Raw genomic sequence first — 1,153,433 nt, forward strand, 5'->3', positions numbered from 1 at the left:
GTTTAAACTAATTTTTTTTATATATGGATTAATTACCCAGGTTGAGAATTATCAATAGCTTTACTTTCTGACAGTCTCTCTTTTGGTCATTACATGTGTAACACGTTAAACAGAAGAACAGCTGGGGAAGAGATAAATAGGTATTTTTAGTTGCACTGAAAATTAATTTGAAGGGAGGGTATGAAGTCATAGTTTAAAATGGCTTCAGTAATAAAGATAATGGTAGTAATAAATGACATATGTATTTAAATTTTCTGTGATCACGTTCCCACAGCCTATGGGTATCAAAGTCAAATAATGTATAGGCAATATGACAAAAAATAAGTGAGTTGAGTGGTCTAGGTACAAAGAAATGGTTCTCTGTCATAAAAATACACACATACACATTGCAAATACAACACTACCTGAGAACTGACAAACCCAGAAGGGGGAGACCAGAGGGAAAGGGGCAAACCTAATAGTTCCTGACTATTACACAGGAGCTACTCTGCTCCTGTTTTTTGGTCCTGTGAAAATGTGGAAGATTGCTTTTGTTTTTTTGTTTTGTTTTCAGCAGCAACACTAGAAATCTGGAATTTTATGGTAAATAATAAAATACAAAATATTGGACCAGTTTAAAATGAAAACAACACCTTCTGGGTCAAATATAATGTTTGCCAGAGCTGATCTGGCTTCTGGATAGATATTTGTAACCTCTGCCCACAAATGAGCTGCATAACTGTCACAGGAACATGTAGCCCCAGGCAGACACTGGGTTCTGGGGTGAGGGAGAATGCCAGAGAAAATCAGCTCAGAGGAGTGACTTATAGAATGAGCTGGGTCTTAAATGATAAGTGGTATGTCATGTATCTGTAGGTATATTTACCTGTGGTATGTGTAGGTGCATCCTAAGTACAGGGAAATGTATGCAGAGGCAGGAGGTGTGATGGTGTGTCTTATTCTCAGATACCAATCAAGAGTATCATTGTGTGGGTACATGGAAGGTCTGGAGAAACAATTGATGGCCTACAAGGTTGGAGGATGTACAGTGTGGGCTCTTTTGTTTTGCATTCCATTGACAATTCATTTTTCATCCCTGTGTCTCTGTGAAAAGTACTTATATTTCTTTCTTGATCTACTGATAGTGAAAACACCGAATTTTTCCCAAATAAATAGGACAAAAATGAAAGTGAAAAATACACAGAATTCCTGTCTATCCCTGTCTTTCTGCTTGATTATAACACTTAGGTGTACTTTTTGAAGGTTATTTCTGCTAAAGATGTTAGGAGGATGTCAAAGATTAAAGTAGTTTATATCTTTATAAATGTATGCTTTTGGAAGAATTTACTGCCATCAAAGTGGATATAATTGAAAACCAGGTTTGCTCTTCTTCCCAAGTGTGTGGGATTTCTCTGTTTTTGCTTTGTTTTTTGTAAGGACATAAAATACAATTCTTCTTATTTTCCTTAAAAAAAATAAAATAAAAAATAAGGTGTGCCTGGGTGGCTCAGTCGGTTAAGCATCGACTTTTGAATTCAGCTCAGGTCATGATTCCAGGGTCCTGGGATTGAGCCCCACATCAAGCAAGGTGTGGAGCCTGCTTTAGGATTTTCTGTCTCTCTCTGTCTCTCTCTCACTTTCTCTCTCTCTCCCTCTCTCTCTCCCATTTCTCTGTGTGTCTCTCTCTGCCCCCCTCCCTGCTCACATTCTCTTTGTCTCTCTCTAAAATAAAAACTGAAAAGAAAGAAAATAAAAAGAAAAAGAAAACAGAGTTTTTCTCACTGAGAGGTTCTAATTAAAATGTTCCATTTGAAGGATTTTTTGGCCAACCCAAATTCTTGTTAAGCAAATGCTTTATATTTCTTGCTGGAGTATAAGGCTGCAGTATTCCTAGAGGAAATTTGCAAAACACCACTGAGCCCAAATATACAGTAACATGTATTATTTCAATACCTTCAAACAGATTGTTCCAGAATTTTTTAATCACTAGGAATACATTGGTCAACAGATTTTATATGTATTACTTTGGAAAAAGGAAATGATACTTTCATATTATCTTTAACCAAGAGCACGTTCATCTAGTAGATATAACAACAATCCCATCTCACAAACCTCTACTCTTAAAGAAAAAAAATAGATTTTCCCTGTAGTGCAAATTTTTCTTTTTGTAATATCATTTAATTTTTTTTATGTTTATTCTTGAGAGAGAGAGACAGAGAGCGCGCGCGCTCACGCACAAGGCGGGGAGGGTCAGAGAGAGAGGGAGACACGGTCTCTGAAACAGGATCCAGGCTCTGAGCTGTCAGCATGGAGCCCGATGCAGGGCTGGAACCCATGAACCATGAGATCATGACTAGAGCCAAAGTCGGACACTTCAACAACTGAGCCACCCAGGTGCCCCTGCAATATCATTTTAGTAAATCACATTTCAAATATATGAGTGGATATGTTAGTTTGTGAATTAAATTTTTAAAAGTTATACATATCTACCTGGAGCTATTTACAATAGTTTATATGTCATGCATCAACATAATTGATTTTACTTATAACCAGTGAAAATGATAGTTAATTTAGTATATTTACCCTGAGTTAACACTGAGCAGATAACTAGGAAATTCGGAATGAATTGAGCAAGTGAACCATCTGGTTATTATTTAGACTCTAGAGGCCTTTGTGTCTGCAGCTAGAAGAGCTGATGTTCAGTAATGGTGGTGCTTTGCTCGCATGTGTGAGCAAATGGCAATGCTGGTGCCTCCAATTAGGTAAATGGAAGACAGTCAAATGATTTATTTTATTACACATGCATAAATCATTTTGAAAATAAGATTTTGATTAATTTTATTAATTTGTGGAGAAATCTTATTTCACATAATGAAGAACTATAAAACCAATATTAAATCTGACCATTTATTGCTACGATTCTTATGGTTTGATCTTATGTAACGACTCCTGTGCTTCAGACCAAGTGTCCTTTCTTCAACTGAAAGAAAGGACCAAGTTCTTTTCTACCTCTAGGCTTTCTCTCATGCTGCCTGATACACCACCCTCGCCACTCTCAAAACTTTTCTATGGCTGGCTCCTCACATTTATCTCTATTTTAAATATCACTTCCCTAAACAACTATTGGCATCTTGTTATTCTTTTAATCACATCCTGCCCTTTTCTTATAAACCGTATTATAGCTAGTACTTGTTTACTTGCTTTGTTCTCATCTGTTTCTCCAACTAGAATGTAACCTTTTTTGACAGCAGCAGAGACCATATCTGTATATTCAGCCCTAGGACAGGCGGCAGTAGAAATAAATGGTTAAAAGTCACTAAGAATCACACTGCCTAGAGTAAACCCTGACTGTGTCATTTGCAAGTCCTCAGACAAGTTTCTTACTCTATTTGGGTATCATCTCTAAAATGGACATAATAATAGAACAAAGATTACATGAGTTAGTATATGTATATTACTTGCCATGCAATGAGGCCTTATTAAATGTCAGCAAGCTAGATAGCATGGTATCCGGTAAATAGTACGTAATCAATAAACATGTACTGAATGAATGAATGATAAAGCTTTTGTGTCAGAAAGACACCAAAGTGTTTTTGAATGCCATTTCCATCACTTACGACCTTTGCAATGATATTTAAATTTTTTGAACCTTGATGTCTCAGTGTATAACATGGTGTTGGCTTTTTTGACATTATTGTGAGGATGAAATGAGGTGTTTTTTTATAGCATGTGTTATGATTTACTTTTGTTAAAAAATAAATTAAAAACCCTAGATCATTCTAAGACTGGTATTCAACAGCCCTGCCTGAGGCCATTTGTACCTGTTGTTGGGATAATTATCTTGAACAGCTCTAGTCATTAAAACTGTTCGGTGATAAAGAACAAAGCCAATTCAAGCTAACTGTAGCCTAAATAAATTAAAAAATTAATAAAAGCATATTTATTATAACTAGCAGATTGAGCAAGAATCCTTCATGATATGTTCACAGTCTAAATTCATTGTAGTTTTCCCTTATTCCTTTAAACTTTATGGATTCAGTGTCCACCTTTCCTGGATGAAAACCCTGACAGATGTCATGACCTTTATTCCTACTGGATAGAACATACCTATAGTTACTTTAAGTCACAAATATGATTCCAGTTCAGTAATTAGAAATATTGTTGTATTAGTTTTCTATTGTTGCTGTAAGAAATTAACACAAACTTAATGGCTTAAAACAAAACAAAATAAAACAAACTAAATCATTGCCCTTTAGTTCTATAGATCAGAAGTCCTACATGGGTCTCATGGGTTAAGACTGAGGTGTCTACAAGACTGTGTTCCTTTTTGGAAGCCTGAGGAAGAATCTGTCTTTCCCACCATTGAGAGCCACCTGCATTCATTGGCTTACATCCCCTTCCTCCATCTTAACAATAGCAGATCAAGTCTTCTTCATATCACACCTCTCTGACCTCCTTTCTCTGTGTTCCTTTTTTACTTTTAAGGACTCATGTCGGGGCATCTGCGTGACTCAGTTGCTTGAGAAACCAACTTCGGCTTGGGTCATGATCTTGCAGTTTGTGGGTTCGAGCCCCGCGTCGGACTCTGTGCTGACAGCTCAGAGCCTGGAGCCTACTTCAGATTCTGTGTTTCCCCCTCTCTGCCCTCCCCTGCTCACGTTCTGTGTCTATCTCTCAATAATAAGTAACCATTAAAAAAAATTTTTTTTTAATTAAAAAAAAAGGACCCTTCAGAATGATTCAGCATAATCTCTCCATCTCTGGGTCACCTGATTAATAAACTTAATTACCTGTGCAGCCTTAATTCTCTTTTGTCATGTAACCTAATAAGTACCAAGATTGAATTAAAGATTAGGACATGGACATCTTTAGGGACCATTGTACTGTATGAAACTTACCATATCTGGACTGTCTAATATTAAAAAAATCCAGTGTTCTGGATTATTATTATTTTCTGTAGGTTAAGCTTTATAAGGCATGAAGCAGGATGCTTCCTTTTTTGCCTTCCAGTGATAGCAAACATATTTTACATTCTAAAACTTTCTACATGATCTCCCTCAGGTTACTCTACTCAGGCTTATGACTCAAAATTACCATTCTTCCAGTCTTCCCCCCAGAAAAGATGAATTTGTCTTAAATCACAACAGTTGCTCTCTACAAAGAAAGGTGTTCATCAGTTCTTCCATAATTTTTTTTTATAGTCTCTGATGAATATCATTATCATTGGTCAGGCTAAGTGGTCTGGGAGTAATAGAACAGGTTCTCAAAACCATTCTTTATGAATTTAATTGGTATAGGACCAAAGAGGTATTTGTCTCACATTCATCGAAGCAAGAAGGGTCTGTCTATTCATGGAATCCAAGGGCTAGCCTTTGAAACAACAAAACTAATGAAAAATCCACTTGTAATCCAAACTAATTTCTCTCTTTCCCTCTTATCTCCTTTTCTTCCAAAAATCAGCTTCATTATTCTCCCTTCTGTGAATAGCTATTCTAAGGGTCCCTGATCTTATGGCTGAACATGGCTACACGCATAGTTCCTGACTTTACATGTTACAAGCCTAACCTTAAATTTTAAGCCTAACCTTAACCTTCAGTACAAATCAGAATTGAAAGGGGAAAAATCTCTAGTCCTTCTAGATAGAGTTTTATGTATATATTGGTTTGGTCAACTGTAACCTGTGGAATGAACTATATTACATAGAACAAAATGTTCTACCCCTGTGGATTTGGGGACTAGAAAAGAGATCATTGGGGTTTGGGAAAATATTCCAAAAGCTGTATATCACAGTTACTTGTAAGTCTTATAATAATAATAAAACAAAAACAACAATCTGTATTACAACCAAAATTTATTGAGAACCTATAATAATCAGGCCCTGCATTATCATATGTAATTATCACCTTTAATCCACATGGAGGCTCAGGTGTTTTCTCCATTTTAATGAAAAAAAAATAAATGAGTCTCAGAGAAGTGAAATAATTTGTTCAAGGTCACACTGGGAGTAAGTTGTGGCCAGGACCTAAATGTACACTTATCTGACTCCCAAATCCATAAAAAGACGTCAATAGAATGATATTTACTGGGTAATTTTAACAGAAAAAAAATGTGTTTGAAAATGGTCTGTACATTGTTAGATTTTATATCTCCATTCATGTCTATACCTCTGACTATATTTATATCTATATCTTTCTACATCTATGTTATATCTATATCTACCCATGTTCTCCTCCCGTCTCTGGGATTTAATACTGGATACTTAAGACAATGGAATAATTTATTATTTAAATTTTACTTTTTCTCTATATTTTTTCTGGTGATAATCTATTAATGATTATAAGAAGATAGTGTTTTATAAAGAACAAGAAACGTCAAGCTAATTTTCTTATTTTGCTGGTTCTCTGGAGAATGACAGTTTTTTCTTAGGTAGCTTCTTGTCTGCTTTCTTCCCAGCTCAAACAGAATTGTTCTGCTGACCTGCTGTTTCCTTTTCATACTAAAATTTCCCAAATCAACATGGTGTATCAGTCTTTGTAAAAGTATAGGGGTATAGGAAAGAAGCTATGAAATCTGAGGGATATTTATCTCCCCCCCACACCAGCACCCCCCATAAATAGAACATCCAAGTTTCTTTTTTTTTTTCAATGTTTACTTATTTTTGAGAGAGAGAGAGACAGACAGAGTGTGAGTAGGGGCGATGACAGAGAGGGAGACACAGAATTCAAAGCAAGCTCCAGGCTCCAAGCTGTCAGCACAGTGCCCGACTCGGGGCTTGAACTCATGAACCGTGAGATCATAACCTGAGCTGGAGTCGGACGCCCAACCAACTGAGCCACCCAGGCACCCCGAACATCCAAATTTTATATTTTTCTAATTATAACACAGTTTTTTCTCCTAAGTTCTTTTAAGGAATTCTTATTGAAGTTTACAAAAATTTCTTTCCTTAACAGCTAAATTTATTAAAACTTATTGAGTACCTATTTATACACATATAAATGTTTCTTTTATTAGCTATTTACCAAGAATAACAAACTCAAATTCCATTTATAAACATAAATTAGAGATAAACTGTATGGATTTATTGAAAGCACAATTGAGGACCTCTTTTATTTTTCTATTTTGAAGAACAGTCAAGATTCATAAATAAGACTTAATTTTTTTCTCACAATGGTAAATAAATGCTTTATTTTGATTATAAAAGTAATATATAACTAGTTTTAAAATATAAACACTCAAGAAGGGAGCACCTGGGTGGCCCAGTTAAGCCTCTGACTCTTGATTTCAGCTCAGGCCATGATCTCACAGTTGGCAAGATTGAGCACTGTCAGTGTAGAGCCTGCTTTGTATTCTTTCTCTTCCTCTTTCTCTGCCCCTAACCCACTCGCTCCCTTTCACAAAATAAATAAACTTCAAAAAAACTCAAGAAGGATGCAAGGAAGAAATTTGACAATCATCAGTAATTCTTTAATATAATGACAATTGTAATATTTTTAGCATATATCATATATCGTGACAAAAATATAATGCAGCAATGTTCTGGACATTTTGTTAGTCAATGAATGTTTCTGTATTAACAATTGCAAATTATTCCGCTATACTACTGTATAATAATGAATTTTAAAAATCTATAGTCAGCATTTAATTAATTATATATTTTTAAATATTGTAAACAACACTAACAGATGTTGTTACATAAACTAATTTGCACATATTTCTGATTATTGTCTTGGAAAATTTCCTAGGAGTGACATTTCAAATGGTATGATTTTTGTTTAATACTTTAGATACAGTTTTGCAAAATTGCCCTCCAGAAAGGTTGTACCATTTTTGCTCTGTCTATAAAGGAGTAAATTCTATTTAACTTGCCTTCTGCCATAAAACAATTCAACTGGGCAAAATATCTAAAACAATTGTTACCACCAGACATTGGACAACAGGAAACCTAGGACTGTGATCCTGAAAAAGGAGATCAAATAAAATGAGCCTTATAAAATAGCCCTGGCTTTCTACCCAGAGACAATTTCTAGAATATGATAAAGGAAGGAAGAACTCAAATATATCCTGAGTTGAGGAGAAGGAGATGAAACTTTGAGGAGAATGAGCCATCATTATATGTGGAGATAAGAGATGCTACACAAAGGAAGAGCTCCAGGCATCTGCAGAAGAGTACTCTGAAGACTTAACTGAATACCAATAAGTGCAAAGGGTGAAACACCATGATACTGAGTAAAGAACAACTATTGGGAAAGTACAATTATGAGACAGCTCTAAATTGGACTATTTTCAGAGTTCACACCAGTTACGAATCATTCATATGCCTGCCAATAAGAGTAGAAAAACCTGGTGACTGCACAAAGCATCCAGTAGAGCTCTAAAAAGTCTCATACATATTAGTGGTATGGCTAAACTAGGTCTAGGGTAAAGTCTACTCTAGGCCTGCCAAAAAATAAAAATAAAAATAAAAAAACCCTACAAAATAATTTTCCAAACAATCAGGCTGATTTAAAAGTCCTACTCAGGATACCTAAAAGTCCAGGATCTTTAAAGGAATAAAAAAAATTCATCACTTGACAGTGTATAAGTTATAGAGTCAAAATGCTCTGTATCCAATCAAAAATTACTAGTCATGCAAAAAGCATAAAATTGAGACTCATAAACAGAAGAAAAATTAAATAGGAATAGAGCCAGAATGATGGAATTAGCAAATGACTTTAAAGTTACTGTTAATTGGGGCACCTGGGTGGCTCAGTCTGTTAAGCGTCTGACTCTTGATCTCAGCTCAGGTCTTGATCTGAGGATTGTGAGTTTAAGCCCTTCATTGGGCTCCACACTGGATGTGAAGGCAACTTAAAAAAAAAATAATACTGTTATCAATATTTGCAATGATACCAAGGCAAACAACCTAATAAGGGGGAAAAAACAGAACAATTTAGAAATGTTAGAATGTTGAAAATGTTAGAAGTTCCAATTAGAGTTTCTAGAAATGAAAAATAAAATATTAGAAGTGAAAATTTCACTGGATGGGATTTACGGTAGAATAGTAAACCAGAAGAAACCATTAGTGGACTGAAAATCATAGCAAAAGAAACTATTCAAACATAAATACAAAAGAAAAAAGACTGAAAAAAATTAACAGGGCCCCAGGGAACTGCTTGGCTATCTATATCTACATCTATATCTATGTGTCTTTTTATAATGTGTGTGTAATTAGAGTACCAGAAGGAAAGAAGAGTGAAGGAAGGAGAGACAAAATATTGAAGGTAGCAATTAATGGCAGATTTTTTTTTAGAATTTGGTGAATATTATAAGTGGACAAATCCAAGAATTTCAGCAAACTCCAAGCATGAGAAACACAAAGAAAATTATAGCAAGTCACATAATAATCAAACTGACTAAAAACAAGTGACAATACATAAAACAGCAAGAGGCAAAAGACACATGGCATAAAGAACATAAAGGATAAGAAAAAACACAGATTCCTTTGCCAGAAACTGTAACCCAGATGACAAAGGGGGGAAAACACATAAAATGTGAAAGAAAAATAAATATTTCAATGTATAAAAAAAATCTCTTAAGGATAAAAGCTAAGTAAGGACTTTCTCAGATAAACTGATAGAATTGCTTATCATTGGACAAGAACTACAAGAAATGGTTTGGTTTTTGTTTCTTGTTTTTTTAGGTGGTGGCAACAGGGCTTTACTTACACTATGTTACAGGGCGAGCTGCACACACAGAGCCCTGATGGCGACAGCCAGTATGATAAACATCTAAAAAAAATGTTTACTTGCATTGCTAAAGGCAATTTCCTCTTCATATCGGAAAATTTCTGAACTCCATTGACATGGGCCACTTAATGGAATCATCTTTAACTCATTACCAAATTGAAATTCAAATAAAGCAATTCGAGTAGGTTAATTTGTTGGTGAAGATGAGCTATTATATTGATACAATTTTATATATTTACATTATATTTGGACACTGAAATTGAGAGAAACCTCATGTGACTTGGTTGTAAAAAGTAAAAGGTTGTATATTTAAAATGCTTCAGAGGATAAATAAGTAACAAATCAAACAAGACTGGATCCACTGGAAAACGAATAACTCACCTAAAATCATTCAGAACTTTTTTTTTTAAAAAGTATCCAGACAAACAAATGTCTGAGGGCACATAAGTTTAGATTTGTGGTGTCATAAAATAACTCTTAAATTAGAAAGTAGAATGTTCTCTTTAATTTTAACTTTAATAATTTAAATTGCCTTCCAGTTTCTTGATGGATTTTACACTGTCATCTTTGTTTTCACCATTTAACTTGTGTTTCATTAGGTGCTAATAGGGGTAATTCAATGTCGGTTCATTTCTTCAAACCGTTGTGAACTTTAAAATATTATAATTTTTGAGTTATTACCAATCTGAAGTAAAAAGAGTTTTTTAGATTTTTGGAAAACTAAAGAAAAGAGGGGTAGGAAAGATAGCTTTTTTTCTTTATTCTCTTAGGTTCAGTGATGGGGACCCTGCAAATTAAACTGACAAAACACAGGATGACAGGAAGAAAAAAATAGGTTTAATTACATGCATACATACTGGGAATTCACAAAGGAATCTGATTCTAGGAGACAGAATTTGAGGCTTATATACTATCTTAGGCTAGACAAAGGAAAATGCGTTTGGGGTTTCTGTAAGGGGAGGTAAGTTATGGGATGGGGAGGGGAGGGATCACATTGTAAAAACAAGGGTTATTTAATAGTTTTTTGTTTGTTTTGTTTCAGATAGGAATTATCTGAGGTACTAAGAGTTGTCTCCACAGTAATTCTCTTCCTACTAAGGGAGAGGGAAACATGATTACAGATGGAAACTTGTGTCCTGCTTGTAAATAGAAAGGGGAGAAGGCAGAGAGCTGATTGCCTTTAGCTCAAAACAGTCCTTATGCCAAAGTGTCATATTTTGGGGCCGCATATCCTGACCCCTTCGGAAGGAAGCAGAATACTAGTAACATATGTAATTAATAATCTCCCTTACACTTTGATTTTAAGGATTTTTGGAGAAAGATGAAATATAATTATGTTTTCAATTAATCAATCAAGTATTAATTAAATGCTTATGAATCTGTCAGATCTAAAAACAGCACTAAGAAATGCTCTCAATATCTGCTTGAGAATTGGAAAACAGAACCATATTTGCCCAGCTTTTTAAAGAAGAAATGTTAAGGAAATAAAAATTGATATGTTAGGCTATAGGAAGACTGAAAGTTTTAGAAGAGGTGGGAGGGGCATAATAACTATTTAGAGGTACCTTTAGCAATGGCATATGTATCTCTATTTTTATGTTTATTCGTTCTTAAAATTGCTCACATGTGATCTCTTCATTGTCCAAGGTGATCAGATACCATATTTCCCAGTGTCCCAGGAATACTTTTTTTAATATAGATTTCTAACCATTTAGCCTGTTGTTCTATAAAATCCATCCAGAAAGGCTGTGTTTATCTCCCCTCATTTGTCTTTTTTTCCTTTCTTTTTTTCATTTTGTAAATCTGGTCACCATAGGAAAGACAGACATTCAGTTGAGAGAAAGTCTATTTTAAGTACTAGCTACTTAGGGGGAGGTTGGCGACTTTAATCCTGCAACAATGCTAGCTGGCTGGTAGTCAGCAGGGAAAGCAGAAGAAGAGCTTTCAGAAAGAAAACATTCTCAGTAGAAAGTAGTGGCCCATTATGATGTTGAACAAAAGTAGTTCTGCTGGAATCTTTTTTTTTTTTTTTCAAGGAAAGCTTGTTATTCCACTTAGACTTTATTCAAAAAAAGGAGGAGGAAGAGGAAGAAGAAAAAGAAACATTAAAAAAAAAACCCAGGAATTAAAAATTAAAGAAATATTATGTAACAAAATGATAAACTCTTTCTCTTTGGTTCCCCATAATTAGTTATTCTTGACTACTTTTGTTCATACTCATGAATTGAAACCTGTTAAATTTAATAAGTGATTGTTTAAGTTACTACTGTGTTCTATTACTAAGATGTTAAGTGAAAGGGAGAGGATGTTTCTAAAGACAATGAGAAACCTCACCTCTTACCTCAGATTCACCTTAGCAGAGAAGGCCATTACCCCCAACAGCTGTTAAATGTTGTTTTCATCTAGTTAGTATTTGCCAAATTCCTGCAGCACAGTTGGCATTCATTTTGTCTTGCTCTTTGAGGCTAAGAGGCAGAAGACTGGAAGACATTTCAACTGTCAACATGAATGACTAAGTTGTACTGGTAACATTTTCAGAGCTGTTTTAGATCATTCTTTGACATGGAGATGAAACTTTTTTGAGAATTGGTCATTTCGGGGTGATTTGAGCAAATAAATTTATCTCCAAGCTAATATCATTTGAGCATTCTGATTGCATTTTAAAAAGATTAGATAAATCATTTTATCACGTTAGTGTTCCTTTTAACTTTGGTGTTCTAGGGGTTTAGCTGGAGATTTTTCTCCAGCCTTATTGTAGATTTAACATTCTCAAATTGAAAAGTTCATCATTCTACATTGTGCCCAGCAGTTAGCATGTGTCTTCATTTAATGCTTTCCTCAGGGTTCTTCTTGAGGGAGTTTTGCCAGAGTTTGTTGAATAGTTCTACATAAATTAAGTGTGTGTGTGTGTGTGTGTGTGTACTGCATTTTATAGTTCCATGATAGTATTAAATATACATTTAAACTTTACTATTTTCTCTTTTTTTTTAGATGATACTTAGATGGCTATCATAACTAGTCTTCCCACTATCAGAGACTCACATGGATGAGGCTAAGATTGCTAACAAGAGTATATTGCTTTAAAATTTTCTGGCATGTAAGCCAAGATTTCATGGGATCCTCATAAAAAGTGCATAAGTCACTATACACTATGATTACAAGCTTTCATGTAATGTTTTGTTATGCAGTTCTTCCACAACTGGAAGAGTGTTGTTCCCAGCAGCAAATTAGAATGCTTTGTAGTGTCACTCCCACCTGACTTCCAACTTGGCATCTCCATGTGTCTGTTATTTTTAGATGAGTCATTGTATATCTTAATTATGTGAAATAGCCTATAAACCACCAGTAATTGTTAAGCAACTCTGTTGTGTGTGCATGTGTGTGTTAGCATATAATTTATATAGTTCCTTGGCTTTTTCATTTAATAAAACTGTAGTGGAAAGATCATGAAAATGATAATACTCTCCTTGCCATTAATTATTACTTGTTTCCTTGTTGATAGATATATCTTACTACTGAAAGAAGTAGTTGCTTTCTTTGTTCTCCATCAATACAAATTTTCTTAAGATTCTATATGCAATTTTATGAAGAAAAAAAAGAGAATTAAAAATTTAGTTAGTTAGGTTACTTTTGCTCACCAGTCAATCCTAATACAAAGCACTGAGTGTACCTTAATTGTTTTGACCAGCTTTATATATATTCACAGGTATAGGAAAGCAAATTTGATTATGTACATATTATGTATTCAACTAATTAGAATTAATATCAGATGTGCTTGGGAATGTCAGAGAAGCTGAAGTTAAATGAATTAGATGATAATGGGATTTAGCAGTCAATGGGATAGAAATTGTGGTGATAATGTATTGACATTATTGAGTAAGCTGTGGGACCAGTGAACATATGTAAGCATGGAAATGACATGACTGTGTTTTAGGAAGATCACTCTTTATCTGTCAGATGACTCAACAGATATAGAAAGGATGGATTAGAGGAGAGGGAGAATTCATTTAGGGAGTTTCTATCTTGGCAAGAGATGATAATGACCTTACCTAGAGTATATGGAAAGTTAAGAAGATGAATTTCAATGACATTTAGGACATGGAATTGTTAAGGACTTAGGACTGTTTGGGGAATGTGGGAGGATAGAGCTAAAGATAAATCCGGTTTCTGTCTAGGGCAGTTGGGTAAATGGTCATACCCAGATCTGGAAGAGAGGACATAGAATATGTTCAGCAAATATTGCTTAGCATGAGAAAATCTTGTTATCTCTACCCATTCTTCTTGTATATATACATTCTCCCCCTTTCTTAGTTGACCTGTCTTATTTCTGGTAGGACTCAAAAGCGTTTAGCAGTTGTGAGCATCAGACAGCCCTACTAGAAAGTCTTGGCTACCATCAAACAACAAAATTTCAGCTTCAACAAAGAATCTTTAATCAAAACTGCCGGGGTGCTTGGGTGGCTCAGGTTGGTTGAGCGTCAGACTTTGGCTCAGGTTGTGATCTCATGGTTCATGACTTTGAGCCCCACACGGGGCTCTACTGTCAGCACAGAGCCCACTTTGGATTCTCTATCCATCCCCTGCCCTTTCCCTACTCTGCTCTCTTTCTCTCAAAAAACAAAAACATTTTTAAAAGGCCTTTTTTTTTTTTTTAATGCTAAGTGATGAAATGCCTGGGTCTAAAGCCAAATGGTTCATCATATCAGGGTGCAAACTTTTTCATTTTTACACTGTTGACAGCTTTATTTTAATCAAGAAAGAATTTTAAGAAAACTAGGCTCAATTCAGAAAATTTTATGTCCTGTTTCCAATATTTGAAATGTTTGTCAGATTTGGGGTGGTTTGACAGGATTGGGGATTTATTTTGAGGTGATGTTTAAAAACTAACCATCCTATATTTGCCTGATACCATGTTGAGTATTGATTGATTGAAGTTTTTAAAGTAAGGTCTGTACCGAATATGAGGTTTGAACTCATGACCCTGAGATTAAGAGTTGCATGCTCTAGAGACTAAGGCAGTCAGGACCATGTTGAACATTTAAATAAACATTTAATTTCTTTCAAAATACTGTTACTTAGTTCCACTTTAGAGATGAAGAAACAGACTGACACAGTTGAAACATTGGAGCAGGACTGGATAGAAACTAGGTTTACTTTATTCCAAAATGCATGAAATAAACACCACCAGTATATATTCTTGATAAAAGAGCGTGTATGGGAGGAAAAAAAAAAACTTTTCTCTCTACCCTCCCAGGTTCACTGGTTGGGCCTTTGAGCAAACTGATAAAAGAGATTAATAATTAACAAGAGAAGGGGGATGGGGGAACAGTTGTAATTCTGTAGATTTACATGGGAGTCTCACAAGGAAATGGGACTCAAGGAGACCCATTGAGGTTTACACCATTTTAGGCTAAACAATGGAAAGGGGTTGGGGCTCCTGGGAAAGAGGCAAGTTATGGGAAAATGAGGGAAGAAAATGCATGTTAAGGAAGGTTGTTTCTCAAGTGGTAAGAGTTGTCTCCGACTTTTACAAATGGAAATTTCCTTTATACATGTAAATTTTCTTTACAAAAGAAGAAATTTATACTCTATTTTTAGGCAGTGAGAGGAGGAAAAGAACTTTTCATGTGTCTGCTGGTTCTCAAGGGCATTTAGCTCAAAATAATCCATATGCCAATGAGACCTATTTTAGAGTGGTATATTTTAGAGTGGTATATTTTGGCACTCTTCAAGCACCTCTACCTAATTCTTGAAAGGATAATCTCAAAGATCCATTCTGGTTGCTAACCATGGAATTTCTTCCTCATAGTGATTTAGAAGATTACAGTTTTGATAGTTCTAATCCTTTTTTCTTCATGTATATCTATGGATATCCATATGTATGGATATAGATAATTTGACCAGATTATTTGTTCTCCTACTGTTGTACTTTTCATTGACAAGATAAGTACCAGGTCTATGTAACTACTAAATGTGTGACTTTTACATACCCGGGACTCCCATGTTTTATAGGACAATGCCAACATTCAGAATTTTGAATGACTTCATAATTTTTTTCCAAATTTTCACATGTATCTTCCCTTGAAAAACAGAACTACATAATCACTTTAATAACTGCCCATGACAGATTTAAACTTTAACATTGGTTTCTTCCTCTTGGGTAATTTCTAGGTAGAAACTGCACTCTGAGATAACGGATAACATTTATAACCTTCTCTGTGCCCACTCTCCTTGAAGTTTGCTTTAGAAATAGAATGTTAGATGGTCCGCCTTGGTGGCTCAGTTAAGCATCCAACTTTGTCTCAGGTCATGATTTCATGGTTCATGGGTTCGAGGCCTGCATCAGGCTCTGAGCTGACAGTTCAGAACCTGGAGTCTGCTTCAGGTTCTGTATCTCCCTTTCTCTCTGTCCCTCCCCTGCTTACACTCTGTCTCTCTCTCTCTCTCTCTCTCTCTCTCTAAACAGTAAATAAAATTACAAAAAAAAAAAAGATAATGTTAGAAACACAAAAAGATTATATGGCTGTAGATGTTGTTTTCTCTTAAGTCATCTAAGTGGTTTAAAAAATGTGTTATCTCAGTCACTCTCATAGATTTTCTTCCCAATATTCCAAAAGTCTTGTTAATTTTATAATTACTGTTCCTTTCACCATTCAGTAAAGTTATTTTGGCTAATGCTACCAATGTTATTTGGTTTTGGTATGAGTGCGGGTATGTATATTTTAAATGAATGCATTCATTATTTTTTTTTTCCTCTTTCATTTACTTTAATTATTTTTTGGGAGTTCTCATAAATGTCCTAATCCCTTTTAACCTTCCAGTTCTTAATTATTTTCTCTTGCATATAAACCTAAATGGCTACCCCCATTTCTTTTCACTTTTGAAATTTAATTTGGCATTTTTTTCCTACTGGAATATATTTCATCATCTTCTTTGCCAATCTATGTCTTTCTTTTCTTCGAGATCCCTCAATTCACCCTTTCTGATGATGGTAATTTTATTCATCTTTATAACATTTGTTGAAAGAATAATATGAGGTAGGAACTGTGCTACCAAGCACAGTTACAGGGATATAGTGGTGGGCACAGAAAAGGTCTCTTAACACAACAGCTCCTAAGGACAGAAATAAGCAGTACATACAATACAATATAACGGGATAAGAGCCATGGTGAAAGGAAAATTCCAAGTTGTTAAGAAGCATCTGGGAGCATATAGAGGAAGTCTCAACCAAGATTAGGTTGAAGAAGAATTCCTGCATATGAATTAGTAAGGCAAAGAGGAAGTGATGAGAGGAGAATTTTCCAGGCATATGAGGAGCACAAGAGAAAGAGAGTGAATGAGTAAGTGAATGCACGGCATTTTATACGTATTGAAGCTATTTCAGTATAATTGAGTATACATTTATACTCAACATTATTACTTTCTGGGCAGCTACAAGCACTTTTGGGGGTTCTGGTGTTTTTATGTTTTTCCTCTGCCTTAGAATAGGACTTCTTTATTCTACTTTCAATGTAACTTCACACATTCCATAATTCAACTTGTAGATAAGAGGTGCTTTATACTGGTTATTGACTAATTTTAGGTGCCTGGGACAGGTATGTTAATACATTTCCAAGTTGTTATAATGAAGGAGGATTGATATGTGTGTTTCTTCTGTTATGGGGGAAGTCAGAATGTGATGATTATAGTTTTATTGGAAAACATTCAGTTTCCAGTTATATTTGGTAAAGTATGTAACAAAATATATACATTATGCAATTGTAGCAGGCAAAAGACTACTCTATTCTGGAATGAATCACAACTTAGATTTTAATCAGAGGTTTTGTCATTTATCATGAGAGAATGAAGCTTAGACAGTAAATGTTCCAGATCATTTTATAGATGAAGAAACTGAGACCCAGAGAAGTAATGAAAAAAATGTAAATTAACTGTGATGAGGAATTTATAAAAAACAAACACGTTTGTTTTTATTGCTAATATTTTTGAGAGTAACTATTCTAGTTGTTTACCTTTCTGTTTACATAACTTATATAATCAGTGTTTTCATTAATAAGCTAGCAAACATGGTATGCAGATTCTTTTCAAATTGAAAATTAAAGAACCATTAAAGGAGACGACGTTTGAATCTTGGGCTTTTTTTAAACTAGTCTGAACAAAGCTAAAATTTTTAAGAAATTTTGGAGGGGAAAGTTAGAGATTGTCTTTTGTTCTAGATGCCTTATGGGAGACAGAGCTTAAATAAATTGATTTACTTTTGTGATGTACTTCCTCTCTCACTTTTACAAATGAGTAAAGATAATCTCTGATTTGTTGCTTATCTTTGCTAGAGCTTATTTTTTGTTTGAAGCACAATAGTTTAAATTAATACTCATTCTGTTCCTGGTAAAAAGGCAGTGCAAATACCAGTATCCTTTTACAAATGAGGACCTTGAGGCGCTCCAAGATTGGATTGTATCACATTTTAAAGATCTCTCAGTTAATAAGTAGGACAGCTGGCTTCAGGACATAGTGACATCAGTGCTCTACTTGGGCATTCTTTCCACTTGTCAGAGGGAGGAAGGACAAGGGAAGAGAAAGAAGGAAGAAGATGAAGGGAAAAGGAAGAAAAGGAGGGGAGGAGGGAAAATATTGCCTCTATTGTGTTTATCATCTGCCATTCAGTGTTTAGCACATACATTATTGCTTTCAGTCTTCATAAGAATCTTTGGAAATAGATACCATCCCCATTTTACAGTTGAGCAAACTGAGACTCAAAGAAGTTCTAGCCCCCTCTTATAGTTCCACAGCTAATACTAGAGATACTCCAAAGACTGTCTTTCCACCACTGCATAAAACTGATTCATTCCCATGCTGTTCATTATGTCTGTGTATTTTTTTAAACGGACATTGCAAAATTCACTTTATTTATTTTTTTTTATTTCTATAAGAGAAACAGGTCAGGAGAACTAAAAAACAAACAAAACTCTGGCCCTGCACCATGGTGTGTTGGTAGTATCGACATTCAGGGAAAATGTAAATACGTTTCTAGACTAAAGTGAAAGTAGAGAATTAGAAGTCAATATCAAAACTAAAACAAAGCCACATTTTGTGAAGCACACATTAATAGCAGTACATTGGATCAAAGGATGTGATCTCATTTCATAGTAAAACAGGTCCTGCAAGCCCAGGTAACTCAGGAAGCAGAATGGTAATTATTCACAGAAGAAAGCAGGTAGTATACTGTTACAATACTACAGTAGAAAGTCAGAAGGTCACAAAGCTTGCAGGGTAACTGACACAATTTGAAACTGCTTGGCCCCCTTTAAAAAGAAATAATAAAATGGGAGAGAATGAAGCAAGTTTACCTAACACATCTTTGCAAGGTAAGTGCCAACAGTCTTTGAAATGTTTCCAATCCGAAATTTAAGCAGTTTCTGTTACAAAGTGTTCGTGTGTGTGTGTGTGTGTGTGTGTGCATGTGCACACGCACGCACATGTGTGTGAGTGTGTGTGTGCATGTGTGTATGCCTGCCTGTGCCCCTGCCGAGTTTCAAGGTGTGCTTTGGGTGTGAGGAAAAGAGGTGGCAAATTTTCTAGTTTCAAAAGAAGCTGGCTGTCTTTTGAGCTCAAAAACTCAACCAACACAGAAACCCAAATTTGGTGGAGAGTAGGAAAAGTCTTATCTTTACTCTCCAATGTAATGCTGGAGAAATGGTGTGACTGACTTGTCGTGCATTTTCATGCTAGATCTTTACCAACATTGACGAATATTGTTTTAATTTTATCTCTTCTTATGGACTTTTTATTTGTAATCAACTTTTGCCATTTCTGGGATTTACCAGCTAAGTGTCTTTGTATTAATATACTAATCTAACCATTTTTTTAAGGTAGAAAACAGGATCTCAAAGGAGAGCCTATCAGTTAGGGAGAGAGGATTTTATTTTACAGGTCTTACTTAATCAGATACCTTTGTCCTTTGAAGGGATTGGCTTTGTTGACATTGGCTTGACTGGGCTTCTATGGTTAGGCTTGTTGATAGAAACAATACAAGGTGGCTCACACATTTCACTTTTTTGAGTGAGAAAAGGTCCTTCTTAAAAACAAATAAAAACTTGACATAATGCTTATTTGTTGCTATGATTTCTAGTAGTCTACTGTTGTCTGAATTATTTGTCACCTTTACAAGAGACATTTTGATCAAGATATTTTTTAAATCTACTAATAACATTTTTATTTGTTTAGTTATGTCTTGTGAAGCTACCGTCAAGAAAATCCCCAAACCACCCAGTTTTCTATTTAGGGCATTTAATTGAACATGACTACATGAAATAAAACATATATGAGAATCAGATGATCCTAGACATGCCTGGTCATAAAAGTGTAGTGTCCATTTTCTAAAGTTAAATTATCTTCCAGAATGCCTGTGTTTCTTTTCTTTATTTCCTTTAATCCCTTATCCACTAAATCTGTTCAAGAATCCCAGAACTTTATTGTTATTTCTGTATGTTTCCTAAAAAAACATTTAGTTAAATGCTGCATATAATGCTATTAACAAGCATTTTTAAAGATGAATTAAAAAAGTCATGTAGTACAGTCTATTGAGGAAAAACAACAAGCTAAAATACTTATTTAGCATAATTCTATGAAATTATTCATTTATTTATATATGTTTTATGGAGAAAATCATATGCACGTGATTATAACATATACTTTGTCTCTGTAATGTCTTCCCTTGGAAAGATATGTGGGAAGTATTTAGGTTGTTAATGTTGTTCATGTAATAATTATTTTGTGTAAAATATCTTTAACTATTTGGCAACCACATGAAGAGGCTATTCCAGGCTGTGCAGGTAAATCACCTGTATGTACAGGTGTACCTGCAGGTACATCAGAGATTGCAATAAACTGAAGAGTAACCGGGCTTTGTCTCTCTTTGTGTCAGGATCATGAGTAATATTTACTTCTTATTTTAGAGTTCAAGAATGTGTATAGATTTTCTGTTGTTGTTTTTTTTTTCTCTTTTCTCTGGCAGTTTTATGTATGTTATGTTTCTGGTAATATGTTCCACTGTAAAAGAGTGAGTATAAATGCACACACACACACACACACACACACACTCTTTCAGAATGAATAATCAGTATATATCAGGAAAATGCATAAAATTGTAAACAAGAGCTATAATAAATCATTTGAATGTTATGGTTTGAGGTAGAAAATCAAGTACCTTGATTCACAAACCTCCTGTCGCCGAGGAATGCTTGTGAGGTCAGTTCTATCTCGATTTTCCCCTGTGAGCTCTATGAAAGCTTTTCAGTGAGCTTTTGCGTTGTTCTGAGTTGAAATGTTTCCTTGGTAGATCTACAAATAGTTCACATCCATCTTCTTGGAGTATTGAAATGCTTCTACCTTAAAGAAGTTGCATTTGCCATATAATTATTAAGTGAATTTAGTAATCAGGAGAGAGTTAATGATAAGTGAAGGTACTTCAGTTGTTGGCTTTAAATTATTTTTGGATTTTTTTTTGTAATTATAAAGGAAAGTACTCTGGGGATAATTTGCAACTTGATGTGTGTAGAAGTAAGAGATTTTGATAAGTTTAATATCTTATGAAACAAATCAAAATAGATTCTGGAATCTTCATTTATCGAATGCTCTAACATCATTCGGTTTTCTGTGCAATACCTTGTCACAATCTCAGCTTGAGTTTAAAAATTATTGAAGTAAATGAAAAAGGCATTTTGAAATGTTTAATATTGTCTTTGACTTAGCAGACTTTATAAAAAGATTCTGAAGTTCTCTGAAATAATACTAATTATTGTCAGCTTGGCTTACAAATAATCAGAATAGAAATGAAATTTCTATCAGAATAGCAATTTAATAGAAATGACTGTATTCAAATTAATGTTATTGTGCATTAAACATATGGATGATTTAATTTTTTTGGTTATGAAGATAATAAGTAATAGTAGATTATCCTTAGAATTCCATCATGTGCTTTGAATAGTGGTTTTCTAATGCCATGTGGCTAGACTGTGACCATGTCTACTCACAACTTGGAGGGCTAGCCATAGACATTGTCAAAGATTATTCATTTTAGTGCTATTTCCTGTAGGTTTTACACCCTGGTAGCCAAGTAAGGGTACACTTTACAACCTGTAAGCTATCAGCAGCTATGGTATTAGGAACCTATTTTTTCCCAAATGAAAGTGAAGTTGTTCCAAGGTTATCTTCAGCTTCATGTGAACAGATCTCAATTATTTTTTTTTCCAACATAAAAAGCAATCTCTTCATTTCAGTCCCAATGAAAAGTAACCCTACAGAGAATAATGTAAAATTTTATATGAGAAGGCTCATAAGATTCTCAGGATTCATAAAATAGAATTATCTAGGATAGGATAAAATGCTAGATTTCTTTCTTCTTATTTTTGAAAATATAAATAAGATACAATATGGCAACAGGAATGGGAGTGAATGCTTTTCGAGCGTTGTATTTGCTGAGGAAAGGAAGCAACATTCCCTTGTGTAATACCTGCAGACTCACATGTCCCGCTGAGTAGCACGTGGTAAATCTGTGATAGTAGTGAAAGGCCATGACTGGAAGGACAGGAGGGTGACAACTTCCTCCTAGGCAGGCAGCTCCCTGGAAAATTCCTTAGGCTAAGATTTTTCCAGAGGCTACCCTTGGACATAAAAATGCCCCTTACCTGTATTCCCTGTCAGGAAGGACAGGCATTTTCTATTACAGGGTTATTAGCAACAGGCAGAGCAGACCCTAGTAGGAATTGTAAGAGAGGGAAAGAATCTGTCACTATCCAGCTGTGTCCCTTATCTGATGAGTCCCCCGTCCCTCAGAAACTCACTCCACATGAGCTTTTTCCATTTTATTTCCCTCCTATTCCTCCTTGGTCAAAGCATGTCTAAGGCCACCTGCCTCTTTGTGAAGGATATGATATACAAATTCATTTTTGGAATTATTTAAATAAAAGGTATCTCTAAGTTCAAGGCTGAGACAATCTTGAGAGAGATTTCTTTGAGTGGGGGTCTCCCCTGGACTGTCCAACACACACTTGTAACTCTGGAAGTCTACTTACCAGCTGCTTACATGTTTTTGAGCATCTTCTAATTATAGCTTCCCTTCCTACGCCAGTTCTTAGTTTTCTAGATCTAGAAAACCGCTATTCTACAGGCCACAAAAGACTAGAGCTATGGGGAAAAATGTTTCAAAGTCCAGAAGAGTTGACTAGACCCTGTGAAATCCAAGGCCAGTTCTAAAGAACAATCAGCAGAAAAGAGAGGACTTTTCAGCAAGCCACTGAAGGAGAATTTGGCCATCAGAGTTAGGGGAGAAAAAAATTTGTAGAATATTAACATTTTCAAGGTATCAGGGAGCTTAAAGGGCCTCAAGTCCAATATTGTTACTTTGTAGAGTTAGCAAACAGATCCTATGAAGGCAAGCAAATTACCCTTGCTATCTCAGAAGCAGTTGCCAGAACCCAGGTCTCCACTCTTGCTGCCCAGAGCCTATAATTTAATAGAGGAATTTGGCACATTACATTCTGGAGGCATTTACTTTCCTATTTCAAAAGGGGATATCAGGGTTATGAATGCTTTCAATATTGACACCTTTTAGAAAGGTGCCTATAGTTATGGCCCAGAAAGATTTGTCCGGTATTCAGTCATGTTATTATGAGACTGGTCCATCCAGGCTTGGAATTTTTCTGGACTCCATTAAAGTTACATTGTTTTTTAAGACATTTACTTGACTTTCACCACAGCCCAGAGGCATCAGCATGAAAATCCAGACACACATGCATTGAATGTATCATGTTTCTTACGATTCAGACAGTTTTTTAGAAATTATACGTATTCTACTGAGCTACGAAAAGAAGAAAAATATCTAGGCAAGAAGGTGCCTTAGTGTCTGTGCTTCTAAATTGCAGCCGGAGGGCAGCAGTACTGTGTACCCTGACCTGTTATACTGGTTTGGTGTGCATGTTTACCTTCTGTGGTGGAAAAAGTATCTCTGCATTCATCATCGTAACCATGCCTGTGAGTGCCTTGAAATCTTTCTAAAACCCAAAGGACTAACCAGTTTAGGACTGCTCCTTCCCAGTCTATAGAACTTTCACAGCATTTTTAAGCAGAAATGTAAGAAGCTGTTTTAACCTGTGTTCCAGAAGGAAGGCTTTCACTAGCTCTAATTGATAGGTTGGAACACTTGAAGACCTGAGACATTTTGGAGTTGAAATTTACATATTAAGGCAACAGGGCGTTTTGGAGTTGGAACTTCCAGAAGCTCTGCTGAGAGACCTTATTTTCTAAGGATAATTTGAGCACATTTGGAGCAAGTAAAATTGCAGAAAATCAAGGCATGAAATCCCAGGTGAGTCTGACCTAAATGGGTTAGCCAAGGGTGCCTGGGAAGATGGCTGGGGGATTTTTCCCAGAGAGAGAATCCCTGGAGGAGGCAATGAGATTAGAAGATGAACTCTGAAATAATGTGTAAGAAACAGTTAATGAAAGCAGCATAACTGAGCTGAGGAGCACTTTTTTTCTTGTCTTTCTAAATGGATGAAGATCTTTGCTTTACTAGAAATAAACAGCAAGCAATGTACTTGAATGGAACATTAGATAAAGTGGTTAAAAACATGTACTCAGTTAAAACCTGCTGCTGGGGGAAAGGCCAATTCTCAAACACTTTGAAATTTAGAGTTTGTTCCTGACTTTTAAATGTTCTGAAAAGCACGGTTTAAGCTCCTTTGATTTAAATGATATTTTATGGCACTGCAATTATTTTAAAGGGAAACATTTTAAGTTTCAATTAAAGTCACTATAAAATCTTCTTGAAAAGCAGGTGACACATACCTACAGGATGACTTGATTGTTTAAACATTATTATTAATACGCAATGAAAATTTTTCCATATATTTAAAAGGTTGGATCTGTCTTACATCTGTTCCTTTTCTTAAAGAAATAAAACAAAGGGTGCAAGTAATGATCTGATGATTGTACATGTATAAACACCTTATAATTATTACATTGTATGCCTATTCTCTAGCTTTGGAAAGAGTTTAAACGATTTGGCTAATTGAGTAGGACAGTAAGCCAGCCTTTTTTTGTATCACAGTTTTTGGGGAGGGATTAACCAAGCATACTTGACTTATTATTGCAAGGTATTACATTTGATACATGAGAGAAGAAGAAAAAATGGTGACTGACAAGATTGCAAAGAAAACGTGATTAGGATGAAAGCCCTTAAAGGGGTATTGAGCTTCGTTCGATCCCTCCAGCTTCTATCTCTCTTCAGGAAAAGTATTGCAATAGTTTTATTTGCCAGGGCTATTTTGTTGCTTTATTGATAGATGTTTAACCATCTCCATAGTTGAACACTTGAGAAGGTGCATTCAGAAATACCTGTATAGGGATGTCTGGCTGGCTTAGTTGGTACAGCATGTGACTCTTGATCTTGGGTCATGAGTTCGAGCCCACATTGGGCATAGAGCTCACTTTAAGATGCCTTTATAATTTTTGAAATACCATTCACCTGCCCTCTTTAAACCCCTGGTCACTGTAGTACAAGCTGTCTAGTGTGTACTTAAAAACAAACAAAAAAAAAAAAAAACAAAAACACAAAACAACAATAACAACACAACAAAATGTGACTTAGAGTATAGTACAAATCCCATCTACTAAAAATCCCAAAAGAGAAATTTTGAAAGTCAACTTCTGAACTTATGCAATTCATGTAAATAAGCAAAAGATGTGCGTGTACACCTGTTAAACACACATCAACTTTGGTGTGTGACTTCAGACCTTGGTAAATGATTCATTTCTGAGAATTAAACTCTTGAAACCATCCCATCTCTGTGAGTCTCTTGGCTTTTCAAAAGTAAGTTCTTTTGCAAACAAGTGTGAGAAGCAGAGAGAGCTGCTTTCCTCTTTGTTTATGGACCTTTAATGCAATCACAGCAAGTCCTATCTTCCTTTACACTACTGATAAATCTTGAAAAAATCTTCATCACATCAATATTTTGTTGGTGGCCATTTCAGAGATGGGAAAAAAATATTTTGCCACAAAAGGGGCAAAGTTGCTTCCACTCTTGCCAATTTTTGTTATTGTTATAATCACAGACCGCTATCTAAGAATTTATAGGGAAACCTAGGAATTTATAGTGAGTTTCATAGAGAAGATATGATGTAACTGGCTCTGGCAGGTTTGGTAAAGTAGAATAAATGGTCAGAAGGAAGAAGGTCTTCCCTGGCAAAATAAACAAAGACAAGGCATAGAAATTATATCTATCCATTTATTTACATGCTTGATTCTCCTCTTATTGGAACAAAAGAATTTTCAAAACATTAATATTTGAAATAGGCTACAAATAAGTAAGCATAACTACCTTATGAAAAAAATAAGGTTAAAATAACAATTGAAATTTTGTATACCAAATATGTGGCAGAACATTCTATACAGCTACCAAACAGGTCACAAATTTGTTTTCAAGCTTCCTAGCAGACAAAGAAAGTAAGAAATTGGTTTTAAGATTTATGGTGTTCAAATGATATAAACACGTATCACTTATTCAAGGGATGTGTTGAGATGGTGGCAGACATCAGAGTAATTTTATAGGTGTCAGGGGCAGGCCTAGCTAGAAGAGAGGGTTTTATTAGGCAATACTGAGAAATAAAGTTAAGAGTTATAGAGACAGGGGCACCTGGGTGGCTCAGTTGTTCAGCATCTGACTCTTGATCTCAGCTCAGGTCATGATCTCATGGTTTGTGATCTCTGTCTCTCTCAAGATAAATAGATAAACCTAAAAAAAATAAATAAAACATTATTATTTTCTTTTTGTTCATCCAAATTCCTATTTATACATATCAAATTAGAAACTTAAGGCAATATCATTACCTCAGTGCACTTGAAGTTTATAAAATCTTTAAAGAGGGTTTATAATGCTACATAATATTTAACACCAGTGTGCTCTCCTCTATTCTTAATCTGTGTTTGTACACCACCTACTCCCCACTCCCCAACCAGATCTGCCACAGATTTGAACGTACTGATTCCTTTAGTTAACCAAAGTAACATAAAATACCTATGTAAAATCCAGTAAAAACTGCAGGGGAGACACTTAAGTATACCATATGCTTATGTATATATATGTATATACTATATATATTATGCATATAAGCATAATAATGCTATGCTTATATGCAAGCAGGGGAGGGGCAAGAGAGGAGAGAAAGAATCCCAGAGCACAGAGCCAGGGACAGGTATGAATCCAGGAAACCATGAGATCCTGACCTGAGCTGAAACCAAGATCTGTCACTCATCGACAGAGCCACCCAAGCGTCCCAATAATGTTTTTATTCTTAGGGCTGTGTTCTCATCATTGTAGGTTCATATTTTATATTCTTTTCAGTTTACCATTTGCTTTCTGTGAATTTCTTTTAGGCATTATTTTTTTTTCTTGATTAGCAATATAATATTGTTTATATTTCTAGGAATTTGTAATTACTAAATTATTTTTATCAAAATAGTCTTATGTGACTTGATAACATAACCCACAATAAGATTAGTACTTAGTTAATAAAATGTTCTGGAAAAGTAGTCTTCACATGAAATTTGCATTTACTTATGTTGATTAGATGGTAAATAATTTGTCTTTATAATCACATAAATATAAAGGGGAAAAGAACTAGAATTTATTGGGTGCAAAATCAAGGCAGAGATTTACTAAGCAGATTATTTGAATCTCACAACAGTTTTGGACTTTTCTTTCTCCAACAAACACACCAAACTGAGACCTCTAAGACTCTGTGTATTGGTAGTTTAGGCTAAACTTCCTATGTTTGTTTCTTCCTGTCATTCAGTTATCAGATCAAATGTCATCTCAGTGGTATCTTCTCTATTCTCTCAAACTAGAACAGCCATTCTATCTTAATGCCTGATTTTAATTATTTTCATAGCTCATTGTAAGCCATTTTCTTTTTTCTTTCTTTCTTTCTTTCTTTCTTTCTTTCTTTCTTTCTTTCTTTCGTGTGTGTGTATTTTTGTATTGCCTATTTCTTGGCAATATTATGTTTTGTCTCTGAGATGAAAGATCATGGCTGACTTGTTTATTTCTGTATTTCTAGTGCCTGGAGCGACAGCTAACATATAATACTGTATTTCAATAAGTATACATTTAATATGCTCAGAAAAAAAGAAGATAAAATTCATACTGTTACTTCTGTGTATCTATCTATGCAATTTACATTTATTCTAACATGAAAATTAGTTGAGCATAAAGTAGCAGTCACTTAACATGGTAAATGCAAAATGAAATAAATCAAGACTTAACTAAAAAAAGGCAAATAAAAAAGTCTTAAGATGGACAGAGACATGTTTCTAGAAGAAGAATAATTAGCATAGAGTCTATTCTAGGAGATTGGGAGCAGTGTGTTGTCATTCAGTACTAAAGCACTGGTTCCTTCTCATTTCCTCTAGTTCTGTAACTTGGGTTGGAGTTACCTAGGTGAGCTCTCGAAGAATTTCAGTATGAAACATTGGTTGTGGTGGTAGGGGAAAACATGTATTGAGTGTATACTGTGTGCCAGAGGCTGTTGTGAGTGTCTGCATATTTAAGATTTACAACCACCCAGTGAGAATTATATGCTCAAATGTAAATTATCGTATGACTATATCTTTGTTACAGAAAGAAAGCTGCCTTCTTGCTCAATTTCAAATTCATCTTCATCATTGTCCCTCATCACACAGTAATGGAAAACTGAGTTCATGTCATAATGGTGGGATTTGACAAAAATAAAATGCATTGGAGTGATACTTGAGGTAAAATTGGTGTTTGCTTTATTGAGCGCACAAGAAGGAAGAGATTGTGGAAAACTAAATTTCTGGCTTAGGTGGCAGAGTGGATCATCCTGTTAGCTGATGTAGGGAATATAGGACAGGGAACAGTTTAGGAAGAGAAATAGGAGATTGTTTTAAAGAAAATGGCTTTAGGGGAGCCTGGATGACTCAGTCAGTTAAGCATCCAACTTCAACTCAGGTCATGATCTCATTGTTGGCTCAAGCCCTGCCTAGGGCTCTGTGCTGACAGCTCAGAGCCTGGAGTCTGCTTCGGATTCTGTGTCTCCCTCTCTCTCTGCCCCTCCCCTGCTCATGCTCTGTCTCTCTCTGTCTCTCAAAAATGAATAAATGTTTAAAAATTAAAAAAAAAAAAGAAAATGGCTTTAAGCTACAAGTGTTATATATTGATGAAAGTGTTCAGGACCTAAGATGCAAAAATGGCAGTAGACCTTGGGAGAGAAAACTAGAATGGAATTAAAGAGTTGGAAATTACTAAAACTTAAGTCATAGATGCCACTGTGAGTAGGTGAGATTATACAAAAAAAATGGATGTTAAAGTAAGAAGGAAAGATGGGTGATAAAAAACAGTAACCTCTGAAATCTCAGCAGAAATGAAAGAAACAGAGATGGAGTCATGGGACAAAAAGAAGATACAGATGACAGTGTTTTCAGGGAAGTGCATTGTGGGGACTACCCTGTAAAATAGTGAAAAATATCAAACATCAGAATAGTCACAGGGTGATTCAAATTCAGAATTAAGGTGGGTATGAGGAAAAACAATTGGATAATTATCAAGCATGAGGTAAAAAGAAAAGACGAAGTCACAGTCAGCCTGTAGGAGCTGGAAGGAGATTGTGCTGTGGGAAAGGGGCTTGATTGAGCTGGGGCGTGGGAGAAGAGTGGGGAAGAGTGAACGAAGGATGTAGTTCCATTGCAACAGTTCTATGAGTAGATATCATTTTCACTTTTCACAAATGAGGAAGCAGTGTCGGGGGAGAAGCTGAAGGGGCTAAAATAAGGGTGTGTCTGATGAAGATTAGGACTTGGTCTTTTTAGAGTAACTTTAAAGAGCAGGAGGGCAGCTTTCTACACAGAAGACTAAGAAGACAGATCTACTGAGTTATAGAGTGGAGTGGGTGATGGAGCTTATGCCAAATGGGCTGCATCTTTGCAATAAAGGATGAGTTCATCCAGCAGTTAGGGTGGGGCTGTGTGTGGGGTATTGATTCCATGAAAGAAAAATAAAAAGTCTGGCTAGAGAGGCTGGGAGATAGTGTCAGTGAATATGGGAATGCAACAGGGAAAAAAAAAAATGCTGGCTGATTATTAAGCCAGTTTTCATAGAGAACTGAGTGTGTGTTATTGGCTTGTCTGCAGAATTAGAGATTGTTATTCTGGAAGATTTACACTTTAAAACATGTAGCACCACCCAGTAAGCCTACTCCAGCTATTGTTTTCAGATTGCATGCCCCTGGACTATAGCAGAACTAGAAGAAGGAGTATATTTTATTACAAAATCATCCAGCTTTTTAAAAACAACGGAATACCCAGGCTTCACTGCCAATAAGCTTTTATAGTGGTATCTTCTCATCTATGTAACACTTGGAAACTGCCTATATGTAACACTGGCCTTACAGCATGAAATGTAGCAGACCTTTGAGGCGATAGGGGTTATAGGGACACACTTCCATTTGACTCTGTTTGAAGAAAGCAAAATAAGGTTGGGCCAGTTTTTATCCACTCAAAATTTTTAAGATGCTTACAAATAGTTTGTATAATTATGTTATTAACATTGATAATAATGAAAAGGGCAAGTAATACACTTGGACATTTAGTAAATACCAACGAGAGACTAAGCTATGATTTAAATCTAGGATATATCTGACTTCATTGTTTCTTAATCACCACATTCCCAGGTGTACCATTTTAAATTTTTTTTTCAACGTTTTTATTTATTTTTGGGACAGAGAGAGAACGAGCATGAACGGGCGAGGGGCAGAGAGAGAGGGAGACACAGAATCGGAAACAGGCTCCAGGCTCTGAGCCATCAGCCCAGAGCCCGACGCGGGGCTCGAACTCACAGACCGCGAGATCGTGACCTGGCTGAAGTCGGACGCTTAACCGACTGCGCCACCCAGGCGCCCCCCAGGTGTACCATTTTAAAAGAGCCACCTTTGGGGCACCTGGGTGGCTCAGTTGGTTAAACATCCCACTTCGGCTCAGGTCATGATCTCGCTGTTTGTGAGTTTGACCCCCGCATCAGGCTCTGTGCTGACAGTTCACAGCCTGGAGCCTGCTTCGGAGTCTGTGTCTCCTCCTCTCTCTGCCCCTCCCATGCTCATGCTCTGTCTCTCTCTGTCTCTCAATAATAAATAAACGTTAAAAAAAATTTAAAGAGCTACCTTTAAAAACAAACAAAAAACACAGGACTGCCCAAGGAATGTTTCAAATTGTTGCCATTTATATCCATATACAAAAATTAGTGACTCTTAATTTCTATTACTGGAAAAAAATATTTTATTCCCAGTCCATTCTATAACTGATATATCTGTTTTTCTATAGGTACTATATTCTGCACAAACTCACTTAACCTCATGTATACAAATAGTGTTTTTCTTTGGGTACATCCTGATTCTTTTTGTCCTACCTACCCACATCCTTATGATATTTCCATCATACCTGCATTCCTGGCACTTTTATTGAAGGTGATAAAGCTCTGAAGAAGTAGTTTGAAGTAAATGGATTCTACTAAATTCAAGAATGTTTTGACCATTAACCTTCAGTTTGAAGCTTTAGGTGACCACAGACTGGTGTAAAGGAATATAGATTTACCTCTACAAAATACACCTTAAAGAGGTTTTTAAACAATTGATGCTTTGCTGATGCAATGGATATTTCCTCTTCAGTGTTTTTAACTTAACAAATTACATGTAAAAGCCATAAACTCCTTTATATTATCCATAAACATAATAAAAAATGTTACACCACATAACTTTGACTCAGTCAATAATTCTAGGCTTAGCCTTAGGGTTTAAAGAGAAAATTATTCCTGTTACACATTTTAATTATGCCATAAACTTTGGGAAATAGCTATTGATCTTCAGCATCTGACATCGGAAAGTTGTTTCTTTCTTGTTCTGTAGCCAGTGAAAGTATGACATACAGACTAAAAGTGAAGAATTCCAGAGGAATCAAAGGTAATACATTCACAATAAAGGATGTTTTTAGTTGCATTTGGGTCACTTAAATGTTAAGAGATGTAAAGATCTCTGAACAACTTTCTGCTGGAAACTGGAAGCACACATGTGAGTTAAGAAATATATTACTTTGTTTTAAGAAAAAGTTATTCTCTAGTGGTACTCTTGATTATCTCTAATATTTTAATACAAAAATAGGAGGGCTTAATTAGGAATTTAAAAAAGTATGTTTAAGGTTTTCCAAACTTACATAGAGTGATGAATGTTGCAATTACCATTTTAGAAGTAATCATTTCATCATTTTTTGTCCTTGAATCAGTAAAATAGGTAAAAAGTTCCATTCTGTTAAAATTAAACAGACATCTAACATTAATGATGATGATGATGATGATGATGATGATGATAGTTACTATATGTTGAACTTTTATTAGGGGATGGACATCTTTAAATACATTAACTAAATGGCCAGATTTAAGCTTCACATCCACCATGTGAGAATGGGTCTCAGTTTCTCCATTTTACAGAAGGGTCAGAGAGATTATGAAAGTCTCCGGAGTATATAGGAACTAGGTGGTAGGGTTGGGATTCAAACCCAAGTCTGTAGGTCTCATGTAATGATGGTTTTGGTTAGATATAGGCTTCTTAAGTTGTTATTTTCAGCAAGTTGGAAATTCTTTCAAGTTTAAAACATTTTTTTTTAATTTTTTTTCAACGTTTATTTATTTTTGGGACAGAGAGAGACAGAGCATGAACGGGGGAGGGTCAGAGAGAGAGGGAGACACAGAATCGGAAACAGGCTCCAGGCTCTGAGCCATCAGCCCAGAGCCTGACGCGGGGCTCGAACTCACGGAGCGCGAGATTGTGACCTGGCTGAAGTCGGACGTTTAACCGACTGCGCCACCCAGGCGCCCCTCAAGTTTAAAACATTTAATGTAAGTAGATTTGTATTTAAATTTAAACATACCAAATTTGGTATTAGGCATTTGTTCATTCAACAAATATTTACGGACATACGATTATATGCCAGATACAGTGTTAAGAGCTTTTGAAGCTAAATTCAATGAGTCGTGGACCACAGTATCTTATAGTCTTGTGTGTGTGTGTGTGTGTGTGTGTGTAAGTGTGTGTGTGTAACTGTCACCATCACTCTCTATATCTCTATATCTATACAGATATAGATAGAATCACACACAGAGTAGACTATACTGTATAGATATTGGTAATAGACTATGTAGATATAGTATATCTATATCTGTATCTATCTATCTATCTATCTATCTATCTATCTATCTATCTATTGCTTATGGAGCTTCAGAACTCTCTGATAACATTGTAGAATTACTCCCTCTTGAACTTTGGAATCTAATTAAAGGTATGGTCATTTGCTCAGATACTGTGATGCCTTGTGTGGTCAGTTTGGGGGCCTTGGTATCTTTATAACCCCAGCTATTAAGATACTATTTTAAGAACATCAGCAGGGAGTCTATATTGACTTTTCTTGCCACAGGGCACCCCCTACCTTCTCACAGTAGGAACTAATGAGTAGTAATCTTCAGCCATTTCTTCCCTACCCTTTTCCTCCTAACCCACAGTGTAATTAAATCCCTTGGTAAAAGACTCTGTTAAGCATTCCATGTACATAATGCCCTTAATAGTGGCTCTGGATGCAATGGTTTGCACAAATCAATTTCATTTAGCTTTATTTAAAAAAACCTACAACTCAAAATATAATTTTTAAAATACAGAAGTCTATTTCTTTATTAAAAAAGTGCAATTTTCTCCAAAGTATGCTTTAATTTGGAGGCTGTTTTTTTAGCTTCCACTAAAATTTTTGCACATATGGGGGTATAATCTTGTAGGGATATGTTATAGACAGTTAATTTTTAGACATGTCATGTGTAAGCAAAATTTTGAAACCCAAATTTATTTTTAAATTTTTATTTTTTTTTTTAGAAAGAGAGCAAGAGAGTGCAGGAGCAGGGGAGGGGGCAGACAGAGAGAGAGAGAGAGAATGAATCCCAAGCAGGCTCCACCCTCAGTGTGGAACCGGACATGGGGCCCCATTCCACCACCCTGGGATCATGATCTGAGCAACATCAAGAATTGAATGCCCAGCCAACTGAGCCACCCAGGTGCCCCAGAAACCCAAATTTATTTTTTGTTTAATCTTAACATTGAAGAGAAACCAATGATAGGTGTAGATTGTCTCTTATTCCGCATTATAACTTTCTCCAAGGGTATACATTGAGAATTATGTGAAATAAAGTGCCTTAGTCAGTTTAGTGCCTTTGATCAAACATTAGTCATGAGATTTAGGCATTTTATAAAGTTCATGTTTGTAAAGGGAGGTATGGAAATGCTACTATATGCAAGGTACTAATCCTGGCAATATTTTTTAAGTTACCTGATTTTATTCTCACAACAGTATCTAAAGCAATTATCAGTTTTTAAGTTACCATATGTACACAAGTCTTCATGCCTGAAACCAAATAAATGGAAGGAGGGAAGTTTAAGCAAAAAAGGTGATACCTGATTCCTCCTTAAATGAAGGATTCCACTGTCAAATAAATGGACAGATTACTTCAGGGATGAGAAACCATTTGTACAAAGCATTGTGGCATGGACTGCTGTCTTTGGAAAATTCCAGTTGTTCGTTCATAGTATGTTCCCAGTAAACATCAGCTACTGCAGTTCTGACTTTGTTTTTCTGAGCTGACATAAAACATGTTTCCAGTCCACTGATTACCAGTGAGTTTTAAGGCTAGCTAAATTTTAAACAGAGTGGATGGTTGTATGCTGTTTTTACTGCAGCTCAGAACATGTATCCCTGCATAGTCTAGGCTTTGTGCCCATTCACCAGATTGCACGGGAGCATATGTGCACATGTCAAAGATGTTAACCACAGTTTAGGTGAGCAGCTTTTATGGAAAACACCAGATTTTCTTCACAAATTTGCTCTTATATGAGAACAGAGTATCATTGCCTCCTGACCAGTCTCCCCTACTGATACTGAATGTGCCACGTTAAAATACTTGCATAGTGGACAAGAAGGCAGCATGGGGATTTCCTGGCCGTCTTTCCTGCCAAATTGACTGGTTGCATGCAGCAGGTGCACAGCAAAGTAGTTAAGAAGGTGCAGGTTGACAGAACGTGTGTGCTATGACTGCAGGCATTGTATGTGAATGACACGTCATGGCAAGTGTTGGCCTCAAGAGATTAGGCCCAGGGTTCTGGGGTGTAAGGACAATCTATATGCATATAAAAGCATCACTGAGTTGGTGAGCACTCAAGAAAAAATAACTTGACTGGGAGTCTACATAAACGAAGTACATTGCAATTCAATATATTTTTTGCTACTTAAATATTTTACAAATGTCCTATTTATATGAGTAGAGGCCATAAACATCTGTCTTGGGAGATGTGATTTTTTGACTACTGAACAATTCACTCAGCTGCCAGGAGGACAGAGAGCCTGGTTTGTTAAAATTCATGATTGGGAAAAAATCCAACATCATGCAATTCATTTTAAGAACACATTTAGCCCTTGGTATCAGTCTCTCCACTTCTAGGATGCCTGACATCTTATAGGTAACAACATAATAAACTTAATACAAGCTTCATTAATTGCTCACTACTTTTTAGAAATATTCAAAAAGTGCAAGTAAAAAAGTAGGTTTTAGATGATAAAATAATCATTCACTGTGTAAACACGCACAAACATTTGCATAGAGATTTTCACAGAGCTATGGATTTCTCAAAATCTTTCCATGACCACTAGTTGACAGACCCCAGGATTAAGGATTTATATTTAATATATGTAAATTAAGGATCTAATATATATATTTACATATACATTTTTTAAGAGACAGGGAAATATATTTTATGAGGAATTCATAATCCAAACAGAATTAAGATGATTTCTAAAGTCTTTTCTGTATCAAAAATTGTGTAATTCACTTGATGTCCTAATACATTCATGTTAAGACTTATTAACCTTTCCCCCGAGAAACAAAAATACATACTATTTTCTAAAAAAGAATTCTGGGGGTGCCTGAGTGGCTCAGTTGGTTAAGTGTCCAACTCTTGATCTTGCATCTGGCTCTGTGGTGAGAGCACAGAAGCTGCTTGGGATTCTCTGTCTCCATCTTTCTCTGCCCTTCCCCTGCTCATGCATGCACTCTTCTTTCTCAAAATAAAGAAACTTTAAAAAAAATTCTGTGTCCCTTAATTGTGACTAAATAAACTAAACTATGCAGTAGGAAAATGCAATGCAAAGAATTTTCTGCACTTTTTGATCAGCATTTAAAGCAATCTCAATATAAAGTAACATTGCCAGTGTGGATTAAAGTAGGGTGTTATTTGCCTTTTTTTTTTTTTTTAATTTCAAGTGGACCATTAAAACTGAATGTGAATGTGCTATCTATAGAGATAAATGCTTAGGAGAGTTAAAAATACTTTTAAGGTGCTCATATTAATACTTTAATTTTTTAAGTTGTGGTTACTAATCCCCTTAAAAATGGACTAAAGTAAAATACTGTGATCTTTTGGAAAAAATAAAATGTATTTTTTGAGACTTACATAAAAATCTAATATTTCAACCAGATTTATTTCCATCATATAGTTGTAATATATAACATATATTTATTTAGTATAATCAGATATCAATAGCACACGTAATCTTGGACATCAGCAGAATGATACGTTTTACACAAAAATATAAGAATCTCACCTCTTTATCATGGTATGTGCAAAAGTAGGGAAGGATACTGAATAGGGTTTTTGTGCTTATTCTAAGACACCATCAGAGGGGCGCCTGGATGGTTAAAAGTCCGACTTTGGCTCAGGTCATGATCTCGGGGTTTGTGAGTTTGAGCCCCACGTCGGGCTCTGTACTGACAGCTCAGAGCCTGGAGCCTGCTTTGGATTCTGTCTCTCCCTGTCTCTGCCCCTCCCCTGCTCATGCTCTGTCTCTCTCTGTCTCAATAATAAACATTAAAAAATTAAAAAAAAAAAGACTCCATCAGAATAAAACAATGAGAGAGACAAGACCCATGAAACCAGTTGTGGAGTAGTTGAAGTTCTTGTTTTTGTTTTTACTCTTCAACTTATTGCTACATTTCCTTTTATGGTTTATCATCCTTTAGCCTATTTCCTTTCTGTCCCTTCCATCATATAACCTTCTTATGTAACTTTAGCATAAAATGATCGAATAAAATTCTTCACAATCAATTGATATATTTTTAATGGTGGAATTTCAAGCATAAGTGGGTAATAGGTATTTGTGTGATTATATCTGTTCTGTATTCTTCAAAAATATCACATAGATGACATCTTTTGAGATTTTAAAGTCTTATTCTACCCACTTCCTCAATTTTCCCTCATTTACTGGGTCAGGAATTGGCTGGAAATCATTATAGCTAAATAAGTTCTATTGACTATGTTAATTATTTTTATCTTCTTCTGTTCTATTGTATTTTAGCCATGTTTTTAGGATGGCCTGAAGGGAGGTATTTTCGACTGGCGTTCTTAGTTGTGTGTTGTCTTAGCTCAGGCTGCTATAAAGGAATGCCATAGGCCGAGTGTCTTAAATCCCAGAAAGCTGTTTTTCACAGTTCTGGAGACTAGGAAATCCAAAATCAAGGCACCTGCAGGTTCCTTTCCTGGTGAGAACCCTCTTCCTGGCTTCCAGATGGCTGCCTTCTCTTATGTCCTCCCATGGCAGAAAGGGAGAGATCAATCTTGTCTCTCTTCCTCTTCCTGTAGGGACACTAATCAAATCAAGGGGCCCTACCCTTATGACCTCAGCTAAACCTAATTACTTCTCAAAGTCCCACCCCAAATGCCATCATACTAGAGGTTTGGGCTTTGGGCATATGAATTTTGGGAAGACACAAACATTCAGTCATAACTTGTGCCATTCCAACAGTGACTTAGACTCTTGAGTTCTCTTTTCATATATTTTGCATCTATGCAAACATTCCTTCCCTTCTTTCTCCATCAAATTTTGTATCTTGGCAATTCAGTACAACAGTTAGCAAACTTATGAAGTTTATCCGTGTGTTCTTAGAGGTAAATTAAATCGCTCTCCAGTTATCTGAATTGAGGCCCTCCTTTTGTGAATCAGCATATTGAGTAAATAGAGATTCCTCAGTCTGTGCTCAGTTCTCAATTCTACCAATATTTGGCATCTGGAAACAGCCCCCACACACCACCCCCAAAACAAACAAACAAAAAATACCAAACCCAACAGCAAAATAAAACATCATTTTGAATACAACTGTTTTACTTCCTGACTTTTTATTGCCTTTCAGTTTTGGTTTTGGGGATTAATTTTATTATAAATACATTTTCCTTAGGTTAAGAGCCATAACTTTTAGTTTCTATAGCTATCTTAAATGTTTGAAGATATGTAGTGTCGAATGTAAATTAGAATCGTTAAGTAGAATTGCAAAGAGGAAGTACAAAAAACCAATAAATAGTATAGCTACAAGACAAGAGGTTTGCTTGAATGTAAGGAAGGATTTTTGTATAGTTTAAAGATGATATGATTTTTTCCTCCTAAGAGAAGCAGGAATTTACTATCAGAAGAAAGTGAATTCCTTACAAACAGATATAGCCCAGCATTAAGTTGATCTGCTTCTAATTAGGAATGATATAGAGGATACTCCTGGAGTTATGTATGATGATTTTAAGCTGCTTCTAAAAACCAGCAGTGTTCTATTGAAATGTTAGTTCTTATGTATGAATTTGACAGGAAATCATCTTTAGGAGGAATACAAAGTGGAACCCTCAAATTTGGTTACTTAGCATTTGATTTTGAAATGATTTTGCAATTAACTCTGAATATATGGTAGAGTGATAAATATGTAGGCACAATCTAATAAGATCTTCAAGAATAAAATTTATGATACTTTGAGAAAAATCAGTGTTTAAATGATTAAACATATGCTTAAACTGAGCATGTAGTCAATTATGGTTGGTAGATTGAGGAATACCTGGATGAAAGATTTTTATGTATTAATGAGCATTTTTTCCAAGTAAATATTTATATTATTATTATTTGAGTCTTAATGGGATTGGCCCAAACTGTTGAATTATTGTTCCGTAGGAAAATTTATGACCTAGCCAGCAAAACTTCATAAAATTGCATGAAAGACATGTTCCTGTGAGAAATCTAAAACATTGCCCAAACCTTCATATTCTGGATTAAGTGTTTAAAGTACCTTAATTATAGGTCTTGCCTCCTGGGATTAGGTGTCTCATGTTACTGTATGTCTAGTGTCTATGATGATTGTTTGATTCCGTTTATGAGGACAAAATGACTCTAAGCCTTTTTCTCTCTGCAGTAAGCTCGATATGTTCTTTTTTTTTTTTTTTTTTCTGTCCCAGTACACTACAGCAAGGATGGTTCATTCTAGTTTTTCTTCCCCGTACCCCGGCTCTCCTATATTCATTAATAAGTCATATCTGATATCTGACTCCTCTCGTATTAGTGTGCCTTAGAAGACACATAAGATGAAAAATGGCCAGTTAGATGAAAGAAGAGCCACGTGTTTCTTTGTTCTTCTTTATTCAAAGAATGCATAAACAAGAGAACTCAATGTGCAGTGCCACACTTTTCTGCAGGCTATGAGTGTTTATGTAAAATTCTCTACTATGGTCTTCAATCTCAGTAAGCATGTTTAGTTAAAGTTATTTATGTAACTGTGTATGAGACAGATTTTATAGTTTTTCCAGGACAGATAAGCCAAATAGCATTGATTTTTGTTTTTAGTTTGTTTGAGCTTATAGCAGCATAAATGGCCTTCCAGCGCACAAGTAGAGATTTCCAAGGTATATTATTTTTTTAACTTTTAAAATTCCTTTGATTTTTACTTTCTTCTATTGAGAGAGAGTGCGAATGGGAGAGAGAGGCAGAAAGAGAGAGAGAGAATCTTAAGCAGGTTCCACACTCAGCACGGAGCCAGATGTGGGGCTTGATCCCACCACCCTTGGATTGTGATCTGAGCTGATCCAGAGTCTGATGCTTAACTGACTGTGTCACCCTTGCATCCCCAAGGAATTTTTATATTTACTATGGCCTCCTGTACTTACTAATAAATGTACTAAATACATGTCCTTTTTAAAAAATGTTTATTTATTTTGAGAGACAGAGAGAGGCAGAGCATGAGATAGGTAGAGGCAGAGAGAGAGGGAGAAGATACAGAATTTGAGCTGTCAGCACAGAGTCCAGTGCGGGGCTCGAACCCACAAACTATAAGATCATGACCTGAACTGAAGTCTGATGCTTAACTGGCTGAGCCACCCAGGTGCCCCACAAATTATATTATTTTCCATATGATTTTTAAATTTCTATGTATTAAGTTTTTATACATCTATCAATGTCTTCTATGTGAATATTTGCTTCAAAAGAATTTTAAACATCTATATTTTAAAATTCAAGTGAATAACAGATTGATTAATCATAATTTTCTTATCCTCACTTCTCATCCCACCAGCTACAGTTCCATTTTTCTTACTTCCTTATAGCAAAATTTCTTTAAATAAGTGTCCCTAATTGCTGCTTCCTATTTTTTTCATCCTATTTTATTTTAAGCCCATTTTTGTCAGGCACTTGCTTAGAACACTTAACCAAAACTATCCTTATCTGGGTCAGTAAATTATTTTCATCTCTAAGTTCATTAGTAAATTCTTAATCCTTATCCTATTTAATCTATGAGCAGCATTTAACAGTGTTGATCATTCTTTCCTCCTTTTTGGGCCCTAGGATATCACACTTTCTTGGTTTCCCCTTACTTTACTAGCCATTCCTTGGAAATCTCCTTTGCAGGCTTATCCACCTATACCCACTCTCTTAAAGGTGGAGTTCCCAGGAGTCAGTCCTTGGTTTTCTTCTGTCTTTCCTTCCTCTTTAGTGATCTCATATCAGCTCTATGTTAACAGCTTTCGACTTGCCATTTCCACTTCTGACCATTTTTTTGAACCCTAGACTCATATGGCCAATTATGTACTCCGCATCTCTACCTGGATGTTTAACATGCATCTCAAACTATGCTATACTTTTTTTCTTAAGTTTATTTCTTTATTTTGAGAGACAGAGAGAGTGTGAGGGGGGAAGGATAGAGAAAAAGGGAGAGAGGGAGAATCCCAAGCAGGTTCCACACATTCAGTGCCCAGAGCCCTACATGTTGCTTAAACTCACAAAATTGTGAGTTCATGACCTGAGCCGAAATCAAGAGACAGATGCTTAGACAACTGAGCCACCCAGGCATGCTGAAACTATGTTATACTTCTGATAATTTCTCCCAAACCTGCTGTGGTACACCACCTTTCAGTAGAAAGGAACTCCATCCTTCCAGTTGCTTACCCTAAAAAAAAAAAAAAAAAAATCAAAGCATAAAACAAACACAGAAACTCTCTCTCTCTCTCTTTTTTTTTTTTTTCATAGCCTACATTTAGTCCATTGGGAAATGCTAATGTTTATGCCTTCAGAATACGTCCAGAGTTTGACTACTCCTCACTTCCACCAATACCACTATGGTCTCACTTACCATCATCTCTTGTTTGCAGTATTTCACTAGTGTTGTAACTGGTTTTCTCCTTCTGCCTTGGCCTCCTTACAACTTATCGTCTGCATAGTCACAGTAGCCATCCTAGAATATGCCTGATATGCTTCTACTTTAGGGCCCTATACTAGCTTTCCCCTCTGCTTGGATTGCTTCTCATAGACATCCGCTTGGCTTGACTCTTTCATCTATCTTGCCTTTGCTCAAATATTGCTTTCTTAATTAGGTATATCAGTTTTTTAGAGCTGCTATAATACATGAGTACAAACTGAGGGACTTGAAACGACAGAAATTTACTCTTTCTCAGTTCTAAAAGTCAGAAATCTGAAATCAGTGTAGCGATAGGTATCTCAGTCTGTTCAGGCCACTATAGCAACATACCATAGTGTAGCTGGTTTATAGACAATAGAAATTTATTTCTCACAGTTCTGGAGGCTGGGAAGTCTAAGATCAAATCATGGGAAATTCCCTTGTGTGGTGAGGGTCTGCTTTTCTGGTTCATAGACCACTATCATCTTCTCCCTGTGACCTCACATAACTGAATGGGTGAGGGAGCTCTGGAGTATCCTTTAGAAGGGAGTCTCTGTTATAAGGGCACAAATCCCATTCATGAGGCTTCACCCTCATGACCTAATCACCTTCTAAAGTCCCCACTTCCAAATACCATCACACTGGGGATTAGGCTTCAACACACAAATTTTGGTGGTGGACGCAGGGAGACACAATCGTTCAGTTTGTAGCAATAGGTTGGTTCCTTCTGAAGGCTCTGAGGGAGAATCCATTCCATACCTCTCTTCCAGATTCTGGTGTCGTTCTTGGCATTCCTTGGCTCATAGCTGCGTAACTCCAATCTCTGCCACCATATTCATATGGCCTTCCTCTTTGTATAACTGTGCCCCACATCTCTCTCTGCCTTTCTCTTATAAGGTCATCTGTCCTTGGATTAAGTGCCCACCCTAAATGCAGAATGATCCCATCTCAAGATCTGTAACTTAATTACTTCTGCAAAAATCCTATTTCCAAATAAGGTCACAATAATATGTTCCAGTTGAGTTTGGGGTAAGGGGAAGCACCACTCGCCCCACCTCATGTGGCCTGCCTGACCATCTGTTTAAAAATGTGATCTTCATTCCCCATTCTACTTTTTACATCAGGTCCACAATCGTTGGGCCTGACTGTGTTTTGGAATTTAGACTTTTTGCATTTTAGGAAGATTATATGTTACACACTCTATATAATATACTAGCCTTAGTGGGATTTTGGCCATTGCACCATTATTAAACACATTAATGTTTCTGCAGGGAAACATACGGCTACTTATATGAGGAGATAAAGTATATATGCAACTTACATCAGTTCAGGTTAGATTTTATTCCTCGATTAGTTTGTGTCAAATTTAAAGAAAAACTTTGCGTCCTTTTGTTTATTATTTACTTGTTTATTATGTTGTCTGTTTATAATTTTTCTTCCATCTATGCAACTTGTATTACAGGAGGGCAGTATCTTTATCTTTTTTATTCCTGATATATCCCAAGCTCTTAGAGTAATCATTGGCATGTGGTAAGTGCTTACTACATATGTGAATACCTCTTAATGTTGCTTGTTCCAGGAATGTTCTGGAAATTAGGGCCAGAGAAAACAAGAGACAAAAAAAAATTCAAAAGATATAGAAGGGAAAATGTTTGACATACCTTTTAGATCTGCTGTTGCCTCTCATTTCAGATGTGCCAGATTTGGGGCAAAGAGCCTTGGTGAATGAACATTTGTGAATTAAATAATAGAATTACATAGACAGTTATACTCATTGAAAACACCTTTACACTGATAAATTTTAGGCATGTGAACAATATTTAGTTCTTTTTTTACCAAAGGCTTAATAGTTTTTGGGAATAATTCAGGAAACAAACTGTCATCTTCTTGGATTTAGGGCGATACAGAATACATGATATACCCTCTATATTTATGTAAGACATCTAAATTTTAAATCTTTTTCACTACTGATTTTCATAACACAATTTCTTTCTCTGTGTCTTTGTGGGAGAATTCTTAATAAAAATACAAAAGTATGTAAACACTGTAGAGAATTTTAAAAATAAGTTTTAGTCAATGATTAGAGGTTAGATTTTTCTTTTTTTCTCTTTTTCCTTCCTTCTTCTCCCTCCTTTCTTCTCTTCATTCCTCCCTTCCTCCCTTCCTTTCTCTCTCTATCTCTTTTTTGAGTAACAGTATGTCCATGCAACAGTTATTTAAAACACACACACAGTAATTAGCTTGCTATGTATGTCTCTATATATTGTAAATATTTGGTAATGACCTAAGATACCAATTGAAGATGACTAATTTTATCAGTATTTTCAGTAGAACAGCTATATTCTCCTGATGTGAGACTCTCTCTACCTTAATGATTTGAAATACAAATGCACATGTAAAAGCCATATTATTTTTTCACATGCATCTGGAAAGACCGTTAAGAAAGGATGAATGCTTCTAGGTGTTGATAATAATCAAACTGCGCAATAAAAATTTGACTCTGTTTCAAAGGTAAGTCTCAATCAGACTCCAGCTGACACTGAAATTCATCCATTCACTTCCCCCTTTGTATTATCATTTCATTTCTACTGAGTCCTTCGGCAGTGTCTTTAAAAAGTACTCCACTTCCTCTCACTTCCTTTTACAGGTAAGCAAACACATAAACACACCAACCAACTAGACAACAGACAAATAAACAAACTATTTTGAACTAGACCTCTACTGTAATTACTAAGCTGTACCTCTGTCTTCGATTAGTTCCAAAACCCTGATCCTGTAGCTTATATAGGAGCTTCCAGTTACAGATTTGCTCTTTGCCTGATCACTAGGCAGTCTGATTTCCACTGCTACTAGTATTTTTGTGGTGACCTGGAAAAGGTTGCTAATTATAAGACTAGAAGTTTGCTTCAAACATCTTTTCTCTATTTGGTGGCTCAATAGCACTGAGCACTATAAGTGTCTAATTAATTAAACTTGATTTAGATGATCCTGGTTAATCTTGTGATCAGTACCATCATCATTTAACTAAATACTAAAAGGTTGCTTCCTGAGCATGCATGATTATTGTTATATAAATCAAATTACTATCTTTATTAATAAGTTACTATATACATTCTTCAAATGTACCCTTGCCATTTATTTTCTGGGCTTAAGTTAAAAGAGCAGAAAGACTTTCACATTCATCTATTCACATATATTTTGAGCACCTTTCATTGTTCTAGATGTGGGCACAGTGATGAGCAAAACATATAATGTCTCACACGGAGCTTGCATTTTAATGGAATGTAACAGAAGGGAGACAGACAATTAACAAATAAAACGACACCAGCCTGACAGTATATCAGCGGGTATCAGTAGTAAAAAAATATGATAGGGTTATGGGTCAGAGAGGGATCTTTAGATAGGATTTAGATGGGATTTTTACATAGGTGCCCCTCTTAGAGGATGTAATATTTGACGTGAACCCTGAAGGGTGGAAAGAAGCCAGCAATGTGAAAAACATAGGAAAAAGTGTCCGTAGCAGAGAAAATTGGAAGGGCTAAGACTTTGCAAGTTTTTGAGGAAGAAAAAGAATGTCAGGGAGTCTGGAATGTTGTGAACAAGGACAAAAAGCTATGAGACGATGAGGTTAAAGAGTAGAGTGTGGCTGGGTAATAGAGGGTTTGCAGCCTTAGAAGTTTGCATTAGATCCTAAGTATAATGGGAAGTCATTAGAAGGTTTAAAAAGTAAGGCAGTGACATGAGCTGATTCATGTTTTGAAAAGATCACTCTGGCTTTGTGTGGAGAATAGAAGAAAAGGTGCAGTTTTTTTTCCCCAAAGAAAGTTTGTCATATTTGTAGTTTGAAATGTAATATGTTGGAAAGCACAATGACCTGCTTCTCTATGTACCACTCATTGAGATTTAGCCCTTAGCACTTGGCCTATCACTTGGTAAGCATTCAATAAATGTAATTAATGGTGTATACACACAGCATGGAATTAGGTTTTTTTTTTTTTTTAAAGGATATATGCCCTGAACAAATGCATAACCAGATCACTTTTAAATGAATTTAAATATGATGTCTCTCAGATTATAGACTCACCTTTGTAAAAAAGCACATGGAAATAAATGTAAATGGTTATGACAATGGATTTTCATTCAGTCCCTCAAATACTTGAGTGCTTAGCATGTGCTACACACTCTGGCAAATTGCAAATGAAATCAGATATGAACATATTCTTCAAGAAACTTGCATTAAAGTTCAAAGGCTCAAAAAAAAGACATTACATGTTTTTGTAACTCTGGTAAAATTTATTTTTATCAATATTAACAGCTAAATTATATAGTCACAAAAATTTGTTTTGAGCTGTATCTAAAGACATGGTACATTTCATGTTTCCATTGGGACTTCTTTGACAAGTTCAGTTCTAAGTGAGAACCCAGTGCAGTTCTATCTTTCCCTCAATTTACTTGAGCTCCATTTTGTTTTTTCACAAAGTATGATAATATTAATTTTCCTGTTCCTATGTATCATTTCTTTGAAGTCACTTTTCTACATAAGTTTTATGTCTAGAACAATAAGAGACTGAAGAGGTTGATCTCAGCTGCAGCTTTGCTATGTGCTGCCATCGTATTCATTTTCTGTGTTGAATATATTATCCCTTGTCCAAGTAAAAAAAAAAAATTGCCCTTCTCTTCCCTTCTTCTATCACTTTCAGTTTTCATTCATGTAGTCTTGATTGTTAAATCCATTTTACTTTAATTTTAATTTTTCATTTTTACATCTATTTTTGCAAGACTAATTTTTGAGATTTGCATAGGGTTTATTTATAACTAACAATAATTATTTACATTTTTTCTGTCATTTCAACATCAAGCAATTTGTACTTTTATATCATGATGGTGATTTTCTGTTTTATTATTTTATCTCCTAAGCAGTTATAGAATAATTATACTTAATAGAATATGCTTAACATACCTTGCATATATTACAAATATACTCTGTTACCTTCTCATTCAGTTACTATTTTTTTACTTTTTTTATTGGTTATTTATTTTTGAGAGAGAGACAGACAGAATGTGAGCAGGGTAGGGACAGAGAGAGAGAGAGGGAGATGCAGAATCTGAATCAGGCTCCAGGATCTGAGCTGTCAGCACAGAGCCCATCATGGGGCTTGAACTCATGAACTGTGAGATCATGACCTGAACTGAAGTTGGAACGCAACCAACTATGCCACCCAGGTGCCCCTCGCACAATTACTTTTGACTGGGTAGTAAACATTATCCCCCAAAGCCTTTAAAGACAATGCATAAATGGTTTGTGGTATTAAGTAACACAGAAACAAAATTTGAGGTAAACCTGTTTTTTTTTGTTTCAAGCATAGATAATTGGAGGGATTTTTCTTTTATCTTGAAATTCATAAATTTGCAGTGATACATCTAGATGTTACTCTCATTTGCTTTGGGAGGAACTTGGACATTTAAGTCTATACACTCAGGTCTTTCTTAAATTTGGAGAAGGTTGATTTCATAGATTTTTTTTTTCCTTTTTTATGGTCCTGGAATTTCCTTTATAAGTAGATTTGATCTTCTTGTACACCTTCCAGGATTCCAGTCAATTCTTTTTTTTTAAATTTTTTTATGTTTATTTATTTTTGAGACAGAGAGAGACAGAGCATGAGTAGGGGAGGGGCAGAGAGAGAGGGAGACACAGAATCCAAAGCAGGCTCCGGGCTCTGAGCTGTCAGCCCAGAGCCTGATGCAGGGATCGAACTCACAAACAGTAAGATCATGACCTGAGCCGAAGTCAGTCGCTCAACCAACTGAGCCACCCACGCACCCCTCTAATCAATTCTTTACATCGTTGTTCTCTTGTTGTTTTTCCTTTGAGTTCTGGGTGAATTTATTGAGTTTGTCTTGAGTTTGTCTTTGGTTCCCTTCTTTGATTTTCTGTAATATCCAATCTGTTGTTCACTGTATCTATTATAATTTCAAATTTGAAAAGCATTATTTTTATCCCAAGCAATTATTTCCGATCATATATTGTTGCATTACTATTATTGCTTGCTTTAATTCCTCTGATGCAATATTCTGTTAAGTCTTATTTGGACTGTGAATGAAAATTTCATTGTTTAATCTCTTGATATAAATGCTTCCGATGCATCCAGTGGCTGTGACCCAGCAGACTCTTTCTTTGCACTTTCTTATATTGCAGAATCTTCTCACACATCTGACTTTTGTCAGTAAGTTTGGTCAAAGATTGGAATGTTACCTGCTCACATTGCATTTTACTATTTCCAGATATGCAGAAGATAAGTACAGAGTTAAAACTGTGTGCAAACTCAGAAATAAACATTTTTCATCTAAATCGTCTCTCTGGACACTGACAGTTCTCCTGCGATGTTCATAGTATGATGAATTTCCCATGCTACACACAAGATGCTAAAGTGCCCGGTATTTCTATCATACTGCCAATGGCACTTCACTGCATCTTGCCAACCCCATGCCAGTTTTCTGCTTGCTCTAGCCACTGACATTTGGAATGATCTTTGGTACTTCCTTGAATAGATGCTTCCAAATGGAGCCTACCAGCAACAGTGAAAAATAGCCCATCTGTGTGGAGGCTGGTTGTTTCAGGCTTTGTCTGTTCTCCTCTGCAACTTCATTGAGTGAAGGGATTTTTGTGGAAATCCACCAAAGCCTACTCCACTTACTTCTCAGGAAAAATAACTGTACTCAGAAGTAGCTCAGAAGATTGACCCTCAGTGTTTCCTTTAGCCTATTTCCACTACTGTTAAAAAGCTTTGATGTTTCTGGCTTGGGAGTAGCACCGTTTCTTGGTTTGGGGCCCACATATAAGGTTTCTTTTATTCTTATACACAGGTATTCATTTTTAATGAGCATATGGAACAGGGGAGAGTAGACACCTGTGCACATATATAAACATCTGGAAGTCTCAATTTGAATTAACTTTAGCAATATAAACACTCATTTTCAGATTTAAAAATCTGGCAAGAGACAAAGCAATCCAATGTGATATGTTTGCATTAAAATTACCATAGAATCCAATTAAGATATTGAAGTAATGTTATAAAGTCTAGGAAATATTGCCTCTTAATACTCAGAAATAGTTCCATGAAACCTAACAGCATTATGCTTTTCTTTTCTCTTCCGGGTTGTCAGGATGTTAATATTTAAATGACAGCAAATGTAAAGTAAATGGTGATAGTTATGAATGTGTTGATTATATGTAACCTTCTACTCTTCAAATTGTAATTTCAGGCAAGAGTAACTGATGTTGCAAGCACAGTAAGGGAGGAGTGCACATCTATGGAGCTTGGTGCTAAGGGTGGTGCATCCAAATGAGTTGTTTAGGAACTTGGCTGATTTAATTTTGTCCATCAGGACTTTATACTATTGGCTGAATTATTAAAATTGTAGTAGGAAGGTTTTTTCTTTTATGGATCATGATTATAAAGTATATTTTAGCTCATATGTCACAAAATACTGTTATTTTATTGTTAAGTCAGCTCCCTGGATTTAAATTCAAAAGCATGAGATTATAGAATAATACCAGTCAGATTGATATTTGAAGGGCCAGTTGAGATTGGACTAAAAATGATAGAATCAAAAAGTAGAAAGATAAAATAGGAAATTGCTCAATTATTACAGTGGAGGTAGACTACTGTTATCAGTGAGTACATCAGCCTTTAGTTCAAATAGAACTAAATTCTATTCATAGAATTCACTTCATTCATAGTTGATCAAATGCCTTTCCTCTTAGCTATTTCCAGAGTTGCTTATCTGTAGTTTTTATTATAGCCAACTTGTCAGTTTACATTAAGAGAAAAGAACGGACTTGCTTCTTTTACAACGTGATACTAAGAATTTGCCATTTGCCAAATCTGAATTAGTGACCCCTATCATTTGGGGCATTTATTTTATCAAGCTTACCAACCTTGCTCTGAACATTTGTATTCTGTACTTATGTTCTATTGTCTAGCAGTAACTAGCATAAATATGTAATTATATGGTTTGTTTTTTTGTAATTGATTTCAAAACACTCTATTATTATGGTGCTGTTTGAATTGTGTTTACTATATCAACATAAACATATAAATTGAGTCAAATTATTTGCTTGGTTAACTGCAAACCACAAGTTATTACAGTGTTGTCAGTTTCAAAATGTTACGTGAAAATAAAAGCATTTATTTGATTCCCTTTGTTCAGACCTGAACCTCAAAAACTTTGCATTATTTCCTATAGAATATTAGGCACAAATTTTGGAAAAGCAGTAGATATATACTGTAGCACCATGCGAGGACCTCACATAACTAAGCATGCTTTATAATTCTCACAGAGGCTTGTGGCTTATTTGTAGGTGATAACTTATGTTAAATTCCAAAATAATTTTCCCTTTGCCTAAACCTCTGACTTGTCCAGCATATACAGAAACAACTTTACAATTAGAAAATTTTAGGTATTGGTGCTCTTGGGTGGCTCAGTCGGTTAAGCATCCCACTTCGGCTCAAGTCATGATCTCACGGTTCATGAGTTCAAGCCCCGCATCGGGCTCTGTGCTGACAGCTCAGAGCCTGGAACCTGCTTCAGATTCTGTCTCCCTCTGTTTCTGCCCCTCCTCCGCTCAAGCTCTGTCTCTCTCTCAAAAATAAGTAAACATTAAAAAGACAAAAAAAAAAAGAAAATTTTAGGTCTTTTTATTTAAAACAATGAGCATTCCTCACGACGTTTCTTTATGATAGGTAACCCAATCATAATTTAAATTGATGTGTTAGTCTGGTAGGCAATAAAATTGTCTATAAACAATCTTTTATATAATCTGTTTTATAATCTTTTCTTTAACTGGTTCTCTTCAGGGTTTTAAATAGACAAACTAAAGATGTGTGATTTTTCTAGCTTCCTTTAGCCACCTGATTCTACCACCTGCCTTTAGTTTCCTGCCTCCTCTCCTGCTGACCACCATTGTCTGCCCGGGTGTGTGCCTTTCTCTTCATTCTCCATCTTTGCTTCTCTGCCTCTAGTGAATGAAAAGGGCAAATTTAAATTCACATCCAATGTTCAGAGCCAGAACACACAGAATATTTCATTTTATAATCCTTGCATTAAAAAAACATTGCATTAATAATTGACAAGACATGACTGAATTACCTTCCATTTCCATGAAAGAAGAAAAGAGGCTCTGAGGAGTTCAATTGATTATTTTAATCTTTTTTTCTTGATCTTACAGTTCTCTTCTCCTTGTATACCTACAATTTAACTAAGAACAACATATATGGGATTTTGTGAGAAATCTCTGTCAAATGGGTAAAAGGACATTCTTCCTAATGCGAAAGCAACTGTGAAAGAAGTTTCTTTTCAGTTTATTACCAATGCAAAAGCAAGTCTCTTTGGGGACTGGTAGCTCAGGTGTGTAGGTGTGTGATATTTCCCCCTTAATGTTTCTGAAAAGAAGTGAATTGAGGGGAGTTCACTATAGCATTCTCCATATGAGTCCAGGCCTTGATTTTGTGCTATATATGAGCTAGAGATCATGAATGATCTTAAGATATTATATCATTCCTTTCTAGGACATCAACTATAACAACTAGGACAATAATCTTAACATTCTATTTTAGTATAATCAAACAGAAGATATACATAGGAGCAAAAAATATAATTTTTCTTTTGTACTAGACATTCTTTAGTTAAAATTATAATCCATTTATAAATATATGGGGCAGGGTAAATTTGTAATGAAGACTCTCTTATATCATTCATTCATTGAATGGTAGTAGTTAATGAGCTCGTATTATATGGCTCCCAGTGTCAAAGACATATAAACAATATTAGCAGGAAAGGAACTATATAAAATTAGTATTTTCATGGTAGAAGCTGAAGAAGTAAGTAATAAGTAAGAGCTTTAAAGATAAAAAACCTCAGGTTTATTTAGAAAGAACATTTCAGGGAGCGCCTGGGTGGCTCAGTCGGTTGGGGGGCTGACTTTGGCTCAGGTCATGATCTCGCAGTCTGTGAGTTCGAGCCCCACGTCGAACAGCTTAGAGCCTGGAGCCTGTTTCAGATTCTGTGTCTCCCTTGCTCTGACCCTCCCCTGTTCATGCTCTGTCTCTCCCTGTCTCAAAAATAGATAAATGTTAAAAAAAATTAAAAAAAAAAGAACATTTCATAATGAAGACTTGATGAGAATAAAAGCAGAGTGATGTAGAAGTGAAGTGGTTAAGGAAATAAAGAAATGCCCAGTATGGCTGAAACTCATTTGTCTGGGAAACTGTGGCTAAGAAAAAGCCAAACCAAAGTTATGAAGACTAACCATACCCTTTGTATGCCACAAAATCCTTGCTAGAATGTACATAATATTAGATAGTATTTGTTTATATATCACTCAGCAGGTTATAGGTAGTTACATATTAACTGGCTCCTTCTTTATCTTGATTCTGTGAACAATAATTACTAAGTAAATATAAGAGAACCAAATATTGATTTCTTTATATATAGAAGTCAACCACTTAGGGAATTCAGATATTCAAAAGGTATCTTCTCAGTCTGTTGAAGTACTCCTGGCCTTGCACTCTGAGCCTAGCACCCAGCCCTGGCATGCCCCCTGGATCAGGCCACTGGCTTTCTTGTGGCCATCTTCCATAAATACTCAGTCCGGGAAGGCGACAAGAAGACCCTGAGTGAAAAGGAGCTGAAGGAGCTGATCCAGAAAGAAAGAGCTCACCATTGGCCTAAAGCTGCAGGATGCTGACATTGCAAAGCTGATGGACTGACAGATGACCTGGACAGGAACAAGAACCAGGTGGTGGTGAACTTCCAGGAATATGTCTCCTTCCTGGGGGCCTTGACTTTGATCTACAGTGATGCCCTCAAGGGCTGAAAATAAATCAGGAAGGTGGAGACACCCTCTACAGGGCCTGCCTAAGCCAAATCCAGTGGTGTTTTTCTTTTTGTGTGTTGTTTTTTGTCAAATAAATATCCTTTTTTTTTTTGGTCAAATTAAAAAAAAAAAGCATTATCTGATCATTACTTAGTTGATACTATCTCTTAGAGGCACTATTTTTCTATTAAATAAGAAAATAAGAAAAACAATTTCTGTTATCATAAGAGAATGTTCCTTTAAATATTAAATTGCTGGGGAAATACTAGTAAATGGAATTGCAAATATTGTAAATGAATTCCATAATACCACCAATTAGGGTTTTACCCAGAATGGCAAAGGTAGCTTCAATATAAATTGACTTTATAATGCAATATTTCACTCTTTGAAATAAAAATTTAGTAATGTTAATAATCATTTCTAGTACAATTGAGAATAGTAAAATATTTTTGGCATGTCGTGATATACACTAAAACCTTAGCTAACATTAAAACTATAAAGATATTATGTACAAAAGTCAAGAACTAAACTAGGGTGCCCATTATTATTAATAGTAAAAATTGCTCGGGGCGCCGGGGTGGCTCAGTAGATTGAGCGTCCAACTTCAGCTCAGGTCATAATCTCATGGTTCGTGAGTTCGAGCCCCGCGTCCGGCTCTGTGCTGATGGCTCAGAGCCTGGAGCCTGCTTCGGATTCTGTGTCTCCCTCTCTCTCTGCCCCTTCCCCGCTCATATTCTGTCTCTCTCTCAAAAATGAATAAGCATTAAAAAAAATTAAAAAAATAATAAAAACTGCTCTTTAAGTTCAACTAGGGAAGCAAGATATGAAAGAGAAATGAAGAGAAGATATATATATGAAGAGAAGATATATACAATGTATGTCTATATATATATAGAGAGAGAGACATAAAAGTATGATTATTTGTATATACATATTTTCCCAATAAGTCCAAAGGCATATGCTTGGTGGCCAGAGAAGAACAACATCAACGAAGTGAAAATTCAATATCATTCCTATGTTCCTGCTATCTTAATGTCATAACAAACAAAATGTCAAACAACAACAACAAAAAAAAACCCAAAAACATTAACAACTTGGAACTAAACTTAGCAAGATATGTATGGGTTCTTTAAATAAAATTTTAAATACTAGTTTTATATATTTAATTTTGATCAAAATGTCAATAGTTGTTTAGAAGTTTTGGGGGTAAAAAAAAAACACCAGACAGGACTATTAAAGGAAAAACAAATATTGACAAAACTATGAAACTAGTTCTACCAGATATTGAAGCATTTGTAAGGCACCAACAATTAAAATATTATGTAACTGGAAGTCAAACTAGTAGAATTTAATACACTACCACAAATTAGAGGCTATCATAGATCAAATGGACAAAAGTAGAGTTAAAAAATTGGTTAGATATTTCAGAATTGTGATTTTAATTCATAATTTACCCAAATAATTTCAGATTCATTAAGGAGTTATTTTTTTTTAATCTTCAAGATATAGAAAATAAAATAAAAAGAAAATAGCATATCCATTTGTCAAATTAGTAAATAAATGCAACACAATATACCTGTGGTAGTTAGGATAAATGAAAGAATGCACATTTCTAGAAGGGATGTAAATTCATATAAGCATTTTGGAAGACAATTTTTCAACATACATCAAAAAACTTGAAAGTTTGAGTAGCCTGGCTGGCTCAGTTGGTAGAGCATGTGACTCTTGATCTTAAGGTTGTTAAGTTCAAGTCTCACATTGGGTGTAGAGATTACTTAAAGATAAAATCTTAAAAACCTTAAAATTTTATGTTAATGCTAACCAGTAATTTCTGATGATCTAATAAAATATTTTAATTCAGAAATAAACTTTTATATACAGGGTAGGGTAGAATTATTTTTACAGCACAGAATTATCTGTAATGTAATCTAAAATATATATACTGTATGCTTTCAAATAAATTAAAAGTCATAAAAAATAATTAAAGGAAATATGACAAAATTTTAACAAAGATCACATCTTCAGTGGAGTCCTTGGCTTTTTTTTTTGAATTGCATAACAGTTTTGCATATGTGTATAATTTTTTTTCAATGATTATATGTTACTTTTAAAATTAGGGAAAAATTTACTAAAATTGTAGAAAAATTAATAGAATAATTAACAATAACTATATAACTAAAAATTAATAGAATTATTAACAGTAGAAATTGTTGAATATGTTTGAATATGGAGGGAGAGGGAGGGGTGACTAAAGAAATAACTTTTAAAGTCAGATATAATATCAGATAAAAATATCATTAGCAAAAGAAAAACACTAAAAATAAATTTGAATTCTGAGAATATAAAAAAACAGATAAAATGAGCAAAGACTTAAATATATATGACAGAAGGTTTAATATATATGAGATACTAACCTTTTCTCAAAAACATCAGTGGGTAAGGTAGTAAATGTTCCAACCAATATATACATAAAGGCCATGAACAGACAACTCACAGAGGAGGAGATACAGGGATTAAAAAAAAAAAGTATATGAAACCTGGTTTATAATCAAACAAATGAAAATTACAACAGCAAGAAAGAGTCATTTTTTACATTCCTTTTTTCTTTTATTTATTATTACTTTTTAAATTTCTAGTATAGTTAACATATAGTGTTATATTAGTTTTGGGTGTACAATATAGTGATTTAAACAATTCTACATATTACTCGGTACTCATCATGATACGGATACTCATTAATCCCCATCACTTATTTTCATCTGTTTCTCCACACACCTCCTACTCTGATAATCATCAGTTTATTTTCTATAGTTCAGTGTCTGTTTCTTGGATCTCTCTCTCTCTCTCGGTTTCCCTTTGCTTTTTTGTTTCATATATAAGTGGAATTATATGGTATTTGTCTTTCTCTGACTGAGTTATTTCACTTACCAGTATACTCTCTAGCTCGATCCCTATTGTTGCAAATGACGAGATGCCATTCTTTTTTTTTTTTTTTTGGCTGCATAATATTCCATTGTGTGTATATATACACCACATCTTCTTTATCCATTCATCTACTGATGGACACTTGGGCTGCTTCCATTTTTTGGCTATTGTGGGCAATGGTGCTATAAACACAGGGGCACACAGGGGTGCGTGTATCTCTTTGATTAGTGTTTTTGTATTTTTTGGGTAAATACCCTGTAGTGCAATTACTAGATGGTAAGGTAGTTCTATTTTTAACATTTTTTAAAAAATATTTTATTTTTAAATAATCTCTACACCCAACATGGGGCTCAAATTCACAACCCCAAGATCAAGAGTTGCAGGCTCTACAGACTGAACCAGCCAGGTACCCCTATTTTTAACTGCATGAGGAGATTCCATACTATTTTCCACAGTGGTTGCACCAGTTTGCACTTCCACCAACAGTGCAGAAGGATTCCTGTTTCTCCACATCCTTTCCAGCCCTTATTTTCTTGTGTGTGTTTTTGATTTTAGCCATTCTGACAGGTATGAAGTGATATCTCATTGTGGTTTTGATTTGCATTTCCCTGATGATGAGTGATGGTGACCATCTTTTCATGTGACTGTTGGCCATCTGTATATCTTCTCTGGAGAAATGTCTATTCATGTCTTCTCCCCATCTTTTAAATTGAATTATTTATTTTTGGGGGATGTTGAGTTGTATAAGTTCTTTATATATTTGGATACTAATGCTTTATCAGATATGTCATTTGCAAATAACTTCTCCCATTCAGTATGTTGCCTTTTAGTTTTATTGATTGTTTCCTTTGCTGTGCAGATTTTATTTTGATGTAGTTCTGTAGGTAAATCCCATTTGATTGTGGTAAATGATTTTTTCAATGTATTGTTGAATTTGGTTTGCTTGTATTTTGTTGAGGATATTTGCATCTATATTCATCACATATATTGGCCTGTAGTTTTCTTTTTTTGTTAGTGTCTTTATCTGGTTTTTGTATCAGAGTAATGCTGGCTACATAGAATTAATTAGAAAGTTTCCTTTCTCTTCTATTTTTTTGGAATAGTTTGGGAATAGATCTATAAACCCTCTTTAAATGTTTGGTAGAATTCACCTGTGAAGCCTTCTGGCCCTGGAGTTCTGTGGGCTGAGAGTTTTTTTGATTACTGATTCAACTTCAGTGTTGGTAATCAGTCTCTTCAGATTTTCTATCTTCCTGATTTGCTTTTGGGAGATTCCATGTTTCTAGGAATTTATCCATTTCTTCTAGGTTGTCCAATTTTTTGGCGTATAATTTTTTATAATATTCTCTTACAATCTTTTTGTCTCTGTGGTGTCGGTTATTTCTCCACTTTCATTTCTTAGTTTATTTATTTGAATATTCTCTTTCTCTCTTATTGTTTGTTTGTTTGTTTATTTATGATGAGTCTGGCTAAAAGTTTATCAACTTTTTTGATCTTTTTAAAGAACCAGCTCCCAGTTTTATTGATCTTTTCCATTGTGTTTTTGTTTGTTTTGTTTTGTTTGTTTTGTTTTGTTTGTTTTATTTTTATTTTGGTTGCTTATTTGTTTGTTTGGTTTGGTTTGGTTTTAGTTTCAATTTTGTTTATTTCTGCTCTAATCTTTATTATTTCCTTCCTTCTACTGGTTTTAGGTTTTATTTGTTGTACTTTTTCTAGTTTGTTTATATGTAAGTTTATGCTGTTTATTTGGGACTTTTGTTGCTTTATGAGGTAGGCCTGTATTGCTGTAAACTTTCCTCATAACAGATTTTGCTGCATCTCAAATATTTTGGACAATGGTGCTTTCATTTGTGTACTTTCCAAATTTTTTCATTTGTGTACTTTCCAAATTTTTTCTTGATGTCTAGTTTCATAGTGCCTATGGTCAGAAAAGATGCATGGTATGATTCAGATCTATTTGAATTTGTTGAGACTAGATTTGTGTCCTTATATGTGATCTATCCTGGAGAATATTCCATGTGCACTTGAAAAGAATGTATATTCTGTTTTAGGATAGAGTTTTCTGAATATATCTGTTAATATCCATCTGGTCCAGTGTGCCATTCAAAATCACTGTTCCCTTGTCTGTCTGGATGATCCAGCCATTGTTGTAAGTCAGGTGTTAATGTCCCCTACTATTATTTTATTACTCCTGAGTATTTCCTTTATGTTTATTATTGATTGCTTTATGTATTTGGGTGCTCCCATCTTGGGTGCATAAATATTTACAATTGTTACATCTTTTTGTTGGATTGCACCTTTTATGATTATATGGTATCCTTTATTGTCCTTTGTTACAGGCTTTGTTTTAAAGTCTATTTTGTCCAATATATGTATTGCTACTTTGGCTTTCTTTTTACTCCATTTGTATAATAAATGTTTCTCCATCGTGTCACTTTTAGTTTGCATGTGCATTAATTCTGAAATTAGTTTTTTGTAGACAGCATATAGATGGGCCTTCTTTTTTTTTTAATTCTTTCTGTCACCCTTTGTGTTTTGTTTAGAGTTTTTAGGCCATTTACATTCAAAGAAATTATTGATACATGTGTATTTATTATTATTTTTTATTTGTTTTATGCTCTTTTTGTTTTGTAGTCCCTCTTTGTTCCTTTCTTCTCTTGTTCTCTTATGATTAACTGGCTTTCTTTAGTGAAATATTTGGATTCTTACTCTTCATTTTTTGCATATCTATTACTATTTTTTTATTTGTGGTTATCATTTAGTTTATATATAATATATTCTGCATATAGCAGTGTATATTAAGTTGATGATTGCTTAATTTTGAACTCATTCTTTTCTCTTTCCCACATTTCAAATATTTGGTATTGTATTTTACTTTCTTTTATTTTGTGCTTCTCTTGATTGATTTTTACAGATATACTTAATTTTCTTGCTTTTGTCTTCCTATTTTTCTCACTCTTTTTTCTCCTGCTCACATAGTACCCCTTAACATTTCTCATAGGGCTGGTTTAGTGGTCATGAATTCTTTTACCTTTTTTTGGTCTGTGAAACTCTTAATCTCTCCTATTCTGAATGATAGCCTTGCTAGATGGAGTATTCTTGCCTGTAGTTTTTTTTTCCTTTTCAGCACTTTGAATATATCATGCCACTCCCTTCTGGCCTGCAAAGTTTCTGTTGAAGAATCAGCTGATAGCCTTATGGGGTTTCCTTTGCATGTAACTATATTATTTTCTCTTACAACCATTAAAATTCTTTCTTCATCACTATTTACTGCCATTTTAATTACTATGTGTCTTGATGTGGACCTCCTTGGGTTTAATTTGTTGAAGAATCTTTGTGCCCCCTGATTTTGGATCTCTGTTTCCCTTCCAAGTTCAGGATGTTTTTAGCTATTATTTCTTCAAGTGCATTTTCTGCACCACCACCCCGTCTCTCCCTTCTCCTTCTGGTATCCTTATAATGCAAATGTTATTATGCTTGAAGATGTTGCTGAGTTCTCTAAGTGTGTTCTCATTATGCAATATTTGTTTGTCTCTTGTCTGTTCAGCTGGTTTCCTTTCATTATTCTATCATCCAGATCACACTGATACATTCCTCTGCCTCCTGTAGCTTACTATTTATTCCATATTTTGTATTTTTAATTTTATCTATTGAGTTTCCCACCTCTGATATGTTATTTTTTATCTCTTTGTTAAGGTTCTCATTGATGTCCTCCACTCTTTTCTCAAGTCCAGTGAGTATCTTTATGATCATTACTTTAAATTTTCTATCAGGTGCATTACTTATTTCTGTTCTGTTTAGATCTCCTGCTATGATTTTGTCCTCTTCTTTCATTTGGGACATATTCCTCTGTTTCCTAATCTTGTCTACCTCTTTGTGTCTGTGTCTGTGTTTTAGGAAAGTCAGCTACGTATTCTGCTCCTATACCTAGTGGCTTTATGAAGAAGAGATCCTGTTATTCAGTATCCCCTCTTCACTAGAACCTGGCACTTCAGGAGAGTATCCTATATATGTTGCTTCCACTGTGCTGTTGTGTCTAAATTGCTTTTCCTTTCAGTCCAGTCTTCTGCAGTGTCTGTCTGCCTGTTCTGCTCTGTGCTTGCTTTTTGTGATGTTAGTGGAACTCAGGCAGGCCAGCTCTGAGGGGGCTTGCCTGAGGGGAACTCAGGGGTGGGACAGCAGTATTAGCAAAATGTACAATGAGCTAGTTTTAGGCCAGATCTTCCAAAGGAGAGCACATAGTGGAGCTGGGGTTGTGGTGTATTTGCACTGATCCCAGGGCCCAGACCAGCAGACATGGAGTGAGTCCTTGGGAGAACTTGTTGGCAGGGTATACTGCTAGTAGGTTAGGTAGCAAGTGTCTGTGCAGCACTGCCTTCCACAGGTGGCCCTGTGTTTACACTACAGGATAGAGGAGGAAAATGGCATCTGCCATCTCCTTCATTCCCAGAGAAGTCCCCAACATGCTCCAAAATCCATATAAACAGATCTCTCTACTGTTGCCTCAGGCATTGTGCAAAATGCTGCTTCTATGTTACCTCTCTGTGGGCTGCTATCTTTTTAAGGGTGAGGACTCAGCTATCCCTCCTCCTTGAGGCACACCCAGTGCTGAATCAGCTGACCTTTGAAGCTCCAGGTTCCAAGTCTCCCTGGTTATGCAAACTCACAGAATTCAGCCCTTCTGGTTTTCAAAGCCAAACTTTATGGGGATTTGCTTTCCCCAGGTAGGCTTCCTGGTGCAGGAGACAATTTCTCTCCCCTCTCTGTGCTTGCAGCTTCCTCCCTTCTATGGGGAGCTCCCCACCAAGTGGTTTCTGCCTTCCCTAACCTGCAATGCAGTTTCTCTACATGGAGTTGTGGAGTTTGTTCTGTCTTCAGATATTCTCTAGTTTATTTACATGGTTGTGAGTGATATCTAGTTGTAAACATGAGACAGGGTGAGCTTAGGGTACTGGTACTCTGCCAGGTTCCCAACCTCCATCTCATCACATTTCATAAGTGAGCAAAAAATTATAAACCCAATACTGGCAAGAGTATGTGGGCATATTTTGTTGATAAAGTATAACCAGGACAATTTTTGCCTAGAAATTTAGAAGCCACACTGATGACTTAAAAATCTTCTACTTTCTGTCTCAGTAATTTCACTTCTGGGAGTCTTAATATAATATTCCTAAAGTATTGTGAAACTATGAAAATATGGTCATTATTATGTTATATATTAGAAAAAATAAAGGTAATGGATAATTAGGTTAGAATTCATTCACGTTTTACTTGCTGGAATGCTATTTAACTATTAAATTGGTCAGGAAATAAATGCACACCTATACACACACATACATATACATATATACATACATACATACATACATTCACATATTACACACATATATAAGCACAGAGGTATATTTATATGATTATGTTAATTGTAAACATCAAGATTAAAATAGGTTATGTACTTTATGCTTACATTTATATGAAATATTTATGTGAAAACAAGACTGGGGGAGGTAAATTACAAAGTATTACTTCTTAGGTATTCAATATACAAATGGAGGATATTCCTAATTTTTTTTTTGTTTTTTCTGTAATTTTGTAATCTGGTTATTCTAATTTTTAGGTAAATTAAATGAAGAAAGAAAAGAAAGAATAAAGGACAGGAGAGAAGGTGGGAAGGAGGAAGATTTATGTTTTCCTCCAGTAAACATAACATTGATTGAATTAAGTGAATTTAAGATGCGACATTAATGAATAGTTTGAAGAAGGCAAGGAGGGTTGTCTGTGATCGTTAACTTTGCTCTAAAAAGGAACATTAAAAAAATATTCCTTTTATTTTCTGATAAAATAAGGACAGTTCTGCTTCTATGTATTTTTTCCCCTTTGTATTTCTAATAGAGAAATTGAAATTTCTCTAATAGAGAAATAGAGCTCTAGCATTAAAAATATGTGGACATCAGGGATATCAAAGAATTACGTAGGGGGAAAAAAAGTGACTTGGCTATTATTCCAAATCATCTACTTCCTTTAGTTTGTGCCATTTTCTGGAATTTGTAAGTCTAGTTATCTACTCTAGCTTTGCATTTCTAAGCGTTTCCTCCCGAGTGAATGTAGCTTTTATTACAGCTCTCCAAATCTATGGTCCTTGAGCCCATATGAATTAGCACTAAAAACATGTTTATAATTTTGGAGTAAAATAAGATTATATATTCAAAATTTAATATAAGGCCTTTTCACTTACTAGTATCCTTCAGTTTCTTAGCACATCAAAATTACAGGCTTGTTTATACACATGGGCACAACCCAAGACTGTCTGAAAATTTTCCTGTGAGTTTCACATAAAGGAAGTAGTTTTGTGATATCTAGAAGGGAAATATGTCATATACAGTTAGGGTTAAAATTTAAAAAAAATCAGCAAATTTCAAAAAGCCATTTGAAAAGTATACTAATACATTTGAAAAAATTTATATCATTTGTTCAGTAAACACTTAGGGTATTTCTTGGCATATCTATATCTATCTATATCTATATCTATATCTATATCTATATCTATCATCTGTATCTATCGTCTATCTATCTATGTATATACTGTACATATTATTTTATGACTGGAAAAAATAGCTTAAATTTTATTTTTTTCAGCTTTTTCATCTATAAATTAGAAGTAATAATAGTATGTAGCTGTATTTTATTAAGGTGTTATGAGATAATACACATGAAGTGCTTAGAAGAGTGTCTGGCAAATAAAAGGGTTAAAGAAATGTTCTTTCCCTCTTCCCTAACCACTACTGTGTATCAGTTAGGAATGCTTCAATTGCAAATAACCAAATAAATCTTCTATAGCTTACATAAATTCCCTCCTTCTTTCTTCCTTCCCTCTTTCCAATTTTCCTTTTTTTCCCCTTAATTCATTCCTTCTTTCCATTATCTTATTAAAGAAGTTTGGAGGTAAGTGATGGGTGACATTAGGATAATCACATTCTTTCTGAACTTCTTCTGGCCTTGACCCTATAGTCAGTCACGAATGGGTGCCACAGGTCCCAACATTAGGATTATGTTCTAAATGCATCTTTCCTCCTTATGAAGAAAGCAACATTTTCTTACTTGCCACCAATTAATGAATGTTTATGTGTCATTGATCAAAATGGTGCCAGATGACTCTATCAGTTTGCTGGTATTTTAGCTGACCCAACCCTGTGAATTCTTAGAATGGATAGTCTGGGCATGGGTGTTGGGTTAGCAAAGCAGCAATATCTGTCAATCCTATCTTTTACTAACTTCTCTTTTCTGAACTACTCTAAAGTACTTAATTTTCATAGATTCAACTACTTTTTGCTACTTATCTTTTGTTAGTATTTGTAGAAATTAAGTTGCATAATTATAATATTATATACAACTGGAAAATGAGTGTTTTGAGAATAAATATAAATGGATTTTGGCAAGCATGCATCTCACTGATAAGATGAGAAGTGTATGGGGGCGCTTGGGTGGCTCAGTCGATTACGCATCCAACTTAGGCTCAGGTCATGTCTTGCGGTTTGTGGGTTTGAGCCCAGCATTGGGTTCTGTACTGACAGCACAGAGCCTGGAGCCTGCTTCAGATTCTGTGTTTCCCTCTCTCTCCGCCCCTCCCCTGCTCATGCTCTAACTCTCTCTGTCTCTCAACAATGAAGAAATGTTAAAAAAAAAAAAAAAAAAGAAGAAGAAGTGCATGGGTATATTGAAGAATCGCTACTGGCTGGGAGAATTCAGTGTTTCCTGGAAATCAGTTGAATGTATTTTAGAGGGAAATTTATAGGTAATCCAGGAATGGGATTAAGTGGTGGCTGGCTAAAATGTACATTCCAAAAGCCCTAATTTAAATCCAGAGCAATGCAAAATAGATAATTCCACTTATCCATGGGCTCTTCAAAGGGCTGGCCCATATCTTGTACAACTTGTGTCTCCAATAGGCAGCATATATCCAGTACATGAAAGGCCTCACTAAAAGTTGCATTGAGTAATGGTGATGATAATGATGATGAAAATGTTAGAATACTATATTCCATGATATGGTACCATATTAGTAAGAATCTAAAAGAATTTGTTCTTAGCAATTTCGTGTTTTATAAGTTCTTTGAGTGAAACAGTTATCACTCTCATTTGTCAGATGGAAAGTCTACTTTGGTTTGACATCCTAGGATTTGGCATTGTTTGCTAGACAAGTAAATGCCAAAACCCACCTATTTCCTGTATAATCAAACTTTCCTGCACATTACTAACAGTCCTGGATTGTTTGGCTAATTGCTGAAAAGGACTACAAAGCCCAAAACAGCAAAAAACATAACTCTTTCATCGAATACGTAATAGTAAAAGCAATGGACTGTAAATATTTAAGTGGGAGAAAATGTTGCATGCTTTTTTTGTTAGAGACCAGAAAACTTGTGTCATTTCCTTTTACAAATGAAAGAGCTTCCTATTTCTGTTTGCTAACCGCTGGAACTGCCACTACTTTTATTTTGTTGTTCCCATATTCTTTATAACTTGAGGCAATAATTCACTCAATTTATGTGAAATATTTACATCACCAGTTTTGCTGCTCTCTATATATTCATGAGGTTTGATGATGTTGTTCTAATTATTAAGGATTTTTTCCCTACATTATGTGGGATAAGGTAGTTTGAGTTTTACATTAGCTAAATTCAAGATAGGTCATATATATAACATTAAAGCTTTTGTTCATGTTCCTTGTGGGACTGCTGTATGAATAGTTCAAAGATGTCAAAGTTAGTCATTCTGTAACATTTTTCCTATTTTGTAATGATAGAATTTATAACATGCCCAGTGGTAAAATTTTATATATCTAATAGATGTCAATAATAATTATAAATATTCCAGATTTACTATAATGTCTTACTTCTAGTTCTTCCAGAAAGCCATGCTAAGTTTTTCAAACCATAAAGCTTTATATAGCTGACACCACCCAAACTTTCAATGGTTATCCATATGCTCTATCATTTAACTTCCTACTTAAATGCTGGTTGCTCTGGGCAACAGCACAACTAATCAATTGTAAATTGCCTACCTTGGATTAGAATTTTCTTTAACATTGTCACTTTTCTGGAAATCACCATCCCTAAGAATGTAATAGTTAAGAACTTTGAGAAATTTGAGAATAGATTTTATAATTCATGTATTTTCTACTGTATATTTCTGAAGTTAATCGGTAGCAATATAGTGTGATGGGTAACAGGTATTAAAGAGATGGTATTCATTAATAAACCTTTTCATAAGATAAAAAAAAAAGCATAACGACAAGTAAAGCTTTAAAAATAAAACATGAGGGGCACCTGGGTGGCTCAGTCAGTTAAGCTCCGACTTCAGCTCAAGTCATGTTCTCATGGTTTGTGAGTTTGAGCCCCACATTGAGCTGTCTGCTGTCAGCATACAGCCCATGTCAGTTCCTCTGTCCCCACTCTCTCTGTCCCTCCCCCTGCTCACTCTCTCTCTAAAATAAAATAAAAAGTAACAATAAAACATGAAACTCAAACATAGAGCTCTCTAATTCCTCTTAATTTCTTGAATTGTATCAGTTAAAAGAGCAAAACATTTATCTCAGTCTTCTACATTTTGATTTTTTGTTTCGCCTGATATTGATTTGGAAATTTTCATCAGCTTGAACAGAAAATCTGCATGTGGGGAAAGATAAGAAATTGACTGAAATGTCTGATATAGAGCCAGAATGGGTCTCTATTGTATTATATCCCAAGAATGTTAGAAGAGGCAATTAATAGTTGAGAGGGACCGTATAAGGTGGTTTTTGGAGCTGATGCATCGGAGTTTTCTGAAGTGTTTATTATAATATAAAAAAATCTGTTCCCACCTGTCCCCCAGAGATTTAATTTAGTACAGCTGAAGTATATACCTGGATTTTTACTTTTTATGTGCATAATTCAATCTTAAGCATAATAAAAGCTTGAGAAACACTGACATATTAATTCTCCATTTCCCACACATTTTTTACCATATTAAATACCTGGGAAGTAACATTAGATTTGTCCCCACTTTGAAATATCCTCATTTATAGTTTAAAACTATAATATGACCATGAAGAACACTTTCTGAACATGATACAAAACAACTATTCAGCACATTATATATCACTCAATGTGTTTTGCATACAAATGATTATAAAAACTGATTTTTAATTACATGAAGAGATTTTCACGAAGGATGAATAATTATCATTTTGTCATATAATAAGAACTATGCAATCAGTGTCTGTGTATATTTTTTCTCTGGCTCTACAGAGCCATGTTAGGCAGTGATCTCCAATGATCCCCACCTCTTGGCATTCATGCCTTTTTATAATTCCTTTTCTCAGTGTGGGCAGGACTTACTGACTTGCCTCTAACTAATAACAGGATACAGCATGCGTATTGGGATGTCATTTCTGATATTAAGTTATAAAATGACTGCAGCTGTCATTTTGGGTGCTCTCTCTCCCTCATTCTGAGGGAAGTTAAAAGCCATGTTTTAATATGCCCTATTGAGAGGCCCACATGACAAGAAATTGAGGGAGGTTTCTAGCCAACAGCTAGTGAGGAGGTGAGGTCTTTAGTCCAGCTGCCCACAAAGAACTGAATCTCACCAACAAGCATGTGAATCGACTTGGGAGCAAGAACCAACCCCAGTCATGCTTCAGATAAGATCACACCCCTGAGCAACACCCTGACTGCAGCCTCATGAAAAATCTTGAGTCAGAAGCTCCAGCTAAGCCATGCTCTGATTCTTAACCACAGAAGTATGAGATAATATATATTTGATGTTTTAAGTTGCTTAGTTTTAGGATAGTTTGGAAACAGTAGAAAACAATTTAGAAGTCAAAAGTGGCATTAATCACCTCATTCCAGATTCTAGTGTCAGGATTTCTTTGCTCTCTATGTGATCTCTGATTTTTTTCATAAATACTTTACTTGCATTATCATAGATGAGTTTTATTTGAAAACAACTGAGTCCTTTAAAAATAAATAGGAGCTTTATTAAGAGTAAAATAAAAATTGCACAAATTCTTTGTGTGTAGCAAGTTCAGCCCTCATCCAATTTCTGTCACTCAATTTGAATCATAATTACAAATTCATTTATTTTTTTTCCAACGTTTTATTATTTTTGAGACAGAGAGAGACAGATCATGAACAGGGGAGGGACAGAGACGGAGACACAGAATCTGAAACAGGCTGCAGGCTCTGAGCAGTCAGCACAGAGCCCAACGCGGGGCTCGAACTCACGGGCCGTGAGATCATGACCTGAGCCGAAGTCAGACGCTTAACCGACCAAGCCACCCAGGCGCCCCTCATTTATTTTTTTAATTTGAGAATTCATCATATTCTTTTTGAGAATAACTACCTTTCTGGTGCGATAACCAAAATGACAGCATCTTTCATAGAACTCGAGCACTAGAATATTTTTAAAATATTCTGGAAACCAGCACTTTTGTTTTATAGATGAATAATCTTTGGTCCGTAAGAAAAAAATAAAAGATGAAGTGGATTACTGAAGATAAAACTACTGCTTGAACTGAGATCTAATGACTCTTTTCTAGTGTTCCTTTGATTCTTTGATCATAGATTTACTGGGTGGTGGAAGCCAATGTTCAGAAGACTTTTGGGAGATGAGCAATATTTAGGCTGGGACTTGAACTATGTCATGTGTAGCTTCCAAAATGGGATAGCCCATTTTTACTAATATTTCAAAACTGTTCTCAGATTTCCCATGGCTTTGTAAAGCCTCTATGTACCTCACTGCTCTCTATGTGTCTTACTGCTAAACAACATTTAACCAAGTTTCCAGTGTCTGCCTTTTCTATGATGGCGTCTGCAAAGGTGCCGTGCTACTAGTGTTCAGGAACAAACATTAATAGTGTTAATTAATAGCATAAATAGGATTGCATTTTGGATTTATTATGTAGTAAGTGCTTTGGATTTATTTTTGGATAAACACCAGGGAAGGAAGATTGAGACAGAGACACTATTCTGGAATACAAGACTCCCTGCATAAAGAGCCATGTTTTTAGTAGTTGAATAGCTTCAAGACTCTGAGGAAACTCTTTTACATCATGGTGTTACTATGAATGAAATTTTAATGTTATAACATGTAAGAGAGTATTTTTAAAAAGTATTTGTTAATGTTTATTTAATTTTTAGGGAGAGAGTGAGAGGGAGAATCCCAAGCTCTGACCTGGGGCTCAGTCTCATGAACCATGAGGTCATGACCTGAGCTGAAATCAAGAGTTGGACGCTTAACCAACTGAGCCACTCAGGCGCCCCTAAAAAGTATTAACTGCTTCTCTAGCAATAAGCAATATATCTTATTTATATCAATTATCTCTTTTCAACAGACAGAAGTTGGGTTTATTATGGCCTGAAGTAAATTAATTTCCCCCATCTTTCTATTTATTTTGCAACCATTGACTACCTCTCTTGCTAGTTTTATGTAAGTGTGTCAGCGTTTCTGGAATATCTCTGTTATACTTGTCAGTGGAGTTGTTATACAAATAAATGCCAGGGAGTCAGGGATTTGCTTCCACATCACCATGCACTATTGGAGGCATTACTCTCATTTCTTGTTTTAATAAACTTCCTTCAAACTCCTAGGCCTGAATTAAATCAAAGTAGTTTTAGAGCTCAAAGATGGAATAAGTCACTTCAGGAAAGTGGGACAAAGAAAATCAGGGACGCCAGATGGAAAGTTCAGACTAGCCAGTATCTTTAAAATGTCAATGCTGTATAAAAAGGCTTTGTAAGCCATCAATCAGCGATGGCTCTAGAAATAGGCAGGTGGCTATAGAAATTAGTCTTTTTTCACTAAGCCTTAGAAAATTATTTTCAAAGTAGGCTGAATTTGAGAACACTTATGCAGGTATATTTAAGGAACTGAAAAAGAGATGAAAGAAGAATTTCTAGTAAGATCGTAGTAGTTAATAGAAGAGTAACCCCTTGTTTTCCTAAATAGTAGAGTCGAAAGTCTGTATATTTATTTAATTCTTATATTAAAATTTGACTTATTTACTAAAACAGGCAAGATTTAAATCTGGCTTTCTTATGTTTTTTTGTTTGAAACAAGATTAAAAGTCAATACATTTCTCCTTTGATCATGAAACCAATTTATAACCCTATGGCAGTATCCATTCATTTCAAAATAAAAACATAAAGCAAAGCCTTTGGTTTTCAAGAAAAGAGGAGTCTCAAAAAGAAATGGCTATAGGGCCTTAATGGTGTAGGAAAGCTTTGCAGGGGAACCAATGGTAAACGGATTTTCTTAGAATGGAGGCATGTCCTTAGTTCATGCTAAAAAAAAAAAAAAAAGCATTCTTAGCCTTGTAGCTATTCCAATTTAATTGAATTCACACTAGCTAGCACATACATACAACAGTATTTGTTAACATTTTTACAGCACTCTATGTATGCACCAGACACTTATGCTGTCATGATCATATAGTTATTTAATTTTTAAAACCGTGCTTTAACAGCAGGTATTTGTTTTATTCCTATGAAAAAAATGGATGTTAAAGAACCTGTATAAATCTCTCCTTCAACCCTTCATCCCTGCCTCATGGAGATTCTAAATATTGTTGAAGCATGAAAACTATTATATGATGATTCAGAGCACAGATCACTTAGTTGGTTTCAAATACTGGTTCTATTACTTCCTAGCTGTGAAAGCTTAAATTATCTATCCCTACATTTGAGTTTCCTTTTGTATGAAGTGATAAATGTAAAAGGATAATTCTGAGGTTTAAATGAGATAAAACATATAAAAGTGCTTAGCACATAGTATGAACTCAATAAATGTTAATTGTATTTATTATTTGAATCTCCTTCAAGGGGCGCCTGGGTGGCTCAGTCGGTTAAGCGGCCGACTTCGGCTCAGGTCATGATCTCGCGGTCCATGAGTTTGAGCCCCACGTCAGGCTCTGTGCTGACGGCTCAGAGCCTGGAGCCTTTTTCGGATTCTGTGTCTCCCTCTCTCTGACTCTCCCCCATTCATGCTCTGTCTCTCTCTGTCTCAAAAATAAATAAACTTTAAAAAAAATTAAAAAAAATGAATCTCCTTCAAGATTCACCAGCAAAAAGTGCATAATTTTATTTAAAAATTTTAAAATATTTAATTTGAGAGAGGGCAAGCGAGCATGAGTAGGGGAGGCGCAGAGAGAGAGAGAGAGAGGGAGAGAGAGAATCCCAAGCACTATTAGTACAGAGCCCAACGCAGGGCTTGATCCCATCAACCGTGAGATCGTGACCTGAACTGAAATCAAGAGTTGGACGCTTAACCACCTGAGCTACCCAGGTGTCCCAAAAGTGCATGATTTTAGAAATCATTTGGTTAATTATTTTAACTGAACAAATTAACCATTAAAAGATTTTAAAAAACAACTTTTCTGCCTTTGAATATATGATTCATGTGGAAATAATAAATAATCACATATACAATGTACCATAATGTTTGCAATGTATTATGCAATTCAAATAAACTGTAATTCAAATAAAGTAACATTTTATGCCAATCAGGGAAGATTTTTCTCCAAGAGATAGATGAGATAGATTTTTTTAGCAGTTAGTTTTAAGAATAACTTTATATATAAAACATTCTAATTGTCAAAAAAATTTAGAAAATGCAAAAAAAAGTGTTATAACTAAAGGGAAATCACCCATAAATTGGCAACCCAGATTTTTTAAGTATTTAATAATATTTTTGCATATTGTCTTATGGTCTTTGTGTGTATAACCTATATTTAAAAAACAATATTTGATCATTTCTTACCTAGCTATTTATCATTTTCATCACCCCACATTGTTTTAGAAAAATTTTTCCAGTTTATTAAATGTGGGTTTTATGAGTGGACTAAAGAAAAACAAAAGGCATTTTTTAGCTTTGGGATGGGGACTGAAGGATAGGAGGTAAAAGATGAAAATACAGCAAATAGTAAATGAGTTTTATTCAGTGAAGGATAGGGTAATTTATCTGGTTTAACAACTGCAGGACGTGAATTCCACATTTGAAGGTGAGAGCTATTCTCTAGCCCTGCAGTCTAGGCAGGATGGCACTCTGGTATGGTGGAAAGAGCAGTGGAGAGTGTGTGAGAGGCCTCAGTTCACACTACATTAATACTATTTGACACTTCAACAATATCGGGTTAGTCACTTGGCTTGGCACTCCCCTTGCCTTGTTTCTTCATGTTTAAAATGAGACATCTGAAAGATGGGCCCAAAATCAATAATGTACCAGTCCAAGCCAGATCTGTCCCAGAGCCACTGTGTACCTCAGAGGACGTAGGGTCTGTGAATGCTTTCACAAGACTGGAAAGTGTTGTGCAAAGGGAAACACTCTGGAATGTGTGCCATCAAGGCCATACTCACATCTTTTCATCTTGGAGTTCACTGAGGCCACATCAACAGACACATAGAATATGCTCTGGAAATTCTTGAGACAGTCAACAAAGGATAAGTTTGGAATGGAATTGGCATCCTCCCAAAAGTCTTTTTTTTTTATTTTATTTTATTTTTTACCTAAGAACATGTTTTCTGAACTGGATTCTGATAGCTATTAGTTTTAGTTCTTTAGCAAATTGTTCTCTCTCTCTCTCTCTCTCTCTCTCTTTCTCTCTCTCTGTGTGTGTGTGTGTGTGTGTGTGTGTGTGTGTGTGTGTGTTTTCTGAATCTGGCAATAGAACCTAATGGATCTGCAGGTTTGGATATGTGACTCAGTTCTTGTTAATCATGTTGTCTCGCTAATCATGTTGTCTTGCTTTGCTTGGACACAGTGACTGTCTGTAAGTGAGAATAGAGCGCAAACAGAGGTAATTAATCACATATCTTTGTGAAACTAAATGTTGTGAGGAGAGAAAAAGACTCCTGCCTCATTTAAGATAGAATAGTAGGGACTAGTACTACCTTCCTGCTTGAAACAAACAAAAAATGTACATAACACATGAATCAAGAGCACTTAACACATTGGATATCAGGCAGTGAAGGCAAGCAGTCTCTGAGAAAGAGGAAACAAAAGAGGTGAGGGAGAGATTGCCCAGCTCACCGCCTAGAGGGAGATTCTAGGTCACTGTGCAGGGAAGAGACTCAGGCAGAGTAGGACCGCCTCCTAGCTTTGAGGACCAGCTGAGGGCTTGAAGTACTGAATGCAAGAGTTTATATTCCTTTTTATTGTTAAGCTACTTCAATTTGGGGTTCAGTCATTTTAAGAAAAAGAGACCTAATACACCTTATATTTCATTTCCCTGTCCATTTGCCTTATTCCTGAGTTCCATTTCAAAGTCAGGCATACCTCAGGCATTGCTGAAGTCACATGTTAAGATCTGACAAGTGCCCTTTACTATGTAGCCTCAAGTATGTGCTGCAAGAACCGCAGCCTTTAGAGTGACTTTCGAATTAAATTGTTAAAATGTGTTTTTAACTTAGTACCTTCTGAAAAATCTATTCTTCTGCAGACAGGCTTACAGCTATCTTCTATTAGGGCTGGAAATTGACTTTCTAGCCACTGACACTTGACAGGATGTGTATTTTCCTGTTATAACAATTGCCAATTGTCCACCAATTTCTCTTCTCACAGAAATAACGAAGGTCAGCCGTGATGAAGTACACTCTCTGTAGCTCTCTCTGACAATTTCTTTATATCCATATTTGATATCAGTAATTCTCTCACTTCCTAAAAATGGAAAAAAAAATGAAGACAATCAGTGCAAAATGCTGTCAAGGGTGGGGAGCGAGAAGATAAAGGTGTTTGCATGTTATTCTCGACCTGACTATGAAAACCATCACCCAACAAGGATGGAATGTCAGCACAGATACATTTTTTTTTTTAATTTCAAAAAAGCTCTGCAGCTTCAAGATAAAATGTAACCTTGCAGTTGCTAAGGTAACTGGGATTTTTTTTTCCTCTTTAGGAATAGCAGAACAAATTAGGTGAGGAAAACTTCTGTAAATTGTCAATACATGAATGCCCGAGGCTGCAATAGCTCAATGCTTCATTGGAATCCTAGGTAACCAATATGTGGGGCAAGTCACCTAAAAGATATATTTGCTGTTGATCTGATTAGTTTCTTGAGCAATTTAATGCAAATGATGAAATCATAGCTACCCCTCCTTTTATGCAATTACCCCTTGTTAATTTTATGCAATTTAATAGCTATCAGTGGTTCTAAGACTGAAGATAGAACATTTTTAGATACAATAAAATATGACAAGGTTAATTGTTGGCAATGGTCTACTTTATAATCAATACGTATTTAGAATTCTATATTGATATTTCTCTGTTGCTGCTATTCCCTGGGGCTTCCTCTGGTGTGGCATCATTAATCTCTCATCATTCTGCTGGCAGGATTATTTGTTAAAATATTTGGAATTAGAGACTAATGGTTCGTACATGAAAACCCACTCATTATGTTTGTTTTCAAAGTATCCCAATGTACTCTGACATAAAAATACATTGATAGGGGCACCTCGGCAGCTCAGTCAGTTAAGTGCCTGACTCTCAATTTTGACTCAGGTCATGATCTCACAGATGAGTTCGAGCCCCCCATCTGGCTCCATGCTGATGGTGCAAAGCCTGCTTGTGATTCTCCCTGTGGTATTTCATGGTTTCTAAGATGCACACTTTCCCACATTTTAGTATCCCTAAAATTAGGATGAATATAGCAATTGATGGTACTTGACAATTGCCATTAGCCACTCGTTGCTTTTAAAGTATCTTGCAGTACATATAATAATCAATGATGTTATAGACTGGAAGGGATATAGCATTATGACTTACCGGTTTGAAAAAAATTTGGTAAAATTTGTCCCATGAGCTGTTTTCACCTTGTCTTACCAAGCAGTACATTAACCAATGAAACACTATGATTTTCTAGGCTCATCTTTAAAGTAAGTAGCTATCGCAGTGGTGTTGTTGATACAAATGTTCTGACTTTCAAATGTTCTGTGGATTATTCAGGTGTTATGTGATCATCTCTCACTATCTTCCTGTGCAAACAATACTTCAAAACAAACCAGTTAACAAGATGGGTTCACTCAAAATATACTAAGGAGGGAAAGCTGTGTTTGCTAGTAATTAAAGTTTCATTGATACTGCCTCAGTTCTGTGACTGGGCATCTGATTAACTAGTAAGAGGCATTCACAGGAAACCTGCCCTGAGCTAGAAGCTCTGCCTTCTGATGGGTTTTGGAGACCGTTGCTTCCAGATCAACTCATTCACTAGTTGTGTCACCTAGCAAGTCAGTTAATCTCTCTCAAGCTTAGATCCTCATCTGAAAAAAGGGATCATTTCACAGATTTGATTATTGTTCAAAGATCAAACCAAATAGAATAAAATATTGTGCCATAACTGGTACTCAGTAAATGGTCTTTTCCTTTTTCCTTTTTTTCTCTGTACTTATCCTTTGAGTTAATTTTTCTTCTGTATCAAATTAATGAAAAAAAAAGGAAATTATTATTCAATATTTTACAATATGATAAAAAGTTATACCCAGGAAATGTTTGGTCTTGTCTAAATTGGAAGGTTTGAGGAACTAAAACAGTTGACTCATGAAGCCCAAACTGAGGATACTAAAATTCTAGAATAGTCTTCAAATAATTTTATAATCTCTATAAACAAGAGATTACATAGTTCTTATGCAGGGTCCACTTTTTATAGTTTTATATTTTATTGCATTAAAACTCACATTAGAGAATGATAGCTGGTGCCACATGGAGTGCGAAGGCAGTGGACTTGGTCGATAGATAGATCTGAATCTGTAATATCAGTTTGAATGAATGTCTTTAGGCATGAGAGTTGTAGTAAGTTTAAGTTACTTAAACTTTTTTGAGCCCCAGTTTCCTATATGTGTAATTAGACTAATAATATTTTTGTTGGGATAATAAAAGGTGATTATGTACGTAAACTGTTAAACATAATCTATGAGCTAGAACAAGTAGTAAATAAGTGTACCTTGAATATCACAGAAATTTCTTTAGAATGGAAAGCTTTCTCATATAGATAAAATTCAGTTATAATAAACTTCAGAAGACATTTTAAAATGCCATCTTATTCAGTATGAATGTACTGGAGGACCAAATCCCACTCTGCAGGAGTTTGGAAACAAAACAAATGCCCAAGTCTTTGTAGCTGACTGTCAAGGACTTTTAATTTAGTGAGGGAATAAAGGCACTATAATGCAGACGTACTCCAACCCTACAATTCACTTTTGGAAGTTTTTGTGTCTGAGTCTTGATGAAAAGGCTAGGATTTAATGGAGTTTTACTTGTTTTTTTGGAATGTTTGAGATGGGAAAGACACAGAGAGTTAAGCTTAATTTTACTTAATAGAATTAAATTAAAAATAAAAATAGCTCTGCTATAGTTTAACTCTATAAACTATCAGTTGTGGACAAGTTCTAAGCATTCCAGGAAGTAAGACAATATTAGAAACATGATATCCAATTGCCTGTTTATTAAAATTGAAATCTGTGTCAAACATGAATGGTCCAAATATAAATCTTAGAAAATTTTAAAGCAGTGAGCTGGATGAATTATTTCATGTGAGTTAGTGTATGTGCTGGGTGATAGGAGTATATTTTGAGGGATGACAGCTGAAGAGGTGTCATATTGTCTTATGTGTTGTCTTGGTGATAAAGCTCTTTCAGGTAATTTTTGCAATTGCCCATATAAAAGCATCACAGCTTAGTGATTAAGAGCCAGGCTCTGGAATCAGACTGAGGTTGTTATCTCCCCTCTGTCAGTTGACACAGTTTGACTTTGGAATATTAGGAAACTTTCTAAACCTTAGTCTTTCCAACTTTAGAGTAGGGACAACTTTATAGAGCTTTTGTGAGAGTTAGAGTCTGATTGTGAACCCAAGCAGCGTGGTTCCAGGACTCATTCTGTTGACTGTTAGGCCAGATGTTCAAGATGTATTTTGTTTAAAGGGACTACATTCAGATCATTTTATTAGGGAAATAGAAAAGAAAACAAAAATAGGTCAGTAATTTTAACTGATCAAAATTAAATTGTATCATATAATTCTTCAACAATTTTAGAAAAAATATAACTTAACTTTTGACCCAATCAACCTCAAGAGTTTATGATTATAGTTTGTATTATGTTTGAGATATTATGTAGTTCATTAAATCAGAGAGATTAAAGATGCAAAATAATATCTATAGTCTAATACATAGTGTTTAATGTATTTAACTATATTCAATTTTGTACGTGATATTTTCCACCTGTTCACCATTCCTGGTTTATGTGTGGTGGTAAAGTGTTTCAGGCAGTAGTTCTCATTTGAAACTTTGTTACATGCTGAGAGCTCTTTTAAAATTAAAAATTTGATTTAATTTTGTTTCAGAAATTACTTCTGATTTTTTCACATATAAATTAATATCAATCCATAAGTGGAGCAGAAAAATGATTTTTTTACATGGTGTATTTAAAAAAGTTACTTATGTTTTCTTCCAATGATTCTCAATTCTTAGCTGGTTGTGGATTTAATCAAGAACCCAAGAATTTGATGAAAAGGAAAATAATATCAATGACAGCATACTTGCATTATGCTTTCTGTATTAAAGCACATTATACATTTAAAGGCAAAATGATATATTAAGAATGCTTGGTCAAAACTTTCATTCAATCACATTGAACAAAGATCTGAAACTGAATATAAATATGGTATAACTAGCCTTGGCTGTTGAAGATGTTCTTTAATTATGGTAACATGTGGCCCAAAAACTATCTCATAATTTTCATTTCTGTCACATTGCAAAAACTATTAGTTTATTTGAAATCCTTCCCCCACAATAGAACTTTGGCTAGAGAAAGTATGTATGTATCTTGTCCACTGCAAGTTGTTTATTAAGTGCCTGGAGAGTCTTTTCTAAATCAAATGGGATTAACTATTTGGAACTTGTACTTTATGGTTAAATTAAAAGAAAGTTGCACATCAGCCTCACTTTCATTTGTTTTAGCTCTATTCTTCTATATCTTTTTTGAACCATCAACTTTAGGGAATAAAATAAGGCAAAACATCAATTGCATACTAGCTCCAAAGATATTTGTATGTAACACTGTTGAAATAAAGAGCCTATAGAGTAATTGGTAATTTATTTCGTATATTTTTAAATTGAAAATAAACTTGTGTCAAATGTCTTCAAGAATGTTTACATAATTATGTTTATACTGTAAAATCCATATTAAATACTTGTGATAAAATAAAATATGCTACTTAACAAGTAAATAGGAAGAGGCATATTTTGAAAGCATTCATTGTGACACTTAATCATTGTTACTATGTAGCATATTTGATTTCATGTTAAAAAAAGAATGTGGTGTGATTATGAAAGCATATCAAGTATAATAAATGTCTCTAATAAGAACAATATTTAGCATGTGCTTATTCAGAAAAGATTAGTCACTTGTAATTCGATCTAATAATTTTATAAGTCAAGTCAGAAATAATGAAAATGAGAACATACTGGATTTGGGGAGATAGTACTGCAAAGTGGAAAACATTTTGGAGTCAGACAGATGTGGGATTGTAATTCTGTACTTAATCTTGGTGTAAACTTGAACAATTTATTTACATTTTCTGTGCCTCGTTTTCCTTTTGTGCACAGTGGGAAAAATAAAGAACCCTTGTATCAGCTAGCTATTGCTGCATAAGTAACCACCCCAAAACTTTGTGACTTGAAATAGTAAGGAATTATTGACTGCTCACTAGGTTCAGCTGAGTTGGGTTCACTTGTGCATCTGCAGTCAGTTGTGGGGATCAGGTACATGATTTTCCTAATCTAGGGTCTGGTGGTTGACTGGCTGAAGTTTGGTCTAAGGTGGATTCACCTGGGACAGCTGGCCTCTCTTTCATGTTATGGCACTTCCTTTAAAAAGGGTAGCTTTGGTTTGTACTCATTGCACAGAGGGAGTCCAAGAGTGTGAGAGGAAGCACACAGGTATCTTGGAATGGGCATACATTCATTCTGCTGCATTGGTCAAAGCAAGTCACAGAACTCGGACAGATTCAAGGAGTGTGAAACAGACTCCACTTCTGGAGTAGCTGTGGAGTTGCATTGCCAAGTGTGTGGATCAAAAGAGGAGTAAAGAATTATGGCCATACCATATTCCCTCTAGCAATTTGATATTATCTTTGAAAGAGTATTTTGCAGAAAATATGTGCTCAGTGACGTGAACTAATTTAATTTTTAGAATGAAACAACTTAAATTCTGAGAATATTTTTGTTCTTTTGTTCTTTGCTTTCTTTATAAGGCCTGCATATGATTAATCACTTAATTTATTGCAAGTTCTACTTCTAAAACTACTTAAAATAATGACTCAAATATAAAAAAATCAAATATGGCAATATTTTATAAGAATTCATGGAAAATATTACTTTTAGAAATATATTTTCAGAATTAAAAAAAATTTAATGTTTATTTATTTTTGAGAGAGACAGAGTATGAATGGGGCAGGGTGCAGAGATAGGAAGACACAGAATCCGAAGCAGGTTCCAGGCTCTGAGCTGTCAGCATAGAACCCAACATGGGGCTTGAACCCACGAACCATGAGATCATGACCTGAGCTGAATTCAGACCCTTAACTGACTGAGCCAGCCAGGCACCCCTGTTTTCACAATTTTAAAGGTCAAAACACAATTGGTAAGAAAATACTTTCATTTGGAATGCCTTGGGCATCGATCCGAGCTTTCCATTATGCCATTTGTTTAATAGTGTCTGTTCCATCCTTTTTGGTGAAAGTATGTCATAAATATTAATAGTATTACTAATAAGATAAATTATCTTTGACTATTTTTTTTTTATTTTTTACCTTGAAATAATTTTAGACTTGCTGAAAAGGGGCAAAGATAGGACCCAATTCCCATTTCTCTCCCAGCCTGGCTTCCTCTCATATTAACTATGTATATGGCCACAGTGCATCTTTCAAGACTTGAAAATTCACATTGTTGCAACACTATTAACTAAACTACAAATCTTATTTGAATTTTATCAATTTTTTCTCTATGCTTTTTTTTCTTCTGTTCCAGGATCCTATCTAAGATCCCACATTAAGTTTAGTTTTTTCTCCCTAGCCTCTACACTTTGTAAAAGTTCCTCAGTTTTTTGTTCTCCTTCATGAACTTGATACTTTTGAAAAGTATTGATGAGTTATTTTGTGGAAAGTCTCTCGGTTTGAATTTGGTTTTTCTCATGATTGGAAAAAACTGGTGCATTTTTTTTTTTTACACCAGCAGTACTGAAACAATGCTGTATTATCAGTTCACCTTGTCAAGAAGTTTATAAGTGTGTCTTCTTAGTGGTGATATTAATCAGATCACTTGGTAAAGCTGATGCCTGCAAGGTTTCTCTACTACAACGTTCCTAACTTTCCCTTTTTTATTAGGAAGTACTGTGAGATGCTGCAAACCCCAGACCCTAGCTTCTAAACATCCTGCAATAAAGGGAAAAGGGACTTCTTGGAAAAGTGCTTGATTCCAGCTGGGACAGAATAAATATAAAATGTAACTGAAGAATCTGGTGGTGAGAGAGTCTAAAAAGTGCTAAAAAAAAAAAAAAAAGATGGGGGTTGTCGAAATAAGCAAAGATGACTGAAGCCAAAACAATTTGAACAACAAAATAAATGATAGTTTTGAATATTAACCCATAAAATTAAATACTTTCATGAGTCCATACTGATATAGATATGTAATTGAATAAATATTATTCGGGGTTGATGTCTTAGCTTGGGCCGCTATAACAAAATGCTGTGGACTGGTTGGCTTAATTGACATGTTTATTTCTCACAGGTTTAGGGGCTGGGATGTTCAAGACCAGTGTGCCGGTATTGTTGAGTTCTGACGGGAATCTTCTTGGCTTGCTATCTGCCTTCTTGCTATATCCTCACATGCTAGGGAGAGACAGGCAAACTGTCTCTTCCTCTGCTTTATAAAGTCACTAATTCTATCATGAGGGCACCACTCTCATGACCTCACCTAAACCTAACTGCCTCCTAAAATTCTGATCTCCAAATACCCTCACATTGGAGCTTAGGACTTCAAAAAAATTAATTTGGGGGAGGGGGGATACAAACATAAAATCCATACCAGTGGAGAAGGGACAGGTAGGTATTCTATGCAGTAGGATTTTTGATTACTAAAAGTAGAAGGATGGGGAAAATAAACAATTACCACTAGGCAAACAACATAGTAATAATGCTTTTTGTACATCAGTGGATCTTAGAATTAGCAAAAGTTTGAGGATAAATAGGATTTGCATTGTATCTTTTATTTTTGAAACAAATAAGGATAATTTTCTAGGAGCTCCTGGGTGGTTCAGTCCGTCAAGCATCTGACTGTTGGTTTCAGCTCAGGTCATGATCTCACGGGTTCATGGATTCCAGCCTGCTTCAAGATCTGCACTGACAGTGTGGAGCCTGCTTGGGATTCTCTCTCTCTCTCTCTCTCTCTCTCTCTCTCTCTCTCTCTCTCTCTCCCTGCCCCTCCCCTTCTCACACTCTCGATCTCTCTCTCTCAAAATAAATAAACTTTAGGAAAGTTTTTCTAAAGAATACTGGTGTTTCCTTCTCCATACAGTTTTCTTACCAACGTATCCAAATGTCATCTTTTTTCAATACCCTATTCTTAAATGATGAGAGAAAATTATTCTTTTAAAAAACAATTAACCCTGGTTAGGCATGGGGGTCTAGAGCAGCAGCAACAAAATCAGGTTCCTTGTTGCTTTCGACACTATCTTCTTCGTTTTGTTATCTTGGCACTGCAGGTGTAAACTACAAAGCTTCAATCTGTGCTATCCTTTGGGAGTTTACCAGTTCAGAAAGGCCCATGCCCTGTCCTATGGCAGAATGATTATTAGAAGAACACATGTTGTAATGCCATTCAGAAGTCTAACCAGCAGGGGCGCCTGGGTGGCTCAGTCGGTTAAGCGGCCGACTTCGGCTCAGGTCATGATCTCGCGGTCCGTGGGTTCGAGCCCCGCGTCGGGCTCTGTGCTGACAGCTCAGAGCCTGGAGCCTGTTTCAGATTCTGTGTGTGTGTCTCTCTCTCTCTGACCCTCCCCCATTCATGCTCTGTCTCTCTGTGTCTCAAAAATAAATAAACGTTAAAAAAAATTAAAAAAAAAAAAAAAAAGTCTAACCAGCTATACGCGGATTTGAGGCATGGGACTGGATTCGTAAAAAAAACAAAAACAAAAACAAACTAAAACAGTATAAATTAGTGAAAAAATGCATAATGGTAACTTAGTTGCTCCAGAACACTCTATTCTTTGTTACGTGTTTGTTGTGTAAAAGAGGTAGAAATATTTTAAAACTTAAAATCAGACAGCCATAGCCATCAGTGTAATTTTCCATGTATTTTTTCTTTTATTTTTATAGGATTAAGGTGATGTAAATGCACTGGAAGAGGAAAAGATCAGAAATTTAAGTTAAATTTTTGAATCACAAAATGTAAGAGCTCAAAGGATGCTAGAAGTCATTTAGTCCAGCATATTTATTTAACAGATGTAAAAATTAAGAGATGGAAGTTGAGGAACTTTAAACATTTTCTATGTATGCTTTGAAGTTTGTAGTGATCTAATCATTTTAAGAAGTTTGACTCATTAGAAGAGGTGTAAAACTTTATTTTCAGAATGTTATTAACAAACATTGACAGCAACTAATGATAATTTTAAGAAATCCAATTTTAATATTTAGCTCATCAAATTGTGAAGGAGATTAAATTAAAATATTCATAGCTTAGTTTAAAATTGTAATTACAGGGGCGCCTGGGTGGCTCAGTCGTTAAGCGTCCGACTTCAGCTCAGGTCACGATCTCGCAGTCTGTGAGTTCGAGCCCCACGTCAGGCTCTGGGCTGATGGCTCAGAGCCTGGAGCCTGCTTACGATTCTGTGTCTCCCTCTCTCTCTGACCCTCCCCCGTTCATGCTCTGTCTCTCTCTGTCTCAAAAATAAATAAAAACGTTAAAAAAAAGTTTAAATTGTAATTACAATAAAAGGGGCTTAGAAATAGGTAGCTGTTTTTATATGAAATACATATATTTCACTGGTTAGTATAATGATTTGGAATAATAATGCTTAGATCCAAATACTACTGTCTTTGGATATTCCTTTATTCATGAATGATTCATTGATTAGTTCACACATACAATGGAAAATAAAACTCAGAAGGTCCCTTGTTCATATAGAACTTATAGTCGAGTGGAGAAGAATCAATAAGAAGCAAATAATTATTTAATTTTCATTTTTAAAACCTGTTATATGGGAGCCAGTCACAGGAAGGTGGAGGCATAGTCTTCCAAGGGGGCTGGCAGCTTGTCCAGAGGCAGTAAGGCTGGAAAAAAAGGCAATGTATAGAAACATGGGAGCAGAGGAGAAAGCCTGTCATAGGTCAAGTTGAAGAGTTTGGATTATATTTCAAACATAATACAAAACCATTGAAGGATTTTAGTGAGAGGAGTTTTATTCATATTTTTAAAGAATTATTCTCACCGCCATATCAGGTAAATGATGAATGACATAGCTGGTAAAAGGGTTTAAATACAGTCTTCACCTCTTCACTTATTTTATCATTATTCTCCTCCACCTCTTCCAAAAATTGTAGAATTATGCTTATAGAATTGTGATTGAAGATTTGTATGGCTTTAGGTAATCTTTTAAAATATTATATATTAATATATATGTAAGTATGTTTTGTGTATGTACACATACATGATACTATAATTATATGAATATATGTGTGATACATCTTCTAGAAATATGGTAATTCCATTTTTGCTATGATTTGATTGAGAAAATACCTTTTTGTATATGGATTTAAGGGTCCTTTTCAATAATTCTGTCAGTTAACACCACTGGACCATATATGGGTGTGGAATTACTGTCCTTGATCCTTTTTATTTTTCCCTACTTTACAAAATATTTTTATGTATTCAGATGAGCAGGCCAATCTCAATTGTAATCCTGTCCTTGTTTGCTTACTGGTTGTATAAACTTGGTCAAATTAATTAATATTTCTTTTTTTTTTTTTGAGATTCCTTAGTCTTTTCTATAAAATGGTACCTACTTCAACAGTATTTTGTAAAAAACAATTACATAATGAATGTAAAGGATTAAACATTATGCCTAGCTTATAGTGTAGATTCAATAATATTATTTTAAAATGTGTCATAGATCGACATAGTGAAATCTTTTAATTTTAATCTTCTCTGTTCTGTCTTTGCTCTAATCAAAGCCGTCTATCTGTGTTTCTGTCTTAGTGCACTTTGCACAGATCTCTTTAAGTTTATCTTTCTTGCCCACTGAAAGAAGCCTGCATATGGTCTGCAGCAAGGACATAAAGGAGGGGAGGCTCATGTCAATTTAGAACATAAAAAGAAATCAACCAGATAACATTACCTGTATTATCTAATTTTAAAACTAAACAGAATTTAGAAGTTCAAGGGAAAGGTCAATTGGGACATCTTATAAAACTATGGAAATAATAGATACAGTGAGTGCATTTTTGTAGGTTTTACTTCCTATAATTAAAAAAAATATATATTCATTTGTATAACATACAACTCATACAGCTTTACCGTATATCAAGTGTAACTAACAGAATGATTTTGAGTAATTCTTTTCAGAAAAGATAGGGGTGATCATTCTTATTCTGTTATTTTCATTACTTGGATATTTATCAAATCTCATCGTTAATATGTCCTGGGGATAGCCTTAGAGCTTTCCATAGAACTCTAACCAAAACAGATAAATCAAAATATGGTATGAATAGCTTTGGAAGAGTATACCATATAGTATACTTTATACACTAAACAATGCTTATTTGACATCTCCTTTAAGATGAATATTTTAAGTGTTCTTTGCATATTTTGCAGTTATGACCAAATGAAATAAAAGTACTTTTAATCTAATGAAATACCTGACATGCTGTTGGGTTCTTAATGAAAATTCTTTCCTCACACTTTGAAGGGGACATAGTTTTACACAAATGAAGTATGTCACTTCTGTTAAATAGGTATTTTGAGGGCTTAACCAATCACAATACTTTTGTTGACTATAAGGCTATGCCTGTGTACCACCTAAAATCATGTAATGATCAACCAATCATCAGTACCCACCCCACAGTTTGAGAAATAGTAGTAAGTTTCTAATTCATGTAAAATAATATACAATGCAATCTGGAATAGAGGTTAAAATCATGGATTCTAGGACCAAACTAGCTGGGTTTGATTCCTGGTTCTAACAACTCAGGAGCTTTGTGATCCAGAGGAAGTCACATAATTATCTCCCTGTTTCACTTTTCCATCCATAAAATGGAAAGGATCCTATATCATAAGGTTATTATGAGGATTAAATGAGTTGAATTGTGTAAAGTGATTAGTTTCTGGTACTAAGATAAAGGTCCTGTAGCATTTACTGTTATTATGAAGGACTTGGTTTTGTCAAATGAAAAGTGTATAAAGAGTGGTTTATTATCAGAATTCAGGGGAAAGAAATAAATCACCATGGGGCATCCTTATCACAGAACTAGAATGCTAACTGCCTCTTAAAGGGTAAATAAGATTAAATTTTTCTGGGTTATAAGAAAGATGTGGGGTTGGAAATTAGGAAGTGTTGGAGACACAATGGGATTGTTGATTTCAATAGAGTGGAAGATTCTCACAAGTGCATAGTGAAAGAAGAGGCATGAAAACCAGGTTGACTTGACCCTATGTGGTGAGGAATTGAGGCCTGAACAAATCGCTAGCCTGTGAAATAAGGCGACTTCTGCTGCATGATGATGTGTTATGTGTTTTCATCTTGACTTTTGTAATTTGAAAGTTCAGGCTTATTTTATCACAGAGAAATAAATGATTGAGTAAACTCAAATAACTTCAACAATTTTTATGTGTTTTTAATAGATGAGATCAATCCAGTGGTCGCAGAGTTTTGTGTTGAGATGGGGTTTTCTTCTGGTAGCATTTTAAACATGTTCACCAATGTCAAAGATTCACAAGATATTAGAAATTTTAAAGACATAAAATTATTTTTGTAATTTCAACCCCTGATGGAGGCATGCCGTGCAGCTTACAGTGTGTCTCTCACCAGAACTGCAGAGTATAACGTTTCATTGCTTTCTCCCCAGGAGTTGCTGCATTACCAGTTAGGATATATCTAACAGCATATCATTAACCAGGCACCGTCAGATCATCAAAACAAAGAAACTGCTGAAGCTGAATTAGATGTTCTCACTCTAATAAAGAACAAAGTGTCACTGTATAAAACTGAGATGGTAGCGACGACACAGCTCAGGCTAATTTCCTATATTTCCAAACATTAGATGATTAACTGTTTTGTTCATCTTGACTTAATTTTTCTGTATCTCTCCAAGTGTCAGAATAATTGGCTGAGAAACGTATGTGCACAGGTGATTGGAATAGAAATTAAATCTACTGAAATTTAATGGTGTCAGAATGAACAGTCATTGGGCATATGACTTCCGTACTGATTGGAGAGTTACTGGGCTCTCCTTAGCTTCCCACTTACTTAGTAAACCCTGCTGGATATTGGAGTTTCTTCTATGCTCCATTGGTATGGTTCGTAAGCAACAAAATACTGTATAGCTCTTTATTTTGGGTGGATTTTGCATGAACTTTCACACTGCTTAAAACTCCCAAGATTTAATTTTGTGACTGTGACTTATAGTAATATAGTCAAGATCACCTTAAGTGTACTCTGTTATTTAGAAAGCATTACTTCAAAATTTCTACTAGGAAAGATTATGTGCTTGTTGGTTCTGCTGAATCTTGGTGTCTTTTTGCTCTTCTAATTAAGAATACTTCTGTTAAATAATGAAGTAGCTTCTCTTTGAAGAGGGAATTATTTGGAACTTTAGTTCTCTAAAATCAGCTGTATTCTCCCATGGTGTAGACACACTTTCCTTTTCAAATCCTTGATAATTGAGATGTATTTTCTCGGCTTTGAGCTCCTCTTTTTTTCATGAGCTCCTGTTACAAACAGGTCTTCCAGTTTCTTCTGGGAATCTCTTTATGATCTTGGGAGCATTCAATTATTAAACTGCACCAGGTTTTTGAGAAGATGAATCGTGTCTCTTTGTTATAGATCCTGACAGTTAATTTTTATAAGTTTTAGACCAACTATGCTGATCTGTTTCAAAGCTTCATCACAAAATGTCTTTTTACAGGTAAAATAATCTATATAATGAAGGCTTAGTATGGGTGTGTATTGTTAGAACTGTCCAGTTAAAGTTTTGATTATTTGCTATCTATCTTTCTGGATAGGCAATCATTTTGCCCTATGAATTAGGATAATTGATGTTATTCAAAGATATTTGCTGTAGGGTATCTAGATATATTTACTTGAGGGTATCTTTAAGTTTTTAAAGTATTTTTTAAGTTTATTTATTTTGAGAGAGAGAGAGAGAGAGAGAGAGAGAGAGAGACCACAGAAGCGGGGGAGGGGCAGAGAGAGAAGGAGAGATAGAATCCCAAACTGCACTGGCAGTGCAGAACCAGACGTGGGGTTCAAATCCAGAATGGTGAGATCATGACCTGAGCCAAACTCAAGAGCCAGATGCTTAACCGACTGAGCCACACAGGTGCCCTGAGGGTCTCTTTAATTTTTAAAGATAAATGAACTCCCAAATTCTATTAACATGTTTTCTTTTGGTAATAAATAAACTGAGTTGATTTAGTGCCCATATTCTGATCTGTACTTTAGTAAACAGAATTTGGGCGTGGGAACTAGATAAAATTGGGTGCTAGCATTTAAAAGGTTTTATAGCCTTGGCAATGTTTTTAACCTCTACATGTTTTATGGTATGCAACTTTAGGCAAATTTTTTAAAATTATTATTATTTTTTTAATTTCAATTACAGTATTATTATCATACAGGGTTATATTCATTTCAGGTGTACCATACAGTGATTCAACAATTCTATACGTTACACAGTGCTCATTATGACAAGTGCCCTCCTTAATCCCCATCACTTATTTAGCCCATCCCCCCATCCACCTCCCCTGTAGTAACCGTCAGTTGTTCTCGGTAGTTAAGAGTCTGTTTCTTGGTTTGTCTCTCTGCCTTTATTCCCCCTTTGCTTGTTTGTTTTGTTTCTTAAATTCCACATAAGAGTGAAATCATATGGTATTTGTTTTTCTGTGATTTATTTCACTTAGCATTATACTCTCCAGCTCCATCAATGTTGTTGCAAATGGCAAGATTTTATTCTTTTTATGGCTGACTAATATTCCATTGTGTGTACACACACGCACACACATATATGTGTATATGGTTATATATATATATATAATATATATATATTTGTGTGTATATATATATATAGTATATATATACCACATTTTCTTTAGCAGTTCATCTATTGATGGACAGATAATTGGGCTGCTTCTGTAATTTGGCTATTTTAAATAATGCTGCAATAAACATGTAGGGGTGCACGTATCACTTTGGATTAGTGTTTTGGCATTTTAATCATTCTGAATCTCAGTTTCCTAATCCTTGAACTTGTGATAAATGTGTGAAATTGTGTTAAAACGTGGGTTAACATACGATGAAATAGGGATTAAGATACTATTTTAACTAAACGTGTTGTAAACTTCTGAGCATTATGTCTGACACATAAACTTCCAACAATCAATTTATCCACTCCATTTATTCCACAGATATTTATTTAGGTGTAGTACTACTTCTACTTCTAGTACCAGTAAGACTGACAACAACAATAATCTATCTCCTATTTTTATCACCTACAGTAGGATTTCTCAGCCTTTTCTGTGCAACTGAATCTCCTGGAAATTTGTTTTTCTAAAAAAAGAAAAAAATAGATCTATAATTTATATATAAATTTAGAAAGAGGGACAGAGGGAGAGAGAGAGTGAGGACAATTCATAACCAAGTGATTCAAATTGATTATATGTAAAATGGGTAATGCAGTGTCCATGTTTAACTATGAATTCAGACTATATTGGTAGCCCTCAAATCTCACTTTGGGAAACTCTAAATCTAGAGTAATAACTGAATACTTAAATCTTTCAGTTTCTTATTTAATAACAACAACATCACAAAACTTTAGGTATTATTTTGTTAGCTTTGGGATATATTAAGTTTATTCATTCAAAAATATTAAACACCAACTATTTGACAAACATTGTTAGGCATTGGGAATCTAGGTTTCTTCCACCATCTGAGAGGGGAGTATTCCTATAAAAGCTTTTGTAAGCTAAAATGGTGTAAAACAAAGAATCAGTTTTGAGTGTTCTCACACCCCAAGAAAATCACCTCTCATAGGCTTCTCTGATAACTTAGGATAAACCTTAGGACATAACAGATACACAAAAATCAAGGTAAAGCACAGATGCACACAGTCACAGGTCCAAGCTATGGAGGCTTGGTGCTGAGATGCAAAGTGTAGTTCCTGGGAAGGGATTGGTGGGTGCCTTTGATACCGGGGTGCATGCTACCTTTGTAATGGCTCTGCAAAACAAATCCTGAACACTGTTTTCACTTTTTGCCTTTTTTTTCATAAAAGCAAAACTCCTTTTCAGATTATTTTCCTTTAGCAAAAATAAGTAACTAATGTAGGTCATTTGTAAAAATGAAGTGGCATTATGGGAACCTTTAAAAAGTGAGGGATACCTGTACTGCTTAGCAAGAAGAACATCATACTTGTTCCAAAGAACACACAATCTAGTGAAAAAGACAACTAAAACAGTAGTAAAAAATAAAGTTTGGAGAATATTCTGATAGGGAATAGCAGGATACTGTTTCATGATCTTCAGTCTTTTACCTGCCATCCGTTTTGCTAGAGCATTGATATGTTTATGAAAAGCATGCCCACATAAAGTCATGTAATCTATTCACTGTGCAAGAACACTAATGTATATATTTTTATTTTTTTTTTAATTTTTTTTTTCAACGTTTATTTATTTTTGGGACTGAGAGAGACAGAGCATGAATGGGGGAGGGGCAGAGAGAGAGGGAGACACAGAATTGGAAACAGGCTCCAGGCTCTGAGCCATCAGCCCAGAGCCTGACGCGGGGCTCGAACTCACGGACCGCGAGATCGTGACCTGGCTGAAGTCGGAAGCTTAACCGACTGCGCCACCCAGGCGCCCCAATGTATATATTTTTAAATGAGTGCTACAAATGCACTGTCCTGCCTAGAAAAAGATTATGGTCTTGCTTTTCCATTTCTAGGGTATTAGTGTATTCAACTTCAGACATTTCTAAAACTGAGAAGATCCACACATGCTATTATTACTAAAGATTACTTGATAAAGTTAAACCCAAACTAAGGTTCTGAAGCAAAGTCTTTCTCAACACAAAAGATAAGCTACAGAAGGATTTCTTTGGCAATATTTTAATTGTTTCACATGATTTTAGGACCAAAACTCCAGTAGTTTTTGTCCATTACTCTTTGTTTTAAATTCACTTAACAGTGCTTTTCAAAGTTAATGTAATGACCCTCTAGAGGAGGGGTCAGCAAACTACAGCCTACAGGCCAGATCCATCCTGATGTCTGGTTTTCTAAATTAATATTTATTGGGACATAGTCACACCCATTTTCTGTTTTATTGTCATGGATTTGGAGAGAGGGATAGCTTGCAAAGGGGCACAAGGAAACTTTCAGGGGTAATGCAAGTGTTTATCTTAATTGTGATGATGATTTTCATGGGTGTATAAGTATGGCAAAACTGATCAAATTGTTGATTTGAAACACGTGCAGTCTCTTGTCCTTCATTAGACCCCAAAAGTTGATTAAAAAAAAGCGGCATAGAGATAAAGATCAAGTTTAAAAAATAAAACATACAGATTGCATACCCAAACATGACTTAAGTTCAACAGACATAAAATTATTCAGTCTAACTGCCATAGAAAATTTTAACAATCTCAATGTCTATACCTATTTTGCTGGGAATTAGTAACAACCCTTTGTTACTAATCAGCATTCCACAATTAGCATTCCCCAAAACAGTATTTGAGTAGCACTGTTCTAAGAAATACAACAGAAAGCTGATGGCATCCCTATTCCACATGGATGTTACAATCTGTATAAAAATGAAACAGTTACCTAACTATAACAGGCTATGGTGTAGTTCCAAAGACAGTGATTTAGGGCTCATCAGTAGGCAATAAAATGAAAAACAGCAAGGACTTTGGAAACCATCAGGCTGGGATTCAAACTCAATTTCTTTCATTTTCCTCATCTTACAGTATAGGTGAATTATGAAACTGCTTCCCTTCAGTTTGTCATAGGAAGAAATGATAAAATAATGTTCTCTTCATGAGGCTGTTTGTATCTTTCCTTGGCAACATGCATGTAGTAGGTATTCAATAAATATTTGTTAGCTGAACAAAGAGCCTAGAAAATTGCAGTTCCAGAGTTGCTAAGCAACTTGCCAGAATATAGTAGTTACTGACTATTGCTTATCTCCTGCTGGTTGTGATTCTTGTCTGGAGACTGGATTTAAAACATTTTCTTATATGTAAGTCATTTAATTAAAAAAAAGCTAAGTATTATAGGCAATATTTGTAAAATGTAGAGGTAATTTCTCTATATGAGTGTTGTAATTTTCAAATTACCTGTATGGCAGAGACAAATATTTGTTTTGTAGGCATATATCCTTTTTGAAGAGTAGAAAATATTTTTTGTAGAATAGAGAAATATTTCTTTAAAAAGTGTGTATATTTCTTTAGCAATTAATTGCTGTATTGAGTTTACTGAGTATGTATGAAGTGTAATTTCCATGGTAATATATTATGTAAATTAAAAACACGTCATCTATTTTTTTTAGGGTTTTGTATTTCCATAAAACAGGAATCTGAAGAGATCACGGAACACTTATCAACATTAGGTGTAAATGTCGCAATTTCTTTGTTTATAAACCAGCATTAGTGGGAATTCTCCATACACCAGGCTCTGGGTCAAGCACTTTTTCTGACCTAATCTCATTTAATCCTCATAACTAACCTATAAGGTTAATACTGGTATTGCCATATTACAAGCTTTCAAAGGACATCTTGCATGAGGGGTGATAAATAGAAAAACAGAGATTTTCACTCAAATCAGTTTGTCATATTTTTTGTTTCTCCATACTACAATGCCTATAATGTGAGGTGAGACAAAAATCTGACAGCAGAATGAATTACAACACCTTTGTAAAACAAGACTCTGAGCTGCCCCGATTGCCTGGATTCACTGAGGTTTTCCAAAGATATTCTTTAATAGAAATCTCAAACCTTTGGCGTGCCTATATCCCTAGACATGCAAGACTGAATAAATGGGAATTGAACATGACTTGGTTCTGTAAGTTAAAATTTCTGAAACTTATGGCCAGGGAGGATTTTTTGAGGACTTAGAAAAATGGAGTTAGAGAAGCCCCCTGAGGAGTCCCTCCTTACTCTCCAAATATTCTTCAGAATGGGACAGAAAATGCGAGTTGCAATCTAACAAATGCTTTCTGGATCCGTTCTACATACATTTCTTGGATTCATTTCCAGGTTTCCAGAGGCTTCCAAGAATTTGAGCCCTTCTGTACTTCCTTTTTTTATTTTAATGTTTACCAATTCAGTGCCATATTATAGAGATTAGTTAATTCCTATGTGTTTGGCCTCGTATAAACAATCTTTGACAAAAATTCCATAATGGAACCTATGGTAGAGAGCAAATTTTGGAGTCCTGCTGCCTAGATTTGGATCCTATTTTCTTGATTCCTCTTTGTGTAACTTTGGGCAAATTAACCTTACTGTGCCTGAGTTTTCTTATCTATTAAATAGAGATATTAATGACACCTTTCTTATAGGCTGTTCTGAAGATTAATTGAAGAAATATTTTTTTAAAAACACTTAGGACAGTGTATGGTTTAGCATATAGTAAATTATGAATGTATTTACTTATATTAATTAGTTTCATTTATACAGATTTGAACATTTTTGTGATTCTGCTCTTTCCTCTTTGTTGAACAAAGGAATAAAAAGTAATAAAGAAAGAAGACTAAGAAAATAAAGAAGAAAGACATGTATCAGGAAAAGAGGCAGGGAGGAGGAAGATGGGAGAGGGAAGAAAGAAGAAAGATGGAAAGGAGATAGATGTGAAATAAGAAGGTCAATTAGGAGCACACTTAAGTCTCTTCTAGTCAAACATGTTTTGACATTCAATGAAAACTTTGTATACTCTTGGAATTTTATATCCATTCATATTTGAATATGTAGATACCTCCTTAGGCAAGTTGATTTGCTGCTGAATCTTGTGGACTTAATAAAGGCATCTGCAACTTACTAATAAAAATAAACATTTAAAAGTTGTGAAGCTAAGAACTGTCACATCACCCTTTATGTTGGCTCACAACCACATAAAAGCCTTGATTTATAACTTCGCTTAAATAGGGTAATTTCCTGGTGCACAGTTAGAGCATCATAACTTATCTGCAGTACATTTATCTCTAGAAGGGTCAAATGTATAATTTCTCTACCACATGATGCTGAATTTTCTCTATCATGGTTATTTTGGCCAGGTTGTAGGTTAAAAGCAACTCTGAACATCTTCTTTCAAATGCAACACAAATGCTTTCTTTGCACATGATTACATGTTAAGTTAGCACAGCTCTTGTAAGGGAAAATTTATAAGGCTTCCCGGAAAAGCAGAGTAGAAGACTGCTATTTTATGATTTCACTTTGATCAAATTTATAGGCATAATCTGAATATGACCTTTTTCTAAGATTAACAATTCCTTCCTTAAATGCTGACCATGGTAAGGAATGGTAGTTTTATAATTTGAATTTTTAAAAATTTCCTGGGTGATGCTGTTCTTTTCGAGGACAGATATAAACAGAATGTGGAATGGGATAGAATGACAATGGAATTTGCAAATGGAATTTAGGAATGATGCTAATGGGCCTTCTCTGCAAGTTTACTGTTTTTAGAAAAGAGTCCCAGTACTATATCATATATACCGCTGTGCATGCATGTGTATCCAGCTATCACGGGTTTCAGTCATTATCATAAAGATTTATGCTGAACCTTATTTCTTTTTTTAAAAATTTTTTTTTTTCAACGTTTTTATTTATTTTTGGGACAGAGAGAGACAGAGCATGAACGGGGGAGGGGCAGAGAGAGAGGGAGACACAGAATCGGAAACAGGCTCCAGGCTCCGAGCCATCAGCCCAGAGCCTGACGCGGGGCTCGAACTCACGGACCGCGAGATCGTGACCTGGCTGAAGTCGGACGCTTAACCGACTGCGCCACCCAGGCGCCCCTGCTGAACCTTATTTCTAATAACAAATATGTTTTATTTTGGTAAGCTGCCATTTTGTGACTAATATTCAGTTTTCCTATATGTCTATATAGATGTAAAAATATCATTCCATAGCTATATCTATATTTTATGTATTTATACTTAAAAAGCCATCTGACACCTTTGGCATATAAGACTTGACATATTATTCACTTTTGCCAGCTAAACCCTCGTCTAAATATAATTCCTTAAAAAATAACAAATATAGGTTATTTCAGTTTCCTAAAATACCATTGGAGAATGCATACATATATCCATGATCATGGATGCCCATGTAGAATTCTAATTTTTTAAAAATAATTGTTAAGTGTATCAAAGTCACTGGGAATAACACTGGATAACATTGGTCTCCTTTGCTTTTCTAGTTACTATTTCTTACTTAACAAATTAGTCCAAAACTGAGTGCTTTAGAAAACAAGTAAGTTTATTATTTCTCATGCTTCCTATAGGTTAGGAATTTGGACAGGGAACTATGGAAATGGCTTTTATTTCTTCCATGATGTCAGAGGCTTCAACTGGGATGATTTTATGGCTGGGGTGACTCAATAGCTGGAGGCTAGGATCATCTAGAGGTATCTTCACTGGTATGTGTGGCAGTTGATGCTAACTGTAGGCCGAGTCCTGACCTGGGCTGTCAATTGGCGTCTTCGTGTGGGCTTCCTCACAGCATGGCAGCAGGGTTCCAGAAGCAAAGGTCCCCATAGAGCCAGTTGGAAGCTTTATTGCCTTCTAAGGCATAGCTCAGAAGTCACATAATGTTACTTCTGGCATTGTTACAAGCCTGCCCAGTTTCACTGACACAGCCTCTCAATGAGAGGAGTGTCATACCACATTGTAAGAAAAACATGTGCAGTGGAAGATATTGTTGTAGCCATTACTGGAAAATTCAGTCTTCTATATTGGTATAAAGGAGAACAAAGCCCATAATCAGCCATTATTAGCTCTTTTTAATGTATTTTGCAGTTCATTGATTTTAATTCCATCAATAATCTCAGAATTTGGACCAGGACCCACAGCCAAATTGAACCATAGTGTCAACATGTAACATCATTGTACTGTGTCTTTTACAGTGCATGTTAGTATGACCTTACAATTCACTGTAGACAATTAAGTATTCTGTCCTGTAGGACTCTGCCAGAGAAAACAAACAAAACCACCCTAGTTACAGTAGCTAAACATCCAACAGAAGAATATCCCTTTATTGATATCTAGAAGAAGTGTGAAGCAAGAGTAATACTAATTTGTACCGAATAATAGCTTCTTGAGGTAGCCATGCCAATCATAGGGTTTCTGGGCTCCCCTTTGTGCACTGGTATTGAGCAGCAATTCTCAAATTATTATCCACCTACAGCTTGCATCAAAATCGAGAGCAGGGGTTAATAAATCACAGCCAATGGACTAAATCTGGCCTGGAATTTGAATGGCTCAGTTTGTACAGAGTGTTTTTGTTTGTTTGTTTGTTTTACATTTTTAAAGACAAACAATAACAAAAATGACACAAAACAAAGAAAATTATGTGACAGAGACCACCAAAGCATAAAATATCACTATCTGGCCCTTTTTAATGTGTATTCATTTATTCTGAAAGAGAGAGAGAGAGAGAGAGAGAGAAAGAGAGAGATGTGTGCAGCAAGAGAAGACAGAGAGAGGGAGAGAGAACCCCAAGCAGACTTTGAGCTGTCAGCTTAGTCAGTAGGTCTCAAGTCCATGAACAATGAGATCATGACCTGAAGCCAAAATCAAGAGTCCTCAAACTACTGTGCCACCCAGCTGCCCCTCTGGCCCCTTAAAGAGAGGTTGCTGTCCCACTATTCTAGCATACTTGATAAATGCAGATTACTGTTTCACCACTGACTTACTGAATCTGAACTGGGGGTGAGAGGTCAATTTTGAGAATTTTATCTTTGAAGAGTTTGCATAATGGTTTTTTTATGTCTGCTAAATTTTGAGAAACACTAATTTTGGTTGTCTACAAATATTTGGAAACATGCTTGATTTAGCTAATTTGATCAACTGTTTTTTGTTATTAGATACTGCTTTTTAAGACATAGACATGATTCTGCTCAACACAGTGGGTTTGTATACCATAGCCAGGAAACATTGAATTTAAAATTAGGTAGCACTTTTTCCTGAAAGTGAAGATTTAAACAAAATTTTGACTTTGAATTTTGACTTTTTTTTTGTTAATGTTTATTTTTGAGAGAGAGAGACACAGAGAGTGTGTGAACAGGGGAGGAGCAGAGTGAGAGGGAGACACAGAATCAGAAGCAGGCTCCAGGCTGGCAGCACAGAGCCTGACGCGGGGCTCGAACTCACAAGCCGCAAGATCATGACCTGGGCTGAAGTCGGACGCTCAACCGACTGAGCCACCCAGGCACTTGATGTTTTGTTCTGTTTGTTTTTAATTTTCTTGAGATATTTGTAGCATTCTTGAAGACTATGCTGCCCTTTGTTAGTGGACAATAAATTCTCCAGTAAATTGTTAGCATTTTCCTAAAATATTAAGGTTGTATACAATGTTGTTTTTTCCAACATTGAAATGATGTTCCTGTGCCACTATAAAAGATTAAATTGTAACACATTTATATTATGGCATATTTAGCAGCCATTATAGTGTTTGGAAAAACCATTAAAGAAATAGAAGGATGGGTATAGTGAAAGCAAAATTTAAGTAGGTTATAAAACAACATGTAGTATAATTCCATTTGTATCAAATAGCTAAATACATCTGTATGTCTATATGTCTTTATCCTCTATATATCTATCCATCTACCTATTTATCTACATTTCTCTCTACTTACCCTTTTAGACGAAGGGTAGAAGGATAGAGATAAGAATGTTAAGAGAAATAATAGAAGAATATACCAAAATATTAATAGCAAATTTGCCAATTTGTATTTTTTCATTTTTTTACTTTATAATTAAAAGAATGTTATATAAAAAAGAAAACAGTGCTTAAAATTTCAAATTATATGATTTCCTGAATTGACCTATAAACCTCTTCTTTAGGGAGAAAGTTTTAAAATGGGTAAAAAGCATTTGCATGAGTCACTTTCAATTGAGGTTTGAATGAGATTTCAGGAGGCAAGACTAAAACAGATTAAAGTAGTAATGATAAGGGGCGCCTGGGTGGCTCAGTGGGTTAAGCGTCTGATTTCGGCACAGGTCATGATCTTGCGGTCCGTGAGTGCGAGCCCCGCGTCGGGCTCTGTGCTGACCACTCAGAGCCTGGAGCCTGTTTCAGATTCTGTGTCTCCCTCTTTCTCTGACCCTCCCCTGTTCATGCTCTGTCTCTCTCTGTCTCAAAAATAAATAAACGTTAAAAAAAAAATTAAAGTAGTAATGATTGCCTTTTCCAAATAGAATAGCAAATAAGGGGCAGCCTTCTAAATAATATGGTGAGAATCAATCTCCAAGCTCATGTTATGAATGGTTATAGTAATATTATGATCCAACAGAGGTGACTAAAACAAAATAAAAACATAAACAAAAGGCTGATCAGATTTATTAACTCCCAGGGCGTGGAGGGAAGTTATGCTTAAAAAAAGATATTTCATGCTTGTACAAATAAAGTATCTGTGTTATCCTTGCCTTTTTTTCTCTAAATATATATTTTTTTAATTGACAGTTGATGGCAAGGCTAAATGTCTTTAGATATAATTAATATAAAGGATTCAGGTAATGAAACAAAAGTTACGCTTAAGTAGCTTTTACTTCTGGGTTTACTGTTTGGTGCAAAGATATCTTCAACGTTAAATGTTGTAATCAAACTTATGTTATATCTTTATTGCCTCAAAGTATTTTTTATAAATACCTGTTTGTTGCTTAATTATCTTGCTATTATTACATTTCCATCCTTACTGCCATTTTTTCTTCTTTCTTAAAAAAAACACTAGTGATGTCCAATATCATTCAAGGGTGATTCACAGCCTTGTCTTTTATGATTCCTTGCTACAAACTTTTTGTCCCAAGCATACCAAACTGTTTTCAGTTTTTTAAATTGAAGACAATTTTCATAACTTTAAATTCATAAAATGAATTGATAATTCATAATTTTTATTGCCTTTCACCATGCTTTTTCTCTTTTAAAGCCCTTCCTTCCCCTGCCTAATTCATTTGGCAAACTTGTATTCATTCCTAGAGCCAGAGAGATGTTTTCTCTGTAAAATTTTCTTTCTTGATCCTCTAAAAGCTCCTTTTGTTTTGTTTTGTTTTGTTTTGTTTTGTTTTGTTTCATATCACTAATCCTCCAGATCCTACTTGGTACTAACACTACTATAATCTGTTTCTTTCTCTAATATGGTACTTATCACATTATATTGTTTCTCTACAACATTTGAAGAAGGTTCTTATCTTCTTTAAATTTGAGTCTCCAACACTCAGAACCTACAAAGCACCCAATAAATATTGTCTCACAAATGAATCAATATTCCCCTTCATAACATTTTTCACCTTAAACATTCTGATCTGATTACACAGTTCTCAGATTACAGCTCAGGCCAGTTGCTGTATCCACTCATTTTACACAGAAATTTCATGTGACAGCAATTTTCCTATCATCTCAGAGATAATTGAATGAAGAATAAAGCCAGGGGTGTTTGCTCCTAAATATTGATCTTGGTATGCTCATTCATTGTTACTGCCTTTACTCTGAACCACACATTACTAGAAATGATGAGCCCTGCCCTCAATCTAGTGAGGAAGGCAGATATGCACAGGTAATAAAGGGGACCATTTGACTGAAACATGGTAATGGGAAGACACTTAAGGAGGTTGCTTAAGTGGTTGTATGTGTAACCCACAGAATTTAACATTCTAAATTGTAGTCTGTGGTGTTGCTTGTAAAAATGATAACACCATAGTCTGTGTTAAATTATCTAGGTGTGAGTATTAAGAAAGCCTGCCTGATATCACATTTGGCCAGTGAGGGGGGGAACTGTATGTTACTGATTGCTTGGTACTGTCTAAGTTTACACTTAGACAGTCAACTGATAATTTTCAATCATTTTAGTGCCTACCCCTTCCACTTTCAAAAATGTCCCAGTGAGAATGATAAATAATATATCATATTAGAGATGAGCCATCTCCTTATGGGAGATTCATAATAAGAGATCATAATATTGGGAAGTAATATTCATTTGGGATGTTAAATATATTTTTACATTTAATCCTCATAACAGCCCTGTGGGGAATTGTTATAAGGATCCTAATCTTACAGAAGAGGAAACTGAGGCACAGGAAAGGTCAGAAATATGCCCAAGTACTATAGCTAATAAATGTAAGAAGCAAGATTTAAATGAGGATAGAATCTTCAGAATTTATAACCTCAAATGTTATATCACACTGCCTTCTGATTGGAACCATTTTTTTTAAATCAAATTTATTGTCAAATTGGTTTCCATACAACACCCAATGCTTATCCCAACAGGTGCCCTCTCCTCAATGCCCATCACCCACTTTCCCCTCCCTCCCACCTCCCATCAACCCTCAGTTTGTTCTCAGTATTTAAGAGTCTCTTATGGTTTGCCTCCTTCCCTCTCTGTAACTTCCCCCCCTCCCCCTCCCCCATGGTCTTCTGTTGAGTTTCTCAGGATCCACATATGAGTGAAAACATATGGTATCTGTCTTTCTCTGTATGACTTATCTCACTTAGCATAACACTCTCCAGTTCCATCCATGTTGCTACAAATGGCCAGATTTCATTCTTTCTCATTGCCAAGTAGTATTCCATTGTGTATATAAACCCCATCCTCTTTATCCATTCATCAGTTTTTTTTAAATATAATTTATTGTCAAGTTAGCTAACATACATTGTGTGTCAAGTTAGCTAACATACATATACACCGTGGTCTTGGTTTCAGGGGTAGATTCTCATGATTCATTGCTTATATACAACACCCAGTGCTCATTCCAATTGCCCTCCTCAATACCCGTCATCCATATTTCCCTCTCCCACGCTTCCCCCATCAACCTTCAGTTTGTTCTCTTTATTTAAGAGTCTCTTATGGGTTTGCCTCCCTCTCTGTTTGAAACTATTTTTCCCCTTCCCTTCCCCCATTGTCTTCTGTTAAGTTTCTCAAGTTCCACATGTGAGTGAAGACTTACGATATCTGTCTTTCTGTGACTTATTTTACTTAGCCTAATACCCTCCAGTTCCATCCACATTGTTAAAGAAGATGTAGTTTATATATATATATAATGGAATACTACTTGACAATGAAAAAGAATGAAATTCTGCCATTTGTAAAATGCATTTTATTTAGGTAGCAAAAGTATATAAAGAACTAGGTTTTTAGGAACAAGATCATTCATTCACTCATTCATTTATTTATTCAGTAAATGTTTATTGACTACCGACTACGTGCCAGGCAGTGTCCTAGACACTAGGAACACATCAGCAAACAAAATCTCCCAAATCTCCAAAATCTCTGATGGATTTTGCACAAATTTCAGGAGTTGGAGTTTTGTACTGTATTTTTGTGTCATCACTTGGCAGATATTTTGACGAAAGTCCATGTTGCATCCTATGGATAATACTAAAACAACAACAAAAATAAGTTTGGCTATGTGAATATGATGGGAAGATGCAGCCATGAATATATTACATATAGGTGATGAATAGGACCCATTCCGCTGAACTTTGGCACTGGATAGACCTTTAATTTAGGAAACATTTATCCAGTGTCCACTCTGTGCCAGACTCTGTGGTGAGCTTTCCTCTACAGCAGACTACCATGTTACTCTCAGAACAACCAGAAGAGAGGTGTGTCTGTCTCTACACTGTATTTCTATTATTTGCAAGTGAGTGGAATTAATCACCTATTAATTACTTTTTTGAAAATAGAAGCACCAATCCACACAAAACCACACGGAAACACACACTCTGTCCCCAAAGGCTAGGTTTCAGGGGAATTAAGGTACTTAAAGATAAATCGATGGGGCCCCTAGGTGGCTCAGTCAGTTAAGCCTCTAATTTTTGGTTTCAGCTCAGGTCATGATCTCATAGTTCATGAGATCTAGCCTTGCATCGGGCTCTATGCTGGCAGCCTTGAGGTTGCTTGAGATTTTCTCTCTCCTTCTCTCTGTCCCTCCCCTGCTCATGCTCTCTCTCAAAATAAATAAATAAACATTAATTTTTAAAAAATATATAAATTATTAAGAAGACGTGTACCCTCTCTCATAACGGTGTTCAGAGAAAAGTTTTCAGGTAGATGTTAATGTCACTGTTCCTTGGAGTCTATTTAGGTGGGGCCTTGGAGTATTCTGTCAGGGTTTGACCCCATTAGCTGTGGTCCATTTAGCAGAAGTCTTATTTGCAATTCCTCATACAGCAGGATCAAGCCTGCTGTCGTAATCAGGCAGAGTAAGTACTGACAAACAGATAAATAAGGACACTGGAGAATTTTACTAAGCCTGACATTAATGTTTGGGGCATTTTAATTATCAAAAAAATTAGTTGTTTTCCACTCTCACTACTTTTAAACCATTTGGGAACCGTTATGCAGATGTAACTTGAATGCAACTGTTTGTAGCACCATTAAAGGTTAAATTTGCATAAAGATTAATTCATTAAATGAAAACTCTACTATATTGAAGGTGCATTACATTGTAGATTGACTAAAACTCCATTTTGTAGGTTGACATTGAAACAATTGCATTTAGATAATACTGGTAAATAGTATCAGGAGAGCCCTGTCAAAAAGAATAAAAAAAGTTGAGGAGGTCAGACCATCTGCATTCTACCCTTGTGGTTAAGTTAGACTAAGACACAGTATATTGTATGTGTCTAGTGTGAAACATATTTGCTGATGTGTTTGTTCTTTTAGTTCAGTGAAATATAATTTAGTATACTCGGTAAATAATCCTCTGATATGAATTAACGAAAATAAAAAATGAAGGTCTAAGAGCACAGAGAATGTTGCCATGATACGAACATGGAGACTAGCCTAGTAAAATGTGGATGGGAAAATTCCATGACCTGAGTGGTCTGCTGTTTCTCTTCTGTCCCCAGAATCTTCTGGCTTTAAAGACATTGTAAGAGAAGTTCATAAAACATTTATATATGTGATTAAATGCTCTCTAACTTAAAACCTAGGGTATATGTCTTCTGGATAATTCATTGAATTTGTAGATTCAATTGTGGTTAGTGTAGATTTCTGAAATTTCTACATCCATTGGCAATAAAAATTCTTCCTGAATCTAAATGTAAATCAAATGGTAACATTTATTGCTCTTACAGAATGTAATTACAAACATTTTTTGTTTCTTACTCCTAGGAAGGATTGAAATGGTACAGAAAAATTATGGCCTCCATAAACCATTGGTTGCCATTGTCCTCTATTCATACAGAACCTTGTTTGGAGATAAAACTACAAATTTTTAAAAGTTGGCCAGGGTGCCATATCAGGAGATGCTACCAGTTTCCACAGTTATTTTAAAAACAATCCCTTTCTCATTCAGTGCCAGGTGAAACAAGTTTGGAGGTTCCCAGCCTGATTTTCTCTTTGAAGACTCTGGTGTCCCTTCAGGTGTCTCACTGTTTTAAAGCAACAGGTGCCTGTTTGGATATTCTCTTCAAGTCTGTCTTTAAATTTTGGAAAGCAGTGAAGGATTAGAGGATCTAATAAGAGGAATTTACTTAGAGATCAGCCAAAACTTCCAGTTCTTTGTCTTCAGTTTCTGTCAAGAGCAAATGATGATACCCCTAAAACAGAGACACTGGCTGAACAAAGCATGTCTGGTTGTCACATGCATACCTTTATTGCAGAGGGTGGTATGTGGACAAGAGTGTTAAAGAAAAGTAGAGATAAAGAGCTCTAGGGTCACTGCCTCCTGAGGCAGATTGCCCTCGAGGATAATAGCCGATTTGTCCGGTGTTTCTGGACCCTCATTGAGCTGGGGTCCTTTTCCACTGGCCCTTCTGAGAGAGGGGCATCTCCAGTCTAGGGTTTACAGACAAAAAAGATTCAAATGGGGGATTACTGAGGCAAACAGAGTAATGTTTGGTAGCAATTCTCTGGAATCAAGCCAAATGATAAAGGATAATTTGTATCTTTTCTTAACATAATTAATTTTTCCTCCTTTTAAGGATTTTAGCTCTGCCAGCAGTCACTACTTTTGCTGTTTTTTTTTTTTTTTTTTCATTTTTGTAGCTTTAGTCACTCCACTGTAGCTTTCTCTGTTCTGTTACTTTTCATATAAATAATGTTTAATAGTTGTTGTTGTTGTTGTTGTTGTTGTTTCCGAGAGCATCAGTTTAGGCCACATAATTGTTAACAGCATCCTTTCCTCCTTCTAGAGAATGGTGTTAGTCACTGCTACTGAGCCGAGTAAGAGAGGAATAAAGCAACACTAAGACTCAGCCCAGTAGGTGGATGAAGGTGGATGATGTTGACAGCCAGGGGGAAACTGCATGAGCCTCTTCTCATTCTTTCCTTCTCACCTGCGTACCTCAAGGGCAGGGGACAGCACAAAGAGTCTGAAGGGGGTGAGGAGGAGGGACAAAGAGAGGAAAAGAACAGATCAAGCCCTCTTTCTCCCTGCTGGCAACTGAGACAAGGCCGAGCCTGAGCCAGGGAAAGGCAATAGAAACTTATTATTTGTGAGATACATTCAAATTTGATCACAGTGAACTTTTTAATTCTTTTTAAAAATTTTTAAAAATATTTATTCTTTTTTTAAAAACATTTTTTAATGTTTATTTATTTTTGAGAGACAGAAAGTACATGAGCAGGAGAGGGGCACAGAAAGAGGAAGACACAGAATCCGAAGCAGGCTCCAGGCTTTGAGCTGTCAGCACAGAGCCCGACGCAGGGCTCGAACTCACAAACTGTGAAGTCATGACCTGAGCTGAAGCCAGAATTCTTAACCCACTGAGCCACCCAGGCACTCCATCTTTTTAATTCTTAAAATTAAAAATTAGTTCTATATCCTAAAGCAACCTAAGCTACAACTACGCCCAAGATAGCATCTAGAGGTTGGGGAGTAAGACCTAACAGGAAGTTTTAAACTGTGGTAGGAGAAAAATAAAATCATTACTCGATTATCCCTGTTGAATCCGTCCCAAGAAATATGCCAGTGGCCAGTGTAATATTTGGCTCCTTGATTTATTTTTAGGGTTGCTTTGGAATCTTTAAATGAATAGCATAATAACTTTAAGAGGTGACAAGTGAATAATTTCATTCTCCTGGCTGTTTTCAAGGTGAAAAGATGAATAAGGAAGTTCAATGACTTGAATAAAGGAGGCTTTGAGGATCAGTGTGTCTAAATTAACTCAATAGGGGAGAATGAGTAAGGCGGGAGAGCCAGGATTCCGTTTCTGTCTAATTAATTCATGCCCCAACTTGCAAAGTCTGCATCAACCTTGACAAACTAATTTCTTTCCACTGCCGAAATAGTTGCTAACATAGTTTCCTTTCTCTGGGACATCTTTTACCTTCCTGACAGGTGCAAAACACCTCCTCATCTAGGGCATCACATCTTCCATGTAACCTTTCACCATACCATAGTCCTCTCTCCCACATGGAACTAACTGCTTTCTTTCTTTCCAACATTGAACAATATCCAGACTCCTTTCAGATTCCTGTATTGTGACAGTTTACTTACAAGTCTGTCTTTGTCTAGTTACTGTGTGAGCTTTTTGTTTTTTTGTTTTTTAATTTTTTTTTCAACGTTTATTTATTTTTTTTGGGGGGGACAGAGAGAGACAGAGCATGAACGGGGGAGGGGCAGAGAGAGAGGGAGACACAGAATCGGAAACAGGCTCCAGGCTCTGAGCCATCAGCCCAGAGCCTGACGCGGGGCTCGAACTCACGGACCGCGAGATCGTGACCTGGCTGAAGTCGGACGCTTAACCGACTGCGCCACCCAGGCGCCCCTGTGTGAGCTTTTTTGAGGGCAAGGACCTTACCATATTTCTATTGTATTCCTAACGTGTAATACCTTGCTTAGAATATACTGGATGTTCAACAGGTTTTTATTGAAAAAAAATGAAAAGATTTATTCAAAGAATGACTTTGTCCCCATAATTGAGAGGAGACCAGGAAGGTGATCCAAAGTGACAGGAATAATGAGCAAGGATAAGATTCAGATATTATTGCTCTACACTCCCAACATTTGTTACATAAGTACTTTTTTCAATCCTCTAGAGTTAAAGATTCTATTACTTCATTAGTTATTGAAATTTAAATTTAAATGGAGCTGTTCAGTTTCCAATTGCACGTGCATCCAAATCTATCTTTAGTTTGCTTTTCCTCGGTGAACTTTTTATGTGAAACAGATCCCAGCATGAGTTATATAGTTGAAATAACAACACGGCTATGTCTGTGTATTTATTTTGTTCATTGTTTTCCTTTTTTCCCTTGCATTACAAATAAGGTAATGTGTTTGTTGAAACTGGGATAAATTTTAATTCTTGGTGAGTTCCTTCAATATTTAGACAACTTACGTTCAATCAGTGTGAAGTTGGTAAAGACTATCTTGTATAGTCAGAGTGAATGCAATTATATCAGTTGTTGCTTGTAGATGATATGATTGCTTGTATTCAGTTTGTTATACGAGGCATTTGTAAGCACTTAGCAGTGTAATCAATTGTTTATGTAATAACTATCTTTCAAAAAGTAATTATTTGCAAAGTGTTGGTGTGTTCTCTTGAAATATAACATGCAGTCTCCTTCTATTTGTGTTTTGATGCTGAAAGAAAAAGTTTAATTCAGGAAATTGTGAAATGAATTTGGTGGACATCTGTCTTGAGAGTAACTGTGACAGTAGTTCCTTAAAATTTGTTTCATGAGAGTGTAGTTAGTGACATTGAAATATGGCAAGTTTTAGTTTGTGGAAACCAGACAAATTTTCAACTGCTATTGCTTCATTCTGAAATAGCATATGTGTTTGTTTGGGACTTTTAGAGACTCAGCTGGCATGATGGTATTGGTAAACTGTTTCAGAGCTATTCACAGAACCATGTAGGAGCATAGACTATCTGAGAATAGGCATTGTAAATGCCTTGAAATCAAATAAAAATAGATCCTAATCTGGGAGCTTATTATTTTGTAGGTAAGGCAGATTCTGTTGTGCATTGTGCTGGCCGCAGTACACAGGTCTTAGAAATGTACAAATGGCAATTGTTCTCTGGAGTCATATCACAGAGGGGCAATAATGTAGCAATTCCCCAAACTTTAACAAGATCGCTGGACATGGTAAGCTGGAGAATCCCCCTGCCAGATGGTTCACTGTGGTCCCGGACAAAGTGTACAGAGAGGGGATGTTCATTAAATGATGACCTGAAAAGGTTAAAGCAAAGAGATTGAGAAAGTTTAGCATATTTTTTCCAAGTATATTTGTTGCATGGTAAGTGGCAGTTTGTTATTTTGAGGCAAAGTGAAGTTGAATGAGCATTGAGAACAAACATTCTAAATTTCAGTGACCATATGGCCATTTCAGTGCCCAACATAATGTCTTTAGTCCAAATGATTTAACAGCATAGAGGGCTTAAACACTCATCCTTTAGTTAGATTATGTCATTTGAAAGGGCAAACCAATCACTTAGATTTGTTGGAAATATCTTGTCCTATTTTACGAGTTGATATTAATTGTTTTTGACAAGATTTGCCTTCTTTGCATCAGATTCTTTTTGTTTTTCCTTAAAATGCTTATTTATTTTGGGGGAGAGAGGAGGGGAGGGAGGGAGGGAGAGAGAAAGAGACAGAGAGAGACAGAGAGAGAATCCCAAGCAGGCTCTGGCTGTCAGTACGGAGACTGACACAGGGTTCAATCCCAGGACCATGAGATCATGACCTGAGCCAAAACCAAGAGCCAGATGCTTAACCGACTCAGCCACCCAGGCGCCCCTGCATCAAATTCTTAAGGTTAATTGTCTCTCAAAGGACATGCTCATTCTAAGTGAGATTTTTGGCCAGTCCACGATGGGTTTTAGGTCTGTTTATATGATGATGGGAATCTAGGGCTACTAAAGTGATGCGGACTCTGTAGTTGATGATTGGGAGTAGCTGACATCACCTCTACAAGCTCTGATTTAAGATAGGATGAACTGGACATACTATCAGGCAGTAAGTGGTAATGTCTATATTCTATATTATCTATATTGTTTACTTTTGGTAAGCTACTTAATTATTCCAGCCCTCAGGGCCCTCACCTATAAAATAGGTGGTTAGAAGATTATAAAGTCCCTTTTAGCTCTGCTCTTCTTTGATTCAGAACTAGCATAGATACTACCATAGTTGATGAGCAACTTTGATTCCTCCTTTTTCTTATAATAATGACTATATGACTGAGCTCTAATGATGGAATGCGATCAAAAATATAATGTGTGTCATTTCTGGGTTGAGGGTGGGGTTAAGAAGGAGGTATATCTTTTGGACTCTCTTTCTATTCCTGTTGGTGACCACAAGGCCAAGAAAATAACAAATTCACAAGATAGAGGTAATCTAGGTCCCTTAAATACCATTTTTTGGGGAAAAGAGTTATCCTTTGATCAAGAATACCAATTTTAACTTAATTTGAATGAGAAGTGATCGAGATTTAAGTGTTTATCTGTGTTAAAGTATTTCTCTAATAATTTGGGACTATCTAATTTCAAGAAAATGTACCAGTTGGAGGCAACTGGGCAGCTCAGTGGGTTAAGTGACTTCTGTTCAGGTCATGATCTCACTGCTCATGGGTTCGAGACCTGAGTTGGGCTCTGTGCTGACAGCTCACAGCTTGGAGCCTAGAACCTGCTTCATATTCTGTCTCCATCTCTCTGCCTCTCCCCTGCACATGCGCTCGCTCTCTCTCTCTCTCTCTCTCTCTCTCTCTCAGTCTCAAATATAAATAAACATTAAAAAAAAAAAGAAAAATGGGGCTCCTGGGTGGCCCAGTCTGTTAAGCATCCAACTTCGGCTCAGGTCATGATCTCGTGGTTTGTGAGTTTGAGCCCCATGTCAGGCTCTGTGCTGACAGCTCAAAGCCTGGAGCCTGCTTCAGATTCTGTGTCTCCCCCTCTCTCTGCCCCTCCCCTGCTCAAGCTCTGTGTGTCTCTCTCTCAATAATAAATAAACATTAAAAAAATATAAAAAGAAAAGGAAAGAGAAGAGAAGAGAAGAGAAGAAAGAAAAGAAAAGAAAAGAAAAGAAAAGAAAAGAAAAGAAAAGAAAAGAAAAGAAAAGGTACCAGTTGGGAGTCTTTTCTGTTTTATTTGTCCATTTAGAAAATCCTAAAGACCACCAAAAACTACTAGAAATAATAAATTCAGTAAAGTTGGAGGATACAGAATCAACATACAGAAAAGAGTTGTGTTTCTATATGCAATTATAACAGCAAAATCTCTGAAAAGGAAATAAAGAAAACCATCTAGATATTAATAGCCTTTATGGGAAAACATTACAGGTAGTAAAGAGACAAGAGTTTTAGAAACATGTTTGATGGTATTAAGGAAGAAAATGCTATTTTTTCCCAAAATCTATCTTCTCTAGCACATTTAACAGATTCTTTGAACACTACCCATAATAGAGGGTATATTGGGCTAGCCTGGGTGACAGACTTGACTTTTAGAAGAATAAAATCAAATGCTCTAGGTTACTACCATGTTTTCCAGTCTTGTAAATATACATTTTAATTAATTCAGCTATGTGCACTGTTAGTATTGCAAACCACAGAGCAAGATGTAAGTCATTTAGTTAGAAATCATATTTATTATGTAGCAGAGCTTAACTGAAAGTGTGAGGAAGTATTTACAAAATGCTGAATCCAATAACATCTGCAGCAGATATCAAAAGAGGCTGAAAATTATATGCTACTTTATCCAGGGGACAAGACACCTGAAGATTATAAAAATAAATGTGCATAAAATGTTTGTAGATGATGCTTAGGACAAGCCTAATAGATGAGGATAAATAAATACTGAGGAAAAATAAGGAAGTTATCATGGAAATTGTTTTCTATTATGAAAACTGGAAGGTCTCTTACATGGAAACTCAAGTTAAAATACATTTTTGTATGTAAAATTGAGAAAGAGTCTGTAGATTCTTTGTGATGTCACTTAAAAAGCAATTTTAAAAGCAGGAATTCCAAGAGAACCTGAAATGATTACAATTTGATTAAGTCTTGAGAGAGAAAAGAAATGTTTTTCCTATATTCTTGAAACAGTAGTCAAGGGAAGGAAAAAATGGTAGAATTATTGGATACTTAAATTAGAGGGGATAATGTAGATGTTGGTTTAATTCTAGTACCCTATTTTCAAGATGAGGAGACTGAGGTAAATATTATATACCCTGGTCATGTTCTATAATTAGTGGCAATATTAAAATTATGTTTGTATTGACTATTTGAGGGCATGAGAGGATATCTGGCAGGCTTTTCCCCCATCTCACAGAGAATTATATCCTAACTTTGATGATGATGATGATATATGTGTAAAATTTTCATAACCTTTAGTATGAGTCAGATACGGTTTGCATGTGTTATATATATTAAGTCATCTTGTTCCCACAAGATGGGAACATCCCTGGACCCACAGATCATGCCTTTCAGTATTCAGATCCTGTGTATTCTACAACAGAGTAACAGGGTTGGTCTGTGTGATATATGATGGTATGTCACGTCTGACATTAGGTCATGGAAGACACCAAAGCTTCTGTCTTGAATGCATACTCGAGCTCTCTGTCTCTGTCTCTCTTGGAGGGAACTCAGCTGCCATGTCATAAGCAGCTCTACAAAGAAGGCCGTGTTGTGCACAAGTGAGACCTCTTACCGACAGCTAGTTGAATAAGTTCAGAAGAAGATCCTAGGGCCTCACTTGAGACTTCACGTGATGGCAGCCTCAGCCAGTAGCTTGGCTAAAACTTCCTAAGATACCATGAGATAGAACCACCTAACTAAACTGCTCAGAAATTCCTGCATTGTATTTAAGATACTCTTCCCAGCTGTATTAACACCAAATGATTGTTTGTCTGTGGCACTCATTGTTTCTAATTTTTATGACATTTCATTTTTAAAGGCTACATTTAAGAGTTTGCCTTAATTATAGAAGAAGTTTTGCCTGTAATTTCAAAATAGGAAAGTCTCACAAGTAGATTAGAGATAATATGAGGCAGAAGAGAGTTGTGATATAAGTTACTGATGCACAGAAGTTAAAGAGAGGTGAAGGAGTGGGATGCATTAGCTAAGAAGCGTGCTGGGGATGGACCCTTACCTCAGGCTGATAATTGCATTCTGTCTGTTAAACTGGGAGCTGAAACCTGTTTCCTTGGTTACAGGGGACTTGATGCTCAATAGTCAAAATTAAAATGATTTCAAGAGTGTTTGTTTCATAGTTGAGTGGGTTAAGAGAAAGTATTAGCTTTCCTTGGCCTAATATATTCTCTTTATATGACTCTGGTGATGTCAAGCTTAGCATATTATCTGACTTAAATCACTGATACTCAGCAACTGAAGATATTGGAAAATGTGTGATGCATGTGACTTAGAAATAAAAAAGAAAAATCAAAACAGTGACTTTGAGGAATAATTCATGGGGAACATATGTAGGATTAATATAAATACTTCAGTCATGTGACACTAGTGATAATTTCAAAAAAATAATTATAAATTTGTATCAAGACATTGGCATGAATAAATGAGAACTTTATAACTGGGCTAAGAGTTTTATTTAAATAGAAAAACATTGAGGGGCGCCTGGGTGGCGCAGTCGGTTAAGCGTCCGACTTCAGCCAGGTCACGACCTCGCGGTCCGTGAGTTCGAGCCCCGCGTCGGGCTCTGGGCTGATGGCTCAGAGCCTGGAGCCTGTTTCCGATTCTGTGTCTCCCTCTCTCTCTGCCCCTCCCCCGTTCATGCTCTGTCTCTCTCTGTCCCAAAAATAAATTAAAAAAAAAAAAAAACGTTGAAAAAAAAATTTAGAAAAACATTGAAAAATTAAGTCAGATTGGGTTTATTTTTAATTCTATTGAGGCAGATCTTATAGATGGGGGATACCGGTAAGATATGCTATAACTCTGGAAGCCTTCCCAGACTCATTTGGCATAGTTAGTTGACCTGTCACATAAGGCACCATGTACATGACCTTAGACTTTATTGTGGCATGTGATTATTGGTCTCATATCTGTCTCTGGTTATTTCTGTCATGGTATTGTTACTAGATTAAGTATTATTTATCTTTCTGTTACTATGTAGGTGTTGCTTGGAATATATTAAGAGCACAACAAAATATTAGACAATTAAAAGATAAAAACAGATACTATTTAGAAAAGGTAGCAACTCATAATATTTTTCAAATATTTTTAAGGAATCTCTGCACACAATGTGTGGCTTGAATTTACAAACCTGAGATCATTGGTCTCATGCTCCACCCACTGAGCCAGCCAGGCACCCTGCAATTCATAAAATTTTTATTTCAAATATAGATGGCTGTTGCTAAAGACTGCTGAGTTTTGTAGAAATCTTTAAGGACAAGGAAACACAGATTCAGTAGTGTTTTTTCAGGTTTTAAATGAAAAGAGAAGATAATAATTTATAGCATTTCCCAACAATACAAATCATTTTATCTGTCAAATTTACATAAAGAAATTAAATATGGAATATGTCATAATAATTTGATTCTATATACTATTTTACATGTTGTTTCAATCTTGCAAAAAAAATTATGAGATTTTAAATAGAATTTAAACATATTTGTTTACATTTTTCAGAACGTTTTCAATGATCCAGTCCATTCTTTCTTCACATATAGTGAAATATTTATTAATTTATATAAATTAATTATATTTATATAATTTAGTGTGCCTGTTATGTGTCTAGCACTATTCTAATCACAGATATTTCAGAACCTAGTGCCTGGTATGAAAACTTCCTGTATTCATAGAACTTACATTTTAGTGGTGGGAGACATAAGATAAAATTATGCAGAAAATCAAAAGTTCTTATTTGGACATGCTAAATTTAAGAAGTCTAATAGATTCACATGGGAGTGTTGAGAAGGAAATATACATATCTAGAGTCTAGGGGAGGGATCAGGACTGGAGATAAAGAATTGGTATGTAGAAAAGTAATGGTATATAAAACTCTAGGGAGATTATGTCAGTGAAAATAAAAAGAAGAAGAGAGAATAGGACAGATCCACGGACACTTCAGTATTTCTAAGTCTGGCAGAACAGGATAATCCATGACAAAGACCTTGAGGTAGGATGATGTATACATATATGTGTATTTATGTAAATGTATATATGTATACATAATCTCCTATAATCCTTACAGGCATCCTATGTGGTCTGTGTCATTTCTACATTTATGGCACATAAAACAGGGAGACACATAATTTCCCTAAGGTTATGCAATCTAGGAACTGGTAAGGGCAGACCCTAGCATTGGTCTGTGGGGTTCTAAACCTTAAAGTCTTTCTGTTATGCTACATGGCTTTTTTCTTTGAATTTATGTCCCGTACTAAACTCCATTTTATTTCCCAGAGTCCTAATTCTTCCTTACAGGATAAACTGTCAGCAACAATTCCATCCACTAGGCTCTCCTTTTCAATGTCGTTTTTTCAGAGATGCCTTTTCTGATTTCCCACATTACCTTGGGTTTCCCTGTTACATACAACCAAGGCACTTGCTTTTTTCCTTTGTGTAACACTCTTCATACTTAAAACTCTTTCCATTTCTGTCTCTGTCACTAACCTCGAATGTCCATGAAGATGGGGATGTTTTGTCTTGTGTATTACTAAAATCCCAGCCCTAGCACAGAGCCTGGCAATAAATATTTTGTGAATTGATTCATGAGTTTTTAGACAAGAGGCTGGCCTGGAGAAAGTACATTTGTTGTATTTATATTGATTGTAACTTAAGATCATGTGATACAGTAAGAAAATCTTGACAATAAGAGCAGAATAAATATAACTTTGAGATGGGACAACACTTTCAGGACTTAAAGGCCATATTAATGTACATTTTTTCTGCTTCATCAAAAGTCATGGAGTCCACATAAATATTACTTGATGACTTTTGCTTTTTGTGTTGTCAAAGTATACATAATAGGCCACTGTGCTCCCACAGTCTAGCATTAACTACGGGTTTGTTTACATAGACATCTAGCAGTAGCAGAAGATAGAAAATAAACTAGACCGAAACATAAGGCATTAATACCATACTGCAGTTTTAATAGAGGGAGAATTAAGGAAAAGTACTTAAAAATAACCTATTTGGGGTGCCTGGGCGGCTCAGTTGGTTGAGCATCTGACTTCGGCTCAGGTCATGCTCTCAACAGTTGACGAGTTAGAGCCCTGCTTTGGGCTCTGTGCTGACAGCTCAGAGCCTGGAGCCTGCTTCAGATTCTGTGTCTCCCTCTCTCTCTGCTCCTCCCCCATTCATGCTCTGTCTCTGTCTCAAAAATAAATAAACATTAAAAAAATTTTTAAATAAAAAATTTTAAAAATTAACTCACCTATTCCACTCAAAACAAAAAAAGTCAGTGAGATACTTAGCTGATTAAAATAAATTTAAGTTCCTCTATTATTTCTTTTTATCACTTCAAACTTTTTTGTAAAGTAGCAATATTTAAATAAGTTACTCGTGAGGATTTTTGCCTCTTAATGTCTTAATTATTAATTCTGATAACTACAAAGATGGATAATTTCTCTTTTGGAGGAGATAATCCTGAAACGGATGACTTAGAACCAGGTAGAGAAAAAAAAATATGGCTGGTTTTATTATTCACTTTCATAGTAGAGCATTAACACTGCATAAAGCCAATCCTAAGGCCACATTTTAATACACTCAGAAATAATTATTTCAAATAAATACATAAATGTGAAAAATATAATCTATGTAAATCTATGTAAATGGATGTTTATAGTGAATTAGTATATAACATTACTGAGTGGATTGCTCAGGGTTTCATTAAATAAAAAAGACTAAAGACCTGGGTTAGCAAGAAAAAGCTCTTTTGCTGTATTTCAGTTGCTTTAGGTTGTTAATCTGGTCCAAGATGATCAACTTTTCATTAATCATAATAATTAGGGGTAGATTTACTGAGCATTAGTGTAATTTTCAATCATGCTAATAGTTGTGCAATCCTCCGTTCATTAATATAAATGAGGTAAATTAGAATCATGACATTATAAAGAAGAGGCAGAAGCTGTGGGAACTTTCATGGATCCTCCCTAAACCCCATTAATTTAATTGTAATATGTTGTCCTCAATACTTATTTTCACTCTCTTTATTTTCCATTGCTAATGGTTCTTCAGATTGGTTAATGAGCATGCTAACCTCTTAATTTAAGTGACTGCTATGGTGTGGTCTAAATCATACATACTTATCTTCTCATTACCTTTAACCCTTTCTCACATGTTCAGTCAACAAGCATTTATGGAATAGTCACTCAGGGAATTTGGAATTAGATATATCAGCACATCTCATCTTGCAGGAGATCAAAGTCCAGGAGACATTGTGGATTAGATTGATATTATTACTAAAAATATAAAAGAAATTACAAAGTAAAAATTTCTGTCTTCATGATGTCCTTATATTCCAAAGATGGCAAAATAAATTCCTTTCGTCATCTCTTATATTTATTTAGACAGTCCCAGGGAGGATTTTCCTGAAAACATCGCCTAAATTAGGTCTTCATCTTATGGTCTTATTTCAGCTTGTTTGTTTGTTTGGTTTTCCTTCATAGTACTTACCAAATTTTAGTCGATATTTCCTTTAGTGATTATTTATTTACTTTCTCTTCTCTAGGTTGAGCAAATTAAGGACAGAAACTGTATCTCTAAATTCAATCATATTTTCTGGCACATGGTGATGCCCAAATAATATTTATCAGTAAATAAATGAGTGATCTTCTGTATTTATGGTGCTTATTCAGAGAACAAATCATAAAGACTTTCTTGATCTTAGAATGTAGAATATGACTAAGGTGTCCTTTTGCACAGAAGAGTCTTGAGTTGGACCTTAGAAGGCTATTCCATTTAGTTGGGAGATATAGTCATCCTCACTTTGAGAGTTTATTTTTTCAAATCTGTTTGTTGAAGAGAAAAACCTCATGAGTTTTGGGGAAAAAAAAAACGTCTCTGGGCCAGAGACCTCTTGACTCCAATTTTACTAGATGTATGGACATGCAGTGACTGATCTTCTCGTTCATTCAATGAGCAAAAAAATTTTTCCATATTTGTGCTGGGCACCAAGAATGACTCTAGGGATATCATATGTGCAAGGTTTATTTTTTAAAAGAACTTACTCTGATTGGAGAAACACTTGAGGTCCCATGCAACTATTACATGGCAGAACTCGAACTTGAACTTACTGCAAAGGACTGAAGTCTGTACTTTTCCCACTAAAACATACAGCCATTTCAAAGGAGTTTGGATTTCACTAAAAACAGCTTTATGGTCTAGTGAAGTTTAAGTACAATAGGTATGTATTCAGCATTGTTTGTTTAGTGTGGGTGGGGAGAGAGGGAGGGGGAGAAAGAGAGAGAGTATGAATAAATACCAGAAGACTGATTAAGAAGCCATTGCTAAACCTGGCAAAAAGTAATGCAATAGCCGTGGTAGTGAAGGGGAAAGAATGAATTCCAAAAAGAAACTCAATAGGGTTTCAATGACAAATAAATGTAGGGGTAAGGAGAGATGTAGGTGAGAGAAAGAATGGGGCTAAATAATCCCTCCTGTTTGTAGCTTAGTCACCTAGGAGGGTGATGTTGCCATTCACTGAGAATACATGCTGAGAAGCAGGTTGAGAAAACTGAAAATTTCAGATTTCTGTTCTTTTCAATAGTGTAGGGACAGATTGAAAGGGGCCCTGAGTATTTCCTGAGATATGAAAGGCATCTATCTGCTGTTATCTTTGCTGTTGTTTCCTACCATGACCATTGTTAGTCTTCCCACTTCTGAGTATTTCTTCTCAGCTAAGCATTGAGAAAGGTTGTTCCATGTATATTTTCTTACAGCCCTTGCAACAAACCTACGAGATAAATGTTCATCTTTATTTTATACTGAGTAAACAAAGTCTCAGTGAGGTTAAGCATTGCTGAATTACATTGCTAAATGTCCTGAAATTAATATGAATGTTAGAACAGAGACACAGCATAATTCCAGTGCCAGTGTTCTTTTCAGGGCCTTCCACCTACTCAATTTCAAACCATTTGTGTGTGAAGAACCTGGGTCATCCAGGTTTACTAATTTGTAAAGTGTGGATAATGATAACTGTTTAAATGTATCTGAAAGTGTGAAAATGAGTTATGCTACCGCGTGTGGCACATTATTATTGAAACCTACTAATTTTTTTCATGCCATTCAATATTAATTAATTTCAAAAGTTAATTAATTTCTGGAAAATAATATGATTAAACTGTGAATTTTAAGTGGTTTCCCACACCAGGCTAAAATTTTCTTGGGGATGCTTAATTTGTCTTCTATTAATGCCTCTAAAAGAGAGAAGATTGTTATCACAGAATTTTAAAAAGCTGAAAATGGAAAGAACTTTAGATATTATTTAGTACAAGGGTTTATATGAAGAAACAGAAGGGAAGTTCCAGCTGACAGCCCTGAACTCATATCCCGAGAGATTACATAATAAAGTTGAGGGGCATGTGGATGACTCCGTTGGTTGTGTTGGACTCTTGATTTCAGCTCAGGTCATGATCTCAGGATTCATGAGATCCAGCCCAGTGGGGCTCTGTGCTGACAGTGTGGAGCCTGCTTAAGACTCTCTCTCCTCCCCTTCCCTGCTCCTGTGTGCCTGCACTTGCTCTCTCCCCTTCTCTCTCAAAATAAATAAATAAACAGTAGGATCAGCATCTTTATCCCAGTGATGAACTCCCCGGTTGGCTCTGGTTCCCACCACTCCCATTTTGTTAATCCCAAGCACTTTTCACTCATTAATCTGCCTAGCCCCATAGAACTTATGTTTGTGACATCTAGAGACTTGTTCAGTACTGGAAATTAATCCTACAGGGGAAAATATAATTTGTGGCTCAAGATTTATCGTCTTTTGGTCTATTAAACTTACCACTAGTTTTTTCCTGTGTGGAAGAGCATATCAGTTGACTAAGACTACCATAACAAAGTAACATGGACTGGGTGGCTTTTCTGACAGCCCAAGATCAAGGTGCCAGCTCAATTGTGTTTTTTTGTTTGTTTGTTTTGTTTTGTTTTTTTCTGAGGCCTCTCTCGTTAGCTTGCAAATGACTGCCTTCTCATTGTGTCCTCCTTTGGCCTTTTCTCTATGTACATGTATTATGGGTGTCTCCTCCTCTTCTTACAAGAATACCAGTCATATTGGATTAAGGCCCACTCATGTGACCTCATTTGAGCTTAATTATCTCTAAAGGCCCTATGTGCAAAGACAATTGGTTATATTCTAAAGTTCTGGATGTTAGGACTTTAACATATAAATTTGGGGAAGGACGCTATTACATTAGTTATGAAGAGTTTTTGTTGAATGAAAAAGGGAATGTTTTTTTGAACTGATTGGGATTGCCATCTCCCTAGAAACCCATTGCCTTGTTTTTACCCTCTATTATAGCACTATTTTATATTACAGTCATTTACATACTTGTTTTATCTCCATTACAAAGTTGTAAATATCTTGAGGGCAAAAATTATAGTTGTATGTCTATTACACAACACATCTTCAAGAGGGAATTACTTGATTAAAAGAAAAAGCAACACTTTTACTCTCAATGTAACACTCTCTGGTCAATTTTTCTTACACTTCTACATGCAATAAGAGTAAATTAAACAGTCGTTTTAGAAGAAAGAACTATTATTTTAATGTATTTAGATGAAATTAGCTATATGAATCTATATGACTCAGTATTAATGAAACTGAAGGCAATATCCAATTTCAATGACTTCCATGTGTTCATATCAAGTTTTTTTATAGATGGCTATTTTTATATAAGATTAATGTTATAGCTTTAATGATATTTGTTATAAAGATATCTACATTTGAAAAGACTTTTTACTTCAATTTTCAAAATAGAAATCATTTTTGAAATTCTGCTAATTTGGGAAATTATGAAAACTTGCTTTACAGTCAGTTTGGTTTTAATAAATTAGTTACCATTTGAAAGAAAAGTATTTGCCAGTTTCCTTCATAAGTGGTACGCTAGCATCAGGTTGCATCTGCCTGTACTTAATAGAGGAATTGTGCCATGGTACAGAGCTAGGGAAACAGACTTTGCACCAGCATACTGGATTCTGTTCTCACTGCCTTCTCTGAATGACTTAAAAGCCTTCTGAAGCTGACTTGACATCTTTCTGCTTCTGTCATGTTCTTCACTAGTTGGGGTTAATAATGATTATTGACTATGACAGTAATCATGTTATTAGGATAAATAATAATTTTGATAGTGTGTATTGGAAGATGTTATAAAAGGTATTCATATTGGGATATACTAATTTCCAATTATATTGCAAATAAGACAGCATTGTTGTGCTAGGTAGAATTCTAAGATGATCTCCAAGATTCCTGCCTTCTGGTGTACATAACTTGAATAATCCTCTCCCCTTGAGGATGGGCAGAATCCTCAAATAAGATGAGACAGTTACTTCCTTGATTAGCAAGTTATATAACAAATGGTGATGGAGTGGTCTCTGCTATGATTATATTATATTATCTGGATGGGGAATTGGAATCAGAAAAAGACTTTCCTCTGTCCTAGAAGAAAGCAAACAACCATGTTGGGGCTGTAGATGGGGGCTATTTGGTGGGGAAATGTGGGCAGCTTCTAGTTACTGAGATTAATCCCTGGTTGACAGCTAATAAGAAATTAGGAACCTCAGTCCTACAACCACAAGGAGCTAAATTCCACTAACAAGGGACTAAATTTGGAAGAGAACTCCTAGCTCTGAAAGAAAATGTCTGAGTGCATATAACACCTTGATTGCAGATTTTTTAGATCCTGAGGGGGGTGGATATACCTAAGCAAAACTCAGACCTTTGACCCAAGGAAACAGATAAGAAATGTGTGCTGTTTTAAGCTAAGTTTGTAGTCATGTTTTATGCAACAATAGAAAACTAATAAATTATGTAGTATACATATGATTGACATAGGTAACCCTTATTTTTATACTTGGTTTGATTCACTTTCCTATACAATTAGTACTCTATAAAGTATAGTAAGGGCAGCTTTTCTTCTTTTTTATGATGGATTTGAAAGGAATTTTGCAAAATAATTAGTCATAATTTCTTCAAACTGTCTTATAGGTTTTGATCATAATTTATAGCAGGATAGCCTTCTTGTAATTTATAAAATAACTAGAAGAAATTGAGCTTATACATTGTATTTTAGTCATATTCACAATTACTTATTTTAATACAAGTCCAGTTTGTTTAGTGTGTCTTCTTATATGTATTGTTGTATTGTCTTATATTTCTAAAAGAGTGCTCTGAGGAAGTAGCATTTCCTATTGTTTGCCTTGATTCAGTGACTGAACTACTGTTGATTGTAAAAGCAACCACTTAGGCTGAAAATGACTGTTCATCTTAATTTATAAGAATGTGATACTAATATGACCAAGACCCTATTTGTATGCCACTTACATTTGCTGTACTCTGTAGGATACAATTATTTAGATATCTGTACCCAAATTCCACTCTTTGTCCACCAAGAGTGTGCACTCATCAAATGGCATAGCATTGTCCTAAATGAAGAATAGCAAATCATTGTTAGAAACCCACAGAAATTCATCATGGGACACTGAAATGTTTTAATTCCTTCCACTGTCCCAAAGAAGATGTAGAAACAAGTAAATATTAAGAAACTAGGTTTTATATTTCTCTCTTCAGTTGAACTGTATGGTGTGGCAAGGGTCTTTGGAGTGTCCATTGGATACTGCTTTCATCTGCTTGGGGATTTATTCCAGTTCCCAGCTGCAAAATTTACCAAAATCTTAAGGCAGCCATCCAGAAAATGTCCACAGTGACAATTTTATCCTGGAGGTCAAGTGAGCACCCATGAGATGGTGGGCAAGACAGCACAGTGGACTGTCTGGCCAAATAGGATGTAAAAATAAAAACAAAAACAAAAACAAACAAACAACAACAACAACAATAAGAAACTGATTTTAATCAGCCTTAGGGCAAGCTTATAAGTAGACAAGCAGTTTTATTTTTCTTCTAGAATTTTTTATGCTTTTACCAAATTGTGATCAAAAAGACAAAAATAGAGACTTTGAGTTCCATGTGGACAGGGACCATGCCAGTTGTTTTCATTTTTGTATTCCCAGGGCTCAGGACAGTTCTGCAGTGTACAAGTGTTCAATAAATATTTATTGAACTAAACAGCTGAATTATAATAATGGCTCCTCTTCAACTGAGATAGATGATAGAACACAACGTAAAGGAGCTTACCTAATGATAGCATTGTGACAGTTCTTCTGTACTGTGGCTTAATTTTACCTAAGAAGTACATTTACATCTGACCTATAAAAGCACTCTGGTATATTTGAAGAGGGATGAAAGATTATGGAAATGAAACAGGTACAATCCTTTTCCCTAAAACGCCAACTTTTATGTTCCCAGTTAATCCTTTTTATTTTGCCATGTGATCATACTTTCAACTGTATGTATATTCTCATCCTTTGAACCCTGTTTATGCCTTTGTTTGTATCATGAAGCATGTAGAATAAGGTTGAGCAGTAAATAGTACAGGCTTTGCCACTAGCGGGTCTAGACTCTTGAAGAGAGATTGTATATGTGCTTAGGTTCCTGCCTAAGACACCTATCATTTGGAAAAAAAAAACACAAAACTGTTACTTGTAAATTACTGAATGAAAAAAACTGTATTAAAAATAAATACATTACTAGAAGACTTAATTTTTAGAGCAATGATTGATTTTTCTCTGGCATTTAACAAGCCCTGTCATTCGCAAACCTAAGTAAGCAATTACACAAATACATTAACTAGACATTAACTAGAACAAAGCGGTGTTAATGCACATGAGACTTTTTCCAGTGGCTATTTGAAAAATCTTAAGAGGACACCAAATGATTTGAACTATGCTTATTTAGTATTACTAAATGTATAGATAAATTATTTTTCTAGAAACATATATAACATAAATCTATAGATACAGATGACCAACAGATTCAGTTTCTTTATCCAAGGGTAATTTAAAAATAAAATTCTTTAATCCACATTCATTAATAATTCTTGGTAGCATTAAAACCTAAGGAGGCAAGAATCTATGTGAGCCTATAGCTGGTACCTAAGATGCAATTAAGATATAAAGCCTAATTTATATAGTGTTTTGCTCATAGCCTTTTTGCTCATTAGCTTTCATACCCTAGTTTTTCTAATTTTTATTCTCTCCATCTCTCTCTCTCTCTTTCTGTCTCTCGCGCACGTGCGCGCATGCCCACACATGCATACACACACACACACACACACACACACACACACACACACAGCTATTCTTTAATCCACAATTCTCTGTTATCCAAAATGATGCTCTGCCCTGCGGCTATAATAGAGAAGCAGCTGTGATTTAAGATGTGTCCCAGCTAACATCAACTGCCTCAATAACAACTCTGAGTCATGTTTTAAATAAATGTGTCATGACTATGATTGCATTACTATTGGGTGTGAATGGATAAGAGTCTCAGGAAAGTGATAAAGATTTTAAAGGCTTCTGAGTTTAAATATGAAACTTTGATCTTCTTCCCTTTTCCTTCCAAAGGTGGAAATATTAGGTACAAAATAACGTTTTCTTCCCCCTTCTCCACTATTTTTTTTTCATTCTTTCCCCTTCTGCTTGCTGTCTTTCCCCCTTTTGTTTCTTGTCTGTTATGGTATTGACTTGAGGAAATATTAATAAGATTGAAGTGAACAAAATAATTTCTTCTTTCTTCTTCCATTATTTCTCTCTCTTGCTTTTGTGTATAACAAATTGGGGTATGGACAGTCTGGAAATTTGGTGAACAAGAAGTGAAAGAGAAGAGAATGGCAAAGATGGGGGGACATCTCTAGGAGGGGAAAGTAGGGAAGTCCTCCCAGAGGCACTGGGGCAAGCTCTAAATTGGCCAAGCTAAAGTGTGACAGTGCAAAGTTCAGATCCTTGATGATGGGCCATAATGAATTTAAGAATTAGCTCTAAAAATTCTAAAACCTGAATATGTTTACAGATAGATAATTTTTTCTTAGGCAAATGTGTGGGGGAGAACTTTCTTCCTCTTGTGTGTCTCTTTCACTTTCTCATTACTACCGTACTCACAATACTTCTGACCCAGTTATGTGGGGATTTTTCCCAGCAACGAGCAATTCTCAGTGACACGCAATTCTTGGTGACACCAGCTGGATCTCCTACAATTTAATTTGGTTTTGACCAAATTTGGGCCTGCCCCCAGCCCCCACTTGAGATGCCGGTCCCAAGTCCAGGTTTTTACCTGTGTTTCTAACCAATTGCTGTAAATCAGAGGTTCCCACAACCCCCTCCTCAGGTTGACTAAGTTGCTAGAGCCGCTTACAGAACTGAGGAAAACAGTTTACATACCATTTGCCAGTTTGTTAAAAAGGATATTGTAAAGGATACAGCTGAACATCCAGATGGGAGAAGAGATGCATAGGGCAAGTGGCCTGGAGCTTCCATGCCCCCTCTAGGCCACACGGCTGTCCTGGCACCTATATGTTTTCACCAACCCCAAAGTTATCCAAACGTCATACCTTGGAATTTTTGTGGGGTCTTTATCAGGGCGGCATGATCAATTAATAACCTCCATTTTCAGTCCTTCTCCACTCTCTGGAGGATGAGCGGGTGGAGGAGCTGATAATTCCAAGCTGCTCGTCTTGGCTTAGTCTTTCTAGTAACTGGTCCCCATCCAGGAACTGTTCAAAATCCCGGCAAGAGTCTCCTCATAGAATAAAAACAGACTGCTATTACCCAGGACACTCCAAGGGGTCTAGGAAGTGTGTCAAGAACCCGTACCAAAGACAAAATATTAGAACAAAAGATACTCTTAATGCTCTTATCACTTCAGAAATTATAAAGAATTTTAGGACCTTTGTGCCAGGAACCATGGGTAGAAACCCATACATATTTTTTCTATTATCTTACAGCATTGAATTGGAGAAAATTCATGAAAGATCAGAAGGTGGAATAAAAGTTAGTTATACATTTTGTGACAAGGAGTTTTTTTTTAATAACTTTTTCTCTCATTTTAAAAGTAGCATATGCTCATTAAAGGAAATCTGAAAATAGTAAATATCTAAGGAGTAAATAAGCCCATCATCTAGTTTTAAACGGTATTAACATTTGTGTATGTTCATATATATGTCTATATATATATATATATATGAAAATATAGTTATATATATTCTTAATCTTTCTTGGTATAGCTGTCCAAGTTTTTCTTTAAGTTATTTTTATTCACTTATTTTTATATTCATATATATTACTTATCACACTATTTACACACTGCATTTGTGTGTGTCTGTGCATACTTTTTTATTATGATTTCTTTTAGGGTAAGACTTGGGAGCAAGAACAAGTGAGAACAATATATGGCAAATAAGTGCTCATGGGGTTTGGATCGAGGTGAATCCTTACTAGATCTGTGGCCATAAAGTTACTTCATTTATTTTTTCTGCTTAACTTTCTTTTTTTTTTTTAATTTTTTTTTTCAACGTTTATTTATTTTTGGGACAGAGAGAGACAGAGCATGAACGGGGGAGGGGCAGAGAGAGAGGGAGACACAGAATCGGAAACAGGCTCCAGGCTCCGAGCCATCAGCCCAGAGCCCGACGCGGGGCTCGAACTCACGGACCGCGAGATCGTGACCTGGCTGAAGTCGGACGCTTAACCAACTGCGCCACCCAGGCGCCCCATGCTTAACTTTCTTCATCAGTAAAGTAGTGTGGTATAGAGATTAAATGAAATGGTAAATGTTAAGGATGCAACTCAATGCTCAGCACATTTTACATAATCATTTAAGGCTATTTGTTGTTTTATTATTGATAGTAATGGAATTAATGAATGATGGATATCGTAGTCAAATCATCCTCTTGGGGCACCTTCCTGGCTCAGTCAGTGAAGCATGTGACTCTTGATCTTGGGTAGTGAGTTTGAGCCCCATGTTGGTCATGGAGCTTACATTAAAGAAAAAAAAATAATAATTTTCTTTTAAGAAGAAACAGTACACTTTTCTTTAAAGACAAATTTAAATGAAATTATTTAACAGAAACTTCCCTTGTAAATATGCCAACTTTCCTCTAAAAAAAAGAAAATAATATATAGAATTATTGAAATATGATTACCCTTTTTCTTCAAGATTCAAGTTTGGGGCTTTAGCTTATATTTTCAATGGAGGAGAGATAAGTTATGAATCCACAGCTCATGAAAGCTGGTCACTTCTCATTGAAGTGGTCACTCAGGCCTTTTCACTCTGCCATGTAAGTATCTTTGGGAATCTTCCCCAGCCCTCTTCATGGAAGATAAAGGAACACAGTAAGCGTAGTTAGAAGACTACTGGCCTCAAATCCTACTAGCATGACCTTGGGATACTTTAATTCATCTTCTTAGCTAAAGCCTCCGCTTCCTCTGTTGAATTGAGGATACCCTAAAATTCATTGAGAAAACTCAATGAAATAATGTAGTAAAAATAATATACTATTACTTATGGAGTGCTTAAGTACTAACATGCTAGGCATCCCAGACATCAATTCTTGTCTGGATCACTGTTTAGCTGATATATGACAGATTTCATATATGTATATGAAACCATCTTTAATGCAAAATGTTATAGATAATATGGTAGGCTTATGGAAGAAAAATTTCAGCTCTAATGTCAAGGAATTAAAATTCGTTCTTATCAGAATTGAAGGGCAATGGGGTGTTGTAAAGAAATTGCTGAAGAGTAGTTGACAAATTTTCTACAAAATGCTTTTTCAAATCAGCCTCTAGTAGAGTGAATTTCAGCTTGATTTAAGGCTGTGAGACCCTCTTTTTAGGTGAAAGCATTTATTTAACTCCAATGTATAAAATAAAGGCCTAAGACCCATTCCAGCTTTCTTCCCTCCCCACCATCATCCTACACCAGGATAAAAACCCAGGGGATATTCAGAACTTAGGTGAAAAATACTGCTCCAGGATAATCTAGTTTTACTGGAAGATAGTTACCACCTAAAATTAGGGTTGATAGTCAAAATATTTAACCACTAATAGGGTATGAGCATGACTACTCAGAATATATGCCAGCTATAAGCCATCATGTAAGGCTCTACTGGTAAATAGGGGCTGGAATTCAGCCCTGCCTGTAATTAAGGATTGCATTCCTGGAATATTAAAATGATTTCATTATGTATGGCCAAAATGTTAGATATCTGGGAAATTTTAAGAGACTAGGCAAAGCGTATTTAACATTTACACAGTTTTAGTATGCACTAAGCCCTGTTTTAAATGTTTTGCACGTATTAATTCATGTAATCTTTACAACCATGCTGTGAGGTGTTGATATTATTATTATGCCCATTTTACAGATGAAGAAACTGAGACATAGGGAAAGCTGAAATATGGAGAGGTGAATAGACTCATACAAGGATATACTAGGAAGTGGAGGAGTCAGAATTTAAGCCAAAACGTTTGCTTTAGAATTAGGACTTTAAACCCTGTCTTATGCTATGTTGTATCATTAAACATGCCAGTCTATTTAGAAAATATGATGGAGTTGAAAATTTTTAAGTTGAAAATTTCTCTCTTGTCTCTTTTGCTTATGTATTATTTAAAATCATTTTGTCAATTTTGGGGGGCCTGGCTGGCTCAGTGGTAGAGTATGTGACTCTTGATCTCAGAGTTCAGAGTTCAAGCCCCATGTTGGGCATGTATCCTACTGAAGAATAAAAATAAGCATAATAACATAGTCAATTTTAATATCAGTTTTTAATTACTTATCCTTTGTCAAAGTACTTAAAAAGAGGCCTGCATGCTAGTGGATAAAGATCCCAGGATAAGCAAAATGATTTCTTCAGAGCTTTGTCTCTCATTTCTATAATATAATTTTTTTAAAGGAATGTTTGTTGGTATATATGAGAATGGACAGGGAAAGTCTTTTAACTTTGATTGGCCATGCTCCATTAATACTTACTATAAAAACATGTTTTCCCCAATAATAGCAAAAATTCATTGTCATGAATAAACTTTGGGAGGTGAATTTATTTTTCCTAATATGGCCAAGATAAAAGCCTTAAAAGTATCATTAGCATTTAGATATAATTAAACATTTAATCATAAATTGTCCTAGAATAGTATGAAATCCCATTATACCAGTAATTCATAAAAGCAACCAATTACCTTTTATAATCTAAAAAGCTTAAGAAGACCCAAGAAATGATGTAGTAGTTTCCCTGAAGTTACATATATTGATATATTTTTTGTAGGCAAATGTTTAATTTATCTTTAAAAGAAATATTAACAAGAGAATGATGATAAATAATTTCACTTTCTATCTCTGTGAGTCAGGAAATAATTCACATGGATGATTGGAATTTTTTTCTTTTCTTTCTTTTTGGGTGAAAGGAGACAAAAGGGAGGACTATGATCTCTCAGAAGAGATGTTGCCTATTTAATCCATAGAAGAAAAACTGTATCTTAAGATAGTTTCTAAGACATTGTTTACAATTTCTTAGCAAATTGGTTTTGGCTCTCTTGACCTTCTCTTGTAGATTTTATTTTCTTCAAAGAATTTATATCCTCTTCTCTGAAGTCTTCTTAATTTTTCTTATTTGTTCAAATCTATCTATTCTTCAGCTGATCACAGTATTGTAATAAAAGACCAATACCTAATATGATTGAAATTTTATTTTTCTCTTCTATAAGCATTTTTCGACTGTATAAGATACATACATAAAATACATAACAATACAACAATCTATTTCAACGAGTATAAATATGTTTTTTAAAAGGCAAAAATACTGGATATTTAATGGACAGGGATGATATAGAACAGTATAATATATTACTATAACTAACACAAATTTTATATTATAAATATATATATCCTGCTCTGAAAAAAATGCTGTTATTAATTGCTATGTTTGCTGGCATTTGGGATTCTATAAATTTTAATACTATGCCTCTAACATTCAACAGTATCCATCATTGCACATTCCTGATGAAAATCTTTCAGTGGCTTCACATTATCTTCAGGATAATGTCTAAATTCTTAGCAGCCCAAGAACCTTATAATTTGACTTCTTGTGACCAGTTTGGCTTTATGTATTGCCACCATCCCACTTCCTGAGGCCAGGCTTACTCTCTCTTACCTCTGAGTTTACAGACTAGAATGGCTTTTAAGCTCTTACTGAGTTTAGTTGCTGTCTTCATTTGGAAACTACCTCTGATCTCTCCAGGCCATTTTAGCATGCCCTTATTATAGCGCATAGCACTGTGTATTGTAACTCCTAGTGAATCATTTGTCCCTTCAACAGATCTGTAAAATTCTCAAGAGCAAAACTTGTTTCATTTGTGGTTTATTTCCAGAACCTAGTATATAATATATGCCATATCAGAGGCATTTGAGGATTGAATGCATGAATTAACAAATGATTATATAAATTATTTTGAAATTTTGGTGTTTTTTTAAATGTTTTTAAATCTTTATTTATTTTTGAGAGAGAGACAGAGAAAGAGCACGAGCGGGGGAGGAGCAGAGAGAGAGAGACACAGAATCTGAAGCAGGCTCCAGGCTCTGAGCTGTCAGCACAGAGCCAGATGTGGGGCTCAAACTCACAAACTGATCATGACCTGAGCCAAAGTCAGACGCTCAACTGACTGAGCCACCCAGGCGCCCCTAAAAAATGATTATAATGGTAGCTCAAAGCCTTGAAAGATCATGAAATGTTTTTCAAATCCAAAAGGAGAGATAAAATTATTATAAGTTGTTTTAATATGGATGTGTTTCTTTAGTTTATTTATAAATATACTTAGCAATATTTAGAATAAATGTAACTTTTATTAGAATATTTGTTTAGCGAAAGAAACATTTTCTAGTTACAGGTATTTAGTGTTAATAAAAATGTATTATGTTTATGGGGACACATGTTTGTGCCTGTTAGGCTTGTTCCTTATGGTATAAATATAGCCTCCCCACTTGACTATGGATTTAAAATATGTTATATGTCTTATATTTTGAAATTCATTATTTGCACAGTTTTAATCCATTATATCTTCAAAACTGCATTTGTAAAAAGCTGCAGCTCTCAAGAGTGTAAAATATACTGATATTAAATTCTATTTAAAACTGAAAATTTCTGGGGCGCCTGGGTGGCTTGGTCGGTTATGCGTCCGACTTCGGCCCAGGTCATGATCTCGCGGTCCGTGAGTTCGAGCCCCGCATCGGGCTCTGTGCTGATGGCTTGGAGCCTGGAGCCTGTTTCGGATTCTGTGTCTCCCTCTCTCTCTGCCCCTCCCCTGCTCATGCTCTGTCTCTCTCTGTCTCAGAAATAAATAAACGTTAAAAAAAATTTAAAATAAAACTGAAAATTTGTTTGAAATTTGTATTCAATAGTTCATAAAAGATAAAAATAAAACCTTAGGGGAAATTTTAGATTCTGTAAATAAGCCTTAGATTATGACAACAAAACCTCACTTTTTCTCTTTAAAAATTCAAAATGGTAAAATAGTAACAGAAGGTTAACTTGGTTTTCCCCACACTGGCAGAGATGATATTAGGGAAGAAAAATCTGCTAGGTTCAAGGGCTGGGGTCCTCAAATCAAAATGATAAAAGACAAATTAACAAGAGAAAAAGAAAACAGTTCATTATGTATTTGTGGGATTTGTATAATGAAATGAGACCCCAGGAGGCACCCAGATGATTCAGGCTTATATACTATCTTAGGCTAAACAAGGGGAGAGGGGATTCTGGGGGGAGGAGAGGAAGCTTGGTAAGGTAAGGAGGAAAGGTAAGGGAAATAAGGGAAGTCTTATTATGCAGATAAGAGCTTCTCAGGTAAAGACTTTTTTCTAGGAGTAGTTTTCCATCCGGTTTGGACATATCTTTACAATGAAATTTTCTTTGTAAGTGTAAATTATGTCATATGTAGAGTGTAGACAGGGACTCCTGGTTATTTAATGATTTGTTATTTAAGATATTTTGCCTCTATGAAATAGAGAAACGACTATTGAATGATGAAAATAATCTTCAATGAACTGATTACATATTTAATTCCTACTTAAATATCCCCCTTTCTATTCCCAGTTTAACACACATCTTTATATCCTCATCTATCAAGGTCAGTCATGTTAGGTCATCTAATAAAATAATCTGGCAAGGTCATAGAACAAGATCAAACCTTGGTCAGTTTCCCCTATCTAATATTGTTTATGCCTGACTACTTTACATAAGCAAATTGCAAAGTATAAAATCTAAACCTTGCAACAAGTGCAAGATTTCATGAATTTGATGTATGTCCTGTTGGTGAAGTGATCAAATTATATGTAAGGGCATTAATGAATGGTGACCTGGCAGAGAGTGCTGCCACTATGTTTGATTGTACCTGGGATTTAATTTATAGAGGTGAGTGAGTGACAACATGGAGAGGTCAATGCCATTGAAAGAAGTTTTATTACTTACAGTTTCCAAGAGAAAGAGGCATGCCACATCATGTAGGACCATATGGGGAAGTGACAGGTTTGGTCAGGAGGCAGAAAGAGTGAGTGGACAGCATGGCCCAGATTCTTTATTGTAGTTTCAAGAGAAAGGCAAGGCAGGGCAAGGTAAACAGTATAGGTTTGGTTGGTTTGAATAATTTTGGGGATTCTGGGACATAGGAATGATCTCTAGGTGCTTAGGCACCTAGTCCTGGGGTGATTAGGACATGGGGAATATTGGTGTGGTGTGTGAGCTAGATAGAAGAGGTAGTTGGGGCTAGTTTAAAGTCTCTAGGAATTAACGGGCTGGGGGTGGCGGGCAGTCTCTTCCAGGATTAGCATGACTCTACGATGGTAAAGCATTACAAAATACAGAAAATAAAAACATTAATGCACACTACCATATCATACAGTCTTTACTGTTTCTCTCTCCACCTCACTGTCAACATTTAGTCTCTTCATGCATGGTTGTAATCTCTCTCTGTATATTTTTAATTTTGGCTTTCTCTGTGGTAATGATAAAATATGCCCATAAAAGGGGCTTAAGATAATAGTAGGGTAGATATTTTGAAAAGACTGCTATGTATTTTTGTCAAAGGATTAAGAGAGGCCTTAGGTGGGGGGGCGGGGAATGATGAGAGGTTTAAATATTATTGAGGAGGCTTTTTATGTTAATTATGCAAAAGTCAAACATTGTGTAAAAAATCCTGTCATGCTATCAAAATTTCTTTCAAAAAACTTTTAAAACTCTATAATGACCTTATTCATTATTTGTTCACTGTAAAAATTTAGGCTGCAATTATAGCCTATTTTTTTATTTTGTTTTTTGAATATATTTTTTTTTAATTTTTTTTTCAACGTTTATTTATTTTTTTTTGGGACAGAGAGAGACAGAGCATGAACAGGGGAGGGGCAGAGAGAGAGGGAGACACAGAATCGGAAACAGGCTCCAGGCTCTGAGCTATCAGCCCAGAGCCCGACGCGGGGCTCGAACTCATGGACCGCGAGATCGTGACCAGGCTGAAGTCGGACGCTTAACCGACTGCGCCACCCAGGCGCCCCTGTTTTTTGAATATAAAATGAACTTCAATTATATTTCAACATGAAGTCCTATTCAAATGCTTTTCCTGGGTGTTTAGTATAAATTTGGTGATTCACTTAAAGTAGTGACTTTTCATTAGACTTGGGTAATCTTTAGAATACAGATAAAAGTAGAACTTTCCTGAGTGAAGCCAGGCTGGCAGGGGAGGAGGGAAGAAGTCAAGGAGGACTAGTTCAGTGCACCCCACTCCAATACCACAATTTTCTGAAAATGTTTAGGTCTCTGCAAAATATCATTAAAAACTGTAAGTTCAGATCATTGTTTCAGGAGTTTCATACTGAGTTTCATGGTTACATAAATTTGGGTAACACTGGATTAAGCAAAATTAGTAAGTCTTTTGTTTTGTTTTTACTGCAAGTGTTCTTAGAATTATTAAAATGATAATATGCATTATGGATCTCCAAGGAGAGATACAGAATTGCCTACAGAACCTTTAATTAATTTATTTTTCTCCTTCTAAGTATCTCTTTGGTTGAGTGTGCCTTGGGAAACTTTGATCTAGAGAATGGAATGAAAGAAAAGTCATGTAAAGTCTTTGTTTTTCAGCTGGTTCATTTATCAAATTGAAACAAAAAGTCTGGTCAATTAATTCTCTCAAGTTGTTTTGAAGATCAGGTTATATTGTTTGGGGAAATGGGTTTTGAAACTAGACTGCAGTGTCATAAACTATATTATTGATATGGTAGCATTCATCACTTTGTATTGAAGCTTTTTACTTGCATGTAAAACTTCTCTATTATGTTATAATCTTAAGTGCAAAAGATTTTATCTTTTTCATTATGTTTTCCCAGCATCAGATGTAATACCTTATACAAGAGTAAGCCCTCCCACACTTAGGTTAATAAATTGTGAATAGCCCTCCCACACTTAGGTTAATAAATTTTGAATAGGCTAATGATATCTGGACATTATTGGACTATAATGATGTATCATTATAGAATAGTCAAACAGAGCTAAGTTCAAATCTGTTCTCTATCACTTAATTAGTTGTGTTATCTTGGGTAAGTTACTTATAAATAGGATGCTCTATAATGATTATGATGTGCAAAATGCAAAAAAAAAGCTTGAGGTTAAAAAAAAAAGTATTCGTCATTCTTCCCCTTTGGATACCTAATACAAATAAATCATCAAAATATAAAATGAGAGTTAGTTTTAAAAAATGTATATCATTTATTAATTGTCACATATTATTATACATTGGATTTAATCCTGACAATTTCCAGTGAAAAATTATAACACTTCTTTGTACAGAGATCAAATGACAGCACAGGACTGCCTGAGTGTGTATATGTGTAGGCAGCTTTCCAGTTATACACAAAATGGGCTGCTACTCTACCAAATTTGGACTGACTGGAGTGTAGTTTGGTTGAATCTTTTTGTCATAATAGACCAGTGGTTCTCAAAGTGTAGTTCTTGAAGCAGCAACATCAACATCACCTGGGAACTTGTTGAAAATGCAAATTATCAGGCCCCAGCTACAGATTTACTGAATCAGAAACTCTATTGGTGGGCCCTAGCACTCTGTTTTAAAAAGGTTTCAGCAGATTCTGATGAATGTCAAAAGTATGAAAGCTACTGAAATAGAGAAAGAAATAAAAATTAATACTCAGTTTTATAGAATGAGCATTATATAAATGAGCTATAAGTTCTTGAATAAGTTCTGGAGAAATGTGAACACAGAAATGTTGAATGCATTCACCAGAGGTTAAACATTTAAAACGGAAGAAAGCTTGTTCAAGAACATAATGAAGTCTGATGTGTCCAGATTCCATGCATTATTTCTCTGGAGAGTTTACAAGATATAATATAATAGAAGAAATCTTTCTGAATGTACCTTTAGGTATCTACATTTGGTGAGTATCTCGGAAATATTTGGCCATGTGGTTTACTTCACTCACCCATTTGATGAGTTACTAGAAACTTCCAGAAGATTTGTATAAGCTGAGCTCTTCCTCAGATCATTGACTTTTTTGGAATTGTTTTGAGAAACCCAGTTTGCCTAATATTAGTGGTTCACAAGGTCATACTTCCATATGGAATTGTCATGACATCAGAGAACATTGAACTTGAAACTTAAGGGAAAAAAAGTACAAGGACTGTGTTTAGTATTCAGACTCAAATTGAAAGTGGTAATTAATCTAATGAGGATTAAAGGTTGTGGTCATACTGATCAGATATAAACCAAATAAAATAATAGATTTTGACAAAGCTTTTGAGGTAAAGGTTTATTATTTATTTATATATTTGTATGTTTGTTTATTTTAACGTTTTTATTTATTTTTGGGACAGAGAGAGACAGAGCATGAACGGGGGAGGGGCAGAGAGAGAGGGAGACACAGAATCGGAAACAGGCTCCAGGCTCCGAGCCATCAGCCCAGAGCCTGACGCGGGGCTGGAACTCACAGACCGTGAGATCGTGACCTGGCTGAAGTCAGACGCTTAACCGACTGCGCCACCCAGGCGCCCCTATGTTTGTTTATTTTAATGTGAACTTTGACCACAGTTTCCCTGGAATCTTGGACCTTGGAATGTGACCTTAAAATTTCTAGCTAATGATTAAACAGGGCTGCATGAATTTGGCTCTCTTTTCAATGCTGCTGCAATAAAAACAGAAGGCCACAATTAGTGATGTTATCTAGAATCAGATTTGAAATGTAGTTAGTCCCAAAGTTCTTGGGGGAGCATAGTGTGTAAAATATCAGTATTCTTACTGAATTGCTGATAATTGATTAGTGACTATGACATCCATAATTTTTTTTGTCTATGTGAAATTAATTTAAGTCCTTTTTATTATTTTTTTATTTTTTTAACGTTTATTTATTTTTGAGACAGAGAGACAGAGAATGAACGGGGGAGGGGCAGAGAGAGAGGGAGACACAGAATCGGAAACAGGCTCCAAGGTCTGAGCCATCAGCCCAGAGCCCGACGTGGGGGGGGGCTCGAACTCACTGACTGCAAGATCGTGACCTGAGCTGAAGTCGGACGCTTAACCGACTGAGCCATCCAGGCGCCCCAAGTCCTTTTCAGATAAAAAAAATTCATGCTTGAATACTTAGCAGGTTATATATCAACATTATTAGTAATAAAATTATACCTTTATGCATACATATGAATTTCTGAATATATATATATTACTATTAATTAAAAATAGTACAGACATCTCCCGTTCAACTTGTAGATATATTTGATCATCTGATTAAAAATCTGTGAGATGGGGAACACCTGGGTGGCTCAGTAGGTTAAGCGTCCAACTTCAGCCCAGGTCACGTTCTCACGGTTCATGAGTTCAAGCCCCACATTGGGCCATCTGCTCTTAGCACAGAGCCCGATTAGGATACTCTGTTCTCCTCTCTCTCTGCCCCTTCCTCTCTTTCTCTCTCTCTCTCTCTCTCTCTCTCTCATAAATAAATAAACATTTTTTTAAAAATATGCAAAATGAATACACTGCCCTTGGCTCTTGGGCATTGACAATAAATTGTTAAAGTATTATGACCAATACAAACACATTCATTAGTGGTCCTTCATTCCAACAATAAGTGCAGAAGTATAAGATTTAAAGGATATTTGCCAACTATGATAAAATAAATTCAATAATAATAAAAATACATACATTCTTAATTTAAAAAAAGAATAATAAATGTCTTCTATAATTAATATAAAATATCTGTTTTTTTTCCACCATAAAAACTAGAAATCATCAGAGAGCCCTACTAGGAATTTTTAGACTATAAAACAGTACTTGGTAAACTGTAAGGTAAATTAAATCTCAGAATGTGAAAAATAAAAACTGTGTCAATCATGGTTCAAGTTATATCATCACTGAGAATCTGAACAATAAACTATCAGAAAAGATAAGTAGTTAAGATCAAGGATATGAATTCTGGTCATGGTCATGAATCATAGAACTTCTAACTAGAAGAAACAGTAAGAAAGTATCTGATATAGGTTGCTGTTAGGTAAAGTATGTTTGCCATTCTATATTTAAAGCAACTCAGATCCAGAGGACCATTAATTTTCCAAGGTACTTATAGATCACATAAATTAAAAGCAGTGAGGAATAAAGAGGAAGGAAAATAGCTCCTACAGTCAGGCCCTGTATTACTTTAAACAGTATCTCATAATCTTCATGGCAGTCATGTGATAAAAATGTTATAATCCCCATTTTTTGAAATGAAAACAAATTGAACTAAAAAGTGAAATAATTACTCAGTCAATGTTTTAATATCCTAGGGCTGCTGCAGCAAAGTGCCACAAACTAGTTGGCTTAAGCAACAGAAATTTATTGTCTTACAATTCTGCAACCTCATACTTCAAGATCAAGGTGTTGGCAGGGTCACACTCTCTCTGAAGTTACTAGGGAATAATCTATTCCAGGACTCTCTCTGTTGTTTTCTGGTAGTTCCTTGGATTGTGGCAGCATAATTTTACTCTTTACATGGCATTCTCCCTGTGTGTGTGTGTGTGTGTGTGTGTGTGTGTGTGTGTGTGTGTGTGTTTCAACTTTCTCCTTTTTATAAGGACAGTAACCCAGTATGACTCAACTACTACATCCGCAATGACCGTATTTCCAAATAAGGTCATATTCTGGAGGACTGGGAGTTAGGATTTCAACAAATGAATCTTTTTGGGGGGCAGAGGGGAGCACATCCAATAAATTGGTAATGCACTTAGCATTTAATTGCAAAATTTTCTTTAAATTCTATATTAGTTGATGGCACAAATAAAATTTATATTTGTTATATAGAAAACAATTTAATGTATTTTCTCTCTTTTTAATAAATTAGAAACGAGAATGAAGAAAAAGTCATGGTAAACAATTTTTGGGGGAACAAAATTATGGAAGATTTACAATGTCCAATGATAGAGTTGGATTTTTATGTTGTTAGTAGGTAGGAAAATATTTCAGCAGACAAGATGATAATAGTGGGATTTTTAAAATATTAATCTGTCAGTAATATGCAAGATGGATAGTAGGAAAGAAACACAAATCACAATAAGACAAGTCTAGAGTCTCTAACTAAAATCCAAGCTTGAAAATATAAAGCCTCAAAGAGGTGGTGCAGTAAGAATGTACACCTGAGACAGATAAAACCATTTTGGAAAAATATATTTTATAAGACATGTCTGTTAATTATATGTGGGAATAGAGAAATCAGGAATCATAGAGCTTCATGCATGGACACCAAAAAAGATGGTACCCTCCACAGAGAGTAAGGACATTTTAGTTTCTGTTTTAGTTTGTATTTTAATTATATTTCTGGATCCCCCCCCAATTGTCTTAATATAATAAATTTCTTTGCTGACTCACTTGGTATCCTTAAATAAAAATGGTTGTAAATTCCTTATGGAAAACACAAAAGCAGATTTTCTGTTGAAAAACTATAGTATAGGGGCGCCTGGGTGGCGCAGTCGGTTAAGCGTCCGACTTCAGCCAGGTCACGATCTCGCGGTCCGTGAGTTCGAGCCCCGCGTCAGGCTCTGGGCTGATGGCTCAGAGCCTGGAGCCTGCTTCCGATTCTGTGTCTCCCTCTCTCTCTGCCCCTCCCCCGTTCATGCTCTGTCTCTCTCTGTCCCAAAAATAAATAAACGTTGAAAAAAAAAAATTTAAAAAAAAAAAAAAAAAAAAAAAAAAAAAAAAAAGAAAAACTATAGTATAATATATAAATGGATCGGTTTGCATGAGGATAGAGCAGAGCATTATATAAATGATGGATTGTGGAGTTTGTGTAGGAGAATTGAATTCCTGTGAGTGCAGCACTGTGTCCCTTTAATGAACACCTCCATCAGAGACCCATACCCACTTTTTTCCTAAATGGAAATTACTCATCTAATATTTCTTAAGGTATTGACAACTTAGAATATTTTTGCTGTCTTATCTAATCATGTTGGCACAACTGTGGGCTACTTTGCTATCACATTGTCCTCTCTGAAATATATTTTATCAGTTACGTTATTCAGTGTACATTTTATTATTTATTTATTTATTTATTTATTTATTTATTTTCAGTATATGAAATTTATTGTCAAATGGTTCAGTGTGCATTTTACATAGTATCCAGTTCCAATCCTGAGCCAAAGAGAAGGAATGAGGAAATGAAAGCTTTGTGTCACATAGGAGATAATTGGCACTTTCTGAACAATTTAGAAGATTTTAGCTCTAAAAGTATTAGATATAGTTGAAGGGTTTTTTTATAAAAGTTTTATAAAGCAAATTGAAGTAAGGGATTGATTTTTTTTGGAGATAGTTTTAAATAAGGATGGCTTTTAAAGTTGTATATATGGAAATCTGAGAGGATCTTTTCAAAGTTGATAAAAACAGGGAAATGTTGTGTTGTTTAAAATAGGATAGGGGCGCCTGGGTGGCTCAGTCGGTTAAGCGTCTGACTTTGAATCAGGTCATGATCTTGCAGTTTGTGAGTTTGAGCCCTGCATCAGGCTCTGTGCTGACAACTCAGAGTCTGGAGCCTGCTTCAGATCCTGTGTCTCCCTCTCTCTCTCTGCCCCTCCCCTGCTCGTGCTCTGTCTCTCAAAAATAAGTAAACTTTAAAAAAATTAAGGAAAAAAAACCCACAAGCATTTAGATTTTAAAATTGAGCCTAAAAATATATATAAAATTATTAATACAGTCAATACTTTGGCATGTCAAAATTATGAAAATATTACGTGAATGACAAATACTTGGCAACTTCTTGGCATCTATATCCATATGTGGATCCTAAAATAGTTTAGTTGCTCAAAAATGTGGGAGAAAATAGAGTTGGAAGCTTTTCTTATATTTATGGAAGTGTACTGTTTAGAGTCATTTTAATTTTCTTTATTCAGCATAGTTTTCCTTAAACTTTATATAAGAACATTAGCGGCCATTCAGTAAATCAGATATGCCCTGTATCCTATTCTAAAACTTATCACCCTATATGGAAAACAACAAAAAGTTGGAAGACGGATGAAGGAGAAAGAAACCAGAAGAGAATAAGCAATTAAAATATGCTTCTGTATGGAGATAGAAGTGATAAAGGCCGCCCTTGAAAATAAGTTGATTTGAAACAGTGGAGCACAAGCCTTATTGTTCACTTGAGAGAATAGACACATAATGATCTTTACTATGAGTTAGTATTATGTTTGGAAACATTAGCATTCAAATGAAGTCCATATGTAAGATTACTGTGTGTTTTTACACATGACTAAATAAAACCTACAGGAAAGGAAGCGTCTGTATGAATGCAGCACTTTTAGTCTTATTTTTCTGTAAGTCTTTACCAGGCAGTAGAGCTGAGTTGCTGAAAAGCAGTTGATCTTAAAATTGACCTGAATAAGTGCAAACTGTAAAATAAATCATAGTTTACTATTTTACTAAGCGATACCATGGCTTAAATGGCATAATTTTCTAGACTGATCTGTTAGAACAATTAATTTTGATATCTAGTGACCTATTAAAATTTAGTTCAAGGTTTAACAAAATTCACCTGTGACTATAAGGCTATGACAATGAATATGATGAAGATTAAGAACAATTAAGATTTATGATTTGATCATGTCTATATTTCGTGCATTCAGAACCACCTTCAAACTTATTAAGTTTGACCTGCAACTCTTCATAGACAGACTTGAAGATTGAATTTTCTGTTACTGTGGAATAAGAACTAGAAAAAGTGAGGATCAGTTGTGATAAGATCATTGTTGATTTGAAGCAATGTAATTTCTTGGGTTTGTTAACAAAGAACCACTCAAGGAAGTTTTCTTGCCTGTTTCCACGTCTAAAAAAGATTTCAAACTCTCAAAGTAATGTTTTATGTTTGTTGTTATTTTTTTGGTACAGATAATATCTATTATTGGGTAAAATGTTCTATTTTGCATTTTTATTTGGTTAATGTCCAATCACAATAATTCAATGCATTTTTACACTTATTTTAGCAAAAACAGACATTTATTTTGGAGACTTGATATAATTTGTTTCATTTATTTTAGATTATTCCTCAAGTTTATAAACATGTTCTTTAATTTTTTGTTGGCTCTAAAGTAATAAGCACCTTGTAAAAGTTTTCTTAGGAAAATATGATATTCAAAGTATGGAAATGTATGATAATTTGCTACTTAGAAACTGAATAAAATGTACTTATTGAAGAGCATGCTGGTCCATTTTGGAATGACAGTTAAAAGAAATATATCAAATCTAGTCATGCGTGTCTCTACGTATCCCATTACAGAGAAACATCTTTATAAGTATAAATTTGTGTGAATGAGAATGTTCTTTTAAATGGACTTGTAGAGAAGCAGTGAATGAACCATTCTGCCTTATTTTATTTGACTAGAAAGTGTTAGAGCTCTGGGACTCTATATCAGGTCTCATATTGACTTCTTGTTCCCCCTTCAGAGAGGAAGAGGATGGGGCATATAGAGAGCACTTTAAAAAAAAAAAAAAAAAAAAGCTTATTTGTTCATTTTGAGAGAGAGAGAGAGTGTGCACAGGCGAAGGGAGCAGGGAGGGAGGTGCAGAGAGAGGGAGAGAATGAATCCCAAGCAGACTTTGTGCTGTCAGCACAACATGGCTTGCTGGATCCCACGGACCATGAGATCATGACCTAAGTCAAAATCAAGAGTTGGATGTTTAAACAACTGAGCCCCCAGGCACCCCATGGGGGAGTTTTGAAGAACAAAATATCTACATACATGTGGTTTTCTTCCTGCAGGAGAATCTAACTGGGGTGGGAGAAGAGGAAGTTAGGCCTATTTATTTTGAAACAAAACTTCCCTAACCTTTCCTGTTGAGAATCCCTATGATGTAGAATAAAAAGAGCCATGGAAAATAAGTAAATAAGGAAAAGTTCTAAGAGTTATGAGGATTCAAAGGGAAAACTGAGGGTTTATGATTAGAGACATCAGAAGATGTTAACATTAATACATTCATTCACCATATTTTTATCTACTCTGAGGCAGAAAATGTGCTAGATGCTGAGGATACAGAGGTGAGCAGGAGTAGATGAAGCATCTATCTCATGGAGCTTCTCTTGAAGTCATTGAGTCAGACTCAAACAAATATAAAGTTGCACTTGTAGCAAATATTATGAAGGGAAGATACACATGACATGAGACTAAGATAAAGAAATTTCCCAGGTCATGGAGATCAGGGGATATTTCTCAGACGAGACAACTCAAAGTGGCCTTTATAGAGAATCCTCCACTTTTGCTGAGGGTATTTGTCTGCATAGAGAAGTATTAGAATATAGCCTGCATATAAAAATGTATAAGTCATTGCTATTAAAATATAAGAAAAAGGTTTTTTGTTTTTTTTTTTAATAATATGAGTATTAGTTTCTTAGGGCTGCTGAAACAACGTAGCACAAACTGGATGACTGAAAACAACAAAAATTTATTTGATTACAGTTCTGGAGACTGGAAGTCTGAAATCAAGATGTCAGCAGGGCCAAATTCTGAAAAATCAAGGGGAAACTATTCCATGCTTTTCTCTTAGCTTTTGGTGTTGCCAGTAATCCTTGGCATTCTCTGGCTTGTGGACACATCACTCCCATCTCTGCCTTCATCGTCCTGTCTCTCTGTGCATCTCTGTCTCTGTGTGTAACTCTCTTTTCATATAGGAATCAGATTTGTTAGATTACAGGCCCACCACTCCCATGTCACCTCATCTGAACTTGGTTATAGGTGCAAACACTATTTCCAAATATGGTCATATCCACAGGCTCTGGGTAGATGTGAATTTTGAGGTGTGTGAGATGGGGGAGAGAGAAGGAGAGAGAGAGAGACTATTCATTTATTAAATAAATAAAATTTAATTTATTTATTTAATGTGAAGCTCAGAGAAAATGTCTAAAAATAGCAGATCACTTCCAGATTTTTTATCTGGGTGTCATTGTAACTGGATATAGTGTTTGGTTGATGTTTGTGAATACTTGATTCAGACCCCCTTATCTGCAGGGTAATACATTCAAGGACCCCCAATCAAAGCCTGAAACCACAGAGAGTACTGAACCCTATAAACACTATGTTTTTTCCTACACATACATATCTATGATAAAGTCTAATTTATAAATTAGGCACAGGGAGAGATTAACAATAACTAATAATAAAATAGAACAATTATAACAATATATTATAATAAAAATTATGTGAATGTGGCCTCTCCCTCTCTCTCTCAATATATATTGTTGTACCATACTCAACTTTCTTCTTGTGATGATGTGAGATGAAAACAATGTCTACATGATGAGATGAAGTGAACTGAATGACATAGGCATTGTGATGCAGCATTAGACTACATTGACCTTCTGACGTTAGGTCAGAAATAGGATACTCTTCTAGACTACAGTTGACTGTGGGTAAATGAAAACACAGAAAGCAAAAGCACATATAAGGTGGGACTACTGTCTATATTAAGGGTTAGCAGAGTCATGTGAATATCCTCAGAAGAGGAAAACATAATGCTCTGGGCATAAAATCAAAAGCAACAATTTACTTACTATTTATCTTTCCATGGTATTCAATATCTTTGAATATTCTTAATATTTTAAAAATATAACAACCAAAAAGCCAAATAAACTGTTTTTAGTAAAGAAAATCTTTTTGAATAATTACCTCATATATATGTACACACATCACATTTCACTTGGCACTTAAATTTCTGAATTTTTTTAACATTGTATGTTTTACTACTGGAAGTTAAGCTCTTCTATTCTCTTAAGGGATCAACAAAATACAGTATACTAAATTCAAATGTCATAGATGAATATGTAAAAGTATAGCAAAACTTGATGGCAACAGAGATTGGTTAAGTAGAATTTATTTCCATGAAGGGGTGGAAAAACTCCTAAAGTTGTGGATCTGCTGATGTAAAATTACAGGATCTAATCTGCAGAGAGATTATCCAGGTGTTAATACAAATGGATGCATGTCCTTAATATGAATGTCCTTAACCAGAATCAAGCTATTTTATTAACCTGAATAAATTTCAGTTGAGAAATTGTCAAAATTTTAATTTGATTAGATTTAAAGAATTAAAGATTTAAATATCTTATTTTTAATATATTTTGTCTCTCTGAGAATTATAATTTATTTAATTTACAATATGTTTGCTTTATTATCTGCTTCAGGTGCTCACCTACTCTTTTCATAGTTTCTTCATAACATCCATTGCTTGACAATAGTGAACTCTTTTTAAAAGTTGCTTTTGTACTAACCCCATCACATGTTGGAGAGACCAGACTGAATGGATTCTTTGCCTATTTATGCTTCAGGGTTTACAAGGACTTGTTTACACTATCCATAACATTTACTGATTCTGACAGTTTAGGGACAAAGTGAAAAGGCAGAGGCGAGAGGAAAAAAAAGTAGAAAAAGAAAGGCGAAAATATATGGTGAGAAAATATGATACCTGACACTACATAACTTTGCTTTTAGTAAATATTTCCCAGATAAGCAATTTTATTTATTTAATTTATTTATTTTAATGTTTATTTATTTTTTTGAGAGAGAGAGAGAGACAGAGTGTGAGTGGGGGAGGGGCAGAGAGAGGGGGAAACACAGAATCTGAAGCAGGTTCCAGGGCCTGACATGGGGCTTGAACTCAGGAACTGTGAAATCATGACCTGAGCCGAAGTCAGACACTCAACCTACTGAGCCACCCAGGCGCCCCTAGTAATTTTAGATGAATTGATACAGCTAATCCAATTAGTTAAAAAGTAAAAACATCAGTCAGATAGATATTTTTCTCTAATGCAGGAATGGAAATAATCTCCTTGATTCCATAAACAAATTTCTTCATTTTATTTAGAAAATTAAAAACTATGGCATGAAAACCAAGTTTATAACTATAATGAATTTAGCTTTTTTTTCTCTCGAAATAGGAAAACTTCTGCCAACCTTTTTCCCTAATAAACAAGCACATCATTCACATAGAGAAAATTGCTTGTGTTGCCTTCTCTCTTCTTTTGTTTTGATGAATTTCATGTTTTTCAGACCCCCTACTTATCACATAATTTTCTGACCTCGATTATATTTCTTAGGCAAGAAGAGGTAACAAGTAATGGAATTGTCCATAGGGCTTCTAAAAGTTACACTTAAAAAATGAGATAAAAACATATAAAACTTTCTGCTAAAACATATTGTATTCAGCATGTTTGCATAACAATTGGATTTTTAAAATCCATGCTTTAATCTTAACCTTTAAATTGCTCATATACCAGGACTTACAAAAAAGAAACAGTAAAAAATAGAGATATGGTAATTTATTTCAAGATCTGATAATAAATCTATTGGATTGGGTGAGTAATCCAGACAAGAGACAGTACTATATGATTATTACTAACATACAAAACACACACACACACACACACACACACACACACACACACACACACACCCCATATTGAACTGGAAACATTTCAGCTTACAGTGGGTCCTGGGGCAGGGGGAGTCAGGAAAATTAGGAAGGAAGAGAAGCCACGGAAGATACAGTTGTCCATTACTCTAGAGCACATAGCAAATTATTTTCTTTGTATTAAGGACTACTGAACTTTAAGAAAAATGTAAGTATATTACAGTTTTTATTATGGTTTTAATTAAATATAAGCCCTGTTGACCAACCTTTCTATAATCAAATAGCTTGATTTACCTATACTCCCCATCTTCTTTTTAAACATACTGAATTGTGGATGGGGTACATTCAATTCTTTTAGAGTTGCCTACGTGGACACCGCTGTTCCCTTCTCTTGAGTTGTATGCCTACCAATTACCTGCCTTATTGAAAACCAGCAGAGCCATGATAATTAAGAGAGCTTTTCTAAAGCCTGTTTTATTCATTGATTTTGATTTGTGCCTTTAAGCAATTACCTGAAATAATGGCAGACAGGGAAAGATCACTAATCCTTAAAGACAGCAAATGGATTCAAAAATAACAAAAATACATTAAATTGAAAGAAGGGGAAAAGGTAAGAGAGAGAGATATAAATATCAAAAAAGAAAGGAGTAAAACCAAACAAACAAAAAAAGATGGTGAAACTTGGTGAAAATAACAGAGCCAGTATGTTTAATCATGTTTACCTGGATAAAAATTATTGTCATGCTTTTTACTTTGGCATAATTTAGTTCTAGTCAACGTGAGTGACGTTATCTGAAAATTCCCTTTATTTTTATTTCTAAACTTCTCTAACAGTAAATAGGCATCTGGGCATTGGAAATTACTTGATTTATTTTCTATAATAATAGCTAACATTTATGTAGCTCTAACTACATGACGGGTGTTATACTTTGTGCATGACACATACATTTATTTGACCCTCACAATAACATGCAAAGGTGCTCTGTTATAATCCCACTTTACAACTGAGGAAGAAAAAGCATTGGGGTGTATTTGTTGGAAATCCATACTCTCATCCCATGAAACACCAAATGTCAGGTTCATAGGCTTCTGCAATAGGTAGACTTGAAGAAAGTGAATCCTGGGGCTTCATTTAGATTTCCTGATCTGTAGTTCAGTTATTCCTCACTGAAATTTTGGTGCAGGTCAACAGAATCTTAAAGTGTTGATACGTCTTAACTTCATATCAACATAACCATTGTACATTTTCAGGTTATAAAATTTTATACGAATCCTGGAAATAATCTGTATGTTGGACCAGAGTCTGCCAAAATATGTACAGGTAAACCAACATTTCAACATGTGGGAGACTCTGCTTTGGCCAGAATTTCTCTTATGTCAGAGAAAGCACAAATAGTTTTTGCTAAGAATCATCTCACCACTCCAGGCAAAGCCTATATTTTGACCTACTTGTATATGTAGGTCATAGCTAAAAACCTGTCTGCAATACTACCATCAAATTATATCTGCTTATGCTAGCAGTGAGAAAGAATACTCACCTATTAGAAGGAATAAAACCATTCATCAACTTGTAGAAATATTGAACTTACACAAGAATAATATCTATAAAATTCATCCTGTCTGAAAAAATGTCAATTTAAAGACTAACTTTATGAAGACTATAACAGGCCAAACATTCAATGAACTTTTAGAAAGTGTAAACACAATTGTTGATAAATTTACTACCAGTTTTCCAGCATTTAGGGACCACGAACCATATTTCCTTTTCCTTTCTTTTTTTAAATGTTTGATTTATTTTGAGAGAGAGTGTGTGTGCAAGTGGAGCAGTGCAGGGAGAGAGAGAGAGAGAGAGAGAGACAGAGACAGAGAGAGAGACAGAGAGAGAGACAGAGAGAGACAGAGAGAGACCCAAGCGGACTTCGCACACTGTCAGTGCAGAGCCTAATGTGGGGCTTAATCCCACAAACTGTGAGATCATGACCTGAGCCAAAGTCAAGAGTTGGATGCTTAACCAACCGAGCCACCCACGTACCCCACCTTTACTTTTTAATTGGAACAAAATAATACAGCTAATAAGGCATCTACTCTATTTTGTATCTAAGCATTTAATATCAATATAAAATGTTTTTCTCCTGTCTACTGGTCTGAAGTTATAAAGTTTTCCAAAATTAAGCTTACTTTATTAACATCAAAAAGCAGGCTAATGACAGTAGCTAATAGGAGAAAAACTATATCTATATATGTTTAAAAGGTTAATATTTTCAATTTCTTCTACAAGAAGAAATCTTCTACAAGATTTATTTATAGAATTGTCTTTTTATATTGTACATGCTTTTTAAAGGAATCTTGGCCTCAGCAGTCATTAGATTTATTTGAAATGTCTTCAATTTTGTCTACTCTAGTATAGTGAAGAAAGCATTTCTTTTGAAGTGCTTACTCACAAATGCATCAGTTATTCATAGACTAACCCCTTAATTAGTGCCACTGGCCATATTATCCCCTGATATTAAAATAGTATGGTAGCTTTATCAAATAGAAAGGAGTTTAATTGTGGCTAAGACTTCTCTGTGGAATAATAAACACATTCAGAAGTCACCCTTCTGAATTGTACCTGGTAAGTACTTAAGAGTTCCATTGGCTAGATACTGAAAGTGCTTGTGCAATGTTAACTAAGGCAGTTCAAGCCTTTGGACATAGGTAATTTTCAATATTAAATTTATTATCAAACTGTTATTAAACATAACTTACTGCTTTGTAGGCTTTATTAGATTTTGCAGGAGGATACAAGAATACTTGCTCACTCCAGGGGCGCCTGGGTGGCTCAGTTGGTTGAGCATCCAACTTTGGTTCACGTAATGATCTAGCAGTATGTGAGTTCTAGCTCCACGCCTGGTTCTGTGCTGACAGCTCAGAGCCTGGAGCCTGTTTCAGATTCTGTGTCTCCCTCTCTATCTCTCTGCCCCTCTCCTGCTCACACTCTGTCTCTTCTCTCTCTCTCTCTCTCTCTCTCTCTCTCGCTCACTCAAAAATAAGTAGACATTAAAAGAAATTTAAACCTAAAAATAGCAAATTAGCTGTTAACCTAGGAGTCCTATTTCACAGGAGAATCTACTACCTATTAAAATAAATATAAACTATTGTTCCAGTTTACGGACCTATCCTACATCTAAAATACACAATATACCTAAACTTCACCCTATAGTTGACTTCAGTTCTGTATGCATTCATTGACCACCTTTTATGAATCAGGTTCTTTGTTAGGCTCCTGAGACAAAAAAATGTAAGACACGATTCCTGTCCTTGAGAAGCATTCAGTTTATCGAGGGAAGATAGATCAGTAAGCACATAATGTCAGTACAGTGTAGTACTACAGAAGTATCTGCAATCCTCTGCTCACTCTGAATATGCCATGTGATCTTTTTGGAAGACTTGCTAAGATTCTGTAGCTCAGGATTTAGCAAACTTGTCCAATGGAGGGCTAGATAGTAAACAATTTACAACTTTACTGGACATATGGTCTGTCACAACTACTCAACGTTCCCATTGCAGCTTAAGAATGGGGGCGTATATAGGAGTGCCTGGGTGTCTCAGTCAGTTGAGTGTTGGACTTTGGCTCAGTTTACGATCTTGCAGTTTGTGAGTTCAAGCCTCACATCGGGCTTGCTGCTTTCAGTGTGGAGCCCACTTTGGATCCTCTGTCCCCCTCACTCTCTACCTCTGTCCTGCTCACACTCTCTCTCCCCAAAATAAATAAACATTAAAAAAATGGACATATACACTAGAGAAAGGAGTTAACTACCTCTAAGCCTCTAGTGCAAATAATCATGCTAGAGTGACCTATGTCATGATCTATTTACCCTTCGTACCACACAGACTTTTCTTTATTCTTTTTTTTGTTTTCTTATAATTTTTTTAGGCTGAGTTAAAGGCAAAATCCATAATCATCATCATAGTCATGCTTATAGCACTGAAAACAAAGAGATTTCAGGTCTTTATTTTGTAAGACCTATCGATAATAATAGCTAACATTTTAAAAGTTTTTTTTGGGGGCGCCTGGGTGGCGCAGTCGGTTAAGCGTCGCGTCCGACTTCAGCCAGGTCACTATCTCGCGGTACGGGAGTTCGAGCCCCGCGTCGGGCTCTGGGCTGATGGCTCAGAGCCTGGAGCCTGTTTCCGATTCTGTGTCTCCCTCTCTCTCTGCCCCTCCCCTGTTCATGCTCTGTCTCTCTCTGTCCCAAAAATAAATAAACGTTGGAAAAAAAAAATTAAAAAAAAAAAAAAGTTTTTTTTGTATGTAGAGCATGGTCAAATATATTATAACTCATTTAATCCTTAAAACTACCCTATGAGGTAGATATCATTTTCATTTTACATGAAAGTAGGCCTTAGAGAAAAGTGATTTGCTCAATATTATGCTCCTGGCAGAAGACCAAAAACAATATGCTAATTGTACTGTACCATCCATGACCTTTAAAATACAACAGCACGCACAGAAAACTCCAGTCCCATCTATGGGATCAATAGCTAGGGTGACCATTTAACTTGTCTTGGTTTGTCTGGAGCTGAGGGACTTCTCCAGACAGGGGACTTTCAGAGCTAAAACCAGGAAAGTTCTGGCCAACTAGGACAATCTGGTCACTATCAATGGCCTCATCATCTCCATTCTAGTGCTCCTTAAACTTGAATGTGTGTAGAAATCACTTGGGGGAGCTTGTTAACTGGATTCTGATTAGATTCTGTTGAGTAGATCTGGACATGACCCGAGGATCTGTATTTCTAACAAGCTCTCAGAAGATGCTGATGCTGCTCACCTGTTTCTACTCTGAATAAGAAAGCATCCTTGCACGTTCTCAGGCTCACCCAGACTCATCAGTCAGAATCCGCATTTCCCCAGTTGATTCACATATTCAAGTTTAAAGGGCTCTGTTCTAGTCCACATCTGATCAGTGTGAAGTATCTTTATCTCTGCCTGTTTTTCCTGGTTTCAGGGAGCCTTTCTGAACACAGGCAAAGCCCTACAACAGCTTTCACTAGTCTGCCTGTGTCAACTTTCTGGGTCCAGACATATCTTTCTTGCACATTTACCTATTGGTTCATTCCTTATTTTTCCTAATATTCTGTAACTTTCTTGAACCCAATTATTTAAGGTCAGTGTTGGATGTCTGTTTCTGTGGCTATTGTTCCATGAAATAAAATTATTCTACTTGAACAAATCAGATGCTCAGCATTAAAGGGGACCTTAAAGTCATTTACTGCCAACTGTATAACTGTCCATCAGAATATAGTATATAACATCATGACAACAGTAAATTACTGTCTCAAAATTACTCCCTTATGGCACCAGGAAAAAAAAAAGAATAAAATGAATTTATTTGCACTCAGTTCTCCCTCTTGCTAAGATGTTGCTTGAGTGTAATGAAAAGGTTGTAGAAATCATACTTTCAGTTATTATTTCTATGTTTTTACATGTTCGACATTGTTCTAAGTGATTTACCTTTTATCATTTTAATATTCATAATGACTCTATGACATAGGTACTATTATTATCCCCAGTTATCAGATGAAGCAACTGAGCAGAAAAGCAGTAATGGGTTGTCCAAGGTCAAAGAGCTAGTAAGTGGTCAAGTCAGGATGATGGATCTGGGCATTTCAGGTAGAGGGCAATGCTCTTATATACTATACTACATGGTGACTGTATTTCAGCCTAATGTTTCTTTTCTTTATAGCACTTACCACAATTTATAATTACTTTTTTTTCATTCTGTCTTCTCAAGAATTTAACCTCCTTGTGAAAAGAGATCATGTTTGCCTGGCTCTTTTTATATTTCAAGTGCCTGGCACATACTAGGTACTCAGTAAATATTTGTTAAATATATGAATAGATAAGAAAATATTGTAAGGTCTGTAGTCTGTGTACATGCAAAGTATAAGGGACCACAGAAGAGAGAAAGAATAAAGTCAGCCTTGGGCAATTGGGATATTGTAAAACACTCCAACTTAGAAATGTCGGTATTTTGGAAGCTGGGTTGACACTTTTATAGCATCTATTAGTCAAAGTTCATGGAGACAGTTACAAGTCTCCATGTTAATAGTAGGAGAGGACTTTTCAAGAAGCCATATGTGTGTATATGTATATTATAAATATAATTATATGTAAATGCATTATATAATTATAAATAACATGTAAACAATTTGGTATATATATTTCATTTTATCTTTAAGCAATGAAAATAATCATTTTTTGCATTGGTTTGAATGTCTTTGGGCTCTTTTGGAAATAATACTGCTTCCATAAAGCATCTTCAGAACATTTAAAAATCATTCTTCTTAAGTTAATTTGTTAGATGTTGTAATAGCATTTAAGTAAAAACAGTAAACTGAGTTTGCAGTACAGCCTGAAATATTTACTGTGGTTTAGATGTGCAGGATAATAGTTTTAAAAATTGCCTACTCCTCTAATATGAAATCTTGTGTTTTTAGCTTGCTAGGCTCCCTGCTCATTATCACCTATATCTTTGTTCACCTGGAATGTCTTTCCCTTTTGACTCTTTGAGATGGTGAAGCTTTTTAAGACCTACTCAGAATCCCCCAGTGCTATGGAGCTTTTCAAGAAGTCACCAGCCATCCTGGCATTTGGCTTCTCTATCCTCTGGTACTTTCACCTTTGCCACAGCCTATGATGCCTTATTTTGGAGAGTGAGTGGCCTTTCCTTATTCCCTTGTTTTTTTTTTGTTTTTTTTTTTTTTTTTTTTTTTATGAGTAATTCTTATCTCCTTAACTAGATCATACTTTGCTGAATACAAGGACTCTGTATTGTACATTTCTGAGTCTTACCAACCTTACAACTGGACACATATTAGATGGGTAGGAAATACTGTTTGAATTATTGATTTGATCTGAACATTATCCAAAGTTACACATGTGTCATTTGTGCTGGCGTTATGTAGTATGTTTACTCCTGGTCTTTTTGATGCTATTTAAACTTGGTTTTAAACCCAAATTTAGTTGATGGAAGTTTTTTTGGTTTTTTTTTGTTTTTGTTTTTTTAATTTTTTTTAGGGTTTATTCATTTCTTAGAGACAGACCATGAGTGAGGGAGGGGTAGAGAGCGAGGGAGACACAGAATCCGAAGCAGGCTCCAGGCTCTGACCTGTCAGCAGAGAGCCTGATGCGGGGCTCGAACCCACGAACTGTGAGATCATGACCTGAGCTAAAGTCGGATACTCAGCTGACTGAGCCATCCAGGCGCCTCAGTTGATGGAAGTTTTTATTGTTGTTTGTTTTCCTTTTTTCTTCATAGAACATAGTTCTTTGTGATTGGGAGTCTGAGGTAGAAGGAAAGCAGGGAGAAACACCATTTCATTTTGCTGCTAAGTGTATAGGGCCCTTGGGGCTTTTAACAGCCACCTCTAAATCAATTGAACAGATATTTTTACTAAAAGATGGGATGTAGTTTCTGATATACTGAAAAATTCCTTTGTCAAATTGTTATTACTGTTTGCATTTTTGTATTCAACAAAACCCAAAACATATTTGGACATGTTTTTATTAAGCCATTTCTTTTTGGATGCTATATGTATGTGAGTTATGTATTAGTAGGTGTGCATTACTTTGTAGAGATAAGTATATCAGTTTCTTATAGGTATTTTTAAAAATTTTTGACACAATTTCATCTCTATAAAATTTCTATTTCCATTTAATCATGATTGTTGGAGTTGATTAGCTTTATTCATAGCCCATATCTTAAATAGAAAATTAGATTCTGAAGGTAAATAATCTATGAATGCAAATAAAGCATTCCAGCATGGCTCTTCACTTCCCCCAGTCTTAAAAATGCTGGTTAATTTCTTTTATAGGGAGAAATGTTACTTTATAGCCGAAGAGGAATAGTAACATGTGAGAAATAGTAACATGTATGTAACCTGTTGTAATGCTAGTAAGTTTTGGATTAATTTACAAGTTAACAAGTAAGAACTTGAGAGTTTAGGACTAAGTAAGCAGTATTAGGTCAGAATAACTGGGAGAAGTGAAGTTCTAAAGAATATTTACTGGGTCAAGTGGGTGGCTCAGTCAGTTAAGCGTCTGGCTTTAGCTCAGGTCATGATCTCATGGTTTGTGAGTTTGAGCCCCGTGTCAGTCTCCGTGCTGACAACTCAGAGCCTGGAGTCTGCTTTAGATTTCTTTGTCTCCCTCTCTCTCTCTGCCTGTCCTCCACTTGTTCTCTCTTTCTCTCTCTCAAAAATAAATAAACATTAAAAAATTAAAAAAAATATTTACCTACTAGGCTTGAAAAGAACATGTGATGATAGCTGGTTACCTCATGGTAGAAAAATCTTGGGGAAGAACAACCACACAAGCTGCCTTTGGGCAGCTGAATAGAGTTAGGGAGATGGAGAAAAAAGTATCAGGTGAATACCCTGTTCCATTTTTTGATGGGGCTGAGAAATAGTATCTATCTGATGATCATGTAAACAGTTCCTGTGGAACAGATGTAGGAGGTCTTGAGTGAGATTTGAGAAACACCCCCAAAAGATTCAGATCATCAGGTAAACCTGAGAAGCACTGATTTTTCTCAGACCTCAGGAGGCCGGACCCCAGGCCAATTTTAGAACCAGGAATTCAGGCAGAAGTTTCCTGGACTGACTAAAGAAAATCAGGTAAGCTCCCAGTCTGCCACTGCCCCAGTCAAAACCAGACCCTTGTGGTGATAGTGATAGCTTTGTGTTCCATTTTGAGGGCTTTGAGGTTCATGCCGTAGAGGAAGAGAAATCCCAGTTCAGGTTGGGGTTTTAAACCACTCAGCATACTAGGATTCCTTTTAGTTCCATGCTGGCTAAACCATCATTACTTACAATCATTAGAAAATTAGAAAATTATTCTTGGGGCACCTGGGTGGCTCTGTCAGTTAAGTGTCAGACTCTTGGGTCTGGCTCAGGTCATGATCTCAAGGTTCGTGAAATCGAGCCCCACATTGACAGCTAAGAGACCGTGCAGAGCCTGCTTGGGATTCTCTCTCTGCCCCTGCCCTGCTCTCTCTCTCCTTCTGTTTCTCTCTCTCTCACACAATATATAAATAAACTGTAAAAAAATTTAGAAAAAGAAAAAATTGTACTTTATGTTAAGCAAATCAAGTACTCTTGGTTAAGTAAAAATTGGTGTAAAGGAAAGTTTTGTTTTTAATAAATTCTATGCTTATTTTATCCTTAAATATAAGTATTATGTGAAAATAAGCTCAAATACAACACTTTATTGTGTACTTCTAGTATAAAAAAAATCAATCTGATGATGACCTTATATAAATGCTAAATTTCATCTTTCTGGAACACTAGTTTTAAACTTAAGCTGCTTCACAACTACCTAGAGAGCCTATTAAACACAACTGATTGGACCTCACTTCCAGAGTTTCTGATTCAGACTGGGGTCAGCATAGAATTTGCATTTCTAAGAAATTCTCAGGTAATGCTGATGTGCAGTTCCTAAGACAGTACTTTGAGAACAATTGTTCTGGAGGGTAGAGTGAGAAAGAGGGAGCAATTTGTATTAGTGTTTATCAAACTTAAATATAGTATTTAATGTTTGTATTGCCCAAAGGATGGGAACTCCACATACAACAATTACGTGTATTAAAATGTTAATTTGGTAGGACACCACTATGAAAGAAAAAACATGGTTTTTTTAAACCTAATAGAAAGTAAAAGCAGAGACCAAATAACCTAGTCAATGAGTAGTAAGAATATAATGCTGATTCGATAAATTAAAAGCCAAAATAGTTACATTGCTAATAATACCTATAGAAAAACATTTTACTCTACTTTCTTTGCGAGAAATTAGAGTCATACCTGTAGACCATATTTTGATTATCAATGCTAAAATTATATACATGTATTTAAAAGGTTTTACTTTGTTTTTGTTCTTTGGTTTTAAGACTTTGTATTTTTTTTGGAAATTTGTTTTTTACTTTATTTTTTAATTGTTTTCAAGTTTATTATTTTTGAAGTGAGAGTGCACAAGCACAAGCAGGGCAGGGACAGAGACAGAGAGAGAGAGAGAGAAGAGCAGAGAGAATCTGAAGCAGGCTCCATGTTGTCAGCCCAGAGCCCAGTGTGGAGCTTGATACCATGAACTGTGAGATCATGATCTGAGCCGAAATCAAGAGCCAGACCTTTACCTGACTGAGCCATCCAGGCACCTCTTTAGGGCAGTTTGGGACTTACAACAAAATAGAAAGATACAGAGGTATTCCATATACCTTCTATCCCCCAAAATAGTTTCTCCTATGGTCAACATCATTTGCCAGAATGGTACATGTTTTACCAAGGGCAAACCCACATTAATACCACATAATCACTCAAAGTCCATAGACTACCTGAAGATTCACTGCTGGTATTGTACCTCCTATGGGTTGGGCCAGTTTTGTGTGTGTGTGTGTGTGTGTGTGTGTGTGTGTGTGTGTGTGTGTGTTTCTTGAGAGAAAAATAATTAGATTTTATAACAAATTTAGGAACCCATAGTTTTTCTAAAACTCTCTTTTGTTATCATATATAAGTTTAAAAAGTTTAATTTCAAAAGTTGTGTTTGTTTTGAATGATTACATTCACAGGTAGATTTGAGATTGTGCAAAAGTAGCATTTGTCTTGCACAAGAAATTTATATTAAAAGTACCTCTTGGGGCAATCGAGTGGCTCAGTCGGTTAAGTGTCCAACTTCAGCTCAGGTCATGATTTTGTGGTCCAAGAGTTTGAACCCTGCATCAGGTTCTGTGCTGACAACTCAGAGTCTGGAGCTTGCTTCAGATTCTGAGTCTCCCTCTCTCTCTGACCTTCCCCCACTCATGCTTGCTGTCTCTCTCAAATATAAATAAACTTTTTTTAAAATTTAAAAATGTACTCCTTAAATTCTATTTTGTTCAATCTGAAATGAATACTTTGTACTGGCCATGCAGATGAAATGTTAGAGAAAGTATAACTTTTTAATGTTTTGTTATGGTTAAATCCATTGTATATCATTACACTGTTGCAATACCTTATATGTCCAAACTGTTAGGAGTTTGTGATAGACTGAACTATTTTCTTAAAAAAAAAATCTAAATGTTGGCTTTTTAAATGCATAGGAATGATGCAGTATAGCAAAACAAGGATAAAGGGCCATTTAATAACACATGAAAACTTTAACAATTCTTAATTACCTTTGGAGTGATGGTCAGTAACATGGGTTTATATTACATTAAAAAATCATTATAGGGTACCTGGCTGGCTCAGTTGGTAAACCATGCAACTCTTGATCTCAGGGTTGTAAGTTTGAGATCTACATTGGGAGTAGAGATTAATTGAAAATAAACAAAACAAAAACAAAATCTTACTTGAAACTGAAAAAAAATTAACTACAATTTTATTTATTTATCTATTTATTTATTTATTTATTTATTTTTATAATTTTTTTAACTTTTTTTTTTTTTTTTTTTTTGAGAAAGAAAGAGCACAAGTGGGGTAGGGACAGAGAGAGAGGGAGGGAGAATTCCAAGCAGGCTCTGTTCTGTCAGAGCAGAACCTGACATGGGGCTCGAACTCACGAAGGTAAGATCATGACCTGAGCCAAGATCAAGGGTTGGACGCGTAACTGTCTGAGCCACCCAGGCACCCTAATCATTACAATTTTATAAACAAAGACCAAAATATATATCTCAGGATCATCCTAAACATAAGATTTTTTTTTTCTTATGATGAGGACTTTTTAGAAGTATTCTCATAGCAACTTTGTAATATATGGTACAGTATTATTCACCATAGTCTCCATGATGTACATTAGGTCCCCATGACTTAGTTTATAACTGGAAATTTGTACCTCTTGATCCTGTCTACTCATCCCTTCTCCTTGGCAACCACCAGTCTGCTGTTCCTATCTATGAGCTTGGTTGTTTGGTTTTTAGAATGTGAGTGAGATCATATGGTATTTGTTTTTCTTTGATTTACTTAACATAATACCCTCAAAGTCAACTTACGTTGTCACAAATGGCAATATTTCATTTTTTATGGCTGAAAATATTCAGTTTAATATACATGCCACATTTCTTTATCCACTCAATTAATGGATACTTTGGATTGTTTCTGTATCTTGGTTATTATAAATAATGTTGCAATGAACACGTTGGTGCAAGCATTTTATTTTCAAATTACTTTAAATTTTTTTTCTGATAAATACCTAGAAGCAGAATTTCTGGATCATAAGTTAGTTCTATTTATATTTTTTTGAGAAATGTCCATACTGTTTTCTATAATGGCTGTACCAATTTGCATTCCCACCAACAGGGCCCAAGGGTTCCTTTTTCTCCAGATGCTTACCAACACTTGCCATTTCTTATCTTTTTGATAATAGCCATACTGACAAGTTTGAGATGATCTCTCATTATGGTTTGGGAAAATATTCAGAACTTCTGTCCACTTCTTAAATTGGTATTGTGTTTGTGGTTTGTTTGCTATTGAGTTGTAGGAGTTCTTTATACATTTTGGATACTAGCCTCTTATAAGATATGTGGTTTGTGAATATTTTCTCTCATTCAGAAGGTTACCTTGTCATTTCATTGATAAGTTTTCTTTATCATGCTGATTTTTTTTAGTTTGATGTAGTCTCACTTGTTTGTTTTTGCTTTGTTGTCTTTGCTTTTAAAGTCTGATCTGAAAAATCATTGCCAACACCAATGTCAAGGAGCTTACCACCTATGTTTTCTTCTAGGAGTTTTACGGATTCAGGTCTTTCATTCAAGTCTTTAATCCATTTTGAGTTAATTTGTGTATTGTGTAAGATGGTACAGTTTCTTTTGAAAGTAGGTGTCCAGTTTTCCCAATGCCATTTTTTTGAAGAGTCCCTCTTTTCCTCATTGTATATGCTTGGCTATTTTGTTGTAAATTAACTGACCATATATGTACTTGTTTGTTTCTGGGCTTTTCATTGTGTTTCAGTGATCAGTATATCTGTTTTTATGCCAATACCATACTGTTTTGATTACTATAGCTTTGTATTATAGCTTGAAATCAGAGATTGTGATGCCTCCACCTTTGTTCTTTCTCCAGATTTCATTGAGCATTCAGGATATTTTGTGTGTGTGTGTGTGTGGTTCCGTACACATTTTAGGAATTGCTTATTTTATTTTTATGAAAAATTTTATTGACATCTTAATAGAGATTGCATTGACTCTCTCAGTTGCTTTGTATAGTATAAACATTTCAGCAATGTTAATTTTTCCAGTCCATGAGTACAGATTATCTTTCCATTTATGTGTCTTCAAGTTTTTTCATCAATATCTTATAGTTTTGAATGTATAGTTTTTTTTTATCTCCTGGGTTAAATTTATTCCTAGGCGTTTTGCCGGGTTTTTTTGCCCTTGTTTTTTTTTTTTTTTTTTTTGCTGTTGTTTTTCTTGTTGTTGTTTCTTTTTGATTCAGTTGTGAATAGGATTTTCTTAATTTTTTTTGTATAGTTTTAAGTAATCTCTATACCTAATGTGGGACTCAAACTCAACGACCCTGAGATCAAAAGTTGCATGCTCTTCATGAGGTATCTGGGTGGCTTAGCCAGTTAAGCAGCTGACTCTTGATTTCAGCTCAGGTCATGATCTCATGGTTCATGCCATCAAGCCCTGCATCAGGCTCTGAGCTGATGGTGTGGAGACTGCCTGGGATTCTCTCTCTCTCTCTCTCTCTCTCTCTCTCTCTCTCTCTCTCAAAATAAATAAATAAATACATAAATAAACATTAAAAAAAAAAGTTGCATGCTCTTCACTGAGCCAGTGAAGCACCCTTAATTTTTCTTTTTCATAGTATATTATGTGTATAGAAATGTAACAGATTTTTAAAAATATTTAATGTTTTATTCATTTTTTTGAGAGAGAGAGAGAGAGAGAGAGAGACTGAGCACAGGTTGGAGAGGGGCAGAGAGAGAAGGAGGCATAAAATCCAAAGCAGGCTCCAAGCTTTAAACTGTCAGCACAGAGCCCGATGTGGGGCTTGAACTCATGAAACGTGAGATCAGGAACTGAGCTGAAGTCAGATGCTTAACTGACTGAGCCACCCAGGTGCCCCAGTAACAGATTTTTATATGTTGATTTTGTATTATGTAACTTAACAAATTTGTTTATTCAGTTTTTTGGTGGAGTCTATAGGGTTTTCTATATATAATATGTCATCTGTAAATAGTGACAGTTTTATTATTTCCATTTCAATTCAGATACCTTTTATTTCTTTTTCTTGCCTGATAGCTCTGTCCAACAGAGGCATAACTTCACTTTATTGCACTTCACTTTACTTCATTTCGTAGATATTATTGTTTTTGCAAATTGAAGTTTTGTGGCAACCCTGCACTGAGTAAGTCTATTCGTGCAATTTTTATAACAGTATTTGCTTACTTCGTATCTTTGTCACGTGTTAGTAATTCTTTCAGCATTTTTTTTCAGTATTTTTAAAATTAAGGTATATATCATTTTTGTTTGTTTTTTTCTTTTTAGACTTAATGCTACTATTGCACACTTAATGGACTACAGTTTATTTTGACTCACTTTATTGTGATAGTCCCTTTATTACAGTGTTCTGGAAACAAACCCACAGTATCTCCAATCTGTGCCTATACTATGATGAATAAAAGTGGAGAGATGGGCATCCTTGTCACTGATCTTAGAGGAAACATTTTCAGCCTTTCACTGTTGAGTGTGATGTTAGCCTGGGACTTCTCATATATGTCCTTTACTGTGTTGACATGCATTCTCTTTATATTCACTTTGTTGATAGTTTTTATCATGGATAGATGTTGAATTTTGTTAAATGTCTTTTCCTGCATCTATTGAGATTATCATATGACTTTAATACTTCATTTTGTTATTGTGATGTATCATATGGACTTCTGCAGATGTTAAACCATCCTTATATCTCTGAAGTAAATTCTATTTGATCATGGTATATGATCCTTTTAATGTATTGTTGAATTTTTTGGCAATATTTTGTTGAGGATTTTTGCATCCATGTTCATCTGGGATATTAGTCTGTCGCTTTCTTCTGTGGTGTCCTTGTCTGGTTTTGGTAATAGAGTATTGCTGGCCTCATTAAATGACTTGGAAATGTTTCCTCATTGTATATTTTTGGAGGAGTTTAAGAAGGATTGGTATTAAATCTTTCTATGGTAAACTTTATCAATCAAGCTGTCTGGTTTGGGACTTTTGTTTACTAGGAAGTTTTGATTACTGATTCAATCTACTTACTAGTAATTAGTCTATTCAAATTTTCTGTCTCTTCATGATTCAGTTTTGGAAGCTTTATGTTTCTAGCAATTTGTCTGTTTTTTCTTAGGTTGTCCTATTTGTCACTGTATAATTGTTCAAAGTAGTCTCTTACGATCTTTTGTACTTCTGTGTTATCAGTTTTAATGTCTCCTCTTTTATTTCTGCATTCATTTTTTGTCTTGGTCATTCTAGCTAAAGATTTGTCATGTTTATCTTTTCAAAGTTGTCTTTTTAGTCTCTAATTCATTTATTTCCACTCTGATATTGGTTATTTCCTTCCTTTTTTTTTTTTTTTTCAACGTTTATTTATTTTGGGACAGAGAGAGACAGAGCATGAATGGGGGAGGGGCAGAGAGAGAGGGAGACACAGAATCGGAAACAGGCTCCAGGCTCTGAGCCATCAGCCCAGAGCCTGACGCGGGGCTCGAACTCCCAGACTGCGAGATCGTGACCTGGCTGAAGTCAGACACTTAACCGACTGCGCCACCCAGGCGCCCCGGTTATTTCCTTCCTTATGCTAATGGGGCGTTGTTCTTTTTCTAGTTTTTTGAGGTATAACATTAAATTTTTGAGATTTTTCTTGGTTTGAGGTAGGCATTTATTGCTATGAACTTCTCTGTTAAAACTGCTGTTGCTGCATCAAAGAAATTTTGTTATGTTGTATTTCCATGTCCATTTGTATAAAGATTTTTTTAAATTTATCTTGATTTCTTTGACCTATTGGTTTTTATTAGCATGTTGTTTTATCTGTATATATTTGTGAAACTTCCAGTTTTTTTCTTGTAATTCACTTCTAGTTTTGTACAAGTGTTGTGAGAGGAGAGGTGTGATAGGATTCCAGTCTTCTTAAATGTATTAAGACTTGTTTTATGGCCTAACATGTGATCTGTCCTAGAAAATGTTCCACGTGCACTTGAGTAGAGTGTGTATCTGTTGCTTTTAGATGGAATGTTCTGTGTATATCTGTTAAGTCCATCTGGTCTAACACATCATTTAAGGCAGATGTTTTCTTATTTTCCATCTCAGTAGTCTATCCATTGATGCAAGTGAGGTGTTGGAATTCCCTTCTGTTATTATATTGCTGTCTGTTTCTTCCTTTAGGTCTGTTAATAATTGTTTTATATATTTAGGTGCCTCTCTATGTTGGGTACAAAAATATTTACAAATGTTATATTCCCTTGTTAGATTGACCTCTTTATCATTATGTAATGCCTTCCTTTTTCTCTTATTATGGTCTTTTTTTAAAGTCTATTTGGTCTAAATATAGTTTAAACTTACATTGCTTTAAGTTTCCTCAATGATAGATAACAGGACTGGACTATCACTGGGTAGTCTCAAAATACTTAACTTAATTCACTGGTGCCAAGAATCCAACAGCAATATTGATTACTAGGCTTTTCAACGTTTATTTATTTTTGGGACAGAGAGAGACAGAGCATGAACGGGGAGGGGCAGAGAGAGAGGGAGACACAGAATCAGAAACAGGCTCCAGGCTCTGAGCCATCAGCCCAGAGCCCGACGCGGGGCTCGAACTCACGGAGTGCGAGATCGTGACTTGGCTGAAGTCGGACGCTTAACCGACTGCGCCACCCAGGCGCCCCTACTAGGCTTTTCTTCTAAAAGTTAAATCTAGATTTTTTTGACAAATAGGTAATATTTATTGATTTTTATTTTTATGCCAGTTTTATTCATTGTTTTCATATCCAAATGATGTATTTATATACATTTTTTTACTTCTTTTTGTTAAGCACTATTTTATCATATCATTTTATTGTTTAAGAAATTTATTTGCTAAGGGGCTCTTGCGTGGCTCAGTCGGGTAAGCGTCTGACTTCAGCTCAGGTCATGATCTCATGGTTCATGGATTTGAGCCATATGTCGGTCTCTGTGCTACAGCTCAGAGGCTGGAGCCTGCTTTGTATTTTGTGTCTTCCTCTCTCTCTGCATCTCCCCTGCTTGCTCTCTCTCTCTCTCAAAAATAAATAAGCGCTTAAAAAAAAAAAAAAGAAATTGATTTGCTAAAAGGAAAAAAAAAATTAAAGAGACAAATCAAGAGACAGAATCAATTATAGAGAACAAACTGATTGGTTACCAGAGGGGAGCTAGGTGGGGGGATGGGTTAAATAGATGATAGGGATTAAGGAGGGCACTTGTCATGATAAGAACAGGGTGTTGTATAGAAGTGTTGAATTAGTATATTGTACACCTGAAACTAATATAGTACTGTATGTTAACTAACTGAAATTAAAATTAAGACTTAAAAAAAAAAATCACAGAACTGAAAATTGACAGTTACTCATGAATAAGTAGTTTCCACTTTAATATATGGGTTTTTTTTTTTTTTGGAAATTTTACTATGCAAATGTAATTATATTTAAAAACAAAAATAAAAATAATATTTACTTACAGCTTTAAAAAATTGATTTGCTAAAATGTTTTTTGGCTACCTTTGAGTTTAATCATACAGGGTGAGAGTGTTTATGGATGGGAGTTTAACCGCCCCCCCCTTCCCCTCACCACAGCTATAGGGCAGTGATTAAAATTGGTGCATCTACAGTTGAGGGCTGGATCTTGATTAACCCCATACTGAATATTATTGTAAACTAATCTTATGTAACACATGGTTTTAACTTGGCCAATAATGTTGCTGTTAATCTTTATTCCCTACAGAAAAACTAAGGGAGTGATGGAGGGATACCGTTGGCTATCTGTAGTCCAAATAAGTAAAACATTAGACAACAGCCATATGGTCTAAAACTATTTAGCTTTATTTTTATTTACTCAAAGTCAATTATGCCACATCTTCCAAAAGGATAAGTGCACACTGGGGAATATTTTGCTGAGAGAACATTACTTTCTAAGAGCCTTAAAGCACTTAACCTTCATTCAGCATCTCCAGTCTGTTCCCATAACTTGTTCTGGTATCACCATCTTGCTTCTGTGTTATTGCTTCAAAACGTTTGTTTTGGCAGCAAAATTCTCTTAATATAGCTTTAAGTAGTGCCATTTTCTATCTGAACTTAAGGCATGCTTATCTCAAAGGATAAAATGGGAGAAATGGCTTTTTCTGGGTGAAGTCATTAATTTACCAGCTTTCATCAAATAGTTTTCGGCCAGCTGAGAGTAAAAGCGAAACAAGTTTCGCTGATGAGATCTTACTGCCCAGTGGCTTTTAGTGGACTGTTTTGGTGCTTGGCAGCCTTTACCCTAATGTCTTTTCTATTCTTTTCAGCCTTTGTCTACTGATATGCTCTAGTATCATAAGACAAGGATGTTCTTTCAATACGGGATATTTCAGGGCTCTCAGTTGCCACTAGTTGTGCATCTTCCACTGGATTCCAACACATAACCTACACTTTCACCCACTTTTCAAATTATGCACACTATATATTAGACATTATATAAATAAGAGATTATTGTCTTTTGTAGATATAGAAGTACTAATTTTAAAATTACCAGAGTTTGGGGCACCTGGATGGCTTTGTTGGTTTGGCATCTGCTCTTGGTTTCCACTCAGGTCATGATCTCACGAGTTTCATGAGTCCAAGCCCCACATTGGGCTCTGTGCTTGTGGCACAGAGTTTGCTTGGGATTCTCGCTCTCCTTCTCTCACTACCCCTCCCCCACTCATGCTGTCTCAATCGATCTCAAAATAAATAAACTCAAAAAAAAATAAAATATTACCAGAGTTTAATTTCCTGCCAAAATGTCTTAGCTCTTGAGATTTGCAGTACTTCCTGATTTAATATATAACATACCTCTCATTCTTCCCAGAATGGATTTTTTCCCCCTTTGACTCATAGAACTTTCTTGAGGGATGTCTTATTTGTACATGGCCCTAGTCTCTTGGCCATAGTTTATGGGCCCAAAGTTGAGCTTCTACCATAATCTTACAGATTCACCCACTGTAGAAAGACTATTTCTGATTATCCCAAGTTTCACAGCCTGATGAATTACCTCACTCACCCCAGCTTATTGGTCAGTGAACTGCTTCCCATATAAAAAGTTATTCACTCTCAGCAAGCAAGTCTGTTTTCCATTGACTATAAAGAAATGTCATGTGCTGAGAAAGAGAATAATAAAACCAATATTCAGATGAGCAGAGAAGAGTTAGAGAATCTTGATGGTGTTCAAGTTTGTAGCTCCTGTTGTACCTGAAGCCTTGGTACATTCTGGCCTAGACTTCATTTTGGTTATTCGTTGACTACCCTTGTGTCCTTCTAAAAGTTTTTTTTCTTTGCCTTTTTGCTTTATCAAATCTGAGTTGGCTTGCTGCTAATTATAGTCAAGAACGCCCTAAGCAATACAGGGGTACAGGAGAGGTCCTGAGGTCTAACATGTGCCAAGAGAAAGTGGTCTTATGGCACGTAGAATACAATGCTAAATTGTGTTCCCTCCAGCGTCCTCCCAGCAGACTATACTATTGGGATCGTCTAAGACTTACACTTTGTGAATCACTGTCTTTATTAAGGATCATTTTAATAAAATTAAGTAACATTATAACCTAAGTTAAAAACATGGAAAAACAATAAAAAACTATTACTATTACAATCAATATGAAGGTTATCAGCTACATTGTAAAGACTATTTAAAAAAAACACAGCAACAAAATTGTATAGCAATGCCAGTAAGATTAACGAATGTATTATGTCTAGAACATACCAAGTGTGTCCAAGAAAAAGCCTCTATATAACAGACAATGGAGAGAATTTGGCTAATATTGAGGCATTGTGAGTTAATTCAGAGATAAATATTTATTTCTGATTAAACATTTTATGTAGGTACTATTTCAGTGAATTATTTTATACTTCATAATTACTGTGTTATGGCTGTTATCTTTTTATCTTTCTAGAAGATGGGGAAACCACAGCCCTTGCACCAAATTTGGCCCACTGCCTGTTTTTGTAAATAAAGTTTTTTCAACAGAGCCATGCCCATTCATTCAATTAGTATTGTCCATGACTGCTTCCACACTGTAATGGCAAAGTTGAGAAGTTGTGACAGAGAACATATACCCTGAAAGGCCTCAAATATACTAAATGGCTGTTTATAGAAAAAGTTTGCTGATCTCTATTCTAAAAATTATTTTCCTTTTTTATGTAAGAAAATTGATTTTGATTTAAATATATTTTTTGAAATCAACTTTTTGAGAATAAAACCACTGTATAAATTTAGAAACAGATATGTACTATTTTATATTTTTGTCTGGTACATCCTGTGTGTACAAATTTGGATCAATTAGTAAATTGTCTAATTCTTGTGATAGCTGTCCTGATAGCTGTCTTCTGTTTTTGGAAGTCTCAGAATTTGAGCTACATTCCTGAGTATTTTATAACTTTTTAATCCTCCCAGATATGGTCCTTATTATAATACAATTCAGGTTTTCCTAAATTCCTCTTTCTCACCTATGCAGATTTCCACCTCTTATGTTCCATTTAGCCTTGAGAACCATCGTGGGATTAAGGATTTCCCAGAAGTTTTAGACATAGCAGAGTTTAGGCCTTAAACCCATAATACTAAAGGTTCAGGCATTGTATCTGTAGGTGGTACACTCTAAGAAAGTTGGATCAGAAACTGACATCTAAGTTAAAATCTTATGTCTATCATTTATTAGAGTGCTGTTAAGTAAGTTACTTAATTTTTACAGTGGCTCATAGGTCTCTACATGATCAGAAACACATGTGTACACACCTGTGTAATGGTGTGAGCCCATATTACATTGTTCTGACTTCATCTCCTATTCCTCACATAGGATAGGTATGTGTTTACCTCTTGGTGTTTGCCCATGATGTCCCTTCTTTTTTGGATGCATCCTCTATGATATTTGTGTGGCTTCCTCTCTCATATCCTTGATGCCTTTCCTGGCAACGATATTGAAAACTGTGCAGCCTCTTTCATTGTATGTACTCCCTATTCACTGTTCTTATTTTTTCATTAGCATTTATCATCATCTGATATAAAATATATTTTACTGTTCCATTTTGTCCCTTTTGAGAAGGAGACAGGTGGCCTCTGAGTTCAGACTTTTTTTCTTTTTCTTTTTTTTTTTAATTTTGGTTTCATGATGTATTCCTGGTATCCAGAATGAAAGGTTCTCATAAAATAAAGGTTGAAAAAATGAATAAATGACATGAACCATTTGGAAATTAATGAATGAGACTTATAATTTGGAAAGGAGGTAGATGGTGTACTTTAAATGTTTATAAACTATAAAATAGTAGATTTCTCTTCTAGCTTTTATTGCCAACATTTTAATGCTACTTGCTTTTCCAGGATTAGAAAACATTCTTTGTACAATTAGAGTAGGTCACAAGAATAAAAGTACCAACAACTTTTATTCTTTAGATTTAGGATTTAAATCCTGACTCTATTTATATTTTTAGGGCACAGTAAATGAAATATAAAATTCATTTTGCTCACTTATTCTTCTTTTTTTTTTCTCCTTTCATTCCTCCCTCCCGCTCTCCCTTCTTCAGTTTCATAAAGGTCCTGAATCTCACATTCTATATGTAGTTTAGGAATGCCTCCTCCACATTTCAAGGAGTAATTTATGTTTGTCCATACGGTGCTTATTAGAATTTTTCAATAAAAAGTGTCAAATAAGCAAGCACTATATAATTTCATATAAATCAATTGTATATCATCTCATAGAAGCACAGACTTATAAAACTCATAATTGGGCACAAAGAACTGAATTTAAAAATCCTATTATGTTCTGACACTAGGCTTAAAAGCACACCAGTTGGGGAACGTAACGCATCAGTGTCATGTTCAGCTTCACTGTTTACTACGTGAACTGAAACCATGACCATAACATTTGAAGGCATTTTTTTTTTTTTTGCCAGATTTTTCTATTAATCCATGTATATGGGCGCATGAGTTTTTGAAAAGCTCTTAAGAGAACATGAGAAACACATTCCAAATAAAACTACTTGAACATTAGGGCAAAGCCTCTCCTGCCATTAGAGCGGGGCACTGAACGGTCGCTGCTCGAGTGGTCACTCTCATGACACACTTTAGTGTGCTGATTTCTGTTATCGTCTTAGAGACCTGATAAAGCATAAAGATGCTTAATTTTAGGAAGCACTTATGGTGATATCTACTCATCACAGCTTAGGCACTAAGAAATGTTTGGGCCTTTTCCTGCCTTACTAAGTATATTAAATAGGGTATGTCTCAGAAAAAAGAGTGATAAATTATTTAGTTTCATGGTGGCTATTAAAAGTCAATTTAGATCTAAATTTCCAATTTTCTGTTAACATATGCTAAACTCTAATTTTGTAAACTAAATATAATGATCAACTTCTTTTGAAGAAATCTTATTTATATTGCTGCAACAAAATTCATACTTTATCAAATATTTTGGTGGCAAAACTTAACAGAATATGTTTTATCAAGGTTAAAGGCTTTAAAAAATTATCCTAATACCATATATCAAATGGTAACTTTTAAAAGATTTATTATAAATAATGTGTTCAAATTTAGTTTTCAGTTTTATTGATATAAATCTCATAACCAGTCCTCTATTTTTTGGCAAGGGGGAGGTTACATTATAAGTTTTTCCCCACCAAGAACTCATCAACATTTTTGGGAGGGAAACTGCTATTATGAATAGTATAATATTTACCTGAAACTCTTTAATATTTCTTGATTAAGCAGAACTTAATCAAGTATAAATAGGTAAATAGTATAATATTTACCTGAAACTCTTTAATACTTCTTGATTAAGCAAGTGATTATAACTTATATTGTACATTTTAATAAAGAGACCAAATTATACTATTTTCCATTATTTGTTAAATATATACTGAATACCTGTTATATACAAATTTTATTTAGAAATATATCTGTATGGTATTCAGGAATTTTTAGGGAAAAAACTGAAAACTTGTTTCTGCTTGGTATTTTTTCCCCAAAATTATATCAAGAAGACTTGATAAAGGTAAAGTCAGTTGAAATAATGAACAGATGCTAGTAATGTTAAGATATTAAATTTTGTATTTTTTCATGGAAAATATAGAAAGAAGAGAAGTTTAGTTTGATGTTTCCCAGACAATCTGACCTTAGCTGTATTTCACGTAAACTTGGAAATGAAACTAAAGAATGCAAAGTATTAAGAGTTCATAAAATATTAATTTTTTTTTTTTTTTGCTGTTTAGTTTTAGACACAGAGACAAAGCATGTGTGGGGGAGGGGCAGAGAGAGAGGGAGACACAGAATATGAAGCAGGCTCCAGGTTTCGAGCTGTCAGCACAGAGCCCAATGTAGGGCTTGAACTCGTCAATCTGAGATCATGACCTGAGCCAAAGTTGGACGCTTAACCAACTGAGCCACCCAGGCACCCCCATAAGATATTTTTAAAGATCACAAGGACTATGGGTTGATTTGCATCCCCACTAAAGAAAAGATACATTGAAATCATAATCTCCAGGACTTGTGAACGTGACCTGTTTTGAAATAAGGTAATCAAATTAAAGTGAAGTCCTGATGGATTAGGGTGATCCTTAAATCCAATGACTGGTATCCTAGTGAGAGAGCCATGTGAAGACAGAAGCAGAGGGAGAATCTCATGCCATATTAGAAACAGACATTAGAGTAGTGAGTCTTTAAGCCAAGAAAAGTCAAATATTTCTGGCTACCATCAGGAGCCAGGGAAGAGGTATAGAACAGATTCTCCCTTAGAACCCTCAGAAAGATTCAATCTTGCCAACACATTCATCTTTGGACTTCTTGTCTCCAGAACTATGAGAAAATAAATTTATGTTGTTTTAAGATACCCGGTTTGTGGTAATTTGTTATAGCAGCTCTAGGAAATTAATATAGTGTCTCTAATTTATAAAAGGAATCCCCTTATGGCCAATTAAAAAAGAAGCTCACTGAACTTATATTGAAAATCACAAAAGATACTAACATAAGTCTCTCTCATTTCAGGACATTTATCCATAAGATGATGTTTATAAAATTAATAAACCCAAGGTATAATGCATAATGTGTAAGATAGGAAGCCAAATAACAGTGACTTCAACAAAATAAAAAAAATCACTGTTACTAAAAGAATTCCAGAGATAGGCATGAAGGAAGACAAGGGTTAACATGATGTTCCATCTGTCTCATCCCACTGTATTTCTCACATGGTTTCTGCTCTAGGTCAAGATTATTTCTTGAATTCTAGCCATTACCTCTACATTTGTCAGTGGGAAGAAAGGAGATAAAGGTCACACACCCTCCCTTTAAGGATACTTCTCAGAAGCCACACACTGAACTTTTGTTCCTATTCTTTAGGCTAGAAGTAAGTCACATGACTTCATTTTGCTGCCAGGTAGGTTGGGAGCTATAGCTTTCCTTCCTGGTAGATATACGCCTACCTAAAAATCAAGAGTTCTATTACTAATAAAGGAGAAGAGAATGGGTATTGGGACAAACAACAGCTTCTGCTATACCCCCCAAAAATCCAAAAGTGAAGCAACTTATTTTGTACCTTGAACTGTAATAAAAAGAATAAATTTTTACCTTATGTGATAGCAGTTAAAATGAAACTAAGCCACAAAGTTGAAATGAAACTGTGCCCACAACCAGAACATTTAATTCTGTTGTGTGAGTACTTTAGGGATCTTTCTACTCCTTTCAATCTCCATTGACTACAGCATCTTTCACCTAGATCACTGTAAGAGTTTTTTCCTAATTAATCTTCCTGCCTCTCTCGTCTTGCACCTTGAAATGTATCTTTACCCTTTATTGATTCCAATATCCTAAAGATATAAATTCTGAGATTTAAACCTGGCTTACAAAGTCCTATGTGAGCTTCTTATCTCCCACCCTCATTCTACCACTATTCATTGTGTCCGTATGCTTCAGTCTTTCTAGGTTTTCCTTGGTTCCTTCATTATTTAATAATAGTCTCTTAAGTCTTCATCATTTTTCCCACTGCCTGGATTACTCATTTCCACCGTCTTTACCTAGACAAGTTCTACTCATTCTTTAAATATCAGCTTAAAATTTGTGTTCTTAGGGAGCCCTTCTTTAACTCATTTTTTATTGGTTCAATCAAGTAAGCTCCCTATACTGTCTCCTTGCTATTTGTCTTAAACTACCAATATCCTTTAGAATGTCTTGTTTAGTACTCTCTTTTCCTCCCTATTAGAGAAGGACTTCTTTAGTTTTATTTACTTCTTTATCTCCAAAGCTCATGTGTCTGTGGGGTATATTAATTGTAAGAGCTCACTGTTTATTAGATTTAAAATATTCTCTAATTTTATAAGAAAACAAGTTATAAGTTAACATTTAAAACAACTTAGTAAATATTCTGTATACTCATTAGTTATTATCATTGTACATTGTTCTTTCAGACCTTTAGCATGAGTTCTGTTTTATGAATATTTTCTGAATGAATAGAATTACAAAGGTTTTTATTTGTTTATTTTTTTTACCAACAATATTTGCTGCTTCTGTGTAGTAAGCATAGCACGAGAAGTTAGACACACACTACCAGATAAAATAAGCATTAATAGTCTCCTCATAGTGATAAATTTTATATCTAATAATTTAAGAATTTTAGTAATAGAATGTGGTATGTCTGTATGATAGAATATTCTGTGGTCCATTAAAACAATGCCACAAAACTATCTATTGACAAGAAATATATATTGCTAAGTATTGCATGCTATAAAACACATATGCACTATGAGATACTAGTTCTGTATAAGAGTGTATCTGAAAGGAGTAAGTCCACAATACTAAGAGTGTTTTTTTTGAGATATCATTAAAAGTAGTAATCTCCGAGGTTTCCTTCTGTCTTCCTAACATGTGTTTGTTTTTACAAATATACAAAAATTACAGAAACTTCATTAAATAAGAGAAATATAATTTTTTGGTATTAGACTTCTGTCTTTCAATAATTAGATGTGCATTTGACCTGGGAAAGTCAAATCGAAATTTTGTATGAAGGGTCATGTGCATCGTAATGGCATTTTGTTTCTTGTGTAGGGTGTTCTAGTTAAGGAAGCAGCATAACTACCTCGAAGATTGGATGTGGCAGAAATAACTTCATTGAATTAATTTAAACAATGTGTTCACCTCAATTTACATAGACATGTAACTTAATTTCCTATGTCCTGTGGAACTGATTTGTGCCATAGTGGGATTGAACTAAGTAAAGTAGCTATTTCCTGAGTACCCATTGTGTTGTAAGCATCAAACTAAATACTGCATTCTGTTGCTAATTCTCACAACCACCCTGCAAGGTGGATGCAGGTAACTTGCCCAAGGTTATTCACTAAGTGGCAGACCAGGGATTTGAATCTGTCCAACTAATTCTGGCACAGCGTGGATGTCAGCAGGAACAGGAAAAGGTCATGAAATTCTATGCATACAAGGAATCCACCTTCCTAGAACCTTATTATAGTGACAGTGTGCCCTAGTTTATCCTCCAAAGTTCTCAGGAGTCAGCAGGCTTATTTTTATGTGATTGGTAATCTATGTTTTCCTGAAAATACTCTCACCTAAATAAAAAGACATTTCAGAGTTCTTCAGGATTCATTTATGAAGACTCAGAATAAGAATAGAAACAGAACAGTCTCTTCACAGAATAATTTTCTTTTAAAGTTCTTTTTTTTTCTACCTTGGGTAATGTCCACTTATCACTAAATAACATTTCCAATTGCCATTCTTTTTTGGCACTGAAGCAGCTTTCTACTCTATTCTCTACTTCAGAATAAAGAAAAAGATCAGGTTTGAGCATTTGCCAGGCCCTTCTGTCTACTTGAGGCAGTTTTTGAGACACATGTACATTCCTTAGGTTTCATAGCTTTTGCTACTAAGCAGAGCCTCTGAAGTTCATTACTGCAGGAAATCAGAGTGACAAGTATATGAAAGGTGGTCCTGCAACACCATCCCTCACTTGTTTAGGATCTCATAAAACCTGTCAAAAATGATATCAGCATCTAGCGCAGTCATGCCACCTTCTGGATAAGAGGTCTCCATGTTTATATTCAAAATTATCAATCATTCTAAATACTGACTCAAGCTTGTCTTTAGTAGCAATATTTCCATTTGCAGTAAAGATGTACGGGGAGGACTCCTCCATGTTCACGGCTCTTATATCAATGTCAAAATTAGTATATAAAACATCCATCAAATACACTCACAAGGTGAACTGGGCATGCCTTTTACAAAGCCTTGTATATTTGGGATTTTACTAGGCTTTTTCAGACGCTTTTGGAAGAGGAGACTGAGGCAGGCAAATTGACAAGTGCCAGGCTATTTTTCATAAACAAAATACAAAAAGTAATAGGACGTGGCCTAAGAATTCTATTAGTACATCTGTTCAGAGATTTGAGTTCTTAATTTTTGAATTATACTGGAAGTGTTTATAAATGGAAGACATACTTTGATTTTGTTTTTAGACATGGTAAACCAAACAGGCTGTTCATAAACCAGTGTGAACAATTCAGAGGTTGATGACCCATTGGAAATGGAGAGTTAAATAAACTTAATTCTGTTTACCCTTAGCTCACTAAATATACAAACACCTTAATGCTTATGAAAGTAATTTATCAATTGGTATATTTTTCACTACCATAGATGACACGGGATTCAACTTCTTAAAAGTGACAAGTGTGATCTTCTTTGTAAATAAGAAAATGATTCCTCCCATTTAAGAGACACAACACTCCAAAAGAATATAAGTTTACACAGTGCCTCCACTGCAAATAATGTACCAATGTTTTATACACATTGGTATAGTTAGACCTACATAGGAGAACAACTGTGTAAACTTCAGAATTTTCTTGGAGGTTTATCTTTTTTTGACAAGTGTTCACACCAAGGAATTTAATATTTTTCTGTTGATTTATCTGCTTGAAGGAAGCATTCTCCTGATTCCTTCTGTATTTTTGAAATATCATAGTTAACTAATGTACTACCATACTCTCAATCATCTGATGATTACTATATGGCATAATATTACACTACTTCTGCTATTATGATTTATATCTTAAAAATAATGTTCACATAAATTATGTGACCTACACTGCTATTTACTGAAATGTGTAGCATTGATTCTCAACGGTGTTCATGTAAAACACCCCCACAGGTCATCTTTATTTCCTTCACAGCACTTAGCACAGTGTCTGCCTTGCATGGGGTGGACGTTTAATACATTGAACAACTGAATAAGACAGTATCAACTAGGGAAATAGTATTTGAGGAAATAATTCTGTGTGCTAATTTTGTTTTATTTATTTTTATTGTCAACAGTGTATTCGTCTATCTACTCATCACGGAACTACAACAAATATAAAGTATTTTTTGGTTTCATTGCTCATAAGCTTTAGTTAGACATGGCTTTGGCAGATTCTAATCAGTAATATGATACAGAACATTGAACATGCACTTATCCTTGTTCCCAAGAAACTAATTGAATCATTAAGTTATAGCCATTAGAAAACTGACCAAATGGTGTGAACCTAAGTTATGAGCTTACCAATGATCTAATTTCATTTCACTTACCATTTTCAGCCCCTTTCCTCCTTCCCTTTTCCCTGTGGAACTATGCAAAGCAGTTGCAGAGCATAACTATATCCTGCTTTAGAATGACATTAATCTGGGCTCCCTGAATCTATGATGGGAAAACCTAAGTCTGTTCTGCAGCATCAAATGTTACTCAGTATATTTTTGCCTTTTTATTCTGTGATTTCAACTCATTGCCTACAAGGTTTACCTGTCTGATAAACTTCCTTAGTGTTGGCCTGAGATATCTGTAGGTATAAGCTTTAAGTGTATGCTTTTGTTTTTCAGTCCAGGAAATATGTGACCTGCATGAGAGCAGGAGACATGGGATAGATCTCTCCTGTTGTTTTCAACTGGATCCCAGACACCATCACAGTATTACACAGAACAAGCCCTTAGTTAACACAGATGAACAGATGGATGGATAGACAGATGAATGAATGAATGTTAGAAATTCACAGATTCTATTAGGGCATGCATGGTATAAAGCATTCAGGGACCTCTTTCTGCCATGGAGCCTGACATTAATCTTGGCAGATTCCCAAAGTCATGATTTATATTACTATAGTAATACATGAAGGATTGGTAGGTCTTGGTACTTGCTGCTTTCAGAGAAAAACCAGAAATTACTTTTTTAGCTATTCAACACTAACATTAATGTTGATAATGAGATTTGTGAAGAATTTTCTTAACATGCAAAGAATGTTTACTCTTTACATTTGTAAGTTTCAAACTGATCTTCAGAGCTTTACTCACAGAGCTCCACCTAACTGCATTTAATTACACTTGAAAATATGTTGTTCTCTAGATTCATTTATTTTCTCCTAATTCCAAGTTGTTGGGTTTTGTTTTTGTTTTTCTCCCTGATGGATCTGATCTTGTTTGTGGTAATACCACTTCTCCCATCTCCAAGCTGAAACCTTCATTTTTATTTCTGGTACCTTTGATACCACCATTGTTTAGGCAATTAAAGTTCATCACTGAACTATTGTAGTTGTATCCTTACTGGCCCTTCTTGTTTTAAGTTTATCTCTGTAACAATACAGACTATGTCTAATTGCTGGGTTATTATCTAAAATATCACTTTGATTCTGCCACTTCAAAGTTCTCCAATGGCTTTTCAGTTCCTTCAGGGTGACTAGCTAAACTGCCTGCATATAATCCATTATAACAGACGCCGGTTTCTCTTTCTTCCTGTCTCTTTCTCCACATCTCCTGTGTCTCTAGGACTCCTGGCCAGAGCTACCTACCCCCAGCAAATATATTAGCATCTCCAGATAACGTTGTTTATAAACGTATATTCAATAGTGTAGTGTATTTTGTCTTTTGGGAGAAAACACTGTCATTTTCAGAATACTGACTATAGAACATAAAACTGAACAAAAATTTCTTGACTGGTAGGAATAAACAGAAGAGCAGGTGATAAACTCTTCTACACTTTTGTAATTATCAGTTGGAAGATGGTATACCAGGATATATCTAGCAAGTGAAAGAAATTTATCAGAAGGAGAAAGAATTGACAAGCAGTTGCTGTGTGCTAGGCATGCCCAGTTCATCCATTTATTCTTCCATCCATCCTTTCCTTCATCCATTTGCCTCTTATCCACAAGACTGTAAACTCCATGTCTCTTTTGTTAAACAGTGTTCCCATTGCCTGACGCAAAGTATATGTGTTCAGTAAATATTTGAACACCTCTCTCATGAGCTAATACAACACACAGTACTATGTGATGTCTTGGGTACACAAAGATAAAAGGGATACAACTCTGATCCTCAAATAGCTCACAAGGTATTAGGGACAACAAATATGGTAGGAGTAATTAAAAATCAATGTGAGTGCTCTAATAAAGATGTGTACAAACTTCAGTGATCTCACGGTTTTCCCCCTCAAGTGTTTCATATTGAACTTGTGGACAAATAAAACTGCCAAGTCTCTTTGGCATAGTCTTACTTTCATTTTCAATCTTCAGAGTTCAGCCCTTCTTATCTGCAAAACTGCCTAATGTGCCTTCTCTGCATTGCTTTTTAATAGTTGGGGGGACTTATTTATATTTCTATATGTACATCTCATTTTTAGATTAAGCCATAAACTCCTTGAAGCAACACTGTTTGTCATATTTTGTATCTCTGGGGCATGTGGAAGGGAATCTTGCTCATCATAGGTATTTGATCATTGTTTTCCAATTGATGGTTGAATGCTAGATATTGAAAAAATACAAATGTTGCATTTGAAGAACTTGGGTATTTTAAAGGTACTAATAAATGCCTTATAACTCTTAATAGAATGTTCCTGGATTGGGGTCTAGAGGTTTTAATAGGGAAACTTTAAGGACCTTCATAGTCTGTTTGATTTCAGAGAATAGAGAACATTGAAGAGTTACCTGAAATATGGGTTCTGATTTTGGCTTAGATTACAAACATACTATGTATTAATATCTTCTGAAATGTGCCTTTCATCCAAGTACATAATATTTAGACAGAGAGAATGGTGCAGTTAACGGACATGAATGTTGCTGTTCCCTGTAGCCATGGCTGGTTAACTCGGTCTTGGTTATAAAGCATAGAGTTAATAAGGCCAAGGTCAAGAGATTAATACCCTTTACAATCTAGATACCTTTTATTCTACTTCTGGCCAGAAACTAAACACCAAATCCTAGCCTACTAACTTACTAGGGAAAAGCAGCTCAAAGCACATATTCTACCAGCATCATTTTAAATGATCCATTTCTGCATCCATTCAAAATTTGTGGAGCGCCTACCTTGGGTCCAACTCTTTACTAGACCCTGAGGATATAAAGATGAGTGCAATGCTATGTCTGCTCCGAGTGTTCTCAGATTTATTTCATTTAAGGATCTTGTCTTAGTCCATTCAAGTTGCTGTAACAGAATACCACAGTTTGAATACCTTATAAACAATAGGAATTTATTTGCCCCAGTTCTGGAGTCTGGAAGTCTGAGACCAGGATGCCAGCATGGGCGAGAGAGATCTTGGTTTTAGGTTGCAGGCTTCTTGTCTCCTTATATGCTGGAAGGGGCTAGGAAGTTCTGTGGGATCTTTTTTTTTTTTTTTTTTTTTTTTTTTTTTTAATAAGAACACATATCCCATTCATGATGACAGCACTTCATGACCTACTCACTTCCTACAGGCCCCTCATTCTGACACCATTACATTGGGCATTAGGGCCTCACATATGAATTTGGGAGGCACACACACACATTTAGACCATAGCAGATCTCAAATTTCCTAGAGTTTGTTTTGATTGATAAAAGGATTGTGAAATGTTTTTTCCTTGGTTGGTTAGAAGATATTTGGACTTAAGCCACTATTTCTATCTGAAAGTCTTCCAACATGATCTTTATCCTGTCAAAATATTTCCAGACCTAAAAAAAACGAGTAACAATTAATTCTTTAGGTAAATATCCTTTACAATCTTTGTAAACATTTGAGAAGGCTGATAATAATACGGTAAATTTGCTACTATTTAGAAACAAATAGAATGTTTTATTACTTGCTCACAAATGGATCTTCTAAATAGAATAATAAAAATAATCAACAGATGTGTTGCTTTGAATTGTTTCCATGTACCAGATACCAGTCTGGGAACTTGGGAGTTAATAGAATGCAAATATAATTTCCCAACCTTAAGCATGCAAATCAGCACTCCAATTATAAAACTCTATCTATTCAGAATAAAATGTATGTATGAATGTATGTGCATGTATATATAAATATATACATATACATACATATATATTTACATATACACCCACGTCTCTATTCAGAATAAAATGTATGTATGTATATATATATAAATATATATACATATATACACAAAATATACAAAATATTTTGAAATTTCAAATATATTGACTTTCCATTATTATAGTATAATTTTCGTATTTAAATTCATGCCCCATTTTTCCTGAAAATTATTGGAGTATCTTATAAATAGCATTCATCTAATAGGAAAGAAAAGACACTAGTAAGAAAGGAAGAAAGTATGTCTATCGTACTTAATCTTATCAAACTTAATAGTTTTGTAATTGAGAAACTAATATGATTTGGAGCTTCCTCTTGGCCCTAAGAAAATAAGAACATCATTGGCTACAGATCTTTTATTATCAGAAAGTAGATGGGACGCCTGGGCGGCTCAGTTAGTTAAGTGTCCAGCTTTGACTCAGGTCATGATCTCATGGTTTGTGGGTTTGAACCCTCATCAGGCTCTATGCTGAAAGCTCAGATCCTGGAATCTACTTCGGATTCTGTGTCTCCCTCTCTCTCCGACCCTCCCTCACTCACACTCTGTCTGTCTCTCTCTCAAAAATAAATAAACATTAAAAAAAAGTAGAAAACATCAATTTCTTACTTTTTCTGGCACAAAATTTTAGAAATACTTTAGACCTCACCCTGCAGAATGCTAGATTATATAATAGTTATCCTACACTAAAATAAGTTTGTGACAAATGTGTTTGCCTCTTGACATCAGTGATAAAAATGGAAAATTTTGTGTAAGAATGCAAGACAATGTGATCCAACAAGAGATAAAGGTTCTGTGGACAGAATATGGTACTTTCTGGTATTACAGCTTTCTTGAGGGACAAAACTCAGATTTCTTAGTTTTGAGTTTAGTTTCATATCTCTTTGCATTTCTCCTAACTATAATTTATCTTAGCTAGTTCATTGACAGGGGTTTGTAATACAATATTAGGTATATGAAGTTTACCTGGTAAAGGTAACACCACTTGGAGACTATCAAATCTGTGGGACTATGAGATAGCAGTGAGAATATTCCTTAACATCAGAAAACATTTCCATCATTTTTTGGTTACATTAATATAAACGACTATATTCTTCTTTCCTCCAGTTTTGTTCCCCTATACAAACATGAGGATAATAATACCTGCTCTGTCACATAAGTTTGTGAAGCTGAAGTTAAATAATGTGTATGATTTTTACAAACCACATACTACTATAAAATATAGAATATGTATAAGTTAAATATAAATACATATTTATATAATATTAAACTGACCAATTTGTGTGAGAAACTTTATTGCCCAAGTCCTCTATGATGACTATCTATGTATGGTTATAAAAATCTCTGCTTTGCAGAGTGTCAAAAACTCTAGTAATAGGAGCAACTGAGTGGCTCAGTCAGTTAAGCGTTAGACTCTTGATTTTGGCTCAGGTCATGATCTAACGGGTGCATGAAATCCAGCTCCACATTGGGCTCTGGGCTGACAGCATGGAGCCTGTTTGAGATTCTCTCTCTCTCCTTTCTCTTCTCTGCCCCTGCCCTGCTCACACTTGCTCTTTCTCTCCTTCTCAAATAAATAAACATTAAAAAACAACAACAACAACAAAAACTCAAGTATAGGAAGAAACAAAAAAGAAACAATTACCAAATGGCATCAAGGAATGGACTACTAAATTGAAAAAAGGACAAAATGGATATTTTTTGTCTAATAACCTGAAATAGGAAATACCTGATAGATTTTTTTTTAATTTTACTTTTAAGTAGTATCTCCATCCAACCTGGTGCTCAAGCTTACAACCCCAAGATCAAGTGTCACATGCTCTCCTGATTCAGCCAGCCAGGCACCATGCCCGAATGATGTCTTAAAAAGACAATTTTTTATAGTGATTAAATTTTATTAGAAGTCATAGATAAGAGAGATGAGAAAAATCAAATGGCTTATGGGTAAATTTTTTTCATTTTCTCAGCAAATTATTGGGTTCTATTATAATGAAAGAGACAAACTTAAAAAAGCTAAGACTGAAGTAGTGTGAGAGAAAAAGATTTTAGAGTGAAAAAAGAACAGTAACCTTATTTTTTTTTGCAGTTTTACTTTTTAATAAGCTGAAGATCAGTTGCAAAATTGCATATACTCTAGCAGAGGAGAGCGGCTTTCAGTTGTCAGAGCAACACATATACATTGCAGAAGATCAGGTGATCTAATGGGGTTGCTGAGATTCTAAGTGATACACAACAATAAAGGAGTTGAGTCTGAGGGTAGTATTGCCACCCACGCCAGGCATACAAATAGCATTTCATGTATAAAAATGTTTATTAGGTATAAAAATGAGAGAAAATGAGGTGTCTAAAAGCATCTGTTATCTTTTGAGATGATTTAAGTTAGATAACTAAAATGCTGTATTTCAAAAACTGAATTTGAATCAGATTCTCACTCTTTTAGTTTGGTAGTAATGATTGCTTTTTATTCTAAATACTCTAACCTATAATCAGGTGGCTTGCTTTTAAAATTGTGTTAGAGTCTCTCCAATGGAGGGTAGCAAAATATGTGCACTCAAATCTAGGTTACAATGAGGTTTTTCATGTCCAGAGTTGAACAGAACATATGAGAAGTATTTTTATATGTATGTATTTTATCTTGTGTCAATGATGGATAAGATTGGACAGCACTACCCACTGAAAAACTATTAAATGATGAGACGGGATAATAGCTGGCTGAGAGAATCACATTTACAATCAATCATCTCAGTTTTTCCACATCCTAACCATGTGATCTTCACCACATCATGTGATTTGGTTCTGTTTCCTTATCAGTCACAGAGAGATAACATGTACCCAAAAGGTCACCGTGTATGCTACATGGAATGTGGTAATTAAAGTTCATTTTTATTGTGAAAACCTTCAAAAATTTTGTAAGTACAAATTAAACCTCAACAATATAGGTTTAAACTTCATTGGTCCACTTCTATGTGGCTTTCTAAAAAATAAATATGGTGCTGTATGGAGTGCCTGTGTGGCTCAGCCAGTTGAGTGTCTGACTTTTGATTTCAGCTCAGGTTGTGATCTGATGGTCGTGAGATGGAGTCCTACACCAGGCTCTGTACTGAATGTGGAGCCTGCTTGGAGTTCTCTCTTTTTCTCCTTCTGCCCCTCTCCCCCACTCACACATGCACTGTCTCTTACAGATAAAATTTTTAAGGAAGACAATAAATATGGTACTGTAACTGCATTTTCCTCATTATTTTTGTAATATTTTCCTTACTTTATCATAACAATATAGTCTAATACATATCACATATAAAACATATGTTAATTGACTCTTAATGGTAAGGCTTCCTATCAACAGGAGGCTGTTAGTAGTTAAATTTTGGAGAAGTCAAAATATTGTCAATTGTACAGTGGTGGGCACCCCTAATCCCCATGTTGTTCAGCTGTATATATTTACAACATGTGATGCGAACATCTTCAAACACATAAATGAAGGGATCATAAATTTTGAGTGCATAAGATTTCAAAAAAAAAAGAAAGCTCTACAAATATTTCTTTTATGAGGAAAATATAATATCTGAAGGGTTTAGGGAGAAATTCGAGTCTGTCAACCATCTCTTCATCTTGACTTTTTATCCCTTTTTACCCATTCTAACAAATAATTTTTAAATTAACAATTGAAAAATTAATCTGTGCTGAAGAAAGTCTTGATTCTGCAGATTACACATGCTTATAAACTTCCAGGGAATATTGATGAGAAAATACATACTTCTAGACATATTCTGTAACATCCTCATGTACTTTGGAGGCCGGTGAAATTTCTGAGGAATAGATGAGAAATAAATATTTAGCCACAAGTGGACAGGAGGTTGGAACGTTCAAGTTCCTGACCCAGTGGGAAGCAGTATCTTCCTGTTAGAGATGGAAAGTCATCTGTGGTTTAAAGTAAGGGGAAAAAACTGCCTAGAAAAGTACCAAGTTCCAATATCCTCAGACTCTAGGCAGATTAAGTAACCAAATAGGCTAGATATGCATCGATAAGGAGTAGAGGCAACTATGGTGCACTAGGGAGCACATCTAAAGAGATTCCAGTGGTTTGTTTTGAAGACTTGGGAGAATGCCGATCATTTCTGCAGGATTCAGCCTTCAGTCTTGCTCTGTCCCTAGGTTAACGGATCCTCTGTGTATAGCAACACTTGCAGTAGGAACCTCCACACTTAAGCATTGTCTCTGTCATTTACTTCAGTGAAGGATAAATGGATGGATTTGGAGGGTTTGAATTTGTGTATTATTTCCTCAAGAAATAATTTTTCCCTGTTCACACACACATTCACATGCACGCACACACACACACACACACGCACGCACACACACAAATACATCCCACTCCTCCACGACACTAAAGCTTTATTTGTTGATTTAATGTGTGATGCCTTTGATTATAGCAGGTACAAATATATCTAATAAATAATTAAAGTTGGTGCCAACTGAGTCCTAAAGTGAAAAATGAAGTTGCACACCAGTAACTACTTAAATGTCTACAGATCTGAAGCAGGATTAGTGGAGAAATAGTGTATGACTTCCAATATCGCATTCCAGTTGCAACTACAAACACATCTTCCCACAAATTCTGTACCAAATCAGAACTATTAACAACAAAAATAAGTGTGATTTTATTATATAATTAGTTCACTTATAAATGGGTAAAGGGGCATTAAGGAATCTATTCCTGAAATCATTGTTACACCATATGCTAACTAACTTGGATATAAATTTAAAAAATAAATTATTAATTAAAAAAAAGTCCATGTGACTAGATGCTTAAATGATAATAAAAATCTAGCTGTTAACCCTGGTGAGACAGTGTGAATTCTTGATTAGAATAATGAGCATTTAAAATGTTTTGCCCCAAATTCTTTGCCTTCACTATTTATCTTTATTCCATCATTAGAAGATACATGCCTTTGAGAGTTACCATGGTCTTAATACAGTGTATTTTTTTATCCCTGCCATTCCCCAAAAAAGAGGTACATATAAAACACAGGTTGAGAGTAATTTTCTTGCCCTTACCTAGAATTTCATATTTTCGGCAGTGACCCAGGCTCATGTGCAATACCTTGAAATGGCAAAAGGTTGCTTTTTAAGTTTTCAGGTCAGAGCAGACATTTGTTTTGAACACCTACAGAAAAGTGGCTTCCATTTGTTTGTCTTTAAGGGCTTTTTTTCTAGTATCTAGATGGAACTGACCTAAAATTGTATCTGGAATTATTCGCCTGTAAGAAGGCCATGTAAGTCAATACAAACAAGGCCCTTTTAGCTAGAAGCTGAAATTAACCTTCAGAAACTTTGCAATCCAGATGTGAGCTGCTCTGTATCAGCAAAGTAGAACAGCTATCACTTAACAGAGTAAAAGATTTCCTATGCCAATCAAAAGTAAACAAGGCGAGGTGTTCTTCATCCTCTTTTTTGATATGTTTGAGTCACTGATTCCTTCTGCTTCAACAAACCAAAACACTTAAAAGCATCTTTTACTCTGAGGGAAAGTTGGTCTGAAACATGTATCACACAGTAGAAACACTGATACCAAAAATAGTGAGTATACTGTTATGATTTAATAATTTCCCTCTTTTTTGTTAGACTGTTACTCGAAAATATGAAAATCTCTAAATACATACCTAAGTATGATCGTTAAACATTTGACATGGAATCAAAATGAGGACTAAGATTCCTGACATGTCCTTGACAGAACCGAATTTGGAAGCTCATTTTGCGTTTTTTTTTTTTTTTAAGGATCTGACATAATTATATGAGGTACATTAATACAGCCAAAGTTTCACACATTCTAAATGTGTTAATAAGTAAATATTATTAAATATTTTTCTGAAAATTCTATCTCAGAAGTGGTGTTTTCCCTATGGTCTAAATATTTTTATGCATTTAAAGTTTATTTCTTTTTGGGAAAGACAGTGACCTGGGAGGGGCAGAGACAGGGAGTGAGAATCTCACACAGGCTCTGCAGCGTCAACACAGAGCTTGACATGGGGCTTTAATTCACGAAACTATGAGATCATGACCTGAGCCAAAACCTGCGTCTGATGCTTAACCAATTGAGCCACTCAGGCGCCCCGTAAACATTTGTATACATTTAAAGCAATTAACGTGTCTCCTAAGTGACTAAAAAATATGTTGATGGTATCCCCTAAATAGTATTAAATTCATAAGAAATATCAAAATACATATAAACATATATTCAGAATCTAAATGAGTATACTTAAGTATTCCAACTCTTCTTTGTCAAACAGAATTTGGAAAATAAAAATATTCTATTACTTGAAAATTAAAACTTAGTTGATTCTTAAACGAATCTTTTCCTTCAGTGTGTTTCTTTTTTGTTTTTCTTTATTTTTTTTAACGTTTATTTTTGAGAGAGATAGAACATGAGTGGGGGAGGGGCAGAGAGAGAGGGAGACACAGAATTCAAAGGAGGCTCCAGGCTCTGAGCTGTCAGCGCAGAGCCCAACGTGGGGCTCACACTCACAATCTGTGAGATCATGACCTGAGCTGAAGTTGTTTCTATGTGTTCCATCTATACATGGATATTTTGGGGAATTAAAAGTTCTGTAGAGTGTATATTTTAACGGTTTAAAATCTGAGTGTTATAGATTTCTTTAAGAAGTAGATTGATATATTATCTCCAGAAAAATATAGGTATGCATATAAAATTGAAATTTGCATGTAATTTCAAACTGCCCCCATTTAGTGAAGCTTACTGATGATCCATGAACCTGTGATTGAGAAAGTTTTATGAAGGATGAAAGATGTCTAGTGGAAGAGCTACTAATCCACAGCTTTAAAACTTTTGTTCATAGTTCAGCCTCGTTGGCTGACCTTCCAGACCCGTAGATCATGGGTCTGTTTCATTCTCCCATGTCTCTCGCCTTTGCTGAACTGCTTCCCTTAACAATCTCCATCCAGGTAAAGCTAAAATTCTCACTAGAACTTAATCTCTTAGACATATTCTTGTGATTTTAAAAGTTGGGATACTAAGCTTGATCCTGAGTGAGACTTCTGGTTTTGTGTCAAATGTCATACCATGCAAGGTTTACTAAACACATACACTGATATCTAAGTGACTCTGTGGTCTATTGGTAGGTTTATAGGTAAAAGAAAAACTAGAAATAGTAGGTGTTGACAGAGCTAGCACATCAACTGCAAATATATGCAAACCCACTGAAAAATGCCATTCTAGTAAAAAGTAGGAAAAAATGGAGCTTGATGAAATAACACCACACCTATACATTTGTATTTTAATAGGATAATGTGGTTATATTGAAAAATGAGATAGATCTGACTTGGAATAACTTGTGATAAAATGTCACTATAACCAAGGAGAATGGAATTCAGACCCATCGAATTGCACTGAGGTTTCCTTACACTATAAATGTCAGAAAAGTGATCTGCATTATAAAAGAAAATGTATGTTTTTCCCCAAGAGGAAAAACACCCAAAGAATCTTTGTGTGAGCATTCCAAGATCTCTTTAGCATTTTGCAGTAGGTACTTTAAACACTTATTTTTATAAAGTACTTTTTGTCAGGCTATATATATATATATATATATATATATATATATATATATTAGAAATTAGTAGTTCCTCCAGTTGTAAAACCTTGACATTGACTATAATTGAGGAGGTTAGTGTCGGCATGTTCATAAGTATTACCTGTCATTTGAAATATGACAGTGCTGTAACTGCAAGACCTTGGGGAGGCTTGTGTGTTGGCATTGCCATCTGACTGCCTTAGAAACTGCCAGACAGTGTTCTTAATGCTTCTGACCCTGAGATAATTAACATGGCCCTAGAGGCTCTGCCTTTCACATTTGCACACTTGTTGTTTAATAAGATGTTTGCTGCTAGCTATGCTTCCCTCTGATTTAAAAATGTTCCTTTAAGGAGAATGGTACTTCAGTCCATTAAGTTTTCTATTATAGGTATTACCTTTATGAACAAGTTGCTTATATAAAAATTTTGTTGCTTTCCTGAAAATTAAAATACATTCTAGTGTTATGTTTTTAATCTTGGGTTTGTTTCCTCTAAATGCATTTCACAGTGAGGCAAATGACCTATCTGAAATATAGGTGCTTACTTTGACAGTTTTGTTATGTATCATGTAGATTAGTAAATGATAAAATAGGAGCCAAGAATAAAAGCTAGTTTAAAAGCCCTTAGGACAGATTTAATGGGATTTTTGTTTCCACATTCCCAAGGGCAAAGCAAAGAGTTAAAACAAGCTGCTTCTACTTCCTTTAAGAGGAGAGTTATTGATTTACAATTAGCACTGTGTAGAATTTGCAAAATTAGTTTGTAAATTCTGAATAACTTTGTAAATTAGGTTTAAGACACTTAAAGGAAAATCTTTAGTAGTACACAAATCCTTAAGAAAGAATAAAATTGCTGAGTTTACTATTAGCAAGCCACTATATTTTTCGAATGTATTTAGTTTCTCCAATGAATTAAATAATCGTGTGTGAATAGTTAATGGAATTGAAATAGTTAAAGCACAATATACATATTGTGCTTCCCCTCCATTACAGAAGTAATAAAAATTCACTGTAGTAAATTTGAAAAGTATTGAAATATATAAAGAATAAAATACAGAATTTCCTAGGTTCCCAGAAACTAGAGGTAATGATTGTTAATATTTTTCCATTCTATTTTCTTATATTTTTATGTCCTAATTTTTCAATAAATATATTCATATTTTCCATATCAGTATTATCCAAATATGTAATTTTAATGACTTCAAAAATTCCACCAAATTAATATAATTTTAAATAGTTATAAATCCCATAAGATGAATAAATACATTAAAACAAAATTAATCCATTAAGCTTTAAATGAAATGTCATTTTTTAAAATTACTTTTTTAATGTTTATTTATTTTGAGAGAGTGTAAGCATGGGAGGGGCCAAAAGAGAGGGAGAGAGAGAATTCCATGCAGGGTCCCTGCTGTCAGCGGATCAATCCCATGAACTATGAGACCATGAGCTGAGATGAAATCAAGAGTTGGATGCTTAACTGACTGAGCCACCCAGGTGCCCCTGAAATGTCATTTTATACTGATATTAATTTATCTCTATATTTTTTTGCTATATCCTACAAATACTAATAATTTCTCACAAATACATGTACTAACAATATCCATAGAGTGAGCATTCTATTAAATTTTGAGTAAATTTGGGCTTTTAATTCTTAAAAAAAAAGTTTGTTTACTTTGAGAGAGAGAGTGTGTGTATGAGTGGAGGAGGGGCAGAGAGAGAGAGAGGGAAAGAATCCCAAGCAGGCTCCACACTAACAGCATGGCGTTTGATGAGGGGCTCAAACTCATGAACTGTGAGATTATGACCTGAGCCAAAACCAAGAGTTGGATGCTTAACTGACTGAGTCACCCAGGTACCCCTGTGTTTTGCTTCTTATATGAAGAATTTTATTTCTCATTGTTTAAGAATGTCTACAGTATACCAAGTTTTTACTAAACAAATCATCGCCACCTTATGGTATCAAGGTACAGATATCACCCACATGGAACTTCCATCATAGATACCAATAGGATATAATCCAATCATCTAACCAACAGCCAGAATTTTTTTTTTTCTTTTTAATACTGGGCCTTTGCCTTTTTCCAGGAGTGTTCTTTTTCTTTTCCAGATACTTATCTGACAATACCACTTGGATGTCTGATAGTATCTCAGACTTACAAAGCCTCACCACCTCACCGTCTACAGCTGTACCTATTCCTCCTATGGTGTTCTCCACTTCAGAATATTCCATTTTTCTTGGTTCTCTGTGCAAACTGTGGACCATCTTTAATATACTTTTTCCCATACCACATCCAACCCATAAGCAAAGCGCTTTGGTTTCCCTTCCCAAATTTATTTAGGATCTGATTTCATCTTAATGCTTTTGAGTTTACCACCCTTAATAACCTCTCCTCAGCTATTGAAATGATCTAATTTGTCTCCTGGTGTTATTCTTGCTGCTATATAGTCTACTCTCCACAGAGAAATGAAGATTTTCCTTTTAAAACTAAAGTCATATCCTGTCATTCCTCTCGTACTTCTCAGACTTGGACTTGATCTTCTACGACCCCACACCATCGTACTTTGTATTCAAGCCACAACAGCTTTTTAATGTACAACACATGTGCATCTTCATAGTTCTAGCTGAATACAAGTTCCTTGTTAAGTCAAATGTAGCTCAGTCCTTTTTTACTAAATTTGAAATGAAACCTAACTTGGTGAATGGTCATGATGCCAAACATAACTCCACTTCAGAAATTTTGCCCTTGTTATCCTAATGAGAATTGTTTATCCCCAGGGCCAGGCCCTCCACTTTATTTCTGGTACCTGTTCAAATATCATCAGGGAGGCCCTACCTGAACAGCTTTATCCATTACTTTCTATCCCACTCACTGTACTTTATTCTTCATAGCACATATTTTTATTACTGATGGCAAGGCATGGTGAAGATTTAAGGTTGTGAATGCTAGAACCAGACTGTCTAGAATTAAATATTGTCTCACCCTCTTGTTTCGTGAAACTTTCTGTGTCTGGGTTCCTTACCTATAAAATGGAAATAATAATGCCTACCTCTTAAATGGTTGTGAGTTAACATAAAACTCTTGGAACAATAGCCGGCATTAGTAGGCATTCAGTAAGTGTTAGTTATAATATACATTATTACCATATTGGATGTATTTCTTTGTTTAATGTCTGTCTTCTCTCTTTAGAATATAGGCTCCTTGGGTGCTTTGTTTACTGCTGTGTTCTTCGTACCTAGAAAAATTTCTGGCACATGATAGGTGCTTAAGCGAGTGTTAAATAGTTAATTGACTAGATAATAAAGTCATAATAAATGAAGGGTATGAGGGATATATAGAATGGTTGTCTACTTGAGTACATACATGCTGCATGACCTATGCATATGTCAGTTGTTGTTAAATGCAGTAGAGTTCAGATATAGGAGAAATAAGTGTGAGTTAGTAGATAGGCAACTTTTAAGAAGAAAATAGACCTTAAAATAGCTTTAAGTGGAGGTGAACTTTGATATGTGTGTTGGTAAGTGAAGGATGAAGAAAATTTTCAAAATGGAGAAACAGTGGTCATATGTAAGTCCACTCCAAAGTCAGCCAGTCAGCAAGTCACAGTGTAGGAGAGTGATTGAGATTAAGACCAGATTTGGAGGGACTGGGACTGGGGTTAAGGAGGTCAAAATTTATTAACTGAGCCTTTTTTCCTGCCTCAATACTCAAGAGAGATACAATAGTTTTCTGTTTGTAAAAGTAGCTCAATAAGCATCAAGACTCATTAAGAGAGGTGTATGTGGTTTACAAATTCCCTAGGCTGTTATTTCCCTTTAGCAGGAAAATAAATTTTAAAAGGGGTTGTTTTTACATGAATATAGCAATGAGTAATTAATGTCAGAGTATGAAGAAACTAGTATATATGCTGGTTAGAGGTATATGACCTCAAAAAATTTAGACATTTGGTTAAACAGAGGTGTAGAATTATGTATATTCATGTTTAATTAGGGTTTTCTGTTCATTCAAAATCTTTCCAAGTATGGTTCCTAGATCTCCAGTGTCACAATCTTTTGGGAAGCTTATTGGAAATGCAGATTGCTAGGTTCCACTACAGACTGACCATACTCGAGTTTCTAAGGTACAGCTCAAGCATCTACATTTTTAAAATAATTTTTATTCATGTTTATTTATATTGAGAGAGAAAGAGAGAGCGCGAGAGTGCACAAGCTTGTGGAGGGGAGGAGAGAGCAAAGAAAGAGGGAGAGAGAATCCCAAGCAGTCTCTGCACTGTCAGTGTAGAGCCAGATGCAGGCTTGATCCCATGAACCGTGAGATCATGATCTGAGCTGAAATCAAGAGTTGGAAGCTTAACCAACTGAGCCACCCAGCCACCCCTCAAACATCTACATTTTAAGAAACTCCCTCATGTCTTCCAGCATGTGCTTTGCTTACCAACATTCAAGAATAAATGCCTTTAACTTGCTTAGATGGGGCAGGTAAAGTGGATGGCCCTACACAAAGGGGAAGGTAATTAAAAGATGAGAGGATATTCAACAATTTCACTAGGTCAGAAATTTGAAAAGCATATAAATTCTTTTAGTTTATTTTTTACTTCATTTATGGTAAAATGCACCCATCTAAGTAAATGTTAAAAATCTTAATTAGAATCAACATGCCTCTAAATTAGCTTTCAACATTTTGTCTAAACATTACCTGTTTATCTTTCTCTTACTTTAGTGTATCTTCTGACCATTTTAAATGCCACTTTTATGCTGACCCATTTTATATTTATCTTCTAATTATAAATGTAATTATGCTCATTTGACAGTATAGAATGTTAAAAAAATGTACTGACTTCCAATCTGTGCTTTTGGTTGTTTTGTTTTACAAAATCAGGACCACAAAGGGCATACTCTTGTGCAACTTGTTTCTTTGTTTGTTTTAACCCTTTTAAAAGTATTTTCTCATGGGATGCCTGGGTGGCTCAGTTGGTTATGTGTTGACTTCAGCTCAGGTCATGATCTCACAGTTCAGTTTGTGGGTTTGAACCCCAAATCAGGCTTTCTCCTGTCAGTGCGGAGCCCACTTCAGATCCTCTGTCCCCCTCTTTCTCAGTCTTTCCCCACTCATGCTCTCTCTAAAAAAATAAATAATAATAAATATTTAAAAATATAAGTATTTTCTTGTGTTACAGTGTATATTTCCCTAACACTCCTACTGGCCAGTATCCTATTTTGCAAACCATTCTCTTCCAGCCTTCCTTGGCTTGCTGTTCAACAACAGCAACACCCTCAAATAACTTTTATTTTTTCCTGCCCTTAAGTTGTGGTGTCTCCTCAGTTCTCTTTCTGAATGGGATCCACACACAGTCACTCATTCTCATTCATTCAAGGCTGCCATCTCTATGTGCACCTGGCCGGCAGTCCTTTCTGAGACCGGACAATAGTGGTCCCACACCAGGACCCTGCTCTAGCTTCCTCTAGCCACACTCCTCACCATGGAGTCAACAAGACTGAAAGAGACAGCAAGGCAAGAAACAGCAAACTTTCTTTCAGATTCAGACAGTTTATTACTTACATAACAAAAGCAAGATGAACCGAGGTGTCAGCTCCCCATATGCCTTCCCCCAGGACAACACTAAAACCAAAGGGCCTGGGTGATAGGATGAAGCCACATAAGTGTTGGGGCACCTTGTTGCTGAGACACTCCTTCCATGCTGAAGCCAAGCAGTTTATAGTCTGCAGCTGTGGCCCTAAGTGTAGGGGTTGTGGGGAGAGAAAGCTTTATAACTCAGCAGAACCCAGAACATGATAAGAAATCATCTCATGGCAGCATCCCTGGTAGATAGAGAGATGTAAAGGAGATGACCTGGTAGTATCTCCTCAGAAGCCACCTATACTCTTATGTTTTCCCAAGAATCACAGGGCATTTTACCAAGACTTCTATCAGCCAGGGTTAAGGCTTGCCTGCGTGGCCCGTGTAAAGATGTGCAAGGTTACCAGGGCACCATGGCCAAGTGATTCGCCTAAAATTGGGCCCATGCAGTTCTCCCACCCCAAGACCAAGCTCTATGGGAACCTGAGCCTGGAATTCCTTGCCCAAGTTACCTCATGCCTGCTTCTGCATCCCATTGGAGCATCTATCCTAGGTTGGCCCTTCCAAGGTAGACGGTATGCTGGTATGCATGCCCTAGCCCTAAGGGGTGACCAAGCAGTGGTGTTTGTGTGGGTCAACAAAGAGCTTGGTTAAGCAAGCCGGGGTCTCCATATGAAGGCCTGCAAAGCCCTTTGGGGTGATGGACAGAGCTACCAAATCAGAATCATTGTTCAAATGAATGAAGCTTTGGCTGCCTGGGAGGAACAACCTAAGGAAGACAGGGAGAATGAAAAGTCAAAGGAAAGCCTTTCTTGGCTTCCCCTGTTAACCCTGAACCAATGATAAACAGAATATGTAGATTCTTCTTAAGGAAAAGGCTGTTCTCAGATGAGGAGAAAGCAGTCAAGAGGTTTTCGTTGTCATGATTTTTGTTCACAGCAAAAGCCAATAAATATTAGGATAGCATCTCTAAACAGAAACATGATGTGAAATACTTAGTTTTTTTTTTTTAAGGATTTAATGAGGAGGATACTAAATAGAATTTTCATATTTATATTCTTGGAAAACTTATTCTAAAACAATACTTTAAAGAATAAAAATATTAATAATGTTTACATGAAATTATTTTAATTGCCTCTATATTGAGAAAATAAAATAAGGAAAAGTAAGTTCACTGACAGTTTAGGTAAGACCTGCCTAAGGCATAAGTTTATTGTTTGAACCATATTATTATGTCCAGTATACCATCTATCTAGTCATACCTGACACAGTATTCACACATTCCTTTTTAGATATTTGATGAGGTAAAACCCCCTGTGTATATTCAAAGCTAAACATTCATGAAGATGTCATAAAAAATTCACATTTAGACTGGCCACCAGATTGTCTTTGTGATTGCTGCAAACTCAATATTTACACATCTGTCACTGTTTTTTGTTTTGTTTTGTTTTTCATTTCTAATAAGTTTTGAGGAATGTTTGATCAGTGGTTCCTAACTAGGTACATATCAGAAACACTCATGGACAGTGTCTCAAACTAAATGACAAATGACTGATAATATCAAAATTTAGGAACTGAAGACTTAATTTTTTTTTAAGTTTCACATATATGATAATCAAATAATTTATTGTGCAAACTTGGACACTGTTTGAAAGTGAAAGTGTGGTATTTACAATTGTGTTGAGACCATAGGTATAAATTGGGACTGTCCAAATCAGAACATATGGCGATTCTATCCATGGGTGATTGCAATATGCTACCTAGTCAAAACAAACAACTTTCTAGTAGTTGAATTAATCGCATGGTGAGATCACATGCAATTATGGGTGAGGAACAGTCTTTTTACTTGGCTAAGGAAAACCCTGGTCATTGGTTTTAAAGAAGGAAAAAAATTGCTTTTTTACCCAGATGTCTTTTAGTATATTATTTATAATTGTTTGAGGGAATTTGTAGGGCTCTTAGGCTTTTCATTTTAAAGGCGGCATATTTTTCATGGAGACTTTTATATTTGAATGTCATGAATTGTAAAAAAACAGGTAACATGCTGTTCTGTTTTGTATTCTTTGTGCTGGAGTATTTTGACCATTTACTCTTATTTTGCTAGTTTTTAACTTATGGGAGAGTTGAAGCAGAAGAGAGTTCATGGCATTCTAACTACTGACAGTTCTATTTGTGAAGTGTTTACCAAGTACTTAGCATTTATTGTAGAGCAGGAAAGCCATATTCCATCTTCCAGTACCACTTTCATTTAAATAAACCTGTCTTTGGTATATATACATACCTTCTTGTTCTTTCATTTATTCATACATTCTTTAACAACTTTTTTAAAGTTTATTTATTTTTGAGAGAGAGAGCACAAGAAGGGGAGGGACAGAAAAAGAGGGAGACAGAGAATTCGAAGCAGGCTCCAGGCTCTGAGCTGTCAGCTCACAGCCCTGTGTGGGGCTGGAACCCTCAAACCTCAAGATCATTACCTGAGCCGAAATCAGACACCTAATCCACTAAGCCACCCAGGTGCCCCTATTCATGCATTCTTTAATTCCTTTAGTTTAGAGTTGAATAAATTTGTGCAACATTATACCTAACACTCTGTATTGACAATACAGACTTCTTAATTTTGCTTTACAAAGGTTATGTAGCTCTTACATTTATAAAAAGATGCCCACATTTGAGTGTCTGCATGTGCATATGCTCCTGCATGCATGCACATATGCAGGACAGTCCTAGCCTCCATCTCTCTCGTGAGCTCTAAACCTATGCCGATTTGCCTGTTCAACATTTCTATTTGTATGTTTCAGAGACTCCTAAGTTAACATAACATACAAGTCTGAATTTGTAATCATTTGTTTCCAAACTTCTCTTTCCCCATTGTACCATTTTTGAATCAACTGCCCTATTGTCCATCCAAATACCAAACCTCAGAAATCTTTTAATTAGTAGAATAATGTAATTGTTGTTTCTCTTTCAACTTATCTGGGATATTCATGAGAACAAGACGATGTTTTGTGGGGTTTTTTGTTTGTTTGTTTGTTTTTTCCTTATATTTCCATCATTTAGCAGAGGACTTACTATAAAATGAACACTCAATATTTTGGGGGGGGAAAGCTAGGGGTACCTGGGTGGCTCAATCAGTTAAGCATCTGACTTCGGCTCAGGTCATGATCTCATGATTCATGGGTTCAAGCCCCATGTCGGACTCTGTGCTGACAGCTCAGAGTCTGGAGCCTGCTTCAGATTTCCGTGTCTCCCTGTCTCTCTGCCCCTCCCCCATGCACACTCTGTCTCTCTTAAAAATAAACAAACATAAAAAAAAGCTAGACATGTAATTTCATCTATCCTAAAATACTTCTTTTTTTTTTCATCCTAAAATATTTTTAACATTATGGCAGCATACTTATGAGCACAGATTCCTCAGAGTATCAGCATGATGTAGAGACAAATGCTAGAATCAGAAGACCTGCCTTTCTCTTTCAGTCTACCATAGTGTATTATTTCAGGGATCAATTGAGATAATAAACTTGGAACTGTTTTGCCAATGGTGAAGTTATATAGAAAAAATGAAGCTGCTTCTTTATAAAGTCCTTTATCATACTTTTATAGGCAAGTCCACAATATAATATTCAGTCTCTGTGAAGGGTGTTCATTCTTCTGTTTTTTCCCCGATATGCAATATTAATTCTGCACTAAGATATGCAGAATCCCATATTAAAAAACATGTATCAACGCAGGGCCCAGGAAATGTTGATGCCTGGGCATACACCAAGTAACTGTAGATACAGTGTCTGCATGCCTCTGCATATTTACAATACATTTTTATTCATTCTTTCTTTCCTGCCTTAATTTTTCTGTCAGCCTGAAAAGTTGCTTTTTATTCATGCCATGGCCTTATTTTCTGTGACTGCCTCTTGGCATACATTATTATCGATGTTTGCATATCGTGGATATAGCACTTTTCAGTCTGAAAATCCACTTTTCATGCTGATGCTATGTTTTCTAGGTCTGGTGTCTGTAATACATTATTGTTAACAACATTTTGGAGTCTACTCTTTTTCATTTGGCGCTTCTTATCCTCAACATTTTTCAAGATGTATCTATCCAGTGTAGTTAACACTATTGGTGTCTCTAAGATGTTGATGTATAAGGAAATGTACATTCTCTATCTGGAGGTTGAGGAGACCAGGTTCGATGTTTGCTGTTTTTAGGAATGTATGTTTGCAAAATTTTCTTTAGAGCAGCTTTTCCTTCTTCTGTAAACACTGTCTAAAGAGTCAACTATACAAAGCTTTGAGGTCTTTAAGAGTATCAGAAGTCAATATCAGGGCCAGAGTTGTAATTCATTTTCTTTGTGAGTCCTACTATCCTATTGTCAAAGATGACACTCAGGCAAGCATCCCCTTTTTTTTTTAAGTTTGTTTGTTTGTTTGTTTGTTTGTTTGTTTAGAGACAGAGTGGGTGCACGGAAGGAGCAGAGAGGTAGGGAGAGAATCCCAAATAGGCTCTGCAAACCCTGTGTGGGGCTTGATCTCACAAATCATGAGATCATGACCTGAGCTAAAGTCAAGAGTTGGATGCTTAACCCAGGAGCCCCACAAGCATATTTTTTAAATACATGAGATAAGTATGCTTAGAAATGTGGTTTCCATGCATTTCCTTAACATATTTACCCAATGACATTGTAGCTTTGGTTAGATGTTCCCTTCATTTCTTCCCAGTTTTATGTACACATGTAGTACATATGAAATAGTGGTATGGAAAGCATTATATTTTTACAGTTTCTCCAAAGAGAGTTTTGTTTTTCTATCTATTTTAGGCTCAGTATTAGATCTTGAACAGGAATCAAATGTTACAGATGATAAGAATGAGTAGAAAGCAATCTCTCGGTTGTTCCTCTCCAGACCATCCTACTGTTTTGATGTTTGTGTTGCACCTGTGGTCACTTCATCTTTGTTAGAATATTCAGACCATAAACACACTTCTTATCTATACCATGTTTTTGCAAGGAGACACTCTGACTGTTATCTCCGTGGTGAGTCCTTAATCATGAGAGTTTTGAGCTACCACAAAAAACTCTGTTTAATGGATGTCCATATAATCTGAAGCCTAGAAAACAGTTGCATGTGTTCATCACTTGTAACTTTTAGAACATAAAATCTAATCTCTTTGAGCATTTATGAAGGGATGAAATTCTAGTTTCAATTATTGACAGTGTTCCAAGTAACAAATAGATTGTTGGCAGTTTAAAAGGAATGTATCTACTGCAAGATAGCTTTAGATATTTTTGGTTTCTAAGAATGTGTTGATGTAAAATTAGAAGGTATTATGCCTGTATCATTTTAGATAATTTTTTATAGGTGCAATTGGTTTTGTGAGTTCAACTCTTGAAAACTTGTAAAGAGACTTTACAATATGATGCGTATAATTGCTGTTTTTTGTAGGACCATGTAGGTTGATTGGATCCATGAAAGAATGTTGATAGAGAATCCTAAATGTATCAAAGTCTAACAGATTTTAATTTCTTTCTAGCATCTTTTGATTCTCGGTCTTACTTAATTGTTACTGCTTCTTACCAAATTCTGCTCTTTGTTAAAGTTTATTTTTATTTTGGTGGAGTTTTTCCTTGAGGGATTCTACTCACATAAAATCAGGGGGTAAACTTTCAAAATTTGTTGTTGTTGTTGTTGTTGTTGTTGTTGTTTTTAATGTTTAAAGATTTGATTTTCCCTTCATAACAGGCTGATGTTTTAAATATTTTTAGATTTCTCAGTTTATATTTTATTTCATCCAACTCTAACCCTGATGACATTATCTTCCAACATAAATCTTTGCTAAGACCTCTAATAATTGGGTTTTGTTCCTTTGTAGAAAAAAAAAATTTTCCATGAAAGCCTTTAGAATTTTCTCTGCACTTCTGAAATTTTCCAGGCACATGAGTCTTATGTTCATACTGCAAAGCACTTCCCATGTATATTGCCATCTGAAGATATGCATGCCCTTTTCAGTAAGTTCATGTTTTTTCTTCTCCATCATTCTTGTTATCTCCTAATATTCATATTAAATTTGGGAGGTCTTTTAACTTTCTTTTATTTTTTTTTTTATTATTTAGAAAAATGTAATGTTTATTTATTTTTGAGAGAGAGAGATACAGAGTGTGAGTCGGGGAGGGGCAGAGAGAGAGGGAGATACAGAATCTGAAGCAGGCTCCAGGCTCTGAACTGTCAGCACACAGCCTGATACAGGGCTCAAACTCACGAACCACAAGATCATAACCTGATCCAAAGTCGGATGCTTAACTGACTGAGCCACCCAGACATCCCTAACTTCCTTTTATATAGTCTTTCATTATCATTTTTTTCTAAGATATGGGGATATCTCCTTTTTTAAAAATTTCTCTTTAGGTTACTAGTTTAGTCTTTACCAGTGTCCATTTTATTATTTTCAAATCTGTGAATTGTCTGAGATTTTAACCTACTTGACGACTAACAAGTTGGCCTTCCACAATTTCATGGATACTGATGGAATATATGAGCCATTTGCACTAGACACAAAGACATGTATTACTCACAGCATAATAGGTATCAAGGGAATCAGTATATTTGTGTCCTTTCCATTGCTTGTAAGTCCAATGGAGTGACTGTTCCAACATTGTAAGAGAGAATCCCTCAGCTAAAAGAACTGGAATCTTTGCTTAAGAGGCAAACACCATCTCTCTCTTCCAAGGTCATAAACAAACCTGCCTTTCGCTATGGAAGGAAACACTATAACTGTTTTCTAAGGCTTCTTGCTATTCAAATATCCTTGAAATGATAGTCCAAAATCGACCATAGTCAGTGCCTTGCTTCACAAGATGTGCAGAAATATGTGAAACTCAAGTATCTTTTATGAAATAATTTGTCTATCCTTTAATTTTTTTCACTTTTGGAAGTCATAATTTTTAGTCTTCAGAAAGTAGTGTTTATTCTCCGATTCAGTTTTTACAATCCTGCTTTTTCGATAGGTAGGGATACACAGTATCATTTCAAAACATTTTAAAGTGATTTCTAAGAGTTTTTTTTTTTGTTCTCTAGGTCAGTGCTTCTTTCATGTGCGTATATTACCCAGGGGAATTTGTTTAAATGCAAATTCTGACCTAGTAGATTTGAATCAGGGCTTGAGATTCTAAATTCCTAACAGAATCCAGGCAATGTCATGTTGTTGGTCCTTGGATAGCAATTTGACTAGCAGAGATCTATTATCCTTGTTTGTTTCTCTATAAAAACAGTAAGAACAATGTCAAAATCAACTTTTTCAGAACTCTAAGACTTGCAACAATCCAAGGAACATTATTCAAAAAAAAAAAAAAAAACAACAACAACAAAAACATGAATTTCAGTAAAGGCAGCAACTTTTGTGACATTTTAGCTTTGGCCTATCTTCATCCTTCTTTTTCCAGTACTGTCGTAGCCTTAAAACTGTCAGCCCTGTGACCACAATGAAAGCCAGCACTCCAGCAGTCAAGGAAGGGGAAAAACTTGTTTTGGAGCCGCCAAAACAACATTCTCAGAGAATTGTTATTTGGCCTTTCTGGTCATCCTAGAAACCTACATTACCAAGGCTTGGCTTTTTTTTTGTTTTTTGGGTTTTTTTAACTGCATTTAGAGCTTGCTTGGTGCAAACAAACTTTTCTCCTGGGGTATTGTTCATAAACAATCAATGACAATTATCTAATATCAAAGCTGCCCAAGGAAGTAATGAGGTTTGGGGAGACAAGAAACTGACCAAAATAAATTAAAAAGAAAATCTGGGGAATGAGATGCTTATTGGGGGCTTGGGGAAGCTTAGAAGGCTATGCACATGTGTAAAACTATGTGAATGTCCCCAAAAGATCTAAGAATCACCTCTCACTTCTGGCTGACATTGAGTTTCTATTAAAACAGGAAGTGAAAGTTAAGGCAATACTGTAAACTGCCTGCCTGAGAATTAAAGACATACCCAAACATGCACATACAGCCCCTTGGCTAAGTCTGGGGAATATGTTGCTTCTAGGCATTTAAGAGAATCTCTTCATGATCATTAGATGACCACTAAGCTGACCAAGCAGAAACTTCAGTTGAAGATGGTAAAGAATACAGACTTTATAAATTAAGAAAATCATTAATAAAACAGCAACAAACACAGTTTTCCAAAGTTGCCACATTATATGATTTAAAATACTCTGTTTTCAATAAAAATTATAAGATATGAAAAGAACAAAAAATTAGATCATTCTAAGGTACAGGGTATTAGCCAAAACATCATGTAGATACATCCTTGGCTTTTTCTCTAAAACATGCTTTCTTTTTTTTTTTTAATTTCTTTTTTCAACGTTTATTTATTTTTGGGACAGAGAGAGACAGAGCATGAACGGGGGAGGGGCAGAGAGAGAGGGAGACACAGAATCAGAAACAGGCTCCAGGCTCTGAGCCATCAGCCCAGAGCCTGACGTGGGGCTCGAACTCACGGACCGCGAGATAGTGACCTGGCTGAAGTCGGACACTTAACCGACTGCGCCACCCAGGCGCCCCTCTAAAACATGCTTTCTTAACAGTATATTTCTTATTTTTAGATGTATTTGCAACCAGATTTGCTTGATAATTCCCCAAATCATCAAGGCCTGCTTATTTTTTGTTTAACAATTCTTTTCTTTCCTCTTGTTTTTTTTTTTTTTTTTACCTTAAGTAGCAAGTAGAAGCCAGAGCATACCATCTTCATCGACAAGTTAACTTTAATCACACCAGCACAGTCCCTCTTATCATGTAAAGTGATATATATGGCAAAGATTGAAAATGATTAGGATATCTGAAAATTCCATTATTCCACTAACATATTTATTACCACAAATAAAGTAAAAATGAAAGAACAAAGGAACAAAAAGACATATAATATATAGAAAGCAAATAGAAAAAATGTCAGATTTGAGGCATACCTGATTATCAGTTAGTTAGAGATTGACAAAATAGAGTTTTAAAAAATACACCAAGTATAAGCTGTCTACAAAAGACATACTTTAGGTTCAAAGATACAGAGACACAAGCTGGATGTAAGGGATGTAAGTTATGTTTTATGTAAACAGTAACCAAAAAAGAATTGTATGCAGTAACATATAAATACATGTTAAAGCAAAAACTATTGTTACTAACAAAGGACATTTTATAATGATAAAAGGGTCAATCTGTTAAGAAGACCTAACAATTATAAACATGTATACTTAACAAAATATGTGAACTAAACTGACAGAACTAAGGGAAAAATAGATAACTGTAATAGTTGGAGACCTTAGTACCCCTCTTTCAATAATGCATACAACTAACCAGATCAATAAGTAAAAAGAAGGCTTGAATACTATCAGTCAGTTAGATTTTATAGACATCAAAGAACACTCTAAAAAACACCAACAGAATATGCATTCTTTTAAAAGGCACATGAAACATTTTCATTTTTTTAACATTTGTTTGTTTGTTTATTTATATTTATTTGAGAGAGAGAACATGATGAGCAGGGGAGGGTTCAGAGAGAGAGAGAGAAAGACAGAATCCCAATCAGACTCTGCACTGTCAGTGTGGAACCCAATTCAGGGCTTAAACCCATGAACTGTGAGCTGAGCTGAAACCAAGAGTTGGATGCTTAACCAACTGAGCCACCCAGGCACCCCTGAAGCATTTTCTAAAACAGATCATATGTTAGGCAAAAAAAAAAAAAAAAAAAAAAAAAAAAAAAAAAAAAAAAATATATATATATATATATATATATATAACTATATATATAGTTATAATTATAATAATTAAAAAAGGAAAAGAAGAAGTCTCAGTGAATTTAGAAGGATTGAAATCATACAAAATATGCTGACTATAACAGAATGAAATTATAAATTGATTAAAAAAGGCATTTGGAGAAATACACAAATATGTGAAAATAGATAACCAATAGATCAATGAGGTAATCACAGGGAAATTAGAAAATACTTTGAGATGAATGAAAATGAAAACACAACACACCAAAATGTATGAGATGCAGTGAAAGTAGTGCTCAGAGGGAAATTCATAGCTGTAAATACCTTCTTAGACAAAGACAATATCAAATCAAAACCTTAACCTTCCACTTTAAGAAACTAGAAAAACAAAAGAGCAAACTAAACGCAAGCAAGCAGAAAGAAAGATATAAACAATAAAGAAATTAGAGTGAAAATAAATGAAAATAGAGATTAGAAAAATAATAGTTAAAACCAATTAAACAAAAGATCAGCAAAATTGATAAACTTTTAGCTAGACTGACCACTAAAAGAAGGGAATAAATTCAAATTACTAAATCAGGAATGAAAGAGGGGGCATTACTATAGACATTATTGAATGAAGAGGATTATTAGGTAATATTATGACAATTGTATATTTAAAAATTAGATAAGTAGACAAATTCTTAGACAACTACTAGAACTGACTCAAGAAGAACTTGAAAATTAGAACAGACATATAAGAAATAAAGAGATTGATGGGGTGCCTGGGTGGCTCAATAGGTTAAGCGTCTGACTTCGGCTCAGGTCACGATCTCACAGTTCATGGGTTCGAGCCCCACATCCGGCTCTGTGCTGACAGCTCAGAGCCTGGAGCCTGCTTTAGATTCTGTGTCTCCCTCTCTCTCTCTGCCCCTCCCCTACTCACACTCTGTCTCTCTCTCAAAATAAATAAACATTAAAAAAACTAAAAAAAAAAAAAAAAAAAGAGATAGAATTAATCAGAAAAACTTTCCTCTAAGAACAGCCTAGGCCCTGATCACTGGAGAATTCTAACAATTTTTTTTTTTTTTTTACTTTTTTTTTTTTAACGTTTATTTATTTTTGAGACAGAGAGAGACAGAGCATGAATGGTGGAGGGTCAGAGAGAGGGAGACACAGAATCTGAAACAGGCTCCAGGCTCTGAGCTGTCAGCACAGAGCCCGATGCGGGGCTCGAACTCACGGACCGCGAGATCATGACCTGAGCCGAAGTCGGCCGCCTAACCGACTGAGCCACCCAGGCGCCCCTCTAACAAATCTTTAAAGAAGACAACACCAACCCTTTACAAAGTCTTCCAAAAAATACTAGGAGAGGGAGTAATTCTCTACTCATTCCATGATTTAAAAACCATTCCAAGACAATAAAAGAAAAAAAATCTCCTTTATGAATATAGATGCAAACATCCTCAACAAAATGCTGGCAAACTAAATCCAGTGACATAAAATAAGGATTCGGGACACCTGGCTGGTTCAGTCGGAAGAGGATGCCACTCTTGATTTTCAAGGTTGTGAGTTTGAGCCCCATGTCAGGTGTAGAGAATATGTAAACAAACTTAAAAATAAAGATTAAACTCCATGACCAAGTGGGATTTATCCAAGGAATGTAAGGTTGATTCAATATTTGAAAATGAATACATGTAATGTACCACATTAATAGAATAAAAGACAATACATGATCATCTCGATAGATGCAGAGAAACTTCATTTGATGAAATTTAACACTTCTTCATGATAACAATATTCAATAAATTAGGAATAAGAGGGAACTTCCTCCACCTGATAATGAATATCTATGAAAAACCCACAGCTAATATACTTAATGATGACAGACTGCATGCTCTTTCCCTAAGATCCAGACAGAGACCAGAATGTCCCCTGTCACCATTTCAATTTAGCATTGTACTGGAGGTTTTAGCCAGAACAACTAAGCATGAAAAACAAAAGACATTCTGATTGGTAAGGAAACAGTAAAGCTGTATTCACAGATGACATCATGTTTTTAAACATTAGAGAAAAAAAAAAAAAAGGGTGATGGATGGGAGGTAACTGCTCATGGGTGAGGCATTTCTTTGGGGGTTGATAAAAATGTTCTGAGAGAATTGTACAACTTTGTGAATGTACTAAACATTCTCTGAATTGCACACTTAAACAGATGAACCGTATGTGAATTATACTTAAAAAAATTACAGAAGTGTCATGGAAAAAGGAGTGAATTGAACCATAAAATTGCTGTTAAAGAAGAGTATGTCAGTGGTGCCTGGGTGGCTCAGTTGGTTAAGGGTCAGATTTTTGGTTTCAGCTCAGGTCATGGCCTCATGGTTTTGGGAGTTGGTTCCTCAAATGGGGCTCTGTGCTGGTGACGTGGAGTCTGCTTGGAATTCCCTTTCTCCCTCTCTCTGTGCTGCTCTCCCACTTGCGCTGTCTCTGTCTCTCTCAAAATAAAAATAAACTTTAAAAAAGGTAGAGCATGGCAATTAACTTCTAAATGGATGACAGTCACTATCATATTACTCTTGTATTTAGATTCCATTTAAAATAGAAGGGGATCTGTTTTATGCCAATATATACAATTGATTGGAAATTATAGCTCTATAATTATTTAAATTTGCAATAAAAACTGTCAAATTAAAAATGTGCAAAACAGAAAAATATGCTTCCTGAGGTTTCGAGAGATGGAGAAGTGAACTGAATCTCTTAATTTCTAGGGTATGGAGAGTGTTATGATGGGAATGAAAAAGAAAAAAACAAAAATCACCTTGTAATCAAAGTCCTAAGATCAACAGTTTGGAGTTCCCCTGGGAGCTTGCAGAATCTCTGAACCCACCCTGGACCTACTGAATCAGATTTTAAATTTACAAAGAGGCCCATGTAATTCTTAGATACTTTAAAGTCTGATTCTACATTTACAAAGATGCCCGTGTAATTCTTAGGTCCTTTAAAGCCTGAGAAGCAAAGGCCCTGATACCTTTGACTCCTCACTGGTTTTGCTGCCTGGCTTGCTTTCTGTTTTCCTCTGTCTCTCCTCTGGGAATGCAGTTACCTTAAATTCAGTTTTGCTTCTAAGGCCCAAATGATTCTTGCTAAACACCCTATACAGATAGAATCTATATTTTCTTTGATGGCACGTTTCTAACGTTAGCAGAAGATCAGATTATCAGTTGCTCTATTTCCTTCCAGGGGAAGAGGAGAGATCCAATTGTCTCAACTGTTTCAAATGATTTTTTTTTAATTCAAATAAATTCAAAATTTAAATGTAGCAAGTTTATATTCATATTGGTCTCTAGTTTTTGTTGATTCTAAGCTTGGAGATGGTTTTCTCACCTCTCCTTGGAACGCCCCATGTTTCCTTACCTCTGGAATTTGGGAACCTAATTTCCTAATTGTTTTCTCCCCCTGTCAATATCATTGTATCTGAGTTTCTGCAAAATTTCAGATCCGTAAGTCATGTTATTTCTTACCATTGCATCCCAGTTCCTTTTTATTATTGTTACTGTTCTTTCATTTTTATTTTCTGTAACTAACTGGGATTATAGGAAGGTATATAGAAGCATATATTCATTACGCCATCTTTACCTAAAAGTCTTCTGTGATATTTATTTATATATGTATGTATGTATGTATGTATTTTAAATTTTATTTTTATTTATTTTGAGAGAGAGAGAGAGAGAGAGAGAGTGGTTAGTAGGGGAGGGCCAGAGAGAGAGAGAGAGAGAATCCCCAAGCAGGTTCTGCGCTGTCAGCATGGAGCCTGATATGGGGCTCAATTCCGTGAACAATGAGATCACGACCTGCAACAAAATCAAAAGTTGGACCCTTAACTGACAGCCACCCAGGCACCCCATTTTCTGTGATTTTTAAAATTATCTTTGATAAATCAAAGAAGAATTGGAAATATATTTTGTTTCCATTTCTTGGCTTACTAGTAAGGTTGAATTTTTTCCCATGGGTAGGTTTTCTAATTAAATTGTGAATTGTCTGTTTGAATGAACTTATTGTGCTGGTTTCTTATGTTTTTTTTCTTAGGATTTTTCTGGAAGTTTTTAACATAAGGTGATAATTTCTTGCTTGTCAACTTTGCTATAAAGATTTTATCTAATCTATTTGATTTTTAATTTTGGTTACTGTTTTTGGTCTGTAGAATGTTATAATTTTGATTTACTATATCCATTTTTAATGTACTTTGGTTCTCTTCCATATTTCATGTGTCATATACATATATTTATTTTTTTTCTTCTATATTTTATTCTCTTTTCTGGAATATTAATTTTTAAGTGTAATTTTCTATAATATTATATACAAACTCTTTAATCCAGCTGGGATTTATGTTTATGACTATTATAAATTAGGTGTTTAAGATGACTGTGTTTTGTTTCTGATATAACCAATTTTCCAACTTTTACTTATTATTATTATTATTATTATTATTAATGTTTATTTATTTCTGAGACAGGGAGAGACAGAACATGAGTGGGGGAGGGGCAGAGAGAGAGGGAGACACAGAACCGGAAGCAGGCTCCAGGCTCTGAGCTGTCAGCACAGAGCCCGACGCAGGGCTCGAACTCACAGACCGTGAAATTATGATCTGAGCCAAAGTCGGACGCTCAACCGACTGAGCCACCCAGGCGCCCCCAACTTTTATTTATTAAATACACTTATGTTTTATTGCTAAAATAATGCCTTTATCATGTTAGTGTCATAAATTTTTCTTTGGTCATATTTCTTTAGTTTCATTCTACAAAATTAAAGACACTCTGAATTGATTGTTTTAACCTTTTAATCTACCCATGCTAAGTGAACTTTGTGAAAATGACACTCCTTAACAGTGTGGTAGTAGCTGTTGTTCAGTCAGGAACTTTGATAATTAAAGTTTCTGGGCTTTGTTTGTTTCGTTTTGGTTTTGGTATTTTTACTCCCTTGTGTTGACATGCCTATGATAATTTCATTCTTCAAAAATTTATTTATTTTTTTTTTTTAATTTTTTTTTTTCAACATTTATTTATTTTTGGGACAGAGAGAGACAGAGCATGAACGGGGGAGGGGCAGAGACAGAGGGAGACACAGAATCGGAAACAGGCTCCAGGCTCTGAGCCATCAGCCCAGAGCCTGACGCGGGGCTCGAACTCACGGACCGCGAGATCGTGACCTGGCTGAAGTCGGATGCTTAACCGACTGCGCCACCCAGGCGCCCCTTCAAAAATTTATTTTAAGTGTACTTAAATACTCACTCAAATATCACACTGGAGGGATTTTCTCATATTGAGAATCCATTTCCTAAAAAATACCATGTACTTTAAAGGTATGACATGTATATAAATATACAATTTCCCCTTGAAAAATCTAAAAATAAAACCAGTGTTAGATAAATTTTGTCAAGTTGCCCAAACCCACTTCGACATTTGAGTCAGAGGTTTTAGATAAAATCTTATTCAAATCTTTGGCATAATTTTTCCTTTAATATTTTCACAAAATGATATAGATCAAAGAATGAAATTACCTGACACAATTTTATATGATTAAAGCATAGGTGAAAAACGCTGGCATTTTACAAATAGTCTATGCCAATTCCTTTATCTGATGTTCACTTTCAAATAGTCACAACTGGCAAATGCCTAGTTTTAAATAACACATTTGTGTGTGACCTTTTAAGAAAATTACCTATGTCTTTGTTTAGAGTGCAGAGGGCATGGATTTCACAGAGCATTTGCCACTAAATGGAGTATATTACTCCAATATCACGGCCATGTTGTCAGGAAGTGGCACTTCATTAAGATAATGTGACCTTTAGAATATTCTTCCAACCTTTTACTGTGTCTTTGGTACTGGGATTTGTACTTTAATTTCTGTGACTTTTTGATAAGATGAAAGTAAAATGTAATTGAAGGCTATATTTTTTATTTCCTTTCAGTTATACATTGTGTGTGTGTGTGTGTGTGTGTGTGTGTGTGTGTGTGTGTTCTTCTTAAAATGCAAAAACAATCAGGTAAAGGATTTTTGTTCAAACTAGGGATTGTCTGCCACGTAAATGTCTTTTAGAGTTCAAATCAAATTGGCGAGTTTATGCCTATTGTGGAAAGAAAAAAAAAGTGAAAATGGCTTTGTAGAAGAAATAAAAAAATTGTTTTTTTTCTCTACCACATTTTTTTTTTTAAATTGGGAAGGGTCCCTGAAGCCTTTTTCTTGCTTCATGATAACAACAAAATAATATTTTTTCAGTGTATTTGCTGTGGTAAATTAAAATTGTTCATTTAGAGTGATCATCAAAGTAGATATCCAACTTATCAAACCACTTTTATGGATGAGTCAAAGTACGCAATTTAATGGAAAGGGGAGAAGAGATAAGTGCTCTGGTGAGGCCAGACGTAGCATTTCTCAGGAACCACTTATGTGTCACTAGGTTAATTTATAGGATTGAATCGTATGGTCATAATTGAGTATTTCACTTGAGTGTCTTGAAAGATATCTAGCGCCAAGTATTATTCCTATTTTAATTTGTAGACACTCTTATGTGCCAGAATATGTATTTCTTAATCACAGCTGTGAGAGTTGTAACACTGAGATTATCTTTGTTATATTTAAAATGGAGCATTTATATTATACCCTGCACATTGGCAGTATTAAGTAAAATGGCAGAAACAAATAATGGCAAGAAAGCTGAAAGGGATTTTTTGGTTCTTCTACCAGATCCCATATCTATGACGTACTATTTAGGTTTTCAAACTTTAGTTTCTCTATTAGAAAAAAAAGTAGCAGTGTAAGTTAGGAAGTAACAAAACTATAGGGGTTTTAAAAATAGAAGTTGATTTTTCTCATGTAACCAGAAGATAGGAAGTGGGTAGTCCAGGACTGACGCAGCTACTTGATGGGGCCACCAGACACTCCATCATTTCTGTCTGTCTTCTGTTTGTGGTTGTGGCCCCATTTTTGCAGGATAGCTGCTTAAGTTCCTTGCACCATGTCTGCCTTCCAGGCAGGAAGAAACAAAAGACTATGTTGTGGGTTTTTTTGTTTGTTTGTTTGTTTTTGTTTTTTTCCTGATGAGGTGTTGCCTGTTCATTGGGAAAGGAGATTCATCCCTAGTAGACTTATCTCTATATACCTCATTAGCCAGAATTGTGTCATTTAATATCTTCTAACTGCAAGAGAGGGTGGGAAGTCAAGCATTCAACTTTATGGACTCTATAATAGAGGAAGATAAGGGAGAAGGCTCTTGAGAAGGGGTATCGATTAAGCTAATCTATAATATTGGCCACAATTCAATACAATATATATGTAAAGTCTCTTTAATATACTGAGGTTCTAGCAATAATATAAATTCAGTTGAAAGGGGTTAATATTGCTATTATATTTTATAATGACCACACCTAATTGGGAATGTTATCTTTAGTTCTGAATGCATATAAGAGCTAATGTACCTTCAAAAATATATAGGGAGGATGTAAGTTGTATTGAAATTGTCATGTAAGGAAGTGCTAAAGGAGGTAGGATTATTTTACTTAGAGAAGATAGGATTGGGTAGAGGCCTAAGAGTTATTCAAAGTTTGAAAGGACGAATATGTTTATTATGGGTTCATAAAATTAGCAATCATGAGGAAGGCAGTTTTGAGGTTGTTATAAAAGAATTTCCTAAGAATCAGGGCTATAAAATGTACTCCTGTTGAATTAGAAATGGCCTAACAATCTGTTAATTCCTATAGATTCAAGAGGGGAAATTCTCATGTTGATAATCCCCTCCAATTCTAAGATTTGCTGTTTTTTTCCATGTTTTATTATGGCCTGTATTAGAGTTCTTCAAGAAACGAAACAGAGAGAGAGGGAATGTTACAAAAGCTGACGTCCCACTGCAAAGGCTGTGAGGCAGGAAGAATTCTCTCTTCTCTGGAAGTAGGTCAGCTTTTTTTTGTTCTAGTCAGGCCTTCAACTATTTAGATGAGTGTCACTCATATTATGGAAAGCAACCTGCTTTACTCAGTCTACCTATTTATTTTATATTAAAATGTTTTTAATGTTTATTTTTGAGAGAGACAGAGAGACAGATTGCAAGAGGGAGAGAGGCAGAGAAAGAGGGAGACACAGAATCCAAAGCTCACTGCAGGCTCTGAGCTGTCAGCACAGAGCCCAATGTGGGGCTTGAACCCATGAACTGTGAGATCGTGATCTGAGACAAAGTCAGACGCTTAACCGACTAAGCCACCCAGGTGCCCCCAGTCTACCTATTTAAATGTAAGTCTTCTCCAAAAACATCCTCACAGAAACCTTACCCAGAGTAAGTTTTGACCAAATATCTGGGGACCCTGTGGCTCAGTCAAGTTGACCCATAAAATTGACCATCAATCATATAGCCAAAAATGGAGACTTCTTCAATGATGTATTAATTTTATATTGCCACATAACAAGTGACCACAAACTTAAAACAAATTTTTTGTCTATTTCTATGGGTCAAGAGTTCAGACATAGCCTAGCAAAGTCCACTGCTCTGGGTTTCACAAGGCTACAACACAATTAATAAGGCTGCATTTCTTTCTGGAGCTTGTGGTCCTCTGGAGGTGGATGTTGGAAGATTCCAGTTCTTCGTGGTTATAGAACTGAGCCCTTCATTTCCTAGAGGTCACCTGTAGTTCACTGCTCTGTGCCCTCTTAATGGACAGTGAATATCAAAGCAGCTTGCCTCTTCAAGGTCAGCAAGAAAGACTCTCACTCCAGTCAGCTAAGACAGTCTTATATAACATAAGCTAATCATGGGAGTGACATCGTTTGTCACATTCTATTATTTACAAGCTAGTCACACTATTGGAAGTGAGAGTGCACAAAGGTATGGACACTAGGAAGTGAAAATTATTGGGGTCACCCAAGAATCTTTCTACTACAGATGGTTCTTGGAATTGACTTTTTGAAGTATAGTGAAGGTTAAGCTTGCCTGTGGCTTTCATATATCCATTTGGCTCTGAAGCTTAATTAAGGACCAGCCAAACAAATAAAGGGGAAGTTTGACAAAAGCAGAAGAGGTGTTTTTACTCCTAATTGTAGTTAACAGAGGTTGCTTTGACACTAGCTACTTTGGAGTAGTGAGGACATGACTTTAAGGTCATGGGAGATTGTTTCTCATTGAGATATTACTCATTCAAAAATAACCTAATGAGGAAAGAGCTCTCATGCTCCAGATTGCATCTATTAGAAAAAATAAAAAGGCAGAAAATAATAAATACAAATTACAAACATGGTAGGGCTTTAATGATGTTGTTAGTTTTTATAGTCAACAAAAGTGCCTGAAATAACCATCCCTATATTAAATTTATATAGACTGAGTGATGTCCATTTGAAAAGCCACAGTGACTCTAGATGTATTCCTATAGTTCAAATAAATAGAATATGTTAGTACTTCTTCCACCCAAGCCCCTGTTGCCAAATCTCCAAATATATATATATGGTAGAGCTAGTAACTCAGAGAGTTCCAGTAATGTAGGAGTCTTTCTGTATTTTCCCTGACTCTCTCCACTATTCTTACCCTATTGACAATTTATAACCCCTGCACCATCTGGGGAACAGACTGTTGGCTGCCAAGTAGACTCATTAACATTCCCCTCCAGGAACTCTTGCTGTTTAATTAGTCTGTCTGCTGGATTCAGGCAGTGAGAGCCTTAGGTGGCTGTGTAACAAATCCATGACTCCATGCATTCAGATGTCAAGGTCACTAAGATTCTTGCTTATATTCAATACAAGAAAGGGAATCCAGACCATTGGCTGCTAAATCCAAATCATCAATGACTTCACCTTAAAGATGACTTTCCATTGTTAATTGAGACACTAAGTTATCCCCCACTGAATTCACTGCTGTCACTACTGTGTTTGACAATGTTCTAACCCTTAGCCATCGGGTCTGGCCTTCAGACCAACCTTCTTGCCCAAACCAGTCAATAGTGTTTGTAGAGTACTATCCAAGCCCAATACTGAAATTTCTATGTGCCATAAGTAAATGCATCTGATTAATTGAATTCTCTGAGGACAGATTGTTGAAAGTGTTAGCATTCCAGATGCACTTAAGTAGAATAAATGGTCTTCTTTTCAAATGCCAAATTGCTGAAGTTCTATTGCAAGAAAAATACCTCTCAATTGAATGATTCTGTTCATTTGAATACACTCTTTCTAATCATCACTAGTTTAAAGAAAAAAGGAAAACAGTCATTATGCAAAATATGTCTGCTTAGGGTTTTCCAAAGGGACAGAAGCATCACAAGTGTATGTCAACCAACTCTAGCATTTCTTGGCTGAGTTAAGTAATCCATCTATCCACTGTCTAGCCATCCATCCGCCCATTCATCCATCCATTGATTCATTCATCAAGTATTTATTGATCATTTGCCTTTGAGTAAGCACTGGGCTAGGTGCTATCGATATAATGGTAACTCAAAATAGACAAAGAACAAGTCTCCATTCTTGTGGAGGAGGCAATTATTAATCAAATAATCATGAAAACAAAATACAGTCACAAGACTAGTAAGTACACATACCTACTTACATGAGATCTCATAATCAGAGTGTTGGCCTAATCTGGTGAACAAGGAAGTATTCCCTGAGGAATATGTTTGAAATGACGATGTAGAAATGATAAGATGAGGATAGCTAGGCAACATTTAGGGGAGAGAGACAGGAAGAGGATTCTGAAAAAGAGAAAAAGCACAGCATATGCCCTGTGTCAGTGGACCATGGCACATCTGAAAGAAAGCAGGTAGTTGGTTTTCAGAGAGGAAAGGGAATTTCAGTGTGTGAAGTCTAAGGAAAGGCTTCCCGAGTCCACCTACATTGCTAGTCTTAAACTATTTTATCTACTGGAGCTAGAGAATCACCTTCCAGGAGTATCCTTAACATCAGGACCTGCACTATTTTCTTCAATCTGTCTAAGCCTAACCCTCTCTCTAAAAGAAAAAGAGTGAAGAGATTAATGGGCTCAGTTTTACTTCTTTCCACACCTAGCAGTCTTGACTAATAAAGGGTATTATGAATCTTCATAATCCTCATAGGGAACTAGGAGTTGTCAGCAGCATTGCTTTAAAATTGGTCTTTCTGGTAGTCTAACAAAATGTTTGGGCCAAGAAATAATTTTTGGTGTTAAGCTTTAATTAAAATAACTATACTTTGTATGAAGACAAAGCTTTTCAAACTGTTCTACCTATTTCTGTTTTTGTCTTCAGACACTTTTATTAAGCCCTCTTTTTTCCTCATTCTGTAAATGAAATATTCTGTTCCCTCTCTTTAATAATGATAGTACTTATTATAATATAATATACAACAAAATATAATGATAATTATTATTTTGGTGATGACATATGTCAGTAGTGGAGGCTAAGATGTGTTTTAAGTAGTTTCAGTTCATATAAAAAAAAAAAAAAGCAGCCCACCAAATTGGCATTAATCAAACAGTAAGACTTTTGAGAGAGAGAGGGAAACTCACCAGCTACAGGGGAAATCATAGTCGGGGTTCAATATATATGAGTCCCTTTCCATCTAATTATTTCAGTTATAAAGGTATTTGTGAGGGGAAAAGAAGAAGAAAACTTGTTTAGTACAAATAGAATTTCAGCTATTGGTTTTCAAATGCTGTGAGATGATTTCTGTTTTGTAGGTTTCATTACAAAAAAAGATTACCAAGTATTTGTCAGATAACCCACAGCTGGAAAATGCTATATATATCGTGTGGCATTGTTTTAAAGACTGTCAATTAATACTTTTACTCTGGAAATTTCTTGAGATACTCTTAATTATATTAATAATGCTATAATAGTTAACACTTAATATTGCTCATATTTATACAGGTAATATAACCAGAAAAATGATATAAATACAACTCAAAGTTATCTTTAAAACATGGGAATTATAGTTAATAGCTGTATTACACTGGCTGTTACATTATGTTAGCTACAAGGTATAGTACTACAACATGATCTGGGAGCCAAGCTGGACCACAAGCTGTCTGGGGGTTTATAAAGAAATCCTTTAAAAAGTCATAATAGTTTTGAAGTTTTATACATAGTAACAGAGTTGTAATCCATTTTTTTTTTTTCTTTTTCTATTTGGGAATATGAAGTATTTAAGAAATGAGCAGAGCAGGGCAATAGCACTCATTAAAATGCTGGAAAATATTACCAACGGGAAAAGCCTAAATGAATTGGAATTAGTTCATGTGCAGATGAAAAAGCTAATGGTCTTTTCATAAGTCAATAATAATTTTAAGCAGCCGGGAAAGTGTTTTATGAGCAGGATTGCGATCAGCTGGTTTTATTATTCAGTAATAATAAAGTATGGGAAAATAAATCTAAATTGGAATTTTAAACAGGAAAATATTCTGTCTATAGCAGATGTCCATTGCTGTATGTATGTTTTCCTGTTTAAAATGTTGTTCACAAGCACCTTAAGTGCACAGCTTTACGGTCTTCCTCTAGGGCAATCTTCTTCTAGGGCAATCTGTAGACTGTTTCATATATGCGGAAAGAGAATGCAAGATAAAGGAATATTAGCAGTGCCCATATTGGAATCAAGAGACATCTAAATTGTAGGCTTTTTTTTTTTTTTTTTTTCAGTCTTAGGGTATTTAGATGATCGCATTGATTTCTCACAGGTATGGAATAAAATCAGTAATTCAATTTAATCTGAACAATTGTGTGAAAATATATATATTTAAAACTACAAAATTATATGTTGCAAACCCGTGTGCTTGTGGTCATGTAATTTTTTGCCTGTTTTGACCGTTCCTAAGTTGTTCTAATGAAAACTTTTCATTAAAGGAGATAATAGGGGTGCCTGGGTGGCTCAGTCAGTTGAGTATCCAACTTTGGCTCAGGTCATGATCTCGCGGTCCATGAGTTTGAGGGCCATATCCAGGTCTGTGCTGACAGCTAGAGCCTGGAGCCTGCTTCAGATTCTGTGTCTCCCTCTCTCTCTACCCGTCCCCTGTTCACGTGGGCTCACTCGTGCTCTCTCTCTCTCAAAAATAAATAAACGTTAAAAAAAAAGAGAAATATGTAGATGCACTTGGGTAAATACAGAACTCTCCAACTGTATTCAAGCATTCAAGCAGATGGGATTTAGCCACAACTTGTGCTCATTCAACATGATATTGGAAGAGCTGGAGCACAGGTATGAGAGACATAGGAGGTTTTTGGTAAGTTTAAGAAGAAAAAAAAAGTGGAAAGGAACTCTTTATTTTCTGCTATTTAACTTTTAAAGAAAAAGTAATTATTGTGAGAACAGGAGAAAAAGTGTTAACTTTCAATGATGAGAGAATCAACATCTAGTACTTCGAATCCTTTCTAATGTAGCGTAACTTTCGGAGGTAATAGAAACAGCAACTTCATCTTGAAGGCCAGCTGCAAGAGCTTGTTTGGTTACTTTTGCCATCCTGACAGGATTATTGATAGAGAAAGAAACTCAAGGTCATAGGCCTTGATGTTTTGCTCATTCTATGGTAATCTTATTTCTGGAGATTGTTGGCTCAGCTAGTTCTTAGCTAGATGCTGGAAAGATAAATTTGAACTTGGGCTTGTGACACCACTTAACTTGTAATAATGATTGTTATCAGTGTCTCTCCATCCTGTTTGGAGGGCAGGAAGTTTGGCTGTGCCTGCGTGTGTGTTTTCTCCAACTATGAATGACATTTGAAATGCCCAGCTATTTCTCCCAAAACGGTGGCTAGGAATCACTACTATCATAGAACTATAAATGCATTTTTATCATTTAGAGCAAGAAAATGCTGAACCATTTCTCTCTAGCTAAAATGGGGCTATTTTGAAAATTTGATTCCATAGTCCTAATCTTAACTAGTCCTTTAGTGAAATCTCTTTAAACTGTCACATACTTTTTAATCTAGGAAATGTGCTTTGTTTATTAAATATGTATCTTTTTTAAAAAAATGTGCTTACAAATATATTTCTTTAACATAATTTTTTTCTATCTATATTTTTGTGAAATGAAGCAGGAAATGTTTTTTTGTCAAGATAATATGAATACAGTATTGATAAAGTCAAGCTAGTAGCTGAGTACAGGGAGAGGAGATAATGGGATAATAAAGCAAAATAACAATTTGCTTTTGAAAAGTTTGTTCCTCAAGCTTTCATTAGTTTAAAACAAACAGCTCTAGAATAAGATCATCCACATTAGCATTTATGATAAAATTTATTCAAATTGGTAAATTTTATAGTGGCACCAGTTATCCAGCCCTTTTTAAATACTGAGTGATCCAATTTTTTTTTGTTTTGTTTTTTGTTTTTTTAATAATTCCCAGTCCTGCTGAGTTAGTCTGTGATATCTCAACAGCTCAGCTAGTCATTTAATAGTTTAAGTCCCTTGACAGTTAAAGCAGTATCAAAGAAATGCTGTATTCTTTGGAACCATGATCACTCCCAGAATCCACCTCAGGTCTCTTCACCCTGAAATTGTCTGAATTTTACATAGGCTTTCTCTAAAGACAGGAGTGAATTACAAATCAGATTATGAAGTTGTGGAGATGACATTGTTAGGATTAGGGAAGAGATGTGCCATGAGGAAAATAGTTAAACTTGGGAAAAGAAGAAAAAAAAAGGCTCAAACAATGTAGTTTCTGGTCCACAAACATGAAGAAATCAAGTGATGATAGTAGTCACATTCATTTCTCTAAGGCCCAACTCCAGAAGGCTGTTTATTTTCAGTGGTAGCAGCTAAGGAACATAAGGCATAGACTCAGATGGGGTGAATATGGAGACAGGTTTAGGTTTAGGTTTATTGACAGTCCCAGGGCTGGCAGTAAGGGGGCCTTCACTACCCTGCCAGGGGAAGATGGAGCAGTAGTCAGAAAGAAGAGAATTGTGTAGAAGACCTTAATGGAGGAGCTGTGGCCTTAGGTCAAGGGGCAGAGTCAGCCTGTTGGGATGAGGCAAGGAAGCGGCTGAGGAAATAACACTCTGATCTTTCTTTCTGCTCACTGATCTCCTGTTGCCTTGCATTTGGCCAAATCCAGCTAAAAACAAGCGCAGGGGAGCTTGTTGATGTAGCCTGCACAGGTCCACTTCTCTGGGCACAGAGTTGGGTGAAGCAGGGGTGGAATGCCCATCTGGAGGGCCAGTGAAAATTCTGCATAGGATCCATTCCTGCTGTAGCTGTGTTTGTAAAACAAACTAATTTGACTCAGCTTTACATGTGCAGAAGCCTTTTAAGAATATGATTGAATAATATGTGGTGTGAAAAAGTACTTTTGCTAATCATTTATTGATTTAAAGATTCCTGTTCAACAGTTATTATATATCAACAATATATATCAGAGTAAGAAGGATAAACTATGAGTCTTTTTAAGAGATTTAATAAGAAGGGAGAGTCATTATGAGGGCAGCTAGGAGACAGAGAATTAAGTGACTTCGGTGTGAGAGCTGAGTTTGAACCCTGATTGGGCTATTACTACTGAGAACTTACATAATTTATTTAACCACCAGGGACTGTGCTGCCTGAGGAACTCACATGCAGTAGGTGAGCACCCTAGTGCTATTATTGTTATCAGGATGCCCTTGGTGAAGTTTTTTTTTTAAAGTTTATTTATTTATTTTGAGAGAGACAGAAAGAGTGAGCAGGGGAGCAGCAGAGAGAGAGGAAGAGAGAGAATCCCAAGCAGGCTCCACACTGTCAGCTTGGACCCCAATGCGGGGCTTGAACTCATGAACCTTGAGGTCATGACCTGAGCTGAAACCCAAGAATCAGATGCTTAACCACGTGACTGAGCCATCCAGGTGCCCCTAGGACTCCCTTGCTGAAGTTTGATCGCTAAAAAGGCAAATAGTAACCATTTTATATACCATTGAACCTTGTAATCTTGCTTTAAAAACATCGATGTCTATTATTAGACCCCTTTTTGAGTAAAAACAGGGAATCTACATGAAATATGAAAAGGGATATACTTCTGTTATGTATTTATGATCAGATTCACTGATATTCATTAAAACATTCAAAAATGACACAAGATATGGTAATCCCAGTTCAAATGGATGATTCGCTGCCAGACCCATTCCTGTCACCAATGATGAGAATAAAGGCTGTGTAACTCAAATCATTTTAGACACATGTTCATGTTTGAACAGGGACTGTAAGAGCAGGTGTCAGAATACAGCTTTCAACATACGGTAATCTCTTCCAATGCAGCTGGCTGCAATCCTTGTCAAAGGTTACAGAGACAAAAAGACACAGAGTCAGAAGTGGCTAGGTGTTTCAAAAGCACATTCAGGAAGCTGCGTCATTAAAAATCATATTCCCTAGACTAGAAAAAAAAAAAAATCACTCCTTTTACCAATGATGTAGAGTGGCTTAAAAGCTGAATCTGAATTTAGTTCTGTAAGTTTCCATGTATCAGAGAGCACCAGAGAAATTAAAATCAAGAGAAAGGTATAAATAACGAAGAGCAGTGGATCAGAATGTGCCTTGAGATTTAACCACAGTCCCTGAAGCTCCTATATTCACTGTACTCTAGAGAACAAGCAGAAATTTTGAAATGCAGCCATCCTATAATGGCTGAAATGGGATGGCCATTTTACCATGGTCCAATGGTAGATGGATAGGAAGAGACGTTCATTAGAGGATATTCACATTACAGGAAAAGATACAAAGCTGGAGTTTTCACGAAGAGCAAGTGACATTGCAGCCACCATGAAGAGAGAAGCAGTTTGATTAACTGTCACCTCTGAGGAGTCTTTCCTGATCCTGTAAACTTGGGTAGACTTCTCTCCTGAGAACTCTCGTGCCTCCCTACATTACCATATTACTATCATGCTGTGCTGTGTGTAGTTATTTATCTAAATGTCCCACTTGAGTGGGAGTTCCATTAGGGTAGGGACTGTCTGTCTTCTGTGTTTTTTCCAGTGCCTTGCGCTGAACGAAGTAAATGTTCAGTACATGTTTGTTGAACAATAGAACAATCAAAAGTGCGTATAACTGGAAAAGAGAAAAAAAAAAAAAGTTTGAGGCTGTGTGATGTGATTTAGAATAAATACGTATTTGGTCTTTATCCACTGTTTCTGGAACAGAGCTCCTAATACCTTTGGATTTTCCTATTCCAATCCATATTGTCTTTGATTATGTTAATGAGGTGACTTTAGGATCAAACTCGAGGATGGGGGCTGGTCTCCAGGAAAACCAACCATGTAATGAGAGGGTTAGAAATTTCAGACCCACCCCCTAACCTTGGAGGGCGCTAGAGGTTCACTTCTTTACTTATGGCCAGTGATTTAATCAGTAATAAAGCATCCATAAAAATCCAAAAGGATGGAGTTTGGAGTGCTTTTGCGTGGGGGAACATGGAGAGATTTGGGGAGAGTGGCACATTCTGGAGAGGGCAAGTCCTTTTCCCATACTTTGCCCTATATGTCTCTCCCACACCTGGGAAGAATTGTATCCTGCCTGTTCCTGAGTTATATCCTTTTATAATACACTGGTAATATAGTAAGTAAATGTTTCTCTCAGTTTTATGAGCCATTCTAGCAAATTAAACCCAAGGAGGGGTAATTGAAACTGCTAATCTGTAGTCAGCTTGTCGAAAGCAAGGGTGATAACCTGGACTTGGGCTTAGAGTCTGAACTGGGGGAGCAGTCTTAAAGGACTAAGCCCTGTTGGATCTGACACTATCTTCAAGTAGATAGTGTCAGGGATAAGTTGAGCTGCAGAACAGCCATCTAGTAACCTAGAATTGGCATTGAGGGGAGAAACATACACACTCACTCACAGCCAGAACTGTAGACTGATAAGGACTGCCTTTTTTATTCTGGTTGATTTTAGGTGAGGCAGAATCGTTCCTTGGTTAGTTTGGACATTGTTTCTGGAAGATATTATTGATACATTCTTGTTTTAAGAACATACACGAGTTTAGAATTTATGCTGATAGGGAGGGTTTCCAGTCTAGTTTATTCTTAATACATGTCCCTGGTAAGACCTAGTCAAGCTTTTTAGTACCTGGTTGCAATCTCCCAAGAACATGTGTGAGATATCATGGGAACACATCTGTAGACAACCTAGTCTTGACTTAGAGCAGAGACAAAAGTCATCCTGAAACCTATGCTGTCATTTAAGAAAGAATCAAAAGTAAGCCAGCTAGGATCCTGTAAATCTTTGTGAATATTGAAGCCCATGTGATACATTTCCTTTCGATATTTAGACTCTGATAACCTTAGCAACATTCAACACTGAATCCTGTTTGCTTATGAGGAGGTTTTTGACTGTTGTTTTGGGTGGAGAAAGAGAGATCTTGATAGGAATGTGCTGACAGATCTGGAAAGAAACGTGCTGACAATTTTCCTTACCTTGTAAAATGTGCACTTGCATTCCTAAGTCCTTGGAGCAATGGATGTTTAAAAAAGTTTTGAATGGACACTATTTGAATATGTAAAAAATTTAAAAATAAAAGAGTGATACCAAATAAAAGACACGTTAGAAATTACTCTTCAATGGGTAGTATTCAAAAACATAAGGGATGGGTGCCTGCATTGCTCAGTTGATTGAGAGTCGGACTTCGGCTCAGGTCATGAGCTCATGGTTTGTGAGACTGAGCCCCACATCGGACTCTGCACTGACAGTGGGGAGCCTGCTTGGGATTCTCTGTCTCACCCTCTCTCTCTGCCCCTCCCCCACTTATTCTCTAAATAAATAAATAAATAAATAAATAAACAAACAAACAAACTTAAAAAAATAAAAATAAAATAAAAACATAAGGGAGGTAAGAACAAAGCACTGAAGGTAGTAGTGATGGGGTTCTTGGGCAAACGGCCAAGAAAGAATTCTTGAGACATCTTTGGTGCAAAAAGGTGATTTTATTAAAGCATGGGGATAGGACTTGTGGGCAGAAAGCCGCACTGGGGTTGTGAGGAGTGACTGATTATATACATTTAAGTTAGTGGCGGTTAGTGTAAGTCTCTAAGGAATTTGAAAGCAAGGCTTTCAGGATATGAAGGGGCTAGCTACTGTTAAGATAAGGTTACTTTTAGTCTTTAATAAATAAAAACATCAAGGAAGTGAGGCAGCCATGAGTTCCTTGAGCAAGGTCACACTCTGAATGTTTCAGATGTCTATCACTGGGCTGCAGACTGTAAGGAGATTTAATTTATGTTACATTTCTCTTGCCTTTGTTTCCCTCATCAGTAGGACATTTCACAATAAAGACATTTGTGAAGGTAATGGGAGGCTGGGAGATTCTTCCCACCACTGTTAACCACTGACAAACTTGGAGGGAGGTTTTCAAACTTGACTGAGGGCAGACTCAGTTTAATCTAGGTCTTGTTACCAAGTCTAATTGGTAATGAAGTAAAAAATTTGCCATCAGAGAGTAACTCTAATACTTGAACTTAATGTAAAAATAATCTGAAAAAAAAAAAAACAGTCCTAGAGACTGTCCCAATATCTTATATTTTAGCACATTGAATAATCATCCAGTAGATATAGAAAATTTGTAATCAGAATGCCTCTAGAAAAGGATATGCTTGCTGTCTTCCATGCAAAACTGCACTGGAAGCATGGGCCTCTCTAAAATACATAAACCGTTAAGAAAATTACTAGCAAATTTTTGTTGGATAAAATTACCATATGCCACAGATGCTTTAATTATTTGGAGAGCAGAGCCATAGAAAAATTTTATTAAGAAAAGTCTTAAATATGTAAGTTTTCCAAATATTATCTTAAACCTTATATAATTCTACCCAAATGTGTAAATTTTTATTAGAACTGGAACATAAAATTATTAGACCTCTCTGATGATTAGGTGAAATGGGGAATTTTAAAACACTATTAGGTTAGCTTTTATTACACATAATGAGAATCTCCCAGATGGTGTAGAAATCATTAAAAATTAATTTTATAACCACTGGACTTGTCTTAAAGTGTCTTGAACTGATAAGCCTTCTTAATCTTCTAGTGTTGCTCCAGTTCATTGATGAAGTAAAGTGGCTGGCTTTTTAAAATTGATAATCCTATCGGGGCGCCTGGGTGGCGCAGTCGGTTAAGCGTCCGACTTCAGCCAGGTCACGATCTCGCGGTCCGTGAGTTCGAGCCCTGCGTCAGGCTCTGGGCTGATGGCTCAGAGCCTGGAGCCTGTTTCCGATTCTGTGTCTCCCTCTCTCTCTGCCCCTCCCCCGTTCATGCTCTGTCTCTCTCTGTCCCAAAAATAAATAAACGTTGAAAAAAAAATAAAATAAAATAAAATTGATAATCCTATTATAATTATTAAAGTATAGCACATCCATTTTGCCTAAGGTGTTTAGTGAGTCCCCACCCCCAGAGAAAACTATGCTGTATAACACAGTCAATCTCAAACATTTCAAGTATGAAGACACTTTCTAATATAAACTATGTGGTTGTAGACCTATATTATTATAGTTGACCTTTAAGATTCATTGATGAAATGCTTGTGCAAAGCATTCATTGATAAATGCATTGATTTAAAGTAAATATGTATTAGGGGCACCTAGGTGATTCAGTCGGTTAAGCTTCCGACTTCGGCTCAGGTCATGATCTCAATGGCTTGTGAGTTCGAGCCCGCATCAGGCTCTGTGCTGATGGCTCAGAGCCTGGAGCTTGCTTTGGATTCTGTGTCTGCCTCTCTCTCTGCCCCTCCTTGGCTTGTGCTCTCTCTCTCTCTCAAAAATAAATAAACATTAAAAAATATTTAAAGTAAATATGTATTTATCAATCTAAATAGCACTTATACTCATTTGAAAAATGAATACATAGGATATATACTAATATAATAATATACTAATGTAATCAAGCAGTTCTTATAATAGCTCTAATACCCTGTTACAAGTTTGTGATTTTTTGCTGGACCATTTCTCTCCACCTTAGAATGTCAGTGTCATGAAACAAAGGACATCAGTGAAGATGCTCAATTGGTGGGTCAAAAATATGTCTAAAATCTGAAATGTGCCTGTACTGAGGATTTAGTTGGCTTTTTCTGATGTCACGATAGCCCTAGGATAGGGATTCTTCTTGGGTCCCTGAGATACCATCCTGTGCACTGTAGGGACAGATGCACAAACATAATTTCTTATGTTCTGAACAAGTGCAAAAGCCTCCTAAAAATTCCAGTCAATACCACAGACTGATGCCACAGAAAGAGTCTGACTTGTTTTAGTGTAAATAATGTTTGTAACTCTTTTTAATTCTGTGAATTGGCTTAGGGTCTTTTAAACACATATCATTATTAATCCCTTCACATTTATTTTTGGAAACATAATCTTATTTGTTTATCAAAGGCTACTTTACTATGTAGTCTTCACCTATATCTGTCCAAACATCAATTAGAAAGGAAGGCATTCTTTTCTTTTTCTCTTTTTGTATCTATGTCATTTGTGGACATACAATTTTTCACATAAAAATCTATGATATTTACATATATATGTACATACATATTACATACTTGTGAATATTTACATACCTCTAGGGGAGATAAAAACATTTATAATACTCTTATATAAAATGTTCAGGGGCGCCTGGGTGGCTCAGTCGGTTGAGCATCCCTTTTCGGCTCGGGTAATGATCTCGTGGTTTATGAGTTCGAGCCCCACATTGGGCTCTGTGCTGACCGCTCAGGACCTAGAGCCTGCTTCGGATTCTATGTCTCCCTCTCTCTCTGCTCCTCCCCTGCTCACACTCTGTCTCTCTCTCAAAAATAAATAAAGATTAAAAAAAAATGTTTAATATATTTAAATGATCTCTCATGCCTTTCGTTTGGCATCTGTGTATGAACATGCCTTAATTAATTGGCTGTATTGATTGACTGTAGAATGTCAGTAGGCCAGATATACACAGGCGCCTATGTCTGATTGGTATGGCAACATTGGTTAGGGCATATATTTGAAGGAAATGAGATTTGTAAAACATTTGAGAGAAAAAAAGAGAGAACCAAAAACAAAAGGGTAATAAAGAAAAAGAATAGGAAAGTTTCAACAATGCAAAATACTAGAAAGGAAATTACTAGTTATTCAGGTCCTAGGTAATTTCTTGGGTCTGGTCCTCAGTGCTGAACCATTAACTTTCTTATATTTTTCTTATCAACTGCTATATTTTCAGTTGTATGATATAGCAGTTGTATATTCTGTCTTTTCCAGAACTATTTCCACTTCATATATTTGACATTTTGGTCCTTGTAAGAATACTTGAACTTGTCAGACCATATAGGTATGTTTTGTGATTCAGGAAATATGGTCACAATGTAAAAGCCATGGCATCAAAACAGGCTGTCAGGTTTTCAATGGAGAATTTACTTCAACTGCCATTTAAGAATACTGAAAGAGAGGTGCCTGGGTGGCTCAGGTGGTTAAGCATCTGACTTGGACTCAGGTCATGATTTCATGTTTCATGAGCTCAAGCCCTACATGGGGCTCTGCATTGATGGTGCAGAGCCTCTTTGGGATTCTCTCCCCCTCACTCTGCCCCTTCTGTACCTTCCCTTTCTCTCTCTCTCAGAAATAAGTAAATAAACTGTAAAATAAAAGAATACTGAAAGAGATCTGGAACCTGTACACCAAGGATGGGATTGTACCATTGTGGTTAGGAACTGGGAATCCTGTATTTTGAATTTGCATCTTCACCTTGCCATTTAGAAACTGTGATCATAGGCAAGTGACCTAACCTTTCAAAATCTTGGTTTCTCATCTGAAAGTGAGGATTTAAAAAACAAGATTTTTTTTTTAATGTTTATTTATTTTTGAGAGAGAGAGACAGAGAGCAAGCGGGGGAGGGGCAGAGAGGGAGGAGATACAGAAACCGAAGCAGACTCTAGGCACTGACCCGTCAGCACAGACCCGATATGGTGCCCAAACTCACTAACTGTGAAACCATGACCTGAGCCTAAGTTGAATACTTAACTGACTGAGCCACCCAGGCAGCCCTGAAAGCGAGGATTATTAAAAAACAAATTTTGAAGGGTTTTAAAAGTAAAGGCATAGTGTAAATTCTAAATAAATGCTGTTATTTTTATAGTTAATTGTACTAGACAGCAAGTAATTGGATTTCAACATTTGAGGCTGTGTCAAATTGTCTAAGCATGTCTAAAACAAAAATAGTCATACTAAAAACTTTGGTAAAGATTTTATTCCTTCTTTTACTCTTATATTATTGTCTGAGTAGCTTTCCAACTTAAAAACAATAATGGCCTATCCATCTTAGACAAATACCACTATCAGAATGCTCATTGTTACATGTATCATTGTAAGGTTCCCAACTGCCTTTTAACAACTGATTATAATTATAGTCAATAAAAGTGACTAGGTAAATACAGGTTTAAAGCAAATGAAGTCCTACTACCTCTTTGTAAACAATTGCAATGATAATTTTATGCATGCATTTTTGTCTTATTTCAATTCCTCTGGCTAGATTATGAAGTTGACTGTAGACTTTTGATACTTTTTCTTAAACTGATTTTCAAAAGTGTTGTGCTTATTCATACTTATATCAACCGTGTTTTGAGACTGCCAGCCTCTTCACAACCTTGTTGGCACCCAGTGATTTTTATTTTTAATACCATTAAAGGCTATTTGAGGCCAGCCTCATAAATTGAATAGCACAATTTCCTTCAGTTCTCAGTTATTAATGAGACACTATTTGGTCAGTATTTTTTTTTCCTAAAGCTAAGTTTTGTTTGTTTTATATTTGAAAGGGTTATACAAGATTAAAGTTTATCATGTTTGTTATTAGAGTTGCCTTGAAAAAGGCTTATTTGGTCTTGCAGAAAAGATGCAATTGCAACAGTAGTGATCTTACAGTTTTGAGATTGGTCATGAGAGTACAGAGAAGCTCTGTATTTCTCTTCTAAATCATCATCCTAAGTCATTTTGAAGGGAGTCATACAGATAGCATAATGCAATAACTCTAAAGAAAGGTTACCACGGCTACCTGGAACTTGTGACTGGAGGCTTCTTCCTAGGTTCATTGTACTAACACAATTCCTTATTTGAATTGAAGTGAGAATGTTCAATTGCTGTTTTTTTTTTAATCTTGTTAGTAGTATGAATTATATTTTTATTTATTCTGAGGCATTGTAAAGGATACATTTAAAGCTAGTTCTGTGGTTTTATTTCACATAAATGCTAGATGGCCTCCTTGAACTACAGCTAAATTTCACTGTTTATGTTCACTGTTACTCAACAAGAGAATTAAATGGAAACCAATGGTTATTGTACCACTGAATACTCATTATTAGTAGACATCTGACTCATAATAAGGTAATGATTAGAGTAGATTGATGGTTATGAGAAGAAAATCTCAGTTAAGACTTTGACCATCTATTTAAAACTGACCTCCCCCCTGTCCCATATACACCTCCACTTGCTATCTCTGTTTAGGGTTGTTTCCCTCTATGCACCATGTTGCATACTACAGTTGACCCTTAAGCAATATGGGTTCGAACTGCACAAGTCCACTTATACATGGATTTTTTTAAATAAATATAATATGTTACTGTAAATGTATTTTCCTTATTTTTTTCTGTATCACTTGAACTTCTGTAGCTTATTTTATTGAAATATATAGTACATTTAACTTAAAAAATGTGTTAACTGTTTATGTTATTGGTAAGGTTTTTGGTCAACAGTAGGTTATTAGCTACGTTTTTGGGGAGTCAACAGTTATATGTGGATTTTAGACTAGGTGAGGGGTTGGTATCCCTAACCCCCAAGCTGTTCAAGTATCAACTATATATAATTTTAACTTTGTTGTTGTTGTTTGTTTTTTCATCCCACTAGAAGTAAGTTCTATGAAGGCAGGGGTTTTTGTTGTTCTTTTCACTGCTGTATCCCCTGTGTCTAAAAGAGTATCTGTCAGCATATCGTAAATGTTCAATAACTAGTCATTAAATTAATGATTGAATTTACCAAAATTTATATTTCCAGAAAATGCAATGGAAAACTGGGTGAAATAGATAGGACTAGTGTTTTGATAGTAAATGCTAAATTGTGTTTAACTTTGACTCACATTTCTCAAAGGTATAGCAATCTAACATAATGCTAATCAAAATCAAAGCTATTAAAATGCAAGAACATAGCTGGTGATATTAAGATATTTTAGACCAGGTTTTCTTTGTATAACAAAAATATTCCCAAAGCCAGATTTTCAGTATCTGTTAAATACCACCTTTCACCATCCATTAACTTATGGAAATCTGGCATTCAGGGTAATACTGTTACCTATTTTCTCCTACCACTCAATACTTTAGATCTTTGTTATTGAAAATCTTTTTTGTTAACTAAATGCACTGACTTCCCAACCTTTGTAACTGGAATACATCAAGTAAAATTTATTCAAATCCATTTGTAGTTTGAACACTCTAGATACATAATAATAGGGGCGCCTGGGTGGCACAGTCGGTTAAGCATCCGACTTCAGCCAGGTCACGATCTCGCGGTCCGTGAGTTCGAGCCCCGCGTCGGGCTCTGGCCTGATGGCTCAGAGCCTGGAGCCTGTTTCAGATTCTGTGTCTCCCTCTCTCTCTGCCCCTCCCCCATTCATGCTCTGTCTCTCTCTGTCCCCAAAATAAATAAAACATTAAAAAAAAATTTAGATACTTAATAATATTAGCAAATTAATGTTAGTTATTTTAGATGGATGATGGTATTATAGTTATGTTAAAAATAGTTCTTATCATTTAGAATTACATATTAGAATAATTCCATATAAAATTAAGTCTGAATTTTTGGTTTGTTTTAAAAATAATATGAATTAGGGTGCCTAAGTGGCTCAGTTGGTTAAGCAATTGGCCCTTGATTTTGGTTCAGGTCAGGATCTCTGGTTCATAAGTTTGAGCCCTGTGTTGGGCTCCATGCTGACAGCATGGGACCTGCTTGGGATTCTCTCTCTCCCTCTCTGTCTGCCCTCCCTACATTCGTGCTCTCTCTCTCTCTCTCTCTCTCTCTCTCAAAGTAAATAAATAAATTTAAAAAATAATATGAATGAGTGTGGTTGGAAATGTGGATGGGGGTAGGTTGATGGTCAGTAGAATTGGATGATGATTACCAGGAGTTCATGGTTGATACATTATTGTTTCTACTCTCATATGTGTTAAATATTCTCCATAAGAGAAGAAAATCAAGAAGGAGAAAAAGAAGATAAAGAGGAGGAACACTGTGAGAAAACAAATGTATTTATGAAATGAGTAGGTATTAGACAAATAAGCAACTGTATAAAACAAATGGTAAGACAGGAAGACAGGAATAGTTAACATTATTGAACACTTATATGTCAAGTGCTGTTTCAAATACTCTAATGCTCACAGTTGCCACATAAGCTGAGTTTTATTAACAATTTTCAGATGAGGAAATTGAAATTCACAGTGGATAAGTGATTTGTCCAAAATATAAGTCATGAAGTTGTCAAGTTGTTTATATATCAAATTGTTATGAATCATTGTAAGGTGCACTATTATTTTATATATCTCTAAGAAAGAAAAATTCTAATTTTTTTAAAAATTTTAACTTATTGAAAAACTCTCTTAGGCTTCTTTACATATTTTTTATTATCTATTATTCTTTATACATAAAAAAAGAAAATATAGATAAGTTCTTTTTAAAACATTTTACATTCAGTGGATGAATCATTTAAATTTCTTTTTGACTCAGAGTTATTAATGCCTATGTTTTGCCAATGCAGTATCACCCTCTGTGCCATTAAGAGAAATGATGATGTAAAAGTCATTAAGGTAATACTCCACATTGTTGTCTGTGGAACTTTCTTCCAAGTCAGTGACACCTATAATGCAACCTTTGATGCTGTCATTTTCCTGACATATCAAAAGGTATCAGTCGAGTGGTTTTCAGCAATGACCAGGATCCTAGTTTTTCACAAAGTGATCTTTACATGGTCCAGTAACTTGAAACCTAGAGGAGCAGCAGTTATCTGGTCAGTCCAGAATAATACCCAAGACGGCACATGCATAGACAAGTAAAAATACGTCACATGCCACCTGGACTAGGGTGAGTGTAAAGATTCACTGTGAATTCAGAGATACTAAAACATGGGGGGAAAGGTAAATGTCTCAGAATAGATAAAATAAGGTAGATTTCTTAGCTGGGTAATGGGTGCACGGGTGTTCATGATGGGTATATAAAATATCATTGTTGGAGGAGGTCATCAGAAGATATGACCACTGGTTTACCAGTTGACCTACAAGGTGGACCTGAGCAACTGGAGTTTCCTCATCCCCTCCTCTCACTTTCGAATATAGTGATGCCCACTATTCCCCCATGGGAACCATTTTAAAGGACATGGCTTTGAGAGAGCAATATGTTGCTAAGACCATCTGGATGCATACATGACTAAATCCATTCAAGGCATCTATATAAAGATTCTGGCAGACACATATGGAGATCTACTTGTCTTGAGGCTTCCCCAAACAAGCCTCATATGTAAATTCTCTTGCTTGTTAAACCTGCTACCTGGAGTTGTTTGGTTCCTTCTTTGGTTTCTCTTTGTTTTACATGTATGGGGGCCAATTTGCAAACCAACAGTGTCATAAAAAAAAGATTAGAGGAGACTTGAAAAGACTTTTTTTCTTGAAAGTTGGGACTTACTTATGCCAAACCTTATATTTCATGTTAAAGAGATGTTATACTTTATTCTGGAAATGGAATATTATCTAAAGAAAGCTCTTAAAAGGGCAGAAATGAAACCAAATATGATTAATTTTAGAAGATAACTCTTATAACAATGTATAATATTGACCAATTATGACTGGAAGCAGTATTAAGAACTAAGAGAAACAGAGGGGGTACAGCACAGGATGAATTTGGGTGACTATCAAAATTAAGACAGAGAACTGGGTGAATGACAAAAATCTTCTAATAGTTCATGAATAAATACCAAGCATACCCTGGCTTGTTATTTACCTCTTCTTTCTGAAAATTTTAAAATAAATTATTTTGGACTTATGTTTTGATGTCTGAATACATTGTTTTATTTTAGAGATTCTAAGTTGAGATGTCTGATATCTCGACATAAATAGGGAATGATTGACACTGTTGTACTTGATACAATTTTTAGTTTTGAAATCTATAAAGCATTTAGTCAGTGTCTCAGATACAAATATTTAAAAATTACTGTTTATTTTCAGAGATATAGTTCAAGTGTAAGTGTATAGTACAAATGATATGTGTGTGCAGATGTGTAATTATTCAGTATCCATTAAAGTCCCATGATAATTGGCATATGGTGTTATGTAACAGTACATAATAACATATGATGATGGTAATTAAGTGCATTGACTTAAGACTTTGTCTTTTAACGACCCTCAGTGGATCCTGAATGAAAGGTAAATTAAAGGCTCATTAAGCTGCATTCAGTAGAAAAAGAAAATTTTCAAATGGCAGATGTAGTGTGAAGTTAAGAGAATTTTATTAAGATTTGCTCTTAATGGTTTTGCTGTTTTATTTTGTTTTTTTTTGTTTTGTTTTTTGTTTTTTGTTTTTTTTTTTCAAGCGACAAGTCTAGACCAAACTGTTTAGACTATTTTAAGACATTTTTTAAAAAGAGCATTTATTTTTACAGTTTGTTTAACATTTTGAGCTTTGAATGTGTAGAATAATTGGGGAGAGCACTGGAAATTTGTCTGTTTCTACATCAGAGTGACCTTGAGTGTGGTTTTACTTAATATTCTGGTGTCTTAAAGGAAAAGCAAAGCAGAAAGCAAAACAACAATAATGTATGCAGTGGAATTAGACAAAACATCTGAAGCACCAGGATTTTTATTTTTCCATTAATGTTAGCCAACATTTAAACTTATAAAAAAAGAAAAAAGTTTGTAAAGGAAGTCAGAGGAAATTACAGACAGGGACAGAAGGTATTTAAAAATGAAAAAATGTAATGAATTTGGGTTTTTCCATATATTTACCATTCTAATAGCATTATTAAGCATGTGGATAAGCACAATGCTATTTATTTAATAATATTATTATAAATGTAATATCAGCATTCCAATTTCCTGCATATGAATATTTGCTAATAGAGCCCTCTGCTCTTTTTCCTTTGTTTGTTTTTCTTTTTTATTTAAATTCAAGTTTCTGGCAGAAACACACAGTTAACATACAGTGTAGTCTTCGTGTCAGGAGTAGAACCCAGTGATTCATCTCTCAACTATGATGCCCAGTGCTCATCCCCAAGAGTGCCCTCCTTAATGCCTATTGGCCATTTAATTAATCCTCCCTGCCACACCCAGAACCCCTCCAGCAACTCTCAGTTTGTTTTCTGTATTTAAGAGTCTCTTATGGTTTGCCTCTCTCTCTTTTTATTTTATTTTTCCTTCCCTTTTAAAAAACTTGCTTCTGATTCTAACACTGTATATTTAAGAACAGACTTTACTTTTCTAAAACAAACAGAAGAAGAAAAAAAAAAACCTGTAGGGGTCTGCATGTTTCTTGTATGAGCAAACATGAATATATGGATAGGGAAGGGAAGAATCAATAATCTTACCAATGGACAACACATCCTGAAGACAAAGCCTGTCCATACGTGAACATCTCCCTGGTATTAAGTCTGGAATATATAGGTTTGCTTCTGTATACCTTTTTGACAACTTTTTGACTCTAGCCTATATAGACTACCAGCACTCTTACTAGGACCAGCGTATAACTTGAAAGAAGTTATAAGTTTAGGAAAGGAAGTTGTAGCAAAAGGCAAAGCAAAAACAATAGGAGTTTGCAATAAACTTTTTGTTTATTAAGATAAATGAATCATATACTATAAAATTTACCTGTATGAAATATACAATGATCTTATTGTATTCAGAGTTTTATAACTATCACCATAATCAAATCAATGTTAGATCATTTTTATTACTCCAAATATCTTCCATTCATTAGTAGTCACCGGTCACTCCCCATTACCTCCATTCTTCCTGCCACAGCACTATGTAATCACTAATCTACTTCCTGCTGCTATAGAATTGCCTCTTCTGTACCTCTTATACACATCAGAATCTTACAGTTTGTTGTCTTTTGTGACTGACTTCTTTCACCTAATATGTTTTCTAGAGTCACGTGTTGTGGTATGTGTCAGTACTTAACTCATTTTCATTGCTGAATAATATTGCATTGGATAGACATACTTCCTTTTGTCTTTTTCATGATTTGATGGATATTTGGATTGTTTCATCTTTGTGGTTATTATGAATAATGCTGTTGCAACATTTTGTGTACAAATTTTGTGTAGATACATGTTTTCATTTCTCTCCGGTATATACCTAGAAGTGGAGTTGCTAGATCCTATGGGACCTTTACGTATGATCTTTTGAGGAAGTGCCAGACTGCTTTCCAAAGCAGCTGCGCCATTTTAACTATGAGAGCTCCAATTTCTCCACATCTTCATCAATAGTTCTTATCTGTCTTTTTAATTATAGCTACCCTGATGAGTATGGTCTTTCATTGTGATTATTTATTTATTGAGAGAGAGAGAGAGAGAGAGAGGAGAAAGAGAGAGAGAGAGAGAGAGAGAGAGGAGACCAGTGGGGGAGGGACATAGAGGGAGAGAGAATCCCAAGCAGGCTATTCTGTCAGCGCAGAGCCTGGCCTGGGGCTCGAAACCACAAACTGTGAGATCATGACCTGAGCCAAAATCAAGAGTCAGACACCTAACTGACCGAGCCACCCAGGTGCCCCTATGAGCTCTTTATATAGTTTGGTTATAAGCCTATTATCAGATATATGACTTGAAATATTCTCTCCCTTCCAGTAGGTTGCCTTTTCATTTTGTTGATGGTTTCCTTTGTATGCAGAAACTTTGTAGATTGATGTAGCACCACTTATTTATTTTTGCTTTGGTTGCTTTTGCTTTAAAAAAAAATCATTGCCAAGACTTATGTCAAAGAATTTACTGCCTATGTTTTCTTTTGGGAGTTTTATAGTTTTAGGTCTTACAGTGAAGTCTTTAGTCCATTTTGAGTTAATTATTGTGTATGGTATAAGAGATTGGTTCATTTTCATTCTTTTGCACAAGAATACAAAGAATTTTATATACATAGATCTTATAATATGTTGTCTTTTGTAACTGACTTCTTTCACCTAGTATGAAAGAAGCACCATTTATTAAAGAGACTGTCCTTTCATCACTGTATTTTCTTGGCTCCTTTGTCATAAATTAGTTGACCATAAGTTCATGGGTTCATTTCTGGGTTCTCTAGTCTACTTCATACTTCATTGATCTATGGATCTATTTTTATGCCAATACTATATTGTTTTAATTATATAACACACATTCTTTCTCTCTCAAAATAGGAACAAAGAAACAACAACAACAAAATAACCCTTCATTGACTCTTACATGAAGATTCTATTCCCAACTTCCTGCTTGAGCTCATCTTCATTATTTCTTTGAGTGACTTCTTCATTCTTAAGCCCTATTCATTTTTCAAGGTACAGCTTTAGTTCCCATCAGAACCCTCCTTAATTTCAACATTACTGAATTCTTATTTAAACCCCACAGCTTACTTCTGGATTACACTTTAAGTGTGTATATACACTAGTTTAATCTTTGCCGATAGAGTGTAATTTACTTGAAGAATTTTTTTATATATTTTGGTTTATATTTTTATGGTTCCAGTATTATGTACATATTCTTCTTGTTTAATAGATCTTAAAGGTGATGATGATAGGTGACCATGTGTAGAATGTTAACTCTGTTTTAAGACCTGTGCTAAGTGCTTGGAATTTATCCTTTGAATTCGTACCATGACTCTATATAACTACAGTCATTTTGTGTTTGGGTAGGTATGTGTATGTACAGGCTAGGAAACAGAACTTAAGAAAATTAATTTCCTGTCATAAAGTCACATAGCCAGTATGTGGCAGCGAATACTGAGATTCATACCCATTTCCATCCTAAACTCAAGTGACCGACCTTTACTGTATTATAATGCAAACTTGTTATTGTTTTCTAGTATTAATGATATCTTTAATCCATGTATCACAAGAGCTTTGCAGGGTCTTCTGGCTTTACCTGGAATGGAAAACTTTGTTTTCGATTATTAGAATCTGCATTTTAGTTATATAGTTTATTTTTTCGTGTTTAATCCATAAAGTACATTATGCAACTTAATTTGAATATCATAAAAATTAGTCCTATAGCAAGAATATCTGATTTCAACTATAGTAAAATGTTTCATTTTAACTTAAACTTATTTCTTACAGATTAAATGAAAGTTGATGAATGACAACAATATTATTATAATTCATATTTTGATTTAGGAGGAAGATAGGGAGAGGGAAGCACTTTGTTTTTAACAACAGGAGATTTAGTAAACCGTAATTTTGTTTCATTAAAAAAGTCAAACGTGATTTAGTTATTTTCTCCCCCTCTGTATTTTTAAAGAATAATAAAAAATATTTTCTTTTCTTTGGAACAATTTGTTCATGCTTTAGGAGCCATTTAATTAAATTATTACCTGCTGGAGCACCATCTGTTTTTGTCCTAGAAATAAGAAGCATAGCTTTCTTTTACATAGGCTTGGTAACTATGGAGAAGGTGCCAAAACCCAATAAGAATCATCAGCAGATGGACTGAGGCACTTCAATCTCTACACAGTCAGTTTTGATTGTTCTGGGCATAGTTAAATGGATTTTTCTGGATAGATTCCTTTCAAAATCTATTATGTTCAGGAGGGGAGTTGGATTAATCTTCTCCTATAGATCTCTTCACATTTTCCCCCTCAAAATAGAGAACCTGATTTTTTTTTTTAACTCTGTGTATGTCCACATTACAGATACCAGTTCTAAACAGTGTAAGTAAATACCTTTATGTGTTTAAGAGACTTGAAGTTGGTGAGTGCTGGGATGAATTTTCCAGGGGCCACCTTTTCATGGGCTGCTTCTCTTTTCCCTCTGCTCTTGTGTCCCCAATTCCCTGGATACAATCTTCATGTATGGCACACAACCCAAAGGTCTGCTGTCATATCCTCTCATTCCAGACTCTGAGTTTTGTTTAGGAAAAAGAGAAATCCAGGAACTTGTAGTGCAAAATCACTTGTGGTGAATTACATCAGCTCTATTCAAGAATTGGGGTGACTGAGTATAGTGTACATGTAAGGGTGATTATTTTAATTAGTATTTTTTTAATGTTTGTTTATTTTTGAGAGACAGAGTGTGAGCAGGGGAGGGGCAGAGAGAGAGGGAGACACAAAATCTGAAGCAGGTTCCAGGCTCCGAGCTGTAAGCACAGAGCCTGATGCAGGGCTCTAACTCACAAACAGCGAGATCATGACCTGAGCTGAATTCAGTCAACCAACTGAGCCACTCAGGCACCCCTTAGTTAGTATTAACCAATTTTTATTTGTTATTAATAATCTTTTGTGAACTATATGATATTGGTCAATAGTATTTAAAACACAGATTTATGAATTATCTCATTTGGTTTTCACACACCCAAGTCTAATTTTACCTATGAAGAAACGTGGTTTGCCCTGGGGACCATAGCTAGTAAATGCAGGTCCAGAATTCAAACCTATCTCTCTTGATTTCTAGTAATTTATAATTTTAAAGCTAGCATATATATTGGGTTTTACAGTTTATCAGCTGAATTTGGTTCCAACATTTAACATTATTCATTAACTCTTATAAGTACATAGGATAGATATTACATTCTCTTTAAAAGGCTAAATGAACTGCAATAATTGCTGTAAGACACATTGCTGGTTAAATGGCAATTACCTTACCCTAAATTCTATAATGTCTTCAAGATGCCATGCCCCTTTTCAGTCTATCATCTATTGAGCAGTTGCAGGGTTCTAGACACCGTGCTAGTGTGCAAAGATAAAAGGTAGCTAGACAGAAGAACTAAAATCAAGAATTTGAACCTGAGCAAATCAGGCAGAGGCAGAACACATGTAATGTGTGCCTAGAAGAGACTGGAACGCAGGAAGTCCAGGAAAGGGTAGGAATGGAAGCTGAGGCCTGCCCAGGCATCAAGGTCTTATGTGTCTTGGAAAGTCATCTATCTGTGAAATGTTCTATTCCTTAAGATAAAAGACTTCATATGATTTTAAGGTGTCAGATGACCTGGTCAGATTTCTGTTTTGGAAAAATAGCTTAAGTGGTTATTCTTTCTGGTTATTTATTCATTGCTGAGAAACAACCCCCAAATATAGTGGCTTTGAACAACAGCTTTTTGTTATGTCTATTTGATAAACAAATATGGGCAGTTCTCACCTGGCTTATTCTTTTGCTCCATATCCTTGTCACTCTTTGAGTATCCGCTGGTGGCTGGTCACATGTGTGGCACTTTGGTTCGGAAGTCTGGGCTCAGCTTTTTCTCCATTTGGTCTCAGGGCCTCTCCACATGGTCTCTTCCACTTAGGATAGATGCACTTCTTGGTGCTCAGGGCTCCAAGAATTCCTTTTCTGTAAAAGTTACCCATGCTTTAATTACAGTTCTCATAAGACACTTTATAGCAAATATATATTGCACTGTCCTTCAATCTGTTCGTTTAAAAGCTGTCACATTTAAATTAGACAATTACTCTTAAGATATATATGTATTCCTGAAAGAACAGGGATATAAATGTGAGGAGATCATGAATATTTAGGGGTTGTCAAAATGATGAGTTTGGTCCAACAAATATTTACCTGGCCAACCAATCATTACAAAAACTGTGGGAAATAAAATATGATAAGACCTAATTCTTAGAGGCAGAGAGGAAAAGTCTATTGAAAACAAAAATTTAGAAATTATTTTTTTTAATGTTTACTTATTTTTGAGAGAGAGAGAGAGAGAGAGAGAGAGAGACAGAGCATGAGTGTGGGAGGGGCAAAGAGAGGGGGAGACACGGAATCCGAAGCAGGTTCCAGGCTCTGAGCTGTCAACACAGAGCCCGACGCGGGTCTCAAACTCACGGACTGCAAGATCATGACCTAAGCCTAAGTTGGAAGCTTAACCGACCGAGCCATCCAGGCGCCCCAAAAACTTTAGATATTAAAATCATGAGCCTTGGTATCTAGTTACTATGAGCATGGATTTTAAGTATATTTGGGGAAGTCACAAGCAACTTTAGTGAGGCCATAGTGGAGAGACTTACATCTGCGTGTGAATGTGTGAGCTTATTCATTTCTTCTCTCCACTTTCTTCCTGAAAAACTACCCCCCTCCCCCCACCGCCCCCAACCTCGAAAGGCTACAAAGGGATGGAACTTATGGGAAAAGGTCATACTACAAAATTTTATTAGGGACTGATTGTGGTAAAATTGAGTGATGTTCTTTTATTGTTATTATTTTTAATTTCTAGAGGAATTAAAAATGTGCCTTCATTTGATTGCTTTCTGTCACAGTAGCAGAGAGGCTAAGGGCACAAAATCTGGACCCACATTAACTGGGTTCAAATGTTGTATGATCTAGACCAAATTGCAACTGTCTCTTCAGTGTCCTTGTCTGTAAAACAGGGATGACAACAGTAACTTCATAATGTTGTTTCGATAATTAAATAAAGTAATGTAAACAGACAGCACATAGTGGCACCTAAATGTGTGCTTTTATTTTTGTTTTTTGTTTGTTTGTTTGTTTGTTTGTTTTCCTAATGCTGTATTTCTTAGCACAATTAAACTAATCAAGGTCATCTACTGTTTACAGCTTTGTTGCAGTGTATGTTCCCATTTTAACTCAACTTAATTTTTATTTTCTACATCCTTAAAGACTATGCTCCTTTTCAGGCAAAAACTATAATATTTTCATTATTTGGGCTTCCAAATGTTTCAGAGTACTCAGGAAATGATGAAAGATTCAACCCTTTACAGGATTCAAAAAGAGAGAATGTGAGGGGAAGAACAAAAATAATGCTTTTGTTTCTAAGATATATATGATTGAGAAAGGTTTTGTGGGAGTAATATGTAGGTTAAAGTTGTGGAGGATGATGGGAATGAATAGTCTCACCAATCATAATAGCTGAAGGGGGTTTTTGTAAAAGTGTTAGGGAGAAGGGTCTTTAGTTCTTCCCCCATAATGTCACATTATGGAACTCCGAAGCAGCAAGTTAAGGATAAATTGAGTTTCACTAATATTTTAAAGGCTGAAGTTTAAAAGCATTTGGAATGCTAGAGTAAAACATAATCTTTGGTTTGGTCATCAGGGAATCATTTCAAATAAAAAGAATCCACTGATTATTTGTAGTTCAGGATATATCATTCTCAATATGCAGAAAAAAATAAAACAAACTCTTTATGTTTTATTATTTTATCATTTCTCAATGAATTACTGAGATATCAATAGTGAAATAAGAATGGAGAAGTAAAAATGAAATAATGGGAAAGGGGAGAAAAATATAAAGAAAAAGATAAAGGATGCATTATGGGAAGAAAGAAAATTGGAAGGAAGCTAAAATTCATGTTGGTAAAGTAATAATATTTGACATTTTAAAACTGAAGTGCTAGGTGAATTTTAAAATTTTGCATGCATTATTATAATAAACTACCTTTCAATGATGTCAATTATATAAAAGTTCTGCTAAATGTTTTACATTTAATGTCTTTGCGAATATTGCATTTTCATGCCTTTTGCCTGACATTTAATTTCATATCAGCATTACTTTTATGTGTGATTGGAGGTCTTCCATTTTTTGTAATACTCCTGTTCCTAAATAAAATAGAAATGACATAAGCAGTGCCCAATATAGTTTTTAGTGGATTGTTTAGTTGCTTTAATTTACCTAAGGCTATTAGTACGCATGTGTATAAATTTGTAATAAAAATTAACTTCTCAATATCAAACTGTATACAGATGTAGCATATTACTACAGTATTTCTCATCCTGTTTCTTATTATTTAATACATGCTTTTTTACTGAAAAGGTTAGCAGTTATTAGTATTATCATACTTAAAGAAAGGTCACTTACAGAAAGGACTTGAATTTCATACTTTAAAATAATAATTGTCACCTTTTTCTTCAGATAATATTCCATTTTTGGATAAGTGGGAGGCCTAGAATAAAATACTGTAAAAATATATCCTTGTTTATCTTCATATATATGTAATTATGATATGGCATTTTAGAAGTAAGAAAGAATAGCGAGACCTTAAACAATTTGTTTCTAAGTTACTTGCAATAATTCTTGAAAAGCATTTCAACCTTGATTCTGTCATCAGTTGTCAACTGAAAGCTTCACAATTTTTAGTTTTCTTCACATTAATGTTTTTCTGCTACTTAACCAAACATCATAACTCACTTAAACTAATTTTTAGCCCTAAGATTAAGAGAATTACTATATTGTAATCTTTGTCTTATAAGGAGCATAACAGGCTATTAAGTATAATGAATTCCTATCATTGTATTATTGTGGGTTAAATCCAATTTTAATTTTCTTTAGCTTATGGTCTAATACTTTGAAAGCTGAACACGAAAATGTTTATATCCGGATCTTCCTTGTTGATCTTTAGCTAAAGAATAGGTTTCCAGATTTTATCTAATACAGATTTGGAATGGTTTATATGATACATATTTTTACAGTAACACAAATATACTGTACCCATGGGTTTTCCCAGGCTGCCTTCTTTCCCAGCAGTTAACCACTGCATCACAATATATTAACACTTTTTCCTGTTAACACCCTAAAGAAACAAGTATGAAAAGAGCCATTTCAGAAAATGAAAAGCACAGATTGTGAGTACACTGGATTATGACTCTGGGCCTCCAAAAGTCTTTTTGTGTTATCATTTTAGGAAACAGCAATATGAATTTTAGAATAAAGCATTGCAGTTTGTAGAAGCCTGTTGATAGTTTTTGAAGAGTAAAGATATCTAAAAGGTAAACCAATAAATTACCTTTGAAAATGTGAAAGATAGAGTGCTTAGTGGCCTCATGTAGGTAACAGCTTCATCTCTCTGTCCCCTGGAAATCCAAAAGCCATAGTCAAAAAACAACAATTTAAGATGATTCACACTGGCTAAAAGGATAAAAAATTGCAGTGTATCTATCAAGCTAAGAGGCTCCTCCTGGCAGACAGCTCTCAAAGAGCCAAGTGGTGATTGTATTGACTGTTAACTCTTGACACCCTTGAAGCCCTCTTAGGCCTGTGTAAACCACACATAGTAGGGAGTAGGACAAGATGGACAAAAGGGTTTTAATGGCCGAAAACAGGTCTCCGGCAGGTCGTATGTGAACTGTAGCTTTCAAGTTCTAAGTACAGTTGTTTTGCTCTTTGTCCCTCAGCAGCAGGAGAAAAGAGAAATTTGGAAAGTGTTGCTAGGAAGAGACCATAAAGTAGAGGTTGTGGTCTTCTCCTCAGAGAGCAATGTACTTGGAAGCGATTCTCCCTTATTCAAAACTACAGTGCCAGGAAACATCGATGCCTGGCAGGGTGTTGTGGAAAGCAGACGACAGAGCTCTTTTAGGTCCTAGGGTCGGAGCAGCACCCAGAGATCTAAAGGTCGAGGCAGGACCATTCAGATTTAGTGGACATTGAGACTCCTGGAGTGAGTTGTCACATTGGTGACATAACTGGGGATCATTCAATCAGTAAGATCTCTGAATTCATTATTATGCCAACTTTGGGGACTTCTAGAGAGTCTGAATATTGTACTATTTAAAAGAGTAGGTTTTGAAATTTGACAGGTTGGGTGTGATATTCCAGCTGCTTGCCTTTGATAGCTGTGAGAGCTTGGAAAAAGACAACCTCTAAGCCTCATCTATAAAATAAGGATAATAGTAGTACTTAACATATAGGATTATTTGACGCAACGACAGGATGTTTATGAAACTTTAACCTTATTGTAGGTTCTGGCTCATTTTAAGGGGTCAATGGAGCATCTATTAGCATTTTATTTTGCATAGCATAACATGAGCACATTCTTCTGTGTATCAAAATCTAAGTGTATAGGATAAAAAAAAAAAATGAGACTCATAGAGTTCTCTGACTAGATAGAGAAATGTATCTTCCTAACATAGAAACCTGCAACTACAAAAAGCAATATCTTAAAAAAATAATAAAATTACAAACAAACTCTTCAGCTAAGACTGACAGCCTTGTGCATTAACGAGGGAAATTAGGTGAAGGATGATGGAACTTGAGAGGACTCTGCAGACAGCCTTCTTAGCCCTGACTGCAGTGAAGCTGAGAATGGCTTTAAAACTCAATTATAATGGCTTTCTTTAGCCAGACTCTCAGCATTTGTTCTCCTCCACACTTCTGTAATTTGTAGTTTTGTGGTTTCATTCATCTTATGTATGTTCATTTCTAATGGAGGTCACTTCAAGTACTCTGAAGGTGAAAAGGATGTAAGTCCTGTGGAAGTAAATAAGTATTTCTACGGATGATAGAAATATGTCTATAAATGGAAATGATGACCAGGCCAAAACAAAAGAAAACAAAAATTAAATCTAGGTAGAAGCAGATACCAAAAAGGACCAGGAAAGGAGTCCATGGCAGGAACAGAAACTCTTTTCACATCACTGAGTAGAAGAGTTCTGTGATGGTGGTTAAAACTTAACCTTACAGGGGCTCCTGTGTGGCTCAGGTGGTTAACATCCGACTTCAGCTCAGGTCATGATCTCACAGTTCATGAGTTTGAGCCCTGCATTGGGCTCTGTGCTGACAGCTCAGAGCCTGGAACCTGCTTTGGATTCTGTGTCTCCTTCTTTCTCTCCTCCTCCCCTGATAGTGTGCGTGTGCGCTCTCTCTCTCTCTCTCTCAAAAATAAATCAACATTAAAGTAATAAAAAAAAAACTTAACCTCACATGATAGATATTCTAAATAGTACTAAGTGTTCAAACTACTTGTTCAGGAAATCCAGAGACTGTACTCTGTATCATTTTAGTCAATTTAGATGAATTCTTCTGCTTGCCAAATTTTGCCTGAACTGAATGATATCGTTCTTTTTTTTTAATGATGTCATTTTAATATTGCAGAACCTTATCATAAATACAGGAACCAGGTGAGCCCAACAAACCATCCCACTAGTGCATTACACAAATTTCAGGTACACACAGATACCGAAAGAAAGGCTGGCCCACTCAGGGAACTGGCATGTGGTCATACATATGCAAGCGATATAAAACACATTTACACAAACCTGCTGTATTTCATCAAATAATTTTCCTTCAAACAGTTTTGACTGATTTTTGCAATTTACGCTCATTAATTTTGTATCCTATAAGCATACTTTTTACATGTCAATTTAGTGATCAAGGTAACTCAGGCTTCAGAGTAAAGTTTTAGTTTTATACTCTCCAGTTTGATTATCTGCTCTGCCTAAATTTGGTGTACTATTGCCCATTTTAAGAGTAGGTTTTGACTATTTTTCTTCCTAAAAATAAAACAGATAATTTTCCCTTACTTCATATATACTCTTTATTCAATTAGTGAAGCATGAACAACAAATAATTATTGTCATTTCTTTTATGCAGTTGACATGCAAAATTATAATTAAAGAAGGAATTCTTAACACATTTACAGATGCTATAGCAATTTCCAGGGCCATTTCACAAAACCAGATTGGGAAAAAAATCTCATTATACTAAAAAAATTAAGTCAGGGAACAGTTTTCTGAATTACTGTTTTTATAGTTTTATCTTTGGCTCTGCTCTCAAGTTGAGACCATTAAAGCTTTCAACAACAAATATTTATTCCACAAACATGGGCTTTATTTGTACAAACCAGGTTCATACTGAAAAATTTATGTCAAATGTTTTCAGCCTATAAGGAATGTTCTTAAACTTAAATTTAAAAATTCCTCTGGGCACTCATATAGTTCACTGGTACAGTATCTAAAGTAATACTGCACGAAGATGCATAATGAATGCCTTTAGATGATGGACTGACATTTCTAAGAAATGCCTTTGCCTCAAATCAATCTACTCAAACCAGCAAATGATTTGACATTCAAAGCTTCAGGAAACACCATATGAATATTTTCTCCCATTCTACAGTAAAGATTCAATCATAGAACTGTCATAGGAAATTGAGATTCTGCCTTGTGTTTTAAAGTTAGTCTGCCAGAGTCATTTATTTATTTTGCTTATAAAATAACTTTACAAGTAGGGAAGCTGTTAGATGTGTTTCTAATTCTAATAAGATCTACACAATCTCTTACTGTTTGAGTTGAAAACACTATCAGTATCATCAAAGTCAGTAGATGAAGTCAATCACCTAGGACACACATGGTTTTCTACAACAAACGTATATAAGTCATGTTGATGATTAATTATCACTATGTTTAATTATCACTAATTCCCAGAACCATTAAACTGAAGTCGTTAGCATTATAGAAAAACTGCTTTTCTTTTCGTAAGTAGAGTAAAAAGAATAACAAGACATAGAATTGGTGGTTGTAAGTAAATGCAATAATAACTTCTACATAAATATTAGCCATTTTTCTCTCTTATCTGAGCCATAGCTAGTAATTAGAAGGTGCTTCTCATTCTCAAAAATCCTTGAGTCCACTGCTCAATTCCTCATTATCTCTAGGTTCTTGTTACTGAAACTCAAGGCCTCTGGACATAATTTAATTTAACCAAGTCTTCAAAGTTGTAAGCTCCAAATATGTACTTCTGTTCTGTTAAACTATAGAATTTCTAGAGTAATCCTTTATGAGTGGATCATTTGTATTGTGTTAGATCTTGTTCTAAGCACCTTTAATAATTTATCTCATTTATTCATAGTAATGTTACAAATATAGTTCAATATTTTACAAATGTGGAATTTAAGCATAAAGATGCTAAGTAACTGGTCTGAATTACATAGCAGAGCTAGTATTTGAGTCAAGTAGCCTGACTGTAGAGTCTACTAATTTAGAGATTGATAAAGCCAGGACATTCATGTAATAAATTCCCTCTCTGTGATTGCTGAGCAAGAAAGTAATACTGCTGTGATTATATTTCTAAGTGGCATTAATAATATATAGCTTTTAAACAAAATTTCTGTTTAACATGTATTTATCATCTGAAGTATTTGCCAGCCATTGTGTTAGGCTAGATCTGCAGCAGCCACAGATTGTATTTTACGTTTTGAAATCTCTGCCTGTTTTGGTGTTCATCTTTTATTTCTATTAATTTATTTAGTTTCAGCCAGTGAAAATGTGTGAAAGAAAGCATTCAGAAGTAACAATTTATTTTTAAACTAATCATATGCTCAGTAAGAATACAAAATCATTTTTTATTGACTTAAGCCTGCCGTAATCCAGAAAAAATACCTTTTAGTTCAACTTGTTTCTGCTTTCTTTTCCTTATAAAAGGATAAGTGTATACAAAAGATAAATGTTTTAGTATGTTGAATTTAAATACAATTTAGACTTTGGTATGGGCCTGGGTGGGAAGGGATCTCATCTAAGTGAATAAGAGATGTTGGTATAGAGAATATACTCTACTTTTCATAAAAATTGCATTCTATAAAGAAGGCTAAGTGGTATAATATAGAATGTGAGGATGCTACAGATATTTCTATTTGAGAAAATGTAACAATTTTCTATGACCTGATCTACACCAAAGTACAGGTGACCTTTGAATAACATGGGTTCGAACCGTGCCAGTCCACTTATACATGGGTTTTGTTTTGTTTTCTGATAAATACAGTGTAGTACTGTAAATGTATCTTATCTTCCTTGTGATTTTCTTAACAACATTTTCTTTTCTCTGGCTTATTTTAAGAGTACAGCATATTGTACATCTAACATACAAAATATGTGTTATTTGAATGTTATTGATAAGACTTCCAGATGGTAGTAAGCTATTAAGTTTTGGGGGAGTCAAATATTGTACTCAGATTTTCAACTGAATGGGGGGTCAGCACCCCCAACTCTCACATTGTTCAAGGGTCAACTGTACATTTCTTTTGGAGGAAAATTCATGTGGCCGATTCTGAAATCTACTACATGTATGTTTTAAATTACTCATATAGAGTAGTTATAAAATAATATGATGATATAAATTAAATGAATATCAGTAATAGAAAATACATGAAGTTTGGATGGCATAATTATATAATCATATCTAAGAGATGCTGATTTTGCTGAAGATTTCTTTTTATAATGTAATTTTTATTGTACTTGAGCATTTGAAAATTCTGACAAAACACTGTGTTATGTTGTTTACTTACAGAGCATAGGTTTTTAAGGAAGGCTACATTCTTTGTGGCATGAATAAAATAATTTGTGCTGACTCAAAATTGAATATATGATCAGTTTTATTTAGTGGTACTCTGTTTTATTTTTAAGGAGTTTATTTTAGATAGATTAAGTGAAACAGAACTATCAGTGCAGAGATTTATAGTTTTGCAAAAAGCTATACGATTTTCCTTGAGGCAAGATAATTTTAAAGAAATCGATTTCTAAATATATATAAAATGTACAGAACATGTATAGAATATATATGTAACTTATTTTACCAAATGTAAATGGTTTAAATGCTTCACTGTGTATGTTCATTCGCCCATACTTATTTCCTTGGAAGTTTTCTTGAAGTATTTAGGAATTTGTTACATTGAATGATTCCATTTACCTTTGACCCAGTTACTGCTCTCCTGGAAGATAGAATTTAGGGTAAGTTTATAAATGTGTAATGAGTTCAAAAGTGGTAGTAAGGGTGTTAGGCAGATATCCATCATGGTGAGGACTTAATATCTGTATCTGCATTACATTCTAATTGATGGCTCTGTCTGATGTTTGAAAAGCGTTAAATTGCTGATGTACTTGTGATGGAATGCCTACTGTCAGGCTAGAGATGAAAACTCTCCCTCATCGCTGCAGTTGATTTTTAAATGATTTGTGTGGAAATGACTTTGAATGTTTGTATTAGAGGTCATAATTAGAGATCACACATTTCCATAGTAACTCCTGTGTGCTACGTCTTTCTTGAGCATAAGACATGTCCTACAATTCAATTTTTGGAACAATCTTTAAAGAGAGAGACTCTGATTCATTAAAATGAGAGACAGGGAAGTCTAAAGAACCACAATGGGGCAGTGTCTAAGTAAATTAATCAATAATGCATGAACGGAACACTTAAAGAAATAAATATCATAATATCATTTCAAGATAGCAAGGATTTATTGATGTGTAAGCTAAAAAAGAAAAAAATGACTAGTGTTAAGAAATTTCAGTATTTTAAATTGTATGTTAAAATAATTTGAATTGTGGGGTATTTAACATTAATTTACTGCTAATAAATTATTAATCTCATATTTTTATAAAACCACAAATCACCTTAAGAAAAATGTACCCAAGCATCACTTTTCTCAGTCTAAAGAATTATTCAACTCTAGACCTCAGTTTCCTCTTCTGCATTCAGAGAGAATTTAGAATTATGGATTTTAGAAAGCCTTTAGTTCTACTACCTTCAAGTTTTTCCTATCCTCCTGGATTTTCTTTTACCTTAAAAAAAATTTTTTTAACCAAGTGTGATTTGGAGTCTTCCTCTAACACTTTACCAACGCTCTCCTAACTTATATGAATAATTATCATTAACTCCAACCATTGCTTTTTTTTTTTTTTTTTTTTTTTTTGCTTGTCTTGGTATGAGCAAGGATAAAATTCAATTGTTGTGCTTTCTTGAATCATTTTGGAAACCAGGCTAAGTGAAAGGGAGGGAGGGAGACGGAAGGAAAGGGGTTGGGGAAAGTGCAGAATTATTCCTGAGCCTATTGTAATGCATGGTACTGAATAAACACCTTCATGATAACGGTTGTTATGTCATGTAGTGCTTTTTTTTTCTTTTTTGTCTTACATATGAACTAAATGGAAACAAGCAAATCACAACTAGCGTATTTTATATGTGAGTGTACATGTGTGTGAATATAATGTAACTTCCCCTTCTCCACAATGTCTTACCCTTATAATTTCTCCTGCGTTACTTAACTCATTTCATTTCCTCCATCAGTCTTCCCCGGTCCTCTCTCCTCTACTACCAGAAATGTCCCTTCTAACCCATAGAGCCTATGCAACACTCAATGGATGTTTTAGGTGCCCTGTCTTAATCCTAATTACAACACTATGAAGTTTATATTATTATCATGCCCATTTCACAGATGAAGACCGTGAGTTACACAGAAGTTAAGCCTTTTACCCACAAATATGCTTTCCTAGCTTTTTCTCTGAATCTGCAGCCCATGCGCTCCTTCCTTGTACTAGAATGCTGGTAGTTTTGCATTTTCCAAATGGCCCATGCACCATGCATTCTTATTCCTCTGCATGTTTGTAAATTTCGCCTGCCTGAATGTCATCCTTTCACACCCCTGGTCAGCCCTAGTTAGCTCTTCCTCTCTTGCAGGAAATATCTCAGAGATCACTTTCTTGGGGAAGCCTTTCCCATATTCCCTGAGTCTCCTTTGCACTCTACATTTTTTATTCAACTTATAGGTTTGTTCATGCATTTATCTCTGATTGAACTGTTCCTTCCTTGAGGATTAAGGACCCATTTATCTTTGTTTTCACTGCCTGTCCCAGTACCTGACATGCATTACTTATTGTTATGGAGTCAACAATGGGTAAGACTGAATCCTAGATTATAGGGTAGCAGATGAGAAATCTAGTCAGAATTACGATTTTTATTTTGTAAGATTAATATTTAATTATATTTGAACTCTTTAAAAAATCAGAACATTTTAATTAATATGGATCTCTGCCAGACAGGATTAGAGCTGCATATACCCATAATTCTGTGTAGAATACCACTCCCTTCCATGAAGTCCCTGTATCTTCCTATTAGAGTTTACTTGTTAACCACTGGACCTAAGGCAATTAGCTGATCACTTGTCCATTGAGCTCTATTCTTCTCCCACCACAGTGGGGCACATAGAAAAATCATAAAACATAGTGAGGGACCTTAGAATCCAGCTGAGATGACAAATCTAATACACAGAAAATTTAAGTATAAATACTCCTAATCTGCAACCATAATACACCAGTGGGTTACTGAATACAGACAGAAGACCACTTGTAGTTAATTAGCCCAGTTAGCCTAATACCACTCTGCAGGATATAACAAACTGTCATCCAAAACTGTGTAGGGGAGAAAATCTCCATCTGCCACTCCTGTAGCAAGGTTATGAAACCAAACTCTCCTAGCTGGCAAAAGGCTTCCCTTTTTGGAAAGATGCCATCCCAGACTTTTATTTAAAGTTCAGTGATACAGGCCAATTCCTGTTACTAATTCCACGGAAACATTTGGTCTTCTGGGGTGGCCTTAGAGTTTCCAGTCCTTTTGATAATTTGTGACTATGTAACATATTATATTTTGTTTCTTGTATTTCAATAACATTATCACTCCATTTAGTTTCTGTTTCTATTGTATCCTGATCTCTTTTTGAAAATAGTTCTGATACTAAAAGTCATCCCAGGGTCTTTCTTGTCTTTCTTTTCTTTTCTTTTCTTTCTTTCTTTCTTTCTTTCTTTCTTTCTTTCTTTCTTTCTTTCTCCTTCCTTCCTTCCTTCCTTCCTTCCTTCCTTCCTTCCTTCCTTCCTTCCTTCCTTCTTCCCTTCCTTCCTTCCTTCCTTCCTTTACTTACTACTAAACCACAGCTTTATTGCTTCTGCCCTTAGTTTTTCTTAAAAGTGATTTTGACAATGTGTAAGCTTAAATTTTTCCTCCATGATAATATTTTATCCTCAATGCACTTGTACATTTGTGATCTTTTTATTCTCCTGAACTTCAAAGGAATAATTGTGTGTGTGTGTGTGTCTATTTTATGTTTTCTCAAAGTTTCATTTGTCTCCTCTTCCTATAATAAACATCAACAGAAAAACAGAAGATTACATAATTAACTAATATGTGATTTTTCTATAGGGGCAGTATATTTCCCATGATTATATTCACTAAAATTTTATCAGTAAAATTTTATTTAGCAACCTAATATGATTGCTGTTGTCTTTTCTTTTTACCTTGGAGATTTTCTTTATTGTTTGTTTTGTCAACCTTAAAAGTAAACAGCCAGTTATTTTACCAGCAAAATGGCTTTATTCTGGAATAGCAGAGAAATTGCAATTCAGGACCTGCAAACTATGGCAAACCATAGGCAAGCCTGGAGATCAAAGGAGAGGACTGTTACTTTATTGAGAAAAGGAGGAAATTTGGAGGGGCTGCTTTGAAGGAAAAGTCCATTGAAAGACAGTGAGTGTGCAGGGTGTTAATGGTTTCTCATTAGCTGAATTGGATTTTGTTATTTGCTGAGCTTGTTGCTGAACAGGGAGAAACTTTTCCTTTCCTTGTAGGGTAGTAAAATAGGCTTCTTCCAATTGGGAATGCAAGGTGTGCCTCTTCCTGTTGGGATCTGTAATCTGCTGGTCCCCCCACCTCCATTTTAAATGAGGTTTTCCATATTCAGTTTCACAGTTTATTTTAAGAAAATATACTTCTCTTATTTTCACAGGTAAAAAGATGGCTTATCAGAAGGTCAATGCAGATCAAAGAGCTCCAGGACATTCACAGTATTTAGACAATGATGACCTTCAAGCCACTGCCCTTGACTTAGAGTGGGACATGGAAAAGGAGCTGGAGGAGCCTGGTTTTGACCAGTTCCAGCTAGATAGTGCTGAGAATCAGAACCTGGAGAATCCAGAGACTGCAGACCTCAATCTTGATTCCATTCAACCAGCAACTTCACCCAAAGGAAGGTTTCAGAGACTTCAAGAAGAGTCTGACTATGTAACCCGTTATACAAGATCTGCACCAAAGAGCAACCCCTGCAATTTTTGCCGCCTTTTAAAAATACTTTGCACAGCCACCGTTTTATTTATTTTGGGGATTTTGATAGGCTATTATGCACATAAAAATTGCCCTTCAAATGCTACAACTTCAGGAACGCTTGATCTTCACTTATACCAAGAGATTCTCAAGACAATCCAAGCAGAAGATATTAAGAAGTCTTTCAGGTAGGTGGAGAAGAAATTGATGCTGGTGGGATGCATTTCCTGAGAAACATGTCTCACAGGGAGTTTGAATTGTTGGTTTTGCCATGGTTTAAGGTTAGTCCTGCAAGCCAAGCAGCAAAACTTGCCAGCACACCCTTCACAGAGAGGATGCACGTTTCAAATTTATGATGCTGTTGTATTAATTGATAATAAGAATCATAACTACTGTGGAGACCGAAAGACTCCAGTCATTGCATATTCTCCCTCTTGGACAGCCCAGGTAGGCCAAATTAGGGTGCAAACACAATTGGATATATGTGTAATAAAAACTAGGGTATTAGCCATATGATTGAAATTTTTAATGACTCCAGAATGAAATAAACCTCTTCTTATGGGCTGAAGTAACTATCTCTTATGGTTAAGAGCTAAGACAAGCACCGATACTATTTGGTTTCTTGCATTCCCGGATTTCTTAGCACATTTTTATTGAAAACCATTGGGTTCCATATATAAGGCAATTCTAAAAGTTCATCTGTCTCTTTAAGGTAAGTTTGCACATGAACTTTCTAGCCAGAATGTGTTGATTTTTAAGTTAAATGATAAGAAAATATTCTTTATCTGAGCATTAATCTGAGTTCTTGGGAAAAGTTTCACCGTTGTCTTATAATTAATGGGTATCTTGAAACGGTTGCTATATTATTAGCATATATGTTGACTTGTAAAGGGTTTGCTAGTTTACATTTTTAGTGAAATGAAGACCTGGAATGTTAGCTTTCCCATATATCTTCCCTATTTGCCAAGAAAAGACAGTCCTAAGTGAATCCTATATGTTGTTTATAGGTAGATGAGAGAGAGGGTGCTACTTCCCCAGGATATTCTTTCTGGGTTACATTGACTCATTACAACAAGATGTTGGCATCTGTGCATTTCTAGGGAGCTCCTCGGGAGCATACCCACTGAAGGTGCATCATGGTGTCTATGTGCTGAAATGTCTTGTGTTTTGGTACTGGTGAATTATTATTCTCTTCCTAAAAATCATATCTGAATGCCTAATGGCAGTTTGTTTCCTATACCCTTCTGCACCTGCTGTTCATTGTTGCCTAAGCATGTAATATGCAGACTTTCCATGGTATCGCTCAGTGTAAAATTGTTTACGTAGAATTGACCTGAAAGATATGTCATTAACTTATAGTGGGTGATTCTATCAGTCAGGATCAAACAGACAACAGATAACTCTCTGAATATTTAAAGCAGAGGGCATTGAAAGTAGAGAAATTACTCCATCAGTGATAAAATCTGAGAAGGCAGCTGGGACAGTGGGGCAGCCCAAAGAAAAGAAGCCATTACTAAACCTAAGCTGCAGGGACAGAGGGACCTGGGATAACTTGGTGGAAGCTGGAACTTTCTACATATACACGTGCAGGGGGGTGGAGATGTAGCCTCAGCTACTGAAGGCAGAGAGAAAGTAAGAAGTATGGCAGCTTCTCCCTTTCTCCTGTTTTTCAGTATCCTACTAGTTGTCCCATTGACTGAACCCAGCAGGGATACTGCGGACTCCGAGCCTGGGAAGTCATTCTGAAGGGTTCAGCTCCCTGGAGGAGGGAGAATGCAAGGGGTCTGTCAAAGATAGATCTAACTGACACAGGGCTGTTATTTAAAAACAAACAAACAAACAAACAAACAAACAAACAAAAAACCCAACCACCTAAAGCAGAGATTGGGAGGAAGAAGGAAAACAGAACTCTATGAAACTGTGTCAACTGTATCTTCATTGTGGACATTCTTTTGCAAAAGTGTCCTCTGGAAAAGAATCCATGGGTAAAATTTTTTGTTAATACTGATAATTATTATGTTTTCCTGATCAACTGCTTAGTTTTTAACTTATGGACACAATGAATCTCATAACCTAGCTTCTTCCCTCTTTCCTTTGGCCTTTATAGTAAGTTCAGAGTCCTATTTGTATTGAAATCATAAGGAATTTTATGGCATGCATTTTTTTGTGTACTAACTAGCCTACATATTTATTTCCTTTCTCTGGCTTTCTTTGCCTTACTTATTATAATTATTATTTTTTTCAGCATCGTAGATATCTTTAAAAGCTGACTTAATGTCCTTTTTGCAAATAGGCAGCTGGTTCTAAAATTGTAAATGTATAATTAAATAAAAGTATTCATTATTTTCCTCAGAATAGGAGTTATGTGACAGTAAAGCATATATTCTCCTCTTAAACTTGAAAATCCATAAAATATATATTTCAAAGCTAGCTACAAAAATATAATCACTAACAATTATATTGCCAGGCAGCATCCAGTGGTTGAACACATATTCCCAATTGTACTACATCAAATAGCCACATTTTTTTCTTTATTGAGATAAGAGATTTTTCTTCAATAAATATTTTCATACAAATATGTTTACAGTAACTTTTTCCAAATAACATCTCATCCAAAGACAACCTTTTCCCTAATAGTCATGGTAACCAAATGCCCTTCTATGAGTTTCTATGTTTACTAAGTCATCTTAGCATTAACTCTATATATCACAGATACCTACTGCTACTTTTCATCAATTTATGCTTACTTTTGGGCTCTTATTGGCTCACTGTTTTGTTCATTAGTTACTTTCTCTCTTCTCTACTGGTTCTCCATCCTTTCATATACTCTAAGACTAGGACAGTTCTTGCCAAACATCCAAAGGTTGTGCAAAGAAAATATATTCTTTTTATAATAGATTAGAATGCAGACTCCATGAGGGAATGGACTAAATTTGCTTTGTCCAACATTAGACTCCTATTGTCTAGTAAATATTGAATACGTATTTTTCTAAGGAAATGAGTGCCTAAGTAAGTGAGTGATCTACATATAACTGGTAAGTAAGTAAGTGATCTATATATAACCGGTCAATTATACTATGTATTTTGAAAGTCATTTGACTTACCATTTTTATTTTTCATATAATGATTATATTCAAAATATTAATATAATACCTACTTACATTATAAAATATTTTATATTTTGTAATATTAAAGTTACTCAGAGGATCTGCTATCTTCTGATTTAAAGAAAAAAAGTGACAACTCGTATCAAAACCAGATACTGTAAAAATGTTAAAGTACAGTGTTGATATCTCAGTTCCAGCTGAGGCTTAAAGACAATTGATAGTGCGTATCTAACTAGGACAGCATGCAGAACTTGAAGGGGAGAATAGCATAAAACTCTGAGATGATCACCCAGTTTTAAAAGAAATAAAAGAACCGATAAAAAGGATTTTTTTTGAGATTGCTGCTAGTGGTGGTTTTAAGTCCCAATTTCTTCCCAAGGATGAAGCCTCAAGTCCAATGAAAAAAGGGTTTAATAGAACTACTTGGAAGAACTTGATAGCTGCCTCACAGAGACTGCCTGATTTCCACTTGAGAAATCTAAGTTATAAGGGATGGATTGGTTTAGTTGCAGATAAAAGTACAAAAGAAGAGGTTTTGGGTGGCCTATGACAAACTTTGCTTCTATGGACTATATCCAGACAGACAGGATATGAATATGAATGAAAGAGAGAGAGAGAGAGGATTATTAGGATTGTGTCATGCCTCCCTCCCATTTATATATTGCAATCCCGATGATCAATATGATTGTATTAGGAGATGGGGCCTCTGGGAGGTGGTTAGGTCACAAAAGTGTATTTCTCACAAAAAGGACTGGCAGTCTTACAAAAGGAGGCCCCACAGAGCTTGCTAGTCCTTTTATCATGTGAGGACATAGTGAGAAGACATTCTTTATGAACCAGGAAGAGGGCTCTTATCAGCCACCACAATGAATCTGCCAGTGCTGTGATAGACTTCCCATTCTCCAGAACGATGAGAAATGTTTATAAGCCAACCAGTCTGTAATATTTTGTTACAGTAGCCCAAATGGAGTGGGGGTTGGAGGGAGTCTTACAGATCTTCTCCAATAAAGCTTCCTTGATGGCTGAAAAGAACTTATCAAAGACAGAGCTAGAGATACGGGTCTGTGGAAGAAGTAAGCATTGGAGCTGGAGGAGAATGTATTACTCACATCAAAGGAAGGTGAGAAGTCCCCACTTGTGGGATGAATGGATCTCCAAAGAACCCACAAAACAGCACAAAAGGAAAATTCACCTGAAAAGTCAAGCTAGATTCAGGAAGTGCCATGCCAGTTCATAAGAGTATCTATCAAGTGAGAACCATTTGCTCCCACTTTACCTAGTCTTACTTGCTCTGTTTCAGCCCTGAAGGTATAGACACACAACGCAAAGGAGCTGACTACTCTCCTTACTTTGACTTCAGGGTTCCCAACTTAAAGATGGTCAAAAGTGGGGAAAAGTTCAAAGTTATGACTATTAAATGACACTGAACATTTTAATTACTCACTAGAAGAACTCAGGTCACATAACAGTCACAAGAATTAGTGGAATTTGTATCTAAGAATAGAAAAAAAAATCTAGCCTCAATGAGTAAATGTAAATAGAATAAAAGTACTTTATGATTCCATTCCCTGAATTAAAATATTGTTCAACATAAAGGTTATGTTCAGTATTTTAGAAAATTACATATTTGAATGTGGTGATTCGTAGAGAATCTCTGATAGACATCCTGACTATATATCCCAGTTGAAGAATCTAATTACCCCATAATAAAACCCACATAATATGTTAACTTAAAGCAAGTACCTTATACGTTGACCAAACAAAAGAAAAGCAAGCAGAAGTTTAGTTACACTTGATCACATTTGTACACATGGTCAAGATTAGCATAGGAGTATGAAGACCATGTTAGTGTATGTATAAATGTGTGTGTCTGTGTGTGTCTGTGTGTGTCTGTGTGTATTAATCTAATGTGATTATCTCAGTGACTTCTGTCTATGCTTAACTTGTTGCTATTTGAAATACCTTCACTTCTTTACATAATTGGTTTACTTCTTCCACATATCTTCTGTGTAAGCCAACAGGGTATATTCAGATACATAGCAGATATGTTCCGATGGGTCAGAATCCAAATAAGCCATTAAAACTTGTTTTATTTATGATTTTGGTGTTTTGGAACAGTAACTACTTAGACATGCAAGTTTACTGGAAACATCAAAACAGGAGGGTGGGCCTACAAAATAATCTATGAATAGGAATGATTCATTTGATCAGGCCTTATTGATATAGAATCTGGATCCAGTCAGTTCCATGGACCTCAATAGCCATATTCCTCTGATAGTCACTGAAGTGTTGAAACACCAAAGTGATTTAACTCCCTTTCCATCTTTACTACTTTTTGTTTGTTTGTTTGTTTCTTCTCCCAATACCAACTGCTATATTCCCCAGTATATGATTGATTCCATCATTCCTATTCCACAGAATAGGCCAGAGGCATTATTTTGAGGGCCAGAGGCATTTGTGACTCTGTATTGTGTTTTTTCTTGGTCTAGCTTTGGCCAGTTGGGATGCTGGTCACCTTGTATAAAACATGTTTACCTAGGGCTGTTGTGAGAACTCTTTAACTTAGAAGAAGCTTCAGTGTGACAGGTATAGTGTTTTATGTTTATTGTATAATGAAGTCACTGAGTCTTTATTATATATATTGTTGAATGAATGACCTCTGTGTGTGTGTGTGTGTGTGTGTGTGTGTGTGTGTGTGTGTGTGTACATGCACTAAAGCTCATAGGACAGGGTTGGGTGCCTGGGTGGTTAGGCCAGTTAAGCATCTGACTCTTGATTTTGGCTCAGATCACGATCTCACAGTTTGTGGGTTTGAGTCCTGCACTGGGCTCTTCATTGACAACCTAGAGCCTGCTTGGGATTCTCTCTCTCTCTCTCTCTCTCTCTCTCTCTCTCTCTCTGCCCTTCCTGCTCTCTCAAAATAAATAAATAAACTTATAAAAAAGATCATAAGCACATTGCTGACCAGAGTAAAGTATGTTAAAAACTTCCAAATTTAGTTACCCAATATATTATTATAATAATATAATTTGAAATGGATGAACTAATGAGGTTAAGTATATTTTTGAATGCAGGAATGTTTTGACTGTGAAATGGTGAGAAGGAAAACATGGGTGTGTCTTTTTTTAATTTTTTTTTTTTTTTTGAGTGACAGAGATAGAGAGAGAGACAGACCATGAGCAGGGGAAGGGCAGAGGAGACAAGGAGACACAGAATCTGAAGCAGGCTCCAGGCTCTGAGCTGTCAGCACAGAGCCTGACACAGGGCTCAAACCCACAGATCCTGAGATCATGACCTGAGGCTGAAGTCAGATGCCTAACACACCAAGCCACCCAGGTGCCCCCAAAATGGGTTGTATCTTAATTATGGCTAACATAGTATCTATTTTTTTTCATTTGTATATCGAAAGAACATTGTTGTTGTTATTTTCTTATTTACAAGTAAAATATACACAGAAACTTAGAATTAATAAAGTAAAAACCACCCATAATGCTATCACCCTTTCTCATCATTTTCTTTCTATCTTTTCTTATCAGTAAGCAAAACTGTATTATACCACGTCTATTCCTTCAGTATCTGTTTTAAAATTTTTTGCCTACAATATATTAAAACCATTTTCAAGCCAATAAATATAGACTTAAATCATTATATTAAAATACTCCTGGTATTCCATTATATAGATGTCATGAATTTATTGAACCTATTTCTTATAAATGGACATTTATTAGGTTGTCTCTACAAACCTTCTTGTACATAAGTCTTTGCTTCTTTAATTATTCTTTTCTAATAGGTTTCTGGAAGCAAATCACAGATTCAGGGAGTTTAAATTTGTTTAGTTATGTGCTTTGTCTTACCAAATTGCTTTTCAGAGCTGCCAGACTTCCAGGTCCTCATTATTTTTTATTTGTTTTAATAGGGCAAAAATAATGTTGACAAACTTTTTATATCTTAATTGACCATTTGCCTTTCTTTTTACATGTATAAACTACTTTTTAAAGCATTTAAAAAGCTCAGATCACAATCTCACAGTTTGTGGGTGTGAGTCCTGCACTGGGCTCTTCATTGACAACCGAGAGCCTGCTTGGCTTTTATAGACTCTTTCTCCCATGGTTTTTATAAGTTGAGAAACTAAAGTAGTATAATAGTAAGGGAGTCTATTACTTTATGTATGGTACCCCATCTTCCTGAATTTTATTTAGTAGACACATTTGTTAACAAAATAAAATGAACAATGAGCTCTCTAGGATTTATTTATTTTTAAATGTCTGCATTATTTGGACAGCAGCAGTATTTTTCATCACTGTCTGGCTTGGTGCAAGTAATTAAGCCCGAGTTCAGTTATGCTGTGAAACGATCTTTACAAGCATTAGTAAAACACTGTATTTTTTTTAAATGGTAATTTAACTCTTCAAAAAGTTTAGGAAATGTAAATTTTCTTCAGCAGTATCTTGATAAACAAGACCTGCTCTGAAAACCTAGGTAGTTTTCAATATTGGTTCATATACTTTGTATTTTAGTAATTAACTTTTGATACAATAAATCGAAATGGATTCCCGAGGCTAGTTTTCTCTTCTGAAATATACTCTTAAAAATCATCTGCTGCTATTGCTTCTTCTCCTTCTCCTTCTCCTTCTTCTTTCTTCCTTTTCCTTCCTTCTCCTTCCTCCTTCAGTGCCTTTGGCAACGGTAGTGTAGTTGGTCATACATGTAACTTGCGTAGAACATTTCATAGTACCAATTAGTCTTTGCCATTGACACTATTTAGTACTGTTACTGGGCTTTAATGGCACTGAACTACAAGAATGGCAGATTCGCTACATGCATACTGCCACTTCCTGTTGTCTGCCCCTTCTGTGTCCATGGCAGTCATAACTCTGTTTTTCATTGTGTTCAGACCTTGCTGCAGAGTCCTCCACAACCCAACACTCTTGGAAGCCCTTATTCATTCATCAGAGGTGCATAAGAGGATTTATCATTCTTATCCTATGTTACCCCTATACTGGGTTACATCATAAGAATTAGTTTCATTTAAATTACACAGATGAATTTCTCCTGGAAAGGGGAAGTTCATACTTTATCAGGCCAACTAACTGCAGCAAGAACCCTGGATTCATAGCTACCCTCTACTGCCAAGAAGTCCAAAATCTTAGAACCCTACTTGCTAGCATCTGCTATATTTTTATGATACCTTCTTATATGAAGTTGATCACCTGCAAGGAGAAAGATCTCAGTTCAGCCCATCTAGAAATAAAATCTGTAATTCATTCTTCCACCCAAATCTTTGTTCACCTGCCTTCACCTACCATCCCTTGACATAAGATAGTAAACAGATTGTGCTGCTTCTCTGTCCCTTTCTTTTAATACAGACATTAGATTTGTTCACTCGTTACAGTATTATTATCTTTTCTGTGCTCACAGTGTGTCTTCATTTTGTGGTCCTTCCTTTTCCACATGTATCACCCATGATTCCTTCCTTCCATTTAAGAATGCTACAGTCCCTTTACCAAAGAATGTATGAATGTTCTGGTTTTCTGTTCAAAGAAGATGATGTTTACACATTCCCTTTGTCTTAGATGAAGGAGTCAAGGTATTCCTCACCTAAAGAAAGCTGGCTGTGGAGTTCATGGAGGCCCGCAGACTGTTTTATGGTTTTCAGATCATTAAAAGACTCCTTTAAATCTGTGATTTCTCTTTCCTCTGATGCTACAGGACTCTATCTTTTAATGGTATGCTTTTTTTTTTTTTTTGTACAAGTGTAAGGTTGATGATGGTGATGCTGTCAATAACTGTTCTCTAGTCTCCTGCTGTAATTTCTAGCCATCTGTCTGTCCTTCTCTGTTGTGTATTATTATTATTTTTGGTCTCTGTCTATATCTATATCTATATCTATATCTATATCTATTCTTCATAAATTTTAGTATTAGAGTGAGAGTAGGAAAGCTGGGAGAAATGAAGAAGGTAATACAGCAACTGATATTTTAATTGGAGAAAAACATGTAATTGTGTAACAAAAGTGCACATAATTCAATTTATGCAAATGATAGCAGAATGCATTTAATAGCAATAGAGTGACAGTTCCTAAAGGAAGTAATTAGTTATTCTATCATTGATCTCTCCAGATAACAAATGTACACTGTCTTAAATTTAATCACAAAAGAATGCATAGTATAGGATTTATTTAATTATGCATAATATTTTCTTTCTCCCAACTTTAGATAAAGGAGCTGCTTCACTTGGAGTTTCTCAGTGTTATGCTGAATGACATTAATTCTCTTCACTGACTAGATCAACAGACTAATGAAAGCTTATACTCTTCACAATCCTTAGCCATTTGACCAGAGCAAGAGCAGCACTCACCATAGGATGAATAAAGATTATTGACAGAGTGGCTTTTGTCTGCAATGACCTTATCAGTCCTGACCTGTTCAAATACTAGGCATCCTTTGAGGTCTGGCTCAGGTGCCAGCTCCTTTAAAATGTTCTTTTCCATCTCCTACCAGTTGATTCTATCTCTCCTTACAACTTGTAGAGCTTCATTTTTTTTTTTTTTCTTTTTGTTGTCATGAATCACTTTCATCTTTGTAATGAAGAAAGAGCTATATGAGTCTGGCCCAGTACTTGAGCCGCAGCATACAAATACTCAGTAAATCTTGACTGTGGCAGAGGATGAACCCAGAATACCTAGACCTACTTGATAAAGTCTTCACTTCCGTGTGAATTCTCTTTCTCTCTCTCTCTCTCTCTCTCTCTCTCTCTCTCTCTCTTTTTTTTTTTTTTTTTTTGTTTTTGTTTTTAGGAAAAGTATGTATGCTTCTGGTTATTCATCTACATGATTGGAATTTGAAATTAAAATCATTTACATGACTATATACATAATATGTGTATATACATAATGCATATACAGTCACTCTACATTTGTTTAGTGATATTCTGTTTAATGTAGAGAATATTCTTTTGCTTTCAAGAAGAAGTGAAAGTAGAAGTGTCACAAAAAGTTATTTCCATGATCGCAGGCTTTATGGAGACACACAGTAGATCCCTTCACAGGTCCTTTTATGCCCTGCCAAGAAGGGGTTGGTTGTCTTCGTCTAGGGCCAGACCTGCCAAAAGGCTTGCTCTCTCTCTGCTTTCCTGCTGTCTTGCCCTCTCTGTCCCTCCTCGCTCCCCATCCCTGACCAGCTTATACCTCCCTGCATACACAATTTTTTTATCCTTAAATTTATGTACTAAGATTAAGTTATTTAACTTCGTAGTAAACACATGTTCTTTTCTTAATCTTTTTTACTGAATCTATCTGAGGTAAAACATCAGGCAGGACTATGTGTTGAGAACTGGGTATTACATGTAAGTGATGAATCACTAAGTTCTTCTCCTGAAGCCAATATTATACTACATGTTAACTAGCCAGAATTTAAATGAAAATTTGAAAAAAAAACAAAACACAATAAACATTAGGGCTATGTTAAATTTGTTAAGGATCAAAATGCAGGAATTTGAGTTTTTTAAATTTGATTTTTGTGGCTTTCTTAGTGGGAGGAATATATTTTATATAATGAAAGGACTCTTTTGCAGTGACTATGTTCTATGGTCAATGAAATATTTCCATCAGATATATCAAGATCATCTGTGCTTACTGGCTTTCTATCCTGAAAATGTCTCAACCTTAAGACTTGTCACATCTTTCTTATGTCTTTCCTGCATTGACTATCATATGCTTTTTCATCCGTTCACTTCTTGATCTTATTCATTCCAAAAAAGGAACAAGATCAGTCAGATGTAGTACAAGGGAAAAACAAACCATTTTCTTTGAGGATAAAGTATGTCAGTTTCCTGTGTGGATTCACTTGACTTCCCGACATTCTAGCGATAGAAAAGTTGGTAATGATCACATTTAGTAGAGTGAAGTGTAAGTTAAACATGGAAAGGTTGGGAACTGATTACATACTTCTCTCTTTCATGTTCCTTTTTAATGTCAATGAAATCAAGATTCAAATGGCAGATATGGCCCTTTGAGATTTGCAATTTGAAAATCTCAATCTGTGCTTTTAGAAATTAAGTAAAATGCTCAAAATTGTGACTAAAAGTATTAATCCCGTAATCTCATCATGGTGGTTACAGGGGAAATTTAAATGAAACTATATGTGTAAATAGATGATTTATGCATGTTTGCCAAATCAAATTAAGTACTTTATTACAGCTACTAAAAAAAAAAAAAAAAAGTCAAATGGGTGTTTCTAGCTGGTAATAGAGAAAGTTGGCTAGTAATTCAGATACATAGAAAGGGGTGATAAAAACTTCTTCCTCATTGCCTCTATCCTGGGAAACTATCACAGAATGGATAGATGAGTTTATCTTCTAAATTTTAGATGGTTATAACTACAGTATAATGGTTAATTTTACGTGTCAACTTGGCTAGGCCACAGTGCACAGATATTTGGTCAAACATTATTCTAGATATTCCTGCAAAGGTGTTTTTTAAATGAGATTAACATTTAAATCAGTAGACTTTGAGTAAAGCAGATGACCTTCATTATCATAATTAATGGGTGGGCCTCATCCAGTCAGCTTAAAGCCTGAATAGAAAAAGACTTTGGGGGCACCTGGGTGGCTCAGTCAGTTAAGCATCTGACTCTTGATTTTGGCTCAGGTCATGATACCATGGTTCCTGAGTTCAAGCCCCATGTCAGGTGTCGTGTTGACAGTGCAAAGCTTGCTTGGGATTTTCTCTTTCCCTCTGTCTCTGTCTCTCTGTCTCTCAAAATAAATAAAATTAAAAAAAATTAAAAAAAAAAAAGACTTCGGTCTCAGAGAGAAGAGGGAATTCTACTAACAAATTGCCATTGAATTTGAATTGCAACTCTTCCCTGGGTCTCTAGCCTTCTGGTCTGCCCCACAGATTTTGGATTTGTCTAGTCTCCACAATTGTGTAAACCAATTTCTTAAACATAAATCTCTCTCTAAATATATGTACATTTTGCTGGTTTTCTTTCTCTTGAGAATCCCAAGTAATTATACATATAGATTTAGGGAAGTTAAATAAACCAATATAATTTGGCTGTTTTGTTTTGTTTTTTTCTATAGAATAATTTAGTCAGCCTGTAGGATTAAATTGGATAATATGGAAAATTGACACTGATATGAAAACAAAAACAGTTAATGGCCATCATTTTCCTTATTTCGTTAATGCATTTCAGATCTTGCATATGTCTAATAGGTATTTCAAATATTTTATTAAAGATTTTATTGAAGGTTTTAATTTCATTCCATTTGTGGCATCAAAAATATAGTCAACTCCCCATGCAAAAATGCACTTTCCAAATTTTACAAAGTGTCATTCTTGGCTGGGGGAAGAGAAAAGGCATTCAAGTTTCCTTCCCTTTCATTATAACTGGAGCAAATGTATTAAATTTTATATGCCTGATTTGGGAAATCAGTTTCTGTCTTCAATAACTGATTGCGTGTTATAGCTGGGTCCTTTACAAATGAAGTGCACTTCTATTGCTTAAAAATTGCTTTCCTGTGCAACATGATGTAGTAATGAATTATATCCAAATGAGCCTTATATTCACAATGTCATAATATGTAACTCGTCCCCTGTGGAACTTTTTTATTATCTAATACAAGGCAAGCTAATGTCTTCCCCTCATGGCTCACTTCTCAGAAGGGTATGCAGCTTTTCAGCATTAGAAATAAAGAAAGAAACTATGATTTGAGATCAAATTACCTTTTTATAAACTCTCTAAATCACAGAGAGCACCTTAACATGTCCCAAAATATGCAAATCAAATTCCGATAGAACAAGAAACAAAAGGAGTAGTTCCCATTCTATGGAGTATGTTTCTATCTGTGAGGACAAAATGAAACTGAACATTTTTCTTTGAACAGAAATGTGTGCAGGTGGTTTTTACCTTCAATAAAAATAAAATAAGTGTGGGCGTTTTCTCTCTATTTCTTCACTTGGTTTCATCATGTTAACTATTCTGTAGGGAACAACTTGTAAGATCAGCTTGTACCAATATTGTAGTTCAAGCTGCTACATAGATTCAAGAGCTTTAATTTATTAGCCAGATAATTTTTGTAATTCGACGAAACGTCAGATATTCCCTTATTACATCCGCCTTAGGGGTGTCTCAGTGGTGTACGGGAATTTAACTGAATATTTCAAAATATATCTTACTATTTCATATGGGCAAAAGGCAAAGGGAGAAAAATGTTTATTTTAGTCCAGTGGGACAGCCAAGATAAATTGTCTTAGGTTTTCATAGGCTGCTACTTCTTGTGGTTTACTGTGTTTTGTTGTTGTTGTTGTTGTTGTTGTTGTTGTTACTGTTTTTCTTTTTTTCTCTTGGCTGAGACCCTAGCAGATTTTTTTTGCATCTTGCTGTGTGAACCATTGTTGGATCTGAATCAGGACAAAAGCCTTCCTTCTGCCTTTCTTATTTTAAGTAGAGAAACTAAATTCTATAAGGTCATTCTCTCCTGGTTTAAAATTTTAATTTATATTTCAGCCAAGTAATTAAAATCAGATACAAAGATAAACACATTCACTGGCTATACAGAAAATTATTAGGGAGTTAGGGGCAATATGGAAACTGTACGGTGTTACCGAGAAAGGAGACATCTCAACTTTCTAATTGAATTTATATTCCATTTAAAAAATACCACCTTAGCCTACCATCACAAGACGTGTCCAGGGGGCCATTTACGACCAGTGCATTTATTCATGTATGTATGTATTTATTTAATGAATATGTATTGTGGGCTTACTGAGTTCTGGGCTAGAGACAAAGCAATGAACAGAACATTCAAGATACCTGGATTTATGGTATTTATATTCCCACTGGAATGCCCAAATTGAAGCAACAGGAATATACTTGTATATGAAAACTAAGCATAGTGACACAAAATCACACATTGTGATAAATTCAAAGGGAGGGAGGGACGGGAGAGATAGAGAGAGAAAGAAAGAGAGAAAGAGATTGCATTAACTTGCAGAGGTCTCTAGGGGCTACTTTTGGTTGCAACGTTCAGTTCAATTTCAAAGGGACACTTACTGGATTCCAGAAGGATTGACCACTCCCTCTGTACCTCTAAGCCATGCTGCCTATGGAACTGTAGGATTGCTCCCCTGCTGGTTAGTAGAGTGGGCCCCACCTCCTTGCTCTGGGGAGTGCCATAGAGTTTTTTCCCTACTAATATATGTGCTTTTGCCACTATCTTGGCAAACAACACCCAAAACAAAACCATACACACAAAACAAACAAAACTCAATTCTGCTCCAGAAACCAATACTACACTATATGTTAACTAACTTGAATTTAAAGAAATAAATGCAAAAGACATTTTAACACACACAAACAAAAACAAAAAAAAAACAAAAAACAAACCAAAAAACCAAACCCACTTCTAAAAAGTGAGTTAGCAGGAAGCAGTAGTGGGAGGAGATGGTGAGCTTTAACCATTCTTGAATTTCTATTTATTTGCACTATTCAACATGGAATTTAACTCACAAATAAGAAACCCTGTACTTCATGGCTGCCCCGTTTTAAACTTATTAAAGATAGAAAAACTTACTTAAAGTTCTGCTTTCCTTTTCAAAGTAGCCTCATTTCTGAAGATTGCCTCATCATGCCTAGTTTTGTTGTTGTTGTTGTTGTTGTTGTTGTTGTTGTTGTTTTCATAAATTTCACATTACCTACAGAACTGGTATGGTATAAGTAATAAGATAAAAATCTTTTGTATAGCTCAGTCTTATTCTGAAATAACCATCCTAAGGATGAAATGTTAATCTTGGATACTTGAGTTCTTAGTTCTTGTTTAAACAGTGGCAATCTTTTGAAACAGTTGTGGTTTGCTAATTATATGCAGGTATGGTCTGACACCCAGTGATGCACGTTAACTTTTCAAGACTGCAGGCAATATTTGTGAGAAGAGTTGCTTTACAGACTTGAAAGTTAAAAATATTCACATGGATTTTTAAATGTTTTTAAATGTTTATTTAGTTTTTAGAGAGGGAGAGAGATAGAGAGACAGAGAGAGACAGAGCCCAAGCAGGGAGGGGGAGAGAAAGAGGGAGACACAGAATCTGAAGCAGGTTCCAGGCTCTGATATGTCAGCACAGAGCCTGACACGAGGCTTGAAGTCACTAGCCATGACATCATGGCCTGAGCTGAAGTTGGATGCCTGAGCCGAAGTTGGATGCCTGAGCCACCCAGGCTCCCCTCACATGGATTTTTTAAAACATCTACTTATACTGCAATTTCATCCTGTCAATGGATAGAGACAGGGGATTGGAAGATGTTCTGCAATAGCCTTATTCAGTTACCCTTTTGGCAGGAAATGTGGAGAAGAAGTTGAGACTGCAGGGTTTGAGAAAGCTTAAAGCGTGTGTTCTGAGGAAGCAGTACCTGTGTGGCAATCACAAAGGTAGAGAAGATAGCGATTGCTGCTAGTAATTTTCATTCCAGAAATAACTTTTTTTTCCCCTGTGCTGGGACTAGGGGAAAATTGAATGACAGACAATACGGATAATAAGCATTGCTACAATAATCTGTAAGCAGGGAACAGATATTGAGCATTGTGAGAAATGTCATTTGGAAAATAATTTGCTAATTGCCTGGAGAAAAAGGCTGTGAAAGTTACACAGGATGATTTAAAAAATTAGGAAAGGTAGACAACAATTTGGGGTGAGAGAAACAAAATGACAATCCACAACAAAATGAATTAAGTGTTCCTTCTGCCTGGTGATTTAAGAGAGGGTTTCTGGATTAGAAACCTGAGTTAGAAAGTAATAAATAAAGCAATGCTACTGTAAGAATCAAGTCTAGAAAATTCTTAGAAGGGAAGAAAAGGTGCTACAGCATAAGCTAATGGGAGAAAGAGTCAACAATAGAGCCTCAGAGAAATGGCTACTCAACTGTTCAGATCTGAGAGGCCCTCTCAGGCCTCTTGTGAGAGCTCTGTACAAGACCTGGGAAGAAGGTGATGATTTGCTTGAGTCCACGTCTTGTAAGTGAAGTAAGCAAGCATGTGAAGAGGAATCCAGAGAAAGCTGCAAAACTTAGCAGAGGACCAAGACCCACTCTGGGTCTCACTTGACCTTGGAAAGTTGCCCAGGACTTTCCAGAATCTATATCTAAACTGCACACTCAATGTTTGATAGAGGTCACACACTATTTTTCTGAAGATTAAGCTATTTAATACAGTTCTGTCATAGACGTATTTATGTCCAGTGCTTCTGAAATTCCTCAGAATGCTGGGAAGTAGGAATATGCCCCTAGAGCTATTGTTGACATTAACTACGAACTCAGGTGGTGAGTTAGTAGTAATCTAGGTATGAACGTATGATCCTTTGTAGGCAGCTACAATAGCATATTTGGGAAAATAAAATGATAAAGACTTGGTTTCCATCTGCTCCTGAATTAGCTTCCTGAAACTGTTCTCACAACTCTGCTGTGGTCCACAGATAACTTTAGCACAGGTCACTTCCTGGAACATTTGACTCCTGTTTCTCATGATTCAGTGCCACTGCCTCCTCTCGTCAGGCAGTTGGGGAAATGTAAATTAGGGTTATTGCACGCGTATCATTATCCCCTGCAGTGCCAATACTACATTTCTGTAATGGGCACATCATGTTCTTTTGAAGATCTGAAGTCAAGGGAATGTATATCACAGTAACTCAAAGAACTTAGAATTGATTTGAAATCCATCTGGTTGGGATCAAATCCCAGCTCCGTTCTATCAACCTGTATGATTGAGAGCAATATCTTAAACTTATGATAACATAGTTTTCTCCCTCACCCCGCTTTCCTCTCAACTTTACTCTCCTCTTTGCAAGTTCATGGGTTTTTTGTTTGTTTGTTTGTGGTTGCCTTCCAAGGCGTGTCATTTGTCTCACTTTCCATATTCAAATATTTTCCTAAACAAAGTTCTCTCTCAGAGAATTTTGATGTCAGCCAAAATAATACTTGTGTTTTTTTGTACCAAATGCACAATCATATCTACAAAACAAACTTTTATTGTACCTTACAAATACACTTAAATATCTCAGGTCTAAACTCATACTGAGGAAGAACTCCACCTCCTTACTTAAAGTCATACTCCTCTATCATGACACAATACAACAGTAGGCAGAACAGAAGTAGTTCATTCTTCTTAAATCATGATGTAAAGTCTTGAAAGGTAAGTGAGGATAATTTCATGGAAGTCTTTGGAGCAAAGTTGACAGTTAGAAGTTAGTTCTTGATATGATAAGAAATCATCAACAGGTTTAGGGTAGGAGAATTCCAAGACCATATGTACCTTCTAGGAAGATTGCTTTCTGAAGGATGGATTAGGGACAGGGAGAGACTGAGAACAGGAAGGGCCTTGCAGAGATGGTTACAGTATGACTTTCACAGTAGACACTTAATATTTGTCACATGTGCAGCCAATGGCATATGAGTGGGGGGAGCCTCAGTGGAAAGGTGTGCACACAAAGACAAATGCTGAAACAAAAGGCATAATACACAAAATTGATTTTTTATCTACTGTTCAATTTTGATTAAAATTCTCAGGCTTTAGGACTGCAGCGTCGATATCAGCTCTTCTTGCCAAGAATCTGTTAATATCTGTGAAAAGTCTGAGATTTTACTGAGCTATCATACTAACAAGTTAGTGTGTCATAATTTCTTGGACACTTGAGGAGAGCCCTGAATCAAAGACAGAAGATCGTTTAGTATAGCACAAGCATCGTGTTTGCATGAATTCTTGGAGACCCACTTTCCACAGGGTATTGAAAGGAGGACTAGCTGACACCTGAATGTGTAGTAGTTACATTACAGAAGAGGAACTTTGAACTTAGGGATCCTAAATCTCTTATACCGGACAGTAACTATACCTGCATATTCTCAAGGGAGACAGTATTTTCTTTTTTTTTTTTTTTTCTTTTTTTCAAGTCTGTAAACAAACCTCATTTTTTTCTGTGGAGGAGACACTGTCTATATCTTTCAAGGCTGTTTGCCATATGCATATCCTTGGAAAGATTGTTTTGAGTAAAGGTGTCCAGAAATGGGAGAGAAAGTCTCATGTAGAGTCAAGTTTCATCTTTGGCTCAGATTTATCAGGTCTTAGTAAATTACTTAAACATATTAAACACCTGCTTCGTGCAGTAGGTAGATAGTAGGAGTGGAGTTCTCAGAGGAATGCAGTATAGTGTCTACTTTCAGAGAGTTTAAAGTCTTCTTTAAGGATAAACAGAATAATATGCCCCAGTCATAGAATTCAGCTATCATATTTGTAGTAATACAGACAGATAAAAGTGCAATCAAGAGAAAGAGAAGAATTCTCATTAAGGGGAATTAAATAATATGGGTGTGGCATTAGTTCTTTTCAACACTTGAATTTAGCTTTATAGCAAAAATAAACTTTGATAAGTCAAAACAAACCTGAGAAAACCCCAGGGCAGTCTGGAAGGGCTAAAAATACTAATAATTGCAAATAGGATTTAGACATAGAAAATTTTTTTTTAGTCTATGGGCTAAATATTATTAGGCCACAGTGAAATGAACTGATTTATTTTTCATTGTCCTTATCACTTACTTAGTTTCTAAATGTATACTGAACATACCAGTGTCATACCTTTACTTAGAGTTATTTCAGGCCTTGAAAAACTAGCTATGGTTTATGATATTCCAATGAGACATTACTAATCACCAGGTAGCAATTAAAAACAAGAAGGCAGAGTGTTAGCACTAAATACACATTCTGGGATACACTCTAAACCCTAAACCCTTTAGCCATGGTCGGAATGTCTCAGTAATGCAGTGGAATTTAGAAATTCTTAGAAGGAAAAATTATGTCTAAAATTTGAAAAGATTGGGTCGTTATTCATTATGTAGTGCTTGTTTTGTGGGGCGAGAGGCTTAGACCAATTAAGATATATAAGCAAAGAAAATTTCTAAAGTAACATGTACTGGCCACCCACTCAAATCAGAAACTTTTCATAGTTGTACTTTCTTTTTAACAGTTCACAGGTTTAACTGATCCGTATCCCTTCCCAAATTTTTATGGTAAACTAAAATGGATTTTTTTTTAAGTTTGTTTTGAGAGAGAGAGAGAGAGAAAGAAAGCATGCACGTGGGAGGGACAGGAGAGAGGAGGGTGAGAATCCCAAGTACGCTCTGCACTGTCAGCCCAGACCCCGGTACAGGGTTTGATCTCACAGACTGTGAGATCATAACCTGAGCTGAAATGAAGACTTGAGCGCTTAAGGAACTGAGTCACCCAGGTGCCCCTAAGATGGATTTTTGAATCTAAAGCATCTATCTATAAATTAGATTTTAAATGAAAAATAAATATATTAAAATGTCATTAACTAAATAGTAAAATCTGTATCTGTCAAACTACTTACACTTGTCATTATATCTATTACATAGTAGAATTACATTTTCAGAAAGAAATACCTATTTCTCCTTTCGTTTTTAAAATTGACACTGACTCCTAGGTACAGAGTTTAGGCTCCTAACAGGAGCACTTGCCTGGTCTCTTAGAGCCCTAGCAAACCAGTAAACAAAAACTTGGGTTTTTTTGTTTGTTTGTTTGTTTTTGCATCACATTTGTTGTGACTGTGGTTTTTGTTCAATCAACCTCCATCATAGATGTTTTTTTTTTTTTTAATGTGTATTTGTTTTTGAGAGAGAGACAGAGTATGAGTGTGAAAGGGGCAGAGAGAGAGAGAGGGAGACAAAGAATCCGATGTAACTCCAGGCTCTGAGCTGTCACAGAGACCGACATGTGGCTTGAACTCACGTACCACAAGATCATGACTTGAGCTGAGTCAGACATTAACTGACTGAGCCACCCAGGCGCCCCTCCATCATAGATGTCTTAAAGGTTAAATATAGTTTCTTAACATATTGGCACCAAAATCTCTTCAAGGCAAATGGTGATTAGCTTATAAGCTTGGCTTTATTTTTATTTATTTAAATAAAAGACACTAGTAAGAAGTTTTCACAAATTATGTATAAAATTCTGAACACTTGCAAATAACAGATAACAGGCTTATCCTAACTCACAATGCTTTTATACAAAATATACAGGTGTAATGTTAGCATAAAAGAGATTCCTATTAGGCAGCAAATGTGAATTTCTTCTGCATTTTGATGGATTAAAAATGATCCACTTAGAAAGCATTTTCTAGGCATGCGGGTTGTGAGAATCTCAAGGTTTCTAAGTGAGGGGAAAGATAGTAGAATGATATTACTGCTTTGATATTTGCTTATTTTGCTTCTCCCACGTGAGATTTAAGAATTTCAACGTTCTGAATAACTCAAAATGTCCTCCCAAATTTCAACAGTGGCTATAGAGAGATCACAGAACTAAAATGAATTGTCTGCTTTGTACATCAGTAATGAGTTTAGATGAAGGGGATTAAGAAGTACCAACTTCCAGTTATAAAATAAATCACAGGGATGAAAAGCACAGCATAGGGAATACTGACAATAATATTGTAATAACATTGTATGGTGACAGATGGTACCTACACATATTGTAATGTGTATAATTGTCAAATAACTATGTCATACACCTGAAATTAATATAACATTGTGTGTCAAATGTACTTCAATTAAATTTAAAAAATAAAATAAAAGTATAATTTTTATTTTTTTTAATTTTTTAATTTATTTTTGACAGACAGAATGTGAGCAGGGGAGAGGCAGAGAGAGACAGAAACAGAGAATCTGAAGCAGGCTCCAGTCTCTGAGCTGTCAGCACGGAGCCCGTCACAGGGCTTGAACTCTTGAACCATGAGATCATGACCTGAGCCCAAGTCAGCTGCTTAACCAACTGAGCCACCCAGGCGCCCCTATTTTAAAGAAAAAAATGAGTATACTAGTGGGACTTGGATCATAAAAAAATGAAGCATAACAATAATAAAACTAACCTTGGAACAATAAGGAATTATTACTTTGTAATCACCAAATGGTGTGCTTTAATGACAACAGTAGGCAGGAAATGGTAAACAAACTATCAAGTTGTGAATAGACGAGTCAGCACAGGGCATCATGGTGCCACATGGGAACCATGACTTACTCAGTTGTCTCTTTTATTCAATACTCTATAATGTCTAAATCAAAGTTTCTAATGCATTTTTAAAAATGCAAGTTATAAAAATCTGCAATAAGGTTCTGGATCAGTGGGCCCTGTCAGGATAGATTATAGTTCTGCACAATCTTGGCTGTAACAATATCATGATAAATGGAGAATGACACCAGCAGCCCATTTATCTCCTAAGATTACTGCTTTGATGATATTGATTCTTCCTGTGGATTCTTAGACTCAAGATTATAGCTCAGGTACAGAGATACAATCAGTTTTGTAAAGTATGCTCTTAAAACGTTCCAATTTTTACCTTCTTGGCTATGATGTGCTGGTCAATAGCTATCAAGAAATTAAATTATTGCATATGGCAGTTAGGGATTTTCATAATTAAAAATATATCTGTTTTGTATCAATTGAATAATAAACTCCCATTCCTAAGTTGTATTCACACATTAATTCAGTGGACATTAAGTATGTGTGTGTGTGTGTGTGTGTGTGTGTGTGTGTGTGTGTGTATATATATATAAAATTCAGGACATATTAGGACACAAAATTTTTAAATACATAAATTGGCCTTCCTGGATTCAAAAAGCTCAGGGACTGTTAGGAGGTAGGAGATGGGAATGTTTGATTAAATGGTGTAATTTGAATCAAATATGATGTAAACAAGAATTATGGAAATATCTAGGTACGAACTAATAATGTGGTTTTTAAAGAACAGGTATAGCTTCATGGGGAGAGAGTAAAAATTGGAATGAGATTTAAAGGAGTTTCCCAGGCAGAGAAAGGGACAAAGAGAATTCCAGGTATAAGATAGAAAGGTAGAGTCATATGGAATATTTGGAAATGGCCTTTAGTTCTTTGTAGCTAGAATGTATCATATGTGGAGGTAAGCTGATCTGAGAGGGAGTGGGGAGGGGAAAAGGGAGAGGAGAGGAGGAAAAGAGGAGAAGAGAGATAGATACAGGTAGTAGATTATGAAGGGCTTTTTATACCATTTAAAAACGTTTTTGGTTTGCTTTTTAAAAATTTTTAATCTGGCAGTTGAGGAGTCAATGAGATACATATTTTAAAACAAGAACCAGAAACAGTGTTTATGATAGATTATATGAGGAAAAAGTTAAACCAGGGGGAGGAGGTAAGGAGGGTGTTGCAGTAATTCAAATTATTGCTTTACATTGCTGTTGAAGGTTGAACCAAAGCAAAGTACATGGAAATTGAAGCAAAAGAATGAATTTAGATGGTATTTTGAGGTAACATCATGAGGATTTGCTTTTTAACAGTTGGCAAAGACGTAAGGAGCTGAGTTCTTCGAGATTATATTTTCCTGACTGAGGAAAAGATAATTTTAGGTCAGATATATATATAATATATTATTATATACAATATAATATATTACATATACATTGTATCTTTTCCATGCAATCATTTACCAACCATTTCCTGGGTGTCTGTTTTTAAAACAAAGCCTAATGCTATGACTATAATGTAATTTCAACCCCCTATTTAATGTGCAATTTTTTTCTGGCATTACAAACATAAAAATCCATCAAAACAAATCCTCTAAAAGGTATGGATTTCTAAACAGTGTTTGTAGAAGCATCTGGTCTTCTGATTTAGCAGTTGATTCATTTGGGACCTGTTATTAAAACACAGAGCTTAATCTCATAAAAAAAGGACTGTGTTGTTCCACGAAGCGAGTGTTCACGCAGTTCTAACTGAAATGACAAGAGTGAAGGCCATTAAAAAGTAATGCTTGAAATCGATCAGAGATAATGAAATTGCATTGGCCCAAGTATTAATCAATTTTAATAATTGTGTGTTACAATGGTCTTCCAATAAAAAGGCTGTTATTTTCAATTCAGTTCACTTAAGCTATGTCTACATGATTGTAACACAACTAGTTGAAAAGTGTAGCCATTTTCAACACCTGTGCTATAATCTGTTTGTTGGCCCTTTTGTTTTCTTTGCAAATTCCAAAGTAAAATGGAGTTAGCTAATTGGTGGATAATAAAACTGTCCAAATCGACTCTTGTTGTCATAAAGCTATAACCTTAAAAAGTTAGTTTTCAAATAGAGCAAGACTAATTTGGGCCAATAAAAAATTAATCATCTGACAAATGGTGTCTTGATTCATAAGTTTCATAAAGGTATAAATTAATTCATTAAAAGAATTATTGATGGAGTAATGGGCAGCCCTTCTTCTTTCTCTGATAGTGTCCTTTTTTGCCTCAACTTTTTATGTGATATACAACATTCTTGTGAGATTTAATTCCTTCCAGTTTAGGTTAATGTCTTGTCTGATCCCAAGTGAAGACAAGTATCGGGTGGAACGTTTTCACATAGCACAGGGAAGAAACATTTGCCATGTCTGGTCCTGAAGATGCAGATAAATGTTCACAGGAATATGAAGTGTGTTGGTGAGGGCTGGATCATCACTCTGGTTACATATTTGGCCCTTGCTTAGGTCCTTTAACCCTGGACTTCACCAAAGAATAAACACATATGTAATTTTCTGATTAAAAATTTAAATTTACTTTACTGCTGTCCCTAGTTACCTCTTGGCCCAAAAAGTGGCGTTAAGGAGATTCTTAACCAGAGCTTGGGGCAAGCTAGTGGATAGGAACTTATCTTGGCCCCCTCTTCTGGATAGAGAAGACACAACACTTTCATTAGCGTACTCTAGAGGCTGCAGCTGTACCTACAGAATGTCCCTCCTGATTCAGAAAGGTAAGGCACACCCTCTTGGTTGTTGCTTTGTGGGTAGGATCAGGATGGTTCCAACACCCAGTTAAAATTCAAGCTGACATTTCCATCAACATCATAATTTTGTTTGTAGTTGTGAGCTGACAGGCCTTGACTGTTTTAGTTAATAACCTGGACACTTTCCCTAGGCAGGGCCTCATATCACAGATCCCTGAGCCAGGACAAGCCTGGACTCATGGTGGGCTTTTCTGAGCTTTTCCTCAATCAACAGACTGGTTTGACTCTTCAACTAAACTAGAATGTATTCTTTTCCTTACTCCAGTTCAGAATAGAGGCCAGTATTTGGAAGGAACTCCTAAAAGATAGGACAAGCCCCTGCTACTTTTCACTGATTTCTTCTCTTGTCTGTGATCTCTGCATTTCTTTCTGTCCTTTTTTTTTTTTTTTAAACCATCACTGTGGTGGCACCATTGTACTAGTGAAAGGAAATAAGAATAAAAAATTATGCTGTCCTGAATTGGTAGTTGATTAAACTCAGCTTTGTATTGTCAGGGGAGTTAGTAAAGACGTGGGACACACCTTGTGAATGCACTTTTACAAACAATTTTTTTTCATATATAAGCCCCTGACTATACTGATACAAACTTGCATTTGTGATTACCTCAGGACAGAAATGTATGCCCTCTCTGCACCCTAGTTGATTGCCACTTGGCCACTGCAATCAACAGTGATAAGGGTGATAAGGATATGTGATGGGTTGATTGATGCAGTGGAAAAATTTGATTGCATGGATACCAATGAGACTCCTGGATTTCACTTGACTGTGAACCAAGCATTGAATCCTGTCCTCCCTCCTCTCCACCTCCAGGTCTTATTTTTCTTTTAAATGCTCCTGAAAGGTATGGTTAGACATCACAGTATTAAGTCTATCCTTCTAAATGCTTAGGAATAGGTGTGATGAGCCATCAAATATTAAATACCAGCAAAAGTTAGCTACAGGGTTTCATGATTCTTCATTGTTTGGCATATCATTAGACACACACACACACACACACACACACACACACACACACACACACAAGAACCTTGAGCACCACTGCCTGAAAACTGGTAGAAATTGCAATCTATTAAGAACTAAAGTTATAAATTGCGAGTCTTCTGTTTAATTTGGTTTGCTTCCTTCTGAGGTTAGGGTTTGGCACAGAACAGCTTTCTCCTTATTATCAATTCCTGCCGTCCCCCCCCTGCCTCACATACACCACACCCACTTTTTGCACCCAGTTAGAAATTTATATGGACATCTTTAAAAGTTACCTTTTAAATATTTGAAATATTAAAAACAAAAATCATTTGGAAAAGCTGTTAAATCAAGAGAAGAATCTAGAATATGGAGATTATTTGTTGATCCTAAGATGCTCAGACTTATGACCGGTGCAAATAACTAATGCAGTTCAGGACATGTGTTAAAGCATATGGATGGTGGTGCTAATAGATATTAGGGCAATGGTCCCAAGTCATGATTTCTGTCATGAAAGCTTTTTAGGTCCCTAGTGCTTGGCACAGTGCCTATCCACAATAGTGTTGAGGTGATCTGTCCAAATAATGATGGTTCTTGACAATGTTCGTGATAACATCATGTTCCTTGTTGCTTAGAGAAAAATGTCCAAATTCCCGATCATGGCTTCAGAGCATGACCTGGCTCCTTTTTCTATTTCTGAATTTCTCCTCCTGTGGCTTTCAGCTGGGCTACCTGCAGTTGTCCAGATGCACCCTCCTGTTTGCTGTCCCTGTGTCCTTGGCACAAGCTGTTGCTTCTGCCTCAAATGCCCTTGTCTGTATGTCTGATGAATACTTATTCATCTTCCAAGAGTTGTCAGCTCAAGCATTTCCTCCTCTGTGACTCCTTTCCAACTCTTACCAATCTTCTATCAAACAGCAATGAGCATATTGAATTTTGTATGCTGACAGTATAGTAGTACTGAGTACTTAAATATTATCAATTATTGGTTTTGTTTTCTTCTGCCAGATTGTATGTTTCTTCAGAGTAAGACCATGTATTATCCCATTTTATTGCCTTTTGTCTAATGGTATAATATTTTTTCTAATGAAAGGCCATTTGTTCCTCTTAAAGTAAAACATGAAGAGTAACCATCTAAGTACTCTCTACATACAATTTCAGGTACCTATATTTTTCTGCCGTCTCTCATCTTTAGAGTATTGGTATCTATGTGTTAAGTGGACTGTCCAACTCAGTTCCACTCCTTTTAAATATTTGTCTTCCTTCTCTTACAGGGGTCTCTGCCATGTTAAATAAAAGAACAGAAACAATTGGGACATAATTAAATCCTGCAATCCATATATTCTGTTTTTAGCTTTAAGTAACAGAAAATTCTCTGAACAGTGGCTTCAGCAAATGAAACAAAATGTTTGGGGCCAGGTAGTTAGTTGCCGGTTGTTGGTTCAGCTGCTCTATGACACCGGGGACCCAAGCACATTGTAACATTGTGTTTGCCAACATCGACATCTTGGAATTCTCATGCTTTTGCCTCGTAATCACAGGAAAGCCACTGCATATCTAAACATCTATGCAGTTAAAGGAGCAAGATAGTAGTGCTAACCACATCAATCACCTTTACCACACTTTATCAGTTACATGATATCATACCTGGTAGAATAAGAATATGTGTCATATGGCACACCCAGACAGAGCAATGTGAAAATTCTAAGAATGAAGAGATTTTAACTGATTATAACTTTGTTACATATATATATATATATATATATATATATACACACATATATATTATGTTATATATAGAAGAAGAGTCTTTATGAATTGGTGTGGTCTGATACAGAACTTCAAGGGGAATAAAATGTGAAATAAATTGTAAGAAGATATATATTAAAGTAGAAGAAGAAGCAGTAAAGCTTTGTATTTAGTTTAGCGATCAGTCTTGCAGATTTGGGTTTAGTGTGTCAATGAGATAATGAGGAGTAGGAGCTTGTACAGAGAAACACTGTCGAATAGAAGTCTCTGTGGTGATGGCGATTTTTTTTGTCTGTGATGTTCAGTGTGATAGCCATTAGTCACACATGGCTGTTGAAACTTACAATATGCTGTTGTGACTGAAGAACTGAATTTTTAATGTTATGCAGTTTCACTTTGAATAGCTACACGTAGTTGGTGGTTACCATACTGCATAGTACGGATTAGAGCACTATGGGCCATGGTAAATTGAATTTGATTTTTAATCTGAGAAAGTTGAAGAAGCCATTGGAGAATGTTGAATAAAGGAGTGACATGACCCAAAGTATATTTTGACAGGATTAATCTACTTTATTGAAAATAGCATGAAGTTGGGGGGGGGGCAGGGAGGGAAGGGAGGTTGTTGCACTAATCCAGGTGGTAGATTGTAGCTTGGCTTGCACTAGCATGACATAAGTGGAAATGATTCAAGGAGGCTGGACTCTGCATATATTTTGAAAGTCACATATACAATGGGATATTATGCAACCATAAAAAGGATGAGATTTTGCTGTTTGCAACAACATAGATGGACTAGAGGGTATTATGCTAAGAGAAATAAGTCAGACTGAAAAAGACAAATACCATGATTTCACTCAGATATGGAATCTAAAAAACAACACAAATGAATAAACAAAAAACAAAAAAATAAAATCAGACCTACAAATACAGAAGACAAACTGATGGAGAGGGCTGAGCAAAATGGATGAGGGGGGGAGTGGGAGATATGGGCTTCCAGTTATGGAATGAATAAGTCATGGGAATAAAAGTCACAGCATAAGGAATGCAGTCAATTTTATTGCAATAGTGTTGCAAGGTGACAGATGGGAGTTACACTTGTGGGGAAGGTAGCATAATGTATAGAGAAGTTGAATTACTATGTTGTACACCTGACACTAATGTGACATTGCATGTCAACTATATTCAAGTAAAAAAAAATCAAATCAACAGAATTCTCTGATGGATTAGATATGAGATATGAGGGAAAAGAAGTAGCAGAGAATAATTCTACCTTTTTTTTTTTTTGGCTTAAGTAGCTAGAAGCATGGAAATTTTATTAACTGAGATGAGGAAGACCAGAAGACCAGCAGAATATTGAATCCGGAACGTGGCAAGTGTAAGATGCCTACTAGACAGCCAATAACATATGTTGAATGCATGATTCAGAATATCTTCACGTTAGTAGTATTTAAGATTGTGAGATTAGTTGAGAGCACTTAAGAAGTGAGTGTAGATTGAAGACATGATATGCAAAGACAGAGTCTTGAAGCAGTCCACCAGTGTGTGATGAGGCAGAACCAGCAAAGGAGACTTGGAAGGAACTGCTAGTGAGGTTGGAAGAAACCCAGGATAGTGAGAGTTTTATAAGTCATGGAAGACAAATGTTTAACTATGAGAAAATGTGCTTTTTATGCGTTGAAACAAAATGAAAACAATAACAATGAGGTCTGGTGACTGACTGGACTCAGCAGTGTGGGTGGGTGTATATGTAGGGGGGTTGGAGTTATTGGTGTTCTAACAAGCATGGTTCTGGGGGAGTAGGGACATCAAAAGCCTGATGAAATGGACTTAAGAGGGAGTAAATTCAAGAGAGACTAGAAGAGAGGAATTGGTGATAGTGAGGATAGATAAAAGAGGTGATTGATTTAGTAAAAAAAATACGTTTTAATAAATTCTGATTGTGCAGGATATAGGCTTAATTTGATAGAGGTGAAGGGAGAAAAGTACATTTTAAAGTGGACATAATTTCTTTTATTGGTTCTTGGATCGGCTTAGCTGTCTCACTCACTGGACACAATATTGGCAATTTCACTGATTTAGAGCTGTCTTGTTAAGTTTATCAGCCCATCAAACTTGCTTTTCAAAAGTAAGTGAATAATTCCATTTTTAAAAATTCAGTCTTAATTCAAAGACATGTGAGAGGAAAATATTTTCATCTCAAATTAAAAATTACAGGGTATTTTCTGAGAAAAAGTAAATATATATCATAATGGAGAGCTTTATTGCAATTAAACAGAAACTATTTTTCATCCGCTGTTAAGCAGAACATTTCATCAAGAAAAATGTATTTAATGCATAAATTCATAAAGTTTCCTAAGTTTTACAGATAAAAACATTAAATATTTGCAACTGAAATCTCATACATAGTCTGGATTTATCAAACCTAGAGGTTAAGTAATTTGCCCAAGGACATTCAACTTGATCAATGAACACTGCCTCCCCCTACCCCCCATGAGCCTCCTGAAAATGGAGTGTGAATTGTTGGTTTTGTCAAAATATCATAGCTAATGTTGTACACGTCTAAGGTAGAAAATTCTTCAGTCAATATGGGTCTATTAGGTGAAATATTAAGTGAAAATGCTGAAAGCAGCCTAAGGAATCCCGGGGTCATTGCTTTCACCTTGGCCTTTCTTAAGTATGTCTCTAGAAACGTTGATCTGTTGGACATTGCTCAGGGACGCTGTTATAGGCACTTTGTCTTCATAGGTGTACCCCCCTCATAAACATATTTCTGGACATCATGACTTATCATTCAGAAAAGGTAACTACGATAAATAATTTTTCTTTCACTCTGTTACCCAATCCCCAGTCCCCACCCAAAAAATTACTTTGGCTGAGGTTATAGATTGCATCATAGGCAGTGGTATCTTAAATGAGTTAGAACTTCTCAGGGAGCCACCATGGTAATTTCCAAATATTTCTGAAATTTACATAGTAAACTCATTAGTAGTAAACGGATTTACTTTCAGGGCAACATGGGACGCCTGTGGACATTATAAACTATGTTTACTTGGTCCATAGGAGGGATCATGCAGATATGCCAGGGACAATCCTATTTTATGTTGTTTATGTTGTTGACCATAGTATTAATATTACAGTATTGATAGAAACTGAAGAGGAAGAAATTTATACTTCTTTCAGGTGAACTAAACTTAATTGGACTTTTTAGTGACTCTTACCTGGAAATATTATTAAGTGCTGTTTACATTGTTACATTTATTCTGATTACACCCACTTCAATAATTTGAGTTAACGTTATGTAAAACTTTTCATGCTATGTTTACACCCTAAAATATTATGAAAGATATGCAACGTAAAAAGATGAAAATAAAACACAACGTATTAATAAAAATGATACGGTATAATTATAGATCATCAATTTACTTCTTTATACTTTTATGTGTTTTCCCTTTTAAAAAAATTTTTTTTAATGTTTATTTAAGAGAGAGAGACAGAGCATAAGGGGGGAGGAGCAGAGAGAGAGGGAGACACAGAATCTGAAGCTGCAGGCTCTGAGCTGTCAGCACAGAGCCCGACGCGGAGCTCAAACCCGCTACCCGTGAGATCATGACCTGAGCCGAAGTTGGATCCTTAACCGACTGAGCCACCCAGGCGCCCCTATGTGCTTTCCCTTTTTATGCAGTTTGTATTTATAAACACAAAAAACATGAATAGAAATAGATTTTGTGTGGGGTGGATGCATCTATGACTGTAATTATCCCTCTGCTGGGTAATATAGAGAGTTGTCAGGATTACTTTCGTGGATGATGACCTTACATTATTATTGGAGAACAAAACATAAATACAGGAATATCTTGGAGAATGGCTTAGAGAATTAATATATTAACTATATTATATTTAAAAGATATTTTAACTGAAATGAAGTGTTTGCTAGTAAAATTAAGTTCGAATTTTCTGTAGAAGGACAAATACAGGGTTAACTTAAGGTTTTCCAAATTCTTAGGTATATTAAGAGCACATTTCAACCATAGGAATAAATGAGATACTGGCCAATAGTTAAAGATTGGCTACTTCCAAGAATGATAGGATCATTTGATTAGTATCATTTCCCCAATTTATCATTTTTTCCTCCCTCTTTTGTGTTTTTAGTAGGCAGTTCTAAAGCCTGCCAAGATTTTATCTCTTAGACTTTATTCTGTATTCTCATCATTGCACAGAAATTGGAAAATGTCCTGTTACATTGTTTCAGTTCATTTGGAAACTGAACAGTGAATATAGGGGAATGCAAGGAGAAATGCAGTTTCAATATCAAGATTTAGATATAAATGAATTTCACAAAAAGAAGCGTTAGAGGACTACATTCTTTTCTTTGCTTATTACTCTGACCTGTTAATTTCTTGGTTTTAAGACTCCTGAAGAGTCTTTCTTTCATTTGTACAATCAGTGTTATGAAACTCCATTAAATGTCATTCTGAATGTTTCTTTTTTATTTTCAGTAGATGTCTAGCTATAAAGCTCCAATGCATTCTTTTCACTTTGGATTCTTTATAATTTCTATAAATTCATAGGCTTATGGAAGAGACCTTAAATATCATCAAGTCCAATGTTTTACTTTTAGATGACATAATTGAGGTTCAGAAAGATTAAATGATTTGCTCAAGGTCAAACAACTAGTTGACATCATCTTTAGGCACATAATGCAAGCTGTTAATTCCTCAGATAATGACCTATCTGGCATCTGGCTGGTGATTTTCTGGTGTTCCTACAGAGTTATATAAAGTGAAGTTTAGGTGCGTGTGCACATACATATTTGCAGTGAATAGGTCTTATGTATATGCATGGTTTGTCTATAATCGTAGTTTACTTCTGTTTTGATTTAGTTTCTTTCTGCTCGTCTCTTGTAATATGTGCTCAAGTGCTACGTGACACATTGATAACGAACCTGGACTCCTTGGGAGAATTATCTTAGATAGCTTCAGGGTTACTTGTAGCCAACATTTTACCTGTATTTGCCACTTTTTTTTTTTCCCAGCTGTGAAGGTATTTGTACATGCATTTCTATTGTATGGAGGTGATGATAATAGTCCATGTAAGCCATGCACTTAATTCACTGTCAGTGCCATTAACTTCCCAGCTTCTTTTTTGTTCCCTTCCTTGACTGTTTTGTATCTCACAAATATACAACAAACTGTCATCCATGCATTGATTCTATGCATCTGGTATTTTGAGTATGTTATGTTTAATCCTCAAAAAACAGCTAGATATCATTTGTGTTACTTATATCATTAGAAGACCTGTTGAGTAAAAAATATAATGGAATACAAATACAGTATCCTTTTCAGTAATTAACAAAGCTGTCCTGAGATGTGGATTAGGGTAGAGTATTAAATATAAGAGATAAAGTACAATACTGAAAAACTAAGTAGGAAATAATGTAAATTTGATAGTATACCTCACTTTTCTTTAACACTTTACTACCTTCACCCTAAGTGAGAACGTGATGAATTCCTGTCTACTCCCTTGGTCTTGGCGTGTTGCCATAGTGCTATTTGTTTGTTTGTTTGAACACTGGTTAAATTTAAGTTCAACATCACATGTACAGAAAAGGGGAAGTCTTTTGTTTTCTTTTTAAGTACCCTCTGCACCCAATGTGGGGACTGAACTCACAATCCTCAGATCAAGAGTCAGATGCTCAACTGAATGAGCCACCTAAGCACTCCCAGAAAAGGAAGTCTTAACTAAGTGCCAATTCCCAGAGGTGGTTTACCCTAAGAAATTCCAGTTAGGAATTAGCCTTCAAAAGAGGCAAAAACTTTAAGTATGTCTTTTGTCACTGACCCATATCTCTTTTCTAATCTGGTATGCTTGCTCTTTCACTGATTCCAAGGTAATAAACAACAATAACAACAACAACAAAGAAACAAAACAAAACTATAAACTTATCAGAATAATAAAGCAGAATAAAATTTGGCAAAAACAATTATGATATAGGTCTGAACACATTACAGTTCAAATCCTAAGGCACAAAATATAACCCTATAAAGTAAAAATATGATAGTCTGCATTAACTGATGGCCGTTTTGCCCTTTTCTCTTTGTTTTCATGTCATATCATTGAGATATAAAGTAATTGTTTACTTATGTTGTGTGTAGCTCTTTATTTAACAAATAGATTGCTCCTGTCCTACTACTAATGCAAATAATCAGTTTTGTTCGACAAATAAGATCCCTCAACAGTTTAAACTTCTACAATTACATTCCCCATAAATATTCTAGAGAACAGATTTTCCCATTGAGAGGAATGAGTTAATTCTCAGTTAATGAGAAGAATTCTAACAGAGTATCATCATTACCTGTGAGAGGTTTGTTTCAAATTCATTTAGCATACTTGCTAAGAAAATTGATAATTCATTGTGTTGGGAAGATGAATGAATGCATATATTTCTTTTTACAGTAATGGGAAGATCCTTGAATTTCCTTTGCTAATATCCCTAGGCTCCTCTCAAAGAATGATATGCACACTAGCACATAGAAACAGATTTGTATTGTAAACGTGAATAAACAACCAGTACTATAAACCTTACAGGATTTTTGCAGGCATATGATCACTTTTAATAAACAGCCAACAGTTTAGCTAAATAAAGTGATTAAAAATGGCTGATTGAAAACAATTCAGTTAAAAAGAAGCATGTATATCTTAAAACCCAATTTCAGTGGTAGCCAGAGGCCCATAGCAGTAATGTCTAGAATAATGCCCAGACCCTGGAGATAATATATCTCAGAACAGAGCCAGTAATTTTTGGAAGATCCAGAAGATTTCCTGTATCTGGAAGATAGAGTAAATGTTAATGAAAGGTAGATGTCTATAGAAATTTGGTTCAAGAAAATGAGTAGATATTTAGTTAATACCAGAAAAAAAAAATGGTGGTTGCTCTGAAAGCACCATTTTATGAACCGGGTAAAAATTCAGTCCTGGAGAAAAATGTTAAGAATAAGCCCTGAGGAGCTCATTGTAACAGCATATTAAATACTAGAACCAGAACTTGCCATAGGAAAAGATGCTGAAAAATATTTGCAGACCCAGAGTTCAGTTGTTATGGGGGAAGGAGTGGGAGTACTGGACAAAAGCAAGCTAGCTAAAAAGCGCATCTTTGACATTGGTAACCAGTGTGAACCAACTTGTTAGGCTGAGGAGAGAGAAGATAAGGTGTTGTGGAGAGTGAGAATATCCAAGGGGCCAGAGCTCCTGTGTTCTGAAAGAGCCAAAGTAAGCTATTTTAATTCAAAAGGAAAGGAAGCCAAAGAGAACACAAACACAAAGCTTCTGCAGGATACAAGTCAGGGTGTGGCGCCAGGAGTTTGGAGCTGACCTGAGGGGAGGCAGGCAGCTCTAAGGCAGTTGTCAAAATCTTGTGTGTATTTGGTGTGTGAGTGTGTCTACCTCAAATGGTTGTTGGGCATTCTTCAACAAGATGGACGAAGCTCAGTTCCCCCCGTGCTTTCAGTCTCCCTCAAGAGGCAGCACTGAGGCTGCAGGTACAGGTAAGTAGTCCCAGATGTAGACTGGAGGTTGATTAGGGGACTCAGACCCAGGCAGGTTGTGAGGGAGGGTGAGAGACAACTTTCCTCTATAAAAGTGAAGTTGATCCGCTTTAAGCCATCTATAATTGCATACATGGTGATGCACATTTTTATAGGCATGTCTGAAGAGAAAAATCAAAATGTAGCCTTTTCTTTCTCTCTCTCTCTCTCTCTCCTTTTTTTTTTTTTTTTTTTTTGGTCTGTTGATGCAAAATGGGCTTTTCACAGTAATGAGGCTGTTCTTCAAAAATGACCTCATACTTTAAAATCTGCTACCAATTAAAGGTTTGATTGATGTAGGGCAACATTATTTAGCAGATTTACTTTCTGAAGAGTCTGGTGTGACTACCAGCTTTGGCAGTTAAAAGTCACAGTGACCTTGTATTTGCATAAGTCAGTATAAATTATGATGTTTATTTGGAATGATTCATCAAATAAGGCTTTGTTTTTAAAAATAATTCCTGGCCCTCCCTCTCTCTCCCTCTCCCACTGACTCTCCTTCTCCCTCTCCCTCTCTCTCTCTCTCTGTCTCTCTCTCTCTCTCTCTCTCTCTCTATATATATATATACATACATATATGTATACATATATACATATATGTATGTATATATATGTATATATATATTTGTATGTTACAAATACATATTTGTATATATACATATATATGTATGTATATATATGTGTATATATATGTATTATGTATATGTATACAATATGTATATATATGTATATATACATATATATATTTGTAACATACACATATTCAAACACACACATGTAAATGTATCTTTGCTGGGCAAGAAGAAATGTTTATGTAAGGGAATTCCCTTCATAAACCCCCAGTCAAGCTTTTGTTCTGGGAGCGTAACTATAGAATTCATAGAAACTGACCCCTTATAAGATGATTAACAGTACTAACAGATTATAAAATCTAGGAGTCTTAAGCATATCTCTTTCTTCTCTATTAAAGAAAAATATTTCTCATTACACAATAATAGCCTTCCATTATTGAAAATTTTAAAAAATTTAAAAAATTTTAAAAATATGAATATAGAAAATAAAAGATATTCACAATAATCTATTGATGTTTTCTTTGCACAAGTATTCATACTTCAAGGAAAAAATAATATCCATATTAAAAATTATTTTACCCAGTTTATTTAACCTAATTTTATATCATTACATTTTTATAACACATTCTTCCTAATTGTATTTTGACTTATTTATGATTTATAATGGTTGCATACTATATTGTAAAGCGACATAACATAAACTATTTAACCCTTATTACTGTATCTACAAATTATCTACATTTTTTGACCTTATAAATGTTACTTCTATAAAGGACCTTGGGCATAAAATATATTTCATATTTAGAATTGTTTCTTCAGACTACATTCCTACAAACAGGATTACATGATCAAAAGTTGACCCAATTATTTTTTAATTAATTAATTTTTTTTACTGTTTACTTTTGAGAGAGAGTATGAGCAGGGGAGAGGCAGAGCGAGAGGGAGACAGAGGATCCAAAGTGGTCTCTGCACAGAGAGCAGAAAGCCCAATGCTAGCGCACTCATAAACCATGAGATCATGACCTGAGCTGAAGTCAGATACCTACTGACTGAGCCTCCCAGTCTCCCCCTCTGTTTTTTTTTTCTTTTTTAATGTTTATTTTGAAAGAGAGAGAGAGAGAGCACAAGTGTGTGCACAAGCAGGGGAAGAGCAGAGAGAGAAGGAGAGAGAGAATCCTAAGCAGGCTCTGGCGGTCAGCTCAGAGCCCCATGTGGGGCTCAAACTCACAAACCACGAGATGATGACCTGAGCTAAAATCAAGAGTTGGACACTCAACCAACTGAGCCACCCGGGTATCCCTAGGTTGACCCAATTCTTGAAATTCTTGAAAAAATTGTCAAATATCATCTTTCCAAAAGAGGATTTTATTGTTTTACTAATTTCACTCAATTAGAAAATGTTTTCTTTAATTTTTTCTCCAAATGTCTGGGGGTAAGGGAATATGCCTAGAAGATTAAGTTGTATAGAGATAGCTAAGAGGATCTCAAGGCTGAGGATGGAGTGAGAAGCAAATGCGAGAAGGCAAAATAAATGTGAGAGAAGACTGGGGCACTGAGGTTCAATAAGTCAAAAAGAAAATCTAGCAGATTGTCCCAGTTTGTCTTAGAACACTGGGTATGGAGACATGGAGACCAAGAGAAACTTCCAAATAGTGAATAGATGCCGAGAAGAGCTAACATGGGCTGTGGGCAAGCACCCCAAGGTCCTTGTCCAAAACCCTGGGACCAGGTATGTTTGGATCCAGAGGTTGTGGAATTTTTAGATTTTTTTTTTTAAGATTTACATACTGTGGTAATATAGTACACAATGTCCCCACTGGATTTTGGGTAACACAGGTAATAAAACTTATTAATATTTTTGTAGCCAAACATTTAATTCTTTGTGGGACATCTTAAAATTCCAAATAGCCTAGTGTCAGTAACGATGAAGTTTTGCCCCCAAATGATTGCACTGCCAAGTTACACAAAATAGCTTTGGTTTCCAGAACATTTTGGATTTAGATAATGTGGATAAAAGATTGTAAATGTGAGTGCTTAAGTAGGTAAATTATGCAACAGGGTTTAGGTAACTTTTTTAAGGTTTTTTTTTTAAAGAAATAATGGAGGTTTTATTTCCTTTTAGTTTTTATTTTTATAAATAGTTTTTGAAAATTCATACAAATTAAGTATTTTAAGTGTGTTTTGTTATAAGAATCAAAATATTTTTTTTTTCTCTCTCTGAATTTTCCTATCCAATGAGATATTAAAAACAAACATAAATCTTCCCTTTGACAATCAGGGACATTTTGTCTGAAAGTCTTCTGGTGGAAATTAAATTTTCCAAGCAAATATTTTGATTAAATATTTAGATGATTGATATAAATTATACTATTTAGGAAGAAGATAGGTAGATTTACCCTCAGATTTATTCATTTTGTTGATGATTATTGCTTTTCTCCTGTTTAAAATATACTCATGTTCTGATAATAATAAAGCATTGGATATTTGTGTACTACGTGAAACAGTGACTCAGTGAGAGAATGGTATTTGAATTCCTTTTACTTTGTCATTTATATTGTGGAAATGTTCTTTTTTTCCCCCTTTATACATACAATTTTATCTTTCTTAGAAATATAAAAGTCATCATTAGCAGATAAGAAGGATAGAAACATACAATCATAAGCCTAGAAGAGGTAATTTATTTCTTATGTCTCTGCTTTTCAAATAGATAGTTCTCTATCTACATTATTTCAAAAGCTACAGAGATGGTGATTCATATATCTTCCCTTGGTATCATTTTCTTATATTTCATTATTCATATTCAGAGAATTTTGTTCAACTTCTAACCTAACTCATTCTTTCTGTAATTTAAATTCATTACCTCTAACCCTGTCTTCATTTGAAACAGAGTAAGTGTTTATCACCAAATTATATCTGTTCTCATGTTTAAAGATTACATTAGGCTTCAAATTTCATTTCTCCATAGTAAAAAACATTTTCTTAAAAAAAAATATGTGTCACAAGTTACTTCTGTGCCCTCCTTCAGTTGGGTCAAAAAAAAAAAAAAAGACACAACAATATAATAAAAAAGTAACAACAAAAATAGTGGAAATTTATGATTCAGTCAACTGTATTTATCTAGAGCTAATCAGGTGGTAAGGTAATCAAGAATAAACAAATGAATAAATTAAATGACATGAATAGATGGGACATGAGTCTATCCCCTAGTGGCTTACAGTCTAGCAGAGAACATTATATGGGTAAGTGAAGGGATTTAAAATCAGACAAATCTAGGTTGAATCTAAATTCTGTCTCTTATCTACATGAGAACTTTATCAGATGACTGAAGGCTTCAGTGCCTAGTTTCTGAGTAATAATTGTAAAAACCTAGGAGGATCCTTGTGAAGATTAAATGAGTTAATGCATTCCAAGTGCCTAATTCAGTTCTGGCCCTTAGTATCAGGTATAAGTTATAAAAGTAACCATTTATTCATGAAAAAATATTTAGTATCTATTAGGTGTCGGGTATTTATGTAAGTCTGGAGGATGAATTCTGCATAAGATCATGCCCTATCCTCAGAGAGTTTATCGTCTATCGGGAACATTAATTACAAAACAGGGAACTACTCCATATTTTAATGAGGGCAAGACAGAGAACTGCAGATGCAGATTAAAGAGATGCCTTAAATCATATTGAGGGGTCAGGGTTAGCTCTTTGACAAATTGACTGAGATCCTAAGGGCGAATGGGAAGTAATGGAGCAAAGAAAACTGATTAAGAGTGTCTAGCACAGAAGGAAAAATATATGCCAAAGAGAAATGTACTATTGCACAATAATTTCTGGGGATTAAACTATAATCCTTATGGGATTGTGAACATAAAGGGAGTAATGTAAGTGAGGATAGAGAGTTACACAGGAGCCTGATCACAAGGGGGGCTGTCAGCCATGGGAAGAAAGTTGGCTTTTATGTAAAAGTCAATGGACAGTTACTGAAGTATGTTTATGGAAGAAAAGAGAGACGAGTGGGAGCAGATAAGTATATAGGTGTGGTGGCACAAGTTCAGGAAGTTCCTGTCTTATACCTTGCATTTTCTCTTTGGAGTAAATCATTTGCTGAGGATGGGGTAAAAAGGAGACAAGGGATAATGGAGTAGGTAAGTTTCAGAAGAGTGGAGAATTTTCCTAAATAGCTATAATTGAGTTTGAATTGACAATAGGATCATAGAAGGATCATGGAGGAAAAAATTGAAATTAGGTGTCCATAAATACATGGTATGGTAGATATTGAGGTATACTTTTCCAGATTGCCATTCTAGGAGGGATTGCTGCCCGTGTACGGGGAGTGTGTTCAGCATATGGCCCCTAATTGTCAGCTCAGTCTTCTTTAGCTCCAAAAAGCAACTCCCTTAATAACCATTTTGATTTTCCTTGAGTCTAGAGAAACTGCTGAAAAATGTGGTGATATCAACCTGAGAATTTGTGTCACACTATTTTTTTTTTTCCCAGCACTTCTCAATTGGCCACATTCAGATACAGATTAGGTGTACCACTAGGTGTCATATGGGGTCAGGAATCTGTCAGGTAGGTGAGTCAGAGAGACATCTGAGGATATAGGCAAAAGATAGATCCAAGTGATGGGTAGGTAGTCTACTTGGTCATAGAGAGGACTGTCATGATAGGAGATGCCTAGCAGAGAGTAGAGGTCCAGATGATTCCATGAACTGGGACTAACAGTGGGAGTAACAGAGCTTGACTGAGACATGCAACATGAACTATTCTTAAAAAATGTTATACATTTATTACAATTTAGAAATCTAACGTTTTGTAAGAAAGTATAGACAAAACTGTTGTACTGTTTAGAGAGGGTTGGGTAACAAATGTGTTTCTTCATTTCACAAATGGAGAAACTGAGGCATGGAGTTAAGTGATTGGTTTGAGGCTCCTGGTAAAGGAATCTGGATTTAGACCCAGGAGTCTGCATCCAGAGGCAACACTTTTTTTCTACTATGCTCTATAGACTCAATTCTTTTTTTCAAAACACAGTTTGAATAATTTCTCATGGATTCATTGAACCCATGTCAGGTAGTATTTGCAGTTCTATCTCATTCAGTATTTTATGGAGACAAGTGGGTTCTATGGATAGGTCTTCATTTCACTCAATGAGGATGATAAATCTTCTGTTAATATTTGATTCTCACATGATTTTGGTTATTTGGAAGGTATTTTAACTTGCCAAATTCTATTTTAAAAGAGGTATGAATACCTGTCATTAGTATATCTCTTCATCTATGCTATAGAATATTTTTGTACTCTATGTCACATTTTAGCTTTTGATAATGCATGATCATGTGTATATTGAAAATTCTTTGTTTTAAAATATATCTTTAAATTGGATAATTTTATTCTTTCTAAAGGAAATAATACAGTCCTTCCAGCCTGGGAGATTTGCCTTAAAAAAATCTGACAGTGAATACTACCACAATGTATTATGTGACTTTGGGCAAGATACTTGCCTCAATTTCTTCCCATAAAAGTGTAATACCTTGAAGAGTCATAGCAAGAACTAAATAATTATCCATACGTACATACTCATACCACACACACACACACACACACACACACACACACACAAATACACACACAGTACCTAATATGCATTCATCCTCTCCTGCAGTAGGTGGTCAATAAACGTTCTCCACATTTTTTAAATGTTTATTTTTGAGAGAGAAAGGGAAGGAGGGAGGAAGGGAGGGAGAGAGAGACAGAATCCAAAGCAGGCTCTATGCTGTCAGCACAGAGCCCGATGTGGAGCTCAAACCTACGAACCATGAGATCCTGACCTGAGCTGAAGTGGGACGCTTAATCAACTGAGCCACCCCGGTGTCCCTGTTCTCCATGTTTTAATACAGTCAAATACTCAGCTATGTTAATCCATGCAAAGAAAAGTTTCAATGATATATATTAGACAATAGCATTGGTTATTCTCTTTGATTCTAAAAATCAATTCTTTCCACTGAAAATGTTTTTATCAGGGTATGCTTTTTGCCATTTCTGAAAAGAGACTAGCTGCAGAACTGCTCACTCTACCCTGTGCCAGAAATAAACAGTTGACAAAAACAGCATGACTTTGTTTGGCATCTCAGTATATATTAAATATTAAGAGTTCCAGTAATTTAATTGTTGATGTTAGGAAAAAGAGAAAATAATAATCTAGCACTCACATTTCAAAGTCACTTTTGTAGAGAAGCTAGTATTGAATAAGGGAGGTACTTTTAAAATTGGCAAATATGCTTTATAGAAAATAATTCATCAAATCCCCCAAGTACCTATGAATAGAAGAGTGTCTGGCACATGGAAGGCACTCCATAGGATTTTGGAAATAAATGTGTTAGCAGTTGGGTTTGTTTCTTTTAATGATATAGAAGCTCCACTCAGTGATTATCTCCTTGCCTCATGACATACAGTTAGTAAATAGTGGAGCTGGGATTCAGCCTCAGCTTGTTTAACATCAAAGCTGGGGTTGCCTCCACTACACCATACTAGCTTGCTGTACTCAATACATTATTGTAGAAACGATATTGATTTTTTGTCTTCATGCAAAATTAAAGGAAGTTTTCCTAAATTGTCATTAAGAGAAAGTAAACAAAAGTATATGGAAGAAATTTTAAAGGAGCTTAAAAGAATTTAAAGGAGTATCAAAAATATTAGATCTCGGGGCTAATTTTTTCTTAGATCGTTCTGATCTGAATCTTAAGTTCTTACTGAAGACTTAGAAAACACTTTCCTTCTTCAATGGTGAAAACTAAGAATCAGCCAGCGTGGCATGCTATTACAAGCTGGAATTAATTCTAAATTCCAGCTTCATGGAATTTTAAATTATGCAGAGTTGAAAGGGAGAAATAGAACCTAGGTTAATTAAGCTTCATTCTTGTAATTTTAAAGGTAGCAGCTTTAAAAACCTTCCAGCCTAAGACTGGCCAGACAACAGGGATTAATTATTGTAGACAAAGCCATTCCATCAATGGATACACTTAAATAGATATAGATATAGATATAAATATATGTGTATATATATATATATATATATATATATATATATATATATATATCAAGGTGAGCTTGTGTGTGTTTATTTTTTCTGATTATAAAAGTAATAGATACTCCTGTAAGAAGTCTTTATATTGAAAAAATGTAAGGAATGAAAGTAAAACCCTTTCATGATTACACAATCTAGAGCTAGACGTTGTTTTTTTTTTTAATTTTTTAATGTTTATTTATTTTTGAGAGAGAGACAAAATGTGAGTGGGGGAGGGACAGAGAGAGAGGGAGACACAGAATCCAAAGCAGGTTCCAGGCTCTAAGCTGTCAGCACAGAGCCCAATGCAGGGCTGGAACTCATGAACCGTGAGATCATGACCTGAGCCCAAGTCAGATGCTTAACCCACTGAGCCACCCAGGTGCCCCTGGAGATAGCCACTGTTAACACCTCTGACTGCTTCCTGGGTTTGTTCTTAGCAAATGTGATCCTGGCATGAAGAATCATGCTATGCGCATAATTGAATGTGCTCCTTGTTCCACTTATGTTTTTCCTTTGTGTTTTGGAGAGCTCTTCATATTAATTCTCTAAATTCTTGATTTCACTTTCTCTAGCACCCATTCTGGTATTTAATGATTTAATGTTGATTTTAACTTTGCCATAGTGTTTTTAGATTTCTTGTCATTTTTGCTAATTTTGTTAAGTATTCTTTTAATCTCAGTCTAGTGCCTGATCTCATGCAAAATTGCAAAATTTAATAGAGACGCTGTAATTTTGTATGATTTCAATACAGTCATTTCAAAGTTCTTCACTAATTGGTATTAAACCTCCCCTCCATATTCCCTTTTTTATTCACTGACATGCTTTCTTTACCGTATTTACTGCAGTATTTTTTCATGCACATTACATTTTAAATCTTTTAATTCATCCTTGGCAAGGGAGGGATTTTTGAGGATCTACTATTTGCTAATAGGCAGGATAATTTCTCTTGGACCCCTTACACTTTACTTAGGTGGTGCCAAAATTTCTATAGCCAATGTTTACCATGTTTTGATGACTCTCATAAATCAGTGTTGATTTAATCCCTCTATAGCAATATTTTCTGTGCCTATTGAACTATTAATCTCTCTTTAGCTAAGTTACTCATATCTCTCCAATTTAGAAAAAAATATGTTCCCAGGTTACATACTTAGTGTAGCATTCAACGGATATACACACACTAAAAGATGTAGATGTTAAGGACTTTGAGAACAGATTATCTTCAGAATTAACAGTTAGCTTTATCATTTCTGAGTTTAGAGAGCAATGGATAATAATTACTTCTTACCAGGAAGGAAATGATTTTTTCTTCTTTCATTTGATATTTATTGAACCTATATTTATAAATCTAGACTCAAAGATAAAGCTATTTAGACTGACCTAAGGAACTTACTTAGTTCTTAGCTAATTTAGTGATAACCTAAGCATTAAATTTTGTATTACTATCTTAAAACCCCTCTGTAGTTTTTTACCTGAATTATTACCGTTGCAAAAACGCATATTTCCTACTAGTTTTGCAGAAAATAGGTTTGACAATAATGGTTTGCTGTTCCTTATCATAATTATAGCATTATAAGTTTTTTTTTTTTTTTCAACGTTTATTTATTTTTGGGACAGAGAGAGACAGAGCATGAACGGGGGAGGGGCAGAGAGAGAGGGAGACACAGAATCAGAAACAGGCTCCAGGCTCCGAGCCATCAGCCCAGAGCCCGACGCGGGGCTCGAACTCACGGACCGCGAGATCGTGACCTGGCTGAAGTCGGACGCTTAACCGACTGCGCCACCCAGGCGCCCCTATAAGTTTTTTTTTAAAAGATATTCTAGAACAGTTCTTCCTACCATTTCAGAGAATTTTGAGGTTGTTTGCAGGGCATCCTCTCTTTTGACAAATATAATAAAGTGGCTATTACACTTCCTTTTTTATCATCTCAGAAATAGAGCTAAAATCAAGTACTGACTGACTCCTGTGGATGTGGAAATTGTTTTATATGTTTTTGTAGCATACAGATTGGATTAATGTAATTCTCTGTTTTCACCTTTGTCAGAATTCTCATTGTAAAAAATGTGACACATACTGTATTTGGTAATAAGTATGATTCATGGCTCCCATGGGATAGTTAAAAATCTCACCAGCTGAAGTCTCTCTATTGGTTTATTATTATGAACTGTCTTAAATTTTAAATTTTCCACATGTGTGTTTGTTGACTCACTCTTCATACAAAATAAATTATGTTCCACTAAAATTTATTTTAGATAATTATTAGATCATGAAGACAGTCTCCAGCCTACCCAGAAACAAGAGGACTGTGGAAAACAATGCTGAATGGTCTGAAATAGCATCATAATGCCTCTCCACAACCTTGATGGAAAAATGAATAAATACCAGTCTTGTGCTTATTTCAGCTTTTAGTTTGAGTTTTTCCCTGTCTGCCCTCTGGTGGGACTACTAATAAATAAATGGCAAGCTAAAATAATTACCAGTGAGAGAATGCATAAGAAAAATATCAGAGAAATGAGATTCAGAGTTTGCTTACCTCACTTTACAAAGTAAAGCATGCTACATGTACTTCTTTTTTTTTTATTTTATTATTATTTTTTTTAATATATATGAAATTTATTGACAAATTGGTTTCCATACAACACCCAGTGCTCATCCCAAAAGGTGCCCTCCTCAATACCCATCACCCACCCTCCCCTCCCTCCCACCCCCCATCAACCCTCAGTTTGTTCTCAGTTTTTAACAGTCTCTTATGCTACATGTACTTCTAATGGGATGATGGATCAAGTTGATTTTGAAGAATGAATGACTTCAATCGCAAGAACTGAGTAGTAAAAATAATGTACATGATTCAAAGTTAATATTTTCCTTCACTTTGTGTGTGTGTTCCTGTAACTATTCGATGATAGAATAGTAGCAGAAAAACCAATCGCTTACCTATTTTGCCGTCTGTAGGCTGTCTTGATTTTTCCCTTTTTGAAAAAAAAAAAGATTTTTTTAACTGAATTTAATTAAATTATGATTTACTGACATCAGATAGACACATACTTTTTCATGATCTGAAATGGATCATTTATTTAATCATAAAATGCACATAAAGCAAATGACTTCATTTTAATATCGTTCCTGAATTATTTGAATTTGAGTAGATCTTGATAAGTAGAAGCACTGATTTTGTCTGTGGCATTCTTTAGGAAAAGGTCAACTAATATCTTTTAAAGTAAATTTAGAGATAAGAGAAATTTGTTTTCAAATCTTAGTGAAACATAGATATTTTACATTTAATTTCTCAAAACATTTATGGTTATTAACTTTCAATTTTCTCAAATAAATACAAGAAAAACAAATCCATTGTATATTACCATTATTTTATAAGTTGAAGCCTATTTGAACATCAAAAAGGAAAAACAACATCAAATTGTAAAAATTCCATTCAGTTTTAGGAAATACTCTATTAAAACTCACTACATCATCTAAGTGACATTTTAATGTCTTCCTAACACTGATAACATTATGTAACTGACATTGCACAGTCTACCTTAAAACATTAACTTTGCATTTTTTTCCAAAAAAACATTTATTTCCATTCTTACAAAATCTTAGTTGCCATGACAGTAAGATGTCATTTATTTGAAGGAAAATGGTGACATATTTTTGGTGTATAATTATGTTCATTTTTTATTAGTGATATTAAACATTTTAGTTTTTATTCCTTCCATGTAAAACATAGCTATAAAAATGTCTATCAGTAGCACCATAGTGGTGGCTTGAACCTACATAGATTCAATCCATCATTAGAAAAAATCATTTCTTCCTTTTGAAGCAGGATTTGTGTGCTATGGTACTTAAAACCTTGGACTCCAGAAAGCCACCTGCTTCTGCTGAGGTATTCAGACAAAGACTCTTGGAAGCTGGCCAGGTTTGTGCAATGCTCAAACCCATTGCTTACGTGTTTGACAGTAACATCTGGTAGCACAGATGCTGAATTCTAGAGAGCCATAATTATCTTTGAGAGAAAGGAGAAGTTGTCTTACTGTTATTATCATGCTCCTACTGCAGGTATTAGAAAGAGGCAATCATTTTATACTTCCCCGCCAACATGTTTTCTCAGTTTTGGAGATGAAATTTCTAGATCATGTACAACATTGAGATTAAGAATCATTATGTGTTTTTAAGTGATACAAAGGTTCCAAAAGAGCATAAAGGATGTGATAAAAATGTTTTGTTGTTTCCAAAGTGCCTGTTCAAAAGCCATTGAGCTAGGTGCCAAAAACTCATAGGCTAGCCTATTCAAAGAAAAGTTGATGACAATACCCTCTCTTGGTTTCACACTGTATCCTTGAGCCACTCATAAATAAGACTGTCAGATTTTGTACCAATGAAAGGAGCTTGTCTTAGCTTTGTTTATCACAACTGTTAAGAATTCCCTTTTCCCATTTTTCTCTCTCTCAGATTATTTTTAAAAAGTATGTGACAGGTGGCAGTGCATCTATATGTTGATTATCTTTTAGAAGCAATATCTTATATACTCAGAGCACCCTCAAAATAATGGTCTGGAATTTCTTGATAGCCTTCACCTCCAGGACTGAGAAATTGCAATTTTTGATTTGGTAACTCATAGTAACATAGCATAGTAACTCATTTAGATAGCCTGCCTTAATTTGCACCAGTTTGCCAGAGTTAATGGGAACAGGTAATGGGCATTTTTAAGGAATACAAAGATGATCAGGGTAGGCATGTATAAATTTTACTTTTCTGTTTCTCATTCTGAAGATCTGAATACAAGGCTGTCATTCATTGATATATATATTCTTTGCTTCATCAAATATTAATGATAGCCTACAATGTGTAAGGCATTCTGGTAGGTGCCAGACACACATTAGTGAATGAAACTGACATAATCCCTGACTTCCTGTGGTGTACAGGTTATTCACAGGAGTTACAAAACTCAAATGCCTTTAGGGCCAAGCAGATAAAGCAAATGAGTGAAGCTGTGAATATAAACCGATAATTGGGGGAAGCTGTTGCTAAAGGAGAGTGAATATTCTACTGGACAGAATTCAAATGCAAAATATATTTAAACAATCAGTCATACCTTTGGGAAAGAAAAAAAGAGAAAGTTGCACCCAGAGTGTGAGCACTCCATGTAGCTCTCTGCTCATGAGTTTGAGTTTCTTGTAATGAATCAGCATTGCAATGACCTAGCAACTTTGAGAACTGTATCTACTTCTGTGAGCTGATTCTTCCACCTATCATGTATCATGTCATCAACAGTGTGAAGTCATTGCCTGGGAGAAATCAGCTACAGGGACCAGGGTGAGGATTTAAGTTCCTGTTCAGAGAACAACTAAATTATACATGGCTGAGTAGGCAGCTACTTTAGGCACTGTGGGCTTGACATGGATTGGTGCCCGTGTTGATCAGGTGGGGCTGCTGTCTGCTCTGGTGAGGTGCAGCAGTTCTAGCTGACATTCTTCTGGTTTGCTCTGCTGGCAATGGCTTTTCTGCCATCAACATCCTATTTATTGTCCTATAAACTGGGAATTGTCTTCCATTCATAGCAAATACTTCATCCTTCAGAAAACAAACTATCATGATATTACTTTAAGGTGAATGCAGGTCAAACTTCCTTCAAGTTAGAAACCACTTTATTTTCTTGATTCAGCATGGTAGCAAAATAAAGGAAAGAAAAAGGTAACATCTCAAATAGTAACAGTTTGACTATACACCCGATATATAAACATACCGCTCTACCATATATTATATGAATTACAAAATCTATGCAAAAACCAGAAATCTTCAAAAGGTTGAAATGGGTTACTATTTCATTTGCACACTTTAAAAAATTGTCATCCATATGCCACACACCAAGGGCTAAAAATTAGATCATCATCATCATAAATAATAGCAACAACAATAAAATAACAAATACTAACATTTATTGAGTGTTTATTACTTTCTAGACACAGTTAACATCAGAGAAATTGAGCAAAGTAATTACCAAATATATTTTCTAACTTACTTTAGTATAAAATAAAATTGTTAATGTCTACTCTATTGCCACCATTCTTTTTCATCATTTAGCAGATTAAAAGTAATGTCCTCCTTATAGTTTGTATTTGTTTTTAATAGCTGGTGTCAATTGGGTAATGCCTCATTACTCTTCTAGTGTAAGCCGGATTTTTTTTATTAAGAATTTATAAGCATGACTATATTGTAGAAGGTTATCAGCAGTAATTTCCAAAGCTTTGAACACAAAAATCAGCATAAGTTACATGATAAAGATATATAGGTTTCTATAATATATATAGGAACTTTCAGCTATGTTTCTAATATCATGGGTTAGTATTTTTGCTCTTGTCTCTTGGAGGCCATCCCATGATAAACTAAACCTAATACAAATTTGTTCCATAGTTTAAATTATCAGAATATACTGAACAAATGTTAGAAACTTTTTTGATGATTTTCTTCTGTAATGGTAAACAATAAATTAGGACTCTGATACTCATAGTATATGGATATATAATTCCTAGGGAGAATTAAAGAAAACTGATATATCAAAAATATATAGAAGTAAAACAAGGGTGTTCTGGTGATGAGAAAAATAATATGTATATTTAAGAATTGCTACAGTATGTTTAAATTAATATATCAAAATAGGTTCCCAAGTAAGTTCTCATTGAAAATAAATTTTTAAAGGTACCCAAAGGAGCCATGAGATTTTATTTAAAACAGAAATTACACATTCACAAGTATAAACTTCCTTCCAAGCTTGAAATGCAAATACATGAATATCCTTATTGTTTCAGTTTATTGTTTGAGAACCTATGTGTCTTATTAACAGGAAGTATACCATTATCTCTTAAAGATCTTCTTCCTCCTGGATTGCTCCAAACCTTAAAGGTTTACACAATTTGAAGGGTATCTAGCTTTTCCAGTCAATGGGGAAAGAAAGGGGAGCCTGTTTTAACCATTCTCTAGCTGCTTTTGCTTTTTTGTACCATGTCATGGCAGTGTTAAAAACTGGGCTGTCCTGCTAACAAATGAAGTACCCTGGTGCATTGAGATGTCCCCCACCAGAACAATTTAAAGACCCCCTGACTCCACAAATGGGCAACTGTACCTTTCAGTCTAACAGTAGAAATTGCCCTGTGCACAGATCCTCAGGGCAGACCCATCATTCTATATAGCATTTTTGATTCGCATGTGAAGCTTTGCCCATGGGTGACACTCTACTAGAGGGGGAATGTGTCATCACTGGATCTGACTTGTCCCATATAATATAGCTAGAACCACTGACACTGGGTGAGTTCTAGGATTCAAATAGCATTGAATTTTAAACATTTAAAGAAAAAACTACTTAATTATATCCTTTATTGTGGAAAGAGATCACCACTCAGTATCCACAATCAAAAAGTGATGGGGCGCCTGGCTGGCTCAGTCAGTAGAGCATGTGACTCTTGACCTAGGGGTTGTGAGTTTGAGCTTCACGTTCAGTTCATAGATTACTTAAAATATTTAAAAAAATAATCAAATCAAAAAAAGTGAAATAGAGAGTTATGAAGTCAGCCATAGTCTTGTTGAGCAAGGCAGACTTCTGATCTCATTTGAATCATTGGTGAGTGGATTAAAGACATAGTAAGTTAAGTAGGCCTTAGAAGCTTGTCCACTGGACTGAGTCTATTGCTAATTGGCTGACTTTCAAATGAGGCTATCACTGATTGGTTGGCTTATAGAGTCTGTTCACAGAACTGAATTGATTGAAATTTTAAGACTAGTTCTAAAGCTAACCAAGAATTAGACTTTTCCTAGAAGTGTGGGAACTTTTTAATGCTTATTTCTTTCCCACAACTAATTTAACTTCCCACCTTATTTAGGCCAAATCTTCTGAGGGGATTTGTTTGAAATTATTCAAAATGACTCTTCATTGGAAGAAGTCTCCATCATGACTGATTTTTCCAACAGGTAGTTCCTAGATAATTCCAATATACCTATATTTCTGGGGACAAAAGAATGCCTTTAGCAATTTCAAGGTGATTTTGTGGTACATATATCACTAGAAAAAATACTATAAAACTTAGATTTTGTTTCTGCTGCATTGTCCCACCAGATTATGAAAACTGAATACATTAATTACAAGCATAATAATAGGGTAAATCATCTGTCTACTCTAGGAAGATAAATCTTAATTCTTCTAGAGATATCATAGTATTTTCATTAAGAACACAGATTTTAAAGGACAGTTTATCTACTAAATGACCTCAAGAAACTTATTGAACCTTTCCATGTCTCTCTTTTTTCATTTGTAAAATGGTGGTGAAATATTACCTTTGTCACTGGGTTGTTTTTAGGAGTAAATGAATTAATATGTGCAAAGTATTCAGAACAGTCTTGGTACATAGTGCTATATAATGATAAAGTGTGTGTGTTTGCTTTCATTATTGTTAATATCATAGACTAAGAAATTATTTCTCATCTGGAGGGTTGAAAAGAAAGGGAAAAAGCTTTGTAATTTGTCATCATGTTTGCTACATTTTTCTCACTTCTGAGGAACAATGTGGGATATCTTTGACACCTAAACTCTGAAGAATTGAGAATAAAGATAAATTAAACAAAATGTAACAGAAGGATCAAAGTCCCAAATATCTATTTACCTCTGATGAAAACCAGTCTAGGAGTTAGAGAATTTATACCAAATCATAGTACTCTCCTAAATTTAAATCCCTGTTTTTGTTTGTTTTTGTTTTGTTTTGTTTTTATAGAGTTAAAAAAAAAGTTCAAAATGAAAAACAACCTTTGAGTAACTATAAAGGGAAGGAATGTTAGGGTAGTTAAAGGTATATAAGGGAGTGAGGAGGGGTTCCTCAGATTTTGTTATCCTGAGTGTATCACAAATTGGCCACATTCATATGACCTTCAGATTTTTCAAACCTATCTGAGTCAATGGTTCCCCACTCTGGCTTCATATAACAAACACTTGGAGAGGTTTTAAAACAAGATTCCTGAGCCTCACCTCAGATCTCTGGGGCAGTAGGGCCTGGGTATCAGCAGATTTTTAAAGATCCCCAGAAGAACACAGCATACAACTAGTCCAGAGAATTACTGAAGGGTTCTAGGTGTTCCTTGGCTAGTGGGTGCCTGGATTTTGGGACAGCCACAATGACTGTTCCTTTGACACTTGCTTTACAAGGTATCAATTTAGTTTTCAGAATGTTAGCATCTGATATTCAAAGTGACAAAAACAAATTTGGCTAGCTATAGACAGAAGCTACAGAATCTTGACCACAGCTAAAGTAGTTCAGGAAGCTTCTGGTAATAAAGAGGAGAGTAAGATTAATGATGGTCTTTATACTGGAAATTAGTTCATGGTGTTTTAAATGTATGGTAGTTTTTTGCTTTGGTTTTAATTTCTCTTTTTATTGTCCTTTTCTATTTTTTATACTGGATTTTGAATAATTCATAGCTATGTCATGTGTGATTATTATTTATACTTCTGTCTTAATAAATAAGTTTGCATTGCTCTAGATATTTTTAAATATTGCATCCAAAAGATGTAGGCAGTGTTTTCCAATGATTATGCAGTAGAATCACCCAAGGAGTTTTTAAAAGATACAAATCCTTGAGTCTCATCCAAAACCAAGTGAATCAGAATCTTTGATTACGAGACACAGACACTGAATTTTTTTAAAAGTTCACCAAATAACAACGTGCACCCAAGTTTGAGAACCATTTATTTAAGAAGTGTAAGTAAAACAATAATTGAGAAGCACCTGAGTGGCTCAGTCGGTTAAGTGTCGGCTCAGCTCATGATCTCAGGGTTCATGAGTTGGAGTGCCACTTCGGGCTCTGGGCTGACAGCAACCTGGAGCCTGCTTCAGATTCTGTCTCACTCTGTCTGCCCCTCCATTGCTGCTCGCACTGTATCTCTCGCGTTGTCTCAAAAATAAATAAACATTGAAAAAAAACAGTAATTGAGAAAAAATGGAGATATGTGCTAAGGGAAAAAAGAAAAAGTGCAATTTAAAAGTTGGCATACTTGGGGCACTGGGTGGCTTAGTCGGTTAAGCGTCCGACTTCAGCTCAGGTCATGATCTCACAGCTTGTGAATTCGAGCCTGAAGTCCTATGTGCTGACAACTCAGAGCCTGGAGCCTCTTCAGATTTTGTGTCTTTCTCTCTCTCTCTGCCCCTCCCCCACTCACACTCTGTCTCTCTCTGTCTCTCAAAAATAATAAACATTAATTTTCTTTTTAATTTGGCATACTTTTTGAGGAAAAAAATAGAATATATTTTTAAAATTCTAGACTGCCTTTGGAGGTGATTGATAAAGTAGTGAGTTAAATTTAGACCTGTTCAAGGAGGTAGAACAAATGGCCCTTTCAGGTTGCTGTCAGAGTAAGGGGTTCTTGTTTCTAGATTAAATTGTCAGGAGTGAGTATTTATTCTTCAGCATTTCATGCTATCCCAACATCTGAGTAAAACACTAAACTGAACCATAGATTTAAAACGAGACCATAATCTTTGGATGCATGTTAGATTCCATGTTCTTTAATATCAGACAAATCTTTAGATAAATAGCTCTACTACCTCAGTGAAGACAGTATTAATAATTCCCTGCATGAATGAAGTTCATTATTTGAAGATGAAATGTGTGATTAGTATATATTGAATTACATATAATGTGATCAATGATTGATTATGCTTATCATTTCCTACATTACTTTTTTTCTTTGAGCATTATGTTAAAATCACACTCCTTAATGGTTTTGAAAGGTGTAAAAAAAAAAGACCCTAGCGTTTAGTGTAATAAATTGTTTGATGTATCCTGTTTTTTATTTGTATTTTAAAATGTCATCCAATGAGGTGTTGATTAAATTACTACATCTTATTCTTTATTAAATTACTAAATTTATTCTAGAAAAAAGTAGATTGCTTAATCTAAAACACTGGCTGGAGGACATCTGTAACAGGCTCTCATCTGACTTTAAAAATTTAGAATTTCTCATATGATCGTAGGTATCACATATCTAGTTGGGTACAGCTGACCTGCAGAAAAGCAGGGGAGGGGGGTGGTATACCTCCAGAACTACTGTGTTCATGTTAAAAAAATAGATGTTTTAAATTAGTTTACCTTTTACTTCCTACTGTATTAGTCAAGGTTCTATTGGGAAGCAGAATCAACAAGAGCCATATATATATATATATATATATATATATTTATATTCATATTTATATTTATATATTTATATATATATACGTCATCTATTTATACATATACATGTACATATACAACTAACGTAAGCATATATGAGCATGTATACAAGTAATATATATATTGCTTGTATATATGTACAACATATATACAAGCAATATATGTATATGTATACACACACACACACACATATATATATATGTATATATATATATATATATATATATATACACACACACACACCCTTAGAGAAAGAGAGAAAGACATTTGTTATAAAGAATAACATTCATGATTGTGGACACTAACTCCCATATCTGCTGTCTCTAAGCAGGAGATCCAAAAAGCTGGAAATATAGTTCCAGTTCAAGCCAGAAGGCCTGAGAGCCAGAGAAACTGGTAGTGTAAGCCCCAGTCAAGCAGAAGATGAACACTCTCTCAGCTCAATCAGTCAGAGTGGATTCTTTTTTCTTCCACCATTCTCTTTCATTCAAGCCCGATATGGATTAGATGATGCCCACCCACATTGGTAAGGGTAATCTTCTTTATTCAGTTTACTGATTCAAATGCTAATATCCAGAAATACCCTCAAAGACACACCCAGAAATATGGTTAGCCAAAGATTCTAGCCACCCTGTGGCCCGGTCAAATTGACACTTAAAATTAAAAATCATACCTACCTTCCTGGGCTCATTGCACCAGAATTAATTAAGCCAAGTCTAAGTCATTGTTTTTTTAACACTATAATGAAGTTTTTTACCTAAACAAAGCCATTATCATTGTATCAAATTTAGTCTCTTTCTCACTCTTTGTATTTTTGTCATTACAAGAAAGAAGGAGAAATTACTGTCAAAGTACCTGTCTTCTGTCAGCATTCTAGAAAATTTGGAAATGTTTCAGATCTCCTGAGTTTCAAAAGTCATCAAAATGATTCTTTAAACCAAAATCATAAAAATAAACTGACTTACATTAACCTTGGGACTGCCTACCTCCAGTTACTATACTTAAATTGATAAAATTGTGCCAGTTCTGTCACCAGAATGAAAGATCCTCTACATCTAGGTAAAATACAACATGAAATATAGAAGGCAGTACTGTGTAGTTGTAAAAGCTGGAGTTTTGAGCTAATCTTGGTTCAATCTTTTATTCATTGTTTATATGCCATACAGACAGTCCCAACTTATGATGGTTCTACAAGATTATTCAGCTTTATAATGGTTCATAAGCAATGCACTATTGGGGAGCAAGAATTCCTGTCCCCTCAAAGGTCCTTCTAGCTGGACTAAAAATCAAACTGACATGAGACAGTTTAACAGGAGAAAGTCAAACTTAATAGGCATACATACGTACAGGGAATGCACATAGACATGCAAATTCCAAAGACAGGCCAAATGAGGTATATCTGTCATTCTGAATTAAGGAGAAGGGGGTAGGGTTTGTGATTTCAGAGGAAAGAAATACATTTCACAGGGCTGTAAGAAGAGCAGATGATTGGTAATTAGTTGTTTGCCCTACTATATAGAGGGTCACTCAGGTAAAATTTATCTCTGTTAATAACTCTTACTCTGGAAAAGATTCCCCTACTTTAGATTTTTCTGTGTGGTTAAGGGAAGGTCAAAAGTTTCTCTTGAGCCCACAGGGACTCAAGTGCCTTTAGTGCCTTTTTTCACATGACAAAGTGGCACATTTAGGAGTGGGACAAAGGGGAAGGGAGGCTGTCCAGAACCCCTTCAGCACCCCTGCAACACATTTTGTAGAAACCATACTTCAAATTTGGAATCTTGCTCGTTTCCCTGGCTAGTGATATGTAGTTTCATATTCTTTGTGATGCTGAGTAGTGGTGGGGAGCCACAGTTCCCAGCCATACAATGAAGAAAGTAAATTCACTGATTCACTTACAACCATACCGTATCCATACAACTATTCTGGTTTTCACTTTTAGTATAATACTCAATACATTATATGAGATATCCAACATTTTATTATAAGATAGAATTTGTGCTAGAGGATTTTGACCAACTGTAGGCTAAAGTACCTGTTCTAAATATGTTTAAGGTAGTCCAGGCTAAGCTCTGATGTTTGGTAGGTTTGGTGTATAAAATGCATTTTGACTTAACGATATTTTCAGCTAAAGATAGGTTTATTGGGATGTAACCCCATCCTAAGTTGACCAAGATCTGCATATCCTTCAATTCTCTAAGCCTCAGTTTTATCATTTGTAAAATGGAAAGAATACTACTTACTAGAGTGGCTATGAATAAATAATGTAATACTTGTAAATAAGCTGACACACAGAAGGCGTTGAGTAATAAATGGGTTTGATTAATGTCTTGACTTTGTATGTATATGGAAAACTAACAAACAACTCTCAGTCCCTTTATTAGAAGGCCTTCTAAGGCTCCAAGCTTGATCTGGACATTTCTTATTCCAACCACATTCATATAATATGTCTTAGGATCAGCTTGCTGTCACTTAACATGCATCTATCCATGATAAGCTAGCTGAAAATGCAGAAGGACAGGGAATGCCTTAACTAAGATTCTCAAATTGACTGTAATTTCCCCATGTTAACTGGAAAGTGATCATACATCTCAGTTTCTGTCCTTTGGGGTGGATGCAATTTGATGCAATTCCAGCTGGGGATTGACAGTTTTCTAAATCATTCACAGGGCTGCAGTTTATTGACATAGAGAGCCCATTTTTTCCCAAGTTGTAAATGTGCTGTTCATTTAATTTTTCAAAATCCAATTTTCCTGAAAAATGAAAATTGACATTTAAGCTTAGTACCCCACTCATAACAGCCAAAAAGTTATAGAAAAGGCTTGTATTTCCCCTTAGTGTAGTTTTTTGTTTGTTTAAATACTTTGTGAAAGAAAATAGTCCTCCTTTACCTAAATTGCTTAGTTTTAGAGTTTTCCTTAGATAGGAACCAGAATTCAGGTGGCATCATTTATTTCTTCAGTCATCAGATATTTGTTGAATGCCTATTATGTGCAAGCCACATTCAACTTTCAGCTGAATCATCATCTTGAATATTTCATAGCCTAGTGCTTAAAGCACATGTCAGTGTTACTGATTTTGTGGTCTCGTAGGATGAAAAGGGAAGTCAATCCTGAGTCTGTCTCAAAGAAGCAAGAATACAAACTCCAGTGACCATTTATTGTGGTATATTCCACACAGGATAAATATTACCCTATTCTGAATTGGTAGATCAACAAGCAAAGCAATTACAATGAGCCCAGAGCTTGGTGGCACAGTGTATTTGTGAGGTACAAAGATGTGTCTGTACCTTGTTTGAGAATTGGGGAATAGAATTTCCAGATTCCAGCTGTGATGGTTAATTTTATGTGTCAACATGACTGGGCCATGGGGTACCCAAACATTTGGCCAAACTTTATTCTGTGTCTGTGAGGGTGTTTCTGAATGGGATTAACATTGGAATCAATAGACTGAGGGAAGAAGATAGCCTTCCTCACTGTGGCTGGGCATCATCCAATCAACTGAAGGCCTGAACAGAATATGCAAAGTCTAAGCAAAGGAGACCTCCTCCAGCCTAGCAGCTTGAGCTCTGACATTGGTCTTTTCTGGCCTTCAGACTGGCTGAAACATCAGTTCCTCTTGCTTCTTGAGCCTGCTGGCTTTTAGACTGGAATATGTAGCATCAACTTTTCCTGGTTTTCAGGGCCTTTAAACGCAGACTGTGTATTTACTGTCTTTGGTCTTCAGCTTGCTGACTACAGGTCGTGGGACTTCTCAGTCCCCAAAATTATGTGAACCAATTCCTTATAATGCATCTCTCCTGTCTCCTCTCCTCTCCTCTCCTCTCCTCTCCTCTCCTCTCCTCTCCTCTCCTCTCCTCTCCTCCCCTCCCCTCCCCTCCCCTCCCCTCCCCTCCTCTCTCTCTCTCTCTCTCTCTCTCACACACACACACACACACACACACACACACACACACCTTATTGCCCCTGTTTGTCTGGAGAACTCTGACTAATATACCAGGTTTACTCCAAAATCTTGGGACAGTTGTTTTACTTTCAGAAAAAAAAATATCAAAAGAAAAATAAGTGAAGTAGAACTAGAAATGATATATTTGGCTTTATCAAAGCAAATAATTAGAATGGAGAAAGAGAGAGACAGAGAGAGAGAGAGAGAGAGAGAGAGAGAGAGAGAGAGAGAGAGAATGAATGAATGAAGTGACCAGTAGAGGAGTAAGAAAAATTAAAAACTGGTTCCATGTTTAATACCATGCTCTGAGTCAGAAGACCCTAGGTAAGCTTCTTGACATTGTCTCTTAGTAACTTTGATTTCAGAGAAGTTTACATTTCTTTATGTCTGTTTTCAAATCTATAAAATGAGTGTTTCGGACTCTATCACCAGTTCTCTACCTATTAGTATCACCTGGGAAACTACCTAAAAATAATGATGCTTGAGCCCATCACCAGGGATTCTGATTAAATTGAGCTTATGTGGAGACTCAGTGTCAGCATTTAATTGATCTACAAGTGCATTTACTCTGCAACTGGTTTTCAGAGTTACTGGAATTGATCTTAAGGTTCAAGTTTCCTTATGAGTGGACAGACTACTGACTACTGATGTGAATTTAGTACTAGAAGAGGGTACTAGATGAGGTTGTATATATTGAACTTAATTCAGATAATATTATTTTAAAATCATTAATATTTTCTTTGGAAACTGTTACAAACAAGTCATGACTCTTCTTTTTCTGTGTCAAAGTAAAAATTGTATACTTGTTATCTTTAAAAAAAGAAAGGCGTGCATTATTTGATTTACAATGATTTTACTATTTCATTATTTATATTGGCCAAGTACTCAAATCTTCACATATATGAAATTTTATGGTTACATTTTTACTTGTTTCATTTTTCATTACTCAGCTCAATTGTTTGCCCTCTCTGTGTCATTTGCTATTTTGGATTCCTTCATGGTAGCTGAGAAAAGGAATATAGAATTTATGTTATTATTATTTAATTATTTTACTAAAGAAAAAAAATGTGAGGCTGATCACGTTTCCAATAGGAGGTAATATGTATGGAGCAACACAATATTCCTATTATTTCCAGTGTTATATTCACCCATCAGTATAAATACAGAGAAAATGCTGATCACTGTTTGAAATCCATAAGCACAATTGAAAAGTACCTTAATGCTTAGAAAAAAAAAATCACATTATCTTAAAGAACCTTTCTCTTTGGAACTCTTTAAAATATAAATAGTTACAAGTTTGGCAGTGAAGATTGTTCTACCAAGAAAAGGGAACAAGAGGGATTTCTAATCAGGAATGACAAAATTCTTGAAGTGGAAAGAAAATATGAATAAAGTTAAATGTGTTTGAAATCATGGCGATTTCATAGTGAATAGTCATCTTGTAATGATATTACTGTGAAAAACTATTATATGCTTATTCAAGACACATACTAAAAATGTATTAGGATTTTACTATTAGTAATATTTTTGAAATATATATTAATAACAATGAACATGTGATAGATTTATTTCATCTATAAACATTTTAAAAAGTATTTTGTGTTTGGGAAATCAGATAAAGAGGTAAAAGAAAAATTATATTTAAGGGTTCAATTTGGATGCCAACAATAGCATATTAAACTAAATTTGTCATCTTAGTAAAGATAGATATCTAAAAAATTTTGGATTATTGTATTCTCAGTTTTATTTGCAAATATGTAATTAGCTGCAAATACAACAAAAATATCAACCATCTACATCAGTAAGATTCTCACAAAAAATTTAAAAAGAAATCTGAGTTAAAAGGAAGTTTTGAGTTTCATTGATATTGAGAATATAGCAAGGACCAGCTAAACCAGGATTATAGAAGCATTTCTGCAACAAAAAGTAGCTGAATTGTTACTGTGTGTGCCCCAGCCTATAAAGATGCCACAATAGGAAATGATTTTTTTTATAATTATACCCAAGTTTAAGAATGAAAGTTTCAAGAATTCTATTACACATTCAAACACACACATACACATACACACACACACACACACACACACAGACCACAATACACATTTTTTTTTAATTTTTAAGTTTATTTATTTATTTTGAAAGAGAGAACCAGCGGGTGAGGGGCAGAGAGAGAGGGGGACAAAGGATCTGAAGCAGGCTCCTCACTTACAGCAAGGAGCCCGATGTGGGGCTCAAACTCAGGAACGATGAGAGCTGAAATCAGAGCTTAACTGACTGAGCCACCCAGGCACCCTGACAATACACATTTTTTATTTTAGCCTTGACAAGATTTGGACAGGAAGTGAAAAATTTGAAATCTCTCTAATATCCCCATCATATGTAGGAGACAATTCATGCAATGCATCTGGGACAACACTGGCAATTTTTTCTGAATCTTTGTATGTAGTTCAAAACTATGACATAAGGGAACTTCTTTTGTCTTGACTACATGAGACTACATATGAAATCATGAATTAATAGCAGTACCTAAGGAGTTTCTGAATATTATGGAAATAAGGGAAGAGGATATGGGATTTTTCTTTTAACTATATGATTATTCATCATCATGCAGGTTACTACTAAAGTCATAGATTTGATCATATATATTTTTTTAAATTTTAAGTTTATTTATTATTGAGAGAGATTGAGACAGCATGGGTGGGGGAGTGGCAGAGAAAGAGGGAGAGGGAATCCCAAGCTGGCTCTGTGCTGCCAGCACAGAGCCCGATGTGGGTCTCGAACTCATGAAACCATGAGATCATGACCTGAGCCCAAACGAGGCATCGGAGGCCTAACCACCCAGGCACCCCTGACCATATTGTGATGGTTACTAACATTAGCTACCAATTTTAAATTTGTCTTTAGTATAAATTTGCTTTACAAGAGGCTAAATATTATAGTAATTCTTTACAAAAGGCTTACAAGTTATATATATATATATATATATATATATATACACACACATATATATGTATATATGCATATCTTCTTTGCTTATAAAAGTATAAATGATATTTAATTGTTTATTAAGAAAAAATAAAGAGTTAATTTAGAAATATTTATAATGAAGAGAAAGAATTATGATCATGAATAATTGCTAAAGGTTTCAAAGTTCAAAAAACTTTTTTTTTTAATGTTTATTTATTTTTGAGACAGAGAGAGACAGAGCATAAACAGGTGAGGGTCAGAGAGAGAGGGAGACACAGAATCTGAAGCAGCCTCCAGGCTCTGAGCTTTAAGCACAGAGCCCAACGCAGGGCTCGAACTCACGGACCGTGAGATCATGACCTGAGCCGAAGTCAGACACTTAAGCAACTGAGCCACCCAGGCGCCCCTCAAAGTTGAAAAACTTTTACCTTTTCAGAAGAAGAAAAAGTTTGGAAAAGAATCCATGTCAATTTGGAAATTATTTTTTCCTGTATTTCACCAGAAGGTGTCCATAAACTTAATATTTATTTCTAATGATTAACTCCCTATCAGTAAGTTCATATTTGCATTTTTGGGAAAATGATTATAGTAAAGTAAAACACATTTAGAATTGCTATTTTGGTGGGCTATTTCTGTTAAAGAAAAATTGATCCATGACACTTGTCAAAGAATAGTAAGGCAGACTGTATTCTGCGGGACTGTCACAGTAGGTATAAGGACCACTGCAGTGGGGTTTTGCAGTAGGGAGAGAGATTGGGTTCAACTCCAAATATAACAACAACAACAACAACAACAACAACAACAACAAAGTAGGAATTTATAGCCAAGGATGGGGAGTGGTGGTCAGTGGGTGGAATATTGTTAGGAGGACACATCAGTGGTTATGGGAGATTCTGTTTAAACTGACCTTACAGGGTTCTTTCTGAAGGTAGGCCAGGGTGATCATATAGTACCCTGGGAGAGGGCAGAGCATGAACAGCCTGATGGGATATTGAGGGTGATGACATATTAAGGATTAAGGGATTGTGATTAAACTGACTTCACAGGATTCTTGCAAAAATTGGACAATGCAGAGAATGACGAAGCTCAAAAGTCAAGGCCCAGTTGAAAAAGTTTAGAAGCGCCGGAGTAGAGTTTGACCAAGGAGACAATCTTTGTCACTTTTTAAATTAAGAGTCAAATATGTGCAAGAATTTTTCCAAAAAAGATGCATGTAGAAGCACAGAACTTCAATTATACCAACCACAAAAAAGTGAATGTTATTTATGATTATTTAACATTAATTGTTAACATTAATTATTAACATTAATTGTAAGGTCCTAATGTTCAAACAGATTTGGTATAAAATATAAACTGAATTTTGGGGAAAAGGCTATTCAATTTCTTTTTTTTTTTCTCTGCTTCTTGATCAGGGATTAGAATCATGTTGCCCATTCCCCTGAATTAAATGCCCTGACCTTTTTCCTATGAGAGAACGCATTTGATTTATCCAAAATGTTTTGTGCCCCCTTCTCTCACCCAGCATATTGAAAATTTACATTGCACTGAGTTATAGTGTCTGCATAGATATTCAAAAGAATGCAAACTGCAGATTGAAATCACACCTTGATGTTTAATGGGCAGTGTGGGGGAGGGAGGTTTATGAAGGAATACCAGAGGTTTCTATTTTCTTCAGCTTTGATTGATTGCATCTCTTTCTCGTACATAACTAATTCAAATTATTTGTGCCTTTTGAGTATATAACATGAGCCAAAAGTTGCACTACATCCTCATACTGTTTGCAAACTCTCTAAGTGATTCTTGCCAGGAACCAGCACTCAAGGAGAAAGTTAGTATTCCCGATATCCCAGTAGCTTGATTTGATTTGATTTTCAAAGGAGACTTTGTCACATGAGGGGTATAAGAGAGATGTTTCTTGAACATTTTTTATTCATATTAATTTGTATTTTTGATTCTTTATTGTCTCTTCTCTTTAGACACAAATATCTTTATAATATTTAAATATTTTAAATTTAAAATATTTCATTTTTTAGAATATTTTCTGACCATATAATATGTATGATCTTACTCTTCAAGCAAGCAGGTGATTTTTGCATAGATGAATTATATTTTCTTCTCTCAGGGCTTGTAAAAGGATATCTGTAACAAACAATCTCTGGGATTTGATGGTCATGATGACATGTATGGTCTCTGAAAAATATCTGAAGTAAAGTGGTCTGTGTTTAGTTCAAAGAGGCAGGCAAATCTTTGTGTTCTATTTAAGATATATATGAAATGAAATTGGTGTTACTACCAGAGGACGTAGCAAAATAGATTTGAATGACTGAAAAGATTTGACTAGTTTTCTATTGTAGAAGTGTTTCCATGATGCAGAGGAAAAGTTCAGGATGACTATGTGTGCTCTTTATATCTGTGGGTTATATAAATTTGCTGGAAAACATCTACATGGTTTTCAAATGATAAATGGCACATTGTTCTGAAACACCTAGATGAAAAGTTATGAAGTAGTTGTTTGCAAATGTGGTTGCTGATTTCCCTCTCTCAGAGGCTTCTTTTTGTGTGATATTCTCTTTTAAACAAGAAGGGAGTAGGGATGCCTCAGTGGTTCAGTTAGTTAGGCAGACTCGATTTCAACTCAGTTCATTATCCCGGGGATGTGGGATTGAACCCCATGTCAGGCATTGGGCTCTGTGCTGACAGCTCGGAGCCTGCTGGGATTCTCTTTCTCCCTCTCTCTCTCTCTCTCTCCATGCTCTTTCATAGCTTGTGCACACACGCACACACAAACTCTCTCTCTCTCTCTCTCTCTCTCTCTCTCTCTCTCTCTCTCTCAAAATCAATAAAATACACTTAAATGGGAGGTGGGTAGAAATATTAAGACTTTGCAGTTGCTTACATAGATAGTCAAAATATGGAAATTTAGCATCAACTGAAATTGGTAATGGCAAACAAAATTAAGTGTGAGGATGAAGGAGAGCCAGGAATAAAGCTGAGTGCACACGACAATAAGCTAGCCATGTGATGAGACTAGTGAAGATGCACGGCTTTGCATTTCTTCATTTGCTTATCACCATACCTATGCATAGTTGACTAGTATAAAGAGACCCAGGGGTCCATAGCACTGATATTTGTTCACTTCCTATTACATTGTAAATTGATTTATTTTTCAATCCATCTATGTGGGCTCATGTGGTAGAGGAACAACGTTCTTTTTCTGTGCTTCATTGCATCTTTTGGTTTGTACCAGCCTTGGGTGAACCAGAGAGAGAGGCAGCTGCTCACACACTGGGGAAGGAAATTCAGTGATTCATGATTTTAGGCAGGAAAGAGCAAAGACTGTGTTTGTTCTGGAGGATAAAGCACAAGATTCCACTCTCAGTGATGCAGAAATTTGAATGTGAAACAGGTTCTCTTCTTGGCATTTTGCCAGGAATCTCTAGTTTTATTGAAATCCATAAAGCAAATACCATACAAATTCACATGCTTTATATGGGAAGTTAAAAAAGTGATTGCATACCTGACCATTTGCAATGGCATGTTCTTTTTAAATCTAAAAAACTTTAAAAATTAAAGACATTTACAATTTTTAAAACCTGAGACATTATTTTTAAAATGGCCTTTTACTGTTTTTTTTATTAACAAAATAAACACGTGTGCATTTAAGAAAATAATGCCAAATATAAATAATATTAAATAAGATAGCTGTGCAAGAAGAAAAAGACAACAACCTGTAGTAATCCAATTTCTCATTGCACATTAAAAGATATGATATATATTTATAATGTTAATAAACACAATATGATATGTCAACTTTATAGTCAATCATATAAGGTGAATACCTTTACATCATTTATGGTTCTTGTTTCAATCTCTTCCTCTTCTTTTCTTCCAATAATGCTAATAAAGAAGTAGAAGAAACTGGCAAACTAGGTTGAAATATTAACTTTTCTAAAGAAAAAATGGTTTTATTTATAGCATTTTGAAAGTTTTCTGAGAGGTAAAAAAAAGTTGATAAGAAATAAACAAGTAGGAAAAAAGAGAAACAAACAAGTATGTATTGAAAACTAGTTTGTATAAAATAAATGATAAGATTCAATAATATTTATTACTCTCAGTAGAGAAATATTAACTGGCAGGAGCTGTAGACATGAAATGGAAGGAGAATATATTGTAAAATAATAAATTGTGTTGGAATAAAAAAAAAGTCATGCCAAGCTATTTTTCTATGATATTCATAGAGGTAACAGAGTCTGGGGGCATCCCTCAGAAAAGACTTTGAAAATCACAAGAAAGCATTATCTAATGTGTATTCCAAGTCTGTGCATCTGTTTCTATATAACTAACTCCCTGAACTCCAGTCAAGAGTCACAAACAAGGGCACTTGGCTGGCTCAGTTGGTGGAGCGTGTGACTCTTGGTGTCAGGGTAGTGAGTTATAAGCTCCATGTTGGATGTAGAGATTACTTCAAAAAAATGAAATCTTAAAAAAAAAAGAGTAACAAACAAAATATTAGAAATAGACAAATTATAGAAAAAAGTAAATGGGTCTGTTATATCTTTGAATATGCTGTACCTCTAATTAAAATTGTTTTCTGACATGCCCCCTTGCCACATTTGCATTCAGCAAGTATTTATTGCTAGCCCTTAGATATGGGGTATGACATGGGGGTGGAAATGAGCCTTTCTGTCCTCATGCAGTTTAAATTTGAATCTTAATCTTTTATTACTCAGTTCACATGTTTCTTTCTGTATTCAGAAATTATTAAGAATTATAGAATGCAACAGAGTACTACTAAACCAAGAGTGGACCATGTACAACAATACAAGTGCACACCCACGAGTCCTGCATTTCCACCTTAGAGTCTTGGAATATGCTTCCTTGAGCCTTGAACTATACCCTCCAGCCCTCTCCAACCCCCTCCTCTTTTTTTTTTTTTAATGTTTATTTGTTTTTGAGAGAGGTGAGGGGCAAAGAAAGGGGGACAGAGGATCTGAGGCAGGCTCTGTGCTGACAGCAGACAGCACGACGTGGGGCTCAAACTCACAAACTGCAAGATGATGACCTGACCCAAAACCAGGCACTTAACAGATGGAGTCACCTAGGCTTTTTCTCATCTTTTGAGTTTTGATTTAAAACATCTCCTCAGATAGGCCTTTCTAGACAACTTGCCTAAAGTAGAGTCTCCCTCCATGACCACATCTTGCTTCTCTATTTTCTATCACAGTATGCTGTTCATTTATTATTTTACAGTAATTGCCAATATTTAAAATGCCATATTTCTTATCTGAACTTTGGAGTGAATTATGACAAAATGAGAATAATCACTAACCATGTACTAACCATGTAAGTTGGTTCCAATATAGGGGATTGCTGATAGGAGGTTAGTGATAACAGTAGCCTTCCTTATTAGTTAGTACTGTGGCAGTACTAAAATGAAAACAAGCGTATTTAAAGATGATCTGAAAACAATACATTTTAAAGAATCAAAGAGTCAGTGCTTTTAGGAACTAAAATTAGACCATTTATAATAAATGCAAAATTTCAAATATACAGATTACACAACTGTTTCTCTGACAATATGAAGCACATATATTCTCCTGTAGAAGATTTTTTTTTCTACAAAGGTAGAAAGTTATAGAATTTATTAGATAAAGTGTGCTTTCTGGACAATGCTGTGTGATATAACAAGCAGTAGCTTTAGATTTAACTTAAAAAACATGTTTAAAATTATCTTTTATTTAATATTCTTGTTTTAATAATCTAAAGTCTGAAAATACTATAAAAATTCTATGATTTTTACATTAAATTCAAAATCATTCATGTAGTTTCCATTAAGTGATGAGGTGATGAAATTAGGTGGGTTTTTGTTGTTGTTGTTGTTTGTTTCTGGGGTTTTTTTTGTTTGTTTTTCATTTTATTTCAATGGCTCAACTTACTACAAAATAAAAAAATAGAGCTTTAGAAAATATATTCAAGTCCATTACTTTTCTTCTCTCCAACATGAATTTATAGATATTTTATATTGCTTATTAAATAATAATATGTGCTATGGATACCAGACCCATGAAAAGTCCTTGGTGTTTTGTTACAAACATTTATGAGCTGGAATTTTATTGTTTTTCTTACATGAGATTAAGTATTTTGGTATATTCATGAAAACCTGAGATTATTAGAGGAAGAGCACAACAGGATTTTTTGTAGCTTTATGGATTTTTAAAAAGTATAGGTCATCCAGATTAGTTCTACTTAAATTTATTATCAGCAAAACCAGCCCCCTTAAAACTCACTGAAGAGTAGAGTTGTCATTCTGGTTGATCTTAACCGTTAACTTGGATCAGGTACTAACCACTGTTTTTAGAGTGTTATAATCCTATAAATACAAAAATTTACTAAAAACTAGTGGGATATACTTTCTCCAAATATTTAATTCAAACATAAGCTCATAAGTAGTTTTGCTACCAATTTACTTATTACTTTTGAGGTATTTGTACCTATGTTTCTCTTTGTTTTGGAATTTGGTAGAGAGAGGGAGTTATTTCTGGAGTTAGAGGACAACTGGGTTTGAATTCTGGTTCTGCTACTTACTAGCTGTCACCATGGCCAAATAATCTAGTGTCTATTAATTTCATAATTGCTTTTAACGTGGAATAGTCCAAGAAGTTCATGGCTGCATAGCTGAGAGGATGGTTGTAGGAACCAAATAAAATAATGCACATATATAATCTCTTGGCATGTATAAACGATATTGCTATTGTTGATAGTATCTTGCCTAATGATTTTGTGAGACTGTAGAAACATGGCTGAAAAGTTTTATAGCTTTTGGTTCAATGTGATATTCTCATTTTGTAGTTTGTTGTTGTTGTTTTTCAATTCTGAGTTTTTATTCCTTTTTATTTTTTTCTTTATTGCTTTTTGCATCCTGTCCATGATGTATCCCTTGTCATTTTCTGTACTGGCAGTTTGGAAATATCCCAGAGTATATCATTATATAGGTTCAACCAGACTTTGATGATAGCTATTTTGTTGGATGAGGTCTATTCCATTGATTTGTTACATGTTGCATAGGAATAGATACCTGGAGACACATATTTGTTAACTTACTGATATAGCTTGCAGTTGCAGGTGGTGGTTTACGCAATTTAACATCATTTTCAACTCTCTGGTTGAGAATATTTCAAAGCATTTCCTTGATATGAGTGAGTTCTACACATTTTATTCCCTTATGTTTAACTTTTTACAACCTGGTTGGGTTTCACTTAATAGAAGTGCTCAGATAAGCCTACTTTGTTGACAACTTTTAACTCCATTTAGATTTCATACAGTATTGCTCTGTTTATATTAAGTATCTGATAGGCAATTTCTGTTATATAATGTACTTGAATGAATACCTAATTCCAAACATATTTCTCTTTTTCTCTTGAACAAACAAAAATCAGAAGATAACAACTGAAAAGTAATACTCTTTTCCTGTTAATTTTCTGTATTTCTACATTAGCACATGAAGATAAATTAGCAAGGTTTTCTGTTGAAATCTTTAAATTGCTATATATACATATATATAGCTATATATGCATATATATATATGTATATATAGCATTTGCCTAGAAAAGAAATGAATTTTCATTTTCTCATTTGTAGTTTCAATAGTAAATAATCTGTACTCTGACTGTATAATTACTATCCTATATATTTATTCAAGAAGGTTAATAAGGATTCACATGGAGATTCATGCACAGGATGTTTACTGAAATATTATTTATATAGAGACAAATTAGAGATAAATTAATAGCCCATATTGGAGAAATAAAATATAGACGTGCTATACCTTAATGTGATATTGCCATTAAAATGTGAATTCATTGGTACATGTTTAGAGTAGGGTATAAAGGCTACAATATGATTCAATATGGAAAAATATCTACACGAGAGACTGGATAGAAATAACACAAAATGCTAGGAATGTATATCATCAGAGTGATGACACAGATAATTTTATATTTGTTTCTTATTTATATTTTTTTACTATTTTCTTAAATTCTATAATAAATATGTGAGAGTTTACAACAGAAAAATTATCATTAGTTAAAATACAATATGTTGTCAGAATTTTTTTTTTCTTGTATATTATGGTACTTTTAACTTTCAAGGACTTAAAATTCTTACAACATCAGGGCACCTGGGTGGCTCAGTTGGTTAAGCGTTTGACTCTATTTTGGCTCAGGACATGATCTCATGGTTCGTGAGATTGAGCCACACATTGGGCTCTGAATGGTGGTTTATATGTTAATGACATTTTTCTGTGCTATATCTGTTTCCTTTTAGATAATAACCTTCAAACAGGTTTTTCATACACTTTAGAGAAAAACTATTACTCCCTAGGCAAAAAGAAAAAAACAAAACAAAACATGATTCTACATGTGTCTAGGAAAGAATTCTTATGACCCAGGTTTGTCTTGTGGAACACCAAAAGACATCAAATGCTAGCTGAAATATGAAAGGCTAATTATTGGGTGCTGAGTAAGCAAGTGCATGAAATTTATCATTTTAAACACAAGGCAAAATATTATAAGGAAGCCATAATCCCCACGGTAGTGAATATTCTGGGTCAAAGATAGCATATATATTGTACCTTATGATGTTGGCAAGTACCACTAAACATTGCCTGATGAAAATTATTTGTATTTGGTTGGGGGGGGGGATACACAGAGTATCTTAAAAGAAAGGCTGACTATATTATTCTGATCACTACTCTGAGGGAATCACGTGATTTAAGTGATCTTAGAATAGTAGAACTCACTCTATTTTCCTTTGTATAATTTTTTTTGTATATTTCTTTGTATAATTTGGATTTGTATAATTTCTCTATGCATAATTAATAGATTGTTCAATTGTATGTCAATTGTATATCAATGAAGCTGGAGAAAAAGAGAGATTAATAAAGCCTCTCAAAGGTATCTTTTCTTAATAAGAAAAAAAATAAACCAAAAGCCCTCACATAGACTCAGTTTATTGTATTTTCATATTTAGATACTCTATACTTAATCTAAGTCTAGCAAAAAGAAACAAAAAAAGTATACTTGTGCCATATGCAGCAAAGAATTCAATATTTTGAATTTTGGAAGCAATAAACAAACATGAATATTTTCTTGTTTCTAATTTCTCTTTTAAGAATTCATAGTCACTTTTTTGGTTAATAAATAGGAAAATAAGATGTACTGAAAATGTTATAGTGTTGCACTGATTTTTAATAGAAGATTATAAATGTGCTTTGTCATTTGGACCACAGACTTCACTGTTCAAACCATTAGTAGGTTTAGTCCAGATCTTTGCAGTCAGTGATCTTAAAAAGTATTTTCATGCATAGACTAAAGGTACATACATCCCTGGTTAAGTAATCATTTTGCTAACACTCAGTCATTATCCAAGTGGTAACACTTGTAGTTCTTTAATGTGTAATGTCCTTCCTGTATCAGTGTTCAAAAACAGTGTAAATCTCTGAATTTAATAAAATAATAGTTCCTTACTATTCCCCAGCATAAAGAAGTATTGAAATTTGAGGAATTGAAAACAATCCTAATCCTTAAGAAACATTCAAATTTACGGGGGAAAAAAAAAAACTTTACATGAGTATGACACAAATTGTTTATGACGTACAAATACTATATGATAACATACTAATATTAATTGTGAATGCAGGAAATACAAAATTCAGACTGGTAGTTTAGTTGAAATAAGGCGGTGAGTTCAAAATGGTATTTAGGGCATGGGTTTTTAAAAAGGAGGCAGAAAACCATCTCCTGACTTCTTTGTGACTTGATATTGGCTTCCTGTTTTCATATAAGTACTTTGTTTGCTTGAGATTTGGACTTATTTTTTGATGTTGTATGTGGTGCTAATTAGAAAATTTCAAGCAAAGAGCCGAAGTTTGTTTTTTTAGTACTCTATCCAATATTGCCATTCTACACTGGCATCTTTTAAAAATATTTCAATAAGATTTTTCTAATAGTTCGAGAAAAATCAGTGATTTTACCTTAAATCTTAACCTTAATTTTATTCGACATATAATGTTTTTATACATGTTTTCTGAATTTCTGGGCCATTTACTGAACTACATTAGCTAAAAATGTAATCTGTAACATTGCTTATTTTTATGTTGCCTATTGTTCTGTTTAGCTTTCCTCTTGAGTGCTTTCAAGCTTCCTAGCTGCGAGCATCTTAATCACTGGAAGCTGTATCCACCTTTCTGCCTTCCTTGTTCTTAGCGTAGTATGTTGTAGAGAGCAACCATTCGGCAGAAGTATTGAATTAGACTTCTGCAACTTAATTTGTGGATTTCAAAAGTTTTCTTTAGAGGCAGCTGGGTGGTTCATTTGGTTGAGAATCCGACTTTGGCTCAGGTCATGATCTCAGGGTTCCTGCATTCGAACCCCATATCGGGCTCTGTACTGACAGCTCAGAGCCTAAGCCTGCTTCGGATTCTGTGTCTCCCTCTCTCTGCCCCTCCCCTGCTCATGTTCTGTCTCTCTCTGTCTCTCAAAAATAAATAAACGTTAAAAAACAAGTTTTCTTTGATTTTGACCATCTAGGAATATGTGTCAATACCTTGATAACAGAACTATGAAACATGTGGTAGTTTTGAAGGTAATTCCTTATTTTAATTTTGGTCATCTCTGCCCCTCCAGTTTCATATGCTTATGATTTTCTAAGGGAAATAATTATATCATTGTACTCTCCTTCATCTTTTAAACAGTATCTAGAAAATACTAAATTTTAGAATGACTTACGAATTATAGTGACATACCTCTGATCCCACATGCATACATTACCTGCAAAATATACTATAAAGTGTAGGAAAATTCGCACACACTAATTTATTTTGTGCTTTAAGTTATTGACCAATCCATATAACAAATGTTTTAATAATCTTTCTTTTTACAAGTTAACCAGTGTTTAACAAGCCTTGTCCTTCATTCAACCAGCACTTGTACTCATTACTATATATTGCCACCTAAATAGCTTTTTATATGCTAAATTTGTTGTTTCAAATGCACATTTTTAGCTACTCCATATTTGTATATCTTGATCGATGACAGTGAAGCCTTTGCAGGATTTCTATCTTATTTGAAAAACCATGTATAGTTATTTGAATATATAATTGCAATTTTCATATTGCCCTCAATATATATTTTATATAAAAATTTAACGATGGAAGAATTATATTACTAACATAAGTAATAAAAAGCAATTTTCTTGTACTTACTAAAATAGAATAAAGATGGAAATAATTAAGCCTGCCAAGGATAACATTTTTTAGGCTCAATTGGATACTTATGGAAGTTACACAAATGATAGGTATTTTTAACTATGAAGAAATATGAGAAAAACTAAAGGCCATACATAAAATTCTGGTAATATGTCAATAGAGATTATGTTTAAAAATCGATATATAACCTGGGAGAGAGAGAAAGAGAGAGAGACTAAATGTATATGTGAGTGTGTGTGTTTTAAGCAATTGGGAAATAAAATCCCAAATAGATAACTAAATCTAATATTCAACTTTTTCACATTAACCTTCTCGTACAAAGTTAGGAAAATATTGTGGCATTAAGTGACTGAAAATTCAATAAAGTTGATTTTCAAAGCAGAACTGAACTATATTTTTAAAATGTATAGTTTTCTTTTCTGTTTTTCATTTCATCATTGGAAATTTCATGACCAGGCATTATAGAAATATGTTTTATGAAATTTATACAAATTCTAAGAAAATCTCAGCTTTTGATTAATTAGTAAGTAGGATACACTGCCATGTAAATGTGCAGAGCTAAAATAAGTGATTGCCTTTTCTCCTAGAAATGAGTGTGTTTAGTAAATACTTCAGAAGAGAAAACCTGTCCCTATCATTTTGCTTTTCATTTTGAGCCAAGTTTTTTCAAGTAGGATATGTGGGGGGGGGGGGGGTGTGTGCGCATGCGTGCTCGTATGCATTTATTGGTTTTTGGCTTTTTAGCTCTCCAACTTAAACTTCAGGTCATTGACAATTGAATGCACATTTTTCAGCTTTATCACTGTCCCATCTAGTACATAACTGCATCCTAGTCTTCCAAGTTTTGAAGATAGCTTCTTTCTAAATGATTTCATTTTTTTATCTGCTTATATTTCTTAACAGTGTCCTTTGTTACTTGACACTTGAACTTTGCTCTTTAAATTAGTTTTCACAACATCTTAATCATCTAAATTATTATTCCTGTTGTATTTGCTAATTTCATGGAGTTTTATGTTCTTCACATCATCACCTTGTAGGTGCCATATGATGTCGGTCTTTTAAATTTGTTTTAGTTTTTATTCACTGTATTCACTGCCCTTCTTGTTGTTTCAATAATTATTCAAGTGGTAAAGAATAATTGAGATGGCCTTTGTTTTTCTCCTTCGGTTTCAATAGAATTCTCTTTTCTGATTTTTAGCCAATGATCTATTTCTTTCATGTGTTCTCTCAATCTGTACCATTGAATCTAACATTAGATGCCAAACCTACAGGAATTATCTTAATATTCAGACGTCATACTGGGAAGAGATACATATAGGCACAAAATTAGATGCAACAGTGAATCATAAAATATCCTTTATTTGTAACACATATCTTCAAATTTTATATGTGCTTGCCATCTTTTTGTATTCAGGCAGTTATTTATGTGCTAGCAAATACATATTATGATATGCTATTCATCTGGAAAGTGTTTTGAAAAGACAACATTCCTTTTTGATGACATAAAAAACAATTTTTATAAAGCCCATTTTCATCAAGAACTGGTTTATTTGAATCTGTGCATTTCATACTGAATGATTTTTATGTTTGCATGGGTAAAATAATTGTAAATATATCTTCTGTGGCCATATAGCTGTAACTCTTTCATCCCTGATGCCTTGGAAAATGCCTTTAAAAAAACAACTTAGATTTTTCTCCATTTTAATGAATCATTTCTTGTCAGACAAATACATAGTAATCATTTATTATGTTATAATTGCAGCATGTGGGTTTACTAAGTAGAAGAGAAAAACTTTGCATAATCTTGACTAATAGCTCTATGAATCTTGAAGCAGTCTTGGAAGATGACACATTTCAAGCCCTAGCCCTTGGTAGGTTTGCACTTAAATCAGACATTGTCAGAGAAGATATTCATACACAATTCTGGAAAGCAGTAAACAAAATGATGTCTCCCCAAGGATGGCCACATTCTAATCCCTGCAATCTTTGAATGTGTTACAGCCTTACATGGCAAGTGAGACTTTGTACATGTAAATCAAGGATTTTAAGAAGAGATTATTCTGGATTAGCTGGGTGAGCCCAAAATATCATTGGGTTCTTTTTTTTTTTTTTAAGTTTTTAATGTTTATTTTTGAGAGAAAGAGAGACAGAGAGTAAGTGGGGGAGGGCAGAGAGAGAGGGAGACACAGAATCCAAAGCAGGCTCCAGGCCGTGAACTGTCAACATCAGAGCCTGACATGGGGCTTGAACTTAGGAACCATGATATCATGACCTGAGCAGTCAGACGCTTAACCAGTTGAGCTACCCAGGCACCCTAATCACTGGGTTCTTATATATATAGGACAAAGAGTCAGAGAATGAAATGTGACTAAGGAAGAGGAAGTCAAAGAGAAAAAATGAATTTGAAGATACTATACAGCTGACTTTGAAAGTAGAGTTAAAAGGCTATGTTCTGAGGGAAGGAGGCAGTTTCTAGAAGTTGCAACATTCAAGGAAGTGGATTTTCCCATAGAACCTCCATAGATAAGAAGCACACTTCAGTGGACACCTTGATTTTGGTTTAGCTCCATAAACCCATTTTGGATTCTGGTCTCTAGAACTACAAGATAATAAATTTGTGCTGTTTTAAACTACTAAGTTTGTGGTGACTTATTCCAACAGCAATAAGAAACTGATAACAACAATCATTCACATATAGGAAGATGAATTTTAGGAAAAAAAGGCCAGCCAATCTTTAATTATGAAGTAGGTAAAATTTATTCTCTCCTCCTCTCTCATGAGAGAGGAGCCATTTTTCTGAACCTTTCATTCATGCCCTAGCACAAGCATCTTATCCAAATTACCTCTTTCCTTCTGCTCCAGCTTGCCTTGTCTGTTTTTCTTTAAGACCTTCCAGTTTCCCCACCATTTCCATTATACCTCTCCCCCATCACCATACACTTTGCATTTGATCTCTGTGCTTACAGTTTAGAAAGTAGCTATCTGATCTCGGTTTCTCCATGAAATATCTGTTTCTGTCTCTTTATACCCATTCTCTAACCTAAGAAAGATAATTCAAACCAACATATAGAGATGATTGTAATTCAAATCTACATTTAGAGGCGATTCTAACTCAAACCTGCTTAAAGAAAGTTTAGAATAAGCAGTCCTTTCTGATCCTACTTCCATAATTCAACTTAACTATAGTGTCAAACTGTTAGAACTAATTAAAGAATGGGCTGTGGGGAATAAAAGTAGTTGGCTATTTGAAGCGACTGATTACGATTTTTAAGGGAACAATTACAATAAATTTAAAAATTATTGGTGCAAAACATAGAAGTACAAAATATAGAAGGAACACCTAACTTTTTCTTTCAGATAACAACAAAAACAATATTAGGACCTGGAATAACCCAAGCACTGTTCTAAATAATTTATATGCACTTATTTAATGCTTGAAACTACTCTGTCCCCACTTAATACGAGAGGAAATTGAAGCAAAAAGAAGCAAGGTGATTTTTCCAAGGTCAACGCAACTGGCAAGTTGTAATAGTATCTATTTAAATAAGAAAAAAGTACTCCTACACATAGTTCTAAAAAATCATTTCTTTCATTTGTCCCCAATGTACATTTTAGTCCCCATTATCTTCGGTCAATGTCAAATAAAATAATCTTATATAAACTACTTTGGCCACTTATGTGCAACAATATTGAGATCCGTTCAAAACAGAATTTGTGCCCTTGAAATAATCAAGTCAGGCTTTTGTGGAGTTGAGCTTTCCTTCTGTCTGAAGATAGGAGACACATACAAGACATGAGCTTGTTAATACTGGAATAAACCATGCTTTAAATCAGTGATTCTTAAACTTGAAATACATGAGAATGATCCAGAGGGTTTGTAAAAGTAGAGTTCTGGTCTATATCCCTGTAGAATCTGATTCAGTAGGTCTGGGGAGGTGCCAGATAATCTGTATTTCTAGGAGTCCCTGCTAATTATGATGCAGTCCAGGGACTATACTTTGAGAATCACTGCTTTAAATCTTTAAGCCATATTAAAACCAATCCTGTGAAAGGCATAGAATTTTTAAAATTCTTTTTCTTGGCTTCCATTTTAAAATGACCCTGAATCAGGCTAGCTAATGCTACATTATATTAGTAGATTTGGACACATTAGTACCTATAATAATACCAAGATTATAGATTGAACACTGGATTTCCTATTGAGAAATAAATGGCTACTTTTAAATGTCATTTGGTTAAGTGATGGAAAATAAAAAAAGAGATGAATTTTTATAGACATTCTTTACCAATAATATATGATGCTGTTCCTTTGTCTAGATATGTTTACCCTCCCTGACTTGCTAGCCAAACTCTTAAGAATTTTTAATGTTACTTTCTTTTTCTGAGATGACTTCTCTGATACACAAGAAGTTGTTTTCATTTTCTGCCTTCTAACACATAAAATATACTTTCATTTATGGACTGACAAAGTTCGTTTAATTTATTAATTTTTGCACATCTATTTTCTTTTGTAAAATGTGAGCTCTTATTTTGCTTTTTAACTCCAGAAGCTAGCTCAGGACCAGAAACATGGCAGGCACTAAATAAATGTTAGGTGATTGAATATTTGGGCTCATCAATGGTACATAGTATGTTGCCTTAATATCTGACTTCTACAAATACATACATGGTGGGCAGGGGTGGTATGGTAGTTATCAGAGTGCTCTTTATCAAGACCAAAACTACCTACCATTCAATAGTATTTACTCAAGAAACATTATCCCTTATTAATGGTGTTCTCATGACAGAACCAGTTGCCCAAGGAAGTTCACTGGTTCTTCTCAAAATACTTGCATGCAAAAGAAGGACTTTGGTAATACGAATATCCTAGTGCTCCTGGTTGTTTGGAAACATTTAGAGATTTTATAAAACTTTATAGCTATTTGTAGGTTCCTTGGATGTGGGTTACTTCCAGAGAGAACTAAGTCTTAGCTACTGATACAAGGCTTTTGAGTGAATTGCTGGCATTTTGAAGTATAGTAATTATATTCTTATTTTTATATTTATCATGGTTCATTTTGTTACATTTAGGTCACTTTATCAGCTACTTTAGTTAGATTTATACTGGTTCAGAATTTAAGCAGCACATTTTAGATTAGGCTGAGCCTTGAAAAACTATTTCTGACAATGAGCACAGTGACACAGTATGGGTATGCATAGATTTTGTTTGCATTTAAGCATATTCACTGACAGCAGCAACTCCAATTTTAAGCACATTTCAATTCCTACAATTGTGTTGATTGTTCAGATCAGCTTTTTGAGGTTCAGTTAGGAGGCCATAAGGTGTTTGTTTCTGGGTGTTGATGAGAAACTTGGAAAAGGTAGTTGTAACCAACACAATGAAAATATTTAGCCTGTAGTTAACATGCACTGAATATATTAGAATACATTGACTTAGATAAGTGAATTTTGCTGAATTATAATTATGCTCTGAGTATGTATCATTGTCAGCTTGGGCTGCTATAATAAAGTACCACAGACTGGGTGGCTTAAACAACTGGCATTTATTTTCATAATTCTAGAGGCTGAACAGATAAGATCAAAGGTGCTGGCAAGATTCTGTTCTTGGTGAAGGTGCTCTTCCTAGCTTGCAGACAGCTGACTCTTCACTGTATTCTCAAATGTAAGAGAGAAGAAACTCTGGTGTCTTTTCCTCTTCTTATAAGGACACTAATACCATCATGGGAGCTTCATACTCATGACCTCATCTTAACGTAATTATCTCCTTAAGGTCCTACCTCCTAATGCCATCACATTGAATTAAGGCTTCAATATATGAATTTTGGAGATGGGACGCAAACATTCAGACCCTAACAGAATGTGTTGAGAAGACATGGATTTGATTTTTTGAAACTGAAAAAAATAAGAATGAAAAGAATATCAAATGTTCTTTCTCTTGATGAATGAAAATACCTAATACAATTACACATTGACTATTTCAACATATTGAAATATATTGAGTACTATTTCTTGCAAGAGAGTTACCCTTATAAAATACCCCTTTTTATTATTCTATGTTATTTGGAAATCCCTTGTTCGAGAAGCCCAATAAAAGTGGGCACAAAAGTAATGAGAACTTTCATAATGACTGCTTACTGATTGCTGATGAGATAGTGAAATCAAGCCCACAATTGATCCCTGTGGGTTATTTCTTAATTCACTTCTCATGAGATATTATCTTTGGTAAATGCTTGGTGGGAGCATCCTACTTCCTAAGTAGGAAGGAGGTAGAAATTTTAAATTTGCACCATTAATTCATAAAAGAAGAAACTTTTTATGCTATTTTTTCCCAACATCATTTAGTTATCGTCATCATGATTTATGTATGATTTTAATATAATTATAAATATTATTATCCCAAAATATTTATTATGTGACAGGCACTTCTATAAATGCTTTAATCCCGACAATGAATCCATCAGGTAGATGCTTTTATTATCTTCATTTTACAGAGGAGGAATATGAGATGTCAAGAGGTTAAATAATTTGCACAAAGTCACATAGATAATAAGGGATTGAGCTGAATATGATCCCTGGTTATGGAAATCTGGAGCTCTGTGAATCAGCATGCTTTACAGTTGTCTGTGAGTGAAGTACCTGACCAAGTGAACATTTCTGCCGTGTTCGCCTTCACGACATTTGGAAGCATCCATGTATCTTTAAGACCTATTTCTATTGACATTTTGGTGTGGAGGGTGAGTATGGCACTGGACCAAAATATGTCCTGTGGTAAGCCAGATCCATTCATCTTTATTTTGCTACATGATATAGTACAAAAAGGAAAAATATATATATATATATTTGAAAACAACAATTTTCACATCCCTTGAATTTTCTATTTTACAGGCCAAGTGACCTGTTTTGATAGATTTTTGAGTCCCATCGTTTCTTTTTTTTTTTTTTAAGTTTATTTATTTTTGAGAGAGAGAAAGAGCATGAGTGGGGGAGTGACAGAGAGAGAGGAGATAGAAAATCCCACACAGTCTCCTCATGCTGACAACGCAGAGCCTGATGCAGGGCTTAAACTCAGAATCGGTGAGATCATGACCTCAGAAGAAATCAAGGTGTTTAACCAACTGAATCACCCAGGCACCCTGAGTCCTGTCATTTCTTAGTCCAACAATTACATTTTATCCATTATGTTGAAAAAAACCTAACTTTGAGAGTACTTCTTTTGTCACCATATAGCCTTTTTTCTCACATCCTCAAAACAAGAATGTGTATTTTCCATCCTTTTCCAAGCTCTTCACATTTCTTCCTTTACTGTGTTGCTGTCATATCTCTGTCCAGTTTCTACCATCATTACTCTTAACGAGGCAGCATGTCTTATATACCATGCTTGGTGCTATATCTACATATTCTTGGGAATTTTCTTTAACCCTTTTTCCCTGTAGTTGCCTGTTTACCTTATTTCTGAAGTTGTTATTTGTAAGGCAGATGCCATTTTGTATGAGAATGGCTTTAATTCTGTTTCATTCATTCTCCTTCTGAACTTCAGAATTTTTTCTCCCTTTAACATTAAGCAAGGCTTAACATGCTGATTGAACAAGTAATTATCTGAGTAAATGTGAGAGACAGATGTTATAAATAATTTAAATCTACAGATAGTGGCCCAAATTTATTTTAACTAATAATTTGCTCTCTGCTGTAGTTTTTTCGTAGTCCTGTGGCTATTTAGTCAATTGACTCAATTTTATTTAAAACATTTTTTTCAATGTTTATTTATTTTTGAGAGACAGAGTGAGTAGAGAAGGGGAAGAGAAAGAGGGAGACACAGAATGTGAAGCAGGCTTCAGGCTCTGAGCAGTCAGCACAGAACCTGATGCAGGGCTCTATCTCACGAACCATGAGATCATGTCCTGAGCTGAAGTTGGTCACTCAGGACTGAGTGACCTAGGCACTCCACAGAATATTCTTAATTGTGTAGTGTGTATAGAAGAAAAAATGGAAACATATAAATGTCTGTCTCTAGCTACAGAGGTGAATTATAGTATTTTCATACAATGACAGTGAAAATGTATAAAGTAAAATTTTTGGAATTAGCATGGATGAATCTCACAAACATAAGATTGAATGAAAAAAACTACATATGCAGAAGAATGCATGGAACATGATATATTTACGTAATATTTTATATCAAAGCAGTATTACATAGGTATGGATTATATATGTATTATATATGCATAAAAGGATAAATTAATAATGCAAATAATTAATATCAAGTTCAGGATAGAGGTCTTTAGTGGGGAAGCAAGAGTATGATCATGGAACCAGTAATGTCTTATTTCTTAAGCTAGTGTTTATTATAAAATTCTTGTAAGCCTTTGTCTATCTAAAACGTTTATTATAATAATGCTGTGCAAGATGTCAATTGTAAATACACAGTAAAAAATAAGTGCTTGTGACTTGCTAATTATTCCTGTTCTATATTTTATTATGTCATTATTCTCCTAAAAATTATACCTTCAAAAATGTATTATTTTTAATTTGAAAATTAAAAAAATTCCATTTTATACTTGGCAAGATTTCAATATCAAATTTTAGGAGTCATGTAATTTTCACTCCTAGTAACCTATCTCTGAAATTCTTTCAACCTAATTATTAAACAGCTGGAGGTGTCTACCTGCAATATTGAATGGTATACCTTAGTAGGGCATGAGATTTTTGACCATGTGAGTGATGTCTGACATATTGTAACTATTGAAGAGGTGAACTTAGAGACCTAAAATGATAAAAATTACTTTAATTTTAGTGTCAGTCTTCAGTATACATTAATCTTGCAACTGTTTCATGTTCTGAGAAAATTCTCTTCCTGGGGTTGCATTCCAGCTACAGCTTTGACTTTCTCATTGTCCCACAGGGATCTCAGGCACCAGTCAAGAATTAGCTGCAGTAATTTCATCAGATGTTCCTGCCTTTTCCTTCTAATGATCTCCTCCTTCTCCTTTGACTTATTTGGCTAATTTAAAAATAAAATCAGCCAAGTGTCCCCTTTTAAAAAATCTTTTAGGAAACAACTAGTTATAATACATTATTTTAAAATGTTACCTAACAGAAAGAGAGCAAGAAATTAACATCTAAAATGTTAAGCTGTTTCGGGATGCCTGGGTGGCTCAGTCGGTAAAGTGTCCAATTTCAGCTCAGGCACCATCTCATGGTTCGTGGGTTCGAACCTTGCATTGGGCTCTGTGCCAACAGCTCAGAGCCTGGATCCTACTTTAGATTCTTTGTCTTCCTCTGCCTCTTGCCCACTTGTGCTCTCTCTTTCTCTCTCTCTCCCTCTCTCAAAAATAAGTAAACCTTAAAAAATTTAAAAAAATAAAATGTTAAGCTCTTTCTTTATTAAACATAATTTGTTTTTCCTTTAATGCTTTTCACTTTTAGCATCAAGTACAGAAAACTTTTTGGCAAAATAGGTTGACCCTTTGGTTACTGTAGGTCTCCTTGAACTGCTTATCTCTGGAGAGCTGATTATCTTTTCCATCTCTTTTCCACCATGAATAGGTTTTGTATATCACAAATGATGTTCAGACTAAATAAAAATTGATTCTCACTGTCTTTTCTAGTAGTTAGAGCCCTACTAGTTATTACTTCATCCAGTAAAATAAGAATAAGAAAATTTCCCCACATGGGGAAAGCAAAGAAAAAAAAAAAACAAAAAAAAAAAAAACAGTGACACAAAGATCAATCTTAATAGACCTTTGGTCCATTATTTTATTTTCTGAATTTTCATTTTATAATAAACAATATTTGAATTTGTACCACTTGGTGCTATCTCAGAGCTAGTGTTTCTGTTATGTCAGCCTGGCTGCAGTTGTTAGGGCTCTTATGGCTTTATTACCCATCATCTAGAAGATGTCTTTCTACATTTCACTGACAGCTATTCATTGATTCATGCATGTGTGCTGTCATTCATTTCATAAACATTTTTAAACATCTGTGTGTCTTGTACTCATTGCGGGGATGGGAAATAAACAATTTCATAATGGCAGTTCCTCTAATGGAAGCATCTATACAATGGTATGTGAAGAATCAAGGTTGATTATTGCCTACCTTTGTATACTCTAGAATTTACATATTTTATATATTGCTTTCAATTTTATGTTTTCTGACTTTTACTCTTCAAAATATTGTAAACATTAAGCTTAAATCTCCATTTTCTTCTATATTCCCCCCTCCCCAACTTTTTTTAAAAATTTCTTTTTAATGTGATTTTTTTGAGAGAGAGAGAGCACTAGTGGCAGAGGGGCAGAGACAGAGGGGGTCAAAGGATCTGAAGCTGGCTCTAAGCTGACAGCAGAGAGCCCAATGCGGGGCTTGAACTCACAAACCATAAAATCATGACCTGAGCTGAAGTTGGAAGCTCAACTGACTGAGCTACCCAGGCAACCCCCACCCAAGTCTTTGATTAGAACCAGGACTATAGATTGTAGAATGAATTGTACCAAATGATTTTTTTTAAGTTTCATTTATTTACTTTGAGAGGGAGAGAGTGTGAGCACAAGAGGGGGAGGGGCAGAGAGAGACAGAGAGAGAGAGAGAGAGAGAGAGAGAGAGAGAGAGAGAGAGTCCCAAGCAGGTTTACACTGTCAGCACAGAGCCACACACGGGGCTCAATCTCATGAGCCAATCTCATGAACTTGTTCATGATGCCAGACAAGATCAAGAGTTGGTTGTCTAACTGACTGAGCCACCCAGGCACCCCACAAATGATTATTTTATTATGCATGTTTATATAACCTCAAGTATATAAAGACTAAACCTTTTTACTAACTGAATTTTTAAAAATTCTTTTTCAGTATGTTAACTGTGAGTAATTAATCCTGGTATGGCTATCCTATGAGGCCATTTGAGAATCTGGTCAGTAGAATTTGCACCCACTCAGTAAGCATTAATTGCCTTCCATGCTATGTGACAAGTACCATTCTGGGCCCAAAGTGGAGTTGAGGAGACTGTAGAGATAAGTGAATATAGTCTTGCCCTCAAGGACAAGATGAATATATAAATACATCATTAATATGAAATGTTAAGTGCTTTAATTGCACACAATCCCTTGTAGTGCTAACTTATTGCTTCTCCATTTGTCTTTTATATATTTCCTTTGTTAATATTTATTTTTCCTCAGATCTGAGTGTATTTACCTGGTCTTACCCAAAGTGGGTTAAAGCATCAAACTGAATTGCTGATTCTAGGTCAGCAAGCATTAATGCTCCACATATCAAAAACTCTTTTTATTCTGCAATATGAGTTGTTGACCCTGTGATGAATTCTCTTTCTGTCATTAATTTTGTACTCTGGTAGGCAATTTTGATCCATAATACCTGACTGCAATAATTCAAATGATGATGCTGGACCTAACCACAAAGAAACAAAGGAAAAATATTAGGCATGATCTTAAAATGCAAATTTTATAGCTGTTCCAGGCACATTCATATAGTTGAGTAAACAGAGTAATGTAATCAGGTAATTAGGGAATGGTAGAAGTCCTTTGCTTTTATGGAGGGCATCATAAACTCACTGTAGCTCAGAGTTTCATCCATAGTTGTATGATTGGCAATCTAGGACATGCTGGTCATGGGAATGCTCTGATTTGGGAAATTTTTGAAAGAAAAGAGGGGCAATTGTCAAAGACATTGTCAGGGATTTATCTCCATGGTACCCCTACAATAATAACACCAGAAGGCCTACCCTGAATCAAAGGATATATGTATTTATATATATAAGGGTGAAGTACTCTATGGGTGCAGAAAAAAGAGAGATCTAACTCTAGTGGGGGAATAAGAAAAAGCTTCACTAAGCAGTAAGTTTTGGATGAATTCCAAAAGATAGGTATAGTCAATGAATTTTTATTTTACTTTACAGTAAGCATTATTTTGAGGAGATGCTGTGTAAGGTTAAAACTTTTATGTAACAAGTATCCTCATTGATTTCTTGAAGTGAATGGATACTAGGATAATTTGATCCCCACTTATTAGAGTCTGCTTGAAGTAAGCAGGACAGTTCTTATCCATTTCTAAGGAAAACATGGGAGTCAGAACACCCTGATGGAAAGCTTCTTCTCCAGCAGTGTAATTGAGCTGTTGTATAATTGGTGGTCTCCTAAATAAACACATTTATTTCCATCAAAATGAATTTTAAAAATAATTTTAAAAATAGACTGACAGTGGCAATAAGTTATATAATTGATGTGTTTATTTGGTAATAAATCTTGGCTTTTTTCATTTTTCATTTCTCTTATATTAATCTTAAAGTAAAATATTGCTAAATATGTGTGTGTGTGTGTGTGTGTGAGTGTGTATGTGCATATGTGTAATGCTAATGCATCAGGCTTTGCCATAGTGTTCCTGGAAATTATTGCTAGGGGTGTACTCCATCTTGTGGCAAGATGCATTTCAAAGAAAAAAAAGTCTCAGAACTAATATATTTGTATTTATAAATAAATATAAAACTAGTTCCAAAATAGTGGTTCATTTAACAAAACTGTACTACCAGAAAATTAAATTTAATGGGGTGTCTGGTGCCTCAGTTTTTTTAGCATCCAACTTTCGATTTTGGCTCAGGTCATGATCCCAAGGTCATGGGATAGGGCTTCTCATTGGGCTCTACACTGAGCATGGAGACTGCTTAAGATTCTGTCTCTCTCTTCTATTGCCTCTCCCCCCTGATTATGTTCTTTCTCTCTAAAAAATAATAATAATTTAAAAATATAAAAAAAAGAAAATTAAACTTACTGTCTTAGTTTTCAAGATTCAGAGGGATGATTTTTTAAATAATTGAAATCATAATTCCTGGGCTCTCATTGGGATTATATGCTCTATCATTTCATTGACAAATTAATTTTCTTATATAAGTTGAACAGAAGACTGGTTTTTACCTTGTCATATTTGAAAAACTTACTACAGGCCTGTTTAATGTATTTTGCCATCAATTTCTAGGATATTAACAGCTAAAATTTGGTTCATAATAAGTGTAGAATATTCACTAATTTGCCTCCTGAGTTTCAAATGAATTAGCCATTAAAGGTAGAAGAGAAAGAATTATTATTCCAAGTTTAGAAAAATCACTGCATGCATTTTAATTTTGACAAATTCCTGTTTTTGTATTTTTTTTCTGAATCATGACTAATATTGGCATTAGTCAGCCATTCCTGGAACCATTTCTATAGGTCCTAACCAATGTAAACTCCCCATCTCCACATTTTTTATTTACTGAAATAATGTGCTTATCAATATAGCAATAATATTTAACACTATCCATGGCAGTTTGGAAGTGTTCTTGATAATATCAACCAGTTTAAGAATTTAGTTATAGCCAATATAGAATCAAAAAATGTATGCATTTTAGAACTTAAAAAGACCTGGGAGAGTATCTAGTTTGTATCTCTTTTCAGAGATATACGTGGCTCAAAAATTCAAGAGACTTTTTTGACGTTAAGCATATATTACTGGATTTGAAATAATAAGAGAATACTACTTTATTTAGATTTTTGATGTTTTGAAAGTCACCTGACTTTTGTGAACTTTATATTTTCCATCTACAAAACGTCAGGGATACATGTTTAAGTGTATTTAGCAGAACAACAATTGGATTAAATGTCAGAAGCCCTAGGTAGATTCCCACTCTACTACTCATTAGTTATTTGTCCTTTGTCAAATTATTTATTGCCTCTGAGTCTTGGTTTCCTTATTGTAAAATGGGACACGTAAGCTCGCCAAACAACATTAAGTAATGCAGATGTAGTAATGGATGGTAAAGTATTAACTTTACAGGCTTTTTTTTTTTTTTCCTCAATGAGATCACAGCTTTTCTTCCACATGGGCTCTTAAGCTTGTGTAATAGTTGGAAAAGAGGGGAGATAGCCAGTCCCGCATTAGCCCTACTTTCAGGCCAAAAAGGATGATGGTCTTTGTGAATACCTTACATAGTCATTGACTCATGAAATACTATTACAGCCTCCTTGCTTTGACATAGGGGATAGATAAGAAACATTCTTGCCATTATCCCTTCTTCTCTCTTTTTCTTTCCATATCTATCTCTCCCCTGTCCTTATCCAGTTCCACTCTATGCCATCTACTTCAAGGATTATGAACAAAGTCTCCAAAAGTACTTCATGGGGGTGGAGGGAGGGGAAACTCCATTGACCACTGCTTGGCTTGGGAAGACTTTTGGAATCTGCTATTTTATCAATGTGCTGCTTTGATTCACAAAATTGATCTGTTTTTCCTGTTTTTCCAGATAGAAAGTCAAAGGAACATTGAACAAAAATTTACTTAAAATACCAAAGATAGGGGCTCCTGTGTGGCTCAGTCAGTTAAGTTTCTGACTCTTGATTTTGGCTCAGATCATGATCTCACAGTTTGTGGGATCAGAGTTCCTGCTTGGAATGTACAATGTACAGGCTGACAGCATGGAGCTGCTTGGAATTCTGTCTCCTTCTCTCTCTGCCCTTCCGCTGCTTGTGCTCTGTCTCTGTCTCTCTCTCTCACAATGAGTAAATAAACATAAAAAATTTTAAAGAAAAGAATGCCAAAGGTAGAAAACATTAAATAAAAATATTAATGACTATTTCATATTACCAGATGTGGTAACCATAACACAATTAGGACTTTTCAAAGACAAAAATGCTTAATTTGTGTATAAATTATTAGCCCTTAGTTCAAAGCATATGTATTACATGTATACTCCTATGGGACTGCAAAATAGATCTCTATGGATCTGTGTGTTGGTATGTATAAACTTAAATACAGAAGAACATCATTGTAAAGCACTTTAAAATATTGAGCATAAAATTCATTACCTCATATTTTAGAAGCAGATGTTATTTTTTTAAAAATGATATTTTAACTAAGACTTTTAATTAAATGATTTTTACATCAGAACCAAAGTTAACAGGATGAATGAAATTTTGCTTATGGCATCTGTTGCCATTTTTAGCAGGTGATTAGTCATTTTCTTTTTTCTGCACGTATCTGACAGAAACTCAAACAGAAATGAATCATAGTTTCAAGCTGTTGCTCACCTCATCCCCATCAAAAAGGAGAGCCTGGAAATCACATCCAACAAATCCAAGAACTAAATTCTGAAAATGCCTTAAGGGGCTTGACAGAAGTATTTAGCAATTTGAAAATTACAGCAATCTGTCACATCAACTGTTAGTGAAAGGTAGCCTACAGCAACTTAGAAATGATGTGGCAGGAAAAATATCCAAGTGAAAATCTCTTTGAATATTTTAAAACATACTTGCCCTTATAAATATTGAGTTGGAATTGGGTTAACTTTTACATAGGTGGACTCAATATTAATAAGGAATTTATTATGCAGATTTTAGATGAGTTTTTTTAACCAGGAAATTAATAATTGTGATTTAGTCAATGTGTATTAACAATGTAATTATTGCATATGCTTTCAAAAATCTTGTTTAGTTTAACTTGTTCAGATATTTTTCTATTTATGGAACCACACATCCTTGTAAGTCTGAGATATTATAATATTAAGGGCATATAATTATTTAATAATGAAGCTTTTCCCTCAAACATACCGATATGGGAAACAGATTTAAAATTTAAGAAGTTGTCACTGTATAAGAGTAAAGCTTAATTGGAGTCACCATTTAAACAATATTTGTCTCTTACTTTTTGAGTTAAGTGGAACTTTGCTTTCTAATTCTCTGTCTCTTGTTTAAGACTCTGTAATTCCCAAATCATACAATAATTTAAAATTTCTTCTCCTTTGATATATAGTTACAGTGTATATGTGGACAGGTTAATGCTGCATGGAATATTGATTTATGCTAGTAATGGTGGTTAATTTGAAGGACAATTACCGAAGAGAGTCAGATGATTTCTCCCCTTCACACATGATTTATTTAAAATATATTTTGGAAAACTTACTGGGTGCCAGGTACTATTCTAGTTGCTGGTAGGGGGAGGGGCAGTAAATAAAACAATTCCCTGATTTCACAGCATTGTCATTCTAGTAGGAGAAGACACACAATAAACAAATAAATGAGTAAATATATGTCATATTGTAAAAAGTTATACAAAAGACAAGTTGTGAAAAAAGACAGGCATTTTGGGGTGATCAGGTGGTGAGACAAGGTGTGGGGTAATTTTTCATATAAGATGGTATGTGAAGGCCTAAATGATAGATGATATTTGAACACAGACTAAATAATAACTGAAGAGTGTTTCAAGCAGTGCCCTAGGTTGGGAGCATATTTGATGTGTTAAAGGAATTGCAGAGCTCTGAGTGGTGCCATGTGAACATGAAGGTGATGAAGTCAAAGAGGTGAAAAGGATGGAAAATATAGATATTTGGAGGACTTAGACTTTAACATTAAATGAAAGGAGCAACTTATTAGATACTTGGGATAGAGTGATGTGATAGGTTTTAAGAATGTTACTCTGGCTACTTATTAGAGAAGAGACCAGCTGGGCAAGGAAAATAGCCCCAGAGAGACAAATTATAAGGCTATCATAAAAATCCAGGTGCACGATACCAGTGCTGAAGCAACTGGGAGGATGGAATGCCCACAAATCCAAAATGGGAAGGTCTGTGGAAAGAGCATGTTTGCTCAAGAGTTGCTTGTTCAGGAGCTCTGGTCATACTGATTTTCAGGCCCTTGTTATGGAGATGTCTCTCAATTGGAGATGTTGAGCATGAAGTTGGATATTTCCATCTCAAGTTTATGAGAGAAGTTGGGGTAATAAATAAAAATTTAGGAATGATCAATATATTCCATAAGCCTGGATAATATCACCTAGGCAGTGGGTACAAAAAAGACCTGAAGATGGAATCGTGGGACAACCCCTCATTCACAGAGTGAGGAGATAAATGAAGAAGGTTGCAAATGAAATGAGACTTCTAAGGTGGTCTTGTTTCCTGTTTAATTTTCTTTCTTTTAAGAAGACATTTCTGGGGGCGCCTGGGTGGCTCAGTCGGTTGGGTGTCCGACTTCGGCTCAGGTCATGATCTCGCAGTTCGTGAGATCGAGTCCCGCGTCAGGCTCTGTGCTGACAGCTCAGATCCTGGAGCCTGCTTCCGATTCTGTGTCTCCCTCTCTCTCCTGCCCCTTCCCTACTCGCACCCTGTTTCTCTCTGTCTCAAAAATAAATAAACATTAAAAAAAAATTAAAAAAGAAAAGAAGACATTTCTGGGAGAAAGTTTGTTTGCTGTACATTTTAATTTATTTTTTTAAATGTTTATTTATCTCTCTTGAGAGAGAGAGAGGGAAAGCATGTGCATGGGGGAGGGAAAGAGAGAGAGGGAGAGAATCCCAAGCAGGCTCCGTGCTGTCAGTGCAGTAGAGTGCATATCTCAAGAACTGTGAGATCATGACCCAAGCCGAAATCAAGAGTTGGACACTTAACCTACTGAACCACTCAGGCACCCCTGTTTTGCTGTACATTTAAAGAAGGAGGTCTTTGTGATTCAAGGACCTACATTAGTGTGTTAAGGTCCTTGATTCCTTTGCTGAAAATCTTAGTAGGACCTTTATTTTTGGAGGGGGTATTAAAAAAACCCTGTCAGGGCACTTGGGTAGATGAGGAAACTCATCCATATATATATGGAATCCGAGGCACAGGGAAGTGGACTGAATTGTCCAAGGTTATCCAAATTTAATAAAGTAAACACTACCTAATTAATTTTTATAGAACAGCTCCTATATGTCCGGCATTGTTATAGATGCCAGTGATGTAAGAGTAGACCAAACCAACTGTCCAGTATCAGGAACAGAACTTGAGACAAACAAATGAGTTCAGGTGGTTTATGTGGGAACTGACCTCTGGAAGCTCCTGTAGAGAAGTGGCAGGTTATTTAAGACTTTTTATATTAGATCCAATGAAAATAAAATTATGTGTAAAATTGTTGTTGAAGTTTTCAATCATTTCCTCTCAATTTCTGTATTTATTTAACCATGGATCAAAACTAAAATGCTCACAGAACACACTCTGAATAACACTAATATAGAATATGCTTGGGAGCTGACCCCAAGGCTTCATTTCTAGCAAGGGTATGAGAAACTTATTCTCAAGGTAAGTTTAAACTTTAGCTAATAGTTTTCCTAGTTAGAGACCTATAATTATGTATAATTTTAAAAAGCAAAGTCTTTTTATACCTTATCCTTTTTATACTGTTATGCTTCAAAGTATACTTTTCTTATATGTCACTTCATACTGGTAACCTTAATCTGTAACAGAAGTATTTGGACCTGTACGGTATTTTGTGTAATTAGTTTGCAACTATTTGCAGCTGGAACATAAAATCAGATATGTGAGTTATATATGTATAAATAAATCTACACATATACACATACATGAAGTGTACCTGCATATTTATAGGATTGATATACTCATATAATTCCATAATACAGTCAGGAACATTTTCCCATGCTTGAGCTCCTTCTTCCTTTTGCCTCAACGTGACAGTGTTTGCAGGAGAGTTTCATGAAAGATAAACATGATGAAGGAGAAAAAAAAATTAAACAAAAGAACTTCCCATCTCTCTAGCCTGGAACTTTTGGTCATACTGACAGGAAACCTGCTTTTAGCCTAGAGTATTCTCAGGTTTTATTAAATTTTAAGAGCCAATTCTTTTTTTCTCCCAGACGCCAGAGATTTCATAATGTCACCATTATTTTTGCATAAAAAAATACAGTGAGCTTTAGTATTAGGTAGTATCCAGATGTAACCTTAGGCAAACTGATTTATGCATCTCAAAAATAGGATCTATTTGTTTTATCATTGGAAGCTCAGACGAGATTAACTGTAATTCAGTGCATATTTACATCTGGACATCCTAGATTTACATTTTAAGGACTCCTTCAACAAATAGTTTTAGGTGAAGCATCATGTCGATACTATACAATAGTTTTGCCTTTGAAATGGGAATTGCATGGGTCAGCGGGACCTCCTAATACTCCTTTTTAGGTCTGAAGATAAAAGTAGAGGTGACCGCTGCCAAAAGAACACGAACTTTCTCTGAGGCCTCCTTTGAATGAACATTGAAGGTAGAAGAGTTCCCATCTCAAGTGTGGGCTTTGCTCTCTGGGGTTATGCTTCATCTGGCAGGAGACAAGGTTGAACTGTAGTTAGAAATGTCTGAAGAAAAAGTAGGTTATATTTTCAACATCTCATTATTTGTTTTTAGGAGTCCATAGAATCCTGATTTCAGTGTTGCATTTATTTATTTTTTATTTTTTTTTAATTTTTTTTCAATGTTTTTATTATTTTGGGACAGAGAGAGACAGAGCATGAACGGGGGAGGGGCAGAGAGAGAGGGAGACACAGAATGGGAAACAGGCTCCAGGCTCTGAGCCATCAGCCCAGAGCCTGACCGGGGCTCGAACTCACGGACCGCGAGACCGTGACCTGGCTGAAGTCGGACGCTTAACCGACTGCGCCACCCAGGCGCCCCCAGTGTTGCATTTAAATATAAATGTGATTTAAGTGTTTTCTTTGTGAAGTTTTGCAGAAAAGAAAAAAAAGTTGCTCCTTTAGCAGAGAATCTCGTAAGCCAAACGATGTAGCTTAACTGGCTAGCAGCTTTACAATTGAAAGCATTTTAAATTTTTTTTTTCAACGTTTTTTATTTATTTTTGGGACAGAGAGAGACAGAGGCATGAACGGGGGAGGGGCAGAGAGAGAGGGAGACACAGAATCGGAAACAGGCTCCAGGCTCGGAGCCATCGCCCAGAGCCCGACGCGGGGCTCGAACCCACGGACGACGAGATCGTGAACCTGGCTGAAGTCGGACGCTTAACCGACTGCGCCACCCAGGCGCCCCTGAAAGCATTTTAAATAAAATATCTCTTTTTGTGGGATAACATTGTTCAATAACCTTTTACTTTTTAATATTTAGTGTGTATTGTTATTTCATACCAACACTTACAAATCCTGTAAGCTTGTATATTTATTTCTATTTTTAATTGATTTCCCCACTTTCTATCTTTAGCCATGTATTGTCTGATATTCTAACTTAAAAGTATTTTAATATCAAAATTATTCAATATATAATCACATTTCTAATATAAAATTAGCATGTGCTCACTGCCAAAAATTTAGACATTACAAAATGAAAGAAACATAATAACACATGATCCTTGAGTTCAGATTAGCCACCCCCAAATTTATATTTGAAATATTTCCATTTAATTATTCTCTACTAATCACATTGTTTTATGCTCACAACATAAGTGAAAGAGGGTTAAGTAATTTTCACTTAACATTTCATTTTCTGTGGTGACGTGACTTTTATAGATAGCATAATTCCCTATCATGTGATTTCATTATTTGCTTAAATTTCCCCCCTAGTATTGGGATGTTTTTGTTTGCCGTGTTATTATCATAAACCTACAGTGACATCTTTGTCTGCTTTCCATTTTTTGGCATAAAAATGCAACAGCTGGATCAAAGGGTAATACATACATTTTATTACACTTGATGAATAAAGCCAAACTGCTCTTAAGATAGATTATATTAATTCTATCATCTGTATTGTATGAGGGTCCCAGTTCTACATATTCCCCATAAATAACTTCTTAAAAGATGTCTCCACCACCTCCTTCCCACACAGATTTTGGGTACTTTCAAATGTCATGAAGTTTATTCTCACAATATTCTTAAAAAAATTGTTACTGTTTTCTCATATTTAATCTTAAATATATATTTTTCTTGTATTTGTATCTTAATTGTATATTTTCAAAACTAATGTGTATTTAAACAAAAATGATGTTATATTTTCAAATGAGTGTTTAGTACTTCCTGATTACCACCTTGTGCTTTTTTTGCTCTATCTTTGGAAGAGTTCATTTAGATACCAGGGAGAAAATACCAAAGATTTTATTTTGGGAATATTCTTATTTACAGCCTCCATCTTGTCCTTTTTCTGATATTCAAAATGCAGTCAATCTTAGAGTGATGTAGGAAGTGCATCTTGCTAGCACATCTTGGCACCGTGTTTTACTTCTATCTAAATTTTCAAACTGTGCCAGTTGTTATATTTAAATATAACATGTAAGTAAGATTTGAAAGCTTCCAAAGGGCAAGGGTTGTGTGCCTCTTCCACTATAGTAACTCCATCTGCTTGCATAAGCAACAAGCACGCTGTAAGCATTCAGTAGTTATTTAAATGAATGGATGAATGAATGAAAGTTCAGTTAGGTCTACCCCATGCATTCACAGATCCAGAATTACAGATGGCCCTGCCTTTCTCCTAGGCTTTCACTTTACTCTAAGTTGTTGACTATCTCCTCTAAGTTTTAGCTTTACTCTCAGCTGATTATGTACTTTATTTCCTAGTTCTCTGGCCCAGGTAATTGATTGACTCACTGCTTTAGCACTATAGTCTGTAGATCTTGTTCTATGTGTGGGAGTAAAAAATCTCTTTTTCCCTTAGTCCACCAGAAGCAAGGTTGCCATTCCCAGTAGACTGCAGGAAAAGTAACATAAGTTAAGCTAATAGTGAATGCGTAGGCATGGATGTGAATGAATTTTGCACCACTGCTTTCCAAAATCCGGCTGCACATTGGCTTAGAGACTGTGTTTTCTGTCCTGCTTGAAGATTTTCAGCATTCTTCTTACCCTCTCCAAACTCTATCACCATTAATTTGATCAAAACTAGCTATATTCAGCTGCTTTTATTTTGCTTACACTTAGTTTCATCATTTATTATTTATTTTATTTAGTAAAAGTTTTTTTAATGTTTATTAATTTTTGAGACAGAGACAGAGCATGAGCAGGGAAAGAGCAGAGAGAGGGAGACACAGAATCCATAACAGGCTCCAGGCTCTGAGCTGTCAGCATAGAGCCTGGTGCAGGGCTCGAATTCATGAATTGCGAGGTCATGACCTGAGCCAAAGTCGGATGCTCAACCTACTGAGCCACCCAGGTACCCCAGTTTCATCATTTATTATTTTAAATGACTCAGTGGGCTTTGAATATTGGAAAATTCAAGTGTGCCTCTAGTGTGCCACAACTGTAAACTGATTTTAGCCTGAGGAATGCTGCTAGTCCCTAATTTATTTTCAAAAACATGATGACTGACATATCATGAGTCCTTAAATAAGATGAAATCTTCGCATGACTTAGTTAACCAATTTTATTTTATTTTTTATATGAATTTATTGACAAATTGGTTTCCATACAACACCCAGTGCTCATCCCAAAAGGTGCCCTCCTCAATACCCATCACCCACCCTCCCCTCCCTCCCACCCCCCATCAACCCTCAGTTTGTTCTCAGTTTTTAACAGTCTCTTATGCTTTGGCTCTCTCCCACTCTAACCTCTTTTTTTTTTTTTTTCCTTCCCCTCCCCCATGGGTTCCTGTTAAGTTTCTCAGGATCCACATAAGAAAGCTGTCATCATCAAGACAGCATGGTATTGGCACAAAACAGACACACAGACCAATGGAATAGAATAGAAACCCAGAACTAGACCCACAAACGTATGGCCAACTCGTCTTTAACCAATTTAATTTTTCGTTTAAGCAATACCATTCTCTCCTCAAGTGAAAGATGTAGACCATAATATATTTTGTGTACCAACAATAAATATATAGAACAACAGAAATTATTTTCCTATAATTTATAAGAGGAAGAAATTATTTCCATAAATTATATGAGGAGAATAAAAGAAATCTCAGTGCCTAAAACTGCATATTCCAAACATACTTATCAAACATTTCCCCTTAGCTATTTCAGGATTCTCATGGTAATCAGTTTCTGAAACCCTGGATTCAGTCTCTTCCTCCTTTTCTACTTCCTTTATTAGCGATGGTAATAATGACTTTCCTAGTAATGGAAGTCAGAAAGAGCTAGTATTAAATTTAATCTACATCTAGTGAGTTACCACATCTAATGACTTTGATTGCCTTAATGAATTTTACTCTATTTCCTTCTGCCATTTTTTTTTGTTATTGCCATAATTCAGGCACTCACCATCTTATCCAAATTACTAAAGAGAACTTCTTTCCTTCAAACTTATTTGTGCACTGTTCCTTTTCTTAAAGTACGAAACAGATCATTACTCTGAAAGGTTCCCATTACCTCTAAATAGGCAAATTTAAATTCCAGACTACTTAGCAAAACTTCTTCAACCTGATTTCTCACCAGATCATGCTACCCCTACATCATGCTAGTACTTTGTTCTTAACTCTTATTGGCTACTAAACCCTTCTTCATGGTCTTTCCCAGGCCAGTTTCTACTAATGCTTAAAAACATAGCACAGATATCACTTCCTCCATATGGAAAACCATTTGAAACCTCTCATCCACTCCCAGTCAGAATTAGGTAAACTCGTCCTGTGCTCTCATAACACTCTGTTTCTTTCTTTCTTTCTTTCTTTCTTTCTTTCTTTCTTTCTTTCTTTCTTTCTTTCTTCTAGTAACACAATGTTTTGATTTCTTTTGGAAATCAAGTGCTCAGTCCTTGAGCACTGGGGACCACATCTTTAACCTCTATTCTCTAGTGCATGTCTTTCTTCCATCCCAGGATGCATGTGCTCCTTACCAACATTTTGAAAGCAATGACTATACAAACAGACCACTGACTGAGGAATAACATATCATAGTTGATAATAATTAAATATTACTGTATGTGTTGTAATGTGTATGGTGTACTATAGTGAATGTGTTGAAGATATGGCACCCAATTTACTATTGATTTCCAGGTTCTATCTATCCCTTTTACAAACAAATCAATCAAATGTCAGCTAGAAGAGAACTTTATGTCCAAAGTGAATGAAAACCTCTTCCTAAAAAAAGAAATCTGAAACTAAAAATGAGAAATAAGAGCTAAATCCAAGTTGTACTGTCACTCCTCCATGGGGAAAAAAAAAATCAACAATTTCCTGATCCAGTAGGCTTTTATTCAGTGATTCATGTATTGGGCAGCATCATTCTAGCAGAAAGGAGTTCTGAAGAGCTACACAAGGCAGAGGAAATTGAGCCAAACCAAATTGAGCAGGAATAGGGAAGTTATAGGGGCATTTGCTGATTGATTAAAGCCAAAGTACCTTCCTTTATATGCAGTGAAAGGAAGTCTTGCAACTGGGTCATGTAACATATGCTGAGTAGGCAAGCACTGATTGGTTCACCTAGGCCTTCCTTTTCTGGGACAACTGAACACAGAAATTTAAGTTCTGGTTTGTTGATATGGGATTCAGTGTTAATGACTCTATCTTGAGCCTAATCTGGTTACTGTACCAGTATGCTTACACTTTAACTTATAAGGCTCTTCCCACCCCACCATCAGTAGCTAAATGTATCCCAACCATTTAATGATTTTCCACAAGTGTATTAAGTAATATGGTTTTCCTATGGCAAATAGTGTCAAAACCCCAGATTGTTTCTTATTTTAATATTAATCACTCATAACCATAAGTTCCTCAAAATATTTTAACCTCTCAGCTTACGATTCTCCATATAGAAAATAAAACACTTTAATAAAGCTTGAAAGTAAATCTAAATCATTTCAGACATTTTTTTTCATTACAGTATTTCTTTACAAACAGAACTCCACTTAGTTTTTTTTTGTAGTTCTTTAAATAACCATATTCTTTTAAATTTGTTCTCTAATTTCCTTTTGTATGCTTCTTACCATCTGTTGTGTGTCTCTTTCTCACTTAAGCATCATTGCTTTACATAGCTAGCTAGTTATTCAGTTGAAGGTGCTTATTTAAAAAAACATTTTTGAAAAACTATTGCTAAAGGGAATGGCAGAGTAGAAGCTTTAGAGGATGTAAGGGGCTAAATAGACTTTTAATCTGATTTTCTTCAGAAAGGATGCACTTGAACTTGTCAGTGTATTTCTTCACTTTATCACTTATATGGTACTTAATATGTTTCAAATACCTACAAATGTTAAAGTGTTTAATATGCACAACAGTCCTAGTAAGGTTGGTACTGATACTACTATTCCTACTTTTCTGAGGTAGAGAAAGTTACAGTAGCTTGCCCAATGTTTTAGAGCTGAGGATATGAACATGACCAGTCTGATTCCAAATCTATACTCTTTTTTTTTTTTTAAATGTTTTTCAACATTTATTTATTTTTGGGACAGAGAGAGACAGAGCATGAACGGGGGAGGGGCAGAGAGAGAGGGAGACACAGAATCGGAAACAGGCTCCAGGCTCTGAGCCATCAGCCCAGAGCCCGACGCGGGGCTCGAACTTACGGACCGCGAGATCGTGACCTGGCTGAAGTCGGACGCTTAACCGACTGCGCCACCCAGGCGCCCCACCAAATCTATACTCTTAATCATTCTGCTATGATACCTTCTTTGGAAGCTGAATTCTCCATAAGGAAGAAAGGTTTGCAGCTGACTGGCTTTGCTAGCCAGGATTTACCCTCTCAGCTTGGACTTCATTTCCAAGTGGTGGTCTCCAGCCAGGACAGCCAAGATGGCATGTTCCAGCTCGTTTCCCTCCTCCTTTAGGAAGGAGAGCTCTGTATTACCTAACCTTGACAAATCCCTTTTTCATCCTTTCTGATCCATGCATCTCTCCCCTTAATTTGAGGACAGGTTTGAGGACAGGAGGTTGGGATATGACATGACAGTTTAATGCTGGGTATGACAATGAGTTTTGGAATGCCTGACATGTTGCATTAGAATGATGATGAATTGTCCAACCTAATATGGCCACTGAATGAAGGAAAAATTATTTTAGCATGTGTGGCTAACTGTACTCAGGGGGAGTAGAAAGAACTGCCATTTGGGAATGATGCCCAGTATTATTCACAGCTGAGTAGAGGAGCAGAGCCATTGTCATTTTTCCTAGATTAGCTCTGCCGACTTTTCCAACATGTTTAGACACGGAGCAATGTACCTCAGCCACCTCCGTTTTATACCCATTAAGTCTACCTAGGTCTTTAACTATTCAGTTTATGATTCAAAAGAGGAAAGGCAAGAAAATGAGAAGGAAAAGTGGGTAGAAAAGTAAGAAAAACCGGATATGCACACTCACACACTGCTGATACATGCACAAACACAAATGTACACATAAATATTGCAACTAAGTATAGTATTTTATATGTGTATTATATTTATGCATATAAATTTAATATATAGAGATAGGTTGATATATATATAGGTGGATTGAATGATGTTACAGAACTTCAGAGCTTTATATATACTTATGTTTATATACATGTGTATTCTACACATATACATATATGTATATATAATAAATGTAAATAAAATATAAATAAAATGTGTATATATGCATATGTTATATATAATATATATACATAGTATTTTAAATTTTTTTTAATGTTCATTTATTTTTGAGACAGAGAGAGACAGAGCATGAATGAGGAGGGTCAGAGAGAGAGGGAGACACAGAATCTGAAGGAGGCCCCAGGCTCTGAGCTGTCAGCACAGAGCCCGACGCAGGGCTCAAACTCATGGACTGTGAGATCATGACCTGAGCCAAAGTCGGACGCTTAACCGACTGAGCCACCCAAGCGCCCTACATAGTATTTTAGAACATATATATATATGTGTATATATATATATATGTGTGTGTGTGTGTGTGTGTGTGTGTGTGTATATATATATGTGTGTATATGTGTGTGTGTGTGGGTGTGTATATATATGTGTCTCTCTCTGTGTAGTCTCTATCTGTGTGTGGTGTCTTCTCTGTGTGTCTCTCTCTCTGTGGTGTGTGTCTCTCATCTATGTGATGTGTCTCTCTATGGTGTGTGTCTCTCTCTTGGTGTCTCTCTCTCTCCTGTTGTGTGTCTGTCTCTCTGTGTGTGTATCTATATGTGTGTCTATCTTCTCTCTCGTCTATATACTATCTCCGTGTATTACTCCGTATCCGTATCTCCCACATACGTGCACATACATATATATACTACGTGTATATATACGTATATACGTATATACATTGTATATACGTATATGTGTATATATATATATACACATATACACAGGGAAAATACACATAAAGTATTAGAAAATAAGTGAGTATTGAATGAGTTAGTGACTGGGAGGCTTTCCTTGATGTATGCAAGAGGAGATGATAAAATGCATATAAAGAATAAATGAATAAGAATGTGAGAGGAGAAACCAGATTTCTGAGGAGATGATATATGACATAGAAAACAACGAATAATGTATGAGGAGAGGAGAGGAATGAGGAGATATAAACAAAATAAAGAGAACTCACAGAAAAAAATTTAATTAATGCAATCAGAAAAAAGAATAAGATGAAAAATCAGGAAAAGTTTAAAGGCATAGAACAATTATTGGGAGGGACACTAATATTAAAAGTGCTATATCTGAGACCACAACACAGTATATAGAACTAAAGTTTTCAATTAATATTTATGAAGTAATGATTTAATAAACTAGTTGAGGCAAGTGAATACTATGTCTGAATAAATCCAGATATATATAGCAGGCTGAACTTTAATATTAACATAATACTACTATTGACACTGTTTTAAGAAGCTGTTGGAGGCATTGGAAGGTTTGGAATTGAGGGCAGGCAAATTGCACAAGCGGGTAAAGATCTAAAATAGATAACTTGAATTTTGATCTTAAGTCACCATTTAGTAAACAAAAACAAAACAAAGCAAAAGCCAAATGGGGAGGTTAATGACAAACATCATAATTTGGCTTTAGTTTCTAAAGATTTAATACTGGATATTTGGAGTGCCTTACTTTCTCCTTACTACATAACAATAGCTTCACACATCTGGTTTTCAGGATTAAGCATTCATAAAGCAAAACAATTCATTTGTATGTTTTGGTGGGCAATTCAGGTGATTGCACATTAGAACACATTGTTACTAGGGGGCATCTTTCAGCTTAATTCTAATTCCTCAACATCTGTGTCTCCTAGTTACTTATCCACATATTTCGTCTCTCCTGTTTTCCCTTGTTTGATTGTTCCTTCATTTAATGCTTCAATAACAGGAGTTGAAAGCACATTAAGCTGAATGAGACTTATTAAATCTTTCCTTTATCTAATGTTTAGATTTAAGTGCTTAAACATATCTGAAAAAAAAGGGGGGCTTCTCTCAGGAGATCCAGAATTAAATGCAGTAACAAAGCTGTGATATTTTGTCCTTCATTTGATAAATGGCAGAAAGAATAGACTTGAGGAAAAGGAAACTGTGCCACTGAATATATATTTGAAACCACAGAATCAATGGCTTGAAGAGAAGATTTACTTAAGGGAATATAAACTGAATGAGGACACAAAAACTCTTATTGGAAAGAAATAGAAAGTGCTCCAGAAGCTAAATGAAAGGAAAGGAAGAAAAAATAGATGACATATTTCTTGAGAAACAAAATGTCCACTGTTTCTTTTCTTTGTTCATGGTCTTCCACGTGACTATTCTTTAGGGAATCACAGGTATTCAACCCATCCAAAGCTCCCGTAGAAATAATCTCCTTATCTTACCAATACAGGCATAGCTTGGAGATATTGTGGGTTTGGTTCGAGACTACTATAATAAAGCAAATACCATCATAAAGCAAGTCAAATGATTTTTTTTATTTCCAGTACATATAAAAGTTATGTTTACACTATACTATAGTCTATTAAATGTGCAACATATTATGTCTAAAATTGTACATACTTTAAAAAATCCTTTATTACTAAAAAATGCTAACCATTATATAAGCTTTCAACAAGTCATAATCTTTTTGGTCGTGGAGGGTCTTGCCTCGGTGTTGATGGCTGTTGACTGATCAGGGTCGTGGGTGCTGAAGGTTGGGGTGGCTGTGACAATTTCTTAAAGTTGGACATCAATGAACAGTCTCAGTTCACATTGTGAACAGTTTCTCAGTAGCATGCAATACTGTTTGATAGCATTTTAACCCCCTGTAGAAATTCTTTTAAAATTGAAGTCGATCTTCTTTAAATCTGCCATGCCTTTATCAATTAAGTGTATGTAATATTCTAAATCCTTTGTTGTCATTTCAATAACCTTCCCAGAATGTTCACCGGAGTAAATTCCATCTCATGAAGCCACTTTCTTTGCTCATCCATAGGAAGCAACTCTTTAGCCATTCAAGTCTTATCATGAGATTGTAGCAATTCAGTCACATCTTCAGGCTCCACATCTACTTCTAGGTCTCTTAGTATTTTTACCACATCTGCAGTTAATGTCTCCACTGAAGTCTTGAACCTCTTAAAGTCATTTATGAGGGTTGGAATCCACTTCTTCCAAACTCCTATTAATATTGATATTTTTACCTCTTCCCACAAATCGCAAATGTTGTTAATGACATCTAGAATAGTCAATTTTTCCAGAAAGTTTTCAACTAACTTTGCTCATATCTATCTGAGGAATCACTATCCATGGCAACTATATAGCTTCATGAAATATATTTCTTAAATAATAAGACTTGAAAGTCAAAATTACTCCTTGATCCATGGGCTGCAAAATGAATATTATGTTAGCAGGCATCAAAACTATATTAATCTCATTGTTCATCTCCATCAGACCTCTTGGGTGACCAAGCACATTGTCAATAAGCAGTGATATTTTGAAAGCAATCTTTTTTTCCTGAGAAGTAGGTCTCAACAGTGGGCTTAAAATTCTTACTAAACCGTGTTGTAAACAGATGTATTGTCATCTAAGCTTTGTTTTTCCATTTATAGAGCACAGGCAGAGCAGATTTAGAAAAAAAAATTAAGGGCCCTAGGATTTTTTAGAATAGTCAATGAGCATTGACTTCAAATGACAGCTACTTGCTACATTAGCTGCTAAGAGTCAACCCATCCTTTGAAGCCAGGCGTTGACTTCTCCTCTCTAGCTATGAAAGTCCTAGTTGGTGTCTTCTTCCAAGAGAAAGCTGTTTTGTCTACATTGAAAATCTATTCTTTAGTGCAGCCAGCTTCATTAATGATCTTAGCTAGATCTTTTGGATAAATTGCTGCAGCTTCTACATCAGCACTTGCTGCTTTCCCTTGCACTTTTGTTACAAACTGGGCTTCTTTCCTGAAGCCTTATGAACCAACTTCTGTTAGCTTCAAACTTTTCTTCTGCAGTTTCCTCTAGTCTTCATAGAATTGAAGAGATTGAAGGTTTTACTCTGGATTTACTCTGGTTTAAGGGATTTTATGGATGGTTTGATCTTCTAGACAGACCACTCAAACTTTCTCCATGTCAGGAATAAGGCTGTTTCATTTCTTATAATTTGTCTGTCCATTAGAGTAAATGCTGTTAATTTCCTTCAAGAACTTTTCCTTTTGCATTTGCAACTTGGCTAACTGTTTAGCTCAGGAGGCCCAGCTTTCAGCATACCTCAGCTTTCTAAATGCCTCCTTCAATAAGCTTAATCACTTCTAGCTTCTCATGTAAAGTGAGAGAAATGTGACTCTTTCTTTCACTTGAACCCTTGGAGGTCATTGTAGGGTTATTAATTGGTTTCAATGTTGTGTCTCAGGAAATAGGGCTGAGGAGAAGGAGAGAGACAGGGAAACAGCTGATCAGTCAGTGGAGCAGTCAGAACATACAGCATTTATAAATTAAGTTCACTGTCCTATGTAGGTGTAACTTGTGGTACCCCAGAACTATTAAAGTAGTAGCATTGAAGATCACTGATCACAGATGACCATAATAAATATAATAATAATGAAAAAGTTGGAAGTATTGGGAGATTTACCAAAACAGAGACACAAGGTGACCAAATGATGCTGGGAAAATGGTATTTGATAGACTTGTTCAATGCAGGGTTGCCACAAATGTTCAGTTTGTAAAAAAATGAAAAATCTGCCAAGCAAAATAATGGGAAGCACAATATAAAAAGGTATGCCTGTCTATTTACTTCTTTCTGTGTATATTCTGTGTACTAATCTGTGTATATTCTTGCTATGAATCTGTTTGCCTTTGTATTCTTGTTTCACCAACTTGGCTATGTTAATTCATTAAAAGTCTATGGGAAAAATCATCTCTTCTGTCTAAACCTGTTTTGCTGGCACCCCTGCTATTGGATTTGCTAGGTTCGACGGAGGAAATATTTTCTTTTTCCCCTGTTTTAGGTTAATTGTCTGGTACCCTGCAAATTAGACTAGCAAAAGACAGATTACCTAGAGAAAAACAAACAGGTTTACTAACAACCTGCATCTGTATAGAAGTTAGGAGTACTCAGGGATGAGTAACTTAAAGAGATAGTTAGAACTTGGGCTTATATAGCATCTTAAAGAAAGAACAGTCATTTTGTACAGACAAGACAAAGGAAAGGATTTTGAATTTCTGGGGACAGCAAAGTGTGAGAATGCAAATAAATGGGGACATTAATGGTAGATAAGGGCTCGTTTTAGCAAGGTTTGTTATGTAGATTCCTCTAGTGCTGTCTGTGGACTCATAAGTTCCTAGAGTGATTTCCAGTGATTGATTAACTCCCATCCTTGCTGGTAGAGAGAGGAGTGAGGACGGTTTCACAAGTTTATATCCTGCTTTTAGGCAAATAGGGGGAAATGTGAGAGTTTTTCTCATATCTGATTCTCAATACTTTCAGCTCGAAGTATTCCTTATGTGAAAGTGTTGTACTTAGGGGTAGGATATTCTGTTACCCTTCATAAGCATCCGAAAAATTTAGTGTGATAGCATGCACAAGCTTTTGTCTTCACTTCTTTGTATATGCTTTGTTTTGCATTTTCATTCAAAACATGAGTAGCCTCTTAAGAAAATTTTTTTGTTCTTTCTGCCTTTGGTGGCCAACAGTGCCCCGGTCATTTCCTTTCCTTTCCCCTGACATTAGCTGGTCACTCAGTGTGATCAACTCTGTTATAAGGTGGACTACCGAACAGCCACCCTAGTGTTAACTGAAATGGAGATGAATATAATGTTTTGTTTCACTACCTAAAGATGCAGCTTGTATTACATTTTCCCAATAATGCATTTTCCCACAAGACACACAAGCCTCCATACTGTTGAATTTTAAAACTAAATTTAGATAAAGAGGAAATAATACCATGGAAATTGGGGAAGCATATTAATGCCAGATTAAGTTTAATAGCTCATATTATTTTGAAGAAAAACTATGAATCATCTTTGCTTGTGGAATAATGTTTACTCTTTGAGGATTGTAAGGATCAACCCTGGCATAGACTGAACTAGCTACGTTGCATTTTAGAATGTTTTGCCCGATCAGTTATAGACAACTTACAATGTTTTAAAATTTGTTTTTTTTAGTTTTGCTTAATGTTTATTTATTTTTGAGAGAGAGATAGAGGGTGAGCAGGGGAGGAACAGAGAGAGTGGGAGACAGAATCCGAGCAGGCTTCAGGCTCTGAGCTGTCAATACAGAGCCTGATTCCAGGCTTGAACTCACAAACCATGAGATCATGACCTCAGCCGATGGTGGATGCTCAACCAACTGAGTCACCCAGGTGTCCCTTAAAATATGTTTTCTTATACTCTGTTGCTTTTTCAGTGGCTACAAAATTATATTATTTACAAAGGGATGTCTAACATTAAAAAGCAAAAGCTTTGTTTAATTGAAGAAGAGGCCTTTATTTTGTTGAATGTTTGATCTCCTTTCTCTGCTTTTAGTGGGTCTTAAATAGAGGGCATAGTAGGGAACAGAACATCAAAGAAAACATGTCTCTTCCTAAGTCACTTAAAATTGTGAAAAGACAAAAAAAATGGGTTTCTGCCTTTTCTAGACAGTACGTGTAGATGTACTGCATTTATTCAGTGACTATAAAAGATACTGCTGAAGATAAAAGCAGGAAAAAAATTAGTTCAATACAGACAGTCTGGAAGTGATGCTATATTCTTTCTACCAATTACTATCAAACTAGTCAGGCAGAAGTTTATTTCTTAAAAGAGCAGAAGCAGAACTAGTACATGGTTATATTGTAGTTTTCACAAACATTCTTGAAAAAGACAAAATTTTGTCTTGAAAATGGCTATTTGTCTTTTAAATGTGTGTGGCACTTATGTAATAAAGACTGGGAGTGCTTTATAGAAACTTCTGTACTTGAGAAGATCAAGCATAGAAAATTTTGTTAGTGCTTTGGGCATATCGTTGTATGATACGATGATATATTAAAACAAAAGATTAAGTGCACATAAGCGCACATTAAATACAATGTAGTGCCAGTTTTCAGTGACATGTTACTGACAATATATACTAGTTACTTGGATATACCTTGTGGATATCTATAGATAGCACAAGGTCCTCATAAATGATGGTAATGAATATTTGTGCCATAGAACTGAAGTAAACGTTTTTGCTTTTGTTTAAAGGTCTTGAGTATCTATAAATACCATGCATGTGCACATCTTTCTCTCTACTTATTCTTTTCCTCTATCATTTTTGCTAGACCTGTAATAGATGATAGGATTATAGAAAATAGTAAGACATTCCTTCTCTTCTGCAAACTCAGCATGTACTTGCTGAGAAAGTCAGGAAAACTTTTATATACCATTTGAAAAATATGATCATAGAGGCTTAGGCTGTGTACTGTAATAGAGTACATAACTCATTGGCTGGGACAAGTTTGCTTGCGCAATGTTGTTGACCTGTCATCTTGTCAAGTTTAGCATTTACCCTGAATCTTCTTGTCTTCATTTCTTGACTTCTTTCTTTTCTTCCTCCTTTAATAAAATATTACTAGGAGTTACATTAAAACAGCTTTCCAGCTTCATACTTTGTCATATGAAATGGCTAACCCAGAATTACATTCCTCTTTTTCTTGACCTCCTTTAGACACAAGGTAACATGAGGTGTGCTATGAGATGAGGGACAGAGAAAACTCTGATCATCAGTGATAGTGGGAGAAAGATTTGATGCTGCTGCCCCATTTGGCCAATGTTTATGAAATGCACAAATTAGCAGGCTAGCAATCAGCAGAATCAGGGGGAATGAATGTCAGGAATGATAGATTAGGATTACCTGGAATAAGTGGGGATAATTATGCTGAGCAGTCAGTCCTCCAGAGTGTGTGGAATAATGTGATCAATTTTGTTTCAGTGGCTTTATAAACCTGTAACTATACATTTGTTGTTGGTAGTATTTTTTTTCCAATTTTGCAATAAACTTTTTGGAAGCAGTGAATTAAATAATGAAGATTTAATAGAAAATTTAGCACTGACTTCCCATTTTCAAAAGTCGATTTAAAGAATGATTATGTAATGTTGCATATGTTTGCTGGCATTTACCATCTACTATGGAACTTTAGTAATATGAAAACCACAGGAAGCAAATCTGCTGGATCAGATCATGGTTCTTCTAAATTAAAGAGACTCATTTTCAATTCCAATTGAAATTGTTGTGTGTATGTATGTACCTATGAAAAGTGAAGTGATAGCTCTTAAACTGTTAAGTTGTTTACCTTCAAGAGTTAAGTGATAAATGATGCCAGTTTGATACCTGTGCCGTCTGAGATTCAAGAGAAAGTCAGTGAATTCCAATAATAGCACTCTCTTTATAAAGTTAAAATCAGTTTCTTGGAGCTTAAATCTGGCCAAGTTGAAATCTCAGGCATTGTGAATGCCATTGCCTATTCAGTCAAAATGTTGAACATTAATGAAAAATTTGTGTTTGTCATAATACTATCAATGTAATTTTGGTGACACGTAACATGATAGTGAAAACAATGTTCACATAAAATAAATACCTACAGAACTGGTGCAGAATTGTATATATGTCTTTGCATGACTGCTGGAAATGGGAAGGTAATCACTAAGGAAATAGAAGACTAAAATTCATAGATTAACTTAAGGGAGGACAAGGTAGCTGTCAAAGGAATAGGATGGCACTTCCAAATTTACAGATTAACAATTGCATAAACTCTGCACCCACCAATATAGCGATAAAACAAGTAAAGAGAATATAACTTGATGATACTTGTCGTGTGAGATTTTTATTTAAAACATGTATAGAGTCTTACCATCCTTGAATATTTAAAAAATATGTCCATAGAACATTTACAAAAAATCAGTCATGTATTTGACCACCAAAGATATCTTGCTTTTTTTTAAAGAGGTATTTTATACAAATATAGTATAGTATATCAGTGTATCCACTCATAATATATTCAAATCACCTAAAAACATTATAAGTAAATATTAAAACTTGAATTTCCCCCAAATCTATACTCTGCAAGTAACATTTTATTCACACTAGAAATTGGCAATAAAATTATAATTATCTAGAAAAGAATAAGAGGGAAATTATTACTTAAAACCTATAGGTAGTAGAAAAAGCTCAGCTTGTGAGAGAATCAGTCTCAAGTCCTTCTGTTATTAAAGAAGAAAAAATATATAGAAGAATCCATTACTCATCATAAGTGATTGAAAAATAAATATCAAAATACTATAATTAGCTCAGAAGAGGAATTAATAAAGAAAGATAAAATGAATGAATTTGGGAAAATACTCTGTACATAATGCTGATTTTTTTTTCAAAAAATCAATGCATTATATTGAACTTCTCAGAAAACCAATTTGGGAAAAAAATGAAAAAGCAAAGGAATATAAGAAAGCAAATGTGAAAGGAGCTATAACCACAGAAATAAGAAAGATTAAAATATAATTATAACAAAATATAATATAAAACTAAGACAACAAATTTAAAACCTAGAGACATGATGATTTCTTATCAAAATTAAAATTGCCAAAGACTAAGATATTTGAGCAGTGCAATTATCTAAAACAGATTGGAAATGTGTTTAGAGATCTTCCCAAAAAGGCTCAAACAGATATTTTTATAGCTGAATTAGATCAACATTTAAAGAAATGGTAATTCTATGTTTAAATTATTCCAGATCATAGAAAAGCTTTAGAATTTTTTCCCATTAATTTTTACAACTCCAGCATAGAATGCCAGCACCTGATAAACTACAAAAAGTAAAATGGTCTTCATTTATGGGAATATTTAATAACAGATACACATTTTCTAAAATCAAAATATAAATTTTTTATTTTTTTATATTTATTCATTTTTGAAAGACAGAGAGAGACAGAGCACAAGCAGGGGTGGGGCAGAGAGAGAGGGACACAGAATCTGAAGCAGGCTCCAGGCTCTGAGCTGTCAGCACAGAGCCCGACGCAGGCCTCAAACTCACGAACCATGAGATCATGACCTGAGCCGAAGTCGGATGCTCAACCAACTGAGCCACCGAGGTGCCCCTAAATCAACATATAAATTTAATGCAACTCTAGTTGTAGAGTTCTAACAGTATATATTATTAATTGGAAAAAATTCTTAAACATATTATGGAAAAATAAATACCTGAACAAGCCAAGGAAATTATGAATAATAATGTTGGAGGTTTACCTTACAAGTAAACATTTTAAAAATTACATTAGAATGCATTTCAGATAAAAATAGCATATCAATAGATTTAAAAAACAAAAAACAATTTATGGAACAGAATAGAAAATGCAATACAGGATGATGTTAAGAATTTTTCTACAATAAAGGATATATTTCAGTTTAGTGGCTAATAGAGAAATTTGCTTATAAATGGCTTTGTAAAACTGACAAGCTATCCCAAAGTAAAGTAAATTTTCCATTTAAACAATATAAAAATTTTCTAAAAAGATTAACACACTTGTGTGTAAAATGTAAGAATAAGTATTAAAAATAATTTAGAACAAAAATCAATCAATTCTTCATTTTAAAAAATATAAGGAAAGAATCAACCTCTGAGGGAAATATAGAAACAAGAAAAAAAATAGTAACACATTTAATATTATAAATGGCAAAATATATTAAAATTATCATATAACATAGTAAAGAGATTAAACATTACAATACTAATGACAGAAATGTGGTGGATATCTATAATGTACAGAGAGCCATTTCAAATTTTCAAGAAAAAGCCAAACAAAAAAAGCTAGCCAAGATTGAATAGATCATTCACAGAAGAGCAAATCTTAATGGCCAAATAAATGTGAAAAGACACTACTCAAACTCTGTAGTTTGTCAGAGACAACCATATACTCAGCAATCCCACTTCTGGAAATGTGTATAAAATAAAATTATTAGTACATAAAAAAACTGATGTACAAGGATGTTAATTTTATATGGGTAGAAAAACTAAGAGTGAAGTCAATGAGCTTCAATAGAAAAAAAAGCATATACTATAAAGCCTAAAATATTAGTTTGCAATCAATACAAAAAATAATATTTTAGAAACATTCCAGATGACTCAGAGGGATTTCCAAGAAATGAAATTGAGTATGATAAGGAGGATATAGAAAAATGTGTACATTTTGATCTCACCTCTTTTGTTGTAAAACAGTTTATACTTAGTTTGCTCTGTATATATGCATGTGTATATATGTGTGTGTGTTCCAGGAGAAAATCCTGGAGAATACATAATATTCATTAGGTAGTTATATATTCATATATTTTTTTTTATTTTTTTTTTCAACGTTTATTTATTTTTGGGACAGAGAGAGACAGAGCATGAACGGGGGAGGGGCAGAGAGAGAGGGAGATACAGAATCGGAAACAGGCTCCAGGCTCTGAGCCATCAGCCCAGTGCCTGACGCGGGGCTCGAACTCACGGACCGCAAGATCGTGACCTGGCTGAAGTCGGACGCTTAAACCGACTGCGCCACCCAGGCGCCCATATATTCATATTATGTATGAAGAATACATAAGTTAACATGGAATACGGTGTAATGTGATATGAGTGGACAGGAAGAAGTTACAACAACTAAAGGGGAAAAAATAAAGGTAAAAGTGAAAAAGAAATAAATCTCCATAATCTATTTTATATGATCATCTGTGTATATAAAATTAATTAATAAAATGAAAAAAAAAAACACCTAGGTCCACAATTCCTCATCCAGGGTTCTTTTATGCTGTATGACCTGTATCATTTAAAAGATATCTTAAAGGGGCACCTGCGTGGCTCATTGGTTGAAAAGCTGACTTTGGCTTAGGTCATGATCTCATGGATTGTGGGTTCGATTCCCAGGAAAGGCTCTGTCCTGACAGGTTGGAGCATGGAGCCTGCCTCAGATTCTGTGTCTCCCTCTCTCTCTGCCCTTCCCCTTCATGCTCTCTCTCAAAAATAAAATAAATGTTAAAAATAAATAAATAATAAATAAATAAATAAATAATAAAAATATATTAAATTTCCAAATGTTGAATTGTTGAAACATTTATTTTGCAACTTATCTACCTTTAATGTTACCCTTATTATAGAGGCTGAACAGGATTTATTTATTAGTGTTTTCCGTAATTACCATACTTGGCTAGTGTTTCAGTAAGACCTAATGTTTTCCATGTTATAAAATTTTATTCACGGGAAATTAATTATAAAATTTTAAACAAAAAGGCCCATTTGCTCTGAGCATCCTTCATATTCTAACCAGGGTAGCAATCCCTTAATTAGGCCATAGGATTAAAAGTGAGATAGTGCAATTTATTTTAGTAAACCTGGGTGGAGGAGGTGGGGAGTTGGAGGGGAATGTTTCAACATAAAATGATACACATTTTAATTTAATCTATTGAAACTGCCTTGGAAAAACACCAAATAAACAGGATACTCCAGAGTCCTTATTACATTTTATGCACATGCTCAAAAATGTTCTTGAGGAATAGGAACTTGAATAATAGGCATAATTTGAATAGTGCAAGATTGGAGGGAGGGCAGTCCAGATGGAATAAAAGAAATCCAAGGAGAAGCAGCTCAGTGATTATTTTTGATCTGGGGTTAACATTCTCTGTTGGACCTACTATATTCTAGTTAGAGATATTCTATTGCCTTGCTTTTGAAACATGCCTTCTGTTTTCTACCAAAGTAACGTTGTATTAAAACATTTACATATTATTTTTATTATAAAAATAGTATGTGTGTCACTCCTACATATTTCTCACTTATATCATTATCCATATTATACAGAATCATACATTCCCTGACATGACACTATCATTAAAGTAGATCTAGAACACATTGCCTCATGCTCTCTGGTGCCAAGTGGAGTCAGTGTTTAACTTCATTTCATCACAGTTTGAGCCCTTCATCAGCTACACACTGACAGTGTGGAGCCTGCTTGGGATTCTCTGTCTCCCTCTCTCTCTGCCCCTCCCCTGCACGTGCACCCTCTCTCTTTCTCTCAAATAAATAAATAAACTTTAAAAAATATAAAAAGAAGGCAAGTAAATGTGAGTCTATTTCAAATAAAATGTTTTGCAGAACATCTACACATTAGAAAACTATCAACTGACAATCACGTTGCTCCACAAGAGCTAATTATTAAACCATAGTAAATACTCATGAAAAAAAATAAGCTATATTAACTTGTAACATGTAAAAGAAAACAAAGCTAAAAGGGTCTATTAGTTTAAATTGTGTTACAGTTTGATGGTAGGGGTAAAATCAATCTTCTGATAAGGGTTTTAGGAGAAATCATAGGGGAAAACAGTATATATTTCATATATAAATAATGACACACATCAAGCATCAGGAAAAACCATGCATTACAAATTCCTTCCTTTCCTTTTTCCCTTTCTTGCCTGGTACTCTTCCTTCTCCCACCTTCCCTTCTTTCCTTCTTCTCTTTCTTCTTTCCCCTCTTCTTCCCTTTACTCTCTCTCTTCACTCAGCCTTGATTTATTGATTACCTGTTATGAGGATAATTTTAAGTCAGGTTTCCAAGAAATGAGTGGCTGTGTTTTAAGAAAGCTATTTATTTCTATACTTATGGAAATAACCAAAGAGCTGCTAATTAAAAAAAAAGTGAATAGCAGGAGACCACGGAGTAGCTGAGGACAGACTTAAGAAAGAATCAAGCAACTCTGATGTATGGGTCCCCTGGAGAAGAAAAATGAATCCCTGGTGTTTGTAAGAATTTGGCAACTGATTGGAAAACTGAGCTCTAAAAGGTCAGGTGATGACTTAAGGTGTCACTGTTAATTTTTTGAAGTGTGATTATGATGTTTTTATTTGGAGTCCTTATAGAGATCCTGAGATGTGTACATGCCAGGGACTTTGGTCTAGACAACCCAGAGGGAGAGAAGCAGTGGATGGGGTTTGGGAGGCTGGGTTGGCGTGGGGCTCTCTGATGATGGGTGTATGAGGCTCATTGTACTATTCTGTACACCTTTATCTTTGAAATTATCCATAATAAAAACGTTTCTTTTGTGTGTGTGGTGGGGGGGAAGAAGTTCAGTTGGAATATTTAAATAACCATATAGGACTGTGTAATGCTTTACAAGTCAGATACCAATCTTCTGAAGGACATAATGCTTAGAGTTGCCAGGCCTGTGCAGAAATGGCTTCCTGAAGCAGATAATGGTGGTCATAGCACTGAGTATGGCAGCCTCATGTGATGGGCAGGACTGGCAGAAGTAAGGGAAAGCTCAAAGTAGAAACTAATTATTGAGTGTGTATGGTTTGCCTGCTCTTTGCTAAGCAGTTTAACGAACACCACCTTTGATTTGAGGCAGTTGCTCACTGAAGTAGGACCCATTTTGAGGCATTTGAGGTCCAAGAGGCTACATAAGTTGCCCAAGTTCTTATATCTCAATAGTAAGAGAACCTATACCAGGTTGGTTCACATTCCTTATTTTTAATACTGACGTGTGCTCCCTCTGAATCATCCAACAGGTGGGAGTACTGCAGTAGATCAGACTAGAAATAAAAGTGGGGATAAAGCTGTGGACTAAACATAAATACTGAAAAATTGGTTTAGGGATTTGTCTGATAGACAATAAGGATGATTGTAGGTGGTTATTAGAGAAGTTATGTCACCAAAACAAAATATCTACTTTTTCATATCTGGAGCCTTTCCTTAACTATTTACTACTCAACAATTAGATATTCACAAGAAACTAGCTAATTGATATATCATAATCAAATGAAAATCTGTAGCTATTGAAGGCATGGAAACCTATGCAAGATATATATTTACTCTTGAGCTGGACAAGAACAATTTAGATGGGTACTATCAATTTATGTAGTGTAGGAGGTACAGGAGACAGGAGAGTATGATGGATTGGTCAGTGGATGGGAACTGAGTAGTCACTGAACTATTTCCTTTATAGGGATTATTATGTTTAATTAATGCAATTTAATAATCTATGTACTATTATTAATCTCCATTTTTCCGGTGAAGCAACGAGGCTTAAAAATCTTTAATAAAGAGCTTCAGGTCATTCTATTAGTAAATAGCAGAATAGAGATTTGAATACATTTTTTTTTCTCCAGAACCATAGTTTTAATTCTCATTAGTGCATTCCCCCTTCTTATATGAAGTGGAATACCCCATTTACAACTCTATCCTATGGATTGTACAAGGGAATTCTTAAGGTTAAATCAAAATTCAGTGTTCCATAATGGTTTATAAAAGTAATGTGAAGAAAGCCTGCATGAAAATTTGAAAACAGACCGCCATTATGGTGTTTTATAAGAAATATATATTCAATATACATCAACATGCTATTTTACATAAATGTTGGAAATTCTCTTTCAAAACAAACATCAAGACATTTGGGAAGAAAACGCTGACATTGCCCTTATGTATAGAGGTGATGTTTAGTATTTTCATCTATCTGACAGTACTTTTGCCTAAATCAATGTATTGAATTGTAATTTATGCAAACATCATGGAAAATTAGATGCAGTTCTTCAAAATCAGTCTTCATCATTGTGCTGGCTTCACAGAGCTAGAAATTGTTCTGTGTCTTTCAGATGAAACATTCTTTTAGTAAAGGATGGCTTCCTGACAGTTATTTATCTTGAAAAGCTATAAACCTTTGGATTAATTGCGTGTTTTGTACAAATGTCAGTTACTGATTTAGTTTTGATAGATCTATTCATGTCCTGTCGGAGATTTAGGTGAGTTAAGGTATTGCTTATCATCAGTCTTCTTTGGCTGACCCCTGAAAAGTAAAAACCAGATGTCATGAGAAAACCATTTTTTTTCCTATAGAGTCTTCAAGAGACAACAAACATATTCTTCTCTTCTTTGATAGAACTACGAGGGTAGTACAGATATTATGAATGAAATCTGAGCTACATTTGCTTAGTCTTACTAAACAGATAAGTTTAGCTGTGTAGATCTCAAAATGTAATTAATAAGGATATGATTTCATTTGAACACATTCCTTGTTGATTTGAGCTCTAACAAGTAAGACCTGTAATTGAACAGTGTAGATATTTTGTGCAATAATTTGGATCCTGAAGTAATCCCCATAACCAAACCACGCATTTTTGTATAAGGATCCAAATGCCTGGTTTGGTTGTGGTGATTACTTCACAATGCACAAATATGCAGGATATTTCTGTCAGTTATTGGGGTTTATTAAATCTTCACACATTTTTGCTACTTTAGATATACAGATTGATTGCATTCCTTTATATGAGTTAATCCAGTGGTTCCTAGTGACCATGGTTCTTCTCCAGCCAAAGTTACTTGACATCTACATGCAGCCAATCCCTATACAGTCTTTGAGATTAATCGCTGTTAAGGGGAGGGAGATGTGAGAGTCTCTAACTCAACCTTTCTGAAAGCAAGCTTCCTCATTTTAATGTTTAAGTACAAATACATTTCAGGGTTGATATGCATCTTAATAAATCCTCATTATTATTGGTGTTAGTTCGTCAGTAATCATAGAAGTATCACCAAGAAAATCTTGCTTTTCTCCATGTTACTGTAATGTCTCTTTTCCTCTAATAAGATGCCAGTTTCTCGAATCAGAGTTCTGATACATCACTTGGCCTTTCCCCTCAGAGCACTTTGCCTTCCACCTCTTGCTCTTCCCTGTCCAGGGACTAAACACCTGCGTCAGAATTATAAAACCTGGAGTCTTACTACCTGCGTCTAGTTACCTGGCAATCGACTGCTTACTTAGATTCTGCACATTGTCCAGTGTTAGGTTTCCTATCACCAGGCTCTGGCCCCCTCTCAGGCTCCTTCTAGGACTTTTTGAATGTCCTTTGGAGATGTTGACCTCAGGAATTCTGCAAGTAATGCCCCCTAATCACTGTGTCAAAAGTCACTTTAGTTGATGGTCTTATTCATTCTTGGCAATGATATAGTTACCTTCATACCCCTAATTCATCAATTCAGCTCTTGATTTCTTGTTATATAGATCAATCCACATTCATTCCAGTAAAATTTTTAAACAGTGTATCCATTTAGGACCAGATTATTTTTATAATCAAAATAATGATTTTTGGATACAGTAAGAAGTAAGCCTATGAGAATTGGTCTAGTCAGATAGACAGGCTGGGTTGTAATAAACATAATCCTGAAGAAAAATGTAGGACTAAATGTAATTATTTCTAAATAGAATGATTTATTTTCTATTAATGTCTCTGACATGATGACATGTCGGTAGATCCTTAATGGATGAATATTTTAGTGTCAATTTGTAATCATCCATTCCCAAAGATAACTTAAATGCATTTTCTGTCCTGCCAATAATCTGTCACAAAGTGCACTGCCCTGGCTTCTTATTTGATTTGTAAATTTTTTTTTGACTTTAGTATGACAAGAAATAGTATAAATGCAGTCATATAAAAAAAGATGACCAATTATGAATATTACATAACCCGATTCCCCATTCTCTCATCTCTTCACATACACCATTGTCATTAATATTAAAACAAAATTAAATTTTGCTGTGGTCGTTTTCTTAGCATAATCGTTGGTTCCATTAGTTTTCAGGAAATAAGTTGAATTGCCTCAGGCTTAATGAGGCCTCAAGAGAGTATAAAATACTCTTCATTTAAAGATATCTGCAAATAGTTGGAGCAAATGTATGAAAAAAAGTTATGTCTTAAAATAGTTACCTTTACAAAGTATATACTATAAGGGCAGAGGTCAAAAAACTAAAAAGCCTACTTGGCCAAGGAGATAATGTAAAATAAAGTGAATAAATGCTAGATTATTGGGGATTGAGGCCTGTAGTGAACTGCAGAACTCTTGCCCTGCCTTAATAGCTGAGCACCACTCCCCCGTTCCGGCAGATTATTGAGAAGCAAGAAGAATTCCAGACTAGTGATGCCAAGTCCTCAAATTTAAAAATGAATCCAGAAAGGGGCACCTGGGTGGCTCAGTCGGTTGAGCGTCCAACTTCAGCTCAGGTCATGATCTCACTGTTGCTGAGTTTGAGCCCCACATCGGGCTCTGTGCTGACAGCTTAGAGCCTGGAGCCTGTTTCAGATTCTGTGTCTCCCTCTATCTCTGCCCCTCCCCAACTATGCACTCTCTCTCTCTCTGTCAAAATAAATAAACATTAAAAAAATTTTTTAAATGAATCCAGAAAAAAAAGGGGTAAAAAGAGGAACCAGAAATTTTGGTTTTTACAACCAAAATGTTTTGACATTTTACAACCCCCAATTTTAAATGTTAGTAAAACATAAGATGTGGGAATACCAAATTCAGTTTGAGGAAACAAGTTTTCAACCTCTGGAATATATCTGAAACATTGATTCATACATGCTTTAGGGATTTTGTGCATTTTTTCTTTTAACTTTTTTTTTCTTTAAGTTTACTTATCTATTTTGAGAGAGAGACAATGTGAGTGTGTGGTATGTGAGTATGGGAGGGGCAGAGAGAGGGGGAGTAATCCTAAACAGGCTCCATGCTGAGCATGGAACCCCACGTGGATCTCTATCTCATGATCATGAAATTATCCTGAACCAAAACCAAGAGTCTGATGCTTAACCAACTGAGCCACCCAGGTGCATTATTGTTTTCATATTATGTCTACAATACAATTGAACTCAGAAAAAAAATCAGAATAATTTTTTTCCCTTTGTTTATCTTTGGTAATATATGTACTAAGTACAGCTGTGCTAGTCACATACACACAAAACCTACAGAGGGAGGTACAGAAGAATATAAAATAAAGACATTTCAGTTCTTTATGAGAAATACTGAGAAGAGCCTGCCCAGCAACAACATGTGTTCATTTCCAGTTTGCAGTCCTCACAGAAGCTTTGTTTTTCCAAAAATAACAAGCAAATGTAGCAACTCTGCTTTTACCACTTTCTTGCTTAAGACTTCAGTGTTTTTGTTCTGTTAATTTCACATGGACCGAAAATTAGTTCAAGTATTCCCCAACAGCATGATTTAATTTGGAAATACATGCATATATTTTTTAAAGACTCTAAAAATAGTCTGCTGGCCAACATGAAAAGTAATACTAAAGGTGGCAATTAACAGAAGTTGCTTGGTTGGTGCTTATTTCTCACCGTTAGCTTCACAGAGTTCAATATGGTTATGTAACATTTATATGGCTGTGAAGAGTGGTAGCCAAATGCAAGAAAAATCAGAGCTTCCGTTTTAACGATATACCAACTTCAACATGATGTGACCTTGAGCAGTTGGAAACCTGTATGAAAATAAGCTTATGTCAGTATTTTTAAGAATTAAAATGAGGATGTGGAGTAGTGGGCTCTAAAAAATCAGTTCATTTCCCTTCTATTTTTCCTTGTATTTTTCTCTGGATTTCTGTCTCCATTAGAATTTGTATTTGTTAGGAAATTCCAAATGTATTGGCTAATGAAAGGAGTTGCATCAGAGTTTGTTTATACAGAAGCCATAGAAATGGTAGAGACTAAGAAAAGAGCAGAGGAACATGGATGGTTAATGTGTATTTATGTTAATTTAACTGTGTTTAATGAATATCCTGACTAAATTTCTGAAAATGTTACATTTGAGTTCTTGGTTGGCTAAATTTTTAGGATAAAATGAAACATTATTTTTAGTTATTTTATGTGTTACATAATCCATTTGTTATACAATATTTAAATATTATGTAAATTTTCCCTAGTAGATAAGTTAAAAGATATGTAGGGATACCAGGGTGGCTCAGTTGGTTAAGTGTCCAACTTCAGCTCAGGTCATGATCTCACGGCTCATGAGTTTGAGCCCCACATTGGGTTCTGTGCTAACAGCTCACAGCCTGAAGCCTGTTTCAGATTCTGTGTCTCCTCTCTCCCTGCCCCTCCCCTGCTTGCGCTCTGTCTCTCTCTGCCTCAAAAATAAATAAACATTAAAAAAACTTAAAAGAGATATGTATTAGAAACTCATGGGCTATATAAACAGAAATACCCAAAATTCATATCAGAGAGCCTGTAGATTTTTTTCTTTTCGACACTTGTTTTCTGTTGTATTCATTTTATTATTTTTTTCTTATTTTCTTCTTCTCAATTTATTTATTCTGTAATGTCCCTAATTTGTTGAAATTGAAGCTAATCACTGACACTCCTTCTTATACATTTGTTTAAAGCAATAAGTTTTTCTCTAGACACTGCGTTAGCTGCTCCCCCTAAGTACTCCTGTGTCATGTTTTCATGATCATTCACTTAAAAATAGTTTGCATTTCTATTTCAATTTTGTCTTTGGTTACTTAGAAGGGCTGTATAATATCCAAGCTACTGGCATTTTCTGCTTATATTTTTGTTATTGGTTTCTATCCTAATTCCACTGTGTTCAGATCATATAGTCTGTATGATTTTAGTGTTTTGATGTTTGTTGAGACTTGCTTGGTAAATGTTCCATGTGCAATTATGAAGTTTTTGGGTATAGTTTCCCATAAATGTCTAATAGATCAATTTTCAAAATTGTATTATTCAAATCATCTATTCCCCAACTTTTCTTTTTCTGCTTATTCTATCAGTTTCTGAGAGAGGTTTGTTAAATTTCCAACTATGATTGAGAATTGCCTATTTTCTTTGCTCTTTTAAATATTGTTTTATAAATTTTAAAGCCTATCTTATTTAACTGCAAATCGGGGAGTATATATATTTGGTTTAACCACCAACCCACAACAACCACACCAATATTCAGTGGTTATTTTGGCAGGTCAGTAGGGAATGGAGAGTAAATGTGAGATTTGGAATGGGTATCTACTGACGAAGTCCAGGAAATATGTGAGGGGCGGTACAAAGGGCCAAGGAAGTTAAGACCGTTTGGTCAGTTTCTGCCAAATGGAAGCTTTTATATTTCCTGTACATAGTCAATATTAAGTGATGAGGGTATTAATATTATTGTTTCTTCCTCCATCTGAGAGCATGTAAGCCTTCTGTATGTGTTTTCATCAACTGGATTAGCATCGCTGATAATGCAGCCAATAGTATGAACCTATTGACACACACATACAAAAAGATATCTTTGGCCTGATTCAAGAAACATTCACTGTCTCTGTTCTTGCTGGAAAAGTTACAGTTCTTTGCATGTTCACTTGTTGATCACCCTCCAGACTTGATGCTGTCAGCTTGTTATGCCAGGCTTCATTAACTGGCATCTCTACAATCAGGACCTGGAAATGCATATTACATAGTGTATTCACAGATGTTTCTAGCCATCTCCCATTACTATCTATATTTAAACATGAAGTAGAGCAGTGGTTCTTAAATATTTTGGTTGTAGAACCACTTCACAATCTTCAATGTTATTGAGATCTTTAAGAGTTTATGTTTATGAAGATTATATGTGTTCATATTATTATAGTAGGATTACAACTGGAAAAATATGAAAAGATTTATTAATTATTTTCAAAATGATAGAAATCCCATAACACATTAATAAAATAAAACATTTTATAAAATATATTTTCAAAGAAAAAATTTAGTGTGAAGAGTGGCATTGTTTTATATTTTTCAAATGTCTTGAGTGTCTGGATTAATAGAAGACCTCTTGACTCGTATCTGCTTCTGTATTCAGGCTGTTGCACATGTTGACTTAGCGGAAGTATGCGAAAGAAATCTGGCCCTACACACCTATGTGGTTAGAAAAGGGTAATGTATTTAAAAGCCTTTGTGGATATTTTAAATCATATCAAAACTTGACAAGTGGCAGTTTTTTGGGTTTTTTTTAATATATGAAATTTATTGTCAAATTGGTTTCCATGCAACACCCAGTGCTCATCCCTACAGGTGCCCTCCTCAATACCCATCACCCACCCACCCCTCCTCCCACCCCCCATCAGCCTTCAGTTTATTCTCAGTTTTTAAGAGTCTCTTATGCTTTGGCTCTCTCCCACGCTAACCTTTTTTTTTTCTTCCCCTCCCCCGACAGGTGGCAGTTTCTTAATAGTTAGTTGAATGTAGTATCTGAAACTACGTTAATAAACTTTTCATACTTCATTGTTTTAAAAATAAAATGACCAATTTCATATTTTATTGGGTCTTCTCTGTATGCACGCTTTTGCCCATACTGCTCACTTGGAAAATATTGCTTCACTGAATAAGGCAGATCTTCCCAATTTTGACATATTTCATTACAGAACATAAAAAAATAACATTTATTCATATAATTAATGACCCCATCAGGAAAATTTTTATGTTTTACAAATCTGTAAAGCTTATTGTAACAAATGCAGATTTTCCAAAATTCTAATTTCTACTAAAAAGCTTAAATATTTTCATTGGCACCAAAAACTGCTATTTTCTTCAAGTCCTATTTCGCTTATTCTTGAGAAATGTCTCCCAAATGCTAAAGCCTGATCTAACATAGTTGATCTATTAAGTATTATTTTAATTAAACATGGTGTTTCATGAAAGTAGTACTAGATTAGCTCACAACTTACATAAGGGCTTTTTCTGGAGACTCTTATGTATCAGCAAAAGTTCTTTATGTGCGTTTTCGATTTTATGACAAAAACTATTAAAAAGATGTGTGCTCAAGTTTGAAATTTAATAAAATTAGTAAGTTTTAGAGATTCATCAATATTCATCTTATGTGAAACTGACTTTTTCCCCCTTGCAAGTAGATGATAGTGGAAATTCAGAGATTGGTAGGCAACTTTGTTGTTACTGTCTTTACTTGTGCCAAAAGGCCAGCAGTTTTATCCACTGTTGATTTTGCACCATCAATTTATATTTTAACACAGTGAAAAAGTCAAATAATACCTTAGTATTATCACAAAAATAATTATGATGCTCTCAAAGACCCCTGAAGGGCATATAGGGTGTTTGACCACACCTTGAGAACCACTGGATTAGGAAGTCATCTCATGAGTACCAGGATTTGGCCTGGGCTAGTTCAAAGAGGCATATTTCTAGATCTCTTTTCTTAAAACTTGGGAATTATTCTATTTTTTTCTAGGTTAATTTTAACATAATTTAAAATTCCATATGCCAGATTTGAGGTTATGAATGCAAACCTAGAGCGATAGCAGGCATAAACAGACATTCAGAATACGTTGGGAATGGTGACAGTATAAGGAGCAGTAACTAGTAACGATATTTATTTTCAAAAGCATTTGAATTGTGGATTTAATCTTGCCAACTGGCAGTACAGGTTTTTGTTTTTGTTTTGTGTTTTTAATTTTATTTATTTATTTCTTTTAGAGAAAGAGAGAGAATGTGTACACGCAGGAGACAGAGAGAGAAAGATTCTTAAGCAGGCTCCATGCTCAGCACGGAGCCCAATGTGGGGCTCAATCCCACAAACCCTGAGATCATGACCTGAGTCATAATCAAGAGTCGGATGCTTAACTGACTGTGCCTGCCCCCTTTCTTTTTTTCTTTTACCTTTTTGCTTATATCTGTTTTCTATCCCCCCACTTCATGATAAATATACATTGCTTACATAATAAGAAAAAAAATTAAGAGAGATTACTTTTATTTTCTATGAGAATAATCCGAGAATCTTTCTTCTAAATCTAATTTTCTCACTATGCTTCTATCATTAACTATTAATGACTTGTATGAAAGAAAGAAAATCTATAAAAATTTGAATCCCGTGTCTAGAATTCACATATCATGCGTCAATATATTCACATATTGTGCATTTTTGAGAAGAAAAAAGAGAAAGATGGCAAATAGGTCTTTATAATTCCCTCCATAAATCAAAATTAAGTTTCCTCTATATATTTTGATGTAGTCCTTTTAAAAAGTAGATGTTATTTCTGTTTCAGGAATTAGAACAGCTCATTTAGGAAAGAAAGAAAAGAAGTTAGCACGAATTAGGTGCCTGGAAGTTCTAGAGACTGTGCTTAAGCAGTTTACATATGTTTTCCTCATTTAAAATCCTCAAAAAAATGTAAATGTTACTATTCAATGTATTACAGTGCTGAAACTAGGCTCCAAAGACATTGATATGCCCAACATCATCTAGATTATAAGTGAGAACCAGAATTTAAGCCCTCTTTTGCTGAATCCAAATCCAGAATCTTTCCATTCTCTCTCCTACTCTTCCCAAAGCTCCCCATCTCCCCCTCCACCCTCTGATGCTTGTTAATCTTCTGTTGACAGTCAGCTGTCCAGGTATCCTGGGTTATTCATTAGGTTCAGTAGATTAGGTTCTGACCCTCTAGGAATAAATAATATGTCAGAAATACACAAACATCAATGCTGCTCGGTGCTGCTCTTTTTGTCCCCCTCATGTGTACAATAGAGAAGAAATACTTAAATGACAGCTCATTCAAATATCACAACATGCAATACTCTCTTCTTGTCAAAACTCTCATGTTTCCTATCGTTTTAGCATTTGGAATTTTCTTTTTTTTTTCCATACTGTCATGACTTCCAATGACCAGACATCTCCACAGATTGATTTCAATTCATTTCATGAAGTTGAGTGTATTAACATTTGTTTTTTTCATGATTTATGCAACTTGTCTTCTAGTGAGTATGACTTAACAGAGAAGATTTACTCTAGGGTGTGCTGAGGTGAGTCTGCCCATGAAGGCAGGTAATCTTTAACAAGTGATCAGTAATATTTAAATTCTTACTGTTTTATTTTAAAAAAAATTTTTAATGTTTATTTATTTTTGAGACAGAGCATGAATGGGGGAAGGTCAAAAAGAGAGGGAGACACAGAAGCTGAAACAGGCTCCAGGCTCTGAGCTGTCAGCACAGAGTCTGACGTGGAGCTCGAACTCATAGACTGTGAGATCATGACCTGAGCCAAAGTTGGACGCTTAGCCAACTGAGCCACCCAGGTGCCCCAAATTCTTACTGGTTTTGAACACTGTTCTTTCAATAGCCTTCATCTTTTTATAGTATCACAGAAAGACAGTATCTAAAAGTTATCTTTAAAATATATTAGCCCTTACATTATATAAAATAACTTCACTGTTTCAGTCAACTTTACAGTGGTACTCACTTTTAATTTGCTATATTTTAAAATAAACTAAAATAAGTATGTATCATGTTAAAATAATATCTTTAATGTAGACTTGAAGGCATATTTAGTCAAAAATATTTACTGAATATTTGTTATTTACCATTTACTAGGTCCAAGACATTAAAATTAGAGTTTAGGGATATGTTGTAACGGATAAGACTTGGAACACCAGGGTGGCTCAGTCAGTTGTGTCTGACTCTTGATTTTGTCTCAGGTCATGATCTCAATGGTTCACGAGATCAAGTCCATGCAGGGCTTGTGCTGAAAGCACAGAGCCTGCTTGGGATTCTCCCTCACCTCTAAACAAGCAGCAAACAAACAAACAAACAAATAAACAAACTTAAAAGAGGGAGAGGGATACGACTCACTTCTTGTCCTTAAAAAATTATCTTTTTAAATTAGTAAAATTGGTTAATTTTGTGTTAATGCCAAGAAAAGAGAATCATGTTAGCATTTTAGGTACTTAGAAAATTCTCAGTTAAATATGCTTATTCTGAAGTATGTTGGAGATTGGTCATTTTCTGTTACAATCTTAATGGAATATTTCTCCTGATATTTAGTAATGTATTCAATTACCTAGAGAAACTTTGGATTTCTGTAAAATCCCTGTAAATATTGGTACCATTCAAGTTTATGTCATTGCATTAGAGAACCTAGCAGATGAAACTAAAGATTTGTAATGTCTTACTGATTGAATTAACTTGTCCGTTTTGTGAGTTGGCTTTTAGATTTGGTTTAGGTAAATTAAGGTGACTTAAACTGAAAACCAACTTTTCACAATACTTCTCCCTGAAAAACAGAAAGAAAGAGAGTCTCAGAAAGCAGACACTAATATCCATAAGTGTAGTATTCTTGTGCAGGGCTGGTATATTCTGCAAAATCCTACTAGCCTCCATGCCATAGGTAACCTTCATTTTGTTCGGTCACAGTAACATTTCTTCTTTCTAAATTGTAGTCTTAATGCTCCTTCATGAAATACTACTGCATTTTTTAAGATGTAATCCAAATATGCTAGAGATCATATGATCTCCTGTATAAATGAAAGCAAGGGTAAAGGATGTAGAGTTATACCACTACATTTTTTTTTTTTTTTTTTTTTTTTTTTTTTTTTTTTTTTTAAGCTCAGGTCATAACAGAAGTGTTGGCATTTTATTTATTTCTGTGTTCCGGTTTTTTAATAAAGCTTACTTTATTGTTTTTGCAACATTTGTATTTTACTGTCTGTGCAACATAAATTTGAAACAAATATCAAATTAACTATATAAGTACTTCCTGATCTTTATGCTGGGGACCTAGCTGGAGGTCACCAAGCCCATCAGCATCCTTTCATAATTTGTAAATGGGATACTTATGTGCCATGTTCTTCTGGATTACAGAGAGAGGGGATATTAAGGTCTCTTTCAGATAACCTACTTCTGTGCTGATTTTTTTTTTTAAAGAAATGTGTAAGAAGCAGTTTTCTTCTTTCTTGTTTTGATGGTTCCCAAATTCTGAAAATTGGTGTATTGTATTCTTGAAACAGTTCCTTTGATTTCCCTAAATCTTACTTTCTTGTAAGTTTTAAAGATCTCTCTCTTCCAACCTCACACCGACTTTTAATTACTTTACCCAGAATACTGTGCTTTCTGACACTTGAGTTTTAATTGCCTTTGGGAAGCATCTAAGATTGCAAGACTATCTGCTTTTTCCAAAGAGCTAAGTAGTATAGTGTGAATCTGACATATAATGTAGTATAGTAGAAATCTGACCTGTTTCATCTGGAACATTCTCCATCTTAATTACATCACCAGATCTTCAATTTCCTTATTTATAAAATGGTAACAATAGTTATTTAAGGGTTTTTGGTGCAACACATCTACACAGTATTTTCAGTCCTTCTAGTGGATATTCAATACACGATTTACAATTAGTATGTTATTTAGAAGGTCAGAAGTGATTGAGTAAGTAATCATGCTTTTATTCTCATGGTGATAGTGACTGGTTGGCAAGGAAGTTGACAGGGTGCTTTCGTTTCTCCTAAGCATTTAATTTATTGATATTATGCGTGTAAAATTATACAATTTACCATGTGTTTTAGTCTTTATATTTCCAAAGAAAAATTAAGAGAGAAGAAATCAGTTCATTCTTTAGTATTTGTTGGTTTGTTTGTTTATGTTCATAGTAGCTTCATTTACAATAGTCAAAAAAATGGAACCAACTTCAATGTCCATTAACAGGTGAATGAATAAACATTGTGGTATCTCCATACAATGGAAAACAGCAATAAAAAAAGTGAACCATTGATATATAAAAAAAATGAATATGTCTCAAAAAGCATGGTGAGTGAATAAAGACAGAGGAAACACAGTCCTATTATATGATTCTATATAAATTATAGGAAATGAAAATTAACCTAGAGTGACAGAAAGCAGACCAGTGTTTGCACCTTGAAGAGCAGAGGGGCAGGTGGGAGGATTTCAAAGGACATGCTTTCTTGTTTAAATTCACTATACACATGTAATATGTAATTCACAGAATTTTACTACATTGAATACCAAGCCAGATAATCACTTTAAAAGCAATATTTGACTTTTTAGTATGTAAAATATCAGCTGGTATAGTATGAGTATTTGTGTATGTTATTGTGCACACACACATAATAAAATCTCAGTGAACTTTAGTAAATGTGCAGGGTTTTTCTCTGCTAGTATGTTTCTTTAGATGGTTTCTTTCTCCATTCGTTTACAATGTGATCTTGGCACTCACCCTGGTACTAGGAATACTACATGCATCGCTGCCTCCAATTCTAACATCAGTGTTGGTCTGAGGCTCATCCAGTAGCAGGTGTTGAACATTGATATAAACAGAATTTTGTCTACCAAAGCCAAAATCCTCCCATTTCCAGTCTCCACTGGCCAAAGGAATGCTATTGCAAAGCTTCCAAATTCAAGTCTCAGGCATGACAGTTCATTATGTTGCCTGCCAAGACTACTGGCCCATGGAAACTCTTATTTTAAAAATTAAGGCAGAGTAAAACTTTCTGTCAAATACCTTGTGATTGTAGGTGACACACTCCTAGTTTTGCAGCCTTCTCTGAAATTAGTAAATTGAGATTGCACTGCACCTAATTACTAAATAACATTAGTCTTTGAATATAGCAAATTACCTAATTATAACAGAACTGTTTGCCATAAATCCCAAAATCCTTATGGGGGTGGGAGAAGTTAAGAAAGATAGTGGAAATTCTCAGTAAAATTTAGGCATTTTAATATTTTAAATGATTTGAAATGTTAATGAATAGAATCCTTTGATTAAAACATATGTATCAATAAGACTTTTTCTTAATGACCCCTGGTTATTTAAAACAATTTAGATTATGGGGCACCTGGTTGGCTCAGTCGGTTAAGCAGCTGACTTTTGATTTTGGCTCAGGTCATGATCTCACAGTTCGTGAGTTTGAGACCTACGTTGGGCTGTGTGCTGTCAGTAAGGAGCCTGCTTAGGATCCTCTCTCTCCCTCTCTCTCTGCCCCTCCCCTGCTCATGTTCTCTCTCTCTCTCTCTCTCTCTCTCACAACAATAAATAAACTTTAAAAAATTTAAAACCTAAATAAAAAATAAAATAATTTAGATTAAAGGTTACATAATTTCAGAACTTGGAACTCACATAGCCTCTTTAAGTCTTTTTTTAGGCAGGGTGGGGGGGACAAGAGCATTATAAACAATTTGACAAATTTAAAATACAATTGCAAAGGCAACAGAATTAAAAAATAATCTTAGGAAAATTTAATTTGAACAAGTATTTATTAACTTACTGTTATTTTTTTATTGTAAGCTAATATTTATTAAAAATTTGTGTTCCCTCTGTCATTTTTAAAAGACCAGTAATTTTATAATCATGTGTATACAAACACTTCATTAACATTTTTCAGGATACTTTTTCTTTTATACACATATTGATATAATGGCACTCTTTCAGTTACTATATAGGGAATTTCGTTTTCCCTTAAATCCAATCAGCCATCATAATATACGAGATTTGAATAATTTTCATCAGGTAGGGTAATGTGCAAAGTGATATCACACAATCAATTTTGAATAAGTTATCCATATTATAAGTCTGTGGAAAAAAACAGGAACATGAATCATAATTCTTAACTGCTTTTCCATTCCCTTGGATGTTGTGGGAATAGCCATCAGTACTTACAAAGAAATTATGTCTTACATGGAAGGGGGGTACTCAAGCTAGTGCATTTCTGTGTTGGGCAGTTTTTAAAATAGATACTCTGAAAAACAGATAGATTCTGTATACATTATAATAAACCTCCTTTAAAGCATCACTATCCTGAGCTGATAGAATAGTAAGAGAAATCCCCAACAGGACCAAAACTTAGGAAAGAGTGCTGTGGCACAGGGATGGATGGAAGAGCCCTGATTCAAAGAAGAAAGCATAAAATTCTTACAGCATTAAAGACATTGAATCAGCAGTTCACAGTTCTCTCATAATAAGAACATCAGTATAGACAATGTTTAGTTTAAGAATAATTTGTACCTTTCAAAAATTATAATCATGTTCAAGTCTCCCAGAGACCAGATCAAGAAGAAATGAGATCTCTATCTCATTTTATGAGGTTTGTATAACTTCAAACCAAAATCCAATAGAAATGATGTCTGAAAGGAACACTATCTACCAACTTTACTTATAAAAACAGACATGAAAATTGTAAATAAAATGTTGGCAAAATAAATTGCATAAAAGCCAGAAATGATAATGTATTCTACTAAGTGAGTTACTTAGGAATGCAAGTTTGAATGCTAAAAAATTGATTAATGTAATCCATCATATTAAAGGAAAGGATATGATATGATGGTCTTAATAAATGCATCAGAATTGATGATAAAATTTAATACTGATTCATAAAACAACTTTTATCAAAATAAGGATGGGAGGAATATCTTCAACCTGATATTTGGAATATGAAACAGATGACCGCTATCACACCTTATTAAATTTTTATTAAATATTTTCTGGAGGTAATAGTATAATAATAATGCATAGTAATAATAATAAAAAAAGGAATAACATCTATAAGTGACTAGAAAGGAAGTAACAATACCTTCATTATTTGCTTATCACATTTTTTATGTAGAAAACTCAAAGAAGGAAAACATTATAATTAATAAGGAAGTTTAGCAGGATTATTTGATAGAAGAACAGAACAGTATTCTGTATCAGCAATAAACAGAAAAATACTTTCATTTTAAAACATTTTTATGTTAGCATTGACTGATATTGGAAATATTAACAATTCATTTTTATGTTATTATAAGGATGACTTTCTTTCTGTCTTTCTTTCTTTCTTTCTTTCTTTCTTTTCTTTCTTTCTTTTCTTTCTTTATTTTTATTTATTTTTTAATGAAATTTATTGTCAAATTGGTTTCCATACAACACCCAGTGCTCATATAAGGATGACATTTCTCCTCAAATAGATCTTTTTAATCTCAGTGTAATTCCAGATACAATCTTGATAAGGAAATTGATAAGCTCATTACATTATTAATGTGGAAGAGAAAAAATAATGAAGATGTTCTTGAGGAAGTAGGAGGACGTGCCATTCCAAATATTAACATGTATTAGAAAGTAAAAATAATTAAAATAGCATGTTGTAATGGAGATGGATCAAAAAGACTGATGAAACTGATTGGGGAGCCCAGACAGACCCACACACATATGGAAATTCATAAACGACAGAAGCGTCATTGCACGATGGTGAACATGATCACAAAGGATAAAAGAAATGGTTATTTATATGGAAAGTGACACTGAATTCCCACTTCAAACCCCACCCCCCAACACACACAAACACACTCCAAGTAAACATTGAAATGTTGAAAAACAAATTCCTTAAAAATTTAGGGGAAAAAAATGAGAATAATTTATTACCTTAGGTTTAAGAAGAAAAAATGTGCAAACCACTGCATTATATTAAAATTATGTACATTGTGGGGCGCCTGGGTGGCACAGTCGGTTAAGCGTCCGACTTCAGCCAGGTCACGATCTCGCGGTCCGTGAGTTCGAGCCCCGAGTCGGGCGCTGGGCTGATGGGTCAGAGCCTGGAGCCTGTTTCGGATTCTGTGTCTCCCTCTCTCTCTGCCCCTCCCCCGTTCATGCTCTGTCTCTCTCTGTCCCAAAAATAAATAACGTTGAAAAAAAAATTAAAAAAAATTATGTACATTGAAATTATGAACTTCTATTCATCATAAGATAAGACATTAAAAATTAAAGAGAAGCCAAAACCTAGTAGAACATGTCATCTATGACCTAAAAGGGATTATCCAGAATATAGAAAAACTTCCATAAATATGGGCCAAGTACACAGTCACAACAAAGAAAAGGGAACAAAGATAGCTAAATAATACATGAAAATATCCTCAAGAGTAATTATGGAAATGTAAATAAAAACTTCAATGGGATACAATTTTATGCTCATTGGTTAGCAAGAATTAGATCCGCTGAAGATAGGACCTCTGAAATAATGGCAGTGGTATAAAGAGCTTTGTAAAACTACATAGCATACTCTGCAACCCAGTAATGGTACTTTTGAGTTAAACAATGATGTACAATTTTACACCCACCGCATTGGCAAAATTATAAAATGAAATAAAGTAAAAGACACATCAAGTGCTGGTGAGGCATGGAGGAAACAGAACTTTTAATAATTAAAACCCTTGTAAAGGCATTTTAGTGCTTCTTACTAAAGATATACCTGTAAATGCCTTCCTTGCCTAGAGAAACCCCTGCATATGTCTTCAGGAAATATGAACAATAATTTTTTTTTTTTTTTTTTTTTTTTTACTGTGCCTTTGGTGAAAGAAGAGACCTGGTGGGGGGGAAAGTCTCTTCTCATGCCCTCTCATGTCTCATTGGCTGTACCTAAAACTGACTATAAACCAGAAGACTTGACAAAGGTTCATAAAGGTCAACCTTCAAGGCATGCAGGACGGAGAGGGCAGAGAGAGGAGCTGGGGGACAAAGGAAGAATTCTGTCATCCAGGTGTTCATGGAAAGTTTATTTACACTGAGCTGTGTAGATGTTCTCATAGTTTTTGTTTTGTTTTTATTTTTTTTTTGTTTTATTTTAAGTTTCTTCTGTGCCTGTGGTTATTTTCTAATTTCGTATATTTGCTTTCTCCTTTGAAAAAGAAAATAGTTTACCTAATGATTTATTGTCTTCCTTTCTTCCTTGTATTATAATAACTTTCTTGTATTTATAATAATGGAAAACCAGGAACAATTTTAAAATACTTATCTTAGGAAATTGATAAATCAGGAGGAATCTCAGAAACCTAATAGTAAGTGATAAAAAAACACAAAAGAATATATATTTTAACTATAATCACCATGCTGTAAGTTGCGATGGTTATGTGATGTGTGGAGGTGTTAGCAAACACTATGGTGGTAATCGTTTTGCAATAACATGTGTATCAAATTAACGTGTTGTACACCTTAACTTATACAATGTTTTCTACAAATTATATCTCACTAAATCTGTGGAAAATGGATATATACATATATATCTATATCTATATCTATATCTATATCTATATCTATATATGAAATACCAACTATATAAAAGCAAATATTCAAAAAATAAAGGGTTAATTGTTAACATCATATATATATATATATATACACATATATATTATTTATACAAAAAAAAAGGCAATGAGATGCAAAAAAAGAAAAAAAAAAATCAGATTTTTTGGGGGGATACCAATAAATAAAGAGTACCAAAGGGGCTTCAATAATATCAGAGATGTTACCTCATAATCTGGGTTGTTCCTTCATTATTCTTTATACTTTATATATATGTTCTTTATATATTCCATTTTTCATAGTATACAAAATGAAATTATAATACAAAAAGTATATATCCCTTCAATTCAGAGTGAAGTAGAGCATGCAGATATTCTCTCTTCATAAATTTTAGCTTAGTACTGAATAATAAATAGAAATTCTCCTGCATTGGGACAAATTACTAATTCTTCAGTTGTGTCCCTAAAGAAGTATTTGATTTGCTTTTCAAGGCCATCTTGTATAATATATACATCTTGAAAAATTTAACGTTTTTTGAGTTGCTTATACTGTAATGCGCTTTGGAATTGAGACCAACAAAACAAATGGCAGATTAAACATTTTACATACTCATGGATAGATTCATGCCCATCAATTAACTGAGCAGAAGGACAACAACAACAACAAAAAAAAATTGAAATTTCACTTTTGTTTTTTCTGTTAATGTTGACTAATATACAGCCAGATGTGCATAAATAAAATATGTGTTCTGCATTTCTATATATATATTACAAAAGAACATTATTGATGCATCTTTATAAATAACTGAATCCTCAAACTGAGTTAACTTTCAATTCAATTAGTTTACCTTCCCTACTCCAAGTAGTGCAGAGAAAACTACAGTAGCAGTAAAGAAAGAGGATGGGGATACAGAAGTCAGATAAAGCAACAAAAGAACAGGATAGAGAGATAGAGAGCTGGATGAGGGAGTAGGTTTTACCAACCGTCATCTCCCCACAAATAACAATTAGGTATCCAAGAATTAAAATAGCTTTGGGAGGGCTCAAGAGTCCAATTAAGAACATACAGCAACACAATGGGGCAAAATGGAGAATAACTACATAGAAAGGATTGAGATTGGCTTAGCTGAGACATCCAGAAGTGGTTAGGAACCAAGAAGAAGAGTAGAGGCCTTTCCTCTGTGGTTCCCAGTGGCTAACTCCGTGGAGGACTCAAGCAGTCTTTGCCAGTGAGGACCTCCGGCACAGACTCTCCAGAGCTTTCATAATAGAAACCCCGTAATGTTTGTTGGTATGGACTTCAGCGGCCTGACCCTCAGAGGACACCAGCAGCATTCACCACTGAGTTAACCAAAAGCTATCCCTGCTGCAGATTCCTAAGGAAGGGATATGCTACTGTGCCCCTCCTCCACCTGAAGGAGCTACTATTGCACAGGACCACGGCTGCCACCACCACCCAACCATGTACATCCCTCGACCCTAGAGCCATAGCTGCTCTACATGCATCAGATACCAGTATCACCACCAGTGCAAGGGTGCTGCAAGCTGACCAGGCACTGAGAGAGATACCCTTGGTCACAATATCCCCCATGGGAGAAAAAGAAAGAGGAAGTCCCCAGAAGCCTTTGCCCTGACCCTAATAGCTCTCACTACTACTGTGTACACCCATGGCATCTGCCACTGAGGACCTGTGCAATCTTATATTAGACAAAATAGACATGTCAAAAACTGTGTCTAAATAGACAAAGAAGGTCACTATATGATGGGTTTCAATTCATCAAGAGGATATAACAATTATATACAGACATTCAAATGAATAACCTTACTTTATACTCTAAAGAACTAGGAAAAGAAGAACCAACTAATCCCAAGCTTAGCAGAAGGAAGGAAATAAAGATCAGAGCAGAAATAAGTGAAATGGAGACTAGGAAAACAATAAAAAGATCAATGAAACTAAGAGCTTTTTCTTTTTAAATATAAAATGACAAACCTCTAGCTAGACTAAATAAGACAAAAGAGAGAACTCAAAATTAGAAATAAAGGTAGAGACATTTACTGAAACCACAGAAATACAAAGAAACAAGAGACTACTATGAGTTATCATATGCCACCAAATTGCACAACCTAAAAGAGATGGGTAAATTCCTAGAACTATACAACCAACCAAGACTGAATCATGAAAAAATAGAAAATCTGAACTGATGCATAACTAGAAAGAAGATTGGATCAATAATCAAAACCTCCAAACCAAGAAAACCGCAGGATCAGATGGCTTTACTGGTGAATTCTTTCAAACATTTAAAGAGGAATTAATGCTACACCTTCTCAAACTCTTCCAAAAAGTTGAAACTCATTATCTCAGGCCAAAAGATACCAAAGCTAGATAAGAATACTATAAGAAAAGAAAATTATAGGCCAATACCCTGATGAACCTAGATGTAAAAATCCCCACACAAAATACTAGCAAACAGAATTTAACAATATATTTAAAGGATCATACACCATGATCAAGTGGGATTTACTCTTGAAATTCAAGGATGGCTGAAAATATATAAATCAATAAATTTGGTACACCATCTAAACAGAATGAAGGATAAAAATCTTTTTTTAAATATGAAATTTATTGTCAAATTGGTTTCCATACAACACCCAGTGCTCATCCCAACAGGTGTCCGAGGATAAAAATCTTATAATCATCTCAACAGATGCAGAAAAAAAACATAGGACAAAATTCCACATCCTATCATTATAAAAACTTTCATTATATTATGTATGTAAGGAATACATTAACATAATAAAGGCAAATTCACAGCTAACATCATACTTAACAATGAAGAGGTAAAAGTCTTTACTTTAAAATTAGGAAAAAGACAAAGATTCTCAATCTCTCCACTTTTCTTTAATACATTACTGGAAGTCCTAGTCAGAACAGTTCGGCATACATATATACATTACTTGTTTATATTGGAAAGAAAGAAGTAAAATTCTGTTTACACATGACATGATTGTATATACAGAAAACCTTAAAGCGTCCACAAAAAACATTAGAACTAATAAATTCAGTTAAAGTTGCAGGATACAAAATCAATATAAAAAATCAGTTGCATTTCTACACACTAGTGACAAACTATATGAAACGGAAATTAAGAAAAAATATTATTTATAATAGCACTAAAAATAATAAAATACTTAGGAATAAACTTAACCAAGGAAGTAAAAGACATTTATACTGAAAACTATAAGACATTGGTGAAAAAAAATGTAAAAAAGACACAAATAAAATGGAAGAGTATCTCATGTTCTTAGATTAGAAGAATTAATATTAAAATGAACATACTACCCAAAGTAATCTACAGATTCATTGCAATCCCTATCAAAATTCCCATGGCATTTTCCACAGAAAAAGAACAACCCTAAAACTTACATGGAACCATAAAAGCCCCTGAGTAGCCAAAGCTATCTTGAGAAAGAACAAATCCGGACACATCACATTTCTTGATTTAAATCTATAATAATCAAAATATTACAGTATGGCCTAAAGGCTGATCATAAAAAGTGATCTGTTTATCAACAGTGACCAATGGGCACCTGGTTGGCTCCATCTGTTAAAGCATCTGACTCTTGATTTGGGCTCAGGTCATGATCTCACTGTTTGTGAGTTCCAGCCCCATATCCAGCTCCACAGTGACAGTGCTGAGCCTGCCTCTTTCTCCCTCTCTCCACCCCTATCCCACTCGTGGGTGCACGTGCACTCTCTCAAAAATAAATACATAAACTTTGAAAAAAATGACAAATGAAACAGATCCAATGACCAAAAATAGACCAATGCAACAGGATAGAGTCCCCAGAAATAAATCCATACATATATGTCAATTAATTTTTGACAAAGAAGCCAGGATAGAAAATGGGGAAATAATAGTTTCTTCAATAAACAGTGTTGAAAAACTGGAATTCAGATGCAAAAGAATTAAATTGAACCCCTATATCTCACCATTCACAAAATTAATTTGAAACAGATTGAAATCTTAAATATAAAATTGAAACTGCAATACTCCCAGAAGAAAACAATCAAAGGGAATATTTCCTGATGTCGGTCCTAGCAACTTTTTTTTGATATGACAACAAAAGCATAGGCAACAAAGCAAAACTAAACAAGTGAGACTACATCAAACTAAAAAGCTTCTGCAAAGCAAAGGAAACAACAAAATGAGAAAAGCCTGTGGAATGAGAGAAAATATTTACACAACATATATCTGATAAGGGGTTCATATTTTATTTATCCCCACCCCTGGTAAAAAACCTTTATCACAGATCCTGACCAGTAATTAATTTTTGCCTTACCTTGGGGTACAGGACTTAGTGCAGTGGCTGAACATCAGTCTGACTCTTGGTGGAGCCATCTCCCCCCGCAGCCTTTCCTATGCATGATATGAAGTAAATGACAGTGGGCGCCTGGGTGGCTCAGTCCGTTAGGCATCCGACTTCCGCTCAGATCATGATCTTGCAGCTCATGAGTTTGAGCCCTGTGTCCGGCCTTGTGCTGACAGCCCAGAGCCTGGAGCTTGCTTCAGATTCTGTGTTTCCCTCTCTCTCTGCCCCTCCCCTGCTTGGACTCTCTCTCTCAAAAATAAATAAACATTAAAAAAAATAAAAATAAAGTGAATGACAGGAATTTATACAATTCAGTAGCAAAAAATCACAAACAGTCCAATTTAAAAATGGACAAAGGATCTGAATAGACATTTTTCCAAAAAATATATACAAATGACCAACAGATACATGAAGGTGCTCAACATCATTAATCATCAGGGGATACAAAACAAAACCTCAATGAGATACCACCATACATCTATTAGAATGTCTGTTATAGGGGCGCCTGGGTGGCGCAGTCGGTTAAGCGTCCGACTTCAGCCAGGTCACGATCTCACGGTCCGTGAGTTCGAGCCCGGCGTCGGGCTCTGGGCTGATGGCTCAGAGCCTGGAGCCTGTTTCCGATTCTGTGTCTCCCTCTCTCTCTGCCCCTCCCCCGTTCATGCTCTGTCTCTCTCTGTCCCAAAATAAATAAACGTTGAAAAAAAAAAATAAAAAAAATAAAATGTTTAAAAAAAAAAAAAGAATGTCTGTTATAAAAAAAAAAAAACAAAAAAACATACTGATGAAGATGTGAAGAAAATATAACCTTTGTACACTATTGGTGAGAATGTAAACTGGTACAGACATTATGGAAAACAGTATGGAGTTTCCTCAAAAAATTAAAACTAGAAAACCATATGATCCAGCAATCCACTTCTGGGTATATATCCAAAGGAAATGATATCAGTATCTAGAAGAGATATTTGCACTCGTGTTCATTGCAGCATTATTTACAATAGCCAAAGTACAAAAATAACCTAAGTGCTCATGTATGGATGAATGTATAAAGAAAATGTGGGATCAATGTGCAGTACAATATTATTCAACCATAAAAAATGAGATCATGGCTTTGTGACAACAGAGATATCTCACAGAGGGTAAGTGCAATAAGACAGAGACTGAGAAAAGCAGATACTGAGTCATATCTTTTATGTGTGTAATCTAAAAAGCCAACAAACAAACTCATAGTAAGAGTATAACCATAGCTGCCAGGGCATTGGGGGTGGCAGAAAGGAAGACGTGTTGGTCAAGGGGATACAAGCTTTCAGTTATAAGATGCATAATTTCTGAGGACCTACTGTACAGCGTGGTGAGTATTGTTAATACTGCATTATGTACTTCAAATTTGCTAAGAGAGGACATCCTAAATATTTCAACACACAGAAGTGCCTGGGTGGCTCAGTTGGTTGGGTTGAGTGTCTGACTTCGACTCAGGTCATGATCTTATGGTTCCTCAGTTTGAGACCCACGTCGGGCTCTCTGCTATCAGCACAAAGCCTGCTTCAGATCCTGTCTCCCTCTCTCTCTGCCACTCCTTCTTTCTTTCTCTCTCAAAAATAAATAAACATAAAAGAAATTTTAAAAATTTCAACATACAACACATACAGACATAAGGTAAATATTGAGGTGATGGATGTGGTAATTTGTGATAATTTCATAACATACATGTATATCAAATCATATTGTACACTTTAAATATATACAATCTAATTTGCCAACTATACAAAAACCTCCCCTGCCAAACACAGACACACACACACACACACACACACACACACACACACACACACACACAAAACAGAAGGCCCACCAATCTTTTTCAGAAGAAAAAGTGAAATTCTTTTAATCGACTCTTTCATAAAATTTACATGGCATTGATAATTGGTCAAACTGCATATTAAGAAAAAACAGAAATAACCTTAGAAAGCAATTGGGAAATTATTTATTATTTCATCTTCATGTATAGGCCGCCTTTTAGCTATGTCAGAACACCTACTTTTTGTCTCTAGTAATGCTTTTCTATATTATATGTATTTTTTTTCTGATGTGTGTATTTTTTATTCCTTTTTCAGATGTCTTTCATTTGGGGATTATTGAATAAATAGAGTCCTAAAAGAATCAAATATGTGTGAGAAAAATAATGTGATGGGAAAAAATAAAACAGTATCCACTTAAGTAGTATCCGTTTAAGTAATGTTTTGGATAGCAATAAAATTCTTATAAGAAGATATATTTTTGTCAAAAAATAAACTGGTCCCTTTGTATCCCAGCCCTAAACAAAACTTTATTGTATTATTATTTTTAAATTTCCCATTTCTGATTTTGTTCTAGGTTCTGCTCATACGTGTGTGTACGTGTGTTTGCGTGTGCATGTGTATGTCTATTTTTACAGATTTTGTCTGGCTTTTAGGATGTCATAAGGAAAAATAGTGTCATTGGATTACAGAATAGAAAAGGAATAAATATATAGACTACAGCAAGCACACGCAGAAATTAATTTCATATTGATTTGATAATCTGCGGTTGGTTTTAGCATGATATACCAGTTTTATTGCATATCATTGCGCTCACAGTATTAGGTAATTTGGCATGTAATTTGTATCAAAAGTGTTCTCTCTTGCTTGGAATGACCAACAAACCCTGTGCCAACCCATGAAAGATTACCCTTTGCTAAGAAAGAGAAAAGGGATGGGAGTCAATGCTCACAGAGGAAGAACCGCGTTCGCCTCAAGCTTATTCTCATTTATTGCAGTGTCAGACCAGTCACAAATCTCAGTTGACTTGTTGTGTACAGAGGGCATACATTTCAGGCATGCAAAAACAAAGGGTACATGACAATCACAAGAGAATAATCAAATCAGAGATATACAGCAAAAGTCTATGTGTCCTATTTTTTAGCTAAACTTTGTATACAATGTATAGATAATGGAGTTCCCCTGGGACTGCAGAAAGGCCTGGGAGGGCAGGCCCAGGGGCATTCCCCAGTCTGGGTGGTTTACACAGGCCTCCTGCATTCCAAGAGACCCAGGCCCCTCCCAAGTGGAACTTCAGCCCACCAGAAATCTCCCTGTTACATTTTAGCTAGCCAGGCATCCTCAGTAATAACTCCAACACTCTCCAGATCATTTTAAATAGCAATAGCTATATATTAATCACATAACTCTATATGGAATCATATTAACTGCAATACAAAACTGTCTTCACCAGCATGACTCCTAGTCTTGGAACTGAGTTGTAAATGGATTATATGTTGATGTCCACAGAAAGATCAGAACTAATAAAAGAGCTAGTTGGCATTAATCACCCTTGTCCTTGGATTCCCATAGTGCTTTATTTGTTCTTAATTTAAGAACTTAATTCATTCTGCTTTGATTTAGTGTAATTTCTCTGCAAGCTCATCACCTTTCCCAGACTGTGAGTTTCTTGTATAGTGTCCTGTCTAGTTCATCTTTCATATCCTACATCGGTTAATAATTGTTCATATATTAAATGGTCATAACTCAAGAGATAATTTTTTTTCCTTTATTTAGAGTGTGATTTTTAAATTTCTTTCAGAAATTTGGTACAACTGTATAAAAGTGAAGATGACAAAGAAATTTCAAAGAAGATTAAGAGTCACTGGACTTCCCTGGGCCTAGAAGATGTACAGTTTGTAAATTACTCTGTGTTGCTTAATCTGCCAGGCCCTTCTGCCAGCTCTGTGTCTCTGAGCAGCAGTGGCCAATGCTTTCATCCTAATGGCCAGCCTTGCAGCGAAGAAGCCAGAAAACACAGCAGCCAAGATCTGCTTTACTCATATGCGGCCTATTCTGCCAAAGGAACTCTCGAGGTAATATGACCATTTGTCTCTGTCATTTATAGTGAAACGGAATTAGAAAACAACAGCTTTCATCTAAATTGAACTCACTGGCAAGATGTAACATAAAAAAGTAACCATTAATGTTCTCAGTGTAGAGGTGCCAGGGAAGGGGAAGGAAGATTTGGATCGCTTGACCTTCTTCTTGTCATATTTCGAAAGTGAAAACATGTTAGAAGAATTTAATTCAAAAGTGTTGAATGTGTGACTGAGTCATTCAAATTTTGTTTAGCTGGTATAGGACAAGTTCATTTTATTCTTTGGTTTTTGAAGAGGCACATGTTAATGGATTGATATGGACAGAAAGAATAGAAATGAAAGCAGTTGTGTTTGAGATCGTGTACACACACAAGAAATGAGGTGGAAAATCGATATGATTATTCACAGATCCAAGATTTGAGATACAGCACTTCTGCTTTCTTGATGGAGAGCACAGGAGATAAGGAGCCAGATGTGGATTATTGCTTTACTTTTTCTGGCTTAGCCAGTTCTTTGGCATGGCAGTGAAGTGCTTGGCTTGTAGAGCCTCATGGACTAGTTTCAGATCTCATTTCCCACAGTACTTACGGTGACTTAACCATCTAGGGCTGAGTTCCCTCATCTCTGTAATGGAGATAATAATAGTTGCACGTTTATAAGGTTGTTGTGAAAATTAAATTAGCTAACATATGTAAATCTTGGAGGACAGAGCCTAGCCCACAGTAAGGACAATATATCACTTAGATGCAATATATATTTGGTTATGTCTCCTTTATATAGGCAAATTTTCTGTCTCCATGTAAAAATACCATGCGCTTAATAAGCACATTTTGTTTCTTTTATAAACCTTTAGATTGCCTCATTTAAAACAAATGAAACAATACTATGATTCTGGCACAGATTTTTAAGAATCTACCTTGTTAACTCTGATTAATATATTAAATATTTAAATCATTTGAAGTAACTGTATAGATACATTCTTATTGTTGGTTTTTTTTTCTTTTCATTTTTGGGGAGGGTGGAGAGTGTCCATTTACTGGTGGTTCCATATTGTCTGCGGTCTGTCATGTCATTCTCTGACTTTTAGCAGAAGTACCACATATATAACCACTACCTCGGAAAACCTTATCATTCATTAAAAGTTAATATAATATTAATTTCTGCAGTATTTCTAGTGTATGACTCATGTCATTGTATTTGATTAATATATACTATTTCTGGTAGGCAACGATGGAAACTTCCCTGTGTGTCAATGAAAAGAAAGGGAGACCTGCCAGCACTCTTTTGTTGGTTCAGAAGTTCTGGTCTCAAGTCAAGATGCTTAAGTTACCCTACATACTTTCTCCCAGACTCTCAAACCTTCATTAGCCCCTCACATTTCCACCTCCCTCTTTATTTCAGTTGATTCATCTCCTAGCCTTAAAAAAAAAAGTGTCTGAAACACAGAACAACAAAACCCCGTAAGCTAGTGTGGGTCCTTGGAATCACCCTCATCAATTTGCTTTTCAATTTATTTATTATTCCATAACTTAGGTGATATGGAAAAAGCATGAAAGTATAATTTGTGTCCCTGTTTCCTCAGCATGGGCCTCTAATAATCTGCCGGGCCCACTGGGTTAGTTTTTTATGTTCCCACGTAGCCACATCTCTGAGAGTTCTACACATTTATCTTATCAGTTATAAATGTTTAAATTTTCCTTGTTCCATATTAAAGAAACCAAGGTCTACTATAGAATTGTGGAACTGCTTAAATGTCCATGAAGACGTACGTCACTTTGGGATTATCTACCATTTATAAAATGCTATAAAAAATACCATTTTAAAAAAAGAAGTATGGAGAAAGATTTAAAGAAGCTATTAAAAGGGAAAAATAAACTTAGCTATCATGTAGAAATATACTCTACATTTGAAATAAGGCCTAAATCAAAGGGAGTAGTGTTAGAGGAACTGAAATGCAATTATGGATAAAACAAACACCTTGTATTTGAAGAAATTAACCATGCAAATTAGATGAAGGAAGACACTAATGATAACTATTTTTAGAATTATATTAATAATTCAAATCCATTATACTAACTACATAATAATTTAAATATTTATATCAATAAATTTATTGATGTTGATTTTTTTAAAACTCTATATTAGCATTATGATTTTCAAATGCAAAGCAGTTTCTAGGTGACTTTTATATGCGTATAGAATATTTGCATATATTTTATATATATGTTTTAGACAAGTGTATTATTGAAACTCACATATTCTAATTAATAGGATGTGGGTGATTTTCTGTATCTCTTCAGACCATTCCCTAATTAAAATCAAGCTTGAGAGGTTGCTGCTGCTGACCCACTTTTTGATTTTGAGTACACTGGGTTTGCATGAATTTCTATCAGGCTGAGCCATTAACCACTTGTTAAATTATTCTAGTCTGAGTGCCAGCAAAGCTCCCCACTACTTTTGCTGTTGACAAGGTTATTTGTAGAAGAGGAGTGCCCCTTTTCTTTGAAGAGCTGTCATGTCCATTCATCATATGACCGTTTTGTCTAAGCTTCCAATTTTTGCTTTCTGGTAACAGTCTAAACAGCATTTGTGATATCTGAGATCTACTTCAAAAACCTACTTAGTGCCAGCATGATGGATGGTGTACTTTGCAACTTCTTTGTAATTCATTGTGCACTAGAAAGGTGACATTGTTTACCCCATCATAATGACAGGTGGGTCAGTAAAGGGGTCCTAAGGAGAGTTGTCCTGTCAGATGCAAAATACATATTAAAATGGATACATAAATAATTTAGCATGAGTGAGGTTAGCTTCAGGGAGTAAACAGTGATTCATATTTTTATTAAAAGATAAATATCAACTATAATGTCATCATACTACCAAAGACATTGGTAGTGAATGCTGACAATGTCTAGTCAGTTTTATAAATAGAATGTATGGCTTTATGTAATCCCTGTGCAATTATTTCTTTTGTCCTTTGTGAAACCCACATAGCTGCAGAAAAGCAAAGGAAACAATTAATATTTAATATAGGTTGGTGAGATTGGAGTCTACTGTGTTTATATTTTTGAACAGAGGATTTGTTTTCATTTTAATACAGTTTATGGATTTGGGAATTTTCTTCCTGTTAAGTATTATTTTGTGTCTGGAAGTAAAAACAAATAATGCAATTTTATGGAGAAACTTATTTTCAACAACTCATTAACTGTGTGCATAAGACAGATTGTCATCAACACATTTATCAATACCCCATTCCTCAGAGAGCCCAGAGTAGCATTCTTCCTTACTGGCTGTACAACTGTGGGTTGGTCACTTTAGCTCTCTAAGCCTCAGTGTTCTCATCCATATAAGGGGAATGGTATAGTACCTCCATTGGCTGTGGTGGGGAAGAAATTATATAAACCATGTAGGGCACACAGAGTGCACTTAGAAAACACTCTGTAAAAAAAAAAAGAAAGAAAGCAAGAAAGCACTCTGTTAGCTATTGTTATTACATGGTATAAAATAAATACATTTAAATGGGAAAAATTAAAATATCAGAACTATATATCATGATTTGAAACTTTTATGATATTGTCTGAATGTAATCTTCTAGGCTTCTGTTTAATATGACAAATATTAACAGGAAAATGCCTTGTTAATTATGAATAAATAATAAAATATAATATCTGATCACATTTTTAATTTAAAACTAACAGCTCAAAGAATCTAGGAGTAAATATTTTACTTTAAATTCATAATGACAAATCATGTTAACTTGGGTCTGAAGAGCATTGCTTATTCTCATTTTGTAAAATATCAAGCCATAGTTTAACAAATGAAATCTAAACTCTGTATCAGGGGCACCTGGTGGCTCAGTCTCCTAAGCACGTAACTTCGGCTCAGGGCTGGAACTCACGGTTCCTTAGGCGGAGCCCCACATCAGGCTCTCTGCTGTCAGCTCCAAGCCTGCTTTGGATCCTCTGTCCCCCTCTTTCTCTGCCCCTCCCAGGCTCATGCTCGCTCTCACTCTCACTCTCGCTCTTGGTCTCTCAAAAATAAATAAACATTAAAAAATATGTACCTTACATATAAAATTTACCTCATTTCAGTGGGTGCTGCAAATTCAGTTTTTTTCAGAACTAGAAAGATCTGCGGAAAAGTTGATCCTTAGGTTTATGTATTATTTCAATATGCTAATCTAATTGATTTAAAATGTTTTTTAATGCTTAATTTTTTTTTTGAGAGAGAGAGAGAGAGCGTGCACGCATACGCGCAGGAGGGGGGGTAGGGCCAGAGAGAGGAAGACACAGAATTGGAAGTCGGCTCCAGGCTCTGAGCTGTCAGCACAGAGCCCAACATGGGGCTCAAACTCAAAAACCATGAGATCATGACCTGAGTCTAAGTTGGATGCTTAACTGACTGAGCGACCCAGGTGCCCCTAAACTAATTGATTTTAAAAGCAGCAGAATTCTGTCCAATTACTTTCATGGCCTCCAGGAAGAATTCTCTTGAATGAATTTGCAACTCCTTCAATATCCTTACCTTAATAAGTTGAGTATCATTTATTAAATAAAGTGCCCTATGATTATTAATTTGTTTTTTCCTTATATTTTAATTTGATAGTGAAAGATTAGGTGACTAATAGAGCGTTTAGCCATCTGGGTTTGAGTAATATAACAGGCAACATTCAACATTCAGCAAATACTTACTGTGTACCTCTTAGGTGCTAGTCACAGGGGACAAAAGTGATAAATAAGAAGGCTCTAGACAATGTCCACATGCAACTGGCAGTCTAATAGGAGAAACTGTCAGGAAAGTAGTTACAAACTGCATGGCTCAATACTGCTATGAGGCTATGAGCACTAGCAAAACATTTAAATATTCTACACTCCAGTTTCCTCATCTATAAAATGGGCAGAAACACTCCCAGATATGAGTGTTCTGAAGATAGACTGAACACCATTTATACGAGCTCTGTAGTAAAGTGTCTAGCACTGAGGACATAAATAGATACTGATTTTCTTTTTCCCCCGTATCTTGTCATAACAGTCCTGTCCACATCAATCTTTCTCCCAATCCTCCCTTTCTTTCTCCCTCTCTGTCTCAAAGGCCTTATGTTCAATTTCCAACTTTTTTTTAATGTTTATTTATTTTTGAGAGAGAGGTGCAAGGGGCAGAGAGAGAGAGAGGGAGGCACAGAATCTAAAGCAGACTCCAGGCTCTGAGCTGTCAGCACCGAGCCTAACGTGGGCACAAACCCACAAACCATGATATCGTGACCTGAGCTGAAGTCGGACGCTTAACAGACTGAGCCACCCAGGTGCCCCCAATTTCTAACTTTCTGTTAGCTGGGATTTCCTGTGAAGTCCTCTTACCGTCATCTCTCTCTTACTATTATGCACCTCTTACCTTCCTCTGCTTCTTAGCTCTACGTTGCCAAGACCTGGGCACAAGCTTCAACCCATACCTCTAATGCATACCCATTTCTGTTTTCAACCACCTAGGAAAGCCCTGAGTAACATATTGTTCTACACTTAAAAGGCCAAGTACAAGTGCCCCAGTGGTGTGCCAGAATGGTTCATGTCAGCTTGTTCCTGATAGTGGAAGTCAATTCTGTGCATTTCTCCTAATTCTGGTCTAATATTTAAACCACAGAAAATGTTTAAATGCTACACATCAGGGATCTTCACCCCCATACCCACCCCACCACCCTCCTTTCCCACCCCTACTGAGATCCCTTTTATGAGCATACAACTTCCCTGCACTCAGTACTCAGCAAGAAACAGTTTTGCCAATTATAGCATGGCCACAATATTTGGGCAGGGAACATATGCCATTGGGTAAACAGTGCACTCAAATTCCACTTCAAACCCCTTACACATTTCATCCAGAGCCACAGAGATCACTCAAAAGTCAATAACAATATTTTAAGGGGCAGAGAACTTCCTTCTGATTTCTGTTTGAAAGAGGAAGTTCCTTAGTCAGATGAAGTTCACCTTTCACATAGAGCTGATGGAAGATCCAGAGGTAAATTCTTTTCAAGAAATTTCCTCAAATTATGTCAGATGTAAACCCTTCTGGGGTAATTGCTGCAAAGTATCAACTGACCTTCCATCCACTTTCTGAAGCAACTGACACTGGTCCACCAGCTTCCTTCGTTGATAAATTTCCTGAAATCCCATCCTAATCTGATCTCTACCCCTATAAGAAAATCCTAACAGAACTGTGCCTAACTCTGGTTAAATTTCTGTATTACAATAGTTTTAACTTAACTTTTTTCATCTTTTAGGTGGGTGTGCATATATTAGATTATAAAACATTTTTCAAATTTTTAAAATAATTACTGTGTGTCAAGACAATTAACTGCTCTGTTTTATCTTTGTTATTTCTGCCATAAAAATGTGGTCATCATGTCAATAAGTCGTACATTCAGTATATCATTGTAGCAGATATTTTTTTCCAGCAAATTTATATATTACATGCAAAAAAAGTGATAAAAATGAATCTTTTACACCAAAGACCACAAAACTGTGTGTATGTCTTAGTCTTAGTACTGGATTCATTTGGGGTGTACTAGTTTAGCACACTAGCTGGTATCCCTTCTGATTGGCTAGGAGCTCATTTTAACTGATTAGTACTTGTGTTCTAGTTATTAAAGATTTTAAATAACTAAATATTATTTAAAAAGTTATTTAATATCAATCATTGTTTAACATTAAAATATTAAATACTTTATATAGTTTCCTACTTATGCCAACCCCTAATTGGTCTTGATCAGCTAGAAGACCATCTTGAGGAATTTGAGAAGGTGATGTCTGATTAGTGATGTCTGCCACAGGATCAGAGGAAGCAGTATTGCTTTTCATGCTTCAGTACAGTGTGGTTTTCATAAAGATGTGCATGATGGAAAGCCATTGAGTGAACTTGAAGAGGAAGTACTAATAAAATTCTAGGAATGTCTGAAATCTAGGAATGTCTTCATAAATATTAACATAATAACCCTTTTTGGAAAAGACAGAGATAAGCATGGAGGCACATTTTGATTTTACAAGTTTGTAATAGACATAAGCACTAATTTGAAGAGGATTCAAAGCTAGATTATATAAGATGGTAGTAAATTTCTGAAGTAAAACTTGTATTTAGGTGAATAATACTTGTGATGATACTGTACCTTGTCAGTATGAGAACTGCTTGGGTTTACTATTTCTGACTCTGAGTAGAAAATTACTGTTTTAGTCAAAGCAGCAATGCTTTTCAAACATTCTGTACATTCAGAATCAATTAGAAAAGAGCTGAGAGGATACAGAGTGATTGATTTGGTTGAAAATGTCAAGTCTGAAAAGTTTCAAAGCATACACATCATGTCATAAGTATGAATAATTTTTGCTACCTCAAGTTAGAAGAGAAACATGGCACTGGATTGTTCCCTAGTGTGGAGCACAGGCCACCTATAGGTGGATGGTCCCAGATATTTTTCTCTGACCTAGTTACTTTCCATGATTGTTCTGTTTATTTTATTTAGCTGACTATAGGTTATGACAATTCTATTTATTGCTCTTAGTTATTCCCTTCTGTTGCTTCTGCTCAGGATATTTTCTCCATTTTTTTTTTTTTTTTTTTTTTTTTTTGCGTAGAGCCGTAAAATCACCGATGTAACAGAATATCAATTTTTAATGCTTTGATTTTTGTTATTGCTAATTATCTGCTATGATTCCTTCTAATCACATATCTTACTACAAAATATAATCATATTTTAATATTAGTATTTATTTTTAAACTGTGCCACTTATTCTCTTAGCTGCTTCTATATGGCCCATCCCCCCTGCTGTCATTTCAATACTATAATATTTTAATAAAGTATAAAATATTTGTTTTTGGTTTTTTGTTTTAGTTGTTGCTGCTTTTTTTTTTAATGTTTATTTTTGAGAGAGAGAGAGAGAGAGAGAGAGACAGAGCGTGAGTGGGGGAGGGGCTAGAGAGAGAGGGAGACACAGAATCCAAAGCAGGCTCCAGGCTCCAAGCTGTCACCATAGAGCCCGACGCGCGGGGCTCAGGCTCACGAACTGTGAGATCATTACCCGAGCTGAAGTCGGAAGCTTAACCAACTGAGCCACCCAGTTTCCCCAGTTGTTGTTGCTGTTTTAAGTTCTTTGTTCTTAGTCAAAAATTAATGTATAGAATTTAAATAAAAATTAATGTGTAGACTTTTGTATATCTCTCCCTAGTTAAAAAATTTTAAAACAAAATGGAACTAGTTTCATTTTACTCTGTAACCTCTCCATTACCCCTCCTATGTGTCAGGGAAGTCCTCAGTGGAAAAATTGGTGCACACGAATGAATAGTTCAACAAGTACATGGATTCTTGCTCATTTGATATTTTCCAAAGGGATTAGTCAGATGTAACTAAATCCTTGGTATTTGGACATAAATTAAACACTGTACCCCAGCCGGTTGAGTGGATGATTTTCTAGTGTGACAGAATACATACAATAAGAAAAGGTTCATTGTGGCAACAAGAATGTGTGGAAAGAAGTGGCTTGACATTTTGTCATATCATTGTATATTGATTTGTGTCTCAGAAAATTCAGTTGCTTTCTTGCAACTGTGATTTTTCAGTTTGCTTAAAGGTAAATAGGAAAGACTTTTAGAAAGGACCTGATTCAGAGGCATCCTTTGAAGGCAATAGATACATTTTTATTATCACCTGTTAAACCATGAGAACACTGATTTCTGTAATTTTTGATTTTTAATGCATAAGTCAAAATAAATTGGCTCAAAGTGCATAAGCCAAAATAAATTGATATAATGATGCTGTGTTGAGGACTATTTTTGTGAAAAAAAGAAACAAAAGCCTCTTAATGTTAAAATGCTTGACTCTATTGATATGCTATTTAAAGAAAGATAATGGAAGAGCTCTTTAATTAAAATTGCCATTATTGGGGCGCCTGGGTGGCGCAGTCGGTTAAGCGTCCGACTTCAGCCAGGTCACGATCTCGCGGTCCGTGAGTTCGAGCCCCGCGTCGGGCTCTGGGCTGATGGCTCAGAGCCTGGAGCCTGTTTCCGATTCTGTGTCTCCCTCTCTCTCTGCCCCTCCCCCGTTCATGCTCTGTCTCTCTCTGTCCCAAAAATAAATAAACGTTGAAAAAAAAAAATTTAAAATTGCCATTATTGAGGCAAGCTTTCACTATTTTCCGATGATATAAAATGTCTTTTACAGAAGTGGTATTTTTGTAACTGTCACACCTTTCTGGTATGTATACAAACAAAAAGTTCAAAGTCTAGCCTACACCCTCCCAGACCAGCATGCTTTTCCTCCAGTCTCTACTAGATATGAAAAATATGTTCATTAATATAACCAAGAGAGGGATATCCCTATTTTAATATGGTATCAGTGAATCACACATAATTAGTAGGTAGCTTGAAATTTTGAAATGAATAATATGAATTCTCTCATTTTTCCAATGTGATTATTAATATTATGTGATCATTTATTTAATCAGGCTTTTAAAATAATAAATCAACAGTTATTTATATTATAATGGTATAAGCAAACTCAAAAATTGGATTAATAAGGCACTGATTTAATCACATTGTATAGAAATAAAATTATAACCCAAAGCCATTCTGACAGAAGTGTTAACAACTGTATTTTCTTAGGAAATCCATTTGAAAATACAGCTTTACTTTTTAGAGATATTGTATGAACTGTAATCGTTTCAGTTTAAGACAGTTAACAGTGTATGGTGGATACCTGGATGAGGGCTGAGAAACGTGCATGATGGGCCCTTCGCTGAGGAAAAACAAAATCTTATCTATCTATCTATCTATCTCTCTATCTATCTACATATATCTATCTACATATACCTATCTATCTACATATATATATGTAGTCCAGTGATGTCCTCAAGAGAGTCAGGTTCAAAGTAGAGAAGGCACATTTACTTGGGCAACAGGGAAATACAGTTCATCAGGTAGGTAACATTTGAAATGGGCTGTAATGTGTCAGTAAAGCTTTGAAGGTGCAAATGAAAGGGCCAAGGGAATATTTCATGCCGGAAATGTTTCCTCTAACAGATCTGCTGGTATCTTGGTGGTATTCACATGTTCTTCTAAACACAGAATTGTTTCTTCACACGAGTGTTCTATGGAGGCCCTTTGCATAAAACTGGTAAAAGTAATTAGCTCCAGTTGAGAAGAGTGGGAATTTATAGGTCTGGATTCTCCCAACTCTGTTCTCATTGTTTGCCACCTTAATGCCTAATGTTAGCTCCTTAATGCCTCAGTGTATATATGCTGTAGTTTGAAACAGCACATTTCATATAATTTTATCACTGGAAAGCATAACAACTACTATTTTAATAATAAAAATTATTGAAACCAAACTGGAAAGGAATCATCTTGGCTCATAAGAATATGTGTTTGATAGAACCCTCGGTGTGGTACTTTTCAAGGAGAAGGAAAGGGGCAGCTATGTTAGAGAATTCCATTAGAATCTTAGAAAGGTATAAAATTTTAGCAGTAATTAAAGGGGATTCTTAAAAATAAGAAATATTGATATAGAATATGAGATAACTATATGGATGGGAGTGGGAAATATGACTGAAATTGTAGTTTGGGATCATGTTCTAAAATCCTTGAATGCCAGACTGGCACATATGGTTGGTTGTACAGGTTGTATCTTGCATAACCCAAGGAGTTGTCATTCACAACTGAATATGTGCACCACCTGAACAGCTGTACGTGATGGGCTTTGTTTAGTTTGGAAAAGAAGCCTTTACATTGTTCTCAAGTCGAAGAATGGTGTAATTGTTGTTGAGCTTTAAAGAAATTAACCTTGTAGTATTTTGTAAAATGATTCAAATTTCAGAAACATAAATATACAATATACCAAACTTGGTCATCCGCTAGGGGAATGAATTGGGTTTGTAACTTATCTAGAAGGGAGAGGGCAAGGTTCAAATGACTCTAAAACTTTTTCTCAAGTTACCAGAAGAATCGTACCCTGACAGAAAAATAGAAAGATCATGTTTGTGGTGATTAGGTCAAGGTAAGAGTGGAAATAGTTCTCCTTTGACTATTTCAAATTATTGTGAATGACTTTGTCACACTAATGGACAGTTGCTAGAATTCTTCCTACAAGACTTTTTTTGTCTTTTCTTCTCTTTCAGGCTGAAGTCATTGATGTGAGTTATGGGAATGCAGATGACTTAAAAAGGATACAAAAATGAAAAATACAACGAATAGATTGCACTCCTGAAATTAGGAAAATTGCCATTACTTTATAAGGTTGGTCCAATGGCTGTTGCTGGTGGGGTGAACATTTTATTTTGTTTTGTTGAAGTTACATGCCTCTGTGAGTGGAGAGAGAGACAGAGGCAGAGACAGAGAAAGAGGGATAAGGAGAAGCACACAGAGTCAGAGAGTATCACAGGAAGATGACTTTCCAAAATAGAATATTTTAAATTAAAATCTTTAAGAAAAATAGTTGATGTCATTATTAATTACTTGAGACAGAAGATACTTTAAGCCAGGTATTGATGAGTTTGTGGGACCTTGATAAAATTGGCATACTCTTCACAATAATACTGATGTAGTAGAATGCTAAAATTGAGAGCCAGAGTGTCCTCTTCCTAGGACATATGTGAAACTATTATCAAAACTGACTAATTACTATGTGCTTTGTGTTAGACAAGTATCCAGAAGATTTATACTCCTTAATGATTGATTTTGTCAACTGTATAACTTCACAGTTACTGACTGTGCTCAAGAATTTAATTAAAATATAATATGCTAAGGAGAAATAGAATTTTGATTTATTTTATTTAAATAGAAGTTTATTAACACTTATCCAATAGATGCATTTACATAATTAAAGCAGCTCTATCTAAGTATCTCATAATGAACCACCACGATAGACAGCCACTACTGCTCATTCTTACTTCATTTCCCTTTTCTATTTAAAAAGAATGGTCAGTGTAGTTGTGGCACTGGCACTCTCTGGTCGTGAAGATATATTGGGTTTCTCGTCATAAAACCCTTAAAGATTTTTGCTTCCTAGAGCCAAAAAAAGTTTCCAGAAATCTGTTTGTATACTCTGTAAGGAAACAAGAGAACAGGTGTGCTTCTTTGTCATTATCTTCTATGGATGCTCTTATACTTAAATCAATGCCTGATAGTAGATAATTGGCCAGATTTTAAAGTAGTCTTGCAAATACATTGTTTGATTATATATATATATATATATATATATATACATATATATATATGTATATATATATGTATATATATATATGTGTGTGTGTGTGTGTGTGTATCAATGTGATATTAGTTTTTTAGCAATGTAATTTGTCAATATGTATTAAGTGACTTAATCATATTTTGATCCAATGATTCTGGTTTAATCAATATATTATAAAGGGGAAAAAACAGACAATAAAGATCATCAATGATGTGGCAGATTTTAGAAATGTTATATATGTCCAGTTTAGTATTGAAAATGATGCTACATTTGTATAGCTGAATACTGTATAATTACAAGGTAAAGAAGAATTTTGAACAGCATGTGAGCATCCTCTGAAGTCAAACAAGTTATAGAGAGGACATTTATAATAATTATAATAATTATATTATTGTTACATCTAAAGATAGCATGTTAGTAATATAGGATAAATACTTTTCTAAGTGTTGTTGTTGTTGTTTTTTAGTCTTCACAATAATCATGTTGTTGAGGTAGGGACCGTTATTATCTTCAATTTACAGGAGAGGTAACTGAGGTAGGAAAAGAATAAGCAACTGGCTCAAAGACAAACAGCTAGTTAGATGAAACAATAAGGATTTACATCCAAGCAGTTTCATGTCACATTATGGGTCTTTAATGTGTAAGTAAGTGTATGTGTGTTGTTAGAGTACTTTGGTAGATAGATATAGCTAACTAGCTAATCAAATGATAATACATATATGAGTGGGTGTTTCAACGTGACCTACCCAACACCAATGTGTCAAAGGAAAACATTAAAACCATGTCAGTCTATTGTTGAACCTCTTACATCTGTAGTATAAAAGGTTTGGAGGATGGTGGGAAAAGAAGATTTTATGAATAGAAATTTTGGAGAAATTTAAGTTCCATTGCAAGCCTAGTGATGAAGGCTTCAATGGAACCATGTGGAAGGCTTAATGTGTGTCCTCTGCAATATGGGGAACATGGTAGACTGGTGGCTGACTCACCTGAGAAACCTGTAAGTAAGAGATGAGTTTGACGCTCAGCATCTAATAAATGAGTAGGAAAGGAGTGTCTGTGTTGGGATTGGCCTGTGTCTCCAGACCTTGGAGCAGAAAAATATGTCTTTATATATTTATGCAGTATCAATATCTATCTCTATCTATAGCTAGATATAGTTATATATACATGCATATATTTGCCTAGGACCTAGAAACGTGTCTATTATTGGCTCTTTAAAAATAAATTCAAGTAGCTGCCTGTGTAGTCCATCTGGTCTTGGAGAACGTGCTGATGTTATAGCAACTCTTGAAACGTAGAATAGAGCAGTAAAGAGGTAACAGAAATTCATATTGACCTAAAAAACTACCCAAAGAGCAAACTAATCTGAACTGGTATATTTTCTAATGAAATAGAATAGTATAAGGAATTACGTATTTTTGTTAAGCTACTTGATTTTAGCCTGGTCAAATCTGAAGTTCTCTGGTCTGGGCTAGAATAACAGGAGTGGATTATTTTCTCCTGGCCAAGAAATGTTTTGCCTGCCCACACCCCCCAACCCCCTGTGTTCTGATGTACCTTCTTTTGACCGAAAAAGGCTCACAGCTATCCAGTGTTATTTACTCCCGTCTGTAGGGACCAATTACATAATTGGGTTAATGGAATATGGATGATTTCTACTTCTTTATATTTTCCCATTGTTAGTAATATGGGCTAGATATTTTTCTAAGCTTTTTAAGTGTACTATCACATTAATCTAATAATCATATTATTGAAGCAGGGAATCTTATTACCTTCAATTTATAGATAAGTATCATTAGTGCATGAGGAAAGAAAGAATACAGAGTAACTCCTTCCTAAACAAAGACCTGAGCTGGCAGAGGGCAAGAAGATGAAATTTTAATATCAAGGGTGGAGGTTTTGATCATGATGTGAGACTATGTATTCTAATTATTTAAGACAAGTGACTCAAACTGATTATAAGACTTTTTAAATTACCAATTATCAGAAGAAGTCTTCATCTAGCTGTCTGGGGATCTTCTCTAGGTATGTTTTGAGTGGGCAATAGGAAACAGAGTAGCATTGCCTCTGGTATATAAATCCTGCTTGTTCAATATACCAGTGATCTATATGACTAAAATGCTGTTTGTGGTAGGGGCCAATTATATGAATTGAACTGGTGAAATTATGGATGATTTCTACTTCTTCATATTTTCCTCAATTTCTAAATGTTCTATAGTGATTGTGTATATATTGTATAAGCAAACAAGCAAAAAAAGCCTTTAAAATTCAAGTTAGATAAGACATTCACAAACTTTCCTAAGTATTTATAGGCCAAATATTCAAAATCCTCACCAGTAGATTATGAGTTAACACAGAGCAAGGTTTCTTTGTATTTGACTTCTCCAGAGAATATTTACATTATGAAACCATTGGCCATATCTACAAAGTAGTGAATTAGTGGTTTATCTAGAATGGGACACAATTATTAAGAGCCTGGTATATTTCCCCTGATCATTTTCCTTATAGGCCCATGAGTAGATTTAACAAGAGATCTATGCAGAATCCCCCTCAAGACAGAACCTTACCACAAACTTAGCATTATCTTCCAGGCAGAAGACAGGGCATCCTTTCTTTAACTTTTTAAATTTTTTTTTTTCAACGTTTATTTATTTTTGGGACAGAGAGACACAGAGCATGAACGGGGAAGGGGCAGAGAGAGAGGGAGACACAGAATCGGAAACAGGCTCCAGGCTCTGAGCCATCAGCCCAGAGCCTGACGCGGGGCTCGAACTCACGGACCGTGAGATCGTGACCTGGCTGAAGTCGGACACTTAACCGACTGCGCCACCCAGGCGCCCCAATTTCTTTAACTTTTTAAATTCCACTCTAGCCATCTCTGTTTTCTGTGGATTATCCCAGATATCTGAGGGAATCATTGATAGTACATTAATATACAGTCACCTAGTAAAGCAAAAGTAAGCATTGATTAGATAAAGTTGTGCAGCATGGTAACAGCTGAGCTTGCTTAACTGGTCCATCAAATATATTCTGGGACTGAAAGTGGAAAGTGTGTTAATACAGTAATACAGCTGGGCTGAAAAAGGCAGAGAACCACTTGACTGTTTTGTGTATCACTACTGCTAATCATGATTCCAAATAAGCATCTGGACTGGGTACATGCAGCGGAATGAGTGAAGAGAAAAGTTAATCTGTTCTTACTTGTGTAGTAGTTACTAAATCAAGTTCAATAATAAATATGGGAGGGATTCTCTGCATCTGAGATAGAGCAAAAAGGGAACTTAACTGTGATGTTATCTCCTAAAAAATGAGTAGTAAAAGAATCAGTGGCCAAGGAGATCTTATTAGTTTTATCATAAATACTATGTATGTGTTGATTTAGCCTCCGTGAAGGGTTTGATGAGAAAATCCCTATACAGTGTAGCAGAAAGTATGAAATGCAAATAGCTTTTAGATATATGCCTTGACATCCATATTTTATTACTACAGGGAAGAGCAAACCCAGTTCTCCAGGTCTAGCCTGTGCTAGTTCCCTTAAGCTTAAACCTTAGAGAAAAGGCATTAGGTTTACTTTAGTTTTGTATTTTAGCAGTTTATTTTATAGGAAAGTGCTTTACTTCTTTAAGCTTTAAGACAGAATATTATTTTATATGTCATAATGGATTCACTTAGATTTCTCTCAGTGACAATCTGAAACATAGTAAAGCCCATCTGAAGACCCTCACATATTCCCAAATTGCTGAATAGCACTCTAGTATGAAATTTATTTTATAAATGCAATAAAAGCATTTGGCTTTCTTTTTAGGGCCATTTTCACAAAAGCAATAATAAATTACTGTATACTGCATGACAACTAGAAATTGTATAAATCCTGCTGGAACGTGGAGGCTGGGCCATTGTCTAGGTCTACACCAGGTATCAGCCTCCCGTCTTATAGGAGTCAAATGTGTATGCAGTGAAGTTACAGGTAAATACATATACTTATGCCTTTTTTGCATGGTGAAATTACACATAAAAATCCACAAATGCCATTGCAGTTTTTTATAAATGGAGTAGCATACACCACATTTCTAGTACTCACTGTTACACAGTATAATATCTGTTTTTAGGGGCTCGTAGGTTGCTCAGGCTGCTAAGCAACTGACTCTTGGTTTAGGCTCAGGTCATGATCTCATGATTGTGAGATGGAGCCCTGTGTCAGGCTACACACTGAGCTGTGGAGCCTGTTTGGGATTCCCTCTCTCCCTCTCTCCCCGCCCCCTTCCCCCTGCTCTCTCTCTTTCTCTTTCTATCTCAAAAATAAATAACGCTAGGAGTGCCTGGGCGGCTCAGTGGGTTAAACATATGATTCTTGGTTTCAGCTTAGGTCATGATCTCTGTTTGTTAGATCGAGTTCCATGTTGGGCTCTGTGCTTGCAGTGCTGAGCTTGCTTGGGATTCTGTCCATCCCTCTCTGCCCCTCCCTAGGTTGCACACACATGTGCATGTGTGTGCGGGTGCATGTATGTGTGCTCTCTCTCTCTCAAAATAAATAAACTTAAATAAATAAACACATACATAAATAATAAACAAACTTTAAAAAAAGTCTCTTAAAAAGATATCTGTTTTTTAAATTTTCCTTGTTTACATTTTTATCCTTATCAGAGTTTCAACGATTCAGGAATCCAAATGATTTTGTAATTTCCTACAAATGAATCATTTTCCTTTCCATTCATCCGATAAGATTTATATTTTAATATGAATTGTGCATTGTTTGGCCAAGTGTGAAACTTGACCAACTACCACTTAAGTTCCTAAGGCATCTTTACACAGACAGGTAGGCCCCTCAGAAGAGCCTGGAGGGAAATGAGAGGTAGGAAACAACTGTCAGGTGTTTATACTTTTGAGTAGAATGTTTCCCACAGATTAGGAATGAGGAGCATTATTTAAAGAAAAGTGATCTTCGTACTGTTTACTTACCCTACAAAATAATCAAATTTAAATTGTTGAGTTGGAGATTTAGAAAAATCTATAGATATTAGTGATTACCAATCAATATTCAACAAATGGACAATTGGATGATCAATAAGAAATCTTCTAGTTTAGGGGCGCCTGGGTGGCGCAGTCGGTTAAGCGTCCGACTTCAGCCAGGTCACGATCTCACGGTCCGTGAGTTCGAGCCCCGCGTCAGGCTCTGGGCTGATGGCTCAGAGCCTGGAGCCTGTTTCCGATTCTGTGTCTCCCTCTCTCTCTGCCCCTCCCCCGTTCATGCTCTGTCTCTCTCTGTCCCAAAAATAAATAAACGTGGAAAAAAAAAATTTAAAAAAAAAAAAAGAAATCTTCTAGTTTAGGTAAAGTAAATTCTGAGAAACACTATAGTTGAAAATAACTTCACATGAAGTATACGAATGCTTTTCAGATTTGCTGAACTATACTTTGTTCCATTTATTCCAGTATCCTTTTTTTTTCTGATGACATTAATTCAATCCCTATGATAACTACATTTAAAAAGAATTCTTTTTCTTCTAGTTAATAATTAACAGCATTTACTTCAAGTGGTAGAAGTTTAAGTTGGTAAACCTAAAATTTAATTTATTTCCTAAAATTAAAATATGCATTTAATTAATAGCATCAAAAATATGTGTTGCCTAGTACAATAATATAACAATGTAAAAGGATTCAATAGTTTCCAGAGATAAAATATTCATGGTATATCTTGTGTGCGTGTGGTGCACATCGGTACAATCTTATGTGTGATGTGGCAATAAGGCTTGAAAAATAGGAAAAAAGAGAAAACCCCCTTTTATTTTTAATTTTTTTAAATGTGTATTTATTTTTGAAAGAGAAAGAGACAGCATGAGCAGGAGAGGGGCAGAGACAGAGAGGGAAACACAGAATCCAAAACAGGCTCCAAGCTTTGAGCTGTCAGCACAGAGCCCGACGCGGGGCTTGAACTCACAAACTGGGAGGTCATGACCTGAGCTGAAGTTGGACACTTAACTGACTGAGCCACCCAGGTGCCCCAAAAAAACCCTCCTTCATTGAATTTTAATGCATTATAATTTTTTCTGGTATTAATGATCCTAGCAGATCTATTTATGTGGCACTATATGAATATTTCAGATGAAAAAATATTTAAATCAGCATTGTTGCATGGTGTTTTTGGTGTAGTTTGTATATGGAAGCAAATCTGCTTTTTTCTTAAGATAATTTTTGAAAATATTTAAGAAAATAAAAGCAAACACTATCTTGATACTTACAAAGGGTATACTTGCTCACTGACTGATTTAATGAAGCACTTCAACCCAGTTCTCAGAAGTAATTACAAAAGAACAGTGCTGCATGTTTTGTGATTATAAGACCCCAGAGCTGCTCTGTTGAGCACAGAAAACATGGTCAGGACTAGAACACAAAATCAGAAAACAATGGTTTAATGCATTTAAAAGCTAAATCTACTGGGGTTTTTTGTTTTTGTTTTTGTTTTTTTAAGCAGAACACTTTCCATTTTCCACTGATTGATTTTAGTTATTTTTCTAAATAACTTAGACTAAATATTACCATATCTACAAAAGTTAAGTAGTTTTTGTTGAAATACAACTTCAGTCATAAGTTATAATGAAAAAAATTCGGAGTGTGTCATTATTCTGCCATTTAGCAATCAGACTTTAAGAAAGCGAGTTTAAAACAAGAATAACTGGGCCGCTTGGGAGGCTCAGTCAGTTAAGCATCTGACTTTGGCTCAGGTCATGATCTCATGGTTCACGAGTTTGAGCCCCATGTCGGGCTCTGTGCTGACAGCTCAGAGCCTGGACCCTACTTTGGATTCTGTCTCCCCCCCTCACTGCCCCTCCCCTGCTCGTGCTCAGTCTCTTTCTGTCTCTCTCAAAAATAAATAACATTAAGAAAATAAAAAAAATAAATAAAAGAATAATTAATCGAATGCTTCAGATCCTAATATTCTAATTCCTAATATTAAAGCATTTTTAGTGGCTTAAAACCAAATGAGTGTGGACACCTGGGTGGCACAGTCGATTAAATGTCCTGACTCTTGATTTTGGCTCAGGTCATGATCTTATGGTTCCTGGGATGGAGCCCAGCAGTTGCAGTAGGCCTCTGGCTCTCTGTCCCTCCTCACCTCATGCTTTCTCACTCTCACTCTCAAAATAAATAAACATTAAAAAAATAACTAAATGAAGGTATATCTACAAATCTTCAAAGTCTATAGTGAATGAATCCCCAAATTTAGAAATCATGTCTGTATTTTACCTATGTGATAATATAATTTAATTAAATTTACTGATCATTTGAATATTAAAAAATCGTAACAAGTGACATCATGTATTAGATTTTTGCGTATATCTTGTTGTTATATGGTCAACAGAAATAATACCCATGTATTCACGCACGTTTGGCACCACAAGGTAGAAAGCATGTTGTTTCTTGTAACTAAAGGTTATGGCATAAATTAAGAAAAGCAAGAAATAAAGAATGGGAAAAACAGAAGTCATAGACAAGGGAGCGAGGGAAAAAATCAAGGAAAAAAACAACTGATTTCTTCTAGTTCATTCCCTAAAGTTACGCATGTTTCAGAAATAATTTCTTTATATATAACGTATTACTCAAAAATCTGCAAGAGTAAGCTTTAGATATATTTTAACTTTTGGCAATTATTTGGACTCACCAATATAGATGTCTATTATGGCAATAACATGACTTTGTGGTAATCCTGAGCTACTTTTTAAACATTCCAGTTTTTCCCTCTCCTCCTGTGTATGGTTGACAACTTTTTTTTCTCCTGCTAGAGATAGGTGTCCTTCTCTTTCCTATCTGCCCTATTTGCTCCATGTTCAATAGGCAAATCATTTTATTTGTTATTTTTATTTTGTTTTACAATTTAAATGTTTATTTATTTTTGAGAGAGAGTGTGAGCCAGGGAGAGGTAGACAGAGGGGGGCCAGCGGATCCAAAGCAGGCTCCGTGCTGACAGCAGACAGGCTGATGTGGGGATTGAAATGAGGAACAGCAAGATCATAACCTGATGACCTGAACAGAAGTCAGATGCTCAACCGACTGAACCATCCAGATGCCCCGGTAACTTGTTTTAAATCGTGAAACACAGCATGACAGGATGCAAGGATGGTGGAAACAGGCTCAAGTCCTAGAGCTCTTCTTGATGGTTCTGTGACTTTAGGATATTATCTAACACCTCTGAAGTCTTCTAGGTTTTGTTTGTTTTTCTCTTTCTTTCTTTTCTAAAAAATCTTTATAGTTGTGATAAAAATAATCCCAACTCTTAAGCTGTGTGAGCATCAAATTTGAAAATGCATTATAATTCTTAATAAATATTACTTATTTTTATTAAGCCCTTAAAATCCAAATGAGATTCTAATGAGTAGGGACATGAATTCAGTAATGGGAAAATGGCAGCTGTCTCAAACTTGCAGATTTGAACTGAAGATAATAATATACTTATTGGATAAATCAATTAGAGAAATATTATCTCTCAAGATTGAGCTTTTGCATTATTTAGCAATAAGAAAAGAATTATCTAGATACCATGTAGCATAATTTGAACCTCAAACACAAAACTTAAACTTGCCTCTTTAATGTTTTTGTGTGGAATAAGACAGATACAAATCAGTGGAGAAATGAATGTTAAAATAAATATAAAGTGACTGTTAAGGATGAATATAAACAATGACCTAACAGGATAGTACCTACTTTCAATTTTTACATTCTTCAGTGTTCATTTTTATGCACAAACTTTTTTTGAGGTGATAGAATTGCATAATATGAGAATAATATTTTGGTAATTAAAATTATATTTACAGAGAAGTAGCATAAACATGTACAAAGTTTAAATTTATTATGAATTTAATCATGTATGGCTCCAAAAACTTAATGAAATTGCGTAAGTCATAAGGTAATTGTAGAAATTAATTGAAATAGTGCATGTAAATATTCAACACAATGTCTAGAACATACTAAGCACAATTTGAAAGTAAGCTAATAATTTATTCAATCACACCAAAATATTTTACCATGTACTGCATTTTCGATTTGTGTTCCATTTCCTTAATGGTCACTATTCTGTGCAGTCAGACGTCTAGGATCTGGTGTGTCTGGGTGGCTCAGTTGGTTAAACATCCGACTCTTGATCTCAGTTCAGGTCTTGATCTCAGAGTTGTGAGTTCAAGTCCCATGTTATTCACTAAATCGTATAATCCCTGCTTTGTTAGTTCTAAGTAAGGCTCAGTACTTCAGTAGCGAGTTTAGATTATTTTAGGAATTATTATGATGTTGAAGAGTTTCTTACATATTTGAATTTAGACTATCCTGCAGCTGACGTTGACCTTGAGATTTTTACACAGTTCTTTTCATTTCTGTGTTGAAATTTCATATAGGGTGTTAACAAAATTAAAGAATTAAAAAGTAAATAAATCCTTGGCTCTAAACTTAACAAAGTTTTTAAAAACCACTTTTTAAAAAAGTCTAATTATTAATTATTGTCTATTTGGCTCTTATCTCTCTCTTCTTTCTCTCCATCTCTCTCTCTTTCTCTTAATAAAAATAAGTTAACTATTATCTTGCTGAGGAACCCATTGCTAAAGAATCCTAGGCAGCAGCTTGGATATTACTCATTTGCTGTTGCTCTAATATATGTGGAGACAGAGTTAAATTACTTCTAGGAGAGAAATATCATTGAAAAAATTAATATTTGTTTGGCAAAAAAAAATACCTCTCCCTAAAATTTATGTAATTAAAATTACAGGTACACAATGTATTGTAGCTGGTTTTGAATTCAATAGACTTCCTGTTTTTATAACAAATTAACCTTTAATAAGCTATAAAACCTTAACCCAGCTTTGCAAGCTTAAATTATTCTCACTTGAACTTTGAAAATAATATACAGTCAATAAAATATTATTTTAATAAGTAATTATTAACATAGAAGTTAATTTATTACTCTCATAAATATTCATTAAATTGCTTTTTAACTGAAAATATATATTTACTGTGTTTATGCAAAAGCTGTTGGGAAGGTTTTATAGCCCAATATATATTATAGTTAAAAATAAAGCTTTTGTGGTTTTAATAATGTGCAGTTTGAAAAAAAGCCTTTCTATTACAGATAAAATGAAAGTTATTTTTATTTACTAGAGTTGGATTTCCAAATTTTACTCAGTCTTTATGTAATTTTTTTTGTATAATTTCTCTTGTATTGCATTTTAGATTACACCTAGTAATCTCATTTAGTATAATAAATTTCTTATGAATTCTCTTTTTTTAAGTTTATTTATTTATTTTGAGAGAGAGAGAAAGAGAGACAGAGACAGAGAGAGAGAGAGAGAGCACACACACAAGCAGAGGAGGGGCAGAAGGAGAAGGAAGGAGAGAATCCCAAGCAGGCTCCACAATGTCAGCTGGGACAAACTGTGAGATCATGACCTGAGCCAAAATCAAGAGTTGGACACTTAACTGACTGAGCCATCCAGGTGCCCCTTGAATTTTCTTAAATTAATAATAAGTGCATTATTTAAATATTATAGTCATCCAACAACTAAATTTCTTAATGCTCTTACAACACTAATAGTTCATTCATTTTGGAATAATTCCACATTTTAACAAGTTTATATTGGAAATTTAGAAAAACTAGAGTCTCTATAATCCCAGAAATACATGCAGTATAATAGAAGAGTTCAATTTGGACTAGTATTCATAGTTGAGCAAGGGCTATCAGGAGATTCTTCCACAAAATCATGTTCAATCTTAAATTTTCAATTATAGTGTTCTTTTGGTTTTTATCTAAATCTATTAGGTTATTAAAATTACTATTCTTACCTATCAGGCCTGTTTTGTTATAAGCAAATAAATTATTTACATCAAACTTCTTTTATGATTCTCACACTAAGAATTTTTCAAGCAATCTTAGGATAAAATTCCATCATATATAAAATCAGTCATTGAAATGCAACAGAATCCCTTACAGTTGTAACTTGCTATGCTTACTTGACATCCAATATCCAAATTAAGGATTGTTCTAATACAATTTATTTGCCTTTAAATAGTAACATATCTATAACTGAACAATATTACAACTTGGTGATGGCATTATGGATATTAAAACATCTGTGATAATATCTAAAATTTAATTTCAGTTCTGCTAAGAAAAGAACAGTGTTAACACTTTTCTTCACCTTATATTTTGAGTGGCATCAAACTCAGTTTTGTAAATTTTGCAAGCTGAAGTATTCCTTAAGAAAGAACTAGTAAAAATAAATTTATAATATCTAGAGTTTAAAATGGGAATTGGCTTTTCTCCCAAGTTATTATGGTATTACAAGTAGACAAGCATTTTTGTACCTATTTCACATCCTTTATTACTGAGTGTTACGTGACTCTGTAGGAAATTATCTAAACCTTTCACACATGTTCCTGGATTAAATTTTTGTTTTTAATTTTGAATAGTAAACAAATGAAGCAAATCAGCCCACTTTGGCTTCCTGTGTTATTATATGTGCTGACATATTCTGTATGTTTTATTATTTATAGTCCTTATTTCAACATGTTTTGATGTGAGTCTGGTTGGATCAGAAGATTTATTGATGGGATCACAAAAAATAATTTAATTTATGAAATTTCAAAATTATCTATAATATTCTGGATTCTTTATTGTCTAACCTTCTTAGCAAAGCTAAATGACAGAGTGTTTTATGCTAAATTGGAAATACAGATGTCTGAGCCAAATAGAGTAATCTGTTGGAAATAATGAAGTGAAACATGGCCATAAATGGTATTTTTTATGTGATGATTAGCAAACATGTATACAAATAGTTTTCTTGGGATTTTACAAAATACCTAGTATGACTTACTAAATATGTAGAGTTTTTTCTTTTATTTTGCTTAGCTTTATCATTTGTGTGTTTTAATCACAAAATAGGTAGAATCTAATATATATATATATATATATATATATTTTTTTTTTTTTTTTTAATGCTTATTTATTTTTGAGAGAGAGAGAGTGTGTGTGTGTACACAAGAGCCAGGAAGGGGCAGAGAGAGAATCCCAAGCAGGCTCCATGCTGTCAGGGCAGAGCCCAACGCGGGGCTTGAACTCACAAACAGTGGTGGCTTGAACTCACAAACCGTGAGATCGTAAACTGAGCCGGAATCAAGAGTCAGATGCTTAACGGACTAGGCCACCCAGGTACCCCAATACAATCTGTTTTAAAAATAAGATCACGTATGGATCTGGCAACTAATAAGCCAAGAAGTAATTTTGTTTCTCAATTAATTTGAACTTGCTTAAAATTCTGATTGATTAGAAAGTGCAATTCTAAAGCCCTTTGCCCTGTAACTGGGAAACACATGTATGCAGATGGCACTTTACAAATGGGCAGAATATGAGACCATGTTCATGTAATTTGAGAGGTTTGGGGAAGGCCTCTTTAGCATAAATTATATCAGTTAAATGCTAGAAATTAAAAGTTACTATTTCATATACTTAATGAGTAATTTGTTAAGATATTACTATACATAATTTATAAATATTTTATTGAAAGGTAATTGATATCAGTTTAACACTAATTTCATACCCTTAGCATAGGCAAAAGGGTAGGAATACTGTATCTGGGGTAATGGGGCTAGTGTAGAAGAGGTGGCTAAAGACAGATTTGAATTCTTCCCTATTTTGGCCTTAGTGGTGTTTGTATCAGTTGTTTGTTTGCTACTTCTAATAAATTTCCTAACTCACATCCCATGGCCAGAGTATAGAATCTGTTCAATTATATAGGTTTGAGTCACTATTCTGCCACTGAATTGCTATGAGTCAGTCTATTATCCCTTAACATCTTTAAGACTTAATTTTCTTCCTTGTGAAATCAGTATCTTAGTGTTGTCTTTATATCACCTGGCCTTTAGTAAATGTTCCATAAATGCCCATTATTGTTGTTGTGTTGTAACTGTGATAAAGCAACAATTCCTGTTTTCACTGGAGATTCTTAAAATGTATCTATCTGAATGATATCCCTTGTGACTGTAATTTTCAGATACATTATTTCACGTAAACACTCCAAATCTTTACAAAATAACTGTGATGTGTAGGAATGGTCACTGCTTTACAGTAACAAAGTCTTTGAAAATTTGAGGCTTACCTGATGCCACGCATGATATTATCCAGGAAAGCTAGGGCAGTTTGGGCTACCCCAAACCCTGTGTGCTATCTGATCCCCATAGCTCATTAAATTATCTGTATTAATGGAAGAACCTTTACTTTAAGATGCCTTCTTTCAGTTATTAGCACCACCGTGGCTTCAATCATGGTTCTTTACAGCTAAAAAAGATGTTTTAGATTAGTTGCAAATGGTTCAGAATGAGAAAGATGCGAAAGATAAAGCAAATGTGGGGAAAATGATTAACATCTGGAGAAGTCAAGTGATTAGTATGTAAGTATTAGTCGTGGTCTATTTTCATTTCTATTGAAATCTTAAAAAAAATTCAGAATAAAAAGCTGGGAGGGGGTGAGGGCAGACTTAGCCAGGATTCTCAACAAGTGCCTGAAAATGCATCTGTTCTAGCTTTAATTTAGCTTCTTCCTCCTCCAATGAGAGCAGATTGAGTGATTACAGACATGCTTGCCATTTGGACAAGATTTCCCATTTATGTGGAGAGTCTTTCAGTTTCTGCCCTTTGTCAACCAGGCATACTAATCAGATGATTCAATTTACCAGGTTAGCTGTCCCAAATCTGACTTGATTTAAGGGGTAAAAAATATCACTTGATATTCTCCCTGCAAAGTATGGTGAAAATCAACCAGTGGGTTGGATATGGTCATTACAGTTAAATCATTCTTTATCCACATTGACTGAATTTTGATATTTTTATCAGATTACTGACAGCCAGGAAGACATAGCCTTAGGCACCCAAACAAAAGAAACCTGAACGTGAATTGGTGTTGAATATATTCCCAACTAGAGTGCCTGGTGAAATCATAGGGCACTTGCATATCTGAGCTCATTTATTAATAGAGAAGAGTTCTCATTAACTTCTTCGGAAAACTGTTGCCATTAAATCTTATTTTGAATGAGAAGAATTTGTAACTTGAAAATGTTTATGAATTTTTCATAAGAATCGTCTTAGGGTGCATGCTTGTATGTGATAGACTGGCAAAGATTGACAGATATGTGGAATATTGTAATGACTTGATGGATGCATATGGAATGTTCAATGGAAAAGTGAGAAGTGCCTGCTGGGCGGGTGGGAACATCTTCCAGTATTGTATGGATCTTTGTTGGCTGTTAAGGAAATCCTCACAGAAAGGAACAGTTTCTAATTAAGACGTTGAAAATGACAGGACTGTTTTATTGTACTAACTAGGCCTATAAGATATATTTTTGGAGGAAGAATCAGTGACGTATTTTTTTGTTTCTTTTAATTTAAACATATTTTATAAATATGTATCTGAGTTTTTATCTTAATGAGTAGGCACGCAGTTTTGTTTTGTTTTTGTTTTTTTCAGATGACGATCCTATGTAATTACATTCTATTACTGCTTTGATGTCACAGAATCCCAGAGAAATTTCAGTTACAGGGGTATATGAATAGTTTGTCTCAAGAATGCCAAAGACCAGAAAATATCAGGAAAATAACATTGAAAACAAACACAAATTTAGTTAACCTTAGCTAGAGAAAGATATGAAAAAAATAGAAAAATAACCTGCCTCAAGCATTGTTAATTAGTAGAGTATCAGGTTCAGTTGGAATTGCTCTATTTTAAAATGGATAGAAGAAATTGAGGAATGGATTCAAAATGATTGGTGGATCAGGAAAATGTGATGAATTATTTAATTGGGAGTATATTTAAAGAAAAGAAGACTGAGGAGAAAGTTAAAATGAGTTCAAACATAGGAAGGAGTTTCATGTGTTATAAAATTAGGAGTTATTCTAATCTTTGTAAAGGTTAAAGCTATAAAATATGGTCTTAGGGTCACCTGTGTGGTTAAGCATTCAACTTCAGCTCAGGTCATGATCTCACAGTTTTGTGGGTTCAAGCCCTGGATTGGGCTCTGTGCTGTCAGCCCAGAGCCTGGAGCCTGCTTCAGATTCTGTGTCTCCCTCTCTCTGCCCCTCCTTCACTCATGCGTACGGTCTCTCTCTCTCTCTCTCTCTCTCTCTCTCTCTCTCTCTCTCTCTCAAAAATAAACATTAAAATAAAATAAATAAAATAAAATAAAAGTCTTAACTTGTAGCAAAATATATTCAGGTTACACATAAATAATTTTATACAATAAGGCTGATTAAATACTAAAAAAACCTTTCAAAGATGGTTGCCTCCAAACTTCTAGAATATTTAGAATATCTAATGTTTTATATAGCATTTCTTAATAAGTATGCATGGGCACTTATTTATTATAATCTTTGACAATCCACTGAAAAGTATGAAGTTTATTAGTATATGTTGGATACTAGCTATCTACCTTTCCTTTTACTCTGGCCCTTGGTTAGAAAACTTTTAAACAAAAGATAAGAAGACATAGAATGTTACTACACATTGGTTGTGATCTAAGAAACCAAGAAATCTACCCTTTCTGGAAGCAAATGCCTCAACATTTATGAAATCATTTCATTCATTCTAGTAAAAGATAAGATGTCGGAATTTTTATTCAATTTATGGATGATTTTTAAAACTCTGTACCAGGAATGCATCAGTTTCACACGGGTCTTTATTTTTAAAAATCAAAGGACCATTTTTATATGTTTTGTTAAGAAAATGTGTTTATCCATTTTCAATCAAATTATATGAAGTAGTAATCTTTAGTATAAAGAGAGAGTTGTGTAGGTGGATGGATTATCTTCCTTTATGAAGTTGACTAGTGTGTATGCAGCACTGGCTATAAATTCCCCATTTGGACTGTGTTGGTTGGTACAGAAAGAATGCCACCACTCTGCACACTATAATCTCAGCATGCTCTGCAGAGACCATTTCAGTCTGGACCAGACATGATTTGTTTCTTTACTTTTTCTGCTTAACGTCATTAATAACTTTAAAAATTGATCCTATTTATGATAACAGTTACTTTGATGATTTTACAATTCTGACTGTCTGAAAGGGACAGCCTAATAATGCATTCCTATCCAGATTCCCAGAATAGACTCTAAAATGAAGAACATTTAATCCCAGTCACCATGGCCCTGTCCAGCTTATGTATATCACATAGAAGATGGAAGGCCATATTGTTTGAAATGTGCTGCTGATGCTTTATGTTATCATTCCAGTCTCAAGGAATCTTTGTGACAGAGCTAAGATTAATTAGCTTACTGGATCTGATTACTGTAGACCCTGATTTCTGTTAATAGCCATGTTTATCATCTTAATGTCAAATTTGCTTCTAGCAATTTACTTGATCACATAAATGTATGATGCATTGAACCTGCAGCCTTTGACATCAGATAAATATTGAGGGTTGAGAGGCTTACTTCTGTGATAATATGTCATCCCTAGTACTGCCCTCTCTATCCTACAAAAAGAGTTTAAAGTATTACTTTTTCAATGTAGAAAATATATCTGGGGAGACTTAAAAATCATATACTATGCATCCCATTTCTAATATCAAATGGGATAATTCCATCTGTAATTCTAAGTCCATAGAAACCTAATGTTATAAATTATCTAATCAGTTCGCTTGGGTTATTTATCTGATTTAAGGTAAAGCATTGATATTTTACTTTTAAATATATTCTTTTTTTGTGTGTCAGGAAGGGGGGGGGAAGCTATGGTTGAAAAAAAAGTGTGAGAGAAGCAAATATAGCCATGGTGTTATAGCAATAACCTATAACAACATGCAGATAAATTATAGATTAGGATAAGAAAAGGAACAATATATGTTTATATTTTATACTTCATTTTTGGAATATCCATTTTTCATAGACATACCTCTTAACATTTAGTTTAAAATCATGATTTATGTAATTAATATTAGTTTCCCATAAATGATTTTAAAGTATTTTTCATTTTAATTGTAAAATGTTAGACTCCACATTGTTTACAATTTACCTGTAGGTCCATGTGAACAAGAGTGCTTATTGTAAACTGCAACTCAAGTGTTTGATAGAATGCTGCAGTTATTTATTTGTGTTGTTTGTGTTTTTACAATTGATTCCATATATAAGACTATAGATATGGAAAATTCATGTTTTATATTTACCAGATTTTAATTTGGTAGCATATTTGTAAGTAAGATAATCTATCTTCCTATAAGTATTTTATTTTATTTTACAGTACTGTATTATAATATAAATTTCCTACTCAAAACCAGTGCCAATGATTTTCAATGGCTACACTATATCCTAGTCCATATTATATTATATTTTTCATCCAGTAAGGAAACATTATCATTAAAGATCATCTTAGAAGAACTTCGTACTTTTAAGATGGTATACAAAGAGGTTCAGAAACTTGCATAGGTCAAACAATTTTGCAGAGATCAAAAGACCATTTATTCTCCTTTTTACCCTTAATATAAGAGAATTTCATAACGAATTTTCTGTTTGGAAGTGGGTGGGGGTAAAGGATTGATGTTTCCATCACATTTTGTTCTGAATATACATCTGTGATGGAGACACAGATGGTTTTTAAATTATTTTTCTCTGTATATTTGTTATTAAAAATTATAATGGACATGTATTAATATATTTTCAACAAACTAAAATACGTCTCTTAAATCATAGTGATTTATTTGAATTATTTGAATATTTTAGATAATAGGCTATAGATTAATATAGTTGTTAAGTGGAAATAAAAATGTTTCCCCAAATACTCAAAATAGCATAATAGTATAATAAAAGAAGGTGAAATATAGTAAGTACATGGCAGTATTTTGAATTGCAAACTTTGAATACTATTCTATTAGTCAGAGATTACATGGTCAAATTTCAGAATATTAGTGAGCTATGTGAACTCCTGTGTTTTGTTTTAACAGGGAGCAATTCCCTTCTATTTAAAACAGCACCACAAAATTAACCAGTAAAGCAGGGGCACTCGGTGCTTAATGGCATGGGCTCTGAAACAGACATTCTGGGGCTGAAATCTTGGCCCAACCTATGACATTAAGAGAATCACTTCAGCTATTCATCTGTAAAGTTAAAATTAAAATTAAAATTAAAATTAAAATTAAAATAATTATACTTGCCACAAAGTCTTCACTAAGTCAAGTGAAAGTGAACTAACGTCAAGAGATTTCACAAGTTAGAACAGGTAAAGTGGGCGCATAATTTTCACATATTTAGAGTTATATTTATTCCATTGGACATAGTTATTCTTTCCATGCTCTTGAAGATGATTCTCAAAAAATGATATTCACTTAACTGAGAAGAATGGGTCAGGGTGATGATCTAAGAAATAAACCCTCAGGAAATCCTAAGAGCTATAATATGGAACACCTGCTATTTGTTACTCTTTATTTCAGTTTATTTGCCAAACAGCTCCCCAGCGCTTATATGTTTTTTACTGGCTAAAGTTACCTCCACCTTTTGAAATGGTGGCAGTAAAGGTAAGTTAGCACTGGGAAAGTTTTCCAGGTAATAGAAAACAGGTAGAGTGCAATGGCGGTAGAAATAAAATGTGAAATCAAAGACCATATTCCAATTTCATTATGTGTAAAGAGATGTTTACTGATTGAAGATGTATAAGGAGAAAATTCAAGCAGTTTCTCTGAATACGCATCCAAAGAGCTTGATAAAGAATATGCTGTATATGATCATATAGAAGTAGTTTACTCTCTTAATGTTTTCAAGAAGATCTTAAGATTCCCAACAATATAGTTTTGGGTTTTTTTTTTTTTGTATTTACAAAAAAGTAAAGTTTCAAATAACCTTTCCATTTATACACAAGTGTGGAGTTCTTTTACCAGGACCACTGAATACAGTGGTGCCAGTCGTTCCATTTACATGTTATGGGCAACATTTGCAATGTAAATATGAGGAATTTGTGTATGCTTTACAACCATTTTCTGGCTCACAGCAGGGTAATGTCTCCTTCTAACAAAATCCATATATTATGACAAATTTTAGCCAGATGGAAGTCAAGTGTCTTGAGGACACTTGTTTTATATGTACCTCTACCCATATGGCATCTTTATGCATATTTAAGAGCTAAAATCTTAACCAATGTAAAGTTATGACATATTTTAATACTAAAATGTGAAGATCAAACACTAAGTACTATGCCTAGGCATCAACAAAATATGTTAGTACTTTTTTAGTTATTCTTAGTAAAACATAGTAATTATAAATAAACATTTTAGGAATAAAATAATAATAACAAAATTCCCAAAAGTCATTATTTTTTTCTATAATTCATCACTGCAAGTCTGGTATCCACCATACTATACTTATGTGATGTGAACCATTTTAAGGTTATTTTATTTTTAGTCTTAAATAATGAATGTTAATAAAAATGCATCTACATGAAAAATTGCCTCATATTTTAATAAAACTTGTATTGTACTATAAATGTCAGCAATCACTCAATTTCTGTAGGGTGAGTATATATAAGGAAAAACATAAAAAACAGATTTACCATAAAGTTCTTTTTATGCGTTATTTAAACAGAATTTAGTCATTGTTGACTTTATTCAACAGCAAGGTCTCCATTTCTCTTTGTGGTATAATTATAAATAAATTTTGCCTTCGTAAGGCTTTTGAAAATCCCTTTTGCAAATGTATTCTTCAACTCCAAAGCTTTTAACAGCTTTTGACAAGAAAGCAGTTTAGGCAAATCATGTAAAAATGACTAAGCAAATGTGAAAAAATTCAAATAGAACTTTTATAATTGGGAGAGATAAAGATAGAACGCTAACAATGTACACACACAGACTAATGAAGAACTTCACCTTCTATTAACAGGAAATCTACTTCTTTCATCTTCGAACCTCAATGGTGCAACCCAAATAATTTGATTAATCCTCTTACTTACCAGCTCCCCTCACCTTCTCACCCATCCTCAATTCCAGAGACACTGAGGTATGCTAACTGCTATTAACTGGACCTGATTTTAATCAACAAATGCTGTTTGCATCCTTAGGGCAGCTCAGCAAAACACACCCATAAATGTGCAAAATAAGACTTCCAGTATGAAAAAAAAAAACAAAAAAAACCCAAAAAACCCCAAAAAACTTCCAGTATGCTCAATAAAACCCAAGGGTATAAAACCACCGATGCTAATATTTTACTATATTCATCTGTTACTATACTGCAAGCAGAAGTTTGTGTTTGATTTGATTTGATCAAATACAATTTTAACTCTTCTCTGTCACATATCCATATTTTGACTAAAGTATCTGATGCAGATAAATTGTATTTTGAGGTGATCATCAAGACATAGTTCCTAATTTATTGTATCTTTTCTGAAATTCCTAAGGTTATAGCAAGGCTATGGACTTAAAACCAATACAGGAGAGATTTGAAAAATTGGAAGTAATATTGTAACTTAGTAAAATGACCCATATTTCCAAATATAGATGTATCTTCATCCAATCTTCTTTCTTTCAGTCTATCTTTCTTTTAACAGTTAAAATGATTTTTTTCTTACACAAACTTGATTGTATCAATCCATGCTTAAAACGCTTCATGGGTTTTCAATAACATAAAGACATTTTCCACTGACATAAAGCCCAAGATGCTTAGTATTACTTACAAATCCCCTAATAATCTACATTTGTCTACCTCATTTTTTACTTATTGTCTTCTTTTACCTTCTGAAATTTGCCATGTGCCCTCCTATTCAGGACATTTATTAATTCTAGTTTATTCTACCTGAGTATCCCCCCCCACCCTTGTTCTTACACAAATCTATTTGATCTCCAGATCACATATTATTACTTCCTTAGATAATATTTCCCTGATCCCAAAGAATATGCGGGTAAAGGATAAATAACCCCTTTTTTTCTTAACAAATATGACCATTCATAATTTGATATATTTGTGTAATATAATTTAGTGTGTGATCACCCTACTAATTGATAAAATCCTAAAGGAAGAGATGTTATTTTTTTTGCTACTGTATCTTCTGCTTTTAGCACTATGTCAAATCTTTGATACATGCTAGATGTTTCTCAAAAAATTGTGTGTTGAATGAGTGAATAAATTAATGAATGTATCTGGTTAATATATCAGAGAGACATCCCAAGCCTAACTGTATTTTCAGCTCTAAAACTGTTTCATACTAGCTGGTTGAGTATCTGAGTCTAATCATCTTATGGTGTTAAAGTTCAAGGGGACAAAAGGAATGTTAGTCAGTGTGTAACTAGCCAAACCCTAACCAGAGTAATTTTGAAAATAGAAACTTACACACAGTGTGCCAAATTTTTGATGGATTTGCAGCTCTCTACGTTTTTTGCTTAATAGTGTTCCTTTTGAAAAGTCCAATTTAAGTATGCTGTTCTAATGAGAAGGTGACTGCATTGTACCAGATGATATATTTACGTGACTTCATTTAAATTCAGTGCTTTTCACAACCGTATTTAAAGGTATTAACTGTACATGTGGGTAAAATGAAGACCTCAGTGATTACTTTTCAATTTTACACTTTAATAGGTGGCAGAACTTAGACTGGAGGGTTGGAATCCATGACTGGAAAACTCACGTTCTTTTCCTATTCCAAACTGTACATTCCATCTATATATTCAGGGAAACATATGAAGTATTTAAGAGATAGGAACTACCATTTTCTAATGTAACTTCTCTAAAGATTAGATTCTGTTTTTGTTGCATCCTTTTAAGCAGCAGGTCTATATTCCAGATGGAGTGAATGCACACTTCCTTCCACCTGGGAAAGTTCTCACAGTGTCATTTTGGAAGAGTTTAACTTTTCAACTAAGAATATATTTCCTAGTTGCAATTAGAACTTTATTTTGTTCATAGATGTAGATAGACTGTTGGAAACACTCCCTGCAAGTTAACACCCCATTGATAGTGATAAGCTAGATACAAAAGGAACTGTCAAACTTGGATTCGTTTTACATGGATATTTAATCTAAGTCAACTGCAGAGATTTACCCTTATCATTGTCAAAATACTAATTGAAATTATTAAAATATTTTAGCAACAGCGCTAGGAAAAGAAAGTCCATCATACCATCTAGAAGAATTTACTGCACATACTTCTGTCTGAATGCTAAACCTCTTGAATGTGTATTTTTATGTCAGGTTTCATTTTAGATTCATATGTAAAGTGCTGATGCTTTTGATTGAAAATATACCTTTAATTAAAGATGTAAGAGGTTTTTTTTTTTTGAAAAATCTTCCCATTTGGTTTAAAACACATAGTAAATCTATTGGTTGAATATATTATAGGCATAAAATCATATATTATGTCTGTTCAAAACTGCATACTTTAATTCCTAGTTCAAACCATCTTTTTTTTTTTAACGGTACAAGATATTACATAATATTTTATTACTTCCTGAAATTTGGAGAGGGAAGAATGATCTAGAGTGATAATGTCAGGAAGGCCGATATGATACAAAAATGACTGAGTTTTCCAACAATCTTTAAATAAGATCCTCTACATGTCAGTATATGTATATATTATAAATAAAAATGTACATCACAAGCTTCACTGAAATATCAAAATATATGGTTATGGGAATTAATTACTGATAGATAAGCACTTTCCTAGAATTTTAGAAGCAAAAAGCCAGGCAAATTTATGTTAGGAAATTGTGGGGATAGGAATTTTTTCTTCCTTTTTGATGGAATAAGTGAACAAAAAACTTGTCTTTGTTTTCACTCCTTCATTTTAGATACTTTTAAATATTATTTTTAGAGAGAATCCAGGGAAACAACACTCATAATCTACTGTTTGTTTATTGGCAGACATCTGATATTTCCAGAACTGGAAAGATGCGGAATCTTTGTTCTTACTATTCCACCAGCTATCCAACAAGTTATGCCTTTCCAGTTCTTCAGTTTTATTTTTTTTTTCTTCATCTAAACATTACCTTTACTTACACACTTGAAAAGATTTTCTACTTTAAAACAAAAATCTACTTTGAAAAGAACCAAATAAAGGCAGTACCCTTACTGTTAGTTTGTGATTAACATCTTAAGTCCTCTGCGTTACACATTCATCTTTAGGTGTGTTTGGAAAAAAAAAAAAAATCCTGTTGTACCCTGGTAGGACATAATGAGAGGATAAGATTAGGCAGGTTGTTGGATCTCCGTAAAAACTGTGAGAGATGCCATTTGAAATATGTTGTTACCACCAACAACAACAAAATCATTACTCTTTGCTTAGGAATCCATTTATGAAACTGAAAAATAACCTCTATTTGAAAGAAACAAATCGGTCTTTCCTATTTAAACGTCTACATTTAAACGTCTTCTACCACATAAACACAGTGTATATCAGGTAGAGCTTAGTGGATAAACAAGAACTTTTTGCATCGTTGATGGGAATGTAAATTGGGGCAGCCACTGTGCAAAAGAGTGTGGAAGTTCCTCAAAAAATTAAAAATAGAACCACCATATTATTCAGCAATCCCACTTCTGGGTATAGATCCAAAGACAATGAAAACAATACATCAAAGAGATATCGGCACTTCCATGTTTATAGAAACATTATTCACAATGGCCAAGATATGGAAACAACCTAAAATGGCTGTTGACAGATGAACGGATAAAGAAAATGAGATTCATATGCACACACGTATACACAATGGATTATTACTTAACCTTACAAAAGAAAGAAATTTCTGCCATTGGTGGCAATATGGATGGAACTTGAGTACATTATGCTAAATTAATTAAGCCAGACAGAGAAAAATACCCCATGGCATCATTTATGTGGGATCTAAAAAAAGGGAAAAAAAGTCAAACTCCTAGAAAAAGAGTAGAATGGTGGTTGCAAGAGGCTGGTGTGGTGAGGGGCTGTGGAAGAAATAGGAAGAGGCTGGTAAGTCTGTACACTTTCACCCACCTTATTTTAAGATGAATGAGATCTGAGGATCTAAAATAAAATATTGTGACTACAGTTAGTAACACAATTGTATAAATTAAAATTTGCCAACTGTAGAACTTAAATATTCTCTCCAAAAAAAAACAAGTGGGTTAATGGATGTGTCAATTAAATGTATTAATTAAATTAAATTACTTAAATGAAATTAAATTAATTAAATGAAATAAAATAGAATTTTGTTTTCCTTTTAACATTATATATTTTAAGACAATTTAGATTAAAAAATATTTTAACAAGACGTAATGATACACCTTAATGTTTAAATGACATTTATCTTATCTAAATTATCTCAGTAAATTTAGTTTCCAGAAAATCTTTTTCCAGTCCACAATTCTAACTTCACAGAAAAATTTTAAAGGATCTTAACATGGTATTTATATTTTGTATTATTTAACTTAAAAAAATCTAAGAATTTGTTACTGTGAGGTAAAATTTAATTGCTATTAAATTTAATAGTGTCACTTTCTGTGTATAAAGTCCTTGAAGTAGGTGGTAACCTGTCTCACTTTTACATGTTATTGGTTTTTATAATATATTTTAAAAGTATTTTGCAATGTTTATATTTCTCAAGGTTCAACTCTTTTATCTAAATTACATGATCAATTTGATAAACCTGGCACAGCTAAAAAGAAGATGAAACCAAATTTTAATTAAATTATACATAACCATACTCAAACTCTTTGTGTGTCTGTAGAAGTGATTGTCATCTTTGAATTGAGCACCCTATCTTATCTAGAACCTTCCACAATATCAGACTTCACATAATACATCATGTATGTAATTAAGCTTTTATTTTTTTTTTAGAAGTAGGGATTGCAATTCCTAAATAAAGCTTTACTTATTCTTGTGGATATTTGAATTTTAGGCAAAGAATCTAGTTTTTCTCTTCTATTTCTTTCCTTCCTTCCTTCCTTCCTTCCTTCCTTCCTTCCTTCCTTCCTTCCAGGGAGGGCACAAGCAGGGTGGGGCAGAGGAAGAGGGAGATTGAGAATCCTAAATACACTCCATGCTTAGTGGGGACGGGGCTGTATCTCACTACCATATGATCATGACCTGAGCCAAAATCAAAACTCTGACACTTAACAGGATGAGCCACCCAGGCTCCCCATTTCTCAACTATTTTCTATTTCATTTTCCACCTAGAATGCTTAGCCTCTTCTGTGTCACTTCAGGTTATCTTGGGTCCCATGTCTCTTACAAAGCTTTCTCCAATATCCAGGCTGACTTTGAATTCTCATTAAAATTCCACTGTAATCACATTTTTGTTGTTGGATCTTATTTGTATCTTTACAAAGCAAATTAAATGCAAGGATTATGTTTTATACTTCTTTTATATCTCTGTTTTTAGTCTCTCCTTTCTTCCACCAAACTCAAGGAATAGACACCTAAAATTCACTTTAAATATTTTATGATTAAGTGATTTTATGATACAGTAACTACTAACACACAGTAGAAATTAAATATGTATATGCATCTTACAAATGAACAAATGAAATACTGAAACATTTTTTCTATACATTTTAGGAAGCTCTAAAACTTGACTTATATTCCTACAATTAACCCAAGTCAATCTATGATAGTATGGCATGAGTGAGGTAACCAGAATATTGTGATTTACTACTCTGTTACTTGATAGAGCTGGTCAAGGAAAGTTTCCAGTTTTAGTATTCTTATAAGAACAGTTAACAGACTATAGTTATTAAATATTTTCTATCCTTGGGGCGCCTGGGTGGCTCAGTTGGTCGAGCATCCAACTTCAGCTCAGGTCATGATCTCACAGTCTGTGAGTTCGAGCCCTGCTTTGAGCTCTGTGCTGACAGCTCAGAGCCTGGAGCCTGCTTCGGATTCTGTGCCCCCCTCTCTCTCTGCGCCTCCCCTGCTTATGCTCTGTCTCTCTCTGTCTCAAAAATAAATAAAAACATTAAAAAAATTCTAAAATAAATAAATAAATAAATAAATAAATAAATAAATAAATAAATATTTTCTATCCTTTGAAAGCCTGTGACATCAGCTGATTTTACAACTTTAAAACCATGACAGTCTTGAAATTCCTTTACATGTCTCAAGGAGAAGTAGGCAGAGAGAGTAAAAGGAAAATAACTTGGATAACAATGAATGAACTTTGAAGAGTTCTTCAATCACCACTTACCTACCCATCCATTACCCCAGAAATTTCTGTAAGTCCTGGACACCCAGGCGGTCACCAGAAGCATGAATCATTCTTATAAGGAAAGTTTGGGTAATGTGTAGTATATTTATTCAGCAATGTTAATTAAGAGGAAATTTCAGTGGGGGGAGAAGGGAAGGGAAATACCACAGTTGTGCAATCTTGACTCTTTTTAGCCTCTGTCCCCAATGTCTTTGAGTTTGTGACTCAACTCTTTCTTTCTTTCTTTCTTTCTTTCTTTCTTTCTTTCTTTCTTCTTTTCTTTCTTTCTTTCCTTCTTTCCTCCTTCCTTCCTTCCTTCCTTCCTTCCTTTCTTTTTTTTCTTTCTTTCTTTCTTTCTTTCTTCTTTTCTTTTCTTTTTGTGGTGAGAGGGAGAGGGTGATTTGCTTTTCTTTCAAGAAAAGTATCTACTTTACTTTTCTTCAGGTTCCAATTATTCAGGATTTGTTCACTAGCAGAAATTCAACAGTAACAGAATCAGTAATGACAATGATCAGTAACTAACTTTTTAATTCTGAAAAAAATCAGGGTTACATGGAGATATAGACACAACATTTATTTCAACATTGATAATTACCTAAGGGAAATGGACTCAAATTATATATACAAACACACACACACACACCTGCATATCTATATTTATATGTATTTATTATAAATATATATATTCTTTACATATAAGAATATAAACTATTCTTCTAAGGATTCAGATGAACAAATATTCATATGCATTCATGTTTTAAGATTCAGTTTACAGTATACTAAAAATATGATCACCTCTTTTCCTCTTCCTTTTCTCACATTTATAGGATGCTTGGGCAGATAAGCAGCACAAAGAATCATAATCTCAAATAAAATGTGACTGCAGTTTCTATTTCCTACCTGAACGATATTCATTGGATTTGCTGCTGTTATCTGGATTATTAAAATAATAGAATTTGTGATGTTAACAGAAGTTACTTTTCAATATGCTTTACAAAGAGCTTTTGTTATATCAGACAGTCTGACCTGTAGTTAGCACTCATTTTATGTTCATTTTCTTCCTCCTATTAGAGAAACAAAACATTTCTGCCAACAAAAAGAGCCCTCCCTTCATACCAATGTTAAAGAGAGAGAGAACATAATTATCATTCTGTAAGCATTAACAGATTTTCTTGTGTATATGAGCACAAAATTGACTACAAAGTTATCACAAAGTTTCATACAGTTTATACAGCAAAGCCAAAGAAAGAACAATTAACTCCTCTTGCCTATTTGAAGGACAAGGATCTATACCTTGGGTCAGTTTCCTGAACGTTTTATCAGAGACCCCCAAGCTAATTCTGGAAGTATGTTTTAACATATCTGGTGGTCATTTGGTTGTTATCTTGGAGATATTTCCATATTGTACAACTAGAAACTACACTTAATCTCTAGAGCGATTTCTCTCTGTCCCAAAGCATGCCTATTCTTGGAAGGTTTTAAGAATAAGATTCTTCTATCTGATAGAATAAACAAGACAGAAAAAGCAGGAAATAATATAAAATAATAACAATAACAAAACCTTTTTTTTTTTTTTGTAATGTATATTTGGACACTAACTCAAACTTATGTTTGGAAGGGGGAAAAAACAAAGGTACTGTCATACATTTGGTGTCCGGATTGAGGTGTGTGAATAATCTGAAGTCCAGGTTGGAAATACAGCATCTCCACTGTTGGCTGTCAATTAAAATCCAGTAATGTACTGCAAAGAGCCTCATTCTGTGGGCACAGAAAAAAGTTAAAAATGTCTGTTGTGTCCTGAGAATTTTCCTCAAGTCTAAATCAGTTCTTTGGAAATGTTTGGTTAACTTTTAAAAATACAAGTATCTCTCTACCTGAGTGACACTTAAGAAGAGGCAAGATACAAATATTCATGTTAAAATATCTGGTCAGTTATTTCAGGAAAGTATTGAGGCAAACTGTTCAGATTATTAACTGAATCGACCTAGTTATTGTTAACATCCTATAAATATTATGCATTATTAGGAAACTTTTGCGGGATTGATAAATGTCAGGTTATGGAACGGTTTATGTCTGGGTGAACTCACCTCACATATTTACATGTGTGGAGGAGGGTGGGATAAGAACACTTAAGTTCTAACTCTCATAGAAAATTTCAGTTCTACAGGACAATATTATCAGATATAGTCATTATGTTATACAGTAGATCTTCAGACCTTATTCATCTCATAACAGAAAATTTGTACCCTTACCAGCATCTTCCAATTTCCCCCACCCCAGCACCTGACAACCATCCTTCTCTCTGTTTCTATGAATTTGTTTTGTTTTGTTTTTTGTTTTTGTTTTTGTTTTTGTTTGTTTTAGGACTGCAGTGTGATACCATGCAGTGTTTGTCTTTATCTGTCTAGCTTGTTTCACTTAGCTATCATGCTCCCTCAGGTTCATCCATGTTGTTGTAAATGGCAGGATTTTCTTCTTTTTAAGGTTGAAAAATACTCTAGTATATATTTATACCATAATTTTTTTATCTATTCATCTCTTGATGGACACTTAGGTTGTTTCCTTGTCTTAGCTATTGTGAATATGCTGCAAGGAATAAGGAGTGTAGATATCTTTTTAAGACTGTGATTTCATTGAATATGTGGCTGGGAAATGGGGATTGCTGGATCATGTGGTGATTCTATTTTTATTTTTTTGAGGAATCTCCATTCTGTTTTCCATAGTGCTGTGCCAATTTACGTTCCCACCAGGAGTGCATGAGGTTTTCCTATCTTCCACGTCATTACCAGCATTTGTATCTCTTGCCTTTTTTATAACAGTCATCTTAACAGTGTAAGGTAATCTCTCTGTTGTGATTTTGATTTGCATTTTCTTGATAATTAGTGATGTTAAACATCTTTTTTGTATCCTTTGTATGTCTTCTTTGGAAAAACATCTCTCCAGGTCTTTTGCCCATTCTTAATTGAATTATGATTATATGATTATGATTGCTATTGAGATTTATGAGTTACTTTTATATTTTGGATATTAACTCCTCATCAAAAATGTGGTTGCAAATATCTTCTCCCATTCCATAGGTCGCCTTTCATTTTGTTGATAGCTGCTCTGGCTGTGCAGAACCATTTTAGTTTCATGTAGTTCCATTTTGTTATTTTTGCTTTTGTTGCCTTTGCTTCTAGTGTATAAAGAAAAATCATTGCTGCTAAGGACTAATGTCAAAGATGGTAGTCTGTTTTCTTCTAGGAGTTTATGATTTCGGGTCTTACATTCAAGTTTTTAATTCATTTTCAGTTTATTTTTGTGGATGGTATAAGATACGATTCCAGTTTACTTATTCCTTTGCATTTGGCTCTTCAGTTTCTCAACAACACTGAATAGATTATTTTTCCCACTGTATATCCTTGACTCCTTGTCAAAAATTAATTAGCTATATATACATAGGTTTATTTCTGGACTCTGTTCTATTTATCTATGTGCCTGTTTTTATGTCAATTGCATACTGTTTGGGGTTACTGTAGTTTTGTGATATAATTTGAAGTCCGGAAGTGTCATGCTTCCAGATTTTTTCTTATCAAGATTGCTTTTGCTATTTGATGTCTCTTGTGGTTCCATATGAATTTCAGTATTTTTTTTCTATTTTTGTGAAATATACCATTGGAATTTTAATAGAGATTGCACCAAATATGTAGATCACTTGGGTAGTTTGGACATTTAACAGTTTTAATTTTTCCGATCTACCATCATTAGATAGCTTTCCATTTTGTGTCTTCTTCTGTTTCATTCATCAGTATCTTACGTTTCCAGTGGACAGATTTTTCACCCACTTGCTTAAATTTATCCTTAAGTATTGTGTTGTTTTGATACTATTGTAAATGATACTGTTTTCTTTTTTTGTTTCAGAGAGTTCATTGTTAGTGTATAGAAACGCAATGCATTTTTGTATATTGATTTAGCATCCTGCAACTTATTTAATTAATTCATCAGTTCTAACAACTTTTTTAGGCAGAGTCTTTTCTATATGCAATACAATGTCATCCACAAACAGAGACTGTTTTATTTATTCCCTTCTGATCTGAATGGACCTAAGGCATAATTAAGTTAAATGATTGTAAAACACCTAACAAGTCACTACCATTCAGAAAATTCACTTTCTAAATTTTTCATTCTTGTGTCGTTAAACTTTGTGTTCAATAAAATTTTTGAAGTACCACACACGCGCGCACGCGCGCGCGCACACACCACACACACACACACATATACACAGGAAAGCACACAAAATGTAAGCATACTACTAAATGACTTTAATATCCCTGTGTTGCCAGTACCAGAAACCATCCTTATAGCTTCTCCCGATCCCTGAGCCCTGAGAAGAGCTAAATTTCCTGACTTCTATAGTAATAGTTGAATTTTATCTGTTTTTGAACTACATTAAGTAGGATCAATAGTATATTCACTTAATGTTTTCCTTCTTTTGTTCAATTTTTTTTTAAATTTTTTTTTCAACGTTTATTTATTTCGGGGAAAGAGAGAGACAGAGCATGAACGGGGGAGGGGCAGAGAGAGAGGGAGACACAGAATCGGACACAGGCTCCAGGCTCTGAGCCATCAGCCCAGAGCCCGACGCGGGGCTCGAACTCCTGGACCGCGAGATCCTGACCTGGCTGAAGTCGGACGCTTAACCGACTGCGCCACCCAGGCGCCTGTCTTTTGTTCAATATTATATATGTGAGTGACATTTATTCATATTGCTGTTGTCTGTCATTGTAGTTTTGCTCATTCTTATTGCTGTACAGTCTTTCATTATATGAATACATACCACAATCTGTTGATACATGCTATAGTTGCTTGCTGAGTTGTTTCCATATTGGAACTTATTATGAATGGTGCTGTTGGGAGTGTTCTTGTACATGTCTTTTGGTGAACTTGTGTGCCAACTTCTGGTGGACATAAAGTTAAGAGTAGAATTGCTAGGTCTTAGAGTATTCTTGTTTATGCATTTACTACACGTGGATATCAAACTGGGTTGAAGCAGTTGGTGTCAGTGCAGTTTCTTGGAAACAGTCCTTTTGAGAATGAGAATAGAGTCAAATCACTGCTCAAATAGGTACTTCGTGAAGGATGTGTTGTCCACCCAGACAGTAAGAAAGGATTTTATAACAGACACTCAGCAGAACTAGAGATCTAAAGACTCTTATGTCTCCAAGAATCAAAATAGTGACACTGGTTTTCCAGCACTGTTACTAAATTCATTCTTTCCCCAATTGTTTGCAGGGCTATCTCTATAATGTCTATAGATCTAGGTCTGGACTTTCTGTCCATTGTTTCTGTAACAGTGTCACATTTTTATTTTTGTGTCTTTGTAATATGTATTTATATTTGATAATGCCAGTCTTATTTTTCCAAATTGTTTAAATTATACGTTTACAAACATTAAATTAATTTTAATTTAAAAATCATTGCATGGAAAATTTCCATAAAAATGTTGTCTTGTTCCATGAGTGATGACTATGTTTCTTCTATTCATTCAGGTCTTTGGTCATGTCTTTACTTTACAAGAATGTTAATTATTTTCCCATAAAATTGTTCTGAGTTATTTTTGAAATTAATTCAAAAGTACTTTATGAATTGATTATGATTGTAAATAGTACTTAGTTTTCTCTGGCACTTTTTTTTTTTTTTATTTTTTTAATGTTTTATTTATTTTGAGACAGGGAGAGACAGAGCATGAACAGGGGAGGGTCAGAGAGAGGGAGACACAGAATCTGAAACAGGCTCCAGGCTCTGAGCGGTCAGCACAGAGCACAACGCGGGGCTTGAACTCACAGACTGCGAGATCATGGCCTGAGTCGAAGTCGGCTGCTTAACCGACTGAGCCACCCAGGTGCCCCTCTTGCATTTTTCTTTAAAATTAATGAGTAAATATTCAAGTATCCACCATAGCACAAATAATGACATCAATGTCACCTATGTACCCAGCAAGAGTTAATATTTAGTTACCCCGATGGTAAAAACTACAAACATTTTTTTAAGTGTTTATTATACATGAGGCACTCTTATAAATGATTTTACGTGTTAATTCGTAACAACATAATGAAGAAAATACAGTTATTCCTACTTTATTGTTGAGAAAATAGAGACGGAGAGAGGTTACATAACTTGTGGAAGCTATACATTTGGTGATTGTGAGAATTTGAATTCAAATCCATGCTGTTTGCCTCCCAAGTATGTGCTCTTACCCACAATGCCATGCATTTCTAAATAACTAACTTGTTACAGATGGAGCTAAAGCCTCATGTTTTACAAAGCCCTACCATATCTGGCAGGGCAAAGTCCTCATCTTGTGGGACAGAGAGGGAGGAAGTACAAGATACCTGTGGAATGCAGCGGATACATTTATCTTTGAATCCCCAGTGACCAGCAGAGTGCCTAGGACAGACTATAGTTTCAGTAAATGTGGTTTGAATAAACCTGTCTTTGTCATGGCAAATGAATACAAGAAAGGAGAAAAACTGCCCCTAAAACTTTCCACTTACTTATATTGCTACAAACACCAATGATTTGTGTCTTTCAATATTAACATTCTGTGTTTATATTATCATATAAGCATCTCTTTTTTAATGTTTTAATTTTCAATATTTAACACACCAGGTTGTGGACATGACCTACTCCTGGTCTTTCATAAATTTTAGGAAAAGAAATGGTTGAGATTTATGGAGTTTAATGAATACTTATTATTCAAAGATTTCCATAACAGCTGTAGGAATTACATATCTGCCTAAATTCTATACTTTGTCTCACTTGGAATCTTTATACCTATATTAGTGTTCTCCAGAAAAATGAAACCAATAGGATATATATGTATACACACACATACATATAGATGGAGGATTTATTGTAAGGAATTGGCTCACATTATGGTAGCTGAAAAGTCCTAATGTCCCAAAATATGCAAGGTAAGTAGGCAAGCTGGAGATTCAGGAGAGCTGATGGTATAGTTCTGGTCCCAAAGCTGGCAGGTTTGAGACCGAGAAATGTCAATGTTTCATTTGGAGTTCAAAGGCAAGAAAACGCCCTAGTTGAAAGAATGTCAAGCAGGAGCAATTCCCTCTTATTCAGAGGATGTTCAGCCCTTTTTGTTCTATTCAGGCCTTCAACTATTGGATGAGACCCACCCACAGGAGTAATGGCAATTTGCTTTTTTATTCTACCAATTTAAATGTTCATCTGATCCCAAAACAGCCTTACACATACACCCAAGGTAATGTTTGACCAAATAGCTGGACACTCCATGGCCTAGTCAAGTAGACATATAGTATTAACCATTATAACATCTCAAATTAAATACTGGTGGAAAAGCAGCATGATTCTTCAATTTATCCATCCATTCATCCAGCCATCCTTTGTTTGGCTTACAGGTCCTCAGTGAAGGATGTTTCTATAGATTGATATCCAGATGGTTACCCAGTCAATACACTCTAGTATACCTGAGCCAATTACTTAGAATCTATTCTGATTGGTCAGTTTCCTTCAGGCATGGTAATTCAACATTTTTCATATTACTCTTGAATATAACCTAGGTATATTCTGGTAGCATAATTCTATTATTGTGGGATGCTGAACTGTATTTTTGCTGAACTAAATCCACTACTGACTGTTTTCATCAAGCATTTGAACTCTGGATGTCCTCCAAGGAGCTTTTTCTACTTTTTTCATTTTGGTAAAACTGACTACTTAGGAGGTCAGAAGAGAGAAAACTGCTGATTTATAGACTCTTGAAAGCAAGCATGTCAAAATAAGGATAGTGTGGAAAACCTGGTAAAACTGATACATTTGAAGATTAATATACTTGTTATTTCCTCTGTATTGTAACTTAGATAATTCATTTATGGAGTGTATGTAATTTTTAGAGCTTATCTCTAATATTTAATATTAGGTGTGTAATGTCTTTTGCTGTGTCATGATCAGCAAGAAAATAAATATCTTTTGACATCTATTTTCATAAATATCAATTCTTATGTGAAAATTACAAATTGCTCTGTGAAATTTTTTTTTAAGGAATAAGCTGATTCTATTAAGTTTCAAATACATATATGTTACACTAAAAATAAACTGAAGTTTGAAGGATTTGTACCACTTTTTAAAAAAAAATTTCTATAAAACAATGGTAATTAAGACAGTGTGGTGTTAGTATAAGGCTAAACGTATAGTTCAGTGGATAGAGTCTAGAAAAAAATGAAATATTACTTTACAATAAAAAGGGAAAAATCTATTGATATAGGCAACAAAAGAATTAATCTAAAAAATATTAAACTAAACAGATACGAAAGAGTATATACTGTATGATTCCATTTATATCAAAATTTAATATTTTTTTTAACATTCGTTTATTCCTGAGAGACAGAGAGAGACAGAGCATGAACAGGGGAGGGGCAGAGAGAGACAGGGAGACACATCTGAAGCAGGCTCCAGGCACTGAGCTGTCAGCACAGAGCATAGCGTGGGGTCCAAACCCACAAACTGTGAGATAATGACTTGAGCCGAGGTCGGATGCTCAACCTACTGAACCACCCAAGCGCCCCCCATTTATATCAAAATCTAAAAATCTAATCAATGGAGACAGAAAGTAGATCATTGGTTGGTAATGAGACAGCAGAGGGACACAAGGAGACCTTTGGGGGTGATGGAAATATTCTATACTTGATAGTGGTGGCAGATACATGGGCATATATTTTTCAGAACTGTTGAAATATACATTTAAAAACTAGTAAATTGTATATTATGGAAATTACATCTCAATAAAGTTCATTTAAAATATAAAACAGAATGACAGTTTGTAAACCTTATTCCAACGAGTGAATAGAAAGTTAAATCACATAGGCTCTTCCCAGATCTCTATGTCTTGTCTTGGTCATAGAAAAGTTAAATGAATACCTTCAATTCTAATAGAGAAAAAGATTTTGCATCGTTTTTTTTTCTACTACTATGACTTTCCTCACAATAATAACTGTTTGGAAAAAAAGTAACAATGTAATTTTCTTTGGGCAATAACATTTTTTACATATGTACATATTATATATCACATTATAAGCATTATCAATATTTTGCCATTTCTCCTCTGCTATTTTCTTCAGACTGAAAGTATGCTGTAAGTGTGTCTATTTGGATTATCAACATGAATGTCTATTGACCAATAATTGAGTAGAAAGTAATTTTTGGTGAGTTCATTTCAGATCCAAAAATCCTGCTGATTTGCTCTGAGTCTTAAGGTATATAGCCCCCTAAACTTCTAAATATTCATTGAATGCTTGTAATTACTTCCAAAACAAGCATATTCCAGCAATAATTTGATTTAAATTAGAATTTTTCCATGTATTATGTTTTATACTTATGTGTATATATTTTCTAATAATGATAAGTAAGTTTATCTTGCAATATTTATTTACTTAAAGATAAGCTTTACCAAATAATTAAACCTCAGATGTCTAATTTTTAAGTGAATGTAAAATATTAATTGGTTAATTAATTCTAACTCATATATACCTACCCATGCCTAGAATTACATATGTAATTGAAGCTGGAAATAATTAAAACAGAACAAACTTTAAGTGTTTTATAAAATATACGTGAATTACTAGAGAAAATATGCTGATCATTTTAGGTGTTTTTGGAAGCGTGACACATAGGAACTTCATCTCAAGGAATAAAGGGTCCTGAGTATTCACGTAATTTTATGGGAGTAGTATATCCATTAATGCAATGACATTTATGCAATGAAATAATGAGAGGAAAGGGAATCCACAAATCAAGACTGCTGAAAACAATTACACTTCAAACATCTACCAAAGTTCGAAAGCTGCAGTTACCCAGTGTACTAAATGTGTGTTAGTGATTAAAGACTGAGGATAATTATTATTTATGTACATTTTAAGAACATATACTAATAAAGGCTCATTTATTCATGCACACAAGGCAAATAAAATTTCTAAATTATTTTAATCTCTTACTAATCTGCAATTTACTGTGTGTATTAGCCTTGCAGATAGTTTTGCAAAATTATTCAGAGGATGCCATTTGAACAAGAGAACTTGCACTGACTTCATTCACACATATTGAAATGTGGTACTGCTCTCTTCCTCATCAGATATCCTTCCTTTGATGTCTTTATCACTTGAATAAAAGCACCAGACTTTACCCTATCGGCTAAATATATGGAGTTTGCCACCAGGCACAAATTCCCACATGATTTCAATGAAAATGAACAAAAATGAAAAGCAAAGCCTGGCAAATGACTTTTAGGCATTATGAAGAATTCTGCCCACGTCTTTTTGCCTGAAGTCTTTGAGAACTACCCTGATTTATGGTTTTAGGTCATGAGAATATAAGCTAGTACTTATCTTTGTGGCAGCTTTAAAATACCTGTACTTTGAATGATAGAAACTTGGTATGTGTGTGTGGAGTGATTTTGTGGCCTGCCATTTTTTATCTTGGTAAATTCTAGCTACAAAATGCTTAACTCTTTGGTTTGGTCTATGGATAATTGTCACTATTCGTCAGTGGCACACACAAAATTGAGCCTCTGCAAATGCATGGTCAGTCATCTAATTGTGATTTGGGATTTAAATAATCTTTTTTGACACCCAAAGGGATTTTAGGTTTACCAGATTCATTCTGGAGCCACTCTGATAATTCTGTCATCCATTCAACAAATGTTCATTGATCAGCAATGTGGTAGGCTGTGTGCAAGAGTCCAGGGATATAAAAATGGAGAGAACTCGGTTACCACTGTGAAAGAATTTAATCTAATTGCGGTTGTGTGCAGTGCAGTGGAGGAATATAATCCTTTCAAGACTGTAACCTTGATCAATTATCTTGAAGCTGGGCTTGTTTCTATAAGTAAGTAGGTAGGCATTTCAGGGGAAAAGCTGCTTAGTAGACTTCAGATAGCCACAGCTGCCAACTCACAGCCTGAACTTCAGACGTGTCGTCTGAATGGAGTACACAATATATATTGGTGCATATTTCTTTTGAGGTTTAAATAATATATTTATTGTATTTATCCTACTGCATGTCACATAGAAGGCAACTAATTAGTAGCTATCATTATTAAAAAATAGCAAAATAACTTTTTGTTTTTTCCTGAATATATGCATTTTCCAGGATAGAACATTTTCTTGAACAGCCCAATATATGGTGTCAGGTCTGATACCCTAAGCAGTACAGACAACTAGATTTGATTGACCTTTGTCTCCAGGTTATGAAGCCAAAGGCGTCATAAAGAATGGGCAAAGGCAGACCATGCCAGGTAGACAGAGCATTTCCAACATCTCAGTCCACATGCGCTGAGCAGAGAAGTTGCAGCAGATAGCAAGGAAGAAGTAAGGAATCCAGGGAAATTAAATGCTAGCCAGAGAATTTGATGGGTGTTTGGAAGTAGGATCTTGGAGAAGTTCCCTAAAGGCCTAGAACATAGTCAGTGGAGTAAAAGTCGCTGAGGGCACCAAGACAGCCCAGCCAAAGGAAAAAGATGGTGAATTGTTTTGCTTACTACATTTCCTTTTCAGTCACCAAAGGCATGATGTATGGCTTTGAGGCCTTGTGTCAACCTGCCCAAGATCATATAGCTTGTAGGTTGCAGAGTCAGGATTTAAATGCAAGCCTGTTGATAACATCTGTGGTTTAAGAAAACAAAAACAAACAAACAAACAAAAAACCTTGGCTGTGCCTGGATGGCTCAGTCAGTTAAGCCTCTGACTCTTGATTTCAGCTCAGGTCATGACCTTGCAGTTTGTGGGATCAAGCCCTGCGCAGGGCTCTGTGCTGACAGCATGAAGCCTGCTTGGGATTCTTTCTCTCTGTCCCTTGCCCACTTGCATGCGCTTTCTCTCTCTCAAAATAAATAAACATTAAAAAAAGGAGAAAAATTCCCTTTTTGTGAATACAGAAATAAAGGCAAACTTATGAAGAAAACTTTATAGAGAAGCTTCTCATGGCCATGCCTCAAAAACTGTGGACAAAGACAGCTGTGTCAAGACCATTAGAAATGTTTAATACAGGGTGCCTGGATGGCTCAGTTGGTTAAGAGTCTGACTCTTGATTTTGGCTCAGGTCATGATCTCATGGTTCATGAGTTCAAACCTCACACCGGGCTCTGCTGACAGCACAGAGCCTGCTTGGGATTCTCTCCTTTTCCCTGTTTCTCTGCTCCTTGCTGCTCATGTGCACTCTCCCCTCTCTCTCTTGAAATAAATAAACTTTTAAAGATAAAACAAAATGTTTAATACTGTTTGCTCTTCAACTGGCAGAAGAAATGATTTGGGGAGACTTAGAATCAATGGAGGGTCTGCCATGCACGTGAGTTGCTATGGTGTGGTAAATGCTCTGCAGTCTCTCTGAATAAACACAATTTCTTGTTAATAGCTGTGTGACAGAGTAGAAGTTAGAAATTATGTAGCCTGTCTGTTTTTTAATTCACCCATCCTTAAAATGAGAATAGATGATAAAAGAACCTTCCTCATGGGTTTGCTGTGAAGGATTGTATGAGTCAATATATACAGTCATGTTGAAGATTATCTGGCACAAAATAAGTGTTTAGTAAATCTTGACATCATTATGTATTTCCAGAAATTCAGGAACAAGAAAACATGCATAGACTGTCTTGTCACTGCTAATATCCTATGTAAAATAACTTATCTGATCATCTGTAATCTCTGCATGTTTAAGAAGAGTTTTAAATGCTTCATCAAATAGTAGACTAGTCTTATATTTATAATAAAGTCTGCAAAGCAGTTTTTTTAATATTTTTATTTTGAGAGAGAGAGAGAGAGAGAGAGAGAGAGAGAGAGAGAGAGAGAGAAAGTGGAGCATGGGAGGGGCAGAGACAGAGGGAGAGAGAGAATCCCAAGCAGGCTCTGTGCTAACAGCAGAGCCCCATGCAGGACTCTATCTCATGAACCAGGAGTTAATGACCTGAGCTGAAATAGTCAAACACTTAACTGGCAGAGCCACCCAGGCCCCCCTGCAAAGTAGGTTATCCATTACAGTCCAACCCACTGAGTGATAGACAGCTCTATTTAGATGCTTCAGAGCCACCTTAACTCAACATGGACCAACCTGAACCCATTTCTTCCCTTTCTCCTTTTCCAATTCTGTATCTTTTTCTTCCATGTGGAGTATAGCAATATACCTTCTTACACAAGTTAGAAATCAATAGGTCACCTTGATTCTTCAAACTTCCTTCATGGCCCAAAACAAAAAGTTATCAAGGCTTACAACTGTTAACCACAACTTTAATCCTTCTTGTCTTCTCCAGCTGGGCTTCTGCCTCACAAGTGCAGCTTTCCCTGGCAACAGTCCTCTTTCATTCACACATATTCCCTATGCTACTACTGGAGCACTGTCTGGAAACAGTCTGACAACGATGCTTCCCTGCTTAGGTCTGTCAGGTCCCTACACGCACACTCTCATACTCTTCTATGATTCTCAAAGATCTTTGGGAAAACTGTCTGGCATCCTAAAGCAGCCATACAAAGACTTCCATAATCTGACCTTTTTGAACACTCATCATTCCCTGCCTTATACTTTTTCATCCATCAAAATTAACCGATCATAATCCTCATGCAAAATCATGCTGATCTAATTTTGTGTGTTTGCAAATGTTGTGTCCCTGTTTATAAAGCACTTTCCCGTGACCAAAAGCTTCCAGACTTAGTTTAGTCTCAGCTATCTACTAGGAAGCTTTTCTTCACCTAACTGGCTGGTTAGGGATGCCTTCTCTATTTTCTCATAAAATCCCTGTTCGTATCTGTATCATTGTCCTGACTATAATTCAATATACCATATCCTCTGAGAACACAGTTCATAACTAACTCTTCTTTGTGTTCATTAGACCAGTGGCCCAGACCCAGTATCCCATTGGAAATATTTAGGAACGGTTTTAATTTCCTAATGGCTAAGAGGCCCTAGAACTATTAAATGGCTAGGGATAGAGATTCTTTATTCTGCCTTAGGTGGAACAATCCCAAAAGAGGAAGAGCTGTCTTGCCAAAATGCCAAAAATATCTCCGGTGAGAAATTCTGTATTAGACTACACACATCATGAAGACATTTTATCTTAAGGCTCAAAACAGCTGGATCTCACCACAGGTTTTCTAAACCGGCTCTTAGGCAGTATGTATTTAAGCAGTTTCCTAAGTAGCTCTGATATGCCTTTCTTTTTTTTTTTTTTCTTTTTAGCAAACAATTTTATTGAGCTATAATATACATACATACCTGTCTTTAAAAGTCACTAATATAGCTCTGTGTTTTTCCTTTTATCCTGGCCAATAGGAAGCTCAGATTTAATGTCTAAGAGGTTTGATATTTCTATCTTTGTCTTGGAAGATTTATTTATTCCTCATGTCCCATTAAGGTTTATTCTGCAAGTTTCCACAATGTATTTTGAATGTGCTCACAGTATAAATGCTAAATAATAAGAATAATTGTAATAAATTTTATTAGGAATTTGAGTGAGGATGCCCATTGGACTCACTATTGACTCTCAGAGTTTTATCAACAGAAATGGAGTGACTTCATTCTCTACACTTCAGGGAAGAAGCTGCTACCTTTTATGATGGATAGGTTGGCTGATATCCTATGGGAGGAGCAGGAGCAGATGACTTAGAATGGCCATCTGAGCTCTTGAAAAATACCCAGCCAGGCTTGCACAAAAGGCTAGAGGAAGGGCTCTAGAACCAGAGCCGACAAACTTTGGCCTTGGGCCAAATCCATCTCACAGCTGGTGTTTGCAAATAAAGTTTTATTGGAATACAGTCACTGGCCTATAGGCATTGTCCATGGCTGCTTTTGTGCTACTGCTGCAGAACAGTCTTTCAACAAAGACCACATGGCCTGCAAAGCCTAAAATATTTACTGTTTGGCCCTTACAGAGAACATTTGCTGACTCCTGTGCTAAAGCAATGCTTCCCGCAAAAAGCTGACAGAAAGTTAAGTGTTCAACATAGTACTCCTTTTTATTTAACCATATTAGTGCAATCACCAGAATAAAATTCCAAAATAAAATACAGTTTTGTTTCCAAGAATGTATCTTAAGCTGTAATTTTCACCATGGGCTGCTAAAAACTTCCTCATGTTGTTTATGAACTACTTCATAGAAAAGCATTTAGGAATGAGTTCTTGGATCCTAAGCAAAATTGATTTATCTGGTGCACTTGCCTTTTTCTTTTGTCTAATTTGGAGAGTATGCCTTTATCACATTCTCCCCAGTGTTTGGTCATTTTGCTACATTTTAGATATAATTTTATTCTGATATTACTTACTAACCCCAGGTAATTCGCATTAAATTTGCCGCATACTTGATATTACTATATCCACTTGTGGATTGATTTTGTTGTATTTCTGTAAGTGGGACCTACTCATAACAGAAGAATGGGTAACTTATCTTGCAGTGAATTAATGTACACATTTTCCATTTTACCTACAAATATTATTTTAATTTCTTTTATGTAAAAATCTAGCATTGTCACATTTGATAGATTCTGAAAATTTAATGCCTATGAACATATTGTCTCCTTTTGATAAAATGGCTGGCAAATAATTGCACATTCATTTTTTCTAATTCTTGTATCCCAGATACTAGAATAATGCCTAACATATAGCACCCACCCAAATAAGTACATACTGAATGATAGCTAAATTAATTAATAATGCATTTCCATTTTATAAATTTTACAAATAAACTTGAGGGGAGAAAGCAGCAAAATATTCATATCCAACCACTGAATTTTCCACATTCTCTTGTTGGGCTTTATATAGATTTTTAATGCAACTGTTGCCCATTCAAAATTAACTTGTGGTTGTAGGGGACAAGAGCAGGCTGCCCCAAGATGGACCACATTGGCATGAAGATTATTTTGAGTTAAAAAACAATTAAGGGGTGTCTGGGTGGCTCAGTTGGTTAAGTATCTGACTCTTGATTTCGGCTCAGGTCGTGATCTTGCTGTTTGTGAGTTTGAACCCTGCTTTGGCTCTGCACTGGCAGTACAGAGTCTGCTTGGGATTCTCTCTCTCCTTCTCTCTCTGCCCCTCCCCTGTTCATGCTTGCGGTCTTACACTCGCTCATTCTCTCTCTCTCTCTGTCAAAATAAATAAATAAATTTTTAAAAAGCAATCAAAGCCCAGTAGATTCAGGAAAAACTCTTTACCTCTCCCATAACTGTCTGAAAAGATTGAGCTAGAGGACCTACTTCAGGAAGAGAGCTATCACCACAGATACCTACATTATGATGAACCAGGTATGGTAGACAGGGAGGAACTAGCAAGGCCTGTTTGATCAAACTCCTCTATGTCCCATTATTTCTGCAGGAACGGCCTAGCAAACATTTGTTTACCAACACTTACTCTTTTCCATCTTCTTGTGAATTGCATTTCTTTCCCTTGAAGTTGCAGATCCCTACCTGATTCTCTTTAGTTCAGAAGGTATACCTCATTTTGTCTGTGTTTGGAATTTCCATGTCTGTATGGAATCCTGGTACATACAAAATTAAATCTGATTTTCTCCTGTTAATCTGTCTCATGTCAATTTGACTCTTAGTCCAACTAGAAGGACCTTGAGGGGATAGGAAGCTCTTTCCCCTTCCCTTAGGTGGTAAAGCACCTCTGTTGGGTGACCTTAATGAGCAATGGGCTGGTTGGACTTGCAAGCTTGTTTTGCTGTTTTTTTAGTATGAATTCTTAGATATGATATTCCTGAGCAGATACTACTTTCGAGCTCAATTGTTGTGTCTTAGTTCTGGCTTTGTGGAGAATGCAGATCACTCTTCCTGAACCTGATAAAACCCAGTCAACGGACTTCTAATAATTCATAATTTTCTTTAATCATTAAAGCAAGTATCTCACAAAAGGAGTAAATAAAAAAGAAATTCTTACTGTTTCTTGTGTGCTTCATATTTCTGGAATTTATGTTGTCCATTTTTAAGTTTAAAAGCTGTAGAATTTTCAGATCTTTCTGCTTGCTGTCCCCCACCCCCCATCCCTCTCCATCCTTCTGGACACCCTGGTTCTCAGCCCAGCTTTCCTGTTTTCCTTTTCAAAGGCCTGGCCTTCAGTAAGGTTGAGCCTTTTCTCTGTTACAAGTGCATTTCTATTTCTATGGTGGGTTCATTTAAATCAGAATGAAGAAAATTATTTGAATTTAACTAGGAGTTTTAGGACTTAAAAGATCAACTTTCATTTATATGGAAAATACAGTTTTGTAGAATACCTTATATCTTAATGAGGTGCAAATCACTGTTTATTCTTATCCCTTTGTTAAATCTTTGTGGTTCCCTGAAACTATCTTCAGGGCTATATTTTGGAACATTTTTAAGTGCAAGTTAAGATTGTGTTATTATATACTTATTTACTGAGGTTAACTTTTAAGTCAATCCTACCAAAGTAATGACAGCAGTGTAAGCATCAGCAAAGTATGTGGAACAGCTTGGATACCACTACAAAAATGCATGCAGCTGTCTTTCTCCTTTGCATTCTTAAAACACTGTTCATTCCAACTTCTCTATTACATATTTCTGATTCACTGAATATGAAAACTCATACTGAAGCACATTTTATTAGCTGTGATTTAGCCTATTGATATAATGAGGATGGTTGAAGAAGAGGAAAAAAAAAGAAAAAAACTTACTGAAATACAGAATTTTGGCAGAATCGATAACTACTGATGTATGTACCAGAAAGACTGTGAATGATGCCATTTTACTGGACCAAAATAATTGTCCCTTTTTGTTAAGTGAAGAATGGCATCTAACTATAAATTATAACACCAGTCGCAGTGGATATTTACTGTGGATTAGTCAATAATGTTGATGCTTTCACAGTTTAAGGATCTGAGGCTCTTTGCTTTGAATCTGAAATGAGACAAAATACAAGAAAGATGTGCAGGTACAGTACATCCAATTGCCCTACCAGTGGGGGACACTGTAAATTGATTAAATCTACTTCTGTGACTCGCCAGCTGTTAGCCAGAGGCATAAGGGATAGTTCAGTTTACTTTAAGAAGATAAAGTATACAATGAATTTGATAACAAGGATGCAGAGAGTAGTCAATCTTAAGCAAGAAATGTATATTTTTATTTTTAACATGGGAAATTAAGTACTCTGAGTTATTCAATTTGTAATTCTCCTTTAAGTTTTTTATTTATTTTGTTTGTTTATTTGTTTCTCCTAAGCCTAAGTTATTGACTACTACAACATTCAAGGAAGTATAGGTAGTTTGGGCCATATAGTATCATAGGTATTAAATATTACTTATAGGAGAAAGAAGTAAATTAATGATTTTTTTTAAGGTGGATAATGGGCAAGAATGAATCAAAAGCAAACATTTGCTTTACTGACATATGTATTCCAGGGGATTAAATTTTAGACCATTTTTATTTGTCCACCTTAATTAATGGTAGCCCAACTGAGGCTTAAGAGATTTTAGAATAGTAATTATGATTCAGTAGTCACTCTTCAGGGTAGTAAACTTTTTCAGTAAACTTTTCTTACTATTTGAAATTTATAATATTAGTATATACCTCCTTTAAGAAAATGCAAATAATATGTAAGTTTATCCCCATATACAGGCTGAGTTAATGTAACATACATTGAAGAATGATAAAGATATATTTTTAATACATTTGATATGTTGTATTACTAAAAATATATGTACTTTAATACAAAATTTTCTAATATAGTATGTTAGAAAATTGCATGTAGCATAGAGGTTTTGTAAATACTATAACAGTAGGTCTGGTACTTAAATTTACCCACAAAGGTTAATGAATCTCTCTCTTCCTCTCTCTCTCTCTACCCTCTTTCTTTCTCTCTCTCCACATATTATGTATATACATATATATGTGTGTGTGTATATATGCATGTATATATATATATACATATATACTTTCATAAATATTTTTGAGTAGAGTTAGCAATGAAAGGACATAAGAAAATGAAAGAAGAGCATGAGAAAGTAACGAATTGTATTTTGAAGATTAACTGAAAGGAAATATTTTAAAAAATAATAATGAGAATAGAAGGCATTGATGCATGCCATGGATAATCTGTTTACATAGCCTTAGGTAGAAATCATATTTTCTTTGGGATACTTTTTAAATAGGCCTATGTCATATGGCATGATGGAAAAGACATGTATTTTGAAGACAGATCTAGTTATTTTCTTAGCTCTACGACTTCGTGCTGAGACTAGACAAGTTACTTAAGCTTTTGGCCTCAGTTTCCCTATTTCAAAAAGGAAATTAACAACACCCATCTTTCTGCATTGTGTTGATCCAACTGCAAAATATAAGTCAAGATAAGGGCAAATAATAAACTGTAGTTAACTAGTTTTTAAGGATAAAACCTACTCATCAATAAATAGGTTGTACAATAATTATGTAACTTTAAGAATTACTGCTGGAATTAACATCTTATTTTAAGAAGCTTTGATTTTAGCATAGTATGAATAAGAAAGTACCATCAAGAAAACTGTTTTCCATCTATCAGATCCTAACTTGCTTTTTTTGCTTTCTAACCTATAAAATATATACCAAGACCTGAAATAAATCTCCTTATCAGATACTCTCATGTTATATATTATTAATTTCCTTTTAAGATTTTGTATAGAAATTGGATCATATATATATATATTTTTTTTTTTCTTAAACTGCCCCACACAGTATTTCTAGCCCAGTGATTTGGCTTCCATTCCCATTTTTAAATTTTCTGTAGGGCTCATACTACTGAAGAAGCTAGATGATAACAATGATTCTAATAGATATTTTTTTTTACTGTTAGGACATGAAAAGAATTTCTGTGAAAATGTCACTGGTCCAAAATGATATGTTTCCCAATAATTTGATTTTATGATTTATCTGTTGCCTCAGTTTATGATATTTGTTATAGACATTCATTATGAAGCCAATAGGACAGCAATGGAAAACAGCTGCGGTTTACTATAGGGCTTTTCATTGTTTCTGGCATAATTGTAAAATTATGAGTTAGTAACCCCAAGGAAGTCTTAGTGGATAGCATCTCAGGAATTATTTTTCCACATTAAGAGAAGAGGAAGATTAGAGACAGACCTATGCAACTAAATTCATGTGATGATTTTCTTATTTCATTTTACCTTTAAAAATTTTAAGAATGAATATTCACTATGAATTCAACAAAGAAAAAAAAATATCACTACCTGTCCAAGATGGGAGAGAAGGGGAAGGAAAAGACAAATGTGCTGTTCCCTGTGTGTTATCATTGCTGTCTGGTTCCTTTCACATCAGTGTCAGTCATGAAATCAGGAGTCATGAGCTTTTTGATTTGCAGATATGAACTTGTTAGTGAGCAATCTCCCTCCCTTCAACTGTGCAGATATAGAAGAAACCCACCCTCCTTGATTTTCCATTATGTCCTATCCAGAGAGGGGTTGCAAACATGTGCTGGTGTGCCCTCGTGCTCATGAGTTAAATATTTAAAAACCACAACCCTATTAAAGTCTGATAGGACTCGCCTCTTTGCAGATTTGACTTTTGTAATTGAAACAAAATGGCACATGCCTGTACTACTTTCTGTATTAATTTGGCATTGTTTCTGCCCATTGTTGGCTTTATTAAAGGCCCTTCCCCTTGGCAGCCTGCTGTGTAGTTTCCAAGGGAAGCCGGTGTTCATTGCTACTCACAGGGTGTGCTGAGCAGCTGCAGGACCAGATGCTCCACTGCTGGATACTTTGTCTGACTTGAGTCTGGGGACATGGTCAGGCTGCTTACGAGATATTTAATTTATCCAGATGCCACAGTTTTCAACTTGCTGTCAGTCATGATGAATTCGCTCCATACTTAATATTTGCAGATATTTCAATGTACAAATACTTCTTCAGATCCATACATTAAAACAGTATATGCTTTTCTTTTTTTTGTTTTCCATTTCATTATTTTCTGCTTCCAAATTAAGGAATTCCCTCTTTCTAACTAATTTTGTTTCTTTTTCTCATTTCTTAAAATGAAAACCAAGTTCCTAGGTAAGCTATGTGTGAACCATAGAAACTATAAACTTCTGGCTGAATAGATGTTCCACTGTATTCCAAAAGTTTCGTTGTTATGTATTCTACTTTTCATTGTGCTCGGATGCTTTTCACTTGTTCTGTGATCTCAAGCTATTAAGGAATAAGTTAATTTTGTTCATGGTTTCAGTATTAATTTCTAATAGATTGGATTATGGTAAATATGACCAATAAAAATCTACCTTTTAGATTTTTTAAAGAAGATTTTCTTTGTAGCAAAGTTCATGCATGTGTGTGTGAGCTCTGAAAAATGTTAAGTCCATCAGATTCATTATTTAATTAATTCTTATATATCTTTACATTTTTGGCTTTATAATTTGTCTAATTCTGAAAGAAGTATATGCCCCACATAATTCTATTTTTAGAAATTCATCTGGTATTCTTTAAAAAAATTAATGTTATTTCATTTTTAAGAGACAGAATTAAAGCAGGGGAGGGACAGAGAAAGAGGGAGACAACAGAATCTGAAGCAGGCTCCAGGCTCCAAGCTGTCAGCACAGAGCCTGACGCGGTGCTCAAATTCACAAAATGCAAGATCGTGACCTGAGTTGAAGTTGGCCGCTTAACCGCTGAACCAACCAGGTGCCCCTGGCATTCTTAATGTATTTTTATTTTACCATTATGTTGTTTAGTGTGTTCAGGTTCATGGAATATCCTTTATTTATTTCATTGATTTTTTTATCATTTTGTATGGTATACCTTTAATCTTTATTACTTTTAATTTCAGATATTTTATATGAATTTGCCTCGTCTAGCTTTTTATTTGCCAACTATCTATTTGCTTATCATTTTCTTTCAGTCTTTATTAATTTGTTTCAAAAAGCTTTCTTGTAAAAACTGTGTTGCTGAGGTTTTATTCCTCTTAAAACATCTTTGAATTTAATGGGATGATTCATGTGTTTTCTTTCAGTGTAAAAATGTATATGCTTTATTCATTTTTCTTTCATCTTACATAATGTTCATTAGGTATCTTTTTGTTTTTTTCCCCTATTTTCTGATTTGTTGTGTTCATCCAACTTTATTACATGCATACTTCGTAAAAAATTCTCCTAAACATTTTTGAGATCTAATAAAAAGTATACTGAGGATTAATTATAAGAATGGCACCATTTTCTATATGCCTGTTTTGAGTCTTATCATATCTCCTACCTTACATATTGACCTGTACAAGGCAAACACTATGAGAGAAGTGGATTTAGAGAAAACTTCTGTCCAGGGCCAGGTCACTCCTGTGAATTCCCTGTCACATGGACATTTCTGCATAAATTCTATCTCCTGAAGAAGTATTCATGCTTATTTCATTGTTTGGTTTCTCCAGTTGTTGCATTATCTGTTCTTACAAAAGCCCAGAGCTGGGTAATGATACCATCTAGGATTATTCCTGAATCATTGCTTCTTAATCCAACCTCATATCCAAAGAACACTCTTTTCTGAAGATGAAGCCATTCCATTTTAAACCCCCTGGGCTTGCGATCTCAAACTGAATCCCTATACAAAACAGTTGAAAACGCAAAGAGAAGGGAGCATGGAATAATCTGATCTGCTCTTTGTAAACAGCATCGTTTTCATTCACATTTAGTTTATTTTTTTTCTATTAGTTTAAAACCAGTGTTTCCATCTTCACTCTTACAAGTTATAGAACCATGGAGAATTCACAACATCTCACTGAGCCACAGTTTTCTGAAGTTGAAAAAACAAAAACCAAATACAAATAAAAAATAATATAATCTTAAAAATCTCATATTGTTGTAATAATTAAATGACATGAGTCAAGCATTTGGGAATGTCTTTTAAAAAAAATACCACTCCAATTAAATACAATGAAAAATAATAATCCTCTTGTTTTAAATGTGTATTCATTTATTTTAAGAAAGGGAGAGAGAGAGAGCGGGGGCAGGGGCAGAGAGAGAGGAGGACAGAGGATCTGAAACAAGCTCTGTGCTGATAGCAGATAGCCCAATGCAGGGCTCCAACTCGCAACTGAGATCATGACTTGAGCCAAAGTCAGATGCTTAACCAACTGAGCCACCCAGGCCCCAGAATAATAGTCTTTTTATATCTCTTTTAAAATAAAAAAAGGAAAGTTCAAGGATGAAATTTATGGTGCATCCCTAGTAAATGTACTTACAGAAGTTGTGAATAATAAAGATAACTGGCATATTCTTGAACATTTAAGTATCTCAAAATATATGTGAGATATGTAATCAACTGTAAACATTAGAAAATATAATACAATTGCAAAAGAGTTGGAAGCATGTATTTCTTTAACAATGTAAGCATTTTTCTTTGTCCATGAGCAATTCAATTATTTGTTTCTGAAATAAATTAAGTAATGCTTATTGAGTCTGATCAGCCCTTGTTCCTAGGGAATTGCAGTTCAATTTCATTTTTAATTAGAATTGAACATTTTGGATTTCTTAGCATTGGTAAGCAAGACCCAGCAATATAATGTATGTACTTAATTTCTATTAAGTTTCTGAAATTTAGTGTCAAGAGTGAACAGTATGTCTGGTTAATATTTAAACATCTCACAATGTTCTGTTGTAGAAGTTTCCATTTATAAAAGCTGCTGTTCTATAACAAATTACTTTCACTTTCAAATAAACCTGTTATCACAACATGAGCAAAACTTATTCAATTAAAAGGGAAAACAAAGTAAAGTAATTATTTACTCCAATTTGATGTGCACAATAGCTTTTAAACATTCAAAAAATGCCTAAGAAAGGTAGATGTTGGCCTAAATCATTTTTGCTTAATATTACCGCTTTAATAAAGTATGTCGGCATATTCTTATGGGATAGACATTTCTATATAAGAAACCATCTCTCATGGAAAAAGAGACTTATTCTGATGAACCTGCATGGAAAGAAGCCATGAACCATAAAATCAGTTATGCTAATGTTTTCTCCTTTTTCACACCTGTGTGTGTATGTGGGCACGCATGTGTGTATTCAATGGTAATCTAATGCTGCTCATCACACTGGGGCTAGTTGAGAGCTGTACATCCAAGGTATCTTTTTCCTTCATTTCTGTGCACTCAGGCATTAAACTAGCTGTGTTCTGGTCCGAGTCTTGTCTTAATAAACTCCTAGAAGAGAGAGAGGAAGAGATGCGGGGAAGTTTGCAGGAGATGCGTCAGTCACCTGGTACATAGTACATTGAAATAATACTTTGAACTAAACTCCTAGGCATCTGTGATGAAAAATGTAACATGTAGACTTAACAGTTAATACAATTTTCAAAAGCTGACTTAGAGTCAGAATGGACCTTTGTTACCTTCTCTACTTAAAAAATATCTAAAATCTGAATAAGAATGTACATGTAGGTAATTTTTTTTTTCATCCAAAGCTGCATAATGATTCTCAAGAAAATAAAAGACCCTTCTGGGGCCAGTGAAGTGGAAACTCTGTGACCTCTTACGGTTTGTGCTGTAAAAAGGCCTTGTCAATAATTTTTCTAGCCAGAATTATGAAGACAACAAATGGTGACGTATTAACTGCATGGATAAGAGACATGCACTCTGCCTGTGTTTTAGCAACTATAAGTCTTTCTAAGTAGTGCCATTAGCAAAGATAATCTGGAAATTATTTCTATTTGTATTGAATTCTCTGCAGCATCATACATCAGATTTGCTCCCTAGGGAAGAAGAAAAGCTACAAATAACCCATGTCCACATATATGTATTCCTTTAGCATGCCTGGGAATGAGAACCTCCCTCAGCTGTTCATGTCTGGTTCCTTGTCCTATGCCTGACTAAAATCTGAGTTTTACATAATTAAATAAACTAATTTCAGGAGAGGATGAGAAATTATGTCTCAGTGAAGTAGACTGCCTTTTTTTTTAAAAAATAAAGTTTATTTATTTATTTTGAGAGAGACAGAGACAGCGTGAGTGGGGTAGGGGCAGAGAGAGAGGAGACAGAATCCCAAGCAGGCTGTGCACTGTCAGCTTGGAGCCTTATGTGGAGCTCGAACTCATGAAACTGTAAGATCATGACCTGAGCAGAAACCAAGAGTCGGACGCTTAACCAATTGAGTCACCTAGGAGACTCAACTGCCCTTTTTTTAATGGAGAAAATCAATAAAAAGGTAACAAAAAATAGTGTTTCCTTGCTTGGTAAGGAAAATGTAGTACATTATCATAATTTTAAAAGATATAAACTAACATTTTAAGCAATAGAATTATAGAAATTTTAAAAAGCCACTAATGCAGTTTGGGGGAAAATGTGTGACTGGGAGGATCATAGAATTTTTTATTCACATTTCCTCTAACCTAGTATATAACAAAAAAGCAAACAGAGCCTGGTAATAAGTGAAGGATAATGGAAGAGTAGATTTAATTCATGTTAATATTTACTTTTGGAAATAAACCTATGGAATTTCATCATTTTTATGTCAAGAAACATTTTTTCAGGATAACTACTTCTGGGTGTTTTTTTTTTTTCTTCCTTAATACCATTCCCTATGACAAACAAATCCAAAGAAATGGCAGTCCTTCAGTTATCAACCTGGTGCTCCTCCTTCTCTTCTTCCTTTGGCATCACCAAAAAACAAACAAAAACCCCAAAAACAAAAAAAAAAAAAAAATCAAAAAAACCCACTACCAACCCACACATTATGTAGCATTTTATACTTCTCAAAGTCCTTCAGGCAGACTACCTCCTTTGAATCTGCCAGTCATTTTGTGTGACTTGGCAGGGCAAATGTCATCTCTTTTTATGGATGAGAAAATTGAACTGTATAGCTTTTTAGTGGCATGCCCAGCATCCTTTGCCTAATGGCTGGTCCAGTTCAAGACCTCTTCCTCTCAGTTCAGTGCTTTTTCATCTGCCATGTTGCTTGCAAGCCAAGCTACAGAAAAACAACTCAATAAATTCAGATGTATTTCTAACAGCTTAAAACATCATATAACACTGGAAGTAGTCTAAGGTTTGAAGTTTTGCTATGGTGAAATTTATTTTTTTCCTATGGTGAAGTTTTACAAGTACTTTGAAATATGCTCTTTATGTTACTCATTTATTTTTCCTCATATCCCTCCATTTCCACCCACTTTGGATAGGATATATATACTTTGTATCTGTATCTATATTTATATTTATACCTATATTTATATATCTTATCTATCTACAGATATATATCAGGTAAAAAAAAACAAAAACACTACCAAACTGACTTGATTTTTGTTTGTGTTTATATCATGATTCATAATACTATAAATTAAGAAAACATTGAACATCAATATATGTCCAATCACCACAGTTTTTATTTTTCTCCCCTTCTTTGTGTATAAATTAGGAGTTCTAGTTAGTATTTCTGTTAAAGAACTAACTTTGGTAGATGGTAGAAATAGACATTTTGAATATTGATTCTTATCAAGACATTGAAACATCAGAAAATTATGTCAATAAACCTAAACAATAGCAAATTACTGTGATATCTTTAGAGATACTTAATTATTATTATTTGTTATCCACGGGTTTCTCCCCATTAAGGCTTTAGCTAAATATCTTCTTAGTTAAGAATATTGGAAACATATATTAAAAATTTTTAAAAATAGTAAATTTTGGAATAGTCAAAGTAATGTTCTGTCTATAACTAATATGCTATAACTATAACTAATACAACACTGTATGCTAATTATATCTCAATAAAAATAGAAAAATAAGTAAATTTTAAAAACTAAATTATGTGAAGAACTGTACACTTTTTCTTTGATGTTTCTTATTCAACTAGACAATTACAGAATCCCAGAGATGCACATAAGTGAGTATGTGAGGCCCTGTTCTCTCCACCAACAATCTCTTCCTCTCTCATACATTCATATATATATATATATATATATATATATATATGCGCTAACAATAGTAAGTTGGTAAGCCAGAAGCTTACGCCTTTATGATTTAATTTCTAAATATATATAGTGTTAGTATTATTTTTTGTTCCTGTTGAACATGATTTGTGTGGTTTAAAAGCAACAGCATGTCTACAGATGAAAAGTAGTCCATGCAGTTGGTAATATCAACAATATATTTACTAATAGCAATTGTATATTTTCTCCAATATTAGCTATAATTAATTAAATCATCTGAGAAAAATTGATAAAGACCAATACCTTTTAGTGTTTTTGATTCATGAACCACCTTGACAGAGGAAAAGACCCCCGGCCACTGTGTTTACTATCCGAATCTCAAATCCCTCTCCTTGAAAATAAAATTATTTAGGTTAATACTTGCTCGTCCCTCCTCTATCATTGTATTCTCAGCCTAGAACCTAGAATAAAAGATCCATGTTACATAGGTGGATCCATCATGGATAGGAAATAGAAATAAAATACAACATTCTCTTCAATATTTTTAAGCTATGGTTGGAAAAATGATATCATAATTTTATTTTTTGAATTAGGCTTCTACTATGCAGAAAACATTGCAAAAGTTGTCAAATAACATGAATTAAAAATCTGAAAGAAATTTGCCAAGTTACATTTTTCATGGTTTGAAAGTAATATAGTTTAATGGGAAAAGGAAATAAATTATGAGGACACATTACTCTGAATATGCCATTAACTATGTGGCGTGAACTAGTCATCCTTATGTCATGATTATTTTATTTGTGAAATAAGAATAATTCCACAGGCCACAATGAGATATTAGTTTAAAGTGAAATAAACATTTTATACCTGAGGATACCTTAAAAATAGGAGATCTTTCCTCCCTCCCTCCTCCTTCCCTCCCTCCCTCCCTCCTTCCCTCCATTTCTTCCTCTCTTCCTCCTTCTTCCTTCCTTCCTTCCTTTCCTTCCTTCCTTCCTTCCTTCCTTTTTGAATTATATGATAAAAGTTGAGGATTCTTTTTACAACTTCCATAGCAGGCTTAACTTTCTGCATTACTTCAAGTTTTTTTCTTCACAAAAGCAGAAGGTCATTGCTTCTTATTAATCTCACCAGAATTATTTAAATAACTTTGGATACATTAAGCAAAGCAATTTGAAATCCAAGTAGAGGTGTTCAGTGAAATCAAAAAAGAATGCTGTTTATGCCTTGGATATACTCAGTCTGATTACAGTGAATATTCCTCACCATAATAGTCTTTTTTTTTTCCTTTAACAAAGAAAGGTGAGTTTATTTCTGAAACATAACAAAGCAAACAGGAATCTTACAAATGTCTTTAATGGTATACTGACAATACAATACATAATTAAAGGGCCAAACCACAACCTATTAATAGGGAAACAATCTCAAGAAGGAAGAATAACATAAAATTTAAGCCCTGAAGTCAAAATATCTGATTAAGGAATATATTACATTCTGATATTTTCATCTTTCATATATGCCAGAGCTATGTAATTTAAATGAATAAGAATGTGCTATGAAATGTTTGATTCATGTTTTTTTAAGTTTATTTTTATTTTTATTTTTCTGTCACTAAAGCCAAGAATCCTTAACACATTCTGTTATAATGCATATTAATTCCCCTGACAGTACTTTGTAAAAATCCAGGTCTTTTTAGCAATCTAAATAAATAGGCATATAATTCACACAGTATTGATTCCAGTGTCCTCTCGGAAAGAAAATCACAGCAAGAGAATCTGATGTGTTTTATAAATTCACCCTTTAGCCAGTCTATTTGTCTTTGTAAAGGATGGATGTGTTATTGAAAGCAAAGTTGTGCTTTAGCAGAAAGATTGCCAGAGTTGAATTTGGAAAATTCGAGTTTGATCCCTGGAATTGCCACTTAGTAGTTCAGACCATGGATCAAGCTCTTATCCTTTCTGAATTACAATTTCAACAACTACTTAGTGGAAGTTGACATGACATATTTGATGTTCTGAATGAAATTCAACAAATAACTTTGGGAATACTATCTGACTCATAGTAGGTGTGCAATTAGTACTAGATGATTTGGCTTAAAAAAGACTCAGAAGGCTTAGATACTGATCACAAATATTTTTCCAAGTCTTTGTATAAAGTGTGGCACCTTCTGTGAATGTATGAGTTTGCTAGGGCTGCCATAACAAAATACCACAGTTTGGGTATTTTGGGTAGTTTAAAGAGAAAATTTCTCACAGCTTGAGGGTGCTGAAAATTTAAGATCAATGTGTTAACAAGTTTGGTTTAGCCTGAGGCCTTTTTGGCTAATCACCTCCTTTTTGCTGTGTCCTCATGTGCCTTTTCTCCATGTACACACATCTCTGATACGTCTCTTCTTCTTCTTCAGGACACTAGTCATACTGGATTAGAGTCCATAAATATGACCTCATTTAACCCTAATTACCTCTTTAAAGACTCTATTTCCGGGGCGCCTGGGTGGCGCAGTCGGTTAAGCGTCCGACTTCAGCCAGGTCACGATCTCGCGGTCCGTGAGTTCGAGCCCCGCGTCAGGCTCTGGGCTGATGGCTCAGAGCCTGGAGCCTGTTTCCGATTCTGTGTCTCCCTCTCTCTCTGCCCCTCCCCCGTTCATGCTCTGTCTCTCTCTGTCCCAAAAATAAGTAAACGTTAAAAAAAAAAAAAAAGACTCTATTTCCAAATATAGTTACATTCTGAGGTACTGAAGATTAGGACTTAAGCATATGTATCTTAAGGTGAAAAAAATTCAGCCCATAACAGTAGACTGTAATTTTATCTGTAAGACTAAGGTCCTCTTATTGTTATATTTGTTCTTGTTTTCACATGAAGACTCAGAAAGCTTTTCTAGCTATGGAGGCCAGAAGAATGGTTCTAGTGCTTGGACAGTGTTTTAAGGAACCTAAGTAACAGGGGAAAACACAAGCTTTCAACTTCAGGTTCTTGAAATTAGGTGGTAGTTGAGGGATTCCATGCATTGTAATCAGTGAAAATAAAAAGAGCAAGGCTGACATTTGATGGATTCAAAAGGATGAATTGACAACTTAGGAACATCTATGAATGGATTAAAGTCTAGTTGTGGAATTCACATTGAAGATACTGAGGAAGTGGATTGACTACCTCATAACAGCACCTTCATTCTGGAAGAGAAAAAAAATGTTTTCGTTGAAAAGTAAGAACAGAAGTTAATAAGTGTCAGGAATCAGAACAGGGTCCTTTCGCTTTCACTCTTCCTGGCTTTGATCTTCTTTGAATGATTTTTTTCTCCCCCTGAATATAAGAATACCATACAGCCACCCACACGCTGCCTGCCCCAAGACAGTGGAAATATAAACCTATGTGGGACCATTTTTAGGTACCAGACTACTTATTCTCTGAGTGAGTAGTTTTCAGGGAGCTTTGAGATTTGTAAGATCTGTTCAATAAGGCTGCTATATCCTGCCCATGGATTTGTAGTACCATTTATTTCAGAAGCAATTATTTGGCAACTGTTAAGACCTAGCTTTATACACTATACACAAGGAGAAATGTATTAATATGTTTCACAGAAGAAATATGGGATCAGCCTCCTTGAAGTTAGCCAAAGACATTTTATCTGCAAGACCCTGTCAACAAGACAAACTCACATGTTCAAATCCTAGTGTGCTAGTCTCTAACACTCCTTGTCTCTACTCTTAGATAACAAACATAAAATGAAATAACACAAAAATCAAAACAAAATAATTCTATTTTAATTATGTATTTTTATGGAAGTTTAAGCATAGCACATCTAATTGAGTGTGTGTGTGTGTGTGTGTGTATGTGTGTGTGTTAATTTCAGAAATAAGCTGGTTTAATGCTTCTATTCACATTCCAACACATGTATATCCAAGCTGCCACAAAATGTATTGCATGTTTTCCAGCCAGTGGGTGTGAAATGTAGAACAAAATAATATTCATGTAATACACTTGTACCCATATGCACTGTGTATTCATTTGTTCATTCATTGATACACACACTAATTTATTCATTAACTTAAAAAGAGAAAAATCATTTGGTAGCAGGTACTATTCTAGGCACTGGGGATATAAATTGAAGCTGCAGCATTCCTGTCTTCAAGCAGATCACAATCTAGTGCTACTAAAAATACCCATAAAATCCTTATTAATTCCTGTAGATAAAAAATACAGTAGGGGCACCTGGGTGCCTCAGTCAGTTAAGCATCCAACTTCAGCTTAGGTCATGATTTCACAGTTTGTGAGTTCAAGCCCCATGCTGGGCTCTGTGCTGCCAGCTCAGAGCCTGGAACCTGGTTTGGATTCTGTGTCTCCCTCTCTCCCTGCCCATCCTCTGCTCATGCTCTATCTCTCTCAAAAATAAATAAACATTAAAAAAAGTTAATTACAATACAATTTTACTTTGAGGACTATAATTGCTTCAAATAATGTCTCATTTGTTGGTGGAATCATGACCTAGCTTGAAGGGAGTTGACTGACTCTGCATATAGAAACACAAGTGTCCTAGGGTAGACTAGGGACCATTTCTCAGTTACTATCCCAGCCCCTATCTCAGGCACCAAAGACTTAGTAAGTCCTTGAGCTAAATAAAAGAGTAGGAGGCTGATTTAATGATTTCTACTTTCATGGAAATGTGTTCCTATATTATTTTATGTAAATTAGGAAATGGTGCCCTTGCAGGGTGATACAGACTGATGGCTCAGTACACTATACTAGCCTGTGGCTGTGAGTTGCTTCTTCATGACGTTATAACACTTGAGCTCAGGGCCATTTGCTTGACTCATTTTTTGTGTCTCCCTCTTATGTCAAATACTGTCTTAGTTTACAAGGTAGAAAACATGATGAAGAACGCTAAACTTATCACATAATATACTTGAGAGAGAGAAGCAAAAGATAATCAAACTTCTGTGTTAAGAAATCTTAGCTTTACATTTGCCTTCTCTTTTCATGAATTAGACCCCCTGTAGAATCATCCTAGGTCTCAAGTGATCTGAAAGTATGAAGGGTTCTGGGCAGGGCTAATAACTTCTACTTGTGCTCCCAGGGACAGTCAAAAGCAGACAACCCAGTGACAGCTTAGCTTACTCCTTTTTATATTGACTTGCCTTTGAATGCATTTTAAAGAATATGATCTCACTAGAAGAGTAGATCCTTTGAATATTTTAGGTAACCACTACCTCACCATGTTCAAAATGCATTTCTAACAATGTAGAGGAACATTTGTTATTTGATTTAATATAGGCAGTTTCCTCAATTGCCAACTTCATTGGAAATCCCGTAATAATTTCTGAAACTAGGTCACCAAGTTACTTATTTAGGAGCTCTGTGGTGGCCAGTAAGGGACAGCATCATGAACCAGATTTGACAACACTGAAGACCTGTCCCCCTCAGGTCCAACCATTACAGGCAGAGGATGGGAAGAGGGGATAAAATCACATATAAGGCTATCTCTTCAGGGTTGTGGGGAGGTAATCAACTCTGGCAAGAGATACTATACTATTAAACTACATAGCTTCATTATAAGCTGTCAAGTATAGAAAAATATCATGGTATATATTGATTATAAAAGAAATCACAATGTATTACCAGTCATAAGCACAAGAAGCAAAATACAACTGTAGCATTTTATTTTGACTATGATAAATTCTAAGTCACGAGGTGTCATAAAGTTTAAGCAGTCAAATAGTTAATGTATTGACCTTTTTAAAAGAGATTTTTTGAAGATAATTTGACTATCCCACTGAAGCAGGGTCAACAACAACCAAAAAATGTGGAGCATCACTTGCCTTTCTTGTGTCCATGGCAGACATCTCTCATAGAGCTATTTTCCACTTTTCACTGACCCTGAACTTGGCCTCGCAATGCTTCCCCAGGCAGCCACTAGTTGCCAGTTAATTGGGGTTAACACTTAAGATGAAAACTATTAATCATTCCACTGGTTAACTGACTTCCTAAGAGCAGGCACTTTGTCCTACTTATCTCCATATGCCAATGCCAGCATATTATGTGCAAAAAGTGACACTCAGTATATAGTTGTGAATGGATAAGTACCCCAGGAATCACAAAAATTGTTTCACTATCAGGTAATTCTTCAGAAAATATGCAAGTGACCAAAATTACGAGCAAAAATAAATTTAATGTCACTTGTAATTTTTAAAAAATGGACAGTAAATTTTTGGCTAGATTGGCAAATATTTCTTAAAAAGTAATGTTCAATGCTGGTGATGGAGGAAATAAGTACTCAGATATATGACTGGTAAGAATGTAGCTAGTTATATATAGCTTTTCTGGAGGGAAAATATTTTATCAAAAATCATAAAAAATAGTAATACTTTCACCTAGAAATTCTTTCTGTAGAAATATATTTCATAAAAATATACATTTGTGCAATGATTTAGCTATAAGGAAGTTTATTGAAGTATGATACAAAAAGTTAAAATTCATGTAAATAACAGTCAAGGATTGGTTAAATAACATTTGGCAACATTTCTACATCTTATTATTGTATTATTTATAGCATTCACATATATACAGTGTACAGCTAATAATGTTATGTGAAAGTGTACTTATCAGCATGGACCAATATTTAGTATATGGTATTATGAGAAAAAAAAAGAAAGGTTGCAAAATTTATGGTAAGTGGTCTTATTTTGTAAGTATATGTGTATATGTGCCTAAGCCCTAATAAAAGAGTTTAGAAATATTAACATTTACTACTTTTTGACAGATAGGATAATAGGATTGTTACTATTTGCCTGTATCTTTTTATTTTGTCTAGTGATCATGAATTACTTAATTTTTTTAAAGTAATTTTTAATACTTAAAAATTGTTTTCTGGAGTTGTTCATATTTCTTTCTTAATATGTTCTCCTATAGTAAGCAGAACATTCAAAATCATTCCATTGATCATTTTTTTAAAAATAGCAATTTCAGCATCTAAACATTAGAAACCCTCCCTAAGGACTTCAGTGTGAGCTTTTCAGAGTCAGTCTTAAATCCAGCCTTCTTATCGACATGTTCTTTGCTCTTTTTTCCTTTTCTCATTTCTCCCCCCTCCCTAAATTCTTCTCCCTTTTCATTAAAGCACTGATAGGAAAAACATGACTCAACATGTGAGTCAAACATTCTTTGCTTAGGGTATCAGGGTTATTTTTTTCTGATTGATAATAAAGTATGTTTAATATAATATATTAATTAAAATAATACGTACTTGTCCATTACTCAAAAATGGGAAATTACAGAATATTTTTAAAGGAGCTGAAAAAATGCCATGAATGTGATGTACTTACATCAAGTATTTTTATTTTTCTACTATAACTTCTTTTATGTAAAAACCATATTGTAGGTACAATTATGTTTTATTTTCCAATAGAAGCACATCCTAAGTATTTTCTTAGAGTTCTCTTTTTTTCAAGAGTAGCGGCTGTGCCAAACCAGCATCTTTCTCATTCATTCTTTCATTTAGTGACACTCTTGAATGTCTACTATGTGCCCCCTAAGTGCAAGTGAACATTGGAAGAGAAGATAAGCATGATTCTGTCCTCATGGTGGGGTCCAGCCAGATCCACAAGCTACTGTATTGCTTAGTCCACTGTAAAAATAAACAAGAGAAGCAGTAATTGAGAAGTGAAGCACAAGTGTTAACTAGAGTCACACAGTGAATTGCAACTGCCTACACTTAATGTGATTCCTAGCCATCATCTCCATCATTTCTTTCCCCAGTGTCCCCTAAGTACCTTTCCCCTCTCAGGAGAAACAAATGGATTAGCAAATTATGATTATTGTTTTCCACATCAGGTAAATCACCCTAAAGTATACAAGCTCTTTACCCAAAAAAATTAATTTACCAAGTTAAAACAAAAAGAACATGAAATGTCAAGTTCATCCTCCCCATCATACTTACTGAAGAAGAGAGAGGAATCTGCATTAGATATGTTTCAAATGAAGTAGTCAGGAATTGTTTTCTTTTTTTTTAAGTTATTTATTTATTTTGAGAGAGAGAGAGAGAGAGAGAGAGAGAGAGAGAGATTAGGGAAGGGGCAGAAAGAGAGGGAGAGAGAGATCCCAAGCAGGCTCCACACTGTCAACCCAGAGCCTGACATGGGGCTTCATCTCATGGACCGCAAGATCATGACCTGAGCCGAAATCAAGAGTCAGATGCTTAACCAACTAAGCCACTTAGCTACCCCATTCAGGAACTACTTTCAAAATCCTTAGTGACAGAGACAGAGCAGGAACTCACCATTCAGAGGGAGGCCCCTTAGTTCCTTGTATTCCTCAGTTGCTATATCTGGGAGATCTGGTTGGCCCACCCAGGGCAGAGATCAGAGTGACTGGTATAGTGGGGGGCCCTCAGGAAGGTTCAGGACAGTAGATATTTGCATCTGATATTTTTAATAGTTTTTTTTCTCCTCTTTTAGCTTTCTTTATTGGAAAAGGCTGGATTTGGTGGTGTTCTTCTATATATTGATCCTTGTGATTTACCAAAGACTGCAAATCTTAGCTATGATACCTTCATGGTGTCACTGAACCCAGGAGGAGACCCTTCTACGCCTGGTTATCCAAGTGTGGGTAAGTGTGTTGTTAATCTTTATTATCCTCTTAACTATTACAGGTTGTAATTTATGAGTACATACCACCTAAATTAATCAAGGAATGGCAAAGTTGGAAAATTCTTACCACCCATATTTAAAAAATGATTTTTTTTTATCTGCTCAAATTATAGGCTACCCTTTGTTGGAATAAAACTTTTGGAAGTCTGTAATAGATGTTTGGGTAAATTGCAGTATTGTGAACAAAGAGAAAACATATTTTATATTATTATTGATTGACTTAAAGATAAATTAATACTCTGTGGGACAGGCACTCCAAATAGTGGGAAACATAAAAATACCTAGAAGGATGAAATAGCTGCTGCTTTCGGATGTCTGTAATTACTTTCAGTACCGAGTCTAGGGTTACACATGGTCTTGAGTGAGTAGTGGAAATAATGTTGGAGAAGAATGGAGTTAATATGAACGACTTGTCTGGCTCCCTAAAGGAAGGGATCAGTCACTGGTGGCATAGAGATGGCCATCTTTGCATCAAATATCCTTCCCTTTCTCGATAAGTTGTGTTCATGTTATTGGGGAGGTCATGTGGTAGAGAGAAGACACCTGTGATTTTGGCAGGTGCTTCCTGCATCATTGAATTTCTGTCCAGTGTATCATTAACAAGTAGTCCGTTAATACAGACTTGGCCAAAGAAGAAGTTCTGTGAACCTTCTTCCAGGGTGATAGTAACCCATTAACCATGACACTACTGTCAGTAATTAAAGTAACAAAAACTTCATGTAATAATTCATGTATTTTGCCAAAATTTCTCCCTGTTTTCCAGAAAACATCACAATAGAACATTCTCTAATTATTCAAGTCCAGTTATCCTCTCCTACCTATATTAACTTCTCTGCTAATCAATAACTCTCACCGAAAGAAGTCTATGAGTCAATATGAGTTATATTTATAAATTGTGTTAGGTCTATGGTGACTGCTTTGTCCTCCCATGCTACACTTTAAATAATCTATTTAAGAATTTTTCTGAGACCTTATTGATCTGTGTTTTTACAGTCTATTGTCTCATTGTTAGAATTTTGAAAATTAAAATTAGGAAATGTCCATCTACAATTTCTAGGCATCACCAAAAATGTCATTCCACTCTCCCATTTGCAAATGCCTCTGAACTCCCTGGGCTGTTACAGCTCAGCTTCAGGCGCTTGGACACTGTGGAGGCTCTAACTCTTGGTGATGAATCAGTAGGCTGCACATGCTATCGCAAAGTACTTTATGAATACTCCTTTTAAATTGGTAAATTGCTCAATCACCCCCATTTTGCTCTCTTAACATTGTTTTTGGCTCCAGTCATTTCATAAATTAGAATCCAGTATATCTAGCAAAATGTTGGCCAGATTCTCAAGTAATCTCAGAATGCTTCTTTCCCCCTTTTTCTCTTTCTCTTTATTTTCTTGAAATAATTTCAACTCACAAACAATTTTAAATAGAGTATTTAGAAAATATGTGGTAACTTAATGCCAGCTTTCCTCTCGTATTAACATCTTACATAATATTATGCAGGTACCAAAGCCATAAAATTCGGCATTGATACAGTGCTGTTAACTCAATTATAGACTTTTTTTTTTTCTGACCCAGTATCCTGTCTGGAATTCCATGCTACATTTCAAGTTACCTTGTCTCCTTACTCCTCCCAAATCTGAAATAATCCCCTCAGTATCTCTTTTATACCCTGACCCTTTGAGGAATACTGGCAGTTTATTTGTAGAATCTCTCAACTGAGTTTGTCCAATATTTTCTCATGATTAAATTGGTTATAGGTTTTTGGCAGGAATACTGCAGAAGAGACGGTGTGCCCTCCTCAGTGTATTATGTGAGGAGGTACATTATTGCGGATATACGTCATTTCCCATGCTATTAACTTTTATCCCTTGGTTATGAAAACTATGTGTTTCAAATGGTGTTTGCCAGTTTTCTCTCCTGTATTTGGTACTATTTTTCCCCGTTGTAATTCATGGATATCTTCTGGGAAGATACTATAAGGATACCTAAATATCCTCTTTTTTTATTGTACTTTTCCTCATAAATAACAGCATTCATCAATGACTCTTGTTTGTTACAATATTTCTGTTGGTATTTGCTAAGTCATGATTTTCTACTTCCATCATTCCTTTAGAATCTTTCTTACCAGAAGCATTTTTATAATGTGAGTAATCATACTTGCTGCCTACATTCTAACAAGATGAAATAACTAACCATTTGGGGCAAATTATAAGTCAGAATTCTTAGGCCCAATAACAAAATACAAATGCAATAAATAATATCACTCTATTCTTTTTTTATATATATATATATATGAAATTATTGACAAATTGGTTTCCATACAACACCCAGTGCTCATCCCAAAAGGTGCCCCTCCTCAATACCCATCACCCACCCTCCCCTCCCTCCCACCCCCCATCAACCCTCAGTTTGTTCTCAGTTTTTAACATTCTCTTATGCTTTGGCTCTCTCCCACTCTAACCTCTTTTTTTTTTTTTCCTTCCCCTCGCCCATGGGTTCCTGTTAAGTTTCTCAGGATCCACATAAGAGTGAAACCATATGGTATCTGTCTTTCTCTGTATGGCTTATTTCACTTAGCATTACACTCTCCAGTTCCATCCACGTTGCTACAAAAGGCCATATTTCATTTTTTCTCATTGCCACGTAGTATTCCATTGTGTATATATACCACAATTTCTTTATCCATTCATCAGTTGATGGACATTTAGGCTCTTTCCATACTTTGGCTATTGTTGAGAGTGCGGCTATGAACTCTATTCTTAATGTACTCACATGAAGAATTCCTTTACAAATATCATGCCAGTGTATATGTGTGGCCGGGGGAGGGTCTCTTTTTTTCTTTTACATATTAATCTCTATATAAACAAAGAAAATGAAAAGATTCAACCCTTTTCTCTCTTTTCTCTGGTTGCTGAGAAGCTCTCATGAACTGTAGTGACCTATTCACTGGCTTCTGATTCATTTATTCCTTCCTCCTGCAATTGTCTTACCCCCTGGGGTTTGGGTCACATTTTTTAAAAAATGTAATGCAACCCTCCTCAATTTGTGGGGAGGAAGAGAGGGAAGAGGAGAAGGCAGGTTATGAATTGTAAATAAAAACTACAAATAAATATTTGTTCAAAGTGAATAAAAGTATCTGACTTAATACCCTACAGTATAGTTAGGTAAATGATTATTAGAGGAAGTAATATAAAAGCACTTCTTTTTCCAGTTTTAGGAATTTTATTTTATTAACTAATCTAAGGATAATTAAGTTCTAAAGAAGGGTATGGAATAATAAAAATCCAAGTGTGTGGTTTTGTTTTTTAATATATGTATGTATAATAAACAGAATAGCATAATGAACTTTCCATATGCCTCACCTGGCTTCCTTAACTATCTACATTTCTAGTTTTATGTTTTGTGTTGTCTGTACATCTCTCACATCCCACAGCGCCACTTGCCTATTTTTACACAGAAAATTTACACAGATTGAAATGTACACATCTTAACTGACAAAAGGATATACCCATGTAATCTCTCTGCCTATTTAGCTATAGTACATTTTCATCACGTCTGAGAGTTCAGAGTCCTTCCCATCACCAGCCCTTGCCTAAGCACCAGTCTCACATATATCATGGTACATATTAGAAATTGGTACAATTAGAAACACACAGTAAGTATATCGTGTGCAAGTTCTTTTGCTCACAATAATGTCTTTGATGTTTATTCATTGTTGCATGTATCAGTAAGTCATTTTTTTTTATTATTGGGAAGCATACCACAATTTTTGTATTGATTCAAGTAGGTGTTTTTTATTATTTTTTAATGTTTATTTATTTTTGAGACAAATACAGAGCATGAGTGGGAGAGGGGCAGAGAAAGAGGGAGACACAGAACATGAAGCAGGCTCCAGGTTCTGAGCTGTCAGCAAAGAGCCCGAGCAAGGTGGGGTTTGAAATCACGAGCCGTTAAATCGTGAACTGAGCTGAAGTTGGATGCTTAACCAACTGAGCCACGCAGGTGCCCCAAGTAGGTGTTTTTTAAACAAGAATGCCGAGGCACTCTTCCATGATACATGATCCAAATGGATTTACATAAGACACAGGAACTTCTGTAAGATAGGTTTGCTCAGTAAGCCCTCATCTGCATATCCAAAAAGTCCTTGATTATTATGGAATCAGAACAAAGAGTAAAAAAGATTTTAAATAACCTTTCCTCCCATAACACTGAAAAAAAAAGTCTCATTCTTTTAACAGAAATAAGCCCTTACCTTCATTTGGCATATTAACCACAATGAACCTTATTTTCTTCACATTAAAAGGAATCATACTAATATAATAAATACATAGATACATAGATAGAGATACAGACCTTACAAGATGGTTTGTAAGGAAATGCAGTATCTAAAACTTTGCCCCAGACTAAATAGGAATTCTGAAAGAGGGGCCCAACTTTCTGTGCTCTAACAAACTCTTCAGGTGATGCAAATGAATTTTGAGACCCAATGAGTTAAAGAACTCTATGCTTCATCTGCCAAATCACATTTGGACCACTAGGACTACTGACCTAAACTTTGTGACCTCATATTACTGTTCTTTCAATATCTTATATTGCTGCCTTTCATTTCCCTGCCTCCATGCCAATCAGGACTGGGGAATACATGTGCTCTGGATCCTGGACCCAGTTTTTCTACTCCATTAGCTCTCAGTAAATATTGGTTGAGTGAGTAACTTGTTCCCTTACAGACTACTTGTCTTTGATGATTCTGACCCTGGGCTGTACCCTGATTCTAATTAACCTAATTAAAACTAAAAAAAAAAGTGTCTATAAGCATTGTACCTCTGACAGGTTTGTTTACAAAATACGTGGTTTTTTCCTCCTTAAATGCTCCTGTCAATTCTTTCACACCTATTATACCACTCAAAACAGCAGTAATTCTGCTTAAGATATTAGGATATTTAAAGTCTAATGTATTCTCTTAATTCCTTTGATAAATTATCAAATGTTTCAAAGATTAAGTGTCCAGACTTCATCATACTGCTTCCACCAACTTGCTACAAGTATTTCAACTCTAATAAACTATAGTCGAAGCATACCTCATTCCCTAGAACCATCTAATTTTAGAATTCTAAGAGACTTTAGGGCTCATATGGTTTTGAGTGACAAAAACTTATCATCATGTTAGCTGGGGCTCATGGAAATGTGGAATAAGAACTAACATTTACAGTAACTGCCTCATAATTATAACACCAGTGACCAGTTATAAACAAAGATATACTTAACTTTAATGTATTAATTGGTAAAGCTCGAAACAAAGAGTGAACCAGAAAGCTAAGGGTGAGAATAAATATAGGGAGGTGAGAAATGGGTATCTTTAAGGATATATCATTTGGCCTATGTTGAAACGTGGAAAAGAAAATCCTTCCCCAGTTTCTAAGCTTCAGATTGTCTGACAACCAGACCAAAAATACTATTAGTAGTTGAAAATTCTTTTCTTTCCATATTCTTTTTAAAAAAAAATAATTTATCTTCTGAAACTTCTGCTGGATATAGAATTTATTTTTAGTACCATCTCCAAAAAACTGCCTGTCTAATCTATGGACAACTAGTTAATTGAAATCCAAATTTTCTTTTATCTTGACTTAGACTTAATTATCCTATACCCTACTTTCTGAAATCCATCTTGATTTAAAGTTTTGTGTATATGTCCCTCCATTTGTTACAATCCTGTTTTTTCCCCTTTTTTTCTTTGTTTCAAATTCTGGAGAGGAAGGGTTTTTTTCAGTGGTTTTACTCTAGTGAAGTGTATCAAATGACACAGTTTATTTAATATTCCCAGTGTTACAATTCAGTGGATCTGTGTGTTGTTTACCTGCTGTCTGTTCAACATCACCTCTGCCAACCCAAACCATTCAAAGAATAAAGAATATCACTGTAATTTGTGACAAGTCTTCTCCAGGTGTTCTTGGTCCAGTTACCTGGACAAATGTCAGAAGACTGACTTCAGTTGGCACTAAATCAACTGAGACAGTGTTGAACTATTCCCTCACTAGAATAGCAGGAAATATAAATATGTGCCTAGTTGTCAAAACAAAGTGTTAGATATTCACAGCATGAAATGCCTTGTCATTTTGTTGGGAAAAAATAAAGTGTCTGTGTTTTTATTATTTTACTCTAACTGGTGGTTCTTGTATGTGTCCTGAAGGCTTCAGATTTACATGAAATATTGTCCAACTTGATTCTAAGAACTATTTAAAGAGTGGCTCATTGTTAAGCTGATTTTTTTCTTGGTGAGTTTAATTTGCACCATATTGAAAAGATAGATTGTTTAAATTCAAACTGCCTCCTTGCAAAATTTAAATTTTGTTTGAAAAATAATTTTAGTTACATAGGTTTTCTTGATCTCAAACAGAGAAATTTATAACTGCTAGAATGTCTGAGATTACAGCCCCTTAGAGAATATTTGAATGATTATGTTCATAGATAATATGTGTGTGCCATGTAGTTTATTAGTCACTCAGGATGTTCTTTACTGATTATTGTGCTTGGAACTCTCTATTTTGAATTAAACACATACTCAGTGGAGATAATCCATTTGTTTAAGAATCAAAGTTCCCATAAAAATCGATGGGGATTCCAAGATAATAAAATCCACTGCTTGAAAAAATGATTATCAGTGAATTTCCATCACAATTAGTATAAGAAGCTAATGGAAACAACAGAAAAAATTAGTTTTACATTTTTATAGGACTAATTTATATGCTTTATCTTATTAGATCTTTCAGCAGGACAGCTTTTATTGTCCCCACTTTCTAGATAAGTAAATTGATACTTAGAGAAACTGACCTAATCAAAGTAACTAGATTAACATAACCAGACTTTAAATCCCAAGTGCAGAACTTCTAACCAAATGGGGATTCTACTAACATTATCTGGCATCAACCATAAAATTTAGGTAAATGAGATTTATGAAAATCAGAGTTCCATTTGGTGTGATATCTGACAAATGATTCAAATTTAATGTTAAAAACAGCGCTTGGCTTCATGTGTTTGTTTTTTCCCTGCTTTTAACACTTGCTTAAGTGTAATGTTGCAAGTGAAACATAAAATACAATGCTAAATTTATAAAGCTTGCCTACGGGTTTAGACATCAACATGTTCAAATTGTTCAATATGACATCAGAACAAATTTAGATTGAATCATATGCAATTGCCACTATTCTTCCAGAGTAGAGTTTCTATTCTTATCTACAAAAATAACAATTATATATTATAAAATAAATAAATTGAATAATTAATTAACCAAAGTATGTGAAGAAAAGCAACAACAAAAAGACCTTGTTTTATTTTCAATCACAAAATTATATAGATTATTTTAGTGGAATGTATTCAAACCTGTCATTTCCCCCAACTTTATTAACCTTTTCCTTTAATAGCTTTAAACTGTGTAAAATACAACCATCTGATTATCTTTCTCAAAGATTGAAATTCATAATATCATAAGTACAACCCCTTTTTCAAAGTAGTAGGCAGTAGCTGAGCAGAAAATATCTGCCGAAATTGCATAAAAGAGCAAGAATACATCTGAGAAATAATAAATTATGCTGTACAGTACAATTAATTTTACTTTTCCCAGCTACTTTTTATACTTTTTTATCTGCTATGGTCAGGAACTGTAAACTATAGTAGCAGGAGGTTTTAGTGTTGCCAAACTTAAGCTATTTTAGAGAAAATATCATTAATAGAACTAATGTGAATCATAAAAATATCAGTGTAGTCTGTTTTGACTTTCACTATCAAATGATAAAGGCTATATAAATATAATAGCAATCTTATTATTTCTAAACTATTCATTATGAAGAGTGAATTTTCAACATGTGGCAAATTATACTCCGGAGGTATCAGACAATTCTCATAGCCTTATATAGTAAGTCTCAGTGGTTTAAGAAGTTGATTTCCAGTGTGCTTGGGTGGCTGAGTACATTGAGCATCTGACTCTTGGTTTCACCTCAGGTCATGATCTCATGGTTTCTTGGGTTTAAGCCCCACATCCAGTTTGCTCAAAATAAATAAATAAACTTAAAAAAAGGAAGCTGATTTCCAAATCAAAAATTATAGTGAACTCAAAAGTATTCTTTGTTGATGTCTTTCAGAAAACAGGGCATGATATGTGTTAATTTTTTTTCTTTTCTAGTTACTGGCAGAAAATAATCCATATTATGCCAAAGCAATCTGGAAACTAAAGTTAGTAATATAGTGACTACAGAAAAGCTTTCTATATCCATGTTAAATGTGACATTCTATTGCTTAATTCTCTAAGTGGGTCAAGGTAATTAAGATTTTCATTAACTCCTTTTTATTTTTTTTCCATTTTCAGCTTTACTGAGGTATACTTGACAATTTCAGTATATTTAAGGAAAACAATATGATGAGTCAATACATATATAACTTGTGAAGGATTCCTACTGAGTTAATTAACACATTCCTCACCTATTATATTTACCTTCTTTTTATTCTTTATTTTTGGTAAGAACATATAATTTTTTACTTTCATGGCAAATTTCAACTATGTAATACAATATCATTACCTATAATCACCATGTTAAATATTAGATCTTCAGACATTATTTATTCTTCTTATAATGTCAGTTTTGTACCCTATTGCCAGGCTGTCCCAATTTCTCCCACTTAACAGATCCTGGCAACCATCATTCTACTTTGTTCCTATAAGTTCAACTTTTCTTTATTTCTCCTTCTTTTTTCCTCTTTCTATCTTGTATGTATTTTTTTTTTAAGATTCCACATATAAATGATACCATGTAGTATTTGTCTTTCTTTGTCTGGCTAATTTCACTTAGCATAACATCCTTCAGGTTCATCTAAGTTGTTTTAAATGTCAGGAGTTGTTTATTTTTTAAGGCTGAATAATAACCTTTGTGTATGTATACCACAATTTCTTTGTTATTCATCTGTAGACTGACACATAGTTGGGTTTTCATACTTTAGTGATTGTGACTAGGCTACAATGAACATAGGAATATAGTTTCTTTTTGATGATAGTGATTCCATGTCTTTCAATATATACACAGAATTAGGATACTTGGTCATGTGGTAATACTATTTGTCTTTGTTGAGGAACTTCCATACTGTTTTCCATAGTTGCTGTATCAGATTATAGTCCCACCAACAGTATACAAGGGTTTCCTTCACTTTCCATCCTTACCAGCATTTGTATCTTTTGACTTTTTGATAACAGACATCCTAAAGGTTGTAATTGTGATATGCAGATTTCCCTGGTGATTGGTGATATTGTACACCTTTTCATGCACCTACTGGACATTTGTATACTGTCTTGGAAAAAAAATGTCTATTCAGGTCCTTTGCCCACTTTTCAATTGGGGATTCTTTCTTTTCTTCTTCTTCTGGTAGCCGTGTAGGGGACGGCGGAGGCGGACCTGGAGAAGGAAAAGAATGACTAAGAAGGACAGCCTCCTCCTCCTCCTCCTCCTCCCCCCCTCCTCTCCCTCCTCCTCCCCTCCTCCTCTTCCTCTCCCTCCTCCCCCTCCTCTCCCCCTCCTCCTCCTCCTCCCTTCTTTTCCCACTTCTTTTTCTTCTTCTTCTGTTCTTCTTCTTTTCTTCTTCTTCTTCTTCTTCTTCTTCCCTCTAATGAATGTATGGCCTCCTTATATATTTGAATTTTTGGATAGTAACTCCTACCTGATAAGTTATTTGCAAATCTATTTTCCCATTCCATTGGATGCCTTCTCATTTTGTTGATTGTTTCATTTGCTGTGCAAAGATTTTTAGTTTGATATAGTCTCACTTGTTTATTTTTTCTTTTGCAAAATAAATAAATGCCTTTGCTTTGGTATCAAATCCCCAAATATCACTGCTGATACCAATGTAAAGTGCTTACCACCTATGTTTTCTTATAGGAGTTGTACGATTTCATGCCTTATGTTCAAATCTTTAATCCACTTTGATTTTTGTGAGTGATGTAAGATAGGGGTCCAGTTTCATTCTTTTCCATATAGCTATCCAATTTAACCAACATTATTTATTAACAGACTATCCATTCCCCATTGTATATTCTTGGCTCCTTGTCCATTATTAGTTATCCATGTGTGGATGTGTTTATTTATAGGCTTTCTGTTTTTTTCTCTTGATCTGTATATCTGTTTTTTGCCAATACCATACTGTTTTGATTACTATAGCTCTGTAACATACTTTTGAATTGGAACACATGGTTCCTTCACCTTTGGTCTTCTTTTCAACATTATTTTGGCTATTTGGGATCTTTTGTGGTTCCATAAAAAGTTTAGGATTGTTTGTTCTATTTCTGTGAAAAATGCCATTAAATTTTTATAAGGATTACATTGAATCTGTAGACCTCTTTTGGTATTATGGAAAATTTTTTAACTTAAAAAAAAAATTAGCATTATTCATTTGTGAAAGAGAGACAGAGTGTAAGCCGGAGAGGGGCAGAGAGAACAGAAGACACAGAACTTGAAGCAGGCTCCAGGCTCTGAGCTGTCAACATAGCTGTGAGATCATGACCTGAGCAGAAATCAGACACTTTATGGACTGAGTCACCCAGGCGTCCCTGTATTATGGAAATTTTAACAATATTAATTCTTCTAATCCAAGAACATGGGCTATCTTCACATTTATTTGTGTGTCTTTTTTTCCAATTTCTTTCAAATCAATGTCTTACAGTTTTCAGTGTACAGATATTTCAGCCTGTTATATAAATTTACTCTTAAATATTTCATTCTTTTGATGCTATTGTAAATGGGATTATTTTCTTCATTTCCAGTAGTTCATTATTAGTGTGCAGAAACATAACTTACTTTTGTATATTCATTTTGTATTCTGATACATCACTAAATTTGTTTATTCTAACAGATTTTTGGTGGTGTCTTTAGGGTTTTGTCATTTATCATCACTTCTTCCTTTCTGATTTGTATGCATTTTATTTTTCTCTCTATCCTAATTGCTCTGGCCAGGACTTGTAGTACAATGTTGAATAACAGTGGTGATCTTGTTCCTGATTTTAGAGGAAAAGCTTTCAGTTTCAGCTTTTCACTATTAAGAATTAATTAGCTGTGGGCTTGTTGCAAATGGTCTTTATTAGTTTATAGTACTTGCCCTCTATACCCACTTTGTTGGGAGTTTTCATCATGAAAGGATGTTGAATTTTATCAGATGTCTTCCCTGTATCTATTGAGATCATACTATTTTTATTCTTCATTCTGTTGCTGTGGTGTATTACACTGGTATACATATGGTGAACATCCTTGTATCCCAAGAATAAATCCCACTTTATCATGGTGTAGAATCCATTTAATGTACCATTGAATTCTGTTTGCTACTATTTTGTTGAGGATTTTTGCATCTATGTTCATTAGGGATATTGACCTGTGATTTTCTTTTGTGGTGTCCCTATCTGGCCTTGGTATCAGGTTAATGCTGATTTTATAAAATGAGTTTGAAAGTGTTCCTTCTTCTTCTTCTTCTTTTCTTTTTTTTTTGGAAGATTTTAAGAAGGATTGGTATTAACTCTTCTTTAAATTTTTGGTACAATTCACCAGCAAAGCTATATGGCCTTGGGCTTTTCTTTGTTGGGAGATTTTAGATTTAAAATCCTTACTAGTAATTTGTCAGTTCACATTTTCTATTTCTTCATGATTTATTTTGGTAGGTTATATTTTCTAGGAATCCATCCATCTGTTCTACATTATCCACTTTTTTCCTATAAAATTGTGCATAGTAGTCTCTTAGTCCCTATAGCGATACTTTTTTAATCTCATAAGTTAGTAGTAGCCAATAATATACTATCGAATTTCTTTAACGATCATTTGTTTCCTAAATGTTTTCAATCCTCCCCTTATAATTACTTTACTTAATGTGCTATAAAATGGTAAACTATTTATTTGTTTATTGGATCTCTCTCTCTGTCTCTCTCTCTCTCTCTCTCTCTATATGTATTTACTTATGTATAAATATACAAATGTTTATGTATAATTGTATATAAATGTTTATTAATATATAAATATATATAAGTGTTTATATATGGTATATATAAAAGAATGCTTATACATGGCATTTGATTTTTGTGTATTTTTCTTCTTTTGCAAAACCAGACATAGTAAAATGTTTAATTTCTTTATAGTTCACTTCAAATTCATTATAAAGTAAATCTAAACTTGAAGTGGAAATACAGGTAAATAAAACAAGATTTGAAACTGTTTGTCAATATTCATATGTAAATAGCAAAGCATTGACTATGAGGCATAAGATTACATAATTTGCAATAGGGAAACTATGGAGGTGATAGAAGAATATGAATGAAATCTTGCTGATTTTCCTAAAAATAGGGATAGAAACCTGTATAAATTTGTTTCCTTAGTTTATTTTTGTTATTTTTACATTTTGATATAAGATTAAAAGTACTTGGTAGAATAGTATAAAGAACTTCTGTTCTCTGTGTGTATATATATATATGTGTGTATGTATACCATTCTTATCTTTAAAGGAAGGGTATGTAGTAAAAATATTGTGATCAAAAATTAGTTCTTCATCCTCACCCCCTCTTCAGTGTGGTGGTTATTTATTTAAAATGTCTCTAGATTTATTGGTTTCTATTTGTAGTTCACATTAATTGCTTATTCCCTCAGTCTTTAATGGCTTCTTTTAGTATCAAATATAACATGGTTCCAAGGTGCCTGGGTGGCTTAGTCAATTAAGCATGGACTCTTGATTTTGGCTCAGGTCATGATCTCATGGTTCATGGGTTGGAGCCCTGCATCCTGTTCTGCACTCATAGTATGGAGCCTGCTTTGGATCCTCTGTCTCCCTCTCTCTGCCCCTCCCCCACTCGCTTTTCCGTGCTCTCTCTCAAAAATAAATGTTAAAATATATATATGTGTGTGTGTGTGTGTGTATACACATATATGTATGTATACACATATATGTGTGTGTGTGTGTGTGTGTGTGTGTGTGTGTACCCTGAGTACACATATATATGTATAAAAAATGGTTCCAAAAGTCAAAATTATACAAAAATGGGTACTCAGGGAAGTTCCCCCCCCCCTACTTCAATTCTTCTGTTTCACTTCACTCACTCCTTATTGGTCTTTCCTGTGTTTCTTTTTGTAAAAAATAAGCAGATAAATGCATGTTCTCTTATTTCCCCTTTGAGTTTACATAAAATGCAGCATTTCATTATTCTTTTTTTTTAATGTTTATTTTTGACAGAGAGAGAGAGACAGAGCATGAGCAGGAGATGGGCAGAGAGAGAGGGAGACACAGAATCCAAAGCAGGTTCCAGGCTCCGAGCAGTCAGCACAGAGCCTGACGCGGGGCTAGAATTCACTGAGATCATTACCTGAGCTGAAGTTGACACTCAACCGACTGATCCACCCAGGCGCCCAGCATTTCATTATTCTTAATTGTGCTTTTTTTTTCTTTTTTTTCATGGAGCAATTCTAAAAATCTCTCCCTAAGTGTTCTTAGAGATTGCCGATAGTGGGGTTCTCCAGAAGCAGGTACTGAGAGACAGTGTGGTTGGCAGGATTTTTGTTTGAGATAAGTACCCGTGGGAAAAAGAAAACACCAGAAGGACTGGGCAGGGATAGAAGTGGTGCTGCAGGACAGTATAACCACCTGTGAGTGTATGCTCTATCAGAATCTCCAATAGTGGACTGAATGGCCAGGCCTTCGTGCCTCTTCTGCAATCAGTCTTTGGATGTGTGCCTCCCCGAGAAGGGCATGCCGTTGGTTGAAATGATTCTCTGGGACTAAAACAAACTTTGCACAGTGTAACAGCTGGTGGCACTATGCTGATAGTACTCAGAGAAGCAGGATTAAAAGTATCCTCTTAGGGCACCTGGGTGTCTCAGATGGTTAAGCATCTGACTCTTGATTTCAGATCAAGGCATTATCTCACGGTCCTGAGTTCCAGCTCTGTGTCATGTGTGGAGCCTGCTTAAGATTCCCTCCCTCTACCCCTCTCCTGTTTGTGTGCTCTCTCTCTCTCACTCTCTCAAAAAAAAATGCCTCCCATTGACAAAATCGAACATCCAGATAGGGCATCACAATGTCAACTATAGAAATTTGGCTTTAACTCCATTCTTGGTCATGATTTTCAAGGGCTAAAACTGTGCTGTCTAATATGGTAGCCTCTAGACATATGTGGCACTTTAATTTTAAATTAAATCAATTAAAATTAAATAAAATCAAAAATTCAGTCATACTAGTGACATTTCAAGTGCTCAGTAACCACAGGTGACTATTATAGAGCATTTCCATCATTAAGGAAAATTCTACTGGATGAATGCTACAGCATAAATGCCTTAAAGCTGTGTGATTTTATACCAAATTTGGTGATTATCTACTGTTTTAGATTATCCATGAGATTCTGTATATAATCGTGGAGAATCAAAGATTGTTTGTCTTTTTTACCACTTGAATTATTTAAAATCTATTTACTAAGCAGACTCTAAGAACCACATGTTGGGTATGCTTCATGAATTATTTTATGGTTTAGTGTTGAACCAAAACATAGTTGAGTGCTCCGAAAGTAAACATTTTCCATTTCCCGTATTCTCTGAAGAGTTTTTGAATTTTAAGTACGTAAAAATAAATCTTGTAATGCTACTTTAAAGTGTTATTGCATTTGCTTCAAACTGCTGGCATTGTAAATTTTAGTCCCATACAATTTCATTTGAGAGATGCATCCTGGATGAGAAAATGTGTTCTACTTTTGTTTTGCTTATCACCAGCCACTCAGTTCTAAATTTTTCAGTGAGAATTGGAAAAATTAAATCTTGGGAATATTATGTTTTTTTGAGAGATAACCATTTCAGTGTTAGACATTTGAGGAATATAAATGTGGACTACTTTTGTAATCAGTTGAAAGCCAGACTTTGGTACTTTGTTTGCATTTAAAATTAACTCTGTTTGGTGGAAACAGTTCAGGTAATTAACTTCCTTTCCTTGACTCCTGAATAACACAAAGTGACACTACCTATATAGCCACAAAAATTGTGACTTACATGCATATACCCTATATGATTATTGAATACCCTCATTCCTTTCTATTGAGCAAGCCTAAAGCCTTTCTTGAAAGCCTTTCTTTTCTACTTTTCCTTCTCTAATTCCTCAGACTTTTGACTTCATAACATTTACAAACATATACACAGTAAATCTATTAAGGAAATAGAGGATTAAACTAAGTGACATAGATTTCTTTACTGTAGAACTTTAAAACCTATTATTATCGTGATGTGTTTTTCAAAACTCCAAAAGTATTGTAGCCTGGAAGATTTGCCAAACCTTTTGACCATGGAGTTCATTTTCAGAGGAGCATCTGGAAAGACTATTATTTAGTCAAACATACTGTGGGATTGCTGGCCTGCAGCACCTGCCCCTTCCCCTTTCTGCCACAAATCCTTCCCTAGTTTTATGCTCCTACCCAGAGATGTATGATTTGTATCTCAGCTTGTGCACATTTTGTAGCTTAAGGTATAAGGTAAAGAGTAATACAGAAAGTAGAAAGAGTAGGGCGGATTAGGTCACATGGTGATGGCAAGGTTAACACCTGCGGGTGCACCTGCTTATGAGTCAGCAGGAAACAAAACACTCAGCAACAAAAAATAATCTGGTTGATTGTTTAACAATTAAAGTTGTAATTAGATTTATAATTGAATTTTTGGTGTAGTCTTGAGTCTAGAAAATCAGTGTATCCCAGCTAATCTTTTACTCAGCGTGATCTGTTCCGGTTCATTGCTGACCATATTCAAAAATCTGTTTTTTAAAACACGAATCTGAACAAAACTCTTAAACAGGCATCTTTAACTAGTCCCTCAGGTGATTTTTCTTATTTCAGTAATAGAATAGAAAATGCAATGTTATACTGAGAAAAATAGATAAAGTGACAATTTTTAAGATAATACAGATATACATATATTTAAGCAATAGGCCGAAAAAGATAATGTGCTTTAGGCAATTATTTCTAGAATACATCTCACTGAAATTTTCACCTGCTCCACAAACTTATTACTATCATATCTATCTGAAAATCTCGGTCGTTTCAATGTTCCGAAAAAGATTTGGAATCCATGATGAATATTAAACCGAGTAATCACAGGTTGGTTTGCTATTCAGTAACCTCGATCAGGGTGATGCCTTGTGGCATCACCTGGGATGGCTTTTGGTGCACTAGGGAAAGTTGACAAAACCAAGGAACTTTCTTTAGTCTGAGGGTAACTATGTAATACTCAGACAAATCAGGTCACTTGAGAATAAAAGGGGTTACTATGAATAGCTACTTAACATTATGGGTATTTACTGTGTGATACCACTATTTCCTAATAGTTTTGATGATGAAATCCGGGTGATATTCAGTCAAAAGGTGTTATGAGCTAAATCTCCCTCTCCCCAACAAATTCATATGTTGAAATACTAACTTCCTATAACTCAGGCTGTATTTGGAGACAGGGTTGTTAAAGAGGTAGTTAAGTTAAAACGAGAGCATTGGGATGGGGCACAATCCAATATGACTAATGTCTTTCTAAGAAGAGGAAATTAGGACATAAACACAGAGGAAAGACCACGGAAAGACACAGGGAGAAGATGGCCATCTACAAGCCAAGAGGTGAGACCTCAGAAGAAGCTAATCCCACAAATACCTGGATCTCAGACTTCTAGCCTCCAGAATTGTGAGAAAATAAATTTCTATTGCGTAAGTCACCCAGTCTATGGTACTTTTTTATAGACACCCAAGCAAAGTAATACAAGTGGAAATTATAAAAACCTCTTTTTTGCTTCATTGTCATAAAAAAAGTACAAAGGAAAAAGATATAATTTTAGCATACCTCTATTTTCACAGTCTTCAAGAAGAAAAAAAAAGTGCCAAGTGTAACAACTATTCTGGTCATTCACTAGTCTCTGTTCCTGGTTAGGTCTAAGTACCTTTTTTTGGCTTATGACTTGACAGTGGTATCACATGGACAATCCAGTATAATCAGGAAGGTCCTAGTACTCTAGCTCTGGCATCAGCTCTAACGAAAGAAGGATGCAGAATGTATTGCCTAATAGATTAATCCTAGTCCTTCACAGGAGAAACTGGAATTCCTAGCTTCTGCAGTAGTAAAACATATAAATGATTTTTTTTTATTTATTTAATGTTTTTAAGTAAGCTCCATGCCTCTGTGGAGCCCAACGTGGGGCCTGAACTCACAACCCTGAAATCAAGACCTGAACTGAGATCTAGAGTAAGATTGCCAACCGACTGAGTTACCCAGGTTTCCCTAAATGAGTTTCTAGATACACAAAGCTATGTGAGGAGTGTGATTCTATGGTGCAAAAGAGTTCTTATAAGATAGGTGGAATAGTTTGTGTTCAGTTGACCCTAAGAAAAGACATGATTTTAAAAAGTCCCTGTGATGGGAAAGATTTGATCCATTTTTAAGGGTACAGATGGTTAATATTCAATCTTAAATTATTGCTTTTCTGTGGTATGTCATCACAAGCCTTTTTAAAAAGCCTACAAAAGTTGGGGTGCCTGGGTGGCTCAGTCGGTCAAGCATCTGACTTCAGCTAGGTCATGATCTCACAGTTAGTGAGTTCGAACCCTGTGTCAGGCTCTGTGCTGCCAGCTCAGAGCCTGGAGCCTGTTTTGGATTATGTGTCTCCCTCTCTTTCTGCCCTTCACCCTACTAATGCTGTCTCTCTCAAAAATAAATAAAACATTAAAAACAAAACTTTAAAAGCCTACAAAAGTAAGCAACTTTACATTTAGTTGCTGTGTGAAGGCACAGAAAAGGGGCAATAGTTGTAGGTGGGAAGTAGCTGAGAATTCTGGGCAATCTCAGGAATGGAGTCCTGTAGCAGGGTCCGGTTCCTATGAGGAAATTATGAAAAGTATTACAGGGTCTCAGTTTTATAGTAACAAAGTTTTTTGGCAGGTTATCTATTTAGGGGAGGCAGAGGAACAATTAAACACACACACACACACACACACACACACACACACACACACACACACAAAACAGACACTGAATTCCTAGGCCAATATGAAGAGTTACAGGTCCCAGGAAAATCCCAGTCACTGAAATGTGGACTGGGATGCAAGACTCCTTTAGGTTCCCCTTAAATAAGTTCAGATTGGTCCTACACCTGCTCTGGGGCTGAGCCCTGGGGCACTGTCAGGTCAACTGAGGTGAAGAGGAAGGCATACTCAAGGAAGTGAGTGAGTCATTACCTCAACTGTGCTAGACGACGGCTGCACAGAGGGGAGGGAAGGCAGCACAGTAACGGCACTGATGTTGTACAGAGTGGAAGCGTGGTAATTAGAAGTAAGACAGGAGGAGTTTGAAAGAGTCACCAAATACAGCCTGAAGTACAGCCTCTGGCAATATAGCAGAACGGGGAGTAGGGTGCAACTGAGCTGGCACATTGGACTGGCATGCAGTTCAAAGCCATTTTTGAGCAGACTTAAGGAGGATTACGTTAAATCTCAGAGTCAGTGTTGTAAATAGTGGCTGTTACATCGCACATTGCCTACAATCAGTAATCAAAAGTTAGAGAGCCTGTGTGCAATTAGGGGGTTGGATGATCCCACATTAGGTATCTTCTAGCTTGAAACTGTGAGCCTCGATTTGGGGGAGTATGATGTGAAAGAGTGCAAAGGGTCCTGCATTGTTATTCCTTTTTTCCCTTTTTAACGCCACTGCTGCATGTAAATAATGATTTACAATTTTAGATTCTAGCACTGAAAGGGAACTTGGAAATCACAAATGCACCATGTTCCATATAAAACTGAAGCGATAGAAGACTTGTTTCTTCAATTGCACAATTAAATACCTGATTCAATGAATGCTGCCTTGTATTTGTCTTTAATCCCTTACAATGTCTAGCTTGATCCTGTGGACATACTATACCTGAAGAAGAGATGAATGTCATTAATGAGAATGAGCACAAAATATAAGTAGTAATTATTACTTGAGGTGCTGACAGCTTCGAGATGTGTGTCCTCTTTCCAAAAAGCCATACATAAAAATGTACTTTAAATTACCTGTAATTCTAGAGGACTCGTGGATCACCTAGAAAAAAGATATCTTTAGATAACCCCCTTATGGACTTACATAAACCAGGTTAAGAATTTCTTTCCTCAGATGTTCATTACTATCTAGATAGATTTTGTGTTCAGAGGTAATATAAAGAGAATATAATTAAGGGGACAAGATTTTCCTAGGGGAAAAAGGTTCAAAACTACTAAGAAAATGTGTTAAAATCTGAACACTGAGTAGTCAGCAAAGAGTTGTATCACTTTCTAGAAGAAAGGTAACTCCAACACATCACTATTTAAGTCTATAATTAAGTTACATGGAGAATTATTGTTAGCCTTTTGAGAGTTTCAAGTACAGAGCATATGATATTCACAGTCACCAATAATCTCTAATCATTTTATATTCTCTTCTCTAAATCAAGAACAAAACATAGGATAGGAATCATTTTGGTAAATGTAACTCAAAACTTCATATTGCCATTTAGTAGGTAATTCATTATAAGATATAAAAGGAATGCTGTACATTTTATAAATATGAAAATAACTATGATATAATTAGGACTGCTATTAAAACACATTTAAATGTAATGAGGTACATGTTGTTAAAATATGATTTTTATCCTTAGGCCATGCTTTTCATTGTAAGAATGGCCAGGTGATTTGCATTGGAATTGTGAACAAGGCCAGAGATCAGTGAGCTTACAGCCTCTCTAAATTTTCCATTTACTGCTCCTGCATGATGGAGGGGCCTCCAATGATTGGGGTAATGCCCACTGGCACTTCTGGATCCCACCTTATGTGAGAAATTCTTACTGGGACCTAGAATGGTCAGAGAACTCTTTGTGCTCTTAGTTCTACATGGAGAAGGCTGTTCTCAGCAGGGAGTTTTAGGAGTAGCTTTGTGGCAACATAGCCTCTTCAAGTAACCCTAGCATGTAGAAGCAGGTCCCTGTCACACTATTCAATATCCCTATCAGCACCCTTTGGTATTGATGAAGTAAAGAAATATACATGTTCATGGATTCTTCTTTCCCTCAAGGTATATTTATATACCCAAAGAGTACCCTCCTTCATTCAATCAATAAGCATTTCTCAAGTGACTGTTATAAGTGAAGCAAGCACAAGAAGACAAAAGAAAGAGCCTTCTTATTCAAGAAGGTGAAAATCCAGAAGGGACAGATATAATTACACATTCCTCAGCCTAAAAAGTCAGTTACAGAGGAGGTGTGACTTCCACTAAAGTTTTTTTTTGTTTGTTTTTTTGTGTCTTTAATTATTGAGGTACAATTCACATACCATAAAATTCACCATTTTGAAGTGTACAATTCACAATTTTTTAGTGTATTCACAGAGTTTTCAAAAATCAGCACTATTTAATCCCAAAACATTTTCATCACACCAAAAAAGAAAACCTATACCCATTAGTTGTCACTCTTGACTTACCTCTCCCTCCAATTCCTGGCAACCACTATCCATTTTCTGTCTCTATGGATTTCCCTACCCTGGATGTTTCACACAAATGGAATCATACAATATGAGGTCTTTTGCAATTGGCTTCTTTCAATTAGTATAATATTTTCAAAGTTAATCCATGTTGTATACCTGTACTTCACTTTTTTATGGCTGAATAATTTTCCACTTTATGGACATGCCACATGTCATCTATCCATTCATTAGTTGACAGACATTTGAGTTTTTTTTCACTTTTTGGCTGTCACAAATTCTGCTACTATGAACATTGCTATACAAGTTTTTGTGTGAACATATGCTTTCAGTTCTCTTGTGTATATACCCAGTTCTGTTGAGTATATATTCCTCATATGTTGCTGGGTCATATGGTAGCTCTATGTTTAGGTTTTGGAAGAACTGCCAAGATGTTTCCTGTAGAAGATGTACTGTTTTTAAATTCTAACCAGATACATATGATGAGATCACTTTTTCTATACCCTTGCCTTCCCTTGTTATTTTTCTGTTTTTGTTTCTTAAAGTTACACTCACCCTAGTGGGTAGAAGCTGATAGCTCATTGTGGTTTTAATTTGCATTTTCCTAATGACTAAATATATTGAATGCCATTTTATGTCATTATTGACCATTTATATATCTGCTTTGGAATAATGCCTGTTTCTATCCTTTGTCCACTTTTGTCGTTGTGTTTTGGTATGAGTTCTGTATCAGTACTTAATTTCTAAATATGTTTTACTATATAGGTTGTTTTCACTATCTTGATAGTGTATTTTGATGCTTAAAAGTTTTTAATTTTGATGAAATTCAACTTATCTTTTCCCCCTTTTTGGCTGCTTGTGTTTTTGATACCATATCTAAGAAACTTTTGCCTAGTGTGAGGTTGCCAACCAAGTTCCAGATTTATACATATGTTTCCTTCTAAGAGTTTTATAGTTTTGCATTTAGGTCTTTAATTCATTTTAAGTTAATTTTTGGAAATGGTATGATATAGAGGTCCAAATGTACTCTTTTGGATGTAGGTATCCAGCTATTTCAGCACCATTTGTTGAAAAGAGTATCTTTCCCCAAGCATCTGTGTTGAAAATCAATTATGCATTGGTGTATAGATTTACTTCTGTATTCTTAGTTCTGTTCATATTTATCTGTGCCTATCATTATGCCAATACCATACTGTCTTGATTATTGTAACCTTTTAGCAAGTTTTTATAGTTTTTAGGAAGTGTCAGTCCTTCAACTTTGTTCTTGTTTTGACTATTCAGTGTACTTTGCATTTAGCTTGGACTAAATTTTGAACAATGTTTTGGAGATGGTCAGTCACAGAAGAGATCAGATTTATTGGATGAAATCCTTTTGGATAAAGAAGTGTTGGAGGGGAGAAAAAAGAAAGGAATATAACTGAAGTTTAAGCATGAGATGGGTTCCAGGTAACAACTGCACAATCACAAGCACTGAGACAAAGAAGCAGGTACTTTGGGATTGAATGTGGCTGGATCAGAGAGAATAGGAAGTTGTGAGATATGAGGATGGAATGATAGGTGAGACCAGACCACAAAGCATTTGGTCCTATAGGCAGTATTTTATCTTGTACACAGTGGGGACTAAAGTTGATGGCAATTCTTTGCTGTTTCAGTGTTAAAAGATTTGCAAGAGGCTCCTGGGTGGTTCAGTTGGTTGAGTGTCCGACTTTGGCCCAGGTCATGATTTCGCGATTCTTGACTTGGAGTCCCACATCAGGCTCTGTGCTGACAGGTCAGAGCCTGGAGCCTGCTTCAGGTTCTGTGCTTCCCTCTCTCTCTGTCCCTCCCCTGCTCACAGTCTCTCTCTCTCTCAAAAATAAATAAACATTAAAAAATTTTAAAAAAAGATTTGCAAAACATTGGAGTTATTTTTGGATATGAATATGGGTATGGATATGGATATGGATACACACACACACAGATACACATATTTTTAAAACTGACAACAAAACACTCTTCCTAATAATACTGAATTCTGTTTACACAAAGTAAATTTCAAAGGTGTTATGGATACTTTATTTTTTTTAATTTTTTAAAAATATAATTTCTTGTCAAATTGGTTTCCGTACAACACCCAGTGCTCATCCCAACAAGTGCCCTTCTCAATGCCCATCACCCACTTTCCCCTCTCCCCCACTCCCCATCTACCCTTAATTTGTTTTCATTCCTTAAGAGTCTCATGGTTTGGGGCACCTGGGTGGCTCAGTCGGTTGAGCGTCTGACTTCGGCTCAGGTCATGATCTCGTGGTTCATGAGTTTGAGCCCCGCTTTGGGCTCTGTGATATCAGCTGGGAGCCTGGAGCCTGCTTCAGATTCTGTGTTTCCTTCTCTCTCTGCCCCTCCCCCACTTGTGTGCTCTCTCTCTCTCTCTCTCTCTCTCTCTCTCTCAAAAATAAATAAATGTAAAAAAAATTTAAATATAAAAAAAAGAATCTCTTATGGTTTGCCTCCCTTCCTCTCTGTAACGTTTTCACCCCTATCCCCTCCCCCATTGTCTTCTGTTAAGTTTCTCTAGATCCACATATGAGTGAAAACATATGGCATCTGTCTTTCTCTGCCTGGATTATTTCACTTAGCATAATACCCTCCAGTTCCATCCAAGTTACTGCAAATGGTCAGATTTCATTCTTTCTCATTGCCAAGTAGTATTCCATTGTATATATAAGCCACATCTTCTTTATCCATTCGTCAGTTGATGGACATTTAGGCTTTTTCCATAATTTGGCTATTGTTGAAGGTGCTGCTGTAAACATTAGGGTACATGTGCCCCTATGCATCAGCACTCCTGTATCCTTTGGGTAAATTCCTAGCAGTGCTATTGCTGGGTCATAGGGTAGTTCTATTTTTAAATTTTGAGGAACCTCCATACTGTTTTCCAGAGTGGCTGCACCAGTTTGCATTCCCACCAACAGTGCAAGGGGATTCCCGTTTCTCCACATCCTCGCCAGCATCTATAGTCTCCTGATTTGTTCATTTTAGCCACTCTGACTTGTGTGAAGTGATACCTCATTGTAGTTTTTATTTGTATTTCCCTGATGATGAGTGACATTGAGCATCTTTTCATGTGTCTGTTTGTCATCTGGATATCTTCATTGGGAAAGTGTCTACTCACGTCTTCTGCCCATTTCTTCACTGGGTCATTTTTTTTTGGGGGGTGTGGAGTTTGGTAAGTTCTTTATAGATTTTAGATACTAGCCCTTTATCCAATATGTAATTTGCAAAAATCTTTTCCCATTCCCCGAGATAGATATTTAAAACAAACTGTAATGGTGACTAATCTCTCAAATTATGTACATTGAGAGAGGCCAAAGAAATAACAATAATGAAAAGAAAAATTCTCTCCATTATTTTTCTTTCTGTCTTCAAATTTCCCTTTATGTTTGCTTGTTTTGTCTTTTGGTCAGTGATTAATCAAAACCTTACAACTAATATTCTCCTTAGAGATAGCTTTTCATCATGCCCAAAGCTTAATCACCCCGGGTGAGTAAAGCCATAGCTTATAGTTTAATCCCTAATGGAAAAATCCAGTACAATATGGTACCAGTCAGGTACATGAGAGCTATAGTGCAGTGAAATTTAGCACAAGATTTCTTTTAAATGCCCCAGATTGAAAAACAGGTTTATAATCTAAACTGCACCATTTCTGAAATGTTCATGAAAAACTATGTGTGGTAGAATTGTGTCAATAATAAATAGTAACTGCTATTGATTCTCTCAGTTTTCTCATCACAAATAACTTCCTCAGCTATCAATACCCTGAGGTGTATAGACTCTCTCCATTGTAAAGATGAAGACATTGAGGTCAAATGAATTAAAACACTGCTTCCCTACAACTCCAAACCATTTCCATATTATTTTTCTTAATAAATTGTAGGTAGTCATTAATGTACTTTCCTATAAATCACAATATCTTAAGTAACTTTCTAAAATGTGTTGATGGCCCAAGTTGACATCCAAGAAATGAAGAAAAATTAAATTATGGCAATTAAGCAAGAAAACTTAGACCAGTTTACACTAAGTTTTTGTGGCACTATTTAGTTCACTGAGCTATCTTTTATGCATCTTGTGTGAATATTTTACATGTGTAAAAGGCTGTGTGTGTTGGTTACATTTTTCTTTTCTCCTAATGATCAAATAGAAAAGTGAGGGTCAGAGATATCAATAAAGAACTGCCAATAAAAATATGCATTGTAGCAAGGCAATGGTTAAAAGCTAAAATTTATTTTAAAAGTATTAAAAGTGAAAGAGCTCAGTAGAAGGTCAGGAAAGAGATAGGAAAACAAATGGAATGAGAAGATATAATGAATGGAAACACTATTTGACCTGTATTTCCATCTGTAAAGGGGAAAGAGAAGATTACTGAATGAGTTTTGGTTAAAAACAAAATTCTCTTCCTTTCATACTACAAGAGTCTAGAATTTATCTTAATTCTGAAATAACTCCATTTCTCTCTCATTAACCTAGTTCTGCAAAAACACCAGTTTATTACTTACAAACCATCTGTTATTTTCTTTGCTAAGATCACTCATGAACTTGAACTGCCATTACCAACTCCAGAAGAGTTCTATTGGTGCTGAAGAAAGAGTCCAAAGAGTTTGTGTGTTGGTATCTAGGTAGATCTCATTGTATTTGGCACTTTCCTTAGCAGGTGCATAAAAGTCAGCACTTCTCTATGATAGTGCTCTTTTGGTTTACTTCACCTGTTTCAACTTTGCAGCATGGCTAGAATTCAGTGGTGGAAAAGGCAGGAAGTCCTGCCTCATACATCTCACACACAATGTGATGTCTATCAGCCAACTAAGCTTGTTCTGCCCAAAGTGACTCTCTAAACGGTATTATGAGAAATGTGTTTTCTGCCAAAAACTTTCCTTTCCTCCTTCTCTTTTGCTTTAATGGGTTATTTGAACCATGGACATAATTTGGATATGATTACAATGTTGGTAATATTTGTGTATTTTGGTTTGTCTTATTTATTTGATCATTATGGATTATTGACATATGAGTCTATTTTAAAAATGAAAAAAAAACTTTTTCTGACTTATCCAGAAATATTAGAGAAGTACATATGTACGGTATATTGTTAATAGTGGTAGTATAAACAAAATAGATTTATAAATTACTTCAGGGATTACTGCTTTCTTTCATAATCATTTTTGTCATTTAATATTCAAACAATTCTGCAAAGCAATCATTTATAGAGCACCTATTATGTACCAAGCACTTTTATAAATGTTGCACAAGTATTTACTCTTTGTACCTCACAAACATATGTGAGGTAGGTGTTTTCATTATTATTTCTATTATTAATTTCCACTGACAGATGAAGAAACTGAAGTAAAAGAGATTCACCAGGTTTTCCCCAAATCACATAGGTAATAAGTGGAGGAACTGAGATTGAATTCAAGTATTGTCACTATTTAACACTATTAAACAATATAGAAGCTGAGGTTCATTAAGTACCTTTCTTAAAGTACCAGTTATTTCAGATATTCTGTTCTTCGTACTACACTGAATCATGATTAATACTTTAAGTACTTACTATCATAGCCAACCCTGAGGAAGTATTCAGTGAATATTTGTTCAATTAAATAATATTGAAAAGAAGTGTGAAAGAGATAGTATTTTTAACTATTTTCTGATATATCCTATTTTTGAGGTCAATTTCTTTTTCAGTTCCCTTCCTACCACATTGGACACAGGAAACAAGAGTGTGAAATGCCACTTCTTGAAGAATGAACATATGGTCAGGGAAATGTCTTTAAGTCAGAAAAGACCTTTCTGGTCCTTCTAAGAAGGAAAGAGAGTGAAAGGAACACATTCTAGAATGATGTTTTTGGTCTTCCCGATCAGAAAGATCTGGATCAGAGGGGCGTCTGGGTGGCTCAGTCAGTTAAGCTTCTGACTTTTGCTCAGGTCACGATCTCACAATTCATGGTTCTGAGCCCAATGTCAGCTGTGCTGACAGCTCAGTGCCTGGAGCCTGCTTCAGATTCTGTGTCTCCCTCTCTCTCTGCTCTTCCACCTCTTGTGTTCTGTCTCTCTCTGTCTCAAAAATAAATAAATGTTAAAAAAATTAAAAGAAGAAAGAAAGGGGCGCCTGGGTGGTGCAGTCGGTTAAGCGTCCGACTTCAGCCAGGTCACGATCTCGCGGTCCGTGAGTTCGAGCCCCGCGTCAGGCTCTGGGCTGATGGCTCGGAGCCTGGAGCCTGTTTCCGATTCTGTGTCTCCCTCTCTCTCTGCCCCTCCCCCGTTCATGCTCTGTCTCTCTCTGTCCCAAAAATAAATAAACGTTGAAAAAAAATTAAAAAAAAAAAAAAAAAGAAGAAAGAAAGATCTGGATCAGAAAGAATTTACCTGGCAGATACCATTCCAACTTGATCTCATATGGTGATCACAGTGGAGGTGAAATGGCAGTGTGCTGTGTTTGGCAAAGAGAAGTCCCACTGTGGCACTGACAGATCTTCTTTAGCATTTATGCACCATGGAATGGAACAAATGGGAAATGGGAAATGTGAGATTTTCAATTCTGTTGATGTGGCTTGGGACACCATGTGAACCTATAGCACTCTAACAGAGAACCTTGGACGGGGAGTCTAAGCTGTGTGACTGAGAGCTAAGGAATTTACATTATTAGAGCAGAGGTGAGATCAATTCTTAGGTAAACATGAGCTTCAAAGTAGAGTTGGGAAAGAGTTTATGTAAATTCTTGGCATCCAATGACTTCCATAGCACTTGCCAGTAGGACTTTTAATAACGAGGGGCGCCTTGGTGGCTCAGTCAGCTGAGTGTCCGACTTCAGCTCAGGTCATGATCACACGGTCTGTGAGTTCAAGCCCCATGTTGCACTCTGTGCTGACAGCTCAGAGCCTGGAGCCTGCTTCGGATTCTGTGTCTCCCTGTCTCTCTCTGCGCCTCCCCTGCTCATGCTCTGTCTCTCCCTCTCTGTCAAAAATAAATAAACATTAAAAAAATTAAAAAAAAATAACCAGATGACGCAAGGGGAATTGCTGTGGAGGTTTGCAAAATGCTGGAAGACCCCAACGTGATCTGCATATGGATACCAGGCCCACTTTCCTACAAGGATAACAAAAAGGTTCTTATTGAACCAAACACCATCTTTGAAAATTTACCCTCCCCCAAATAACATAAAGGTAATGGATTGAAATTTCTAGTTGGAAAATTTGTTCTTCCAATTGTCCAGGGATGAAGGAGATTCATCAAAATGTGTGTATCAGCTGCAGTAAAATGAAAACTTCAAGCTTCCCTTTTCTGCATATTTGAATATAATGTGTACATCTTTTATTAAGGATATAATTGTATTACATTTTTCTGAATATATAAATATTTGTTATAAAGTTTACACACTATATAAAAATATGAAGACAAAGGTTAAGGCCTTTGCAATTCTACCACATGAAATAATCTCCACTGTTACCTGAATGGCTCTCTTTCATGCATCTTTATAATATAATATATATATAAATATGTGTCTAGATAGATAGATAGATATGTATGTATGTATATATGTGGGTATTATTTTACCTAATGGGATAATATGTATTCCATATGCTGTTTTTTCTGTCCATCTCCCCCGATGCCAGAACCCTAAAACTCTTCACCATCACCACACCATAGAGATTTCTTTTATTTCATCTCAATCAAAATGCTTATTCACCTCACAAAAGATGCCTACTGAAACTAGGGGTTTCCTGTAACCATTATAGTAGAATCAACATTTTATCTGCTAGGCATGTGAGTGTATAAAAAAAATCTATCAAGATGGCTCAATGATTCCAAGACAGAATGACAGAAAGAAAACTGGCATTTTTCAGTTTCTGTGTGTTGTGGTTAAACTCACACATTGTGTGTGGGCTCTTAGGAACTTCGAGTCTGTCATTTCACAGATGAAAACACTGAGGCCCAGAGGGTTAAATGTCTTGTTCAAGTTAAAGAGCTTGTTAGAAGCAGAAAGCATGCTACCCTTATTTGAATACAAGAACCTAAACATATTTTATAAGTTGAGCAGCCACTTTGCAAAACAAAATAAAAACAGCAATAATAATAGTTACCATTTATTGAGCATCTATTCAATGTCAGAAACTGTGTTGGGCCCTTATACAAATTTAGTCTTTCAAGGCAAGTATTACTGTTAACTCAAGTATAACTGTTAACATTTAAAAAAAAATAATGTTTTATTCGTTTTTGAGATAGCATAAGCGGGGAAGGAGCAGAGAGAGAGGGAGACAGAGGATCCAAAGCGGGCACTTCAATAACAGACTGACATCAGCAAGCCCGAGGCAGGGCTCGAGCCCATGAACCACGAACTCATGACCTGAGCCGAAGTCGGACACTCAACCGACTGAGCCTCCCAGGCACCCCTAACTGTTAACATTTTATAGACGGGGAAAATAAGGCACACAAAAGGCGTGTCCTTTGCTCATGCCTTGCAGTTCCTGACTCCAGAGACTGTGCTGCCACTGTTGTACTGGGCTGCCTTCCAACAACGTCAGCGCCTGGAACTAGGACGCTGGTGACTCAGGGCTTGTTAAGCTACACTCAGCATTAATTTTCAGCTTTCAACTGATACTGCTGACATCTCTCCCTTTTGTCAAGTGATGAATTCAGCCAAAGAGACCTCAGATTGTCTAATCTCCTTCCATTTGGCTAGCCAGGAATCTACTAGCTGGTAATGCAAGTTTATGCTTTGTATTTTATCTTTTTTTTTTTTTTTTTAATTTTTTTTTTTCAACGTTTATTTATTTTTGGGACAGAGAGAGACAGAGCATGAACGGGGGAGGGGCAGAGAGAGAGGGAGACACAGAATCGGAAACAGGCTCCAGGCTCTGAGCCATCAGCCCAGAGCCCAACGCGGGGCTCGAACTCACGGACCGCGAGATCGTGACCTGGCTGAAGTCGGACGCTTAACCGACTGCGCCACCCAGGCGCCCCTATGCTTTGTATTTTATAAACAGAATTGATGCTATGCAAATTGACTATTGACTATGCACTTAAGTGGAGTATTTAAAACTAAATACACTAGGTCTACCCCCTTAGGCTTTGTGTTATACTCAGAACACAGTGGAAGGAAATGGTGCTAAAACCCACCTCTATTTTATTTTATTTTATTTTATTTTATTTTATTGACAAGGATGTACCACACAACCGCACAGCTGTGTTCAGGAGGGGAAGGAAAGTAAGTCGGCACTGTAATCTGCACACGCATGCAATAGCAACAACAACAATAATAAATATTTCAGTCCATGTGCTTGCTTGATCAAGGCTTTATGTCAGAATTTCATTAAAGAGGGAAAATAAACTTAGGTAATACACAGAACAAGCACAGCCAGACTTGACGGCTTTAAGACACCAGTGTAGATTTCAAAAGGCCAGTTCTATACACAAAATCCATTTCCTTACTCAGCAATGTTTCTAATATAAAGAAGGATGTTTACAGAGGATTATCATAGACCTTTGTATAGCTTCCCAGGGCTGCCGTAACAAAGTACCACAAACTGGGTAGCTTAAAACAACATGAATTTATTCTCTCATGGTTTTGGAGTCCAGAAGTTCAAGATCAAGGTATCAGTGGGGCCATGCTCCCTCTGAGTGCTCTAGGGGAGGATCCTCTGTTGCATTTGTCTAGCTTCTGGCAGTTGCCAGAAATCCTTGGTGCTGCTTTGCTTTCAACAGCATCACTTCATTTTTTGCCTCCATCTTTACATGGCTGTCTGCTTTTTGTGTAGGGCTGGGTTTAGACCCACCCTAATCTAGTATAAAACCTCAGGTTACATTTTAATTTTATTAGCAAAGACCATATTTCCAAATAAGGTCACATTGGAGGTTAAGACATGAACCTGTCCTATCTTTGTTAGGGAGACAGTTCAACTCATTACAGCCTTCATTTCTTTTTCGTTTCTTATTAACTTTTTTGGCACTATTACAGAATACTTCTTTATAACATTTGGAAAACACAAAAGCAAAAATAAGGCATCACTTTTAATCTTACCAAAGAGATACTTTTAATGTTTACATACATTTTTTTCTGCATATAAATACAGGGATACATACCAAGTTACAAAAGAGAGAAAGAGAGAGAGAAAGAGAGGGAAAGAGAGAGAGTCCTTTATACCAGACATGCTGTGCTCTGGTATAGAGATGACCAAAAGTAAACATGGCTCCCATCCTTAGTAGGAGTTAGAGAGAGAATCCCAATCACACAAATCAATCTGCTGGGCAAGGGCTGCGAAACATTTGCCCATGCAGTCAGAGCCCATGGTGGGAGACCCAGAGAAGGAGTTGGTTCTGGATTTGAAGTATGGTTGGAAGTGAGTATGTGAATAAGGAATAGTGAGTCCTGCTGGGTGGGGAAAGAGCATGCACCAAGGCCCTGGGACAGGAGGTAGTATGATAAAAAGAGAAAGTAGCCACTAAGACTGGAATGTGCCAAAAGGGAAAAGAGGCATAAGCTATGACCAAGAGGTAAGTGGCATATAAGCCATCTTAGGAACAAGTGCTGTCCTCATCCTAAGAGCTGTGGCAAGTCACTGAGGTCTTCTATGAGAGTTTGCTTTTATAGAATACAGCTCTTTAGTTGAGAGAACAAACACCACTTGCTCTAACTTATTTTTGTTTTATTCTTTCTTTCTAAGTATGTTTATGATGTATGAGGGAATGTGAACCAAACAAAGTTTGGGGAGACAGAGGTTTATTATTTCATTGTTTGGGGCAGAAAGGACACAGAGCCCAAATCCTACTCTGTTTGCACCACAGTAGCAACTTACCCCTTTGTTTTAAACTATGTCAAGAATCTGTTGAGTCCTGAAATTAGGGTAGAGGACTGGGAAGTTCTTACCTACTCCTCAGCTTTTCTTTCAAATTAGGGACTGTTTAGCATGTTCAGTGGACCAAGTGGAAGAGGAACCCTGGGCTTAACTTCCTAGGCACATGAAGACGTATTGAATTTTGTTTGTCATCTCTGTATCCTCCGTGCATGGCACAATGTCTGGCACATACACATAGTGGATGGATGGAAAGACATACTCTACTTTCAGAAAGACTTGTCATTATCATTAGTTTCTGGGCCTTTTTCCATATATGTGACTTCCCAGGAAGTAGTTAAGTCACCCTTAGAATTTTCTCATACTTTCTAGTTATAAATCCAATGCTTGATTGGAAAAAGGAAAAAAAAAGTAGCCTTATTAATTCTTAATAAAGTCTTTAATTTGGAGAAGAATATTCTCAGTAATACCTCTTTCCCTTATTTTAATAGGCTGGTTTGCATTCTTATTTTTTTTCTTTTTCTTTACTACCGTCATTCACCATTTATTTTGCTTTCTCATTTATTAAAATGTTAGGCAAGAGGAATCAGTAAGTCAATAAAAGTTATATTTCTGCTAACACATTATTATAAAGCAATGAAAATTAAGTCCCCATTTAATTAAACCCTACCTTGGGTGAGGGGAGCAGCTATCCATCTTTAAGGGGAAAATCCCAGATGAAGGTTGAACAGGGGGCTCTTTTCCTATTGGTTCATTCTAATTGTTTGCATGATGAGTTGAGAATTCACCTGAGCCCTTGAAACTCTGATGAGAAAACACGTTCTGAAGAATGTATTCAGAGTGGTAATTCCTGAGGTGTCATTGGCAGAAAGTGGGATGAGAGATTCTAGAGTGGGACATTAATGCTGTCACATCTTCCTTCATGCATTGTACCTACATCATGGGTCTCTTTTTCTCCTGCTTAGGTTTCAGGTGACAACTGCTATTGAGAAATGGGAAAGGAGCGGGTGGGGAGGTGAAGTTGATAGCAGAGATTTCTCCTGGGGGGAACGCCTTTCCATTTGAAACATGTGCATGGGTGAACCAAGGATTATAGTAGATTATAGTAGACTGTTTCCTGTACCCTTTTATTCCTCTTGTTAACTAAATGGCTTCTGGAAAAAAGAACAAAAAACAAACAAAAACAAAAACAAAAAACAAAACAAAAAAACAAAAACAAATTTTCAAAACGAAGTTGCCTTTTATTGAAATTCTAAAATCCAAAAATAAAGTTAATCGTAAATTGTAAGTAAAATTACCTTGTTATGAATCCAATTCTTTCTTTTTTTCTCAGAATGGATACTTTCACATACATACAAACAGTCTTGGAACACTTTTTATTATTATTATTAAAAACAGAAAGAGATGACCTTAGAATAACTAACTTAGCATATAAATAGTTTTCCTGAGGAGAAAAACAGCTTTGAAACAATAAAATGTGAATTACACATCATTTGGAGTGTGATTTAATATGTTCAGTAAATGTGCTACAAACCTGTAAATTGTACAGCTTGCCTTATGTAATGACTTCAGTGAACCTTACTTTTCAAGGCCAAGTAGGTGAAATGTAGTAATGGTAAGTGTTGGATCCTATTTGTCAAACTCCATTCATTTTATTAATGTTATCTATGGTATCTTTCTGTTGTTTAAAAATAGTACCTTTTGTCAATGAAATAATAAATATTTATAACCATATAAACTAGTAGACAAGGTATGTATATGCTCCTTTATATGGTGATAAATCAGAAATACATATATATATATATATATATATGTAGGTTTATACATGAATGATTAAAAGTTTTTACATACACACATTTTATTGAGGTTTTTTTAAATTTTTTAAAATTTTTATTTATTTTCGAGAGAGAGAGAAAGCCAGAGCAGGGGAGGGACAGACAGAGACGGAGACACAGAATCTGAAGCAGTCTCCAGGCTCTGAGCTGTCAGCACAGAGCTCCACATGGGTCTCGAACCCACAAGCTGCAAGATCATGACCTGAGCCGAAGTCAGTCACTTAACCGACGGAGCCACCCAGGGGACCCAAAACATGTATCTTCCATCTATAAATACCGTTTAGCATACATAATTAGTACTATACATTAAAAATATTTTATAGAGCCCTTGGGTGGCTCAGTCAGTTAAGTGTCCAACTCCCGCTCAGGTCATGATCTCACAGTTTGTGAGTTTGAGCCCCATGGCGGGCTCTATGCTGACAGCCCAGAGCCGGGATCCTACTTCCGATTCTGTGTCTCCCTCTCTCTCTCTGCCTCTCCCCCTTGTGCTCTCTCTCTCTCAAAAATAAATAAATAAACATAAAAAATGTTTTATAACTCAAAATGTTTATCTTTTACTTTGGGCAACAGAAGCTGAATGTAATGTATGAGGAAGGAAAAGATTCAAAACATGAACTCCCTTAGGTTTCCCCACATTACACTGGCTGAAGCGCTGATGAATGCTCATATATGCAGAGATGGAGAAGTACAGTAAGAGTTGAGATATCTTCAGAGTATTAATGAATCCGTACAAGTTATTTAAACAGATAATCATATTTGGGGAATAATGGCAATATGCTAAATGGAGAGGAGGGGAGGGAAAATAACAATCTGGGTTTCTCTAGGAAATTCCTAGTCAGCCACTCAGAGGTGGTAAATGTGTTTACCTGAATCCAAAGATAATGTATCATAGGAATAAACAAGATTTTCCACTAACAACCCTCCATCAAGTTTATCAGAGCTAGCAGGGTTTGGTAGACACTCCACAGCAGTAGGATAGACCCCGTAAGCAAAATTTTGTTTGGAAGTCAAGACTCAGGATGCCATGCATGCACCAAGAGGGTATTAAGAGGTTTATTACTTATGTGAGTTTTTCTGCAGAAAGCAGGTAGCTTTCAAGCAAGTCTAAAATGGCTTGGCTTAGGGTGGGGCGGTGGGGGGGTTTGTTGGTTTGTTTGTTCTGTTGATTTAGGGATGGAGCCAGGCTCAGGTTTCTTGTACATAGTTTGAACTTCCAGCACCAAAGAGGAGAGAGCACCTGGGCTCTCATATTAGCTTGCCTTAAGTGGAACCATAGTGACTAGGGACAGGTAAGGCTTAAAAGCTGTCAGCAGCCAATCATAAAAAATGGAGTCAGATTCCTTATCATACAAAGGGTTCCTAACGTACAGACCACTGAGATCTTGTCTGACACCTTCACTATCCCCAAGATTATGATTACAGAAAATTTAGTCAAGACTTAAGATGGGTTTAAGGCATTACTTCAAGATCATTACCTAGTTAGTTGATGTATATAACATTTTCCAGTATTTTTTTCTGCCACTTATAGTATATAAAGTACTGTCATTTCACGATCTATCCATAGTGCCTCAGACTCTAAAGAGAAGCAAATACAAAGAGGTCTCAATGAATGATACCTTAACGGGGTGCACTTTAACAAAGGAGTAAAGCTCAAGATTTGTTTTTTGACTAAGATGGAAGAGAGAAAATTGAGTACAGCTTGAAAGAAGAGGTATGAAGTCATGATAGAAAGAGTCAAAAGAGAATGTTTTATCTATGTCAAAGTTTTGCGAAATGTCATTTGTGTGTGTATATGTATGTCAGAAAACAAAAAGACAAAGAAGTTTTAGTTCAATAGGAGCTCTCACACATAACTCAGTGTTATGCCTGCCACTTATTCCTGGCATGCTTGGACTCAAGCAGGTATTTCATTATTTCTCTATTTTTTCTTTCTTTCTTTCTTTCTTTCTTTCTTTCTTTCTTTCTTTCCTTTATTTCTTTTGTTCTTTCTTTCTTTTTTTTAAATCCATGAATTCAGAAAGAGGGCATTCACACTAATTCAAAAGGATGGTGTTAAGGAGTTTCTGTTATTTTTTAAAGATACTGTGTGTTTGTGTGCGTGTATGTATTTTTGGTTTTTTACTGTTATTCATTTGTAATATTGATGTATTTCATTTTCAGACTATATTATCTGATTATATGCTTTTTCTTTTAATTTTAGAAAGTTTGAATAAGAATTTATTCATTCAGTATGTAGTCACTTCATGTTTCGAGTATTCCATGATCCCCAAATTACTCCAAAGTCCTTAAAAACCTAAAGATAAAACAACATGGTTTTATATATAAAAACCTTATCATACATTGCTGTTACTTTAAAGAATTTCAGGGATGAGAAGACAGCATGTTGATTCCAAGTGATTTACTCAAAGTCACAAGGCTTCTAACTAATGGAGCTGGTTTCTTGCTTTTCAGTCAATTGTTGTTCTATTATTTTCAGTGTCACAGAAACTTAAAATATTTCTAAGAAAATTTAGATTTTGTTGCTATACAAGCCGGCTTGAAAGAAAAAAGATTTGAAATCGAGCAACCACTTATTTTGAAACATCTTCTCTGATTCTCCTGAATCTAGTTTTCAAATACAGCAGGTTTTTCACTCAACATATTTTTTCAGACTGGTTAGTATATAAAAATAACTTCAGTGCGTATGAAAACTAACATTGCCCAAGATGTGCCTTCATGATAACCAAGAATCATGTGGAAATTCTGTTACTTGGAATTGCCCAGCAGGTGGAAAGTTGACATCATACATGGAAACCATTGGTTGTTTGCATATCCATACATTGCTTCTAGAATTAAAATTAGGGAAGTATTTTACTCATATCATTGTACACAGCTATAGCCCTTTCTAGATCCATGTCCCCTCTTCATTTGACAGCCTTCATTTCCATTGGTCTGTTAAAAATCTAATAAATAAGTTATTTTTAAAGAAAACAACAGTAATGTATTATTTCAATAACACCTTCATATGGACTGATGCTTCGAGATAGGAAAGGCTCAGTGGTATAATCCAACCCAGTCTTAAATTAAAATCATGTAGAAATCCTTACTGTTTAACAAACTAAAGGATATTCTGAAATTTATGGTAGATTTTCCAAAATTCAGATAAAAAATTAAATGCATGAAACAAAATCAACTTATAAATATACAACAAATAGTAGGAAGATAATAAAATCTTAATGTTAGTAATATTCAGGGAATAGAGAGAAGAAAATATTTCAGGATCTAGTTACATTAGAGAGTTGTTTACATCTAAAAAATGCTGACAGTTCCTATTCAGGAACGATTCTATCACATATGTATTTTTTCAGTATCTTAAGACTTGAATTTTGTTTTTGTTTTGTTTTTGTTTGTATTTAAAGAGAGCAAACAAGGGAGGGGCAGAGAGAGAGGGAGACAGAATCCCAAGTAGGCTCTGCACAGCCAGCACAGAGCCCCATGTGGGGCTCAAACCCACAAACCATGAGGTCATGACCTTAGCTGAAGTTGGATGCTTAACCTACTGAGCCACCCAGGCTCCTGGAGCATCCGACTCTTGATTTCAGCTCAGGTTATGATCTCATGGTTGTGGGATTGAGTTCCTCTTTGGGCTCTGCACTGAGCATGGAGCCTGCTTAGGATTGTCTCTCTGTCTCTGTCTCTCTTTGTCTCTCTCTCTCTCTCTCTCCCCTTCTGCCCCTCTCCCCAGCTCATGCTCTCTCTCTCTCAAAAACAAAACAAAGCAAAAACAAACAGAAAATTGGTTTACCTTTTCTTTTTTCAATTGACTTGACTTATTTAAACTTTTCATATAATATTTTTGGGTATAATTGACTTTTAGGGCATCATAAAATATTAATTGTAAAATGAGATGCCAATTCAGGCCATCAACTAGCAGTTACATGAGGATGAATATTATAGTTATTATGAAAGATAAAGGAAAAATATATCATTATAATCACCATTAATGATTTTTTCAGGTTGATTAAAATGTCAAGTGAGGCTGTATCTAAATTCTTAAGACTTCCAGCTTGGACTTAGAAAGCAAAGACTATAATCCTGCTTTGCTACTTACTATGACATTAGGAATCTTCTTTAAACACAGTAATCCTAGGTTCTCTCATCTGTAAAGTGGTAATAATAACAATAGCAACATCCACTCCAGAAGGTGCCTGGAAGATTAATGTAAAAAAGCTTTAGCACAACCTTTTATTAAAGCTTGTTGAACCCCAGTGTGGGTTCAGAATGTGTTAGCTTTTACTGTTATTACCAGTAATGAGATAGAGGACAATTAATCCTTTAATTTGGATGAAATACAGTAGTTACCAGAAGTCTTACCTAATGTGACAAGTGAAACTTGAACAACAATGTGATAAATGGGTAGGGAGATAAAAAAGATTGTTTCCATGATGCAATTATAAGCAGAAGTAAAGAGATCATGAGATTTTGAGCATGGTAATAACAGCCTAACTGGAGTAGAATGAAAACTCCACATTGGATAGCAAAAAAAGAAAAAAAGTTATAATTGGGTTATAAGGTCAATTTGATAGAGGACCTTGGAGACTACTGGAGAAGATCCTAAACAGTATTTACCAAATGATTTCTCATCTCTGCACTAAATTGGTGGGGGAGTTGTAGGCTGTAAAACACAGAGAAAAGAACAAAGTCCTTAAGACCCTTGATGTGACAGAAACCTTAGAAAAATGGCTACTAAAATTGTAAGAAGTGTCAATGACTTACATAGTCCTCTGCCCTAAAGTAAGAAAATATCATTTCATTCACATTGAAGATAGAACATCAGGAGCCACGAAGAGGTTCTCCAGCAGTTATAATTGGTGTCATGGTGAGATACACTGAACAGCAGAGTGTGTGACGAAAGGAAGGTGAGGAGAGGGTAGGGTCACGGAGATGAATTTGAAGCCACAATAACAAAGGGACTTGTGGTGACACAAGATGAAGACCTGTGACAGGTGTAACTTCTCAGTCAGGTGTGTTTTTGGAACCACTACACTTCATTTGTAACAGGGCCCCTGCCACTGACATGGTCTATTGACATGAAGAAGAGCTGTTCTTACTATCACTCCTATTGTCATTCGTCCTTTCTCAGGACCTAACGTGAAAGCATCAGGCCGCCCTGGGGAAGGGAAGAACCCCAGGACCTCAGATCACTTGTGTTCCCTGCAGTCTCTTTGCTTACTGTGCTTTCAAACTGTGCTGCCTTCCCAGTCAATCATCTCTCTTTACTCTCAGTGAGTGATGGATTCTTCTCTTTTTAAAGTGAAAAATAATCCCTTATTACATTTTTATATCCTCTCCACACTTTTTTTTATTCCACTTGGCTTGCTTTAATAGACATATTCCATCTGCATGGATTCCATTTTCTCCTTACTCTTTGAAAAATGAGAAAGTAACCTACACTAAGGAATTAGGTCACAAAGATCAATTGAGGGAAAGTGACAGGCTGTGCTGCTGTATTATTTAGGCTTGACTCATCTTAAATTGGTTACATTGATCATGGACAACTAAGAAATGATTGGAGAAAGGGATTTCTCATAGGAAAATCTGACTTAAATTTCTGCCAGCATTCTTCCTACATTTTTTTAAATCTCTGCTAAAGAGAAAGATCATTCCTAATCTTTATGTTGGAATTCCATTATAATAGATATGTTGGAAGTTATAATTAAAAAGAAAATTATTTTTTTAATTTATTTTGTGGGACAGAGAGAGTGTGTGTGTATGAGAGGGGGAGGGGCAGAGAGACATGGAGAGGAGAGAGAATCCCAAGCAGGCCCCTCACTGCCAGCACAGAGCCCAATGCAGGACTTGAACCCACAAACCATGAGATCATGACCTGAGCTGAAACCAAGGGTCGGACACTTAACCGACTGAGTCAGCCAGGCGCCCCCAAGTTATTTCTTTCTTAAAGAAAAAAATTGTCCCACAGGTTTTTCACTTTGCCTTATTGGATGTCATATTTTGATATGAATTCTAATGTTATTGGTCAGCAGACACCTTGCAAATATGGCATCACTCATGCTAACAACTTTATTGTACAGTATTTACAACAAACACCTAGATATGGAATGGCTCATAGTTCTGAGCCTAATTTGAGATTCTGGCAGAAGGAAAACAACATAAATTATGATGCATTTTCTGTTCTTTTTACATTAAAAAATGGATAACTTTGTGTTAAAAACTGCTATATCAATCAGGGTCTAATAGCAGGGGTGGGGAGTATCTAGTGAGTATTTTAAGGAAAAGACTATAAAAATGGTTTAATAGAGGCCAGCACAGCTGCAAAGCCAAATAGGGTATGGTGAGGAAACCCAGAGATAAGCAACAACAGAAAGCTATTAGTGCCAGAAACAAGCTGACGTGGAATCCTGGAAATGCTGCCAGAGAGGCCAAGTCCTCCTACAACAACAGAGCAGAGCCTGGCAAAAGTGGGGAGTGTGTCTAAGTGCATACTGGCCCAGGGCCAGTGGAGGGGACTTGGATTGTGATACTATCAAAGGAAAAAGAGTTTTTATGTTTTTTTTTAATTTTATTTATTTTTTTGAGAGGGAGAGAGGGTGGAGGAGGGGCAGAGAGAGAGAGAGGGAGAGAGAGAGGGAGAGAGAGAGAGAGAGAGAGAGAGAGAGAGAGAGAGAGAGAATCCCAAGAAGGCTCTGTGCTGTCAGCACAGAGCCCAACGTGGGGCTCGATCGCAGAACCATAGATCATGATCTGAGTCAAAACCAAGAGTTGGATGCTTAACTGACTGAACCACCCAGAGACCCCAAAGGTAAAGGAGTTTTAAGAATTGAGGGGCACCTGAGTGACTCAGTTGGTTAAGCATCCGACTTCAGCTCAGGTCGTGATCTCGCAGTCCATGAGTTTGAGCCCCATGTCAGGCTCTGTGCTCACAGCTCAGTCTGGAGACTGCTTCAGATTCTGTGTCTCCCTCCCTCTCTGCCCCTCCACTGCTCATGCTCTGTCTCAAAAAATAAGTAAACATTAAAAAAATTAAGAATTGAAATGCATGCCATGGTGTGAAAACCACAAAATTCTCAAGTGAAGTAAATTTTAAAATAACTGGGTTCCATAAAGTACTTAGAACTAACCAATAGCAGAAATGGATTATGGGGCACCTGGGTGGCTCAGTTGGTTAAGCATCTGACTTCGGCTCAGGTCATGTTTTCAGAGTTCATGGGTTCGAGCTCCGTGTCGGGCTCTGTGCTGACAGCTCAGAGCCTGGAGCCTGCTTTGGATTCTGGATCTTGCTCTCTCCCTGCCTCTCCCTCGCTCATGCTGTCTCTCTCTCTCTCTCTCTCTCTCTCTCAAAAAAAAAATACAACATTACAAAAATTATAAACAAATGGATTGTTGATTTTGTCTATTGTAAGATTTCTACTGGTGGACCTGGTCTCTATCTCCCTTTCTGGATATATACACACACATACAGATTTTGTTTATTTTTATTTTGTTTTTTCTAGTTTTGATGTGCAATCATTTTCTTCTTTATCTAACTTTATTACCTTCACTCAGAGTATCCAATTTATGTTTTTATTGTAATCATGTAGCATTTTGGATTTCCCATTATTTTTTTACAGAAATGATTACTGCCTTAGGGAATCTGATTAAATCACTGCATTAGGAGGTTAGTTCATTTTTATTATTTTGGAAATCAACAAGATGAAATGTCCTATTAAAACTAAAGAAGACAGCCCCACATAGGAGACTAAGAGCTTGAGCTACTGTGTTTTAACCTATGAAAGTGATGGAATATTATTCCCTCTGATGTGAATTAAGCTATAACAGTATTTTAGAATTTTTCCAAACATGGGACGTAAACTCAATTTATCTGTACTATATTCTGCTGTACTAATCCTGCATGGCTCCAGTACAGTGAAGTAATAATTCATAGATAAGGCAAAGTGATGGTCCAACAAACATACTTTTTATTGGGATAGCCAGTACCCTAATTCCCATACCTTTGAGGGAGAAGTGAGAACTTGAGCACAAAACAAAACATACTTATTCTCCAGAATTTGACACAATAATTTAAAAATTAATGCCAGAACCATGGCTTTGGGATGACTGGTTTTGGGAGTGGATAAGCCCTATCAGCTGTCAAGGTGCTATGAGGAATGCAAAAGTCTGTTAAAGTACTGTTAAAGTGACTGTAGCAGGATTCTCACACAGAGAGTGGTGACACTGAGCCTTTTCTCTCCAGGAAACAATTTTATTTGTGCCAACACTGGCTCAGAGGTTTTGTACCCAAAAAACAGCCCTGAATGCCATGTTTTGCAACCTTTACGCATTTTCTACTTATTTGTCTCCCATATATGAGTAATGTATAGACATACAGTCTGATTGGGTGGTCTCACGTTACAGGGTCCTGAGGGATGTCACGTAAGCACATAGCCAGGTTGCCTTTCCTTATCTTGAGGTCTTTTCTCGCCACATTCCTTAGGGAGGGGACTCTACCAGATGACAAACCATAGATCAGTAAAATAATGATACACAGGGTCTACTCTAGAGTTCTAAATGCTGTTTCAACACTTCTCATTGAAGGAACAATAATTTTTTAACATATTGAAAATGCAGATTTAATTCCTCTCTAGCAGTACTTATTGCATGCAGTAAATGGATACCAGCAGTTATTGTATAATCTCCAAAGTAGCAATCTCCTATTATCAGTTAAACTCATTACCCTTAAATATTCATTTCTTGCCAATACACAATCATCATTTAAAATAATTAGTTAACAATTACCCAGCTTACTAAAATGACCTCCCCCCAAACTAATCACCTTGGGGAAGCATTACATGCTTTTTTTGCCAAGGGCCAATAGCCACTTGAATTAATGATTTTCAAAGACCATCTCAGAAAAACGTGCCACAATTATACAGTTTAATTAAAACAGCAATGATAACAACAACAAACCATTCCATTGTGCTAAGTGTAACTTGGTAAAAAAATATTGAGTGATAATAACTAAAATTCAATGTATGGCTTCCATATACTGTAACTACCTAATGGAGATAGAAATAATGACACTTTTTAAAAACATTTATTTATTTTTGAGAGACAGAGTGTGAGCGGGGGAAGGGCAGAAAGAGAGGGAGACACAGAATCCAAAGCAAGCTCCAGCACAGAGCCCAACGCAGGGCTCGAACTCATGAGCTGTGAGATCATGACCTGAGCCAAAGTCAGATGCCCAACCGACGGAGCCACCCAGGCACCCTGAAATAATGGCACTATTAATCCAATGTGATTAAATCAACAAATATTTATTTGTGCATGCTATGTTCCTTATGCTCAATATCCTAACACTGAAAACTTCACCAATGCTTGATAGGTGCATAACAATTTTCTATTCTTTATTGCATGATTACAGTTGTAATGATTAGAACACCAGAATCTCTAAAGAATTAAACAGTGAATTATATGAAATACAGATATATCATTAAGTTAAATATTATATGGACTTGTCTTTTATTTAATTCTGTCATTGAATTAATAGGTATACATAGTTTAGCAGTATAAAACCTAGGAGCAGAAATAAAGGAAAAACAACAGAAAAAAAGGCAAAGAAAAGAAAAAGAGGAAGCGAGGGGGAAGGGAGAGAGGAAGAAAAAAAAGAAAACAGTAAGCAATTCTACTTCTTCAGAACTCCTTGGTCCACTCCCTAAAAGAAACCACTTCAAATTATTTTAACTGTGTCATTTGTTGTTAATTGTATAGTTGTCCCTTGAAACATGGGTTCAAACTACCATGGGTCTACATGCAAGTGTCTTTTTTTTTTTTTTTGATAAATACAATACAGTACTGTAAGTGCATTCTCTCTTCCTTATGATTTTCTTTTTTTCCCCCTAAAGTTTATTATTACCTATTTGGAGAACGTGCACAAGTGAGTGGGGGGAGGGGCAGAAAGAGAGGGAGAGAGAGATTCCCAAGCAGGCTCTATGCTGTTGGCGTGGAGCCAGATCCGGGGGTCAGACTCACCAACCCTGAGACCATGACCTGAGATGAAACCAAGAGTGGATGCTGAACCTACTGAGCCACCTTGGTGCCCCTCTTTATCATTTTCTTAATAACATTTTCTTTTTTCTAGCTATGTAATTGAAGAATACAGTGTATAATACATATAACAATATAAACTTGTGTTCATCAATTGTTTTATATCATCAGAGGGCTTCTGGTCAACAGTAGGCTATTAGTAATTAGGTTTTTGAAGACTCAAAAGTTATATGCAGATTTTTGACTGCAGAGAGTTGGTGCCCTTAACCCCCACATTGTTCAAGAGTCAAATGTTTTTTCCAACTACTGTATTATACCATCTTGTGAATGTTCAGTTGATGTCTTTTAAGAAAGAACATGATTGGATATCTTTTCATAACTAACACTCAATGCACTCCATCTTTCATCTCCTATATTGTCATTTATTTAATTCCCATTTTTATCCATGTGTTCACTGATGGACAATTGTTTCTATCTTGACTATTGTAAATAATGCTGCAAGAACATGGGTTTCATATATCTTTCCGAGTTAGTTTTGTGGGTTTTTTGTTTTTGTGTGTGTGTATTTTTTTTAAATAAAAAATCAGATGTAGAATTGCTGTATCATATGGTAATCCTAGTTTTTTAATTTTTTTTTTATTTTTGAGGAACCTCCATACTGTTTTCCATAGTGGCAGCACCAATTTATGTTCCCACTAACAGTGTGTAAGCATTCTCTTTTCTCCACATCCTCACCAACAGTTATTATTTCTTGTCTTTTTAAGAGGTTTGCTATTTTTTAATGTTTATTTTATATTTGAGACAGAGAGAGACAGAGCATGAGCGGGGACACGCAGAGAGAGAGGGAGACAGAGAATCTGTTAGCAGGCTCCAGGCTCTGAGCTGTCTGCACAGAGCCCAACGCAGGGCTTGAACCCACAAACAGTGAGATCATGACCTGAGCCGAAGTTAGACACTAAACCGACTGAGCCACCCAGGCTCCCTCTTGTCTTTTTGATAATAGCCATTCTAACAGGTATGAGGTAATATCTCATGATTTGGATTTGAATTTCTCTGATGATTGATGATGAATCATCTCTGATGATTAATGATGTTGAGCATTGTTTTCATGGACTTATTGGCCATTTGTATTTCTTCTTTGGAAAGATGTCTATTCATTCAGATACTCTGCCTATTTTTTTTAATGTTTATTTTTGAGAGAGAGAGTGTAAGTGGGGAAGGGGCAGAGAGAAAGGGAGACTCAGAATCTGAAGCAGGTTCCAGGCTCTGAGCTGTCAGCACAGAGCCCGATGCCGGGGCTTGAACTCACAGACTGCGAGATCACAACCTGAGCCGAAGTTGGGCACTCAACTGACTGAGCCACCCAGGTGTTCCACTCTGCCCATTTTTTAATCTTATTTATTTATTTATTTATTTATTTATTTATTTATTTATTTGCTCCTGAGATGTATGAGTTGTTTATATATTTTGGATATTAACCTCTTATCAGATATGTGATTTGCAAATAGTTTCTCTCATTCAATAGGTTAGTCTTGAATAGGTCTTTGATTTTGCTGACAGTTTCCTTTGCTGTACAGAAGCATGTTAGTTTGAGGTGGTCCTACTCATTAATTTTTGCTTTTGTTGCTTTTGCTATTAGTGTCAAATTAAAAAAAAAAAAATCCTTTGCCAGACTGATTTCAAAAAGCTTACTGCCTATATTTTCCTCTAGGAATTTTATGGTTTTAGGTGTTACATTAAAATTTTTAATTCATTTTGCATTAATTTTATGTATGGTATATGTCTCAAGTTTTAAATAAGTCAGTATTGGGGCTCCTGGATGGGTCAGTCAGTTAAGTGTCCAACTTCAGCTCGGTCATGATCTCATGGTTTGTGGGTTCGAGCCCTGCATCAGGCTCTATGCTGACAGCTCAGAGCCTGGAGCTTGCATTGTATCTTTATCTCCCTCTCTGCTCTGCGACCCGCCCGCCTCAACTTGTGCTCTGTCTCTCTCAAAGATAAATACACATTAAAAAAACAAAAAAAAATTGTAAGTAATTTAGTATTTAGTGTTTTTGATTTTTATAACTATGTAAGCATTGTTAACAGTTTAACCATGCAGTAAATCTAATTATGTTAACTTCTTGTATGACTCTTTAATGCTTTGTTTCACATTTTTAGTTTTTGAGATTTCTGTCACAAATTCCTTCCCAACTTTTTCAGCCCTACTGCAAGATCTTTAAATACATGCAGATGTGTTAGATAATCTCTCAATTCCATTCCTTTATCCTACAGACATCCTTCTGGAGTCCACTGTTTTACTTTCTTCAGCTTTATCATGCTCTTTTTATAAACAGCCTCATGATTCCCTTTGCTTCTCTTTTGCATTTTTCGTAGATCTCATGTATTATTACTCCTTGTTTACTTCTTCATTTTGGAAGAAAATATTCTCTAGTAACTTCTGAGAAAGGAAGAGTAGGAAGTAAAAGTGTTGAGACACTGTGTATTTGAAAATGTCTATTCAGCCACATATTTGCGTGGTATGTTGAGTAGGTGTAAAATTCTAAGTTAGAAATATTTTTTCTTCATAATTTTCCTGAACTTTTCAGTTTACAGTGTTACTATTCAAAGGTTCAATGCTATTACAATCCCTGATCCTTTTTATTGGATGGCCTATTTTGCCACTTCTTACCCCTGAAAAGTTTTAGGATCTTTTTTTTTTTTTTTAATATATGATAATGTGCAATGGATCTTTTTTCCATCAATTGTTCCATACCTCCAGTGGATATTTTCAATCTGGATACACATCTTTCAGTGTAGAGAAATGTTTTTAAATATCTATTTAATAAAATCCTTCCCCTAATTCCCTTTGCTCCAATTTTCTGACACTCCTTTGAGTATTTGACTACCCATAGACCTCTAAGTTTCTTTTCTTTCTTATTATTCATCTGTTTGGGTGGCTGGTTCTATACCTCAACTTTGTCTCATAGGTTTGTACTTAATTTTTGTTTATGTTGCCATGTCACTAATTTCTAGGAGCGCTTTCTTGAACTCTGCTATATCTTTTTCTTACTATACACCATGTCTTTAAATGGATGTAGAATTTTTTCCTATAATAAATTATAACTGTGTTTTTACAACTCAAGTGTGTGCATGGCCACAGCAAAGAGGTGTTTACCAGTGGGTTTTCTTCCATTTATGAAATAAAATTTTGGGCACCTGGGTGGCTCAGTCTGTTAAGTGTCCTACTCTTGATTCCAGCTCAGGTCATGATCTCACAGATCATGAGATCAAGCCCTGAATCAGGCTCCTCGCTGACAGTACAGAGCCTACTTGGGGTTTTCTCTCCCTCTCTCTCTCTCTCTGCCCTCCCCTGCTCATGTGCACATGCTCTCCTTCTCTCTCTCTCTCAAAATAAATAAATAAACATTAAAAAAAATTATCTCTTGGGACTCCTGGGTGGCTCAGTCAGTTGAACGTCCGACTTTGGCTCAGGTCATGATCTCATGGTCTGTGAGTTCTGAGCCCCATGTTGGGCTCTTTGCTGACAGCTCAGAGCCTGGAGCCTGCTTCGGATTCTGTGTCTCCCTCTCTCTCTGCCCCTCCCCTGCTCATGCTCTGTCTCTCTCTCTCTGTCAAAAATAAATAAACATTAAAAAATAAATTATGTCTTTTTTTCTGTATCTCTCTTAGTGCCTCTCTCCAGTTTCCTTGTCTTCTTAGAAAATGAAAGGTCTAACTCATCTTTCTCTCTCTCTCTGTCTCTCTTTTTGTTAAGAACACATAAATAAGTCTTTGTCCCTATTCATAAACCCAAAAGATTAGTTTCATTTTAACATCACTGGTGGGGAAGATTACAAACCAAAGGAAGAGAATGTGATAGTGGAGGAAAGAAGAAGAAACAAAGGGAAGTTGATGGGAGAAATGGGAGCAGATTCTATATCTAAGAAAATGAATAGAAGTCTCCCAGTCATGTAATTTCCTTGGGTTGTAGATTTGGGAATGATGTCACCAACTATCTACTGTCTTTTAAATTCCTTTTTAGACTTTTCAATTTTATTTTTTATATTCCCCCTGAGCCCAGTAACACACAGACTGTAGTGAAGGAAATTATTTTTGGAAGATAGTAGCTAAAGACCCATGCTCGATGTTCCCAAAGAATGCCAAACCCCATCAGTGCCTTCTTTTTTTTTTTTTTTAATGTTTATTTTATTGTTGAGAGAGAAGAACATGAGCAGGGAGGGGTAGAAAGAGAGGGAGAAAACAGAATCCAAAGCAGGTTTCAGGCTCTGAGCTGTCAGCACAGAGCCTGACATGGGACTCAAACTCATGAACCGCGAGATCATGACCTGAGCTGAAGTCAGACGTTTAACTAACTGAGGCACCCAGGTGCCCCTCAGTTCCTTCTTATCTAAATTAACGTAGTCCTAATCTCATTTGTGAAGGCAAAGACAGCCTTCTTTGAGCCAAGTATAAATGGTGGATGAGTGTAGTACCCTGTATTTGTAGCAAAATATAAATTTACATTTGTTTAATTATAATGAAAGTATATATGACAATAAAAATGAGTGTAGGGATACATCCAAAAGATATATCACAGGTTAGCTTGGAAAAAGACCTACTCAGAGAGGAGAGAAATCAAACGGACAATTTTAAACTTTTTGACTCATATTCCTTGTAACTCATCTGGTAACATGGAGACAATACATTTCTATTGGAAAATCTGATATTGTCCATGCACTAAAATAATCTTTTTTTTTCTTAAACTGCTTAAGGAGAATTATGTGTTATATAGCACTACATTCATGTGATCTATTCCATTCACTACTAAGAATTCATTTTGGGATAACTGATGGATGATACATTTGGTGCATATCATTACCACTGTTTTAAGAAGAACAATAAAGCAAGTGTATCTGAAAATCATGTATTGAACGTTTTCAGGAATAATCTAGATTTTACTTGAGGAACACATGGAAATGGTGTATTCTTATTGGCTAGTGAAGGACGAGTTACAGTGTTTATTTGTTTTTACATATTAATATCAAATTAATATTGACATGCATTCTTACAGATTATATGATTTCAATATGTTGTTTAATTTAGTTAAACCCATTTAGAAAATATTGTTATCCCCATTTTACATAACAGGAAACTGATCCTGATTCCACAGTTTTTGTAAACTGCCTTAAGCTATACCTCTATTAAATGGCAAGTCAGAACAGAAGTGTGTGGTTTTAAATCCTATTCTATTTTCATGAAGATTAAATCATCTATGGCCTAGTTTTCACTTTGATAACTTTATATAAAACTAAATTTTGTGAACTTTCTTTATTCCATCAAATTGAAATTATATGTACTTTCTCTCATTCCAAAAAAAAAAACCAAACACCGGTTTAAAAGTATATATTCTTCTGGGGCGCCTGAGTGGCTCAGTCAGTTAAGCATCTGACTCTTGATTCCAGCTCAGGTCATGATACCAGGGTTGTGGGATCGAGCCCCGTATCAGGGTCCAAGCTGAGCATGGAGCCTGGTTAAGATTCTGTTTCTCCCTCTCTCTTTGCCCCACCCCTGCTTGTGCATATGCTCTGTCTCTGTCTCTGTCTCTGTCTCTCTCTCTCTTAAAAATGAATAAATGAACTTAAAAAAAAAGAGAAAAGTATATGTTCTCCTGAGTGTGGTGAACATTTGAAATTGGACCATCAGAGATACAAAAGATAAAGATATACTTAACATCAAGAATGAGGCTTTGATGTATTATAAATGGAACTTATTATAATTTATAAAGTGTCCAATAAATTTGATATCTGTAATAAAAAGTTACATTTTGTGAACTTGATTCTTACCCAGTTTTAGTTTAGTTATTTTTTTCACTTTCAATTTTTAAAAATATTTTATTTATTTTGAGAGAGAGACAGAGAGAGACAGAGTACAAGTAAGGGAGGGGCAGAGAGAGAAGGGGACAGAATCCAAAGCAGGCTGCAGGCTCTGAGCTGTCAGCACAGAGACTGACGCAGGGCTAGAACTCACGAACCGCTAGATCATGACCTGAGCCGAAGTCGGACACTTAACCTACTCAGCCATCCAGGCACCCCTGTCTTTACACTTTAGAAGGGCAATAGCCAGAAAAGATCTGTCTCTCTCTGTCTCTCTCTCTCATCTCTATCTCTATCATCTCTATCCCTATCTCTGTCTCTCTCTCTATCTCTCTATCTATCTTTATCTCTATATTTTTTTAACCTGTGCTAGAACCAAGAGACTGGAACTGGTACACTGGAATATTTTACCTGACAGGTGTGCTAAATGGAAGTCTCAAGTTTCACACATTTCTGAGGATTGAAGTGAAGAAGTCAGAGTTCGTTATTATAGAATCATATCTACTTCCTTCAAAACCCTCCATCTGATTGTGTGCTAAAATTTAATAACTAACTGATCTTCGCTTCCATGAGATTCTATTGAGATAACAACATTCTACCTCCTGGTCTCTGAAGGATGTGGTTCTGCAAATGTAAAGTTTCCCTTAACCTCCAAAACATAATTGGGTTAATCCAGCCTACCACAAGTGTGAAATTGAGGTGCTGCTTGCTGAGATGAATGTAGTATTGTCACATGTCATCTGAGAGCTGCTTGTCTGATCATGTTGCCACTGCACAAAGTAAATCTGACTACAAAGGATAAAAGAATGATTATTCCAATATTCAGACATAGTTCATTGTCAACCCTGAACAAAATAGAAACAAAAAATGTTATTCTATCCATTTTCCTGGGAAGTCATTTATCTGGTACTATGTTAGTAGGAGAGCAAAGATAATGGGAGAAATCTTCCATTATTGTTACCTATGATTTTAAATATAAAATTTGAATAAAATGGGTTTTGGTTCTTTTTTTTCTTTCTAAAGCACCCAATATAGGAAAATGAAATATTGGAAACTTACTTGATAAAGCGTATTTGTGAATCATAAATCTCTGTATAAAATTGAAATTATTAACTACTGCTGCTTCTAATCTTTTGTTTTAAGGATTAAAAAATGACTAGAATTTACAATTATTGACAATAAATCAAGGGTATGATCTAAAAAAATTGCTTTTTCTATGTGCTTGTTAAGAGCCAGATGACCAGCAACTCTAGGTGTCACATGATACTTTTAGATCTACTATGTGTATGGTTTTGAGAGGTCCTCTGGACTCTACAGTTTTCCTAATAAATAAAATGGGGATACTGAGCTTAATGATATCTAAATACCCTTCTGATTCCAACAGGCTATGGTCCTGTGACATCTCTACCCTATTGCAAAGAAATGTAAAGGTGTTGACACTGTACTTTTTTTTTTTCTTGCATTATTTCAATGAAAGTGCAGTGAAAGCAAACTGACAAGTTCAGGCAGCTTTCAGAACATAAAGGAAAAATGCTGACAGCTTTTGAGAACCTCTTTACTTTCAACTGGAAGTAAGTATAGAACCCGTGCTCTCTGGCCCTGAATGTCATAATATTGCCATATTTAGAGTCACTAAAATGTCTGAAAAGACTGTTGATTAAAAATGTGAATCATTGAACCATATCTTCTGTTAAAGGGTGAAGGCTGGTTTGAAAAGTGTGGAATTCAGTATCCCAAAAGAATGATTTGGCTTATTAACAAATTAACAGAATTTTAAATTATAATGTGTCTAGTCGTTTGCAGCAACTAACTTCTTACTTTTCTATTTAGCTTTATCTTAAAAATTCCTTTTTATTTGTAATGCTTCATAAAATGCTGAATTTAGAATTCTAAAAAGACTATCAACTAATATTTATGGATAATATTATTTACAAATCATTCTATGTGCTATATAAATCCTTGGAAATGATTTGATAATTACTAAAATGGCTATCATTCATCTTTCAAAATCCGTAATACCTGGAAGTTCTATGTGACCTTTAGAAAACTACATCCACAAAAAATGCTCCTTCTACTCTCATAATAGTTCTAGAAGAGATATTACCATACTGAGGCAAAATAGTTTTACTTCCTTAGGCCAAATTCCTGTCACAACAAGAAATAGGCGAATGCAATTAGTCTCAAAAAGCTCAGCCATACTATCTTAGAGTTTAAAGGAATAACCCTTAGGAATTAGCTCACAGAATTTTCTTATCCACTGCTTATAGGCAGACTTCATTTAAGTATGGCTGACACTTTCTAGAGACTCTGCTGAACTGTCATAGCGCAGTAAAAGTCATTACATTGTTAGAAAGCCCATTCGGTTGCTGTAAACTCCTCCATTAAATACTTCCTGATATTGACCAAATACCTATTTATCTGTAAGTCATTCACACTATTCTGAAGTAAAAGTAAATATATCTGTGCATTCCTCATAATCTACCTGTATCATTTAGGGGTTTTGTGTTTTTTCCTGCCTATACAACAACAAAAGCATAACCGGTGGACTTGTCCAACTTGTTTTTTCTCACAAAATGAGTAGTTGGGTAGAAGGCTTGGTGTAAATTCACCATCTCAAAGATAATTATACCTAACAGTCTCTGCCTTTAACTTATGTTGGTGAGGAGAGAAGCTCCCCTTCAGCACTCGGAACGAGGAGAGTGAGATCCAAGTCCATGAAGTTGGCCTCATCTTTTAAGGTCTTTTCTTAAAGTCTTGCCCCCAACATTTTTGCTTATCTTTCATTGGCCTTAACTAAAACGGAGTTTGAGAAAGAATTTTCATACCTGGGCACACTGCCATATCCAGTGAAACTGAGATTCTGTTAAAAGGGAGTAGGGGGAAATCAATGTAGCATCGAACAGTCTCTGCCACATTAACCTTCTATTTTAGGACAGCCACAAGATCCCAAGTTTCCTCTGTCCCAGGCTAAAAGCAATTTTAGCCACCTTGAACTTCTCTCTGTGATCCTTCATTAAGAGCAGCATCATCTTAAAGTACCCTCTTAACATGCTATGCAGAACTGGGACATGATATTACACTTGGTCATATTGCTAGGGTTGGCAATACTAACTGTCGACCTACGGTTACTTCATTTCTTTCTTTCTTTTTTGAATGATGTATTTATTTTTGAGAGAGAAAAAATGGGGGAGGACCAGAGAGAGGGGACAGAGGATTCAAAGTGTGCTTGGTGCTGACAGCAGTGAGCCTGATGTGGGGCTCAAACTCACGAACTAAGAGGTCATGACCTGAGCCTAAGGACAGATGCTTAACTGACTGAGCACCCAGGTGCCTGGTTTACAGCATTTCTATTCAGACAATCCCACATGTAAGAAGTCTCTTATTTGTTATTATTATTATTATTATATTATTATTATTTTATTATTTTTTGGTGGTAGCTGTTTGGATTAAATGAATGTGGGACCAACCAAAACCATCTGAAAATCTTCACATGGAATGAAGCATAGCTAGTATTTCCCTATCCCATGAATTTGTAATCAACTGTATTGAGATATAATTTATTTATGATATGTGATAAAATGCACCCATTTTACATGGAAAATGTGTTGAGCTTTGCCAAATGTAAACAACCGTTTAACCACCACCATGAACAAGATATAAAACGTTTTCATCATTTCCCTAAAGTTTTTCATGCTCTTTTCTTGTCAATCCTACTACTATTTCTTTCAGGAAAATACTGATCAAAATTCCATTACTGTAGATTATTTTGTCTGTTTAGAACTTCATATCAATGGAATCCTATAATTTTGTGAGTCCAGCATTTTTGTGCAACATATTTTAAAATTAATTTATGTTATTTATATCTGTAATTTGCTTCTGAATGTTGCTGAGTGTGTTCTATTGTTTATGACATACCAGTCGGCTCATCCATTTTCTTGATGAGTAACATTTTGATTATTTCCAGGTTGAAGCTATTATGAATCAACCTCATATGAAGGTTCCTATATAAATCTTCTTGAGACGTAGGGTTTTGGGGCGCCTGGGTGGCTCAGTCAGTTGAGCAGCCAGCTCTTGATTTTAGTTCAGGTCATGATCTCAGGGTCGTGGATTAAGCCCCACTCAGCGTGGAGTCTGGTGGGAACCTCTCTCTCTCCTCTCTTTCTGCCCCTCCCTGCTCACACAGTCTCTCTCTCTCTCTCTCTCTCTCTCCTCTCTCTCCTCTCTCTCTCTCTCAAAATAATAAATAACCATTAAAAAAATAAAGAAAACACAGGTTTTCATTTCTCTTGGCAAATACTTGGTAGTAGAGTTGCTGGGTCATACAGTAAGTAAGTCATACAGTACAATACAGTAAGTTTGAGTGTTTAACTTAGTAAGAAAATGCTAACCAGCTTTCCAAAGTACCATATTACACTCCCACTAGGAATGCATGTGAGTCCCCTTGTTCCACATTCTTAAAATTATCTTTATTCTAACATTCTAGCATATGTATACTTGTTTCTCATCATAGCTTAAATTTGCATTTCCCTAATAATCAATGATTTTGAGCATCTTTTATGTGTTTATTGGCACAATAAGTATAAAGCAATTGTTTTCCTTGTGGATATTAAGTTGGCCAACAGAATTTGGTGAAGACTTTCTTTTCCTTATATACTCACCTTAAATTGATTTGGTTAAAAATTAATTGATCATATAAGGTTGAGTCTATTAACCAGATTCTGTTTTAGTGATCTGTTTGTCTATTGTTACAGCATTGTAACTATATTGATTACACTGGCTTTGTAGTGTAATCACTGGACTTTTTTGTTCTTGTATTGTTTTAATCCTGCTTTAGTATCAGGGTAGTTAGTAGTGGACTGATTCTAAAATGCATTCCCTCTAGGTCTATATATGTAAGGTTGTTTTTTTCTTAATGTTTATTTATTCTGCGAGAGAAGGGGGACAGAGTGCAAATGGAGGAGGGTCAGAGAGAGAGGGAGACACAGAATCTAAAGCAGGCTCCAGGCTCTGAGCTGTCATCACAGAGACTGACACAGGACTCAAACTCACGAACCGTGAGATCATGACCTGAGCCAAGTCAGACACTTAAACTACTGAGCCACCCAGGTGCCCCTTTTATGAGTAAGATTTTGATAAAGATTGTAAATTAATTGTTTATTTTAAATGTTTGGTAGAATTCACCAGTAAAAACATATGGTCTTGGGCTCTTCTGTGCTGGGAGATTTTTTGATTCCTAATTCAACTTTCATTCTTGTTACTGGTCTAAGAAAATTTCCTCTTTCTTGGATTCAAGATGCATGATTCAATCTTGGTAACTTTTCTGTTTTTAGGAATTATCTGTTTGTTTCTAAATTATCTGATTTATTAGTATATAATTGTGGTAATCTGTTATCCATCTATTGTGTTGTTTTCTCTGCCATTTCTCATTTGGTTTTTGAGTCTTTTTTTTCTTAGTTAATGTAGTTAAAGTATTACCAATTTTATTTTTTAAAAAAAACTTGATTATTACTTTCAAAAATAAAATCAACTTGCCAATTCTATAAACATAACCAATTAGAATTTTGAGTAACATTGTGTTACATGTATAAATGATTTGAGAAGACTTGAAATATTAACAGTGTTGTGTCTGCCAAGTTATCAACCTGGTAAATCTCTTCATTTATTTACATCTTCTTTAATGCTTCTCAGCTATGTGAATTTGAAGCTCTGGTATCAGTGTGTATACACATTTAGATTGTTTAAAGTCTTCTTGACAAGTTGTCCTCTTTATCATTTTAAAATGTCCTTTTTAGAATCCCTATTAATATTTCTTGTCTCAAAAACTTATTTTGTCTGATATCACTATAGCCACTCCAGCTTTTCCCATCTCTTTATTTAACCAAATTGTCTTTATATTAAAGTATGTTTGGGCCCTGGGTGGCTCAGTCGGTTAAGTGTCTGACTTCAGCTCAGGTCATGGATCTCACGGTCCATGAGTTCAAGCCCCATGTTGGGTCTGCACTGACAGCTCAGAACCGGAGCTACTTCATATTCTGTGTCTTCCTCTCTCTCTCTTTGTCTCTCTCTCTCTCTCTCTCTCTCTCTCTCCTCTCTCTCTCAGTAAATAAATAAACACTAAAAAAATTTTTTTAAGTATTATGTTATAGGGGCGCCTGGGTAGCTCACTCAGTTGGTAGCATCCAACTTCAGCTCAGCTCATGATCTCATGGTTTCGTGTAGTTCAGCCCTGTGTCAGGCTCTGTGCTGCCAGCTCAGAGCCAGGAGCCTGCTTTGGATTCCTCTCCTCTCTCTGCCCCTTCCTGATCACTCTGTCTTTCTCTCTCTCAAAATAAATAAACATTAAAAAAAAATTTAAGTGTATGTTATATAATATGTAGTGGGTGCTTCTTCTTTCATCCACTCTTTTATTTATATGCTGTTCCAATTCATATTTAAATATTGATGTTAGTATATATTTACCATATTCCTATTGTCTATTTTATTATTCTTTGTCTCTTTCCCCTCTTTTATTATTATTTATTATATTAGTGTCCATTTTACCTCCTGTATTAGTTTATTAGTTATAATTCTTTTTCTGCCCTTTCTTCCCTCCACCATGATTGCTCTCTAGCTTACAATATGCATTTAACTATTCAGTATGGTTAAGTAAATTATGCCACCTTCATATATATTGTAAGAATTTTACAATATACTTCTATTTTCCTCTCTCATCCTTTCTGCTATTGTATAATATTTACTTGTGCAGTGCTATAGGACCACATAATACATTGTTGTTATTCTTATTTTATACAGAAGAACATTGTGAGGGAAAGTATTTATATATATCCACATATTTATTCCGTTCTAGATCTCTTCATATCTTTTTCTGTACTGTTTCAGTGTGGTAACTTTTTCCTTCGTCCTACATGACTTTTTTTTTTTTTTTTTTTTTTTTTTTTTACATTCTTGTGCCACAAATCTCATAGTGACTCACTTTCTTTCTTTCTTCTTTCTTTCTTTCTTTCTTCTTTTTCTTTCTTTCTTTCTCTGTCTTTCTTCTTCTCTTCTTCTTCTTCTTTTCTGTCTTTTCCTTTCTTTCTTTTTCTTTCTCTTTCTTCTTTTTCCTCTCTTCTTCTTCTTCTTTTTTCTCTCTTTCTCTCCTGTCTGTCTTTTCCTTCTCTTTTCTCTTCTATTTCTTTTTCTTCTGAAAATTATTGTATTTTACAGGAGTGCCTTTTTCCCTCTTAATGTCTTTATCACTTTAATGATGTTATTCTACTGACTTATGGCTCACATTGTTCCGTTGAGTTCATTTTATGTTTATGTTCCTGTATGTGTAATGTATCTCAACTTCTCAGAGAGTTTTTAGGAGATTTATTATCATTTGTTTTAAACAATTTAATTATGAAATGCCTAAGTATACTATATTTGTGTTTATCCTACTTCGTGTTCCATAAGCTTTTTTTGGATTTGTGGACTTATTGTTCATTAAATCTGGTCATTTTTCTGCCATTTTTATTCAAATATTTTTCTCCTTTCCCACCTCAAAAATCTGGAACTCTAATTTACTTATATTAAATTGCTTGATATTGTCCCTCAAATCACTGTCTTTCTTCTTTTATTTTATTTAGCCTTTCTTTTTTTACCCTTTTCAGTATGGATTCTATTACTATGACTTTAAATTTAGTGATCTCTTCTGCAGTTTCTAATCTACTGTTAAACCCTCCCAGTAAGTTTTCCATTTTGAATATTGTGGTTTTTGGTTTAAGAGGTTTATTTGATCCCTCCCCCCCCATTTCCCTACTCATTATGTCCATATTTTTCTTAAAAATCCTTCAATCTGTTTGTAAGTTTTTAAGTCTTTTACAAGTAATTTCTTTTTTTTTTTTTTTCATTTTGGAGCTTATTTCTATTGTCTTATCTTTCTTCTCGTTATGCGCCTTTTCATTCTTCTATCACCATGTGCCTCATCCACTGAACAAGGTGGCAAGTGTAATTTTGAAAACAAGTTCCATGTATTTGGATATTCATTTCCCCCCTTTCTCTGCAATTGAAAAACTACAGCAGCAGAGCCCTTTCACTAGCTTGACATTTTTTAGCACCAGTGTTCAACAAGATATGAATTTACCTTACTGTTTTATCATTTGGGTCTCATTTTTTCACTTTTGTATGAGAAGATATCACGTGACAAAAATGTCTAATTTCCTCGCTTGAAACCTCTTTATACAATATCTATACCATTCTTTCTACCTACCAACTGATTAGGCTTATGGAAAAAAAAAAGAACATTTAGATCCTTTCATAGTGAGTTAGTTCATCCTGTGCTTTAGAAATCAGTCCTTCTTTCTAGATATCAGAAATCATATATTTAAGTAATATAGCATAGACTTTTATGTAAGGCTTTAAATGTGTTGTGAAACTGCTGATGATATACTGTCTGTATTTATGCAGACTTGACTTAACGACATTTCTTTGCCTATCACATTTTTAATTTTACAGAATATTGCAACTCTTCTTCGGGAAACTGAATATAATGAATTTTAATATTATTAAGTTGTGAAATTTTAAGCAGTGTTGATTTCTAAATCTTTAACATATTTTTTAATGTTGGTATTTCTTATTTATGAGGAGACAGATGTTGAAGAATTAATAAAAGTTACTCTTTACCATATAAGGTATTAGTTGTGAAACTGTTATCTCATTTTTAACATTATGTAAAATGTTTAAAAAACAATAGGTTTTATACTGAACAACTTGAAAATGTATTTTATTGCAGAATGGATAAACTTTGCCAGCATTTTATACCTTAGGTCAATTTAGTAAAATGTAATTTAGTATCTATTGTTACAAGCTTCCTATAATTATAAGGGAGAAATAAATTTTTTCTTATGCATTTTTAAAGTAATTTTGGTGATTAAGTTCTTTTTCCAGGTGGTGATTTAAAACATTAATATGTTTATAGCTGTTTTCTAAGCAAAATAATTATTTTAGTTCCATTTGACAATTCACATTTGTTTGGAGAAGGAAAAGCGGGCAGATGCAAGATATATTTCTCCCATATAAATTAAATTACTAACAAATTGATTTAGCATTTTATCTAAAAATATTTTCTGCATCTGAAAATTTCTCAAGTATATGATCTTTATACACAAGACACAAAAAGTCCAATTTTCAATAATTAGTTAAATTAGTATGTTTAAGTGCTCTATTTAATGGCAAATATATTTTAATTTTTTAGTTAAGTTTGTTATTGAATGTCTATAAGAATAACATTCTAGGGTAGTAAGTGATATATAGTATTTCGATTCTCTTAAATAAGACCTCACAAAAATGTAAATGATCCAGTTTATATGGTTAGAAATGATTATTACTTTTCTTTTGTCATAGAAGGTAATTGACTTGTAAAATTTAGTTTGAATACATTTAAAAGAAGAGTGTAAGTTTCTGTTTGCTCTCTGTCTCATTTGGAGCAACAGATGAATGCAGAAGTGGGGCAGTGAGAGCAGCAGCAGGTATTGGCCACAGCAGTCCAATTGTTGGAATTTTGATGCCACCTGTCAGGGTGATGAGATTGCTCTCTTTTGAAGGCTGATCCTCAGTGCCCTAGTTTTCCTATTAACCCACTTACTACCACACTGCTCACTTGCCCTTCTCTTGGACTAACTGCTGTGTCTTGTCCTATCTTTGCTACAAAATCTTAAACACTTTCAGTGGAGGCTCTTAATTTAGGATATCAGTACCACAGGAGGGAAGCACCTTCGAGAACTGAAGTACTGTTATATTTGTCCTCCTTCCAGGATAAAAGCATGCTGTTTTGATAAGAGCTGAAAATGATTCAAGGAGAGAGTCCTAGATAAAAATAGATAGATAAATGAAGTCAAACGCAAATACATTTTTCCAAATGGTTCATGAAACAATATAACATTATTTCATACATTTTTTTTTTTTAATTGAAGAGTTTGAAGAGTAAACACATGCCGGGTGGTTAAAACAAAAATCCCCATGCTTGTGAAAAAAAAAATTATAGTAAGAATCTTTCTTTTTTTAATATGATTCTTTGAGAACAAAAGAGGAGTTCTCAAACCTTGTGTATATCAAACTCAGAATATATTAACATTTAATATAGACCTTTTCCACCTGTTCTTCCTTAAATGAAGAAGAGAATGGTAGCTCAACAATACAATGCCCCATGTTGGGAGGAAAATATCCTTCTTTGAGCAAAACACTCCATAATTGAGACTGATAGATTTAAAATGATATTTTAAGACCAGAAATCTGAGTTTAATAGAGCCATAATTAATGTATTCTTAGACATCAGTATATAGCTTATTTAATGCAGTTTTCACAGCAGATTTAAACTTTTATTTTGGGATCAATTCCCCCTGTCTGAAAAACAGAGATTGGCAAACTATTGTCCACTGCTGATTTTTGAAAATAACTTTTATTCAAATATGATCATGTACATTTATTTATTAGGGTCTACAGATATTTGTATGATATGACAAATGAGATGAGTAATCATTAACAGAGTCTGTATATCCCACCAAAATAATTACTATCTGGCCTTTACAGAAGAAGTTTGCTGACTTCGGTTCTAAATCACAACCATATCCATTGAAACTCAAATTTATTATGGTCTAAAAAGACTGAGTATTGTAAAAGATTTATGTTCAATATTTTTTATTTAGAAATTTTATAGACAAGTAGTGTAGTTAATTGAGTAGTATACTTAATTAAGTTTAGTGGAAAATGTATGTTAAAAAAAATTCTAAAGTTGAATGGGAACTACTTGAGAATCAGTCATATGTCAGGTTAATTAGGATCTGAAAATTCATTCAGGAAAATGATTAATTTTTAAAATATCATATATTCTAAACTCTTTGACCCCTCCTTCTCCCACCATAAGCCAATTTTTTCAACGCTTATTTATTTTTGGGACAGAGAGAGACAGAGCATGAACAGGGGAGGGGCAGAGAGAGAGGGAGACACAGAATCGGAAACAGGCTCCAGGCTCTGAGCCATCAGCCCAGAGCCTGACGCGGGGCTCGAACTCACGGACCGCGAGATCGTGACCTGGCTGAAGTCGGACGCTTAACCGACTGCGCCACCCAGGCGCCCCAAGCCAATTTTTAATAGTTGTAGGACATTATCATTCATCAGAAGAATATGCTAAAATGCATCTTAAAAAATATGTATTTATAAAGTAGGAAGACATTTGGGTCAAGATAGCTCAACTAAATTAATAGAATTGTAGATGGTAGTTTTAAAGGGGGCATATAGTTTATTTAATTCCTAATCTTAGTGGGAGATTACAGAAAAACGAATTTACTCAAGTATGCTATATAAGAGATGACTAATTATGAGTACCTTAAAGTTTAACAAAATGGATTTAATGGATTGTGTACATATGTTGGCTTCATTCACTATATTGAGAGGCATCATTATGCCATGATAAATGCTGAAACAATTGTGGTTTTTCATATTGCATTAAATCGGTTAGTAGTATAATTAATTTTAATAGGATATTTATGAGTCCCTAACTACATACAGATTGCTTTAGAACTAAGCAGTGCATGCACCCTCTACATGTTTTGTTATTTCAGAGATGATATAAGTTTAATCATGCAGATAATCCAAGCAGATTTTTATTTTGCCTCTGGGATTTCACTTTCATTTTAGTGGCTTGAATGCTTCTTATCACTATTTGTGAATAGGATTATTTGAATCTAGAATGATGTGCTTTAAAATCGTGTAATGAAATAAATTTGGCAAAAGGGTTAACATCTGTGTATTGGTTAAAATTATGAATCTGATGAACCTTGATGAGTATAAATTCAAAAAGACCAAGTATTCACTTTCCCTTAGCATTTTATTTTAAATGTAGCCACTCTTTTATGAACTGTCAGTTGATTTTAAAATAAAACACATATATGTTTATTTTTACATTTATTCATGTATTAAAAAAATACTTATTGAAAACACACTATGTAATCTATTAGAATCTAATTCCACAAGGCAGAGATCTTCTTTTGGGTACTGTTGTGTCCCTATGGCCTAGCATATGGTAGCTACTGAAAACTATATATTGAATGAATAAATGATTCAAAACACTGGAGATTCAGTAGCAAAACATGAAACAGTCTCAGTACTCAAACTGCTTAGAGATTAAAAGACATTTGTAGCACTGTGTAGAAAATACACAATAGGGGTAAATATAGGGACTATGAGATCACTTAGGAAGAAACTAACCCACATTTTTAAAGAGTGATCTGGAAAAGCTACCTTGCAATCACTAATTTACTTTCTGATTTTATGGATTTTTCTGTTCCAGGCATTTCACATAAAATATAAATACATAAATAGAGTAATATAATATGTCATCTTTTGTGACTGGTTTCTTTCATTTAGTGTATTTTCAAGGTTCATTCATTTACTGGCATGTATCAGTACTTCATTCCTTTTTATGGTCAAATAATTCCCCATTATGTGGATATACTATATTTGGTTTATCCATTCATTAATTGGTAAACAGTTTTTTCCTACTTTTTGGCTGTTGTAAATGATGTTAATATAAACATTTATGTACAAGTTTGTGTGTGTGTGTATACATCCTTTTAATTCCCTTGGATATATAGCCAGGAGTGAAATTTCTAGATTATATTTTGTGTTTACACTTTTTAAAGAACTTCAAACTGTTTTCCAAAATGGCTGCACAATTTTACATCACCACCAACAATATATGACAATTCTGATTTTTCTACATAAACATTGTTTATTATCTGTCTTTTTTATTATAGCCTTCTAGAACTAATTTTTTAAGTGGAAAATGGCTTTCAATTTCTGAACCCTTAAATATCAATAGCCCTGGAATAGGCTATAAGAAGTTGTGGTTAATTATGTAAATATTCTCCTCACCTTGGAGGAAGGCTTCTAAAGAGATAAACGTTTTTTTTTTTAACTTTATAGGCTTTTTTAAATTAGAAAAACATACATTTGACAATAGCCTTTCAATATATATAGTTATCCAAAATTCACAACATTGGGTTAAGAAATAAATATTACAAGTAAATCATCTTAGAATTAAAAATTACATTATAAATTTAGTCAAAGGATCATATCAAATTAATATTTCATGTTTTAGATAAAATTTTATGTGCCATTAAATGTTTTATTTTTTACATTTTTACATGGATTTATTCCACCAGTAGTCTCCCTAAGTAGATTGACCCCTTTTTTAAAGACAGTAGCTCTGTTTTAGATGTTTTTGAGAGGGTCTAACTAACAAATGAGCATGCCACCGTCTCATGGATGCTGGCAGAAGACAGTCACACAAAGAACTCTATTACTTACTGCAATAGCAATAGCCAGCATATCAGCATTTTCTTGAGCCAGTTTCCCAAGTCCCAATTTGTTCAAGGTTATATGAAGAGAGACATGTGACATCAGCACACACAATACATTGTGTCACCCAAGAGGAATCTCAAGTTTGAGAGCAAGACACTGCTTTTATCTTCCATGGCTGTTTGCTATGCATCATCCTTGAAATGATAGCCCAGAGCAAAAGGAAGCCAGTGCATCTGCTTTTAAGATATATAGAAGTGTGAGAGAGCCATGGAGATTTGACTCTCAAGAGTTGTTTTTGACCATAAAGTGTCTTTCAAAATATCTTGCACCTAGCAAGTTATTGGTGAACATTTTTGACTTTTCTTTTTGCTTTGTTGAAGACGTCAACAGGAAGAATTTGTGAAAGAAATATTTATAGATTTCTATGATTAGGGCAAATGCTTTCCTTTTTATGATAATAGCAAATCTGCCATTTCTATAACTTCTCTGTGATCATTGCCAAAAGAAAACTAACTTACTCTCATAAAAGTAATGTGCAATGAATGTGCCACTTTCTTGAGTATGAGATTATCAACTAAAATCAACTACATGGAATCAAAGTAATTTTTAATAAATTGCAACAAATTGTACTTACATGAAGCTTCTTTCAACTAAATCCAGCCTGTAATTGTTTTCATCTCTTTTGTATTAGTTTAAAAATACTAAGGATATTTCCCAAAAGTAGTTGAACTGGAGGAGTGAAAAGAAACCATCAACACCCTTGTTCAGACTGCAATAATTCAGTCTGTGTTAACCACCTCCCCATTGATCTATAAATAGCTGATGGGAAACTATAATCCATAGAGTGCTTATTTTCTTTTCTCTTTTACTGAACTGTTGTCAAACCATGTTTTTCCTCTCCCATACTTAGGTAATTGACTTTTTGTAACCTAAATGCCGGAAGTCATAAATATTTCTCCTTTGTTCATGTGTTTCAGCACATTGCCCTTAATAGTACTGTGCTACCTGTCTTTAGGATTCCATATATCATTCTTCTTTTATTCATAGTAATCTTTGAATATATCTGTTCTTCCAACTTTGATATATTTTTGTTCAGTGAGTTTCTAGCTGATATTTAACCATCTTATTCACAATAACTAAAATCCATATTTTTATTTTAATTTCCATGTATCTACCAAACAAATATATTTATTATTACTATTATTAAAGATGGAGAAGGAGAAGAAGAAGAAGCAAAGAATGAGAAAGAAAAGAGAAAGGAAGAGAGGAAGGAATTTATCTTGCCTGGTATTTACGAAACCAGTTTTGGCTTCTTTGATCCTTGTATGCTCCTCTAAATGCTTGCATATTACATATTTAAATATTTTTCTAGGATTTTTCTGAAGACAGCTAGTTTCCTCAGAATATATTTTCCTGAATGTGTTGATTTTGTTGTTTTGAAAATTCAAATATTTGGTTTTATTTATTCCATTAATATCTACAGCCTCTCCCCTACCCCTCCACTGGGATAATTCCCCATAGATTAGTTCATTCCCTTTGAAAAAATCTTATGTCTAATGAGCCATTTTCTCTTTTAGAGCTTTTTGTTGTTGTTGTTTAATTTTCCTTTAACTTTAAGGAATCTAGTTTTGTAAAATCCATATCACGCATAATGGGAAGACGATATCTTGAGTCTGCATTCATCACTCCCTCTCTCTCTGAGTTCTGGTCTGGAATTACCAAACTGGAGAAGAGGACACAGGTTGAAAGGAAGGCCTTTAAGATTCTCAGGACAAAAGTACTATCTGTTTATTCTGTGAGAGAGGAAGAAGATTCTAGATCCTAGACAGGTCTCTGCCTCTTGGGAGATCCTTAGGCAAAGAAGTTAGGTCGCTTTACTGCCTAAGGGGTTCCCTGTGCCAAGTAAATCTCCTTGGCATTCCTAGGGGAATATCCCTCACCCACTTGTTTCCTGCAGCCTTGAGAAAAGCCCACAGGTACTTTTAACAGCACATACAGGGACCAGGAAAAACACTATTGGATTAAACTTCTCTTCCATGAGCTTTGGAAAGATCTAAACTAAATGTCCATCAGAGGGAAAATTTCTGTGATAGCTATTCTACAGAATACCAACAGCTATTAAACAGTAAGAACTAATTTTTTTCTTAACTTTGAAATATGTTCCTGATATAGTCTTAAATCAATAATTGGATATCATGATAATTTTAAAAGTGAAATACACACACATGCACATATATGCATATGTATATATATGTGTGCGTACGCGTGTGTATATACATATGTGTATAAATAGACACACATCATAAGAAAATAATCAAGGAAGATTGGCCCAATATTTTATTTATTTGCTTATTTTTATTTTATTATTATTATTGTTATTTTATTTACATCCAGATTAGTTAGCTTGTAGTGCAATAATGATTTCAGGAGTAGATTCCAGTGATTCATCCCCTATGTATAACACCCAGTGCTCATTCCGACAAGTGTCTTTTTTAATGCCCCATACCCATTTAGCCCATCCCTCCACCTACAGCCCCTCCAACAACCCTCAGTTTGTTCTATGTATTTAAGAGTCTCTTATGTTTTGTCCCCCTCCCTGTTTTTATGTTATTTTTGCTTCCCTTCCCTTATATTCATCTGTTTTGTATCTTAAATTCCACATATGAGTGAAGTCATATGATATTTTTCTTTTTCTGACTGACTTATTTTGCTTAGCATAATACCTTCGAGTTCCACCCACATTGTTGCAAATGACACGATTCCATTCTTTTTGATTGCCAAGTAATACTCCATCATATGTATATAGCACATCTTCTTCATCCATTCATCTGTTGATGGACATTTGGGCTCTTTCTGTACTTTGGCTATTGTCAATAGCACTGCTATAAACACCCAATATATTTTTTTAAAGTGGTCTCCTCTGGTGTGGGCAGTGGTATTCTTTTCCATTTAACATTACTTATATACTTATATACACTTTACATTAAAAATTCTGATTCATGTTTGTACCATTTTTTATATACTGGCATAAAGGACTCTGAATTCAATAAATGTTATTCTTTAATTCCTTACCAACTTGAGATCACTACTAACCACTTCTGTTCTGCTTTCTATGTAATTCTTAATTTACTGTTAAATCTCTAAGGTTTCATTCTGCCTTAGAAATCTGTTAAAGCCTTTTGATTTTAGCTTCATACAAACATATTCTTCCTACTGTTTTGTAGGAAACATTTTTTCTCTTCCCTAGAGCCAGTGTTTGATATCCCAGAGTATGATCCTGATAAACTAAACCTGCTCTTTGACCTGACCTCTAAAGCCAGATTGCCCTTCTCCTATCCTCCTGTTTTCCAAAGGGTTAACTTCCTTTCCAACCTAAGACTTAATACATTACAGAATTGCATTCCCAAGGTAAAACAGAAAAATATTATTCACAGTTATCTTATTTACACAAATGTAAGAGATGATAATTCATTCATTTGCTATTGTGACCCCTTACTCTGGATATTAGCAATGACCTCTTCATCACAAAACAAAAGATTAATTCAAGCAAGAAAAAAAAAGTCTCCACTTGAGTTATCTAGGTGAAGGTTTGAAGGTTTGAACTTTGCTCATATCAATGAGGTAATATTTCAGTTTTCCACCTGACTTACAAAGCCAGAAAAAAAAAAGAAGAGAAAGAAGAATTGTGATGCAGTGTGTGTAGTGTCTATTCCTTCTTAGATTTAAATATTTAAATATTTATTGACTCTGCCAAGTGTGGTCTTTACCTGTAATTAGATTTTTTTTAAATAAAATTACACTGAAACAAATCCAACCCAATATTATCTTGATTTTAATGTAAAAATACCTTATATAGCCTGATAAAATTTTAACTGACACACTATCTTTAATCTCAGTAATTTATATTTGTATAGTTTCTGTGCCATGCTTAAAATGTTGCTTACTCTAATTAGCTTATGGTCAACAGTATCTTTAATTAGAAATATTGGTAATCTGTCCCCTGTAGCATTTCATTTAGTGTGTTTATGGTTCCAGGATGATTATCCTAATGAACAGGGTGATAAAAAGTACCGTTAAGCAGAAATGAAATAGAATACCCATCAGGGCAAAAAGGTTTAAAAATTTTTTTATCGTTGTTGTTTTCCTTAGGAGAATGATCTGTGCTTAGAATCCATTATTAAAACTATTGATAATTTGAGGAATGTATCTTTGAAATTTTATCAATGGCAAATATCCGATATTGTGATTTAGTTCTGTAAGTAAAGGTAGAGTCTAGGATAAAGGACACAGAGTTGTCCTAAAAACAGTATATCCAGTGAAAAACATTTCAAACAGCACCAATAATATTGCTGATACTAATATTGGTTTGAGTAACTTAGAAAGGTTATATGAAAAAAGTCACTGGCAGTCTTGTGTGTCTATAATTATTATGAAATTGGTGATTAGAGATGGAGTTAGAAATCAGTCTTAGGTTCATTCGTGGCACTCTTGCCAATTGCATATGTTAAAATGAATGGTATTTATTTGCAATCTTTAAATTTTATTTAATGATGGTGGCATTTTCCTTAGGCTTCTTTGTTTACTAAAATAGTTGTAAGTGTTTCTTTTATAAATAATGCAACATAGATTTTTGCACTCTTGGCATTGACAAATGTGTATCTACTGAAAATTTAAGACTAGAGTGCAAAACCTGGCAATGTGTATGACTAATTCTTATATAGCACCAGAAAACATATTCAAACTTAGGTAGGAGATACATTTCAGATAGATTTCAGATATATATCTTTTTAGATGTAAAGTCGTGTATATTGGAAAAACACATGTGAAGGAAGGTCACTAGCTATTAGGTGGTGCCTCTAATATCAGGTAGATCAGTGGAATGCTTGTGGAAATTAAAATTGCCAGATTCTCAGTCCTCAATTCCTAGTGTCTTCATAATACTCTCCTTGATGAATTCAGATGTTGCATCAATTTTTTTGACCACGGTTTCCTTTCAAATTTGGTTAAAGCTTTGCAAAATCCCTCCAGGAAAGTGTACATAGACATAGATAAGTTCAGAAGGATGGTGGATATTGTGGAGCCACTTACAGATCCCTTAGGGATTTTAGGGACACAAAGTTAAACAAGGCATAATTCTAAAATTAAATGTCACTCAGACATTCAACAAGGCTAGGTATCCTCAAATGTAAAATGGTAGTAATAATGTCTTTGTAAAGTTGTGAGTATTCTACAGGGTAAATCATGTAAAGTGTTTGCAATATATATCCACACATAGTAAGCAAACAATACAGTGTAGATATTTAGAAATAAAATTTGATAGAATAATATCATTCCATTTTGTTGCCTAGGTTTTAGTACTATTAGCATTATAAATGGGGAATGGCTGTTCTTAAATACAAATTGCACTTTTAATATATTGGACAAATCTTCTTTTAGTATTTTATTATTACTCTTTTATTATATTTCCAGCTACAGTTAGTGTCTTGGTTTAAAAGTTTTCTTGGGGTGCCTGGGTGACTTAGTCAGTTAAGCGTCCGACTTCGGCTCAGGTCATGATCTCATGGCTCGTAGGTTTGAGCCCTGCATCAGGCTCTCTGCTGACAGCTCAGAGCCTGGAGCCTACTTCAGATTCTGTCTTCCTTTCTCTCTGCCCCTTCCCAGTTCATGCTTTCTCTCTCTCTCTCTCTCTCTCTCTCTCTCTCTCTCTCTCTCTCTCAAAAATGAAAAAAAAATATTTTAAAAAATATAAAAATTATTTTCCTTTACCTTAAGATAACTAAATTTGAAGAAGTTCCACATATTCAAAAGTGAAATAATCCTGGAATATATAATGATACTAAATTATAAGTCTGTTGGGACTATAGAAGTTGCTAGAGAACCAATTCATCAGTCTGCAAAAAGAAGAAATAATTAACCATTTAACCTGACTTTCCTATAAAACCATACCACAGGGAAATTTTCTCTTTATAAAATTATTCTAGCTAATACATGAAGAAGGAATGATAGAATTAAAAAAATCATCATTTTGTAACACCCCCCATTGAAATACTGAATATAGGCAATAAGCCTAGATTTCTTTAATAAGAAAGACAGAGAAATGGAGAGAGACAGAGAAAGAAAAGCAGGTATTATATGCCTCAGTGGAAGTATACAATATACCTATGAAGTGTTCTTGTGAAAAATCTGAATCTACTTAGATTAGGAACCTAGATTGAACTATCAGTTTATAAGGGACCAAAAAGGTTGGGTGAGTACTTAAATTATACAGGATGGAAGAAGCAACATATATATTGTTAAAAACTCCACAAATGTCCAGATTCTTTAAAAAAATCACAAGGAAGAAATAGAGGGAGGGGGACTTCTAGGATAAAAGAGAAAAATAATCTATCAACCTAATCCAATGTGTGGACCTTCCTGGTTTCCATAATTCTGATTCAATCAAATTAGTAGTTACACCAAAACAAAATAATATTAAGGGATTATCCTACATTTTTTCGCAGTGGAATAATAGTATTGCATGTATATTTAGAAAAAGTCCATCTGTTTTAAAGATACATAGTAAGATATTTACAGCTGAAGTAAAATATATCTGGAATTTGCTTCAAAATAATCCAGTTAAGTGGAGCGTAGATAAAAAAAAACAGAATGGCCCCAAATCGGTGAGTTTCTGAAGCTGGGTGATGGATACCTGACATTTTGTCATTCTGGTCTTTGTGTTTATACATTGAAAATTTTCATAATAAAAAATTTATAAAAATTAAATAACACTAAATTTTCCCATTTTAGGGTTAGTGAAGTTTCATATGGCATATTGAAGCTATGTGTTTATATCCATTAAGGTATAATTTATGTGCAAGGTATGATCTAGATATGGAATTGTTTTACTCTGTGAATCATACTGAAGCTGGTTTAGTGATTGTATTTTATTTTATTCATAATATTACATTAACCTGATTTATGGAGGAATTCTTTGTGTACTTTTTTCCCATTTAGTAATCTATAAATAACCATAAGTATCTCTCTACTTAAAGAAATTATATGGTGAATAAGTTTGCACAGTGATCACCTATATATTTGCTTATAGATACATATTATCTTATACCTCATTTTGGCTAAAATCAGAGGTGAATATAGTATGTAAATGTGTATGATTATATATTCCTGCAAAAGAGAAAAACTAAGAGTAAGATAGGATACAAATAATATAGAATCTCAAAATGAGTTCTATTATTGAAGGCTCCCTTTACATTCCAAGGTAGATTAGACAAGAATCAAATTTACCAGCAAAATTGAGGTAATTTGAGTGATGTTTATGACAATGAGAAGTTATATATATATTTTTTTCCCTTTTGCATTTTCTTTACCTTATGTTTTGAATAGAAATTGGTTCTTCGGGCCTTGATTTATATAAATGTGATCTATTTATACATATCAATGTTCTCTCTTAATATGCTTTTAAGTAAAATGAAATAGGGGCTTGGAGCTTGAAAGATTAATCAGGTTAACAAATGATCATTTAATGACCACATTCCACGTGTTCTCCTGATTGTGAATAGATGTGACTTGATGAGGGGTCCCCAGCTTGACACAGATCTCTGTCCTTGACCATGGTCTGTTCAACATGAATTAGATGAGGCTTGAGAGTAGAAACTCATTGTGTTGTTTTATTTTGTTTTGTTTTGTTTTTCTTTTATACAAAGAGAGAAGGGAACAATGTATTCCCTGCTCCCATACTTATTTCTAATTTCCTCTGGAAAATAAATTTGATAGTAACAGTGAAGTTTCATTGTACAAACAAATTAGGAGGGATTGTGATGTAGCAGTGAGGATATGGATAATTCCTATGTAATCTGCAGTGCATGCATGTAAAAATTTATTTTGGTACAAAATGTAAGGCCAAAGTATACACCATACTCACGCTTATGTTAACTGAAGAACCAAAGGAACTGAAAAGTAATTTATAACGATGAAGTTAAATTATTCAAGGACACGAAACAAAGCAATTTCTCAAATTATGGTTAGTCTTCAAACTTTCCAGTATAGCATTTCAAGATGACTCCTCAAATAAATACAAAATCAATGCCATCAGTAAAATCTAGGAGAGTTTAGGACAGCAACAAAGACCTTTTTCCAACTCAGATTTAAAACAGGAAATTACCCCTAGAATAAATAAGAGAGTACAAAGGGGAATATTTACCATTATAGTAAAAAGAAAAATTCACTTAGTCGATCATAGGTAGAGGATTCCTTCACTAGAGACAAGCTCTCAGAGCATAAAAACAGTCACAGAGCACTTAGGAGAGAAAACAGATTCAATATTACTCAGCTATTACCAAAATAAATTGGTAAAGGGTAAGAATAATCCGATTAGTTATAAAGACCTTGAGACAAGAAGCAGCCATCCAAGTGACAATGGGATTATGTGGAAGAAGGACAATATGAACCACAGAGTAAAATTCTGACAGATCCGGAATTATTACTTTAGTCATAGTGGTAAAATTTATTACCAATTGGGTGTTGAGAAAGAACTGGAGAGTATTAATTAGTAGAATCCACTGCATGTTTTTACAGTTTATTACATATAAGTAAGTATAGTGAAAGACTTCAAGGTAGAGGTATCTGGAGAAGTCACAATTCCAGACCCACAGAAACTGTGAGAAAATAAATGTTTATTGTTTAGGCTAAGCAGCAACAGATAATACTAAGGCAATGCCTTTCTTTGAAACGTCTCTTTATTCCCCATAAAATTGAATGCAGGACCTTGTCCATGACAACCAAATAATCCCACATTTACTACAGTACCTGGATCATACTAGACTCTCAATAAATATTTGTCAGATCAAATCTATGAATAAAAACAATCAAAATCTACTGTATGCTAACATTGTACCAAGCATCTTCATGTGTTTCATCTTCAAGTGTAAATACAAGGTATTTACCCTTGTAATCATCACAATAACCCTGTAAGGTAGGTTCAGTCATCATCCCCATTTTACAAAAGAGGAAACTGAGGTCTGGAGAGGTTAAGAAACTTGCCCAAGATGACTCACTTTCTTAGTGGCAGAGTTTGTAATTCAACCTAGGTAGTCTGACTCCAGAATACAGTGCTTTTAGCCATCACACCTTGCTGTTTTTATATCAATTGATGAATACTTGCTCAATGAAAGAATGAATTGCCTTATTTTATGTGACACTTAGACTGGTGTATTTAACACTAAAATGTTAGTGTCCTTTATTTCCCCTTGATATATATAGCAAACACTACTTAGGAACACTAAATCTGGGAACTCCAAACTACTTTTGTGACCAGGGATTTTCAATATATGTATATTTAATTATGTAAATAAATGCATAACAATATTATATACTATTAAATTAATATTTAATTCATATATCAGTGCTACTATACTACTGTATTATGTAAAAATAAGCCCTAATTATCGATCTGTCCATCTATTTATGTATCTCTATAACCAGATACAATTTTTTTTTCTACCTAGAATTCAGTAGATCATCTTGTATAGCCACTGACTTGCATTCACCCTTGAAGACTACTTAATAAAATGTAGTAACATTTATTTAAAGTGCTAACGTAGAGAATTTTATATTCTCACTTCTTCTGCCTTCATACACAAAGAATCAGAGATAGATTAAGTAATTTAAATAAAGAAAAGTATTCTAAATTTAGAAGACAAGTCTTGTATTCTTGTGAAACAAGATTTCCGGAATATGAATCTCTAGACCCTCCTACCTTTCCTGCCTTCTCTCTCCAAAGAGCATGTACATCTTTTCAAATAAAATATGAATTATTTGATGTAATTCTTAAAAGCATGAAATTCAAATTTATTTCCCTAATAATTTTCTCAGTTCTACTTGTCTAACATTGATCCCCCTCCCTTTCTCTTTGTAATACATAATAATCCAGTAGGGTTTCCTATTGTTTCTTTCCTAAAACTGTGCACCTGCACCATCGATCATGCCAAGAAGAACAGGCACAACTTTGGAATAAAAACCAATAACATGCTATGAAAAAAGAGACAAGACAGCTTAGAAGATTGATTCTAAATTATAGAGCTGCTTACTGATCTGCAACCACCCAAATTATTTTGGCTTGACAGCTGGTTAGCGAACACAGGACAAACCACAGGCTTGCCTTCATGACCTAAATGAGGGCAATTTGTACAGTCTGTGGTGTAGTTACCACAGAAAGGACTTCAAATTAAAGTCTTTCAAACTAAAGCAATGAAGTAGTTCCATTTCCAGGTTTCTCCATCTTTAAAATGGGAATAAGGACATCTGAAATCTTAGATTTGTTCCAATGATAAGGTCAAATAAATTAGCATATTTAGAAGCTTTATTAATGGTTAGTATACAAATGCATTGTATTAATTATTATGATTATTATTGGAGTAGTACTGTTTAAAATTTTCCTGCTATAATTCTGCCTCTTTTTAATTTTTTAATAAATATAATTTTCGATTCACAAGACGTTTGCAAGAAAGTCACAAAAATGCACATCATTTACTTAGAGTTACCAGTTGTTAATTTGTCCCATTTATTTAACCACTTCATGCTCACTTTGTGTACTCTCTCAGGCACACGTTCTCTCTGAATTATTTGAGCATTAATGGTCTCGATAATCTTTCAGTAGTTGCAGACATCAGCATTTCATCCTACATATTTCGGTGAGTAGGAACAATGACATCACTATAGTGAAATAGTCAAGATCAGAATTTTAATAGTGATATAATACTCTTGTATGACCCACTGACAATTACCCAAATTTTGACAGTTGTCCCAAAAATGTGTTTTATAACTACCTCTCCATTCCAGCACTTTTTTTAAAGAGAGAGAATGAGAGAGAGAGACAGAAAGACAGAGGCAAGGGAATCTGAAGTAGGCTCCCTCCCCATTGAGCACTGAGTGGAGCTCTATCCCATGTATCCCATGACCCTGGCTGGGATCGTGACCTGAACCAAAATCAAGAATTGAAGCTCAACTGACTGAGTCACATAGGTGCCCCACGATCTTGACATATTTTATGAGTACAAGTTGGGCACCTGAGGGGTTCAGGGGGCTGAACATCCAACTTCAGCTCAGGTTGACGTCATGTTCTGTGGGTTTGAGCTCTGCATTAGGCTCACTGCTGTCAGCACAGAGCCTGCTTCTGGTCCTGTCCCCCCCTCTGCCCTCCCTCACTCATTCTCTCTCTCTCTCTCTCTCTCTCTCTCTCTCTCTCTCCCTCCCTCCATCCCTCAAAAATAAACAAAACATTTTTTTAATAAGAGTACAAACTGATTCTTCTATAGATTATCCCTCGATTGGTCCATCTGTACTGTGTCTTAATTTTTATATCTGCAGGGAAATTTATTAGAATATAATTCTAAAGCTATTTTTGAAGATATTCAAGATGTGGATAATCAATATGCTCTTGCTATTCCTGAAGAAAAATAAAAGTAATGTATAATCTCTTGGATTTTCTAACATATCCTTTCCACTTTGTTTCTTTTTGAAAGCTTTTATGATTTTTACAAAAGCAAAAAACAAAACAAACCCCTCCCCCACACACATAAAAACAAACAAAACAATGAGCTATGATCCTGTTTGAGATCCATTGTATTTTACACAATATATTAAGAAACAACCTAGATTTGTGCATGAGTCTGTAGATTGGCAGTTGTGTTGTCTTATGGTTTCTACAGTTTTGAGACCTAGATCGTACTGTACTTAATATTTTTCATCAAGCTCTAAAGAGATGTTCATTCCCTCAAAATACCTTACTGTAGGTAAGTGCAGCCAGATTTCTCAGTAGCTATCCTTTGGCAACTGAAATACAGTAATGGAAGAGAGGTTAATTACATTCAGGATGTATTTATTCCTTTAGGGATTCCCAGATCCAAATGATAGCCCCTGGTCTCTAGGACACTGTTCCATTGTTGTTAGTTAAAAATTCAAGATGACCACATGCCTAGGCTGTAAATTCAGAAAAGATTAAGGAAGGACACCAGATGCCACTTTCATTTAATCTTATTAAATATAAATTACTGATTTCTGCATAATCTTTGGTTACACAAAATAACAGCCACAGCTAAACCCATTTCTAAAAAAGGCCACTGTTTCCACATAGTGTAAGTTGCTGCAGTAATAACACCTGCCAGTCTCATACTAAACTTCTCTGTCTTATACTATATTTTATGGACAATGAAATGGCATCCTTGACCTTTAACTTCTAAGAAATATATGAACTGTTTCGGTTGTTGTAATTTCCTCTTATTTTGCATATTACCAGGCATTGGAACAAAGCATGCCTGGCTTTACTTTTCACCTACCAAATAGCTAAAATCAATATTGCTCTATTCAGTAAACAATTCACTGTGCAAAGATAGGTAAATTTTGTTTGCTGATGAATAGCAATGGAATCTTGCAGTTAAATCATAAAGCAAAACCCATATATGTGACAAATATCTTTTCTTTCATGACCACCTTCCTAAGTAATCATATATAATATGAAAGATGAATATTTCTTAGAAAGATGAATATGTCTCATGACCTTATGCATATGGGATAAAACACCATGATGCTGTAAATTATGATCTTCATATAGCACAGTTTATTTTCAGTAAAGTTTTAGAAAATACTCTCAAGAGTAGGCCACTGTTGGATGCAGATTTGATCTATCAGTTAATCCAAAGTCATCTCTCTTTGGTCATTTATTCAGTCAACAAACTCTTATCTATTAGCTGTACTGCACAAGACATGACCCAAGGCACTGGAAAAATAAAGATGGATTAAGACATATTACTGCCTTCAGAGGCGTGACAGTTTAATTACGGAAGGTGTCATATCAGCAGACCATCAGAACACACTGTGATAAATGCACAGATTCCCTGATGGGGGAAGAAATAATAGCAAGTTTCATCCTTTTCCCCTCCCTGGTCTAAGTTAGAAAGCCTTCCTCTGTACTTCTATGTAAATATGTGTTTATTTCTGTCATGATATTTACCACACTAAAGTTTGAACCCTTGGTAGCTGAGTGGCTTTGACCAAGAGGGACCACTAAGTCAGTTTCCTCTTCTTTTAAGTGGGGATAATTTATCTACTCATTATTGGCTGAAAAATAATCTGTGCTACTTACTGTTTTAGGTACATATTATATTTTTAATATTACATTACTCAAATTGTTACTAAAAGGCATAATGTGGAGACTAAACAAAATAAATCCTATAAAGCATTTAGCTCTGTATCTAACACATATAAATTCTTAGTAAATTTTGGCAATATAATTATTATTGCATAATTTTGGTGACAACTATATCTTTTAGTGGTCTTCCATCTTTTGACAAACGTATTCTAAATACGTTTTTCAAATCTATGTACCTTTTTTCTATTATTTAAAAAAATTGTTTTAACATTTATTCATTTTTGAGAGACAGAGAATGAACATGAGCAGGAGAGGGGCAGAAAGAGGAGACAGAATCCCAAGCAGGCTCCAGGCCCTGAGCTGTCAGCACAGAGCCCTACACGGGATTCCAACCCACGAACCATGAGATCATGACCTGAGCCGAAGTCAGTTGCTTAACGGACTGAGCCACCCAGGTGCCCCTTGTTTTCTGTTCTTTATCATAAAAACCTTAAGACCTTGAGGAAGCTCACATAAACAAAGAGGTCTATAATTTCCAGAGTATAATCACTTTTAGCGACTGAATTTCTGACTATTCCATTTTAGGACTAGGGTCTAGCCCATTATCTACCTACCTAATCTCTGGTAGGAGATTAATACATATTTTTCAAAGTCTTGATTTTATGAATTTCAGTCAGTTATGACTTTAGTCTCAAGGTCAGTGTCTTCAACTTAAAAACTATTATCCAGTCATTGAACAAATGTTTGTTTTTTTTAATTTTGATATATGCTTTTCTGTCACTGGAAGTATCTCCTGAGAAGGAAGAAAAGCCACTAAATTCTGTGCCTCCCCAAAATTCAGTGAATGGAGTTCACTTTTAACCCCCTGATAAAAGTTAGGGAAAAGTGTCATTTTGAAGTTCATTCTTTTGGTCCCCAGGCAATAAAAATAACAACACCTGAAATAAATCTTTTTATGAATTTTTTTATGTTAAAAGTATTGGGTTGAAACAGTTGCTTTCTATACACCAAATTATACCTCATCATATAATTTGCAGGACTTCAATTTAAGAGACATTTCAGTGTCTAATTTCTTACTCTCTTAATGGATAAAGATGTGTTGCAGTCTTTGCTACAAAATGCCAAGATTCTGGGACCCCTGGGTGGCTCAATCAGTTAAACATCTGACTCTTAATTTTGGCCCAGGTCATGATCTAAGGGTCATGGGATAGATCCCCATGTCAGGCTTTGTGCTGAGCATGGAGCCTGCTTGGGATTCTCTCTTTCCCTCTCTCTCTCTTTCTGTGCCCCTCCCCTGCTCACCTGCATGTGCAAGTGCGCACACACTCTCTCTCCTCTCTCAAAATAAACATTAAATATGTATATGTATATATATACACACACACAAAATGCCAAGATTTTAATATGACCAATATTTGATGAGTAATCTTCAGTGTATTAAAAAATATACACATACCCACAAAAACATGTAAATTATGTGTCTTCTATTTGTTATTGAGAGATACATGACTAACTTTTTATTAGTTTCTTTTCTTCTGGATAATATTTCTTCAGGATCAATTTGCACTGAGACCTATAGTTATTAGACCCGGTAGATTGAAGCAAGCATGACCAAATAGATTTTTTTTTCTTTCACTAAATCTCAAGGCAACTGTTGCCATGCAATAGAGGAGGCTGAAGTCCAGGCCTATGATTATATTTATTAGCTACATTTGAGACAGTCTTACCTTTAATTTGTTTTTAATGTTTACTTACTTTTGAGAGAGAGAAAGAAAGAGAGAGAGAGAGAGACAGAGTGTGAGCTGAGGAGTGGCAGAGAGAGAGGGAGACACAGCATCTGAAGCAGGCTCCAGGCTCTGAGCTGTCAGTACAGAGACCTGAGGCAGCACTCAAACTCACAGACTGCAAGACCTTGACCTGAGCCCAAGTTCGATGCTTAACTGATTGAGCCACCCAGGTGCCCCTAGACAGTCTTAACTTTAAATTGTGTGTGTGTATAAATATAAAAATATAAATATAAATAAATATAAATGTATAAATGTATGTATTTATTATAAAGCCTTGCCACCCAATGGCATTTTCATATTACTGTATCATTAATATAGTGATCACCACTTCATGGAGAAATTAGTTCAGCATTTTTATTATATTAGAGCCAAAACTGATTTGCAATTCTTGCCTTCCTTACCTCTATGAGCTACAAAGTGTTGGTATGAGTGTGTTTATGTGCATATCAAGAAGGATAAGAAATCATAGAGACCTATGATGAGACTGAGGGGCTATGATGGTCATGAGGTTTTACTTAGACATGGAGATACCATAGTGGGCCTTTCAAAATTCAGAGAAAGTTCCCAACTGCATGAAGTATCTATATTTTGAATTATTCTTCCAAACCTATTGACCCAAACAAGTTGTAAATATGTAAGGAAAATAAGTCTACTTTTGAATCCTTAGAATAAGCACCAAGATATAAGTTTGAGACACAAAGAGAAAGATTCTAGTCAAGTGACTATTTTGTATTATTTATTTTTTTTTAAGTTTATTTATTTATTTCATTAGAGAGAGACCAAGGGAGGGGCAGAAGAGAGGGAGAGAGAGAATCCCAAGCATGCTCTGTGCTGAGCATAATCTCTGTGCTGAGCTACCCAGGCACCCCATATTTATTCTTCATCAAGACAGTGCTAAGCTATATTTATTGATCATCCTAATTTCAATCCTCAGCTGGTGAGAAGCTTCTATACTTATTTCTCTCCTGCCACTTCTAAACTAAATTCTGTCTTTTGGAGAGGTAAGTGTAGGGGATGTAGGGCACAGCTATAGCAGAGGGATTTGTCTGAAACCTACAGTCAATCTTGAAGGCCACAATGGGGTCACAGCTTCTTGGGATGCATGTGTATTCCTGATCCTCTTGATTTCTGCTAGGGACATAAGTGCTGAACAGTAGTAATATCCAATCATAATTTTGTCACCTACTTGACAGCAGGTTCAGTAGACAGGGCAGGTCCTTTCTTATTCTCTAACAGTGACATCAAATGTTAAGCAAGTATCATTCCTGGTTGTAGACATCCTCATGAGAATTCTGTGGGCATCACATGTTCCTTTGTTGTAATATGTGCACTTCAATTTTCCGGGCAAAGTGCAGACATACTTCATGTGACTTATGTAAGTATAAAGGGTAGCAATCACCATTTACTGTTTATAGTCTCACAACCCGTGAGAAAGGGGGAATGCATTGATTGTATGTTGAAAGTTAGAGGGCTTTCGTTCTTTATGGGGGATTTGATTAGAGGGTTTCTGAAACCCTCAGGTTGTGATCCCTGCTATGTTAATAACAACAAGCTAACTATGTACCAACAGACAAGTCAGCTTACCTCTTGGTCTTGTTTCTTAGTCACAGAAATGTTAAAGTGTTGAACAGGATGTTCTTGAAGGTATCCTTCTGCAAAACAAACAAAACAAAAATGATTTCGTGTCTTGTTAAATATTTTAGTCAGAAAGTTTGTTCAGTTGGATTGAAGGCAATGTTTAACCAGTGAAGCTTGTTTAAGGAGTGACAGAGTCAGAGCTAAGGACCACTTCTCTGCAGCAGAAGCCTGTGTAAGTTAGACTTCCTGGAGACTGAGCAAGAGAAATACTGATTAATTAGAGACAAAAAAGGGAATAAAAAGACAGCGCTGGACCTGACCCTCAGAAGTACTGTGAATATGTCTCGGCTACTTTCATTCTTAATTTTTGATGCTTTTGCTAACCTTTATTGTTTCTATCCATTCCATGCACTCACTGCCCCTGTCTTCTGCAGTCCTCAAATTTCCCTTCTTAGCTAGAGTACTCACCTGAGGATAGCGCTGAATAGTTCGCTTGTATTGTTTTTAAACTCTACCACCTGCTTCAAGACTGACTCACTTTTTTTTTTTTTTTAATTTTTTTTTTCAACGGTTTTTATTTATTTTTTTGGGACAGAGAGAGACAGAGCATGAACGGGGGAGGGGCAGAGAGAGAGGGAGACACAGAATCGGAAACAGGCTCCAGGCTCCGAGCCATCAGCCCAGAGCCCGACGCGGGGCTCGAACTCACGGACCGCGAGATCGTGACCTGGCTGAAGTCGGACGCTTAACCGACTGCGCCACCCAGGCGCCCCAAGACTGACTCACTTTTAAAGAGACTACTAAGAAAATTACAAGCAAGGCCTTTAGAGAAAGTTTTCTTAGGATGCATTTTCAATAAAGGAACTGGTGGGTTGAAGTATGTGACCCTTAAAGGTATTGATACTATCATTGGGGCACCTAGGTGGCTCAGTCAGTTAAGTGTCTGACTCTTGATTTCGGGTTAGGTCATGAACTCACAGTTCATGAGATTGAGCCCTGCACTGGGCTCTGTGCTGATAATGCAGAGCCTGCTTGGGATTCTCTCTCTTGCCTTCTCTCTCTGCCCCGCCCCCACTCATGCTTTTTCTCTCCCTGAAAATAAATAAATAAACTTAAAAAAAGGGATTGATACTATTGTTAAATTAGCTTCCATGAAGTTTATACTCCTGTGGCAGAATGCCTACTTCTCTAGAATCCTACACCATTTTAAACATCTCTGAAGGTGTTTCATTTTTATATGCATTTCTTTGATGACTAGCAAGTTGGATTAAGTTTATTAGCTATTTATATTTCTTCTTCTATAAATAGACTGTTCATATCTTTGCCCATTTTCCAGTTGGTGTGTCCATCTTTTGTATTGTTGATCCGGCTCTTAGAGGAATGTCCCAACAAACAATTCAATGTTAAAACTGATACATGTCTAAAGTGAAGATATTCTATGCTGTCAATTCATATGTTCCAGATACCAAGCATGTTGGGAGCAAAGTAATTTTTATGTTGAAAGATAAGGGGACTAATTTTTCATATTTTTTAACAAATACAGCATCATTCCTGTCTCCACATGAAAAAGGACTGGATTGAGCACTAAATAAATACTTGAAAGGATACATATATGAACTTGGAAAAGAGAAAAAAAATCTGGTAAATCTGCATAATTCCCACAATATTCTTGGGCTATCATGGATACTTTGATATGTTTTTCCTACATCCCAGAGATGAGTGATTTTCAAGGTATTACTGTCAGTCTTTCTAGGATGAAGAGTTTATCAATATTGGCCTAGTGATCTCTTTTGTGTGGTAGTAACTTCTGTGCAGAGCTCATAGGTAAGGTAAAAGCATCCAGCTTCCTCTAGGATGGGGGTCTCTGCTCATCTATCTTCTCTTCTGAAGTGCTTCTTAATCTCTATTTAAAAGTAAAAGATAAATGGGAATAAAATAAGCTAGAGATTATTTGATCAATAAGAAGAGATAAAACAATAAAACCAGGAAACTACATTGAAAGCATGGAACTGGACAAAATGACAACAAAAGATTAAGTAGGATTGTCATCTAAATTATTTATAACCAAACATTACAACAAATCTAGGATATAAAGCCTGCAGTTCAATTTCTAAAATACTTTTACAGAAATGGATGCAGAGAATATATTTGTGTTGCACAGTCAACCTTATGGTCTAAATCAGCTAATAATGCTATTTTCTCCTACTGAGACAGATGTCATTAATCAATCCAGCATTATTTCTGACTGGGCCTAGGCAAAGCCTTAGAATATCAACAAAATTCTCCAAGTAGCCATTATCAATCAAGCAGTTGGAATTTTAATGGAAAATTATTGCCATCCCATCCCACGTGCTTGAAGCATGTGCCATTTAATCAACTTAGAGTTAAACAAGCAATCTGCTTGTGTGCCACAAACTGATCCTTTTCCAAAAGTCAGCATCTTCCTGGCATGGCCTCCATGTCAGCTCTTGAGTGTCCCTTAAGAGAGAACTTCTCAACTGGAATACCAGGACACAGGAGTACGTCAAAATGGGCACATATATAGGAATCACTGATCTTCCAGCATTTGGTGCGTCACTTGGAACCTAAGATTCCAGAAATCCACACTTGTAACCTCTGGCCATAGGCAACCACATCTGTTTACTCCAATGTGCTGATAATCAAATTTTCTTATACATATTACAGAAAAACTGCAAAGTTTTACTTGAATTTTTGGACCAACCAATTCTGTCATAGCCAAAGGCATTTATTAGTGCTGAGGTTGTTCCTTTTTAAAAAAAATCTTGCCTCAACATGTTAGAGCTACTTCTTTTAATGTTTTTCTTTGTAGATTTATATTTAAAAGTGGAATTTATATTTAAATATAGAATAAAAAAATATACATATCCTATTCTGAGATTCAACTGGTTCTGCTTAGAATAGAAATACATTATGTGTGCACTTTACTAGCACATAGCTATTTCTTGGTGCAGCTCCTGGCATTCTAAGCCTTAGAGGTCCAGCAGAAAACCATGGGTATTTAAGGAACATCGTTCAACAGTCTACTTTACTTTGGTGGAAGGAGATATTATAAAATGTAACTGAGATAAACTTCTCATGGAGTGATTTCTCTATTTCATTGAAATCAACTATGCTTCTCTCCTGTGATTTCTGGACAGTTATAATCATGATGTTAGATTGATTTGAATTAATATGTTGATGGAAAATATATTGTGTCTTCTTAATATATGTCAATTTTTCAGGTTGCAGTTAATTTTGAACCTATAGGTGTGTGTGTAATAGGAAGCACTTAATGAAAACCAGTTGTGAAACATAAAACCAAAGATAATTTACATATTAGATGCAAATAAAACTGCAAAGCCAATAAAAAGCAAATGAACAAAATCAGTTTAATATGACAGAGGATTGCTTTTTAAGAAAGCAAATCATGCTTATATCATAAAAATGAGCTAATTTCTTTGAGCCAAGCAGACCTATCCTTCTTCCTGCCTCTTCTCTGAATCTTTTCAATCTTTTTTGAGAAACTGCTTTTGGGACAGATACACTTTCAATCTTTGAATGGCTCCCCACTGCTTACTAACATGACTCAAACTTCTCAAGTTGCTAAACAAGGTACTTTTATTTGAGTCCTGCTTACCTTTAGTCTCATCTGTATGATAATAGTCTATAATATGGACTTCCATATGATTCGTTCCAGCCATACTACACTAAATATCTGTAATCCTCAAAGATGTCACCTTTTCTCTTTTCAGTGCCTTTCCAACCTTCTGTTCCCACCATAACTTGGCTTTATTTGAGCTCATGGTCACTTCTTTAGGATTGGGTTTGAGGATCTTCCGGGAAACCCTTTGCTGTATGCTGCTCCCCATCCTGCTCTAGCTCTAGGTAAATTGGTTCCTCCCAGCACCCTACACAGTCCTCTCTGATTAGACTTACCACATGTGCTATAAATGCTTGGTTTATTCTATTTGTCTATAAACTTTCTGAGGGAAGGACAATGTCCTTTATGTATCCCTAGCACCCAGCAAAGAGCCTGAGCCTAGTAAATCCTTTATAAATAGTTTTGAAATGAACAAATGAAGAGCTCACACTCATATAAAATTAGCTCACATGCTTTTTTCTGGCTTATGCTTTAATTTTAGTTTAGATTTGTTTTTGCGTGTGTGTGTGGCAGGGGAGTGTCCTCATAACACTGAGTAGAGAAGCAGGATGGATAAAAGAAGATTTAGTGTAAATGAGTTACTTCCCTCAGGTGGTTTCTGTGAGAGTTTCTTGGCTTCTTTTTTCTTTTTCTTTTTTGTTTTGTTCTCACTAAGTCTTTTGTGTATACTCCCCAACTCTCTCCATCCTGTCTGACCTATGCTAGCCCTTTTACAGTCTTTCAATCTTTTTTTTTTTTTTGAAGCTATATGGTAGAGGCATCCAGAAATGTATTGCACCTTGGAGCTAGATGATCTGCTTATTTTTGTAGACATCCAGGAGATGTTTTTACATGGTGTCACAAAATGTCAGGCCAGGCCAGTGTGTAAGTATCCAGTTAATCCAGGTGATATGTCAACGTACAAACAACAACAACAACAACAAGAAAACATTGAAACTTTTGGTACTAAAATGAATATCTCATCAGTATATGAATATTGTATTGATGACCAAATATAATTTTTCTGTATTCTCCATTTTACTAGTCAGTAGGTTTTCTCTAAAATTACAGAGAATCATTAACATAGTTAGGAGAAATAGAGAAATATTTGAGTTCTTTGGCAAAAGCAAATAAGAAATCTCTATTCAAATCACTAATGACAAGGGATTTTTAAGAAGTTTTTATTTAAATTCCAGTTAGTTAATATACAGTGTAACATTAGTTTCAGGTGTACAATATAGTGTTAACACTTCCATATATCACCCAGTGCTCATCCCCTCACCCACCTCCCCTCTGGTAACCATCAGTTTGTTCTCTATCCTTAAAAGTCTGTTTCTCGATTTACCTTTATTTCTCTTTTTCTCCCTGTTCATTTGTTTTGTTTCTTAAATTCCACGTATGCGTGAAACCATTTGGTATTTGTCTTTTTGTGTGTGTTTTAGCCTGTATTAACTTTTGTGGATAAGAGTAATTTCTAAAGAATTTGACAGACATCATTGGCATATTTAAGAAAAACTGGCTGCCATAAATATTGTTATGTAGAATTCCCAAACTCAGAACTGAATCAGAATTGGAGACTGTTCTGTGAATTCACTAACTTTAAACTTCATTTATTCATTTATACAATAAATATTTATAAAGTGTCAAACATGTGTCCAGCATTCTTTTATGTCCTGGAACATCAGTAACAGGAGAAAAGCCTATTGTTTTACTAAGTACAGTCTTCCTCAGTCTTAATGGTAATATTTTTGTATGATCATGAATTTCATCATATATTTACAAATCATTCTGGGGAGTAGACAGTGTAAATTAAAATATTTTGAGATGGTTTCTGGGACCCAGTCTGAATGATATAAAACTGCAATTCTTCACACAGGAAATTGCAAGCTACTCTCTGGAAATACCTGAACACAGAGTTGTGAAAACAATAGGCACTGGCTTGGGAGCAAGACTACCTATCTGGTGCCTGGTCCTCTTCTGCTCTACTAGAAACTGGTTGTAGGATTCTGGACTAGTGGCTGGATATCCCATTCTTCACTGAATAAAATTAGATTTCCCCTAAATGTGTTTGCTTTCCATGACTCACAGAATGTACTAATTTGCTAATGAAAAGTGCCCCTTAATCACTTAATCACTGTCACCTCATCTATATTCCTAAACTTGTAATGGCTACAACATACCAAGGAAGATCAGTTGCAAAAGCCATGTGAGTCTAAGCATTCCTGTAAACAAGGGCATAGTCAAGGAAAAGTAATTTAGAGGGTCACAGAGCGTATTTGTTGACTGTCAGTATACATAATCTGTTACTGGCTGTACATACAAGATAGCAACTAGATTTAAGTTCTTACCAAATGTCATGAAACCTTCAATGTACTAATAAGAGCAATAGAGAATATGAGCAAGGGAAATGAAGGTATAATGCAAAAATCTTTTGTCCCTGATTCTGCAAACTGCTGAGAGAAATCTCTGGTCACACTTCTAAAGGGAATTGCATTCCAAACTACACCTGAACCAAGCAGAAGATGGTCTCATCTATCAAGGACCATCAACACTTCACTACTGTCCATGTACTAGAATAAATTACTTCGACAACACACATTTCTGGGAACATCGTATTTACTGAGAAAAGCAATTAATCACTTAAATTTATATTTGAATGAAATGTGTTTCCAGGAAAATATTGTAATTTTATTGTGCCTTTTATAATTTAACCACACAAATTAGATGACTTGAAATAAAAAATGGATTTTCAAAAAAGCTATTACTTAAGATTGCAATCTATACAATCACCTAAAACCAACTTTATCCTGTGAGGCTTAATTTTATTGTAACTCAGGCATATATACATGCATACATTTTCATTCACTTTAAGCTTGTACAACATGTTTGTATTAGCAATATAACGTAGTATCTTTCAAGCTTTAAAATGCAACTTTAAGCACCTTTTAAAAGCAAAGTTAACTGGGAGATTTCTTGTTTGTGTGATCATTTCCTATGCTTTGATTTATAACTTTATTTTTATGACAAGTTATTTTTATGGATCTTTTGCCGTTTAATATAACAAATAATTATTAAGGGATATTGTTCAAGGAAATATATAATTTTAAATTTTAAAAAGGGGGGAACCATGCATGCTTTATTAAGTTCATTTTCAGTAAAACAGATAACAATAGTCTAAATCCTGATCATTAATAAGTATTCCAAAACTCTAAATTGGTAAGATGAATTTAAGTTTCACATAACATGACATTTTTGCAAATACTAAAATTTGCCATAAATTATTGTTATTCAAAAATTCTGTGGTCTTTCTTCATGATAATTCCCTATGTATAATTCAGAGTAGTAATATTGTCTTTCCATTTTGTATTTGTTAAAATGTACTAATCCTAACACCTTAATAATTTCTTTATACCCATTTTGTTGGAGAAATGATAACCAGCTGTGATAAGAACCTTCATCAGCATCTTCTACGTGCTAGACTTTCAGGCCTTATGCTGAATTCTTTGTGTGCATTGTCTCATTTAATCTGCCAATAATCCTTTGAGATAGTACTCTACTGTAATTGTATTTTAATATTTTCTTAGTGATGTTAAACATTAGTGTTATGGGGAATATGCTCTTATAGATTATTCTTGTTACCAAAGACTATTTGCATATTTCTTTGTGTATTCTTCTATATATTTATTGAATATCTGTCTGGGCAGTGCTATAAGTGCTAGAGATTTTGTACTTGCTGAGGATATATTAATGAATAGAACAGGTAAGGTGTCTACCCTCACAGAGCTTATATTTTAAAGTTGTAGAACAGACACTAACCATATAAGCAAATAATATGGTAATTCCAGTTAATGATTGGTAACATGAAGAAAATAAAGCAAGGTAATGACTGGAGAAGGACAACAGGGAGTAAGGAGTGAAGAGTGAGGATACTTTGGACAAATGGTCAGGGATGGATTATCTAATGAAGTAGCATTTAGGGAGACACAGCAAGGGCATCTGAGTGGAAAGCATGGGAAAGACCTTAGGTAGGAATGAACTTGTTATTTTCAAGAAACAAACAAAATTGGCAAAGGTGACTTAAGGTGAATGAGAAAAAGAATGGTGTAAAGTGATGTCAGAGAGTTGGGCAGGAAGCCAATCAGTCAGCAAATTGTAAATTTTAGCTTTAGAGTTTGGATTTGGTTTGTTAAGGACAAGTATGTGAAACTCGGGTTTAATTGCAACTGTGTGATCTCTATCCTTGTTTGGTTACTTTCACTCCTGACTAGGGCACAACATTTTACAACTCTGTAAAGTTAGACATTAACACAGTGGAAACTGATGAGATGAGGTGATTTTCTTCTCTATGCAGTAAAAACATGGGACCACCTTTGTAGCTGCTTAAGTGATTTCCATCGTCAAAAGATCTGAACAGGGTGAATTTCCCTATTACTTTTTGTTTTAGCACAAATTATTACTATTAGTACCATTATTATTAAATATGTCTTAATTGTTACTCCTATTGAAAATGATCTGTTTCTGTGTCAAGAACACATATAAATATTGAGCCTCTAATCTCTGTTTTCTATATATACACTGTTAAACCTTACCTTGCTTTGACCTCCTTGTCTTTTCTTTTTGAAGTTAATCTCCTAATGCATTTTGAGACTATTTCTCACTCTTTATTATCCTACCACCTCTTTCACATTTGGTGCATTCTTTTTCCTATTCTTTTGTTAAAGCTTCCTGTGTATTTTTTTAATAAAAGTTACAGATTTTGTCTTCTTTTAAATGTGTCAAATAGTTATCTGAATTCTTTTTCTGATTTCTACATTAAATCATTTTTCCTCTTCTTCACTTACAGTGAAACCAAGGTAGGTTGCGTGGTTGATCGCTGATGGATGCCTAGTTCATATCCATATTCTTACCATCTATATTCATATTGTGTAGCTGGGTTCATTTTAAAGAAAAATCTACTTATGTTCTTATCTGCTTGGTGTTTATACAATCTCATCCCAAGGAAAGCATTCTATGTTTTATATATATGTATTTCTACATTGCAAAACTCAATATGTACTGCTTTTATAATATTTCCCTATATTTCCTCTATATTTACACAGGGAAACATACATTTTCATAATGCAGTATGACTTCCTAATCCTTTTCATTTACTCATTTTCTAGGAATTATATGCTCCAAATAAATATAGAGGAAGAGATACTTAATAAGAAGGAGAAAGTAAGAAAAGCACCCTTCTTGCTCTAGTAGGTATTTGTCAGAGACATGGAATTGAGGGATGGTTTCTGGATAATATATTTTATTTCAAAATCTGAATGCATAAAGTTGGGTAACTTAGTTTATTTTCTTCCAGTAAACCCTAGTAAGCCTCCAACTGATTTCATGATTAAATTCCACTGACTTTGTCTTTATAGCCTAGTAATAGGCGGTCTGGTCAGTCCTACTTTTTAGTGTTGTAATGGGAATTAAAATAGGTATATTAGGAACTTATTATAAGATGCTGTTTTTGCAGTGGTCTGCCAAGAATTTTAATTTACTTACTAGTGATATGATGATTAAACATTATTTTAATAATATCCGATTTATGACTTTTTCCCCTCAACTCTGTATAGTCAGTCATGAAACTTAAAGGTATAAAACTAACATAAATATTTTAAATCTCATAACCAGGATAGCATTCTAACCGCTGTGGGGTGATCATTTCTTTGACACTTTTCTTTTAAATCATAAAAGATCCCGATAACACTTGGAACCCATTGTGATAGATTTCAAAAGATTAAAGAAACTGAGAATGTACACAATGTTCCAGAATGAATAAGGCAATGATGTCATTTGAACAGTTGTAGAGAATACCTTATGGTAAAATGAATTGGTCCAGTTTACTTTTTGAATATAAAATAAGATTATCTAACCAATGACATTGTATTGTCTGTATCAAAATTTTAAAATGTGCTTCTATTTTTTTCTCCTCATTTGAAAAAATAACTATCAATGGAGACTTTATTTGAGTAGCAAATAATCATGGTAGAATAAGTAGTCAAGTCAATTAAAAGAATTGGACAAACTGAGGTCAATGGATTGCTGAATTTTTATAGAAGCTTAGTAGATTTATTTGCAAACTAGAACAAGCTTAATTTGTTTTACCTGATTTTGTTTACAGATATTTACAACAAATTAATATATCACTGTCAATCAAAACTTTATCTCATTTACACTAAATTTCTTATTTTAAAATGTATATATCTAAGATTCTGTTTTCTTAAGTAACTTAGTTATACCTGAAGATATTCTGACCACAATGAATTATAAATTGTTTTCTCTTCTGTGTATTCTGAATATCATCCTTAGATATTTAATTACAAATGCAAAATTTTATCAAACTCTATAGTTGTGGAGGTATCGACAGATACATTTCCAAAAGTCATTAGGAACTTCATTTGCTACTCTGTTACTTAAAGAAACGAGAAGGAAGGAAAGGAGGGAGGGGAAGGCACACAGGCAAGCAAGCCTGTAAATACCTATCTGTTTGCAAAAGTTGTCTAAGGTTTCATTGATTTATAAATGTCTTCTATTTTTACTTCTAAAAATATTTGCTACCACTACTTTAATTTGCTTCAATAAATTCTCAGGTGGAGTGAATCTCACCTAGAGATTATTGTCTCATCTTGCATGTAAAAAATTCTATATCTATGTTAAATTTAAATTCAAGTGGGATTTATTATAAGTGAATTATTTATAATGTATAAATATAAAACTGTAGAAAATCAAGTCATAATTTAGCTTTATTTAATCAAGTGAATAATTTTTTTTTCTTTTTTATTTCAACCTCTCTGTCCCAAGAAACTACCAAATTGTTTCAGATGCCTTATAAATTCATTAATTTACATAGTTCAACAGTTTTCACTTATAAAACAATAAATATGAATGAGCTATTGAATACATTTTAGCCAATTTACTTTGGAAGCAATTCTTCTTCTTGTTTTTAGACATATTTGAATAACTTGTAAACTTGCAGAAGGAATACTATGACATAATCAGATTATGCATTTGTTAACATACTCTTTGGGGGAATATGCAAATTATAAGAGTAACACCACAGACTGCAACAGTTTAAAGATAAAAGTCATCTTTGAAAGGAAAGATTCAGGGGATGGTTCTGAAATGTAAAGGGCCAGACTTTTTTTAAAGTAGAAAAAATAACCAACTAGAAACTAATGTAATTATATTAAGTGTTAAGCTTTGGGAAGAGATGGGGAAGGTAGCATAAGTTAAATTCCATTTTTTTTATTATATCAGGGTACCAATTTACATTATCTAAATATTTGATAAATCTAAAAGATAATTGTTAGAAACACTAAAAGGAGGAATGCTTCAATAGAGTGCCTCTGGGAGGCAGGCCTGAGGGACTACGGAGAGGGATCGGAGTTAATTACTTTTCCTCATAAATTAAAGTGTTCTTTTCATTTGTTGCCATGTGCATACATTATTTTGATAATAACAGTTTTTTTTAAGTTTATTTATTTTGAGAGAGACAGAGAGAGTGAGCAGGGGTGGGGCAGAGGTAGAGGGAGAGAGAATCTAAAGCAGGTTCTGCACTGCCAATGCAGAGCCTGATGTAGGGCTCCAACTTACAAACCATAAGATCATGACCTGTGCTGAAACCAAGAGTCAGACACCCAACTGCCTGAGCCACCCAGGCACCCCAATAATAACATTTTTAAGTTTAGTATCTTTGGAAAATATCCTTTGTTTCATACAAAAGATCCTGGATGTCTGAGTTACAAGCCACCAGAAGGAAGCACACAGAAACCCTGCTTGTGGACCCAATTACTGCAAAAGAAAATTCAGGAGACTTCAGTCTTCTTTCCCTACATTTACTTAGTGCTTTATTCGAGAAATGTTTATGGAGTACGTATTCATGCTAGGCATTATGTTAAAGCACTGGGGAACATTGTGGACAAAAGTACATGGCATCTCTGCCTCATGGGGCTTGTAGTCTAGAGAAGATGGACAAATAATTTCACAAATAGAAGTAGATTTTTTTTAGCATATTCACACGGTATAGTGTGCACATACAGCAGGTGGCTCCAACCTAGACTTGAATGGGGGAAGTGAAGTCTGGGAGAACTTTCCTGAGATAGGGACAATAGGTCATCTGAGGCCTAAGTGGACTAACTTAGAGAATTTAGCAGGTGTTTCAGGTGCAGAATGAGTGGAATAGGTTACTACCCTATGGCTGGAACAAACATGGAAAATCAGCATACATTAAACAAATCTGTCTGCAAAAAGAGAGAATGTTCTATGATGGAACACGGGCAGAGAATAGTGGAACAGACTTTATGGGCATGTTTACAATTCTAGTCTTTAACATAATTGCAATGACAAGCCATTGAAATGTTATAAGGATCATACCTATGTTTCATCTGAGATGCAGTGTTGAAGGCAAATTAGAATGGCAGAAGAACAGATACAGTGAAGGCAGTGAAAGATCATGTCAATAGCACAGGAAAGTGATGCTGGTCCCCAAGACAAAGTGACAGCAGTAGAGATGGAAACAAATGAATGTAATTATCAGGTACATATTGCGAGGGGACAGCAGTGTTCTCTATTAAATTGGACATAGGAGGTATGTTTTTGGCATGCATAAGCAGATGGATTGAAAGACATTATGCTAGAGGAACAGCTTTGAATTATGCTCTTCCTTCATTTGGTTTGGTGTAGTGTGATCCTTGCAGATATTCAGGAAGAGAGTTTAAGTAGTCTGTTGGATATGCCAGTCTGCAATTCAGAGAAGAGTGTGGACTGGGGATAAAATTTTAAATTTCATGTATGTTGAAATTAAAGGACTGGATATGGGTGAGCTGTTTCAGGGAGAAAAACTGAAGTGAAATGCAAACGAACCTAAAACAGGTAACTGTGAGATTTTCAGCATGTGATAAAACTGTATAGGGAAGAAGCTGAATAAGCAAACCAGAAGGAGAAGTGCTCGTGATAAAAGAATGACTTATGAGGAGCACTTTCATTTGATGATGAAAAGGCGGGGGGTGGGGGGGGGAGGTAAGAATATGCCTGTGTCTGAAAAGCAGCTACAAGCTATGATGTCCAAAAACCTGGAACAAAAGTGGCTGAATTTTCTTTGTGAATAAGTTATTTTTAAAACAATGTAATATCACTGACTCATTGGTCAGTGATTCTGCTCAACAATAAGAGAGCAAGTTGTCAAAGCCACTGGGAGATTAACTGTGCAGAGGCTATTAGAAATTGTGGGCAAGAAGTCAGAGGTTGATCTGCAAACCCCAAGTGGAGGAGAGATTAGAGTCAAATAATGAGTTAACATGGCCAGATTCTAAAAGACTAGATGAATTCTGTAAACATTGGTTTATGATAGCAAGCCTCTTCTACATGCCCAAGGCTCTGCTCTGCTCAAAGTCTTTCTGAATTCTGGTACTGATGAATGTTATTTGACTGTCTGAATTCAACACTTGCCTTATATTAAACCCAATTCAACTTCTACTTTAAAGTTGATATCCAAGTGTTAGAACACCCTTTACTAACTTATAGTCTTTTTTTCCCTTTTTATGCTGAAGATGACACAAGATGTGTGTGCGTGTGTGCTTCGTATAATTTTGTTGTATTGGATTCTACATTGCCCTAAATAAGCAAGACATTCAATGGATAAGTGGATGTTGGGCATTTTTAAATGGGTCTTTATTGGGGCGCCTGGGTGGCGCAGTCGGTTAAGCGTCCGACTTCAGCCAGGTCACGATCTCGCGGTCCGTGAGTTCGAGCCCCGCGTCAGGCTCTGGGCTGATGGCTCAGAGCCTGGAGCCTGTTTCCCATTCTGTGTCTCCCTCTCTCTCTGCCCCTCCCCCGTTCATGCTCTGTCTCTCTCTGTCCCAAAAATAAATAAACGTTGGAAAAAAAAATTTTTAAATAAAAAAAAATAAATGGGTCTTTATTATAAGGAAGGCTGTTAATGTATGTTATAGGATAAAGGGGGGAAAATAAACCTTTAGTATTTGGATAGCTGTTTCAGAACAATTCAGCCAAGCACAATGGTGTTCATTGTTGTTCTTGCTATCTATTGGTAATCTCTTAGATATTAATTATCCTTTCCAAGAAATGAGCTATTTTTAAATATCTCTTTGGTTGGCATTATCATTATTAAACTTAAAAAATGTGACGGAAATCTCCGCAGATAATGTTGTGAATATTCCTATTGATGAGTCAGTTTCGTCACTATATAAGGCTTAAATGAGTGCTTATCTCAAAAACAGAATAAAGAAGACCCAAGTTTTTTAAAAACATTTTCACTTTTTTATTTTTCTTTTGTCAAATTGTTTATAAACTTTAACCATTCCTGAAATTTTCAAACTAATCATTTCAAGCAGTGTGGGACGTTTGGCTCACTACTTAATTCCTGGTATACCTAATATTCAAATGACTAACTTAATTTAATTTAATTTTTTTAATGTTTATTTTTGAGAAAGAGAGAGATAGAGCATGAGTGGGAAGGGGTGGAAAGAGAGGGAGACACAGAGTCCAAAGCCGGCCCCAGGTTCTTCGAGTCCCAACACAGGGCTCGAACCCACGAACTTTGAGATCATGACCTGAGCCGAAGTCGGATGCTTAACCGACTGATCCACCTAGGTACCCCTCAAATGATTCACTTTAATTAAAAACCCAGAATATGTGGTATATGCTAATTTTGAGGGTATGATCACTAACTGAAATATAACGCCTTTTATAAAATTACCCTGATGCAAAGGCAGTCTCCAATTATACTATCAGACAAGCTGTCCTAGAGGTCATGAACCAGAGAGGCTTGCAAACCAAATTAAATTGCTCAATCACGTGGCTCATTAAGTCAATTTAAAACACATAGGGAGAAGCAAGGGTCAAGAGATAAGATGGGTTAACATACCTAGGATAAGGAGCAGGCAGCTTGGAAAACCCCAACGCCTGAATTCTGAATTCTCACAACCTGAATTCTAAGGTATGAAATGTTCATACATCCTTTCTGCCACATCAGCTTTCCCGAATAATTGTGTAATTACAAGGTCCAGAGTTGTGGTTTTGAGCAAGGGATCCATAGAGGGGGACATACTCTAGCCCAATAACAGACATTTGTTTTATAGGAAAGACAGGGGAAAGTATGCCTGGTTAATAGCTATAGCTTGCCAACTAGCCTGCTGAATATAGGCTTTATTTGTGTTTCTTGAGCAGAGGACATGTGGAGCCAGAATCCTTTTCAGCAATGGCTGGTAGAATTAAGGCCTTAATGAACATTAAATGCTCATATATTTTTAGTATATGAGTATTTAGTGCACAGGAGCCTTAGGTGTATTTAATACTTCTTAAATATTCGGTATCTCTTGGTCCCTCCATCTTTTTCTATCCATGTTTAACACACACATAACCTACTTATTAACTACTTATCTATATTTAACATACTGTGGAACATCTAACATCTAACATACATTTTGCTTATGTTTTCTGCACAAAAATTCAAACATCTTTTTTTTTAATAAAATTGAATATTTTCAAAAGCAAAGCCTTTCCCAAAACTTAAAGCCAAATGTCTTCTTTCTATTATGACATGTCAGAAATTTTAGTGCAGGTAATAGTCAAAAGCACATTATTCAAAATATGACTTTGAAATGTGCTAAAGTAATGTTCCTTCAACTCTGAACTTCAGGTTGATAGTTGCAGGTATATCAAAAGGGCAAACATTAAAGTAGTCTCGATTTTAGTGTAGACCCAAGTTCAAAATCAGTGAAGGTAAAGAGCCTACAGAGATACAAGGTTTTACATATATGTATATTTTTTAAGTTATGCAAGAAAATGCTTACTGTTCACTTAGCTAAGAAAATAAAGGTATGCAAAACCTTTAGAGATTGAATATTGATGAGTTCTCCTCTTGGGACACTGATTAGAGGAAATTTAGAATAAATGATAAACATTAAAACTGATCAAAAGGAAGCACTTTTAAGTAGAAAAGTTTCCTTATGGGATTATAACTATAAGGTAAACTTTTCCTTATTGACTTTCTTCTTGGAGTCTCCTCTCTATGTATCTGTAAACATAGTCCTATACACCCGTGTTTATACACATATGTAGTTTTAATAAGATAAAATGAAAAATACCATGTAACATTGCTAACAGCAAAATAGCTCAACCACAATTTATACAGAAAATATAGAATGTGAGAAAATAATTAACATAATGGGGAAATACTAATACTAAAACAAACTAAAAACTAAACAAGCACCCTCACAAAGCATTAACACATAATGTAATCCAGCCCTGAAAGCTTTTTAAAACTACCAAAATAATGCAACATGATACAAAGATAAAGAAAAAAACCTCAACACCAAATTCTGGTAAAGTTGTTTTAAAATGTGTACACCAAATCATTGTTATTGCTATAAGTAAATGAATGTGGCCCTCCTAGAATACTAGAAGTAAGGCAATACATAGCAAGAAACATAAAGATGTTTATGCCTTAGGATAACAATTCTAATCAGAAGTATATTTCAAATAAATATGTCAACAATATTGTAGAAATATTGTACAAATTTATTTTTCCAATGGTTTTCTAAAATGGCATATGGATTAGAACAAAAATGTTAATACTTTAGCAATGCAGTAATACATACAATGGAGAATTGTGGTCAAAAACAAAATAGAAAATGGTGCAGGTGCAGTTGTTTTTTTCTTTTTTAAGTATGCGTATGTGGGATTTTTTCCTAAGCAATAGTTTTCACAATTAGGTGTAGCCAAATTAATTAATTTTGAAACATAATTTGCATCTGAAGCCTGCATTTGGTTGTAGTTGGAACCAGCAGTCGGTTACTGGGAACATCTTTGTGGAAAGTAGCATTGGATTTTATCGTAACAATTAATGATAAAGGTTGTATAATACAGGAGGTATCGTGATAGTTTCAAAATTACTGACATTAAGGGGAAGGAGGTCTTATTTACTTTTGAAAAAGATGAGGCGTAACAAAATACTAGATTTTCTCAATGACGTTTGGGTTTCATAACTGTATACAGAGAGTTATAATATAAACTCAAGAAAAGAACAAAGCTATTGCCAGCATGAAAACGCTCTTAAGTTTCCTATCCATTCAATCAGTTCTTATACATAATTTTTTTTAAATACTTTAAGGCCTTAGTTATGCAGAACAGAAAGTATCAAATGAGTTGACTACAAAAAAAGTATGCAAGCTCTGTTTGTGACTCAAGGATACATGAACATATGTGGACGATAATGTGTGAGACAAAGAATGATAGGAGGTTGAGTCACTTAAATTGTCACATTAAATGATTGTATAATATTATTTTTGAAACATAAAAAGATTTAAAAGTATAAATCTGAGGGATAAATCGATGTTAAGTTGGACTTTACAGAGTGCTAAGCAATTTTTTCAGGATGTGTTAAGTAATGAAAACCTTCATAAATTCAGTTACAGTTGGAATCTAGCTGAATAATGAATGTCAGTTAAGGAGTCCAGCTAGAAAACTAGCAGGAAAAATGCAGAGGAAAAGAGAAAAATAGTCTAGCCAGCCACCAAAACTGTCCAAAATATAATAGTTTCTAAAATGTCCAATAGATAATACTAATTCCTTTTTATGAGACAAGGCAATGTAAACTAAGATGCATCTGCTTAGTTAATTACTTAGAAGCAGAAGAGAATAAATAATTATTGAAGTAATTCTGAGAGTGGACATAATTAGCACCATTAATCATCGGCCATAAATTATTTAATTCAATAGTCCTGGAAGAAAAATTAGTATTGTAGTCACTTTTGCATTTAAATCTCATCATCATAATGCTGTCAGCTGGAATATATGATGCCTTCGAATATATATTTTTTTAAAAAAACTGGTTTGGTTCAATTAATATTGTGAAGATACATTAAGTTCTACTGAGTAGGATAATGAGTTTAAGAAAGCCAATTCAGTAATTATCTCAGTTCTAGAATTTTTATTAGACATAAACCCATTAGCTCTCCACACCCCCACAGAAGCTCTAACTCACTGACACTATAATTAAAAAAATTTTAAATAGAGTGTTGAAATAAGGTAGAGGGAACATATGTAGAATGAGATTATAATATCAGTTTTTTATAACAGCACTTAGAGTTGTCTGACAGAAAAAAATTAAATGTTTAGTGTGTAATATGTATCTAGTTTTACCTGTTTTGAAAAATCCTGATGTATACTGATAGGAGCCTATAAATACTGTGACTGGACAAAACAACTGCGTATTCATAGCTAGAGTAGAGGAGAATACTTTTAACTTTTCCTGTCTACCCTCTTAGTGCTACTTAGGGCCTTGGAAACAGACTGACAAAAAATAGATTAACAAGAGAAAAAGGGAGATTTGGGGGGTGGGTGAAATAGGTGAAGAGAATTAAGAGTACACGTGATGAGCACTGAGGCATGTATAGAATTAGCAAGTCATACTGTACACCTGAAACTAATATAACACTAGATAAATTACACTTGAATTTAAAAAACAAATAAAAAAATTTTTAAAAAAGGACAAACCAAAGATTATTACCATGTGACTCATGCCTACACATAGGAGTGATGAGTAACTCAAAAGGGTGATTAGAATTTGGGATTATATAGCATCATAAAAGAACAATACATTTGTAGACAAGTGACGAAGGAAAAGGACTTTGGGTTCTAGGGGCAGCACAGTTTGGAATGGTAAATAGGGAACTAATGAAAGAAAAAGGCTAGCTAGTAAAGTGGGTCATGTAGATTTTTCTGGTGCCTTTTGGGACTGATGAAGATCTAGAGTTGTTTCTGGTGATTGATTAACTTTTGCCCTCTTTGATAGAGAGGCGAGGAGACACCTTTACAAATTTATGTCCTGCTTTTAGACAAATAGGGGCAGGGCAGAGAACTTTTCTCATATCTGCTTCTCAGTTGCACTCAATTCAAAATAATCCTTCTGCCAAAGTGGCATAATTTGGGGGGGGGGGGAGTATGTTCTGCTACACTTCACCAGCTGGGGAAAAGAGTTTCGTGCCTTAAAGGCTCCTGAGACTTTTAATGTAGGTCCACTTAATAGATGATCCAGGAGCATCTGGGTGGCTCAGTCGGTTAAGCGTCGGACTTCAGCTCAGGTCACGATCTCACGGTTTGTGGGTTCGAGCCCCACGTCGAGCTCTGTGCTGACAGCTTGGAGCCTGGAGCCTGCTTCAGATTCTGTGTCTCACCTCTCTCTGCCCCTCCCATGCTCATGCTCTGTTTCTGTCTCTCAATAATAAATAAACGTTAAAAAATTAAAAATAGATGATCCAGAATACTTGGAAAGCCTCAGAATCTTGATTTACATCAGGGATGGTGGGGAGTTTTGGTGAAAGGAACTAAAATAGATGGGAAGGGTAAGAAGGGAGATGAGCAAAGGGCCCTAGAGTTCTGTCTGTACAGTTTGGGTTTGAGAAGAGTTTGGGGGATCAGGAGAGGTGGATAACTGAAGTGCATGAGACCAAAAAAAAAAAAGAGAAATAAATGAAGAGCATATTAAAGTGCATTTTTGAGATTAGTTATGAGATTAACCTTTCATATTTTGGAAAGATTTTAGGAACGATTGAATTTGTTTTTGTCTGCTGAACACCAGACTTCAAGTAGGTGGGCCTCCAGGAAAGAGCAACAACCCTGCACTGGGTAATATGTAGACATTTTCTAATGGGAAGTGTCTAGTGAATTACTCAGCTAAATTAAAAAAAAAAAAGTTTCGAACTTTTTTCAGGTTACTGTCCAATGAATCGTTATTGGATTCAATGTTAAGTTCTCATACAAGTAATATGTGGTTGGATTACATTTCTAAAGTGTGCTGAATGTTGACATTCTTCCCTAATGTTCCTAAAAATGGGAACTTTATGAGATTGAATGCTAAGTTCCTTTTTTCTTCTTCTGAGCAATGCAGAGCCTAAAAAGAAGTAAGTGTAAAATCTGTAATGTTGCTTGGGTTGTTCACATTCTCATTACCCCTGGAAGATGGTGTGGCAACATTTATTTTGAATTTAGAAGTGATTGATACATAATAGCCTAGTTGGTGCTGGTGGATGAAAAACAGTGGGGTCTATGACAGTGATGTTCCAAGTGGAGAAGGCAGATAATGGAAGGAAGAGAAACGCAGATCAGAGTAGTCTATTTTTCCACTTGGTTTAATATTGCTTTGAAAAAGAGATTCTGCAATATTTCAGCTTCAGGCACTGAAATTAAATTGTTATAGTTTTGTAGCTTGTGTTAAGAATCAAAGGCACTTGAATGTTTGCACTACTGAAACCAATGACAGGTAACTGAAAGTCTGTCATAGCTTACCTGTAGCAAATGGGCTAAACCTTAGCATCTCTAGTGATCACCATTTTGTTTTTGTTTTTGTTTTTGTTTTTTAATTTTGTTTTGAAGGTTCTGAAGTCACAGATACACAAGAGAGATTAAATAATTTACTCTAGTTCATACAGCTGTACATTGTCTGGGCTGGGATTCAGACCCAAACATTCCAGCCAGTTTCACAGAGAATTCTCATGACCCTTATACATGTTGCCTCTGGGGGAAAAATAACTCACTGAGAGAGAGGCCAGCTCTGCCTAAGCAGTCTTCTTCTCAGTTCCATATGAAGAAAGTCCTTGAAATTCTTGTCTTGAAGGGGGTACATGAATTCAATTAGACTTATCCTGGAAATAAGTCAGTATGGCATTTATTCCAATAATTCACTTATATGTCCTCTGGTTCATATTTCTCAATAAAATAAAGTAAAATATACAGAAAAGCCAAAAGGCAGGTTAAATTATGAAGTGATTCTCTAGGAATCAAGCTTTGGAAAGCTCCTGGAGAAAATTATCCAGCCATTTCCTTTTTCTAGTATAATGCAGAATCTTAACCAAATGTACCAGTCTTAGGTGACATTCATTTTGATTCAAGTAAATTCTTAAACATGCCTGATGAAGATTAGGAAACAAAATAATGCCAACATGTCCCAATTTTGTTCCTCTGTGCCTTCTTTGGGTGGTTTTTAAGATTTTTTTAACCTTTATTCATTTTTGAGAGAGACAAAGACAGAGTGAGAGCAGGAGAGGGGCAGAGAGAAAAGGAGACACAGAATCTGAAGCCGGCTCCAGGCTCTGAACTATCAGCACAGAGCCCGACATGGGGCTCGAACTCACAGACTGTGAGATCATGACCTGAGACGAAGTCGGACGCTTAACCAACAGAGCCACCCAGGCACCCCGGGTATTTTTGATCATTGGTCTATTTTTTTTCCATGATGATATGGATTTTTTTCCATTATAATCTGGTATTTTTAAGAATTTGCTACCAACTTTATAATGTATAGAAATATGAAAAAAAAGAAATATGAAAAAAGTATTATAGGGCACAAAGGAAGGAAAATAAAACTCACGTCAGTGGTAAGAGATGAAGGAAGATTGTACGATAACTTATAGAGGAGGTAATATTTCCAATGTCCAATTAAAAAAAGATAAAGTAATAAAGCATGCAGTTATAGTAAACACTCTCAGACCCAATTATACACAACCACTATAAACCAGAAAAGATCCCTTTGAAAATTTATTTTTTTTTAATTTATTTATTCATTTTGAGAGACAGAGAGAAAGAGAGTGTGAGCAGGAGAGTGGTAGAAAGAGGGAGAGAGAATTGCAAGCAGGCTCCACCCTGTCAGCACAGAGCCTGATGCAGGGCTTGGTCCCATGAACCATGAGACCATGACCTGAACCTTAATTGAGAGTCTGATGCTTAACTGACCCAGCCACCCAGGTGCCCCTAGATCTCTTTGAAAATTTAAAAAAAAAAATCTTTTGAATGTTTCCATCAGATGTAAGGAACAGATTAGATTAGATTTGCCAGGACTTGATTTCCTCATATACAAAATCCATACACTGGCCTAATAACCCAGTGAATGTCTTTCAACTAAGGCTACTCATCAGCACCACTCACGAAGCCTTATAAAGCTAGACATGGCAGCATTTAGATGATTCCTGAAATTTCCCATACCTTTACTATCATTAAAATAATACCTATCTTCTTAAGTACTTGCAATATAGGGTAGGGGGAAAATGCCCTTCTTTTTTAGTTTCAGTGCCCTGAGTCTGTGAATCAAACTGATAAAAGACACATTGATGGGAGAAAAGGTTTACTTTGTATGCATGTGGGAATCTCACAGAAAAGGAGTAAAAACTCCAAAGATGAGGTTAAATATGGGGGCTTATATGCAATTTTAATGGAACAAAAATTGTGAAGTAATTAGAGGAATGGGGATATATTTGCATTTCTAAGGGTGGTAAATTGTGGGAGGGTAAATAGGTGAAACCAATGCAAGAGAAGGGTGGTTTAGTGATATTTATTAAGCAGATTCAAGTTGGTTATTAAGAATCATCCTCTTCTTCCTGATAGGGGAAAGGGAGACTCCTTTGCAAGTAAAACTTTATGTTAATTTTACCAAGGGGTTTTTATATACTGCTTTTAGACAGAAAGGAGCAGGCAAAGAGCTAATTGCCTTTAGCCCTAAACAATCCTTACGTCAAAATGGCCTATTTTGGTGTGGTATACTCTGATCCCCTTCTGATTCTTACCTCTTCTGCATGTTTTGGCCCTGTTACAACTCTGTGTAATGTGGCTCTATACATCTTCCACTTTTGCTGAGGTGAGAACTGCTTGGATGATACCCTTTGGGTTCCTGAACTTAAATTCCTGTATTCACAGAGGGTCACAGAATAGAAGCAAGAATTGTGAGTGATTACAACCTTGATTTAAAGTTGTTGAGTGTTTCAGAGTTGAGATATTCATCAAGACCAGGTAAGGTGGTAGATGTACAGTTTGGGTCAACGTTTGTTTTAAATTTGGAGATTCTTTTTATTTTTTTTTAATTTTTTAATGTTTATTGATTTTTAAGAGACAGAAACAGGGCATGAGCGGGGGAGGGACAGAGAGAGAAGGAGACACTGAATCCTAAGTAGACTCCAGGCTCTGAGTTGTCAGCACAGAGCCCGACACGGGGCTCGAACCCACGAAGCGCAAGATCACGACCTGAGCCAAAGTCAGACACCCAACCGACTGAGCCAGCCAGGCGCCCCTGCAGATTCTTTTGGAATATATAATCCATAAATTTGAAATTTCAAAATTTATTTCTGTTAATAGCCAAAGTTAATAAACAAAAACTTTTGAAAGCATTTTTGAAAGCACAATTGTTTCAAAAGTTAGCATATACTCAAGTTCTAATACCCATATTGGAAAAACATTGTAAAGTTAAACACCTCCTTTTACTAAAGTTGAACATATTAAGTGCTTAGACAATATCATTTCTTAAAATTCCTCTAAGTTTTAATATTCCAATTTGTCTCTTTAAGAAAGGAATTAAAAAGCGAGGATCAGGGATTGGATTTGTAACTGGCAATAAAACCAGTGAAAGATCTGGAAGTGATGAATATGTTCAGGACGTTAATTGTGGTGATAGTATCATAGGCTGATACATATGTCCAAACTCATCGAGGTGTATACATTAAGTGTGTGCACTTTTTGTATATCAGTTCTGCCTCAGCAAAACTAAAAAAACAGTGAATGACCTTTGTGAAGACATGAAATATTACCATTCATTTGTAATATATTTGCTTGCCTGTTTTCATCCCACATATACAGGTGATTATATTTTTTTATGCATAACAAATTAAGAGTAGAAATTTTCTGCTCAAACTTAAAGATTTTAAGTAATTATTTAAGCAAATAATTATTAGGTAATAAGAAAGTAATAGTATATTTAGGGACAAATATGGAATAGGTTTTGCCTTGTTTCATTTCAGCATTTATTATTTGTTTTCTTTGCATAATAAAATAAGTTATATTTCCAAGATTAAGAATATTTTCTTTTTTTAAAATGTTTTAACGTTTATTCATTTTTGAGAGATGGAAAGAGAAAGCATGAGTGGGGGAGGGGCAGAGAGAGAGGGAGACACAGAATCCGAAGCAGGCTCCAGGCTGCTGTCAGCATAGAGCCTAATGCAGGACTCAAACCCACAGACCACAAGATCGTGACCTGAGCTTAAGTCAGACACCTAACTGAACTGAGTCACCTAGGCGCCCCATGAATATTTTCTTAAATCATGTTGTAGATATTGTTACTCTTTGAATCCATATACAGTTCAGACACAGACAACACTTCCATGTAAGGCCCATTTCCTAGGGTAGATAAAGTGGTTACATATACTAAATACCACGTTATAGGGGCTTTACCTTGATAATAGCTCTCAAAGTAAAGTTCATAAAGCAATAGTGTAATAACCTGGGAATGTATTCAAAGTATAAATTCTTAGGCCCCACCCCATAACTACTGAACCAGAGCTCTGGATGTGGGGACTGGAAATTTATATTTTAATACACCTTCCAGGTAATTATGGGACACACTAAAGTTTAAGACCAGTGGTATACTTTATGTGGGACAGAGAATGGGCCAAGTCTGTTTCCTGGGGTTTATTATCCAATAGAATTGATTTGAAGTCTATGAGGTTTGAATGGGTATAGCAGAAACATTGATTTTTTTTTTTCCCAAATCATCTATCTTTTATATACTTCATTAGAATGTGAGGATATAACTTCAGTTTTCTCCTGGATTAACTCTTGGGGTCTTGTTTGATGTTATTTGAAAGAACTTTATGTGTTGAGAAGGAATACACAAAAATTCAAACAAATGAAAATCATAGAATTTGAAAGTAACTGGGATAGTCACACCCTTAAGTTACAGTATGATTCACTCACTCATTCATTCATTTTCAACCAAATACAAGTTAGAATTACAATAAATACTATGAAAAACCTAAAGCAGAGTAAGAGGGGAGAGAGAGACAGAGACAGAGACAGAGACAGAGAGTGTGGTTATGGGTGTGTATGGGGGAGGTTTTATATGTATTTCTATTGCGTTATTGAGGATGACTTTGATAGAGAGGGAAACATGAGGGGAAAAAACTGAGGGAAATGAGTGAGTGACCCACAGATATTTGAAAGAAAGTATTTCTAGGCCTGAGATAACAAATGCAAACAGTCTGGGGCAGGAGCTTATCTGCTATGATAGAAGAATAGCAAAAGGTCAAGCAAGGCTGGAGGAAAGTGACGAAGTGGTAGGGAGTAAGGTCAGCATGAAGGAGGCTCCTCCTCATAGGTCATGGTGCAGACTGCAGATTTTATTGCATGTCATTTAACCTCTGTAGGACTCTGTAGAATGAAGGGTTTGTATAGATGAAAGGCATCAAATCATGTTTTTGACCTTATGGCGTTATGAGTACAAAAGAAAAAATTCAAAAGGTTTTGCAATTAAGTCTTTAAGGAAGGAGAGATGGAAAAGGTTATTAGTTGAGGATCATACCTTAAAACTTGTTCCTGTCCCAGGAATCTATGCTACGTGCAATGAATAATTTTGAAACAGTTCCAACATATCTGCATTAAGCTACAGTGGTTTTTCCATTCTGTATATACCACTGCCCTTCAGTTAATTTACCTTTTAAAGTAGCAGAATAATCTTACATAGACTGTTTCTTGTTGAGGAAATATAATTAAAAACAAAATCCTCTGGCAACCTAGAAATCCTCTCTACAAAGATAGAAAGAAAACTGTTTTATTACTGAATAAACATTAAGCCAGGATGCGATGTACATCACAGGCAATCTGCTAAAGAGATTGCAAAGGCAGAAATAAATTTTACGCTTTTATGTAGCTGAGCAGATACAACCCATTGCATACATTTGCTCAAGGTAAACAATATCTTGTCCTCAGGTAAGAGGACTTGACAGCACCATTTGTCACACATAGTTCATCTTAAATTCACCTACTGTTTGGGGTGGCCACCTGTGTTTGCTAATCACCTTTATACAGAGGAAAAATAGATTTCTCATATCTTCATGGCAAGAGGTAGGCTTGCAGCTTGGACCAGACACCAGCTGAAGTTAGCCTGCTATCCTCTCAAAGAAATTGGGTGTTATCTTCTTGATGATTGTATTTCAAAGACAGTTCTAGGTCTTTGAGAAAAATACCCCAGGATTATAAAACTTGCAAGAGGCTTATGTAGCTTTAGAAAAGACTGAAATACCTTTCAAAGGAACAGGAAACTAATTCACCATTACAAGTTTTTTAAAGGTAAGTATTCTAAGAAAAAGAAGAGGGGAGTCTCCTTCCCTTTTTATAACAGGGATCTTTTTTTTCTTCTTATTTTAAGTTTGTTTTTGCTTTTATATTTTTAATTGCATAACAGTATAGAAAGGCCAAGCACTGGCACTTAAATACCTCAGTGTCTACTAATTATTCCCATCTTCCTTTACTTATGAGTTTAGGAGAATGCTTATAATTTTAAATAGACACCAAGGTGATTCTTTTGCAACCTAAAGTTTGGAGGGAATTATCAGTTTCCAGCTGATATGCAATGGTAGACTAACTACTGTAGGAGTAGAGTGAAATATAAGTGGATTCAAGAGATATTTAGGAGGTGGAATCTATTAAACTTGGGGATTGATTGGATGTAAAGCGTGAGGAAAAGTCATAGATCAAATGATGACACAGACATTTCTGGTTTGCATTGCTAAGAGCATAATGGAACCACTCGCTGATTTGGAAACAGTAGAAAAGAAGGGCAGGTGCAATAAGGGGAGGAGTAGAGAATTAAGATGAGCTTCAAATAGGTGATGTGAAGGTGCTATAGGACATACAAATAAATGTACGTCTCTGAGGATGGTCTCTGTGACTTCTATCTGCCCAAGATGATCTATATTTTAAATAGGCTATTGTGTAACCTTACCCCTCTATCGCTTCTCCTGGTCCTTCAGTCACCTTGCTCCCAGCAAGTAATAATGCTTCCTGGAGTTACATTATTGAATACAATTGTAAATGAAACAGTTGATTCATCATAGAAATACAATATATTCCTGTTAAACACAAGTATAAGTTTACCTAGAGCAAATATCTGCCATGAAGTTGTTTTTTTTTTTTTTCCTTATAATACACCTGAAATAAATGTGAAGATGAGTCCCATTGGTATTTAGGTGTTTATCAAGAAGAGTCAGTAAAGCAACCAAAGTGCTTATTTGGAGTATAAGGGATTATAATTTAAGAGACACAGAATCCACAGAAACCCAAGTGTGCTGAAATTGAAAGTGAAGAGTGTAGGCTTATAAAGACAAAAACCACAAGGTGACATAACTTGTTTTGAAAGAATTGTGTTTGGTGTTGACTTAAAGGGACAATGTAAACTGATTATGGAATACAATATAATCTAGTTAGCTAACAGGTGTTATATTATTTCAGTTTCAGCGTAAAGTAGAAGGATGTGTCCAGGAAGTGGTCAAGTTGCAATTGACAAAAGTCAAAAGCTGGTGGTGTACCAAGAATTGAAACAGGAGAAGTACCAAGGTCCCTACTTCCTCAGTGTCCTTTCAGCTCTGTTTTGATTGGCTCTCTTAGCAATGTTTACTTTATTTTGAGTCTTCTTTCACACAAAGATGGTGACCCCCATGGTTGAAAGTGCAATGAAATTTTGAATAATGAGCAAATTAATAAATCTTGGTAACCACACTCATTCAATAATCTGTTTTGTGGCAAGTTTGCAGCTTGATCCTTCACTTGAGAGCGATGACAATGATTGAAACAGTTTGGTTAAAATTTCTGTTGGCAAATACCATCCACTCAGATGAAGAAATTGCAAACCCGCTGTCAGAAACAATGTCTGATAATTCACATGATATCAACTGGCCCTTGGCCTTGACCGTTGCAGAGCAGCGGCGTAAATGACTATTTACACATTCATTAGAAAAATATGCTAGTTCATAATTGTTTAAAGCCAAATATAACCCACAGAGGTGCTTTGGTTGACTGTCAGTATGTTGGCATTGGTTTGGTCATGGTTGTTTTGACATAGAGTTTGAATGTGGTAGTGGCTCTTTGGACTTGAGTTGCCATAACCCCACCATTTCTGTTAGTTCTACAAAAGCCTGATTTACACATTTTGTTTTCAGTTAGCCCCACAAGCCTTTGAGTCTGTGATTCCCATTTCTATTTGTAGCTGTAATTTTAGGATGACAGATCATAAGAATTCAGATAAAATCCTATATAACTGCATCATGTAACATCGCACATTCTTATTTTGTTGAGTAATATTATTTTCTAGTATTCTTAGATAATTGTATTCCCACATTGAAAACAAAACAAAAACCTACAATCATCCATATAAATATGTAGAGATAGTCAAAATACTATATTGTGTTAGAATATAAACACATTTAAGTCATCCTCTGACCAAACCCCTTATTTGGCACCCAAGGAAGAAACTCTTCTCAGTGGTGATAAATCCTGAGACAGATACAACTGACTGAAAAGTATTTGGGGTTTGGCAACCTCAGACTTTCATTTTATGGAATATGAAAGAACATAGGATCTGTCACAGAGAACTGAAATGATACTTCTGATACCAGCTGAAAAACACTGCAGATCAGCAGTGACTTATGTTTTGTTATTGTCATGCATCGATAAGGTTTGGTTCACTTAAAGACAGGTTTGTTGGTCATTTCCTTCTACTCGTGTTCAGTCTTTTTACATTTAGGTTCACTCCCCCCACATACACACACAGACTATAAATGAGTATGATTGCATATGTCTGCAAGAGCGCATGCAGATAGTCATGTTGCAATATTTATGGCAATTGCTGTTAGGGTAATTAATGTTTGAATCTACAGTTGCAATTACAAGATGAGACAATTGTAGCTGTGGTAGAACCATATTCCTACCTTCCTACCGTAACCTTTCCCACATAAAGAGCTCAGTGTACAAAATATTGAATATAATAAATGTGTATTTATCGTCCTACCAACAAACAGCATTTATTTTTACTCAACTTTGTATCTTTATACCTATTTGCTGCTTAAAAAAAAAGAATTAGCTGATCAGCAGATGAATATTTTTAATAGTACCTGTGCAGTTGACAGGGTGTCAGGAAAAGTTACATTTATAGGAGATAGAAGTCTGTCCTTGGTTTTGTGATGAGTAAAAACAGAACGTGCTGACTAAGAGACCTGAGCAACCTCATGATGACAAGATGCCTTGTTCAGACCTGTGATGAGTTTTAGTAGGTAATTATTTTTGAAAGATTGCCAGACTGGTTTTGAACTCTGTCTGACATTTAAGGCCAGAAAACTTCACTTCTGGTAGTCTCGGGTTTATGGCAGAAGAAAAAGTGTGACTGGTTAGGTTATTTCTTGAATCTATGCTGCTTTCCAATTACTTTACTACTTTTAGAACTCAGAAAAGATCAAGCTGCTGAATCAACTTTGAACATGCTCTGAAACATTATTTTTAAAAATTAACAGTGATGAAACAATTAACATCTGAAAGAAATAGATGATTTCTAGAAGTTTTCTGGGATTGTTTTTCATATAACATATTGCTAAGATATTTGTGCCTCCAACACTTTAAGCACCCTGAATACCTTATATGTATGGAAATAGAAAATGAAAAAGTTCTAAACATTAATGAATTTCTTTTCTTACATTCTTTCTGAAACAATGATATACATATTAAATGATTTACTACCCTTTCTCCATATACTGTTGTAAGTGCTGATCTCAGGCAGATACATGTCATATATATATTAAAAATACATATTATATATTAAAAAATTACCTTTAGACAGGAAAATGATAAAACAGGCTGCCCAATCACCCAATGTACAGGGCAGCAAAGGTACAATTTCACAGCAGTGGCAGGTAAAAATTCACTTGGTATTCATAACTTGAAATGGTTTTGTTTCTGTCTTTGAATAGCTCATCATTCTGTATGATGTACATTTCATACCCTTAAAAATATTAGATCTCTTGTTTTTCAGAGTAAATGACCAAATTTCACTAGCATTTTCAATAGACATATTTTATAATTTTATCTGCTTTTATACTTCTCATCTCAGATAGAAAAACATTCAAGTAATTCAGTTTACTTTAATCTATACCCAAATACTGCTTAATGTTCCTCATGCTATTAGATTCATACTTTTGTATAGGATTGTATACATTCTTAGATTTGTAGAGTGGAAGTTGTAGAAACATGAATTGTACAATCTCTTTCATATTCGAATATTAACTGTTCACCTGTATTTTTATGGAGAGTTATTGTTCTGACCCAAGCTCAATCTTTTCTACACCCCCCCCCCCCCACCGAAACCATGCATACAGTGAAGAGCATAAAGGACATTCATCTGAAGTGTAAAGATTTCTAAATGTTTCATGTTTATAGTAGTGTAATCATCAGGAAAGTTTAGATCTAGAACATTCCCAGCTTTCCCCAAATCTACAACCCCATTTTTGCATCTTATACTTCTAAAAACTGGCTTCTTACTTGACATAGTCTCCATGGTGACATATAGCTTCACTTGTGTCACTACTCTACCTTTAGCATATAGCTAGAATATGAGAGTTGCTCAACAAAAGTTGTTTTTTTATGAAAAAGAAAAACTCTCAGATGTGTACTACTAAAATGAAAAATTGCTTAACCACTGCAGTATAAAAGTTTGCATTTTCGCAAAGATCTCAGACTTCATTCCTTTTCAGAAGAGCAAAATTCCCAGTCACTAGACCAATTACTACTGCTTGTCATACAGCAAAACAGAGACTCTTCTCTTAGTTCAGAAATATACACTGGAACAGGAAATTATACTGGGTCAGGAAGGCAGAGAGATACCTGAGTTGACAGTTGGGGGTGGGAATGGGGTTGAGGAGTTCAGCCCATGTGGAGGGTGAGGAGAATTTGACCAGCACTCACCATCCAGAAGTTCCCTAGATTCCCTCTACTTCTCAACTCCTACCACTTTGCAATCCATCTTAGGGATTCTGCCTCCTAAATAAGTTCTAAATCGTCTGCTTTTGTCCATCTCTGCTGTCTCTGCCCTGGTCAAAGCCGACATTAATTCTCACCTGGAAGACTGTAGCTACCTCTCAAATGATCTCACTGTTTCCTATCTTATAACTTCCAATCCATTCTGCAATATATTATAAATGAGCTTTTACAACCCCAAATCTAATCATGCTACACTCTTATATATAAAATGTTTAGTGCTGCTGTTGTTCTTTAAAATTTGTTGTTCTTTAAAAATGATAGTTCATGATAGTATACGTGTTTCCATATGATTTTTTCCACCATCAGCATGTTCTCAGATTTGTTTTGATTGCTTAAGGTGACATATTAAAATACAGAGTATGGATTTAAAGGGCTTAGCCAAGTCAAATTTGTGATATTGGTTCCCTCTGGAGAGGGATGGAGAGAGAGGGCAATAGGGCAATAGGGCAATAGGGCTGGAATATAAAGTTAAGGAGGTAGTTAAGATGACATCTAGGCCTTACAAGTATGGATAAAAGTATTACATGTATTATCCTCTGAGAGGAACAGAGAGACCTCTGAAAATAAAGCCAAGATCTTTTTCATGCCCAAGATCTTATTCATGATTCTATGACCTTCTTTTACATCTTTCCAGTCATGCTTGACCCCTTTTGCTTTCCCAAATGCACTTTATTCCTTCTTACTTTCACATTATGTGGTTTCTCTTATGTAGAAGGTTTGGGGAGGATAGAAAACATGGGCCCTATCCCATAGTACTAATGGTAGTGAAAAATAGGTTAAGACACCTGGGGGGGGGGTAATATACCAGGAAGCATTAAAATTGAAAATTCCCATATCCTCTCACCTGGAATCTTTTTCTCCATAACAACCTTACAGAAACCTTCACATATGTAAAAGTGGATGTATGAACAAGGATATTCATGAAGGTTTGACTACAATAGCAAAACTTAGAATTGACCAAATAAATTATATAATATTAGAATTATACACTGTGCAGTATCCAAAAAGGATAAAATAAATCTCTGCAAACTTATATGAAAAAAGTCTTTAAGACATCTTTGTTAAGTGAAAAGAAATACCACCCTTATATACATATTACAATGTTTTGTAACTAAAGGACAATGAAATAATAATATACAATTATTTTTAAATTCTGTATATATGAAAGGAATATAAAGTTTAAGATATATAGGGTGGTGGTATGGGGGTGAAAGTGAGGCATGACCAAAATGGTTTTTAGCTTTATTTGTAATGTTCCTGTTTTTGTAGTAAGATTGCATTAATGTATGTTATTTAGATAATTAAAAAAATAAAAGTTCCAGAGTGTCTGAGTGGCTCAATCAGTTAAGTGTCTGACTTCAGTTCTGGTCATGATCTCACAGTTCATGAGTTCGAGCCCCGCATTGGTCTCTGTGCTGACAGCTCAGAGCCTGGAGCCTGCTTTAGATTCTGTGTCTCCCTCTCTCTTTACCCTCTCCTACTCATACGCTCTCTTCCTCTCTCTCTCTCTCTCTCAAAAAATAAACAAACATTAAAAAAATAAAAAATTAAAAAGATAGAAGTCCCTACCACCCACAAAGGGAAATATAGTTTGTTATTTTATGATCTTTTCATTTTTAATATTATTATTTTATAATCTTTGGTCTTTGAATCATACTTTGAGAAACAGCAATCTAAATTCACTATTTTCTAGTAATTAATCTACAAATTTTAGAATAACTATTAATGTTATTTATTCTTTGAGTTATGTGTGTATACACATATGTGTGTATATACATATGTGTGTATACATATGTGTGTATGTGGTAACATATGTGTGTTAATTTGGAACTTGAAAGCAATGAAGACTTTTTACAAATCTGTATGGTTTTATTTTGAAATATACTCTAATTGAAAGTATGAAGCCCAGAACTTAAACATTTCAATCTCACATTAAAGACAGTCTTTCATATTTTTGTTCTAATTTCTATTCATATTATTAAGTAAATTGTATGGAATTTTAGTTTGTCTTCTAGCCAGAATTAATATGATGAGTCTCACAGATGTTATCATCTTACTTATATTTTATTTATATCTTTGTTATCTAGAGGTAGACTAAAAAAATAACTGTAATTTTCTTTCTCTACCCATTATTATTTCCCTGCTGAGGTTTTCCCATCTCAGGATTACATACATTGTTAAACATATAAGATTAGCATAGAGGTGAATTCATGAAAATTTGTCATAACTATATTTAAAAAGTCTATGCATTTTGGGGCACCTGGATGGCTCAGTCAGTTGGATGACCAACTTTGGTTCAGGTCATGATCTCACAGCTTGTGAATTCGAGCCCCACGTTGGGTTCTGTGCTGACAGCTCAGGGCCTGAAGCTGCTTTATGTTCTCTGTGTCTCCCCCTCTTTCTGCCCTTCCCCTTCTCGTGCTCTGCCTCTCTCTCTGTCTCTCTCTCACACTCTCAAAAATAAATAAACATTTAAAAAAGGCTATGCACTATTTTGTCAATAACTAAAGCAGAAATTTAGAGTTTTGAATCTTTATATCATGATATGGTATTAGTGTGACATTAGTTAAATTTTTAGAATTTCTTATTGCTTATGGAGAACTATTAAATTTTAATATCAACACTGCTTCAGCCTAGGTTGTATAGATATAATATGTGATCTTATAAATCTAGCATGTCATTGGTATTTTATTAAAACATGAAATAATTTTGAAATTTCAGGTAGTTCCAACAAATCCTGAATGTATGCAGAAAGTAGCTGATGTCTTCTTTTGTACTGAAAAATGAATTTGACTTGAATATAGCATTCTAAAAATAGCCATCTTGCTTTCATATGATTTATATTTTCTTTGAAACAACCTTGTAAGTGCATTGCTCTTTTTGTTCATTTTATACCAAAGGTACTAGGAGAAAGTAACCATAGAATATCCTATTATCATTTGATTTGTGTATCTCAGTATACTTCACAAATTGGGCATGAAGCACAAATGTTTGTTTTTTTTTTTTTCCATGGGAACCTCAAAAGAATGAAAAGAAGTGCTATCAGGACAATATGCACTATCAGAAGGAACAACAAGAAATCGCATTTTAGGGGGGTTTATTGGGCAGTATATGGATAGTATTTGTCACTGGAATAATGTGGCTCATTTATATTGTACCTATTCTGTGGAGCTCAAAGCGCTTTATGGGCACTCTCATTAATCCTGAAGCCTGAGCTACATATTTGGCAGCCTTTGTCCTCACTTTATGGCCTGGGAGACAGCAGTTTAAAGGATGTCATTGTGCAGGCATTTGCAAAGTGTTCCGAAAACAACCAGTGGGGTTAACTGTAATGTGAACTGGTGAGGAGGATTTTTTGCTTTATTTATGCATTATTTATTTATTTTATGTACTGTTATTTATAAAGTAGTAATTGTCCAATGAAGCCACCTGCTATATATAATTATTTAGAATATTCTGACTTCTTTGCCTCCAGGACACTTTTCCTGCTGAATCTGTCTGTGTCACTCATAGAACTTTCATTCTCCCACACACCCAGGATTGAAACTTTAATTGCTTTCTCTATCACCTCAGTGCCACTACTCCGTTCAGTGGGTTGCTAAGTGTTGACAATTCTACTTTTTCACGCTTTTTTACATGACTCTTTACTTTCTGCTTCTAGAGACATTCTAGTTTATGCAGGTATTACTTCTTGTTGAGAAACTGTTACAGCTTCTAACACTTTTGACACCAGACCCTTAATTTCAGAGTCTGAAAGAAGCAGATTCTGAGCCCACTTCTGTTGCTTGTCAGCTATGCGACTTTAAGCATTTCAAAGTTTCTGAGCTTCAGAGTCATTTTTGTAAAATAGAAATAACAATAACTAGGTTGAAAAATTGTATCACGTATAAAGTGTGGAAATGCAATGAGGTAAGATATGCTAAATACAAGCTCTGTGTATGGAAAATGGGATCTATTTTTGTTGTTTTCATTGTATTTCCCTTTTTGCCTTTTTTTTCCTGCATAACACTCTCAGATCAATATTTCCAAAATCCACTTCCATGGTACCAATTCTCTGCTCAAAACCCTATCAAAATCCCTAGGGCCTACCTAAAATTCTCCACACTTCTACATCCATCATATACAAGGCCTACCTCAACAAAGATTCTATAATTCTAGCCCTAATCTACAACATATATGGTAATCTCCAGTTAATATTGGCCACTGGCCATTCACTTTTCACACCTTTTCTTTCCCATTACAGCTTGTTTAATCATGTTGATTCTTTTGCCTAGAAGTATTGCCCTTATAAATATTTTCTTTACAGTTTGAAACTTACATGTTGTACTAAAAGTCTTGTCAAAGCCAGGATCATTTGACACTTTAGCTGCAGCTAAATAAAACAGTTCTAGTCATTGTTTTCAGTGCTCTATCCACTACTTTTAAAAGAACTCTTATTTTCCTGTAATGAGTCAAGAAAACTCACTTCATGGGCCAAACTCTGACATGCTGACCACTGATTAGTCATGGGACCCTGCTTTTCCATTGACCCATTCATTAGCAGTTTATTTTTTTGCTTCCACTGAATTCATCACTGTCTTTTTCAAGTATCAGTCACTCCCTCATTTCTGGCCCACCTACCCTCTTCAGGCCTGCTGAAGCCTCTTTGCCTTGCTGGTTCATTTCACGTACCCTATTAAACACCAGGGGTTTCCTGACCACTCTGAAATTCTTCCATTCCCTGAATAGTTCCAGTCATGAAACTGGACATTTTGGATCCTCTATCCCTTCTCAGATCTGTTGGGCTCTCTGTTCCAATCCTAACCCAACTGCCACAAAAATGGAATTAAATAGAATTGCGGAGGGGTTCTGTTCTTGCTCTAGAACAACTTTTGGACATTTAACTTTAAGATCCAACCCATTTTCCACCTCTTCTAAGAAACATTCATAATGTCGACTAAGAATGACCAAAAATGTCCTTGATGTGTGGTGCAGGGTGTAATGTTACATCCTTGGACTTTAAGAATATTATATGAAGTAGCTAGAAAGGAAATTTAGGCCAAAGTGAATAATTTTGAATTTTGTTCGAGCTCCATTATCATAAAAAAGCTCTTAAAAGATGACTGTGCCCAGTGCTATTTGAAGTTCTACATATAAGAACTAACAAAGACACTGTTCCTGTCCTCACAGTACACCCTAGCTTATTAACTGGACCATTAGTACTATACTAAGCATAGCCGTGTCTCTCATTGTGTCATTACAGCCTTTTGTGTGACTTCAAAGAAGACTTAATTTTGGTGAAATAACCTTTCAGAACACTAAAAACATTACCTTAGTAAGAAAGTAGGCAACGCATTATTTCAGTGGGGTTTTTTAATGTTAATTTGGGTCTCATTTCATAAAATACTTTCAGGAAATGTACACACTAAACAAATTGCTAAATTACATTCACCAAATTATAGGGCTTTTCAATAAGAAAATTCTCACATATATAAATTCGGAAGAAGAATTAATAATAGAATATTTTTGACTAGAGTTCTGTGTAGAGACAATTCTCTTTTTTTAACTTTATTTATTTATTTTTGAGAGACAGAGTGTGTGTGTGTGTGAGAGAGAGAGAGAGAGAGAGAGAGCACATGCAAGTGGCAGAGGGGCAGAGAGAGAGAGAATCCCAAGCAGGCTCAATGCTGGGTTTGATGTGAGGCTCCACGAGGGGCTCGATGTGGCACTCAGTCCCACAAACTGTGAGATAATGACCTGAGCTGAAATCAAGAGTCAGTTGCTTAACCAACTGAGCCACTCAGATGCCCCTGTTTAGAAATAGTTCTTGATGATCAATCTGTGGCTTATTAAAAGAGGGCATTTTTTTTCCCATGGTGTATGTCTAAAATTTCTACTTTTTCTTTTTCCTTCCAGGTGTTTCTTCTCCCAGTATACACAAACACTACAGCAAAATACTAGAGTGATATTTTTCAAGCCATAATTCTATGTGTGATTGTTAGTAAAAATAATATTAGTGATGGTGTAAGAAAAATGATAAGCCATGTTGGAAATTTATTGGCATCTTTCATATTACCCATACCACATCTGAGGGACTTTTCTGTGATGATAATGAGATATTCACCTCAAACTTAGATGTAACCGTCTCAATGCAAAGAGCCTATTTGAGAAATATTTCTATTAAATTACTGTCAGGATTATAAAGTACCATATGACGTTTTGAAACACATTTTGGAGAGGAAACTGTTAACTTATTTAAATGATTGCTCATGGACAAGTTTAGAATCAAAACTTTAGAAATTAAAGTCCTTAGACATTACATATATTATGAGTTTAAGGCTGCAAAAGAGGTGAAAAATGTTCCCAAGTCACTTCCCATTTAGAGGCAGAGTAAGGACCAGATATTGGTCTCTGGACTGAAGGCCAGTATCCCTTTCTTGTGTTAGTGTTTCCATGTCAGAAATAGAAAATACACAAGAATATAAGAAGATCTGGGAAACACTGCATATGTGATAGCTCATTTAACCTAACATCTATATCAGGAGAGCAAGGGTTAATTATTTACTACTTTTATTATCAAACCAAAAAAATAAATAAATCCAGAAATAAAGCATTGGTTTTCTGCCCGTTCATCTAATCAGCCTCATAAAATAATGTGTTCCCATTACAATCTGTTATGAAGAATTTTATTGTAAATTAATGATTGTGTACTTTCACAACAACCAACCACCAAACACATCCACATAGTTTATTTGCTATCTTTTGAAAAATGCAAACTACACTTTTCCTAAAACTAGAAGCTTTGCACATCATTCTGATGTTCACACCCTTCAAGTTTGAGATGGGAAACTTCTCAGGGGAATGCCTCTGAAGAGGACTGCTTTGCTTATATGTAATGTGCAGATGGGCAGTTATCCAGTTATTAATCTAGACTACCCTCCTTGAAGTAAGGAACAAACTAGATATTTTATCTGTCTCTTAGTTGTTTTTTTTATGATATAGGTTATGGTTTATTTCCAAATTTTCATGTTCTTGGAATGCTTTGGGGAACGAAATAGTCTGAGTAGACAAATGGTGAATACAAAAGAGTATAAATATTTAGACTTTCAAGGAAAGGGAAATCAGTTCTCATATCATCAATCTTCCCTCTGAAATAGAATTAAGAAAATATTTGTCAGTATCTGAATGTTACCACTGCCATTATACAAATATTTGTCAATATCTGAATGTTACCACTGCCATTGTACATCTAAATATTCACTTAAAAAAACAAATTTGCCAATACAAACTCAGTGAGGTAAAGCCCCATGCCAAAGGAACTCCCTTTTCTTGAGTAGAAAGGAGCAGACTACAAAAATGCTTTAAAGTGCATTGATGTCCACCATCTATTTGAAGCATAGGAATGGGCTTTGAAGTAAATTTTCATTGTGTTGTAAAGTCATCCAAAAATATAAAGTATTTATAAAAATATATTCTCATAATTCTCTAAATGATAGTGAATTCAATTATAGGACACATCAGATTTCAACTAACAATTTAATTAAATATTATGCTTGTGTCCTGTATACTGGCCAGAATGAAGTTCAGCACCTCACTTAACTGCACATTCGTCGAGACTTTTAATACAATAATAAAAACTCTTCCTTACTTGAATGTCTGTGGCATAGCCACAAATATAAGGATGACCCAAACATATTTGTTTGAGGGGAGAGAATAATGATAATTTATATTTTAATGCCCTTTGCCCCAAATAATTTCGCTTTACCAATACAGATCTAGAGTTTATATATCTAAGCATTAAGGAAAAATATCTTTAGCGATGAGAAAAGTGGTGAAGGAGTTGTCAGCTTCTGCTGAGCCTATGCCACTTTCATGATCAATAATTTTGAATAAACTAACTGGAAAGAGAGAGCCCAAATTAAATTAGCAAATATTAATATAAATATTAACAATATTAACAGATTTTTCTTATATACTATTTTTTAAAATAAAACTATACATAATCTGTATGCTCTTTTAATATCAGATTATATAGATTCTTTGCTTTATAAATGAGTATGTTACTTCCTATCCCCTTTATAACTTTTTACAACACATTAGCTAAGCATTAAAATATTGTGATAATTACTAGGGAATATGGCAAGATGCTTTAGCTTAAGAGAGGACCAATGAAATGAGGAGATGAGACCATCTGTATCTTCAGTTTTAGGGTTTTGTGATTGCAAGTTTTATATCATGAGTCATGAGTTTTAGGTTTATGATCAGACAAAACAAAATTATTCACTTGCACATTGGTCTGATCATTCATCCAAATGATGCTGCTTTTACTGTGCAGTGGGCTAAGCCATGGGAATATAACAGTGAATCAGCCCCCGAGAAGCTTAAACTCCAGTCAGTGAGCAGAAAATAAAAAGAAAATTAGAACAGAAGAGTGTTTACTAAATATGTAAACGAGGATTTATATGGGGACGCATGCAAGGACCTTTAAGATTTGGGTAAACTGGCATCAGCCAGCTTTCAGAACGACAGTTTATATTAGTTTGAGGGCAGGCAGGAAATATGATGTAAATTAAGGAAACAATACTTCATTTTAGTTATGAAAATGATCATTAGTACAAAACCCAATATGGTAAAAATATATACATGTGTATATGTGGGTGTGGGTGTATGTATGTATGTATACACAGAGACATGGAGAGCACAAAGGAGCCCCAAGGAGACTGCATAACACAAAGCATTTTTAAGTGTTAACTGTTTCCTTTTTAGTAATAACCTAAAGAACACAGTACTGAATTTCACTAGCTTGAGGGAAGATGGCGATATTCATAACCAGCAGGTTATGAGATACTGAAATAAGAAAAGATCAGCTGTATTTACAAGGACAACAAAATGACTAGCCAATTTAGTGCACTGGTCATTTCAGGGAAATAACTGTAAATTTAGTGAGCTAAAATAAAAATGAAAAAAAACATTTGCGCCAGTTATTTAATGGTCTGATTTCTGTCAAAGTGGCAGTTCTCTGGAGAAAGTCAAATCAAATATTCTGGGATAACATCCCTGATATCAACGTGTCTGTTTGCTATTTGGGCCTTTCTCTAAAAGTGCAGCACAAAATCCTTTTTTTTTTTTTTTTTTTTTAAATCTCTGCTTTTTAAGCTCTCTGATTGCTTGGTTCACTAGCAAGTAGGCAGTATTTACGTTTTAGGTTTGTCAGTCTTCCTACTATAATGAATTAGAATCGTTGAAAACCAAGGAAAAAAAGAAGTCAAATCAGTTAGCTATTGTAATATTTATTCATGGCTGAAATAAAGTGTTGTAAATGCAATTTTGATCTTGAATCACCAAATTTATCTTTGCGGAAAGGACAAAAACAAAAAGAAGTGCTCTCAGTCCAATTTACACTCGTTATTTAGGGATAGTATATGAGCAGCCTTGTTTCCCATTTTAAAGAGCCTCGGAGAAAACTGTTGGCTTGGGGTTTATTGATACAGTTGAAGGCTCCGTCACCTTTAATTTTGGGAAAGGTGAGCAAACCCACTCCATTATTTTTTTATCTTCTTTATCCTGCTTTTTATGTCTTCTTTGCTGTGAAAATTATGTAAATTGTGCCGTGGAACAATATGAAATGATTTAGACTAGTGGTTATCTAATGTGCATATGAATCACCTGGGTATCTTCTTAGACTGCACATTCAGATTCAGAAGGTCTGGGGTGGAGTTTAAGAGTCTGCATTTTTTTTTTAATTTTTAATGTTTATTTATTTTTGAGAGAGAGAGAGAAAGAGCAAGCAGGGAAGGGGCAGAGGGAGAGGGAGACAGGATCCAAAGCAGGATCCAGGCTTCAGGCTGTCAGCACAGAGCCAATGCTGGGCTCAAACCCACAAATTGAGAGATCTCGACCTGAGCCAAAGTTGGATGCTCAACTGACTGAGCCTCCCAGGTCCCCAAGACTCTGCATTTCTAATGGGTTCCTAGATCATGCCCATGCTGCTTGTCCAAGGACTACACACATTGGATAAAAAGAGTCTATAGGATCTCTGCTATATATATATATATATATATATATATATATATATATATACACACACACACACACACACACACACACACACACATATGTCATCATGTAGCTTGGATCTTATGTTTACACACACAGGTGCTGAGAGTTGAGTTATATTCCTCAACTTGGAAACTGTACCGTCCCCTCCAATGGCAGCACATTATCTTCACTGATCCACACAAACCTCTTCTTGCTTTATCTACCAGCATTTGTTTTTACCTTGTTTCACTTCTTGGTGCATTAATCTGAGGATCCCAGTGTCTAAGATTTCTAGTTTCTGAAGGTTTAGTTTTTTTAATACTCTTTGAGTAATTGGTACTTGCTCTTTTCACTTTTTCAATTGAGTTTAAAAGAATTCCATATTGCCACACAAAAAAAGTGCGGGCAGATAACAGTGTTCACATTTTCTTTATATACACAACCAGATATGATTGAAGTGGGCATCAATAATTTGAAAAAGCATAATGCAAAACCTTAAATATGTTCAATTAGAAAACCTTTTCACCTATTTCTAACCTCATTTCTTGTAAGTTTCACCTACTGTGGTTCAGTCTCTTGGCTTCTGAGCTAATACACTCTTTCTGTTTCAGTAAGTCAGCATAATGAATGCCCTTTGGCGTCATCTTGGTTGTTCAGGTATAGTAGAGGGGATGACAATATGAGCATTGTTTATATGTTACATTTCACATACAGAGTCAGTAATGAAGTCAAACTGGGGGCTCAGTATATCCAGTTTCCTCTTTCTACTATATGCAGGTGCCACTGTGTTAGACATTGGGCTATTAATGGCATGGATTGATTTGGATCATTACATAGACCACAAAGAGTACATAAAGTGAAGACAGAACTCGCTATCCACTAAAATGTAAGTTAGTGTCAGTCTTTATAGAGCATAAACAATGAACAGGGCACAATATCCACGCTTTAATCTAAAAGTTGGAATGCTAAGAGGTAATGTAAACATCTTTTCTGTATGATGCCCTTTGCACCAAGGTGCACATTCTGCCTGATTTTCAACACATATCTAGTGGATTCTTATAGTTCATAAATGTGTTTTAAAATGTAAATGAATAAAAATGGTACATATATTTGGTTTTATTCAAAGCCTCTTAATAATATAAGACAATAAAAGTCTTTTCTCAGCTCTTCAATAAATGAGTTAAAAAATAACATTGGTCTATAATTTAATCTTAGTATACTGTAAAGTCCTGTTTTTACTGTCTCCTCTCAGAAGTGAACTGTTTGTCAAATTTCCATTAAGCTGAAGGTAAAAAATTAATGAGCCAATTCATATATTTCAAAACTAATGCAAGTCTATTAGTCATGCAGGAAACAAATCAAAGATTTGAGTACGTTCAGTTAGGGTTTAAGGTGCACTCATATATTCTTTCATATGCCTGATAGAGCATTATAAAGAAAAAAAGGAATGCAGTTACTGATTTTTCATTAACAGATAAATACATCTCAGATTGTTTTATTTATAACGGTAGTCTTTTTTTTTTTTTTTACACTCAAAAAGTAATTTTAAAACAAGGTTAACCAGCAAATTGATGGGGATAGATGGGTTTTGAAAGTCTTTGTGATGTCTGCTGTGGGAGATTAGTTAGCTGGAGAAAAAGAACAAATGTATAGCAAACATAGTATTAATAGAATATAATGTAATTTATTCTTTGGTCGTACCCTTGTACCATTTTCTGGGCACTCAGAAAATCAGTGATAGTGATGTTGAAACTATTTTTTAAAGAACTGTTGATTGTGTTGTGTTCGTGGCATCGTGCTAGGCATTGCATGTCGTGCAATGATGTGGAATACTTACTTTTGTCTTTAAGGATTTTAGAGTTTAAAGAGGAGAAACAAAGTGAAAAAGTGATAAGTATGAAAATGTAATGATAATGTTAATTAGAAATGACAAGCACTACCAAAAAAAAAAAAAAAAAAAAAAAAGAAAAAAGGTGCAGAAAGTGTCACATATGGTCCAGGGAGACAGAGAAAGCTTCTTGTAAAAAAGTAACTTTTGAGTTGGGTTTTAAAGGAAGTGTATACTTCATACCTGTGTGATGCATTAGAAGGGTAAGCGATGTGGAAGGAACGGCTTCAGGTCATACATCACAGAACATGTCTGAACAGCTTAAGTGTTAGCATAAGATGTATCGAGAGGAATGATAGGAAATAATGTTCAAAATATAAAGTCTGAGATTGTGAAGAGCCTTGAATGTCAAACTAAAGAGTTCAATAATTGACCTGGGGAGTGGTGAGATCATGTAGCATTTTAGGGAGTTTCATTTTGTAGTGGTAATATGTCAGCACCTAACATCCATGAAAACATCAAAATAACAGATTGCACATTTCTCAGAAATATCATTTTATTGTCCTGTGTACACTAGAAATCCAGAAGGTAACGACTGAGGGAGAAAATACATGCTGAAGAAACAGAGTAAAATGGCTATATCAGGGCTTCCCAGCTGGTGTGCTGAGGGACACCATCTATGCCTTGAGATATTAAGCACTGTGGCCTCAGGTGCAGCCTGGAACAACAGAGACTAGAACTGGTCACCTGAAGCTGAGAGCAGCTTCCTTGGAGGATGAAAATCCCCTTCGGTTTTTGTCAGTGGGTTAAATGACTGCTAGCATCTGCGGGGCCTGGATCATGGGCATGCAACCTGCAGCGTTGCATAGGCCCCCACTCAGAAAGACCCACGCTTGATTTAATGCTCTGCTGTTGCCATCTTGACATTCTTCATGGTTTTTGATCAAGAAGTCCCACATTGTCATTTTACTGTGGGCCCTGCAAATTATACAGCCAGTCTTAGTACTAAGACATGAAAATGGCTAAGAAGCAATGATACACTATGGTCAAAATGCACTGTCATATATCCATATAAAAGGGGTTACTGAATTATGCAACCAGCACTGTGCTTACATAACAAAACTGATCCGAAGCTTAAATCTTTATTTATTTATTTTTTCTCTTCAAAGCCATGTCTGCTATGGCTGCCATAGGCCTAAGCTAAATATCATTTTTTTTAGCCTTGTGGTTTTCCAGATGATAAATTAAGGGAGCACTTCTGTAACATATTTTCTCATTTATAATCTGCCTCCTGCAGCCTGGATACCAGTGTGGTTGAGCTCTGCACCCCCTGCAGTCCTATCAAATTAAATTCTGAGAAAACCTTTGGCAATCATTTTCCCTAATAAAAGTTCTGAAAAATAAAGCTCTGTGTTCACAGACATTCTGGCGACTTGATAGAGTCATTCCATTGTGTATTTCCACCCTGAGTCAGTATAAATATATAAACTGAAGACATATCTTTTAGTTCTTAAGCACAGTTTAATTTATTCACTTCATTCTCTTTACTCTGAGTACTTGTGTATTTTGCTTCTACTTGTGTTACCACAATTTTCTCTCCTTTTATTTAATTTTCATTTTTTCTCAAAGTTATAGATGACTGCATTCAAATAATTCTACCAAAGTTAGTTTACAAAAATATCATCTTCTCCTCTCCTTCCCTATGTTTTCTGCCCCACCTCTCTCCCAAAGGCAAATACTTAATTGCTTTCAGTATTTTTAGTTGTTCTCTGCATTTTATGTTTACCTCTCTGTGTCTCAAAAGCATGTTTAAGAGTTGAATTAATTTTTCAGTTTTATCTATTGCCACTATGGAAGATAAGATTTAGTTTGCTTTCACAAGTCTCCATGAGTCCTCACCCATGACTGTTGCCCTTTTATTTTTTTTCCAAAGAAATATCCAAATTTTTTGTGTGTTAAATAGCCATTATTTATATCATTTTGACTATATAAATATTATTCACATTGTACTATGATTACATTTCCTTCCTGAACAACTTTTGTTCCCTTTGAAGCTAAAGATTGTCTAATTTTTACATTTCTTATCTTTCTGTGTACTTAGACGATCCTCACATGCTCTCTGATCTCTATTGTAAATATTCTCTCAGTACAGTGGCACACATGTGGTTTTTCCATTATTTTTGTCTTCCTGGAGACCTCTGTTCTTGAGCCTCCTGACCTCCTCACTCTTGTCCTCATGAGCTCACCAGCACATGTACCATTCTAAGATTGTCCTTGGATGACCACGCCTACTTAATGATGGCAAAGTTGAGTTGATTTGAAGTTCTGTATATGGATGGGCTTATTGACTGATGGGTTTTAACATAAGCTGTCTTTGGTGAGTTGTTTTATTGGTGGACTGGCAGATTTTCAGTATTTTCATATAGTCTCCAGTGACCTGGTCATATGGGAGAATGGAGGTAAATGCATGTGCATAATCTGCCAGCATTAACTTGGATACATAATAGTATTTGGACTGATGTGCCTCAAATCATTTTTAATAAGTAGAGTAAAACTAAGGAATAAACAAATGAACTAAAATAAATATATGGTTCATATTTTGAATAATTATTACAAAAAACTTCTCTTTGTGTGTTTTTAATTTCTGTTTGCTAAGGATTCTGTTCCCTTCTCTTCTGAATCTAGATGGAAGCTTTAGGCAAAACCGATCAAACCTCACATCCCTGCTGGTGCAGCCCATTTCAGCATCTCTCGTTGCAAAACTGATCTCTTCACCAAACAGCAGAACCAAAAACAGTGTCTGTAGCCCTCTAGAACTGCCAAACAACGGTAAGGTATTTAATGTATTTCAGTGTGTTTTGTAGTCTTTTTAAGGACTGTGATCATTTTTAATCTTTTAAATTGACATAATGTTTAGGATTATTCTTTTAAAAAATTATTTTGATGACATGAGCATTTATTTCTCTTCTGTGGCTCTTTAAGGGACATTTGGGGAAAGTAATTTTGATAAAGATGGAGAGTTGATCAAACTGAGAGATTTAAAAAAAAAAAAGGAGAAGAAGAAAAAAGCATTTTAAACTGCAACAAAGAAAAGCAGCTTTACAAATAAAGTATTTCTTACATTCATGAAAATCTGCTTAACATGGCTTCCTCGCTTCAGCTCCAGCAGTCTCCTTGCCTGCCAAGATTCAGTGGATAGCAGTCAGCTATCTGAGGTCTGAAGTCTTTTAGTAGAAAGCATTAAATCCTAATTCCTGCAATTGACTAAAAAATCCCTGTGTCTTTACGCATCATCGCCTGAGAGATGCTTCTTCTGCTGTGGTGCAGTTTGTCAGGCCTTGTTGGAGCAAATCGGATAAAACTGAAGTAGTTAAGCTACCTGAGGGGGGGGTGGTGCAAGCCACAGGCTGCATCTTATTTCTGCCTCCAGCCTCACATTAGAGTTCTAAAGAAGAGAGGCTCTTTACATATTGTTAAATTTGTATCTAGTTGTTGGAAAATTAAACTTGAGGACTCTGGTTTTGTGTCCAGACCTGCAGGCTCAACTACTCGTGTTTTATCTCATCTGCTTTTCTCTTGACAACAAAAGCAGTAAAAAAAAAAAATCTTTTGAAGATGCCTAAAAAAAAAAAAAAAACCCAAAAATAAAAAAACCTGAATACATTCAGGATTGCCCTCTGTTAGACACATGCATATAGTTTTTCAAAGTCCTATCGATTGAGTGCCTCCCAAACTGATTATTGATTGAGCAAGTAGGAAATACAGAAAACCAATGATAAGCCTGTGTCCTTAAAGCAGGAATTCAGAAGCCTTAGAGGAGCTTTTTGTTTTGTTTTGCTCTTGTTGTCTTTTATTCTGAGCCCTACAAATTTATCATGGGCTCTATTTGTTAAAATATGTAAAAGACACTATAATAATACTTTAGTTGTAAGGAGCACTTGGACTTGTAAAAGACCAGATTTAAGGCCAGATTCAATCAATCAGTTGATTAATTTAATAAAGATTCAGAGCCCCTGATGTGTTCCAGCCACCGTCCTGCCCCGCCCCCCTTTTTTTGGTGTCATTGTTGCATGAGTATCTCTGAAACCGAGTCACTTCATTTGGAAAGGATAGCCACCGAAAGTGATAAGAAGAGAAGATATCCTCCGAACTTAAATCCCACTTTCTCTCCAAGATATCCCAGTATCACTGTGCTTCAGTTGACTATACAGCATTTTGGAAGCTGGCAATGCACGATGGGAGTTCGAATTCTTGCTCCAGCTCTTAGGAACCATTGATGGAGGCATGTTATTCAGCCCAAATCTGCCCTCAATCTCCTTGGAAACAGGGTCACTGTGTGGGCACCGTGGAGATGCTTTCATGCGTATGTGTGTAAAGGATCAGGCAAGGTGGGTGGGAATGCAGTCACTGAATGCCTGCCACCATCCTGCCCTGAGTGAGCTGATAGTTCACATGCTGGCTCCATGACTGACTGCTTATCCATCAGCTCCCTGCTGGAAGCTATTTCTGCATCTACAGAAGGATATCTAACCTTCTAGTATCTCAAGTTGATCTGAGAATCAAATTATGATGTATGTCTCAGTATTTTTGCATAGTGTAAAGTGTTATGTTAGCAAGTGTTTTTCTTATCAAAGAATTGTATCAGTTTTCTCCATAATATGTTAAATACCTGTGTAATAATGGCATAGCTAAGCAAAATGGCACTCCATAGCTATAAAAACTGACATATACACTGAAACCTGTTTGCAACTCCCATTAAAAAGGCAGCAAGAGGGGCGCCTGGGTGGATCAGTCAGTTGATCATCCAGCTTTGGCTCAGGGGCTCTGGTCACCATCTTGGGTTTAGTAAGTTCGAGACCAGCATTTCTGGCTCACTGCTGGCAGTGTGGAGCCTGCTTCAGATCCTCTGTCCCTCTCTCTGCCCCTCCCCCGCTCACAAGTCCTCTCTCTCTCTCAAAAGAAAAAAAAGGCAACAAGATAGGCCTACTTTCTAAGGAATTATGCCATGTCATGTTTTCTTCATGGATATAGTAGCTATTATTGTTTTTAGTAGCTATTATAGTTTTTTTAGAAAAATTCAGATAGAGATGTATGTAAATCAAGAAGATATTTCATGTTATAATGGGTACTTTCATTATCTTTTTATTTTTTTTTTCAACGTTTATTTATTTTTGCGACAGAGAGAGACAGAGCATGAACGGGGGAGGGGCAGAGAGAGAGGGAGACACAGAATCAGAAACAGGCTCCAGGCTCCGAGCCATCAGCCCAGAGCCTGACGCGGGGCTCGAACTCATGGACCGCGAGATCGTGACCTGGCTGAAGTCGGACGCTTAACCGACTGCGCCACCCAGGCGCCCCTCATTATCTTTTTAAATATACAAGTGATTACATTTAGATTTCCCAAATACTGATGGAAACTGAGTTGTTAAATTTAAATTAGTCCTAAATGTAGGATAACAACCCTTTACCCCCAATGTTTTAGATAATAATACTTATGATACAGTCAAGATAATTAACATATAAGTTTTCTCATAAACATATAAATACATTAGTTGCTCATTATGATATGTATAAGGATGGGACATGAAAAGGTTACAGAAGGAAGTGCTCTATTTGGGGGCAATAAGAACAAAACTTACAGTTTATAGATGAAAAATTAATTTAAAGCATATTATAATTATATCTTACTGTTGAATTTTCTTAGTCTTGAGCCTTACTGTAGGAAAATCTTCACCAACAAGTTAGGCAAGAGTACATTAAAAATATGTATACAAATCAACTGATTATTCATCTTACCCATTTAATCCTTTATATATACCAATTCTCTACAGTCCAGACAACATCTAGTGGAATTTGCCTATCATATTTGCTTTCTTAGCATCCATTTGGCCCTCGCCCTGTTTGAACTGTTTCCAGCATTTCCCAGCAATATAGTTTGAATAGGTTTGACCACATCTCAAGCTCTAAAAATAGATCCTGATTAGTTCAAGTCTATTGGCATATCACATCAACCATACTATGATGGTTGATTCAAGGATGATCTTGGTCAAATAGGGCCAAAACCTAGTATCTGGAATTTATTTGAGCAGTGACTCACTTTAACACCATAGCTGAACAAAAAAGCATGTAGCCCAGGGTTGGTAACCTTCTTGAGACCCTGGGAGATAGCCTACCTGAAAATGGAGCCAATACACGGGAGGTACAGATGAATAACGGGGGGAGAAACAAAGAGAGAGAGAGAGAGAGAGGGAGAGGAAACTTTTCACAGAATTTGAACCCTAAAGCTTTGTCTGAAGGCAAATCTACTGAACTAGCCATATGTATGAGTCAATACATGCCCTCCCCAGTTGTTTTTTCCAGTCAATCTATGTTGGGTTTTTAGTTTCTTGCAACAAAAAACTACCTAACTGAAACAGACCATAAACTTGAATTAAATAAAGGTATTAAAGATCTGCATTCATGACATAGGTTCAGCAAAGTAAAGTAGAAAGCAGGGTGTTTTATGGAAAATCCTGAGAGAATGAAGAATTGCTTGAAGAATAGAAGAAGAACAGGAAAAAAGGTCTTGTGCACACACACACACACACACACACACACAAATGGCTTGATTAGATAATTGCATATTGACTGTGTTTTATTTTTTGTGGTCTTACTTTTTATAAGCTTTACCCATTGATCTATCTAATACGTTTTCAGTCTTTATCCTTGAGAATCAACCAAAACATGGAAATTTGAATTTTCAGTTATCAGTTCTGAACTTATGGTTAAAAACCATGAATACAGTGGAAAAAGGAGAGGAAAAAGTTTAAGATCCATTAACTTAATTTAGGGCAAAATAATTTTAATGAATTAAGTTAAAAGAAACATTTTAGTATATTTGATGAATCACTTTTGATGAATAGAAAAATTGCTGTTTCTATGTTGCATAAAAATTGATGTTATCAACGATGACACATTTTTACCTAAGTAAATTTGGATCATCTCTTCAAATGGAGATATCTCTATATCTACATCTACCATTTCCCTGTTCACAATTTTATATATTCTTTGATGAAATGATTTTAATTAGAATAATATAGTGATTATGTCACATAATTTGTACTTTTCAACTGTATTTTGAAGATTTATATTTCTAATTTGTTAACAGCTACTTAAAAGTATTCATTATTATTTCTTGAGCAGAGATTTAAAAAGATGTATTGAACATATTATCCAAAAATTGAGGTTATACTAAAATTTATTGGCAAACAGTAAATTTTAGCTTTTCAGTAAATATTCCTTAGCAAGAAAAGTTAGTGCAATTGAATTCAGTATTATTTTTTATTACATATGAGACTAATCAACCTGTTCAGAGTAGCCCTAAAGTTGCTACATGTGAGAAGATCCAGGAGTGCATTATGTTTTTCTGGTTAAAGAATGTTTTGGGGGCGCCTGGGTGGCTCAGTCAGTTGAGCATCCGACTTCGGCTCAGGTCATGATCTCACGGTTCGTGGGTTCGAGCCCCACATCAGGCTCTGTGCTGACAGCTCACAGCCTAGAGCCTGTTTCAGATTCTGTGTCTCCCTCTCTCTCTGCCCCTCCCCCACTTGCACTCTGTCTCTCTCTGTCTCAAAAATAAATAAACATTAAAAAAAATTTTAAAAAAAAGAATGTTTTGGTAGATACATCAAGTAGATAATGGAGTGGTATGGGGATGATAAGATATGGCCCTTTTTGGTCCCTGCGAAAGAGAAATCCTCAGTAGGCCTAAAATAATAATAATAATAATAATAATAATAATAATACAATAATTCAAAACTTGTTTAGGGAAGGGTAGACTTTAACAATTTCTGGCCATGAATCTGGAAGAACATATCCAAAAGAACATGGGGAAATTTTAATTTGTCTTGACAATTTCTATATGGTATGCATATAGATATAGTGGCCACTTTTATTCCAAAAATCCAGTGTGCTAGAAACCTTTTACAATCAGTGTCATGATAAATGTTAAGAGTCACCAAACTGTGCAATGGTGACACCCCAATTTTATGGTTCTTCAAGCAGCCAGTTGCACAGTGAACCAAGGAGTCTGAGCTAGAAGCTGATAACAGAGTAATCCGTAGAACTAAAGATCAGCCTTCATGAGCTGCCAGTCTGAAGTCCTCGGACAAAAGGAAAAAAAGCTTCAGAAATGACTTTGAAGGACTACTCATCAAGGGTCTTAAACAGAGTGAACATAGGTGGGAAACCTATTGTCCAAAGTCCACAGAAAGTACAGTCAATTCTCTGTTTCCTAGGGAGTGCAGGTTGGGTTTACCAAGGGTGACACAGATCTGTCATTCACCCAGAACTTCTCATGTTTCCAGCTTTCTGTCTTGACAGTTTTGATTTTTGGAAATGATTCAGCTTAGATTCAGTATAGAGTTGTGTTTGTTTGTTAAAAGATCTAAAGACAACATGAGAAGTATACTCTTAGGCAGAATTACTGTAAAAAGTGTTCTCCAATTTCCAGTGTTTCTCAGCAATTTTTAGCATTTCCTTTATTCTTATCACATCATTTCTCAAGTGGCTGTCACTTCTTTCAAGTTACAGAGACTTCAACTGAATTTGGCAGTTTAAATACGCGATAAACTCCATTAGAGCATACCCTATCTTTATATTTTGCTGATCTTCTTTTCACAATGGGCTGATTCCTCAGTGCCTTTCTGGTTCTATATCCTGCTGTTTCCTTCATGTATCCAATATTTATCCAAATATGTCTTCAAGTTTGAGTCTCCAAGTTGTAAAGCCTCAGTATCCTCTACAGCTCCATGCAGATAGCATACTTCTCAAGTTGGAAGTAGCAGTAGTTTCTCCTGACTCTCTCTGCCATGTTTTTAGGCACTTGGGCATTGTGATATGATAGTCTTCTGAGCTAGAGTAAAAGCAACCTTAATTTTCGTTAGAATGTGTTGTTTTTGCTTTATTTATATATGGTTCTTTGAGGTATCCTTTCTTACCCAGTGTTCTATGAGTATTTGGAAAGAGTGTGTACTGTGTAGTTGTCAAGTGTAGAGTTTTACATATTTCCACTTAAACCAGGTACCATAATCAGGTCGTTCAAATATTCTACATCTTATTATTAGTGTTAAAATCTCCCACTTTGTGTATAGATTTGTCTATTTTTATCTTGTAGTTGTCAGTTTTTGATTCATATATTTTAAGGTCATTTCTTAGATGTTTATAAATTCAAATACATCATCTCTTCCTGCTTAGTTGAAACACTTATCAGATGAAGTGATCTTCTTCATGTTTATAATGCTTGTCTTAAATTTGATTTGGCCTGATATTAATTTATCCTCACTACCCTTTTTTTTTTAGTTAGTGTCTTTATGCTATATCTTTTTTTACTATCCATCTTTTTATATATTTCTCTTTTACCATCTCTTCTTAATAAAAATTAATTTGGATTTTTTTAAGAAACTTTACTCCCAACATGGGGCTCAATCTCATGCCCCTGAGATCAAGATCTACCAATTGAGCCAGCCAGGCACCCCACAACTAATTTGTATTTTTAAATATAATTTGATTATCTTTAGCTGAAACATCTAGTTCATTATATGTAATGTGAATATTAATGTATTTATGCTTATATATTTTTATCTTAATTTAGGCTTCTTGTTTACACCACATATTGTTTTTCTTTTGTTTTATTTCTTTCTTTAGATTTAGATTATTTTTGTCATTATATTTTTCCCTTTACTATTTTGGAAATTATAAATACTTTTTGTATTCTTGTAGAGTTACCCTAGAATTATAGCCTTTAAAGATTCCTTTTCCTGTTCTGTTCCATACCAGGTAACTTTCTTTGCTGTCTCTTGGATGGGAGTGGGGAATGCAATCATTTAGGAATCCTATTTATGGAGGAATAATCTCTTTTTGGATCTATTTTCTCTCCAAGTTGGGCAGGTCCAGGGCTTTTTCTTCTAATCTTTGCATCTCTTAAGGCCATCAAGATTAACATTCTCCAGGTTCCCTAAATTCCCTTGAGTTGAAAGTAGTTTTATTGTTTTACTTCTCTAGGTTCCCACCACATCTTAACTTTTGACCTAGTAATTCCTTAGTTTCTACTTCTCTGATATTATTAACAAGATTCATTTTGTATTTTATTTAGCATTGTAAATTATTTTCAATGAGAAAGTTGGTCATAATATCCTAACCCACCTTATTACTATAATAGGAATTCTTCTCCTCCTCTCCATTTATTCATTCCCTAGCAACACATACGGATGACTCAGTGAATACAATGTATAAACCAGGTTGCCATCAGGAAATAATGACACACACACTAAAAATGTGCACTTCAAGGGAGTTTAGCCACGGGCCTATGCACAAGTGTGGATAGGTAAAGGGAAATAGAAAAGGGATGATGAACCACCCCAAGGTTAGTAATTGATACTACTTGCAAACCTAAAGGCAGCAAGAAGGGAGAGTAGAACAAACAGGAAATGGCAGGTTCTCAAGAAGTAGGAGAGGCAGGCTGACAGGAGCTGAGGCTTTCAGTGGAGGAATTCAGTCATTCTGCCTGTAAGTGACCAGTCAGAGAGGGTGATGGAATATAAATACTCTTAATCTTTCTCTTATCCAACCTGCTGATCACTTGTTGATGTCTTCTATTAGCTAAACCCAACCTGAAGCCGAGAATAGCGGAGTTAGGTAGATGTTCTCTGTAGAGGTCACCTTTTTTGGGCACAGAGCAAGGTGAAGGGTGAAAATAGATCTGGATGGAAATGTGGAAAATAATGCAGTATAGTTGGTGTTGCAGATGATTAGTCTGATAACTGATTTGATAACTTATGATTTGTAGAATGGTTTGGTAGAAAGGTACAGAAAATCTATTAATCAATTTTCACGTGTATAAGGGATACGAAGAAGAAAAGTTATTTTTTCTGGGGTTCAGAGTCTTTAAAACATCTTCATATTTAGATAATTTTACTAATTAGAAATAATAATTTTAAACCTTAAATATTTTTTCCAAATGTATGCAAGTTCATAAGAATACATGCACACATGGATGCGTGTGTGTGTGTGTGTGTGTGTGTGTGTGTGTGTGTAAGGGGGAGAGAGAGAGAGAGAGAGAGAGAGAGACAGGAGACAGACAGAGACAGAGAGACTCAGTGATAGCTATTAAGCTGAAAAGTATGTGGTGAAAGGGTGATGAAAAGTATGTGGTGAAAGCGAACAGTTTTCATTCAGTGTTTGTATGTGAGTCTCACATTTTTCAGTACCAAAATTTTACACTACTAAAACAGATTTTACTTTTCTCTTTAATTTAATTTCTGGGGCACCTGGGTGGCTCAGTCGGTTGAGTTTCTGACTGCAGCTCAGGTCATGATCTTGTGGTTCATGGGTTTGAGGCCCATTTTGGGCTCTGTGCTGACAGCTCAGACCCTGGAGTCTGCTTCGGATTCTGTGTCTCCTCCCTTTCTCTCTGCCCCTCCCCTGCTCATGCTCTGTCTCTCTCTCAAAAATAAATAAACATTAAAATAAAATAATTAAATTTCTATTATTATGAGAGCAGTTAATGTTTACTAAGAGTTAGAAAAGAAAGATGAGCAAAAATAGGAAAGCAAATCAGCACGTTCTATATTAGTCATGCTGGGCTTCCATAACAAGGTACCACAGACTGTAGTTTAAACAACAGACATTTATTTTTCTCACAGTTCTCAAGGCTGGGAACTCCAAGCTTATGGTGCCAGAAAATTTGGTTTCTGATAAGAGCTCTTTTCCTGGCTTGCAGACAGCTGCCTTCTCTCTGTGTCCTCACATGGCCTTTTCTCTGTGCACTCACAAAGAGTGAGAAACCTGTGGTGTTTTTGTTGTCTTTTCATAAAGACATTAGCCCTATCAGATTAAATTCCCACCCTTAAGACCTCATTTAACTTTAATTATCTCCTTATAGGCCATATCTCCAAATACAGCTAAACTGGGGATTAGGACTTCAACATATGAATTTTGAAGAGAAACAGTTCAGTCCAGAACACACTCCTATCACCCAGTAATTATCACTAACAATGCTTCCTATAAATCCTTCTAGATTTATATACATGCATTTAGAGGTTTTGTTTTCTTTTTTGTTTGTTTTGTTTTTTTACCAAAAGGAGATCATACTATACATAATACTTTAAAATGTTTATCTAATTAAGGGTCTCCACTTTTTCATGACTGTAAACAGACTATATTAAATTTCACCAATCATCCCAATCTTTTACAATGGGTTTATCGAAACCAAGATCCAATCCAGGCCTATAAGTTGTTTCCCTTCTAATCTAGCATGATCCTCATTTTCTTCTGTTAACACTGGGATCTATAGGATCAAATCTGTTGTCGTGAATGTGCCCTACATTCTAGATTTGTGGGATGCTTCTTTGTGATTTTATTTAATTAGTTCCTCTGTCGGGAGGAGGCATTAACATGGTGGAGGAGTAGGGGGGCGCTAAACATGTCTCATTCATCAAACACAGTTAGATAGTTATCAAATCATTCTGAATACCCAATAAATCAATCAGAGGTGTGAGAGAACAAAAACTGCTAGTCTACAAGTAGAAAAGTAACAACCTTTTGGAAGATTCTTTAACAAGCAGACCAAAACACGCCCAGGATCTAGGTTTTGTTTGTTTGTTTGTTTGTTCTCTTCTTTTTTTAATTTTTTTTCTTTTTTTTCTGGACAAAATGTTGAGACAGAGAAATTCACCCCAAAAGAAAGAACAGGAAGTAGAACTCATGGCCAGGGATTTCACACTATGGATTTAAGTAAGATGTCTGGACTAGAATTTAAAACAGTGATTATAAGGATACTAGCTGGGCTTGAAAAAGCATAGAAGACACTAGAGAATCCCTTGCAGCAGAGATAAAAGAACTAAAATCTAGTCAGGCTGAGATTTAAAATGCTGTAATGAGATGCAAACCCAAATGGATGCCATAAGAATGATGATGAACAAAGCAGAGGGGTGAATCGATGATATTTTATGGAAAATAATGAAGCTGAAAAGAAGAGGGAAAAAAAGATAATGGTTCACATAGGTAGACTTAAGGAACTCAATAACTTACTGAAATGTAATAACATTCTTAACATAGGAATCCCAGAGGATGAAGAGAGAGAAAAAGAGGTAGGTTTATTTGAAAACTTCCCTAATCTGGGGAAGGAAAGAGACACCACAATCCAAAAAGTACAGAGAACTCCCATTAAATTCAACAAAATCTAACCATTACCAAGGCATATCATAGTCAAATTCACAAAATACACAGACAAGGAAAGAATCCTGAAATCAGCAAGGGAAAAAGTCCTTAACCTGCAAGGGAAGACAGATCAGATTTGTAATAGATCTGTCAACAGAAACTTGGAAGGCCAGAAAGGTGTGACAGGACATATTCAATGTGTTGAATGGGAAAATTATGCAGCCGAGAATTATCCATCAGGGCTGTCATTCAGAATAGAAGGAGAGGTAGAGTTTCCCAGACAAACAAAAACTAAAGGACTTGGTGACCATTAAACCAACCCTGCAAAAAAATTTAAGGGGGACTCTTTGAGTGGAGAAAAGAAAAAAAAGAAAAAAGACCAAAAGCAACAAAGACTGGAAAGAACCAGAAAGCATCATGAGAAACATGAACTCTATGAGTAACACAAAGGCACTAAATTTATCTCTTTCAATAATCACTATGAATGTAAATGTACTAATGTTCCAATCAAAAGATGGGGCACCTGGGTGGCTCAATCAGTTGAGCGTCCGACTTTGGCTCAGGTCATGATCTCACGGTTCGTGGGTTCAAGCCCCACATTGGGCTCTGTGCTGACAGCTCAGAGCCTGGAGCCTGCTTCTGATTCTGTCTCTCTCTGTCTCTGCCTCTCCCTTATGCTCTGTCTCTGTCTCTCAAAAATAAATAAATGTAAAAAAAAAAAAAGACATGTGGTATCAGAATGGATAAAAAAAACTAGATCCATCTATATGCTGCCTACAAAGAGACTCATTTTAGACCTAAAGACACCTGAAGATTGAAAGTGAGGGGATGGAGAACCATATACCATACACAAAAATAAATTCAAAATGGATAAAAGACCTAACATGAGACAGGAAACCATCAAAATACTAGAAGAGAATACAGGCAGCAAACTCTTTGACCTCAGCTGTAGCAACTTCTTACTACACATATTGGCAGAGGCAAGTGAAACAAAAGCAAAACTGAACTATTGGGACCTCATCAAGATAAGAAGCTTCTGCACAGCAAAGGAAACAAAGGCAACCTATGGAATGGGAGAAGATATTTGCAAATGACATATCTGGTAAAGGGTTAGTATCCAAAATCTGTAAAGAACCTAAGAAACTCAATACCCAATAAACAAATAGCCCAATTAAGAAATGGACAGAAGACATGAATAGATACTTTTCCAAAGAAGACATCAGATAGCTAACAGACATATGAAAAGATGCTCAATCATCAGGGAAATACAAATCAAAACCACAATGAGATACCACCTCATTGTGGCTGTCAGAATGGCTAAAATTAGCAACACAAGAAACAAACGATGTTGGTGAGGATGTGGAGAAAGGGGAACCCCTTTGCACTATTGGCAGGAATGCAAAGTGGTGCAGCCACTCTGGAGAACAATATGGAGGTTTCTCAAAAAACTAAAAATAGAGGGGCACCTGGGTGTCTCAGTTAGTTAAGACTCTTGATTTTGGCTCAGTTCGCAATCTCACAGTTCGTGAGTTCAAGCCCTGTATAGGGCTCAGCGCTGATAGTGTGGAGCCTGCCTGGGATTCTCTCTCTCTCTCCCTCTCTTCTGTCTCTATCTCTGTCACTCAAAATAAATTAATTAATTTTTAAAAATCCAACTTTTAATTTTGGCTCAGGTCATCATCCCAGGGTTGTGGGATCAAGCCCTGTGTCTGGCTCTGCACTAAGTGTGGTACCTACTTAGGATTTTCTCTCTCTCTCTGCCCCTCTCTGCTTCTCTCTCTCTCTCTCTCTCTCTCTCTCTCTCTCTCAAAATTAAAAAAAAAAAAGAAAAGACACTTGTTGTGATGAGCACTGGGTGTTATATGTAAGTGATGAATCACTGAGTTGTACTCCTAAAATCAGTATTGCACTATGTTAACTAAGTAACATTTAAATACAAATTTAAAAAACTAGTTCCTCTGTCCTTTTTATTTTCAATAAACTTGAAATTAATTATTAAGGTTTCTATTAGAAAACTCATTAGTGTAATTATTGGATAAAATTCTTTTTTTTTAATTAAAAGTTTTTTAAATGTTTATTTATTTTTGAGAGACAGAGTGCCAGCAGGAAAGGGGCAGAGAGAGAGACACACACAGAATCTGAAGCAGGCTCCAGGCTCTGAGCTGTCAACACAAGGCTGGAACTCAAGGACTGTGAGATCATGACCTGAGCTGAAATTGGATGCTTAACCAACTAAGCCACCGAGCTGCCCCCGTGGATAACATTCTTAGAGGACATTTTTTTTTTAAGTTTTATTTATTTATTTTTGAGAGAGAGACAGAGAGAGTGAGTGGGGGAGGGGCAGAGAGAGGGAGAGAGAGAGAATCCCAAGCAGGCTCTGTGCTGTCAGCACAGAGCCCGTCGCGGGGCTAGAAATCACACACTGTGAGATCATGACCTGAGCCGAAACCAAGAGTCGGACTCTTAACCGACTGAGCCATCCAGGCGCCCCGACATTTTTTTTTTTAGCTGGTGTTATTGTCAATATCCAGAATATGGTTAGACAACATATCACATCAGGTGCGATGCAACATAGTGGACCTAGTTGCGTCTTAGAATTAGAACTTGTATAAATTCTTTTGTAGAAATGTTGTGTGAAATGATGTTCCCTAAAGGATAGACTGAAATGGAGCTCCTGAGAAAATTATAATGTGACAAGAAGAACATAATATCTGGTGCAGGTCTGATGATATCAGTTTGTATCCATTGGTGTGGGCATTTCAATTATTTGCTACCAGTGCATTCTGATTGGTCAGCATTTATGGCATATCAGTTGATAAGTATTTTGAATAAGACCCTTGATCTAGAGCATATGATGTCAATCAATATATTGGTTCAGAAAAACATTTGGCAATATGGAGATCTCACCTGGAAAAATGGAGCCCTCACATGGAAAAATAAAAGCTGTGATGGCTTAGAATCCAGAAGCAGTTTATGATCAGATATTTAGGGAAGCAGTTGGCATTTAGGAAAGATGCTAGCAGTTTATAAAGTCCCAATCATCAAAAGTGTGATTCTAGAGTATATTCCAGTCCCTAGGGTGAAGGGAAATTGAAAAATAAAGAAAACAGGGGTGTCGGATGGTTCAGTAGGTTAAGCATCTAAATATGGCTCAAGTCATGATCTCACAGTTCATGGGTTCCAGGCCCTCAAAGAGCTCTGTACTGACAGCTCAGAGCCTGGAGCCTGCTTCAGATTCTGTGTCTCCCTTTCTCTCTACCCCTCTCCCACTCGCACTCTGTCTCTGTCTCTCAAATAAATAAATAAATGTTTACAAAAATTAAAGGAAGGAAATAATTCACATCCTAGAAGTTCTTTTCTAGAGTCAGGTAGCTAAAAAGAGAGTCAGGTACATAGAATGAGAAAAATCGTTAAAATTAGGAATCCTAGGAAGAACTATGGTTAAGAAACCAATAAAAGCTTATTTATTGGAATTAGGACTCAGAGTTAGATGCAGTTTTTAGTCCTCAATTCTCTGCAAATGAGCTTGGGATTTGTAAGTAAGGGGCATGCTTACTCACAGTGCAGGTGGAGAAGAACTTAATTAGCTGTGTTGAAAAAGACTCAGAACTAGTCGAGTCTTAGCAACAAAAATGCGAGACAGAATTATTACTGGAAAATAATTTCTGTAGCAGATATATTTTTTTTCCTCTGCACATGACGAAATTAAGGACTAGAGAGAGGCAACTACTTTTATGTCTCAGCTCTGACACTCCTCACCCTATTTGAATACAAATGCTTTCTGAGTGGAACACATTTTTGTCATCTTGAAATCTTTTGAACTTCACACATCAAATTTAAAGCTGCCATCAAACTTTGAAGCATGAAAGACAGAAAACATTTGGCAAATGTGAGCTGGAAATGTTATCTTAAAGTAGCAATACATACATACTTACACACGCATTGACTTTTTAAATAATAAAGTGCACCTAAATGTTATCCAGGATTTTCTAATTTCAAAAGTATTTTTCAATCTTGCAATAAATGCAGACTTACAGAAGAGTTTCAAGAATGGTAAAAACAATATTTTTTCCCTCAAATACCCAAGAAAAAGCCTCAGACATGGTGAACCATCACATCTGAATTCTCCCACAGTGGTATTCTCCTACACAAACAGCACAACCATCACAATCAGGAATGAAACATTGATACATTACTACCAGGCACTCCAAAAGCTCCATACAGATTTGCCAGTTGTTTCGGTAATGTCCTAAATATCAAATAGATCTAAACTAGGGTTATGTGTTGTGAGTTATCAAGTTTCCCGTTTCCTTCGACCTGGAACAGTCTCAGTCATTGCTTGACTTTCATTGCTTTACCACCTTTGAAGCTTATATGCCAGTATCTGCAGAATGTTCCCCAAGTCTGGGTTTATCTGATGTTTTCTCCTGAATAATTGAAGCCTCTGCACATTTGGCAGCAATATTACAGAGTGAAACTGTTTTTCCCGTTGCTGTTATCAGTCTGTCCCATCATTGGTAACGCTAACTTTGATGATTTGATCAAGGAAGTGTCTGTGAGGACTCCTCATTGAAATTACTATTTTTTTATTTTTCTCTTTACAATTAATATTCACTTGAAGTCATGCTTGTTTCCCAATTAGTCATTACAAAGATAATGCCAATGGTGTTGGCCTTCCAAGTTCATCATCCCTCTACTTTTATTAATTGACATTCTACTGTAAAGAAGAACTTTCTTTTTCCTATTTGTGTGTTTATTTATAGATATAGTATCAATAGTATCAGCATTTTTATGTATATATATATATAGTATTAAATACTATATATATATAGTACCAATTTATATATGTAGTGTGTGTGTATATATATATATATATATATATATATATATATATATAGTATCTATATATAAATGGATTTATATCCCTAATTTATTCAGTGGGTTATAATCCAGTACTGTGTTTATTTTGATGCTCAAATTGTCCCAGTTCAGCCCAAAATAGGACCTTCAACCTAGGCTTCTCTCTGTTGGAATATTCTCATTATTTTTTTTGAGAATTTCCTTAGTTTTTTTACACAGCAAAAATTTGATCTACCAAATCATTTTGTACTTCCCAGCCCCAACACTGTTATCAGCCATTTCTCCAAAGAGTCCTAGTTCCTTTGAGTAGAGAATGTTATCTAGAAAACAAGATGTGGATTCTAGATGGGCACGTTGCTATTGGAGTGTTACTTTTCTTCAGTACCTCTTAGTAAACAAAACTAGAGAAATATACTTTAACATAAATATATATGAATATATATGTTCAAATAGATTAGATCTAAATTTATTTTTATATCTGTGTATATATATCTAGAAAACCAAAAGGACATATCAAGACCTAGTTTTTTCTCCTTCCATGTTTGCAAATCAATTCATAGTGAGAAATCTGCTTCTCATTATCTTAAATATTACATGGGTTAATTAGTTCTGTTGTGTATAACCAACTGATGTCCTTACTATTTCCTTCATAAGAATGCCTTTCTCGGGGTGCCTGGATGGCTCAGTCAGTTGAGCATCTTTCTCTTGATTTCCACTCAAGTCATGATCTCATGGTTCATGGGATTGGGCCCCACATCATCATCAGGTTCCGTGTTGACAGTGTGGAGCCTGCTTGGGATTCTGTCTTTCCCTCTCTCTCTCTGCCCCTCCTTTGTTCATGCATGCACTCTCTCTCAAAATAAAGAAATAAACACTAAAAAAAAAATAATGCCTTTCTCACTCCATAATGGCTCTGACAATCAAGCCAGGCACAGCCCCGTATGGACTATTCACCCTATATCAAATGCTATGCCTGTCCCCCACTCCCAATGCAGTTAACTTCCTTACCCTTTTCAGCCCCTAACACTGTGTGTTGTTCAGTTCTTAAACGGGGATGCCCTTCTCAGTTTGCAGCATTGATTTCTCTCATTGCAGTATTCCCTCTGACAGTTGCATTCCTCCCCATTTCCAGGCTCTCTCTCTCTCTCTCTCTCTCTCTCTCTCTCTCTCTCTCTCACACACACACACACACACACACACACACACACACTGGGCCCTGACACCCCGTGATGGACCACCCCAACCCATTTAGATGCTTTCCTTAACTCACATGATCTTCAACCCCTTGCTCAGGGCCACAGTGCCATCATCTTCTACTGCCACTGTCAGAGGTGATAACCTTGGCCAACTTCACCTAATGGCCTTAGGACTGAATCATTCAGGAATAGAAAGGAAGTGAAGGAGAAAACAAGAAAATGTACTTAGTTCTTGAATATATAAACATTTAATTGTATAATATTATTGAGCAATATAGTTTTTTTAATTCTCTTATTTATTTTTTTTTCATGTATCACTCTGTGGTTAATATCTATCCATGCTGTCCTAGGTACATTTACCACATTGCTTCTAGGTGCTATATGATATTGAAAAGAGTAGCTTTACTACACTTGATATATCCGTTACTCCAGGGATGGACACCTTAGTTGCCCTCACTTTCCTGTTACCAAACATTCTAGGTTCAAAGTTTCTCTTGCTATTTTTAAAATTTCTTTAACAACATTAATTTATGGGATTTTGGTATCATATTGTTTTTGAAAAGCTTGATATCAATCTCATTCTTTCTTTCTTATTTTGTGAGTTACCTGCTTTTCACTCTGGGAACTTTAAAATTTTTTTCTCTATGTCTTTCATGCTTTTACACTTTACTGTATAAAATATATAATGTGTTTTTCCTTTTTTTCTGGAAAAATATTTTTTCTTTAAATATTTTCTCTTCCATTTCTTCTTCTTCTTCTTCTTCTTCTTCTTCTTCTTCTTCTTCTTCTTCTTCTAGTATCCTTTTTAGAACTCCTATTACTGTCCACCATGAATTTTAATTGTAATTTCATATTTTCTCTCTACCCTTTTCTGTTGTTTCTAGAAAATTGCTCAATCTGATATAGCTCTCAAATTCAATTTCAGTTATAGCTATCTATTACTTATTATCTCTACTTATCCTATCTATTGTCATATTTCTTTCAATTTTTCTATTTCCTTACCTGTTATGTCTTTTTTAAAATGTTTTCTGGTTATTTCTTATTGCTAATGCATCACCGTATGTTTTGTGTTTAATTATAATACTTATTTTTAAATTCATGTATTGTGTGTTGCAATATGTGTACTTTGGGTAGTGTATGTGTTCATTGTGTTAAGTTTCTTTTGTGTGGCTGTGGACCTCACAACCGGATATCTAGATATTTTAGGCTGGGGGTTTATGTTGCTCTGGAGGTATTAGCTACCCTTCTTATGACTTATGGGAAGACAGAGCTCAAGTGAGACTCCAATGTATATCTTTTTGGGCTTCCATAATGAGAGTCAATATGTCTTCAGATAATATGGAACTATTCTAAACCTCTTTCATTTTCTGCCAGTTCCCCAGGCAGCCTCAGTTTTCAGGGATTTGGTGTTATAAAGCAGAGCAATGGGAGATGGTTTCCTCAGGTTGTAAGTCCCATCACCCCTTGGGAGTTGGAGTAAAAGAATAAATGTCCAAGGGTTCAGATTTGTTCAAGCTCTCTAACAACAGTATTTCACCCCAGCAGACCCAGGGAGGCCTTCCTAACCCAAATTTTGTTTCATTTATTAATCTATCTTCTTAAATATTTTGCCTGTAAACACACACATTTTTACCTAAGTTCAGTCATTTTCTATATCTCTTGATATTCTATTGTTTTCATTATAGCATATCCATGATTCTACATATTATTTTTACATTTTAACAGGCACATTTTGTCACAATTTTCTAAGTCATCTCCTTATTTGGGATATTTATGCTGTTTTCTGTAATTGCTATTATAGATTATACTGGGAAGAGTTCAATTATTCTTATAAAATAAATTCCAACTTGCAAGATTGCTATTTTTATTGTTATGAAGAGTAATATCGCTTTACCAATGAGTTGTTTAAACTAGTAATGCCAACAGCAGTAGATGCATCATAAGAGTTTATCCAAAGTTTTGCTGACGTTCATTGTTAAAATTGAAAGTGGGATCATGGTGCTGCTTCCAGTGAAGGGAAGCAGACTCTATGCATATTTGTTTTCAGACATGGATATGGAATATTATAAAACAGTATGTATTAGGATCAGTATCATGTATGGGGATGCAAAAAAATAGATGAAAAGGTGATTTTTGCTGTATTACATATCATTATTTTGGTCTGGCCCTTGCTCAGTGATACATAAGAAGGTCTTGCTCTTGGTTAGAAGGATCCAGTGCAAATACAGCATTCTTCTCAGAGCAAAAGATTGTCTTCACTTTCTCAGGCCGCTGTGTTTCTTCTAAATAGGAATCTCAGACTTCAGGATGTGCAGAAGGCAGGATAAAATATTTAAAGATGGAAGATAAAAAGATAAAGATGGAATGAAAATCAGATAAACAAAAGAGTTTACGCTATGGTTGCCTAGTATTGGGAAGTTCTGATGAGTTAGAGTGGGAATACAGCATTCACACAAGGACAGAAGACGTGGTTATATGCCTATGGGGAGCAAGGGGTTTTAACTGGCATCCCTATATAAATGCAGCACTGTGGGATGGTAGTAGAAAGACTAGAAAGGAATTCACATACTGGTGGAGGAAATCTTTCTTCATCTGAGCTCCGGATGAAAAAAAAATCTGTTTTTGGAAATCAAAAACTCTAGCTCAGAATTTCCACTACTATTGTAGTACAGAAACTCCAAGCCAAGAAATTTGCATACAGATTGTCCCCGAGCCAGAGATGCCCCTGGGATGCCTGGCAAAAGCAAATGCAATGCTGGGAAAATATGTATTGGAGAAATACTAAGCAAAAGAAAGATAGAGTAATTATATTAATATCAGAGGGGAATGGGAAGGAAGACTTTAGAAAAAACTTGGGATAGAGAAGATGTAAAGAATAATTGTTCTATGTATTCTGTATAGAAATCCAAAAGATACAGCAACTCCAAATGCATGAATGCATGAAACTAACTGGGCTAAAAATATGCAAATAATAATTTGATAGTATTACCAGGATAATTAATAAATACAAATCATATGAGAAACTTTAAGATGTCTCAGTCATTAACAGAAAATATATACAACAATTCTATAAGGTTATAGCTACACAGTTTTCCAGTTTGATCTACTTGACATGTATAGGAAATGCTGCAGTCATTAACAAGAAAGGCCCATTTTTATATTGAACATTTTATTAAAATGTATATTCTGTATTTATCAGATACAATACCTTAAGGGTCACAAAACAATTCTCACATAACATCAAAATACCAGTAGTATATAGACCTTGTTTTCTGCCCACATTTAAGTTAAATATCAGTATTAAAACTGTAACACACACCTTGTATTTGGATATTTAAAAAATTATTTGAACTAATATGTATATTATCAAAAGAATGATAATATAAATTTTAAAATTTAGAATGTAAGATAATAAGACTGTATCAAAATTAATGTACAACATCTATACAGAAAATCTGTAGCCTTAAAGGCATCCAGGTAGAATTGAACAAAGGTAATAGTAAGCATAGAACTTAATATTGAAGTTGAAAAAATATAAAATAAGGATCTACAAATCCCAAAACTCATTCTTTGAAAATACTAATATATTAGCTACTTCTAGCAAAACTGATAAAGGAAAAATAAGAAACAGAAGTGAGTTAATGACAGAAAAGAGGACAAAATAACAGATGTATGGCAGTGCTTTTTTTTGGAAGCACAAGAATAGAATGAACAACTAAATCCAAGTGAATTAGAAGAAATAAAAATGTTAAAAATCATAATGTATTTATAACCATTATTATTTATTTGAAAATATTAAGTGAAATGAAAATATACATTGAGAATGTACCCTCTTTCCCCATCCCGCACACAAAATATGAGGATCAGTGTATGTATGAATCCTAGCACTCCTTTGTAAAATGGAAAATCCTCATGCTACATATAAACTCTTAAAAAATCTAGAAAAAGAAGCAAATATCTCTAAATATTTGTGAGGTTGTATAACCCAGATATCAAAATCAGATAAGGACAAAAGGTATGTAAAATTGTCAACCAATAACTTATAAATATTTATTGAAATATCCTAAAAATATTAGTGACCAATTGCAGAAAACATATCATGACCAAGTAGAGCTTATTCCAGGAATATATGCATTTTTTAACATTGTGAAGTGAAAAGGCTTACAATTATCTCAAAAGATGATTTAACATCTGCTTGTGATAAAATCTCTTAGCAAAGTAGGAAGAGAAGTGATATTTTTTCATCTGAAAGAGAATTTTTGAGGAAGGTATAGCAAACATCTTTTTTTAATTTTTAATTTATATATATATATATATACATATATATATATATATATATGTATATGTATTTATTTCTCAATTTAGTTAACATACAGTGTAGTCTTGGCCTCACGAGTAGAATCCAATGATTCATAACTTACATATAATACCCAGTGCTCATCCCAACAAGTGCCCTCCTTAATGCCCATCGCCCATTTTCCCCATCTCCCCCACCCCTCCACCCCCATCAACTCTAAGTTTGTTCTCTGTATTTGAGTCTCTTATGGTTTGCCTCCCTCTCTGTTTTTTTCTTATTTTTCCTTCCCTTCCCCTATGATCATCTGTTAAGTTTCTCAAACTCCACATATGAGTAAAATCATGTGATGTCTGTCTTTCTTTGACTTATTTTGCTTAGCATAATATTCTCCAGTTCCATGCACATTTTTGCAAATGGCAAGCTTTCATTCTTTTTCATGGCTGAGTAGTATTCTGTTGTGGAGTTTTCTTAATCCATTCATCAGTTGATCGATATTTGGGCTCTTTCCAAAATTTGGCAATTGTTGATAGCACTGCTATAAATATTGGGGTACATGTGCCCCTTTGAATCAGCAATCTTATATCCTTTGGATAAATTCCTAGTAGTGCAATTGCTAGGTCATAGAGTAATTCTATTTTTAATTTTTTGAGAAACCTCCATACAGTTTTCTAGAGTTACTGCACCAGTTTGCATTCCTGCTAACAGTGCAAGAGGATTCCCCTTTCTCCACATCCTCACCAACATCTGTTATTTCCTTAGTTGTTAATTTTAGCCATTCTGACAGGGCTGGGGTGGTATCTCATTGTGATTTTGATGTGTATTTCCCTGATGATGAGTGATATTGAGCATCTTTTCATGTGTCTTTTAGCCATGTGGATGTTTTCTTTGGAAAAGTGTGTATTCATGTCTTCTGCCCATTCTTAATTGGGTTATTTGTTTTTTGGGTGTTGAGTTTGGTAAGTCCTTTATAGATTTTGGGTATTAACCCTTTATCACATATGTCATTTTCAAATATTGTCTTCCATTCCATAGGTTGCCTTTTAGTTTTGTTGATTATTGCCTTCACTGTGCAGAAGCTCCTTACCTTGATGAAGTCCCAATAGTTCATTTTTGCTTTTGTTTCCCTTGCTTCTGGCTATGGGTGTAGTAAGAAGTTGCTAAAGAAATAGATTGGAAAGATTTTTTAAAAACAAAAAGTAATGACTCTCTTATGTAAAGTTCACTTCTCTGGGCACATGTGGATGGCTCAATTCTTGATTTTAGGTCATAATCTCATTGTTCCTGAGATTGAGCCCTGTGTTGGACTCAGTGCTGACAGCATGGAGCCTGCTTGGGATTCTCTCTCTGCCTCTCCCTCTCTCTCTCTCTGCCCCTCACCCCTGCTCTCTCTCTCTCTCTCTCTCTCTCAAAATAAATAAACATTTAACATATAATAATAATAAAGTTTACTTAATTGGACTATTTGGAACAAATGTAGAACAGAGCATTAAAAACAAACATATGAGTCCAACTGTATGATGTTCTGGAAAAAAACAACAGTATGGAGAAATTTAAAAGATCAATGGTTTCCAGGGGTTCAATAAGGAGGGGTTAGAGGAAGGATAAAAAGGTAGAGCACAGGAAATTGTTAGGGCAGTCAAACTCTTCTGTATGATACTGTAGTATTGGATACATGGCGTTTTGCATTTTCAATACACATAGTATTTATAACACAAAGGGTGAACCCTAATGTAAACTATGAATTTTAGTTAATAATTATGTATTAATATTGGTCATCAAAGGTAATGAATATGTCACACTAATGAAAGATGTTAATAATAGGGTCGGGAAAAGACACTGGATATTTGGGAACTTTGTACTTTCTGATCGATTTTTCTGTAAATCTGAAACTGCTGTAGGAAACAAATTATATTAATTTAAAACAAACAAAAATGCATAGCACCTGAATTAAAACCACAATAATTGGGCTCTAAGCAGATTTCCTTTTCTCATATATGGGATGCTCAGGCATTCTCTCAGGGCATCTCTACTTTTGTTTTAGTTATGCTATTAACAAATCCAGTATACTGATTTCCCATTTAAGTTGTTAGAAAGGGTACATTCAAGGAAGGAAGAAACTTATTTATTGTAACAATTTTCATCTAGCAGAAAAAAGTGATATTGGAAGGTCTGTCAGTATAGACCTGCCACTTTGCATTAGCTACTTTCTAATTGTCACCCCGCCCCCCCAACAGAACCTCCTGGATACCCTTGAACCTCTCTTAGAAACTCCCTTACCTCCAGACTTCTTGGGATCCATCAGATACAGGATTAATATATGTTACCCCTAAAGGTCTTCAAAGACAGCTTTAGGACTGTGACTAATGTATCTCCTGATTGGTGTCTTTGCCTTATCTGTTGTCAAAATGTTTGAATATCAAGCATAGATGCAAGAACTCAAAAAAGGCAAAGCAATATGTGGCGATTTAGAATGGAGGTGAGAAACAAAACAACACAGATGAAAATGAAGACTGAAATATGTGGAAATATGTATAGCTTTAGAAATCTATTCTTTTAATTTCTGTAATACTTTAGTTTTCAATGGGATAATGTAATAATGAGTCATACAGTAAAGGTTAAATTATCTTCTACATGTTCTTTTTCTGAAGCTAGAAAAGTATGTAATTTTTTTTGGAAATATCTTTATCCAATACATATTTTTTTTAAAATAGGAGTTTTCCACATCTCCCTGAGGTCTTCTGTGTGCTCTCATGTTGAACCTCACTGTAGCTCTGAATGTAAAGTTTAGAATTGTCTATTTATAGCTCTGAAGTTCTGTGAGGCCAGCAATTGTAACTTAGTCATCATTGTATAACTAGTACCTAAAATAAATTCTACACAAAATATGGAGAAGATATTTGTCAAAAAGTGTAACTTTTGTTATCTAGAAAAATCCAATTGTTTGTAATGATATTAGATTAATTTGACTTTTTAAGAAAAAATAACACATTATAGGAGAATAAATATCTTAAATTTTTTTTTCAGATCAGAGAATTGTCAGCATGCAAATTCAGACAGTTACCAAATTCAAAACAGTTACTAATGTTGTTGGATATTTAAAGGGCTTGACATCTCCAGGTAAGTAGGGCTAAGTATTTATATCTATATTTATAATCTGTTTATAATCTATACTTTATATGAACCATCACAAGAAAACTCTCTATAACAATGTAATAGCATAATTAAATGACCTACTTTAGATGTAACTAGTTCACATACACCACTATAAGAGTGAGTCAATATGAAATGAACAAGTAGGTCTTCATTCTCTTTCTCATTCTCTTCAAAAATAAATCAAAGTAGGAAGTGTAAGGGGAAAAAACCCAAAATGAGAGAACAGAGTTTAGATTTATTAAATTGGCATGTGCCTCATGAAGAAAAGCTACAAAAAACCAATGGTTTTTTGGGTTATTTTGTTTTTTTATTGCTCTTCTCTGTAACACCACTGGAGTTTTCACTTTTATCAAGAAAAGACTACTTTAGAAAGAAAATATTTTAGTTTTAATGATGTCTTTTTTAAAAAATAAAAGTTTTTATTTCCAAAATATGATCTTTCAGTGTTATACTATATTTTCTATGAGCCTTGGTCCACTGACAGTTCTGCCTAATGTTTACATGGCTTTAGATTTTGAAGATGCTTATGAAAATGATCACCTGGTAAAATTTTAAATTATTTTCCGCCTGTCTTTGGGATGCTTATGGCATCTTCAGATGATGTTATGCAGGCTAAAAAAGTAAAACATACTGGTACATATATTAATTAAGAGATTAATATAGCAACACTTCCAAATACATTGTGAGGTTGAGCCACATGCTGCTATCTGATGTGCTTAGTATGCAGGGTAGAATGCAGTGGTCTATTTAGCACACTTGTGTCACTTCTGTTGATTTGGTTGGGATATTTACTCAAGTTCTCCTTGGAGAATTATTTTTCGCCACAACTTTTGTCAAATTGACTCTATAATTGATAACCAAGAAAATTCTGAAATCAAGTTTTACGTACCCCCAAGTTTCCTGCCAGCCAACTTCTATAGAATTTATGGAAGATACGTATTTTCTCTGATTTCCTTACAGTAGCAATGGTGAACAACCTCTGATTTAATGTCTTTAAATACAATGTATAAATAGATTTGGAAATTGGTACTGTTGCATTTCAACTATTTCAACCAGTTTTCATCATCAGAATCTCTAACTGAAGCACCAGAAATATTTGTCATCATTGGTGCATTTGCTAGTTTTTATGGAAAAACCAAATTGTACAAAACTATGTTAGCTTTAGGGTAAAATAGATTTCCAAATTGAAATTCAATATAGAAAAAATCAATTTCTTAAAATCAATTTACTGGTAGTATTCTTCAGTGTATAATATGTAAAGCTTCTCAAATTTTGCTTATTTGAATCCTACACAAATATATTAGCTGCTCATTAACATGATTTTCTTATTTAATGGCTCTGAAAATTAGAAACAATCATCAATTAGTATTAAGGCTTTTACATATGGTTTATCTAGAATACAGATAATCCCAAGCAGAACTTTTGCACATATCTCGGAGATGAGTAAATACATTTCCTGAGTTTCAACCTTTACAGCCACTGTATATATACTATTACTTAAATTTTTATAAAACATTGGCAGATCAAATTTATTGCTGGTTCAAAAATCAGTATAGAAAACTAAAACAGCTTCACACAGTGATTTCCCATCAAATAGCTTTTTGCTGCCACGAAGGGATAATTCATTTATTCCACACATAGGCAGTCCTTATGTGATAGGCCCTGTTAAAAGTGCCTTGCAAATAGTAACTCATTTAAAACTCAAAGCAACTAGGAGGAGAGGCCAACAAGGCAGAGAAGTAGGGGGATCCATACTTCCTGCATCTCTCAAACAAAGATGGGTTGAAGCCAAAGGACTTTGAACCCCAAGAGTCTGGGAGGGAAAGAGTCTGAATCTACTAGGGAGACACTGGGATGGTGGGCCATATGTGGGTGATTACAAACTGGGGCAGATAAAACGGGCTGTGTAGGCATGAAGGGGAGGGATCCCCTTCTGTGGAGAAACAAAGGGAGAGAAACAGCAACTGGGTAAGCATAGGACTGTATCTGGACAAGAGAAAAACCTCAGATGGGGATGGAGAGGGATCCCATCTCTAACTGTGGGCTTTCTATGGACCAGGGCAGGTGCCCTGTTCTCGCACCTGGGAGGAGGGAAACCAGCCCTGGACTCAGTAGCTAGGTCAGGGGCTCAGTCCACAGTAGGAGAAAGTGGTCCCCTCCTTGGAGTACTGTGAGAGAGGACAAAACAAGCCAGGACCACATATCGGGTGGCATAGAGAGGTGCTTCCCCAGCGCCAGGGCTCACGGAGCAGGAGTTTAAATCCCAGCCAAGCTCCAGGGCATGGGAGTCGGTGGAACAAGACAGACTGCCTTGTCTGCACCCGTAGCACAGTGAGGATGGCTCCACAGGGTCTGTGGAGAAGAGACTGGGTGGGGGAGGGGGGTTGCCATTTCTCTCCCCACCACCACTGAGGTGGAGCCTCAGGGATTGATCTGCAGGGCCCACAGTGGAAGCAGGACTCACCTACACCAAACCATGCCCCTCAGTGCCGGGTGACTGCATATCTACTGGGACAGGATAGATGCTGAGGAACCAGAGGACCCACTCCTCCAGACCAGTGCTGCTGCATTGCCTGGATTAATTCTCAGATAATTCTTGTTATTTAGATATATTCTTCCTTCAATTTCTCCTTCTTATCTCTTCTCTCCTCTAGGCTGGTTACTCTGGTTGTTGGTTTGTCTAAACAGACATATTTAATCCATTCTCTTGATACATGTTCTACACCTCCTTCTTTACTTCCCTTTCTCTGTCTCTGGAATAATCAAGCCATATAGTTTCTCTGTCTGGGTAACTTTATCTTAATTTCTTCTCCCCCTGCCTCCTTCCTTAATTTCCTTTCTCTCTGTCTGGATTAAGCCTTTTAGTCTCTCTGCCTGGTCAATGTTTATTGCTTCTTTTTCCCCACCCCTGTCATTTTTCTCTTTGTATGTGCTCTTCCAACAGCATCGCCTCCACCCTGTTCTTTACTTGCAGTGGGTGTTTCTGGTTTTTTACTTTTAGATTGTTTTTTGTTTGTTTGTTTGTTTGTTTTTTGTTTGTGTGTTTGCATGTTTTTGTTTCCTGTTTGTTTTCCTTTCCAGGGCTACTTCAAGGAACAAATCAAAGCACATTTGGTGGAGAGCCCAAAACATCACTAGGAAAATAACCCAAGTCACAACAACAGAAATCAAGTAACACTCTCCCAAAAAAAAAACACCTCCTGAAGGGCCAGGCCCTGGACAGTGTGTGACGCCCCTTTAATATAGCAGTGCTTTCAGATGGAGAGCACACAACAAGCTTTTAAAACTCATAAGGCAGGGGCCCCTGGGTAGCTCAGTTAGTTAAGCGTCCAACTTCAGCTCAGGTCATGATCTTGCAGTTTGTGAGTTCAAGCCCCACGTCGGGCTCTGTGCTGACAGCTCAGAGCCTGGAGCCTGCTTCAGATTCTGTGTTTCCTTCTCTCTCTGCCCCTCCCCTGCTCATGCTCTGTCTCTCTCTGTCTCAATAATAAATAAAACATTAAAAAAAAAAACAAAAAACAAATGAAAACTCATAAGGGACAGAAAACTAGCCAAAATAACCAAACAGAAGAATTCTCCTCAAAAAAAATTCCAGGGAGAAGTGACAGCTAAAGAATTGATCAAAACAGATATAAGCAATATAACTGAACAAGAATTTAGAATCATAGTCACAAGATTAATCACTGGTCTTGAAGAAAGCATAGAAGATAGCAGAGAATCTATTGCTGCAGAGATCAAGGAACTTAAAAAAAGTCATGATGAGTTTAAAAATGCTATAAATGAGGTGTAAAATAAAATGGAGGTGACCACAGCAAGGATTGAAGAGGCAGAGGGGAGAATAGGTAATTAGAAGATAAAATTATGGAAAAAGAGGAAGCTGAGAAGAAAGAGATTAAAGAAATCCAGGATCACAAGAGGAGAATTAGAGAACTAAGTAATGCAATCAAATGGAACAATATCTGTATCATAGGAATTCCAGAAAAAGAGAGAGAAAGGGGGTGAAGGTGTATTTGAACAAATCATAGCTGAGAACTTCCCCAATCTGGGAACGGAAACAGACATGAAATCCAAGAGGCACAGAGAACTCCCTTTAGACAATCCCAGAAGAATCAATCTTCTGCACGATATATCATAGGAAAACTAGCAAAATACCAGGATAAAGAGAGAGTTCTGAAAGCAGTTAAGGATAAACGGGCTTTATCATACAAAGTAGACACATAAGGGTAGTAGCCGACCTATCTATTGAAACTTGGCAGGCCAGAGAGGAATGGTAGGAAATATTCGATGTGATGAACAGAAAAAATATGCAGCCAAGAATCCTTTATCCAGCAAGCCTGTCATTCAGAATAGAAGGAGAGATAAAAGTTTTCCCAAACAAACAAAAACTGAAGGAATTCATCACCACTAAACCAGCCCTACAAGAGATCCTAAGGGGGACTCTGAGAGAAATGTTGCAAGGACCACAAAGGACCAGAGACATCACTACAACCATGAAACCTGCAGATAACACAATGGCTCTAAACCCATATCTTTCAATAATAACACTAAATGTAAATAGACTATATACTCCAATCAAAAGACATAGGGTATCAGAATGGATAAAAAAAAACAAGACACATCTATTTGCTGTCTACAAGAGACCCATTTTAGACCTGAGGACACCTTCATATTGAAAGTGAGGGGATTGAAAGTGAGATAGAAGTGAGAACTATCTATCCTGCCACTGGAAGTCAAAAGAAAGCTGGTGTATGACCACCTGGGTGGCTCAGCTGGTTAAGCATCCGACTTCGGCTCAGGTCATGATCTCACAGTTTGTGGGTTCAAGCCCCACATCACGCTCTGTGCTGACAGCTCAGAGCCTGGAACCTGCTTCAGATTCTGTGTCTCACTCTCTCTCTGCCCTTCCTCTGCTCACACTCTCTCTCTCTCTTTCAAAAATAAATAAACATTAAAAAAATTAAAAGAAAAAAAGAAAGCTGGTGTAGCCGTACTTAGACAAACTAGACTTTAAATTAAAGGCTGTCACAAGAGATGAAGAAGAGCGTTATATAATAATTCCAGGGTCTATCCATCAGGAAGAGCTAACAACATAAATATGTATGCACCGAATTTGAGAGCACCCAAATATATAAAACAATTAATCACAAACAAAAGCAATCTTATTGGTAAGAATGTGGTAATTGCAGGGGACTTTAATACTCCACTTACAACAATGGACAGATCATCTAGACACAGAATCAGTAAGAAACAATGTCCCTGGTTCAAGAAACATTGAACCAGATGGCCTTGACAGATGTATTTAGAACTCTGCATCCTAAAGCAACAGAATATACTTTCTTCTCAAGTGCACATGGAACATTCTCCAAGATAGATCACATATTGGGTCACAAAACAGCCCTCAATAAATACCAAAGAATTGAGATCATACCATGCACACTTTCAGACCACAATGCTATGAAACTTGAAATCAACCATAGGAAAAAGTCTGGAAAACCTTCAAAAGCGTGGAGGTTAAAGAACATTGTACTAAAGAATGAATGGGTCAACCAGGCAATTAGAGAAGAAATTAAAAAATATATGGAAACAAATGAAAATGAAAACACAACAATCCAAACCCTTTGGGATGCAGCAAAGGCAGTCCTAAGAGAAAATACATTTGCAATCCAGGCCTATCTCAAGAAACAAGAAAAATCCCAAATGCAAAATGTAACAGCACACCTAAAGGAAATAGAAGCAGAACAGCAAAGACACCCCAAAAACAGCAGAAGAAGAGAAATAATAAAGATCAAAGCAGTAATAAGCAATATAGAATCCAAAAATAAAACAAAACAAAACAAAACAGTAGAATGGAGAAATGAAACTAAGAGTTGGTGTTTTGAGAAAATAAACAAAATTGATAAACCTTAGCTAGGCTTCTCAAAAAGAAAAGAGAGAGGACCCAAATAGATAAAATCATGAATGAAAATGGATTTATTACAACCAGTCCCTCAGAAACACAAGCAATTATCAAGGAATACTATGAAAAATTATATGCCAACAAACTGGGCAACCTGGAAGAAATGGTCAAATTCCTAAACACCCACATACTACTAAAACTCAAACCAGAAGAAATAGAAAATTTGAACAGACCCATTACTAGTGAAGTAATTGAATCAGTTATCAAAAATCTCCCAACAAATAAAAGTCTTGGACTCTTCCCTAGGGAATTCTACCAGACATTTAAAGCAGAGTTAATACCTATCCGTCTCAAGCTGTTCCAAAAAATAGAAATGGAAGGAAAACTTCCAGACTCATTCTATGAAGTATGAAGACAAACCAGACAAAGACCAACAAAAAAAGAGAACTACTGGCCAATATCTCTGATGAATATGGATGCAAAAATTCTCACCAATATACTAGCAAATCGAATTCAACAGCATATAAAAAGAATTATTTACCATGATCAAGTGGGATTCATTCTTGGGCTGCAGGGCTGGTTCAATATTTGCAAATCAATCAATGTGATACATCACATTAATAAAAGAAAGGATAAGAACTATATGATCCTGTCAATAGATGCAGAAAAAGCATTTGACAAAATACAGCATCCTTTCTTAATAAAAATCCCCAAGAAAGTTGGGATAGAAGGAACAGCCTTAAACTTCATAAAAGCCATTTATGAAAAGCCCACAGCTAATATCATCCTCATTCAGAAAAATTGAGAGCTTTTCCCCTGAGATCTGGAATACAACAGGGATGTCTACTCTCACCATTGTTGTTTAACATAGTATTGGAAGTCCTAGCATCAGCAATCAGAAAACAAAATGAAATAAAAGGCATCAAAATTGGCAAAGAAGAAGTCAAACTTTCACTTTTCACAGACAACATAATACTCTACATGGAATACCTGACAGACTCCACCCAAAGTCTGCTAGAAGTGATACATGAATTCAGCAAAGTCACAGGGTACAAAATCAACATACAGAAATTGGTTGTATTTTTATACAGCAATAATGAAGAACCAGAAGGAGAAATAAAGAATTGATCCATTAACAATTGCACCAAGAACCATAAAATACCTGGGAATAAACCTAACCAAAGATGTAAAAGATCTGTATGCTGAAAACTATAGAAAGCTTATGAAGGAAATTGAAGAAGTCACAAAGAAATGGAAAAACATTCTGTGCTCATGGATTGGAAGAATAAATATTTTTAAAATGTCAATACTACCCAAAGCAATCTACATATTCAATGCAATCCCCATCAAAATTGCACCAGCATTCTTCTCAAAACTAGAACAATCCAGGGGCGCCTGGGTGGCGCAGTCGGTTAAGCGTCCGACTTCAGCCAGGTCACGATCTCGCGGTCCGTGAGTTCGAGCCCCGCGTCGGGCTCTGGGCTGATGGCTCAGAGCCTGGAGCCTGTTTCCGATTCTGTGTCTCCCTCTCTCTCTGCCCCTCCCCCGTTCATGCTCTGTCTCTCTCTGTCCCAAAAATAAATAAACGTTGAAAAAAAAAATTTTTAAAAAACTAGAACAATCCTAAAATTTGTATGGAACCACGAAAGACCCCAAATAGCCAAGTAATATCGAAAAAGAAAACCAAAGCGGGAGGCACCACAATCCCAGACTTTAGCCTCTACTACAAAGCAGTAATCATCAAGACAGTATGGTATTGGTACAAAAACAGACACATAGACCAATGGAATAGAATAGAGACTCCAGAATTGGACCCACAAAAGTATGGCCAACTAATCTTTGACAAAGCAGGAAAAAGTATCCAATGGAAAAAACACAGTCTCTTTAACAAATGGTGCTGGGAGAACTGGGCAGCAACATGCAGAAGAATGAAATTAGAACACTTTCTTACACCATTCACAAAAAATAAACTCAAAATGGATGAAGGACCTGAATGTGAAACAGGAAATCATACCCTAAAGGAGAAAGCAGGCAACAACCTCTTTGACCTCACCCACAGCGATTTCTTACTCAACACATCTCCAAAGGCAAGGGAATTAAAAGCAAAGATGAACTATTAGGACCTCATCAAGATAAAAAGCTCCTGCACTGCAAAGGAAACAATCAACATAACTAAAAGGCAACCAACGGAATGGGAAAAGATATTTGCAAATGACGTATTAGATAAAGGGCCAGTATCCAAAATCTATAAAGAACTCACTAAATTCCACACCCAAAAAAACAAATAATCCAGTGAATAAATGGGCAGAAGACATCAATAGACAATTTTCCAAAGAAGACATTCAGATGGCCAAGGGACACATGAAACGGATGCTCAATGTGACTTCTCATCAGGGAAATACAAATCAAAGCCACACTGAGATACTACCTCACGCTGGTCAGAGTGGCTAAAATGAACAAATCAGGAGACTATAGGTGCTGGAGAGGATGTGGAGAAATGGGAACCTCTTTCACTGTTGGTGGGAATGCAAATTGGTGCAGCCACTCTGGAAAACAGTGTGGAGGTTCCTCAAAAAATTAAAAATAGAACTACCCTATGACCCAGCAATAGCACTGCTAGGAATTTACCCAAGGGATACAGGAGTGCTGATGCATAGGGGCACATGTACCCCAATGTTTACAGCAGCACTTTGAACAATAGCCAAATTATGGAAAGAGCCTAAATGTCCATCAACTGATGAATGGATAAAAAAATATGATTTATATACACAATGGAATACTACTTGGCAATGAGAAATAATGAAATCTGGCCTTTTGTAGCAATGTGGATGGAACTGGAGGGTATTATGCTGAGTGAAATAAGTCAGTCAGAGAAAGACTGATATCATATGTTTTCACTCATATGTTCCAAGATGTAGATCTTGAGAAACTTAACAGAAAACCATGGAGGAGGGGAAGGGGGAAAAAACGTTACAAACAGAGAGGGAGGGAGGCAAACCATACCAGATTTTTAAATACAGAGAACAAACTGAGGGTTGATGGGTGGGGGAGAGTGGAAAGTGGGTGATGGGCATTGAGGAAGGCACTTGTTGGGATGAGCACTGGGTGTTATATGGAAGCCATTTGATAATAAATTATATTTTAAAAAAATTAAAAAATAAAACTCAAAGGAACTGAATAATGTATGTACCATTTGTATTTTGATTTTATACTGAAGAAATTAAGGCATAAATAGCTTAGATAAGCTTCCCAAGGTCATATAACTAGCAAATTGAATAGACTGGATCCAAACGCAAGGAGGCTGGCTTCAAAGTCTGCACCATTGAGCTATGGGACATCTCTGAATAAAATAACACTCGGTGAAGAAACCTTTTACATGAAAGTATAGGACTATTTAGTGAAATAAATATAGTTCTATACCAATAGCATTCAATGGTAACAAAATCAGAGGAAACTCTGGAGATACGCTTTTATTCTACCTTATTATTGGCAATAGTCTGTAACGTATATTGAGCAGGCCCCATCTATGTGTCATGCAGATCTTTTTCATGTTGTATCTAATGGATTTTGTATGATTATATGAAATATGTGAAAAGATAACTTTTACAGGTGTGCCTGAGTGGCTCAGTTGGCTGAGCGTCTGACTCTTTATTTCAACTCAGGTCATGATCCCAGTTTCATGGGATTTAAGCCCTCATCTGACTCCACACTGAGCATGCAGCCTGCTTAAGATTCTGTCCCTTTCTCCCTCTGTCCTTTCCCCCCTTTTGTGCTCAGTCTCTCTCTAAAAAAGAAGAAAGGCGGGGCGCCTGGGTGGCGCGGTCGGTTAAGCGTCCGACTTCAGCCAGGTCACGATCTCGCGGTCCGTGAGTTCGAGCCCCGCGTCAGGCTCTGGGCTGATGGCTCAGAGCCTGGAGCCTGTTTCTGATTCTGTGTCTCCCTCTCTCTCTGCCCCTCCCCCGTTCATGCTCTGTCTCTCTCTGTCCCAAAAATAAATAAACGTTGAAAAAAAATTAAAAAAAATAAAATAAAAAAGAAGAAAGGGAAGGAAAGGAAGGGAAGGGAAGGAAACTTTTACAGTAGTTGGATGACTTTTGATGTTGATTTTTTTTTCTTCAGAGAGAGGAGATAAAACTATAAGTTGGAAGCTATAATTAATTTCCTAAATACTTCATTTGGATTTTTTCAAAATCCATATATGACTACCACATTATTTAATATTTATAGCTACTGATAAGCACTCCCTCATATGTATTAATAGTTCATTAATATTTACTGAGCATACACACATTGTTTACAGGGCACTTCCCACTATGATTCTGGAAAAATGTTAGATAAAGATTTCATTGTGGCATATTTGTATACTTCATTAATTAAAATGCGTGTTGTAAAGGACAGTAATATGGATCTAAGCTTTGGAATCATAATTGAGTTCAGCAGCTGCCTCTGCTTTGATATACACAGATGTGTGAATCAAGACAGTGGGTGAAAAATGTTAAAGTAGTCTTAATTATTAGAACAATTTTACATAATTGTTGCTCGGTTGTGCAATAGGATTATGTAAATGTCATTAAATTTATTGTTAGGGTTTATATTTTGTGTTAATGGCCCTTGTTTTCTTCTGTTTCCAGATCGGTATATCATAGTTGGCAGCCGCCATCACACTGCATACAGTTATTATGGACAAGAATGGGCCAGCAGCACTGCCATAATCACAGCTTTTATCCGGGCCTTGATGTTAAGAGTTAAGAGAGGGTGGAGACCAGACCGCACAATTGTTTTCTGTTCATGGGGAGGAACAGCTTTTGGCAATATTGGCTCATATGAATGGGGAGAGGTAAATGTACATTAATTAATATGTTCTTCTGGCTCTCGTGCACTCACTCTTTTTGACTAAAGTTGACAAAATAAAGTTGTCAAAACCAAGGATAAGAATGTGCCTCTCAACCATCTGCTAATTTGTTGAGATCACCTGTAAGAATGAGGGGGAATTAGATCACAGTGAATTATGTATGACCTGCAACTACCTTACTCTTGCTGCCTATAGACTATGATATACCCACAATTGTGTTTGCCTGGTTATTGTATTTCTCCTTAGACAGGTTGACAATTACTGGACAAGAAAAGATCAAGTGATGCATGCAATTACTTTTTTTCTTTTTAACTTTCTAGCAATTATCTGGAATTAGGAAACAATCTGTTATGTTAAATGTCTACTACTCTAGCATTATATCTTAGCTCTACAATTTGTAGATTGGCCTCAAAATATCGGTTTCCTTTCTTCTTCCCCTTCTTCCTCCCTCCCTCTACTCAATCCTCCTATTCTTTTTTATTTTTAATGTTTATTTATTTTTGAGAGAGAGAGAGCAATTTGGGAAGGGACAGAGAGAGAGGGAGACACAGAATTCGAAGCAGGCTCCAGGCTCTGAGCTGTCAGCATGGAGCCCCAGGTGGGGCTCGAATTCACGAACCATGAGATCATGACATGAGCTGAAGTTGGACATTTAACTGACTGAGCCACCTAGGTACCCCTCAATCTTCCTATTCTTATACCTCTGTCTTTCTGTCTCTTCTTTTCTGCATCTACCTATTAACCTATCTATCTATCTAAACTACCTTAGGAAGCCTTTATCCAAATGAAATCTAGCATGCAGTGGATCATTGTTAGAATACCACTGGAATATTTAAGTTTCAAACCTTTTGATATGTCTCTGTTTCATAGATGCACTGTATTTTTAATGGGATATAACAACCAATAATTGGATTGATGCCATATTAAAAACAATGAAAATATTGTAAAACTCTCAGATATTCTATTTACTTTGTGATTTTTTTTAAAAAAAGAAGTTTAGTGGGAAAATGTAGGGGAAAAATCTATACAATTTTATCTAGGAAAATAAAACAATTTGATATTCTAGTTTGTTTACTGCCTCAGCTTTGGAGAAAAAAGAATCCTAAATATCTAAGGGCAAATTCTACTATTATTTCATTTTTTTATTTAAGTACTCACAACAAAGATAAAATGTCTATTGACTATAAAGAAAATATCAAAAATATACAAAAGAAAATAGGAAGCATCTTTTTTAATTTGAAAAACAAGAAGTCTTAAAAGTGGGAAAATTTTAGTGTAAATTTATCAAGATATACACATTGCAAATTAGAATACTTTTCTATACTCAAATTAGTTGTGTGAATGTTTATTCCATATTCAAAAGAACTAATTCAAATGAACAAATTCCATTGATGAAAGAACCTTTTTAAATTGACAAATTTTTAGTAAGATGGCAAATGTAATAGCTAAACCAACCTTTCAAACTTCTATTCCAAATTACTTACTTTAAAGACATAATCAAGTTATGCAACTTGGGGAATATATTTGTGAATTGGGCTGATTTTAGTATTTAATGTTTTTTAATCATAAAGAAAACAATACTTCAGTTTTCTTGCAACAGTAAAGTGTGTTTTTAAAAAAGTATCTTCAAGATTCTTTTCAAATTCCAAAAATTTATTCCACTGTATCAAACAGCCTTCTCCATATCTATCTAGTAACTTTCATAATAAATTTATGTTAATCCTAAATTAACATGTATATTCCTAAACTATGTTCTTTCTTAAATTAGGCTTGTCCAACAACAGACATTCTAAACTTATATATCCTGAGCCCCTCTGCATGGGGAAGTTTATTGCAAAAAGTCTTTGAATTTATTTGAGCATCAAGCATCATAGTTTGTAAGTTGAATCAATATTATGGCCTTACATGTATGTAAGCAATTATATTTTCAAATTAAGTAGATTTTTTGTGGTTAATAAAATATAAATTTATTTGTAAGCTTTACTGAATTCATTTTATCTTTTAATAATTTTGTATTTTCTCTATCAGTAGATACAACTAAAAATCTATAATGTAGGAGTTCATAGGAAAAAGTATTTATGTCAAAAAAAATCTCTTACATTCAGTTAGAGTAGGGACCTCTGTTCTAACATGTTTATGTGTGTATGCATGTTTGGCAACTAACTATTCGTTCAGTCATTTTCTTACTTTTTCCATGACTAGGTAGGCAAAGATATATGAGTAAAGAAAATGGTGAATAGGAACATGGTGAATAACATATAGATTTGATTATTGGCTCATAGAGTATACTATATAAAATTACTCTATCTCAGAAGATTATTACAATACTGTTCATAAAGCCATTTTGTAACTATCTGGCTGAGAAGGAATTTAGGAAACTATTAGCTTTTCCATTGTGTCTACTTGTACCAAACTACCCCTGAGAATGAAACTTTTTCTTTTAGACTAAAGTCAATGTATGCTCTAAATTGATATCCTAGTGAAGCTGAGTAAGGAAAGCACCTGTTGACATGTCGTATTGCCCTATTTAATTTTGCTTGCACGGGAACCTCTTGGAACCCATAGTTGTAATTAAAAAGGTTAGGTGATATTGGTCAATAGACTTAAAACTGGAATTTATAGTGATAGAGTTATTTTTATTTTTTTAATTGAATCAATACTAATCTTGATCCTTGAGGAAAATTATCATACTTTTTACTAAATAAATAGTACCATTGTTAAATAAAATAGTACCATTTACTAAAGAAAAGTACCATTTCTTCTATTCAAGATGCTTCATTTTTCACAGGCTACTGTGGATGTTACAGTCAAAAGTCAGACTTCAAATTCTTTCTGACATAACATGGATGGTCTTAGGCAAAATTAATTTCTCCAAGACTTGATCCTCCAATGAATATACTAGCATGAGGTTCTCATGAGTGTTAAATGGACTAACATATATATATATATATATATATATGTATATATATATATATTTACATACACATATATATATGTATGTGTGTGTGTATATATATATATACACATATATATATGTACGTATATACATATATATATATACATATATATATACATATATATATATATATACACACATAATGTCTATGTGGTAGTATGTAAATATGTTAAAAAAAAAGTGCTGTTTTTCCACAGCACTTGCTGAACAATTTTTTAAGGGACATTTTTTTTTAAACAGTATTATGTGTAAAGCAGAGTATTTAAGCTTAAGGTCATCATTCCTATTCATTTAAAATATTTACTAATTTTAGGTGTGCCTGAGTAGTTCAGTTATTTAAGTGTCCAACTCTTGCTTTTGGCTCAGGTCGTACATGATCTCACCGTTTATGAATTTGAGCCCTGTGTTGGGCTCTGCACTGACAGTGTGAAGCCTGCTTAGGACTCTCTCTCTCTCTCTCTCTCTCTCTCTCTCTCCCCCTCTCTCCTTCTCCCCTCCTCCTCATTCTCTCTCTCTCTCCCTCTCTCCTCTTTCTCTCTGTCTCAAAAAAAATATTTATTTTAAATGAAATGTCTTTTCAGCTCTCTTGCAGAGGTATAGCTGAATGTTCAACTTGAAATAGGGATAATATTATTGACTTGTTAGGTGCACATGCCCTTATAGTCTTCCATCTCATAGTGTTGGAGAAAGAAAAGTAAGTTCCTAAGACATGAAGTTGTTCAGTTTTTAAGTCATTTCCATAGAATTGTCACCATGATGATTAGTCATTAAATATTTGTGCAAGAAAGGAGGAAAATAATAGAAGACCTTCTTAGTGGCACCTTATTAATAGGCTTAGTGGTATTCAGTTTGGGGAATAGTTCAGCAGAGAAGTAGAAAAACCATTCTGCTGAAATCATTTTATGCTACTCATGTGCATAAAATGTATCAGGTTTTATTTCAGGTAATATGTGCAGGGACAAAGGTGTATTATGCCCATTTTGCTCAGAATAAAGAACCACTTATGTAAAAATTAGCTCATTGTCTCCAAGGAAAGGCCTAGTTTGATTAATCACTGAAGTAGTTTACCCATGAATTATTCTCTAATTCAATAACTATAAAATCAAGTTCTGTGTCTAGAGCAAACTTTCCATTCTGTATTCTAAAGTTGAATCACATACAATGTTAACCACTTAAGAACATTTTCTTTAAAATTTGACTTTTTTCAGGAACGTGCTTAAAAATATTTTGTCATGGGGAGCCTGGGTGGCTCAGTCAGTTGAGCATCTGACCTTGACTCAGGTCATGATCTCACAGCTTGTGAGTTCAAGCCCTGCGTCGGGCTCTTTGCTGACAGCCCAGAGCCTGGAGCCTACTTCGGATTCTGTGTCTCCCTCTCTCTCTGCCCCAACCCACTCACATTCTGTCTCCGTCTCTCTCAAAAATAAATAAACATTAAAAAAATATTTTGTCATATATGATATGTAACTCCTTACCCTCTTTATTTAAAATCCTTTTATGACCTTTGTACACTCTAATAGAATAGATTTTTTAAAAACAGTTGTGTACTATGGTGATTTTAAGTAGAAAGTACTTCTTATTCAACATATAAATGATAAATTAAAATCTGTTACTTTTATCATTATAAAGATTGTTTTGTTTGTTTGTTTCAGGATTTCAGGAAGGTTCTGCAGAGAAATGTTGTGGCTTACATTAGTCTCCATAGTCCCATAAGGGGTAACTCAAGTCTATATTCTGTAGCTTCACCATCTCTTCAGCAACTGGTGGTAGAGGTAAGATGAACTAGTTTTTAATAAAACGATCATACAAAATTGCCTATTCTCTATAATTTGGCATATCTTGATGTTTTCACTTTTTTAATATGCATAAAACCATCTATGTTTTTATTATTTATTTATTCATTTATTTATTTACTTATTTATTTATTTTGAGCACGCGAGAGAGAGACAGAGAGAGAGAGAGAGAGAGAGAGAGAGAGAGAGAGAATACTAAGCAGGCTCCACATAGTCAGCACCAAGCCCTACATTGGGCTTGATCTCATGACCCATGAGATCATGACCTGAGCTGAAATCGGGAGTCGGACACTTAACCAACTGAGCCACCCAGGAGCCGCCAAACCATCTGTTTTAAGGAACTATCTATTACTAATTTTTTTATCAATATTCCTTTAACCAATTTCTTATGTTCTGCAATTCTGCATCCTGCATTTGCTATGGTGATAGTTGTAGATAAAATTTTATAGTTATAGAGAACATATATAAAAATATAAATTTATTTCTTAAAAATTGAAATTCAGATTTCAAGTTCCCAATTCTATTGATCTTGACATTTTGTGGTAAATTTGGTTACTTTTAGATTTCTCCCCCCTCATTCATGTTTTGAGCAAATTTGGGACCTGCCCTATGTTTTCGACAATATCATACTCTGCCTAAAAGCAGGATCTATGTCTAGTTCCTAGAATATAGTGATAACTAATTAAAGATATTTAGAAAATATTATTTGAAAAATACTATGGGAAAGGACAGCATTCATTTTCCTAAAATGTAACTTGAAAAATAATCATGTAGTTTGTGATAATGTCTCACTAGAGATATTTATTTATTTATTTTTAATTTTGTTACTTCTGGTCTGTTTCAAATAATTTTCCAGAACATCTTTCCTGTTTGTTAGTTGAGTTCATGCTTTTGTTTTTCAATCTTTTTATAACTTTTACTACAGATAAAATGATACATGTTATTCTTCAGAATGAAAGTAATCATGCCACCACTGGAGGGTGGTTTCCTCCCACCCCAAAAGGTTATTGGTGTATATAAGAAATGACCTTTTCAATGCCCACAGTTTCCAGTGAGTGTCATAGAAACTGAACTAGAAAAAAAGAGAGATAATGAACAGTGCTTTAGATTAGCCATAATGCTTGATTGAAATGTAATGCAAACTAACATTTTATGACTTTCATAAAGTATTTTCTAGTTTAATAGTTTTCATTGACATTTCCATATGTAGTATAATAAAGAGGACATTATGAAAGATGAAATGGATAAATCTGTACATTTGAGATCAGCCAAACCTCAGTTTGCATGCCCTAAATTATATCCAGTTCTGTAAGTGAATTCCTCATGCACTTTGTACTGCTTTGCATTCTGACTCTCCTACCTGCCTGAAAAAACTCAAAAGAAAATCAGCAGATGTCTCTCTTGGAAAGTTAAGATATTTCTGTACAAGTGAGATATCAAGGAGGATAGCATTAGCTCAAGTATCTGGCAACTGGGGCTGGTTAGTTTAAAATTTGTCTTTTCCTTCTCATGTGTTACAATATTTATATTTTGAGAACCTTGGAAGATATGTAATCATTGAAATTCATAAGCAAATATAAATTAAAAACTGTTAAGGGCTATAAAATCTAGAGAAATATTTATCTATAGAAATTTCTGAGAATAAAATGCTATTTAAAATGTTTTTGCACCATCTTATAACAGAGAACTGTAAAATATTAGCATTTAAACCCAATTATCTAAAAGTACATTAATGAATAGTAACATGGAAGATGTACCTTTTTATCTGTTTGGGGAAGACAGTTTTTGTTCTATAGTTTAAAATATTTCTATACTAATCCAAGAATTAGTATATAAATTCTAACTTATTCAAAGAAAAATTCCTTTCAGTTGAAAGAGAGTATATGTATGTTCTATAGGACAATTTAGAAAGGAAGGATTATCAGAGATTCAAAAAAAACAAAAGCATATGCAATTTTAAAAAATGGGAATTACTTAACTATCTATATTGAGTTTTATTAACACAAAGCAAATATACAGGGTAATTTAAGATATATTTTACATACAATAATTCAATGCCAGTATTTTTCATTAAAATATGTCAACACACTTGGGGCGCCTGGGTGGCGCAGTCGGTTAAGTGTCCGACTTCAGCCAGGTCACGATCTCGCGGTCCGTGAGTTCGAGCCCCGCGTCAGGCTCTGGGCTGATGGCTCGGAGCCTGGAGCCTGTTTCCGATTCTGTGTCTCCCTCTCTCTCTGCCCCTCCCCCGTTCATGCTCTGTCTCTCTCTGTCCCAAAAATAAATAAACGTTGAAAAAAAAAATTTTTTAAAAAAATATGTCAACACACTTAAAAATATAAAGGGGAAGAGAACTGAAGGAAACAAAACCTCACAGTAATTTGTATAATTTAAAATAACGTAACACCAGTGGCATTTTAAAAAGAAAGATTTAAAACATTTCTTTCAAAAGAAAGGAACTGATTAACTGATTATAACATCAGAACATAAGTAACTTTACATACAAAGACAAAAATATTTTATTAATCTTCAGGACCTCTGTATTTCATCATTTTACTTAGATTCTGTTACCATATGCAAACACATGTTTCATATAAGGTAGTATAGACCAAACAACCAAGCAGAAACAAATTAAAGATGATTTTTCTACAAAGAACAATATTTTTTTTATAAAGCATGCTGACTAAATTGTGAATGGCATAAGATTATACAGAATTTTAGGTACTCTTGTATAGCAATGTGCGGAATCAAAAAAAAAAAAAACTTTCTAAGTCCATGTGACAGAAATAAGTATATCAGATGTAGTCTTTAAAGTTTAATATACAGTACTACATTTATTTTAAAAGACTCTACAATTATAGGATAGTTTTTTTTACATTTATTTATTTTTGAAAGACAGCACTAGTGGGGGAGGGGCAGAGAGAGAGAGACAGAGAGAGAGACAGAGAGAGAGAGAGAGAGAGAGACAGAATCCAAAGCAGGCTCCAGGCTCTGAGTTGTCAGCACGGAGCCTGACGCTGGGCTCGAACTCACAAACCATGAGATCATGACCTGAGCCAAAGTCGGATGCTCAACGAACTGAACCACCCAGGTGCCCATATAATTATAGGATATTTTAATGGACTATCAGCTTGGTAAGAAAAAAAAAAGTGAAGTAGTTACCCTAAATCAAATACCTGTTCAAACATAATAATGTGTTATCCCGATCAAGGAAGATGACAGTTTCATTGTCCTTGGCCCATTAGATATTGATGTGCTATTATTTTTGTTTAAGTTAGATTTACTGGATGAATTGAAATAATAATTTACATATAGTAACTAATGTTCTCCCTTCTTAAGTATCAGATTGATGAATTTTGACAAGTGTGTACAAGCAGGTAAACACCATGACAATCAAGATACACAGTATTTCCATCTCAAAAATTTCCCATCGTAGCCCTTTGTATTCAGTCTCCTCTCTTCTTCCCTAGTTCCTGGCAAAGACTGATCTGATTTTTGCCCAAATGTTTTTTTTTTTCTTTCAGAATAGCATAAATAATGGAATCTTTCAGTATATAGTCCTTTCTATGTGACTTCTTTTACTTAGCATAATGATTTTTAATTTTTTTTAATGTTTTTTTTTTTTTTTAATGTTTAATTTTGAGAAAGAGAAAGAGCATGAGCAGTGGAGAGGCACAGAGACAGAGACAGAGACAGAGAATCCAAAGCAGGCTCCTGTCAGTGCAAAGCCCCATGTGGGGCTTGAACCCATGAACTGTGAGATCATGTTAAAGTATGCCCATGTTGTTACATGAGTCAGTACTTTTACAACATCTCTGACAAGGAAAACAAGTCAATCATGTCTGGGATGAACGCAATGTACATTTGTAGCTCTTCCTCCACTTTGGTATTCTAACTTTGATTTTGAAATAAAGAGGACTGACATTAAGAAAAGAAGCCATTTCTCTGAAGTTAGTCTACTAAATTTGAACTAAATCATACTGAGTGGAGAGGATGCAATTTTTTGAGGATTCAGATAGGTTTGGTGAATCTGAATCTACTACCAGTGACTACAGCTTTTTCTTAGAACTCATGAAAGATTGACGTTAAAAAAATTACCTAAAGAATAATGAAAAGCTGATGGTTACCAAAGCTAAATAATAGGCACATGAGATTTCATTGTACTGCCCTCTCTTCTTTTGTATTTATTTGGAAATTTTCATGATCACTTGAAAAAAAAAACTCAAAAAAACAGTTTTTCTAAATTGTAACACTGATAACTAATAAATTAGTTTGTCTTCTGAAAGGAGTAATAATCTACCAGTGAGCTACCCACTGAACAGTAAGTAAGAGGCAAAAACTAAGGCTTTATGTGGTTGGTTTTTTCCTGTTACTTTTGTTAGCATTTTGAACCAGCATTTCTGCTTTCTTTGTGCTACCAATATTTTCCCAAAAAATAATAATTAGTTCACTTAAAGCAGTTTGTAACTTTTGAAATTAAAAAATCTCCATTTGAAAAACTAAAAATTAAATATAAATATTTTTAAATCCCTATTTCAGAAGTGGCTATATATTTTCAAATTATAAATTACCTCACTGTATCCTTTGCAAAAATATTAACTTCATAGTAACATTTTACTTATTTACATTTTACTATACAAATATACAGGGAAATAACTTTTTTTTAATATGAAATTTATTGTTGAATTGGTTTCCATACAACACCCAGTGCTCATCCTAACAGGTGCCCTCCTCAATGCCCTCCACTCCCTCCCATCCCCCCATCAACCCTCAGTTTGTTCTCAGTTTTTAAGAGTCTCTTATGGTTTGGGTCCCTCCCTCTCTAACTTTTTTTTCCTTCCCCTCCTCCATGGTCTTCTGTTAAGTTTCTCAGGATCCACATAAGAGTGAAAACATATGGCATTTGTCTTTCTCTGTATGACTTATTTTACATAGCATAACATTCCAGTTCCATCCACATTGCTACAAAAGGCCATATTTCATTCTTTCTCATTGCCACATAGTATTCCATTGTGTATATAAACCACAATTTCTTTATCCATTCATCAGTTGATGGACATTTAGTCTTTTTCCATAATTTGGCTATTGTTAAAAGTGCTGCTATGAAACTTTTTTTTAACTTAGAGTGGTAATGTGCATTATAGACACATTATAGACACATCATATCAAAAAAGTAAGTTAATTACATAAAACAACAAATTTTTGACAAAATCCGTTAAAACATTTTATTTATTTTTTAATGTTTATTTGAGAGAGAGAGAGAGAGAGAGAGAGAGAGAGAGAGAAAGCTGGGGAGGGCCAGAGAGAGAGGGGGACAGAGATTTCAAAGTCAGGCACTTAACCAACTGAGCCATGCAGGCACCCCTCCAGTAAAACATTTTAAATGAACTAAGTCTTTTGTTGTGAATTCTTCTTCCAGTCTGTGGCTTGACATTTCACTCTCTTCCTGTAGCAACATACCTTAATTATTAATCTTATACAAATCTTCTAAACAACATTTATTTTTCCAGAATCTGATATAAAGCATGGCAAACTTAATTTGGTATTGATGTTTAAAGAGCATTATAAACCTTTATTATCTACTCTCTCATTCACAAGCATTTGAGTGGGATAGATGATAGATAGATAGATAGATAGATAGATAGATAGATAATAGATAGAGATACTTTTCATTCTACTGTGGATTATATAATATTCTATAGAGATGAATAGAGTCCCAATGCCTCCTAAATGAGTAGGGAATAAAAAGGGAATAAAAGATCTTTTAAGATCCATTTTTTAAGAAAAATCTTCTTTGAAAATAATTTCCATTGACTCCTTAAATGTTCAATAAAGGATATATAGGTCAATGTCCTCTTAGTTAATGAAACACAACTGTCTTCATGCAAATTTAGTTGTGAAATTAAAGATAAAATAAGATTACTCCCCAAATAATAATTTTAAATATTAGGATATGATACTAACATATATCTCTCTCTGTCCCTCTGACTCTCTGTCTCTCTCTGTCTCTCTCTGTCTCTCTCTCTCTCTCTCTCTCTCTCTCTCTCTCTATATATATATATATATATATATATATATTGCTGTTTCACCTTTATTTTTTGAAATAATTTTTCATAGTTCACAGAAGGTATTGATTTTGCCTTTAGAAAAATAGAATTTGATCATCCATATATTAGTCAGTGCTCTATAAATCTCAAGTAAATAGTGAAGAACTTTCTAAGAGGTTATTTTGGGGAAGCCTCAAGCATTTGTACATATGAAAGTAGTCAATCTCGCTATATTCTTCTTAAATGTCACTTTTGAAACACCTGTGAGACACTGGCAAACCTGATCAACACCAAACTATTGCATCAATGTTGTAAAACTGTCCACATGATGCACAATGTTGTTGTTATGTTTTTAGGCCATGAAAAAAGTAGCAAAGCTATTTTTCAGTTTTATAGTGTTTTTTTTTAATTTTCATGTTTTATTTTTTAATACCAAGAACTGCCCACTAGAAAATATAGTACATATATCTCAATTCAACTGCATACATTAGAGCATTGAGCCCAGAACCAGACTACACTATTACTTCATTATGAATAGCACAGTCTGTTTCAGAGCTCTAAAATATGATAAATATTTTTATAAAGAACCCAACTGTATATGACGTTGTTGTAGGTATTGTAGGGAACAAAACTGCAGATGAAATGTCCCTGTTACTCTGGAGCTTATGACTTTACCACAAACCTAAGACATGCATAAGTAGCTAAAATATAGGGGTGAGTGTGATAGGGCTATACTGGAATTCACAGGAAAGACGCAAATGAAATCAGTTTAATTCAGAATCATGCATCATATAACAGTGGCAAAAAGATTGAATATACTCAGAATCTTGAGGAAATTTAGCGGTCTGTCTTGTCAAGGCCCAATATTTCAATCATGTAAACGAACTGCTCTTTTACTGAACTACCCAGTGCTTCTTTTCAAATCACACAGCTGATGTCCATTTCCATTTCCTTGCTCAAATCAAGTGTAACTTTGTTATGCTTCTGATTTTTTTTCTCGTGTGGAGGGGTACTGGACTGCTACAGCTGTGTCTGCTGTGGTACTTGTACAGTTGCTACTAAGTGCCACAGGGCTGGTTTCCATTCTGCCTGATCATGTCACTGTTCTCTAAGGGGTTGAAGCAAGACCTAGGAGATATTTTAGTCCTAGATGGTAATTGGCTCAAATGCTTGAGTTTCCAGAAGTCTGATTTTCAAAAAAAACAGTTATTAAATTAATTTTTTTTTTTTCTCTTGGGAGCACCTGGGTGGCTCAGTCTGTTAGGCGTCTGCCTCTTGATTTCAGCTTAGGTCACAATCTCTATGGTTTGTGAATTTGAGCCCCCCATTGGGCTCTGCGTTGACAGCACAGAGCCTACTTAGGATTGTTTCTCTCTCTCTGCCCCTTCCCACTTGCAATCTATCTCTCCCTCTCAAAATAAATTTAAAAAAAAAACTTAAATTTTGTTCTCTTGATTTTATTTTTACACACTGTGGAGTTAAAATAACTAGTCCTAGTATGCTATGGCTGCCCTAACAGAATACCACAGTGTGGGTTCCTGAAAGAACAGAAATGTGTTTTCTTAGAGTCCACAGACTAGAAGTCCAGGTAAGATTCAGGCAGGGCAAATTTGTCCTGAGGCCTCTCTCCTTGTCTTGCAAAAACCAGCTTCTCACTGTGTCTTCACATGTTCTTCCCTGTGTATGTTCATCCCTGGGGTCTCTTCTACTTCTTATAAGGACACCAGTCCTACTGGATTAGGGCTCCCTCCTTATGCTCTCATTTAACTTTAATGACCTTGAAGGCCCTACCTCCAAGTATGGTCACATTGTTGGCTAGCTTTCAACCCCTGAATTTTGGGAAGAGACAATGGAGTCCATAATACTGACCAAAATGCAAAGTGGTAGAGTACAGAAGGTATAGTGGTCGAATTAAAATAGCTGTCTTTTCTCTTTCCCTTTCTGTCTTGTTGATCATTTTAATACAGAGTACTGAAACAAAGCTTAATTTCTATTCTACTTGCCCATAAAATATAAAAGTAAAACTGACTGTGAAACATTCTCTACTGGCTTGTCTTTCATGATACATGACATAGTTTTTATTTGTCTATTTGTTTTTATCTTTGTTAGTTTTTATCTTTTGTTTAGTCTTTAAGGAGAGAAATTCTCTGTGCTTTCTTGCTCACTATAAATTACAACTCTTTTCAGTGGATTCTACTTAATTCTACTTAATTTATCCTCCTTTTTGCTGCTTCTACTACCAGTAGCCAACTGAAGTGACCATAAAGACTAATAAACTGATTTAAAATCCTATCTTACACTAATTTACCACTTCAATAAAGTCTCACATTTAAAATTGTGATTCTATTGGCAGGTTAATCTATCTCCTAGTTTTACAGTACTTTTCTTTGTGTTAAAACCAAGCAATCCCTCTAGTTTATTACTGTTTTACAAGGTTTTCTGTTCAGTATATGTTAGCAATTTGTAAATCCCTTTTTATTTAAATCTAGATATCAAGGAAAGTCTTAGTCAGATACTGGGTAAAACCTTGAATTTCAGAAGGCAACTGATTTAAATATTTGGATGACATAGCCAAAGCACAGGGCAAACAATTAGAGATATTAACATATTAATAAATTGAGTGTGAACTCATCCATATAATCAAAATGAATGTCACATTCTTTTTTTTTTTCTTCTTTTTTTTTTTTTTTATGAAATTTATTGACAAATTGGTTTCCATACAACACCCAGTGCTCATCCCAAAAGGTGCCCTCCTCAATACCCATCACCCACCCTCCCCTCCCTCCCACCCCCCATCAACCCTCAGTTTGTTCTCAGTTTTTAACAGTCTCTTATGCTTTGGCTCTCTCCCACTCTAAGCTCTTTTTTTTTTTTTTTTTTTCCTTCCCCTCCCCCATGGGTTCCTGTTAAGTTTCTCAGGATCCACATAAGAGTGAAACCATATGGTATCTGTCTTTCTCTGTATGGCTTATTTCACTTAGCATCACACTCTCCAGTTCCATCCACGTTGCTACAAAGGGCCATATTTCATTTTTTCTCATTGCCACATAGTACTCCATTGTGTATATATACCACAATTTCTTTATCCATTCATCAGTTGATGGACATTTAGGCTCTTTCCATAATTTGGCTATTGTTGAGAGTGCTGCTATGAACATTGGGGTACAAGTGCCCCTATGCATCAGTACTCCTGTATCCCTTGGATAAATTCCTAGCAGTGCTATTGCTGGGTCATAGGGTAGGTCTATTTTTAATTTTCTGAGGAACCTCCACACTGCTTTCCAGAGCGGCTGCACCAATTTGCATTCCCACCAACAGTGCAAGAGGGTTCCCGTTTCTCCACATCCTCTCCAGCATCTATAGTCTCCTGAGTTGTTCATTTTGGCCACTCTGACTGGCGTGAGGTGATACCTGAGTGTGGTTTTGATTTGTATTTCCCTGATAAGGAGCGACGCTGAACATCTTTTCATGTGCCTGTTGGCCATCTGGATGTCTTCTTTAGAGAAGTGTCTATTCATGTTTTCTGCCCATTTCTTCACTGGGTTATTTGTTTTTCGGGTGTGGAGTTTGGTGAGCTCTTTATAGATTTTAGATACTAGCCCTTTGTCTGATATGTCATTTGCAAATATCTTTTCCCATTCCGTTGGTTCCCTTTTAGTTTTGTTGGTTGTTTCCTTTGCTGTGAAGAAGCTTTTTATCTTCATAAGGTCCCAGTAATTCACTTTTGCTTTTAATTCCCTTGCCTTTGGGGATGTGTCGAGTAAGAGATTGCTACGGCTAAGGTCAGAGAGATCTTTTCCTGCTTTCTCCTCTAAGGTTTTGATGGTTTCCTGTCTCACATTTAGGTCCTTTATCCATTTTGAGTTTATTTTTGTAAATGGTGTGAGAAAGTGGTCTAGTTTCAACCTTCTGCATGTTGCTGTCCAGTTCTCCCAGCACCATTTGTTAAAGAGGCTGTCTTTTTTCCATTGGATGTTCTTTCCTGCTTTGTCAAAGATGAGTTGGCCATACGTTTGTGGGTCTAGTTCTGGGGTTTCTATTCTATTCCATTGGTCTGTGTGTCTGTTTTTTTGCCAATACCATGCTGTCTTGATGATGACAGCTTTGTAGTAGAGGCTAAAGTCTGGGATTGTGATGCCTCCTGCTTTGGTCTTCTTCTTCAAAATTCCTTTGGCTATTCGGGGCCTTTTGTGGTTCCATATGAATTTTAGGATTGCTTGTTCTAATTTCGAGAAGAATGCTGGTGCAATTTTGATTGGGATTGCATTGAATGTGTAGATAGCTTTGGGTAGTATTGACATTTTGACAATATTTATTTTTCCAATCCATGAGCAGGGAATGTCTTTCCATTTCTTTAAGTCTTCTTCAATTACCTTCCTAAGCTTTCTATAGTTTTCAGCATACAGATCCTTTACATCTTTGGTTAGATTTATTCCTAGGTATTTTATGCTTCTTGGTGCAATTGTGAATGGGATCATTTTCTTTATTTGTCTTTCTGTTGCTTCATTGTTAGTGTATAAGAATGCAACTGATTTCTGGACATTGATTTTGTATCCTGCAACTTTGCTGAATTCATGTATCAGTTCTAGCAGACTTTTGGTGGAGTCTATCGGATTTTCCATGTATAATATCATGTCATCTGCAAAAAGCGAAAGCTTGACTTCATCTTTGCCAATTTGGATGCCTTTGATTTCCTTTTGTTGTCTGATTGCTGATGCTAGAACTTCCAGCACTATGTTAAACAACAGCGGTGAGAGTGGGCATCCCTGTCGTGTTCCTGATCTCAGGGAAAAAGCTCTCAGTTTTTCCCCGTTGAGGATGATGTTAGCTGTGGGCTTTTCATAAATGGCTTTTATGATCTTTAGGTATGTTCCTTCTATCCCGACTTTCTCAAGGGTTTTTATTAAGAAAGGGTGCTGGATTTTGTCAAAGGCCTTTTCTGCATCGATTGACAGGATCATATGGTTCTTCTCTTTTTTTTGTTAATGTGATGGATCACGTTGATTGATTTGCGAATGTTGAACCAGCCCTGCATCCCAGGAATGAATCCCACTTGATCATGGTGAATAATTCTTTTTATATGCTGTTGAATTCGATTTGCTAGTATCTTATTGAGAATTTTTGCATCCATATTCATCAGGGATATTGGCCTGTAGTTCTCTTTTTTTACTGGGTCTCTGTCTGGTTTAGGAATCAAAGTAATACTGGCTTCATAGAATGAGTCTGGAAGTTTTCCTTCCCTTTCTATTTCTTGGAATAGCTTGAGAAGGATAGGTATTATCTCTGCTTTAAATGTCTGGTAGAACTCCCCTGGGAAGCCATCTGGTCCTGGACTCTTATTTGTTGGGAGATTTTGATAACCGATTCAATTTCTTCGCTGGTTATGGGTCTGTTCAAGCTTTCTATTTCCTCCTGATTGAGTTTTGGAAGAGTGTGGGTGTTCAGGAATGTGTCCATTTCTTCCAGGTTGTCCAATTTGTTGGCATATAATTTTTCATAGTATTCCCTGATAATTGTTTGTATCTCTGAGGGATTGGTTGTAATAATTCCATTTTCATTCATGATTTTATCTATTTGGGTCATCTCCCTTTTCTTTTGAGAAGCCTGGCTAGAGGTTTGTCAATTTTGTTTATTTTTCAAAAAACCAACTCTTGGTTTCGTTGATCTGCTCTACAGTTTTTTTAGATTCTATATTGTTTATTTCTGCTCTGATCTTTATTATTTCTCTTCTTCTGCTGGGTTTAGGCTGCCTTTGCTGTTCTGCTTCTATTTCCTTTAGGTGTGCTGTTAGATTTTGTATTTGGGATTTTTCTTGTTTCTTGAGATAGGCCTGGATTGCAATGTATTTTCCTCTCAGGACTGCCTTCGCTGCGTCCCAAAGCGTTTGGATTGTTGTATTTTCATTTTCGTTTGTTTCCATATATTTTTTGAGTTCTTCTCTAATTGCCTGGTTGACCCACTCATTCGTTAGTAGGGTGTTCTTTAACCTCCACGCTTTTGGAGGTTTTCCAGACTTTTTCCTGTGGTTGATTTCAAGCTTCATAGCATTGTGGTCTGAAAGTATGCATGGTATAATTTCAATTCTTGTAAACTTATGAAGGGCTGTTTTGTGACCCAGTATATGATCTATCTTGGAGAATGTTCCATGTGCACTCGAGAAGAAAGTATATTCTGTTGCTTTGGGATGCAGAGTTCTAAATAGATCTGTCAAGTCCATCTGATCCAATGTCTCATTCAGGGCCCTTGTTTCTTTATTGACTGTGTGTCTAGATGATCTATCCATTTCTGTAAGTGGGGTGTTAAAGTCCCCTGCAATTACCACATTCTTATCAATAAGGTTGCTTCTGTTTATGAGTAATTGTTTTATATACTTGGGGGCTCCGGTATTCGGCGCATAGACATTTATAATTGTTAGCTCTTCCTGATGGATAGACCCTGTAACTATTATATAATGTCCTTCTTCATCTCTTGTTACAGCCTTTAATTTAAAGTCTAGTTTGTCTGATATAAGTATGGCTACTCCAGCTTTCTTTTGGCTTCCAGTAGCATGATAAATAGTTCTCCATCCCCTCACTCTCAATCTGAAGGTGTCCTCAGGTCTAAAATGAGTCTCTTGTAGACAGCAAATAGATGGGTCTTGTTTTTTTATCCATTCTGATACCCTATGTCTTTTGGTTGGCGCATTTAATCCGTTTACATTCAGTGTTATTATAGAAAGATACGGGTTTAGAGTCATTGTGATGTCTGTATGTTTTATGCTTGTAGTGATGTCTCTGGGACTTTGTCTCACAGGGTCCCCCTTAGGATCTCTTGTAGGGCTGGTTTAGTGGTGACAAATTCCTTCAGTTTTTGTTTGTTTGGGAAGACCTTTATCTCTCCTTCTATTCTAAATGACAGACTTGCTGGATAAAGGATTCTCGGCTGCATATTTTTGCTGTCTAGCACCCTGAAAATCTCGTGCCAATTCTTTCTGGCCTGCCAAGTTTCAAAAGAGAGATCAGTCACGAGTCTTATAGGTCTCCCTTTATATGTGAGGGCACGTTTACCCCTTGCTGCTTTCAGAATTTTCTCTTTATCCTTGTATTTTGCCAGTTTCACTATGATATGTCATGCAGAAGATCGATTCAAGTTACGTCTGAAGGGAGTTCTCTGTGCCTCTTGGATTTCAATGCCTTTTTCCTTCCCCAGTTCAGGGAAGTTCTCAGCTATTATTTCTTCAAGTACCCCTTCAGCACCTTTCCCTCTCTCTTCCTCCTCTGGGATACCAATTATGCGTATATTATTTCTTTTAGTGTATCACTTAGTTCTCTAATTTTCCCCTCATACTCCTGGATTTTTTTCATCTCTCTTTTTCTCAGCTTCCTCTTTTTCCATAACTTTATCTTCTAGTTCACCTATTCTCTCCTCTGCCTCTTCCATCCGAGCTGTGGTGGTTTGCATTTTGTTTTGCATTTCCTTTAAAGCGTTTTTTCAGCTCCTCGTGACTGTTCCTTAGTCCCTTGATCTCTGTAGCAAGAGATTCTCTGCTGTCCTGTATACTGTTTTCCAGCCCAGCGATTAATTTTATGACTATTATTCTAAATTCACTTTCTGTTATATATTTAAATCCTTTTGATCAGCTCATTAGCTGTTGTTATTTCCTGGAGATTCTTCTGAGGGGAATTCTTCCGCTTGGTCATTTTGGATAGTCCCTGGTGTGGTGAGGACCTGCAGGGCACTTCCCCTGTGCTGTGGTGTATAACTGGAGGTGGTGGGCGGGGCCGCAGTCAGTCCTGATGTCTGCCCCCAGCCCACCGCTGGGGCCACAGTCAGACTGGTGGGTGCCTTCTCTTCCCCTCTCCTAGGGGCGGGATTCACTGTGGGGTGGCGTGGCCCGTCTGGGCTACTTGCACACTGCCAGGCTTGTGATGCTGGGGATCTGGCGTATTAGCTGGGGTGGGAAGGCAAGGTGCACGGCGGGAGGGGGGGCAGGCTTAGCTCGCTTCTCCTTAGGTGATCCACTTCAGGAGGGGCCCTGTGGCAGCCGGAGGGAGTCAGATCCGCTGCCGGAGGTTTGGCTCCGCAGAAGCACAGAGTTGGGTGTTTGCGCGGAGCGAGCAATTTCCCTGGCCGGAACCGGTTCCCTTTGGGATTTTGGCTGGGGGATGGGCGGGGGAGATGGCGCTGGCGAGCGCCTTTGTTCCCCGCCAAACTGAGCTCTGTCGTCCGGGGGCTCCGCAGCTCACCCTCCCTTTGTCCTCCAGCCTTCCCGCTTTCCGAGCAGAGCTGTTAACTTATGACCTCCCAGACGCTAAGTCGCGCTTGCTGTTGGAACACAGTCCGTCAGGCCCCTCCGCTTTTGCAAGCCAGACTCAGGGGCTCTGCTTGGCCGGCGAGCCGCCCCTCCGCCCCGGCTCCCTCCCGCCAGTCCGTGGAGCGCGCACCGCCTCGCCGCCCTTCCTACCCTCTTCCGTGGGCCTCTCGTCTGCACTTGGGTCCGGTGACTCCGTTCTGCTAATCCTCTGGCGGTTTTCTGGGTTATTTAGGCAGGTGTAGGTGGAATCTAAGTGATCAGCAGGACGCGCGGTGAGCCCAGCGTCCTCCTACGCCGCCATCTTCCTGCGCCTCTACCCTCTAATCGAATGTCACATTCTTAAAATGGCTTTAGCTGAGTTAGTTTTAGTCCGTGACTTTTTAAAAATATTTATTTATTTATTCTGAGTAAGAGAGAGAATGCAAGCCAGGGAGGGACAAAAAGAGAAAGAGAGAAAATCTCAAGCAGATGAGGCTCAAACCCACAAACCTTAAGCTCATGACCTGGGAGTAAATCAAGAGCCATATGCTTACATGACTGAGCCACATAGGCATCCCTAATGTGTGATTTTTTTTTTAATGTTTATTTATTTATTTTTGAGGGAGAGAAAGAGAGAGAGCATGAGGAGGGAAGGGGCTGTTGTGCAATTCAGTGTGATGCAAGAGGAAAGGGTTACTGAGTCCAAATGGCTTGGAACAATGAGAGCCCCAGAGGGACTGCACCAAGGAAAACTTTTAAGCAGGAGAAGACTGAATGAAGCCCTGACTTGGGTAGTTCTCTTATATTTATTGGGGAATGAACAATAGTATGTGAAAATGAAAACAGAAAAATAAGATAATAAATCATGTGAGACATACCATGACCCTAACTACTTGACTGCCTATGCATATACATCATCTTGGAAGGAAAAAACTTCAGCTATTTTTAGCATATGCTGTTTCCAGCATGTCTTGTTTTTCCCTTGGCTGAGCAGCTACTGGGTTCAGACTGTGCTGCCTTCAGCATGCACTGCTCTTGCCTTACTTTATCTCTTCTGTCCTCTGTATTCCCACAAGGGACAGAGAGGGAGCGAGAGAGAGAGAATCCCAGGCTTTTTTCTGTCAGTGCAGAGCCTGATGCAGGACTCGAACTCACAAACCCTGGGATCTTGACCTGAGCTGAAATCAAGAGTTGGATGCTTAACCGACAGAGTTGCCCAGGCGCCCCAGTCTGACATTTTGATTAGTATATTAGACACCAGACCTCTATAGGACTCAAAAGAATGACCATTTACTCAGGAGAAGTATTAGTGAATCACCATTTTTGGCAGGTTAGATAAAACTGTTTCACCTATATGTATGTACCAGAAACATACAGCATCACCTATACAGCATCATTAATGAAGTATACTACACTTTACCATTTTAAAAAATGAAACTTATTCTGGTGAACTAGTTGTCCTTTATCTCCACTTGATCTTTAATCTCTTTTGGTTAGAAACCTAACTTAACTAACGTCATCGATTAAGTATCTATATAGCCGTTACAATAGTAATGTTTTGCCCTTATGATATATGACATTTTATTTAAATTTTTTATGAGTAATTAAATTAAACAGAAATGGTTTCATGCTTAAAATTTTTTTTTTCAAATATATCTACTGGGATGATTTTAGTTTCTATTGGCATGTGCTTACCAAAAGTAAGTTGTATAAATTATGATTCCTTTGCTTTTGTTTGTTATTTCTGTTTTTTTTTAAGTTTATTTATTTATTTTGAAAGAGAGCATGTAAGCAGGGGAGGGACAGAGAGAGAGAATCCGAAGCAAGCTCTTCACTGTTTAGCATGGAGCCTGATGCTGGCCTTGAACTCAGGAACCATGAGATCATGGCCTGAGCTGAAATTAAGAATTGGATGCTTAACTGACTGAGCCACACAGCCACCTCTGTTATTTCTATTTTAAAGGTGCGTGTTAACCAAGTAATTTTGTATTTGTGTTGATATTTTGTATTTGAATGGCCCACTTGGTTTTTTAACAAAATAATTTTTTCCTATATACCAACAATGAATTACCTGATGGAGAAATTTAAAATGCAATGCCATTTACAATAGCAATGAACACAATAAAATACTTAGGGATAAATTTAATCAAAGGAATGAAAAACATGTACACTGAAAACTGTAAGAAATTGATGAAAAAGAAGAAGACATGAATAAATGGAAAAAAAGTTCATGTTCTTAAGTTAGAAGGATTGCTATTATTAAAATGGCCATGCTAACAAAGTGGTCTACAGGTTCAATGCAGTCTAGATCAAAATTCCAATGATGGCACACCTGGGTGGCTCAGTAGGTTAAATGTCTGACTCATAATTTCAGCTCAGGTCATGGATCTCATGGGTGGTGGGATCAAGCTCCACGTCAGGCTCTGTACTAACACCTCAGAGCCTGCTTGGGATTCTCTCTCCCTCTCTTTCTACTCCTCTCTCTCTCTGCCTCTATCACTCTCTCTCTCACGTAAATAAATTAAACATTAACAAAAAATTCTGATGGCATTTTTCATAGAAATAGAAAAAAGTTATCCTAAAATTTGTGTGATCCTCAAAAGACCTCAAAGAGCCAAAGTTATCCTGAGAAAGAGAACAAGTCTGGAAGTATCACACTACCTGATTTTAAAGCTGTATTACAAACTATACTATCAAAATAGATTGTACTGGCATAAAAACAAGCACAAAGGCCAATGGAACAGAATAGAGTATACACATAAACCACGCATATATGGTCAACTAATTTTTGACAGAGTACAAGGAACATACAATGGGGAAAGGACATTCTCTTTAATAAATGCTGTTGGGAAAATTGGATACCCAAATGCAAAATAATGAAACTGGACTAATGTGTGGCATGGTGACTATAGGAATAATACAACATTATATACTTAAAAAATTTTAGAGTAGATCTTAAGCGTTTAAACACACACACACACGTACAATTACCTATGTTCACTCTGTGAGGTGATGGATATGTTAATTATCTTGACCTGGATAATAATTTTACAACATATATGTATATGAATCATTTGTACATTTTAAATATATACAACTTAAATGAATTTCAAAGAAAAAAATCTAAATGAAAAATCTAATAGGCTTTGGTAAAAATAGCAAAGGAAATAAATGCTTTGGCTAAAAAAAAAAAAAGTGGAGTTACCTGAAACGAGGAAATTGATATAGTATAATAACCCGAATGCTTGAACAATAAACGTGATAATGAATCTTTCTTTAAACTCATATTGCCCAATGTGTGCTGTGAAAGGTATACTAAGTAGAACCTTCAGTACGTATCTTATGCATGACAGTGGATCCAGAGGTAAATAGAAAAGGCAGTCTTTCCTAGACTTGTTTGCTCTAGAACCTTTTTCCTATAGGCATCATGTGAAAATGGTCAGGGAAATGTTGCTTTAAAAAAAAAACCCATATGCACCTAAAAATGATTTTTTACAGAAGCTTAAATAAGTATTTCACTCCCTTTACTTTGAAAATGGATTTGGTCACAGGGCAAGATCTACAATCACATATACTTTTTCAGAAACACACCTCAATATACAATGCTGATAAGACTTGAAGGCACTGATTATTCCTTCCCTTTGATCTGGAATTTCACCTGCAAATTTATAGCCTTAAGCATCCTATAATTTGACACTAATCTCTCCACAGTTACTACTGTTAACTATATTTTCTAGTAGGAAAATTATAATTTAAGACCAGGATGATAAAAATAAATTGAACAGCAGAAGAAATTAAGCTGTTTTAACCCTGATATAACAATAGTCCTGAGGGCCATGATAACAATTTTCTGTATGTCTCCAAGGAGTAGAGAAATAATTTCAATCAGCCTACGGAAGAATTCTCAAAAGGATGAATTATCTAAAGGTGCTCAAACACTGTACAGGTGTCATGAAGAGGCTTGAACATTTTATGGGTGGGTGCTCCAGCCAGTCTTTAGTACGTAGATTCACTGTGAATTCATCCTTTATTTATTTATGTTTATTTGTTTAGTCGCATAATGTACGTGACAGCCTGCACTTAGTTTCTGGGTTGTTAACTTTCATGTTTATTGCTTATTTATCCATATTGAGCCTTTACAAATTCTGGCTCTAATCTATGACTATATATATTAATAGTTTGGTGAATATAAGAGACCATGACAATTTTAAGTCCAGTTTTGATATTTACAACTCTTTTTAAATCAGTGTAACTGCATAAACATGGAAAGTAGACACACTCATCTGTGATAACCATTTTCACCCTGAGTAGCCCCAACTCATTTATGGTGACAGTCAATTGCTGATACAGAAAGAGTTAAAGGTGGCAGTAGCCCAGATGGAAAACTGAAATAGACATGAACCTAGAGAAGATTATAAAGAAAAGCTAGTTTAGAATCACAGCATCAAAACTAGTACCCTTTTCTACAGTACACTTTTCCAGGTAAGGCAATTCAGAATTGTTTAGTTTGAAAATTTCAGAATTGAATAAAGGATACTAATTTATAAATTATGTGTTACATGAACTCAGTCATCTTTGAAATAAAATGACATAATTGCTAGCTGTATATGGTGCATCATCCAAATGTTAGCAAGTTTCACTAATATTCAGTAGGGTAATTATAAGTTAAGAATATAATAAGATATGGCGGATCTCAAAATGAGGTGACAGGCTCAAGATCTTTGGTGAAGATCAACAAGGTGATGGCATTTTCACTTTATCCTAGAAATAGGAACTTGATAAAGAACTACATACATTACAAGGATTTCCTGAAAACTAAGCTATCTCCTTTATTAGTTTATTGTGCTCTTTGTAGAAAAATTATTAACATTACATGAGCAAAAAAATAAAAACAATAATCTATAATTTGCTCAGAGAAAACCACAGAGAGAATATTTCTTGTGTAAGGCGTGTAGATATATCATTACCAAAGAAAACTGTATCTGCAATTTTTCCACTCAATGTATTATAAATAGTTTATATTTTAAAATATATATATTATATATCTTTGGTAAATAAGGGAATCAGTGAAAGTAAGTATAGGGGGATTATTGTCATATAAACTTTTCTGTAGGTTTGGAATTTTTGTTTCAAAATAATAAATTCAATTAATGAATGTATTTTATTTCATAGCTATATTACCATTTGTTAACCAACTCCTTTTTAAGAACATTTATAGGGGCGCCTGGGTGGCGCAGTTGGTTAAGCGTCCGACTTCAGCCAGGTCACGATCTCGCGGGTCCGTGAGTTCGAGCCCCGCGTCAGGCTCTGGGCTGATGGCTCAGAGCCTGGAGCCTGTTTCCGATTCTGTGTCTCCCTCTCTCTCTGCCCCTCCCCCCGTTCATGCTCTGTCTCTCTCTGTCCCAAAAATAAATAAACGTTGAAAAAAAAAATTAAAAAAAAAAAAAGAACATTTATATACTGGGCAAAGGTGTTTGTTTGTTTTTAAAATATTTTTTATGTTTATTCATTTTTGAAAGACAGAGAGAGACAGAGCACAAGCAGGGGTGGGGTGGAGAGAGAGAGGGGGACACAGAATCTGAAGCAGGCTCCAGGCTCTGAGCTGTCAGCACAGAGCCTGACACAGGGCTCGAACTCACTAATAATGAGATCATGACCTGAGTTGAAGTCCAACGCTTAATGGAATGAGCCACCCAGGTGCCCTGGAGTGCCTCTTCTTATGTGCACTTTTCACAACGTTGTTTTAAACTTTGTTTTTCTTATTATTTGCAAATATTCAAGCATAATAGTATATTGTTGCTATTTAATTCATATTTGTTTATGATTGGTTGTATGGGGAGAGGACTTTGTTGTTGGAAGATTGGGAGAACAATAGTACACATCATAGAGCAATTCCTAGGACAGTGACAGATATAACTATCCAATGTCCCATTTTCTGATTGAATGGGGTCATAGATTTGATGCATTATCCTTTCTTCGGATCTTTACTCAGAATCACCTGAGTGAGAAATTCCTGGCTCCAATATTTGAAATATGAAACACCATCCTGACATTTTATATCTCCTTTAGAGCTTTACTTTTTTTCTCTTCAGCACTTATCATGAACACTTTATGTATATCTTAATTTTATTTATTATCACTTTTCCCAGTAGACTGTAAACTCCTTGAGAGGGAAGAACTTGGATGGTTTTGTTCATTGCTATATTTCTATAGTACCTGGTGCATAGAGACCAGTCAATAATATTTCATGAATGAGTAAATAGTGGATATTTGTTTTCTTACACATTCTATTTTTATTAAATAAGCTTGCATATGGGATTTCTGCTTCCAATTGGATATAAAAAGTTGCAGGGGACCGTTGATTCTACCCTAACAATGAGAACAAGTGAGAAAGATTACAAAAATCACAGTTTTTACAATCTTAGATAAAACTCTTTTAGAGATCTGAGGCTGGAAATAAACCCAAAAAACTGAAATCCAGAAACTGGTAGGTCCTTGTAGGAGAAAAGGGCTGCTTCAGCCATGGCAGAATGACAAATGGGGAGGGATCTAGGAAAGACATGGTGAGGAAAAGTCAGCAGAACCAGTAGACTTTTGACAACTCTTGTGGGATGACATGATTGATTTAGAATTCTGGTAGCGTCCACTGTGCCCCTTAGACCTGCACTGAGCACATAAGGTAGGAACCAAGGCCTGGAGCATGGAAGAACAGCTGTGAGAAATACCTTCAGAACATACCAGATATTTGCCAGTCAAGACGAGCTGCTGAAACCTGGGTTAGGTTTGCTGAGAGAATCCCTCTGAGGTGTTCCAGATCTTCACTGAGTACAAAGAAGAAGCTGCCAGTGGCTGGAAGCAAGGAAGGATATATAGAAAAATTACTCTGAGGCACTGAGAATTTTACTGAGTACAAAACAGATTGTTGGAGGTGAGCAGGCAGGATAGGTAAACTGAGAGAAATCCATCCCAGGTACTCCAATCATCAGCATGTGAAAGGCAGTAGCTGTTGAAGTTAGACCAGGGCAGTCAGGCAAAAAGAAAATCTCAGAAAGCTTTGAAAACCAGCCATAGGACTGGGAGTGAAGATTATTCCAAGCAGGCAAAACAAAACAAAACAACAGAAAACTGGCATTTAGGCTTGTAAAACAGAGAGATATCACTCATGGTTTGGACCACTGGCATCTGAACATAAAGATATCACTGGAGTCACATCAGGAATCAGACCTCAGCATGGAGTTCACAATAAATCACACTGTAGCATAAACTACTGGATAGTTTATAACCTAGGACCTCAAGCTACAAAGACTCAGGCAGAATATTCCAAGGGCTCAGAGCTCATCTCTCAGGAGTGAAATGTGCTGGGTTTGAGCAATCCAGGCCTGCTGAGTTAACCCTTAACTCCATCCTACACAGAAATGTTAAAATGATTCTTCATAGTGAAAGGAAATAATTTGCAGGGAGAATTGAGCACCCAAAAGGCAAATATAAGGGACCCAAAAGGTAAATATAATCAGTATTTCATGGCAAATGTAACATATTTTTTTTAAATCTTTAGATATATCTACTAGAATGGCTAAAATTAAAAGACTGTCAACACCATATAGTGACAATTTTTTTGAGTACTTGAATTCTCATACTTCATCGGTGATATGTAAAATGGTACCACCACTCTTGAAATAATGATTTGGCAATTTCTTACAGAGATAAACATATATCAACCATATTACCCAGTAATCGCAAGTCCAAGTATTTATCCAAGAGGGGGTACAAATGCGACTATATAAAGATATGCCAAGAATGTTTGTGACAGCTGTATACATAATAGTCCAAACTGGAAACAATCTAAATGTCTATCAGTAGAGAACAGGTAAACAAATTATACTTTACCTCACACAATGGATGTACCAGAAATAAAAAGGAGCAATTTAGTTGACACACGTAACATGAAAGTTATGATTTGCCATAGAAACCAGACACAAGAGTACATATTGTATGATTCCATTCACTCAAAGTCCTAGAACCAATCTATGGTGAACAAATCAGAATAGTATTTACCTTGAAGATCTGAGTGTCATTGTACATAAACTTTAATATGTATGTATTCAGGGTAAATCCTAAAAAATCATCCACAAAAGGTCCCACCTCTTGCTTAGTGACATGAAATTTCTAATATTGCAGAGGCTAAGCATAAAATACTGTTGGAAAAGAAAAGGTTACCCACTTCTTAGTAAGAAACAATTAGGGAAACTAAAATATACTTATCTAAGAGATATGTATTAGCCAACATCTAGAAAATCTCAGCATGAATGTTAAAATAACCATTAGATTCTAAGTCTGTTAAAATTACAGTAATTTTATATTCAGTGAATTCTTCAGTTTGCACAGGAGGCTCCTTAATCTGAAGTTTTCAAGAGGCTGCTGTTCAGTATTAAATTTCCAATCATCAAATGTATCTCAGAAGATAAAATCATGAAATTGTTAGCTTCAAATATGTATCCATAGACTGAAGACACAGTTTATTTAGCCAAAAGCTTTTTAAGTAACTCAGAAAATCTGTGCAGTTGGCAAAGAAGGCCATGGCCTACAGTATCGTCTTTTAATCTCTCAGTGTCTCAAGGAGCATTCAGTATAGAAATACATCTTTCAGCTCCCTTTGAGATAATCTTTCAGACTGCTGTATCAACTGTCATGTGACATGTTTAGAAATTTCTCAAAAGATCTTTTCATCATGTTGAAAAAGATTCTTATGGACATACTGCTTCATTAAAAGTAGTTTATTTGTGTCAACATGTTCACTAACCTATTAGTTTTATTTGAAATTACTGATTTCTGGGCACCTGGGTGGCTCAGTCAGTTGTATTCGACTCTTTGATTTTGGCTCAGGTCATGATCTCATGGTTGGTGAGTTCGAGGCCCGTGTCAGCTCTGCAACTGACAGAGCAAAGCCTGCTTGGGATTCTTTCCCTCCCTCTCTCTCTGCCCCTCCCCTGTTCATTCTCTCTCTCCCTCTCTCTCTCTCTCTCTCTCTCTCTCAAAATAAATAAATAAACTTAAAAAAGAAGAAATTATTGACTTATTTTTTTATTTACTTTTATTTTTATTATTATTAATATTATTTATTATTTTTTATTCTGACTCATCATTTACCTGGATGAGATTCTGAGGTTTGTCTTAAGGAATTTTATGAGGTAAACGTAAGAAGAGATTTAATATAACGTTTGAGATTGCCACTCGGTACTTTACTACTTGGTAGTTTACTACTAGACAATCTTCCAGCTTTTTCTAATTTCCTTAAGCATTTTATTAGGTGAAGGGAATTGAATTATATGTAAGCTTCTTCTCTGCTCATTCCAATAACAACTTTTGAACATGGACACACAATTTGTTTGAGTCTACTGCATTCAGGCATTGTTCCTTAAAATAAACATACCTGAACAAGAAATAAGAATTTTATAAACACACAAAATAAGTACTTGGGAAATAAGCTTTCCTAAGAAATGGTGCTAGCTGAGTGAAATACATATGGATCAAGTTGTTGCAGTATGTATGTATTCTCAACCACACTATATCCTAATAATTGCTTCTTATCCTATTAAAGATATGTACGGAAAATATTTGGAGAAATGCTGAAAAAAGATAGTCATTCTTCAGATAGCATTCACATAGCAACTCATGTACCAGGCATGAATCAATTTTATTGAAGTTTACATTTGACTTTTCGGGCCTTTTTCTTTCACTGTCCTCTTATTTTCCTCTAGTCCCTATAAACCTCATCTTTCTAGGCTTCTTTATTAATCCTTTCTCATCCTTCTATTTCTTTATCTTCCTTTCAAGGAAGTTTAACGATGAGGGCCTAATGTGTCCCCTAACCTATCATTTAAATTTTTTCCATCACTTTTATTTCTTATTTTATAACTGCGTTTGACCTCAATTCAGTCCTCTCTTCTTTTTAAATCACCTCAAAGGAATGCATGTGTTCTTTCTAGACTAAGTCGCTGATGATCCTGCACTTCAAACATAAGGGTCCTATATTAAGATCAATGGGCTACCAGTCTTGGGAGTGTGCATTTGGGTGTTTGGAAGTCACAGCATTGACTACTGAAAGCAGTGCAGACTTCTTTTGCTGAGAAGAATAGAAAGGAAAATTAGTATCATGGATGTGCCAGGTCCTGTACTGAGTACATGCTTATATATTATTAATTATTTCATTGTGTCCTCTTAATTCTACAAGCTTGAAATTTCAGATAGAGGGGGTACAATTTATTTAGTTTTGCAGCGAAGAATTGCTGGTAATGAAATTAGACTGGCAGACATGTAAATTACAGCCCGGCTTCTTTCACACTTTAGAGCAGCTAGTCCTGGGAAAGAAAACAAACTATGGCCAACGGGGTCCTTTAGTCAAACAGATGTATTGAGGAGGCAAGATAGTTTAGCAGAAGGACTATTTCCCAGCCAAGTGCTTTATTTGGCAAGGGGTGAAATTAAAGGAAAATACAATACAGAAAAAATGTCCTTTAACTGTAAATAGTGTATACAAGTGCACAAAGAGTAAAATGTTTCTATTATTTTAAAAGTTATCTGTCAAGAAAACCCAGTTAGAAAACAAATTAATCATAGGTTTCATAAAATATACATATTTACGAAAACAGTTCAGTTTATTTGAATAGCATTATAATAGTCAATACTTTCAAATCACAAAAATGTCTCTTAAAAGACATAATTATTTGCAAAACCATGCAAGTAGCATAATCATGTTTACAAGGTGTATTTTAATCATCTTATATAACTGCTGCCATCACAGTGAAATGCCACTGTACTGCTATTTTGTACTCTAATTTAAGGATCCTATATTCTCAATTACTGTTGCTATTTATTCTAAGAAAAATAAGAACATAAGTCAATTCACTTCTTTTAGTAAAGAAAGTAAATTATGTTTTGAGAATGTCAAAGTTATTCTTAAGATATTATAATACTGGTATAGGTTATAACACATCCAATAAACACAAAAATATACAGTGATATAGATGATTTTCACAGGCTGTGTGTGTGTGTGTGTGTGTGTGTGGTGGTGTGTTTGGTGTTGATTAGAAACAAAATTAATGAGGCCAAGGATTGATAAGAACTACAGTTAACAACTGAATTGTGAAAAGCAAATTACATTGTTTAAATTGCTAGCCTTAACCCAGCAGCATAAATAATTTTTTCTTTGCTTTTTTGTCCTGTGGAGAGAGGAGGTTAGAAAGGTTGGTTGTGTGACTCTTTTTAGATAACAGCTTCTGACTGTTACTCTTATCAGTGATGCTCTTTGCCTATGTAGACTAGCTCTAAGTTGAAATACAACTACCCATCGCCTTAATGATTCCTGGCTTTCTGTCTTAGCTAAGAATGGAGAGACAGAAGCAATGTAGAAATCATAATTTTGATGTCTAATATATGCGTAGAAAGAATTATTCCAGCTTGACAGTTTATTGGTGATATCTGGTCAGTTGCTTAATGTCTTCCAGCTCAGTACGGTTTATTATGGTGAACAGGGTTAAGAATAAACTGTCAGCCTACTTCAAAAAAGTTATTGTGGTAATAAAGAGAGATTGTGTTTGTTTAAAAGGTAACTGAGACACGGTAAAAACTTTCAGAGTTTATTTGAGCAAAAGTTGATTTGAATTGGGCAGCGCCAAACTGAAGTAGAAAAAAAATGCCCACACCCCTGGGTATGGGATGAGCACTAGGTATTATATGTAAGTGATGAATTCCTGAATTCTACTCCTAAAACCAATATTGCACTAAATTTAAATAAAAATTGGAAAATAAGAAAAATAGTGAAAAAGTTCCATCAATGGGAGCTAGGGGCAAGACTTTTACAGAGAAGTGGAAAGCAAAGCAGGAAATTATTTGATTGGCTGTGGCTTAAGTGGTTGCCTCCTTTGTGAAAGCTAGTTGGCTGCTCATGATTAGTTGTCTTTACATTTTGATTTCTAACCTTGAGGCATTACAGGCTTAGGTTTTAGATTGCTCTGCAGTACGAAGGCATTAAAACCATCTCTGTCTAATGGGCTTTTGTTTAAATAATTTAACATGTCAAAAGCACTTTTAAAAATTGCAAAGCATGCAAATGTGTTTTTGTATAACAAGACCACATCAAATCAGACTCTGGTAAAATCAAAGGGTAATGGCATATTAGCTTTACCCTGCACCTCAGAATAGGGTGCCGGAACTTTAGCCTTCCCAGATGTCTTTCTTCTTGGACGGCAGAGGCTAAGAAGGTTCTCCGAGGCTCATGGAGCCTACATCCCCAGCATGCACCTCTTACTTTCTATTCCTCTTTATGCAGACTCACACATCAGTGACTTGGAGGACTTCTGCTACCCAAATGGCATTGCTCTTTATTCCTTCACCATTATTGGCTTCCTGAATGATAAATTTGGTGTGGCTTTCAAAGTTCATGCTATCCTTCTGATCTCTAGCTTCGGCAGCCTTGACACTGAGTATGGAGTTATACCCCCAGCCTTTGAGGCTATCATTATTAGATAGTTTCTCAAGAGGCCTTATTTACTCTCTATGATTCCTTAGACTGAAAACTCCTAGATGTGCAAAAGTTGCCTTGGGGGCTGGTTTAGAAATAAAGTGCCATAGAACAAGCGTAGACACAGCGTGTCCTGAACCTGGGGCATCTACTCTCTCCCAGCTGTTAAAGCCCCAAAACAGTGGAGTCATCCTGCATTCCTCCTTATCTCACACTCTCCATCTACTCCGGTAGGAAATCCTGTTGGTTTCTACCATCAACATATAACCAGAATCCGGGCACATCTCACTGCATTCTCTGTCTCTGTTTTTGTGCCACCTAAGATGATTTCTGTAGCCTTCTAATGCTCACCTTGCTTCCATCTCTAACTTCAGCCCCCAATCGTTCTCAAAATATCAGCCACAGTTAGTCATTAAAAACCTAACTTACTCCACACTGTGATCTGCTTCTCATTTCATTCTGGGTTAAAAGCCAAAGTGCTGATAGCGGTCTAAAAAAAAAGCCTTGTGAGATCTGATCTCTGACCTAACTAGTCCCAATCGTTTACTACTCCTCCCTTTGCTCACTGCTGCAGTCATGGTCTTTCACAGTGAGAATTACCCTGTCTACCTAATCAAATTTTCCCACCCCAACCCTTCCAGATCACTACTGAGTTCCTTGTCTTGTACTATCATGGCACTTACAGCATTCTACATAATGCACTTATTTATTGTGTGATTGATCAGTGTTTTCCCTGTAAAATGTAGGCACATGAGGATATGAAGAATGGTTGTGTTTTGCTTACTGATGTTTTCCCTGGGATTGAAAACCGTGCCTGGTACATAGTAAGTCCTCAAATAGTCATTTTACAAAGGAATGGAAGTGTAATTTTCTTTTTTTCCCCTTGTTTTTGCCCGTCTGAGGTACTATTTAGAGAATTAAAAGCGGATTTTGTCTTTTCCTCAAGTGCCTCTGTCCCAGAATTTGATCATTGTCCTCAGTGTATCCATAGAGCCTTCATATCAAGAGAATTCCTGGCAGCTCCCTTCTCTGACATACATAATAGCCTATGAGTCCATAAAGATTAAGCTCCTTTCTGGAATCTACACGGCATCTCATTACTAATTTGCAGAATTAGTTACACAGCAGCTTCTTAAATAAATTTTAATATTTCTATAAACCACCTAATCTAAAGATACATTTAATTAAAAAGTTCACTTGGGAGTTGTAATGTCCTGTAGCAGAAAATGTGTCCTAATCTAGATATGGTGAATAGTTTCTTGGAAAGGTACAGAATGCCTGGCACTCCTAGAATTGTTAGAAATATATGTTTTGGCATTATTTCCTTTACCCTTTATCAAATAGTCTATCAAATACCTCTGTAGTCTGAGAAGGATTGGCATCAACTTAAGTAAAAGTGTTAATAGGCCAAACCAAAGCAAACACTACTGAAATGGAAATGCCAAAAAGAAAAGTGACATGATAAAACTGACACTATTGAAATGGAAAGTGCTAATGTTTAATAGCACGAGTCCCTGAGATATCCACTTGTCAGAAAAACATTGCTCTTCACGGAAATACTTCAACTTTTGTTTAATTCTACATCAAAGATGTTTCTTGAAACTTTGGCATAATTAATTATTTCTTTTGTTACTCTTTCAAATGAAATTGACAAAGATTGCAGGCAGACATACTATAAATTAGAAAAACAGCATGAATTAGTTTGGAGTCCAGACCTTTCTTCACACCAGTGTTGAATCTGTCCTATAATCTACAATATGTAGACAATATGAAGACTGGCTGTCCATTATTTATATGGCCAATCTTTATGGAATATGCTAAATATTGCCTTAGTAGTTTCTGCACTAGTTATTTCATTTTACTGATGTATCTATGTGTAGATACTTCATGCATATGTACATGCACATATACACACATCCGCATTCATCTATGTGTAGATAATTCAAAAAATGATTATCCTTGAATATGAATCTAAAAAACTTCTCATAAAACCAGTAAGTTAATGAGTAATATTTCTCTCTCTCTCTCTCTCTTTCATGTGTTCTGATTTTACTTTCAAAGAGATCTAGCCCAGAGAAACTGGGGCCCCTCGTAAGATTAAAATATTTACCTTTGAGACTGTGCTTAAGGCCACACTCTCCATGTCTTCTCCACAGAATTATATCTTTCTACTGCTAAAATATTGGAAATGAATACAGTAAAACAAATTTTATGACATGTTTTTGTACTTAGACCAAATTCCCTGCCAGGACATCTCTTATTTGAATAGAGAGAGCTGAGAGACTCAATCACATAGAATAACCTACACTTGGCTCTAAGCAGGATATATAATGAAAGACCATCTGAATTGCTGGTAACAATAGCTCTTAGCTTAGGAATAAAATGATTAAGGGATTTCCTTGTGTATTTTCCCAAGGCTGTAGTGGACAGGAATTAAAAGACCAGGGTACTCATCCTAGCACCTAGACGAAAAATAACAACTTAAAAAAATTTTTTTCAGGTTCATTTATTTACTTCGAGAGAGAACACAAGTGGGGGAGGGACAGAGAGAGAGGGAGAGAGAGAGAGAATCCCAAGCAGGCTCTGCACAGACAGTGAGCCCATGAGGGGCTCAAATCCTCAAATTGTGAGATCATGACCTGAACCAAAATCAAGAATCAGATGCTTAACTGATTGAGCCATCCAGATGTCCCAAAAAATTACAATTTCTGTATTTATATTATCACTGAGGAAGGATGAAAATTATATTTATTAAAGTGATTTGATTTTGTAAAAAAAATCTTTAAATTGAGTTTAACAATTCTAATAAAATTAAGATTGGCATAAAAATATATTACACAGGGGCGCCTGGGTGGCGCAGTCGGTTAAGCGTCCGACTTCAGCCAGGTCACGATCTCGCGGTCCGTGAGTTTGAGCCCCGCGTCAGGCTCTGGGCTGGTGGCTCGGAGCCTGGAGCCTGTTTCCGATTCTGTGTCTCCCTCTCTCTCTGCCCCTCCCCCGTTCATGCTCTGTCTCTCTCTGTCCAAAAATAAATAACGTTGAAAAAAAAAAATTAAAAAAAAAAATATATTACACAAATATTTAGAAAAAATATATAAGGGAATATTTTGAGAAGTCACTGAAGTCATGCTATTACAAAAAGAAAAAAAAAAATTACCCCTCCTATCTCAAGGAAGAATAGGTTATAGTTAAAGAAAAAACTATGTATACTCAGTTTCTTGGGCTAAGATTCTCTTTGAAAGTAAAATCAGAACACGTGAGAGAAAGAAAGAGAGAGAGAGAGAGACAGAGAGAGAAATATTGCCCATTAACTTACTGGTTTTATGAGAAGTTTTTTTGATTCATATTCAAGGATAATCATTTTTTTAATTATCTACACATAGATACACAGGGAAACTAAGTCACATATATTTGTTCACATAGACTGATTAAGTGAAAATAGTTAAACTGGCATATAATAGTCACAGACATCTATAGATATGGAACCTGTGTTTATTATCCATATTCCAGAAGATTAGATAGGGGAAAAATCAGAGATGAACAAGAAAGGCAGAAGTTACCTTAAGTAATTCTAATTTAAAGCACAAATTCCTAAAATAGCTGTCAGTCTGTGAAATTTAAAAAGCTGGACAATACAGGATAGAACTTTTCATTTCTGGATCACTGATCTGGATCCAGCAGATGTCATGTCATCAGGGACCAAAAGTCATTACCATTGTGTCTTGTGTGAAATGAGGTAATTCTCATAGTTTTGTTTTTTTTTTCCTAATAATAGAAATAGCTATGCATACTATGGCTTATTTGAAGTAATCTGGGTATGGAAATTGAAGAAAAATAATGAGGGTAGACAGAATAAACCAGTCAACCAGTCTTCTATTCTTTTCCAACCTCAAATAGAACATTTATTTTATAAATAGAACATTGTTCCTTATGAAACTATCATAAGACAATGTGATAGTCTCTAAATTATGTCATAGACAATTGCCATTTTTGCCTTTTATCCATTCCTCCTCTTTTAGGGACTTAACACCCATTTGTGGCTAGTCTGACATCCCCTTCCATTCTCAGCTGGATGCTGTGTGTGGGCTGGCCCTGACCCTCACTTCTAGAGGTGGGCCCTGGTTGATTTGATCCAGTGACCCTAACCTATTTCTATGCCCACAGTAATGAGTTCATGGATGGACACATTATACAAACAGATCCAATGAGGCAGTGAGGAATGGATTGCCTTTGAGGAAACAGGAACTTTTTCTCTTTCCTGTGGAGCCCACTGGGGAAGACTACCTTTCTTTCCCTTAATAATGTGTGGTGACACTGTTACAGTCATTTTACTATCATAATAAAGAAGCAAGGAGTTATTAGTGTGGAGTCTGAGAGTAAGGACAGAGAGTGGCAGAGAAGTCAGAGAGAGGGGAATCAGATCCTCGATGATAATGTTTAAGTTGCTGGATCAATTCTTGCCTATTTTTAGACTTTCAGTTAAGAAAGTGATAAATTCCTTTCATTGTTTCAGTTGGATTTTTTTTCCCGCGTGAAACATAAATAATTTATACGGAGAGTGCTATCAGAAACAGCATGGTAACTCTAATATACCTTAAATATGACAGTGAATGAACTGAAAACAATGTGATGGAGGTCAATGGGTATCCCTGCTTCCCCACCGAACAGGGAGGTAGGCAGTCCTTGTTATATCATAGCTGAATAGGTGGATAAAGCATCACCTTGTATTTAGGGATTCAAACCAGAACTTCACAGATAAGGTACTTGGTAGAGAATATTTTCAGTATGTTGTTATGTGGTGACTATATCTTATAGCATTCAGAATGTTTATTTGACATAGGGACAGCGCTACTCTGAAAGTACAATTGAGCATAAAAATGAACAGACTTTTTGAAAGGACTTGAATTCTTTTTCAGCAACAGCATTTTGACCAATCTGTCCAAGATCTGAGAACATTTTATAGCTGTGACTGCCCAGTACTCCAGAAATGCCACAGTTCTTTCTCTTGTCCCTTCCCATTTACTCTGGAAGCTCCTGATAGTTTTCCAGTCGATTTCTTTTTACTGAAATTAACCAGAGTATACTTTTGTTGCTCGTGGGCTAAGAAATATAATTAATTAAATGCATTTCACACATTAATTATTCACACATCAGCTTTCTTAATCTAAATATTTTAAAAATATCTTTTAAATACCCCCTTATATATACACAATTAAATTCATCCTTATTTTAAAAGAATTATTAACTTCAAAAGTTATATAATTCTTATTGCTAATATATTATTTTCCCCAAACCATTTTTGTCTTATTAGTGTGATGTCATTTTTACCTCCAAACTAATTTACTTCCTGGTTTACTTGCAAAGCCTCCATATGACCTCCATTACAATTGGAAGGTGCTTGATTATCCATCCATTTCAACCCCCATTTAATGAAGAAGTTTAGAGAACTTGAGGCCTATGGTCTCACAGTTAATGATTGTCATTGACTTCTAGGATCAAAAACACTGTATTTCTGGGGCGCCTGGGTGGCGCAGTCGGTTGGGCGTCCGACTTCAGCCAGGTCACGATCTCGCGGTCCGTGGGTTCGAGCCCCGCGTCAGGCTCTGGGCTGATGGCTCAGAGCCTGGAGCCTGTTTCCGATTCTGTGTCTCCCTCTCTCTCTGCCCCTCCCCCGTTCATGCTCTGTCTCTCTCTGTCCCAAAAATAAATAAAAACGTTGAAAAAAAAAAAAAAAACACTGTATTTCTACTTTCCTACATGGTGAGGTTAAACACTTTTTGGAGAAAGAAACACTCCCTGGGATCAATTATTTTATTAGCAAAGGAAGAAATATTGGACAGGCAAGTGAACTTGCAACTCAGTTCGATAGAATATTATTTGTTATGTTGGAACCACAAAGTTAATAATGCCAGTGTATTCATAGGAAAAAGAGTCTCTTAAATTTGTCTCTGAAAATGTTTATTTAAAGAGTAAGCTTATATCAGTGAATATATTCATTGATACTTATCATCCACCAGGTAAATAAGTTGCAGTTTTGGCTTCAAAGTAGAGGAAATGGGTTGATTTCATTTTAATAAAAATGGAAATTCCAGAAAGGAGACTAAAATCTCCTTTAATTCAAACTTTCATTTTTTTTTTTTTTTTTTTTTTTTTTTTTTTGTGAATAGAATAAGAGAGTATCGTGCCTGGTTAATAAAAATTTCTCCCTCCAATATGAAATTAGTGTTCTTCCTTGTATAAGGAAAAAAAGAATTAACATTCACCAGGTCGAATTCTTGCATAGTGGAAATTTGAAAAGATTAAAAAGAGGAATATTTTTCTCACTTATTATTTTTAACTCTCCTATTGTTATTGAAATCTATTACTTCTTTGCGGAAGGTACTGCTCCATGCTTTTCAGTGACTAATGTGACCACATATTTTGGTGACTCATTTGGAAAACTGGTCTTTCTTCTCAATTTTACCTGTTTTTTTTTTCCTCCCACTAATAATCTGTATGGAGAAATATATAAGGCATGTTTTATCCTTTGAATATATTCATCCCTTAATATAGAGAAACACACAGAAGACACAGTTCTATGAAATAATACTTAGAGTAGGCATACCTCATTATCCATTTTTTTCCTCAGACATATAAAATAGCAATTTCAAATATTTTGAACTAAGATTACAAATTTATAATTCCTTATTGCTATTTAGAGATTATTTAGTAATCAACAGTTTAACAAATAGTCCTTGACTTATAATGCTATATATCACAGTTTGAGAAACTGTACTCATTTTAGCTAGGTAGTTGGTTTGTAGTAAAACTTATATACATACATATACAACAAACATATATTACTATTATATATATAATATCATATATATTAATATATATTAACTCGCTTTATACTATAAACTCATTAATATATAATAACTCATTTTAGCTTAGGTAATCAGTTTATAAAAAGTTATTTACATACATATACAAATAAACATATATTACTATTATATATATAATATATATAAATATAATATATAATAATTTATACATCCTGAGTGAGCAAAAAGAAAAAAACAGTTTATGCAAGATTCCTACATGGATTTTAAAAATAGTGGTCTGACTGTGGAGCAGGAACCAGAAAACTTTCTCTAAAGGGTCACATAGTAACTATTTAGGCTTTGTGGGCCTTATAGCCTCTGTAACTCTATTGTATATTGCCAAGAAAGCATCCATAGACAATAATAATAGAATAAACTTTATTACAAAAATAGGTGGTAGGCTATTGGCGTGCTGGCTGTAGTTTGCTGACTTCTGCTTTGGAATGTGAAGATTTTTTTTTTTTCCCTGAAGGTATCAATTAGAAGAGCATAAATAATAACCAAAAATTAACACAAGGTTGTAGGCATTATTTTAAATTTCTGGAATAGAAGCCTATTCTTAAATGTAGGAATTCCGTTTGCCAATACATTTGATAAAGTATGGTCCTCTCCAACCAGGACTGGGAGTGTCTAAGAAACTGCTACCTGCTAGTGCTCAACACCAATTTCTGTCTGAAATACTAGTGATTATGTACACTACCATTGTCTACCTGCTAGAAAAACAGTTGAAAGGACACAGAAGATACAATTCTAAGTCATGGTTCATTTAAAGAGGAAAAATAATCTATAATAAGCATGTAATGGTCTAGGAAGTGATTGGAGCAAAGCTATTCCATTGCCTTCTCAAAGGAGGATTTTAAACTGGAAATAGAACAAATATTATCTCTTACACAATGAGAAGGTTACCTGAAAAAGGATAATTCATGTGGAACTCAGAATTTTTCTTGGTGAATAACAGAATTCTTCACATTAATGTCTTTAAACACTCTGAAACTGTTAAGGTACGCTTCAAATCCTGATCCAAAAGTTATCAAAGTATTTAATATCATCCAAGAAAATGGTGGTAGGAGACATTTCTGCATTGCATAAGAAATTGATAATTTCTGAAAGTCATTCTGCTTCTAAGATTTCAGACTTGTTGAAAATATCCTGCTATTAGCACACTCATACAATGAAGAAATATTACCAATTGCATGTCTCTGGCTCTTAACCTTCATAAGGTTGCAATAGTAAGAGATGCACACTTAAACAAACCTGTATCCAAACAACGTGAACTTTTTTATATCAAAATTACTAACAGTAATTGAAAAGAAACGTTGGTACACTCTGTCAGAATAGTGTTTTGTTTTTCCTATCAATGTTTTAGCTATTATATTCTTTGCCACATTACAATTTTTTTTTCATTTTTATTGTTTATTTATTTTTGAGAGTGAGACAGAGCACAAGTGGGAGAGGGGCAGACAGAGAGAGGGAGACAAAGAATCCGAAGCAGACTTAAGGCTCCAAGCTGTCAGCACAGAGCCCAACGTGCGGCTCAAACCCATGAACCATGAGATCATGAATTGAGCCGAAGCCAGATGCTTAACCAACTGAGCCACCCAGGTGCCCCTGCCACATTACAAATTTATTTTTTGTTTTCGAGGAGAAAACTTACCTATTCACAGAAGTGTGTCAAAGATCTGATTCTGTCTCCCCCTCCCTCTCTCTGACATATACACTCTAAATAAAAATGAGTTTTAATTAGAAAGACGATGCTTGAGTCAGCCCATGGTTACATTATTCCAATTTTATTACTTGGACTTGCCAAAAATGTGGGGACACAAAATTTTCTCCTCTGATTTGGGTGATATGTTTAGACAAAGGAATATTGAGGGAAATTATTGGCAATCCCATTATGTGACACTGACAATTTTATTTTTGATATAGAAAGAATATGACAAAATCAAACTATTGGAAAATATTTTAGTCTAAATGTAATAGAAGTAACCATAAAGGACACCATTAACTCATCTTGCTCTAGATAATGAGATGAAATTAAGAATAATAAAATTAAGCCTAATGATGGAGAAAATATTTCCCTATGCCCTTAGAAATAAAACCTTAATTAGCTGGAATTTTGGAGTATGAAGTGTTCTGGTAATTTAATTTTCTGAATAATTGAAAGTAAACACAAAATCCTTTAACACATACCCATTTTGTTGCAGAATTCCTAAAATGACTAAGTGTTATCTCTTGCCTTAGTAAGTATAAATTACTGAAAATAATTTAGTTTTATGGCCCTTGAAGGTCATTTCAGAAAATTATCTCTCCTTTCTCTAAACTCATTTTATTGGAAACTTTTATGTGGCATTGATCACAATCTGCCTTGTGATGTGTGTGGTATTTCTTCTGCCAGTCTATAAATGTCTTGAGGCTAGAGACCATGTCTTTTTCTTCATTTAGCCCCATAATAGGCAACACAATACCTCATATGTAATACATGCTCAATAAATATCGAATTGGATCATTATGAATTTCAATTATGACTTTGTGATATTATAGATTCAGAAATTGCCTCTTGCTTATCAGAACATGTCAGAAATAATAATGGTTAATTACAGACTCTGGCTAATCAAAATCTGATTTTGGATGTGCTTCATTAAGTCATGACCAAACCATAAGTTCTAAGGCAATTAAAATAACATGTCATAGATAATGTCCAGGAGCCAATAAAAGATATCATTTGTTAATCTGCCACCATGTACTACTCAAGAAGAAAGAAAAGTCTTTATTTTTTAGTTTGGTTATTTTACATAAGAAATACCTATTAAAATATGCATTAGGAACTCAAATAAACGTAGTGAAGAAAATAATTCTACCACCCAAACTATTAAAAGATTAGTGTCTAAATTGTTAGATTATTTATTAAGATTGCTATATCTCTTTGTATTTATATTAACATCTCCCTATATTATATAATACATTACCTTACAAAATATATCTTTTTAGTTTTAAATATTTAAACTTTTCACTAATACAGTTCATTATGATCATTTTGATAAGTGAACTAGATCCCAGCCTATAGGTATATAATGTATTATTTAAGCAATTTTCTATTTCTGTATATTTTACTTATTTCTAATTTTCATTTTCATAAACATTCTCATGTATAAATCACTATAAATGTCATCTACCCCCCAGAGTAAAATTTTTATTAGAAGAATGGCTAGTAAAAGGTATGTAGCTACTTAAGACTTTTGATATATATTGTCTTCCTGAAAGACATAATAATTTATCATTTGCCCATAAAATTGTAAGAGTGTATGTTTCCCAAAACCTTTGATCAAATTCAGTAGTATCCTATTTGATCAATTGGTAGTATGCAATATCTCTTTGTTCTAAATGCCCCTCTTTGATCATTAGTTAATTTGAAGTTCCTTCCATTTTCCTTGTATCTAGTTTGTATTTCATCTTTGGCAAACTTTGTTTCCCCATTTTGCTTTTAGTGTATTTGTCTTATATACTTGTATATAAAGCTTATTAAACTTTTATCTTGTTTGTATGTTACTGTTTTTCTTCATTTGAAGTACGTAAGTTTTAAATTTTTAGGTAGTTGAGCTTTCTAACTTTTTCCTTTATAAGATTCTAACCTTAGGATTAAGTTTTGTAAACCTTTTTCACTGTCTGATGTTTAAAATTCATTGCAGGGGTGCCTGGGTGGCTCAGTTGGTTAAACATCTGACTCTTGATTTCAGCTCAAGTCATGATCTCACAGGTTTGTGGGATCCAGCCATGTGTCAGGCTCTGCGCTGAGAGTGTGGAGCCTGCTTTGGAGTCTCTCTCCCTCTCTCTTTGCCCCTCCTCCACTCGCACGCATGCGCTCTCTCTCACTCTCTCTCTCAAAAATAATAAATAAACATTAAATTAATAAAATAAAACTTATTCCAAATGTATATTTTTAGATATTTTATCATTTCATTTCTATGAAATTTGTTTTGCTGAATTATAGAATTCTTTTCCATTTGGCCATTATATTGATTAGCTGTAGACAAGGCACTCTAAGCTTACTACAGTATAAAGATGCTTATAGAGCAAAATTCCCTGTGTGGTGGACCATGCCATCTACTGTGCCATACATGGGTTACCTGAGTAGCCAGAGAGAGCCTCCTGCTGTCAGTATCTATAGTCTAGTTTCCATCTGTAGGCAACCACCAACATGTATGGTAGTGATCCAAATATCACTTCTTTAACGTGTGCCATAATATTGAAAATGATTAGAAATCACCTTGACTATACAACATAATCAAAATAATTTTTAAATGAATATACTACCAAAAAAAATCAGAAATGATGTTTTTGGTGTTTTCTGACCTCAGCAAGGTTACCCATGACTTAGAATAGGTTCATCACACAAGATTATATTTGGACCTATGATAAAGCTATGTAATAGTTACAAAAGTACAAGTATCAGACTTGTACTGCAACGTGTTTCCTGCAGACAGTATAATATGAATTTTTCAAAAGAATTTCCAGAGTAAAATTTTCACTTGAGCTTTGAAATGAGAAAATGCTGCCTCTTAATGTAGAATAATACTGTTTATCTCCTACAGTTGAACTCTACATCAAAAGTTTTTGCTTCCACAACTCCTTTTAGTTCAGCATGATTGGCCTCAATTGCTGCTCATTCTTTAGTATACGGAATAGTCAATCAGGCGGCTCTGAAATGTGCTAAAATGAAGCCCTTGAAGTTGAATTTGCAGCTTTGAGAAACAGGATACTTTTCATCTGCATTCTCACTTTTTACCATTGTCCTTAAAGTGTCTTAGAAAGAAAAGGAGACATTAAGACATATGGAGTATAAAATGCTGATCAGGTAAGATGGTAAATGTCATACCCACATAATGAACGATGATTGTGAATGTTTGATCGTTGTGCCAACATACCAGTACCTTCGGCAGGGAAGGAGTATTCTGAGGGAAGCCTAGGTACCGGCTGTATTACCATAATTCCAAGCATTCAAAGAATGGCCAAATTTAAACATGAATGTGAATTATAAAAGCACACATATGAATATCCACATGTGTTCATACATAGTCATTAATTATATATGTCCATCGTACTTAAATATCTGAGTGGATACATATTCGTATAAGTATATTGCTGTATTAAATGTTATTACACTACTTTTAAATAATGCCTTTAAAAGGAATTATGGTATGGTAAGAAGACCATCTAATCTCCTTTATTTTCATAATTAAAGATTAATTTTTCATCTACATGACTAGTATTTGGAACATGTGAATCTTTCTTTGAGTGTATATACGTCTATAAATGTGAATAAATGTGTGCACTTAAATGATAACAGTAGGGCCATGGGACTATTGATGATTTATTTCCTATTTCAGTCTTTATTTTTTCAGTTTTAGGAGTAAAAACATTAATTTTATAATCAGAAAACACAAGGAAGCTATTTTCATTTTATTAATTTTTTTTTTAAAAAAGGTCTGTTCTTTGTAGCAGCCTCACATTTGTGTTATTTGGATTCAATTTCCTTTAAAAACGAGACCAAAGTATTCAGAAATCTAACAAAACAGAGATCGTCTAATGTTATCAGAATGTAATCCACCCTTAGAGAAACATACTGGGTGAACCATTCATCTATGAGACATTTTGACCATTTTCTGCTCAAGATCATCAAGCTCTCAGTTCTCACATTACACCAGCTCACAAGAAACCAAAGCAGCTTAATCATTTAAATTTGCCCTGTATAGTATTTATTTTATTTTATTTTATTTTATATTATTTATTTTATTTTATTATTTTATTTTATATTTATTTTATCTTATCTTATCTTATTTTTTATTATTATTTAAAAAATCAATTTAAACATCATGCACATGAAAGCTGCATAACTTACCTAAGAGAGAACACAGGACACTTAACTTTGGTCTCTGTAGCATTTCCCTTAGAAAACATTATATCTGTGTCTTACCACAGTGACTAATATATGTAATAGTCACCAGTATATCAAATGCAATTGTTTTTCAGTCTACTAGTACAGATATTGTCATTATGTTGCTTTGCATCTTTTATTGGAAGCTCCATGACAAATTATTGTCAAAAATTGCAGATTATTTGTGATGCAGACAAATAATAAATAGATAAATAGATACACACACGGAGTGAAAATTGTACAATCTATTGAGTTTTCCTCATTTTCCTAGGGGCTAGGAAGCCCAGATGTAAATTTTTAGAGTAAGTATGATTAGCAAGATGGATTTCTTGGTATTATTTCTTCCATTCTCATTTTACATAACAAAACACTTTTTAAAAAGTTTTGTCAAAAGTATTATATACTTCTTATAGACAAACTTACAAAAAATAAAAATTATTTATAATTCCATTACTTTGGAAATTATCTTGTTTAGTTCAAATACGTATAAATGTATATTTTGCTTTTCATAAATCTTTTACATACTATACATAGTGTTTAATAACCTGATTTTTCACTTAATATATTAAATATTTCCCCATGCTATTAACTTGCATTCTGTAATTGGTAATAAATGCATATTTTAGAGTATTTAAACCATTTTAATTCTTTCTATTACTTTGGGCAATAAACATCCTTATGTATGTGTCTTTCTTTATCTATCAGCTGATTTCTATCATTAGAATGGTAGAGTAACTCTGCCTTTTCAGTTTTAGGCATTTAATACATTGTAAGCTTTTAAAATAAGTCTGTAGCTTTAGAAGATTCAGGTAATTATAAATTCCTTCTTTGACTCTGGTTCCTAGTGAGACTTACTGAATTCCAACAGCTCTGTGATCACTCACAGGCCAGAGGTGAATGGAAGGTAACTTTCATTTCTAGGTACCAGCATTGACGCAGAATCAATCAACATAGGTTTAGTATATTCCAACTCCAAGAATACTTTTTTCACCATAGGAAGAACACATAGGAAGAATGTTCCAAATTGATATTACTGAGAGCAGAGAAATGGGACTAAGCTCACTCAGCCATACCCACCACATGACAATCTTTAATGACTAGAATCCCTTTAAGTACCATGGACCTATCATCTAGGCCTTTGTTGTCAGGTATCACAGGCCTTCCTACCATATCTGTGGTTTCTTCTCACCTTAGATTTTTGAGGTCATTAAGTGTAATAGATTCCTTTTTGTTGTTCTGCCTCTTCCATGGCAGGAGGCTTTTCATGTGCCACAAATATTATTGCTGGAAATGTATAGCTTACTTTCTCAAAGCCTTTATTTTGTCAGGATTTGCAATATTTTATCTCCTCAAGTCTTCTGTCGTCCTACTTCAATCTGGAACAATTCCTGATGGAGCCTGCTGCATAGTCTCATCTTGAGATTTTTTATTGCTGCTCTTCTGTAATAGATCCTCTGTACAAGCAGTATCATATCTTTTAAATCTTAGTTTATTTCTGTATCTTGCTGGAACACAACTAAGAGTAGCTTCGAAAGAAACGAAGTGTATATGATAAATTTAATGAATTCCTGAATGTCTAAACATTTTTAATTTTGTTCCTTCCTGTAATTACTAGATTTTGTATACAGTCTAGCTTGAAAATTATATTCAGTCAAAATTTTGAAGATTTTTTTCATTTGGATTTTAGTGATGCTGTTTAGAATACAGGGTCATTCAGATTGTTTTTCTATTAACTGTATTTTTTTTTCTTTTGATATCTTGTAGCATGTTTGCTCCTGGTGGTTTTATTATTGTTTGCTTGTTTGTTTTTGGTTTTTGAGAGAGAGAGCTAATGGGGAGGAGGGGCAGAGGGAGAGAGAGAGAGAGAGAGAGAGAGAGAGAGAGAGAGAGAATCTTAAGTGCCATGACTGAGCATGGAGCCTGATGTGGGGCTTGATCCCAAGACCCTGGGATCATGAGCTGAAATCAAGAGTCAGGCACTCAACTGATGAAGCCACCCAGGCACCACATCCCTGGTGTTCTTATAAGTATTGCTTCATGAGGATTACTTCTGCAAATATTGGATGAGACAACTGCAATGCCCTTTTAGGCATGTCCTTCATTTCTGGTGAATTTCTGTGTAAATTTTGAATCTTTTTTTCTATTTCCTTTGTTCTTTTTATCTGAAATCCCTCCTTGTTGACTCTGAGAGACCTGGGATGTTTCTCTCATTCCCATTTTTTTTTTCGTATTTACCATCTCTATGTCATTTATTAAAAAAAAAATCTAATTGCTGGGAGATAACCTCTCTTTAAGAACTTCTTTTGAAATTTTTTATGTTTATTTCTTCTAATTGTTTCTTTTTCATAGTGTACTCTCCTGTCTCTTTCTCTCTGTCTCTCTTCTCTCTTTTAAATCAGAGACAGTATCTTTTTAGTTGTTGTTCTTTGATCCGTCTAAAGATATTGATTAGCTTTTTTGATGTCTTCTGGTCCATACAGTATTGTTGTTTTCTACAGTTCCTATTTTTTTTTCTGTTTATGTCAATCTTTCTTTATCGTGTTTCAATTTTTCCTCATATGTCTGGAAAGTTTTATCATTAAAATTTAAGACAGAGACTCACCCTATCCTGTACTGTGCCTGGTATCTACGAGTGCCAAGCCCTTATGTGTGTTCCATTCATCTAGAGAGCAAACATCTAGCCTTCTGAAAGATGGGAACCTAAATGTTGACATTTTCAGTATGGGAGGAGACTAAGACTAGCCTGAGCAGAGACTCTCATGTACAGATTTTCAACGTATTTATATTTTCCAGAGCATGCCTCAGTCTCAACTTGTGCTGTACTAGAATTCACTTCCTGAGTGTATCTGTGTTTTCTGTTTAGTTAATTCAGTCTCTTTGCATGTATCCTCTCTAAACACACTTTGTTGTCATTTTGTTTCCTCAGTTAAATTATTGACTACTTATTTTTCTATTTTTTATATCTTCTGTTAATGTCTCCTTTTGTTTTCTCTGTGTCTTTTAAAATCCTTAATAGTTTTTATTATTTCTTTTCCATCTTAGTCGTGTCTCAGGAAGGATGAGACAAAATGTGTTTAGCCTGCCATATTTTTGAAGAAAATGGTTTTATGTTACTTTTAGTTGCCAAATTTGTCAGTGTACTGAATTGATATTACTGGCAATTGATATTGTAATTGATATTAGATGATATAGATATAGTACTATTATATCTCCCAATTATGTGTTTAACTTATGACTCATCAACTTCTCTCTGTAAATGATTTAACCTAATCCATTCCTCCCTTTATTCAAGTGACATCTGTTGTGATGGGGCAAAACATGTTTGACACCAATTTCCACCCATAGGAAGCTTATGTCATAGTCATTAATATGAGAAAATGCAAATAAATAATAGATGAATTTTTAAAAATAAAACCAAGATGCAATCTGATTAAATGCCAAAATAAATAGATGATAGCAAACTAGATCACACCAGAAACCATGACTTGTCTGAGTCTACAGATTAAAGGTCTTTTGAATTTATAGCTGATTGAGGTTCTGGCAGATTTAAGACTTGTCTTATAAATTACTAATACTTGTGATATTATATCTTCTAATTTGTATCATTTTCTTATATTACAAAGTTATAGCAAACATTTATTATATTTTTCTATTTTTGATATTTTCTCATATCCATGTATTTTTCTACATAATCATGTACATGAAATTATATCTTACTATTATAATTAACTTAATCTCCTTTCAAATGGATATATGCCAATTTCATCTTTGAATTTCCCACTCCACACTGCCTTTAGGGGAATAGCTAACAATATTTATTGAACACTTAGTATGTGCCAAATAACGTGACTAAGTACTTTTTATGAACTATATAAATTAATCCTTCCTTCAACTCTGTCAGGAAAATTCTATTATAACTTTGCTTTATAGATGAGAAATTTAAACTCAAAATTTAAGTAACCAGCTCAAGATCATACACCCCTATACAAATAGGGGACAAGCCAGATAGTTTGTTTTGAGAGTCCTATTCTTAATTAATATATTAAATACTTCCTTGCACAAAGCAGGCACAAAATAAAATATCTGGTGGACAGAAGAATGAAATTCTTACTAATGTGGTTTTTATCCTTAGGTATTTTGTACATTTTCAGAATTTACTTTCTACAAAATTTGTAATATTTGATGCTTACTAGGGTTAAAAATCTTCCACAATCTATTCTTCATTCATATTGATTTGCAGTCATTTGTATAAAATTCCATTTCATATCATCTTTGGAGGTTTGTTTGTTTGCAAATTATAGATGCTTGTGAAATAGTTTCAGGATAGACAGTGGCCATTAAATTATATGGTAGAGAAAATGACTGATAATGGATAGTTTATTTAAATGCCTATTCTAAATTCCCAAGTCTAATATGTTTTCTTTTTTTGCCTTTAAGTGGATTTTTTGGAAATAGCTATTTATTATATTATAAAGATGATGCTCAAAATACTATTTTAATTACAAAGTATAATCTTATATTTTAAAATGCATTTGCGATATAAATAAGTATTACAACCATAGTATATCCTAGAATCAGACAGTCTGAGTATAAGGCACATTTAGTACTAAGTATAGTGCCTCTCACACAGAAAGCATTCAAATAATGTATGCACATGATATTAGTGTGAATATGATATTTATAAAGTGGTAGGAGGGACGTACTTTTCAAACAATTGACCTTTTTAGCATTTATTTGAGATAGGAAATTTTATCATAAGCTGGCAATCTATCGTAGTCCGCACAATTTACACATTATTGAATTCTTTTGAAATTTTTGACATATCATGTACAAATCATTTGCTAGATGCTAGGGACTTGGAAGTATTAAGAACATGAAAATTTGTATACTCCTTTCTATTTTAACTCTGCTAGAATTATAGTGATAAACACAGGCTAAAAGCATGATAAAATAGAGAGAGAAAAAAAAAAAAACCAGTCTTAACCATGGCTTTGTTTCCCTGACTTTATGTCAGGATCCTAAAAAGGATCTCCAGTTTCTGGAATTATTTATTCTAGAGGGGAGAAAATAGATTGAGTGTTCAATAATTTGAAATCAATTTCTGATTATTGCTATTAACTGGCTACATATATTTAAGTGTAATTTTTCAGACATTCAATGTCTTAACCTTTAAAATGAGAAATTATGGCTGGGTGGTTTTTAAAAACATTTCTGATTGTGGCCAAAATGAACAAATCAGGAGACTATAGATGCTGGAGAGGATGTGGGGAAACGGGAAACCTCTTGCACTGTTGGTGGGAATGCAAACTGGTGCAGCCGCTCTGGAAAACAGTGTGGAGGTTCCTCAAAAAATTAAAAAATAGACCTACCCTATGACCCAGCAGTAACACTGCTAGGAATTTACCCAAGGGATACAGGAGTGCGGATGCATAGGGCACTTGTACCCCAATGTTTATAGTGGCACTCTGAACAATAGCCAAATTATGGAAAGAGCCTAAATGTCCATCAACTGATGAATGGATAAGAAATTGTGGTTTATATACACAATGGCAATGAGAAAGAATGAAATATGGCCCTTTGTAGCAATGTGGATGGAACTGGAGAGTGTTATTCTAAGTGAAATAAGCCATACAGAGAAAGACAGATACCATATGTTTTCACTCTTATGTGGATCCTGGGAAACTTAACAGAAACCCATGGGGGAGGGGAAGGAAAAAAAAAAGAGGTTAGAGTGGGAGAGAACCAAAGCATAAGAGACTCTTAAAAACTGAGAACAAATGAGGGTTGATGGGGGATGGGAGGGAGGGGAGGGTGGGTGATGGGTATTGAAGAGGGCATCTTTTCGGATGAGCACTGGGTGTTGTATGGAGACCAATTTGACAATAATTTCATATATTGAAAAAAATAAAATAAAAAAAAAACATTTCTGATTTAAAATACTAGCTCATAAACATAACCTCTAGTAGAACTATCCCTGTTTCCTATTTTTGTCTTAGTCCAAATAATGTTCATAAGCTCTTCAATTTCTTCTCACTAATGATTAGCAACCCTAAATATATTCTCCAGTAGTATATACTATAACATTATTTTAGATCATCAGAAGAACATCTACATTATAGATATCAAGGAGCTAAACTTTCACTTGTTTTTTTACATAAATATTTTATCATTTATATCAAGTTAGTCTGGCTGAAATTAGATACCATTAAAAAGGAAAAAGAAAATTAACCCAGTTTTTCTTCACATCTAATTTCATGAGGGTCGTGGTTTGAAAGAATAAAATATGTTCCCTGGAACATTATGATATATGTGAAAACAGTTATTTACGAATTCTATAAAGTGTAGCAAAATTGATGGGTTGGCTTTCAAGTATAAATAAATGCAAGCTTGCTAGCTTCTTTTTTTCCCCTTTTCTTTCTTTCTTGTTTAACTTATAATATTGAGGTTTATCCACATCTTCAGGACTTGATTTTTTTAAGGTGAAAAAGGTAAAGCTGTGATCTGAGAAATTGTGGATGCATTAAATTCAATTCTCTTTGATTTTTTTGAATATTCTATGGATCTTATAGTGAACTGATAACAATGAATTTCTTCTACTTGCTATTAATTGGAATAGCAGAGAATTTATACTGAAGGTATCACATTCAAACATTTTAAAATGGCACTTCTTCCCTGAGATAAATGAATATACATAATTTCAAAGTCAGTTTTTTAATGACTAGTTTAGCATGTCACTAGTGTCAAAATTTTAGTTCTGAAACTGAGAATCTGAATATCAGAGCTTCATTATCCCACTGGAAATAAGATTTAGGACTTTTAAATAACATAGTAGTTAAAAAAATATAGTATCTTGCCTTCTTCACTTTTCTTAGTAACTTCTCTTTTACTCTGTCCTACATCAAAGTAGAAATTTGTCTTTTCATGAAATAAGATCTTATCTCGGTTTTATAAGTACATCCATTTCATTGTTCAGAAGCATGACTTTCTACCCTAAACTATCCTAGTCTGTCACCTATATATGTGATTTTGCTATATATGATAGGTTGACACTTGGAGCACTCTTTAAAATGTAATTTTCTAATATATAATCTTCAATAATGTAGTATATCTTGATTGATTATATGGAGAGAAAAGTATATATCAGGTTAATTTAAATATAAGTATTTTTTAATCTCCTTAGAATTATTGGAGGTTATTCTCTAAGAAATACCAGAGTTAGAGAATACCTTCCTAATTCATTCTCAGTTAACTACTAATAAGTTTGTCTGGATTAACTTTAATCAGTTTTTCTAATATCTTTTTGCACTGTATAGAGGTGAGTTAAAATAATTCTAAAAATCTACTTGAATTTATGTCATAATAACTATAGAACTTTACATATTTGTATGTGAAAACATATTAAGAATCTTAAAAACTACTTTTAGTGTCATTTTAAGTGAAGATACTAAATTTACACTGTCATAAGATAAAGGGAAAAAAAAGACTGAGATACAGTTATAAGAAGCATTTCTGGTCTTAGGAATAAAGATACTGGGTACCTGGATGACTCGGTTGATTAGGCTTCTGACTCTTGATCTCAGGGTTGTTAGTTCAAGCCCTGTATTGGGCTCGGCACTGGGTGTGAAGCCTACTTAAAAAATAAGAAGAAAGAAAGCTATCAATATATAAATATAACTTTTCAAGAGGTTTTCCCCTATGCTATAAACATCATAGGAAAGAAAGGTAAGCATCACCCCTAACAGAATACTTGATAAAGTGAAACAAGAATGTTTAATGTGATTTCCTGCGTTTTGCTTTTACAATATTTTTCTTCGTGGGAAAATTGCTTAGATCCAGTCTATATCAACTCCTCCTGATGGCTTTGGAATAGGATGTAGTATGTATGTATGGCTTTTTCATCTGAAAATAAACTCAGTCTCAGATCAGTATTATATTTCTTCTTTTTTTTAATGTTTATTTATTTTTGAGAGACAAAGAGAGATAGAGCACGAGTGGGGAAGGTGCAGAGAGAGAGGGAGACACAGAATCCAAAGCAGGCTCCAGGCTCTGAGCTGTCAGCACAGAGCCTGATGCGGGGCTTGAACTCAGGAATCAGGAGATCATGACCTGAGTGGAAGTCAGGCACCCCTGATCAGCATTATATTTCATGTGTGGTTGAGTGAAAAGAGCCTTGGACTTGCAACGAGAAAATTAGGTTTGACTTCCAGCTCCATCATTATTGACTATCATTTTTGACAAATTGCTTAGTCTCATGAAAGTCTGTTTCTTTATAAAAGTCTTTTTATAATATGTATATTACATGTTTATTACACAGATTTGACTAGACAAGGTATTAGGGAAACCTGTCACAAATAATTAGAACATACCAGGCCTCAGAAATTTTAATTTCCTTTCACTTTTCACTGTTGAATTTGAATGCCAGTGATGAAACTTTTATTTTTGGAACTTGACCATATTCTGTTTACAGGGATTTCACTAATTCCCTTACAAAGGCTTGTGTTCTAATTCTTAGATGATTCTCAGTCACTGACATGAACTCAACCTCTGTATTGAAATACAGTGAAATAGCAACACAATACTATTCTTTATCCATTTTGTCTGTTCATATTAAGACATTTTTAGTGCCTGTTATGAACTTCATATATAAGGACTCTAAGAAACCTTGCTCTTTCACTTTTTCTCTCTCTAGGTATATGGTATAACAAGAAAGTTTTTACATTTAAATAAATCCTAGAAGTGATAAAAATGTTCTGAAACTAGGTAGTGGAGATGGTTGTGTAACATTGTAAATGTATGAAATGCCACAGAAGTGTAATTTTAAAATAGTTCAAATGTGTATTTTATGTTATGTGAACTTTACCACGATAAAAAGAAAATCAGCCAATCAAATCAAACAATTTTCATAAATATGGCCAAGTCATTCCAGAGATGTGGTGCCAATTTGTATCCCTAAAAGTGATATATATGAGTGTAAATTAAGAAAGTTTGTTTTTTTTTTTGAGAGAGAGAAAAAGTGCACGTGAGCGAACAGCAGAGAAAGGAGAGAGAGAATCCCAGGAGGTGCAGAGAGAGGAGAAAGAGTGCAGAGCTTAGAGCTGGGCTCGAGCTCCCCCTGAAGTGAGGCTCCAGCTCAGGAACTATGAGATCATGACCTGAGCCAAAGCCAGATGCTTAACCAACTGAGTCACCCAGCACCCTGAGAAAGTTTTGGTAGGAAGGCAAATGATCAAATATAATAGTCTTAATCTCTTGGCCAAGAACTCTTTATATATGGGAAGTAAAAGATTATTGAAAGTGTATTTTTATATTTTACACTTTTGCCTATGACTGGTCCAGGTTATTATTTTACTAATAATACTGTTTTACTTGGTGATATATGGAACAGTCTTGGAGTGTATTTGTAGTACAGTGTGAAATGCAAAGTTGAGGGTTTATCTTATCCGGATATTTATATATCATTTTACTTTTCCATCTTTCCATGACTGTTGTGAATAGATACACTTAAGGGCTGGGCTTTCTTTTTTTAATTTAATTCAATTTATTTTTTATTGAAGTATAATTGATATATAATATTAGTTTTAGGAGTACAACATAATGATTTGGCAATTATATACATTATGAAATGCCACCATGGTGTGTTGTTTTCATCTGTCACCATACCAAGTTATTACAATATTATTGACTATATTTCCTATGCTGTATATTTCATCCCCATTATTCATTTTTGAAACTGGAGATTTGTGCTCTTAATCTTCTTCACCTCTTTTTCCTATCCCTCCACCACCTTCTCCTCTGGCAACCACTAGTTTGTTCTCTATATTTATGAGTATGTTTCTCTCTTGTTTTGTTGTTATTTGCTTGTTATTATTGTTTTTTAAGATTTCATATATAAGTGAAATCATATGGTGTTTGTCTTTCTCTGTCTGACTTATTTCACTTATTATAATACCTTCTGGCCCATCCATGTTCATTGAAAATGGCAAGAGCTCATCCTTTTTGATGGTTAACATTCCATTGTGTGTATATACCACATCTTTACCCATCTATCTATGGATGGACACCTATGTTGCTTCTATATCTTGGCTATTGCAAATAATGCTGCAGTAAACATAACTGTGCACATGTCTTTTAAATTAGTGTTTTTGTTTTCTTCTGATAAATACCCAACAGTGGAATTCTAGAGTATATGGTACCTCTTTTTTTAGTTAGTTTTTTGTTTTGTTTTGTGTTTTTGTTTTTGTTTTGAGAAACCTCCATACTGTTTTCTAGAGTGGCTGTACCAGTTTACATTCACACTAACAGTGCACAAGGGTTTCTTTTTTCCCACATTCTCACCAACACTTGTTATTTCTTGTTTTTTTTGTTTTTGTTTTGTTTTTGATAGTAGCTATTCTGACTGGTGTGAGAGGATATCTTATTGTGGTTTTAATTTGAATTTCCCTACTGATTAGTGATGCTGAGTATCTATTCATGTGTCTGTTGTCCATCTGTATGCATTCTTTGGAAAAATGTATATTCATTTTTAATCAGATTTTTTATGTTTTCTTTTTGTGTTGAGTTGTGTGAGATCTTTATATATTTTAGATACTAACCCCTTATTGGATATATCCTTTGCAAATATAGTCTCTCATTTAGTAGATTGCCTTTTCATTTTGTTGGTGGTTTCCTTCACTGTGCAAAAGCTTTTTACTTTGATGTAGTCCCATTTTTTTTTTATTTTTCTTTTTAGTTTTTCTTTGTTTCCCTTGCCTGGGGAGACATAGACAGAAAAATACTGCTAAGGCTAATGTTCAAGAGATTACTGCCTATGTTTTCTTTTAGGCTTTTATGGTTTCAGGTCTTACATTTAGGTCTTTAATTTATTTTGAGTTTATCTTTGTGTTTGGTATAAGAGTGTAGTTCAATTTCATTCTTTGGTATGTAGCTGTTGGTTTTCCCAACACCCTTCATAGAAGAGGCTGTCTTTTCCCGATTATATATTCCTGCCTTCTTTGTCATAGATTATTGACCTTGTAAGTATAGGTTTGTTCCTGGGCTCAATTCTGTTCCATTTCTTTTACAAAATTGTATGAAATCATCTTTCCAACATGTTTATATTTTCAGAGCATTATTTTTAAAGTGGTTTTCCACCAATAAAATAAAAATCTTTGAGTCATTTTTTATGGGCTGAACTGGTTTCCCCTATAAAATTCATACGTTAAAGTTCTAACCCACAGTACCTCAGATGTGACTGTATGCGGAGATAGGATCTTTAAGGAAGTAATTACGTTAAAATGAGGTCATTAGTTTGGCAGCTCCAGCAAACTAATACAGTCATAGGAAAATACATCTTAGAGGCTTTCTGTAAATTTTATCAATATTTGGTTTACTTACAGACTTTCTTTTCAGTGATCATACAACTTAAATTCACCTCTTAAGTATTTTAGGTCACTTGCTAATTTCCAGTAAACTTTTTCATATAGAGGGACTACTCAGAATAGTTATATTTACTTCATATTTCACTATAGAGTTAATTCAGATTAGCATTAGGTATTTGAGCTGTGATTCATTAGTGAACAATTCATACTTCAGTTTGTGATAGATTCATTAATATTCAAAAGGCCTTAGCACAAAGACAGGAATATTTAGTAATGTTTATACTTTGCTTAATTTCCAATTTATTTTAGCATGTTCTAATTATTAATATGCTACTACTACAAGTAAAATATGCATGTAGCTAATGAGATTTCGCCAAACATTTAAACTTTAATTACAAACTTAAAAAATGAAATGCCTTAACAATTCTACCATAAGGGTCTCTTAATGCTTTAATCATCCTAAAAATTAAGCAAATAAAAATATAATCATTACGATCTGTTCACTACTCTTCTCTCAAAATTGGATACAAAATGCTAAATCTATGGACTTAAATTTGTTTCTAAACTCTGTTCTTGTTTCTATTCTTAACTTTTTTCCATCTTTATTGATGTCTAATTGACAAGTAAATTGTAAGACATTTAAAGTGTACAATGAGACACATATACAATGAAAGTATTCCCACTATTGAGATAATTAGCACATCCATCACCTCACATACTTTTTCCCCTTTTTGAGCAAATTTCAGTTATACATCCAGTATTATCAGCTATAGTCACCAATTTATATGTTAGATCCTCATCTCTTGTTCAGTTTATAACTGGAAGTTTGTACCCTTTTACAGATCTCCCTATTTCCCCTCACCCCTCAACCCCTGACAACCACCATTCTACTCTCTATTTCTATGAGTTAAATTTATTTTATTTCTTCTTTAAATCTACCTGATAATTATTTTGCATCTAACTAGAGAGTTAGGGATACAGATTCAGAATTGTGTGATTTATATAAGTCCGTTATTGAAATCCTGAGATGGGAGCCTTAAGTGCACATTCTTATTGGGCTGTTTCCAGATGATCTGGCAGAGCCCAGTAATTATTTAATTTTACCCTTCATCATTTACTGTCTAAACTATTGCCTCTCATCTATCAGGTACATTGTGATTATGACATTAGTCATTTTCTCAAACTGATGCTTGATTTGATTTTCTTATGCTCATAGTAAGTTGGCTATATCTTTTGTTTAATACAAGCAAGCAGATAACACCAAATTTTCAGCTTCTGGTATGTGTGGGTTCTGATCTGGTTTAGTTAAATCTAAAGTCTTTAGCCTATTTGGTTCAGTAATATTGTAACATTTCTTTCTCATAGTTCAATTAGAGCTTCAATATTGACATATTCCTGTTTATTTTTACTAGCAATTAGTCACTTGTATACATATACATTATAGCCATATATAGTAACACAAAAATAAATATTGAATGTCTACAACATGCAATGCCCTGTGTTAGGTATTATGGGATACTGCAAAGATAATTCTTCTTCCACTTCCTATAATCATTATTCTTTAGAAAGAAGGTAATGGATATACATAAATAACTCTAATGCAAGGCAGAGAAAAAATATGTGCCATTAGAGAAGTCTAGATAAATCAGAATGAATTTTTTAAAGGAGGAGTTACATTTATATCTGGCAAGAGGGATTTAGCACAATTACTCAAGAAGACAGCATTTGAATAAGGTATGGAAGAATAGATGGTATTCTCTCTCTGTCTATACACACACACACACACACACACACACACACACACACACACACTGGAGAGAAATAATTTTCTAGGTCAACAATAGACACCAAGGCACAGAAGTATAAACATGAACTCAGATCTTCTTGAGGAGCAAAAAGCATTGTTTGAAGAGAGCAGACTACTTTCATTCATTCATTCATTCATTCATTCAGTAAACTTTTAATTGGGGCCTCCTATGAATCAGAATGTGTTAGGTACAAGGAATACAAAAAATAAAAAAACAGCAAAGAAAAAAAGAATGAAAAAAAGTATAAAATCCCTTTCCTTGAGCACTTGACCATTTTACTTTTTAAATTAATAATTATTATGTTTCAAGTGCTTCATTAATATTATTTTAGTTTTCATAGCACTATAAGGTAAATACTATTATCTCCATTTAAATATCGAGAAACTGATGCATAAAGAAGTTAAAAAACTTGATCAATTTATATAGTTTAAAAGTGGCAGATCCAGGATTTGAACGTGGGTATCTGGCTCGATAATGTGCTTTTAAGCACTGCATTCTGCCATGTGATATAGGGTATTGGGAGAGAGGTCTCTATAGATAGACAGTGAATGGCCTTGAATAACAAGCTGAGAAGTCTGACAAAATCAAAACTGTAATTTGAAAAGATCGTCCTGGCAGCAGTGAATAAGATTGATTGAAACGGTGAAGTTCTACAGCAAGTGGGTGGCTGTTCTTTACTCTAGATGACAGATGATGAACATTTGAGTTAGAGTAGCTGAGATAAAACACAGAAGAGTATTTTATAGGGATAGCATTAATAGGAATTGCATAGGAAAACAAGAGTCAAAAAAATGGCAGTGGCATCAGTCAAGAGTCTGTAGATTACAAGTGACAGGAAGCCAACTCAAGCTTGTTTAAACAGAAATGAGAATTTATTGGTTTATGTATTTGAGTCAAGAAGTTCTATTTTTAACAGTTTCTCAGATCTGCTTTCTCTTACTGGCTTCATCTTTAGGAAGGTTCCATATTTGTGGTGGTAAACATGGATTCTGGCCTCTAGAATCACATTATCCTAGAAGCTAGAAAGTCTTCATCAAAAGGGACCATGTTTAATATGTTCCAGCCAGAAAGCAGGAAACTCAATGGCTCAGTTTAAGTCAGATGCCCACCACAGGAGCTAGAGTTTGGATCAGCCCATTTTGAATCCTTCAGAGTGAGAGACAGGGAAGATGGGTTTCCCAAAAGAAGAAGATACAAGAAAAAAAATAAGTATTCATTCCACCAACGTTTGAGCTAGTGACTTAGAGTGTGATAGAGACCTTTATCAGAAATAAGTCATATGGAGAAAAGGTCAATAGCAAGCTTGAGAATATAAAGAATAATTTAGGTACGTGTTGAGTTTAAATAATGGCAAAGCATTTGGATAGAAATAACTAGTGAAGAGTTTGAAACGTGAAATTTGAGTTTAGAAGAAAGGTGAATGCCAAATATAAAATATTAGGAGTCAAATGAGTAGAGAAATGGCTAATGGAACTGTGAACTTTAATGAGATTAAGAAAAATGATCATCATAGATACAAAAGGAGATCCCGAATCAAATGCTATTGAGACCAAGAGATAAGCATTTCAAGAAGATAGAATGGTCATCATAATCAAAAGCCCACAACTGATCAAGGAAAGGCTAATAAAAAGCCATTTGGTCTAGATAAACAGCAAAGCAGTGGTGATCTTAGAAGAAATTTAGGTAAAATAAAAGTGCACTGTAAGGAATTAAAGAATTAATGGGAGAGAATAGGGTGGCCTTAAATTTCTAGCCAGTCTGCTAAATAGCTAGTTATATGACCATAGAAAAGAAGCTTGAAATCTCTAAGGTTCTGATTGTTCATGTTAAAAAAAATTTTTTTTTAATGTTTATTTTTGAGAGAGAGACAGAGCGTGAGCAGGGAAGGAGCAGAGAGAGAGAGAGAGAGAGACAGAATCCAAAGCAGGCCTCAGGCTCTGAGCTGTCAGCACAGAGCCAGACATGAGGCTCAAACCCACAAACCGTGAGATCATGACCTGAGCCAAAGTAGGACACTAAACCAACAGAGCCACCCAGGCACCGCTATTGTTCATGTTTAAAGAAGAGATCATAAATAGTAATTGTATCTAGTTTATAGTTTTTACTTGAGATTATGTTCAAAAAGTACTTGCCAGAGTGCCTAAGAAATTAGGCACTCCAGCCCCAACTATCACTGACTAATATTGCATGAGAGACTCCGAGTGAAACTTGCCCAGTATGACTCAATCAACCAGCAAAACCATGAGTGGTAATAAATTGTTTTAAAACACTATGTTTGTAAAGGGGAAAAAAAGGAAAATAAAGCACTATGGTTTGTTTCAGAGCAAAATAAAGAGAACAGACATCACTTGTGGGAATGACAGCATCTAGGGATGATGTTGTTGAATCATTTTTGTTGTGTTTTGGTTTGATTTAAGTAGAAAGTAGCCCTGAGATTTGCATAGGCTGAGGATTTGTATTCTAAAGAGAGAAGCTAAAGCTCTAAAAAAGAGATCAGATAGTGAATGTAGTTAAGGACCTGGAAGAAACAATAGAAAATGTATTCAGGGGCCTAGGGGGAGAAGTCTACCTTGGCAAACAGGATGAACACCTTTCCCTCTGACAAGGGGTAAATGTGAAGAGGTAAAGCAACGTTTGAGGTGCAGAGTAAACAATATATGAAAAATATCTATGTAAGATAACAGATTGTCTTCTTTATTGTAGATTTAACTCCCAGAGACTTGCATCATGGAACTTTTTAAAGTGTAAAGTGTAAAACTGCTGCCTCCTCCTTCTGTGTTCTGATGATTGGAATCACACCAAGACCAATCAGGGGGCACAGAAACTGAAAAGTCTTAAACAGGCCACAGCAGGATTTGGGGTTATTTACCACCAGGCTCTCTTTTGACCCAAGAATTCTGGCAACTGCTATCATTACCTTCTTCTTTTACCTCAGGGCACACAAAAAAATTATAAGCTATGCACTTAAAGTTTCCTCTAACACAGATATTTTATTGCTTTTCACTCAGGTGAAATGGGGAAAAAGTAGGTATGGTGTGGTACTTTGGGAAATCTGTCGATTTATCTTCTGCAGTACATGCCTTGTAAACACTCCTAACTTAATGCACTGCACATGCATCATCCTTGAATGTTTAGTTTTATTGCTGCAGAAGTAATTTCCGAAGGTCATTGTATAATGGATGAAAACTTGAAGGTTCATGCAATTTATGTTCATTTTAGATAATATTGTACAACATTTAGAAACTATCAACTTTCATTCTCTAAATGTTTGATCTAATAATTTTAAAGATAAAATATGTTATCAGCCTTTGGGAGCATATACTTTGGCTGTGAAAAATCATACTCAAATATGGATTGAAAAATGTAAACTCTTCTACTGACTTTTCCTTAACAGATTTTTATTCATCTCAGTCACACTTCACTAGACTTAAGATAGGGAGAGGAAAAAAAAAAAAAAAGTAGAACACTTCCAGGAGTATAAAAGTTATAAGAAAGAATTAACCAAATTTAAAAATGCAACACTGTTTTTAAAGAATATATAGAGACTTGTTAAGGATAATCTCTTGGGCTACTTCACAGGTGTGTGTTAAGGTATAGCCACCATGCATAGACATTTTGGCCTCAAAAAAATGTTCTTGGTTATTTATGAGTTTGGGTTTGTAGTTATAAAGCTCCATATTCTTTTAAGTTTATTTATTTATTTTTGAGAGCAAGAGAGAGTGCAAGCAGAGTAGGAGCAGAGAGAGAGGGAGTGAGAGAATCCAGGGCAGGCTCCATGCTGTCAGTGCAGATCCCAAACTCACGAACCATGAAATCATGACCTGAGCCAAAATTGGACGCTCAACCTACTGAGCTACCCAGGTGCCCCATAAAGTTCCTTATTCTTTTCACCTCACTTGAGGTGATATTTTCTTTTTCTTTTTAAAAAAATTTTTTAATGTTTATTTTTGAGAGAGAGAGAGAGAGAGCACAAGGGTGGGGGGAGGGGCAGAGAGAGGGAGCCACAGAATCTGAAGCAGGCTCCAGGCTCTGAGCTGTCAGCACAGAGCCCGATGCAGGGCTCAAATCCACGAACTGTGAGATCATGACCTGAGCTGAAGTCTGACGCTTAACCGACTAGCCACGCAGGCGCCCCAAGGTGATATTTTCTGTTGCCACTCCCTCCCCCACTGGGACTTCACAATCCCCTCTTCTCCTATATCTTCAGTCATTCTCTCTTCCCTATATCTTTCAGGTCTGTAAACACATTTTTCTCACTACCTGAAAATAAACACACAAAAGTCAAACAGATCTTTAAGTGCTGCCTGTCTCTCTGTGCATACTGCCCTCTCTTCATCCTCTCTTATCCTCCTGACACCTGAAGGAATTGTGTTACTAATAATGTCCATTTGTACATCTTTGATCCACTCCTCCTTTCCCAGTGATCTAATTTGTACTTTCACTATAGCATGGAAATCACGTCTGCTTTGAAATTGTCAGCAGGGACATCTTGGCTCTATAAGGGCCAATGGGGGACATTCAGGAATCTCTTTTCAACTCTTAACCGTACCGACTGTTCTGAGTCTCTCTTATTTGGATTATAATGTATTTTTAATGAATTCTCTTCCTACTTCATCAATCATACCCATATTTATCACTTAAATGTTTCCACACTTGTGCACAGGTACAAATATACAGTTTCAACCTCTTTGTTTTTTGTTTTTTGTTTTCTTCACACCCCACCTAGGTGGTCTCATTAACTCCTGTGGTATCAACCTCCACAGACATGCTGGAGAGCACCTGAACTTGCCTCTTTAGTGCCCATTTGCCCATATGAATATTCCCAGGAACCTCAGTTCCAATAGAATATCCATTTCTCTTTTATTACTCCTCAAATTTTATTCTCCTTCTCTCTATATTCTCACATTAACTGGATCATACATTCACTTCACCCAATAGCTAGAAATCTAGTTATTATTATAATAGATTGAGACTTATTGCCAATATTCAACTGTTTCACATATGAAACTAACAATTTCATATGGCTTAATTTAATAGTTTTCTTTCTTTCTTTCTTTCTTTCTTTCTTTCTTTCTTTCTTTCTTTCTTTCTTTCTTTTTAGAGAGAGAGAGCATGAGTACATGCACATGAGGGAGGGCCAGAAGGAGAGGGAGAGAGAGAATCTTAAGCAACCTCCACACTCAGCATGGACCTCAACATGGCGCTGAATCTCACGACCATGAGATCATGACCATGAAGTCATGACTTGAGCTGATATCAAGAGTTGGATGCTTAACCAACTGAGCCACCTAGGCACCCTTTCTTTTCCTCTTCTTTAACTGAGTTCCATTATTTTTATTTCAGAGTGCCTCTAAATCCCTTTATTCTTTTCTATTTTAAACGTCCATTGCCACAATTCCAGGACCTCTTAGTTGCTTATATAAATTGTTGCAAAAGTATCTTAATACACCCTTTTGAGTATCTTACATTTGGAGAGTTTTTTAAACACTGACATTAGATTGTTTGTAAAAAGAGAGAACAGTGAGCAGAGCACCTATTGTTTTCTATTCTTATAGTGTAATATTTCTCCTCAATATTATGGCATTCATGTGCTAGTTCTAGAAAACTACTGCAGTTTTATCATTAGCCATCTTCCAGCTCACCCACCTGACCAGGTCTTATCCAGTCATCCTACGGTTGAATTTGCATGGGCGGGGCGGGGGGGGGGGCTTGCTAGCTCAGAAACATGCTTCACTCTTTTATGCCAATATAAATGTGTGTCTCATCCTTCCCCTTTTGAGGATATTCCTCTCATCCTAAAAATGTCATTTATTATAAGAAACATCCTGGGGCGCCTGGGTGGTGCAGTCGGTTAAGCGTCCGACTTCAGCCAGGTCACGATCTCGCGGTCCGGGAGTTCGAGTCCCGCGTCAGGCTCTGGGCTGATGGCTCAGAGCCTGGAGCCTGTTTCTGATTCTGTGTCTCCCTCTCTCTCTGCCCCTCCCCCGTTCATGCTCTGTCTCTCTCTGTCCCAAAAATAAATAAACATTGAAAAAAAAAATTAAAAAAAAAAAATAAGAAACATCCTTACTACTCATCCCTTTAGCATCAAAGAAAATTAGTTGCTTCTTTCCTGTGTATATTATAGAGAGCTCTATTATAATAATCATCATGTTGAATTAATTACATCTTTATTTGAACTTCATTCTATGGTGTTAGGTTTTTTGAGGACATAGACTAGATATTTAAATAATGAATGAATGAATTGGAATGTGAGTTTTCCTCTGTACCTCAGTCTTATTCATTCCCATGTACATGGGACATGTCAGTCAACTCTATCACGACTAGTCTCTCAGTGATGACAGTGAGTAAATTTAAAAGTCTCCTAATAAGAATGTCACTACCTGCTAGCTCAGTTGTGTTGACCATTTGGAAATAATTAAAAAAATATAACATGTTTTTTTAATTTTTAATATTTATAACATGTTTTTTAATTTTCAAAGGGTTATCCTAAATATTAACTCACTTACTTTTACAACAACCTTATAAAACAGGCGCTGTTGCAGGGAGGCACTCAGAGGTTAAAGGACTTTAACAAGAGAAAAACAGCCAGAAAGTGACATAACTGAGAAATCACATAAGATTCTATACAAAAGCCTGCTATTTGTACTGTGAATTCAGGCTACTTGGGTTTAAATCCCAGTTTTCCCACTTAGTAGTCCTGGGCCTCCTTTCTTCATTCCTGAAATCAGGATAATATTGTAAACGACCTGTGAGAGTCCTTATGAAGGGTAAATGAGTTTAATATATCTACAGCTCTGAGCAGAGTGCCTGCCATTTAGTCAGTATTCTACATATTTTAGTTGTTATTATTGTGCTGTAGATGCTCTCTGGTGAAGAAGGACTAGATGAGTCCTTCCATCATAGCTGGAATCTCTCTCTCTTTCTTTCTTTTGCACTTCCCAGACCTCTCTGGATAATTAATTTAAGAGGCCACATTCCAAAGAGCGTGTGAGGTGGGAAGTATCACAGAAGATAATAAAATAAAGAAAGTCATGTGGACACATGATTAGAAGGCCAATCACTCCAATCTTGGTGGTTTCCAGATGACCTCACCCAAATTAATCATAATCTAGTCTCATTAAACTCATAGGAGAAACTAAGATGTGCTGTTATGGACTGAATTGTGTCCCCCCCCCCAAATTCATATGTTGAAGCCCTAGCCCTTGGAACCTCAGAATATGACTGTATTTGAAAATAGGGCTTTTTTTTTTTTTAATTTTTTTTTCAACGTTTATTTATTTTTGGGACAGAGAGAGTGACAGAGCATGAACGGGGGAGGGGCAGAGAGAGAGAGGGAGACACAGAATCGGAAATAGGCTCCAGGCTCCGAGCCATCAGCCCAGAGCCTGACGCGGGGCTCGAACTCACAGACCGCGAGATCGTGACCTGGCTGAAGTCGGACGCTTAACCGACTGCGCCACCCAGGCGCCCCGAAAATAGGGCTTTTAAATAAGTGATCACATTAAAATAAAGCCATTACTGTAGGCCCAAAGCCAATCAGACTGGTGTTGTTTTAAGAGGAAATTTGGACATACAAAGAGACATGAGAGATGCCTATGCACAGAGGAAAGGCTGTGTGAAGAAGCAGCAAGACCTTAGCCGTCTACAAGCCCAGGAGAAAGGCCTCAGAAGTAACCAAACTTGCTGACACCTTGATCTTATTTTCCCAGTCTCCAGAACGGTGAGAAAATACATTTCTGTTGTTTAAGCGACACAGTCTGTAGTTTGGTTACAGCAGCCTTTGTAAACTAATACAGGGGCTCTTGCTCATTGTGGTCCCGCAGTTTAATCAGGTAGAAACTGAGACATGAAGAGACGTTTAGTGACTAGTTTCAGCTCCCACAGATTCTGCCAAACCATCAATGTGTCTAATTCTACCTCAGAGACTGAGTTTGTGCTTCTGTGTCAAGTTAATTCAAATACAGTAGAAATTACAAATGTCAGGAACCTTTGCAAGGAGCCAGTTCTTGTTACAATCATGTTTTAACCCAGGGTATGTTCAATTTTGTCTGGATTAAAAACCAATCAGTGGGTTCCCATCTACTAATTGGCTTAAGAAACAGTTTCCTTAAACTTTGGGGAAATTTTCATGAGCAATTATGCCCTTTATTAAATGTTAATGATTCTAGATCAAGTCTTTGGAAGCTATAACAGGGTCAATGATATCAACGATTTATAAAAGAATAACTGAACTTTTAGATAATTTAAATTATTAAGACATTGCATTGATAGAGCATTGTTAACTTCTCCAAAGCCCTTTCATCTCTTCCCTTTAAGATTTTATGAGGAAAAGTCAATCCCATGAAATCTAAGATAGAAGCCACCTTTTTAGTACTTTAAGGAAAGAAAGAGATGAAAGCTTCAGATAACAAATCTGCTTTTCTACAATTATTTTTATCACATGAAAGACAGAAGACAAAGCAAGAATTGATGTTGGTGTCAATGTGATGAAAAATGCTCTTGAGTGGGGGCTGAAGTACTGTACAATTTTCTTTAGAGGACCAGTAGTCTTCCAAATGAGATATTATCTGTTGTCACTTCTGTGAAAAAATATAACACCTGCCTCTGCATGTTTCTTCTACTTTGAACAGTTTTCTTGGGTGAGACCTGAAAGGTTCCCCAGCAGAAGCGAACAATTTGCCTTTGTTTTCTTGGATCAGCATCCCATGAACTCAAATTCTTTCAAATTCAAAGCTGAAATACTACTGTCTGGTTTGCAGAGTTCGTCTATTGTTCAGACTTCCCTGTTTGCATTGCAGAGTGAAAGAACATATTCAGGAGCAACTTTACAAGAAGCTACTCTAAAATATACATGTAGCTATTACTTATTGAACACTGTTCTGAGCCCAATGCTTTGTCCTAGTTTCTGTGTGCTTATTATTTCAGTTTTTCTGGAAGTTGGAAGCTAATCTCAAAGTACACAATTCACTCACTAATTCAATAAAGGTTATTCATGGAATCTGTTTATTATATGTGCCAGACACGATCTTAGAAATAAAAAGAAGAACAAGGTAAAAGCCCTAAAAGAAACCACAAACTAGGCCTGAACTGTTCAACAGTGTAGCCACTAGTCACAAGTGGAGTCTTAAATTGAAATAGAAATTAATGAAAATTAAGTAAAATGAAGACTTCAGTGTTTCAGTTGTACTAGCCACTTTTTGAGTGCTTAATCGCGTTTTGTGACCCTTCTACCCTACCAGACAGTTAAAAGAACATTTTCATCATTGCCAAAAGTTCTGGTCTGGAGATTAGCATATGGAAATAGTGTGCCTATTTGGATAAAGCATAGTTTAATGTTCACAATGGAAAATTCTGTGGAGCAATCCAATCTATTTTAGCCGTGGTGGGGAGAAAGTATTTGATGAATGTATGTAAAAACAGGCATCTTTCATTATTAGTGCTCTTTCCAACAAGGAAAATCTGATTTACGGTGACTATTTAAACATGTCAATACCATAGTAAAATAGACAGCAGAGTGTGGCATCCTGGATCCCCAGGGCTTTGGAGGGATGGACATTAATGGTCAACAAGCTACAGAATTACATGAAGTGTTACTAGGGTTTTTCCAAAGGTTAAGCAATCCTGTCACGGTTAGCAGAGAAATCTATAAAAGGTGCTCATATGCAGATGTGGCATTCTAGAGGGTGAGAGGACCAAAATCACAAATTTGGGGGACGAAAGTAGTCATAAGAGCAAGATGAGAGCAATGAATGATTCACAGGACAATCCAGATGGATTTCATTGAACAGATCCTTGCTTCCTCTTATAAATATATTGATTATGAGAATTTACAAGTGACTCCAGTATCATTCTTTTTCAGAAATTAGGTGTGTGACTTGGGGTGTAATGAGGTCATGGTTAAGATTAATGTGGTAACTGCAACCTGTTAATTAAAACTTTCTATGACACTATTGGAATTCAACTAATTTCTTAATAAACAGCTATAGTTATTTGCTTCCCGTGTTTTTCTGATTGTACAGCTATGAATTCATTACTTGAGGATTTAAATTGTGAGTTCTATTGCTCAGAAAATGACTGAACATTATCACTAATGTTGGAAAATGTACAGATTTATTAGTATTCATAAGCTATTAACTATAACAATGAACGGGAAAATGGTTAACATCACTCTAAAAATATAAGGGTTTTCATCATATTTTCCATCCTTTTTCTCTTCTGTATGAGCACAGAAGGCCATTCAGGGGACATTATCTATGGATATTTCAGCATTAAACACTGAGTTGGTATTCTGGCAAGTCTCATGAGGCTATCAAATTTTGATTTTGCTCCTTAACCTAGTTGTTTCTGTGGGAATCCCTTCTGGTAAAAGCGTGCTCAGAGTACAGGTGGGGAGTGAGGAATGGAGCCCAGTTCAGGGTGGATTTCAGTTATAGGCAGTTAGGGGTACGTTATCTGTGTGAAACCACTTTTGGTAAAGGAGAAAATGAATGGAAAAAAATGGTCACAAAAGCAGAGTCTCTGGCCATTATTGAGAGGCAAGATTACAAATAAATGAAAGAAGGAAAATCAGGTAAAAATGAAGGGTAGAAGTAGTACTGAAAGCAGTGAAAAAAGTTGTATTCTATTCATGTGGATAGATAACAGCTAGAATTTTGATATTTTCCAAACAGGTTTCTCCTAAGTATCTGGTTTCTATAAAGCAGTGTTTGCTTCTATACTGAGGATAAGTATCTGAATTACCTGTGGAGCTATAATACATTATATGTATATTTTTATATTATATATGTGTGTGTATATATATATGTATATATACACATATATATATATACATGTACATATATATATATACACAGGTATATACACGTATATGTATATATATAATGTATGTATGCCTAAGCCTTACCTCCAAGAGATTCTGATCCAGTAGCTTATATCCTGTTTAGGTCTACAGAGGTGTCTATTTTTAAAAGCACGGGCTTCTTTACCTAACTGTTGCAAAGCTATCAAGGGATTCAGTCTCTATCATAGTATTTGACCTATTTTCTTTTCTTCAGATCATGTGAGTTTACTTTTTCTCTTTGTGGGTTTGCAGAAAGCAAAAGTAGCATTGCCAACAACTTGTCACATAAGAAAATAGACTATAAATCAAAGTTAAAAAACTTTCTCACAGCAGGAATAGCTAGTATCAAAAAAAGACTTGTTTCTGTGGGGATCTCAACAGATAGTCTTGTTGATGAATCCCTCACTTCTTGCCTTTTCCCCCACAATCATTGAGAGGCTAGCATGCTGCCTTTGGAATACATCCAAAAAAGACAATTCAGAGGTTGGTGCTTTGCTGGTGAATCCTTTGGTTCTTGATCCTGGCAATTCTTTATTTAAATTAGCTCAATATTATTTGTGAAACTGGAAGGGGAAGTGTTCTATTACACATGTTCTTGGTTGCAAACGACAAAAGAAGATTCTGGCTGATTTAAGCAAAAGTGAGCATACTAGATTATATATAACTACCCAAAGAACCTGTTGGAAGACTGGAGGACCCATTTCTAAAATGGGCATAAGTCAGAGGACCTGGGCATCAGATAAGCAGGCTAGATCAAATCCACCTGAAGCAAATAGGCTGCTCTTCTGTCACTGGTTCTTGTACTCCTAGATCTACAATAGCTTCTCATTGCTGCTGTGCTTTCCCAACTGTCCCTGCATTTTTGCTCTCTCCCTCAAGTCACATAGTCCTAGGTGGGACCCTCTGATGACTAAGCCCCAGTCATATGCCTGTGCCATCAATACAAAAGCAAGAAGTATCTCATCTTATCAGAAATCATGGGAGGAGGTGAAGCGCTGAGGATCATCTTCCGCTTCAAAATTATTTTAAAATAAGACAGTCAATTAGATGAAGTGTAGCCTAAAGGGACAAATGTTTATTACAGAGCCCTTAGTAATGCCACCTGGTCACTTATTATTTGGCTAAATTGAGCGTGTGATACATTTGTTCTTTTGATCGTTAGAAAGCCATTTTAAAGCAGTGTAGAATATCTGGCATTTGCTGAGGTGACTTGGAACATTAATTGTTGTTACTAACATACATAAGAGTTGAGAATAAAGAAACACTAGCAAACAGACAGGTCTCTAGGGCAACCATATATCCCTGTAGTTTATCTTTGTTTCCTTGTTGACCCACCTCTCTAGAGTCTGAGACCAAGGCTGTTTCCTAGTTATGTAGGCAAGGAGAAGGTACTATCTTAGGAGTACAGAAGAGCTGACCTTAAGCTTTTGTGTAAACGTATGGATACATGTGAGATAAGTGTCTGTGATAAGCTATGCAAACTGCTGCATGGTACCAGCCTGCTTCAAATACACACTCTTTGTTGAGAACTTCTAATCTGAAGGTCTGGGATTGGATGATCAAATAAATCCTCTTCCTAAAATTGTAGCCATGAACCTGAAATTCTCAAATAATGAAAGAAAATTATTATTTGAACAATTTATTCCCCAATTATTGTTTTGAATACTGGTTGGGGGAAAGAAAAAGACCTTGAAGATTATCTTCGTATTTTGAAAATACACAAAGCTGAACTCTGGATGGCTCTAAGTTGTGATCACTTTATTTCTCTCTGTATTATGAATTTTTTTTTTCAACTTTTTTTTTTTTTTTTTTTTTTTTTGGGACAAAGAGAGACAGAGCATGAACGGGGGAGGGGCAGAGAGAGAGGGAGACACAGAATCAGAAACAGGCTCCAGGCTCTGAGCCATCAGCCCAGAGCCTGACGCGGGGCTCGAACTCACGGACCGCGAGATCGTGACCTGGCTGAAGTCGGACGCTTAACCGACTGCGCCACCCAGGCGCCCCTGTATTATGAAATTTTACTCAATTTTCATATTTTAAAATACTATGACAAGAAAACTCATTTTTTTCTTTTTTCTTCTTTCTTTCTTTCTCTCTTTCTTTCTTTCTTTCTTTCTTTCTTTCTTTCTTTCTTTCTTTCTTTTCCTTCCCTTCCCTTCCCTTCCCTTCCCTTCCCTTCCCTTCCCTTCCCTTCCCTTCCCTTCCCTTTTCTTTTCTTTTCTTTTCTTTTCTTTTCTTTTCTTTTCTTTTCTTTCTTACCAGCCCTCCTCTCCATTCTGGAAGTCGGCTTGTTATTATCCCTGGTGTTAACTCTAAGTTGGTTTAAGTAATTTTTTTACCATCTCTGTAAGTTTATTATACAAATACTAGTCTTCCTCACATTGTATGCATCAGTTTTGGAGATAATAAAAATGTTTGGCAAATATAAATATAAATATAAACATAAACATAAATATATATATTACAAATATATATATAATGATACAAATGCTTGGAATATATATATATATTGATGCTATACATATATATATATTACAGATAGCAAAATGTTTGGCTAATATACATACACACATACACACACCCATGCACAAACATATGTACACACAAAAATACAAATGTTTGGCAAATATATATATATATATATATATATATATATATATATATATTGTGACACTGTACCCAAAACAATCTCATATTTTTTATGTTTCTTCTAAAATTTCCACTGTCTCGATCCATAGTCTTAATAAGATGTGTAATGGCTCATATCCACTAACACAATCTATCAGCAAGTGGACAGATGGACTACAATGGCTGTTACAGTATGCAACAGGATGACACCCAACTGTGATGTTAAATTTTTCATCATTTCATGCATTAGTTATCTCTAATCAGTCCTACTGTGTAACAAGGCTAAAAGGAGAAGATACAAAATAACTTTCTTCTTTCTTTATTCCTGTCAATTTATAAAATTTTTCCTGAGTTATTTCTGATAATGTTACACAAACAAATTAAAATTAAAATTAAAATTAAAATGTTGGTACATATCAATGCTTCATATAAACACCTTTAATTACTACTTTTCTATTCATGTTATTTCCTCTAAATTTAAATTTGAAGATCATTCCAGTGGTGTTATTTCCTAATATAGAAAATTAGTTACTATCCAAAATTAAACAATGGCAGAGCTAAGAACTGAGTTCATGAGTTGCATACCTTTTCCTTAGTAGTCAGCCAAAAAGACCACATGCCCTATGTTGGGATGAGACCCTTAAGGCAGATCAGAAGAGGGTATTGGGCCCTTAATCCTTTGGATTTTCTTTGTCTTGTAGACTATAATTCAGTGTAGTCCAACAAATGTGCATACATATACACAAAGTAGAAATACATCAGATTAAAAGATAGAGACAGACCTGATATATATAAGGCATTCAATAAACATTCCTTGAATTTGTAAATAGGCATAATAACAAGGTATCTATGAAAATGCACATAATCAAATTTGTATGTCGACCATGATGATGAAATCTAACGGGAAAAAAAAAAGAAAAAAAATGTAAGTGGTTAGCAAGCCAAATAAAATTGAATCCACTGAATTTCTCTTAGCCAAAAATGAAAGATGAAGAATATTACTGGAATTCTTTGAAAGGAAAACTATTGTATAAACTTTAAAATACTAGAAATATAAAATATTAAAATTCAACGCTTTGGGTTTTTAATAAGATTATTCACAACACACTTACAGTTTTTCTATTATCTCTGAATCTTTACTTATGATCATTTTACTAGGGTATGTAATTAAAAACACCAAATTCCAAATCAATCTGTTTCTATACTTTTTAAATGATTCTGTAAAGATTTAGTTATGGAAAGAGTATAGATTAATAGATAAGATGTGTTTGGAGAATTACCTGTGGATTTTCATTATCTTTACCAATCCTAGTTCACATCATAATTGATAATCGGAGGAGACATGTTAATAATAGCACATGTGGAAAAGCATTTATGTTTTTATTTGGCAGCAAGCTAAGTATGAATCAACGGTATTATACGACTGTTAAAAGTCCAAATTTACCTTAAAATGTATTAATAAGCTTTAGAGAAAGGAAGGGGGGTGGTAGTCACTTCGCTTTCACTCCATTTGTTATATCATCCCTGGAAAATATGCATGGGTTCTGAAAAGTGTAATTTTTTTTTTTTAATTTTTTTTTCAACGTTTATTTATTTTTGGGACAGAGAGAGACAGAGCATGAACGGGGGAGGGGCAGAGAGAGAAGGAGACACAGAATCGGAAACAGGCTCCAGGCTCTGAGCCATCAGCCCAGAGCCTGACGCGGGGCTCGAACTCACGGACCGCGAGATCGTGACCTGGCTGAAGTCGGACGCTTAACCGACTGCGCCACCCAGGCGCCCCTGAAAAGTGTAATTTAAAAGGGCTGTATGACCAGAAAAAAAGTGAGAAAGATAGCATTTAAAGTTGCATTATATGAAATATAATTGAAATAATTAAGCTTATAGAAGGGAAAGAATCAAGGTAGATGAGATGACTGCCTTCACATATGGCCAAGAGAGTAGATATATTATTGTAGTTTAAGAAGGCGGAACAAGGACCAACAGGGGACATTAGAAGAGAGTGTTTGTTGGTTGCCGAGAAGAGTGACGAATCCTCTGTCTTTTAAAGCTATCCAGAAAAAGAAAGGCCTACTTTAAAAAAGGGTCGACTATCAGAGCTGGAATGAGAATCAAGGGTCAGAATCTAAGATTTCATGATCAGTTGACAGTTTTGCAGAAAGGTGGTTGTCCCATCACATAAAAGTTTAATACCACCTCCTATGACTTCTAGATTAAGCAGATTCAGAATACTTCCAACAAATACAATCTAAACATCAGTTTCATAATATTGACAATGCAAAAACCTGAAAATATATATTAAAATCTAATACAAATAGAGAGATGCATGGAAGTATGATAAAATATTTATAGTATCCTTGTCTCACAGGATTATAAATTTTTGCCTTTTTATATTTTCCTGAACTGCTTTTTAAAGTCAATATGATTTCTTATAATCCAATGAAATGACAATGCTATTTTAACTGAAGTCAAAAATGAAATGTCATTGTTTCTTCAGAAGAAATTCTGTGGCCAATAATCATTAGAATATTTTTAAAATTCTCAAAATAAGTGGATTTTGTTGTTCAAAACCTACATAATTTATTAGTTACAATTTTACTTTTTTATTCTGTAAGTGAGTCTATTTTTGGTACTAAATGTTTAAGCATCTATAGAAGGTGCAGTAGGTTAAATTGTGTTCCACAGAAGAATATATTCAAGCCTTAATTTTTAGTAATGGTAAATGTGAGTGACCTGATTTGGAATTAGGGTCTTTGCAGATGTAACCAAGTTATGATGAAGTCATAGTGTATTAGGGTGTGTCCTAATCAATGACTGATGTCCTTGTAAAGAGAGGGAATTTTGGCACAGTAATGCACAGGGAGAAGGCCATGTAAAGACATGGGGAAGGTGAAGTGATGTGTCTACAAGCCAAGGAATACCAAGGATCACAGGCATCCATCAGAAGCCAATAAGAGGCATGGAAGGATCCTAGCCAAGAACCTTTGAGAGAATTCTTAGGACTTCTTGCCTCTAGAATTTGACACAACTTTCTGTTGTTATAAGCCACATAATTTGTTATATTTTGTTATAGCCACCCTAGGAAATGACCACCAAGGGAAATAGTTGGCAGTATATTTTTATTAAATAGAAAAATCCTCAGAAAAGTATTAGTAATAAAAATAATAAACATTTTCCTACTTTCTAACACTAGGTCATTATTTAATAATGTCTTTTTATATTTCCCTTCAGAATGTGAACTTTCATACTGACTTTAAAATAATAAAACTATCATTAAATAATTAAATGTTTTAAGCTATAACCTCAAGAACTTGGAGATAATATATATAGATGTCTTTGCTTTCCTTTCTTTTAAAGCACTATTAACATTTGAATTTATATTATTTATTTTATTTTTATGTTTAGGTACTGTTGCTCACTATAACTTTAGCTCATGGACAGCAGTGATTTTGGTTGTTTTAACCATGGCTGGCATGTAGTAAATACTCAGAAACATTTGTTGAACATTCACTATGTAGTGACAGTTGCAGACATCAGCAGCTATAGGCTTAGTGCACACAGCAGGAGAAAATGTTTCCTCAACTGCCTGGGCTGACTTATTAGGGCTTATGAGATCATATACTATATCTTAAATAATCATTGGGGCAAGGAGATAGGATATTCTGAGGCAAGAGAATGACAAGAGGCAAGAGATGCTTTAAACCTTCTGCATTGTACATTGCAGCCCTCCCAACAAAAAACTATTGTGCCTAAAATGTCATTAGTACCATTGCTGAGAAACCTTGCTCTAGATAATCTAATATTCTGAACCTCTCTACCCAAGATTAAGACCTAAAAAAAGTGTAAATAATTTAAACTGCATTCTTTTAGACTCTCCAGTTTATTAAACTTCTTGTGTGGCATGCTGCTGTCACCCAATTTCATGGCATATTATAAAACTCTACCCCTGGAAAGTGATTTTATTTGTCGTAGTGCTGTGAATGATGCATTCTGTAATGGCTTTGTTTTACCTACCTGCAAATTTCCTTTCAGGTCTCAGTTCTAAGATCAGCTATGGTTTGTCTTCAGGGGATAATTTGAAGTGGAATCAACCTTGTTTCTTTCTTGTTCTCGTTATTAGGGAGATATAAATGTAATTAAAGACTATCTTCTAGCATACCATTTGGATAATGATTATGGCTTCACTTTAATTTTCTAATATCTAATTTTCCTAGGGTTTTACTTACTAGCTTGTAATGTTTGTGTGTTTGTTTTTGGTGTGTGTGGTTGTTGCTGTTTTTGCTTATCATAATTACATTTTTGCACAATATACATTTTTCCTTTGGGATGAGGTAAAGCATTAATAAATAAAAGCCTGTGACCCATAGGACTTCACACTAAAATTTACAACTAAATAGTGCATGATTTCTCTTCTCTATATAGTTTATACCACTTAGTTCTTTAACATCAGTGCCACGTCCTATTGCCATTTCTATTTAAATAATGTGCTATAAACATTCTGATACTATTTTTGTTTCCTCTGTGGTAACACGCATTAGTTTTTTCCTTTTATTCAAAACTTTCTAGGGACACCTAGGTAGCTCAGTCAGTTAAGCGTCCAACTTCAGCTCAGGTCATGATCTCACCTTTCATGGGTTCAAGCCCCACATCCAGCTCTGTGCTGACAGCTCAGAGCCTGGAGCCTGCGTTGGATTCTGTGTCTCCCTCTCTCTCTGCGCCTCCCCCACTCATGATCTGTCTCTCAAAAATAAATAAACGTTTAAAAAAACTTTTTATCATCTGTTGTGCTGAAAGGCACTGAAATTATCAATAAGGTAAAGTTTTTTGTTTCTAAGGAACTTACATGTTAAAAAGAGAGATAGCTATGTAAATCAGTAATGACAGAAATATACTAATTCTTATCATAGAAATATGCTCTAAGTAGAAGGTGGCTAAAAGGTGGCATGACCAAATCCAGTACATGCTGATTAACATAAAAGAGAACATGTAGCTGAATATTTTTTTCATTTAAAAAGTATTTAAGATAGAAAATGATAGACAATATGGATGACTCAATAGTGATAGGGATAATATATACATAGAGTCACTGAACTTCCAATGCCTTTTAAAATTTATTCTGGTTGATTTTGATAAATTATCCAGTCTATTACAACTTTTTAACATTCCTGGTTCTAGGTGATGTAATTTCTCCACTTAAAAAGGAAACTCATCTAGGTGATTTTAATAAATGTAAGCAGGCCAAGGCTCAGAATTAGCCTAGGTGGAACCCACGATTTTAGTATTCCCTTCTTCCCTTTCCCTGTACTACCTCTCATTTCTCCACCCACCTACCAATTCACTAGACTACATTCTCTGAATCTATTCTGCTGTAGATACATCAATTTGAATGTGAATTCAAGCAAGGTTCCATAACTCATTAATAAGTAAATACACATTTAACAATCAAAACATTAAAAACTAAAAGGTTTGTTAGACTTCATCAAATCTGGTGTTTCTCAAACATTATTCCTCAGTGTTTATAAAAAGGGAATTATTGGTCAAATGCATTTGAGAAAGGCCAAATTTGTCAAAATTAAGTGAGTTTTTTTTTGTTCTGTTTTTCATTGATGGACTTCTCTGGGCCTTCATTGTGCTAATGAGCATTCCTCAAGGTGTGCGGTAAGTATTTTCCAATCACACTTAAATATAGAACACCTAATTGAAAATATGTAATCCATAAAAGTCTCTACTTATACTATGGTGTTTTTAAAAATATTATTATCAGGTACTCTTATGACTATAACTTGGTTGTTATTAATCATCATTACTTTTCTAAAAAATTCCATTTTAACATTTGTCTTTCTCTATAGGGATATCAAAGATCCAGGTCCAGCTGGGAATAGAGAAAGTATTGCAAGAACCCTAGTAGGTTTTAATATTTATTAAGTCTGTGTGATAGAGAACAAGAGTGCCCAGAGCCTTTAAAAAGAATAATCTATGATTCACAGCTAGTATCTTTAAAATGTAAAATATCAGCCTTTATTAAAATGAGGACACTCTTGTCAAATGCTAATCTTGGAACTACTTAACTGATATTTTTGCAACAGCAACTAGTGTTAGAACAGAGAAAAATCATAAAAGTGATTCATGAAATTTTTAGTAAGTCTCAGTTTATCAAAAAAGTACACGCACACACACACACACACACACACACGCACTCTTATTCTTTTGCAGTAGGTGCAGCTATGCTTTATATTATCTTTAGATATGTGTTTACAAGTGGGTAGGGGCACCTGGTGGCTCAGTTAAGTGACTTCAGCTCAGGTCATGGTTCATGAGTTTGAGCCCTGCATTGGTCTCTGTGCTAACAGCTCAAAGTCTAGAGCCTACTTTGGATTCTATGTCTCCCTCTGTCTCTGCCCTCCCCTGCTCACACTCTGTCTTTTTCTCTCAAAAATAAATAAACACTTAAAAAATTAGAAGATGGCTAGAATTGACCCTTATTTTACAGTTAAATAATGGAAAAGTGGAATTGACAGTCATTACTTCTTGTTCTTTAAGCAATTAGGCATCCCAAAAAGAGTTGAAAAATTTGCACAGATTAAATCATTTAGGCTTTTGCCTAAAATTAGAACTGTAATTAAAATGAAATGAAATTCATTTGTTAATTTTTTTCTTTCTAAAACATCTATAGGCCAAAGTGTGTTTATGTATTTAATGTTATTTCAGATTATCTAAGTGGGCAAATGAATGCATAAAATATATAATGTATCAAAATGGGAAGTTTGATGAGGAACTAGCCAGAGAGGGGGGGATCATTCCTTGGCTAGGCACAGGTCTAATGAAATAGAAACTCCAAATAGCTGTCTCCAAAGTTAAAAAAAAAAAAAAAGGAAAAAGGACCTAAAAACAAAACCAAAAAATAATATTGCTATTGTTTTCTCTTAATTGGCTTTGGGAGCCCACCTGTAGAAGTGAGGAATCTTTTTCTAAGGAAAACATACATATTACTTTCACTCTTAAGTAGTGTTTGGGTGAATCCACTTTCAGAAACTAAAGAATTTATCCAAGAGCAACTTTGCTTTTGTATTATCATAGCAAATAGAGTCACACTTTCCAGAATTAGTGTCATAAAAGAACATTTCCAAAGATTTGTGATTATTTTTTCCCCAAGATTTTTCACTTCCTTTGGGCTGTTTCCTTTTCTTTGAAATAATTAGCAGTAAAAACCTTAAAATAAGAGTCTGAGGGCTTGTCATGGGGGTGGCCCGGTAGGGGGAATCCCAAGACATCTGCTGCAAGAAGAAAAAAGGACTTACATACAGCTAACCTGGGTGAGAAGAACTCTGGGTTTGGCTCAGTGTTTGCTGAAGCCAAGTGGAATCATGGTTGAACTTTGGTGTTAACATTCACTGGCACACTACATAGATCTGTTTTTAGTTCAGCTTATTTTCCTATCTAGGTAGCTGATGAGGGCACCAACCTCAATGTTGTAGGTATAGATGGATAATTACCTGGGTGTATTCTAGGTTAATGGTAGGTGGGTAATGCCTTCTTGAATGCTAGATAGCAAAACTTTCTTATAATATAATAGTATTGCTCAACTAACCAAGATATACTTGAGAAATTAAATAATAGATAAAGAATATTGGATTAGCTGGTCTCTAATCCCCTTCAACCTCCATCTAAAGGTCTGATCCCACCAATAAAATGATGATCCAGGATAGTACACAAATAATACTCTAATGAGTGATTTAGTCAAGTAGTTCTAAATCACTTAGTTAGAGGAGGCATTTTAATACCTCCCTGCTGCAGTACATGGTATATACTGAATTCAATAATATTTTAGAAACAAATCTAAATAGTCTAAATCTCAACAGCATTTTATAATATTCTGCATGTAACATATTATGTTTCTGTAACTTCCTACATGTAGCATATATACATTTATATTACATTACATATACTTTATACACACATTTGAAAAATAGTACTACACATGTTATAAATTATTCTACAGGCAAGTCTTTGTGCTTTAGGGGTTCTGTATTCTAGGAGTAGTTATAAAACTCTCATGGTCTCCCTTAAGTTTACAATCTGGTTGATTCTCAAGGCACCTGGGTGGCTCAGCTGGTTGAGCGACCAAGTCGGGTTCAGCTCAGGTCATGATCCCAAGGTCGTGAGATCTAGCACCCCATCAGGCTCTGCGCTAAATATGGAGCCTGCTTAGGATTCTCTCTCTCATTCCCTCTATCCCTCTCTGTCATTCTCTCTCTCTCTAAAATAAAAAAAAAAAAATTAAAAAATGAATAAAAATAAATAATCCTATATTTTAAAAAAAGAAAGAAGGAGAATGTTGAGACCCAGCAGAGCATACAAGAGATGCAGTGGTCTCATTGTAAGACTTCAGAAATGGATGTGATTATAGGGAGGCCATTGTGCACAAGCAAACTTCATCAAACTGCATCTGAAGGCAGAGGAGAGAGAGACTTATAAACACTAAAATTCTCAGACTAGAAGTGGCCTCTAGAACCCAACCAGGGAGAGATTCTGATAGGGCTTTTCCCTTGGAATCATAGTCCTCCCCCACATACCTTCTTCATCTGGTGGTCAAATGATTTTGCTGAGCTAAATTTCTGTAATTTGTAATCTGAAAGCATCAGTATTTTTTTAAACAAAATTATCTTTTAATATTCTGTATAGATTTTTCAAAGAACAGTATGCATCCATTTATTTCTGTAAGTTCTGATTTTCAAGGGACGAGGCCTCCTTGAGTAGAATTATTGATCCAGTTCCCTCTTTCTAGAAATGAGGAAATTTAGGCCCTGAGATTTAATTATTTTCCCAACAACCTAGACCACATAACCAGCACCCCAAGGAGAGTTTATAGGAGAAGCAAGAACACAACAACCCCAAAATTCAAGGTATATTTATTAGGGAGAATTTAAAAGAATTTTCAGAATTTCCACATGGGGGTTCACTACCAAAGTTCCATTGAAGTTGATGGCAAGATGCCTAGTATGAGTATATTTAAGTAGATGACTTAACATGTCAATTTTCTATCAAAGTTAAGATCTTCACAAAGTAGGTTATTTTAAGGTTGATTATATTGATTTTCTCTGTTGTTCAGAATGCCCTTGGTTTTGTTTTCAACATAAATACATAGCCAGAAATTCTTGTTATAAGAAAGTAATTGTATTTTTTGTAAACTCTTTTCTTCTCACTTTTTATTTTTAATCCTGTCTCCATTTTCTCTTTCACTGTTTTTTTTGTTTGTTTTTGTTTTTTTAATTTCTTCTCCAGTTTTTATAGTGCTGCATCCTTGCCTCTGATATAACAATCACTAGCAGTAAAAAAAAGAAACATCCGGGTTCCTTCAGTCAAATATGTTTTTATGATACATATCTGAGGATTATGAGATGCAAGCAGAAATCAGCCTTTCTTCCAAAATAAGCCCTGTGGAAACACCAAATCTGTAGTCTCTTTTATTGCTTTAAGATATATATAAATTTATATTTTCATATAAGTTTATATATATATATATATATATTTGTGTGTATGTTTATAATATTTGTCAATGGAATTAATAAGTTCACATGTATTATTTATTTACCTTAGGAGAGCCTGACTCAGTTGGTAGAGCATTCAACTCTTGATCTTAGGGTTGTGAATTCAAGCCCATGCTGGGCATGGAGGCTACTTAGAAAAAAAAAAAGGATAATTATCTTAGAATTCAGAATTAAGTGAATTAGAACAAATAAATTCCAGGTAAAAGTTATATCTGTAAATCATACTTCTGGCATATATAGTAATAGAAAATCTAGTGCTCATTTTTTTCTTCTCAAATCCTTAAATTTATGTCCCATATGAAAAAAAAAATCTTTAGCATTGAAATTTCAATATATCATCCTGAAAAGCAATGCAAATGACTGTATATTTCCTGCTATAGGGTAGGGTTTAATTTTTAGATGTTTCTGAAACATTTCAAGTGCAAGAAAACTCTATAAAAATTTTTTATTTAAGTAGGTTTTGTTTGAGCCAAATGATACTGGTGACTAAAAGAAGAAAAGCTCACAGTCAGTTCTACATGTGTCCTCTCTGGATGACTTCAGCTAAACCCAGGGCTTAGGTTCCCCCACTTTATCATTGGTGACCCTCCCAATTTATATCACCAGCTTTGATGTCTCCTTTCCTTTGATGTTCCAAAGCTGTAGTTCCAACTGCATGCTGCACATCACCACCTGGATATCCCACAAGGTTGTCAAATTCAACATGCTCCCAAATGACTTCATTGCCTTTTGTCTCTCTATTCCCTTCCTTCTCTCCCATATTGGGAAGGATGCTTTCATTTGTAACTAACAAAAAACTCAGTTCAACTGGCTGTTTAAACAATGAAGGAGATATATTGGCTCAGAAGTAGTTAGGACTATAGACCTGGTAGAAAGCTGATTTGGCTGCGTTTCTTTAGGATTTTTTGGCTCTCTGGTTCTCTGAGAGTCAGCTGTGTTCCCAAATTGGCTTCTTTGAAAGTTACACAATAGTTTCAGTAGTTCTAGGCTTTATTTCTTCATTCACACTGTTCAAAAAGAGAGAAAGCAGCTCTTCAGTGAGCTATTTCAACAGAACAAAAGACATTTCTCAGAAGCCCTGAGGGTAGGCTGGCTGGCTTTAGCTCCATTTTCCTAACCTGTCACATGGCAAGTTCTGAGACCAGTCAGGACCCACACCTAGAACCCTGAGTGAGCAATCCCAGCCAATCACATGACTACTACGTAATGAAGTATAATAAATCAAATGTTGGAAAGATAACCACAATGGCTGCTATTCCATAGAGTTCCCCTAAAATATATTCTGTTTGAAGATTTGTTTGCTTAGAAAAACAGAAACCTTGAATTTGCATAAATGATTGTTAAAAAGGACACAGAAAAATTTCAAGGAATTCAGTTTTAGGAAATACAGCCTGACATCAGAAACTTGACAGTTTATCAACTCTCTGTCTCTCTCTTACTTTCTGTTGTCTCATCTCAACTCTGCATTTTTGTTTTACTCAACTGCTACTCCACAGGAGAGTTGCCTTTCTGGCAACTTCTTCAACAGAGAATACATAGTCAAAAAAGGCTGCAAGCCCCTAGTATAAGGCCTTACATGTCTTGTGCCTATAACTATGACTAGCCACATTTTCTATGTCTCAATCTCAAATTTCTAGAATGAAGAAAGTGATCAGCCAGTCCATTTCCAGTGGGTGTATGTACATTAGTTGTTGTGGGAAATGATGGAATGTCACCTGATGTGTAAGCATTCCCCTTCAGAGGTGAAAAAAGGATATGAATAGGAGGGAAATGACATATTTGTGTATTATAGGAGTATATATTTTAATTTTTGGAATACGGAACCACCTGTTTGTCAAGCTGGAAATCTGGGAATCATTTATTCATTTATTCATCTTAATCCTTATGGCTTTACCTCTTCTTGAGGCAGATGGTATAATAGCTACTATTAACTGTACTAGATCTTAAGCAATGTGTATATATATCTCATTACATTCTCTCAACAAACTCATGAGAAATGCACTATTATATCCATTTTTAGGAGCACAAATTGGGCCCATCAAGGTTTAATAGAGCTGACAGATGGCAAACCTGATGTTGTATCCCAGATCAGTCGGATTCCAAAGCCCCAACTTGTTCCACTGTTCATATCATCTGTACAGAGCCTTTGAAACCAGGCAGATCTGAGTTGGAATTTTGGCTCTGCTACTTACTGGTCATGTATTCATTATTGACCCTTGTGAACCTCAGTTTCAATTTTCATGAAAATCTGAGGATGACAGGTTGCTCTTGAGAATGCTTAAAATAAAAATCAAAAGCCATGTATCTGGCAAATAATAATCTATCAACAAATATTAGTTACTTCCTATTCCGTTTGATTAATGGAATAACATTTGGGGGAAAATATGTTGGAATTGAAAGGGTAGATAAACATAGATTTCAATTGGGTAATTGCGACGTAGCAGCTCTTTGACCATAAGCAAGTTACCTAACTTATATGAGACTCAATTTTCTCACTTCTAAAAACAAAGCAATACTAATTTTACTTAAGATGGTGGTGAGGATTAAATTGGGTTATATATGGAAAGTGTTTGCCCAGCCTAATTTTAGTGGAGAGCTGGGAATGAGGTATTTGCTTATAGTAAATACATGGTAAAAACTTACTATTTAAATATTGAATGAATAGACTTGAAAGATGGACACTTTTTAAGGGTTATGCTGAGGGGCCTCAGTGTAGCATATTTTAAAAATAAATGTTTGCTTTTTTACTCATTTTATTTTGTTAAACATAAGAATACATTTTCTTTATTGGACTATTCTGATAATCCAGACACTAGGTTAGGGGATTTGCATTTGTATCTTTGTAAAAATATTGCAAAAATAGACACTACTACTATCTTTTTACAGATATAGAAACCAAGACTCCAAGAGAATATGTAACTTGTTTAAGGATATAAAGTTTAGTAGCAAAGTAATACTTCTTTGAACGTTGCTGCTTCTCAAATTATATTTTATATATTAAAATGGATCAGTAATACTTTTGGTAATATAGAGAAAGCAGCCTATGAATCTGTAAATTTATTATATCACTATACCTTGTACTATTAGAGTAGAGATTTTATTTTGTTTTGTTTTATTCATTTTGTGTGTGTAGGGGGGACGGCATGGTTTGATTTTAGGAAGGACATATTTTCATCTCTGCCCACAGTAAGTATAGGACAATTTGATAGTGAATTGTTATAGTGACTTTACAACCATGCTTCAGTGTTCAAGTATACAAATGACAATATTAATTATCGATCATAAAATAGCAGCATTCAAAATACCATACTACATCAAAAATTTGAATTAGAACTAACTTAAGATATAAAGAACCAGTAAAAGAAACATACTTTAGAAAACCCTGTGCTGTTAGCTCCCCAAAGAGGAAATTTAAAAGCTGTGTTCAGGATCTTACTAGCTGATCTTGCCATATTTGTTTAAAAAAAGACATATCATCAATTATGAGGTTAGGAGAGACCATGAAAGGTTAGCTTCCTGCTTACTGATATCTAAACAAATTTGAATAAATATGTTCAGGATATATAGAATTGGAGGGAAAATACTAGTGAGAAAGTTAAATATTTGAAAGAGGAAATATCTGATTGGTCTGTTTGGTGGGCTCCATTTGGTAGATTGATGCTTTTTGGATATATAAATGTATAGAAAAAATATTTTTGACAAATTTAAACTGGAAAGGATGATCTTGCTGAAACTTCGAGCCATAAATTGGAGTTTTCAGATAATCCATTTGGTTACGAAACTTTAAAAAGCTAGAGCAGAATGTTATTTTTGCCATTATATTTTATTAAATTATCTTGGGAAGTGGGACATAGAATAAGTAATGTCTGTGACAATAATCTGGGGAATTTCTATAGAGGTAATACTGTGTTAATTTTTACAGAGAGAATATTCAGATTAGGTGCTCATTGATTATATTTATTTAATATAATTGGTAGGTTGATAAACTCCTCTGACACACAAAGTGCAAGCTTTACAGGATAGAGCAAAGGCTGGTTCCAGCTTGCTTCCCAAACAACCATTAACTGAAGCCTTAAATTTTAAGATATATTGAAATTTATAGATATAACAGTATATTGAAATTTATAGATATAACAGCATATGGATAGATATAAATGAATCAATTTTCTTTCATTTCTCTCATATTTTTCGAATAATTCTCTAGTCAGAAATTTTGTCTTGAGAAATTCAAGCTCTACCTTATGTATTTTTTTTACATTTTTAACTTTTCAATATTTTATATCTGAAAAGATCTTCATTTCATTAACAAATATTTATTGAGCACTTTTTACATAATAGGCACTTTTCTGGGTACCAGAGCTAATGTGGTGAACAAGAAGGTCTAGGTTTTAGCTTCAAAGAAGCTTATATTCCTCTATTCATGGAGACAATTAAACTGTATTGACTGTTGACTTCATAGTCCAAGGACAAAATAATATTTGGGTTATATAGATTCATAACAGATAGTGACAAGAGGCAGAAAAATGAGTAGTTTGTTATTTCTACTAAGGATAACCATTTTCTAGTTGGAGTAGATAAAGATTCATAATTATTCTGCATTCCAGGAAACCAACAGAATTTGGAAGATCAATGAAACATTCAGAACTCACACACAATATGGTGGGAAGATATATCCAAATGGGACTTCAAGGGGCCACAGGAAGTGTTCTGTTCTGAGTCTAGAGCCTTGAGTTATGATTAGTGAGGAGGTCTTGATAGGATCTTTGTGAACCTCCAGCGTCATCAACTAGTAACTCTTCAAAATAGCACCAGAAAAAAAAGAAAAAAAGACTTTTGGTCAAGCAAAACTACGTTTGTTTGATGTCTACACTAAGGTTGACAAGCACTATCTTGACAGAGTCATGATAGGGTTCAGAATGGGAAATTGGGTCAGGATATTTATAGAGTAATAGGACCAGAGTGGGTGATTTTAAGGCAGGTCTTGCAAAATGGGAAACTGATTGTCATTGTGAAGAATTTTTGACCAAATTACTTTGAATTGGAGGGCACAATGAAGTGAGGATCTTAAAACAAAACGATAACTAAGCTGTTTACGATTCACTCATATCTTCAATGAGCAGGCATTTCCACAAGTAAACAGCTAAATTATTTTGCATACTCTCAAAAGAAAAACATGCAGTTCACTATGGAATTATGTAGCACAGGGACAGGAAAGTAAGTTTGATTCCAGAATTATTTAACACAAGGATAGGAACATATGCCTATTCTCTGTAATGTTTAATAGAGGAATAGAAAATTACTTGGGTTTCAGACAACAAAGAGATGTGTTAATGTAATGACAGTTACATTACATAGGTGCTATGAAAACAATAATAAAGTAGTCCAGGAGAATAGAGAGGAAGGAGTATTATTTTAGTATCGTCAAGCCAGGCCTTTTTTAGGAAAGAAGTATTTGAGCAGAAATCTGAATGAAGTGAGCAGATGGTCCTTGTGGATAAGTCTTGGGGAAGAGAAAACAAAGTGCAAAGGCCCTGAAGTGGGAACATGTTGGGGAAGATCAAGGAGACCAGGGAGCCTGCAGCAGAGTGTCTAAATGTCGAGAGTAGTAAATGATGAGGTCAGAGAACATAGGGCACAGATCATGTAGGGCCTTGTAGGCCATGGGAGAGAGTTTGGGTTTTACTGTAAGTGGATGAGAAGTCATTGTAGGGTTTTAAGTGGTTGATCGGCATGGTTTGGCATAACGTTTTTAAAAATCACTCCTGCTCAGAAAAAATAGTACATTCTGGAAGGAGTGGCAACAAGGAGGCCAGATAGGAGACCAGTAGGAACAGGAGAAACAGTGTTTATTTGAACTCGGGAGGAGCTTCTGGGCTGGTGAGACACATTTTGAAAGTGGAGTTGGCAGGCTTTACTGATAAATGGGATATGAAATGTGGAAGAAAGAGGAGGCCAAGGTTTTTTTGTGTTTATTTGGACTGAGCAAAAAGATGAATGAATGATAGTACCATTTACTCATTTACTAAACAAGGGCAGCTGTTGAAGATATGAACAGAAATAATACAAGCTTCTACCCTCAAGTGGCTGATGTTTTGGTAAGGCAGATAAAACACAACTGTAGTAACTATAATACAGAATCTAGAGTTTAAGTGAAGGGGGCAACAGTGGAGTGACAGCTGGTAGACTAAATTCTAAGGCCCTGAGATCCAATGAGCGTAGCTTCTGGCAAGATGGAGAAGGGGAGGTTTCACAGATGTCAGTGGAATATTTGAATGGTAGGGTGAGTGATTATTTTAGGTACCTACTAAGGAAAGTGCACAGTGTTAGACACTGATGATTCGGATATAAATCATCCTGGTTATGGCCTTTAAGGCCCAAACCCCATTATGATGTAGAATATGGTACAATGTGATGAGAAGTCTAACTGAAGAATAAATGTGCAGAGAAAGGTGTGATTCGTGTTTTCTGAGGGGATGGTATTTTATTAAAGGGCAAATGGGTGACTCATAGGTGGAAATTAACAGAAGTAAATGCTCATAGGGTGATTCTAATGCCTTAATGTTTGTTACTCCCAGCACAGCCCAGAAAAGGGAAAGCCTGCATTGTGTTCCCAAAGATTGCTAGCTATCTGGATTGTTTTGCAATCTAGCAAAATCAAGATCTCCTTCTGAATTGATATATCATTGTTTTTTTTTTAAATTTTATTATATTTTATTTATACAAAAATTTATACAATATATACTTATACAGTTTAAAATGGCTTTTTAATACTCTATACATGACATGTGGGGAGCTTATTTTAGTTTCCCTTGCATCTTGTCTTTCTCTTTTGTCATGTAGTTCTATGATGTGATTCTTAAGACCATTTCCGTTACTGTTTAGTGATACTCATGCCACTGCTTCTGTCAAGATTTGAAAAGTCAAAATAGGAAACTTAAGTAAAGTTGGATGGCGATTCTGTTTATACATCTAACTATTGTGTTATTTTCCTTTAACTGACATTACAATTTATTCATATATGATTTGTGCACTATGAATGTCAAATCTATTCTTAACATTACTTTTAGTGGTGTAAATGATAGATTTATGCTATTCCTATGAATCTAATTATGCATTTGTACTTACATAATTTAATATGTGCTCACAAATTTTTCTAATTTGTCATCATAGTATGAATTCTAATATCTCCAGTGGCAATACAGTTTTTCAGAGAGAATCAGAGAATATGAATTTGAAATCCTGAATCTACCACTAGCCGTAAGATACATAATATTCAGTTCTTCATTTTTCTTATTGTAAACTAATGTTCGTAATTAGAGCTAATAATCTGTTCATATATTCATTGACTATGTTAAGTATAAGCAATAGAGAGACAGTCTTCAAAGAACTTCAATCTTTAAGGCTTGATAGTTTGGGAATTATAACACTCAATGGAGATAATAAACATGAGAGAACCTTGAAAAATGGGAGGTACTAAATAAGCTATTACTTATATTTTTTAATAATATGGGAAACTAACTGGTTAACATTTTTGAGCCCTTAAATAATTGGAATATAATTTAAAGAAATTTATTCATTACTATTACCCTGTCAATTATCCTTTTCTCCCATAGCATTTCTTCAAAGGTACCATAATTTCTCTAGGAAACATTGTAGAATGCAATGAGATATTTGTGAAGCTCTGATTCTATTTGAAATTCTGAGTCACCTATTTCTTTGACACAAATGTGGATTTTTTTTCATGAAAAGAGTTATGTATAAGGAACTTAAGTTTACTTTTGTTAATAAGTTACAACAGATATCATTTTGGGGGCAAAATTTTTATTGATATGCACTGAAAATGTTGTTATTATTCATTTTAATCCTAAAATTAAACCTAGGAAGTACTATTACTAATGCCATTTAGTGATTAAGTCAGGCATACATAGATACTTTAAGTAATCCTTCCAAGATCACAAAGTTGGCAAGCAACAGAGGCATTTTTAACTGGATAAGTCATTGAAGAACACCCCCAAATGATCTAACAAAATGTGTACTTTAAACCCTTTTGCCTTGGGGCACTTGGGTGGCTCAGTCGGTTAAGCATCCAACTTTGGCCGAGGTCAGGATCTTACCGCTGGGGGTTTGAGCCCTGTGATGGGCTCTGTGTGTTGGGCTCTGTGTGTTGGGCTCTGTGGGTTCTAGCCCATGTTAGGCTCTGTGTTGACAGCTCAGAGCCTGGAGCCTGCTTTGGATTCTGTGTCTCCCTCTCTCTCTGCCCCTCCCCAGCTTGTTCTCTCCATCTCTGTCTCTGTCTCTCTCTCTCAAAGATAAGTAAACACTAAAAAAAAATTTTTAAAAGCTTTTGCCAAAGTTAAATACATAATGGTCCTTCATTGGAAAATAACATTATATACATTTCTTATGGTAAATGAGATCAGGACAGTTTCATCATGTTTCTAGTAGCTATTGAAGTTTTAGTTATGTTGTTTGTAATGAAAATTTCATTTTACACTTTGGGGTTTTCTGAGGTAAATGATTATATTAGCTTCTATGTAATTACTTGGCAAAAATTAGAGGATAGCTTTCTTTTTGATGGAATATAGCTATCTTTTATTTCCATTCTAGATAATATTTATTTTACACAGCTAATATGTCTAATTTGAAACTTTTATGGTTGAACACATTTGATTTTTATTAAGTCTTTGACAAATGATTACTGCAGCTCTCTATTTCATATAAATATATCCCAACACTTCCTAACCTCCCTCTTCCATAGGAGTATAGATTGCTGTTTTGATTTGTCTTCTCTTCCTCCCAAATGGGGAGGCTTATTATTCCAGTTGGATTCATGAGCAATAAAGGTATAAATTCAGGAAGTAATCAGTTTTACTGTTAGCCACAGCACCCTGCTTCTTGTTACATTTTCCACAGTTTTGGGGTCTAGAGCAGTGATTTTCAACTGGAAGAGACATATGAGTTTTAAGGGTTTAATTTTAAGGTATAAGGGGGTGGGAGTTTTTTAAGTCTACACTGTTAATTTTCTTTCCCTCTAGAGATCCTGAAATGCTTTTCCTCTGCTTGCAATAGTGAGTCCTTGTTACTAATAAATATATGGAAGTCTAAAAATTAGTTGAAAACCATTAGTCTAGACCCAAGGTACTTTTGTATTTGTGATTGCAGAAAATCCAGTCAGACAGCTTGCTCTAAGTTGTTTCTGTAAGACCAGTTTCTCACTTTGATAGAGTAGTGCCGAATAATTAAGGAACTCTGGAGATTACTATTTCATTTTGATCTAGGCCCAAAAATGGGCCTGGTCTCTTGTTCATATTGCATTTTAGAGACTGAGCCATACTCTGAACCATGGAGATAAGAATAAGCAATTTAAACAAATTTTTAAGAACAAATCCATTTTTTCATTTAAATGTTAATAATAGCAATAATAATGGAACTACCAAGCTTATAATAAAACATTTTATAGTGCTAAAAACATTTTGTGCATTATATAACTTTGGATATTTCCCATTAAATTGCACTTTATTTTGATATTATTATTTAAATGTAGTATCACCTGTATGGTTTTGAATTCTAAGTCTTCTTTTGCTTCCATCATATTGTGAGCTTTTGTTGAAGGGGAGGTCAACAGAAAATCATTAACATTTTGGTCAGAAAACATTTTATCAACACGATATTTTTAAATATTTGGGAAACTCTGGAAAACATAATAGAACTTTTAGTGTAACTTTAGTCTAAGGTAACTGGTTTAACTGCACTGGACACTTGAGAAATAGAAAAGGAAGAAGAGCATCATTTTCCCATCTTAAAATACCTGATAGTACATGGATTCTAAGGCAAAATATTAGCTTCTGTAGGTATTACCAAACATGAAAGCAAATACTATATACATTTATTGCTTATAGCTCCTGTAAAAGACAAGGAATGTAGCTAAGGTTTGTTTTTTTGTTTTGTTTTGTTTTGTTTTGTTTTTGTTTTTAACTGATGAAGACATTTTTAAAGCTATTGATTGATACTTTAATTCCTTATTATAGAAAAGACGTGATTATAGGCCCTATACTGGGGGCAGTTTAGAAAGGATCTTAGCAATGTTCTTTATTTGCCTGGACAGAATAAGTTGTTCTGACCTCAAACATGTTTGGGATAAACAATGAGGGGCAGAGAAGTAGGAATCGCCAATTGTGCAGCGGTTATTAATTCGGTATTTCTGGAGTGAGAACTTCCTATAAGGCAGCAAATAAAGAAACCTTCCTATTGGGAAGGAATCTCTCGCTCTATGTCATTCTAGGGAAGCTCACACATTTCTAAAACATTTGATAGGTGCCTCCTTCTTTGGAAGAAGCAAAGGCACCCGATCAGTTGAATGCTAACCAACCTTAAAACAGAGGAGAGATAATATTAAAGAATGACAGGCCACCCTAAAGTCGATTTTTCTGTGAAATTTTCCTTTGGGAAAATTAGGAATTGTACCTGAGGAAACAGTTTCGATACAGAATCAATTTTGAGATTGTGCGTGTGTGTGCCAGTGTGTCCTTGCCACTGAGTTAATGCTGTATTTGGTGAGGTGGTGGTGAATTTGGCTTAGCTGCAGGCAAAACTTGAAAGTTTAATGATCTGAAGCAGAGAGCCCCAAAAAAGTAACAATGATGAGACCCCTCAGCTAGGGAGGAGACGCACACTTCAGGAGTGAATTGTACTTGAAACAGAGTCAGTGAGGTTCCAGCAACATAGGCTTTCATAGGCTTTCCCAGGCTTTCCCCATAACGTAGAATGGGGAAGACTCGGCTTAAGAGGAATAATAACAACAACAGAAATATGGTATCTCTGCCATCTCCTGGTCAGATGCTTTGTTTTTGGTTAAATGGAGATATAAAAGAACTATTTAGTGACAACTTTTGGCGTCACATTTTCCTTAACTATTTCTAGTCTTTAAATCTTCCCTCACAATTAAATTATGGGTCTCATAAAAATTAGAAAGTATCATCCTTCTTAAAGTGTGAATTATTCTCTGCTGTACTGCTTTATATATGGCAAACCTATATGGGAGGAAGTTCTACGTATTCCCTAGTATAACTATTCTGTTTTGTGGTAATCATGGAGTGTTTACGGCCATATATCATTACACTGGAGATTTATGTTGTATCATTTATTGGCCTGAAACTATGTTGTATATAAACTGTGCAAATTTATAAAACGGTGTAAAAATGTGTATATACAATATATATGTTGAGTAATCACTATTTATGACCAAAATTATAAGAGAAAAGCAAGCATAAGAATGTTAAGAAAATGTTTGTTAGGCTAAAATATGAAGTTCATTGGAAATTCAGTGCAGTAAAGTGTTGCTATTCCTTTATTTGAAGTTTCTAAAAGAACAATATACTCACTAATACATGATTTCTTCACATTTGCTCGTTTCTCCTCTTCCAAAAGGCCTCTAGTGAAAAAGAAAATAGAGTATTAAATTTTACATGCAAATTTTCAGTAGTTTGCAAATGACTAGGGGCAATTCTGCCTATTAAACTACTTTATTCCCACTACTGGTATTTTAAAATGTTGAACATTCAGTTTATGTTGAAATATACAGCTATACTTTCATATTACTGAGATTTACCATATTATGTGCTTGTCAAAATCTTCATGTTTCTTTTTTATAAGTTGTTAAAGAAATGTTCTATTAATATGTGTGCTCTTGCTACACAGTCTTATAATGCTATGCTAGCAGCTGAATATTTAATAAAAGTATAACAAGATGTGAAACATGCATTATACAATATATTAAAATTTCCTCTTTGCTTATGTTGCATTTTTATACCATTTTATTGATTTAGAGACATACACTGATGAACATAATGACTTGTAACATTTTTTACAGGTGGGGATTCAAGTGTGTACCTATGGCTTGTCAGAAATTCCTGGAATTAATCACTTAATTCAGTGGGGGGATAAAGTTCAATACAATCTCACTTACTTTTAAGTGGGTGCACTTTAAGAGATACTACTGGGATAAATGTATTATTATATATTTTATCAATATTTAAAAATTTTGAGGGTTGTAACAAACACCACCAAGTTAAATCTACCTTTAAAGATTTAGGCTTTCCTTTTACTTTACTTTCTTGCCTTTCAAAGCACTCAATAGACAAAAGAAGTTATAGGCATCTTGTTAAATATCCATATTTATATCTGAATAATTATCTTCCATTTTTGCTGATAGCTCAGTTTGTATTTGGTAAGCATATCAAGGCCTTAGGATGTAAACAGAAATGACTTGATTCTCATGTCTAAATCATGATATGTTCTTTAATGTAGCAGATGCTGATTAAATATGCTTATAAGCTAAGAACAGTCTATAAATTCTAGATGTTTCCTGACAAATTGCATACTAGTTGAAGCTTTTCAAGCTTCTAAAAGGAACAAAAAATTATACCACCTGAGAATTTGAGGACTTGGAATTTCCTATTGGTCCTGTATTATCTTGGGCTGTAGCCAAATGATTGATAGGAGAATCATTTAGGGTTTGGAGAGTCTAAAAGAGCAAATCACAAGGGATAAGAATATCTTAAAGTTTCCAAAAAAACTGTTTCCCAAATGTCTTGGAATTATTTTTATTGTCTCTATTGAGTCCAAATTCCTCTATCTGTCCTTGAGTTAAGTTGTGTCTTCTCCATATAATCTTCCCAGACAGCTGTATCCCACATGAGTCTTTTCTTTCTGTATATAGCTCTTGTACTTATACATTGAACTGAATAGTTTATTTCTTAATTATATGTTGTTTTGGGTTTTTGTAAATGTTTGGCATTGTGAAATTTTATTTGCTTTGAAAAGCACAACCTTAAAATGTGATTCATTTCCTTGAAAATACTTGATGTTTCAATTACAGAAGCTATTCCCAAGTAATAATGGTAGCTGGGTATTGGAGCCTCAAAATTAGGCTCATTATGTCATCATTTAAAGGGTTATACAAAATACTCTTTAAATACCACTAATTTTTCTTTTAAAGGGTATTTCCGTTTAAAAAAGATTTATCAGTATGGATAGATTTATTTGTAAGGGAGTAAAATAAAACACTTTCCCTCTACTCACCTAGGTTGTCTGACTGGAGCCCTACAAATTAGACTGAACAAAAGATAGATTAATAAAAGAAAAACAATTTATTAACGTGTGCATTGCCTGAGAGAACTCATTGATGAATAACTGAAAGGGGTGGTTAGCACTTGAGCTTATATAGCATCTTTACAAAGGACAGTACATTTGTAGAAAAGAGAGTAGACAAAGGAAAAATTTTAGGCTTTTAGGGGCAGCAAACTAGGAAGGTAAATATGGGGGGAGGGGAATAATGGAAGGTAAACTTTTATAGACTTTGTTATATGGATTCCTCTGGGGCCATCTGTCTCTAGGCTGATGGGAGACATCATCCTGCCTAGTAGAGAGGAAGAGGGCAAAGAGATTTCCCTGTGTCTGCTTCCTCTCAGTTGCCTTCAGCTCAAAATAGTTCTTCTGTCAAAGTAGCATATTTTGAAGTGACATATTCTTAACCTCCTCACATTCCTTCAAGAAATATTTATCATAAAAAAAAAAAAGAAATATTTATCATGATGCCTGGGTGGCTCTGTCCATTGAGCCTTCGATTCTTGATTTCGGGTCAGGTCATGATCTCACGGTTCATGAGTTCAAGCCCCTCACTGGGTTCTGTGCTGACAGTGCAGAGCCTACTTGGGATTCTCTGTCTCCTCTCTGCCCCTTCCCTGCTTGCGCTAGCACTGTCTCTTTCTCTCTCTCAAAAATAAATAAACTTAAAAAATAAAAGAAATATTTATCAGCCATCTTCTATGTACTAGTGACAGTACGTAAGATCTGGCTTTTATGGGTGTGCATTCTAGTTGAGTAGCCTGATGACACACAAATGAAGAACTGAACGGGAAATTGTCAGATGATAGTGAGTACCATGCAGAAAATTAAAGCAAGGGGACATGCTAGGGAGTGATTGCTTCATATTGGATAATCAAGCAAGCCGTCTAGGAAAAGAGGACATTTAAACTAAGACCCAAAGGAACTGGCCCAGCAAAGACTAGGGAACCTGTATTCCAAATGGAATGAAGTAGTCCTAAGTGTGCGGGATGTTAATGGATGAGGGAAGAGTGTGGTATTAAACAAGTGAGGAAGTAGCCAGGGGCCAGGTCCCAGGATGGGCTTTGCAAGCCAGAGACAGTGTTTGGATTTTATTTTGAGTACAATAGGAAGCTCTTAGAGAGTTTAAACTAGGAGGGAGGATCTTGCTCTTAGGTTTTACATTTTTAAAGATTATTCTAGCAGTATTCTTTCAAAAGCATTTTCATGCTACTAACCTTTAAGATCATTATGTTTAATGGCTATGAGATTTAATTTAAGCATTTATGATTTGGGTAATTATGTTATTTTTACTATTCCTTACTTATATAATTCATCCAAAAGTATAACATATTGTAATTTAAACAATGGCATGGTAAATATTTTTATGTAAATAGTTTTCCTATTCTGTTAGATTGGTCACATTGGATAGATTCTCAGAAATAGTGTCACTGGATCAAAGAATACCTTTTTCAAGTATGTAATATGTCCTGCTGAATGACTTTCTAAAAGACGAGTGCCAATTTCTTTCACTGATGATATAGAAGAATATAATTTATTCAGGGCTTATCAACCTTTGAAATCATTTTAAAAATCCCATTATTTACTAAGCAAAACCCCCAAATGGCTACATATATTACATATTTAACTTAAGAGAAAATTCTAAAAGAAATTAAGTAGCAAATACCTGTATATAAAATATCATTTAGCTTAAATGTATGCAATTTATCTGCTATCAATTGTTATTTACTTTTCTAAATCTGTTATCCTTGTCTAATTAGAACACACCATGCTGCTTGCAGATCTTGGAAAACAGCCTGAAACTTGGTGTATCTCTAAGAAAGCCTTTTGTAGATTTTCCTCAGAGCCTCAGGAGCAATACAATTTGGCATAAAGCTAGTTACTTTAGAAATAGGAGCTCTCAAATATTTTCTAATTCTAGCTCCTGTGGGCCAAGAGTCTATTTACCAATGAATCTTAAACTTTTTGCGGGGGGGCAGCAAGGAAGGGATAGGCAGGAGGTTGTGTGTGTTTCTTTCTTTCTTTCTTTTTTTTTTCTTTTTTGCTTATGTGTGTTTCTTTAAGCGATTGTTCCATGTCAGAGCAAGGAAATAATAATTACTGTTTGACCTCATGTATTTGAAACAGAAACCCAAGCTTAATTGATAAAGCAATCACGTCAATAATGTATCTATCCACCACAGTGCTCAGTTATCCAGAAAGAATCTTGTACCTAGCAGTATCTATTGTTGAAAACTCCTACGTGCCTTTCAGATAGTAGTCGGTGCATAGTATTGCATTATTTGCTAACCTTTTAGCTGTCGCCAAAGATTTCTTAGCAATAAACTCTATTCAATTCTACTAAATTCATGTGATCTTCCAAAAGTAGTTTTTAAACCAATATACTGTACCCTTTAAAGCACAATATTTTCTACAAATTATCTGAGCACTTCATAGGGGTAAGCACTTCCTACCCAACTGTATCGCAAAATCCTTGAAAATACAAAGAATGCATTTTGTTAATAATTTGTATTTTATAGAACATGTGACACTTAGTAGGTATTCAGCAAATAGTTGTTGATTGTGCAATGGTTTTAAATATTAGAAATGTATGCACATACACATACACATGCACACACATACATATTAAGACAGAAGAAGAAATCTGTGATTACTTATTGGCATGCATATTGTTGACAACCCTGAGAGATTAGAACTAATCATTTCTAATATCATTTGAAGGAGGGTCACTCCCTTGCCTTACTTATTAGTATTATGCTAGGATTGTCATTTCTGAGTTGCAGGATAATTAATGAAACATTTTACCTACTCTTGAATGTTCGAGATTTGAACTGAATTGATTATCCAAAAAAAAATCCTCTTTATTCTCTTTTTAAATTTATTTTAAATTGTGAGCAGTCATCTTTAAAGATAGTTGTCTTGAGGTGACCAAGGCAGAGAGCAATGGACTCCAGGGCTCAGAGCACAGGCTCAAATTAGCCAGCCACCTTGGCATTTATTAATGGGATCAGTACAGTACAGCATAAGTGTATGTAGTGATAACAGCTCTCCTTGCTTCCTCCTTGATAAATATTTACCAAAAAATAAATAAACAAACCTAACCAGGGGTGAAGACTGGAAGCAACAAATGGGAAAAAAATCTTTTGACAAACCATGAAGAAGGGGAATAAAAAAATTAAAAAAAAAACCCTGGAGCAGGAGTCAAATTCTACTGTAGTCTCAGTTACTTATTATTTATAGGATCACTGGCAATTACTTACCTGTCTCTGTCTCAGTGTCCTCATCTGTCAGATGATTGTAACATCCTAATTACTTCAAAGTGCTATGAAAATATAGAAGAATATATAGGTCAATATTCTGTATAAAGTACCGAAATAATAAGATAATAGACTTGTAGAAAACTAGCTTTCAGAACCAATAGAATAAAAATAGGGAAAGGTATATTTTTGATTCCAAATGATAGAAATTGTACTGTAGGTAGAATGCTATCATTGACTTCTTTATGAAATTATTTCATTTAGTCGGTTTAAATTTGCCATCAATTCACTGAATGGCAAACATATAACAAACAAAAAAAATTAGGTAGACAGTCTCTGGACTCTGGAGAATAAAGCTATTATTTCTGAAGGACATGTCATTTCTCTGAACTTTGAGAACTAACAAAATTTTTCCTATATTAAAAAATATTTATAATAATAGTAATTCTTTTTAATTATCTAAGCTCTTACCTCATATTTATTACCTCTGTACTTGTTCCTTGAGCCCCACCCCTGACATACTGAATCAGAAGTCTGAGAATGGGGCCCAGAAATCTGTTTTAACAAACCCTCTGGGTTATCTCTTACATGCTGAAGTCTGAGAAGCACTGGATTACATGTGTAAGGGGCAGCAAAAGAAGGTGAAAAGTAAATAATGACTATAAAGATTTTATGTGAGCAACTGGATGAATGCTGGAACCATGTTTGGTGAAAAGAAATACTGGAGAAAGAGAAATCAATACTTTATTCTTTGTTTTATTTTTACTTTAAAATACTTAATTGTATAATATATATAATAAAACATTTACTGTCAACTTTAAAAGAATTTTTTTTAATGTTTATTCATTTTCTTTGAGAGAGAGAGAGACAGAGACAGAGTATGAGAGGGGCAGGGGCAGAGAGAGAGAGAGACACAGAATCTGAAGCAGGCTCCAGGCTCTGAGTTGTTGGCACAGAGCCCAACACGAGGCTCAAACTCATGAACCGCGAGATCATGACCTGGCTGAAGTCGGACACTTAACCTACATAGCCACCCAGATGCCCATCTTAACTTTTTTTAAAAGATTTTATTTTCAAGTAATCTCTACACCCAACATGGGTCTTGAACTTGCAACCCCAAGATCAAGTGTCCCATGCTCTACCCACTGAGCCAGCCTGGCTTCCTGATCTTAACTTTTAAAAAATTATTTATTAAAAAGTATAATGGACCTATTTTTAAGCATAGAGTTCAGTAGTGTTGATATATTCACATTGTTGTGAACATAAAAGTTCTCCAGAACTTTTTCATCTTGCAGAACTGAAACTCTATACTCATTAAACATCTCCCCAGATTTCCCTCCCCTTAGTGCCTTGCAAACACCATTCTACTTTCCGTGTCTCTGAATTTGACTACTCTAGATACTTCATTGTATTAATCTCGTTGGGCTGCTATAACAAAATACCATAGACTGAGTGGCTTAAACAATAGACGTTTACTTGTCACAATTTTGGAGGCTGGGAAGACTAGGATCAAGGTGCTTACTCCTGGTGAGAGCGCTTTTTCGGTCTTCCAGACAGCGACCTTCTTGCTGTGTCCTCACATGGTGGAGAAAGGACTCTGGTGTCTCTTCCTTTTCTCCTAAGGGCACCAGAGCTGATTAGTGTCTAACCCTTATGACCTCATTTAATTAACCTTTATCACTTCCTCACAGGCCCCATCTCGAAATACAGTCACTTTGGGGGTTAGGGCTTCAACACAGGGATTTGGGGGGGCAGGGGATACATTTCAGTCAATAGCACTCATATAATGAGAATAATACAATACTTCTCATTTTGTAACTAGCTTATTTTGTTTAGTATAATGTAAAATCTAATCTCTGAAGAGTTAAATTTGAAGTAACTATTTCACATTCAGGTGAGATGTCAACGTGGCAGATGGCAAAAGGACATGCTAAATGTTGTTTATGTCCTTTTTGTGTCTATCTGCAAAATGTCAAGTCCAACACAAAGTCTCATATCAAAGTGCCTTCATTTCTAAGTGTTTTGAGTTCCAGATGTAGGAGGTAGTGAGGAGAAAGCTGACTTCTTTAGAATCCCAGCATTGCAGTTAAAGAGTCAAGAATATTGGACCTGGAAACAGAAACTATGGACCAAATTTTGGCCTTCTCACCTCCTAAATAACCAGAGATGATTTGCTTAAATTTCTCTTAGCAATGGTGGCTTTAAGACCACTTAGGGATAATTATTTCCTCCATAAAATATTGTTATAAAGATAAAATATTATGTATGAAACCTGGCACATAGTAGATATGGAATACATATTTATTCAATGTGAAATACATAGTATGTATTGTTTTAAATGTTAGACCATTTTTAATCTGTTTTGCTTGTTACATTTTGTTGTTAATTATATTATTTTAAGTATATTTTTCTTGTGTTTTCCCATCACAGATTAGAAAATAATGATTTTATTAAGGAAAAAATTAATTTAAGAAAAATAAAATAACTTATTAAAAATTCCTAGGTACTGGATGAAAAAATATGAACTGATACCATATCATTTTTCAGGTATAGATAATCATCTTTTATGCAGCCTTACCCCAATTTTTTTTTAAAAAAGCCTCTTCTATGTGGAAAGCCAAAAGGGGAATTCATCTTACAATATTTAATATCTGTATAATATTTTTAAAATATTATCTTTTAATGAATTTAGTAAGAGTACTTAAATAAAGAAAATACAATTCTGTCACATGAACTCTTTTATAAAATCCAAAGAGATTAATTTGAGAAGAAGAAGAACAAAAAGTGTGAAAAGAATGTCCTTTAGAACCAAAGTTTATCAAAGTTCATTAGGAAAAAGTGCATTGGATAATCATGAAAAGATTTAGCTTTCTAAATATGAGCATTCCATGTCTTAGAAGGCAGGAGAAAATAATTTTAAGCATATTTGGTAGAAAGACATTGCCAAAAATATAGGTGTGTGTGTGTATGTGTGTGTGTGTGTGTGTGTGTGTGTGTGTGTGGTCTGTTGGTTACTTTAGTAGTAAAGGTAATTCATTATAATAACAGTTAAGTGCTAAGTACATCTGATGGAAGACTAGGTGCTGAGTGCTTTGCATGCATTATTTAATTTACTTCTCTCAACCTCCTCATATTGTACACATAGTCTCTTTTTTACATTAGAGAAATTCAAGGCTTCATGAAGTTAAGTAACTGCTTAAAGTCATACTGCTGAAAAGAGACATCAATGCTTTTCAAGGGAGAATGCAAAATTGTCTATCTCATCTGCAGTCTATTTGTGGGTCATGCTTTGATTATTCTTTAGTATAATTTATCTCAAGCATCTGCTTATCACAATGTGCTCTGTGATGTCAGTATATACTTACTGACTTCCTCCAGGTATCTCATAGAATACATGGTTTTCTTGAAAGCAGATTTTGTCCTGGAGGGAATTAAGAGAGAGAGTTTTCAAGTACAGTTATGACTCATGGAATTACCTGAAGTCAACCTCAAGCTTCCAGAGATCTTTAGAATTCTGAATCCAGTCATTTTCAGGTCTAAACCTAGCTCAAGCCAGATGATGTTTGTGACGCTCTTTGCCTCTTCTCTCCCTTACCATCCCTTCCCATTGGAAAATGTTGATACAATTGGACTGATTTCATTTTTACAAACTCTTATTGTACCCATTTTATTGTGCCGATCAATATGGGGTCAATAGAAAGGTGGACAAAATAAATTCTTTGACCTCAGAAGACATGTAGGAGAGGCAGAAAAAAATGCAAAGGAGAATTGAGTTAAATCAAGTGGTGTAAATATATGACTAATTGGTACACTAGGACCAAAATAATGGTCCTAGTTCTGGTATGAAGAAACCTGACCTGTGGGATTGGCATTGGGGTTGAGTCATTGGTAATGCTTGGATATCCTATGCACAGTGCTCCTTGGGTAGAATAGTGGCTACAAAGCCCCTATGAACTCACTCTAGCAAAGCTATCCCTAGGCCAGCAGTTATTTTAGCCCCAGGCTTTCAGGTTATGCGATGATGCTGTCATCTGTCAGAGTTAGGCATAGTACTGCTGATGGTGTTATTTCCTCTGCCCGATTTCTCACTCTCAGCACTTAACTTGCTTGAAATGGTAATGTGTGATGGTATGCCATCCACATCCTTTTGCCCTCCTGGCTTGCCAAGTCTGCATTTTTCAGCTTTTTCTCCCTGTGCCCTCCTAAAATTAAATGAATTACCTCTAAAAAACCTGAGAGCACCCACCTGATTTACAACTGCCCTGTACCCCTGGTCACAGAGAGGACAGCAAACTTTCTCCTGCTATCTACTGAGTGATGCTAAATATATGCAAAGTAACTCCAATTGTTTCCTTGCTTCCGGGTTTACTTTTTTTGAAATGTCTGGATTTTTTTTGAAGGGAAGTGACTAAACTGTTTCATCTACAGTAGCATTTGTTAAAATATTTCATTAAAAATATTTGCAGCCGGACACAGTTAATGTTGAATTGAAAACCAGTTAGGTTTTTCAGTTAATTTTTTTAATGCCTGGCAGCTGGAATACATCACTGAAATGCTGACACCGTATTATTTAAAATAGCATTGCCTGTGAGGCCAGGAGAAGCTATTTAAGACAAACCTCGAGAAGGCTGGTGAAATAATAGCTGAAGTTATGTTATGTCAGCCAATTCCTCAGCATGGAACAGCATTGTGAAGCCAGAGTTGTTATCTTTCACTGAGACATAAAATCTATATCTTGATCCTTTTGGTCATTAAAGGTCCTATAGGAATTGCACCCAGGGGGAGTGTGCTTTCATCCAATACATTGGCCAAAGGTCAGTTTGGAAGGTTCCACTGTACCTTTCCAATATGCTCACAGTTTCATTTAGATATAATCAGAGTACAGTTTTTGGAAGGGCCCTGGGTTTGTCATTCTGTATATAGTTTGCATTTCATGAAGAAATAGGTTTAGCTGTTGGAGTGACCAACAGTAAGCCTATCAGAGATGTGCCAAAGTGGTGAAGGGATCCATGGAATCTATGTGGTACATTTTTTTAAAGTCATCATTTTCTTAAACTGTAAGGTAATTTTAATTGAGTTGATTAGTCAGCAGCCTACCAGCTCTTTCTGTACAAACCAAGGAACCCCTTTTGTATTTCCTTAGTTAATGGGAGAGGAAGAGGATTATAAGACCAGAGGTAGGGGTAGATGGGGAGAGGGCAACAATGTTACAATCCAGTTAGAAATCCCTAGAGGATAACAAAACTTTTTATTTTATATTATTTAGTTTTTAGATGTTTATTTATTTATTTTCAGAGAGAGAGAGAGAGAGAGAGCGTGCACATGTGCATGCTCAGGGGAGGGGTAGAGAGAGAGGGAGAGAAAGGATCCCAAGCAGCCTCCACATGTGGGGCTTGATCTCATGAACCGTGAGATCATGACCTGAGCTAAAATCAAGAGTCAGACATTTAACTGACTGAGTCACCCAGGCACCCCAACCAAAACTTTTTAAATCTGCATATGGAATAATAATACTTGTTTTAACCATCTCACAGGACTGAATTATGATCTAATAAGGTGTTTATTTCTAAATGGTAAGTCCTCATTTAAATGTCTCCTTGTAGAAAGTGAGGTGGCCCATATTTAGCATGTTTTGATAGTAACTTGACACCTACCTAGAAAATACAATACCTGTAAACCATGTAGATAAGAATGATCCTCAAGGAAATCAAGATCATAAAATGAATGAAAGTTTATTTTCAGTTTTCCCGACCATTCTAGGCTGTCTGTTCTCTTCCAGTATCCTCCTGGTTACTGGGTGCCTACTTTATTCACCCCTACCCCAGCAGGGGACTCATGTTATTGTGTACATTCCCAAATCCTCCTTAAAGAGAACTTGTTCTTCCCTAATAAGTGGCAGTTACTTTTATCTGTCCCCTCCCCAATGGTATAGACATTTCTGATGGTTCCAAGTGGACCTTCTTATATTAAATGGTTGTTGATGATATAATTCTAAGTACCTCGATTTTCCTACTTAGACATTTTGTAAGATGTTAACATTTCTGAAACTGGGAGATATCTGTTACATGGCTTGTCTCTCTCTTACTATCCAACAGAAGCTATTTTTAAATTGATTACCTTACAATCAGGGGATCTTGGAATTGGAAACATAGAGTATATAGTTCAGAGGAGATTTCAAAAATTTAACATTTATTTTTGGCAGATGATTCAATCACAGATTTAAAATTCAAAAGTAATAAATAAGTAGACAATGAAAAATCTTCCTCCTAAGCCTGTTCTTCCCACAAGTACCTCTCCCCAGAGGCAAACACCATCTGTATTAGATAGAGCATATGTAGTTTTTTTAAACACATATGACAACATATAGATTCTTACTACACATTATTTTTTTTCATGTAGAAATTGTATTTTAGAGATTGTTTATCTCCAATGCATGCATGGCTTCATTGTTCTTTTTAAAAACTGAATATTATTCCATTGTATGGATGTGATATAACTTATTTAACCTTCATAGAATTTGTAACAATTGTTTTTTCGTTGGCAGTATATGAGACACCAAATTTCCCATGTCCCTTACAACTCAGTCCATAATCAAACTTGACAAAACTTTTTTTGTTTGTAAAGTGAAAAGAAAAGACACTTCATATGCACTTTATGCATAAAAGGCATTTCTAATTATTTTTTTCCGTGAAATGCTGGTTCATATTCACTGACTATTTTTTATTAGCTTTTCAGGCTTTTTGCTTTAGGTATTACAGAAACTAGCCATTTGTCTAGGGAATTAGTTGTAACTATTTTTTCTCTGGATTTTCAATTATCTTTGTTTATGGTAATTTTTGTCATGCAGGAAATGCATATGTTTATGTTGTTGGGGTAATTAATGCATTTTGTCTTCCTGGTATGTGACATACTCAAAAATGTCTTTCCCACTCTGGGATTATTAAAAATTTTCTTCCACTGTTTCCTCCATGCTTTTATGAGTTAGATTTTACCCTTAAAAGATGGATTCATCATGGGGCACCTGGGTGGCTTAGTCAGCTAAGCATATGACTTCAGCTCAGGTCATGATCTCATGGTCTGTGAGTTCAAGCTCCACATCAGGCTCTGTGCTGACAGCTCAGAATCTGGAACCTGCTTCAGTGTCTATGTTTCCCTCTCTCTCTGCCCCTCCCCCACTTTCTCTCTCTCTTTGTCTCTCTCTCTCTCTCTCAAAAATAAATAAACATTAAAAAAATTTTTTTTAAAGATGGATTCATCCAGAATATATTGTGGTGCAAGATACCATAGGGTGGGTATTATTTTATTATTTTAGTGGAGATCTTTATTTAAGCCTAACAGTTTGAGAGAAATGTAATTTTTAAGGTTTTAAAATAACATACCTATTTTTTATTGTTACACAAAACCTTACATGGAGAATTAAAAAAAGAAAGAAGGAAAGAAAAAGAAATAGATCTTTTGTTATCATGTGCACATTAATCAGGAATTTTAAGTTAACCAATTAACCAGGGAAGAGGAAGGCAAAATAGAGTAGACTCAGGGTTTAAGGAGGAGACCTAAGTTAGAAGTTAGAATAAAAACAAGGGCAAATGTCTTTATTCTTTATTTTCACTGTACCAGAGTGCTCTCTAAAGCATTCATTTCTGAATAAATAGATTTTTAATATGATTTGAAGTATTTCAAATATAAAGTAACATTTCTCCATATTTGGTAACAGGATTAAAGGTTGTAAGGAAATTTAGCTTGATCTGCCATTTTCTTCTGCCTTTGTTTCCCACATCACTATGGAGGGGTGATGGAGACTTAGGTCCTGCGGGACTATGATCTCTGTCAGTTAGCCATTTGTTGTTTTTTTTTTTTTTTTCCTTTCCTTTGTTCTTGGGCAAACAGGAGTGCCCAAGGAATACCACACATATCCCACCTGGCAGGGAGGGGGGCAGTGTTTGTGGCCTGTCAGCTTGCCTTATGCTCCCTCATCATATACTAGAGGATTGCATTCTGCACCATTTAAAGCTGAAAATACTTTGTTAACACTCAGTAAGTAGGTGATTAAACCTTCCCCCAAAGCTTGAGATACTGGAGATTTTGAAAATCCCATTTTACGGGTTGAAAATTTCTTTTTAAAAATCAAGTTAAAAAGCTGGTTTTCACCTCAGACTCCATTTAATCTTTAATAAATGCATTGCAAGATATTTACTGATTAAAAAAATATGTACCATTTTAAAGTATATTTTGTATATAAGAAACTCATTATCAGATGCTAGTGTGAAGGATAACCAAAATAAGTTTCCAGTTTAAAATATTAAAGAGTAAGCATAACTTCCTGTTGCCTCTCAAAGATTACTAAAGGAGATCTGCAATGCATTATGAGGAACTGGGTATAGATAGTAACTTGAGGCACTGGCATAAAAATACAACCAAAATAAGTGAGGAACTCCTGACATACACACAGAGTAACTAAATAAACATTGATGAAATGCCACAGATACACAGATAGTTGGTTACAACCACATCCAGTGATTATGATGTGATTTAAAAAAAAAAAAAAAAAATCCTTGCAATCCCAGAAAGAACAAATTTAAGATTCAGATGGTCCCGTGCATTAATGTGGTCTGTATGCTAGGTATATCAGCATGGTAGAGAGGAAAGAGTGTTGCATATGGAGTGAAAAGATCTGGAATCAAATTCTAATTCTGTTGATTTGGAGCCTCAATTTTCTAATTTGTTAAATGAAGTTGTTTTGCTAGGAGAGCTCCCCATTGTGGCCGCTTTGATAGGCTGATCCTATACAGACCCATTCTCAGAAACAATGTTTTAAAATGCTTAAATTAAAATACACAGGATTATAAAGGAAACTAAGTCAAACTGCAGTTATCTAAGTATTAAAACACACAAATTTACATTTTACTAATATGTAAGCTTTTTATTCTTTATTTATTTTTATTTTTTAACATGTATTTATTTTTGAGACAGAGAGAGAGAGAATGAACAGGGGAGGGTCAGACAAAGAGGGAGACACAGAATTTGAAACAGGCTCCAGGTTCTGAGCTGTCAGCACAGAGCCCGACACGGGGCTCAAACCCACAGACTGGGAGATCATGACCTGAGCTGAAGTCAGATGCTTAACCCACTGACCCACCCAGGTGCCCCTATGTAAGCTTTTTTAAATTAACACATTAAACACCAACATTTAAGCAAATGTTTTGTAAACTCCCATCTTTTCAAATAGTAATGAGTTTTTCACAATTGAAATAGTAACTGGTTTCATTTGATTGCAAGTCAGGTACTGCTGATATATCCGGTTTAAGACCTACTTCACATTTGAATGAAATGTTAAATTTCAGTTAGAAATGAATGGAAATAAAAATGCTACTTTTTCCCCACCCTTGGTCCACCAAATTCATAGATCACCTAAACTCTTTCTGTGGACCTCAGAAGAATAACCCTGGTGCTTTCTGTGGGCTTTCATATTATTGGTTCTCTCTAGTTTCAAAAGGCAGTAATTTCTCTGTGATTCCTTAACTATTTACATGTTCACATTGCATGGAATGATGTTTATCAGTTCTAAAATAAAATTGTAACACAATTTTATGAACTACCTCCAGTTAACCAAAGGAACAAAACACCCAGCACTGCTCACTGAGGTGGTTTAAAGTGTTGGGGTTCAGAGCCAATGACCAAGAAAGAATTCTTGAGATGTTTTCAGTGCAAAAAGGTGTTTTTTGTTTTTGTTTTTTAATAGCAAGAGGACAGGACCCTTGGGCAGAAATAACTGCACTGGGATTGGGAGTTGGGGGAGGTAAAGACAAGGGGAATTTCCAAAAAGATTTTCCTATGCTAAAGAAGACTCATAGGATCCTGGAAGCCTGGCTATTGTCAAGCTAAGGTTGTTTTTCCCCCTAGCAAAGCATTAAAAATAAGACAGGAGTTCCCTGAGGGATGTCCTACTCTGTATGTCTTAAGTATTTGTCAATGGGCTGCAGGTTATAAGGAAATACAATTTTGTCTACATTTCCTTTTGCCTTTGTTCTCCACATCATCATCACCACTATTAAAGTTTAAATTTTTACTAGTTCTGATGAAAATTTCTTAAACAGAAAGGTGATCTACTTTAGTCACAGTTCTCCAGAAAAACAGAACCAATAGAGTATACAAAAAAGAATTATTACAAGGAATTGGCTCACAGGATTATGAAGACTGAGAAGTTCTAAGATCTGCAGTTGGCAAGCTAGAGACCCAGAGAGCCGACTGTGTGAGTTCCAGCCCCAAACCAGCAAGCTTGACCCTCAAGAAGATCTGATATGTTTCAGTTGAGTCTAAAGAAAGGAAAAGACCCTTTTCTTTTTGTGCCTAAATGGGGTGTCTCTCCATTGCATGGGGGCCCTCAAATGTGGAATGGCAATGGGGTGGAAGCTTTTGATACAGGAGGTAAAAGAATTCACTGAATGAATTCAACTCACTGAAAGAATTCACCAGATGCAGAACAAAGGAGATAGAAGTTTATTGAATACTGGGAAGAGAGCCAAGAGCAGGACAGCAGAGGCTGTCTGCCCCAAGGCTGTGGGTGGGGGCTGCTTTTAAGGAGGGAAAGTGAGGAGGTATTATTACGGAAACTGGTCTGGATCACTTGGCAGAAGAAACTTGGAAGGAAGGAGCTTTATTTTACATCGGTGGAGTCAGAGGAGATCATTCTCCAGAGATCTGAACTCCAGAATGCAGGTGGGAAGGGTGATTTATAGCATCATTTTCCACATTTGTGGCAGCTTTCACGGGTGCAGCAAACAGGGCGGGAAGAACCCGGAAGAGGAGTCTCTAAGCTAGGAACTAGAGCTTGTTTTAGTCCCATCAGCCATCTTATGGTGCAGAACTTTACTTATTTTCCCAACAGTAATAATTTGGCACCTGAGGCAAGCAGGGTGGGAACAAGAATCTGGAAGGGAAGTCTTCAGGCCAGGACTGAAATTTCCTTATTGATCCTGTTGGCCATCATATAACAGATTTTTCCCTAACAGTATGGCTAGGTATGGAATATTCCCTCTTTTGGTGCCTATAACTGTGCCTAGTTATAAATAGTCCATTGATTAGTTAGGGACTATGGCTATTTTGAAATGGGTCATCTATATTCAACCAGGTGGTCCTGTGGACCCTTTCCACATTCCATTCCTCAAGTCTGTTTGCCTGAAAGTGGCCTCCACACCTATGTCTCAGCTCAAGTCAAGTTCCTCACTACTGGGGTAGGTCTGCTTTTTGTTCTATTCAAGCCTTAAACTGAGTGAATTAAGGCCCACCCACCTTAGGGAGAGCAATCTGCTTTAGACAGTCTAAAGATTTCAAATGTAAATCTCATCTACTGAAAACACCCTCACAGATACACCCAGAATAATGTTTGACCAAATATCTGAGTATCTAGTGGCTCAATCAGATTGACACATTAAATTAACCAGCTCGGTGCCTATATTGAGAAATCACTTTTTAAAATACCATAGCATCATTATCACAACTAGAACATAATGAAACTGTGAAATTCGGGAAAACCAGGGAGATAAATTGTTTCTACACAACTGAAGTTACAAAATGATACTGAAATGAAAAGAAAGTGATTTAATTTTATTACAATATATAGAATGTGGTACTTTTATTTTGAATGTTACACTTTTCTTGCTATTTGAATAAGTAATCACCTTTGATTTCCTACAAATGCAGAGTGAATACTATGTGTGCAGGGGAAAGCAGAGTAGGGGAGAAATACAATATTCAAATTATTAAACAGGTTTTTAAATACTTTAGAATCTTGTCAATGTGCCTTGGTATCACTATACAATTAAGGTAAATGTCGGCTTAATTTCTTTATATTTCACTTACATGATCATTTACTATAAGGTTTTGCCTTTCAGCCTAAAAGTACGCTTGCAAAGAGCACACGGCTTTTAGGATTGAGATGGTGATTTCATTTCAGGTCTTCAATAGACTTGTGGTAGGAAATTAAACAAGTGACACAACCACAGTCATTGCCTGAACTTGCTTATTTTATGAACTGTAATAAAAATGCTTGTTATCAAACATTAAGTATGGAGCGTTTTGAACTCCTTGGATGAAATACTTAATTTGAATTTACTCAGCCTTGTAAATAAATTTAAAAGATTAATTGACCTGCACAAATTTGTTACCAACCTTCTCTCTCCCATGGTGACTAACTTCTAGTAAAATGAAGGAAATTAACATTTCTTTCAATATCCCCCTCAGATATTAGTGTTCACAGGAGTTGAGCAGATCAGTACCTCTTTCTTACCCAGTATACACCCACCACAATCCAATAAAGTGTTGTGTGGGAAAACAGCTTACATTAGGGTAGAATACAGTTTTAGGATCACGGAAGGTCTATGAATTTGGCCTAGATTTAAAGTAATGAATAACACAAAGATTTCGAGAACAGGGTTTCTGTGCCAGGAATGTTCTCCTTAAGGGAAATCCCTAGATGAAATGACTTGGGGGGAAAAATCCAGTCTGAAAATTGGGTTCTTTTTTGTCCTATTTTACTCTGAAAGTAGCTACGAACAAAAGCACTAAAGAACAAAATAAACAGAGGTTTGAGGGTACAGCGCTTCCTTCCCTCATCACTGGTTAAATCACAGGAGAATAGGCAATACAGGAGGAGGTAGTGAGCGAGAGAGACAGAGAAACAAAGAGAGGAGAAATAGTATGAGCTGGTGAGATAAGTCCTCTCCAGAACTTTGCAGGAAAACTGTGGGCTTAGTAGGTCAGGAACAGATCCCAGAAAGACTCCTCAGAGAACTGTGTTGTTGCTGATTCTCTAGTTTTGGATTGGCTTTCTTGAATCTTTTACCCTTCGTTTGTGCTTAACCCCGACAGGAGACTCAAATAGCCAAGAACTTCCAACTGTAGGTTCCAGGCATTTGGGCCTAACAATGCTACTGTTCTGTACTCTAAGTCGACATTTAGCACCATCAATGTGGTTTAGTAGATCTCAACCTTCAAAACATAATTTAAAAACAGTTATAAATAGGGGCACCTGGGTGGTTCAGTGAGTTGGGCATCCAACCCTGGCTCAAGTCACGATCTCATGGTTTGTGAGTTTGAGCCCCATATCGGGCTCACTGCTGTCAGCGCAGACCCCACTTCAGATCTTCTGTCCCCTTCTCTCTGCCCCACCCCCACTCTTGCTGTCTCAAGAATAAACAAAACATTTTAAAAAATTCTAAATAATGCTCATTCTGTCGCCATCTTGATTGATTTACAAAAAGAATTTTTACAAATGACAGAGGTGGTAATACAAACCTTTAGGGAAAAGATAGATTTATTAATAAATGGATGAAGTAAAGCAAGCCAGAGTAGGGAAAAGAATGTGGAAGTATTTTAAGGGATGTAATCCTGAAGTCTGGATGTTGCCTTTTTGAGTTGGCTGAAAAATAGAGAACATATGAATGATGATGTAGCTAGAAGGAATCACAGAAATGGAATGCTATGAAAATATGAGCTAAGCAGTGGGATTAGCCATGGCAAGAACAGAGAGACTTGAGTATCTGTAATGGCTTCAAAAAGAATGTCCTGGGCTGGTGAAAGGCCGAGTAAAACAACAACTGTGCTTTGCGAAACTTGTAGGGCAAACGAATGAAAGTAATATCAAATATTACATTTACATTTCACATTTATTTTTTTTAATTTCATTTTTTCAGGGACACGTATTATGGAATTTAGGATTGTTGGGTTTTGATCCATGACAATCTTCTATTGAGAAAAAAAAATATTTCTAAGGAAAATTTCCTCACAGATTTCTAAGGAAATATCAGCGTGGCTGATATTTGGAGTGCATATTAAGAATTCTGTATGCAAAGATAAATTAAAGCCAAACCTATGTTTCCACTGATGTTGAGTAGGATGTAAGTTCCAAAAAGACACGTAAATAAGGGGAACCATGTAAGTAAAGGGAAAGGAGACTCCTTGTAAAAATTATTTTTAATTTTGTTGGCTAAGCAGCTGGGAAAAGACTAGATTCTATCAAGTCCTTATTAAAAACATAAGAGTGTAACAGTCTAGGTTTCACAAATATAAATGCATGTGGCCACCATTCTGTGAATTTGAATGAGTGAAGCAGGCTGAGCCTGAGACACCAGTGATGGGAAACTGGTAACTATCTTGTCTGCCCAAGACATTCAAAATTCAGTTAGGAACAAAAACATTGACTAAGCAAATACCTTCAAAGGTGCCAGTTCTCAAAAGCTGAATCTGTCAAAAAATACTTGGAATTTGTACATGACATAAAGTAGTTCCTTTGCTTTTTATAATCCAGTACTTACGGGTCGCTCTTTTTTGGGAATATGAAAACTCTACCTAAACTGTCCCAAGTTGATCTAAAACTTTCAGGAATCTTTGCCCCAGGAGTGTATCAGGAAATGAAAGAGAATGAGGTCTCTTTTCAGAAAATCAGGCTTTCAAAAGACACAATTTGGTAGGATTCACTATAAAAATTTTTAGTTTTTTTTCATTACTCAAGGTATTTATAAATAACATTAAAATGGGGGCGCCTGGGTGGCGCAGTCGGTTAAGCGTCCGACTTCAGCCAGGTCACGATCTCGCGGTCCGGGAGTTCGAGCCCCGCGTCGGGCTCTGGGCTGATGGCTCAGAGCCTGGAGCCTGTTTCTGATTCTGTGTCTCCCTCTCTCTCTGCCCCTCCCCCGTTCATGCTCTGTCTCTCTCTGTCCCAAAAATAAATAAACGTTAAATAACATTAAAATGGAAGCTTGTCTTGTTTATAAATGCTCACTCACACAGGCTTTCCATTTTAAGTGATTTTAACTTTGTTGCAAAGATCTTTCTATTAGGTCCTCAAAGAAAATTGGGTGGGTTTTGAAACATTATTATATGTTTGGAAAATCTAGCCCTGTAGTTGAAAAAAGTTGTAACAATTCATGTACTAAATATTAAACTACTCATTTCTAAATTTTTGATCAGTTATATACATAAAGTATTTTTGAAATTATATCATACCAAAGAAACATGGCGGGGGGGAGTATGGTTGAAGAGTCAATGTCTTTTTTTTAATGTTTATTTGATTTTGAGAGAGAAAGAGAGCACAAACCAGAGGGGCAGAGAGAGAGGGGGACAGAATATCCAAAGCAGGCTCCCCACTGACAACAGAGAACCCATTGCAGGGCTTGAACCCATGAACAGTGAGATCACGGCCTAAGCTGAAGTCAGATGCTCAACAGGCTGAGCCACCCAGGCACCCCAAAGAGCCAATGTCTTGATTCAATGACAAACATATATTGAATACATTATGCTGGACATTAGATGTGATGTTCTCATTGCTGTTGTTTCACTTTTCTCATAATTACTGCTGAGGAGATTGGCATTTTTTCATAAAATTTTCATACTTGAGACTTAAGGGAATATGCTTTTAAGAATAAACGGAGGGGCACCTGGATGACTCAGCTGGTTGAGCATCCGACTCTTGGTTTTGGCTCAGGTCATGAACTCACAATTCATGGGTCCAAGTGCCTCACTGGGCTCTGTGCTGGTGGCAGGGAGCCTGTTTGGGATTCTGTCTCTCTTCCTCTCTCTTTGCCCCTTCCCTGCTCATTCTCTCTCTCTCTCTCTCTCTCTCTCTCTCTCTCTCTCTCTCTCTCTCAAAATAAATAAATAAATAATTTTAAAAAAAGAATAAATGGAGAAAATTTCTTCTGTGGTTTTCAAAAATCATTCTAAGAAGAATGGAATTATAACCTACAAAGCCTTCCTTTAAATTTATTGGTAAACTTGAAAAAAAAAAGTCTAAACTTTTTAGGGGCTCAACATCATTTTAAAATATTTCAAATTAAAGAGTCATTACAGTTCTTAATAATCTATGATAAAAATATTTTTGAAGCACCAACAGCAAGCAGAGTTTGATTTGAGCCAGCACTAGTCACAGTTTGGTGAGCATCAGAACCATAGGGAAGTGTTACCAGGTAGGCTCCTGGGCTGCATCCTCAAAGGTTCCCATTCCCATTCTGGAGGACAAGGGGGGAGCCTAAGCATTTGTATTTCCAGCAGGTTCCTGGATGACACTGATGCAGCCAATGTATTGACCACATTTTGAGTAGCACTGATTTTGGGGTATCCCAAGAAGCACAATGTATGCTAACAATTTAAATTATGTTTTTCAGAAAAATAATTTCAACTGTTCCAGAAGAGCTAAGTGTCAAGAAACCAATGTCAGTTCTGTACAGATAGAAGGTGATGCTGATTATTTCATCAACCATCTTGGAATTCCCACCGTGCAGTTTGCCTATGAGGACTTCACAGCATTAGAGGTGATTGTTCCTAAAATAATACACACACACACACACACACACATATAGCAGATATGCAGAATTTGATTTTATCCTGGCTGTTTGCTTTCTTACCAAATAGGTCACTATAGGGAGCTGCTTCATTTAAAGAGTTATTCTTGTTGTTCAGAGGCTTTGTAACAGTATTTGAAAACATCAGCTCTTTTCAGTAGTGTTGAATTCAATTTAAAAAGATTTATACTGTCACTCACATTTTCACAGTGTGCTTCGCAACAAGAAATTTGCAGTAGTTGGATTAACATCAAAACATAATTGTAATCTTCAGTATTCACAGAAACAGATGACATGTGCAATAGATTCTCCTCTCCTTGCCCAAGGGAAAATGTGTTTCACGTGCTGTATATTAATGTGAGTCTTGTGGATTAGCTGCCCAAAGTTTGTCAATAGTTTGCGTGCCCAAAAAGATACTACTTTTTTGTGAGGATAGGAGGCTTTTTCCCCAAGATTATCACAGAGGCCTGATTTATCTTAACTAAGTCTATGTTCATCCATCTGTTGGCCTTCAAACCTTTTGATCTGTCTCATAATTATGTCACAGGAAACTTGTTCTCTGCAAAACCAAACCTGTTGAGATATTTTGCCTTTCACAAGTTGTACATGCTTTATTGGGAGCTATTTGAAACATGGGGTGGCCTGTTGGAGGTGATTATTAAATTGACAAAACTGTGGCTGAAAAATAGATTAAAGCCTGCTTTGTTCTTCAACTGTAGATGCTCCTGAAAAGTTGTGTTTGAATTGCATTTTTATAGGCTCAACTTCAGACACATAATATCTTGATTTCTGCTACCTTCAGGGATATTTAGCTGTATGTTTCTCTGTAGCTCATCTCCCACGCTCATCCCTTAGTTCCTCTGTAAACAGCTAATGGTCACTAACAACTTAAATTCACGGAGGGAAAAACTCTGGGTGAATCCTATTGTAATGGGATGAATTCTTGGATAATGGAAAAGTTATTATAATTTATCTTTTTTTAAATTGTATTTTCATCCGCTATTGTTGGGTAAAAATGGGATACATGTGTAGAGGTATCTTATCTTTTACCCAGCCTACTATAAACACTTAAATGTAATCAATGTATTAAGGCGTTAACTCATTTTTAATTTTCCTGCTTACTATCTTTTATATTTTTTAATGTTTATTTTTGAGAGAGAGAGAGTGTGTGCACGTGACCAAGTGGGGGGCAGAAAGAGAGAGGGAGACAGAGGATCCAAAGTGGGCTCTGTGCTGACAGCAGAGAGCCCAATTTGGGGCTCAAACTCACAAACTGTAAGATCATTAGCTGAACCGAAGTTGGGTGCTTAACTGACTGAGCCACCCAGGCACCTCTCCTGCTTGCTATCTTTTAATATCTCTTCATCATCCTCCCATCTCAGCTCATCCAGCTCATGTCATGTTAACATGTTTAATGATAGCTTTTTTTCCATACATATCTAATTCATCCTGGTTGAATTTTAAGCCAAGAATTTAGGCAGATAGAATAGGATAGCCTTAGGAATGGGTCTATACTTAACTCTTGACTCTGAAACTTGCTGGACAAATGAGTTGAACTCTTTCAGAATTATTTTACATTACAGATAAGGAACCTTGGTATACTTAATGAATCTACTTCATAGAGCCCTGGTAAGGATTAAATGAGACTGCATGTAATGGACTTAGCTAATATTGAGCATATACTAAGTTCTCCATCAACCATAGCTATTGTGACAGGTATGGTTATCTAACTGTAGGTTCAACCTATTAGTGGAAGAATTTCTGTACTTTTTAGACAAGAACACATTTAGTGGAAAGGGAGAGTTTGTTAATTATTAGGGAAAACAAACTTCTAAGGCTGAAGCGATGGGATCTAATGAGGATCAGTTAGAGAATCTGAGGTGTCATTAGAGAGATTTGGAAACAGGTCACAGTGAAGTTCTAAGAAGGCACTGTTATCACAGTGAAACTCCTGTGGCTAAAGTCTATCTACTAGAACTGGCTTAGTTTGAAAAAGCTCATCAGTTTTTCAAATGATACCCCAAATGTTTAACTCCCATCAGCAAAATTATTTTTTATTATATTTGTCTCTAAAAAAGCAATTAAAGAGAATCTCCTATGCTTTTTAACAAATGACCTTGTTTATAATGCTTTAGTGTGGAAAAAAATTTTAATGGATTTGTCCCTTGCAAAATATAAATGCTTCAGATGAGATAATTTTGTGTAGTGAATTCTTACAAGAACAAATAATAACATTTGCTTTCTGTGTTAACCTATAATAAATATCTGTATACACTGACAGGAATCATAAACATTGACAGGCTTTATCCATGATATAAAGAATATTTATTCCATGTCAATTATGAAAGCAGGTGAGGAAATCAGAGCTTTTTCATGAATTTACTATTAGATATAAAAATATAATGTATGTATATTTGTACATGTAATATATAATGCATATCATATATAAAATAACATCTACAACTTACTGAGTATTTGATGTGCTAAGTATTTTTATCTCATCTTACTTAATATTTATAATATCCTAATGAGTCAGCTTTTATTATTAACACTTATTTTCCTGAGAATGAAATGAAGCTTAAAATCAAGTAGCTTATCCAAGGTCATAAAACTAATCAATAGCGAAGATAGTAGTTGACTTTAGATCTGTTTAACGTAAGCCTGTATTCTCAGCTATTACACTGAAGTTTGCAAATTGGAAGCCCAAAGGCAAAATCCAGTTCACAGATATATTTTGTTTGCCCTGAGCTTTACTAAAAAATTGCCTCTCCCATGAAAACAATTGACTAACTTGTGCATTACTCACCAGCTTCCCATGTTTTTTTTTAAGGAGTCTGCCATGTTGTTTGTCCTAGAGTTCAGTTAAGAAGAATATTTCTTTAACGCCTGTTGCTATCACAAATTGGGAAATGAAACAATCAACCTAAAAAGCCACATGTTTCACCAGACTTACGTTGCCTACATTACCTTCCTAGCCCCTGTAGGAACTGAGTTTGTTATCACTGCACTCATTTTGAGTGAAAGAGCCAAAGTGGATAATTCTGCAGTCCTTTTCACTTTATAAATTGTATGTGTTCTAAATGAGCTAAGTTTATGATTATACTCCTGTTTTTGCAGAAATTATCTTTAAATTTTATTTGGGTGATTATAATGCTAACTTTAGTATTTCTGCCATATTTTTTAATCCAGCAGATTGATTATAGATCTATTATGGTCAGTTTTAACAAGCTAATAATGATAATAGGAAAAAAAAAACTATAGGAAAACAAAGTAGTGCCACAGACAGCACTTTTAATGGACACATGGGATATTATTCTAAAATTCTTTTTTGATGTAACATGACATTTTATAACATCAGTCCCCAATATTTCATGTTTCCATATTCCCACCAGTGCCTTTCCCCTGTAGTGTCTCTGGGTGCTTATAGATTGCATAGATTGCTGGAAGAACATTTCATCTTTAGTTTTTCTTGAGGTCTATAGACTAATTTTCCAATAATTAAATTTCACAAATGCAAAGCAATGTATGGATTTTCCAAATGCTAGAATTATTCCTTCTCATAAAATATTGCCCTGTTAATTGAAATGTCTCTAGTTGTAAGTTTCATTTAAATAAGGTTTTCAATTTGTAAACATTGTTGCACCTGTTAGAAGAAGCATTCTGCACAGATTAAAAACAATGCAGAGACTGCTGAAAAGGAAATGAAAAGACAGATGCTTTCTGATTAAGAGTGCAATATTTATGACAGGCTGGTGGTCCGATGCACATTTCTTCTGTCACTTAACAGCTGTTTCACATAATTTTTGTTCCAGATCAGTATATTTACTCTCCATAGGGCATGTCAGAGGGTCTGGCTTTCTTAGTATATCAGAAGATCAATCCATGCCCTAGCAAGCTTTCTACCACAAATTGAAGCTCTGGTTCCTCACTCTGCTTAACCTTATATTTTTTGCTCTTCTGCTTGAAACATTCTATTTTAAACCCAATTTACCTCTATAATGGAACATTTAACATTTAAATGATAATGAGATAAAGAGGTATTATAGCTTTTATATAGCAGAGTTTTTTGCATAATTGTTTCAATATCATTTAGTAACCCAGCAACTGAAAGCCAAGTAGCATAGGTGTTTTGAAACTCTTATTCTTTTTAGGTTAGATGGCTTTGATATCAATTTTGATTCTTAAACTGATACACAGCAGCAGGAGTGTGTGTGTGTGTGTGTGTGTGTGTGTGTGTGAACTTTAACATTAAGGTAACTTTACCACATAAAAATAATTCGTTCAGATAAAATACAGGTACAATACTACAATATACATGTACACATTCTGGAACAAAGTAACTCATGGTTTATATCTTGATTCTTCATGTTTTATTCTACTAAGTAGAAGAATCATCTATTTTACTTAAATTAGTGATAATTCTTTCATTACATTTTCTGTTAGGAGCTTAGTCTTTGACACTGTTATATTAACAGATTATATAATGGTTCAAAAAGCTCTTGACTTAAGGAACCAAATAGTTGTGTGTAGCTATGCATATGTTGTACTGATGTTTTGCAGTATCTGATAGAATCTGTTTCATCGCTGTGAAACTTATGTCACTCAGAAATGAGATTTTACCTTTCTACTTTCTACTTCAAAATGCCAGTGAGAAAGGGGATGCAAAGGGGTGCTTTAGAGTTCTCTCTAGTTCATTACTTTTCTTTATAATTTATTTTAGGAAAAGTACTTTCAGTGTCAATCAAAGCATATGGTATTATATTCAGATCAGACTTGATTCATTTAGGGCAGAGGTTCTTAAACATTTTGTTCTAAAAACCCATTTACCCTCTAAAAGTATTGAAAACTGTAAAGAAAAGAGCTCTGGTTTATGTGGCTAATGTGTGCAAATGTTTACTACATTAGGAATTAAAACTGAGAAAATGTATATTTACTTAAAAATAAATAATAAACTTGTTATGAATTAATATAAATTATTTTTGAGGGGCGCGTGGGTGGCTCAATCGGTTAAGTGTCAAACTTTGGCTCAGGTCAGGATCTCGCGGTTTGTGAGTTCCAGCCCCACGTCGGGCTCTGTGCTAACAGCTCAGAGCTTGGAGCCTGCTTCAGATTCTGTGTCTCCTCCTCTCTCTGACCCTCCCCTGCTCAAGCTCTGCCTCTCTCTGTCTCTCAATAATATACGTTAATTTTTTTAAATATATAAATTATTTTTGAGAAAGAGAATTATATTTCCCAAGATAAGAAAATATAAATTAGAAGAGTGGCATTATTTTACATTTTTGCAAATGTCTTTATTGTGTCTTAATATGGGATAGCTGGATTCTCATATGTGTCTCTATATTTAATCTGTTGTTATATGTTGTTTTGGTTGAAATGTATAAAGAAAATCTGGTCTGATAGTCTCTTCACATAATGGCATGTTTTTCTTTGATACTACACTGGGACTTGACAGGGATTAGTGTTCTAAAGGTTAGTTTCAATGTGGAATCTGAAACCATATTGATGACCTTTTTGTAACCTGTACACTTATGAATATAGAGAGAAAATGAGAGTGTGAAGGCATGTAATGTCATTATTATTATGAAAATAATGTCCATCTCAGGGATCTTTGAGAGTCTCTGACCACACATGGAGAAATGCTCATCTGGGGAAATGGCCTTGGTTAAACTAGCCTACTTCACCGTTTATATCTGACAAGGTGTTCAACATTTCTCTTTTTCAAGAATTTGAACTGTAATTCTATATAAACCTGCGTGTGTATTTTCCTGGCATCTTTGGGTATTGCTATCCCATTCACCTGACAAACAGCATGAAGAAGGGAATATAACACTCTCATAAACTGTGACTCTACAAAGAATTCCACTTCTGAGAAGCCTTCCTTTAGAAGAGAAGGTTAAACCCCAATCAACAAATCAACAGTTATAGAGCAGACTTGAAAAGCTTTGATTGTACAGTATATGAAATGCCTGTCACAGAGGGAGTGCTATTAAAGTGGCTATATGTTTCCAGGAGCCTGAGGAGTAAACACAAGAAATTGAAATATGAGACAGATATTGAAAAAACAAAGAATGAAGAAACTCTTAAGACTCAAATGGATAATTCAAAAGATCATACTTCAAATTGCCTAATATTTAGAAATGGCTGCAAGGAGGACAGATTTCCCCTAACAGTTGTCCTTGCTTGGAATACTAAGTAAGAACATTTATTCCAAATGCCTATCACCATTAGATCAAAATATGTTGTATATGGACTGTGTTTTAGCTCTAATGCTATTTCAGAGGTTGTCTTGTGATCATCCCTGCTATGAGGAAACTTGTTTCATAGTAAAGTTTTTGATAATTTCTGTCATAATACTTACAGGTGAGTTCAATGACAGACTATGTCTTAAGTTTGGCATCATTTAAATTAAGAACATAGGGTGACTTTCATGTGATTTATTCAGATATTTGTTAATTTGAACTCATTAATTTATTTGGCCAGCAGTTATTAAGTATTTGCTGTAATCCAGTGCTATGTTAGAAGTTCAAAGATGAATAAAATCTGCTCTCTTTCTCTTAAAGAGGTCACAGTCTAGGTTAGGACTCAGACATATAAATAATCAAGTGAAGAAAGGGCAGTAGAAGTTCTCTTAACTGACTTCCACTTAATCAATTTGTGGACTTCATTGACAATTCCACTCCTTTAAAACACAAAGATCAATACCCCAAGCCTCCTTGAAGCTCATCATAGTAGATCCTTTCTGAATTTTTGCACACTTGTGTTTTCTCAGGTTATGTGGTATGGTTGTCTGGAGTCAGCTGTATTGTCAGATCTATATATGCTCTTGGTGTTTGTTATAAATAATAAGGTATTTTAATTGCAACATAAACTTGTGAATCATGAATATGAAAAAAAAATTACTTCTAAGAAACCTATAGTGATAACACCCTGAAAGGTGAATTGCTACTAAAAAACTGATATGTGGTATACCAAACAACTCGTAGAGATTTGGAGAAATTGTAGTAATCTAGATGCATTTTGCATTCAGTTTCCTTCACAAACATCTCTAATAATTCCACTTTAAATAAAAAGCAACTTGAAATGTAGAGAACTTCTAGGACAAGAAAGAAACAACAGAGCTTTATTCAACAGGTCAGTGTTTAGAGCAAATATCTTGTTTTTTTCATCAAAATACTGGCCAATAAACATGCACTCACTCATACTCTAAATGCACTCATGCATGCACTCATATACTCTAAATTAGTATATATTACTTTACAGATGTATTTTTATTTTTACTGATTATTTAATTGAACTAGCTTCTAAATAACTAACCTGCCAATCAGTGGGACAAATCATATTGATTAAGGTGGCTGATACTATACAGTGAAGTGATAGAGGGAAGGTTGTATCAAGGAAAATTATATTTAACACATATAACATTTGTTGTAGACATTGCTTTAAGTCCTTTAAACATGTTAGTTCATTTAAATTAATTTGTGTACTTATAACTAGTACTTATGAGGAAGGTACTAGTACTACTACTTTCATCAAAGTTGAAACCAGGCACAAAGTGATCAAGTAACTTGGCTAACATCACACATGTACTAAGTGGTAGAATAAGGTTCAAACCAGCACTGTAGAACCAGGTATCTTGGCTTTTCCCCCTAGCCTTAAACTGTTTCTCAAGGTTTTCTACATTAAATGAACTAGTTCTAACATGCTTTCCACCTCGCACTGTATTCATAGTGCAATGTGAAACCATGGTATTTCTTATTTCTTCTCCTTTCCTATACAAATGTTCTAAACATTTCAGATTTGACAATTCTTTTTTTTTTTTAATGTTTATTTATTTTTGAAGGAGAGAGAGACAGAGCATGAGCAGAGGAGGGGCAGAGAGCAAGGGAGACAGAGACTCTGAAGCAGACTGCAGGCTCTGAGCTGCCATCACAGAGCCTGATATGGGGCTCGAATCCACGAGCTGTAAGATCATGGCCTGAGCCGAAGTTGGACACTTAACCAACTGAGCCACCCAGGCACCTTTCAGCTTTGACAATTCTTAAAGTTAAGCAATAGCTAGAAGTGGGTAATATTTCTGTACTGAATTTAAAATAAGCCCATAACTTATATATTATGACAAAACTGATATGAAGGTTTTGTTATGGTAATATATACAGTCTCATCCAAAAAAATAGTTTATAATTTTATTTCAAAGTTAATTCTGGAATATGAGGACAAGCATAAGTTTGTCTCTTCTAATTTCAAAGGTAATGACATATTTCTTCAAGTGGAATATTATGACATCTGAAACCATTTTGGAGATTATGACATCTGAAACCATTTAGAGTCACTTAGATGAATTTTTAAAATGAATAATTAAAAATGTTAATAGCAATTTTGGTACCCATATGCTCTATCTATAAACTCCAGAAGGAAACAGCGTATCTAGAGCTCATGAGGCTGTGGATGATGACTATGGACATGATTGAATTTCCTTGTCCATTCCCTAACCTTCACAACTCCATACAATTTTATTTGCATCTGGAATTGTACATTTTTAACATCTGTTTCACCGTTCATAGTGTTTCAGACAGAAGCTTATAGTTTTGTTTTTTTATTAAGCAAATGTTTCTATAGAAACTACAAAGAAAGACACAACAGTGGCCTTTGAAGTCTCATCAATGTTAAAAAGAAATGGATCGAAGCCAAGGCCACTTGGCTTTTAAGGATCACTATTGCTTCCTCATGAAAGTTCTGTTGTTTATTATCAATCTCAAGAGAGCTACAGTTGTCTTCTGTCTTTCATGATGCTCTCTCCCTGTGATTTTAAGTGAATGGAGAGGATTCTGAAGGAGAGCAAAGTATTTATCAGTATTTTGATTTCTATAGTCTCTTGTCAATAGCTTTAGTGTTGAAATTATTTTGACCCATTTTTCTCTTTATTAGTGAAGAATGGTTTAAGTCTAAATAGTGTAGTGTATATGTAGTACAGATAAGTGGGTAAAAGTGGGAAAAAATAAACTAACTTTATGCACAAGGTCATTTTTAGTTCTTTAAATTAGTATTTTGTCACTTTACTTTTATTCATTGATAATTGTTATCAGAGAAAATGTTATACATACTCCATGTTTAGAGACAATTTATTCTTTTAGTTTAATTTTGAAAAGTTTTAAAATGTTTTATTTACTTTTGAGAGAGAGAGAGAGAGAGCACAAGCAGGGGAGGGACAGACTGAGAGAGAAAGAGAATCCAAAGCAAGCTCTGGGCTCTAGCTGTCAGTGCAGAGTCTGATGTGGCCTTGAACCCACAAACTGTGAGATAATGACCTGAGCCAAAGTTGGATGTTTAACCAACTGAGCCACCCAGGTTCCCCCAGAGACAATTTCTAATTTATCACTTAAGTATACATATATGAAAGTTGAATTAAAAAGAAATTTCATATTAATATTGCTGAGACCTGTTGTTAGGAATAATACAATCAGATAAGGACATGGCAAAATATTGTGGTTAAATGCAAGGCACTTCTTTTCTGTACTGGCCACAGGTCCAGGTTAGGTATGGAAGCTCCATTGCCTGTCACTGGTTGCAGACTCCCACCAGTTGTGATTTTGGACAATCCAAGTGGTCAGGGTAAGATCAGAGGCATCTTTAGTGAGAAGATGGTCATATGAATGGTGAGTCCACAGATGTGCCTCACCCAGAGTTTCTCTGATGGACTGACTGAAAAACAAAACAAAACAAAACAAAACAAAACACTCATAGATTCATTGACTTTTAGAGCAACAGTGATCATTGAACCCAATTAGCTTAATTTATTCCTCTGTAGTAAAAAGAAATAGAAACTTAGATTCAGCGACTCAAACAAACAAAAAATTAAGTCCATACTTAGTTATTCCTGCTCCCAGCCCAATGCTTCTATCTATTGCTGTCCTCTGCTATGTTATATGTTCTATTCTTTTTCACTTCTTTCCTCAGTTTTCTTCTCTCCCCCCTTTCCAGCCTGGCTTCTTTCACCATTTCCTGCACATAAGGTCATACTCTTCATATCCTTTTCTTCTTTTTCACTCTTTGACTTTTCTGGATGGTTTTTTGCTCCCATTCTCTTTTCTCCCATTCTATTTTCCATTTTTTTGTCTTTTTTTGAAATTTAGTCTATTTAAAGTGGCTTGATGTGTTTAATTTGATCAAATGTGAAGCTATAGCCCAGTTTTCCCACCAACATTTTGGTGTGTAAGGCAATGGTACAAATGGGGGCTGTTATATGGTATGGCTAAATGGTTTAAATAAATGATTTGAATGTTATAAATCAAACTAAAAATGTTAAATAACAGATACTTTTTCCTCCTGATCTGACCAACACCTGTTTAAAATTATTGGAAAGGCAGGGTTGAATTTAATGTTTGCAGACTCATGAGAATCCTATGCCACAAGGTGGTGACAGAAGAAGAATTGGCCCTCAGCTTCTAACCCTTGATCCTTGACCCACCCTTCTTTTTCTGCCCACCCTTGACTCTGTCCCATACCATAACGGGCCTTGTATAGATGTGTGGACACCCAGTCTGCACTTTGAAGCATAGTCCCTAGCACTGACATGGCTGCTTCTCACCCACTTCCTGGGCCTAGGTTTGTATACTGGAGGCACAATCTTCTCTGAAGATTGTAGACCTGGAAAAGAAGCCTGTCCAGTTGCTGAAAAGAGATATAAGGCTCTTTGGGAAGGGAATTCTGAGATTCTAGAGTTCAAGGTAACTAGAACTTAATCTAGAAAGGGAGTCCTGGACTCTGAGGAGGCACATTTGTCTGTGTTGATTTAAGATCAAAAGACCTTGGAAACAAAAAGTGACTAAACTCTAGGTATTGAACATTAGGTATGGCAAACTGTAGATGATCCTGGTGTATGAGAGTAAATATTCTTGAATAAACCTGTTCCAATGCTTGCAGTATGTTATCTAAGATTTGTCATTAAGAAAACTGGAGACCTGAACCAATCATTATAGGATCATTGGTAGTATCAGCTGCTTGTAGATATAACCTGGGTTCTAAAAGGTGTGGCTATCTAATGGTTGTGACAATGAAGCTATGAGGTACTGAATATAACGAATCACTTCCAGGATATAGTTGAATATGTGTTCCAAAATTTTAAGCTTAATGGAGTATAAAAAGAAGTGAGAACTTGTCAAAATGAAAAATAGTCAGTTAAACAGATAGTGTCTGGGATGTATGTTACAAAGCAAGAGTTCGTTTTAGTAAACTTTCTTTTATTTTATATATTTTTTAAAGTTTATTATTTACTTTTGAAAGAGAGGGAGAGTGCATGAGTGAGGGAGGGACAGAGAGAGAGAGAGAATCCCAAGGAGTTTCCGTGCTGTCAGCTCAGGGCCCAATGTGGGGCTGTAACCCACAAACCCAGATCATCACCTGAGCTGAAGTCCAGGGTCCAATGCTTAACTGACTGACCCACCCAGACACCCCTATTTTAGTAAACTTTCTAAGCAAGGAAACACATGATGGAACTTTGAACAAACTCTGGGAAGTCTTCAAGTGCTATCTTCTCTGTCATCTACTCCATTTTGAGGATTATGATCATGTACTACTATAAAAAGTTAATAAAGTCATGTGTTTTATGAGCCCAAATGGTTTGTATATACATACCAAAATATTTTGAGCAAAGAACATGTTTGGATATTTTTTGACAGAAGAACAGTAGAATTTCTGTATTTGAATCTTAATGAGAAAAATGTAAATTACAACCTAAAACACAAAGTCAGAAAACTAGAAAAAAAAAGAGGGAACATTGGTTAAGAATTTAGTCAGAATTAATTTAGTTTTTCTATATTCTGCTGGTAGCCATAGTCTTTTTGAATATATCTTGAAAAGAGAGCCCTGCTATGTAGCATAATGTAAATAAAATACTATGCTAGAAAGCAAGATACTACTCTTTGCTTGAAATGCAGTTATTGGTAATTTTATATTCATTAAATAAGTTTATGAATGAATGGGCGGATACAGTTTTTAAATTAATATTTTGAGTAAAGCTACTATGTGCTTACAAACCTTCCTTCCCTCTTTCCTTCCTAACTTCTTTAATCAAATTTTTTTTTAAAACAATTTTTTTCAACGTTTATTTATTTTTGGGACAGAGAGAGACAGAGCATGAACGGGGGGAGGGGCAGAGAGAGAGGGAGACACAGAATCGGAAGCAGGCCCCAGGCTCTGAGCCATCAGCCCAGAGCCCGACGCGGGGCTCGAACTCACGGACCGCGAGATCGTGACCTGGCTGAAGTCGGACGCTTAACCGACTGCGCCACCCAGGTGCCCCAAATTTTAATCATGTTATGTATATATGGTTGCTATTCATTTATTGAAGATAATATTAATATAGTTTTCATATTGTTTTAAAACATAATTCATAGGATAATTGCATATTTGATGTCACTATTCACCTATTGTTCGATGTTTGCCTACATAGTTTTGTTATTATAGGTGATATTTTATGGAACCTCTTAGGCTTGATATTTGTTCCTCTCTCCATTCCTCTGAAACAAATTCCTAGGTATAAAGTTTGGGTCAAAGTATGAATATTTTAAGTTCTTCAACATGTTGAAAAAAGGTCTTCCTGAATTATGGTATATTTTAAAATCTTTATGGCAAAGCATTAGGTGGTTCTTTAATCTCAGTCTTGCCAACAGTGTTCGTTAAAAATAAAAAGAAATATTTACGAATCTGATAGGTGAAGTGGGTATCCTGTTCTTTTAATTGATTTTCTCTTATATTAACTTACTCAATATTAATTTACTAACTTATTAAAATATTTTATAAGGATATATAATGTGGAGTCTATATTTGGAAATGAATATGTCAGCATAGATCAAGACAAATATCTTTCCAGATATAAAAATAGAAATAATATGTCTAAGATATTAACTGAAGGATCCACCCTAAGAAATTATAAATTTGTAATTAATTTAATAATCAGTGCCAGGATGACATTCATAAAAGAGTTTATATTCAAGTTTATCAAGGCATGTAACCTGAAGGCTGAACTTCAGGAAGCTTTAAAGTGTTTGAAGTGTTGAAACTGGAAAATAGAAAATGTGTGACAACCAGCTTGACAGGTGTCAGAGATTGCCTTATGAAAGTTCTAGTGTATTGTTCAAAACTACTGCAAGGAAGGAGTATATAGAATTCCTTCTACAAGGTCGTAGCAGTTCTTAAGAGGATAGGACAGAGGGGACAATGAAAAGAACTGGAATTAATAGTGTACATAAATCAGCTTTTAATGATTCCAAGGTCATAATTTTAAAATTATAAATACTCGCTTTACTACTGAACAAAGGTAGATATGTGTGTTTAGGGGAGTGCAGGTTGTTAAGAGACCCAGGGCATGATTAATGTCTCTGTAGAGTGGGCATGCCACCCTTTCAAAATAGCTGGGGCTGCTACTACACTATGATTAACCTGTAAGGCAACAGAAAAATAGACTTGTACCACATTGTACTCTATCATTCCCTGATGTCATTTTTCAGGAGATGCCATGGGGAAAAATGACACTTCATAATGGGTGGGTGGGTGAATGGGGGTTAGGGTGGAAGTAGAAAGTATATATTCCTGAATCTTAATGTATTCATGTCTCTGTTTTATCTGTTCTATTATTGCATTCTATCTGTGTTTCATATATAATAAGAAGCATTATTCTAAAAATGAAGAATGGAACTTAGCTTATTTTAAACAGAAAATTTAACTCAGCTGCTAAAAGAAATAGCAGACTCATAGGCCTAGAGGTCACCTAAAAACATTTGTTGGACTTCTTTATGTTTGTAAAAAATAGTCTAGAGAGAGAAAATAATGGCAAGGAACAAATATATTATGGTAACAGGAAAGAAATTTAATCTTTCTCTTCCTTAAAAATATCAATCATCACCATCAATTAAGTTTAATTGAGCACAAACTATGTGTAGAACAGTACGCTCTGTATTAAGAACAAATACAGGTATGATATAATCCATGGTGCTCAAGGGATTTATAATCTCTTTAGAGCATCCGGGCATGAGCATACACAAATAAACGGCAATAAAAGAAGCCGAGGCTTAGTGCCAAGTGATTTCTGTAGACATAAGGTGTCTGAGCCACAGCAAACAGAGGGATTCATTTCAAATTTTAATTATTCTTATTTTCTTACAATTTAAATATACATTTATAAGTTTTTGAACACTGCCATAGATTCTTGAATACTTCCTGAAATATGGATACATCCACCACAAAGAATGTAAATCTCGAGTACCATGGGGGAAAAATAAAACTGAGACTGTACCTGTCAGATGATAAATCAGAGATAGAAATTTCAGCCAAGAGCAGCAGGTCTTACAAGTCTACAAACTCCTGTGCCTCTCTGGAGGTCAAAGTGACAAGTAGCATCATGATGATTTCTTCCATGGTAGTATTTAGAGTCCAATTCTGGAATCATCCATTGAATGGCTACTGGTAGAGTTCATTTATGAAGATATCTATGTACAATTATGTCCTTTGAATTCAGAATCTAGACATCTGATAACATCATTTATCCAGAACATGGCCATAAGCTCATCCACCCAAACTTTAATTTTTGAAATTATTGTTGACTGTTTTCTTCTTCATACCCCAGTCAATTCTTCTAATGCCTATTTTTGCCAGTCATTTTACTGCTGAGTTCAACTTATTTTTTCTTGCAATACATCTCATTGCTATCATTGAATTTCTAGCAGTTGCTGCCTAATTCAGGCCATTCATTATTCCCTCACGTCTGGAATTTGGCCTCCTACTTTGGTAGCCTTTTCAGCCACCACTTCATCCTGCAAAGTGCTAACCTCTGAAAAGAGTGCTTTGATTATGCCCCTCTTCCCTTTCCCTTCCCTGGCTTAGCAACCTTCCACATTTTCCAGCAAACAATTTTCTTAAGTTTTATTTATTTAATTTTAGAGAGACAGAGACAGCGTGAGCAGGAAGCGGGCAGAGAGATAGAGATAGAGAGAGAATCCCAAGCAGGCTCTGCACTCTAAGTGCAGATCCTGACACAGGGTTTGAACTCACAAAACTACAAGATCATGACCTGAACCAAAACCAAGAGTCAGACGCTTAACCGACTGAGCCACCTAGGTGCCTCTTCCAGCAAACAATTTTTAATGGTCTTATAAATAATATAATGTTTCCCTTCAACACAGCTATTGTTTTTGTTATTCTCATGACATCTAACAGGGCAGTGCCTTGAATTTAATTGTATTCTCTTTTTCTCCTAATAGTGGGTGATTCAACAACAAAAATTTATCTTCTTATATTCCTAGAGCCTAGAAGTCAAGATTGAGCTGTCAGTAGGCAGAGTTGGTTCCCTCTGGGGGCTGTAAAGAAGAATGTGTTCCACTTCTCTCTTCTAGCTTCCAGTGATTTTCTGGAAAGCTTTGGCATTCTTCGGCTTCTTAGCTCCATAATTCCAATATTCATATGGCATCCTACCTGTCTCTGTCTCTGTGTCCAGATTTCCCCTTTATTTTTTAAATTTGTTAATTAATTTATTTATTTATGATAGAGAGTGAAAGAATGAGTGAGCGGGGAGAAGCAGAGGGAATGGGAGAGAGAATCCTAAGCAGGCTCCATGCTCAGCGCAGAGTTTAACATGGGCTTGAGCCCATGACTGTGAGATCATGACTTGAGCCAAAACTAAGAGTCACATGCTTAACTGACTGAGTCACCCAGGTGCCCCAAGATTTCCCCTTTTAATATGGACACAGTCATATTGGATTAGGAGTTACGCTAATGACCTTCTCTTAACATAATAATCTGCAAAGACCCTGTCTCCTAATAAGCTCACTTTTCAAAGGTATTGGGGTTTAAGACTTCAACATCTTTAGGAGACACAACCAAATCCAAAACAAACAGCAATATATTAGTAATAACGTGGACTGCAGAGGATTGTGGGGTTTTTTTGTTTTGTTTTTTAGGAAATCGATTCTTACTTGACTATGTTGCTATTCTTCTATTCCTCAAGTGTTCATTTGAACTTGCAAACTACATAAAATGTTTAACTTTTCCATTCCTTCAATTCCCCCTTTAAATATCTTTTCATATAGATTTGGAACACTTGCTGTTAAATTTCATTCCTGCTCTTTTAAAATAACTTTAGCAGTTTGGGTCAGGAGGCCCTGACAAAGTACTTAAGTATTTGCAAGTGACACACTGTACATTTGTTTATGTTCCAGTTAGCTGGGTTCATTGGTCTGCATGATTATCTAATCACATTACTATACAATATTGCAAAGTGGAAGTCTGAATAAGCTTCCCATGATTGGTCATCATAGAAAATAGAATCTTGATTTGCTATGGTTCCAGATGGTGGTTTGCTTATAATAGTTTAGATTTAATCATAATCATTATAAACTAAACGATGCTAAATTATACTATCTTAGAGAGAATTTCCATGTTGTTTGCAACCATGGGCTCTTGCAGAAGGCGTGTCCTTATCCATTGTAGAGATAGGAATAGACTATTATTACTAGGACATTCTTTAAATATTGCCATTCCCTTTACCATAAAGAATTAATCCTTAAAATTAGTGCTTCCCAGTTATGAATGTTATTTAGTTGAGATTCATCTTTTGAGCATATCTAAGCAGAATACTTTTTTGATGTTGAGAAACCTGCTCTCCAGTAATATGACAGGTATGTCGAGATTATTGCTAACATTATCAATTTATTTTGAGAAAATATTTTAGCGTACATTGGTATAAAATGTCCCTCATTTTTTAAATTATTTATTGGCAGATATAACTTCAGTATGCAATATTTTATGCTAGCTGTCCAGAACCTCACTCTGTATAGCTTACAGAACATTTATTTTTACCACCTAAGTCATAAAAGTTGTTTTCCATATCTTCAGTCAAACTTAACTACAGGCAAGAAGAAGTGAAGAAATTACCTGTCACATTATTCACAGGCCAGACCAAGATACTGTAAATACCATGGCCCACTAAGCTAATTTAGAAGAAAAAATGGAAAGAGGTTTTTAAAAGATGGCATTTATATGTAATATATGTAGAAGAGTTTAGGGTTTTGACAGTTTGAGATTGTATCCTCTTTAGAGAGAATGCATAATGACTTTTATTTCTCTTGAAATATGCATAACTTCTTGAAGGTAACTTTCAACTCTCATTAGCACTTTTCAAAGCAAGTTTCCCATCTTTATGAAAGTAAAGGGTACAACATACCTGAACTTTGAATAGAGTGAATGTTTACTTATCAACAATTCAATAATTTTCCCTCTTGGGTGGATCGTTCACTCCATTAATTTGTGGGAGAAAAGGTCTACTATGGACATACAAGTTTTGGTTTAACTGTTCTATTATTAAGTCTTTTAGTTAATCAGCATTATGAGAATATATCTAATTCTAGCAAAAGTATGGAATGCTGTTAAGATCTGTTTGTGGAAATGAGTTTGTGGGTAAGAGTGTGGCTCTTATTGATTGCCCATCCTTGTTTCTTACTGACTTGTAACCTTTTACAAGTTAATTTCTTTAAACTATAATCTCTTCATCTATAAAGTGAGAGTTCCTAATGATACCTGCATCATGATTACATTGAGTATTATATCACAGTTTCTCAACCTCAATACTATGACATTGTGCCAGATAATTCCTTGTTGTGGAGCGCTGTCCTGTGTTTTGAAGGATGTTTAGCAACATCTCTGGCTCTGTTTACTAGATGCCAGTATAGCTCTCCTCACCTGAGTTGTGACAACCAGAAATGTCTCCAGGTATCACTGAAAGCCCCAAGGGAGTCCAAAATCCCCCAGTTGAGGATCACTGGATTACATGATTATCAATATCTACATTTATAGAGAAAGAGCTTTGCACAGTTTCTGGCATATAAATGCTCAGTAAACTTTAACTATGATTACCATATAACTGACAGTCTTTTATTATATCTTCTCTGAAGAGTCATACTCTTTAAAAACATGAACACTATCTCTGTTCTCTCTACATATGTACATGTGTATATAAATATGTCTGAATATATATGTGTATACCTATACGTGTACATGTATTTTACATATTTTCTATTATTCAAAGTAACGAGGGACATAACAAAATTGCTAATATCTACAGATAATCATCGAGCCTCATTAGTTTCATTGTCTTGGCCACTGAAGATCAGAACTTTGCAAAAGAGATGCACTTAAATTTATCTCTCTCCTATATGACCATGTAAGAATATAGACATAGGAAATGGCATACAGTGGAGTCAAAAGGTTGTAATCTATTATACAACATTATCAGGATTATGACCAATGAAGATTTTTTCCTCTAAGCCCACAGTTGAGTCCAAAAATGGACTCATTTTTAAAAATGGACTCATTCCCATTAAAATGGGAAGCATTAAAAGTTTAAAATAAGAAGCAGTGTATGAAAATGTAAAAACTGGTTTAGGTAATTTCATTTTCCTAATGTTAATAATAACAGTTCCTTGATTTGTTTAGTTTTCTATATATTTTAAGACCTTTTCCTTGTCTCCCATGATTACCTCATATATGCTCTTTAAGTAGAGATTATTCTGACCTTCTTATAGACATGGAGACTGAGATAGAGGTCATACTGCAATTAATTGACAAATATGGGGCAAATAATATTTCTCAAAGGATATAAGTTTTCCCCACCCCACAAGTCTTCAGATGTTTAAGCATGACTTCTATTGCTGTAGCCACGTGCCATTCTGAGAAACTTGCATGATGTTTTCACTTGTGAGCCTTTTCCATTCATCTACCTTTCTTTTTCACTATTTCAAGTTACCTAATCCTTCACAGTGCACTCCAGGGTTATTCCCTCTAACAGACTTTGGTAATGCTTTTAGTACATTACTCTACATGAATTGTACTCTTAAATATTCCCCTGGACACTCATTTAGTTGAGTTTTGTACTAAGAGCACACTGACATTGTTAAGGTTAATGACTCAGTGTTTTACAAGTTGAAACACATTTGAGGTTAAATGGATTGTTTGGATCATTTTATTCAACATTGTGAAGGCCCTGAGTGCGGGTGTTACTTACTGCCTTGGAGGAACATCTTTGTTATACCCTTAATGGTGTGATATCGATGGTGATAATGTATTAGCAAGACTAGCACTACTCTAAAAGTGCTTCTGAAATCTGGGCTATAAAAATTACTGCTAATGAATTTACACTGGCATATAGGTACTATATGATAACAAACATTTATAAAGAATTTTATATATTGCATGGCATGCTCATTTAAAATCCCGTCACATAGGAATCATTAATTCCACTATGCCTATGACAGTGTTAATGATTAGAGTTTCCTCTCTTGGCCAAAGCTATACAATTACTAAATGGCAATAATAATAATAATGAATAACATTTAAAGATTGGCTACTATGTACTAGACATTATGTTAAATGTTTTGTTATGTATAAATCCACTTATTCCTTAAGAAGTTTAAGTAGCTTTTATGACCATGTAAATATTAAGGAGGAATCTGAAGCCAGGTAGTCTGATTTCAGAGTTCATTCCCTTAACTTCCCCTTATACTTCCTCCCTATACATCATTCATAGAACTGGACCTTGGGTCAAGCCTTCCCAGTTTCCTTTTCTGCCTCCAGGTTTCTCATTTGTCTGCCTCTCTCATTCCAAGATTTTATGTTGATTGACGATTATATGCTAGTTTCTCAGAATCTGTATATCTCCAGGGCTTAGTGCACCCGCTAAGTCATTCAACACATGCCTGGTGAATTAGTTTATTATGCTTAATTTGTATATTTACAGGAGCCTTTGAAAATATCTGTGCTTATGCCAGCTAAATGACTTAGTTATGGGCATATACAGCATGTTAGCCAGTACTAGAAGAGCATGCAGACCTTTAGGGACATCTGAAATTTCACAATGTAAGTAACTGTCTTATCTTAAAACATGTAAGGCTGTCCTTGTCTAGTAATCTGATTCTGATAAGTTATTCTTAAAATGTTATGTTATCATAAGAAACCCCAAAGCTTCCAAAGATTAAAAACAAATGACAAAGTAAGAAAAAGCATAATATCTACAAAAGGATGAGAATAAGACTGGCATCAGATTTCTCATCAGCAAGTTAGAATAGTATCAGAAAATGGGGGAATGCCTTTAGGGTTTTTAGAGAAAGTTATTTCAAACCTAGAATTCTAAACCCAAAATGTCGATGAATCAATTGTGCAAACAGAATCAGGACCTATTATCTGGGCTCACAGAGCTTAACTGTGCTGTATGTATTCTTAGAAAAGTTTTTTAAGATGCTATTCAACAAAATGAGAAAACCAGGAGAATGTATGGCATGGAATACAGCAAACAATGACTCTGATTCAAAAGAAGAGTGAATGGAAGAAATAAGAGTGAAGCTATCCACAAAAACAAATGGTCCAATAAGAAGCAGAGGGACAGAGCATCTGGAAGGGCACAGAGATCAAAGCAAGTGTTTCCTAGAAATATTAGGAAAACCCAAAATTCATATGAGAGTTGTAATTTAAATATGATACTTCCAATTTAAAATCGAGTGTGAAATCAGTGGAGTTTAAGAATAGGATGGATTTCAAACAATAGATAGAGCAAGTAGTAAGCTGGAAGATATTTGGAATATTTGAAGACGGAAAATGTTTCCTCATTCAGTAAGGAGAGAAAAAACCTGCAACAATCAGAAATCCGGGTTGGGGGGGGGGGGATCAAAACCAAAACCAAAGCTAAAGCATGACCAAAATATGAAGTTGGTTTGTGTCTCTTGATTTTGATCAATAAGTAAGAAAGGAAAATCTTTATGAATAATATTTTTGAGTGGAATGGGTTGAGTGGGTTATATGTTTTACTGGCCAGAAATGTATGTAATTTTGACAGCCTACTTGCCTCAGCAGTGAATAACAGTTACATAATCAAAATGTTATATATATTGTTTATTGGTTTTCAACTTTTAAAATAAAGCTATATATAAATTAGTAATATAATAGAATGTAAATAATAGGAATCTTGTCAATATAAAAGTAACAAATGTGGCATTTTTAGAAATTAAAGAAGTATGGAGACACTAATATCTTAATCTTACATGGGGAGAAATTGAGATACAATTAATAGTCGTTGGAACTAAAAATAGAGATTTAATTATTTTAAAATTTTAAAGATATGCAGGAACTAAGCATAGTGTTGGGGTAAAGGATATTAATTTGGTGGCTGTTTATGAACTGCATCTATCTTTAATACATGATGTTAATACAAATTTAAATTTATAAATTAATAACAAGTAGTATTAGTAAATGATTCAGGAAAATGGATAAAACAGAGAAAGTGAAAACAGGATACATAAAAACAGAAGCTCATATGGGTAGTAAATAAAACTATTTACTACTCTGATGGTGTACAAGTAAATAAAGCATCAGGACTACAAAGGAGTAAGGGACGGAGGGCAGGAGGGAGGAAGAAGAGAAGGAAGTTAATTCAGTAATTGAGAAAGGAGAAATGATCCTGTCAAGAGGCAAAGCAAGAATTAGAAACCAGATAATAATGAACTCATTTCACATTGGGCACATTTCAAATGGACATATTTCTAGAAAAGCTAGTATTTTATATTTGTCTGATTCATGTATACTTTATCTTGTCACTGATTGAGCAAAATTAGGAGTTGAGAAATTTCTGTGAATACTATCAATGCAAGACAAAAAGAAAATCTAGAAATGTATTCTTTGAATATACTCTCTTTCCTGTTGATGAGGTAGAACATATATAATTTTGCCCACTAACAATGTTTCTTTAGTAGTTTAGGCTTCACTTGACGAATACTACTCATCACTATATATACAAATCAAAATTATTGCAGAAATAGTTTAAGATTGTTGTCTTCATTTAATATCATGTGAATAATTGAAAGTAACGTTTTAGATTAAATGCTATTATCTAATTGTTTTATGGATGAAAATCTTAGATCCATATCAGCTGTGTGAGAGCAGGATGAAATCATATTCTTTAGTTCCTAATATTTGATTTCAACAAAAATGAATGCCAGGTATATCATATGCAATTTAAAACTTTGAAAACTTAAATCAAGCTAGACATAATCTCAACGATTCACACCAATATTTCTAATTATTTTAAGGAATTATTTATAAGATTCTCAGTTATATATCCTTGGCAAGAAAAAATAGTTTAGAGAAATCTAAAATAATTAATTATATAGATCCCAAGTCTCAAGAAATTTAGTTTTAAATGTACATATATATATATATATATGTATACATATATATATATGTATACATATATATATGTAATCTTAAATTCTAAAAGAATCACATCTCATTGCATAGCAGATGTTTCCTCTTTTAAAGGTAAAAACTATCACAGAGAAGTATTAGATGGGCTCTTGGAGAGATTTGGAAAGCCTTAATATGGTAGCTTTTGGAAATTTAAAATGAATTAATATTTTTCTGAACATCCCTTACCAGTGTCTGTACTTAATTTGCCTTTTGTTCCACAAATGCATTTGAGTCTTAACCAAACTTGAGCCAACTAACCAGACCATGTGCCATTGTATTACACTCTGTAACAAATGGACCTCGTTTCATTTCAAAGGATTTGAACTTGAAATCACTCCCAACAGTTATAAAAGCAAATGTCTTTCCTCCTGTCAGCCATTGCCTAATTTAAACTTCCCATCTGCAATTCTAATTATGATACAGAAAAATCTGTGTCTAACAAAGAGTTGTTTTTTTCCCCCTCTCAAGAAGGAGAAATTTAGTCATATGGCTGAAATGAAGGACAGCATTTTCATTTCACATCTTAACAATGCCTTCTAATAATTTTTTATTGACTTTTAGGTGCCTGATTTTACTTTGAAAGCACATTTTAGTTTTCTTATAAAAGTTTATGTAACCATTTATTTATGTTTTAAAATAATAAAAACTGAAATAATTAATAGCATATTATTTAATGTCAAAAATGTAAAATATATACATTCAGAAATTATTTCTAAAGTCTTACTTCTGTACCTGGACAAAAGTATACTTTTGTCTAATGCTGTCTTATACCACACAGTAAAAAAATAATAATAATATTTATCATTTTTTTAGCTCTGTGGTGTTGGACACAATATGAGAAGTCCCACTTGATTTTGAAAGAGTGACTGAATACAATGCAAGTGTCAAGGGCACAGAATATCTGGTGATTTGGGGCATGTTATAAGGTCACAGCAAAATACTGACATGAAGCGTGTCAAAATCTGACATTTTTGGTTTTTTTTTTTTTTTTACTGTTAAAATACCTTGAATAGATTGAACACAGTGAATGAATCATGCTCTCGTCCATGGAGAAATTTATTGTTCAAGGTAGAAATTGAAGTTATTTGATAAAATGGCTAGGTATATACTACACAGTAGCTGGGTCATGGGTAAACAGAGGGTTTAATTTCTTAACACATAAAATCAGTATCTTCCAGAAACACCAAACACCAAAACTAAAAATCAGATCATTGACTTTCATTGTGGTTTTATAATATCTTTAGCTATAAAACAGACATTCAGTGAAGGTATATAGCCATAACTATATTGTCGATATGTACCAAAAGTAATTACAGAATAATAAGTTTTGCTTTAACAAAATTAAACCCTCCATTCCTTGGAACTTGGGTGTGTATGTATACACACACACGCACACACACACACACACATAAAGACACACATTAATGTTAATGTGTACTCATGTTGACCTGAACTTTATTAATATGTATTTTATCAATTCTAATAGTCTATGAGCATCTCTCCAGAAAATATAGATTTGGAAGACTTCTTATGTATACATGGTAACTATTGACAAGAAGAGAGTAGATGGAAAAATAAAAGGCAAGGTAGAGGGACATTATCTAGTTTAAAATGTATGCATATATTTATATCCATTTCTATATGAATCCCTTATGGAGCCATAGTCACTTAGCATTAATTGCTTAATGAGTAACCATTATATATGATTGATCAATGATTAACTTAACCATTAACTGATTTGAAATTTTGAATATAGGCATAATATAGGCAATTGTGGCATATTCTGAACTTATAAACAGTTAGTAAGTATATATGTCTAGATCTACATCACAAGGGGGACAAAAGTGAACATTTAATTCTGACAGGGAAGACTGGGCAGGATAATTGATCTGGGCTTTACAAGATCAGTAGATAGTTATTATGCAGAAGAGTAGCTGAATTACAGGGCTTGAATGAAAATCCATGCTGTGATTCAGAAAGTATGTTTCACTCCAGGCTATGTATGGCCAAACTGGGAAGGACCCCCAATTCCATATGCAGAATCTAGGACTCAAGTCTTTTCTTTTTTTTTTAACATTTTATGCGGAAACAATTTCAAACTTACAGAAAAGTTTCAAGAATAAGAATAGAATAATACAAATAACAATACAAAATCTTACATACTTTTTACTCAGAATTACCTATGGTTAATACTTTTCCCTATTTTTCAATTATTTATTTTCTCTTTCTGGATAGATGGAGGAATAGGTAAATATTAAGATATAGATATAGATCGAACTGGATATCTTTGTGTGTACATCATATACATAATATATTTATAATCTAAAATATTTCAGAGTAGGTAATATACATTATGTCCTTTTGCCTTAAATATGTCATTGCACATTTCCCCAAAACAGGAATATTCTTAATAGCTCAATACAGTATCAACTTCAGTAATTTAACACTAATAAAATTCTAATAAAATTAATTAATAAAATTTTATCTAACCTACTCTTCACATTCTAGTTTTGTTTTTTGTTTTTTTTTTTAATTGGCCAAGTAGTATCCTTTATAGCTTTTATTTTTCTCCAGTACAAGAACTAGTCTATGCTCAGGTGTTGCATTTTGTCATTCTGCTTTTCAGTTTCATTAATCTGGAACATTTACATAGCCTTTCTTTGTCTTTTTTTTTTAACATTTAAAAACTTTTTTATATTGGTAAAATAAATACAACATAAAATTTACCATCTTAGCCATTTTTAAGTGTACAGCTGAATGATATTAAATGCATTCATATTGTTGTGTGACTGACCATCACCACCATCCATCTCCCTAACTTTTTCACCTCTTAAAACTGAAACTCTATACTCATTGAACAATGATTCCCCATTCTTCTTTCTCTTCCCTTGTGCCTGGCAACTACCATTCTACTTTCTATCTCTATGATTTTGACTTCTCTAGGAACCTCATGTAAGTGGAATTATACAGTATTTGTCTTTTTGCATTTGGCTCATTTCACTTAGCATAATGTCCTCAAAGTTTATCCATGTTGTTGCATGTATCAGACTTCCCTGCCTCATTAATAATATTCTACTGGATGTATAAATTGCATTTTTCTTTTTCATTCATCCATCTGTGGACGCTTGGATTGTTTCTATGTTTTAACTATAGTGAATAATGCTGCTATGAACATGAGGGAGGTCCTACTTTTGGGGCGCATGGGTGACTCAGTTGGTTAAGTGTATGACTTCAGCTCAGGTCCTGATCTCAAAGCTTGTGAGTTCAAGCCCCGCATTGGACTCTGTGCTGACAGCTCAGAGCCTGGAGCCTGCTTCGGATTCTGTGTGTGTCTCTCTCTCTCTCTGCCCCTCCCCCGCTCGTGTTGTCTCTCTCAAAAATAAACATTAAAAAAAAATGTAAGATCCCACTTTCAGTTCCCTTGGATATATACCTAGAATTGCAATTATTGGATCATAATGGTAATTCTATTTTTAATTTTTAGGGAACCTCTACACTGTCTTCCACAGCTGTACATTTTACATTTGTACAAACAGTAAGCAAGGGTTCACTTTCTCCACACTGCACACTGTTCACTTTCTCCACATCCTCACCAATGATTGTTACTTTTTTTATTTTGATAGTAACCATACTAATGGGTATGAGGTGTAGCTTATTGTAAATTCTTTATCTTTTATGTCATTGAGATTTTTGAAATATTCAGTTTTCCTTTCTTTCCACCCACTGTTTTAAGTAAAATGTTCCTCATTTTTGATTTGTCTGCTATTTCCTTATGATTAGGTTTAGGTTATATATTCCTGGATAAAGCATTACCTACATGATATTTGGGGTTTGATTCTTTATATGATGAGGGAAAATGAAAAGATAAGCCTGGAAACATCCTCATCAGATCTCTGTTTTATTTAAAAAATTTTTTTTTAACATTTATTTATTTTTGAGAGAGAGAGACAGAGCATGAACAGGGGAGGGTCAGAGGAAGAGGGAGACACAGAATCTGAAACAGGCTCCAGGCTCTGAGCTGTCAGCACAGAGCCCGACGCGGGGCTCGAACCCACGGACTGTGAGCTCATGACCTGAGCCAAAGTCGGACACTTAACCGACTGAGCCACCCAGGTACCCCTCAGATCTCTGTTTTAGAAAGGTGACTCCAGTTGTGAAATAGAAGATAGATAAGAATCACTGACACCAACTAGAGAGCTACTGCAATGGTCCAGATGAGACAGAAAGAAAGTAGACCTAAAGTAGTGTTAACAGGATATGGTGTCAACATTGGTTAGCATGAACCATATAGTTTTCTGGAAAATCCATGACTTAGGCAAGCTCACAAGTTCTGCTTATGTCTACTGAGTTGGAACTAAATAAAGGATCCCAAACTCATGGAATTATTTCTTCTCCTAGGTATTCTGTTAAGAAGAAACTCCTTCCCTTTTGTGCTATTTTCTACCCTTTAATCAGAATCAGCAGAGTTGTGATGTCAGTTATCTACTGGTGACTTCATTGCCACCTGATCCTTTGCTATTTGCTTCTTCCCCATTCAGTGAAGACCCTTTACTGTCTTCCGTTCTGAGTTCTGCTCAGGTATCTGGCGTGACTCACTTCTGCTGCCCTATAGAAAGTCCATGAGAACAATTTATTATTATTATTATTATTATTATTATTATTATTATTATTTGCAAGAAAGAGAGCACAAGTGAGCAAGGGCAGAGAGAGGGAGAGAGAGAAGTGGGGCTCACCCAAAGCAGGGTTCTTGCTCACCCAGAGTGGGGCTCGAGTTCACCCGATACGGGATTCGAACTCATGAACCATGAGGTCATGACCCGAGCCAAAGTCAGATGCTTAATGACTGAGCCACCCATGTGCCCTCTGAGAACAATTTTTAAGTTAATGCATTTGCTCAAATCCGCATCTGTTTTCTAAGCCTTCATTTCTAGCTGTGAATAGGAAAGGTATTCTTCCTATTAAAGGGAAATTGAGTGCATCAATAAGAAGTAGAGACATTTTTTTGAGGAAATCACATTATGTGTGTATATTTAATGCAGGCCAAAGACTTTGTTATGGTAACTGGATTGGCCAAAGAAAAGGTGATTCTGATTTGGTGGGGAAGACAAAAGGCTGGCTCATTTGCTTTCTTTTCTGTTCTTAGCCTAGGTCTGATCTCTGCTTTAGCCAGTCTTCTTAGTCTAACCCTCACTTGTTCCTCAGCCTGAAAACACCTAAGCTGTGTACTGCTAGTGTTTCACCTAAGCATTTTAAACGACATTTAATTATGATTTTACAGCATAGCCTTCTATTTTTGATGCTGTGGAACAATAAATGGCAGCCTATATTATCTCTATGTTTTATAATAAATTATTGAATTATGAAACAAATCACTGGTGTATTTCCTCAGGGTGAATAGGCAGTATTCTCTTCACAGAGTGTTGCCCTGTAGCTCAGCATCTCTTGGTGAGAGAGAGCCCAAAGGAAAATTTTTCCTCCCAAGGCTGGCAGGAAATAGTGCTTAAACCCAGGATCACATTCTCCAAGCCCGGGGCTTTACCATCTGATCCTCTCAGCAAGTTTTATCAACTGTTCCTTACGTTGCCATTATATTTTACGTATCCTGAAGGGACAGAGGGAAAGGGCTGAGGAGAAACAGAACCAAAAAAAGCAAAACAAAAAGCAAAATAAAACAAAACACAAAAAGCTTTGCAGTTCCAAAGGGTGTTGAGCTATTTCTTAAGTGCCAAAGCATTTAAACCTGACAAAAAATTACCCAGAATATGAATGAATATTTCATGCCCCAGCACCTTGGTTAGAAACAGGTACTATAACAGAATTGGGTGAGGTTTGCTTGCTAGAAAAGCAAAGCCACTGTAAAGAGAACTCCTAATGTTTGGAGAACAAGGGAGTGTTGCCCTTTTCTGATGGCCAAACAAGGTCAGTCACTGGAAAATGTCTTTTTGCTTACATGAGAACAACTTTGCTGCTGAGGATGTCAGAAAAGGACTGAGAGAGAAAGGGAATGACAAAAGGGGGAGACCTTTTTTTTGTCACATTCATGACAAAGATATTTCACTTCAGTGCAAATTCACCTAAAATATTCAGAATATTTGAGGAATGACATTTCAGAACACCTTACCCCTGAAACCACTGGATGTTCACTACAGGTTCATCCTGGTAAAGCAAGACATAGCATCACCACAGGGCTGGCCTCTATTGTTTTTGAATCCCAGGTCTGCATTTGCATACGTGAATGGACTACGTTGAATTTGTTCTTCATCCTTAACACAATTTGGCTCTCCTTGAGACAAATAGAATAGCATAGGGGAAACCTCACATACTTCTGTTCCTTTCTCCTGGTTTGGTTTCTGTAGCTGAAGTGTCAGAAAAGAGCAACGCATTTTCAGGTCACTACTCGCTTTCTCTGTAAACAAGTGGGTGGTCAGGGACGCTTAAATTTCAGCAGCATGTCTGGTTGTCTATGGTGATTTTGCCGGGTCAGTGCATATCCTTAACATAAAATTTAACAAGCAATTGAGTTGTTTATGTTGTTTTTTTTCTTTTTTTTTTTTGAAATGTCTTTCATGCCACACCAAATGGAGAGAAAAGAGAAGAAGATCACAAAAGCTATTGAATTGCAGCTCACTCAACGAATATAAAAAGAAATTGCAGGGAGGCGAGGAAGCAGGTGTATTGTGAAGTTGGACTTTTTTTCATGAGCAGGAGGAAAATTCTGGCTTTAAGCCAGATGTTTTTCAGATGAGAGTTCCACAGAAACTTAAGCTGTGTGTGTGTGTGTGTGTGTGTGTGTGTGTGTGTGTGTGTTTTCAATTCAAGTGTTTTTATTTTAAAAAATAATGCATGCACACTGTTGGAAAAAAAATGGAAAGCAAATAAGAGTACAAAGGGGAAAAGTCATCAGTTATCCCAAGTCCATCATTAAATTTTATGTTTTTCTCAGGTCTTTTCTTGATATTTTCCATGGATGATAGTAGTAAGTATTTAATTTATAATTATACTTTTGTCCTCCACTCTATTAAATTAAAGTGTTGCTATTGAAATTTTTTCCACTCATAATTTGAGATAGAATCACATTTGTGTGCTCCTGGATAGATTCACATATACATACCAAATAAAACTTCATCTTTATTTTGCTCTCAAAGACAATGGAACCTATAGAAATAAAGGAAGGATAGGGGTTCAACATATCATCTACTAGGTTTTATTATCTATTACTTCAAAGCCTAAGAAAAAGTTGTTTAAAATGTTATAAAGTCAGGTAGCAGTTACCATGTAGTTCAAATTTGTCATAAACTAGCATCTATCTTTTTAATATTTGTCTATTAATTTTTTCATTTAACTTTTTAAAAATATTTTATTTATATTTGAGAGAGAGACAGAGAGAGAGACAGAGCATGAGTAGGGGAGAGGCAGACACACACACACACACACACACACACACACACACACGGAATCCAAAGCAGGCTCCAGGTTCTGAGCTGTCAGCACAGAGCCCAAGACGCGGAGCTCAAACTCACAAACCGTAAGATCATGACCTGAGCGGAAGTCGCCACTTAACCGACTGAGCCACCCAGGCTCCCATCTATTTATTTTTCAGAGAGAGAGTGTGAATGGGAGAGCAGAGAGGGAGAGAGACAATTCCAAGCAGGCTATGCACTGTCAGTGCAGATAGAGTCGGATGCTTAACCAACTAAGCCACCCAGGCGCACCTAAACTAGCATCTATTAAAAACCTGTGACAATGCCTTTCATTGCAATCATACCTCTGAAAGAGAGAACAGGTTGATTCCCAATAAAAAGAATTTTGTTAAAAGTTATCTTTTAAGGTCAATGCTGTGATTTGAATTTAATTGTTCTGGGTGGGGCCCAGGCATCAGTGAGTTTAAATAGTTCTCTGGGTAATAATAATGTGCAGTCAGGATTGAGAAACAATGGTTAGAGTCTGAAGAGCAGGTTTTATGTAAGAGGGAAATGTACAGAATCTAAAATCTGAGAGACATTTAGAATGTAAAGGAAGCTAGATGTCCTACGTTAATAGGAAACTGAGGTACAATAATGTTAAAGATTTTGCCTAAAGGTTTGCCACGTTATGGCAAAGCCTGGATGAGAATCCTATCTTACTTCCCATTTCTACAAGAATGTGCAGCCTCGTTCTTGCATGTCATACCCAATAGATACTAGGTTTTGTTGTTGTTGTCGTTGGTTTTATTTTTTCATTTGGTGGAAGATAATGCCTTGCAACTTCAAATTGTGGGCTATGGCTAGTTTATTATTTTTTTATTAAAATCTTTTTCCTTCTTAATCTCTTAAATAAGGTATATTATTACCATTTTCTCCCTCAACCCACAATTTCTATACTTACGTTTTCAAATTCCAGAATATATAATTTATTACAAGGAGTTCATCTTCCAATGAGTCCCTTGCCCAATGCTTCATTTACTGAAAGGGAAATACATTTTATAACGAGACAAAAAGCCCGCAGTGCAGACGCAAGAAGTATTTTTGTTCTGCTTTTCTTTTTCTTCCCCAGTGTTTCTTTCTCCTTCATGCTTCCACAGATTTTGGCATACCCCTTGAATGCAAAATGAGACAATCCTTTAAACACTTCTATAGCACTTGTGGAGGTGTGCGAATTTGTCTTTTAGATAAGTCTCTTAAACATAAGTTGCTTTAATAATATTATAGGTTTTATAATGTATTGAACTTATGGAAATAATAATCTAATAATCTTTATTTTTCTATCTCAAGTTTACTGAATGTCTGTTCTATGTAGACTATAAATTACTTCCAGATACTATCAATCTGCCATGATGCTTAACTTAGACTTTGTTGATATCATTTATTTTTATTATTTCTGAAATAGTAACAAAGCAAATTAAACTCTGATATGCATCACTATCCTTTGACATCACCATAATATATACACACAAAAAGACAATCCTTTTGACCCAAGGCCCAGTGTGGCTTAGTGTTTTTAGTAGTGATGATTGAGTTTTTGGTTTCCCTTTTGGTAAACAGTACATATTTTCAAGTTTACTAACTAGGATGAAAATGAAAATTCAGAAAGGAAATATTTCCAATAATAAATCTATTAGCCCACATGGGCATTGAACCCGGACTTTGGCCTCATTGTTGAAATCTCTCAGAGGTAGCTAATAGGAAAAAAAATAATAAGTCATATGTAGTTTGGAACATTGTGAGCAGTGAAATGTGTAAAAAAAAAATGTGGAGGGGAAGATTTCAAAGATTTTCATATATTTAAAGACCTCTATTTAAAAGTTAGAATAGGGGCGCCTGGGTGGCGCAGTCGGTTAAGCGTCCGACTTCAGCCAGGTCACGATCTCGCGGTCCGTGAGTTCGAGCCCCGCGTCGGGCTCTGGGCTGACGGCTCGGAGCCTGGAGCCTGTTTCCGATTCTGTGTCTCCCTCTCTCTCTGCCCCTCCCCTGTTCATGCTCTGTCTCTCTCTGTCCCAAAAATAAATAAACATTGAAAAAAAAATTTTAAAAGTTAGAATAATTCCAGTAAGGGGGGGCATGGGAAAGATTCTCAGTGAAGAATTTTCAGGTATGTAGATACGACATTAATTTTATTAAAGAAATGGAGTGCATTCATATACTTTTCTTTTTTATCTATGTATTTTAATCACATAGGTATATGAGTATTTGTTACTGCATGTGAAGGAATACTGTTACTATAAATACATTACTAGAGTTCATGTTTCTATGTCAGCCTTTTAAAAAATATCTTTAAAATGTGTGAACTTAACAATGAACAGAAATCTAGATGCTGTACAGCATAGCTGAGAGAAAATTCACTTACATGTTCTTCATTCCCCCTTTGTTCTTTCTATTGCAAAGCACTAGCCATCATTGTGTTATGAATAATGGCAGTTTTGATGGGCATTTTAGGAAAGTCACCTGATGATATGAAATGACAGCATGGTGACTGGAACAAGAACCGACTGTAATCAGCTCTCTTCTTTATGCCAATTTCTTCAGATATAGAAAGAAGGGTTCACCTAGTTTCTAATACCTTTTCCAGTCCTGAAGTACCAATTCTAAATTTAAGATAGGGAGCTGAAAAATAATTTCTAAAAGGTGTTAATAAATGTATATTTGTTGAGATTTTACTATTATTCATTTCACCATGTCAGTGACTTAAATATACATCAAATATCACATTTAATTTAAAATCAGAACAGCATAGAAGGTCGTCCGTTGAAAGAATATATTTTTTTCAGCTTACTTTCTTAGTAAATTGGGAAGTGAGAGCTGTCCCACAAACAGTACACAGTCCTCTGGCATGTTGTAAAATTATATGGATAAAGACTGAAATAATCATTGTTGAACTGGATTCCATGTTTTGATCATTACTGAATGTAAGTATACAAACAAAATTCTGTTACTGCAGTCAGGCTAACATAGGAAAAGAGTTTTGTTATGTAGAAAGTGATCTATGATGACTTTGCTGTAAATGGATTTTAACTTCACGTTCTGTTGGTCATAGTTTGCATTATTGAATTGTAATCATAAGAACACTTTGAAAAATTTTAAATCAAATATGGCTTCTTTTATGGTTGTAATGGCTTTGTTTAATAAGTATCTTTTCCAGCATACACTCATAAAAAGTGTAAAAAATAATACTTATTTTTCAGTTTATAACTACACTGTGACTAAGACATAATTCATAAAAGTGGTAAATATATATGGTTATGAGTTGCTGTTACATTTTTCTAAAGTGAGTTTATAAACACAAACTGTTTTGAAAAAGATCTGTGATACCTGTGATAAATCACAGAATATTAGAACTGAGATGTCACTGAAATAATCTGATCGAACTGCCTCGCTCCATGTTTAAAACCTTGAAGATGTCTCTTGATTATCTTTAAAATAAAGTCCGAATTCTTTGGCATTACGTAAAGATCCCCAATGACCTTCCATAGCCTCACATCCTAGCCACACTGCCCAACTCAAATATTTTAGCTAATTCACACCAAACTCTGAAGAGTATCCAGTTAAGAAGCAAGGAATTCTTCATCTGTCTGCATTTGAGCATGTTTTTCACTTTGTTTGAAATATGCTTCACGCTTTCTTCCTGACTATATTTTTACCTTCAAGGTTAAACTTAGAAAGTACTTCTCCCAGGATGCTCTCCTTAAACCTTCAATCCACTATTTGGGATTAGCATCTTGTGCATGGCTCCATTTTATGTTTTTCTTTATTTTAAATAAAGTTTATTTCTTCATAAATGCATAAGCAAGCATGCACATATTTATATAGCATATATACATATACATGTAAATCTAATGTTACTTATATGCACATATATGTGTGCATATACTTCTCTCTAAATTGTGTGCTTACGTAAATTTTATTTCTCCTCTTTGTCTCTCCAAACACAAACATGCACACACACGTATTTATACATGTATATTTATACCTTTGTGTGTCTTCTCTTGTATGTTTGTTTCTCAATGCCAATGACTGCATTTTATTCTTCTTTGTACATGTATGGCTAATAACCCATAAGTCAATGAACATTTGTTTAACTGTTATAGACGAGGAAAGAAAGGATGATAATATTTAAGTCATTTTCCCCTGGCCACATAGGTGGCCATGATAATTTAGTCAGAACATCTTAAGCCCTTGCCTTCTTGACTACTGATCTTACAGTTAGTAGTAGTAGTTATTTTGAATACTTAATCTCCAAAGTATCTTATAAAAATTCTCTAAAATATTCTGGACATTTTTGAGTAATAAAAAGTACACATTTTACTTTTTTGAGTGGAATTTTTGATCATGCATGATTCTGATAAATATTCAAATATAGTAATATCAAAACAACATGTATTAAGTATCTAAAGTCACATTAGGGGCGCCTGGGTGGCGCAGTCGGTTAAGCGTCCGACTTCAGCCAGGTCACGATCTCGCGGTCCGTGAGTTCGAGCCCCGCGTCAGGCTCTGGGCTGATGGCTCAGAGCCTGGAGCCTGTTTCCGATTCTGTGTCTCCCTCTCTCTCTGCCCCTCCCCGTTCATGCTCTGTCTCTCTCTGTCCCAAAAATAAATAAACATTGAAAAAAAAATTTTTTTTAAAGTCACATTAAGCCCTGGATACAGAGGTTAATAACACACTAATATAATAAATAATAATAAAATAATAATTTTTTTTTACATTTTAATTTTTGAGAGACAGAGAGAGACAGAGCACAAGCAGGGGAGGGACAGAGAGAGAGGGAGACACAGAATCTGAAGCAGGCTCCAGGCACTGAGCTGTCAGTACAGAGCCCAACGCGGGGCTCAAACCCAGGAATGGTGAGATCATGACTGAGCTGAAGTTGGACGCTTAACTGACTGAGCCACCCCGGTGCCCCAACAACAACAACAATAATAATAATAATAATAAATGTTAGCATTTTTGGAGCAGCTATGTGCAAGCTACCATTTTAAGGGTTTTGTTTATTGCATTATTTCATTTAGTAATACTGACTAAAAATATATAATTATTCTTAATATAGGTATTTTAAAAATATATGTTATTTATAAGAATATAATAGTAACAATACACAATACTCTGTGTACATTATGTCAAGATTCAATTATATACATAAGAAACAGTGTCTGAGAGCTAAAATGCCTGTTTGAAGTTAGAATATTAAGCAGCAGAGACAGAATTCAAACCCAGTTCCAAAATTCCTACTTAAGATAGTGTACCATACTGCCTGTATTAAAAGATTGGTGAGAATTAGTGCTACCTTCAGATTTGGTTACTCTATCAAATCGCAATGAAATAACTTAATTGTAGAGTATGGTATGGTTCTTTGATTAAAACTTTTCCCAAAGACAAATAATAATCTAAAGTGAAGTAAAATTTGACATTTGAAAATTTGAACATTTCCTAAAAATACTTTATAAATGTAAAATTTGTTAAATGATGAATATATATGTATATAACCTGAGAGAGAATGGAGTCATTTATAAAATGTTGGTCATGAATTAAAAGAAAAAAACAGGTTTTCTTTCTTTCTCTCTCTCTCTTTTTTTTCCAATTTGAATCTCCCTTCAGTTGATTCATAATCAATTAATTACCATCAAGTGACCTGAGGGCAGCAGGAAATTGGGTCCAAATTGAACAGCAAAAGGAGGCAATTTGTTTTAAGTCTGGAAGTCTAATGTTCAATCAAAGTTTAATCAGAAGTGACCCATTGTTTGAAAGATAGAACATCAATGTCTTTTTAATTTCACTATCTTTAAAGGAGGACTGGATAAAATAGAGGTAACTGATTATTCTCAAATGAAAATTAAAGAAAGATGCTATCAGAAATCAAAAGCGTATTTTCTTTCTTTATATTTTAATTCATAAAGGAAATAGTCTGTTCTGTGTTGGGGGTTGGATAATTTTTTGAAGTCAAGCTTCAAACTTTGTGGTCTTTAGAGACTTTTACCAAGAGACAAATGTAGTATACATGTTTTATCCATTAAGGGCTACAATGGCTCTTTTCTTTCAGGCCTATTTATTCAATTAAATGGGATTTTTTTGCTTTAGTGAATTGCAGAATTAATTCTGTGTTTTTATTGATTTCAAAATGAATAAATGGAATGAATGATTAAAATGAATGCATTTAGCTAAAGGAAAACATTGCACCAAACTAAAGATATTCCAGAAATAATTCTTAGTCCTGAAATTAAATCTACCTATACTCTCTGGGACACATAGGGAAATAAGGACTTTCATTTAGCCTTTAGTAAGTAGTAACAGGAGTAGAAATATGTAATTTTTCCAGGGATATCTGACTGTATTAATGTGAAGTCATTCATATGTTGTTAAATGAAATGCCAATGGGATGGGATAGAAGGGAAATGGGGGAAGGTTGGGATGGATTTAAACAACTAATCGTTTCTCTTCAGAGAATTATGCTCCTCTGATTTCTCTCCAAGTTTACCTATATTGGGCTTAGTATTTGAGAAGAAAGAAAGAAAGAAAGAAAGAAAGAAAGAAAGAAAGAAAGAAGAAAGAAAGAAAGAAAGAAAGAAAGAAAGAAAGAAAGAAAGAAAGAAAGAAGAAAGAAAGAAAAGAAAATATTTTAAAATAGTAAGAGTAATATAATGAATGGCAAAATTTCAGATAGGCTAATATTCCAGGTTTAATTTCCCTGGGTGTTTTCACTCAGATTATGGACCATGAGATCATGACTGTATAGGTAATCTCTTCCTATTTCTAGCAAAAGGACTTTGAAGGACTGGAACACCTCTCCCAGGATTTGAATAATGTATTTGTTTCTTCTTAACCTGATGTTTAGATTCTTTTGCCCTTAACTTTAAGACCTTTAAATCCCTCATTTCTTTCACAGTTGATTAAATACAGCCCTGAGAAAAGCACTGACTGACTGTTCAACAGAAAGCTTTTCAGAAGGCTAACAGGCTCTGACCTCAAAGAAATGCTGTTGTTAAATTGACTTGAGACCTTTCCAGAGAGACCAGGTCTTACTAAAGACCATATTAAAGTTTGGATTTCTCATTATTGAGAAAACTTCTTTCCCTCCAAGATCTGAGAATAAGGTTGTTTTTTTTTTTCCTTTTTTCTACCTTGCAACAAATTATTTGTGCAAATCCTGCTGCATTCTCAGTGAGACATAGAATATTAATCTTGTTACAATGCCACTGGGTGGGGTACCCTACCCTCCTGTGTAGCCAGGATGCACTGCTGGAGCTGAACCAGCCCTAACTGAAATGTGTTAGAAGTGTTTGTTAAGTAGCTGCTGCCCTGGGGGTCCATGTGTGCCTTTCCCTTCTCCGTAGGGACTCCTCCTGGAACCTTTCCCAGAACTCCAGGTGATGTGAAATAATTTATAATCACCTATTAGTGCATCTGATATTTAAGAGAATATCTATCTCCCAAAAGAAAGGTAGTTAAAGAAAAAAAAACCATTCAGCTAAACATGCAATGACTTGAGTTTATGGTATTGCCTCCTTAACTTCACAGTTATTTAAACTTCATATGAAAATGGAGATAACATCTCTATTGCCTAATTCAGTCAGTATAAGGATCCAAAATATCTGGGGGAGTTTTAGTTTCATATAGTCTGTTTTAAAAACTGAAATACAATAGAAGAGTGTGTGGATCTAAAATTACTGAAGAAGAGATGAACTCCCCAGGCAAATAGAGGTTCTGGGCCAGCAAAGATTTTAAATCACAACATTGTGCACAGTTGTGTATTTTATTCATATATGAAATGTATATGAAGTGAACAGGGATTTCATTTTTTCTCACCTGTAAAGACTCTAAGGAATGTTTGTTAATACTATACCGTATTATAAACATAGACAGTATATTTTAACATTTATTTATTTGTGAGAGACAGAAAGAGACAGAGCACGACAGGGGGAGGGGTAGAGAGAGGGAGTCACAGAATCTGAAGCAGGCTCCAGGCTCTGAGCTGTCAGCACAGAGCCGGACGCGGGGCTCAAACCCACGAACCGTGGGATCATGACCTGAGCGGAAGTCCGATGCTTAAACGACTGAGCCACCCAGGCACCCCAGAGTAATTACATAGACAGTATATTTTATAATGAACGGTTAAGAACACAGGTACTGCCTGGGTTCACTTCCCAGTTTTACTGCTTGAGCAAGATATTTAAACTCACTGTGCCTCAGTTTCTTCATCTACAAAGTGGAGTAATCATAAACTAGTATGTGCTATTTTATGAGAATTAATTGAGGGTTTTTGTGCAGTATGCCTTATTAGTATTATATATTTATCTATTATTCATTATACATAAAATATTTTTAGTGCATATTATAGAACATAAGGATTGACATGATCTCTAATTTAGGGTATAACTATCTGTAGACATTTTCTTTACCTTGGGGAAAATCTGCATATAAATACAAATCTTTTTCTTGCAAGTGGTTCTAAAGGAGAGTATAAGATCCTGACATCCCTCCTTAATACTTTACTCACATAGAGTGTCCATGCCAGAATCTCTGAAATAGTCATGATATTTAATGTTTATTTAAAAGTGGTACTTGGCTTAAAAATATTTAGGAACTCTGGCTTAAATTATAAGACGTATTTCAGGTAAGTAGTTTATTTTTATTGTTTTACATTCATGAAGATGCCTACTAACCTTCTTAGGCTGTATATTATTGAAGTAGTGGAATTGTACAGTTTGATACAGTGACGTAGGTGTAAATGCATGTATAAGGCCCAACTGACCGAAGCTGAAATTTCAGTTCTCACACAAGGTACGCAACCATGAAAATTTTGAATAAATTCATTGAAGATACTTCTATCTCTAAATCTGATATGATGAAAAAAACCTAAAGGATTTAATCAATACTTCTTAGATTTTACCTTTTTTTTGATGATACATGAAATGAATCATAAAATAAAAATACTGAGACTGACATACTTTAAATTTACCAGTTAAGTACATTAAGACAAAACAAATAAAAAACAACTGCCATCTACTTTCAATTTATTTCCTAAAAGGAAAAATGTTTTAATATCAGATGATAGTTGAAAGAACAAAATTTTAGAAAGAAAATTAACATAGGTCTTTAATTAGCATATAGTTAATTTTATGAAAAAAAGAACTCTGCAACATTATTATCTAATTTTGTATAGACTGGACTACAACACTACTGTATGAACTGGTATTTAATGGCCACTGCATTAATGAGAGTGAATGAGTCCTATGTTTAGGTTAAAATCCTGCCGATGAGTAAATGTATTTCCTTAGCAAATTTCTTCATCCTTCATCTTAAACCTCAATTTCCTTCCTCAGCAAACTGGGGACAATAATACCTTTCTGACAGAGTTGCTACTTAGATAAACAGTTCTAGGCATTATTCTAAATGTTGTACATATATTAATTCATTTAATCCTTATGCTTTTACTAGTAGATTTTGTTACAATTAATTTTGCAGATGAGAAAGCTGAGGCACAGAGAATTTAGGTAACTTGCCGTATATCAAGTATTCAATAAATACTGTTGAGCATTCAATAAATACTGTTGAGCATTCAACACTATTTATTAGTTTTATGTATTTATTATATGTTTATTATACTATATAAGGATTCTTTATCATTTATTTACTATAGACAAATATTAAATATTATGTATTTTTATATAAACAGCACATATTTCTATATAATATAAATACATTCATATATTTTATTCAAAATATATAAAACACATAAATATGGGTATTTTAAAATTGATTATTGTATTTATTTAATGCATATACATTTACTATATTCATGTTAATAAGAATATTGTTAGTACTGCTCCTTTTGTCATTAAAGCATGTATTTTGTCAGATGTTATTCTTTTATTTATAACAGCAGCACAGTTATGGAAGTATTAATAAGTACTACTCATTTATTTTACTATATAGAAGAATTAATGTTTATTAAGAAAGTTTAATAGTTTGGTGGCATCTTTTTACCTAATCTTAATTATTTACCATCAATTTATTAGCTAAAGGAATTTATTAGGAAATGCCTTAATTTGTAAAATGTTGTGCTAAGAACATATTTTTATTGTTTTTGTTGTTGTTGTTGTTGTTGTTGTTGCTATAACTTAGCTTTCCCTGCCTCCTGATCTGTCTAGAAAGTGTGATATAAAACAAAACAAAGCATAACCACAGACTATTTAATGATGCATGATGTGTATAAGACAGGCACACATTCAATGATTAAGAGGTGAAAGAGGGAAAGATATATAAAGGAAATTAGCTGAATGAAAGTCTAAAATATGAAGATTGGATCCTATAAAAGTATCTTGTTGGCATTTAAGAACTTTAAGACCAAAAATTCCTCATGAATTCATTTATATGATATGCATCTATAAGACCTATTACAATTATTATCCCCTTCTTAAAAGTACTTTATAGGAAAATGCAAAATGTTTAAAGAATGTGCACACAACAGACACATACACACACACAGAGGCAACTTGTAGTATTTGCTTTCCAAAAACTGTTTTGCAATTTTTGGAAAATTATTTAACCATTTGAATTTTACATGTTTTACTCATGTATCTGGGTTAAATTAAGATTTCTAATGTCTCATTTAAGTCTAAAATTAGGATGCTGTATCAATATGAATAGAACTATAAAGGCACCTTGAATATTTTCAATATTTTCAATAAAGCCAATGCTATGGACTTTCCTAGAACTTGAAAAAATAATTGAATTGAAAAAACATGAATGAATTCAGAAAGTAATGTCCTAATATTGTTCCACATTTGACCCTTGGATTGTTACACTTCCGTTTAAACTCCACATTATCTGAGGTCTGTTGTACTTTGAATAGTAATGAGAATGTTATGTTTCAAAATTATGACTGTAATTACCTTTTTTTCTCAGCCCAGCACATTATGAATGTCAGTGCCATTCAAAGCCTGCAAGTGTTTTAATTTCACATATTAAATTTAAGTATTGATGTGTATATTCTCTTATTGCAGAAAGGAGAATATTGCAATGAAGGAAGTGCACATGAGACTTCTTAGGTTCAACTTTATTTAGTCTAAGCAGGGAGTCTTTGATTATACCCTTTAATGGTACATAGTGTTTATGCTGTTTATGTTGAATAGATTAAGTCTTAGAGGAAATTGTAACAAGAGGTGGTAGAAGTCATCCTTTTTCTCTTAAATTCAAACAACTAAAATCTTTGGCTAAGGAGAATTTTGGCAGTAAAGAGTAGGCATGGTATAGGAATGAAAGTGTGGGCTATGGAGTCAGAAAAACCTGGGCCTGAATCCAGGCTGTACCGCTTACTTATGGTATCACCTTGGGCTAATGTGGGGAACTCATCAGTTCTCAATTCCCCATTTGTAAAGAGAGGATCATAATAATTCCCACCTTAAAGATATGTATGTGTGTTTAATATTATTCTATTCATCCAGGTCATGTTCATTAAGTGCCAACTACATAGAAAATGCATGTGCAGAATGTTTTTGTTTAGATCAACACCCATTAAACCTACATGAATTAAATATTTTAAATTATTTCTTTTTTTAAGTTTGTTTGTTTACTTATTAATTTGAGAGAGCAGGGGAGAGGCAGAGAGAGAGGGAGAATCCCAAGCAGGTCGCTGAGCCTGATGACATGGCGCTTGATCTCACAACCCTGAGATCATGACCTGAGCTGAAATTGAATAGATGCTTAACTGACTGAGCCACCAAGGTGCTCCTTAAATGGCTATTTCTAAAAAGAAACATGCAAAGGGTCTATTTGGTATGGTAGTACATTAAAGTTTAGTCAACTCAGTCTAGTCCAGAAATGAATTAAATATGACTTTTGAGTGTTTTCTTTACCTCTGTATATGTACTAACACTGTCTTCTATCATATTTATATCCTACCCTCATTTCAACACCTTTCTCTCCAATGGCTCCTCTGTCCTGTTTTCTGGGTAATTTTACTGAGCGTTTAATTCCTTCCATTCCAGACTATGATCTATTTATTTCCCTAAATTTTTCCTGTCTTTTAAAATCTCTTCTTATCTTCTGGATGCTTTCTCTCACAATATGCCCACAAAATATGTCCACATCAATCCTGTCTAAAACACAACAAATAAAACTTTTCCTTGATTCTTTCACTCTCTTTACGTAATGATAATATTTTTTTAACTTTTCAACCTAACCTGAATTTCTGGAGAGAATGATAGTTATTCTATATGAAATAGAATTTCATAGTTAGTGTTTCACTTCTCACATTTATTCCTCCACTGATTGTGTTGTCTCCTGTGCTCACTAATCCACAGAAACCCCTCTGACAAAAGACACCAGGAATCTTAGAAATCTACTTTTAATGAAATCTACTTTTAATGGATACTTTTCATCTTACTATATTTCTTTACTTCCTTTGAAGCATTGATTATTCATTCCAGACATCCTCTACCTTTTTGACTTCCATAAAATCAAACTCATATGCTGCTGTTTACTTTCTCTGATTATCCTATCGATAATATTTTCATGGGTTTTGTTTTTACTTTTTCTTAAATATCAGTGCTATTCAGAGATCTCACTATCACTCAAAGATCTGTCATTCAATATACTTCAAAGACTACATATGGTCCTCTTTACATTTTGATTACTATGTGCATGCTTAAATTAATTTTATTTGAGTTTAGAATTTGGTCTTGAACCAAACAGGTCATGAATAATATAGTCACTCGTCTTCTGGGATAACTTAATATGAATATCTCACAAATACCTTACTTCAAATGTTTAAAATTTAATTTTTCTGTCCTAAAGCTTCATATGTTTCTATATTTTCTAAAGTAATGAAATTTGTATCCACTCATTTAATCAAATCTAGAAATACTTGCAATCTTGATTCCTTTTTAAGATTTTTACATGCAAGTAATTACCAAGCACTTTATCTTAAACATTTATCAAACTCATCCCTTCCTCTCTGTTTTTACTACCACTGTCCTGGGTTAGTCTCTCACATTTTCCCACTGTAGTACTACAATAGCATTCTGTGTAAACTCCCTGTTTCCCATCATACCTTTTTAAAATGTATCCCCCATATATGTGTCTATGTGGGCCATCCTCAACATATACTTGAAAATATCACTTGATCTGTCCAAAACCCTCCAAGAAATTACTGTCACTTATGGAAGTGGCTTTCAAACCTTAATAGTTGTAAATTTTAAAAGAGAAATTTCACATTGAGTTCAATATGCAAACACCTACTTATAGTGATTTAAATTTCAAAACTCTAACTTTTGATTACATAAAAAGGCAATTCTTGATAAATGTAATAAAAAGCAAGCACAACCCACTTGTAATATAATCCTTTCCTCCTTCCTGAGCATATTTATATGCTTTATTTCTTTGCTTACTTCTGACGTGAACTCTCTGAGATGAGGACTAGCATGTTTACGTTTTTCAACCTTATGGATTGATGCTACTAAGATGGAGAGATTAATGACTTACACAAAAAGTCCAGCATTTTTTTACTATTTTAATAAGAAAGGGAGTCCATGTCTTAAAAGGCTTACAGTATAGTAAAGGAAAACAGAAATATAACAAAGCACAATGTAATACATGATGAGTAAAAGTAACGTAAAATGACATGGAAACACTGACAAGGGAACGAGGAACTCTGATGGGTTGGTGAGGATCAAGGGAAACAATTGCAGAAAGAAGCCTGGTAACCAGATGAAGAAAGAACATTTCAAGCAGATGAAGAAATAGTCTAAGTATAGGAATAGAGATAGTAAAAGTAAGAGTGGGTTTACTTTGGTGAATAGCCTTCTGTGATATAAGCAGAAGCTATACAGAAATGGTGCAAATTAGTTTATGGGAAAGAAAGAATTGTTTAAAGGTGAAAGAAAAAAATGATAGGCTAGGGCCTGTTTGTGAAATATCATTCTAATGAATTTAAGCTTTGGGGGTGCCTGGGTGGCTCAGTCAGTCAGTTAAACCTCCAACTTCACCTCAGGTCATGATCTCCTGGTCCATGTGTTCAAGCCCCTCATGGGCTCAGTGCTGACAGCTCAGAACCTGGAACCTTCTTCAAATTCTGCATCTCCCTCTCTCTGCCCCTCTCCCACTCATGCTGTGTCACTCTCTCCCTGTCAAAAATAAACATTAAAAAAAATTTAAACTTTGGTCTATAGTCAGTAGAGACCATAGTTTGGGTAAAAGTAAAAAATAACTAGACTATAGCAATGGGTAGAAACTTGTAAAAAATTGTCTAAATACATGGATTAGAAGATAATTGGCTAATGCAGTTATGTGGTACAAAGGGTGAGAGACATTGGAGCCACAAAGGCATAAAATTTCAAAATATGTACATAAGTATAGGCAAAATATAGATACGATGCTATCATCCAAGATAAGAAATGAAGGCAACAATTGGTGAAATACATGATCATGATTTGGAACATAAGTTGATATATCCAAAGGATCTCATGAAGAAACAAAAATAATGAACTAAAAATAAAAAATCAAGTCTAGAGATAAAGATTTGGAAACTGTCATTTTGAAGATGGTAGTTGAAGCCAGAAAAGTAGATAAAACCACTAGGGAGCCTGTGGAAAAGAGAATACTGAGAGGAGACCACTTAGAAATGACAGTAGCATTCAAAATGGAAAAGGAAATCCAGTTCACATAGAAAGTAATATACAAGTGGAAAACCAGCAGGGTCGAATCAGTGACTTTAGACAAAAGAGTTGAAAGAAGGAAGGTATCCTGAATATGGTGAAATGTTACAGAAAGGACAAGTAAGTTAGTACTGAGGAGACCAATGGGATTTTACACCATATCCTAGATAGACTTTTCATCTCAATATCCCTTCTTATGTAATATTTTTACTATGATCTTCATGTGGAGGATATACAGTGTTAAGTTTTTCATATATCTTGATTTACTTCTTTATTTTAATCTATCAATAATTGTTCTAAGCAAAAGTGCTTTCTAAGTAGTTAATGGTGCTCAACTTCCCACTCTTCATCTACAAATGGGAGCCATTATTAAACAGCAATCATTCATAGTTAAGGTAATAGTAGTAGAAAACCTTCATAAAGCATATATCCTTCTTTTAATCTTTTCATATAAATATATATAAATACCTATATAAGAAATATAATTATATATATGTATTTATGTATATATGTATATATACACACATATATGTAAAGAATGGTAGTATCTCAATCTTTTCAAAGACAATGATATTTGATGTATTATGTGTCCAAATCCCATTAGATTAAACTTAATGAAATTTAAGGATCATGTCCTTCATTTAGTAGAGTAAATGGCATATAGAAGGGTCACATGAATGTTTTTTTAAATACTTAAATTTGGCACTAGAAACAAAGAATGGTATAGCAAAAGATACATGAAGGAATAAGAGAAAAAGGGATTACACTGGAGGATAAGACTCATATGGATAATTTAAATTAACATGTACTGCTACTAAATAATTGAAAGTTCAATAAAAACCTAATTAATTGTAACTCCCTCTTTCTCTTCTATGGGATCATTCAGTCTGAGGCTGGCTGATATTTTACCTTTGCACTATTTATGAAGCTTTGTTTTGCTGTGTAAAGTAATAAGATAAAATTACTTCAAGTTTTTTTAAAACTACTCACGAAGCAAACTTTTTAAGGACTCCATGCTTAAATTATTAAATGAAAATGAATGACACAAATTATTCATGTCATTCTTTTAATAAAGTTAATTCAAAGATATCTCTCTTCAAAAAAATAAACATGTCTAAATGCAAACTATGTACTGTTTGTCATGGGATTATAGAGGGTTCTTTTGATTTCCTTTAGTCCTTTAGCATTCTACTGTAATTACCACATCATACCACGCTTATCAGTATCATTATGATATTTATTACTATTAGCTTCATCATCAGTGCCACTAATATAATATCGCCTATGTGAAAGACTTTGGACAGTTCACATCTCTGTGAAGTATATGTTATTTAAGTCTTTTAGATGCGGTAACTAATGCTTTGGAGATTAAGATGCTTAAAATGACATAATTATTAAGCGGCAAAGGCAAAATTTTAATGTAGATCTGTGTTGACTGCCCAAAATGCTTCAAAAAAATAAGTTTATTAAACCTATTGCAGTGAGAAAGAAAAGCATCTTAGGGTGCCTAGGTAGCTCAGTAGGTAAAGTGTCCAACTTCAGCTCAGGTCATGATCTCACTGCTCGTGAGTTCAAGCCTCACATCAGGCTCTGTGCTGACAGCTCAGAGTTTGGAGCCTGTTTCAGATTCGGTCACCATCTCTCTGCCCCTCCTCTGCTCACTTTCTCTCTCCCTCTCTCTCTCTCAAATATAAAATAAAAACATAAAAAAAATTTAAAAAAGAAAGAATAGCATCTTGACTAAGTGTATTAGTTTCCTAGAGCTGCCATAACAATCACCACAGATTGAGTATGTATACATTATTCAAGGTGGTATCAGAGTTGGTTCCTTCTGAGGCCTGTGACAAAAAAAATCTGTCTCAAGCCTCTTGCTCAGCTTCTGGTGGTTTTCTGGAAGTCTTTCGAGTTCTTTGGCTTGTAGAATCATCACTCCAATCTCCGTCTTCTTGTTCACATGGTTTTCTCCCTGTGTGCACATCTATTTCCAGATATTCTCTTTTTATAAGGACACTAGTCATATTGTATTAGGGACCCATTCTACTCCAGTATGACCTCATTCTAAATTAGCTGGTTACATCTGTGATGAGCTATTTCCAAATAATATCAGATTCTGAAATACTGAAGTTTAGAACTTCAATTTATGAATTATTCAACCTGTAACACTGATTATTAGTAGACTCTCAAAATGGAGAGATTAGGGAAGTACATTTATGATATTTTAGATTGAGTTGTGTGGTTTTATGATAAGTCTTCAAAAGTGGAGTACTGATTGAGGCTGGGTTCACTTTCTGACAAATTAGTTTCAGATTGTAGGGCAAAATGAGGAGAGGAATATAAAACATTTTTTTTTATAAGTAATTTGTTTGTCTAGATACATAAGACACTTGGTTGATTCATGGTTTTATTATCCAAAAGTGGATATATACTAGAGAAAACAGCTAAATTACTTTTTTTGATCACAGTCTTGTTCAAAATAGGAGGTGAAGAGTATGCCTGATTATAGGGAATTGCTAGTATGATGGTTTTAGTTGTCATCTACATGACTTCAGAGTCCATCAACTACATCATCCTAACTTTCTTTCCCATCATTGATATATCCCAAAGTAGTCTGTTCTGCTGTTGGATTGCTCTAATAAATAGCCTTTTTTTTATATATATATATGAAATTTATTGACAAATTGGTTTCCATACAACACCCAGTGCTCATCCCAAAAGGTGCCCTCCTCAATACCCATCACCCACCCTCCCCTCCCTCCCACCCCCCATCAACCCTCAGTTTGTTCTCAGCTTTTTGAAAAAGTTCTAATATAATTCAGTTTAAATTTGTTACCCTTTTGTAGTCATTGATGGTTAGATTGGGTTGAATCTTCCTTCTCCATGATAGCCTTCAGAAAGATTATCAATCATTCAATAGTCTACATACATACATATATCCTTCCCCTACTCTTCTATTTTCTAGACAAATCCTAGTTACTTCAGGTTTTCAAGTAAAAGCTATATTTATATAGTAAATAGCATCATATCATGGGATAATAATAAGGTTGATAACTACAAGATCATTATTTTAGATAGTGTCTTAGCCCTTTCAGATGGCTTCAATAAAGTATCACAGACTGAGTGGCATGATAAGCAACTGAAACTTATTTTTCACAGTTCTGGAGGCAGGAAGTCCAAGATCAGGATGCCAACGTGGTTGAATGAGGAGTCTCTTCCAGGTTGCAAACTTCTTGTTATATCCTCACATGAAGGAAGGGGATAGGGAGTTATGTGGAACCTCTTTTGTAAGGGCACTAATCCCAATTACAAGGATGAAGCCCTCATAAACTAATCACCTCCCCAATGCCCCACCTTCTAATATGAATACTTTAGAGATTAGGATTTCAATATAGGAATTTTAGTTTAGCATAAGTATTTAGACCATAGTAGATTTCAACATTTTCAGTATCCTGTGTCTTCTTACATCCTGAAATATGTCTACATGTGGAAGTACAAAATGACTGGTTTAAGTTTTCCTGATTAATTTCAACCATCTTAACACTAAGGTTCTGATAACAACCAGCATGCTATTATTTTATTGGCAGCATGTAAAGCCATGAAACCAATCTAAGCAAAATATCTTACTATTGCTTTGAAGTGAGTTTTGCAATATTTAAAATATCATGCACACTTTTGCCTGAGCTTTTATAGATGGTAAACATGTTTATTAATAACATTCCATTCTAACAGCCTTAAAACATAAAAATAATATATAAAGCGGAGAAGGAAATTCAGATATGGGTTTTGTCATCAAGGTGTCTTACTCTGCATATAAGTCTGCATTTGAAAAAAAGTGGGGGTTCTGCAAAGAACTATCTCTTCTGAATTAAAAAAAAAAAACGTTTTTTGTAAATACAGCTAAAAGTTATAGAATTCTACTCATTTTAATTTATAAGTATTCTGCAATTAGTTAATTAGATCAGTAGAATGAAGGCCAACAATCAACAGAAACCTTAAAGCAATTTAGAGTCCTTTTGAATCTTTAAAGAAAATCCAATAAGCACTTGAAAAACAAAATCAATGAAGAGTCTTAAATGTTTCTTTTCTGATTTTCCACAGGGTCCAAGTTTTCTCTCTGAAGCCCTTTTCCTTAAAGGTGCAACAAAAATTGAAGAAATGGATCCTTTTTTCCACCTTCATGAAACCATTACCAAGGTAGGAGATAAATGCATTCATGAGCAAGTTTTGTTCTTTTTTGTTGATAGATGGAGGAAAGGAAAATAACCAATCAAGAGAAAATTTATACTTTCATTTATAAAATGTATTTGAAAGAAATTTAAGTACCTCCTCTTATTTTACTAAGGAGTAAGAATGATAAAGGTTTCAGGCATAATCATAGAAACCAATAACATGATTTGTAATGAAAACCAATCTTTAATAAAACAATTAGTTTTTTTTTCTTAATCTGAAAGTAGATTTGTGGTATAATCTCAAGTATACCCCTTGATTAAGGGCAGTATAAAATGCATCTTTGATTTTCTGCATCTTCAAAGTTTTGTGTCAATACTTAAGATACTTGGTTGTTTGTGGTGGTACTTTGTCGTTGCATTAAAAAAATAAAGACTGCATTTATAATCAATGTTTTTACACTATGATGGCCATACCTATATTTTTGCTTAAAACTCTTATCTGTGAGTTTATAATATGGAGAAAATTAAATTGTACAGTATGGAGTAAATGAAGTTAATATTCTGGCATTACCTGACATCATATGAATTTTTACTTTTACCAACTATTTGTTTAATGTGTCATAACTTCTTTTTGGGGGCTGGAATTTATAGAGAATTTTTGCATTTCAACATTTCAAAAAAGAATCCATATTTATATATGCTTAGTTGAAAGATTGAATCATTCTTAAATCATCTTAGTGAAATTTTACAAGGCTATTTTTCTCTTCATAAACAGAGATGTGATATAATGAACAAACTCAATGAGTGGCAATAGAATGAACTCGGAATACAGACTATATTCTAGATCTATCATAGCTTTCTTTCTTTCTTTTTTTTTTAAGCTATGCATTTGTTTTTTCTGAACTTTTGAAATAAGAGGAGTTTGGAGCACATTTTACTTAAAATGCTCCCAAGCTCAAAATATCTGAATCTTAACTACATTTATAATTCTTTGCTTTGCAATTTATTCCTGAGTCTTAATTTAGTTTTGAATGTATCCATCCTTTGATACCCATTTTTATTTGGATGTAGCAACATGGAAATAGCCCCTAAATCATAGGTCCTTGGTATTTAAGATCTTAACTATATTCTTAATACTTATAGGGATGATAGACTGATAGATAAAAAATGATATCTATAGCTATCTATTTAATTAGTGTATATTTGTATGTGTTTAGATGAGAGTATGTACATGTGTGTGTATTTATTCAAGAATTCTGGATATTTAGAGTCTACGTTTATTTACTTATTTTTAAGAGAAGCATTAGAGGATTTTAGGAAAATGGAATAGTAATATTTTCTCCTTTTTTTTGAGAATTTATTGGATTTTTGTGAAATGGATAATTTTGAGTCCATATTGATATCAGGTATATAACAAGAGGTGTAAACTCACACTGATTCTTGCTGCATGATGTCTTGGCCACAGTGCAGTTCCTAGCAGCATATTGGGAAGCAGGGATGGGTCAAGAAGGGAGTAGGAGAACATAGAACATAGCCTGAATATATATATATATATATATATATATATATAGTCACTACATACTGACATACTATCTATCTATCTATCTATATACTGACTATATATATATATATGTATATATATATAAACATACATATATATACATACATATACATATATATATACATACATATATATGCATACATATACATATATATATATAGTATGTAGTGTGAAACACAGGAAATCAGACACCCTTTGAGAGAATACACAAATTTGTGCACAGACATTACCACAGGATCCATATTTATTTTCAAATATGTTTCATATGTAGGCAGATATTTAACCCATTAAATGGATTTTAGAAAGAATTCTTTATCTATGAAGAAAGAAAACACGCCTAAGTATACAAGCAAGTGTCCTGTGACATTTTTTATAAAGAAATTTTTGTCTAATGTTGATACTGTCTCCCCAGTCATCATGTTTACCTATGGTAGCCACTCATGTTGCAGATCTAGGCCAAGGGAAGAAATTGTGCTTCAGAAGTTTAATCTTAGTTTACCAACAGGAAAACCTGGGAACCATAAAATGAAGTAGTTTATAGATACTTTATTTTAAGGTCAAATTTTTGTTGATCAATAACAAAATAAAAATATAAATATAGTAGAGTTGATCAGAGCACATGAGTAGGAGATGTGGAACAGAGGTTTTACTACCATGGTTACCAACTTATTATTTTATTTAGTAAAACTGCATTTTATTTTCTACATCAAAAATGAGTACACTCATAACAGCTTTCCTCACTAGGATTCTGTGAGATTAAAAGATGATGCATACATTTTCTGAAAATGCAATATGGATATAATTGAGTATAATTATTAATACATTAAAAAGTACTAGTGCTGATACCTTCAAAGTAGACTCTTACCTGCTTTTTCTGAATTTAGTTTTTCCTTTAAGGAAAAAAAATAAGTTAGATGTGAAAGCATACAATTTAATTAATTAAGTTCTGAGAATACACTAGTAAGTTAGTGTACAAATAGAATATAAAATTTAATTAGGAAAGATTGAGGTCTGTAGAATATTTTGTTTCAATAAGAATAATAGTGGTATTAGTGTGATATTACAGAAATAGCAATGGACATTGAATAAAAATACCCAGCTAGGTATAAATTCTGTCACTCTGAATTATGAAAAAAATGATGTGAAATAGGAAAAACACTTTGTAAAATGATAAAACACAGTTACTGATATTATATCAATTTTAAAACATTTTTAAGAAATCCATCATAATTAAAATATTGAAGATACTATATTCCTATTTCTCCCCATAAAAATTTGAATTGGATACACAGCACTATAACAAAATCACATATTTATTTTTTCTAATAAATAAATGTAATAATATACATCTAAGACAAATGTTCATGTAATGCAATCTGTTATCTTTTCTGAGTGAGTAACTGCAGTCTAGACCTTTGTTATAGATCACAAATATGATTTCTATAAAATTAAATTACAATTTCTAAGTATTAAAAAGTTAATAATCTATCATTGGTGTTTTTCGGATTTAAAAAAATGAAAATAAATAGATGGCACTAATATGTGGGGTAGGAGCTATGAGTCCTAGTATGTAGTTTCCCAATGTTGTCCTGTAGTTCTTTAAAAAGCTGTTTTTTTTTTTTTTTTACAAAGTTTGACTTTATCTTGGCATTTGTCTTTTTGATATAAAGCATGGAACCTAAGAAAGTAATGAATGAGGCTCAATATTGATGCTAAAAGGTATAATTCATCATTGCCTCAATGACAGGTGATGCAGGATAAAGTCAAAGGACAACACATACTGCACCGATGTTGAAGATGTTTTCTTATCTTCTATAATTATCTTTAAAAATAGCGTTTGTTTTTTTAATTATCATGGAAGCCAAACTAATTTCTCTGAGACTACACATGAATGAAATACCAATATAAATTTTAGCTGCTTAATCCTTTAATAAGTGAATAAAAATCTCCATGGATTTATGTTTTGAAATAGGCTTATTTCTCCTTCTGTACCTAGGAATTTTGTAGTCGTGTTTCTAAATCTTCAACATTTAGCTCATAAATTGTTATTAGTTATCTAAGTATTCTTGTAGCCTATTATAAGCCAAGGATGAAGCAAAATACTTGAAAAAATTAATACATAGGAGCAGGTACAGGGAGTAAACAAGTAAGCAAATCATTTAATATAACACACTAAAAAAGGTGATAGTGATATGACCAAGTTATGATAAGAAAGAAGATTGGAGTTTATACTTCTGACTAGGAGATTTGAAGAACTTATCAGAAAGGTGACATTTGAAGAATTTAAGAAATATTAACTTTATTTATCTTAATGTCAATGAGCTCCCTTTGAGAGTTCTTTAAAGAGCAGGTTGTCAGTGGTAGTATGTGAGAAATGATGGTTTGTATTTTGAATAACAGAAGACAGATTTAAGAGACATTTTTAGGTTTGAATAACAGGATATATGATTTACTGGATATGGGAAATGAAGCAGAGTGAAGAGTAAAGGAAACTTTGAATAGCTCCATCTTAGGCAAAGTTGACATTATTGAATTGACCAAATTAAAAGTTGGTTTGAAGAAAGTGATAGAGCTTGCCATTGGACATGTGGAATTTTGGATATTTAGGGCATCTAGACAAATATGTCATGGAAGCAGTTGGATACATGAGGTTGGGGCTCAGAAAGAAATGGAATCCAATATGCATTAGCTGATGCAATCACCACTTGTCACATGTGGATTTAAATTAAAAATAAATTAAATAAAACTAGAATTTAGTTTCCTTGATATCATTAACCACAATTCACGTGGTTAGTGAGCACATATGGCTAATAATTACTGCATGGGATCACACAGATTATAGAATATTTTCATCATTGCCAATGGTGCAGATGATGTTACCCTACAATATTCATGCAGAGCAACAAGAATTACAAGGAAAGGACAAAACACCCAAGGTAGAATGGTTTATGGAATCCACAGGACAAGATATATTCTAAGAAGGAGGAACAGTTCAAGAGCATCTTCTCCATAACCTCACACCATTAAGATGGCTACTATTAAAAACAAAACAAAATAAAAAATACCAAGTAATGACAAGGATGGGGAGAAATTGAAATTCTTGTACACTGTTCGTGAGAATATAAAATGGTGCAACTATTGCAGAAAACTGTATGGCAGTTCCTCAAAAAATTGAAAATAGAATTATCATTTTGATCCACCAATTCCATTTCTGGATATATATCCCATAGAATTGAAAGTGAAGTCTTGAAAATGGATTTCTGCACCTATATTGATAAAAACATTATTCACAATAGCGAAAACGTGGAAACATCCCAAGTGTCATAGATGGATAAATAAATAAGCGAAATGGCATGTATATATACAATGGAATATTGTTCAGCCTTAAAAAGGAAGGAAATTATGATATAGGCTACTTGAGGACATCATGCTAAGTAAATAAACATAAGTGTCACAAAATGACAAATACCATGTATATATTGTTCTTAAAGTAATCAAAACCAAGGAGAAAGAAAATAGAATGGTGGTTGCTAGGGGCTGAGGTTGGGGTAGGAATGGGGAGTTTTTATTTAATGGGTATAGAGTTTCAGTTTACATGCTGCAAGAGTTATAGAGATGGGTATTGGTCATACATTATGAATGTATTTCGTACCACTGAACTACACACTTAAAAATGGTTGATGGTGAATTCTATTTTATGTGTATTTTACCACAAATTTAAAAAATTCAGAAATAAAAGTGTATTCATCCAATGTACTGGTCATTGGACGACCATTCTGAACTGATGATTTGGAATTTTAAAATTCTTTTTCTCTTCATTTATGCCTGATCCTCAGTTTTTTGCTATTATCCATAAAGAGTTCACATGACTTGTTAACCGTTTCTTTGATTTACTTTTAATTGATGTAACATCCTGTATTCATTTTATGTCTTTTTTAATATATTTTATTAGCATTTTATTCTTAAATAATATACACTCAATAAATGATGACTGATAACTATATTTTTAAACAAAACAAAACAGGGGCACCTGGGTGGTTCAGTCAGTTAAGTGTCCAACTCTTGGTATTGGCTCAGGTCATGATCTGATGGTTGGTATGTTCAAGCCCCACATCAGGCTCCAGGCTAAGAGTGTGGAGCCTGCTTGGGATTCTCTGTCTGCCCCCTCCCCACTCGCTAAAAAATACATTAAAAAAACAACAACAAATCAAAAATAAACAAAGCAAAACACTTTAGCTATGCTGAGAAGGAAAGGGCATTTAAAATCAAGTGTCAGTATATACCATTTGGGGAAGCAGAAGAAAGCTGCTATCACATTATTAGATTAATAGTATTTTTCCTCTGGAGCCCCAAATGTGCTCTCTCTCTCCATCCATATAGAATATTTTATTATTTTTTTTTATATTTTTATTATATATGTATATATTTTTATTATATATGTATTTTATATTTTATTATATATGTATTATAACATACATACATAAATATTATAATTTATTTTTTTAAGCAAATATTTTTAATCAAGTTAATAGTAAGTAGTAAAAGTGCAATTGCGGGAAGAACCTATACTTTACATGTTTAAATTATTTTCCATTGTCTTCACTTGTAAGATATTGAAGGTAGAACCCACTCTTGAATCTTCTTTCTAGTAATAGAATAAGGTACACATTGTTCTGGAGTGCCACTCACACTGTACTTATGGTTTATCCAAATGAATTTACAAGCAGTAGGCGGTTTTGTTGTTGGAGGGTCATTGGTCATAGTGTGAAGCCAATGATGCCATTTGGGGGCACCATGCTTCCATCCATATCCCAAACAAAAAATGTGTTTTTGCCACTCAGTTTCAGTAGGATATATAACCCATTTTTGACGGCCAAAAAAACTGCTTGTTGTCTTTATAGCATTGGTTTCCATATTTGTCTTCCCCACTAATGTACCAAGCCTCATATCATTTGCCCTGAAGAAAATTCGTAGATAGCTGCAGAGGCCGCCCTGGACACTGACCTCCTGCAGCCTGTGTTTCAGGACCTACAAGAACTCTATCTTGTCCCTCTATATTATATTTTTAAAACTCTGAGTATAAAAAGTAAATCCAGGAAAACAAAAAGTACTTTATACTTGTGGTTCCATAGAAACTAGCAATTGACCTAATTTTGCTTGTGAGTTTCCTCAAGAAAAACCAATTTATTAGTCATTTCATTGTTTTTCCCACCTAATTTAAGAAAAAAATATTTCTTTATATTTAATTATTACAGGATATGCAATATTAATATGTTTTTAATATAGGGGTTTTAAAAATATTGTTCTTAAATGTATATACATATCTTCCTTTTCTTATATAATGTCAAAATAGAGATCTTTTATAAAATTATTTGGATATTGCAATATTCCAAAAAGAAAATAGTAGGGATAATATAGTATTTATTCCCATTATTTATGTGGAGAAAGTGTCACAGAGAGATTAAAATTGATGAATAAGGCAGTACTTGTATAAAGCCCGGAAGTCAAGGCTAGTAATTCTTATATAGTTTGTATTCTAACAATGTAGTTATATTTGCCCTTACTTATACTATAAATTTTAACTCAATTTTGTAGTGGTATGAGTAAAGGCTGATAGTGGTGTCTTCAATGATGAAAAACATTTAAATAATTTTAATTTTTAACCATTTCAGTTAATATTAGTTACATTTAGAAATGATTAACCAGGATCACTTTGATTAATGGAGTTATATTCTGATCATTTATTTTAAACACATGATTTGTGAAATATGAATCTGCAATTATTTTAAATGTCATTATTGAATTATGGTTGCACCAGGTGTTACGATACTAATATTCTTAAAGCATGGTAGCTGAAAACAAGCCACTAAAACAATCTATTCATTTTGTAACTATAGAATAGAAAGGCAGACTAAAATACAGAATGATTTTATTTCTCTTTAGCTGTCATCCTAAGCTATAGCTTAAAAATTATAGCTTAGTAGCATTGTGTAAAGTAAGAGAAAAAGGAAGAGACCAAATATCTTTTATTCAGTTTCCTGAATTCCAAAGTCATGCTGTATTCATGAGCTAATAGAATTTCTGGTAGAGATCTTTACATGCTTAAAAACCTGGCTATGATTTCTAATCTAAATGAGCAAATCTGAGTGTCTTCCAAGTATCTTTAATATTAATATGCTTTTTGGATAAAATATGAGAATACTGTATTGTACTTAACAAAATAAATGTAATGATATTCTTTAATCTTGTTTGTACATTTGAGGTTATTCTGCAGCTATGGATTTAAAGCTCCTGTTTTTATTTTTAAAAATACTTTGAAATTTTTTTCCTGCTATATCAAATTATTGTTACTAGATGCAAGAGGTCTCCATAGGGATCTACACTATGTTTCATGACATGAGCTAAGCCAGAAAATATCCCAAATATGTATTTTCAATACAGAGATTGTATGTTGTAATAAAGAATGTTGGTTGGAGCTACTCAAGGGAGATGATGGGATATTAAAACCAACCTCCTATGCTTTGAAAAGGAAATATTATAGGTGTATATTTTCTTCATAAATGTATAATTAAACTCAATATCTTCATTTACTGAAATTGGAAATGGTGCTGACTATATTTTCTCTTGCCTAGAGAGGTTTGGTTTATTGTTTTTCATTATATAGCACAAATATTATAGTTTCTAAAGGCATGCCTTAAACTCTCAGTTTCTCTTTTTTGTTTTTGTTTTTATTACTCAAAAGCAAGTTACTACACAATACAAACCTGTCAAAATTTGACTTCCTTTTAAAGGGAGGTTAATCATCAAAGTAGATATTTTGTTACATCATATTGAAAGATAGGCATATTACTGCATATACTTATTACTGCATATTAAGATAAGTAGAGATCCTGTTACTCTCTAACCATACTTTTTTCTGTCATATGTACGTAAAGACTGATTTTAACATGTATTTATTATAGAGTATAAGTATGCTAGTGATACAAATCAGGATAGGAAGGTCTATGATCACCTATAAATAATATGACAAACTTTAAAGACACAGTCAGCCTACTTCATAAAGTTTTCATATTTGGGGGCACCTGGGTGGCTCAGTTAGTTGAGCATCTGACTTCGGCTCAGGTCATGATCTCACAGTTTGCAGGTTTGAGCCCTGCATCGTGCTCTGTGCTGACAGCTCAGAGCCTGAAGCCTGCTTTGGATTCTGTGTCTCCCTGTCTCTGACCCTCCCCTGCTCATGCTCTGTCTGTCTCTGCCTCTCAACAATAAATAAATGTTAAAGAAAAAAAAGAGAAAGTTTTCATATCTAATTCAGGAAATAGTAGCCTCATCCCATAAAGTAACATTTTTAAAAAATTTTGTATGAGCTAAATATATCCTTCTTATTTCTGGTATCTGTCAATAAGTTGAAAGTGAATTTTAATGTTAATTTATTCATTTGCCCCTCACGAATGAAACAAGAGATTCTTTGTTGTTTCACAACATTTTCAGATAATATCATCCTTGAAATGATGTAGAAGTACAGAGACAAGGGGCAGAGTAGTCAATGGATAACAGTTTAACTCTGGATAGGCAGGTCAAATGTCCTTCCAAACACTGCTGTAAATAAAGCCTCTGTATAATGAGAAGATTTAAATACTCCAGGGAATAACCACTTGTTAAAAAAATCAAATGTAGCACAACAAACCAGAAGTATCTGGGCAGTCTTTTGGAGTCTATTACAATGGACTTTGGTCATAATGCTTACATGTCCTCGGGACAGTGCCCACTGTCCCCATGGGTGACTGTAATCAAAGATCCCCTTACACACAAACAGATCACACACATATGCACTCATTATGTGATATGATACAGATTTTCAGTGCCAGTCACTCTCAGTGTTCCCCACTTGTCTTCTCTTCCTGGAAAGTCTGAATGTCATCCTGTTTGGTTTTTTGTTGGTTGGTTTTTGAGTTTATTTTTTTGTTTTGAGAGAAAGAGAGAGAACTGAAAGGGCAGAGAGACAGGGAGAGAGAATCTCAAGCAGGCTTCACAATGTCAGTGCAGAGCCTGATGAGGGGCTCAAACTCACGAATTATAAGATCATGATCTGAGCCAAAACCAAGAGTTGGATGCTTATCTGACTGAGCCACCCAGGCACCCCTGTTTGCTTGTTTGTTTGTTTGTTTGTTTAAATAATCTTTGGACCTGTATATTCTGCTAATGATGAGACACAGAAAATATTTAAAAATTGCAGGGTTTTTTTTTTTGGCACTTAGTAGTCACCATTTGAATTATGCAATGTCTTTCAGAGTTCATAGTAATTGGTGTTTTAGGATAGAATGAAGTATTCCATTACATTTTTATGATACCAAATTGATTTTAGGAAATGAGTGAGACTTAAATTTGAATAATTCAAACAAATTTTTATTTGAAAGGCAAACAAAATTTTTGTTTGTAATAGAAAAACCATTTATTTAAAATTAATTATGATTTATTTACTAATATGTCTATTTAATTTTTTAAACTAAGGTTTAGGAATTAGTTATATTTATAATTACAGTGTTCTTGACCATTTGCAGAGGCTCAAATAGTAATATTTTTGCTCTCTAAAACAATAATGAAAAATCAGAATTATGATCCCTAGTGGTCAAGAAAAAGAATTATGATCCTTATAGTTACTGACTTTTAAGAAACCTAGGGAGAATATAATCCCATTTTAGAGATATTTCCTTCAAAAGTTAAAAAAAGTACATATCAGGATGGTTTTGTTTGCCATTAATAAGGACCTGCATGCAAACTTGTTCAATAAGAATAAAATCATTCTATTTTTCTCATGTAACTGAAAGTTATAGAAAAGGCATGCTTCAGGAGTAGCTCAAACATAACCCTTGATCCACTTATCTATTATCCTCTTGGTTGTACCCTTTTCTCTGTTGAGCTTTCCACAAGTAGGAGAAAAATGCTACCAGCAGTTCCTGGAATCATAGCTATACGTAATTCTGTCAAAACAAGAGAGGATCTCTTTTCTGGTGAATTTCTCAGAAGAGTGAAGATGCTGATTTCTAGAAAGCCACAGCCAAATGGAGCCTCTTCTTATTACTCTGAACTGGTCTCATGCTTATTTTGAATTATTTCTTGTGACCACAGAAATAACAGTGCTGATTGGGTTAGGCCTAGTTCACATACACTAATCACTATGGAAAAGAAGTTGAAGTTTTTAAAACCCTGGTTTGGAAGAATGAGAGTAAGGAAGATCAGGTGATTAGGGTTCATCGTATCTTCTTTAATTAATAATCTTGGCTAATTCAGACTAGTGAAAACCCAGTTGGAGGAGGGTATGAAGACATATGGATATGTCAGAATGAAAACAATAACTGACTGGGAACACGGGGAAATGTATGAACAAGAGACTGATGAGAGTCTTAGAAAGTAGGATTATTTCAGAGTAGAAAAACTAATTTTTATGTTAGATGACTTGGGGAAATAATTTATTGTTTTTTTTTTAAATAAAACGGGCTTTATTGAATCTAAGTGGTGTATTTTATTTCAGTCAACTATTTGAAAAGAGAGTTGCAGTATTTGTTCAGAAGAATGAAGGTATATTTGACTTTGCGGAATAAGTAGTAAAGATCTATGTTAGCTGGGTTTTAAGTTTTAGAATAGTAATACAAATTTTGATTAGTAATGAAGGAAAGCTGATTTGCCTCTTCCTCATCCACATTGGTAGGTATAAATGTAGTTTGTTTATTTTTATTACTGTAAAACTTTTTATTGCATAAATACCAAAGTTTACCTACTGCTCCACTGTTGATGTGTATTTGGCTTGTTTCCAGCAACAATTAAGAATATTTTTGTACAAGTCTCCTTGTATATGAATTTCTCTAAGATATATACTGAGAAATGGAATTACTGGGTTATAGGGTATGAATATGTTTAAACCTAGAAGGTAATGCTAAGTCGCTAGGATAATTGACTGTCAAGTCCCCCAAAGACCACCAGAAGAGTCTACTGATTAAGCAAAAGTTATTATACTGACCTCACAAAGAGAGGAAAATACTGACTGAATCGTAGTAGTATTTTAGGAGGGAGTATCCTGCAGGAAATATTTATAGAAGATTTGAGTGTCTGGACTTAAGTTTTAAGGTGAGTGTTTTAGTTCAGAGAAATAACTGTTAATGGCAAAAATTAATGACAATAGGAGTTGGTGTACGTGATAAAGGGAAGACTGATAAATGAGCTATTTTTCCAAGTGAGCAAATTATTGCCCAGGGAAGTGAGGTGTTTGCAAAGAAGAGTAAGTTATTCATCTGGATATATTGGTTTGTAGAAATTTCTTGATACAAACAGTGAAGTTATTTATTAGTTTAAAGCTTTATTATCATAAGCTAATTTTTTCTGGTATAAGTGGTTATGATGACACATAGTTTTCAGTGCTGATAGTTAAGCTAAGTGGACTCATGTAGTCTTGATTCTTGGAGCCATGTGTGACAATTCTCTTTAATCCTGTCAAACTTGATAGTTTTTTTCATTTTTGCTAATCTGATATGTGCAAATACTGCCTAATTGTAGTTTAAATTGTGTGCCTTTCTCTGATTGCTAATGAAATCAAATGGTTTCACATATTGGCAGTTTGGGTTTTCTAGATGTTTGTTTGTATGTATATATGTATTCTAAGTGCCTCTTAAAGTCATTGCCAAGTTAAAAAAATTTATTGGATAGTTCATCTTTTTTATTGACTCATAGGAGATATTTGTTTATTCTGGCCATGAACTTGTTATAAGTTACATGTGTTGGAAATATCTTCTCCCAGGTTTTGACTTTTATTTCCACTCTTTTTATTGTATCTTTTATTGAGCAGTTATTCATTTCAGTGTAATGTAGTTAGTAATTTCTTTCTTTATGTTTAGTGTTTTCAGAGTTTTAAGAAATTCTTCCATGTCCTGAGATAATACTTTTATAATTTTTCCTTTAACATTTACATATTTAGTCTACCATGATAATGATTATGATGATGATGATGATGATGATGATGATGATAATGATGATTGTGATGATTTAGTTAGGGGTGTAATTTCTAATTTTCTGCCTAATTTAGCGATAATTCCATCCTTCCCTGATGATAAATAATTAAACTAACATATATGAACTTTCTGTGTATGTAAAGATTAGTTTCTGGTCTCTCAATTCTATTCTTCAGTCTATTTGTCCGTTAGTGTACAAACACAACACTGTTTTAGCATTATGTCTTTATCTTCTTTTTTTCCCCCCACTGGGTGGTAGCCTTATGTCTTTAAAACAGGATGTCCTATTTGGTAGTTCATGGTTCCTACTTAATTCTTCTGTGAGAATATCTTGACTGTTCTTGCCCTCTTTTTCTTCCATATAAATGTGAAAATTAACTTGTTTGATTCTACAAAAAACTTATAGGAATACCAATTGGAAATGAAGGCACTATACACTTTTTAAATAAGTATTTCTTGATCCAAAATGATTGATTGTTCTCAAAAGTTTATTCTATTACTGTCATCAAAGGTAGTAACGGCAATGGCAAGGTAAATAACTGAGTGTCCTAGTTTACAGCTGTATAGTGCTAAAAGTATCCTTAAAAGTCATCCTTTGAATAACTCACTTTATATGTAATTAACTGCTATCCATAGAAGTGAAGATCAATATTACAGCATGTATGTAGCTGACATAGGACTCAGGCTAAGCTCCGATCTCATTCATTCTTATAAAACATATTTACTCAACATCTCTATGTGTTCAGGGATATAACAATGAACAATGCAATAAAGTGTACTTGCCTTGTATTTCACTGTATCATACTACTTTACTTGCACAAACTCAAAAAAGCCATCAGTAAAATCTTTATTAAACACATTCTAGTGGCTGGACACTGTTTTAGTGGTAAAGTATATAGCAATAAACAAAAAAGGAATGATTATCATCCTCAAGGTCCAAGAGTGTATGGCAGACAGATATCATAAAAGTATAGGTATCAATACAAACTATATTAAGGTTCTGAGACAAAGTATAAAGTACTGTTAGAATTTATATAAGGGCTGTGGGGAACACTGACTTAGTCTGGAGTATCTGGGAAAATTTTCCTGAAAGAGTAATTTCAGAGTTTGAAAAAGAAAAAGAGTCAAGTAGAGAAATCTGCATTACTAACATATCTGATATGTGGGAGCCCAGCTTACCCTAGGAAATGAAAAGAGACTATACCACTGGAAACCAGAGAATAAAAGTAATGATGACATAAATAGGGTTAGTTGATAAAATAAGACCTCATGATGTATCTTATTGTTTATAAAAGAAAGGAAATTCCCAATGTAATATAAGAAGCATTCCAAGACCAATAAAATGGGAAATTTAAAGACAAATACTTACATTTTTTACAACAGATAATGATGGTTGATTCTGTTGATTTTCACTTGGCAGTAAATAGCATTCTGAGTAGTATCTGGTTCAATGGTCTGACAATAATTAAATAAAGAAAATAGGACAAGGATGTGGAGAAATGGGATCCACTGTAAAATAATTAATAGTTCAATATGTAGAACCTTAAACTACAAGTCTAGTTTAAAATTAATTTATGTGGGGGCGCCTGGGTGGCTCAGTCAGTTGAGCGTCTGACTTCGGCTCAGGTCACCATCTCACGGTTCGTGAGTTCGAGCCCCACGTCGGGCTCTGTGCAGACAGCTCGGGGCCTGGAGCCTGTTTCAGATTCTGTGTCTCCCTCTCTCTCTGCTCCTCCCCTGCTCACACTCTGTCTCTCTCTCAAAAATAAATAAAGATTAAAAAAAAATAAAATTAATTTATGTGTAATTATAAATTATCTGTTTAAATCTTCATCTTTTTCCTTTTTCAACTTTGTTTTAGTTCATTATAATTTTTTTTATATTTCGAATCTCTAAAATGATACTTTTTGCCATATACTGAACTTGGACATTTATAGACTTTAAAAATATGTTGGTATATTTAAAAGTAAATGACTTCATTTCTAAATACTTTAGAATTGATATTTTAAAAATAAAACCATAGGGGCACCTTGGTGGCTCAGTCAGTTGAGTGTCCAACTTCAGCTCAGGTCATGATTTCAGGGTTTGTGAGTTTGAGCACCATGTCAGGCTCTGTGCTAACAGCTCAATACCTGGAGCCTGCCTCAGATTCTGTCTCTCCCTGTCTCTCTGCCCCTCCCCCACTCATGCGCATGCGCTCTCTCTCTCTCTCTCTCTCTCTTTCAAAAATAAATAAACATTACAAAATGAATAAATAAAAAAAATAAAAATTTATTTCTAAATACTCAAAATAATTTCACATTTAACAGAATTACTAATAATCCCGTATTAGCTAATATCTATTTATTACTCAAACTTTCCTAATTGTTTTCTTTATACCCTACCTAGTTTGTCTAAACCTGGACTCAATTTGGGACTACACACTGCATTTGGTTAAGCATCTTTATGTAGACAAGTTATTGTGGGTTTTGTTCGTTTGTTTTTCCCCCACAACACTAATCTGGTGAAGAGAATAGGCCAATTGTCCTGTCATTAGTTTTGTCTTCTCTTTTAGCATATTCCTCTATCCCCTGAATATTCTGTGAACTGGAAGCTAAATTTCAGGGCCTGATCAAAGGCTATTAAGCTTTTCTGGCTAGAGTACAACATGGATGATATATACATCATATTGCATTCCTTCAAAGACACTTCTTACCTAGTTGAAATATTGTCAGTAAAACTAAGATTGATCATTTGATGGAGGTAATGACATTCTGATCTCTTCATTGTGCAGTTATGCTTTCTTGGTACCAGAAAATTATATCCATGGTGTTAGTTTAGTACACTCAAGTATTCAATTCCCCATTATAAAATAGTCAGAAAAGACGAGGTTACACTCTAGTAACAAAGATTCCAAAATCTTGTGGCTGAAAATATCAAAAAAAATATTCCTTATTCATTCAAAGCCTGCAACTTTTCACTGTATCATTACCCAGAATTACATATGCATATCAATACACTCTTATAATCACCAGGGCAGGTAAAGAGTGACATGGACAAATATGGAATGACTTTTAAATGTTTCTGCCCATAAGTAACACATGTAGCTGCCATTCATATATCATTAACTAAAGCAAGTTACATGACTGTGCCTAACTTCAAGGAGACTGGGAAAGGTATGACTACCAGGCATCCTAACAGAGAAGAAACAGAAATGGTGGTTATCAGCACAAATCACATCCATTAACCATTTACCTAGTAGTTTTAATGATAATTGATGATTCTTGCCTGATTCACTAGTTTTACTAAAGATTGTAGGATGATAATTTTCTAATTTTAAGTTTTGTTCTGCATTTATTAGCAGATATTCTTAAATAAAGGAAAACTATTTGGTTAACAGTGAAAAATAGTTTCTATTAAAAGTCAGATTACGTGTTTAATTTTCTCTAATAATAATTTTCATGGAGTTGGTGTAATAGCTGCCTCAAATGGTAATAATAAATGTTTTTGGTGTTTTCCTTTTGCAGTATTTTTATTTATTAAATCAATTTTTATAGAATCAATGATCTCTATCAATTAAAATCATTTGTGTTAGATGCTCAGATTGTCACAACTTTGGTAAGAAAGAACTTCTTCAAGTTTCATGCTAAGATTTTCTGACATGGCCACATCAATCTTTGACGGTTTCCTTACTTTTTGGCATAAGATTTTTGAGATTTGCCTTTTACTATCCCTGCCCAAGATTTATAATGAGCCATTTCTCCAACAATCTTTAGTTTCCTTTAATGGAGAATGGTAGAAGGGGGTAATATCCGGCCACTGAAGGTGCTCATGATGATGGGGTGATACTACTTTTAGAATTTAAATTGGGAGAATTAGAAAATAATATACCTTAAAAATTGTATAGTCAGCTTGATTTAATCATCACATTTAACTTTTTTATATCTTTTTTTACACTCAAAATTGTGAATTCATGGCAACATTATTATAATTACTTCTAAAACTTTTTTACTTCTAAAATTCTTAATCATGAAAGCCTACATTTACATTCTAAAAATAGGCTCTATAGCACAGTAATAACTTCAGATTGTCTTGTGAAAGATGGAAGGAGAATCTAGAGTCAATTAGTTTTCTGAAAAGTCTGCATATCATATACACATTAGTAGTTAGTCACAAAGCGTATTATTAAACCAGAGACTGAAATGCTGCCATTTGGGGTACCTTGTTGACTCAGTTAGTTAAATGTTCCACTCTTGATTTCGGCTCATGTCATGATTTCATGGTTATGAGATCAAGCCCTGTGTAGAGCTCAGAGCTGGGCATGCAGCCTGCTTGGGATTCTTTCTCTCCCTCTCTCCTTCTGCCTCTCTCCTGCTCATGTACTCTCTCTCTCTCTCTCTCTCTCTCTCTCTCTCTCTCTTTCTCTCTCTCTCTCACTCTCTTAAATAAGTAAAAAAAAAAAGTAAATAAAAGCTATAACTTAAAAATGCCCGCTAAGTCAGAGAAAGACAGATATCATATATGTTTTCACTCATACGTGGAACTTGAGAAACTTAACAGAAGATCATAGGGAAAGAAAAGGGGAAAAATAGTTTCAAACAGAGAGGCAAACCATAAGAGGCTCTTAAATACAAAGAACAAACTGAGGTTTGATGGAGGGGGGTTGGCACAGGAGAGAGGGGAAAATGGGTGATGGGCATTGAGAAGGACACTTGTTTGGATGAGCACTGGGTGTTGTACATAAACGACGAATCACGGGAATCTACCCCTGAAGCCAAGAGCACACTGTATAGGCTGTATATTAGCTAACTTGACAGTAAATTATATTTTTTAAAAAATGCCTGCTAGGGGCGCCTGGGTGGCGCAGTCGGTTAAGCGTCCGACTTCAGCCAGGTCACGATCTCGCGGTCCGTGAGTTCGAGCCCCGCGTCGGGCTCTGGGCTGATGGCCCGGAGCCTGGAGCCTGTTTCCGATTCTGTGTCTCCCTCTCTCTCTGCCCCTCCCCCGTTCATGCTCTGTCTCTCTCTGTCCCAAAAATAAATAAAACGTTGAAAAAAAAAAATTAAAAAAAAAAAAATGCCTGCTAAAAAAAAAGGAGAGGGGACACCTGAGGCTCAGTCAGTTGAGCATCTGACTCTTGATTTCAGCTCAGGTCATGATCACAGGGTTGTGGGTTTGAGCTCTGTGCTGAGCATGGACACTGCTCAGGATTCTCTCCCACTCTCTCTCCCTCTGCCTCTTTCCCACACTTGTGTTCTATATCTCTTTCCAAAAAAACAAAAACAAAAACAAATGCCTGCTTAAATTTGTTTAGACCAGTATTTTCAAAATAGAAGTAGTTTTTCATGGCACATATTTTGGGAAATACTAGTGTAAAGTAAGTTTTAAGGATAAGGGCTGTTGTTCACAATTCAGTGTATACACAGAGTTAAGATGTCTCAAATGTCTTAGAAACACATTAAAAAATGAAATCCTTCTACCTTAGTGGCTTCCAGAAACTGTTTCTATTCCAGAAAATAAAAACAACAAAAATTCTATTCGATTGAATAAGCTAATATAAAATAAAGCTTTCTGAATTCTGCAGTGAAAGGACATTATAAGTAGATGTTAATATCATTTTCTATGTCTTTGAATAGATTTTCTTTAAAAAACACAGCTGAAAGTAAATTATTTGTAATTTTATCTATAGGAAAATTCTTGCAGTGTAATAAAATTTTAATCTATAGTTACAGATTAATCATATATGAAATACTAGTTTCCTGTATGCCAGTTGATGTGTGATTCTGTTCTCTTATTAAAGAGATATTCTGAAGGGTGTAAATATAGTTGTATATATAAACACACACCTTCATATAAAATGAAACTTATACTTCCACTTAGAATTTCCACAAAGGAAATATGATATACATTTGTATCACACATTTTAAATATTAACCATAAAAAGCTATAATAATTACATTATACATATTTTTATATTCTATAAAAGTTTATAAAAATGCTAATTATTTACTTCTGTAAAATTTTCATTAAAAATCTTCAGGGATGCCTGGATGGCTCAATCAGTTAGGCATCCGACTCTTGAGTTTCGCTTAGGTCATCTCATGGTTCGTGGGTTTGAGCCCCAAATCAGGTTCTATGCTGATGGCACAGAGCTTGCTTGAGATTCTGTCTCCCTCTCTCTCTGCCCCTCACCTGCTCTCTCTCTCTCTCTGTGTCTCTCAACAATAAATAAAAAACATTAAAAATTTTTAAAAAAACACCTTCAAAATTTGGGGTGCCTAGGTGTCAGTCAGTTGAGTGTCTGACTCTTGATTTCAGCTCAGGTCATGACCCCAGGATCATGGGATCAAGCCCTGCACCAGGCTCTGCATTGAGCATTGAATCTGTTTGGTTTTATCTCTCCCTCTGCTCCTCTGCCCGACTATGCTGTCTCTCATTCTAAAAAAAAATCCTCAAAATGTATGTTGATGTGTTTTTTACTTTAAGGCAATTGACATGTAAGGTTTTTTAGAATATGAATATGTATTTTGCATATAAATTATTGGAAATTCAAAATGCAAACCCACATATATGTTATCATTAAATGTGATATGGCATGTGTACTCTGAAAATTATTTCTAAATATCTGACATGTATGACATAAGGGGAAGGAAATACCTTTCTTTAGAGTATCATTTAAGCTCTCATATAATAAACTTTATGGATAAATACAGAAAGTTTATTAATTACATTTGTTGGTTGAGTTCTTCATTAAGATGTAGATGTCTATAACTTTCTTTTGGACCGTAACTATTATATTCAGATTATTTTCCCACTATTTTGTCTTAATGTCAATTAAATTCATTTTGAATCTTTGATTACAGAATTTCATGTTAAAATTTTCAAAAGATTCTCTTAGAAAGAGGAAAGGTTTGTGAGGATTAAGATCTGACAGGAACTTTTGTTGGTATGTTTGCTATGAAAGAAGTAACATAGAAGAAATCACAGTTCACTGGGAAGCACAGTGATTCTAAGTAATGTTTGTGAAGTGCTTTGCACCTGGAGCCCTGTATAGATTTAAGAACTATCTAAGTTAAGATGAGCCTTAGCAGCACTTAGATTACTGTACACAGAGGACTTCTTTGACAGTTACTGTGGCGTCATGGCAGACAGAATGTCTCTAGGCAGCCGCTCTCATTTCTTGTGCTTGTTACAGCACTGTATTTATTTTCTTTGAATATCCCCTAGAGCAATCAGAAACAAAGCAATTAGTTTACAATGTTGATTTGGTCTAGAACTGATGTACCCACAGTAGAGTTTTGTTACAACATTCAGCACAAGGTGGTGAACACTAAAGCCATGTTTTATCTTTCCACTCTTTCTCATATTGGGTTGTCATACCCCATTTCACATGACTGGAGATTTAGCATATTTGCTTTAGATACTTTACTGAGAGATCAGAATTAAAGCATGGGCACAAAATAACTACACACATTTCTAGTAGGTTCCATTTATCTTTCCTTCATTGTGCTATGACTAGAGAATGGTGACAGTTTCTCTCATTTCAATATTTTCCTAGTTATTCTCATTTCTAAGAAATGGGCAAAAAAAAAAGCAGATAGCAGGATTCTTTCAGGAGGAATTATTAGATAAATAAATTGGATAGTGTATTTAGAAGTTCATGGCATGAGTGTGCTTGATATTTAAAAACTATTTTTACAAACTGGATATTATCAGAATCTAAATTACACAGCTGAGTGAGTTTGGAGCCATAGTACACTTCATGGCAAGAGTGCAAATTCAGATTATTTTATTTTCCTTACTTTCTTCTGTACTTTAATTATTATTGAATTATTAAAAAAATACCTTGCTTTTGAATATGTGCCAATGTCACATTCATTTTAGACTTTTATACTGTGCCACCAAGTGTTTTCAAAGTATTTACTTCAACTGACTACTCTTTTAATTTTACTCCTGAATATCTAGTCCAATCCATATGTACTCCAGAGAACTTTCCTTAGATCCAAACACTTTTTATTTCAAAAACATCATTACTAAGTCTCACTGTATCTCATGAAAGCAGTGCAGCTTAAAAAACACATTATTTTCTCTTTATGAATTCCAATTCCTAAAATAATAAAGTTAAGCTTTATTTTTCCAATAATAAAAATCAAATACTTTGCCCAGGGTCACTTGTCTTCTCTCTTCATACATTCAGTTGTCCCTTTTGGAAATTAGTTACAAGTATTTAATTCAGGAATAAAAAACATTAAGTGTTTTTAATGCTAATGAATACATCGGTCCTGCCAAAGTCAGTTGCTATTGGCTACAGAGCTAATTCTTTGGGCAGAAGCTTGAGTCTTATTGTTTGCATATAATTAGTTAGTTGGATGCCTGTGAGAACAAGATAATTTCAAAAAAAAAATCTGCAAATGGGCCACAACTGTAGATATGGCATCAGCAATTTATTTTAGCCTTTTAACTCACTATATTCTGTCCTCCAACTTCAGTATCATCATCTCTTCAATCCAAGACTGCTTGTTATTCTTTATAATTAAAATCTATGAAATGAATAAAAGAAAGAAAACATATGACATATTCTAGTTACTCATATTTCAGAGGAAGTTCCATAATCCAAACCTCCACTGGTTTTTTGAGAGATCTACAGTGAAGAAATATTCTTCCCTGAAACTTCCATATCTTGCAAGCTCTCAACTGTCCTTTTAGTGGCCCTGAATAAATTGCTGGTATATATATATATTAGTCCGCTCAGGCTTTCATTTATATGTGGAATGTCAAAAATGAAACAAATAATAAAACCAAAAGCAGAAACACTTATAAATACAGAGAACAAACGGATGGTTATCAGAGGGTAGGGGGTTTGGGGGATATGGGCATAACGGGTGAAGGGGAGTGGGACATACAGGCTTCCAGTTATGGAATGTGTGAGTCACAGGGATGAAAGATACAGCATAGGGAATATAGTCAACGGCATTGTAATAGCATTGTATGGTGACAGATGGTACACTTGTGATGAGCATAGCATAACATATAGATTTGTGAGATCACTATACTGTAACCTGAAACTAACGTAACATTGTATGCCAACTATGCCTGAACAAATATATATGCCAAAATTGAGAAAAAGATTACTTAAATATTAACAATGTTTATCTCTGAATGTGAGACTACTTGCAAAATATTTTTTTTTCCTTTTCCACATTCTCTTAAAATGGTCATTTGCTGCTTTTATAACACCAAATAAATAATACATTGTATTTTTTTAAAAAAACTCCACAAACTGGGTGGCTTAAACCACAGATATTTTCTTATAGTTTTGGAGGCTGAGAAGTCCAAAGATCAAGATTAGTTTCTGGCTAGAGCTCTTCCCTTGGATGGATGCTTGTTGCCGTGTGCTCACATAGACTTTCCTATGTACATGCACATAGAGAAAGGAAGCAAATGAGCTCTCTTGTGTCTCCTCCTCCTCTTTTATCTTGAGATATAATTGGTATAACATTGTATTAGTTTCAGGTATACAATGTAGTGATTTGATATTTGCATATATGGTAAAACCTTGGTTTGTGATCATAATTCATTCTCGAAACATGCTTGTAATCCAAAGCACTTGTATCTCAAAATGAATTTAAGAACCATTGGCTCAGTTGTGAACATGTGATGTTTGGCATCACATACTACTTGTTTTGCAATACACTGCTCATTTATCAGTTAACATTTATTAGAAATGTTTGCTAGTCTTGTGGTACTCTCAATCCAAGGTTTTACTATATTGCAAAGTGATCACCACAGGTAACCTCGTTAACGTCCACCACTATGCATAGTTACCAAGTTTTTTCCTTGTGTTGAGAACTTTCAACTTCTATTGTCCTAACTACTTTCAAGTAAGTAATTCAATGTTATTAACTATAGTCAACATGCTGTACATTATATCCCCATGATTTAATTCATTTTATAACTAAAAATGTGTACATTTTGACTCCTTTCTCTCATTTCACTCACTGTCCACTCCCTACTTCAAGCAACCATCAGTCTGTTCTCTATATTCATGAGCTCGTGTGTGTATGAATGTGTATATGTTTGTTTTTTGGTTTTTTTGTTTGTTTTAGATTCCACATATAAGTGAGATCATACAGTTTTTATGTTTTTCTGTCTGACTTATTTCACTTAGCATAATGCCCTCAAGGTCCATCCATGGTATTGCAAAGAGAAAGATTTCATTTTTTTTTTAATTGCTGAAATGTTTCACTGTATGTGTATATTTAGCACATCTTCTTTATCCATTCATCCACTGATAATGTAGGTTGATTCGATTTCATGGTTATAGTAATTAATGCTACTGTGCACATGGAGATGCAAAAGTCTTTTTCAATTAGTGTTTTCATTTTGGGGGGATAAATATCCAGACATGTACCATTAGTAGTTCTATTTTTAATTTTTTGAGGAAATACCATACTAGTTTCAACAGTGGCTGCACTAATTTATATTCCCACTAACAGTGCACAAAAGTTCCCTTTTTTACACGTCATTGCCAACACTTGTTATTTCTTGTATTTTTGGTAACAGCCATTCTAACAGGTGTGAGGTGATACCTCATTGTGGTTTTGATTTGCATTTTCTCAATGATTAGTGATCTTAAGCACCTTTTTATGTACCTGTTGGCCATTTGAATGTCCTTGGGAAAATGTTTATTCACATCCATTGCCCATTTTTAATTGGATTGTTGGTTTGTTTTTGTTTTTGTTTTTGCTATTGAGTTGTATGAGTTCTTTATATATTTTGAGTATTAACTTCTTATCAGATACATGATCTGCAAATATTTCCCCCCATTCAGTAGGTTGCCTTTTCATTTTGTTGGTGGTCTGATGTCTTTTCTAATAAGAACATTAATTCTGGGGCACCTGGGCGGCTGAGTGAGTTAAATGTCTGATTCTTGGTTTCAGCTCTGGTCGTGGTCTCACAGTTTGTGAATTCGAGCCCCGTATCAGACTCTGTGCTGATGGTGTGGAGCCTGCTTAGGATTCTCTCTCCCTCTCTCTCTGTCCCTTCCTGGCCCTCTCTTTCTCCCTCTCAAAATAAGTAAATAAACATAAAAAATTAATTAAAAAAAATACTAATTCTAATTATGACCATGAGTTGATGACTTCATTAACCTGAATTACTTCTTTAGAGGCCCCATAATCAAATGCTGGCTGTGAGGTTTAAGTTTCAACATATGAACTGAGGAGAAACATGACCATTCAGTCTTTAATGGTGTGTTTACCACCTAATTCTAGCAATTCGAAGGAGGTCTACTATTCCTATCAGCACATGAGGTTTAAATATTTAAGTCCAAGGATAAAAATTAAAGTTTCTCAATGTAAAATGATACAGCTACTTTGAAAAGGAGTTTGGTAATTTCTTAAAAAATTAAACATAAGTTTACTTTATGACCCATTAATTCCACTACTAAAAAATGAAAACTATACCTACATAAGTATATGAACATAAATGATTATAGCAACATTATTCAGAATAGCTCCACACTATACACAACTAAAATTTCCATCAATTTGGAAAATGGATAAATAAAATGTGGTATATCCATACACATAAATACTGTTCAGTATAAAAAGAATGAAATGCTGATATATGCTTCAACATGGATGAACCTCAAAAACCTCATATGCAAAAGGCTACATATTGCATGATTGTATTTATAGGAAATGTTCAGAAAATACAAATTTATAGAGAAATAAGTTAGTGGTTGCCTAAGGTGGTGGGTAGGAACAGGACTGATTGCAAATGAGACTCCAAGGAATTATGAGGGGATTATGGAAATACAAAGCAGGATTATGGAGATAGATTCACAACCCTATAAGTTTATTTAAAATCATGGATTTGTATATTGCAGTGGGTGAATTTTATGCTATGCAAATTACACCTCAATAAAGCTGTTAAAAAATTAAGGTCCTGTTATATAAAATACATGTCTCTGTATCACTTCAGTACACTCAAGTCAAATTCTTGCTAGTTTTCAATAAGATAGCTTCCTATTACCCCCTGAAATGAGCTCTGATTTCTATCTCTAACTGCTTTCACAGAAGAATTTCCATCTCTAAATATTACTTTACTCTAGAGGACTTAAATTTCTTAGTGTTTCTTTATATGAAATATTTTTCTCTTCTCTTATCAAATATCTTTAACATCCAGGTCACCTGACAGTTACACTATAACATGGAACATTTGTAAGAAAATGGGTACTACGACACGGTATAGATCAAAATTCCTGGGCTATTGGAATAAGAAAATCCTGGCTTTACTTCATGTTAGCTGAGTGACCCTATCTAGGTTACTTAACTTCTCTGAGTTAATTTCCTCATCTTTAAAATATGCATGGTATTGACAGGATTGTTGAGAATACAAATGAAAAATTAGTGGTAGAGGTTTTTACTGCAATGTCTGTAGCATTGCTTATATAGCCTCTGAGTATTAGATATGTTCTCTTTCATTCCTGGAAAATGTTTCTTTAATATATTTTTCAATTTATACATGTCACTAATTCAAAATTACACTTAGTTTAATAGGATCTGTCTCCATTATTGAAGAAAATTATTGAATCAGTGAGAAAGTATGGTGACACAAGAAAACATGTTATTTTGAGTATAATGAGCTCATCAAAATAACTTTCAAGGGCATTGTAAGAAGGCAGCTCATGTCAAATATTTGTTGTATGATTTAAGTTTTTTTATTCAATGTTATGGGTTTGAACAAACCTATAACATTTAATGATTAATGATGTAATCTACTAACATGAACCTTTGTGAGAAGTGAGGTGGGTTTCACTCCTAATTCATTTTAGAGAGGTTCTTATCACAGCTAATCCAGAGGAAAAGAAAGTCCAGGGGAATCCTATTATTTAAAGATAGAACAGCAGCAGTCACTTGAGATTTATAGAAACATCACAGCAGAAGTATGGATCTAAATGTTAAGAGTTTGTATAAGTCTTTCACTACAACTCACTAGACTATTTTCAAATATGAATATGTTTTAATCCCTTCAGTAGTGGGAGACTAAGCTTGCCATGATGCATATGTTTTAAATGTTTCCAGTCCATTTCTTAGCATTCCGCTAAAGCTCTATAATATGTTCAAGTTCTAGTTTATCACAGTCTTAACTTTGTATCAATATTAATTATGAATCCTTCAGCAAGTTAAGGTTCATATGATTGCATAACAAATGTCTGCAATATATTTCTTATTCAACAGATTTTAAATGCCTTGTGCAAAGCAAAGCAAGAAAACAAAAATAAAAGAGAAGCTTGCTCTTGAGAAGTAAAACTTTTTTCTGAGTTTTGACAGTCATGCTTTCTCATGACACAAAAGCCTTATTACTATCAAAGTTCATGGTTTATGAACAGAAACCATGTGATGAGACACTGTACCTCAAATTTCAATGTACTAGCTGTGTGTCTTTTTTTATTCTAACAATCTAATAAAACAAAAATAGTTATATAACTGCTCTTGTGCCTAAGAGCATTTTGAAAGAGTTAATTAATTTTAATGAGTTCCCACTATCATTAAAAGGAAAGCCTAGATTCTTTAATATTCCTTTTTTCAGACATCAACATGGCCTTTAATTATTTATGTGGGGAGGCAGTAAGGAAAAAGCCAAGTCCAGGATGGATGAAATGTTTAAAACATTGTTCTTTATTTTGCAAATGAGCTTAAATTGAGGAAGATGTTTAAAATTTGTTGACAGCAATGTAACCCCAGCACACCCAGACACAAACCCCATATGGGAGTTTTGGACTTCACAGATGAAACAAACTGCTAAAATGTGCCATAGAAATAATATATTACTGCTCATATTTTTTCATGTTTGAAATGAAAAAAAAATTATCTCCAGACCATGGCTGTATATGTGATTGGAAAGATATGATATGCATGAGATATATATGTATATATATATATACATATAGAGAGATATATATGTATATATATATATATCTCCACACATATATAGAGATATATATGTATATATATATACACATATAGAGAGATATATATGTGTATATATATATACATACACACATATATATGACTTTTTATGGTGTTATGCACTTAAAAATATGAGTATTTTTTATTCCTGGAATATGTGTCAGCAGTAGATACATGAAAAATATTTTTGCCACGGAATTTTAGAGTTGTGATCTTAGCTCAAGGGGACATGGAGAATTATAGTCTTGTATCAAGTATCATAATCATTAGTATCAAAACTTGTGAGGAAGCTGATAGTCAAACTCATGCCATTCTCGCTACTGGGAAACAGAAGAAAAAGTAAAAGAAGGGAATAAAAAGGTATTTGATTGAAAGAAAGGCCATCATTTTAATTTATGATCCTAGTTGTCAGTATTTCATTGGATCATGTATCCCTAAATGTCTTAGTTAACTGGAGTTAGCCAAATAGTGCTAAACTATTATAATATTTTTGTGTGTTTCTTGCTAAATAGAGAAGAACACGTATGCTATTATAGTCTTGGATTGCATGGTATGTTCTTTGTGATTACTGAAAGTGTTTTTGAAAATCACTGGAAAATCACTTCTAAAAATCATGGAAACATTCATCGACAAGAGATTTCTTCTCACTCCAACAATATGTAACAGTACTTCAGATTTTAGTATTATGAAACAAAGGGCACTGCAGTTTTTTTGTTTGTTTGTTTGTTTTTCAGGAGGCCCTTTTAAAGCACTTCACAGTGTAAGATCAGGTTTCCATATTGCTTTAGACTACCATTATTTTCCTATTTTCTATTTTCAAGTTTTGGCTTATGCCTGCTATAGATGCTGGAATTTACTGTTGGTTCCCCGTGGAAGGAAAATTAATATGAAAAGGAAAGCAAATAATGTGTTTTGTGCACCTTAAATGACTTGCTACTGGTTTTTTTATGTCTGTTGAAAGGGGCTTTAGAAATTGTCCATTCCAAACCCCTAATTTTACTTATGAGGTGGCTGAGATACAGACTTTGAAATGGCTTGTCTAAAGTCATTTGGCTAAAGTCTCAAAGCTAGTTAATACTATAGCTGAGTTTCAACTCCCAAAATACAGTCTAGCATATTAACTATCCAATATGCTAAACCTTTTCAGCCTAAATATCAGATAAGAGAGTTTTCTTTAGAGATAGGTAGTAACCATCTGAGAGTTTGACTATCATCTCTTTTCTTTCCTACTAAAATTATGAACCAGGGACAGGCATGGTCTCATTTTTCAAGAAAATATGAGTGGAAGTTCAAAGATATTTACCTCAGAATGCCAGTATTTTTTTTTTTTCCTGGTCAGAGCCAGGCCTTGTTTTGCTTCCTCATTCTAAGTTCCGCCAGAATTCCAGGATTCTGAATACTTGATAAAGAGCATTGTCTTTATGAATGCACTATTCATATAATTATTTAAGTGCATTAAAAAAAATGGAATCCGAAATAAGTACTTTGAGATTTAATCACTAAATTATATAGAAAGATCAACTGCAGAGCTTCAAATATAACATAAATATCAGAGGGGCACCTGGGTTGCTCAGTCAGTTAAGTGTCCAATTCTTGATTTCTGTTCAGGTCATGATCTCAAAGTCTTGGGATTGAGTCCTGCGTCGGGCTCTGTGCTGAGATTCTTTCTCTATCTCTTCCTCTGCACCTCTCCCCTGCTCATGCGCTCTCTCTCTCTCTCTCTAAAATAAAAAATAAAAATAAACTTATAACATAAATATCAGAGAAATAAAAGGTAAAAAGAGCATTCTATTTTTGTCATAGAATTTCTAGGATCACAGAATTTTTATTTCACTGTTGTTTAATATTCATCTGAAGACCAGGAGAGTATAGATTTATAGGTTTATATATATTTTGTACTCATTCCTGAAAGACAAAAGTTGAGATTTTTAGAGGAAAGTGACTGATCATAAACCTTTCAGTATTCTGGACTTTGAAATCTTTCTTTGCAGTTGGACTGCAAGATTGAATGAAATTAGACTTTTATCATGTCACCATAAGCTCGGAGATACATATGTTTTATGTCTGCATCCCACACTTGCCACAGTTGCTAGAGATTATGTAATTGGAATGTAGGGGTCACTGTGGGTTACATAATGCAAATGACCCACAACATGGTCTCTTCAGATTTTCACAGGACTTCCTCAAATGTAGCTAATTATTCTGTAGGAAAAATATCTGACTTGAGGGAAAATAATGTGATAAGCTTACTTAATGGTCATCGAGACTGATATATTGTCTTTCAGATTGAAAGTGTGGTGCTCCTTTGCTTTGCTTTTTCTTTCTTTTATTCACATAGAGATTGGAGTTAGCTGGTATTGAGGAATATGAGAAGATTTAGTAGATTAAGAGGTAAGATATGCAACTGGGTAGAAATTGAATGTGAAAGTGTTGCTTCTCCTTTGCACAACAAGGAACAAAGACAATCAGAAGTTCTCAGAACTCAGAAATGCTTTTAGTCATTTTGTAATTCATATAGATTTATATCATTTCTAGTATGCAGAAATTAAAAAAACAGACACTAGAAAATGTATGGATGGATCCAAGCAATGTTGGTTTTGGAAGTTCACTGTAATTTGGTTTAAGCATTATTTTTTTTAAAGTAAAGTTGTAAGGCACCTGGGTGGCTCAGTTGGTTGAGCCTCCAAGTTTGGCTCAGGTCATCTTGCAATCATGAGTTCAAGCCCCACATCAGGCTCTGTGTTGATAGCTCAGAGCCTGGACTGCTTTGGATTCTGTGTCTCCTTCTATCTGCCCTTCCCCTGCTCTCTCTGTCTCTCTGTCTCTGTCTCTGTCTCTCTCTCTCTCTCTCTCAATAAGATAAATAAATCTTAAAAATTTTTAAATAAAGTTTCACATTTGCTTTTATTTAACTTCAAAATTGTTAAAACAGTACTCTCAGAGTATCCCACAAATAATTAGTTTTCATAGGGTTTATTGTTTTCCTTATTCTACTTAATCAAAGATACTAGGTCCACATATGCAATACACACACACACACACACACACACACACACACACACACACATTTACATTTGCTATATTCTAGACTTACAAAGCTAAGGCTGGAGACTGGGGATGTTAAGGCTTTGGAACACAGGTGTGATTTTTTTCCCTAAAGTTTATTTATTTTGAGAGAGAGAGAGAGAGAGAGAATGAGAGAGAGAGAGAAATGGGCAGAAAGAGAGGAAGAGAGAGAATCCCAACCAGGCTCTGTACTCACAGCACAATATCATGAACTGTGACTAGATATGCAGGGCTTGATATCATGACCTGTGAGATCATGACCTGAGCCAAAATCAAAAGCCAGCTACTTAATGGACAGAGCCACCCAGGCACCCCCTCCCCACCGCCACACACACACACTTTTTAAGTTTATTTATTTATTTTGAGACTAAGAGAGAGAAAGAAGAAGGTACACATAAATGTGATTTTTAATCCTAAGTCCACTATTTAGTAATTGTGTCACTTTGAGTAATTTATACTGTTAAAATCTTTGCTGTTTTATCTATAAATTGGTGAGAATAATAGCATCTACCAAATTGTTGAGATGATCATATACCTCACACATAGCAAATAATGTTAGTTAATATTGTACATTTGTTGATAAAGCCTTTAATATCTTTATCCCCCCAAAGTTTGTGAATAAAGGAGCCAAATGGGAACATTAATATTTCCAAGTGATTAGAGCAATATTTTTCTTAATAGGTTATCAGAGTCATCACAGCATTTTAAGGAAAATTGAAAATTGTTTTGATTTTTAGAAGCAGACCACCTCATCTTTTGCTTGTTATGAAAATATTCTCAATAAAGTGTTCATTGTTTCTTGATAATTATCAGCATGTCGTCCATTTTATAGTCCTCAAATTTCCCTGACTTCTCACTGATTGCTTTTCTAGTTATTGGAATGTTGGATCACTATAGAGCAAATATTATAGACATTAGTAGGTCTCACTGATCAATTCCGTATTTTATAATTTAACAAAAAAGCAAACATTAAACTTTGCACAAAGGAATTGATTAAATTCAGTACTCAATTTAAAGTATTCAGCTAATAAAGAAGCTTAAGACTTTCTTAAAAATAAATTAGATGAAATTCATTATTTTATAAAATTTAATTTGATCTTGAGATTGCTATATCCCCCCCCCCCCACCAAACTAGCTACCCAAAAAGAAACTAGATTTCTATATGTAGCATTTGGATTCTTTGTCTTTTAGTGCTCTGTTAGCATGTTTCCAAGGAAACCAAATTCGATTTTCAGCTGAGTACTGCCAGAGACAAATTTGAGCTGTGCATAGGGATCATGATGATGCACAATGTTAATCTTGTAATAACTGAAAAAGAAAAAAAAATCACCATTATACTATATAAAGACCCCCTTAAAACTTTCCAAAAAAGGTGTGCTTTCACTTTGGGGTGCTTTACATGACAGAAACAGCTATTTTATTCTTGATTATCACCTTATCACTGCAACAAATAATGCCAAATAATATCATAGGTTTCTATAACCTTTGTGATAGAAGTTCTTTGTAGGAGGATCATAATAAAAGAGAATTTTTATTTTGCTTATCTATCTATCTATCTATCTATCTATCCATCCATCCAGGTGATGGAATATGAATTACCAGGCATGGTAATGGGTGTATATCTCCTGCTAATCTTTGTGTAATGCTGGGATCAACTTTCTTCATGCTTTAAGATAAATGCCTCTTCTCAGAGCACTATTTACTGCATATGTTACACTTTTTTTAAATGTTTATTTATTTTTGAGAGAGAGAGACAGAGACAGAGACAGAGACAGGACAGATCACAAGTTGGGGAGGGGCAGAGAGAGAGGGAGACACGGAATCTGAAGCAGGCTCCAGGTTCTTTGCTATCAGCACAGAGCCCGACGCAGGACTCGAATTCATGAACCATGAGATCATGACCTGAGCCGAAGTTGGTCACTTAACGGACTGAGCTACCCAGACACCCCTCAGATACTCTTATAATTTATTTTATGTTTTTAAAGTGTTTATTTATTCATGGGGCATTGGCGTGGCTCAATGGTTTGAGAGTCCATCTCTTGATTTTGCTCAGGTCATGATCTTATGGTTCATGAGACAGAGCCCCATGAAGGACTCCATGCTGACAATACAGAGCCTGCTTGGGATTCTCTCTTTCCCTCTCTCTCTGCCACTCCTCCTCCACTCTCACAATAAAACATTTAACATTTTAAAATGTTAAAAGAAAATAAAATATTTATTTTGAGAGAGAGAGAGAGAGAGAGAGAGAGAGAGAGAGAGTGTGTGTGTGTGTGCATGCACTAGTAGGGGAGGGGAAGAGAGAGAGGGGGAGAAAGAGAATCCCAAGCAGGCTTTGTGCTGTCAACACAGAGCCCAGTGTGGGACTAGATCCCAGCAACCATGAGATCATGATCTGAGCAGAAATGTCTCTTAACCAGCTGAGTCACCCAGGTGTCCCTGGATGCTCCTATAATTTAAAAGTATTATTCTTTGATGGAGCGCCTGGATGGCTCAGTAGGTTGAGCTTCTGACTGGGGCTCAGGTCATGATTTCACAGTCTGTCAGTTGGAGCTGGGTGTCATGCTCTGTGCTAACAGCTCAGAGCCTGGAGCCTGCTTTGGATTCTGTGTGTGTGTCTCTCTCTGCCCCTTCCCTGCTTAAAGTCACTCTCTCTCTCTCTCTCAAGAACCTAAGTAAACATTAAATTAAAAAAAATAAAAGTATTACTCTTTGCTAAACTTTTATGCTAATTAAAAATTGTTCTATTTGTCATGAAAAAGAATAATGTGGCATTCAAGTAAAAGTATTCTAATTTGAGGTTTTATGAAGGTTCTAATGCAGTAGAAATCATGATGTAATTAAAATGAGGTCCAGCTCTTCAGATTACAATTAGTGGAAGATTTAGAATTTTTATTTTCCATTTACTGAGATAAATTTCATATAAAAACATTAATATGATTTACAAATATAACATATAATTATATATATATCTTTAAATCTGAATTATTAAAATTTGGAGAAGTGGTATTTATAATATTAAAGAATATCCAATTTTTAGAAAAATGTAAAAAAAAATTTACTAGAGTATCAGATCTAAAGAATATATGTAAATAAGGGAAGTGATATTTGCACAATGTATTTTTGTGGGATAGTGAGCTTCCTTTTAGGATGATATTTTTCACCACTGTTTAGGAAAAGGGTCTATCTGGGAGAAAGAAACATAATGGGGGATGTGGAAGTGCAAGTTTTGTTGAGCAGTAACAATGTGGATAGCTAAAGCAATTATTGAAGAATTCCAAGCATTTTTCCACTGTTAATTGTTATGGAATTTTCTGGTACTTTATCATTTCCTCTCCTAAACACTCATGCTCATAAGTAATTATGTCTTTGTGCATCTGCAAATTCACTAGTCTGAAATAGCCTTTTCTAAAGGAGGAATACGAGAACCTTTTAGGCTTTAGGGAGTATACTGGTATCAGAAGTTAGTTTGGTAAAACAAAATCATTGGGAATCATCTGGCTCCCTTCTGAAATTTGCTTTTTTCTTGACTAGAGAGATATTTTGTGTATTGCATGTCTAATACTCTGTATCTTGAAACCTAGATCAATTCATGCTTTCATTAAGGAGTAGAAACACTCCAGGACTATTTTGTAAAAGGGAAGCTTCATTACTTCATTAGGGAAGATATTTTTGTCTGTTTTTTTTTAAATCTCCAATTGTAATGCACAGTGTCTCTTATGTAATAGTGCCTGACTTCTTAAGTGCATAGCTGGTACATCTATTGAAAGAAATCTGAAAATATATATATATCTATATATCTATCTATCTATATATATATATATATATATATATGTATATATATATTTTTTTAAAGGTCTCTTTAACAGAGCTAATAAATCAATTTTTAAAAAAATATAAAACCAAAAATAATAACAAAGCAGTTCTTAATTTGAATGAGTGGTCAAAACTTAATGAATTGAAATTATAAGCCTTTTACCTGCTCTGTACCACTAAAAACACCCTAAATTATTGTCATGTTCACTTTCATTTGCATTAAGTAAAACTAATTTTCGATGGAAATGAAAAAATATAATTACTTATACTTGACTAAGTGGTTTGAATTTTTTTCCCTATCAAAGCTGACCAAAGGTTTTACCTCATTATATTTTCAGCTTAAGGTGATGGTTCTTTTACTAATTTCCTATGACACAGTGGATTTCTCCCTCTTCATTTTGACGGTCTCCTAACTTGTATTTTCATCACCTGGGTAATGCAACTGACAAGTGTGTATATGAACAGTGACACATCTCATCGATATATATTGTAGTCAAGGAGAGTAATTTGCCCAAAGATCATAGCCTGCCCAGCAATTTATCTCACACCTGCCCAGACAGACACAACAGTCTAGCTCATCCATCAAAGTTCATGATGTAAGCTCAGTGGAATTTGAAACTTACAATAAGAAAATGAAATTGGTGTAATCAAGATTATATGCAAGGTGACATAAAGCATAGAGTTACAAGTCCATATTTTAAACCAATTATTTGTATCCATCTAAACATTCAAGTTTATTTAAAAAGATATGCTTTTAAATATACTTGTTTCAAATTATGACTTTAAACCAACTGTTTATGGATTTTGAATATAATAATTTCCCAACATAAAATATGAATTAATAGTAACATTTAAAAGTGTAAACAATTTTCAACTTAGAATTATTAAGCCAGGCAGTTAAGTCTCACACATTATAGAAAGGCAGATTGCAGATAGAAATTTATTTTATTTCTGTGTTTCCAACACATTCTTATGGTATCATAGAATGTAAATGACAGAATTAATTCTGACGTTATTCAATCATATTATAATAAATACTATACCTTTTTTTTTAATTTTTTTTTCAACGTTTATTTATTTTTGGGACAGAGAGAGACAGAGCATGAACGGGGGAGGGGCAGAGAGAGAGGGAGACACAGAATCAGAAACAGGCTCCAGGCTCTGAGCCATCAGCCCAGAGCCTGACGCGGGGCTCGAACTCCCGGACCGCGAGATCGTGACCTGGCTGAAGTTGGACACTTAACCGACTGCGCCACCCAGGCGCCCCAATACTATACCTTTTTCGTTCATTATGGTCGCACCTTAACATTTTAAGTGTTTTAATACATTATCTTATTTTCAAAATCTTGTTCCCCAGAATAAGTACTTGGAGTAGGCAGATGATAATAACCCTATTTTACAGATGAGAAAACTAAAATTTGGAGAGATTAAGGACCTCGATTAAAACTGGGTACTGAAAGTATCAGGAACAGAATCTAGATCTTCTGAAACCAAGACTTCTTTTCCACAGTGCAAGACTGTCTTCTGTGGTATTCATGTGTTTCAGAAGATATTGGTGAATAGCAATGAGTATCAGAAGTTCAGAACTGAAATGGACCTTGGTGACCATTAAACATAACCTACTTGATTTTATAAATAAGAAAATGAAGTTCTGGGACACCTGGGTGGCTCGTTGGTTAAGCCTCCAACTTAGGACATGACCTCGCATTTCATGAGTTTGAGCCCCATGTCTGGCTCTGTGCTGACAGCTCAGAGCCTGGAGCCTGTCTCGGATTTGGTGATTCCCTATCTCTCTGTCCCTCCCCCACTCGCACTCTGTCTGTCTCTCTCTCAAAAATAAATAAACATTAAAAAAAAATGAACTTCAAACTGAGGGAACAGAACAAAGATGAGAACTCAGGTTGCTAGATTCATACACCAGATAGATGCTCTTTCTAGAACAACGACCTCCTCCTCAAATACTTGGTATGTTACTTGCACATGATAGAGCATATGAATTAACTATCTCTATTTTAGGACTCATAATATAGAGGCAACATTTTCCAAACAAACTGTTCTGCTGACCAGATGATAGGTGAGTTTTTTTTTTTTTTCAGGTACCTATTCACAAAACTTATGCATATTATATATATTATATATAATATGCATATATATGCATGTTATATATTATATATATTTAATTATTATATATATAGTTAACATTGATGGTATAGTTAACATTTTATATCTATCTATCATCTATTTATCTATATAGTTAATATTAACATAATATAGATATGTAGGTGGATAAGAAAGTATATCCTGTTTTTAGGGTAGGCTTAGAAAATTAGTTTTAAAATATTAATGATAAGATCTTAAATATATTAACATTTAATTCAAGTAGATCTTGATTAATTGATCTATTTATTTCCATGGTAGCCATGTTTAGATTTCCTACACATTTAGTACAGGGTACATTTTTTTTTTAATTTTTTTTTTCAACGTTTATTTATTTTTGGGACAGAGAGAGACAGAGCATGAACGGGGGAGGGGCAGAGAGAGAGGGAGACACAGAATCGGAAACAGGCTCCAGGCTCCGAGCCATCAGCCCAGAGCCTGACGCGGGGCTCGAACTCACGGACCGCGAGATCGTGACCTGGCTGAAGTCGGACGCTTAACCGACTGCACCACCCAGGCGCCCCCAGGGTACATTTTTGACAAATAGACATGGCACGGGATGGTAAATATCCTAGGTTCTAGTTTTTCAAGTGTTCCCTTTTATGTAAAAATTTGTGGAACTTGAGTCTATGCTGGCAAAAAGGGGAAGACAGTCTGAAGGGAGATTATATGGACTAATTTATTTGGGTCAGATGCTTCAAATTCCAATATTTCAGAGGGTGAAATTAGCAACAAAGATCCAATTTGTCACACAGTTTAATAGTGCAATAGATCTCATCTGTGAACTGGAACACTACTGTCTGTGTAGGTTTGGAGATTAGGAAAGGGAGAAAATGGCTGAAATCCCACAATGGAGTTGTGTTCTGTTGCTGTGAGATTATTTTGTTTCTTACAGAATTATTTTTACTGATGCTAGCACAGAGAGGGAAGGTCACAAAGATCCAGTATCATAACTTTTGGGTAAATAGTGTCAGAGTTAGTAGCCAGAGCACTCACTTGAAAGTTGGGAAATATTCAGCTTGGTTTTCACTTGTCTTCAAGATTCACAGGTGTCTTTAGGTGCTCACATATAACCTCAGACATCTGGTTTTTTTTCCAATTACAAAAGGATGAAGTTAGGTTTGAGGATGTATTTTTCCTTCTACCTGTCAGTCTAACATGAGGAGACACTCAGTATCTGTTTCAGTTGTGGAATGTATTGGTTTTATGCTCTTGAAATCTACCATGGTCTCTATGCAAAGATGATTCATTTTAATACAGCTCAGTTATCCTTTGACTAATTGTTGGCACTCACTGTGTACAGGACTGTCCAGCCTGCAGTGTGGAAAGTATACTCATCATCTCACAGCACTGCCAGGTTACAGTAATTGCCTTGTTTTAATACTACCCTCTCCTTCAACTGGTAAGAATTACTGTACCTTTTTCTTCAGATGAAGTATTTCGTTAGGCAATATGTGACCTCTGGATGGAGCTTATTATTCTAATTACCCAGAGAGATGGATGAAACTGATTACCTCAGTCCTTTCAGTGCCTCTATTCTTTACAATGAACTTTTGTTGCTGCTAGAGTTACTAACATGCCATAATATCCCTCAAGTTTGGCTTATGTAGCTATCAGAGAGAGAACCATTGTGGCATTTGATAAGTTTTATGCCATGGCCACAAATCTTTTTTATGACCTATTGTTTGCTCTATTATGATAACCTTAAGAATAGCATTGTAATTTTACTTTAGTATGGCAGACTGCTTTAACTGCATTTTCTGATATTTTCATTTTTCAAGCACAAAAATGAGACTGTCTGAAAACTGCAGCCGTACTACTTGTGAATGAGTTTTGGTCTGTTTAAGTGACCATAGAATAAATAACAGCAATCATACAGTACAAGGAAACATTAATGAGAGGAAAGAAAATGATGTTTCAAGCCATTCCTATAATTTTTTATTGTTTGTTCTGTATGCAAAACTTAATAAGATTTCTGTTTCTTTCTCACCATTGCTGTCTCCATTGCAGCAACTGGTTTCTCCTCATCAGGTTGTGCTTTGGTAGCATTGTCAGTAGTGTTTGTACCTAAAGATATTTCTTTTCTTTTGACAAAACTACCAAATCGCCAAATTTCCATTTAGTGTAATAAATAGCTAAAGGACAAGAAAGATTTGCATGCAGTAAAAAAACAAAACAAAACAAAACAAACAAACAAAAAAACTAGCCTTACATTTTTGTGCTTTGATAGTCTTTTCAGATGCAAATTTTGTGAAAGTTTATTAGTAACAGCTATTATTATTATTATCATCATCATCATTATTATTTGTTAAGTATGTACTATGTGCCAGGCACTGTACCATCTATTTTATATTAATTATTTTTTGGTGGGTGTCATCCCCATTTAAACAATGGGCAAGAGAGGCTTAAAAATTCTACTTTGGGGGACTTAAGCAAAGTATTAGAGAACAGATAATTTTATTGTAGTTCATCGAAAGTTATTAAAACAAAGCATATCTTATTGCCATATATTCCCTCATGAACTTCTAACTTCCCAGGGCAATTATGTAAGAGAAAAAAGTGTAGCCTAAACTAAGTATGGGTTATTTTAGTTTTTTTATTCATTGCTAGTTATGAATTTCATGTAAATTATAGGCATATATTGACTTATGACTTACAATCGCATGGCAATCTGGAGTATATGACATCTGGAGAGGCATGTGTTTTATAGCCCCAGTGGTCACTTATGACATAAATTGTATGTTAATGCAGAACCTGCTGTGGCCTCTTATGATGGGATCACCTCCAGAGATTTCACCACATTCTTTAGAATGTCCCCCAGTGATACACATCTTTATTCACTGAGGATGAGAACATTTTTTCCAACTGGCCAAAGCTAATCAAATGAAATTATAACTGTAATCATCAATGCTATACTTGGCATACAAAATATTCAGTAAATTTGAGTCTTGTTACTATTGTTAATATTTTAAGGCCGTGTCTGTTAACTACATAGAATGACCATATTGGGAAATAATGTTTGCAGCACTGGGAGAAATGAGATTCATTTTCTTATTTGGCTTTGGAATGACTCTAAAAGCAATTTCAAAGAAGAAAATCCAGAATTTTTTGATTAGTGGCAGTGTGAGTAAATGCAAAATTTTTCAAGTGATACAATGAAGGACACCAGTCTTTTGAATACTTAGGCTTAATGTTTTATATAAAACACAATATTCAGGGCTTGATAATTCTGCAATCCAATAATAGAAAAACAAAACAGTAATATAAAACACATAGAATTTACTGTTTACTTGGCACTGTGCACTTTGCATATTTCCTTTCCTCACAACAGTTTCATGAAGTAAGCTCTATTATTATCATCCCCATTTTACAAATGAAAGAAGAAAGGAGATAGCTGGAAGGTAACTTGACCAGGATAGCAGAGCCAGCAAGTTATAAAGCTAGGACTTGAACCCAGGCAATCTGGCTATAGAACCTATGCTCATAATCAAAACTAGGAACAACCAAGAACAAGCATTTTAAAGTACAAAAAGGAACTCATTGGCTAACTTCTAAAGATTATGAAGTAAAGTTTAAAACTAATATTAGGGGTGTCTCGGTGGCTCAGTTGGTTAAGCATCTGTTCGGCTCAGGACATGATCTTTCGTTCTCTGGGTTAGAGCCCTGCGTCTGGCTCTGTGCTGACAGCTGAGAGCCTGGAGCCTGCTTTGGATTCCATGTCTCCCTCTCTCTCTCTGTCCCTTCCCTGTTCACACTGTGTCTCTCTCTTTCTCAAAAATAAATAAACATTAAAAATTTTTTAAGAATAAATATTAAATTGACTAAAAGTTGTATTTATGTTTTAGTAAAAGCTACTGACACAATTCCATTAGATTTTTATTCATAAACTATATTTGTTTTCCACTCACAGGAATTTTAATAGTCCTGCAAGACATGTGAGTTGTGTTTAAATGGAAACATAGAGAAATATTTGGCTATTCTTGACTCACGGCAGTTCAAAATATCCAGGAAAAACTGTTCAGCATTTTGGAAAACTATGTTTCTTTATAAACACTATTATTTTAAGGTAAAACATACATGAAGAATGTTATAAGTAAAAAATGTTATTTGTCTCATTACCAAAAAATACACTCAGAAGACATTAGTGTTCAGATCACTGGAGGTATTGAATGCAGTTAGAGAACAGCTGTGAATATTCCTAGAACATATGTAGACTAGCTTGTTTTGCTCTAGTGAGCAAAGAGTGGCCGTTATGAGTTGTTAAAAAAAAAAAAAAGGAAAGAAAAGTGTAACTTTAGATAAACGAAGGTGTTTTATATGTGACTCCCCCAGAAAACATTATTTTAGTTTTGTTTTTAAAAAATGAGTCAATTGGGGCGTCTGGGTGGCTCGGTCGGTTGAGCGTCCGACTTTGGCTCAGGTCATGATCTCGCGGTCCCGTGAGTTCCAGCCCCGTGTCGGGCTCTGTGCTGACAGCTCAGAGCCTGGAGCCTGTTTCAGATTGTGTCTCCCTCTCTCTCTGCCCCTCCCCTGTTCATGCTCTGTTTCTCTCTGTCTCAAAAATAAATAAACATTAAAAAAAAATTTTTAAAAATGAGTCAATTGATAATGGTCACCTGTGATTTAGGACTTGTGAATTTGTATGTTGTTACTGAGGAAGTGGAAAAAAAGAATTTGAGCATTTTTTTCCTTACTTATGTCTACGATAAGTTTCTATAAAATGTTAATTCTATTTTTTAGGAATTAAAACACACTGTGAACTATTGTGCTGATTGTATCTGGAATTCGGATACAGGAGTAAGCTTCTAAATTATTTGAAAAAAGTATATGCCTTCCCAGCAATAGTATTTATGTGTATGAATTAAACCTTGTATTTTTCACTTTTAGTAACTAACATCTGCTATGTTCCCTCTTAATGATAATTTCAGATCTACTGGAGTTTGTTGTTGAAGTAATTGTTAACATTATTTACCTGTTGTTATATGTTGAGATAATGAAGGAAATATCACTTACATATATTTAGATTCCATTATGAGTGAATCTTAGCTGTTTGGGTTTGGTTTCTTGTTTGTCCAAAGGAATTAATCACTAGAAACCTTACATGAGCCAATCCCTGGAGATTTGTGTCTCAATTTTATAAACTGTTTCAGGGAGGACTCTAAAATGTTAGCAGCTTGCTAGGAATAAATAGCTACATTCCTCTACAACTACTTAGGATAAAAGCGAATTTCTTGTTGTAAAAAGTCAAATTACATATGCTAAATTACTTCTTAAAATTATTTTTAAAGAGAAAAATATTTGTGTCTCCAAAATTCAAACTACTTTAAGCTCTCATCCAAAATGGGTTTGATTTTACTATTTTTAAAAATACATTTCTCTCATTTTTTTCAAAAATGAGTCATTAAAAAGATCAATGATTGTTTAATGAGCTTAAACTCTTTCAATTCGTTTCTGTTATGATACTGTTATAATGCAAAAATTTATTCTTAGATAATTTCTCATGAAATTACTTTTTTTTATTTCTAAGGCAATGTCTAACAATGCTAAGCTTTTACTCTATGATTTCTTTTATTAAAATGTTAACAAAAGAGATTATTTTTTTTCAACCGCTGAAACACTGCTATGTCAGGATTTAAACATAACTTTAATTATCGAAGCCTGGTGGAGCAGGAAGTTGCTAAGGGAGAGAAATACTGATGAATTAGAACTTGAACTAGAGACAAGAATTACTAATTTTTTAGAAATTGTGCGGGCTTCTTAATGGTGCTTGGTTGCACACATTTCCATCTTAACACCATCCAGGATCATTGATTTATGACTAAATCATAAGTGCCAGATAATGTGTAGTGTGCATAAATCCTGATTCTGGTATTAGGTTGCTTTTCTTATGCAGAGATATCTTTCTAAGAATGAAAAGTTGATTCTCTTACCCTGTGGTATCTCTGGTGAAAGAAAGAAAATCTGTTAGTGCATTTCATAAAAATCCTGCTGAACAAGACTGCTTATTCTTAGCACCTGGGCAAAGGAAATAGGGTGGAATTTTTTTTCCCCCTTCAGAAAAAGACAGGGAAAGTATTGCATAACATCTTATGGAGCTCATTACAAATTTGAACTTCAAAAGACTAAACCAGCAGTAGAAGAAAGAACCAGTTAGGATTCATAAGTCAGAACTTTGAACTAAAACAAGAAAGTAGGACTTATAAATTCAGTGAAAACGGCCTGGGACCAAAAGCACTGATTTATAAATATGTCATTTTTATCCTTAAGATGCACAGGAAAGATTTTTTAAATCTTTGAAAAAATTAAAAAATATTTTAAATTTAGGATTTATTGGCATGATTTGTGACTCTCCTAGACTTTAAAAATCTGCTGATGGTCTTATAAAATATAGCAAAATGTTTGAAAATTTATTTGAAGTATATTACATAAGCCTTTTGAGGTATCTGAGCTATTTTGTTTATAGATTGTTTTCTTAAAATTATGAGATTTAAAATGGAGAATCATCATCCTTATATCTCCTTAGTTATATGTTACACTGATGTATTATGAGGAATGTTAATGAGTTTTGTGGGAATATGTTTAATTCTTCATGTTGAGCATGAATCTGGTCTTAGAAGGTTGTTTCCCTTTTAATACCTCTTTATTGTTTACTCTCTGTCCAGCTGACTCACTTCTGTCATCACCTAACTTTGTTTTAGCCACACTGAATTTAGCAAGCAGACAACCCTTTTAAAAAATGAAACTTTTACATGAAACTTTTACACAGGTATTTAAACAATTTACAGCAATTTCATGTTACAAAACCACCTTATTTTGAATTGGAAGTAACTTTGCCTGCAGAGTGAAGGGGAAATCAAAGCATCGTCTTCACACTAAGTGGATCTGGATAACTACATAGTATTATTCATGGGAAAACAATGTTGCTGCTCTTTTCTTGGTCATGAGGAGCTATTTTATAAGTTCTGCTAAGGGCTTTGAATTGTTACATCCACATGCCAATGTAAACATAGTCTTTGAAGTAGAGTTGAATCCCAAATTTCAACTGGTTTTAATACTAATGACTTTAGTTTTTAAGTTTGTGTGTGTGTGTGTGTGTGTGTGTGTATGCGTGCGCATGTGTATACATTTGTAAAATCACTGAAATAATGTGGACTTAATTTGCAATTTTCAAACAAGATTCAAAATTCTAAAGTTACCAAGAGTATGTGCTGAACAGTCTCCTTATATCCATGTACCTAATCATCAGTTCCTCTTCTCATGGAAAACAGTATTGCCCATGCCATCTGTTAGATCCTTACTATAATACTGTCAATTAATAGAAATATAAAGATTAAAATATTAAAAAGTTAATTCAAATTCCACCCTTTCATAAACATTGTAAATAGTTTATGAACATGATTTTAATAATTTCTCAATGAAAATATACAGTTGGAAAATAGAAGTGTTTTAATGAAATAATTATTTACATGTTATATTAAGAAAAAAGCAATATTTAATTATGCTTCACTATGAGATATATTAGTTTCTAAAAGCACCCTAATATGGGAAAAAGAGAAAAAGAGATCCTGAAAAGATCTGAGAGCCTGAATTCATCCCTTTGTTACCGTGTAAGTTTCAGATGACATCTATTAAATAACTACTTGCAGGATGTTGGAAATAGCATACATCCTACATCTCCCATTAAGCCCCAAACCTTGAGCACTAATATTCATTTATTTTTTGTTACTTATATTTTCAAGGGTACATTTTGTTGTGTGTCAGTAATTTCCAACTGTTTACTAGTCCATTTTTTTCTTCTAGAAATGTTTACACTGTCTTTTTATTTTTTTAGGTTTTCAATGCTTAATGCTGTTTTGTTACATTTGCTTCATTTCTGAATGTTTTTTAAGTAATATCTTATTTGTCTGGATAATTATCTTATATTTTAATAGTCATTTTAGTTTTTATATTTAAAAATGCAGATCAAAGGGGCACCTGGGTGGCTCAGTTGGTTAAATGTCTGACCTTGGCTCAAGTCATGATCTCATGGTTCATGAGTTCGAGCCCTACATTGGGCTCTGTGCTGACAGCTCAGAGCCTGGAGCCTGCTTCAGATTCTGTGTCTCCCTCTCTCTCTGCCCCTCCCCCACTTGTGATCTGTCCTGTCTCTGTCTCTGTCTCTGTCTCTCTCTCGAAAATAAATAAACATTAAAAAAACTTAATGCAGATCATTTAAGCAAAGTTTTATAGGACATCATGCATATATATATATATATATATATATATATATATATATAACAATTTTCACTTAATTCTGTCTTCAAATATTTTTTATTGGCATGTCGTATTTCAAAACACTATACATTTATTTTTGGGACAGCACTACCCGTATTTCCTAGCACAAACAAACAAACAATAAATAAATAAATAAAATAGTGTTTCTCTCAGGGATGTAGATATAAAATCCAAGTTAAATAGCAAAAGGTGAACTATAATACTGCTACACTGCAGTCATTTCTACTTTTTAAAATAACTATTTTTTGTGATAACATCCAACTGAAAGAACAATTATGAAAAATAGACATCAACATACACTCTGGAAACCTTCTTGACAATATCCTATTGCCACTAAAATCCAATCACAGATACAGCCACAGTTAGCTGCACTTGCCTGCTGATTCATACCATGTGCATCTTTGGAAAATTAATTCTATATTGCTAAGTGTTGTCATAACCATCCTGGTAAATCCCTGTTGAATTACCGGTCCCAAAGCTAGTCTGTATACTGACAGACACAAAGTGACTTTCAAAGCACTGATGTAATTGGAACCACTGTCAACACCATTTTAGTTTCTGCCCACCCCGCGATCTCTTAAGCAGACTAGAGTGACTGCTGATACAATTTCCCCTGTATCTAAAAGTATTAAACCTATCCCTTTTGTGTAAATAATGGGCCTGATGGTCATCCTTCATACTGTTTCTACCCCCGGAATGACACATTCCTGTAGAGAGCTCCCAAATAGAAAACAACATTGTACATTTCCTATGAAGTCAAAATCACCATAGTACTGTTTTTTGTTTGTTTGTTTTTTGGTGTAACAATGAAAGCCATTTTAAAGAACGAAACTGTCCAAAAGAGTAAGGCTATACTGAAATGGAATATTTCCATATTTCCAGATAGGGCCTCTTCCCTACTTCCTCCAAATTCAGGTGCATCAAACTCTATATCCTGACCGTAACTGGGGCCCTCCAAGCAGGCAAACATGATGCCAATGGTTGTGGCTGGTGAGGACAAAGCTGGAGAAAATCTGGTGTCATGACTCCCTGGAGGTGGCTGAAGTGAGAGTGAAGCCTTGAGAGATAGGTGATTGATGATATCTAAAGGAGAGCTATTTGCCTAGAGACCAGTGGAAATAAATGGGGCTATTTTATTTTTTAAAAAAACAGTAAGTACTTTATCTTTAAATTTTTGTGTGCTTGGAGGAAACTGTCTGTTGCCTTTAAAGTTGAAGGATCATGAACTCTTTTTATAACCATAATTATTATTAAATCATTAAACTTATCTAACATTTGTGCATGGATTTCTAGTGACTGATAAATGGTATAATGGTGTGTGTGTGTGTGTGTGTGCACGCACGCATATGTAGAAGATTCACCTCCAACAGGGTCATGTGGATAGGGGGTACATCTTAGAGATTCAGCTCATTGAAATAGTTTATCCTTCTTTTCCCCATCTTTACTACCCACTCTGGATATTCCCTCAGCTAATTTTGTGGGAACGTTAGTCCATTGAACCTGTGAACTTATTTTACAAGTAATCAATAAAGTATTTTGAAAATTCACAAGTATTTGAGATGCCTTGCATGTATATTTTAAATAGCAACAAGGCTGTGTCTAGGCAAAGTGAAGGGGTAAGTTAATGAATTTAATTATTATAGATGGCCAATATGAATAGTTCAAGCAAACATTATCTCTTCCTCAGCAGGAAATTTTTCTGCTCGAATCACTTTCATAATTGCCTCAGGTATCCACTTTACCTGAGTAGGCGGCCTTCAGCTGTCTCTATATAGTTAGAGTTAAATTGGACTTGACTGAAAGGCTCGGCCTCTCAGGGATATTTTTAGAGAATTTGGAGGATTCAAAGGGTTAAGACAGCCTGCTCCCTGGGCCACTAAACAACAAGATGACAGTATCGTTATAGTTTCAAGTAAGGCATCTCTTCATCTAAGTGTGTTTGTTTTTGTTGTCGTTGTTGTTTTAATTTTGATCTCCTAAAAATGTATTTCTTAATTATTGGGAACAATAAGAAAGAGCATCTTTTAGCAGGGAGCAAAATGTTCAGCTTAAACTTGATATTTGACAAAATAGAAATGAGTTCAAGGGGAAAATAGTGGCTTATTGGCCTCTTCTATCCCCTGACCCCAATAACATGGTCTGTGTACTTACAACCTTGTGGTATCATTTAGAGCGGAAAAACAACAGGACCTGTAGAAGGTGGCCTTCTGAGCCAGCTCTAAGAGAGTTTTGTACTGAATGTCTGCTCTTATGGCTATCGGTTGTTGTTACTAGAGGATTGCACCTGGCAAAATACAATTGTTTTTAGAAAAGGAAGTGAGATTTGAGGTATAGGCTAATTGCTGATAACTGAATGATTCTAAAGGAAGAAAGAACATTATGGCAGTAAAATGTGATTTCTGTGATCTAAAGTCTGCTTTCATTCTTCTGTACAGTCTTATTGAGAATGAACTCGAAACATCGTCCTAGAGTGTGGAATTGCTTGTGAATTGTAGCATAGCAGAATATAAATATCTGTATGCCACCGCATCACTGCTTGCTTTAACACGGGGTTCCTTTTAGCAATCTTAATTGGAATACCATAGTCCTGAGTCAAACCAATCAATATGAAATCTATTTTACCCATGATAAGCAAATGACTGGCTCCATTAACATCAGCAACTGTTGTGCCTGAAAAGAGAAGGAGGGCAAAATCTGCTAGTGATTTTCTTACCATGAAAATTGCCTATGCCATGCATTTCAGACTCTTATTTGGGCAAAGATTTCTCAGTGAAGAGTATAACAAATAAGCAGACATAGAATTTGGAACTTGGGCTCAGATGACTCGAGATATTATTGTATAGAATCAAGCTGATATGAGGGAGAAGGTGAGAAAAAAAGAAGGATGACTTCACACACATTTTCACCTGCTTGAAAAAGGAAAAGAAAATGGTGAGGTAAAAATGATTCTCCTTACCTTTGGATGAAATTATCATCACTGGTACCAAATCTTTGAGAGCTTTGAGGAGCTCAAAAGTGCCCTGAGGTTTATGGCAATTGCTTCGAGATGTTACAGGTTCGAAGGTATTTAACCCTAACATCCCATTTCAGGAAAGCCTTGCTCTTTTGATAGTCTAGTACTTTAAAATGCCTTTCACTGTTGCACTAAAAAATGTATGACAGTGATTTTGACTGTGTAGGAAATGTCCAATATTATTTTCTGTTTGGAATCTCTACAGGAATGTGCTGTGCTTTCCATTTATTTGTTTATCTGATCTAGACACTGTGCTAGGGATTGAAGATTCAAAAATGGTCTTTCCTTGGAAGTCATGGTCTGGTGCCAGTGATAGATGGGTATATATATATTAAAACTCAGAAATGTAAATGCTAATGTAAGTGACAAATCACTACATTGTACTCCTGAAATCATTATTATACTATATATTAATTAACTAACTTGGCTTTAAATAAAATTTAAAAATTAAAATTAAAGAAATGTAAATGCTAATAGAGGTTTATATTATGTTAAAGGAGAACAATTTGTTTATTAATTTGCTCCGTTTCTCAAAATAATTTTTTTCTCGGTTCTAACCTTGTGCCAGGCATACTGTTATATGCTTTACCTATTTGATTCTATTTAACCCTCACAATACTTTTATGAGGTAGATATAACTATTATCCTCACATTACAAATAAGAAAGCTGAGGTTAAAATGGCTACATTTCTGAGCCAAGACCACACAGGTAATGAATGTCTAAGCCTAGATTCACATCCAGGACTGCTGGATTCCAGAACCAAGTTCTTACTCACTAGCTTAAATTTCTTCACTGTGCAAGAACCGTGTCATGTAATATGCAAGTTTCAGTGAGCACTCAATTATGAATGTCCTTTATGATCCTGATCTAAATTTACTTTTCATTCTGAAGTTGTATCATCTACATTTTATATTTATTAGTATGTTCTATCACAATAGGTTTGGGAATTGTTGATTTATAATATTTTTAAAATGGATGCTAAATATTTATAAAATAAGTATGTATAATTTACAGTATGGCTCATATCTTTTCTGGCTCATAGAAATCTCCTTACTTATCTTCTTCAGAGCATTTCTAATTTTAATGGAATAATTTGTTTAGTTCAAACTACTTTCTTAATATTAGAATTATACTTTCTAAATATTAGAATTTTAATGATAGTTTTAATGCTATAATAAGCTGACAACATATTTTCTTGCCCAAAGCCTGTATGAGTTTTTATTATAAAATTTTAAGGTCATGCATATGCATTTGTGTGCTTCCATAGATCATTCAAAAAGAAGTGTTAGAAAAATACTCAATACTTCCATTCACAATGGCTCTGTTTTAATTCTTTGATTCCTTTATCTGAACACACAGAAATAGATAAAAGATGAAAATAGAAACTAAAAAGTCATACCAACACAGATGTTAGCAATGAGAAACTGATCTTCCATACAGTGTAAATGTCTGAACATACAGCTATCAAAAGGGATCAAAACCTGACTCAGTGCTTAAAGACAGGGGCTGTTGTGGAGTTCTGCTTCGAGTGAAATTAGGTTTAGAAAGTCAAACCCTGTTACCAATCTTCATGTGTAGCTGTAGCTTTATATAAGTTGTAAGCCTAAAGAATTTAGTAACTGATGGGGCGCTTCGGTGGCGCAGTCGGTTAAGCGTCCGACTTCAGCCAGGTCACGATCTCGCGTTCTGGGAGTTCGAGCCCCGCATCAGGCTCTGGGCTGATGGCTCAGAGCCTGGAGCCTGTTTCCGATTCTGTGTCTCCCTCTCTCTCTGCCCCTCCCCCGTTCATGCTCTGTCTCTCTCTGTCCCAAAAATAAATCAACGTCAAAAAAAAAATAAAAAAAAAAAAAAAAAAAAATAAATAAATAAATAAAATAAAATAAAAAGAATTTAGTAACTGAATAAAATTATGTATTGGTTAGAGGTCAAATCTTTCTAGGCTTGACTCTTCCAATGTAGTAGCCCCCCTTATATGTGGTTTTACTTTCCATGGTTTCAGTTACCCACAGTCAACTACAGTCTAGAAGCAGATGATCCTCCTTCTGACCTATCATCAGAAGGTCAGTGGTAGCCTAATGCTACCTCACGTTGCCTACATAATTCACCACAGCCCATCTCATCACATAAGCATTTTATCATCACACATCATCGCAAAAAGAAGGCTAAGCACAGTACAAGATATTTTGAGAAAGGTAACACATTCTCATAGCTTTTATTACAGTATACTGTTATAAGTGTTCTATTATTAGTGTTGTTAATCAATTATTGTCCCTAATTTATAAACTAAACTCTGTCATAGATATGTATGTATAGGGGGAAAAAACATAGTATATGTAGGTTTCAGTTTTTGAATCTATTGGGGGTTTGGGATTATATTCCCTGAACATAAGGGGGAACTAAGTACCTTCATAAGGGCATAAGTGCCAAAATGCCATTGTACCTTCAGATCAGGTTTATTATAGCACTAGCCATAATACCACCAGACAAAGAAGAATCATCAAAGCGAAAGAAAAATAAAGCAAAAACCTTTCAATTAAATTAACTTCAATCTAGAAACCTGAATTGCAAATGAGAAGAAGTATAATTCTTAATTCCACAATTTCTGGTTATGAGACAGATAGTGAAAACATTTAGAATATTGATTCTCTGTATTACATAAAATGGTTATGTAACTTTATGATACAGTTTACTCTAAATTCAAAAAATAAGTGGATTAAAAGTAGGTAAATAGGAAAAGAAAAGGAAGTACTTATAAACGTGGGATAAAAATATAGTCATTGAAATTTTAAAAGTACAATAGATTTTGTATATGACTAGACACCATTGCAGAAAGAATTCATGAATTGGAGGTAGGCACTGAGGAATTAATCCAGAATATAGCACTGAGAGATGAAAACAGTAAATGTAATAGAACAGTTTTAGTAGATTGCGGGATAGATTATAGTACTCCAATATTTACACAAAATATATTACAGAAAAGAATGCAGACAATGGCAGAAACAGTATTTTCAAATATAACACAAAAATAATTTTAAAGTGACATTTTACAAATGAACGCATAGTCACTTAAAGATTTTTTTTTATATTAGCACTTAATATTTTCAATTGTTTTTTCCATCTCTGTAGACATATTTATATATCTGTCTATGAACTAGAAGGGGAGAAATTAGAAATGTATTGATTCATAGTCCTATAATTTTCAACTACTTGTTATAACTCTTATTCTTAAAATCCTAGAATAAAATTTCTTTATTCTTTCTTGAGAGAAAAACCCATAATTTATTTAGATATTACTGTATGAGCTGAATAGGTAATGTACTTGGGGAAACTTATAACAAAATCAAAAGGAGATTTCAAAGTAAACCAGTATAGAAGTTAACAAGCTGAGTGTAATGCCCTTGTGTTTGCTGGAATACAGCTCAATGGAATGTTGATAGGAAGCCCAGAGAATTATGAGAGGTTAGTCAGTATCCAGAAAGCACAATTGAAAGGATAAGGTATAAAAAATGGCTATGTCTACATAGCCAAATATTTTCAAAGGAACTTAATCTAGTAATCTCTCAACAATTCATATTGAATGCTTATTTATCAGGAAAGAAGATTAATATCTATATGTTATAGATACAGATGCAGTTAAATATAGACTTAAATTTAGATCTAGCTGCACATATATAGATATCTATTAATAATGTAGATATTATTTGAAGGATGCCCAGTGTTAGACAACAACAAAAAATAAAACAGAGTGACCAAAGTTGCTGCAATTCAATTCTATGATGTTTACTATGATAAGTTCTCTTCTATATTTCCCATAGATATTGTATTATTTAATCTCATTTTATGGCATTTAAAGTATAATTATTCCCATTTTCACATGAAGAAAAAATATCAAATCTTGTAGTTTGAGTAACTTGTGTAAGTTGCAAAGTTATGAAGTGAGAGCCAGAATTTGAATCTACATAAATTCTACATAAGTTATTTGTTCTAAATGAGAAAAAAATTTTCTTTAATAAAGCTGTCATAACCTCCTAAATAGTGGCAAATTGGTATCTTTGAATGATGAATCTGACTCTGAAAACAATAACCAGTAATATGGAATAAATAAATTATAATTTGGTAAATAAAGCAGATGATGAAGTTGGGTATTGCAGATTATTTTTTTAATTTTTTAATGTTTATTTTTGAGCGAGAGAGACAGAACATGAGCCAGGAAGGGACAGAGACAGAAGGAGACACAGAATCCGAAGCAGGCTCCAGACTCTGAGCTGTCAGCACAGAGCCTGACATGGGGCTCGAACCCATGAACCCTGCAATCATGGTCTGAGCTGAAATCAGAAGCTCAACCTACTGAGCCACCCAGGTGCCCTGAAAATTAAATTTTTTAAGTAAGATGTAATTATAAATTAATAAAAATAACTTTCTCATTTATAGATTATGAAAACATTTTCAATGTAGTATGTTCCAAAAATATTTTGACCAATACCATTATTTCCCAGAAGGAGAAATTGTTCTTTGAAAGATGATAATGATATGATTGTAAAATTTCTAGAGATTTACAAAGGAAAAAATAGTCCTATTAATCTATAGCCATTGATCATAGATTTTTCTAAGTTATAGTTCTTTTCCGGTTTGTTCCATTTACCGTGAGGATGTATTAATGATGGCATGTTGATGATGATGATGATGTAATGATCAATACATGGAACATAATGAGCTATAATCTACTCACTATTCCATACATGTTTTAATACTTTTGATTGAAAACATCTTTGAGGTAGTTATTATATTACTGTGGCCCCGAAAAATCAAATGTACTATTGCTAATATCCATTAAATAGCTTACTAAATATTAAATATGAGTCGGAATTTCTGAGGACAACATGTAGTAGTACATAGTAGCCCTACCTACTCTAACAATCTTTGAGGTAGAAGGATCAGAGGTAATTACTCACTGGTTCTAGGTTATGGGCCTAGCAAGTAGAGTCAGAACATTGGGTCTTGGCTTGTTTCCATGCCCTACACTGCCTTAGTATTTCCATGCCCTACACTGCCTTAGTATTTATTATATATAAATCTGAAGGTTAACAAGATTCTCAAAGCACAAATTAATATTCCTCATGTTTAGGAATCCTACAGTTAAGGGACTCCTGGGTGGCTTAGTCAGTTGAGCATCAGACTCTTGATTTTGGCTGAAGCCATGATCTCCCATTTTGTGGAATTGAGCCCCACGTTGGGCTCTGCATTCATGGGATCGAGCCCCACCTTGGGCTTTGCTCTGACAGTGGAGAGCCTGCTTGGTATTCTCTCTCTCCCTGTCTCTCTACCCCTCCCCTGCTTGTTCTCTCTCACTCTTAACGTAAATAAATAAATAAATAAATAAATAAATAAATAAATAAATATTAAAATGAATGAATGAATGTTTTTTTAAAAAATGGAATCCTAAAGTTAAGATCCTATATGAAAGTTCTGTCAAGTAAAATGAAATAACTGTATTATGATGAAGACTTTGTGGGTTTCCTAGGATGACAAATTAATCAGCACTTCTTGTTGATGCTGTTAAAGTAACTTAAATAATATTTTTTCTCAGTATCTGTTTTCTCAACATGTATTACATTTTCTGTGAGGAATTAGGCATCGTTTTGAGAGTTGAAGTATATTTTTGTGTTGGAAAAATAAAAACAATTTCACTGAGTAATGTTTTAGATTCTTATGTTAACATTCTCTATAGTTTAGCTAAAATAGGAGGGACAGAGCTGAACTAGATGTTGGAGTAGCCAATTAAAGCAACAAGCTATAAATGAAAGACTTAAGCCTTTAATCACTTACTATGATGACACAAGCAAGATTTTAAAACCATGGAGAAGACTGACTCTCCCATTCCACTTTCCCCCATGGAAGGGTACACTGATCAAGGATCAGGGGGATCAGCAAGGATGTGGGGGTTGTCTTAGTGTTGAGGAAGCCCTGAACAAAAGACTTGGGCTGTTTTTATGGATCTTGGGGTTAAGAAGAGGCCAGGGAGGAAAGGCTGGGAACGGAAAACACTGGGCACTCAGAGTGAGGAAAAGTGTCTTCAAGTTTCCTTTTTTCTCATCCCTATCTCTCTCTCACCCCCGCATTGTTGCCCCAAAATGGAGGCCTCAAGCAGAGCTCCTAAGAGGACCTGTGCCCAAAGCCTCATAAAGAGACCTAGGAATAAAGACAACTGGGCTAAGAATGTAAAAATCTAAAAAGCATGAGTGAAAAGGAGGCCTGAGTCCCCTTCGTGGAATCCCTTCAGGGTGGCAGTGAGCTGGCTCTACACCAAGTCTCATGTGGAGAGGGCAACTTCCCCTGTGAGGCCTGACAGAAAAAGCCTTACCAATTGCTTATGCTCAGGCCTAAAAAATTTCATGAAGGTTTTTAACCAGGAACCAGACTCCTTACATATGACTTCAAATATATATGATTTGTCAAACCATATCTATCACACCGTTGTCTGGTAAAGGCAGGATTATTCTTTCTAGCCACTGAAAACTTTCACAATGAATCCTGCTGCAACTTAATGCAATTTTTCAGATAAATTGATTTAAATGTTTCATTTTTTCTTTTTTTTAATTTTTAATGCTTTTTTTATTTATTTTGAGAGAGAGAGAGAGGGAAGGAGGGAGGGAGGGGAAGAGGAAAAGGGAGAGAGAGAATCCCAAGCAGGCTCCCCACTGTCAGTGCAGAGCCCAAGGTGGGGCTCCATCCCATGAACACAGAGCCTGGTACAGGGCTCCATCCCACAAACTGCAAGATCATGACCTGAGCCAAAATCAAGAGTCTGATGCCTGACCAACTGAGTCACCAAGGAGCCCCTCCTTCTTTCTTGATAAGGAAAATTGTACTCATCTCTGATATTTAGGGAATGGTCATTGGGACATATGTATTCTTTACTCTGGTCTTTACTCCACAAGCTTCAGGCTAAGTCTCCTGTGACTTTGAAATGCCCTATTACCCAATGGGCATTATTAACCACATTCCAAAGAGTATTTATACCCTCCTCTCCTATCATCTCTACCTTCCTTTTCTCTCTCCAATTCTAAATTCCTTCTTTGGAATTATTACCAACTGAACTTAACTGCATTATTAAACAACTATATTGAAATGCCCTTCAAAAAACCTTGGGGCTTTAGTAATACCTCCTATACTGATAATTATGCTGAAGAAGAATTTTAGTATATACACAAAATGTACAGAGAATATAGATACAGCAACTATGTAAATATACATAGAAGGTTTAATTCAATGGTCCTTCATAGCACCTGGGAGAATTTTTATTATAGAATTCCTTCTATGACTTGTGACTCACTCATATTTGGCCAATTAAAAATGTGGCTGTAAATATAAAAACTAAAACACAGTCAGGGCAGTAGTATCATGCCCTTAGAGAGATTAGGAAGTGGAGGAAAAATATCCAGGGTCTTCAAACTATATTCTAACATCTATTAAGAGTTGAAGAAGAAAAATTAACTTATAAAAAGGTCAGAAGACATGTACTATGATTTCATAACCTTATTATCATGTATCAAATTTCAGAAGCATTTCTTAGTTATACCAAATATGCTAACTAAAAACACTCCAAATTGCCGTTGTTGCTGCTTTTGTGTTTTGTTTCAATCTCAAACATTCAAATTATGTTGCTCCTAGATTGTGACAGAACTCAGGACACAGGATGCAAGAACTCTGAATCATAAAATCAGAAAAGCAGTGAATATTTATTTATTTATTTATTTGTTTATTTTAATGTTTACTTATTTTTGAGAGAGAGTGTGAGCAAGGGAGGGGCAGAGAGAGAGGGAGACACTGAATCCGAAGCAGGCTTCAGGCTCAGAGCTGTCAGCACAGAGCCCAATGCGGGCTCAAACCCATGAACTGCAAGATCATGACCTGAGGCTAAGTTGGACATGTAACTGACAGAGCTACCCAGCCACCCTAGAAAGGCATAAACATTTAGAGAACTGAACATGGGGTGGGGAGAATCAGTTAATATGCACATTCTCTGAAAGTTCAGAAAAATGAACTTTTAAAATCTCTTTGGAATTATAGAGATTAAGAAAATTTTCAAAGAGTTGAGGAATGATAAATGAAAATTAATTACATAAACAATTTAGGGTGTATAAAAGCATCATTCAGGGGCACCTGGGTGGCTCAGTCAGTTAAGCATCCAACCTCAGCTCAGGTCACAATCTTACAGTTTGTCCAGCCCCATATAAGGCTCTCTGTTGTCAGCACAGAGCCTGCTTTGGATCTTCTGTTCCCCCTCTCGCTGCTCCTCCCCCACTCATGCTCTCTTTCTCTCTCTCTCACACACACACACACAAAAGCATCATCCATAGCATTTTATTGAACAAGCTGCCTTTATTATTTTATTTTAGTGTAAAAATAGTGATGAGGAGTTTTTTTATGGATTTTCTCATTACCACAGCCCTCAAACTCTCTTGTCTCTATCAGGTCTTAAATACCTCCACTGTCATTTCTCCTATGTTAGTAATTTTTCAAAATCCTAACTCTTATATTTGGAAAAGCCTATTATTGATCCACAAGTTGTCTGTGAAATATGCCTTTATACTTGTGTTTGGATCACTTTGTAATAATTGCATGTATTGAGTTATGGCTATTAATTACACATTTTGTATACATTATTTATTCAGTCTTTAAAACAATTCTGTAATAAATACTATCCACAAACAAATCAGGAAATTGAGGGTCAGAAGAGTTAAGGTACTTGCCCATATTTTGCACATAGATTATGTCACAGGACTGGTACTGAAGCCAAAATGACTTCAAAACTCATACCACTGTGATAACAATTCCCCTTTCTCAACTACAATTCAGAATAAATAGGTAAGCAGTGTGAAGGGGGTAAATATACATACTCTGGATTCAAATCATGCAGTTTGTTTGGAAAGTATCTACCTTATGAAAATCTTTCAATGAGTGAATCCCAAGAATTTATTTGCTTTTAGTGTTGTTTCTTTTATACTGTGGGGATTTTAACACGGCCTTTCTTCATACCCGTTGTTGCAGATAAGGATGATAGATCTTGAGGGGAAATGATCTAAAAATTCTGAGGCAAACACCAAACGGAGAGGCTGGATATTTCAACTTCTTGAAAATGTGAAATGGAAAAAAAAAAGAAAAGAAAACACACATGAGGTCCTGAGATGGCTAACACTTTTATAGCTACATAACTTTGCGTACCCTAACTCATAATACGAACGGGCAGAGATACGGACTCATAAAATAAGCATTATTTTTATCTGAATGTTAGCAGTACCTTACAGAGCGAAGTCTGTACACTTACAGAAATGTCCGTATTTCTTTTTCTGCTCCAACGAAGAATGCAGTTTTCATGGGGAGATTTTCAATTTAGCTTACTGGGCCACACTTCAGACTTACTCCAGTGTCTTGGAAATATTTCTCTTTCTCTCTTAATTTCCATGTTTTTCTACAAATGCTACCAGATTTAGAAATCTTTACTTGTCTAGAGAAAAGAATACTGTAGAGTAGAAAAAAAACTTGCTGATTTTGCTATTTAAAGTGTAGGACATAGCACTGGGTTAAGATACTATTTTATCATTGAATTAATTATTACTTGTGTGTGTCTAAGAATATAGCAAGTTTTAAATTTGGAATTCTCTTATACTTAACATTTTAATTTTTGGTTATTAATTATTTAATTATCACAATAGCTTTTAATATCAAGCAAAAAGAACCAGTCTATATCGTCTTCCTTTTTCAGTATTTTTTTGGCTAATTTCCTTTCATTTTTTAATTTGCAAGTCAGCATATCTAGTCAAATAAAAGGAAAAACAGAAAAATCTTTTGTTAGCTTTACTGGTATCATGTGAAATCTGTTTTTACTTAACATTGAAAGGATGCCTTTGCTATGCTAATCTTTTCCCCACCAACAACATGGTATATCTTCCATTGTGTTCAAGTCTTCTTTGTATCTTTTCATACTATTTCAAAATTTTCTTCATCTAGATATTGTACATTCTTATTAAATTTATCCCTAGGTATTTATTTCCTTTTTTATAGTCACTGTTTTCATTATATGTTATGATTAGTTGTTATCTATATATATGTGTGTATGTATATGTGTATAATTTCCATCTCTAAAATGTGTCATATCTTATGAAACTATTAATTTGGTAACTAAAGGTGTTAACTGAAATTCTTATCTTCTTTAATATTTGCAATTGATATTAAGTTTTCTAAGTTTAAAAACATAATATCTATTTTCCTTTTGCTTGTCAATTTTTATATCACTAACTTACCTTTTTCCTAAGTGTAGGCTAATGCCTACAGGAAATATAAAAATAATAGTGCAATACTAAACACTTTTACCTATTCCTGGTTTTATTGTGAATACCTCTAGTGTGTCCTACATGATAGTATGTAGCATATTATAGCTAATATGCTATTTAGGATTTTTACAATAACATTCATAAATTAGAGTGGCTTGCATTTTAATAGCATCATTTTTTTATGGTTTAAGGTCCATTTTAACTGACATCATAAGAGTGATTAAGAAGTTTTTCTTTTTTATGTATACTCTGAAACAGTTTGTCATTACTGAAAATTTCTATTTAAAAGGCAAAGCTTGTACATTTCAAGGCAAACCTCTCGCCTTTAGGAATTAACTTTTGCTACTACTTAAAAAAAATCATTTGATTGTAGTTGACACACACTGTTACATGAATTTCAGGTGTACAACATAGTGATCCAAGTTCTTTAGGCTCACCACAAGTGTGGCTACCATCTGTCATCATACAATGCTATTATAATATCACTGACTATAAGGCCTATGCTGTACTTTGATTCCCATGACATTCATTCCATAACTGGAAGCCTATTCTATAACCTCTTACTCTCCTTCACCCATTTTGCCCATCCCCCCTAACCAGGCAACCTTCAGTTTGTTCTCTGTATCTATGGGTCTGATTCTGCTTTTTGTTTGTTTTTCATTTTGTTTTTTCTTTTCTTTTTTTTTTTTTTGATTCCACATATGAGTGAAATCATATCATATTTGCCTTTTTCAGTCTTATTTGATGTAGCATAATACCATCTAGATCCATCCACTGTTGAGGTCTTTTACTCTTCTTCCTACTTCTCATTTTTTTTTTTTTTTTTTTTGCCTGATCTCAGGTTTGGAAGCCCTTTTAAGAAATTTTAGAATCTGAAATCTTATGTTTCTAGGATTTTTAAGATGTTTATAGCTTTTTGTTTTTTGCTTGTTTGGTTTTCCTTATGGTTGCATTTCACTTATTTCCAGAACTTACTAATTGTGACTTAATTTGCTATATTCATATAGGATTTCCTTTGTTTTCATATTTGTTAAGTCTCTTAAAACTATAAGTCATTCTGAATCAAATCTTAAATGACACAGAGCTTCTACCTGGAAGAGAAAGTTTACTAGAATAAAAGCTAACTACCTTTGTCCATAAGGTGATAAAATAATGGGATTCTAGAGTGGACATTATGGTCATCTCTCATAAATTAATTGTAGCCTGCACCCATTGTGTGACAATTCTGAGGTTTCCATGAGACTCATTTCACAATTTATTTTAGCTACACATCTAATTGGTCTAAACTAGTGCTTATCCTGGTCATAGTGATTTTTATTTTCATAGAAAGTAGATTTTTAGGGGCGCCTGGGTGGCGCAGTCGGTTAAGCGTCCGACTTCAGCCAGGTCACGATCTCGCGGTCCGTGAGTTTGAGCCCCGCGTCAGGCTCTGGGCTGATGGCTCGGAGCCTGGAGCCTGTTTCCGATTCTGTGTCTCCCTCTCTCTCTGCCCCTCCCCTGTTCATGCTCTGTCTCTCTCTGTCCCAAAAATAAATAAAAAACGTTGAAAAAAAATAAAAAAAAAAAAGAAAGTAGATTTTTATTTGCAGTTAGGAATCCAATGTGGGGGAGAGAAAAAACTTTCCTTCTTTCTGGATTGGTATTAGGACGTTTTCAGCCAACCTGCAGTCATGAGAAAAACTCAGGCTTAGGATGAAGCTGATAAATTGGAGAGAAAATGGAAATATGGTGGGGGCGGGAGGGGGGCAAGTCTTTGGCGAATCCATCATTGAACTATGAGAACAAAATAAATCTGAAATTACCTTTATTTCTGAGTTTTTTGTTAATATGTGCTAATAAATCTTGTTTAAATCAGTTTTGGGGGAGAATACAAACTTAGGGAGCAGTCCAAAAGATCCCTCTCACTTTTAACACCAATTACAAGTTTGGGGCTCCCAAGATTCCCCCATCTCTAATACTAATTACATGCTTGGGGGTCCCCATCAATCTCATGTTTAGTAATTCAGTAGAAGACTCACTGAACTCACTGAATGTTGTATTACTCACAGTTAGTTTATCACAGTGAAAAGATGTAGATTAAAATCAGCCAAGTGGGTTCTCTTGGGTGGCTCAGTGGTTAAGTGACCTACTCTTGATCTCAGCTCAGGTCATGATCTCTCAGTTTGTGAGATTAAGCCCCTTGTCAGAATCTGCACTGGCAGTGTGGAGTCTGCTGTCTGCTTGGAATTCTCTCTCTCTCTCTCTCTCTCTCTCTCTCTCTCTCTCAAAATAAAAAAATAAAACATTTAAAAAAATAAAATAAAATCAGTCAAGGGAATAGAGCCATGGAGCAGAGTCCCGGACATTTCCAAGTGTGGAGCTTCCATTGTCCTCTTCCACTGGAATCATGGAGAGTGTTACTTTTCACAGCAATAATATGTGAGGATATTCATAGAATATCTTATTGCTAGCCAAGGAAGCTCACTTGAGCCTACATGTCCAGAGATTTTATTGAGGCTCCATCGTGTAGACATAGTTAGCTAAGGTGGTTAAGCTGATCCCATAGACTTAAAACTCCATGCTAACTTACCTTGTTAGATCATCTGGTATGACCCAAGATACAAAGACAAACAAAGACACTTCTATAAGGCACAACACTCCAGGAATTTAGATATTACCTACCAGAACTTGTGGGGAAATGCTCGACCTCCCTTTAGGTAAAATTAAATTCTTTACTACATCATGGCCAAGGGTGGGGTTCCATTCCTTGAAACATGTTATACTCAACACACAGCCTTACTGAAGTATATATTAGAGAAAAGGACTGATAAGATGCATTGCCATGTTTAACTTTCATGGTAGGTAGTTCCATTTAAAATGGAAATATTAAGATCTGATATAAAGGGGCGCCTGGGTGGCGCAGTCGGTTAAGCGTCCGACTTCAGCCAGGTCACGATCTCGCGGTCCGTGAGTTCGAGCCCCGCGTCAGGCTCTGGGCTGATGGCTCGGAGCCTGGAGCCTGTTTCCGATTCTGTGTCTCCCTCTCTCTCTGCCCCTCCCCCGTTCATGCTCTGTCTCTCTCTGTCCCAAAAATAAATAAACGTTGAAAAAAAAAATTAAAAAAAAAAAAAAAAGATCTGATATAAAAAAGAAAACAAAGATTCTCTGCAAAGTGGAAGGATTTTTTTACAAAAAAGTTTGAAACATTTCCTTTTTTAAATTATTTTTAAAAATAATTTTATTTTTCATCTAAATTTTTTCATCTAAATAATTAGATGAAATAATTAGATGAAATAATTTTCATCTAAATTTCTCTAGTTTCTTAACACATTATTCTCCATTTCACTGGTGATCTTAATAGATATTTGTGTTTTAAGAAGAAAAGATAATTTAAAGAAGACTTGCTGTTGCTTCGTAGGATTCAGTGTAGAGGTTCGTGGATAAATTCTTGATATTGAAAGACAGGCAAACCTTAAAGGGATAGGAAATGGAACCAATTCTGGAAGAAATATCCACTTATTCAAAAATAAATATATAAATGATTTATTTATGTTGCGTTAGACTGGAATTCAAAAACAAAAGCAAAGAAAAACAATCACTCCAGCTCCCCCAAATAAAACAGCTCCTTAGAGTCTTGTGTTTATGAAAATAGGATTCAGATAATCTGTCATAGCTTGGATTAGCAACACATTTTGAAATCAAGTTAACAGATTAACAGGTCCTTAGAAGCATAGTCACTGAAATAATTTTTATTGCCCCCTTGGGGTTTACATATTTAACACCAAATCGAGAAATTAACACAAAAGGAAAAGCCCATGTATGCATTTATTCCCTACCTTATACCAGAAGTAATAAAAGTGAGATATAAAAATATACACAATGTAAAAAAATGAGATTAAAATTAGGGGAAAATGGACATGGAAAATTAAACAATGGGAAAGTATTAGAAATGTTAAATCAAAGCCAGATGTTAGATTAGTATATACAATGCCTGCATATTCCCCAGTAAGAGTTGTCGAGTCAGTACTGAATAGGAAAAAATACTAGAGGAATATGAATGGTTATTGGCAATTAATTCTTGGCATTTGATTCTATTTTTAATACTTTATCTTTTGTGATGAACTGTCAAAATGAAAGATGTCCAATTATTTACAATCCGTTGGTTTAGATATCTATTTCCAATTAAATTACAAATCCACAGAGGTAAATGAAATTTTATATTGAAATATACACAATATTATATGCAAAACATATTTATAACTATGTTTTGTTTTTTTTGTTTTTTTTTTTTCAACGTTTATTTATTTTTGGGACAGAGAGAGACAGAGCATGAACGGGGGAGGGGCAGAGAGAGAGGGAGACACAGAATCGGAAACAGGCTCCAGGCTCTGAGCCATCAGCCCAGAGCCCGCCGCGGGGCTCGAACTCACGGACCGCGAGATCGTGACCTGGCTGAAGTCGGACGCTTAACCGACTGCGCCACCCAGGCGCCCCTATAACTATGTTTTGAATAAAGAAAGTAAGGTAAATGTGAAAATGAAAGATGGGTAACTTCATGTAATCTTCTTTTTTACCTTTTACCTCTCTGCATTTTTAAAATTTACTTTAGTGTGTATAACATATTAAAAAGTAAACTGTAAAACTAAGCTTATTGTCTAACTAAAATGTATAGTAAATATAGCAGTCACTATTATAATTTTGAGTAAAACATGTTAAATTAATAGGATACTTATTTTCTTAAGCTCATGAAATAATATGTTTTATTAATTGCACTAGATAAGTATATTACAATATATATATAATATATTACCATTTCTCTCTGTATCTTTGTTTTAAGGTTTATTCATTTATTTTGAGAGAGAGAGAGAGATTGATTGAACACTAGCAGGGGAGGGGCAGAGTGAGGGAAAGAGAGAATCCGAAGCACTAACAGTGCAGAGCCGAGGCGGGGCTTGAACTCACTAACTGTGAGATCATGACCTGAGCCAAAATCAGGAGTCAGATGCTTAACCAACTGAGCCACCCAGGCACCCCTCTGTATCTTTTTATAAAACTGAATCTTCTGCCCATGACATAAACTTCTTCAAAAATTCCAACTATTTTGGTAGGCTATAATATCAATGATTTATTAGGTGTGTTATAACAACCCGTATTTTAATCAGATAATTCTGCTTTTAGAGAAAATATCTGATGCCACAAAGACAAATACATGCAGTGCAAAGACATTACTACTGAGAAATATATTTTATATAGGGTTTTGTCACAATTACAAAAACTATAAGAAATATATTTGGGAGAAATGAAATTCAACTAAGTCTGCCATGAATAAATAACAATCCCTTTAGCTTCAGTTCATATTCCATGAGTTTTCACTTGTTCCAGCAGACACAGCAAACATGACCCAATATAAAGTTACAAGTTAATCCACTTGCACAGTTTATCTAATTCCTTTTTTAAAAAAATATCAGTTCTTTTTTTTAATAGGGAAACTATGTTATTTCTAATAATTAAAGCATATCTAAGAAGTCAGAAAATAAATCAAAAAGTGAATAAAACAGTACATAGAAAGCATGTTCTTGAGAGCAATGGTGAACCTTGGCATAAACATACTGACTGAACAGTGGTAGAGGAATCCAGTATACAGACCGTAATGTTTCATCATTGTTGTTGCCTAGGAAGAATGAATTTTAGTGGGCATTCACAGTCAGTGAATTGTTTAGGAACTTCAAAACTATTCACTTTGTCTCAATGTGTCTATTTTATATGCTATTGTGGTTTCTTGGAGCTTAGGAAGGAATTAATATTGAAGAGAGATGGGAAAAAAACTTTTAAGACACCTCTGTGAGATGGCCATATGAAAAACAAAAAGTAAAATCCTGACTTCAGGGATTCCTTTTGGTATCATCTTTGAGTTCTTTGTCTTTTGTCAGTATTTAATAAAAAGAATAAGTCCCCTTTAAATACTCCATTTCACCTATCAGATTTTTAAAAATCTGATAAATACAGAGGTTCAGGTAATAAATGATTTCATCCAATGACACATCTTTCCCAGTAGTGTGGCAGTAAAGCTTTTGAGACTTTCATCAATGTAATTGGTAAACATAAAATTAGATTCAATACTCTGCTGTTAATGAGCAGTTTCAACTTCATTGCTGTTAGACTTTCTGGGGCTTGGGGTGTTTGCATTGCCTAATTTGATGTGTTTGTGGTGAGATCCGAATAGATGCCCCCCAAAAAATCCAATCTCTGGTATAATTGAGCTTTTTTGTACAATACACACTTGCAATTTTATCTAGAGTGATTTTTCTCAATTATACATAAAGCATGGTTTCCAACAAGATCCCTTCAGGTTTTGAATAGGGACTTTTTTATTTTCCCACTCCTTCCATCAAAATACTCTCAAATTGTAGACTCCACATTGTAATTTTGTTGTTGAAGTTTACTTTCCAACATCTGTTGTAGTGATTTTCATAGTGATGTTTAAAAGAATACTTGTTGAAAAATGCACCGCATTCTTAGCGTAGTAGCATATGCCAAGTGTTAGCAGGCATAGCTATCACCCCTTTTAATCGGTGCAGGTGCAATTAGTGCTATTTGTTCCTTTAGTATCAAAGCTACTGTAATGAACACATACCATCTTTTTAGCGACAGTACTGAAAACAAATGGATAAAATATTTTTTAATGTTCCCTTAGTATGGCATAATACTTCCAAAAATAGATTTAAACACACAGGAGATATTTTTAGAGTTCCCTTAGAGGAAAAAACAGCTATATATCTTTCAAACTTGCAATAATCAAACTTAATAATATCTGATACTCCATACTCCATTGATGCTGATATGTTGTATTAGTAATAATTAGCTCAGTGGTCCCTATTGAAATTAAAATGGTAATATAATGTCACACTTTAAAGAAAATCAAAGATAGATGAAGGTAATCACTGGCCATTTCACTAACTCTGCACAATAGAAAATAAATGACACTACAGTTGTTATTCTCTGATCTTTATATTTGTGAAGTCTGAAGTCTGCCTCTGGAAGTAGAATATAGTGGAACTTTTTCTAGTTTGGTCATTAAAAAAATTTTTTTTAATGTTTATTTTTTGAGAGACAGAGAGAGAGTGTGTGAGCTGGGGAGGGACAGAGAATGAGGAAGACACAGAATCTGAAGCAGGCTCCAGGCTGTGAGCTGTCAGTACAGAGCCCGATGTGGGGCTCAAACCCATGAACCTTGAGATCATGAGGTGAGCTAAAGCCAGTCGCTTAACTGACTGAGCCACTCAAGTGCCCCTGGTTTGGTCATTTGTTATAGCAAAAGTAACAAATATTCAGATTCATCTCCAAATTTTCAGAAAACCAGTCTGATCCATAGTGTTCCCAGGGAACATTTCTTATCCCAAAACATTTATTTAATAGGTTTGACTGAGCATCTAGCAGATAGAAAGCACTTTGTCAGATGCTGTGCAGATAAAAGTGAGCCAGACAGGTTGGCAAAGTTAGTATCCTTGAAGGGAGCGGAGGCACACACACAAAACCTACAATATAATGAGGGATGAGTCATGGTTATGAAAAATTATGTAAATAAATAAAAGGGACTCCAGAGAAGGAAGTCTTTTTTTTGTTATTTTGTTTTTCCTCCCAGCTTGGAGGATCATTTGGAAGTAACAATTAGCAAGGGCTTGAAAGAAAAGATTTAGAGAACAATTGAGGTAATTTTCACTCCAGGTAGAGGACACAATGAAAAAAAGCCAGATGTGAATACATGGGATGGGTTTGTGGGAGACAAAAATGGATGGTTTCACTAGCCTGTAAGGAGCATAAAGAGGGAAAAATAGGGGATGATATTAAAATTGAAAAGGTGTGTTGGCGAGGGCCAGATTACAGCTTGAGATAGTCTTTAAACGAGGTAGCCTCCTTACTAATGGGTCCTACTCTGTCCAGAAGCGCTTTGGATGTGTCAGTCAATCTGAAGCCAGAATCAGCCAGGACGCCTTAGTCTTTAGATTATACACAGAGGCTCAAACTAGGACTCAGTAGTTTGTAGCTGTGCCTGCTCTCTTGGGCTTGTTCATTTGGAGTGCAGGGGCAGTAGAATGCTAATAGCTAGGATTCCTCCCTTGCCTTAGAGGAGCAGATAGAGAATCTTCTTTTCATACTATGGCTTATGGAGACGGTTTGCAAGACATTGTGTTGTAGTTGAACAACTATACACAATGCACTAGCGTTAAAGCTGTGCAACACACTGCCTGTGAACGTGTGTTATTTTGTTTCTCAGATGTAGAAACTGAGTTAGAATTGTGGGATGACTCTGGAATTGGAAGTAAGATTTGAGTCTAAAGCTAATCTGCCCACCGTTCTAATCTCATAATTCTGTAAATCATAACATCTTAAGCCCAACTACTCAACTGAAGTAAAAAAAGATGACAGCAAATCTCACTGATGAATAAGCCAAGGCAGTACAAGCAAAATTTGATGACAATAGAATGGAGGAAAATTGATTCTGAAGACTGGTTACCCAGAATGAGGAATAAGATTTTTACATAGTTTAAGAATTAAGTAGAGTCAGCCTTTCTAATATTATATAGTATAGAAAAATTCCTTAAAAATTAAAATATAAGGACTTTTGAAGTATTTTGTGACATGTTCCGTGAATTACAGTTGTTTAAGATACAAACATTATAACCATTTACCCACATGAATATGAGAACCTCTACTTAATAATCTTCTTGAGAACAGAGAATTTGGTCAAATGATATTTGGTCTCAAAGATCATAAAGCATGAGATTTCCATTAATTCAAATATTATTTCAAATACATATTTACAGTTCTGCAGCAAGGTAGAAATCAAAATGCTAGGGAGAGTACTAAGCACACATAAAATGATCTGACAGCTGTTCAGATATGTATAATAACACATGAAGCCCAAACTTTCAACCGTTAGACTTTAAAGTTTGAAATTCCGGGAGCTACATAGTGTTCTATAGAGAACTACTGTATAAGGTCTCCCCCAAAGCACAATTTTTCTTTAAATTTTCAATTTTTGTTTATATTTTTTCAATTATGTGATTAAAAAACAGGATTAGTTCAAGAAAGGAATATTGCAGTCAACTGTCCAGGCTCCAGCTGTGCAAATTTGCCAGAAAGATCTGATTTGAATCCATGAGTAACAAAATTCAAAAAATTAGAGTATGCACCAAAACAACATTGAAGACACTAAGTGTTAACATAAAACACTGCATTAAGTTTTGGTGTTTTTTCTATTACCTATAGAGATGACAGGCAATAAGGAAGCAAGAGTAAAGAAGCCGTTTCTCTAGTAGTTCTCTGCCCTGGTCAGTAACATACATGAAGCATATTCAGTAGCTCTTAATCTTTTTAAAAAGGTGTTTAATGTTTATTTATTTTTGATAGAGAGAGAGTGAGTCGGGAAAGGGCAGAGAAAGAGGAAGGCACACAATCTGCATCAGGCTCCAGGCTCTGAGCTATCAGCACAGAGCCTGACCCAGGGCTCCAACTCAAGAACTGCGAGATCATGACCTGAGCAGATTTCAGTCGCCCAACTGACTGAGCCATCCAGGTGCCCCTTAATCTTTATTTAGGAACGACATAGAACGTTAGCTCTACATTTAAGAATATATCTAGAGTCTTCCATTGAGATTCTGTAAGGTTCTCCTGCCCCACTAGCCTTCTATCTTCCATGTCCACTTGAAAAGCTAGAAATTCACTTCTCCTATAATTATCTGCTAGGAGATTTGGTCTCCTAAGCTTTGGTCTAACACAAATAAATTCTATTCAACAAGTATTTATTACACATCCACTCTTTGCCCTTTCTGGAGCTACGCGCACACACACACACACACACACACACACACGCACGCAAATCAGTGTATTTATTGAGTGCCACTGAATGACAGAAACATATTTTTATATGCTATAATGCATATCATAGGATTTTTTTCTTAGCATAGTCATTATTGTAATAGGTTCTTTTAAATAATTGATAAATGCCAAATCCTTTAATTCTTAGTTTCAAGACATTTTAAACAATGTTGGACTTGTAATGTCAGAGAACAGGAGATTCAAAGACTTGGCACAATGTCTGAGGGCATTTTCTATTGTCCAATTAGAATATCAGAGATAGTAAACTTTTATGATTTCCAAGTTGTATTTTGGGATTTTGATTTTAGACATAAAATTTATCATATCAGGTTTCTGCCTTCAAAAAGATTTGTTTTCCTTTATTTGTAATCAGTTATGTACTACATTGCTGTCTTGAGAGGAGAAGTGATGGTGTGTGTAAAGGCTTTGCTTTATTATAAATATCACCTATTAGTTATGTTTATTCAAACCTAAGTTGTGTGTAAAAATAAGCCTGGCTTTTAAAAAAAAGCTAAATAAGTTTTCCCCAGCTTCAACTGAGGCAGTTGATTAGAACACATTGAGAAATATCAATACTGTCTTCAGTCAGGTAGGATATGAGTTCAGAAAAGGCTCAAGAAACTTCCATGAATGAGATTTAAGATACTAAAATCTTATAAATTCAGAGGAAAAGTCCACTGAAGAAAATTTAACCAGAAGACAGAAATTTTCCTTTAGGAAAAGAGTTATTCAAAGCTGTTCTAATAAAGGTAATGAACTGTTCCAAAACTCATGGAAGAATCAGATAAATATTAAAGATCTTAGGGTTAGGGTTGCTCGTAGGTTAGGTTGCTCTTTGAAAAGAATGTGAGATTGGCATTATATATGACATTTTAAAAGTCAGAACTTTTACCACCTACATTTACTTACAGGACACTGTAAGACAGTATGAAAAGAAAGCATGGAATCATAGGTTTTTAAAACAACCTTAGAAATCTCATCAACTTTCCTAACTCTTTAGACCAAGAAATTATTACAAATGGTATAAAATAATCTCTCATCTGTGTCAGCATCCTTTCTAAACTCACTCTTGTTTGTGTTTTTTCTTAATCCAATTGTGGTGGATTAAAATTCTTTCAACTTTTTATATGAAATGCATATTTATCTTGAGAAAGTATGTAAAAGCAATGCCTTAGCTGTTGAGCCTTCAGTTATGGTGTTAGATATATTGTTTAACAAGCAGTAATGTGTTGCTTGGTGACAATAGAAAGGCAAAAAAGGAACATGAGACAAGAGACTTTGTGAGGGCTTTAGGGTGCTCCAGGCTAAGCAATATTGGTTGTGAATTGCTACCATGGTGGAAATCAATGAAGACAACCCAAATGAAAATAAGCAAAGGCTATTTATTCAGAACTTGCTACAGCAAGGGAGCCACCCACCATCACTTGCCTTTGGCAGAGGCTCAAAGGCAGAGAAGTAGGAAAGTGTGGAAAGCTTCAGGTATGCCCTGATTGGAAGCCATAGGCATAGGGATGCTGGAGGTGTGCTAGCTAGAAGTGGGCATCCTGTATATGTTAGTCAACCATATGTAACTTTTTCTGGGAGTTCTCATGTTGGAAGTGGGGGCAATAACTCATGTTGGAAGTGGGGGCTGTTTGGGGCTGTTTGCTACAGAAGTTGTAGTTTGGCTTCCGGGATTTGTGGCAGGTTGTGGACCAATGTTCTATTGTTCATATATACATATATATATATATATATGGTCTTGTCATTGTACATTCAGTCTCTGATGGTCCATGTGCACATGTAATAAGCAGATGATTTCACCTATGTGTTTATCAGAAATATCATGCATTCCATGGAAAAATTTCACTTGTAAACATAGGAAAAAGCGTACCAACTGACTAATTGACTATGATTCTGCCATGCTAGACATATGGGGCAGAATGAAGTTGCAATGTAACTGTAAGTCACAAGGGGTAATGTTAATATCATTACTGTGTTTGTAGAAAAAGAAAAAAAAATATTCTGAAGCCCAGTGTTTCTTGTGAATAGTGTCTCTGTTTGCATTTCATATTTTCAGAAATGTGGTTAACATGATGGGATTATTGTAATTTCATGACTTCCACATTTAGGTAATATTAGCTACACATTCAATTTTTCCACCTCTTTGTTTCAATTTTATTATATGCTTCTATTTTTAAAACTAGATGAATACCACACTAATTTATCCAAATTTCAATTTCCTGAATAATGGACTTTAGCTGCCATGAGAGCTAATGTATTCAGCTAAATTTATTAGACCCTCCAAATCTCCAATATTTATTTACAGTTTCCTCTGAGGTTCTTTTCCTTGAGAAAATAAATTATGAATATGTCAAACATGCTAGTTCTAACATTTAACAAGATAATAAATGGTCTTATAAAACTGCACTAGAGAAAAGAAATACAAAGCTAATCTTGTAATTCTGTTCTAACAGTAGTTTATAGTGGTCTGGAGTCAAAGTTTTGGTGTTTCTTCTCTGTGGGTCACAAAGCACAAAGGACACCATTATTCAAAAATGACAATCTGCCCATATACCTTTAAAAAGGAATTCTCACTGAAGAATTTGGAAGATTGAGTTACTTTAAGGGTTTCCTTCAAAGTAAATTCTCTTAAAAGTGTTGATTTTACTTTTGTTACCAATTAACTCAATAAAAATATCTTTAGAGAGGAACTACTATGTCTAAGGTGTACTAGACTTTATGGAAAGCAGGGAAAAAAAGAGCCTAAAACAGTCATTGCTCACAAAAATACAAAATAGCAGAGTACTTGAATAAAAAGAAAAAAAATAGTGCTATATTAAAAATGTCAAATAAATGTGACCTTTGCATCTCACTTACAGCTTATTATAAGGTACATAATAGAATTTGTCCTCCAGCCCATGAAAGATCATGATAGTAGTTTTCAAAATGTTTCTAATGTTAAAACCCAAAGCTGCTAAGAACTAAACTTTTCTCAGGGGTCAAAGTTTGAATTTAAGAAAAGCAGCAACTTCATTTCTATTTCAAGTATCTAACGAACCAGACCTACATGCTAAATACATATTATGAATAAAATGGTCAACAAAAAATTCCTTAGAAGATAGTCTTTGGTATGGGCCAGAAGAGATCCTTAGATAGTATATTTAAACCTGAAGAGGAACACAGTGGAGAAAAGAAAACAAAATATAAGTGGATGTGAGGTGTTTCTCCTAACTAGAAGAGGATGGGAATTCTACAGAATATCTTGTGGAATATATTTGCTGTGTTTTATCTCCTGTATAAATCTTTTTAATTAAATTTATTCCCGGGACACCTTGGTGGCTCACTCGGTTAAGCATCAGACTCTTGATTTTGGCTCAGGTTATGATCTCACAGTTTGTGGGGTGGAGCCCCGCATCAGGTTCTGCACTGCCAGCTTGGAGCCTGCCTAGGATTCTGTCTCTTCCTCTCCCTCTCTCTCTTCCCCTCCCCCCTCATGTGCATGCACTCTCTCTCAAAATAAATAAATAAACTTAAAAAAATAAAAATAAATAAATAATATAGTCCCACAATTGGCATGTCTTTTGAAAGTTTAGAAAAATATTCCATTGGAGATCTAATCTAGGGTTAGGATAATACTCTGTCAAATATGCTGGAAGTCACAGCATTCCTCTTATATATAGCTCTAAATATATAGCATTCTTAAACTCTTATTTCCCCAGCTCATGAATAGATTTTTGATGTAAAAGGACATTTCTTTTTTTTTTATATTTATTTATTATTGAGAGACAAAGAGTGGGGGAGGGGCAGGGAGAGAGGGGGGACAGAGAATCCAAAGCGGTCTCTGCACTGTTTAGTGCAGAGCCCCACCCAGTCATGAGGTCATGACTGGAGCCAAAGTTGGGCACTTCATGGACTGAGACACCCAGGCACACCAAAAGGAAATTTCTTTTGCAAGTGAATCATTAAATTTCCTGTATACCCAAGTAATTATCAAATACTTCAGGAAGTCCATCAAACTGTCTAAAAATTCCCCCAGGGTGCTATAAAGTCTGACAGCTTTGTTATCTTTTACTAGTCTAAGGAGAAACTGGACAGTTCCCAACACATGTACTGTAATTAATGTTTTCTTTAAGTACCTTCCTTTCCTTATTATTTAACCTGAGTTGTTAACTGAGAGCTAAATACATCACCCTGTTAATGTTTTCTTTTCTTTTCATACCTCTACTTGATGTGATGAATACATTTTATTTTTATATTATTTTTCTTAAAATGTGCTCATTCATAGGGAGTATTATGACATGGGTTGGTCTAAATACTTAGTTGATTCTTGAGTTTCCTTTACAAGTTCAGGACACGAACGTGATTCTGATCCTATTAAAACTGAACAATAAAACTAAATCATTTTGGATTCTTGGTTTAAGAAAGAAAATGATTTTGGTGAGTACTGGCTATATGAAAAAAAAACTGCCTTTATTCTCTTCCTTTTCTAAATGTATTTTCTGCAGGGCTGTCTAAGTGTCCCCCTCCAGTTTTAGCCCCTAATCATGTGGTTGATTTCAAGCAAATCACTTCCAGGTCATAAGTTGTATGCCAAGAGTGTTACATCATAACAAGGGATCCATTTTTAAAAATGCTTTCCAGGCACTCATGCTTACTATACACATATATTATTTCACTGTTTCTACACAGTTATCTTATGAAGTAGGTGAAATTATACCCATTTTATAGATGTGGAAACTGAGGTCTAGAGCAAGTAAATAATTACCCTAGGTCACAGAGGTAGTGAGTTAAGAATGAGAAAAATGGGAATTTGTCCTTGACATCTGTCTCCAAAGCCCATTTTCCTAAACAGTATGATTTGTGTCCCCTCTTCTCCCCGCAATATGAAATCTGGAAATCAGGCTACATGAGATTCTCAAACAAACAAACAAGGATTTCACAGAGGTGAGTTAGAATAGATCAGTAGCCTCAAGGGTCTCAAAGGGTCTGAGAACCAGCAAGATCAGCATCACCAGGGAACTGTTTAGAGATGCAAATAATCCAATTCAATCCCAGACTGAATCTAAGACACTAGGTGTGAGGCCAGCAATTTGTGCTTTAACAAGACCTCTGGGGGATTCCACTGGTATGGAGTGTAAGAGCACTGACTGCAAACCAAATTATCTGTGCTTGAATTATGACTCTAATATGTGTTATATTAGCTGTGTGACTTAGTAAAATATTCTACCTCTGCCCTTCTCTCTCTCCTTCTACAAAATGGAGATAGGATCATTTTGACTCATAGAGTTGTGAGGATTGAAATAATATAATGGAAAAGACTTAACACAGCACTTACAGTAAACTAAATACTCCTTAAATATTAGCTATTATTACTTAAAAGTGGGGCTGTAAACTGTGGGAGGAAGGGTTTCCTCTGTTCTCTGTCGTTAGGTGCAAACATTTGAGAGGTCCTGAAAGATATAATCTGTAAAGTTCATTCCTAATTCTATGAATTCTAATAACTGCGATTTCTATGCCATGCTTATAATGGTACTACTGAGTAAACTTCTTTTCCTGGAGACATTTAACTTATCTTTATGAAATATGAATAGGCTTAAAATAATATTTTTCACAGATAATCTTTTACCAGTACAATTAAAAAAGAATATGTACCAGGCAGATATGTAAAGTTGTTTTTTTTTTCATTGCTCTCTAAATTGCTTTACTCTGTCCTGCCTCTGTTCTTCCTTCATCTAAATCCCAAATGTGTCCTAACTTCTCAGAGACTATACAAAATCTCCTCAGGCAAGCATTTCCTTTGCACTGATCTATACATTAGTTTCACCAAGATTTTAGAATTGGGATATTTTAATGACTTTAAATATTACTAAGCATGCTTACATTCCTCCCTGTCTTATTTCAACAGAGATTTGTGTGCTAATACTCTGCTAGATAATGAATGAGCTCTAGAATCTGGTCCTGAAAGCTGGACCACATGGGTAACTAATAATTCTATTTAGCCATGCTGAAACATGTGAGAATATTAGGCATAAATGGCTGTGGGAGTGAACAAAGAAGGAGCAACTCTACCTGAGAGTGTTAGTGCTAAAATCTGGCCTATATATGAAAGATGGATCAAAGCCTGGGATGGAAACATGTTTCACAGACAGGAAGTAAATTTTTCAGAAGCATTTGCTTACAAACCTGAGTAACCTGGAGAACTGTGTCTGGTGTAGCTGGAGAAAAGGAGCAGCAGGAGAAATGCTGGAAAGGCGGAAAGGGTGGGAATCATGGAAGGATGTCACATCAATCTGCCAGACCTGGAGGGCTGATTTTGTCCTAATTTTTCAGAAGATAAAAATGAGCAGCCCAAGTGTCCATGGATAGATAAGTAGATAAAGCAGAAGAGAGGTGTATGTGTGTGTGTGTGTGTGTGTGTGTGTGTGTGTGTGTTTGTTTGTATGTATATACATTCCATACATAATGGAATATTCTGTATGTGTGTGTGTACACATATATATACGTATACATTTATAATGGAATATTATTCAGGCATAAAAACGAATGAAATCTTGTCACTTGGAATAATGTGGATGGAGCTAGAGAATATAATGCTAAGTGGAATAGCTCAGTCAGAGAAAGGCAACTCCCATATGACCTCACTCATATGTAGAATTTAAGAAATAAATGAGCAAAGGGGGAAAAAAGAGATAAACCAAAAAATGGACTCTTAACTATAGAGAACAAACTGATGGTTACCAGAGGGGAGAGGAGGATGGGTGAAATAGGTGATGGGGATTAAGGAGTACACTTGTCATGATGAAAATAATTTAGAAAAAATTTAAAAATTAGAAAAACTAAACAAGGCCCATTGAGCATAAATGACGTGGAAAATAAACAGCAACATCCAAACTGAAGACCAGATCTTCTCCCAGCTCCTACCCTGCACTCTTTCTACTGCATTATATACTTAAAATTTCATTAATCAAATTTTTTTTCTTAATCGAAGCATTATATTGCTCATTTACATGCAAGACATTATATATTGGTGTCTGATCCAATATATATTGAAAGGAACTCTTTGACAGAGTACATTTTACTGGTGACCCAATATTTGATTTTCTCATGAAATATTGTCTTGAGTATATCTTAGCGCTTTTCCCACCCTAGGCAACTGGAAATGAGGAGAAAGGGAAGAAAGGAAATAAACTGATTAATTATCTACTGTGATTCAGGGACGATGCTAGATTTTTTGTATGTTATATGATTTGAATGCTCACAAGAGTTCTTTAAGTTAGGTATTATATACTTTTTACTAATGAAGACTCTGAAGTTGAGGTATAAGAAACTTGTCCGAGGTCATGCAGCCAGTGAAGTGGCAAGCTAAGTTTAGATTCTTGGTCTGTTTGGCCCAAGCCAGAATCATCCCATCTACTTATCCAGCTCTATTCCTCCTGAATGAATTCAACATTAAGGTCAAAACAAAGCCAATCAGTGATCTAAAAACACTGATGCCTCCATCAGGTTTTAAGATAATGTTATTAAGAAAAGACATACTTAGGCAAAGAGAGTATCAGGGCATTTTCAATTCAATCATATAAATAACCTTGCATTTTGAATAGTTTTTGGATTCCAAATTTACAGAAAGAATGAGAGGTCAAGGGAACATATGGGTGACAAAATAAGTCATGAGGCAGCATGAAGAAATAATGAGTGAACAGGAAGAAATACAATGCATAACAAATGGGATATAAAATCTCTGGTTTTCAGGAGCTTCATTTGCCTGCTCTAATTATACTTGCTTTGTGAGTGTACCCAACACCCATTACTCCATATTTCCCAAAGGATCAGTGTTCCCAATGATCAGATTTTATCCCAGAATCTCAAATAGCTAAACATTTAAAAATTACCATTGTTGACCAAGCTAAACTTCTAGCCCACATTTATACTTCATCAGAGTAATTAATAAATTCAGGCTTCTAGGCTGGAATCCATTATGTTAGAGACTATTCAGCATTGAAGGAAGAGGGCTTCAATACCTGTTAGAGTCTAGTTCAGGTTTCTTCACAAATCTTGAATACTCAGGGTAACTCTTCAGTGTTTAGCTATTTTTCTTCAGGACCCTGAACATGGAGGAGTATCTGTGATAGATATTATTTATACAAAGGTGGAAAGTGAGGGAAGTTAAAAAAACTGAGTCCCATTTTTAGACAATCATATGCAATTTTCTATATTTGTAAGCGGTTTATCTTGATGAAGGCAAAAAAATTTGAATACTTGACTCTGATGTAATGTATTAGTTGGAATAATAACAAAGAAACTTGTCATCGTAATTTTTTTATTAGCCCAAAAATTTGCTGGTAGATAAACTATAAATCACTTGGACTAGGAAGTCATTTGTGACTATTTTTATCATTAAAATCATCACTAAAAATTATAAGTACATTTATTGAATGTTTACAGACATTTTCTAGACCAAGGCCAGAGAGTAAATATTTTGGCTTTGTAAACCACGTAGTATCTATTGCAACTACTAAACTCTGCTGGCACAGAGGCAGACAATATATAAGTGAATGGATGTGACTGTGCTCCAGTGAAAGGTTATATACAGAGAATTAAGAATGTCATATGATTATTATATATTACGAAATAGTGCTCTTCTTTGTTTTTTTTTTAGCTATTTAAAAGCCATTCTTAGTCATGGTCCTTATAAAAACAGGTAGTAAGCTATATTTAACTGTGGGTCATAGTTTTCCCATCCCTGTTCTAGACATTTACTTTTTTCATCTCACTCTGTGTCATTTATCTTGAGTAAGATTTATTATCGTACTGCATAGATGATGAAACTAAGTATCAGAAATGTTTAAACGACTTGAACACCACAGAGCAAGTGACTGGCAAACGTTGACAATTTCCTTGGCCTCTCTGATTCTTACTTTCTTCATATGTAAACTGGGGAGAAGTACCCACATTCATAGTGGCTTTACAGGGATTAAATAAAATAATGTATTTATTCAATCACTATTTAATTCTTCCTAGTTGCAGACACTTCACTGAAATGCTAAAGTTCAGGGGATATACATTGTACAAAGCAGATCTTGCCCTTGTCCATATGAATCTTACAATTACATTTATAAGATATACAGTAAATTAAAAACTGTAATAAGCATGATGGATGCTTTGAGGGAAAAAATGTAAGCTTAAAGAAAAACATAGCACAGTTTTCAGGAAAAGTCTTCTTGAAAATAATAGTGTCAAAGGGTACCATGAAATAATTTACTAAAGTGAAGAAGTGGAGGAAAAATGTATTCCAGGCAAGGGCAAGGTTATAGATAGATACTGAAGATGAGAGATAGTGTATTAAGAGAATAAAAGAAGTTCAATGTGACTAGGAGTAGACATCAAGATGTAAAGAGTTCAAGAGATAATGCTATAGAGGAGTAAGAAGACATATAAAGGCACATTAAAAGTTTCGACATTATCCTAAGAACAAAGGAAAGTCCTGAAGAGTTAAAGCAATACGGAAATAATATTAAACTTCATTTTGAAAAGGTCATTCTGCTGCCATATGAAGCATGGATTTGTGAGTGACAAGATAGGGTTTAGGGAGACCAGTTCAAAAAGTAGAGGCTATTGTCCAGATTAATGATTGTGGCTTGATTTAGACTAATGGCAGAAGAAATTAAGAGAAATGGCCAGGTTCAAGAAATAATAATTAATTGGACTTATTTAAAAGTATTTATTTCATGTCTACTTATACCATTCACTCTTTGATGTTCTGGGGAGATAACAATAAACAAAACAGGCCAACATCTGTGCCTTATTGTAAGAATGATGGACAATATAGAGTCAAAAGTTATTTCCAGGCTTTTTGCTTTAACAACTGTGTAGATGGTGGTAACATGAAGCGAGATAAGAAAAAGTAAAAGGACAAACAGATTTGGTGTGTATTGATTAAAAACTCTTACTAAAATTTTTTATAGTCCTTCCTTAGTGTGTTTTCTCCTCTAAGGCTCTTTAGGACCAGAACCAAAAATAAAGAGACAGTGGGTTTATGGCTCTCTAAAAGAGCTTTATTATTCTTTCAGCTTTCTTCTGCCCAGAGAATTAAAAAAAAATTGGAAGAGAAGGAATATATGACTGGAGTTATAGAACAGGAGCAGACATATCTGATATGAGGAGATATCAGAGGAAAACTATTAATGTACAATGCCTCTTTCCTCATCCCCCCCCCCAAATAAAGTAGCATTTTCTCTAAAGTAGCAACTGTTATACTTTAAAATGTCTTATTTGGAGCTTTTATACAATGTTGTATTTGTAATCAAATACAACATTGACAAAAGCTTGGGTTCTTGCTGTGACTCTGTTCATCCAAGGTGGTAGGATCAAAATCACTACCAGTCCTAGAAGAACCACTGGACTTCTTTTTTCTATACTCTGAGATCCCTTGAACATGGTTAGTACTACAGATAATTCTCCTCAGAATGATATTTTACCCATCAATATATTTACATTCCTGAATATGTTTAGCTAATGATTATTTTGCCATCAAAGCAAGTAGTTTCCAGAAATGAATATATTATGTGTGCACGTGCGCACACGTGTGTGTGTGTGTGTGTGTGTGTGTGTGCAGTTGAACTAACACAAGTAGCTTTGCATTTTATGCTCTTTACATACAATAAACCACATTCAGAAATTGTATTTTTAGATATTCCAGAGCTGGAGGTTGAGTCATTGTATGGCATCCTAGTTAGGTGAACTGAGAACTTTAGCAAATGGAGATATTCCTTAAATAAAAGTTATACAGTAAAATGATAAGTTAGTTTCTGACATGTTGGTTAAAGTGCCTATGACGTCTACAGTGGATATATCCGCTAGGCAGTTATATATACTCATCTGAACCTCAAGAACAAGCTTTGAGTTGGAGATAATAGACTTGGCAATTATTTTCTTTGTATATGATTTGAAGTATGATAGTAAATGAAATTATCTAGTGAAATTGTCTGGAGAATATTAACATTTGAAAGAAGTAAAAAAAAAGACCTCAGCAAAAAGAATTGAGGAAGATAATTTAAGAAGTAAAAGGTAAGTCCAAAGTTAGCAGCCACAGAAGCCAAGAAAAATCTGTTTCAAGGTGGTATATTGTACCAAAAGCTCCCTAAAGAGCCATAGGATTTATCAAAGCAAAGTCAATAGTGACCTTGACGAAAATGGTGCAAACAGTAAGGTTGGAAGTCTGCTACAGTGAGGAAAGGAGTAAGTGTGAAGTGAGGAAATAAAGGTTGTAAGTATAATAGCTTTCAAGAATTTTGGCATACTAGGAATAGGTGAAGGACGAATAAATTATTGCTTGTTTTTTCTTTTTCCCTTAAGTTGAGACAGACCTGAACATGTCTGAATAGTAATAGAAAAGATCCAGTAGAAAGAGATGTTGAAGATCCAGACAGAGGTGAAAAAATGACAGAAATCACTGGTAAAGCAGAAGTGGAAGGAATATAGGAAATAGATAGAAGGTTTATTTTCAGAATGATACGCTTTGCTTATGTTAAATAATAGTGAAGTAGGAAAATATGAATTCATGGTAGATATACTTATAGGCAAGGTGTTAGAGACTTGAGATATTTCCTTCTAAATATTTTTATTACAAAGTAGGTAAAAGTGAGGAAGAATGAAGTAGGGTGGTCAAGGTAATATTATTTATTTAATATTTAGTATTTGGATAATCATTTTGGAAAAGACAATAGTATGATGCTGAGCAGGAGAAAAGTCCAGATAGACACTGGTGATCAAGAATAACTGGTGACATTAGGGGTGCCTGGGTGGCTCAGTCAATTAAGCGTCTGACTTTCACTTGGGTAATGATCTCATGGTTCCTGGGTTCGAGCCCCATATCAGGCTCTCTGCTGACAGCTCCGAGCCCGGAGCCTGCTACAGATTCTGTGTCTCCCTCTCTCTCTGTCTGTCCCTGGCTTGTGCTCTGTCTCTCTCTCTCTGTCTCTCAAAAATAAACATTAAAAAATATTAAAAGAAAGAATTATTAATGATATTAAATCTGCTTATTTCTAAGATAATGAAGTCCCTAGCACAGCTGTGTGACAAATTTTATGTTATCTATAAATATTTCTGTGACATGAGCAAGTGGTTTCTATTATATATATATATAATATATATATATATAATATATGTGTATATGTTTATAAACATATATGTATACATACGCATATACATAAAATAGTGAAATACAAACATCTATATTCTTCCGTACCTTCACCATTCTTTTGAAGTATACATGTGTTCTTTGTATAATTGTACTCTCTAAAAGACTTGATAAATATGGAGTGATCAGGGAAAATTACCCCATGATTTTGTTTTGTTGTTCAAGAATGAATATAGCTCAGAATTATTCTTGATGTTTCTATGGATTTATGTGCCTACACAATATTCCACCCTAATGTGAAATTTTTATGTTTACCTCTAATATATTAAGATATTAGTCAAGTGATTACCATTGTAGGTGGTAATGAATTATTTTCAAATTTCTCTTTGCTCAGTGCTAAAAAGAAAATATTGACTATGTGGTGCATAGAATAAAAAAATTACATAAAAAAGTGATGTGAAGACCAGAATCACTTTAAAATAACTACCAAGGGAAAATGATATCTAAGATTATATGCATTACTTTAATTAAGGGTGCTTGAAAATACATATGGCTTCCTTTGAATAATAAGCATCCACAGATGAGGTATGATTAGAAAATGCAATCTCTTTTACAGGTTCAATTAAATCAACTTCATTTCAATAATGGTGAGTGATTAGACAAATGCTATCAGAATCATACTTTGAGTCATCATTCAAAGAATCTTTTTTTTTCAGTTCTGCAATGTGGTTTACTAGATAATGATTACAGGGCTTAAAATTAATGAAAGAAGTTTAAGAGTGATTAAATTATATGTCTTAATCAGGCTATGATTTAATGTTACTGGTGGATTTAAAGAATTTTCATTTATTCACAAAAGACAACCATCTCTGCCAGTCAGTCTTGTAATTAGTGAGAAATGAGCTCAGAAGTTAGCATGTATCCCATATAGACAGAAGAACTTATCCAAATCATCCATAACCTATTGGCCCTAATTTTTTCCCTTTCTCATAAAATTTATTTTTAGTTTATGGCATTCAACTGGGTAATACTTCAATGAGATTATTGTTTCTCCTGTATTCTGTTGCAGACAAAACCAGGATGATTAGAGTTATGAGAAGTATTACAGAATAAAATGTTTCATTCGTATTTGCCATCAGGAAGACAAGGCTTTTAGTATTAAAAAATAAGGGTTAGCACTTATTTTTAAATCTATTTCAAATGCAATTTCAATATGCACTTATCTCTAGGAAGCTAAGATACAGTATTCAACATTACCCTAGTGTCTTTCATTATACAGAAATAAACATTCACAGAAGTTTACTTTTTTAAGGTTATATTATATGTATGTATTTTTTTCAGGAGAAGTGATTGTCATATTGATGAAGCATACAGAATATTGCAATAAGGCATGATTTGAATACCTATGGAAATGCTGCTTTTTGGGGGCTAAGAATACATATAAAAATGCATTACGCCTAGATCAGAAGTTATAGTTAAAAAATAAAAGCAATATTTATAGGTCATTTTCAAATCATTTATGTTATAAATACATAAAAGCTAGTTAAAAGTTTTGACTTAATTTTTTCCTTTCTCCATGTTGATTGACAGTTCATTTGAGATCAGTAAGTTATATTTTTGCCATTAATATGCAAAGCAATAGTGAAATACACCTTTTGTCTCATGTAGTCTACATAAAAACAATACATAAAACACGAAATTATAGTCCCTGTCTCTTTCTCGCTGTGATGAAGTCAAAGTTTAAAAGCAGGAAATCACAGGGAAGGTGGGAAATAAAATGTAAAGAGGTGGTAAACCAAGAACTTCTTTTTTGCTCTCCTACAGGTGACCCAAGAGTCAATATGGGTTTTGAACTATGTGAGAGCCTACTAACTTTAATAAAGGAAAAAGTACCATTGGTCTTTAGTCCCAGCAGGAAAGCGTCAGGTCAAAGATGCTAATTATTTTTCTAGTACAGTTTTATAGATACTATAGATACCTGTATTAGTGTCTGCTATACTTACTTTATAAAATCACTGACATTTCTTAATCATGTTATAAGATAACAAATCTTTTAAGTTTGACACACATTTGCTGAAAAGTCATTATGTTAACTACAATGCTGATTTCTGAGAGAACAGCATAGAAAACAATGGTCTTTAATAAAGTTACATTATTAAAGTTACTGGGCTCTCACACAGTTCAAAACCTATATTGACTCATGGGTCACCTATATGAAAGCAGAAAAAGGAGTCCTTTCTTTATCATCAATTTGTAATTGTAAAAGTAGAAAAATATATACTATAGCTATTATTATCTATCTTTAACATTTTATTTTATTTTTTCCTTTTATGGAAACATTTTTATGCAACATTTATTTTTAATTTAATTTAATTTAATTCAATTAATTTAAATTTTGTTTTATTTTTTAATTTAAATTTAAATTAAAAATAAAAATAAATAAATAAATGAATGAATGAATGAATGAATGAATAAATAAATAAATATTTTAACATCTGGCAAAAAACATATTACATCTCCCCAAAATGCTAAAATAATATTATGTACAAAGATAAACATTGTGTAAATTGTTTCATTTAACTTTTTAAAAAAAGACATATATATTCTAGTCATCCATGACCATGTTGGAACTTGAATAGAGGTCATGCAATTTGTTGAAAGTTATCTAATATGGGCAGAGCTGATGATTAACATAGCTGGTCTGCCTGGTACAACCATTTATCATATGTCCATGTGCTTTTTCATATTCACAGGCCATTTTTAGTTAGTTGGGGGTATTGGGACTAGTTCTAACTGATGTGCTATGGAGTACAGCAGTTCTGAGCCACAGCACTTAAGCTCAGTGAATGGTCCTCCAGTAGTTCACCTCAGCTGCCACAAGAAACAGTGTTTCCTATGGTGGATTCCAATGTACCCTCAAGTCACAAATGATCATAGTGGGTAGAAACCCCAGTGACCAATGTTACGTTAAACTACTGAGATTTTTGGCGTTAATTTATTACTGCAGCATAACCTAGTCCATAACTCTAGCTCGTGAGGTAATTAATATAGTCCCTGAATCTGTTGTCTTAATCTAAATGCTCTAGTAGTTGCTGTTATTTAATAGGAAAGCAATTCAAACACAATGTGTGATTTTATTCCTCCTACAGTCTGAAATTAGGAGTCAAACATTGGTTTCATTTTCATATGCAAAGTCTGAATTGTTAGATTTCCTGTAAGGAAGTAATCATAAAGTTAAGATTCATAGATAAGTAATCACAATGTTATTGTAAATTGGTAAAATGCTTGGTAGTTAAAGGCTACAACAATTTCGAGTGAGACAGCTTTGCAAGTTTTGACTTGCCCACCCAACACTTATTTTTCATCAACAGTTTTAAACTCAATTCATTGTTTTTGTTTAGAAGAAAAGAATGAAATATTCATGGTAGTTTGTGATATAATTCATGCATTTTTATTATTTAGAAATAGCTAACTCCATTAATTCTGCAAAATGTCTTCTACTGTCCTGAAATGCAAACAGTATGATTGTGTGTATATGGAATTGGCTGCTAATATATATTTAACATCGTTCCATGGCTTCTAATATAAGGATTTTTTGAGGAAGAGTTTAACATTTTAGAAATGAAGTATTTATGATGTTATTTAATAATTAATAAAGGAATTTCTAAACAAGTTTGACATTCTGTTCAAATCAGGCTTTAAAAAATCAGTATTTTCTCTTTCCTAAATTATCTATTCACATTAAAAGTAAGTACAAATATTTAAGAAAGGTTATATTTTTCCCAATATTCTTTATACCATTGTCAATAGCTATAATGCTTTAAGCATAAATAAGTCATTTGTTTTGCATTATATAAGTTACTCTTGCATCAACCCTCATATAGTAAGTGAACCAAGGCCTGGAGAAGCAGTTTTGCAGGTACATAACAGACTCTGTCACTATGACAGAGTCGAGGTTAAAATCCATTTTCACTGCCTGGTACTCCAGTGTTCATTTTACTCTATTGTGTGGACTCTCTTTAGGTGATGTTTAAAATGCCTAATGCCATAGTAGTGTCATCAAAACCTCACATTCGTTCCTTGAGCTACCTCTAACTGGTAAATATATGTAATGTAAGTGCCAAAATTATCACTATAATATACTTTGAGTTTTATTTTGCATAGACATCACAAATACTCTTACTAGATGCTTTTATGTAGTTTCCCAAAGCCTTTGCAATCTGGTAATAATCGATCAAGGAATGTTGAGGAGTTCAAACATTCAATAAATGAGCATATGACAGACACTCAAATATTTAAAAATATAGATGTGAATAGCTTTACAAATTATTTTTTCAAGAGATGTTAGGGGCACCTGGGTGACTTAGTCAGTTAAGTGTCCAACTTCAGCTCAGGTCACGATCTCACAGATAGTGAGTTCCAGCCCTGCATCAGGCTCTGTGCTGACAGTTCAGAGCCTGGAGCCTGCTTCAGATTCTGTGTCTCCCTCTCTCTCTGACACTTCCCCACTCATGCTCTGTCTCTGTCTCTGTCTCTGTCTCTGTCTCTCTCTCTCTCAAAAATAAATAAACATTAAAAAATATGTTCATTTAACACCTATTATGAAGAATGACCTGTGGTAGGTACTGAGTATTAAGTACACAGCTAGCTGACTTCAAAGAACTTATATTTAATAAATGGTGAGCTAAGATAGTGGAGTAGAAAAAATAATAGAGGGTGACAAGAAAACAAACAAGTAAATAGAAACATATACTAATAAAAGCTCTATGAAAGTAATAAACATAGAGCTCCAAGGGAGAAAAATGCCAAGGAGGTAGAAAGGATCCTACTTCCCTGATGTCCACATGGAAGCTTGACAAAGAAGCTTAGAATTCAGCTGTGATTAAAGGATGCAAAGGAGTCAGCTCTGAAAAGAATCGTAAGTAGAGCCCTGCCATTGGTGGGAAAAGTATATGGAAATTCTTAAAGGCAGGAAAGACCTTAGAATGTCCTGGGAAGTAAAAGTGAGAGGGAGAGTGGCTCAAAGTGAGCCTGAAGCCTACAGTTTCTTAGGCCTCTAGGATGCTGGCTGTTTGGGAGTGCCATGGGAAGCCAGGTTTTAATAGAGAAAGAAGGGATGAAAAAGAGAACAAAGATGGCCTTCAAAAAAGAGAAAAAGGACTAAGATGGGCTTCAAAAAAGAGAAAAAGGAAGCAAAGAGAGAGTTCATTGTCTAGAAAACACAATAGGAAGTAATAGAACAAATGCAAATATATCTGTAGTTGTAGTAAGTATAAATAGGCTAAATCAGTTGAAGGACAATTTGTCAGGCTGGATTTTTGAATTTTAAGAAGTGCAGTATGTCTCTAGGTGGATCCTGAGAAACTTAACAGAAACCCATGGGGGAGGGGAAGGAAAAAAAATAAAAGGAGGTTAGAGTGGGAGAGAGCCAAAGCATAAGAGACTCTTAAAAACTGAGAACAAACTGAGGGTTGATGGGGGGTGGGAGGGAGGGGAGGGTGGGTGATGAACAAAAAAAAAAAAAAAAAAAAAAAAGTGCAGCATGTACTAATTTCAAGTAATACAAAATCTTATGAGAACAAAAACCTGAAAGAAAAGAAATAAAAAAGAAAGTATATCAGACAACTACTAAACAAAGAAAACCAATGTAGGATCATCAACATTAGACAAAATAGACATTAAGGCAAAGCTCAAATTTAGAGGATTATCTACCTAGGGGATAATACCATAAGGTTAAAAGGAATAATTAATCAGGAAGATATAGCAACTTTGGATATGGGCACCAACCAACACACATATACAAAATAAAAATTGGGGGAATAAAATAAAACTTTACGAATGAATCAATACATCCACAATCATAATATAGAATTTTAATACAGTTTTTCAGAATATGATAGATCAAAAATGACCTGAAGACATGGAAAAACTGAGGATAAATTAGAATAGGACAAGAAGTAGGATGGGAGGTAGGGTAACTAGATAGGAGAACATACCTGGAAGATAGATGTGGGTCCCTGAAAAATACTGAGTTACTTCCAGAGGAATTGGGAGAGAATAGAACTGGGAGACTATTTAAATGCCTTGTAATGGATATGCCATGATAACACACAGGCCAAATTTCATGTCCACTACCATTTGTGTACTTTTAGTGTATATGGTGTGTTTACCAAATTTCCCATCTTATATTTTACTCTCTCTTTCTCTGTCTCTCTGTCTCTGTCTCTCTCTCTCTCTCTCTCTCTCTCTCACACACACACACACACACACACACACACACATACACACATGCACAATTTGTGTTCTATTTCTAGCATTTTACTGTGTAAAATCCAATACATTAAGAGTTGTAAGATCTTAATCCCAGTTTTATTTTTGCCTCAAAACAGCTGTGTGATATTAGGCAAATCATTTCAATTTTCAGCCCCTATTTCCTTATCTGCAAATTGAGGTGATAAGATCAGACAGCCAAGATTTCTTTCATCATTTGCTGCTCCATGAATTTATGTAAAATGTTTGACCTTTGGGGATTAGTTTTGTTACTTATAAATGTATATATAAATTATGTATTTCACAAGGGTATATTTCCCAGCAATTAATTTTTTCCATTAAGAAATGAGAAAAAATAAAACTCTCTTGTTTATTACATGAATGGCAAATACAGATCTGAGATAATAAGACCCAGGCACTTTTTAATCTGCCTAAATATATGAGATAGTTCATTACAGCATGACCCAGTTTGTATCCTCAATCTTCTAAATAAGTTGAATGGGGGGTACTGGATACCCTGTCCCCTTTAAAAATGATATATTGTTAGTAACTTATCATATATGAAATAGAAAATAAAACAGGCACAATAAGTGTAGCCTTTTCTGATCCTGCTTTCCAATAAGTAATCGGTATTTTAAGTGAAGAGACCTATATTTTTATTACATAATACATTTTTCCATTGTTAAAAATTATCTGAATGCGTTGATAAACTTTTGGTATTGCCATAATTGCTTTGTTCTCAGGCTGAATGTCTTCTTATGCATTCCCTTATTTATGTATGTACTTTGGCATAAAACAATTATGACATCTTATTCATACTTAAATATTAAATACATACAAAAGGTTGATAACATTATGAAATATATACTTATAGAAATATATAAATCTTATTATGGCAGTTCCCCACACAAACATCCTTTATTAGAATCTTTTGTGCTGATTCTCAAAGTCTGATCCATCTACCACCTGAGAATCGTCCGGGGTGCTTATTTTATTTATTTTTTAAAACATTTTTTAATGCTTATTTATTTATTTTTTGAGAGAGGGAGAGAGAGAGAGAAAGTGTGTGTGTGTGTGTGTGTGTGTGTGTGTGTGCATGAATGGGAGAGGGGCAGAGAGAGGGGGACAGAGGATCCAAAGTGGGCTCCAAGCTGACAACAAAGAGTCTGATGTGGGGCCTGGACTCAAGAACCCAGAGATCATGTGGCACCTGGGTGGCTCAGTTGGTGGAGCATCCAACTTTGGCTCAGGTCATGATCTCACCGTTTTCGGGTTGGAGCCCCGCATGGGGTTCTCTGCTGTTAGCACAGAGCCTGCTTCAGATCCTCTGTCTCACTGGCTCTCTGCCCCTCCCCTCCTTGCTCTCTCTCACTCTCAAAAATAAAATAAACATTAAAAAATAAAAGAACCTGGAGATCATGACCTGAGCCGAAGTCAATCATTTAACTCACTAAGCCACCCAGGTACCCCAGGAGTGGTTACTTTACAATGGTGAATTTGAGTCTCTATGCGATTTGACTGAGGAAAGTGTGTGTGTGTGTGTGTGTGTGTGTGTGTGTGCCCGCCATGCTCACCTGTGTGATGGGGTGGAGTCATGTTTGAGAATTTTTATTTTAAAATGTTTCACCAGCACTTCTGATGCAGATAGAACAGGGACCAGATATTGAGATATTCTGCTCTGCAATACAGAGTCCAAATTCCTTACAGTAACTTACTAGATGCTTCACAACCTTGCTCCAATCTACCTTGCTCCGATTATGGTCATCATTGCTTAATGTCTGTTGGCAGAATTTGATGGTAGGATTCAATGAAATTTGGCAGGTTTGTTAGTAGGATCAAATAAAATCATGTATTTTGAGAGAGGGAGAGAAAGAGAGATGTATCATGAGCAGGGGAGGTGCAGAGAGAGAGGGAGAGAGAATCTGAAGCAGACTCCTTTCTGTCAGCACAGAGCCTGGACAGGGCTCCATCCCATGAACTGTGAGATAGTGACTTGAGCTGAAATCAACAGTCAGAAGCTTAACCAACTGAGCCACCCAGACACCCCCACAGTTCTAATGAAAGGTCTGGCACATAGTAGATTTTCAATGAATACTTGCTCCTTCCTATATTCTTCTTTGGAATGTGTGAAAACCATAAATTTACCATATCACCTATTTATTGGACTAGTTTTTCTTTTTCAAAGAGTGAGAAGACACTTTGTATACAGTGGATAGTAGAATATTCCTATTTTCTCTGAGAAACTAAAAATACTGGGATCACACAAATTGCAAAAAGCAAAGAAAGCAGGATTCCTGAAGCCTGGGCAAAGATATCTCTCTCCACTTTTCAGTCAGCAATTAGGGTCAGGCTCTGCTAAGCCTTGGCCTTTCTACAATCCTTCCACTTGTAGAAGAGACTTCTCAGTGCACAGAATCCATAGAAATGAGTTGCCTACAAAACATGGAGTTTGTCATAGCAAAATATGGCAACTGGTAAAATCCAGTTCAGGGTCCAAAAAAAAGTGTCACATTAAGCCAGCCCCCAACTTTTGTTATTAGATTGAGTCCCTCAACATTCTCAATACCCCTTAATAACCAACCACATGTTAAAAATTCAAGAGAATGTTGTGATGGGGTTTTAGAAAGTAAGGTTTTGGGGCGCCTGGGTGGCTCAGTCAGTCAAGCGTCCCACTTCGGCTCCAGCCATGATCTCCTGGTTTGTGAGTTTGAGCCCCACGCGTCGGTTTCTGTGCTGACAGCTCAGAGCCTGGAGCCTGCTTTAGATTCTGTGTCTCCCTCTCTCTCTGCCCCTCCCTTGCTTGTGCTCTCTCTCTTTCAAAAATAAATAAATCTAAAAAAAATTTTTTTTAGAAAGTAGGTTTTACAAATAAGGAAACCAAGGGCCACAGAAGTGGAACTATATCTAAATATACATTCCAAACTGTAAGCTGTTGTGTTTTCAGCAACATGCATTCAGACATTATAATTTTTGATAATGGTGATATGGACACACAAATTACCAATTACCAAATGAAATGCAGGAATGAAAACCTTACCTTTACTCATCCAGATCAGACTTTCTTTGGCCCATTACATAGAATAGCATGTCTTTTTCTAAGTTAATTTATAATAATTACACAGTGTTCTTCTAAAAATTTTTTTTGTTAAGACCTCTCAATTTAAATGGAATATTTTCTCATTTAATAAGGAACTTGTTGACAAGGAAAGAGATCTCTCACAATATAGTTTACTTCTCTAACTTCATCTTTCTTTTCTCCTTTAAAAAAATCCTTCTTCCACTCAAAACTGATTTACCCAGTGGTTGGAATCTGAACTTAAACCTGCCTGCTCAGGGTACCTGGGTGGGTCAATCGTTTAAGTGTCCAACTTTGGCTCAGGTCATGATCTCATGGTTAGTGAGTTCAAGCCCCACATCCAGCTTACTGCTGTCAGTGCAGAGCCTGCTTCGGATCCTCTGTCCCCTCTCTCTCTCTGCCCCTCCCTGGCTCATGCTCTCTCTCTCAAAAGTAAATAAACATTAAAAAAAATGCCTGCCCAACTTGCTGAAAGGACTGCCCTCAACTCTTACCACCTCCTTAGACTATCCTTTTTTATAGTCCAACAGAAGTAAAATCTATAAGAAGTATTCTGGGACTATTGCTGTCCATAATGACCACTGTTTTCTTACTAATTTGATCCTTTGAATGCACCATTTCATACATTCTTTGTTTTCCTTTGCTAATATCTTGGATTCCAACCTATAAGCCCCTTAATTGTAAGAACTGCTTCACATTTTTAGCATTTATCCCGGGAATCTTGAATTGTAGGTGCTTTACAAGTACTTCTTCAAAATAAATATCTCTAAGATAAAGTGTTCTAAAATTGATTATAACATTAAGGATCATGTTGTACTGATTAACTGGTGAATGATAATGTTTAAAAAAAATTCTGAATTCTTTGGTCTGTGTTATTCTGTGGGACATCCTGGGATGTTTGAGAAGGAAGAAGCTGTAACAGTCCTCTGCATCAGCAACACGCAAAGAAGAAAAGAGAACTCATGAAAAATCTAGAGCTGGATAGTGTGTTTGTTTGTGTGCTTCCTTATTTGCATATATATTTTTGCATTCAAGTGAGCAGTAGCATCTAGTTTAGAGAAGGTTGGTTGATATAAGAAACTTGTCATGAATATAATCACACATCAAAGAATCTAAAGCCATTGTGTTTCTTTTACTATTTTAAAATTTTCAACTCTCTGTAGGATGCAGTCTAAAAAAACATTTAGTGCATTTACAGCCAGAAAAGAACTGCATTAACAGTATAATTGCCTGCAGTAAGGGTCACATATAGTTTGGCCATTATGAAAGTATCTCTAGAGAGAAGTAGCAAGTTCAAAAGAACAAACTATTTATTTTCATTCTCATATCTCTACCCACCACCATTGCCTTTACTGCATCCATAATATAGAAACATGATGTCATCACTTTTCTATATTAGTATTTTTGTAAAAAATGGAACAATATTCTGAAAATATTTTTAGAGAAACAAAATTTTATCAGATGTTCAAACTTATAGTAGAAGAGAACTTTATTTTTTGTTGGTTTTTCAACGGGGACATAAGGAAGGAAATAATTACATTAACAATTTATATCAAAATGCTAATATTGATCTACATAATTGACTAAATATTTGACTTTATATGTCTAAATAATTGACTTCATATGTGCTTGAATCCATTATAACCAAAATATACTTTGTTTTATGACTGGGTGTTAAGAATAAATGTTATCTTTATGCTTTAATAAAGCACTGTTCTATCAAATTCTTAAAGAGCAAACTGAAACCACATTATTTTGCATGTACAGAAATCCAGCCTCGTGGTCTGAAAATGCAGTCTCTAAAAACACTATAAATAGGAAATCACTGGCCTCTTCTGTTTCATTGCATTATGTATATTTGATGTGTTTTCTCTAGCATTATTACAAACTCTGCTTAATCAATTCTCTAATCTTTCTCTCTATGATTAATTACTCTGGATAATTTACCAAGTACACGATTGAATAAATGCACAATTACCCTTTTAAAAATAAACAACCTCTACCTTCTTTGTGCCACATCAAAGCTATAGTGGTTTCTGCAACAACAGAGAACTTGATTTCTGTTCTGGTTGTGATATGAGGGCAGTTAGGGGGAACTATGTCTACTCAAAGATACACCTTTTCCTTTAGAAGATACTGTCATGAAACACATGTAAGGTAAATAATAACACACATTTTTAACATTTTAATTTTATTGTTGTCTAAAGATGTATAAGTCCAACTAAGCAACCTTAGGTGCACTCATGTAAAATGATGTGCTTTGTACCAAATCTGTTTCTGATTTTTTTCTTGTATGATAGACAGCCTAACACAGTGATTTCCCCACAGAAGTTTTTCCAAGGAAGCCTTTCCTAATCCTCTCAGATGCAGTAGGACTCCTTTCACATCGCATATATCCTTCACATATATCCTTTCACATCACCCTCATTTAACCATTTAATAATTATAGTCAATATCTGTTTCCTCTCATATGAGCAGCCTGGAAATTCCCAGTACCTAACACAGTCTCTGACACATAGCCAGTGCCCTCTAAATATGTATTTTACATTAGAAATTCCCTTAAGCAATATGGATATTGATGGATGAGTGATCACTGATAACCATTTGGCAAGTATTCATATTAGTTTTTAAGTATTTTCCCTGAACCTTGTTCAAAGAACTTAAACTTGGAGTAATAATGGTCTATGGCCTCCTAAGATAGATAAATATCAATCATTATGCAGACCAGCTGACCCTCCCACTTGATTACCTCCACTTTTCCAGGTGTATTTTAGATTTAATCAATGATGTTTATTGTAAGAAAAATGATAAAAATACTTGATTTACTCGGCATTTCGGAGAATTTCTTTTCTTCATGAATCTCTACATTCATTTTTCTAGTTTCTGTATAAAAATTATAATTCCTGATAGGACCACTTGCCATCTTGATAGTAAATGTGCTGATAGGTGTAATTAGCCCTTAATTATTCTTTAGAATCATACATGCAGATTTGGTAAATGTTGTCTCTGTGGCCATTCCTGATTTGTTAAAATTAGGAGAGGGACTGGAAAGGAAAGAAAAAGATGCAATTTAGTGTAAGAGTCCAGATTCTGCAGCCAGAATGCCTGGCCTTAAGTCTCAGAATGGCATGTACTACCTAAGTGGCTCTGGGAGAGTTACTTCACCGAGCAGTACTTCTGTTTTCTCATCTGCAAAATAAAATAAGACTATTGTAAGAACTGAATGGATTAACTCATGGGAAAAATTTAGAAAAATGCCTGGCATATGGCAAAAGCTCATAAATGTTTAGTTGCTATTGCAGTTATTATTATTGTTGACATTGGGCTGAAGTTAGTGAAATATAATAAAGATGCTTAATTTTTAATTTGTCAGTGAGCATATATGTAGTTCAATGCAAATAACTAATAAACATGATAGAAAAGTTGGTATCTTAAAGTGTCTTTCTCCAGTGTGCTAAGAAATACTAACTGGGTTTTTTCCTCTAACAACAATATGCTAGCAGAAGATACAATTGTAGTACAAAGTCAAAATTATGACTACATGTACTAAAAAAGAATTACCAAAGCTCCCAGCAAACAGACTTGATCATTTCCAAATTAATCTGTAAATATATTTTTACTGCTATAATTTAATAACAGATGAGTGATGACATTCACTAAAAAAGGAAAGATATTTTACCATTGGGGGGAAAAAAACTTTTATCAGATACTTCTGTGGTCTAGGCAAAGAAAGGAAGCGTTCTATTTTAGCAACACATTTCCATCTCTTCCTGAAGTTTGCCAGGGAGACCTGCCAGTGTACAAGAGTCCAGAAGAGCTAAAGATTTAATATCTCCATGAAGCAACCTTAGAAAATTCTGAGGAACCCATTTTATTCTGGCCTTCGGGTTTTCCCCAGTGGGATTACATTCCAATCACACATGGTGACTGCTGACTTAATAAAATGCCTTCTATTGGCTGTCTTCTCTGTCTTTCTTCTCATTCTGCTACCTCACATGTCAGTGAACCACTTGTACTCAGGTTTTGTCTCACAGTCTATTTCTGAGGGAACCCCAAGTATGGCTCATGGCAAATTCTGGGTAGTGCGGTCAGAGTTTAGGTTGAGAACCTAGAGAGGAGATAAGGCTTACAGCAGGAGCAAAGGCTGGAAAGGAGGATTAGAATTAGGGTGTTTGTGGGGCACCCAGGTGGCTCACTTGCTTAAGCATCTGACTTCGGCTCAGGTCATGATCCCCCAGCCCGTGGGTTTGAGCCCCACATCGGGCTCTGTGCAGATAGCTCAGAGCCTTGGAGCCTGCTTCAGATTCTGTATCTCCCTCTCTGTCTGCCCCTCCCCTGCTCATACTCTGTCTCAATCTCTCTCAAAAATAAGTAAACATTAAAAGAAATTAGAATTAGGGAGTTTGTATTCCTAGCCAATCACTTCCTTGCTAGCAGAGGTTGTCTTCCTAGTTCTTTAATGTCCTGGCATTTGCAGGTGGTTAGTGTGTGTCAAAAAAAAATTGCCCATCTATTTAATAATCAAATTAAATTACTGTGGAGACATACCCTGTTTATGCCACCTTCTCTTTATGCCATAGTCCATCAATTTGCCCTTATTGTCCCCAAGGATGCAAAGAGTTTTTGCATGATCTTCAGGTGCGGACATTCTGTAGTGAAAGCACAGGCCAGCCCTCAAACTAGATGTCCAGAATTCATGCTCAGCCCTTAGTAGTTGCAGGGGGCAAGGTGACGACTGAAACAGCAGTTTCTCAGGGTACTGGAGAGAAAAGGATTCTCTCTCCTCCAGCAGTATGTATCTCTGGGCATCCCACTGCATGATGCTGGGTTCCCAAGTTTTACCACTGTTTGCTTATCATAGGTCTTTAAGTTCACACATACTTTCTCTGTCCAAGGCCCATGATCCAGACAGGATCTGTCACAGGGACTTCCTAATAATAGCCTCAAGTTTTAGGAACCAAATATACCATATATTTTCCCTGGTTAAAATCCTTCTCCTGCTTAAAATGAATTTCCCTCCCAGTAGCTTTTGGAATTCTTCAATGATTTTTGAAATCCTTTGCTACCAGGTAACTTCATTTGAGATGACCTCACTTCATCAAACTATTTTAATGTCTTTGAAATCTTAAGAAGGAAAGGGTGGAATTTTGAAACGTTTCTTTTTTGGAAGCTTAGGAATGCCACAGCAACTTTCCTATCCCTCTCTCCTACTGCTATTGAACTTCATGAGTATGTGTACAGAACAGTAAACACAGGTCTTTGGCCTGACCTCCTAAACATCCTTTAAAAAAATTTTTTGTAATGTTTATTTTTTGAGAGACACAGAGTGTGAGCGGGGGAGGGTCAAAAAGAGAGAGAGAGGGAGACACAGAATTCGAAGCAGGCTCCAGGCTCTGAGCTGTCAGCACAGAGCCCGATGTGGAGCTTGAACTCACCAACTGTGATCATGACGTGAGCCAGAGTCAGATGCTTAACCAACTGAGCCACCCAGGGGCCCCCAGACCTCCTAAACATCTTATCAAAACCTCTCCACAGAAAGAAGCCCTAAAACCAACCTTCAAAAACTGGAGCTCCCTTCAAAGGTGACTGAGTGTGGACTATCACATGTCAACTCTTAACAGGACTGTCTCTGTTAGCACCAAGGGAACAGTTGTGGCATGGAAGTTTTGTGCACTGGTTTCTGTGTTGTGAGTTTGGTCTGAAGTGGTATACTTTGATAGTTGTGGGCAATATATAGAAGTCCTTGATTTTCTAAGACAGTTTTATTTTCAAGTAATTGTTTTCTATAAATAGACTTGGCAGATCATACGTTTTTGAGTCGAGGGTTGCATACCATCAACTTTCCTAGCTAAGGAAAACAGCAGGTCTGTTTGGGGGGTGCATAAGAATATATTTTGAATAAAGAGATGCATAGCTCTCTCTATCATGGGGAGACTTGGGTTAGAGGCAGACATTTAGATAAATTAGGGAGTTTGTGGAGTATTTCAGATGACAGGTAATAAGAATCTTGAAACTGAATTTTAGCATGTTAGGGGTATCCATAGATTGTGCCAATATCATGTAGCACCATTTAATTTCTCCTTTTGCTAGCAAAATTGTCTGGGTATGTCAGGAGTACATCCTTGCTTTCTTTCTTCTGCTGACATCAGTTTTGGAAAGTAATCCTGAGGACTGAAAGGCTGTTTCTTGCTCTGCTCACCTCCAGGGAGATTTTTGAATCTCCTTGTCCATAGCTGGCTGTCCGAGGTTTGTTATTCACAAAGTGTCTGTTGCTAAGTTGGGGGTTTTCTACTATAAAGTGGCATAAATCAGAGTCAGGTCACTTCAGGATGAACATAATAGCACCATACACCACAAAATCATGTTATGAAGACTTTCACCAGACCATAATTTATTAGACAATGCTTCTGGTTTGAGCATTAAGGGAATGGAGAAGGACTCCCTACAGATCACTGAATCATGGCCATATACCTTAGTTGAGTTTTAGGGTTTTCTGACTCCTTGCCCTATACCCCGCATGCAAACTTACTTCCACTAACCAAGAACTCTACTGCAGTTACACTGGTCTCTTCAAGTTTTTCTAAAAATCTGTGTTTCTTTCTGTCTCAGGGTTTTTGCTCATTTTATTACTTTCTTCTGGAATATCTAGCCCCTTTTACACTCGAGTATCTTGAGCCCAAAATATGTACATGTGGCAGAATCCCATGGTATGGTTTAGAGTGGAATAGAAAATGGTGCTTTCTAGGAAACAAAAGGTTCATGTTTACTAAATTTTCTACTGTTAACTTCTTTTCCAATTTTGTGAAAGTGAAATAACTTGTCTCTATCAGGAAAGTAAGTCTTATATTTCTCTTTTCTCCCAGTAGTAGAGCGATGATCACGCAATAAAAAACTCAATATATACTAGTGAGATGGTTCATGATTCATCTACTATTTGTCATATTATGTCACACCATGCCATAGCAACTCAGTCTCTCAATTTCTTTCTCACACTAACCTATAAAATAGGTGTTATAATTATCTCACAGCACTACCTTCTAGAGTGGGTCTATATTGCACCCTAAGCCTGACCAAGGACATAAAAACAATCCCACAATGATAGTTGAACTTACAGCCTAAGTATAAGGCATAAACCATGGTTGTTGTAATTTGGAATTATAAACATAGAACAAATAACATATTTACTGAACATCTCTACCTGTAACTAAAAAAAATAAATTATGGAACTATGGTATTGGTATTGCTTTAATAAATCTATTTTTTTCCAATGTTAATAAATTAAATAAATTCATTCAAAGCAATCATTACAAATACAGTCATCATCTTTGTCAATGAGATAAAATAATTGAGGGGAGGAATATTCCTATCATAGATAGGAATATTTTCAGTTTTGTAAATAAAATATTTTCAGTTTTGTAAATAAATATCTTTTTTCCCCTTTAGACAGGTGAATAAGGGAAAGATTTTTGCTAACATCAGAGAGTATAAAAATACCTCTCTGCAAGGCAATAAAGCAACATATTACAAAGTTTAACCCAAAATTACATGTGTGTGTGTTTATATGTTTATTTTCCTCTAAAATTTCTAAAAACAGTCTTCTAAACCTTTAAATACCTAAAATTATTTTAGGTTGAAGAGAGAAACTTTTATATGTCAAAATATGATTTGCCTTTATTACCCTTAAAATCTAGAAGAAGGCTGGATTAGTAATTATTATCTTTCAACAATTTAATTTTGCCTGATACCAATGAAACCAATAACTCTAGAAATAGCAATATTACCTACTGAGAGAAGAAGGTCTTTGCAATGTGGGTTCATTAATTAATCTTTCTATATAATAATCCTTTATTTTTTTAAAGACTTTTACTACTATAAAACAACTTTGTTGTTGTTCCAATGCATTCTTTCTTTATCCTTTGCTCAGGGGTAGGGTGGTCTGGGAAGAGTTGAGAAAGAAGGACATAAGGGTCTTAAGAAGATTGTGTGATTGTAAAGTTATTAAATAGCATTTCAGATAGCTCAGGGGTGTGATGTCACCAAGATGACAGACCAGGAGATACAGGCACCCATCTTCCCACAAAGAAAAATTAGACAGCTGTCCAAGAATGAAAATAGCTCTGGGAGATCTCAGGAGCCCACCTAAGGAGTTTCAACAAAATAGCAGAGCAAAATAACCTGTGAATAACCACACAAAAAGAGTAGGAAGAACGACTTCATTTTGCCTGCAACATCCTGTCGCCTAGGTCAGCACTGCTCAGTGCCAAGAGAGAACTGCCTAGCCAGAAAGAGTTCTCACTGCAAGCAAAATAGAGCAGAATGAATGACCAGATGCCCTAACCTTTTATAGCTACACAAAGGACCTGACCCTACTCCTATCCCTGGCCTGCACCTCTGTGTACCAGCAACTAGTCCCTCTGTAGTTATGCATGTGCACACAGCTGGTTCCAATTTGTATGACCAGCCGTTACTGTGTGTGCACCTATGGCTAGCCTCTGCAGCCACATGAGTACACACTGACAGCCAAACCCTCCATAGTTGCTTCTGTATCTGAAGCCAGTCCTGACTCCTGTCACAGTCCTCTACTGCTGCAGGCACTTGCAAATAGCCCTTGTAGTACACACCTGAGTGCTGCTGACACTGACTCCTGTTACCAGAGCCTCCAAAGTGCATTGGCCTGCAACTAGCCCCTGCAGCCACCTGGGTACGCACTGATTGCCCAGGTCCTGCAGCTGCTCATGTACCCAAAGTTGGCCCCAGGCCCTGCTGCTGGCCAGCACCCTTGCCAATGTGTATGTGTGCCTGCAGCTGGCCCCTGCCACTATGCAGGCACCTGCAGCCAGCTCCATAGCCACATATGTGCACACCACCGGCTCTGGCTACCACCACCATATGCCCTGTTCCCTTGCCTTTGAAAAGCCCAATAGCCCTTGCAGCCATTCAGGGCCCCATACAGCTCTTGCTGTCAAGGATCATGCAATTGTCAATGTCATGCACTTCAGCCACCTGAGCCAATGAGATAATTTGCCACCCCAAATCTCAACATATTTGTGAATTTTAGTTTTCATCTTGACATTGCTTTCTAGTTTCATACAATTGTGATCAGAAAAGATGCTGGATATGACTTTGATCTTCTTGAATTAAGACATTTTTGGTGGCTAATGTTTCATATGCACTTGAGAAGAATATATATTCTGCTACTATTGGATGGAATGTTCTGTAAATATCTGTGAGGTCCATCTGGTCAAATGTCTAGTTTAAGTCCAATGTTTCATTAGGGATTTTATGTCTGGGTGAGCTATCCATTGTTGAAAGGGATATTAAAACCCCCTACTGTTACTGTATTGCTGCTATCTATTTTCTCTCTTCAGGTCTGTTAATATTTGCTATTTTATTTTATTTTATTTTATTTTATTTTATTTTATTTTATTATTTGAGAGAGAGAGAAAGCATGTAAGCAGGGGAGAGGGGGAGAGAGAGAGACAGACAGAGAAAGAGAAAGAGAAAGAGAAAGAGAAAGAGAAAGAGAAAGAGAAAGAGAATAAGAGAGAGAATCCCAAGCAGGTTCCGTGCTCAGTGCAGAGCCCAATGTAGGACTCAATCCCATGACTCTGGGATCATGATCTGAGCCAAAATCAAGAGTGAGATGATTAACCAAGTGAGCCACCCAGGTGTCCCTGCTTTATATATTTAGATGCTCCAGTGTTGAATGCATAAATATTTACAAATTTTATATCCTCTTGTTGGATTGACTCCTTTATCATTATATAATGACTTTCTTTGTCTCCTGTTACCATCTCTATTTTTATATAAGTTAAGCTGCCTCTGCTTTCTTTGGGTTTCCATTTACATGAAACTTATTATTTTCTCTTCATTAATTTACAGGCTGGGTGTGTTTCTAAAGCTGAAGTGAATGTCTTGTGAGCAACAGAGAGCTGGGTCTTGTGTTTTTATCCATTAAGCCACTCTATGTCTTTTCATTGGAGAATTTAGTCCATTTACATATATGTTTTTAAATGTTTACTTATTTATCTTGGGGGGGGGAAGGGGTAAAGAGAAAGGAGAGAAAGAAGACTAAGCAAGCTCTACACTGTCAGGGAAAAGCCAGTTTCAGGAACCAGGAGACCATGACATGAGCTGAAACCAAGAGTCAGAGACTTAAATGACTGAGCCACCCAGGTGTCCCTAGTCAATTTATATTTAAAGTACTTATTGATAGGCATAGACTTATTATTGCCATTTTGTTAATTATTTTCTGGTTGTTTTATAGTTCTTTTGTTTCTTTTTCTTTTGCTTTCTTCCTTTATGATTTAATGATTTTCTCTAGTGGTATGCTTCAGTTGCTATCTTTAATTTTGTGTATCTCTTATAGGTTTTTCCTTTGTTGTTACCATGAAATGTATATAAAGCGTCTTATATTTATAGTAATCTATTTTAACCTGAATACAACTTAAATTCAAATGCATACTAAAGCTTGATACTTTTAACTTCCACACTCCTTACATATTATGTTTTTGATGCCCAATTTCATCTTTACCTTGTATATACATTAAAAACTTAACATAGTTATTTTTAATATTTTTGTCTTTTGGTTCATACTTGATTTATGTGATTTACCCACCACCATTAAAAATTAGAGTATTCTGGATTTAACTACATATTTATCTTTATTGGTGAAATGTAGCCTTTCATGTTTTACTATTACTAATTATCATCCTTTTGTTTCAGATTAAAGAGTTCCTTTCAACATTTCTTGTAAAACCTGTCTAGTGGGGGTGAACTTCTTCAGCTTTTCCTTGTGTGAAAAACTCTTTATCTCTCCAATTCTGAAGTATTAATTTGCTGGGCAGAGTATTCTTGGTTGGCTTTTTTGTTTTTGTTGTTTTGTTTTGTTTGTTTTGTTTTGTTTTGTTTTGTTTTGTTTTGTTTTTAGCACTTTGAATATATTATCCCAGTCTTTCAGGGCCTGCCAAGTTTCTACAGAAAAATGTACTGATGGTCTTATGGAGGTTCTCTTATATGGAACAAGTGGTTTTTCATTTGTTTCTTTTAAGATTCTCTTCTTGTTTGTAACTTTTGAAAATTTAATTATAATGTGTTTTGGTGTGGTTCTCTTTGGATTTGTCTTATTTGGATCTTATAGGCTAGGGAAGTTTTCAGCCATTTTTTCTTTAAATAAGCTTTCTACTACTTATGATTTCACTCATATCTGGAATCTAAAAAATAAATGAATAAACAAACAAAAGCAGAATCATACCTATAAATACAGAGAACAAACTGGTTACCAGAGGGAAGGGGATTGGGATAGTGGACAAAATGGGTGAAGGGGAGTGGGAGATACAGGATTCTAGTTACAGAATTAATAAGTCACAGGAATAAAAGGCACAGTGTAGGAAATATAGTCAGTGATGTTGCAATAGTGTTGTATGGTGAGAGATGGTAGCTACACTTGTGAGCATAGGGTAAGGTTATAGAGTTGTTGAATCACTATGCTGTACACCTAAAACTAATGTAGCATTGTGTATCAACTATACTCAAATTAAAAAAATATACAAAACTTTCTGCCCCCTTTCTCTTTCTTTTCTCCTCCTAGGACCTCTATAATGTGAGTATTGATCTGTTTGATGATATCTCTTAAGCTTCCTACACTCTTTTTTATTCTTTTTTTTTCTATTTATACTCCTGATGATAGGATTTTGTATCTTTGAGTTTGCTAATCCTTTTTTCTGCTTATTCTAGTCTGCTGTTGAACCCCTCTATTGAATTTTTCAGGTCAGTTATTGTATTCTTCAATTCTATGATTTATGTTCTATACTTTTTCAATATTTCATTTATCTTTATTGAAATTCTCACTTTTTATGCATTGTTCTCCTTATCTTGGTGAGCAAATTTATGACCATTATTTTGAGCTTTTTATCAGGTAGATCACGTATCTCCATTTCATTAAAGTCTATTCCTGGAGTTTTATCTTTTCTTTTATTTGGAGAATATTTCCCTGTTTCTTCACTTTTCTTCACTCCCTGTGTTTCTTCCTGTGCACTAGATAAAACAACTGCCATTCTTATTTTTGATGGAATGGTCTCACATAGGAGGCAAACTGCATTGTTCAGCCTCGCCCTAGCTCTTGCTTGTTGCTTAAACCTTTGTGATTTGGCTTACAGTAGTTGAGTGAGCATGTGCCAAGACCTGTGAGTGTCCCAAAAGGGAGAATCTCAGTCAGCAACTAGATGCAGGCTAATTGGAAGCAAGACCATCAGGCAGCAACCTTTTAAAGTATGCAAATAAACCTCTTTCAAGGAAAGACTAGGAGACAGGCATTTCCATAGTCTTCCTAGTGTTGAACCCTAAAGGGATAGCCAGTTAAGAAGTCCTTCTTTGTTGGCTACAGTCCTGTGAAACTTGTGAATGCAAGCTCCACTTGCCTCCATAGCCAGGCCATCAAGGAGTATTTCCCCTGGGTGGCAGCTGCAAAAGCTGGGGTGCCATATATGTATATAAACTCCTTCCAGGAGGATATTGCTGTTGTCAGGCTACAGGAAGAATGCTAAGATCAAGTCTATTGGCTTCCCTGTTCTTTGGGGAAGATCTGTCTGTCCCTAGATGCCTGTTGTATTAGAGGCCTACCCCTCAGGCAGCAGTTTTAAAGTATGCAGATAGTCCTCTTTCAAGCAAAGACTGGGAGATTGGGATTTCTCTCTGCACTTTTTTGCACTGAGCCCTAAGGAGATAGCTGATTAAGAAGTGTTGCTTTGTTTGCTACAGTCCTATGGGAATTCAGACTTGAAAAGTCAAGCCCCACTGGCCATCAGAGCCAGACAATCAAGGGTGCCTCTTCTGGGAGGCAGCCACAAAAACTGGGCACCAGACATGTGCTCAAGCTCCTTTCAGGGAGACACTGGTGACCTGGAGCAGGGCAGCGAGGGAATGCAAAAATGGCACCTGCCAGCCTCCTCAATCTCCAGAGAATTGCAGTTGGCCCTTAGATGTGTGTTAAATTAGAAGCCTGACTCTTGGGCTGTTGCTTTTAAGATAAGTTAATAGACCTCTTTCAGTGGATGACTGGGATATAGGCATTTTGGGCTTGCTACCTCTTCAGTGAGCCCTGGGGACTCACAAGTCCTCTCAAGCACCTTAAAAGCTGTTTCTTTGTTTGCTATAGGTTTGTAGGTTTTGTGGACCCTAGTCTCATTGGCTTTTAGGGCTAGGTGTTTTGGGTGCCTGTGCCTCAGGTGGAGGTCTTAAAAGTTAGAGCACTTCATGTTGGATCCAAACCCTTTTCTCCTCAGGGAGAAATTGGGAGTTATGAGGTTTTTCCCAATTGTATGTTAGTGTGATGTGGTAGTGTTTATGGTCAGAGTGTGTCTCAGCCTTTCTTATACATTTCAAAGTGGGTTTTTTTTTTTCTCATTCACCTGATATGTAGGAATCACTCAATTAGATGTTTTTGTTTTTGTTTTTGTTTCAAGAGGGAATTGTTTTAGCATGTAGCTATAGATTCAGTGTGTCCATGGGAGGAGGTAAATTCAGGATCCTCCTATATCACCATCATGGACTAGAACACAGTAAGGCTTATATACACTTACCTTTTTAACAAAAGGTTAATTTACCCACTACTTGCCTCTAGGTTTGTCAAGATAATCGAATGAGATATTTAGGTGTAAAGCACTTTGGAAAAATGGGGCCTTATATAAATATAAGGGAATGTTGCCTTGGCTTGCTTGAAAAAGAGTGGATGAGAAGAGTGTGAGTCTGACTCATCTCTTCTTCATGGCAAGACCTACACAAATCTCCCTCTTGCTTATGAAGCTGCAAATAAACCCAACTTAGTCCAAACATTCTATCATGGACCAGGTGCCTTAGAAAGTCCCAGTATTTGTTGTCAGGTTCTTTTTGAGACAAATAGCTAAGTGGCTGGCTTATATTCCAGTTGTTTGAGTTGCCAAATGACTCTTAAAATAGAACAAAACAACTTTCTCCAGCAGCAAAAAGTGAAGTTGCCTTTCTCCTCCCTCCACCTTCTTTCATTTTAATCTTTTATGATGTGTGGTTTCCAGATTCCAAAACTGTAAACAAAACATGTCTATTCTGTAGTTTCTATTATCCAGTGCAAATTGAAAAAAGGAACTATAATGCTTCTTAATCTTTTTTAAAAATTCCTTTTTACAAATAATTTATTTCCAAATATCAGCATTTCTTACATGATTTGGATGTAGTGAGATGGAATGGAGACAGAAGTCATATCCACCTACTGCAGATAAAGCTTGTCCCCTGAAAAACAGCGTAATCAGAGTAGGCAGTTTCCCAGGATTTTTGTGATCACCATGCTTGGCATAAAACTCTGCAAATAAACCTTAGGCACTGGGAATAAGTGGTTGCTACATTTGGGAGAAAAATATCTCAAAGAAATAAGAGGACATCAACAGTGTTTCTTCTCCCTCTTTATTTCTAAGAGATGTATTTCTCCAAGTATTTAGAAGAAGATAAAATTGAATTGTATTTTTATCATGATATGAATTGTGCAAACAACTGGGAATTATAACTTTAAAATATTAAATGGAATTTGACCCTTGTTGGATATGTAGATTTGAATATCTAACATCATATCTTCCTTGTAAGTTGTCTCTTTTACGTGTTCTATAATGTCTCAAGTTAGTGTGCTATTTTCCCCCGTGTAATTTCCCAAGACAATATTTTCATTTACTAACAACATTTCATAGTACGTTAATAACATCAACACAGCCACATTTCCCTGTGTGAAAGATTCAGGGTTATTAGAGATGTAGGGACATTTGTTAAGCCTAGGTAAATATTCAATATCAGTTTAGAGAGAGGGAGAGTAACAATGGCATTTGCAGCCAGCCCTAAGTTCCTTTGAGATGTATATGAATGCATTTGACTTGTTCAGTCTATGAAGCAGATGCTAGTTCAGCTGTAGTACATGTGTTGGTGTCCAAACATAGTTTTGGAATATGATGCGGGTGCGGGGAGAAGGGCGATGTGCATGTATGAAAATTCCAGGTATGAGTTTTGGGGACGCCATTACAATTATTTTAATTCAACTTAAACATTGACCTCAGAGATATATACATGATACTGGTTTTGATACATTTTGGAAAAAGTAATTAGAAATCAAATAAAGCATTAAGGAAAACAGTAACTAAGATTTCAATGGAATTTTTTAGACTAAATTATATATTTTTCTAGTTCCAAATGAAAACAGCACTGCATTTCATTCTTTTCTTAAGTTTGTATTTAAATTTCAGTTAGTTAACCAACACTGTAATATTAGTTTCAGGTGTACAATTTAGTGAGTCGATACTTACATACAACATCTGGTGCTCATCAGAACAAGTGCATTCTTTAATCCCCATCATCTATTTCACCCATTCCCCCCCACCCCCAATGATCTCCCCTCTGGTAACCATCAGTTTGTTCAGGCTAAATTATATTTTAAATGAAATAAATGGATCATTAATTTTATTTGGAGTTTTACTTAGTCTCATAACCAAATATTGATTTTCAGTTTTATTTCTCTTTATTGTTTGTTTTATTGTGTGACTTTCTGAACTGCTTTATAAGGAATTTTTTTTAAGTTTAAATATTACAAGTTCTTCAATTAAGGCAATATTTCTTAATATTTTAGCTTAAAAAGGAGGAAAATCTTATATTCCTTCATACTATTTTGAGACATGAAAAATACCATGAGGATTTTTTTCTTTTTTTATAGAAAAGAAAAGAAAAAAGAGTTTAAAAGGAAAAGATATCTTATAAAAGTATATTTTCCCCTATGTGTTTTACTACCGTGGTTATATAAGAATGCATGAAGTAATGAAAAACAAACAAATCAAAAACCCTTCAAACTGAATGCTACCATCTGTTTTTTTCTTTCAGCTCTCGGGAGAAGTGATTTTGCAAATTGCCAATGAACCAGTTCTGCCCTTTAATGCTCTTGATATAGCTATAGAAGTTCAAAACAGTCTTAAAGGTAATTTTTCTTTGAATTACAGTAATTTTAGCAAGTGAAAGATGGTTCAACTAATTTTTAACAAGCAATGGATAAAAATATATGCTATATTATTAGCTATGGCAATGCAGTGACTCCCTTCTTAGAGAGGATTATCATGAGAAGGGCTTAGAGGAAATATGAGATTTGTAATTTCAAACTTCTGTTATCATTTTCCGCATGGCAAAAATATAGTTTAGGTATTTTCCCAAATAAATAAATAAGTAGGTAAGTAAGTTTGTATCTAAAATTCAATCAATTCAAATAAAATTCAAATCAAAATCAATCCAAATCAAGCCAACCCAAATCAATCTTTGGGATTAATTTCTGAAGTATGGGCCCCATTTCATTTCACTAAAGTGTTGGCTCATCCTAGATTAAGGGTGACAAGAAGAGAATTATCTCCATAGTTTCTATTTCAATCCCTTCATGTTTGAATAGATCTCTTTCTGCAGAATTCTAATAATTACCTTCATTTCCCCTTTATCTACATACAAATCTTTCAACAAGGCTTATAATTTTTCTTTATTAACCAAATACAAAGGGCAGTATTGTAATTAAAGAATGCATCCTCCTCCTTTTTGAGTCACACATCTTATTGACAGATATTTATGTGTGATTTTTAGACATAAACTTCTCAATACAAAATTCACTATTTTATCTAAGGACCTAAGCAGTAATCCTTACAAAATGGATTATTCTTTTTCTTTCTTAGAAAATGATTTATTCTTAATAGCCAAATATTTCAAGTTTCTGAAAATTTAATTCCTTTTTTTTTTTTTTTTAATTTTGACTACTGGGATTGCTTCTTAACCTGAAGAATACTATGACACAATTTTTCCTCCCTCAGTGATTCTTATGACTTTTATTATATTGGCTGTAAAACCCTAAAAGCACTTGAGCTGTTTAGGGTTATTTGTTCCCATATGAAGTAGCCTCGGATTGCTCTGTTTTTGGTATATTTAGGCTGGTCTCTATATAGTTTCCATCTTTTCCACTTTTGTCAAGTTTCTATCTTAGATTTGCTTGATGCAGAGTTGCCACAAACCTTCAATTTTAAGAAATGTAGTATCTGTGAAAATCAGTAAAACAAAGTACAATAAAATGAGGTATGCCTATATTTTGGGCAGCATTGGAGCTCAGAAGAAATATATATACATATATATATATATATATATATATATATATATATATATTCGTCTATTTTTGAGAGAGAGCGCATGCATGCACACGCATAAGAAAAGCAAGGGCAGAGAGAGAGGGAGAGAGAGAGTGAGAGGTTTCTCAATGCCAGCACAAAGCCCGAGACAGGGCTCGATCTCACGAACCATGAGATCATGACCTGAGGCAAAATCAAGAATCAGATGCTTAACTAACTGAGCCATCCAGGTGTCCCAAGAAATAATATATTTTTAATGAGATAAGTCAGTACAATTATTCAGCCTTCAGTTGGTGATTCAGATCTAGAACTGACATAGTTGGATTTAATCAGGCTAGAGCTCTAATGAGAGAGGGACAATGACCTAGATAAGTTAAAACTGAGAGTATGTGCACAGGAGCACTCTTGAGGGTGGATCAAAGTATCTAAACTGGGTATGGAATAAAAATGAGGAAATGAAAGAAAGGAGGGGGAACAAAATGGAAGGAGGATCAATAAATACTACTTCATGGTGAGATCAAAGAATTGAGTGAGCTAAAAAGACTCATTTGCTGCTGGCCAGCAAATGGGATTATTAAAAATGTGATCATACAAAGAGTTCAGATATTGGTAAGGACAGCGTTCAGGAGAGGACATGACCATGGAAGTGGGATAAGCAATCACCAGAAGAAAAGAGGCTAAGGAAAGGAGAGTCTAGAGTATGTGGGTATTGAAATTGCCAAGAATTCAGATCGAAGTATTCTTGTAAGAGGAAGTGACTAAACCAGGAGCCAAAATCTTCAAAGAATGAGCAGTGATACCTCCTAGGGTTTTTCTAGGGCTAGTGGTACAAAGCGTAAGAGAGAAGGAACCACACCTAGGAGGGCTGGGGCCGAAGCAGTATCATTATGGAAGAGCCAGGTTTTAGGTTAAAGGAAGAGGGTACAGAAAATATTCTGAAAATAGGCCAGGTTAATAATCCTTTCTTTAATAGTTATATCTGAAGCATGTCAGTACAACGGGGTTGGGGGGAAGCTACAGTCGTTCCACAAAGATTTCCACTGCAGCCTGATGCTACCAAGTCTAGATGAACAGCTCCCAAAATCAAGTTGCTCAGTCAGATGAGCCAGGAGTATTTTGGCTTCTTGCTGGTATATTGGTCTGCTTCTGCTATAGGTAAAGAACTTTTTCTTTGGTTATTGGTTTTTTTTGAGTTTTGTTTCTTTTGATGTGAAACTCCTTGGGTTTCCTTGCTACTTTCACATAGAAAAATGTGGGCCAGACTTAAGATATACCCATAGTAAAAACACAAAACAAAACAAAACAAAATGTGTCAAGAACATAGATATATAGGAATAAAATTCTTTTGTTATGACCTGAGTATAAATATTTGATCAAAGTGATGCAATTTGTCACCTTTAAGCTATACATTTTTATCTTTTAGTCATCATGATTCAAAATTATTTGTTCTGTATTAAAGTAAAAGATCATTCGAATATTTGCTAAATTGTGGGCAATTTGATGTAACTGTTCTATTTTAACTACTTTAGTTATAACCTTATTTGTAAAATAGAGTAATGTGCTACACGTTAATCTAATTTTACTGCTTAGTAAAACTTTAATTGTTTATATATATTTTTATTTTGTTATGACAACTAGCAGTGATTAGTCTTAAGTTCTCAATCACAGTTATTACAAAAAAGTGACCTTCAAGGCTAAACTATAAAATTTTGTTTCTCCCTACTGCAAAAAGTTTACGTATGAAGGTCTCTGAAACCCAATTGCATTTTCAACGGTGTAATTTTACCCCTTGACAACCAGCCATCTTGTTTATTTATTACTCTAGTTTACAGTAGCAGCAGACCATTCTCTACTGTTCTCACAACCACCAGAAAGAAGGATAATTTACCAGTGAATAATTTGTTTGAGTTGATTTATTGGATGGTCTTGAAAGCTCATTTTGACTGAGTGACCTTGGCTCTTAATATTTGGTCAATGCCAAACACATAATAGTTAGAGAATGAATATTTATATGTGGTTACATAGAGATGTAGTGTAAATAGTGACTGATAAGATTACTGATATGCTTCAGCTGTACTTGTGGTAAATAAAAGTATGTCCAAAAAAATTGCACACATAAGACACTGGTACTAGTTTGCAGGGGGCAAAGGCAGGTGTCAAGAATAAATGAGTACAACCATACCCTTGAACCTAGAAGCAGACTAAGGAGTATGCACTTAATAACCTTACTAAATTTACTCTTTCTCTCTCTCTCTACTTTTTAATGTTTTAAACACCACCTCAAAATAACAATGACTATGTAATTCTGATGATTTCTGTTAATATCTGCTATTTTTCTTTGTTGGAATTCTGGATGTTAATTATTTACCATTATCGCAAAAACTACAAATGGCAAAACAAAGTAAAAGTCATTTCCATTTGATCTGGCTATGTACACATTTATTTAGTGAAAGCCAGACTCAGCAGGAAACAATTTCGATCTGTGTGGCTTGTTGCCACTTCCTGATTGTCTCACTAAAGGTAAAATGGTTGTTGGCAGAATTTCCTCCTGTTCCTTGAGAAACTGACAATGGTAACTTAGCTGACTTTTTAATTTTTTTATTAGCTCTGATAATTCATTAGCACCAATCACTTCATTGTGGAAGGAGGGATAGTATTTCAAGGTGATGATGTGACCGAGGCAAGCACAGGCTGTTCTGCTAGATCTGTAGTTTCATATATTCAGTTGTCATTTTGGTTCTTTTCTACAGTCACAAGTAATTGAGATCCATCTGATGTTGTTTCTTCTTTCTGAGTAATTTATGATGAATGTCCCAAAAGGAAAAAAAAATAAGTATACGCTTTATAAATTGCATGGGTCACCTGTGTGGCCCAGTTGGTTAAGCGTCCGACTCTTGATTTCAGCTCAGGTCATGATCTCATGGTTTGTGGGTTCAAGCCCTGTGTCAGGCTCTGTGCTGACAGTGGAGAGCCTGCTTGGGCTTCTCTCATACTTTCTCTTGGCCCCTCCCCTGCTCATACTCACTTTCTCTCTCAAAATAAATAAATAAAACTTAAAGAAATAAATAACTTGTGTGATATTTGGCCTCAGCCTATCAGTCTCCAATTTTGGTTTTTGTTAGCATCAATTCCAGCTTTTGTCCGGCCTATAGATAGTAAAGTGTGGGCATACTAGCAACCTGGCCCTGTGCCCTCCTGAAAAAATTCCAAATCCATCCATCTAAAATCCAAACAATTCCAAGAAAAGATTTAGTTCCCATGGAAATTCTGAATCATGTTAGATATCTAGTGGTTTGACCCAAACTTGCATTTCTGGAACTAACTGTTTTGTGTGACAAGGACTTAAACTCAAAAGCATTCTCTCAGAAATAGCTTACCTTGTTTGCTCAAACTGAGAGAAATTCAGTAAGGGATTGGCCATCCATTGGGTACAATTTCCTAAAACTATGTTTAATATCAATCCCCAGTGTATTTTTGTATGGACTCTGACTATGTAACTATATTAAATATTGTATTTCATTTATTGACATTCCAAATCTTGTTCAAACCAGGAGTTCTTAATAGCGGAGTCTGCAACAAAATCTGGTTGTCTCTGTATTATCAGTGTTTGTCTCCTTAAACCAGCTTCCCTTTGTCATCATGTCCTTCATTACCCTGAATACTTCATTCAAATTTGGTTTAAAGTTTTCTTTTTAGTACCTACATTAAACATTTTTTATTATGTTTATTTATTTTTGTGAGAGAGACAGAGTGCAAATGGGGGAGGAGCAGACAGAGAGGGAGACACAGAATCCAAAGCAGGGTCCAGGCTCTGAGCTGTCAGCACAGAGCCTGATGAGGGGCTTAAGCCCACAAACCGTGAGATCATGACCTGAGCCGAAGTCAGACACTAAACCGACTGAGCCACCCAGGCTCCCCAATACCTGTTTTATATGTGTAATTACATTGATTGAAATATGGTAATGACTTCCTATCATCTTCCTACTTTCCCATCCTAGTAATAGCTGAATGTATTGTGAATTTTTTTTCCTTAAGTGTAATTTTAGGACAAAACCCTGTGCCCATGACAGGATAGTACTACAATCCATTTTTCTATGAGTGTTGCCTCTCTGGCAACAATTTTAAAGTAGTTTTTTTAAAGATTTTTTTAAAAGTATTTACTTATTTTGAGAGAGAGAGGAAGAGTGTGTATGTATGCAAGTGGGAGATGGGCAGAGAGAGAGGGAAGGAGAGAATCCCAAGTAGGCTCTGCACTGTAAGTGCAGACAGAACCTGATGCAGGGCTCAAACTCACAAACTGTGAGATCATGACCTGAGCCAAAATAAACAGTTGAGTGCTCAGCTGACTGAGCCACCCAGGTGCTCCTAAAGACACTTTTAATGTTGGCTTATAATAGAACATAAAGTACCCTTCCCCTCATACTGATCAATTTCATTAAAGTTTTTTTTTTCATTTTCTCAGTTTAGCCAAAACATAATTAAACACACATGTGTTATTAAATGTACAACTCCAACTTTCTGCCTCAGGAGGAGACTGATAAAAAATAAACCACACATGAATTTAATTCCTTCTAGGAAGCCTTTGTTCACTCTTCCAAAGCAACCAATAACCAGATCATGTAGTTGCAAACACAACACAGTGGCAGCATCTATGGCCATGAAAGTAGCTCCCGGTTCAATCTTGGCACCAGGCCGACATATGCTGTTGGGACAACTCATTCCACGCAATATGTTCAAAGTCTTGATAGATTTGCATCTGTTTTTGGCTATCTGGATCACTGGGTAATATTTAGAATATAAGAAAATCTTCAGAATGTGTTGCCAGTGTTTTCAAAGTGGTCAATCTGATTCTTATAAGCATGCCACTTCGGCACTTTTGCAAAAAAAAAAGGATTTCTATTGTATTTAGTTTAGACATAACTAGCCACTGCCTCCTGGCATATTGCATTTTTAAATAATATCCATTTATCAGTGCATTGTAAAATCAGTGTTAGACTATTTATCAACAGTGCACTAGCTCCTACACTTCATTCTCTGTTTGTTTTTTTGTTTTGTTTTGTTTTTGTTTTTGTTTAACTTCTTTAAATAACCAGCTGAGATGATTCACTGTGATTCATACTAAAGAAACCAGCATGAAGAATAGAAAATGTAGGATAATAAAGGACTGTTGTTTCCTCTGGCTGAAATCGTATTGGTAATTTCTTTTGTTCTCTTTAGTGATGCCACAAGATATTTTTAAGATGACATTAAGTAACATACATTTTTCCCCCAAAATAATCTTCTTCTTTTAGCCACTGTGTTATGTGGAACATAAATCACACTTTTCCTTGTCACTATAAATCAGTGAAGTCTAAGCCATGATTGTGCAATTATTAGCACCTTTAAAACTGTCATAAGCTCATCCATAGAAGAATAGGTTCTGTGAAATACATAGTAAAAAGCTATGTTTGTTTGATATAAAAATGTAGTTTTAGAGTATGACCAGTACATTTCACTCTTAATTTAAGATGAAACTGTGTGAGTCTTTAAAAATAGAGTCACAAAATACAACCAAAAGATAGAAAAATGGAAATAAAAATTTAAAACTTTTTTGGAGTATAAAACTCTGAATAGAGGCCACAATAGTAAGTAGTAAAATCATTCTTTAAAATAAGACAGCTATATATTTGTGCAGGAGGTTGTAGAACAGACTTAACACATCTGAGTTTATGCCAAGATGAAACTCATCAAGATATGAAGTGGGAGAAGAAGTAGTTAGTGCATTTTCCAGGTTCTGGCAGGATAGAACATACAGATTCAGTGGGGCAATCCAGAAGTCTAAGAGACCTTATGGAAAAGACGTGTATGAAGTGCCTGTAAGCTTCTGATCTGTTAGAAGGTGTTTTAGCATCCTGTACCAACGGTCCTCAGGAGGAACAAGATTTCTGAGGACACCGTGGCACTTTAGAGGTCACGCCACAAAGCCCCAGGTAATGTGCTAAGTGTCTTATGTCCATTGTGACATTTAACCTTACTCTAGCCACATGAGCTGAACTGGATATTGTTAGGAGCAATTTAGAGATTAAGAAACTGTGTGGAGGGCAAGGGGTGGAGGGGTTGTGTCTTACTTAGGTGTGTACCTTGAAGTGGTTGGTTTAGGGCTTGAATATGGCTCTGTCAGATTCCAAAGCCCCTGCCCTTTTCACTATACCACACTGCTTCCCAGATGGCTTGAAGGGGAGAATGCTGCAATGTGATGATTGGCTAAAAGGCAGGAGTAGGAATATGTTTCCTTCAGTGTGTTCTAGAGCCTGTCCTGAACTGGCCTCCGTAGATCTCAATAATGTCTCAGTATCCACTGACTTGTACTTCCTCCTTCCTTCCCTCTCTCCCTCCCACCTTCTTCTCTCCTCTCCAATTAATATCACTACTGCTTATAATATCCAGCTCTGTTCTTTGTATAGCAAGATGGAAAAATGAAAGGGTTGAAGTTAGAGATAGATTCATCTTTCAGAAGGCTGAGGACTGGGGGAATAGGAAGGGATTAATTAGTAGCAATTAATATTTTTGTTTACGGATGGAACACCCTCAACAGCTTTAATATAGGGAGAGTCCCAGAACTTCTAAGAGTTCCATTTTAGATGACCTTGATTACTGGGCAATTTCTGTCTCTCAAGTTTCACTTCTATCCTGGATTTACTTAGAATATTTTTGTATACAATAAGCTCTTCAGTTATCCTCATGAGGATTTATTTTATTTGATCCTTATTTATTCTTCATTTGTGGATTATTTCTAACTAGATTAGGAATCTATTAAGGTTAGTGATTTAACCTTATGTCTTTCCCTTTCTCCCAGTACTTATAGGACAGAACACAAAATAGGACTCAGTAAGTTATTTACTGAAAATACATTTGTATTTTACTTTGAGACAGAGGAAAAATGCATTGTTTCTGTTTGAAATTTAGAAGTACATTTCAATTGTTTCTTGAATAATATCAAGATAATTTCACTAAGCAGTCTCCATTATTTTGTATTATATTAAGGTTGATTTTCAATATTCATCACAAATTGATATGTTCTACTATGCTATAAAAAACTTAATGGTTGGCTTTTCAACAGAAGCAAATATGTAAAAGGATCATTTTGAAGGTTGGCTGTTTAGTTCCTTTACCCTTTTTTTTAATGTTTTTATGTATTTTTGAGAGAGAGAGAGAGAGAGCAGGAGCAGGAGTGGGGGAGAGACAGAGAGTGGGTAACAGAAGACCAAAGTGGGCTCTGTGCTGACAGCAAGGAGCCCGACGCAGGGCTCCAACTCACAAACAGTGAGATCATGACCTGAGTCAAAGTCTGATGCTTAACGGACTGAGCCACCCAGGCGCCTGGATTCCTTTATCCTTTACATTATCTCTTTCCTTGTTATTCAGAAGTTTGAGATCCAGCCCATGGAAAGAAAAAAAATGGCTCCAGATTAATAGGCACCACAAAATAACATTGCAAATCTTTATAGATGTGTATGCAAGGAGGAGTGTTATACAGTGTGGAGAAAATTTGAGAAAGTGAAAAGTAGCATCTCTGAGAATAAAATCATTAGTTATGGTATTTTGGGGCATGTCTTTAAAAAATGCATTGGTAGTAATTTATACTTAAGATTGTGTACTCTGATAATAGTAACTTCCATTTATATAGTTATTTATATGCTTGGAGAGTGAAATGACCATTTCTGCATTTTCCCCCAAGGAAGCTAAAAGACAGTAATATTAAGTAATCTATTCAAACTTACATTGATAGTAATTAAGTAGATGAGGCTCTTACCTGGTTTTTGATACCAAGACCTTGGTCTTGAGACTCCATGCGCATAAAGCTTCAAGATAATTGTATTAACTTTCTCTAAGAGAAATCCCTAACTCCCAGTTCATTTTCTTTGGTCACATGGACTTACTACTTATTAAACCTGAACTGTGAAGAGCTTCAATTAGTCCTCTCTTCTCTGACATTCACTGTGCCTTAAATGAAGTTTTATACATATATTCTTAGTTTTTATGGGTAATTGGCAGGCAATATTTTAATTCAGTTTAGTTTAATTTAACTTATCATTACCCTAAAGTAGCTTCTTTTCTTTTCCTTTGCAACTCTTATTGATGTTTAGCAACATTAGTTGATGCTCATTGTATGCAAAACATTTCCCTAAGTGACTTTTTAGGCGTTATTCAGGAAATATCTCTAAACATTATCTTATAATTCAAAATTCTCTCAACAAAATTTTTAATAAATGACTACCATATCTCAGGTATTGTGCTAGCATCTGGAGATTCAAAGAGATAAAACATCGTGCGGGGTTCTTTTCAGTCAAAGAAAGGAGAGAGACAAGGCAGATAAGGATAAAAATATTACAGATATTATGATGCTGTGATCAGTAGATAATTCATGCTATGCCAGACATAGTTTTTGTCTGAGTAAATGGTAGTGAACAAAACTATTAGACAATAATCTCTTCCTTCACAGAGCTGACATTCTAACAGGAATATGTGGGGTCACAGCTGACTTCGATTTGGTGTTACTACTTTCTTATTTAAATAGACAAGTTCTAATTGGCATTAAAATGGCTATTAGGAATCAGTTATGTATACAAATGATTGAGTGAACATTGAAAATAAAGCTTCTTTTCAATTTGTAACCTTATACCCTTGAAGTGATGTATAGGGTGTGGTGTATATGGCAGGTTTCCACTATCAGGGTTCTTTCTGGAACAAGAAAGTTCTTAAAGCTGTCAGTTCTCTACATCCTCACCACTAAGAAAGATAAATTCATTTAAAGCTAAATAAGGTAGAATGGTACAATTTGTCTCCCTTGATTCAGTAGTAATGTCTTCAATTCTGTAGTGTATGTTAGATCAGAACAGATTTTTCTTTCTTAAATGGAAGACTCTCAAGGATGTTGAACTTGTTTTTTCTGTTGTTCAGTCTTTCAATTCCAATGTAATCTAAATGTGCTTTTTTCATCTTACTTTTTTTCCCTGTACAAAGATATTTCCTGTAAGTTCACCATACATTAACTTCAGTAAACCATCATATTTTAGGATAAATAGTATCTTTATAAAATGGCATTATTTTTATAATTGTGATTTAGGGTGCTAAATGTCCTCACTGAGCAAAACTTTCTCCTCTCACAACCTCAAGTTTTCTTGTGATATCAAATAAGATAATTAATGAGTATATAATGTACTTTGAAAACATCCAAATGCCAAAACCTGTGAACTCCTACAAATGAGTTTATTCATGTTCTTAATTTCAGTGAACAGAAAGTTTATAAATGTGGCTATACTTTATAGCTCTCATGAAAACAACTTATCTCTACAGAATTTTCTTTTGTTACTGGATTTTTTTCCAAAAGTACGTTATTTAATCTCCTTTATTTAGTAAATAATTGCTGAGTGTAAGAACCATGCTCTCCTCTAAAGAAATTAGCATATGAAATAGTCCCCATCAAATGAAGGTGAAAGACAACAAAGATCACTGTATTGGGTTGGTAATTCTATGACAGACATTTTTTATATATCAAGCTATAATTCTAACCTAGTTTTTCTTTTCTTACCACATCACCTCTCTACAGTACTTCTTAAACTTTAAAGTGTGTGTAATAATCTGGGTAGCATGGAGATTCCTGGCTCTACTCCTAGAGAGATTTAGCAGGTGTAGGAATCTTCATTTTCATGAAGACCAGGTGTTTGGGGAGCTGGTAACACTTGAACTTCACTTGGAAAGAGTCCCTTTGTGATCTTTCCCTTTTGCCTGAAATTTTCCCAAGTGAAAGTCCCATATGGCCTCTTCATCTCTCCATCTGCTTATCTCAATGCCATGCTCTCAGGACAGCCAGTTTCAATTTATCAGGTCCATGTTCATTTCATCACCTTGACATGACATAATTCCCTGTATTGAGTTTCTGACCTTGCTGGAGTCTCCTGAGTACTAACACCACCACTAACTGTTGCCTCACCCAGAGACTGACTCAAATGGCGGGGAGTATCAGGAAGAAGATGAGAATAAAATGCACTTCTCATGGTACAATAAAGGAATGCTTTTTAAACAAGATGTTAAGTCACATGAGCTGGGAAATGCTTACCTATAGAAGAATATTTTTTATAACAATTTATAAGTATTAATCATTTAACCTTCATAAAAAAAACCTATGAAGCAGATGTTTATTTTGTTCATTTTATAGATTAGGATGCTGAGGCTCAGTAACTTACCCCAACATCACACAGCTACTAAGTGGTATAGCAGGGATTTGAACTCAGGTAGTCTGGCTCCAGGGTCTGGTGGCCATTATCACTATACAAATTCTGTCTTACTCTTAGTTAAAGGAATGTCCTGTGTTTAGTAACACCATTCATATCAAAATGACTTCCAGTAAATTACACAAATAGAAACAAACTCCAAAAAACAAAAATCATCCCCCAAGCAAAACAAGACAAATACTACATAGGATAGTATTTTCAAATCAAAGATGTATTTCAACTTCAAATTACAGGAAACTTTTAGAAAAGCAAAAAGAGCCCATAGATGCATAACAATATACAGGAACATATCTCTTGTTCTCAGAAGAGATAACTTTTTTTAAAAATCACTTTTCCCCCAGAAATATAGAATACTACATGAAGAGCGTGAATGTTTGAGTCAGAAAGATCAGGCTTCTAATTCTGGCCTGTCATTTACTTGCTTAATGAACTAGGACCATTCGCTTGTCTGAATTAACTCTCAGCTTCCATGAAATAGACATGACAATGCAAACTTTGGTGAATATTAAATGAGATAAATATGTCAAGTGCTCAATATCATGCCTGGAACATAGTAGCTGTCTCTCAATAACCAATACCTATCCACTAGTATTATTAGTAGTAGTAATTATTATTTTTTTAAGTTTATATATTTATTTTGTGAGAGAGGTGGGGAGGGGCAGAGAGAGAGGGAGAAAATCCCAAGCAGGCTGTGTGCTATCAGCACAGAGTCTGATGTGGGCTCTATCCCACAAACCCGTGAGATCATGACTTGAGCTAAAACCAAGAGTTGGATTCTTAACCAACTGAGCCACCTAGGTGTCCCAACAGTAGTAATTATTATTAGTAATAGTAATGGTAGCAATAAATTTAATACTCTTCATAGAATATAATGTTTAGACAGAATATCTTTGGTGCAATTAATACATTATAAAAATTTAACTGATGTTGAATCTTCCTTTTTGACATCATGATTGCGAAGTGCTTATTTTGCTCCTTTGAGGATGTCTCTTCTGAGATGGACTCATTTATTTTCACCAGGTGATCAACCCTACACTCATCAACTGCTAGCCTTGGCGTCACGCCTGCGGGAGAGTGCTGAACTCTTCCAGTCAGATGAGATGCGTCCTGCTAATGATCCCAAGGAGAGAATTCCAATCCGTGTCCGAATGCTGAATGACATACTCCAAGACATGGAGAAAAGCTTCCTGGTAGAGCAAGTGCCACCAGGTTTTTATAGGTAAGATATGTGTTTATCATCTATATGTTTATGCCCCTCAATTAAATTTTTGTTTAACTTTCAGAACATGTACCTTCTGTGAACTGACACTATTTTTTAATGTAGTTATTATATGTAGTTATATGAGTAATTATCATACGTGCAATTTCAGGACCATTCTCCCCCAAATAACGTTTCGACTGTATGAGCATAGAATAAAGGAGATTGGTTCAGCAGTATCACATAGAAAATGACTAAGAATTTTTTTGACATTAAGCTCAGTATGAGTCAGATATGATATGGCTATTATAAAACCAAATGGAATTATAGGTTGTGTTGGGAAAAATAAATGTTTTGAATGAATCAGAAGATAAGCCTATAGTATTCATCCTAGTAAGACCATATCTTGAGTATTGTGTTTAATTTTAGAAGCTACCTGTTAAGAGAAAGATATATAAGTTTAATATTCAGGGAAGAGTGGGATTCAGATGGATCTTGAAACAGCCAGGGGACCAGAGATATTGGTTAGAGGTCACAATAGAATGATTCCTAGAAACATTTTAACAATTTTAGTGAATATTTTAATAAACAAATTTTGATATGGAAGGGTGATTCAATTTTGGCTTTTAGAGGGAAAATGGAGTTTAAAAAATTATAACATGTTTCACATATTATTATTTATTTAAAGTTGAGAGAGAGAGAATGAGCAGGGGAAGGGCAGAAAGAGGGAGAAAGACAGAATCCCAAGCAGGCTCTGCACTATCAGTGCAGAGCCTGACCTGGAACTCAAACCCACAAACTGTGAGATCATGACCTAAGCCAAAATCAAGAAGTCAGATGCTTAACTGAGCCACCCAGGCACCCCTACACACTTAATTAAGTTTTTGACTTTTCTACAAGACATAAAATATAAATACACACACCTTTCTGTGTAATAGATGCATATATGATGTGTGTATGTCTATAACAATTTAATATGTGTGTGTGTGTGTGTGTGTGTGTATTTACGTGAGTATGTGAGAAAAGGCAAGAAACAAAGAAGTGTTGGAGGAATAGTGAGGCAGAAAAAATATTTGGCCCAGAACACTCATTAATAAAAGACTTCAAGGGGCGCCTGGGTGGCGCAGTCGGTTAAGCGTCCGACTTCAGCCAGGTCACGATCTCTCGGTTCGGGAGTTCGAGCCCCGCTTCGGGCTCTGGGCTGATGGCTCGGAGCCTGGAGCCTGTTTCCGATTCTGTGTCTCCCTCTCTCTCTCTGCCCCTCCCCCGTTCATGCTCTGTCTCTCTCTGTCCCAAAAATAAATAAACGTTGAAAAAAAAATTTAAAAAAAAAAATAAAGACTTCAAATTTACACTTTTGCACTATATCAATTTATGTTTGTGTGTGTGTGTTTGTATATGTATATAATTATATACACACACACACATTATACACACACACACAGCACACACACACACACACACACACACACATATATATATATATATAATATACAAATAAATATAAATTAAAAATACCCTGGACTATACATATTCTACATGACCAAAGGACATAACTAAGACTAGAGAACTGAAACATAGGAGTACAAATCTTAATTACATATAAGAAAGAAATTTCTGAAAAGTAGTGTTCTTAAAACACTAAATGTGATGCTTTTATAGGGTAGTGAAATCCCTATCACTGCAGGTATTAAAGCATAGGCTAGGTAACTTTAAGAACCTGAGTATTTCGACTATACAAGATTTAAGGTGCCCTTTACTACCAAAATTCTGTGATCTGACAAACACTTGATCTCTCTGCATCTCAATTTCTACATCTATAAAATGAGATAGTGGAATGAGACCTGTTTAAAATAAGAAACCTTTCCTACTTCTGATATTTGGTGATTTCCCTTCATGATTTTAAACTTAAATTCTCATTTAAAATCCTTATATCATTTCTGCTAACATTATGATTGTGTATTCTAAGACTGTGGACAATGTTAATTTATTACAATGGATATTTGTAAGCACCAGAGACATAGCAGTTGCCTGAAGTTAATAACACTGGCTCTGATGAGGTTACATTCCCGAGGTAGGGATGGGGAAACAGAATGAACAAGGTAACTAAATAAAATATAGCTTATGGTAGATATAATAACTGCTAAAGAAACAATTAAACCACATTATTAAATTCAGCATTATTAAAAAGTCTTAATCAGAATAGGCACATCGTATTTTTAGAATATACAAATTTCCCTCAGTTTAAATTTATGAAAAATTCAGAAATTAATAAAAATCCTACATTAAGAATATAGTTTTATATATTATGATATAGTAGACTCTTTCACTATTTGCCTTTCTTGGCACTTGCACTCAATATAGAAGACCCCTATGGTCTGGGATATCTGTCCAGAGAACTTTGTATTACCCCTTAAATAATAAAAATGATTAAGAAAGTGATTAAGATAGCAATATTATAGCATACCTGTATCCCAGTGTGCAAGCCTCAAAATGTTGATTATGTTAATGTTCTAACTCATGTAAGAAACTTTAGACTTGAAAGCTTGTGGTTCAGTATTTTGGCATTATTTTAAACTATTACTGCAGTTATTAAAGAAATACATGTACGCCATAATTCCCTTTGGCTCCATTGATCCATTAATATGCCAACAGCAAACGGATTACAATAGATAGATGCAAATAGATATCCTCGATTTGAGTTATCTGACTTACCTTTATCCAAAGATGTCATGCATTTTTACTTCATTTCTGAAATATATAACATCATCCTACTTCATGTTTTCTCTTGGTAGAGAATTCATATTTCTAAATATTCTTGAAGGAAAAATTTTAAAATTACAACAAAATTTCTACTCTCAATCCTTGTAAGCTGTTCCTTTATGGGCAAGAAAATGTTCAAAGTAAAAAAATCAGTGTGATAACATCATATGCAGTTTAAGGAAAATGGAAAAAATTGATTAAAATGATAGCCATATGGAGTAAAGATAAAATTGTTAATTACATTGTATAAAAGAACATTTGGTGAGCAGGGTTCATTTTTTCTAATGTTAAATAACCTTTAGAGATATTATTCATGGAAGAATCTCACTCTTAAACCTGATGGTGTTATGACAATTTCATCAAATATATAAGGAGGAAGTCAAAAGCAATTTACTTTTTAAGAAAGTTGTTGACAGAAGTTCATTGTATAAAGCTAAACATTTCATTTGGAATTTGGATCATGTCCCAAAGGATACTGCCTCCACCAAAATATCGCTAAACACTGAAACGTTATTTTTGGAATATGTGAAGCAATTTTCTCCACAGTTTGGTATCATAAGATTCAGAGATTTTGAAATCCTACAATGTTGCATGTAAAACTTGTTGTTTTTCTCATAAACGCTCATTGAACATTTCTCTATGCAAGCATACTGCTAGAAGCTGGCAATGTAAGATCCTTACCTTTAAGGAGTTTGAGTCAAGAGGTAAACTATCTACATCATAAACCAAAAAAATTGGAGCCTACTTATGCAAATTTCCCAATGAATACTACAGGCAAGAAGTGCTGTTAGGATTCAGTGAAGAGAGAAATTATCTTGTGGTGGACAAGAAAGACTTTTTAGGGGAAGATGGAAATTTATCTGGGCTTTAAGGGAATTGTAGGATGCCCATTAAATTAGGGAGGGCTATAGACTGAATGTTTTTGTTCCCCCAAAGTTTATATGTTGAAGCCTGATCCTCAGTGGGATGGTATTCAGTGGTGGGACCTTTAGGAGGTGACTAAGTCATGAGGGATTAGTGCCCTTATAAAAGACACCACAGAGCTCCCTTGCCATTTTCTGCCTTGTGAGGACAGAATATCTGTGGACCTGGAAGTGGACCCTCACCAGATGCCACAACTGTCAGGACTTTGATCTTATACCTCCCATCCTCCAGAACTGTAAGAAATAATTTTGTGTTGTTTATAAGCCACCTAGTATGTAACATTCTGTTATAGCAGCCCAAACTGACTAAGAAAGGGGGAGTTTCTAGGAGAGGGTGGTGTGAGGAAAGACACAAAGGAGAGGCTGTGCATTGTGTACTGGGGAGTAGAGAACAAGAAGTGGGATAGTTTCAATGGCTATTAGGATCATAATTATGGAGAGGTATTAAGGAATCAACTTGTGGAGTACTTTGAATTTTCTGTTGAGAGGTTCGAATTTTATTTTTTACACAAAAATGGCCATGAAGAAATCTGCATCATTAGGAAGACTTCTCTGGTGCTCCAGATAGGGTGCCCTGGAGCTGGAAGAGAACAGAAACCTTCAGGAAGATTCTGGGTGTAAGAACAGCATGGTGTGATGAGAACCCGATTTGGCATATTGCTATCAGGAATGAAGAGCAAAGGAGTGATTTGGGAGATGGTGTTAAAGGAAGAATTAATGGGGCACCTGGGTGGCTCAGTGGGTTGAGCGTCTGACTTCGGCTTGGGTCATGATCTCACAGTCCGTGGGTTCAAGCCCCACGTCAGGCTCTGTGCTGACAGCTCAGAGCCTGGAGCCTGCTTCCAATTCTGTGTCTTCCTCTCTCTCTGACCCTCCCCCGTTCATGCTGTCTCTCTCTGTCTCAAAAATAAATAAACATTAAAAAAAATTTTAATTAAAAAGATAAAAATAAAGGAAGAATTAATGAATTTAGGGACTGAGTGGCTTTGAGAATCTTACTTCACGTTGTTGTTTAGGATTCCCCTGGGCCTAGCCAGATGAAGCATGAATGAGCGGTGTCCATGTCTCCTCTCCATCCGTGTCTCCAGCCAGTTAGTTCAGACGCTCAGATTCTGAGGTCTTAGGGCAATTATATGATCATTGGTTGATAATCATAATTTCAAAAGCCCCTGCGAGCTCTAAGAATCTGATTCAATGGATACTCACATTATTAACCCTCACCTCTATAATCAAGGCGAATTCTTCTAATGTTGAGGGAGGGAAGCAGGAAAAAATACAGTGATAGACTGCGATGGCGAAATGAAAAGCTGCAAAGTGCGCCAGAGATTTGGAGCTTAGTAGGTAGTGGGGAGCAGATGAAACAATATATATGATCAGGGACCATGTAAGTGAAAGTACATTACAAACCACAAAGCATCTCAAAAATCTACTATCAAAATCCCACAATGTAAAATTTGACTCATTGCCCCTAAATAGGGAAAGCATTATGCATTTCCTTAAAAATTCTGAATCTTTCATCTCTCCTCTTCCTTTACTATGACTTCCTTTACTGCTCCACTACTCCTGGGAACTGGCATTGTCTGGAGATGGGAGTTAGTGGCATCTGTTTGGTTGTTGGATTCTTTTTTAACTCCCTGTAGTTATTATTCTCCAAAGGCAGAGTAAGTAGTCTGACCCAGTGAAGCAATTCATTCTCTAATACAATATATCTCCCCACCCCCACCCCCCAAAAATGATAGTCCTTTTTAGAACAGTTTTAGATTTAGAGAAAAACTGAGCAGAAAGTACAGTTTTCATACACTTCACACACACACACACACACACACACACACACACACACACACAGTTCCCTTCTCACCCACAAGGTACAGTTTTCCTTATAATTAATATCTTGCTCTCGTGTGGTACGTTTGTTGCATTAGTACTAACTAAAGTTCATAGTCTATGTTAGGGTTTACTCTTTGTATTTTAATTTTTATGGGTTTTGATTAAGTGTATAATGATGTGTTTCCACATTATTGCATCATACAGAATCATTATTACCCTAAAAATATATGTTCTGCCTGTTTATCTCTCACTCCCTCCTCCCCGAGCCTCTGGCAACCACTGGTCTTTTTCATGTCTCCACAGTTTGCCTCTTCCAGAATGTCCTTATTGTTGACCATACAGTATGCAACCTTTTCAGATTGGCTTTTTCACTTAGCAATATAAATTTGAGTCTTTTCCATATTAATTTATTTTTTATCACTGGATAATGTTTCATTGTATGGATATACCACAGTTTGCTTATCTATTCACCTGTTGAAGGGCACTTGGTTTCTTTCAAATTTTGGCATTATGATTAAAGCTGCTATATGTATTCATGTGCAGATTTTGTGTGAATGTACGCTTTCAACTCATTTTGGTAAATACCAAGGAGCAGAATTGGTAGGTCATATGGTAAGCTTATGTTTAGCTTTATAACAATTTGCCAAACTGTTTTCCAAAGTGAGTGTACCATTTTGCCTTCCCCTTAGCAATGAATGTGATTTTGGTTGCTCCACCAGCATTTGTTGTCAGTATTGTGGTTTTTAGCCATTCTAATAGATGAGTATTGGTATCTCATTGTTTTAATTACGATTTTCTATTGACATATGACCTCGAGCATTTTTTCATATGCTTATTTTCCATCTGTGTATCTTCTTTGGTAAAGTGCCTTATCAAATCTTTTGCCTACCTTTTAAGTTATTTGTCTTCTTATTGTTGAGTTTTAAGAGTTCTTTTTATATTTTGGATACAAGTCCTTGACCAGATATGTATATTGCAGTATATCCCCCCAGATTGTGGCCTGTCTTCTTATTCTCTTATCAGCCTCTCCTGTGAAGCAGAAGTTTTAATTTTAATGAAATCTAATTTATCAATTTTTCTTTCATGGATTGTGCTTTTGGTGTTGTATCTAAAAATGCGTCATCAAACCCAAGGTCATCCAGATTTTCTCCTATGTTGTCTTCTAAGAATTTCGTAGTTTTATATTTTACAGAAGATCATGATCAATTTTGAGTTAGTTTTTGTGAAGAGTGCAGGGTCTATACCCAGATATGTTATTTTTGCATGTGGAGGTCCAGTAGTTCCAGCACAGTTTGTTGAAAAGTCTATCCTTTCTCCATTGAATTGCCTTTCCTCTTTTGCCATACAATATACTTTAATACTGCCTTTTACTATCAGCAGCTCACTTTTCACAGAATAGCTTTCAGAGCTAAGAACACCACACAACAATGATATTGTTTGGAATTTATAAAAAATTTAGTATTTATAAAAGTAGGAAGGGCTTTGAATAGGAAAATTTGTTTTAGGAAGTCTCAAGGTCAGTTTCTCAACAAAAATAGAAAACCTCAAAGGACTATTAAATATTGGGATAAATTTAGATAAAATACTAGGATTAAATTAGATGAAATGAAAATAAAATGTGAGAAGATAATTTGCAAAATATAGAATGTTATACAAATATTATAACTTTTATAACATTCTGCTGGTTTTACTTCCCATTTTGATAGTGTTCTGGATTCCAAAACATCTTCCTCCTATCTCTCTTAACCAAAGGATAAGTATTTAAAAATTCAGTAACACAAGTTCTCTTTCCCCAGGGACACTACAGTGAAAAGATTTCTTTCATTTTTAATTTTTATTGTATAGTCCTTTCCCTTAAACATTTGCTAAAAGCTTGCATATTGAGGGATTGTAAGATCCCGCAGAAAATAAAAATCTTGGGAGGGGATGGAATTAAACATACAGTTTTTGAAAAGAGTGAATATAGATTTGAATAGTGTTAGCTTCCAAAATAATGTGGACACACTCTAAATGACAAAACCTTTTCCAGTAGGAAAGCAAACCACATTCTTTATGTGTCAAGAACAACTATTATAGGCATAAGTCTTTTGGGGGCAGATGCTCCCTTTTCAGTATTGAAATTTGAACCATTTTTTTAGATTTGGCACCAGCTATTTCATGCTTGAAATTTAATATCTTATAGAATATTCATTCTTTCTCACTTATTTTTAATTTTTTTAATGTTTATTTATTTTTGAGACAGAGACAAACAGAGCATGAGTAGGAGAGGGGCAGAGAGAGAGGGAGACACAGAATCGGAAGCAGGCTCCGGGCTCTCAGCTGTCAGCACAGAGCCTGACGCAGGTCTCGAACCCACCAACCATGAGATCATGACCTGAGCTAAAGTCAGACGCTTACCCAACTGAGCCACCCAGGCACCCATCTCACTTATTTTAGAAAATCTTCCCCAGATTTTGGCCTTGTCACAAATTTTTGGCATCCTTAAAGGGCATTAGTTCTTAAGGCTGCCATTCTGCCCCTATACCTCCTTTCTTCACTTGCCCCTGTACCAGGCTGAAGAGTCTTAAAAATAGGAAAGCACTAACTAGTGCTGCCTCCTTTATTTTAAGTGACTGTACAAAGCTGCATGGACATAGGAAGTTCTTTGATTTTAAACTTTTAGTGTACCAATAGAAACCATGGGATGTTAAAATTGCTCTCAGGAGAAATATGATTGGCAAAGGTTTTCTATTAATAGGCAACTGCAATGTATAGATGCGAAATATATTAGCATGACCTCCCATTCGTATCCTGGAATAGGTTATCTGGATAAAACCCCGTATTTAGCCTCTACATATTTAAAGAGTCAGCAGTTAAACAGCAAAAGCTAATAAGGGTTTCCCTCCTTCCCCATTGTAAGATATGCATACATACATATAGATGGACAGACATGTGCATTGCTGTATTGTTAACTGTGGTTTTATGGGATTATAGGGTGATTTTTTTTTTAATTTTTAAAAATGTTTTTATTTATTTTTGAGACAGAGAGAGACAGAGCATGAACGGGGGAGAGGCAGAGAGAGAGGGAGACACAGAATCGGAAGCAGGCTCCAGGCTCTGAGCCATCAGCCCAGAGCCAGACGCGGGGCTCGAACTCACCGACCGAGAGATCGTGACCTGAGCTGAAGTCGGACGCTTAACCGACTGAGCCACCCAGGGCGCCCCCACCCATTGCATTTGTATTGCAGTGGTTTTGATTTGAGGGTGTGGGGAACTGAGAAAGAAACAAGTATGAGCCAATGTTTAACGCTGGCTGCTTTGCAGAAATGGAGCTCTAGGAAAGTGAACATCTTCAAGCACCATCATTCAAAATAAATTAAAGGCTAATTATTATACTTAAAACAAAACTACTGGTTATACTGTAATATGGTCTCATTGTTCTTTCTAAATGTGTGGTATTTCAGCTATATCATGGTTAAGTAGCCTGTTGGGTGCTATGTAAGCACCTACATTTATAATATTATTTCTTTGGGAAGATACACATTAGTTCCAAAGCAATGGCCTTAATCAGGAGTTTGGCGAACACTGCTATTTGTAAGCTGAGAGATAGTGTGTGTATGTGCTTGTACATGTGTGTGGCTTTGTGTCCTTATTTAAAACTTTTTTTTTAATTTCTTTAATGTGTATTTATTTTTGAGAGAGAGACAGAGTGTGAGTGGGGGAGGGGGGGAGAGAGAGAGGGAGACACAGAATCCAAAGCAGGCTCCAGGCTCTGAGCTGTCAGCACAGAGCCCAACACAGGGTTGGAACCCACAAACTGTGAGATCACGGCCTGAGCCAAAGTCGGCTTAACTGACTAAGCCACCCAGGTGCCCCTGGCTTTGTGTCTTTATAAAACCTGTAGGAGGAGGTACATAAAAAAGGAATTCCTTTTCAAGATAGTTGGAATGGCCTGGAAGAAGTTCAGAGGACAATTTCAAGCTAATCTAAGCCAAGACAATTTTTTGTTAGCATCCTTGAAAGCAGGAAAATAGCAATGTAAATGTCAGGATGCTTCTGCCTTGAGCCGAGGACAAACAAAGCAAGCAATCCATTAAAAGTACTTTTCAAACACATAAGCTCCCACAACTTTGCTTTTGAAAGATATTAGAACTAGTTTACACTTAGGCAAGCAATGATATTAGACAGAACTATTAAAAAACACACTTCCCAGATACCCTATGATCAGGTTTCCAGCTATGTATTCTGGACATGCATTTGATTTTAAGAATTTAAGAGATTGAAGTCCAACCCTCCTCCCGCCCCCCAACACATTTCATAATAAAGTGATTTCATTATACAGTTTTCATGGTGTTTTAATTAGAGTTAGCTATATATGTACTAATAGAACCTCATGTTCAGTGTTTGATTGGGATAATAACTACTTTGTTAGGGTTTGTACTATTTCTTTTAGCAAGGTGTGGGGTGTTCTGAATGGAGCTAAAATCCTACCATTGTTTCTCTTGTCATTAATTCTATCATCAATGCCTCTGATTTCTTTAGACTATGAAAAATAATAGTGATTAAGAATTACCATAATGCTTTAAAATATTTTTAATAGCGGCCACTTGCACAAAAGAATCTATGTCTGAATAAAGAGTTTTATAATTCACACAATGTAAAATTTCCAAAAAGAGGATTGAAGAATTGGCTGATGTACAAAATCTTTATAATGCTGATCATTATATACATTCCTTATTACTCTTTTATGAATAAACATATACATTAGCTTTATAATTATGTCCCCCTTTCATATTTTTAAAGTTTCTCCTTCTAAAAGGAACAAAAAAGTTTCCAAATTAAAGAGGAAAATTAATATACTCAAATCCAAGCCTTTTTTTTAATAGTTCATTTTGTTAATATTGAAACAAAGAACATATCCCACTTTGACAGATAATGTTCACTGCAATTTAATTAGACATTGAAACACTTGTTTAAAAATTTTCAATTGACAACATTCACTTTATCAGGCTAATTGGTCTGAAACTCAATCTGCTAGGATCAAAATAGAAATTTATGTGTGCACATTTTATAAAAATGTTTCTCAGGTTTGAGGTTTCTTTCTATGTAAGGGGAGAAAAAAATTACTGATGTCCTATTTGCAAAACAAGACACATTGCCAATCTGAGAGTGAGTGGTGGTTTTATAATGTATTTAATAATGTTATGAATAAGAATAATAACTATTCCTCATAGAGGAAGATTACTTTGTTTTTTTAATTTTTTTTTAAATGTTTATTTATTTTTGAGAGAGACCGAGACAGAATGTGAGTGGGGGGAGGGGCAGAGAGAGAGAGGAAGACACAGAATCTGAAGCAGGCTCCAGGCTCCAAGCTGTCGGTACAGAGCCCGATGCAGGGCTCGAACTCATGAGCTGTGAGATCATGACCCGAGCTGAAGTCAGTCGCTAAACCAACTGAGCCACACAGGCACCCCCAAGAAAGGTTTACTTTGTACCAGCACTACGCTGTACATTTTCATGTATTATCTATAACACTTCTAACAATATTGCAATATCAGCCTATATCCCTTGTATGCAAGTAAGAGAACTGAAATTTAGGAAAAGTTAATATGTAGCAGAAATGGGAATTGAAATGGAATTTGAATCGTTTCTTTAAACCAACGTTCTTTCTACTAGATATTGCTACATATGCTGATCTAAATTATTCCTAATTTGCACAGAACCAATAAATTTGTTTATATTTTGATGCAAATATAGCCAGAAATTAAAAGACTCAGTTTTCATAAGGACTTGTTAAGTTTCATTATTGTACATTTACAGTTATATCTCCTAGCCTAGTGGTCACAAAAGTGCATCTGTGAGGCACCAAGTCTATCCCTACTACTGAAAAAAAAAGATATACCCTATTGTCTGAATCAATAACATTACCTTCTCCCAAAATATTGCTTACCCTTTCCTGTTTCTATAAATCTTGAGTGCAGTTAAAAGGAGAGGGACAATTGTCCACTAAATCTCATATATCATGGTGAGAAATGTTTTTATATACCTAACAGTACCATATAGAGAAGGAATCACTAGACTGGGAATTTAGGGATATAGGCTTAAGACCTAAAAGGGTCACTGATCGGTTAATCTAAAGTCACTGATCTTCCATGAGAGTCGTTCTTTTAATCGGGTAAGTCAGAGAAGACTAAACAGGAGATCTGTAAGGGAATGAAATACTAGTTGAGTAAGTATTTATAAACTAATATGAATCACTTCTGATTTTCTTTAAAAATAATTATTGAAATAATTATTTCAATGAGGGAAGAAAATAGTAAAATTTAGGTTCTCTGTGAGACCATGTAAATACTTTAGCACTTGTTCCTCTCTCCTTTTATCACTATATGTTTTATCTTTATTTTAGCTATGAGTGTAACACATTTTAGTGTTTCCGTGTCTCTAAACATCTTGTTGACTTAAATATGATCCAAGAGAAGAGAAAGGATCATGCTCAGTATTTTCTTTGTACCCACTAAAGCATGTAATATTTATTTTGCTACATAATGAAACTAAAGTACTTGATTGTGTTATAGATTATATGTTTAGTAGAGCAAATGCCAGAAATCATTGTATTTGCCAATATCTAGATTATAGTAGCAATAACTTATTCTTAGAAAAATAGATCTTTATACCACACCCACACACACACACACACGCGCGTGTGCGCGGCGCTACTATGGAGCAGGTACAACACATTGAGATGGCACACATAGAAAGGACAGAGAACTGATAAGACATGGTTCTGTAGAGCACACATTCATTCCCATACCCCACTCCAGTGTAATATTTTGTTCAAATTAAAACTTACAAGAGTTACTCCAGTTTGAAGAGGAAAGGATACAAATGTCCCTACTTCTCCATAAGGGCCTTCATGATTTGCCAACCACCAACTTTGATTGCACTGCTTATTCAGTCTGCTTACTAAAGTCACAAAACTATAACATTTCATCTCATGGACAACAAAAAAAGTTGTGAATTTATAACATACTGAAATGACATCAACTTGGAAATGTATAAGGACAATAGGATGAAATAGAATTAGGAATAGTTAGAGCTAACTATAATATACAATTTATTATGTAATGGATATAATCCTAATAAAAATACAACAAATGCTCAATTACATGTGGTGGGATTCTAGTATTTCCTTCAATCTATTCTAATTCAGACAAGTTTTAATGAGAAGACTAGAAGGCAATCTAGCTATTCCAAGTAGAATAGTTTCAATAGAAAGAATTAAAGGCTTAGATGTTCATTGGAAGTGTTGGATCTGTAAGGTCAAGGAAGCTTTCGCTAACATTCGTGGAAATTAAGAACTACCAGAAGGGAAAGAAAACTTCAGTGACAGTACCAGGTACCTGCAGCTCTCAAGCAAGCAATTTCCAGGAGCTCTCTGAGAAACCCCATGATTCTCTCCTTCTGCCATCTGCCTGTCTATCTGCAAATTTTGCTTAAGAGTACAGTTTCACTTCTGCCTTCCAAATCCCGTATGATTCATTAGGTTGTGTATCTTTTTCTGTGTTTTCATAACATGTGTTGACTACTTTTTCCAGAAAAAACAACTTGGTCTTTTATGCCGTATTCAGGATCTTAGAGGAACTAGGATCTGCCTCGTGTTCCACTTGGTGCTGGTGGTGGAGGTGCAGGTATATCCCACACAGGCATTTATTGGAATTGTTTAATTTGTAATATGTTTCCTTGCCAAGAAGACATTAGGAACCCAAAGATATTTTCTAATCACGTCACATCGGACATTCTATATATTTGGTGTTTAACTCTAATCTTCACAACATACATCATAATTGTGGGAGCTGGTAGTTTTACCTAGGGCTTTCTGTTTCCAAACACCCTTTCTCTTTTACTCTACCATACTGACCAAGGGCATTTATGGAAGATTCCATTTTTTTCTTTGGTGCTCTCTCTATAATTTTTCCTGATCACTCATCCAGGTGAATATTTTCCCCATTTGTCAGTTAAGGACTCTGAAGTTCAGAAAAAATAAATTTTCCCCCAAAGTTGCCAGAGATGGTAAATGACATAATTAGTAAGCAATAAATCTGGTTATGGCCATTCTGAGTTTTTTTTTTTTTTTTTTAACCTAAATTAATGACCACTTCTGTAGTAGCTTCACAGATAGGAGTAGAATAAAAGAAGGATACAGTTTACGTTGAAGTGAATAAAATGATTCTATTTCAAACCAAGAAAGAGAAGCAGAAACAAAATATATTTTATCTCATACAAAAAATGGTTAATCTTTTGCACTACTCAGACCTCAGCTGTATGGCTACTGCCGGGGATTGGGTGATGTGCTTTTCTTCCTGCATTCGTAGAATTCTCATGTTAATTTCATTGACTTCTTATCTGTGAATTAGAAATTGGTGGCAATTTCTTCAAAAATACTTATCTAGGTTTAAACTACTAATTCCTTATTACTGATTCTGTTTATTACTCAGCAAAGCCTTAGTGGCTACCACATGCAGAACTACTAAGAACACCATGCTCAAAAATATAACTACTCAATCCTACTCTTGAGGACCTTACCCTTTAGTGGGAAGAAACAGAATAAGCAGACAACAAACCAAATAAATATGTAATTACACTCTTTAAAAGTGTCTAGAAGTAAGGGAGAGAAAGAGAAAGAAAGAAAGGAAGAAAGGAAAGACGAAAGGAAGAAAGAGAAGAAAGAAAGGAAGAAAGAAATGAAGAGAAAAGAAAGAAACGAAAGAAAGAAGAAGGAGAGAGGGAGGGAGGGAGGGAGGGAGGAAAGGAAGGAAGGAAGATTTGTGTTTCCTTCAGTAGCTAAGGGATTGGAGGCAAGCAACTGGTTGAGACTGAAGAAATAGACAAGGCCTAGGAGGCCAGGAGAGGAGTTAAGATGTTATCTTCAGTGCATTTGAAATCTGATTTTAAGACAGGATAACATAATTCTGTCTGATGGCTTGTCTATTTCATCTATCCATTATCTCCTATTTCTGTCAGCTACGTGGTGACAGGATTATAGACGGTAATGGAAGAAATGGAGAGATTAAAAATCATGTGATATTTTAATGACCTAAGTGTATCAGTCATATTTCTCCAGAGAAATAGAACCCATAGGATTATGTATGTATGTATGTATGTATGTATGTATGTATAGATAGATAATAGATAGATAGATGATAGATTTTAAAGAATTGGTTCATGCAACTTGTGGAGGTTGGTGAGTCCAAATCCTTAGGACAAGCAGTCTGGAACTCAGGGAAGAATTAATGTTGCAGTCTTAGTCTGAAATTTGTAGGGCAGGCTGAAAATTCAGGAAGGACTTCTATTATTACAGTCTTGAGGCAGAATTCCATTTTAGTTTTTCAGGAAATCTCAGTTTTTACTCTTAAGGATTTCAACTGATGAATGAGGCCCACCGATATTACCAGAATATTCTGATTTAATTTAGAGGTTAACTGATTGTAAATGTTAATCACATCTACAAAATGCCTTCAGAGTAACATATAGATTGTGTTTGACCAAACAACTGGGCAGCATGGCCTAGCCAAGTTGGCACATAAATTAATCACTACTGAAGGTTCATATTGATGGAAGTAGAAACACAGAGAAGATGAATTTGTAACATTCTGGAGGTTGAGTCTACAGAACTTAGTAATAGATTAGATGTGAGGGTACAAGGATAGGGGAGGATCAAGAATTACAGATTTCTCACATGAGCAGTGGATTTAATAGCTGTCCTGTCGACCAAATGCATTTCTTGTTTTCTAATAGGGATTCTTCTGATTTCAGCTTAAATTAATATGACTGATAAGGTAAGATAATTTTGGGTAAGCACTTTAAATGGGAGTATTAGGAAGAAATTCTGTTTGTATCTGTCTGGTGAATTTGGCTAATCCTAATGTAGACTAAAATTTTACCTTGTCTTCTCTTTCTCATCCAGAAATAATTACATGCAAATAGTAATTGGCTCTTTATACCATAATGCAAAATAGGAGGAACATGGCCAAATATTTTTGGAAGGAAGAGCCCTCAAATGCGGCCAGTTAAATTGTCTCAATTTTTTTTTTTTTATGCTAATCATAGTAGGTCTCATTTTCTAATCAAAGCTTACATATGTTCCACTAGGGAGTTTGGAAGATATGCTAACTCAATCTAATTTTACAGAATATCATTAAAAGGCCAATAAATGTAGCCTTGTCAGATACACAAGTTTAGGTGGAAAGAAAGTAATAAAGGCACAAATGTTGATTGCTCTCTCTGAAGTTGTTGCAAATTCCCCATGTTCCCAATTTCAATCCTTTTCTTAACTATAGCTATGAAATAAGTAGACAGTTTGGAAAAATAGAGAGTAGACATTTTCTGAAAGCTGATTGTAGTGTCATTTTTTTTCTTTCTAAACTGGAATTATTAAACGAATGAATAGAAAATCATTCTGGACATTGGAATTAAGAATTAAAAACATAGCAAAACATTTTTTTCTAGACTAATTTCTGAAGGTTGATGAATGAATACCTTTGATTCATTTTATTTCAGGAAATGTTTACTCTTCTATTTTATATATTTATCTCTGTAAGTCCCAAATGAAAGACTTAATAATTCATAAAGTCAGATTTCTTCCAACTGTTAAATGATTAATTTTGCATACAATTTAGATTATATTTAGTCAAAGTTCATTGCTCTCAGGCCACTAGTGATATTTTATATTTGTAAATTAAAAAAAATTTAATGTTTATTTTATTTTTGAGAGAGAGAGACAGAGAGAGAGCATAGGCAGGGGAGAGGCAGAGAGAAAAAAGTACAGAGGATCTGAAGCAGGTTCTAGCTGACAGTAGAGGAACCTGACACGGGGGGGCTCGAACTGGCAAACCATGAGATCATGACTTGAGCCGAATTCAGGTGCTTAACTGACTGAGCCACCCAGTTGGCCCCTATATATATTTAAATACATGAAACTTCCTCTAAGTAAATTAAAAGTTTTATAGTTATCATTTTGTTTATTTATAAAATTGTATGAAGTATCTCTTATATATAAGGTGTAAACTAAGTTATTAAGAGTTTCCTCTGGCTGTCTTGACAGATTACCAGAAACAAGGCTTAAAACAGGAGAAATTTATGTTCTCACTGGTGTGGAGGCCAGATCAAAGTGTGAGTAGGGCCACTCTCTCTCCAGAGACTCTAAGGGAGAATGCATCCCTTGCCTCTTGCAGTTTCTGGTAGCTACCAGGATTCCCTTGCTTTTGGCCATATCACTCCAATCTCCACCTCAGCTTCCATATTGCCTTCTTTCCTTCTTCGTGGATCAATGTAATATCTCTCCATCTCTCTTTTATAAGGACATCTGTGATTGGATTTAGGGCCCATCCAGATAATGCAGGATGATCTCCTTACATCAAGGTCCTTAACGTAATCACCACGCAAAGACACTTTTTCCAAATAAGGTAACATTTATACAGGTCCCAGGGATTACCATGTGGATATATCTTTGGGGCCACCATTCGGCCTGTTACACAAGATAATGTAAGGGATATGAGTGTGCATTAGACACACAATAGCTTTGTTTCCATACATGTGCCAGTTTTAAGTTTTAGACTTTCCGTTTCAACCCCACCCTCTATACAATGCTGTGAATCTGAAGCTGGGACTTTATAAACCCCATCTCTGCTTGCCCAGTTGACTCCTCTGTGGACCCTAATGGGAGGCACTAAGGGAAAGTGGGAACCTGGAGGAGGAAGAGCTGCTTCTTCCTGTTTGCATTTCGTTCTTCTTTTAGTTCCTTCTCATGTCGTGGCCACTCTAGCTCACTTGAGTAGCAGCAGCTAACTCTCATTTGCACTTTTTCCAACATTAACTAAGCCAATCTCATGATCCTCATCAGTGATACCGGCACCAACTGACTAGTCTCCCTTCCTAATATGCCTGGATCCACTTTCACAGGGTCCCATCCCTGAGCTCAAAGACATCAATAGCTGAGCAGTGACCCCTGTTTCAACTTTGTAGGATACTTCCTTTGAACCTCGAAGATTTAATAATTCCAATCTTTCCATATCCCTAGGGATAGTGCCCTCTTCTTGCTGTTGTAACCTCTGTGATAGAGTAGTATTTCCTCTATCCTTATTATCTAATACAGATACAAAATCTCTTTAAAAATAACTGTCAAATAAGGTTAAAAATAATGTATCCCAAGAAAGAAACAGAGTTGCAGTTATTCAGAGGCATGAGAGATTTCGTTTTTTGTTTTCTTCAGCTGGGTAGCATCTAGGCAGGCATCACACGGAGGTAGTAATTCAATAGGATCTTACAAATTAGTATACTGCTCTGTTAGAGATGGGAATAGAAGTGTGAAAGGGCATTTCTCCAGAAAAATTTTCTTTTTTTTTTAAAGTTTATTTATTTATTTTGAGAGAGAGAGAGAGAGAGGAGGGCAGAGAGGGGAAAGAAAAAGAATCCTACAAACTGTGAGATCATGATGTGAGCCAAAAGCAAGAGTCAGACACTCAACTAACTGAGACACCCAGGTGCCCATCCAGAAAAATTTTCTAAAAGGTGTCAGTTTGTTTCTCAAAATAGATGTAGGTAATAGTATGCAGCATTTTCTTGTTCAGTGAAACTCATGGCCGTTTTGCATTCTTTTGTAATATAACAAAGCCCTCAAAGACTGTTTAGTCATTTGCCCCAATGACCAAATAACTATAGATGATCTGCTGCATGTTAGAAAAATAAGTGAATAGTTCAGTGTTTTCGTTGTTTCTTTTGTGTATCACTGCGCTTATTAGTTACTTCTAATTGATGTCATTGTGTCAAGCAGCTGGAACCTGCTGGTGACTGCCTCAGTTACTCAGTATTACTTCACCTCCCTTCATACACAGTCTGTGGGGCTTTGTGACTGTTTTTTATTCATCCAGATGCTATTATAGCTTATTTTAGCTTGAATGCTATGTTTTAGAAGCATGATTGCAGAGAAAGTAAGAATATTACTATACATAAATAATCATCTCTAGCTGAGCTTCCCCTTTCTCATACAGGAGAGGATACTTTTTTACTTTTCATGTAGTTCAAGGGTATCATCTTACAGTGATAATCAGAAAAAGTTTGCCAAGAGACTTTCGAGACCTAAATATTGTAGACTTACTAGGCCGATATCTAAGTTTCTCTGAAATGAACCTGCATTATAAGATCATAAATAATAGAACTGAGGATAAACATTAGCTACTTGACACTGACTGAAAAGCGATGTGTTAACATAAGCGAATTCTGTCTTAAGGTTGACTGGATTTGAGGCTGTGAGGCCAACCATATATCTCCCTTTCCCCCTGGTAACATATGTGGTTTATTGTGTCCACATAGTCTCTCTTCAGAGATTGTAAATTATATTATTTATGGACTCGTGATGATCAAAACACAGTTGGAGCTTGAAGGTCAAGGCAGAAAATTGCATCCTAAATTCCTATTTATCGATGATGTATGGTGCACATTGCAGCACACTTTGTGCTGCTACAATTAAAGGTCTGTCAACATCTCTAACATATACCTTTACTTCAGGTTTGGATAATGTGGTCATTTATCCTTCCTCTTTCTTAAATGATATGATGGGAGCTCTCAGCTGTGGGAGGACAACTTTAAATTCTTTTCATTAGATTATAAGACATTTATTTGTTTTTTATTTTTTATTTTTTTGCTTTTTGTTTGTAGTTATTAAAATGCTAAATAAAAGTTAAGAAGAGCTAGCTTCAAGCAGTCTTATAACTCAAAAAAACACCTATGTACAGACCACATGTTTTTTACCCCAAATGCTTGACTTACATGAATGTTATGAAACAACCTGTTATTTCAAATTGCAGGTTGTAACATATTCATTTTAAATGAAAACTTTAAGAATTTTTTTTAATAATCACTTTTTAACATGTCTGGCTTTCTACTCTCTTATCCAATATTTATATAAAGCCTAACAATACAATAAAGTAGAAATAAGTTTGACTCATTTGTTCACAGGGAACCAAACATATCATGAATAAAGTTTTAAAAATTCAAATAATTAGCTCTTCCGTGTAAAAATTAGTTTGCAATTATGTAATCTGAACCTCTAGATCTATGCTGTTCAGTATGGTTAATCACTAGCAGCGTGTGACTACTAATAACTTAGAATATAGTTAGTCCAAGTTGAGATATTAGAAGTACAAAATGATTTTATGATTTACTACAAAAAAAGAATGAAATGAAAAGTATTACATTAATAATTTTTATGTGGTTTCATGTTGAAGCGATAGTGCTGTGTTAAGTGAATATAGTGAAATTAATTCACTTGTTTTTCTTTACTTAGTTTAATAGAGCTAAATTAAAATTTACATATTATAGTTCTATAGGGAAATGTTTCAATAGATGTTCGCAAGGATCCCACATCTTTTTTGTAGATGAAACACCCAATTCATTTAATTGACTCACAGCAGTAGATAGTCTGATAAAACATCCATAGACTAGTACCCCATTTTTTTAAAAGAAATTCTCCCACCACCACCCCCAACCATGATTGTGATACTGTTGGTGGTATTTATGATGCTGGATGACAAATATAGAAAAAGGAAATTTTAAAAAGAAAATTTAAATATTGGAGACCATATGAGTAAATGGCAAAACAAAAATCAGAAAATTTCAAAACATTTTATTTGAACATAAATTTATTCATCTATAATGCTAAATAAGAGAATTAAAGAATATCCTGTGTATACTTGAACAGTATAAATATATTCTGGGCAAAATTACTTGTAATAATATTAATATTTAGAATATTACTCAACATTCACCTTGTAGCTACTTAACTTTGTAAACTGTCATCTGATTTCTCTAGTCTCACCTAAAATAAACTGGCTGTTAGCTTTATTCATTAATTCATTAATTCATTAATTCATTTATGTGCCTAGTTTGATCTGGGCATATCCTTGGAACTAGATGATCCAAAGATAAAATATTTTCTCTTTCCACCCTTTTTGGAAGGTTATTTTACATTCTTCTGCTACTTTTCAACATCCGTTAGCCTGAACTCATCCAAATCTGTACTTGTAAATGAAATTGCTTTGGCTATCCCATCAGAAAGAACCACATACATCTAACCCTAACATTTTTTTTTCAATATATGAAATTTATTGTCAAATTGGTTTCCATACAACACCCAGTGCTCATCCGAAAAGGTTCCTCTCAATACCCATCACCCACCCTCCCTCCCTCCCACCCCCCATCAACCCTCAGTTTGTTCTCAGTTTTTAAGAGTCTGTTATGCTTTGGCTCTCTCCCTCTCTAACCTCTTTTTTTTTTCCTTCCCGTCCCCCATGGGTTTCTGTTAAGTTTCTCAGGATCCACATAAGAATGAAAACATACAGTATCTGTCTTTCTCTGTAGGGCTTATTTCACTTAGCATCACACTCTCCAGATCCACCCACGTTGCTACAAAGGGCCATATTTCATTCTTTCTCATTGCCACGTAGTACTTCATTGTGTATATAAACCACAAGTTCTTTATCCATTCATCAGTTGATGGACATTTAGGCTCTTTCCATAATTTGGCTATTGCTGAAAGCACTGCTATAAACATTGGGGTACAAGTGCCCCTATGCATCAGTACTCCTGTATCCCTTGGGTAAATTCCTAGCAGTGCTACTGCTGTGTCATAAAGTAGGTATTTTTAATTTTTTGAGGAACCTCCACACTGTTTTCCAGAGTGGCTGCACCAATATGCATTCCCACCAACAGTGCAAGAGGGTTCCCATTTCTCCACATCCTCTCCAGCATCTACAGTCTCCTGATTTGTTCATTTTGGCCACTCTGACTGGCATGAGTTGATATCTGAGTGTGGTTTTGATTTGTATTTCCCTGATGAGGAGCGACGTTGAGCATCTTTTCATGTTGGCCATCCGGATGTCTTCTTTAGAGAAGTGTCTATTCATGTTTTCTGCCCATTTCTTCACTGGGTTATTTGTTTTTCAGGTGTGGAGTTTGGTGAGCTCTTTATAGAGTTTGGATACTAGCCCTTTGTCCGATATGTCATTTACAAATATCTTCTCCCATTCCGTTGGTTGCCTTTTAGTTTTGTTGGTTGTTTCCTTTGCTGTGCAGAAGCTTTTTATCTTCATAAGGTCCCAGTAATTCACTTTTGCTTTTAATTCCCTTGCCTTTGGGGATGTGTCGAGTAAGAGATTGCTACGGCTGAGGTCAGAGAGGTCTTTTCCTGCTTTCTCTTCTAGGGTTTTGATGGTTTCCTGTCTCACATTCAGGGCCTTTATCCATTTTGAGTTTTTTTTGTGAATGGTGTGAGAAAGTGGTCTAGTTTCAATCTTCTGCATGTTGATGTACAGTTCTCCCAGCACCATTTGTTAAAGAGACTGTCTTTTTTCCATTGGATGTTCTTTCCTGCTTTGTCAAAGATTAGTTGGCCTTAGGTTGTGGGTCTAGTTCTGGGGTTTCTATTCTATTCCATTGGTCTATGTGTCTGTTTTTGTGCCAATACCATGCTGTCTTGATGATTACAGCTTTGAGGTAGAGGCTAAAGTCTGAGATTGTGATGCCTCCTGCTTTGGTCTTCTTCTTCAAAATTCCTTTGGCTATTCGGGGCCTTTTGTGGTTCCATATGAATTTTAGGATTGCTTGTTCTAGCTTCGAGAAGAATGCTGGTGCAATTTTGATTGGGATTGCATTGAATGTGTAGATAGCTTTGGGTAGTTGACATTTTGACAATATTTTTCTTCCAAACCATGAGCATGGAATGTTTTTCCATTTCTTTATATCTTCTGCAATTTCCTTCATAAGCTTTCTATAGTTTTCAGCATACAGATCTTTTACATCTTTGGTTAGGTTTATTTCTGGGTATTTTATGCTTCTTGGTGCAGTTGTGAATGGGATCAGTTTCTTAATTTGTCTTTCTGTTGCTTCATTATTAGTGTATAAGAATGCAACTGATTTCTGTACATTGATTTTGTATCCTGTAACTTTGCTGAATTCATGTATCTGTTCTAGCAGACTTTTGGTGGAGTCCATCGAATTTTACATGTATAATATCATGTCATCTGCAAAAAGTGAAAGCTTGACTTCATCTTTGCCAATTTTGATGCCTTTAATTTCCTTTTGTTGTCTGATTGCTGATGTTAGAACTTCCAACACTATGTTAAACAATAGCGGTGAGAGTGGGCATCCCTGTTGTGTTCCTGATCTCATGGAAAAAGCTCTCAGTTTTTCCGCATTGAGGATGATGTTAGCTGTGGGTTTTTCATAAATGGCTTTTATGATGTTTAAGTATGTTCCTTCTATCCCGACTTTCTCGAGGGTTTTTATTAAAAAACGTTGCTGAATTTTGTCAAATGCCTTTTCTGCATCGATTGACAGGATCATATGGTTCTTATCTTTTCTTTTATTAATGTGATGTATCACGTTGATTGCTTTGTGAATGTTGAACCAGCCCTGCATCCCAGGAATGAATCCCACTTGATCATGGTGAATAATTCTTTTTATAAGCTGTTGAATTTGATTTGCTAGTATCTTATTGAGAATTTTTGCATTCATATTCATCTGGGATATTGGCCTGTAGTTCTCTTTTTTACAGGGATATTGGCCTGTAGGTCTCCGTCTGGTTTAGGAATCAAAGTAATACTGGCTTCATAGAATGAGTCTGGAAGTTTTCCTTCCCTTTCTATTTTTTGGAATAGCTTGAGAAGGATAGGTATTATGTCTGCTCTAAATGTCTGGTAGAACTCCCCTGGGAAGCCATCTGGTCCTGAACTCTTCTTTGTTGGGAGATTTTTGATAACTAATTCAATTTCTTCGCTGGTTATGGGTCTGTTCAAGCTTTCTATTTCCTCCTGGTTGCGTTTGGAAGCATGTAGGTGTTTAGGAATTTGTCCATTTCTTCTGGGTTGTCCAGTTTGTTGGCGTATAATTTTTCATAGTATTCCCTGATAATTGCTTGTATCTCTGAGGGATTGGTTGTAATAATCCATTTTCATTCATGATTTTATCTATTTGGGTCATCTCCCTTTTCTTTTTGAGAAGCCTGGCTAGTGGTTTATCAATTTTGTTTATTTTTCAAAAAACTACTCTTGATTTCATTGATCTGCTCTACAGTTTTTTTTTAGATTCTATATTGTTTTTCTGCCCTGATCTTATTATTTCTCTTCTTCTGCTGGGTTTAGGCTGTCTTTGCTGTTCTGCTTCTATTTCCTTTAGGTGTGCTGTTAGATTTTGTATTTGGGATTTTCTTGTTTCTTGAGATAGGCCTGGATTGTGATGTATTTTCCTCTCAGGACTGCCTTTGCTGCATCCCAAAGCGTTTGGATTGTTGTATTTTCATTTTCGTTTGTTTCCATATATTTTTTAATTTCTTCTCTAATTGCCTGGTTGACCTATTCATTCTTTAGTAGGGTGTTCTTTAACCTCCGTGCTTTTGGAGGTTTTCCAGACTTTTTCCTGTGGTTGATTTCAAGCTTCATAGCATTGTGGTCTGAAAGTATGCATGGTATGATCTAAATTCTTGTATACTTATGAAGGGCTGTTTTGTGACCCAGTATGTGATCTATCTTGGAGAATGTTCTATGTGCACTCGAGAGAAAGTATATTCTGTTGCTTTGGAATGCAGAGTTCTAAATATATCTGTCAAGTCCATCTGATCCAATGTATCATTCAGGGCCCTTGTTTCTTTATTGACCATGTGTCTAGATGATCTATCCATTGTTGTAAGTGGAGTGTTAAAGTCCCCTGAAATTACCACATTCTTATCAATAAGGATGCTTGTGTTTGTGAGTAATTGTTTCATATATTTGGGGGCTCCCGTATTCGGTGCATGAACATTTATAATTGTTAGCTCTTCCTGATGGATAGACCCTGTAATTATATTATAATGCCTTTCTTCATCTCTTGTTACAGCCTTTAATTTAAAGTCTAGTTTGTCTGATATAAGTATGGCTACTCAGCTTTCTTTTGACTTCCAGTAGCATGATAAATAGTTCTCTATCCCCTCACTTTCAATCTGAAGGTGTCCTCAGGTCTAAAATAAGTCTCTTGTAGATGGGTCTTGTTTTTTTTATCCATTCTGATACCCTAGGTCTTTTGGTTGGCGCATTTAGTCCATTTACATTCAGTGTTATTATAGAAAGATATGGGTTTAGAGTCATTGTGATGTCTGTAGGTTCTCATGCTTGTAGCGATGTCTCTGGTACTTTGTCTCACAGGATCCCCCTTAGGATCTCTTGTAGGCTGGTTTAGTGGTGACGAATTCCTTCAGTTTTTGTTTGTTTGTGAAGACCTTTATCTCTCCTTCTATTCTAAATGACAGACTTGCTGGATAAAGGATTCTTGGCTGCATATTTTTTCTGTTCATCACATTTGAGATATCCTGCCATTCCTTTCTGACTGCCAAGTTTCAGTAGAGAATGGGTCATGAGTCCTTCTAGGTCTCCCTTTATATGTTAGAGCATGTTTATCCCTAACTGCTTTCAGGATTTTTCTCTTTTCCTTGTATCTTGCCAGTTTCACTATGATATGTCGTGCAGAAGATCGATTCAAGTTACGTCTGAAGGGAGTTCTCTGTGCCTCTTGGATTCAATGCCTTTTCCTTACCCAGATCAGGGAAGTTCTCAGCTATTATTTCTTCAAGTACCCCTTCAGCACCTTTCCCTCTCTCTTCCTCCTCTGGAATACCAATTATGCATAGATTATTTCTCTTAGTGCATCACTTAGTTCTCTAATTTTCCCCTCATACTCCTGGATTTTTTTTATCTCTCTTTTTCTCAGCTTCCTCTTTTTCCATTATTTATCTTCTAGTTCACCTATTCTCTCCTCTGCCTCTTCAATCCGAGCCAGGGTTGTTTCCATTTTATTTTGCAGCTCGTTTATAGCATTTTTAGCTCCTCCTGACTGTTCCTTACTCCCTTGATCTCTGTAGCAATAGATTCTCTGCTGTCCTGTATACTGTTTTCAAGCCTAGCAATTAATTTTATGACTATTATCTAAATTCACTTTCTGTTATATTGTTTAAATCCTTTTTTGATCAGTTCGTTAGCTGTTATTCCTGGAGATTCTTTTGAGGGGAATTCTTCCGTGTGGTCATTTTGGATACTCCCTGGAGTGGTGTGGAACTGCAGGGCACTTCCCCTGTGCTGTCTTGAATACCTTGCATTGGTGGGCGGGGCCACAGTCAGACCTGATGTCTGCCCCCAGCCCACCGCTGGGGCCAACAGTCAGACTGGTGTGTACCTTCTCTTCCCCTCTTCTAGGGGCGGGATTCACTGTGGGGTGGCGTGGCCCTTCTGGGCTACTTGCACACTGCCAGGCTTGTGGTGCTAGGGATCTGGCGTATTAGCTGGGGTGGATTGGCAAGGTGCACAGGGGTGGGAGGGGCAGGCTCAGATTGCTTATCCTTCAGTGATCTGCTTCGGGATGGGCCCTGCGGCACCGGGAGGGAGTCAGACCGCCGCTGGAAGCATGGATTCCACAGAAGCACTGCGTTGGGTGTTTGCACGGTGCAAGCAAGTTCCCTGGCAGGAACTGGTTCCCTTTGGATTTTGGCTGGAGGATGGGCAAGGGAGATGGCAATGGCGAGCACCTTAGTTCCTCGCCAAGCTGAGCTCTGTTGTCCAGGGCTCAGCAACTCTCCCTTCCGTTGTCCTCCAGCCTTTCCGCTCTCTGAGCAGAGCTGTTAACTTCTAACCTTCCAGATGTTAAGTCCCGCTTGCTGTCCAAACACACTCCATCCGGCCCCTCTGCTTTTGCAAGCCAGACTCGGGGTCTCTGCTTGGCCGGCAGGCTGCCCCTCTGCCTGGCTCCCTCCTGCCAGTCCGTTGTAGAGTGCACCGCCTCTCTGCCCTTCCTACTCTCTTCCGTGGGCCCTCTCGTCTGCGCTTGGATCCAGAGAATCCATTCTGCTAGTCTTCTGGCGGTTTTCTGGGTTATTTAGACAGGTGTAGGTGGAATCTAAGTGATCAGCAGGACGCGGTGAGCCCAGCATCCTCCTACACCACCATCTTTCCTTTCCTCTCACCCTAACATGTTTTCATGCAAAGATGTCACAAGGTCAACTGAGAAATAACATTGTGCCAGCATCATGGGTTCCCTGTAGGCTAGAAGAGCTACAGCAGTGTTGGGGCAGGACATTGCCACACCTGGAGTGTTAGTGAACAGTAGCCAGCAATGCTCAAGTATTTTAAGGTGAAATAGTACAGCTACTTCCAATGCTTTTGCTCGTCTCTTAATTATTCCTTACATATGGATATCTTTCTCCCTCCTTCTGTTGAAGATAAAATGATGACCTTTCCAAACTTTGCCAAAGCTAATCTGATCACCTCTGGTTTCCATCCCTCCTTCTCCTCCCTCCTGGCTTTGATCCATCAGTTTTCTCAAAGCCTCTCACTCTTACATCCTGCACATTTATGATTACTCTTGTTGCTGCCGAGTGATGTGTAGGCCCTGATTTGAAACATACTCCCAAAGCATACCTTAAACCGAAGAAAAAAATCCTCCAGTCAGCTCTTCGCAATCCATGCTCTCCTCCATTTATTAATACACTTCCTTAAACAACTGCTAGCATGTTGACTGTACCCCCATTTTTTCTTTAATCCTGTCATGTGGCTTCTCCCTCTGCAGCATTCTAATCTGTTATATCTTTCAATCGCCAATACTTCCACTCAAAAAATGCAGTCTTTTTTCTTTTCTTTTCTTTTTTTTTTTTTTTTTTTTTTTTGTTCAGTTATTAGTTTGGATCTCTCTGTTGGTCTCTGTTGCAAATGATTTTCATCCTCAGTAGACAACTTTAGTTGTCTCAGTTTTCCCATTATATCTACAATTGCTTATTCTATCTGAGCAGATTTTTTTTCTTCAATTAACCTGTTGTATTCCCTTTACTAAGAAGCAGTTATCCAAAAGTTGATAGGTTAGATTTTTTCTCAATTTTACTTCAGGTAAAATCTTTGAAGAATTTTGTAAAATTTTATATTCCAAAATCTCTCAAGGATTAAAATCTCAGGTGATGTTTCTTTTTATTCCCTTCTTTTCTTCTTCTATCAAAAGCAGCAGACATTTACTAGAGATACAATGTGTAAGAAGGTAATAGAATCAGAGATTATGAAGCACATATCCAATGGTTTTATCCTTTTTTTCTTGCTTGATTTAATTTTTTAAATTTTTATATCTTTTTAAAGTTTTATTTATTTTGAGAAAGAGAGAGTGTGAGTAGGAGAGGCGCAGAGAGAGAGGATAGAGAGGGGATCCCAAGCAGGCTCTGCACTGTCAGCACAGAGCCAGATATGGGGCTTGATCCCTGAATAGTGAGATTATGACCTGAGCTGAAATCACAAGTCAGGCGTTTACCTGACTGAGCCACCCAGGAGCCCCTCTTCCTTGATTTTAGAACAATGTCCTTATATGCTCTAAAAGTCCCTTCTGGTAAAACTATATTGTTACATTAGTAAAGACACAGATTTCAAGTGTTCAGAGTGAGAAGAGAAGTACTTAGTGTCATTGATCAGCTCCTTCTTTTATTAGAAACATTCTCAGTCAAGTACCTCTGCCATCTAACTTGATTTAAAAGGGAATCATAGCATAGCATAGGAAGGAAAATTTATTTGCTCTTTTTCTATTGATGAAGCTATAAATTATTGAGTTTGGGGTTTGCTGTACTCTGGCAAGTTGGCAAAAGTTCATTTGTTTGTTTCCTTTGGAAGTTTTTTCTATCAACCTGTCAGCCATTAGTTTCCAGTTTAGTACTTGTTGGAATATGTTTTTAATATAAGTAGAAACAGAGACAGATATTCAAATTTAAAAACCCTTTCAATCATGTACGTGTCTAAATGATGGCTCTACTACTTAAGGGTAGTGTGGCATGGACCAAGCCAATCTTTGTTGCCCATTTTCTTTCTCTATAAAATGGATATAACTAATGGTACCTAATGCATTAAGTTATTTTGAGGATTAAATTAATTAAACCTATGCAAAAATGCTTAGAGTATTGCTAAGCAGATTGTAGGGAAAAGAAAAGAAAAAAAAACAAACCTTTCCTTTACCTTCCTAGGTTGTCTGATTAGCAAATTAGACTGACAAAAGACCAATTAATGAGAGAAAACCAATAGACTTTATTAAGATGTGAAGTACACATGCACAAAGAGAAACTCTTTTGTGCTGAATAACTCAAAGGAGTGTTTAGAACTTGAGCTTATATAGAATCTTCACAAAGATAATACATTTGTAGAGAAGTGGAAAGAACCCCCAGATAAAAGGGTTTTAGGCTTCCAAGGACAGCAAGCTATATAAGAAGGTAAATAAGGAGAGGGAACCAGTAGATGACAAGGTTGTTTTACCAAGGTTTGTATGCACATTCCTCTTAGTACTGTCTCTGGGCTGGTAAGAGTCTAGATTCATCTCCAGTAATTAAGAGGTTGGGAGAGGATAGAGAGGTTTTCTGTCTATGGTTTCTCAATTATTTTCAGCTCAAAATAATTCTATTCCAAAGTGGCATGTTTCGGGGTGGGTATATTCTGATCCCCTATAATCTTGTAATGCTCAACAATATAGCAATTGCTATTATTACTGTTATTGATTATGTAATCAATTTATCCCATATTCGTCTTTGTCTACCTCTTGTGACAACAGGAAACTCTGTTTCTCAAATTCTGCCTAAGGACAGGTAAGTATCCTAAGTATCAATGAGTAACAATGGAGTGTGATCAATGCTATGATAAAACCATTAGCCACATGCCATAGTTACACCAAGAAGAAATCAACAAAGTTTGCCTTGGGTTATGGGGAAAACATGAGTAGTTGGGCCCCTCTCTGAAATTCATCAAATTCATATTCTAGTTCATCCAGACCATAAGAAACCTATCCCTTCATTAAGACCTCTGATGTCAGTAGCTGTATCTCTTCCCATACTCCAAGTCAGAAAATATAAAACTTTTATTCATTAATTTACTATCATCCTTTAAAAATTACAAATATAAAAGAATCTGTGTTTTTATTAGTTTACCAATGTACCAACGCTACATTTTCCATAATAGTTGAAATAAAGTTAAGCAACACATTTTCACACACATGTATATGTGTTTGCGTTGTGTGTGTGTCATCCCTATTTGGCTGTCTGATTATTCTGACCTGCATACAAGTTTTAAAGTAATCTTTCCTCTTTCAAATATATTTACTGAAAGAAAAAAATGCAGCACTAGGGAAGTAGAGTGGTATAACAAAAGTGAATGGGTATCATTTTGATAGTTAAAGGTATGGTCAAATATAAAAAGGCAGATGGTATAATTGGCAAAGACTCTTGCATGGGATGATATATATCTTGGAGATTATATATATAATTTCCAAGGCCCTTACAGTAGCTTTTCTCTTGTTCCTTGAAAGTTCCATATGGATGAACTCTGAACTCTTTCCTGGGCAGGAGAAGTCATCTGGTGATCCCACAGCTCTGTGATACCAAGGACAAAGTCAGATGACAATTAAGGGGAGTTGGGGGGGAGATATGCCCAAGGAAGAAAAATCCAGAAATGTCAAGCAACAGTGTACCTTTTACAAAGGATTTATGGGTATATCAGGCACTAGTTAAGCACTTTACATGTTTTGGCACATTTAATTATTATAAAAATTCAAGATTATAAGTAATATATCCTATTTTCCCATTGAAGAAGAGGAGTTTCAGGGAAGGAAAATGCATTTAATGAGCTAGAGATCCTGGCACAAGGAAGTAGTGGTAATGGGTCAAGAAGCTTAGTGTTGTGGGAATGAGCATGGGTTTTAGACTCAGATGGACATGATTCGATATTGACCATTTAGTATTTCTTTCAGAGTTTTCCATTTCTCCTCATTGTTGTAATTACTTTTTAGATGTGATTCGTAGTTTCTTTTCAAACCTTAATCTTTTTCAGTTATCCTTTCTCTCTCACTAAGGCAAAGATCAAAGTGAGTCCTTTATAGCACTGAGAATGTAAACTTAGGTATCCAGGTGAACCTCACACCACACAACCAAATAGGATGATGATAAGTAGTATAATTAGAATTTCTATAAGAAAGTTGTATTTGATGAAGCAAGTATAATGTAAGTTAAGATTTGGGGAAATGGAAAGAAGAGTGTAGTGATTTGAGAATAGATAGCAAGACAGGCTCCTATGGAAATGTTCTACAGCCTATAAATGAGTATAGTTCTCTATTTTCACATAATTACTTTGGTGTACATCAAACAGTTGTAATCACCTCTTTATCTATTAGAACATAATACATTTGTTTAGTTGCATTATCTTTTGTTCTTACTGATTTGTGGTACTAATAAATTTAGTATTTTACAGTATAACAAGAAGATTACTACTGAATTATATGATTTAGGAGGAGACATAAAATTTAGACTTTTTTCTTCCTAGTCCAGTGTTGGACAGATTACATACCCATCTCTCTTTCTCTTTCTCTGTATGCATATTTATATGTATATGTGTATATATACATATATTTATAAATATATATAAAAATCTATATACATATTTAACTTATATATGCATATATTTATATATACACACATATGTGTATGTATACACATACCTAAACAATGTATGGACAAGTGATAAATATGTAAATAGCAATAATGAAAAAGAAATGAATCCAAAACACTATCAGGCATAAGATCTTTTTGTGAATTGATACTTTATGTGGTAATAAAACCACAGGAGGGCAAAACTGGTATGGTTTATCTTCAAAGTCTTCATTTATTCAAAGCTGTTCAATGGTAGCAATAACAATTGTTATCATTGAACCTCATCTACATTTGGAGAGGGAATAACAATTTTCAAATCTCGTTGAAAAGGAAAAGCAAAGTTGAGCTGGTTGTATGAAATCTCTTTTTAAAAATGTAATATCAAAATTTTACAAGATTAAGACTATATATGATTAAAAATATTCAATGATGAGTATATCTATATCACAATTATTTGATTTACTTTAAGGATTAAAATATCATTTTTTTTTTTTTGCTTTTTTCATGGGTTTACCTGTCTTTGGGTTCAGCTGTTAAATAATCTTCATTATTTATGTTTTTATTTATTTAAGACAGAGAGAGACAGAGCATGAGCAGGGGAGGGACAGAAAGAGAGGGAGACACAGAATCTGAAGCAGGCTCCAGGCTCTGAGCTGTCAGCACAGAGCCCGATGGGGGCTCTAACTCACAAACCACGAGATTGTGACCTGAGCCAAAGTTGGACACTTAACCAACTGAGCCACCTAGGTACCCCCTTCATCATTTTTAATAGATACAGAAGAGTTAGTGTTGAAGCTAATTACCGACTGCAAGTTCCCAGCATGTTTTGTTCTGATAAATAATTTTCTTTTTACTTTGCAATGAGTAATTTGAATTTCATAGTCAATTTTTGAAGGATTTTTAAAGGATAAAATATCTGAAATTTCAGTTAAAAATTAAAATCTAAATAAATTAGATATGTACTTGTTTGAAATTTATATCCTCTTCCAATTATTTCTCAAATTAGCAGAAATTATATGCATATATTTACATTTATATTCCATTGGATTTTTGTAAGTTTTTCTAAAATAATGGAGAAAAAAGTATATCTATAATATAGTTTAACTTCAAGCTAGTAGCCATTGTAGTAGTTATTGCTAGTTCGTCATAAAAATATATTCCTTGGAAAATATTGACATATAACTCTAATTGTATAAGGTGAAGAATTTTATCAAATGTAATTAATTTTGGAAAATAAAATAATATTAAGTTACATAATAGGCTATGATGTCCATTCAAATTTTTATCAGTCTATCACTCTTCAATATCTTTACAGTTTAGGCAAATGATCTCCAACATCTCTAAATTGTCTCTTTATGAGGAAAGAAAGACAAAATATACAGAATTATTAGAAATTTATTTTCCAGGGGCACTTGGGTGGCTCGGTCAGTTAAGCATCCAACTCTGAATTTCGGCTCAGATCCTGATCTCAAGGTTCATAAGACTGAGCCCCGCATCCAGCTCTGTGCCAACAGCACAGATCCTGCTTTGGATTCTCTCTCTCTCTCTCTCTCTTCTCTTTCTCTCTCTCTCTCTCTCTCTCTCTCTCGTGCATACACTCTCTCCCTCTCAAACTAAATACAAACATATAAAAAGAAATTTATTTTTCATTTTAAGGTCTTTTGAGCAAGAAAAACTGGTAGAATTCTTTAACTTCAGAGTTTACTTTGTTTTCAATGTTAGCCACATATGCAGAAGACAAGAGCTCTGAAACTATTCACTCTTTACTACTTTAAAACTCAAAAATCCTTTCAAAATTGAGACCGCTTTTCTAATTCTTCCATATCCCACATAGTCCTTGGTACTTCATAAATACTTCATGAATGAGCTCTCAAGGTAATTTCTTTTCTTTGATCTCTGTCATCTTCTAATTTAAAATTCTTCCTAGATTTTCTTAGGTATTATGAAATTAGTATGATTGTTACCATGTTCTTTCCCCTGTTTCTATTGAAATGTAGATCTTCTTGGATCTGTTTTTTTTAAGTGCTAAAAATACTAAAATTCTATAACCTAATCATCATGTATGACTTAATCATATTGTGTAATATATAAAATTGAACAATCCTCTTACAGATTGCCCAACATTTTCCATACTTAAAATTTTTTTTAATTTATTTTGAGAGACAGGGAGAATGCATGCACATGCATGAAAGGGGAGGGGCAGAGAGAGAGAGAGAAGGAATGAGAGAATCACAAGCAGACTCCACACTCAGCGTAGAGCCCAATGCAGGGAACTCAATCTCAGGACCTGTGATATAACCTGAGTTGAAATCAAGAGTCTGTTGTTTAACCAACTGAGCCACACAGGTACCCTGATTTACATACTTTAGACACATTCTACTACTAATGATCTTTGCCTTTGTATGGCTCAGAATTCACTTCATGATGTTTTCAGCATATTGGATTAATGTATCTATCAGAACATTTATTAAGTATGGAAGAAGTTTCAACATGATTCATATACAATGTCCACTGCAAAGAACCAATTACTTTTTTCCTATTTTCAGCCACAGTTCCAATGAGTTCAGTTAAGAATTGCGTATATACATTTTTGCATATATTAAATATTAGGATTTAAGAAAGAAGGTGGATATAGATTAATGTAACTGAACTCACCGAATAAATTCAATTATTTCAAAAACTAGTTATTCAGGTAGTGAAAAAAAAGTTAATATCTGTGAAATAGTTATTTAAGAAAAAGCATAAATTCTAATTGTTTTCTTTAAATATACTTTAATTGATTAATAACAAATTGGACTATTGCTTAAACAAATAGAGGCTCACAGTCTAGAGCCCCTAGTAAAGGAGAAATTTAGAAATTATTCAGTTAATTAAAATTCATAAATAGGAAAATAGGGAATTTAGATTATACAATTTAGAAGGGAGTACTGGAGTTGACTCTACATTAAATAGCAAAACCAAATAATTATGACTTTCTCCCTTCATTGTGATAGCTTGGTTATACATCCATTGATTGCTTCAAGACACCTATGTGTTATTACCAGGAGAATGGACTAAATATTCTTAAATGAGGGAAGGTCTACAAATAAGAGTCTAAGTAATAACAGATCTCTTTATTTGGGGCCCCAAGACAGCCACCAATCCATTGTCAACCAAGCACTTCAAGTCATGACCACCTGTCTATGAGAATTGGAACTCAAAATGATACCTATTTGCCTTCCTACTTTAAAAAGTTTATTTATTTTTGAGAAAGAGAGTGCAAGTGGGAGAGGGGCAGAGAAAGAGGGAGACACAGAATCTGAAGCAGGATCCAGGCTCTGAGCTATCAGCACAGAGCCCAGCACGGGGCTTGAACCCATGAACCATGAGGTCATGACCTGAGCCAAAGTCGGACGCTTATCCAGTTGAGCCACCCAGGCACCCCTGCTTTCCTACTTTTTAAGAGTAAAGGTTTGATTACATACTGCCTAAAAGGTATATATCCTTTCATCTGACATAAAGCAGAACCAGTCAATGATCAAATGATTGAAAAGCAATTTATTTTAACTGAAATGTTTATCACAATCTTTTGATATAGGACAAAGCACTTTTTTTTTTGAGTATTGTTCTAAGAGTTGAAATTCTAAATTTACTTTCTCATTGAAGCCACACTAAGGATGCATCATCTAAGATTTCCAGTTTGTCTCCTCATCTTTGAGCAGGAACTGGGCACTTGTAAAACAATCTGAGTACAGATTATTTTTTTCCTCCATTGTCACTATACTCTTCCCGTTCCCTCATTAATTTTTTTAGTTATCTGTCCACATATAATCCAACATTTTCATTTTATCAGTTAATACTTGTGAGTCTTTCCTTTCCAATGCATTCATTGGAAGAAACCTGTTTGGAAATAAAACAAGACCTCTTAGTAAATGTAAACTCACTGGAAGGAATTTTTAAGAATGTATAGGTATCACCGAAAAGACTTAAGTAAGGGAATAGGAAAATGCAGACTCCTCTAAGGTATCTTCAGACCCATTGCAGCTGAGTTTCTTCATCAGTTTTAAAATTGTCTCAGGTTTATTCTTATACACATTCACTTTGATAACTGCAGCTGGAATATTATAGAGCACTTGTTAACTTTTAATATAAAGGGGCAAATGCTGTGCAGTAGAGCAGCAATCTAGAGGATAATTCCAAGAGAATTCTATTGGAATATACTTTCCCTTTCCATCACTAGTGTAATATATATTTGTTGGGTTAATGTTTTAAAACTTATTACTTGCTGCAGGGCATCTGGGTGGCTCAGTCAGTTGAATGTCCAACTCTTGATTTTGGCACAGGTCATTATCTCACTATCATGAGATTGAGCCCCACGTGGGGTTCTGTGTTGGACATGGAGCATGCTTAAGATTCTCTCTTTCTCTTCCTCTGCCCCTCATCTATCTGCTCATGTGTGTGCATGCTCTCTCTCTCCTCTAAAAAAAATAAAAATGTAAAAAAAAATAAAATTTATTACTGCCTAATATCAGAACTTCCTTCCTATATGAGAGGAATTCCCTATGAGGTTGGTAAGAAGCAAGGCTAATCTCCCCCAACAGAAGGTGAATGGATCCAGATATTTTGTTCCTGAGCTAGGGGACAGCCATGTGACCTAAGTCAGCCAATTGGATGATCTCTCCCGGGTCCTTAATAAATGAGGCAACCATGACTAAGAGTGAAAATGAGTACATCTTCTTTTTGAGTTCCCTAAGCAAATAGATATTTCTACTATTTATTCACAATCTGTATTTTTTACAGTCAACTTCAACATAATAAAATTGCCTATGCAGTGCTTACATTTTGAAAACAATTAATAGGACTGCAAAATTAGGTGATTTTAGTTTCTTTAAGTTTGCATAGTAGATTGTATATGGATGATTTGTTTACAAATACAAACCACAGCATTTTATTTCCTCTATACTAGCAAAAATAGTTACATATAGTAATACTCCAATAAATTGTGAACAAATTTACTCTGGCTAAGGAACAACAGCAGAGTCCTTTAAAATATTATTTTTGTCACCTTTTTAGTAAGTTAATATGTGTAACAATTCCATAAAATATGAAAGAGCAATCCTTCTAGTTTTTGAGAGAAATTTTACATTAAAACATTCATTCCGGGGCGCCTGGGTGGCGCAGTCGGTTTAAGCGGTCCGACTTCAGCCAGGTCACGATCTCGCGGTCCGGGAGTTCGAGCCCCGCGTCAGGCTCTGGGCTGATGGCTCAGAGCCTGGAGCCTGTTTCCGATTCTGTGTCTCCCTCTCTCTCTGCTCCTCCCCCGTTCATGCTCTGTCTCTCTCTGTCCCAAAAATAAATAAACGTTGAAAAAAAAAAATTAAAAAAAAAAAAAACATTCATTCCTTCATTACATACCTCCAACCTTTGGGATCAATGTTCATAGCTTCAATTGGTCACCTCGCTCTGTACTTAGCTTTCCTTCTAGCTAAAGTTAAACACTTTAATGTTCTGTTAATTTCTAAGTGTTCAAATCATCTCAATAAAATACTTGTTATTCAAGGAAAACCATGCATTTTTTAACCTCAAGGTGATTATTTTCAGACTTCAACTAAATAAACTATCTAAATTTCCAGGTAAAAAGATATAAGTATTAAGGAAATGTGTTTTTAATAACTATATAATTAATAAGTATTGTATATCTGCATAAATTTGATGGAAAGTAGCATAAAACCCTACACAAAGTAGTAAAGTATGACTCACATAATTGAAAGTCAAGAGGAAAGCAAATTTTAGGTTGGTTGATTCATCATGTCCGTCATATGACCAGGGAATGCATTTCTGTCTTCCAGTTCTACTTCCATGGTATCATATTAAAGCTGATTTTCCTCCTGTTGGAAAAAAGGGATGTACCATTTGCAGATTACATATCCATAACACGTCCTATTTAAAAGCAGAAAAGGGATTAACTTTCAGTGGTTCTCTCAAAAAGCCAGAAACTACGGCTCTTAGAATCCTGCAGAAGTCTCCTTTCAAATATAATTGCCAACATATGCCCACTGTTGAAATAATCCATTTGATTAAGGAATTACCTTATGCTGACTTGATTAGGACTGTGTTATCTAAATCAATATTATGACGATTAGAATCAGATGTATCAAATTAAACTGATACTATTAGGATCTACTTCTGGAGATTTTCCCGCAAACCATAAGATGTATGGTGAACACTGCACAGAATATTTACAGAATTTGTACTATATGCCCATGTGACATAGTTAGAGAAACAAGATACACAAAAACATTTATAACAAAGCAATGTTTTCCTCACAGTCTAATATACACATACATATGTATAAAATAAAGTGAAAAGTTTTGTAAAATATGAAATGAAATAATCTCATACCATATAATATTCTAAATGCATTATATAGACAATATATGAAAATAATAATTTATTCATTATGTGCTTAGCTTTTGACATGGACTATGAACTCTTTTCTATCCTGAGCACCTAACACAGCAACTTACTCATATTAGATGTTTAATAAGGGCTGTTGAGTAGAATAAGCCAAAAGATCAATATTGGCTCAATTACTCACTTTGTTTAAATAGACACAACCTAAATTATAAACTTTTGCCTTTAGAATGAACTTTTCAAACCAAATAGTTCACATCCTTTTCATTACTGGATTAAAAAACAAATGAAGAAAAACCTGAATTAGTTATTTTGTTTGGTTTTGTAGCCTCAGCCTTGCTGTTTTACTAAAAGTAATGAGGGTAAGGAAAGAATAATGGAGGAAGGGAAAATGCAAATATTTGGAGCATAGATTAAAGGAAATGTATTGTTATGTTAATTGTCAAGTGCCTTTGGGGTAATCAAATGAAATTGTCTTTGGAAGGTAACAGATCACACCTGCTAATGATAGAAACTCAAATACTAAGAGAAAATGAGTTCCAAGTAAGTTAAGAAAGAAAAGTCATCTAAACATTGAGGTCTAAGTCATACATCCAGGTGAAGGTAAGATGGAGAGAAAAAAACAATGGTGAAATAAAACCAAGAAAGTAATTACATGAGTGTGGGGAAAAGTGGTCAACTGTATCACCATCTTCTCCAAATTCTGAAACGTGCTAAGGACTGTGTTAATCTTTGTCTGATTTCTGGGCCCACTTTTGATTTCATGGGAAATTTTTGAGTGCAGAAATAGAATTTTTCTTCATTGATAAACCATCAAACACTGCTCCACTCAAGGGCATCTTCCTTGATTATCTTAAAAGATAGCCTCTTCTCAGGGAACTTCCCCTGAGAAATAATATAGTTGGATGGACTGAGAAGTCCTGAGACATAGAATACAGTAGTTAAGTGTTTCTGTTCTCTGCTCTCTTTTATATGTAATTGTAGTGCAAACAGATGATCCACATTAAAACAAAACAAAACAAAACCCAGTATGCTATAACGATTAACTTATTTTTTGGTTTAATAGAAAAAAAAATCTCACCTGATACTCCTAACAGATTTTAAAACTTCAATGAATGAACACAGATATCCTAACTTTGTACACACATGTCATGAGGATTGTTTGGCATGATTTTTCAAGTGTCTACCAAATTCAGCTAGTCACTTAAAGAACTGTCAAACCTACAGCATAGGTTGTACTCTGTCAATGCTGTTAAGAGGGAATAGAGAACTGATTCCTGTATTAACTTTTTCCTTCCCACAGGGAAGAAATACACTACAAATCATATCAATCATTTATTGCTGCATTAAAAGTTACCCCAAAATTTAGCAGCTTAAAACAACCATTTATTTTGTGTGTAATTCTTCAGTATGGCCATCTAGGCTGGACTGAGCCTGGGTGATTCTTCTCATCTGGGCTGGGCTGTGTACCTCTCGGCTGTGTTTACATATATATAGCCAGTGCTTCTGTGGCCAACTTGGATGGAGACAAGCTAGAATAGGAAGGCTTCACTCAGCTTAACAGGTCCTCTCTGCTCCATGTGTTCTCTTTTTTCCAGCATGCTAACAGGATTGTTCACATGGTGGTTTGTCAGGGCTCCAAAGAGAGAGAGAGAGAGAGAGAGAGAGAGAGAGAGAAAGCATGCAAGATCTTCTGAGGCATAGGCTCACCACATATGCCACATTCTATTGGTCCAAGCAAATATTAAAGCCAACCAGAATCAATAGGCAGGAAATAGACTCCACTTCCTGATGGATTGGGGCTACATTCAAATTTGACGAGGCCTGCATAGAGGGAGGAGAATAATTACAGGCATTTTTGTAAACCATCTACCACACATGTTATTTCAATCTCAATTGTCCGCAGAGTGAGTTTATGGCTTGACTATATCAGCAATGGTCTTAGTTCTCATTCTGCTTTTGCAAGTATAGACCAAATTCAGATTTAGTTGAAAAGATAATTTGTAGTATGAGTATTGCAGCCATGTATTTTGTGAATTCTCATGGACATAGTATCCAAGTCAAATGATCTTTCCTAATGTTGATGTAAATACAACAATCCACTGTTAACTATGGAGTACAGTTAGTATAATCCTTAAAAAGAATTAGCCACAGTTGTAAAAACTGAGCTGGCCTTTGTCTCTGCAGGCAGCATGTACTTCCAATCAATTTTGAAAGACATGGTTTCTTATTTACTGTGATCTCATTTAGGAGTTTCTCAACATGAAGTATAATGAATGTTAATTCAAATTAGGATGGGTGGCATCCTGCACCCATTTATGAATATAGGAAGGAACATTTGAAAGAGAGTCATCATTTCCATCATTAATTTGCTAATTCACACGCAGGGAAATGACTCATGAATACTTTAGCTCCCTTTGTTTCAAATTTCATTTTCTTCAGTTTTCCTTTGCCTTAGCTGAATGGAAAAGATTTGTCAGTTGAGTAAAGATGCTTCATCTCCTTCACTGATGCTTGCAGGAGTTATTAATTAGGTTTCTGAGTTTGGCACTGCTCTTTCCTGGTCACCGTGATGTGTCATTGAAACAGACCCATTAAAATGAATGATGTGTGTTGTAATTTCATTAGTGTCATCAATAATGTATTACACTTTCCTTTTAGTAGTCTCTTTGTGTTGTGTGTGGGTCAGGATGACTGTATGAATTACATTTATAAGATCCAAATTGTTACAGATGAGGGAAGATAGGCATGAGGGTGGAATTAATGTTATTTTAAACATGATAACTATGAAAATGATTTCAATTAAATAATATTTTAATTAGGTCTGATGTCTCTACATGCCATACTGAGATACATGTTGTGTGTATGCAAATAAGATGGTGATTATTGAATTAATAGCACAGTCCATTCTCTCTACAAGGAAATTTTCTGAATTGGCCTAAAGGAGGTGTGTATAAGAGCAAGAGTGATTCATTAAGGAATATAATTTCTTGTGGTCGTAAAGGGTAGACTTTGACATGAAAACTCTTCAAGTGTATTTTCTTTCTTTCTACCCTATTTTCCTGCTAGAAATGTGCCTTTGACTGGCTATTTGCCAATTCCCAGTCTTCCCTAAGCTGAAAAATATGACCCATCATTGAGAAAGCGAGACATAGTTTAAGTTCTCTGATATAGTATGTATCGTTGAAATCTTTTAACTCCATTTAACTGAGGTTCAATGCTGGTGACATAAATGGGAATACAAAGAGCTTTTGACTTAGAAGTTTTCCATCAAAAGCACTGATCTAATTTGAAATATTTCCAAAGGCAAGAATCATTTTCATATTAAAAAATGTTACAGTAATTTGGTCCCCCAGGGATGATCCTAGGGAACTTAGAGTTAATGATTGAATATGTAAGAAAGTTCTTAGAACTAAGAAAGATATGGAAAAGTATGTGATGAAATGTAAAAACATGGCTGGGTTTTGATTTTTGTCTTCCATTAAAATATTAAAACTAAAATACTATGATGGTACTTTTTGAAAAAGGGCTCCAAATATAGAAATTATTTTATGTAAGCAGGAAGCTAAATGGTACACATTTAGTACACAAAGAAAAATAGAAAAAGATGAACTACTTCTGGAAATCAGCACGAGAAATTATTCTTCTCATGAAATTTAAAGAAGATATTTTTGTTATTCTTAATCTGTTTACAAGATAAAACAATCTATCCAGGTAAAAAAATTTCTATTATAATAAAGATCAACTAACTTAAGTTATATAAATAGCTCCCCAAAATGAAAGTTTTACATTATGATGAAAGAATCCTGTTTACTTACCTTCAAGTAGAATCTCAGTATCTGTAGTTTTATGCTGATTTGTATCCAATTTGGGGTAGAAACGGATATGAGTGTTTATCTACATAATAGCTTGCCACAGCTTACTACTTGAATCATGTAGCATATGGAAAATGTGTTTAGCTCCTTGTGGAATTTGCAAACCAAAAAGGGTCCATTTCTATTCACATGGCTTGTTTACAGTCATTATAAACGTATTTTACTGTGTTGCTTACTACTTAGGAAAAACGAATGTTGGCACACTGTAGACTCCACTGCACTGGTCTTTAAGAAGTATATGTATTGCTTTCCAGTTTAAAAAACAAAAAACAGTAATTATATTTCTTGTGCTTTAGACCTAAACATTCTTTTAAGGATGTATTTTTATTCTTCTCCATTATCACTTTTCTAGATATTTATAGTGGTTATGGCTAAAGTTGTACATATATATATTAGAGGCTGTGCTCATGTTTAAATGATTGTCATTGAGGGATTATCTTGTAACCTTTATGAGCATGTTTTATTAATATCTTATCATTAAATTTAATATTAATAGTATTTAACATTTAATAACCATAGAATGTATATGTAGGAATGTATTTTGGTGCCAGTGAGTTTTGAAAATGTGGAAAGGTCATTATACAGAACCAAAAGTATTAAACATGCTCCCCATTAATATATTAATTGCACTCGTTCAACTCATTTATGAGGCAGTTCTGGATAACAAAGATTATATTTTTGTTTGTCAGCATGCTTAGCAATATGCCTTCCAGGAATGGAAGTGTTTTTGGTACAGCTTTTGAAAATATCTATTGCACTCTTAAATTCTGAAAACACATTGCCATGAAATGATTTATAATTAAAACAGAAAATTGATAAAGTGGAAGGAGGAGAATTTAAAATTGTAAATATTGTGATAGATGATTAAATATTTGTATTATACTAATTTAGTAATTCTTATGGTAAAGCAGTATAATTTATGTCTAAAGAAGTACTTTTTAAATGACTGAATAATTAAGATATATTTGAACTGTTTTTATCCTCAAAAGATCTTAATTTTTAAATCATTTTCCTTTATCACATATATGTGTGTGTGTGTGTGTCTGTGTGTGTGTATTTATTTGTTTCAATAGCTCACTATGAATTTAAATATGTTTGACAGGTATCTTGACTCTAAAAACCCACACTTTTTTAAAAAATGGCAACTGACGGGCACCCGATGGCCCAGTAGGTTAAGCATCTGATTCTTGATCTCCGCTCAGGTCATGATCTCAGGATTTGTGAGTTCAAGCCCCATGTTGGGCTCCTTTCTGAGCTCAAAGGCTGCTTAGGATTTTTTCTCTCCCTCTCTCTGACCCTCCCCTGACCTCTCTCCCTCTCTCTCTCTCAAAATAAATAAATAAAGTTTAACCAAAAAAAGCAACTGAGAAAGAGTATGTAAAATGAAAAAAGTAATTTTTGTATAGGTTGTGCCATGTAGGAGAATACATGTGACTATCTGAGGCTGTTTTATCTCCATTTGGAAAAATCCCATGGTTGTATCAAGGTTCCTCTGTTATTACTTGGTTTCTTTTATTTACCTCCCTTGAGTGATGTAAAACTAATAAAACTAATATTTAGGGAAATTGTCATTAGGTATTTCACTAATTCTAAACTACTTTAAGTTATTTTGATATAATCAAAACTTTTACATGTCGAAGCATGTATGAATGGATTCTGTATGTATGTACATGTATAATTGCTTGCATGATTATGTTAGCATGGTTGAATGGTTTCTTCTGACAATCTCTTTCATTTTATGAATACTATGGAATGGCAGAAGGGAAATATCTGTTACAAAGAGTGTTCTAATTCTGGAAATAGATCCAAATTTTTCTCAGAGTACAGCTTATGGCCGGAGAATTGCACATGACCCACTGGCCACTCCATTTGGAAGATATTTTTTTCCTCCCATATTCAGGGACTATATGTTTCTTAATACAAATTTATACCTGAATTCAAGAATATCTGGAATCTAGAAAGTACCTTTCTTTCACTGCTCTATTTAATTCATACAATACCAAGTTTACTCATAGGCACAAAATTCAAGGATTTTGGATTGGATTATTAGGGATAGTTCTCACTTTGAATGATCTGTTTTGAAAAATTCATTGAAATAGGCTCTTCCATTTAAAGATCTTCTGCCCCACTGCCACGCAATATGTAGTTATTGTCAGCTTAAAATTTTCTACAAATACAGAAATTTAAGACAGTTTTATTCTTAAATAGTTAATACTTAAAATGCAAATTAAACTGGATTGATGTAATTTATACCAGTATTATTGAGGATCTACTAAGTTCCTATCACTACCCTAAGCCGATAAAAATTTAAGTAAATTAAATGACCATGACTGAAGATCTTCTGTGTTCACAACACTAAATCAGACCTGATAAAAAACATATTTCCCAACCCTGATGTGGAAATCAAGGATGTCATAGCATATCCTTGAAATATAGGGTGCAGGGTCCCCATGGCAGAGAAGAGACACTGAAAAGGTGGGGAAGTCAATATTATCAGAGACGACTTGGACACACAAGGAAAAAGAGATGATCTGCAGGGTTCTGGCATGAAGGGTCGTGTAGATTCGATACACCACAGAGTGCAATGTGAGAAGTTCAGGAGAGGCTGAGGTACAGGAATTTTGATTAGACAGGAACCAATAATCCTGAACTCTGTATAAATGGACGTTAGTGCTAGGGAAAGTATAAACTAATTAAATCTGTACTGTGGCCCTCACTTGTCTCTCAAAATTAACTATCAGTGTGTAACTCACAGCAGTGTCCCCTTTCGTGTGGACTAAGTGCTTCTCCAGACTTATATTACAATGTGATCATTTGAAAATCAAATCTACCTTTCGCTGTTTTTTTGTTTGTTTGTTTGTTTTTTTGTTGGTTTTTTTTTGTTTGTTTGTTTGTTTGTTTTTTTTTTATGCCTGGAAGCAAAAGTGTGATTACTTAGCCTGGTATGGAAGGGCCTCTAGGGTGGCCAGACCTTGCTGTCCAGCTCTTCTCCTAAAGCTGCCGACTCTGGCCTTGAACACTGGTCATACAGAAACACCGGCATTGATCCACTGGGTGTACCAAGCTGTTTTTTAAGTGGTACCTTTGTGTATGCCATCCCTCCTGCATAGGGTGCTGTCTCTGCTTTCTACCATGTTGCAACTGTTGATTCAACATGAAATTCAAACATTCTCTATTATGAACTTTTTTCTGACCTTTTTCCATGGTAATCCTTCATCTTGTATCACTACCCCTTCTATTTCTAATCTGACAATTAGACAACTGTATTTTAATTATTTATATCTGCCTCTCTTATTCGACTATGGAATTTCAGCTACTTGGACTGGGAGTAAGTCAAGTGATCTATAATCCACAGTTTTCTGCCAAAATGCATCTCTTTATATCTGTCAATGATAAAAGGGACCACTTGAGGTTTGCCCAAGGCCAAATCTTCTTCCTAAGAAATTTGAATACATTTCAGGGCAACATTGTATTATATACCCCACACTTACGAGAAGACAGTATTATAAATATCAAATATACACAAAAGAAGGGAAAATAGTATAACACATCCCATTATCCATTTTCAACATTATTAACTAATGGTTACGCTTATCCCCCTCTATACTATCTATGGCTCTAGTCTCCTTTTTCCCCTCAAATATTTCTAAGCAAAATCTTAGGCATGATAACCTTTCATTTGCAAATATTGCTATATCTATTTCTAAAAAATAAGGACACTTTTTGAAAGCATTCTGATGATGCCATCATTACACCTAAAATATTAACAATTCCTTAATAGTAACAAATCTTCTATAGTATTCAATTATGTACTGCTTCTTATTTTTAAACAATTTGGGTTAAAAACCTGGGAGAGTCTACTTTATGACTGGTTGACAGGTTTCTTTTGGTCTAAAGCAATATTCTCAATCAGGGGAAATTTTGCCCTGTAAGGGATAATTTTGGCAGTCCAAGACATTTTTGGTTTTCCACAGCTGCCATAGGCTGAAGGTTTGTATCCTCTCAAAATATAGGGGTTAAACACTTAACCCCAGTGTGATGGTGTTTGTAGGTGGGGCCTTTGGGAGCTGATTACATTAGATTAGTTCATGCAGGAGGCCTTCCTGATGGGGCAAATGCCCTTATAAAAAGAGAAGACACAGGATGTCTATGTGTGTGCATGCACGAAGGAAGGCCAGATGAGAATGTAACAGGAAGAAGACTCTAGCCAAGAACCCGACCATGCTGGCACCTCCATCTCAGACTTAAAGCCTCAGAATCATGATAGATAAATAAACCTTTGTTATTCAAGCCACTCAGTGTATGGTATTCCATTACAGCAGCCCAGACTGATGGAGGTAAGTAAAAGACAGTGGTACTGGTATCTAGTGGGCAGAGACCGGGGATACTGCTAACCATCCTGCCATGCACAGGACAGCTGCACAATAAAGAATGATCCAGCCCCAGATGTCAAAGCGCAGGAATGAGGTTTAGTCCAGAGGTTTTTCTGTCACCTATTTTTTTATTGCAGTTTGCTTATTGATATACTGGATCATTTGTCCTATAGAGTTCTCCACCATTTGTATTTGCTAATGACACATTGTCATATCATTTAACATATTTCTCTGTCTCTCTTGTATTTATTAGCGATTAGATTTAGAAGCTTCATCAGATTCAGATTCTTTTTTTTTTTTTTTTAGCAAAACTATTTGTTTCATAGATAGTACTGTATATTGCCATGAGGGAGCTATATAATGTCTAATTATCCCTCATCACTATGGGAAATTTGATCAACGTCTATATCCATTAATTCATTAGCAGTTGGAGACAATATTGTATTTTATAATTTCTTCATTTACAGCAAATGTCACCGTTTCTTGGAAATTTTTATTATAATGTTTGATATGAAATAGCATTGTGTATAAAGCATTTACACATTCTGTATTTGTTTTTAGAAATATCCTGTACCACCTTGATGGGAAGACAAGCCAGTTTTCAATACTCCTGGAGGCTTCGGAGCACTGCAAGTTACTTGCATCAAATGAGACCATTCAGGAAGCCCTGTCAGAGGTGTTGAACAGCATTAATTCAGCTCAGGTTTACTTTAAAGCAGGACTTGATGTGTTCGACAGTGGTCTTGGTTGGAAGAACTGAGGAAAACTCTCAGCATTTTAAGAAGTTTGTTTACAATTCCTCAAGCAAAAGCTCTAACCTAACCAGATTTTCTGACATTGAAGACTTTCCCCCCAATGACTTTTTTACAATTCCAAAGCTATTATGACGTTGTATTTTTAAATGTACATATAAAAGAGCATTTTGCACATTTAATATTTTCTTATATCTACATCTCTGAATATGTAAAAGCAAGTTATTGAAATAATACCTAAGGTTTATCTATTAAAAAGAAATCTGCTGTATTTTTATATATATGAAATATTTGGGGGGCAAAGTTCCAAGAAGTTCTGGACAATCTTCAATTCTAGGGATAAACCATGTAGGAACAGAAGTTATTCCCTATGTTACAGCTATTAATGACCTAGTTTCTGTAATAGAAATGGAAAGTTGATATGGTTCAGATTAACTTCACTAATAAGTATTCAATATGAAGAATTCAAGTATTCCGACTGAATGATTGGTCGACCAAAACCACTTTGAATGTTTCTATTTTATGAAATGAAGTGCCTGTTCATAATACAACTAGATGTAGTAATACACTGTTATGAAATTGTATTTTTTTAAGTATTAATGAAAAAAAGAGCCATAAACATTCCAGGGGAAAATCTCAAAGTAGCTGCACAGAGCAATTTAAATGCAAATTTTTTCCTAACAACTTATAAGGTGACTAGCTTTGAAACCCCTAATTTGCCTCAGTTGATTTTGTAAAAATTACAGGAGTGATATATGTCTTATGAGGGAGAAAATATTTCTTATTTCTTCTGTTCGTTCTGTAGGAAGCACTGAAACCTAGCTACTCTGAAATGAAAGCATTTTGCATTGTTCTTCCTACCTGTATCTCTTCTGAAACTCCTTCCTGGAAGGCAGTTTTAACAGAATACCATGTAATTTCCACAGGAAAGTAGCAAAGTTTTCTTTGAAAACCCAAACTATCTTAAAAAGCACCAAACTGCTGTTTCTGCCACTGACACAAAGGACTCACAATGAAAGAAATAGCTGTTTGATCAATGAAAAACTTCTTAATTCTGTGAAGAAACTTTTGATATTTTTCCTTCTTTATCCTTCATTGTGACTAAGATGCAAAAGTAGAAAATATTCATGCTTCTAATTTTATGCAGAAAATACAGTGTTACTACAAGAGTGTGTCTTTCCCACACTTCGATTCTTCTCTCATGTGGAAAATGAAGTTTTTCATGTTGACACTGTCATGGAATGGCCCTAGCATCCACTATTCCCCAAAAGCCTACAATTCTTTCTATTGGATGACAGTTTAAACTGTGAGCTTCTCTTTAGAAATGTTCTTCTGGTATTGAATAAAGCGATGCCTCCTAGGAAGCATATCCTCAGCATATTTTATGTGAACTGTCTGTACCTAACACTGCACTCAAACACACTTCCCATTTAGATACAAGACAGAACAAGATTCCAGACAATGCTTGTATGTCTAAACGACAGACATTTAGATACATTCCAGACAATGCTTGTATGTCTAAGTCTCCGATGTTTATGGATAAGCATAAACCTACTCTTCATTTCAAAGAAAGCGACAGTTGAGGGGAAAGAATTAGTCAGTATTGATTAATTGATTTATAGGGGTCAGCTGTTGCTATCATAAGTAATGTGTATAAGCTCAAGGCAAAGAGGAGAATTGATGTAATTAGCTAGATAATTCAAGCAGAAATCCATTTTCATATGAATTGCCTGTGTGAGCATATTTTTAAATGACAAATGAAACTACCTTACAATGTTTTTTTTTTTTAAACCAATGTACTTGCTTGAAAATATTTCTCATGTTGAAGAGTATCTACAGGGAAAGGTTCCAAGGAGCAGTCACCCGTGAGCCTCAGCATCAGCTCCCTCTCTTGCTCCACAGAAATTAGCAGCAGAACAGAGGTGAGAAGACACAGACATGTTTGGGGCCAAAAAAGAGAGTGTTGATACCAAAGGGTCTCCAACATTTAACCAAACTTTGGTGTATTCATTCCAGTTCTTCATTTGGAGTTGAAGTTACTTTAAAACAACATTTTGGAGTTGGCGCTGAGTTTAAAACAACAAAAACAAATTATTACTTTTGTAGTTTATCATTTAATTTCTCAATGTTTATTCATTTTTTTTGAGGTTAGAGAGACATGACATCAGTGAGGGAGGGGCAGAGAGAGAGGGAGACACAGAATCCGAAACGACTCCAGGCTCTGAGCTGTCAGCACAGAGCCCGACGCGGGGCTCAACTCACAGACCACGAGATCATGACCTGGCCGAAGTCTGACTCTCAACCGACTGAGCCACCCAGGCGCCCCCATGGTTTATCATTTTTAAAACAATCTTAAACTCACCCCCTTAGTCTGTAGACTGTTGCAGAGCACAAAGTATATGTTTGTACATTTTGGTTTAAAGATTGTGTACTTAGGTAACCACATTGCATAGATAAAAATCTCAATCTTAGTATCGCCCTTCTAATTATGTGGTATTTGCTATTTGAAAAAAAAACCTAAACGTAACTATGTATATTAATGTGTTTTTATCAGTCTATTTAAGAGGATGACATGACGAAAGTATTATAATTAAAACAGATGTCACTAATTCTATAGATGCTGCTTTAGATCTTTGATTGCAACCAAAACCTCTGACCTAGACATCATTGCTAAATTTATTATATCATTTTTATTCTTTCCCTAACAAATCCAAGTAAATAAAATCCTATGCAAGTTAATAACAAGTGTTTTGGTGAATTGATAATAGGTTTAAATTGTTGCTGAGATATCTGGGTGCCTGGTACCTCTTCACAATCCTTCGTACATAGATTTGCACCAGGGCATAATGAGTCACAAAAGGTTATTCTCCCAAGAAAAGGTGGCAGATGTTCGCCACTTAAATTTAGATTCAGGAAGGGTTCACATGAGCTACTGCCCTTTGTGGAAAAGCAGAGATTCTCGAGGCACAAGAGCCTGAGAGACATTCTGGTCTTTGCCGTAGGAAGTTCCCTTCAGCCAGGGAAGCATCATCACTCCCATCAGATGAGTAAGTGAAGCCAGAGTGATTTAGCAATGTGGATATAGTCACATGTTTAGTTAGGAGCAAAAACACTAAACTAGAAAGCAGGAATTTAAGCTTCTCTGCTTTCTCATGCGGTATATCCAGCTCATTCCCTGAGGTGCTAGGGTTATAAAAGATCTTTTCCAGTGCGTTCTATGTAACTAGCCATTCTACCAGATGCTATGTGGGCTGGAATCACTGCTTTTAATTAAGAACTAGTCATTCTCTGACTATACACGATGAACAAAACTGTCCCAGGGAACCCAGGAAAAGGACACTAAGACTGGGTAATGGGGGAAGTGGGGAGAGTCTCTCCATGACACCATAAGTCAGGAAGGAGGGCATTGAGTAAAAGCCCTTTATAAGAGGACATTTCAGCTCTTTATTAAATCAGCAGTCTAAATAAGTGTTTCTCAAAATGTGGATTTGGGGAAGTGAGGCTTAGGAATATTCATCTTTAGCAAGATTGCCCAGATAATACATATATACACTGAAGTTTAAGAATTTCTAATCTACACCAACCCTGGGTCTTAAGAAAACATTACTTGGTAATATATCTACATAAAATACAGAGTCACAATAACAGGAGGGACCTAAAGCTTTGCTATTAAAGGCACCATTAAAAACAAAGACAGAGAGAAACCATTGTATCTCTCAAAAAAGGATGCAGACACAGCTACTATCTGTGCTTCCTACATGTCAGGCACTATTAGAGACTTTTCATACATTTGTTTCTTCTAATTGAACCCCTACAATAATCAGTTTTAAAATGAAGCAATTTGGTTGAGCGACTTGTCCAAAATTCTACATCTAATAAAAATGGCTGAGGTGTCTCTCTACTGGGCCCTCTGGTATGCAGTCCTGTGTTCTTCACACTGAGTTCTGCAGAAAACATCACAAGAATCTTTTTGGTTTATAGAAAGTTGTATAGCTGCAACTTTTAATGTATTTCTGTACAACTGATCAGACTATGTAGCCTGCCACTTTACTGGTTTAATTAAAGAGTTTGAAGAAACAAATACACCCTTCCTTATGATGTTTGCCCACCCCAGCAATGATGGACTTGTGTAGATAAATTAGACGGTATCTATAAAAGCATTAAAAATAAGTGTACACTTATAAATATCATGGCAACTAGATGTAACATAGTAAAAATGATGAGAAGCCACATATTTCACAATTTCCTCCTCAAAATGCCGGTATAATTTCACTGAAAAATAAAAAAAGAGCAGGTGCTGGGATTTACAACCACAGTTTTATATCATCCTTAAAGATGGTATAAAAAGTAATGACTTTAAATATATATATATAACTAATTGACTTTAAATATATATATATATATGGCATACAATAAGTTTCCCCTATTGAAAAAAATAGGTGCACAAAAAGAAAATAAACAATGATTTGTTACCATCTGCCTAATAATCAATCCACAACTTTGCCCTCAAATGAAAACTATAATTATTTGCCACAATAAATTGGTTAGACCTAGCCAACAGTGTTCTCAAGAGACATTCTGTGGAATGTGTAATTAATTACTCCAAAACTAGCTTTCTCTGAGGGTAGCACATTGTCATCTCACTGGCCTTAATAGGCTATTTAAATGTGCCTTCGCCACACACTCCACTAGCAGAAAAGAATAATTTTAAACTGTCAATCCATGTGTTGAGCAGAAGAAAATGGAACCACACATTCCAATAAACATATCAGCAACGTGACTGTACCATCACAAGATCATGGATGTAACCCAGGGAGAACTAAACAACGTGATATTTGAGAAAAGAAATACTCTGCTTAGCTGCTAGTGAATCTGTATGTCTTGCGTAAGTTTAAAAACCTCAGAATCTGCTACTCTGAAAGATTTTTAAAAACTTCAAGGAGTTCTGAGCACCCCATCAATTACAAACACTTTTCAGTTAAGTGAGTTTGTTTTATGCAGTTCAGAATTACAAGTGACAAGAATTTGAAAGGACAGTTGCAAAAGAAATTTTAAATGTAGCCTTTTCTGGTTATCACCATATCCACTCAATTTTCTGTTTTCTGTTTCTAGATATTCTCTAGCAATGGGGTTAGACTTTTTTTTCCCCCTGAGAAAGTAATTTTAGGATCTATTCATCTCAATATATATTTATCTGTTAATCAGCCAGTTTTATTTCCATAATACCTTTCAATTATCCTTAGAAGATATACACTGAAGTGCCTTTAGCATACCTAGGACTGCCAAGAATCTTGATACTTTGCTTATTATGAGATGACATATATAATCTCATATTCAGATTGCATCTAAATTTACAAAGCAAAGGATTACATCGAAGGCACTCTCAGTAGCATTCAAGAAAAAGGAGCTGCTTCAAAGTTTAAAACGTTTCTCGTTATTTTTATGTTTGGACTATATAGTTAAGTAATTTTCTGTAACCAGAGTGGTAATTTTGATGTTTTCAGCCAAAATCCAATCATGGAAGCCAAAGAAATGCATGGCTACTCTAATTTCTTAAGCAGGATTCTGTCAAGAATTAACTCAGAAGCAGCTGATTCAGTGCCTACATCTAGACAGAGCTTTAATGAGGATAGACAGAGCCTAACAGTGTTCTGTCTACTTCCTTTGATGTTGTAAACCAATAAGCACGGAGGTAGCTTTTCTCAGAAGGAAACAGATTTTATTTCCCAGGGGCTAATTAATATGCACCACCTCAGTCCCCAGAGGACTGCACAGGTGCCTGTACTATGCCATATGTCATGTGCTAGATTCCAGCAAGCTCAAGAGATTAATATACGATCATTATTATGAATTATTATGTTGCATTGAAGTTAATGTCGGTCTTTTGTTCTAATTAAAGTACAAACTTGGCATCTGAATAGAAGCTTAGCTAGAGAAGAGAAGTGAAGTTAGAGTCTCTGTTTTAATGAGCTACATACATTTTTCAATCAAATGTGTAATTATTTAATTATCTGGTCTGCTCAGTAAGTATATAATTCTTTCCTTAAAGGATCTTTATTCGATATGTTGCTCTGCAGATGAACACTACCTGGAGTGTGTTTTGTCCTTTGAAATTCTTGGCCATTGTCAAATCAGGCTTTCATTATATATGCAGGAGTGTTTTATTTATATTAGTAATTATTATTTGTTTATCTTTATGTCAAGCTGCTGCATATGGACTACCTTACTCTGAGAGTCAGAACAAAATGTGATTACTCTACAAAGACAGTTTTATCATATCTGTTTAATAAGAAACAAACACACAAACAAGCAAACAAAATATTTTACCATACCATTGCAAATTGTCTGCAGGAAGCAAAATGCCCAGATGGTTAAGTGTAGCTCGTATAATTATATTCCAAAGATGTTATAAATAATTCCATTTAGAAGCTGAGATAGGACTCTATTAGGTGATTTAGTGTTTACATTTCACACAGAAAGGTTTAATGGCAAATATATCCCACACATTTTAACTTGCTACTTGGAGAATATGAATAGATTGTATTCAAAGAAGAAAAAAAAAAAAAGGTTTCTAGGACACTCTGAAGGACTAGTTTGTTTTTATAGACCTCTAGAAAAATCAGCACATCATTTTGATACTAGTTTCATATTATGTATTTAAAATGTTAATATATACCATGCATTTTTAATCATGTCTTCAGTGTAGCAATATTTAGATATATAAATGTTATAGTAAATAAATTTTCTCAACTGTATAAGTAAAAAAAAAATTATGGCCTTTAAGAATGAAGATGAGCAGGGGAAGATTTATAAATTAACTTGGGATAAATTTGGAGGACAACCTCTCCAATTAAATTTGCTTTGATTTAAAACAAATATCTCTCAAGGGGTATCCCCATTACAAAATTTCACTAAAACTATTATAGTGTTGAATATTGTTCAAAATACTTTGATTATCATCTGTGATTCAGAAATCTTTTCTTCATAGAAAAGAAAAAGATTCATTGTCATTGTCTTTGCTGTGATTGATTTTTAATGACATTGATTTAAAGGCACATATCTGTGTTTTTTTAAGTACTATATGGGGTTGAATGTCTAATTTCTATAATGTGTAGATGCCCACAAGGAATTAGTGCTCTTTATATTTAGCCCAAGTATGATCTCCATTTATTTGACAACTTTTTAATGGATTACTCCCATGACTAAATATGCAGCTTACTTAGAAAGTATATTGTGGTCTGGAGTGACAAAAAATTGGTTGGAATACCATGTCCATTATGAATATGAGTGAATATTTATATTTCAGTCACTTAAATGTTGTACATCATTGAAAACATAGTACTATGAAGTAAAGGCATCTTTCAAGAAATATGTTCTGATTCAGAAATGCAATGAGAATGTACAGTAAATGGTAATATTTAAAATGCCCACTTAAAATATTAAATATAGGTGCAAAACATTGCTCTACTGTGTTTTGTTATGACAAGATATATAGTATTTTAAGTACGCAAAATGGATATTATTTATTAGCATGTATAGGTGCTAACGTATGGATTACCTTTATGTAGTGAATATCACAGCCAGAGAGGAACAAGCCTTGCTCAGAGAACATTCTACAAGGTTTTATCATGTTCATTTTTGTCTTCCTTTCTTTTTCAATCATACAGTTCTCATGCTGGGCCATTTAGGTTTGCAGGTTGTGACAAGTTTTAACATCAAGTAACAGTATTTCTATCAGCTCCCGTGTGAGGAGTTTTGTTTCCTCAAATTAGCTCAAAAGAATGTTGTCAGTTATCACACAAAAAGCGTTCTGTATTCACATGAGTAGCAGATTTCACTCATTTATTCGCTCAGCAACATTTACAAAGATCCTAGTCTAGGTCAGGTGCTGTATTCAGTGCTAGAGGTATAATGATGATTAACACAATATAATAATGATATCAGCACAATTAGCAGCTTCTAGGACTGCACAGGATTATAACACTTCAGTTTAAGTGATGACGGGACTGGATACAGAGGTACCCATAGATAATGTAGGTTATTGCAAGGGTATTGACAGAGCAGAGCTATAGCGTAAAGGCACTGTATGTTCGGGATACATGCCTATCTCCGTGGGCTTTTGTTAAGGCTCCTTTGGACTAAAGAAGAGTGTTTTTTCTCCAGTATCCTTGCTACACAGCTAGTATTTATTGGGAACTCACCATCCTGTCAGGTACACACATGAGCACACAAACACAGATATAAAAATTCAAAAAGCACATTCTCAGAATAATATATTATTCTACTCATGATGTAAAATTAAAATATACAAATTTGTATGTTTTTCATGGGTATGTATATATGTATGCAAAGTATGAAAATACAGACTAAAAAAAACAAATACCTAATTTAATTCATGGTAGTAGGCAGGAAACAAGTGCTAAAACACTTGTGTTTTTACACAAAAAGAAATTTAAGCAATGCAATAAAATAGCAAAGTGGTAGATAGATTACTTTTCTTATTACTTGTCAGTTTGGATGGTGGATCTCTGTGTTTGTTGTGAAATTCTTACTTGCCTTCTGGATTAAAAATAAAATCCTCAAAGTAACATAAACTCCCAATAAGATAGTCTGATCCTGGAGCCCATGCTTATAACCACTAACCTAAATGCCTTTCTAAATGACACAATTTTATAAGCACAGTCTGTTTCCTCTCCTTCCTCAACTATAGTAACCTTATAAAGGCAGAGGCATTCTTATAAGGCCTTCTGCTATCCTAAATGCTCACTGATACAAAGTCAGCACAGTTACAGTTTTTACCCAAACTGTTCCTCTTCAATGCTTTCCTATCTCAGTAAATACAGTGGGCTCTCTAACTAAAAAGTGGGAATCATCTTGGATCCTTTCATTTCCCTTACTCCTTACATCCAATCTATCAGCTAGCTGTGTTGGCTCTGCTGTAAACCATGGCTGAAGCTACACACTTCTCCTCTTCACTGCTACCATCCTATTCAAAGCCAACATCTCCCCACCTGCCCTGCGCCAGCCAATGTGAGTATTTCAAGCCAGGGGCATTTTAAAACAGGAAAATGGGGGGCGCCTGGGTGGCGCAGTTGGTTAAGCGTCCGACTTCAGCCAGGTCACGATCTCGCGGTCCGTGAGGTTCGAGCCCCGCGTCGGGCTCTGGGCTGATGGCTCAGGGCCTGGAGCCTGTTTCCGATTCTGTGTCTCCCTCTCTCTCTGCCCCTCCCCCGTTCATGCTCTGTCTCTCTGTCCCAAAAATAAATAAACATTGAAAAAAAAATTAAAAAAAAAAACAACAAAAAAACAAAAAAAAAAAACAGGAAAATGGTTACAAAATTATTAACAGGGTTAATGTAACAAAAACATGAATGTTTCTTAGAGATCAGTGACTTCAGGAAACTGCTACTGACTAGGGCTAGGAAATCTGTGATAATCCCAGGAGCCGACATTGTACTGATGATTAGAAACTTGTTGCTGCTTGTGATGGAGCCACTGAGCACAGAGCTTAAAGAACAGCCACAAAAATTCATCTGAAGTCTGGGAGCCCGCCTCACACCCTCTGCCTCCCCTACCAGAAGCAGGAAAAACAAAATCTTCCGTACTTTTTGGACTTATACTTCCTTGCAAGTGCCTCTAACTGACAGATCAAAATGGAATCCAGCCAGCGCAAGAGGCTCTGAAATGTGTGTTTATCCTCCTAGCCCAAGCATTATGGGGGAGGATGTGGGTGGGTGGGAGGTGGGGGACAGAGTCCACACAGACCATGGCTACTATGGTCTCCAAATGGGTCATTATTCTCCTATGAATAAATAGTCAATGACCTCTTTTATCCACATGTTTCAAGATCTCTTGAATTTTTCCCCAGTCCATGGATGTCGCTTACCCACAAAATCTATAATAAAATACAGTAAAACCTTGGTTTGCAAGCATAGTTCAGTCCAGAAACATGCTTGTAATCCAAAGCACTTGTATATCAAAGCGAATTTCCCCATAAGAGATTATGGAAACTGAGATGATTCTTTCCACAACCCAAAAATATTCATATAAAAATGATTACAAACTGTAATATAATACAAAATAATAAAGCAAATGCAAAATATAAAGAAAAATAAATTAACCTTCACTCCCCTTTGAAAACCTTCGTGGCTGGTGTGAGGGAGACAAGAGAGAGGAGGGTTATTGTGTAGGACGACTTTCACTATCACTGATGGAATTACTGCTATCTATTGGCTCAATGGAATCTTTTTCTTTTGTGCAACTTTAAGAAGGAACCTTTCCAATGACACTTGGTTTTGCTTCCTTTTGAGGATTTCACAGAAACGTGGCATTGCATTGTTGTTAAATAGATTCATCGCTTGCACTGCTACACCCTTCTCGGGTGGTGCTTTTTTTTTTTTTTTTTTTTTTTAATTTTTTTTTTTTCAACGTTTATTTATTTTGGGGACAGAGAGAGACAGAGCATGAACAGGGGAGGGGCAGAGAGAGAGGGAGACACAGAATTGGAAACAGGCTCCAGGCTCCGAGCCATCAGCCCAGAGCCTGACGCGGGGCTCGAACTCCCGGACCGCGAGATCGTGACCTGGCTGAAGTCGGACGCTTAACCGACTGCGCCACCCAGGCGCCCCATGGGTGGTGCTTTTCTACAAAACTTTGCACCATTTCCCACATTTTATACATCTCCCAATCTCATTTGAAGTGAGGGATTCCTCTGCCTTTTTGTCCTCCTCCTCCGCAGCCAAGATCTCCTCCATAACCTCTTGCTGTTGCTCCTGATCCATCAGTTCCTCAGTGGTCACTGCAGCCTGAGACTGATCCAGAGAGATTGGTTCCAGAGACAGAGAGAAAGAGAGAGAGAGAGAGAGAGACCATTGGCTCAGTTGTGATCATATGACGTCTGGTCTCAAATACTACTCTTATTGCAAGACATCGATCGTTTATCAAGTTAAAATATATTAGAAATGTTTGTCACAAAATAAGTTACTCACAATCCAAGGTTTTACTGTAACTTGGAAAGGCTGTAGTGTAATAGTCCTATACCACTCCATAACCAACAAAATGGCTAGCCCCAATGCAGAGCTAAGAGAGAAAAGACATGTAAACCTATAGCAGCAGCAAAGCCTTAAGTCTTATAGTGGAGGCCTAAATATGATAACAGAGAGCAGAAAGTAAAAGTAATTAAATCTTGTAGAACCCAGGAAAGGTTTCTCAGAGAAGGCAATATTTGCGGCTGAAGCGTAAACAGAGGTCCTTCAGAGGAGAGGAAGAATGGCGTTGGCAGGAAAGCGAGCAGGACGTTCAAGTCACACAAGAGAGAAACACAGGACTTTCTCATAGTTTTCTGCCTTGAAGTTTCTAGTTTTTTTTTTTGTTTTTTTTTCTTCTCGGCTTCAGTAAAGTTTGTGATGTTTAATTTGTTTTTACATTTATTTTTTAGAGAGAGACAGAGACAGAGCACAAGTAGGGGAGGGGCAGAAAGAGAGAGAGACAGAATCAGAAGCAGGCTCCAGGCTCCAAGCTGTCAGCACAGAGCCCAGCCAGGGGCTCGAACTCAGACCATGAGATCATGACCTGAGCCGAAGTTGGACGCTTGAGTCACCCAAGCACCCGTTCATGATGTTTATATTGTGTTTTTTGTGAGAAAAGCAACCTGCAGACTGCTTATTACTTTAGATACCATCTGATACTATAAAATACTAGGGGCACCTGGGTGGCTCAGTTAAGCATCTGACTTCAGCTCTGGTCATGACCTCACAGTTCGTGGGTTCAAGCCCCGTGTCAGACTCTGTGCTGACAGCTCAGAGCCTGGACCCTGCTTTGGATTCTGTCTTCCTCTGTCTCTGCCCTTCCCTACTTGTGCTCTGTCTCTGTCTCCCTCTGTCTCTCTCAAAAATAAACATTAAATAACAATAAATAAAATACTTAAGTTGGCTAATATACCTAAGCTACATACTGAACAGATTTCCATAAACGCAGAAGGTGGTTTCCCATTATCTTCAGCATAAAATCCAAATGCCTTAGGACCATATCTGAGATCCTTCATGCACCTCCCACTCCTTCCGTTCTTCTCTGCTCTTGCTGCTTCTCCCCCTCCCATCCCATTTTCTAGCCAAGCGGGAGTGCCTGAGTTTTCCCATGTGCCCCATCCTCTCTCATGTCTCATTGACCTGTCACCAGCTTTCATTCTTCCATCAAACAACCCCCATTCACATACATATGATGCACATCTCTTTTTTCCAAAGTAAATCTTATTAATAAAGTAATCTCAATCTTACTGCCTTTGAAAAATTATTCAAGGGGTGCCTGGGTGGCGCAGTCGGTTAAGCGTCCGACTTCAGCCAGGTCACGATCTCGCGGTCCGCGAGTTCGAGCCCTGCGTCAGGCTCTGGGCTGATGGCTCGGAGCCTGGAGCCTGTTTCCGATTCTGTGTCTCCGTTTCTCTCTGCCCCTCCCCCGTTCATGCTCTGTCTCTCTCTGTCCCAAAAATAAATAAACGTTGAAAAAAAAATTAAAAAAAAAAAAAGAAAAATTATTCAAAACGGCCTCATAGCACATGATTTTATCACATGGGGTTCTTCTGTTTCCTGAGATCTGATGAATCAATTCTTTATTGATTCTGTGGGCCGTGAATTATGTCCATAAGGTTGTCTTTGATTAAGCCACTCAGAGTTGGTTTCTCATTTTCTTCAGAACAAAAACAAAAGAAAGAAAAAATAAAGAACAAACAAAAAACTCCTCCGCCACCAGATTCCAAGGCAAAACTGATACAAACCCAGAAAGGTGGGGGGAGGGGGAAATGAGGAAAAGTAACATTGTATTATTACCTGCAGCTTCAGCTCCAAATCTTTTTGCATTTGAGCTTCATAGCTATACTATGGAAAAGTTTATTTCATGTTTTGGGGCTGTATGAGGCAGAAAATTTTGCTCTGCCTATTTAATATTAAAAACCCAACTGCTTAACATTTGAGTCCTCCTCTGCTTGTTTCAAATATGTGGTTAACCTCTTGCCTCCTTTCCCCTTTCCTCTCAGAGGATCATCTCACTTCTTTCTTCCTCAAACATAGAAACATAACTATATTCCCTTGCAAAATTTCCTTCTTCCTTCCTGTAATGTTAGAGCAGTCTTGCATATTCAATCCCATTTAAGAAAAGGCAATATCAACAATAACAACAAAAATCAACAGCCTTTCTTAGATCTGTATCTTTCCTCAGGCACTTACCACTTTTGCCTCCCACTCATAATTAAAGTTTTTTTCAGAGTTGCTAAATATTGCTATGCCCTTCCTCTAATCTCTCAGGTATGCTTCATTCCTTGACAATCTGACTTGTGTTCCCATTACTCCACCAACATAATTTTAAATAATCACAACATAACCTCTCTAAGCAAGGTGAACTATAATTTATTGTACAAACCAAGACACCTTTTAAAAAGTAAAAGGATGCATTATGAATAATTATGCTGGTAAATCAGGAGTCTGGAATATCTGGTTCAGGAAATACGATCAGCCTTTTATCTCTAAGGCATTGTGTCCAATGAATATGCTTCAATTTTCATCTTTTATAACTCCAATCATATTCAAATCTTTTGACATTTCTACTTTCTTGGAATAATAGTTTCCCTTTGGCTTCCATGGAACAGCATTCATTTGTCTAGTTTTTTTTTTTTCTTTCTCTTTTTCTTTTTCTTTTTTTTCTTTCTGCTAAGCGTTTTCTCTCTTTCTGGGTTGCCCTCCATTATTTTACATTAAATGTTAAATTTCTGAAGGTTCGGTCCCAGGTGCCCTTCTCTTCTCATGATACTTTGTTGAACATCTGGAGATTATATCTAAGCCCATATCTTTTAAGAAAGCTATTTGTAAACAAGTAATAAATTTCTATCCCCAACCCAGATGTTGCCAGAAATACTTCCCTCACATTCTTATCTGACCTCAAAAGCAGCTGAATTCAACTCATGAATACTGCTTTTTATGATATCTTGTTTGTTTCAGTGACTGGCTCCATTATCCATTCAATTTATAAGTTAGAAGCACAGGATTCTTCAGAGGTATACCTTGTCCCTCACACTCACCCACCATCCAACCCAGTACCAAAGATTTAAATGTCTTTTTTTCCCCACGTCCAAAGTGTCTTACCAATCCCCTCACTTCTCTCGGTTTCTTCAGCTTTTCGTGCCACCTCCCAATCTTTTCAAACTACTTGTTTTTTCATTAGGATCAGTACAGAAATCACGCAACTAGTCCCCTTGCACAGACTCTTGCCCCACTCAAATTCATTCTCACTGAATCCAGAAACAGCTATCTATCATCTGTCATTTATCTATCTATTCTATTTTGATTTGCAAAATGAACTAAGTCTTTTTTATTACCCAGTCTTTGAACCATTTCAAAGAACTTTTTTGCAAGACTGAAAATTGACCCTTTGGGGAAATAAGACCACAGAAGAAAGGAGTCTGATGAAGGCTGCAGATCCAGTGCAGTGTTTTTTTTTTTTTTTTCTTTCCTTCACCATTACTTTAAAAAATAGTTTAAAAAGATATATGTCTACAATAATGGCCATTTATCGGTTAAATAGAATTGGAGAAAAAGAATTTTTTTAATGTGTTTTTTGAGAGAGAGAGAGAGAGCAGGGAGAGAGGGAGACACAGAATCTGAAGCATCAGCACAGAGCCCTACACAAGGGCTCAAACTCACAGACCGCCAGATCATGACCTGAGCTGAAGTTGGCTATTTGACTGAGCCACCCAGGTGCCCATATTTTTTTTTCTTTTTTAGAGAATAACATCCCTTCCTGTCCCACCAAAAGATTCTTCTCTGAAGAAATTGAGAATTGGGGGGAGCCCAGTGGCTCAGCCAATTAAATGTTGGAGTCTTGATTTTGGTTCAGATCATGATCATGATCTCACTGTTCATGAGTTGGAGCCCCACATGGGGCTCTGTTCTGACAGTGTGGACCCTGCTTGGGAGTCTCTCTCTCTCTTCCTCTCTCTCTCTGCCCCTTCCCTGATCTCTCTCTCTCTCTCAAAATAAAGAAATAAACATTAAAAAAAAGAAATTGAGGATTGGGACAACTAATGTATATATTTGTATACTAATGAAAAGATCTCTGCATTCTGATGTTTAGTGATCCCATAAAACAATGACTGATTTTTGTATGTGCATACTACAATAATAGAAATAAGCCACTGCACACTGTGCCCAAGATGAAAAAGCTCACAATAAAATTTTTATCCACTTATCCTTAGACATAAAGAAAAAACAAAGAATCACCAAACTGTTAAAGGAGGCCTAAACAGCCCCCAAAATAAAACCAACAAATGCCTAAAGAAAAGAGAACCTCCCTAAATGTTTAATCAGCGTTTTATGATAGGTTTGAGAAGATATTATTTTCATAAATATATGATGAGGATAATCAGAAAGTAACAAAGATTCTTGAAATTTAAAATATGATTGTAAAAATAAAATAAATAATATAATGAATATGAGAGGCCATTTTCTCAGGGAAATAAACCCCAAAACATAGTACAGAAAAAAATATAGCAGAGAAGAAAAAAGATAATATCAATCCACAAAGTCCAACAACAGCAAATAAATATATCAACCAGTGCTTGCATTCATAAAGAGTTAGCTGTTTGAGAAATTATTCCCCCACTGTAAACAAGTAGAAAGCAGAACAAACTGTATGAAACAATTGTTTTGGGACATTAGACAATAAAGAACCTAGAAATGAGACACCTGAGGGAAGTGAAACAAATAAGGCAAGCCCTATAATTGTTCCCGCTTACTGCCTAAAGGCAATTTCCAGACTATAATACAAAGAGGAGAATGATAATAAACAGGAGAATATTGGACAAAGACAGCTTTCAATATCTGAGGCATGAATCTTTGCCTGCACATTGACATTACATATATATTGGATGGGATTCCAGGTAGCTACTAAAAGAATCACCAGAAAACAGGAGACTGAACAAGCTCTGGGATGGGCATCGTGTAGAAAAGTTGTAATACTCAGGGACTTTAGAATCTTCCAAAGCCCTCTTTAGTAATGAGCAAAATTCACAGCAAGCCAAAGGCTGCTCTGGACACTTCCAGATCACACTAAAAGCAAGCCTTAAAAGGATTAAACTAATCCTAAGTAATTTAAATGCATGCCTGAACAAAGTATACTTTTTAAAGGAATACAAGAAAATCTAGTACCTACCACTATAAAAACTACAATGTGAAGCATCCAGTAAAAAATTATCTGCATGCACAAAGCAGGAAAATGTGACACTTAATTAGAGTAAAACCAGTCAATCGAAAGAATTATAAATAACAGAAGTTATGGAATTAGTGGATAAATATATAAAATAGTTATAATATTCTCCATATGCTCAAAACTATAAAATAAAATATAAAATAATGAGGATAGGAAAGAAAGTTATTGCAAAACCTAAATAAAAGTTCTGGAAATGTGGGGAAATAAAAATATATAAACCCAAATTATTAACAGTAAATTATACACTGCAGAAGAAAAAAATCAATGAAATTAAGATCTTGCAAGATAATCTGCTCAAAATAGATGACAAAGACAGAAAAGAAAAATAAACAGAGCAGTAGTGATCTGTGAATCCATGTCAAGTGATCTAATATGATAGACTAGGAGCTGGTGATCCAGAAGGAGAAGAGAGACATGGGGGGCAGACGATGTTTATAGAAATAATGAAATGACCATCAAAAGCTTATCAAATTTAATGAAACTATAAATCTACAATTTCAAAAAGCTAAGCAACCTACAAATGGGATAAGCCTATAGAAAAGCACACTAAGGCACATCATAGTCAAACTGGTGAAAACTAATGATAAAATATCTTAAAAGCAGGAGAGAGGAAACATAATAATGGACGATATCTTGATAAATTGAAAGCATGGTCCCTGTAAGTTCCCACCAATTTTCCAGCAAAATAATGAGCAATTTGTCACCACAGACGTGCTGTAAAATTTTAAAGCACCAAGTGTAGATAATCCTAAAAGCTCTAGATAGCAAAACAAAACAAAGCAGTATTTTTTAGAAAGCCAAATTATAACTGATCCCCTACAAAGGAATGAGTACTAAGCCAGGATCAGACTCTCAACAACCCCTTCTAAGTTTTGAAGAAAAATTATTTATCCTATAACTCTATAAGCAATTAACTTTTAATATATTGTATTAGAGTTCTCCAGAGAAACAGAAACAATAAAAGATATGTATATATATATATATATATATCCAAAAAGCAATTTATTGTAAGGTATTGTCTCATGTGATTATAGAGGCTGAGAAGTCCCATGATCTGCCATCAGGAGCTGGAGACCCAGTCAGTGGGTCAGTGATTTTCTTGGAAGGCCTGAAGGCTGGGAGGTAAGGATGTAGATTCCATTTTGAGTCTGAAAGCCTAAGAACCGGGAGTATCCAGGACAGAAGATTGATGTCTTAGTTCAACAATCAGAATGCATTTAACGTTTCTTTGCTTTTTTTCTTCAATGCAGGTCCTTCAGGAATTAGATGATGCCCACTCACATTAGGAAATCCACCCGCTTTACTCAGTCTACCAATTCAAATATTAATCTCTTCCAGAAACACCTTCACAGACACACACACAAATAATGTCTAACTAACATGGATATGGCATCCTTTGTCCAGTCAAGGTGACACATAATATTAACTATCACACATATCTTATGCTGCAATATGTATCTGGGCCATACCTAAATTTCTAGTTTTCTGTTCTCTAGTCTCACTAGCCTTTTGTTATAATTTTGAACTTACCCAGCACCTCCTGGTACAGTGCTTTACACATACTGTTTCCAATTTGGGGGTGCTCTTACTTTCTCTATTTGCTAGTTAGCTCATCCTGCTCATTCCTCAAGTTGCAGTTAGATTTTCACCTTTTCATGAAATTGTGCCAAAACATAACAAATATCCCATTGTTTGTTCCCATAGCAACATGTAATTGTCATAGAAATTATCCCAGCGGTAATTTATGTGTGTGATCGATCGCCCCACCAGAATGTAGGTTTCTTGAACATAGCATCTTATTTTTTACTCACCATTTTATCCCAAATGCTTCATGTATCTGCCACCAGGTATTCATCCAGTATATATATTCATCCAATATATATATTCATCCAATATATAGATATAGATATAGATATAGATATAGATATAGATATAGATATATCTGTTCAATAAATGGTTAAAAAATATATAAATAAAAGAGATTGCTTGAAATCTACATGGTCTTACTCCCCATGCCTGGAGAAAGGAAAGACAGCAACACACCTCTTAGTGGTTGAACATGCGAACAAACCCAAGGAGGGTTCTGTCCACATGACCAGTTAGTGTCTATTAAGCTGAGCACTGTGGTTAGAGCTCCCCCTCATAGAAGAGGTGGTAAGAAGCAAATAGTAAGAGAGAGCAGTGTCTGCACTTCTTTCAAGTCACCTCCAATACCACCTCCATCTTTAGAGGCCAATGTCCTTGGAAATCACTTCATTTTCTACTTTAAGAAATTTGTGGAAAACTCTTGTCCAGGGATGCATTGTTTCTATTCTATTGTTGATGTAAAATTTCATCTACTTCTAACTGCTGTTATCATTTTAATGGAGAGTTAAATGCTAAGGGAAAAATGTTTTATCTGCCATCTTGAAATGGAAGATCTTCATGCATTCTACATTCTACAGTTATTTTCAAGCTGTTTTACAAAAATACCAATTTCTTTTTTTAATTTTTTTAATGTTTTATTTATTTTTGAAACAGAGAGAGACAGAGCATGAGCAGGGAGGTACAGAAAGAGAGGGAGACACAGAATCTGAAGCAGGCTCCAGGCTCTGAGCTGTCAGCACAGAGCCTGACACGGGGCTCGAACTCACACACCAAGAGATCATGACCTGAGCGAAGTCGGACGCTCAACCAACTGAGCCACCCAGGCGCCCCCAAAAATACCAATTTCTAATGCAACTGACAGTGAGTGAAAAGTGCATATTTTCTTCATACCTAACAATGAATGGGAATTATGAAAAAGAAGAGATGTTATGGGGATATTAAAGTGTAAGAAATACTATACAGTTAAAAAGTAAGACCACTGCAAACAGATATAGGGCAAAACAATCTGAAATAACATTAGAACTTGAGGCAAGTAGGAAGTAAATAGATTTAAAGTTATAAACTCTTTCAATTTTTGCTAAGGCAAAGTAATTATTTATAGAAGACACCTACATCAGTATATATACCATTGGCCCAATTTCTCTAACATGAAATTATTTAGATCTTTCAAGGTAAAAGAGTCAGGAGGTATTTCGATCATAATCAAAGTATAAAACATATTGGCTCTATTTGCTTAATGGGTGCAACTAAATTTATGATGCACATAACACCATCAGCTTAATTGGGAACTATAATTCTTACTTCCTTAAGTTACCTATGGACTTCCCTGTCTAGAGATCCTTGATAAAATTATATTTTGAAACCTTAGTCTCTTTAGGGCACCCTGCTATGTGAAAGGCTGTATCTAGAAATTGTTCTGGGATTTTCTCTTGTTACATGTGCCAGAAGACTTTTTATGAGTACATGCCACTGCCTCTTCCTTAAAACAAAATGCAGTTATTTACCATAAATAACAAATACAGTTGCCTAAGATTTTTTTATCAAATCATCTTATTTAGTCCTCTGCAAAACAATAATATCTCACTGATACTGTTTTTTTGAAGTGTGTGTGTGTATAGACTCTCATCCCTCTCACCAATAAGCTCCATGAGTGCATGAGAAGTTTCTTTTTACTTGCTCTATCACCAGAATCTAGAGCTTGGCTGGTTACTCAATAAATATTTATTGAAAAAAAAGAGTCTCTCTAGAAAAGTACTGAAAATAATGAAATTTAATTATTTAGTTGATGTAATATGTAAGTTGTATGTTCAACAAAAGATGTAGTGGTTCTTTGAAAACATTATTTTTAGCTTTGGTCATATTGATCATAATTTATATGAAAACAGAAAGTGGTAAGTAATAAGCTATATAAAAACCAAATCCAAAAAGATTGGACTTAGCATCAGTATATCTACAAAAAAATAAAAATAAAAAACACCTAGTGGTGTTAATTGATTTAATTTCCATAAAAGCAAATGTGGTGTAACTGTCAAATATGTTAATATAGTCTTATACTGCGTGTGTATCACAAAGGAGGTGATGGCCCACCTATTTTTCATGACAGAGCCAGGAGAACATTTTATTCAGTACCATGCACCAATTGAAAAGAAGAACACTGATAGCCATACTTTATACAGAGGAACATGACCAGAATATTGAAAAGTGAAGGAAACATGTTGATTTCCAGCTAAAAGATAGCGATCTAAGGATACATTATGGCCTTTCTGATCCATTTTGTATTGCCAAAAACTGAAAGGAAAGCAATGAATAACAAAACAAGAAAAAGAAAAAATAATAAGGTGAAAGAGGTTCCTTGAGTGGATCTCAAACCATGAAAATTCCAGAAATCCAAAGGTACATAGAAAAGGACTAGTATCAAAAAGTGGGCATTAGAGCCTCAGGATATCCAGAGCTGGAGGAGAATCAGAAGCAACTGAGAGAAAATTGGAGACCAATAACGCTTCCAGGTAGGTCAGCATCTGCAAACGCAGCATTTTCTCCACACAGCCCCACCTGAGTGTCTGCCATCTTTAAGCTGTGAGTGGAGGAAACTGAGTCAGAGAGACTTGAGGATTGTCCATACCAGGGACGTATGGAGAGTATCCACGCTCAGAAGAACACTTTGGTCTATACCTCTACACTAACATGTTTTGGCATTCCCACAAACTTGCCTTCTGTTCACCCCTGCCACTCAGTCTATACAAATTAGTTATGAAAGGGTCTACAAAAGAATGCCAACTATCAAAAGTAAGCAGACTGGAGTATTATATTAAATATATTTAAAATTGGGAGAGATACATGAGGATATTGTAGTCATAAAATTCAATTAAGTCATGTGCTTCAAGTAAGAATATGGCAGAAGCTTAGATCTAAATATTCTCATATTCTTCTGCAAAAAGAAAGATGAAAAGCACTCACAAATTATGTATTTATTTAAACCCGAAGAAAATGTAGAAGCTTCAAATTGCATGTAAGCAAACAAAATCAGAGGCAGGCACGAAGCCCATGCAGGAAGTTGAAATAATAGTATGAGGAAAAAGGGGACTGTAAAGAGGTTTAATCAATGGAAGATATCAAAAATCTCTAGAAAATATTCACACCCAGAAAGAACAGGGAAGCCTATCCTGAGAAGGGAGTACTGTGAGTTCAGCTGAGATGGAAGAATTTAAGCCCTGGGGGAAGAAGGAATAAATAGTCTTGCACATTGTTCAGGGGACTAAGAGGAGTTAGAGGTCAGAAAACATCAGAAAAAATATGGCAAGATCTGGGTCACTTATTAATGGCAACTGTGAGAAAATCATGAAAGAACAGAGCTGGGGGCATAAGCCCTTCTGAACCAAGATGGCTTCTGAGAATCAAGGAGGGGATATTTAGTGATGCCAGATTATCAGAAGGAAATAATCTATTGATCTAGAAGGGAGTGGGGAATCCTTGAGCCTGAAGTCTGAAAAGCCAGTTGGGACTCTCCCTGCTTCTCTTCAGAAGTCATATGCTAAGATTTCAAGGAAATCCAACTCATATATTTATGAGAACAAAAAAGAATAGGAGTACAAAGATACTACTAAGTAAAAAACAAAACAAAACAAAAAACGTTAATAAAGGAATACAGCTTCTCTACAGATCATTAAAATTCTGTAGAAAATAATTCTTATTCTCTAGCTATGGATTGATCAATTTATCATTCTATCTGCCTTGTCTCACAAAGAACACCATGAGAGGAAAAATAAAGGAAGATGGAAGACAAAGAGATACCACCCAACCTTCTTGTCCCTTTCACTTCTGCTCCACGATATTGGAGTTGAAAGTCCATGTGTTGTGTACAGGAGGAAAGCTTTGAGTCAAATAGATGATTGTAATTTTTTAAAGTTTGAACAAAGTTTCTGCTGAAATTGTTTTTTTTTAAATGAAAGTATAAGAAGAGATATGGAGTCACATGCAGATGTCCTTTAGGAAGCTCCTTACTCAGTTGTTGATGAGAATTTGACAGAGTATAGTAGGAAGTAATAATTGGGAAAATTAAAGTTTTACTTTAATCAAACCAATCACATGATCTCATTTGATTTCACAGCATGAGTGTTGGTTGTTATATTATCCCCATTTTATGGTCAAGAAATCTGGGGCTCAGAAAAGTTAAGCTTGATCATAAGTGAACTAACTTATATGCAAACTGAAATCTTTCAACCTCAAATACCATTTTATTTTACTGTCCTGTTATCTTGAAAAGTGTACAACCAACATAGGCTGTTTATGTCCTTTATTAACATAATACATTTCACAATGTCTCCACATTTCAAAGTACTTTCTATCTTTTTGATGCTTATTTCAAATATGACCTTTCCCCTAAAACGTACAATCCCCAATTACAACTCATCTTCCCCCACAGAATTAATCTCTTCTCCTACAATCTCAAGGAATGTTAAGACTTCTGTTTAGTCTGCTTCTGTTACTTTTTGTATGTCTGCTCTGTTCCCACTAGATAGTAGTTTCTCAGTAATAAAGCCTGAGTCTATTACTTCTTTATATTATTAATAGCACATTGTACATTATTTTGCATCTAATAATTATGTGAGTTTGTCTAAATTAAATAATACACATAGTACTTTAAATGTCTTAAAGAATAAGGGTATTGAGTGCCTAATTCTGGTTTGATTTACAGACTTTTACACATGGTATTAATTGTTCAGTTATTAACTTACTTGAGAGGATGAATGAGTATTAAGTTCTAAGGAAAATTAAGAATAGGACAATTTAATATAAATATTAATACAAAAATAATGGAATAAACAATTAGACATGTAGACAAATCTTGGAAATGTTCATTCATTCTCTGCAATGTATTGGACATTATTTTAAAGCAGATCAACAGAAAATAGCTAGTATCTGCATAAAGTCACCCATTTGTTATCTTTCATAATGGTTAATTTATGTGGGTTAATTTGACGGGGACACTGGGTGCCCAGATATTTGGTTAAATCTTATGCTGAAAGTGTCTGTGAAGGTGTTTCTGGATGAAATTAACGTTTGAATCAGTAGACTGAGGAAAGCAGATTGCCCTCTCCAATGTGAGTGGCTTCATCCAATCCATTGGAAGCCCATGTAGAACAGCAACAAAAAATTAAAAGGTTATTCACTGTCTCTGATTGACTATCTTTGGACATCTGTCTTCTCCTGCCTCAGACTCACACTTGAACTGAAACTTACACATCAGCCCTCTTGAGTCTCCAGCTGTAGACCTTGGGACTTCTCAGATTCCATAACAATTTACTTCCTCACTCTGTCTCTTTCTCTCTGTCTCTGTCTCTCTCTCCCTATATATATCCTATTTGTTTTGTTTTTCTGGACTAATATATACCTGATATTCCTGTGCGAGTTTTTTAGTAGTATAAACAAATCACCACAAACTGCAAGTAAAAATAACAGTCATTTACAATCCCACAGTTTCTGTAGGTCAGCAGTCCAGGCACAACATAATTAGGTCCACTGTTACAAAAAGATATCAGCCATGCCTGCAGTCTCATTTGAGGCTTGGAATCCTCTTCAGAGCACATCGGAAGTGTGGTTGTTGTGGAAGCTTTCTTGAAGCTGTGTAACTCTTGGTGGTTTGTTTGTCAAGGACAGCAGAAAAATGTCTCCAAAAGAGAGCACTCTTTTAAAGGGCTCACTTGATTTGGTAACATCCAGTGAAGATAACCCCCCTTTGATATAAATCAAAGTAAAACCAATCAGGAACCTGAATTATATCTGCAGAATCCACTCACTTTTGCCGTATCTTGGAATTTTGCATACCTAACTCAGTTAATTGTTTTAGATTGTTTCTGAAATGTTCTTCGAAACTTCCTTGCCTTTTAGTTTCTGAAGATTTGCTCATATACAAATTCTAGAGCCTGAGAACTTTAAAAATAAAATGGTTCTCAAAGGTAAAGATCCACGAAAGTGTCCAGAATGGAACTTGAAACATGAGAATACCAAAAAGAAAATAAAGCCCTCAAAAAGACTGAACAAAAACCCTTTATTTCTTACCATTCATTAGAACAAAGGATGTTTCTATGATCTACATAAAGTGAGGTTAAATACACTTAATATATCTTGTCAAATTAATTCATCCTCCCTTAAAACATAAAGGTGTAGTTAAGACTTTAAAAACACATTTATTTTTTTATTCTGTATAAATTTGAATGAGAAAATGAATGAAAAAATTATATAGAATATGGATTTCTGTCTCACACTGAATACTGCTCATATATTTTTTAAGACCAAGAAAAATTATTTTATAGGGTACTCAGATTGCCAAGCACATAATTCAAACCATCGCCATAATTTCTATTTTGTTGATGACAGTAACTTTCATGGTATGCAGTGCTTTTCATTATATAACAATGTTTATGAAGAACTATATTTATTTCAATTTCGAGGAAAAGCAAAATATTTTCTATACTAAATCTTTGCTTCCAGCACCGTGTGTATGACATACATTCCCAATTCCGGAGTAAAACAATCAATTGTCAATCTGCTCTTGATTTTTTTTCTTAGAAGTCTCTCATGTGGAAAACTATGCAAACCAGGTTGGAAAATCAGTTGGATTTTCTCTCAGAGGTATTAGTCTGAAAAGATGAGTTAATGTCACTTCCTTAGACTGCCATCTTGTCTACATCCATTTCCCTCTACCCAAGAAACATGTGGCATACTGGAGCTTATCCAGAGGAAATTCAATCATTTAGCAGTTATTTTATCTCTGATGGCATCTCTGACCACAGTGAATTTCTTCTTTGTTCATTGCTGGTAAAAGACTGTAAAGATTTTCCCAGAAATTTGAATGAGTGGATCAGTAAGAAAGAGCCATTACAAAGTAGATTTTGTATTATTGGTTACCTATAGGATTTTGACGTGATTGCTCCAAAAGAAAACAAACAAGAAAACAATGGTTGGAAAAGGAAAGGAAAGAAATGAGAAAATGAGGAATATTTTCATCACGAAAAAAAATTGTATCGAATTAATCATACCCAGTCATCATTTGTTCAAGAAGTAGCTCACTAGGAATAACATTTACAGTGTTTCATAGGACTATATCCTTGGAGAAAACTTTCAGTTTTTTTCTCCAATCCACAGTCACTTGTATATTATATAAATCTTTATATACAGTAATAGTCAGGAACCCAAGCAATCTATCATATTTGATCAAGACAAGCATAAATCACTTATTCATGATTTACCATTCCTAACTTGATTCATTGATTCATCTCCAGACAAGACAAGGTCAGTACAAAAAAAATGATTAAGCTTCTTGCCCTTAAGAAAGAACAGCTTAACCAACAAATTCATCTTCACATCTGACCTCATGAATCTTGACACTGGGCATACTGTAAAAATAGAAATAGCCCTTATAGATGGTCCTTCAAATGGAAATGTCGGTGTAAGAGAGAAAACAGTAGAAAGATTAACAATGAACATGCAGTGGTTGTGTCACAGCCATCCTGGTTGTCACCATGAGACAATCTGAATCAGCTAACATGCAATTACCTATTTTTATCACTTTATTTTCAATAACTTTTCTACTTTAATTCTTTTTTTTTCAGTTTTACTTCTCCCAATTTCCTACTCTGTGACATCCCAATTTTTCACATATTCCTTCATCTCATTTATTTAATTGTGTTTGTCTATGGATTTGGCAAGATGAGGTATAGGGGAACAGAAACATCTTTTAAATCTCCCCATATGATGACCTGTAATCAGGTAGGCTGCAATATAAGAGGCTTCTAATCCTGACTTCCAGGATCAGGGAACTCTTTGACTTTCTTAATTGTTCTTTGGGTCCCCCATCCACCTTCTGCACATATTTCAAACACAGAAATATAAACAGAACAAACTTGTACATTGTCTTATTCAGCGTGGGCTGCTTATTTCTCATAGTTCCCAAGGCTAGGATGTCCAAGATCAAAATGCCAGCAGACTTGGTTACTGGTAAGAACTCTCTTCCTGGTTTATAGGCTGTTGCCTTCTTGCTGAGTCCTCAATGGCAAGAAAAAAAAAGGGAACTCTGGTCTTTCTCTTTTTTTGGGGGGGGGGGGGGACAGAGGGAGATAGAGCATGAACGGGGGAGGGGCAGAGAGAGAGGGAGACACAGAATAGGAAACAGGCTCCAGGCTCTGAGCCATCAGCCCAGAGCCCGACGCGGGGCTCGAATCCACGGACCGCGAGATCGTGACCTGGCTGAAGTCGGACGCTTAACCAACTGCGCCACCCAGGCGCCCCCTTTCTCTTCTTATAAGGACACTGATTCTATAATGGGGCACACCCTCATCTAAACCTAATTACCTCTCAGAGGCCTCACTTCCATATACCATCACATTGGAGATTAAAGTTTCTAACATACAAATTTTGGGGACACAATTCAATCTTTAGCATATACTCAAGTCATGTGGTGTATGTGTTGCTTTAAATGTAGAAAATAAATCTGATAATTATTTTCTGTTTTAAAAAAATGCCTAAATGGATGAATCGGTTTTTCATGGAGTTCTGGATAATTTTCAAATATCTTAGCATAAGATTACAAGATACTTTTAGTACCTGATCCCAGTTTACTTGGTTTCTATCTCCCTATCCCCTCTGGCACTCTCCCCTCTAGCTAAAATATGTTTCTATACGCTCCACTCAAAATGTCTGATTCTTTCACTGCCTTTGCACACAGTTTCTTCTAACTGAAATGTCCTTCATCCTTTATGCGTTATGATAAACTCTTACCCATTCTTCCAGACCAAGTCCTACCAAAGTCTTTCCTGACCCCTCCTTTCTCCCAATAGAGTTAATTCCCTTCTCTACTTCCATCTCATTTTGTTTATACATCTATCACAGCATCAATGCCATGAGTTTTTCAATTATTTGGTTATGTGTCTATTTCTTCTATTAAACTGTGACATCCTTTGGGGCGCCTGGGTGGCGCAGTCGGTTAAGCATCCGACTTCAGCCAGGTCACGATCTTGCAGTCCGTGAGTTCGAGCCCCGCGTCAGGCTCTGGGCTGATGGCTCGGAGCCTGGAGCCTGTTTCCGATTCTGTGTCTCCCTCTCTCTCTGCCCCTCCCCCGTTCATGCTCTGTCTCTCTCTGTCCCAAAAATAAATAAACGTTGAAAAAAAAATTTAAACTGTGACATCCTTGAAGGCAAAGGTAATTTATAACCAAACCTTTAATTTGGTGAAACCAGAAATGTCCCTTATCCATGGTAACACTCACTATATGAAGAACCCATGAATTAATGAACCATTTACTTAGGCACACAGAGAAATAGGAGACCAGTTGCTTCTAGGTTCTTCTTGCTCTGTTAATACTTGCCCCTGCTTCACACAATCTCCACTTTCTAGTCTCTTTAGCTTTGCCTGGGGTTGTACTATTTCAACCTTGCAAACCTGCTACTTAGTTTCATCCTCCCTTGCTGCCTGCTGCCAGAGATTTAGATGTTCTAATTCCTTCACCACCTAAGTAATGTTTTCCATATTTGCTTCACTAGAGACTTCAATGAAGGTCCTTAATAAAAACAAAAAATTCTTGAGCCCAGCCTCAGATCTGCTGAATCTGAAAATGCAGAAAATGAGCTCAGCAATCTGTACTTTTAAACATGTTTCTCAGATGATTCTGAAGAAGCTAAGAATACACAGATAGAGGGTTAAAAGGGCTGTTCCTTTTGTTTTGGGAAAACTGCTTCCTCTAGTGGCCCGTGTGTTAGCTTGGGACCTCATTAAGCAATAGTTCAGCTTCCTGAGACCTAGAAAGAAGCCTCACTTGAATGTCTTTCCCATAGCTGGTTCCTCGGGCTTTTAGGAAAACCGGAAACCCCTCCAATGGACCCCAGACATCTCCATACTACTTCGTCCATGCACAAGTCCGTGTAGAAACTTTATTATGCTGACTCTACTCCTAGATGCTCTCTGAAGTTCTGTTTCACAGGTGCTGCTGCAGCTGCTTCTGCCAAATCCCAGAATAGCTCTGGGTATTGGCAGTCTGCAAACTGACTCTGATGAGGTGTGACAGCTCATGCTCTGTGGGTTTATCCTTAATCAGACTAGACCCTGAGGATGTATGGATTCCCTGTAGAAAGTACAGATTGGGTGTCACTTAGGGTTAAAAATGAGAATAAAGACTAAATACCTAGCATAGAGTCCAGTGCAGAGTAAGCATTCAGTAAATATTACTAATTATAATATTTCTGTCGTTGTTGGATACATTGAATATATTTTTCTTCCTTTGATCCCAATCCAAGGAAACTTATAGTGTATAGATTTTTAACATAATTCTTGGAAATATAAAAATATCCTAATTCCCTATACTAGTTATTTAAATTAGTTTTGACTAATCATAAAATTATGGACGAATAAATACTTTCCACAGAATGCCAAACCTCAAGGTGTTTAATTCATAACATTCAGATTGCAGAGGCCATAAACCTTTTTTCATGAGCCGATAGATGTAATAGTGTTTTAAAATACTCATGAATACTAAATATTAATGCTGGTATTAGTTAACTATTACTGTGTAACAAATCACTCTAAAACTTACTGGCTTGAAGGAATTGCCATTCATCATCTCTCATGAATCTGTAAGATGGCTATAGAGTGTGGTTCAGGCTGAACTTGACTGATCTAGATTGGTCTCACTCATATATTTGTGGTCATCTGGAGGGCTACTAGGGGGATAGTGTAGCTGGTCTAATTTTGTCTTGGACTAGATAGCTTGTCTCAAGGACAAGGCGATCATTCCAGGTTTGTTCAAATGGTCTCAGGGGCTTAAGGGAGGAAAGATACATGCAATGTCTCTTGACCTAGGTTTGGTCAAGACCAGTGACCAGAATGACTAATAACTTAACTGAAATGATAATACAATGTCATTTATGCCATATTTTGTGGAACAAAACAAATTATAAGTTCAGCCTAGATCTCACAGGTAAGAAATAAACTTCATCTTTTGATGGAAGTTGCTGAAAAGTATTTTTGCAAAGGATACAGAGAAACTATTATTTGTAATAATCAGTGCAACCAGTCTGCCACATTAGTCATTGTGGCAAAATATCTAATTTTTGGAGTTCTCTGAAATTAAAGAAAAAAAAAGTTAGATTCAGAGATAATATCAAAACCATTTTCTTCGCTCCATTATCACCCAATTGGTTATAATGAAGCCACAATAGCTATCAGATAATAATTTGTTCATTTTAAAATAATGTTAGCATTAACTTCATATGCTTGTTAAGACTGTTATATGTGAAAACATACAATAAGGACCTAATGATATTCCTGGCAAAAGGTAAATATACATATTTTGAATTAAGTAAAAATAATAGAGTACTATTTCAATTCGCATTCTTTGTAATATTTATTATTAATTAGAGTCCCAGTTTTTTCTTTGGTTTCCTCTATGTATCATCATTATACTGGTTTTTCATGATGCTAAAATTATTTGGTAATCTTTAGCAACATTTGTCTTTTTCAAATGTGTTTTCTAATTGATCCTTCCAACCTGAGTGAGGAGTAAGTATCTTTATTTTATTGTTTGTTGTTTTTGTTGTTGCTACTATTTTTATCAATGGGACTTTGGATTCATAAGAAACAGAAGCTATCTGTGGCCAATTTAAGTTGAAAAGATATTTTCAAGGAATATTGATATACACAATTAACAAATCATTAGAGAACCAAAGTCTAAAAATGAGGGCAGAAATGCCCAGCAAAATCATATTAGAAAGAGTCTCCAAACTCCAGCCAAACTCACAGGCTTCTTGACTAAACAATGGTTGCTCATGATGATTCTGAACCCTCCTCTGAGTTTCATGTCAAACCCTCAAGGTTAAAAATCAGATGCTAGAATTTCTGCATTTATGCCAGGAGTTGGTCACGTAGCCGTGCCACAGCTACCAGCAAACTGAAAGTGAGGCCATCAGCTCCCTTCTGTTTGTTATTGTGGAAAGCAGGGCCTTGCCATTAAACTTTCTTGGGGTCCCAATCAAATAAAAGTATGTTTCGATACCAGGCAGATTACAATAAGTGCCCATGTAATCTACTCCATTAGTTGCTCAATATCTACAATACCCTTCTTCTCACATTAGATTTCAAAAAATGATAATGTACTCTACGTAAAGTAACAATAAGTCTTATATACACTCACATTGGCCTTGAAGAGAGATGCTCAATAATTCATCTCTGATTAATATACATTTCTTCTCTATATCCATTGTGATTCCCAATTCAATATTCTGAAATGTGTGTGTGTGTGTGTGTGTGTGTGTGCGTGTGAGGGGGGTGGAAACTTGTAAAGTTTATCAACAACCTCTTATAATGGTAAAGAGAAAGAAAAGTAAAATTATCTATATAAAATATGTAAATATGCATTTTCGGAAGAAAGAAAATATGGTAAATGCGATAGTTTCATTTTTACAGAATTGGTTATAAATCATAATTAGTTGTAATTTTTTTACATGACTAATTTCATATTCACATTTTCTGAGCCAAAACCTAACCTTTTTTTTTTTTTTTTTTTTGTCTATTTGCCCCCAAAGTATGTGAAACTCAAAATGGTATTCAACAATTAATGTTATGTACACTGTGAAAGCATTTCTCTTTTGGGTACTTTGTGTGTTATCCACTGCTACATAAGAAAATAAAAATACTGTTGAATTTAGCAACTTAAAACAATAATATTCATTATCTCCTATCTTATAGGGATATCTTATATTTGGGTGTACCATAGCTGAGTCCTCTGACTCAGAATGTCTTATAAGGATGCAAAGTATTGTCTGGGTTGTGGTCTTATCTGAAGTCTCTAGTGAAGGAAGATCCACTTTTAAACTAATGTATGTGGTTATTGGCAGAACTCAGTTCCTTATGGCCTGCTGGACTGAAGGCCTCAGTTCCTTGCCATGTAATGCTCTCTATAGAGCAGCTTACAACATGGCAGCCACCTTCCATCAGAAGCAAGGGAGGGAGTAATAGAGGAAAGCAAAACTGAAGCCAGAATCTTTTTTTTAATGTTTATTTTTGAGATAGAGAGTGAGAGAGAGAGAGAGACAGTGAGGGTCAGAGAGAGAGGGAGAGAGAAAATTCCAAGCAGGCTCCACACTGCCAGTGTAGAGCTTGACACTGGGCTCAAATTCATGAGCCGTGAGATCATTACCTGAGCCAAAATCAAGAGTTGGAAGCTTAACCAACTGAGCCACCCAAGTGCCCCTAAGCCAGAATCTTTTTTAACTTAAGGTAGAATATGACATCCCACCAGTTTTGTTGTATTCTATTTATTACAAGCAAGGCATTAAATCTAGCACACACTCAAGGGGAAGGGATCACTCAAGGACGTTGAATATCAGGAGGCATGGATCATTGGGAACCCTCTTAGTAGCTGAATTCTACTGGTACATAGGCCCACAATCAGCAGAAAGCAAGTCTTGGGTACGGAAAGCAAGATTTCCTCAAGTAGGCCATTAGTTACAATCAGGATAGACAACACTCCTATTTCTGTCTCTGGTTCCTAGACATAGGTTTTGTTTTTTGTTTGTTTGTTTTGTTTTGTTTTGTTTTACTTTGGAGAAACAATATGTATTATTTCCTGGTTAAGAGCATGTGCTTTATTCATCATGACAACAATTTAAACAAGGGTCTCAAAGCTGGTGACAGAACTGCAATAAGCTATTCTATCATTTTGTAAGTCCAACTATTTCTAGAAAATATGATATAAAAGAAGACCATGTCTTCCATGAGCTCAGAACAATACTTTATTTATTTCATGGTTAAAATTAATTCCTCAGAAGAAATATTTTGTGATATACTGGATGATGGATAAAGGCATTCAATCAGTCCACATATTGTGGAGCTGGCAGAAGCCTGATGGGCAGGGAAGGTAAATCTAAATCCAGTGTCTATTTCAGTAAAGAAAAAATGTTTTACTGCTCCTAGACTCCAGGAGATTTAAATTATCACACAATATCACAGGGCTGGTCCCCATGGGACATGGCGCTGCCCTGGAGAATCAGAGTTGTTTCCTGTTGCTGTCGACTGAGCAATCATTGATGGTGACCATGCCATCTTTGAACCTGTTACCCATGGCATCTCGGGCCATTTGTTCATGAGCCTATTGAGTGAGCATAGGCACTAAGATAAAGACTGGGGAAGAAAGCCTGTTTACATCCACAACACATTTATCATACTCCTCTGATTATGAACAACCTCTCCTGAAGTTCAGGAATTTTGAAAAATAGAATATTTACCTGGGTCTCAAATATTCTTACACTCTGAGCCTGTTCTAAAAGTTAAAACCATATATCTTGTCTGCAAAGTTTTTTTGTAAACCATTCATCTAAATTGCTCTAAATGCCTTGACTTTGGGTAAACCATCAGCCAGCGACTTGAGAATTGTTAAGGATCTTTAACCAAGGCCACACCTCCTTCTAGGGAAAGTGGGCAAAATATGTATATGTTTTTTAAAGAAACATCACTGTGAGGATTACCTTATTCCTTCTCTTTCAGCATCACACCAAAGTGTTGTGGCACTGTTCCTGGGAAGATGTATACTCATGTAATGAAGAAAGAAACAAAAAATTGAGCATACTTTCAAAGCTAGAACCTCAAAAATGAAAACATTGCAATACCACCAAATGTTTTTCCTACAGTGACAAAAGGAAGGCATTTGCAGTCATGCTTTCTGAGTTCCCTGTCCTCTGCTAGGATGGCTTTCCAGACCCAGGGCCACAGCCATGGCAGCGCAAAGGAGCCGAGCCCAGTGGGGGGTGCCAGCTGGGCACTGTGGGCAAGAGGCTACAGCAGGATCTGATGACCCTCAGGATGTCTGGCAATGTAAGAATTTTGCCTTCCTGAATCAGACAGACTTTTCAAATAGGTGGGGGCCATCCATGGAGCATTTGGCACAGTGTATGAAGGAAGACCTGAAGTATAAGCTCTCCTGGAAGTTCCCCACTGGCTATGCTTACAGAGCTTTGCTATACCTTCACCATCTTGCCTCAGTTAGTATTTAACATCCTCAGCTGCCAACACCCTGCTACCACCCCACCATGGACACCCAGGGGAACATCTGCCTGGACATCCTGAAGAAATAGTGGTCCCCCATATCCATCAGGACCATCCCACTGTCCCCCCAGAGCCTGTTAGACTCTGAAAAAAAAAAGTCTACAGCCTTTAAGAAGTAGCTGCAGGAAACCTACTCAAAGCAGAGCTCCAGCCAAGAACCCTGCCTGATTGTCTAGTCACTCTACTTTTTTGTCTTTGTTTTTTCCTTAGAGGGTCTGTCCTTTCCTTCATTCCTGTTGAGGACTCTGTATCTTAGGCTGTGGTGTCATTTTTGTTTTGTTTCTGTTTTTGGTTTTCTTTTTTTTTTTAAGTTAATTTTTTTATTTTGAGGGAAGGGGAGTGACAGAGAGAGAGAGTATCCCAAGCAGGCTCCATTCTGTCAGTGCAGAGCCCAGCAGGTGACATCATGACCTGAGCTGAAATCAAGAGTCAGATGCTTAACCAACTGAGCCACCCAGGAGCCCCTGTTTCTGTTTTTTAAATTAAGTCTCTTGTTAAGCCCTTGTGATGAATATATTAAATGAACACATTGTTTTTATTAATAAAGTAAAAAGAATAAATAATGAAAGGATGCAAAATGTATAAATTGGTCCTTCTGTTTTGAGGGGAGAGCCTGATAGTCTCTGCATTCCTTTTATCACTTTGCTATTTTGGCAGATCCCCATGTTTCCATAAAATTTAACTTCCATTACTTAATAATTGATGTGTCTCTTTTCCTAAATATCATAAGTACTTCTGAGATTGCTTTGTCAAATTGGAAATGTACCATTGGCATATTTGTCTTTCCTTATACGCATCATAGTAAAATAAAAGCATGTTACTCTGCAAAAAAAATTAACTTCCTCCATATGCCAGGTCATACCCATTCAGGATATTTCCATGACCTGCTTTACTATTCCTATCAGAATGATGGCATTAATTCTTTTTTTTTTAATTTTTTTAATGTTTATTTATTTTGAGAGAGAGAGAGAGAGACAGAGCACAAGCCAGGGAGGGGCAGAGAGAGAGGGAGACACAGAATCTGAAGCAGGCTCTAGGCTCTGAGCTGTCAGCACAGAGCCCAACATAGGACTCGAACTCACAGACCGCGAGATCATGACCTGAGCTGAAGTCGGATGCTCAACCAACTGAGCCCCTCAGCGCCCCTGATAGCATTAATTCTAAGAACCAGTATATTCTACTGTGAAATTATTAGATGGTTACATTTTCTCCAGAGCTGAGGATGTTAAATACTAACTGAGGCAAGATGGTAAAGGTATAGCAAAGCTCTTTCCAGGCAAAGGCATGCACAATGTTTCTGGTAGTTTTTACTTCATGGAATAGGGAAAAACCAATTTCAAATCAAAAGCTGGATAATATTTATCTAGAGTTGTATTCATTAGGAAACAACCTCTGGAAGAGCAGCTATAATCAGATTAATTTCTGATAAGGAACTAACATCTAGTGTTAAGCATGACACAACTTGAATTTTGTACTTAGTTCAAAGTCTGAGTAAAGTGGAACTGTGATAGGATTCACTATTTTATATCTTCAAGTCACTAATGATAATGTTAAAAATTCTCTTGATTTACCTTTTTTTTTTTTGTTAAAAGGGTGACTCTACTTCACATTTTCTGTCAAATACTCCCACCTCATCTTTTCTTCCAAAATAAAACTTTTTATTATCTTACAGCTCAGGGTGTCAAAGTGGGGTCTCCTAAATTCCCTAAAGATATCTCCTAAATACTTTTATTTTGTCTATCTACTCTGGAGAAATATTGAAGAAGTGTTCATAATTCACCTGAGCCCCAAAATTGCAATAACTTCTTAACGTTTATGAGTCCTTACTCTGCTGTGAGATCACAGTGGAATTCTATATCCCTAGGAAAATTCCGTTAGTTCACAGCTAGAGATCAATATTTTTCAAAAGATTTGGATATTTCCTATTTCCAAGTACAGAAGATTACTTATTTCCAAGTAATCCTTTCCCCTTGTAAAGGATTACTGATCTCTAAGGAAGGATAGGAGGAATGTTCAGTTCAACAAGCATATATTTGATATGATTTCAGAATGTTTCCCAAAGGATCTCACTTCCTCATAGTATAAGATACTGCGGGTTTGAGAATCCAGGTATTGGGATGAATGGCTACAAGTGATCTTCTATCGTGATTCAAGTCAGGCTTTTATTATTATTGTTGTTGTTAATATTATTATTTAACTTCTAGCTGTTCACCAAAATAGACTTCCTCTTCTTCCTTGGACCACAGCAAGGTTACAGTTCCAGTTTCCCCTGCAACTGCACGTGGCCACATAACTGAATTTTAGTCAATTGAATATTACCTTAATATTTAATAATATTAATTATTAGGCAAGTGATGCTTGGCACTTTTAAGCCTGGTCCAATAAAAACTTCTCACATGGACTCCTCCATATTCTTTTCCTTCCAGAGTAACTCAGGGTCCCCATGGAAGCACATTTTGGAAGTTGGCAGATGTGTCATGAGCCTGGACCACTGGATGGCTTTGTGACACCTGTATCCTCTCCCTTCAACCTCCAGCCTGGAACCATGTTGGATTGTTATTTAGGCAAGAAATATATTTTCAGGGTGTTGAGCCACTGTATATTTGGGTGTATGTTTGGGGTGTGTGTGTGTGTGTATCTCATACATATTTTCATAGTCCGACCTACCGTATGTAATACAGGCTTTAGTGGACTGTCCATGTATTGTGAATCTATGAAACTCCATGCCCCAATTAGTTGCCACCAAGGGTCTCAGGCGATGCTAGTTATCACAATTACTTTCTTCATCCCATGGCGATCATGACCACTATGCCTCTGATCTCTATCAGGAATCTCATTTCAATTGCATCTCCTCTCACTACTGTATAGTGCTTATAAACAAAACAAAACAAAACAAAACAAAACAGCTATTAAAGCATCTTTCAAAGATTTTGACATGTGTTTCATTGTCTTTTCTGGGCCTTTCTGGGGAACATAATAAAAGAAAATAGGTAATAATTCATAGATGTTCTTTAGCATTTCTAACTACTAAGTCTTTGAATTCCATTATTTTTTTAAAAATATCTTATTTCAGCTTCATTTAGTGTGCATTGTCATTGAGTCCAGGTTTTGGTCATAAAACTGTATAATTAAAATATTTCCAGCTGTTAGATATAGCATAATCATTTCCAAATGTTGTATGTCATACCCTATCTATAAGTTAAGTGTATAAAAAAATCTGGGTGCACCTAGATGGCTCAATTGGAGGAACATGTGTGACTCCTGATCTCTGGGTCATGAGTTCAAGCTCCGCATTGGGTGTAGAAATAACTAAAACAATAAATATATAAACTTTAATTTTTTTCTAAAAATCTGGAGATAACGGGGCGCCTGGGTGGCTCAGTCAGTTGAGTGTCCGACTTCAGCTCAGGTCACGATCTCACGGCTCATGGGTAAGAGCCCCGTGTCGGGCTCTGTGCTGATAGCTCAGAGCCTGGAGCCTCCTTCAGATTCTGTGATTCTCTCTCTCCCTGCCCCTCTCCCGCTTGCGCTCTGTCTCTCTCCCTCTCAAAAACAAATAAACATTAAAATTTAAAAAAAAAATTTTTTTAACATTTATTTATTTTTGAGAGAGAGAGAGAGAGAGAGAGAGCATGGACAGGGGAGGGTCAGAGAGAGAGGGAGACACAGAATCCGAAGCAGGCTCCAGGCTCTGAGCGGTCAGCATAGAGCCCAACGCAGGGCTCGAACCCACCGACCACGAGATCATGACCTGAGCCTAAGTCGGATGCTTACCTGACTGAGCCACCCAGGCGCCCCTAAAATTTTTTTGAAAAAAAAATCTGGAGATACAAAATGTAAGAGGTAGGGAATGAAGACAATTGACCATAGTTTTTTTAAAGGTGTAATTTCTTTAGGTTAGAAAGTTGCAGCATTTACAAGCAAAGAAAGACATTAGCAAAGGAGGGAAGAAAGATGGCTTCAAGACAGCTTCAAATAGCAAGTGAAGCTCTGTGGGATTTGGGGCTCAGTATGTACAGTGTCCTCTGAATCTTTCCATATGGGCCAACACCAGTTCTTGGACTCATGCTTATTCTAATCAAAGCTTTAACTTTCCTCTCAGAGATCTGGTGATTAAGTGAATTCAACAGGTGTTATAATTTGGCAGACTGTGGATTCAAATTTTGCCTTTGGTTCTTGGCTCCTGCAGGTACACAACTATAGCTATAATATGATTATAGAAAATTTGGGGATTTCAGGATATGCATTGAGACTTTAAGGTTTTGAGCTTTCCATTCTCTGTCTCTGTCTCTATCTCTCTCTCTCTTTTTAAGCTGTCTGTTATCCTTTTAAAAAAATAGCCAAACTGACTTAATTATTCTGGAATTTCTCTTTTCTTTGTTAACTGTTCTAAAGCAGAGGGAACTTGGTTTTATAGAAGCCTTGCTTCTGAAGGACATTTTATTCCTCAATAACACAGCTGATAATTTAATTAGAAATTTCATTCTTGAAAGTTATAGTCTGTAGAAAACCGAGATGATTTTGTTTAGCTTGAAGACCAAATAGGTGAGAGAACTAATTCTAGATCCTTTGAGCATCCATTGTCTGTCCTATACTGAATAGTACCTGTTGTAACATCTCTGGTTAACCTACGTGAAGAGTAAATTCACATAGGGACTATGGAGTGGTAAAAATATCAATGGGACGCCTAGAGAACCAGTTTTCGGAATAGATGGGAGAGAGTAGCTCAGATTATTTCTTAGGCATGTTTCCTTAGAGTACCACCTGCCTCTGGCATTGCTACCACTGGACATTCCTGAGTTTTGTTGCACTCAGTTCAAGCACTGCACCATAGTCCTCTGCCCTTCAGTGCAGATGCTTTAAGTAATTTGATTGCTCCTTGCATGGAGTATTACTTCCAGGTGATAAAACCCTTGGATGAGGAGGAGCTCAAAATGACATGTAGCTGCTATGGTAATGGCATCATGGAAGACCAATGGGGTTCTAGATATTTTAATTCTTTTCTTGTCATTTTATTTAACTGATCCAAAATACTCTGATTGTAAATGAAAATTCCAGTCAAATCAGTCCAACTGTGATTGTCAAGAACCAAACAACTGTATAGAACTGTCACCTTACCAACTTTCTAGCCTCTTCCTCATGGGCAAGTGGCTATTTAGCTAATACAACCAGGTATCAGTCATGGTTACCATTTGCATGGACATTTTAAGGTCATACACATACATTGTCTCCCCTGCCTCTTTTCTTTGGGGGTTCACAGTTTATTGGGTGTGGCCATCAATACTTCAGGGATTACCTAATGTGATATAATTTCAAAATCTAATTTAAGGATTAGGAGAAAGGTTCCACTTAGACCTCCTATTAATCCTATCTCCTATTGGAAGGTATCAAGCACTTTGTTTCTGAGTAAAACGGTAACATTGCCCTGTTTTTTCTGTTTTGGGGGGAACTCTCTGGGAATTAGAAGTGATGGTCCAAATAGATTTTGCATATTCCCGGGCCCTCTAACAAAATAAACATTCTCAAAACATCATTCACAGTACCAAAAAACGTCTTCACTAAATTAACCAATGACTTTTATCTGGAATTCTGGTATAATGCAGAGAGAGCCTCAGACTACTTTGATTAGTAATTCTTATGATCCCTTTATTGTCCATTAGTATTTGAAAGAACTAAGTCGGTATGTTTTTTCTTCAAACAAAATGATATTTTTTTTTTTCAACGTTTATTTATTTTTGGGACAGAGAGAGACAGAGCATGAACGGGGGAGGGGCAGAGAGAGAGGGAGACACAGAATCGGAAACAGGCTCCAGGCTCTGAGCCATCAGCCCAGAGCCCGACGCGGGGCTCGAACTCACGGACCGCGAGATCGTGACCTGGCTGAAGTCGGACGCTTAACCGACTGCGCCACCCAGGCGCCCCACAAAATGATATTTTTGACAAGAACTCCTGGGAATGCACATGGGCATTACAGTTTGAGAAGCTGCCCCAGGCCTTGCATTTACTGAGAACTGCTCCCCTCACATAATCTCAGTGCAAGCAACCTTGCTGTCCAACCAGTATCTCCTTCTTCCCAGCTCACTCCCCTTACTGTGCTGATTCCAACAGTCCTTTCACCCATCATTCCACTGATTCTACCACTTTTACAGGATCTCTCCCCTACCACTGCCCCCACCATCCCCCATCCCAATTTTCTTACTCCCTTCTTATCTGGCTTGGATTCAATAGCTGGCCATTGTCATTATTATTTCTTTGCATATACCCTCTCCTTCATTTCCTTTTCTCTCTCCATGGAGTTATCTAACAAAAATAACCCTGGTTGAACCCAATTCCCTGCCTTCCTGTGCCTGCACCTTCCCAGCAAAATGTGGCCATTGAAAACCACAGAATAACCTTGCTGATTGATGCTTCTTTACACCTTCTCCTCTTCCCTCAAGTTTCCAACACCTCCTCCTTGTCCACACTTCAAGCTGATGACCTTGCTTCCTGTTTCCCTGAGAAAATAGAAGCTCTCAGAAGGACAAGTCCACACGTTGTGGCACTTTGTCCATCCAGCTCCCTGCCTCTGTGCCCACACTCTGCTTCTGTTACTCTTAGTGAACACCTACCTTGCTGGTATCCAAGGCCAAACCTTTTCTGCTTGCTCACTCAAGGACAGCTTTCCAGAAATTGCCCCCTGCCCCACATACTTGCATTATCAAATTTTCCCTTACTACTAAATCATTCTCTTCAGCTTGCAAATAGGCTTCCATTCTAGAAATAAAACAAAATGAAATAAAACAAAAAACTCTGGGGCACCTGGGTGGCTCTGTCAGTTAAGCTTCTGACTCTTGGTTTTGGCCCAGGACATGATCTCACAGTTCATGAGTTTGAGCCCCACATCTGGCTCTGTGCTGGCAGTGTGGAGCCTGCTTGGGATTCTTTCTCTCTTCCTCTGCCCCTCTCCCTCTCTCGTGCGCTTTCTCTCAAAATAAATAAAATAAAACTGAAAAAAAATGATATTTTGAGATAACTATAGACTCACATACAGTTGTAAGAAATAATACAGAGAGATCTCAGTTACCCTTTATTCAGTTACCCCCAATAGTAACATTTTAAATTATAGATTAACATCACAACCAATATATTGACATTAAAGTGTCAAGATGAACAACTTTCCATCACCACAAACATCTCTCATGTTGCCATTTATAGTCTCTCTGTCTCTCAGTCTTAAGCTTTGTCAACCAAAAACTTGTCTTTCATTTCTACAATTTTGCCATTTCTAGAGTGTTACAGAAATTGAATCAGACATATTTAACCTACGGGAATTAGTTCTTTTTTTACTTAGTGTACTTATGTGGAGATTTGTCCAAGTTGTTATGTATCCCAATAATTTGTTACATTTTATTGCTGAGCAGTATTCCGTTGTATGAATGTACTACAATCTGTTTAACTATTTCACCAGTTGAAGTAATTTGGGGTTGATACAAATAAAGTTACTGTAAACATTCATGTACAGATTTTCGTGCAAATGTAGGTTTTCATCTCTGCAGTAAATGCACAGAAGTGAATTTGCTTGGTTGTTTGGTCGTTGAATGTTTAGTTTATTGAGAAACTGCCAAATTGTTTTCCAAAGTGGAAGTAGCATTTTACATGCCTACTAGCAATGTATAAATAATCTAGGTTCTCTGTATCCTTGCTTTGGGTTTATTTTGCCTTTTTCTTGTTTTTTGAAGTGAATGCTTTTATCATTGATAGGAGACCTCTTTTTCTTGTCTCCTGTATATATACATTTAGTGCTATAAATTTCCCTGTAACACTGCTTTAGCTGAATTCTGCAAATACATAGATGTTCTGTTTCATTTTCACTAGGTTCAGTTCATTCATTTAACTATATGTTGTTTAGTTTCCAAGTGCTTATAAATATTCTTGTTATCCTTCTATTACTGATTTCTGATTTAATTCCAGTAAGGTCAGAGACACAGTCTATATGATTTCACTTCTTTTAAACTTGCTGAGGTTTGTTTTATGGATATAGAGTTTCTTGGTTTAAGTTTCAAGGCCACTTGAGGAGAATGTGTATTCTGCTACTGGATGGAGTATTCTGAAAATATTGGTTAGTGGTTAGATCCTATTTGTCTTGTTTTTAAAGAGAGTGAGGAAGGGACAAGGAGAGAGAGAGAGAGAGAGAGAGAGAGAGATGAATCTTAAGCAAGCTCCTCCACGCCTAGCACAGAGCCTGACAGTGGGGCTTGAGCTCATGATTCTGGGATCATGACTTGAGTGGAAATCAAGAGTCGGACACTCAACTAACTGAACCACCCAAGTGTCCTCAGATCCTGTTGATTATGTTGTTGAGCTTGCCTAGATCCTTATGGTTTTTTGTTTGTTACTTTGATTTATTATTTTTTAATTTATTTTTGCTTTTCTGTCTAGTTGTTCTACCACTGTTGAGAGAGAAACACTGAAGCCCTGAACAAGAATTGCGGATTTGTCTATTTCTCCTTTCAAGTCTATTGTGTTTTGATTCACATGATTTGCAGCTCTGTTGTTTAGTGAAACACATTTAGGATTGCTACATTTGTTTGGTGAATTAACCCTTTTATTATTGCATAATGTAGTTTACTGTCTCATAATTTTCCCTGATTTCTACTTTATCTGATACTAACATAACCACTCTTTATTTTTTTGATTTATGTTTGCATGGTATATCTTTTTTCATCCTTTTAATTTCAACCTGTCTCTATCATTATACTTGAAGTGAGTTTCTAATAGATTGCATAGAGTTCGGTTATGCTTTTTAATCTACTTTGTCAATCTCTGTTTTTTATTTGGTGTATACAGACTGTTTATATTTATTTATTTTTTTTTAATTTTTTTTTTAACGTTTATTTATTTTTGGGACAGAGAGAGACAGAACATGAACGGGGGAGGGGCAGAGAGAAGGGAGACACAGAATCGGAAGCAGGCTCCAGACTCTGAGCCATCAGCCCAGAGCCCGACGCGGGGCTCGAACTCACGAACCGCGAGATCGTGACCTGAGCCGAAGTCCGACGCTCAACCGACTGAGCCACCCAGGCGCCCCCAGACTGTTTATATTTAATGTAGTTATTAATATGTTAGAGGTTAGGCCTGACATTTTATTTTCTATGTTCTGTTTGGTCTCTTTGTTGTTTTTTTTTCTTCTTTGTAGTTTCCTAGGATTGTCTGAAAATTTTAATAACTTAGTATTAATTTATTAGCCATAAATCCACAGCATTTTTGAGTTTATCTTTTAGTATAATTTTTTGTGTTGCTCTTTTAAGTACATTATATATACAAAACTGTCACGTCCTATTCTCCATTTTTAACACAATTATTTTAAATTAATTTAGAACTATTTTTAGACTGTATTATAGTTTTGCTTTGTCAATCAAACATAATTTAGGAACTCAATACAACTAAGGAAATGTATTTACTCATATGCTTATTCCTCACATTGTTCTATCTTCTGATTTCCAACATTCCTTCTTTTTTTCTTATGTTTTAAGTTTAGTAAGCTCTCTTTAGCACTTTTTTTTAGAATTGGTCTAGTGACAAATTATCTGAGTTTTCCTTCAAGTGAGACCGACTTAATTTTCTTTTTATTCTTGAAGTATACTTTCATTGGATATCGGATTCCGGGTTTCAGGTTATTTTCTTTCAGCACTTGAAAAATGTTTGTGTTTTCTTTTTGATCTGCATGATATCTGATAAGCAACTGGCTGCCATTCAAATTATTTTCTGCCCATAGATAGGAGTCATTTCTCTCTTTCTGCTTTCAAACTTTATTTCCTTCCTTTTTCTTTCCTTCCTTCCTTCCTTCCTTCCTTCCTTCCTTCCTTCCTTCCTTTTCTTCCTCTCCTCCTCCTTCTCCTCCTCCTCTGTTGCTTCCTCCTCCTTTTCCTCCTCTTTCCTTTTCTTTTTGTCTTTAGTTTTCAGAAATTTGGCTATGATGAACCTTGGCTTAGACTTCCTTGGATGTATACAGTTTGGGGTTGACTCAGCTTCCTTGTATCTGCAGGTTTATGTTTTGGTCATCTTTGAAAGGTTTTTAGCCATTATTTCTTCAAGTACATTTTCAGCTCTGTCTTCTCTCCTTCCAGGATTCTCATGGCATAATGTCAATTTTTTACTTCTAGTCTCACAAGTCTTCAAGGATCTTTTATTTCCAGTTTTAATTATTTTTGTTGTTTTTTCAGATTGGGTAATTTTTATTCTATCTCTAAATTTATTATTTCTTTCCTCTGCCACTTTCATTCTGTTGTTGAACCCATCTGTTGAATTTTAATTTTGGTTTTTATATTTTACAGTTCTAAATTTTCCACTTGGTTCTTCATATCCTCTATTTATTGGCTGAGACTATCTGGTTTTTGGCTGAGATTTTCTATATTCTCATTTGTGTGTACCGTGTTCATGACTGTTCATGGAAGCATTTTTTTTTAATGGCTGATTTAAGAGCTTTATAATCTAACATTTTTGTCACCATGTTGTTAATGTCTATTGATTATCTTTTTGATTCAGTTGAAGGTTTTCCTAATTCTTGGTATGAGGAATAACTTTTTGTTAAAATCTGGACTTTTTTTTGTTATGAGACTGAATCCTACTTAATTAAACTTACTGTTTTAACTGGCTTTCGTTCACACTGTTCTGACAGGACAACTGGGTAGACCCTTATTATTGTTAATGGAGGTAGAAGTCCACATTCTCCACTGGGCCTCCATTTACCCTTGATTGGGGAGGGTCCTCATTATAGCTGAGCAGGAGTGAGAGTTCTGCCTCCCTACATCTAAGTGTCTATGGAGACTTCCCTGACTGGGAATGATAGGATTACCTTTTTACTGCTCCCTGTGTGGCCTCCACTGGTGCTTCTGTGGGGTATGTATAGGGTGGCTTTATTACCAATTGGCAGTAATGAAAGTTTTGATTTGCTAGGCTTCTTCTGACATTGCCCAAATAGGAAACAGTAATGACTTTTTTATTTTTACCAGGTAGAGATGGAAGCCCAGGATCCCCATACATTCTTCTCTAACACCTCAAGAGAGGGGAAGTTTATTATCACCAGGTAGGAATCAAGTCCCGATTCTCGACTCACTCTTTTATGACATTATCTCAGTGGAGGTGTTGGGGTGTCTCTTTATAGCCTGGAAAGAGTATAAGTGGATTCCTGATTTAACACTGGGATGGAGATCACAGACTTTTCTGTAGCTTTTGTTTTGCAAGGCTGTCCCTTTCTTGGTCTTTTGGCTAGAAAGAGGAAGATTGATATTTATTTATTTATTTATTTATTTATTTATTTGTTTATCTCTCTCACTGGAATGTCCAGATTGCTGTGTTCTTCAAGTCTGGGATATACGTCTCAAAAAGGAAACCCAGGAAACTCACCATGGTGTCATTTTTTGTTTCCCAAGGTCACTAGCCTGTCTGACTTCTTCTCTACACCTTTTAGGTCTTTTTTCTTTTAATATATACACATATTTCCAAGGTTTTTAGTTCTAGGTACTGGGAAGAATAGGGAAAAATATTCATTTTCCCAGGAATAAAAGTTTAGCATGTTTTTTTTTGTGTGTAATAAATTATTGTTGCACTCTAAATATGTTTTTCCCATAAATATTAAGTATTTACTACCTCGTTTCCTTAACTGCAGAGGTATAGTGTCAAGGTGTCTTATAAATCTCACTTTGTCCCTTTCTATGTTTCTGGCAGCACCTAGAGGAAAAACATATATTTAATAGTATTACTGAAAATGCATATGACCATAACATTTCATTTGAAACAAATCTTTCGTTTTATTTTTTTTAAAAGAAGATGCAAAGTCATTAGATGTCAAGAGCCTATTGTTTTTTTTTTTACTAGAAATATTTAAAGTAATAATGTTGTGAGATACTAAATCAGACTGAACCACTCCCAAACCATCAATCCAAATGCCAACATCAACAATGGCATAAAATTGAAAATGCCTATTATGTCTGCAGTGATGTAAATTGACTATAGGTGATATTTTGTCCAATTATTCCAAATGTATTTTCTCTGGAAATGACTATTTTAATATTTTGAGTGGACATTCACTTAATCACTTGTTAGTATTATGACCTACAATCTGAGCTTGTGATGTTTGTAGAAAGTTTGAAGAAAAATTGAACCTACCAGTGAATCATCATTGGGTGTTATATTAAATAGCATTATTGTTACCTGATGGCAGTGTCTGTTTAGAAAGAGGTTTGGTCTTTTTAATGAAAGAAAACCAATTTTTGAAAACCAAAAATTTCATTTAAAGGGAGTAAAAACTCACTACTCATTTAAATTTTGGGTTATTTTTTCACTCTTTAGAGTGGCAGTTGAGTTAGAGAGTAATGCATGTTCTTTGACATTTGACAATATACAAATTGGTCAATTGGTCATATTGGTCAATATACAAATGCCTTTCCTTTTACCTATATGTGTCTTTGATCCTTGTATATAAAATAAGGGATAATAATATCTTTGTTGTTGAATGAATAGAGATGCAAATTACACACACATAATAAGAATCAATTGATGATTATTATACATTGACATTGAAGAAATAATTTTTTGAATCTATCATGACATAAGAAAATATCCTACATTTGCAAGCTCTTTTAGTGTTCTAAACATCAAATTACTCATTAGTTAACTCATTTTTTAAAATTTTATAAACAACTAGTAATTTCTATGACATACATCTTGTCCCCAGTAATTATACCATCTAAGAATAGATAGATAAATAGATAGATGGATAGACAGACACATAAACATTTATATATAATATAATCAAAACCCAAATTATACAACAATGTGAAGAGCTTAATCAAAATATAAATTACAAAACAGTGTGAAAGGATTAATGAATTCTTATAGATTGGTTAATGTCTACATACTGCTTCTCTCTCATTGTAACATAAAAAGCCCATAAAAATTTTATAAATATGTACTCTTGTTCTCCAAATATTATTTTACAATTAGATCTAAAATTTTCATTTCTATATTCTTTACTGTAGATACAAACTAGCTTACATAGTTGTATAAATTAATTTTAAAGGGTATGATTTTTACATTATTATGATTTAAAGAGATGCAGCTTTTCTTTTTATTAAAGATGTACAATAACATCATTTTTTAATATTAGACTTGGAAAGGATTTCAAGGAAAACCAACGCCTCTAGTATGGATGAAACCTGGTTTATCTGAGTCACAATATAATGTTCATCCCTCATTAATACATTAAACAAATGTTTATTCAGTCTTTAGCCACACTAAAGTTATTTTGAATAAGATAGAATACAGTAAATTTCTGAATATCAAGCTTTTGAAGTGTTTTTGGTCACATAGTTGTGTGATGTTCTCCATGTATCTTGAGGTAAGCAGAATTCTAAGATAATTAATAAGAATCTTACCCTCTGAGGTCCATGCACTATATTATCCCTTTAGTGTGAGAAGAGTGAATATCATGAGGTATCATTCCCATCATTAGGTTACTAATCAGTTGACTGATTTAAATGAAAGGAAACTTAGCCTGGGTGGGCCTGACCTAGTCAGGCTAGCCCTTTGAAAGAAGATGAAATGGCACAGAGATGTTCTTCTGCTGACATCAAAGGTGGGATAAACTGCCATAATTTGAGAGGAGGGGGCCACATGGCAAGGACCTGAGGGATGCCTCCAGGTCCTGAGCTCCTAGCTGATAGTAAGAAAACAGGAACGTCCATCAAACAACAATTAGGAAATGAATTCTGCCAACAACTAGTGAGGTTGGAAGAGCACCCTGAGCCTCAGATAAGATTGCAATCTTGGCCAACATGTTAATTTCAGTCCAGTGATCTCCTGAGCAGTGGATCCAGCTAAGGCTTACCTGAGCTCCTGACCTATGAAAACTGTGAACTTGTAATTTGTGGATTCTTTTAAGCACTAAATTTGTGGTTATTTATTATGCAGTGATAGAAAGCAAATACACATTTTCAACAGCCCATATGTGGGAGAAAAGATAGGAAATGTTTGTCTGACATATATTTTTTCCTGTGGTTTGAAGATAAAATAATGGTTCAGCAGAGAAGGAATTTAAAGAAAGGGAAGAGAAAGAAAGAGTTAAGAAACAAATAATTACGATGAGAGCGAAGGAAATGTGAGAGAATTAGAAGAGGGGGAAGTTTTGGTTGGACAATAGGCTCTAGAATGCATGAATGGAGTGATGACATAGACATAAATGCTACCACTCGGGGTTGGCAGTAGAAATGAACTGCTAGAGAGAAGTACAAATGATGATCACTGCAATGGAGCCTTCGTCCACATGAACTTGAAGTCATTCATGACAACAGTGGGAAATGAGGAAGAAATAAAGATTGTGATCCAAGTGCCAACATTGTTGATAGGTATGGTGTTATGAACAAAGCTTAGTAGATGTGTCTGTAGTTGAAGGGAGAGTGTTATGGATTGAATTGTGTCCTCCTAGAAGTCGTATGTTGCAGTCCTAACTGCCAGTAACTCCGAATGTTATTATATTTGATGATAAGGTCTTTGATGAGGTTATTAAGTTAAAATGAGGTTTTTAGGATAGACCCTAATGCAATATGACAAATATTCTTGTAAGAAGAGACTAAGACACAGACAGACACAGAGGGAAGACCACATGAAGACACAGGAGAGGACACAGACATCCACAAGCCAAAGAGAGAGACCTCAGAAGAAACCAACCTGCCTTCACCTCCATCTCAAACTTCTAGTTTCCAGAATTGTGAGAAAATACATTTCTGTGATTTCAGATACCAAGTTATAGCAGTCTTTGAAAAGTAATCCACAGAGTAAGAGATACCTATTGATGGGCCAAAATGTTATACAGCCTTTGACCCTGAGTTGGCCCTAGGTAAATTCATCAATTCTTGTTTGCCCACACTTGCGTATAAGCAGAATCAGTTGTAGAGATAATTATGAAATGAGAATAGTGGCTTTAGTGGGTCCTACTTCCTCCCTTCTGAACTGTTCGTCTGTTGCAAGTGAGATTTATCTTTATGTGAATCTTCATGGGTCACTAATTTTGGTCCATCATTAAACATAGAAGACTTTGTTCTGCTCCCTAGAAAACATAGTATCACATATTATCAAAATATGTAAGCAGAATTTAGATAGTTGGATGTAGAAGAGGAATAATTTTTCAGTGAGATGTCAAAAATATACCACAGCTATTGTTTAGGCTAGTTAAGAAAATTCAGTGACTTAAATTCCATTACATACTCTGAAAAATACATGAGGAGTCTATCATTTTAAAAGTTTTTTACAGGCTTCAAAATAGTGCCTCCCAGTATCCACTCTTTTAAATTCCATTTCAGGCTGCCTCCTGAGCTACAAGGTCTCTCATAACTCTAAAAGGAAAGATTAATTCCCCCAAAATATATCCGCTATTATATTGGTAACTATGATTTGGTCCAAGATGGGAAAATTCTTCCTGATTTATTTTCTCCGTGTGGCTTGAAGCCAAAACAATGGCTCAGTGGAGAAGGAACTAAAAGAAGAAGATTGATATTGAGAGAAAAAAGAAAGAGTTTGGAAATGAATAATCACCATGAGGGTTAAGAAAAGGTTTGAAAAAAATAAAGTTTGAGAGAATAAGAAGACTTTGAGAAAATTTTGGTGTGTCAGTCAATGTGCGTGTGTACAAATCCATGCGTATTTATGCTGTGTGTGTACTGGGTCATAATGTTAAGTATATTTTTTATATTTAATACCATAAGACATTTAATGTTAAAAGACTCATGTTGTAAGGGGAAGCAGATTTCTTCAATTAAAAGAAGCTCATTATCAGGAAGTGCAACAGGGCTTTAAATTGGAAAGCTTCAGATAAGACATCAATCTCTAGTAGATGCTTCATTCCAAAGGAGGTACTCATCAAAAGCAAGTTTTGAATTAGATAACCAGAAACTAGTTATATTACTTTGAAACCTGTTACCATTAGCAGCAGTAGATAAAGGTAAAGTGAGTATAAAGGTTTTTTTTTTTTGGAAGGAGTCACTACAATTTCAGCCTCCCCACTCCGTGAACACACACACACACACACACACACACAAACTCACCGAAGCCCTGTGTGATAGCAAGGGATAACCATGCTTTGATGGCAGTCCAAGAGTAAATGATCCAGGGGAATAAAGTTGGAACCTGTGCTAGAAATTTCAGTCTTGAATAATTTTTTAAAATCCTGAGAGGAGCCCAGCAGGACATGGGGTAGACCTCAGGGAGCAGAGGTTGAGGAGGTAATGGTAATGGCCAATTTAAGATGTCCTGTCTACATGAAAAGAGACTCTGCCAAAGAAAAATCCCCAGCTAATCCATGAAAGTGTCCCCATGTGAGAATCAGCTCTAAATATTTGCCAGGCCCAGAGAAAATAAAACCTCTTGACATTGGTACTCCTGCTGCAACAATGGAAAGGTCAGAAAGTAGCATTTACAAGCCAGGCAAGGAGTAAGGGTAGGTGGCAGAAAGTGAGAAAGATTACAGTACTTGTCTTACTGCAAGAAGTTGGTCCCAAGCCAGTTTTAAATTGGCGAGCTAGTGAGGGAAAAGAAGATTTAACTTTCGATCGAGGTGGAGTTCTGGTTATTACATTAAACCAGACTTTTTGACCATTTTTGTTGAGGTCATTTTTGCAGCTTAAAGTGGGAGATGGTTCAGAGTGCTCTGTAGCCTTGGGACTGCCTGTGTGTGTATGCAGGAGTGGAGGAATGACTGATCCCACAACCAAGTATAAGAATCAGTGGGACACAGAAAGTGGCTTTTATGATTTCTTTTCTTTAAGTTCTGCTGGAATTATAGGTATACAAGAAAATAAGGAAGAGCAGGGGACAGTGGCCACGCATGGGGCCTTCCCTGAAAATTGAATTCTCCCTGATGGAACACAGCAACTCATTTTCAATGCCTCTGGTTGTACTGGCAAAGAAAGGGTGTGGCCACTGCTCACTGACCTGGCAGCTGTCTGTACTTCTTCTGCTTCCAGACCAGGCCTGCTCTTCCTCTAATCTATTTGCTACTCATGTCCTTGGAACATTCATAGTGGATTTCTTGCATTCTGGCTTTTGATTGATCATTCTCTGTGTGAACTTCTGTCTTCTGCATTCTGTATTGTTAATTGGCCCCTCTCAAACCCTCCAAAACCAAGGATTTGATGGGCAACCAGTCACTATTCAGGGTACGAGAATTCTCACCCTGGGTCACTTCATGGACTAGTGTTTAGCCCAGAGGTTCTCAAACTTTTTGGTTTTGAGACCTCTTTATATTGTTATAAATTATTGAAGATTCTGAAGATGTTTTGTTTAGATGGTTTATTTCTATTGGTAGGCATTGTATTAGATATTAAAACTGACAAATTAAAAAATAGGTATATATTTACTTTTTTTATTAAAGTAACAATAATCAGAGCAGAAATAAACAATATAGAATCTAAAAAAACTGTAGAGCAGATCAACGAAACCAAGAGTTGGTTTTTTGAAAAAATAAACAAAATTGACAAACCTCTAGCCAGGCTTCTCAAAAAGAAAAGGGAGATGACCCAAATAGATAAAATCATGAATGAAAATGGAATTATTACAACCAATCCCTCAGAGATACAAACAATTATCAGGGAATACTATGAAAAATTATATGCCAACAAATTGGACAACCTGGAAGAAATGGACAAATTCCTGAACACCCACACTCTTCCAAAACTCAATCAGGAGGAAATAGAAAGCTTGAACAGACCCATAACCAGCGAAGAAATTGAATCGGTTATCAAAAATCTCCCAACAAATAAGAGTCCAGGACCAGATGGCTTCCCAGGGGAGTTCTACCAGACGTTTAAAGCAGAGATAATACCTATCCTTCTCAAGCTATTCCAAGAAATAGAAAGGGAAGGAAAACTTCCAGACTCCTTCTATGAAGCCAGTATTACTTTGATTCCTAAACCAGACAGAGACCCAGTAAAAAAAGAGAACTACAGGCCAATATCCCTGATGAATATGGATGCAAAAATTCTCAATCAGATACTAGCAAATCGAATTCAACGGCATATAAAAAGAATTATTCACCATGATCAAGTGGGATTCATTCCTGGGATGCAGGGCTGGTTCAACATTCGCAAATCAATCAACGTGATACATCGCATTAACAAAAAAAAAGAGAAGAACCATATGATCCTGTCAATCGATGCAGAAAAGGCCTTTGACAAAATCCAGCACCCTTTCTTAATAAAAACCCTTGAGAAAGTCGGGATAGAAGGAACATACTTAAAGATCATAAAAGCCATTTATGAAAAGCCCACAGCTAACATCATCCTCAACGGGGAAAAACTGAGAGCTTTTTCCCTGAGATCAGGAACACGACAGGGATGCCCACTCTCACCGCTGTTGTTGAACATAGTGCTGGAAGTTCTAGCATCAGCAATCAGACAACAAAAGGAAATCAAAGGCATCAAAATTGGCAAAGATGAAGTCAAGCTTTCGCTTTTTGCAGATGACATGATATTATACATGGAAAATCCGATAGACTCCACCAAAAGTCTGCTAGAACTGATACATGAATTCAGCAAAGTTGCAGGATACAAAATCAATGTACAGAAATCAGTTGCATTCTTATACACTAACAATGAAGCAACAGAAAGACAAATAAAGAAAATGATCCCATTCACAATTGCACCAAGAAGCATAAAATACCTAGGAATAAATCTAACCAAAGATGTAAAGGATCTGTATGCTGAAAACTATAGAAAGCTTAGGAAGGTAATTGAAGAAGATTTAAAGAAATGGAAAGACATTCCCTGCTCATGGATTGGAAAAATAAATATTGTCAAAATGTCAATACTACCCAAAGCTATCTACACATTCAATGCAATCCCAATCAAAATTGCACCAGCATTCTTCTCGAAACTAGAACAAGCAATCCTAAAATTCATATGGAACCACAAAAGGCCCCGAATAGCCAAAGGAATTTTGAAGAAGAAGACCAAAGCAGGAGGCATCACAATCCCAGACTTTAGCCTCTACTACAAAGCTGTCATCATCAAGACAGCATGGTATTGGCACAAAAACAGACACACAGACCAATGGAATAGAATAGAAACCCCAGAACTAGACCCACAAACGTATGGCCAACTCATCTTTGACAAAGCAGGAAAGAACATCCGATGGAAAAAAGACAGCCTCTTTAACAAATGGTGCTGGGAGAACTGGACAGCAACATGCAGAAGGTTGAAACTAGACCACTTTCTCACACCATTTACAAAAATAAACTCAAAATGGATAAAGGACCTAAATGTGAGACAGGAAACCATCAAAACCTTAGAGGAGAAAGCAGGAAAAGACCTCTCTGACCTCAGCCGTAGCAATCTCTTACTCGACACATCCCCAAAGGCAAGGGAATTAAAAGCAAAAGTGAATTACTGGGACCTTATGAAGATAAAAAGCTTCTGCACAGCAAAGGAAACAACCAACAAAACTAAAAGGCAACCAACGGAATGGGAAAAGATATTTGCAAATGACATATCGGACAAAGGGCTAGTATCTAAAATCTATAAAGAGCTCACCAAACTCCACACCCGAAAAACAAATAACCCAGTGAAGAAATGGGCAGAAAACATGAATAGACACTTCTCTAAAGAAGACATCCAGATGGCCAACAGGCACATGAAAAGATGTTCAGCGTCGCTCCTTATCAGGGAAATACAAATCAAAACCACACTCAGGTATCACCTCACGCCAGTCAGAGTGGCCAAAATGAACAAATCAGGAGACTATAGATGCTGGAGAGGATGTGGAGAAACGGGAACCCTCTTGCACTGTTGGTGGGAATGCAAATTGGTGCAGCCGCTCTGGAAAGCAGTGTGGAGGTTCCTCAGAAAATTAAAAATAGACCTACCCTATGACCCAGCAATAGCACTGCTAGGAATTTACCCAAGGGATACACGAGTACTGATGCATAGGGGCACTTGTACCCCAATGTTCATAGCAGCACTCTCAACAATAGCCAAATTATGGAAAGAGCCTAAATGTCCATCAACTGATGAATGGATAAAGAAATTGTGGTTTATATACACAATGGAATACTACGTGGCAATGAGAAAAAATGAAATATGGCCTTTTGTAGCAACGTGGATGGAACTGGAGAGTGTGATGCTAAGTGAAATAAGCCATACAGAGAAAGACAGATACCATATGTTTTCACTCTTGTGTGGATCCTGAGAAACTTATCAGGAACCCATGGGGGAGGGGAAGGAAAAAAAAAAAAAAAAGGACGTTAGAGTGGGAGAGAGACAAAGCATAAGAGACTGTTAAAAACTGAGAACAAACTGAGGGTTGATGGGGGGTGGGAGGGAGGGGAGGGTGGGTGATGGGTATTGAGGAGGGCACCTTTTGGGATGAGCACTGGGTGTTGTATGGAAACCAACTTGTCAATAAATTTCATATATAAAAAAAATAAAATAAAAAAAAACAGTAAACATTACATTAATACAAAAAAAAGTAACAATAAAAATCTATCACATATTTACATGACAGCATATTTCTCTGAAAAAATCCTTATAATTTCCAAAATAAACGGAATAAGAAGAGTAGCATTTTCTTACGTTTTTGTAAATCTCTTTAATCATTTGGACTCTCATATCTGCCTCTGATTTCAATTTGTTGTGAAGGTTGTTTTATGAAGAAAATCTAGCCTCACACAGCTGTGAGGTTGGAAATGGAAGGGCCTCATGGACCCCTGAAAGTGTCTTTGGGGACCCTAATCCTGTATGTATGTGTATATATATGTGTGTATATGTGTGTGTGTGTGTGTGTGTATATATAACATACAACATATATGTGTATATATGTGTGTATATATATATATATATAATCACAGAAGCATATATATGTATTTATGTATATATATATACCTATGTGTATTATATAAGTGTATTGTTAGAACCTCAGAGCATATTATATTCATATAATAATTATATATAAACATACTTATAAAATAGCCAAATACATTAATATTATATAGCTATATTAAGTATAGACAACATTTCTCTCACACATGATTTTTTTTTAATGTTTACTTATTTTGAGAGAGAGAGAGAAAGAGCAGGGAGGGGCAGAAATAGATAGAGAGAGAGAATCCCAAGCAGGCTCTGAGCTGTCAGTGCAGAGCCCAACGCAGGGCTTGAACTCACAAACCATGCAATCATGACCTGTGCTGAAGTCAAGAGCCAAATGTTTAATTGACTGAGCCACCCAGGTGCCCCATTACATGATTCTTAAAAGAGCAAAAAGAATAGCAAACAGAAACTGTTTTGGAAGACAGAAGCTGAAGATTTGACCACAGGCCCGGAAGTAGCCGTGGACACAATGCAAGGGTCAGCTTGTTTCCTGCCCTGTCACTTCAACTCCCATTCTCAATTTCTTCATAAAAAAAAAGAAAGAAAGAGAAAGAAGAAAGAAAGAAAGAAAGAAAGAAAGAAAGAAAGAAAGAAAGAAAAGAAAAGAAAAGTCATAGGACTGGAGTCCTGAGTCCCTCAGGCCCCCATCTGTTCTAACATTTAATCATTCTCATAGATCAAGTAAATGAAGCTTGTACCTCACAGAACTGACAATCTGGTTTTAGGTTAATTTAACAGCCCTAAGTCTCCTTGTTCAGATTCCAACTCTAGTGATAATGCATGATAATGAGTTAACCCAATAAGTTTCCTTCAGTTAAGGTTTACATATGCATAGAAATGTGGTTAAAATGTAGAGACCATCTTTGGAAAAACTAAAATTGCTTTCATGGTTAGGGTATTTTAGGACTCTTAACTCTTGTAAAATTTTGCGTTGTGGGTTTCTTCCAGGTCCGCCCATGCCACAGTTCCCTTCGCTAAGCTTGGCATGGCCTTTGTGTGTCTAATGTGCAGGTAATGTTAGTTTGTGGGTGAAGATAGCTCACCACCGACAGCCTACCTACAGTCATGCATCTTAATTTCAAGCAGTGATTTCTGGTTCTGCAAAATGTTGTTTTCAGTTTGGTTTGTACTTAACAGCTTTGCTTCCTTGTGCCATGAAACTACTCAGGTACTATTTTCTTCTCTGTCCTTAGCAAATGACCCAGGCTGCAAAGCTGCCATTCCACATGGAAAGTTTGAGTCACTGAAGCCTGATTTTTTTCTGGCTTCAAGATTTTGCAGGTAACTGGTATTAAGTGCCCCTTCCCACATTCCTTTCAGAAGCTGACAGCCAAATTAGGAAATGCTTTGGAGGGAAAGGGTGACCTTTTACAAATAACCAATTGAACAGTCATAGAAGCAAGAACTGAAAAATAATTCCAGCACAACTTTCTTTGTCAGAGTAGAGCCAGATGCCAAGACAGGAGTTTGGGTTTGGAATCTTCCACATGCCTCAGAGGGCCCAGTATTGAGGAAAAACTAAGATGTCTTATAAGGAAAAAGGACAAAAATGCATAAAACATGATGTGTGTAAATCAGTACTTGGAAAATAAACCCAGAATATGTTGCTGAGTGACACTTTTGGTTAGCAGAGAGAGAAAAACAAGAGGGACAAGTAGCAAACTAACTCTAAATTATTATACCAATGATGGTTTAATTAGGTCAAGGCCATTTTTGCTTATTTCTGACCTGACAATTTTTCTTATATGATTAGACTTCATAACTGATTTGCAGTTTATTGCATTTGCAAAACTGTAGTTCATACTGCCTTCATTATTTTGTTTTCTTGACACTTGAAAAATTAGAGGCACTGGCATCATTTTAAAACAAAAATGCATTTTATGCCTCTCCTATGCATATTTCCCTTTTACAGTCTGAATCTGTGTTATGTACAAAACTTCTGTCGACACGGTCTCAGATCCACACTCAGCATACACAATGTAGGTCAGTGTGGCTTATAACCCATTCAAGGTGCAGATCAGACAATTGTGCTCCTTGGGAATACATCTGAAACGAATTTTGAAAGGTCTGGAGGTTTTGTTTGGCAAGGAATTGAGCAAGAAACCTCCTGGGCTTCTTCTCAGGAATTTTCCTGAAGGAAATCTTTTTGTGTGTGTGTGTGTATGTGACATTTAGAAATGAAAGTCAAACACTAAACCTTTGGTAAGGTCTGCAGTTTTCTTTATCTGGATTAGTTCATATTCAGAACATCTGAGAAACAATATGGACATAATGTATATTTTAGCAAAAGATCAACTGGTAGGTTAGTTCCTTCATATGGTAAAAGTATTCATTTGACAGCATGATAGCTAAAGGTCTAACTTATTGTTAATAAAAATAATAGCTACTGTGCATTGAATTGTCTCTATGTTCCAACAGTTCTTCAATCCCCACAAGAAAACTGAGACCCCGTCTTTACAACTCTGAACCCAAGAGATTAAAAAAACAACAGCAACACAACAACAAAATGCCCCTTATTCTTCTGTACAGCCCTATGAAATTGATGTTTTTATAGGTAAAAAATGACCAAGTATCACAATCTCATATGATTCACCTTAAATAATAAAGTGAGTCTATCAACAATAAATACACTTATGGATTTTCCCTCTACCTGTATTTTTGCTTAGAGCCTAGATGTATTACTATTTAACTGCTGGCTGCTAGTCTTATTAAGACCACATCTCACATCAAAATAGTGATTGTAATGATGTTGATAAAGAGACAAATTGTTCCTGGATTTCTATATTGCTTCCTTAGTTTGACTTTTTAATAATTTAAACACTACTTATATATGGCAACTGCCTTAGGTGAAGATCTTATTATCTAAATAAATTATGATGCAATGAATAGAAGTAAATATAGACATGATGCATTTTATATTTGCTGATGGGCATTAAGTAGTCTATAACTTTTGCTTGTGCTTATCAGTGGTTGTTAATGTACAGTTATGTTAAAGACATTCTTCATTATAAGTAAACACATATGCATCCAAAAATATTTATACAATGTCCCAAATGCAAAATATATTGCTATACATACTTGGCTCTCTATTTGACCCACATATTAAGCTATTCATCAACTCAAGAAATATTCACTGAAATTCCAGTCACTGTAGTTGTAGAAATAAAGCAAAATAACACATGGTTCCTATCTTTAGAGTGCCAAAGAGAAATTTCATAATGCAATTTTACTTTAATACATTATCCAATGACAGAACATTTTGAATATTTAGAACTGCATGAACATGAAATTAAATGCCTTGTAGCTAGTGAACTTCTTGCCACTGTAATTCTTCATTGTTTTATCCATTTTATTCTTTCAACCAAATTCCCAATAAGTACCTGTGACTGGTTAAAGCACTGTCTTAGGTGCCAGTGAAACAAACAAACAAACAAAACACAACACAACACAATTTAAGGTGTGATATTTACACAAATGGTGCTCACTTTCCAGGGAAGGCAGCATAATGCTGTGAAAAGAAAATGGATTTGGAATCAAATAGATTCAAGTTTGTGTACCAATTCCTTCATATATAATCCACTTATCACTAGATAATTTCCTTCTTGAACCTTTATATCCTTTGCAGTAAGGTGGGAAGAATACTACTTTGCAGATTGAGAGTTTTTAAAGATGAGTACGAATGCCTTGTTTCCACCAATAAAACAAACAAATAGGATCTTAGTGTTATGGCCAGAAGATATTTTGTTGGGGGGCTACTTACCTATAACAAAAAATGTAATTAGAACTGAGACTACATGTGCTTTTTCACCTCGAATTCTCTTCTTACTTCCCCCTTTCTCATACATACCAAATTGAAAGTATGTAACTTAAAATATTTTGAATGCTATAATAAAATTGACTAAATCTTTCTCTTTAAAATGTTTCTTACCTCTTGAAAATCTTTCCCTTTCATATTTATATGTGCGAATCATCTATTTTTATAGATCAGACAACCTATATTTGATGATGTCATTTTATTAAGTATACATTAGTCTATATACAGTGAAGATCTATGTTCTTACCCTGCCCTTTCTTAGTTATAAATTCTTTTTTTGGTGAACTGAATGCAGCAATTGACAATTCTGAATTGTAAGTTAAATTTTTATTGTGTCTTGAGGTCATAGGGAAAATAAGAGGTCACTTACACCATCGTGTATGCAACACGTTTTTCTGCCACTCTGTACCATTTTCATGCACCAAATTCATTTTGTAAAGACTGATGTTAAAAGCATGAGATAATGGATGGTACAGGTAAACCACACAGCTATTCAACCAGTGCTATGCACACAGTGTCTTTAAAAATGGCCGATGACTAAAAAACAACATTGATTAAGCACTTACCATGTAGTAGGTCATGTGTTCTTAGCTTTGCATCACTATCTGATTAATCAGGTTATATGGATTGTATCAATCATTACAACAATTACTTGAGATAAATCTTACTTAAAACCCATTATAGAGATTAGGAAACTTAAGTTTAAGACAACAGAACTGGGAAGCAGGTTAAGTAGGATAAAACAATTAAATACAGAATCCATCTTAAAAAGTGAGCAAGGTTTTAGCTTGGATCAGCTGTTTCCAGGCTTTTTGAAAAGCTTGATGTCAATCATCTGTCTTCAATTAGTGAAAAAATGACATTCAGTTCTGAAGTTGTAAGGAAGTTTGTCTTAAGAGAGTATGTTGCGTTCACGGGTGCTGCTGAAAGACTCACAATGCTTTCACAGCCCCTACGCTACCTAAAATTAGAACACTGAGGAACTTATGCATAGGCCTAAAGTTTACTTATGGGATCTATGGCCCAGTGAAAGCATTTCTGCTTCCACACCACAGCAACTCTGTGTCTGTCTACTGTACCTGGTGAGGTTGTAAAATAGTCTTGCATGCAGCTTTTATGATAAAGCTCTCCTGGAAGGCCTCTTAATTTAACCCAAATCTGGGAAAGTTTGCAGGTAGCAAAACCCCAGCATAACTTTCAAAGTGTAGGCTTTGCTGGAGAAGGTTTTCCATAAAATAACCAAAACCTTCCCAGCAGAATAGATAGCACATCCATAAAATAGATATTTTGCTTTCTAGCACTTTTCATAACTTCAAAACTCTTATTCCAAATAAAACCTTGCATATGGTAGGCTACTCATTAAAGCAGATTAAGGGAATCACATCTAGTTGCAATCTGAAGTCATCATATTTAACATCTCTTCAGGCCAAATGTATTGCAATAGCAGAAATATGTATGTATTGTATTTATACACATACATGTGTGTATATACGTATATATACATAGATATTCATCTTTTGGTCTATTTTTATTTGTATAGTGTGTGTGTATATAAAAAATAAAACTATAAAAAAAAACAGACAGGTACCATTTTCAGAAATTCCTGAAGACATACAGACATGGAAATGGCTCATGAAGTAAATAAAAAAAGCAAAAACAATAGCTGATAAATAGGCTGGAGGATATCACAATAAAAGAATTACACAGAGAATGGGGCACCTGAGTGGCTCAGTTGGTTAAGCCTCTGACTTCAGCTCAGGTCATGATCTCACAGTTCGTAAGTTCAAGCCACACATCGGCCTCTGTGCTGACAGCTCAGAGTCTGGACCCTGCTTCAGATTCTGCGTTTTCCATTCTCTCTGCCCCTCCGTGCTCATGCTCTGTCTCTCAAAAATAAATAAACATTAAAAAACAATTTAAAAAAAGAATTACACAGGGAAATAGAGTTACTAGAGCAATTCTGGAGAAAGTACCCACTCAGACTAAAGCAAGGAGGTAAACTAGACCAGTCGTCAGGACATCAATGGACTAACAGATATTGGAATAATGATGTTGATTGGGTCCACCCTGCTGTTCCTCTCCCCCAATAAATTCTGAAATCTAAGAGGGAGATGGACTATTAATGAGATAAACAGGAACTCATGATATACTCAGACTATCAGCATTAGAGATAGAGAATTTTGCCCTTGGTAACTTAAAACAACACCAAATAATAAGAAACCATAACCCTAGAAGAAAAAATACCCAGCCCCATTTTGTTTTTTCTTTCTTTTTAATGTTTATTAATTTTGAGAGACAGAGACAGAGCATGAGCGGGCAGGGAGGGGCAGAGAGAGAGGGAGACACAGAATCCAAAGCAGGCTCCAGGCTCCGAGCTGTTAGCACAGAGATCAATGTGTGACTAGAACTCACCCACCGGGAGATCATGACCTGAGCTGAAGTCAGGTGCTTAAGCAACTGAGCCACCCAGACGCCCCACCCAGCCCCATTTTCAAATTCTACTATTCTCGTAAATACGAGGAGATTGTACCTGGAATGTCAGTCTATACTACTGACTAACACAGCCTACACTGTGTCAGTTGCAATGTTGGCCAGATAACTCTTGAATACTACACATAATTCAAGAAAACTAAAACCATTTAAAGAGCCAACCCTTAGAATTGGGCCCATGATCCCCCACTTTAAAGGGTACCACACATTAAAGTTCCTGCCATGCTGCTGAGTACTACCTTTCAGGTACCAGGAAACTTCTACACATCTTTTGTCTCATAACCTCAAACCAAAAGGCAACTATGCCCGAGTGCTCAAATGCAGTGACATTTTGTGAGGTTTGCTGTCAATGCCAGTGACAGACTCTTCTTTGAAGTAGGGCAAGGCTTTGAGCTATAGGATCATTTAGGAATTATAAAGGAAAAAAATAATCATCAATCCTTTCTGATATCACCAATGTAATAGAACCTTACATAAAGAATGCATTGCAAAGTGTCTTTTTCTTGCTTCTCTGTTTCAATTTATGGTTTTGATAGTACAATATTTGTGACTGAGAAATATTTTTCATACTAATTCATATTACTAATACATTAGTTTATATTTTGTTCTATCTTTAATATGTATGAAGCCCAATACTGATTCTATTTATTTACTTATTTAGAGAGACAGAAAAAGAGGGAGAGAGTAAGTGGGGGAGGAGCAGAGAGAGGGAGGGCGGGAGGGAGAAAATTCCAAGCAGACTCTGCTGTCAGCACAGAACCTGATGCCAGACTCGATCTCACAAACCATGAGATCATGACCTGAGCCAAATCTAGAATCAGATGCTTAAACCAATGAGTCACCTAGGTGTCCCAATACTGATTCTTTACATTGGCAATTTGCTAGACATTGAGTGCCAAAATTATGAATGGTGTTATATCTATAAAAATAATATTTAATTTATTTCATTTTATTTTAATTCCAGTGTAGTTAGTATACTGTGTTATGTTAGTTTAGGTATACAATATAGCAATTCAATAATTCCATACATTACTCAATGCTTATAAAGATAAGTGTACTCTTTAATTCCTTTCACCTATTTCTCCAGACATGGACACATGTAGTAATAAATATACAGTAGTCTTTGATATTTTACCAACTTTAGCTATCTAAAAACCTAGGTTTACACAAGTTTTTCAATTTTATCTTTCTGAAGTCATACTTAGTAAGGTAAGGATATGAAACATAATGTATTTAACCTAATGTATTAACATGTTTGTTAAATGGATGACAATTTTTCAAATATTTAGACATATGGTATATGGGCCTCTATCTGTACTCTTGTCCTGAATATGATAATTATTAACAGAAGGCCTAAAGCCAACTAATTAATAAACAGTACATAAGAAGAAAGATTCTATATTACAAACAAACACAAACGAATAATGACAGGAGTATAATTAACATTCTCAGAGAAATTTGAGAAGGTATCCATAACACAAGAGTGACTGCTATGAAAAAATTCACAGTCTTGGAAATTATAGGTATGATCATCAAGATTAAAAAATACCAGGTGGACTCACAATGCCATGGCTCTTCAAAAGCTTGTTTCTGGGGCACCTGGGTGCCTCAGTTAAGCGTCCGACTTCAGTTCAGGTCATGATCTAACAGTTCGTGGGTTCGAGCCCCTCACTGGGCTCTGTGCTGACAGCTCAGAACCTGGAGCCTGCTTCAGATTCTGTGTCTCCCTCTTTCTCTCTACATCTCCCCTACTCACACTCTGTCTCTCTCAAAAATAAATAAACTTAAAACAAAACAAAACAAAAAACCATAATCTTGTTTTCATTGAAATATACAAATTATTGCTTCTTCAATTCCCTGATACCATTTATTTAATTCCTGTTACATTAACCTCAGGATAGTAGCACTCCTACTGTTGCCCATGAATATTGGCTTCCAGTGAGTCTCTCAAAATTGATCACTATGCCTTGTTTAGGATGACCAAAAATATTAAGTCTTAACCAGAATATGTAGGAAATGTGACTGATAATTTAATATTAGTAAATTTTATATTAAATTTGCCATTTGGAATTTTATAGTGAAAACACAGAACAGCTTATTTTTCAACCATTTCTTCTTATGAACTCTTTGGGCCACAGTCATTGTATTCCGAGAATACAGTTTCTTGCTTTTAAAAAACTACTATCAGCAAGGAGGATAAAGCACGGATAAGCTTTATGGGTGGATTGAGAAAAAAGTTTCCATTCACACAGAGAATTTCTATCCCTCATGTGTTTAATTCTTAAGACTGATGTAGGAGAACATGACATAACCACGGCAACTGGAGGCAACAGAATGTATCAATCAGAAGGGCTCATGGACATTACTGAAAAATGGCCCTGATAATTTGTGGCTATAGGAATGACCACTTCTGGAGAACTGTTTTATGAATAGTTTGGAACCTGTGAAAGGGGTAGTGTGACCATGTTGACTGCCAGTGTTGGGAATGCACAGATTAAGGATAGCTACTACCACTGCTAATCTTAGTTGATGCAGATAAGAAGCAGCACTCTCAACAGTTGAGAGAGAGAGAGACAGAGAGAGAGAGAGAGAAAGAGAGAGAGAGAGAATGTGAGTGGGAGAGGGGCAGAGAGCAAGGGAGGCACAGACTCCGAAGCAGGATCGAGGATATGAGCTGTCAGCACAGAGCCCGACGTGAGGCTCAAACACATAAACTGCAAGATCATGACCTGAGCCCAAGTCAGACACCTAACTGACTGAGCCACCCAGGCCCCCCTTTAAATAGAATCCTTTAATCTAGCTGTATATGCAGGGGTTACTCACTGGTTAAAATATTATGTTAAATGAGGAGCTGTAAAGTGAACATGTACACAAGAGAGATATGGTTTACTATTAGTACTTTATTCTTTCTTAACTCATTACTAATTTTTTAGCATTTTATTAGATAGTGAATGTTCTTTTCCATTTACTATAGTTGAATACTGCTAAGATTTAGAGTAAAATTGACTTGGATAGTTTTATTCGAATAGAAGATTGCCCTTTCCTTCCAATTTTCTTTTATTATCTAATAGAAAAGTTTACAATCAAGTGGGAAAAATATCATATGTATACATAAAATGAGAAAAACACAAAGTCAGGGATGAAAATGGTTAAAAGTGTTACCAAGTATGTTACAGAGGCAGGCACTTGCAAATTTAACTTACAACTCTCCTTTTATTCTCCATATTAACATTCATGATTTGTGACTCTTAGCAAGTGTGGACTTTAACCGTGTTATCAGCACTGGGATAGAATAGATATTATTCACTTCACTCCCCTCCTGCCCTCTGTGAATACTTAAACAAGATACTTTCATGCATCTAAAATGGACAGCACTGACTTATTTCTGTATTAGTGAGTTTCACATCTCCTGTATCCTCTGTCTTCATTAGGTCACAATAACTTTCTAGTTGTCTCAAACAAGGCCTTTGTCATGATATATTGCAGCTTGAATGAAGGCAGGGAAAGTCTTCTATGTCTAATTTAAGAACATGTATTTTATGTTTGTAGTTAGTGTTCCCTATGGTGTGTTCAATAAAACTAACCAAACAACCATCCACTTAAAAAAAAAAGAATGAAGAAGAGGAAAAAAAAAGAAAGAAAGAAATCACATACATACAAAGGACATTAATTTGTACAAATTTCTTCTATATAAATCTTTCACATGGAGGCAGAAAGAAGAATAATTAAATAGCTGAAATCTCTGTAAATATTTATTGTTAAATCTGTATTTTGGGGTATTAGTAGGTAGGTGCCATTATTCTCTTGAAAAATTACTATAGCTGCAAGTCTTTTTAATGAAATATTTTTTGAAATGCGACATTATTCATAGCTGATTCATTACACTTGAGTAAAGGAAATTTCATTTGTTCTTTATTATGAGAGCATATAAGTAGATTTTTTTAAATTCTGTAGACAAAAAATTTATGCAATGCCATGGTCTCACATTATTTGCTTAGATTACATTATAACAAAATTAATTGTTGGATTATATCACAAGTCATTTAGCATAAAAATGAAACAGTATTATTATTTAATACAAATCACGTTGCACAAAAATTAACTTTAATAAACAAGCATAGTTTTACTTCATAATTTGGAAATAGTGGTGTTATATAGGACTATATTAGAGAATTTGGTTAACCCCTCAAAGAAAATTTAAATCAGACTGAAAATTAAGGAAAGAGGGCAACTGAAACATCTATCTCCCTGAGGAACAGCAAACTGATGGAGAGCTGGGAAGATCTCTGTTTTTCTCAGAACCACAAAGTAACTAGCTAATGTATTTTGCACTGAAACAAATTTCAAAAAAAAAAAAAAAAGGTATTCATACAGTTTTGGTGTTTCTCCGTTATCTACTGCTATGTAACAAATCAACATTACACTTAGTGGCTTACAGTAGTAATGATTTATTATTTCTCACAAGCCTGTGGGTTGAATGGTGTTGAGCTGGATCGTCCTCATGATGATCTCTCTTGGAGTGCCTCTTCACCTTTCACCCAAAGCCATCTGGGGGCTTGGCAGGGCTGAAGGATCTAACACAGCCTCCTTAAGTATCTGGAGGCTTGCTTCTGCCTATTGGTTGGCCTCTCTGTCTTTCCCCATGGTCTCGTCATTTGAGAGTCTAATCCAGTCATTGTGAAGGAAGCATCCTAGTAGGGCAAAGGAAGCTGGAGAATCTAGTGAGGCATAGAATTTATGTCTCAGATGCTATCACCTGCCACATTCTGTTAGTTAAAACAAGTTGTAAATTCAATCCAGATTCAAGGGATGGATAAATAGTCTTCAGGTTTTGATGGAAGGAGCTACAAAGTATTGTGGCAGTGTGTTTTAATCCGATCCACAGTGTCTTCCCCGCCCCCCGAAATATTTCTCTCTCCGCTGCCATTAACATATTAACAAAAAAGCAGGCTGACTCTAGTCTAATGCAGATGTTAGCCAACTTTTTGCATAAAAGGCTAAATAGTAAATATTTAAGGAGACTTTTCATTCTCTGTCACAACTCTTCAACTCTACTTGTAGCTTGATAACAGTGATAGAAAGTACATAAAATAATTGGTTGGCTGTATTATAATAAAGTGTTATTTATCAGAAACAGTGACTGAATTTGTCCCATAGGTAGTTTGCTAAATAAACCCTGGTGCTATAGGTTGAATTTTATTTTCTCCCCCTGTCCCTAAAGAAGTCTTAACCTCCGGTACCTCAGAATGTGAAGTACAATTTAGAAATAGGATGGGAATCCTGATTCAATATGATCGGAGCCCTGACAAGAAGATGATTGTATAAAGACATGAACATGGGAGAACACCAGGTGATGATGCAGGAGTCATGCAGCTGTAGAACAAGGAAAGCCAGAGGTTCCCAGCAAACCACCAGGAGCTGGAAGAGTCAAAGGATTCCCTACAGATGGCAGAGAGACCATAGCCTTGCTCACACCCTTGATTCAGACTTGTAGTCTCAGAACTGTGTGAAAATAAACTTCTGTTGTATTAATCCACCTAGTTTATGGCACTTTGTTTTGGCAACTTTAATACACCTGATCTTGTGTGTAATGTTGATGGATTTCAAATTTTGTTCTTTTTCTTCTTTTTTTTTTTTCCTCTTTCTGTTTTATCTCCTGGTTGTTTGTGAATCCTAGCCAAGAGCCACCCTCCAGAAAATGGAATGAATCAAATGCTTTGCAACTTTCCTTCTGTGACATCAAAACTGACTGTGTCAGGCCTTGATTCAATGTGATCCAATTATTCCTGATAAGGAGTTCATAAGTAGTATTCAACAGGATATTCTGTCCTTCCCACCTAACATTTACATTTCAATAAAAATCTTGAATGCATTTATTTTGAAATGTTTCTCAAGCTATTTAATTTTTAGCAGCACTATAGTTGTTTCTTTTTAAATTCATAACAAAATTTTGTGTGAAACCTTAATGCATTAACAAGCGAGGCTTGGTTGAAGAACCAGAACCTTATAGAACAGAACTGAACACAAGTGTGAAAGGAGGTTTGTTGTAGAGTCTTTAGGCAATGGGGAGGAGACTCGGGGAGAACAGGGCCTATTCCAGGTCATCAGATTTCATCAGAGAGATGCATGATTATCAGAGTCAGGCATGAAAGATGAGAACATTTGACCAGGTGTTTTACTGAATGTATAAAAGCATACCAGATTAAATAAGAAAGGTGAAATTTTTTTTCATAATTAACTAGATGTCATAAACACCCATCCTTTTATTTAATGAGAGATACTAATTTCAACGATGACTACCCATATGCCAAGAGAAAGAATTGGGCAAGTTTCTCCAGTAGTGGGCATGTTCTTAGTAGTAGCAATACAGCAATGTGCATGGTTGCAAACCTAATTATTGTTTCAACTTCTGGCAATGTGCTCCTTAAGCATATTTTTTAAACATATACATGCTATTCTTAATCAAGATCCTAGAGAATGTCATACAGAGCCATGAGTATTATGCTTCTAAAAAAAAAAAAAAAAACAAAACAAAATCAAAACCTAATCTGCTTAATTATATTAGAGCAAACTCAGTCAGATAAGATACTAGTAATGATGTCACACATTTTTTTTGTCTACAAATAGATTTTCTATCAAATACAAGTTTAATTATATAATAATCTTCGTTATTTGCCCTAAGCAAGAAAGGAAGCAATGCAAGTAATTTCAAAATAGCTTGATATTAAAAAAAAATCATTGTATGTTTGCTTTTAGTTTCAAGTCACTCCTGCAGTGCCTGGGTGGTTCAACCGGCTAAGCATCCAACTTTGGTTCAGGTCATGATCTCACAGTTCACAGGTTAGAGCCCTACTTTGGTCTCTGTACTGACAGCTCAGAGCCTGGAGCCTGCTTCAGATTCTGTGTCTCCCTCTCTCTCTGCCCCTCCCTCACTCATGCTCTGCCTTTTCTTTCTCTCAGAAACAAATAAACATTTAAAAAAATTTAGATTCTAGTCATTTCTTATCTCACAGATATCTTTGCTTTTATATAGTTGAGTTACTCCCTATCAACATGGCTATGATTTCCTTTTCTTACTCACTTATCTAGCTTATTTCTATATTAGTGTCTTGCTTTTCTTCTTTTTTTTTTTCATTTTTGTTTTGTACATCTACTTACCACTCTTTTATTGAGTAGGAGCTAAAGAAATCATGGAAAGTACCATTAATGTGCGATGAATTAGGTATGGATATGTATGTAGACAAACACATATCTTTAAAATACTTTCTAGGGGAGCCTGGGTGGCTCAGTCAGTTAAGCGGCCGACTTCGGCTCAGGTCACCATCTCGCGGTCCGTGAGGTCGAGCCCTGCGTCGGGCTCTGTGCAGACAGCTCAGAGCCTGGAGCCTGTTTCAGATTCTGTGTCTCCCTCTCTCTGATCCTCCCCTGTTCATGCTCTGTCCTCTCTGTCTCAAAAATAAATAAACGTTAAAAAAATAAAAATAAAATAAAATAAAATAAAATAAAATACTTTCTAAGGCATAGTAGTTGACTAAAACCAACTCTGTGTTACACAGGATAATTGGACAGGAGGGCAGGTGGAGAAGGAAGGCATAGATAAATTCAAGTTACAGTTTAAACGAAGCAAGTCACATATTGTATAAATTGGATTTTATTAAGTCATTCTATGGGTGTCTACTGAAAATGCAAAAAATATTTTTATATTTGTGTGTGTGTGTATATACACACACATATATAATATATATACACACATATATATACACACACATATATATATATACACACACACATACATACACACACACACACACACACACATATACACAATAGTCATGTAAATTCCTTTCTGTTAATAGTAATCTGGTTTTTCTATTTCTTAGGTGAACTCTCCTTTTTCAAGAAAATTAGAGAAATCCCATGAAGTCTTACACTAGCTGTTAGCTCATTGTTCTCAATAGTGTAAGCATTCCTGGTTCTCCACCCACCATATTCCCAGGACTCGCTGCCCCAAACTGAGGTGTGAGAGGTAGTAAAATAAAAACCACTGATATATTTCATCACTCTTCCCAAATTTTGTTCTTCCCATTCCTTAGTGTACCCTTGAACTTCCCCCAAGGCAAATATTTGTGTTGGTCTAATGTCAAAGATTTTGGAGTGAGAGCTGTCTGGTTCAGATCCAGTGGACTTTGATAACTACTATACGGTTGAAATGGCCTTACAGACTCCTTTTTCTCCTGTTCCAGTTCTTAAAAATTATTAAAATGTCATGGGAGCAAGCAGAACAATGAACACTTGTTCTCTGACTGCCTTAGGAAACATTTTTTTGTCCCTATAGAGATAAGATTACTGTTGCTCAGGACTCTGACAGAAATCAACACATGCATTTCTTGAAGTTCAGGTTATGTAACCCAAGGAACTTGGGTATTTCCTATATTGATTATCATAGCATTGTATTGTTTTTAGATGTTAGGTCCATATTCAATCATCCTAATATCTTTTTAAAACACTTGACATGTTTTTCCCCCCTACAATATTGTGCATGAGATTCCCCCTACTCTATCTCTCAAACAGAGGAATTTACAAATGGTTGTAAACAGTTTTATTTGCAGAATGCAACCCCATGTGATGGTAGATGCTATTTGGTCTCTTTTGTTCCTATAGTTTCTACAATTATGTAAGTGCTTGCAATCAAATTTTTATAAAATATTGACAGGCAATGTATGCCATTATGTCATTGCCATTCATAAATTTTATAATTTTCTCTATTGTAAAATGCTAAATGGAATGGAAATATTGTGTTTACATTGTTAAATCACAACAAAACATTTGTAAATAGTCCAAAACCCATTTCACTTACTTGTCTTCACTTAAAGTATGAACAAGATATGTATTATTTTTTTTTTAATTTAAGAATTACACATTCTCTGGAACATGCAAAAATCAAATTGAGTTGAAATTGACTTTTTATACCTTCCTAGAACTAACAGCTGTAGAGAAGACCATCATCAAAATTAATTTGCAGTATTGTGGCTCTTTGATGCTATAAATGCATGAAATAAATTTAAAAAGCTAATTGAATTTTTAAAGACCACTTGCAAGGCTCAGATCAGGTATTTTTCATATAAAATAAGCAAGGAGTGTCTAAGATAGAAAAGGAATTCAGGATGAAAAATAGTCATGAAAATCTTACAGCTTTAAAAGGCACATTTATTTTATGGAAGAAAAAAGATTTTGAAGTTGTTAATTAGAATGTGTACTAATCCCATCAAAATGTGTACTACAAAGTTTCAAAGTAAAAATATTCACTCCAGGAACTCTAGAAATGGGAGTACGGAGGAATGTATACTTGACACAAATGATTGTAACGTTACCCTCTTGAGTCTGCACTGACAATTATTTTTTTATCTTCTTAAATTCTCCTAAGTGATTCTCTTCCTAGAAGTATGGCAAACTTGATATACTTTTTACCACTGAAAATCATCGACAAGCCTGAATTTAAAAATATAACAAAACTTTTCCTAAATAATCAGAAATGAATCCTCTGCAGCTATAAAGTGAAGAAATCAGCTTCCTCTGTATAGCTTTGTATATTCCTATAGGCCTTGGAAATTGGGTGATCTTCATATTCAGTTTTGATGGATATGCAAGTTTGTAAAGAGCGAAGATAAACCATGAACAGGAGATGTCCTTCCAAACTGCGACTAAAAGGGCTATAGTGTCAGGAAAAGGATGAACTAGAGTAGTCTAAAGCAGGGGAAAGCCAAAATGGAGAGAAAGAAGTATATTGATATTCAGCTTCCAAACAGGTAGAGCAAATAAAACCTCAATATAAAATAAAGTAAGTAGATGGACCTGGAGGGTTTTATGCTAAGTGAAGTAAGTCAGACAAAGAAAGATAGATACCACATGATATCTCTTATATGTAGAATCTAAAAAAACCAAACAAATAAAACAATACAGAAAGACTCACAGAAACAGAAAACCGTTGGTAACCAGAAGGGTGAGGGGTGGGGGTAGGGTGGGAAAAATAGGAGATTAAGGCATACAAAATTGCAGTCATAAAATAGATGTCATAGATATGTAATGTACAACACAGGGAATATAGTCAATGATACTGTAAAAACTTTGCATGGTGACAGTGGTAACAGGATGTATCATGGGGATCGTTTTGTAACATATAAAAATATCAAATTACTATGATGTACATCTGAAGCTAATAAAATATTCTATGTCAGTTATACTTCCATAGAATCAATCAATAAAAGAAAGCAAGTAGAAAAAGACACAGAAAGTTAAACAAATAGGAAGCCTAAAATTTGATGATAGGAGTAAATCCATATATAATAGAAATCACAATAAATATAAAGATATTAAGACTGGCAATAGTAATGAAAATTGTCAGAAAGGATTTAAAAGATTGTTATATACCATTTACGAGTGTGATACCTAACTCATAAGAAAAAAATATATATAAAAGACATGAATGGAAAAAACATAAAAGATAAAACAAACAAAATGAAGCTTGCTATAGCCATATTCATATCAGGTGAAATCAGTACCAAAAGATAAGCTAAATAAATAAGGGATCTGAGTAAGCGATGGAACATAGGTAAGCCAAGGGCAAGCTGAATTGCACAAAGAAAACTTTTCATAAGCTTAACATACTTGCTAGAATCTGACCACAAATTTGTGCCTTTGCTTATATGTTGCTAAGACAAACAGGGAAATAACAAGTGTTCGTAAAACAGAAACAAACTTACTCTTGGGAAGCACTAGTTTTCTCTGATTTTGAGAATAGAAAAAAATGTTTGATAATGCTATTGCAATATGCTCAAAGCATATCAAATTATATTCACAATTCAGCATAATGTGGTAGCTAATCAACTTTTTTTTGTGGTTTTCTGTAAAGGATAGTATATAACAGTGGTTCTCATAAAATCATGGATATTCCTAACAAAGAAATCCCAGAGAGCCTATGGCTGCATTCCTATGCTGGGTGTTCTACAGGGCATTGCTCCGCACAGTGTAATGGGTGATAAAATGGAGGAGGAAAATATTATTTAGGTACAGATTTTAAAAATCTATATTTAGGTAAGTTTTTAAGTTTACTAATATTTAGCATAAGGATTATCAGCAATACCCTCATGTTAATCGTACTTCATATGGTAACACATAAAGATATTCTGAGGGAAGAGTGTAGGGTGCTTTGCATAAACAGAGCTGACATTAATCTCTTTCAGCAAATAGTGAAATGGCACATCTTTACATGGTTGATAGCTGTTTACATAGATCTATAGATTATATTATTTTAACTAAAATTATATTATCTTAACTAAAACTAATGACATTTTAACTAAAATTATATTATTTTAACTGTATCTCACTGAAGTTTATATTGCACCCAACCTAAACATTTGGGGAAAATATTAAATGGCATAACCCAATACATAACATTCAAAAATGGTTATAGAAAGTAGCTTAATAAGCTTGGGGAAAATAGTAAAAAAAGTAAATCTAGTGATTACATATTGAATAACTCCTGATATGATAAAACATGTGCTGTTATTTATCAAACATAATGAGTGAAGCCTGTGCCAGTTTATTGGAAGATTGTTATAAGTTACCAATGAACACCTTCCTCATGAATCCCTTCCCCCAAATGGTTCATTCTACAAATATCCTGGATCCCTGAAGAGAGAGCTTTTTTGTATTTTCCTTATACCACTTCCAGTTTTCATCTTACCATTCCACATTTCCTTTTATGTCTTTCTTATTTTCTGTGAAGGGAGGTTCCACTTTGGATGACACATTTTGTAATGTGTAATGTCAAACCACTGGCTTCTGTGCATGTAGACACTGCTATAATTTGACAACATACTTATCACTAAAAAACCATACAACTAAAATGGTGAAGGGTTTTCATCTTATGAAGATTGACTTAGTATGACAACATGTATTCCCAGGTAAACACTTTAGCAGATTGCAGATGCCAGATGATCTCCTAGATTAAATTAATCTAGGACTTTCTAAATACATTACAAAATATACTTAATTTCTTTTGCCAGCTTCCATAGTAAACTTAATTGATTATCTAATATTTGTCCCCACCTATACTTGCCTTGCTTACCATCAGATTGAAGAAATATATAATAGGGACTTAGAAATTTTTTGTTGAGTAAATAAATTGATTACTTAATATTATTTGCCATTCTCTGGTAATGCCTTCAATCTATCAATATCCATTTAGAATTTTGAATCCTATTATTTAATATAATAGTACAGATATTTAGTGATTCAACAAGTTTATATGTTATACTATGCCAACTTAAGGCCTAATGCTTGGTTTATAGATTTGTTGTGCCTTCAATAAAGAAAGAAAATTTGTCACCAAAATAATATATATATATATATATATATATATATATAGGTATTTGTAGAGATAATGTATCTTACCTTCAACCTGCAGTCAACCAAAATCAATAACTATTTTTTCTTCTTACAAACTTTGAGTCATATTTTTCTCTTTGGATCTTAATGTATTTTTCAAATATAAATTATTATTTTTATTATGATATTTTAAATATATTTTAAAATTGTCTAGCTTTATTGGATTTTTTGCTAAATTTTTGATATTTTTAATATTACAACTTTTCATTCATTTGGAATCTAGTATTGTCATCCAAAATATAAACTCTTTCTCAGCTTTGTGACATTTGAAATACTTAGTATCAAGGTCTTTATTCACATCAAAAATATGTGTTGAACAGGTCGAAACTGAGGGAAGATTATACAGTGAGTGGTAAAAGTCACTTTCCAGTTAGCCATCTGTCCATTGTTTAGCAATACTTGAATACAGGAGTCTGGCAATTACAAATATACCTAATGGCATGCTCATTCCATCCACCTTTACCCATGTTATTCATAAGCATATTGGGAGATAAATTGATAACTATATTTCTAGATTCCAAAATTGGAATCTTTTAAAATAATTTTTTAATTTTTATTTATTTTTGTGAAAGAGAGAGAGAATGATGGGGGAGGAGCAGAGAGAGAGGGAGACAATCTGAAGCAGGCTCCAGGCTCTGAGCTGTCAGCTGTCAGAGCCTAACTCGGGGCCTGAACCTGTGAACCACGAGGTCATGACCTGAACGAAAGTTGGACGCTTAATCGACTGAGCCACCCAGGCGCTCCCAGAACCAGAATCTTAAAAACTAGTTATTAAAGTTAAGTAGGAGAGTGCTGCATGATTCCATCATTGAGACATTTTGATAAGTAACTTGATAAACTACTGATGACAACAGTGTGAACAGCATCCTCTTGTATGAACATATCAAATCAGTAATTATGAGATAAGATAATATTTACTCTTAAAGTAGTAAAATGTATATAATATAATAAATATATTTGTACTTATGTCTGCATAGCTTCTTATAAATATATTTTTCTCAACAAACATTTTGTCTCATACATCCCTATCTATATTATAGTAAAAATAATTTATTCAGTAAAAGGAACTGTCTTTGGTTGACTCTACACTCACTATATACAAAAATACACTTTCTTTATAATTTTATGAAGTATACTTGGAGAAAATCTTATGATACTGCTTTATTAAAAAATTCTTTATTAGATAGCTTCAATGACTCAAATGTGTGTGTGTGTTTGATAGCTCTCCAATTTTTCTTCTTCCTGATTTTATAGTTAAAATTGCATCTTTAAAAAAGTTTTTCAACCCTCTGCCCTCATATTCCTGGAATCTTATGCTTGGAATTATAAAAAAATATTTTTTAATGCTTATCTTTCTACTGTCCAGAGCACATGACTGACTTTTTCCCAGAGGGTCACTGGAAGCACTGTTCTATAGTTAAACGCAGCAATTTCACTTGTTCTTTACAACATCATTGACTATCTCTTCTGGGGTGGCTAACTGCATCTTTTAGTTGGTTCCAGCAACCAACAAACCAGATTGCAAGCACATCAGTTGAGGCTAGAAGGGAAGTTATTGTTGGAATCAATTTGTCTGGTTTAATGCTTATTTTCAAAGCTGACATTTCAGATACTCATGAAACTACTACCTTACTCCCGTCTCTTCTCTCCCCCTGCCCCAGTTCTCATGTTAGATCTTAGTGCTATTTTGGTTACAGTTAAAGAAAGTTCATTGTTCATAAAATCTCTTACATGTTGGACAAATTGTTATATTATACTGAGGTGAATGGATAAAGCTTAAGTAAATGTTCTATCTTTGGTATGCTTTTGGTCTCACTTAAATAGAAGGGGATAATCCAATTATCCTTCTCAAGTCCAGAACTCTTTCTTAGGGCTGAAGTTTACTTATACATTGGTTCATTTGGTAGTATGTATTCTTGTGCTACGTGTATGTTAAATATCAGAAAATGCCAGAAACACTTAGGATGCATAGTAATTAATTACAATAATAAAAGTAACAGACAAATAAGTATCTTAGGTATCCGTGATGAAGTGGGAAATGGTAATCAAGATAGACGAATGAGATGAATGATCATTCTCTTATGGAAAAGATGAATTTTCATTTCTAGCAAGTGGAGAGAATATGCCTATTGAGAACATAAATAAGAGAAATCAAATATACAAAATTGAGTGTGAGGAATATTTGCTTTTATCAGATAATGAACTAGAGCTTGGTGATGAGAATAATAATGATTTTGCTACTGATGCAAAGAAAATAAAAGTAGTTGAAAAGAGGCCCGTCAAATGACTTCCAAGTGAAAGGAAGAATCCCTGAGTTCTTAAGGAGAAAAATCCTCAGTTTTCCTACTGAGGATAAAAGAAATGAATGGAACCTTTAACAATGTCTTGAGAGAAAGATTGATATTTAAAAAGTTTTGTTATTATTGGCATCAGATATAGAACTGGTGTGATTAAGGAATTCCATTATAATTTTAGTTTAAATCTCTCATACTAATCTCAAATATGGACCATAGTAATAAATCATGAGAGTTTCAAAAAAGCTTGTTAAATGAACCAGTTGCTAATATTTTATTCTTCAATGCATCTACTAATCTTTTTGAAAAATTTGTTGGATGTATGTCTAATTTACTTAAACTGCGAACTCTTAAATCTAAGAAAATGTTCTAAGTTAGCATACATTTTAAAGTGAACATACACTATTTAAAAAGAAAATAAAAATTCAAAATATACAATGTATGCATAAATATGAGTAAAAACAAACATCAAGTGTGTGCAGAGATAGAAAAGAGAGACAATTTTCCTCCTCTCCTTGAGGAAGATAGCAGAAATGATTTCTATTTATATGCACTGAAATCATGCTATTGTTTCACTCTGTTTATAAAAGATGGGCAGTGAGAAAATGAATCAGACATTTTCTTAAATTTTAAGAAAGTGAACATTAAATTTTTGCAGACAGATAGCTAAGATTTCAAGGCTAATGCTATCATCAGAATACTGAAGAGTATGGAAGATAAAAACTAGTCTTTCAAGGCCCAATTTTGTTAAGTTCTGGAACAACTTCCAGTCCATTTCGACTATTGATTAGCCTATTGTTTAGGTTTAAGCAAAAGCCAGAAGACCACTGTCTAAGCTTTTGAGAAGAGATGGGTATGGAGTGTGGCCTCCAGGGAGTGTGGCCCAGCCAGCTGGCCTGCTCCTTTACTCAAAGTCACGTTCAGAGGTAAGGCATAATCCTCCCTTGGAAGCAGAGCTCCAAGTCAGACCTCCTGTTTAAGGAAGACATGGCGGTGGGGAAAACTTACCCATAGAGGAGAGGAGAAAATTTACTGCAGCTCTCAATTTTAAAATCCTAGGCCTTTCTTGCTAAGAAATAAATGGGCAAAATTTGTTCTTTGAGGAAAACCTACAGAACAAATGAGAAGGATTGTAATGACCAAAAGAGTAACTACAGGAGAGGATGAAGATGTACATGAAGGGACATTGAAAATAAAATAAAATATTTAAATTGATGTTGTCAGAAAGATAAGAAGTATTTTTAGAAGTAAAAATACTGACGAATTGAAAAGTCAAAAATAATGCCTTGGAAGATCAAATTGAGACAATCTCCAGACTACAAATTGAAAAGAAAAGAAAAAAAAATGGGGACCCTGGCTGGTTCAGTTAGTAGAACATGCAACTCTTGTTCTGGAGGTTGTGAGCTCAAACCCCACACTGGGGGTAAAGTTCATCTTAAAATAAACAAACAAATAAATAAATAAATAAATAAATACAAACTGAAGGTATGAAAAGTAAAAATTCAGTGGCACAGAGGGTAAATTCAGAAAGTCTAACAAGTTCTAAAAAAGTGTCAAGAATTTAAAGAAAATTGAGATTTAGCAATAATCAAGAACTTACTGAAAGAAAAACTCCTGATCTCTGTGTAGAGAATTTCTATTGTTCAAAATGCATGGGCCCTCCAAATGCCAAGCTTTTCTTGGAGCTCAGGGTATAGCCATACATGAAACATACCATAACCTAAGAAAAGTCCTTTTGAAATTTCAGAAAAACAAGGAAAGAAATTCTGGTGGGGAAAGAAACCAACTGGTGGGGAAAGCACACTGGTGTCAGAAAAACTGTGCAGCAAAGACTTTAGAGTTCTGAAGTCACAAGGAGATTTCTGGGAAACCAGAAATAGAGATGCCAGAAGCCAGTTGACACTAAGAGATCATTTTCCATATCTAGGGATAAAACTGAAATAGATGGACCCCAAATATTTGTCATACTGATTTGGTAAATTCTTCCAGGTCGTGTCTGAGCTTTGCCTGTGCTAAGTGCATGAAGATTCTCACTGTGCTTTCCTTCAAAAGGTGCTAACAAATAATGCTTCCAAAACATATTGAAGTTTTTCTTCAGTACGTGAGATGCAGAAAGAATCCTTAGCTGATATTCAAGATCCTCCATGAATTGACTTCTTTTTATCCTTCCAAGTTGTTAAGATTTTAAAATATTCAGGTTTCAAAGTGTGTCACACTCTGATTCCTCAACATCTTCATGCATGCCCCCATGAGACCCCTTCTCATAGTTTAACATTCATTTCAAATGTCATCTTCCCTAAGAAGACTCCTATAATGATGCTAGTTTAAGTTAAGTGCTATCCTCTATGCTTCCATAACATGTGGTTTATGTTTCTATCCCAAGACAAGAAGCACTATTTAGGATCATTTGAGGGCAATGTGTGCCTTGCACATTTCTGCAATTATAGTAATTGGCAAATTTCTTGGACCTTGAAGATTCTGAAAAAGTGCTTACTGAGTAAATCAATAAGGTCTATTATTTGGAGCTGATGGATAATTCAGAAAATGTGTTTTAAATATCAGATTCTTGAGCTACTCTTTATTCACTTGAGATCTTTCCATATTCTACAATATTTGGAAGAAGTTTACTTGGGAAGTTAAGAAAATAAACACATATTAAAAAGATAGTGATTGAATTCATGTTACATAACATTTAGTTACATAATGTTTGAACTTAGCATAACAATATATGATGAGAAATGGATCTTCTTTTTTGGGTTCTGATACCAATATCCAATTTTGCCTCAACCAGGAACTATTGACAACACTTAGCTGATGTCTCTGTTCCTGGTCTAATTTGGATTCTTCTTCAGGTTTGATTGATCCTCTACTACACAAACTGTAATTTTTCTGTTCCACCAGATCGGCATTGGTGGTTTCAAAGGGTCTTATTTTCAGTTGCAGACCTTTCTCCTTTAACAACCAAATTACTTTGGCCTACAAAGTTAATTGATTTTTACAAAGGTTAGCATCTTCCAATAATGCAAATTTTTGACTGAGAATCAAGCTTAATTCTATAAGTTCGCACCTCTGTGTTTTCTGGGTTTTGTGAGAGAGCCAGTTAGCCCAGGTCTCACAGTTTAGATATTTAATTTTACGTTTAATACAAACCTTCTAAGAATCTAGTGGATAACAACATTCTATTGTACTTGTTTTGTGTGTGTGTGTGTGTGTGTGTGTGTGTGTATTAAATGCATGATTATATTAAATGCAAACATTTAAAATATTCCATGAGTTTTATATACCTTTTTTATTATGTCTTTATTTTTTAAACTACCAGAAGTTCTAACAATTGAACATGTACATGTTTTCTCAACATGAAGAGGCCCCCTATGGTCCTGTATTTGTACTTTCTGCCTAAAGCTATATGATCTGCTACTTTAAAAGAAAGAGAAGGTTATATTCCACCCAGTTAAGTGGAAAATGTGACTTCCTATATGGATTTGACTTGAAAAATTTGCCATTGGATAGTGTTACTACATCCCCTGAAAACACTCCCATTTCAGGAGTGACTAACCGAAAGTTTCCTTGCTTGATCAATTTGTACTCACAATGTGTGTAGCCATCAAAAGTAGAATTGTTAGCATCCCTTTTGCTTACTTGTCTGTACACTAAAAAACAGAAAGTAAATGTTGGAAAGAAATTAATGAAGCCCAACATAGATGACTTCATTGTTCCAGTTGGAGTTTTCATATATATAATTTGTCACAGAAAAATTCAGGAAATGAAGTAAAAAGAAAACTTACACCTACACATCCAATTCCAATTCAACACCACTGGGTCCAATCTAGTCTTCCTCTTTCCATATTGTATCTTTCTTCTCTGCTTGGTGCCCTCTATAACCAGAAGTCCTTTTCCTTGTTACTGCCACCATACAGGCCAAGTTCTTCCCAGCCTCCAATCCACTTCAAAGGCCAACCAAGGAGGTATTCCGTTTTTTAAAATTTACTTTGATAGACTCTTAAATGCTATATTCCCCCCAATTCTGGCATACTTGATAATGTTTGATTGTTGCCTTTTAATCAAAGAAAGTTAGATGGGTATAAATTTCTTGAGTTTTTTTCCTTTTTGCCTTAAAACTTCTTACACAATGGTTCAATAATTATGTTTCTTGCCTTCCCTCCTTCCCTGTTTCTCATTAGATTACTTACAGGCTTCTTCATTCCTGAAGTTCAGTTCAATTTCACCATGGTGTGCCTTATATTTGATTACTATGTGTATTTTTTTGCCCTTCAAATTAAAGTTTTTATTTCAGGAAATTTTTCTTCTATTTCATTTTGAGTATATGTATTTTATTGTTTCATTTTTTCTTTTTTCTTTTTCAGAAACAATTATGTATGTGTTAGAATTCATTTACCTGTCTTTCTTATTTATCATTGGGTAATTTTTTTTGTATTGGCATTCTTTGTCTCTTAATACTTGGATGGTTTCCTCAGGCTGATTCTTTATTGCTTTGACTATCATTTGTATTCTTCTGTGTAGTTTTTGTTGCTTCTGAGATGACTATTTTGTTTTCCATCCCTTTCCTGAGCTACTGAGTCCCATCAGCTTATTTTTCTCCTTGTTTTTTTTTTGCTATCTTTTGTGGTTTATTTAATTGCTTTCTTTTTTCCTCTATTCTTTCAGTCTCCCTGTTGTGTTTGAGGATGATTTGTATTTCTTTTCAGTTTTCTACGGTGAAATTAATAACTCATATTTATTGAACTCTGTAGATGTTCCAGAAATAGGTGTTAGATGTTAAAATAGATTTTCATTCTTGGGTTTTAAGGGAAGAGTTGTTTTCTGAAGCGAAATTCTGTATGACTGACCTCAAAATGTACACGAGGTTGAAAGTGTCAAAACCAGCCAATGGTATTGTAATAGTGGTGCATGGTGGCAGATGGTGGCTACACTTGTGGTGAGTATAGCATAACATATGGAGACACTGAATCACTATGATGTACACCTAAAACTAATTAAACGTGTGTCAACTATACTAAAAATTTTTAAATTTTTTTAACGTTTATTTATTTTTGAGACAGAGAGAGACAGAGCATGAACGGGGGAGGGCCAGAGAGAGGGAGACACAGAATCCGAAGCAGGCTCCAGGCTCTGAGCTGTCAGCACAGAGCCCGACGCGGGGCTCAAACTCACGGACTGCGAGATCATGACCTGAGCAGAAGTCGGCCGCTTAACCGACTGAGCCACCCAGGTGCCCCAACTACTAAAAATTTTTAAAGAAAACCTAATATAACAGAAGATTTTCTAAATGTGAGAGCTGTCTACAGAAATAAGCCTGCTCCTTGGATATTGTGAGTTCAAGCAGAGATGACTGTTTGAATGGATGTTTTAGTTTTGGCATTAGTTGGTTAATTGAGAGGCTATAGTAGATTGCCCTTAAAGTTTATTCTGATGCCAAAAGTCTATAACAAATTGTGGAACTCTAGCTGGTTTATCAGCACTGAAGGGAAGTTTGGGGACAAGCAAACAATATGCTGCAATATGTATAATCAAGCTAAATCACCTGTTAGAGATTTTCTACCATGCAGAGTATAGAAAATAATTCTGAAAAAAAAAAAACAAAAAAAAAACTTTGGAACAGCAATTGGTCAGCTGATTTATTTATCAAAATTTAGGATAAGTAGTTAAAGAATGGTAGAAATCAGTGCAAGGAATGACCATCTGAAGATGATGTTAGTTATCTATTACTGCATGAAAAGTTTCCCATGAATTTAGTGGGATTTACCACAGTTAGCATGGTTTAAAACAATAAACATTTGTTATCTCACAGTTTATGTGGTTAAAAAATTTGTGAGTGGTTTAGCTAGTTGGTTCTTAGTTACAGGTCTCTTATGAAATTTTAGTCAAGATGTCATCTGAGCTACAGTCATCTGCAGACCCAACTGAGGCTGAATCAGCTACTTCCAGAATGGCCCACTCATGTGGCTATTGGAATAGGTTTTACTTCTTTGCTGACTGCTGGCAGGAGGCATCAGTTCTTCACTATGAGGCTATCTCCATATGCCTGATTGAATATCCTTATGACATGGCTCTTAGATTTTCCCAGAAGAGCAAACTAAGAGAGGAGGCCAAGGAGGAAACCATAGTGATTTTTATGACTTAGTCTCAGAAGTCATACATGTTCACTTCTGCCATATTAGATTTCTTGGAGTTGAGTCACTAAGTCCAACACATTCTCAAAGGAACAGGAGAGCATATTCTCCACTAATTGTGATAAGAAATGGCAATATTTCCTTTTTTTAAGTTTATTTATTTATTTTGAGAAAGGAAAAAGGGAGAGAGTGAGGTAGGGGCAGAGAGAGGGAGAGACAGAATCCCAAGCAAGAGATAGGGCTTGAACTCACAAACTGTGAGATCATGACCTTAGCAAAGATCAACAGTTGGACACAGTTAACTGACTGAGTCACCCAGGCACCCTCAAAATGGCAATATTTCTATTTATAGCTCCCATGATGCTACCATAGTTCAATAACAGAAACATAGTCTATAATTCAATTGTCTACCAGTGTTGACATCATCCAATTCTTTAGTATGTTAAAATTTTAGTTCATATCTATTCAAAGACTTAAGAATACTTATTATTTGAATTATTTGAATACATAAAATATTTGAAACAATGTATTTAATAACAGGATAAAATATATAACATTTATTTTTATTCAAAAGATGCTATCACTTTATGAAAACTCTGGAATACAAATCTAAAGAGGGATTGGATCAATTTAGCTAAACTTTCCAATCCCTGATTCCTGAGTTTCAAGGTAGAAACTCATTACAGTAACTAGCATAGCCTGACCAGTACACTTAAAAATAATCCATGAGGAGGGGCATCGGTGTGGCTCAGTTGGTTAAACATCCAACTTCAGCTCATGTCATGATCTCATGGTTCATGGGTTCAAGCCCTGTGTCGGGTTCTGTGCTGACAACGCAAAGCCTGGAGCCTGCTTCAGATTCTGTGTCTCCCTGTCTCTCTGCCCTTGCCCCACTCATGCTCTTTCTCTCTTTGTCTCTCAAAAATAAATAAAACATTAAAAATAAATCAATAAAACAATAACAATCCACGGGGAGAGGAGAGTCTAAACTAGTGATTCAGGCTAATGTGTAACCCTAACCATTTGTTGGGAGTGGTTTAGTTCTTTAGAGCTCAACCTACCTCTTATTGTTTTCTTTGGGGAACAGTGAAAAACAGATCATAATCTAAGAGAATTGGGAAGGCAATCCCCAGGTTGGGGAACCTTTGAGTTGAAGCATTGATACAGATCACTAGAGAGGTTTGTTGTAGATTATAAAAAAAGACTATGGGACCAGAGCAGTTCCGTGTTTCTGTAGTCTTATATGGTCATGAGAAATGACTCAAGTAGAAGACTTTCTGGCTGGCTTTTAGAAACAGGACTCTACCCTCACCTTTGGGTGGTGTGAGCATCGATATGGGAGGAGTGGGTGAAGAGAGATACTGGAATTCTTACAATCAATGACAGTGGATTCTTAAGCATTAGAAATATAAGTAATGAGAGCATATTTACCATCTACATTGATGAAGTATGTACTTATAGTATTACATTTTGAAAGACTGTCAGGTAATACAATATGTAAATTCTAAGGTGAACACTGCTTTAATGGGTTAAAATGTTTTTTTTTTTCAAGATAGAAATAAAAATTTACCAAAAAAAATATGTGAGGAAAACAGTTTTTGACAAATATAGCTGACTTTTTTCTTGTGCTAATTGTGTGTTGTCCTTACTTGTATTTTAGGTGAGGAAGAGATTTAACATCTGTTTTCTTCTTTATGTATACTTAAAGGTCTGCATGAGGCCTGTCATGAAAACTTGAAGAAGGTAGTCAGTTATAATTTAAAACTCAAGTATAAGGAAAAAGGGAGAAATTACAATTAAGAAAATCACTTCATGGGGGCGCCTGGGTGGCGCAGTCGGTTAAGCGTCCGACTTCAGCCAGGTCACGATCTCGCGGTCCGGGAGTTCGAGCCCCGCGTCGGGCTCTGGGCTGATGGCTCAGAGCCTGGAGCCTGTTTCTGACTCTGTGTCTCCCTCTCTCTCTGCCCCTCCCCCGTTCATGCTCTGTCTCTCTCTGTCCCAAAAATAAATAAACGTAGAAAAAAAAAAAAAAAAAAAAAAAAAAGAAAATCACTTCAAGTCACTATGGAGCCTATTCCTAATGACTATGTAACTGGTGTAACCTCTGAATTTCCTATTTATTTTTCCACATTATTGCAGGAGGTCTCCAACATTAGGCAAACCTGCACCTGAATGAAATTGCTGAATCAGTTATGCTGTTTTAATAGCACGTCTAGTGAATTGAACAACTGCCAAATCACTTTAGTTCCTAAGAAAAACCATAAATATTCATCTTAGATGAAGTCTTTGCACACAAACTAAGTTGGAGAATTTAGGTCATTACCTGATATTTCAGACCAGAAAAGAAAATAAAGTAGATTTTTCACCTGAGATATTCAGATAATATAAGCCAAGGGAAATGTTTTCTCTTGAATTATGCTGATATTTTCTTTCATCTTCTATTTCAGTTCAGGTTAATTCAACTAATATCTTTCTAGTGTATAAGGCATTTCACTAGAAGTTGTTGAGATATGGAAATAAGTAAGACTCAGTCTTTGCCCAGGAAAATATGGGATCAGGGATGGAGCGGAAACGGCTACCATTTGTTGGATGCACACCACATATCTGTAGTTCTGTTAGTGACCTTTTTATCTTCTTAAACCAATTTCTGCCACCTCTTAAAAGCTTTTAAGTATCATTTTCCTCTTCTATAGCATAAATCAGAGAATGTAACTGATCTAAGCAACCCACATATCTTACAAGTGAGTAAGCTTGGATTAGAGTTCACATCACTCAAATTCCAGAACTGACAATAAACAATTATCCACTGGTGAACAAATGCATCATATGTGAATGCATCTGTAAGAGCAGAAATTCATTGGACAGATATTCAGTTAGAATTCATAATCTCAACTCTCCTAACTTAAGGAATTTATTAACAATATGGGTAATATAGAGTCATTATATGACAGTATCAATACTATTGCTTGTTTTAATGATACACCAGAGTTATATGTAATTCCCTGACTTTGAAAGACATTTTATCTACATTCCCGTTTTATTTACATTCCACATGGGTACTGAACACTGTAACAAATCAGTTAGTTTCGATAAGTAAAGTTTAGAGAGTTTAAGTAGGGTTTGTGGATCAAATGACAAATTCTGGAGACTCCCACCTGAGTTATGTACAAAAATATTTTAATAAACTAACAAATACATATGAAGGAGTGGGCCAAATGGATCTAACCACATCTTATCCTCTGCCCTGCTGTAACCATGTATAGTGTTGTGCAGTCAGTTTTAAGCCAATTAGTTATTGGAGCCCAATTCAAATAATTATTTGGTTTTAAACTCCTTAAGTTTAATTCTGACTAGGTTTTATCATGAAATCAAGGCATTATAAAGAATCACTGCTATAAAAAAATAGATACAGAGATAAGACAGACAGCCTCCTGAATTTGATTCAAAATATTCTCCATCCAAATGTGAATAATTTATCTCATCATGGGGTCCAGTGAAATTATTATTTTTTTATTTTTTTATTTTAGAATTTTTTTTTTTAAATTAACGTTTATTTATTATTGAGAGACAGAGAGACACAGAGCATGAGCAGGGGAGAGGTCGAGAGATGGAGAGACACAGAATCCGAAGCAGGCTCCAGGCTCTGAGCAAGCTGTCAGCACAGAGCCCGATACGGGGCTTGAACTCATGAATTCTGAGATCATGACCTGAGCCGAAGTTGGACGCTTAACTGACTGAGCCACCCACGCGCCCCACCAATGAAATTATTTATGCAACCCACACATATAAGGATGACTCTTCCTGTAGTCTATGACTCTAAGACTTGCATGTTGCTGATTGATATAAACTGTTGAACTCTTTTGTTGTCCTCCTCATCTCCAAAAAGCTCTGGGTATAGATTAAGCATAGCTCTTTGTATGTGTATCTTTATTACGTAAAGAAAATCAGTCACAGCATGATTCCCTAAAAAGTCTGCTGTCCTTAAGATATAGAACAGTTTTGATGGAAACAGTGCTTTTATTCTCAAAAACTTTAGTAGGAAACAAATAGTGCCAAAGTAGCAACTGTGTATAACATAAGCAGGAAAAGAATAATACTGAACCAATGCACTGTAAAACATTAGCATCACAGGTTTATACAACGTACTGTGGTGTAAATCACTATTTTGGTGGTATAGATCTTCCATCTCTATTGTCTGTGTGGCCCTCTGGGACTTCAGGTATTCATCAAAGCTCAGTTACCCTGTTTCCATAGTGCTCAAATTGTCTGTAGGTACATAGCTGTCCACCTAGAATACATTCCGTAGTCTCACCTGAACTTAGATGTGACTGTGTAGTAAAGCTCAAGAATAGGATATGAGTGAATGTGTCATGTACCCCTTGGGATCTGGGCCTTTAGATGGAAGATACTTTTACAATATACTCTTTTTCCCCTTCCTCATTGTAGATATATTTGAGGCAGTGTCTCATCTTCTGTCATGGACAAGAAGAAAATACTGCAGGAAAAACTGGAGCAAAGCTGAAAGAAACCTGGCTTTCTGACAAAGTGGAAAAGGGTTTCTCTGATGATCTAGGCCTTTCTCATAAAGACTGCAGAGAAAAGAGAGGAAAAAAGTACTTTTTTTTATAGTCCCCATACTTTTGGACTTCTATTACAGTAGCTTGCTGTTACCCTAACTAAGATACATGGGAAAAACCCTTCTTTAGGCTCTGGTTTCCTCATTGACTAAGGATACTGGACTATAGTCTCTAAAATCACATCCAAATCTAATATTCTATGAGATTGACTATTTTGTTCTGTGACAAATTGTTGTTAGGAAGCTGAAAAATAAAACCGGAAAGAGTTCCATATTAATGAAGCAATTGTTATACAAATACGGAAAGTAGTTACAAATTTTAAAGAGCCAATGTAGATAAACACTGATAGGATGTTGCCAGACTCTAATCCCTTTACACTCCTTCATTGAACAGAAAAAATCCTGTAGAGATTTGACAAGGAGAAGGCTTTAAAATATTACTGATCACTAACTTAAAGCTATTAAAAATTGAACTTGCAGTGCTATGTAGAACTGACTGGAGAGGATTACAGAAATAAGAGTGAGGACTTCATACAACAATTCAAGAACAGGAAATTCCTGGACCATTAGGACTATAAAAGTGGATCAGAAGTGACTTGACTTATGCTGATGGCCGTGACAACCCATATAGGTACTGCAATTATCACACTTACTGGTAATTATGTGACCTTGGGCAAATGACGCCACCTTTCCAAACCTCAGCTCTCTTGTTGGTAAAATGGGTGTGAAAACAGAATCCACCTCAGAGTATTGTTGTGAGAATTTTATTTACTTTCTTTTTGTTTGTTTCAATGTTTATTTATTATTGAGAGAGAGAGAGAGACAGAACATGAGCACGGGAGGGACAGAGAGAGAGGGAGACACTGAATCCGAAGCAGGCTCCAGGCTCTGGGCTGTCAGCACAGAGCCCGATGCAGGGCTCAAACCCACGAACCGCGAGATCATGACCTGAGCCGAAGTTGGACGCTCAACCAACTGAGCCACCCAGGCGACCCTTGTTGTGAGAATTTTAAAAAGGCAATGCAAGTAAAGTACTAAAGTGCCTGGCAGTAGTAAAAGTTTAATAAATGCTACCTATCTTTGTTATGATAATAAATATCATTAATAGTTATAGTATAAATATTATTATATTATTATAAGTTACCAAGGATATTGTATGCTCAAACATTATAGAATGCAAACACCAAGTAAAAGAAGATGAACTATTTTCAAAGATTTGCAATTGCCTTGATGTAACAAGATTCAAATATGGAAAATTAATTCATAATTAAGTAATAGATTATATGCTACTTCATAAACATGCAGTAAATATTCAAAAAGAGAGGGCAGTGTGAAATTTTGTAGGCTTTGTGAGGAAAATAACATTGAGAGCCTGTGCTAAGGATAATGGTGGCTTGAGCTTACTATGTATTGAATATTACTCTAAGTGATTTATGCTCTTGGCTTCTTAATCCTCACAGTAATCTTATGTGTATGTACTTTAATTATCTCTATTTTATACTAAAGGAAATTGAGGGATAGAGAGTTCAAGTAACTTGCCCAAAGTTATAAGGGGTATGTGATGAAAACTGTACCAGAACTGGGAAACCAAAATGGTGGCCAGATCACCAAAGCAAAAGTGACACTGAGTTCTTAGAAAAGATAAACTAATGAATGAAAAGGCTATGCCATTCTAAGTTCAGAAAGAAATAAAGAAAATCAAGGAAGAAAAGTTTGAGTATTACATATGTCTGAATCAAAGGAAACAGAACTTATAGGGGCAGTGGCTGAAATAATTTCAGTGCCCACTTATTAAACTCTGTGAATTTACATATTGCAAGATGATATTCTAATATGAGTGAATGTGATCTTTATAGAAGCCTTGATTTAATATCATAATCATTAGCCAACATTACTTATTTGCTTCTGTTAGTGTATTAATTTAAGTTTACTCCTTGGCAGACTGATATTAAGGGAAATGTAGTTATCTCAGAGTTCTGCATATGTCATTCTCCCAGAGTTTTTCTGAAAATGCCCTTCTCCTCAGAGGCTTTCTGAATGTGTAAAGAATCAGGACAGGAAACTGATAAGCAAGTTTTTTGCACTCTAATAGAAATAACATTAAAATATTTCCCTCTTTTCAGTTCATTTTCAAAGAAGCTTTTCTACATGAATAACATGAACCAAAAAATGTAAAAATTTTATTTGAAGAAGAATTGATAAGTGCAAAAAATATTACATAAGTTTGAGGTGAAGTTTCTGGTTGTATTATTGAATCCTGGCAAAAAAAAATCACTTTACTTTTAACTCAAGTTAATTTTATAAATCAAATACACTCAAAAGAAAAGAAATAGCATCTGTGTCAGCTTTAGGCAATAGTTTTACAGCTGAATATTTAAACAGTGAGTCTTGGCATCCATAGAAGAGTTTAAATATCAACACTGTTCTTTAAAAAGCTGACCAAATGACAGGGAGTTGTAGCAATCCTGATAACTTTTCATATAAGAAATATCCTGAAAGAGGTCTGTGTCCTTTTTTGTCCTTTACATGCTATATTAATACACTGAAGTTTTTATCTTGATTAAAAACTTTCTCAAATAATGGGTCTCCTTAGTGGAAAGATGTAAACTGGTATTTGGTAACTAGATTTAAAAGAGTCATTTTAAAAGTAATTTTGGTTATGTCAACATGATGAAGGACTTCCTTTATTTTATAAATATGAACCAGAGTACTCAATCATATTTTCAGAGTAGAACTTAGCATATATTAGCAAACCTCTGTTAAATTAAAATAACAACAAAATGTTGAAGATGTCAAAACTAACAATGCTTATATTCTTACTGGATTAGTTTTAAGAAATATCAAACTGAGACATCAACATTCATCAGTTTCTCGTAATTTAAATGAATGAAAAACCTCTAGTTCATCTTTACTCATTATTGCATTTAAATTGTCATGTGGGTTTTGTTGTGATCATTCTGTTATTGACAAATAAACCTGTGTTTTCCATGGAGATGGATTTATTCACTCAGGAATTGGTTAGGCTCTAGGACACAGAGCTGAACAAGAAAGCAATGTTACTTCCCAAAATGAAGCTTCCAATATACCATGACAGGTTATTTTGACAACAATAATTTTGAAAATCCGCAATTAAAAAGGACTGAATATGTCTTAATAGTGTATTTTGGAAGGCTGTTATAGAATTTTCTCAAGTAGCTTTCATATCTGTACTTCCAAAGGTTTAATAGGAAACTGTAATTGGGACTTTTTATTTCCTTGTATTTATTTTTTAATTTCTGGATCATAGAATTGGAGTTTTTAATCTTCTACTCTGATTTCCTTTTATGTGAAGTGCCTAAATACAAAGGTGCCTAGAGAGACAGAGTGGTTTTTTTTTTGTTTTTGTTTTTGTTTTTTTTTTGCGGGTGGGGGGTATATTTGAGTTCTGTCCAGAATCCTTTAGACTTACTGAGATTTATGAAATGCACATATAAATCCTGAATTCTCATAACCAAGAGTAAGAACTCAAAAAAGTCTTTAGCACTTACAAAAAATGTCAATCATATGCTTTACTGCTTATAGAGATGTTTCTATTCACATTACTCCAAACAATGGAAAAATATAAATAAGCTAAAAAACTGTGAGTAAATTTCAATAATTGTAGGTTGTTTTATTCTAAACCATTTGCATCTTTCTTTAAAATGCTCTTTTAAAAAATTAAATTTAATCCAGATGTTTGGTATTTCAGAAAGAATGTCTATTTTCTCTTCCAGATTTACTGCCTAAGAAGATTTACTTTATTCATAGAAAAAGTTGATTGATTTGTTCTCTGCTGAAAAGATGGGATGGTTGATGCCTATCAAGACACAAGATATGCAGAGGAGGTTTTAAGAGTGGGAAGGGGTAATATTTGCCTTGGGCTCCCCTTGATGACTTATAAAATTAGTGGCAAAACCTCTATACAGAATTTGTTTGACTTTCCCTGTTCCAGGCATATTCCTGTTTCACATTTTCTTGTTGCTCCATCTCTCTATGGTTCTGTCTGTTATCTATACACAGCAATCCTGAAATTTAATGACCTTTATCATTCTCCAATTAATTATGTGAGGTGAGACTCTAACTCAATTAGCATATATCATGTGGAGAGTGCTTTATGTATTTCAAACACTGCTAACACTCTCCTGTTCCAAGTTGATTCATAGCAGAGCAGTCAGCAAGTCTTAAGAACTGTTCTCCTGAGATCTATCTTTTTTCTCTTTCTTTTTTTTAGGCAAAAAATTATTTTATTCACTTACTCAAAACTATAAAACCATAGTATATTTACTTCTAAAGACTGCTTTCCTATAAAGATTCAGGTTTTCTTGGTGTGTGTGTGTGTGTGTGTGTGTGTGTGTTTGGTTATTGTTTGGTCTTTCTGGATTTAGGGAATAAGATATGTAAGTTTTGGAAGAATTAATGAGCTTTCTTCCTAACCTGATCATAATTTTTAAATGATTTACATAACTAAATGTACTTCGTATGTAGGTAAAAATATTGAACTTTAAAAATCCTCAAATATAAAGCATTAGAAATCAATGGTAATCCAGTGAAGATAAAATTAAATACTCAATATACACTTAATAACATAAAAAGAGAGAGAGAAAAATCTAATTCTAGTGGCATTGCATTCTTCAGTTGTTAAATAATCATAGTATAATGACACCTTTGCCAAAAGGTTCATCACCTATGGTCACAGAAAAATTTAAATGTATTTCAGTATTAGTAATATAGGTTTTAATGAATTATAATAGTTTCAAGTTGTAGAGGATTCAAGATAAATTTTATTTCCATCTTAAAACTTAATCTCCTCCAAATTTCTTTTTTTTTCCACAGAAAGCAGAAAAATAATTTATTCTAGTAGATGGCATAAACAAGAAAGTAATCCTGAAAATATACTTTGGTGTAATTCTGTTGGGACAGACATTCCCTCTGAACATGCTCTCCTACTGACTGCCCTGCTGGACTCTCCCTGTCTTGTGACAGTTTTTTTTTTTTTTTTTTTAATTTTTTTTTTCAACGTTTATTTATTTTTGGGACAGAGAGAGACAGAGCATGAACAGGGGAGGGGCAGAGAGAGAGGGAGACACAGAATCGGAAACAGGCTCCAGGCTCTGAGCCGTCAGCCCAGAGCCCGACGCGGGGCTCGAACTCACGGACCGCGGGACCGCGAGATCGTGACCTGGCTGAAGTCGGACGCTTAACTGACTGCGCCACCCAGACGCCCCTTGTGACAGTTTTTAAACACTTCACTGATTCCTATGTTGTGGCCAGGCAGGACTCATCTTCAAATCCATAGGTTCCAAGGAGAGAGCACTGTATTTCTCAGAAGAATAGCACCTTCTATCTCAGAAGAGTGCATAAACATCTTACACAGTCAGCAGAGTTCAGGTTAAGTAGGCACATAATTCGTTAAAATGTGGAAAAGGTGACAGGAAAAAAATGCTGCATTGTAGAAGAAGATATTCAATTGTGGTGTGAATGTTTAAAGCAGCTGATGGCCAAAATAGGCAAGTCAAAGAAGGTGGTCAGTGTTTGGAGTCGAGTCTGCATCTGGAGGAATTTTTTCGCAACCTCAGTGACTGAGCGCTGGAGAGTGGGTCTTCCTCCTCAAGGTCAATGATACTTGAGGTATCAAATGGTCTCATTTTCCCACTGTGGTCCAAAGAGAGGGTTGGGTGGGCCAGAATTGCAATCAGTCAAAAAAGATAGCAGCACACTGAACATGCCACCAGCATGGTGATGATAATTCCCTCACCGGCACCCTTAGGGATGAACCGGGGCACCAAGAAGCCGAGGAAGCCCCAGAACACATTCATCACAATGAGAGGCACCATGAGTCTGTTACATGCCACAGTTACTCCTGGAGCTACTGGCCCCTGCTCAGTAGCCTCACTTTGGTTCCACCTGGCACCAGCCCCCTACCAAATTTCTTAATTGAATAAAACTAAATGCATCACTCACTCTTGAAGGAAATTTTGAAAAGTACATATATAGAGAAGCCAAAAAAAATTTTTAGACTTAAAATTATTATGTCTAACTTGTTTTTCTTGGTAAAGATGCTTTTCTGTACATGGATCTTAGTACGATGTGTTATATAACTCCAAGGGATGACATTTAAATGCCATTCATACCAAGTATCATGTGAATGGTAACCTTGTGGTTGAACATCATGGAGGCCTTGCTGTCTGTACCCGGACCTTGTCTGGTAATTGTGAGGTCGATAGATACAGAATCTGCTGTGTCACATAATAAGACTTTAGGTATGTATTAATATGACTGCCAGAGCCAGCTACATAACTGGAAAATAAAAACGTAGTGTTCCTTGTCCAAAACAAACAGGAAAAAAATTTTCCTTTCTTCCACTGTTTCACTACTTATCTGTCATGGTATTTTGTTGTTTTTGTCTCTGTTGTTGTTTCAAATTTTCTATTTAATATTACATTCCTCCAGGTGCAGAGAAACTCAGAAGTGCAGACCCTTAAATGGACTTGGGGACTTCCCTAAAACTTACTGCACCAATTTCAATCCTCCATGTTTGTCCCAACCTTCTGCCCAGAGTGGATGCTGGCAGTGGCTGCTGGGCAGGAGCCCGAAGCAAGTGGGCAAGAACCCACCCCAGGGAGGTGCTAAGAGGTGAGAATGCACATGAGCTCCACATCCCTGGGTCATGCTCTGTTGTGTCACTGGGCTTCACATAAAATACACAAGATCAAAGATTAAATTTTTAAGAATTTTAAGACACAATCTCAGAACATTAAACCTCAAGAGGAGCATCCTTCTTCTTCTTTTTAATGTTTATTTATTTATTTTTGAGAGGGAGAGGCAGAAAGAGAGAGAGAGAGAGAGAGAGAGAGAGAGCTGGAGAGGGACAGAGAGAGAGAGGGAGAGAAAATCCCAAGCAGGCTCTGCATTGTCAGCTTGGAGTCCCATGCAGGGCTCGATCCTATGAACTATGAGATTGTGACCTGTACCAAAATCAAGTTCAGATGCTTAACTAACTGAGCCACTCAGGAGCCCCAGAGAAGCATCCTTCTGAGGGCAAGGTCCTGTGCTACCACACTGGTTGAGCACCCATGAAGCAGACCCTGATCACTACATAATTTATCATCTAAACCAAGACAATCTTGACAATAAAAGGGACACAACTCCAACTTTGCTGAGACAAGAGCTGTTAACCAACTTATTTGGGACAAATTGTGGTTAATAATAACTCTACAGAAAATACAACTCAAAAATATAGCCAATGAGTGTTGGTTTAGGAATAAGGGTGGCTTAAATCCAATGATTCCTGTTCCATTTCTGTATTTTTCTCATCCCTCTGCTCCCCTTCATGTCCTTTCATCCTGACACAATTACAATTATGATAATTACAATAGTTCCAGTCACTTATCTGGTTAAAACAATATCCAGAAGATGAACAAAGTTCTCTACAACACCCATCTTAGGTATTTCCAGAAAACAAAAGGTCATTCTAGAAGCCTCAGAAAACCCCTCCTTGAGTTGCATTGACTTGAATTGAATCACATGCCTATTTCTGAACCAATTATATCAAAAGAGACTGAATTAATTTTAAGCCTATTGGAACCACCCATGGAGATGGGAGTGGGGTCACTAATGGGCTCCCATGAAAAGTGTGAATTTCAAAGAAAATCAAGTTTTATTGAGAATATTCCTATTAGTAATGTGTAACCAGTGCAGATGCAGAATTGCCAACTAATAACGTTGACTGTATATATAAATAGACTTAAATGTCCTGGGTGAACAGAGCAGAATGATGAATATGAGCCCTGATCACATATGTAGTGACATGAATGGAGGCACAGGTAAGCTAGATACACACCAATTTCAGAAAAACTTGATCTTTTTGACAAGGTTCTCAGGACCCCCTGTGATTTTTATTACTGCTAACATCTCTCATTACTGTTGAGGAAGCAAAATTATACCTTATGTTCTTGGAGGTTTTTTTGTTTTTGTTTTTGTTTTTTATAAGCAGAGCCTGAAAATTAAATTGATATAAGACATCAATGGGAAAAACTTGCATGCTTTTATATTAGGGTGAACAGAGAGGCTATTGTGGAAAAGTAAACTATGTGGAAAAGCTAAAGGAAGATAAAAAAATTATTTTAACAAAGCCTGTATAAAATTCTCTCACTCTTGACTTCTCATCCTTGATGATAAGAATGTTACTTTTCTTCTACTATAGGGAAGACATTTTCACATGGGAATTTCATCTCCTGCTTTTAAGAAAAACGAAGGAAGGTTAGAGTATGCTTCTTACATCTGATATTTTTCATGTGCTTTCAACTCAAAAGAGTCAAACTACCAAAGTGGCATATTTTAGACTGATGTTTGGAACTCCTTCACTACCTATGGCGCATATAAGGAATCAGTCATAAAGAACTACTGAAAATGGTCCAAATGTGTGATGCTCAGTTAACTTGTGTTCTATCTCAAGCTCCTAGCATTTACTGAACACTGAATACATGCACATTAAATTAATTAAGGACAAAAGCATTATTAGGGCTGGAAAGTATCATTACATTTTTACAAAATTTCAGGAAAACATAACAGATTCATACTTAGGTGTATCTAATAAATTGATTAAAACATATAAAGAAAAACTAATAAAAGGACAGAGAGATGTTAACAAACTTATTATAGCTATGATCAAGTCCCCAAAGTTTATCTACAGATTAAACGTACTTCAAATGAAATCCCCCCAAATATTTTGCTTTCTAAAACATGTATGGAAAAGCAAAGGGCCATGAATAGCCAAGATAAACATGAATAAGGGTAAGGCCAGATGACTTCCCCACCAAATATCGACATTTACTTTCACTGGAGTAAGAAAATGATAGAAAAATTGACTAAAGTAATTTATTACACTCTTGATATTTATCAAAACTGGTTTTGAAAATTCCTGGGAATAGCATCAATCCTTTAGCTAAATGATACTGGAATAATTCATTATCCATATGGAGAAAAATAAAACTAAGTGCTTATTTTACTCCATATGAAAAATTATTCTAGATGGAATAAAGACAGCAAGACAAAACTTTGAAATTATTTACAGAAAATGAGGATATATTTATAATTTTGGGATTGAAAAGGATTTCCTAAACAATTTACAAAGATACCTATCATTAAATTTTGACAAATTTGCATACTTAAAAATTAAGAACTTCTGTTTACTAAAAGGCACCATAAAGAAAATGGGAATATATTTTCAATAAAGAATTATTATCCAGAATGCATAAAGAACTCTTCCAAATCAACATGAAGAAGACAACCAATGGGAAAAAAGAGTTATTACACGAACACAAATTTTGCCAAAAAGAATTATAAATGGTGATTAAGCATAAAAAGGATTTTCTATCTTACCCTTCATCACAAAATGAAGATTGAAATGAGATGAGATATTATTTTTCACCCAGTAGATTGACAGATGCTTATAGTCTGGAAATACCAGAATTTGGAGAGGACATTACTGATTGAAGCGACAATTGGTTTAGCCACATGTAAGAGATATTTAATATTAATAAAATATTAACATTTCATATTATTCTGTAAATGGGACTAGGGTTAGGCAGGGCAAAGCGATGAAAAGGAAGACATGTGTGAAAGCACGAAGATTGGAGACGCTCTAGTTATTAAGTTGGGAGGTATTCAAAGAAAGAGATGTTATTATTATATATTTTAATTTTTAAGGGCTATATATTTCTTGATATGCATTAATGATAACGTTAGAATAATAACACAAATACAATTTTACACATCAAATGAAGAAAACAGATTTAAAAATATATTGATAATTCTCCACCTGGAACATTTAGACAAAACCTATAAAATGTGTTTGAAGTTGTATAGTCAATTGCAGATCTGGCACAGGGACAGAGTTTCCCACTAGCTAACCTGGTGCATTTTCAAAAAGTACATACCTTTCAGTTTGCTGGATTAATAATTAGAACTTTGTAAGATTTATTTTTTTAAACCTAGAATTAAAATTTTTAAGTTGCGAGCCCACTAATTTGGGCTTGGCAACAATTCAAAGTGAATCAGGCTAACGTTTACCTTTGTACTATTTAAAATGAATAAGTACTTTAAACAAATTAATTGTGTTAAGATTTAAAGTTTAAAAAAAAGGATTCTCTTTTTAATTGTTTAAACTTTTCATGGATGCAAAAAATACTGACTGAACTCTAAATAATCACTCTTCTAATGACACATGAGGCTTATCTATTCATTTGAGTAGGATCTGAGAACTTTGTTTTGCAAGAGATGATTTTTCTTCAATGTATGAAACCGTAACTGTTTATAAAATATTCATAAGCTTAATTTTCCAATAATTCTAGTCACCTTTCTTTGTGGTTGAAAAATGGGTTCTTTTAATGCACAAGTCCCCTTTTAAATGACTATGAGTTATAACAAAACAAAACAAAAATGCTTGGTTACTCAGAAGACAAACACAAAACATTTCCTTATCCTAAATTTGACAGCGTAGCCTGGATTAGGATTAATATGGTTTGTACTGACCTAATCAAAAACAACCATAGAAAGGACAATTGGAAAGGTTCCAGAAGAAGAATGGTAAAAAAAGGAGAGTAATTAGGTTAATATGTTTAATGTTCTGAGAAGAAAACACATGGAGAAAGATTTCTCCTATTCCCTGGAATATAAGTATTCTCAATGAAAGTGACTGAAAGAAATGTTGGATAATCTAACTCCGTGAAGAAAATATCATTTAAATATAATGTGGGAAGGCACTTAAAGGACAGAGCACTTAACGAAGTGTATTTAGAGTATATTGATTACAGCCATAAATTTATATACTTCTTGTGTAGATAAATTCGTTACCGTGATCCATTCAAAATTACCATTTTAGATGGTATTACTCTATACAGAATGCTGGCAAACTCGAGTGAAGCTGATTTATTCAAGAGAATTATTCATTTAATTTCCACCATTTAGTATTTATGTTCCCTTTTCATTCATTTATTCATTTCATCTTTATTCATTTATGCATTTATCAAATATTCATTTAAATGAGTTTCATTATAACTACAGAAAGTATAGAGCGAGATTTGCAGTAAATTTATTCTTTTAATAGGTTTATTCTTGCAAAATCCTCTGAGCAGATAAAGTCTACTTGACCCATTATGTTCACATCTCTTTACATTTTTTACAACTTTCCCCTATCCATTTCGTTTCTTAATTTGGATGCTTTCCTTGAATTTTATTAAATTGCTTAGAATCAACCTTGGTAATCTATTTAATGTTTGACATACTAAATATTTATTTATGCAATGAATATATCATATGTTATGTTTTATAGTGCAGTCAATGAGGAGACTTTACCATTCATCAGTCAAGCAAACTTATTTCACTCTAGATAATATAGTAGCGTGTTGAGAGCTTTCCCTTTAAAACTATTCATATGTCACTAACATTGCCCATGGTCATTTGAGATTTTTCTTTTTTTTTTTATTTTTTTTTATTTAAAAAAAATTTTTTTTCAACGTTTATTTATTTTTGGGACAGAGAGAGACAGAGCATGAACGGGGGAGGGGCAGAGAGAGAGGAAGACACAGAATCGGAAACAGGCTCCAGGCTCTGAGCCATCAGCCCAGAGCCCGACGCGGGGCTCGAACTCAGGGACCGCGAGATCGTGACCTGGCTGAAGTCGGACGCTTAACCGACTGCGCCACCCAGGCGCCCCAAGATTTTTCTGCTTCAATATGTTTTTGGTTGTTGTTTCACTAAAATTAACTTGTTAGTTACAAAAATGTAAACTAATTACATTTCACATTGCTGGTAGAACTGTTATTATTATTATTTGTTTGTTTAATGATGATTGTGCATCTAGTTTTGCTAGTCCAATGGAGCCTGAAATCCTGCTTCCCTCTGAGCTTTGGCTGGGCCATATGCCCTCCTTTTTCTGCAAATGAACATTTTCCCACATATGCCAGCATGAGACAGGGACAGAGACAGGGACAGAGACACAGAGAAAATGGAGTGTTTTGTTTGTTTTGTTTTGTTTTATTAGCTTTCCACATTTTTAATTTGGTGCTAAGTGTTTTAAAGGTAGTTACTTAAGGAGCACCTGGGTGGCTCAGTTAAGCATCCAACTTCATCTCAGGTCATGATCTTACAGTTCATGAGTTTGAGCCCCATGTCTGGCTCTGTGCTGACAGCTCAGAGCCTAGAGCCTGTTTCAGATTCTGTGTCTCCCTCTCTCTCTGCTCCTCACCAATTCACGCTCTGTCTTTCAGAAATAAGTAAATGTAGAAAAAAAAAATTTAAATAAAAAAATAATAAATACAGGTAGTTAGTTACTAAGTAACTTTTTTCTTTTTTATACCCAGCCTTGGCATTCCTGTGCTCCTGTTTTTACATCTATTTCTTCCTACCCCCTTTACCTTATTTTGGTTTGGTTATTCATTTTGGCTCCCTTTTGTGGGTTACTGATTTTGGCTTCTTACCTAGCTGTGTTTTTTCACCCTTCCTTAGTTTCATCGTGTCCAAAAAGTGGGGGTCAGAGTCCCTTACTCAGGCAGTGCTATAGAAAAATAAACAAACAGTATACTTCCAGGCCGAGAGAGTTCTTTCTTCCCACTCCTCCTGTTATATTTTTTAAAAATCATGCAATGGAATCTGCTTGAAATTACTGTATGGAATTGCTTCTCTTACAAATTGATAACTACCAAAAGTAAATGAGTTAGTATCTTTTATACTAGCTTACGTTTTGACCACTAATAGTTCCTTTTTAATTATTTAGGCATTAGGCTTTCATTTAATATTTTTAAGTATTAAGCTTCCTGTTAAAGGGTGGGAGGGAAAAGATGCAAAGGTGGCAAACAATTATCGTTGTCTTTCCTTGGAGGTTCAATTTTTATTTGATGTCAGCATGGATATGCAGATAAACTCTATAATGCTAATAGCAATAACAGTATGAAAAGCATGGAGACGAATGAGTGTCAATATTGTAGCTGGCCGAAGAACTGAATGCAAAATTCCATTCACCATAAATTCTACAGAAATGTGATCTGGAAGATCATTGCTGAGGGGGGCACAAACAGTGTTGAAACTTACAGAATTTACAGAAAAGGTGAAAATAGATTCCATTTTATATATATCATGATGGTAAGTCATATTCAAAACAAGTGTGCTTAGGTGAAAGAAAGTGTGTTTTAAGTGCATTGTCTATTGTTTGTTTAAATTGCTTTTCCCCACTGTGTTCAAGCATTTACTTTAGGAATATTTTGAGATTATGGTACTTGTTATTTTTTAACTACAAGTGTAGTTTTAATAACAGGACATGATTTTTATATAAGTGATCATAATAATGTTTAGGGAAGTAGTAAATAGTAGCTTTATTATGAATTTAAATCTCTGTGATGTCAGTAGTTGAGCCATAAAGAAAACTTCTCCTGAAGGTCTTCTACCCAAGGTGTTCTGTACTGATGAGAATCTTAAGCAGCAACAGAGAGAGCTGAGTAATATTTGCATCAGTTTCTTGAGACTGTGTTTTGCTACTTTTGTTTTGGGAATCAAATATTACATATAACTGTCAGGTACATAAATACATATCCCTCAATTTTTATTGTTGCCACAGTTAAAATCTCACAAATAAGTTCCCTGCCACCCATCTCCCACCTATAATGGGCTATCTTCTAGGCGTTTTTTTTTTTTTTTTTTTTTTTTTTTTTTAAAGGCTCTACTCATTCTCTGTCAATTATAAATTCCATGCACAGTCCTTAGGATAGTCCTTCACAAGGCAGAGGGCCTGTCTCCAGATTTATCAATATCCTGAATGTACATCTTCAACTTCAACAACTGAATTGGAGCAGATGACATTCTTTTTAATGTCTCTATGCCTTTATACCTGGTGTTCCTTTGCCTAGAAGGCCCTACCCTCCTTTGCCCTGTAAATTCCTCATTCTCTGCATCAGCTCACTAGTCTCCTCTTTCCTGAGGCTTTCCATTAGAGTGTTAATTCCTAAAATCCCTCCCTTTTGTTGCTCCAACATAATTTTATTCACATCTTTAATAGTGTTATGTTACATGATATGGAAGGAGTACCATATAGTGGTTAAGATCACGACCACAAGTATCAGACTGAGTTCAACCCATGACACAGCAATTCCTAGAGCATAACCTTGGGTGAGTTATGTGAGTCCTCTGGACTTCAATCTCTGCATCTGTTAAAAAAAGGTGGGTAATAGGGGTGCCTGGGTGGCTCGGTTAGTCCACCGACTTCAGCTCAGGTCATGATCTCTTAGTTTGTGAGTTTGAGCGCCACGTCAAACTCTGTGCTGACAGATGGGAGCCTGGATCCTGCTTTGGATTCTGTATCTCCCTCTCTGTCTGCCCCTCCCCTGCTCACGTTCTGTGTCTCTCTATCTCTCAATAAATAAACGTTTAAAAAAAGGGGGGGGGGTAGTAATGGTAGGTCAAAAATAGTTGAATATTTCCTGCTTCAGCTTTGATAGGTAAAGAGCTCAGAGGCCACACTTCTGTGCTCACATGAAAAAGTGAAACAAACTGAAAACCAATTACTTTTCTTGGACCTATCAGAGAACTGAAGTTGCGGGGCAAACCGCCATCTTGAAATCTGGAGAGAGTCTCAGCCAGAGAGTCAGAGACCAGGTCTGCTTACCTGCAGCAGAAATCGCTGAAGGAATAAACTTGAGGAACACTTAAATGGCACTTTGGATGAATTGTGAGACCTGAGTGTGGACTAGTGAGAGCATGAGAAACTCCCAGGGTCAGCAGTCATCGGAGGACCCACATTTTTTAATAGGCTTTACATCCAGGTAAAGAAAAAGGGAGGCAATGTAAAAAGCTCCAGATCCCCAGAGCTGAAATAATTTGGGCAACAAGATAAAGTAGCATTGGATTACAACACAGAGTATAAAATAGGTACCCTGAGTCCATCCATGGCATAAATAAATGACTGAATAATTTAATAAATGGTGAAAAATAGACAAATATTTCATGCAGAGGAATTCCAAATTACTTAAGTAGCCACTCTGACATTGAGGAGTTAAAACATAACTCCCCACTAATTAAGTGTTGGCTGTGCATAGAGCATTTCTTTGAAAAGAAACCTGAAAACAAAAACAAAAACAAAAACTATCTTAAAGAAGTCATCAAGTTTAATAACAACAGTGGTAAATCATTTTGATATTATGCACCTTTGATATGATGCAGTGAAAATGGTAGCTAACCTCTGTGTTCTTCCACTTAACAACCCATAATCCCAGTCTAATCATGAGAAAAAATATCCGACAAATTCCAATAGTAAGTCACAAAACAAAATACCTGACTGGTACTCCTCAAAATTAAGTTCATCAAAAACAAGGTAAATCAAAGAAATTGTTAAAGTCAAGAGGAACTGAAGAAGATATGATAACCAAGTGTCATGCGGTATCGTGGATAGGATTTTGGAATTGAAGAAGAACGTTAGGTTAAAAATGAAGAAAATCTGAGTAAAGCATGGAGTTTGGAATCAGTAAGAATCAGTATTGGTTCATTAAATGATGGTTAATTTAATATGTCAACTTGACTGGGACACAGGGTACTCAGATATGTGGATAAACATTGTCCATGAGGGTGTTTCTGGATAAGATTAACATACTAATCAGTAGACTGAGTAAAGTGGATGGCCCTGCCCAATCCCAGTTGGTCCCAACCGATCCATTGGTGGCCTGAATAGAACAAAAGACAGGATGAGGGAGAAATTGCTCTTTCTATCTGACTGTTTTTGAAATGGGACCTGGTTCTCCTCCTGTACTTGGACTGGAATTTACACTGTCAGCTCTCCTGGGTCTCCAGGTTGTAGATGGCAGATCATGGTACTTTATAGCCTTCATAATCACATGAACCAGTTCTTTATAATAAATCTATGTATCATCTAGCTATGTTTGTATGTATATATGTGTGTATGTAGGTATGCATCCATCTATCATCGATCAACTACCTATCTATCTATCTATCTATCTATCTCCTATTGTTTGTTCCTCTGGAGAATGCTGACTACTACCCATACTAATATAAGATGTTAATAAGAAGAACTTGGTGTGGAATATATGAGAACTCTGTCCTATCTTTGCCATTTTTCTGTAAATCTAAGCCTACTCTAAGGTGAAAAGTTTACTTAAAACAAAGTTTGAATATTGGTAATTTAATAATGGTTGGCCTAGCTCTTCACAGAAGTATAATGCACACTAAGAGGTTAATCCATGTACGGTTCTTAGAACAATGACTGGTGCAAAGTAAATGTCAATAAATACTACCTATTATTATTAATATACCATGCATGTTTATCGGTTTTTCATTATTTTCCATTCTTCTGTCTCTTGTTGAGTCTTAGTATTTATTTTTGTAATCTCTAGAGATCAATTTTATTAGTTCTGCATGTGGCAGGCTTTGGAAATTTCATAGGAATGACCAGAATGTCTTACTCAATGAGTATTTACAGAGGATATCTTCTGCATTTTATACTAGTCGATCTATTATAGAAGTAGACAAAGGAATAGAAAATGTTTTTGAAGAAAACTACAGCTTATCTGGAGAGATTTCTAAAAATGTTTTTATCATTTATCTTGCTATTATTAATTTGAACTTTTATTTACTCTGTCTTCCTCCAAAATGGAGCTAAGGTAATAACCATGTGAGTTAACTAGGCAATAAATGGAAAGATATGGAAGTAATAATGTGGTGTCTATCGTGTAAATAAGTCTCTCAATGAAACATACATAATCCCTTCTGCCAGACATGTTTAAGAATTAAGTGATCTAAGTCACACAGATATGGATTTAATTTCTAGCCCTTGCAAGCTGTGTTCTTTTAGCAAGTTTCTTGACCTCTGTTTCAGTCAGTTTTATTTATATAGAGAGAAAAATGTGTAGTTGTTCTAAGGAATAGACAAAATAGGTGAAAGAGCTAAATAAAGTAATTAATGGGTGCTCAATAAACAACCACCGATACTTACACAGTATTGTCAGCAAGGAACACGTTATCTTGTTCAGTGAGGAAAATATTTGTTCATTTTGAACACTGGGTGTTGAAGAAAATATATCATGGAGCAGGTAGAATGTTACTGAGCACCTGCTATAATATCTGATTGTGATATTATATATCCAGTAAGTAAAATCAAACTGTTTTCTCAGGACTGGATTTTCAGTGGTCTTTTCCCTCCGTCTCCCTTTTTCAAATAGAACTGGAGTTGTACCTAAAGCAATTCTTAAGCCCCTAATACTATTCTATCTTAACCGTATTGATGCCTGAGATTAAAAATGAAAATAATACCAGTTCATTTCTTTATGGACTTTTTTTCATCTTTAATTGTAATTTCATTTCTCAAATGATACATTATTTCTTTGTCATTAACTCTCTTCATCCCATCTGGAATGTCTCTTTTTCATTGTCCTTCTTATTTCTTTTTTATTTATCTATGATAATGTGCCTGCTAGACTGTCATCTTTCTTTGCCAATTTTAGTTATGAAGTATATCTTGTATCTATTCTGATTTTCTCCCACAAATTGTGTCTTTTTTTATCTTTGTTTTCATAAATTGTATATTCTTTTCCCCTGCAGGTTTAATGACGCTTTTAGGAGTACAGATAATTTCCTGTCTCTGTTGGCTCCATTCTGGAAAGCATACAACTTTGAGATTAACCTACTTTACTGAACCTCTTGCTCATCATTTTCTTTCTCTGTTATAACAACATTGATGATTTTAAAAAGTACCCCTTAAAATCTTAGTTACCACTGAACTTGTACTTTCTTTGCTTCTTACCTATTGAATAGTTAGAGATATCATCAAAAAAACATGTTCAACAACAGTATAGGGTCATTTAAAGAAAAGAGCAAAAAATACTTTGGAGTTTTATTTATGGAAGGGTTCTGATCTTAAACTAGAAGTATTGATGGCAAGTTTTGATGCTCTTCAAAGAAGCAATTCTATTTTATTGCATGAATCAGTGTCAAGAAATTTCCTATCCCCAATAGCCCCATTTCTCAGTTTGAAGATGATCATCCATCAAATGCAATATGTATAATAAATTGAAGTCTGCCAAGAATTTATGTTCTTTGGATGAAGTTGAACTACGAGTTGAAACAAGTGTTATTTACCGTAGTACAGGGGATGAATATGAAAGAGTTAAGACTTAGTTTCATCATACACCACTAAGCAGCAGCTATTAGGAATCTTTGCTGGAGATTCTCCAGTAGATCAGGTAAAATAGTAAAGCTCAACAACAAAAAAATTCCTCCAGCTCACTTGTAAGTATAAGGGAAAGTGGATGCTCTTTCACAGGGTGGAAAGGCACTTATCATGTTGAAAGTACCAATTTAGCACTGAAGATTGCTAATGGTTGCTGCAAGATGAGTCACAATTTATAAGCATTCCTGGCAGAGTGCTGAAGGGTTTATAGCTTAGAGAACTGGGGGCTGTGGGGCTGTGTCTTAATTTCAGTGGAACTAGCAAAGATTTAACATCGTTCCTCTTTTCTTGTCAAAAGAAAAGTTTTACTTTTTTCCCCCGTAGAGCCTTGCATGTATATCTAGTTCAGCTTAGTGACATCAAAAATTCCACAGACCTCATGAATCTCCCTGAGGTGGGTGCCTGCCCTGAGGGAGCTGGCCCCGATCTGATATTTGTCATGGACTTGAACCCCTCCTGACATGGTGTTTCTGAGGTCTGTTCCACTGCTGGTCTCGCATGGCTACCCAGACTCCAGGAAAAGTAAAGCCAGTCTTCAGTGAAAAAGTTCTGAGAAGCTTTGGAATTCTAAATTGAAGTTTTCTGTCCTCTATCTTTTATTTAGAACTTAAAAAAAAAAAAAAGATTACATTAGCATCTCTTATTATGGCATAAAATAAACAAAAAGAACTAGTATTGACTGTCAGTCAAGTTAGGTACTCTTTTTGATGTTTTACGTACATTATTATTATTCCATTTATCCTAGGAGGAGATATTGTTACATTCATTTATGAATGGTACAGGGTGAAGCTGGACTTTGGAAGTCAGGCAATGCACTTGAGATCACTCAGCCAGTAAGCAGTGGAGACTGGATGAATCCGGGTTTCTGACTGAAAAGTTTGTATCCTTACTGACTTTTTTTTGCCATATTATTAAAATCTAAATTCAGAATGCCTAGATCTGCTCAAGAAGTGCATGGCTCTTAAACTCTAGTCCTTATGGCATACTGTTTTGTTATTCTCTTTGCATGTCAATATATGCTCTACTAAGATATAAATGGAAAACTCTTTCTTCTGATTCTCTTTGCCTGGCAGAACATCTGTACAATCTAAGCTTATCAGCATATTCACTGCCACACACAGAGTTGCTCAGAGAAGAATGAAGATCATCAGGCATGTGCATTTCATTGCTGCTTTCAGAGATTGCGTCTGTGTCCCATCAAATATACTGCTTTAGGGATACTGGCTTGACATAAGCAATACCTGAAATGGATAATTTCATGTATCATTCTTTTCTTGGAAATGGTAATATTCTGTGTCCACACTGAGATCAACTCTGAAGACTCTAGTACAAACATAATATAGTAAATGTTTTAAAGACACCAAAGTCCACTTCATCTCTTTCACTTTTATAAGTGAGGTCTGATTTAGACCCAGTGGATTACCCAAAAATTGTCACTAAAAATAAGATCTCACACCACTCCTTTTTAGATCCTGCCCAACCTTTGAATCATATTTCTTGTCCCTACTTTCACCAGCTCAGCTCCCTTCTGATTGAAATACCATTCTTCCATCTTCCCTCTTCCTGCCTCTCTGAGGAAATCCTAACCTTTTTTGCCTTGTTAGGATCACTATATTCACTAACAGAGAGTGGAAATTTTCTAGAGTAGTAAAAAGAGAACCAAATAGTTGAAACAAGTAGAAAATATTGTAGAGAGAAGGCAAGCTTATTGTTGGATGATCACCAGCAGTTTGCCATCAAGAATAAAACAGGTGGGGCGCCTGGGTGGCGCAGTCGGTTAAGCGTCCGACTTCAGCCAGGTCACGATCTCACAGTCCGGAGGTTCGAGCCCCGCGTCAGGCTCTGGGCTGATGGCTCAGAGCCTGGAGCCTGTTTCCAATTCTGTGTCTCCCTCTCTCTCTGCCCCTTGCCCGTTCATGCTCTGTCTCTCTCTGTCCCAAAAATAAATAAACGTTGAAAAAAAATATTAAAAAAAAAAAAAGAATAAAACAGGTAAATTTTGTGGAGCAAGTTGACATCAGGGTAGATATGAAGGTGGGGAAGTATAGTAGAGCCAGTGTGAGCAACATGCTGAAAGAATGTTACCACACCGTCAGCGAGAACCTTGCCTTCGGAGCCAGGTAGTTTGGCTCAAAGCCAGCTTTGCACTTTCTGAACTCATGATTTTGCATGTGTTATTCAATTTCCACAAGCCATGATTTTCTCACTTATATAATTAGGATGGTTCTAATGCCCCCTAACCCATAGGTTGTTGTAAGCATTAAACCAGTTAATCATCATGAAACAATGGACACAGTGTAAAGTGCTCAATAAGCAAAAGCAGTATGGATTTAATAATGAATACCTGTGGGGCGCCTGGGTGGCGCAGTCGGTTAAGCGTCCGACTTCAGCCAGGTCACGATCTCGCGGTCCGTGAGTTCGAGCCCCGCGTCGGGCTCTGGGCTGATGGCTCGGAGACTGGAGCCTGTTTCCGATTCTGTGTCTCCCTCTCTCTCTGCCCCTCCCCCGTTCATGCTCTGTCTCTCTCTCTGTCCCAAAAATAAATAAAAACGTTGAAAAAAAATTAAAAAAAAATGAATACCTGTGAAATCAGATGCTTTGTAATTTACTTATCTAGTGCCTGGCACATAGTAGACATTCATTAAATGTTGGTTTAATAAAGAAACCATATATTTGGAAGAATGGATTGGAGAGCAGAAACAAAAGAGAAGAAAGCACAAATCGCCTGGGTTTGAGGAACAAGTTAAAAGCAAAATCTGTTTCTTTGGTATTAAATAAGAAAATGAGATAGTCTCTGTTAATTCCTAGTGGTGGATTTTGCTGCCCCAAGCAACCTGCATGTTCTCTGGCATCCGTCTCTGAGTTGCTATGGACGATTTGGTGTCAGAGCGTGTGCTTCATGTTAAGCTTAAGGGATTTCAGCGGGAATAATCAGGATTTCTCGAATTCATGATGCTATGTATGATATCTGCTAAATGAGTTTGCCCAATGAAAATGGATATTTTTAAACTGTGGCTAACTTTAAAGCTGTAGCATTGGGTATCTGAGATACTCTTCAGAAGTACTGTATTTATAGGTTAGAAGGAGCAGCCAACTTCCACTGTGAGCTCAGGTGCTGATCCCTGGGAGCTAACATTCTTTTTTTAAAAAAAACTTGCTTCTACACAGGGCATTTCTCACAGTGCTGCCTTTGAGGGAAGATAAGGTGTTTTAGTCTTGTCTCGCCCACAAAAAACAGTGAACATTAGATTACATTTAAAGTACTGCATCGATTCCACCATAACTCTAGCATTTACTGTAAGGTATTCACATATAATTTCAGTATGAATTACTGTTCTCTAATTATGACTCTAATTATCTTTTTATACTCTGGGTCAGTTCATTAAAACTGTGCTACTCAGTGACTACTCTTTCATCTTCTTCAGTACAGCCATTGTCACAACCTTTTTTTTTGCCAAATGCTCATCTTCACATACTAAATCGAGGTTTGCCGGCAGCCTTCAACTGGCTATTTTATACATTTGGACATGTCTTTAGCCTAAGTGCGTTTCCTGTACTTTGAGAAATCCTTAAAGACTTTAAGAAAATATCTGAAGCTATTACTAGCAATACTAAAGTGCATTTCAACAGTATCGAAAAATGTAAATCTTTACATCAAGGCTTAAAAGCTTTCTCCTTTTACTTAACAGGAAAACTACATGGTTTAGGATATTCATCTGTCCAAAAGTAATTTTGAAGGTAAGAAATATCATAGTGAGTAAATTTGTTTGGTTTTGACATATACATTTAAAAAAGGAGCAAATAGAGAGAGAAGGTGCAGAACAATAAAATAATTTTGAACAAGGAATGTCTAATTTTATTATTACTGGTTGGGTTCAATTGTGGCTCCAAAAAAGATATGTCTACATCCTAACACCTGGAACCTGTGAATATGACCTTGTTTGGAATGGAATTCTTACTGGCCATATTTCCTTCTTAGGAGACAACCATTATATCCCATGTAGGCTTATTAAAAATATGATTTTCAATATTTGAATGTACACAGTATTTGAAAAAGTCTGAAGAATAAGTTATTAATTTTAGTCGTTTGTGTTTTATCATCCACATCCATAGTATATCTTGGCTCTAATGAAAAAATAATCAATAAGTCACTTCAGAGGATTACATCAATAGTTATTGAGAAATATATTACTATCACTCATTTGCACAACACTTTGTACCTGCAAAAGGGCATTTGTTTTATCTGGAAAGAAGGCTGAAGCATAAATTGTCTCAATGTGACTGATGCTGCTGCTGAGGCTATTCATTCATTCATTGATTAAATAAATATTTTTTTGAGCACTTACTATGTACCATTCTATGTGGTAGAGATACAAGGAATACATAAACATCTTTATGGATCTTATAATTTGTTGTGGGTAGAAGAAGGACTTTCAAAAAACATGAAAATAATAAACTGTATGTTATGTTAAAACATATATATCAGGTTAAACATCAAAAAGTGCTGTGTTAGAAGGGTTTCAAATAGAAATGGTCATATGTTTGATAAGTACTTGAGGGAAGTAAGGATATGAGTCATAAGGATACATGGGAAATGTTTTTCTAACACAATGTATAGTTGGTGCTAACATCTGTGCCTGAAACAGTAAGAAAGTCGGTGAGACCAAAGAGGAGGCAAATAGTAGATGAAGTCAAGGAGGTAACAAGGTCAAAATATAAAGGGTTTTTATGGCATTTGAGGATTTTGGCTTTTTTTCTGAATTCATTGCAAAAATTTTGGAAGGTTCAAATTAAAGTGATATGAACTAATTTATGATTTAAAGAAAACATTCCCTGTGCTGTGTAGAAATAGACAGTAGGTGTGAAAAGATATGGTCAGGAGATTCAGGTGGCTCTTGGCATAATGTAGGTCCAGGTTATCTGTACCAGGATTGAGCAGTATAGGTGATGAGAAGTGGTAAAACCAAACATGTTTTAATGCTGGATTGGATTTGGGGTATGAGAAAAAGAGAGAATTTAAAGATGATTTCAAGTCTTCTACTTGTCTAACTAGAAAGATTAAGTTGCCATTAAGTAGAATAGATAACGTGGATTTGGAGAGATAAGTTAACAAACATGCTAGCTTCCAGATATCTGAGATCCAAAATGCTGAGTAGGCAGTCAGAGATACACTGGCAGTCAGAGATTCAGGGGAGAAGGCCAGGACAGAAATGTGTATTTGGGAGTCATTAGCATATAGGTGCTATTTAAATGAAGGCAGATGAATGAGTCCACGGATGAAATGATGCAGAGAAAATAAGAGGTTCAAGGATAGTGTGGTGAACTCTACAGAATTTTACCTCAGTGACAGTGAAAGTAAACCATAATTTTGTGGTTCCAGAAATCCAATTAAAAAAAAAAAGTTCTTAAAGAGGAAGGCAGATCAACTTGACAGGCAGGTCAAGTATTATGATAGCTATTAATTGAGTATTGGATTTAGCAATGTCGAGGTCATTGCTGAATTGACAAGAACAATTTTGATGGACTGATAGGGGCAAAATCAATATTGGAGTGGATTCAGTGGACAATGGGCAGAGAGAAACTGGAGAGCAAAACTATTGACAGTTTTTTCAAGGGATTTAGCTGTAAGGGGAATGATGAAATAGAGAAGTGGTTGTATCAAAGTGACTTTTTAAAACACAGGTAAATTAGCAGGATAATTGCTCCTAGAAATGATGCAGCTGAGAGAAAAAACTTGATGATGTAGAAAATAAATGGGAAAGTACTAATGACACAAGTGTCGGCGAAAAAGAATGAACTTTTTACAGTGTAACTCAAATGTTTGGCATTAAGTATAACCCAATCAGTTCAACTCTAATAGCACAAGAGAAGCAATTGTGTGGGATCAGATGATAGCAGGCACCAATGTATGATGTTGGAGTTTCTTTCTGGTGGCTTTGATTTTCCTAGTGAAATAGCAAGACCATAAATTGAGAATAAGATGGGCAGGAATTTTAGAAGATGAGGAGAGGATAAGGTGAAATGTTCATCAAGGAGTGCGAGGGAGTAAATGAATGAAAAACCACATCATGATGATTGTGCAACATTATAGGGACACTTGAAGATCCTGACTTTGAATCTGAGATGAGACAAGGGTGCTTCTTCAGTGCCTTCACAGTACTGGCCAGTTATTTTGTAGATAATCTCTTGACCTGAGTCGAGATGTTTTCACAGGGTCAGACTGAGATCATGTATTTTTGCCAAAAATACCACTGAAGTGATGTCATGGCCTTCTCAGATCATCAATATTAGTGGTATGTGATATAAACATAACTTGTAAATTACTTGTCATGTTGGCTTTGATTCTTGTTTCAGGTGGTGTTTGCCAGGTTTCTCCACTGTAAACCTGGTATTTTCATCTTTGCAGTAAATAGGTGCCATGGGTGGGAATATCTTGAGATTACATAAAAGTCCCATTTCTCATAATTTTGCCCACTACCTTTAGCACGACCTTTTAGTGGTTCTTGTATGCAGTAAGTGTTACTGTGATATTAGCATAATGGTGACTCTCTATTTACATCATTCCTTGCATATTTACTAATTGGAGTACTACTGTAAAGAAGAGATGCCCCTTCTCTCACATTAATTTAATCATTAATTATTATATCAGAATGAATAAACAGACTGTATATAATAAATATATGCTATAAATATACAAAATGTATTCTATAGATACAATTAAATACTATGTTTTGTTGATTGAATTGTTCCATTTTTGGCCACTGTAAGTTCCTTTGAGTCATTCCAACATGCCTGAATTCTTTTCTGAGCATATTGTTACTTTCTAGAACCACAAGATATATCAGGGTCATCTTGTGTTTTTCTCTGCTTTAGTCCTAGAATCAGACTTTTTTCAAGATCTCTGGTTCCTTTTATTAGTAAATGGCATTTATAAATCAAAATCTGTGTGTTAGTTATATTTATTGCTAATAGTCCATTTCAGTGGGGAGTGCTAGGAAATACAAGATCTATTTCTGTAACTACTATCTATGTGTCTGTGTGTATGCAAAAGCTTGAGTTCATTCTGATGTCTCCAATTCTGATTTAATGCTACAGGGTTTGTTCTAACCTCTCTCTTTCAATATGTGTAGCTCTTTTTTCCCACATCTAGAACTAATTTCTCATTGTCCAAAAGGTATTTACTTATTTACTTGATCCTATTATATGTATAAAGTAGTTTCAGAGTTGCTACTTTGTATCCTTGTGGGGAAAAATACTAACTAGAACACAGTATTATGTACAATTCCTTTGAATTTAGCATTATAGTATGAAGTTTAAACGTATAAAACTTTGGTTTTCCAAAGTTAAGTAGTCTTTTATTTGCACCTACTTAATTTTTGCTTATGTATTCATTATAATACAATTAAATTTATCTCTTACTGTTTGCATTCCATTTTAAGTTTCCCTCACATCGTGGTTGGTTTTAAATTATTTGTTTTTGGGGTATGTGAAATATTCCCATGGTTTAAAAGTCAGAGTTCTACAAAAGGTGTACTCAGAGAAACTTCACCCTCCCTTCATCCTATTAACATATTCCCATTTACCCAATTCTTCTAAGCTATCCCCACATACATCTTCAGATAATCAATCTCATTAGTTTCTGGTTTATCCCTTTGCATTTCTTTGCACAAACAAGTGGATGTATGAATCTTTCTTTTTTGTAAGTTTGTTAATTTATTTTGAGAGAGACAGAGGTAGCATGAGTGGGGAAAGGGTAGAAGAGAGAGGGAGAGAGAGAATCCCAAGCAGGCTCCACACTGTCAGAGCAGAGCCGGATGTGGGGCTTGAACTCACAAACCGTGAGATCATGACTTGAGCCGAAGTCAAAAGTCAGATGCGTAACCGACTGAGGCACCTAGGCACCCCATGAATACTTTCTTACATTCTTTTTTTCTTACATGAAATATATCATACAAAAGACATACTTTTGCACTTTATTTTTCACAATATACAGTTTGCTTTGGTTTCACAACATATATCTGAATTCTATATCACATTAGTTCATAAACATATCCTTAATTCTTTTTACAGCTTTTTAATACTCTATTTTGTAGAAGCATCATAGTTTATCCAACCATCTCCTGTGTAAGGACATTTAGAGAAGAGTTGATTTCAACTAGTGTTATAATTTTGCTAGGTGAGGTGGTTAATATGACTCACTACACCATGGCAAGGTATATATTTTCTCCCTTTCCTAGTAGGAATATTATATTTCTCTGACCCTCTGATGTAAGCAGTGGGTGTATGATTTACTTTGGCTGAGGGCATGTATACAGAAGTAAAATGTGTAATTTCTAAGTAGAAGTTTTAAGAACTAGCTCACAGTTCACCATGTCTATTTATTCCTTTGCTGAAAAATGGGCAGTGTCTTTGATAGGGTTGCTCTGTTAGCCTGGAATAAAGACAGTGTTGGACAAAGCTTCAGTTAACCTATGGTGGCTGTGAAATATGATCAAGAAATAAACCATTGGGGCGCCTGGGTGGCGCAGTCAGTTAAGCGTCCGACTTCAGCCAGGTCACGATCTCGCGGTCCGGGAGTTCGAGCCCCGCGTCAGGCTCTGGGCTGATGGCTCAGAGCCTGGAGCCTGTTTCCGATTCTGTGTCTCCCTCTCTCTCTGCCCCTCCCCGTTCATGCTCTGTCTCTCTCTGTCCCAAAAATAAATAAACGTTAAAAAAAAAAAAAGAAATAAACCATTGTAGTTATATGCCACTAACAATTTGGCATCATATGTTGCCACAATATAATCTTGCCTAACTCTTCCGAAGTAACTAGGTAACATATCATATATATGCTAAAATAAGAAACAGAATCCCTGTTTTCTATATTAGTCTACTTAGTCTGCTATAACAAGATACTGCAATCTGGATGGCTTAAACAACAGAAACTTATTCCTCACAGTTCTAGAGGTTGAAGTCCAAGATAAACATGCTGGTTGGTTTCTGGGGAGACCTGTTTTCCTGGCCTGCAGTCAGCCACCTTCTTGTTGTGTTCCTCACACAGGTCTTTTCTGTATGCATGTGCAGAGACAGAGAGAGAGAGACAGACAGACAGACAGACAGATCTGGTGTCTTTTCTTCTTCTTCTAAGATACTGATTCTATTGGAATAGGTCCTCACCTTTGCAATTTCATTTAACCTTACTTAATTCCTTAAAGGTTTTATCTTCAATTATAGTCACGTAGAGGATTAAGCTACAATACATGAATTTGGGGGGAGGTTACCATTCAGTCCATAACATTATTATTAATTAATTATTAATTTTTGTAATTAATTTGTTAAAATGTACATTCAAGTTATAATAATCATTAAAGCATTATTATTCAGTTTGAATTATTTGACTACTAATTAGATAATATAACTTTATCTTAAAATGATATGTAATTGGCTAGAAATTGTTAAATTTCCCTGTATTATTGTTCTTGGATCATTTTCTTTGTCCAAGAAATTGCATTAGGTGCATTTGTTTTTGGCAATTCGGTAATGTAAATTCTTAAAATGGTGATCAATAACTGCTTGTATATACTACCTACTACATTTACCTACTACACACTTAACAATATGGGAATTGGTCTTGTCTTTACATTTTTTTCAAAGGAAATATGTAATAATATAGCAATTAAGGTAGCTCTTTAGTTATATAATCTTGAGCAGTATTCTCAGCTGTAAAATGGCAATAGTATTATATATATGTCACAGGCCAGGCATGCCTGTGTCCCAGGTTAGGATGCAATGGGTTGATTATGTATGTAAAGTATGTACCCCTATGTGAATGCTCCACAAAGTGAATTACAGAATGCAGATGAAAGTTTCTTGGTTATGTGACCACAAATCTCCTTGTTTACTTAATCATACAAATTAATTTATAAACATAGAGTAACTTAGAAATAATAATACATTTTTTAATACAAAAAAATTATAACAGTTCTTAAGTCCCATGGGATTTAACCTATACTATTCTCCATTTAGGGAAGCAAAATGTGATTTTAAGGACAGAATATATAACATTTTGGAATCACATGGCCTCTGTCTTTTCAAAGATGATATTTAGTGTCCTAGACTAAGATATAAGGAAATTAGTGGTAAGGGAATTTTTTTACTTTAGTCATTATTGAAAACTTCTGAATGAGTTTGACAAGAACTTGAATGCGATTGCCACCTGAATTTTATGTAGGTGCCTTCAGCTTGATGTTTCCATAACATTGCCTAACTATTTGCACAGTTTTTACTAGCTATCGCTAAAGGTAAAGTGAAGTCTTTTTCATTTACAAAATAGGAGCAGGTAAATGATGTCAGCAAAATGATGGCATGAGACTATCTAATGATAGTGCCCTCACAGAAACATCAATTTGAACAACTATGTCCACTGAAAAATACCACACAAGAGCCAAGGATTCCAGGTCAGGGATTATGGCACTGAAATTGGAAGAAAAAAAAAAAGATACAAAAAGGAGGGTAAGAAAGAAAGATTCACAGTACCTCCATTCACCTTTTCTCTCCAAGCCTGGGCAGCCCAGCATGAAGAGACATCCTTCCAATGGGAGGATAGTGATATGAGTGCCAAATTTACCACAGACCCCAGAGTTGACCCACCTGGCACCATTTTAACTCCCATGGCACCATGTGACCCCCTACAGGGTCCTGTAGTCCCAGCTTTCCAATCAGCTGACACAAACCTAGACTCAGGGTAGGCACCTGTAAACCTAGTCTCCTGGCTAGGCTCAGTGCCAGACCAACTACTGTGGCCCCTGCTCCTGATCTGCCCCAGCACCAGGATGGTCCCCACAGACCCAACATCTAGCCTGGTAGTGGCTCCAGACCTGCCCTAGTGCCAGACTGGCCCCAGGAACCCCAATCTCCCTGGAAACCAGGCTCCTGGCCTGTCCCAGTACTGGACCAGTCCTGCAAACCTAGAGGCTGAACAAATTATTTGAATAGCCATTTCACAGAATAATATAAAAAATGGTTAATAAGCACATGAAAAGTTGCTTAAAATCATTAGCCATTAGGCAAATGCATCTTAAAACCACACCCTGTAAAATGGCAATAATAAAAAAGACAAGCAATAACAAGTTTTGTCAAGGATGCAGAGAAACTGGAACCCTCATACATTGCTCATTGAAATGTAAAATGTCACAACCATTTTAGAAAATAGCTTGAAAGTTTTTTAAAAATGCTAAACCTATGTTACTATATGAGCCAGAAACACCATTCCTTGATTTCTATCAAAGAGAAATGAGAATATATAGCCATACAGAGACTTGTACACAAGTATTGACAAGAGCATTTTAAATAATGGGAAAAACTGAAAACTATAATGTTCATCAATAGTGAATGGGATGGACAAAATGCATTATATCCATACACTGGAATATAATTATTCATCAAGAAAAAGAATAGAGTACTGATACATAATACAACACGGAAGAATTTTAAAATATGCTAAGTGAAAGAAGCCAGACACAAAATAACATGTATGGTTTCATTTACATGTAATGTTCATATAAGAAATAGCCAGATCTATAGTGACAGAAGGTAGATTAGTAATTGTTTATTGATGGGGGGCTGTGCACTTTTATACACATACTATGCCTCAACAAAAATCTGACAAAATAAAAGTCAATCATGTATTTGGACAAAAAATAATCTTTATCAAGTAAAATAATTGACAATTATATGGTTATTTTCTGCTTACAGTCAAATACAATTAAATATGTTTTTTGAATCACTTGAAATCAAGAAGCATTTCATCATATTTCATTTGGATCAACACAGAAATTTAAAAAGACATTAAAATCATTTTGAAAGCAATAAAAAGTGGCATATGCCACACCATAATTTTGGGTCACAGCAAAATCTGCACTCATAGGAAAATATATGATATGAGTGTTTTAGTAGTAAGTAGTATAATAAAAATAAAAGAAGTTGTCCACTTATTTTTTAAACATAAAACAAAGAGGAAAGGAAGAACACATTAAAAGGAATATAGCTGAAAATTTAAAGTGCTAGAAAGAACAAACTATACAAAGTTTAGGTAAAGCCAATATTTTTCTTTTGAAAAGATAGAGGAAATAGATAAATCCAACAGGATCTCAGGGCTAAAGAAACAGTATAGATTAGGAATGCAAAAGGAAGACATACCCTAAAGTACAATGGAAATATGGTGCTTATGTCTTTAGACACAAATTGGAAAGCCTAGAGAAAATGGATAACTTTCTAGGCAATTTACATTATAAAAATAAACCTAAGAAGACGTAAAAAAAACTCGAAAAGACCTTTACGAATGGGAAGATGAGTAAAGGTCAACCTTAAAACAGGCGCTGGAACCTGACAGTTTCACAACTGAATTCTATATCATATTTAATGGATTTGTAGACCTTTAAATACTATTGAAACTATCTGTAATAGGAAAGATGAAATCTCCTAATTAATTTTATGAATCTAGAAAAGGGATAGTATCACAAAATTTTAATCTCACTTTTCTATATACAGAAATGTAAATTTTATGTACGATTTTTGCAAATAGAAACCCACACCTTTAACATAAATATAATGAGAGAATGTTATAATATGATTAATTAATTCATTATTAATATTAAAAAACAATGTTTTTATTTTTAATAGTAATAACCTCCAGGAATTAAATTTGGAAAAGAAAATATTTCAATCAAAGAGTGAATAAAACAATACTTAGTATATTAAAGAGGATGATAATCTATAAAAACTACAAATATCTTATTGATGGACATAAAACAATATTTGAATATGGAAAGCAAATCATTTTCTTGGGTGTGAATAATATACAATAAAAAAGCAATTTTCCCAAAGTTAATATATAACTTTAATATAATTAAATTAGAAAATCAACACCTTTTTTCATCTTTAGAATTAAATGAAGTGCTACTAAATTTTATCTTGAAGAATAAGCATGTAAAGAACAATGAGGGCAAGTGGTCTGTCTTACTAAATATCAGATAATACATATTTAGAAGCCACTATAATCAAGTCAATGTGGGAGAGTAGTCCCCCTTATCTGAGAGGCATATGCTCCAAGACCCTCACTGGATGCCTGAAATCATGAATAATACTGCACCCCATATATATATGCTTTTTCCTAAACATATGTACAGGCATGCATTATTTTATTGTGCTTTGCTTTATTGCACTTTGCAGATACTACATTTTTTATAAATTAAAGGTTTGTGTCAACCCTGGATCAAGTAATTCTTTGAGCACCATTTTTCCAATACCATTTGCTTACTTCATGTCTCTGTGTCACATGTTGGTAATTCTCCCAACACTACAAACGTTTTCATTATTACTACATTTGTTATGATGATCCACAATCAGTGATTAAAACTCATTAAAAGCTCAGATGATGGTAAGAAATTTTTAGCAATATTAAAGTATGTCCATCTTTGTAGACAAAATGCCTTTGCACACTTAATAGACTACAGTATAGTGTAAAGATAATTTGTACATGTACCAGGAAACCAAAAAATGTATTTGACTCACTTTATTGAGTTACTCACTTTATTGCAATGATCTGGAACCGAACCCATAATATCTCTGAGGTATGCCTGTACCTGTGATAAAGTTTAAAGTTTATAAATTAGATGCAGGAAGAAATTAACAACAATAATCATAATAAAATAGAGCAAGTATAACAATATACTGTAATCAAAGTTATGTGAATGTGGTCTTTCTCAAAATATCTTATTACACTGCATTCAACCTTCTTCATGTGATAATATGAAATGATAAAATGCCTACATGATGAGATGAAGTGAGGTGAATGGCACAGACATTCAGACAGCAGTAGGCTACTACTGACCTTTTGAAGATAGGCCAGAAGAGGGCCGTCTGCTTCCAGGTTGCTGTTGACCAGGGGAAATGAAACTGTGGAAAGCGAGACCATGGCTAAGCAGAGACTCCTGTATTGTCAAAGGACATGTATGGTTCCATATACATGTAATGTCCATATAAGAAATAACCAGATCTATAGTGGCAGAAGGTAGATTAGTAATTGTCCATTGATGGGGAGTGTGCACTTTTATATACATATACTATGCTTCAATAAAAATCTGACAAAATAAAAGTCAATCATGTATTTGGACAAAAAATAATCTTTATCAAATAAAATAGAAAGTTGTAAGAAAGACAACACAGAAATATATTACATTATACATAAGATTTTATTAATAGCAACAAGCATTGCATTTAACAGATAAAGTTTCATAACTTGGTTCAGTCTGACTAGTCTCTGATTGCTTTCATGCTGTATTAGTCTTTGGAGACTGCTTCCTAGCTCTTGTGTAAAAGAACTTCAATTTGCAGCAAGACTTATTTAGGAAACATCAAAACTGGACGCTGGTTCTAAGCAACGGCACTAAGTACTTTGAACAATTCAAACACAAGCAGAGCTTCACACATCCTCACGGAAGACTCTTTGCTGATACATAAACACTGATATAGGTACTCATTTTAAATAAAGAGGAGTGAAACCATAAGAGATTCTTAAATACAGAGAACAAACTGAGGGTTGATGGGGGTGGGGTGGGCGGAAAAGGGTGATGAGCATTGAGGAGGGCACTTGTTGGGATGAGCACTAGGTGTTGTATATAAGGGGAATCACGGAAATCTACCCCAAAACCAAGAGCACACTGATATACACTGATGTAGCGAAACTTGACATAAATAGGAGAGAGATAGAGATTATCGAGAGATAGGATAAACAGATAGGAGGTGAGGGAGGAATAGAGGAGAAGAGTAGAGGAACAGAGGATACTATATAAATAAATATAAATATATAATATTATATATAATATATATATAATATAAATTAAATATAAAAAATAAGTAGGCATTCATTCACCCCAATCCAAGGTGCAAGATGTGCCTTGCATAATCTAGCAAAACAAATTTCTTCTTTCAATGGTGTAAAAACCCTTGATTTTTTTCCCTCAAAAAATTGCTTTGTAGGGGTGCCTGGGTGGCTCAGTCGGTTGAGTGACTGACTTCAGCTCAGGTCATGATCTCATGGTTTGTGGGTTTGGGTCCTGCGTCAGGCTCTGTGCTGACAGCTCAGAGCCTAGAGCCTGCTTTGGATTCTGTGTCTCCCCCTCTGTCTGCCCCTCCCCCACTCATGCTCTGTCTCTCTCTCAGAAATAAATAAACATTAAAAAAATTTTTAAAAAAGAATTGCTAGGTGGGGCGCCTGGGTGGCTCAGTCGGTTAAGCAGCTGACTTCGGCTCAGGTCATGATCTCATGGTCCGTGAGTTCGAGCCCCGCATCGGGCTCTGGGCTGATGGCTCGGAGCCTGGAGCCTGCTTCCGATTCTGTCTCCCTCTCTCTTTGACCCTCCCCCATTCATGCTCTGTCTCTCTCTGTCTCAAAAATAAATAAACGTTAAAAAAATTTTTTTAAAAAGAAGTGCTAGGTAAAGTTCTTCACTGGTGTATGTTTTCATGCCTGGCAAATAAATAAAAAAAGAATGAAATCTTGCCATTTGCAATGACATGGATGGAACTGGAGAGTATTATGCCAAGCCAAAGAAGTCAGAGAAAGACAAATACCATATGATTTTACTCATATGTGGAATTTAAGAAACAAACAAACCAAAAAATGAAAGAAAAACCAAGAAACAGACTCTTAATGATAGAGAACAAACTGATGGTTACCAGAGGGGAGGTGGAATAAAGGAAGGGTTAATTAGGTGATGGGGATTAAGGAGGGCACTTGCTGTGATGAGCACCAGGTGTTGTACTGAAATGTTGAATCACTATAATGTACACCTGAAACTAATATTACACTGTATGATAATTAGTTGGAATTTAAATAAATATTAAAAAATAAATAAATTCAGAAGTCACTGAAGAGACTGTGGTCTATTTTTGCTTCTCTTTCAACATTAATACCTATGTCAATGTTAGCAGCTTGACCCTAATCAGTAAGGACCCTAACGTGTCATGGGCAGAGTTTCAAAAAGATATGCAACCTTCCATTTTGAAAACATTTCTATCTTTTCAAAAAAATACATTAGCAATGCAGGGGTGCCTGAGTGGCTCAGTCGGTTAAGCATCAGACTTCAGCTCAGGTCATGATCTCACGGTTTGTGGGTTCGGACCCCACGTCAGGCTCTGTGCTGACAGCTCAGAGCCTGGAGCCTGCTTTGGATTCTGTGTCTCTCTCTCTCTCTGCCCCTCCCCTGTTCGTGCTCTATGTCTCTCTCTCAAAAACAAGTAAACATTAATTTTTTAAATACATTAATAATGCCATATATTATGTTCCTCAATAACTATAAAACATGGATTCAATTTAATAAGTTCCCACCTGAATTCAGTACTAGAACAGACATGAACTGCTTTCCCACACAAACAATGAGTACATTAACCCAAAGTATTTTCCCTTTTTATAGAAGCTGCCATGACAATCTGTGCTGAATTTATTGTTCATCTATACTTAAAAATTCTTTTTGGGGTATCTGGTTATATTTATTCCTTTTTCAAGTATTCAAGTATCTTTCAAGTATTTGTATATTGCCTTATTGTATATGTTGCTGTTGATAATGTGTTTGATTTGCAGGATTACCTTTTTTTTTTAATTTTTTAAAATGTTTTTATTTATTTTTGAGACAATGAGCAGGGGAGGGGCAGAGAGAGAGGGAGACACAGAATCCAAAGCAGGCTCCAGGCTCTGAGCTGTCAGCACAGAGCCTGACGTGGGGTCCGAACCCACAAACCGTGAAATCATGACCTGAGCCGAAGTCAGATGCTTAACCGACTGAGCCACCCAGGCACCCCTGCAGGATTACCTTATAATACTATGTACAGTAGATAGAGTTTAAAGTTTAAGTAGGAATCAAATATATTCCTATTTTTGTTTATCACTGATAGACTATGTCATTTTGACTGAAATTACAACTGGCTTGATTGTGAACAGACATGACCTTAATATGAATTAAAAAGGAAGATGAATAAAGCTAACTAAAAGGTTGATGCTCCTAGAAAAAAAAATGTCTTTTACTCTTATGGCCTCTGATGGTTTAGTTTGTCTCTCATTAGGTCACATAGAAGCTCATGTGGTAGAGCTTGCCATTCAAATGACCACATATGGGTTTTTTTTTTCTTTAATTAAGAAAATATTCCTTTAAAGTATCAAAAAATTCAAAGTGCCTTCAAATTTTTAAAACTGAAAAACAATTCTGGCTCTTATATTTATTGTGATATTTTTCCCAACTGTTTTATTTTTTAAATGTCTATTTATTTATTGAGAGAGAGAGAGAGTTGGGGAAGGGAAGAGAGAGAGAGAGGGAAAGAGAGAATCCCAAGTAGGCCCACTATAGTTAGCACAGAGCCCTTTGTGGGGCTTGAACTCATTAACCAGAAGATTATGACCTGAGCCGAAATCAAGAGTCAGAGACTTGACCAACTGAGCCACAGGCGCCCCTCTACCAACTGTTTTAGAAGCTTTTTTTTTTTTTCATTTTCTGAAAAGAAACATTTTTCAGATGATCTTTAAGATTCTACCTCATGGTTTATTAACTTTTTTATTTCTAATTATTTTTATATCAAATGTATAGTTTACTATCTTAATTATTATATCTTCTCACTAAAGTATGTATCACTAAATACTCTATTAATACTACAACTTCAGAGTCATTTCCTATTTGACAAAATAAAACAAAACCTTTTCAAAGTTAGATTTTTTATTCAGTAATAGACTTAAAACTTGCCTTTCTTTTTCCCTGGCAGTTATTGACCTTTCTTACAAGAGATTATTAGCTAAAGGTCACCGCCTTTTTATTTTGTTACCTTAAAGCTAAAGAATTTATTATCTCATCCTTAATACTATGGCAGATCATTTTCTTCATGGGCTGTGTAGTACATAAATAATGCAAGATTTAAAGTCTCAGAATTCCTTTATCAGCAGATAGCAAAGTACTTAAAAAAAATTCTTTTCTGGCTTGAGGTAACAGTCTACTTTTATGCTGAATCCACTCAAGGCTTGGTGAACTGCTTATGTGTGGGAGACAAACCACTGATTCTGGGAGGATCTGAGCATACACCTGCCACAGACTGAATCCACCCTCCATAAAATTCACCAGAAAAGAGAGTTGATGGAAACACAATTTTAGTTTTTAAGATTGTGAAAAATGACATAAGTAGAGACATTTTTAAAATAAAGCCAGACCAGCCATTTTAACGGAGCTGCCCTGCACTTCTTATTTTGTAAACCTTTAACCTGGGCCAAACCACCAACATGTCAAGAAGTCTGGGAAGAATGAGAAAATCCAGTGTGAAAAGACCAATAAAAGTGAACTTTTGCCGGCTGACCACTTCACCTGACCAATCAATGAAGAAAAAAATCTAACCCTGCTTCTCAGCCTCAAAACTCTTTTTAAAAACTACTTATCTAGGGGCACGTGGGTGGCTCAGTGGGTTGAGTGCCTGACTCTTGACTTCTGCTCTGGTCATGATCCCAAGGCTGTGGAACTGAGCTCTGACTTGAGTCCCACATGGGGGCTCTGTGCTGAGTGTGGATCTTACTTAAGATTCTCTCTCTCCTATTCTTTCTTTCTCCCCTACTTGCACACTCTGTCTCTCTAAAAAAAAAAAAAATGTCAGAAACCCAATATTTACCAAATCTTTTTTTTCCCCACAAAAACCTTGAGTCCACTTCCGGTAATTGAGACAATATTTGGGTTCTTACCTAAATCTGTCTACCCCAAATTACATTTGTTTGATCCCAAATAAATACAATGCCTCTTGAACTAGTTTTAGGTTGACAAAGGTTATTAGATACAGTGGATTTTTTTCATTTCGTTTTTAACATCTTTTTATTTAATTTGTTAACATTTATTTTTATTTTTGAGAGACAGAGCATGAGATGGAGAGGGGAAGAAAACGAGAGACAGAATCTGAAGCAGGCTCCAGGCTCTGAGCTGTCAGCACAGAGTCTGACGCAAGGCTCAGACCCACAAAGAGTGAGATCATGACCTGAGCTGAAGTTGGACACTTATCCAACTGAGCTACCAAGGCACCCCTGTTATTAATTTCCATTACCTGTTTTCTGGCATGACTACTAGAAGAGGAAGGAAAGAAAGAAATTGAAAAGTGGAAATGGAATTATGTGATAAGAATGGGAAAAGAGATTGCATAACTGTCATGCCCAGTAAAAATAGTTTTGCAATTGGAAACACAATGGTCATACATACTTTCTTTAGTAGTTTAAATAAAATAGGAGATAGGAGGGTCCTGACTGACAGAAATGTAACACACTTCTCAAATGTTACAAGTTCTATTACCACCCAGAGGAGGAAAAATAAAAGTCAATATTACACTTTTCCAAAATGCACGTACTGGAATACTGCCAAATAATTGTGTGGCAAATTTTGACCTGTTTAGAGATGCTTATCAACAGAGGGTTCAAAAGATCAGCAGTTCTGCCTCTGGAAATTCAGAGGCCTAATTAAACTTATTTATGTATTCTAAAAATCACTTTTATTTTTAAAGCACTTATTAAAAACTCGCTTACACATTTGATTCCTAAGCCTTCCTAATTTTGACAGATGTTAAACTGCTATAACCCAGGGAAAAAAAAAAAAAAACAAATATAAAAATCTTCAATTGACCTGGATCGTTTTCTGCATTAAATGTTTGAATATCAAAATTATTCTACTAGCTGGTATAGAATAATAATATGAGGAATGAAATTTCAGTGTTAAATAGTATAAATTAAATTTCCTACATAAACAGTATAATGATTACAGGTATCCAAACATAAATGAAAATTTTTAATAAAAAATTTTACAAGGGGTGCCTGGGTGTCTCAGTTGGTTAAGCAGCCAACTCTTGATTTCAGCTCATGTCATAATCTCATGGGTTCGTGAGTTCGAGCCCTGAGTTGGGTTCTGTGCCGACAGCATGTAGCGTACTTGGGATTCTCTCTCCCTCTCTCTCTTTGCCTCCCTCAAAAATAAATAAATAAACATGAAAAAAGCTTTTAAAAATTTACAGAACTTTTTTTTTGCTTTGCTTATTTTTATTTCATGTCTCATTACAGATACAAATAATAAAACAAATAGTACTGCTGACACACATTTCACAAGTCTTTGACAAATGTTGAAAGCAAACAAAAAGGACTCTCTAGTGAACTAGGAATGAAACAAAACTTTCAGCGAACAAAATACACAGTGTTATATGATATTTTACCCTTTGGTCCTTTTCTAAGGCTTTTTAGAGTAGGAAAAATGAAGTCACCAGTTCCAATTGAAATTAGGAATAGTTTAGGTCTTTTGTCCAGTCTAATTTAGCATTCATTTTTTTTTAATTTTTTAACGTTTATTTATTTTTGAGACAGAGAGAGACAGAGCATGAACGGGGGAGGGACAGAGAGAGAGGGAGACACAGAATCGGAAGCAGGCTCCAGGCTCCCAGCCATCAGCCCAGAGCCCGACGCGGGGCTCGAACTCATGGACCGCGAGATCGTGACCTGAGCTGAAGTCGGACGCTCAACCAACTGAGCCACCCAGGCGCCCCTAGCATTCATTTTTAAAAATAAAAGTGGTGAGCATATAGAGAAGCGAATCACTATGTTGTACACCTATAGCTAGTGTAACATTATGTGTCAACTATACTCAAAGTTTTTTTAAAAAAATAAAAGAGAATAAAAGAGTAAAGCCAGTGTAATTTACTTCTCTACACCTACCAGTACCTGCAATAAAATTTTTAAGTAGTTCTACATTTTCTATCACAAAGTATAAGATGGATATAATTTGAATAATTTATTACAATAAAATTAAATTGATATCATGGAGACAAATGTGTCAAAGTTCATTGATAATTTATTGAAAGTATTTTAATATAACAAAATATAGCAAAATTATTTAGCACTTAGTATAGGAAGATGAATCCTGGCAGATAAATAAGACAGGTGTTGAGTTAAAAAAACAATCCACTGATGGCAAAGAAATATTTGTAATATTTATAAGAGATAAATAATGATGCAAAAAATGTCTCCCAAAATTTCTGAGCAAGACATAATTTGATGGACATGGGCAAGGCTGCATATAAATGTTTAAAGTTTTATGAATATTGACTAGCTGAGTATTTTTAGTGCTGTAGTGAAATACACTATGGAACAAAAATGACAGACCCATATATGAGCTTTATGGTATTTCAGATAAAACAAATACTCTGCCTGTTTATTTAAACATGGGAATATTATCCTACTAGTATGATAATATCTCCACGGGGCCCATTAAAATTTGTGTCAATCTTTGTTTCACACATTACTGACAAAATAGGACATAACCCTTTGGCTCTAAAGGAAATACAAAGAGCTGTTACAGAAAAGAAAGAAAAAAAAAAAAACTCATGATCTTTCATGTAAATATGCTCTTAAACATTTTGAAGAAACAGTCATTGACTTGGTGCAAAGCTTTTCCAGCCTATCATGGAAATACATATTTAACGACTTTGTAAATTTCAGGTCAATGGTCCAGTAGACCAAAAAGTCTTGGAGCTGTTATAGTATATTCTGTAAATGCACATTTAGGGAATTTAAAAACCACAGATTATTGACTTGATTATTGATGCAAAGTAGCCATTACAGTTTATCAGGTAATTAAATATCCTATCACAAGAAGTACATTTATAGGATGCAGTTATAATTTATGAACAGAATTAAATGTGATACTATTTTCAATATCTTTTGGTTAATTTTGATATTCTTTTTTGGTACCTCTTCTTCTCTTCTTCCCCATTACACATTTGTCTTCCATGTGTAGTGGAGGAAAAATTTTCTATTGACCCTCTAAGGGTTCCTGTCTTGGTCTAAAAATTAAACTGATAAAGACAAATTAACAAAGAAAATCATACAAATTTATTTAATATAAGTTTCACATGACACAGGAGACTTCATAAGGAAATGAGGACCCAAAGAAACAGACTTGTGTATTTTTATGCTAAGAGTGATGAAGAGAGTGAGGTTGTGTATAAATTGGACAGGTTAAGGAGTATTCGGTAGATTCAGTAAACTGGAGGAAAGTTAGGCCTGTTTCATAAGATTCTTCTTGATGTCCCTTCATCTTTGGAGATAAGTGTACTCCTTTTCTGGTTATAGAAAGGGCATCTCTTACAGCTGGGTTTCTGACAGGCAAGGTGAGAAGGAGGTCAAAGTTACCTTCTTGCTTCTGCCATTTTCTTTTGTTTTCTTTTCTTTTGGTTTCTTTTTTTTTTTTTTTTTAATGTTTATGTATTTTTTGAAAGAGAGAGATAGAGATAGAGCATGAGCAGGGGAGGGGCAGAGAGAGAGGGAGACACAGAAACCGAAGCACATTCCAGGCTCTGAGCTGTCAGCACAGAGTCTGACGTAAGGCTCAAACCCACAAACCATGAGATCATGACCTGGACCAAAGTTGGACCCTTAACTGACTGAGCCACCCAGGCACCCCTGCCATTTTCTGACACTACTTCAAACTTAAATTCAGTATGCCAAGGCTCCATATTTTGGGTGTGCCCTGAACCTCACAACATACATAACTATGTTTGTCACTGAGAACCTTATGGACCTTTGCAAATGTTTGTAATTTCCAATAAAATACATAAGTGAATACTGTACAAATTTTTCATTATATTGTAATTTTGTCAATTATAATCCAGGTCATGGTTTTGGATGTATTTTTCCAATATGAAATAGTGTAAAGTATTTTTCTAATTTTGATTCAAAAGATATTCATGTTTTAAAGTTAATAAAGGAGGGGTGCCTGGGTAGCTCATTCGGTTGAGCCTTTGACTCGATATCAGCTCAAGTCATGGTCCCAGAGTCATGGGGTCAAGCCTTGCATTGCATTCTGCACTGTGCATGGAGCCTGCTTGGGATTCTGTCAGATCAGGTCCTATTTAATATATTTGTTTTTAAAGTAAGTACAACAAAAATTTATTTCAGTCAAAAATTTGGATTAGATGTGAACCTACAAGTGTCTCATATTAATTAATTAATTAATTAATTATACAAAAGAAAAATATTGGCATTTCTAAATCAAGGAAAATTTTCAATGTACTTATTAAACATTTTCCTGAGTTTTATTTTTTTTTCTTTTTTTTTTTATATATATGAAATTTATTGACAAATTGGCTTCCATACAACACCCAGTGCTCATCCCAAAAGGTGCCCTCCTCAATACCCATCACCCACCCTCCCCTCCCTCCCACCCCCCATCAACCCTCAGTTTGTTCTCAGTTTTTAACAGTCTCTTATGCTTTGGCTCTCTCCCACTCTAACGTCCTTTTTTTTTTTTCTTCCCCTCCCCATGGGTTCCTGTTAAGTTTCTCAGGATCCACATAAGAGTGAAACCATATGGTATCTGTCTTTCTCTGTATGGCTTATTTCACTTAGCATTACACTCTCCAGTTCCATCCACGTTGCTACAAAGGGCCATATTTCATTTTTCTCATTGCCACATAGTATTCCATTGTGTATATAAACCACAATTTCTTTATCCATTCATCAGTTGATGGACATTTAGGCTCTTTCCATAATTTGGCTATTGTTGAGAGTGCTGCTATGAACATTGGGGTACAAGTGCCCCTATGCATCAGTACTCCTGTATCCCTTGGGTAAATTCCTAGCAGTGCTATTGCTGGGTCATAGGGTAGGTCTATTTTTAATTTTCTGAGGAATCTCCACACTGCTTTCCAGAGCGGCTGCACCAATTTGCATTCCCACCAACAGTGCAAGAGGGTTCCCGTTTCTCCACATCCTCTCCAGCATCTATAGTCTCCTGATTTGTTCATTTTGGCCACTCTGACTGGCGTGAGGTGATACCTGAGTGTGGTTTTGATTTGTATTTCCCTGATGAGGAGCGACGCTGAACATCTTTTCATGTGCCTGTTGGCCATCTGGATGTCTTCTTTAGAGAAGTGTCTATTCATGTTTTCTGCCCATTTCTTCACTGGGTTATTTGTTTTTCGGGTGTGGAGTTTGGTGAGCTCTTTATAGATTTTAGATACTAGCCCTTTGTCCGATATGTCATTTGCAAATATCTTTTCCCATTCCGTTGGTTGCCTTTTAGTTTTGTTGGTTGTTTCCTTTGCTGTGCAGAAGCTTTTTATCTTCATAAGGTCCCAGTAATTCACTTTTGCTTTTAATTCCCTTGCCTTTGGGGATGTGTCGAGTAAGAGATTGCTACGGCTGAGGTCAGAGAGGTCTTTTCCTGCTTTCTCCTCTAAGGTTTTGATGGTTTCCTGTCTCACATTTAGGTCCTTTATCCATTTTGAGTTTATTTTTGTACATGGTGTGAGAAAGTGGTCTAGTTTCAACCTTCTGCATGTTGCTGTCCAGTTCTCCCAGCACCATTTGTTAAAGAGGCTGTCTTTTTTCCATTGGATGTTTTCCTGCTTTGTCAAAGATGAGTTGGCCATACGTTTGTGGGTCTAGTTCTGGGGTTTCTATTCTATTCCATTGGTCTGTGTGTCTGTTTTTTTGCCAATACCATGCTGTCTTGATGATGACAGCTTTGTAGTAGAGGCTAAAGTCTGGGATTGTGATGCCTCCTGCTTTGGTCTTCTTCTTCAAAATTCCTTTGGCTATTCGGGGCCTTTTGTGGTTCCATATGAATTTTAGGATTGCTTGTTCTAGTTTTGAGAAGAATGCTGGTGCAATTTTGATTGGGATTGCATTGAATGTGTAGATAGCTTTGGGTAGTATTGACATTTTGACAATATTTACTTTTCCAATCCATGAGCAGGGAATGTCTTTCCATTTCTTTAAATCTTCTTCAATTACCTTCATAAGCTTTCTATAGTTTTCAGCATACAGATCCTTTACATCTTTGGTTAGATTTATTCCTAGGTATTTTATGCTTCTTGGTGCAATTGTGAATGGGATCATTTTCTTTATTTGTCTTTCTGTTGCTTCATTGTTAGTGTATAAGAATGCAACTGATTTCTGTACATTGATTTTGTATCCTGCAACTTTGCTGAATTCATGTATCAGTTCTAGCAGACTTTTGGTGGAGTCTATCGGATTTTCCATGTATAATATCATGTCATCTGCAAAAAGCGAAAGCTTGACTTCATCTTTGCCAATTTTGATGCCTTTGATTTCCTTTTGTTGTCTGATTGCTGATGCTAGAACTTCCAGCACTATGTTCAACAACAGCGGTGAGAGTGGGCATCCCTGTCGTGTTCCTGATCTCAGGGAAAAAGCTCTCAGTTTTTCCCCGTTGAGGATGATGTTAGCTGTGGGCTTTTCATAAATGGCTTTTATGATCTTTAAGTATGTTCCTTCTATCCCGACTTTCTCAAGGGTTTTTATTAAGAAAAGGTGCTGGATTTTGTCAAAGGCCTTTTCTGCATCGATTGACAGGATCATACGGTTCTTCTCTTTTTTTTGTTAATGTGATGTATCACGTTGATTGATTTGCGAATGTTGAACCAGCCCTGCATCCCAGGAATGAATCCCACTTGATCATGGTGAATAATTCTTTTTATATGCTGTTGAATTCGATTTGCTAGTATCTGATTGAGAATTTTTGCATCCATATTCATCAGGGATATTGGCCTGTAGTTCTCTTTTTTTCTGGGTCTCTGTCTGGTTTAGGAATCAAAGTAATACTGGCTTCATAGAATGAGTCTGGAAGTTTTCCTTCCCTTTCTATTTCTTGGAATAGCTTGAGAAGGATAGGTATTATCTCTGCTTTAAATGTCTGGTAGAACTCCCCTGGGAAGCCATCTGGTCCTGGACTCTTATTTGTTGGGAGATTTTTGATAACCAATTCAATTTCTTCGCTGGTTATGGGTCTGTTCAAGCTTTCTATTTCCTCCTGATTGAGTTTTGGAAGAGTGTGGGTGTTCAGGAATTTGTCCATTTCTTCCAGGTTGTCCAATTTGTTGGCATATAATTTTCATAGTATTCCCTGATAATTGTTTGTATCTCTGAGGGATTGGTTGTAATAATTCCATTTTCATTCATGATTTTATCTATTTGGGTCATCTCCCTTTTCTTTTTGAGAAGCCTGGCTAGAGGTTTGTCAATTTTGTTTATTTTTTCAAAAAACCAACTCTTGGTTTCGTTGATCTGCTCTACAGTTTTTTTAGATTCTATATTGTTTATTTCTGCTCTGATCTTTATTATTTCTCTTCTTCTGCTGGATTTAGGCTGCCTTTGCTGTTCTGCTTCTATTTCCTTTAGGTGTGCTGTTAGATTTTGTATTTGGGATTTTTCTTGTTTCTTGAGATAGGCCTGGATTGCAATGTATTTTCCTCTCAGGACTGCCTTCACTGCGTCCCAAAGCGTTTGGATTGTTGTATTTTCATTTTCGTTTGTTTCCATATATTTTGTAATTTCTTCTCTAATTGTCTGGTTGACCCACATTCGTTAGTAGGGTGTTCTTTAACCTCCATGCTTTGGAGGTTTTCCAGACTTTTTCCTGTGGTTGATTTCAAGCTTCATAGCATTGTGGTCTGAAAGTATGCATGGTATAATTTCAATTCTTGTAAACTTATGAAGGGCTGTTTGTGACCCAGTATATGATCTATCTTGGAGAATGTTCCATGTGCACTCGAGAAGAAAGTATATTCTGTTGCTTTGGGATGCAGAGTTCTAAATATATCTGTCAAGTCCATCTGATCCAATGTATCATTCAGGGCCCTTGTTTCTTTATTGACCGGTGTCTAGATGATCTATCCATTTTCTGTAAGTGGGGTGTTAAAGTCCCCCAATTACCACATTCTTATCAATAAGGTTGCTTCTGTTTATGAGTAATTGTTTTATATATTTGGGGGCTCCGGTATTCGGTGCATAGACATTTATAATTGTTAGCTCTTCCTGATGGATAGACCCTGTAACTATTATATAATGTCCTTCTTCATCTCTTGTTACAGCCTTTAATTTAAAGTCTAGTTTGTCTGATATAAGTATGGCTACTCCAGCTTTCTTTTGGCTTCCAGTAGCATGATAAATAGTTCTCCATCCCCTCACTCTGAATCTAAAGGTGTCCTCAGGTCTAAAATGAGTCTCTTGTAGACAGCAAATAGATGGGTCTTTTTTTATCCATTCTGATACCCTATGTCTTTTGGTTGGTGCATTTAATCCATTTATATTCAGTGTTATTATAGAAAGATACGGGTTTAGAGTCATTGTGATGTCTGTATGTTTTATGCTTGTAGTGATGTCTCTGGGACTTTGTCTCACAGGGTCCCCCTTAGGATCTCTTGTAGGGCTGGTTTAGTGGTGACAAATTCCTTCAGTTTTTGTTTGTTTGGGAAGACCTTTATCTCTCTCTATTCTAAATGACAGACTTGCTGGATAAAGGATTCTCGGCTGCATATTTTTGCTGTCTAGCACCCTGAAAATCTCGTGCCAATTCTTTCTGGCCTGCCAAGTTTCAAAAGAGAGATCAGTCACGAGTCTTATAGGTCTCCCTTTATATGTGAGGGCACGTTTACCCCTTGCTGCTTTCAGAATTTTCTCTTTATCCTTGTATTTTGCCAGTTTCACTATGATATGTCGTGCAGAAGATCGATTCAAGTTACGTCTGAAGGGAGTTCTCTGTGCCTCTTGGATTTCAATGCCTTTTTCCTTCCCCAGTTCAGGGAAGTTCTCAGCTATAATTTCTTCAAGTACCCCTTCAGCACCTTTCCCTCTCTCTTCCTCCTCTGGGATACCAATTATGCGTATATTATTCTTTTTAGTGTATCACTTAGTTCTCTAATTTTCCCCTCATACTCCTGGATTTTTTTATCTCTCTTTTTCTCAGCTTCCTCTTTTTCCATAACTTTATCTTCTAGTTCACCTATTCTCTCCTCTGCCTCTTCCATCCGAGCCGTGGTGGTTTGCATTTTGTTTTGCATTTCCTTTAAAGCGTTTTTCAGCTCCTCATGACTGTTCCTTAGTCCCTTGATCTCTGTAGCAAGAGATTCTCTGCTGTCCTGTATGCTGTTTTCCAGCCCAGCGATTAATTTTATGACTATTATTCTAAATTCACTTTCTGTTATATTATTTAAATCCTTTTTGATCAGCTCATTAGCTGTTGTTATTTCCTGGAGATTCTTCTGAGGGGAATTCTTCCGCTTGGTCATTTTGGATAGTCCCTGGTGTGGTGAGGACCTGCAGGGCACTTCCCCTGTGCTGTGGTGTATAACTGGAGGTGGTGGGCGGGGCCGCAGTCAGTCCTGATGTCTGCCCCCAGCCCACCGCTGGGGCCACAGTCAGACTGGTGGGTGCCTTCTCTTCCCCTCTCCTAGGGGCGGGATTCACTGTGGGGTGGCGTGGCCGTCTGGGCTACTTGCACACTGCCAGGCTTGTGATGCTGGGGATCTGGCGTATTAGCTGGGGTGGGAAGGCAAGGTGCACGGCGGCAGGGAGGGCAGGCTTAGCTCGCTTCTCCTTAGGTGATCCACTTCAGGAGGGGCCCTGTGGCAGCTGGAGGGAGTCAGATCCGCTGCCGGAGGTTTGGCTCCACAGAAGCACAGAGTTGGGTGTTTGTGCGGAGCGAGCAATTTCCCTGGCCGGAACCGGTTCCCTTTGGGATTTTGGTTGGGGGATGGGCGGGGGAGATGGCGCTGGCGAGCGCCTTTGTTCCCCGCCAAACTGAGCTCTGTCGTCCGGGGGCTCCGCAGGTCACCCTCCCTTTGTCCTCCAGCCTTCCCGCTTTCCGAGCAGAGCTGTTAACTTATGACCTCCCAGACGCTAAGTCGCGCTTGCTGTCGGAACACAGTCCGTCAGGCCCCTCCGCTTTTGCAAGCCGGACTCGGGGGCTCTGCTTGGCTGGCGAGCCGCCCCTCCGCCCCGGCTTCCTCCCGCCAGTCCGTGGAGCGCGCACCGCCTCGCCGCCCTTCCTACCCTCTTCCGTGGGCCTCTCGTCTGCACTTGGGTCCGGCGACTCCGTTCTGCTAATTCTCTGGTGGTTTTCTGGGTTATTTAGGCAGGTGTAGGTGGAATCTAAGTGATCAGCAGGACGCGCGGTGAGCCCAGCGTCCTCCTATGCCGCCATCTTCCTGTCTCTCCTCCTTTCCTGAGTTTTAAAACTCAATACTCAAAATTTCTACATGTTCTACTGGAATCAATACTTGATAGTAAAATGGCCCATCTTTCATTCCTTTTTTTCCACACTTGACCTATAAAATATGTTTTTCAAAGAGAGATAACCTGAATTTTTCCTTGCCTTTTGTTATGTTCTGGAAGAACTCCTAACCTAAAGAGGTCTTAATTATCTGAATTTCTTCAGTAAGTGGTTTTCAGCTGAGCTTTCCTTATTTCTCTCTTTGCAGGCCCCATAAAACCAGCAAATCCCTGAAGCTCCCCACTCTCTTTTGACAATGTGTATCTTCCTGGAATAGTCTTTATTCCGTTTGTTTCTGGTGAAAAACTGTTCTCAGATGTGCTCAACACTGGTAATTCAAAATAAATGAGAAACAATGACTGTTCTCAAAGGGTTTTGCTCTTCTTTCAGGAGAAAGATTTCATATTTTGAAATAATTCTCCTTGTCTCAAGATAAAGTGTCTCTTCTGAATCCTATAACTCCTTTCCCATGCCTCCACTACAACTGCAAATTTTTTTTATTTGGTAACTAGTAATCTATTTATATCCCCCCTATTTATGTAAGTTTCTTAAGGAAAATGACTGTGGTATTCCCTTCTGTATCCTAATCTGGCTTATTGCACTTACTTTAATAAATTTTGCTAAATGAATTGTAAATTTAAAGCTACAAGTACTAAAATGGAAAATGTATCATAGGTCATGTGTAAAAGGAGCATTATTTTATTTTTTCCCTATATTTGCATTTATTCAGAGATGACTGTTAAAACTCTTTCTTCAATTTGTTATTTGTTTATGTCTCCTTTTGGTTCCGTTAATTTTTGCATTATACATTTCGGGTTATATTAGTGTCATAAAAGTTTAGGATTGTTAAATATTCTTGGTGGATTGATCATTTTGCCATTATAAAATTTCTCTTTGTCTACTAATCCTTTCTTCGTCCTTTAAAGTTGTTTCACCGATATCACTAAAGTTAAACCAATTATAGTTTTTTGTTAGTATTGACTGGTATAGATCTGTTTATTTTCAACATTTATATCCTTAGTATTTATAAGTTTTCTTTTTCTAGCAGCATATAGATGATTTTGTTTTGGTATTCAGCCATATATCTTTATATTTCAATTGGAATATTTAATCTGTTTACATTTAATGTAATTGGTAATATATTTGGGTTTAACTCTGAGGACCTGCTACTGATTTTCTCTTTGTCCTAAATATTTATCATTACTTTTGACTCCCTTTTTTTTCCTTTGGGATTAAGTATTATGATTATTTCTGCTTTCTATTTTATTACCTTCTTAGTGGAACAAAATTTTACTTTTACTGTAATGAAAACATAGGTATTACAAAATTTTATACAAATTTATTAAAGACAAATAATTTTGTACTCTTACTATCTCCCAGACAGTATGAAGACCTTTGAATATTTCACCTTCAATTACTATTACCCACCTGTATGCTAATGTTGACATGTAATGTGTATGTATATAATATATATATATATATATATACACATATATAATTTAATAACAAAACACATCATTATTATAGAGCGCCATTATTTATTGAAATCTAGCAGCATATTTGACTTCTTTTTGTTCTTCATTTTTAAGTATGTTTTTCTAGCTTCAATCTGTGATTTTTCTTCTAGCTAAATGCTGTAGTATTTTCTTTCCTTATTTTTTTGAATTTTTATTTAAATTCTAGTTAGTTAACATATACTGTAATATTGTCTTTAGGAGTAGAATTTATTGATTCATCACTTACATATCATAAAAAGTGCCCTGCTTAATACTCATTACCCATTTAGCTCACCCTACCCACCATCCTCCATCAACTCTCAGTTTGTTCTCTATCTTAATAGTCTCCTATGGTTTGCTTCCCTCTCATTTTTTTTCTTTGTTCCTTCTCATACATTCATCTGTTTTGTTTCTTAAATTCTTCTTTAATTTAAATCTTCTGATGACAATATCTTTATTTTTATCTGTCTTAATGTCTGCAATATCATTATTTACTTATGTATAGGTAAACATATAAACTATACATAGACATATCAGATATAAGTATTCAAAAAAATTTCACAATCATAGCTTCCGATTTGATCAGCTACAATCTATCACTCACATGGGAGAATAATGATTTATAACATACAATAATGCCCAAGTACAATTCTATTCAATTAGTTTCTACTCATTGAAAACAATTTACTTTCTTCATATAGACCCTTTCCTCCAGCAAATTCATTCACCCCCGCCCGTGGTAACAATTTTATTCTAAATTTGAGAATTTTAACTTAATTTGCTGTGTATTATTCATAATATTTTCATGTGTTATACATGAAAATTAATTTCCTAAAGCAGCTCATTCAAATTTTTTTATGAATTAGATGAAAATTCTTAGAACATTAAGTTGACTGATTTCCTTTAAAATATCTGGTGACACTAATAAAATCAAAACTGGTATATAATTATCTATGTAATTTTTTTTCTGCTAATGAAACCAAATAACAACAACTATTGTTCACTTTTCTAGGTGCAAAAGAAAGCTTAAAATAGAAAATGATGACATGTATTTTCAACAAAAACTAGATTATTTAAATTTGAAAGTCAGGCTTCATAGAGTAAAGTTTGTAAATACATTTCTAACAGCGACAGGTAGTAAAGTTGTCATCTACAATTTTCATTTTGTATGTAAAAATAGCAAATTATTGTATATAAAATATTGTGATTGCTTTTCTTGTCGCAGCAAAAAAAAAAAAAAAAAGAAAGAAATTCCTGGTTTTTCCCCTTCCCACACCCCCCCACTCTGCGATTTCCACAAGAGTTCACTAAGACCATAAGGTCTCTTTGGCAATGGAAAATTCTGACATCTCTCTACTTTGTGTAAGTTATACATTCATCATCAAATTTAAAAATGAAAAGTGTTTTTTTTTTTCCCCACCAAACATGTAGTTTTGATTTTTATTGAACAAATTGCTATTGAAAAGGATTATTTCATGCTTTGAAATGTATTGATAAAAAAATAAGTGTATTGATAGTAGTCTAAGATTTACACCATATAATAACGACAAAGTGATTATAGAAAGTGCCTTCAGACGATTGTCTCTAAATACTATTGTGGGAAGTCTCAGTCTCTATTTTCTATACATTTCACGTACATTTAACCAATATCTGCCCACGTTTTTCACTGACCTTGCCAACGAATAGCCTAGCTACTTTGTATATGAGAGAATATTTGCCCAGAGAATTCCAGAATTACTTCTGACCATTGATTGCTGAACCTATTGTGCATACCTTTTTCATTCACAAAAGTCCAGGTCAAAAGAAAACCTCATAAGATCTGGATTTTAGTCAGATATGAAGTTTATGAAATAAAACTTTTGGAGCTCTGGGGATGGATGAATGTATTTTACATGTGGAAACAATAACAATCGTGTTAGAGGCTAGGGTGTAGTAGACTGTAAAATTTTTTCATTCTTGCCGTTCCCTCATCTATGAACTCTGTCATGTAACTGTAGTAATCTTCCATGTGACTTAAGGCTTGTAAAGCACCAGCATGTACTCTTGCTCTTTTTCATCTGTCTTCAACATGAGAGTATGCTTCAGCAAGCCTGCCAGAGAGGTGAGAAGAGTGTGGAGCAGCAGCCAGTCATCTCTGCTGGCAGCCAGCTGACTCACAGATGCTTGAGTCCCCAGCCTGGAGCCAGCTGACTCTCAGACATATAAGAAAGCCCAGTTGAGACCCAAACCGCCTACCCTAAATCTCTGAACTTCATACATATAAGCTTAATAAATCATTGCTTCATGCCACTAAGGTTTTGTTGTTTGTCACACACAGTTATTGAGGCAATAGATCACAGATACTGAAATGAGGAATGCCAGAGAGAATTTCTCAGGTCAGGAAGCATGTACAAGGTCTTCTAAATCTAATTAGTGAAGGCAGCACTAGGAATAAACTAACATTTTCTTACTCCCAGAATAGTGCTTTTTATCATTGCATGTGTAAACAATCTTCCTGAATTTTTTTCTGTTTTGAAGTTGTTTTAATATAGCTGTGTCTTAGATGCTTAAAGGTAATTTTGCTAGAGGCAACTAAAATCACAACTTTCATTTTCCTTTGTAATGGGAATCCCCTTTAAGTTCATACAATTTTAACATTTCTTTCTTACCTTCTTATTCCATCTTCTAGCATGACTTAAGAAAATAAAACTTCTGGAAAAATGTCAACAGAGATCTTATCTGCCTTCCTCTTTAGAAATGACACATCTTGATTTTACATTGGTATATTCTAAAAAGATATTTGAACTTACTGTAAATGTAATGACTTCTTGTGTTTGATGTAGGAAACAAGAAATACTTCTTTGAATCTTCAAGGTGACTGTCTTTGTTCTATAGAACATTTGGACTTTAACTGAAAAAGTCTGAGGAGATTTATAGGCACTAATGTTTAGCAACATGACAATATGACTAAGGTTGAACATTGGTTAATGTCGTACTACAGAGGATATCAATAATCACATTCAGTAATTAAGGTCTTTCAAACAATTTAAATAAGATAATATTAGTGAGTGTTTCCTCATTTCAGCTTGCATTAGAATCACTTAGGGGAACAGAGTCACAGCTCCAAGAGTTTCTGGTGTAACTGGCTTCAGAATTAAACTTAGTCAAGCTTCCTAGGTAAGTTTAATATATGGTTAAGGGTCGATAAAAACTATTCAAATATTTGTTGCTGTGCCTAAGTTAAAATTCTTTGATACTTCATGAAAAACTCTGAATTTGAATATTGTGGTATTTTACAGCAGTTTATGAGTGATTTGTGTTCACTGCTATCTCCAAAGCCTGTGTACTATTGTACATAGCGAGCGCTCAATTAATAGTTCTTGAGTTTAAAAGTTTATGAATGAATAAATGAGTGAATGAATGAAACACACTTATACTCAAGATATACTTGTGGTAATTATTCTAGCAAATGACAGTATCTCGTAAAATGTTAGCAGAACCATGTTTTATAAGTTCGTGAATCAGGCTTTTATTTTTTTCTTTTAATTTAATGACTCTCAATCTTTAGTGCCTAGCAGAATCATTTGGGAGCTTCAAAACATAGATTGCTGAGCTTCCACTCCAGAGTTTCTGATGTTCTAAGTCTGAGGTGAGGCCAGATAATTTGCATTTTTAACGAGTTCCCAGTGTATACCAATGCTACTTGTCTGGGGCCACACTTTAAGAATTGCTTCTCAAATTCATATGCAGTCCCTCTTTGTGAAATCTTTGCAGGTTATCTAAAGACCTTTGCAAAGGTCTAACATATCCCATCTGTCTGATATGCTGGCATCACTTGACTTTTATCATATTGCTCTGTGGGAATTGGAATACTAAGAACCTCACAATAACACTCTGGCTCTTCCTGCTACGCTGTGACCAATGTCATCCTTTGTCTCTGACCCAGGGGTCTTATGTCTTCTACTAGTATTCATTAAATTGTGAATTTGAAAGTAGAGTAAAATCTCTGATCAGTCTCAACTCTTAACAATACATATTAAAATATAAAGTCAATTTCAAGACTTCTTTACAGCATGGTGAACAGCAGTTTTCCTGGCATGTTGTAACATTGACATCAAAAAGATCCATTTTTAATTGGAGTTCTGAATAGCTACTTCTCTTCAGACATTCTCAGCTTTCTGTTTAAGTGGGATTCTTAGAGCTTAGAGGGGGAAAAAAAGAATCCGTAAATTTGGCCCCAGTTAAACCAGAAGAAAATGTGCTATGTCTTTTCTTAAAGGGTAGTCATTTATTCACAAACAACAAAATAAAAATAGATCATAATGGTATAAGTAATCTTACCAAATGGATTGTCATTACCAAATGGATTGTTTGTGGCTGGCCTTTTACTTATACTAAGTACAGAACATGTGGATTAGTATCTATCAAGATTTAGAGGGCATCTGGGTGGCCAAGACAGTAAAATGTCCACTCTTGATTTCAGCTCAGATCATGATCTTACAGTTCACAGGGTCAAGCCTGACATGGGTCTTTATGCTAACAGTGTGGAGCCTGCTTGGGATTCTCTTTCTCCTTCCTTTGTCCCTCCTCCCCTTATCTCTCTCTCTCTCTCTCAAATCAAATAATTTTTTTTTAAAAAAAGATTTAGAGGAGAACTGGTGTAATTTTCCCCCATAATTTTTAATTTAATAGACTTCATTTTAGAACAGTTTTAGGGTTGTAGCAGTACTGAAATAAGAGCACAGGCAATTTCCATATACTCCCTACCCCAACACATAACTTATCTTCCCCCATTATCAACATTCCCCACCATAGTGGTACATTTGTTACAATTGATGAACCTAAATTGACATATTATTATCACCCAGAGACTATAGTTTACATTAGAATTTATTCTTGGTGTCATACACTTTACGAGTTTTAACAAATTTATAATGACAGGTATCACCATTATAGTATCATACAGAGTAATTTCACTGCCATAAAAAAAATCTTCTGTGCTTTGCCTAATCATCCCTTCTCATCTTAACCAATGGCAACCACTGATCTATTCATTGTTTCAGTGGTTTGGCCATATCTAGCATGTCATATAGTTGGAATCAAACAGTATGCAGTCCTTTCAGAGTGATTTCTTTCACTTAGTAACATGCACTTACGGTTCCTCCATGTCTTTTAATGGCTTGTCAGCTCATTTCTTTTTAGCACTGAATAATATTTTATTGCCTGGATGCACCACAGTTTATTAATCTTTTTACCTACTGAAGGACATCTTAGTTGCTTCCAAATTTGGGCAGTTATTAATAAAGCTGCTATAAATTTCCACGTGTAGCTTTTTGTGTAGACATAAGTTTTGTGTAGACTTTGGGTAAATACCAAGGAGTGCAATTGCTGAATATTATGGTAAGTGTATGATTAGTTTTGTAAGAAACTGCCAGACTATCTTCCAAAGTGACTATACCATCTTCTAGTCCCGCCAACAATGAATGACAGTTTCTGTTTATACACAGCCCTGCCAACATTTGGTGTTGTAGATGTTCCAGATTTTGGCCATTTTAATAGGTGTGTAGCAATATCTCATTGTTTTAGTTTGCATTTCCACAATGGCATATGGAGCATCTTTTCACATGTTTATTTGACATCTGTACATCTTCTTTGATGAGGTGCCTATTAAGATGTTTGGCCCATTTTTTTAAAAAATTGTGTTGTTTCTTATTGTTGAGCATGACTTCTTTGTACACTTTGGATATCTGTCCTTTATTATTAGATATATGTTTTGCAAATATTTCTCCCAGACTGTGGTTCGTCCTCTCATTCTCTTAACAGTGTCTTTCACAGAGCAAAAAAAATTTTATTTACTTATTTTTGAGAGAGAGAGAGAGAGAGAGAGAGAGAAATAGAGAGAGAGAGCATGAGCAAGGGAGGGAAAGTGAGAGAATGAGGGAGAGAGAGAATCCAAAGCAGGTTCCACACTGGTAGAGCAAAGTCTGACACAGAACTCAATCTCACAAATGATTAGACCATGACCTGAGCTGAAATCAAGAGTTGGATGCTTAACCAACTGTGCCAAATAGGTGCTCTGAGGGGAAAAAAATGTTTCAGTGAAGAAAAACTTACCAATTCATTTAATCATGGATCATGCCTTTACGAATATATCTAAAAAGACATCACCAAACCCAAGATCACATAGATTTTCTCCTATGTTATCTTTTAAGAGTTTTATAATTTTACATTTTATATTTATGTATCTGATCCATTTTGAGTTTATTTTTGTGTAGGATTTAAGTCTGTGATTAACATTTTTGCATGTGGCTACCCAATTGTTGCAGCAGCTTTTGTTGAAAAGACTATCTTTTGCTCCATTGTATTGCCTTTGCTCTTTTTTTGAAGACTAATCAAATATATTTAGAGAACTCCAGTTCTAATCTGTTCCTTTAATCTCTTTGTCTATTCTTTTACCAGTGCCACATTATTTTGATTGATGTAACTTTATCATATTCCTTGAAGTCAGATGGTGTCAGTCCTCACACAGTGTTCTTTGTCCTTCAATATTGTGCGGGCTATTTTGGGTATTGTGCCTCTTTATATAAATATTAGAATCAGTATATCAATATCCACAAAGTAATTTTCTAGGATTTTTATTGATATTGCACTGAATCTAGAGATCAAGTTGGGAAGAACTGATATCTTGACAATATTTTGTCTTCCTATCCCTTAACGTGAAATATTTCTCTATTTATGTAATTCTTTTTTGATCACTTTCATCAGAGTTTTATAGTTTTCTTCTTATAGATCTTATATTTTCATAGATTTATGCCTAAGTATTTCATTTTGGGGTGTGGTAACTTAAATGATATCTTTAATTTCAAACTTCATTTCTTCATTGTTGGTATATAGGAAAGCAATTGACATGTTTATGTTAATTGTGTATTCTATAGCCTTGCTAAAATAGCTTCTTATTTCCAGGAGTTTTTTTGGTCAATTCTTTCATATTTTCTACATAGACCATCATGTTATCTACAGGCAGAGTTTAATTTTTTTCCTCCCCAATTTACACACTTTGCATATACTTTCCTTGTCTTAGTGTGTTAGCTAGGATTCTGGTAAGATGTGGAAAAGAAGTGGTGAGAAGGAACATCCTTTCCTTGTTCCTGATCTTAGTAGAAAAGATTCAGGTTTGTTACCATTAAATATACAGTTAGGTAGTTAGGTGTAGATGTTTGGTAGGTATGCTTTCTTAAGATGTTCCCACATGATTAAATTTTCTGTCCTTTTTTAGTATATCAGTATACTTCTTTTTCAATTTTTTAGCAGGTGCCCTAGATTTTGCAATATACACTTACAACTAATCTGCATCCATTTTCAAATAACACTATGCTGTTTCACAGATATAGTGAGCATCTTTAATGATGAAACAATCCTAATTCCTTCCTTTTGTCCCTTGCACCATTTCAATCCTTCATTTCACTTAAATATAAATAGAATGGGCATATATATATATATGTGTGTGTGTGTATACACTTATATAACATTTACTCATAAGCATATATAATTGTATACATTCTTGATATTATTTTTTAAGCTTGTTTATTTATTTACTGAGAGAGAGAGAGAGAGAGAGAGAGCACATGTGCATGTGAGTGGGAGGGGGCAGAGAGAAAGGAAGAGAGAGAGAATCCCAAGAAGGCTCTGCACTGCCATCCCAGAACCCAGTGCAGGACTGGAACCCTTAAAATGTCAGATCATGACCTGAGCCAAAAGCAAGTGTTAGATGCTCAACCAACTGAGCCACCCAGGTGCCCCTATTGATATTATTTTTCAACAAACTATTATCTGTTAGACCAACTAAGAATAAACAAATAAAAATTTTAATTTTACCTTCACTTATGCCTTGTCCAATGCTCTTTTTTTTCTTTATATAGATCCAAGTTTCTGACCTTTATCATTTTCTTTCCCTCTAAAGAGCTCTTCTTAGTATTTCTTACAAAGTAGGCCTACTGGCAACAAAATCTCTCAAGTTTTGCTTCTATGAGAAAGTCTTCCCTTCTTCTTCACTTTTGAAGGACAATTTTGCAGGGTATAGAATCCTGGGTTGGTGAGTTTTTTCTTCTCCTTCTGGTATTCACAATACATATATGCTACATCTTTTGTAGTTACCTCATTTTTTGGATATTATTTTAACTTTTTATTTCCCAATCTTTTTTTTCATTTGCTTATTATATTTGGAGGTTTCTACTGAGATATCCCAAGGTCAGAGATTCTTTTCTTAGACATCTCAGTCTAATGAACACATAAAGGCATTCTCCATTTCTGTTAGTGTTTTGATCTCTAGCATTTATTTTTGGTTCTTTCTTAAAATGTCCATCTCTCTGCTTACATTGCCCATCTTTTTTTGCATGCTGTCTACTTTATCCATTAGAGCTCTTAGTATATGAATCATTCCCTTTTTACATTTCTGGTCTTAAGTTCCAACATTCTTGTCATATCTGAGTCTGGTTTTGATGCAAAGTCTTTCTCTTCAATTTTTTTTTGTTTTTTGTTTTTTAGTATGTCTGTGATTTTTTTCTTGATAGACAGGTGTGATTTTTTTCTTGATTTACCAGGTTAAAAAATGGGCCTTTAATAATGTGGTGGTAATATGTCGGGGAGGAGAGCCATTCTACAGTCCTATGATTAGATCTCAGTACCTTTTAGTAAGCCTGTGTTTCTAGACTGTGAACTTCACATGTGCATTTCAGTCCCCTCCCCACCCCGTCTTAGGTGGGACAGGATGGCTATAATGGGTAGAGTTGGGTATTCACCTTCCTCCAAGTGAATGTCTAGGTCTAACTGGAATTGGATATTTCCCTATTCCCAGGTCAGCGAGGCTGTGATAAGATCCCAGCAGATAGGTTCTGTTAAATAATTTCTCCTAAAGGAAGACCATGTTTAAAACAATGTTTTGATGTATTTCAAAATGATCCCCTCTCTCCTCAGGAAGCCTGAGGGAAATTTTTTCTGATAGTCACTGTGAGAACCTGATAGAACTCCAGAAAGTAAAATTCAAAAAGAGTATGGACTCTCTATGACTCCATCTTCCTGAAGTTCTTAACTCTGAGTTGACCATACTGAGCCTCCAACAATTCACCAATTACAATTCAGCTTTCTCTACTCCTGCACTGGTTCCACAGAGGTTTCAAGTCATGGGTTTCTTTTCCAGTAAGTTGTAATTCTTTTTATTCACCTGTCTGTCTCTCCAATTTAGGGTTTGCCCTCTGACCCCACTTCTCTTATAGATCTAAGAATGGTTGTTGATTTTCCAATTTTTTCAGTGTTTACTTGTTAGGATAAGGTGGTGATTTCAAAACTTCTTACATGCCAGCCCTGTGTTATTTCTTTTTAAAGTAAACAAATCATTTGAAGCTAAAAAAGATGTGAAGTGTTATTTCGTCCCTATTTTTATATTCTCACCGTATGTTCTAATAAAAAAGGAGATAAATCTCTTAATTTTTTTTTCTTGCACTTCAATCTTCATTTTATTCTCATTAGCCATTCACAACAGCCAGCTTGATCAGCAGGAAATGTAGCTGACAAATAAAAATGGTTAGACATATTTTCTTCATTATTTCTTTATTGATCCCACCTCCTTTCCTTTTCCTTATGATGAATGATCGTCAGAGAAGCAAGTTGTTAACTTAGGTTTAAGTATCCTTCTTGTACTGTCTTGTTGATATTAAGAAATTTTGACTTTGCTGATGTTGGTTTTTCATTTCACAATTATGCTAATATTTTTCATCCAAAAGTATTAACTTTTTATTTTAGGAATTTTGAATATATTGCTCATAAAAAAGTGCCTGCCATTTATGTAAAATGAGAAGTTTAGAAATATGAACTTACAACATATATTCTTCTCATTTAAACTCAATCTTTCAGAAAACAATCTATGCCTTTTTAATTCTTTCTTTTTAGAGAGAGAAAGCGTACTGAGCAGAGGAAGAGAGAGGGAATCTTAAGCAGACTCCATGCTGAGGGCAGAGCCTGATGTGGGGTTCAATCCCAAGACCCTGGGATCATGACCTACAACAAAATCAAGAGTTGGACACTCAACCCACTGAGCCATCCAGGCACCCCACAATCTGTTTTTTTTACTAACAGCTGTTGATGTTCTCATAAGCAGTAGAAAATAAAAACATACAATCATATATTGTATTAAAAATTATTTTGTATGCTATCCTCACAAAATTTCAAAGTCCCCTCCTACCTTAAATTTGACTTATTTTTTTTACAAATATTTTTAATTGAAATTTAATAGCATTTCTCTTTTCAGTGTCCTCTCAGTTATCCAACAGTTAATGGAAAATTCAGACTTCCCTTTTCCCTTTAAAATACATATTTTTTTCCTTTAAACAGTAATTAAGCTTGTAGTATATCTGATGGTGTTACAAAATTTTGTACACATTGTCTTGCCATTGGGTGGAGGTTAAGCAGAAAGTTAATCAAAATATTTTTGGCCTATATTTCTATTTTCAGAGATAGGACTTATAGATGTTATGTGGTTAAAGTACCAACTCATCTTTCAGCTTACCTCATTTCCTTCCCCTTTCAATACCAATTTCTCTTTTATCTAAAATTCTGTATATTTATCTTTTTCTTAGCATGTTACTTCTAAGACTCTTTATTTAGGATTTTAAATACTTTGAAATATTTAGGCTCATGTCTTGAAAGAGTTTTCAGAGAATTTTTTTCTGCATTTTGAGCAAAAAGAACAAAAAAAAGGGGCTGGCAAATAAGCTTCTATTAATAATATATGTAGTTGGAGAAAACTTTAGACTTTGTTGCCATGAATGCTATGATGCAGACCATTACAGCATGTCTACCAATCTGGTCATGTAAATTTACATCCATAATGACTGTTGCTACAGGTTGATAAACATTCTACAGCAAAAACTTTGTTTGCTTTATAACAAAATTATAACCAGGCAAGATAAGAGCCTCCGGGGCAATAATTGCTTCACAGTAGGTGGCATCTACGTCACAAATTGCTCTGCATCTGGCCTCTAAATCATCTGTACAGAAGATAGTACTGCCAGACAAGAAAACAAGAAAAGCAAGGCTTGTTTATCAATATACAAACCACATGTATTTGGAGTATCTGTAATTTATTAATATTTTTCAAAAAGAAAACCAAAGGAAACTAAGCCAGGCTTCCTAGTTTAAAAAAGGAATTAAATTTATGAACTGAGACTGCTAGAAAATCAAAGGGCTATTGTTACTGCAAGTAAATATTTCTGTCTTAGAACTTTTCTAGATGAAGGTGGTATCATAACAAAAAAGTATAAATAAGAGGTAACCCACATTTTTGTCTATCATATGCTAGGTACTCAGTTATGAACTTTAGGTTAGATATTACATTTTATTTTCACTCTAAATCTAGGACATATATTGCTCAGTGGATTGCTCTAATTTATAGGAGAGAAAACTGAGGCTCCAAGAAGTAAGGAAATTTGTTCAAACTCACAACTAGTATGTGGCCACTAGGGAAACCAAACTATTTTTATCTGATACTTAAGTTTGTTCTCTTAATCACTGGGACATTTACCTTTATTTCTGAATATGCATGAAATGTGTATCAATTTCAACAATGGTACAACTCTCAGGAATATTAAACAAACATTCATATTCAGATTTGAGGTTCTTGAGTTTTTAGCTGATATTCAAGGAGGAGTGGCTGTTCCAGAATTAGGGAAGGTGTGTTATTGATCAGCATGTTAATGCATTTTCAGAAGTCATCAGGAAGACAGAACTGGCCAGGTTATGTTCAAGGCAGAATTCTTAAGCATCTGGGGACCCTGACAGTTTTCTACCACACATTATCCTATTTATCACTTTGTGAAATTACGGTATGTATTGGATTATATTCCACCCTCTGTTCATCTCTTCTTAAATGTAAACACCATGAGAACCAGGTTCTTGTCATGTTGTTCACAGCCAAATCCTCAGAGTTTAGACTAGTAACGGAAACATAGTAGTCACTCTACAAATAGGTGCAGAATGAATGAATGAAAGAAAGAATTCTTGGAGAAGCTGTAAAGAACCATGTCTATGGAAGTAAAGAACAGTAAGGAATCATTTCAAAGGACTTATTGGATGTATATTAACTCTTTCTTACTGTCTGTCTCCAATATGAAATTGGAAACACTACTTGTAAAAAAAAATAAGAAAGAAGAGACATTATTAAATAATTACTTAGGGTCAGTTTATTCAGAGAGGATGGAGAAGTAATCCAAAGAGCAAGCCTTGAGAAAAAAACTACTCAACAAGTAGAAGGAAGCCAAAAAGTCAAAATACTGACAGAGAGGAATTCTCTCTTAATCACTGAAATTATATACCATCTGAAGATATTTCTATCAAGAGTAAATCTGGTTTTTTGGATACATAATATTCCACATTTCACATAAAAATACAAAATTTTGGAAATTTGGCTAGGCTTGAAGAATACTTGTGAGAAGAGATCAGATATGAAGATTAGTGATTTCTCTTCCAGATGCAAACAGACTCAAGGCCAATCAGTTGACAAGGCACTGGCCTATTTTCTTGGAACATGGGACTAATATGTGAGAGAGATTTTACACAGGATTAAGAATAAAAACTCATTAACCTTTTACCCAATTGGGCTGAAACACAGGAGAATTATACTGGAGCTTACCAAAAGAAAAAAAAAAAAAACAACTCGAGTCTGTCAAATATTATGTAGGGAATTGAAGGGCATGGAGTCCAGGTGGTGTGTTCATCTTTGTTCCCCATTTGAAGATCATACCTTTGCAATAGAAAAGAAGATATGAGAAATGAACAGCTGGTTGCATAAATGACATCAAAGCACAGAATTTGGTTCTTTTGGACATAATTATGCTAACAAAATCACTAGCTCCTGCAGTGACAAAGTGCATTTCATGGGTCTGGAGAGGACATATTTTTCAGGACATTCACTGACATAATCAACAAGATTCTTAAATCTCGAGAGGGAAGGCAATTGCCATGAGGAAAGGTCAATAATAAATAAAATGATGTGTATCAAGTAATACAGAGAGGAAAACAGTGGTGTGGATACCTACGATTTCTTTTTTTTTTTTTTTTTAATTTTTTTTTTTCAACGTTTTTTATTTATTTCGGGACAGAGAGAGACAGAGCATGAACGGGGGAGGGGCAGAGAGAGAGGGAGACACAGAATCAGAAACAGGCTCCAGGCTCCGAGCCATCAGCCCAGGGCCCGACGCGGGGCTCGAACTCACGGACCGCGAGATCGTGACCTGGCTGAAGTCGGACGCTTAACCGACTGAGCCACCCAGGCGCCCCGGATACCTACGATTTCTAAAGAAAAACCAGTAAATGCCCTTAGAATGCAACTAAATGTCTTTGTATTTCTAAATAACTCAATCAAAGGTCTTAGTAATAAGGTTTAAAAGAAATTCCATTTAAAGAAAACTCAATATGTGATCAATTCTTGGATTGTTTTGCTTTGATAATAATTTTCTCTTTCAAATATTTTAGAAAGAAACTGAAGGATGTTTTTATGAATATGTAATATCCTAAATGGAGAAAAAATCGAGAAAGAGGTATTGTAAATGATAATAGCTTCTTTAAAAAGTTTCTCATCCTTCTAAAAATCTATAAGACTTTTTGCCAAAGAACAGAATGTGGTTGACACTATCACTATGAATTTGGGAACACACAGACAGCTTTTGGGAAAGAAAAAAATGTATAATTCCTATGACCTGAATTTTGTAGAGCATTGGTTCTCATCCGGGAGCAATTCTACCCCCAGGTGATATTGGCCACTGTCTGAAGATATTTCTTATGGTCACAATTTTGGGGATACTATTGGAATCTATTACTATTGGGATACTATTAGCATCTGAGATGATGCTAAAAATCTTACAATGTACAGAACTGCCCCCTTGCCCCTTGCTCCAACAAATCATTATTCAGCACAAAATCTCAATAGAATTTTAGTTAAAAAAAAAAACCTGATCTAGGTAACAACATAGTTCCATGAATATCTGAGATTGTTTTCTTTTTAATTACAAATTACCATAATGAAAAAAAGGGGAAATATCAAAACAAGGTATCATGGCTACATGGGAAGTCCCTGTTGAAACTGGAAAGCAATGCTTATATGGTAAAAATGCCAGATTTGGATTCAGCAGGCCTAGTATCTACAGCCTTTTATAGTATTGAGATGGAAGAACTCCAGTAGTCATGAGTTGGGCTTACAGAATAACAGAGTAAGATTCAAATTCTCAACCTATATCAACAAGGAATCAATGGCTTTGGATAACACACTGGACCAGATGGACTTAACAGATACAGTCAGAACATTTCATCCTAAAACAGCAGAATACACATTCCTTTCAAGTGCACATGGGACATTTGCCAGAATAGATCACATACTAGGTCACTAAACAGGCCTCCACAAATACAAAAAGATTGAGATCATACCATGCTTCTTTTCTTACCACAAGGCTATGAAACTAGAAGTCAACCATAAGAAAAAACTTGGAAAGATCACAAATACACAGAGGTTAAACAACATGCTACTAAACAATGAATGGGGTAACCAGGAAATCAAAGAAGAAAATTTTTAAAAATACATGGAAACAATGAAAATGAAAACACAATGTTCCAAAACTATCAGGATGCAGCAAAAGTGGACCTAAGAGGGAAGTATATAGCTACCTCAGGAAACAAGAAAAATCTCAAATAAACAACCTAACTTTACACCTAAAGGAGCTAGAAAAAGAATAACAAATGAAGCTCAAAGCCAGAACAAGGAAGGGAAAATTAAGGATTAGAGCAGAAATTAAAAAAAAAAATCTCAGTCTACCAAATACTAGCTGTTGACCTGTGAGGGTTCTTTTTATGAACCTCTTAAACAAGGATTAAAAATAATATCTACTTCATTATATTTCTGTGGACATTAGGTACAATAATAAAATTAAAACAGTAAAATACTTGCAATGGTAAGTGTGGGGTAAATAGCAGCTTTTATTTACTACTATTGTCTTTTTTTCCTTTTTTTATATGAAATTTATTGTCAAAGTGGTTTCCATACAACACCCAGTGCTCATCCCAACAGGTGCCCTCCTCAATGCCCATCGCCCACTTTCCCCTCCCTCCCACCCCCCATCAACCCTCAGTTTATTCTCAGTTTTTAAGAGTCTCTTATGGTATGGCTCCCTCCCTCTCCCTTTTTTTTTTCCTTCCCCTCACCCATGGTCTTCTGTTAAGTCTCTCAGGATTCACGTAAGAGTGAAAACATATGGTATCTGTCTTTCTCTGTATGACTTATTTCACTTAGCATAACACTCTCCAGTTCCATCCACGTTGCTACAAAAGGCCGTATGTCATTCTTTCTCATGGCCAAGTTATTTACTACTATTTTCTTCGCTTTCATTTCTTTACCTATAAATTAAAGTCACTTGATAGGATGATTTCCAAGCTAAAATAGGATTTGAGATCTGAAAAGAAGTTTCAAATCCTATGAAAAATTAACTAAAACTTATAGAGTTATCTGTTAAAAATATCCTATTTAAAGTGGATAAATAAACTTATAGTACATAAAACTCTAAAATACAGAAAAATTTGAAAATAATACTAAAAACACAAAATTGCAATCTGGGAGGGATAATTTCTATTCCTAATTTAACTTTAAAAACATGATTAAGAAGTTCCATTGAATTGGAACAAAACTAAAATCAATGTTTTATGTGTTGAGCTAAAATCTAATGACCAAGGGACATTGAAAACCAACCTAGGAGACAAGATACTAAGCAAGAATCAGCAAGAACCCTTCTCATAGCCTTATTTCCTGCCCTAGATGATGAAATACTCAAGCTTATTAAGTAATACTTCAGACAATTCAGAATGCAGTTTTGAGAAACCTAAAGAAAAAAGACCTGAAAAGTATCATCCTGATATTTCTTTTTTTTTTAATTTTTTAATGTTTAATTTTTGAGAGAGAGAGAGAGAGAGAGAGAGAAGGGGAAGGGCAGAATGAGAGAGAGACACACAAAATCCAAAGCAGGCTCCAGACTCTGAGCTCTCAGCCCAGAGTCCAATGCAGAGCTTGAACTCACAAACTGTAAGATCATGACCTGAGCCAAAGTTGGACCCTTAACCAACTGAGCCGCCCAGGTGCCCCTCATCCTGATATTTCTAAAAGAAGAGATAAATTGATAAATTCTAGCAATCCAGACTACTACTTCCCGACCTCCTGTCAATTGCTTAACTGTCAGGACTTCAGCCATATCTGTGCACTCAGTATCTGTGGAAGGAGAAAGATTTAGGGGTCTCCAGAAAAAGAAAAACAGACATAGCTTTCATGGCACAGAGAAATCATTTTGGCTATCAGTGATCTTCTGTGATCTCTGCCCTACTTGCCCAAGCACACTTGTAGAACTTCCTAGGATGTGTCAGAATTAAAAAGAAATGCAAAAATATCAATAGTTGAGGATTTAAAGGGAACAAAGGGAACTCAGAGACTAACAGCTGTCTAGCTAACTGTATCAGAGACAATAAATCAGTGGTAAAAATTCCCAGTACTGTTTCAAAAATAAGAAAGATCCTGCATTCCTTACCTGAGATAAGGAGCCCAGGACTCCATCAGTTTATACTGGCCCTTGGAGTATGCCCATAGCCCCTTCTCCTTGTCTGATAGTTACCTTTGCTTTATTATCATGTTAAAATCTCTGCCTAAGGAGGAGCACAAACCTTATGAACATAATATACAATGTATGCATAGACATTATTCCTTAAAATGTATGTGCCACCTTATGCCCACCTCTACATATGATGACAAAACTCCTTTTCTGAATATTCATCCTAACTCTAAATAAAAGAAACCCACTCACCCCTGATTAGGGAGTCAAGGCTTTGGAAGTAATTCCCTGTGACCTACTTATTTGCTGCAAATAACATTTCTTTGTGTGACAACTCCACCTGGTTGTGGTCTCTACCTGCAATTCACCAAGGAATGAACTCATGTTACTTATGTTACATTTGTTTTAAGAAGGGTGTTTTGGTTACAAACAGAAACCAAGTGTCACTACTAATAGAAAATGATGATGAATTTTAAAATCACAGTTTAAAACTCTTTGTCGATGCTCTTGCCTGCCAAAACTGTGTCTAAGTTCTCTTTTAAAAAAATAGGAATCTTAACAAGTGTTCCAAAAAGTGTTAAATAAACACTAGTACCAAACTGAGACATCCTTCTTGATGGATGTAATTTTTTAATTGAAAAAATGAAAATTTTTAAATTGAAGATCATTAATTGATTCAATGTCTTCTAATTAATATCATTTAATTATTCAATTAATAATCACTTAAGTCAGTGTACAGCATGAGATAATTTGAAGTTTGGGTAAAGACAGCCAGAGGTACTATGCTTTGTTTTGGGCAAAAATGCCTTTAAAACCCGCCAGAATTACCTGGACAGTTTTTAAAATATGTCAGTGCTCAGGCCCCTTTAGCAGAGATTCCTATTGGGTTAATCTGGATGGGGCCTGGACATCAGTATATTCTCCAAACTCCCTGGTGATTCTAATATGCAGCCAACATTGGGAACTCTGCTCCAGAACAACACACTTGGTAGAATACATCATTAGCAAACGCTTGAAGGTACTTACAAAATGAATTATCTAATATTTAGATCCAACTTCATTTTCTGAAACAATTTGCAGACTAATAATTTAGGTAAGATCATAAACATGCTGAATGCTGATTTTAGCAAGGCATTTAATAAATCTTGATTATATTACAGAAAGTTTTTTTTTAATGAGTGCTACATAATAGTAGTTTGATTTCTATCTGGTTAAACTATTGCCCAAGTTATATCTAAAGCTGTGTGTGTGTGTGTGTGTGTGTGTGTGTGTGAACTGTGATGTGCTCTATATGGTCTAATTCCCATTTGGCAGTTAAAGAATCTTTATTAGTGATGTGAGTAGGAGGCTGACTTAAAAATTACTGTGTCATGATATTAGGAACAACATATAATACAGGACAAAAGTCTACTTTTAAAATAACTATAATACTAGACTGGTAATGACAATGTTAAATAGAGGAAGAGATGCTGACTCTGGATTTTGAGTTAAAGATTTGGTTTTGAAAGTACAAGATAATGGTCTTGTGGCTGAGCAATATATGGGTTAACATATGTAGGAATTTAGCAGTTTGCATGTTCAACAGGAACCATTGGAGTATTGTGGCTACTTAAACGAAACAACCATCCCCAATGTAAGTTAGCTGCATTAAAAGAATAGTCACCATATCAGAATATGTATTATTCTCACTCTGCACAAGTCATACTGGATTTGGAAGGATGTCAGATTTTTTTAATATTGTTAAAAAAGAGCTTGTCAAAAGAAAAATGCATAGGACAAAAAGGATTTGAAGGGTGGAGATATTTTTAAAAATGATTCAATGAGCCAGAAACTTTAAAAAAAATTAATGTTTTTACTTATTTTTGAGAGAGAGAGAGACAGAACATGAGTGGGGGAAGGGCAGAGAGACGGGGAAACACAGAATTGGAAGCAGGATCCAAGCTCTGACCTGTCAGCACAGAGCCCAATGTAGGGCTCGAACTCATGAACTGTGAGATCATGACCTGAGCCTAAGTCAGATGCTTAACTGACTGAGCCACCCTGTCGCCCGGAGTCAGATATTTTTAACTTGAAAAATAAATGTGTGTGAGGAATCCATGACCATCATCCATGATAATCATCTTCAAATATTGAAGGGTTCTCATGCCAGAGAAGTTTTGATAGATTTTGTGTGGGTGTGGTGAACACAACTAGAAAATATTTTAGTAGGCTAAGGTCTACTTTCAAACATAGCCTCTAATTGTTCACATGCAACGATGACTTGTCCTTAAGATAAGGGCCTCTCTTACAACTAGAAGTTTTTAACCAAAGGGAAGGTACTTCTTTTGAGAAATAGTGAAGGTTCAGGGGCTGGAAGAATAGCCAACAGTGGACGTTTCTTATTAGATTCCTTACAGTTCAAGAATTTATTTAAATACAGTTCAGAAGAGCAAGCAATTTAAGATTAAGAAAGTACTTAATACCAGAAATAAAATTATAAAAGCGACTTGTAATCCTTTTCTAATATGAGCAGTTGTTTTTTTCTGGAAGAAAATCGTTATATATGCCAATTTATACATATTTTTTATCACCTTTCTCCTCCTATATTCTATTTCATATGGCCACAGACTATGAAAAATGTACAAGTGTGTTTTCTGCCTTGCAATAGAATTTAATATACATTGTCAATTTTCAAGTCATAAGCAATTCAATCTTAACTAATGAACTTGAACTTAGAGTCATGTATGTATATATAAAAGGTAAAAAGTACACCTTATACCATCTTAGAACAGTTTATATTTGACAGCTGAAGGAGTGCCTTAAGATCTATTAGAATTTATTAATATGTCACAATACTAGCTTTAGAAATGATAGCCTTAAGCAAGTTCTTTTTTCTTTGAATGAACGAAATATAAGATTGTTGAAAATAACTCCTTAATGACTTCCATTTATTTTTGAAATCTATAACATTCTGTGAAAGAGAAGTAAGCTTTGGCATTTCCCTACAAAAAAAACTTCAAATTCTAGGTAACTATATATAAATATTGTCTTAGTAAACTAAGCAGGAAATATATGTTCTTTCCATGGCTCAGGACCTAGTGACCATAATCAAATGGAATGCATGAAAAATCTATATCCCACATTGGATTTTAAGTCATCCAGCTATCATAAAATGCCTGAGATGTGATTGTAAAATGAATTAACCATAATCTTTACAGAGGTGTCAGTTGCACATATTTAATTTTGCATATTTCTAAAGGCTAATAAATCAGGTGAACAGAAATACATGCCAAAAGCCACAACAATTTTTATACACAGTTTGACAAAGTGTTTTTTTTCCGTTACTTTAATAAATACACTTTCAAGCAAAGTTTTTGCCAGTGAAACTCTATAGTTATGCAAACATCCTAAACAGAATGGTAACATTTAAGGTGTTTAAAACTATCAATACCTCTCACTAGATTTTCACTATATATTATTTAAATAAATGAATGAGAAAGCATAAACACTGAAATATGATATTTTTTATATATTCACAAATAAAAAGTCCTTCTATGGCTCTCTACCTTATTAGTTTATGTGATCCTGTGTTCATATTTTCTCATCTGTAAAGTTAGAATATTAGTAATAGTATATTCTGTATTGGGTTGTTGTGATAATTAAATAGAATAACGAATGTAAAATGCTCAAGATAGGCTTAGCACATAAGAAATGCTTAATAAACGTTAGTTACTATTATTACTATCACATCTTCTTTTGACTCTATTTAAAAAGTGTAGAAGATACATATTTGGTAAAAGAGCCTATAAAACAGAATCTCTCTTTGCTTTTTCACAAAAAAATATAGACCATTTTTGTCAAGGACTGAATGTGTATTCCTCTCTCATTCATATCTTAAAACCCTATTCATCAGTGTGACAGTATTTGAAGGGGGGGGAGGTTTGAGAGGTAAAATAAGTTTAGATGAGGTCATTATGGGATTGATACCCTTCCTTATAAAAAGAGAAAGAGACAGGAAAGTTCTCTCTGCTCATGCACTGAGGAGAGGCCATGTGAAGACACAACGAAGAGGCAGCTGACTAGAAGACAGGAGGTCATACCTCGCCCAACACCAAATCTGCTTGCACTTTAACCTTTGACTTTCCAGCTTCCAGAACTGTGAGAAATAGCATGTTTTTAATAACTCCAGTCTATGGTATTTTGTTACAGCAGCCCAAGTTGACAAAGACAATTTCACTCTCCTACCCACTTACACATGTGCATACCTATATTATGCACAAAAAACAGATATTCGAAAGATTTAGTCTTAAGGGAGACCTTTTGTAAAAATAGCAATGATTCATTTAGGCAAATATGTTCTCCACTGACATTGTAGAGTGATCAAAAGAACTGTGCTTCTAAGGCAGCCCTATCCTCAGGCAATATCTTAAAACATTACTTGTCATATAGATGCTCTGAAAAAATAAAAAACAAATAAAAATAAAATTTCAATGTCAAATAAACTTAAGAAACAACACCTGTGTTGTAGACTCTGGGTCTGGAGTTCTCTCTTGTCCAGCAAGAAAGCAGAATGCAGGATTAAAAATGCAAGAGAGGCTAATGTCTGGGAGAAGACAAGAGCCCCGAGTAAGGGTCATTGCTCATTTTTATTAGGATCAGAAGGCTTACAAACATGGTGACGGGCATCTACAAAGAGACAATGAAATCGTGAACATTAATTCATGGGTGTGAGGGAAAGGGGGTTTTGAAGATATGCGGTGTCAGGGGTTTAGGTCAATACAAAACAAAATCCTGGCACAGCGCAGAAGGTTGTTTGTAGCAGACATGAGGCCCCACCTCTGTTTACCTAAACTTGCCTAGGGGACAAGAAATACAGAGCATACTGCCTCATGTACCTTTCTTTTACTAATTAGTTCTGTTCTCTGGCAACTTCCCCCTGCAGCCCTCTACAGCCCTATTTACCTGTTTACCTAATTTGGTCCTTCCTTCCTGTGAAAGCAGATTTCTGCTATTATACTAAGTTGGGGGGCATTTCTGCCCCGAATACCTAATCTTGTTTACCTTGTCTTGGATATTTTCATCCTGAGATTCCCTACTCCTATACCTTTGTCCTATACTGGGAACTTTGCCCCACTTTACCTATACTGGGGACCTGTGCTCCATTTACCTAATTTATTTACCCAATCCTGTTTACCCAAACTAGGGTGTGTACATCCTATGGCTTTCTAATTCTTTATGCTTATTATGGAAAGAGCCTAAATGTCCATCAACTGATGAATGGATAAAGAAATTGTGGTTTATATACACAATGGAGTACTACGTGGCAATGAGAAAGAATGAAACATGGCCCTTTGTAGCAACGTGGATGGAACTGGAGAGTGTTATGCTAAGTGAAATAAGTCATACAGAGAAAGACAGATACCATATGTGTTCACTCTTATGTGGATCCTGAGAAACTTAACAGGAACCCATGGGGAGAGGAAGGAAAAAAAAAAGAGGTTAGAGTGGGAGAGAGCCAAAGCATAAGAGACTCTTAAAAACTGAGAACAAACTGAGGGCTGATGGGGGGTGGGAGGCAGAGGAGGGTGGGTGATGGGTATTGAGGAGGGCACCTGTAGGGATGAGCACTGGGTGTTGTATGGAAACCAATTTGACAATAAATTTCATATATTTAAAAAATAATAATTATTATTTATGCTTTATTAACCCATTGGTGCAAACTTAGGAAATTCCTAAACTTATTCTCTACACACCTGTAAAAATATTTCTTGGGATTCCTACACTGTAGTGAGTTTCATTATATTTAAGGTTATACAGATTCCCTTCCTTTGGAAAAACCGCACCTTCATCTATTTTCTGTAGTTACTTCTCCTCTATAATCCTGATGGGATTATAAATAAAAGGAGCCCTTTGTTTATAAAAGGGGTGAATATGTAAGCCAAAATAGCCAATTGAAGCCTATCTCTTCTGAGTCTGAAACTTAACCTGAATGTCTCAAGGACTGAAACAGTCAATCAAAAACAACTGGGGCTCATGCAGTACCTTGGTTTCCTGACAAGACTTTTGATAAATTCTTACCACCCCAATCCTTGCTTCTATATTTTCCAAACTTATTCTCTATCCTTGTCAATTCTGTGAGCTATAAGATCTACTTTCATTATATTCCAGCTCTGCTTAATTTAGGCAATGTGTTTCTCTTGCTTGCAATGAAAATAACCTAATTGATAAACATAAGCAAAACAAACAAACAAACACAAATACACACACAACCTGCCAACCTTCCAGGAAAGAAATATGTGTGTGTGTGTGTGTGTGTGTGTGTGTGTGTGTGTGTGTATCTATACTTCTCTATATCTATCTATCTATCTATCTATCTACCGATCTACCTACCTACCTACCTAGATATCTGTCTTTCATCAACCATCTATCTACCCCAGTTTTGGTTTTTGTTTGTTTTTGTCTTTGTTTTATTTTTATTTACTTATTTCTTTAGTTTCTTTTAATATTCATTTATTTTTGAGACAGAGAGGGAGAGAGAGAGAGAATGAGCGGGGTAGGGGCAGAAAGAGAATACAGAATCTGAAACAGGCTCTAGGCTCTGAGCTGTCAGCACAGAGCCCATCATAGGGCTTGAACTCATCAACCATGAGATCATGACCTGTGTTGAAGTCATACACTTAACCAACTGAGCCACCCAGGCACCCTGTGTTTTTGTTTTTTTAGAAGAAGCAAGTGTGAGATGGGGAGAGAGGCAAAGGGAGAAAGAGAATCCCAAGCAGGCTCCAAGCTCAACATGGAGCTTGATGCAGGGCACAATCCCATGACCCTGGGATCATGACCTGAGCTGAAATTGAGTCCCATGCTCAACCAACTAAGCCACCCAGGAACTCCTAATCTGTTTATGTTTTACCCAGTATTTCTCTACCTGATTTGATCAAAAAACTCTTCCCATTCCGCCTCCCCTCCTTGTCTCCTGAACATCTATTAGTGCCAGTTAGCATGCTTTGAGCAACATGTTCTGATGGATTAACTGTATCCAAGAGCAATGTCTTACATCTGGAGAACTGTCTGACATTCCATAGTGGATTACTGCTTCTATAACATTCATTTCCTCCATTTCTTCGTATCATCTCCATTGCATCTAAGTGATTGCACCACATTTCTCAAGTATTGAAAAATTCACACTTACACAAGAAAACTCATTTTAAACTGTAGCATCTGGGCTTTTGCAAAGAAATGTAAAGAAGTGCCATCTTTCATTAGGTTAAAAAATGAGATCAGAAATCTACCTAGGTTACTGTATTCCCCCCCTCTGCTTTCATCTATATTGGCTTAAGGCAATTAATCAATAAGCAAGGACAAGGGGTGAAAACATATGGTCTTTGATATTTAATAAATGAATTAGTGGTGTCCCTTGCTTAAGCATATAAATTAATAAGCATTAGGTCCTTTACTTAATGAGGAATTTCCCTTTTAAAACCCAAATGAATTATCGAAAAGACCATGGCATAAATTCAAAGGCATTTTCTGACCTTCTTGTATTCTGGCCGGCATGAATTTTTAACAAGTGCTGTATATCTGAAAGTCTATTAGAAATTGTTCATATGAAAACTTTTCTTAAAATAAAAAGCTAAACTAGCAAAGCAAGGAAAGTACCTACGACACCAAGAGAATATTTAACTTGTGGCAGAATGAAATTTTGCTAAAAGTGTTTATGATCTCACATTTTGCTGTAAAATATAAAGTGTTCAACAATGTAGGAAATAGTGGGATTACTGTTAGTGTGTACTTTAAAAGTAAAAATCATAAGTAAAATAAAAATTTCTATCTATTTATATCATATGGTGCTTTACAAAAGTTCTATTAAATGTTTTCCAAGATTTTTAAAATCAAGAGTCAATTGCTACACTAAAATGTGTTATAAAATATAATAATTTTAAATTAAAATATTTTTAATGAGAGTAAAGGTCAAAAGACTTGACATGGTCTCCTAAAACTTATTCTAAACCGGTGGTTTATATCTCAGCAAAGATATTATAGATCTTTTATTAAACCTGTGGGAAGAATGGTCAATAGACAGCCAGACTTGCTCTGCATTCTGGGACTATGGTTAAGAAAGTAGTCTTAGAATCTATGAAGCTGCTATTTAATTCTTTGGGGACTATTTACTACAACAGTTTCTCAGAAGTCTTTTAGTAGATAAGTGTATAAATATTCACCAATTCTCTCCAAAAGAGAAAAATAAGAATGATACAGTAAATTGTTCATGAAGCTAAGTTTGCTCACTATAAAGGATTAACCTTTCTTCCCTCATATTTTTGCTTATTACATTTTTAAATTGAATGAGAATGATAGTTGATATTGCTCTGTAGATAAAAATACCTATTCTCCTAATGTTTCTAAATCGGTGGATGAGAAAGTTGGTATCTTTGATATTTTAAACTAATTGTGAAGTTTGAAATACTTAAAATCATGGATCTAAAATTTTTGTCCTGTAAGATTTGAAAGTGTTTTTTTTAATTTTTTAATGTTTATATTTTTTGAGAGAGAGACAGAATGCAAGCAAGGAGGGACAGAGAGAGAGGGGGACACAAGATCCGAAGCAGGATCCAGGCTCTCAGCTGTCAGCACAGAGCCCTGTGCAAGGCTTGAACTCACAAACTATGAGATCATGACCTGAGCCGAAGTCAGACGCTTAACGAACTGAGCCACCCAGGCACCCCTAAAAGTTTTATAATTTTAAAATTTTAATTAAGTTTCACCAAATATAGGTAACATTTACAATAAGGTGAATTTTTAAATACTTAAAATTAAATACTAAATCATTTCTTTCCAACTCTGTACAGAAAGATACTATTTTAGACAAATAAAATTTATTAATATGAAAGATCCCTAATAAACCAGTTTCCCAATGGCCTATTTTACTGATTTTCAACAAGAAAATACATATGCATTCCTTAATCATTGATCTTTACTTCATTCCACATGAACATTGTTTATGACAATAAACTTTCCTTTTTTTCTTCTTGTTTAAAAATATGTGAAAGGCACTTTTTAAAATACTTATTTTATTATTATTATTTTTAACACATTACTATACTTATTGTGCATACATTAAGTGGTTGAGTTTAATGCTATTGGGTGGAAAGCTTTATGAATGGCATATAGTCTTCACAGAAGCAATTAAGATCATCCCTCCAACCATCATGTATTGCAAAATTCAATTTGGGTCTCCAGTATACTATTGAATGTGGAAGATGAAGTGTCAAGTAGAACGAACATAATGGTTGATTAAAAATATACTAAGAAGTTAAAGAACCACCGAAGTATTTCTTAGGTACAAGTGCAGATCCATTTGAGAAGGACCTAAGGACTCCCACATTTAACTTAAATCATTTTGTATTAACTTTATTTGAATATGTATAAACCTAAGATGAATTATAAGCTCATACTAACAGTTCAAAGGAATTATAAAAATAAAAATTACAAAATAAATGTAAAATGTCTAATATTCAAATTTGAACTAAAAGCAATAATACTAATCTGCTATGTCAGATGATGTTGTTTAGCTAAAACCAAGTAGTTGATTACACTGCAAATGTGATGCTAACCTATGGTTCAATTTCTGTTAAAATTACAGGACCTAGCTATGTATTATTATAAAAAACTCAATTTTTCATTCCATACCATTAATTGAACAAGTGAAAACCTGTGTTAGTACAATGAATCATAATCTCCTTTTCCCTTCTCTTGGCATGAAGACATCTTATATTTATTTATTAAGTCAACCTCAGTTCTTTAGCTATTTATCCTCAAAAGTTAGAGAAGAGCTGCATCTGGTATAAATAAGATCTTAAACCGGATCCAAACTGTGCCTAAAACGCTGTGGGTGTATATGGTTTTTTGTTTTCAAGTTTATGAAGAAATTTCCCTTTTAAAGTTGAATATAGATTAACAGAAAAATGAAATAAAATACTTAAATAACAGTCCCAGAGAAAACATTTGTGCAACCACTTTGAAAAGCATGACTAGGGAGTGCCTGGATGGTTCAGTTGGTTGAGTGTCCAACTTTGGCCCAGGACATGATCTCATGGTTCGTGGGTTCGAGCCCTGCATTGGGCTCTGTGCTGACAGCTCAGACCCTGGAGACTGCTTCAGATTCTGTGTCTCCCTCTCTCTCTCTGCTCCTCCCCCATTCATGCTCTGTTTCTCTCTGTATCTCAAAAATAAATAAATGTTTAAAAAAAAGAAAAAGAAAAGAAAAGCATAACTGGGCCATTCATGTCTCCTGTCTTATGTTATCAGACCTGCTTCAGATACAAATGTCTTTGAGCTAGAATTTTTGGGTAGACCTAAACAAAAGTGGGGAACTAAGCAAAAAATGATTTGATAAGTCACAAGATGGGAGTACTGGATGGAATTTTGTAGTACCACCAAAGAAAGGTCATCAAGAAAAAAAACAGAATAACTGGGAACATTTAAATGGTTTGAAAACTTATCGTCATATTTAAGTACCTATCTATAGATAATAATATACATATATACATATACACATACATAAATATTCATACACATACACACACATATATATAATATGTGTGAATACACTTAGTTATTTTAACCCTTATGCTTGCCTGTCATGAATGTCAGTAAGTTCTTAAAACCAAAAAGACCAAGAAATTTATTTTAAGGAACAGCAAAGTAACTGGAAACTGAAGAGATCCAGTACAAATTTGTGGCCAGTTTTGGATGGAAAATATACCATGTGGAGACAATTGCAAGTATGAAAAGTAAACAACAAAAACAAAAAAAAACAGACTATCAATCTCTGTGGACAAATACACACACACACACACACACACACACATGCCTTGGCTTCTGTTAATTTATGATCACAGAAGAGAAATTATATTTACATGATACACAGTGGTAAATTTACCCAAAAATGGATGCATATTCATCATCCTTAAGGGCTGCTGCTTTTCCCTCTCTGAGAACTACCTAACAGCAAGTACAATTCTGTGGTAGTATTAAAAAGAAAGGCCCCTTTGTCCTGTCCCTCCGAATCCCAATTACCTCACTACAAGCAACCAATGTTAACAGCTGGTTGATTCTTCCTTTTTTTTTTTTTTTTAAGTGTTTCACTTATTTATTTTTGAGAGAGAGAGATTGACACAGAGAAAGAGAGAGAGAGAGAGAGAGAGAATGAATGAACAGGGAAGGAAGGGGCAGAGAGAGGGACAGAATCCCATGCAGGCTTAACATTCCGCTGAGCAGACACAGGGTCTCAAACTCACTAACTGCGAGATCACGACCTGAGCAGGTGTCCTACACTTAGCCAACTGAGCCACCAAAGCACCCTGCTGATACTTTTTAGCACTTTTCGGCATTCATTTACGTGTGAGATAATTTCTCACACTATTTTACTTTTCAATATTTCTTAATATTTTGCCTATATACTCTTACTGATATCCCTTAGCAACAACTGAATTTATGAATTTCTCAGGAAAGATTAGACAATTATATTTTGGCTTAACATGTAAGTGACTCTATATTTTCAGAACTTTTTTTAGTTAAAAATTTTTTGGCTTTTCACTATTGATTTTTGGTACTATTTATAGACTCTAGATATACTTTGTCAGGCACTATGAAAAGTTTTCAATCCTGTCATTTTTCATTTAATATTTATGCTGTCTTTTATCATAAAATACATATTGTTATATAGTTTTGGTGTCAAACTCTCCTTTTGTGTTTTAGTCTCCTGTCATTTTTGGAAAATCATTGTAACCTTAATAATTGTAAAAGTTGTCCGATTTTAAAATTCAATCATTCAATATTTTATTTAATATACTTACATACTTTATTGATGTGGATTTACTTTGTATAATCTGAGAGGCAGGACTATAACCTTATTTCCTTTTCAACACTCCATTCTTAATCCTATTTTTTCATTTGTTCTTAGAACAATTGAATAAATATACTTTCACTTTTGATGCTAAATGTCACTTTCATAAATTGTCAATCCCATATTTACATGGAACTATTTCTGGACCTTACTTAAATTTCACTGATCTACTTTCCTTCTTGTGAACTATTATCATCCTAACTCAATATCTATAGCTATATGATATACTATGGTATCTAGCAAAATAAAGTCTTAATTCATTTTTTTAAATGTCTTAGCATTTTTCGCACTTATATATTTACTAAGAAACCCAGAATCAGCTGAATTTGTAAATGGGCAAATTTAACTTCCAAAATTTCATAAATAATGGAATCATATAGCACATATGCTTTTTTTTGCCTTTTATTCACTCAACATGTTTTTCATGCTCATACATATATTTGTCAGTAGTTCATTATTTCCATTGTTAAGTACCCCATTGGATGGATATCCTACATTTTGTTTATCCATTCACCCTTGATGAACATTTCGGTTGTTTCCTTTTTTTTTTTTGGCTATTATCAAAGTAATACATATTTATGTATTGTTAGTGGACATATATACAGGTGATTCCTGAACAACCCATATTAGAACTGCATGGGCCCACTTATATGGATTTTGTACAGTATGATGTTGTAATTATATTTTCCCTTCCTTACGATTTTCTTTTTCTTTTTTTTTTTTTTTTCAACGTTTATTTATTTTTGGGACAGAGAGAGACAGAGCATGAACGGGGGAGGGGCAGAGAGAGGGAGACACAGAATCGGAAACAGGCTCCAGGCTCTGAGCCATCAGCCCAGAGCCCGACGCGGGGCTCGAACTCACGGACCGCGAGATCGTGACCTGGCTGAAGTCGGACGCTTAACCGACTGCGCCACCCAAGCGCCCCACTTACGATTTTCTTAATAACATTTTCTTTTCTCTAGCTTACTTTACTGTTAGTATACAGTATATAATACACATAACATACAAAGTATATGTTAATTGTGTATGTCATCAGTGAGGCTTCTGGTCAGTAGTTATGATTTTGGGGGGTCAAAACTAATAGGTGGATTTTCGACTATGTGGGGAATCAGCACCACTAGCCTCCTGCATTAATCAAGGGTAAACTATATTTTTGTTTCTTTCAGGGAAGTATCTAGAAGTGGAATGGCTGAACTATATAGTGCATGTGTGTTTAACTTTAGTTTTATTTATTTATTTATTTATTTATTTATTTATGTATTTGGTTTTTTGTTTATTTATTTATTTTGAGAGCGGCAGAGAGCTCAAGCAAGGGAGAGGTAGAGAATCCCAAGCAGGTTCTGCACTGTCAGTGCAGAGTCCAACTCCGGGCTCGATCTCATAAACCATGAGATCATGACCTGAGCTGAAATCAAGAGTTGGAAGCTTAACCAACTGAACCACCTAGACACCCCTTTACTTTATATTCTAACCAAGAAGTTTACCAAAATGATTGTACCATCTGACATTCCCCCACTGTGCATGAGAGTTTCAGTTGCTATATATCTTCACCTACAGTTCTTATTGTCAGTTAAAAAAAATTTAACTGTCTAGTGAGAACATAGACATTGTGGTTTATGTTTGTATGTTCTTAATAACTAATGGTACTGAGCATCTTTTCAAGTGCTTATTTGTTATCCATATATCTTTTTTTAACAGTTTAGATATTCTATTTTTAAATTGGGTATTTGTGTTATTGCTGCATTTCAAGAGTTTTTAAATTTCTTTTTTACATTTATTTATTTTGAGAGACAGAGCACAAGTGGTGGAGGGACAGAGAGAGAAGAGACACAGAATCCGAAGCAGGCTCCAGGCTCTGAGCTGTCAGCACAGAACCCTATGCGATGCTCAAACTCAACAAACCGTGAGATCATGACCTGAGCCAAAGTTGGATGCTTAAACCACTGAGCCACCCAGGAGCCCCCAAGAGTTCTTTATATGTTTTGTATACATCTATTTGACAGATATTCATATTGCAATTATTTTTCCCATTATTTTTCTTTAGTTTATGTTTTGTTAACAAAGTATTTCAAAGAGCAAGTATTTTAATTCTGATAAAGTCCCTTTTGTTAATTTTGTATATGTATGTTTTCAGTCTTATATAATAAATATTTGCCTACCCCAAGATTGCAAAGTTTTCTTCTATGGTTCTTTCTAGAAATGATACTGTTTTAGTCTTCACAATTAAGTCAATAATCCATCTCCAATTAATTTTCCTGTATGATATGAGGTTAAGAGTCAATTTTTTATTCATATAAAAATATAGTTTTTGTTGCACCAAATATGTCAGAATCTACTTGTGGGTTTCTAATTCTCTTCCACTAATCAAATATGTAACTTTTTGAAAATATCTGGCTCTGTTTTGACTGAAGTTTAGAGCAATTCTTGAAATCAGCTAGCTGAAGTCCTCTAAGTTGGCTCTTTTAAGAAAGTATTTTGGCTATTTTAGATCGTTTACATTTTCAATTGTGGAAGAATTGGTGTCCCAACAATATCGAATCTTTCCAACCTTGAATGTGATATATCTTTCCAGTTATTTAGGTCTTCTTTAATTTTTCTTTGTAATGTTTTACAGCTTGTAGCATCCAGCAATCCAGGTATTGCGGATAGTTTGGTACATTTCCATTTGTTTGTGTTTTGGCTTTTGTTTCTATTTCTCTTCTGACAATTATACCTTCCTTTTTATTTAAGAGTGTATGTTTTATCTTGATAATCTCTTCCTTTAAGAATGTTTTTGTTCCTCGCACGCTGATGAGTTTTGGATTATGTCTCAGATATATTTGTTATGTTATGAAGTCTCTGGGTCCTATTAAAATCTGATAACGGAGAGTCTTTTGTACAGACTGTCTCAGCTTCTTAGGCAGTGGTTCTAACGTCAGTCCATGTTTTAGAGCTTTTGTTAGACTATTTTGAGTCTGTCTGTTACATGCACAGCTCAGGGGTGAACTGAACTTCTGTTGGTTCATACACTAATTAGGGGATCCCCCTCACCCACACTCTTGACTCCCAGAGGATGCTTTTCCTGGCCCTTTGGCTTGAAAGCTAGGTTTCTCTCCAAGTTATAGTCCTGTGCCCTTCAGTGCAGTACTGTGCTAGTGGGCACATCCTCTGAACAAGCACCAAGAAAAAACCGGGAGTTTATCACATGGGAGTCACAGGACCTTTTTTTTCTGCTCTTCTTCCCTCAGGGTTTCAGGTGCCTGTAATGCCATCACTGTAGTGCAGCTCCACGATGGGGGTCACCCATAGGCTAGGCTAGTTGTTTGTAGTTGACAATTTGCTGGGTCGTATCTTATAGTCTGTTTCTTAATTTATTGATGTCCACTTGCCTGTCTATTAACACTTAAGTGCTTCTTTTCTGTATATGGTAGTTTTCATATAAGTGTTTGCAAATCCCACTCTATTGCTTTTGTTTCTTTTTTGATCATTAATGCTTGTGCTTAATAACAAGCCATATGTTTTGTAATTTAAAAAATCATTATCTAAGAAATTCTTTCATATCTTTGGTATGACTTATGTTTGTTTCTCCCAGGTGCCTGAATTTAGAAACAGTCTAAAATATATTCTCAGATGAAAGATTCCCAGAAGACTTGAATGGTATGAATTTGGATAACAAACTTCTGGGAGGGCAAACTTGTCAAAAACAAAAATGTCAAATCTTGTTTATGGATACAACAACTTTAGGAAAAGTTATTTTTCTATTTTATCCTTTCATTAGGGGGTTGCCTTCCAGAAGCCATAGTTGTTTCTTCGTTTGCTTGTTTGTTTGTTATCTCTATTTAGATTTCCCAATTTGTGCGGGGCCCATGAAAATATTAAAAACCAAAGTTTTATGTCATTATTGATTTCCAAATGACCTCAGGGCTGCTGGTAGTTTCAATCCTCCCATACATTTTTTGGATTTTGTGGTCCTCTGCTTACATTAATTGCCCATACTGACCAAATCATTGAGTACAATATGGGAATTATTACATTCCATAAAATATTGTAGTTTTTAAAAACCTGTAGGCAGGCATAAACCACAGATACTATGAATACTCTACCTGCTCTTAAATGATTTTCTTAATCTTTCAGCAAATCATCTTGTCTATTAAAAAATTTCAAGGTCACATTCTTTGAGCTGGAAAATAAATACTTCCAAGAACAGCACAGAAAGCTGTGATTCGTATCTTCCTCAGTGTCATTTACAAAATGGCCCTGGTTATATCTATACCTTTCTTAGGGATCTAGAAAGAGAAAAACATTGAGAAATAGAAAAGAAATATAAAAACGGAATTTTTGTGCCTTTCCATTTGTATAATTTTCTGTGAAGTGTGGTTATAATTTTGTATGGTCATATTTAGGACACTTTCATGTACACAATAAATGTAAGAAAAATATATACACAGTTTAATAAGTATTCCATGATCAAAGGACATAAGATGAGTGCTTTAGGGAACAGAGAATGAAATGAGGTCAGAGCTAAATTTTGATTTAGAGAGAGGTTAAGGAATTCAAAAGTAATGATTTTCAAATGTATTTCAAGGAGTTTCTTGAAAAAAGAACTCAAGGTAGGCATGTCAACTTTATTCTGCCTTTCTTTTCTTTTCTTTTGATATCCTGCTACTGCATCAGAGCTTGCAATTTACCAAAATAAAATGAGGATGCACACACACACACCACACACACACTCATATTTCTCTTGAAAAATATAGGTTAAAGCTCATTGCAGAGAAACTATTTTTTAAATCCTGTGCTTTTTATTTTTTCTCATAAAAGTTTAGAAATTCATAATACTCATATTGAGATAATGCCTTATGCCATAATCTAGTAGTAGGCAGTTAAGTAATTAAGCTATGTAGAGTCTAAGTTATCTGTCACAATTCCACTGCTTCTGAAAATACTTCAATGTCTCCCCAGTATTGTCATATAACATTGCAAATCATCAAAACAACTTAAAATATCCTTTATGACTTGATGCTTATTTAATTCTCCAACTTAATCTCTGACCAATTGTCAGTATACTCCAGCAATGCTGATTTTTTTCTTTAGTTTCAAGTTTTTATTGGAATTCTAGTTAGTTAACATATAGTGTAATATTAGTTACAAGAGTAGAATTTAGTGATTCATCACTGATATATAACACTCACTGCTCATCACAATTGCCTTCCTTAATCCTCACCTTCCTATCCCTCCACCTTCCTCCCCTGCACCAGTCTTCAGTATAGTTAAGAGTCTGTTTCATGGTTTGCCTCTCTCTTTTTCCCCCCTATGTTCATTTGTTTCATTTCATAAATTCCACATATGAGTGAAATCATGGTATTTGTCTTTCTATTGACTTTTTTCAGTTAGCATAACACAGTCTAGTTCCATCCATTTCATGGCAAATGGCAAAATTTCACTCTTTTTTACAGTTGAGTATATTCTATCATATATATAATATCTATCATTCTATCATATTCATATATATATCATATATATTCTATCATATACATACATATGGTATATATATATATATATATATGGTTTATATATATATATAAACTCTTCTTTATTCATTCTTCAGCAGATTCGTTCTTCAGCAGAACATTTGGGTTCTTTCCATAATTTGGCTATTGTTGATAATGCTGCTCTAAACATTGGGCTGCATGTGTCCATTCAAACTAGTATTTTTGTATCCTTTGGATAAATAACTAGTAGTGCAATTGCTGGGTCATACGGTAGTTCTATTTTTAGCTTTTTGAGGAAACTTCATACTGTTTCCCAAAGTGGCTATAACAGTTTGCATTCCCACCAATAGTGTAAGAGGATTCTCCTTACACTGTATCTTCACCAACACCTGTTGTTTCCTGTGTTGCTAATTTTAGCCATTCTGACAGGTGTGAGATGATATCCCATTTCAGTTGTGATTTGTCTTTTCCCTGATGATGAGTAATATTGAACATCTTTTCATGTGTCTGTTTGCCATCTGTATGTCTTTGGAAAAATGTCTATTCATGTCTTCTGCCCATTTTTAAATTGTATTTTTTAAAAAATTTTAAACATGACACCCTCTGGGTGCACATGCTGTTTTCTTTTGTCTTATGTGCTTGTTACTATTTTTCATGCTAAATCTTGTCATCTATTATATTAAAAGTCACATGTCTCATGCTTATTAGAATACTGTAATTTATTTGTGATAAGGAACTAAAAATTTAATATGTGGATAGATATGAGTATGAAGATATTTGCTAACAACATTTGAAAAGCTTCCCTAAGTACAGATTATGTGCTCTACAATGTGCTCATGTAACACTGGGTTTCTCTTGGCTTTCCATTTTCTAAAAATTTTCTGTTAATTATATATTACTCTAATAATTTGTTTGCCAGTCTTTTTTTTCTCCCAACTAGGAGTAATAGGTACCATTTATTGAACTCATATCATGTTTCAGGCTCTGTGGTAATGCCTCAATATATACTACCTTATATCATTGAATATGGAATACCTTTATTTTGTATAGAAATCACTATCAAATATAATCAAAAAACTTCACTGATTATACATAACATTCAAAGATACTGAAATTTGAGGAGCTTCTAGGAATCAATGGAATATGCTATTTACATGTATTCATTATAGCAACCATATAAGAAAGATGCCATTAGGCCTACTTTATGAGGTAAGAAAGGAAAAACTTAAAGAGACGAAATAACTTTTTCTAAAATAATAACAAGGTTGGAATTTCAACATTTAATGCCAACAGTTTAATGCCAAAGCTCATTCTCTTAACAATTTTATTTACATTATAAAATATGTGAGAATAAGTGTCATATACATCTTGATCAATATTGAAATCTCAGTGCTCAGCACAAAGTAGAAACTCAATGAATATTGAGTTTTAAAAGGTAATTTATTAGCTGTGGTACTGCTAAGATAGGAGACCAGGTCAGAACCTTGTACCTTTGGTACTCTATCTTGATGTTCAAAAGCACCCATGTGATTTTCTCTAGACTAAGCATTAATAATCTTCTATACTAAATAATTTTATAAGATTCATGAAGAGATAAGATTAAGACCTATGGGATGACACTAACATGATAAGATAAAAGATGACCACTTATGATAAGACTAAGTTAAACTAGTATAATCTGGGAAGGGAATAATAGAAATCTTAGTGTTTGAGAAGAACTAAGTAGGAATGATATAGACCAGTCAGAGGTTCTAGGCAAAGGTATCTATCTCTAGGCTTGGGAGAACTAATATAGTAGAGATTCAATAGCAGAAAAAAAAAAAGAAAAAATCTGTTCATTAATCCATTGATTTGAAATTAATATTGAATCGTGGAATATTAGAGCAAGAATAGCTAATCAGGAAAAGGCCGACCCCAAAACTCTTATAAAACAAACAAATCACGTTTATATGTGGTAAGATAGAACAAAATCTTTAAATCCTTGAAGGTTAATTAAAGAAAGAATTTGAAAGATCAATAGGAATTTGCATCATCAGTTGGAACAAGGACAGGTCCTGGAGTACAGAGGGTCAATTTTATGGCTCTTGTAAAAATCCAGGTGTGAACGCTAAAAATGATAAGGAACTGCACCTGACAATGGTTTCAGCAATACAGTTAAGTCATTTCATACCAAAAAGTAAAGAATCCAATACCTCTTGGGACTAGTGAATATGGAAGATAAAGAAGTGAGTAAAAGAGGTTTATATTTAAAATCAGAGCATAAATGATCATTGTCAGAAACGCAGAAGACTGAAAACAAAAAAAGGGGTCAATCTTGATTGTTAACATATGTGAAAACTGATTTTACATTGTAACTTTCTATTTATCATCTTTCTAATCCATCTATCATCTACCTAAAGTGTTACTTATTATTTGAAACTTAAAATCCACTATGACATTTTCCACAACAAACTCACTGATACCACCGAAATTATTTCTAACTATATGAAATAAAGGAATGTGTCCTTTAGATGCCTGTGATTTATTTGTGATAAAAAACTTAAAATTCAATATGTGGATTGGATATGAGTATATGAATGTTCTTCTAACAACATCTGAGAAACTTACGTGCTCATTTTAGAGTCATGAACATTATCTCTGATGTAAATGTCAGTTTTCTCTTGTATGAATGGACATCAATGATATCATTGATGGGGACAATCATTGTCCCCTCTGTTTCTGTATTGTAATCCTCTTAACCAATGAGCATATTTAATAAATTGGATAAAAATAATATTACATAATGTCTAAAGTAGCTGTATTTGATAGTATATTAATTCTCTGGGGCTAAAGATTTTCTTTGTGCCTCATTAACTATCATAAGGACACATAATTATAAATGGAAATGATGAGAACTTTGAAATATCCTTTAAGGGAGTTGGCCAATAACTCTATCATCTTACTCCTCCTCTTTGACAATCATGTAGTGGTTCACCAACAATGGACAAGCTCAATTTTCAGCAGAGGTCTTTGGCTTAGTCTGCACTGCACCCATAAATCGTGAATGACTCTTTTTATGGGCATGCCCTTTATCAGGCCCTTTAAAGATGAACAGCAGTAACTCAACATGTTCAGAAAGAAAATTGGAAAAGCAGAGGTTTTTTTTTTAGAGTACCTATCTTGTTTCTTTTCCATGTTAAAATTATTTATATTTTTATATTTTTATTTTGTTCTTAAATTATTTTTAAATACCCTTTGACCATACTAAGCTGATACAAAAGGAGCACACTTGGCATACAATAAAATATGAGTGAAAACAGAAAAATCCATTTTGGCTATTGTCATATTAATCAGAAATGCAAATCACATTTAAAAATTACCTTTAAAATTTTCTTGAGGCATAATAGGCATACAACTGACACATTCAAAGTACACATTTTGATGTTTTTGGTATATTTAAAGGACCAATGAAACTAACACTTAATCAAGGTAATGAATGTATTCATCATCCCAAATTTTTCTTCCTTCCCCTCTGTAATCTCTCCTTTCCATTCCCTCCCATGCCCTGCCTTCCCCGAAACTCATGATTTGCTCTTTGTCATCACAGACTTAGTTTTTATTTTTGAAAATTTTGTACACTATGACAGTACAGTATGTATTATTTTACCCTCAGATTGTTTCCGTCAGCATATTATTCTGAGATTCTTTCATATGTTGTGGTGGATCAGCAAACTATTTTTTCAAAGGGCCACATAATAAATATATTAGACTTGGTGGATCATGTAAGATTTCAGTTACATATTCCTCAATATTTATTTACTTATAGCCCTTAGAAATGTAAACTAAGGATTCCTGCGTGGCTCCAACAGTTAAGCATCTGACTCTTGATTCTGGCTCAGGTCATGATCTCATGGGTTCATAAGTTTGAGCCCCATGTTGGGATCCAAGCTGACTGCATGGAGCCTGACTGGAATTCTATCTCTCCCTCTCTCTGCCCTCCACCACCCCCGCTCTCTGTCTCTCTCAAAAAGAAAAGAAGGGGAAAAAGAAAGAAAAAGAAAGAAAAGAAAGGAAAAGAAAAGAAAGAAAGAAAGAAAGAAGAAAGAAAGAAAGAAAGAAAGAAAGAAAGAAAGAAAAAGAAAGAAGAAAGAAATTTAAAAAATATTCATAATTTGTGCACCACATAAAAACAGTTCATAGACCAAATTTAGATCAGGGCCAGAGTTTGTCAATCCCTATCAAAGTTCTTTCTTTTTCTTAACTGATCAATAGTCCATTTCATGGAAGAACTAGAGTTTGTTATCCACTTACCTATTGATGGACATCTGATTTGGTTTCCAGTTTTTGGCTATTAAAAATAAAGCTGAGGGATGCCTGGGTGGCCCAGTTGGTGGAGCAAGGGACTCTTGATTTCGGTTCAGGTCGTGATCCCAGTGTTGTGGAATCAGCTGAGTGTGGAGCCTGTTTAAGATTCTCTCTCTCTGTCCCTCTCACCAACTCGTTCTTTCTTTCTACAAAATAAAAACAAAAAGTTAAATTAAATAAAACTGATATGGGAATTCATGTGAAAGTCTTTTGGACATTTGTTACCCCCTTCCCTATGATAAAAACTTAATAGTAAAATGCCTGACACGTATATACTTTTCAGAAACTCCAAATTGCTTTTCAAAGAGTGGTATGATTTTTTCTTTGCACCAACAGTGTATGAAAGTTCCAGTAATTTTACATTCTAATAAACAATTGATAAGATAAAAAATGTTTAATGTAAACATTCTAGTTTTTATGTAGGAATATCTTATTGTGATGTTTACTTTTATTTATCCAGTAGTTGATTGTGTTAAAACTTGTCATGTGCTTATTTGCCATTTATATACCTTCTTTGGTGAAGTTGCATTTTAATCTTTTGCTTTTTTTAAAAGTTGGGTCATTCATTCTCTTATTGGATTTTAAGAACTCTTTATATATTCTAGGTGAAAAATTTTTCCTCTATATGATTTGTAAGTATTTCCCCAGTTTCAATTCATCTTTTCATCCTCTTAGTAGTGTCTTTTGAAGAGGAGAAGGAATTAATTTTGGTGACAACAAATTTCTTTTTTTTTTTTCTTTTATACATTGTGGTTTCTAGTGTCTTATTTGTGAAGTAATTTTTCAACCAAGACACAAAGATGTTTCTCATATTTTCTTCCAAAAATAGTACATCTAGGTTTTGCATTAAGTCTATAATCAATGTGAGTTAATATTTTGGTATACAATACAAACTATACATTTGTTGTAGTGCAGGTATACTGTTGATGTATTATATTAGCTTTTACATGACTGAGCACATCTGTCCTTTGTCACTATTTTGAAATACATTTTTATTGAATATAGAGTTCTAAATTGTCAGATTTTTTTGAGCACTTTGTTATTCTACTGCTTTCCAACTTACATTGTTACAGAAACCCCCTGTTATTCATATCTTCCTTGCTTTCTCCTCTTTATAAATAATTTTAAGAAATTGATTTTGATGTGCCTTAGTGGTTTTTTTTAACATTTCTTATATTTTGAATTTGTTGAACTTATGCATGTAGGTTTGTAATTTTCATCAAAGTTAGAACATGTTCAGCCTTATTTCAAAAATAAGTTTTCTGCCTCTCTTTCTTTTGTCTCTTCTTTGGATACTCCAATTGTTTGTATATTTGACCTTTTGAGGCTTTCTTACAGTCCAAGAATGCTATGTTGTTTTTTTTCCCACTGGTTTGATTTGGAACAATTCATATTTCTTTGTCTTTAAGTTTATTAATTTTGTTTCGCAGTGTCCAGTGTACTGTTACTCACACTCAGTGTTTTATTTATTTATTTTCTGTCTAGGGCACTGTTATTTTCATCTCTGTGAGTTCATATTTTTTATTTATTTTTATTTATTTTTTTTAACTTTTATTTATTTTTGAGACAGAGAGAGACAGAGCATGAACGGGGGAGGGTCAGAAAGAGGGAGACACAGAATCTGAAACAGGCTCCAGGTTCTGAGCTGTCAGCACAGAGCCAGACACGGGGCTCGAACTCACGGACCGTGAGATCATGACCTGAGCCGAAGTCGGCCGCTTAACTGACTGAGCCACCCAGGCGCCCCTCATCTCTGTGAGTTTAAAAATTTTTTTTTCAACGTTTTTATTTATTTTTTTTGGGACAGAGAGAGACAGAGCATGAACGGGGGAGGGCAGAGAGAGAGGGAGGACACAGAATCGGAAACAGGCTCCAGGCTCCGAGCCATCAGCCCAGAGCCTGACGCGGGGCTCGAACTCACGGACCGCGAGATCGTGACCTGGCTGAAGTCGGACGCTTAACCGACTGAGCCACCCAGGCGCCCCTCTGTGAGTTTAATATCACATTTAAAAAATGCTTCATGTCTCTACTTACCATTCTCAATATTTCTTCCAGCTTCTTGAACAGATGGCATAGAGTTAAAAAGACTGTTTTAATGTACTTGTCTACTAATTATATAATCTGGGTTATTTCTGGGTCTTTTCTGAGTAATCAACTTTACTTATAATTATGGGTTCTATTTTCCAGTTTTTTTATAGGCATGGTGATTTTTGATTAAATGTAAAATGTATTTTACCTTCTTATGTGCTGAATACTTTTTATTCCTATAATATTCTTGACATTTGTTCTGGGATGCAATCAAATTACTTGGAAACATTTTGATTCTTTCAAGTCTTGCTTTTAAAGTCACTTTATGTGAGATCAAAGAAGCATGTAGGCAAGTATTTATTTTGTCCTACTATTGAGGCAATATTCTTCTGAGTATTTCAGGCATGAATTAAGAGGTTTTTCCACTCTGTCTGATGGGAATAAGAACATATGCAGTGATCAGTTCTCAGCTGAAGACTCAAAGAAGTCTCTCTACAAACTCCAGAACTCTCGGTCTGTGAAGGTGTCTTTTCTTCTATATTTTATCCTAAGAACTCTAGCTACCTTAGCTTCTTTAGGATCTCATCTCTGTCTTTTCTACCCAAGGAAAATGTTGTATTACACCTGTTTCCACCCTCTGTGCCACAGCTTGGAAAATCTCCAGTAACTGATGTCTATCAATTATAGGGCTAATCTCATTTGGTTTTAAAACCTTAAGCTCTTTGTCCTTTGGTCTAATATATAATATCTTGGAAAAACATTTTTATATGTTTTATCCAGTTTTTTTAGTTGTTCAAAGCAAGAGTGTATTTTTGGTGCCTGTTACTCCATCCTGGCTGAATGTAGAAGTCATCATTTTCAAATAATTTCATCAAGGGTAGTACTTAATCTCTTTAATTATATATGTAAGGAATTTATCCTTTTACAAGATATTTGGCCTTTGTCATTGGCTTCTGGGAGATAAGCCCTGAATTTCATCTCTAAGCCCTGAATTTCATGCCTGCTAATATTTTCTTTGTTTTCCTGGTGGCCTTGGGTGATCAGATAGTTTAACAATATGATTTTAGGGAGGAGGGGCTGACCATGCCAGGAAGACCAAATCTATAACTTAGAGAGGGACATTGGATAGTGTGGTTTCATTTGACCACTGTGGGGACTAGAGGCTGCGATTAGACATATAGGCAATCAATAATGCAGGGGTAGTAAAATCAATCTTGTGGAGAAATTAGCACAAAGAAATTCATGATATAAACTAAAGGTTTGCAGTAAAATAATTTCTGAGTTTCTTAAAGGCCAAGGCAAGGAAAGAAGTATGAACCATGACAAGATACAAAATGTCCATGGAATAAAACACACCATTTCTCATAAAAACTGAGATATTAGAATATGTACTATAAGCCTTTGGTAGGGTAGTACTCATCATCTATAAAGTTTGCACATTTTTGATATTTACCATGAATAGATTCTTATTTCAAAATTTCGGCAATTACAAAGATAAAACTATAGTAGTTCTAAATAAAATTTGCTAGTACTTTAATTCTTTAAGAAGAAAACATTTATTATAACCCAGGAAGTTTTATAAACATTCACTGATATACAGAAATTGTCCTGAGGGAGAAAGAAAGCAGATTACAGCAAAAACCATAAAGAGACAAAATCTGAGAAGGTTAAATAAAATCTTAAAGAGAACTAATAAAAATGATTAAATGAATATTTTTCTACCTTAAATCTCCAATTTCTTTATTAATGAGACAAGTTTCCTAACATATTTGCAACTCTCAAATAGAAAAGAACAAAAAACTAATGAGCATATGGAGAAAAACTATATAACATAGGGAAAGATCTCGCATATTAAATGTAAACTTCTTTGCTTCACAAATGTAAGTTAGCTTCATACAGAAGACCACAGTGATGGCATAAGTAGTAATACTTTATAAGGAGAAATGCCTGCCATTGCTGTTCATATTTCCATCATGATTAGTATGAATAGATAAACGGAAGAGCTGGCACCGGGAATGTAATTAATAAATATTTGTTGAAATGAACACCACTCCTTCCAACTCTTCTCCCATCCTTTCTTCTAGAACAACTTGAGGCTCAGCAAGAATGAGAGTAGAGGTAAGCAAAACAGACATTCCAAGGATGGTGAGAGAGAGAGTTTTAAAAACAGCAAGAAAAAGGAATAATAGCAACAGACCTTGATTACTCAGGACTGTAAGAAGAAGTATACATATAGATACAAATACCTGCATTCTGACATGGGAGATAAATTTGCATTCAATCTGAAAAGTTGCAGTTCATTGACATACTAATATATGCAAATTATTTGCCTAAGACATCATGTTGACAGAATAAAGGAAACAGCGTTCCTTCTTGTGGCCATGCAGGGCTGAATGCGCTAATTGTAGGATCACTGTTGCTGGTACTACATGACTTGACTTGCATGCTGCTCTTTTTCTGCCCCTACAGGTACTTGAAAATGTACCTCTTGCATCTATTACCATGACACATACCTTTCCTATCTGCCTCATACAGCGAGAGAGAATTCACTTAGCCACATACGGTGAATTTTGAAAAATGAGTTCATGGTTTGGTCAAGTCTGTCAGATAGTAGAAACACAGTTGAATCACTGAGCATTGCAAACATGCCATCTAAAATCACACATATCAAACAAACAAACAAGCCAGAGTCAGTTGACAAGTGGAGGCTAAATCCTTGCAACACAGAGCAATTCAAGCCTATGTTTGGTATCTGAACTTCTTAAAAACTTTCTGGAATATCACCAAGACTGTCTCATCAGAATTCATTTCCCCTGCCAAAGCATTCCATAAGTGTGGAAGAGATAAAACTGCAACACAGAAACATATGGGCAGAAGATAAAAGGAGATCAGTGAGCAGGAAAATATGTTTCTTAAAATCTGTGCTGCAGTCATTTTTCTTCTCAGTTTTGTTGTTTGTTTTGCCACTGAATGCCCATAGCCAACATTAAGAATGTTTCTACACAACAGCAAAAGAATAAATTGATTCTGACCAAAATGGAGCCAATTCAGTTAATAAAATAACAACAAGAACAACATCAGAGACAAATGGAAATAAAGTTGTTCGGTATTTTATAATAAATTGGTTGATTTGTTTGGGTGCTATGGAAGCACGGCCCAAATGACTAGTAACAAAGGTAAGTTTTCCATTAAGAATTTGCTTGGCCTGCAATCACAAGTCTTTTATTATTTTATTTTATTCATGTGTACATACTTATACATTATGCTATGCTCACCACAAGAGTAGCTACCATTGTCACCATACAATGCTATCACAATATCATTGACTAAATTCCCTATGCTGTATCCTTTATAACTGTGACTTACTCATTCCATACTGGAAGCATCTATCTCCCACTCTTCTTCACCCATGTTTCCCATGCCCCACCCCCCTCGCTCTGCCAAACATCCGTTTGTTTCCTGTATTTCAATCATAAGTACTTTAATGTTTATGTTCCATTATGCTTTACGCAATGTCTCCTGTGATGAATTCTTTGCTTTCTTCAAAGTATTATATTTGAGAAGTGGGTAAGTTTCCATGAAGGGGCTAAATGCTATTTGCGAACTGGTCTAATATCCTAACGAGGAATGCTCCCATGGGTTAGTGAGGTAGCTGTAGATGTTTATCTCAGCAAAACATTTCCTAGAAACATTTATTTTCTGCAGTGTATCTAAGGCTAAAATCATTGATTTAAACTGTTTCCACAGTTCAGTTTTACAAAACAAATAAATTTTCAGTTTTGTTTGTCTGAGTTCTTTTATAATGTCACAAATGGTTGGACAAATTCTCCAAGTCACTGATTAGCACTTGGAATGGTACTTACTTGTCTTTAGTCCAGAATTTCTAAGACAAACCCCCTTCAACTATTTTGTCAAATAGTGCCAATACATTCTAAAATATTCTAAACCTTTAAATATAAACGAAATGAAGAACTGAATTAAAGAAGACCTGAGTTAAATAAGCAAAAGTTTTAAGAGAAATGCACATATCAAAAAGTTGCTGGTCATAAAATATGGAGATGCTGGTTGAAAAACTGTATAACTGATCAATAAAAAGCAAATATGTTCACCAATATTGGTTTAATTCTTCCACTAATACATAATTTGCATATTAGTGGTATTTGTCAAATTTTCAAAAGAAAATTGTAAAGAACATAACTGACATCTCCTATGTGAATGGCACTGATTGGATAGGACCTTAAAATAAATTGTCCTTAAAGTCAGTTTCAGCTCTTAGGAATTTAGCCAAAGCATGAGTGATTGGAGAGATTAAAGGAGGGAAAAAAGGAAGGGCACCTGGGTGGCTTAGTTGGTTGGGCGTCTGACTTCGGCTCAGGTCACGATCTCATAGATCGTGATTTCCAGCCCCGCGTCAAGCTCTGTGCTGACAGCTCAGAGCCTGGAGCTTGCTTCGGATTCTGTGTCTCTCTCTCTCTCTCTCTCTCTGCCCTTCCCTGCTCGGGCTCTGTTGCTCTCTCCTTCAAAAATAAATAAACATTTAAAAAAAAGAATAAGGAGCGCCTGGGTGGCTCAGTCAGTTAAGCCTCCGACTTCGGCTCATGATCTCCTGGTTTGTGACTTTGAGCTCTGCGTCAGGCTCTGTGCTGACAGCTCAGAGCTTGGAGTTGCTACAGATTCTGTGTCTCCTCCTCTCTCTACCCCTCCCATGCTCAAGCTCTGTCTCTCTGTCTCTCAATAAAAATAAATAAACATTAAAAAAATTAAAAATAAAATAAAAGAGGGAAAAAAGGAATAAAAAAGAATAACATAGCATTTGAAGACAGGGGACAAACAAGCAGCAAAAATAATTCTATTTCTTAGCTTTTGGTTTTTAATTTCAAAACCTCAGTTTCAACTAGCAATGTGTAAATTCAGAATGGCCTGTCTTACGGATTGCAAATAGCAGACCTTCAACAAACATCTGTTGAACAAATGAATGGATAAAGAGTGTATATGCTAAAAGCTAAGTATACAATAAATCAACTGAAAAAAAAAAAAAAAAACCAACACTGTCTAATAGACTCTTAGGAATTAGCATTTGAAGTACAATTGTTAACAATAGTTACTAACCAATCTATGAATATCTCCCATTAGTCCTGGAGATACTTTGAAAATGACAGTATAAAACAGAAAATGCATCTCCTTCCCTAGCCCCCCAAAGTTAGAAGTACATGAGATGGTATCAGAAAGACATAAAAGCTAAGCAGAGAATTAAACCAGGATCATGTCTTGCAAAATAGGATGGTGTCTCTGACATAGTGACATTTAAGGTGGAATCTCAACAATAAGGAGAAAATAGCTATCGAAAGAATGGGAAAATATAGTGATAAGCAAAAAGAGGTTAGTAAAAAAGCTAATGTCTGATATGTGTCGTTGCCATGCTGAGCAGAAAGTAGGCAAGTTCATTAGAGGTTAGCGGGATAATTTATTAAAGGGAGAAGAAGATGACAGGGTTCAGATCATTTAAGCACTTTTTAAGAAAAGAGATGGGGGGGTGATTTTCATCAAACAACCGGAGGAGTTTAAGAAAATGAATGTCATTGACATTATATATTCGAGAATATTATGTTATTTATAATTACTGAATCTGGAGTTATTAGAGAATTCAAGAATGGAAATAAAGACAGTTGAGTCATCGGCATATAGGTGTTTAAACCATTGCGGCGCCTGAGTGGATCAGTCAATTGAGCTTCCGACATCGGCTCAGGTCATGATCTCACAGTTGGTGTGTTCAAGCCCCACGTCAGACTCTGTGCTGAACGCTTGCTCGGAGCCTGGAGCCTGCTTCAGATTCTGTGTCTCCTTCTCTCTCTTGCCCCTCCATTGCCCGCACTTTGTCTCACTCTGTCTTTCAAAACTAAATAAATATATTGAAAAAAATTAAACCATGAGTCTCCAGGATTTATCCTAGAGAATGGAAGGATATAGGAGAAAGGTACCAAGAAAAGGAGTCTTCAGAGAAAGCTGAGAAATTGATTATAACCACAAAGTGCAGGTAATATTTGATGATTTGGGTTTTTTTAATTTCCCACTTATTTAATTTTTAAATAAGAAATTAAATTATTTAATTTTTAAATAAAAATAAAAATTATAAAACTGCCATAATATTCTTTAACTTACCTATTGTTTCTGTAAAAAGATGGGTCAGTAATCTTGCCATATATGTAAATTTATAGGAATTTGCAGATTTGCACATTTTTGAGCAGGATATTAAGAATCTCAAGTTTTATTTTATTTATTTAGTTTTAAATTCCTGCTTTGGGGGAAAAAAAAGTACTGGGATGTCTGGGTGGCTCAGTCAGTCAAGTATCCCACCCCTGATCCTGGCTCACATCATGATCTTGCGGTTTATGGGATCCAGCCCTGCACTGTCAGCCCAGACCCTGCTTGGGTTTCTCTCTCTCCCTCTCCCTCTGCTCCTCTCCTGGCTCCCACATGTATGTGCATGCTCTCTCTCTCTCAAAATAAATAAATAGATTTTAAAAAAAGAAAATAGAAAAAAAGTACTAATGTATCAAAAAGTATTTGTGGAAACTTGAATGTTCATTTATTGCTGATTTATTGATTTTGATGTACATTCAAATAAGTAAAATAAATGTCAGCATATTTTCTGATTTAATTCTGAAATTTTACTGACAGATACGTTGATTATTTAAGGTAACATGGAAGGAGACATATTTAAGATAATATAGAGTGCTTCCAAATGTTTATGTGAATTGTTTATAGAGAATTATCTAATTTAGACATACCAAATAGATTTGGCTTAGTAAAAGGATCTCACAATTTAGGCTGATGCTTTTTTTTTAGTCACTTACATGTCCAAATTGTCTGAATAGTAAATTAATATTATGGCCAATTTTATCTAACCTACTGATTTTTAAATAAAATATATTTAGGACTTGTTGAGTATTCTCCACCTATAAAACTTCCAAATCATTTGTGAAGGGAACCATGCAATACAGTAGTCCCCCCCTTAACCATGGCTTTACTTTCCAAGGTGTCAGTTACCCAGAGTAAACCACAGTCCGGAAGCAGATGATTCTCCTGATACGTAGTCAGAACATCAGTAGTAGCCTAACACTATGTCAGAACGCCTAGGTCATTCACCTCACTTCATCTCATCACATAGGCATTTTATCATCTCTCATCATCACACAAAGGAGAAGGGTGAGCAATAAGGACAATGAGGTATTTTGAGAAAGATCACATTCACATAACTTTTATTACAATACATTGTTATAATTGTTCTATTTTTATTAGATATTGTTGTTGATATCTAACTAATTTATCATAGATATGTACACATAGGAAAAAACCATAATGATGTATAAGGTTTGGTACTACCTGTGGTTTCAGGCATCCATTAGGGGGTCTTGAACCATTCCCTACAAGGATAAGGGGGTAGTGTGTATGCCACATCACCTACAATTTCAAAGTATACTTTCTCTGTGTCCAGGGTTTTAGGATAATTTAGGAATAACCTTGATATTTTAAGCAGATTTTTATTTTATATGATGGAATGGTCTAAATCCATAGTAAAATTAACCATTTGAACAATACCTGGGCATGTACTACATGCCAATTTGGGTCATATTTGGTCATATTGGTTAGTGTGTTGGGTATTGTGCAGTTAGGAATGAAATAGAGTATGAGAAGGCGGATTAGGCATATAGTATTGGAATGCATATTCTATGTAAACAAGCTTAATCTTTTGACATTTTAATGTCTGTCATGGAATATGGGGCACCTGGGTGGCTCAGTCAGTTTAGCATCTCTCAGGTCATGATCTCAAGGTTCGTGGATTAAAGCTCCATGTCAGGCTCTGTGCTAACAGCTCAGAGCCTGGAGCCTGCTTCGGATTCTGTGTCTCCCTCTCTTTCTGCCTCTTCTCTGCTCACACTCTGCTCTCTCCCTCTCAAAAATAAACATTAACTTTTTAAAACTAAAGTCTGCCATGGAATATACAGTTGCAAAAGAACTCTCATTTAAACTTATCTTCAAAGCATATGAAGTTCTCTTTTGCATCACCCTTGTTGCAGGTTCTTGCATCATCAAGTTAAGTATTGGCATTGGCAGAAACATTCTTGGTGGCGTTGTTGTTCAGTAACTGGACACGTAGCAATTTTATCCCTACCTTATTAAATTGATTGTAAGAGATTTTAGCTTGTTTTTAACTTTGTTTATTTTCACACACTTGGGAGTTTTCTTCTGAGGATCTTGAAACGTCAACTTTACGTTGTAACTACAGAAACAGTATTTTTTTGTTGTTGTTTATTGAGAGAGAGAGAGAGAGAGAGAGAGAGAATCCCACTGTCAGTGCAGAGCCCAATGTGGGGCAAGTGATCATCACCTGAGCCAAAATCAAGAGGAAGACGCTTATCAACTGAGCCACCAAGGTGCCCCATAAACAGTAACTATTACTCATAATTTTAAAAATGTAAAGGAGGTCACAGGTCTTTTTATATTTTTGCAGTTTTAATTTTGTGTATGATTTTATTTTTTTTTACTTTCCATATGTGTAAAAGATGAGTACTATGTTGCATATATTCTAAAACATATTTCTATCTTTATATTGGTATCAATGTATGTAAAATGACTGGATATCTACTCCAAGGATGTGTAAACTAATTATTTAAATAATTTTTAACTTTTTAAAAATACTAGAATTGCTTTAAATTTACAAAATTTGTTTTTTCAAATGATTCATTTATAGGGTTCCTGGCACTTAAACCTTGCAAATGCCGGAATCATGCTGATATATATTTTTTTTAATGAGGAAGCTTTACTTCCTGATTTATTGGCTATATAATTAAAGAATATATGAGCTTGCATGTGGAACGGATTATATTTTATTCTTAATTTTATATTTTTGAGAATAGAGCAGAGTTTTAAGCTCCCAAGGGTTTATGCATTCATACGTCAATAGCCATAAAAGAAACAGCTCTTGCTACTATACATAAATGGGTTTATTTACTTGTTTAGTATTCAGAGAATATGGGACTATTGTATGCCAAAAAAGCTATAATATTTTCATAGAAAATTTAGTGTTTTTTCTTGCTGACTACTGTAATTGATGTGATAAAAATAGCAGACCTGAATTTCAGCCTGTGTACTCAGAGGGAGTTCTTCCATAGAGTTACTTTCAATGAGGTTTGAACCCAGCATATCATTTATCATGGTAATATGAAGAAATGTTCATATTTCTGCCCATATTAGATTGCCTAAATGTGAGAATTTTGCTGTATATCCATCTGTCAACCCATCAAGAGGCTCAGAGAAAAAACAAACACATATAACCCAGATAATGCAACATCTTTTCTTTTTTTTTTAAAGTCTTTTTTTAAATTTTTATTTTTTTTCAGTATATGAAGTTTATTGTCAAATTGGTTTCCATACAACACCCAGTGCTCATCCCAAAAGGTGCCCGCCTCAATACCCATCACCCACCCTCCCCTCCTTCCCACCCCCCATCAACCCTCAGTTTGTTTTCAGTTGTTTTTTTTTTTTTTTTTCAACGTTTATTTATTTTTGGGACAGAGAGAGACAGAGCATGAACGGAGGAGGGGCAGAGAGAGAGGGAGACACAGAATCGGAAACAGGCTCCAGGCCCCGAGCCATCAGCCCAGAGCCCGACGCGGGGCTCGAACTCACGTGACCGCGAGATCGTGACCTGGCTGAAGTCGGACGCTTAACCGACTGCGCCACCCAGGCGCCCCTGTTTTCAGTTTTTAATTGTCGCTTATGCTTTGGCTCTCTCCCACTCTAACCTCTTTTTTTTTTTTTTCTTCCCCTCCCCCATGGGTTTCTGTTAAGTTTCTCAGGATCCACATAAGAGTGAAAACATATGGTATCTGTCTTTCTCTGTATGGCTTATTTCACTTAGCGTAACACTCTCCAGTTCCACCCATGCAACATCTTTTCTACTGTCCATACTTGATACATCTTTGGGGAAAGGCAGGAAGGAGAAATGAATGGAATAATATCTTTTAAATTGAGATCATCATGATTTGTTTTCTGTACCATGATCTTGGCATTAAAATTAGTGAGATACATGATTAGAAATGCCAATGTTGGGGCGTCTGGGTGGATTAGTCAGTTAAGCATCTGACTCTTGTTCTCCACTCAGGTCTTGATCTCAGGGTGGTGAGTTCAAGCCCCTTCGTAGGCTCTGGTCTGGGTCTAAAGTCTCCTTAAAAAAATTCGCTGACGTGGACCTGTTATGTCAAGGAGTACACTGGTCTCACCTATGATTTTTCCTGAGGACAAATTCAAAAATGTTTTTCTTAAAGTTAGGAGCATCTTAATACATTTTTTTTACAGCGTATATTTTTTATGCAGATAAAATTCAAGGACCTTTCTGATCTAGGAACTTTAAAAAATATTTTTATTGCTTTTTTTTATACAGAAAGAGAGAGCATGAGTGGGGGAGAGGAGCAGAGGGAGAGAGAGAAAAAGAGAGAGAGAGAGATTGAGAGAGGGACAGAAGGAGAATCCCAAACAGACTCCATGCTCAGCCATGCAAGGCTGGATCCCACGATCATGACCTGAACTGGAATCAAGAGACCAACATTCAACTGGCTGAGCCATGCAAGCATCCCCTTTACTGTTTTTTTTTAATTAATTAATTTATTTAGAGAGAGAGCAAGGGAGGGGCAGAGAGAGTCAGCTCTGTGATGTCAGTGCAGTGCCCAACTCAGGACTATATCTCAGGAAACATGAGATCATGACCTGAGCCAAAATCAAGAGTCAGATGCTCAACCAACTTAGCTACCCAGGCGCTCACCTTTTATTGCTTTTTAAAATAATTTTTCACTATCTTATCTTATTCACCAAGTTATTTGTATTTATCAGCATGATATGCATTAAGTCTATTTATTTATTTATGATGTATGCTTGTAACACTTTGAAAAAAATATTGTTTTTTCCCTGTTCTTCCAATAGTTAAATAAAATGTGATAAATATAGTTTGTCATAGTAATGAAGAAACATTTAAAGCAATTAGTAGAAAGAACCAATCAAAACATTCCAAGGATGAAAAAAATCTCCAATAATTTTATGATATAAAGATTGTTTTTCAATAGAATGTCTATCAAGTATTTAATGTTTGATGTTTAACTTTTTAAATGTTTATTTACTTTTAAATAAAAAAAAAACTTTTTACATGTTTGTTTTTGAGAGAGAGAGAGAGAGTGAATTTGAGTGGGGGAGGGGCAGAGAGAGAGAGAGGGAGACACAGAATCTAAAGCAGGCTCCAGGCTCTAAGCTGTCAGCACAGAGCCAAATGCTTATTTACTTTTGAGAGAAAGGGACAGAATGTGAGCAGGGGGAGGCGCATAGATGGAGGGAGACACAGAATCCCAAGCAGGCTCCAAGCTGTCAGCAAAGAGCCCGATGTGGGGCTCAAACTCACGGACTGCAAGATCATGACCTGAACCAAAGTCAGACGCTTAACCAACTGAGCCACCCATGTATCCCATGATGTTCAACTTTTAATGTTGAGCATTTAATGTTCAAACTTTTGTATCTAGTTTGAAATATGGATAACACTGATTTTGTGTGCTTGCCTTTGACTTTCTAACACCAGGGCTTTACAGCAGGCCAGTTCCCAGGATGAGACTCATCACAGGGCCCATGCCATTAGGAATGAAAAACATTTCTGCAAATTGGTTCTTACCTGCCAACCGCAGTAGTACTATTCTGACAACAGAACTGGGAAGAAGCTCTTGTTATCCCTCTTAGGTACTTATGAGGACACTGAATGTGGGTGAGATTTAGTGAATTCCCATGAATTTGCAGTAAAGAAATGATGGACTCATGATTCAATCCAGGCTGCTCTGCCTAGAGGAAAAATTCTCTTTCCATAGGCATGTGGTATTGGTTTCACTCTCAACATGCAGAAGCTAGCTTGTCAGTGGTGGGTGGTTGGAGGTGTCTTGACTGGGCTCCTTTAGCTTAAGTTCCTGTCATTGCTCACCTTCTGTTTCAATGGTTATTATGCTATAAGAAAGATATTTTTTCCCTTAAAGAGGAAAATAAAGAATGTCAGATTTGGCTATAAAATTATGTCCATAGCTTTAAGCAAATAAAGAACATTTAAGGTAGAGCTTTTGTTAATGTCCTTTATTCAAAATACTAGGAACACACCCGTAAGTCAGCAAGTTGGATTTATTACTTGTCATGCTAGACAATTAAATTCACCTAAATTTTGTAGAGACAGAAAGATACTATATATTATGATATGATATGAGATATGATTATATATCACATAGAAAATTACACAAGAAAACATGGACTAACACAGTTCAATGCTTTGAAATCAATCAAGATATCAGTTAATTGAAGACATATTTATTACAGCCTCTGTTCCATATACTGAACTAAGTCCTGACTATCTATCTATCTATCTATCTACTATCATATATCTACATCTTCCTACCTATTTATCTATATTTAAAATACTTTAACATATGAAAGAACTTCCTGACAACTTTTATGTACAAATTTTGACTTGGTCACTAAAATAATGATAAAAATTTTGTGCATCTTTACAACTCTTTGATTAATGAACACCTTACAATTTTACCCTCTTGTCCTCTGATTTCTGCAACAGGGAAATCACAGCATTATAATCCTACTTTCACATTAGCAGTAGTTCTCCGAGGTGATGAAATAAAAATAAAGACAAGACATTGAACTTAAAATGGTAACTGACTTAGAATATAATTTAAGAAGCCTGGGGCAGCTGGGTGGCTCAGTCCATTAAGCGTCCAACTTTGACTCAGGTCATGATCTCACAGTTCATGAGTTTGAGCTGTGCATTGGGCTCTGTGCTGACAGCTCAGAGACTGCTTGGGATTCTCCCTTTCTCCCTTTCTCTCTTCCTTCTTCCCTCTTGCACTCTCTCTCTCAAAAATAAATAAATATTAAAAAATTAAGAAGCCCAGTTAGAAAAAAAAAACACAAAAAAACAAAAACAAAGATAAAAAGATCCTAAAAAAATCTGACAAAGAAAGTAATAGAAAGTACAGTACCTGTGGGGTAATAGGTATTTGACATTCTGACTAATCTGAACATTCCTAATTTGCTTCTGTGGGTATGGGTAATTAAAGATAAGCTGGGGGCAAATTTTTTTACCCTCTCATTCTAAATCATCACAAAGCAGGTCTCATTTCTATTGTTCTTGTCTCCTGGTCCACTACACTTATCCTTGCTACTGTAATCTTTACAAAGTAAACCAAATTATACTTTTAGGTTGATAGATTAAGTTTTAGTTATTTAAATATGAGGGAATACTTTAAAATATCAACTAGTCTTGGGGCGCCTGGGTGGCGCAGTCGGTTAAGCGTCCGACTTCAGCCAGGTCACGATCTCGCGGTCCGTGAGTTCGAGCCCCGCGTCAGCCTCTGGGCTGATGGCTCAGAGCCTGGAGCCTGTTTCCGATTCTGTGCCTCCCTCTCTCTCTGCCCCTCCCCCGTTCATGCTCTGTCTCTCTCTGTCCCAAAAATAAATAAACGTTGGAAAAAAAAAAAAATCAACTAGTCTTGAGGTGGCTGGATGACTCAGTCAGTTAAATGGCCAACTCTTGATTTTGTCTGAGGTCATAATCTCACGGGTTCATGAGTTCATAGTACAGAGCCTGCTTGGGATTCCGTCTCTCTCTCTCTCTCTTTCTGCCCCTCTTCCACTCATGTTCTCTCTTTCTCTCTGTCTCTCTCTCAAAGTAAATAAATAAACCTTAAAAATATCAACTAGTCTTACAAATAAAAAAATCATTTTTAATGATTTTAGAAACTGAATCAATTAGGAGATTGCTAAAATAAGCAGCATTTCAAGAAGTGGCATCTAATGTTTCTGAAATCCTGTCTTAAATGGTCAAAGGGCTATAAAAGCAGAGGAAAAGTAAAGTAGGGGAGGCTATTATCCATGAAAGACAGACCTTGAGAATTCCTTCCACATATAGTGCAGATGGGATCAGATAGAAGAGAACAGCTGGCATCTGCTCACAATTGGCCTTCTTGAGACGATGGTGCTTTAGCCACAGGATGTAAACAGAGCACAATTTGGCCAAAGTGCTCTACACCTAGCATTTTCTTTTTGGCAGGGTGTGTTTGGATGCTGACACTAAAGACAGACTAAAGGAAAGATAAAGGCCACTTTCCTTGCAACATCACACTAGCATGAATAAGCAGCTGCATTAGGCTTTCCCAAAGCAACCTGACCACCTCTAACACAAAGGATCCCAGGTGCAAAGGGAGCCTTTTGCCTCAAAAGGCTTTATAATGAGTAAAGCTGAAAATGGCCCCATAATCTACTTAGTATACAAGCCAGACCAAAGAGAAGAAGTATCTTAATTACATAAATAAAAGCTCTAATCTGGCACAGAGGTTTCCCTAGACATCAAGAAGACATTAAAGAGAGAAATTCCGCTCCTGAGATGGGACAGCCCTTGTTCTCAGCATCACTGGTGATGGACCTGGGAACAGACTCTTATAGTAACTAATTAGCTAGCCAAATAGGTCAAGGACAAAAGATCAAAAAACCTTGAAAAGGAATGGAGGTCATCGATACAATGAGAAAGGGAATATATCCACGGTGAATTCTGAGTTACATAAACAGAGTACAGAGAATAATTCTTTTTTATTACCCCTGGAACATTACCATATTTTGGTTACATTACTTTCACACATCCCAGAATTCAATAAACTTGAATAATCAACCCAATAAGTCACATATTTTGGCCAAAATTTAATAAAACTGGAAATTAACAGCATAAAATATGAAACATTACAACTCATATATATAAAAAAATCACTTTAAGAAATCTTGTAAATGATAACTTATATAGGTAATTGAATTCAATAATAACAGTATATGTAATAATATATGGAATATAGCTAAATCTATAATCAGAATAAATAATCAGCTCTAAACAATTTACTTATTAAACATAAAAAATAAATATTCAACTCAAAAAAGTTTATAAATCTTATAAATATGGCTAGATTATAAAGGATAGATTTAATAAATAAATCCAGGGTCTGGATAAACTATAAAGGGTAGAATTAATAAATATATCTAGAAATATTGAAATGCCCAATATAAGACACACCAACAAAAAAATACGCCAAGATTAATCAATAAAAAAGAAAAACACAAGCCCGAGAATGAGAAAAAGCTTAAAATCTCAAATAAAAAAGCAATGAAAAATTTCTATCTTTGGTACAATGGCAGAGCAGATACCTCCAAATGTCCTTCTGCAAAGTATGGCTAGATTATGGATAAGTTACAACAAATATACATTTTAACAATCTTCTGGAATTTCTGGAAAGTAATGAAACCCTCCTCTCCCTCCCCCACTCTGTAAATGAAACAGGAAGTACTGAGGGTTAATACAGCTCAAAAGATGGGTTTCCCTTTTGGACAAATGTCTACATCTGAACTGTAATGAAACTCTCTGCTTAGCGCTCTTGTGAAGGATTTGGGGTGGAATCCTGGACTTTTTTGTACTTGGAGTTTCATAGGTGGAAGTGGTCAATGGTAGTTCAGGAAAAAACAAACTCCCTGCTGGGAGAAGACCATAGTTAGATTCTCGGGATTCCCACAAATATAGCTCATAACAACAACAACAACAACAAAGCCAAACAGACAACAAAGATGCCTATGCAGGTAGCTTTTACTCATTCTACTTCTAGCAATATATATCAGAGATACACTAGCAAAAATACATAACAACACATACACAGAATATTAATTGTGGGCTTATTTATAATAACTGAAGACTGAAATTATGCACATTTTATCAACAGTATAAATGGTGAAATAAAGCCTAGTTTATGTGTAATTGGATTATTGTGAATATATAGAAAGGAATAAGGAAGGTCTTCATACACTGTCATGGAAAAACTGCTAGAATAATTTTTAACTGAAAAAGAGCACATAAAACAGATCAATGTTTATAGAATTCATCATACAAAAACATCTTTTTTGTTTGAAAGGGAAATGTATGTGTCTGTGTTCATATGTGTATGTGTATATATTTGGTTTGCATGTGTATGTTTCAATTTGCTCATATTTTCTAAGAAAAATTATGGTAGAATAAGCAAAAACCTAATAAATATATACCAACATGAGGAAAAAGGAAGCAGACATGTAAGTAAGTTTTCTATAAATTTAACTTGCTTTAGGTTTTACATTTAATGTAATTTAAATATTTCACATAATTAAAAATAAATCAAAAAGGAAAACAAAGTGATGCTTAAAAAGTGAAAGTGAATAGAAAAAAATGAGTCCAAATGTATAAGAAATGATTAAAAATTATTTTCTTTCACAACTTTGGCAAAATTTGACTTAATTCCTTCCCACTTTGATTTTCAATCATTTATTACATTGTAAGTACCTTCAACTTTTTTTGTTGGTGACGGTAGTGAATGTGTTTATTTTTGTAAACTTTCATATATATATATGCCATTCTCTTCCATTGACTTTCTCATTTTTTTTCCTGGAATCCCTGCTATGCAGATGTTAGATTCCTCTAACAAGAAGTCATTGATCAAGAAATGATTGCCAAATCCAATATCATGAAGTTTTCCCCCTGTGTTTCATTCTGAGAGTTGTATAATTTTATCACTCACATTTAGCTCTTTGACCCATTTTTAGTTAGTTCTTGTATATGGTGAAAGGAAAGGACTCAACTGCATTCTTTTTGCATGGGGGATACCTACTTTTCCCAGAAAAATAATTCATTTTTAAGTAAATATTTTCATAGACAATTTGATGCTCTGTCCAATGCTTCATCTGCTAGAATTCACATGATAAATTCTCAGACAATGAGGATTTTCTAAAATCTTCATTTTATAGGTAAAAAATACATTCAGACAAAATATCTTTCCCACCATTTCATCATTCCTTCCTCCATTCAACAAAATACTGCTGTGAAGCAGTCACATAGAGAGGAGGAAATTGTCCACTTGTTCTGACTCTCAATTTAATGTTCATTCCTTTGCCTGAAACTATATTTCTTGTTATTCTTTCATTGTTTCTGAAATTGAAATATCTGAGCCTTGCTCCTGGGAAGGGAACCAAGGGCAGTGCTAATTTCACAAAAATGGAAATTTCTGGATATGAAGCAAGCAACACTGTATATAGGGTTTAAAAGTTTAATAAGGTTAGATAGAAAGATATTATGAAGCTGTATATTACTAGTATTAATATGCAGCCATTATTGGAAGAAAAGAATTCTTTCTATTCAGCATTAAGATTTTAATTAATTTTATTGATGCATGAAAAGATTTTACTAATAATATACAATCCTCGAAAATTATATTTAGAGATTTTTGCTTTCTCTTGATGTCTTTAAAATCATCACACTGTGTCATTTTTTTTCTAGGTAATAATTTTCTATATTATGGCTCTCTTCTCTACAAAAAATTCTCATTAAAAAATAGATTTAGAAAATTATGGTACTTGGAATTCTATTATCATCTCACTCACTGGAATTCTGTAACACAGTTGCCTAACAGAATTTGGCTGATTGCTTAAACATCAGATCAAGTAAATGGAAAATAAAAGAAATAGAAACAGTTTGATTTTCTCCTCTATGGGCTTTCTAAATGTCATGCCACTAGTGAGACCACTTTGTAAAAGCAGCATAAGAAACTGTGTCTCTAAAATGCAAAACTTATCAAAGAGGAATCATTACTGAAAATTCTCCCCTGGAGGAAAAGGAGTGGGTGAGCTTGAATAAATAAATGTGGGCTGAGGGGCGCCTGGGTGGCGCAGTCGGTTGAGCGTCCGACTTCAGCCAGGTCACGATCTCGCGGTCCGTGAGTTCGAGCCCCGCGTCGGGCTCTGGGCTGATGGCTCGGAGCCTGGAGCCTGTTTCCGATTCTGTGTCTCCCTCTCTCTCTGTCCCTCCCCCGTTCATGCTCTGTCTCTCTCTGTCCCAAAAATAAATAAAAAACGTTGAAAAAAAATAAAAAAAAAAAAATGTGGGCTGAACCAGGGCATGGGAGACTAAAGAAAATGTTCTCCAAAAACCTATACATTAGCAGATAGACAGATCATAGCCTGACTCATAAAGGCCTACAGAATCTGGAAAAGAAACACTCTTGTGAAGACATCTGTAGGACTGCAGCTATGGGGAGCCAGAACTTATGAGTTCTGCAAATGTAATCTGGATACTGAAACGATTGATGTGTGTATTTTCCTGGCACCTGGACTTGTTGGGGGGGCAGGGGGATCCCAGAGGCAAGAGAGGATTCTCTTCTACCCCGTACTCCAGAATAATATACGGGGAGAAACTGAGACTGTACTATATACATTTTCTATAATCAATAAAGTAATATGTCCACTGTGGGAAACAAGCTTAGAAATTCCCTGGGCTTACACCAATGGGTTAATAAGGCATAAAGAATTACAAAGTCATAGGATGCTCACACCCAACTTTGGGTAAATAAGATTAGGTAAATAAGTATAGAGAAGGCAGGGCAGAATCGCCAGTATAGAGAGGGTGGGGCAAAGTCCCCAACATAGAACATAGGTATATGAAATAAACAAGATTAGGTATTCAGGGAGGAAATGCTCCTCAATTTAGTACTATAGAAGAAGGCTACTTTCATAGGAGGGAAGGACCAAGTTAGGTAAACAGGTACATAGGGCTTTAGACCTCTGAGCTGCAGGTGAAGCAGCCCAGAGCAGAGAGGATTAACAAAAGAAAGGTGCCTTGTTAACCCTGAGGTCACATGTCCTATCTTTCTGGTCACCTAGGCTAGCTAAGATAAACAGAGGTGGTGCCTCCTGTCCTCTGTAAACAACCTTCCACCCAGTATTTTGTTTTGTATTAACCCAAACCCCTAACCCCAAATATCTTCAAGACCCCTTTCCCTTATGTCCCAAGTTAATGTTCACAGATTCATTGTCTCTTTGTGCACATCCATAGCCATGTTTGTAAGTCTTCTAATCCTAATAAAAACAGGGCAAGGACCCTTATTCGGGGCTCTTGTCTTTTCCCGGACATTAGCCATCTCTCACATTTTAACCCTGTGTCTCTTGTCCCTCTTGCTAGATAAGAAAGAATTTTAGACCCAGAGTCTACGACAGTCCACAAAATTAAAAATCCTAATTTAGACATATTTTTTAAAAGGCCGTATGGAAGGAATTCTCCATGGATAGCATTAGATGTAGCTTTTGGTAATTTTTTAAGATAAATCATTGTTCCCTATTGAGAGCCATGTTGAATAAAGAGAAAGGTGAACAGAACAAACAAACAAAAAAGGAATGATGGGGTTGGAGAAATAAACAGGTGAAATGAAGAATAAAGTCTCCCCTTCACTGAGAAGATATAGACATGTCAAAACAATGAGTCTGAAGGGAGATTTCCTAGTTGATGCTGTTGCTAACACCTTCAGTTGTCTAATTTTCTTGATTGGGATTTGACTACTAAAAGCAGAGGACTGTGTCTCCCAAAACCTCCCAATACCCAGCCTTCATGTGACCAATTAATTGTTAAAGAAAAATGATCTGCAGTAAAGACTGAGGAATAATTACATAATGAAGAAAGACTGAAAGGGCCAGTTTAGGTTTATATGAGTAAAAATAACTGTAATAATAAGAGCTAGCACTTATTTATCATTAAATGTCTGTCAAGCACTTTGCAGATATATAATGAATTCTACATATGTAAGGTGCTTTAATATATAAGACATTTCTTATAAATAAGAAATGTATTTATTATCTTCAGCCTCTACAGATGATGAAGCTGAGGATGAAGGAGGATGTGTAACTTACCTCAATACACAATCGCAAAACATCACAGTGAACCTAATCAGTCTGATTCCAGAGTTTGAAAGCTCAGAGCCAGCCTAGTACATAACCTCTCTCCAAGCTCTTCATTGCCCCTTGCACAGAGCTCTTTATTACTACACACCAGCCCTCACTGATCTTCTCAGTCTAAAGGATTTGTATACCAACACAGAAATAAAATACAATGCACCCAACAATGTCACTCCTCTTTAAGTGCTCAAGAGAAATGCAAACATATGTGTATCCAAAAAATATATGAGTATGTTCATAGCAGCAGTGTTTTCTCCAAAGCTAGAAATTACCAAAATTTCATCAACAGTAGAATGGATAAATACATTTTTTATATTTATGCAATTGAATGAGAATGAATGGACTACATACAACTATGCACAACCATATGGATGAATATCACAAACAAAATGCTGAGCAGAAGACAGATAAGTGAAATAAGATAGACACAGAAAATCAAACACTGCATGGTCTCACTTATATGGAGAGTCTAAAAAAACAAACTCATAGTAACAGAGGGTAGAATGGTGGTTTAAATGAGGAGATGTTGGTCTAAGTGTAAAAATTTTCAGTTGTGAGTAATTTTTGTAGACTTAATGTACAGCATGGTGACTATACTTAATAATAATATACGTCATACTTGAAATTTGATGGTAGATCTCAATACAATAAAAAGGTAATTATGTGAGATCTCAATACAATAAAAAGGTAATTATGTGAGGTGACTGATATGTTCATTAGGTTGACTGTGGTAATCATTTCACAATGTAAACAGATATAAAGACATGTTTTTTACCTTAAATACATAGAATTTTTATTTGTCAATCATACCTCAATAAAGCTCAGAAAAAAACTGTATCTTTATCAGCACTCAATCTAACTCCTTTTTTTTTAGAAAAAAAATCCCTCCTTAAAGCAGTACTTTCAATATCAAAAATTGGAAACAAGCTAAATGTTTATTATTGTGGGAATAGACAAAAAATATTTCTGTACCAAATAGCCATTAGAAAGCAGGCATTTAGGGGTGCCTGGATGGCTCAGTGAGTTGAGGGTCTGATTTCACTGACTTCAGCTCAGGTCATGATCTCACGGTTCTTGAGTTCAAGCCCTGAATCAGCTCTGTGCTGACAGCTCAGAGCCTAGAGCCTTCTTGAGATTCTGTGGTCTCCCTTTCTCTCTGCCCCTACCCCACTTACACTGTGTTTCTCTCTCTCAAAAATAAATAAACATTAAAAAAATAAATACTTAAAAAATGTGATACATATGCACATTCACCTGGAAATATATCAGTGATACGTTTTTAATGTAAATTATAAAACAATATGTATACAATTATTTTTTATAAAAGCAAAATATACATATGCATATACACACATGTGTGTAAGTGTGCTATCAAGGCATACAAAATAAATAGCTAAATATGTATCAAACTTTTAGCAGTGTGCAGAAGAAGGCAGGACTGGGGTGGTTTGGGATAAATTTAGGGAACTGAAGTTGGGAGATTGAAAGTCTAAAGATGAGAACTTACTCTCTAAAACTTAAAGAAAGGGGGCTACTTTTAGTTTTTTGTATATTCAGTAGTTTAAAAACTTCAAAAAAGGAAAATAAATATTTGACTTTTTATTTTTTTTTTTAAAGTTTACTTATTTTGAAAGAGAGAGAGAGAAAGGAAGGCACAGGGAGAATACCAAGCAGGCTCCATACTGTCAGCATACAGCCCAATGTCGACTCGATCTCGAGAACAGTGAGATCATGACCTGAGCCTAAATCAAGAGTTGGACGCTTTACCAAGTGAGCCACCCAGGCTCCCCATTGACTTTTTAATAATCTCTTACTTTTCAAGAGAATTTATTTCTTAAGATTTCTTATCCTGTTACCCTCAAATGTTTACTTTTCTTTCCCTCAGCTTACAAAATGAATTCAAGTTTTCTTCTGAATGGAAGAAAAAAAAAATCATCAATTCCAAATCACCTTTTAACAATCTTGTATCTTACTTCTCCTTTTATAGTCAGGTTAATACATACTACCTTCACTCTTTTTCTTTTCTCCTTATCTTTGACACACTGAAATTAGACTCATAGTTCTGACTACTCATTGAAACATCTAAAACAAAGTTCATCAATGATTTCTTAATTGATACAGTGGATTACTTCTAACATCACATTATTTATATTTATTTGGTGGCCTCTAGAATTAGTCCCCTTCCTTCCTCTGAAAACTCTCCCTCAGCTTTTGAGTTAGAAGTTTCCCCCTATGCTCTTCCTAATTCTCTAATTGTTTCTTCTAAGTCATTTTTGTGAACTCACTTTGTCCAGCTGTTTCTTAAATGGTGATGGATCCAAGCATCCTGTTCTGGGTGTATTTCACCCCCACTTTGCACAACCTTGGAGGATAGCAACCAACTTTAGAGATTCAATCACTACATGGTGAAGGTACCCAACCAATGAGATCAAGTCTGGAGTGCAGATCCCCTGTGAGGAACTAGTCTCTGGGTATTGATAGCTGATTGTCCTCTAGGCAGGTCAAAAGAGGCATATATCTCAAACTAGCCTACTTCTCTCCTTTACTCCCTACCTTAGTTACCACCACAGGTTCATCATGTTTCTAAGCTAGGAACCTGGGTGTCTGTCTTGAATTTATTCTTTTATTCATTCCACCACTACATTTTATCCATTGCCAAGTCATATTGACTCTAATCGCATTTTGTGTAAGAATCTTCCCTCTGCATTTCCAATATTTGTGTGTTGATTCAAACTTGTGTCCTCTCTCACTGAGATTATTGCTCTGACTTCTTAATTCACCTCATTCCTTCCCTTCTATCCTTCATCTGCACAGTGCTGCTGATCTTATCTTCCTGATAATGTAGATCTGTCTATGGCTGCCATGATTGAATACTTGCAAAGTTTTCCATTGTCCATAGACCATCCACCAACAATTCTTACTTTATATTTTGTGATGACTTTCTCTTCATATACTTGTAGTAAGCCTAGCTAATTATGGCTACTGTAATGTACCATATTGTTTTGTACCTCTGTACATTTGTCCACGAAACCAAAAATGCCCACCCTTTCTACCTGCTTAGTTCCTTGGCATTGTTTAACATGTTTTCAGAGATCTTTTGGGAAAAAATTATGTAATTGCTCTGTGTGTCCCTGCTATCCTAAGACTAACTCCAGAATTTTAAATTCCCAAATAAGCAAGTATCAGCATCCAAGTACACCAGTTTGCATTTTATACAATCTGTTTCCAAGGCAACTAAATGCTTAAGATGGCAAATCTCATCTCAGATATGTGGTTGGCCATCTTCGTTCATTTATATGCTAATCCAAATGGAAAGCAATATGATGTAATGATGATGGTTATTCCAGAAGACTGTGTGCCTAATACCTTTTTAACACATAATTTAATATTGTAATTCAGGGACCAGCAATAAAACTTGATGCCTTCTGTTGTTTTGCAAATCTGTTGATTATTTCCTTAAGGAAATAGTGTCAAACATTTACTTCTCAGTTGAAGGGGCAGTAAGGTCTTAAAATCTGTTCTGGCTCATTGGGCCTCTTAGTTATACACACAAATGTTGGAGTAAGTTAAATGACTGTGTAAAACAACAAGAAAAAAAATGAATGATGGGATATAATGTGGAATTCTGCCCACTCACTATAAAGCATAGTATTCATAAGTAAAAGAAGCTTCTTTAATTATAAGGCTTACTAAAAGACTAATTATTTTGGTTTTAAAGAATGCTTTAATAAAAATCCATGATCAAAACATTTAACTAGTAATTTTTTATAGCACTAATGGGCTAATATTTTTATTAAATTACTTTATAAACATTAAATTGGTTTTAAAACCCTGCCTATGAGATAGTGAATTTCATTATCCCCATTTTACAAATAGAGTCTACATATTAAAATTTTCAAGTTCCTACAAATATCAATTACTCATTTGGATGAAGGACAAATATTTCTTCATGTTTTGAGTTAATCTGTGTTTCATGGAGTAGAGCTAATATAAAGAAATGTGTCTTTATATTTCAACATTTCTGACTTCCATTCTGCCAAAATGTCATATAGTTTAAGTGGGCAGCATTCTAAATTTAAATGATTTCCTGTCCTCTAGTACACACTCAATGTCAACATTACTGGAGAGGTTATTTTTAAAAGTGGCTAGAACATAACCCATATAGACCAGCTATGGCACAATGGTAGGACCACTCAGCCATCCCATTCATGAGACACCTACTTTGTATTACCCTGCTCTTAACTGTAATTTGCCTATGCAACTTAAGTATAAACACCTGAGGTCAAGGACTCATTTATCTCAGTAATCCCAAAACTACCAGCATAAAACCCTGCACATAGCAAGCCAATACTAAATGCTTATTAATTTATTGCCTGAGATACAGAAATAATTGGAATAATATGTCTTTGTTTTGAAAGAGCTGCACTTTAATAATTTAGGGAGAGAAAGAAGATGTTTAAATGCTTGGGAGCTGGAAAGAAAAATTAGCAGTAAGAACTGCAATCTAGTGTACAGGGCATTAATTCAGATTGCTTTTGGAGACCAAAACCTGGCATATGGTTAAAAAAAAAGACAAAGTCACAGGATACAAGGGACTCCTGAGTGCAAACTCTTTACTTATGTTTTAAAATTTATATTTTCAAGAAATAGTGCAAAGAGAATAAGCAAGGAATGCCTTTTCGGATGTGGGGTGAAGGTGAAAAGATTCAAAAATTACATCTGGATTTGTTCCTAGAAATCTAGTTCTTTGGATCCATGAGTATAGGTCACCTGAGATCATCCTAGTCCAGTGTTCAGAGGTTGCTGTCTGGGATATTGATGAACACAGGACATCACAGAGATTGAGTCCTCTTCCATATGTGAGAATCCTGATATATTAATCAGCTAAGTAATTATAGTCAGAAAAAAATCTCAGAGTGTAACGAGCATTTTTTTTTATTGCTTATATGTCTTTGGTTCAGCTAAAATGGCTTTAGTTCATATTGTAGGTCTTCTGCTTCAGGCTATAGATATGTGAGTCTGTTGAGATGCCTTTCACTTCTGGGCATACTTCTCCAATATAATAACTTTGAAATTTCAAACAATTTAATTGATAGGCTGGTAATGTTAAGAAAAAAAAATTGGTCTGCAAATGTTATCCAAAAAATGATTTTTTTTGCATTATCAATGCAAGCTCAAATATTAATCATACTAATTGTATTCATGCCTGGTAGATGTGTATGTAGTCTATAGATTGAATGTTTTATAGTGTGTGTATTTTACCAAAAATGTTTGCTGATGATGCAAAAGATATAGAAGTCATAGAGATCCATAAGAACAGTAGTAATGCAAGTTGAAGGACTCCTAGAGGGCAAGAACATTTTTGCATATCCAATGTCTATGGGACTTCCCATAATGTAAAAGCAAGTGATGGCTACATCCAGAATGCATGAATAAATTTAGTTTCACTTTTGCAAAAGCAAATTGGATAAAAGCAGTGTAAACAACATAATTTTCTTAAATTTTGTTTGAATGTTTATTTTTGAGAAAAAGAGAATGTGAGTGGGGGAGAGGCAGAGAGAACAGGAGACACAGAATCCGAAGCAGGATCCAGGCTCTGAGCTGTCAGCACAGAGCCCTACACAGGGCTTGAACTCACAAGCCATGAGATCATGACCTGAGCCGAAGTCAGATGCTTATTAACCGACTGAGCCACCCAGGCACCTCACAATAATATGATTTTCTATTGGGCCAGCTTCTCCTCAGTTGAGGGCAGAGCTGACATTGCTCAGTTGTCAGTCATTAAAGTCTTTAATTGGAGGCCCATTATAATGTTTTGGGATCCCAGATATAAATATTTTCTTATAAGGTAATCTCAATGTTTTCAGGCATCATTAATGTTGGTTCATTTAAAATATTTTAGGCATTTAATCTGTTCCAGGTACAGTTTAGGTACTTTGAGGAAGTACCTGGTGAGGAAAAATTCAGGAAACATCTTTTCTTTTAGGAAGCTCACATTCTCAAGTAGGAGGAAGACAAAGAGTTTTGTTTTTCTTTTTTGTTTGATTTTTTAAGCAATAAAATAAATATCTTAAAAGTATGCATGCTCTAAGGAAAATTAAAATCGGTTAATGTGGTGGCGCATGGTTGGGAAGTTCTCTTTTTTTTTTTCCTTGCATGCAAAAACGTGCATTTATTATAGCATAAAGACAGCACCCTTGGGCAGAAAGAGCTGCACTGTAATTGTGAGGAGCTATTGATTATATACTTTTAAGGTGGGGTGAGGCAGAGATAAAGGAAGTCTCTAAAGGGATTTTCATAAGTTAAAGGAGATTTACAGGATCAGGAGGTCTGGCTATTGTCAAGCTAGGTTGCTTTTGATCTCATGATTACAGAAAATACCTTGAAAAGGTGACATTTGAGACCCAAGAGAAGGAGTCAGCCAGGTAAAAACTAGAGGAAACACATTTCAGGCAAAAAGGCACTTTGTGCAAAAGGCTTGAGATAGAAATGAGGTTAGCAAGTTGAATAGAAAGCCAGAGTGGCTGGAGCATATTGGCAGAGGAAAAGAATGGAATAAGGTGCAATAGGAGACAAAGACAGAATGTTCTGTCACTTAGAGTTTTACACACCAGGATAAGAAGTTTGAATTGTATTGTAAGTGTGATGAGAGGATATTTAAACACGGGAATGATTTGACTTGACTTCTATTTTTAAAGATAATTAAAGCTACTATTTAAGGAATCCATTTTTAAAGGATAGTAGCAGTCTGGAGCAGTGTGGATCATGACTTTGACTTGACTGGTTAGGGATAGGGACAGAGAGAAATATATAGATTCAGAATATTCTCTGTAGGCTGACTCCACAAAATTTTCTGTTACAACTGATATGAGAACTGAATGAAAGAAAAAAATCAAGGTTAACTTTCTGACACATGGCTTTTAACAATGAGGTACATGGTAGTGGGGTTTACTGACACCAAGACAATTTAGCAATGAGTTTTGACAAAATTATAATGTTCATGTTGAGATTCTTATCAGAAACCCATGTGGGAAATCACATGGTAAGTGGTTTAATAAAAGGGCTCTATATAAAGACTTGTGATAAGGTACAAGGGATAGAAACTGTAAACTTTGTTTGTTTTTGTTTTGTTTTGTTTTTACCATCTTTATGTTCAAAACAACCAGAGGATTAACTGAACCTGGAAGGGGTTTCCTATAGAAGGTCTACTGTAAGAGAAAAAGTGGAAATGCCTAAGGAACACAATCAACTCACAGATACTTGCAAAGAGGAAGCTGAAGAATTAAATATCCCTACCAAACTCTCATACTGGGCTCTGGTCCTCTGCTGATGTTCTCCATTGGCTAAAGCCAACTGGAGAGAAGAAGTCAAGAAATCTAACTGTAAGCCATACAAGTCAGCCTTCCAGGGCACAGAATAGGGTAGAAAAGGGTGGAGGAATAAGAAAGGACACATGGAAGCTATGTGGCTCAATGACCACTAGATTTGGCAGTATAAACTTTGTGGCTGACTTTCACTGGAAAAATGTTAGTAGATTGCCTGGAACAGAAACTCAGTTGATATGAGTTGAGAGGTTTTGGGGTGAGGGTGTAGAGAAATGAACTCTATAACACACATGACTGTAAATGAAATCTGAGTTATGGGAGGGGTGAGGGGTCCTAGAGTCAGGTGTTGGGTCTATGGAGAATTCTTGTTTTTGTTTTAGTAGAGAATGTATGCTAAGAGGAATGATCTAATAGAAAACAAAAATATAATTGAGAGACAGGGATAATGATGGAAGGAATGATTTTGAGATCAGATGAAGTAAATCAAGAAAAGGAGAAGATTTGGTCCATGATAGGGAACAAAGTAAAGTAAACTTGTACACAGTAAAAAAAAAAAAAAAAAAAAAGAAAGAAAGAAAGAAAAGAGAAAAAAGGCAAGTGTGTGAATAAAAATGGATGGGTAAGCTTGTTCTTTTTTTTTATTTTTTTTTAACGTTTATTTATTTTTGAGACAGAGAGAGACAGAGCATGAACGGGGGAGGGTCAGAGAGAGAGGGAGACACAGAATCTGAAACAGGCTCCAGGCTCTGAGCTGTCAGCACAGAGCCCGACGCAGGGCTCGAACTCACGGACCGCAAGATCATGACCTGAGCCGAAGTCGGACGCCCAACCAACTGAGCCATGCAGGCGCCCCTGGGTAAGCTTGTTCTTTGCAGAATAAGAAAATTAAGAATATCCTATCTTACTGAATCTATTTTCTTAGTCATCAGATGAGACTAAAGTTTGCAGAGGAAAAGCAGAGAAGAGGAAGAAGATTGAAACATTTTCTGGATAATGGGAATATGTACATAGTAGGGAAATGTAGTAAGTTTGCTTGGAACTTGTGAGTACTGCCAGATACTTGGTCCTGAATTTAAACTGAGCAGTCAGCAAATGTATATGTTCCCCTTTAGAAACACTCACCATCTTAAACTCAGGCGCAAAGGCAATAGAACGTTATGTTTAACCTTAGCTGGGCATTTAGCATTCATGTTCAATGAAAAGAGAAGCAATGAAAGTAAAGCGTTTTGTGGGAAGACTTAAATAAATCATAGATTCTAAGTTTATAAGGAGTATCATGAGGACATAAACTTGGTAATTGAGCAGGAGAAAATGATAGGTAATGCATTTGAGCTCTCCATGAGGTGGAAGGAGGGATACAGAGGGTATTAAAGTGTATAAACTAAAAGGTTAGAAGGTAGCAAGAATGAAGGATAGTTGAAGGTTTTATATCTGAAGGATTTAATAAAAATATCCATGTGACCATGGCTGAAGTGATAGTGGAGGAGAGAAGAAATGAAGGAACAGAAAGACCAAGGTTCTAGAAGTATCTATCATCCATGTGAGTGGTGAAGATGCCAGAATGTTGATTACAGTGGTAGAAAGGTCAGCAGTGAGCAAGGGGAGACAGTAGATGAGAAACTTAAAAACAATGACTGTCAGGAGCCCAAAAGTTTGGGGGGAAAAAGCAGGAAAGAAATTGTTTAAAAGAAGCAATAGGGAGCAAAGAGGATTTGTATTCCAATGCCAGGAATTAGGGTAAGACTGTGTGAAAGGAAAGAAAAACAGCCTTCACTAGAGAGGGCTTTGCAGGGCTGAGTAGATTTCATGTGGGGCAGGAGGGAAAGCTTCAGAGGTATAGTTAAGGATATAGAGGTATTTGCTGTTAGTAGGGATCATCAGCCATAGGAAGGAAAACACGGGAAAGGAGCAAGGGACTAAAATTTGATCAGCTTCACATATTCACAGAGTGGTATGGAATTGGGAGGAGGAGTCTTCAGGCTAGGGTTTTGGCATCAAGTGAAGGAAATAAGAATGTGAGGCATGAAGGATTTAATCCTGACACTCTCTTGCGGAAAGCTAGATCACCAATTTAAGTTGAATGTAAGGGGTCTCAGACAACATACACAATGTTCTTAGGGATAAACGAGCTAACCTTAAAATCAAGAACTCACTTTGCTGTCTTGTTTAGTGCTATCTCACATAGAATATTGACTAGATCCTAAAGAAAAAATCTCCACAATGAGGTCTAGGTTTCTCCAGGAGCAGTACCATGTGGGTTCAGAAACAAGTACTGGACCTGATGCTCCATAAATACTTTTTGAATGATCCTTACACATGCTCTTCTGCTATAGCTTCCTAGTTGAAATTGGCTTCCTCTAAGCCATTTGAAAGAGGCATTTTCCCCAACTCTGTTTCTGATGCCCTCTCAACACTGACCACATACCACCTTGTTGCCCAGCCTGCCACCGTCACTCATGGTGGCTCCACAGTCCTGCTCTGAGTTCTGTGCAGGGATGGAGGGGATGACCCTCCCTTCCGTTCTCCTATCTCAGACAGCCCTGCTTCCCTCAGGCTTTATGGTCCTTAAACTTGCACACCCTAACATGTAACTGTAACTATGACCATATAGTAGATGAGTGCTGTATTTTCAGCCATTTCCTTCTGCTCTTCTCCCACCTAGCTTTCTTGCTGGCTTTCCCTCTCAGCATCCACTCTTTCCAGTGGCATCAAAATATGTAAATACATATTTTGGAAGTCAATTGCCCAACACATCTGCTTCTCAGTTAGATTCATCAGAGTTTATCAGGCAACTTATTTGATCAAGATAACTAAAAAGAAAAATGTCTCATTTTCTAATGTTCCTCTTAATTTATTGTACAGATGGTTCACAGAAAGAACTTATTGTTATGCATTTTTTAAACTCAACTGCATGGCAAGGATTTTATTAGGATTTGGGGTATGTCAACCTATTTTCCCCAAAGTTATGATATCTTGCAGTTCTTATAGTGATGCTACTAATAAGGGTTTATGGGGAAAGAGGACTGATTACATGGGCCCAATATTCTTAGCTAACAACCAGATCTAGATGGCCCTGATTGGGTGGGAATTTTTAACTCCTTAGTAATTTAGTTCAACTCTTAAGTAATTCATAGAAGTGAGACATTTATGCAAGATGTTACACAAATTAACATCATTTCTAAATTAAATAAAATAGAATCTGATGAAAACTAATCCTCAGACATCAACAAAATATTTTTATCATATTAAATATGCAGAATTTTTACTAAAAACTGAAAACACCAGATATACATAATTTATACTATGATCTGAAATCAAAATTTTAATCCTTAATGTTTCAGAATTGTGATCATTCTTAAATCCATGTAAAATATTTCATAATAAACAGAATATAAAAGAAGGTTGGCAGCATCTTTTAAATCTAATAATTCATTAAGTCTATGAGGAATATCAAATCTAATATATCTGGGCAAGTCATTTAACTTGTTATGCTTAAGATTAAAAAAAAACTTTACATTTTAAGTTTACATTAAAATTTTTTTTTACATTTTTATTTATTTTTGAGAGACAGAGAAAAACAGAGTGAGAACAGGGGAGGGGAAGAGAGAGAGGGAGACACAGAATCTGAAGCAGGCTCCAGGCTCTGAGCTGTCAGCACAGAGCCTGACACGGGGACACGGGGCTGGAGCTCATGAACCACAAGATCATGACCTGAGCCAAAGTCTAACACTTAGCCAACTAACTAAGCCACAAGTTTACATTTTAAGTTAACACTTGACATATTCAGAAGGTTTTTGAAAGGATGAATAACATAAACATTGTGGAACAGTTTAGAGATATAAAATGCTACATAATGCCTGAAGATGGCTATCCTTCTATAAGAAAGACTGAATTTCTATTTATTTCATCAATATTAAAATGAAACACTCTAATATTACTTGAGTGTTTTGAGAGAAAAATCAAATCCAAATTCTCCACACATAATGAAGAAATAGTTGACACAAAATGAATTGTGACACAAAATTTACATATTTCAGCTCTTACCTGACCTTTTCATATTATCTAAAATCTTTGCCTACAATAAATGGCTACTTAGTCATCTAGAAAATCAAATTTAGCTGGGCCAAATACTTTGTAATAAAGCTGTCCCATAAACTAAACTGCCCTCTGAAGAAACTATTCGAGAAAAGAAATGTAAGTATCAGTTGAAATACCATCCCTGGGGGACTAATTTAAACTTATCCAGAGAATTATTTTATTGATCTATGCTAAAACCCTCAGTCAATTGACCCTGTGTGTGACCCTAGATGTGTTCTCCAACTGCAAGCTTCAGCTGCTGCAATTATAAAAGTGAGGAGGCTAATAATATCTGCCTTACAGCTTCACGAGGTAATCATAATATGATCAAATGTGTGAGCATTTGTTAAGCATATTTCTTGCATGTTTACATGTAAGGAAGAAAGATGCTGGAAAACTAAAATTGTGACTTTTTAAATTTGTTGACATAGACTTCCCACTTAAGAAAAGCAAAATATTGGGGCACCTGGGTGACTCAGTCGGTTGAGCATCCGACTTTGGCTCAGGTTGTGGTCTCACAGTTTGTGGGTTCAAACCCTGCATTGGGCCCTGTGCCTCAGACTCTGTCCATGGGGCTCTGTGCTGACAGCTCAGACCCTGGAGCCTGCTTCCAATTCTGTGTCTCTGGCTCTCTCTTCCCCTCCCCTACTCAAGCTCTCTCTCTCTCTCTCTCAAAATAAATAAATAAATAAATAAATAAATAAATAAATAAATAAAACATTAAAAATTTTTTTTAAAAAGAAAAGGAAAATATCTAGTCATGTACCTGCTTTCCTTGTTCCCTCTTTTCAGGGGCAAAGGTTCATGATAGCAACATTTAATGAAGAAAGATTTGAATTAGTCTTTATTTATGTTCCTTTCAGACAAAAACACAAAGAGTTAGATTGTAGACATATATTTATATAATAAAACACATATGACCCAGTGAAATTATTATAATTTCATTGGCAGTATGTCGTAAAGTATGTAAATAGTATAGTCAGATTTGAATTAGTGCATTGCTGCATGTATCTCTGTTAACGGAACAAGGTAAAATAACTGTTTGGTATATATTTCAAGCAGCCAACTTAGCCAATAAAAATATTTCCTTGAATAAGCCTTGTTTAGAAAGTTTAAATCAATATAGTCAAACAATATAGAAGTAAAAAAAGTAGAATTATGATTCTGGGACTATACAAGCAGAAGCAATGTCTGTTAAGTATGGTGTATGTATGTACGTGTGTGGGGGTGGTGGTGGTATATCATAAACACAATAATGTATTATTTTGTTTTTATAAAAATGGGATTATAGAAGCTGGTCTCTAAGTTGCTCTTCTAACTGCCTCTATCTATCTATCTCTATCTATCTACCTATCTATCTATCTATCTATCTATCATATATCTGCCATCTCTCTACTTATCTGCAGGACCACCTTTCACAATTACCCTTCCCTTTTAAACTTCTACAGAGTGGTGGTATAATGAAACAGTAGAGCAGGGAATCTAGATATGCCAATTCTCAAAGGCACGACAAGAAATGGGAATCAGAAAAGTTTGTCAGCAGACAGCAGGACCCTAACCAGCAAGCTCAAGATCAGTGGAACATTGCAGTCCATTGGAGACAGTATGGTAAAAATATGAGTGAGCCAGCCAGCAGTAGAGGATTTAGAGTTTTTGTTTACTAGAAAACAGAAAATTAAATGGAAACCCAATTATCCAAATTCATGTATGAGGTTGTATACAGGACAACATAGGGAAGAAAAATGTTGGGATTCAAGAACAAGGAAGAATCCTGACAAAGAAAATTTTCATTCTTCCATTTGCTCAAATGTGTCTAACTCTTCCTCACTTCAAGGTCTTCACATAGGCTTTTTCCTGTGTCTGAATGTAGTCCTCCTGACTTTCTTTGGGTGGCTGTTTTATAGTCAAGCTTCAGACACCTTCCTCAGAGTAGCCTTCCGGAACTCTACAAGCTAAATTAGGTCTTTTAACATGCTTTTATATCAGTTAGCTTCCACTGCATAACAAAATACTATGAATTTGGTGGCTTAACAAAAATCATTATTTATCTCATGATTGTATGAATCATTATTTGGGGCTGGGTTCAGTTGTGTTTTTCTTCTGCTGGTATCAATTGAGCTCATTCATGTCTCTGTGGCCAGCCACTGGTTCTGCTGCGAAGTGGTGTTTTGTCTTGAAGCGGGCTGTTCCAAACTGATCTCATTCACATATTTGGGGATGGACTTGCTGTGGAACAGGGCATTTCAATTTTCCTTCATCATCTCTCATTCTCCAGTAGGCAAACTAGTGGTCTCATGGTGCTCTCAAATTTCAGGCATAGCAAGAGAAGTCTTTTTTCTTTTCATTTTTTTAATGTTTATTTTTGAGAGACACAAAAAGAGACAGAGTGTGAGTAGGAGAAGGGCAGAGACAGGGAGACACAGAATCCAAAGCTGTCTCTAGGCTCTGAGCTGTCAGCACAGGGCCCAAAGCAGGGCTCGAACCCATGAAGCACACAATCATGACCTCAGTTGAAGTCGGCTGCTGCCCAACCGACTGAGTCATCTAGGTGCCCCATTTTTTTTCTTTCTTAATTAATTTTGTTTCAACTTCTGTGAGATATAATTGACATATAACATTGTATAAGTTTAAGGAATACAACATAATGCTTTTATATATTTATATTTTGCAAAATTATCACCACAATAAAATTAGTTGACATATTCATCACTCACAAAGATACAGTTCTCTGTGTTTGTGGTATGAAGTTTTAAGCTCTAGGGAGGAGCCAATATGGCGGAACAGCATGGAAGTTTTTTTGTGTGTCTCACGTCCATGAAATACAGCCAAACACTAAACCATCCTTCACACCTAGAAAACTGATCTGAGGATTAACACAACAATCTGCACAACCTGAACCACAGAATTCAGCAGGTAAGCAGCACAGAGAAGTGAACTTGGGGAGCGAGAAGGCGCAGCTGGCAGAGAGAGGCACTTTTGTGGGCAGAGAGAGGATGGAGATTGGGGGGGGGCAGAATACGGGAAAAGCACCCCTCCCAAAAAGCAGCTGGAGAGAAAGTAAAAAATTGGAAACAGCCACAGGGACTAAACTAAAAAGGGAGAAAGGAGAAAGGAGAGGGTTTAAATTCCATTAAGACTGTAAAGAAGGGGAACACAAAGTCTGCAACTCTGCAGCTCGATACCTGGCAGTGCTCTGGTGGGAAAGGTGAATCCCCAGCAATAGAGCGGGGTCTGGGAGGTTCTTGGCCCCACACGAGGAAAAGCGGTTCCACTGCTGGAAGGACATTTGGTAGAGACTGTTGAAGCCACCTGGTCCCAGCAGACCCCGGAAGGCAGCCACATTTGCTGGTGTTGAGGCAAGATCATTGAGGGTGAAACCTGGTGCCAGATGTGTGTTGTGATTTTCCATAATTGCTGAAAAGCTGCTGCTGCAATATCTCGCAAACTTTTTCTGGGGCAGCCTGGCACCCAGCCACAGTCTCAGGGTACCGGCAACAGCAGGGTTCACCAAGTCTTCCTGGGTGCAGTCAACATTCAGCCATTGCTCGGTGAGACACTCCCACAGAAGGGCATAGCGGGTCAAAGCCGCAGTCCTTTGGAAGCAAGGGGCCAGAGAAAACAGCCACATCTGAGACAAAACTCAGGAGAGAGGTACTGCCTGGGGTTTGGTCACAGACAGTGAAAATGCAGGGAGTGGAGGAAAGCTGAAGACAGAGGACAGGTGCATGATTGCTGATCTGGGAAAACAGAGTTCGGATACTATAGACTGGGTAGCTGGGCGACACCATTATCACCTCTCCCGCGCATGCGCATAAGCATCTATGAGCTCCACAACACTTCACCCCAGTAGGCTAGCAGCTCCATCTAGTGGAGAATGGAGCCGTTACACTGAGCCCCACCCAACTGTGCCAACCTCGCTTTTCAAGAACACAAGTCTCACCACCGGCTTACTTTATGTACTATAAAGTGCTTCATAGTCTGACTTCTAGGGGAAAAGAAGTAATTTCATTCCTATTTCAATCTGTTAGCAGGTCCATCTATTCAAATTTCTTTCTTTCTTTTTTCTTTTTCACTTCTTTTCTTTTTCTTGAATACAGAAAGAGAAAAAATCCATTTTTATTTTCAATTTTTATTATAAAATATTTTATTTTCTTTACCATATTTTTTGTTTTTGTGTAATTTTTTTCATTTTCTATTTTACTTCCATCATTTTATTTTAGTCTACTTCAGTGTATTCACTTTTTCAAATTTTCAAATGATTTCCTTTTTTTTCTTTTTCTTTTTTCTCTTTTTTGTTTCTTTTCTTTTTCTTGAATGCGGAAAGAGAAAAACTTAATTTTTACTTTCAGTTTCTATTAAAATTATTTTTCTTTAATTTTTTTCTACTATATTTTTTACAATTTGTGTAAACTTTTTCAAATTCTATTTTAATCCCATCATCTCATTTTAGTCTACTTCAGTGTATTCATTTTTTCAAATTCTCAAATAATTTCCTTTTTTTTCCTTCCCCCCTTTTTTTCTCTAATCTGTCAAACCACTTTCAACACCTAGACCAAAACACACCTAGGATCTAGCATCATTTATTCGATGTGTGTGTGTGTGTGTGTGTGTGTGTTTAATATTTTAATTTTAATATGTTTTTAATTTTATTTTTTAATTTTAATTTCTCTACCTCATTCATTCCATTTCTCCCTTCAAAATGACAAAATGAACGAATTTACCCCAAGAGAAAGAGCACAAATAAACGACAGCTAGGGATTTAACCAATACACATACAAGCAAGATTGTCTGAACCAGAATTTAGAATCACGATAATGAGAATACTAGCTGGAGTCAAAAATAGATTAGAATCCCTTTCTGCAGAGATAAAAGAAGTGAAAAAGAGTCAGAATGAAATAAAAAATTATATAACTGAGCTGCAATCATGGATGGATGCTGTTGCGGCAAGGATGGATGAGGTAGAACAGAGAATCAGTGATATAGAGGACAAACTTACAGAGAATAATGAAGCAGAAAAAAAGAGGGAGCTTAAGGCAAAAGAGCACGATTTAAGAATTAGAGACATCAGTGACTCATTAAAAAGGAACAACATAAGAATCACAGGGGTTCCAAAAGAGGAAGAGACAGAAATAGGGGTAGAGGGTTATGTGAGCAACACAGCGGAAAACTTTCCTAATGTGGGGAAAGACGCAGAGATCAAAATCCAGGAAGCACAGAGGACCCCCAGTAGATTCAACAAAAACCGACCATCAACAAGGCATATCATAGTCAAATTCACAAAATACTCAGGCAAGGAGAGAATCATGAAACAGCAAGGGAAAAAAGTCCCTAACTACAAGGGAAGACAGATCAGATTTACAGCAGACCTATCCACAGAAACTTGGCAGGCCAGAAAGGAGTGGCAGGATATATTCAGCGTGCTGAATCAGAAAAATATGCAGCCAAGAATTCTTTATACAGCAAGGCTGTCATTCAAAATATAAAGAGAGATTAAAAGTTTCCCAGATAAACAAAAATTAAAGGAGTTCATGACCACTAAACCAGCCCTGCAAGAAATTTTAAGGGGGACACTCTGAGGGGAGAAAAGACCAAACAAACAAACAAACAAAAAAACCAAAAGCAACAAAGACTAGAAAGGACCAGGGAACACCACCAGAAACTCCAACTATACAAGCATCATAATGGCAATAAATTCATATCTTTTTGTACTTAGTCTAAACGTCAATGGACTCAATGCTCCAATCAAAAGACATAGGGTAACATAATGGATAAGAAAACAAGATCCATTGATATGCTGTTTACAAGAGACCCACTTTAGACCTAAAGAGACCTTCAGACTGAAAATAAGGGGATGGAGAACCATCTATCATGCTAATGGTCAACAAAAGAAAGCTGGAGTAGCCATACTTATATCAGACAATTCAGACTTTAAAATAAAGACTGAATCAAGAGATGTAGAAGGGCATTATATCATAATCAAGGGGTCTATCCACCAAGAAGACCTAACAATTGTAAACATTTGTGTGCCAAATATGAAAGCACCCAAACATATAAATCAATTAATCACAAACATAAAGATCAACAGTAATACCATAATAGTAGGAGACTTCAACACCACACTCACAGGAATGGATGGATCATCTAATCAAGAAATCAACAAGGAAATAATGGCTTTGAATGACACACTGAACCAGATGGACTTAACATATATATTCAGAACATTTCATCCTAAAGGAGCAGAGTATACATTCTTCTCCAGTGCACATGGAATGTTCTCCACAATAGACCATATACTGGGACACAAATCAGCCCTCAGCAAGTACAAAAAGATTGAGATCATACTGTGCATATTTTCAGACCATAACACTATGAAACTCAAAATCAACCACAAGAAAAAATTTGGAAAGGTAACAAATACTTGGAGACTTGAAGAATATCCTACTAAAGAATGAATGGGCTAACCAAGAAGTTAGAGGAAATTAAACAGTATATGGAAGTCAATAAAAATGATAAAAC

The 1,153,433-nt window shown here is 35.3% G+C and overlaps 1 protein-coding gene and 4 pseudogenes across 1 annotated transcript; 3 read left to right on the top strand and 2 right to left on the bottom strand.

The window, feature by feature from the left end:
• Positions 1–18,918: 18,918 nt before the first annotated feature.
• On the top strand, positions 18,919–942,779 carry NAALADL2 (N-acetylated alpha-linked acidic dipeptidase like 2). The gene is given in 15 exon segments (XM_030330052.1): positions 18,919–19,066; positions 244,224–244,725; positions 382,388–382,661; positions 393,818–393,873; positions 393,875–393,935; positions 456,365–456,515; positions 580,472–580,615; positions 604,361–604,453; positions 615,017–615,222; positions 619,846–619,965; positions 728,347–728,493; positions 777,018–777,113; positions 881,476–881,569; positions 894,041–894,239; positions 940,420–942,779. Coding segments are annotated over 15 exon segments (2,385 nt in total). The 5' UTR covers positions 18,919–19,023; the 3' UTR covers positions 940,619–942,779.
• Positions 23,727–52,227, top strand: LOC115523788 (annotated as a pseudogene).
• On the bottom strand, positions 783,249–874,433 carry LOC115523789 (annotated as a pseudogene).
• A 30,724-nt stretch (positions 942,780–973,503) lies between the features above and the next one.
• LOC115522856 lies at positions 973,504–973,997 on the top strand (annotated as a pseudogene).
• A 58,021-nt stretch (positions 973,998–1,032,018) lies between these two features.
• Positions 1,032,019–1,058,662, bottom strand: LOC115522857 (annotated as a pseudogene).
• Positions 1,058,663–1,153,433: the final 94,771 nt, after the last annotated feature.

Source organism: Lynx canadensis, chromosome C2 (genome assembly GCF_007474595.2).
Source record: "Lynx canadensis isolate LIC74 chromosome C2, mLynCan4.pri.v2, whole genome shotgun sequence".
Classification (NCBI taxonomy): domain Eukaryota; kingdom Metazoa; phylum Chordata; class Mammalia; order Carnivora; family Felidae; genus Lynx; species Lynx canadensis.